The sequence below is a fragment of the Peromyscus californicus genome, unplaced genomic scaffold, assembly GCF_007827085.1.
Source record: "Peromyscus californicus insignis strain IS unplaced genomic scaffold, ASM782708v3 Scaffold_7__1_contigs__length_154581171, whole genome shotgun sequence".
Lineage (NCBI taxonomy): Eukaryota > Metazoa > Chordata > Mammalia > Rodentia > Cricetidae > Peromyscus > Peromyscus californicus.
The window spans coordinates 918,958-1,746,992 of NW_026294595.1; the positions used below are offsets into that span (position 1 = coordinate 918,958).

The 828,035-nt window shown below is 44.3% G+C and overlaps 3 protein-coding genes and 1 pseudogene across 17 annotated transcripts; 1 reads left to right on the forward strand and 3 right to left on the reverse strand.

Annotated features, from left to right (window-relative positions):
* Window positions 1-1,083: 1,083 nt before the first annotated feature.
* LOC128102541 (60S acidic ribosomal protein P1-like) lies at window positions 1,084-106,393 on the reverse strand (annotated as a pseudogene).
* A 30,355-nt stretch (window positions 106,394-136,748) lies between these two features.
* On the reverse strand, window positions 136,749-165,350 carry Lhx2 (LIM homeobox 2). Of its 2 annotated transcripts, none has more exons than XM_052724499.1 (5): window positions 165,242-165,350; window positions 151,588-151,790; window positions 150,257-150,660; window positions 144,927-145,132; window positions 136,749-137,648 (listed from the first exon to the last, which is right to left on the reverse strand). In XM_052724499.1, exons 2-5 carry the CDS (start codon window positions 151,785-151,787, stop codon window positions 137,361-137,363), a joined length of 1,098 nt encoding a protein of 365 aa, XP_052580459.1. In that variant the 5' UTR covers window positions 151,788-151,790; window positions 165,242-165,350; the 3' UTR covers window positions 136,749-137,360. The 2 variants fall into 2 exon arrangements, with proteins under 2 accessions (XP_052580459.1, XP_052580458.1); XM_052724498.1 differs by lacking the exon at window positions 165,242-165,350 and adding an exon at window positions 153,185-153,317.
* Window positions 165,351-232,436: 67,086 nt separating this feature from the next.
* On the forward strand, window positions 232,437-735,619 carry Dennd1a (DENN domain containing 1A). Of its 11 annotated transcripts, XM_052724301.1 has the most exons (24): window positions 232,678-232,815; window positions 283,832-283,902; window positions 372,966-373,009; window positions 397,234-397,283; window positions 407,356-407,475; window positions 485,956-486,025; window positions 491,317-491,397; window positions 494,760-494,813; window positions 508,030-508,140; window positions 524,074-524,174; window positions 543,983-544,028; window positions 564,798-564,899; window positions 588,804-588,929; window positions 673,097-673,201; window positions 673,523-673,610; window positions 676,121-676,161; window positions 678,139-678,210; window positions 679,505-679,561; window positions 687,350-687,481; window positions 710,574-710,630; window positions 716,155-716,243; window positions 729,370-729,498; window positions 732,309-732,567; window positions 733,395-735,619. In XM_052724301.1, the coding sequence occupies exons 1-24, from the start codon at window positions 232,799-232,801 to the stop codon at window positions 734,595-734,597; spliced, it is 3,225 nt and encodes a 1,074-aa protein (XP_052580261.1). In that variant the 5' UTR covers window positions 232,678-232,798; the 3' UTR covers window positions 734,598-735,619. The 11 variants fall into 11 exon arrangements, with proteins under 11 accessions (XP_052580254.1, XP_052580255.1, XP_052580258.1 ...); XM_052724294.1 differs by lacking the exon at window positions 372,966-373,009 and having other exon boundaries at window positions 232,437-232,815; XM_052724295.1 differs by lacking the exon at window positions 283,832-283,902 and having other exon boundaries at window positions 232,437-232,815.
* A 2,032-nt stretch (window positions 735,620-737,651) lies between these two features.
* Crb2 (crumbs cell polarity complex component 2) lies at window positions 737,652-784,097 on the reverse strand. Of its 4 annotated transcripts, none has more exons than XM_052725250.1 (13): window positions 783,587-784,097; window positions 751,219-751,542; window positions 748,407-748,602; window positions 748,182-748,321; window positions 747,490-747,675; window positions 747,160-747,273; window positions 743,894-744,766; window positions 743,303-743,811; window positions 742,546-742,711; window positions 740,757-741,525; window positions 740,199-740,315; window positions 739,383-739,509; window positions 737,652-738,197 (listed from the first exon to the last, which is right to left on the reverse strand). In XM_052725250.1, exons 1-13 carry the CDS (start codon window positions 783,669-783,671, stop codon window positions 737,973-737,975), a joined length of 3,831 nt encoding a protein of 1,276 aa, XP_052581210.1. In that variant the 5' UTR covers window positions 783,672-784,097; the 3' UTR covers window positions 737,652-737,972. The 4 variants fall into 4 exon arrangements, with proteins under 4 accessions (XP_052581210.1, XP_052581209.1, XP_052581211.1 ...); XM_052725249.1 differs by lacking the exon at window positions 783,587-784,097 and adding an exon at window positions 758,001-758,194; XM_052725251.1 differs by lacking the exon at window positions 783,587-784,097 and adding an exon at window positions 758,001-758,194 and having other exon boundaries at window positions 739,379-739,509.
* Window positions 784,098-828,035: the final 43,938 nt, after the last annotated feature.

Here is an 828,035-nt window from a genome sequence, read left to right on the forward strand (position 1 = left end):
ATGTCACCATATGTGTGAGATCGTGTATAGGATTTTGACTGTGAGATAGAAGCATGTCACCATATGTGTGAGATCGTGTATAGGATTTTGACTGTGAGACAGAAACATGTCACCATATGTGTGAGTACTGATGAAAGTACAGAGGGGTATGATCCAAGTGAGCACGCGGGCCACTGGGACACACTTACATGTGGATGTTTACATATGTGTAAGCTCCAGTGCTGAGCCTATAGTCTCTGTGATGGCTGGAAAATACACATGACCTGGTACATGTGAGCACATACAACACATACATTTTCCCACAGCTGCCTGTGCAGGTCACATGTTCTTAGGATCTGTCTCAGTTCATCCTGCATCATCTCCTCCAATCCCCACAACTTAGTAGCACCTCTTTTCTGAGCCTCAATCTGCTGCCATGCTACATAGAGGACCAAGTTAGGCTGGATGAGTTTCCAGACTTCTCCTGACTTCAAGACTAAAATGACCTCTGCCTGGGCTCTGGACAGACAGAGAGGAGGGGAAGAGACTTCTTCCAGGTTGTCTGTAAACACGGCCCGTGGAGACAGCGCTGCAAGGCAAGACAGCCACTCTCGCTCTGAAAGGCGTTGTCCCCGCAGCTACTCCTTTGGGAGCAGGGCTCTGGGGCCACTGCTGAGCACAGAATCCACCTGCATTCCATCCAGGGCTTCTTAAACCTTCATCTGAATCCCAGGAACATGTGGGAAGGGAAGAAGAGGCAACAGGCTGAGTAATTCTGCTCCCTCCAATGCTGTCCTCTCTCCACACTGGCTTTGAAGTGTGTGGTCCTCTCCCTTCCTGTCCCAGGATGAGCCAGCGTGGCAGGACTGCCTGGGAGCAGGCTTGCAAAAAAAAAATTAATTAATTAATTTAAAAAAAAAGCTTCAAGGAGCTAGAGCCTCCTCCACTCTAAAGATGACAGAACCTCAGAGTCCAGGACTGTGGGGATGGAGAAGAGAGAGCACATTTTCAGGCAGAAAGAAAACACCTGACGTCTGCTGCAAAACTCAGGGCCAATAAGAAAAACAGAAGCCACTCTGAGTAATTCGAAAAGAGGGATTGAGTTCAGGGAACTGGTTCCACGGAGGACTGAGAGGCCAGCAGCTCATGGTGGGGCAGTTTGGTGTCCAGCAACTGAAGGAACTGCTTCCACACCAAAGCTGGGTGTGAAAGGAGATGGCGACTGCTTGGCGGCAGTCTGAAATAACGTTGCAGGCAGGGGCCACAAGTGAAGCTGGAACTGCAGGTGGATGGGGGGTTCTGTAGGGGCTGAAGGTACAGAAGAGGGCAGCCAGTGCCGGGAAACTATCTTCAAAACACCTGTCCCTTCAGTAAAGAGCGTAGGCAGTAGACAGAGAGAGATATCCCAACTTCTGCCCTCCTCTTGCCCACTCCGCTAATCTCCTTCCCATTGGCCCAACACCGCAAGACACCAGCTGGTGAAGGAGCCTGGGAAAATCAATTTGGAGGAAATGAGCAGACCTGCAGGCCAGCAAACAGGCAGTACCCTTCTCACTTGCTCATGATGTACTTCACAGAGCCAAGGAACTTTCTGGAAAAGCAAAAAACTGCTTGGCAGTACCCCAGGACTCTGAATATGGTTGACTTCGATAAGAGCTCAATGGGCAGAATAGCCTCCTCTCCAGTACCACATACCCCCTGAGTGGTGCTTCACAGCATCACCACCATAGTACAACAGACTGAGGCCAGGCTCCCACCTTCCTCCTGCAGCTGAAGGTTCTGGGGCAATAGGAAACCAAATGACTCTCCACAGCCACAGCTGGAAGACAGCAGGGGAGGCTCAGACAGGTAGGAGTGACTCCTAAGCCCCAAGCCTGTGGTCAGGAGGTGTGTGTGGGGGTGATACGCTGGGTAAAATTCTGAGAAGAAGAGGGTTCTGAATTGTGTCACAACAAAGTGAATGACAGCACGTGGAGAATACGTAAAGAGGAAGCCAGGGCTGGAGCAGAGGAAGCTAAATTTGCTATGTAATAGGCAGTCGAGAGGAAAACATTAATCTCTTATGACTCCCAATGACTGAATACTGGGGCTAAAACTTGAATACAAGCTTTGGTGGGGACAGCCACATTGAAGCTGCAGATGTTCTGCATTAAGTAGTGGGCTTCCAGTTCTCAGAAGAGGAAGAGGAGAGCATGGGGCTAGGAAGTGGAGTGTAGATCTGACGTACTGCAGCTAGTGAGAGGCAGAGCTGCCCTGCAAAATGGAGACTTCTCTGCAGCACACGCCCTGACCACACCGGGGACGGCCTCGCCTGCATGGGCTATCATTGCTCAGGTGGCCACATGCATCAGACCCTGTACCCTCTGAGACCTGCCCGTTAGGCTCTGTCTGTCCGTTCCGCAGACCTCGTCTAGTTTCTGTCTTCTCAATGCCGCTTCTGATAGACAGGACAGAGAAGGTAGCACAGTCACTTCTAGTTGAAGACCCCAGGGTCTAGGGAGGCCTGGGAGGTGACTTCAGGTCTTCCTGTCACTCTGCTGCTGCTTTCTACCTAGCCACTCCTGCCACCAAACCCTCCAGGCCTCATGACTCACCCAGCAGCACTTTCACTTCCTGCTCTAGAGAAGGCCTTTGACCTGCTGTCACTGCAGAGTTCTCAGGTGCTTCATGGGCCCCAAGGAGCAGCTCAGGTCCTGCTGAGAGCAGGAAGCCCAGACCTAAGGGTCCAGGCACTCACTTCTAGTGTAAGGCATGGCAGTAGGGCTCTGGGGTTCCTGGGAGACACTGACCTATGCCAAGCCCTGCCCATACCATAAGTGGCCCTCAGCAGCTTGGCAGCCTTGGCACACAGGAAGCTGGAGCTGGAGTGTGAAGCTGGAATTGAATCTCTTACACTCCCTGATGGTCATTAAAGAGGCCCACCTGCATTCCTTCATTTCCTCACTAACCAATCTGTCCTAGTTCTTATGTTTACAAAGAGCTCATAGTGCACGTGGGGCAAGTGGGGCTAGGGAACAGAACCATCAGCAGGAAACCCCAACATCATGAGAACGTGAGAAAGAGAAAGGGCTTTGGAGAGAATGGAGCAGCAGCAGGCAGTGGGGCGGATCGTCACAGTGTACCACCAGGTCAGACATCGAGTTTGGGAAGCTTGAAGCTCTTTAATTTTGAAAGGCTCTCCTGACACACACCCCAGGATCTTACTCTGTAATTCAAGCTGACTTCAAACTCATCCTCTCTGCCTTCAAAGTACTGGGATTATAAGAATGCATTAACATGGCTGGCTCAAAAGGAATTCTCTTTCTGAAATTGAATATAAAACTGTATTTAAGTATGAGTATTGGGGAGATGGCTCAGCAGTTAAGAGGATTTGCTGCTCTTGCAGAAGACCTGAGTTCAGTTCCTAGTACTGATGTAAGGCAGTTCACAACCTCCTGTAACTCTAACTCCAGCGGGACTGATGCCCTCTTCTGGCCGTCATGGGCAACTGTATTACATGGACACACTCCTAAAAAGACACACCCACATATACATCATCAAAAATAAAAATGAATCTTAAAAAAAGAGTGAGTATTGGGGCTGGGGATACTCATTGTTAGCATACACAAGGCCCTGAGTTCAGTCCACAACACTGCAAAAAATTATTTAGAGGAAAAAGAGAAAATCCAGAACAGTACAGAAGCCTAGTACATACTTTGGTGATATCTTCACACATTTACCAGAAATATTTACAAAGAAATGCTTCCTCATTTCAACTGGGTTTCTTGTATTTAAAAATGGCTGGAGGAGGCCTTGGGGGTGGGAGCCAAGGGGTACCGCGGCAGAAAGTCACCCACACCATGCAGACAGCACTCACGGAGAGGATTTTATTAAGGGAAGGGAAGAACAGAAGCAGAGCGCTTATCTGGAGATAAAAGAAGAGAAGAGACAGGAAAAGGTAAGAGAGGAGGCCTCATGAGAAAAGAGAGGGAGAGGAAGAGGAAGAGGGTAGAGGGGAAGGGGGAGAGGGAGAGGGGGGAGAGAGGGGGGAGAGGGAGGGGAGAGGGGGGGGGAGGGGAAGAGGGAGGGGGAGGGGGAGGAGAGGGAGGGGGAGAAGGAGGGGGAGAGGGAGAGGGGGGAGAGGGAGAAGGAGGGGGAGAGGGAGAGGGGGGAGAGGGAGGGGAGAGGGAGGGGGAGGGGGAGAGGGACAAGGGGGAGAGAGGGGGGAGAGGGGAAGGGGGAGAGGGAGAGAGGGAGAGGGAGAGGGAGAAGGGGAGGGAGAGGAAGAGGGAGAGGGAGAGGGAGGGGGAGAGATGAAGGGGTTTTGGGGGTGGGCGGGGCACCGGGACACCCGGCAGGGCCCACCTCTTAAAGGGGACTTGGCGCATGCACAAACGAGCTATGCAAATGAGGCTACATAGGATGATGTGGTCAGGACCCTGAGGGGGCCAAGGTTCTGCCTGTTTACTGGCAAGCTTCCCAAAGGCCGGCCATGCTAACACTTCTCTTCCTTAGAACATTCTGTAGCTCCCAGCTACCCCAGGGGTGCCTCATGAATAACAGCAATATAGCCCTCTTGCTACAGGTATGTGGCCCAATTCTGAGGGAACCTTCCATGCTCTAGTTGAAGAGAACCGATCCTGGCTAGCTCACCTAGCTATGCAGCGTGATGTGGGCTACACTCTCTTTGGCCACTGACTGACTGACTGTGGAACCGCGAGGAGATGTTAGTTATTGTCTCTGAGCCTTGGCTTGCTCACCTGTAAAATAAATCAATGGATTGAGTGCCAGTATTGTGTTTCTGTAATAATTCGATGACATCATCCATGAAGAGCATCTCTGGCTCACTGTAAACATGAGGCAGGCAAGATTCACCAACTGCTACAGTGAGCACTACCAGCTATGATGAGGGTCTGTGGCTGCCTAATCCTGCCTTTTCGTGTGTGTGTGTGTGTGTGTGTGTGTGTGTGTGTGTGTGTGTGTGTGTGCTTTGAGGATGGAAAGAAACAGGGCAAAGAGCCCTGAACCCAAGCTCTCAGGTCCCCTGGCTCCAGGACCCGGAGCTGCAGCCCTGCAGGACCTGCTGTGTCCCAGCTTGGTTTCTGAGATGCAGGCTAGTTTCCGCCTCTCACTGCTCTGCCCACTCCTGTTTCCGGCCTCCAGTTCCTTCCCCTTTACAGACCACAGAGCGCTTTCAGAGGAAGCCACTTCTTATTTTAGCTGCATCCCTGGATAACCCCACCCACAGGTGCCCTTGCCCCCTGGGGTCCTTAAGAGGCCTGAGTCATTCTTCTGGCTGCAGCCCAAAGCCTTAGGCTGAGCAGCTGCCTCTATCCCCAGGTCAGCCATGGGACCCAGTTCTTGGCACAATCAGGAGGTCTGGCCTTGCAGCTAGGAGACCTGGGGTTAAGGCCAGCCCTGACATCCACTGTGTGATCTGTCATACGTTTCTCTACCCTTTCAGGCCCTGTCCCCCTATCCATGCTGGGGGACCTGACACTAGCAGAGCCTGAGTTGGGGGAGGTGTCTGTCACTGCTCTAGTTTCCATGGTGTCCCAGCTGTAGTGTGCTGAACAAGAGTCTCCAATCTTTTAAAGACATTATTTATTTATTTATTTTTGGGTTTTCAAGACAGGGTTTCTCTGTATAACCCTGGCTGTCCTGGAACTCTCCCTCTCTGTGTAGATCAGGCTGGCCTTGAACTCAGAGAGAGAGAGAGAGAGAGAGAGAGAGAGAGAGAGAGAGAGAGAGAGAGAGAGAGAAGAAGAAGAAGAAGAAGAAGAAGAAGAAGAAGAAGAAGAAGAAGAAGAAGAAGAAGAAGAAGAGAGGAGAGAGGTATGTACTACTTCTGGAGAGAGGGAGAGAGAGCTGGGAGCAGATAGAGCCTGCTTTGATAGGTCAGAGATCCACCTGCCTCTGCCTCATGAGTGCAGACATAGAGAGGAGAGATGAAAGATGGAGAGAAGACTGGGGCCTGGGGCACAAACACTGGAGAACAGACCTGAGTGAAGGCTTGACTGCCTTCTCAGCAAACTGTCACTTAGAGCTGGCTCTTGTTCCAGGACAGCCATGTAGACACACTAATCCATCAATCCCTCCCAGCAACATGGAGTAGTAGGCACTGTCATCAGCCCATATTCCAGATGGAACAACTGAGGCACTGCCTCCATGCTGAGCAGCTGTAAGGAGCCCAGAGCTGGTGGGGATAGAGGTATCCACACCTACAGTTACTGTAACACCAGCTGACTGCCAGTAAGCATACACTTGGGGCCCACAGGAAGTCTCTAAGAAGGGAGGAAGGAGTTCAAAAGGGTAGTTGTACCAGGTTGGTTGAGCTGAGCCCTGATGGGTTTATGAGGGGATTTTTCAAATTGACTGGAATTCAAGGCAGCATATGGAAACTGGAGACAGAGAGGTGGTGGGATAGGGAGAGAAGCAGGACTCTGAAGATATGGGTTGTGTCTGAAAGAATCACATATTTCCATGTGTCTGTCTATTCTATCCCACTTTTATCCATGAGTCCTGTGGTAGCTTGAATGCAATTGGTCCCCATAACCTCATAGGGAGTGGTACTTTAAAAGGTGTGGCTTCATTGGAGTAGGTGTGACCTTGTTGGAAGAAAGTGTGTCAGTGTGGAGGTGGGCTTTGAGGTCTCATATATGCTCAAGCCATGCCCAGTGTGGCAGATCACTTCCTGTTGCTTGCAAGATGTAGGACTCTCAGCTCCTTCTCTAGCACCATGTCTGTCTGCACACCACCGTGTCACACCTGATGATAATGGACTAAACTTCTGAAAATGTAAGCCACTCCAATTAAATGTTTTTCCTTTATAAGAGTTGCTGTGGTCATGGTGTCTCTTCACAGCAATAGAACCCCTAGCTAAGACAAGTCCATACACTCAACAAGGACAGGGAACCATGGCTGTTTATGTGTGGCCCATGGCCCTCGATCCATCCCTGGGTCCCCAGCCCTCCAATGGGCTATGACCTCTTTAAAGGAAATCTTCCTAACTTGGGCCTCACTCTTCTGTTTGCTTGCTTGGCTTTCCTTATCACCAGGGAGCATGCTCAGATTTGTGCAGTGCCCACCTAGAAAAGAAAGGGCTGGGAGGGAGGGAGGAGGGGAAGATAGGGCAAAGGGAAGGGAAGAGAGGAAGAAAAATGGTCCATACTTGGTCCCCACTGCCTGTGAGCTGCTTCTCATGTGCCAAACCCGTTAATCTTCCCAAGAGCCTTGTGAGATAAATGTTCTTAATATGAACTCACTTTACAGATGGGGAAACTGAGGCACCAATGTGTCTATCCAAGGCAGACTCTGGGCTTCATTGTGCAAGGGAGAGAGTAGCTTGATACAGAAGGAGCTCAGGACATGCAGGTGGGGCTGCAAGAAGGCGAGTGAGTTCAGGCAGATGTGCTGGAACACACTGCCACACCAGCATACTGTCCACACACCTGCACACATACTGTGGACAATGTACACAGGTTTGCATGTATGTGCATGCTTAGCTAATGTGCACATGTGTTCATGCCTGTAACACTCATGGATGTGCTCACACGTGCATGTATATCTGGGAATCTACCAGCTTACACACACACACACACACACACACACACACACACACACACACACACACACTTGCTCATGTGAACAGTTATTAACTTGTGTGTTTATTCCCAGAAACACACACACACACACACACACACACACACACACACACACACACACACACACACACAGGGTAGGTGCATTTTCAGTCATATAGTCCTCTCTACCCAAGGGCACATACTCAGGCACTCACATTCATAAGGCCTCATATGCACATTGCCACTACAATTACAAATTGGTGGCCTGTTTGAATTCTTTGCTTAAAGAAAACTTGTGACTGCATTAAAAATGTAGGGCACATTGGCCAAATAATTAAAGCGCGGAGTGCGGCCATGGGACTTCCCACCATTCTCTCGGGGCCGCCTGAGCTGGGCTGTGAACAGCAAGGCTTTGTCCTATATATCTGAGGAAGAGGCATTTTATTACAGTAATTTATCACCCCCATAAATGTGGCTCCTCGGAAATGCAGAATAATTTGGGAAGAAATATGTTTTAAAAATTAAAAATGCAGTCAGTGTGCCCCTGTCAGGTCTGCAGGGAGGCATCTCTGCGGCTCCGGTAACTGCCCGCGTAGCTCTAATACCTACAACTTCCATTATTTAAAGTGTGATTATATTTTTCCTGCTTGGAGCTTTGTCAGCTATAAATAAAAGATAAGGGTGAATTGTTGCGGGGCCTAGTAAGCACTTCCATTATTGGTACTTAAGGGGGCTTGGGGACGGAGGGGCCTGGCCGGGTGAGAGCACAGGGAGCCGGTGACTGGGCCTGAGAGCTGAGCTGATGGGGATGGGCTTCTGCTCTGGTTGTATTTTCTCATGATCCCAGGGTGGCACAACTCCCATGAGCTTCAGCTCCGTTGCCTTCATCTGCCTAGACCATCATGGGAAGTACCACAGAGGTTGCTGTCTTCGGGCAGTGGCTCCCACCACGATCCTCTCCTTAGGGACTCCACAGTCATGGGGCCACCAGGAGAGGAGGGTCCTCCTAGAAGAGGCCTTTGCTTTTCCACAATCAGCTGTTTCCAAGGGAGTCCCAGGCATGTGCCAGGTGAAGAAGGATTCAGGACACACAGTGGCTGCAACAGCTCTGGTACTACAAAAAAATGTGGGCTGTGACTTCAGAGCTGGAGAGCTACTCCAATGACAGAGTGTGACCGGGAGGGAAAGGAGGTCCCTTCCGAAACCAGACTGTGTTTTGGCAATTTTGATCACATTGTGACACTCCGAGACTGTTAAATAAAGTTTACCTTGAATCAGGGGATAGAACTACAACTAGCTGACCGGAACTGGCCATACAGAAGCCAGCAATTTAGATAGAGCAGACACACAGGTAGGAAAGGGCAGGGACTTGAGTTTGGTGATTCCTTTTGGTTTGGGGACAAGTGAAGAGACATGTCTCTTGCTGGATCTCTGACCGAAAGGTAAGATCAGCTGGTTGCTTCTCAGCTTCTCTGATCTAGCAGGTTTTTACCCCCCACATCTGACTTCTGAGTCTTTGTTGGTGAATAGAATGACAGAGACTTAGTGTAAATCTACAGATCACGGCAGCGGCAAGTCTGGGGCTCAAACTGGAAGGCCCTCCAGGCTGCGACTTGAGGAGTCAGCAGGACTTTGACTGCTGGCCATGGGGCTGCAGATGATAATTAGAACATCAGTAGATTTATGTGCAGCTGCTAAGTCAACAAAAAAAACCCATCAAGACTGGAAAACAGATCTGCTCATTTTTCAAGGGAGCAAATAATCAAAATGAAGCAGAATGTGCAAAATCTGGAGATAGTGTTTGTCCCTAATTCACATCTCCAAATCGGAAGGCCCCATGAGTTCACAGATGGGTGACCGTGGCCACACAGCTATGTGTTTCCACTTCCTCAAGCTTCAGTTTGCTCATCTGTAATTGGGGATAGCAGCACTGGGTCTCAGGGCAGTTAAGTACAAACAACCTCCATGGTGTGTTGGGCCTGGCTGTGGCCATTCTCTACTCAGTAATGTTGGTGAAATCAAGTCAGACAGAGGTCTAACATTGCACATTTTCCAGTGACTTAAAAATCCATGTCCATGTAAAAGCCTGCATAGGTGTTTGAAGTGGCTTTCTTCAGAACTGGCAAAATTTGAAAGTAGCCAAAATAGTCCTCAATAGAGGACTGGGTAAACACACTGTTGCTCAACCAGACAGTGGAATGCTACTCATTGATAGAAAACAAATGAGCCATAGGAATGGTGAGTTAATGTTTACCATGCATGCAATTCCAGCTTGAGCCTCAGATGATGGTGATGGCTGCACACATGAAGATGGAGTTAATATTGCTGAGCTGCACACTTAAATTTGCTGTAATAGGGTGAGAGGGAGAGGGTGTAGTGTCTGTAAAGTGCTTGCTATGCAGGTATGAGGACCTGATTTGGGATCCACAGCACTCATGTAACAGCATGGAGGCATGAGCTTGTAATCCCAGTGCTGGGGAAGCAGAGCCAGAAGGATCTCAGAGACCTGCTGGCTGCCCGGTTCAACTGAATTGGTGAACTCCCAGCCCAGTGGTTATGAGAACGAGTTTTTAATTATCAACTTGCTCAATCTAGAATCATCTGAGAAGAGAACTCAGTTGAGGAATTATCTATATCAGGTTTAACTATGGGCATGTCTGTGAGGGGTTATCTTGACCAACAATTAATGTAGAAGGACCCAGTCCACTGTGGGTAACACCATTCCATAGGTTAAGAGCCCTGGACTATGTAAGAGTAAATAAGCATAGAACAAGCAGACAACATGGATGTATTTATTTATCTCTGTTCTTGATTGTGGATGTGACATGATTAGCTCTTGGAGTTCCTGCCTTAACTTTCCCTCAGTGACAGACATAAGTCTGGAACTGCAAGCCAAATAAACCTTTTCCTCCTCTAAGCTGCTTATTGTTGTGAGAGACCCAGTCTCAGAAGACATACACCAACCTCAACACATGTACACACACACATGTAATACATATACACAAAAAATGATTACAGCAGAAAATTTACTAATGCATATTATAATGATGATGACATTATTACAGTAATAGAAATTAAGCAATGAAAAGACATGGAGAAAGCACAAATGTAAATTACTGATTGAAATAGGCAGGTCTGAAAAGGCTCTAATTCTATAATTCCAATTCCATGAAATCCTGGAAGAGACAAAACTGTAGTGACAGTAAAACGGTCCATGTCTGTCAGAGGCAGGGCCCAGGGGTGCGGGACAGTGGATCTCTTTTGCATGATTCTGCAATGACTGCTCCATACCTCCAGGGGTTACTCATAATGAATAAATTAAATTTGTATCCATTAGTCATTATACATCTTCGTTACATATAGAACATGCAGTCTGGTGGGTGGATCCCATGTAAATGGTGGGCTTTAGTTAATGAGAGTGTATCCATATCACCTATCAGCTGAGGCAAATGTAACATAGTCACACATTAGTCAGTATGGGAAGTAGTGGGGTGGTGGCTGGGGCAGTGCATAGGCATTCTGTGTACTTCCTGGTTCTTTTCCTGTAAACCTAAAGCTGTTCTAAAAATCATCTCTTAGAACTTGAGATTAACATGCTTTCAGGCCAATGAGGCAGCTTACAGGAAAGGTGCTTGTCATGCAAGCCTAGTGGCTTGAGTTTGATCCCTGATCACACAGAGGTAGGAGAGAACTGTCTTCATAAAGTTGTCCTCCGACCTCCCCATGTGCACCATGACACCCTCTCCATTATGCACACTCACAATGGTGAAAAGAAAACTTTCCTTCTTTAAAACAAACGGACAAAAACCCAATAAACAAAACCTATTGTCTGTATAGTGTATATGTGTGTAAACATTCCTCTGTCTGTGTCTGTGTCTGTATAGTGTATATACATTCCTGTGTGTGTGTGTCTGTGTAGTGTATGGGTGTGTACACATTTCTGTGTGTATGTCTGTATAGTGTATGGGTGTGTGCACATTCTTCTGTGTGTGTCTGTATAGTGTATATATATTCCTGTGTGTGTGTGTGTATAGTGTACAGGTGTGTACACATTCCTCTGTGTGTATGTTTGTGTCTGTATAGTGTATACATTCCTGTGTGTGTCTGTGTTTGTATAGTGTATGTATTCCTGTTGTAGAATATTATTTTAAGGTGTGTTACCTTTTGTTTATGTTGCATTTGTTTAACTCTGTGAAGCTGTGTTACTATGCCTGTCTAAAACACCTGATGGTCTAATAAAGAACTGAACGGTCAATAGCAAGGCAGGAGAAAGGATAGGCAGGGCTGGCAGGCAGAGAGAATATATAGAAGGAGAAATCTGGGAGGGAAAAAAGAAGGAGCCAGAGAAGGAGGAGGACTCCAGGGGCCAGCCACCCAGGTATACAGCAAGTCACGGAGTAAGAAACAAAGAAAAGTATACAGGAATAGAAAAGAAAAAGCCCAGAGGCAAAAGATAGATGGGATAATTTAAGTTAAGAAAAGCCGGCTAGAAACAAGCCAAGGTAAGGCCAGGCATTTATAATTAAGAATAAGCCTCCGTGTGTGATTTATTTGGGAGCTGGGTGGTGGGCCTCCAAAAGAGCAAAAGAGTAAAAAAAAAAAAAAAAACAAAAAAAACAATGAACAACATATTCCTGTGTGTGTTTGTGTCTGTAGAGTGTATGTACAGGTATATGTATAAGCATATACACATTCCTGAGTGTGTTGGCGGGCATGCATGTTTGTGCATCTGGAGGTCAGAGGCTGATCGTGAGTGTCTTAGGCACTTTCCATCTTATTTTTGAGGTAAGGTCTCTCACTGAACCTGGATCTCATCAACTTGACAAGGCTGGCTGGTGGTGAGATCCAAGAATCCTTCCTCTCTCTGCCTTCCCAAATGTGGGATTCCAGACACACACTGCTTCACTGTGCACGTCTTTATTTCACATGGCTGCTGGGAATCCCAAATCTCATCCCCATGCTCAAGTCACAAGAGCTTTACCAACGGAGCCATCTCCCTAGTCCTGAAATTAAAACTACAAAATAGCAATAATTAGAAAGGCTAGCTGGAGGTCATGGCGGACTTTCCTTCAGTCTTTAATACCATGGAGTGCAGGGTTGGAAGATACCTCAGCCATCATTCTGCTCAGGGTTTTGGTTTTGTTTGTTCTGTTTTTTTAAACCTTTGGGGAAAACTATGGCCTTCCCAAGACACTTAAAAAATTCATCATTCTTAAATTATACTTTAAGAGACCAGAGCAAGTGGGATGGGAATTTGCTGGTGTGTGGGTGAGGGTGGGTCCCTGCCTTTGCCTGTTCCCACTCCCCAGCTGTCCTGCTTTTAGAATTTCGTAGTATAAAACAATGTTGCTGATTTAGCCCACATGGAGCTGGGACTGGTTGGCTCTGCTTGTCATCTAGCCTTGCCCTGTATTGGCCAACAGAGTAATCTACCTGTAAAATACAATAAAGTGAGAGCTGAGCCACCACAGAGAGGAAGAAAGTAAAGGACAGTGGGAAGAGCATAGGCAGATGGCTGGAAGTCTCCTAAGAACAGAGGGTTCTAACAGTAAAGGCATTTGCTAGGGGATCGTGGTAATGGCATCACTTAAGCGGAGGGCAAGAACTAAAGGGGACAGATGTTCGTGTGAGGGGATCTCACAGAGAGGTTAACTGTGGCCAGGCTAGGTTACTTGTGGTGGCAGAGAAAGGCTTCCTATTCTTGGCTCCTTCCTGTCACTTGCTCATGAATGAATCCATTTCCATTGAGTGCCAGGTGTTCTGAACACCAGGACCAAAAGTTCCCCTTCCTGTGGATACGTGTGAGGCATGCTGAATACAAGCCTAAACCTTGATGAATGAAACCAGGCACCATCAACAGCATCATCTTTACTACCGCTGGGATATTGGGGGTAGTGACTCAGCATGTTCATATTTTTGTTTTCTTCTCTGTGAAATGGAGGAATAGAACAGCAGTTGCCTAACATGTTGTCAAGATGAAATGATGCAGTACTGTGTCAAGTGCATAGGCATTGTAGGATCACAAAACATTAGCCCCACTTCACTCCCATAGAGATTAAGATTAAACCCAAGGACTTGCACATGTCAGGCAGTCACTCCAGCTTCTGGGCCTTTAGCAGGGCAGTTTGGAGGCGTGCGTGCGTGCGTGTGTGTGTGTGTGTATGCATGTTGGACCTTGGTTGCACAGTTCTTTAGTGTGAACTTTGTAGATGAAGACATCAAGTCACAATGTCAAAAGATTAGTCAAGCCTGGAAGTGCAATGGCTCCGCTCTCCAGCTTGATTCCCTCCTGCGTCTGTTTCTCTTCTGGGCTGTGTACAGACTCTACAAGGACACTGAGCCACCGCAGTGGTTTCTTGTAGAAAGTGGAATAGGGAGGAAGGCTCCTGACTATTTTGTACCCAACTGAGGCCAGGATGCCTACTGTAGGAGCCCCAGGTCCCAATCAGGCAGAAGGCAGAGCTTGTTTCCAATGCACATTTCACAGATCTGTTCTCTCTCCATGACTTGGCTAGTCCTCAGCCTCACGCTTTGGGGACTTGCCTGGCCCCCCAGGCTTCCAGCCCAGACTTTTCCTGGAACAACACCTTGTGTTGTCACCTTCTTCCTCCTGATTCTGTGGTCAAGGGGAAGAATTAAAACTTGCCTCGTGGTGTGAGGTTGTGGTGATGGCTGCAGAAGAGCGACTTTCAACTTCTAGGAATCAACCCTGACAATCAGATAGGGCTGAGTCATTGACAGGGCCCCGTCTGTGGAGATTTCAGTCAGGTCAGATGGTAGGAGTGCATGTGTGCCTGTGTGTGTGTGAGCGTGTGGGAGGGGGCATGCAGAGGTCTCTGGTTCTGCTTCCTCCCTGGGAGGCCCAGACCCTTCAATACTGTTTCTGTCCTGAGATGGGAAGGAAGGACTCATCTAGCAGGTGCCAATCCAGGCCAGCTGAGGTGTGCTAAATTAGGTCCTAGAATGTCACAGCTGTGGAAACCCAGAATTTTGTTTTGCAGATGAGGAAACTAGACTCAGAGAAATCAAGAGAGTTGTCTAACTCCTGGACAAGCCCCACAAGTATCTGGGCCCTAAACTCAGGGCTCCCCAAAGATTGCCACACAGCTCCCAGTAAGTGCTCTTTCCCAAATCCCAGCCTCAGACACTGTCCTGAGGGTCAGATAACCACAGAAAAAAGAGCAGGGGGACCACAGTTGGTCAAAGCCCACCTCTGAGTGGGTCCTGCTGGATGGCGCTCAATATCTCTTTTCTGAGACCTGACTCCTCATGTGGGGCTGTGTTTGTCTCCTCCCTCTCTGTTCTCCTGATAATGGCTAGGCAAACTTTAAATGGACCCAGAATCAATCTGGACCAGAAGGCTTCTGTCTCCTGTGCCCTGGGCATTGGTGTGCAAAGATGCTGGGCCACCTTCCTGACTGTGCATTTGAAGTGAGACGTGGGGCTTGGACTGAGATGGCTGTATTTGGCCAGATGCAAACAGAACAGTGGAGAAGCCCGGGTCACTGAGAGGCTAAAGCAGGTTTATGAGGGGGCAGGGACAGGGTGAGAAACCATGGGACAGACAACCATGGAGGAGAGAAAGAGAAAAACAGAAAGATAGTATTGGTGAAATTATTAAGGCCACTCCACGTAGTTAAAAGGAAGATTTATTTAGTGGCATAACTTACAAATGAAGGGATAGGTAACAGGGTCTGGGAAAGACGCAGCACAGTCCGGCGGTGTTCTCTGGAGAACTCTGCTCGGTCTACCTCCAGTGTCCAGGGTCCAGGAAACAAGAGAGGGTGGTGCATCCGGATCTCGGGTCTTCAGGGCCCTCTCTTGGCCCCGCCTTGTAGGCGTGATAGTTACCGAATCCTCATTGAGGATTGGAACTTCCAGATCAAAGCTGGAATGGCTACCCACTACATCTCCCCCTTTTGTCTAAATAAGAAGGTTCTAACTTAATACAAGACTATATACAAAGGAATGGTTATCAAATATTGTCCAGGAGTAATGAGGGATAATGACCTAGATAAGATGGAACTACAATCAATGCAAACAATATCAAGTAAGAAACACATACTAAAATCCAGAGAAGTCTAGAGTGTAGGTAAATGGTATGTTACAAAGATCATTCCAAAAGGTGTCCTATCCTAAAGAACCTGAATCTAATACTTAATATGTTCTATCTAAGATTATATATATACTAAGTTGTAACTATAACTGCTAATCTTCAGTCTCATCAAAGACCTGAGAAGAAATATAATGGTACCTGAGAAATGGTAGATGGATGCAAGCAACTTTCAGGAATCTTGCAAGAGTAGACCAAGATAGCTGGAAGCCTGGACAGTCACCTAATGTTTCTCAGCATTGTTGGTGCATTCAAATTGGCTACAGGTTTAGAGTATCTGACAGACCATTTTCAGAAGCAGGAATTCTGAAAGACCATCTTACCCTGTCTTGGCAGAGTACAGTGGTCGCTTTCCTTGTGTCCCGCTTGTCCAGAAAGGACAGCATTCGTACTGTCAACAGTCGAGGCAAGGGCAGTTCTTTGCCCAGTAGGCAATTTTGTGCCAAGAAGACAAACTTCCAAATGGAAATGTCTTAGAAGCCCAACATTCTGTTGGGATCAAATTGGTGCTGCCAGGAGCAATTGTGTCTCACGTCAACAGAATTCTAAGTTATTTAAATGCCATATTCTCTAGGTCTATGAAGTGTTTGAAGATTACCTGTCCATCTGACCTATGTATCTGTAAATCTGGATAACCTAACTAACGTAACTATAGAGATGACAAGCACAGGTGACTATAAATCTATAAGTCTTATCTACCGAAATAACCTAAGGACTAAGGCTTCATGTAAACAAGGTAAACAGTCTATAAGCAAATGTATGGTAAAGAATGATGACTTCAAAATTGTGACAATACACAAGATATTTATAACAGAGGTAGGAATATATAGTGCAATATGACAATAATCTTAAAATATATATCAATATACAGAATATCCTAAACAGAAGTAGAACATACATAAAGTATGACAGATATAAATTTACATTTGCATCAATATACAAATATTTTAAATAAGAGTAGAAATATATGTACATTATAACAAATATAGTTCTGTATTTGTATCAATATACAAATTATCTTAAACAGAAATATAAAAATAGTTTACATTTGTATCAACAAGACAGGATAAAGCACAGGCAAACAGGCAGGCAGGTGTGTGTTCCTGAACTGGAGAGAGGTGGACAAGAGACCAAGGGATGGAGGTAGAGAAGAAATAAAATAAGCAGAGAGAGAGAGAGAAGAAGAGAGACAAGCACCATTGGTCTTCTCTAGCCAACGACCCTGAATCGTCAAGTTCAACAGACTTGACTGAATATTTGAAAGAAGAAAACCCCACATTTGTAGTTTCTTTGGTTTTGTTTGTTTTTCAAGATGGGGTTTCTCTGTGTAGCCTTGGCTGTCCTGGAACTGGCTCTGTAGACCAGGCTGGCCTGGAACTCACAAAGATCCCCCTGCCTCTATCTCCTGAGTGCTGGGATTAAAGGCATGCGCCATTATGCCTGGCCATTGTTTTCTAAACCACACAGCTTAACTGTGCTGTTCATGGCACCCATATTGCATTAGGTGTGATCAGTCATCTCAAGGTGATTTACTGCATTCAGGAGGCTGGATGTTGTGGTGTGTGCCTGTAATCCCGGCACTCTGGAGACACAGCAGGAAGGAAAAGTTTGGAATAGCCAAACTACATCTCAAGGTGGCGGTAGGGCTTGGCATCATTCACATGGTCCTGGTTTTGTAAACACATATAATGCAAGAGTAAGGTAGCTACAGAGGCTTGCACTAAGGTTCCAGAAAACCCCAGAGGCCAAGCCATGTGCAGGAGGATGAGCGTCTGCCTCATGGTACTCATGAGCAGATGGTGCAGGTGTAACCTATGTTTGCCAAGGAAAGTTGCCTTTTCTGCATGATGGATTTTATCCCTCAAACCTTGAGCCAAAATAAGTCCTTTCCTCCTTAAGTTATGTCTTGTTGGTGAGGTTATAGGATGTGTCCACCGAACACCTCAGGCCTTGCCTCTCTCTGCCTAAAGCTATCATTGCCCACTAGGCTGTGCTTAGCTCTGGCTGGGGCAGGCTGACAGTGTTGGGGAGTCAGTGCCCCAGAAGTATCTCAGCCACTCGGCCTACAGTTGGTGCAGTTCCTCCTGGCCTCCCCACTTACCGGAGCTCTCTGGAGGGCTCCAACCCAAGTTGCTCCTTGGCTGCTCAGCACATTAGGGTTGCCCCAACCCCTCCCTTGTCTCTACCACCTGCCACTTCCTGCTAACACCTCTTGTGATCAACTCATCACACAAGCTACACTCAAAGCCTAACTTTAAGATGTCTTTCTAGAGCCGGGCATGGTGGCGCACGCCTTTAATCCCAGCACTCGGGAGGCAGAGCCAGGCGGATCTCTGTGAGTTCGAGGCCAGCCTGGTCTACAGAGTGAGTTCCAGGAAAGGCGCAAAGCTTCACAGAGAAACCCTGTCTTGAAAAACCAAAAACAAAACAAAAAAAAAGTCTTTCTAGAACAACTTCATCAATGACAGGAATTCGCCTGAGAGAGACTGTCAGAGGCTCCATACAGATGAGATGTCAGGGTTCAGGGTGAGTTTCAAAGAGGCATGTCAGGGGATGTGCATTTCCAGAACATGGAACTGGGTCAGACTGTGCCATTGAGTGACAACTCTGCCCTTACTAGGAACGAGGCAGTGACCTCTGCCTATCTCAGCGTTTGTTGTTTTTAAAGACAAGTTCTCGCCATGCAGCCCTTGCTACCTGGAACTTGCTCTGTAGACCAGAGTCAGCTGCCTGCCATGTACGCTGTCCTGAAGATGGAGGGGACGATTTATGTAAAAATGCTTAATTCGCAAGTGCTAAAGTATCATTGTCTTGAGTGACTCAGATTCATAAAGGCCTTCTCCTAAATTCCTTGCTCAGGAGCTTGAGGTTTGCCAGAGCACCCCTACCAGAGACCTGAGAACCATCTTGGATCCCACCCTGGACCCACTACTTCCCCACATCCCATGATGCCTCTGTTAAATAGTGCTACTGGTTCTGTCCTGCCCATTGTTCCTCTCTTCCCCATTTGTGGTCCTACCTCACTCTTTCCTGGTCCCAGCTACAGAGCCCTCTCTACACTCCCCACTCAGCCTCTGCTCCTCCAGGGGGCTCTCCCTTACCCACCCCTTCAGGACATGTTTGAATGTCCCCTATCCTAGGTCAGGCCATTCCTCACTGTCACAGCACAGAGGGTTGGAGCCAGGGATGACTGAGCCATTAGGAACCAAATCCCCATCCTCACCATGGCTCACAAGGGCTTTTCCAATCTGACCCAGGCCTTTCAGATTCACCTCACCTCTGATGACCACTCTCCAGACCCATTGGCTGTCTTCTGCTGCCTCAAGCCCTTTACACACACTGTACCATCTGCTTGCATGGCTCATCTGCCTTCACTGAAATGACTCCCTTTCATCGTCCAGGTCCAACTCCTAGAGACATCTTTGACCCTCCTACAGTCTAACATCGGTCTCCTTTGTTCTTCGTCCACATCCTGTTTCTCCTTTTGAGACTTAATAAGGTTTGTAATTACCTGTGTTTGTTGGCTTGATTTTTATCTGTCTTTACTCTTAAACATAATTCCATGAGGACAAGGCTTTGACTGTCCTGCCTGCCACTTAACCTCCCTGTAGCCAGCACAGGGTCCCCAGCATGAATGAGTCAATGGATGATAAATGACCAAATGCCTGAAACTTGGCAAGTGGTAGAGCATGGTCCAAAGGCTGATTTTGTCTGCTCCTGAGGACCACGCAAACCTCTGTGGTGACACTGTCACCAGGGTGTCAGGCTTGTGAAAATCTTGCAAGTTCCTGTCTCTTTAGGAGCTCTGTATGAGCAAAAGGCCAGCAATGTACACCAGCCACCAGTGTACAGCAATGTACAAAAGGTCATCAAAGCCAGAGGGCAACCGCCTTCTTCCCCAGAATGGGTCCAGGGCCCCTGTTTGGCTTCATGAGGACAGTCGAATTCTAATATAATGATGGTCTGGTTTTAGAACACCTACTCCCTCACCTACACATGTGTGATACTGTGCTTTTGTGAATGGACTGAAATGACAATAAAAACATCCAATAAGTAGCAATTATTTATTAAGTATTGATTTAATTAAGTAGTATTACCATAGTAACTATTAAAATGTTGGATAAACAACCACTAAGCCAATATTCAGAGTTTAATCAGAAAACTTGAGCTCTCTAGGTCACATAAGAGCCTAACTGGGGACCCACAAGAACAGAGAACACGGTGGGAACAAGTGGTCTGAGACAGGAAAGCCAACCAAGTCTGCCCTTTCAGCATCTTTGAGGAACAAGAAAAGCTGTTCTGGAAGTTTAGCCTGAGTCAGAGGACTGCAAGTGTCCCATGTGGTAGACAGAGCCTGAAACACACTTCTCAAGAGCTGCCCCGGACTAGGTGGGCACAGGGGCTCGTGGCTATGCCTTCTGCCAGTAAATCAGGCCCTAGCCAGGGCCAGAGCCTTGCCCCTTATCTGTTTTCTGCCACTATAACTTAATACTCAGGACCGGATAAACTTATAAAGAACATGGGTTTATCTAGTCCATGGTTGTGGGGTCTGGGAATCCCAAAAGCATGGCACTGGCATCTGCTGAGCTCTTATTTTTTTTTTTTTTTTTTTTTTGCCACATGATAACATGTCCCATGATGAGACAAGGCAAGTATGTCACACCTTTCTTCCTCTTGTTACAAGACCATCCTAGGTGACCCACCCTGTGACCTCATTTAATCCCAATGAACTCTTGAAGTCCCCACCTCCAGATACCATCTGAGCACGGGTTCCAATGTGTGAAGTGTGGGGGATGTGTACCCTGGGTGCCTGGACCCGGGGACCACATAGGCAGATTCGTCCTGAAGAAGAGCTGACTCAGCTGTGTCCAGGGTGTGGCTGTTAAGGTCTGAGGAGTTTAAGCAAGCCCTTAAAGTGCAGACAGAGTGTGTGCTGCTACACCAGCTCCCTCAGCACACCCCAGAGCCCTCACTTTCAGCTTCCACCAATTTCCATGATATAAATATTCTCACTGTGACTCCTGTGTTCATTTCAGAGGGGCAGACGTCACTGGATGCAAACTCAGAAGAGAGTCAACTCCAGCATGGCCCTCTGGGAAGCAAGGCTCAGAGGAGCTGGTCAAAAGGATTCATTGGCTGGGGGTGGCCTGGGGCAGCAATCCTGATCCATTGCAGAAGGACAAGGCACAGCCAGGCAGCTCCTTCCAAAGGGGTCACAAGACATAGTAAGTTTCTCTGTCACTTGTGGGGCTAAGAGCTGCAGGGAGTTGGGAAGTCAGCCTTGTGGAAGAAGAACTATATAGATGAGGCAGGGGGGAGTGGCCCGAGAGGGAGGGGGAGTAGCTGTACAAAGGTCAAAGAGGTGAAAGGTCTGTAGGACATTCAGTCTGGGGGAAGGAGGAAACAAGAGAGGCCCCTGAAATGATGAGGAGCCATCTAAGACTCTGGTGCTAAGGGACACTGAATCTGATTCCTCCATAGATGCTTGGGAGTTGAGAGCGGGAGGGACCAGTTAAAAGCATCTAAGCAGGTGGACTAAGGAGATGGCTTTTGGGTAAAGTGCACAAGCATGAGGTCCTGAGTTCTGATCCCACGTGATCCCAAGAACAGAGGCCGAGAGAGGTGGATGCTAGGAAACCACTGGCTAGTCAGTCTAGTTAAAGTAGCAAACTCCAGATTCAGTGAGACTATGACTCAAAAAATAGGGTGAGGTGATTTGGGAGCGACATTCTGGCATTGACCTCTGTCGTCCACAATCCCGTGCACAGGTGAGCACACCTGCACACACAGAACACCCAAACAGCTGCAAATATTTCAGCAGGAGACAAGACAAGGGATGCTTGAGTCAGAAAGAAAAGGGGATGATTTCAAAACATATTTCAGAGAAGAGATGTGGAGGGAGCAAACAGTGACCAAGGTGCTGGCGAGAGGTTGCTTGGAAATCAGGCTGGTGATGGTGCAGTTTGCCAAAAGGAGGAAGCTAGAGAAACATTAGTTGGGCATGGGGAAAGCATTATGGGGGATGCTTTGCCACCTATGGACTCCAAGTTTCCTCACTAGGGGCCTCCCCATCTCAGGCATCCCAGTGGGAGAAAAGGTCAGGACTAGACACCACTTGCAGAGCAAATTAATGCAGATTATTGCAAGTGTAAACCCAGTGCCAGCTGAGGATGCAGAGACCCTTGTTCAAGCTTCATGGTCAGTGAGATGGTCAGCAGGAGAAGAAGCTTGCTGCCAGGCCTGGCAACGTGAGTTCAATCCCGGAACTGACGTAATGGAAGGGGAGAACTGACTCCTGAAAGTTGTCCTCTGACTTCCACACATTTGCTATGGTACACACACATTCACCATCACCCTACACACACACACACACACACACACACACACACACACACACACACACACATACACACACACATTCACCATCACCCTACACACACACACACACACACACACACACACACACACACACACACACACAGACACACACACACACACACATACACACACACACACACACATACACACACACACACACACACATTCACCATCACCCTACACACACACACACACACACACACACACACACACACATTCACCATCACCCTACACACACACACACACACACACACACACACATACACACACATTCACCATCACCCTACACACACACACACACACACACACACACACACACACACACACACAAATAAGTAACTGTAATAAACTTGAAAAATGCCAGTTTCAAGACAGTGACATCAAGGCATTAAAACCAAACCTGGAGCTGCACAGGGCACATGTCCCTGAAGTTACTTCTGACAAAGGGCAATTATTTTCCCAGCACTTCTTGCACTCAGCAGTCATGTGGATGCTATTTAGTAGATGGCATCTACTAGCGTGGAATCAGGTGACAATGACTAAAGATGGAGGGCGACAGAGAGAGGGAAGCCAGTGCTGTGCTGTCTCCACAGTGATGTTAGAGGTTAGACAGAAGACTCAGAGGGTAACAAAAGTAGACAGAGTGCAGGAATTCATAGTGGACACTAAGAGAGGCAAAACTGTCCAAGATTGAAGATGTGCTCAACCACGTTGAGCTCTGTGCTGAGAGGTCGGGGGACACACTGCTGTGTGGCAGAGAGGGGCAGCCCCTTGAGGATGGCCTTCTCAGGCTTACCGTGCACAGAGTGAGATGGCAAATTCTGATTGCTCTGATCCAAGGTGGAGCCTGAGATGACACATTTCTGACAAGCTCTTCAGCAAGGCTGAGCCTCTGTTCCAAGGACAGTGCATGGACAAGTAGGTTCCAGGACAGTGGCTTTTCAAATCAGGTTTCCCAGTGGAAAGGTCTGGAAAGCCTAACCAACATCCTCCGCCCCTCTATCTGACCCAACAAATGAAATCAAAGTCTCCTAGAGGTGAGCCAAGACCCTGAAAAATTTTAAATTCTACGGGTGAGTCTAACACATGACCAAAGCCAAGGATTATTCCTAAGGAGTCTGGTTCGTCATCAACCACTTCATTTGTTACATAGATATGTCTTCCCTTACAATCGTTACACATGGACTGTTAAGTTTTTTTAACTTTATTTTACATGCATTGGTGTGAAGGTATCAGATCCCTTGAAACTAGAGTTGCAGACAGTGTGAGCTGCCACATGGGAATTGAACCTAGGTCCTCTGGAAGAGCAGCCAGTGCTCCTAACTCCTGAGCCATCTCACCAGTCCCAACTGGGTTTATCTTGTATATTGTTATCAGAATTTCATACCATTTTGTCTTTTCTTTAGTTATTGTTATTGCATGTGTGTATGAATGCAAGCACACACATCCCACAGTGTGAGTGTGAAAGACAGAGGAGAACTTTGGGGGGTCAAGTCTTTCTTTCCATGATGGGTCTGGGGGATCAAACTCAGGTGGTCAGGCATTCATGGCAAGACATTTCACCCACTCAGCCAACATCTTGCTTGCCCTAAAACTGCTTTTCTTAGAGTTTAGCGTTTATTGCAATGCACAGGTCTGGACATTTTCATTATAATTGTTACTGTTATTATTGGTATTTTTAAAATAAGAAGAGCCACATGGGGATGAGTGGGCAAAGCACAGAAAGTCTTCAGAGCTGTGGAGCCATTGATTATGACAACATAGTGGTGAACGAGTGCCATTTTACATTTGTCTAGACCCATAAAACCACCAAGAGCAGACTCTAAGATAAACTGTGGACTTTGGGTAATAAAGATATGTTGATGTAGGCTCACTACAGCACGGTGATAGGATGCTGATGATGGAGGAGATGGGGGAGGTCAGGAAATGACGGGGAAACCTTCCTTTCTCATCAGGTTTGACTGAACCCAAAACACTGACATATAAAATCCTTTCTAAAAGTCAACAAAGAAATAAGGAGGTGTTTAGTGAGGTTTGCTGGCCTTGCCTGGCTCATGCTCTCATTTTACAAACAAGGGCCTGGATTCCAATTCAGAAACTGTCCTGTGATGACACTTGGTGGAAATAGTTTGAAATATCAGTTGTTTAAAAGCCCTGTTTTTAGCTAGTAGTGTATGCCTTTAACCCCAACACTTGGGAGGCAGAGGCAAGTGGATCTCTGTGAGTTTGAGAGAGTTCTAGGATAACCAGGGCAACACAGAGAAACCCTGTCTCAAAAAAAAAAAAAAAAAAAAGAGGAAGAAGAACCAGGCATTATGTGGAATTTCCAAATAATCAATAAAAATACTACTATTTTTTAAAAAGCCCTGTTCTTATCTGTTTTATAGCATGATGCTTCTTTATAATGGTGTGTGTGTGGTGTAATGGATGTATGTGGATGTATGTACCCAGAGGTCAGAGGAAGATGTCGGGTTCCCAGTCTATCACTCATTGCCTTATTCCCTTGATCCTGGGTCTCTCACTGAACCTGGAGCTCAGCTGGTGACCAGCCAACTCCTGTCCTGTCCCCACAGCACTAGGGTTACAGGTACTTGCAGCCATGCCTGGTCTTTTTTTGCATAGGTTTGAGGGATTTGAACTCAGGTCCTCAGGTTTTTGATGTTGTCTCTCAAGCCCCTATGATCTGATAACATTAAAAAACAAAAACAGGTTACAAGGCCCTCCGTAGAGACCCTGATTTAGGAGCTCTGCAGTAGAATATTGTCTGTATTTTCATCCTCCATCCCTGGTTCTAGTCATCAGGCGGCTTGGCAGACACTGTTATCATGCCCAGTGATAAGGTTGAGGAGTATGGTTTTATTACTGACAGTTCTTTCCTTTCCCTGTAAGAGAACTATCCAGCCACACCCCTGCCCTGCTCATGGAGGCAAGAATATAGTTTTCTGCACTTTGGCAGAGCGTAACTGTGGGTTGGAAAGTGAGCGACATGGCCTCTGAGTGTCTAACACAAGCTTTGAATACAGTCGCATGGTTCACCCTCTCGCGCTTCTGCTCTGTCTTCAGAGGGACACGCCCCAGAGAAGGGCTGTGACTTCAGCCGCTGAAGTGCCAAGTCCTTGAGAGAAATAAGGGCTTGTTATTGCAAACCCTTGAGGAGGGTGTGGATTGTTCCCAGTCAGGCTGGCTGAGAGAAGACTTACAAATACGACCTAGCAATGGCGGTGTCTTTGTATGTGTGAGCCATCTTACTGCTGTCATCGGCTCCCCTTACTAAAAGTAACTTTAAATTAGAGGTTATAATCAGCATTTGGGAGATGGGTAAACTGAAGATCAAACTGATAAGGAGACTTGCCTCAAGTCCAGGAATGGCCAAGCCAATGTTGTCCCTGATTCCTAACCCCTTCACCCCACTTGTGAGCCTTTTGCCATCTCCCTTCCTCTGTTCTTCTGGGATCAGCCCTAAGTACAACCTGTTGGCTGACATAGACATATGCAATATTTAATTAATTCACTTCAATTAAAATATATTTTAGTGGATTTTTTTCAAGGACATAACTCATTTTGATGGGAACCCATTGGATTTTAATGGGAACCCTATTAGGGAACATATTGTGATCTTTAATGAAGCCAGGCTACAAGGAGAAGCACCGACAGGTAATTAGAAGTCTTCGGGCCATGGGGAGTAAGGTGCAATGAACTTGGGTTTGTTTAAGACGATTAGTGCAGACAATGATCTGGGAACGAATTAATGGCCCTTGATTAGGAGCAGCTGTGCAGGTGGTGTCCTCAGGAAAATGGGACAGGCAAGCCGGCTTCTGAGAGTGTGAGTATTAGTGCTTATCTGTTTGTACTGGCAGCTGGTACTCACCCTGGCCTGGCAGTTTGATCAGGTGGCTCCTTCTGGCCCCACCTCTGTGCCACCCATGTGTCCTCAGTGATACCTGCTCCTTCCGTGTCTTCCAGGTGTCCCGAGGGACCTCCTGGGCTCTGGTAACAGATGGGCACATTGGTATTGGCAGAGCTGGGAACGTTGTGATGTTCCCACCAGCAGATGTTTCCACACTGGTGGCTGCTACTCTACTAGGTAGACTGTGCGTGCGTGCGTGTGTGCGTGCGTGCGTGCGTGCGTGTGTGTGTGTGTGTGTGTGTGTGTGTGTGTGTGTTAGCTAGATTAGAATCATCCATCCTTGAGTACTGAGGCTACCTGGGAGTCATGAGCTGTGCCTGCTCCTCCACAGTGCTGGCTGTTTTATGACGGACGGATGAAAAGACTGCTCAGAAGAAGGGGCACTCAGACTGGGCAAGGAGAGGAGTTGACAAGAAGGTTCCTCTATGAAGATAGGAATTGAGCTGAGAAAGAATGCACAGAGATAGAAGTGAGAATATCCCTAGGACATGATGATGTGCCCACCATGGAAGAACCTATGACCTGTGCTTCTAGAAAGGGTACTCTGCACAGGTAGCCATGAGCTTCCATCATTACATACAAAAGGGACCACCTCCACTGTTAGAATGCGTGCTTTGAAGAGTGGATGTGTCTGTGATGGCAAGGATGACTCCGCTCGAAGGAAGGGATGTGTCCTGGGCAAGCCTGGAGCTTGTGCCAGGTGTGCTGGTGCACACCCGTCGTCGTCGTAGCACTGCAGAGGTGGAGGCAGGAGGATCAAGAGTTCAGGACCATCTGTGGCTACACAGCAAGTTCTTCAATGGCAAGGATGAGGGCTTCCACTCAGGCTTCTGACATTTCTATCTTCCAACCAAGAAAACCTGTTACTGCACTGGATTCTAGAGCCTTCCTGTGACTAATCTCTCAGCTCACAGCACAAGGCTACCTGCGGAGGAAGAAGACACACTATGGGTGACACAGGACACAGGGAAACAAAGAGGACAGGAAGCAGGGCCTGGTAAACTGCCTGCAGGCTGGGAAGGGAATGACCTTCATCCCAGAGAGGCCTTGGACTCAGCTTAGGCTAGAACCCAGAGAAGATTTGCAGTAGATATTCTGGTGCCCAAAAGCAGAGAAGCCAGGGAAGGTGGTAGCTTCATCCCCAGCACCATCCAGCAGCCCAAGCGCCTTCTCCAGTCCTCCTCACAGCTCTAGCTCCTGGCAGGGGCTGCTGCGAGATTCCCATGCAGCCGTGACACAGGGCTGTAGCTAAAACATTGGTCTGGCAGTTTTCCCTCTTTAAGTTGAAGTGTGATGTTGGCAGGCAGTGGGCTGTGGTGGCAAGCTGCCAGCAGGAGCATGTGTTGGAAATGCTTGTTCCACGTTGCAGCAATCTGGGGCTCCCCTACCCACAAACTACTCCAGAGCCAGCCAGCCACGGGGGCCAGAGCCTGGCACTGATGGGGAACAGCCACTAAGATCAGGGGGTTTAGGGGACACAGAGACTTCAAGAACCAGGACAGACAGACATGAATAAACATAACAAGCCCTGAGATGGAGTCACAGAGAAAGAGATGGGGGCCACACTCAGGGAGACACATGTAGCTAAAGAGAAAGCTAGGAACGTGGAGAACCGAGGTCAGAGATCAAAGCAAGACCCAGTAAGGACAGAATCTCAAGAGGATAAGCACAGCTGGGTGTGGCAGAAGATTCCTGTAGCCCAGCTACTTTGGAGGCTGGAGCAGGAGGAGGGCTTCAGATCGGGAATTCAAAGCCAACCTGGGCAACACAATGAGACTCCATGAGGGGAGGCAGCTGGAAAACTGGATGAAAGACTGGGTACACAGTCTGTCTGAATCTACAGTTATCTCTGATTACTGTAGAAAAAGAAACATGTGGCACCCACGATGACTTGAGTTCTGTCCCTAGGACTCACATGGTGGAAAGAGAGAACCAACTCACATAAGTTGTCATATGATTTGAGCACCAAACATTCGTCATAGCACACACAGCCCCCTCCAATACACACAAGTAAATACACAAATGCACATTTTTTAAGTTTTTTTTAAAAAAAATACATGCACTCATGTATTCACAGTTGTAAAACAAAAACCTAGAAACAAGAGAGTTCACAATTAGTTGGAGATGGAAAGATGGAAGCAGATAACCCTGACAGAGGCATCTACAGCTCGAAATACAGGAAGAGAGAGGCCTGGTGTTTGGTAAGGCTGATTCTGGGAGTTCCCAGAGTGGACAGGACCAAGGGCCATTCAGCCCAGCAGAGGAACCTGGAGCCATCATGAATGTGAACAGGTAGAAGCTGCCCTTGCTCGTCATTGGATCTGTGAGAGGGAACACTAGATCTGAATGGCAGGGGCTGGGCACTGGGGCAGCCAATAGCCCACTCGGAAACAGAATGAAGACCTCATCTGCACACAGCACCAGTGACACTCCTTCACTGTGATTGCCAGAGACAAGCCTCATGTTCAAAAGCATCCTTTAGAGACAGACAGACAGACAGGGATTCTCAAAGCAAAGGGGAAGAAAACCAAAAAATGCCCAACCACTTCAAAGGGAGGCATCAGATTAAGCAAACAGAAGGCCCAGACTCACTGTGGTAGTCTGAGTAAGAATGGCCCTATAGACTCATCTATTTGGTTCCTAGTTGGTGTTTAGGACGGTGTCTCTTCACAGCAATAGCACAGTAACACTCATTGAGAGGCCAAATAGAAGTAGAGTGCTCAGCTGGGGAAGCCTTGGGTTCCATACCTTGTGCTGGGAGAGCAGCCACTGCACTCCTGGGTAGAGCAAGGAGGATCAAGGTCATCCTCGGCTTCCAAGTGAGTCTAACACCAGCCTGGACCTTGTCTTCAGAATAAAAAAGAGAAAGCAACATAAGCTGAGGACTTTAAAGGAGTGTAATTATTAACCTGGGAGACTGGAGAAGAAAGTGCACCAGTAATCTGAGAACAGGTTGTGATGAAATAAATCCTAAGTGATCTTGGATTTTTATTTTATTTTATTTTTGAGACAGGGTTTTTCTGTGTAGCCCTGACTGTCCTGGAACTAGCTCTGTAGACCAGGCTGGCCTTGAACTCAGAGATCCACCTGTCTCTGCCTCCCAAGTCATGCGCTACCACCACATGGCGTGATCTTGGAAATTTAAAGAAGGGTTCAAATGTGGAACTCAGTACATTAGCTAAATAGTGAGATAAATATAGCTAAAGAGAAAGTTGGAAGAAATACCAAGGTGTACAGCCCCTGTGCCTCTGTTCGGTGCAGTTTAGAGAACATGTGTATGTGTAAGGCAGGAAGGAAGAGGGTTCACTGCAGACTGACTGAGCAGAACACAGGGAATACCTATTGTCAATAATCTAACAGAGGGTGGATAAAGCATACTTTGATCCCGTCATAGAGTCCCATGGAACAGATAATACCAATGACCTAGAACTAATGTGCACTCAGGGATGACCTAACAAGGTAGAAAGTGTCCTCTGACCTCCACACTACACCATGGTGTTGTGTCCATGATATAGTAAAGATATTTACAATATGATAACAAGACAAGTAACTCAACAAAAATAAGCAGGAAATTTGAAGAGAAATTTCACAGAAGACCTATAAATGGTAGCAGTCATATGAAAAGATGGTTAGCTTTAGTGTCATCTCATAAATACAATTAAAATTATAATGAGAAGCCATGACACAGTAAAGATAAAAGGACTGATAACACCAAGTGTTGTCGAGGATGTGGAGTGACCGGATCTCTCCTAGGTTGCTGGTGGGAAGGCAAGACTGTCCAGATGCCGGTAAAGTCATCTTACTGGGCTAAACTACATGTATCCTATAATACAGCAGTTCTATTCCAGGTACTTACCCAATAAAGCATCTGTCCATACAGGGGTTGGTACACAAATGTTCATTGTTGTTCTATTCAGAATAGCCCCCAAAAGAAAGCAACCCAGATGTCCATCCTCTTATGTATGGAAAAATGAATTACTATATGGTCACAACTGAGATTACTACTCTCCAAAAAAAGTAATAAAATAATACACATAAAAACATGTCTGAATCTCAAAACTATGCTGAATGAAATGAATCAAACATAAAAGACAATGTATTTATATGGTTTTGTTTATAGAAAATTCTAGAAAAGACAGAACTATCATGACAGAAAACGATGTTTATCCAGGGCCAGAGAAGGAGCGGGGATTGACTACAAAGGCACAGAAAGAATCTGCTTGTAGTTATGGAATGGCTTTATGTTTTGATTCTGATGGTGGTTTCACAATTTTATACAAGCATCAGATTTTTCCAATATCATTCTTAAAGGAATTCCATTGTAGTCAAACTGCATCCTAGTAAAAAGGGTCCAGGGGTGAGGGGAAGTGTTTGTTTTCTCAGACAAGCTCTTGTTATGTAGCTGGGGCCTCAGCCTCCCAAGTGCCAGGATTATAGATGTGCATTATATCTTGCTGAAGAGGTACTTTTAAAACACAAATTATGCCAGGCAGGTGGTGGCACACATCTTTAATCCCTGAGTTCGAGACCAGCTTGGTCTACAAAGTGAGTTCTAGGATAGCCAGAGCTACATAGAGAAACCTTATCTCGAAAAAACAAACAAACAAAAACCCAAAACCAAAACCAGAAACACAACAACAACAACAACCACCCATGAATCACAAATGCAATACAGATGTTTTCCAGGGAGGGGGTGAAGTCCATGAATGGAGAGAAGAGATTATGGAACAGGGAGATGGGGGGCACAGAGCTTCCATTTTATTGAAAACACATGAACTCTTGAAAAGAAAGAGAGGAGGAGCTGGAGAGATGGTTCAGCAGTAAAGAACATTTGTTTCTCTTGTAGAGAACCTTGGTGCAGGCTGGTGTTTCCCATTAAGACTTTAAAAAGCAAAAATTCTGGAGTTATATAGGAAGCTGAGTGGTTGTTCTAGAAGAGAGGAGGTAAAATCCATGATTTCCTTGTGCCTAGTTCTAGAAGAGGGAGGGGACTGTTACAAATACTGATGCTCGCCGGGCGGTGGTGGCGCACGCCTTTAATCCCAGCACTCGGGAGGCAGAGCCAGGCGGATCTCTGTGAGTTCGAGGCCAGCCTGGTCTCCAAAGCGAGTTCCAGGAAAGGCGCAAAGCTACACAGAGAAACCCTGTCTCGAAAAACCAAAAAAAAAAAAAAAAAAAAAAAAAAAAATACTGATGCTTGTCACATCAAGGTTAAAGATCTATGCTCAAATTCCAGAGAGAATCAGATCTGTCAGTCATTTAGCTGAGGAGATAGAGGTTTTCCACTCTCTCCATCAGAAGCCCATGAGGGCCACACCCAGAGGACAGGCACGAAGCAGGGACAAGCTGCCATTCATTACAGGGACTCAGTAACTGGCTCTAACCCAGTTCCACCCCTGGACCTACTGCGGCCATCAGCTCCTCACCCTATCTGCATAGGCATGGGCAAATCTCTGTCTATAGCCTCTATGGTTTTTTTTACATACAATGTGTGACATCGTATCTTAAATTGGATTAATAATCAATAAAAAAAGCATTGAAAGCCGGGCGGTGGTGGCGCACGCCTTTAATCCCAGCACTCGGGAGGCAGAGCCAGGCGGATCTCTGTGAGTTCGAGGCCAGCCTGGGCTACCAAGTGAGTTCCAGGAAAAAGGCGCAAAGCTACACAGAGAAACCCTGTCTCGAAAAAAACCAAAAAAAAAAAAAAAAAAAAAAGCATTGAAACAGCCCACAGATGAAATCTCACTATTTAGCTAATGTACTGAGTTCCACATTTGAACCCTTCTTTAAATTTCCAAGATCATGCCATGTGGTGGTAGCGCATGACTTGGGAGGCAGAGACAGGTGGATCTCTGAGTTCAAGGCCAGCCTGGTCTACAGAGCTAGTTCCAGGACAGTCAGGGCTACACAGAAAAACCCTGTCTCAAAAATAAAAATTTTTTATTTTTGAAACACTAGAATGACAAGGTGATAATTTCAAAATAATGAATATTATTAAATAAAATCACAGAAAAGGTGGACAAAATGAATGAAAGTTTTCAACTAATATTTGAAATTTCTAAGTATAATTACATAAAAATTAGAACATGTACAAAATATTGCAAAGAAAAGATAAAAAGAGCCAGGCAGTGGCGGCACATGCCTTTAGTCCCAGCACTCAGGAGGCAAAGGCAGGCAGATCTCTTGAGTTTGAGGCCAGCCTGGTCTACAGAGAGAGTTCCAGGACAGTCAGAGCTACACAGAGAAACCTTGTCTCCGAAAAAAACCAAACCAAACCAAAACCCAAAAACAAACAAACAAGCAAAAAGATAAAAAGAAGAAGACAGAAAACTTAAAACATTTTAGGGGCTAAGGGTGTGGCTCATGCAGTCCCTGGGTTCAGTGCCCAGTGCTGTACAAACAAAAGCAGCCCTCCCTCAGTCAGGGGGCTTCGCAACAGTCTACGTGCAGCTAAGACTATGAAATGGAAAAGGTCAGAAGAAATATTCAGATAGGTGCAACTGTGTAATCATAGTTGTAGAGAGAGGAGAGAGAAAATAGTGTAGACAAAAAGGAGAGCTATCTAAAGAGATAACAGGGGACAGGGGACAGCTCTGTCAGTATGGTGCTTACCCAGCCGGTACAAGGCTCTGTGTCTGGACTCTCAGCACCCACATAAGCCAGGCACGGGAATAGACCGATAATTGGTGATCACAAAAATAAGGTGGGCGATAACCAAGAGAGGCATCTGTCAGCACTCTGGCCCCCACACGCAAACACATACACATGAACGTGCAAAGATAATGGCTGAGGCTTTGTTTTTTGTTTTTTCAAAACTATTGGAAAAAGTAACTCGAGACATAGGAACTCCATCAAACCACAGGATGAAACATGTCCTCAGAACATTAAGATGTCTTTTCAGTGAAACCACCGAGGCCAGAGGCCAGTGGAATGAAATTTTTAACTAATAACAACAGCCTGACAAGCTAGTGTGCCACACACAACAAAAATAGCCTTCAAATCTATTTGAAGTGACAGCATTTCAGGGGCCAGGCGTGATGCTGCAAGCCTTTATCCCAGCACTGGGGAGGCAGAGGCAGAGGGGTTTCTGTGAGTTTGGTCTACAGACCAGCCAGGGCAGCCTAGTGAGACTCAGAAAACAAAAAAGGAAATAGATAAAAGTTGAAGTCTTTCATTGTCAGCAGCCTTTCCAGTTAAAGAATAGTTCCTTGCCAGGCGTGGTAGTACATGCCATTAATCCCAGCTCTCAGGAGGGAGGTGGATCTCTGTGAGTTTGAGGCCAGCTTGACCTGACTAGTGAGTTCCAGGACAGCCAGGGCTGCACAGACAGACCCTGCCTTAAACAAAACAGAACAACAGTTCCCCAGTCTGGAAATGGTCCCAGATGGATGTATGGGACCACAGGATGGAATGAAGAAACTGGTCAATATTTGTAGTTTGTTGGGAACGACAATGGCACACGTGGTGTGGGGCTTGGAACATCTGTAAAAAGGAAGATCCATGACCACACACACCATCACCAAGTTCAGATGTGGAAGCAGAGTTAAAGCACTGTAGTTTTACTGAGTGCTCCTGGGAAAGGATGAAAGGACTGAAACCTACAGTTGTGGGACAGCACCACATGGCCTAAGCCATGAGTTAGATTCCCAAAATATGAGAGTAAGAAGAAATGGATCATAAGAGATACTTGAAGAGATAATGGCTGGGAACTGCCTCCAAATTAACAAAAGACAAGAAAGAAAGAAAGAAAGAAAGAAAGAAAGAAAGAAAGAAAGAAAGAAAGAAAGGAGGGAGGGAGGGAGGGGGAGGGAGGGAGGGAGGGAGGGAGGGAAGGGAGGGAGGGAGGGAGGGAAGGAAGGAAGGAAGGAAGGAAGGAAGAAGAAAGAGAGAAAGTTGGCTGGGGAGATGGCTCACCAGGTAAGAGTGCTTGCTGTGTGTGAGGATCTGAGTTTGAAACTCCAGTTCTCACATGCCTGGCATGACCACACACACCTGTAAAGCCAGCATTATGTGAGGGCTGAGACAGGGGGACCAGCAGGCCTTGCTGGCTGCCAGCGTAGCTCTAGTTTCAGTGAAAGGCCCCATCTCAGAAGAGTCAGATGGACAGAGCAGGACACCTGACCTCCTCCTCTGGCCTCCTCAGGTGTGCAATGGCACACACATGTACACACAATAAATAAATTAAAGGAAAAGGAAAAGCAATGTCATATTCAAACTGCTTACAATTAAAGATGAAAAGAAAAACTTGAATCATAGAGGCAACCAGAGATAAAAGCCATGTTACCTACAGAGGTACAAAGATGAGAAGTGAAGGAGATTTCTCAGCAGAAATGACACAAGCCAGAGCCTGAGTGCCATCGCTTTCAAAGTATTAGGGGAAATGCCTGTCAACACAGAATGATCTGTCTAGTAAGATTATCTTTCAAGCATTCAGGAAACATAATGATGGTTTTAGGCAGGAAACACAGAAAATATATTACCACCATATTTCACACTAAAGACACAATAGAAGTTTTTAGGTACAAGAAATTACAGACAACCTAGATCTACAGTGAGAAATAAGAATGGGAATAGCGTCAATTAAAGTAAAAATAAAATGCAATGTATTGTGGGTTTGCAACATACGTGAAAGCTAAGTATTTGACAAAGTAATACAGAGAATGGGAGACACGAATGAGAAGTATGCTGCTACGTGAACTTTGCACTATTTATGAAGCAATATGACTCTGTGGTCACTGATTCACTGGTCCCATTAGCTTGGACAGAACATCGAAGAGGCAGAAGTGCATGGTCGATGACAGGTTCTGCTTACCTCACGGCAGCAAGAAGTGAGCCAGGGACAAGGTGCTCCCTCAGGACCCATTATCTCTAGTCATCTAACTAGTTCCTCCAGTGATGTCCCACCTCCTAAAGTTTCTAGAACCTCCCCAAATATCTCCACCTCATGGACACCAAGCCCCTAACACATGAGCATTTTGGAGAAGACACCAGTTTAGACTAAAACGTGGTGATATATTGTGTACCCCAATAAAGCCTCCCTGGGGATCGATCAGTGGACAGAGCCAGCCACTAAATTAGACATAGAGGTCAGGCAGTGGTGGCACACACCTTTAATCCTGTCACTCGGGAGGCAGAGATCTGTCTGGATCTCTGTGAGTTCAAGGTCACACTGGGCTACATGAGAAAAACAGAACTAGGCAGTGGTGACACATGCCTTTAATCCCAGGAAGTAATATGACAGGACACAGAAAGGTATATAAGGTGTGAGGAAACAGAAACTCGCTCTCTTGAGGCTGAGGATTTTGTAGAAGTAAGCTAGTGACAGGCTGTTATGCTTCTCTGGTCTTTCAGCTTTCACCCCAATATCTGACTCTGGGCTTTTATTATAAGACCTTTTAAGATTTGTGTTACAAAAACAAAAATACTCTTTGAAAATAGATCGATACTAACCAAATATATGCAATATAAGATAGGGAAAACATCAAAAAATTTTTCTAAAGGATCTTAAGGAAGTCGGGAGGTGCTTCAGTGGGTAACAGTACTTGCCTCACAAATGTGAGGACCTGAGATCAAATTCCCAGAACTTACGTAAAAGCTGACTGTGTAGTGTGGGTACCTGTAATTCAGTATCCAAGGTGAGATGTAAAGTGGGGGAGACTCCCCAGAAGCTCACAGGCCAGTTAGCCTGGCCTATGCAGTAGAAAAGACAAAGAGAACCTTTCTCAAACAAGGTGGAGGGCAAGGACCAATATCCAAGGTTGTGCTCCACATGTGTGCTGTAGCTAGCTAGTATGCATGCACCTGCATTCATACATACAAAAGCATGCACACACATACATCCAGAGAATTTAAAAAACATGCTAATCCAGACACAGAGGCAGAGGCAGGGAGATCTCTGTGAGTTTGAGGCCAGCCTGATCTGCATAGAGGGTTCCAGGCTAGTCAGAGCTACACAGTAAGACCCTGTCTTGAACAAAAAGTGTATGAGGGCCGGTGAGATGGTCCCATATGTAAAGGCTCTGCTGCCAAGCCTGAAGCCTCTCAGGATGGAAGAAAAGAACCCATCTCTGTAAGCTGCCCTCTGGCCTCTACACATGCACCGTCACATGTGCTCACATATATACATATACACTCATGCTGTGTTGGCGACTCTTGGTTGTCAACTTGACTATATATTTGGAATTAACTAAATCTAAGTAGCTGGGTACACCTGTGGGGGACTTGTCTTGCTGGAAGCCTATATAAGTACATGGAAGGAGGAGGCTTTCACTTTGCCTGCTTGCCCTCTCTTGCTAGCACTTCTATTCCTTCACTGGCATTAAAGCCTACTTCTTTGGATTCTGGTGTATACTGAAGACCAGCTGAGACATCCAGTCTTGTGGACTGAACAACTACTGGGTTCTTGGTAGACAGTCATTGTCATGTGAGAGCTCAGATAAACTTAATAGACAATGGTCCTCAAGCTTGTGAGAGATCTGATGAAAATGACATTTAAAATGTTTAATGAGAAAAGATTACTATGACAGACAGAGACCCCAAGCTCTTAGCAGTGACACTAAGGTCTCCAAAGAAGATGACAGGGCGCCACAACTACTCCACCTGAATTGTGATAATGCTAACCACTGGGCAAGACTTCCCCAACGCCATATTGGCTGCCAGGACCCTGCCCAAACTATGGACAAGCAGGACACTGAAGAGTTGATTGTTCCACTTTACATAGACAAAGTAAGGCCAGTTTCCCCCATGTTCTTCCTCCACAGGAAAACCTCTCAGCTTCTGGACTTGGAGGCCAAAAATTGATGCTGTCCTGGTACCTCTGCCCCCAACGCCATGGAGACCACAGGAGCCTGGGATGACTGTCTAGATAATGAACTAGTCTCTGCCATTTTAATTGATACACAGACTATTTGCTATATTTTCTGTTATAATTTATCTTTCTCAGATCTCTGATGGTATTGACAGCTAGGCTAACTATAGCTTGGTCAGCTTAGCAGAAGCAGGCAACCAGGTTTTTCCGCAAGGCTGCAGCCACTTTGTTAGCTCATTTCATATGTAAAAATCAAGAATTGCTTTTTCTAGAGTTACTAGTTATTCTGTTGAGAAAAGGCAGACAGGTTTGTCTTTGTAACAGGCTTCATATTAAAAGATAAACAGGTTTCAGTTATAACTTTCCACTAATGGAACATTATTTGAGATGATTGTTCTAGGTAATAACAACTTGTGTCTCTGGTAAATGATTAGATGGAAAGAATGAGTGTTAAATTCTATGCAAGTTTTGAGGGTCTAAGAAAATGTTCTAAGGCAATAAAGATCTGAGGATATGAGAGTCTATGTAAGTTCTGAGAGTCTAAGACACATGAAGGTCTGAGGATGTGAAAACTTAAGTAAGATTTGAGAGTCTCAGAAAGTGGTTTAAGATATAAATACAAGTTATAAAGATATAAATAAGTGATTTAAGGTATGTGAAAATTGGGAGTGTTTTAGATTTCCTTCTCCTTTCTAGGCTATTGTTACACTAAGATTTCAAGAGATCAGAGTTTTAACATTGATCAATGAGTTATGATAAGCTGGTAGAACACTAAATATTTAATATTTAGTCACAAGCTCAAGATTTAAATTTCTTTTGGTTGTCTTCTAAATATAGACTTAAGGTGCTTCTCATCAGTCCAAAGACATCTCTGTCCAACCTATATCTGGCTCTCTCAACAGAGGAAAAAAATGTCCATACTTTTTAACCCAAATCTATAGCCTTTGCTAGGACTCAAAGGTGTGAGTCTCCTCCTGCTGTTCTACAAACACCTGTTACCTGCTTTCTCTGCAATGTGGATTTCAGTACAGATTGGTAATGCTAATATATCTGAAACTTTTATGTCTTTTTGTAGACTGAAAAAAATCATGTAAACTTCAGAGAATTGAAGGAGTCATAAGACTTGGATCTATTTCTCACAGGTTAAAAGGACTCCAGATAAGTACAGCCTGAGTTTCCCTACCTGTCTATCCCTGAGGATGGGATCTCTCTCTCTCTCTCTCTCTCTCTCTCTCTCTCTCTCTCTCTCTCTCTCTCTCCTGGTCTTGGGACTCCTCCCCTCCCCAGTTACTAGAAAGTTCCAAATGTAAGATTTTACTTTAAGTTCCTAAATTTTAACTTTTGTCCCTAGTCTATATCTGTCTCAGCAGATTTCCCCTTGGCTGACAGACACATCCAAGCATCAGCTGCTGAGTACAATATCCTCCAAACAACTGAGAGCCCCAGACTTCCTGAGAGCTGATGTGGACCAATCCAGCCAATGTGACTGCTCCCTGTCTCTACAGCTTGGTCAGATAACTACATGCTTCTTTTCCTCCTTGCCTTTGACTAGCCTTCCAGCCTCTCTGGGCTCTGACAACAATGTCCTGGTTTCAGTAGGAAGTAGTTACAGAAGAGAGTACATCACCCCTTGTCCCCCAACAGGCTAGAATGTTAGATCAAAAGGAAACTCCCTAGCATAGGGGACAAAATAACTACCTATAGTGGCCTACCAGAAAAGGTACCCGTTAAAACCAAGTAGACCTAGATCTATCAACAGGAAGACTCATTAGCTGAAATAGTTCTATAGTATGATAGGGCACTCAACCTTCTCTATGTAAAACAGAGAGGTTATTACATAGCTTTACAAGAAAATTGTTGTTTCTATATAAATCACTCAGGAAACATTAGAAATAATCTGGCTGTACTTGAAAAAAAATATTGCAAAAAAGGGACCTGAGATGAAGTAAATAACTGGTCCCCATTCTCATTCCAGGTTCCTTCTAGATAGTAGCTCTGTCAGTCATCACAGGGTCTTTGGCCCTTCTGCTTCCACTAACTGCTGTTGGCTCTTGCATCATTAATGCCTTAACTAAGTGTTAATTCCTGTCTGGGTGTCATTAAGCTGATGGTTATTAGATCCCAATATAATCAGGCATCCATCACAGAGTTAAGATTTGACTCAGGATACAACTCAAGGGGGAAATGTGAGAGCCAAAGTTACATTTTAAGTTTTAATTACTATGCCTTAGAGATCCATGAAACAAAAATGCCTCTGATCTGCAAGCCCCTTGCCCTAGGATAGATAATTCTTGAAATGTTGGAGGCTATTGTTTATGGGAGACAACAAGCCACATGTTTTCACTCCCCAGAACAAGTTTATTTGACCCATCTGCACTGGATGTTCTTGATCACATGTGGGCAGGAGGTTCATAGGCAGGAAATAGGTCAGGATGTATGCTTGCCCCTGACTGGACCTGATGGAAAATGCAATGAATTATGGGTTTTCCTTCTTAGGTCCTTGCAAATATTGATTCAGGGCCAATTTCCCAGAACCTGGGTATGGGACCTGGCTAGAGTCCATCCACCTGGCCAGTATTTAATTAAAGCTTGCTTCAAATTTGGCTTTAAACTGTGGTAGTATTCTCAATTGGTGGGATTAACAGTTGGACTAGCTGGACCATAGCCTGTAAGCCATTCTAATAACACAATTCACCAAGAAGACATAAGGCATACTGAAGGATTAAAAAATACACAAGGCAAGTTTTGGTAAAGAATCAAGTAACAAGTCCACAATTATACTTGGAGATTTCAACATTTTCTCTTGGTACAAAAATAGGTAGACGAGAGAGGGAGGCAAGCTGAGCCAGGCACAGAACTGTCTATAATCTCAGTAACTAAGAGGTAGAGGCAGAAGAATCACAGGTTCAAGGTCAGCTTAGGCTACATAGCAAGTTTGAGGTCAGCCTGAGCTAATAATGAGACTTTGTCTCAAAAAATAAATCAAAAAGATTATAGACAACACTATAAACAAATTCATCCTAACCCTAATTGAAATGTAAACCTTTTTTTTTTTAAGACAGAGTCTCACTGTGCAGCCCCGGGTGGCTTGGAACTTGCTATGTAGACTAGGCTGGCATCAAACTTCACACTGCTTCTGCCCCCAGAGTTTTGGGATTAAAGGTCTCTGCTACCACACCCAGCTCTAATTGTTTTTATTTTTTTTTAAAGGATATTCCTCTTAACACCAAACCAATCTTTTCAAGGTCACTTGAAACTTTCACCAAGATAGGAAATATTCTAAGGGGTGGGGGAGGGAACCTTACTAATTTTAAAATAATTAAATTTATATAAAGTGTCTTATTAGATTACAATAGAATCAAAGGAAAGATCATTAACAAACTGAGGGGAAATACAAAAACTTAAACAAAAGTTGACTATCAGGAAGATAATTGAAAATTCTCCCTAATAGTTGGGAAGGGAGCCATGCACTTATAAGAGACATGTTAACCACCCTGGAAGTCATAGGGGACATTTTTAGGTCTTTTAAATTGAGGAGCTAGTGATAAGTAGTTCAGTTGGCAGAGTGAGTACATCCCTGGACTTGGTTCTTAGAATCCCTGAGGAACTGAATTTTATACAAATTAAAATATGCTAGGTGTGGTGGCACATATCTTTAATTGCAGCACTAGGGAGGCAGAGGCAGGTGGATCTCTGTGAGTTCAAGGCCAGCCTGGTCTCCACAGTGAATTCCAAGATAGCCATAGTTACATAGTGAGACACTGTCTCAATCCACGCCCCCCCTAAATTAAAATACAAGTTCAAAGCTAGCTTTGTGTACATAGTGAGTTCCAGGTCATCCAGAGATACATAGTGAGAACCTATCTCAAAAAACACCAAATAAAATAAAATACAACTAAAATGAAATAAAGTACGGTTGTGCAATATTAATTTAAGATGTGTTACATTCATTTATGCTGTGGAACATTTGTTTAATGATGCAAAGACATGTTACATTTGTTTGATTAAATAAAACTAACCTGGGGTCAAGAGGCTGAGTCAGCAGCTTGCTGACAGGAAGTGATAGGGAGGAACCATGTGTAGCTAGGGCTCTTAAATGGGGACTGAGCAGAAGGACGCTGTTTGGGGGAGACATGAACTAGGAGAGGAGCTTAGCTACTTGCTATTCAGCCTCTCTCTGAGCAAGCAGAATTTCACCTCAACCTTTGAATCCTGAGTTCTATAGAGGGATAGAGATCTAGGTAAAGTTCCCTTTAGTGCCTTGTTAGAGCCTACGCGTGAGGGAACAGCATTCCTGCCTGGCTATGGCCAGTGCAGCTGAACCACTACTGGTAGCTGTGGAGTTGCAATTGCTGATTAGGACAGGAGTTGCTTAAGGGGCAGCTACTCAATTTAACAAAAACAACAAAGTAAATCAACATTTATTGAACGTAGCTTGTGATGATTGATACTGAGTGTCAATTTGACAGAACATAGAGTCACCCAGGAGACGAGCCCCCAGGAACACAGGTGAGGGATTATTTAGGTTAAATGACCTCTGAACAAATGGAAAGGGTTATCTGGGTTCAGTTACTTGAGATGGGACAATTCATTTTGGCTGTGGGTGGCTATGGTGATATTTTATTTGTACTGAAATGTGATTTTATTTGTATGTTAATAAATAAAGTTGCCTGGGGGTCAGAGCTAATAGCAAGCCATAGCAGAAGCTGGGCGGTGGTGCCACACGCCTTTAATCTCAGCACTTGGGAGGCACAGCTAGGCGGATCTCTGTGTGTTCAAGGATACAGCCAGCATGGAGATACACGCCTTTAATCTCAATACTAACCATAGAAGACCTGGAGGTCTGTACAGACAGACAGTGACGAGGAGGTCATGTGGTTGGGTTTACAACAGGCAGAACAGAAAGTCAATAAAAGGACAGACACAGGAAGTAGGTCTCTTTCTGAGGGGAAGGACAACAGCGGCAGCTAAGGGTAAGAAAGGCAGTTTTAAGTCTCAGCTCTCAGCTACTGCTCTGACCTCTTGGGCTTTTAACTCTGCAATTGGCTCTGTGTTTCTTATTTAATAAGGCTGTTCATCTACAGGTGGCACCACTCCAAGGGCTGGGGTCCTAGAATGAAGAACGTGGAGAAAAAAACTGAACACTGGCACTGTTTCCTGACTGCACATGCAGTATGACCAGATACCTCAAGTTCCTGCAGCCAAGACCTTCCTTGTTATGATGGAACTGTATCTCCTGAAATAAACACTTCCTGGCTTATGTTGATTTTTTTTTTAACATTTGTTTGTTTGTTGAGAGGACGAGGAGACCTCTGAGGACAGCCTGCAGGTGTCTGTCTTCTCCTGTCACTATGTGGATCTTGGGGATCAAACAGGTCATCAGACTTTACCCACTGAGCCATCTCACCAACAACAAGATGCTTCATGTCAGGGAAAGACAATGCGCTAACTAGACATCTTTCATCATCAAACAAAACTTCCGGTGCCAGAAATGTATTACATCTAGTTGAGTCACTGGCCAAAAATTTCCCATGGAAACATCTAAACATCTCGGGTATTGACAAAACTATCAATTGCTCTCTATAAACTGATGGTAACACCCTGTTACTGAAGACAGCACTGAACACAGAGAAGTTGAGCTAGTGCCTAGAACCTCTACCTGCTGTTAATGTTCATGGTGCTAGAAGGTACTCTGCATGCCACCAGAGGAAAAAGGTAATCACCAACCCAGCTGCAAACCCTGCCATTTACAAAGTGACCTGCCTGCAAGATATGCTAGTACAAATAGTGGCACAAATATTATGAGAGTAACTAATCAGTCTCTGATTGGATATAAAGCCTACTTTACAAGGTGGAACCCTGGATAGGCCATGGGTCTAGGGAAAAATTAAATACTATTGTTCTGTTAAAGAAACATTGTAATAAAATGACTCCTAATGACCTTCTGATATACTCATAGGGCAGTGCTCAACCTTCATCAAAGAAGCTTCCTCTTGCAATATACAGGAACCAGCATAGGCCCCATAACTGAACAATGTGTGGAGAGTAAGAGATTTTGGAACACTGTCTCAAATACAGCCCTCCCCTCAGGGCTCAGGGAGTTATGTGAAGAAGAGGTGGTGACTGTAAGCACCAGAGGGGATTGATGACTCCAAGGAAATGATCTTCCAGACACAACGGACTGACACACATAGGAAATCACAGAGACTGTGGTAGCATGCACAGGGCCTGCACAGGTTCAAGTCAGACAGGGTTCCAGTGTTGAGAGGGTGACGTGGACGGGGGCTCCCATTCCTAACCAAGAAGCTATCTGTAATTGATACCCTCTTACAAAGGAAAAAAATTGGTTTTCTTGATTAGAGTCTCACTGAGTATACTAACCACACTTCAGCGTGGTCCACACGCCCAGCAGCAGATGGCTAACACAAAATGGACTTCATGGTGTTTTTGTGGACTTTTTGTCTCATATTGCTTTGGGCTTTTTGTGTGTTTGTTTGTTTGTTTTATCTTATTGGTCTTTTGCTTGTATATTATGATTTCTGATTTTGTGTTTTTGAGGGTTTTGGGTTTGTTTTATGTGTGTATTTCTTTTTTGAGGGGCACTATTTGTTTTTTTAGAATTTGTTTGCCTGTTTGTATTCTAAAGAGAGAGAAGGAAAGGGCATGGAGTTAGGTGAGTGGGGAGGTGGGAAGGATCTGGGAAGAGGAGGAGGAAAAAAGCATGATCAGGATACATTGTATGATAAAGATGGTTTTTCAATTAAAAAATGTTGCTTCTTGTCACGTGTTTTTCCCTAGCAACAAGAAATATAAGTAACATACAGCCTATGAGGTTAGAGGGGATCATGGTATCAAATACTTACAGCCTATGAGGCAGTTAGATCAAGCTCATGGCATCAAATATTGACATCAAAACAGACAAACATATTAATTATCTAAGCTCCCAACTTAACAAAGAGAAAAAGAGGATCAAGGTAAATAAATGCAAATCAAGTAGATGGGAAGAAAAAATATGAATGGAAGTCAATAAAGCTGAGGACAGAAATTGATCAGATCTACGTACAAGCAGATCTTCCTCATTAGCATTCATCAATTTCTAGCCAAACCGGCCCAGAAAAAAAGGAGAGAAGACGTATCTTTCAGAAATGAAAGATATGCTGAGTTCAGGTAAGGACATTTGACAAGTCTGAGACTATAGTTTCAACCCCTTAGCTGAAATGAAGTTCTTTGAAAGACACCAACCATCAAGACTCTCTTAAGAGATGGAAGGCATGATGAGTCCTATGTTTGTTGAGGAAATTGAATTCGTAGTTAAAACTCATAGTGAAATTGTACAGATGAAGCCTTTCGTTCGTCATCTTGATGCTCCCGGACTAGGACTAGGTGACTGCCTCTCCATGTCTGCTGCTAGAAGCGAGAGCCTCCTCCTAGAAAAGGAGATGACAGAACCCAGAGTCTCATGGCTATATGAGTGCTTCATTGGAAGTGCTCAACTCTCACTAATAATCAGGCATACCAAGACAGCCTGGGTTTGTAACCCGAGGGACAAACAAGCGGGCAGAATAGGTTACATTTCCACCGATGGCTGGGTGGTTGGAGTTCCAATCAAGATACAGTGAATACTCTGGAGGCCCTGGGAAATAGCCAGAGGGAGGCAGAGACTGGAAAGGAATTGAAGCTGGAGAGGGAGGGGAGAGGGGGCGGGGAACTGAGTTTGGTTTTGGTTTTGTTTTTTCACTTCAACAGCTTTGCTTTAAAGCAGAACCTAGTCAGCACTTTGTGGAGTTACTGAATTTTAGACAGAAAATTCAGTCTCAGAGCTGGGGAAATGGTGCTGTTAGTAAAGTATCAGCTGTGTACGCCTGAGGACCTAAGTCTGGATTCCTGGCATCCATGTAAAAAGCCAAGCGTGGTGGCTGGAGAGATGGTTCAAATCCTAGCACCCACATAGCAGCTCACAACTGTCTGTAACTCCAGTACTGACAACTTTAATCCCAGCAGAGGTAGAGGCGGGTGATCTCTGAGTTCAATGCCAGCCTAGTGTACAGAGTGAGTTCCAGGCTAGCTACACAGAGAAACCTTGTCTCAAAAAACAAAAACAAAAACAAAAAAACAAATAACCAATGAACAAAAACACCTCAAAACCTAACAAATGGGGCTAAACAGCACTTGCTGCTGTGGCAGAGGACCTGGGTTTGATTCCCAGCATGCACATGGCAGCTCACAACCACCTGTAACTCTAGTCCCAGGGTCTGATGCCTTCTGGAAGGCACCAGGCATATATGTAATACACATACATACATGTGATGCACATACATACATGCAGGCAGGCAAAGTATCATACACACAAAATAAAAGTAATAAATCTGATGGGCAGTGGTAGCACATGCCTTTAATCCCAGTACTTGGGAGGCAGAACCAGGCAGATCTCTGTGAGTTCGAAGCCAGCCTGGTCTACAGAGCGAGATCCAGGACAGGCACCAAAACTACTCAGAGAAACCCTGTCTCGAAAAAAAAAAGAAAAGAAAAGAAAAGAAAAAAAAACTAATAAATCTAAAAAATAAAAACAATGACGACAACAACAACTAATAGGGTATGGAGGGGCATGCCTTCAATATCAGCATTCAGGAGGCAGAGGCTGCAGATCTCTGTGAGTTCCAGGCCAGTCAGAGTCTCATAATCAGACTTTGTCTCAAAACAACAAGAAAATCAAGCTGTAAGATTAAGACTCTCGATACCACACCTGATGACCCGAGTTTGTTCCCCAGGCTCACATGGTGGAAGGAGAGGACAGACTCCACACAAGCACCTGGGCATGTGTCCCCCACTCCCCAACACAAATAAATAAATGTAATTCAAAAATGTTAAAAATAAAAGGAAATGACAGATTGATAAGGAGAAATCCATAGAAGTTTTATATTATAAAACGAAAACTAACAGAATGGGAAAACACTCATAGCATACAGAACAGGATATTAATATCAACACATACAAGGACATTGTAAACAACCCAACAAGCCAGGTAGTGGTGGTGCACGCCTTTAATCCCAGCACTTGTGAGGCGGAGGCAGGCAGATCTCTGGGAGTTCTAGGACAGCCTGGTCTACAGAGCGAGTTCCAGGACAGTCAGGGCTATGCAGAGAAACCCTGTCTTGGAAAAACCAGAAAAGAAAAGAAAAAAATTGTCAGTAAATATAGTTCCTAGAATTAAAATAATACTCAATGTGAGTTCCAGGACAGCCAGAGCTATATAATGAGATCCTGTCTTGAAAACAAAATAAAATATAAATATTCTCAATGTTATTTTGTCCTCATATTGAAGAAAATATAAAATGTGATATCTATTGGTGGTTAGACTACAAAGAGAACAGTTTCATATATGATTGGCAAGTTTGTTAAGTTTAGAAAGTATATTTGCATGGCATGCAGACATTGTATACTTAAATATTTTTATTCTTCAAGCAATCTCTCTTCCAGTGATATGTCCTGCAGAATCATACAGTGACTGCTCATCAGTGAAGAAACAGCTAAATTAATCATAGCATGGGGCTAGAAAGATGGCTTGGAAGTTAAGAGCACTTGCTGCTCTTGTAGAGGACTGGGTTTCAGTTCCTAGCACCATAAGGTGGCACACAACCAGTAAGCAGTAACTCTGGTTCCAGGGGATCTGATGTCCTCTTCTGACCTCTGCAGGCACCAGGCATGCACCTGGTACATAGACATGCACATAAAGCAAAAATAAAGAAATCTGTAATGGCAGAAAGAACAGTAAGAGAAACAGAAAGGAGGGATAAGAAGAGAAGAGAAAAATATGTGAAGCCCAAAATTCTGGGAGGGAAAAAGGGCCAGGGGAAGGATGGAGGAAGGGAGGGAGATAGCGAAGGTGTAGGAGGAAGGAGATGGAAGGGAGGAGGAGGAGGAGGAGGAGGAGGAGGAGGAGGGAGCCAGCAGTGGTAGGAGTTGACTCAAGGATAACATCAAAGGCCTGGGCTCAAACGCTGCTGATTAAACATCACACCCGCTTCCCACTCTGAGCTCAGCTCATCCTGTCTGTTACAAGTGGTGAAGGAGGGAACTGAGCTCAGGGCTAGAGATTCAGAGACCCACTCAGTCTGCTCCACATCCTCCTTCCCTGCTCTTGATCCTCACACTCATCAGGCTCTCAGTGCATGGGACTGTGGGGGATTCTTATGGCCATGGGGAGAGTCTCATGTTTAGGTGTTCAGTGAGAAGCAGAAATTAAGCTGAGATCCATGAGGTCATCCATCGTCTCATAGCACCAGACAGTCCAGGAAGGAGGCAGATAAGGTGGTGCTTGAAGAATGCTGTCAATGTAACTGTAGGCAGTTTGACCCTATCCTCTGAGTGTGCCCTGGCCATTGCCACCTTGAAATCAGAAAAAACTGTGACCCTCACAAATAGGGCCTATTAGTGTTGCCCCACCTGAGATCCCAGCCACTCACTCCTTGCCCCACCCCACAACTGCATGTAATTCTACCCCAGCTGCAGTGGTCTTGGAGATTTAGATGGGAGGAAGAAGGTTGATTGAAGTTGCATCTCCAGAGATGCAGCTTTTGTGAATCATCTGTGCTGGGGCAGGTGTTATTTATTTGTCAGCGTTATTTACTGGGTGCGAGAAAACACAAAGTACAACAGAACCCACTGTAAGAGTTTTTATTAGGGAAGAGAAAGGGTGGAGGTGGGTAGGCCTACCAAAAAGAAAGATGTGTGTGTGCGCGTGTGTGTGTGTGTGTGTGTGTGTGTGTGTGTGTGTGTGTGAGAGAGAGAGAGAGAGAGAGAGAGAGAGAGAGAGAGAGAGAGAGAGAGAGAGAGAGAGCTGCATACTACCTCTGGCGAGAGGGAGAGAGCTGGGAGCAGATAGAACCTGCTTTGATAGGTCCCCTCACACATGCATAGATGGGCTTACATAGCTATGCCATGCATGTGCATAGATTACGTGATCACACTGTGTGCAGATTATGTGACCATGCTGCACATGGATTACATAGGACATAAGGCCCTGGAGTGACTAAGCATTTTGCCTGACTGCTGACATCACATTCACTGACATGTGACTCCAGAAGTGACTAAGAATAACATTCCACCCTTTTTGTTATTATAAAAAGTAAGGGGTTGGGGTGGCAGGTGAACGGAATGGGGTACTGTGTCTCTCAGAACTGCTTCCAACTAACTTGTGGGTGTTGGTTAATTTTTTGGGGGGGAAGGACTTTTCCTGATGTAGCCAGACATTCTGAGGTAGCTGATTGTCTTTGCTGCTGTTTTGAGCCCTGTGGAATCGTTCAGCACTGCTTGGACCTGACAACTTGGACCTGATGTGGATCTGACCTGTCTGGGTAGGTTCAAGCTGACTCCCTGGAGCTCAGAAGAATTTTTAAGTTTACAAAGGAGAAAATTTTCAGACATATTAAGAAGCAACAGAAGGGAATTTAAAATCCTGAGCTGGTAGCTATGATATTATAGTGTTTAGTACTCAGCTATCAGAATTTTATTGGTTAGGGTTAAAGTTACGGAATCATATAGCGAGAGAGAGAGAGAAAGAAAGAGAGAGAGAGAGAGAGAGAGAGAGAGAGAGAGAGAGAGAGAGAGAGAGAAAGAAAGAAAGAGAGAAATCTGGAACCTGCTTTCTTTTTCTATTATTATCAATTAGTCTTCCTGTCTTTACCTGAGACAAACCTTAAGGCACCTGTTTCTTTTCATTTTCACGGTATCAATTCAGCATCCAAGAGACACAGGTGATTGATTGCTGAGGGCATTTAACAGTAATAAACTGTTATATTAAAGTCTGTTTTTGCAGAGTCCAGACTCTTTTGAATCTGGGGGCATGAATACCTCTGGAGTGTTACTGTTTCTTACAACCTGGGTGTATTTGATGGTCCTTGCACCTCCAGCTCTATGGCTGATGGTGGTCCTGTAACAGAGCTGAGTAGTTAATTAGAAATTTGAATATGTTAGTAGAGACACAGAGGGAAACTGATGAAGCAGAATGTAGTCAGTAGAGACAGGAGAACTCGGAGGGAGAATCAGGAAGAAAAACATATGGGGTTCCCAATCCAGTGGGGTTGAGTATGGTTGTGGGATGAAACCTCATTCTTCTGGAATTGGAGACAAGGCAGTTGATCTCGGTGTCCTCTGAAACTTAAGAGAGCAGGGCCCTGTTTGTGTCACTGTGTATGAGGAGGAATTCCCCTGGGTTAGGGGTGGGGTAAAGGCTAGGAAGAATAGGAGAGGAGCTGCTGGCAAGTCTGGGGTCAGGGGAATCAGGGGAGCAAATGAAATGGAAGCTCCTATCTCGGCTAAAAATTCTCTTCCCATTAGGGGCCCAGGGCAAGTTGGCATGACCAAAAATGTGTGGGTAAGAAGGATACTCCTGAAAATACAATTAAGTGGTGGGGTCTGATGAGGCAGGTAAGGCTGTCCCTCTACCCTGACAATAGGGAGATGAGGAGAAGTGAGTCCCCAAAACCCCCTCAGGACCAAGTAAGTGGCCCCAGTGTCCACGAGGAAGGAAATGGATCACCCTAATACTGTAACAGCTACCCAAGGCTCCCTGTGGGAGATGACAGTTGTTGGGCTGGAGCCTGGGCACCTTCAATCGTCCATGGCCAAGTCCAGAAGGTTGATTGGAGGGTGGTCTGTGTTTGACATCCCCATGCCACCAGGTGCATGGGGGCAGTCAGCTGACCAGTGTCCCTCTTGGTGGCACTTTGGACATGGCCCCAGTAGCCTGCATGGGGCAGGGCAAGTACAAGCCCAATGGCCTTCTCAACCACATTAAAACAAGGACCTGGGGCTGGAGAGATGGCTCAGAGGTTAAGAGCACTGGCTCTTCTTCCAGAGGTCCTGAGTTCAATTCCCAGCAACCACATGGTGGCTCACAACCATCTGTAATGAGATCTGGTGCCCTCTTCTGGCCTGCAGGCATACATGCAGACAGAACACTGTAAATAAATAAATAAATGAATGAATAATAAATAAATAATAAATAAAAAGTTCCCATTCTTAAAAAAAAGAAGAAGTCAAGGCCTGCTTCATCTTAGCCGGGCGGTGGTGGCACACGCCTTTAATCAAAGCACTTGGGAGGCAGAGGCAGGTGGATCTCTGTGAGTTCGAGGCCAGTCTGGTCTCCAAAGTTCTAGGAAAGTTCCAGGAGTTCCAGGAAAGGCGCAAAGCTACACAGAGAAAACCAAAAAAAAAAAAAAAAAAAAACAAAACAAAAAACAAAAAAAAAAAACAAGGACCTGGGGGCCTCAGGCAGCTGGTGCAATGGCTGTGGCCAGCATTAGCATTTGGTATTCCTGTTTATGGGCTTTCTCATCTCTCCCATGGCACACCTTATAAGCCAGTACTAAGACTTCTGTCTGGGGCGTCAGGGGCCCTCTCTCCAGATGCTTAAGTTTGGCCTTAATGTTGGGGAATCTCTGCAAAAAGAAATGAGTCATAAGGAGCTGTCTGCCCTCTGGGCTCTCAGATCTAGATTAGTAAGAGGGCCTTTGTCTTGAAGCTTTTCATAGTTTACTGGTTTGACAGCAGCCTTACAAAGACCTGTTAGGAGGCAGGTTGTAAACTGATCCCAAGCTGGGGAGCCACCTGGGGTGTTGTAACCCTACTACGGATCCTGATCAGGGACTGCCTCAGCTCTGGGAGGATGTGTTGTGTTAGTCTGGTGGACCTCATCTGCATGTATCCTAGCCTGTTCCCAGACTCGTCCATGCTCCTCAGGAAGGAGGTTGTTAGTTAGGATCATGAAAGGTCAGACTATAGGACTGGGTGATATATTGGAATTATTTCTATCTGAGAGAGTTCTGCCAGTGAGAAAGGAACGTGTACCTTAATCAGTCCATCCATTCCGGCTACCTCTCACAAAGGGAGGGTAGCTGCCATGTTGGTTTGACTGGGGTGGGGTTCCTTAGCAGCTCGAGAACACACGGCAGGAGGAGTAGAGGTGGGAGCCAGAGTGGGGCAGTTGGAGCGGCCCAGGACCAGAGGGGAGGAAGGGCTGGAGGAGCCGAAGGAACAGTCACTGGAGGAGAGGAAGGAGCGGGAGGTCGGAAAGGCGGGGGTTCGTTAGCAGGGTCCAGAGTAGTAGTGAGAGGGTCCTCTGGTTCGGGTTGCACAGCTAGGAGCATGTGGGCAGGTGAATAGGAATCAAGGAGAGAGGGTTTGGGGCTGAGATAGAAAAAAGCTTGGCTATAAGGTAACTTTCCATCTGCCTGTTTGCTGACAGAAGTTAGATAACTCCCATAAAATATAGGGATCAAATAAGCCATTAGGTGGCCATTTTTATTGTTATCTAAGGGATATTTAGGTTATTTTTTAGTGAAGATGGATAAGCTTAGAAGTCTATAAGTAGAGCATTAAGCTGAGAGGTTTGAGGGTTTCTAAAAGGCATCCCAGAGGGCATGTGGGGCTTATGGGGTTGGAGGCCTTATTTCCCATGGCTGCGACAGAGAGAAAAAAGAAAAATAAAAAGATAAACGAGATCCAATGGCTATGATATCTCAGGTATCCCAGAGATTAAGCGAGGATTGATAATTGCACAAGCCACTCAGTGTTCCATTGAGGAAAGAGTGAGGGCCAGTATGGTAGCCCAAGGAAGAGGGTCCACAAGAAACGAGTGAAAACATGGCCCCAGACCGCAGTTATGGGGAATGGCCAGGTGATAGTCACTGATGGGGGCTAACTGTAGCCGCTAAATACCGTGGATGGGGGTACCCCAATTTCAAGGACATCAGAGGGATGTTGGATAATTGACAGTCATTCTCATGGGTCCAGGGAACTGCTTATGCTGACTGGTTAAGGGAAAACTCACCAATTAAAGTAGCCAGTGTTGTGCAAAGTGATCCGGCGGCCAGGCAGATAAAAAGTGGGCAGTTGCAAATGAACCAACCTGGGTTCAGGATCCCAGCGCAGGGCACCGGGAGGGCCTGTTTGGTTATGGCACCAATGTTATTTATTTGTTGGCATTATTTACCAGGCATGAGAAAACATGAGGTACAATGGAGGCCACTATAAGAGTTTTTATTAGGGAAGGGAAAAGGTACTGAAAAAAAAAAAAGGTGGGGGGTGGGGGGAGAAATTCGTGCCACCTCTGGCAAGAGGGAGAGAGAGAGTGGGGAGTGGTAGCCTGCTTTTATAGGTCATTTCAAGCATGCATAGATGGGCTTACAGAGCTATGCCACACATGCACCTAGATTATGTGATCACACTGAGTGCAGATTATGTGACCATGCTGCACATGGATTACATAGGACATAAGGCCCTGGAACTAAGCATTTTGCCTGACTGCTGACAGCACATGTTGTCTGCCTGAAAGTAACCAGACCCCCTGTAAGTAACCCCTACCCATGCCCCTGGAAGTAACCCCCACCAGTGCCCCTGTAAATAACCCCCTGTAAGTAAACCCCACAGGTGCCTCTGTAAGTAACCCTGACCAGTACCCCTGGAAGTAACCCCCACCTGTGCCCCTGTAAGCAATCCCAAGAAACTCAATGGCTCCTCAAGCTGGACTTTAATGAAACTGTTTCTTTGGTCTGTTGGTGCCTTATTTAGGGTGAATAGATATTTCTTTATGTTTCCCAAAGAAAAGTCATGCAACACCTTCCTCAATTAGAAGTTGTCAGTATTGAGGGATGGTGGAAAAAGAGGAGGCAGGGGAACATTAGGTAGGACTCAGTATATGACTGAGAAGACAAATGGAAACATTACTCAGGGAGAGGGGAGAAGGTCAATCTGAGTCCCTAAGTACTTCAGCATTTAGCCTTGGGCTGGGTGGAGTCAGCATCCCTAGGGTCTGATCCCTTGATCCACATAAACAAAGACGTGGAGATTCAAACTTCTGGTATTAGGGGTGGGGAACTAGTTTAAAGCAAGACTATTCCTTACAAAGTGAGACCCTCAGAAAGGAGAAAATCAAACATGATAGAAGTTCAAGGTCTTGGCTTGGTGGATTATGACCCAGGAAGCCAGAGAACTGAACAGAAGTGAGGCCAACATTCATGCAATAGAAGATAACGAAGACTATCAACAGACAAGGCACAGTTCCTCCATGTCCCCAAAATATACGTCTCAGATGACACCTGAAATATAAATAATTTGAATGCCAAAAGGAATGGGCTGCTTATCTAGTAACAAATTCAGGTACCCTGGGGTCTATACAAGAATTGGTAAATATACAGCAAACATCTGACAGCTTACTCATTTTCCAACCATGGCAGACAATATTACTCAATCTTGGACTCTCAGAGAAACATTCCTCATAGCTTCCACAAAAACAACTTTGCTGTAGGATGTTGTTCTGTATGCTGTGAATATGTGTTGCTCTGATTTGGTTGATAAATAAAATGCTGATTGGCCAGTAGCCAGGCAGGAAGTATAGGCGGGGCAGGCAGATGAGGAGAATTCTGGGAAGAAGAAGGTTGAGTCAGGAGGCCCAGGCCAGACACAGAGGAAGCAAGATGACAAGGCAGAACTGAAAAAAGGTACCAAGTCACGTGGCTAAACATAGATAAGAATTATGGGTTAATTTAAGTGTAAGAGCTAGTCAGTAATAAGCCTGAGCTAATGGCCATACAGTTTGTAAATAACATAAGCCTCTGTGTGCTTACTTGGGGGATGCAAGTGGGAGAGATTTGTCCCAACCACAGGAAAAGGACACAGGAAAACTTTCAGCTACACAACTTAAAGAAGGAAGGGTCACCAGGGTGATAGCACATACCTTTAGTCCCAGAATTTAGGAGGCAGAGGCAAGAGAATCTCTGTGAGTTCAAGGCCAGGCTGGTCTGCATATCAAGTTCCAAGCGAGCCAAGGCTACATAGAGACCCTGTCCAAAAACTAAAACAAAAGGCAAAGAAGTTTAGTTTGGCTTAAGTTTGGCTTAAGTTTGGCTTACCATCCGTCCTAGTGGGGATGCTGTGAAGGCAGGAGCTTGAGGGAGCTGATCACAACAAGTCTGCAATGACATCAGAGAGAGATGAGTGTCGGTGCTCAGCTGGGACACCCACATGCCATGGAATGAACATGGTCAGAGAACAATTTGCAGGAGTTTGCTCTGGCTTTCCACTATGTGGTTTCTGGAGATCAATCTCAGATCTTCAAGCTTGTTGAGCCATCTTTCCAGGTCCAGGACCCCAGATCATAGAATGGTACTGCATTTTCAGGGGAGATGATTTAGAAACTGCCTCATAAAAGTCCTCCTTGAATGTCTCCTTGAGGTTCCTAAATCTCCATGAAGTTAAAAATCAAGGTTAATCAGCACATTGAATACATCATGAAGGTGTTCTCGTGCATGAGTATGTAGGCATGCATGTTCCCAGGTGTGTGTGTGTGTGTGTATGTGTAGGCTGGGATCGATCTCAGGTGTTGCTTATGGGGTGCCAACCCCCTTGTGCTTGTTTGGTTGGTTGTGGGTGGGTTTTTTAAATTTTGTTTTATTTTTTGTTTGTTTTGTTTTGTCTTGTTATGATGGTTTTCTCACTTTTGTTTTTGTTTGTTTGTTTTTTGAGACAGCGATTTCTCTGTGTACCCCTGGCTGTCCTAGAACTCACTCTGTAGTCCAGGCTGGCCATGAACTCAGAGATCTGCCTGCCTCTGCCTCCTGAGTGCTGGGATTAAAGATGTGCTCCACCACTGCCTGGCTTTGTTTCTTTTCTCTTTTGAGACAGGGTCTCTCAGTTGTCAAGCGGGGCAGGCTGGCTTGCCGGCCATCCTTGGGGACCTCCTGTCTCTATTCGCCCAGCACTGGAACTACAAGCACCCCACAAACGCAGAGCTTTTCTGTCATCTGAGGCAGGCTCTCACTATGTAACTTGGGCTGATGTTAATCCCTAAGACCACCACCACAATTTAAAGCCAAATTTGAAGCAAGCTTTAATTAAATACTGGCCAGGTGGATGGGCTCTGGCAAGGTCTATATCCAGGTTCCCAGGAAATGGCCCCAAGTCAAGTATGGTAAGGGCTGAAGAAGGAAAACCCATAATTCACCGCATTTCCCATCGGGGCAAGCGTACATCCTAACTTATTTCTTGCCTACGTACCTCCTGTGATCAAGCACATTCAGTGCAGATGAGTCAAACAAACTTGTTTAAGGGAGTGAAAGAAAACATGTGGCTTGTTATCTCCCATAAACAGTAGCCTCCAGCATTTCAGGAACTATCTGTCCTTGGGCAAGGGGCTTGCAGATCAGAGGCATTTTTGTTTCACAGATCTCTCAGGCATAGTAATTAAAACTTAAATGTAACTACACTTGGTCAAGAAAGCAGTTTTCTGAAGGCTCTCATGTCACAGGAAACAGATTTTTTTTAAAGTGTTCTTTCCTTTTGCTAATTTACTTCATATTCCAGGGCTGCCGGTATGTGAAGAAATAGATCAGCGCTCCTCTCCCTGCAGCGCTTTCACATCTCAAGCTGTCACTTAACCTTGTATCATTAGCTTCTTATTGTGTTAGGAATTATACATAAAAATCAAGCCAGGCACCATGGTACATCCCTGTAATCCCAGAATTTGAGGGGCAGAGGCAGAAGGATCTCTGTGAGTTCAAGGCCAGCCTGGTCTATGCAATGAGTTCCAGGCCAGTCAGGGCTACAATTGAGACCATCTCTCAAAACACAAACAACAAATCATTGTCACTGGTTCATGGCACAGCTCAGGGATGGTTGTAATACTATCTTTTGATTGTTCTCATTTTTATTTATGTTGCTTCAATTCTTTATCTTTATGAAATCAGAGCAAGGGAATATATTTGAAAATATTCATGTCAATATTTCTGCCAGTTTCCTTAAACTGTAAGAAACAGAGTCTCGGTCAGATGGTGGTGGCACACGCCTTTAATCCCAGCACTCCGGGAAGGCAGAGGCAGGTGGATCTCTGAGTTCGAGGTCAGCCTGCCAACCTGGTATAGAGTGAATTCCAGGACAGCCAGGGCTACACAGAGAAACCCTGCCTTGAAAAAACAAACAAAAAATAAGAAAGAGAGAAAGAAAGAAAGGAAGGAAGGAAGGAAGGAAGGAAGGAAGGAAGGAAGGAAGGAAGGAAGGAAGGAAGGAAGGTTGGGAGAGTTATGGCGTTAAGGGACCTGACCTCATCCAGTCTCCCTTGAGGACTATACCCTTTCCCCCTCTCTTCCACTGGAAGGCAGAGAGCTCCAGGCTAAGATGTGACAGCAGAGTCTAGACAATGTCTACTGATGGCTGATAGAGAGAGGCAAAGGCCTTTCCTGAAGACAGCTCAGCACTGTGCCTCCTCTCTCTTCTCTCTCTCCTGGGAGTGGTCTCCAAACTGTGACCAAAGGACTTCCAGACCCTCATTTGATTACATTCTGCAAGAAAGGGAAGGGAAAGGAGAGTGGGCAGACAATTTTGCCTAGGGCAAATGAGCTGAGTGTTAGCCCCTCTGGATACATGCTGCTCTTGGCTCATGGGGAGCTGACCTGGATGGATTTGCTTGCTTTCCATTCAGCTCAGCCCATCGATAAGAGACCAGAGAACAGAGGAAAGAATTCCAGTGCCCCATTTTCTGACTGGCCTTGCTTGAATGGTCTGGTTAATCCCACGGGGTGAGAATAAGACCACTACAATTTTTGAGCCAAATTTGAGGCAAGCTTTATTAAATACTGGCCAGGATGATAAACACTGGCCAGGTCAATACCCAGGATTCCCAGAACATGGCATCAAATTACATTAGCTAGAGGCTTATAAGGGCAAAACCCACAAGGATGGTCTTCCCACCTTCGCCCAATCAGGGGCAAGCATACATCCTGCCTTACTTCCTGCCTACGTGTGATCAAGCACATCCTGTGCAGTTGGGGCAGCAACCTTGTTTACAGAAGTGAATACACATGACTTGTTATCTCACATGAGCAACAGCCCTAGCATTCCAGAAAGTTATCTGTCCCTGGGCAAGTGGGGCTTACAGGCTAGAAGCATTTTTGTTTTCTAGATCTCTTAAGCACAGTGATTTAAACTTGAACATAACATCAGCCCCCACAGCCTATGTCCCCCTTTTGAAGGCTCCTTCTCTGTTCTAATGACTCACTCTGCATTTTCTGCATTCATACAGGTTTCTTTCTCCGGCCCAGAAGGAGAAGGAAGGACAGTGGCTGCCAGCAGGGGATTATGTAAAAACATTTTTATTACATTTATTTATTTTTTTTTGGTAGGGGGTGATACAGTGTGTATGTGGAGGTCAAAGGACAAATTTGGGGAGTTAGATCTCTCCTACCACTCTGTGGGTCCCAGGAATCACACTTAGGACATCAAGTGTGGCAGCAGGTGTCCTCTAAGCTGTCTGGCCAAGCCAGCCCAGGCCCTGCACCTTCCTTTATCCCTCTCCCCAGTCCCTGCTTGCGAGGATTTCCGGCTCCCAACTACCCAGTGTCTGACAGATTACAGGTTTAAGAACACAGCCACCACCCCCACCCCCACCCACATATAAGATTGCTCACTCTTCAGACACAACTGCAACTTTGGGGTTCCCTGGGCTGTCCTCACTTTTGACCAGCTGGTAACAAATCTGGGGATTTCCTCTTCTTCCTCACAGAGAACTCAATGTAGCCTTGGATGTATGACCAGCAAGAAGATGCAAAACAGGACTGTCTGAAGAAGAGGCCAGGAGGACCCCAGACACAATGCTTCCTTTTACTGAAGGGACCTGTGGTTCCCCTACCACATGAGCCTGTGACAATAAGTGTGGTCCTGCCAACCGGGAAAGCTCATCTGAGCCACAGTGTCCTATGGTGATATATTATGTACCCTAATACAATTTGTCTGAAGATCAGAGGACAGAACAAACCTAGATGCCAGGCAGTGGTGGCACACACCTTTAATCCTAGCACTTGGGAGGCAGAGATCTGTCTGGATCTCTGTGAATTCAGACCCACTTAACAGGAGGGAAGCCATACTGAGTACCGGAAACTTAGCCAACTGCCCAGGGCTAGTGAAGTCATGGATCTTTGAGAACCTACAACCAACACTTTACTAAACCAGCGTAACTCTTAACTACACTCTAAATATTTGTCCTTGTGCCCACAGAGAAGTGTGGTCCTCATCGAAGAATCTTCTCTTCACAACAGACTGAGACCACTACAGAAAACCACAACCAATTCAAATTCAGAGTTGTGGAGCCCAGTCTCAACTAGTACATCTACTTCTTAATTCATCACAGCTCAAGGTCTCAGAACTAGGCTGGGAATGATGGACAGAGAGTGGGTGGAGTAAGAAACATAGGCAACATTGAGTGACTGAATAAATACAGGCTGTGTGTATAGTAGGGACCTGGTATATCAGCACCAGACCTTCCTTTTTCTATCTCTGTAGTATTATGTCACTCATGGTTTGCATATCATTACCATATTCATGCTTGGCTCTTGCAGAAATCCTGGAGACATGTGTGAAGTAGCACATATACCAAATAATATACCAGAGTAGACGATCACATTCAGACATGGCATTCCCAGCAGCACATGCCATGTGCCCTGCTTGAAGAGCTTCATTAAGGCAGACAGGAGCAGAGAGCAGCCCAGTGCCCTGCCCCTTCCGCCGGGTGGCCCTCCACAATCACTGACCAGACTCTAGGTCTCCCAGTGGATTGTCCTTGCCTGAGCCCCTTACCTCATCCTGAATGGTTTTTCTGGGTCCTTCCTGAACTCAGCTATGCCACCAAGCTCTGCCGAGACCTTGTTATTTTCACAGCTGTAAGGGCAAACTCCCAGAGCAAAGGGAAGATTTGGTGAAGAGGTTATGTGCCTAATGCCCTTAGCTGCTGCGAGTCTGGCTCCCTAGAGGCAAAATCCCAGCCTCCACTGAGATGGCAACATTGGTCAGACGTGGCCAATCCTGGCTCCTACCAGAGGGACCTTCCTTGGCAAGTGGCTCCATGCCACTGCCAACTCTCTGTCCCCTTAGGTTAGGGAGCACCTTGGGCTGGCTTTGGGCTCTGTGCCAGGAAAGGTTCCTAAACCATCAGCTCCAGAAAGGGGATTCAGCCCCAGCAGCACTGTGGACAGATCTCTGAAATGCTCTTTATAACACTCCCCCTCCCCACCCTCAGGGCAGGGTTCTACCATCTGTGCTAATCACAAGGCACCGGATTTGTGAAAGGACCCAGGGGGCAGGGCTAGTCTTGGGAGTGTGCTGGAGGGGAGGGGAGAGAGACAGAGAAGGATGTAGGGATCTGAGACAAAGGGGAGAAGCAGTGAGTGAGTGTTTCTTGTGTCCTAGACGCCTCATGACACCCTCTCCAAACCTCCCAAGAAAGCTGAGGGTGTCTCCGGTTCACACTACAAGCTCACTTCCACTCTTACAACCATCTCTGCCCACCTGACCTCTGACCTCAGTGTGACATCAGAGGTTCCCCTTCCAGGTCCCTCTTCAGCTTTCCCACCCTTCATACCTGACCGCAGTCTCCTAAGCCTCTGGGTCTCTACCAAAAGCTCTAGCCCAAACCCGCACTTCTAAGTCCTTGGCTGTGCAAGGAGTATCCCCCAGAAGGCTAGAGGCACCTTCTGTGGCCCAGGGCTTAGAGAGCACCCTCAAGGACTTCCCCAACACACCCACCCTCTCCGGGCCAAAGAGCTGGTATGCTGTTGATTTCCACATAAATAACTCATTATTTTATGCTCCAGACCAGAAGGCCCCACACGTGGAGTTAATTTCCATCCTGACAGAGGGCCAGTACCAGCCAGAATTGGGAGGCTTGCTCAATACCCCCCGGGCACTGCTGTTTCCATCACAGGGTTAATTAGTCCCCAAGAGCCCCTGGCCCAGGGAGGCTGCTCAGCCCGGGAGGCCGGAGACTCAGATGACAAATCTGTTTCTGTCTATGATTGTATGTCCACCAGACGAGGACTGTGCCCCCCCCCCCCCAGTTTCCCCATCTGCAAAATGTGCAAGTGAACCCCTGTGATCTCCAAAGTATTTCCCAGGCTTGAGGTTCCCATGACATCCTGTGACTTTCCAGCAAGCAGCCTACTACAGACCAGGAGGACCTTCCAAGTCAGTTGTGACATTTATAGTCATCTGATCTGCAGCATTGCTTAGTAGCACTGGAAGGTAGTCCTTGACACCCGGTGATTCTGATGACCAACTGCTGTGGGATGGTCTGTATGTCAAATGTGTTACTGATTGGTCAATGAATAAATCACTGATTGGCAGTGGCCAGGCAGGAAGTATAGGTGGGACTAACAGAGAGAAAAATGGAGAGAACAGGAAGCTGAGAGGGGAGACACTGCGAGCCGCCATCAGGACAAGGAAGATGTAAAGTACCGGTAAGCCACAAGCCACGTGGCAAGGTATAGATTAATAGAAATGGATTAATTTAAGCTGTAAGAACAGTTAGCAAGAAGCCTGCCACGGCCATACAGTTTGTAACCAATATAAGTCTCTGCGTTTACTTGGTCAGGTTTGAGCGGCTTGGGACTGGCGGGTGAGAGAGATTTGTCCTGACTGTGGGCCAGGCAGGAAAACTCTAGCAACACCAACTATACATTCAAAGGCATCTTTTGGCATTTACAAGAACTCATGACACCTTGTGACATTCTTTGACATTCCTCCACATTCAGCTTCCCTTTGCGCCATTCTAGCCATGGTATCCCGTGGCATTCTGTGACATTCTACATTCCTACCAGGTAGATTTGTTCTGCTTCCGAGGGGCCTCCATGATGTAACTGAAACGACTGTCTCTCCACCCGATGCACCCTGCACCTCCCCCGTCCAAGGCCCATGACTTCTGTGGGTAGACGGCCTTGAGCTTGGTTATGCAGGTTCTTGGGAGCGCTTTGGCGGCCAGTCTCTCCAGCGATAGTAATCTTCTGTTTTGCACCTGAAGAAACCCACCCTTTGCCCCTCATTGCCTCTAAAACAATTCAATGAATGGTTCCTTCCTTTAGGATAAATGGGGAGGGGGTGTCCTCCAGAGCAATAGTTTAAGCATACCAGATATTTTAAATTCTTTGGTCTAAGGGAATGGCAATCTTATGTGGTTTGACCAAGTATAAGACAAAGGAGCTGGGTCCGAAAGTGGACAGCCCCAGGGACAAACAGATTGTGATCTGTGAGTTGTAAACCTGATACCTCCCTGGCTGCAGCCACAAACGCAGAAGGACTAAGATAAGGTTGGCAGAGGGTGCAGTGAGGCAGGGCACGAAGTTTCTCCAAGGCAGCGACTAGAACACCAGGAAGACTTCCAGGTTTTCCTCCCCTAGGGGAGCAGTGCAAAAGGGCTCTGTGAAAAAGAGGACCTGGGTTTGGGGCTCAGGCCCACTCCCTCCTCCCTGTGGCTTCTTGAGAACAGGATTCTCTTCTGTGGGCCTCAGCTCTTCCATCTATCAAATGGGTAGCAGATGGGTCACCTAGCTTTGCTATCCTGGGCTTCTCAGCTGAGGGCAGCAGGTAATCTTGAAGTTTGAGTGTGCCATCATAATGGGTAGAGCCCACTGGTGAATAGGTTAGAACTTCAGGGGCTGGGGACCTAGTCAAACCTGACTAAATGCTGTGTTCTGAGTAGCTGAGTAAAACAGTGTAAGGATATCTTCCATTGCGTTTCAGGAGAGCAGTACCAAGGTTCTCTACCCAGAGGTACAGATAGACAGGACCTACCTGTCTGCACCGTCTCTACTCCTCCCAACACCTACCCACCCCCACCCCCGTGGCCCTTGAATAGCAAAAAGGACCTGAGTCCTTGCAGAAACGTTAAGAGACTTCGCCCCCTAGTGACCAAGATCTGTCATTGCCGCTCAGGGCTCCCAGCCCTGGAAGGTGGCCAACTCTTCCTTGTTGACTTGCTGGTTGGCCTCTGCAGGGAAAACCCTAGAGACCAGAGTTTGGGAAGAAGGTGACTAATGATGAGGCAAGGTTTGAGGGCAGGAGGCTGTTGAGGATGCTTCATTAATCGCACATGGACAAATATTAAGCACCTACTGTGTGCCAGTGGGCTAGGCTTTGGGATCCAGTGTTAAACAAGACAGAGTCTTTTCTTACAAAGGAGGTCAAACAGTCCAAGGCTTGTTGGCTGACTGAGGCCCTACTGTGTGCCATGGTTTTAACTCCTGATACTCTTCACAACAACCATGAGAAGTGAAAATTATTTGCATTTTACAGGGAAGGAAACTGAGGCTCATGGTGGTTAAAAAGTGGGGCTTCAATTCTGACTTAGATCTAGATGATTTCAGAGTTGTGCATCTCATAAGCCTGTGGTAGTCACCTCCTTTGGAAAGGGGCAGTGAGGTACCTGGTGTGTTAATAGGTCAAGGTGCTGAGTCCCTGCCCTTCTCACAGCAGAGGGCCAGACGCTGTCTAGGGACAGGAGCTGAGATCCAGGATCACGGCATTGCTCTCATTGTCGTGACCTTCCCTGGTCTAACGCTCCTACGCCGGGTTGTTCCAGGCTTGTCCTCCCCTAGCACGGCAGGGCCAGTTGCCGGGAGAGCCAGCCTTCCCTGGAGACTGCTGGGACCATTCCTGTGGGACCCCACCATCACTCCAGGTCTGGAAAGAGTTGGACACAACTCTAAGCACAGCTGCTGCTTGGTTGCTGCTGCTTGGCTGCTGCTGCTTGGTTGCTGCTGCTTGGTTGCTCTCATCCTCTGTTACCTGCACAGCAGGAGCCTTTTCTTCTCATTTGCTCTGCTTCCAGGCAAGGCCACACCATGGCTGGTGCCAGCTCTTAAATAGTGGCAGTGGCAGGCCATGTCCTGGAGGGACAGCAGGCCCATGCTGGGCTGTGGGGACACAGTGGCAGTGAGCCTGAAGTCGGGACTCTGTGGGGAAGCGCCATGTCACCTGGAAGGGCTGATGGGACATAGATGACTGCTAGTGACCCTGGAGGTGGGTGTTCATGACTGAGCTGAGGACACTGTATACAGTGCTTCTGAGTGGCCGTGTGTGTGTGAGTGTGTGTGTGAACAGGTGAGGTTGTGGGTGATTGACACGGAGTGCTACTTGGTGATTTGGAAGCTCACTGTGGGCATGTGACTTTGTATATGCTGGGCTGACACAGGACAACAGGGCTGGCTGTGCAGGGTGACATTCTCTATAACTTTGGCTATGCTGATAAGCTGGGAGAGGGGCTAATTGCACAAGTGGTCTTGGAAAATAAGAGGTCAGAAAACTTCACAACTCCCAGAGCCCACCAGGAGTACCCCTCCTTCCCCAGGTAGCTTGGGTCCCTCTCTCCTGATCTCCCTACCATACCTTCTAGTACTGTGTGTGTGTGTGTGTGTGTGTGTGTGTGTGTGTGTGTGTGTGTGTGTGTGTTACTAGGGATGGACCCAGGGTTTTGCACATACTGCACTGGAGCTCTTCCCCCTGGGCACCATTTCAACTCTCCAGTTTTAAAAGGGAGAACAAGTGGCTAGGGATGCAGCTCAGGCGGGGCCTTACCTAGCATGCATGAAGCCCTGGTCGGATCCCCAGCACCACATGGCATAGCGGCTCATGGCTGTAATCCCATCACTCTGGAGGGGGGAAGCAGGAGGATCAGAAGTTCAGTGTCAACGGGAGGCAGAAAGATTGTGAGAGCTGGAGGATAGAGACAAGTCCTGTGAAATGCTGTCTTCCAGACACGATGTGCCTGAAATAGTCACACAGCAGCTGTGGCTACTACACACACACAGAACAAAACAAAAAACCCAGCCTGCAGGTAGGTTGGGGACTGGTTGGATTGAATATGTTCACAATACAATGTATAGATGTATGAGATTGCCAAAAATGGAAGAAAAATGAAGTTCAAGGTCATCCTTGGCTACAGATGAGTTCAAGGCCAAGTCCAGGATACATCTCAAAACATATAATATAAAGTAACAATAATAAATAAGAGAACATGCACATATTATTTGTATCCTTTAGGAAAGAATTGAAGCAGTGCTGAAGCGACGCTCAGTGGTTAAAGTTGGCTGCTCTTGCAGAGGACCTGAGTTCAGTTCCCAGTGCACACATGGCAGCTCACAACCATCTAACTCCAGTTCCAGGGGAATTGACGCCCTCTTCTGGCTCCACAGGCACCAGGCAGGCAAGTGTACACGTGCGCACATTCAGGCAAACACTTACACATACAAATGAGTAAATCTAAATCAAGTTTTTAAAGAACTGAAACAAATGTGAGCAGTTATTTGTCCCAGTCTGAATGGTCCAACCATGTGTGACTCTTACACTCTTCCTTTGATAATCCTGACTTTTTTTTTTTCTTTGCATTGCTGGGGATAAAAACCATAGCCATCAATCACATGCTGGACAGGCACTCTACCACTGAGTTCCATATCCAGCTGCCTTTCAAACTCTCAAAATTATTTCAGAAAGTAATATATGGCAGAATGTATTATCTACCAAGCTAATGTTGTCTTGTCAGGTGCTGGGCTGGGGGCTTCCCACAGGTTGGGCATTGGGTGTTCACTACCAGATGAGACACTTTAGCCTCTTGCATTTTATAACTAGGACAACTCAGGTTCAGAATACTTTATTAACCTGTCTTCCAGTACCAGTTAGTGAGTGGTAGAACCAGGATTCGAACCCAGCTCTACCTACCTAAGGGATATTCTCAGAGATGTGCATAATCCATGTCTTCTGTCTCTTCCACTTCTCCTAAACATTTCTACTTTTTAAAAAAGACTGGTCAATAAAAATAATAGAGTAGACGGGCAGTGGTGGTGCACCTCTTTAGTCTCAGCACTCAGGAGACAGAGGCAGGAGGATCTGTGAGTTCAAGGCCAGCTTGGTCTACACAGTGAGTTCCAGGACAGCCAGGGACTACACAGAGAAATCCTGTCTCAAAAAACAATAAATAAAATAATAGAGTATAAAAACCTCCCTAGGAGTAACTAGCATTTTTGGTTGATCCTGGACACTTCCAGACATTAAAAATAACTTAAATTATATTTGTGTGTTCATGCATATATGTGTGCATGCACACGTGTGTAATTATGTGTGCAAATGTGTGTGTGTGTGTGTGTGTGTATGTGCTCTCAGAGGTCAGAGAAGAGTTTGTAGGAGTTGGTTCTCTTTGTCTACTCAGGCTTGGTGGCAAGCATCTTTACCCAATGAGCCATCTCAGTACCTGTGTACATAAGTGTGTGTTTTACAGTGTCACAGATGTTAACATATATCATGACCTAGAAATGGGGATAGAGGTTGCTTGCTCATTCTGTCTTCCAGAGCCCACAGCCTCCAAGAAAACCACACAGACAGAAGCTAGACTACACCAAGACCTAGTCCTGGAATCACATGCTATCATTGCACCATATTCTACTGGCCATGGAGTCAGCTCTGACTCAATGTAGGAGTTATCTGTAGAGCAGAGTTTGAGGTTTTGGCTTACCAGAAGCTGACTAGTCAGCCGGCCACAGTGGCTTCCCACATGTGGGAACATACAGTGCCTATATCAGTCAATGGCAGCTCAGCAGTACCTGCATTTTTCACTGGTTGGGGCCTGTTCCCACAAGCACAGCTTCAGGGACGCCTACACTGGCCATGTTACCGCACAGGCACCCAGGCTTCAGGGAAGCAGGTGAGGGTGCCATGTGTGGAGGTCAGAGGACAACTTTCGGGAGTTGGTTCCCTCCTTCCACGGAGTGGGTCCCCGGGCTGGCGCTCAGTCATCAGGCTTGGTGGCAAGTGCAACTTGACCCATCTCACATCTCTTTCTGTGTCTATTTTGCTCACAATTGTGTCCCACTAGGAGATGACATTCCCTAGCCCACTATTTCAGAAATCATATTCAAAATTAAGAAAAAACCCACATTAGTAATTTTCAAAATGCTAAGCCCATTTACACACAGAACTTTGCCGGCTGGCAGCACAGGTGGGAATATCCGGTACATAGTTTTCATTGCATTTATTTCTCAGTGCTCTGGAAGCACACCCAGATCTACTACTGACAGTGTGGTGCAGCGCCCCCCTTTTAACTTTTTTTTAATTGAATTTTTTCTATATATTTTGATTCTTCCCACCTCCCTTCCCAACCCTACTTTATTTTCATTTTTTCTTCTCTCTTAAACACACACACACACACACACACACACACACACACACACACACGCACACGCACACACACACACAAACTCCACAAACACACAAAAATAGAAATAAAAATAAACAAACAAAAGACTAATAAGACAAAAAAAAAAGCCCAAGTAAAGCAAAATGGGACAAGAAGTCTACAAAATGCCAGTGAGTTCACTTTGTGTTGATCAACTACTCATGTGGGGTGTTTCCTTGTTTAAGGGTGCTGCCGAACCCCACAGTCCAGATCTGCCACATGCCGCCAATCGTCTCCTCTAAATGACATTCAACCTGCTTCTGAGTACTTTTGTGCTGTCTCCAGTGCTAGTAATCTTATGAAACAGATTTTAGAAGTCAGGTTGCTGGAGTGTAGAATATAATTTACATCTTGACAGCAACTGTTAAAGCATGCTCTCTGCATGATACGATTCACATTCCAACCAACAATTGCATGTGGACGGGCTCATACCCCACCTCCTCCCCATTGCTGAAGAGCATGTGTTTTGCTTGTAAGAAATTTGTTCAACAAGTTATAGTTTTTCATATCTTTATTGTTACTAAGGGATTAAGCTTTATTCATTTATTCTATTTGTAACATCCTTTTGAAATAGCTGTGTTGCACAAATCCTAATTGGTCTTAATAAAAACCTGGAGCCAGATATCAGGGTGAAAGCTGAAAGACCAGAGAATCAGAGCAGCAGCCACTAGAAAGACTTCTTCCCTCCAGGACTCCTCAGACTGAAAGGGCCGAGCTCCCGTCTCCTCCCACCTTATATGCCTTTCTCCACTCAGCCTTATCACTTCCTGTCTCAGCCTCCCAAGTACTGGGAGCAAAGGCACGAGATCCCAACTGCTGGGATTAAAGGTGTGTGCCACCACTGCCGGCCTCTATGGCTAACTAGAGGCTGGCTTTGCCCTCTGATCTTCAGGCAAGCTTTATTTGTTAGAGCATACACAAAATATCACCACACAGCCTACCATATTTTCTAGCTCATATCACTATTGAGTGGCTGTTTGACACCCCCCATGGGTGCTGTTATTTTTTGTTTTTTATTTGTGGGAACTTTTTATATGTTACAGATATTAATTTCAATCTATAGCATAATACATAGATAAGTATTTCTAATGAGTTTGTTTGCCTTTTAGGTTTGACTCCTTTCACTTCATGGAGTCTAATTATTTTTATATAGTTTGATTGTTCATCATTTCCTTGATATCTTCTGGGCTAGGTGTCTTTCTTATGTCTTTTGTCCTTCATGGAACAAAATCTCTTTCAGCAACACCAAGTCTCGCTTTTTGAATATTGCCTGATACTGCAAGTACCTTAAGGTCTATAGTCTTCATTGAACCCAGTCCCCCCCTTCCTGGCATAGGGGAAGTGCACCCTCCCAGAAGGTAAAGACAGGCTGGAGCCTCCCCTCACTTCTCACAGCACACACTGGTGTGTTTGGAACAAAACAAGCTGAACTCGTAGGGGCATTTCCCCTTGGAGAGGGAATAGATTCTTCATAAGCCCAGGGGAACCTAGGAGGAGCAACTTGCTGACCAGGTCTACCTCAAACTGCAGGCGTGAATCACCCCACTGAAAATTCCTGCAAATGCACCAAAAAGTGCACAGATCCACACACCCGAATGGACACACGCCCAGGTGCCCATTTTCACAAGTGTTCCCATGTGCGCATGTAAAGATGCTCACACTAGGCATATGCACACATATTTGGGCACAAATACGTGCATGTGTATATACAAAGGATGCATTCAGGTCCAGCAAATAACTGCAGCGTTCCCTGTGCACAGACACTCCCCAACACGCGCATATGCACTGGCTCAGTCAGGCCCAGCAGGAAATGGGGCCACACTCAAGCAAAGGCCAAGTGACCAAGGAGAGAGCAGGCTAAGGAAACCAGACGTCCTTGATGAAGCTGGGACTAGCAGTGGTTCAAGGCAGCCCTTTCGCAAACGACTAGGAGGCTGACAGATGTGCTCCTCCCGGTGGGCCCGGGGAACCACAGAGAGGCGTGCAGGAGTGCAGAATCAGGCTGGTGTGGCCTGTCAAGTGTCCAGTGAGCTCCTACCCACATACACACACATGAGCACATAGCACTGAGCTGCGTGCACACAGCCCCACAGTGCCAGCACCATACATACACCAAGCAGGGCCTGAAGCCCTGTGCAGGGCAGCCTAGCCAAGCTCCTTCCTTTCCCTTCCCCTCTCTGTCCCCTCCCCCACAACCAGCCCAGAGCCTGCTCCTGAGCTGAGCTCTTTGTTACACTTGCCAAAGACCAAATCACAGCAGGACAATGGGGTTGCAGGGCCAGCACAAATCACCATCACCAGCTCTTCAGGGGCCCCAACTGCTTGAGTGACAGCTGAATCAGATCCGGATGGGGCGGGGCGCGGGGAGGGTGGGGGAGGCTCTCCTTCAGGCAAGCCCCCAGCTGCAGAGCTGGGAGGTCTCCTTTTGGCCTCCACTTCTACAGACCCCTCCCCCCACTTCCCACCCACTTTCCTAAGGGGCACCGGGCCTTCAGGGCCTGGCAGCTGGGTCTCCCTCTCTCCAATTGCAGTCTAACTGCCTACCCACTGGTACAACCCAGCTTCTTTGCATTTTACCTTCCTAAGGCATCACTGTCAAGGTCCTGGCCTGGCCTCCTCTTTTCTGGTCTGCTCTCTCCCAGAGGCCAGCTCCTCCTACCTTGGAGGAGTCTTTCTACAACGTGAATAAAATCAGTTTTTCTCCTGCTTAGGAACCTTCAGCGGCTCCCCACATCCCCTTCAGACAGTCTGAGCTCTGCCTCTAGCACGAGGCACCATCTGACCACAGGCCCCATTCCCAGCCTCCCCAGGCTCAACCAGAACACCATTCTAACTCAGAGGCTCCCAGGTTCCTGTGGGCCTTTGAAATGCAGCTCTCTGCTGGGAACCTTTCCCCACTGCTTCTCTGGGACTCTGGAGACAGTGAGGCAAGTATGGGAGCCCAGCTGGGAGCCCAGCTCCCACATTTTATGACAGGGTACTCTCTTGAGAAGAGAGGGATAAGAGATACTACATAGAAGGATACAGGGGAGAGAAACAGAAACACAGGATAGCCTCAGGAGGGCCTGGATCATAATCCACTGGCCCCTTCTGTCTGAGGCTATTTAAAGAAATGCCAAGGCGTGGAGCAAAGACCTCCCCCTAGCACAGCCACGTGCAGACCCTTTCCAATCACCTGGTAACCACACATGTGGTGAAGCAATCCTCTAATCAAGCTCAGATCTCACTAGGAAACCTTCATGGGCCTCCATAACTCCCCCTTCTTGATATAATAAAGCCACCCCCCACCCCCACCCCCCACCCCGGGCCCTTCAGAACTGTCTTAGGTCATTCTTGATTAATTTTACATACTTACTTACATTCAGGTATCAAGTTGAAAGTTGCTGGTCTTTGGCTACCAGCCTCTGGCAAGAGCAGGTACAGAGCCTAACTCAGTTCTGGCTCAGGTCCCTACTAAGAGCTTGCAAACATCCACAGCAATCTCCATAGGTGCCACACCTCCCAGTAAAGGAGTAGAGGATGATAAAGATGGAGTATTCTTTTTGGAATGGGTCTAAGGTGGCTACAGCAGTCTTAGCTACACTAAGCCCTTTTCCTTGATCAAAAACTCTCTCCTGCCGGGCGGTGGTGGCGCACGCCTTTAATCCCAGCACTTGGGAGGCAGAGCCAGGCAGATCTCTGTGAGTTCGAGGCCAGCCTGGGCTACCAAGTGAGTTCCAGGAGAGGCGCAAAGCTACACAGAGAAACCCTGTCTCAAAAAAACCAAAAACAAAAAAACAAAAAAAAAAAAAAAACAAAAAAAAACTCTCTCCTAACAGATGTTCAATAAATTTTCAAGAGACTATTTTGATTCCCAGGAGAAAACAGTCATTTCAAATCACTTCAAAGTATCCACTCAAGTAAACAAAAACCCATACTAATTATAAAGAGACATTTACAAACTGACTCACTTGTGGGAGGCTTATCCCTTTGTGGGAGGCCTACCTGTTTTTCTAAACAAAAACAGGAGTGGGAACTTCTAGGAAGAAGACAGAAAAACTCCCCTATTTATGACATCTTCACTTAAGTTTTCCAGGGGCTACTGAGACCATAAAAATTATATTTTAATCTATCATAAAAATATTCAAATATATCTGAAGGTAAAAGAGTAATAGAAACTTCAAGATGCCTCTAATTTGATTGATTTGGTTTATTCTTTAAAAATTAATGTTACCTAATTTGTCCAGACTAGACAGATATTAATGGAGTAATAAAAACAATTCTAATATGAAATCACTATATACTTTTTACAAACTTACATTCAACATTTACACTTTTTACATTCAGTATTTATACTTCTTGCATTCAATATTTATACTTCTTGCATTCAATATTTATACATTTTACATGTTTAATTCAAAAGGAAACTCTATAGAACTATTTCACAAACTTTAGCACATATCTAGAAGAGATTTCGTAACATCACTATACATATTTACAACTAACATGAATATCATTACACTTATTTATACTTCTTACAAACTTACATTGACTACTTTATAAACCTTAGCAAACATCTAGAAGAGATCTCTTAACAGAACTAACTTACATTCAAAAGCAAACTCTATAGAAAACATCTAAAAAAGATTTCTTAACAGAACTATTATATTTTCTTTTGAGACAGAAAGTATGCAAATCATTTCAAAAGCTTGGAGTTTATAGTCAGCTTTGATATCATTCTGAAAGTTTTGTTGAGAGTTTGAAGTCAGAGCCTAATTCATCAGCTGACTGAGGGTAAAATTCCCTCTTCTTAATTTTTTAAAGCTGCTTTTTAAGATTACCATGAGCATTTTTAATGATGCCAATGTTTCTCTCTTGCATTTCAAGCACAACCCAAGTTTCTTATTTTTTTATTTGCCCATAAGTTTTTTTCTTTTTTCACACCCAAAGCAATTTCCCAGTGTGTGGTCCTCTTTCCCTAGTTTTCTAGAGGGTTTCAAAGTGACTTGTTGACAAACAGTATTAGCATTTTAATTGCTTCCTGACAGGCAAACTGTTCACCTGTTCCTAGTTCTCAAGAGGCAGCCTAACAAAGCTTGTGGAAAAAAATAGCATTTTGAGCTGAAAAAGCAGAGTTTGGGGGCAGTGTAGAACTGGCGTCTCTGTTACAGACTTCATTTCCCAAACTGCCTTTCTCTATATCATCACACTGTTATAAACTACATTACAGACTACCTTTCCCGAGCTGCCTTTCTCTATATTGTCATGCTGTTACAAACAAACTACATTTCCCATGCTGCCTTTCTGGGTCCTGGAGAAAACGTCCATTCACATGGTCTGTATTCAAGCTTTTGCTTTTACCACAGGAGGTTTTTGAGTCAAGATTTTGCTCTTTTACCATGGGAAATTTTTCTCCCTGAGCTGGCATTGATAGGTGTATTTCCTTCACCTGACACTTTTCCCAGAGCGCATGCCCTCCTGTGTGTGCTTACAGATTGGCACTTGTTTCCCGAGTTATCAGGTCAGTAAAAGAAAATGAAAGTACTTGAAATAAAAGCCTTTTCAGCCTTTTCAGAGAGATTTCTTCAACCCTGATAGATCTCCTGCTTGGCCCTGCTTGGCCCTTCTCCAAGATGCAGAGTCCCTGATGCCTTAGCTCAGGTTCTCTGCTAACTATTTTCTCTTCTGGGGGTAGGAGCTTGAGTCCCCTATCTAGGAACTTAGACCCTGCTTCCCTCATTGCAGAGAGGATTTCAAAGCCTCCATTGCTGCCTTCACATCTGCAGCCCCTCTCCGGGTCCCACACTGCCTCTGCTGCAGTTCCATCCTGGGGGAAGCTATCCCTGCTTGGCTTTCTGCCTGCCCTTTCTTGGGCATAGGCTCTGACCACAGGGGATTCAGGCTGCCATTTTTCTAATACTGGCTTGAAGGAGAGATAAGACTAGCAGAGAGAATTTGTCCTGTTCCAAGAGGTTGTTTGTTTTCTAGAGCAATTACAGGTGATTTTCCCATACTGGTAGATGTTATTTCCAAGTGAATCTAATTTTTGCCCTTACAGAAAGAGAAAAAAAAAATCTGAGAAGGAAAGACTTGAAAAGCTTTCAATTTTTTAGAGAAAGATTACTAAGTTTTTCCCAAAATAGCTTTCAGGTTTCTTGTTTTTTGTTTTTGTTTTTGGTTTTGTTTTTTTTTTTTTTTTGGTTTTTCGAGACAGGGTTTCTCTGTGTAGCTTTGTGCCTTTCCTGGAACTCACTTTGTAGACTAGGCTGGCCTCAAACTCACAGAGATCCACCTGCCTCTGCCTCCCCAGTGCTGGGATTAAAGGCGTGCATCACCACTGCCCAGCAGCTTTCAGTTTTTAAGAGAAAGATTACTAAGCTTTTCCCAAGAAAGCTTTCAGTTTTTGAGAAAAAAATTATTAAGTTTTCCCCAAGATTTCTACTTGACTTTATGGCCAAGGAAACGAATTCTGATGGTACGATGTTATCATACAGTAACAATGTCAGCAGAGTGAAGAGTTTTATTTCATTTACATCCACCTCAGGGAAAATTCTTTCCTCTGCCACTAAAGACTTAAATCTAAGATGTTCACAGACCAAAAGCTTCCACAGGAATCTTTTTCTGCCCATTTTTCTCATCTTTGATAGATTTTTCTCTGATTCTTCCCCAGGAGTTTGTGTTGATGGTCCCATAGTTGGAAATCAAGGACATAGTTCCTCTGTTTTGTTGCTTTTCTTACCCTAAGTTTTTTCTTACACTATATTCCTATATTCTACCTTATATTTTTAGCTTTTTACCCTAAGTTTTTCTACACTATATTCCTACATTCTACCTTATATTTTCCTTAATTTTTATAGATAGAAATTAAGAGAGAGAAAAAAGAAAGAAACCTAGATAGAGAGAAATATTCACTGTAGCCTCACTCACTTTTAACTTCAGCATTCAGCTGCTTAACTTTCATTCTCGAGAATAAAATATCATTGCCCTTATTTTTAATTCCTAATCAGGCATGCCCCCTTATACCCACAATGCCTCCTCCCTCTTTTTGCCAAGTCCCCTGTCCCTGTTCCTGGAGCCATTTGTGAAGCCCATCTGGAAGACCAGCTCCCACATTTTACAACAGGGTACTCTTTAGGAGAGTGAGATAAGAGATATTACATAGAAGGATAGAGTGGAGAGAAACAGAGACACAGGATAGCCTTGAGAGGACCTGGATCATAATCCATTGGCCCCTTCTGTCTCTTCTAGAGGGCTATTTATAGGAATGCCAAGGGGTGGAGCAAAAGACTTCTCCCTAGCACAGCCAAGTACAGACCCTTTCCAATCACCTGATAACCACACAAGTGGTGAAACAATCCTCCAATGCAGCCCTGCTGAGTAAAGCAAGCTCAGATCTCAATAGAAAACCTTTGTGGGCCTCCACAGGCAAGATTGGGTGTTTTCCTATCTTCCAACCATTGTGGGTCATGTTCATGTAAAATACAATAAGATGAGCTGCTAGAGAATAAAAAGTGAAGTTAATACAGTAAGCCTCACCCACCTGAGACCAGTATAGCCATTTTCTGTGGCATCAACCTCTCCCTCTCCACAGGAACCAGTCATCACACTCCTAGATGTTTAACCAGAAGAGATGGAAGCAGGGCTGATGAAACATCTGTGTGTACATTTGGTGTCTTCATAACTGTCCAAACTGTAAAGGACTTACATAGCCATTATGATGGGCAGGTACATGGTACTTTCTCCACACACACTGTCTTAATATGCCATGGCAGCAACTACAGACTTGCACAATGTGGACAGGTCTCCAGTGCATTGTACCAAGTGAAACACAGCCAGGCAGAACCCCAGTTCCACCTCTGAAGACCCCTCCCTCTCCTTCCCACACACTTCCCCTTAGGGCAATGGGCCCTTAGGACTTGGGGCCTTTCACTTAAGCCCCAAAACCCAAAAATCTAAAGTTTAAGTGCTCCCAAGTCAGGGGAAATTTTAAGACCTGACTTCATGTGATGGGTCATAGACAAAAGACAGGCATGCCAAAAACATCCTGTAAAATTGATCCCATCCCCAAGGTTTCTCATCATATAAGTGCAAAATATTCCCACTCTGAAAAATTCCAAAATACCTTTGGTCCTAAGTACTTCAGGTAAGAGGTACTCAGCTTGTATTGACATCAGGGGTGGGGGTGGGATATAAACAGGTTGATGCAGGCAAGAAGTTAGGGTGATGAGTACCTGTCCCTCGACTTGCTGGGGGTTGCATGACACTCCATCATCAAACACTAGCTCTCCGCTCTCTTCCCCTGGGTTACTTCCATTCTACATTTCCTGTCTATGATGTGACCATTCTCGGTCTCTTACCTGAATGAAACCATATGATGTGACCCTTTCACGGGCGACTTCTTTCATTTAACACGTTTTCAAGGGTCATATGTAAGACTAACATGACTTCTCTCTTTTTTAAGGCTAATTATTATTCTACAATGTGTATAGACCACACTGTGTGTATCCATTTTCCTGTCCAGGGTCATCTGGATGGTTTCTACATCGTGGATACTGTGAATAATGCTGCTGTGAACACTGGTGACAAATACAGTCCCAATTCTTCAAAATTCAGTGAACAACAACAACAAAATGACACCTGTCAATTTGCTAAGTAATTACTCTCAAGTTCATTGTCCATCTACCTAGAACAACACAGTAGATCCTGGTTCCGCCTTCCCTTAACCTACAGAGTGGATCTCCTCTCCTTTCTGGGCACCCTTTGCAAGCCTTGGGCAGTGTTACATCTGCTGGTGTGGCCTGTTCACTCCCAAGCAGGAAGAGTTCTGGGTGAGGCCAGAGAGGAGGGCAGCTCAGGGCAAACCTCTCATGTCTGATGAACCAGACAGGATGGGGGCCTCTACCAACTGCCCTCGGTGCTGTACTCTGCTGTAAGGTACCTGTGAAAACCATAGCTGTGTCCTCTGGAGTCTGGGCAGGAGCAGGACTTGCCCCCTCTGCTGTCTTAGGCTCCTAAGAGCTCTGGCTCACACAGATTTCTATCCTTTTCCAAGGCAAAGTCACTCAGTCTAGAAAAAACAATTTCTGTCTGCATGTGCCAGCTGCTGAGCTGGATACACAGATGAGCCATGATGATCAAGCACAGTAATTTATGTTCACATGTTCGCATGTGTGTGCTACATGAAAGGCTCACTGTGTGTGTTTCAGATTAATAAATAAGCAAATAAATAAATAAATAAATAAATAAATAAATAAATAAAAGCAAAGTTTTGAGTTAATTCTCATTTCAAACACCAGGAGTTTTAAGATGTCAGGAACTAAAGCCTCATTAACACTGACTTTCAAGGTATCACAGAAGTTTAAAAAGGTTTAAAAATACTAATACAGCCAGGAGGAGCACACACCTCTAATCCCAGCACTCAGGAAGCAGAGGCAGGTGGATCTCTGAGTTTGAGGCCAGCTTGATCTACAGAGTGAGTTCCAGGACAGCCAGGGCTACACAGAGAAACCGTCTTGAAAAAATAAAACAAAACCTAAAACGATTAGAAGCTGACCATTTGGCTCAGCAGGCACAGGAGCTTGCTGCTGAAACCTGGTGACATGAGTTCAGTTCCTAGAACTCATCAAAGTAGAAGGAGAGAACTGACTCCACAAAGTTGTCCTCTGATCTCTGCATACACAAGAGGCACATGTACACACACACACACACACACACACACACACACACACACACACACACACACACACACAGGATTAATTAAATGCTGAGTTAAAGTCAAGGATGCACTATGTTCATACTTAAGCACACTCTGCCCCATCAACAGGTGCTTAGATATACACACAGACAGGTGCAACAACAGTCAGTGCCAACATCTGTGAAATATTTCCCATGACTCCAGCCCCGTGATAAGCACTTACCCATACTGCTTTGGTCTTTACATAAGCCACACAAGATGGGCTTTTCAATTCCCAGCCTTACCTTACAGACAAGGAAATCAAGGCTCACAGAGTGAACTGACCTGCCGCAGGTCTCAGCTGGGCAGTGGCTGCACTGGGACTTAGACTTCCATAGGTGCAGTAAGCGTTAGACTCCAGTAATGCGCATGAATCCATCATGTGCTTACCAGTTAACACACACCTCACATGTACCGACACACAAAGGCACATGTCTGCAGGCACATGCATATTCATATAGAAGCTTACACATGGAGACACAGACATAGGACACCTAAACACCAAGGCAGGTAACAGCAGGCTCACAGTGTCAGCTGGGTGCAGCTGGGCACACTGGACTTACCGACATGAATGTAGATGGAGTTAAATTCTATTCCCATTGGGTCTTGACACAAACTAGCTCAGTTGGCAGATAAGAGCTTGGGGGTTGAACAGTACCGTGCTAAGCCCTGCCAGCTGGTGGCTCAGCTTCTCCAGGGACAGGCTGGTGCCTCCTACTCCCACCCACCAAGTAAGCAGAGCCACCCTTGGGGCCAGCATCACAAAGGCCCACACCTGGGCCCCTCCCAGGAGAGGTTGCACTCAGGAAACCTCCAGGTGGCTGCCACTGTGGCGCTCCCCAGCCTTCAAGTACCTCCTTAACCACAGGTGTGGGTAAGGGAGATGAATCACACCCCACTTCAGTTTCTATCTACCCCCTAGACACCTGTCCCTTGGCACACGTGGGGTACTGTCACCTACATGAGTTTATAGTGCCTTGGCTAGGCTTCTTGGTGGAAGGCTGAGTGGCCTGAACCAGGCAGTTCAGGTGGCAGAGGGCAGCAGTGCAGAGCCCCAGGAGTGAAGAAAATACCATCTTTGATACTTTCAATTGATCACAGAAGACTGCAGAATGACCAAAGTCCATGTTGAGAGGTGTTTTGTGCTATCCAAGATTAGGGTGATAACCCTGAGAATCCAGAGATCCTGAACTCACGTGGACAGATACATTCACCTAAGCATCCAGAAAGTGCCATTCATTTGAACCTACCCTGTGCTTCATGACTGCAACTGGAGTGCCCTCTGCCCACAAGGGCACAAAGAGGATGCCTCACAGGCCCTCTGCTGAGCTCCCAGCTCAGGCCTTTGACTTCTTGGTCCTTTGCAAAGGCTTGAGCATAAGGCAGATTTCGACCTAATTTGCTTTCTATTGCTGTGATAAAACACAACAGCGAAAGTAACTCCAGAGTGGGGGTCGGGAAAGTGCCACCGGCTTTCGAAGGATCATGGTCCATGATGAAGGGAAATCAGGGAAAGAGTTCAAGGCAGAACCGGAAAGAAGCAGCTAAAGCGGAGGCTGTGGGGAAATGCTGCTTACTGGTTTGCTCCTCATGGCTTGCTCAGCCTGCTTTCTTTTTCTCTTTTTCTTTTTTCAGGGGAGCAGGAATTTAATCAAACAAGCCAAATCCCATGTCATCACCTGACTCCAGACTGCTTTCTTATACCCCACACAGGGCTGGACCCTCCCACATCAATCACCAACCAAGAAAACAGCCTTGCCCACAGGCCAATCTAATGGAGGCATTTGCTCAATTCAGGTTCCCTCTTCCCAGATGACCCAAACTTGGGTCAGGTTGACAAAAAATGAGCCATTGCAGTTAGGAATGACACTGAGGGTTTCTGCTGCCCTCAGCAGCTCAGCCTGGGATAAGTCCCCTGCCCAGAGCATTAACTAGGAAAGGGAAGGTAGAACTGCCTTAGAGGAGTTCCTGACGAAGATGTGATGAAGACAGAGTGACAAAGTGTCTGGAAATGGTTGAGTGTCTGGATCTGAGTAAAGGCTTTAAAAATGGGTGAGTATGGCTGGATTGAACTTAGTTAGTGGAGGGCTTGTCTAGCTTGCGCTAAGCCCGGGGTTCCACCCCCAGTACTGCATAAACCAGGTGGGGGGTGAACATCTTTAATCCCAGCACTTGGGAGATGGAGGCAGGACGGTAAGGAGTTCAAGGTTATCCTTGGGTACATAGTGAGCTCATGGCCAGCCTTTGCTACATGAGATCCTGTCTCAAAAAAATAAAGTGTTTTTTAGGAGTCTCCATATTTCCTGTGGGAATGAGTCTAGACTTCAAGGATTTTCTAAGACAGGCCTGAGATTAACTCTTCAGACTCATCTTGCTTGCTGTAGGTGGTGCCCTTGGCTGTGGATCTCAGGGAGCAGATGGTATGAGACATCCTATGGGAAGCCCACTGGGGAGGAGCTGAGCCCATGGAAGCCCCTGGGGTAGTTCTGGATGGGGCCAGAGCCACTAGATGAACTCTTTCTATCCATCACAAGCAGCCTGAAGATTGTGCTTCCTGAATCACAGTGCTGCTCGAGGCTGGAAGTATAATTCGGGGTGGACACTGCTCACAACACTAACAACTCTTGAACCAGTTCTCACTAGATGTGGCCGGTGCTTGTGACAGTCTTGTAGAGGTTCAGCATGGTTTTCACACCTGCTGAGAGAGGAGGGTGGGAGAAGGGCTAAATCACTACCCAGATTATTGTGGATTCACATTCCATCTCAATCTGAGGGGACTCTAGACAAGATTGTCTCTGCCACCTGTCTTTGAATCTGTAAAATGGAAAGAATGATGCATATAGCACTGGCCTGTTGGGTGTATTAGTGAGATGATACATTTGCAACACGGGACTGGTGCCAACATGCAGCAGACACATTTGATCTGAGCAGGAGTATGCCAGCTCTTAGTCCTAGTACTCGGGACAGCTCCCCAAACATGGCTGTTTGGCTGCTGTCCGTGGTGCTAATAAAGATTCCACTCATTTCAGTTAGGAGAGTGCTTGCCTAGGATGCATGAAATCTTGGATTCAATGAGTAGCACCATATAAACCAGATGCAGTGGTACATTCTTGTAACACAAGAGCTTTACATGAGACAGGAGAATCAAAAGGTCAAAGCCATCCTCGGCTACATAACAAATTGGAGGCCACCCAGACATGAAAGCTTGTCTTTAAAAAAATCCAATCACACCAGGCAGTGGTGGTGCACGCCTTTAATCCCAGCACTCGGGAGGCAGAGGCAAGCAGATCTCTGTGAGCTTGAAGCCAGCCTGGTCTATAGAGTGAGTTCCAGGACAGCCAGGGTTACACAGAGAAACTCTGTCTCAAGAAACAACAAACAAACAAAAACGAAAACAAAACAAACAAATTTTAAAAAGTCTACTCTCTCATCCTCTAAGTTCAGAATCTAGGTGACTTGGTGGTATTCTCAGATTGATGCAGGTGAGCTCACAGCATTTAAAACATTTTCCCCTAAACATTTATCATCAGGCCTAAGGTATGTTTGAAGGATAAAGGTTCTGGTCCCCATGGTAGGTTGACATGCTGCTCTTTTTCTGCACCACCCACTTCCATCAAGGGCCATTTGTGTTGGTCCATGAGCTTCAACACGGCACATAGACTTACAATTAAGGAAAGAAAAGGACAAATCACAGTGGCATTTATTAACCACCAATCCATAAACCATGCTCTCCCATCCCTTCAGTCTCAAGCCCAGAAACCCAAGTATTTTCAACAGCACCTCAAAAACTATTGTCTCCCACTTTTCCATTCTTCCATTCTTTCCCATTTCTGAGTATGTGTAAGAAGAATGACCAGGGTACCAAACCCTCAGTTCCTGCTCACACAGCTGGGCAGGGATGAAGTTAAAGCCAAGGTGAGGCTCAGCATGGCTTCTAGCTCTGAGGGTTAGCAGCTTCTTTGAGCCTGATTTTTCTTTTTTCATTTCCTTTCTTCCTTCCTCCCTCCCTCCCTCCCTTCATTCCTTCTTTCTTTCTTTTTCCTTTCTTTGGTTTTGGTTTTTTGAGACAAGGTTTCTCTGTGTAGCCCTGGCTGTCCTGGAACTCACTCTGTAGACCAGGCTGGCCTCAAACTCAGAAATCCACTTGCCTCTGCCTCCTGAGTGCCAGGATTAAAGGTGTGAGCCACCCACCACACCTGGCATGAGCCTGAGTTTTCTTACCTAGGGCTGGAGCAAAGGTTCAGTGTCCAAGTTTGGTTTTCAGCACCCATGACAGGTCACTCATAAACACCTGTAACTCTAGCTTCATGGGATCTGATGCTCTCTTCTGGCCTTCAGGGCACCTGCACTCACATAGCAAATGAGAGTGTGCACATGTGTGCATGGGTACACACACAGATATACACATAAATAAACAATTTTAAATCTGAGTTTTTTTTCCCATAAAGGTTAACAATTTCCCCCCTATACAGGATTATTGGGAGGACCCAAAGTGAAGTTGCTCCTGATATGTGTGGCAACATCTCAAAAATGCTCCATAAAGTGGCAACATTGTCATCATCATAATCATCATCATCATCATCATCATCGTCATCACTGTTTTGGACATTAATTCCTGTTAAATCAGCTCCATCTTCCTCAGTATTGGGGTTCTCCTGGAAGCCTGCCTTCCGTCCCATTCCTGCGGGCTGTTGTACCGTCCAAACCACCAGTCTCTTCCCCATTCTTTCTCTGTTCAGTGTAACACTCATTGCGAACCCCATCCTTGTCAGTTCCTGTTTGGTTCAATCCCACCTCTTCTGAATATTCAGTGAAGAAGGCAGTTAATCGAGATGCAGGCAGATCTCATTGGAATCCCGTTGGTCCTCACTAGTCATGGCCCTTTCTCCCAACTCTCTAACCTCATTTCTTCATCTATAAAATGGTGCCAATAAATCACCTTTGCTGAGAGCAAAAGAGATGGCTCAGAGATCCTGGATGCACATGCTCAGCACCCATCATGTGCCAGTCAGAGTTCCTGTGGAATAATGCTCTTGTACACTGTAAAGATTTGTTACTTGAATTGGTTTAATGTTACTTGAATTGGCCGGTAGCCAGGCAGGAAGTGTAGGTGGGGTGACAAAACTAAGGATGACAGGAAGAAGAAGGACAGAGTCTGGAGTCGCCAGCCAGACACAGAGGGAGATGAATGTGCCAGGCTAATAAAGGTACTGCCACATGGCAGAGTGTAAACAAGGAATAAGGTTTCACTTAAAGTGTAAGAGCTAGTTAGTAATAAGCCAGAGCTATTGGCTGAGCATATGTAATTAACATAAGCCTCAGTGTGGTAATTTGGAAAGTGGCTGCTGGGTGTTTGGGAGCTACTGGTGGGTCAGAAACATCCATTTACATATGGCATTCCAACATGTGGTCGAAATTTTCACATAAAACATGACAAAGATTAAAAAAGGATTCTAGACACACAAGAACAAAGTCAAGTGCAGCTCCTTGGTAACCATCTTTTCTCCAGTGGGCTGTGTTTGGTGGCGGCAAGCAGAGACATGGCTCCTTTAAGAGATGGTTTCCGGACTCAGCATTATCGGGAAAAACCAAGTGGCTCTTTTAAGAGGCCCTGCTGCCAAGCACTTAAATGGAGTTTATGAGCCGTGGGTGGCATACTACTTGGTGGCAGTGTGGATCCAAAAACTTCTCAGAGCGAGGGTGGTAAACATGGTTCCCAGAGCTGGTGATCAATGTACCTCCACCACAAGACTAGCCTCTCAAGGAACCAAGGAATGGGGCAGAGCCAGCTGCCAAACCCATCACTTTGGTCCTAGCCACACTTGCTTAGCAGTTCAAAGGCTCATGTGGTCAGAAAAAGACAGAGATATGCAGTAAAGACAGATTCAGACAAAAACAAACAAACAAACTTCTAAATGGTTTAGAGTGTGTTTAAAAATATGTGTAAGCATGGGAGAGAAGAGAAATAGGGTAGGAAAAGTCCTTAAATGGCTGGGTGTGGTGACGCACACCTTTGATCCCAGCACTTTGGAGGCAGAGGTAGGTGGATCTCTGTTCTGAGTTCAAGGCCAGCCTGCTCTACAAAGTGAGTTCCAGGACAACCAGGGCTGTTACACAGAGAAACCCTGTCCTGAAAAACCAAAAAGAAAAAAAAAGTCCTTAAAAAAGGAATAATTTAAAAAATTATAATAAGCCACGTAAAGATGGAAAATATAAAGAGAGTCTGGATTCTATATTTTATTGTGCTGTCTTTGGATTCTTTTGACTGCTAATGAGTGAATGATAACTGCTGAGAGAAATTTGATTGTAAAAGTTACTAAATTAAACTATATATTTTAAAAATATCTTGACTCCAAAGTTAAAGTCAAAAGATATGCCACTTTTGGGGAGAGATTTTGCTTTTATTTCCACAGGAAATGAGAGGCTCTGGATTCATTCTGGGTTAAGAAAAATCAAGCTTGATCGAGGAAGACCCCCTGAAAAATCTCCAAGGGGAACAAATGGCCTAGATGATACAACATATCAGAGTGCCTCTGTTGCAGTTTCCTCTGAGTTATGCATCCAGAACTGCTTCAAGGCTCATGGCTGAGATGATCCAGCCTAGCAGACTCCAGTCAGGACTTGACCATAATCCTAAATTTTCTCAGGGTTCCCCCAAAGATTACCAGCACCCCCAATCAACAGGAGGTAGTCTAGAGAACTGTAGAAGTAACTGTCTTATTAAATAAGAAACAGAGAGCCAATGCAAAGATGAAAGCCCAAGAGGTCAGAGCTAAGAGCCTTACCCTTCACTGCTGCAGCTATCCTCTTCAGCCAAGAGACCTACTTCCTGTGCGTTTATCTTTACATGGACTTTCTGTTCTGCCTTCTCATCGGTTGTAAACCCAACCACATGGCCTCCTCGTCACTGCCCGTCTGTACAGACCTCTAGGTCTTCTATGGTTGGTATTGAGATTAAAGGCATGTGTCTCCATGCTGGCTGTATCCTTGAACACACAGAGATCCACCTAGCTCTACCTCCCAAGAGCTGGGATTAAAGGCGTGCGCCACCAACACCCAGCTCTGCTATGGCTTGCTATTAGCTCTGACCCCCAGGCAACTTTATTTATTAACATACAAATAAAATCACATTTCAGTACAAATAAAATATCACCATAGAGAACTATACCCATATTTCCAAAAATAAATTAGGAATGTTTGTCATCGATTAGGGGGGTGGGTTACAAGTTGTTATGGATAATGGTCAGGAAAAAAAGCTAAACAAAGGAGATTAGATTCAGGGCTCTTGTTCTGAAAAGAAAAAGGGGGTATACAGAAATGGTAGGATAAAAGGATAGATTATTGAATCTACTTTAATCCAAAAACAACTTTTAATCTTACATATTTTACATTGATATGGATATTAGTTTATTGATACAAATTTAAAGTTAATTTTGTTATACTGCATGTATATTTCTACTGTTGTTTATACAGCTCAACTAAAAATGTAATATATAATTAAAAAATAGAGGTTATAGTCATCTATAATAGTTAAACTTATATTCATGTTAGTTAGGTTTTCTAGGTATACAAAGATATATTTCAGATAGATAGATAATCTTCAAACATTTCAAAGACCTACAGAATATTTCATTTAATATGTTTAATAACCTAAGGCTTTTCATGACAATGAGACACGTCTGCTCCTGGCAGCACCAATATAGTCCAGAAAAGATGATGGGCATGAAAGAAACTCCACATGAAGTTTGTTTTCTTTATGGCAAAAGCTAGCCATGTGGGCAAGGAACCTGCCCTTGCCTCAATGCTGACAGTTACTGTCCAAACTGGATCAGCAGGATGCAAGAAAGTGACTGCTGAACTTTGCCAAGACAAGGTTCTTCAAAATTCCCTGCTTCACAGGAAAATCTGTCAGATATGCTAGGCCTGTAGGACAAAGATGGGTGCCCCAACATTGCAGAGAAACTTTGAGTGACTGTCCAGGCAGCCTGATGTCCCTGTCATTAGGTAACATTTCATCCTTCTGGAGTCTTTGATGGAGTTGAAGACTAAATAGTCATAGTTATAATTTTTCTTAGTTTTTATAAAAGGGTAAATTAAATATAAAACTTTGGACTCACCAAGATAGGATAGATAATTAAATGTTTTCTCTGATTTTGTCAAATACAAATAGACTGGGTATTGTAACTGTAATTCTTACTTGATAACTGTTTTGTTGTATATAATCTTACTATGTTAAAGTTAAAACCTTCCTTTTTAACGAGACAAAAAGGGGGAAATTCTGTGGAATAATCCTCTTATACACTGTAAAGATTTGTCACTCGAATTGGTTTAATGAAATGCTGATTGGCCGGTAGCCAGGCAGGAAGTGTAGGCGGGGTGACAAAACTAAGGATGACAGGAAGAAGAAGGACAGAGTCTGGAGTCGCCAGCCAGACACAGAGGGAGATGAATGTGCCAGGCTAATAAAGGTACTGCCACATGGCAGAGTGTAAACAAGGAATAAGGTTTCACTTAAAGTGTAAGAGCTAGTTAGTAATAAGCCAGAGCTATTGGCTGAGCATATGTAATTAACATAAGCCTCAGTGTGGTAATTTGAGAAGGGACTGTCAGGTATTTGGGGACTTGTAGGACAGAAACATTTGTTTACACAGAGTGTCCTGTTTCTTCAGTTGCACTGATTCCTCTTTCTGAGTAGTGGGAGCATACAGCGTTATATGCAGACCTACTGTCTCCTCTCTGAAAGTAGACTGCACTGGTGTGTGGGGAATCTGTCTGATGCACTCACATCTGTAGGGAAAACATCTATGCAATGTGTCCTGCAGAACCCAAGGCCTACTGTCTAGGACACACTTTTATCTCTTGAGTTGAGATCCTTGGTGGAATATTCAGATGCCGTTACTGTGGTGTGTGTGTGTGTGTGTGTGTGTGTGTGTGTGTGTGTGTGTGTGTGTGTAAGATTATGTGTATGCACAAGGTGGGACAAAGTGAGTCACATGATTATGGTTTTGTGAAAGTATATATATGCAATAGTGTGATTAAGGACATATATGAATGTGTGTGCAGGGTGGTCATGTATCTGTGTGTAGTTGCTGGACATGGTGGCAGCTCAGCAGCTAACAGCAGGCTTGGAGGGTCTCCAGCAGCTCACAAAGTTGCTGGTTGCTGACTCCTGCCACTCTGTGCAATGTCTCCCACCATGCTTTAGTGAGTCACAATCCTGCTTGTCCAGGGTTTCTCATCTGAATTAGGCAGAGTGTTATGAGCAGGCAGCTTAGACATACCAATCGAACTGGGTGATGAACTCTTTAAGCAAAAGTTTCCCAATACATTTTTTTTTTTTTTTTTGGTTTTTCGAGACAGGGTTTCTCTGTGTAGCTTTGCGCCTTTCCTGGAACTCACTTGGTAGCCCAGGCTGGCCTTGAACTCACAGAGATCTGCCTGGCTCTGCCTCCCAAGTGCTGGGATTAAAGGCGTGCGCCACCACTGCCCGGCTCCCAATACATTTTATAAGTACTAAGCTGAGCCCACTTGCTCACAGTGAGTACTTAATTACCAATGGTTTGTGTCTTTTCATTGATGCTGCCTCTTGAGGAATCACATTTTCACAATACAGGGTTAGTCATTAATTCCCATTAATTTGAAAGCAATAATACTTTTTTTTGCAATGTCCCATAATTCAGAATTATCACTAATTCTCAAACACACTCCCATTAATCCAAACCAGGAAAGTTCCATTATTTAACAGTAATATATACTGTGCTCAGGGGAAATAATTGCAAAGTCGCTATTTACAATTCAATAATAATAACATGACATCATAAAAATTCCTTTCTTGGAATAGAGTGGGATGGAACCTAGGACCCCCTGTATGCTATGCAAGTACTCTGCCACTTAGCCACACCCCCAAACTAAAGTGGTTTTTTTCCCAAAGCCCTATTGTCTCATATGATTTCAGTAACAGGACAGGGATTCTGATTCCCATTGTTCAAAGGAATGGTCACAGAGGTAAAATGGCTACAGCAAAGCTCAGAGTAAGCTAGAAAAAGCAGACAGAATTAAATCCAAAGGACATAGTTGAGATTTGGCTCTATGTTAGAGACTTATCTTAATACAATACTTACATAACATGCTGGGGTTGATCCCCAGTACAACTAATAAATCAAAGAAATGAACCTGTGCTGGAGAGATGGCTCAGCAGTTAAGAACACTGGCTGCTCTTCTGGAGGACCTGGATTCAAATCCCAGCACCCACATGGCAGCTCACAACTGTCTATAACTCCAGTTTCAAGGGATCTGACACTTTCACACAGACATACATGCAGGCAAAACACATGAAATAAAAAATAAATAAATTGCCGGGCGGTGGTGGCGCACGCCTTTAATCCCAGCACTCGGGAGGCAGAGGCAGGCGGATCTCTGTGAGTTCAAGGCCAGCCTGGTCTCCAAAGCGAGTTCCAGGAAAAAGCGCAAAGCTACACAGAGAAACCCTGTCTCGAAAAAACCAAAAAAAAAAAATTAAAAAAAAAGAAAGAAATGAACCAAGGGGATGTCTATAGCCTTGGTTTCTCAAAAGCTAGAGGCAAGTGTCATCCTTGGCTGTGGCAGCAGGAAAGCTGTCTTGGTTTGTCATTTTACCATAGGATATTGTTTTAGAGACAGCAGGGGCCAGGCCAGGAGGAAGCCACTAGACAACCTATTTCTTTCCTGCTCCTCAGACACACCTGCCAGGCTTGGTGCTGGTCATATGGAGACTTCAGGCTTTGTCTGCGTTTAATGACCTCGTAGTCTAAGGAAGGGAAGTGAAATCATAACACGCTTGTCTTGATCAGCTTTATCTTGGGATAGGAGGCAGTGCAAGGGTTTATAGGAGCCATGGAAATGGTGGTTGATGTAGTACTTGGGGTAGGTGTCAGTGAAAGGAGTGTTCGTTGGAGTAGAGCCAGTTAGGCCATGTGTTATGGACTGGTGTGTCCTCCTTAGCTTCTTATGTCAGAGCTCTACCTGTCAGCATTTAGGCCTCTGTACTGGCCTGCCCTTAGGGTCCTAACAGGATGCATTCTCAGCTGCAGCCACTAAGAGCACCCCTGTGCACATTCACTGTGTTTCCTTATAAAAGACGGGCCTTGCCCACCTCCCCTCTCTTCTCTTCCTTTGCTGTTGTCCCCAGGGACCGGTCTCTGCCCCCTTCTCTGCCTCTTCACTTCCCTCCACTAAATAAACCTCCCACATGGGCCCTATTGTGTGGTGTGACTCTTTCCCGCCATTTTTAAATCACAACACTACCCTCCTTACACTAGAATGTGACTGTATGGACATAGCACCTCTAAAAGGTAATTAGTTGAAATGAGATCATTTTTGGTAATGCCAATCACACCGATGTCCTTATAAGAAAGATTTGAATATAAGCATACACAGAGGGAAAATTGTGGGAAAACAAAGGGAGCAATGGCTGCCTGTGAGCCAAAGAAGAGACCCAGGACAAGGGAACTGTCCTGCTGACAGCTTGATCTTGGAGGTTCACTTTTCAGGAGGACATATCTGTTGCTTAACCCATCTTTGTCATGGTGGTGGTGCTGATCAATTTACATCAACTTGACACAAGCTAGAGTCACCAGAGTAGAGGGAACCTCAATTAAGAAGATGTCTCTATAAGATCAGGCTGCAGGCATCCTATAGAGCATTTTCTTAATTAGTGATTGATGGGGGAGGGCCCAGCCCATGGTGGGTGGTGCCATCTCTGGGCTAGTGGTCCTGGGTGCTATAAGAAAGCAGGCTAAGCAAGCTATGAAGAGCAAGTCAGTGAGGAGCATCCTTCCATGGTCTCTGCATCAGCTCCTGCCTCCAGCTTCCTGCCCTGTCTGAGTTCCTGTCCTGACTTCCTTTGATGATGAGCTGTGATGTGGATGAGTAAGCTGAATAAACCCTTCCCTTTACAGGTGTCATCACAGCAATAGTAACCCCGACTAAGACAGTGGTCCTGGCAGACTGAGACAGACACAGGATAGAGCTTGACCTGCTGGGAGTTGCAAGTCCCCAGCTGTCTTCGTGGGTACCCTTGGTCAGGGCAGAGTGGCAAGACCATGGCATTCAGTGTTGGAAGACGAGAACTGGACCTACCATGCTGAAGATTATATATTTTCTTCATATTTTATCATGAAAAAAAATAAGCAAGAAAGAAACAGATTTCTGATTTGCAGGTAAGTCCTTTCAGCAAAATGTTATTGTAATAAGACCACAGCTGAATTTTAGGAGTGGCTTCCTGTGGCCTCTGGTACAGAGCAGCAGATAAACACAAGCAAGCTAACAGATCTAGATTTGAGCTCTAGCACTTGGTCCGTTTATTCCCTCAGCTGACAAACACTCACGCTGCATCTACTGTGTGCTGCACACTGCCGGGCACTGGGGATGTGTCAGCGCCCCAAACAAGAAACTCAGCTTTCTGGAGCTGTTCATGTTGGAGGAACTGGGGGAGACCAGCCAGTCAGTCAGGAGAATAAAGACAGCGTCAGCAGAAGAGGCAGGCAGGGACCATGACCGTGGTGGCTAAACAGGCTCTTCACAGCTTTCCAACTCCTTCCAGAGGGCAGAGGCCAAGCATCCAGAAGCCATGGTTCCCAGACAACCTTGATGAATTTGGCCAGGCTGTTCCTCAGAGTGGTAGGACAAAGGTCCGAATGGGGTAAGCTGGAGGGTAAGCAGGAGAGAGGGGACCACTACCACCCAGCCCTCCTGAGAATGAGATGTATAGCAGAGGGGTAATGGGAAGGTGTTTTACCTGAGCTCGGGACAGCATGTCTGAATGCTGACAGATGAAATGGAGGGGAAAAGGGTAGCTGAGGAAGGATTCATGATAACCATGAGGAGGGAGATTCTGGGGTCTTTCCAGGCTGACACCAGCCGGTGGAGGAACCAGACAAGTGCTCTGGGCAGGACAACAGGAAGCAGCTCATGCAGGCAGGTTTCAGTTGGGGGAAAGGAGCTGACTGGAAACAGGGTGAACTTTCTGGACTAGTGTGAGCTCGTTAGCAAACCATTACCAGCTTAAAGCCCATTGCCATGGGGCATTTACACCCAGAGTGCTACAGATGCTATGGTGCACAAGGGCTGTCCTGAGAGCTGATTGTTGACAGCTATGCTTAGTGGACAAGATGGGGAGGTCGTCAGCTGAGCACAAGGAGGAAAGAGTGAATGGGGAAGACAGGTGTGCCTGAGTCATCTTGGGGTCAGGATGCTGTCCTCTTGCCCTGGGAACATCCCAAGTTGTCTGGCAGTCGAGAGCCCACATCCTAGAGAAGTTACAAGTCCTGGACCACTTTGTTGTACATTTGGGTCTGACTTTGGGAGGTTAAAGGGAGAGTGAAATATGCCACAGCATTTCCCAGAGGTGAGGACAGTAGCCTAGTGGAAGGAACTGTGTTCTGGGTCTTGGGTTGGCAGAAGGGAGAGCCTAGACCACTTATTGCTTTTAACATTTTGGGGAACTTGACTAAGCCTGTCCTGCCCCCAGCATGGTGCAGCCATACTCCTCTGAACTAGGGTAAGTGCCTCCAGGGACCCATTACCCCAACTTGGCTCATCTACTTATTTATCACAGTACAGCAACTGCATAATTTGAGAAGACTGTTAAGAAACAGTCCAATGTGTTGTGTGATTTTTGCATTCCCAGGTAAAGAAAAGTTACTGTAAGAAGGTGGTTAATTATTTCAAAAGACAAATTCCATGAAACAAACAAAAAATAGACTCGTTGTCCAGAGAGAATGTGAGAAAATAGGGAGAACCATGCAGAGAACTCCCTCCTAAACAGAATGAAGCTGTATTTTCAAGTAGTGGGGGGTATGAGGAGGGATTGGGTTCTATTTGAGCCCCTATCACCTGAGCAGAGACAAGGGACAGAGAAAGCTAGAGCAGGGAGGCCAGGGCACCTGTAGTTCAGGAAGTGACTCCCATCTGAGTCCTGACTGACTTGGAAAGTAAGAGAGACTGAGCTCTGTATGGTGATTCAGACCTGCAATTCCAGTACTTGGAGGCTGAGGCAGGAGAATCATCCCTGGGTTTGTTGGAAAGAAGAAGGAAGAAGAGGAAGAGGGGGAGAAGAGGGAGGAGGAAAAGGCTATGGAAGACTAGCTATCGCCTTGGCCCTCCAAATTCAGGCTGGGGTACAGCTTTGTGTAAGGGCAAATGGGCCTGTGGGATGAGCCCTGGGGTAACACACACACACCCTGACAAGTGCCTGGGAACCTCCACAGGCACAAAGGAGGGGGCAATTCCTGTTGCCTGTGGCTGTGGGCTGCTTGCTCAGGGGCTACCGGAAGCACAGAGCCCAGGCCATCGTTCTTCCTAAATTTGTCAACCAGAGATGTCACTGGAAAAGGACTGTGAGTGAAGGAGGGGAAGGTGGCAGGAGTCACTCCTTAGAGGGAAGCCAGGTTTCCAGAGATGGAGAGTTCAGAGCAGTGGGGACATCTGTGGTGTGGATTGTGTTTCTCTGGTCCATGCTCTGTGGTATGACTTGAGTCCTTGCTGTCTGAACTCCTCCTCCAGGAAGCCCCCCTGGCTTATTCCTCTACTCTGTTATCTCCTTGCAGTTGGCTGCCCCACACTGTTCTACTAGCCCTCTGTGTCTATGCCCCTTCTCCAGCAGTGTCTCTGGGTATCTGCTAACTGAATCAATTGGATGGATCATCAGTAGAGAAGCCCTGATTATCAGCATGTATTTTCTTTGCGGAGTGGATGTGTTCTTCACTGAACAGACTTGTTTGGCCCTCAAACAGGGATGAAATGACACCCCAGCTTCTCTTGTAATTTATGGGGTGGCCTCCAGTCTGTATTAACTACATTGTGATTGTGCCTATAGTAAGTGGCCTGTGCCGATGCACTGAGACAGGAGTCACTGCTCAGGTGAAGGGTGACAGGAGCCAGGAACCAATATTGGTTTTTCTGTGTCCCACACCAGAGGGGTCCGTGGGGCTGGGCAGGACTGGAGAAACTCCAGCTACATACAATTAGCCTATGATTGGGCCACACAGTTCTCCTTCCATGGGATTTGTTGAACGAGGGTAAAAGGGTAGCCATGTCAGGGCATGCATGATGCCCTGCGGCTTACATGTCTCCTGATGTGGACACAGCAAATTGGATTGGCAAGGACAGAGGACAGGAGTCAGTCATTTCCTTGCGGCTCCTGAGGACCAGCAGGTGTGAGGATGACCAAATCCTATCCAACCTGCCAGGTACCCGTGCACGTAGACCACTGTGGGGCTGCAAAAAACACACAGAGCCCTGCCACACGGGGACAGGATGGGGGAGCTGCTCTTAGGAGTTCTGCCTAGTGAGGCAGATCTGCAAGGGGGATGTCTCCTGTCTGAGGAAAGGAAAGCTGGTGTGTCCTGGAGGTGCCTGAGACAGCTTGTAGGCAGGCGCACATCACCACACTTGTGATTAGTGAGTGCCAAGCACGTATCATAAAGGTGTTCAAGGAAGTTTGTGGGGTGAATGTCTGAGACGGAATGGGTCCAGTTGTGTGCTTGTGTGTGGGTGGAGGAAGTACATTGGCAAGTGTTGTGTGAGTGTGTATGTCTGTGTGTGCACACGCATGCCTGTGAGTATGGACAAACTTTGTGAGTGTCTAATAGTGGCTGTGAGCAGGATGGTGAGCTGCTGAGAATTTTTTTTTCCAAATCTGTGGGAATCTCTCCAAGGGTGAGTATGTGTAGAGGGGACATAACTGAGTGTGAGGATTGAAATAACTGTGACTGTTCAGTGCTGTGAGGCTTTGGAAAGTCTTTAGCCCTCCTGTGCTTTAGTGCGGAGTTAATCTCTGCCACTTGGGTAGGCTGCCCTGAGGAATGAGGTTGTGCATATCCAGTGCTTAGGAGAGGATACCTCCCGTGCTAGGGCTCATTGTCTTCTGCTGGTTTTCCTACTCAGGTGAGTTTGCAGCTAGGAGCAGTCATGGTTCTATGCTTCTGCGTAAGTGGATGGTCACAGGTCTCAGGGGGTGATCCTTGGCTACCCTAAGCAGGGAAGGAGAAAAACTGCCACCCAAGGCTGGGCCCAAGCCAGCTCCCCTGCCAAGGGCGCATAGCCTCTTCCTGCTGCCCATTAGGAGGCTGAGGGCCAGGGTTCCAGGAACCACACTGCCCTTCTGCTCCTGTCTCCTACCTACACAAAGGACTGACAGGAGAAGAGGGTGCTGAAGTCAGACCAGCCAAGAGACCAATCCCTCCCACTCCACAACCTGACAGCTGTGGCCCAATTAAAATCAACGGTTCACAGGTGTTCAAGTAATGACTCACGCACTGGCGCTCCACTCCCTTTAGGGCTCTTTTTAAAAAATTTAGAGCTCTTTAAATTTTATTCACCCACAACATCAAACCCAAGGAGGAAGTAATAAAAGAGGAGGGGGCAGCACAGCGCACGCATGTGTGGTACATGCTTGCTCACTCACAGGCACACATGAAACAACCTTGGCCACATCAACACATGCTCTTGTGGGTATCTACAAACACAAACACGTACCCCAGACACATATGTGAAGACCAAACATTCAAACACGCATCTCTAGACACTGCTCACACAGCCTGGCTGACACACACCTTGCTCACACAGGCCCTGACCCCAGTGGTTAACAACTGACCATAAGCTCAGTGTCCTAAAACAATCCCACAGCTTTCATGGGTCCCAAGCCCCCGTGGGAGAACTTGGGAAGCTGAGTAAGGGTGCCCATGAGGCTTCATTTCCATCCAGAGGCTCTACTTGGGAAAATCCACACCAAGCTCCCTCTGGTCCTTGGCAAAATGCAGGGATTTGAAGTTATGGGGACTGGTGACCCCGACACTGTAGGCTGGCGGCTGAGGACCACCATAACCTCTTGCCCAGCAGGCCTCCTCAGCCGGGCCACTTCTTGGAGCCAGCAGGGGAAATTTCCTTAGGTTTCGCTAGCAAGATAGGGCTGTTCATATGTGCCTACCTGTATCTCCATGCATGGATGTATACTTGTGCCTATGTGTGTATATGTGTACACATGTGTACCTCTGTGTGAGCCTATGTATTTGTGTATTCACTCACATATCTATGCAGTAGACGTATGTGTTGTGTGTATGTATGCAAATAGATGTATAGTATATTCATATATGTCATCTTTATACACAGATGTGTATGAATATGTGCTCCTGTGTTAATGTGTGCAGATATGTGTGTCTACTTGTGCATATGTATATAAATATGTATTACATGTGTGTCTACACATGCATGTGTATATATTTTATATATCCATGGATATATGCATGTGGATATTAAGTGTGTATGCCTATGTGTACCTTATGTATGTGCATGTGCATATGCATGTGCATGTGCACACATGTGTGCCTGTTTAATTTGTACAAAGCTATTGAACTGTCCACTTCAAATTTGTGCATGTTGCCATGTGTTCGCCCTACTCTAGTAACGAGCTTTGAGATACAAAGAGAATGCCTAATGCCTGGCTTGCTGCAGACACACAGCAGCCATGCTGTAAAACTGCCCATGAACTCACAGGACGAGCGCAGAATGATCTGTCCTCTGGTAGCCTCATCCTGTCACTAAGCAGTGGGGATCTGGATTGTGTCTCTTTCTCAGACACATCCAAAGCCTCTTTCGTTCATTCTAAACATCTTTCACCAGTTTGGCTTCACCCCAGCCTTTGAGTCTCCAAAGCCATACTCCCACCTTCTCCTGCTCTCCATAGTCCTTCTTAATGATGCTACTCCTTCCACTGTGGCTGAACTTGGCAGTAGCCTGGGTGTGTGTACTGATGTCCCCCTGCTCTCCCCTTCGCCCTTGGCCCCTCACACCTGTACTGTCAGGATCTTCTTACAGAGAGCCTGCTAGCCCTTCCATGCTGCAGCTTAATAACAAGCCTCAGCTTTCTGCAGATTCTTTGACATCCACTCTCCACGGGTCCAGGTGCTGTGGGGTGGTGGGGACCGTGGTGTAGATGTGCAGGAAACTATCCGCACTGGGCCCCCTGGGATACAACCTGGTAATGATGCTGAAACTGCCTGCTGAGTCCTGGCCAATCAGGCAGGACTCACTTTTAGATTAAAAATACAAAGGCTGCCTGTGTCCTACCCTGTGGAAGAAGCGATGCCTGGTCCCTGGCTCTGGGGCTGGGGACAATGGCAATGAGAGGAAAGGGAGATCTGTGGTTGTGGAAGGACAACACAGTAGACATTTTAGGCTTCACAGGCAAAATGATCCACCAAAGAATAGGTCTTGTGTTCAAACAAAACCATATGCCCAAGACAGGTGCAGCTCAGCAAACCCTGATAAGGAAGGTGGCTCAGCTCACCAGATCTTGATGTGACAACAGGGCAACACTTGGTCAGATCACACAGTCAGATCTCCTCCCCTCTTCAGCCACCTGGGGAAGGGAGACAGTGGACACATGTGGGCCTTCTGTAGGGTCCCTGCTCATCTGCTCACAATAACTCCCAGGTAATGAACAGGACTTGTCTAGACTGTCCCAGTCCTGTCATCTCTGCTGCCTGCCTCCTCCTTCCTGTCTGACACTGCAGTGGCTTCTCCTGTCCTCCTCCATTCTCTGCATCACCATGAGAACCACCTTTCCTAAATCCCACCACATACCACATTATGCTTCCAGAACCTTCAATGACTCTGCGGGGCCTGGATATGAAGCACACACTCCTTGACACTTACTATTTGTTACCTACATCTCTAATGTCTAGGGCTTGTGTTCTCCTTCTGGAAAATGTTTCCAGCTTCCAGCACACAGACAACATGATGTGCACACACTCAAGCATTCCATTCACAGGATTACATCATAAACATCAGTCAACACGGCCCCACCAATGAACCACTGTTGATCAGTCATGAGATGATTAGGTACCAAAGCTGGGCCAGTTAGAGGCTGTGCTGTTTAACTTTTGCTAACTTGACACAAATTAAAGTCATCTGGGAAGAGGAAACCTTACTTGAGGAATTGCATCCATCAGAAGGACTGTGGGCATGTCTGTGGGGCATTTTATTGATTAATGATTGATAGAGGAGGGCCCAGCCCACTGTGGGCAGTGCCAAAGTTGGCCAGTGGTCCTGAGTTGGATAAGTAAGCAAGCTGAGCAAGCCACAGAGAGCAAGCCAGTCCTAGTCATGCTAAACACATGACCAAAAGCAGGTTGGAAAGAGTTTATTTCATCTTATAGGTTACAACCCATCATGAAGGGAAGCCAGGGCAGGAGGTCAGCAGGAACCTGAAGGCAGGAACTAGAGCAGAGACCTTGGAGGGGTACTGCTTACTGGCTTGCTGTGTGAGAGGCCTTGTGAGTCAGGCTGATCATGCTGACCCAGGAGAAGGAAAGGCCAGGTGACAGACTGGTGCAGCAGACCAGAAGCCCAGAGGCAAGTGTAGGGCATGAGACACAGAACATCCACTGGGCTAGTTTGGGAGGTGTGGATCATTTTCCAGGGGGCTCACGTTAGTAGCAGCCAGGGGTGAAGTTCTTAGTATCTAACGTTGGATCATGGGAGAATGACAGTCTGTGGCTTTGCCCTTAGTATATAGAACATTAACCCTTTAATAACTGGAGGGTAGAGAGGCATAGATATCCCAGATATCCCAAGCTGGTCTGGCATTAGAGGTAGTAGTGGGTGAGGTAAGCTACTATTTGCCAACTTAACAGAAATGTCTTAATAGTTCATGATGTAGCCGGGCGGTGGTGGCGCACGCCTTTAATCCCAGCACTTGGGAGGCAGAGGCAGTTCGAGGCCAGCCTGGGCTACCAAGCGAGTTCCAGGAAAGGCGCAAAGCTACACAGAGAAACCCTGTCTCGAAAAACCAAAAAAAAAAAAAAAAAAAAAAAAAAAAAATAGTTCATGATGTCACCTGAACTAAGCCCTGGTGGCCTGCAGGACCTATGTGGCCAGAACCTGCCTGTACTAGTCTCCTTGGGCTGCCATAACAAAATGCCATAGGCTGGGGGGTTCAGCCTTTGGAACTTTATATCCTTGGTTCTGGAGGCTGGGATATCCCTAGTCAAGTATGAGTCACTGAGTTTCTGGGGAGGGCTCTCTTCCTGGAATGTAGACAAACACCTTCTGGCTATTGTTATATGCTCACATCATGATCGACAGGGAAGGAGAGGATGTGAGTCCTCCTTCTTTTTACCCCCATGATTTATTTTTTCCCAAAGGCCCATTCTCCATATAGGGTCAAACAGGGCATAAGGGCTTCAATGCATGGACTGGGGACGCCATAAACTCAGCCTACCTCCAGCAGTCACTCAACAAACACTTTAGTGCCAGCTTTGTGCCAGGCACTGGGGCATCAGTGATGTCGAGGGCAAAACCAGTTTCTGACTCCTTCATGCAGCCTTTATGGCTTGACCACCATTCTCCTGGCATGTCACTACCTCTAGGTTGTCCTTTTTTGTCTTCTCTGACAAGTTGAAGCCATGTCACCCCTTAAACTCCCCCTGGCAAAAACACTCCTAGACCTCCATCTGTGGGCACCCCTTCCTGTGCCCCAGTTGTTTTATTCTGCTCTATCAGAACCTCCCCAGACCCACTGATCTGAGTGTCTTTCCCCCTTCTCCCTAACCACACACAGGTTGAGAGCTTGTGAAGGCCTGGGATGGGTGCAGGGTTACCCAGGCAGCAGCTGGCCAGAGTGCCACACACAGCAGGGATCGTCTGGTCTTACAGTGCAGTTTGCTGACAGTGGGTTGGAGAGTAGAGGGGTGAGTAAAATGAGTGACAGTCCCACAGGGCAAGTCAGCTTTGTCTCCCGCCCCTGAATGCTTCCCTACCTCCCCATTCACTTCCGGACTCAGCGCTCCTCATGCTCTGTCTTCACCTGGAGTCTCCAGTCTCCCTGATGTCTGCTCTGCTCTCCAGCCTTTACACTTGCTGTTCCCTCTGCCTGCAGCACCCTCTCCAGCACCCCTCCCCTTTCCTTTGGCTAAACCTTAGCCTGTTCCAGGAAGGCTGTCCCAAATCCCCAAAGCCTGGTCATTGGCCACCCTCTCCCCTTCTGTGAGCTTCCATAGGTCCCTGTACTTCTTGCATAGTGTGTATCACTGTCACCATCTGTTTAATTGTCTGTGCCTCTCATAGGAGCCACATTGGCAGCAGCTGCCGCCAACTGGTGTGACATGGTGCCCCCAGGAACTCTCCCAGTGCCCAGATGCTGGACTCCAGTGTGGTCCACACACCAGCAACAGCATCACCCAAGGGCTTGTTAGACATGCGGTGCTTAGCAACGCTGCTCTCCCACCTACTCTGTGTGATATTCTTTAACAAACCCTGGGGAATGCTCTGCACATAAAAGAGAGCCACTTATCTAGGTCAGTGGTTCTCAGACTCGATTTCACATTGAAGTCACCTGGGAGATTTCAAAATCTCCCAATGCTGGGGTCCTCAAATCTCCCAACGCCTGGAGTGCTTGATCTGATTGCCTGTCTTGTTGAAAGCACTCCATCCCCAAACTAACATGCAGCAGGCATTTAAAACAAAGCAAAAACCATCTAACGTTAGTAAATGTCCTTTGAATGAGTGAGGCAGCCTTGTTGAGTATTTTGCATAATCCCCGATGTGAATGAGGACTGTCCCGGTTGCTCGGATGGGGCAGCATGAGGCTTGAGATTGTGAACCACCTTCCTGGACGCCTGCACAGTCCTCAGGCATCAAGTTGGGCTCTACCCTGCCCCCCTCCTTCAACAGAGAGAAGCCCTTGCAGACACAAGGGAAAACAAGTCCCTTGGGGCCCTAGGAGGCAAAAACACACATAAATAAAACTTGAACCTCAGTGCCCGCTGCGAAGATTAGGCATATATTTATAAAAATCCTCTGAGCCGCGGTTCCTCGGTTTCACGTTTCATTTACGGCGAACGCAAATAGCTTGGGCAGGAGTCTCTGGAATGCAAACAGCTTCAGGTTCCGGAGCATCTGTGCCACAGGCAGCGCAGGAGGCACCGGGATAATTTTAGCAGAATGTGTTATAAACAAGATCTGCAGAACGGCGCGGCGCGCTGAGTTTTGAAAACTTAGGATTCTAAATGTATAAATTGTTTGGAACATTTAACATCTAGTCATTAAGCAGTCACCCTTTTGCCCTCCACTTTCAGTGAGACGCTTGCAGCACGACAGACTCCAGCTGACACTCCCTCCCCAAGTATGAAAGAGGCGGTGATATACACATACACATACACACACTCACCTCACATGCTCACAGGCATCCACGTGCATGCACACACACACACACACACACACACACACACACACACGCACACCAGAACACACCGTGCTCACAGGCACTCTTGCACACACACACATACACACATACACACATATGCTCACAGGTATCTATGAGCATACATACATATTCTCACACATTTGAAGAAGCCCATGTGCATACACGCCATGCTCATAGGCACCCCCACATGCACTCACACACTCATACTGATACACACACACACACACACACACACACACACACACACACACATTAACACACACTGAGGCAAACACCCCCTCACTGCTGTGCTGTAAAGTATATTTCTCAGGAACTGAGTTTTTTTTTTCTTTTTCGATTGGATTTTTTAAACCAGTCTTATACCTCAGATTCCACATACCTGCCTAGGATGGAGGAAAAGAAGTCGGGTGGAATTGTGGGCAAGCCTGGAGACACTCCACAAGCTAGCCGTGTAAAAACACTGTCCCCTTTTACAGGAGAGAAAACTGAGGCTGAGAGAAGGAACCTGCCCCAATCAGAGGGCTCTCAGAGCAGAGGGAAGATTTCCAAAGACGGGGATTAGTTACGCGGTAGCACCTGGCAGCCCGGGGATCATGATGTCCTCATACAGCTCCCATTGTGAAACTGGTGTCCCTCTTCCTGTCAAATACCCTCTTTGCTTCTTTTTCCTTAAGACAGAGTCTGAATCTGCAGCCTAGTTTTCCTGAAACTCACCAAGTAACTCAGACTGAATTTGAACTCATAACAATTCTCTTGCCTCAGCATCCTGAGTCTTGGATCACAAACTCCAGCCATCACCCCAGCTAAATAATCCCTTTTGAAAGGGGTGTGTGCGTGTGCATGTGTTTGTGTGTGTTTAAAGCTTAATCATTACTTTTTAATCCTCCATGGGAGCTGGTAGCATGGCTCAGCAGGTAAGGTGCTTGCTGAGGATCTGAGTTCAGATCTCTAGGGGTCCACTGACCCCTAGACCTTCACATGCTTGCTTTGACCTCACAGGCTTGTTCATTAGTATAGTTGCTCTGAACTGTGATTTTGAACCATGATTTTCTTACATATTTTTGCTTTCCTAAACTTTTAAATTGCCTTTGTTTTTTATCTTTCACACTTTATTTCCTTCTTCTCTTTTAATTTTTATTTATTTATCTGTGTGTGTGTGTGTGTGTGTGTGTGTGTGTGTGTGTGTGTGTGTGTGTGCATCCATGCATGTTGCAGTACAGGCATGAAGGCCAGAGGACAACTTGCAGGAGTCTGTTCTTTCCTTGCACCATGTGGGTCCTGGAGATCAGGCTCGGTCATCACTTGAGCCATCTTGACTGCACACTTTATTATATTTTCAAACTTTTTAAATGTCTTGTTCCTGTCATAATCAGTCAAACCACCAGCTCCTCCGGACCCCCAACCCCTTCTCTCTGGAATAGACTGTTCACTAACCTGGGTTCTCACTGTCATCCTAGGACTTCTGGTCACTAGTCTTGGGTTGGATCTGGCATTCCAGTGTCCCAATTTTACTCTTTCTTTGTTGACTTATTTTGCTGGCATAAATCTTAATATACCATCCTAAGGGGGAGGGCAGGGAACATGTGTTAACTAGCCCTATATCATTGTGAGCAAAATACCTGGCAGATAGACCTGGGGCTTGTAATTTCAGAGTGTTGGTTCATCTCGGTGGGGCAGGCATGGCAAAGCCATACCAATCATGGTGCTGGAACATCAGAACAGCAGAGGCTCTTTATAATAGGAGAGAGAAGACAGAGAGGAGGCTGGGTATAAGCTTCAAGAAGTAGGGCCCACCCCTAATTACCTACTTCAGCTGAGTAGACCCTACCTGCTAAAGGCTCCACAGCCTCCCCAAACAGCATTACCATTGGAACCAAGCTTATGAGGGACATTGCAGAATCCAACCATCACAGGACACATGGAAAGTGAGGTCTGTGAACTGTTGAATCTTTAATATTCTCAGCCAGGTGTGGTGACACACGCCTTTAATCCCAGCACTCGGGAGGCAGAGGCAAGTGAGTTTGAGGCCAGCCTGGTCTACAAAGTCAGCTGCAGGACAGCCAGGGCTACACAGAGAAACCCTGTCTGGAAACAAAACAAAAACAAAATACTCTTTTCTTTGCATCTGAATGGTGGCGAAGGCAAGAGAATCCAAACTGAGAATCACTTTCCTTCTGGATGTTAATTTTCTTTTGGAAGCTGGTGTTCCTGGTGGTAAGGCTGGTGCTACCCTGATGTCGCTTCTGCCTTGGCCTACTGAACTTTCTCTCTGGAAGGATCTGCTCTCTACCTGGGTATTTCATGCCGTGTCTAAGTGTGTGTGTGCTGGGTACTTGGTGGTTCCTCTTGGTGTAAGCACCCTGTGAGACTTCTCTGCTGCTATTTTTGCTAGTTTATTTCTGGCTGCCCCTCCCCAAACACACACACAGTTCTCAATCATCAGTAACATTTCTAGTTCATTTTCATCTAGCTCTGAGTTCTAGAAGGTATGTTCCAGGCTTTGTGGCAAATATTTTTTACAATGCTAGGTTTTTTCCTCCTCTGTGTGTGTGTGTGTGTGTGTGTGTGTGTGTGTGTGTGTGTGTGTGTGTTACAACATGAATATGTGTTGGGCACACAAGTGTGTGCATGTGGAGGGCTGAGGTTAATGTTGGGACTCTTCCTTGATCTCTCCTCCACTTTATTTTATTTTATTTTTTGGTTTTTTTGAGACAGGATTTCTCTGTGCAGTTTTGGTGCCTGTCCTAGATCTCACTCTGTAGACCAGGCTGGCCTCAAACTCACAGAGATCCGCCTGCCTCTGCCTCCCGAGTGCTGAGATTAAAGGTGTGCACCACCACAGCCTGGCTCCACTTTATTTCTGGAGTTGGGGGTCTTTCATTCAAACACAGATCTTGCCAATATAGCTAGTTACACAATCAGCTTACGGGGGTGGGGGGGTGGGGTGGGGGGGTGGGCGGGGCTTGTCTCCACCTTTCAAGGTTGGAATTACAGGCAGGCCACCACACCTATCCAGCATTCATGTAGATACTGGAGATCCGAATTCTGGTCTTCTTGCTTGGACAGTAAGTACTTAGCCACCAAGCCGTCTCTGCAGCCTCCCACGCTGATTTTAATCTTTCAGTCTTACCTCTGCTCTTCTAATTACTGATTTCTGGTGGAAAGCTGTCTTTAGTCTTTGCTGCCCCTGCATTGGCTTCGCTTCCTCCAGGTCGGATTTTCCCCTTAGCTTCATCTTTATTTCTTGTCTCCAATCCTTGTCAGATGCTGCTGCTCTAGAAACATCTTCTAGTGTTAATGAAGATGCTTGGCCTGGTGTTGGAAGTGGCCACGTGACTTGGAAGTCTGTTTTCACAGCTGTGTTGAAGATCTTCCAAATGCCAGGAGGAGGAGACCTTCAGTACAGTTTACCACAAGGCCTGGCAGGAGCCTCAGCTTCCCCTGATGACTCTTTTGCTCTGTTAAGAGACAGGTGTTTTTCTGTGGCCTGGGGACAGTGCCACAGCCTGTTTTCTGCATTAGATAAGGGACAGGGCTGGAGGGACGAGTGGCCGTGATCACATACAGGCCTACAGGTGACACTCTGCCTTCAACCTCTCCAGCCCTTCATCCCAGCGGCTGTTCCAGGGCAGAATCCCTCAGGGGCCTACACGCCACCTTCCCCGCCACTCTGCAGGAGTGTGCTCCACACTGGGCCTGCTCTGCCTGCTAGCCCACCCAGCCCACTCTCACCCATTTAGCACTTTCTGAAGTCATCATGACAAGAGAAAGATAAATCTCCATTTCCCACATTTACTGTTGTCGCTGTGGATTCATTCCTTTTTCTTTTTTTAATTAACATCTTTGCTTTAATTTTGGTAATGTGTTGAGATCCATAGGGACAAGAGTTGAGCCTATGTGTTCATCTAAACTGGGAGTACTGAATGCCTGGGTTCTAACAGGAGTGATTGATGGGGGCTATATTCTGTAGATTCTAAATGACAATAACTTTACGTGATTAGTCATTTTGCATAAGGTAATTTAATGTCATATAGTTTGCATTAAACAACTTTACACTAAATAGTGAAACCTTAGCAACTTGTGTGCGTGTATGTGTATATGTTCATGCTGTGTGCGTGCATTTGCATGCAGGTATGCATGAACACATGTGCACATAGAGGCTGGAAATGGGCAGCAATTGCTCTCCAGATTATTTTTTGAGTTAGGCTCTTTCACTGAACCTCTGAAGCTCTCTGATTTGGCTAAGTGTCTTAGTTAGGGTTTCTATTGCTGTGAAGAGACACCATGACCACACATCTCTTACAAAGGAAAACGTTTAATTTTGGTGGCAAATTTCATAATCTTCTGTTTTTTACTTTAAAGACAGAACCAAGTGGCTGAAGCATCCAAGTTCTGCTGTTTGCTGGGACTGAAATATGGCCTCCTTGTTCAATTACATCTTCACCAGCTTGTTTTTGATGGTTTCTTTCACTGCCTAAGCTTGGCTGTCTTGGAACTTGCTCTGTAGACCAGGCTGGCCTCAAACTCAGAGATCTGCCTACCTCTGCCTTCCAAGTTCTGGGATTAAAGGCATATACCACCACACCCAGCTCTAAGCTTTTCTTTAATTTCTTTTCACAAGTTGGAAATTTAGCTGCGTGGGATCTTGCCCTGAGATCACCACTCCCTTTGTTCCATTTCTTAATCTGTTTATCTCCTAGAACACAGAATTTAGCTCTATTCCACTTCCTGGTGCTCCTCTTCTCCTCAAATTGTGCATTTTGTATTTTCATTTGCTTAGTTTGCTCCTTTTCATTATAATTCTGTATAAGAGTGACCAGTAATAACCACATAACAGAGTCAATACTAGGCTGTTTTGAGATTTCCACAACCAGCAAAATTAATCCAAATCTCTTCACTTTAGCCTCAGGCAGACTTTTTCAACAAGGACAAAAAGCAGTCACATTCTTCATCAAAATATCACAAGAGTTATCTCTAGGCAACATACTAACATTCTTCTCCTCTGAAACCTCTTGACCCAGCCCCACAGTTCAAATCATTCTCAGCACCATTATCTTGTATGTTCCTAGAATGGCCTATTGAACTCCGCTTAAAGCATTCCACTGCTTTCCTAACCCAAAGTATCAAAGTCCAAATTCCTCCAAACAAAAAGATGGTTAGGCCTATTACAATACCCCAGCCCCGGTACCAACTTCTGTCTTAGTTAGTGTTTCTATTTCTGTGAAGAGACACCATGACCACAACAACTTTTACAAAGGAAAAACATTTAATTGGGGGTGGCTTACATTTTCAGAGGTTTAGTTCACTTTCATCATTGTGGGACGTGGCAACATGCAGGCAGACATGGTGCTGGAGAAGGAGCTGAGAGTCCTACATCTTGATCCTCAGGCAACAGGAAGTAAACTGGGACACTGGGCATGGCTTGAGCATGTATGAGACCTCAAAGCCTGCTTCCACAGTGACACACTTCCTCCACCAAGGTCATACCTACTTCAACAAGGCCACACCTCCTTATGAAATTATGGGGGCCGCTTACATTTGAAATACTACACTGAGTAAGCTAGCTGGCCAGTGAGTCCATGGGATCCTCCTTTCCCCACATCCTCAGGACTGGGATTACAGATGTGCACATGCAAACCTGGCTCTCTTACGTGGGTGCTGGGATTCAAACTCAGGTCCTGTTGTTTGCATGGCAAGTACTTTATCAAGGAAACTATTTCCAAGCTCCAATAGTTTTTAAGTAGATTTAAGGAAAGTCCTGATTGCAACATTTATTCGAAAGTATGTTTCAAAAGTTTTATTTGCTTACTGTAGCCATTTCTCCTGTGAGGCAGTGAGGTGGGCACCATAGCCCCTTCTTTGCAGAAGAAGGACCTGAATGAAGCTCAGGGAGGTTGCATTTCTTGCTCAAGGTCACATAGTCAGGACATGGTATCTCCCAAGGAGATTTCAAGCACTGAGTAGGGCTGAGGTCATGGTGAAATCCAGCTCCAGCCTCAGGAGATACAGTGCTACTTCTCAGAAGATGAAATACCAATGGGTTTACAAGGACCTCTTTGCCATCACAGAAATGCAAGTCCAAATGACAGTGAGATAGTGTCCCAGTTAGAACCTCATTATTAAAAAATGCTGCCTGGGTGTGATGGTGCATGCCTTTAATATCAACACTCAGGAGGCATGGAGGAGTAGATCTCTATGAGTTTGAGGCCAGCCTGGTCTACATAGCAAGTTCCAAACTAGCCAGCACTAGCCAGAGCAACATAATGGGACCCTGTCTCAAAAGAAAAAAATAATTCTGGTAGGGGTGTAAGGGGAGGGGAGGGTGCACACTGATGAGGGTGGACATTAGTACAGACCCTGAAGGGACTCTAGCCAGCTTGAGTATGGCAAACATGGCTCTGGCAGGCCTTTCCCTTCTCCCCAGTTCCCTCTGCCTTGCTAAAAACCTTTAGGTTACATTCCTAAAGCTAGCCACCAAGGTCTATTCCCTTATTTGGCCACTTCCTCCTCCTGAGACTGACTAACAAGGTCCAGCTATCAAAGTATTTTAGTCCAGCAATCAGAAGCCCCCCCCCCTCCCGTGGCTCACCTAATTAACATGCCCAATGAAAACTGAACACCTCATCCTAAAACGGGGTTTCCCCTTTACCTTTATAAACTGCCATTTTCCTAAGGACCACACCTGTCTCCTCTCTATCCAGAGGCTGTCCTCTGTCCCGACGGGACAGATACCTCTTCCCCCTCTCCCCTGTTCCCGTCCCCTTCCCCCTCATCCTCCGTCTCCTGTCTTTGTCTCTTCTTCCCTGCCCTCAGTCCCTCTGGGGCAAATCTCCTTTATGCTGAGAACTTGGTCTTGGGGTGTCTTGAGCCGACTTCCAAGGTTCCCTACAGACACTATGGACAATACTACAGAAGTGTCTCGAAACCTAAAATAGAACACCCATGGTCCAGCCATCCAGCTTCTAATTATTGGTGCCAGCAGATCGAAGAGACGCTGGCACACTTGTGTTCACTCTTGCTTTGTTCACAATGGCCAAGATCTAGAGTCAGTCTGGATACCATCAATGGATGGATAAATAAAGAAAATGTGTATGTACAGTGAAATATCATTAGCTACAATAAAAACAATATCATTCTGCCATTTGTAGCAAATGTGTAGAACTGGAGGATGCTATGTCATATTAAATAAGACAAATGCAGCATGTTCTCTCTCATATGTGAAAGCAGAAAACAGTCTGACTGTGAAGTGGTGAGTACTGGTGCTGGCAAGGTGGAGAGAGGTAGAGAGAGGTTAGATAATAGATCATCAAGTTCCAGTACCTATAGCACAGTGGGGCAATTAAAGTTCATGGTGACCTGTCATCTGTTTTATACAGAAGTAGGAGCGAGGAATTCTGAGGCTTCACACACGAAGTCATGCTGGAGACAGACTGGAGACCCTGATTTGATGGTGATGAGCCTATGTTGAATTATCACACCTTTCCTTGTAACATGAATATTTAAAATAGTAATTACTAATAGTAATTAAAATATAAACTTTAAGGAAATGAAATGGAAAAAAAGTATTTGTAAGTCATATATCTGATAAAGGGTATGTTTCCAAAATGTATTTTTAAAAATGCTTCACTCAAAAATAGGAAGCCAGCCTGGGCTACCAAGCGAGTTCCAGGAAAGGCGCAAAGCTACACAGGGAAACCCTGTCTCGAAAAAAACAAAAAAACAAAAACAAAAAAAAAAAATAGGAAGCCAAATATTCAATTAAAGATTGAGTAAACAATTTGAATAGACATATTTTCATGGAAGTCTTACAAGCTGCGTGTGGTAGAACACACCTGTCATCCCAACACTGGAGATACTGAAGCCTGAGGACCAAGAATTTGAGACCAGACTAAGCTACATAGCAAGTTTCAGGCCATCCAGAGTGATGTAGCAAGTCCTTTTTTTTTTTTTTACAGGTTCACCTTTTGTTCAGTTTTTTAAAATATTTTTTAAGATTTATTTATTTATTATATATACAGAAGAGGGTGCCAGATCTCATTACAGATGGTTGTGAGCCACCATGTGGGTGCTGGGAATTGAACTCAGGACCTCTGGAAGAGCAGTCGGTGCTCTTAACCTCTGAGCCATCTCTCCAGCCCTCAGGTTCACCTTTTTTAATTGGACATGTTAACAAAAGAGGTTTGTCAAAAAGCCCAAAGCCCATGTCGTCATCAGACTCCTCAGACTCTTCCTTCTTTGCTTCCACTTTCTTCTCCTCAGCTGGGGCAGCAGCAGTGGAGGGGGCAGGACCGCCCGCTGGTGCGGCTCCAGCTGCTGGAGCAGGCCCACCAGCCCCGACGTTGCAGATGAGGCTCCCAATGTTGACATTGGCCAGGGCCTTTGCAAACAAGCCAGGCCAGGCCAGAAAGGTTCAACACTGACACCAGCTGCTTTAATGAGGGCATTGATCTTATCCTCCGTGACAGTCCCCTCGTCCTCATGCAGGATGAGGGCGAAGTAGATGCAGTGGAGCTCGGAGATGGAGGCCATGTTGCGGACTGCCGGCACCGTGGCTAGTCGCCGGATGAAGTGAGGGCCTCACCCCAACGCGGCCTTAGCTTCCTCGGAAGAACAGAGCACCTTCGCGGCAGCTGAGGAAAGGCGGGATTTTTGTTTTTCTTTAAAAAAAAAAAAAAGGCCAGGCGGTAGTAGCACAGGCTTTTTGTTTTTGTTTTTTGTTTTTCGAGACAGGGTTTCTCTGTGTAGCTCTGCGCCTTTCCTGGAACTCACTCTGTAGCCCAGGCTGGCCTCGAACTCACAGAGATCTGCCTCCCGAGTGCTGGGATTAAAGGCGTGCGCCACCACCGCCTCACACTCAGGAGGCAAAAGCAGGCAGATCTCTATGAGTTTGGGGCCAGCCTGGTCTACAGAGCTAGGTCCAGGACAGCCAGGGATACACAGAGAAACCCTGTCTCAAAAAACCAAAACCAAAAAAATCAAACAAACAATGACAAAACAAAACAATGCAACAATGAGGCTTGGACATGCAAACCTGTAATGCTACTTCTTAGAAGGTGGAGGCCGGAGGATCAGGAGTTCAAGGTCATCCTCATCCACACAGTCAGTTTTAGGTTAGCCTGGGAAATGTGGAGCCTTTGTCAAACAAAATGAAAAAATAAATTACAATAACAACAAAAAACCCACAAGGGCCAACATGTGGATAATACTTCAATAAGTTTTTTTTTTTCAAAAGAAACAGGAAAATTGGACAGAAATAAAAACAAAGAAATGTAACTAAATGTCATACCTTCACTGTGGTGCAATGTGATGGAAGGACCCAGCCTGGTCACAAGAGTGATATCACCAAAGAGGACAATGCCCTAAGGAAGAGAGCAGACCTAAGGACAAATTGTGAGTTCTTACATCTGCTCTTCCATTAGGGGCTACATATATCTTAAGGGAAAACATGGGACTTCTCCAGGATGGGAAGGACACAATCTACTTCTGGAGAAGTCCACACACCTTGCCCACCCACACCTGGCCCACCTCCACACCTGGTCCAACCCCACACCTGGTCCATCCCACACCTGGTCCATCCCACACCTGGCCCACCCCGACACCTGGTCCATCCCACACCTGGCCCACCCCCACACCTGGCCCCACCCCCACACCTGGCCCACCCCCACACCTGGCCCAACCCCACACCTGGTCCAACCCCACACCTGGTCCATCCCACACCTGGCCCAACCCCACACCTGGTCCATCCCACACCTGGTCCATCCCACACCTGGTCCAACCCCACACCTGATCCACCCCCACACCTGATCCAACCCCACACCTGGTCCATCCCACACCTGGCCCAACCCCACACCTGGCCCACCCCCACACCTGATCCACCCCCACACCTGGTCCATCCCACACCTGGCCCACCCTGACACCTGGCCCACCCCCACACCTGGCCCACCCCCACACCTGGCCCACCCCCACACCTGGCCCAACCCCACACCTGGTCCAATCCCACACCTGGTCCATCCCACACCTGGCCCACCCCACACCTGGCCCACCCCCACACCTGGTCCATCCCACACCTGGCCCACCCCCATACCTGGCCCACTCCAACCACACCAACCTCCCAAGAGCAGGTTCCACTTACACTCATAGCTAACTTTTGTGAAAGGCAGCAGGAAAACAACAAGAAAAACCATTATTTTAGAAACTCTTAAACATACACAAAGATAGTATAGCACAGTGAACCCCTCTCCCTAGTTTTAGCCGCTGTAATTGCTTTGCCAATCTTGCTTCCTTTGTGCACCCCACGTCATCATGTGTTTACAATCTATCATTGAACCCTCACAATAAGCCTGTGCAGTATACTGATCTTCCGTCTAGCTCTAGTTTTTAGATGCCCAAGGACGTCCAGCGTTGCTGGAACTCAAACACAGCTCTGCCTGACTCTAAGCCCTGTGCTTCTGTGTTATTCTCAGCTGCTGGCAAAAGAAGATTGGGCAAGGATGACCAGTGATTGCTGCTTTTGACAAAGTATCAATGGTTTGATTTTACCAATAAAGACTCAGAGCCAGATGCTGGCGTGAAAATCTGCTAGCTCAGAGAGGCAGAGAAAGCACCCAGCTGACCTTCCTCCTCTGCCCACATCCCGGAAGCCTCCTTCTCCTCTGCAACCTCAAACAAGACTCCTCAGACTGGATATTCCTCGCATTGGCTCCTATGCGTCTCTCTAGCCATCCTCCTTACTCTATAATTTTTTAAAATAATCCTATGTTCACTTCCTGTCAACAGGTTGCTTGCTCTGCCTCTTGACCTGTGGTTGACTTTTGCTGTGGGATGTCTTGTGTGCTGTGAACATATGTTGCTGTGATTGACTGATAAATAAAATGCTTGATTGTCCAGTAGTCAGGCAAGAAGGATAGTGGAGGCGGGACAAGGAAGAGGAGAATGCTGGAAGAAGGCTGAGGGAGAGAGATGTTGCCAGCTGCCGCCATGGGGAGCAGGATGTAAAGTACCGGTAAGCCACGAGCCACATGGCAAGGTATAGATTTATAGAAATGGGTTAATTTAAGATATAAGAACAGCTAGCAAGAAGCCTGAGCCATTAGGCCAAACAATTTAAATAATATAAGCGTCTGAGTCTGAATGACTGCCGGATGGGACTGGAGATAACTCCAGCTACAGACTTTATTTAATTCTGTTTACAATATTCAAACAGAAAGCTCTTGGATTAAAGGTGTGTGCTAGGGCTGGGCCACACAACAACTAAAACAGGTTTTTCCAGTAAATAACACAATCTCTGGGTTCACAGTGAGATCAAATATCTGGCAGCAGGTGCCCACACCAAGAAACCCCATGTAGCTGAAGAATTTTTCTCCAGCTCCCACCGCCAAGTCCCGCCAGTCCCGGAGCCCACTTATAAAATAAACACACAGACTCTTACATTATTTAAACTGCTTGGCCATAGCTCAGGCCTATCATTGTCTAGCTCTCACTCTTATATTCAGCCCATTTCTATTAATCTATACTTTGCCACGTGGCTCATGGCTTACCGGTACTTTACATCTTCCTTGTCTTGGCAGTGGCTCCAGCCGGTCTCTCCTTCCTTCCTCCTTTCTCAATTCTCCTCTCTGTTAGTTCCGCCTATACTTCCTGCCTGGTCACTGGCCAATCAGTGCTTTATTTATATAGAGCGATATCCACAGCAACCCCAGGCCCAGCCTGGATCTCTGATCATCTCCCATGGCCAGATGTGGGACCAGAAAGCCCATCTTGGAATATATTTGGTCCAGGGAGACGGAGATGCTCTGGCCAGGATGAATACAATGGAGCTTCAAGTGCTACCGCCTCACATGGAAATGAGACTGTGCCTGGGAGTCACTGGGGAGTCTCAATGACCCAAGTAAGGAAGCGCCTGGCACGCAGGGGCACTCCACAAATAACAGCCACCAGTTCTTTGTCTAAGCTCAGGAGTGGCATGCTGACTTTTGGGGTGCATTGGGGAATCTGGGGACAAATCCAAGCTGAGGTGGGGGCAGGCAGGGGAGGGACAGCAAGACCCCATGGTTTGGTTATAGTGTAGCCTCCTAGAAGCTTCAGACTCTGCTCACTGCAGAGTCCACACCTGGCCAGCCCACAGGAGTTACTGCCTACCTAAAGCTTCTCATTTGAGTGATGTGTGAGCTGTGGCCTGTGGTGATCTACGTTTGTGGCATGGTGTCTGTGTGTGTGTGTGTGTGTGTGTGTGTGTGTGTGTGTGTGTGTGTCTCGTGATGCTATGTGAAGTATGTGGCTCATGTTGGCATGTGTGAAGTATGTGAACTGTGTGTCAGGGGTACGTGTGTGAGGTGTGGAGCCTGTGCTGGTGTGGATATTGAGTATAGAGGGTGTGGTATGTGTTTTTCAGATGTATGAGGTGTGAAGTGTGTGGTTTACATTGTGTGTTTGGGTGGGGTATACTGTGTGAGAAATGTGGCTCAGGCTGTGTGCATTTGTGAGGGAATGTATACATGAGGTGGGAGGCACGCAGTATGTGTGGAGGTCTGATGGTGTTGAGTGTGGGAAAGTGTATGCTGTGTTGCTATGTATGCATGAGATACGGGGCTTGTGTTGATGTGTTCATGTGTGAGGGGTGTAGTGTATATGGCGGTCCTTGAGTCTTGAGTATGGGAGGGTGTGGTATGTACTGTGTGTATTTATGTGTGATGTGTATGTGTGAGGCATGTGACTCATGTTAGTGTGTGTGTGAGGGGTTTGGTATATGTGGAACTCTTCAAGTACTGAATGTAGGAGGGTGGAGTGTGCATGCCTCATGTTGGTATGTGAGGTATGTGGCATGAGGCACGTGTGCAACAGGGGAGGAACCCCACTGACTGATGGTCTCGGGCGAGTGTTCACTCCTTGCATCCCAGCATCTTGCTGACACTGATCTGGGTCTGGGAATGTCTTTCCTGAATAAACATGATGTCATTTCCATTCCATTCAGCCTGTGCCGGGACAGCTGCTGTCAGCATCACTGAGGGAAATGCCACCTCGGCCCTGACAGCTGCCACTTGGCACACTTTGTAGAAAGCTTCTCCGAGAAGAAAAAAAAAAAAAAAACAGCCAGTCATGCAGATGCTATTTAAAGTATGTTGCATCCTGATGAGCCGGTGAAGGAAGCTAAGTGAGCTGGGGACCTGGAGCCTGGGCTGGGCAAAAAGGCTGGGGAACAACGCACATGCTCGGTGGGTCCGGGAAAGCCATCCCTACCTCCCGTTTTACAGGTGAGCAAACTGGAGTCTAGAGAGGGCAGGGGCTGGCCCAGGACCAGAGTTGGTAGTTGTCAGAACACATGGGCAGGGTGTGATGACCACCAACACCTTCAAGTCTAACAGAACTTGTTACCGATGGAGAAACTCAGACCCATGAAAGGAGGAAAGACTGGCCAAAGCCGTACAGAAGATCCACCACGAAGCTGGAAGGGGAGCTGGTCCATCATCTTAAACACAGACATTCCCTGTCTTGCATACAATAGGCGCTAAGCAAATGCAGATGATGTGATGTTCCTCTTCATGGACTGAATTTGAAATCATCTAGGAGACACACTTCTGGGTATGTCTGTGAGGGAGCTTTCAGGGGGGTTGACTGAGAAAGGAAGACCCACGTGATGGCACCATTCTTTGGACCAGAGTCCTGGGCGAATAAAAGGGAAGCAAAGGAGGAAGGCAGTTGAGCATCTGCATTCAGCTCTCCCTCTTTCTTTATTGGAGTCACAGTGTGACCTGCTACCCCATGCCTTCCCCACCATGATGGACTGTACCCTCAAACTGTGAACCAAATTAAACCCTTCTTTTGTGAAGTTGCTTTTGTCCAGTGTTTTTTCTCAGCAGTGAGAATGTAACTGACGCAGATAGATCTTTATGATGGCTGACCCCATAACAGCACCATAGTACACCCATGCTATGGTGCTGCTGTCGGATTCAGTGCAGTAGTTAGTAAAGTTGATGAGGCAGACAGCACCTCCGAAAACGTGCTGTGTGTGAGATGACTTTGCCCACTGTGTGGTTCAGGTAAGCCATCTCACACTTGCCATGTCTCTGTGACAAAATACTCAGGAAATGACTTGAGAAGGGGGGATTTATCTTGGCTCCATTGTTTGGTAAGGACAGCGCATCCTGTGACAGCACTTGCTCCCTCCCCACAGGGCACCGACCACAGATTCAAAGGGAGTGTGTCTACAACCTCAGGGAGGGGCCTTGTGCCTCTTATAAATTTCAGCTTATTTACAGCTTCTTGAATCTGATTAACCTCCCTCCTCCCTCAGGGTGAGTGATGGGTGGGGGAACATTTCAGTTCAGAGGGAGTTGCTACCAGACAAACATCATGCCAAAAGGGTGGAATGGAGGGAGGCTGCTTGACACCAGGAATAGAGACACAGAAGAGAAGGGCCAGGAACAAAGTTCATCCTTCAAAGGCAAGGGACCACCAGTGGCCCTCGCTCCCTAGTAGTCTGTTCAATGTGGATCAGTCCATCCATGGAATTAAATGATCCAGTCATCTCATGATAAAGCTGTGTTTTCACCTCACAGCGTTAGCCACATTCCTTCCTTACATGTACTTTTCTTAGAAAGTCCATTCTCTGCTGGTCAAACTCCTATTCATCCTTCAAGACCCCACTTCAATATCAGCTGTTTGGTGGGACAGAGCAGATAAAAGGGCTCTGGCTATTCCTTGGTCACGCACTTCACCACGGGAAGTTAAAGTGGATGGTCTCATTCTCCTGCAAACTCAGAAAGGACCAGAACCCAACACCAGTTCCAAGGCTGAAGGAAAAACAGTTTTGAAATGCTTATTGAACACAGGCCCTGAATGTTGACTCACTGGTGGGTGCTGGCTCCAGGGAAGCCAAACAGAGGAGCATCCCTGATGTGGCTCTGGGTTTTGGGCCTGATGAAGAAGGCAGCATCTTTGGGTTCACACAACCTGGTTATCCTTGTTGAGCTTCCCTTGATCTGGGACCAACTTTGCTCCCAGCCCCTGGCCTGCTTGCTGTCAGATGCCAAAAGCACACACCTATGGCTCTTGGGACCGACTCAGGTCATGAGGTTTGGCTGCAGCACCTTTACCTGCTGAGAATTTTCCAGCCCATTGTGCACTTTTCCTAATGTGCTGAGTAACACACGGGGTATGTACATGGAGTCATTCTGCTACAGGAGCCAACACAAAGGCAATCTTCAACACATATGCACATACGTGTATACACACATACACAAGCAAGCTGGGGCTGGTGTGTTGCTCAACAATATAGGGCTCATCTAGCATGTTTGAGGCCCTGGGTTTAATTTCCAGCACCAAAAACTTTTGGTTGGTATGGTCTGAAGCCTCCATTTAACCAGCCTCTTTAAGAGTCTCCTACTTGTTGGGCATGGTGGCACATGCCTTTAGTCCCAGCACTCGGGGGAGGCAGAGGCAGGTGGATCTCTGTGAGTTCGAGGCCAGCCTGGTCTACAGAGCTAGTTCCAAGACAGCCAGGGCTACATAGTGAGACCCTGTCTTAACCACTACCTCTGGGGTGGGGGGGAGAAAGGGATCCAAAGACCAAATATGTGAGATCTCCCCAGTGGAGGTTATTATCTATACTTTCCAGGCAGAAAAACCAAGGCTCAGGGAGGCAAAGCGATTCCATCAGTCACCCATATCTGAGCTCAGCTGCAGATCCCACAGCCCCCTCTGTCATTCCATCAGGGTTGGGATCTGCCTTAGCAGCTTTCTGAGAGTTTTCCCTTCATCTCTGCCCTGTCCTCCCCATAGCTGGGTGAGGCTGCCATACACCTGTCTGACCACACAGGGATGCCGAGGCTCCTGAAGAAGGCAGCATCTTTCCCCAAGGTCTGGTTGGTACAAGCAAAGCTGGGATCCCAGGTAGGCTGATCCCAGTGTGGAATTTGCCTTCTTCCCAGAATTTCTTGGGGCACCTGTGTGTGTGTGTGTGTGTGTGTGTGTGTGTCTGTGACACTAGTTCCCAGTCAGGCTCTTGAGAAGATGACAGCTGCAGGTGGTCCTGTAATAACTACTTTACTCCATCTGTACTTTGTCATCTGAAGACAGGCTAGCTTCCATATCTTACATGGAGGTGGGAGCACGTTCTGTATCCATGGAGAAAACACTGTATCTCTGTTAGAACAACAGGTTGCTACATTACTATTCAAACAAAATAATTTGGTTACAATGAGTGATTGGTTCATTTGGGAGATGATCAAAACAGAAACAGAGTAGACAGGTGGGGGGGGGGGAGAGGAAGGCAGCTGATGAGGGCACCATTCAGGGAGGAACCTGCATGCAACTGAGGCTTGACTTCGCTTGTAGTCTATGATGGGGCTGCTTCAGAGAAGCCGGGCTGAGGACCAAGGAGGCTGGCATGTTTATCCACTCACTCCTTCCCTTTAAGGATGGTCTAAGGGACTGTGACTCTCCAAGGCTTGAGGCTTCTAGCCATCCATAGTGTCTGACCCTCCACTCAAAGCTGAGCTTTCTTTGAGATCCTTCCATGAATCCCAACATAGGTGGAGAGACACAGGAAGCCCCTACCTGGGAGGAACCTTTCTGCAGGTGACCTTGAGAGAGGAGATAAGGAGCTCAGCACACCCAGCAGCCCACAGCTACACTTTGCATAGTCAACAAATCCTTGATGGCACCCCCTCAGAGCCAAGACCCCATCCTGGGCACTGGAGCCAAAGAGGCAAGAGAAAGCAGTGGTGTAAGACCATGTAACAAGAGGGGTGTTTGGGGCTCTTTATTGGCTGTTGCCTCAGTAAGTCACATAACAAACAGCCCACAAGTCTGATGACACTGCCTTTGTGCTCAGCAGACTGCGGCTGGGCTCTTCTAGGCTTCTCTGGGACTGCTTGGATTTGGCTCAGGTTTTAGGTCAAGTCCAGGTCTGATCCACATGACTCTCATTTTAAGAGCAGTGGGTACCTCGGGTGTTATAATGGTGATGGCAGATGCTCAGGAGACCAGATAAAACACACAAATGCCCTTGCAACTCTGCTTTCTTCCTGGAGAAGTTATCATTGGCTAGAATGAGCCCAATTGGGTAGGAATAGAAGCTCTATGACTCCCCTGAGAGGCACTGACCAATCAGGAGCAGAGGATGTGGCCCTATTATGGAGAAAATGAAGGGTCAGAGGAGCCAACAATCCAACTTCCTAGAGACTAGGAGCAAGGTCAGCTTTGGGCCCAGGCAGTGTGAGGGTTCTCAAAAATAGAGGGGGAGCAACTGGGTGGTAGTGGCGGCGGTGCACGCCTTTAACCCAGCACTCAGGAGGCAGAGGCAGGTGGATCTCTGTGAGTTTGAGGCCAGCCTTGTATACACACCAAGTCCCACACCAGCCAGAGCTACATAGTAAGAACCTATCTCAACAAAACGTGGGGAGTGGGAAATCCTGCCTTCTGCCTGCTGCCACCATTATAGAGATTTGAAAACACTTGTGACACCTTGAGGGCAGAGGACCAGAGTATTGACATACTGGGCCTCACAGCTGAGAGTATGACTCCTGATGGCTGCTCCCACTGGACAGGGGCAGAAGTGGAAGCTAATCCATCAATGTCACTCTGCCAGTGGGTGGCACTACCAAGGCAGCAGGTAGACCTCCTCCTTGGTAGTGCCAAGTCTCCTGCCTACCCTCTGCAGCCTTGGGTCAGTCCCTTAACATCTCTATGTGTCTCTCCCATAAAATGGGATCTAACTTAACTGACTCGACATGGCTGTCTGTTAATCCAACTGCCTTGTGGTGCCTGGCATGCGGTAAGCACTCAATGTACGGTGATGTATGCAGCTGGCATGCACAGCTGTGTGAGGCTGGCACTTTTTATTATCTGTGTACATTTTATCTTTCTAAAAAGCCTCACTGAGGTATGTTTTGCACATTGTAAAATTCACACATTTTTAATGAATTTTAGTAATTGTTCTGAGTAGTACCATCATCACCAACCCTCAGTTTTAGAAGACTTCAACATCATTAAGATTTCTCAGACCTTTTCCCACCTTCTTCAGCTCCAGGTGACCACTAATACACTTTCTGTCTCAATATCTGTCTTTTCTGGAAACTTCTTACAAACACCATAACATATTAACCAGCACCCTTTACTTAGCATAATACTGTTAAGACTCATCCATCAAGCAGTGGTAATCTTGGGTCCTCTTCAAGGCTAAGTAATATTCTGTTATGTGGATATACCATCCTATTTTGCTTCTCTATCCACAGAGATGGGCCCTTCCAGGTCTAGGCATTATAAGCCATGTAGTTCCTACCACCATCATAGGAATCTTTGTGTGAAAAATGCTTTCCTTCCTCCTAGGTGAAAATGCCAAGGAGTGGCTGGGTCCTATGGTAGTTTTTTTGTTAAACTTCCCTAAAAAATCATTCTATCTATCAGAATTATTATTGTCATTGCTAGGAGTAGTAGTAATAGTAGTGTGTGTGTGTGTGTGTGTGTGTGTGTGTGTGTGTGAGAGAGAGAGAGAGAGAGAGAGAGAGAGAGAGAGAGAGAGAGAGAGAGAGAATAATGTAATGATTTGTGTCTGACAGCATGGGTGAGCACGTGCCACATACTTGTGGAGGTCAAAGGACAACTTTCGGGAGTTGCTTCTCTCCTTCTATCTCAGGTTCCAGGTTTTGAACTCAGGTTATCAGGCTGGTGGGGGGAGGACATTTCCTTGTTGAACTGTCCTCCCAACCCTGTGCTGAACTTTTGGAGAAACTGCTTTCCAAAGTGATTTGCACCAGTTTGCAAAGTCTTTGGCATCACCTGAGGTTCCTTCTCCCAACACCTGCTCTGGTCTGAAGTGGTTGCTCATTGCAGTTTTGTTTGTATTAATGATGATGAGTCTATCAAGAGCACCTTACTTTAATGATGAGAAGAGTCAAGTGCATGGATCATGAGGTCACAGGAAGGGGAGCCTAGATGGAGGGCTGGACATTCTTGCCTCCAATTAGAGCAATTGCATAGCCATGGATGTGAGGCTGGCTTAACCCACCCCTGCCAGAGCCCAATCTAGGCTGTGAGATCCTCCTACCTCTGCAGGAGCCAGGGCAGATTATCATAGCAGGTTGCTTCCATGGTCTCCAGAAGGCCACCTGACCATTCCTGCACATGTGTGCCACATGCTACATAGTGATCAAAAGTCCCGGCTTAGGCACCACACCAATCAGGAACTGGGGCTCAAGGACACAGAGGAGGGAAGGGAGATCTGACCCCTATAACATAGGGAATCACCCCTTGGAGGCCAGAGTTACGACAGTTTATAGAGGATCTGGGTGGAGTTTCATCGTAGAGCTCTTACTTGGCATGGGAAAAGTTTTAAGTTCAGTCCTCAACACTGCAAAAGCAACCGACTAAACCACAGGCAGACAGTGTTGCCAAGGGCTTGGGTGCCAGGCAGCAGCCAGGAGCCCCATCATTGAGGACCCTCATGTGTTGGGCAGAGACCTACTTGGTTTCTTGTGGTCTCAGCAGCCTTGTGACCCAGGTCCAGCAGAAGATACCACCATTGGCCTGCAGAACTCATGGCTATTCTCCAGTCTCAGGCCCAAATACACTGACTGCCTAGAACTGCCTATGGTTTGAGCTTCTAGAGCCCTTCCCCACTCTGCCCAGCCTTTCCTCTCACAGACTGAGCTGTGCTACCAGTCAGGGATGTCTGTACCCAACAGCACTGCCTGTGTTGTGTGTATTGTTGTAATTACATCACCTAGCTAGAGAAAACACAAAGAAATGAACTCTGTATAACAAAAGGAATGTGTTGAGAAAAACTAAACCGAGTGCTTTGGAAAATATGCAATAAGGATGGATTGCTAAAAATAAATCTGTTCGCTTCGGTTCGGGAGAGATTTGGGGTGGGAGAGAAGTATAAATTTGCAGGATTCCAAATTCCAATTGTTGCAACACATCCTTGCATGCAGCTCCCGTGAGGAAGGAATGCCACACTGTGTGGTTCAGTCCATACAGGCAGAGCCAGACCCCAAATCCCTGTATCCCCCAGTGCTGGCTGTGGCTGACACACTGCCTGAACATTAGAATAAGCATTATGGGCTCCTGTGAGGCTGGTTTTGTTGTTATTTGCTTATGTTTAAAGACTAGGTTGGCTCCGAATTCATAGAGATCTGCCTGCCTCTGCTAGTGCTAGGATTAAAGATGTGAAATGCCCATGCCTGGCTCCTTTCCCTGTTCCCTTTCTTATCACTCTTGATTCCCTACGCAGTTCCTAGAATCTGTCAGGCAGTTGATGGCCTCTGTTGGGCTACAATGGCCGATGTTGATGGTGGGCTATGTGAAGAGTGTGTGATAGTGAGTCTGGGTGAGTGAATGTGTGTGAGGTGGTGTTCAGAAGCCTCCCTGATTTCTCTGGCAGGGCTCCATCGCCACAGCTCTTTGCAGATAAATCTAAACAATCCCTGGGTATAGACACAGAGATCTGTACTCTGAGGAAGAGGCCAAACATGGCCACAGGGACCCAGCTCAGCACAGACTTCGCTCACCTGTCCACCTGGCTTGAAAGGGCAGGGGTCAGCCCTGTGATCTCTAAACCCACTGGAGATCTCAGGCCCCACTTCTCAGCGCCTGGAGGCTGCTCATGCAGGCCCTGCCCACCTCTCCACCCTTTCCTTGGGGGTACTGTTGCACGGAGATCCTGCTCTGCAGCTGTCCCTTAAGCCAGGAAGGACCTAGGGCTGATTGAAGTGGGGGTAAGGTCCAGGCAGAAATCACTGGGGTTTATGCTGTGGCCTGGAAGCTGGAGACCTTGTCTGCTATAAGGCTCTGTCTACTCATCTGGGAGGTGGGGATGGTAGCATCCACCTTGAGAAAGGCTTACCTGGGGCCATAATGCTTGTTCTGACATTTAGCTCTGTGTGTGTTGGGGGTATGTGACACAACTATTCTGTAGGTCACATACACCTCCCCCACTAAGAAAGTAATGGTACCCATTTCATAGGAGCACTGGATGAATTAAGTATGTAAAGTAGTTAGAACACATCCTACAAGAGGTGTCAGTACTGTGTGGATTTGCTATTACCATTATTGTCATTTTTTTATTTAAAATTTCAAGGTTTGCATCAAGCACAGTACCCACTGGATCCCAGGGATTCTTGGATGCCGCTCCTGGGGAGAAGGTGGCTGAAGTATAATGTACTAGCGGACAGGTTAGAGGGTCCTCACCCCCACTTTCCAGAATGAGAGCTCCCAGGGGTCACTCCGACCCAGAGGCTAAGGTCCCAGGACATCTAACCCAGACAGACCCTGAGGACTGGCCGCTCCAGGGATGGGTCCATCTCTCTGAGGCCAGCTAGTCTCAGACCTACTTGAGGCCACTGTCCTCTGGGAATGCAGAGCTTGAGTTGCTCAAAAAAAGAAAGATGGGCAGTACCTGAGGAACAACACCTGAGGCTGGCTCAAGCCTCTGCAGGCGTGTACACACACACCTGCACACACAAGTACATCACACATACATAAATGTTAGCACCTTCTGATAAGTGTTGCGTATTTGTTATTTTTGCTTAGACACATTTTTTCAGAGGGCAAAGATTCCATAGTGATGTCTCTTTATACCCTTCCCCAGATTCAGCTCCCTTTCCTGCACAGAGGCAGCTGTGACCAGGCGGAGGGTCCTCCTGGTCTACTTTTTCTTTGTTTTTGTTGTTTGTTTTGGAGACAGGTTCTCACTATGAAGCCCTGGTTGACCTAGAATTCTCTATGGAAACCAGGCTGGTCTTGAACTTACAGAGATCCACCTGCCTCTGACTCTTGAGTGCTGGGATTAAAGGTGTGTGCTCCACCATGCCTAGCTAGTCTACTTTTTCAAATCTAGAAACAATGTATGTATTTTTTATGTGTATTTTTAATTTTTAGATAAATAATGTGATTTTATACTTAGCATCTTTCAACTGGTATTTCTTTCCTAAGGTGTCATTAACAAAGTATTCCAAACTGAATGGCTTCAAATTACAGCAGTGAGTTCTCTCACAGTTTGGGAGGCTGAAGGTCAGTTGCCAAGGTCAATGGTGAGCAGGATCAGGCTCCCTCTGAGATTCAAGGCAGGATCCTCCCAGCCTCTTCTACCATCCAGTGGCCATTAGTTCCATGTTCCTTGACCATCTCTGCCTTTGGTGCTATGTGGCCATCTCCTCTGTTGGTGTCTGTGTCCAGATAGCCCTCTTCTTATAAGGACAGTCATAATGACTAGTCCCTCCCCTAATGGCCTCTCACCTGAAAGGACATTATTTCCAAATATAGCCACATCTGCAGATTCTTATGGTTAGAACTTCAACATATGGAGTAGGGCATGGGGGGGGGTGCAATCAATGCACAATGTGTGTGTGTGTGTGTTGCGTGTACAAGGATGAGTGGGTGTGTATTCCCATGTGCACCCTGTCAGAAGCCAGAGTATATTGTCTTCCTCTATCACTCTTACTGCCTTGAGACAGGTCTCTCACTAACCGGAAGCTTGCCATTTCAGCTAGGCTGACAGCCTCCACCCTCTGGTGCTGGGCTTGCAGACTTCTGTAGCCATGCTTGGCTTTTCTGCAGGTGCTGAGAATTGAAATCAGATCCTCAAGCTTTCAGAGCAAGCACTCTTACCCCCTGAACCGTCTCCCCGCCCCAGCATATAACATTTTTAAAATTAGGAGCCAGGTGGAGCCAGTGAGGTGGTTCAGTGAGTAAAAGTGCTCACTGTGCAAGCCTGACGACCTGAGTTCAAGTCCCAGAACCTGCCTGAAGGTGGACGAAGAGAAGCAACTTCACAAACTGTCCTCTGAGTTCCACACATGTCATAACACACATGTACCCCATCTCTCTGTCTCTCTCTCTCTCTGTCTCTCTCTCTCTCTTTCTCTCTCTCTCTCTCTCTCTCTCTCTCTCTCTCTCTCTCTCTCTCACACACACACACTGAATTTTATTTTATTATTTATTTATTTATTTTTGGGTTTTTTTTCGAGACAGGGTTTCTCCGTGTAGTTTTGGTGCCTGTCCTGGATCTCTCTCTCTCTGTAGATCAGGCTGGCCTCGAACTCACAGAGATGTGCCTGCCTCCGCCTCCCGAGTGCTGGGATTAATGGTGTATGCCGCTGCTACCGCCCGGTACACACTGAATTTTAAAAGAAAATAAAAGAATTTGTTTTGGTGGCACACACCTGTAACCTAAATACTGGAGAGGTAGAGGCAGGAGGACTCTACAAGTTCAAGGCCAGCCTCAGCTGCTTAGTGAGTCAGAGGCCAACTGGGCTACGTAAGACCCTGTCTCAACAAAACTAAAAACGAAACACAAAAAAGCTAAGTGTGGTGGTGTATGCCTATGATTCCAGCACTCAGAGGGTAGAAGCAGCTGGGTCTGTGATCTCCAGGCCACCCTAGACAAATGTGTGGAGGTCAGAGGATGCCTGTGGGGTTGGTTTTGTCACCCTTCACATAGTGTATGGTGTAAGACGGGCTGATTTCAGTTCCTGAAGGGAAAGTTACTGATCCAAACTTCATTTTACTTGTCCACCTCCCACCAAAAAGATTTTTTTTTTTATTTTGAGGAAAAAAATGATTATGTTTTCCAGGTTACTCTCAAACTCCTGGACTCAGGTGATCCTTTTGCCTCAGTTTTCCAAGCACTGGGACGTCAGTGCACCTAGTTCCCTGGAGGAGCCCTGATGCAGTATCATCTCACGGCATCCTGTGTAACCTGCTCTACCCATGGGCTCTCCACTCCTTCTGGTGGTTCATTTGTCCATACGCACACTAACCACCAGGCCAGGGTCATTAACCAGGCTCTACTAACAAGGCAGGCTGTTTGCCAGGTTGCCCCATCCCAGTCCACTCTTAGATCGCTCCTAGCCTTCTCATGTTGACCTTTTTAGAATTTTAGAATCAGGCTGGCAGATTTCATGAGCAACCTCATTGGAACTGATATGGTACTGATGATGTGGAAAATGAAGGACATTGAATTTCGTTTTCGATGAACATGATCTATATCCTCACTTGCTCTGTTATTTTCCTTCTTTTTCCTTTTTATCAGGGTTTTATGTAGCCCAAGGCTGGTCTCAGATTGACTATATGGCTGAGAATGGCCTTGAACTTGTGATCTTCCTGCCTCATCTCCCAAGCTCTGTGATATCAGGTGTGCCACCATGCCTGGTTTTATTCAGGGCTAAGGATTGAACCCAGGGCCTTATGCATGGAGCTACCAACTAAGCTGCATCCCCAGTCCTATACTCTTATTGATTCTTGAGTGTGTGTGTGTATGTGTGTGTGTGTGTATGTGTGTGTATGTGTATGTGATGTTTATGTGTATATCTGTGATTATATGTGCTGGTGTGCCTATGTGTGTGTGAGTGTATATCTATGTGGTGTGTATGTGTGTATATATACTTGTGTGTCTATGCATGTGTATGTATATGTTTATGTGTGTGTATGTAGGTGTGTCTTTATTCTATGTATGTATATGTGTATAAGTGTGTGTTCTCCATTCATATTTACACATTCTCCATAGCATGATTACACATCTTTGGTCAATAGATTACTAAGTTCTTACAGTTTTCACATCCCATCTTATTTTAGTAGGGTGACATTTTCTAATCAGTCATTGCTAGTAAACAAGCATGCTGTGGGTTTTCTATGTTGATCTCATAGCCCCGCTTCCAGAGGATTTCCTCACTCCCTAGTCCCAGTCACCATAAGGAGCTTTGAACATGATGATTTGCGGGGTCTCAGAGAAAGATGCAATGGAGACTAGACAGGTAGAACACGGGCTAGGCATCTCACAGATCAGTTTGGGTTCGAATTCCACATCTGCCATGTGCTAGCTGGGGAAGCTACTTAACCTCCCTACATTAATGCTTAAGCCCACTCTACCCTGCAGCACTGCAAGAGTCTGGGAGGAGACTGACCAAGTGCCCTGTGTAGTGCCCAGTGCCATGAGAGTGCTTCCCTGATGCTGCCTCTTGCATTAAAACTGGGTATGGTGTAATTTCAAGGTAGAGGCAGGAGGTTCAGTCATTCAAGGTCATCCTGGGCTTTATAGTAAGTTCAAAGCCATCTAGGGATTTTACCTCAATGCAGAATAAAACACATCCACACCAACAAGCCCAGATCATCATTTCTCTGTTGTCACTGTAAGACATATGGCTCCCAGCCAGCAAGTGTGATTGTTGACTGTGCATTTGAACACACCAAGGGGCATCTGCCTATATCTATGACACTGCCCGCTGTTCCCATGTCCTAAACATTCTGAGGATTTCATGGTCCCTAAGATAGACCACACCAAACATACTTTCCAAACTGCTCATGGTGGGGAAACAGTCAAATGGGCAGATGGAAACCTAATCATGTTTACATGATGAGTCATTCCCTTACGCTCAAGTCACCTGTGTTCACAGGGCCCAGTTCAGTGCCCAGAGTCCACAGTGGGTGGTTGATTGAAGAGAGGAAGGGAGGGAGGGAGGCAGGAGATGGAGTCAGGGCTTCTGACCTACAGGGAAAGGGGACCAGAAGTGTCCTTGAGAAGGCCTTCAGGGCTCATGTGCTATTATACGCATATTTAGTCACTTGTTGATTTTTGCAAATGTATAACAAAAGTAGTAAGTAGCTGCTCTCCTAAACATACACGCAACCTATGACCCAACCAACTCAGCTGAATATAGGCCTGAGTCATGAGTGCATGTAATCGCCATTAAAATCTGCTGCACATGCTCACCAAAGCCTTGTTCAAAGTTGTCCTGTGGTGGTTTGAATGACAATGGCCCCCATAGATTCATATGTTTGAATTTTGTTTCCCTATTGAGGGAACTGTTTAGGAAGGATTCGGAGGTGTGTTGGAGGAGGTGTGTCACTGGGGGTGGGCTTTGAGGTCTCCCTCTCTGTTCCTGCTGCCTGTTTGTCCGGATTATAAGTTCTTAGCTAAGCACCATGTCTGCCAGCCTGCCATCATGCTCCCCGCCATGATGGTCATGAATTAACCTTCTAAAACTGTAAGCAAACTGCCATCTAAATGCTTTCTTTTATAAGTTCCTTGGTCATGGTGTCTCTTCACAACAATATAAAAGTAAATAAGATAGGTCTCAAGCTGGAAGCAACTTACACACCCAGTGGAAAAAGACTAGATAAATGAATTGTAGTAGACTTCTACACTAAGGTACTATACAGGGGCAAAAGGGAAATGACATACCACCAAGAGCAGCCATGTATGAAATCACATCATGACTGTGTTGAGCAAGAAGCCATTCACTTAGGGTACTCACTGTATAATTCCATAAACACGAAGTTCAAGGACAGATGTGGTGGGACCACTTGCAGTCTCAGCTTGGGAAGTGTAGAAGAAGAAGGATTCTGAACCTGAGGTCTCTGGCTTGCATGTGTTTATGCATGCACACACACAGCATTAAAAAGAAAAAAAAGATAAGTATGGTGGGGGAACAACCAGATAGCCACCCACAAAAATAGCTAAATCTTATCTTCACACTTTACACCAAAACAAATTCTGGAAAAAAGACAATGAGAACGCACTTTCAAAGCCATTCCTACACCAAAGTCCTATCAAGAATGAATTCCAAACAAAACTGAATCCAAAAATGGAAGGATGGATACATTTAGCCACGTAAAATTATTTTATTTCCACAAGAGAAAATGACATAAACAAAGTCAAAAGGCACATACATTGCAGACATATCATATGTTATTGACAAAGGGCTGCTATCTCTGTTATTTTAAGAGCTCCTACGTATTAGGAAGGGGGTGGACAACCTAATTAAAAAGATAGGCAGAGGAGATAAACAAATAGTTCCCAGGAAAGGAAACGTAAATGATTCTTAGTCAGATGAAAACACGGTCAACCTCCCTTGTAGCGGGAGAAATGAGATTACAGCTCTAAGATACCATTTTCTATCTAACAGATTGACAAAGATCAGAAAGTTTGATAGCATGCTGTGTTGGCACGGGTGTGGGAAACAGGCATTTCCACTCATTGTAAGTGGGAGGGAACACTGGGGCAACCTCCCTGAGGAGTGATTTGGCAATATCTGAGTAAATTAAAAATCTGCATACCCTTTAACCCACAATTTTCATCTCTAGGAATCCACCATGCAAATATCCTCACACACGTGTAGTTCTAATGCACACATTGGCCAGCTCCGCTTACGCTAATGATAGGTTGGAAGCTGCCTGCGTCCTCGGCCCCGGGGAGCTGGTGGAGGGACAGTCCAAGTGTCAGCTCAGTGGAATAATACACACTGGTTTAAAAGAGTGGAGTTGTTTTCAATTTCTGATATGGAAAAATCTCTATGGCAACGTGCAGAGTCCTGCACACTCAACAACAACAACAAAGACCTTTTGTGAAATGTCTTTGGGATGCACTTTCACTCGCAGAGGATGTCTGTGGAAAGATGCACAAGAATGTTCTTGGTAAGAAATGGTTAGGGTATTTGCATGAACTATGTGTGTAGGGTAGCCATGAGGGAAGTGGGGGAATGTAACTTTAAAAAATAAATTACAAAGAAAGCAAAAGGTGGAGGGGGGGAGGGTTGAGATATCTCAGTTGATAAAGGTGCTTGCCACCAAGCCCTGTGAACCTGGGGGTTTGATCCCTGAGCCCACGAGGTGGGAGGTGAGAACAGACTTCTGACCTCCAAATGTCTCTCACACGCAAAATAAATAAATGTAATTCCAAAAATTAAGAAAACACAGAATCAATTGTTTTCAGCTGAGGTATGAATCTAAATTCCAGTTCCCCTCGGTCTCGTGGAGAAGCTACTTCAGGGCTCTCGACATCAGTGTTGCCATCTGTAAAATGCAAAGAGTAATATGCCGTCGCCTCGAAGGTACCTTGGAGAAGGTTGCAAAGGGGCCAAAACTTCACAACTGGGGACTCCAGGAAGGGCTTGTGAAGGTTCACGGGTCTCTAGTAACTTTTCTATAATTTTGGAAAGCTTTCTCAATAAAAAGTGGTTTTGTTTTTGCTTTGTGGATTTCTTGTTTATTGTTGCTCTAGTCTTCACCCTCAGATGCCAATCTGCCTCCTCTACCCCCACCCCCACCCCTCCGCTGACACACTGTTCTCTTAGCACACTGGAGGAGCGCAGGGCAGGTGAGCTGGTGGCTGGCCATCCCACATCTCTCTAGGGATCCTGTCCTCCCTTGGGGCAGGGGAAAGAGTCTTCCCTGTAGGACAGGGCACTGGAATCACAGGGTGAAGGTGGGGTCCCCTGGGTGGATGTAGGGGAGGGGACCTCACTCTCCCGCCTGAGCGCTGGTGGCCTATGCCTGGGCAGGCAGGGTACCCCAGCACTGGCTGCTGCCCGATCAGATAGGGCGCCTCCCCCGCGCTGGCATAACTGAGAGGCGGCGGCGGGGAGTTTACGTAAGCCGCTTGTTGATGGAAAAACAACGCACTGGCCCAGTGGAGGGGCGGTTCCTGGCTTGCTCTGAGGGAGCCCCGGGGATCCAGCAGGCCACAGCATCCCCTGGTTTCGGCCCCCCAGGAGTGGGGGCTGTGTCCAGACTGCAAGAGTGGCTCTCAGTGTTGATCTGAATCCAGGCCACCCTGCCTGTGTCACCCATTGCCTCACCCTGGATGCAGTGCCCGACTCAGTTATCCCGCTGCATGCCCTGCCCTGCTTGGAGCATCCCGGGTGTGAGCTGTGGGAACCCGGGGTGAGCCAAGAAGAAAGTGAGGGGCCATCACAGCTACACCTAAAGCCTCCTTTCCTGGTTCTAGAAGCCAAGGAGAGCCGGACCAGGCCTGCAGTTTCTGCACGCGCACCTCCTCAGTTCCCTCCTGGCAAGAGGCATGTGGATGATCATGGTTCCCAGCCAGCTAAACAAGCTGCATAACCTCGTGGGCTCCGTGGGCTCCGGCCCGAAGCTCTTTATCTGGAAAACCAGGCTGACTGTTAACTTGTACTAAACAAGTTTTGAGAATTACACGAGACATTCTGAGGATTAAAAGAGATGACTACAAAGCTCCTAAATTACACCCAGCATGTGTCTCTAGATCTAGATTGTGAGTGGCTGTGTGGGTGTGTATGTGTATGTGTGTGTGTGGGGGGGGGGTGTTACACCTGCCCCTTCCATTCCAACACAGACATTTGCTTTTCAGGGTGGCTCCTCCTAATTCCTCTGCCCTGACTCAGGTGTCCAGTGTCATTCACTCATTAGTTCACTCTGGCTTGTAGTGCCAGAAGGAAATCATTTTCTGATATTGTCCTCTAGGGGGCGCAAGCCAGGACGGGAGGGAAAGCGAGTGGGTGACTTTAAACACCTTTCTTAAGGATCAGGACCGAGTCAAATGATTCATGGGAAAGTCCTTTCTGGGCTCAGAGGGTTGTTCCTACCAGTTAGGAACTGCCCCATCAATACTAAAGACAGGAGCCATTGCGAGCGAAGAAGGTTCAGGCTAGGGTCAACACTCAACTTGGACAGTCCCTTGTTTTAGACCGGCTCAAACCGGTCAGTCTCGGTTTCCTCTTCATCAAGTGACAATAACAAAACCTACCATCCTGGCTGCCACGAGCCAGCAAGGAGATCCCAAAACAGGAGTTGGTGTTATTCAATGTCAAGGAAGGGTTTTTAATGTTTTTTATTTCATTTTTTATATTTAAATTTTTTTATTTGATGTGCAAGGGTGTTTTCGCCTGCTTGTGTGCCCAGTAGGCCAGGAGAGGGCCTTGGACTCTCTGGACCTGGAGTTACAGTTGTCAGCGCCCATGTGGGCACTGGGAACTGAACCTTCTCTGGACGAGTATCCTGTGCTTTTAACTCTCTAGCCCCTCTACCCTTTTTTTTTTTTTTTTTTTTTGGTTTTTCGAGACAGGGTTTCTCTGAGTAGCTTTGCGCCTTTCCTGGAACTCACTTGGTAGCCCAGGCTGGCCTCGAACTCACAGAGATCCGCCTGCCTCTGCCTCCCGAGTGCTGGGATTAAAGGCGTGCGCCACCACCGCCCGGCCCCCTCTACCCTTTTTTGAGACAGGGTCTTACAGATGCGTAATTCACTACATAGACCAAGCTGGCCTCAAACAGAGAACTGCCTGCCTCTGCCTCCTGAGTGCTAGGATTAGTCATGCACCACTACACTTGGTTTGAATATTTTTTAGATAATAAATTGTCATTTTAGAGTGCAGGAAAGGAGGCAAAGCAATGTTAAGCAACTTGCCCAAAGTTGCACAGCTGGGAAACTGGCCATCTCAGACCCTAACATTGGGTTTCCTAGCCTCCCAGACCTTGTATAAAGAGCCTAGCAAAGGCTCACAGTCAGGCCTCAGCAAACAGTAGCCATGAACATGCTCCTATTAGTACATGCTGTTGGTATCACCGTGATCTCAATTACTCATCCATCCCTCCTCAGAGCAGGACAAGCTGAAGCACGTTGGGTCCGGGTGAGTGCCAGCTAAGAGCTGGCACCAGAGCCCCAGGCCCGGGCAGAGATTTGCTTCCTCATCCCACCCAGTAAGAGTCATCTGAGGGCTGGTATGGGCAAGTGGGTCCAATACCCAGGCTGGTCCCTTGGTGAGCAGGAATGTCACATGCCTCTCTGCCCAGTCTGACGCTGGACACTCCCTCACCCACCTGAGAGGAGCTGGGCCAGGAGGGGGAGGCAGGGCAGACACTGGGTCTTTTGTGTACTGCTTTCCACAGAGCCCAGCCCTGAAACCTGTCCCCACCCCTTCTCTAGGCTGGGCAGAGGGTGTCCAGGGTCCTCCTGGGAGAGGAAAGAATTCAGGAGGCCAGGAGGCTGAACAGAGCTGTGCTCCATGATTTTTGCCCAAGAGTCCTTAAACCAGACCCTTTAAATTTTGATTTCTCATCTCTCAAAGGAAACCTAGAGTGCTGGACATGGAGGGCGTAGGGGGATGAAAGAGTTGATCCTGGGTGCTAGAGTAAGAGGTAAGATGGGGATAAGCCAGCCCTCTGCTGGATGGAAGGTGATAAGGGTGGCCTCCCCCTCCATGGCCTCGATACACCCACTCCCAACCTGTGTACCATGAACAGGCCCATCCATACCTGAGCACCCGACCTGGATCGACGCAGACTCTACAGATGACAAGCACAGACATTAGGGAACACACTGCCCCCATACACACGCAAATACTCTCACACATTCAGGTCCTTTATCACACACACACACACACACACACACACACCCCACTCAGAAGGGAGGCCACTAATAGCAGAGTGAGTCCCACAGGCCAAGGATGATAGCTTGCAGCTCTTCACTCCTTCCATTCTTAGGGTGCCTCTCACACTGGGGCACAGAGGTTTGATTGATGAAGGGGTCTAAAAGGAAGGCAGGCATGCTGGAATCTGTGTGCCAGTCCAGAGTCCCTGGGCTTCGGTCCTGTCCCAGCTTTCCACTTCGCCTATTGCAGGACTTGGTACACCCAGACACTTAACAATGATCACCCTAGCTTTGATGACGACAGTACCCCCAGCCTGCAAAGGATCTCCTGTCTCTGTGATGTCTCTGGAGAATTTCACCCTGAGGACCTTAGGCTACCGAGGAGACGCGAGATTCGGGGCAATGCCGATGTGCACCGCGCGGGGGCGCCCTCCGCCCGACTGCGACGCTCCCGGGCGGGACCCCAGGTCCCACCTCCGACGCCCGCGGCGCTTCTCTAGCTCTCTCTGGAGCGGGCCAGTCCGAAGGTGGGCGCCCCCCCCCCCCCAACAGGATGTCAGCACTCCTCACTCCGCCGGATCCCACCTCGGCTCCGGCTTCCGCCCCCTCCCCAGTCCCCAGGGCCTTGCCTCCTGGGACAGCTCCAGGACTGCAGCCACCCCCTCTGCCCGGAACCGCCCCAAAGCCCACCCCCACCGGGCTCTGTCTGAGAACCACCAAGGCCATCCTCCTGTGGGGCTGCCTCCCACGCCTCTCTCCGTGGAGCAAAGACACATAAAGGCGTATTAGCTGACAGATGGCAAACAAAACAGCCTCTGCTCCAAGGCAAGAACCTGCCCAGACTCTCCGCGAAATGCTGTGGCTACAGAAGTTAGACTCTTCAGGGGCCACAAACTACGAAGCGAGTGTTCTTACCTGGGTTTCGCACAAACCCATTACAGATTCTCGAAGCTCAGAGAGGTGGGTGCTTTGCCCAGAATCTGCTGTAGAGTCTGCCTCCGAAGCTGGTCTCCAACATTGAATACTTCAGCTCTTTAGGACATATTTATTAAGGACCTGCCATGCGCCAGGCATTGTGCTGGGTGCGAAGATGAAGAGGGGCGTGGAGTTTTGAACTTTTCAGCAGCTGAAGGAGGAGAGTTGAATTGTGTCTGCAGCCTTGTCCTCACCTTGTCACCTTTCTCAATTAGATGGTGCTGGCTGCACTGTGCTGGCCACACAAGGCTGGGGGACACTGGCTGGTCCGAAGCGGGGATGACAGTAAAGTAGACGCTGTATTTTGAGGTAGACAGGTGTGCTAAACAGGGAAGATCCGCCGGTGAGGGAGTGGTATTTGGGCTGGAGTTTGGAAAGGGAGATGAGGAGGAAGACCCCAGGGCAGAGCCCACCCAGTGTGCTGTCTGGCGCACCTGGCTGGCTTCCAGCCCAGAAACTGGTGCGGGTCCCTAGTCCTGCAACAGAAATGTGGGCAAGACTGACTGTCATGGAGCCACATGCCAGCCTGTGATCAACTTGCTCAGGAGGGCTAGGAGACTCAGAGGAGATAGTGTCCCAGGTGCCTTTCATGCCTCCCACACCTGCCTGGGAGCCTCTTGGGAGAGAGGTAGGACTCAAGGATTAGGATGGAATGGACCTGTACTTTATGTCTTTAAAAAAAAAAAAAGATTTATTCATTTATGTATATGAGCACTCTATTTGCATGTATGCTGTAGAACAGAAGAGGGCATCAGATCCCATCATGAGTGATTGTGAGCCACCATGTGGATGCTGGGAATTGAACTAAGGACCTCTGGAAGAGCAGTCAGTTCTCCTAACCACTGAGCCATCTCTCCAGCCCATACTTGATGTCTTAAAGGCATTGAAACCTCAAGTACCAAGCCTGGGGACCCTTGTCCCCTTCTTCCTGCCCTTCCCAATGTCTTCTCTCACTTGATGGAGGGTCCTATGACCCCATCTGCCCAGGCATGATCCTACTCCGTTTGTCCTCTACCTCCTCTCACAGCTAGATAACTCCCTCTGACCTCTTCTGTGCTGGTAGTTTTGTGTCAGTTTGACACAAAATGAGGAAGGAGCCTCATTTGAGAAAATGCCTCCATAAGATCAGGCTCTAGGCAAGTCTGTAGGGCATTTTCTTAATTAGTCATTGATGAGGGAGGGCCCAGCCCATTGTGGGTGGTACCATCCCTGGCTGGTGGTCCAGGGTTCTTTCTACAAAGCAGACTGAGCAAGCCATGGGGAGCAAGCTAGTAAGCAGCACCCCTCCATGGTCTCTGCATCTGTTCCTGTCTCCAGGTTCCTGCCCTGCTTGAGTTCCTGTTCTGACTTCCTTCAGTGATGGACTATGATGTGGAAGTGTAAGCTAAATAGACCCTTCCCTCTCCAAGTTGCTTTGGTCATGGTGTTCATCATAGCAATAGGAACCCTAACTAGGACATCTACCAGGACTTAGCTGACTGAAAGCTCCCTTCAGCTCACCCCTCTGGCCCTGACTCAGGCTCACACCTTCTTGGTGCTCTTGGAATAATGACCCAAGCATGCTGCCATGTTTCCTGCCTCAGCTCCCACCATCCTGGACCTTGATCTGAAAGCTCCAGTCACACAGTGCCTTGAGCTCTCTGGATCTTGGGGCCTTTGCACACACAGTTGCTCCCTCCTCTCACGTGCAGAGTCAGTTCCCACTCTTTTATCCAATTTGTCAGTGAACCTTTCTCCTAGGATGCTCTCCTTTCTCTGGCCTGTGTCTGTGCTCTCATGGTTACACATGGCACCAGCATAGATATTGTTCAATGAATGCTTAGGTGCTGTTTGATCTCAGGTTAACTTTGTAGACGCTGAGAATTCTCCCTCCTCGGGGTCTGAGAGATACCCCTAGCTGGAGAATATATCCACAAGAGGTGGTGGAGAGCCAGGTAGACCATTTACTTCTTGGTTTTTTGGTTTTTTGGGGTTTGTTTTTTTTTGTTGTTGTTGTTGTTGTTTTGTTTTGTTTTTGCTGGTTTCTTTTGAGAAAGTGTCTCAGGTCAGGCCTGGATTTGAAATCACTGGAGGATGACCTTTAGCTCCAGATCCTATTGGCTCTTCCTCTTCAATGCTATGCTTATAGGCATGCACCACCACATCTAGGGATTGAATCCAGGGCTTGGTACATGTTATGCCAGCACTCTGCCAATTGAGCTGCATTTCTACTCTGGCTATTTGGGAAAGCTTCAAGAGCAGTTGTTAGGAGCAATATAGCAGGAACTCTCCTGTGCAGCTACGTCCATGCGATGTTTCTGCACCCTCCTCCAGCCTCCAGCCACCTTAAGCACTTAAAGTCTATTGCCTGATCCTGAAACTCAATAAGTCCCCCGTGTATCCTGAGAAAACAGCCTCTTACAGCTCTCCACCTTGAAAACCCATCCCCTGCTCCCCTGGCACCTCCTCTGCTTCTGCCAAGATGCCAGAAGGAGTTTGAACTGCCCACATGCTCCAGCCATGGTACCTGGTATGGTAGGGGATGGATTCATCTAAGCTGTGAATATCCAACAGACCCCAAGTTGTATGTTGCTGCTCAACTTTCTGGTCTGTGAAAGGGAATGGCAGCGTCTCTCAAGCTGGTCAGCACCTGGCTGTTGCTTCATTTGTCTTCCAGAGAGCCCAGGAGCCCAAAGGAGACACTGTGAGTCAAATCATCTCCATGTCTGGGTCCCTAGGCACTGTGCCAAAGAGAGAATGAAGGTATATAGGGAGATGGAAGAGACAGTTTGAAATCCTGCTTGCTCCTGGAGTCCTGGTGTTCTGGTAGCATAGGGTGGCCCTCGGTGGGCCCTCGACTGATGAGGGAGCCCGGAGATGCCCAGTTATACCTACAGGCCATATCAGAAACTTCAGCATGAAATTGGAAGGGGCAGGGCCTGTTGACAGAACCCAGCATTTTAGCCCAGAAGCGGGTAGGTTGTGAAGCTACTCCAGTCTCCCCCAGGGTACTGCCCCGGCTTCCAGGGTTCTCCGTGTCTCACTCTCTCCCGACCCTAGCAGGCAGAGAAGCTTCCCCACAGGCCTCAGGGTAGTTCTGTCCATGAATGAACAACCCACTGCCCAGGGCCTTCCCAATCATCCATCTACTGTCTACTCTGAGCCTTCATCTGCTAGACTCCCATCTCCACTTTGGCCTCCCTAGGATTTAGCCAACCACTGACAGAGAGGGTGCATGTTCTGTCACAGAGAGCTCTATAAATATCCTAACCACAGACGAAGGTAGGAAGGACCAAAGTAGTGAAGTGCCTTACTCATGGTCCTCAGGGCTAAGAAGATTGCTTTTCCATCTACCCCGGACCTCCCTACTCTGTGGACAGGGACTGATAGAGTAGGATAGGTCCTTGATGGAGACTTTGGCCCCTGCAGACTGCCTGTGATAAACCTGTATGTGGATGTCAGGACAATCACGTATTCACAAAATGTATGGTCCGCAGACAGGCTGCCACATGGGCCATGGTGTTAGCCCACCTGCTTTTCCTGGCTTTTCTTGCTCTGACCTAGGTTCCACTTTCTCATTCTCTGAGTATCTCTTCAACAGCCCTAGGGACTCATGTCTTCTGTTCTATCCCTTGGAATGGCCTCATTCAGCCTCTGAGCCTGCGCTGGGATCTCCCTCCATTTCTGAGTCTGCCCTTCTCTGTCTCAATCTTTTTGTCTCCCTGTCTTTCCCTTGGTCTCTCTCCATCACTTTGACTCCATCTCTTCATGGTGCTGTCCTTTCTATGCCTGCCGCCCATGTGTGTGTCTCTTTCCCTCTTGCCCTGCATCTCTGTCTCCACCCTGTGTATCTCTCATTGTCTTTCTATTCCAGTATCCTTGCTGGTTACCCCCTCTCTCTCTTTGATTCTGGATCTTTAGAGGAACTCCTCCCACACCTGATTCCAGGGTCCCCAATAGCAGGCCTGTCTTCTAAACCTGCTCCTGGAGCAGGGCGGGAGACCCCGGGGCACTGTTCCCAGGCCCTCTCCATCTGGGTGGCAGTGCTGAAAGACGAGATAGTAATCAGGCTCGGCTCTGCCCGGGCCTGAGCAAGGGGCACAGCAGGGCTATGCGGAGGTGTATGAGTACTGCTTGCATTCACGTGCATGCACGTCTGGGGTTGGGTGCAGGTCCCCCTGTGTGGGGTGGTCTGGTGTCTGGCTGAGTCTACATGGGAGCGTCTGGGCCTGTTTATGTCTGTCTGCAAGCATCTGTCTGAGTCTTCATGAGGTGCTGTCTGGGTAGAAACACCTTAGCTGGTGGGTTGTCTCTCTAGGGTCCTCTGAGAATGTATCTGGGTATGTATCCCTGGGGGTCCATTGGCCAGGCCCTCTGCTGGCATCCTCGTGCAGTCCTGGTAGAGAATGCACAAGTAGAAAAGGTAATGCCCCTTGCCACTCCTTGCTCTTGCCTGCATGTGTGACCATGAATGTGTGTATACTGAAGTCTGAAGCTTGGAGGATCTGGGACTGGCTGTGGGACCACAAGCAAATGAAAGAATCTTGCTGAGTCTCCTTTGTTGATCAAAACCAAATAAAACTAATTAAAGGGCTGGAGAGATGGCTCAGTGGTTAAGAGCATTGGCTGGACCTGAGTTCAATTCCCAGCACCCACAGGGCATCTTACAACTATCTATAACTCCAGTCCCAAGGGATCCAACACCCTCTTTTGACCTCTCTGGGCATCAGGCATGCACATGTTGCACAGACATACATGCAGGCAAAATACCCATAGGAGTACTATCAACAAATACATACATATTTTAATAATAAAAAAGTAATCTCAAGTCTGAGAAGTGGGAATGGGTGCTATGAGGAAGAGGTGGTCAGGGAAGGGACCAACAGAGACTCAGGGTGTAATAATGTTCCATGTTTTGGCTGGAGTAGCAGCAACATGGGTGTGTTCACATGGAAAACATTAATCAACCTGTTTTGTTCAGGTGTGTGCATGCTCTTTTTCTAGAAGCTTTCATAAACGTCACCAGATTCCTATTTACTGGATATTAAATAATGGTAATAGTGATGTATGTGCCTTTGTTTTTGTTTTTGTTTGTTTGGTTGGCTTTTGGCTTTTTGAGGCAGGGTTTCATGCCTTTGGTTTTTAAAACATGTATCCAAATAGCTCAGCCCAGGCTTCTAGCACTTGGCCATCGCTGCCTCCTCCCTCTGCTCTTTCCACCATGACGACAGAAGGAGGAAAGAGAAAGCCCCCAGACTTGCTCAGTCTTTCCCTGCTACAATGTCCCTCTGAGTTTTCCAACTAGTGGGCTATTGAGGCAATGAGGTGACTGCTGACATCCAGAGAGTCAGAAAGAGGAATGAGCCTTGGAAATGCTCATCTGCTCCACCACACACACGTGTTCTGCAGTCACAGGCAGCACCTGGATGCACACATTCATCCCCGCTGCCCACCTCCTCTCCTGCCACCTGGCATTCAATAAAAGGTACTAAACTCAGAATTCACCACAGCCACACCCCCTGCTGGGCCGTGAACACACCTTACTCCGCTCTTCCTCAACCACCATCCAAGAGCCATACTTTGTATTTTACAGCAGAAGAAACTGAGACCCAAAGAGGTGGAGAAGCTTCCCTCAGTTCACATGGCTCAGTGGTCCAGATCCTAGGCTTGTTTGATCTGGCTCCAAACCTTGGTCCTTTTGGGTTTCTCTTCTCTGGGTTTTTTAAGTTCCCTAAAGCTACTGTCTGCTTTTGTAAAGATGTTATTTTTTTGTTTTTGTTTTTGTGAGTTTTTTGTTTTGTTTTGTTTTTTGAGACAGGGTTTCTCTGTGTAACAGCCCTGGCTGTCCTGGTACTCACTCTGTAGACCAGGCTGGCCTCGAACTCAGAGATCTACCTGCTTCTGCTTCCTGAGTGAAGATGTTATTTTTTTTTATTTTTATTAGATTTAATCATTTTATTTTTTGTTTTGCATGCATCTATGTCTGAACCACATACGTGCCTGGTGCTGACTGGGGTTAGAAGAGGACATCAGATCCATGAGAACTGGAGTTACAGATGGTTGTGAGCCACCATGTGGTGCGGGAACCAAATCCAGGTTCTCTGCAAGAGCAGCAAGTACTCCAAACCACTGAGCCATCTTTCCGGCCCCTTTACTATTTTTAAATTACATGGATGTGTGTGTGAGTGTAAATATGTTCATAGGAGAGCAGGTTCCCAGGGAGGCCAGAAGCATTGGATTCCCTGGAGCTGGAGTCACAGGAGGTTGTTAACTGTCTGATGTGGGTGCTGGGAAGCAAATGCTGGCCGTCTATGAAAGCAGTCAGTGCTCTTAACCACTGGGACATCTCTCCAGTCCCAGCTCTTGGGGAAATTTAAAAAAAAATCTGTGTAAGAAGAGGGAGGAGAGAGACAGAGACAGAGAGATCGAGAGAGATAGAGACAGACAGAGATTAGGATTACTGGGACTTAGGTTGCCTTTGAATGATGGCATAGACTTCTCCCAGGGGAAAGCTTCACATTTTCAAGAGGTCTCCCACAGCACTGAGTACATTCTCATCCCTGCCAGAGGCAGAAGAGTGCAAGGGCCTCTGACTTCTAGTGCCTACAGATAGAATGACTGATTGAATGAATGAATGAATGAATGAATGAATGAATATGTGGATGTTAACTCTCTCTCTCTCTCTCTCTCTCTCTCTCTCTCTCTCTCTCTCTCTCTACCCCCTCTGTCAGATCACAGCATTAGCATGATGGCTTATCTCTCTCTGATGTTGTTTTTAAGTATAAGACCAGAATGTCTTTGCAGTGCCATCAACCAGTTCAAACCTTGACACAGAGAAAGGATGCCAAGACCATTAGGGAGATGGAGACCCTGGAATTGGTCTAGACTTCAGAAAAGCTCTGCATCCTCATTCACAAAACAGTACCAGCACCAAGTCTTTTCCATAAGTGATTTTATTACTGGTTAGATTTTACAAATTCTGATATCCGAACAGACTTCCACCTTAAAATTCTAAAACAAGAAGCGACTGTTGAAGGGGGCTTGATTTTTTTCCTTATTTTTTTTCTTTTTCTTTTTAGGGCTATTCAAAGTAACAAACTTTTTTTGTTGTTTTTTTTTCCTTTTTTACATTTTGCTCTGGTCATAAATATACAGAGAGAAAAAGAGGGAGAGAAAAAAACCCGAACAATTCATCCAAAGTATGAAGATAAAACAGTATTCCTAAGGCACGTGGCAGTCTTTGAAAATACGGAAGCTCTCAGCCAACTTAAATTATTTGTTGTTTTCCTCGCTCAGTCCACAAAACTGTACAGGGACACAAATGTTGTGTTGCACATATATCTCCCAAGTAATTCCTCAGCACACACCGATGTGTTAGCCCGACGCACAATTCTTTTTTTTTTCCCTCTGTTTCCAGGCGAGATCCTAAAACGTGGTTAGTTAGTTGCTCAAAGCCTCTATTTTTAAAATACACTTGGAATTCAACTAGAGATAATTTCTTTTTTAAAGAAATCGTGGGGCCTTGGGGAGAAGGGGGTGGCGAGTCATTAGAAAAGGTTGGTAAGAGTCGTTTGTGAAGGGCTGTGGGGCTCGTGGCCCTCCAGGTTGCCAGGCACAGAAGTTAAGACTGACGTCACAGTCGGCAGGGTGGGGCTAGTCAAGTCTGTCAGGGTGGTGGGGGTGCTGGAGGGGCTGAGCGAGGCGTTGGACAGCTCCGAGGCGGGCCCCGATGGCGTCCCTGTCTGCAGCGTGGCATCCGAAGTCTTGTCCACGCCCGTGTTTTCCTGCCGTAAAAGGTTGCGTCTGAACTTGGCCCGGGCATTCTGAAACCAGACCTGTGTGGGCCCACAGAGCAGGACTGGTTAGGGGAAGGCGGGAGGGACTGGGAAAGCAGCTCTGGGCTGCTCAACTCTACTGCCCCCCCCCCCACCGCCCCCGACCCCCCACCCCCGAGGTCTAGAATGTCCCGGCCACATTTTCTGCTTGCAAAATAAAATTAAATTTTATTTTCCCTGGTGGCTATGATTGGGTCGCTCTTCCTGCCAGGGCATTTCTGAGCTGAGCCCCTTGTCATGGTACTGAGACTGAAACCTTAAAATGCCACCAGGCAAATGTGGCCAGTGCAGAAAGGATAGCATGCAAGAGACTTGAAGACTTAGCAAGCAAGCAAGAAACAAAGAAAAAAGGGGAAAGAATATTGATTTCATATTGAGATAAACTATTTTGGACATATTGGATTAAGCAATAAATACTAAAATTCATTTTATCAGTTTCCTTGTACTTTTCAATGTAACCACGAAAACTCTTTAAATACGTGGTTCTTGTCCCATCTGTCATTGAAAACACAAACCAGACTGAGCCATATAAAATTGAAAGACTGGGGGTGGACAGTATACCCCACAGGTTCATATGAGTACATTGTTTTTTAAGTGTTTCACAGTCAGTCTTCATAAATACTAGAATGGCATGAAGAACATGGAAATGAAACAACAGTGAATAACTAGGAAAAAGAGGCCAGAACCCCACTTGCTCTCAGCAGGAGAAGCCCTGGAGTGCAGAGAACACCAGGAAGACTGACTGAAGGTTTACTTTCACTTTTTCTAGAGTACATCACACACACACACACACACACACACACACACACACACACACACACACACCTGTACATGTAAAGATGCCCACAAAACTCACCTACATTCTCACCAACCCTCTGACCACAGCAATGCAGAGACCCTGAGGTACCCAGGGGCCCATGCCGTGCTAAGGAGGAGTTGCAGGAAATCCAGGCCACTATTGGGGATTAGGGTAGTTATTCCTCCCAAAGGAAAAAAGTCCAAAAGGCAGGGCCCCTTCACTTCCTTCTGCATAAGAGAACCCCTGGCCAGATGCTTCCCCATAAAACAAAGGGCCTTGGGGGTTCTGAAGGCTCCAGGCTGTCCAGTTGCGTGTTTCCAGATGTGTCTGCTCTGCCTGTCTTCCCAGTGTCTCTGGCAGGGAAGACAGCTCCTGGGATGAGCCAGCTCCTGACTTCACCCTCAGGACCACCCCAGCAGCAAGAAGCCTGTGGCCTCAAGCCCCCCTCAGACATCCTGACACAATTCAGGCTCAATTAGCAGCTCAGTCTGGCAGGAAGGAGAGATATGTTCCCCATGAAGTGGGGAACAAAGCTGGCTCCCTAGAATGGAGTCCCCTCAAGGAGAAAGCACATTTCTCAGCTGTCTGCCTAAAGGAATCCTTTTGGGGGGGGGCTAGCAGATCAGTGCGAGGCTTCAAAGACCACCCTCAGCATTGCCCATCTAGTCAGGTCCTGCCCTGCTGGCTCTCGAGAGTCTTCAGTAGGAGACTGTTCATGTGGTCTAGGGGGAAGCTGGGGAATGGATGGAAACAGGCCTAAGAGAGACTTCCTCACAGTCACATGAAGGTCAAGCAATGAGAAAGGCCAGCCACTGTCCTGGCCTGCACATGTGGGCGGGAGCTGGAGTGGAGCCCTTTGGGTCCTGGGAGTGGGTTCACTGTTCATCCTCAGGGGTTCCAGGACCTTGGGAAGGCTGGAAGCCCTCAGCTGCTGCCTGCTCCCTATTTCCCAGGCGTTGCCCCAACAGCTCATGTGTAAACAATGACACCATCTTCACAGCTGCCTTCTCGGCTTTACAGGATCCCAGGCACTAGGAATCTGCTCAATGGAAATCTAAAGTCAACTCTAAACCTGGCTACTCAGGGTGAGGCTTCACCAAAATCCAACTGTAGGCATTTCAAAAAGTCCCCTCCCCAAAGAATGTTGAGGACAGGGACCCTGTCCAACCCTAAGTCTATGACAGAGAAAATGAAGATTAAATGCTGCTGCTGGGGCTCACATGAGAAATGATGATGCTAACATGACTTGTGTTAGCACCTTGCCATCCTGTACCCTCCCTGGTTAAAGCCTGAGACAAGCCAGGCATGTGGTTTCTATTACTAGTCCCATTTTATAGATTTAAAAGTTACTTACCTATGATCATACAGTGGCTAAGTTGATTGAAAGCAGGACTATTTGCCCTAAAAAAGTCCATGCTTTCCCTACCATGTGACCCAGAGTAGGACAGCAAGTGAATGGATGGATGGATGGATGGATGGATGGATGGACGGACGGACGGACGGACGGACGGATGGATGAATGAAGCAACTTGGGCAGTAGAAAGAGCATTCCAGGCCTGGCTCTGTCATTGACCACCCAAGTGAACTTCAACTAGTCCCTTTCCTCTGGGCCTGCCTCAGTTTCCTTCTTGTACAGAAAGAGGGTTGGAACAGGCCACATCTCTGTGACTTCTTATGGTTTGGATGGGCTGGGATCTCAAGGCAGCTGTGAGTAGGACATAAATGATCTGCTCCACCTACCCATCTTCCTAAAGCCAGAGTCCTAGCTGGTCAGCTGCCTCAAGCTCTACTCTACACACAGTAGCTCTGGGGTTACACTCTGGAGACAGTAAGGCCAAGTTCAGGACACAACTAATACCACCGAGAATGAGTGCCTCAGCGTGGCACAGAATGGATCCTGAGAAGTCCGAGGAGAGTGATGACACACCATTGTGGTGTGTGCCCCTTATCCAGGCTCCAACTGTAGGAGGAGCTGTTTTCTGCTCGTTAGCCTCCTTCCCTGGATTGCTTTTATCACAAAGGCTAGGAGAGACAGGCGTGATGACATCTGCCTGCAATCCCAGTGCTTGGGAGGCAAAAGCAAGAGGACTTCAAGATCATGAGTTCCAGGACAGCCTGGATGACAAAAAGAGACCCACTGGACACCCCTAGCAAATATCCTGGAACACTAAGGAATTCATCCAAAAGGTAAAGCCTCATACCCAAAGATACCATGACATTTCTTAGCACATCAATGGTTGCATCCAGTGTCAACCAGGTAGGCTGGGGGAGCATGACACAGCCACTCCAACAAGCTCTGAAGAAAATGTCTTAAAACAAAAGAGAAGGGATGAAGAATTACAGCCTCTTAGCACGCAGGAAGCTGAGTAAAGAGGATTGCCATGAGTTTGAGGCCAGTCTGGGGGCTATAGAGTGAGTGCCAAGCCAGTCTGAGCTACAAAATAAGAAAGGACACCCCCAAAATCTGGGGACCTAGCTCACTCTACAGAGTACTTGCCTAGCATGCATTAAACCTGAGCTTGATCCCCAGCACAGCATAAACAAGATGAGGTATCACATGCCTACAGTTAAGAGGAAGGAGGGACCAGGAGTTCAAGGTCATTCTAGCTATATATCATGTTCAAGGCCAATCTGAACTAGATCATGTCTCATTTAAAAAAGAAAACATGCTTTGGAAACAAATAGCAACCCGATTATAGCCTCTGGTGCTACAGTTCATGAAGATGATAATGGTGGGCATTCTTACTCTGTAATAAAGCCAGACATTGTCTGAGCAGAGTTCTCTAAGTGCTCCGTCTTCACTCATGGTCCTTGTAATAATCCTGTGAGGTAGGCTTGAACTATTAGTGCCAGTTTACAGGTGAGGGGACTAAGGCACAGCCAGGAAGAGGCAGAACTAAGGTGTGGATCCCTTTAAGCTCCATCCTGAGCCCTGACCACATAGCCTCAGAATGATGAATCACTGGCCTGTGTTTTCACAGCGGCACTGATCCCATATTTGTCATATGGATTTGAATGGTAGTTCTATTATTTTGTAAACTTTAAAAAAAAAAAGGTTTCTTCAAGGAACTAAAACCAATGAGCATTGGATAGAACTCAAGAGCTCTTAGCTGTAGCCTCAGTCTGTCACTGAATTGCTGTGAGGCTTTGGGGAATTTCTCCACCTTTCTGGGCTGAGGTGGCCTCTCCTTCATAGCTCGGTGGTAGAGTACTTGCCTAGCATGTACAAGATCCTGATGTGGATCCCTGCGACTGTAAGAAATGAAACAAAAGATTCAAGACAAGTCACCTGTGAAACTCCCTCCCAGTGTGTCTGCATCTATCCTGAAGTTGTCCAATGCCAGACAGGACGATGACCATTTTGTAAATGGGAACCAGAGGCTCAAAGAGACAAAGCACCATCTCTTCAGGGGAGCCTTCACCACTTCCTGAACCAGCTCAGACCCCCCCATACATGTTCTTACTGCACCCCTCAGAATTCTCTCCTGCACTAATGACAACTAACCAGTGATTGGAAAAATGGTTTTGAGCCATTGGCACATAAAATGTTCTTTTAAAGTTGGATTCTCCCATGTGTAAGCTATTTTTCAGATTACAGATTCACAGGTTAGAGTCAGTGAGGAAGAAATAAAGTACTAAACCCCACAGCAGGTAACCCTGGGGGTGGGGAGAGAGCTGAACCAGCCCAACACCTCCCAGAGCTAGTCACCAGTTGTCTCATCTCAAATCACTCTCAGCCCAGATCCCATTGACAGTCAGGATGACAGGGAGCAAGTTCTGCCCTGCCAGTACTTAGGTTCTGTATTCCACAGCAAGTCACTTCATCTTGCTAAGTCTTAAAATCTCAACTGTAAACAGACAAGAAAAGATGAAGGAGACATAGATGCACAGCCAGAAAGGTGCTTTGCAGTCATGACCAGTTAGGCTCTTAGGGAACAGAAAGGATGCAGAAGATGGAGAGAGGCCTAGAAGGAAGAGAGACCTTCCCCCAACCTGCAGGCCCTGAGTGAGCCTGGGTAGCTCAGAGGAGAGGATAGTCTGTGGTTGGCTGGACAGTCACCAGTAAAGTGTGGCTTTGGGGACCATCATGTGCTCATCTGCACTGTGTGGAGGGGGAGTCCTAATGCTTGACATGGAGTGCCTGGTGTCCTTCCCCACATACACACACTATTACACTCAGGGGAAACTGACTGTGTCCTTGTCCTTCTGTATCCAACAGGTGAATTGCTTCATGGCCAGTTCATTCAATTGCCCTAGCACCTAATGCCAGGAGATAGAGAGTAAGAGACAGCCAAGCTGTAAATTTCAAAGCCAGGGAACCCCGCCTCCTGCCTCCCAAGGCCAGCATGATCAGACTCCTCTGTATTAAAACTGAACTGTCGGCTGGGCGGTGGTGGCGCACGCCTTTAATCCCAGCACTCGGGAGGCAGAGCCAGGCGGATCTCTGTGAGTTCGAGGCCAGCCTGGACTACCAAGTGAGTTCCAGGAAAGGCGCAAAGCTACACAGAGAAACCCTGTCTCGAAAAACCAAAAAAAAAAAACAAAAACAAAAAAAAAAAAAAAACAAAAAAAACCCTGAACTGTCATTTAGTCTAGACAGCTGGAAGAGAGATGTTCCCTACTTGGTGACCTTTTTACAGATGAAAAAGCTATGGCTCAGAGAAGGTAACTGATTTGTTCAAGATACACAGCAGGTGAAATAAACCAGGGGGTCTTTCTGAGTCCATGTTTTTCTGAACTCCAGATCTTCCCTATTTCCCACTACCCCAGAAAGAATCTGGAAAGAGAGTGAAGTTACTAACCAGAGAAAAGTCTTGGGTCCTCAGTTCAGGCTGACACTGAACTAAAGGAGAGAGGACATGCGGAGGAGAGCAGCAAGAGGTGTCCAAGGAGAGTCCCTGTCCTAGCCCCAAGACCAAAAAGTCTGAAGGAAATGATCAAAGGAACTTGAACCGTGACTGCTGTGAGCAACAGGGGTCCCCAGAGTCCAGGCCTGGGGAACAAAAGGCCCAAACACAGCCCAAACAGTGAGGGGACTTGGAGAGCAGCAGTATGCCTTTGAAATTTCTGCAGCTCCCTTGCTACACCACCTAGTCCTGGAGCCCAAAGCTGAAGGTGTGCTGAGCTCTAGGCTCTATCATGAGCCGCAGATCACTGAGATCTGTGCTCCTACAGCATAGATCACAATCACAGCCCACTACTACCACCACCACCTCACAAGTTTTGTTTCATTTTGTTTTCCTTTCTGCCAGATTCACTGAAACTTTTTCTTAAGCTATGCAGCCCTTCTGACTTGTCAGCCTCTCAGCTTTCAATCCCAGGACCTGAGGCTAAAGGGTGGATCACCCCATGGCCTGGACTTCAATCCCAGGACCTGTCCTCACTCTGACACCACATTCAGGTTACATAGTCTCTCAGATTTTTGTTTGTTTGGGGTTTTGGTTGAATTCTCTTGGGGGTGGGGTGGGTTCTGCCTTGTATCATGGGGAAACAGATCTAACAACCAGAACTGTTTACAGAGTTGACCACATAAGGAACTTAATGTTATTTTTAGCTAGCATCCATTGAGCATAGAGCATGTTAATTCAGTTGTCACCCACAACACCTCAGCAGCACCTCCCACCTGTGGCATGGGTGGGTGACTTCTTGTGTGCATTTTACATAGAATAAACTGAGGTTCAGGAGACTTAAGAGGTTTGGCTAGCTCTGGGATGAGTTTCAGAAGAGTAGAAAATTTGAAATTTGTTGTTCCAACATGGCACCACAAGTTTGGGCCCCAGGCTAGAGTTCTCAACATCTTTAGGGGTGTGGAAATCCCATGAAGTTCCAGATCCTGTCTATCAAAAAAGTGCCCTTATGTAAGTCCAATTCCATTGGACCCACAAGCACTAAGTCACTTCTCCCCATCCTCAAAGGCCATTGACAAGCCACTCCACCCAGCAGGTCTACAGGCACACCACACCACCACCAAATCTTGCTTCCTGGAAAGTCTGAGAGACAGACAACATAAAACAAACAGATAAACAACAACAACCCAAAAGACAAATTAGAGCTGCCAGAAGAAAACCCAATAAAGAATGAACCGAGGCAAAAGGAAAGAGAGGAGCGACTTGAGGTGCTAACCGTCTCTTGGGTGGGGACAAAGGAGGGCTCTGGATTCATCGGAAATACCTGAAACTCTTAAAACATGAGCAAGTTGGAGAACTTTGAGTAATAGATGGTAACTAAGAATGGTTTACAATCATAAATAAACAAATAAATCAAGTATGGAGACAGAGGGCCACACAGAGAAAAAAAGAGGATGAAAATAGGGAATATGTGACGGCAAGCAAAAAGGTTGATATTCTAAGACAGACTGCCAAGGTAGAAAAAGAAGGCTGAAGGCAAACAGAAAGAAGGTTCTTCTAAAGTCCTGCTGGGTGTGAGACTCTGCCTCAGGCTCTGGCATCTGCAGATGCCCCCAACCCAGCCCAGCTGACCTGGAGAACTCTCTTGGTGAGACCGGTCTTTTGCGCGAGCTGCTTCAAGTCCTTGGCATCGGGATTGTGGTTAATTGCAAAGTAAGACTTCATTGTCCGAAGCTGGTGGTGCTTGAAAGAGGTGCGCATGCGCTTTGTCTTTTGGCTGCTGGGGTAGGGCTGGTCACGATCCAGGTGTTCCGCATCGTTCTCGTTACAGCTCAACGCTGAGAAAGGGACGCAGAAGCGGCAGGTGAATTTCCTGACTCTGCCTGATCCACCAGTTCTGAGTCCACACCCTCACCTACCACTGACAAACACATCTAGTCTGGGAACCCAGTTGTGTGCACACACAACGTTAAATGGGGATAATGTCCCCATTTTCGATATGGAGAAAATGAAGCTCTCTGAAAATATGACCTGCCTGGGAAACAGTGGACTCAAACACCTTTCTTGGAAAACAAAACAAAACACCCAGAAACCATCCTGTTGCAAGAGTAATGGGAAGGGCATCAGCGGAGACTCGTTGATAGCTTTTGGGATTTCATATGCTGCACTAAAAGGCTTTCTCTTTCTCTTATATGTGTATTTATTGTGTGTGGGGGGGGGGGGGTTCTGGGGCTTGAACTCAGGTTCTACAGAATTGGCAGCAAGCCCCTTGACCCACTGAGCTGGCTTGCTGGCCCCTAAAAGGCTTTCTTTGCAAGGCCACAGCTGCTGGACACAAAGCAACTCTTTCACAGATGTTGAGACTGTGGCTCACAAAGGGAAGCCCACAAGTTCGGAGCCTCTGATAGGTTTGTTGCAGACCTGCACTCTTGTTTCCTGCACTAGCACCCGGCAGTTGCTGACTGACAGCTTCCGTCAACTCCCCCTCCCCAAAGGACTGTGTGGGCTCAGGGCCTCCAGCACTGCTACTGTTGGGAACTGCATCTTCTGGTTTAATCTCCAGCGCTGTCCTGCAAGCTGTTCCCAGTTTTGTAGAAGCAAATGGGGTTCAGGGGAGTTAGGAGAAGTTTGGCCACCTCAGGGAGAGCACAGGAGGCAGACTCTTACTGGAAGGGGAAGGAGCTGAAGAAGGATAGCAACATACATTAGATGCACACCTTACACTCTGGCTTTCTATATGTCACTGTCCCCATTTTAGAAGTGAGAAAACTAAAGCCAAGGAAAGGAAGTCACTCTCACACACTGGTAAAGGCTGAGCCCAGAGTCAACACTGGAGTCTCGCCCTGCTTCCTGCTTGAACACTTCCAGGGGAGGAGAGATAAAGGCTGACTCTTCAGGGAGCCTGCCCCACCCCTAGGGGTTTTACTGGGGCCTGGGGAGGGCTCTTGGTTGGGAAGGGGTTAGAAACTTTGGGCGTCAGTAACTGCTCAGCTGATGCGGACACACCGGATCCCTCAGTAACTCCTATTTCATCCCAAGTCACCCTCTCTTCAAGAAACCGGGAAAGTATCTTTCACCATAGTGCACGCCTGGAATAGAGGTGTCAAAATTAGCAAATGAATGCAAATAGTGCCCAGTTAGATTTGAATTTCTGATAAACAACAGACAGTTTTTGATTATCCTATGTCCCAAAGATTGCATGGGCCCAAAATATCATAAAACTTTATCTAAGGTTTATATGCTGCTCGGAACATTTCTAATATTTTGCCCAAAATTCAGAATTAAGTAGCTATCCTGACAACACTACCTGAGACGCACTCTCTGGGGACCTCCCTCTCCCCTTGCCCCAAATTCCACTGCCTCTGAAAAACTCGACGATTTGGGTCTAACTTCTAAGTTTCAAGCTGCAAGCCAGGGACGACGCTATATATCAGGGTTTGTACCCACGTGTACCAAAGCGTCCGATGCCCCTTCCTCCTCCAACCAGTGTCCCCACCCAGAACAACAAGAGTGCAGAATTTAAAGGGGATCAGACCATGACTCCCGCTAGCTAGCAGCACTAAACCCGCTCAGGGAATGGAACCTCTTCTTTCTCCCAGTCCTCAGTTCTGCCGGGGTGGGGCAGACCTCCCCCATGGGGAATCTCTGGGCTCATCCCTCTACCCAGCCCCCACCTGGGCCTCACTGCTGTTAATGAGCTCCATGGGGACCCTGGCGCCCTGTAGGCCCAAGGGAGGTGCCCTGAGCATGGCCTACTGTGGGGGAAGGTGGTATCGAGAGGAGGGAGAGCAGGAGGGGGGGGGGGGCAGAGATGACAGAGGTAGAAAGCTAGAGAATGGAAGGGGGAGGGGGCGGGAAGATGGACAGAGCCAAGGAAAAGGAGTAGGGAAATAGAGGAAGAAAGCAGTGGCGACGTGAGGGCGGGGAGGACAGGCGGTGAATGGGGAGTCCCGGAAATAAGGGGGATACGTGGTGGGGAATCATTGTGACAGAACTAATCCTGGGCTCAAGAAGACAAGGACCCTAAGGAGAAGACTTTTCCAAGCGGCCATTGGCTAGGAAGTCGCGCCTGCTAGGAAGAGCTGAGGAGCGGACCAAGGTGGCCAGGCCAAGGCCCTGCGGGCGGTGAAGGCTGGAGTTGGAGCTGTAAGAGCCAAGACCGCAGAGGAGGCGCCGGTGCTCAGACCCCCCTCACTCGCACCCCTAAAGCCCGGGGCCGTGTGGGGATTCCCCAAGATCGGGTCTGGGGAGGAGCGAGGGACTGAGAGGAGGGGGAGAACCAGGGCTTTCTCCCCCCCCCCTTTTTTCCTCTCAATTAGGCCGATTCAATGGAGCTAAAGAGCTCGTAAAATCATGAATAATTTACTCGTGATCTGTTATTAACCCATCGGGTTTCGAGCTCTTGTCGCTGGGACTGAACCTGTAATCAAATCTGACTTCGCCTCATTTTACTAAAGACGAGACTGTAGGTTCAATTGTCTAAATAATGGATTGGAATCAAATCAGTAATTATGCCGCCAGGCACACACACACACACACACACACACACACACACACACACACACACACACACACACACACACACACACACAAAGCTGGGGCTTGGGGAGCCCGGGCCGGCCAACGGATATGCTTGCGACTCCCGCGGCCGCAGCGTGCAAACTGCGCCGCAAAGTGCACGTCCGGGGCCCCTCGCGGGCTCCGGTTACCGATCGCGCACCCCGGCCGACCTGCAGCCCGGCTCCGGGTTCGGGGAGATTTGTGTCCCGCCTCTGAGACAGGAGCAGCACGCCAGGACTAGAGGGGCCGCGGGAGGAGGGCGGCCGCGGCTCCCGCCCCGGAAGGACTTTCCGATCCGGCTAACCAAAGCCTAGGTCGCCCTACCAGGGCCTCGGGGCCCCGGGACCCCCGCTGTGCCCCTTCCCACAAAACGCCCAGCTCCGCCTCCCTCGGCAAGACAGTCTCCCCCAGCGCGGGTTTGTAAAGTGTCCGCGTGTCTGGCCCCTGCGTGCGGGGTGCTTACACAAGCAAACTGGTGTCCTCGCAATCAGAAGCATGCGTTCCCCTTCCACACGCACTTGCCCACACACACAGCCCACAGCCTCATCCACCGAGTCCCGCGTTCCAGCCCCAGTTGCCCCACGGCGCACGCTGCAGCCATTTCTCTCCTATCATCGCAGGGAGAAGAGGAAGGAGGCAAAAGACAGATTTGGGGAAGCCTGGCTGGACCCGGCAGGCAAAGAGAGTCACCCTCTCTTTCCAACTTAGTCCCGGGAGCCCCGAATAAGTGAGCCGCACAGCCACCGCCTATGGACCGAGCGCGGCTCCTCCCAGGACTGAGAGTCCAGGCGGGCCAAGGCCCGAGACCCACGCAGACAAGAGGAACAGACAAACTGAGAAACACAGAGGCAGAAAGAAAAGTACAGAAAGGAAGGACAGGAAAGTGTGTGGGGGCCAAAGAGAAAAATTAAGTAGCAGAGGGGCCTCACCGGAGCCCAGCTACCAGCCACGTCTTCCCGCTGCCTCCTGGGAAGGATAAGGCTGAGCAACAAAAAGTAAAATTAAATCTCTAAACCTCTCACTCTTTTTGCACAATCACAACCGGGTGCTAACCTTGTGTGTCCAAAAAAAAAAAAAAAAAATCAGACTACTCCCCACACATCAGGTACCCTGGAGCAGAACCACACGCTTTCTTAGGGGAGCTGACGCGTCTGATAGAGGCCGCTGGGTTTGGGTAGAAACCGGCCTGAGCCGGATCTACTCTTTTAGGGCTTGAGTGATGAGGATGTAAGCTCTAAAGAAACGGCATCTATAGCAGTACTTTCGACAAATTTTACATCGTTGAACCAGCCACACTTCACCACTTTCCCGACCGGGAGTTGCATTCCCCTCCCCAGTCGGTCCCAGGACCCTCTAACCAGCAAGTTCGTTGGAACGGAAAAAGGACCTATTCCACTTGTCCCCCATTTTCCCCTCCCTAAGCAGTTCAGACTATTTAAAATCCTATGGGCCCCGACTTCTTCCTTCCCCACCGCAAGCACCCTACAGCCTTGGGTTTGTTTTGGTTTTGCACTCTTCCCCATCTTGTGATTCAGACTAGAGGGGAAAGTAGGAAGAAAAAAGATCTCAGCATCAGCTTTGTTGTTACAAACTTAAGAGGGGAAATAACTGCAAATAAAGTAGTTCAGAAGTCAGGCGAGTTCTAAACCTTCCCGGGCCCTGAGGACTTTCGGGCAGATGTTGTGGGGCCTTAGAACCTCCACCACTGTCCAGAGCCGGGATGGTGAGCGAGCACGATTGAGCCTCTCTGGAAAGGCCTGCACTTCAAAGAAATGCGAATTGAGACCCCTGCAGCCCACTGTGAGGACTCGCTTACTCCTGCTTCTTAGGCGGCGTGAGCTGCTTGCTACGAGGGGCAGGGAAATCTCCGAGACCTGCCGGTGCCCCAGGATCCGGCTGGACAGAAGGACCCATAGCCTTTGCTAGTAACAGCTCTAAGCCTGCCGCCCGGGGGACATTCCATATGACCGGGCTGCAAGCCAAACCCAGCGGTGCCCTTGGCCACAGCCAGCCTTTTCTCTTGGGACCCTCGCAGCCTAGCTCTGATAGTCTCCCTACCTCAGCCGCGCCGCCACTCTGAGACTGTTTGGTGTCGGCGCCGCTTCGCTTTCTTTCCGCGCACTTTCTGCACAGCAAAGCGCGTTAGGCAAACCAAAGGCGTTTCCAAAATACAATTTCTCAGCGACAAGGTCCTGCACCTGGATCACCAGTGAACTACTGCATTCTCACCTAGCGCTTCAGTCGAAGGAGAACCGACCAGAAACCAGAGGGCTAAAGTTCCTTCTACCAGGCATCCTGGTGCATAAGGCCTGCAAAGCCGGGGCCACAGTACCCGCTGTAAGCCAACGTACTGAAATCTTTCCCACGACGCGGCCACGGCTTTCAGACAGTCTTGCACTCACCGGCATTGTAGGCTGCCAGATCCGCCCCGGGGCCCGGACTCTTGCGCTTTCTCGGCCTCCCTTTCTGCACAGTGCCCACGCCGTTGTAGTAGGGAAGACCCAGCGGGTTAGCCCCGGCTGCGCCCAATCCTGCACTCTTAGCCGCTGCGGCTGCCGCTGCTGCCGCCGCCACGTCGGCATGGTTGAAGTGTGCCGGGTATTCGCCCTGCAGCAGCGCCTCGAAGTGCAAGCGGCAATAGACCAGGCTGTCCTTCATGCCGAAGTGGTCGCCGGTGGTCAGCATCTTGTTACACGTAGTGCATGTGAAGCAATTAAGGTGATAAACCAAGTCCCGAGCACGCATCACCATCTCCGAGGCCGAGATGCCCAAGTGGCAGCGGGCGCAGCGCTGCACAGAGAACCGCCTGTGGGGACCATGGAGGGAGGGGCTGTGGGGACAAATGGTTGGGTATCTCCCCCCATATCCCTGTTCTCCGGGTGCTGCTGCCCTTGGGGAGGGGGATCCCCTCCTCAAGATGGACAGCCTGGACTTGACTGAGGATTAGTAGAGAAGGAAATAGATTTTAACCCAGGACTGGCCCTATCTGAAATAGTTTCTCTTGACTATTTTCACACCCACAAGAAATTTCACTTTATTCAGAATCTGAGCAAGTCTTAGGAAAGACTTTACTTAGAATGGGGAGAAACTCCCTCACTTACCCCTTCCTCAACCTTTGCCCCTGCCCTCCAGACCAGCACCTGGGAATCCTACACACCGCTGTAATTTGGAAGAAACAGAGATGGGGAAAGAGAGAAATAGAGACAGAGACATACAGAGAGAATACATAAATAGACCCTAACTCTAAAGCTGGGGAGGAGAAAATCGGACCTCGGTTCTTACTCTTTAGCCCTGGGCCAACTTTTCTCACCACCCCCACCCCTAAAGACGCAGAACTGCTGCACTACCCTGGTTCTCCCTCCAACTTGGCTTCACATCAGCCAGGCTGCCAGAGTTGTTGGGTGTTTCCTTCTATCCCTTCTGGTTGAGTCAAGAAACTTCAAAAGGAAAAGGAGGTGAAGACCTTCCCCCCACCAACCCCAACACACACCCAAGCTGAGTTTTTACATGCCCTAAACTCAGAGAGGAGGGTCATTTCAGCTTTTCTGTTCCTATACTTCATGATTCCTTCCAAGAGTGTCCCAAACTGCTAATGTAGGAAGCTGTTACCAAATTTGGTGGGTGCTGGCTTGGAGAATGAGGGTCTTGGGTAGGGCAACCTCTCCTGGGAGCGAAAGAAGGGGAAATGGAAGGTCCAGGTCCCTGAGGGCAGCGGGGTCTGGGAAGGATCTACCTGTAGTAGTCTTCTTTGCAGTAGATGCTGCCGTCCTTGCTGAAGCAGGTGAGTTCTGACTCCAGGTTGAGCTTGCATTCACAGCACTTGAGGCAGCGCATGTGCCACTGCTTGTCCACTGCCAGCAGGTAGTATCTGTCAGAGATCTTGCCCCCACAGCCAGCACACAACGCGGCTCGGTCACTGCTGATGGATGGCATGGTCTACCAAAGGAGAAGGTAGAACACTGTAAGCGGCAGCCTACAGCTGTGCTCCCACCGAGAAAATCGCCCTGATTCTCCATCTAACAGGCCGGATCAGAGCAGCTAAAGGTCCAAGCTACAGAGCTCAGCTCCAGGCAACCACCGACCCAAGCCGCAGCTCCAGTTTCCAGTTCTAAGTTGTTCTTAGGCCTTAGGTCTCCCTATTCGTACCCTCCTGCCCTTGCCCCTGCAATGTCCCGGCAGCTTTTAAGTATTGGGCTTAGAGGGGCCTCTTTCCCCCAAGCTCTCCAAGGGAACTCCTCAAACTGTTTATTAAAAGCGCTGGGCCCCAGTAAAGAGCTAAGGGGTAAAGTAAGGTGAGTATTAAAAGTCTTGCTGCACACACACTCCTCTTCAGAAAGGCAGCAGGGTTCCTGGCCCCAAGCCTCAGTAGTCCCTGGATCCTTAAACCAAAGGTTCAGTCAGGGCAGGTCCAGCAACTTCTGGCTCTTCTACTACACCACCAGCTGGGTCCCGCTTGGGTCTTGGGAGAAGGTTAAGTGGGATATAAGGCTACCTTCCAAGAGGGTGCAAGGCAGGCCCAATCCGAATCTTTTCCTGGCCAAACTGAAGAGCGGGGGGGTTTATCCAGAAAGAAGGGCTGCTCAGGGGAAATCGGGAGGTCACTGAGCTGTGGCTCTAGCTCTAGAAGGGAAGCTTGGGCCAGGCTTCCCACCTCCTCGGTCTCTAAAGGTCACTCTGCAGCCGCTGCCTAGGCAGCGTCTACTAGTCTGGCCCCGGGGGAGGCTATTTGGGGCCGGGACGGCGGAGCCAGGTACAGAGAACCTAATGGAGTCTCCTTTCGCAGAAGCCAGGCCGGAGCCTGAACTCGGAACCATTGCCTGGCCAAATTTGGCCAGCTAGGAGCACCGGGACGCGATCAACGAAAATTGCTAGTCTAGAAATCCCAGGGCCCTGAAACTGAGCTAGGGAGAGAGCCCGACTGCCAGGACACTGAAAGCGACGCAAACCAGCTAGAGCCACAGGCTCCCACCAGTCCTCCCTTTTCCTGAGGCGCCAGCGGCAGCCGCACCAGCCAAGTGGTGAAGAATCAGGACTGAGGACCCAAGCGCCCGGCGAGGGGAGAAGAGAGTGGCCTTGGGCTTCCACTTCTAGAGCAACGTTCTCCTCCACCCTCGGGGTCCAGATCTGGGTTTCAACCTTGACGCCCTCCTTCGCCCCAGCAGCTAGTTTTCCGCTCAGCCTGGCGCCCGGGGCCTCGCACCCTATTCGAGGATCCCCAGCCTCGGTCCCGTGCGTCTCGAAGGACTCTCCCTAAAGTTCGGGGAGCAGAGGCGCTGGCCGGCCCCGCCAGCTCCCAGCTCCCAGTCCCAACTCCACAGCCGCACGCCTACCGTCTCCGTGTCGCCGCGGTCGATGGCGGAGCTGATGGCAGGAGCCTCGCTCTTGGCCCTGCGGTCCATCTCGTCGATGACCCCGTGCACCTCGGGGCCCGACAGACTGTGGAACAGCATCGCGGCGGGACCGGGGACGCGGCTGCCCCGAGGAAGGGCTTGCCCCTCGCCTCAGCTGCCTGGCGCTCCCGGCGTTAACCGACCCGGTGCATCGCCACCGCGGCCCCGGCCCCGCCCGAGCTCGGCTGCGCCCCCAGGCCAGGCTCCGGGCCCCGGGCCCCCGCGGGCCAGGACGCCTCCCGCCGAGGCGTGGGGGCAGCTACATCGTGGGGCGCCTGGGCGGCGGCGCCGAAGCCAGGGTCACAAGGGCAGAGGGTGAGGTGGGGGCGGGAGACCAGGGCAGAGGTCGGCGCCCGCTGCGGGCGCTTTTACGCTGCGGGCATCGCTCGCTAGGCTCCGGCGCTGAGGGCGCAAATCAGGGGCGCAAACTCTGCCTGGGGAGGCGGCGGCTGCAGTCGGGGTTCACCCTAGAACAGCCAGGTGCCTGGGGTGGCCCAGATGCCTGGATGTCTCTTTCCCCTCGGGGTGTGTTCCCAGCCAAAGGCGAACTGGAGTGGGGGTCTCTGCGAAGCCTGCGAGCTGAGCCGAGCCACCCGGAGAATTGAAGAGGAGGAGGAGGAGGAAGAGGAGGAGGCGGCGGAGGAGGAGGTGGAGGAGGAGAAAAAGGAGGAGGAGCAGAGTGGGAGGAGGAGCCGTCGGCCGCCGGCCCAGCCGCGCGCTACGCTCTCCCAGCGCGCGCCGGGCTCAGCCTCGGTTCTGCAGTCCGCGCCAGCGCAAGCCTCCGCGCCTTTTCTACAGCCGCGCCTGACATCACGTCCTGCCGCCGTGCCATTGGCCGCCCGGCGCCCCAGGCCTTGGCAGCGCGTGCTCCGGGAAGGCGGGAGACCCAGAGGGAGGGGAGAGGCTAGAAGAGGAAAGGAACGGAGAGAGGAGGTGGTGGGAGCTGGTGGGCGAGGCTGGAGGAGGGGGCAGGAGGGAGAGCGCGGGGTTTGGAGTTTCTAAGCTACGAACAGTTTCCTGTGTTTCATCTGGAAGGAAAATTAAACCTTTCCTGCCGTCTCTATCCTAAGAAAACACAGCCAACGGATGCGTGAGGAGGTCTCCATTCTCCCCTTTTGCCTTTGGAAACGAGGGTGGAGAGGCAGAGAAGACAGGCCCAGAATACAGTTTCAAGAGCCTTAGGCTGCTTCCCGCGCGTCTCCGCTTTGGTCTGGGGCACTGCTCTCCCGACTACGTGGGCCGCGGCGCAGGCCTCTTGGGGGCCAGGCGCAAGAAACGCGGGATCAATGACTCCCATGGGTAGAGGGCCAGCAGCAAATCCTCTCTCCAAGCGAGCTAGGGACTGTACCGTCAGGCGTGTTGCTCCTGGATTTCCCCCTAGCCTCTCCAGTCTGGAAGAGTGGAAGTCTTTAGGAAATCAAAAAAAGAAGCAAGGAGTCCATAGCTCTCCCTTGTATGTGAAGTGTGACCCCAAGAAAGTGACTCAACCTCCTTTAACACTGTTCGACTTTCTCAATGGGAAACAAGAAGGTCCCCTCCTTTTGGGTGTTTGGGTCTGATGAAAGAAAGAAATGAACGGAAAATGCCTGGAACATAGTAGGCACTCAGAAAATTCCTTAATTGCTCCCTCTTTTTCCTTTCCTATTCAAAACCTTCTCACTCTGGGATACACTTGGCAGTTCTTAAAGACCACAGAACCATTCTCTTCCTATGGGGCACTCCATTCCACTAGCACAGCCCACCCCCCAGCACACATCCCCTATGGTATCTGGGTCCACCCAGCCACCGGGTTGCACAAGGACCGACAACATGGCCTTCCCAGCAAATCCCAACTGCCAGCCTGGACTGAGTGTCTTGGCTGAACCCAGGGCAATGGCCAGGTGTCTGGTGAACAGGGGTTCGGGAAGTTAAAAAGTGATTCTGAGTGAAAAAAAAGAAAAAAGAAAAAGGGCAAGTCAGCTACAGAAACTCTTCTTCAGGGTTCATTTTGCAAGTTACTTTCATTCCCTGTAAAGGGGGGGGGGGTGTGGTCTGAAACGTCAGTCTGCCTACCTGGCACAACCAAAGGGAAGCCAGGACCTCTGCAGTTTATCTTACAGGGCACACAGTTGGGGCAGTATGAAGCCACACTTTCCACATACTGTTCAAAACTTTTGCACATGAATAAGTGTTACACTTGTGGTGCTCAAGTTTGTACCGTGTTCATCTCTTTTGGCAAAAATACAGCTAGCACGAATTTCATCGTTGTTGGCAAAACCATAGCCAGCACTAATGTACACAGGGTGTCTACAGGTGCACATCATATCCAAGGAGACATCTGAACATGCACTAACACTTGTGTACTCAGGCAAGCCTACTTAATCTCAACGAGCTCCTATCAGGCATATTTGCAAAAACTCTTCAAGTTATACATTTGCAAGTACACACTGTACATATAAAGATGTCCTAACTTGAGGGAAAGACTATCAGTCTAAAGACGGGAATGCACATGTTCAGACAGTCAAATTCAATGACTGCATAGACCCTGGCCCACCTCTAGGAATATACAGGGACGTTATACTGGGGCATCTGGAACACTTTTTTCAAAGAAAAGTAGGAAATGAAAATTGGATCTGGGAATCACCAGGGAATCATCAGGACGTTGCTCAAAGGGTAGGAAACTTTTATAACAAGCTTGGAATGTGTGTCCTTGGTGCTGGCTGGGCTCAAAGGGCTGCTTCGTAGCTTGGGAGGGGGTCCTTGGTGACCCTTGTTAAGAACTACCCAGGGGACAAGGAACTATACCCACAAAGAGATGTACACCATTCGGTACCTATCTCTCTGACCAGCAGTCCCCATCAGTCCTTGGCCTGAACTTTCCGGCCGTTGGGACCGCCACCCAGGGCGCTTCTCTATTTATCCCTCTGCATCCGGCTGGGACGCGAAAACGTCAGTTTATTGAGGCTCAAGCGCATCTCCCGCAGCGGGGTGGCATCTGGGCACCCCGGCCCTGAGTTCAGAGGCCGCTAACTTTGCTAATCACTGGGGGACGTCATGCAACTGCTTTACCCTGTCCTCGGAGACTAAGCAAGGCAAGGAACAGGCTGTAAACACAGATCCTGACACGTGAGTGACATTTACACAGTGCGAGGAGCCAGCAGCCAAGGGAGAGGCAGGGGGGGTGGGGTGGGGGTAATCAGGCAAACACAGGTAACTGGAACATTCACAGATGCATGGAAGGGCGGCCTCTTGACCCCCTCCCCCGGTCAAGGGTAAAGCATTCTCAGGTCCCGGTACCCTGAGTTTTGTGGAAGCTGACAGGTGAACGGGATTCAGGTCTGGCCACTGTCGCCGCTGCTTACCTCCCTACCATCTGCTTCCCCGCAGACTAGCAGACCCAGCGCATAATGAGGTAGCAGCCTCCAGCCGGCCACCGTGACTAACTCAGAACAAAAGCTCTCCTTCTACGCCTTTTCCAACAAAAGGGCCACCAGCCCCGGCGCTCCCCAAAGGCTGCGGGGCTACCGGCTGCTGGCTGCGGAGATGTGGCGCGCAAACTTCCCGGGGCTCCCGGGGTTGGCGGCGCCACAGAGCCGGGACCGCGGAGGGAGGAAGTGCCCTGCTCAGGGAGAAAGTGAAGCCAGGCCCGAAAAGGGGTGGAAGGGAGGAGGGTGCGGGCCGCAGCGGAACCAGGGTGATTGATCTGCTAGCTGTTCCCGGCGCTTCGTCCCGTTATTAGAGACGGCCAAACCAGAGCCACGCAAATACCCTCGGAATCGCCAACTAATTGACGCTGCAGGCAACTATTTCATTGTGCGCACTGGTTTTATGTCTTCATAGTCGGTGATTGACAAGGTGTAATTAGTCATCTCACTCGGTGATAAACATGGGCACCCTCCTCCCGCGGCATCAGGCCGAGTGTACCAGCAGAGGAAGCGATAGTTGACGCTGATATACCATTAAATCAAAATGAAGACGTTCAGAAGTGTGTGTTTGCTGTGACGCTCTCGTGGTTTATTTCTCAAATACGGCACCAACAGATTTACTTGATTTGCAAGTTAACTACAACATTAACTGGTTTTATTTATTTTGCCTCTTCCTTTCCTCTTCCTAGGCAGAGATGTTACTCTTGGAGTATGTGAAGACAGTTTGCTTTTTGACAAGCGAGCGAGCGGGCGCCCAGATTTCTGCAGCCTTTGGAGTCTCCCGGGAGGGAAAGGGAGATAGAGCAAACCTCGGACTGGGGCGCCATCCGGGAAAGGCTTGAAGCAGGGGAACCGCCCCCTTGGCCCCAGACTCTCCTGCCTAGGGTTCCGGGCTAGGGTTCTACTAAAAGATTGCCTCAAACTCTGAGGATGGAGCTGGGGTTTAGGGTTCCGGAAACCTCTCGAATAACAACTGTGGGGAAGAAAGAGGCTATGCCAACATTTCTTCCCAACCTCACAGCCGAAAGAACTGTTTTCTTAAATCTGTTGGCCGCAGTCACAGGGCCAGTAGCCCGCCACTGTTGACCCTGTCCCCAGTGTAAAACATAACTATTCTATGTACCGTTCAGCAAATTACACTCCTTGCTAACTAAAATGGGTCTTGCTCAGGAAAATATCTCTCTCTCTCTCTCTCTCTCTCTCTCTCTCTCTCTCTCTCTCTCTCTCTCTCTCTCTCTCTCTCTCTCTCCTCTCTCCTCTCTTCTCTCTCTCTCCTCTCTCCGCGGTTACTGTTACTGAGGCTGGTTATTCATTTCAGAAACCTGGATGCTTACATTTTAACAAGGAGGAGGCCTGGTCTGTTTTGAGAGCATCAACTGAACAAATCCACCAGCATCTGAAAATCAGTCTCCAGGTTACCCCCACGTTCCCCCAGGAGACCCCATTTGGGAACACTTCCGAGCTTTTGCCTTCTTTCTAACCTCTGCTTCTTGCTTATGGAGCAGAGAAGTGAAATGATGATTTTCCCCGCCAGGCAAAGGAATGTGGAGAGGAGGCAGCACCAGGAAAAGGCGGAGTTAGGGTCACGGGTGGTAGGAAAGCCCTGCACCTTCGATGATGTCCTCCATCCCCAAGCTTGCAGGCCTTGTTCTGGGAAGCGGGAGACTGCTTTATATTGATGGGCAAGGTTGTCTGCAGCCGCTAATCTGCTCAGGGATGGCTCTTTATAAAACAGGCTCACTGCTTTGGTCAACTAGGAGCCCAATTCCTTCTCTTCTCCCTGAAACGATCTGAACAAACTGCCTCCCTGGGCACCAGCTAAGAAGGTTGGGGAACTAGCCAGGGCGCTCTCTCTCTCTCTCTCTCTCTCTCCTCTCTCTCTCTCTCTCTCTCTCTCTCTCTCTCTCTCTCTCTGTTAAATGCACTGAACTTAAAATGAAACACGAAGTGTGAATTTCAGATTTGGACATAATGCATCAGGAATCCGAAGGTTGGCAGCCCTTTCCTCCCCTCTGTCTTTTGGTAGCAGGTATTATTATTGTATTAAACGTTATGGGAAAGTAAGAGCTGTGGAGAGGAATGTGCTCAGATGCAGTTTTGTTAAGGTTTTTATCTGTGATTATGGTTCCAGATGTAGAAACTCCCGGAGGAGGGAAATGAGGGGCTGCTGGCATGTGACATGTGTTTTAAGGTGTTTGGCAGTGTTTCTCAAAGTGGTGACAAAATGTTCAATTTTATTACGGGGAATTGGTAAGAGAAATAGGAATTCTAGGCCAGAAATTGCTCACCTTCAGCAAAAACAATTTACCATCATGATTAAGGTGTAGAAAGTTTGTATCTGAGCCTTCCTCAAATCACATTGCCAACAATATAAATCTGTCAGATCAAATTATTCTTAAAGAATAATTGCAAGAAAATATACAATAGCTAATTGCACCCCCCCAGCTAATTTCCACAAAAAGGTATACACTGCCCTGGAATAAAAAGAAAGTGAATACTGCAACAAGAGGCCTTGTATTTCATGTGCTACAACTATATCTTTTATCTAGAGGGTCAGTTCTTTTTAATCTAGTCCAGAATAACAACCAGTCCTAGGATATTTTGCTAACCCCTGCTCTGCAAGTCTTTCAGATTGAAGTGTGTATGCACTTGTGAACATGTGTGAATGTGTGTGTGTGTGTGTGTGTGTGTGTGTGTGTGCACACGGGGTGGAGAGAGAGAGAGAGAGAGAGAGAGAGAGAGAGAGAGAGAGAGAGAGAGAGAGAGTTTCTCACACAGGGAACTAAAGTTGCTTAAATAGGAATCAGGGGAACTCTGTTGGAGAAGGTAGGGATGTGTCAAGGGGGGGGAGGATGTAGATGAAGCACCAGGGGGCTGGCATCTCTTCTACTTTCACACACTTAATACTGGAAATATTTCCCACCAGCATTTCTTTATTCAAAGGCATCTCTTCCTCCCTCTCAGAATGCAAGACACCCTAAACTCCATTTTAAACACAAGTTTCTCTATAAATCTTTTATGAGCTTCACATACACCAGCATTAATAGATTTGGGTGCCCAACCATGGCTCACTAGCCTGAAGGTGGGTTTGGTAAATATTTCCACAGAACAGAAAGAGGTTTTGCCTTAAGATTCTGGGACCTGGTTTCTCCCTGGATCCCCCCATCAAAGTCCAAGAGACTGTACCCACTTCCTGACACTTCTGCTGCTGTGCAAGTCACCCCACACCTAGTACACCAATTCAACCCCATCCTTTCTGTCACCCTTGCTGAGGGACACTGCTTTGGACTCTCTAGCTCTGACATGGTTTTACCATCACAGATCATACTAGGCTTTAACCCAAATTGCACTTTCCTTGGGAGTCCAGACACTTTCTCTCTTTAGTGTGGGCCCAGGCATTTTTCCAGCTGGAATAATGAGTTTGGGAGAGAAAATGGCTAACATGACTACCATCTTATCCAGAGCTCTTAGCAAGACCCTTCCCCATCTCCAACCCAACTTTCCCCAGGTCTGATTAGCTGTCCAGAGAAGTTGCCATTGTCTCTTTAAGTGAGGAATGAGTCATTTCCCACAGATGCCTCTGCTGAAGCCCAGCCACTAGGCACCCCCCCCCAGCATTTTTTTTTATTCTTCCATTAATTAAAACAACTAATGTCCCATTTTTTATCTTTGCATGAATGGAAATCATTAGAGCCCTTGCAGGTATATGGGAAATTCTGTTTACTTAAGTATTTACACTTTGATTTCCTATAGACTCATTTTTTCAAGCATAAAGACATTCAAACAAAACAAACAACAACAACAACAAAAAACAAAATCTATGACACTTTGCAATGAAATATGAAAACTAGTTTGCAATGAACTTATGAGGATCTCTGGTAGGAAGAAATGCTCAGAGGGTCCTCTACTAGCACCAAAGCTGACCCTCTGATAAAGGGGTCCTACACACTTAAGGCAGACGTTGATAGGTCAGCAGACTCAGGTTTTAATTTGTGCTTGTTTGGAGTCAGATGAGCTCATCCAAATTGACTTTCAAACCACTGTGTCACCCTCAAAAGTAAATAAGAAAAAAAAAAGTCAGTGCACAATTGGGTCTGTTTGAAACGTCCCCATCAGTTGACCGGTTCAGCTTACATCTCCATTTCTGGGGGCAGCCATAATTAGAGCGATCTATTTTGCATTTACTTCTCTTTGCAAGCAGTACATTATCCACTCTTCCCATGCTTATTAAACAGTGCCACCTGCACCAGATCCAACAAAGCTCTCCCATCAGTCAGGCCCCGCTAAGGGTCCCAGACCATATATTACCATTAACTGAAGCTCAATTGAATAGTTAAAGATGAGTAAAACAAGCAGTTTCCAGGATCTGTTTATGAAAATCTTTTCAGCAAATAAAAATATGAATTCCTCAAATTATCTTTTATAAACCTGTTTCATTTTGTCTATATAGTAATTCAAGCAGCATTTATCAAGTTGTTGAATTAATGAACTGTCCTCTGTATGTCACCAAGGTGCCTCCAGCACAAATGTTCGTAGGTACTAGCCAATGAAGTCAATATTTTGTCACTCAAAGCCTCTGACGCTGACCACCTTGATAGCCCTAATGGTGTGAAAAGGATCTGAAGAGCCCAAGACAAGGCTAAGAAGCAAAGGACAATTCTCAGGAAACCAGCCATGGATCCAGAGAAAGGGAGAGTCAGAAGAAAGCAAGGCAGAAACAGAAGAGACAGGCACAGAATGAATCTGCATAGACATCAGTGGCTACAGAGAGACACAGGAAGTTTCCAGCAAACATAGGACATTTCTGACATTCAGATCCAAAGCTGATGATTTACACATATTTAAGAGCCTCAAACCTCAACGTGGCTTGTTCTTTTAAAAGCTTCCTGCTTTGTTCCAAATACTGCTTATCGTTGGTATTGTCAACAGCTCTGCATCTGGGAAAGATTAATTAAGTGATAGGTCAGACACAATGAGGTGAAAGGGCATGTCCACCCAATCAGGGCTGATTCATCCATTTCAGGGTGGATCAACTTTTTTTTTTTTTTTTTTTTTTTTTTTGAGAGAGAGAGAGAGAGAGAGAGAGAGAGAGAGAGAGAGAGAGAGAGCGCGCGCGAGCGCGTGAGGCCAATTTTGGTCCCATCTCAAGGGGGGATTTGTCAATAGGGATGTCTGAGCTCCTCTGGTGAGGGTTCATAGCTGGAAAAGAATGTTTTGCAGACGGACCAAAAAAAATCTGAAAATCTGTCTTTTTAAGTTATGAAAACAAGTCCCAACTATCAATCCTGTCTGTATGCTTAGGTTTTCCAGTCTGGGAGAGAGCTCATTTTCCTAAATATAATTATTTTATAAAATAAATAATTGGATGGTTATAAATAAGATTGCTATATAACAATAAAAATTTGAAAGTTCATTTTCACTCCCTTCTCCTCTCCCTAAGTGTTTGATGCAAGGCAACTCCTTCCTCTCAAGTCCACTTTTAATTTCTAGAAAGTGAAATGTGAGAAAGACATAGGAAAGAAAGGGAGTAGGAGAGGAAGAGAGAGGAAATGAAAGAGGAAAAGGGGAGGGGGTTCTAGGTGTCATGGGCTAAATTTTTCCAAACCAATTAGAGATTATCTTTAAATCTCCATCCTCCAGCCCTCCACACCTTTTAAAATAAATCTTTAGATTAATGAGAAATTAGTTAATTGGGGAAATCTATGTGGCCAGTTAGTGTGGTTCCTAAGCAGAAGGGGTGGGGGACTTTAGATCCTACCCCAGAAATGGTCCCTCCCCATTTCTTCGTTGGTGCATCAATGTGGGTCAAAACTGGTCACAAAATTGTGTGTGTGTGTGTGTGTGTGTGTGTGTGTGTGTGTGTGTGTGTGTGTAACAGACAGATGGACGGACAGACAGACAGATGTAAATTCTGAGCCTGTGAACAAGGCTGGGTCAGGTTAAAGTGATTTCTCTGGGCAGACTCCAAGTAAGATATTTGGAATATTTTTATTTCATTCTTGAGCATGTCTGCTAATGTGATTTCCATTTTCTAAGGTTTTTTTTTTTCCTTTTCTTTTCTTTTTTCAGATGGGCGTTAAGCAATGGTAGGGATGTTATTCAATTGACTAGCCATTTCCCTTTGCCCGAGAAACCAAATGCTAGTTTCTTAGTTATCCAATTCTTTAAATCATCTGGGATCTATCTATATTTCTAAAACTGAGCAGAAATACTTAACAGCCTGATCAATATCCATTGACCATCAGCACACCTCACACCCTAACATGCACAGCTTGATCATGTATATTTGATCATTGAAAAATTCAGAGCATCTTTGACAGTATATCAAGCTTCCCATAAATAGTCTGTCTCTTTCTGTGGTCTTAAAAAAGAGCGTGAGTTGTTCTCTCTCCTGCATTCATCTATCCATCCATTTACACACACACACACACACACACACACACACACACACACACACACACACACAGAGAGAGAGAGAGAGAGAGAGAGAGAGAGAGAGACAGAGACAGAGAGACAGAGAGACAGAGAGACAGAGAGACAGAAAAAGACCTCCTTCCTGGAGAATTTATTGCTCATATATTTGATGAAGAACAAGGTAATTAACTGCAAGGCTGTACATCTGGGCAGCACTTCATATCCATTGCAATAATAAAACACTTTTTTCACATTTTAGCTGAAGAAAGGCTTAGTCCTGCCCACAGATTCAGAGGACCCCAGAGTCTCTGTGTGCAAAGCCTCCTTGTTATAAATCTTGCCTTCCTCTTAAGTGATGGCACACACAATTGCACCAAGGGACACTAAGTTTACTGTGCAAAAGCACTGCACGAAAAGCTGGTCCCTTCTCAAAGCTTTAGCATCAGCATGCGGTGATTTGAAATATATACAGCTGATTCTTGCACCCCCAATCTGCTAGGCAGCAAACTGGGGCAAGAGTCCAAGGACTTGTCCTGTAAAGGGCCACAGGATCCTAAGGGCTGATTTCCTGAGAATGTGCCACTATGATCTAGTTACCCCAAAAGGAACCATTTATGTCGAATTTTCTCATATTCAGGGCCCAGAAAACTGTTTCCAAGTTTCTCCATAAGGGAATCCACAGATACATTCAAATCACTCTAGGGATATGACCCAAAGAATACATCTGGCAGACCTGCCCCAAGTTCCCAGCTCAAATCCTTAGAACCTCAACCCCAGAGACCACCCCTATCCCCAGTCTGGAAAAAGAAATTACCTGCAGAACCTCCCATCTCCGGAGTCCCCTGCTCTGTATTGCAAACTGTGCCCAGCACAAATTATTGGGGGGGGGGGGCGGCTTCCTTCTAAAAGCAGCAGCATCTGGGCCGAGGCTCCCTTCTTTAAAGGAGGGAGGACTTCATATGATAATACGTGTAATATGATATGGAATGACAGAATGCATGACAGTTGCCCATAATACAGAGAAGTCAGTCAAAGGACAGAGGGGACATTTGGATAATTACCATCCATTGGCTAGTCAATCACTCGAACAGAGAGAAACTGCACAAAACCCACAATGGAGTTGGGAAACAAAAGAGACCCGAGCCAGACTCAGGATTAACCGGTCTAAAGCGATCTAAATGCTTTTGTGTCTGAAGAACTGAGGCTCCCGGATTGCCCCCCCCCCCCTCGTCCCAGGGAACTAATTGCGGGGATCAGAGATAAGGCTCTCTCCTTCCTTTCCTATTTCTTTGTAGACTGCTCACCACACAGTGAAAAACAAATGATTTCTCTCTGTGTGTCCATGAAACTACTTTAAAGTTAAGGGTGCAGGAGGGAAGCTAGGTGTAGCCCCCTGTCCAGAGGTTGAGAGGATCCCCCTTGGAAGGTGCTAGAACAGGCTCCCTTGGCCTTAATTCTTTGTTTGAGGGTGAAGTCTTTCCCTCTTGGCCCCTGGATGCAAATGCTCGCGCACCTGACTGAGGCTGGGCAGCTGCCTCTGTTCTGGCAGAGATGGACGACTGGTACCCGGCTTTGAGTGAAAAGTCTCTCTGCATTGCCCCCACAATAGAAAAACACCAGGCCCCTGCCCCGAGTTAAATACTCCAACTGCACATCTAATTAAGTGGGGTAAAGGGGTAACAGAGAAGAGCGCCTAGCCTTCAGCATGGGAGGGTGCCGCCAACAGAGACGGTTGTAAATAGTGGGCAGAGAGAAATTCTTTCTAAACTGAAGAGTGAGAAAAAGGGAACAAACCTTCTAAACTGGGAGGGAGAGAAAATATGCTTGTTGGGAAAAGGAATAGAGAGACCCACTTCTTGCTTAGGGGAAGGAGAAGAAACATGTCTCCAAAGAGACTTCAGAAATGGTGACTTCAGAAATCGAGAGATGATGGTGAGAGAGGAAGAGAATTCCTTAAAAGAGGTGGACGCTAGAGCTCCATACCCGAAAGCCAGACCCTCCGCTCCCAGGACTGGAAGACTGCTAACTATCACCCAGTTCTTTCCAGGGTCTCAATCCACAATTCATCTGGTGTCCCTGGCGGTCCCTCGCAGGTTCCAGGCTGGGTGGCAGCCGAAGCTCCTATGCCGACCCACGGGTGCCCGCGGTGGCTCAGCCCTCCCGGCCCGGCTCCTCTTACCTTGGCGAGCACTCGGCAGCGGGTGTGGCCGGCTCTGCGGGCAGCCCCGGGCCAGGGCCGGGGCGCGGGGGGCGGCGGTGCAGGACTGGGGGGCAGCAGCAGGGTGAGCACTGGAAGGGCTGGCACGGTGCCCAGAGGGGGGGACCGGGCGGAGGGCAGCCCCGGGGCCTGGTGATGCCCGCAGGGGGCCGGGGAGGGGGGTCGGGGAGCGGGCCGAGGGACCAGGGGCTCCCTCCTGGGGCCGGCGGGGCGCTCCAGCCTGAGGGGCCGGCCGGGGAGCCCGGGCGGCGCAGCGGTCGGAGTGGCGGCTGGCTCGCCTGGGCTGACAAATCAATCAGGGCCCGCAGAGCCCCGGGAGCTGCCACCTTGGCTGCGGCGCGCGATCCCCGCGAGCCCCGCGCTGCCAGCTGACGGCTGCCTCGAGTGTGCTCGGACTGGCCGCGGTCATTAGGCTGCGGGTGCGGGCGGGGGCGGCCGGGCCGGCGGGAGCGCTGGGAGGAGGCGACCGCGCCGCAGCGTCCTGGCCTGGGCGCCCCGCCCGCTGCCGTCCCGCGCCCGCTGGGCTCCTCGCCCCCACCCCACCCCCCCGCCCCGTCACCGGCTTCGCTGTCCCCGCTTCCCGTTTGGCTCGGCCCACCTCCCTCTGTCTCCATCCATCCCCGGTGTCTGTCGATTTCTTCGTCTCCTGTCCTCCCTGGAACCCTCCCTGTGTCCCCAGATCTTTCTCACTGCGCCTCTCTTTCCCAAGGTGGGGCTGCCTCTCTTACCCCTCGCTCCTCGCTCATTCTCACCGTTTTCTCCCTCCCTCTCATTTCTACGCCCCCCTTCCCCGTTACCCCTTTCTCCCTCAGCTCGGAAAGATTGGCTGTTCTTTCCTGTCCCTGTTTGGAACAGAGGTCCCCCAAATCCAACTCAAGTCATTTCCCTGCCCTGGGACCTCAAACAAGTCACCCGACCCCTCAGTTGCAGTTTCATTTATCTTTAACACAAGCTAATAAACAAGGAGGGAGACTTGTGAAGCAGGGTATGGAAGCAGGATGTGCCAGTGGCTCTGGATCCCCTCCTGAATCTCACATATTAGTAAACGCAGCAGCCACCGTGGCAGCCGCTTGGCGACCAGGGCACCCTGAGACCAATTTAGCAGGGAGCATCAAGGGTTTCTTCTGGGCTCTCCAAAGCCCCTCCTGAATCCTAACTGTGGTTTCTTAATCCCTGCTCCAGATTTTGGTCGGCACGCCCCAGAGCTGGGTCTGATATCCTAGGCTGTGTCATCTGCTGGTTCCTTCTTACCAGGCCCTCTGATTGACCTTTAGGCACCAAGAGGTACTTCCTAGATGGAGTGCGTCTTCAGAGTCAAACGGATGTGAGTTCGAGCAAGTCACACCATCTCAAGCTTGTTTCCTCATTAGGAAACAGAAACAGTTGCCACTTTTCTTTTTGGTGTTAGGAGTTAGATTATTAGTAATTTGTCTAATGTGCCAGTTTATGGAAGGTTTCCGGTCTGTCCTAGCTTTTATTCAGGTTCTGTGGAAGGGATGGCGACTCACAAGGCAGGTGTGGTTTCCACCTATCTACACTGGCTCCTCGCTGCGGAGGCAGACTAGAGTGCAGGGATACATATGGCAACAGCAGAGTGAGTGTGATGGAAACAAGTACCCTGGGGAACTGATCTGGAAGGAGGTGTGGTCATCAAAGCTGAGATCTGAGGGAGAGAACAGGGGTGCTAAAGGAATGGGTGAAAGCTGTGTTCTAGGCAGAGGCAGAAATGCCGTGGCCAGAAACCCACGTGTGGGAGGAGAGTGAGGCTGGAGAAGTGGTCCAGGCTGAGGGAGCGGTCCTATGGATCTTATGTAGGAATCTGAACCTCAGTGATGGGAACTGGCTATGTTAATATTAATATTAATCTCCAACTACTTCAGTCCTAGTTTCCTGTTTCTGAACTGGAAGAAGCCAGGTCCAGCAAGACATGCCATTTGCTTTTCATCTTTCTTGAAGGTTACCATCTCTTGTCTTCCACCACCCTATCTCAAGCACTGTCCACCTTAAAGTGTCATCTCTTTCTTTACCTAAGTGATCCTCCCAAGAGCACATAGCCAGGGTTAGTTCCCTTTGTCATCCAATCAGGTACACAGGAGCTGTCCTCAAAAGCTCTGTTGAACAACGAGTGGCCGAGAATCATCTGCTGTGTGACAGGCTATTTGTTGGGCATTGTTCCTGTCCTCACAAAACAATCATAGACACTTTGGAATACAGGACATCGATGACCAGTATGAGGAAGTCTCACGGAATGCTTGAGACTGGAAGTTCTCTGAGGGTAGGCCTGCCTTGAATTGATTTACATACTAGACCCCCAGGGTGTGGTACAATGCCTGGTACAAGGCAAACACTCAGTAACACATACTAAGAGGGTGGGAACAAAATAAAGCTTCCGTGCAGAGCGTTGAGAAGGAAGCAGGACTCAAATGAGCTACAGGAGGAGACTTGCCTATGAAGAGGTAGCCAGCAGCAGGCAGAAAGGTCTTTAGAGAGCATGGGAGCTCTTCCTCAAGTGCCAGGTAAGTAGGTGTCAGGCACTTCGCGCAGTAACCTCTGCCAGCCTTCAGGGCACCCCTGCCTTTTGGGCACAGTTATCTTCCCTTTTCTGATAAACTGCTAGGGTCCAGAAAGGCGAGCTTCCCTGACCCCGAGTCCCGCATGGTCTGTATTAGGGTTTGAACCCAGACCTGCTGGTTCCTTTTCGCTAAAAGGAAGAAGCAAAAGAAAAAGAAGGCAGAGTGAAGAAGGAGACAGCTGAGAACAAAAGAAAGGCGGTGGTAAAGGAGTTAGCTCCGCGAGTAATTTTTCAACTTAAAAACAATTCCCATTTCCCAGCCCTGCGGAGGCAGGCACGGCGGATCTGAGGCGAGGCCGGCCCTCTGACTCGCAGGAGCCTGCCGAGGGGCCCGTGAGCTGCTTCAAAGCCGGCCTCTTCGGCACAAGCGCTTTTAAACTTCACACGGGGAAACTTTCCAGCGCTGACTTTCTGCACTTTGTTTCCAAATCAAGAGATGGGGAAGTCCCTCTCAGCCCAGCGGGGAGGAGAGCTAACTTGCCCTGGGGTCTGGGCTAGGCCAGGGACTCCCCAGGCTGGGCGACCTGGCCCTCCCCATACTCATAGATGGGGGGCGGGGATCTGTCCCCTGCTTGTAGTAGTCTCCGGAAGAGAATCAGGATGTGGGCTACCCCGGGTCTCTTAGGGGGTGATGAGGCCTCTCGTCCACAGCCCACACCTGCTTTTCCCCAGGTTCCCCTGGTGACAAAGTGGGACCTTCTCAGGAGGACCGTCATATTCTGCCTGCTTTACACTCAGCAGCAGCTTCAAAACCGGATCAGCCCGTCTGTCATCCTCTAATCGCCATATCCAGAGGCAGCAAGGGTCTTTCTAACCCTTGGCTCCTTCTGATTTTTGGAATCCAGATTTGGTTTTTGGATGTACATCAAGAGGCTGGCTCCGTGCATTTTAATTAAGCTGTCTTTTTTTCATTTATTACTAATACACTCCTCTTAACTATGATTTATTTGTTAAACAAAGCACCATAAGCCGTCACTTATTCATCTTAATTTCAACAAAATTAAAGTAGTCGCTGTTAGATTGCACCTAATTGCACTTGCAATGAAAAGAACGGAGATGTTAATCAAAATAAATTGAAGATAAACAATAAAATCATTACATCTTTGCGACGGTAAGTGTAACTAATCAGTTTTGACTCGGAGAGACTGAACAGGAATAATGAATGTGTCACTAAAGGTTGGCTCATTAAGAGAAGCCACAGAGACCTGGTCTTTGGGGCAGCAGACAGATAACCCTGTCCATGTGGCCCTGAGGGTTCTTACACCTTGAGTTGGGCGAAGGGGCCCCAGGGAGCAATGGGAGCCAGTGGGTAACTCTTAGGATGGATATAATGGGTGGAGGGGCTCTGAAGCTGCCCTGCCACAGAAGGGTTATCTCACTTTGTCAAGGTAACAAGAGATCCTAGGCCCACTCCTGGACATACCAGTTAGCATACCATATATAACATTCCATTCCTGGACATACCAGGTGCCAAGAATGGAGCAAATTGAGGTGAAAGATGGATAGACAACAGCTATGCCAAGGACACAAACAGGGAGACACACCTCAGGCGATGCAGTCGAGAAGGGCACGTAGAAAAAGCCTAGGAGAGAGAAATGAAGATAGTAAGGACCATGAAGAAGGAAGGGACATTGAGGCAGCCCCTCCTCCCAGGGGTGAGGAGGAGAGAGGCAGGTGCCTCCGCACAGACAGAGGCAAATGGAGGTAGTGTTTAGGAAGTCTCAGAATCCCAGAGTCCTCAGGAGTCCAGGAAGGCACATGACTGTAGGGATGGGGCCCATAGGCTGGGCTTTGGAAACCTAGGGGAATGATTAGGAGCCCTGAGTGAAAGAGGCAGGTGGCCACCTGGTGTCACTCAGGCTCATACATCTCACAGACCAACGGGGGCATATTGCGGCTCCTTCCTCGGGACGTGTGGATCTAGCAACAGAGCCAGAGAGATGCTAGCTTGTATTGTACCCTCTAATGTTCCTTGGCTACACCCTGTCTTCAGTCTCGGAAGCCCCAGAAGATGAGTTATTGTGGGAAGTGGGAGACTCTGAAGATTTGGACACCTCCATGGGATTGGAAATGACTAGGAGAGGCAACCTGAAAAATACTAAAATTTTTGGTTTTGTGTAGTGCTGGGATCAAACCTCGGGTCTTGTACATGCTAGGCAGCATTCTACCATTGAGCCACATCCCAAGCCCTAAGATATGTATTTAAAAAAAAAATCTACCTTATGCTTAGCCCTGAACTTTCCATGGGCAATGCACTGGTGAATTACCTATAATATCTCTGTGCCCCACTTTCTCATCTTTATGTCACATTTAATAACAGAACTGACTGCATATGTTTACCATAAGGATTTATTTATTTTATAGGGCCTTGCTATGTAGCTCAATCTGGCCTCATACTCACAATCCTTCCTCATCCTCTTGAATATAGGGTTATAGGCACATGTCACCATGCCCAGCTTAAAACAGTTCACATTTGTAAAGGCCAAGAATGGTGTTCAGCTCTTGGAATAGGACTTATATGTTTGTTAAGTGAATTCATGCTCTGATGGGGTGTATGCCCCAGCAGAGGAGATTGAGTGATTAGCAGTCAGTTCAGTCCAACAAGTTAAGGATCATAATAAATGTGTTGAGGCCCAAAGTGGAGATGAATACTCCTGTTGAGTAAATTCTCAAGGAAGTCGGAACTAATCAGATAAGGGTGAAGGGAAGGAGGGAAAAAAAATGTAGGCAGAAGTACCCATGTGGGGCAAAGGCAGATGGCCAAACATAGCAATATGCTTAGCAAATCAGAGTGGCTGAGTAGAGACCAAAGACTTGTGTCTCCATCCTGTTGGCTGGGGCCACCAATAAATGTCAGAGAACATCTGGAGAGACATTGTTGATTATTTTTCAACTTGGTTGTTACTGTTTTTAGCATTGCTTCCAATGCATTTGCTATGCTTAAAAGTGAAAGGTGAGGCTTTTTGTGTCAAGTCTTACTCCTTCCTCACTTCTTCCCTCAGTCCACACACTTTGGGTAGAGGTAAGACCTCCATAATACAGGAGGGAACACATCACCCACACCTAAGCCAATCAGTGCATCCTACTCTAGTGGCTAAAGTGATTGGAGGAGGGATGGTGAGTCCACCCAATGGGAGCTGATCCAGAGCTTTGGCTTGAGGACCTGGGAGAGGTCATTAATCCTTTCTGCAGGTCTCTAATCTGACAGGATTTAGGCTTTGGGGCTGCTGTCACCATTTCAGGACCATGGAGATTCTGAGACCAAAGCCAGCACCACAGAAGGCAGCACAATGAATCAAAAGGAGCCCCAGTGACATCGTTTGAGCCCTAGATCCAGCCAAGATGAAGGCAGTCCTAGCTCCTGGCCCTGTTGGCTTCACAAGCCAATAAATTCCTTTTTGTTCAAGCCAGTTTGGGTTAGGTTTTCTGTCACTTGGAACAGAGTACAGGCTTCAGACAAGAACGTGACACAATCGTGTGTTTTAGTAAGATGGCTCTGGCAGCCACCGTTAGGCACAGGGGCCTAAGGGAGCAAGCTTTGAGGTAGTGAGGCCACTCCAAAGAGCTGGGGAGTAGCAGAGCTGGGGACTGTCATAGCTTATCACCGCAATGTGGGCCTCAAAACATGGGAATGAATTTTCCTGTTTGGGGTATGTCCAAATGCCCCCCCCATTCCCAACATACACAACTAGGGCTCCAGTCCAGGGTTTTGCTACAGCTCCACTTCCCGAAGGAGAGTTATTTCCTCCCATCCTCCCTTCCTTTTTCGGTGTGTGTGTGTGTGTGTGTGTGTGTGTGTGTGTGTGTGTGTGTATGGAGGGGGGTGGAGCTTAAAGATCTACCACTGAGTTGCACCCCCAGCTCTTGGTTTTATTTAGCTCAAGATGGTCTCAAACTTGAGATCCTCCTGTCTCACCCCCCTGAGTGTTTAGGGAAAGGTTTATCTATTTAATTTTGACAGCCTGGCCTCTGACTTGCAATGCTTCAGGAAATCCTTGAACTTTTTTTTTTTTTTTTTTTGGTTTTTTGAGACAGGGTTTCTCTGTGTAGCTTTGCGCCTTTTCCTGGATCTCGCTCTGTAGACCAGGCTGGCCTCGAACTCACAAAGATCCACCTGCCTCTGCCTTCCGAGTGCTGGGATTAAAGGCGTGTGCCACCACCGCCCAGCGAACTTTTGATCCCTCCTGCCTCTATTTCCTGAGCTCTGATATTACAGGCACATGTTACCATGCCCAGTATATGGGATGCTGGGAATTGAACACAGGGCTTTGTGCATGCTAGGCAAGCACTCTACCAATTGAGCTATGTCCCTAGCCCCAAGAGAGGATTCCTTTTGTTTTTCGAGATAGGGTTTCTCTGTGTAGCCCCAGCTATCCTGGAACTCACTCTGTAGACTAGGCTGGCCTTGAACTCATGGAGATCCACCTGGAGAGGGTTCTTTAAAAAGAATTCCTCCTTCAGCTTCTGGAGGTCTTAGGTGTAGCTTGTACCTGGATAGTTTCTATTTCTGTTTCCATCCTCACTTGACACTCACATCCTACATCTGTGTCTATCCCTGATAAGGATGCTTGTTATCATATTTATGACTTGCTTGGTAATCCAGGATGATCTCATCTCAAGGTCTTAATTTAATTATATGTGCAATGACTTTTTCCAAAGATTTCTTATTCATAGATTCCACTTTCCTTGTCGGGGCAGGGGTATCATAGTTGATCAACCACTAGCATGGGCAATGGCCACTAGTTCTCAAAGACTGGTGCAGTGATGTCTCATAGATATTTACCTCCTGGGGTTTGCTAGCTTCCAGCCTTACCCCCTGACCCATCTTGACAGCCCACAAAGAATAGAGAATTTAAGTGAAGATAGATTTTAGGGGAAGGGAAATGTTTGGCTTGGCCAATCTAGACTCTTCAGTGTTCTCAGCCAGGCCTCTGAAAGAAACCCTGTTCACAAGTGCCCTGCGTGTTCTCCACTGGTGGGTGTGGAGTCTTCACTTCCTTCAGTCTTTGTCTGCATGGCCAGCTTTTGACCATGGGCATGGCAGGTGAACTTGCTAATGTTTGCTCTGGGCTAGGCAAAGAGCTCAGGGATTTCATGGCTCAGCTTAGTTTTTCTAATTTTTTTTTTTGGGGGGGGTTATTGTTGGTTTGTTTCCTGAGACAGGGAGTCTCTCTGTAACATCCCTGGCTGTCCTGGAACTCCCTCTGTAGACCAGCCTGGCCTTGAACTCACAGAGATCCACTGCCTCTGCCTCCCGAGTGCAACACCACTGCCTGGCCAGCTCAGCTTTTCTACTCAGAGTTGGCGACTATTCCCTTTCATAGGTAAGGAAGCTGAGGCTCTGGGGAAGCAGTGGTTTTCTTAAATGTGTAAACTGGCTGCTGTCAAAGCCAGGCTTCAGGACCAGATTGTCTGATCTCAAAGCTTGTGCTTATATACAAACTATATCTATACCTAGGACACCTCCCTGCGTGGGAGCATTCTCTGTGGGTTGGGCAATGGAAAGAGGTCCTCGGCTGGACCCCAAGGGTTAGTGGTAGTCAGAGGTGATCATTTTTTTTTTTTGTTTTTGTTTTTCGAGACAGGGTTTCTCTGTGTAGCTTTGCGCCTTTCCTGGAACTCACTTGGCAGTCCAGGCTGGCCTCGAACTCACAGAGATCCGCCTGGCTCTGCCTCCCGAGTGCTGGGATTAAAGGCGTGCGCCACCACCGCCCGGCCAGAGGTGATCATTTTAAGTGGCATACTCTAAGGAAGAGTTTCTGAGACATTTTCTGCTCCCCTTACACTTGAGAAAAATTTAATTAAAAAATTTCACATTTACTTATTTACTTTATTTATTATTTTTGTGTGTATGTGCATGCAAGTACATGAAGGTCAGAGTCAGTTCCTTCCTTCCATTATGTGGGTCCTGGGGATCAAACTCAGGTTGTTAGGCTTGGCAGCAACACCTTTATCCACTGAACTAACTCTCTGACCCTCACCCGAGAAATTTTTATGGGATCCCAGGTATATAGGTGTATACATAGATGTATAAGTCAAACATCAACTGATAATAAACCATAAGACAATTTTTTTTTGGTTTTTCGAGATAGGGTTTCTCTGTGTAGCATTGGAGTCTTTCCTGGAACTCACTCTGTAGCCCAGGCTGGTCTCAAACTCACAGAGATCCGCCTGGCTCTGCCTCCTGAGTGCTGGGATTAAAGGCATAAGCCACCACCGCCCAGCAAGACATTTATTTTAAAGCAGTTCTTTAATATATATGTAATTTTATCATTTATTAAAGAAGAAAGCAAAATTGCACCTGTGAATATGCTTGTTTATTTTTAGTTAAAGAATCAGTTCTTAGTTGAATATTTGATACTGCAGGATGTGAAACATTTTGAACATTTTTCAGAGTCGATTGAGATTTTGATTTTATAATTGTTGGTGCTGAAAACACTGCTTCACATAGCACATAGCACATAGCACAAAATGACAGACGTGTCTTTAAGGTCACTTGAGAAATAATTGGAAATTCTGTCCTAAATCCAAGCTAAATTTCATTAAATGATTGTGCGTGCGTGCGCGTGTGTGTGCGTGTGTGCGTGTGTGTGTGTGTGTGTGTGTGTGTGTGTGTGTGTGTGTGTGTGTGTGTGTGATGCACAAAGAGGTCAGAGGCTGATGCTGGTGTCTTCCTCAACCACTCTCCACCTTACTATTTTTGATTAATTTTATGTGCATGGGTGTTGTGCTTACATAAATGCTTGTGTACCACTCCTGTGCATGGTGCCCACAAAGGCCAGAAGAGGGTGTCAGGATCATCTGGAACTGTGAGCTGCCATATGGGTGCTGGGAACCAAACCTGGGTCTTCAGGAAGAACAGCCAATGCTCTTAACCACTGAGTCACTTCTTCAGTTTTATTTTTTGAGACAAGATCCCCCACTTGAATCAGCAGCTCACAAACTGGCTAGGCAGCCTGGCCAGTGAGCTCTTGGGGTCTGCCTATCTCCATTCTCCAACTCTGAGGTTATAGGTACACATGACAAGGCCTGGCTTTTTATATGTGTGATGGGGATTTGAACCCGGGTCCTTATGCTTGCAGAGCAAGTGCTCTGACCCACTCAGCAATCTCCCCTTCCCTGAAATAGCAACCTTTTATAAAACCATAGCTTAATTTTTTTTTTTTTTTAGGTTTTTCGAGACAGGGTTTCTCTGTATAGCTTTGCGTCTTTCCTGGAACTCACTTGGTAGCCCAGGCTGGCCTCGAACTCACAGAGATCCGCCTGGCTCTGCCTCCCGAGTGCTGGGATTAAAGGCGTGCGCCACCACCGCCCGGCAAATTTTTGTTGTTGCTGTTGTGTACGAGTGTTTTGCCTGCATGTGTGTCTGTGCACCACAATTATGCCTGGCACTTTTGGAGGTCAGAAGAGGGTTTGGATCCTAAGGAACTGGAGTTACAAATTATTGTGAACCAACATGTTGCATTCTAGGAACTAAACTCAGGTCATCCGCACAAGCAACAGTGTTCTTAATGGTTGAGACATCATCTTACTAGCCCTCAAACAGCAGTTCATTCATTTGTTTGTTTTGAGACAGGGTCTCACTCTGTAGTCCTGGCCAATCTGGGACCCACTCTGCAGACCAAACAACACTGAACTCTGTCTTTGCCTCCTCAGTATTGGGATAAAAGGCATGTGCCTTTTCTGACATTCTAATGCAAAACAAACCAAAGATATACTAAATTGATATTTTCATGCTGCAGAATGACAGTAGGAAATTATCAGAAGACTTTGTTTCTATAATTAATCATTTTGTTTCTGATCATGCACATAATAGTAATAACACTGCAATTCATAACATACACTGTTCTCAGATCTGAGCTCTTGTATGATGTGACGATATGCACAATGTATAAGCTATAGAAATTCACTTTCTAGTCCTGAGGGACTCTGACCACTGAATTATTACAGATCTTTGTGGTAACTCTGTCTGGGAAAGTGCATCCTGAAGTTACCTCTGCCTTCCCTCCAGGATCATCTCCTCCATCTTCTGCACTTCTGCCTTCAGCTCTGCCAGTCACATGCTTTTCCTTACCCAGCCTCCATCTTGGTTGCCTGTTCACTCTTCAGGCCTCGGGCCCCAGCTTAACATCATTCCTTAGGAGAAATCCTTCCCGACTCAGGTGTGGCTGCTTTAAGTCCTAAGTCTTTTCTGTGGCCACATTAACCAGACTCACCCAAAACTGGCCTTTGAGATCTTGCAGACACAGCTGGGCATTCCATGATCCTTTTATTAAAGGCATCCTTGGGAAGGGCTTGGGGTGTCATCACCTGTGCAGAAGTGGCTATCCCAGGCAGGCACAGCCAGGCCTTTGTAGCTGCACATCAAAGATGCCCATCCCTGGTCCAAGGTTTATGGCTGAGATGCTTAGGGAGCCATCCTTCCCGTCACCTGGGTTGTCTGTTCTCCAGCTCACAGGGAGGTGAGGGCTTCTGAGCAAGGACAAGACACACTCAGCCCAGTTTTGAGGGACAATGTGACAGTTCCTCCCAGCACTGTACATACACTTAACATCACTCTTGTCCTCTGTGATGTCACACTTAATTTGTAATAATCACATCTGTTACCCCAAGCTTTACCTTCTGTGAAGTTTCCTTATAAGGGGCTTTCCTTAGACCTCAAGGCTTAGAGTATCTGCCTTTGCCACACTATGAGGTGCCCACCATTGTCAGCCCCATGCCATAGGTGAAGACACTGAGGCACAGGTCACATTATTTGTCAAAGTCATCTGGCTGGAACTGGTGGCCTGGCACTTCCTACAACCAAAGTCCCTCCCCTCTACCCATAGACCTCTGCTAAGCAACTGCCTATTGACATTGGAACAAAGTCCAGATCCCTTAAGGTGGTCCTGAAGACCCTTTATAGTTGTGAGTGTCTCACCTGACCCCTGCTACTCAGCTCTCCGAGAGCTTTGCATTTTAGGGAGCCATGGGCCACTGTCCCCATTCATCTTGCCCATATAATACTCTTTCTGCTTTATACAATTGATGAACTCTGATGCAGTCTTTTCCCACTCTCTTTGGATGGTGCTAGGGACCAAACTCAGGGTTTCACACATGCTAGGAAAGTACTCTACCATTGCCTGTACCCTCAGTTCTCTTTCAAAAAATCTTCTAAAATTATGTGTATATTTGTGTATACCTGTGTGTAGGTTTGTGTATGTATGCAGCTGCCTGTATAGACCAGATGCATTAGAACCCCAGAACTGGAGTTATGGGAGGTTATGAGCCACCTGACATGGGGCACTGGGAACTGAACACGGGTCCTCTGGAAGAGCAAACTGTGCTCCTAACCACTAAGCTATCTCTCCAACCCTCTCAACCCCCATTTTTAAACTTTCTGAAACAGTGTTTCACTATGTTGTCCAGACTAGCATTGAACTTTTTATTCCAGACTGGCCTTGAACTTTTGATTTTCCTGCCTCAGCTTCCCAAGTAGCTGGGATCACAGCCCTGTGCCCAAGGGCCTCTGACTCTAGTCCATTCTTCAGTATCTGCAGAGACTGGTTAAATCACTTTCAATCAGAAGACCCCAGTGCATAGGTAGGTATGTGCACACGTGCCCTTTCATGATGCACTGTGTTATATGTCTACATTTTTCTTTAGACGCTTAACTTCCTAAGACCAGGTGCCAAGTCTCATCTACCTTGGTGCATCCATCCCTGAGTACAACATCCAGCACAGAGAAGTCTCAAGAAATGTTTGCTAATGAATGAATGATCTGGTAGAAAGAACAAAGACTGAAGGTGTGACAACAGGAAATTCAAATGCTCCCCTGGGGAAAGAAAGAGAGAGACGATCCAGGAGAGAGGTCAGTATGTTGGAAAGACATAACACCTCCCTTTGCCTGGTTGAATGAAGAGTGTGCCCTAACATGTAGCTCAGTCTGGCCTCAAACTTTCTAAGTATTCCAGATTGGCCTTGCGCTTGGATTTTTATATATGTGTGTGTGTATATAAGTAAAATATCTTTTTTTGAGACAGGGTCTCACTGTGTATCTCTGGCTGGCTTGGACTTAATATGTAGCTCAGGCTGGCCTGGAACTCAGACTATCTCTGCCTCTCAAGTACTGGGATAAGCATGTGCCACCGTACCTGGTTTCCTCCCTCCCTCCCTCCTTCCTTCCCTCCCTCCCTCCCTCCCTCCCTCTCTTCTCTCTCTCTCTCTCTCTCTCTCTCTCTCTCTCTCTCTCTCTTTCTTTTGTGTTACAGGGCATGTGTGGAGTCACACACAGGCCAACTGCACATGTAGAAGTCAGGGGATAAATTGAGGAATTGGTTCTTTCCTTCTATCACATGGGTCCCAAGGATTGAATTTAGGTCACCACCATGTTTGGAGGTAGGCGCTTTTACTCAATAAGCCATCTTCCTGGTGCCTGGCCTTGAACTTTAGAGTCTCTGGCCTCATCCTCCAAAGTGTTAGGATAAAGACTTACTTTTTTTCTCTTTTCACAGGTCTTATGTAGCCGTTGTTTGGCTGGAACTCTTTGGGTAGCTAAGGCTGACATTGAACTTCTGTCTATTCGCTTGCCTCCGTGTTCCTAGTGCTGGGATTATAGGTGTGTGTAATCATCCATGGCTGGTTTATGTGGTACTGGTGAATGAACCCAGGGCTTCATGTAACACTGACTAAAAAGCATCTCCAGGTCCTTCTTGCTTTAACAAATTCATAGTAAGCACCTCAGTGTGCCTGTGCTATGCTCAGGGCTTCAAGGCACAGCCCACACATCCTGTGTGGAAATCTTCCCCGTCCTTCCTCTTAGAATCAAATGCTCCCTGCTTCGAGTTCCCAGTGTCCTTAATATCCCTCTGCTTGTAACTTTGTACCTATTTAAATGTGTACACCTACTGCATGTCCAATCACTAGGCTATGGACCTTGTGAGTGTGGGAATTGTGTCTTACTCATCTTTGTCCCCAGGCCTTGTACTCAGAAGAGGATTGGTAACTGACTGGCCAAATGGGCGTGTTAGTGAGCAGTGGATGGATAGTTGACAGTCTACAGAGCCCTGAGTGAGTGGGTACTTGTCCACTCTCTCTGAGTCTGGCTGTAGCATGAATCTTAAAAGTTCTTATTAATAAAATCAAACCTGAAGCCAGTTATTGGGGTAAACACTGGATGATCAGAGAGACAGAACAAGCCACAGCTATCTCACCTTGCCAATTCCTCAGTTGGTTCTGTTTCCTCAGACTGGAAGCTTCTGTGTCCTCATCCCAATGGCTCTCAGCTGAACTGCTGCTAGAAGCTTGAATGCTTAACCAGCCAAATGCTTAACCAGCCAAATGCTTCTAGTTTCTGGTCCTCATGCCTCATATATCTTTCTGCTTTCTACCACCACTCCCTGGGATTAAAGGCTGGCTTTCTGGGATTAAAGGCGTGTGTCACCATGCTTGGCTGTTTCCAATGTGACCTTGAACTCACAGAGATCCAGAGGGATTTCTATCTCTGGAATGCTAGGATTAAAGGCATGAGTGCCACCATTTTCTAGCCTCTGTATCTAGTGGCTGTCTGTTCTCTGACCCCAGATAAATTTATTAGGATACACAATATTTTGGGGAACACAATACCACCACATCCCTTCTTTATCCTATTCCCTATGTTATTCAGTTCTGTGGTGGTATTTTACTTGTACTGAAATGTGATTTTAATTGTATGTTAATAAATAAAGTTGTCTGGGGGTCAGAGCTATTAGAGCCATAGCAAGTGCATGGCGGTGGTGGCGGCGCACGCCTTTAAGGACCTGGAGGGCGGTACATTCAGGCAGTGACGAGGCAGTCACATGTTTGGGTTTACAACCAATGAGAAGGCAGAACAGCTAGACTATATAAAGACACACACAGGAAGTAGGGCTCTCTTGGCTGAAGAGGATCCCTGAATCAGGAAGGGTGAGGCTCTTAGCTCTGACCTCTTGACTTTCTTCTCTGAATCGGCTCTGTGTTTCTTATTTAATAAGACCGTTGGTTACAGCTACATTTGGCGCCCAACGTGACAAGAATCCATTAAAAACCACTTAACTTGGCTTGGCGGCAGGTCCGGTTTCCCGCCAGGGCGGCCGGCAGGTCCGGATGTTCTGTATGTCAAATGTGTTGCTGATTGGTCAATAAATAAATCACTGATTGGCCCGTGGTCAGGCAGGAAGTATAGGCGGGACAAGGAGGAGAATAGAGCTGGGAAGTGGAAGGCTGAGTCAGAGGACACTGCCAGCCGCCATGATAAGAAACAGCATGTGAAGATGCCGGTAAGCCATGAGCCATGTGGCAAGGTATAGATTAATGGAAATGGATTAATTTAAGCTGTAAGAACAGTTAGCAAGAAGCCTGCCACGGCCATACAGTTTGTAACCAATATAAGTCTCTGTGTTTACTTGGTCGGGTCTGAGTGGCTGTGGGACTGGCGGGTGAGAGAGATTTGTCCTGACTGTGGGTCAGGCAGGAAAACTCTAGCTACACAGTTCAAAATATTTCTCATGGATGCCATTTGGTACATTTATTTGTTTATGCACTGATGGTTTGCTTCTTTCATTTTTTTTAAATTAAAACATGTTTGGAGAGGGTAATGTCATGATGCACATGTGGGAGTCAGAGGATAATTTTGTGGAATTGGTTCTCTCCTACCTTTACATGGTGTGGTGGTTTGAAAGAAAATGGCTTCCAAAGGGAGTGGCACTATTAGGAGGTGTGGCCTTGTTGGACTAGATGTGGTCTTGTTGAAGGAAGTGTGTCACTGTGGGGGTGGGCTTTGAGTTCTACTGTGCTCAAGCTGTGCCCAGTGTCACAGCTCACTTCCTATTTCCCAAGGATTAAGATGTAGAACTCTCAGCTCCTTCTCCAGCACCTTGCCTGTCTACATACCACGTTTCCTGCCATGATGATAATGGACTAAACCTGTAAAACTATAAGCCACCCAAATTAAATATTTTCCTTTATAAAAGTTGCCATGGTCTCTTCATAGCAATTGAAACCTTAACTAAGACACATGGATTCTGGGAATCGGACTATCAGCAAGCACCTTTACCCACTCACGGAGCCATCTTTCTAACTCCCTGCCTCTTCTTCCTAAAATATAAAGTTCAGGAGAGTGTCAGATATAAAGAAACTTTAGCTGCTAGAGTCCCAAGGAGGGTCTAGCATGTGATAATCTTCCAGCTCAAAGTTATGAACGAGTGAAGGGGTACAGCTTAAATGTACCCCAGCTGCCTGCCACTAAAACAAAGACTCATTTTCCCATTGCATTCAACCACTAGGGGTAGATGCATGTAGATAGGACATGAGGTGCTTACACATCTAGAACTTCCATTGGTACACGTACATATGAAACTGCATGAATCAATCCTTCAGGTGACCAGACTGCACTCAGTATGGGAGCAAAGAGAACCTCTGGGTCAAACTCCAAGCTCCTCCAGCTCCTGCTCACACCAAACCTGGTTCAGGGCCAGAGCGTCCAACCCTGTGCAGCTAAGGCTTTCCTTTGAGTATTTAGTCAGGATGGGTGTTGCCACTGCTTTGCCTTTGAGGAGAGGGCAGGGGTGTCCACATTGAGGCTGTTTAACTGCTATCTGACAGACAGCTAGGAGGCCAAGGAGCCAGAGACAAGGTGGGATACAGCAGAGTGGGCAGCCATGCCTGGGCTGGGGAGGGGCTGTCTTCCCCAGCTGGAGCAGGGCATGTGTGCTCTTCTTTTTCTCTGGGGAGCAGGTGAGAACTCTCCAAGGGCAAGGTGCAGAAGAGTCATGCCTGGTTTCTCAGCACCCAGTATGGGACTAGATGGACTAGGTCTCTACATCCTCCTGTTCCCCAAATTGTCTTTCTTGAGGAGTGTGATTGGTTCCTCCCCCCTCATGCTGGCTCACTGTTTTCAAAAGACAAGTTGAGAGCTAAAGAACAAGACAAGGGCCAGGCGGTGGTGGCACACGCCTCTAATTCCAGCACTGGGAGGCAGCCTGGTCTACAGAGCGAGATTCAGGACAACCTGGACTACAGAGCGAGATCCAGGACAACCTGGACTACACAGTGAAAATATCTCTTGAAAAACAAAAAAACAAACAACAACAAAACCCAACCACCTCCAACACACATATCCTTTGATGTAACATTTTTCCTTTTAGGAATGTGCCCTACAGTCAGGAACATAAGAGTGCATAGATCCACCCAGCAGTTGGTTCCTGTAGTTTTTTATGAAAAATGATCTATTGGAATCTAGTGAGTTCTAGGCAGTGAATGAGGCTCTGAGATAGTCTCCTGAACACACAGATGTGACCCCTTGCATCCCCCAGAAACTGAAGATTCAGCAGGGGATCATCTTGAATAGCCATTTATGGAGCTCCTTGGTAGAAATTACATTAAGCTCTTTAAGTGAAGAACATTTGGGGTGAAGAGACAAGAGTCAAATCTTTCCAGTTGGGGGCTGGAGAGATGGCTCAGTGATTAAGAGCACTTATTGTTCTTGTGGAGGACTCTGGCTTGTTCCCAGCATCCACGTGTCAGCTAACTCCTGTTCCAGAGGATCAGACCTGTTTTCTGGCCTCCACAGGCACTGTAGTCATGTGGTGCACAAACACACATGTATGAAAAACACTCATAAACGCAAAATAAAAAGAAATAAATCTTAAGGAAAAAATCCTTCTAATGGTATTTGTTGACAAGGAAAATTAGTCAGTGTCCCAAATATTCACCCAAAGAGGAATGGTGAGAACTGTTTCTATCCATGCAATGGGCTAGTGTGTACCTATCGAAAACAATGAAGCAAGGCTGAGGACATAGCTCAGGAGTAGAGGGTTTGCCTAGCACGTGTGAAGCCCTGTATCCCCAGTACTTCAAAAAGCAAAAGCCAAACAACCAAAGGCTGGGGGCTTGTGGAGATGGTAAAGCACAGGTTTCACAATCATGAGGCCCTGAGTTTGGATCCTCAGCACCAGGACTGCGAAGGCAGAGAGAGGAGGACCCCTGGGGCTCGCTGGCCAGCCAGTCTAGTCAAATTGGTGAGTTCTGGGTTCAGTGAGAAACCATGTCTTAAAAAATTAGGTAGAGAGTGATTGAGAACACCCCAAGTCAACCTCTGACCTTTACATGCACCTGTACACACATGCGTGCACACCCATCCCAACACACACACACACACACACAAACAAACAAGTAAATAATAAATAAATTCCCTTAAAATAAAGAAGGTGGGTTATGTATGTATGCTGTGAAAGACATCCTCAATATAGTATTAAATTTTTAAAAAGTGTGTTGTGTGTTTGAATACTAACAAGCATTATGATTTTTCTGTGCATTATTAATATTTTCATAGCAAAAGACTGGGAGAATATGTCCCATATTGTTAGCAGCTGTTATTTTTGGGGAGGGCAATACCTGTGACTTTTATTTTTTAAACATTCCAGTAACATTAGGATGGTTAAAAATAGACATGTATTACCTTGGTAGAGAGAAAAAACAAAGGTATTGGGGAAAATATGCTGATTTATTTCTTCTGGTGCTAGGTAGAGATGGAATTGAACAAGGTCTCCACCACTGAGTTAAGTCTTCAGCCCCAGGAGATTATTTAAAGCTGTTATTGTTCTCACTGTATGTGTGTGTACCTAATGTGCATTCAGGGAGTGCACAGCATGGTGTGCATGCAGAGGTCAGTGGATAACCTTGTGGAGTCGGTGCTCTCATCCACCTTTACTTGGGTTCTGAGGATCAAACTCAGCCTGGCAGGAGCTTTTACCTGTTGAGCAGTCTGGCTGGGACCATAAGATCCTATTCTGAAATGCTGTCACCAGTCAAGACTGTTTTAGAGTGGGGCCTGTCTTCCTCCCTCTCTCATTCTCCCCTCTCGCACCTTCCCTTTCCCATAGCTCAGGATAGCTCTGAACTTAATATGTAGCCAAGGATGGTCTTGTCTGCCTCCTTGTCCTCGTCCTCCTTGTCCTCGTCCTCCTTGTCCTCGTCCTCCTTGTCCTCGTCCTCCTTGTCCTCCTCCTCCTTGTCCTCCTCCTCCTTGTCCTCCTCCTCCCTGTCCTCCTCCTCTTCCTTGTCCTCCTCCTCCCTGTCCTCCTCCTCTTCCTTGTCCTCCTCCTCCTTGTCCTCCTCCTTCTTGTCTTCCTCCTCCTCCTTGTCCTCCTCTTCCTTGTCCTCCTCCTCCTTGTCCTCCTCCTCCTCCTTGTCCTCCTCCTCCCTGTCCTCCTCCTCTTCCTTGTCCTCCTCCTCCTTGTCCTCCTTCTTGTCCTCCTCCTCCTTGTCTTCCTCCTCCTCCTTGTCCTCCTCCTCCTTGTCCTCCTCTTCCTTGTCCTCCTCCTCCTTGTCCTCCTCCTCCTCCTCCTTGTCCTCCTCCTCCTTTTCCTCTCCTCCTCTTTCTTTTTCTCTTTCTTTCTTTCTTTTTTTTTTTTTTTTGAGTCAGGGTTTCTCAGTGTAGCTCTGGCTGTCCTGGAACTCACTCTGTAGAACAGGTTAGCCTCGAACTCAGAGATCCACCTACCTCTACCTCCAGAGTGCTGAGACTGAAGGTGTGCACACCACTGCCCGACTAGGTCTTCCTTCTTAAAGACAATCTCCACCAGTGCTAGAATTTCACAAGAGAAAAATCATGGTAAGCAGAGGATAGAGAGCCTTGCAAATGTCAGCATGGTATACTGTGACAGTCATGTCCTGCCCTTCCCTTGAGCTGGTGAGTTGGTCTCTGCCTTCAGGAAGGACATTGTACTTTTTCCCCACAGGGCTGTTTGCTACTTTAGAATTCTTTTGGAAAGCAACTACTTGGTGGTTCTAAACAGAGGGAATGCTTTTGCCAGACCTGGAAGCATCATATGGAATTGTTGGAAGAGGAGAAATAATTTTTCTCTTGGCTCTTCTCTCAGAGACATGAAGTTTGCTTACATCATCTACCTAGAAAATCCAGTAACTCGTCTGCTTGCCGATAAGCAGCAGTGATTTCGGCGTGCTTCCCTCGGCAGCCCTCTCTGGCACAGAGACAGGATCGGGGGTTGTTGACTGAGTCAATGAACGGCCCACTCCCACACAGTTACTTTCAGCATCTTCAGGTGTGAAGCTTAGCTGAATAATTCACTGAACACAATGCACATCTCACTCCTCAAATAGACTTGGTAGGATAGACTGTGAAGTGCTAGCAGTCACGCTTTGCAACTAATGCCTGTGCTAAGGGAAAAGTCAATGAGATTGGCTCAGGCTACACAGCAGTTTACAGTACTTGAGATGCTGTTCACAGCTGTGTTTGAAGGACAGGGCAGAAAGTGAAAGCTGGAACAGGTCCTGCTCTTAAGGTGCAGAGCACTAAGAGGGCACAGCTGGCCTTGACCCTCAGAATCTTTCCAAGACATACTGAATCTTGACTCAAGGCATGCCAGATTCTCAGAACAAGGGTAGTGGAAAAGTCAGAGACTGGGACATCCAAGGGAGGGATCTGAGGCCCAAAACAGTGTGATAAACCTCAGCTTGAGTCCAGCATGGATGGGGAGGTGGGGTGTGGTGGTTGGTATTGGGGGTGGAGTGAGTAGGACTGTGGCATGAACTGAAGTCTGGCCAGCCATGAAGGCAGGAAGTAAAGTAGTCAGTTTATCCATGGCAGGAGTCTAGCCAGCCTCTACAGCTCAAGATCTGGGCTATCACAAATGGGCTAACAATAGTTGGTAGTAGTATAATTTAAATTGTGTTCTGTCAAAGCTGGGGGCAGCTTGTACCTATACTGGTTCTCAGGCTTCAGTGGTGAGTTCCAAAACTGAAGTTCTTGAGAGAAACTCAAATAACAAGGTGCTGTAGCAGGCTTGCTATATACATACACAGTGCTACTGTGAGCTTGTGTGCCTACAAGACACTGGGAAGTCCTTTACTCGTAGTGGCTTCCCCACAGCACAGTGCGGAGACTCAGTCCACTGTGGGTAATTTGCCCACTATCATAAGGAGGGAGGATGCCTACCCAGGGCCACTAGAGAATACAAGGGTGATGGTGCCCATAAATGTCTGACTTTAAGCCAAACCCTTACATTATCTCTGGGGAAGCGTCCCAGGTCCCCAGGGTCAATAGCAGAACTTTGTGTTATGTGAGGAAAGCAACCAAGAGATGTCGTGACATGCCACATTCACACAGCCAGAAGGCAGTGGTGCAGGACAGGAGCCTGGAACCCGCTGTGAGTCGGAAGCAGATGTGGAGGCCTATCCAACAGGACAACACTCAGGCAGCATCCCAAAAACTGAGTAGAAGGGCCACTGGGGGTTGCCACACTCCTCTAGACACATGGTTACCAGATGGGTGATAGGGCTCTACTTCTGGACCCTTCCTGCCAGAGGGGTGGTTTATGTCCCTTCTTCACACCCTCACTATGACCAAGTCAGATACCTGAAAGGTAAGACTACATTCAGGGGCCAGAACGGCCAGCTTGGGGCTGCCTCTCCTCTAGCCCTGAAGGTCTACATGGAGAAAGGATTGTATGTCTCAGGTGATTGGCTGGCTCTCGTGGTCCTCGGAGAGAGGCAAGTACCCCTATGGCCTTCTGCTACACCTCCTGCTCCTATTTTTGCTTAAAGCTATAGGGGTCACTTGAGAACACAACTAAACACTCAAACACTGTGATGAGGGTCCTTAGTAACCCCTCATCCCTGTAGACCAAGGCCTTGGTGTTTAGCTTCATTTTGACTTTCTGATGTGACCTGGCTCTTGCCTTTCTCTCTAGCCTCACTTCCTATCCCTACTCCAAACACACACACACACACACACACACACACACACACACACACACACACACACACACACACACACACACACGCTGCCATAGCCATATTGAACACAGCTTTCTGGATCTGATAGGCTCTTGTAAGCTTCTAGGTCTTTCCACCTGTTGTATCTTTTTGTATATAGTGTTTTCTCTTCATTCTTGCTTAGCTAGACTCTATTGACCTTTATGCTGACCCTCACAACTCAGTTCTGGAAATACCTCTTGGTCCAGGCTTTCCTGAGCCAAACAGGAATTAACATGCCCACACGGTGCCATACCACACTCCCATCACTGCACGTGTGAGACTGGATTGGAGGTACCTTGTTGTGTGTCTCCCTTAGTAGACTAGGAGCCTCCTGTCTCAGACTGGACCTTGCCTGCCTCACCTCTGCCTCTCTGAACACAGGCAGGTCTTACACAGGGCAAGTCAGGGCTGGCCAGTGATGGCTGAGTGACTGGGCAAAAGATTAGAGGGAATCACAAATGTTCTTCACGATCTCCCCTGCCTCTCTTTTCCAGACTGCACAGCTGGCAGCAGGGGGCTAAGCATGGAGATGCTCTAATGTCTCAGCGGCATGAGGACCAGGTGAAAATGAACAGTTACCAGCCTGCCTCACCATATCCGCCAGGTTCCATGCCTGTTTTTGGCACCACAGATGGTCTCTATACCCATCTGGAAGAAAGGCTCAGCTGAGGAGGACTCTTAGGGCTGAGGACTCAGAGGGTGTACATGATTGAGCTCTCTCTCTTTGTGTGTGTGTGTGTGTGTGTGTGTGTGTGTGTGTGTGTGTGTGTGTGTGTGAGAGAGAGAGAGAGAGAGAGAGAGAGAGAGAGAGAGAGAGAGAGAGAGAAGAATTACATGCCCACATGGTGCTCTTCCCCACATCCATCACTGCACGTTAGGCTGGATTGGATGTGTTTTGCCCTGTGTCTCTGTTATTAGACTAGGAGCCTTCTGTCTCAGGCTGGACTTTCTCTGTCTCACCTCTGCTTCCCTGAGCTCAGCCAGTGCATGAGGAAAAGGGAAGCAAGGCAGGAAAGGGAATGTGTTCACTATAGACTCACTGTTCTTACTCTCCGTGATCTGTACATTTTGCTGTCTGCATGTTAAACTGCAATGAAAACTTTAAGTCAGACCTCGTGATACAAGCCTCACTGAGAAGCAAAGGCAGGAGAATGAAAAGGTCCAGGCCTGCCTCCAGCAGTAGAGTGAGTTCGAGGCCAACTTGGTCAACTTAGGAGCACACTATATCAAAGTAAGTGCTGGGGAGATGGCCAGGGAGTGAAGTGTTTGATCTGCTAGCACGAGGGTCTGAATTTGAATGCCCAGCACCCATGTAATGTTGGGCCTCGTAGTATGTGCTTGTAACCCCAGTGCTGGGGAGCTCATTTTGATAACCGGCCAGTTCAGCTGCTTTTCAAGTTTCAGGTTCAATGAGGGACCTTGTCTCAAAAAGCAAGGTGGGGAGCAAAAGAGAAAGACTCTGACACTGATCCTCTGGATTCTGCACATGCACACACAAGGGTGTGCCCCTGCCACATTCACACACTCATGTGCACATAAAATAGTAGTAGTAATAATTAATAATAATAATAATAGACTAGAAAATGTGGCTCAGCAATAGAACAATTGCCTGGTGTGCGTGAGGCCCCAGGTTCAACCTCTAGTATTTGCAACCAGAAGTTTAGTTTAAAATGAAAGAAAAGACTAATTAAAAAGTGAGGATTTGAATAAACATTTCTCCCCAAAAGACACACAAAACACGGAAAATAACATTTTTCTGGTGAGACTGTGGAGAAATTAGTGGGGTGGTGGTATATTTTCAGTTTGGTGCCCACCTGGGCTACATAGTGAGACCTTATTTCAAAAAATAAACTAAAATATGGCATTTGGTCTTTTCTATCTTTTATAAACTGAACATTTTGAATTTTAAGAAACATCCTGTCCCAAGTTCCTGTCATAAGCACGGAGCACATAAGAACTCATGGGGTGTTGGGGTTGGGGGTGTTGATTCTTTCCAGTTGGGTGGAGCAGAGAAAGGGAAGGTGGGGATGTTCAGTTCAGTTGGACTCTCTAGCTGAGTGTGGATTAGCTGTGGGGACAAGGCAGGGCAGAGCATTCCGGTTGGCTCAAGCAGTACTGAAAGGAGAGTTGCATTATGGAGATGCAAGTGCTCAGGAGAGCAGCGGGAAGGGACCATAGCACCCAAGACAGAGATCCCTGGTGGCCCTGCACATGGCTGAGTTCCCAGTCTGTCTTGCAGGTAATGTGGCACCCTGGGTTCCAGCAGGGGAAGGACTAGGTCAGATGACCACTCTAGGGAGGCTCAGGTGGGTGAGACACTCTTCCAAGCAGGCTGCTGAAATCGGAGCGGTTCTGCCTGTAGCCTCCCCCAATCCACCCAGACCACACATGGAAATGAGACTGCTTTGGCACGGGTTGCCTGGCACCACTCGACTTCTAGAGAAATGTATCTGTAAGAATCGATCTTGCCGTGGCAGGAAACCAACGAGGAAGCAGGCAAGCGTGGCTCTGAGGAGTCGGTAAACAAGCTTCTGTGGGGAACCTCCAAACATGACTTCCGTTGCTGCCCCACGGCTTCTGGGACATGGTGGCGGAGCTGGCCCAGCAACCAGGCCTGGCCGAGGAAGGGCCTGCTCCATGAAGGCTGTCACACGCTCTCGGCAACCATGTGCAGCCCAAACACACTGTTCACTTCTCAAGTTGGTTTCAGACTTTGCTCTTTTTATTCTTGTTTTTCATTTAGAATTTTTTTTTTTTTGGCTGGTTCAAGTTCGAAAGGCAATTTCAACACTGAGATTGAAGGCAGAAAACATAGCCTGCAAAAGAGCAGAGAGTGTGTGCTTTACTGGCATTGATTTTGGGAAGGCGAATCCATGCATTAAGTCTATCAGCCAAGCCCTTGGTTTATGGCACCTGGTGTGCCCACCTGGCCCCCAAAGTTTTGGTCTGGCTTTAATTCATAACCCTGACCTTACTTCTAAAGTATTGGTTCTGTGTACCCAATGTGTGGTCTTTCAATCATTCTTCTGTGCCTTTATTCACATATATGTAAATACAGCACGTAGCATTGCTTTCAATAATTTGCAAAATTTGTGGACACAACCTCATGTTCTTAATTTTTTTTTCTTACATAGGTAAAAACAAGCCAGTCCATTTGACTGGTGTGATATTTTTCCTGTACTTCCCATATTGTCTGTTGCTTTCCCTGTGGGACCCTGGTTTTCTCCCAGGTCTTTGTCATTGTAACAGGGAGGCAATGAGCATCTTTGTACTTGGCTGAACACAAGCTGCTGCACAAAGGAATCTGGGATGGAAACTCCTCTGTGGGCTCACTGTATGGCCTTAAGCCTCTGATCCAATATCCATTAGAGGGGAGGAGGAGGAGGAGTGGAGGAGGAGGACAGGAAGAAGTGGTGCTGGTGGCATAGGCCTGTAATGTCAGCTCTCAGGAGGGGGCAGCAGGAAGATGAAGTTGAGGTCATTTCTGGCTACATGGTAAGTTTGAGGCTAGCCCAGGCTTCTTGAGACCCTGTCTCAAAAAAGGGGTATGTCAGAGAAAATGGCATTTCTCTCACCACTACTAAGCACCATGCCTTGAAAGCAGGCTCCCATCTGCCTTCATCTCTGCTATATCTTCAACCTGGTACAGAATAGGTGTCCAATAAGTACACCTGGACCAAAATGGCTGTCATAAAAATCACCTGAGATGTTGTGTGGGAAAGAGCCTTGGAAATGCTCAGTGTGCATACAGAAATATAGTGTTCTTATTTATTGTTATTTAAATCAGGCTAACAATGTATAATAGCAATAAAGTCGACCATATGTAAATGGTGATAACACCAGGGCTTGCATTTTTGTCTGTACCTGTCTCCAGGTCTTCTCCTCCATCCAGGGCCTGCTTTGGCATCAGGAAACACTTTCCAAAGATTAATAGAGAAGGTCTGGTTTGGGGTTGGGAAATACAGGATCTGCCTGCCGGGCTGAGGTGGGGCAGCTTAATCTCTCCTTCTGAGTCAAGTGTCCAGGGGTCATTCACCATCCCAAAACCTCCTCTGGGCTACACTGGTCTATAAAACCTAGGTAATGCTGTGCACCCAGCTCACCTAGGTGTTGTGAAGATTAATTATGGCTTGTAAAGGGCTTTGAAGATGAAAAGTCCTTGTTATGAAAATAAATGGCTTCAGACACAAGGTTTCTTCAAGTCTTCAGTGCCTTGGTGTCTTCTATCTGCTGTTCTGGACTTCCAAGGACGCTGGGTGAGTTCAGAGGTGAGGGTGGCTTCACCCTCATGAGAAGCGTGACGCAGGCCCCTGTGACTCTTTGCTGCCAGTTTTAAGTTTTAAACTCCTGATGGATTTCCTAACTAGATGACCTAAGTTGGTTCAAAATGTATTAAACAGATTCAGCAATGGCATGGTGAGATGTATCTCCAGTATTGAACCTTTTGCTGTCAAATTTAATTATCCAAATTGGTTTTTAAAATTAGGCTAGTCCCTTCCCTGTGTCTTCCCAAATATAGAGGCATTTAAAGTGGAGGGCTATGAACCAAACGGGCATTGGTGGAGACTGTGCTAGCTCAGCCCTTCACCAGCTTTGGGCCTCGATCTCCCAATCTGTCAACTGAGGATAATGATAACTCACCAGGGTATCATCTCTGCTTGGTAGCTAAGGAATCTAAGCCGAGAGGGTTGACATGGTCATACTTAACCAGAGGGAAGGTGTTGTGCCAGGATACAAGCCTGAGTCTGGGGCTGGTGAGATGGTGATGTGCCGGGATGTAAGCCTGGAGCTGGGGCTGGTGAGATGGTGATGTGCCGGGATGTAAGCCTGGAGCTGGGGCTGGTGAGATGGTGATGTGCGGGATGTAAGCCTGGGTCTGGGACTGGTGAGATGGTGATGTGCGGGATGTAAGCCTGGAGCTGGGGCTGGTGAGATGGTGATGTGCCGGGATGTAAGCCTGGGTCTGGGGCTGGTGAGATGGTGATGTGCCGGGATGTAAGCCTGGGTCTGGGTCTGGTGAGATGGTGATGTGCCGGGATGTAAGCCTGGGTCTGGGGCTGGTGAGATGGTGATGTGCCGGGATGTAAGCCTGGAGCTGGGGCTGGTGAGATGGATCAGTGTATAAATTCACTTGTAGAACAAATCTGATGACTTGAGTTCAATCTCCAGACCCATGTAAGGATGGAGGAGAGAATCAATACTACAGAATTGTCCTCTGACCTCTACATGCATGCTGTGGCAAGAGTGCCCCCTCCCAATAAAACAAAACAAAACAAAAAAATCTTAAAACCTGGATCTGCCTGACTATCACAGCTACCCACATATGACCTCACTGCTGAATAGAAGCTAGGTTTTGAGCATTATTTATTTATTTATTTATTTATTTATTTATTTATTTATTTATTTTCTTCTTTTTAAGCATGTGCATGTGTATGAGCACATATGTGTGAGCAAGCACATGGAGGCCTGAAATTGACGTTTGGTTGTCTTCCTTAATCACTCTCCACTGTATGTACTGAGGCGGTCTCTCAATTGAACCCAGAGTTTACCAATTCTGCTAGGTTAAGCTAGCCACCTTGTCCCAAGGGACCCCCTATCTCTTCCAAGTGTTGAGATCACAGGCAACTGCTACAACTGCTTGGCTTTTACATGGATGATAGACTTCATGCTTGTGTGACAAGTACTTTACCCACTGAGCCATCCCCAGACTGAAGATTATTTTAGGTTTTTTTTTGAGACAGGATCTGCTTTCACTTAGACTTGGCCTCAAACTTGTTATCGAGCCAAAGATGACCATGGACTCTCATTTCCACATCATAGTGCTGGTATTACAGGTGAGTGCTGCTGCACCATCTATGGATTACTGGGATAGAACCCTGTATGTGTGAGACAGGTACTTTACCAACTGAGCTACAGCTCCAACCCCTGTTTTTATCTTACTTTATTTATTTTTTTGAGATAGGGTCTCTCTGTGTAGCCCTGGCTGTCCTGGAACTCACCATGTGGATAAGACTGGCCTTGAATTTACAGAGATCTGCCTGCCTCTGCCTCCCAAGTACTGGGATTAAAGGTGTGGGCTATTGAATCTGGCCCCCATTTTAATTTTTATATTTTGGTGCTGGGACTCAAGGACTTGCACGTAATAGTCACATGGTATAACACTGAGCTATCACCCCAGTCTAGGAACTTGTTTTCTAGAATTAGAGCCTAGAGCAAATTCCAATTTGAGCATACAGAGGAAGTCAGTGCCCTGCAGGGTCGCCTGTCCCTATGTTCTGCATTAGCCATTGCACATGCTGGCTTCTCACTATTGTGCTGATGTTAATGCTTGCTTGTCCATGTGAGGACTGCTAGGTAGAAGCATGCCTCCTAATACTATGTGATGGGACCAAAACACCTTGGTGGCTTCAAGATCTCCAGACTCTTGGGGACTTTCTAGGAGATTGAGGCTAAGCTCAGCAGCCTCACCTTCACTCTTATCAAAGTCAGTCTGGCTAGATCCTTCCTTTTTCCATACATCTTTCTATCCTTTCAGCAAAGCATTTCTTGAGCTCCTACTATACTTGGAATGCAGGTTAATCACAATGGCCCTGTTCGACATCTACCATCCACCAGGAACTGCACTTTCCAGGCATCACCTCATTTAAACCTCAGTGATACTTTGAGGTAAACATTGATACCATCACCATGGATCTTCAGGGTGAAAACAAATGCCAAAACACAGAGTGGAACCCAGGTTCTTCGAATGTTATCACATGTTCTTCTGTATGATAGCATACTACTTTCTTGACAGCATATACAACAGTATATTCACTCCTATTATCTCCAGTCCCCAAGCCAGTATACAGCACATGCTCAATAAATGTCTGCAGTTGAATACATAATTAAAATACTAGAAACTTGATAATCTGGGTCCACACTACAGTGTTGACAAAAGGCTTTTAACTTATTTCTGTCTTTTGGGTTAGACAGAGGAGGTTGGTTTTACTATCCCACTTCAAATAAAATTTGTAACAATAAATAGCATTATTTGGGGCTACAGAAAGAATAAGATGTAGAAATCAGATAAGACTCTAAAGTAAACTCACAGAGAAGACACAACACTCAACAGAGCTGCAGGGCAGAGAAGTGTCTGTCTGGTTGGGAAAAAAAAAATCAGATCTTACAAAGCGCTAGAGCTTAAGCCAAGATCATATGCCCAGCACATGTTTCCTGAAAACATCCACATCACTTACACGGTTGGTGTGAGGTTTCAGACATTAAGATTATGAAAAAGCAAAGCAAGATGTGAGAGGCAGAGGTGGAAAGAGAACAAGGAAAGCTGGCCTTGTCACCACTTCCCTTGAGCAAGCTCCCTTCCCAGAAATCTCTCAAAGGTCCAACTTGCCAACCTGACTCTATCTCCAATGGTGCAGCTTGTGGCTGGGAGCCATGCTGTAAATAAGCAGGCTGGGCTCAAGTTCGGACTCAGTTGCTTCCAGTGTGTGACTTTAGGTAAATGTATTTGATCTCATGAAATGGATATAAGCCACAGTCTTGTTAGGATGACAGATCTATTACTTTTTAAGCTTCCTTTCGGAATTACAGGAGGTAAAAAAAAATTTTAATTGTTATTAAGTTCAACTACTGTACAGGTCAGAGCAAGCAAGGTTTTGCTACAATACAAGCAACCTATAACTTCAGCTGTTAACACAAGAGTTTACTTCACTCCTATGTTGTGCTCATGTGGTCACAAAGGGATTCTGACTGAGGGAGCAGAGCCATCTTGTTTGTGGTCATTGTGTCCAATGGGCAAGAGGAGTCAGCATGTCCTCCAGTGACAGCAAGGACTGTTGCCTGGACATGACCCATGCCACTTTATCGTTTTTATTTATCTATTCTTTGATAATTTTATAAGTGTATACAACGTACTTTGATCATACCCACCCACACTCCCATCCTCCGCCAATTTCTTCCAGAACTGCCCCCCCAAAACCCCTTACAACCTCATATTCTTTTTTCTCTTTATAACCCACTGAGACTGGTTAGTGGTGTTCTTATCTGTTGTATATCTATAACAAAGACATGACACACACCTCTAAGAGGCCAAGAGGTGCAGCCTGACTATGTTCCTAGAAAAATATTCTGAAATATTTGTTAAATGGTATCTGTCATTCATTGAGAACTTAGCACATGCCAGGCCATCAGACTGAGCTGGCCTCCCCAGCACTGAGATTACAAATGTACACTGCCTAGATCAGCTTTTTAACGTGGGTTCTGAAGATCAAACATCGCTCTTCATGTTTGCATAGCAAGAACTTTCCCCACCCAGCCCATGAAGCAGGGACTTGCTTACGCTCAAACAACTGATACTGAGAGATGTAATGAGACTAGTCTGGGGGATGAGAAAATAAATTGTGGGGTCAGAGTTAGCTCTGAGCTGTGTTCCTGCAGCTCGGCAGTTGCTGAATGCAGTGGCGACGTTGCTGGAAGGACTAGAAATGACTGAGGCTCTCTTAGGTGTTATCCCCTTACCAGCTCAGTCATGCATGAGCATTTCCTTCCAAATAAGTAATTAAAGACAGAGGCTTCTCGGGGTTCAGTAACTTCCCAGGGTCTGCAGCAGCAGTAGCACTTGAGCTCAAGAATTCCCGGGTCTAAATTCTCTATGTAGTACCCTTTTTTCCCTTCTTCCTTATTATTTAGCATCCCTCGTTATAGTCCTAATGATGGCCCTGAGTGGTGGGAAGCAGAGAGTGTGTGAGTATGGGTGTCAGAGTTAAATTGCAGCGGGGTTTGAACTTGGACCCTGCTATTTGTTGCGTCTTATCTTCTAAGCTTGCCACCTGAGGCTGACAACTGAGCTGTCTCTCAAGGGTTATTGTATGGAATAAATAAGGTCATCATTGTGACAAAAGTAATCACTTATATTTAAAAGAAATTAACTAGGTCTGGATACTGAGCTCAGAGCTTTATATGCATAATTGCCCCTGCCCATTTAGTTTGGATATTTATGTTGCAGGTAACACAAAGAGAACCCATCTAGACTCCACCCAGCTTCCCCTAAGATTAGCACCTGACATCGTAACCAAAGTACATTTACCGAAAGAAATTAATATTGATATTATACTATATCTAAATTACACTTTTTTTGTATTTCATCTGTTTTCCTATTAACATCCTCTTGTTTTGTCCCATGGCTCAATCTGGGTTGCAGCCCTACATCTGGTTATCACACCTCCCTGGTCTCTTCTCATTTTCTTGTTTTGTAGTGGTGATATACCCAGGGCCATCTCCCCCCTGAGCATGCCAGGCAAACCCTGAGCCACACACACATACCCCTGCTGATCTTCATATGCATTCTTTTATTTCCATTTACTGTTGAGGAAACTTAGACTCAAGTGATTAAGTCACACAGAGTTAGAATTCAACCCCAGATCTGTTGGGCTCAAAGCTCAAGACTTTATCATTTGTAAGGAAATGATCAGCAAGAAATCCAATGTTTGAAGAAAAAGACGCACACAGAGAGTAAGAGGCTCATGGGGGAGACACTGACATACAGAGAACTGGCTTTGCTGCTTTAGAATACTAACTCAGCATGATCTGCTCCCTCCTCAGCCAAGCCCAGGTAATCTGTTCTGAGAGGAGAGTGCACCTGGGGAAGCAAGCTAAGCTTGGGCTTAGACATTGGCAGAAAGGCTTCTCAGAGAGTTAGGCCACAGCAGCGCTCCTTGGTAGCAAAGCCAGATACAGCATCCTGAGCCAGGTTGGGGGTCAGCTGCACTGGGCATCAAGACAGGACCAGAATCCACTTAACAGGGGCTTCTGGCAGCTCCCTCTGCCCTGAGCACACAGCAGAGCCATTGCAACCAAACCAGCCAGCCATTGAAGTGTTGACCCTATTAATACTCAGCATGACTTATTCAGTGTGCCTGTCATGTTACTGATCAAGCTTCAGAGAGAGAGAAACAAGAACCATAAGGGGATCAGGCAGGGTGGTACACTTCTGTAGTCATAGTACTTGAGAGGCTGAGGCTGGAGGATTGTCTCAAATCAAGGCCAGCTGGGGCTACATAGCAAGACCTTAACAACAAAAACAAACAGGTTCTTTAGCCACATTTCCTGGAGAAGTGTAGCTACCACTCCTTATCAAAGAAACCCCTCTTTACAGCAAATGGAGATGATCACAGAAAACCACAACTGGACACAATGGACCAGGGGGAGCCCAGCTACAACGGACATACCTACATCACAGCTTCTGCATCTATGACTCAGGAAATATTGAGGAAGAGCGGGGCAGAAAGATTGTAAGAGCCAGAACACCAGGAAGTCAGGTGTGTAGCAGTGTTTACTAGGGATGGCTTCACAAAGGAGACTGAACAGTGGCAGCATCAATGGACATGCTAATGTAGAAGGGGAAATTTGTGGAGTCCACCCCAAAGAACTGCATGCAACTAATGACTGCTGGGAAAGGGAGAAGTAGACTCTTCCAGGGATGAGCCAGCTTGTTATTTGTCTAATGAAGAGTGGCTAGCCCCAAAACCATATACATACAATTGATAAAAGTGTATTCAGTAGGTTGTATTTATATATTTGTGCACACATACACATGTGTGTGCATGCAACAATAATAATCAAGGAAAAAGAGGCTACCAACTTGAGAGTGGAGGAAGGAAACATGGAAAGAATGTATGTGGGAGAGCTAGAGAGAGGAAAAGGAGAGGGAAGTGATGCAATTTTATTTCAATTAAAATACAATTAAATTTTAAATTAATTAAAAGCAAAACAAAACAAAAACAACAAGCAGGGCTAGAAGAATAGCCCCACTGGCAAAACACTTGCCTTGCAAGACTAAAGGTCTGAGTTGCATGCCCAGAATCCATGCTTTAAGAAAACAAAACAACAAAACAAAAGCAGTGGTTATGGAGCCCAGTGAGACGGTTTTGTGGATAGGGCACTAGCTATCAAACCTGACGACCTGGGAATTTACCCCAGGGACTACGTAGGGTGGAACAAGAGAACTGTCTCCCACAGTTGTCCTCTGCCATGGCCCGAATATACTCCATCCCCAATAAATAAAATTAAAAACATAAGAAACAAATTGTGAGTATGGTGGCATGTGTTGGTAATCCCAGCACTAGGGAGGCAGAGACAGATGGATCCCAGGGTTAACTGGTCAGCCAGCCTAGCCTGCTTGACAAAGTCTAGCCTGAGAAACAAGGTGGGGCTCACAGGTTAAAAAACAAAAGGAAAAAAGCACCTGCTTCAAAGCCCAATGAACTAAGTTCAATGCCCAGGCAAAAAGGAAAGAATGAATTCCACAAGTTGTCCTCTGACCTTAACACACATATACACACACACTTTGGCATATGTGTGTATGACACACATGCACGAACACAAACTAAGTAAAAATGTAAAATAAACAAAGTGGATGGTTCCTGAGGAATGACATTGGAGATTTTCAGTCATACCCCCAAAGTGCACTCCCTGAAACCACACCCGAAGAAAAACTAGAGGTGGTTGTAACACAAATTACTAAATGGTCTTATTAATAAAAAAAAAAAAAAACCCAGAGCCAGATATTGGGTTAAAAACCTGAGAGATCAGAGGAATAGGAAAAGCCACAGCCAACCTCAGCTTACAGACACCAGTCTCCAAAGATAACTACTTCCTGGATATCTATGTCTATATGCCTTTCTGTTTTGCAATCTCACTTCTTCTCTCCATCCAGCTATATCACTTTCTGCTTTATGGTTAGTGCTGGGATTAATAATAATTAATTAGGTGTGTGTCACCATGCCTGTCTCTGTTCCCCAGTGTGGCCTTGAACTCACAGAGATCCAGATGGATCTCTGCCTCCTGAATGCTAGGATTCAAGGTGTATGCTACCATTGCCTGACTTCTATATTTAATATAGTGGCTGGCTTTTTCCTCTGATCCTCAGATAAGCTTTATTGGAGTGCACAGAGAAAATATCACCACATTTCCCCCTCTTTTTAAATCTAAAATAAAAAAATTATAACTAATATAAGAAAAACTATATACAATAAGTACAACTATATACAATATACACAAGCAATAAATACATCAACAATGTCTAGTACATTTGCATTTGACAAATTCAGAGAAAATATTCCATTATCTATCCTATTTTTGTGAATCCAAAGGATTGAATCTAATTTACCTTCTATCCTAATTTGTATAACCCAAACTATCTTTTGATGTCTTTCAAACTTATACACTTTACACCTCTTTAGTGAGTTTCTTTTCTGAATTTCGTAACAAGGAAAACTATAACTATCTAATCTTCAACTCCCTCAGAGACCCAAGAAGGAAATAATATTACCTAATAAGACAGGAAGTGCAAACAAGTGACTTCCAAAAAATGTGAGTTATGACAGAAACAGCCAGCTGCCTGGACAGTCACCTGAGGTGTCTCTGCAACATTGGGGCATCATCTTTGGCCTACAGGCTTGTCATATCTGATAGACTCTTTTGTGAAGCAGGATTTTTTAAAGAGCCTTCCTACCTTGTCTTGGCAAGGATCAGCAGTTCTTTGTTTTGTGTCCTGCTTGTCCATTTTGGACAGCATACTGTCAGTAGTCAAGGCAAGGGCACTTTCTTGCCCAGTGGCTAACCTTTGTCATAATGAAAGTAAACTCCAAGTGGAGTTTCTTCAATGCCCATCATCTTCTCTGAAGTAGATTGGTGCTGCCAGGAGCAGACATGTCTCATTGTCATAAAAAAAGAAAAAAATCTATGTTATTAAGATATCTTAAATGCCATATTCTGTAAATCTCTGAAGTGTTTGAAGATGACCTGTCTATCGAAAATATATCTGTTTGACCTTGAAAACATACCTAATTTGACTACAAGTTTAATTGTAATGACTAACTATTAACTTTAATTTCTTTATATACTAAATAGTTGGCAATAGTAACTTTCAAGGATTAGCAAATTGCATTACATTGTTAAATGAACTGTATAGGTACAATACTTGAACATCATTAGAAATATATGTACAATATATTCTAACAAAATTAATCTCAAATTTATATCAATATACATAATTTGTATACAATATACAAAAATCCAATCCAGTTGCCTTCTAAAAGTAGATTCAATAATTTACCTTTTTATCTTATCATATCTATATAAATCAATCTCAAATTTGTAGCAATATACAAATTTGTATACAATATATAAAAATCCAATCCAATGTAAAATATTTAAAACTAATAGTGCCTTTTAAAAGTAGATTCAATAATCTACCTTTTTATCTTATCATATCTATATTCTCTCTTTTTTTATTCTTGGAGTAGATTCAACAATCTACCTCTTATCTATATTCTCTTTTTTTTAAACAAGAATCCTGAATTTAATTTCATTGGTTTAGCCTTTTTCCTGACCATTAACAATAACAACTTGTAACCAACCATCCTAAACAATGACAATTATCCAAAACCCTTAGAGTGACCAAAAACCACCCACCCCACCTCTTGGGAATATGTGTTTTATGGTCTTAAAATTACTTCCTGCTGTCTGGGGGCAAAGGCATCTTTAAGGGATCCTGAAAAGAAAAATTATGGGTTAACTGTAATGTAAAGTTCTGGGAGAGGTAGCTGTATCATTTGTTGTCCAGTCTCTGCATAATGCAAAAGTGCAAGGCTTATCTCAAATCCTTGCTCTAGTAGTCTGTGAGGCTGGATCATCTCATCTAGCGATCTTGAAATTGTCCTGAGCAGTGTGTAGTCCAAAGTCGATCTTTGGGTGGTGTTTGTCAGCTTAGTGGTATTATTATTGTCCATGTGGAATCATCATTGTGGGTCCCATCATCTTTTTTGGAGACTTGAAAGTCACTGTTAGGCTTGGTCATGATTCCCTGCAGAAAACTGACAAAGACTCAAACATGAAAACAGGTACAGGCAACTAGATGAAGCCTTTTTTTCTAGAATTAGTTAGTACCCTATATGACCATTAATATCATAACAAAAAATTAAATATATATATATTAACCTTATAAATTTTGATATAAAATTTATACCTTAAGAAAAGTTTTAAAGAATCAAAAGAGAACTAAAGAATTATGAGATTAGTGACAATAGAATAGTCTCTTAATTTTGATTTCCTTCTGTCCCATATCAGATGGCTCTTCTGACATGATACAGAGATTTTGCATTTTCTTTTTTTTTTCTTTTTTTTGTTTTTTGTTTTTCAAGACAGGGTTTCTCTGTGTGCCTGTGGTGCCTGTCCTGGATTGCACTTTGTAGACCAGGCTGGCTTCAAACTCACAGAGATTCACCTGGCTCTGCCTCCTGAGTGCTGGGATTAAAGGCGTGCGCCACCACTGCCTGGCTGCATTTTGTTTAGAGAAGGAGAGAGCCATTCTCCAACTCCAAAGCCAGCTTTAATTTTTTTTTTAAATTTATTTATTTATTATATATACAGTGTCCTGCCTGCATGTATGCCTGCAGGCCAGAAGAGGGCACCAGATCTCATTACAGATAGTTGTGAGCCACCATATGGTTGCTGGGAATTGAACTCAGGACCTCTGGAAGAGCAGCCAGTGCTCTTAACCTCTGAGCCATCTCTCCAGCCCCACAGCTTTAATTTTTAATTGAACTGGGACTACATAAAGACCATTTGTGTTGGCCGGGCGGTGGTGGCGCACGTCTTTAATCCCAGCACTCGGGAGGCAGAGGCAGGTGGATCTCTGTGAGTTCGAGGCCAGCCTGGTCTACAAAGTGAGTTCCAGGAAAGGCGCAAAACTACAGAGAAACCCTGTCTCAAAAAAACCAAAAAAAAAAAAAAAAAAAGACCATTTGTGTTAAGTGTCTTTAAAGAAGAGCAGAAACAAATATTTAGGAAGACTTATGAGATTTTATATGTGATATACCAATAGGCCAATTTATTCTTTTTCTTGGGACATTTTTTTCTGGATGATTTGTCCTTTTTCTTCAGATGTCTCATTTGTCCAGTATTGTTCAGATTCCTTAGCCTTCATTCTCCTGAAAGACAAAAACAAAAACCCTCCCCCAACCCTAACTTTGGTGAGGCTCCCTTTTTGCAAGTTATATCTGACCAAGTGAAAAGAATTTGTTAGTGGTATGAGTTAATTTAAGTTGGATGGTCATGTTGGTTGATGAATGATCACCTCATCTAATCAAGAGGTCCCTCTAGCTCAAATCGAACATTTATTAATTTTGATGGTATCCATAGCTTTTCTTCTCCTGTAGAAACAAATGCAAAACCTCGTCACCAACGTAACACATACCCTGGTTTCCATTTTAAGGTCAGCGCACCTTTAAAGTATATAGGCTGATTTAATTCTGTAGTTTTTCCTATTATCCAATGTCTCTCCACAGTTTTTGTTCCTTTCTCATTAGTATTGAGAAAATTCAAAGTTAATAGAGCATTATGTAATCTATTTCTGAGGGGTTTTGTTACCCTTTACTGTGTATCCTAAATACACAGTATTTGATCTTTCTGTGACTGCTTGGCCTGAAGGATTGTGTGGTATACCTGTAATATGCTTTATATTGTAATAAGCAAAAAACTGTTTCATTTTACCAGGGACATATGCTGGAGCACTGTTAGTTTTAATTTGGACAGGTATACCCATGATGGCCATAACTTCTAGCAAATGTGTGATTATAGAATCAGCCTTTTCAGAACTCAGAGCAGTTGCCCACTGAAATCCTGAATAGGTATCAATGGTGTGGTGTGCATATTTCAGTTTTCCAATTTCTGCAAAAATTAAACATATCCATCTGTCAGATTTCACTCCTCTGAGTACTCTTTGGGTTACATCCTGCTGGTAGTAGAGTCTGATTGCAAAAAGAACAAGTAGGACATTTCCTTATAATTTCCTTGGCTTGTTGCCAGGTTATGGAAAAATCTTGTTTGTTCGTTTGTTTGTTTTTGAGACAGGGTTTCTCTGTGTAGCTTTGTGCCTTTCCTGGATCTCACTCTGTAGACCAGGCTGGCCTCGAACACACAAAGATCCGCCTGCCTCTGCCTCCAGAATGCTGGGATTAAAGGCATGCGCCACCACCACCCGGCACGGAAAAAATCTTTTTTTAAACCCTTACTATTGACATGATGTTTTTATGAAATTCTGAGGCCTCCAACACATTTCCTATCAATAGTTTATTGGTCTCAACATTACCTTGTGATAGAGGGCCTGGCAGACTCGTATAGGATCAGATTGGAGTTATATATAAGGGATGATTCCTATTCCTGGTTATTTCTTGTAACTGAATAAATAACAAAGTTAATTCTGACTCATCAGGGATAAATTCTGCAGTCTTAATATGTAAGAACACTCTTTCAGCATACTCAGAGTCAGTAACTATGTCAAGAGGTTCTGAAATATCCATTATTATCAAAATAGCATACAATTCTGATTTTTGAACCAAATTATAAGGACTTTGAACCACTTTACTTAAATTTTCTGATTTGTAACCTGCCTTTCCTTGTTTGTTTGCATCTGTATAAAATGTTGGGGCTCCAGATATGGGTGATTCCCATACAATGTGAGGCAGGATCCAATCAGTTCTCTTTATAAGTTGAATTCTATCGCTTTTGGGATATTAGATGTTAATCTCTCCCCCAAAATTACTGAAAGCTCTTTGCCAAGGTTCACTTTCTGCCCACAATTTGTCAATGTCATTCTTAGTTAAAGGTACTACAATTTCTGCTGGGTCTGTTTCTGGCAATTGACAAAGTCTCAATTTTCCTTTTAAAATCAACCTAGAGATATTTTCTATGTTAGTTTTTAATTTTTTACTCTGTTTATTTAGTAGAAACATCCATTCCAATATAATATCTTTCCTCTGCATTAAAATTCCTGTAGGAGAATGCTTACAGGGTAAAATAATCAAAATGCAATCAAGCTTTGGATCCACATGATCCACATGTGCATCCTGTATTTTCTTTTCCACCAAGGCCAATTCTCTCTCAGCTTCAGTTGATAATTCTCTTGGAACTATTTAAGTTCTTGTCACCCTCTAATGTTTTGAACAAATTACTCAGTTCATCATTTTTTACCCCAATTTTTTTACCCCATTTTTTTCCAGAGATGGGAAACGTCTCCAAAAAAATCTTTGAAAGTCATTAAGAGTCCGTAACTGATCTCTCCTAATTTGCACCTTTTGGGGTCTAATTTTTTGTAGACCTATTTTATATCCTAAATAATTAATAGAATCTCCTCTTTGTATCTTTTAAGGAGCAATTTGAAATCCCCAACAAGGCAAAATTTTCTTTACTTCTTCAAAATTCTTTCTAAGGTATCTGCATTTGAATCAGTGAGTAAAATTATTGTCCATGTAATGACAAATTATAAATTTAGGAACTGTTTATGCACAACAGCTGTTGTACAAAATATTGGCATAGGGTTGGGCTATTTAACATTCCCTGTGGGAGAACCTTCCATTAATATCTCTTAACTGGCTGAGAATTATTATAAGTAGGAACTGTGAAGGCAAATCTTTGTCTTTTTCTTGTAAGGGTATTGAGAAGAAACAGTCTTTTAAATTGATAAGTATAAGAGGCCATCCTTTAGGTAACAGAGTAGGCAAAGGAATTCCAGATTGTAGAGAGCCCATTGGCTGAATTACCTTGTTAATTGTTCTTAGGTCTGTTACTATTCTCCACTTACCAGATTTCTTTTTAATAACAAACACAGGAGAATTCCAAGAGCTGGTTGATTCTTCAATATTCTGAGCATTTAACTGCCCTTGTACCAGTTCTTCCAAGGCCTGCAGTTTCTCTGTTGTTAAGGTCATTGCTGAACCCATACAGGCTTGTCTGTTAACCATTTTAAAGATAGAGCTCTTGGTGTCTTTGAAAGATTAGCAGCTGTTGTGCCCTGTTCTTGTACAATCTGGATGGCTGCTGACTGTTCTTTATAATAGCTCCTAATATTTCTCTTGGAAATGTGTTAATTTATATGGTTTGTCTCTGAGGTTGGAGGAATGTTAATCTGGGTATTTCATTGTAATAGATTATGGTCCCATAAATTCATAGCTATATTAGCCACATATGGCTTTAATTTTCCTCTCTGTCCTTCTGGCTCTATACATTCGACCCATCTTGAGCTCTGTTTCACTTGAGATAATGTTCCAATCCCTAACACCTGAACATTTACCTCCTGAAGAGGCCAATTTGAATGCCAAGATTCTGGTGCAATTATTGTGACATCCGCATCTGTATCTACAAGACCCTCCATGAGAATGTCATTTATTTGTATTTTTAATTTTGGTCTTTGTTCATTTATAGAAGTTTGCCAAAAATTTGCTTTATGGTTTCTCCTGAATTTTCTGTTCTCTCTGTTATAGCTGTTCTATCACCCCCAGCTGCATGGTTTTTTACAATAGCCATTTGGTTATTTAATTGCTCTGGGAAGGGGTTTCTTCTATGATGACAGAAAAGGACTGAATTGAATTTGCCATGGGGGCCTGCAAGAGGCCCCTCAGGGAGTTTCCTGATGGCAGAGGCAAAGGTTTACCTTGTCTGTCCCTTGTTGATCTACATTCATTAGTCAAATGTTTACCTTTACCACACCTTCTGCATAATCCACAAGGGAAGGGAGTTCTGTTGCTATTGTTCCTTGAATAAACATTGTTTCTAGGAACACCCTGTTTACATTCCATTTTCAAATGACTTTGTTTACTGAAATTAAAACATCTAACATTATAATTTTTCCTCAAACCTCTTGAAATCACCTCTCCTATCCATGTATCATCATGGTCATGAGATTCAATATTAATTGTATCCTGTATCCATTCCTCCAAGGGTGCTGATTGTGCCTTTAACAGCCTAATTACCCTTTTGCATGCTGCATTAGCATTCTCAAAAGCCAGGGATTCAATTATTATCTGTCTAGCTTTTGAATTTGGTATTATTCTATTTACTGCTGAAGACAACCTTTGTAAGAAATCCATGAAGGTTTCTTTTGGGCCCTGTATACCTTTTATAAATGACTCAATTTTCTTTCCTGCTTCTTCAATTCTGTCCCACACATTCATGGCTGCCATGTGGCATAGAATTTGGGTGTGGTCATCATATAAAGATTGTCTTTGTATATCAGTGTAATAACCTTCTCCAAGAAGTTGATCCTGGGAAATTTCTACACCTCTAGCCTACATCATTGTTCTATAGTTTTAGCCTCCTTTTCCATCAAGTTCTCCACTGTAACTGTGGTTCAGCCTCTAGGACTGCTGTAACCAAATCTTTCCAGTCCTGAGGGATAATTCTATTACAAGTTTAACATCTGCTTTGCAAATGGAGAATGCATACCATATGATACTATAGCTTCTTTAAATCTCCCCAAATCTAACATTTCTACTGGAGTCCAGTTAGCTTGTACACAACCTTGAGCATTTGGCTGTTCCTATAAGGTTACCAGGTAGATTAATGTTTGCTGTCTGGAAACTTTAGGCTGTTTCTCTGAAATTGTATAATTCAATGCTGAGGTAGGTTCACTTTTAAATTCTTCTGTCTGGGTCTGAATTTCTCTATAAATCACTTTAACAGGTTTTTCTAAAACTTTTATCTTGGCCCTCAAGTTGACCAACCTTTTTAAATGCTAAAGTAAGAATGATCAAACAAAATAATATTCATAATTGATGTTATGTAAATCCCAACATTAATTATCCTCTCATTTAATTGTTCTATTTTCAGACCACCTAATGTGTTATCAGAGACCAATTTCCTTCCATTGTAAAAATGTTTCCCATTTTTCAGTGTGGGAAAAAAATTCTCTTTTGACTAATTTCTCCCTTTAAGATACATTAATCAACTTACCAAGTCTGTTCACTACATAGAACAGTAGAAGTCTGAGGGAGTTTTAAAGCAGCTACCTAGTGTGGTAGCAATCCAAGATGGGAATCCAGAGAGAGCCCACCATCCACCAGGAGAGAAAAAGCCAAAGAGACTCCAGCCCACGTGAGGTGGAGATCTGGCTTCCTGTAGCTCCAGCCTGAGCTGGGAGCCTGCAAGGCCACAAGAGGCTTTTTAGTGAATTCTTGCCATAAATGTTGGGCCCCCAAATGTAATGTGAATTGCTAAATGGTCTTATTAATAAAAAAAACCCCAGAGCCAGATATTGGGTTAAAAACCTGAGAGATCAGAGGAATAGGAAAAGCCACAGTCAACCTCACCTTACAGACACTTCAGTCTCCAAAGATAACTACTTCCTGTATACCCACATCTATATGCCTTTCTGTTCTGCAATCTCACTTCTTCTGTCCATCCAGCTATATCACTTTCTGCTTGTCTGTACAGACCTCCAGTCCTTTATGGTTAGTGCTGGGATTAAAGGTGTGTGTCACCATGCCTGTCTCTGTTACCCAGTGTGGCCTTGAACTAACAGAGATCCAGATGGCTCTCTGCCTCCTAAATGCTAGGATTCAAGGTGTGTGCTACCATTGCCTGACTTCTATATTTAATATAGTGGCTGGCTTTTTCCTCTGATCCTCATTGGGGTACACAGAGAAAATATCACCATAGGTGGTACTGATGTTATTCAGGGTAATTCAGGTAATCTGGATGAATCAGCCAACCAGGTACATATACAATTGAAAGTCCCTGATGCCGCCTGGCTCCCCAGACCTTAGGTTTCACATCCAGATGGGGCTGCATACAGAGCAGGAGCCTAGTGACCATCTATCAAGCATATGAACAAGAGAAGTCACTCACTTGAAGAAATTGCTTGTATTCCACTGAGAATCATCCCATTTAAATCTGCCGAACATGCAGCACTCTTCAAGAGATGAGCCACCACACTATTCTCCATAGAGAGGTTGCTGGTGTGCAAGTTGCAACCCAGCAGCACAGAAGCCATCTTGGCACAGTGGCTGGTGGCCCAGAACCTGGGGTAGGGGCTTAGGTTTGAGTGGCAACCCTATGACCTGTCAATCATCTGGCCCTGCATAACTCACTACGCTCATCCATAACATGGGAATGAAGAGGATGGATGGTGACATAATTTGTTTTGGAGAATTAGATGAAGATGAAAGAAGTCAAGTGTCAGGGAGTTCGAATAAGAATCAAGTGAGTAAGCTGGGTGTGGTGGCCCATTCCTTTAATCCCAGCACTTGGGAGGGAGAGGTAAGCAGAGCTCTGTGAGTTTCTGGCCAGCTTGGTCTACAAAGTGAGTTCCAGGATAGCCAGGGCTACACAGAGAAACCCTGTCTCAAAAAGAATAAAACAAAAACCAAAACAATTAAGTGAGTCAAATATATAAATGAAGCTGGGCAGTGGTGGCGCACGCCTTTAATCCCAGCACTTGGGAGGCAGAGCCAGGTGGATCTCTGTGAGTTTGAGGCCAGCCTGGTCTACAGTGTGAGATCCAGGACAGGCACCAAAACTACACAGAGAAATCCTGTCTCAAAACAAAACAAAAAACAAACAAACAAAAAACAAAAACAAATATATAAATGAGAGAGAGAGAGAGAGAGAGAGAGAGAGAGAGACAGACAGACAGACAGACAGAGACAGAGAGAGACAGAGAGGGAGATAGAGAGACAGAGACAGAGGGGGAGAGAGAAAGAGAGAGAGAGAGAGAGAGAGAGAGAGAGAGAGAGAGAGAGAGAGAGAGAGAGAGAGAACACAGACAATTGCTTCAAGAGGGGAAAGCTGAAGAGACTTACTTCCTCAGCAGAGTGGAGGTCATCTAACTCCAGAACAGCCACAGCATCTTCTGTCTTCAGACCTCTGCTGTTGAGCTGTCTCTTGCAGGAAGGCTTTTCTTCCCGTGCACAGTGCCTTCCAGGTCTATGGTTTATATAGATAGACTGCTTACTGAGCAAAACCTAGCCTGGTGCTGCCCTGGGCTTTCTACACACCTTGCCTCAAATCACCCTTCCTATCAGTATATGAGCTTAGTTCTCAAACAGGGACCATCTGCAGCATCAGCATCCACTGGAACCTTCCTAGAGATGTGTGTCCACATCTTAGACCTGCAGAAACAAGTTGTGTGGCCCAGCAGCCTGAATTTCACCAAGACCTCCAAGTCATTCTGATGGCACCTCTAGTTTGCCAGCCACTGCCCTGTGTGGAAACTGCTTTTCTTTGGAGAAACTGAGGCTCAAAGCAAGGAAGTGACTTCTCCAAGATGCTAAGATTCTGTGCCATCAGAATATTGCAACCGGTTAAGTATTCATTCTTCTTATTAGACAATGAGTCCTCAGCAGGGTCCAAGACTGATTCATTTTTATTTTACTTTCTACTTTTTAAGTTAATTATTTTAAAAAATTTTGTGTATGTGTAGGTCTTCATGTAGGGTTTAAGTGTGTATGTGCTTACACATATATGCATACCTATGGAAGTCAGCTTCAGGCATCATTCCTCAGGAGGCATCCACCTTTTTTTTTTTATCACATTTATGTATTTATGTATTTATTTATTTATTTATTTATTTGTGTGTGTGTGTGTGTGTGTGTGTGTGTGTGTGTGTGTGTGTGTGTGTGTATTGGGCAGGGCATGTGTGTCACAGCACACCTGTGAAGGCCAGAGGACAGCTTTCAGGAGCTAGCTCTCACCTTCTACCCTGAGTCCTGTGGATTGAACTCAGGTCATCAGACTTGGCAGCAAGAACCTTGCCCCGCTGAGCCCTCTTGCTGGCTGCCATCTACCTTATCTTTTGAGACAGGGACTCTCACTGGCCTGGAGTACACTAAGTAGGTCAGATTGGCTGGCCAGTGATCTCTGCCACTCCAGCTTTAGAATTATAAGTGTGTGTCACCATGCCTGGCTTTTAAATGTGGCTTCTGAGGTCTAAACTCAGGGCCTTGTTTGAGCCACCTCCCCAGCCCTCTTTTCTATCTTTTAAGTCAAGCCTCATGTACAGAGCTCTGTGACCTCTGCTGAATGGGTGAAAAAAAATCACAAACATTAATTAAGGTTTGGCCTAAGTGATTTATTGGTTCAGATGAGAAAAAAGCCCCAAGTGGGTATTGGGGCTGGGAGCCAGGAAATGGTTAACAATTTGAAAAATTAAAAGAAAATATCATCTACTGGTTGTGAGACTTTCCAATAATGAGAAGTCAACACAATTAGACAAGGCACTAAATTTTTGTGCCGACTGCCAGCTGTCATTCTTCCTGACTAGCTCAGATCAAAGGAATGTATTTTATCTCCTAAGTTATTAGACATGACGGGGCCATTAAGTAGAGACATTGTCATAAGAAATATGTTGCTTGCTTTGAAAATAAACATCTCACCTTTGCCTCTTTTTCTCTGAGAAAAACTGAAAGAAATCAAACTATTTAACTTGGACTTTTCAGTGTGCTGATGCCCTAACAGCTTTTCCACTCCCTTTCTTCCAGTCCCAAGATAACTATGTAAATTGGAACTCTGGGACCAGGGCTGTGAGAGCTGTAAGCTATGGTCCAGCCTTGCCTTCCCCAGTCATACCAAATGTGATGCTGTTCCCAAGCTTGTTTTGTAGGGAAACAGATGTGTCTCTGTTGTGGAACACTGTCAACTAGGTATAGCATGGCTGTACCCCCCCCCCCCCCCCACACACACACACATACAGACCTTCATGGAAGTCGGAGAACAACGTGTGGCAGTCAGTTCTCTCCTTCTGCTGTAGTGGGTTCTAGGGACTGAACTCAGCCTCAGGCCTGCACACAGGCACTTTCCCTGAGTCACCTGGCCCCACAAGGTGGGCATTTGGTCCCAGTTTTACAAAAGGTGGACTGTTCAGAGAAAGCATCCAAGGCAGCCTTGGAACTCTTCCTCCTCTAGTCCCTTCTTCGTCCCATCTGCTTCAATCACAGTCACGGTAGCTAGGGCACTTCAAGCTCATGCTTACTCCTGAAACTTCATGCTTTTTCTTGCTGCCTGGAGTGTTCTCCCCCTCAGGTACCTCATCATTTCTTCCTTAAACTTGTTAAATGCAACCTCCTCAGAAAGCCCTCCCCTGAACATGTGAGCTGAGGTACTCCTTCCCTGCCTATCTTGTCTAGGTCTTTACTCTGAGTTATCTGTATCATGGGCTGAAATGACTGCCTTATTTTGACTGATGCTTATTTACTTACCAATTGCATGCCCAATTCTGAAGAGGCAGAGATTTTATCTCATTCTTAGGATTGGTACTAACTCATGGGAAATTAAGATTTACAATTAAAATGAAATTTGCCTAACCCAAGATAAACCATTTTAAAGTACACCATTTAGTGAATTTTACCACACTGGCCCTATTGTATAACCATGATTTCTTAGGTCCAAAGCATTTCTGCCTCCCCAAGTAAGACCGTACCCATGAAGGAGTTGTCTGCCCTATTCTTGCCCCCCCTCGCCATTTTCATCTGCCCTAACCCCTGGTAAGCACTATGCACTAATATTCTTTCTCTCTCTCTGGATTTCCCCATTCTGGATATTTTATGGAAATGGTATCATATAACCAATACATGACCATTTGTGTCTGGCTTATTTCACTAAGCGTAATATATTTGAGGTTCTTCTACAATATAGCACATATCTGTACTTAATATTTTTATAGCAGGTTAATGTTTCATATATATGTCCATCAGCTGATGGTCATGTTTCCAATTTTGGATACTATGGACAATGCTGATAAGAACATTTGTGTATGAGTGATTGTTCAAATTCCTGTTTTTAATTATTTGAAAATTACTAGATCATATAGTAATTCTATGCTTACACACAGAAGCTTTTAAATAAATATCTACATATCAAATGAGCAAATGAACAAGAGAAAACAGGAATAACATATGCAGGTAGAGGCTGGGAATGTAGCTCAGTGGCAGAGCACGTGCTTAGCATGAACAAAGCCCTGGGTGTGACCCCAGTACTAAACAGAGAAATGCAAATGTTAAAATGTAGTTCTTTATAATTCCCAGGCCCTGCTATCTTGTCATATCAACTTCCAGAAAAAGGACACAGTTTGGTTATCTTTTGATATCTTGAGGTCTCATTTATTTCAGGACAATGCCATAGGTGTTCAATGAAATCGAGACATACACTAAGCTACAATCACTATCTTTCTGCATTTATCTATATTTTGAGACAGGGTCTATGTATCCCAGGCTGGCTTTGAATTCTTTGTATAGCCAAGGATGACCTGAACTTCTGATTCTCCTTTGTTGACCTCATGAGTGCTAGGATTACAGGTCTATGTCCACTGCCCCTGGTTGATACAGTGATGGAGATTGAACCTAGGTCTTTGTGAATGCTAGGCAATGACTCTATCAACCGAGCCATATCCTCAGTACTCCTTTGTGCATTTATATTGTCCCCATCATAAATTGTTAATATCAGGCAGATTCTCTGAGAGGAAATGATTGCACCAAAGATCATGAACTTGTGAAAGGCAGTCCAACATCCACACCACATTGTTATCTGAAAAGACTACAGAAGGCTCAGCAGCAGTCTTAAAAATGTTTGGGCTTGGTTTATCCTGTTCTAAGTCATAGCCATTGCCTCCTGTTTGTGGAGTGTTTCTTGCATTGTCTCAAGCTAGGTAGTTAGGTGTATTTTGGTTATGGTTTTGTTTTGTTTTTTTTCTTCAGTGTTAGGTATTGTTCTAGTTAGCTTTAACTTGACACAACCTAGAGTCACCTGAGAGAGAAACTATGACCCAGAACTATCTAAATCAAATTGGCCCGTGGGTATGTCTGTTGGGGGTTGTAGTGATTATTAATTGATGGGCAGGACCAAAGATGGTCCTGTGCTGAACGAAAAGGGAAACAAATTACAAGCCCGCTAGTGATCCAGGAAGCGCTTTTCCTCTATTATTTTGTTCCTGCATACTTTTTCCTTCAAGTTCCTGCTCCAACTTTCTTCAGTGATGAACTATGACCTGAAAGTGTAAGCCAATTAAGTCATTTCCTCCCCTGAGTTGCTTTTGCCCAGAGTGTTATGATGACAATGCAAAGGAATAAAATAGGCTTCAAACCCAAGGCCTTGAACACATTGAACATACACTCTGGCTACAGCCACGGCTGTAGGACTATCTTTCCTGCTTTATTTTCGATATCTGTGGACCTATTCCCACTTGCAGGTTTCAGTCCAGCATTCTTGGGGGTGAGGGTCTTCCTTTTGAACACTGGGTCCTATTTAAGCCTAGAATATACCCCAGCCAACCTGTACCCCTGCACTTACAGGCAATGTAGCCCTTGGAAATGAGGCTAAATTAGTTCTTCTGAAGTAAATGCCTAATGGGAAAATGAGTTCCTATGTCTGTGTGGCCTGAGGCCTGCCTTCCTAAGGAGACATGTCAGAATGTGTCATACTTGCAGTAAATGAAGGCTGGGTGATTTATTACTGCCATTAGTGATCATTTGTATGGGACTGGAGGTATGTACAGCACTCCACATGCCTAGAGGAATCTGGAGCAATGGCAATGAGTCAGCCCCAAAGGGTCATTTTACCTTGACTGGTGGATGGAAATGGGTGCCCATGGGAAGCAGATGGATTCTTACAAGCTGATGTGGTCTCACTGGCTAGAGAATGATTTGTGGGAAGGAAGAAAAAATTAGTTTCTAAGTGCCTCTATGTGTCTACCATTACCCAGATTGACTCTCATTCAATCTGCAAAGTAATCCTGGCACTGAGGGACTTCAATCTTCACCTCCAACTGTAGGGACCACAGTCTACCCTGGTTTTATTCTCCCACATGCCCTGAGTTTCCCAAGCTGTGTGTGGAAGAGATCAGCCAGCTGTGAGCACAGTATAGGGGACACATGAACAGTGGGGGTTAGGAAGAAGGAGCTAGTGGGCTGTTCCTCATGCTCTGGACTCTTGTCTGATTTGGGAGTAGGGACTGAGTATATGGAGAGAAGTAGGTTTGGGTTCAACATCTCTGACCCACAAGGTTGGATGAGTCTCTCTTCTCTTTCTGAGTCCCAGTTTCCTTCTATAAATTGGGATTAAAACTACTCACTCCCAGTGGTCCATGGGAAGATTAAATAAAATCATGTTTGCATCATGCCCTGTGCATTAAGGTGTTGACAGTCACTGAGTCAGGACTGTCAACTCTTCACCAGGAGAGGTGAGGAGTGAAAAGGGACGGGGTGGTGTCTTGGGTGCTGTTATCCATAGTCACTCAAAATTTTAGTGCCTCGGGATTGGGGAGATGACTCAGTGTTAAGATGCTTGCACAAGTGTGAGGACAGGAGTGCAGCTCTCCAGAACCCATGTAAGTGTCAGATGAGTGTGCTGGACCACCTATGATTTCAGTACTCTGAAGGTGGAGGCCAGGGATCCCCTGAGCAAGTTGGCTAGCCAGAAAAGCTGTATTGAAGAGCTATGGATTCAACCCAGCTAAGGAACCCTACCTCAACAAAAAAGATGGCGAGAAATTGAGGAAGCCTCCCAATATTAGACTTAGGTCTCCACATACAAGCATACACATGTAGTACATGCACACCTGCACACACATGGGAGGACACATACCACACACACATACACACGAGAAAAAGTCTTGGTACCTCAGTTTCTGTCTGTAAAGGGAGATGATGGAGTGCTTTCCTCGTGAGGTGAGAGGACTGAATGAGGTAGTACAAGAACAGGTTTGGGTCATATCTCAGAATAGTGACCTAGCTCCTGGCACATCTCTGTTAGTCAGTGCCTCATCCCTTTGCCTTTGGGCTGGATCTGGAAGTCCCAGAGAGTGTGTATCCCTTGTTAGGGGAGTAGAGAAAGTGAATTTGATTGCCCAGTAAGAAGGGGAAGGCTACTTTGGTCCTTGGACACCCCCCTCCCCCCCGCACTTTCTGTCCTGCCTGAGCACAGGGGCTTTGGACCGATGACCAGTGTCATTCACTGTGAAGAGAAAAGCTGTGAGGGTGGGGGCTAGGGCTTCAGTAGATGGAGAGAGCTAGTATCATTTTAGAGAATCCTGGATTCTGTTCTCCTTGTAGGTAGGATGCTGTGTGGTACTCTTTGTGGGGTTTATTGTTAAACTGAGCATGAACCTTCACTAAGCCTGGATAAGATCTCTATCCTCATTTCTGCTGTTTCTTTTTAAATATATATACATGATGTGTGTGTGTGTGTGTGTGTGTGTGTGTGTGTGTGTGTGTGAGAGAGAGAGAGAGAGAGAGAGAGAGAGAGAGAGAGAGAGAGAGAGAGAGAGAGAGAGAGAGAATATGAATATCTATCCACCAGCAACTATAGTTGGACTTCTTCAAAAAACAGAGCAAATTCTAGGTACTATGCTTCTATGAAAACAAACACAGTGACTTGCTCTGGTATCTGAAACCCTAAACCAGCACATACTCCATGGTGTCCTGCCACTCTTTAGCTACACGACTTTATCACCTTAAACCTTACTAAGATGTAAATACCCAAACCCAGAATAACCCACCAACATGTCCCTGGTTTTTTGTTTGTTTTTAAACTCTGTGTTTGTCTGTGTGTATGTGAATGCAGACATGCACAACATGCCTTGGCATGCATATGGAGATAGGGCAGAAGGAGTGTTGGTCCTCACCTTCTACCATTAGAGACTGGAGCGTCTCCTGTTTGCCACTGCATATACCAGGCAAACTGACTGAAAGCTTGGGGAGATTCTCCTGTTTCTGCTTCCCATTCTACTGTAGGAGCACCAGGTTACAGACTAGCACTACTGGCTCTGTGTGGGTTCTGGGAATCTGAACTCAAGTCCTTATACTTGCACAGCAAACACTTTTACCTGCTACCTAACCCCTTTCCTATTTCTTTGGGTCTCTATTTCTAAAGGCAGTTAAAGGGTCCCATGTCATGTAATATATATATATATATATATATATATATATATATATATATATATATATATATATATATATATATATATATATATATATATATTTGAGACAGGGCTTCTCTATTCTGTAGCTCTGGCTGTCCTGGAACTTGTTATGTAGACAAGGTTGAACTTGAACACACAGAGATCCACCTGTCTCTGCTGGGTGTCTTCCTTTATTGCTCTCTACTTTATTCATTTAAGACAGGGTCTTTCACTGAACCTGAGCTATTCATTGCATCCAGGCTGGCCAGCATGTAAGCTCTCAGGACCTGTCAGTCTCTGCCTTCTAACACTGTGGTAACAAGCACATGCCTAGATTTTTACACCAGTATTAAGTATTTGGACTGGGATCCTCAGGTCCTCGTGCTAGCATAGCAAGTGTTTACTCACTGAGCAACCTCCTCAGTCCCTGTCCTATTCATTAATAGTACCTTCCCCTGGACTGTAAATTGCACGAGAGGAGGCTGTGTCTTTTTCATTCCCAGATCCCCCAGCTCCAATTGTTATGCCATCACAAAACCCTCAGGAGAAATGGGTCTGAGGACAATAGGGGAAATAAATTCAATTTAACTTAGAAATTTAAAAACCTTGCCTTTCTTCCTGAACAGCTGAGATAAGCAGCAGAGGTTTGCTTTCAGGGCCAACTTAAGAAGAAAGACATAGGGCTGGAGAGATGACTTGGTAGTTAAGAACACTTGCTATTCTTCCAGAGGACCTGGGTTGCCAGCACCCATGCTCACAACTGCCTGTAACTTCAGCTCTAGGGAATCTGACACCTTCTTTTAGATTCTATGGGCACCCACCTACACATGAACATACCCCTACAGGGGCACATATAAATACACATAACTAAAAAAAAAATAAATCTTTTAAAAAGGGCAATTATTTTTCTCACCTATTTCTTATTGTGGGGGTGCTGAATTCCTGAGGCCAGGAAAGAGGTCCTCAGGGACTGTCAATTGGGCCCTGGCCATGCCTATCCTGTACCTTCTGTTTGGAGTTTTATCCTGTCTGCTATGTCTGGTCCTAATTTTTCGCCTCCACATATCTTTCTGTGTCCAACCTTTCTCTATGTGTATATGTTTCTGTGTGTGAGAGTGAGCATGTTTATAGAGTCTAAGGAGAACCTTGAGTGTCTGTCCTTACCTTCTACCTTGTTTGAGACAAGGCCAGCTGACTTGAGAGCTTATAGGGATTCTTCTGTCTCAACTTTCCATCTTGCTGTAAGAGCCTTGGGATTATAACTGAGTGCTACCATACCTGTCTTTAGGTGGATTCTGGGGATTGAACCCAGGCTCTCATGCTTACATGGCAAGCACTTTACACTGAGCCCTCTCCTTAGCTCATGAGTACCTTTGTTTTCTAGAGAGCAAAGCTTCTCAGGAGAAAGGGCCCTGTCTCCACCCAGGCTAGAGCCTCTGACTTGTACTTGCCAGCCAGCTGTCTTGTGTTGGGCTGCCCTCCTCCCTGAGATCCCAGGAGGGCTTGACTTTCTTCCTGAGAGGCTCTGCTAGCTAGGCCGGGTGGGATCCTGTAGCAGTTCCCACCAAACTCCCAAGCTGACTGCAGACATTTGTGCTGTCAACAGAATTGCAGAAAATGCAGTTCGTGTTGTTAATGAGCAGCTTGTTTGGGTAAACAAACCAGGTGAGGTGAAAAAAGTGATGCTCTCCAGCAGGAAATGCAGGCGAACATTAGCCAGATGGAGAGCCACACGTTTCTGCACGTTTCCTATTCTACAGGCTTCAGGTGACTGGAAGGGACATTCCTGCAGTGTATGAGCTGGGACACCTCCTGTCTGACCCTGCACTTCTTTTCTCAGAATAAGAGCCACCTTGTACCCAGGATCACCCTGATTCTGGCTCTGTGATTCATTCCCTGCTCAGCCTTCACTTCATTTATCATCACAGCACTGTGCAAAGTGTGTGTAACAGCTGGAGAAACTGAGGCTTTAAGATGAGGAAGAGGCTTGCTAAATCAGCATGGTGGATTTAAATTCACATCAGCCTAATTCTTTAAGACCAGGTTGCATTGATATTTTACAATCTTTGGCTCTTATATCTGCCTTCAAGCCCCTTTCCATGTAATCAGTGTGCCAGTGGCTGCTGCTCACGACCTCCTCTTTCAGAGTATGATGTTGAAGAATGTTTGGACTTCCCCTACAGAAGGATTCCTTGCCTAATTGGTCAGGATGATGTAGCTTTCTAGAAATATGCATGATAACTCTATGTCATACACTCGTGTGTATGTGTGTGTGTGTGTGTGTCCATGTATGCAAATGTACACATGTGCACTAACACATGCTTGTCCTTGGAAAACCAGTAACGTAGAGGTATTCATAGTCATCTCATAATAAGCTGACTATACAATATACACAGCTAACTGCTATCATCCAGGATAATAACACACATATACATACAAACAGAGCTGAGGTGACATTGTAGAAACATGACTGACTTGGGTAACTGCAATGGCTAAGTTTGTTATCTGCAGACAGAGCCAGGAAAAGGGAGGAGGCACCAGCTGTAAGCTTAAGTCAACACGTGTTTCTGGCTCTCTGTCCACATTGTTCAAGGAAAAAAGGAAAAATACATCATATTCATATGTTATAATGCATGAGTTACTTCCTCCTTAGCACTCAAGGGTGAAGAGGCCATTACATTGTCATCAGTCACATGACCAGAAGTTGGGTTTGAGCTACCCAGAGCACTCGTGCTTGCCCAATCTAGTGTCTGTGTGCATTTTTTGCCCTAGAAGCAGAATTCAGTTACTCTGACTGCTATTAGAGCAGCACTGGGTAGAGAGGCTTGCTGGGAATGAAACCACCATTTGTTATTAAGCCTTTTGCAGGGATTCTGTCTTCTTTACTGTAAGAAAACTCAGGCTTGATACATGCCATGTTCTGGTCCTGAGCTCTAGGTATTCAATCACTAGACTATCCTACCTTTCCTGCTTCTGAGCAATATCACTTGTTTTTTTTTCCAGATGGAGTTTTGATAGGTAGCTTGGGATGACCTTGAGCTCTGTTATCCTCCTGCCTCAGCCTCCCAAGTGCTGGGATTACAGGTGTGCACTGCCTTGCCCTGGCTATCTCCCAGCTTTCTAGGGGCCACATCTGCCCTGTGAGGACTCAGGAATGATCTCATTCCTTAGAGAAACCCTACAGGAGAAATACTTCTTGTTAACAGCTGAGAAGATTGATGCTTGGGATACAGGAAGAGACTTGCCCCAATCCCCCAGCTCCAGTGGCAGGTGTGGGTGAAGGAAGGGAGGCTTGTTTTCCACTCCACTACAGTGCCACCCGGCTAGTGACACAAGGCCAATGGCAGAGAGGAATCCACAGGCAGTGCCTTTGCTGATTTCAGATCTTTACTGAGCAACTTGGCTTTTTCAAGTAAGTGGAAACCTTTTCTTTGAATGAACCAATTATGTTCAAAAAGCAAAAAATAATTTATGCATATTAGCTAATGAGGATGTTGTTCAGGATATTTTTAGCTGAAGAGGGAGTGAGGGAAGAGGGGGAGAAAGAGAGTGAGGGGAGAGAGGGAGAGAGAATGTGGAGAGTTTGAATTTGAAAGCTGGGTATAAATTACTTCAGAAGAGGCAGCTTGGAAATCAGCCAATCCTAAGCACAGGCCTTAGCACTTTTGCTGCATGTGAGAGGTAGGGGGCAAATTACATCCCTCCCTGAAAGTGTGTGCCAATGTGTATATGGTACCAACCTCTCCAGGGTATTGTAAAAACTGAAACTAGCTCTTTTGTAGGCATCCACAGGTGATTTGTAAAAACAGGTTATTATTCAGTAGAGCTAGAAACTCTGAAAAATCATGCAAATCAACAGGTCCAAATCTTTACAACTTTTTTTTTTTTGGTTTTTTGAGACAGGGTTTCACTGTGTAGTTTTGGTACCAGTCCTGGATCTTGCTCTGTAGACAAGGCTGGCCTTGAACTCACAGAGATCCACCTGGCTCTGCCTCTGAGTGCTGGGATTAAAGGTGTGAGCCACCACCACTGCCCGGCCTTTACTACCACTTTAAGGGTACTGAGAAACAGCCTGGAATATGCATATCTAAAAATGATGTCACTTTTAAGAAGCAACTTGTAGGGAGGTGGAGACTGGCAGATCTCTGTGAGTTCGATGCCAACCTGGTCTACAGATCTAGTTCCAGGACAGCCAGGGCTACACAGAGAAACCCTGTCTCAAAAAGAAAAGAAAAGAAAAGCAGCAACTTGTAGGTGCTAACAAGATGGTTCTGTCAGTAAAATGCTTGCTGTATAAGCCTGAAGACCTGAGTTTGATTCACGGCACTTGTGTAAAAAGTTGGGTATGGCAGTGTGTTGTAGAATATTAGTTTAAGATGTGGAATATTTGTTTAATGATACAAAGATGTGTTGCATTCTTTTATGTTGCATTTGTTTAACTCTGTAAAGCAGTGTTACTTTGCCTGCCTAAAACACCTGATTGGTCTAATAAAGAGTTGAACGTCCAATAGCTAGGCAGGAGAGAGAAGTAGGTGGGGCTGGTAGGCAAAGAGAAGAAATAGGAGAAATCTAGGCTCAAGAGGAAAGGGGAGGATAGAGAAAAGGAGAAGAGGATGCCAGGGACCAGTCACCCAGTCACACAGCCAGGCATGGAGTAAGGAAAGAAAGATATATAGAATAAAGAAAGGTAAGAAGTCCAGAGGCAAAATGTAAAGAGAAACAGGATAATCTAAGTTAGAAAATTTGGCTAGAAACAAGCCAAGCTAAGGCCGGGCGGGCATTCATAAGTAAGACTAAATCTCCACGTATTTATTTGGGAGCTGGGTGGTAGTCCCTCAAAGAGTTAAAAAACAAAACAACCCCCCCCCCCACAAAAAAACTAAAAAAACCCAACTACCGCAGTGAATACCTATAATCCCAGCATTGGGAAAGTGGAGACAGGAGGATCCCTCGGGCTTGCTGGCCACTAAGTCTAGCTGAGTTGGTGAGCTCCATGTCAAGAGAAACTCTGTCTCAAAACGTTAGGTGGAGACAATTGAGGGAGACACCTGCCATCCATTTCTGTCCTCCACATGCACACATAAGAACACATGCATACACACACAAGCACATACACACATACCACAGAAGCAATGTGTGTCAATTTGGTGTTGTAATGGTAGAGACAGTAGGAATATCTGGGCCTTTTAGTGTGCTGATGACTCAAAAAGACCATTGAATTTTTGCTGCATATGCAAGCAGAGTGGTTTTGACTTTAAAAGTTTAAATGTAGATCCTCTGGTCATTGAACTATCCAGGTGAACACAAAACCTAGGATGGACCATTTACAAAATGGAAGATGACCAGTTACAAGATGGAAAAGTCTTGCCTAAATCATTGGGTTACTGGATAGAAACGGAAACAGCCTTAAGTCAGGGGATTCTAGAACACCTGGCAAGTGTATCAATCACCAAAGTAAGTTGAGGAGTGTCAAGTCTGGCTGGGAAAGCTACATATATCCAACCCTAGGGCTGCAGGAACACAATGTGGAAGAAAGAATGGCAGATTAGGAAACAGCAGAGCCCAGAGATCTAAGGCCAGGGTCAAGGCAGGGAGCAAGCTCAAGAACTCAGGGGCCCTCTTACAAGATGTTCAATGTGAGTCATTGGGGATAGGTAAGGTAACTAAAGGGGCCACACCAGGCCAGATCCTGTGCTGTGTGTCTAATCCATAAAACTTATAATATCCATTCCCCAGCACCAAGTATAAGGTGTCATACACACAGTAAGCCATGGGTAATTTCCTGACTGACTAGGCTGGGAGAAGAATAGGCCTCTTCAGGGAACAAAGTTTCTCAGCATAGGGCCTGGTACATAGGGAATTGGTAAGTAAGTGAATGGTTTTTGTCAGTTGACCAGCTCTCTCTGGCTTTTTTCAGATTTGATTTTTACCCATTAATTGGTTGTTAAAAAGAGAATATATAGCTACTATATATGCTTAAGTTAATGCAAGGCTAATCTATATACTTCACATGTAGTAATATATTTAATTTTCATAGTGACCCACTGAGGAAGGTACTGTTGTCCTCACTTTACAAATGAGAGAGCTGAGTTAGAGAATGCTTAACAGTTTTTCCAAGATTCTACACAGAGCTAGGAAGTCTGGCTCCAAAACCCAACCTCTTAGCTTCTCTAATAGCACTCAGTTTAAATCCATGGATAGGCAGTTGAAAACACTGCCAGGAAATAATATGTGCTATTTATTCTCTCTATATGTATATCTATATATACATACATATGTCAATATATATATATATATACTTATCACACACACACACACACACACACACACACACACACACACACACACACACACACCCCGAGACTGAATGCAGAACTTCACATATGCAAAGCATAGACTCTACCAATGATCCTACCACTAGGCCAAGGATTTTTCTTTTTTTCTTTTTCTTTCTTTCTTTCTTTTGTCTCAGTGTGTGGATCAGGCTGGCCTTCAACTGAGATCTGCCTGCCTGTCTCTAGTGTGCTGAGATTAAAAGCACGAGCCATCACTAGATTTGCCTTCTTTTAAATGCCAAGTGGAGGTTGTTTGAGTCCCCCCCTCCTCTTTTTTTTTTTTTTTAATGTGGCCAGAAGTCCTGACCAGGATGCCATCTGCTCTCTAGTCCTATCATTGTTGATGTATTATGGTCAACTATACTACCTTGCAAAGATGGATTGTCTCTTTCCAACTGCTCAATAATAAAGGAGAGAATAATGTGAACATTCTGCTACACTGTGCTTGACTGATTTACCTGAGATCCAAAAACCAGCTAGGTGTAATGGCACCTTTAATCCCTGCACTGAAAGGCAGAGGCAGGCAGATCTATTGTGAGTTCGAGGCCAGCTTGATTGATATCATGAGTTCTAGGATAGTCAGAGCTAGATAGAGTGACCTTGTCTAAATATAAATAGGTAAATAAATAAGTAAATAAATGACCAAGTTCCCCACCCCAGGCTGGTAATGACTCAGCAGATGAAGGTGCTTAATCCAAGCCTGATGACCTGAGCTGAATTCCTGGGACCCACATGGTAGAAGGAGAGAACTGACTTCCACAAGTGTTCTCTGACCTCTACAAATGTGCTATGACATTCATACCTCCCCCTCCCACTTCCTTCTCACCCAACAAATAAATGCAAAAAAGAAAAGAGAGAAAGAGTTACCACCTTACACTTGATACAAAACATTTATTCATGATGACAAAAGACCTAAACGTAACATCTAAAACAAGACAATTCTCAGAAGAAAACAGAGGAGAAACTCCATGACACTAAATTTGGCAATGATTTATTGTACATGATTACAAAGGCACAGACAAAAAAAGAAAAAATAAATTGGACTACATCAAATTTTTAAAAATAAAGTTTTTTTTTTTCAATAAAGGATCCTGTTAAAAAGTCAACATAGAATGAGAGAAAATACCTACAAGCCATATATCTCATAAGAGGCTCATATTCATAATATAGAAAAATCACTTATAGCTCAAACACAAAAGAAAAGATTGGAGATGTAGTGCAGTTGGTAGAGTGCTTGCCATTATATGAATGGTAGCATGCTTGAGCCTTGGGTTTGACCCTCGTACCACATGGTTGCACTAGGGAGGTGGAAGGTGGTAATCATAAGGCAGGCAGAGTTTGAGGTCAGCCTGGGTGACATGAGACTCTGTCTCAGAAAAAGAAAAGGACAAAAACAACCCAGAACAACCTTATTTACAAATGAGCAAAGGATTTGAATCATTTATTTCTCCAAAGAAAATATATATACAAATGGCCAATAAATACATAAAAGATACTCAATGTTACTAGTAGTTAGAGAAGTGTAAATTGAGCCTACAATGAGGTATCCAATTCACTCCCTCTAGAAAACTCACACATGCAACATAGAAATGACAAGGACTAGAGAGGATGTGAAGGCGTTCAAACTTTGGTGCACTGAGGGTTGAGTCAGCTATTATGGGAAACAGTATGGTACTTCCTCAAAAAGTTAAAAATAGAATTATCATATGATCCAGACATTTCACTTCTGGGTATATAACCAAAACAACTGAAAGCAGAGTCCATGGATTGATTCTTGAATAAATACAATGTGATACATGCACACAATGAAATTTTATTGAGCTTTAAGAAAGAACATGCTGACATGTGCTTCAAGATAAATGAACCTTGAAGACACTGTGTTAAGAGAAACACATCAGTCACTTACTTGAACTTACAGAAGAAAAGACTAGTTCATAAAGGGACAGAATAGAAAAATGTCACCTGGGGCTTCAGGAAGGAAAGCAAGTAAGTGGAGGTGGAATTATTTTGTTTAGTGGGTAGAGTTTCAGTTTGAAGAGGTGACACATTTCTGGAGATGGGGGTAGTGATGTTTGCATCAGTGCAAAAGCACCAAATTCTACTGAATGGCACATTAAAAATGATTAAGTCAGTCAATTTTATGGTATCTATATTTTACCACAATTACAAAAGTATAAAAGGAATAAACAAATTAATTCCTGTGTGTGTGTGTGTGTGTGTGTGTGTGTGTGTGTGTGTGTGTGTGTGATAGGCATGTGTAGATTTCAGCAGACAACTTGCAGGAGTCAGTTCTCTCCTTCAGCTATGCTTCTACCATGTGGGGGGTTGGTGGATTCAACTCAGTTGTCAGGTTTGGCTGTAGGTATTTTGAAACAGGGTCTCATGTGTTATAGTAGAACAGGTGTGTGCTACCACACTCAATTTTATTAGAGATCAAATCTAGGCAAGCACTCTATCTATTGAACTATATCCCATGCCCTTGATTATTTTGATTTTGTGTGTGTGTGTGTGTGTGTGTGTGTGTGTGTGTGTGTGCATGTATGTGTGTGCATGTGTACATATGTGTGCTACAGTGTGTATGTAAAAGTCAGAGGACTACTTTTGGGAATCGATTTTCTTTAAAAAAAAGATTTATTTATTTTTATGTGCATTGTTGTTTTGCATGAATGTCTGTGTGAAGGTGCCAGATCCTCTAGAACTGGAGTTACAAACAGCTGCGAGTTACCATGTGGGTGCAGGGAATTGAACCTGGGTCCTCTGGAAGAGCAGCCAGTGCTACTAATTTCTGAGCCATCTCCCCAGCCCTCAGGAATCAGTTTTCATTACACCAGGAATTCTGGGGATCAAACTTAGGTTAGGCTTTTGGGGTAAGCACTAAGCTCAAACTTAAGGAAAAGAAATTCTAAATCTTGTTCTATGACTTGATGTTATTAGGAGAAGTGCCTCAAATAAGGGTTTTGAAACCATTTATTTACACATTCAATAAATATTTATTGGACACTGCATGCATGCTGAGATTGGTACTCAATGTTGAGATTCATATATCTATAAACCTGATGTGGTTCTTATCTTTATCAATTGGAAAATTTAGTAGAATAACATTCCTCTTGACTGAATAGCAAATACACAGCAAGAAGTTCATATCTTCCACTATTTCATCTTTACAAGATGGGCATTACACCCCCTTGTTAAAGAAGAAATCAAGGTTCAGAGAATTTAAGCAACTTTTTTCAAGTTCAACCAACTAACAGCCTGTGACTGCTTGATTCCTGAGCCTGTTCCCTGAGTTATTGGTATACCCTGTCTGCATTCCCTTTTTTTTTTTTGGGGGGGGGGGGGTTTTCGAGACAGGGTTTCTCTGTGTAGCTTTGCGCCTTTCCTGGAACTCACTTGGTAGCCCAGGCTGGCCTCGAACTCACAGAGATCCGCCTGGCTCTGCCTCCCGAGTGCTGGGATTAAAGGCGTGCGCCACCACCGCCCGGATGCATTCCCTTTTTAGGAGAGTCACAGTGTATTTTGCTAAACATGAAAGGCAAAGAAATTCTAAATTTAAGAAACCTATTTAAGGGGCTGGAGAGATGGCTCAGCAGTTAAGAGCACTGATTGCTCTTCTAGAGGACACAGGTTCAATTCCCAAAACCTATATGGCAGCTCATACCTATCTGTAACTCTAAGATCTGACACCTTCACACAAACATACACACAAGCAAAACAGCAATGCATATAAAATAAAAATAAATAAATTAAAAAAAAAGAAACCTATTTAACTTTATGATTCTGCATATCACAAGCTCCTTTTGTGGGAAGGGGAGCAGCACCCCTATTAATGAGCTGTGGATTCTTTCTACAGAATATAACCACAACACCCAGGAGAGTTGAAAACATATGTCCACACAAAACTGTGTACACAAATGTTCACAGTAGCATTAATTACCCATAATACCCAAAAAAGAGAAAACAACCCAAATGTCCAGCAACAATATGTGGATCAACAAAATGTGGCACAGCCAGCCAGAAGACATTATTTGGCAACAAAGAATGACTCATCCATGCAGTGACACAGATTTGAAAACCTTACATGAAGTCAAGAGGCAAGGCATAAAGGACGAACATCATATGATTCTACCTCTACAATATATCTGGAATAGACCAGTCTATAGAGGCAGGATGTAAACTCTTGGTTGCAAGATTGGGAGGGGAGTGACTGCTAGTGGGGGTGGGGTTTCTTTGGGTGGATGGGGAAAAAAGAGTTCCAGAATTAGGTAGTAGTGATGAGACTAACCTAAAAACTACTGATGTGCACATTTTCTTTTTTCTTTTTTTCCCCCCCGAGAATGGGTTTCTCTGTGTAACTTTGGAGCCTGCTCTGGAACTTACTTTCTAGACTAGGCTGGCCTCGAACTCACAGAGATCTGCCTGCCTCTGCCTCCTCAGTGCTGGGATTAAAGGTGTGCACCACCACCACCCGGCCGATGTGCACATTTTCAAGTGATGCTGTAACACAAATTGCTAAAGAGTCTTATTGATAAAGAACCCAGAGCCAGATACTGGTGAAAGCTGAAAGATCAGAGGGATAGAATAAGCCAGCCACAAGTTCTTATTGCCAGGAAATCCTCAGCCCAAGAGAGAGCTACTTCCTGTATAGTCATGCCTGTATACCTTTCTGTGCCCTTCCATCTTACTTCCTTTCTCTGCTCAGCTACAATACTTCCTATTTCTGCCCAGCTCAATCACTTCCTGTCTGTCTGTACAGACCTCCAGCCCTCTATGGTTAACTACTGCTGGGATTAAAGGTGTGTGGCTCTGTTCCCAGCATAGCCTTGAACTCACAGAGATCCAAATGGATCTCTGCTTCCCGAATGCTAGGATTAAAGGTGTGTGCTACCTGACCTCTATGCTTAATATAGAGGCTGGCTTTTTCCTCTGATCCCCAGACAAGCTTTATTTGTTAGAGCACAAATAAAATATCACCACATGATGGTTTTGTGTTTCAAGACGAAGTCTCAGTCTGTAGTCCCGGCTGGCCTCAGACTTGCAGTAATTCTCTGGCTTCAGCTTAAGTACTGGAATTACAGGTGTCAGCCATGCCCAGCTTAAAGTCAGATATATTATGATGCATTAACTACGTCAGATTTCAGAAAAAAATAACCTATTAGAAACAACACACCACAGAGCCCTGACTCACAGAACATTTATTCTGCCATTTAATACTGTATAATTAGGATGCATGGTAGCTGCTTGGAGGCCCTCTACTAACACAGATACATAAGTCCTAAGCAGAAAAACCAACAGGCAACGGTGCTTTGAGGCAAGTTTAGAAACTTTGGTGTATCAGAACATCAGTGCAGGAGGAATCACACAGTGCTGTGACTTCTTATCTGTTCCATTCACTTAGCCTATTTTAACAACAGTCTGGGTGGCAACGTTTCCAATCCTCTTCTCACTGGAGGATTTTAATTCTAACCATCGATTATGCCATGTACTTGGCAGGGAGATCTCATTTTATTTGAATGACATTAGATAAAAGAATTATAGAAAATAATGAGACACTGAATTATAGAATTTCAGAAATGGAATTACTTTGGGAAGAGATCCTGGCCTGATTCTTTTGCTTTGAGTGTAAGGATATAGACTGGAGAAGGTCAAGTCTTGTCCAAGGTCACAAAATCACACATGGCTAACACTGGTTGTCTTGCAATATTTGCCTCTCCTTGTTTGGAAATGTTATTCCTGCCTTCAGCTGTGCACATGACTACCTGGAATAAAGACCATATTTCCCAGTAAGATGAGGTTTCATGATTAAGATCTGGGCTGAGGAACAAACATGGAAGTGCTGTGAGCAACTTCTGGGAAGTTGTTTGTAGGTCAGAGTTTGGGGTGTATAGGTTCTCCCTTCTGGGTTGCAGGTTGATAGCTCAAGTTCAAGTAGCCAGCCTGGATGATGAAGTGGAAGATGTGTTTGTAGAATAAGAAAGAGAGGGGCTGGAGAGATGGCTTAGTAGTTAAGAGCACTGACTGCTCTTCCAGAGGACCCGGGTTCAATTCCCAGCACCCACATGGCAGCTTACAACTGTCTGTAACTCCAGTTCCAGGGAACCCTCACACAGACATACACACAGGCAAAACACCAATGCACATAAAATAAGAATACATCTATTACTTAAAAAAAAAGAATAAGAAAGAGAGCAGCAAGATGGAATCCTAGAGCTCTGATGATTTGGAATTGTCATCTTATCTCTATAATATTCATCTTTAGTCCTTACATGAAAGAGAAATAAGTTTCTATTTTTGTTTCAGTTACTGTTATTTCTGATTTCTATCCTTTACAGTTGAATTGAGTTGAAACTAACAGAATATAAACAGTAAAGGAGGGTTAGGAATTCTGGGCTCCTGAACCCAAGTACAGAACTATTATGTTTCTGTGTGTGTGAGCATGTGTACATATTTGTGTGTATGCAGGGGTGTGTGTGTGTGTGTGTGTGTGTGTGTGTGTATGTATGTGTGTGTGTGTGTAGGTAGGTAGGTAGGTAGAGGGCAACCTCAGGTGTGATTTGTTGAGGAATAGTATTTTAAGGTGTATTACTTTTGTTCATGTTGCATTTGTTTAACTCTGTGAAGCTGTGTACTGTGCCTGTCTAAAATACCTGATGGTCTTATAAAGAGCTGAACAGCCAATAGCAAGGCAGGACAAAGGATAGGAGGGGCTGGCAGGCAAAGAAAATATATAGAAGACGAAATCTGGGAGGAGAGATCTAGGAGCCAGAGAAAGAGGAGGACATCAGGGGCCAGGCACCCAGCCACACAGCCAGACATGGAGTAAGAGTGAAAGTAAGATTACAGAAATAAGAAAAGGAAAAAGCCCAGAGGCAAACGGTAGATGGGATAAGTTAAGAAAAGCTCGCCAGAAACAAGCCAAGCTAAAGATCAGGAATTTATAATTAATGTGTGATTTATCTGGGAGCTGGGTGGCAGGCCCCCCGAAAGAGTAAGAAACAACCAACAACAGTCATTCCTTAGGCATCATCCACCTTTTCCTTGAGACATGGTCTCCAATGGCCTAGAACGTATCTAGCTCAAGGGAATGGACAAGTGTTTCTCCCCAGCACTGGGATTACAGGCACATTACTATGCCTGACATTTAGTTTGTTTGTTTTTGTTTTTTTTTTAAAAAAACATGGATTCTGCAAATCACACTTAGGTCTTCATGCTTACAAAGTAAGCAGTTTATTCACTGAACTATCCTCCCAATCCTTATTATGCTTATTATTATTAATAATGAATGTCAGGGCTAGGGGTATAACATGGGAACAGAGTGCTTACAAGCACAAGGCCCTGAGTTTATTTCCCAGCAATGCAAATAATCAAACTAACAAGTGAAATAAACATTAAACTGTGCTTAGAGTTTTGTACATACTAGTTGCCAATACTTTTTGAGTGCTTATTACATGCTAGTCACTTTATACTTCATTGTCACTAATTTAATTCTCATCTTCACTTACTATAGGATATTATCACCCTCATTTTACAAAGAACTAAGATATTGAGAGATTAGATAAAACTAGTCCAAGTTCACATATGTTGTAAGAGGCAGAAGTGAGATTGGAATCCAGGTAGCCTGGTTCAGGTTCCTGCACTGTCGGCTCCTACATCACATCCTGTCTTATGATTTGAGCACCTCTTCATCCTCTCTACCCATTTTACAGAGGAGGAAGTGGAAACAGACAATTGCCCAATTATTTGCTTAAATTTACAGTGTGCAAACAGTACTATAGGCCAGACTCCCAACTCTGTGTTCTTTCCCTAGACCACCCTGCTGTCTAGAGGCCACCTGGGCAGATACATAAGCCCTACCTTTTGCCTCCCCTTCCAACACACAACACACACATATACACACACAACCACCCAGTAGGCACTCAGACATTTTTGTGGCCAGGATGGCTACAACCTTCTTTGAAAAGCAGCCAACTTTTGCCCTCCACCAGATAACTTTGTTTTATTTATAGTCCCCTGCACAGAGCTTTTGAACTGACTGCTCATTCCAGAGAAGATCTTGATAACAACTGCTCCTTGGAGAGGTTTCATAGAAAACAAGGTGAATAAACACGGGGAGCCGCTGCCTGTCTAGCAGAACACTGCTCCTGGGGGTGTTTAGTTGGTGTTGGTGTCTGGGTGCAGACTTTGATTTCAAAACAGCAGTTTGGATATTTCATTTTTTTTTTTAATTCAAAAAAGTTCACCCTTTGCCTTTCAACAACCTCAAGGCACAGACAAAAGGGAGATCTTATTTTTAACTGGAGGTACTCCCAAAGAAGGAGTTTTTCTACATTGTGTTTTCTTTACTTTCTGCCTGGCTGGGAGCCTAGGATGTTACTAGTAACTATGAGATGAGTGGAGAGTAGGGAGACATTTTTATGGATTTATAAAGGTTAAAATGGTAGAAGGCATTTCAGAAGAGAAAACTGAAGGAGGCAAGGAAGAGAAAGAAAAAGCCCAGTACTAAAAGGGACTCTGTGAGCTTATGGCATCTTCGGCCTTGTGTCTGAAAGTGCCACCCTCAAGAATGACTAGATCTGACATGTGTCTGGAATCACTCAGCACTGATGTTGATCTTGGCTTCACTAGTTGTTAGTGTCTCACCTGGTGAATATGCCTCAGTTTCCTCTTTGCAAATGGGGAGGGCAAATTCCCAGGAGCATCATGAGGATTGGCATGAACCCGTCCTGGGGAATATTGTGCCTAATTCATAAAGGGCATGCACTCATGCCCTCGCTAAACGGATCTGTCATTATTGCTTCCTTTGTGGGCCCTCCAGGCCTAGAGGCCATGAAACTGGGGTTCATGAAAGTGAGTCTCTCAGGGGGAGGGGGTATGGCAGGGACAGATAGTAGGTTAATGATCTTGGCTTTCAAATAGTTTCCCTTTTGTTAATTGCTGACAGAGACAGTTGTGATCAGAGGAAGTTTCAGTACTGGAGCCCTCATAATGACCAATAAAGGAAGCAGGGGCCCTTGCGGAGCCACCCCACAGGTCCTGTATTAGTTGCTTTTCTTCTGATGAAGCACCTGACAAAAGCAATTTAAAAGCCCAGCACTCAGGAAACAGAGGCAGGCATATCACTGCGTTCCTGGCCAACAGGGCTGGATCGTGAGACCCTGTCTCAAAACAAAACAAACAAAACCCCCAAACTGCCAACAACTTAGGAAAGGCTTAATTTGGCTCACAGACTGAGGGTACAGTATGACATGTGGGGAGGGCACGGCAGCAGGAGAGGGAGGCAGCTGGTCACAAAGAATCCAGTCAGGAAGCAGAGCCAGGAATGCTGCCTGAAAGCTCCCTCTTCTCTTTTAATCCAGCCCATGGAATAGGACCACCCTCCTGAATTAAACTGATCGAGAAACTCCCTCATAGACAGTCCCAGAACTTTTTTACTTAGCAGATTGGTTGTAGAACCTGATTCTCCCAGCACAATAGCCTCATTTTCATATCAGCTATGCCTGCTTGCAGAAAGTTGTCAAGAGTAAGTCTGCTGACAGTTAACAGCTCCTCAGAGACGGAGGGCTGGGGAGGGCCATTGACCCCACACCAGAGAATCCGCCTGCCCTCCCAGCCATTTGTGTGCAGTCTACTCTGACTGCACACTCCGCTGCACCTGGGGTGGGGCTGGCATTAGAGAACACAGATTGTAGTAGATTATAGGAGGTCATCTAAAGAAAATTATATATGTCTATGAGAAAGCTACCATTCATGCTAGGGTGGACACTTTCTAGTGCAGCTTACTCCTGTTAGAAACCCTCACTCATGCTTTGTAAGTCCAATAAACTCATTGGTTCCTCAGGTTGAACTTTGGTGGACTTACATTCTGGTTTGTTACTGGGGCCTTATAAGGAGAGGGTACACATTGTTTTCATATTCCCAGAGAAGGAATTCTCAAAATATGCTTCTAGATTCTGTCAAGTTGAAAATATTAATCACCACAGGTCCTATATTTCTAGGTAACTTTCCTGTGGGTATGAGTTACCAATCTTAACAGGAAAGGATAAGAGGAAACCAGGGCATGAAGTAAATGGTGTGACAGGATCTGTCTGGAATTCACAGGAAGGTATTGGTCTGAGGAGGCAACACTGCGTCTACGCCAAAGTTGCTAGGTGGGAATGAAGAGAACAGAAGATAGAAACAGGCCAGGTAAAGGAAGGACTTCAAAGCAGCAGTTCTTAGAATGTCCTTGCTGGAGGCCAGGAATACCAGAAGAGTTCTGGCTGCTTGCTATCTCTTACCTTTGTGCGGAAGTTACAGGTGAGGACAAGGCTTGGGAACTGAGTGGAGACACCTCTAACTCATCCCCTGCCCCTGGCATGAGGTTAGTTGGTACCTCATTTCCTGGGATGGGCAGGCTCTGTTTTCTTTCAAGCTCCTACCTATGGATGTTTTAAAAACTCTTTTAAGCTAAACTTTACTCTATGGTCCATGAACTTCATTCTTCAAATTCAGGAGCCAAGAACCCGAAGCCTGACTCAGTGAAAGCGGAGTCACTGTGGGTTACTGAGTTAAAGCATATACGAGGGGAGGACAAATGCTTCCTTCAAATTGAGACACCCCAAGTTTTGGCGTGTCAAGAGGATTCCACAGGGGCGTGAACGAAGGTTGCGTCAGTGGCCTCAGGGGTCACGATGGAAGTTTCTTCAGGGCGTTTTGGGTGGATTCTGACGGAGAGCAGTGGGACAGAAGTCTCTAGTTTTCTTCTCAGCGAAGCCCCAGGCCTCTCTCAGGTAGATGAGTGTCTGGCTGTGCGCTTCTAGCCCCGGAGGCCCGCCTCACGGAACGGACTACACTTCCCAGCAGACCCCGCGGTCGGCTGCGCGGGTGGGAGGGGGCGGCGGTGTGAGAGACGGAGGGGGCGGCGCGCGCCGGGTACGCGACCATGGCGTTCGCCAGGCAGGAGCGACTACTTTAACCCCGGGAGGCGGCGGCGAGGGAGCTATCCTCGAGCGGGCGGGCCCCAGCCTGAGGGAAAGGAGGAAAGGGCGGGGAGAGCGCCGGAGGGAGGCCGGTCGGCCGCGGGCGGGCGGGCAGCGCAGCGCCGAGCGGGGCCCGCGGGTCCATGAGGAGGCCCCGGGACCATGGGCTCCAGGATCAAGTGAGTGCGGCCGGGCGGAGCCGGGCCGGGCTGGGCGCAGGGGAGGCGAGGCCGGGCTGGAGCTGCAGGCCGCGGGCCGCGCTGGGGGACTTGTTGCCCTGACCGAAGGGGCGCCCCGCGTGGAGGCGTCAAGCGGGGAGGGGGACGGTTACCATGGCGATGCGGGAGGCTCGGGAACGGGGTGCGTGCGCGGTGGAGGAGCGCGGGTGATCAGATGTCCTCTCCTCACCTGAGAGCGGGAACCGCTGACGTGACGAGGTAGCTCCCTCCGCGGGACGTACCGAGCCTCAGAAAATGGTCATACAGCTGCTGAGAGTGGGGAGGTCTCCGGAAGCAAGTCCCCACACGTGTGTGTTTGTGGCGACCCCGAGAGTTGGCAGGTCCTGAGAGGTTGAAGTCTGACTGCTTGAGGCCTGTGGCCATTACAGAAGTGGTGTGAGGTTCTTTGGGGGGGGGGGGGGCGCTCTGGTGGATTTAAGGGCTTGATGGCCTGCAGAGGAAGGCCCTTTGCCTTTGCTTTTTCTCTCCTCTCAGTCTCCACACAAGCAAGGGCCAAAGGCTGTGAAGGAAGATACCTTTGGGTTGTAACTGAGCACCTGATTTTGAAAAGGTTTTGTAATCCAATCTGGCACATTCCTTCACTCCTTCATTCACTTGGAGTCCCTGGTTGAGGCTTCCTTTTCTGGTGAAATTGTTAATACTTGTTAACTTCAGAACCCACTGAAACATTGTTGTCCTCCTACTAGACTTACAAGTTGACTTTGGAAAGTGCAACTTTTATGTGGTCCAATTTGGGTGTGTTGCTTTGGACTATCTCTCCTCACAGCCAAGACCTCTTCTGGCCACTCCCTCCCCCAGCCCCAGATGCTTTATCTCTCTAATCATTAGCAAATGTTCACTTTTTCTCTATGACTAATAGAGTTGCTTAGGGACAGTTTCAAAGAAAGTTTACAGCATAGGCTTTTCGGGAAAACAGCATTCACAAGACACCATAAACCTCTTGTAGGAAAGTCGGTTGAATGTGTTTATTTCAGCATTTTGAGAATTGTACAGGGAAGTTTGAAAGAGGAAGGGCCTCAAGGGCAAAAATCTAATAATTATTCAGACATTGCTTCTCATGTCCAGGTGATGCACATGCAAGTGTGACCCTTGCCCAGCAGTTCATTCTCTAGCAGTTAGGTTTCTCATTTACAAAAGATGTCTAGTATGTGTTAAAGAAGCTCTGTGATACCTGCTGAATGAAATTAGAAAAGTTTGCTTAGAAAGTGAATGTGGAGGTATAAGGTGACTTTTATTTTTATAGAAAAGGGAGGAGGGGGTTAGAACATAACCCAAGCAGGAGTCTGAGAATCTGGGGAGGGAAAATGATGTAGTCTGTGAACTGTTGGCATTAAAAGGCACTCCAAGCTAAGTTCAGCTGTAAGAGCTATAAACTTGGATGTCAATAGCTCGCAGAAACACTTTCTTAAAGTCACCTCAGAGCTGCAGAGAAAGTGCGAGGATGCTTACTTTCTTGTTCTATAGAGTTCAGAGACTTGCCCAACTGGAGACATCAAGTGTTTGAGTGAACATTCAAAAAGATCAAGCAGAAGTTCAGTTGAGTAGCTGTGTCTGCTCATACTCTTGACAGTAGCAGGTTGACAAAGATGTTTCTTCAGTATGTTTTGTGGGACACATCACTCTAATATCTGAGCACTTGAGCAAGGGAATTTACCAAGGCGCGTGAAACTGTATTAAGTGTGAAGTTAATATGAAGAATGGCCTTATTGATCTTCAAACTTGACTGCTGAGTGGTTAAAAGAAAAAAAAAAAGGGGCCTGGGAAATATGTTAACCCGTGGTGAGTTTGAAAGAATATGAAAAGAGAAGTTATGAAAAGTCGTTATGATTTATAGTGAGTGTTGATTGTGTGATTTCTGTCCATAGTTAGGAGTATGGATGGACAAGTGGTGGGAGAACAATCAATTTGGGTACCACCGTTGTCATTGGAGAAGATGGCTTTGGTTGCTATTGGCTGTTCTGTCAGGCAGAACAAGGTGTTCACCTGGTTGAGGTGGAAGCTAAGTGTTCAGGCCCCATTGAATAAGTATATGGGTAGGTGAGTGGGGGCAGACTGAGCAATCTCTAGACTTACCCAAGAAATCTGTATTTTCTTTAGTTTATCTCTAATGCCTTGTGCCATTACAAGGACAGTTAACATCAGATCGGGGTTCAAATTCCAGCTCTTTTTTATGCTGACTATGAAACAGTGTATCGGTAAATCTGGATTTTCCTAGGGTAGAAGGGACCTGCAGGATCATTATGAACAGTAAACACAAGGTATTTTTTTTTTTTAACCAGGCCCATATTAAGATTAGTGGTTGTTTTACATCTTGCCAAATGGTTAAGAATGTCAGAGATGTATTTTATGCCAGAAATGTCAAAGAAATGTATGTTTCAGGTAATAGAAAACACAGTTTTGATGTTCATGTGGAGAGCAAGACTTAATAATGTTACAATATTAAAAAATAAAAGATTAAAAAAAGATACTGTCTGTAATTGTGAAGCTGGTGTCTGTATGATGAGTGATAAAGCAGGTGTGTTACTGGGTCCAGGAGGTGATTTACTGCTTGTTGAGACTTGGCAACCTGAGGCTCCTGGAGCAGTCTGTGTCGGGCACCATGGTAATGTTTAATGTGAATCATTTCATAAAACCCTTACAACTCTCCACTGTTGCTATTTATTAACTATTGTTTTCACATGAGAGAGTGGGAGTCCATAGGCTTAAGATCAGATGCTAGTTCCTTCAGATTGTCTGCACCCCCATCCTAGGTCAGGTCAGGTGCCTCTCTGTGTTTCTGTAACACTTGTTCATTAGGATGGCAGTGCCAGGTCTTGTTCCTCAATTGGCTTATATTAAGTGGGGCACAAACTTCTTGAGAGCAAGGACTATCAGATTTGTTTTTCAGTTCCTTGTATCAAACATGATTGTTTAGGAAGAATTTATCATAAATAGGGTCTGAATTAAGATTCTAAATTAAGACATTAGGTTCTCAGATTGAAATGTACATAGAATTCAGAAGAGCAGTTTGCTATTTTAACTCCCAAAACTTTTTGTATTCAGTAAGTCTAAGCCAAATTGTCCTGGTCTGGGGAGAATGTTACCTTTACTAATGAGTTTGTTTAGTCTGTGTTTTAATAATGGCACATTGTCTTGCATAAAACCAAACATCTAAGTGACAAAAGAAAGAGGTCACCACTATTCAGGTAGTTCACTTGAGACCTAAACTTTCAGCCCAAGCAGGTATTTCCTAAAGGCATAAAAGGAACAGGGTAAGTGACATTCTTGGACAGGTATGTTTAAATCTTATTTAGTGTTTGAGTGATCCCAGTGGACTGGAATATGGTTAATATGGGGCAGTTTAACTGATAATGCAGATGCACAGCAGGAAACCATGAGGCAGTTTAATATTGCTTGTGGTGACATCCTAGAAATTGCTTCCAGGCACCAAGTCCAGAAAGTGGGTTGTAAGAAATGGAAGGAAGTATTTTAAGTGAGTTCGAAGAGACCTGACATTAATGGACTCTGAGAAAAGCATACTTTAAGATTTGAAGGCATAGGAATGGGATAGGCCAACAACTTTGGCCCTGTGGTGGTGTCTGCATTAGCCCATATGCTCTTCTGCTGTCCCCATTGGACTGACCTCCTTGAGGTTGGTATTGGAGGAATTCATTAATTCAGTTACCCTCCTACTACAGAAACAAGAAGTGTCAAGCACACATTAAGCATTTAATAAATGTTAGCTGCTATCAATTATAGTAGCACTGTGCCTGATAGTATGCAAAGTACTAGGGGTACAAAAATGAAGGTTTTTTTTTTTTTGTGCTGAAGTTTTCTAAAGTAGTAGACACAACTACAAAATAATAGCACCGCCCCTCCCCCCAAACCTAGGCACAATCCAATATAATTGCTGTGGTGGCAGGGCTGCCAGTAATGACTAGGTGATGGAGTGAAGGTGAGACTGGCTACCCTGGGACTGGGAGGGAGTGTCAAGAGAAGGCTTTAGGGAGAGAATGTTTTAGTTGCAAGATGAATAAGAGCCCTAAAGGGGTAAGGGTGGTGATTGATGGTGGTATTGCTAGTGGTGATATTAACCAAGGGAGTAATATGTATGAAGACAGGCCTGTTAGGGAAATAAAAAAATACTTAGTGTGAGGAACTGTGTTAGACATCAGGGATTATAGTGGGGATAATAGATGGTTCTTATTTTTGTGGTACTAACAGTTTGGTGGGCCTGATAGATAAATTGTGTAAATTCACATAAAGTAATGTGGATGTGTTATAAAGCAATTGAGATGCTGAAGAGGGGATGATATCAAGTGGCTATCGTGTTTTGGATAGAGTGGTGGGGGGGGGGCTGGCTTCATTGTAGAGATGTTTGAACTCAGAATTGAAGGATAAAGAGGTATTAGTCCTGTCAAGTTTGGGCAAGACTATTTCAAGCAGAGGGCAAAGCAAGAGAACCCTGGGGAAGATTTTAGGAACTGATGATGTGAAAAAGGATTCAGGTGAGGTTAGTTAGTGCTAGAGTATGCTTAAACTAGGACTTATAGGTCTTGGGAATCTCAAAAATGCTTTCTTAAAGTGGAATTCATATACTATAACACTTATTTATTTTTGAGACAGGGTCTGTCTATGTACTCTTGGCTGGTGTGCATCTCTGTTTATCAGGCTGGCCTTGAACTCACAGAGGTCCATGTGCATCTGCATCCTGAGTGCTGGAATTAAAAGTGTGCAGCACAACCCCGGTCTTATAAAATCTTTTAAAGTAAATGACATGTCTACAGAGTCATGAGTGACCACCATGGTCTATTTCTGGAGCATTTTATTACCCTAGAAAGAAACCGTTAGCAATCACTCCCTATTCTCCCAAACTTTTCCGACTGTAGGCAGTCGTCAATCTAATTTCAGTTACTATAGATTTACCTATTCTGGGCATTTCATATATATGAAATAATATATAACCCTTTGTGTGTCTAGCTACTGTTCCTTTGCATAATGATTTCAAGGATTATGTTATAGTATTTGTGAGTCATGCATTTTCATGTGGGTAATATTTGTGTACATATACCACATTTTACTCCTTCGCTCATCAGTTGTTAGATATTTGGGTTGTTTCTACTTTTTCACTGTTAAAATGTTATTATGAACATTTAGTGTAGAGGAGAGAGATGGCTCAGTGGTTAAGAGCACTGACTGATAATTCCAGAGGAACCAAGTTCAATTCCCAGACTGTCCAGTGTCTGATCACGCCAGGATTAAAAAAAAAAAAAAAAAAAAAAAAGAAGGAACATTTAGTGTGAGCATGTGCTTTATCTCTGTTGAGTATATATACCTGAGTAGAATTGCTAGATCTTATTTGATGACTCTTAAAATAATTTTCCAAAGCAATTGTGCCACTTGATGTAAATTGGTATCTCCATGTGACTCTGATTTAGTACAAATGAAGTTGGTAGGAAACTTAGAATCAAAGTAGAAGGATAGGCTTCTCAGAAGAGGTTGAGGCTTGAACTGAAAGAAAGGGGAGACTTAGAAAAAGGAGATTCTCAAAGGAAGAATAATGGAAGCCTGTAGCTTGCAAGTGGACATAGCTTATCTCATTGTTGTCAAGTACAGAGAAGCAGCCTTGCTTTTTAAAAATTACATTTTGGAAAGATTTCATACATGTACATGATGTATTTTGATCATATTTCTCACCACTGCTTTTTCTTCTCCCACTGAACCTCTTCTTCCTACCTAGGCCATGCCTACTTTCATGTTTCTTTGTGTATGTGTGTCCCGCTGAGTGGAGTGAGGCTGCTTGAATGAGCATGGGTGGGCAGTTTTGCTTCATATAGCTCTGCTCTGGTCTGTTTTTGGACTGCTCTATAAGGGATCCCATTACCAAGTGCAAGGCAGACTTGCTGCTTCTTGTGACTTACAGCCGAACAGCCTGGACCCTGCTTTGTGATGGCATTGGGGTTGAGATGTGACTTTTCTTTGTATGTCTTCCCTTTCCAGCATAGTGCTTCCATCCCAGCCCCAGTAGACTGTAGAAGGACCTAGAATGGTGGGAGAAAGCCTTCTTAGAGATTGGGCTTTCTGTTACAGGAGCCCTGGGCCAGCCTGTTGAATTTTCATGAATTTTCTGAACAATGTGCTTGTGCTACTCTATGCTTCTAGTCATAGATTTGCAGTCAACTTTGGAGAGTGTGGTATGACAGATAGAAAGGTTGAAAAAGGGAAGGTAAATAAATGTTTTTATTCAGGCTGGAATGCTGGTTGCAGTTTCAAAGGTTAACCTTTTTTTCATGGCCCACTGAGAACTAATCCCTGGATTTGCAATACCTTTTTTGCTTAGGAGAACTTTGTTGGGACATGGAAAGATAAATAAGGACGAAACAAACAAAACAAAGTTGATCTCCTTTATTCTTACTGAATTCATACCTATTCATTCCAAGTACAGTCATGTGCCATATAAGGACGTGATGGATACACAATTGATAGTCCCATAGAAGTCTATAATATGTGATGCTCAAATAACAAAATTGCCCAACAACACATTTCTCAGAATATATTTTTATTAGTGCATTTAAGATTTTAGAAGAAACCAGATTTTTGTTGTTTTTGTTTTTTTGAGACAGGGTTTCTCTATAAACATGGCTGTCCTGGAACTCATTTTGTAGACCAGGCCAGCCTCCAACTCAGAGATCCACCTGCTTCTGCCTCCTGAGTGCTGCACTGCCACACTCAGCTGAAAACAGATTTTTTTTTTTTTTTTTGGTTTTTCTAGACAGGGTTTCTCTGTGTATCTTTGTGCCTTTCCTGGAACTCACTTGGTAGCCCAGGCTGGCCTCGAACTCACAGAGATCCGCCTGGCTCTGCCTCCCGAGTGCTGGGATTAAAGGCGTGCGCCACCACCGCCCGGCTAGATTTTTTTTTTAAAAGAATGTTCCAAATAAAAGCAAGAAAAAATTGTCTTCAAAATGTATTTGTTCCTGTTGAAAAGACAGGTGACATTCCAAGAATTTGTATGTTGGTTCTATTAAATACAGATCAGCAGCTGTCATGAGCAAGGGCATTCCAGACAGGGTAGCTGAAATACAGGAAGTCACACACACACATGGACATGGACGTGGACACAGATTACAGAATGTGGACTTGAAAAAAGAATAGGCTTGTGCCATTGAAGAGTTGAGTGAGGGTTATAATGGGGTCTCACTGGGGCTTTTAGGTAGACTACCAGCAGCAGAGCATCAGGTTAGAGAGCAGTGGCCAAGCAGTAGCATTTCTGGGTTGTGCAAGGTGATACACGAGGAAAATGTATTAGACCTTAAGATTATTTTAATGACAGCTTTCAGAACTTCTATATTTTTCTAATTTACTAGTATAGCAATGAACCATTAGAGTTTATAGGTAGATACATGTCAGGTGTGTTGCTTAGTTTTTACTAATAAGAATGTATGGGGAAAAGGAAGGCTGATGGATTGTGGAACTGCATAGTAGTTTGTGCTGCAGGAGGTGAAGGCCTGATCTGAGGTTTTGGCAGTGGAAAGAAAAGGGGTGAATTTCGGAGAGATTTTAGGTAGATGTGACAGGAGGTTGTGGACGCCAGAGAGGGTGAAGATGATCCAGCAAACTTACTTAGCCAAGTTGTATTTTAAATGGGCTGCATGATGTGTTTGCATTTCTGAAGACAAGTGAAAAGTTACAATTGGGAGAAGGTATTTTGGTCTACAGTGAGAAAGGCTTTTTTTTTTTTTTTTTTTTTTTTGGTTTGGTTTTTTGAGACAGGGTTTCTCTGTGTAGCCCTGGCTGTCCTGGAACTCTGTAGTCCAGGCTGGCCTTGAATTTGGAGATCTACCTACCTCTGCCTCCCAGGTGCTGGGATTAAAGGTGTGCACCACCAATCAGAGAAAGGAAGGAGTCTTTAAGAGCCCCACAGTGAAGGTATGAGCTCTGGTAGATAAGTAAGACTTAAAGTGAGCTGGTTCCAGCTTCAAGAAGGAAATATATCCATGGCAGATTTAGAAAGAGCGAGCAACAGAAAGAAACATCTTTTGATCTGTCAGCCACAGGAAAAGTTTCAGGGATGTTGCATTGATCTTACTCATTAGGCCTCATGAAGAAATGGAAGGAAGGAAACCGGTGGTCTAGAGAAGCAGCTCTGCCTGGACTCCAGGGTGTGAGGGAAGCTGGGATGGGGAATATGGTGCTGAAGCATCAATCTGCCCCCGTCCCCACACCCCAAAAGATCTATGTGACAAAACCAGCTTAAAACTTGTTTACAGTATTCTCAGTGCTAAATTGAGTCTTTTTCCCCAGCCCGAGGACATTCGTATGTCCACTCAAGTTGTTTGATTGTTGAGTAAATGACAGCTATCAGGAGTCTTGCTTGTCGAGATTAAAACATGCTGTCATCTGAAAACCTGAAGTTTAAAAAAAGTCAAAAGAAAGCAAGCAAATATGTTTCTTTTTACAGCAGTTTTTTAAAAGCATATTTGCTTCCTTTAGTGAGCCAGTTAAGTTGTATGGTATGTTTTACTGGATTTATTTGAAGGCTGGAGATTCTGATGTCTGAAAATCATTTCTCTTGCTGACTGGGGAGAAAGGAAAGTCTATAGTCTACTAAGAGATCAGATGAGCATGTAAATAATCAGAATTGCAGTACTTAAAACATTTTATGTTTTCATAAATACTGGACATTTTTATTCCATTTTCTAAAAGACATGGATAATTTATACTTTGTTTTAGCTTGTATCACTGTTCAGTCATTTTCCATGGTGCTTAGACTTTTAAAGTGATTTTATATTGGAAAATAAACATCTGTAAAAATAGAGCAGCTTAGTAAGCTCCCAAATCACTCTCATCACTCACTTTCAACCTATTAAGTTATGTCTTTAGTTTCATTTGTGGGTAATGGTTTGTAATTCCCTCTTCCACCTAGATTATTCTGAATCAAATTCCAAATGACATATTTCATTTGTAAATTTCCCTGTCACTGAAAGAGCTGAAAGATCTTTTAAAGCAATAATGCCACACCTAAAAAATTTACAAGACTTTTTTAGTATTATTACATATCTATCCATAATTTCATAGAGTTTTTTTTGCTTATAAAAATGTTTAAGTTTTATTTATTATTAGTGTATGATGTGTGGGTTCACCATGGTTTATATGGTGTATGTGTGGAGGTCAGAGGACACTTTTGTGGAGTTGGTTCTCTCCTTGCTTATGTGGGTTCTAGAGATGGAACTCAGTGCTCAAGCTTGTTCAAGTGGCAAGCATCTTTATTTACTGTGCCATATTGCCCCTCCCCCATCTTAAAAACAGATTTGTTTGAATACACTGTTATACACTGTATCTGGTTGTGTATCTCATAAATCTCTTTTTTACTTTTTGTAAATTTTTTTTTTTTTTTGAGACAGGGTCTCTCTATATAGCCCTGGCTGTTCTGGAACTCACTGTGTAGACAAGGCTGGACTCAAGCTCACAGAGATCTGCCTGCCTCTGCCTCCCAAGTGCTGGGATTAAAGGCGTGCGCCACCATGCGTGGCTCTGCAATTTCTTTCTTTTTTTTTTTTTTTTTTTTTGGTTTTTCGAGACAGGGTTTCTCTGTGTAGCTTTGCGCCTTTCCTGGAACTCGCTTTGGAGACCAGGCTGGCCTTGAACTCACAGAGATCCGCCTGGCTCTGCCTCCCGAGTGCTGGGATTAAAGGCGTGCGCCACCACTGCCCGGCTTTTTTTTTTTTTTTTTTTTTTTTTTTAAAGATTCATTTATTTATTATGTATACAGCATGTATCCCTGCAGGCCAGAAGAGGGAGCCAGATCTCATTACAGATGGTTGTGAGGCACCATGTGGGTGATGGGAATTGAACTCAGGACCTCTGGAAGAACAGTCAGTGTTCTTAACCTCTGAGCCATCTCTCCAGCGCAATTTATTTCTTAAAGAAATTGACTGTTGGTTCTATGTAATTTCCATTGCATCCTCATGATTTATTTAATATGTTCCCCTATCTTTTATATTTCCTCTAACTTGTTAATTAGAATGAGTGACTTGGTGAGATTCAAGTTCATTTTCTTGGCAAGAATACTTAGTGGTAAGAGCTGCTTCTACCAGGCAGCACATGGTAGATACCTGGTTCTCTGTCCTGGTTTCACTGGCTAAGGTGGTCAAATGCCATATTCTGTTTCTGTCATGTCTTCTTCTGTTAGTTGGAATGCTTCTATAAAGAAAACCTTTCCCATCTCAACCTTTGAATGACTCCAGATACAGTTCACACCAGAAAGACAGGATGAATGCTTGTTTGCCTTTATGAGTTTTCATACAGCTTCCTTTAATTTTCTGAAGGCAATTAATTTTTTTTTATTGAGGGAGTGTCACTTTAAATGCATTTATGTAATCTTATTTGCTGCCCCCTAAGCTATTATATACTTATTATACTCATTGATGTTAAACTTGTCTCCCCCCGCCCCTCCCGCCACCCCTTATTTGTTGTTGTTCTTTGGGAGTCTTGAAGTCCTTTTGCCAGGTCCTATGAGTTTCTAAGAGTTTGAGTCATTTTAAGTGTTTCTTGCTCCAGACCTATATTCTACCATTTTTTCTTGGGAGTCTTGCCTACTTATGGTGGGAAATGGCCTTAGTAATCTTGGTCTGGACTTTAGTTTTGTTTTTCAGTGTGGGAAGGTTTACTATTGTGTCAGTCATTTCTAGGCTTTTCCAGAGGTCAAAACTGGACAGGGGTCAGGAGGTGTGTGTGTGTGTGTGTGTGTGTGTGTGTGTGTACACTAAAGTATTTCTGGGCATGGTGCTGTACACCTTTTAGCCCAGCTCTTGAGAGGCTGAGGCAGAGGATTATGAATTCCTGGCTAGTCTGAGCTACATACTGAGACCTGCTTTAACATAATAGAAATGTGAAATTGTTTGCTATGTTCATACCAGTCTTTCCCAATTCCAGATACAACAGTTTCTATTTACCTTCCTCACCTTTTCATCTCAGTCTCGAACATTGTACTCGAATACTAAATTTCTAACAACTCTTTAGCTTTTTCTGTAATGCCCAGGCTACTCAGTAGCAGTCCTAGCATTGCCTCTAGCAGTAGAACTGCTGAAAATATTTATTATTATTTTAATACTATTTATTATTGTTGTGCATATGTTGTGTGCCACAGTGTGCATGTGGAGGTCAGAGGACAACTTTGCGGAGTCAAGTGTCTTCTACATTTATATAGGTTCCAGGGATTGAACTCAGGTCACCAGGCTTACAAAATGTATATATTTACCTGCTGAGCCATCTCTCTTGGAACTGGCATTACAGGTGATTGTAAGCTGCCTAGTATGGGTGTTGGGAACTGAATTTGGATCCTGTAAGGCCTGTAAGTGCTCTTAATCACTGAGTTGTCTCTCAAGACGATTATTATAGATTTATTCTTATTCCCTCTGCATCCCCACAAATGGGTAGCAGGAGGGAGAGAGAAAGTAAAAGAAACCGAGGGCACTCATGTACCGTGGTGCACAGAGAAAACCTTTGGGAATTGGTTCTCTCCTTCTGCCTTGATTTTGAGCAGGGTCTCTCTAGTTCTTTCTGCCAGCACTGCATAGGTGAGCTTCAGCCAATTCTGTTGCTGCCCCCTGTTTGACTCTGAATATTGTGGCTTGGATTACAGATGCAGTCACTGTGTTCAGTTTTTTACATAGATTTCTCAGAAAGTGCTTTTACCCAATGAGCTATCTTGTAGGCCCATTATTATTATTTAATTTGGTAGGGTTTTTTGTTTGTTTTGGTCCATGGGGCATACCTCATAAAGAATGTATAGTCAAATTACTGTTTTAAACAAGTAGAAATAATTTCTTTGTGGTTGTGTCATCAACTTGAAACAGAAACATAGTTGACTTAAAACAGTTTAAATTTTTGGGGGAGTTGCTTATTTAATTTTTTAAGCTCAAGGATAATTTTATTAGAGTTTAAAAGAACAACCCTAGGGCAGGTAAGCTGTAAATCTCAGAACCTGCCCAATGAGGAAGATGGAGAAAAGGAAGAGAGAAAACCATGCTATTTGTGAGCAACCACATGGTGGAAGTGAGAATAAATAAGTACCTTCAGAGAAAAAGAGTAAGAGGCTGTGGCCAGTATTAGAAAAAGGGAGAAAGAAGAAAAAGGCAAAGTTGAGTTTATCTGGGTTAGAAAGGCAGACCTAACAGAGCCACGTGCTGCAGCTCTGTAAGGAACTGCTGGAATTGCTTTTATAGGCAATTTAATTTGTTTTGTCATTGCATGTAATATAGCTTCAAAGATAAAGCTACAGAACAGGTATATTCATAAAAGTCCCATATCCCTTCTTTGTTTCCCTTGCTTCTTTTCTCTGTAGGTAACCAGTTTGATTTTATACTTTTATTTGTCATCCCACTAAAAGTGATCAAGAAAGGCAAATAGGTAGTATATTCATGCATCTTTATGCCAGGCCTTCAAATGAGTAGTAGCATTCTCAGCCCACTTCCCCCTTTGACTTTTTCAAAGAGATGAAAGAGATGACTCTTAGCAGTGTGTAGAAACCACCCTTCTCTATAGACAGCATAGTATTCTATTTAGTAGACCATGATTTATTCAACCTGTCTCATACAGATGGATATTTAAGTTACAAATCTTGCAAAAATAAATACATATATATGTATTTTATTATATTAATATTATTATATTAATATTATATTAATATTATATATATATATATATATATATATATAGAGAGAGAGAGAGAGAGAGAGAGAGAGAGAGTACTTTTTAGGATGGAATAGTGGGTCAGATGGTAAATTTGGGGCTGGGAGTATTGTAGCTCATTGGTGAAACTTAGCTAGCATGCCCAAAACTTTTGGTTTGATCCCCAGTGCTGAAGGACAGAAAGCAAATCTGTAATTTTGCTAGATAATCTTTTTCCACATGATTTGTGTCCAGTCTCACTGTCACCGGAGGGTGCTGTTAACTTTATAGCTTTGTCAACAGGATGTGTTTGTCAGACCTTAAAAAGTATTTTGATTGGGCTGGGGATATAACTCAGTAGAGTGCTTGCCTCGCATGCAGGAAGCCCTGGGTTTGATCCGCATCATGGCATAAACCAGGTGCTGTGACGCATATCTGTAATCCCAGTACACAGATTAAGGCAGGAAGACCAGAAGTTCAAGGTTATCCTCTGCTACATAGTTGGAGGCTGGTTGGGACAGCATAAGACTCTGTCTCAAAATTTTTTAAATCAAAGTTTTAAGTACACGATAACAAATCAAATCTTTTATAATCCCATGAAGAACAACAAGCCCTCTACCCTGCTCTTTTCCAGTCTTATTTGGATCAAACACTGTTTACTGGTCCTATTTTTAGTTCTGTCGATTCACCCATAACCCTAGATAAAGCTTTCTGTTAATTAATCTTAGACAGTAACTACTGATTCCCTGAAATGAAAATAGAGTGCCTTTATAGTACTTTTCTCTTTGTATTTTCTTTCTTTCTTCTTTGGTCCTAGGGATTGAACTCAGAGCCTTCAAGAACCATATCATCTCCAGCCTTTGTCCATTGTTTTCTATATTTATATTATGTTAATTATGATATTGGTTAATTATACTTAGGATGTCTTTATTGTTTCACTAACTTTTAGCAGTGTCTCTTGACTCAGTACTTTGAAAGGCAAGGAGAAGAATTTACCCTGGCTTGCTGGTCTACCTTCTCTAAGCTAGACTTTTACTTTATGTGACATTTATTTATCTTGGTGTTTTGAGACAGGGTTTCACTTATGTAGCACAGGCTGGCCTTGCATTTATGATCTTCCTGCCTCTGCCTCGTGAATGCTGAAATTATAGGCATGTGCCATGATCCTTTAAATTTTGATGTATGACTAGAGCCACAGTTTCAATGCTTCTTCTTGTGTTAACTCTAGAAATAAAATATTTGTTGTGAATATTTAAATATAAGAACTTATGTTGGCATAAGTTTTCCTGTGTCCCGCCTGGCCCACAGCAGCTTATAAAATAATCACTCAGAGACTTAATATTAATTATAAAACTGTTTGGTCTATGGCTCCGGCTCCTTGCTAGCTAATTTTTACAACTTAATTCAACCTATTTCTATTAATCTGTGTTTTGCCATGTGACTTTGTGGCATTACCTGTGTTCCATTACATCTTGCTCCCCAGTAGCACTCAGCATCTCTTCTGACCCAGGCTTTCTCCTTCCTGTATCTCTGCTTGGATTTCCCGCTTGCCTCTAAGCTGCTTTGCCATAGGCAAAAGCAATTTATTTATTAACCAATGGTAGTAACACATATTCACAGCATACTGAAAGAACATCCCACAGAAACTTAATTCTACTAGGGCATATAGGGCTTTAGAATAACATTTTCTTCCTGTTTGGAGAAGAATGTTAACATTAGTGCCTGGTGAACTTCGTTACAGTTCATCTAGAATTTAACATTATGCTCATCCTACTTTTTTTTTTTTTTTTTTTTTTTTTTGGTTTTTCTAGACAGGGTTTCTCTGTGTAGCTTTGCGTCTTTCCTGGAACTCACTTGGTAGCCCAGGCTGGCCTCGAACTCACAGAGATCCGCCTGGCTCTGCCTCCCGAGTGCTGGGATTAAAGGCGTGCGCCACCACCGCCCGGCTGCTCATCCTACTGTTATTATTAGCTTCAGCTCTATATTTAAAAAGGTTTGCATTTATTTGTGCAAAACAGTGAAGTCTGACATCAACTTGGGGGATCTTATTTCTTAGCATAGTATGCTTACCTTCGTTTCCCTCTTCCTGAAGTCCTTAGTCATCATCATTTTCTTCTGACATTATTTGCTTTTATCATATTGTTCCCCCACCCAAACTTGAAATGGTGCTTGTGTGAGGCTGGACATAGTGGCACACTCCTTTAATCCCAGCACTCAGGAGGCAGAGGCAGGTGGATCTCTGAGTTTGAGGCCAGCCTGGTCTACATGGTGAGTTCCAGGACAGCCAGAGCTACATAATAGAAAGACCCTGTCTTAAAGAGAAACAGAGAGACGGGTGCTTGTGATTTTTATGGAGGATCTCCCCTTGCCTTCCAGGGTGCCCTCCCTTGCCCTGCTTTCCTATTTCAGTCTGTGTAGTCAGCTGTCTTTTAACCTTGGCAGACCATTGTCATTTACTGAGTTGATTCCATTGTCTCCTGGTCCCTGAGCTTTTGATTTGCTTTGTTTGCTGGAACACAAGTTCTAGTTGTTGTACAGGAGACACCGAAACATCAGACTTGTAGGAGTGCTTAAAAAGTAAACCGAGTTCCTGAGAACAGGTAACAATGCCTTCTTTCTCAACATTGATTAATAATTTATATGGACATCAATATTTAAGGTGACAGAATTTCCCCGCTACTTTACCTTTGGGGGATGGCACCCCCCACCCCCCCCCACCCCCCCCACGAATGCCAGGAGATGTGGGCCATTGGGGAGAAAATTTCCTGGAGTAAATGGCTAGGTTACGTTAAATGTCATGTTACTATACATGGAGAACTTTTAGAGTTAGAACTTGGACCTAAAGCTCATGTGCAGGATGGAAACTGTGCTGGTTAGTTTTATATGAACTTGACACAAGCTAGAATCATCTGAGAGGAGGGATCCCAATTGAGAAATGTCTCTGTAAGATCAAACTGTAGGCAAGCATGTAGGGCATTTTTTTAATAAGCGATTATGGGGGAGGGCCCAGCCTATTGTGGGTGGGATCATCCCTGGGCTGGTGGTTCTGGATTCTGTAAGCAAGCAGGCTGAACAAGCTGTAAGCCTTGATCCATGACCTCTGCATCAGCTCCTGCCTCTGAGTTCCTGCCCTGCTTGAGTTCCTGCCTTGGATGATGAACTGTAGTACAGAAGTGTAAGCCAAATAAACCCTTTCCTCTGCAAATTGCTTTTGGTCATGGTGTTTGATCACAGCAATAGAAACTCAAACTAAGACAGGAACTGAAGAAAACAGTTTGGGAATTAGTTTTCAGGTGGTGGGTAGGGAACCAAAGGGACTTTCAGACTCTGGTTGGCAGATAGAGGGTGGGAGGAAGGGCAGACTTTATTGGTCTGTAGGGAACAGTGCACATCCTAATAGACATCATGTTTTTGTTTTTGTTTTTTTCCTTCAGTTTTTTGAGACAGGGTTTCTCTGTATAACTGCCATCACTGTCCTGGAACTAGCTCTGTAGATCAGGCTGGCCTCAAACTCACAGAGATCTGACTGCCTCTTGAGTACTGGGATTAAAGTGTGCCACCACACCCAGTTGATGTTGATTTTTAAAAACATTACGTGTGTTTTGTGTGTGTGTATGTGTGCACACTTGTGATGGTACATGTGTAGTGATCAGAGAACTATTTTCTGGAATCAGTTTTCTTGTCCCACCCTGTGGGTTCTGGAGATCAAACTCAAATCATCAGGTTTGGCCATGGAATGCTTTTACCTTCTGAGTCATCTCACTCATTTGTTTGTTTGAGACAGGGTCTCACTATATTGCTGAGGTTGGCCTGGAACTTGCTTTGTAGTCTAGGCTGCCCTCAGACTCACAGAGATCCACCTGCCTCTGCTTTCTAAGTGCTGGGATTAAAGGTGTACACCTTCATATCCAACTCTGAGTTTTGTTTTTAAGAACATTAAATCAGGAATCTGTACATAAGTTTAACTCCCTCTGTTTGTGTTTGTGATAGTTCCATATGACTGATAGTCTGCAAGTCATTTGGCTTTAGCAATTCTCTGTGGGATTATAAATATTTATGTTCCTACATTTTTTTGTTTTATAAGGCTTGTGTTGTTAGGCTGTATCTCTGCAGTAAATACTGGGGATCAGCAGAGAATGGTGATCTAGAACGTGCTGGTCTAACTGGGAAGAGCAGTCCAGGTTATCTTGATTGCTGTGACCCGAATATAAAACCAGCCACTCTTCCCTCATCACTGAAAGTTGCTTCTGTCTACCTGTCTGCTGGTTGGCACCACCTGGAATTAAGGAGGAAGAAATTTATGGTGTCCTGATGGCTCATTTCTTAATATTTTCTCAGGCAAATTGGTCTGACCTTTCCACCTTGGTCTGACTTCTTCTTAGGAAAAGTTTCACATTGCACAGGAAAGAACACTTTAGCAAGAATATAAGTTGCAAATTATTAGTTCAGTGGTGCTTAAGCATGCTCAGGTGGTAGAATACTATGAAATATTTATATTTTAAACTTCAAACAACATTTTCTCTAAATCAGATGCTATTTTATATTGTATTGCAGAATAGAAACTAACAGGTGAGGGTGGGTTAAGAACAACTTACAGTAAGAAAATTTAAAATTATATTACCTTATTTTTAAAATGCAAATTGAGAAAAGGCCATTTTGGACCTAATCTACTAATAAAACTTTCAGCATTTCTGGAAAGTACACTGGAGAATCATTAAATTAATTGACTGTGGGAGAGAGATGAGAAGCTAGAGTGAATGAAGACAGAGTGAATGAAGACACTTTCCCATTGGGGAGTTGTAGAATGCTCTTCTCTGAGCATAACTACCATTATTACCATCTTCATCAGAAGCAGCTGTGACTACTCAAGAGTGCCTCTTGAGCTTGGGGCAATTGACCTTGTCTCATATAGGAGAGAGGTAGTGAAGATCATCAGACCCTCACCTGAGATGTCTCTGCCAGCTTTATACAGTCCTACCCCAGCTGCACGTCATCTTGGCAGCATATGCAGAGGGTGGGAGGTTAACAGAAGGGAAGACTCCATGCAGCTATGGAGAAGTCATTATTTATGCTGGGCTGAGACTCTTATTGGTACAGATGTTTTTTAGTTACCTATGCTTTGTAAGAAATTCCAGTAAATTCATTGGTTCCTCAAGTTGGACTTTGGTGGACGTGTACATGATCTGTCATAGGTGCCCTATCTTGGGGCGGGGGTGGGGGTGGGGTGGGGTGGGGTGGGGACCAGCATTTGTTTATCTTGCGCCAGGAAAAGTTCAATAAAAGTGTTAAAGAACCATTCATAGAAACTGATAAATGAGAAGGAAGAACTGGCCATGAGATCCAGAGGGATGGATTTGGTTGAGTGTAAACTAATGACATTCTAGGGAAAGATATACAGTGCACAGTTAGAACATAGCTTAGGGCCTCCCACATATTGAGGCCGTTAATAAATGTTGACTGCCACCATTCCCAGGAAGAGAAGGTTGATATTTGGACATGATTGGCTTGGGTGAAAAAGGTGAAGCTGTGAAAATTATTTCAAGATTGAGTAGAGCAAAGTGAGATTAAAGGTTTAAATCCAGGGGAAAGGACAGAATTAAGTAGTGTTGTGCTTGTTCAATGGAAATGGGAATCTAGGAAGGGTAACTTGGTTTCATGGTGGGTTGTTGATGTCCTTTGAAGAGATAGGATTTTTGTTTGTTTAGTTGGTTTCCTTTTCTTTTCTCTTCTCGTTCTTTCTTTCTTCCTTCCTTCCTTTCTTTCTTTCTTTTTTTTTTTCAAGACAAGGTTTCTCTGTGTAGCTTTGCGCCTGTCCTTGGATCTTGCTCTGTAGACCAGGCTGGCCTCGAACTCACAGAGATCCGCCTGGCTCTGCCTCCCGAGTGCTGGGATTAAAGGCGTGCGCCACCACCGCCAGCCTTTCTTTCTTTTTTTGAGACAGGGTTTCTTGGTGTAGCCTTGATTGTCCTGGAACTCGCTTTGCAAACCATGCTGGCCTTGAACTCATAGAGCTCCGCCTGTCTCTGCCTCCCAAGTGCTGGGATTAAAGGCGTTCACTACCACTGCCCAGTAAAGAGTTAGTTTTGATAATAGGTGCTCGTTTATCTACTAAGTCAATGCAGAAAGCATTATTTTTGATACCCCATCCCTGTAATATTTTTATCCCTCTATCCTGTTCTAACGTACTGCTAACTTTATATTTTTTTAAAATATTTATTTTCATTTTTATTTATTTCTTTGTTTGTGTTTGTTCACTGAGGCCAGAAGAGGGCATTGAATCTCCTGGAGCTAGAGGTGGTTCTGAGCTGCCCAATGTGAGTGCTGGGAACTGAACTTGTCTTTCTTGCAAAGTCAGCAAGTGTTCTTAACCACTGGGCCGTCTCTTCAGCCTCAAATTTACTTTAAGTAGACACAAAAAGTAAACTATGAAAGAATAATTTGGGCCTTAACAAAATTAAAATATTTTGCTTTTCAAAATATGCCATTAAGAAAATGAAAAGAAAGCTTACAAATTTCTAAAAATCTTACATATTTTATTAGCTCTTCAAATTTCTACTTCTGCCTTCATGTAAAACATATATTGTATATTTTATGACTTACTAAGACAAACAAACAAAGATCAGAATAGACATGTAATAAAGGAAGATAAGCACATTATGTCAAGTAAGCACATGAAAAACTGTTCAGTATCATTATTCACTAGGAAAATATCAATGGCTATATACTCCTGACACGATGACTAAAATGAAGGCTGGCAGTCTCCTTAGTGACGATGTAGAGGACACTGGACTCTCATATACTGTCAGTAGGTTCAGAGGTGAATCCTGGAGTTAAACTCTCATATGTACTATTTCCCTAGCTCCCAGTTTTGGTCATGGCAGACAGTGTTAGGGCTTTAATTAGCTCTGTTCTGCTGTACCCTCATGCATCCTCATGTATGCATCTGTGAGTCTAGCACGAGAGGAGAAGATAAGATATATTTCTTCTGGTTGGAAAGAAGGGTGTTGTTTGAATCTTAGACAGTCTTTTAATAAAAAACCCAGAGCCAGATATCAGGATGAAAACTGAAAGATCAGAGGAGAGCAACCAGCCACTAGTTCTTACCTCTATGAAATCCTCAGCCTAAAGAGAGTGAGTTCGTGTTTCCTCATGTCTTATATACCTCTCTCTGCCCTGCCATATTACTTGCTGGGATTAAAGGCATGTGTGCTTCCCAAGCAAAGGCATGAGATCTCAAGTGCTGGGATTAAAGGTGTGTGCCACCACTGCCTGACCTCTATGTCTAATCTAGTGGCTGGCTCTGTCCTCTAATCCTCAGACAAGTTTATTAGGGTACCCAATATATCATCACATTTTCTTTTTTTTTTTTTGTCTAAAATAATAAAAGAAGGTTATAACTAATATAAGAAAAACTATATACAATAAGTACAATAAGTATATACAATATATAGTCAAGAATTACATTAAAATGTCCAGTCCATTAATATTTGACAGATTCAGAGAAAATACTCCATTATCTATCCTATTTTTGTGAGTCCAAAGTGTACCTAATTCACGTTCTATCCTAACTTGTTATTACCAACCAAAAATATCTTTTGATGTCTTTCAATCTTATACACTATACATCTCTTCAGTGAATAACAAGGAAAACTATAACTATAACTATCTAATCTTCAACTCCTTCAAAGACCCAAGCAGGAAATAATATTAACTGGGTAAGGAAGAAGTGCAAAGAAGTGACTTCCAAAAAGTGTGTTATATGACAGAAATAGCTGACTGCCTGGACCCAAGATTTCTATGCATCGTTAGGGCATCCATCTTCTACCTACATGCCTAGCATATCTGACAGACTCATCTGTAAAGCAGGATTTTCTAAAGGGCCTTCTTACATTGTCTTGGCAAGGTTTGGCATCCTTTCTTTTGTGTCCTGCTTGTCCATTTTGGACAGCATACTGTTAGCAGTTGAGGCAAGGGCATTTTCTTACCCAGGGGCTAACTTGCCACAAAGAAAGTAAACTCCATGTGGAGTTTCTTCAATGCCCATAATCTTCTTTGAAGTATATTGGTGCTGCCAGGAGCAGACATGTCTCATGGTCATAAAAAAAAAAAAAAGAAAAAAAATCTATTTTTTAAAATCTATTATTAAAACATCTTAAATGCCATATTCTGTAGATCTCTGAAGTGTTTGAAGATGACCTGTCTATCTAAAATATATCTGTTTGACCTTGAAAACACCTAATATGACTACGAGTTTGATTGTAATGACTAAATACTAACTTGCATTTCTTTATATTCTAATTAGTTGGTAATAATAGCTTTCAAGGACTAGCAATTTTCATTAGATTGTTAAATGAACTATATAGGTACAAGACCTTGAACAAGATTAGAAATATATGTATAGTATTTTCTAACAAAATCAATCTCAAATTTGTATCAATATACATACTTTGTATACAATATACAAAGATCCAATCCAGGGTAAAATATTTAAAACTAGTAGTTGCTTTCTAAAAGTAGATTCAATAATCTACTTTTTTAATCTTATCCAAATTCTCCTTTTTCTTTTTAGAGTAGATTCAATAATCTACCCTTTATCCATCATTTCTATATCTTTTTTTTCAGAGTAGTTTCAGTAATCTACCTTTCATCATATCTATATCCTCTTTTTTTCTCTTCAGAGTAGATTCAATAATCTACCCTTTATCTTATATTTGTGTTCTCTTTTTTCTTTTTCTTTTTTTTCAAATAAGAATTCTAAATCTAATCTCCTTTGTTTAGATTGTAACCAACCATCCTAAAAAATGACAGTTATGCATAACCCATTGAATGACCAAAAACCACACACCCCACCTCTTGGGAATGTGGGCGTCCTGTTCTTAAAATTACTTCCTGCTATCTGGGGGCAAAGGCATCTTTAGGGGATCCTGCATGGCATTAGTAAATGACTCAGTTTTCTTTCCTATTTCTTCAATTCTGTTCCAAGTATTTAAGGCTGCCACAGGCAGCATAAAGCCAGGGTATGGTCATTATATAGAGATTGCCTTTCTACATTAGCATAATCTCTCTCTCCAAGAAGTTGGTCTTGGGAGATTTCAAGACCTCTAGCCTTACTTTGTTGTTCAGTGGTCTTAGCCTCATCTTGCCACCAGCTCCTCCACTGTAACTGAGGACCAGCCTCCAAAACTGCTGTAACCAAATCTCTCCAGTCTTGAGGGATAATTCTATTACAAGTTGACCAAGAGTTTAACATCTGTTTCACACTATCGCTCCCTTGAATCTCCTCAAATCTAACATTTGCATTGGAGTCCATTCAGCTCTTACACAATCTGGGGGATATGTATCATTTGGCAGTTCCTGTACGGTTACTGGATAAATTAAGGTTGACTGTTGGAAAGCCTTAGGCTTTCTCTGTAACCTTATAATGGAATGCTGAGATTGGTTCACCATTAAATTTCTCTGTCTGGGTCTGAATATCTCTATGATCTGTTTTAACAAGTTTTTTTTTTTTTTTTTTTAGCTTATCTTGGCACTCATATTAACCAACTTTTTAAATGATAAAACAAATAATATTTATAATTGACTTTACATCTGTCCCATCAACATTAATTATCCTCTCATTTAATTGTTCCATTTTCAGAACATCACTTGTATTATCAAACAGAGACCAAACACTCTTTAATTGTAAAAATGTTTCCCATTTTTTAATGTGGGAAAAAACTTTCTTTCAACTAATTCCTCCCTTTAAGAAATCTCAATTGACTCACCAAATCTGCTGATAATGACCATTCAGAAGATGGTGTGGCAGCAGCCTGAGGAGGGGGCCCAAGGAAAGCCAGAACCCACCAGGAGAGGAAAGAAGCCAAAAAGCCAGCTTTCTGCACTAGGGAATGTGTGAAAGCAGCTAATTCTGGGGTATTTGGGCTTGAGCCTGGGGAGTTTGCTGCAGAGAGGCTGCAACAGAAACTTACCCAGCAGGGTAGTGACTGCAGCCCAGGTGGGGTGGAGATTCTGGCTGTGTGTAGCTCTGGCCTGAGCCACAGGCAAGTGGCTTTTTCGTGAATTTGTGCCCCACAAGTTGGATGCCAGATGTTGTTCGAATCTTAGATGGTCTTTTAATAAAAAATCCAGAGCCAGATATTGGGGTAAAAGCTGAAAGATCGGAGAAGCAGAGCAAGCCATAGCCACTATCTGTTACCTCACCAACTCCACAAATCCTCTGACTGAAATCTTCCGAGTCTTCACCCAAAAGGGTCTCAGCTGAACTGCTTTAGTTCCTGTTTCCTCATACCTTACATATCTTTCTCTGCCTTGCTATCACTTCCTGGGATTAAAGGCACGTGTGCTTCCCAGTACTGGGATTAAAGGTGTGTGCCAGCACTGCCTGGCTCTGTTTCCAGTGTGGCCTTGAACTCACAGAGATCAAGACGGAGCCCTGCCTCCTGAGTGATAGGAGTAAGGGTGTGTGCCACCACTGTCTGGCCTCTATGTCTAATCTAGTGGCTGGCTTTGCCCTCTGATCTTCATGCAAGCTTTATTAGGGTACACAATATGTCACTGGCTACCTAGACAGCTACCTCAGGTTCCTCTGTGGTCATCGGGGACAGAGGTCCCAGGGCAGCATCAATCTTAAGCTGCCAGGCCCAGAACATCTGACAGACTTTCCTGTGGAGTAGGAACTTGGGCGGACTGTCCTATCTTGTCTAGACAAAGCAGGGCAATCAACTCCCCAGTGTCTTGCTTGTCCACAGTCTGGTCAGTGTCCTGGCAACAGTTGAGATGAAGAGTTGTTTTTTACCCAGTGGCCAGTTTTGTCACATTTAAAGCAAGCTCCAGGTAGAAGTTCTTCTGTGCCCATCAACTTCTTTGGAGGAGATAGGAATGCCTCTGGGAGCTAGCATGTCTCTTTATCACGAAAAGCTTTTTATTAAACATTTTAAATACCATATTCTCAGATCTCTGAAGTGTTTGAGAACCATTATCTGTTAAGTATATTTAAAGTAGACCAATGTTGCTTGTTTGTAGTTATTTAACTTTGAAAGCATATATAAGAAGCTAAATCTGAACATCAGAGAATTTGACTATTAACTTGTATGTCTTAATTATCTTTAATTGTTTATAAGATTAGGATTTTATGACTTTATCCCTGTTAAGTTTAGCCTTAAAAAATAACAATTTCCAATTTGAGGTTCTTTTAATATCAAGATAAGACTTTTGTTTTGTTTTGTTTTTTTGAGACAGGGTTTCTCTGTGTAGCTTTGCACCTTTCCTGGAACTCACTCTGTAGCCCAGGCTGGCCTTGAACTCACAGAGATCCACCTGGCTCTGCCTCCCGAGTGCTGGGATTAAAGGTGTGCGCCACCACTGCCTCGCTTCAAGATAAGACTTTTTTTTTTTTTTTTTTTTTTGGTTTTTCGAGACAGGGTTTCTCTGTGTAGCTTTGCGCCTTTCCTGGAACTCACTTGGTAGTCCAGGCTGGCCTTGAACTCACAGAGATCCGCCTGGCTCTGCCTCCCGAGTGCTGGGATTAAAGGCGTGCGCCACCACCGCCCGGCCTAAGATAAGACTTTTAACTCATATAGTCCACAAAGAGACTGGGAACTTTCCTGACTCTTTTATACTACATCATTATAGAACAGTTCTTTGTATGACTTAGTTTACCAAACTAGCTACAGCTTGACAATGTTAGTAAAAGCAAGGAGGTTAGGTGTACATTCCGAAATTGGTCTCTGTTAGGTTGAATAGAACTTAGGTAACAAGAGACCCTTTGCCAGACTACTTAGGTCACTGTCTTGCTGCATCACAAGATAGGGATACCTCCCTCTCTGGTGTTTAGCTGTGGTCCTAAGTTTTACTTGTTATTTACCTATTTATCAAGATCATATATTAACAAAGGCATTATAATAAAATATCATACATTTTAAAATGTCCTGTAACCTTATAAATTTAAGTATTTAAAAAACTTTTTCTTAAAAATATCCAGTTTATTTAAACTTTCTATAAAACTCTAAAAATTATTTTAAAGAAGTTTAAGATCTGTGTGTTCTGGTAATATCCAACTAAAGTATCTTTTTTTTTTGGTTTTTTTGAGACAGGGTTTCTCTGTGCAGCTTTGCGCCTTTCCTGGAACTCGCTTTGGAGACCAGGCTGGCCTCGAACTCACAGAGATCCGCCTGGCTCTGCCTCCCGAGTGCTGGGATTAAAGGCATGCGCCACCACCACCCGACCCTAAAATATCTTTTTTATTTCAAGAATGAAGACATAGAGAGTACAACCATAATTTGTAGAAGGGGAAACCAAGTTCCATCAGTGTAAACAATTCAGTGTCTCTAATATCAATACCAAGTAGATTACTCTTATGTTACAAAGTCTGGCTGCCAGCAAGATATGTCCCTGTACGTGAACACATGGAGATGCAGCTACATCATTAAACCAGCATTGTTTTAAATCTGGTCTTTCATAAACCTTGTTCTTAGGACAATTCTTATTTTGAGAAACATTTTATTTTGTTTTTTTTTTTTAGTTTTCTTTGGTTATGTCATAGTTTATTACTCTTTGTTCATTTCAGTCTTTTATTTATTTATTTATTTTGGTTTTTTGAGACAGGGTTTCTCTGTGTAGCTTTGCGCCTTTCATGGAACTCATTCTGTAGCCCGGGCTGGCCATGAACTCACAGAGATCCACCTGCTTCTGCCTCCCAAGTGCTGGGATTAAAGGCATGCACCACCACCACCAGGCATAGTCTTTCATTTCTTTAAGCTAATTAAACATCTCATTTTTCACATCTAATAATTTCAGTACCTGAAGTCTTAGAAGGTTTGATTCTCTCATCTTTTATTTTTGAGCCTCTTATTAATGGTATTGTTTCTTTATAATTATTACATTTATATATATGTATATATATATATACACAGATATAGTGCATATATATCTCTACAGATATATGTATGTGTGTATATTAAATATGTATTTTGCATGTGTATATTTGTGTGTGCTGTGGCATGTGTTTGGAGGTCAGAGAACAACCTGCAGGAATTGGTTCTCTCCTACCATGTGGGGCTCAGGGATCAAACTCAGGTTGTGAGGCTTGGTGGCAAGCACCCTTCCCTGCTGAGCCATCTTGCAACCTCCTGTGGTCTTGTTACTTGAAAGATTTTCTGATTTTGCCCATAATGTGTAGATGTAACCAACCGTCTTATTAAATAAGAAACACAGAGCCAATGCAAAGATGAAAGCCAAGAGATCAGAGCTAAGAGCCTTACCCGCCTGCTGCAGCTAGCCTCTTCAGCCAAGAGACCTCTCCGAAAGAGACCTACTTCCTGTCTGTTTGTCTTTATATAGACTTTCTGTTCTGCCTTCTCATTGGTTGTAAAACTAACCACATGACTGCCTCGTCACTGCCTGTCTGTATAGACCTCCAGGTCTTCTATGGTTGGTATTGAGATTAAAGGTGTGTGTCTCCAATGCTGGCTGTATCCTTGAACACACAGAGATCTACCTAGCTCTGCCTACCAAGTGTTGGGATTAAAGGCATGCACCACCAACGCCCAGCTTTTGCTATGGCTCTAATAGCTCTGATCCTCGGGCAACTTTATTTATTAACATACAGTTAAAATCACATTTCAGTACAAATAAAATACCACCATATTAATGCTTTTATTTGTTTGTTTGGTTTTGGTTTTTTGAGACAGGGCTTCTTTGTGTAGTCCTGGATGTACTGGAACTTGCTCTGTAGACCAGGCTGGCCTTGAACTCACAGAAATCCAACTGCCTCTGCCTCCAGAGTGCTGGGATTAAAGGGGTGCACCAGCACTGCCCTGCTGAGAGACTAGTGGTTTTTATTTTGGTTAAGATAATACACATGGATTTCTTTCTTGATCACTTTTATAGTCCTTGTTTAAATGGTATGAGAGAATTTGTAGTTATGCTTTCCACTAGAATTGGTTACTTTTGCATTGCTATGACCATAGTACCTGACAGAAATGATGTAAGGAGGTAGGATTGGTTTTGGCTTGTCATTTCAGAGGGCCTCAGTCCAACATGGTGAGAAATGCATAATAGAGCAGCCCAGGTCTGTAGCAAGCTTTCTGTTGGATTATCTTTGGACTGCCAGTCCACAAATAGTGACCTAGAGATTTATTATTAATTATGAAAGCTTGGCCTTAGCTTATACTTGTCCCACTAGCTCTTAAAACTTAAATTAACCTGCTTTTATTAATCTGTGTTTTACCATGTGGCTCTTTACCTTTCTTTCTGTATGTCCAACTCCCTCCATGTTTTGTTGGCATCTCCCCTGCACCTCAATTATCTTCTTCTACTTCCTCTCTCTGCCTGGAAGTCCCACCTATACCTCCTGCCTAGCTATTGGCCATTCAGTTCTTTATCAAACCAATCACAGCAGTATATCTTCATAGAGTGTACAAATATCCCACAACACAGGTCATGGCAGCTGAGCTTATGTAAGAGGCTTTTCATGGAGGATCAAGAAACAGGGAGAAGAAGGGGAAGCCAGTGCTTAGCTTTTTCCTTTTCACCTCATCTGTGTCCTTAGCACAATAGGTAGTGCTGCCCACATGCAGGGTAGATCTTTTTCCTCAGTTAATCCTTTCATTTCTTAGGTCAGTGATCCTCAACCTGTGGGTTGTGACCCCTTTGGGGTCGAATGATCCTTTTCACAGGGGCCGCCTAAGACCAATGGGAAAACACAGATATTTACATTATGATTCATTACAGTAGCAAAATTATGGTTATGAAGTAGCAGTGAAAATCATTTTATGGTTGGGGGTCACCACAACATGAGGAACTGTATTAAATCTGCATTAGGAAGCTTTAGAACCACTGTGATTCTAAATCCAGTCAAACTGACAGTGAAAAAATTAGCCATTACCACCTTAGGCTGAACCTTAATTTTGCTGGTATTCCTGGAGCCTTATCAGAGCCGGAGAATGATGCTTGCATTTGATTGTACAATAACCTCTGCCAGTTAGTTTTTGTTGTCAACTTGACACAAGCAAAATCTTCTGGGAAGAGGAAACTCCAACTGAGAAGAAAATGCCGTGATCAGATTGGCCTGTAGGCAAGTCTGTGGGCCATTTTTTTGAGTAGTGATTAATGTTGGTTGGCCCAGCCTACTGTGGGTACTGCCAACCCCTGGGCAGGTGGTTCTGGTTTGTATAAAAAAGCAAATTGAATGAATCATGGAGAGCAAGCCAGCAAGTAGTATTCCTCCATGGTCTCTGCTTCAGCTTCTGCCTCCAGATTCCTGTCTTGAGTTCTTGCCTTGACTTGCCTTCAAGCTGTAAGATAAAATAAACCGTTTTCTCCCCAAGTTGATTTTGGTCTTGGTGTTTGTCACAGCAATAGAAACCTAGTTCTTATGCTTTAGGTATCCTACTAGCTTCATTCTTCTCTTTGTTCTTCTGAATTTTCCTCATTTTCTTGCAAGCTCCTCAATAGACTCGAGGAGATGGGGAAAATCCATTGTTTATGGTTGTTTCCTATGGGGTCAGAGGGTATTTAATTCTGGCTGATTGCCACAGTAGAATTTTCAGCTGTAGATTTTCCAACTTGCAGCCAGGTTGATTTAGGTTCTGCTCATCAGCTTCTTTATGGGCATCCACATCTCTGGGTATCCACAGCTGTGAGTATCCATATCTTCATGGGTATCCACATCTTCATGGGTATCTTCAGCTCTGGGTATCTACAGCTCTGGGAGTCCACAGGTCTGTTCAAGCTCTTTCCCAAATTGTCTACTCTACCTAGCCAAATCTTGAAATGTTTATTTCATGTCCCACCTTTTAAAAACTCTTTTGTGAAGTGTTTTGAAAGTTTGTATCAGTAAAAACTTGAAAATAAGAACCAAGTGAAAACAGTTATCACCAAAAATTTTGAAAAGAAATTGCACTTTTTTTCAATGCTGCAAGGACAGGAGGAGGATGTCAGATTGAGCAGGGGTTTTATAATTGAGTTAAAATATCTTCATGTAGAAAACACTGTGTACTGTTCACTTTACTTATTTTGTTGCAGATCAGAAAGGACCTTGTTCTTTCTGTGTGGACTATTCATAGATACCCTGGGCCATGGGCTTTGCTTGGAATGGTAGCTACAGTTTGCAAACCCACAGCATTTGGCTTTACCAATAACTTGGCAGTTAGTTGTGTATTTCCTTATGGCAGCTTATAGTTGCCTGTTTACCTTCATATTTTATTATGTTTTGTCTCCTTGACTGGGCTGTAAGCTCCTTAAGAGCCATTATCAGTATGTATTTAGATTACTCATAAGTATGTGTTGAATGAGTTAAATTTAGATGCCTCAGATGATAGTTGAAACCTAGAAATATTTATAGAGTGCACGGTTGAGTGTATCACAGCTCTGAATATTGTTTATTTCTCCAGGAAAAAGAAGTTTTAATATGAATCATAGGTTGCTTATTCATTGCTCTCCTCAGGGACTTTCATTCAGTTAACAAACTTAACTGAGTGCTTGTTAAAAGCCATTACCTTTGTTAGGGAATACAGGGATAAAGCAAATCAAGGTTGCCAGACTAGTGGGTAATATCACATGTGTATGTATAAGTAGGTAGCGTAGCATACCCACCTGGAAAGCCATATCAGAAAGCTTTGAAGTGAGCCTTGTGAGGATGTGGAAAGAGCAACTGGGTTTTGTGAGGGTGTCAGAGAAGCCTTCAGAGAGGAGGAGGCATTTGTTATTCGCTTACCCACTCATTCAGTAAATCTCTTAAGTGTCTCCAATTTATCAAACAATGAATGGTCTTGATGCATCCTGAAAAAGATACTGTTAAGAGATAGAAGATATTTATGGCAGGAAATTTGTCAAGAACATGCACTCTGAAGGAAGTATTTGAGTTTGTACTATCTTTCCACAGGCAAGCTACTTTTGACCTTTTTTTCCTTTTGGTTTTTTGAGACAGGGGCTCTCTGCAGTTCTGGCTGTCCTGAAACTTGCTGGCCTCGAACTCATAGAGATCTGCCTGCCTCTGCCTCCCGAATGCTGGGATTAAAGGAATTCACCATCACTGCCTGGATACTTTTGACTTGTAATTTCTATAGGACAGTGTAAATGTGAGTACATGTGCCTGCAAGTATGCATGTGTATGTACACAAGTACATGCACTTGTGCTTGCAATGTATGTACATGTGAAGGTCAGAGGTTGATGCTGCTACTTTTGTAATTAATTTTTTTAATTGCTCTTTGTCTTATTTTTTCAGATAGCGTTTCTTATAGAATCTGGAGTATAGTTTTAGCTAGGCTGACTGCCCAGCAATCCCCCAGGACACATCTGTCTGCCCACCCACCCCCAGTACTGGGGAGGGGTTACAAATGTATGCCACTCTGCCTCGCTTTTAGGTGACTGCTGGGGAACTGAACACAGGTCCTTAGACTTGCCCAGCAAGCACTTTATCCATTAGGACAAATCCCCATCCCCACTGACAAATCCCTAATGACTGTTATGAAATCCTACAGATACTCGTAGTATTGTCATGTAGGCAAATTGAGGGTGAATATATAAACTTAAGTGTGATACATTTGGGTTGGAGAGATGGCTCAGTAGTTAAGATCATTTGCTGCTCTTGCAGGGGGACCTGGATTTGGTTCCCAGAACCAACATGATGGTTCACAACCATCTGAAACTCCAGTTCTGAGGGATCTGATGCTCTCATCTGGCCTCTGTGGCACCAGGCAATGCACTCATATTCCATATCCATACAGACAGGCAAATACTCATACACATAAAATAAAAACATCTTCAAAATACAGAGACACCTTCAAGTGAAATAGCACAGTAGATAGTAATATTGATCTAGCCCTTCTCAAATGGTTTGATAGATGGTAATGCAGGTATAAGGCATGTGAGTAGATTAGGTCTGATGGGAAGCTCAAAATGACTATGGTAGAGTTGGTGGGCAGATGAGCTTGAAGGATCTCTCTGAGGATGAACTACAAATAGTCCTGCATGCCATGCTTTGGTTATTATCTTGTTTTTTAAACTTCTGAATACATTGGGGATTTATGCTTTTGCTTTGATTTTAAACTGTGCAGTAACATCCTAGACTGTAGCACGTCAGCTAGGAGCCTGGACTTTGGAGTTCAGTGGCCTGGATTCTAGTTGCAGTGGCCTCACTCCTAAGAGCCTGACTTCAGGCAGTTACTCTAATTGACCCATACCTTAGTTTTTCACCAGTATAATTGACAATAAACACACCTGTCTTGTATGTTTGCTTTGTTATCTGTTCATTATGTTCTTTGAACCTTTTGGATTTGAAGCTATGAAATATTTAGTCTGAGGAAATCATAGTTGGTAGTGTGCTTGCCTAGCATATGTATCTTAGTCACTGTTCTGTTGCTGTGAAGCAACACTATGACCAAGGCAATTCTTATAAAAGAAAGCATTTAACTGGGGGCTTGCTTATAGTTTCAGAGGCATAGTTCATTATGGCAGGGAGCATAGGGGAAGGCAGGCATGGTGCTGGAGAAGTAGCTGAGAGCTACATCCTGATATGCAAACAGAGAGAGAAAAGTGGGCCTGGCATGGGCTCTGTCCCCTTTTTATTTAAAATAGATTTTTTTCTTATATAATATGTCCTGATTATGGCTTCCCCACCCTCTACTCCTCCCAGTTCCTCCTACCTCTCCTCCCATCTGCATCCCTTTCTCTTTTTTATTAGACAAGAACAGGCTTCTAAGAGAAAATAATAAAATATAGCAAGATAAAATAATATAAAAACCATCACACTGAAGTTGGACAAGACAAGCCAACAGAAAGAAAAGAGACCAAGAGAAGGCACAAGAATCAGAGACTCACTTCTTTTCACACACTTAGGAATCTCATAAAAGCACTAAACTAGAAGCCATAACATATGCAGAGGACCTGGTGCAGACTTTGCAGGCCTGTGCATGCTGCTTCAGTTTCTGTGAGTTCATGTGAACTTTGCTCATGTTGATGTCCTGGCAAGGGCTTTTGAAACCTTAAAGCCCACCCCCCGTGACACACTCCTTCCAGCAAGGCCACACCTACTCCAACAAGGCCACATCTCCTAGTCCTTCGAATCCTATCAAAGAGTTCTGTCCACTCCTTGTGACTAAGCATTTAAATATATGAACCTGTGGGGGCCATTCTTATTTAGACCATCCCAATGTGAAGCTTTGGGTTCAATCAGCATCAAATAAGCTGGGCATGATGGTGCATGCCTATAATTCTAGCACTTGGGAGGTAGAGGAAGAAAGATCTGAAGTTCAAGGTCTTTGTTGGCTATATAATGAGTTTGAGGTGATCCTGGGCTACATGAAAACCTGTCTCAAAACAGACAAAAAACAACCAATGAAAAACCCCACACCACCACCACCACCACCACCACCACCACCACCACCACCACCACCACCACCCACCATGAAAAAACCCATTTAGACATGGAAAATAATAAAAGTAGTTATGTTGGGTGGGACTTTTACCCATTAGGAACTTGGGGAGTTAAGTTGACATAAATCATAAATCTTCATATTAATGCCTCAAATGTTACTTAATACTTTATAAGTAGGAAAAAAAGACTGAGAATGATAGAATGCTATTTAGAATTGAGGGCATTGGCTCCTATAGAGGGAAGTCCTTAAGCTCATGTTCTAGACAGCACCTGTTCACATTTAGACTTGTCAGCCAGCCCAGAGCCAAGGCAAGCATTTTCCATCATCCAAGCCTGCACCCTTCAGCTGTGCCTCTTGCTGCTTTATAGTGCAAACTCTTAGCTTTTACTGCAACTCTGCTCTGAAGGGTTTCTTGGCAAGTTTATCTTTTGTTTTCTAGTTAAGCTTGAAGGTCTCTGGACTTGGGCTAAGATTGCTTTTCTTGTACCGATAGGTTTGAATAGCTGTGACTTTACTAAGACCTGCCATAGCTGAAGATTTTATTGAAAATTAAGACTCTCTCTCCCCTTTTGTTAGTATTCTTTGGAGGCTGCAGAACCTGGAGTAGGTATCTAGAATGGGTCATGGAGCATTGATGCTGCAACACTCAGGAGTTAAGGTTGTACAGTCACTTGACATCCATCCCCATAGCTTGTAGGCTTTTTGGATCTCTCAGGATTTGGCTTTCTTATCTCCCTCCCTTTTCATGGGCTCTCTCTACTTGGTCCCCTGTTAGTTTTAAGCACTGTTATTTAACTAAATGGGTATCAAACTTGGCTGGTTATACACAAGAATCACTTGAGGGGCTTTAGCAGTTTTTCTAGGCCCCACTTCAGACAATGACTCTGTATCAGAGTCATTGGAACCCAGGAATCTTCAGTCTCAAAGTGTCTTAGATGATCCCATGAAAGCAGCTCACAGATCTGAGCTTTAAAATCAGGCCTGGGGACACCCCATCTCGGAGACTCAGGTGGACTCTGGGGGAGAGAAGAATGACTTGTTTGTCAGATGTCCAGTGCCTTTTATTTATTTATTTTTTTAAAAAGATTTATTTATTTGCATTTTATGTGCATTGGTATTTTGCCTGCATATGTCTGTGTGAGGGTGCCAGATTCTCTGGAACTGGAGCTACACACAGCTGGGAGCCGCCATGTGGGTGCTGGGAATTGAACTCAGGTCCTCTGGAAGCATAGCCAGTGCTCTTAATCACTGAGCCATCTCTCCAGCCCCCAGTGCCTTTTATTTTTAAACAGGGAAAGGGGTTCCTGCATTTTTTTTTATTAAGAGATAGATGCACTTATAGCCATTCTCAAACTGTTCACACAGAATATTGACGTTCCATGAGCTAATGTTAAAATCAAATATTGCTGGAGTTTGCCCCAAGTTCTAGGGAAAAAAGTAAGCAGATAGACAAAATGTCCCAATTTTAAGTCAGTTTTCTCTCCGGTTGAGCGGATTCTTGATTTGATGGAATCAAATCCACTAGTGTGCTCCCCTCCCCACACTGTGGCTTGTTATTTTGGAGTCCTTTAACAACTCAATTTGATGATGTAGGCTTTTGGATACCTTTGGGGAAGGAGTGCTAGAAGGAACTCTCAAAAGATTAGACAGAAATGAAAGAACTGTAGGCAGGCAAAAGGGAATGAAATAATCTCAACTTTAATGTCAAAGTTTCTTCTACATGCACTGTGTTGTCTACAGAGATAGTCTTGTCTCCCTCCTTTTACCGCTTCCCTCCTCTCTCTCCATTCTTCCTTTTCCTTTCCTTCTGCCTTATTATCTTGAGCAAGTTCTCCAATATATTGAAAGAGCTATTTCCCTTGTACTGTTCCCAATTGTGGAACAGATTCAGTCTTTTACCTTTAAATATAATGTTAACTGAAGTAGGTTTTTTTTTTAAATTTCAATTTTATTTTATGTATATGAATGTTTTGCTTGCATGTATGACTGTGTACCATGTGCATGCCTAGTGCCCACAAAAGCCCGAAGAGAATGTTGGATCCCTTGGAACTGTAGTTACAAATGGTTGTGAATTGCCATGTGGTTGCTAGAAACTGAACCCAGGATCTCTGAAAGAGCAGCTAGTGTGCTCTTTACCTGCTGAACTGTCTATCTCTCCAGCTCCAAATGTAGGTTTTTGATAGGTGTCCTTTATCAAGATGAGGAATATTCCTTTCAGGTTTTTGAAGTTTTAAAAATTATAGTGTTGAATTTTGTCAAATGCTTTTTCCTGCATAAATTGATAATTTTTTTGTTCTAATTTAGCCTATCAGTATTGGATTGGACTAATCAATATTAGGTGGTATTGATTTTCAAATACTGAGCTGGCCTTACATTCCTGGAATAAACTACACTTGATCAGGATGAATATTGTGGAATTTCATTTGATAATGTAATTTTTTTAAGACTTATTTATTATATATACAGTATTCTGCCTGCATGTTTGCCTGCAGGCCAGAAGAGGGCAACAGATCTCATTACAGATGATTGGGAGCCACCATGTGGGTGCTGGGAATTGAACTCAGGACCTCTGGAAGAGCAGTCAGTGCTCTTAACCTCTGAGCCATCTCTCCAGCCTGCAAATGTAATTTTTATTAAAATATTTTGTTACATATTTTGTGTGTGTGTGTGTGTGTGTGTGTGTGTGTGTGTGTGTGTGTGTGTGTATGAGATGCAGATTTGGTAGCAAGTGCTTTTACCTGCTGAGCCATCTCACTCATTGGCTATTATTTTTATTTATTAATATTTTGTTAAGGTTTTTGTGTTACTCTATAAGAGGGATGCTAGTCTGTATAGTGCACATCTGTATTTTTTTTTATAACATGATTATTGATTTTTTGGAAATTTCACATCATGCGTTTTGATCTCACTCACCTTCTAGTCCCTCCATATCATTCTATATCTGCTTTTTGGATGAGGGTAAAACAGGTCTTGTAAATATATTGAGACTTGTTCCTTCTTTCTGTTTTCAGAAAGATCTCATACTGTGTTGACATTAGGTCTTCCCTTGTTTAGTAGAATTCTTTGGTGAGCCTGTCTGCATCTACTGAGGGCTTTATGGGTCTTCTTTGTTTGATCTGTGTAATTATCATTTCTCATGTTTATTCCTTGGTATTAGTTGCTGTGTTTACATCTAACATTATTTATTATTATATATTTTTAGATGTTCTCACATCTAAACCCAAACTGGTTTCAAATTCATAATGATCCTCCTGCTTCAGTATCCCTAGTGCTGGGATTACAGTCATATGTCACTTATACATGATGCCTGGTGTCTTTTTATACATTAATGTGTTACCTCTATCTCTAGTGTTGAATAATTTGTGTCTGATATGTTTTGTTTTCTTCAGGGTTTTCATGCTCAAGGTTGAGCTTTCGGAATGTGCAGTTACAGTTTTTATCAAATTTAGAATGTTTTTTGTCATTATTTCCTTCAGATACTTTTTTTTTTCACTTTACCTTTCTTGTTTGGAAAATCCAGCATATTAGGTGGTATGCAGTTGGCTCAGGGTCAATGAAACTGTTTTAGTTACCTTTAAGTCTCCTCCCTCCATTCCCATTTCAGTTTAGGTAGGTTCTGTTATTACATCTTTTGCTTTGCCGAGACAGTCTTCCTTTGGTGGCCTAAGCCAGGCTCAACTCACTGTATAGTCCAGCCTCAAACACCTGGTCATCTCCTCCCTCAGCCTCTTAAGTTCTGGGATTGCAAGCATGTACTTCCATGTCCAGCTACTTGTTGTATTTTTAAGTCCACCAGTCTTTTCTTCTGTAGAGTTTAATCTGTTGTTTGTTCTATTTAGTATATTTTTCATCTCATTTAGTCCCCTCACCCTTTTTTTTTTTGGACACTGGAGATTGAATGTTAGACTTTAATTGTGTAAATCAAGTGCTCTACCACTGAGCTGATTCTCCAGCCCGTCTTTTTACTTTTCATTTTATTTTGAGACAGAGTCTCACCAAATTGCTCAGAGTAGTCTTGGATTCTTACCCAGGTAGGCCTTGAATGGGCAATGTCTCATCTTCTTAGTTGCTAGAATTACAGGCTGGAACCATTAGCCCTGGTTTAATGTTTTGTTTTTGTTTTTTATCTCTAGAAATGTAGTTTAGACTGTTTTTGAGTCTTGTATATTTTAAGGTTTTGAATAGGTAGAATGCAGTTATCAACTATTTGAAAGTTATTTTTGCTAATTCTAATTGCTATCTTCATTATGGGTTGTATTTTGCTAATTTTTTGTATGCTCTAAAAGTTTTGATTGAATATCAGATACTGTATATTTTATCTTTTTGGGTATTGGGTCTTTTTATATTCTTTTAAAAATATTTATTTTAATTATTGTTAAGTATTTATGTGCATTTGGATATGTACACATGAGCGTAGTTACCTAAGGAGGACATATGTATCAGATCCCCCTGGAGCTGGAGTTAAAGTTGATTGTGAGTTGCCTGTTGAGGGTGCTAGGAAATGAACTCAGGTTCTCTCCAAGAGCAGCAACATCTTTAACATCTGAACCATCTCTCTAGCTCCGGAGTCTTCCTGACCTGGGTCCTCAGTTCTGTGGGAGGTCTGACTGCTCAGGACTTTGAGCAGTTCTGAAGGCCCTTACAGTTGCCTTCAGGTAATGACATTATCATTTTTGGAGGTAATATATGTGGTGATATTGTGTCCCCCAATATATTGTGCACACTAATAAACTTATCTGGGGTCAGAGAACAGAACAGCCACTAGATAGACATAGAGGCCAGAAAATGGTGGCACATAAACCTTTAATCCTAGCATTCAGGAGGCAGAGATCCATCTGGATCTCTGTGAGTTCAAGGCCACACTAGGAATAGAGCCAGATGTGATGACACATGCCTTTAACCCCAGGAAGTGATGGCAGGAAGCAGAAAGGTATATAAGGCCAGGAACTAGAGGCTTTTAGCAGCAATTCATCTGAGATCCATTTGGATAAGGACTCTGAGGCTTCCAGTTTGAGGAAACAGGATCGGCTGAGAAGTTGGCAAGGTGAGATTAGCTGTGGCTTGTTCTGTTTCCTTCATCTTTCAGAATTTACCCTAATATCTGGCACTGAGTTTTTTATTTCATAAGACCTTTTAATATTTGTGTTACAAATATATATATTTCTTGGAAATAAAAATCAATGAAAGTAGGGATTGCATTAGGTATATGCAGCTGCCCAAACTCAGAACTACACATTTGTAGTGTGTGCATTCTGGTATATGCATAGTAGAATAAGTATAATTGTGTAGGTACAATTGTATATTATAGGCATCTAGTTAATTTAAAAAATAAAAGAGGATGGAGTCTGGAAATCACACTGCTTGGGCTCTAATATGTCTTTTAAAAAATTACTTTTATTTATGTGCATTGGTATTTTGCCTGCATGTATGCCTGTGTGAGGGTGTCAAGTCACCTAGAACTGAAGTTACAGACAGTTGTGAGTCACCATGTGGGTTCTGGGAATGGAACTCAGATCCTCTGGAAGAGCAGTAAGTTCTTTTAACCACTAAGCCATCTCTTTAGCTCCCTAATGTCTGTCTTTTACAAGGGGACAGCTTTTTAAACTTTCTTTTATTTCAGTGGCCTCATCTATAAAGTGAGAAAGATTATGATGGGCTCTTTAAGGAAGAATAAGTAAGATGATATAGAAGTACTTACAACAGTCCCTGATATATAGTTGTGTTTAATCCTTAGCATGATTTAGAAACTTTCTGCTCTTGTGTAGTGTTCATCATTATTTATGGAAGTTAGGGTGATAACTCTCACAGGCTTGACTTGAGGCTTAAGCAAGACAGACTGGAAGCCATCAGTGAAACAAGTAGTTCTTGTTGCACATTTCTGTAAATAGTTTGTGAACTCTGAAAATAGTATGTCGAATATTTTACTTTAAGAGCACTTTTCTGGGGAGACAGTGAAGCTTTTGGTGAGGTTCTCAGAGGCATCTGCCTCTCCCTGCTGCCCATCTAAGGTCCCTCCAGTATCCCTGGTCTCAACAACCCCAAGCAGCTTAGGGATAGGTAGCATGGTAGCATGGTATGGCAGAAAGGCATAGGTATAGTCTGAAAATCAACCTTTAGTTGGAGTTCTGTTTACTCTTTTTTTAAAAATAGTTTATTTTTTAATTTTCTGTTCATTGGTGTTTTGCCTGCATGTATATCTGTGTGAAGGTGTCAGAACTGGAGTTACAGACAGGTGTGAACTGCCATGTGGGTGCTGGGAATTGGACCCATGTCCTCTGGAAGAGCAGCTCTTAACCACTGAGCCATGTCTCCAGCCCCCTCTGCTTACTCTTTAGCCTCAGTTTCCCTTACTGTACAACTGAGAAAATGATAGGTCCCAGTACCTGACAGGCTTTGACAGTCAGCCTCAAAATCCTGTGACTCCCAAGTTAAACGTGACTTGGGGCTGGAGGCTGAGTATCCAGAGACCATTGATTTTCTTACATTGCCTTTGCTTGGTATTTTTTCATTTGTAATTGAGTGACTTTCTTTTAGTTTTGGTAAAATGTGAAGTGTTGCTCTAGTGCCACAGTCTGTCCCTTATTCTTTTTCTTTTTTTCCCTATTTTTTTTTTTTTTACAACTTTTTTTTTTTGTTTTTCGAGACAGGGTTTTTCCATGTAGTTTTGGTGCCTGTCCTGGATCTTGCTCTATAGACCAGGCTGGCCTTGAATTCACAGAGATCCACCTGGCTCTGCCTCCGGAGTGCTGGGATTAAAGGCGTATGCCACTGCCACCTGGCTCTTTTTTTTTTTTTTTAAATGATTTTTATTTTTATGTGTGTTGGTGTTTTGGCTGCATATGTGTCTATGTGAAGGTGTCGGATGCCTTGGAACTGGAGTAATAGACAGTTGTGAGCCTCCATGTGGCTTCTAGGAATTGAACCCGAGTCCTCAGGAAGATCAGCCAGTGCTCTTAACTAATGAGCCATCTCTCCAGCCCCTATCCCTTGTTCGTAAAAGTCAGTTTGCTCATTCCCCACACTAATGTTTCTGTTTGGATTATTTTTCATTTTCTGGATTGCATTTAGTAGTAGTATTTGAAAGCATAAGTTTGAGTCTTTGAAATATACAATAATATGTAGATTTACTTACAAGACCTGTCATTGGTAGGGTGAAGAGATACTTTTATTTTTTTATTAGAGAGGTTGAGGAGGGAAGGGAAAAGAACACTTGTTGAAGTCAGAGGACAACTTTTCTGACATTTTGTTTCGAGGCAGGTTTCTCTTGTTTGTGTATACTGTAGGTTAGCTGGCACATGAGCTTCTGTATTTGCCGCCCATGTCAAAATGGGAATTGGGATTACAGATGCACACCAACTGCATTTGGCTTTTTAAAATGTAGGTTCTGGGGAACTGAACTTTCTTTTTTTTTTTTTTTTTTTTTTAGGACTTGCTAGTTTTATTTTTATTTTTTTCCACTTTTTTTAAAATTTATTTTTCTATTATCAGTTTGATACAGTATAAATTCTTATCCTAATTGTGAAATGTTTCATTGAGGCTTGCCCAATAATTGAGTAAAACCAAAACTTATTATAAGCCACAGTCATCTTAGGGTCCCCCCTGCTATATAGCCTCCCTGGTTCTGTGGATTGCAGTTTGATTGTTCTTTGCTTTATATCTAGAATCCACTTATGAGTGAGTATATATCATGTTTGTCCTTCTGGGTTTGGGTTACCTCACTCAGGATGATATTTTCTAGTTCCATCCATTTGCCTGTAAATTTCATGCTGTCATTGTTTTTCTCTGCTGAGTAGTACTCCATTGTGTAGATGTACCACATTTTCTTAATCCATTCTTCAGTTGACGGGCATCTAGGTTGTTTCCAGGTTCTGGCTATTACAAATAGTGCTGCTGTGAACATAGTTGAGCATGTATCTTTGTGGTATGATTGAGCATTCCTTGGGTATATGCCCAAGAGTGGTATGGCTGGGTCTTGAGGTAGTTCAATTTCCAATTTTCTGAGAAACCGCCAAACTGATTTCCACAGTGGTTATGCAGGTTTGCATTCCCACCAACAGTGGAGGAGTGGAACTGAACTTTTTAATGTAGGTTCAGGTTGTTAGGCCTCCACTTAAATGCCTCTACTCACTGAGCCACCTTGTTGACCCAAGAGAATTATTTTTTATAAGTAAGTAATAGCTTTTATGCCAATTTAGTGTACAAAGCACTTAATTTTTCTTCCTTTTCTTCTTTTTTCTTTTTTTGAGAAAGGGTCTCTACATAACTTTGACTGTCTTGGAACTCACTGTATAGACTAGGCTGCCCTTGAACTCACAGGGAGCCACCTGCCTCCCAAGTGCTGAGATTAAAAGCGTGCACCACTATACCCAGCTACTTTCTCATTTTTCTTGGTTGTTATTCTTAAAAGAATTTTTCTGATGAGCAGGACCAGTGTTACCTCTGGACAGAGAAGAAACTGAATGGTAAAATGGTTTGTTCTAATTGCATTGAAAGGGAGGAATCTACCTGGAATTTTGAATCCAAGTTTTGTGATGTTTAGTAATCAAACCACACATTAGTACCCTGAGAAAGTTCTTTAAGCACAGCAGGGAAATTATTATTATTATTATTATTATTTATTTATTTATTTATTTATTTATTTATTTATTTTTGGGTTTTTCGAGACAGGGTTTCTCTGTGTAGCTTTGCGCCTTTCCTGGAACTCGCTTTGGAGACCAGGCTGGCCTCGACTCACAGAGATCCGCCTGGCTCTGCCTCCCGAGTGCTGGGATTAAAGGCGTGCGCCACCACCGCCCGGCGGAAATTATTATTAATGAAGGTTTCTGTTAATTTTTTTTAAAAACAACTAGTTGTCATAATATATAGAAGTTTTTAACAGAGAAAAGCACCAGTTTATAGTGAGGTGCAAAAGTGATGCCCCACCAGCTCTGAACACTTCAGGGTGCTTGTCCTTTAAGTAAGGTCATTGTCCTGTGTAACACCAATTCAACTCAAAATCATTACTACACCTTATCCTTAGACCCTACTCAAGTTTCAGTAGTTGTCCCAATAGCACCCTTTCCAGCTCAGAATCACATGTTGCCTTTAGCTATCAGGTCTCCTTTTCCTTCATCTGGCAAGAGACCTTCATTCTTTCCTTGTTTTCAGGACACTTTGCAGATTGCAGGCCTGATAGTTCTCTGCTTGAACCCTTGTTTTATCAGGCTGCCTCTGCCTCTGCCCCTTTCATTGCATCCTAGCCCTTTGTCCTGTCCCTAGAATTGGCTAGTCCTGTCCCTTTGATGACTTCATTCAAGTTATTTTGGACCAATTTTACCCTGAAAAGTTACTCTTTTCTTTGTATTTGCTGTTTTGTGATGTGGTCCTTTGAAGCAGTGTCAATACCTGATTTTTCATTAAACTTTCATTCACTTATATCAGTATGGTTTTCTGTTGTATTTAGTAGGTTGGACTCTGTTATTAATGATATTGTTGATTCTGATACCCAAAGTTTGACCAACTGAAGCCCTTTCAGGGCATCTTCTGTCCTTTTTGATATATCCTTTCCATTTGAACACTACTTTCTGGTACAATAAGATATTCTAAGCTCATCTTGTTGTCTCCTTAGTCCTGCAGTCAGCTGTTTTCTTGAAGAGCCCCGGTTCTTTTTAGGTTGTATTTAGAAGCCAGTGTTTTGGTACACAGTGTGCTCATTCTATTGGGGTATTGATCCTTCCAGGCTGTCTCAGTAGGAAGAACCAAGAAATACATGTGTGTTAAAAGTCATTTACAGTTTATTTTTCTAACAGTCTATATATATATTGAAAACCTTGAGCTCACATTGATATTTCTAAATGCACGCCATGTTGTTTGCTGTTAATTTCAGCAATGAGAAGCAAGGTATCCACATGCCATCATTCTTGTCACAGACACAGGACAGACCTCTTCTTGTGCAATCTATATGGATGCTCTCCTATTCTTGGGATCTCAGCCTTCCTTTTTGGTGTTTTTCTATTTTCCTTTCCTTCCACTGGCCTAGTTTGACCCTGACTGCCAGGTATGATGGGCAAGCCCTCAAGCTCATACCTGGTGAGCTCATGCCTGTTTGAGCTTTCATATCCAATCAGGGGTGCCTTTATGCTTGGAATGCTCCCCAGTGTCTTTGTCTCTGACACCATAGGTTGGGCTGCCCTTATTTGGTGACTCCTCATTCTGTCCCTCCTTTAACTCTCCGGGTCAAGCTGTTCCTCAGTAGATACCTTCCTTATCCACTTAGATTACCTGCCATACCAAGCTACCCCTCGGCATGGCTGTGCTGCCTGGTCATGTGCTGACATCCCTTGTGCAGTCACCCTTTGCTCACTTCCTCAGGTACTCTCCACACTGGGTCACCAGCATGGGTGTCCATTTTGTTTTGCCTACCTTATAGCTTTAGTATTAAATGGTTAAAAAGAGGACAAGTTAGCCGGGTGGTGGTGGCGCATACCTTTAATCCCAGCACTTGGGAGTTAGATCTCTGTGAGTTCGAGGCCAGTCTGGTCTACAGAGCAATATCCAGGACAAGCACCAAAACTACACGGAGAAACTCTGTCTTGAAAAAACCAAAAAAAAAGAAGACAAGTTAGGGAAGGGGAAATTTTAAAAATTATTAGTTTGTGCGTGTATGCATGTGTACGTGTGTGTACGTGTGTGTGTGTGTGTGTGTGTGTGTGTGTGTGTGTGTGTGTGTGTGTATGTGTATACACGTGTACACATGCCATGACACAAATATGGCCAGAGGACAACTTTATGGAATCTTTCTCTCCTTCTGCCTTTACCTGTGTTCTGTGGATTAAATTCATGCCACCAGACTTGTGCAGAAAGTGCTTTTATCTGCTGAGCCATCTCACTGGCCCTGATTTTTGTATTATTAAAGGGAAAATGTATTTATTGGTAATGAAATACTGTCTTTGCATATGCTGTTACCACTGTTGACATACATAGATTTTTCCATGGAAGCTTGGCCTGTGAGAGAACTTGTGAATACAGTGGAGCTCTGCATTTTGCTGAGGGATGCCTATTCCCTGTTTCTGTTTGGAATGCAGCTGAATCTCTAGTCACCCTGGTAGCACAGAGTGGTGTAAGACTCTTTCCCTAGTGACATATGGAAGGCAAAGCTTTGTAACTTCTTTCATGGCAGTGTCTGCGTATCTTTACTAATGTGACCCTGAGAATATTATTAGAAATGAAAAGTGAAGTGTAAAGTCTTGAAACGGCTTGTTTGTATAATTGCACAACTAAGTTAATCACTCTTAACAAGTCTCAACAATGACTACATTCTCCTAGGAAGGTGTTAACTTGTTATGGGGTAGAAAGCACCCTTTGATACAGCATTTTCAGCCTGGAAAAACGGCTTTAATTTCAGAGTTCACTGAAACAAATGGAGACTTGTTGGGAATATTAACACTACCTTTTGCTTGTTTGTTTAGCTTAACAGGATCTATGTTTATTAGGTGATGTTTGCTAGGAAGTTCTGAGGTGTATACCATTTCTGTTGACCATGTTATCCAGGTTCAGACAGTGCCAGTTGTGTGAGTTTCATACCTTAGCCCTTCACATCTCCATTTGTAGGAAGCACTCTGTCAAAGCTGGCTTGGAGTTGTGAAGGCAGTGACATGAGAGGTCTGAACACTGTTTCAGGGTTGTACTCTTAAAGGACAAAAGCTCAGCACTGTGGCCTCGTTACCCTATGCAGCCAAGACTCATTTTGTTAGGAGTTAGTGTCACATTTTTCTCTTAATCTCCTAATATGTTCTAATTGAAGAAAAGCAGATCTTAATTGGAAGCTGATGATCCAGCAGAATGATCAATAGCATGATGCTTTGGGTGGGGTGGGGAGGGCAAACAACCAGTAAGCCATCCTGCAGCCTGAATATTGTCAAAGCTTTTGTCTGTCTTGTGACTTCAAGCTGAGTGTACTTAATCATTCTGAGAATATGGCCCTGAGCACTGAGCGAGGCTCTTCCTTGTGAATCACTGAGAATTGCGTTCACTGGAGAGGTAGTGAATAGAAATGTTCTCTTGGCTTTTTCTCAGCCCTCATTCTCCCAGAAGCAAGAACTGGGAAGGCTTCCTTTCTTTCAAACACATTTTAGCTGTTTGTGTCTGTCACTTTCCTTTGTATAAGAGCTGTGGCTGTTGTCAGCATGTGTGACTTATTGATACCTTTGACTCCAAAGGAAAACATCTGTAAAGAGTAATCGGTGAAAGTAGTGAGTTTTCTGTAAAATCACCTCCTGCCAGAGAAAGAGAGGCTGGAAACTGCTTGTCAGGTTGGAAGAAAACTCATTCAGGAGATATTTATTGTGCCAGGTGTCAGAAAAGGGTTATGGGAAAACACAGTTGGTGCCCTCACGGAGCTGCCAGTCTGTTGGGAAGACAGATGCTTAATTGAAACACAGCAGTGGTTATGAGCCTTGGATGCACTTTGGAATAAACTGAATAGTTAAAAAGAATTCAGCTGCTTGGGGATTTTATTTGGTCTAAGGCAGGGTTCTGAACTTGTGGGTTGCAATCCCTTTGTGGGTGACTGACCCTTTCACAGGAGTCTCAGATCTCCTACATATCAGATATTTACATTATGTTTCATAACAGTAACAAAATTATAGTTATGAAGTAGCAATGAAAATAATTTCATGGTTGTGGGGTCACCACAACATGAGGAAATGTAGGAAGGTTGAGAACCATGGGTCTAAGGTATATGGCATGGGCATCAGGATTCTTAAAAGGTAACCATAATTGTACCCAGGTTGAATTCAAATAGCCTGAAACACAGCACAGAGGAGGAACATTTCAACCTGGCAGTAAACTTCAAGGTATAAAGAGTGTCCTAGTTAGGGCGTCTGTTGCCGTGTTGAAACACCATGACCAAATCAACTTGGAGATGAAAGATTTTATTTGGCTTATGTTTCTACATCACTGTTCATCACTGAAGAAAGTCAGGAGAGGAACTCAAATAGGGCAGGTACTTGAAGGCAGGAGCCAATGCAGAGGCCATGGAGGGCAGCTGCTTACTGGCTTGCTCTCTAAGACTTGCTAAGACTGCTTTCTTATAGAACCCAGGACCACATGTCCAGAGGTGTCTCCACCCACAATGGGTGCATCCAACACCCCCCCCCCCCCATTACCAATTAAGAAAATGCCCTACAGGCTTGCCTACAGCCTGATCTTATGAAGACATCATCTCAGTTGAGGTTCTCTCCACTCTAGTGATTCTAGCTGTGCCAAGTTGACATAAAACTAGCCAGCATAGGGAGATGTGAGCTGAGTCTTGGTATATGAAACTTATTAAAAGGCTGAGAAGATAAGTCCTTGCAAAAGGGAAGAGTAGCTGAGTAACCTAGAACAGGAAAGTGCCTGGTGGTAGTTCCTCCTTCTTCTTCTGCTTCCTTGCCTTGTCTTTAGCCTGTGTCATTTGTGGGCCCCATTGGTCCTCATCTCCAACCCAGGGCTAATATTACCTACAGGGGTTAGGTTGAAAATTACATGAGGTCCTGCAAAAACACTGTTGAGGATCACAAAGTCCAAGAAATAATTAGTAAATGATGGTGGTTGTATAGTAATGATACTGTTACTAGAATTGGAACATGGTTTGATTAGAGACAGGGTTCTTTATGGCTGAATCTTATGGTACAAGACCATGGGAGATTCTAGTGAGTGGCAAAGAATATGCTTGGCATGTATGCAGAGTTCCAGATGAGGGCATGTATATGAGTAAAAGGCAATTAGTAATGGGGCATCATGGCAGAACCAGGGCATTTCCATGGTAATATGCTAAGATGTATCACAAAGGGCTCTGGGAAAACTTGGGTCCATATTGGAAAATTGGCTCTGAACATGGTATTCTCAGCATCATTACGTGTTCTAAATTAGCAGTGAGTGTTAATAGGACAGAAATAGGATTTTCAGCTTCTTTAGCCAAGTAGTTAAAAATACTGAGTGTCTTGAAGAGTGTTGGAGGAATAAGTGGTCTCAAGGTGCTCTCAGAGATCCTGTGTAAGTTGCTACCGCCTTTATTGTTTACAGGCTTAATGAGAATATTAAGAAAAGAATGCTTGGCAATTTGCATTTAGAGGAGGCACTTTCTAATTTATTTTTTGATTTGCAGAGAAATAAAAAAAAATGCCTCCATCTGCATTGGCTTCACTGGCCCTTAAAATAACTTATGTATATTTGTTATGTTATATAACTTGTCACAACATTAGTCACCATTTCTTCCATAAGGCAACATGTAAACCATCATGGATAAGCATGACTAGAGCTTATAATTATAGACCAGTTTGTTCTTAGCATTTTAGTCAGCTTCTGCTTTTCTTCTTTCTCCTTTTCTTTCTTTTTTTTTTTTTTTTTTTGAGAGACAGACAGACAGACACACACACGGGGAGAGAGAGAGAGAGAGAGAGAGAGAGAGAGAGAGAGAGAGAGAGAGAGAGAGGCAGGCAGACAATTAGGCAGGCAGATAGACAGTTATAATCTTCAGCTCCATGCAATAGAACTCTGCCTACTGTCTGAACTGAGTGAGAATCTTCGGGGCTTATTACTCATTAGAGTGATGCAGATAGTGAGAGTAGAGAGGTAGGAATACTTGTTTCTACAAATGGCCTTTTTCTTTGAAACATGTCTTTCATTACAGGAATACCATTGAAAGATACTGAGATGTATACTGTTCACTTTATGTACATTTTAGTGTATACACTAAATTATTGGGAGAATTTCATTTAACTAGATAAGTGGTTCCAAAATGTGGTCACAAGTCGAGTAGAACCACTGTGAGCTGGTTATTTGTTAGGAAGAGAAATCTGGAATTCTACCTCAGAGACTCTGGGGGGGACAGAAATCTGACTTTTAATTAGTCCTCAATTAATTGTAATCCGTACTAAAGGTTGAAACATGTGAAACTGGATTATCATACCTGTCATTTATTGTACTCTTTTAGACTCCTGGAAAACTAGTCTCCACTTCCTTTGTCCCTTACTAATATTTACTTGGTTATGTATATGAGAAACGCTACCTGACATGAGAGACAAAAATCCCTATTCTTCAACAGCTTATGTATGGAAGAGAAAAGATAACCATAACTAGTATTGGGACTGGTATAATGTGGAGAAATAAATTAGGTGCTGGAAAGTGTTATGGAGTTGATCTTTCTGAGGCCAAGTATAATCAGAGTTTTGGGTGACAGGAAAAAACACTATGTGAAATTCTGTGTGAAGAGTCCTAACATAGGGGTGAGCTCATGTGTCTGAGCGGCAGAAAGAAGGTCAGTGTACCTGGGTCTAGTGAGCCAGGAGAGAGATCTGAAGTGAAATTGGACAGGTAGGTAGAGGCCAGGTCATGTAGGCTTTTGCGCAACCCCCCCCCCCCTTCTTTTTAACTCCATTAAAAAAATTATGGCATGATACATATAACAAAGCTTCCATTTTAACCATTTTAAAGTGCTCAGATTAATGGCATTAGATACATCTGTATTGTTCTGCACCCATCTAGCACTAGAACTTGAAGTTGGACTTTGAATTTGTGGGATGTTTTGGAGAAGTTTTGCATGGAGGGCTGACACAGCTGAATTTTACAATAAATGGACTCTTGCATGCAAAATTGAGGTATAAGCACACGGAGGAAAGAGTGGAGCAGGGAGACATCAGGAGAGTAATGCATTAACTGAGGGTACCAAGAAGTACACAACTCTGGATTTTTATTTAATTTTATTTAATTTTGTGTGTGCTGGGAGCAAAACACTTGGGCATGGTACCTCTGAGTTAAATGTTAAATTCCCATCTCCTCTTTGCTTTGGATACATTCTGATAGTGGAATCAACAGAGCTTGCTGACTGGTTGGTAGTGACAAATAAAGAGGTCAGAAACAGTAAGTTTTGTTGGTTTGAGTAACTGTTAGCATTCAGGAGGTACAAGTTTGGGAAATAAAAACATATGTTAAATTAAAATGTGTTTGAGATGCCTAAGCATAAGTGTTGAGTAGGCTTAAAAATCTGGAATCAGGGAAGAAGTCAGGTTGAAGATAGACTGTAGGGGCTTGCCAGCATTTACTCAGTAATTAAAACCACGAGACTGAATGAGATCATCTAGGTAAAGAGTGTAGACAGCAGAGTCTTGACCAGTTCAGGAGCAGGAGCTCTTCCGTGAGGGTTTAGCAAAGAAGCACCAGTAAGGAAAGCAGAGAGCCAGAAGAGTGAGCTCCTGGGAGGGAAAGGAAGAATGCGTTTGAAGGGGCAGGGCAAACTGATCAGCGCTTCCAAAAGCTGCTATGAGGATAAAATAAAGCAGTCACTGAGAACTGTGTACTTGGAGGTCATTGGTGACAATGGCAAGTTGTTCAGGATGCCTGCTTGAAGTAGGCTGCAGGAAGAAAGAAGGACCAGAAGCAACAAGAATAGCCAGTTGGGTCATTCTTTTCCTTAGATGGGCCTTTACAAATGCTCTGTGACACAGATTACAGCATGGGTGTATAATTGTTTTAGAATTTGAATGTAGTACTTTGACATGCTCATGTTCATCATTTCAGTTTTAAGAACATGTAAAAAAAAAGTGGAAGAAGTGGAAATTGAGTAAAATAATGTGTGGGAGCTCTGATGAAGAGCCTCCACAGGGGTCCAGGGTTGTGTAGAACACATTTTACTTTCTTTTTTTGAGTCAGATTCTCTGTGTAGCCCTGGAACTGTAACTCTCCATGTAGGCTGCCCTAGAACTCATTTTGTAGACCAAGCTGGAGTGAACTCACAGATATCCGCCTGATTAAAGAGGTGTGCTACTGCTCCCAGTTATGTGTCGAACACATTTTGAAATCTGTTTTAATCCATAGAAATAACATTCTGAGATGAAATCTAGACATTTGCAAAAGAAAGGTGTTTTTGGATTTTTGGAGGAAATCTTCCTAATGCTTTTTACACTATACCATCTATTATTTGTGAAATAGAAGTTCTCTTTTTGTCAGATGATCTACCTCTAGGTCTCTGACTGGAAGGGATATTTCCACGTGGTATTTCCCACACATTTGGTGTCAACTTTGAAGGTCATGTTCTACCCTCTTGGTGGGAAAAAGAATGCAAGCTTTTTAAATTTTTTTTTTTATTTTAAGCCCTTAAAACTTAAGTTTGCTTTTTTTTTTTAAAAAAAAGTAAGATGCTCTGATTTAGTGTCTTCTTTTTCAGTAACTATATTTAACTAAGTACATTTAAATACCTTGAATTTTAGAATAGTCAGCTCTCTACTTAAGGCACTTATTTAAAGCTAAAGCCTATGTTTCTCTACAGCAAAAAAACTGATCTTTTACAAATCAGAAATATAACATTTTCTTTCTACTGCTAAGGAATTAGAGCAAGCATTACCTTATTTTCCCAACTCTTAAGATGCTTGTATTTATAGGATGAATGTTATTTTATGTGTTACTAAGAAAAAAGTTGCTGCCATTTACAATCTCAGAATGCAGTGAGCTGAAGATGTGTTAAGTATGGAGATCAAAGGTCATCATCTAGTTAGTGAAATGTGGAATTAGAGAAAGGATGACATGAATTCTGGGGTTGCCTGTGTTTCCTATCAGCTAAGGGAAACAGTCAAGTTCTTCAGACTGTCTTTCCTCAGGTCCCTCACTTGCTCAGTTAGAGTAACACTCCCATACCTTACAGTGCCGCAGTAAGGATCACAAGATATAAATGACATTTGAAGATATAGATTTTCCTGGAAACATTCGAAGTATTTTTTTGATTTAAATTTAGACCCTTAGATATTATTTAACAGCCCAGTTGTCAGGTTTAAAATATAACTTAGTTAGATATTTGAAAGTATAATATTATTTGCTAAATAATTTTTTTTTAATTCTTTTTGGATGCAGGGTCTCTGTAGCCCTGGCTGGCCTAGAACTTGGTATGTAGATCAGGTTGGCCTCAAACTCACAGAGCTCCACCTGCCTCTGCCTTCCAAATACTGGATTAAAGGCGTGCACCACTGTGTCTGGCTTGCTAAATGATTTTTATCCAGTCTTAAAGTAGTTACCTTTTCATTATAGCAGGAAGAGATAATATAATCACATGTTTTTTTTTTTTTTTTTTTTTTTTTTTTTTTTTTTTTTTTTTTTTTTTGGTTTTTCGAGACAGGGTTTCTCTGTGTAGCTTTGCGCCTTTCCTGGGACTCACTTGGTAGCCCAGGCTGGCCTCGAAATCACAGAGATCCGCCTGGCTCTGCCTCCCGAGTGCTGGGATTAAAGGCGTGCGCCACCACCGCCCGGCCAATCACATGTTTTTATAACTCAGAAGTAACAACTATAAACATTCTGTTAGTACTGTGATCTTTCATGAATTTATTATGAATGCTCATGACATTAAAAAGGTAAAGGAATATAATAGTGAACATTCATACATATGGTATTGCCAGTGTAGGCACACTGTCTTAAATTTAGATTACCTTCCCATGTTCACAGTATTCTAGTGAGGTGATTGTTTCTCTTGTCTGCTATTCAAAAGCTGTAAGGAGTCATTTTTGTCATATGTGTGTTTTATCTAACAATGGAGCAGAGTGTGCTACTTTATGCTGTTGGTGCTTTGAGCTGAAATTCCCTCAAAAATATGCAGCTTTGGAGATGCAGCTGTGGAAGTCAGAAACATGATACATGACAGTTCATAGTCGTGGTTAACTTACTATATCTAGACATTGTGTCCAGATCACTTTTGTGTATTTTTTTTTAAGTTGCACATCTTGGGGATTGCTGTTTTTATCTTGTATGCTTTGAAGGTTATGGCTCAGGATTTAAATAGCCTGCCCAAACTTTCACAGCTAGTTAGTTGTGGAGCTACTGACTTTAAATGAGATCTACTATACACTGCATCCCATGCTTTTGCATAATGTTGCCTCAATCCTCATCAGTAATTATGTTTTTTTTTTTTTTTTTTTTTTTTTTGTAGGCAGAACCCAGAGACTACATTTGAAGTGTATGTGGAAGTGGCCTATCCTAGGACAGGTGGCACTCTTTCAGGTACCCACTTATCTATCTTAGATAATGATGTTTCTTTATTGTATGGAATATCTGTACACAGAAGAAAATAGATAAATAATGTGATGTCTTCAAGTTCTTTTAAGTGCCTTTCCTCATTTTTTTTTTATGCCCAAATCATCCTAGAAAGATTGGAGAATAAAAATATAGTGAATACTTTGATTGGAATCCACTGCCTTAGCAGGCTTGAAATAGGGCTTTATTTATTTTTATCATTGGGTGTTGGTCTGTATATCATAGATTCCTGGAAGTCAACTATTTAGGCCTTGCTAACAGGCAAGGCTTGGAAATAGACTCTAGGACTCAAATTAATAGAAAGAGAATTCTTTGCCACTAAACTGCTTGAAATAGACTGAATTTTTAGCAAAACTATTGCTAAAAGAAGGTTGGAGACTAATTAAAGGAAACTCCTCCTTTTTCCTTATCTTTTAGTTTGATTTCATAAATATCCTGAACAGTGAGATCTTAGATGAGGTTAGGACGTCTTGTACAAGCTGTGTATATCTCTTCTTCTAATTTTTTTTTTTTTTGGAGACAGGGTTTCTTTGTGTAGTTCTGGAATTTGCTCTGTAGACCAGGCTGGCCTCGAACTCACAGAGATCCGCCTGCCTCTGCCTCCCGAGTGCTGGGATTAAAGTCCTGTGCCACCGACTGGCTTATGTAGAACACTTCTTGACCTAAAATCCTTTTTGCTTAATGAGAAAATAACCTTGTACCCTTTTTCTTGGTGCCTTTTGCCAAATGTTAGCTCTTGGTCCTCACACCTAAACATTTGCATATATTATTTGGTGTTTAGAGGGAATGAATTTACTTGAATTAGAAACTTGAAGTAGTAAGTTATGCCCTTAACTGGCTTTATGCCTTTGGTACTGGGTTTTTTTTTTTGTTTGTTTTTTTTGAGACAGGGTTTCTCTGTGTAGTTTTGGTGCCTGTCCTGGATCTCACTCTGTAGACCAGGCTGGCCTCGAACTCACAGAGATCCTCCTGGCTCTGCCTCCTGAGTGCTGGGGTACTGTTTTCTATTGCTTTATTTTTATTCTAATATTATAATTATATGCAGGGTGACTTTTGATCAAATGTCCTTTATTCTGTTATGCATATGATATCAGCTGAGCATCTATATTGTCAACATTTACTATGAAATCTTTAAAGACAGTTGAATGGCATCCCTATAATACCAATGAGAAACTAGGATCTTAGCTGTAAAGTAGCTCACCAAGGCCATGTAGCTACTGTGTGTGATAGCTGGGATTCTTGTTTCAATTCTACTTTATACTGCTAAGTTGCCTTCTTAAGGGCAGTACTTGTGTTGCATGCATCTCTCCATGTTGCCTTCAGGGCTTTGCACAACATCACTAGTATTTGTTAAAATAAGATTCCCCCCATGTGAAGTATATTTTAAATTTATAGTTGTTCTGGAAGTAGAAAGTTAAGGTCCATGTTAAGCCATGTCTTATTGTGCAGGGAGAGTACTGGACTTCGGAGCAAGTAATCAGATGTGCATGCAGCCACTTCTCCATGGGTGGACCTCATTCCATACCTATTTGATGACAGCTGTGATCTGATAGATACATTCAAGGATGAACATTTTATTATTTCTGTAGTTACCTAATTTCCCCTCTGTACTGTTCTGGGATTTTCCCCAAAGTTAAAATTTATTTTTTGAAAGATGAACAAAAAAATGAAAGCTATAAAGTGAGATGGCAGAATAAGCAGTGGAGCCTTTATCCTGCTTGCTATTCTAGCTGTCTGGGGTACAGAGCCTCTCAGGGTTACAAAAGAGACCTGTAGACCACATATCAAAATATTCCAGCATTTAAAGGTTATATAGCTGGGCATGGTGGGGTGTGTGCTTGTAATCTCAGCACATGGAAGGTGAACCCATTATTTGAAACTATTTTGAAGTTACAAGAGCAGTTTGCTGCATGTGCCCTTTTTTTTTAGAGCCCATTAATTACCATCATGTTACATTTACTTTGTCACTACATATGCAATCTTTTTTTCAGATGTGGCCCTTTACTCCTAAATATTTCAAGGGTAGAAATTATAAGAATAAGGACATTTTCTTTTATAATCCTAGTCCAGTTGTTGAAATAACACTGATGCAATGTCAGTTGTCATATTTAAATTGAATTAATTTTCTCAAGAATGTTTTGGTCCACAATCTAATACAGGGTCATAGAACTCAACAGTTTTTATGTCTGTTTAGTTTCTTTAATTCTAGAATAGTGTCATAGTTACATTCTTTCCTTCTAATGACATATGTTAAAAAATGTAGATATTTTCTTTCATCTCTGGATTTGTATCTGTTTGACTGTGTCTTCAAGGTTATATCCAGGATGTGTGTATGTGATTTGTGCCCTTAGTGTATCTTATCAGCAAGCATATGATAGCTACCCCATTATTTATATAAAAATGCATAAAACTTACAAGTGTGGGTTAACAAATAATATAACACAAATGACTACATGACTGTTATTCAGATTAAGAATGTTGTGTGGTTTTATGCCAATTCTAGTCCAGGCAACAGAGATCTCTGGCCTCGTCCTAAGCTATGTCTTAGGAGTTCCACATTGGCCCTCCTTTCACAATGCCTCTTTTCATAGGGCACAAAGTTGGCTGGGCCTATAAAGCATGATACTTGATGCTTGAACCCTTTCACCTTAGAATGTTTTGTGAGAACCCAAGATCTTAGAATTGCTTACCCAAATGGCCCAGGGTAATGGCTTACCAAATGGAGCTTGTTTCCAGGGCCTGTTTTGTAGGTTTTGTCTTCCTGAGGGTGGACTATGCTGCTAGTGTGTTCACCCCAAGGCCTTAGGGTGAGGGTGCTCCTACATGGGGAGTGGGGTATGGGACAGTTAACAGGTACAGCTGGACTTGGGGTGAGGTAACGTCATGTTTATAGGAAAGGGCTCTTGCCTTGTGGGATGTGGAAGGAGCAGTTGGCAGTCAGTGTTTCCTCTCCCACTACTTTTCTGCATCAAGCTCTAAGCAGTCCAAAAATGCACACTGTGAGTCTGCTTTTCCAGTTAGTTTTAAAGGTGTATTTATCATGGTAGACAGTAAAGGGTATCTAATAGTTATAAGCTTGATTTAGAACTTTTTGCTTTGTTTTAAAATGGGTTTTTTGTATCCTAGGCTGGCCTCAAATTCACTGTGTAGCTGAAGATGACTTTGAATTCATGATTGTCCTGCACCTACCTCCCAAGTGCTAGGATTACTGACATGCACTAGCACACCCAGCTATCTGACTTTAAGACCTAAATTTTTAGATATATGGTCTGTAGATCTCCTTTGTACCTTTGCTTTGCTAGGCTTGTAAATGTTAGAGATGGCCTTGTTCATGCCCCAGAACCCCCTCCCTCCCTTTGTTTAGAGGTGACTACTATCCTTTTATGATAGTCATTCCTTTGTGTTCATTGCTTTATTACATGTGTATGACTCCCTGAAAAAATAATTTAATTGTACCCATTTCTCAATTTTATAGAAGGAGAATTATTCTTTGTGTAGTTTTGGTATGTTTTGGCTCAGTTATGTTTATAAGGACCCTTCTTGTTGTATGTCACTGAAGTCACTTGTTTTCATCACTGTTGTATTCATAGAATTGTACCACAGCTTTGTTGTTGTGGTTGTTATTACTGGTGCTGGGGATCAAATCTAGGGCACAACAAGCATTCCACTACTGAGCTCTTACACCCAGCCTTGTCCATTCTGTTACTCACAGTAAAGGTGCAGTGTTGAAGTCACATGCCAATTGTAGCTATTGCAAGTGCTGCTGTGATTTTTCTTAGACATGCATTCTGGTGGGTGTAGAAGTATGTTGCCATTGATTGTATTATGTATCTGATTCCTTTGTCATACCAAACTTTGTGAAAACAAGTCATGTTGTTCTGTATTCTCACCTGCAGTATTTGGTGATCCCACTGCTGTACAATTTTATCAGTACTTGGCATAGTTAGATTTCATTTTCATCAACTCAACAGTTGTTTTTATTTGCATTTTTTTCTGGTGACCAGTTAGATTGACACCTTACTGATGTGGTGTCTTGAATACTTTCTCTCTCTCATATATGTATATACACACACACACACACATATATGTGTCTATATATATATATATATATAGACACACACACACAAATATATATATATATATATATATATATATATATATATATATATATATATATATATATAATGTGTGGTACCTATTCATTTCCTTTGCTCATTTAAAAATATTTTTATTTTTGTGTGTGTGTACATGTGAATTCGTGGATGTGTGGACTCATATACTCACCTGTGTGAGGAAGCCACAGGAGGACATTGGATGTCCTGCTGGGTCTTTCACTGACCCTGGAATATGCCATTTTGGCTAGGCTGGCTGACTAGCATCTTGCTCATTTTTAAGTAACCATTCATTGTTGGCTCATGAAGTATGCATTATGGATACTATCTGGTTGTATGTGTTGCATATATCTTCTATTTTATGATTTGTCTTTTCACTCTGTGGAATCTTTGATCCGAACTTCTTGGTCTAAATATAGTATAAAATCAACATTTTTCCAATCTTACCCATACAGTTATTTCTTTTAATAGATTTTGATTTTGACTTTTATATTTAAGTATTTACCAAAGACAAGATTTTTTTTTAAACTAGTTAATATCTGGAAAAGTTAAATTCTAAATTGATTTCTCATCCATGGTTTGTACAAATTGGGAAGACAAAGAAAGCTAAATTGCTAAGCTACACTTTACCTCTACTTAAAACAGTTTATAAAGTAATGAGGGCTTTCAAATCCTCATTTAAAATCAGCTAATAACAGGAAAATGAGAATGTCTTCAGAGAAATATCCTCATCTTTAAAGACAGGTCTTTTTCCCATTGACTTATCTTATGTGTGTGCACATCAGTGAAAACCTTTAATTGTCTCTTAGATGTGCTGTGCTCTGAGAATGGAAAGAGCTTGTAGTTTGTCAGTATAGAAACTATGTATAAACTTGATGTATAGAAACTACATCAAGAATCTTAACACTGCAGGGATACTGAGCTTGAGCTGGAAAAGGACACGTGCTCTTTGGTAATTTGTCAGATTTCCTTTTGCTATTCCTAGTGAGTGAACTGTAGCTGAATATTTGGCTTCAGGCACCTTTTTCTTCTACAACCTTCTTGTTGAGTAGTACTTGGTGTATTTTCCTTTTTTTCTGTTACTATTTTAGGCATTAATTTGGCTGTTTTAGATTGTAAAGAATCTACCTTTGTTCCTCAGATCTGCATCCCTGTGTTTCCGGGCAAACTTAGATATAAACCTTACATTGCACAGTGCTAGTGTCTGGGCCTAATCTTCTCTTTGAAGTTTGTTTGCACCCCTCTGGAGGGATTAAATCCCTGCTGTGAGAAGGTGGGCTAAAAAGCACTGAGACTACTTTATGGTTCTTTAATTGAAGGGTTTAATGTACATTTTGTTTTATAAATGTCTGTGAGAATTCCATTCTTAAAATTTTTGCTTCCATCCTGATAGATTCTTGTAAGTTAAAAATGTATATAGTAAAATTTTTCTCAAGGCATTTAATATTTATTGGCAGATTATTCTGGTATGTGTGTTTTGGCTATTCTTTAAAATTTTAGCAACCTTGTTTAGAGGATTAGCTCTTGAGCATGTATAAAAGTTTTTAAATTTTGAGGTTAGAAAGAAATGACCATTTAATAACTGTCATTAATATTTTGATTTACTTATTTTCTTGTAATCTTTGTGTGTGTGTGTAGATAAACTTCTATATATGTATTTTCCTTGCTCCCTCAATTAAGGCTTTCTTTTTTGTTCTTTGTTTTTGTTTTTTGTTTTTTGAGACAGGATTTTTCTGTGTAGCTTTGGAGCCTTTCTTGGAACTTGCTCTGTAGACCAGGCTGGCCTCCAGAGATTTACCTGCCTCTGCCTCCCAAGTTCTGGGATTAAAGGTGTGCACCCCCACCACCCAGCAATTAAGGCTTTCTTAAAAAATATGAACATAGTTTTATGAAAGCACTTTGTTATAAACTATTGTACCAAATGTTATGTTTGTTTACTTACATTGACTCTTTTGATGCTTGTCATTTAGGGATCAGATTTTGACCTTCTAAGACAGAAACTGAAATCCAGTCATGATAATCCATGCTGATAATTACAAGAGCTGGAATTATTGGCATGTATTATGCAGGAAGATGAGGAGTTCAAGGTCATTCCTTGGCTATATAGTGACACCAGTCTGGGTTTCCTTAGATCCTGCCTCAAAAACAAAACTAAAACCTCTAAACAAATAAATAAAATACAGAAAATTGGCTGGTTTTCAGTAGATTTTTGGTATATATTTTGTTTTGTTATTATATATGTGTGTGTATATGTGTATATATATTTTTTTTTTGTTTGGTTGTTTGGTTTTTTTGTTTTGTTTTTTTTGAGACAGGATTTCTCTGTGTAGTTTTGGTTCCTGTCCTGGATCTCGATCTGTAGACCAGTCTGCCCTCGAACTCACAGAGATCCTCCCGCCTCTGCCTCCTGAGTGCTGGGATTAAAGGCGTGAGCCACCACCGCCCAGCCTTGTTATTATATTTTTAATACTTTCTAATTGGCCTTCCATAAGGCTCCCAAGATAGGCATCCCACACAGCAGAAGCACCTAACAGTGAAGTCAGCCTGTGTGACCAATGATCTCAGAAGAAGGTTCTCTTGCAAGAAGTGATCAGCCTATGAGGTCTCATGATCAGATGGCACTGGGTATGCAGAAACTGTGGAATACATTTCCAACATAAGTATCTCTTTACAGCTGGCCTTTCTGAGCCTGCTGTAGGCACTCTGCCTGGGCAGATGCTTAGTGTTGTGAGAGTGGCAGCATCAGGTTTTTCAGGGCTGCCCAGCAGATCAACTTCCTTCTGTGTGCACTTCCCCCTGCAGCATTTGTAATGCATTAGCTCAATGGCCAGTTTTTAAAGATAAGGGTGTCAAAGTTGAGAAGCTGTTGGGATTTTGTGAAAGCAGTGTTAGTCACAATGCTTTGGAAGCTGACTTGTTCAGTTACCCAAGTGTTAGGCAGCAATCCTAAGAAAAAACTCTTTGCTAAAAGTTGTTCTTAAATAAACGTCCACACTTTTGTCTGAGCAACATTGTGAAGAACACTGAGACTTTGCCAACTTAATATTTTGAGAGCCAGGTCTGTGATTTGGAACTTAGGGTTTCATTGCACTATGATTATGGTCTAGGAGCTTCCTCTGAATCTGTTTTAGTAATAGATGCTCCATTTTATTAGAGATTAAAAAAGAAGGTTGGGAGGCTAGAGTGATGGCTCTTTTGCTGTGATAAAACACCATGACAAAAGCAACTTGGGTAAGAAAGGGTTTATTTCAGTTTTCAGTTCCCTATCATAGTCCATCACTGAGGAAAGTCAGGGCAGGAGCTCGAAATAGGGTAGGAACCTGGAGGCAAGAGCTGATTTAGAGTCCATGGAGAGTGCTGCTTACTTACTGGTTTGCTTAGCCTGCTTCCTTATAGAACCCAGGATAGCCTGCCCAGGGGTGACACCACCCACAATGGGCTGGACCTTTCCATATCAGTCACTAATTAAGAAAATGCACTATTGACTTGCCTACAAACCAGTCTTATGGAGGCATTTTTCCATTTGAGGTTTCCTCTTCCCAAATGACTCTAGCTTGTGTCAAGTTGACATAAAAATAGCCAGCACACGTGTTTAAGATCATTTACTGCTCTTCAAAGGACTCAAGTTTGGTTCCTAGCACCCATATCAGGTAGCTCACAACTATCTATAGTTCCACCTTCAGGGGGTCTGACTCACATACCCTGGTGTACATACATACACTGCTACATAAGTAAAATGAATAAAGATTTAAACAAAACAAAACAAAACCCCACAAGGGCCGGGTGGTGGTGCACACCTTTAATCCCAGCATTCTGGAGGCAGAGGCAGGCAGATCTCTGAGTTTAGGGCCAGCCTGGTCTACAGAGTGAGTTCCAGGACAGCCAGGGCTACACAGAATAACCCTGTCTCGAAAAACAAACAAGCAACAGACAAACAAAACTACCATCAACAAACACAAGGAAGGAAAGTTGACTTAAACGGTGCTTTTGAGTGTATGTGGGCTCCCGTGAGTGCATGGAAACTTTTTTTTTTTCCTTTCTTCTAAAACAGGGTTTCTTTGTAGCCTTGGCTGTCCTGGAACTCAAACTCACAGAGATTCATCTCCCTTTTCCTCCGGAGTGCTGGGTTTAAAGGTGTGTGCTACCACCACCACCACCACCACCACCACCACCACCACCACCACCGAACACCTGGCTTTTTTTTCTTTTTCACCTAAGAAAGGGTTTTGCTGTGTAGTTTACCCTGGAACTCACTATGAGGATTAGGCTGGATTTGAACTTGTGTCAATCTTGGAGTGCTGGGATTATAAGCACACACCCATAATACCTAGCATGTGGGAGCTCTTTTCAGAATCAAGTTTTAGATTAAAATATTCTTGAGGGAAATCATAAAATTACCATCATATTCTTACATTAATAATAAAGTTAGTGAATACAGAAAACTTAAAGAAAGGTAATAAAGATAGCTGTCTTTTAGTCCTTATTATGCCCCAGTTATTCTCCCCCCTCTCTGTATGTGTGTGTGGAGGCCAGAGGTCAGGTCATTGTTGTTTATTCTAATTTATTTTTTAAGACAAGGTCTCCCACTGAACCTGGAGCTTATCAGTTTGACTAGACTGGTGGGCCAGAGGGCTCCAGGGAGTGTCCTTTCTCTGTCTCCCCAGTGCTGGGATTATAGACACATACTTCCATCCTCAGCTTTTCTGTTGTTGTGGGAGATCCAAACTCGGTTCTGTATGCTTATGTGGTGGGCACTTTACCAACTGAGCTATAGCCATAGCCACTGACTTTTTAAATTTTTAATCTTAAGAAATTCTTTAAACTGGTCTTTAGGTTTAAAGAAATTGAGATGAATTTGCACAATCTGGGCCACTTCCCAGGTATAGATTATGCATTTAACTTCATTATAGATTATGCATTTAACTTCATTTGTGTGGTAGCTTCCATACAGTTACTGCCTAATAAGCACGTGTACATGCAGTGGTTACAGGTGATGTTAATGTTGGGGAAGAGAAAAATCAGCATAGAGATAGCTTTATTCATAATGTACAGAGAAGCCTTACTATTTCTGAGAAGTTGGCACCAAACAGTTAACTCTTTCCCACTTTTCTTTCTTTCTTTCTTTCTTTCTTTCTTTCTTTCTTTCTTTCTTTCTTTCTTTCTTTCTTTCTTTCTTTCTTTCTTTCTTTCTCTCTCTCTCTCTCTCTCTCTCTCTCTCTCTCTATCTATCTCTATCTCCCTCCCTCCCTCCCTCCCTCCCTCCCTTCCTTCCTTCCTTCCTTCCTTCCTTCCTTCCTTCCTTCTTTTCTTTCTTTCCTTTGTTTTTGTTTTTGTTTTCCAGTGAAAATTAATCTACTCTATGGAATATTATGCTATGGACTTTGATTCTTAGTCACATAGGAACAAATTATCATTCACTCATTTATTCTATCTTTTTTCCAATTAAGTACTCGACATGGCAGTTAGAAAGTTTTGTTTGGAGCTGGGGAGATGGCTCAGCTGGTAAAGTGCTTGCTGCTCAGCATGGTGATATGAGTTCCATCTTTAGCACTCATGTGAAAAAAAACCTGAGTGTGGTAGTGTTCTTTTGTAGTCCCAGTGCTATGGAGGTGGAGGCCTGCTTTCCAGCCAGCCTAGTCTATAATCCATCCTAGTGAGAGACCCTGTCTCCAAAACAAAACAAAGCAAAAAGGTGGACAGTTTAGGAGGAATGACATCCAGGGTCAACTTCTGGGCCAAGGGCCCTTGCACACACCTCAGCAACAAACAAAGCACAAAACAAACACAAAGTCTTGTTTGAGATATAGGCCTAGAGTGTCTCTAATTGGGCTGGTTTGTCGCTGTTTATTTGTTTCTATTTTGAGATAGGATTTCTCCTCCAAAATGCTGAGATTACAGGTGTTCATGTGTCACCACAGCTACTTGTCATTGTAGTTTTTAAACTGGTTTTATAAAGTCAGGCAGAGAGCTTTGAGCATTTCAATGTGCCTTGTCCCATTTTTGTTTTAAGATGGTCATAGTAATGATTATTACTTTAAAGTTGAACTCAGTAGTTTATAATAACAAAAAAAACGGTTGCCCACCATGCAATGAAATAAACATTATCTCAATTATATAGGTCCAAATTAGGGCTTCACAAGGGCAAAGTTACATTTTGCTTGATCCATGTATTTTAGTCCTTAGAAGAGTGTCTGGCAGATTGTTGGTCCTCAAGTATTGAATGAGAGAACTCAATGCTAGGAAGTGACCTGTCCAAATGATGGAGCTGGAGCTTGAATTCTAGTTTGAATATAGTCTTTAAGAAATTTTTTAAAGCTGTAATAGAAATTATATATATATATATATATATATATATATATATATATATGCATATATATGCTCTGCAGAGAATAAATAAAAACACATATGTCTGCCACTCAGCTTAAATAGAACATTTTGTGTCTCGCTCAATTTACTTTTTTCTACCAACATCACATTTTGAATTTTACACTAATTGTATCTATGTGCTTGGAACTGGTGCTTTTTATTGTATTGCTGCTACTTCAAATTGGTCATATTGAGGGAATTTGAATTGCTGTTCTTAGGAAGAAACAGAAAATGAGCCATATATTTTCTTTTCTTAATTAATGCTTACTTTTTGGGAAGCAGATTCTAGACTTTTTTCTTGTTCCTAAAGTACGCACTTTAGGGGCCATCTAGGTATAAATTATGACCAATAGCGTCTCACAATATTTGCTTTATTCTCAGAAGTGGTCTTTCTTGCTGTGTTTGTGATTAACAGTATTAGGTCTTTGGACTTTTAGGTGGACCAGGAGTTCATTGATCTGTTAAATGTTAAAATCCATGCAGGCAGGGAAGTTATTGAAATTTTTTTTTTTAAATAGATTGCTATGAGTGTGCTTTTGAAGTGTTCTTTGTTGTTGTTTTTGTTTGTTTTAAGAGCAAATTTCCTGGGGGCTGGAGCGATGGCTCAGAGGTTAAGAGCACCGACTGCTCTTCCAGAGGTCCAGAGGTCCTGAGTTCAATTCCCAGCACCCACATGGTGGCTCACAACCATCTGTAATGAGATCTGGTGCCCTCTTCTGTATACATAATAAATAAATAAATCTAAAAAAAAAAAAGAGCAAATTTCCTATAATTTCAGAGCTCATGTTCTCTCAACTATAAAAAGGAGGTACAAATAGTACCTGCTGAGGGTTTTTGTTTTTGTTTTTTTTTTTTTTTGGTTTTTTTTTTTTTTTTTTTTTTTTTTTTGGTTTTTTGAGACAGGGTTTCTCGCTCTGTAGACCAGGCTGGCCTCGAACTCACAAAGATCCACCTGCCTCTGCCTCCCGAGTGCTGGGATTAAAGGCGTGCGCCACCACCGCCTGGCCCTGCTGAGGGGTTTTAATGGGAACGCACATTGCATGGGACATGGGGAGTTCTTTATAAATGTGAACTGTTATTTTAACAGTTATTGTAAATTGCTTGTGTTAGGCAAGAGTTCCTATCTAAGTAGAAAACTCTGCTATTCAGCAACTGTTATCAGTAAGACCTAGAGAACAGCAAGTAAGTAAAAATAGCTTAAGTGGATTTCTGAATCCTTGCATTTAAACTCAAATCTTTTATTCATAGAAGTGCCCTTAGCTTATACCCTAAGTGCTCTGGCATGGCCTAAGGATTTGTTTGTATTAGGTTTCTCACCACAGTTATTGATCACGCTGATGACTTAAAATCATTGTTTTGTTCAGGATTCTTCTCATTTAAGTGGCAGAACTCAGATTAAATCTGTTTTGACTCTAAAAGGGAGTTTATTAGTGCTCCACACTGACAAAAATGGCTTCAGATTTCCCCAGATCTAGGCTTTCAACTTGTGTTTTCAGAGATTTGCCTCCCTCTTTCCGTCATTTTTATTGAGTCCCTATGCAACAATAAAGTTAACTATGAAGAAATCCCAGCTTACTTCCTACTACTTTTACCACCCACATGGTAAAAGAGTGTCTTATGGTGTTTTGAGCCATCATCTCAGGGCTGATTGTAACAGGTATCTGAGTTGTTCAGCTACCAGTTGTTAGGCAGCAACCTTAAGAAAAAAAAAATCTTTGCTTAAATTTGCTTTTTAAAAAGTACCTATGTTTCTCTATAGACAACATCTTGAAGAAAACTAAGACTTTGCCTGCTTAATATCTTGAGAACCAGGTCTGTGATTTGTCACAGGTCCTGTCTGGGTCATGTTCTTACCTATGATCTACATTTGGAAATTTTTTTTTTCTTTTGACAGGATCTCACTATATAGCCTTGGCTGTCTTGGAACTTGCTATGTAGACCATGTTGGCCTTGAAATCATAGAGATCCACCTGCCTCTTCCACTTAAATATATGTGCCACCACACCTGGCTAAAGGGATGTTAATCTAGTGATTAGTGTGAATGTGTGCATACACATGCCCATATATACACATGGGCATGGTAGCCATTCAGTGCCATTTGGATCCTATGGATCCTTAGAAGCAAGTCTGGTGAAGGGAGGAATGGATGTTAGGCAGACAAAAGCGATAACTTGCAGCGGGCATCAAGCAAATGTGCATCCAAAATACTCTTTTCAAAAAGCAGCAAGGTGTTTAGTTTAGTTTGGAAAGATTTTAAACTCAAACAATTCAGGCAAGGTTTCAGGGTTTAGAAATGTGACTCTTGAACGGAGTGTCCCCTGATTCTACCATGTCAGAGGCTGCAGCAGGTGGAGTGACACTAGTTTGAGGGCTGCATAATGAGATCCTGTCTAAAAAGAAACAAGGTTGCTCTTCAACTTCATTGGTTTCCTAGGAGCCCCACATGACTCAAATCTACTGTCATTGAACTCTTCATCACCTTCCTGTACAGATTTCCTTTAGACCGATTCCTGTGCTACTGTAGAGTAGCAACTATGCTAGTTTTGTAGAGCAGACCTAGACCTCATGTTTTAGATGCTTAGAAGGCTTTGAAAGAACAGAAACCTTTAGGAAGTAATATTCTTGTCTTTGAACTTGTATTACTATTTCACAGTGTATTTTGCATTTCTTCTTTATGTTGGAGACAGTCTGCTCAGGCTTTGATTAGAAGCAAGCTTTACTGAAGAGACCACCATGAGCCTCCTTTGCCCAGCAGGAGGCTTTAATAAGCTGCTCCCCAGATCTAGGTTTTTTTTCCTTTAGTATGTTCTTAATTAGTAGAAAATTTTGCTATCATGAACCTCATTTGAAGAGAGCATAGATGCAAATTAATTACTGTCTTTATTATAACAATGGCATTAAAAACTTTGGGGATAATTTGTACTAAAAAATGTAATGGCAACTCTGTAGGTTTTGAAATCATGAGATTTGAGTTCAGATTTCTTCTGCTGTTCACCAATTGTTTGACATTGAGAAAGTTATTTAAACTGAATACTAAGTTGTCATTGCTTAAACAAAACTTATATCTCTCTACTTGACATGTTTGGTTTTTTTTTTTAAATTAGAGATAATATGTACTAAAGTGGCTAACATGTAAACTGGTATAAACTATACATTCTTGTAGTGACTTAAGTTGCAATATCATCCTCAAGTTAAAACAGAAAACAAAAAATCCTTCACACTTCTAAAATAACCAATCAAACTTTGGCAGTTGTGATAAAGAAATTAAATCTTCCTTTTGATAAATTCCTTTTTGAAAGAATTCAAATATTAGAATAGTAATTGTTGAGGGAAAAGGTATGATGGAGAGAGAAAGCTGCCTGGGTTGACAAATTTTCTTTTCCAGAAAAACAGAAGACTAATTCTGAGTTCAGTGCATAATAATTTTATAATGGTCAACCTGTGTGTTTTTCCTTCCATTTGTGCGTCATGTTTAAACTTTTAACAAGTACTGTGTGATCCAGCCATCATCACCAGTGTTCTTATTCACACTGTCTATCTACCTGTGAAAAGACCAAGATGCCAAGAAAATAAACTGGTATCAGAGACTTATTACAATAGCCCATTTCTGGAACATGGGTCCTAGTTGGCGTATGTTTAGCCCAGTTATATGCTAGGAAATAATGATCACTGATACTCAGAATGATGGAATTGGCTTTTTGAACATTAAAGGAAATTTCCATTTGTTTGTTAGAGTGTACTTATGAAAGAAAACATGAATATTTGGAAAGATTTTCTACACAGGCCAAAATGAAGAAATACTGTCTTTCTCATAGTCTGCAGTGAAGTTGAAAATCAGCTAAGTAGGTCATTTAGTTTATCTTCTCTTCCTACTTAAATATTTTGGTTGATAGACCCACCCCCTACCCCACAAAAAAACCCCCACAAGAGTATTGTTGGTGAAATCTGATTGAGAAAGGTTTCTAGAGATTGGGTTCAGTGTGGTACTTGTTTTAGAGTATGTTCTACTTGATTTTGAGCAAATGATGTAAGTGTGCTCCAGTTCAGCAGTTCTCAACCTGTAGGTCATGACCCCTTGGAATGTTAAATGACAGGGGTCACATATCAGATACTCTGCATATCAGATATTTACGTTTCATAATAAAAGCAAAATTATGGTTATGAAATAGCAATGAAAATAATTTTATGGTTGGAGACACCACAACATGAGGAACTGTATAAAAGGAAGCATTAGGAAGGTTGAGACGCACTGTTCTAGTTCCCTAGACTGTAAAATGGATATGATGACAGCATTTCATAGTGTTTGTTCTGAGGCTCAAATATGAGAAAACCCCTACAGAACATGGCAGAACACCTCTCATTATGGCAAAGCGTGTTGGATTTGGCTTGATCCTTCAAACTAGACAAGGCGTGGTCACTGGGGTTTTGAACTAAGAAAGCATCACCTGGTCCTGTGGTGGCCTCTGCTTCCATACTCTTGAAGGTTGAGCTTTGGGATTCCTGAGCTAAGGAATTCCAAGGCTAGAGCTTTGGGGAGTCTTCACTAGGCATCTTTCTTGCTTCTAACAGTCTCAACAAGACCATTTTAGGCTTGTAAAAGGATCCTTATTCTTGGGGTAGACTCTGGAACAAGCTGTCCCAGTTTTTCACTGTTGAATGGAGCTTTGGGTGACTGGGGTTTATTTGGACTTCTGAATCCTCTTCAGGATCAGTGCTCAGCTAAATGATGCCATCTAGGGATCTTGATTGGGTTAATTTTCTCTGCCAGTTAAAGAATTAAAAGGCAGGAAAAATCTCTAGTGCCACAGGTATCAGCAGAGTAAATCTCAAACACCAGCAGACAGAATCAGCAGTTGAAGGAAGGCATTTATTGAGGGTAAGAAAACAAACACATGCAGCAGACACAGAGAAAAAAACTCTGCAAAGCTGAGTGGAAACTCTGGAAAGGCAAAAATTCCAATCTCTTCTCAAGGGGTTTTAAAGCCCCTAATTTAGGGTTAGTCAGTCTGAAGAAAGATAGGATGGCTGATTGGCTAGCAGCTGTTGTGTAATATGTCCTGGTCCAACCTTGAACTTGTCCATCAGCAGGGGGCCTGCTGGTTGGAGTTAAAAGCCACCAAGGCCTTTGTTTTAAGCTGTCAGGCTTTTGTCTTAAGTCAGGAGAGTGAGGAAGAAGCTGGCCCTTTTGGAAATTTTCCACTTTTATTACCTAGTCATGGCCCCTCTTCCCATCTCTCTTCCTAACAGGTAGTCTGTCTAACTCCTAGTCTCTCTTATAGATCCAATATAAACCATATAAAATTGACCTCTGCCACATGTTCCCTTGTTTTGGAAGACTTTTAAAAATCAATCGCAGTTTGGATCAGGGGAGATATCTCTGTCAGTAAAGTGCTTGCTGCATGAGGACCTGAGTTTAATCCCTAGAACTCACATAAGAGAGGCTGGCGATGGTGGTAAATATTTATAATCCCAGTGCTGGGGAAGGTGGAGACAAGTGGATCCCTGGTACTCCCTGGCCAGCCAGCGTGGCCAAATCAGTGAGTTCTAGCCCAATGAGAGATCCTGTTTCAAGCACAAGATGAATGGTGCCTGAGAAAGAATATCTGCAGTTGCATGAAAGTGCATGTCCACACTTAGGCACTCATGTGAACATGTATCCATACACAAAAAGCATCACAGTTTATCCATTTGACAATATTTATTGTAAGGTACTGTGTTGGTACTGTTCTAGATGGGCCCTGGCAGGATGTGCTGGCATGCTTTTATGCCATCATGACACTGGTAGGGTCTGCTGTGAAGAGGGAATTCTAATTGAGAAAATGTCTCTATAGGTTTGGCCTGTAAGCAAGTCTGTAGGGCATCTTCTTGATTGATGTTTGATGTAGGAGGACCCAGCTCACTATGGGCAGTTTCACCCTTGGGCAGGTGATCCTGGATTCTATAAGAAATTAGGGAGCCCTGAAGAGCAAGTTAGTAAGCAACAATTCTCCATGGCCTCTGCTTCAGTTCCTGCCTCTCGGTTCCTACTTTAGTTTTTGTCCTGACTTTCTTCAGCGACAGACTGTCATGTGAAATTGCAAGTGAAATAAACCCCTTTCTTCCCAAGTTGCTTATGGTCATAGTATTTTATCACAGGAGTAGAGACCTGAACTAAGACACAAGGGAAAGATTTGCAGAGCTGTGGTGCAATATGTATTTGTTTTTATTAATCAGATGGCTTTCAGTCAGGTTTTGATTGGCGTGAAGGAGTGACCCTGTGTATTCAGGCACAGTCTGAGAATGTAAGCTCCTTAGGGTAGGTTTGCTTCCAATATATCCCCACCATCTAGAGCAGTGATTGGTACATAGTAGGTACTAGGACACATTTCTTGGTTCAATGAGTAAATTGATAACATTCTAGCTGAACTTGGAGAGCTTGGATAGCTAAGTGAGCCTTGGCAGTTTTATTGTTGATAAATATTTCACTTCTAGTGGGCTGAATGGCTGCTTAATTTATTGTATTCTCTTTTTTTATGGGATAGATCTAGGGAGGGAAAGTATGTGTGTGAGCCAGGAGTTCTGCAGTGACATCATTCTGCCTTTTCTATAAGCAGATATGCTCAGGATGAAAAGTTTAAAGGCAGACGTGCTTACATTTGTCCTTCCCAGAGAGGAGTACCTTTTCCTTCCATTTAATACGTATCCCTCAGACTTTCCTGCTGTGGGATGGTCTGTATGTGCTCTGATTGGTCAATAAATAAAACACTGATTGGCCAGTGTCCAGGCAGGAAGTATAGGTGGGACTAACAGAGAGGAGAATTGAGAGAACAGGAAGGAGGAGGGAGACACTGCCAGCCGCCGCCATGACAAGCAGCATGTGAAGATGCTGGTGAGCCACGAGCCACGTGGCAAGGTATAGATTTATATAAATGGATTAATTTAAGATATAAGAACAGTTAGCAAGAAGCCTGAGCCATTAGGCCAAACAGTTTAAATAATATAAGTGTCTGTGTGTTTATTATAAGTGGGCTGTTGGACTGCCGGGGCTTGGTGGGACCCGGAGAGAAAACTCTAGCTACACTTTACAGAGGACAATGAGGCATTTACCCAGGCCTCTGCAGCAGCTTGTGTTTCTTACATTATAGACTGTTTCTGCCACCTCTGGGAAACAGCCTGGTGGTCTGACATCATGGGAATTTGTGTCACTAAAAGCTGTTTCCCTATCCTATCCTGTAGCAAAGCAGTGGTTGCAGTGACTTGTATCTGAATTAAAGCTCTACAGCTGGTGGGAGTCCTACTCTTGGGAAGATAGGCTTTCTCCCTTTCTGTTTTTTGAGTTTTCTCTTTGCAAAGGTAAGTTTGATAATGTTATCTTGTAGGGCTGCCTGAAGATTCAGTAGCAGGCTAACTCTGAGTAATTAACAGTGCCTAGTTAATTTTCTTTCCTCCATGTCAGAGCAAATCATTGTTCTTCAGTCTTCAGCCTCTTGACACAAAAATACAGCTATATTATTTTTCATAGCTTGGAGGATTATAGAGGTTTGAAACTCTTTGTTTCAAGGCTTTTTTGTTCATATATTTCCAACGTCATGAAAAAACTATTTTAAAAAATATCCTCTATAGGTTGGGCAGTGGTGGCGCACGCCTTTAATCCCAGAACTCAGGAGGCAAAGCCAGGCGGATCTCTGTGAGTTTGAGGCCAGCCTGGTCTACACAGCGAGATCTAGGACAGGCACCAAAACTCCACAGAGAAACCCTGTCTCGAAAAACACAACAACAACAACAACAACTTTGTGTGTGTGTGTGTGTGTGTGTGTGTGTGTGTGTGTGTGTGTGTGTGTATATATATATACATATATATATATATGTATATATATCATGATGAATGACGACCCCAGGGGAATAGGAAGAAGCAGAGTGCTAGAGAGGTCCCCAGAAATCCATAAAGATACCTCCATTGTAGACTACTGGCAATGGTCGAGAGAGTACCTGAGCTGACCTGCTCTGGTGATTGGATGGCTGAACACCCTGGCTGTCATGATAGAACTCTCATCCAGTGTCTGATGGAAGTGGATGCAGATATCCAAGGCCGAGCCAGGAGTCCAATCGGCGAGAGAGAGGAGGGACTGTATGAGCGAGAGATATTGAGACCAGGGACAAATAGCCAAACTAGTGGAAACGTATGAACTGTGAACCAATGGCTGAGGAGCCCCCATGGAACTGGAGCAGGCCCTCTGGATAAGTGAGACAGTTGATTAGCTTGAACTGTTTGGGAGGCCCCCAGGCAGTGGAGCCAGGACCTGTCCTTCTTGCATGAGCTGGCTTTTTTGAGCCTGGGGCCTATGCTGGGACACTTTGCTCAGCCTTGGTGTAGGGAGGAGGGGACTGGACCTGCTTTGGCTGAGTCTACCAGGCTAGGCTGACTCCCCAGGGGAGACCTTGCCTTGGAGGAGGTGGGAATGGGGGGTGGATTTGGGGGGAGGGTAGGGGGGTGGGAGGAGGGAAGATGGGTGAATCCGTGGCTGATATGTGAAATTAAGTTAATTATAAAATAAAAATATTAAATAAAAATATATATCCTCTATATACTTAATTAAAAATTTTCCAGAGTTTGAACTTAAAGTTAGTGTCTTTAGATAGATAGATAGATAGATAGATAGATAGATAGATAGATAGATAGATAGGAGATAGAGGAATAGAGACAGAGAGAGAGAATGAGAGAGTGAGTGGCGGGGGGGGGGGGACTTCTGACAGTGTGGTGAAGAGCTATTTTAGCCTGGGTTTTTAACTTTAGTTTGCTATGCAAAGTGCCACAAGTTATTTCTCCCTAGGGAGTGCCTCTTTCAACAGTTTGTGAAGGCAGTGTAAATTCTTACTATATTCAAGGAAGATGGTAATACAATTTAGTACAATCAATATTTTTTTTTTCTTTTAACTTGTTAGAAACCAAAATGTGATTGCAGTGGCAAAGTTGTCAGCACACTGGAGTTTAACAAGTGTCTGAAGGATTAGTAAAGGAAATGTAGTTTACTCTGCAGCTTTTATGACAAAGAATTTAAAAGGTTTTGCTCTAGGCCCCACCATGTGTTTCTTCCTTTTCTCTAAAATATACCTCTGGATTGAAAAGCAAGATGAATCTCTCAGGGAAAAGCCATTAACTCTGAGGGAGTTTATCATTGTTAGACCGGCAGCCAAGCATTTCCATTTGAATCACCTCTCAGTGTAGTTTGTACCCTAATCTTGTCCTAGAAGTTGGTAAGGAGTTTAAGTACTTCCTACTTTGTGTTTGTGTCCTTGTAACGCCACCTTAATTTTCTTGGGACCATAAATTTTCTAATTTGGAAATAAGTAAACTTCTGGGACCCTGCACCTTGGCCCTGTGTGGAAATACTTAATTGCTGGCTGTCTTCTAAGCAGGGGCCATTGGCCAGAGTTGTCTGTTTTCCACAGTACTTGCTACTCCATTAAAAATGCTACAAAAAGACAAAATATTGCAGAAACTTTGAAAGGAGGTAGAGTACAGTCCACCTATATCAAGTCCCATTTCTAAGCTTTGAGTATTCCGGTGTTAAGTAGCTGTTATTGGTGTACAGTTCAAATGAGGAAAAGTTAGATCTTAATGTTTAGCATGAAACCTTAGTATTTGATGGCTGCAGAGGAGATTTAGTCTTAGCAAATGGTTCTCTATTATTATTTATCAAGTTCTGTGCCCTTTGACATGAGACAGATTAATAATTGTTAAGTTTGACTTTTTTGGTCAAATTTTTATTGTTGCCTTTGCGGGAAGGAAGTGGGCAAGTGGAGAGGCCATGCAAAGGTAAGCCATATTACACATTACAGTGTTTACTCCAGTCCAAATCTATAGAAACCTAGTGTGAACTCTTAAAAAAAAACATTTATTTATTTTCACATACATGTGTGTGTTTGCCTGCATGGCTGATGTAAGTTTGGAGGTTAGAGGACATCTTGTAAGAGTCAGTTCTGTCCATCTACCATGTGGGTTTAGGGACCAGGTAGGTGGTAGAACTCTGATTGTCAGGTTTGGTGACAAGTGCCTTTACCTACTGAGCCATTTTGTCTGCCCAAATGAGCTAAAGCAAAGCAAAAAAGTATTAACTTTTTAAAAGTAGATTAAAGTAGCAATATTTGGGGGTTAGAGAGTTGAATCAGTGTTGGCTGTTCATGCAGAGGACGTGGGTTCAATTCCCAGCACCAACATGGCAGCTCATAACTGTTTGTAATTCCAGTCCTGGGGGATCTGACACATTCTTCTGGTCTTGTCAGGCACCAGACATACAAGTAACATGCAAGCAGGCAAAACAGCCATGTACACAAAATAAAATAAAAGTAAATTAAAAAATAACAAAGTAGTAATACTTTAAAAACAGTTATATCATGACAATTATTAGTCTTCATTTAATGCTTGCTTCTAATTTCACTGTTTCATGTGAGGAACATTCCTGCTGATGGAGGATTTGGGTCGCGTTAGTCTAATGAGAATAGAAGGCACTTACCTAACGACTTGTTGATGGAAGAAAAAGCTTTTTACTTGCTGCGTGTTTTGCTGGACAGCTATGGCCCAGGGCTGGATTTGGGCAGCAGCTGTGAGATATATACCTTTCAGATATAAAGTGTTCCTGGTGAAGGTTTGTTTTATGTCGAGGGACTACCATTCAAACCCATCTGAGGAGACAGGGTGCGAATGACACTTAACATCACACTTGGTGGAGCTGTGGTTTTATTAAACCCAATATTTCTATGAATGTATGTACTTTTAAAACAGGTGCCTCAGCTTCCCTCTGGTTAGAACTATAGCCCTATATCACTGTGTCCAGCATCCCAAAATTCGTTTAAATTATTATTTTTTAATTAAGTATTTGTAAATTAGGGCTGGGGGAGTAGTAGTCTGTGTTTGTTGGAGGTTGAGACAAAAATTTTGCTTTGCTGAAAGTGCTTGTGTAGCTCAGTACTTGGTTGAAAAATGCTTTTCCTGGAATTTGCACTGGACATATTTGGAGAAGAAAGCCTCCCTGCATTGTGCATTTTAAAAAGTGTTTGTAAGTGTACTTAGAAAATGGCAGCATTTATTGGTCTTGGCTGTCAATGTCTGCTGCTCCTGACTGTGTTTAACCAGAAAGGGAAACTCAGAGTAGAAAAAGTCTCACTCCCAAGATTTTACAAGAAAACCCCTCTTTGTTGAGTTATATATATATATTTTAAAGGAGCTTGACATCTTCATCAAGTTCACAGTGGGCTTGCTTTGTTTGCTTTCTCTTGAATGCTTGATAAGATTTTTCTTCTATTGTTTTGTGCAGTAAGAACAGATCTTTCCCTGGCTGGGGTGGGTTTTTTGTAAATCCACAATATGGTCATTGTCTGGTGGTGAATAATTGTGGCTGCTTTTTGTACAACCAGAACTAAGGCTTTGGCTGTGAACAGATTCCTTCTTAGCGTGAAAGGGGACTAATCCATGTAAATACAGCCCCCAAATAAAGCTTTACAGAAAAAGGGGAAGGCCGCTAAGCAGGAGGGCACAGGTCAGCAATTTAACCTTTAACCTAACAAATAAGAAGCATGAAAGTTCCAGAATTGGTTTACAAAAGAAAGCTCCTGTGATCTGTCAGTTTTTCTTTTCAGGAGGGGGCTGGGGGAGAGGTCTGACTGACAGCTAGTGCCTTTTAACTGCAGCCTGAAATTAACTGCCAAATTGAAACTTGAATATTTGAGGGTGAAGTTTTCTTAAAGAAATGAAGTTGGCAGAATAGACTATATGGGCTTCAGCCAGGGACTTGCGTGGGATTTTAGCCTGGAAGTGGGGTGAAAAGCTTAGAACTGGACTGCCGTCAGGATCCTTCCCAAGATTATCAGTCTGTGGTCTGACTCTTATGTCAAATTAGACATGAACTTTGCAGTTTTAGGCCAGAAGAAACTTTCCCCTTTTCTTGTAGTATCACTGATATCCTTTGTAAATGCTTCCGTAAATTAATTGCAGCTTTAACCAAAGATGTAAGAGCTTCTTGTAAATGTAATGAGTATGTTTTCCACAGAAGGGCCATCTTGAGATTTCACTGCTTACAGCTGTCATAGCCAAGTGTATTTTGAGACTCAGTGTAGTGTGGAGCTGTGAGGCAGAGGATGCAGGCATGTGCTCACACACCGCTCTTTAACTCTATGGGCAGACATAGTTGAGTCTGAACAGCAGAAAGTGCAGTGTAAATGTTTATCAGGCAATGCATTGGGGAGACCAGAAGCTGTGGCAAAGGAGGGATTGATTGCTCCATCTCCTATACAGGCTAGGAAATAAGGTGTGTGCTAAGTGGTAAGTTTTACTTTTCTGTTGTTTTACCCATTTACAAACTTTGCAAATAGTTTGTATTTATTTAATCACAACAGGTAATCTTGTTAATGAGTGTTAGTTTTTGCTTAAAGCATAAAGCATCTGAAGTTGGAGGTTCCATCTCACTGTGGAGAATTTTGTAACCGGTAAAAGCTTTAATTATTTAGAATTATTCTGATTAAGAGAAACAATGATCTAATGACTTTAAAGTAGGCTCCCCATAGATGAATAAGAATAGTAATTACACTGAGTTATTCCCTTGTAGAATCAAAGGCCCAGGGATAAAACTGAGTTCTTCAGTTGTTCTTAGTGCAGTGGTTCTCAACCTTTCTAATGCTGTGTCCCTTTAATACAGTTCCTCATGTTGTGGTGACCCCCAACCATAAACTTATTTTCTTTGCTATTCATAACTGTAGTTTTGCTACTGTTATGACTTGTAATGTAAATACCTGATATGCAGGATATCTAGTATACAACCCCTGTGAAAGAGTCATTTGATCCCCAAAGGGGTCTCAACCTGTAGGTTGAAAAACCTCACTTTAGGGCATTGGTATAGGTTAACACTTGTTTCTTCTGAGGTGCTGAGAAGATTGCCTCAGTTTCCATAGATATCGGAGAGAGACTACATAAAGCTGCCCGGTAGAATGAGTATGAGTGAAGTGGCTTCTCTCACTCTGCTCCAGTGTACGTCCTCTTTCCTTGCTGGGTCCTATAGCCTCCAATTTGGCTTTTCTCCATCTTCTGATCTATGCTTAATGCTGTTGTGTGTTCAGTCTTTAAAACTCACAGCTGAAACACAAGTTTCCCTTCCTTTTACCGTTCTGTGTTCCTCTGTCATTCAGGCTAATGTCTAGCTTGCCATAAAGTCTTCCACAACCCATTCCCTAATGTGTCTGACTTTATCTCAGCCATCTCTGCTTCACCAAAAAAATGCATTTCCAACATATTCCAACCAAATTCTGTGCATGTTTTCTACTTACGTACTGCATTTGGAAGATGTAAGAGAGGCTAATATCTTTAACGTGGGGAATGTAGTGTTGATGCTTTTAAAATTGTTAATGTTCATATGGGTTTCATACTGTGTTCTCTTATTTAATCTTCACAGCAACATTGCAAAATGTTGGGTAGTGTTTTCTGAGAAGTACTCAATAAATATTTGAGTGAGTGGATGAGTAAGTACGTGGACTGTGGAATCAGAAAACTGGAATTCCACTCAATTCTTGTACTTATTAGGTGTGAAATTTTTGGTTAGTATCTATCTTCTCTGAACCTATTTGCTAACCTGTGAATTTAGGCCTGTTCTGTAGTTGGACTCTTTTTTTTTTTAAGATTTATTTATTTATTTATTTAGTATACAGTGTTCTGCCTGCATGTGTCCCTTCAGGCCAGAAGAGGGCACCAGATCTCATTACAGATGGTTGTGAGCCACCATGTGGTTGCTGGGAATTGAACTCAGGACCTCTGGAAGAGCAGGCAGTGCCCTTAACTGCTGAGCCATCTCTCCAGCCCCGTAGTTGGACTCTTTTGTTGGGACCGTCAACTCAACAGTAATGACACAGAGACTTATTATTAATTATGAAAGCTTGGTTGATAGCTTAGACTTGTTTCTAACTAGCTTTTATAACTTAACCCATTTCTATTAATTTACTTTCTGCCTCAGGGTGTTATTACCTCATCTCTGTAGTACCCATCCTGCTTGCTCTGTGTCTCCTGGAGTCTCCGCCTTTTTCTTCCCAGTGTCCTCTCTGCCCAGAAATCCTGCCTAGGTATTGACTGTTCAGCTTTTTATTAAACTAATCAGAGTGACAAATCTTTACATAGTGTAATCAAATATCGCGAAGTACTCTTTCTTGCTTATCTCACTAGATGTTATGAGGACTGAGTGAAATAATACATATTGGATAAAACTGTTTTCAAATGACTCCATGCAAATACTGTTAAATTGTTTAGATTCTTCATCCTGAGTGAGGTAACCCAGACTCAGAAAGACAAACATGGTATGTACTCACTCATAGGAGGATACTAGATGTTGAACAAGGATGACTGGACTGCTACTCACATCACCAGGGAGGCTACCTGGAAAACAGGACCCCAAGAAAGACACGGGGATCACCCAATGACAAAGAAATGGAAGAGATCTACATGAACAGCCTAGACATGAGTGGGGGCAGTGAAGGGCGAGGGCCGAGGGAAAGAGACCTTGGGGGAGCAGGAGATCCCAGCTGTATCAACAACAGAGAGGGAGAACAAGGAATAGGAGACCATGGTAAATGAAGACCACATGAGAACAGGAAGAAGCAAAGTGCTAGAGAGGCCCACAGAAATCCACAAAGATACCTCCACAACAGACAATGGTCGAGATACAGCCCGAACTACTCTGGTGATGGGATGGCCAAACACCCTAATTGTCGTGCTAGAAACCCCATCGAACTACTGAGGGATCTGAATGCAGAGATCCATGGCTAGGCCCCGGGTGGATCTCTGGGAGTCCAATTAGTGAGAATGAGGAGGGTCTATATGAGTGAGAATTGATGAGACCAAGGTTGGATAAAGCACAGGGACAAATAGCCAAATGAATGGAAACACATGAACTATGAACCAATGGCTGAGGGGTCACCAACTGGATCAGGCCCTCTGAATGGGTGAGACAGTTGATTGGCTTGATCTGTTTGGGAGGCATCCAGGCAGTGGGACCGGGTCCTGTGCTCATTGCATGAGTTGGCTGTTTGAAACCTGGGGCCTATGCAGGATCGCTTGGCTCGGCCTGGGAGGAGGGGACTGGACCTACCTGGACTGAGTCTACCAGGTTGATCTCAGTCCGTGGGGGAGGCTTTGCCCTGGAGGAGGTGGGAATGGGGGGTGGGCTGGGGGGAAGGTGAGTGGGGCGGGAGGGGAGAGAACAAGGGAATCCGTGGCTGATATGTAGAACTGAATTGTATTGCAAAATAAAAAAAAATTGTTTAGATTCTTAATTATTCTAGATCCTACAAGTGAAGAAAACACACTTGTAGATACCAATATGTGATTTTATAACTGGGAGAACACTGGAACTGTTTCATTTATGTCATGTTGATGTATACCCTTACTATGATAGACAACAGAAAATGCCATGCCCTTGTTTTAGTTCATAAAGAAAATGTCAGGTTTGTACTGTTAGTCATTGGTAGCAAAGGAAAATACCATGGATGGACAAATGTTCAGATGTAATTTCTAGTCTTCCCTTGATGCACATTGTCCTTTCTGGTCACTTGCCCTATGGACTTTCAAGTTGCAGAAGGCTGCTTGGTATGCTGTTGTTGCTGTACCCTGTTGTGTGTGTTTACTGCCTGTTAGCTGCTCCTCCTCCCCCCCTCTCTTTGTCCCCACTCCTCTGTTTTACTTTTGGGTCCTTTTCTGTTATCTTTTTACATAGACATGCTTTTGTAAGCCATCAGATTGTTTATGGGATGTGGTGAGAGCATGGTTAACCTGTGGGTTTCTGTCACCTCCAGGCTAACAATTGCTCAATCTGTGTCTTTTCACCCAGACTCCCAAGTGTTAGAGTTGGTTCTTTGGTTTTATCAGCAGCTGTTTTTGCATTCCCCACTAGTACCTCAAATAGAGTCTCTCTCTCTCTCTCTCTCTCTCTCACTCTCTCTCTCTCACACACACACACACACACACACACACACACACACACACACACACACACAGTGTTTCTCATTAAATTTTATTTATCTAATATTTAATAACCATAAAATTATTTTTGTTGATACTTTATAACTGTAATTTTAATACTTTATGAATTGTAATGTAAATATCTGATATGTTAGACCCTTGTGAAAGGGTTGTTCGACCCCAAAAATGGGTTGCAACGAACAGGTTGAGAACCACTGGCTTAAGAAGTTGTGCTGATTTTATCTGTCCTTTTCATTCCTTGAGTGTACATCTTTGCTTTCTGGCACAATTGCTATTAGCTCATCTTTTCCTTAGCTCTGAAACCTGTCATTTCTTCAGGAAGCTCTAATTCCTTTTAGTGGAGAATGCAACTTAAGACCCCAAATCTGGATACAAGGGGTGCTGTTTTTGCTTTTGGGATGTGGCTCTTCCTAGGCCATCTTGGCGGACAGAGTGGTAGGGAACAGATGATGTCCATTTAAACATCTGCCTTTTCCAAGTTGATCCCTGCCTCTCTTGCTTGGGATCAGACATTCAGGTGTTCCCTGTATGAAAAGTCTCCCTACACAGTTCAGGGGCTGTGATACCTTACACTGGGTTAACTTATGTGCATACTTCACTTTCAAAACCTTGTGTCTGGTAGCTGTTCCTTTTAGATGTCTGCTTCTCCTTGGTTGGGCTTTGATTCTCCACACTGGATCACTCTTGAGTAGACAGTTTTGTCATTCTCATGTTCTGGAACATCCTATATTAGATTGCTGCTTGAGCATAGGAACCCTCTTCATACCACTTGGATTCTTCTTCATGTTGGCACCTCTTATGGGAACACTGTCTGTACTTCACTTTGAACCACTATGGCTATATCTTGCCATCTGTGCACATGTACCTTGACTTTAGGATTGTCTGGTAGGAAGAGGAGGAGAAATTTAATTTTCCTGGATTTTTTTTTCTTCTAATACACAACTTTATTGCTTTTACTTTAGTTCTGGCCTTTCTTATTCTTCCTTTAACAACTGTCATTTAATTAGCTTCCTTTGGCCACATCTGTCTTCTACCATGCTTTCAGAATGTGTTTGAAACAGATGCAATTGTGCCATCCTTCTGCTTAACCCCAATAATATGGCATAATACTTGTTAGCGTGGAGCTCAGGACTTTGTGACCTACCTGACCTCTCTTCTCTCCCATCCTGTTGTTGGCCTTGTGCTCTGTTTACTTGAGTCACTCCAGGCTCTTTGTCTTCCTGTCTTAGCACCTGATTTTTTTTCTCTTTCCTGTTATCCTCCTGCTTCACTTCATTATCCACTGAAACTCAGGTCAGATGCCACCTCTTCTAGACTTGTCATCTTTTTCTGTCTAACCTTGTCTTCCATACCTGCTATTTTGAAACACTTTATTAGATGTCCTTTGTCTTGGAATCTTGCTGTTTGAATTCTTCCAGATGGGCTAACTGATCAAATAGGTAGCTAACTAAATAAGGAGACATTTTGGCTGACAAGATGGTTCAGTGGGTAAAGGCACTGGTGACCTGAGTTTGATCTCTTGGGACACATATGGTGGAAGGAGAAGAGAAGAGAAGTAACTCCTGAGCATTGTCCTTTGACCTTTATACCTGTGCCATAGCATGTCCCCCATCCTGAGTTAATAAATCTAATTAAGGAAGAGACATTTAAAAATATTTCTATTTTAGAGAATTTATCATTCAGGGGAGTTTGTTGTATCTTAATGAGTAATGTGATGTTACTGTCATTTGTTTGTGAGACCTTTGAAAGTCCCATTTACAGAGAACTTCAGGTTATAACTACACATTTTAAAGATAATTTTACCTGTCACTCTGTGGTTCAAGTGCTTTTTGAGTGTCTCCGGGTATTTATCCTTGTTTTTCTAGCAAGGTAGAAAAGAGATTTAGATTATATTAAGTATTCGTTCATGTATTACCCAGGGTTCTCTAGAGGAACAGGAATGATACAATGAATATCTTTTAAAGGGGGATTTATTAGATTGTCTTACATGGTCTGGTTTGAGTAGTCCAGTAATGGTTGCTTTCAGGCTAGAGAGGCTGAGAACCCAGCAGCTGTTCAGTTTGATGCTTAATGCTATTGGTGACAGAAGAAGCTGGGTTCTTAATGTCAGTGGAAGCTGTCAGCAGAAGTCACAGAGGCAGCAGTAGAGTAGGTGAACTCACAAACAAGATGTGAAGGCAAGTAGGCAAAAAGCAAAAGCTTTTCCCTCAGACCTTCTATCTGGGCTGATGCTGGATGATAACACCCACATTTAAGATGCATCTTCTCACTTCAATTAACCTAATTAAGAAACTGTCTCACAGATGTGCCCAGAGACTTGTCTCTTATTTGATTCCAGATCTAGTCAAGTTGACAACCAAGATTAACCATGACAGTTTATTACCTTCTATTTCCCATCTGCTATGTTTATTACTACTGGGTGGTGGCAATTCCCAGGACCATCCATCTACCTATGTTAAAGACAGTCTTAACCAAGAGACCAAAGAGGAGAGACAAAGTGGTTGGGCAATTAACCAATTGCTTCCATTGATTAAATCTGCGACTTGCTTGTTTGTTGTTTGAGTCCTGAGCATTTTGAATTTTACATTTTAAGATCTCAGGTAAAATATTAAGCCTCTGATGTAATCATGTGCGGTAGCTCTCTGCAAGGGTTGTAATCATTAGTTAAGGGTGGAAGGGTTGACTGAGAGCTGGAGTGAAGGTTCACTACTTGTCACCTGTTAAGAGCAACAGGAAATGTTGATTCCTCAGCTGAGAACAATCAGGCTCAAGTTTAGACAGCATAACAACTCAAAAATTGATTTGTAAGCTGTTTTGCTGCATTAGTTATTGCTGCAGAGTGTTTGTTTCTTCTAGGGTTTCCCTTCCTAGACATCATTAGCTACTTCCTAAAGGTGAGCATGTATACTTAATGTGTTTTCCATGAACACATCTAGAAAGCAGCTCATTTAGGTACATTGTAATAATTATTGAAAGGTATGCATTTAATCTGAGAAATGTTTTAGTTCAGTGAAAGCATTTTTTTGAGAAGCTGACATCTTATAGAGGTGTGCATGATCTGAAATGGCCATGGTTTGGATATGAAGTGTCACCCCAAAGACTCATGTATTGAATGAAACCTTGGTGCCCATCTGGGAGATCCAGTCATTGAGTAGTGATTGGATCATGAAGACTCTGAAAACATCAATGGAATGATCCATTTGATGTTTTAGTACTTGGATGGCATTATTGGGAAGTAGTAGAAACTTGAGAGTAGGCTAACTTGGAGGTCACTGGGGCATTTCCTTAAAAGGCATACCTTGTTTCCAGCTTCCTCTTGTCTTCCTGTGGCTGTTGAGAGGAAGAATCCACACTGCCATGATGATCTCCTCACCACAGGCTCATGGCCAAGGAGCCACCCACCAAACCATGAGCTAGAACCTTTGAAATGAAACATGAGAAAATGAAAAATGGAAAAGAAGCACATTTAAAGTTGTAGACAAGAAGGGTGTGGCTGTTAGAGGGATTAAAGCCATTTAAGAAGACATTTGCAGTGCCCTGGGATAGGAGCAAAGATGCCTTGAGGCAATTTCAGGAGTGAGGAAGGGTCTTCCTATCTGGTCCTTAAGAATGTACAGCTGTAAAATGCCTTTGAAAGACTTTCCCTAAAAGAGAGAACACTGCTTGAGATAGGGGTGGGAAGATCCTGCCTTTTCTGAGCTGCTTAGGAAGTTGTTTTCCAAGGATTCATTTAACTGTGCTTAGCCATTGAGGCACTCAGAGGCTGCTGCAGCAGCCATAGACCAAGGACCAAGGGTGGCCACTGTACCAGCTGATGACAGACTAACCTGCGTGATACTAGGTTTGCGGCCATGTATGATGCAAGAGATCGAGGTTGTAGAAATTCTATGTAGATTAAAAAAAAAAAAAAAAGCCTAGGAGGCCAAGCAGTGGATAGTCAGAATTCCCTGTGGGCTGTCCCTGAGACAGCAAGTGTGAAGTCAAAGATTTGGTGAAGTCTACAAGACATCAAAGATGGCTGGGGGTAATTTTAAGATATAAGCCACTTGTATCTCACAGTCTACCACTGAGTGCGCCAAATGGCACCCACTGTGGAGCATAGGATTTAATGTTTGTCCTACTTTTCATATTCTTGCATTGGTCTTGTTCCTCTTTCTATGACTCCTTTCTTCCCTTTTTAGAATGGGATTTACTCTTCTTTCTGAAGCATTGTATTTGTATATAATTGTTGATTTTTTTAGTGGTTCATAGCTAAGAATTTACATTGATCCTCACAAAAGATTTTGGCCTTGAACTGTTAAACAGTAGTTAACTAAAAAATTGGGGAAACTTGGAAACAAACTAAAGGCAATTTGTATTATGAATTGACTATGACCTTTGGGGGCAAGGGAAGATTGTTATAGCTTAGATGTGGAGTCCCCTCCCCAAAGTTCATGTGTTGAAGGTATGCTTCTCAGATGGTGGATTCAATCATGAAGACTCTGGTATAATCCATTGATGGATTATTCATTTGATTTTATTTTTGACAAGTGTTGGAAGAGGATAGGAGGTGGTGTAGGATTACTTTGTGTGTGTGTGTGTGTGTGTGTGTGTGTGTGTGTGTGTGTGTGATTTTTTTTGAGACAATGTTTCACTGTGTAGTGCTGACTTTCCTGGAACTCACTATATAGACCAGGCTAGCCTCCAACTCACAGAGATCTGTCTGCTTCTGCCTCCTGAGTACTGGGATCAAAGGTGTTCACCACCACCCAGCTGGGGTGGGATTACTTAGAGGAAGTAGATTACTGAGGATGTGTCCTGGAAAGATTTGTGCTGTTTGCCTCTTTCCTAACCCATCCTCTCTGCTTCCTGGCTACCGCAAAGTTGAGCAGCTCCTCTTCCACAGAGCTCCTGACACCATGATGTTCTGCTGTGTTCTGACACATAGCAACAAAACAAGTCAGTGCTGAAGTTAACACAAAATCATCCAAGTAAACCTTCCAAGCTTTTATACTGTAAGCTTGTCACAGCAATGAAAGACTGATTAGCCCAAGCACTAAACATTTATACTGTCAAAATGAAATCTCTTAAGACTTCACAGAGAGATTTGACTCTCTGGGTAGAATGAGTTAAATAAAGTTCATAATTTGTATGTTTTCTTTTTAAGGTTGTTTGGCTTTGTTTTGTTTTATTTCTGTTTTTCCTACAAAAGTATTGTTTAAAATGAAAGATTTTCTCCTTCTTTATTGCTCTTTTGCACAACAGTCATGGAATCAAATCTATTATGTGGTGGTTACTGGTTATTTTCAATAAATTTTTGTTGATTATTTTCAATGAAACTAAATAATTCTCTTTGGGATTTTTTTTAAAAGCCAGTATAACTGCTCAGTGAATGCTTTTAGGTTGTGTCGTAGTTACTGTTCTATCTGGTAGACGCCAAAATCTAGGGTCTCAAGTGGGCGCCCCAAGAACCCATACTCCGGTCCAGTTGATGCAACAGCACGAGGTTTATTGAAGCGACTGTACAGACAGGCTAACTCAGCTCCAAAGAGCAAGAGTCACGCCTATTGCAATCACATGGGTACTTTTAAAGGAAAAACCCACAAAAGCCATAAGATTACAATTCCCATACAATTTCGTTTTGATTGATTTATGTCTAGAGGCTAATTTCACAAGATCATGGTCTGATCACAGAGTGGGTACAGTCACATCGGCATGTACATTCTTCCTGAAACCTCAAGGGGGGTATCAGGGCGGGAGTGGAGTTTACACAAAGGTCACAGTGGTCCTTCCTGGAACACTTGTAACTATCCCAGTCACAGTTGAGCGCATCTCTTAACAGAGACCTCTTTACACTGTTACATTGTAGCAGGGGTGATTGAATGATGGCTGAGTCAGGTTGCCCTTGGAACTAGTTTTCTTTTTAGTTCCTTATTCTCCTGGGGCTTGGGGGGGTGTAAGCCTGAAGGGTTAGGGTCTTTCACTATCGCTGTGAAGAGACACCATGACAAAAGCAACTCTTATCAAAGAAAGCATTTAAATGGGGACTTAGTCCATTATCATGGAGGGAATCATGGCATTGTGCAGGCAGACAAGTCTTGAAGAAGTAGCTAAGAGTTCTACATCCAGATCTGCAGGCAACAGGAAGAGACAGTCTGTATCTGGTATGGAATTTTGACGCCTCAGAGCCTACCCCCAGTGACAAACTTCCTTCAACAAGGCCACACCTCATAATCCTTCTCCAAGAATGTCCTCCCTGATGATTAAGCCTTCAAATATATGAGCCAGTGGGGGCCATTCTTATTCAAAACACCACAGGTTGTATTATGTTTTTGATTTATTAAAGATAGATTTGTGCTGGGCGGTGGTGGCGCACGCCTTTAATCCCAGCACTCGGGAGGCAGAGCCAGGCGGATCTCTGTGAGTTCAAGGCCAGCCTGGGCTACCAAGTGAGTCCCAGGAAAGGCGCAAAGCTACACAGAGAAACCCTGTCTCGAAAAACCAAAAAAAAAAAAAAAAAAAAAAAGAAAGGATAGATTTGTTCATTTTTCAAGACAGGGTTTCTCTGGGTAACAGCCCTGGCTGCCCTGAAACTCACTTTGTAGGCCAAATTGGCCTCCAACTCACAGAGATCCACCTGCTTCTGCCTCCTGAGAGCTGGGTTCAAAAGTGTGCACTGCCAGCTACATTATGCCATTCAAATGCAGGTTTATAGGAAGACACTGATAGTATGTAACAAAGGATTTGTTCTGAGTGTCATTCCATACACTGCTGTGGTCTTTTAGATGACATGATTGTGTAGGGTTTGTAAGTATTTGCTTGAGAGTTATTCCATAAAGTTACTGAGAATATGGTGTCCTCTGTGTGGGTTGGATGGTCCATGGCAGCCTCTTCTTCTTCCATACACCTCTTCATGAAGTCAGGCAAAAATCTGAAGGACCAGATCGATTGGCTTGATCTTGTTGTCCTAGGATATCTGACAGACTTTTCTGGGAAGCAGAAGTTTTGAAGGACTGCCCTGCTTTATGTTGGCAAAGTTCAGCAGTCTTTTTCCTTTGTGTCCTATTTCTCCAGTTTGTACAGCATAATGTCAGCAATCAAGACAAGCAGTTTCTTGCCCAAATGGCTAGTTTTGCCACATTGAAAGCAAACTCCATATGGAGTTTCTTCAATGAAATAAATTGGTGCTGCCAGGAGGAAACATGTCTCATTGTCATGAAAAGCCCTATGTTAACAAAACGTTTTAAGTGCAATGTTCTGTAGGTCTTTGTAGTGTTTGAAGATCACCTATCTATCTAAAATATATCTTTGTGTGACCTTGAAAATATACCTAACATTACTGTAAGTTTGATTGTTATAGATGACTATTAACCTGTATTTTCTTTGTTATCCTAAATATCTTTCAAGGAATAAAACTTTACATATTTAAATGAGTTGCATAGGTACAATATCTTAAACAAGAATAGAACCATATATACAATATAACAAAATAACCCTAAATTTGTATCAATATACAAAAATCTGTACTAATATAAAATATTTGAGACTAATGGTTATTTAAAAGTAGACTCAACAATCCACCCTTTTATCTCATCATTTTTATATGTAATCCCCTCTTTTTTCCTTCAGAAAGAGATCCTTGAATCTAACTCTTTTATTTAGCTTCTTTTCCTATGACCAAACTTGTAACCAATCCCCCTAAACAATGACAAACATCCATAACCCACCAATGACCAAAACCCATCCACTCCACATTTTGAGAATGTGGGCATCTTGTTCTCTAAACTACTTCCTCTTGTCTGGGGTCACTGGCATCTTTAGGAGACCCTGAGAAAATTGGGATAATGGTCAAGTCCTGGGAGAAGTAGCTGTATTATTTGTTGTCCAGTCTCTGTGCAATGGGAAAGTGTAAGGCTTATCGGAAGTCCTGGCTGGAGTGGTCTGTGAGGCTGGACCATCTCAGCCAGCAGCCTTGAAGTTGTTCTGAATGTGGAACTAATTCTGAGGAAACTGCAACAGAGGCACTCTGAGATATTGAATCACCTGGGCTACCTATTTTCATTGCTGTCTGGTCTCCTTGCTCTGAAAACACAAACTTTTAAAGGTAACATACATACCTACATTAACACAAGTATGGAATGTGTGGTATGCACAAGTCAGTTAAAGTTGATTTTTTGTTTTATGTTTGAGCAGATAAAAGGCATCTGCCAACATTATAAGTTTGGACTCTATAATCAAACTGTAATTTAAATCTCTATTCATGCCATATGAAAGGATGGCATGTAATAATAAGTCACTCGGACTCTGTAGCCATTAAGATTTGTCATGTCTAATCTCATCTCAGAGCTGTTCTCATGTCAAGGGATCAGTTTACACATCACCTGTCCTGTAGTCTTTTTTGGTTTCCTCACCCATGTCTGTAGCCAAGATACTCAGGAGGTCTCCTCTGGTCAACAATCTGATCTCTATTAATCTAGAAGGAATCCATAGCCTTTCATTTCCTGTGAAAACAAAAGCATAACATCTCCCCCAATGCAACACATTGTCTGACTTCCATTTTGAAGCTAAGACATTTTTTAAAATATATAGGTTGTTTTAATTTAGCAGTTTCCATAATCCAATGTCTCTCAGCTGCTATTGCTTTTTTGTACATTAGCATTTAAAAAATTCAGAGTCAACAAGATACCATACAGGATCCAGACTTCCTGTGTATTTTCCACCTTTATGTGGCTTTTTAAAAATTTTACTCTTTCTTTAAAGACTTAATTATTTTTAAACTATTTTTTTCCTATGACTGTCTCTACCCATTTTTTTTTTCTTAAGCCTACACACGTTGTTAAATGTCTTGTAACCTATTTAGAGGATTTTTTTCCATCCGAACCTGCTTTACTGGGTATCTGTAAACTTTTCTGTCTGCATGAGCAAAACCTTAAACCCACATTCTTCACAGTGTACAGAAAGATTATTCTACAATACGAGTGTATGCTGTCATGCCTGGTTTGAGGTTTGTTTTGTGTATGTGTGTGGATGAGTGTGACCATGCGTGTGTGTGTGTGTGTGTGTGTGTGTGTGTGTGTGTGTGTGTGTGTGTGTGTGTGCGCGCGTGCGCGTGCGCGCCCCTGCATGTGTGAGAGCATGCATGTGGTGGTCAGAGATTGTTTCCAAACTCTTTTCAACTTAACTTTTTTTTAGATAAGGTCTCTCACGAACATGGAGCAAGTCCCAGATATGATCCTCCTGTTGCCTCTACAGCACTGAGATTACAAGAGTGCATCATTGTGGTGATATTTTATTTGTATGTTAATAAATAAAGTTTGCTTGGAGAGCAAAGGAAATAGCAAGCCATTTTAGGTAAACACAAAAGTCAGGCAGTGGTAGCACATGCCCTTAATCCTATCACTTAGCAGGCAGGGTCTCTGTGTGTTCAAGGCCACACTAGGGAACAGAGCCAAGCGTGGTGACACATGCCTTTAATCCTAGCACCAACCATAGAGACCTGGAGGTCTGTACAGACAGGCAGTGACAAGGAAGTGTGGTAGCTGGGCTAAGAGCCAGTGAGAGGGCAGAGCAGCAAGGCAATAAAGGCACAGGTAGACAGGAAGTAGCTCTTTTTGAAGCTGTGGTGTGGTGAGGTAAGGTTGACTGGTGGATATTTCCTATTGCCTGGCGGCTCTGTGTTTTTTATTTAATAAGACTACTTAGAAATTCGTCTACACACCACTATACCTGACTTTGATGTGAGTGGTTGCCTGGGATTTAATTTGAGTCCTCATGTAGCATGAATCTTAACAGTTCTTATTAATAAAATCAAACCCGGGGCCAATTATTGGGGTCAATGCTGGTAGATCAGAGAGACAGAACAAGCCACAGCTAACCTCACCTGGCCAACTTCTCGGCTGGTCTTGTTTCCTCAGACTGGAAGCCTCTGTCCTCATATCCAAATGGCTCTCAGCTGAACTGCTGCTCGAAATCCTGAACGCTTAACCAGCCAAATGCTTAACCAGGCCAACTGCTTAACCAGGCAAATGCTTCTAGTTTCTGGTCCTCACACCTTATAAACCTTTCTGCTTTCTACCACCACTCCCTGGGATTAAAGGCTGCTTTCTGGGATTAAAGGTATGAGTCACCATGCCTAATTGTTTCCAATGCGGCCTTGAACTCACAGAGATCCAGAGGGATTTCTGTCTCTGGAATGCTAGGATTCAAGGCGTGTACTAACATTTTCTAGCCTAAGTATCTTGTGGCTTTTCTGTTCTCTGACCCCAGATAAGTTTATTAAGGTACACAGTATTTTGGGGAACACAATACCACCACATCCTCATGTTTACATGGTAACATGGTAACATGTCTGAGCAGTCATCTCTCCAGTCTTCTGGCTTGAGTTTTGAAAGATATATTCTGGATACAAGTCTTTTATTAGGTAAATGGTTTGCAAGTACTTTTTCCCATTTTGTAGGTTGACTTTTTTTTTTTTTGGTTTTGTTTTTTGAGATAGGGTTTCTCTGTGTAGCCTGGCTGTCCTGAAAATTACTCTGTAGACCAGGCTGGCCTCGAACTCAGATATCTGCCTATCTCTGTCTCCTGAGTGCTGGGATTAAAGGCATGTGCCACCACCACCTGGCATTAACATTTTCCTAATAGTGTCATCTGAGACACAAACTTTTTAATTCCAGTGAACTGTATTTTATTTAAGATTTCTTTTGCTATTTGTGTGTTGTTTCTGATAAACCAATATCCTAAAGTTTAGAAGACTTGTGTTTTTTTCCAAAGACTCTTGAAGTTGTGGTGCTTGTATTTGGGTTGTGATTCATTTTGAGTTGATTTTCATGTATACTGTGAAGGAAGCTAATCTGCTTGGTTTGTTGTCATGTGCTGTACTCCTAGGACTGGAAGGCTGAGGAGGGAGAGTCTCTGCAAGTTGAAGACAGCCTGGGCTACATAATGAGTTCCATGCCAGCCTAGGCTACAGTGTGAGGTTTCTGCCTCCTATTCCTTCCCCTCTACCCTTAGAAGTCTAACACTATTCTTTTGCATGTTGATATACAGTTGTCATAGTACCATCTGTTGTAAGGACTGTTCTTTCTCCATTGAATTATTTTGGCTCTTTTGTTAAAAAAAAAACAAAAACAAAAAACAACTAATTGACAATTATAATGAGCAATCATCAATTTTTCTGGACTCAATCCTGTTCATGTCTTTTTACTGGTGCTACATTGTCTTGATTACTATCTCTGTAGTAAATTAGGAAATTGATTTGTGTGAATTCTTATTATGTTCTTTTCAAGATTGTTGGGCTATTTTCCATATAAGTTTTCCTATCAGTTAGTTGTCAGTTTCTACAAAAGGTCAGCTGGAACTCAGTGGAGATAAGAGAATATTTCTAGAAAGAAGTATTGCATTTTAGCCAGGTTTACTCTTTGAGGATGTCTTACAGTTGGCTTAGGTAACCTTTATTTTTTTCCTATTGTGTTTTGTTCTTAGAATAGAAGCTTTACAAGGGTATTTATTAAATTCACGTATTATGAGAAATGCATGGGGTCTGCTTAAATGGTAAAGGAATTTATTAGGAAGGAAGACTCACTGCAGAATATGAGATTTATGTAGGGTTCTGGAAGGCACAGGTACAGACAGTCCCACACTGTTCATCTGCCTGAGTCCGTCCCAACATCCAAGCCCACAAGTGAGAGAGCGTATATGTGTCTCAGGTCTTAAGGGTAGCCCCGAGGCCATGCCCCAGGGGCAGGTACTTCAAGGTTATAGGTAGGCAGGACAGTTAACTGCTACATCACTAGGGGCGGTGCTTCAAGGCCATAGAACAGATATACACTGCATCTCCTCCTTTTGTCTAAATAAGAAAGTTCTAACCTAATATAAAACTGTATACAATAGGAACAATTATCAAGTATTGTCCAGGAGAGGGGAAAGGTAATAACATAAACAAAAATAGAAATACAACCAGCAAAAACAATCAAATAAGAGATACATACTAAAAATCTAGAAATGTTCAGATTGTAGGTAAATGGCATGTGACAGAGATTACTCTAATAACTGTCCTGTCCTAAAGAATCTAACTTTATTATCTGAAATGTTCTTAGCTCTGTAACTATCTGGTCTTCAACCTCATGAAAGACCTGAGAAGGCAAATAATATTACCTGAGAAAACAAGAAGTACAAGCAAGCAATTTCCAAAAAATTGTGAGAATAGACAGAGACAGATGGCAGCCTGGACAGTCACCTAATGATTCTCAGCACCATTGGGTCATCCATTTTGGCTACAGGCCTAGAATATCAGACCATTTTCAGAAGCAGGAATTTTGAAAGACCATTTTACCCTGTCTTGGCAAGGTTCAGTAATCACTTTTCCTTGTGTCCTGTGTGGTGGTATTGTGTTCCCCAAAATATTGTGCACCCTAATAAATTTATCTGGGGTCAGAGAACAGACAGCCACTAGATACAGAGGCTAGAAAATGGTGTCATTCACGCCTTTAATCCTAGCATTCCAGAGGCAGATATCCATCTGGATCTCTGTTCCAGGATACAGCCAAGCCAAGGTGACACATGCCTTTAATCCCAGAAAGCAAGCCTTTAATCCCAGGGAGTGATGGTAGAAAGCAGAAAGGTATATAAGGCGTGAGAACCAGAAACTAGAAGCATTTGACTGGTTAAGCATTTGGCTGGTTAACCGTTTAGGCTTTGGAGCAGCACAGTTCAGCTGAGATTCATTCTGGATGAGGACTCAGAGGCTTCCAGTCAGGAAACAGGACCAGCTGAGGAATTGGCAAGGTGAGGTAGCTGTGGCTTGTTCTGCATCTGATCTACTACCAGCATTCACTCCAATAGCTGGCCTCAGGTTTGATTTTATTAATAAGACCTTTTAAGATTCCTGCTACAGTCCTGTTCATGAGGAAAGGACAGTGTCATACTGTCAGCAGTCAAGACAAGGGCAGTTCTTTGCCCAGAAGGCCATTTTGTGCCAAGAAGAAGACAAAGTTCCAAACAGAGTGTCTTAGAAGCCCAACATTCTCTTGGGAGTAGATCAGTGCTGCCAGGAGCAATTGTGTCTCATGTCAAAATTCTAAGTTATCAAAACATTTAAATGCCATATTCTCTAGAGAAGGCAATTTTTTCTCTATCCTTTTCTTGTAGAGGAGTGGTTAAAAAAACAGTCTTTAAAGTCAATAACTATGATAGAATAACTATAATAGGCCATTCTTTGGGTAACAGAGAGGGCAAGGGCATCCCATTCTGTAAGGAGCCCATAGGCTCTATTACTTTATTAATGGCTCTGATCTGTCAGCATTCTCCATTTACCAGATTTCTTTTTAATAACAAATACAGGAGAATTCCAAGGACTGATAGATTCTTCAATATGTTAAGCATTTAACTGCTCCTGAATAGCTGTTCTAAGGCTTGTAGTTTCTCTTGTGTCATTGGCCATTGTTCAACCCAGACAGATTTATCAGCCATTTTAAAGGTAGGGCCGTTGGTACCTCTGATAGTTCAACGGCAGTTGTGCTCTGTTTTTTATAGTGTCCTATAATATTATTCCCAGAGACATGTATTGGTCTATGTTCTCCTTCTGAGATTAATCTGGGTATTCCATTGCTGTAATGATCTCGGCCCCCAAAGATTCACTGCTACATTAGCCACATATGGCTTCAGCCTTCCTCTCTGTCCTTTTGTCCCTATGCATTCAACTCATCTTGTACTTTGTTTTACTTGAGATAGGATTCCAATTCCTAGAAATTCAACATCTACTTCTTGTAGAGGCAAATTTGGATGCCAGATTTTGACACAATTATTGTCATATTCGCATCTGTGTCCACTAAGCCTTCTAGAATGATGTTATTCATACTCTAAGCTTTGGTCTTTGTTCATTTATGGAAGTCTGCCAAAATATTCATTTTATGGTGTTTTTTGGAATTTTTGATCCATCTATCAAAGCTGTTCTATCATCCAGTGCAGTATTGTTTTTTACAATTAGCACTGGATTATTTAATTGTCCTGGGGAGGAGTGTCCTCCACAGTGACTGGAAATGACTGGACCACATTCGATTTGGGGGCATGTGAGAGAGGCCCCCTGAGACGTTTCCCACTGGCAATGGGTTGCCTTGTATGTCTCTTTTTGATATGCATTCATTGGTCCAGTGTTGGCTTTTGCCACATCTTCTCCTTAATCCAGAAGGTTGGGGTCTCTTGCTTGGGTTATTTCTAGAAGCATTGCTTCTAGGGCACCCTGTGTACAATTTCTTCTTATACAGCCTGGTGTACCACAGTTAAAACATTTGGTACTTTGAGGCCTCCTTCCACCTTTGGAAATCATCTCTCCTATCCAAACCTCATCACAATAGTTAAGATACTCAATATTATTTGTGTGTTGGATCTATTCTTCTATGTGTGCTGATCTGATCTTTAAAGGTACCAGTATCCTTTTTAATTCTATATTAACATTTTCAAAAGCCAAAGATTAAATTAATACTTGTAATTCTTAGTCTGATATTGTATTGTTTATAGTCTTGGTCAGTCTTTGTAAAAAAATCAGTTAACAGTTCGTTTGAACCCTCAGTTGGCTTCCCTGATTCTGGAATCTTTCCCCAAGCTTTTAAGGCTATTGTATGGCATATGGATAATGTATGCTCATCATAGGTAGATTGTGCATCTATATCAGCAAAAACAGTCCTCACCAAGAATTTGATGTTGGGAGATATCAAAACCTCTAATCTTACCTTGCTGCTCAAGGGCCTTAAGCTTCTTCTCTCAATCAGCTTTTCCATTGTAATTGCTGGCTATATTCTAACACTGCTGATATTAACTGATTCCAATTATTTGACGTGATCCTTTTTCTAGAAGACCATGTGTTTAACATCTATTTTACATATTTTGAATGTATACCATAGGTAACTACAGCTTCCTTGATGTTCTTTATATCTCTCATAGTATAGGCTACCATATATATTTTATATATCTTTCAGAATGTTTATCATTTGCTGGCTTTTCACAAATGTTGATAGGGCATACTATAGTATGAGAACCACCTGTTACCTTTGTTAAGTCATCTCTAACTCTGTAAGGCACTGGCAATGTTATGACCTCTTTAGTCTTGATCTTCTGCTTGTTAGCACCCTTATTATCAGTTCTAACAGACTCCTCCAAAGCTTGAAATCCATTAACCACAGCTTTTTCTAAAGTCTGTACCTCCTATACTGTAAATGATTCTCGTGACTTCATGGAATCAAGCAATTTTTTTATGTTCATCAGAAACATATGATCCCAAAGACTTCATTCTATCAATTAATGATGATTATTCCACCTTAGAAATTATCTGTATGGCATTAAGATTGCTCTGAAGATTTACTGTTTTGTTTTGTTTTTGTTTTTTGGTTTTTTTTTTTTTTGTATTTTCGAGACAGAGTTTCTCTGTGTAACAGACCTGGCTGTCCTGGAACTTGCTTTGTAGACCATACTGGCCTCAAACTCACAAAGATCCTCCTGCCTCTGCCTCCTGAGTGCTGGGATTAAAGGCATGTATCACCACTGCCCGGCTAAGATTTACTGTTTCATCCATTAGATATTCACATTTATTATCAATAGAATTAAATCTGGTTGTCCAGTTATTATTAGTGGACTGAAGTTCTTGTGGTAAATTAGCAGATTCCAAAGAAAGAATCCTTTTGTTGTAAGTTCCTCATTACCACTTTGCAAAGTCTGTATCAGTCCCATTAATGTCTCATTTTTGGTGTTATTATTAAACCAGTTTTTCAGTGACATGAATTACTATGCTAATCACCATTATGGAGAAAATTTTTTACATACCAGGATGGTCATGTATGTCTTGTAAAATTTCATCCATAGTATAAGCAAAGAAGTTTTTAAATTCCTGAGTGGTTATATTATCTGCCATGGTGTAAGAAATACTTAAAATTTGTAAAAGAATTTTTTTATTAATCAGTTTAAGGTGTGAAATTATCAAGTAATTTACCTCAGATTAGATCCTCGAGAGATGGTTCTAAGTGTCCTGGGTGTTTCAGATGTCCCAGGCTCTTAATTAACCAGGTAGAGCAAATGGCTGTTTCCTGTGATGGTTTTTGGGTGTAGTAGTGATAGTTGGCCAGCAAGTGTTCCAGGTGTAGCTCTAAAGCAGGTCTGGTGCGAGCTGACTTAGCTCCTGAGTGAGCTCCTGTGAATCAAACACTTATTCCAGCTGCCAGGATCACAACAAATGAGGAACAATGGCAGCAGCTGCGCTTGGAATGGTGTTGGTGGTAGTGGCGGGAGTTTCAAAAGATGGAGTTGGCAGCAGCTACACCAAACAGTTGTAAAAGTAAAGGAACAGCCCCCTGCAACCCCACCTGGCTTACATGCTACACACCCGCAGGCTCTCTTGGCTTGGGTGAGTGGGTGGACAATGTGTCTGGCGCTCGGCCTCAATCCCTGCCCTGGACGCAGCAGTGCGAGCTGTCGTGCATGACGCTGGGTGCTGACTGGTACCTCTATGCAAGCCTGTGGAGGCTGGTTGCTGGAGTGGGAAAGCAAGTGTGTGCCCAGATGGCGACCCCCAGAGAGACCACCAAAGACGAGCATGCCAGAATGCAAAAGCAAGGTTTAATTCTGGATATACAGTACAAGCCTAGGCAGGGACTTTGTCCAATACATCCAATGCAGTGGAGGCTGGAGGAAGTGCCCACCTATCTGCAAGCTCAGCTTTTAAAGGGAAAAATCACAAGGTTACATCATTTAGGGATGCTAGTACGGGTACAATTCTGATTGGCTCACTTCTAGGGGCTTTCTAAAAATCATGGCTTAATCTTACTTCTAAGGGAGTGGTTGCCCGCCACCATTTCTCATTGGCTGCCCTCAGGTGGGGGCATTTTTATGGTCAGTTATCCTGGAAACCAGGGAGAGGACATTCCATACTCCAGCAGGCATTACCTTGTGACTATCTTATGACTCTGTACTTTTACATTTCCTGGTTTCTGGAATCTGAACTGACTGGTTTTAGTAACTCATGGCCTGTACCTAAAAGGAGATATCTCAGGCCTTAGTTTTAGGGTGAAAGCATTTTGGTATTATTTCTAAGATGGCTCATTTTGGTCTCACACAAGTAGCCCCAGTAGGGGTCTCGTGTGAGTGGTTGGTACCAGCCATGTGTTGCTAGCTCCAGGCCTTGGAACACAGGCACGGTTTGGGAGGGACTGTGGCATGTGTCTGACAGAGTAGGGAATTTTGGTCTCCGTGGATGGGATCTAAGCTGCTGCTAGCAGGCGGGGTTATTAAGTTAGCCTGAGTAGACAAGGGTCATGGGGTGGCCCACCCACATGTGGGAGCCATGTATTACGAGAAATCCATGGAGTCTGCTTAAAGAGTAAAATAATTTATTAGGAAGGAAGACTCACTGCAGAACAGGGGATTTATCATAGGGTCCTGAAAGGCTGAGGTACAGTCCCATGCTGTTTTTCTGCCAGAGTCCATCCCAGCATCCAAGCCAGTGATGGAGAGAAGAGGCGTGTATGTATGTTTCAGGTCTTAAGGGTAGCCCTGAGGCCACGCCCAGGGGCAGGTACTTCAAGGTCATAGATAGAGCAGATATCCACTACATTCATGCTATTTTGGTTGACATTTAAATTTAAATTAAATTTAAATATTTCCTTTTCGCCTTATCTGCTGCTGTATAGAAATGTGCTTGATTCTTGCTGGTTCAAATTGGCCTTTGTTTATGGGGAAAAGCTTTTGGTAGATACTGCCCATCAGTTTGTTGAGGTTTCTTTCTCTTCCTAGCTTACTCATTGGTTTTTGGCATGAAGCAATGTGGACTTTGTGAAATGCCTCTTCTGTGTTTACTGAGAGAGCCCTGTGATTTTGTTCATCCTCTTCATGTGGTTTATTAATCTACTTCTGAATTCTAACCCAACCTTGAATTCTTAGGATGAAGGTGACTTGTCATAGTATGTTATCCTTCTTATGAATTGCTAGATTTTGTTTGCTAGTATATTGTTGAGGGTTAATTGCGGTTCTATAGCTGGCTGTTAGTGTCAGTGTAATACTGGCTTCACTGATGAGAGGAGAAGTTGTTCTTTTGTATTCTGAGTTTTGAAAGAGTTTATGATGACTTTTTCAAATGTGTGAAGTTCTTAGTGACCTGCTGTGCACTGTGGGTAGTTTTCAAGTTAGTAATTCAATTTCTTTGTTCTACATCAGTTCAGATTTCTATTTCTTCTTGAGTCAATTTTCGTAGTTTGTCCATTTCATTTAACTAATTTGTTGGAATAATTTATCAATTTATAATCTTTAATTATATAAATTTGGTTTTCATCGTTTCTTTGACATTTCTGTCACTATTTACATTCACAGCCACTGTGAACTAACTGCCATTTCTAGACGATCTTGATGTATTTAAATTGCCTTTTCTCTTATTCTATTTCAGGAATTGCTGTTTGTTGTCAAGATAATTTTGACAAATTTTGATAAATTTTCCTTTTATATCCTTACCTGATTGTCCAAGAAGACTAAGTCTGTCTTTCCTTTGATTGCCAACGAACTACTACATCCCTGCCATTTGACTTGTTTTTTTAAAAGGGGTTGCTCAGGATTTTGTTCATTTCTTTGTCCCTAATGAGGGGCATGGGACACAATTCAAATTGTTTCTTAGGAATTGCTTGCTGAATAAATGGGGTAGACACCTTTCCTCTGAGCTTTGTAGCCACTTTGGATGCCTCAGAGGCATCTGAAATGTCTGTGCCCATTAATAATCCCAGATCTGGCCCCCTTCCAGTATGCATCACATTAAAAAACAACCCTCCACCATTCTGAAATCTACTGCCTTTATGCTGGTGACCCCCTTCCTGTTCTCCCTTCACATTCAGCATTACAGAAAATTTTGACTGATGTATCCTAATGTCTTTCAAATTAGGCATTCCTTCCCACATCAACTATCATTGTACTGACACTCTTGCTACTTTTTTTTTTATATATCAGTTTCCCATTCTCTTTGATCTCATCTTGGATATCATATCCTCAAGGAAACCTTTTGAGCTTCCTAAAATAAACTTGTTCTCTTAACTGTTTGCTCTTACAGAACTGACTGTGGCTTGTAATGAAGTGATTACATTGTGTGGTCATCACTTAGCCTGAGCTTTTCTACCTGATTGTTAGCCCCATGAAGATAGGGACCTCTCACTCTGTTCTTAACTGTGCTGTGAGTAGTGCTGGGTAGTAGGAAGACTTAATGCATATTTATGGAATAACTGAACCAGGGAAAATGAGATAATTTATGTGGAAATGCCTTTAAAATGAAAATTACCAGAGAAACGTTTGTTATTCCTATCTCTTAACATTTAAACTAGTTAGTTTATTGAATTGACAGGTTTGTTGCTTTGTTTGGGTGAAAAGAAATGTCAAATATTTGTGTTATTTAAGGACTGGTCTCTTTGTCCTGGACTAGACATTGTTACTAGGATTGTAGAGCTGGTGTAACAGTAACTCCTGCAGGGCAAGCTCTTTCTGGAAAGTACCAGAATACCTTCTTGGTAATTACCACGTTTGGGTTAAGATTTTACTTAGCACAAAATAAGTTGCAAAAATCCTTGTGTGTTTTCAAGTAAAGGTGATGACTTTCTTCAAGATAGAGCAGAGATGAAATAGCGTCTACATTTGTTATTCTGAATGGAGCCTTGGGAAGAAATTCCAAGCAGCAGAATGCCACTTAACATTCTGCATGGTATTTTGCTCTTTAGTAGTATAATTGTAAAATGAGGCAATAAAACTGGAGAGGATATAATATTTATACCTGTGCAGGCAGTTCACATGATAAAATGTCACTTGGGACTGTTTACTCCATACTGGTTATTTGGATAAGCCCCACCTGCCTAGTGACAGGAGGTGCTGAATGTTGCATAAATCTTGGAAGGAGGGTTAGGGTTAATATAGTAAATTTTGCAGCAAGAAAGAGAATGCATCATATGTGGTAATAATAATGGCTACTCTCTAAGTATAGCTTTTGCATCAGCACTTTGCTAGGCCTCTGGGGACTAGAGGGACAGAAAAGGACCTTCTATGCATCAGTGATCCTGCTGAGCACTTCAATCACAGCAGCTCTACCAGGTAGGTATTATCTCCACATATATATGTGTAACTGCTTCGTGTTTGTCCTATAAAAAAATATTCTAAGGACCTCATTGGAGTTCTGTTATAATTATCATGTTTAAACTTTGGTGCTTTTTTTTTTTTTTTCCTTAAGCTTGGTTGTTTTTTTTTTTTTTTTACACACACACACACACACACACACACACACACACACACACACACACAAAATTAATGAGAAGAGACAAAGAGACATCAAAGAGCTTCTCCCTCTGATTGCTGTGTTAGAACTTTTGCCTGAAAATAGGTTACATTCCTTCTGTTTTTCAGCTGAATCCTCATTAACTTTACATTTTAATGATGTCCAGGGCAAATTACACCATTTATGGTCAGCACCTTAAAGGGATGCTTAAAGGAGATTTTATTTTATTTTTTTAAAAGAATGATGGATGTATTTATTCCAGGAATATGAATTGATTCTTGGTTCTTAAAATTAAAAATAGGATGACAAGATGGATTTATTTTCCATTTCCATTTATTAAAACAACATAATTCTGAAGAAATTATTTTAATCTTTAAGTAGATTAACAATTGAAAAACTTATAATATTTGGGAAAATGTAGCTAGAACCATAGTCCTACATTTATTTTTGAAAATAGTCTGGTTTCTCATTTACTTAGATTTAAATTGAATTTTACTGCTTAGCTTCAGAAATAATTTATAGATGGTAGGTGCTCAATAGGAATAAATGAAGACACCTTCTTCCAGTTATGGAAAAAGCAAGAGTTATTGAAATGCTAATATGTTGATAGACAGCTTGTATTTGCACAAGAACGAGGAAATATGCTATAAGGTGGAACTCTTCACAGGCATCTACATTATTTGATTTAGAAGAGCAATATGAACCATAGAGCTGCCCTTTCATGAATGCTTTGAATGCCCAATTACTAGATGATGAATGAGAATAAAATGTCACATTATATCAAATACTTTTTATTTCCTTAGCAATTAGTTGACAAACAGAGATAGGGAAATTAGACCTCTTGAGTGAGGAAACTATAATTATGGGACTGTCCATCTAGCACGAGATGCTTTATAATGTGTGCTGTATTCTACTTTTTCTTTGGCTTTTAATGTGCCAAGTTGATTCCCTTCTGTCTGCTGGAGAATGGTCTGATATTCTGGTTAAGCTGCCTTGAATTCAAGGATTGCAGTTTCAATAAAACTGGCTTAAGAAGGGCAGAGTTGGAGGTAGAGGGGTCTATTTTTTAGTGGAGGACAGGGATCAGAATGTAGTGGGCTTCATGAGGATAGCCTGCACCTGCATTACCAGCCAGGAAGATCCTTTGATTTATTTTTTTCTTCACTGGCTTTCTTTGCTGATGATTTACCTTGGTATTAGTTCAAAGCAGTGTTTATGTGATCTTTCAAACTTGACTTCCTACTACTAGCAGATACTTTCTGTGTCTATTTCCACTGGTCTTTCTGGTCACTCAGGTGCTGTGGGTATAAGAATAAACACGAAGAAGGCAGTTTCTACCTAATGTGGTAAGGACTGCCCATATGAAAAATCTCTTTTTTTTTTTTTTTTTTTTACTAGAGCAGAGGACTGAACCCAGGGCCTTGCTCTTGCTAGACAAGCACTCTACCGATGAGATAAATCCCCAACCCCCCATTTGAAAATCTCTATCAATAGCCTTTAATATTTGCAAACTGAGGAACCAGTAGGATGGTTTGGGTGATAACATTAAAGGCAGTTGGCATGATTTTATTTTGGAATGAGATTTCCAAGGAGGGCTCTGAGCAGGGGTTCTACTTGAAACTATGGTAGGAAACTGATTTTAGAAAGAAAAAAAAATGTTAGATTTTCTTTTTAGGTAGGTACTTGGAAGTAATATTTTATGTGGCTTTAGGACCTGTAATGTTTGGGTTTGATCCATTATGCCTAGTGACTCTTGATATGGCTGTTGTCAACAACTCTTTCTTTAGTGACCTGTAGAATACTGGTAGAGTGTAGCTGCTCCTCAAGTTCGTGTGTTATATCATTGCTTTTCTTGTGTCTGTGGTTTTATTTTCTGTGGTTTCTGTTATCTACAGTTACTTGCAGTCTCAAATACTAGTGTTTGTCACTTTCAAGAGAAAGAGACCACGGTTGTATGACTTTGTATATAGTATGTGGATATAGCTGTTCTACTGATCTATTCATCTCTTAGTGTGCCTAATTTTTAAGTTAAACTTAAAAAATGTATTTATTCATGTGTTCATTTATTTATTCATTTATCTATCTTTGTTTGTCTGTGTGTGTGTGTGTGTGTGTGTGTGTGTGTGTGTGTGTGTGTGTGTGTACTGTATGTGCAGGTGCCTGTGGAAGCCAGAAGAGAGCATTGGATCTCCTGGAGCCAGAGTTACAGGAGGTTGTGAGTGCTGGGAACCAAGCTTAGGTCCTCTACATGAGCAGCAAGTGTTCTTAATTACTGAACCATCACTCTAGTCCCTAGTTAAGTTTTTTCATAAATAATTGTACACATGGTCAGGGCATACATTTATAAAGTTCAGTACTCTGCAGTTTTAGGCAGATCTTCCCACCTCATTGGTGGTCTTAGACCATTTCTTTTATGAATAAAAAATGAATACTGTATTGAAAATGGAACTGAGTTCCAGGAGTAGATGAGAGCATGGGTAGGTCTAAGTTAACATTTGTTGACCTGTGTACACATAGAGAGCATGTTTATATACACATAGATATACATGAGTTCATGTGCTTGGTTGTAGATTTTTTTCTTTTTTCTAGGCCCATTAGAGATGATGTAGATAGTACAAAATGAGGCAATGATACTAAGTTGCCCCAAGGTAATACAGGTAGTAAGTAATGGATGGGTAATTGGATTCTAGGTTTATTTCATGTCTTCCAAGAGGAAATGCCCTATATCTCCAAAGATAATGGCTCAATATTATTTCTAGAATGTTCGGCTCTTGGTTGGAACAAGATTTTTGTCTCAGTTGCTTTGGTGGAAAGTGCATGTTGTCTTTCAGGTGCCAGTGTTAGTGATGTGAGAGACCATGTGAGTTAGCTTTAGCTTACTTATTGTTATTATCATTCTTATTTTAAAATGGGATTAATGGGACCCACTCTAGAGGCTTAAAGAAGGAAATAGAGTGTAGTCTTTTACCACATCTTCGGTTTTTGTAGTGTAAATTAGCTCAGGTAATTGCAAAGAGGAGACTTATCAGAAGAATTCAGTTGAATTGGCTTGTGAGTTTTGCTTGCCTGAAATCATGCTCCCTGAAGTCAAAGCAGACCAACAGTGTTCTTCCTGGCCATGTGTTTAAGCAGGTTTTCAGTTTTCATAAGTTTTGCCTTCTCTTAAATGGTCTTTACTAAAAGGTTCTGACTATGAGGATTGGAATAGAAGAGGCATCAGTAGAGTCAGGGCTCCGAAACTGTTGGCAGCTTTTTTTATGAATAATTTTAAAGTAGTGTGGATTTTTTTTTCAATTTTCAGAAAAACTAATATATAATTTTTTTTTTTTTTTTGAGCTAAGGATCAAACCCAGGGCCTTGCGCTTGCTAGGCAAGCGCTCTACCACTGAGCTAAATCCCCAACCCCATAATATTTTTATTTACATAGTTTGAAAAAATTTTATTTGTTTTTCTTTTACGAGTATTTGGTTGCATGTATATGAGCTATGTGTGTGCCTGGTGCCAGAAGAGGTTGTTGAGCTCCCTGGAACTGGAGTTAAGGATGATTGTGAGCTGCCAGTGGGTGCTGGGTGCTCTGCAAGAGCAGTCAGTACTCTTATGCTGAGCCAGTTCTCCAGCCCCATAATAAGACTATTTTGAAGTCACCTTTAACTTCTTGACCTTTTTTGTTTTTCTGGAAAGTTGCTTAGTCTTTTGGGGAAACAGGCAAAGAGGATGTTAATTGGAGTGTGCTTTTGTTGAACAATGAAATCCTGTGGTCTGTGAAATGTAGATGACTGTTACATCCCTTCTGTTAATTTCATAGAATATGGTAACTGGCCCAAGCCAGTTTACATTCCATCTTAAGACCAAGACTTCAACTCCAAACCCACAACATATGCCTTTCTTACGTTCAGTTTTCTTATTAATTATATGGAGTTACTTTTACTTGCCTATTTTATTATTTTTGAGAATTTAATTGTATAAGAAATTTAATAGCATGAAGTGTTCAGAGTGCTTTAAGAAATATGTAGTAAAGGAACTGTAGGACATTACAGAAATATTGTAGTCTGCTTTATGTAGTAAATATTCTGGAACATCAATATTGCAAGTTAGCCACTGTAGTGAAATGACAGAAAACTTCTTTTGGAGAAATGTTGTCAACTTTGTAACATGAGTTAACAACTCCTACTTTATTTGTAAGATAGTATTAAAAATTACTTTAAAAGTCTATATCTGCTTAAAAACTTTGTTACCTGTAATAGTATTTTATTGTTTCCTCAAACTTGAATGGTATATGATATTAAGCCATTTTAAAAATCCTGTAATATAAAATATTAAAAACTTAGACTGAAATTATTATGTATTTTACTTCACCAACTTGGCTATTTTTCGTGTGGTATTTTAATATTATGTCTTCTTTCTCCTCTTCCTCCTTTTTCAGAAGCTACTAGGCCTTTTATTTTTAACCATATTTTTTCCTTTTCATAATTTTATTTGAAAACAAACTTACATGATTTTTTTTCTTTATAGGCTGCCAAATCCAGTAAATGGAACACCCATACTTAGGAATTTTATATGAACCTCACTCTACTGTTAACCTGCTTATATGTTAGACTTGTTAATTGTCTTAGGTGTTTTGTGGAGTTGCACAATTGAGGCATGAGTACCGTGAGCATAGGGCCTTGAAAAAAGATGAACATATAGTACCCTGTACTCTTATGTAATTGTCATTAAATTTCTGGTTCAGAAAAAATAGTGTTGTCCTTGAAACTTAACATACTTGTGTCCAAATCTAGTGAGAAATAATAGTAACTACTGAACAGCTACTGTGTATCATGCAGCCTGCTGGCCGCTCCACACAGCACTTTTAACCCTCAATTCTGTGAAGTACATTCTGTTTAACTGCTAGAGGTTCAGCAAACTGCTCTTTACTACACTGTCTTTGCTAGACTTGGAAGCATGTCCCACTTTGTTTTGCGAGAGGAGTATCTCATTTGTGACACAGGCTAGTCTAGAACTCTAGCCCATTGGTTCTCAACCTTCCTAATGCTGTGACCTTTTAATACAGTTCCTCATGTTGAGGTGACCCCCAACCATAAAATTGTTTTGTTACTACTACATAACTGTAATTTTGCTACTGTTATGAATTGTAATGTAAATATCTGATATGCAGTTGTTTGACTCCCCCAAAGGGGTTGTGACCCACAGGTTGAGAATCACTGCTCTAGCCCAAGTGTCTTCAAATTTGTAATGATACCCCTGCGGCTGTCTCTTGAGTGCTGAGATTACATGCATGTGCCAAAACTCCTGATGTGTTTCCATGTTAATACTCTACATTCATAGAAGCCCAAAGATCTAAAGACAAGCAGATTCTTTTTCTACCCTGCCCTACCTATTGCCCACCCCTTGCCACTGGAATGAGTGAAGTGTCATGGAGGGTCATTTTGAGATTCGTTTTTTCTGTAGAAAGATTATTTGACCCTCCCCCACCTTTTGTTTAAATTAAGATGAAAACTCAAATATACCCAAGAAAAAGAATGAGAGAACAATGAGTAGTTTGTGGGCAGGGTCAAGATTAATTTGACTTTTGGAAGGATTCTTTAGTTTTCTTTTAAAATTTAGTTTTTAATTGACAGTAGGTAGGTAGGTGGACAGACTGATGCCATGTGATATTTCAGTAAGTGTGTGCATTGTAGAATGATTGGATCAGGGAGATTGACATTAATCACCTCAGATCATTTTGTTCTTGGCCAGAGCTTGTGTAGTCTTGTCTTAGGTGTTTTGAACTATGTTGTTACTGTCTGTAGCCATCTGTCAGTAGGTCCTTCTTGCTTATTTCTTCCATCCCACTGAAACTTCGTTCTTTTTCTTAGTCATTCCCTCCCCAGTTTCTGGGAACTCTCATCCTACTCTCTAATAATGGGATTTTTAACTTTATTTTAGATGCCATGAAAGTGAAATTGTATTTGTCCCACAATGCCTGGCATATGTCACATGATATAGTGACCTCAAGTTTCACCCATGTTATGTGTCAGAATCCCTCCACCATTTTAAACAAAGACTTAATAGTATTTCATTGTATGTGTGATACCAGGGAAATTGGGGTACCTTCTTGAGGTTCTTAGTCTCATTATTAAAAGAATTTAAGACTGGATGCAAACAGAAGCTCAAGGAAAAATTTATTAAGAGTTTAAAAGGAAAACACTCAGGGCAGGGCAGCTGTGAATCTCTGCAGTTACCTGGAGGAGGAGAATAAAGGAGAGATGGGAAAAAAATTCTGTGTCATTTAAGCCAGAATGGAGGTCAGATACATGAACAGAAGGAGCTACAGGGCGTTAGAGTGTATTTAGGTTTTGGTCAGCATCCAAAAGAAAGAGACAGAAAAAAAGGAAAAGTGATGCCTTTCTGACTCAGGGTTAAAAAGGTGGGCAGACCCTCATAGTGACTCCTAAGGACTGTACTGGTGGGGTGGGGATTTTGGGAAGGAAAAGTACAGTGTCTCATTAAATAATTATTCTCTTGATCTAACATGGCTTAAGGTGAGCTTACCTTCCTGGGGTGATATCTTGCCCAGGTGATTTGATTGGCTGGGTCCAACTGGAATGTTAGATCTCTGCCCAGGGCAGAGATTCTATTCTCTTGAGCAGTTTTCCCTAAATTTCTAGCATAAAAAGGCCGTGTTTTAAGATCCATTTATCCCTCAGTGGGCACTTCAGTTGTTTCAGCACCTTGACTATTGTGAATAATGCTGCAGTGAATATGGGAGTGCAGGCAATGTGATTTCACTTTCGTGGCCTCTCTTCGATGTGCTAGTCTCACACTTGTGAAGACCTTCTTGCCTCAGCCTCCCAAATACTGGGATTGCAAGTATGCACTACCTACCATGCCTGGCTGCAGACATCTTTTGAATATTCCTTTGACTATATACCCCAAAGTGGGATTACTAGATCATATGGTAGCTCCTTTATTTTTCTGAGGAACGTTTATGTTGTTTTCTAAATGGCTGCCCTAATTTGTAGTTCATCAACAGCTTGCCAGGGTTCTCCCCTTTTATCTTTGAGTTTGTGCTTGAATTTGTGTGCACTGGGGAATGGTGAGGGTGCTTAGCCATATAAAGTACTTTCAAGGTAGAGCAGACCCCCTTCTCCCACCACCGTGCTTGTGGAATCAGAGCTTTCTTTTATCATTTTGTTGCCACATGTGTGTATGGAAAATCAGTTGCATTGTAAAAATTCTTACTTCCTGGAAACCAGAAATCCATTCAAGTGTCCGTATCCTGACACTTCCTTTTTGTTGTTTCTAAATGTAGAGCTGTCCCTGGAGCATTCCAGGCATTCGTCTAGCTAGGATTCCTTTTCCACATTTCTGTTTGCTGCATTTCCTCCTGTCTTATTTTATTTCTTTGTCCTGATTAGTTCACGGAGTATAATAGCAGGGACATTTGCGCTTTTTTCTCCTGTAAAGCAGTTATTCTAGAGGGAGAGTGAGCCAGTGATAGGAGCTGTTTATATCCTAAGCAGTTGATTTGTAATTAATGTTGCCTGGGCTCTTGAATGTTGGCAGAATTGGTAACAGCTTGCAGTATTTTTATTTTTTTAAATTCTCTTTTCTTTTTGGTATTTTGACAATGTCATTCATATATCGTGAAAAACTACCTCAGACTTAAAGGTTAAGTGTGCTAAAACACGAATGGACAAGGAAGGAAGGAGACCTGGTGCTGCCTAGAAACCTTGATCTTTTGCCAAAATATTTAAACAATTTAGTGTTTTCGTTTCCTAGCTCCAAGCTGCTTCTCAAATCCCTGGCTAATTAATCCAGTTACTGCTTTGTAGACTTACTATATGCAGCGCTTTGGATTGCTGCTCTGTCACTGAGGAGTCCGTTTTGTTTTACCAAGTAAACCCAAGCAAGCAAACCTAAGCTCCTTTGGGTGCAGTGCTGCCCAGAGAGCTTGTGGATGCATGCAACTTGGGGTCTTTAAAAGCCTTCATATATGTGACTGTATGTACACGTGTGCATATTCTTTGCAATTTATAGTCTTTAGGTTCAGAATTTAGAGGTTAAAGAAATGATGAGAAATGAAAAATACAAAGAGCAAAATATTTTGCATGGAACCAAAAGATCCAATCCACAGACTAGAATGGCCCATCTCCTACGTAATGTATGAACTGTGCAAATTCCTTTAAGCCTTGCCATCTCCATGCCTTGATTTCCATATCTGTGAAATGGAGAAAGTAGTCCTATCATATTGTTTGTGTGGATGAAGAGAAAATTTAAACACATACGTGCTCAGTGCAGGCTGAAACTTAGCAATGCCTTGTGATTCTGTGGAGATGCGCATGTGTTAAATACACTGGTTTCTTTTGGTACTTGCTAAATTTTGGAGTAGATAATGCCTTTATTCTATTTTTTTCTTGGCAAAGGAACTTTAAATATCTCAGTTTGTATAAACGGTATAAAAATCAAGTGCTGATTCTTTAACAGTATTGATAAAACACAAATAGGGGCCGGACAGTGGTGGTGCACGCCTTTAATCCCAGCCAGCACTCGGGAGGCAGAGGCAGGTGGAGCTCTATGTAGCACGAATCTTAAAAGGTCTTATTAATAAAAACAAACCTGGGCCCAGGTATTGGGGTGAATGCTGGAAGATCAGAGAGACAGAACAAGCCACAGCCACCTCACCTTGCCAATTCCTGAGCTGATCCTGTTTCCTCAGACTAGAAGCCTCTGAGTCCTCATCCAGAATGAATCTCACCTGAACTGCTGCTAGAAGCCTAAAAGCTTAACTAGACTCTAGTTCCTGGTTTTCACATCTTATATACCTTACTGCTTTCTGCCATCACTTCCTGGGATTAAAGGCTCTTGTTACCACGCCTGGCTGTTTCCAGTGTGGCTTTGAACTCACAGAGATCCAGACGGATCTCTGCCTCTGGAATGCTAGGATTAAAGGTGTGTATGCCACCATTTTCTAGCCTCTGTATCTAGTGGCTGTTCTGTTCTCTGACCCCAGATAGGTTTATTGGGGTGCACAATATATCAACCACATCTCTGTGAGTTCGAGGCCAACCTGGGCTACAGAGTGAGTTCCAGGAAAGGCACAAAGCTACACAGAGAAACCTTGTCTTGAAAAAAAAAAAAAACAAAAAAACAAAACAAAAAAAACCCCACAAATAGGTATATATGGCTTGAGTATTGGTTTTAGAACCATGGATAGGAGTTATTAATACAAATTATCTTTTTTAAAACTGAAGGGTAAATTTCTTATTACATTTATTTATAATTCTGTGTGTATGTGTGTGAGCATGTGTGTGTCATTGACATGTGGAGGTCAGGGGACAAGTTGTGAGTCGGTTCTCTATACCATGTAAGTCTAATTGAAGCTCCCAGCCTTGGTGTTAGGTGCTTTTTATCCTTTGAGCCAACTCATGGACACTAATTCTCTTAAATTTGTTTTTTTTTCCCCCTTTAGTTAAAATAGTTAAATTACAGGGAGGCAATCTCAGAATATTCACTGCTAGTGAAACTGATGATACTTCTGCTAACTCTTTTCTGAAAACCATCTATTATTGTCATACGTAGTGGGGCATGAGCTGGAGAGTACTGAAGCAGCCTGAAGATTCTTTTTAGAGACTTCTACTCCGGTGAAGCCAGGATTCTTGACTTTGCCACAGAAAGGAATTGCAGGAGGAGTCAGTATGAAGCAGAGTTGTAGTTTATTAAGATGAGGTTATAGGGACTGTTGAGATAACTCAGCCAATAAAATTCTTGCTATGAAAGCCGAATGACCTGAGTTCTGTTCTCAGTACCCACAGTGGAAGGAGATAACTGACTCCTGAAGTATGTGTCTGACCACCACATGTGTGCTGTGGCACACATATCATACATATCAGACACACACATATATGTAATAATAAATACATTTTAACAAAAACAGAAAGAAATTTGTAATGTGTAGTTAAGCACAGAGGTTAATAGAAAGAGAGGTTTTCAGAGAAGGCAAGTGTGGGCTTCCCAAGGGCAAATCATCTTGTCTTAGCTGTAGCCATATGAAGTTACACCTCAGAAGTTTACTGAGGAATCTCCTCACCCTGTTTTCTCCTTCTTTCTCTCTAAATGAGGCTATAGAATGGTTCTAGAGGTGCTTTGCATAGGATTTTAATTTGATAAAACAAGGGTCACAAAGGCTGCACAAGGGGTTTAAGACATGTCTTGATTTAAATGGTGTTTCTTGTGAGAGGTCTAGAAAATTGCAGGTATGCAGCTGGGAAGGGAGAAGAGGCAAGTATGCTTAGGCCTACAGGCAAGGTTCATTGCTATCTTAACGTTTCTTACTTGAAACAGCCCCCCATAAAAGGATTATTATCTCTATGGGCAGTCATCAAGCAAATGGTGTTAATTATGCTTGAATTCTTGATTCAGCTGGTGAGAGGCTTCAACCAGACTTGGGATGAGGGGTTTCTTTCCCTCCCCCAGAATTTTCCCTGGCTTTCTGTCTTGCTTCATTATGAGTTTGTTTACTTATTTTAAGATAGGTCTCATTGTATAGCCCTAGCTGGCCTCAAACTCATAGAGATACACCTGCCTCTGACTCCTGAGTGCTGAATCATTAAAGATGTATGCCACCATGCTTGGCTTATGTCATTATGATTTTTAAACACAGAATGTGTCTTGCTGATTAGGAATTACCAGGTTCATTGTTTGTTAAAGGGAATTTTACCACCAGCCCTATTCCAAAGGAATTGGTGTAGAAGAAAATTGGCTACTAAACCATGTAACATTCTTCTTTAAAAAAAAAAAAATTATTTTTTTGGAGTCAGGTTCCTGGCTATCCCAGACCTCGATTTGTAGACCTCGGTGCCTTGAACTGACAGAAGCCTGCCTCTGCCTCCCATTTGCTGAGATTAAAGTTGTATGCCACCATGTCCAACCTTTTTAAAAAAAATTTTAAGTACACTAATCACTTTTTGTTTATTAAATACATATAACTGTTTCTATAAAATAAAGCACAGGAACAAGCAGACAGGCAAATAAAGATATCACTTAACCTAATGATATCATAAACTTATAATATTAGTGGATTCCCATCCAGGCCAAGAAACAGAATACTACTAAGCACCTTACACACCTTCTTTTGTGTCTTCCTTTTCAGTAGCTCCTAAATCCTCCCTAAAAACAACTGGTCTTTTGTTTTCAGAGTCCAGCTTACTGAGCATGTTACCAAAAAGGCTTCTATGGTCAGAAGAACCAACACCCACATTCTTATCAGACTCCTCAGGTTCTTTTTTTGCTTTCACTTTCTTTCCCTCAGCTGCTGCAGCATCATGGAGCAGGCAGGATATTTTCTAGGGCAGATCCACTAGTTCCTACATTGCAGATGAGGCTCCCTCCCAGTCTTGACTTTGCAAACAAACCAGGCTTAAAATGTTCAGCATTGACACCAGCTGATTTTTATCCTCTGTGATGGTCATCACATCATCATACAAGATGAGGGGTGGGATAGATGACAGGGGAGCCATGCTGTGGACTGTATTGGCACTGTGCTAGAAAAGGTGAGAGCCTCACTCCAACATGGGTCTTGGCTTTACCAGAAAGAGAATGCACCTTGGAGAGAGCTGAGTAAAGGGTGTGTTATCTTGGCTTCAGTGACATCTATTATTCTTGCCTGTTTCTGAACATACATAAATGAAATTATATAGTTTGGTAAATTAAGTCACGAGTATCTTTTTTTTAGTTTCTGTTGTTCAACATATTTTATGAGATCATCTGTATGTGTACCTGTGGCTTATTCATCTTCAGTGTATGCAATTATGTGACTGTACCACAGTTGATCTAAAGAGAGCTTTTTATGAATATTTCTGGGGAATGTGTGTGTCTTTGAGCTACGTATGTTCATATGAGTGAAATTACTGAGTCCTAGCATACATGTATATTTAACTTAAGCATAGATTGCCAAGCTGTTTTCCAGTGTGGTTGGACCAGTTTGCATTCCCATCTGCTGTGTGTGTGTGTGTGTGAATGCCTCTTGTTCCATGTCCTCACTAGTACTCTATTAAAAGTCTTCTCAGGCCTGGGTGTATCCACCTCAGTGGTAGAGGCATGAGGCCTTAGGTTTGATTCCCAGCACTCTAAAACAAAGTCCTTTCATTTTTTTTCTGTCTTTTTGGTGATTATGCATAGTTTTCATTTTTTTTATTGCATTTTGTGGTCATTAATGAAGTCGACATCTTTTTTTATGTTTTTTGTTTTTTTTTTTTGAGACAGGGTATGTAGTTTTGGTGCCTGTCCTGGATCTCGCTCTGTAGACCAGGCTGGCCTCAGACTCAGAGATCTGCCTGGCTCTGCCTCCCGAGAGTGTGCGCCACCACCGCCCGGCTGAAGTTGTTATCTTTAAATGTACTTATTGATTATATATGCCACACATATAATGCCAAATGTCTCAAAACCTTTATGTCTCTGAAATTTTGTATCCTTTGACCAACAATAATGTCTTTCCCCTCTGGTAACTGCCATTCTACTCTATATGCAAGTTCAAGTTCAACTTTTTTTTTTTTTTTTTTTGACCAGAAGTTGAACTCAGGGCCTTACACACTGAAAGCAAGTGCTCTACTCCAGCTTAAGTTCAACTTTAAAAATATCCATAAATGAGTCCATGTGGTTCCAGTTTCTGTGCCTGGCTTATCTCCTCTGTCATAGTGTGCTTTAGGTTCATCCATATTGAGTCAGATGTCAGAATTTTCTCCTCCTCCTCCATTTTTAAACCTAGAAACTTTTATTTCTTTCCCTCCCTTCCTCTCTTCTGGGTGTATGCATGTTCATGATGAGACTGAAGGTCAACCTTGAGTGGCATTTCTTAGGATCTGCCTACTTGTGTGTTTTGTTATTGTTTCTTCTTTTTGAGACAGGTTCTCTCACTGGGACCTTGGGACTCACTGTAGAGCCATTGCATTTCTTTCTGTTGCATATTATTCTATATGGTTCATCTCAGTCTCAACTCGCACCTTTAAATATAACTACTGTCTTAGTTAAATAGTAGTCACTTTCTTGTGTTTATCATCTTCCCATTTAAATGCCTCCCTAGACAGTATAGTGTAGTTTTTCTTATTTAAATGTTAAGTATCTTTAAAATTTTCTTTTGATTTGGAAGCTTACCTATCTCCTTTTTCATGTTAAAATTGAGTCAAATGAGGGTCTCTTTAGTGAGGTAAATACAGAAGAAGGTGGGAGGAGGTGAAGGGGGATAGCAGTATACAAGAGATCTGATGGGGAAATGGGAAATCTGGGGCTCCCTAGGGATGGGGATGAGGTAAATACAAAAGAAGGAAGGAAAAGGGCAAAATAACCCTAAGTTTATTTGAAAAAGCCATAAAGAATCATACTATTGACTATTTGCTTTAAAAACCCTATAATACATAAAAACTATATGTATGTATATAGTTTGTATCTGTATATATCTATATAGCTATATAGTTTGTATATCTATCTATCTACCTACGTACCTACCTACCTACCTACTTACCTACCTACCTATCTATGTGTCTGTCTGTCTGTCTATTATCTAGTTTTAATGAACTTTTCTCATCTGGTGCTGTCTGTCTATTATCTAGTTTTAATGAACTTTTCTCATCTGGTGCTCTCTCCTAGAGCCAAGGACCACCTAATAACAACTGTAATACCCAATTTGAGAAATCCTCTTTTGAATTGTTTGCCGAATTGTCAAAAAGACTCCCAAAATATATAGCGTATTGCTGTTGCCTTTGGTTGACCCTCAGAGGGGGACTGACAGTCCCCATATCTGAAGACACCATGTACTTCAGAAATAGGGCCTAGAGACCCTTGAGCTACAGCTGGCCTGAATGCCCTCTCCCTGAGGACTAGCTTTCATGATACCAGAAGGCATGATGCAGGCTTCCTAAGGAGGGAAACAACCAACAGTCCCACCTAGCTATAATGCTATTAACTACATCAACAAACAGCAGGTCATGATAACCCTAAGATTGCAGTAGTAGTGTGTATACTTGGTATACCAACAGCTCTCTAATTGAACTTAAAACACCTTAAACAAGATGGAGAGTATGCCTGGTACTGGAAACCTAGCTAGCTACTCAGTGTTAGTAAAGCCATGGTTGTTGGAGGAGAATCTACAACCACTAATTAACTAACCCTGCATAATCTCTTAACAATAATCTGTAAACATTTGTCCTTATACCTATAGATAAATGTAACCTTTACCCCTCATCAAGGGAACTTCTCTTTGCAACAGATGGAGACCACTACAGAAAACCACAACCAATCAAAATATGGAGTTGTGGAGCCCAGTCCCAATCTGCACATCTATATAACACTTTCACACCTAAGTCTCAGAGAACATTATGGAAGAGGGAGCAGAAAGATGAACAGGGATGACATCAATAGACATGACAAAGTGGACAGGGTAAAAAAAACCATAAGGCCTCAACCTACACAAGGAATTATAGACAACTGAGGAAAGCTGGGAGCAGGAGAGGTGGTCTCCCCCAGGGAAGTCATGCATTTTTGTTATGATGGACTGTACTTCCAGAAACCATGAGCCAAAATAAACCCTTCCTCCCTGAAGCTGCTGTTTTCTTTCTGTCCCATGAATGAGAAAAGTGACACCAACACACACAGCAAGGATCATCTCTTCAGATTCTTGACGTCTCATGGTTGCCCTTTTTGCTCCCAGGTGTATACAGGGTCCATTTTGAAGTTTGTCTGGTGTCAAAACACTTTATTAAGAGTCTTGGGGAAAGGTTGAAGAGATCCACACTGTCTGCTGTCCTTCAAAGAGCAGATCTGAGAGGTCTACCAGTTGCTAAGTAGAACTAATTCCTTTAAGGAAGAGAAATTTAGTTTTTGTGGCTTGTCCTAGAAGGAAGAAAGGAGAGTGGAAGAGAAAGGAAGATGGGTGCAGGTCAAAGAAGAACTTGTTTTTTTTTTTTTTTTTCCTAAGCCCAAATTTACCCCCAACCCCTCCCCCTCCTCTTGTATTAAGGAAAGCTATTTTAGGTTTGTATCTGATGCCACTAAATTGAACTCCTTTGGGGTGTTTTTAGCATCTGTGAGACCCTTTAGTTTTTAGTCACCTTGTTTTGTTCTTGTTTGCTAGGTTATCTTTTATTTCATGCCAATTTATTATATATTCAAAAGTTTAAATATATTTTAAGGCATAAGGTGGTAATATCCCTCTCTAGGGAGGATTTGCTTTTGACTTTCAGGCTGTTATACTAATAATCTCCCTCTCCATCTCCTCCCTCCCCACCCATCTCCCTCCCATCCCCCATCTTCCCTCTACCTCCCCCTTCCATTCTCTCTTCCTCTCTCCCTCCCTCCTCCTCCCTTCCTCTGCCCCTCTCTTTTCCTCCTCTCCTCCCTCCCTGCCTTCCTTCTCATGATTTATAAATAGGTTGTCTCTGAGGTTTGTGTGTTTCCATTTCACCTCTCTCATGGAGTGTTATAACTTGGGGTCCCAGTCTGCAACTTGGAGTAATCTCTGGGACCTCCTCTATTTTGGTCCTACAAAATATTATAGTTTTGTCCTTTTCACCTTGTGATTTGAAACCTGATCATCATTTGGCCTGTTGGTTGCCCTTCTGTATCACCTCAGATCCTTGGGAAAAAACATGACATCAAATGCCAGGATCAAAATTCCTCTTTGGAAGATTCTTTTCTGGCTTTATAGAATTCCATACTTGAATTCTTTGTTATTCTTGAATATTTTTTTTCTTTATTCATCTGTTCTATTTTTAGAAATGTAAATACCAATATAAATCCTGGTCTTCTTCACTGGGAATAGAAATCTAGCTAGACTTAACACTCATTCTGTGAGAAAGATAATATTATCCCAACCCCTTGGGAGGAAACTAATGTCTAATAGGTTAATCAGATTGCCCAAAGGTCACAAGAAAATCTATTTTCTTAGGCACCAACTGACCCTGTTCTGAGCCTTCTCTTTCAGAGTTTGGGCTTGGAGATAACAGGTATCCTTTCGTTATATGGCAGGTACACAGTGAATATAAGCATAATAGAGTCCAAAGAAGGTATCATGTGAGTGTATCTGTGTAAGGCTTTTGAAAACCCGTACACACACACACACACACACACACACACACTCACTCACTCACTCACTCACACACACACATACAAACATAAAATTGTGTGTGAATTCTTTTATAATAATTTGTTGAGTCATGTTGAGCTCTTTTTTTTTCTTTTTTCTTTTTTTTTTTGAATTTCAAGACAGGGTTTCTCTGTGTAACTACCCTGGCTGTCCTAGAACTCTGTCTGTAGACCAGGTTGGCCTCGAACTCACAGAAATACCCCTGCCTCTGCCTCCTGAGTGCTGAGGTTAAAGTCACACTCAGTTTGAGCTCTTTTTTTTTTTTTTTTTTTTTTTTTTTTTTTTTTTTTTTTTTTTTTTTTTTTTTTTTTTTTTTTTTTTTTTTTGTTTTTCGAGACAGGGTTTCTCTGTGTAGCTTTGCGCCTTTTCCTGGAACTCACTCTGTAGACCAGGCTGGCCTCGAACTCAGAGATCTGTCTGGCTTTGCCTCCCAAGTGCTGGGATTAAAGGCGTGTGCCACCACCGCCTGGTGTGAGCTCTTTTTTTAAAGTGGAAAATATTTTCCTTTCAACGTTTTCTTTTGAGATAGTGTCTCTGTATACCTACCTGTGTTGTTACTCATTGTGTAGCTCAGATGGCTTTGAACTCATGGCAGTTCTCCTGCCTCAGTTTCCTGTGTGCTGTGTCCAAGCCTTTCCCCTAGTATTTGCCATGCATTATAAGAGTTTAGATTTCTTTTTACAATGTCCGAAAACATTTTCCATTACATTAGAAGATTATTTATTTACTTTGTGTGTGTGTGTGTGTGTGTGTGTGTGTGTGTGTGTGTGTGTGTGTGAGAGAGAGAGAGAGAGAGAGAGAGAGAGAGAGAGAGAGAGAGAGAGAGAGAGAGAGAGAGGAAATTGTATGTGAATAGGCATGTGTGTAGAAATGGGGCTAGGTTTCTTTCCTTTTATCATGTGGATACGTGGATCCTGGAGATCAAATTCAGGTTGTCAGGCTTGGTAGCAAGCACCTGTGTCTGCTGAGCCATCTTAGCAGACCAAGAGTTGGACATCTTTATGCACCTATATATTTATGTATAATTTTTAATCCATGCTATATGATTGATTGATCATTGTTGCTAGATTTTAAAATTGTCTCCCAGCTTTTAGTCATGAAATCATTTCTATAGTTACACTTTTCTACTGTGCAGCCTGTTTGTGCACTGCTTTTGGAACAGCATCAATTTGAGAGAAGAGTTTTTAAATTTTAATTTTTATGATGCTAAGGACCAAACTCAAGGCCCTGTACATGCCAGGCAAACTCCGTCCTACTGCGCTATAGCCCCAATGTTTGACTGAGCTGGTTGAGTCAGTCAGTCAAATTGATCTCTCCCCACTTTTTTCCTTCCTTCCTTCCTTCCTTCCTTCCTTCCTTCCTTCCTTCCTTCCTTCCTTCCTTCCTCCCTCCCTCCCTCCCTTCCTTCTTCTTTATTGGTGATAGTGCTGGGATTTGAATATCCCAGGGACTTCTGGGTGGTAAGCAAGCACTCTGTCACTATACTACCTTCTAGCCTAAGCCCTTGAATTCTCAAATATCTTTTGATATGTTTCCAGCAGACAGTGTAGTTGAGCCTCATAGCTGATAGTAGTGAAATGCTTGTGTTAAAGTTGTAGGATTCTGGGGATGTGGCAGATGGGGCTGAGTGGAGAAGAGGAATGACTAGGTGGGAGCCTAGAGAAGATGGTACTTTTAACCCTATCTGTTAGGCAAAAGGTAAAATGTGCAGGAGAGCTAGTGTTGAGAAGCTTTATGTAGCATAGGCTGTGGGTAGTAGTTTGATAGTGTAGCTGTGCAGGAAGCTAACAGGAAGGAGGGAGTGCCATACAGTAGCCAAGAATCAGGGAGGAAAACATGCAGAGAGGTTTACAAGAACCTTTCTGAGCCAGACACGTGGGAATATGTTTTTTAGAATCTATAGATTATCCTTGAATCTTCAGTGTTAGGTAACTTTCTCTTTTATGCTGCCTTATAAACTAAAGGGGATAAAGAGCTAATCCAGGGGTCTACTCAGGAAATCTCAGTAGTCAATGAAAAACAAGTTTGTTACTTCCTCCTAGTATATTTTGGTTTTATCTGTGCTTAGGGTCGGCCTTGGCCCTCATTCAGGACCTAGGCTAAAGCAGTTCTCATTATGGGAATTGTCTTTCTCATTGCAGGAGAAAGAGACCTGGTATGTTTGTTTGGTTTGTAAAGCTTTGGCTGAGAGTTGGCATGGGCCATTTACAGTCACATTTCTTTAGCCACTGTCCTCCTAGAGGACACTGAAAGCTCACGCCAGCAGACCTCATGTTAATTTGCTGCAGAATTGAGAGAAAAGTTGAGACAGAAAGTTTTTATCACCCACATTTTCCTTTCTAGTCAAGACACAGTATTAGATAAAATTAATCATGTTTCTCCTATAGGTAGTTAGAAACTGGGAAGCATCTTACAATAGATAAGTTTTTTTTTTGGAGGGGGGGTGTTTGCTTGTTTGTTTGTTTTTTTGAGACAGGGTTTCTCTGTGTAGTTTTCTTGCCTGTCCTGGATCTCGATCTATAGACCAGGTTGGCCTTGAACTCCCAGAGATCTGCTTGGCTCTGATAGGATTAAAGGCGCGTGCCACCGCCACCCAGCAGGGGCTTTGTTTTTTTGAGACAGGATTTCTCTGTTTTATGTAACACTGGCTATCCTGGAACTAGCACTATAGACCAGGCTGGCCTTGAACTCACAGAGATCTGACTGCCTCTGCCTCCTAAATGCTGGGATTAAAGGCGTGCGCCACCACTGCCGGGCTAGATAAGTCTTAAGATTGCTGCAATCCAGGCAGCTATTGCTGTCATTGCTCAGTGAGGGCAAGTCTGTCCTGGTGGTATGATTAGACAGCTTCAGCCACTGATATTTTATGATCATTGATAAGTGACTCTGTCTGGCACATCAACTGAAGACTTCTGTTGACAATCTCTAGGAGGCTTAGCCTTTGTCACAGAAAGGCATCTGTAGCTTGGGACAATCTTGAAGGCAATATCGGAGCTTCTTGATCCTTTCTGTTGTTGTTTTTAAAACTTAAAAAAAAAAAATGTATCACTAGTGCCATCAGTGGCAGATTATGGAACTGTGTGGAAAATCTGGACATTTGGAACGTGAAGAAATTTTAGGAATGCCTTTATTTTTAATGTTTCTATTAGAGTGTATATAAAACCTTTTCTAAATTTTATCAATAAATATTTGTTAAGTTTACACAGCAAGAATTCATTTTGCCTAAATTTAATGACTCATTTGTTGTTGTTTTAACCTTTTTTGGGGGGTACTATATAAACTAAGCAAACATCTTATCCTCCCCTGCCCCGTGTGTGTGTATGTGTGTGTGTGTGTGTGTGTGTGTGTGTGTGTGTGTGTGTGTGTGTGTGTGTGTTTGTCTCCAACAGTCTACTGTCACTGGCATCTTAGATTCTATTAACTATGGTCACTTGCTTCTTGTACACTTAAAAATGTGTGAGTGTGGTGGTGTAAACCGGATGCAGAGATAGGCAGATCTCTGAGTTGGAGGCCAGCCTGGTCTATATAGAGAGTTCCAGGGCAGCCAGGGCTAGCTACATAGTGAGACCCTGTCTCAAAACAAACAAATGCAAATTTTTAAAAAGTTGAAGTATTTATTTGGCAAATAGAGCCCAGGTTTCTTTGTTATACCTTCTTATAATACATACCTGGGATTGCCTTACTAATGTGTTTATTCTTTCTGGTTAGTAATGCTTCTGCTCTTGACTGAAATTTGATTCCAAACAGTAAACTTTTGGATCTTTGTGTGCTGATGTCTGCTTGTATTTATTTATTTGGTGTATGTATGTGCCTGGGTCATGGTATGCATGTGGAGGTCAGTGGACAACTCTTCACTAGTTGGAGCTCTTCTGCCACCTGGTGGGATCCAGGGATTGAGCTCAATTGGTCAGGCCCATGGGCAAGGTCCTCTACCCACTGGACTATCTTGCTTGCCCCTTTGTGTTCTTTCTAATTGTTAGCCACATGGAGAAAACCCCTTCTTGAGATGTACTGGTGCCTGAAAATATCAGCTGAGACAGAAACTCATGGAAGAACATTTTGACATTTCCTCCTTGCTTTCGATCTTGTCAGCTCTTAAGCTACCAGTGTATTTCTTAAAACTTTAAATACATTGTAAAAGAAATATTATATATCTCATTGGTAATTTTCAAATCTGAAGACTGATTTGACAGTAATGAAGTACACTATTTCTTCACAGTGTGTTCACTAACAACTCTTGAGGCTTTGTGCTAGGGCCTTCAAAGGTATGTGGAACACTTTTCAGTCTGCTGGTGGCCAGCACCTGAGTGTTCAGATGCGATGGATGGTTTCAAGGTGGAGGGCATAAGTTCTGAACTTGAGAAAACATGAGTTTAAATTCTGGCACTTCTTCCATTTAATGTCTTTCTTCTGTGGACTTTTTTTTTTTTTAACTGCTGAGCTGTTCTGAGTGCTTAGCACAGTACTTGACACATAGTAAGTAACTTGTCAACCTCTGTAAGTCATCTCACCCCTCCAGGCCTCAGTTTCTTCAGTAGAGTTATTGTAAGAACCCAGCACATGTAGGTATTCAGTAAATGTGACCCTTTGCTGTATAGGCTTCCCTTTTACCATCATAGCAATCCCTGTGCTGATCTCAGTGTTGTGAAAGAGTTTTCATTTTGGTGTCACATAAGTGTGGCCAGATTGCAGTTCTATCTCTGCCATTTATTAGATGTGTGGCATCAGGAACTTCTTGATCCCCTTGCTGAATCCCCCCATAAATACCTGAAACTCAACTAAATTTCACTCCTTCCATAGTCTGTTTGTGTTAATTAACATAACCAGATATCTGACCTTTTGCTCACAGTTTTGGGTATAATTGGGTAGCTTGTGGCAAGGTAACATATGGTGGGAGTGCATGGTAAGAGAGAAACAGAAAGGGTCCAGGCCCTTAGGAAGAATGCCCTCTGGGACCTGTGTATTTCACCAAGTTCCTCATCGTAAAGTTCTACCACCTGCCAGTAGTGCCAGCCTGGGGACCAAGACTTACATCATGGGCTCTTGGGGACATTTAAGATCCCAACTATAGCCCAGTCTTGTTTCTTGTACCAAACCCTGGTAGCTCCCTCCCCCTGGAACTCATCTTCACATCTGACTCTGCTGTCCTTTTTCAGGTTTGTACTTTCCAGCTCTGTTGCCATTAGTTGTAATGTTTCTCAGTCACACTGCTGTGGGCATCTTACTTGCCTTAGGTTCCTGCTCACTCAATTTGAGTCCGTTTTCTACAGATCCTCTACTCTGCCTTCCACTCCTGTGGAAAACATCTCTGTGGCTTCCATTTACAATTGAATGAAGGCCAGAGTCTTTATTGTGACCACAAAAAAACATGACTTGGTACTAGCAGCTTCCTTCTTCAGCCTTATTTAATTACTACTGTGTGTAGTAGGACACATATTGATCTTTAAAAAAATTAATCTGTCAAAAATTTCCTGCTAGGAGGCTGCAACTTTCTTAGTCTTTGCTGGTCCCTCTGCACAGATCACTCCTGCCTGCTTTTGCTTATTCTATTTCTTTGTCTCCTTGAGGTCTGTGACCCTGTGATAGCTTCTTCAGGAAGCCTCCAGCCCTCACCACAGCCTTTCCTTAGGCATGCCATGCTCCCTCTTTTTTTTTTTTTTTTTTTTTTTTTTTTGCACTTACTGCCCAGTTAATGTCTTCATTCTGTGGACTCTGTTTATGACTGAGTTGTTCTGAGTGCTTAGCACAGTACTTGACACTCAGTAAGTACTTGGTAAATATTTGTTAAAAGGATGAATAGATGAATGAATATTACTTGGTGAGGTTGGTGTGAGACTGACTCTGGAGCATAGGTGGAATCTTACAGTGGGTTTATGGCATGAGCTTACTGTTTGTCCCCCCCACCCCCCAACTATATGTATGAAACTGTTGATTGTGGCCCACTAGTGGGCAATTTACTATATCTGACTGAATTTTAACTTATTTCTTAATGTAGGGTAATAGCTTAAAAATCAACTTGGAAACCACTCATATATGTATAGCATGAGATAGTGCTACTTCTGGGCAACACTGTTGGATTTAGGGCAATGAAGTGGGCTTGCTTCTAAAAAAACATGATTTTGCTTTAGTGTCCTCCTTAGTCATAAATGCCATGCATAAAAAATCTTTTGAGATAACTACTTCACCCTGTTACACAGTCTGTTTCTAATCCAAAGTAATTTTCACTTTTGTGTGTTGTGTGCCACAGCACTTTCCTTTCTACTACCTTGAAAACATAGCTGCAATATTGTTGAATTTCGTGTGGGGACATCTGTCTTATATAAAGTATATGATGATGGTGATGATGATGGTGATGATAATGTTAACTTTATATTGTGTCTGTCATAATGAAACCCTCTAATACCTTAAATTACTGCTCTTAACTAAATTTTATCGCGTTTCATAGGTTTTATGGTCTTTAATATTACTAGATAAAATCAGATGCTGTACAGATACACAAATACCCAGATTATACATTAAGTCCTCAAAAGCCAGACCCAGACAAAAGGAGCCAAAGCATTTAAGGATTAAGACAATAATAGTTTACCCTTGTGTTAGCCTGATAGCTAATTCCATTTTTTAGTGAACATTTTTATTTCAATTTGATAAACATTTTCATAACTAAATAAGACTTACTTCTTTAAAGCCACTGGTCAGTTCAAAACCTTTGATGTTGTTGACTTTCTCAGTATTAATTATTGTTTTATAAGATAGTCTCCAAGGATGCATAAATTATGATAATGGAGGCAAGGAAGGGCTGGAGCTGGTGGTTGCTGCTCTGTTATTGTGTCTACTGGGATGGCACTCTGTGTGCCTGTGCTCTGTATATTGTTAGGTAAGGAGCTGAGTTCTGTCCCTCACAAAGCTAGAGACAGCAGTGAATTATAAACGGCACCAAAGAGCCTCCTAAGTAGTTTATTTGGAACTCTTAGACTTGATGAGGGTCTCATGAAATCTCATGCAAGCTTAAGTAGTCCTTTCCGTACAGATACTCAGTTCTGTAGGCATTAGTGGCAAATGCTCAAATAATACAATTCTTCTCTGTATTCCACCATAAAGAAATTTATGGTCAAGTCACAGAGTCTAGTTTTCATGTCTTATTACTGAGTTCTGTCAGACATTGCTAACTGATCAATAATAGATGCTATGTTCTTAGAATAGGAGCCAAATGATGATTTATTGTTATTTGTTACATATTTTTTTTCATTTTATAAGTATGGTATTTGTATTGGAAAAATTAGAATGAAATTTAGTTTGAAAATACGAAAATTTCTCAACATGGAGATACTTCCACTAATCTTTCTTTATCTATATTTCAGTCTGTTTGTATGTAAGATAATACTTTTCCTGAAGAATTTTAATTAAACAAATATTTTTAAGTAAGCTACACATTACCAAGGTTAATTGAAAAACAAGTCTGGAAAATCACCTGGAATAATATTCATAGAAGAATTTAGTAAGTTGTCAGAATATCATTCCTGAAGAGTTGCCTGCTCTGATGGCTTTGCTTGCTATTGTGCACATCTTTGCAGACAATGCCTGTGCTATCTATCCTTTGCTTGTTGTGCTTCTTCATTTTCCCAGGCTGGTGTAACTAATATGAAAACGGTAGGACAAAGTTTAAAACAAAAAGACTAATCTTATATATAATTCTAGAACTGACATAGGGAAACAATGAAGACACTATTGTTGCCCTATTTTAATTTCACAAGAGAAGATATATATGTTTTGAGTATAAAATACCATTGCACTACTTGATTTATAAATGAAAAACTTCAGTCCTACAGAAGATGATCACTGTAAAGTATGGGAAACAACAAAAAATCTTTGACTTCACATAATTGTTTACTATTTTTATGTTTTTTGTTTTTGTTTTTTTTTTCCTTTTTTTGGGCTTCCCTTGAAAGTTCTGTTCCATGCTATGTTTGGTGGGGTCAGTTATTCATCAAAAACTGGCATGTCCAAGATGGTTTCACTTGGTTGTCTCTTAACTTCATCTAGGTGACTATAACAGTAGCATCTTTCTGGGTCTCTCAGGGACCACACGGCCTCTTTCTTCATTCAGAAGTCCATGGCAGCAAGGTTCTAAAAGGACAGAAGCAGAAACTGTCAGTTACTAATGGCTTAGGCTCAGAAGGGATCCGGTATGATTTCTGCTCCATCCTATTGTTCAGAGCCAATCAAGAGGCCAACCCTATTGAAGAAGTGGCGTAAACTCAGTCTGATGATATTAGCTGGTGATCTTTGAAGATACTCTACTGTAGTAGCTAACATAGAGTAGTACTGATGTCCTGAGCCCATGTGCTATTGTCCTTCTTGTTTTACACTTTTACACTCAATTGTTTTAAAAATTTTAATTGTTTTATTATTGATGGGGAAAGGACGTATGCCATGGTGCATGTGTAGAGAACAGAGGACAATTTCCATATTCTCCCTAAGGTGAGTTCTGGAGGCCAAACTCAGATTGTCAGGTTTGCATTGGAAGCATGACAAACGCTTTGACTCACTGAGCCATTGTTATGCCCAGACCTTGGGGACCCCCAAAAGACCACCACGGAGACCAAATCCCATATGTAAAAGCAAAGAGCCTTTATTTTCAAGCTCTGAGCTTGGTCTCTTTGTGTGTCCAATGCAGTGGTGAGAGCAGAGAGCCTAGAGTCCAGGCAGGGTGGGGTTTTTATCATAGCAGAGGTTGGCATGAGGGGATTTCCAGGGTTCAGGACCCTGATTGGATGACATTTGTCTGGGTTTTAGGGAATGTTTGGAATGTCTGGTGTTTCATTTTAAATGCAGGCCCACTGGGTGGGGTCAGCTTATGGCTTTTCCTGGGTCCAGGTGTTGCCTGCTAGAAGCTGTGTCTGGGCCTGTAAGTCTGTCTTGGCAACTGTGTGGTCAAGCTGTTTTGGGGCCCCCTACACCATCTTGCTGGCCCACCTACCCGATTAGAAAAATCACTTTCTTGCTTTTCATGGTATTTTAATTCCACATGCTTGGCAGGAATTTATTTCCATAAATCTTTTAAGTTTCAGTATAAAATACGCATGTATTAGATAGTTACTTGTCAAACTTACACAAAAGATGAGAATAGTTTCTAATGATAGCCCTACATTTTGATGAGAATGAATATGTTATCACAAATGTATTATTAGTCTAATGTATATCAAGCACTTCTTGTTGTCTCAATTTCATTGTCTTTTGAGTTTAAGGATCCAGGCCACTGTGTCATCTGAATCCACAGTATTCAGTTTCTGAACTTTGAATTATAACTAGCAAAAAATTGAGTTTGTGAGAGATTCATCCAAACATTTGTTTGTGCTCTGTTGTGATGGTAAGAATTAAGATAGTGAAGGTGCCTGTATGTGTTAGTGTGAATGCATGTGTTTCTATAGTAAGTAAGTTTTTTAAAAGGAGATGGAGAATTATACAATAATAGCTTTAAAAAATTTTAGACTGGAGAAATAGTTTCAGTAGGTGGCTGTTAAATATCATTTGGCAACATCCTAAAACATTAATGTGCATGAGAATTACTTGGTGAACTTGTTAAAGTATAGCCTGCTGGACCCCAGGCCCAGAGTTTAGGTAGCTCTGCTGTGAGACTAAGAATTTATATTTTTTTATAGACATTTTTGGGTAATGTTCTGCTGGCTTAGGGACCATAATTTGGGAACATCTGTTCTGCAATATGATTTTTAATGGCTATATTATAGTTTCTTATGTAGATGTACCATTATTTAGTCAATTTATTCTAAGACAGATAGGTTGTATAAATTTTTTTGCTATTATAAACAGCATTATAATGGCCATCATTATACACATTTATTAGCATTTCTTTATAGCATATTTCTAGAAATTGAATTACCTGGTCAAAGGGTTGGCACATTCTTAGGACCTTTAGTGTGCAATGCAGAATCACATACTAGAAGGCTGTACTCATTACATTTCTCTGAAAAAGAGAAGGAAAAACTTAAGTCAACATTCTAAAGTTTTTTCAAGGAAATTTCCAAAGGGGACTCTGAAAATAGTTTAACATTAAAGTAAGTACATTGACTCGTTAAAGTTATTAGATTCCAAAGGCAGTAGTCATTTGGATATAAAATTATAATATATTAAAAATCTGGGGTTAGTGAGATGGCTTAGCTGATAAAAGGTGCCTGATGACATGAGTTTGATTCCCAGGTCCTACATGGTTGAAGGAGAGAACCAGCTCATTCAAATTGTCCTTTGATGTCCACACTTAAGCTGTGGCATGTTTGTGCGCACATACACTTGCATGTGCACACACACATACACAAAATGTAAACATCTGGCCAGCTTATATTTCAGTTCGACTGTGGTTGTGGATAATTAGCACTGAGTTATAGAGCTCTTCAGATAAGAGGATCTTCTTCCTCAAGCCTTCCAGTGTGTGCATAGTATTTGTATGAACAGTATTTGTAATCTTGGTGCTGAAATCCCACCGCAATCTTAGGTTTCCTGTTGTTTTTTGGTATAGAGGTTAATAATTTTTCATAGAGAAGCTATTCTAGGGAAGTTGATAGCAACTCCTAATCACAGGGGACAAAGACTGGGCATAAATCTTGTTCCTGAAACTTGGTTTGTGACGTTGGAGAGCATCTCATCTTTAAGATGTCAGTGCTGTTATCTCTGGGATGATGATAGTAAATTGGAGTATAAAGTGAGGTTGGATAATCCTGGGTACAGCACTTTCTCTTGCTGGAGTTCATGAAATTCTGCTAAGAGTGCCCTGCTCCTTTCGGCTTTGAGGTTAGCTATGATGCTGAGGACCAGGACTGAGGTATAGCTTAGTGGTAGAGTGCTTGCCGCGCCTGTATTAGGCCCTGAGTTTGACCCCCTAGTAACTCAAAAAAACCCCAAGGGCTATCTATGATTTTGCCCCTGAAAAGGTGAATCAGTGGGACTGGTGGTGCTATGACGTGAATTTAGAATGCTTCTTGTTCTGTCCTGATTGTGTCCACTCTGTTCCCTTTATCTTTCTACTGGGTTTTGTGACAGTTTCATGAATTCTAAAGCACCCTTTCGAAACTACTAAAGTGCTTTTTTTTTTTTTTTCAGAGCTGAGGACCGAACCCAGGGCCTTGCGCTTGCTAGGCAAGCGTGCTACCACTGAGCTAAACCCCCAACCCCTAAAGTGCTTTTGTAAACTCAAAATTATATGATATTTGGCTGCACCTAAGAGTCTGTTGAGCCAGGTATGGTGGGCACACACCTTTATTCCCAGCACACAGAGGCAGTGACAGGCAGATTTCTGTGAGTTTGAGGACAGCCTGGGCTACATAGTGAGTTCCAGAACTGCCAGAGCTATGTAGAGAAACCCTGTCGAGAGAAAGAGAGAGAGAGAGAGAGACAGAGAGACAGAGAGAGAGAAGAGACAGACAGAGACAGAGACAGAGAGAGACACACATAGAGAGATAATGAGAATCTAAGCAGCCTCAAGGGTAGTGTTGGAGGCCAATTTTTTCTGCCCCAAATATTTTCAATGTTTGGACTCAAATATTTTCAAATGTTCTTAGGTTTTAGAAGGATATCATATACAAATTTGTAAAACAATATTTCCATGGCATTTAACTTCATTGGCTAGTCCTTAAAGCCTATTTTGGGTGGGGTGGGGAGAGCTTGGTGCAGATGAAGTTTGGACTTTGGAGTTTTACGAACATGGAATTCAGTCTTAGTTCTGTCCCTTAAAAGCTAAGTAACTATGGAGATAACAAATATCCTTTAAGCTGGGTCTCTGCAGCTCTAAGTTAAGGATGATGGTTGCCAGTGTAAGGGGAGTCTATGAAGATGGAAAAGGAATGTTACCATCCCTTGGGGGCTTAGTGCCACAGAGATCTTTGGTAACCTGCTTTTTCCTGTATTCTTTTTGAACAAATGGTCCTAACATTCCTCTTCTTGAGGTGTAGCAGTTTTGGTTTTAGTGTATGTACAGATTGCTACATTGCTTTGAAAGGCTAAATTACATTTATATTTTAGTCTCCTCCCAGTTTAAGGTCTCTTAGTGAGTGTGATTTCTTAAGTTAAAACTACCCCCATCCCTCCTTTTTTTGGAGGTAGGGGAGAGGGTGGTATAATAAAAGTCATTCCTGATCTGCAGAATAAAGACTGTTTGCCATGACTGACTTTTTGATTATTTTCAAAGTGGGTCTGTGCAGTGTGCTGCAGTTATTTATAGTCATGTTGTTTATTGAGAGATCTGTGTGGTTAAATGTGCTTGGAGTGTCCGACTTTACACATTTACTGATTATCTAGTTAGGAATCCTGCTTCTGCTGGTCAGTGGTGCCTGCTGATTTAAAGACAGAAGGTTCATCTGTAGTTAGTGCTTAGCTTGTATAAAATCAGTTGCTTTGACACTACAGGGGAGCAAATTATATCTTGAAGGAATAATTTTAAACAATATAGCTGCTTGTATTTTTGTTATTAAGGTATTGTTTTATTTCTACCCTCACTCAGATTATGATTTAATTTCCTGCCTAGCCATACCCCCTCTCCCTTTTTTGTAGTAGGAGTTGGTTTTTATAGGTTAAATTGTTTTTAGTTTTAATTTTAAATGAAGACTTAGCATTAGAAATTCCTTTAGGGAGCTTTAATGTGTTTGCTTTCAGTAAAGTTGCATCATTGTTAGATTCACAAAACAATTATCCTGTGAATAATATGTAATTGGTCGGTTTTTAAGGTATGTTATTGGTATTGATGTTATGCCAGGTATTGAATCTTTAGCTTTCCTTTATTTAGGTTTTTTTTTTTTTCTTTTTAAGGTAGCATCACTTGTTTACAGAAAAGTAGTACACGTTATTCTGATGATAAAGAAGCGATTGTCTGAGATTTGATTGTTTGAATTGTGTGAATTGGGGAGTGGTGTTTTTTTAGCATGACACTTTGGGAACTGCTGCTTTCTTAGGATACTTTTGTTCCAAGATCTCTTTGAGTCAGTTCCTATTAAGAATGAAATGTGACAACCTGTATAACAATGAAAATATTTGAACAGTACATTACTGTGTTATTGTATGGCTTTGAGGAAAATCTCATACTGTGTCTAATTGAATTTATTATGCTTAATGAAGTTTTGAAACCAAAGAATACCTTTTTTGTTTACTTGACCATTGAGTTTACATTCTTTAGTGTATGTAAAATACACTATAAAGTATGCAAAATGCTGAAAATTTACTGCCTGGGAGATAATTACACAGTATTTGCCCTATACCATTTTCAGAGAATACTGTTAAAAATGATACTCTCTATGAGTTAGGTTCCAATAAATGGCTGGAAAAGGAAGGGGTAAAAAATAGTAAATTAACACTTGCTTTCATTAATAATCCCTGTGAATTTTTATAATAGAACTGATCACAGTAAATTTATTTGGTAAATTACCAATGTCCGTGTTACGCACCTCCTTAAGAATGCCTGATAGGGTTGTATTCAGAAGCGTATCATTAATTTAAAATGCTGTGCTGTTTCTATTTTTTAAGAGAACAAAGAATTGAAATTTAGCTGCTTGATACTAGTTATGTTATGTAAATTATCATGGTAAATGTAACACTATGTAAAAAAGATCTGTGAAGTAGTTATATGGGATTTCTATGATGAATCATGAAGTGATTTCTGTTGGCTTGTCCAGGTGTACCTCTCTGAGTCCAGTTCAGTAGTGACTTCAACTTTCCCTACCAACTGTGGCTGTTAGGAGAAGCATGCACCAGGTGGTCCTTTCTAACCTAAGCTTTGGGAAGACTAGGAAGCTGCTGTGTGAGGTGGTAAATTTTGAGGGCTAGGTGAAAGTTTTGATTTGTGTCCCTGTGAAACCTGGTATTTGATAGATGCAAAGAAAGCTGGCTGCCTGGCTTCTTGGATTTTGTCTTGCTTCTTTTACTCGCCAGATGATCTGATATCTATTTGGATCCACAGTACTTTTTTGTTGAATAAAGGTGAATCATCTCTTTTCATTCCTCCTGCTCCCCACATGTGATAAAAATCAACCCAGCATATTCATTTCTATCACTAGCTTTACTTGTCATATTTAAGTGAGATTAAGAAATATAAAACTCGCCGGGCGGTGGTGGCGCACGCCTTTAATCCCAGCACTCGGGAGGCAGAGCCAGGCGGATCTCTGTGAGTTCGAGGCCAGCCTGGGCTACCACGTGAGTCCCACCCAGGAAAGGCGCAAAGCTACACAGAGAAACCCTGTCTCGAAAAACCAAAAAAAAAAAAAAAAAAAAAAAAAAAAAGAAAAGAAAAAAAGAAAAAAAGAAATATAAAACTCCCTTTTTGAATTTACGTAGTTAACCAAGTTGTAGTGAAGCTCACAGTTGCTCATAAATGTAAAGTGAGATTGTCATTGGCGTTGTAAGTTTACCCCAGCCACAGTCAGCCACAAAGGTGCAGGTGACAAGCTGCATTTAACAAAGCTTAGGGTTTGGCCAAGTAAGGAAAACAAAGTGAGAGGCACAGAGAGTAAGAGGATGTGTGTTAAGGGATGTGTCTTGTGACAGTGGAATGGAAGGAGGACAGCATGGATCTGAGGAGATGAAGAAGGCAGTGAAAGATTGCGAGTGTACACTCATGTGGGATTGAGGGATGCTGAACCAGAAAGAGAAGATGGTAGGGCATACTTGGAGACAGATGTTTGCAACAGGCTGTTTGGGAGTTTGAGTACAGCAACGATAAAGTTTGAAGTATGAATGTGGGCATGTCTACTATTCCTTTCTAGTCGCTGTGACAAAGCACGAGAAAACAAAAGGACAAAGGGTTTCTTTTGACTCATGGGTTCAGAAAATTTAGTCCATAGTTAGTTGACTCCATGTTTTTTGTAGGGTGGTAGTACATTATGGAGGTGAGAACATAGAGTAGAGACTGTTCACTTCATGAGAGACAGGAAGTCCTGAGAAAAGAGAGGTAGGAACCAGGGAACAATTGTAAGCTTCAAAGGCACACCTCCATTAGCCTAGTTCCCATAAATAGGCCCACCTTGTGAATTTTCCAGAACTTCCTCACAAAAGCATCAGTAACCATGAACCAAACGAAGCATTTAACACATAAGCCTATGTGGAATATTTCATGTTCAGCATACCAGATTGGGTAGATGAGGTTGGATAGAGGCAAGATTGTGAGGAGAGGAAGCCAAGGAATGAAAAGTCCTGGGATTTGGATGGACAGTTATAAACAGTAAACCAATGGCTGTGGTGGAAATAGTGTCAGAGTGTGTATCCACAGGTTCTGGGAAATAGGAATGATTTGGGGATTAGTATATGAGAACAAAATAGTAGTGCAGGGGTATAGCCTGGTGAGCTGAGGGCAAAGGCTTGAGTTTTGGCGAGTAAGAAAGAATAGCTGGAAGTGGCAATAAGAAATAGAGGACATATACTTTACTGCCAGGCCAGTGGGGGGAGGGGTAGAGAGAAGAAATTTTCGTAGAAGTTTCTCCCAAAATAGCCAGAATTAGATCGCAGTAAGAACGTGAAGGGCATCTTTGGAGAGGAGGCTAGGGAGTTGAGGGTTGGGAACAATGTATGTGAGCATGTTACATGCTTGCATATACTTAAATGCATGTGAACATCTTTCTTACTCACATAAACTTATATGCATGTTTGTCCCTTGACATCATTATTTAAAGTCTGTTGTACTTTTTTTTTTTTTTTTTTTTTTTTTTTTTTTTTTTTTTTTTTGGTTTTTCAAGGGTTTCTCTGTGTAACTCTGCACCTTTCCTGGAACTCACTCTGTAGCCCAGGTTGGCCTCGAACTCACAGAGATCTGCCTGCCTCTGCCTCCCGAGTGCTGGGATTAAAGGCACTGGTGCGCCACCACTGCCCGGCCCTGTTGTACTTTGATGGTAAACATAGTTGTGTTTAAATTTTTAAGAAGGTGCCAGTGTGGTTAAACAGTGATTCGTATAAGCACACATGTATACTTTGTGATACTAAGCACATAGTTAGTATCACAAAGGCTCTGGTTTGGAAGGTGAGGAAGAGAAGAAAGATAACAGTGTTTTCTAGAAAAGGAAATTGATTCAGTTGTTTAGATTTAGGGATTGATAGTTAAGAAACAGAAGTTGATGGTTGCTCATTAATGGCTTGGCTTAAGATTCTAGACTGATGACAATTTAAAAAAGTTATTCGTGTATTTATGTGTATTGTTTTTTTTTTCTGTATGTACGTCTGTGCATCACATGCATGCCTGGTGCATAGAGGCCAGAAGAGTGTCAGATTCCCTGGGACTGGTGTTGCAGATGGTTGTGAGTTGCCATGTGGGTGCTGAGAATCAAATCCTGGTCCTCTCGAAGAGTAGCCAGTGCTTGTAACTGCTGAGCCATCTCTTAGCTCATGGTTGTAAGTTTTACATGAGACAGATCAAGATCTTTCTATGATGTGAAAACATGTGAAAAGGGGTAGAGGTCCTCAAAATTTTGTTGTTTTGTTTGTTTTGAGACAGGGCCTCACTGTATAGCCCTAGCTGGCCTGGAACTTGCTATATAGACCAGGCTGGCCTCAAACTTAGAGATCTACTACTTGCCTCTGTCTACTGAGTGCTGGGATTAGAGGCATGGGCCACCATGGCTGGTTAAAATTTTTAATGTAGAATTCTGTTTTTCATACCCAACAGCAGAGAAAGAAGGCAGGCACTAGAAAGATATTTGTACATCCATATCTATAGCTGTGTTATATAGAATAGGCAAAAGGAAATTAACCCAAGGGTCCATTGATGGGATAGGAGACAGACAATGTGCTGATAGATGCACAGTGGTGTCCATTTTTAAAAGGAAGGAAATCATTACCTATGCTATAACACAGACCTTGAAGTCATTAGGCCACATTAAACAAAACAGTTACAAAAAGACAAATACTGTATGATTTCACTTACATGGGCTCCCTAGAATAGTCACATTAATTAATAGAGGCACAAAATCAAATGGGAAGAATGAATAAAGAAGTGGTGGTAGTTAATGTGTTCAGAGCTTCAGCTGGAAAAGGTAAAACTTTCTGGAATAAATGAAAACTGTTACATATATTTTAGCTTAAAAACCTATGGTGTGGATATAGACATAAATATCACTTTCTCTTATGATATAGCTAAGGACACCCATCAGTTTTCCCAGGGAAACTGTCAATAAGAAATTTGTTCCACTTTGGTTTTTTGAGATGATCTCACTAGCTGGCTTGGCTGGCCTGGAGCTCTTTGTGTAGCTAAGCTGACCTTAAATTCTCGACCCTTCTTCCCTAGCCTCCTGAGTGCTTGGATTGCAGGTAATTTACTGTGTCCAAGAAAATCTTGGTTACAGCTCTGCTAGCAGGGGATAACTTACCTTTTATTTACCTTGTGTGCATTAGTTTGGTCCAGTCTCTTGGGTTCTCGGTGTTATTTAGAGGTCCTTAGAAATATTTTTTTTTTTTTGAGCAGGAAACCATCCCCCCTCCATGGTCTTATTTATCCTTTTTAGTAAAAAGTTTTCTCATTGATGATACAAGGATAACCTCTAACTTTAAAAATTCTTGTAAGTTTTGCACATGAGTTCATCTCTTAAATATTGTATTTGTTAGAACAGAATGCTAATTATTTTGGAATCATTTTCTTTATATCCTGAACTTGGCAAAGGAGTCTAAGTAGAGGGATTGGAAAGCTCTCATTCATAATCTGCTAAGGCCTGTTTTGTGACAGCATGTTGCAGTTATTTGTCCCGATGTATTCTTATTGTTGACTCATAATAATGATGAGAAGACAGATCAACAGGGGGATGTAAATAAATAAAGCCAAAGAAGAAAGCCAGTGCTCGATTCTTTGGTGTCTGATTGTCCAGGCCGAATCCTGCCTCTGTTACTTAACTGTGGGTTTGCTCCCAGTGAGCCTCATAATTTGTATTTATAAAACATACATATATATATTTTAACCGGGTAGGGTTGTTTTGATTAAACAAGGTAGGTTAAACTGCCTGTGGTGATGGTTGGTGTACCTGGGCACCCAGTAAGTGGTAGCTAGTGGTCTTATAATTGTTCTGCAAATGTTTTGAGTGGGATTCTGTTTCTGAAATTGAGTTTGCAAACTTAGAAAGCAAAGAAATGAACAGAAAGGGCCTTCAGTTTACACAGATTCACCTCAGGGGTTCGGAAAATCAGGAGAGTCATTAGCATGCCAGGAGGCAAAGAAATGGTAGCTTGAGGATCTGCAAATATGGACATTAGAACAACCAGTTTCTAATAGAGTTATAACATTCTAGGTAAGTAATAGATGGTAATGGGAACACTTTAATTGGGTTTATAAAAGTTTACTTCAGGAACACCCGTATTTCCAATTTGAGGTTCACCTATACATCTATAGTCATCTCATTAATAATGCTTGCTTATTTCTCCTTTGGGGTTAACAATATCCCAGCAATTAACATTTATTGTGTTCTTAGCACATGCCAACATGAACTTAGGAAGCCCATGGCAGCCAAAGGCTTTTGGATGTTTTGAAATAGGCCTTTTTTATCCACTTGAAGAGACAGAGTATTAAATTAGTTTTTGTTTTTTGGTTTTTTGTTTGTTTGTTTTTCCCTATTCCGTTTGTTGGTTATTTGTAACAGGAAAGTTTTTTGTGGGAAACACGCTAAGTAAAGCATGGGACCTGACGCCATCAAATATTTTGACTCTGTTCTGTGCTGTGTTCAGGATGTAGGCATGGCATCATGGGCTTGACTGTTAGTCTAGACCTGCACTCCCCCACTTTCCTGCTTCTCCTGCAGGAAGGCTTTGCTCTTCTGTTTTGGACAAGGCTCCATGCCCCTAGGCTAATCCTTGTTTTAGTACTTAGTGGGCTCCAAGGTAGCTGCTTTTTAAGTACCGTGTTCTCCAGTTATGCTCTGTTAAACTTGAACTCCTGAGGGACTTGTTCATCACCTGGGCTGGACATGGAGTATTTGTATCACAAATGCATATTGGCTTTCAAATAAATGTTGGACAAGTTAGTAAAACCCTAGGCAAACCTATTGCTTTCTTTATAATAAAACTGACATGACAGTCCCTGAGGATAACTTTATTATAAAAGTGAAAAACAGAAATTTTGTGTAACATGTCTGTCACAGTGCTGCTGACACATAGCGGGTATTCTATCAGTAGTTTTGAGTAAATAATTACATTTTCTCTTTTCCCCCACATAATCACGGATGTTATATAGCTATAAAGACCATATGCAGTAATACCACCTTTGGAATATAAAAGGCACAAAGGTAATTTAAGTCTAAAGTAGTTACTCACATAGACATAAAAATGTGACATTTCCGTTACTTGTTCAAAAAAACAGGATAAGGCTGAGGCTGTAGCTCAATGGTAGAGCACTTGCTTTGCATATGTGAGGCCCCAGGTTCTATTCCCAATACTGCAGAAAACAACATCTAATTTTAAGATAAAATAAATTGTAACTCACAGAAAACTTTCTTGAAACTGAAATTATAGCTATTTAAAAGGTGATATTTGTCTTTATGCATTATTGATCAGTTTGATCTTAGTTCGGGGGTTTGAACCTAGTTTCTAAGTAAAAACAAACCATAACATTTTAATTTAAATGCCTAGGTTGAAAACTGGGGTATAGTAGGGGAAATGGTAATTTTAAATGAGAACATCCCTTTGGATGTATGTGGTATAAATTTGGTTAAGGATCAGACTTATATTCCCTTTGTAAGTGAAGTTAGTTATGAGACATATTTTAATTTATCAGTAAGTGGTGGCATTTTCTGGTTAAAATATTCTATCATTTTCCATAAGGCAAGATGAAAATTCTCTGGATTTTGCTCTGTGATGTCAAAGGACTCATTATTTGCAGAACAGCTGATGCATTTAGGACTTGTTGATTCACTTAATTGGTAACTGTACTACATTCATAATTCCAACAGCTGAAAACAATAGGTCAGTGTCTGCTGTTTATGCATTAATAGCTACGTCAGACCAGGGTATGTTGGAAGAGCAGAGTATGTTAGTCAGAGGAGGAATCCAGCCGGCACGTGAATGCTCTGTTACGTACCACACTGAGGTGGGTTTTTTGCCCTTTATTGAGAAACATTATTTGTGTTTTTATTATAGATGTCTGTGGCCAACTGTGTTGTGTCTGTGTTATCAGTCTGACTGCTATGAAATAGTATGTAATTGTTTTGAAATTCCAGTGTTGGGAGGAAATGCTAGAACTGAGTCGTGATTTAAAGTCCACTCAATGTTTTTCTGTGTTCAGTTTTCATGTTTCAGGGCAAAATGTGAATACATGGAGTAGATTTTTTTTTTTTTGTGATAAATTCCATTTGGTACATAGAAACCAAATAAAGGTTCATTTGAAGAAATTAGAAATGTTGTTTTTCTAATTAGTGGGCTTATTTATACTCTTCTGAGATTTTAGTACCAAATTTCCATTTTAGGATTAGTAATTTTTAACTTAAAACATAAAAATAAGACAAACTCTTGTTTTATTGTCAAGAAAAGGAAAACTGAATTTAAAACTATGTAAAATATTTGAAGCATTCCTTTTAAAAATGTGACTTTTTTAATAGATAAGATTTAACTGTGATAGAAACGAGTGCCTTGCTAGAATGATTATGTTCACTTAAAATGCTAAACCAACAGTTTGAGTATTTTGTGGTTATAAAGTAAGCACAGCTGAATTTTTATAGCTTTCATACGTTTAATGAGAATATCCATCCTTGAAGCTTTTTACTTGGCTCAGTCTAGTTTGTAATCATATTCTCAGGGAACTTTAGCTTCATATTATACAAAGAATTAATGTCTTGAAAGTAAAGTTTACTTCTAAACATCTTTAGAGAAAGACTGAGGTAACCCTCAAAAGGCTGTTTTCTCAGCCTACAGTTCTGGTGTATAAATTGCAAAATGCCATTGGGGAAGAACAGTCGAGTGTATGATTATCCTATTTGCAGCATATTCCCATCTTCTCATCTGGAAAATTAAATCTGATTATAGCTTGGATTAACATTTATGGTTGTAGGAGAGGGAGATAATACGTAAACTCCATGAAATCAAGCAATGAGATTATATAGCTGATAGTTGATGTTTAAAGGGTAAGCCTTTAAAATTGTAAGATTCCAAAGGTATTCAGTATTTTGTCCTTTATTGCCGGAAACATCCTAGAGACAAAGATTGGATAAGTTTGGCAGGCATTAAATCTAACCTGTTCTGCTTTGATCTCTAGTATGTTCAAAGTAAAAGCAGTGTAGGCTCTTAAGTGAACTGCCATGTGGGCAGCTTCTTTTAAGAGTCCCCCAGGGAGCCCCAGTTATGGAAGTTGGTGACATTTTAGTTAGTATACAGTTATAACACATTTCATACCAAATAAAGCCAGCATGTTTTTCAATAATCGATTAGATAATATGCTATGACTTCCTCTTCAAATGTAGTCAATCATGGGTAAGGGAGAGAGAACCAGAAATCATTTGGAATGATCTGTGTGTGAGGGTGTATGTTTACATACTAGTTACCAATGTGCAAACGAGACCTCATACATAACTACAGCACTTTTATGATTTATTTTGTATTTCAGTTGTAAAAACTCTGTCTACCAGGTTTTCTAGGAACTTAAAGCCTAAGGCAAATGCAAGGATTTTGGAGCTGTATAAAATAATTGATAGCACCTTTCCAGTGAGTCTTACCCAAACTCTTATTCTATTAATTAAACATCCTGTGGTGATCTGGTATATCTTATTAAATATTTAAAAGTATGTATAGTTGGAGACTAGGAAACATGGTTTGTTGAGACTGAAGAAAGCCAGCCTTTCTTTCTGCAGGTCTCTGTTCTCAGGACAGCCATGTTCTCTGCTGGAATGAGATTGTACTGCTGAGAATCCTACACTGTGACAGTTTTGTCTTGTGGCCATTAGGAGAATTGGTGTTGTGAGGACAGACTTAGAGATGGTCATGCTGCTAGAAGGCAGTGTCCTTTACAATGATATGACGTAGAATCTTGTCAAGAACCTCTTTTAGGACTTTTTGCCTAAAAAATGTGTGGGCTCTTAATCAGATGATCTATATTGTCGACAAAGTATTTTAAATACAGATTTTTTTTTTTTAAAATTGAGAAGTGTTTTCCTGTTGGTTGTGGTGATGAATGTCTTTGAGCCCAGCACTCAGGAGGCAGAGGCAGAAGGATCTCTATGATTTTGAGGCCAGCCTGGTCTACATTGTGAGTTTCAGAATGGCCAGGAACCTTGTCTAAAAACAACAACAAAAGAAAAGTATTTACCTGGGAGATGAGATAATTGATTTTTAAGATTGAATCAGAAGAAAATTGCTAAGACAAGAGGTTAAAGAAAAGAGTATGCTGTTATGTTCTTAATTATCTGTCTGAGAGACAGTTCTCAGGGAAAAAGCCTGACATGTACTTACTACTATTCTTAACGGCCACCTACCTCAGCACATTGCTAGCTAGTGCTCTTCTTCTGTGGCGCTCTGATCTGCAGCTTTGATTTTCACCTTAAAGGTTAGCTGGCTGGTGACACTGCATTTGAGCTTCTGAATGAGAAGGTGTTTTGGGACATTAGGAGTTATAGCACTGGAGGGTGGATAAAACATGGATATGTAAATATAAGACTAATGCTGTTTTCCAGTGTACATTATTTTCCATATAAATATATAGAACATTTCATAAAATTCTCCCAGACCATTTAAAACTCAAAGAAATGCAGCTGACGCAATGAAATACATAGAGTACTTGTAAAAACATACAGACATGCAAGTGGATTGCTGCCAGACAGAAATTTAAAGGCGGTTTGCTTAACTGCAGGGTGCTATGTTTTGTATGTGCCATGCTGAAGCTGTTAGTAAGGAGGGTGCTGTGTTGCTTGAGAAAAGCTGATTGTCTTTGGACCTTTTTAACTCACATGTTTCCAATGTCGGTACTTTGGCGACATGGCATCCTGATCAACTCAATGTGAAAAAAGATTGCAACCTTTTGTGCAAAATGGATGTTTTAAGACAATTCAAATAAATTGTTTGCAGTCTCTGTCTTAAATTTTACAAAATGGCTTTCATAGTTTTATTAACTATCACACTGGATCTTTGAACTAATTGAATTTTGTATATTGGACTTTGGTCTTAAAAAGCATTGGCTTAAAAAAAAGTATTGTTTTAGAGAATGTTAAGGACTTATAAAGTTTGGTTTTTGTAAACCTCTCGGGCCATAAAGAACACCAAATAAAAGTCTCATGCTTGAATTGTAGTAAACAATAGTGAGTGTATTGTCCTGGAACATTGTTCTGTTAAAATCTGGGACTCTCACTTTAGGGATGCCCTTGGGCATTTATGTTGCCAACGATTGAAACAGTGTTTACTATAATGTGGTTGGGATGGCCACCTTACTGGCTGCCATAGTCATCTTTACTTTCAGTGTTTCAAACTGAATTCATCTTTTCCATCTATTTTCCTTTCTTAATTCTGTTATATTGTATGTATGAAAAAATCATTTAAAATACCGTTTTAAAGCAATGGGTTTCTTATTCATATGGTTTCTTATTAATAGAAGTTTTAAAAAGAGATTTAAAACTTCGTCTCACATATAAACAAGGAAGTTTGAGGAATATATGACAAATGTTGATTCCTAGTGTTTTTTCCCTCACAAGACGGTGGTAGAAAAATAGGGCCTGTAGCTTTTATTTCTGCTGGTATTTTGTGATTCCCACGAAGCAAAAACTATTGCAAGATAGAAGGCATGCTCTTAAGGATCTAATATGAGGTCATGTGTATGATTTTTTTCTGGTTGAAGAGTTATGTTAACCACATGTAATTTGGGAGAAAAGGTGCAAGTTGTGAGTGACTCTTTCCCACCCTCTGGTTCATTGTGCGTCTCAGTGACTTACAGCTGCTGCTTTTGGGTTTGTTTCTAGACTAAAATGTCAGGTAGTTTTATATGTTTCAGGAATGATGGTCACTGCTTTTTTAGCTTTGCCACCCACCAGGTTTGTTGGGCTGTCTGTCACACCTTGCTACTAACTTTTCTGTTTTTGGCCCCACACAGTTTGAACATGTATGAATCTGAAATGCTCCAGCATCAGATGTTGGCATTTTGGCTTAAGAATGTTCAGCTCATGAAGTCTATGCAAATATTCCAAAAATATGAAAACCTCACGAATCTTTAACACTCTGGTCCCAAGCATTTCGAGTAAGAGATACTATCCTTATCTTGCCTGCCAGCATAGCTATTGCCTTCTGGCCACCTGTTTCAGGAGAGCAGAATCCTTGTGTAGTTCAAGCCGGCAGACCAAAGACAGGCAACACCTTTTCTATCTGGCTCAGGAGGGCAGTCCTCAATGGTGCTGCAGAGGGAGCATTACTCTAGAACTCCCCAGGTCTCAATCTAGACACATCATTAGTCACTTCTTAGTAGTTGAAGGTGAAGGTAAAGAGAGAAGGTGATTTCCACTTGTCTTTTTTTTTTTAAATTTCATTTTTTATTATTTCTTTTATTTTTGAGATTATATTTATTACATCATTTCCTCATTCCCTTTCCTTCCTCCAAATCCTACCCTTCCTTGTTCTCTTTCAAATGTTGTTATATGCATATGTGGCCATGCACGTATATTGCTGAATATGCCTGCTCGGTCTGTACAGTGTTGCCTGTTTGAGTGTTTTCAGGCTCACCATTTAGTACTGGACAACCAATTGCTGTGTTCTTCCCTGGGGAAGGCACTATTCCTCCCACTCCCAGTATTCCTTAGTTGTGTGTCATTTTTTTTGTATGGAGTTGGAGCCTTGTGGTCTTTCCCCCATTCACTTCGTCATGTCTTGTTGTTGTCCATGTTCAGTTCATGTTGAGGCAGTCATGTTGGTGAGACTGTATGGATATAGCTTCTGAGGTTACTAGGAGACAGTCTCACAGCAAACTCCTGCTTCTCTGGATCTTACAACCTTTTCCACAGTGTTCCTTTAGTCTTAGGTGTGGGAGTTCTCTCTATAGGGACTGGGACCCACAACTCTGGTTTTTGATTGGTTGTGGTTTTTTGTGTAATAGTAGCCATCTGTTGCAAAGCTAAGCAGAGAACACACCAAAGAGCCAAAAATGATCTGCATTATGTACCACCTGTATGGGGAACAATATTTTTGGTATTTGTGAGTATTTCTGTTCTTTGGGATAATCTTAGATTTTTAAAAAGTGTCTAATAGCTTTCATGATTTTTAAACAGATATTTCAAAAATTTAAAAGTAGTAAGTAGCTCAATCACTTAGTTGGAGTGCTAATAGTTTTTTACTTAGTACATGTCTATATTAGCTTACAGACATAGTATTATCTTGCAATTATGACTTAAGAATGAAGTGACCCCCTTTAGTAACTCCATATTATAGAGGTGGTCAGAAGAGGTATTTCCACTTTTTTTTGTTTGTTTGTTTTTTCAAGACAGGGTTTCTCTTGTGTACCTTTGGAGCCTGACCTGGAACTTGATCTGCTTGATCTGTAGACCAGGCTGGCCTCTAACTCACAGAGATCCACATCTGCCTTGGCTTCCTGAGTGCTGGGATTAAAAGCGTGCACACCACCACCCCACTCACCTTTGTATTTTTATAGTTTCTACACAAGTCAATTATGTCACGGTAAAAGTCATTTCTTATAATACTTGATTTTGTACTTACAGACCAAAAGTACTGATTTTGTTTTGAAGAAAACTTTCTCTAGTTGTAGCTTTGTTTTCATAAGCACTTGGGGAACGCTATGTTTTATTTTTCCAAAGTGCTGACTTTTACATTTGTTCCTTGAAAGAATTCTTCCCTTGCTGTCCCTTTCTCCCTGGTCTATGTCTGGTACTCAAGGCCAGGCCAGCATCTGTAATGATGAAAAGAAGGCTTGCTGATTAGAGAAGAAAAGTCAAGCAGGTTTAAGACTCATTTTCTTTGGAAAAGTATATTGAGGGTAGTTTGCAGCTGGCAAGATTTTTGCATTAGGTAATAGTCTAAAGTTAACAGTAGCATCAGGCCTTTAAAATTTTTCTTTTTTGTATTTCTGGAGGAGGGCAGTAGGAGTGCCTTACTGAGGCCTTCCTTGCTCATCAACATAGCAGCCTCAGCTGCCCCCTTGGATCCCCTGCCAGGGCTGCTATCATCTTCTGATCAAATATTAATGTGTGATCCTCTGCTTGCTCACTAATCCAAAGCCAATTAATATTATCTGTCAATTATTTACAGATCCTGAGGTGCAGAGGCAATTCCCGGAGGACTACAGTGACCAGGTTTGGAATGCGTAATTAATTTTTTACATGACAAAATTTATTTCAGAGTTGTTCAACATATTATTACTGTTCTCTTTACTGAAAGAGATAAATGAAATTTAGAAAGGAATAGAAGTGGTAATTAGGAACCAAAGACAAAAAGGAAAGCACAGTGAAGTAGGATTGAAAATATTATTGCTAGATTTGGGGTGTTTCCTTCAGAGGGCTATGCACAGCAAGTAAGCAAGAGATTCCACATTAGGAGCATCACTGCCTGTGGGTCAGTAGGAAATTCTTTCTGAGCTGCCTGTGAACTGAAGTTTTTTGTTTTTTTAAAATATACTATTTAAGTAGTCAGGCAGTCTGACCAAAAAGGGAAGGAGCTTTATAACATTTCATGGAATTTTCAGTGGAGACACTGCTTGTTGTCATCTTGGAATAAGAAGGTACCTACAGGGAGAAAGTGGCTTTGACTGTGGGAGGGAGTGCTAAGGCTGCTTGGGGGATCCCAGCACTCTGGAACAATGGCACAAGTGTTGAAGTTCTAATGTTACTCTCCACTATAGTTGGTTCCAGGTTATATATTAAGGCTCCATTTTCTACCCCAAGGAATACTGAAGGCACTTTGTAGCTTTATTTGGCTCATTGCATTTTTAGTTTAAATTTGTAATTTGACATACTTTTTAAATATTAAAAAAAGCATCCTTTACAACAGTGCCAACACACTTTATCCTTGACAACTTTATCAAAAGTTTCACACATGGAATATTGTATACAAAACATGTTCCTAATCCAGTCATTCAAGGTTTTCTGTTACAAGTCCTTGAGTGAGGGTAAGTGTAATGGAAAAGAAACATGCAGGGCAGTGGCAGCATCTTTATGTTGTGCCTGTCCTAGAGAGAGCAAGAGGTCTAATATGCCTTTTTGAAATAGGGGTGACAGTGTGATTAGGAATATGAGCTAACCAGTGCAGTGACATGCTTTGTAACAAGGTGTTAGGATAGAAGAGTCTGGGAGAGTTGGACTGGTTTGCTTTGTGCTGACCTCAAGATTAAAATAAGATTTAAAAATAAATTAAAATCTCACCTCACCTCTCCTTCATCTTCTACTAGTAGAGTTAAAATTTTAATCATGTTTTAAGTTGCTATGAGATTAAATCCTTTCAATTAAACAATATAATCCAAAGACTATATGATTTCAAGAAAATTACCAATCATCTTTCTTTAAGTAATATCTATAGGATAAAAAAACTGTTGCTCGTAATTTACTGATGGTTATAGCTCTTAAGGGAATGAGTGTTCTTTAAGTCTTTTAAGTAGGTAAATAACCTTTGTAATTCTGACTGGAATGATCCAGGGAGGGACCATTCTGTAGGAAAAAACTTAGAATAGCAAGGTTACCATCTGGGTCTAGTCCTTCAAACTGAGTTCTTTACAATTTTCAAAAGAAAAATATGAGTTTCAAAGTACATAACTTTAGAAACTGCATAAGTAATAAGTTTGTAACAAAACTCTAGAAAGTAGAGGTAAAGCAAAAATAAAAGTAAAATTTAAGAAGCATAAAGAAAATATAAACTGTTCTAGTCTTTTACTACTAAGAAGAAACTACTGGAACAATCTGGAGTTTTAGCATCTGTGTTCATTTCTCCTGAGTACATGTGTGTATTCATGTGTTTGAGGAGGGTGTATGTGCATGTACTATACATGTATAGATGTATCCATAGAGAAATCTAGACTGTTTTCTGCACTCTCATTGCAGGTCGAGTCCATTTGACTAATGTGATGTTAACTGCGTAGTGAATTTAGTCCTTTACCTTTGTCAATAGATGGCCTTGCACACATTTCCTCTGTCAAAGTTGGAATGATTGAAATTATAGTGGGCATTTATGAAGTAGGAGCTGTAGTTATTGTAAAGGTGCTCACAGGATAGAGGCATTAGGCTTCTTCATTTTGGAGGAGTGACACAGAACCAGACTTACGGACTCAAGGCAAACCTGCAAGAATATGCACAACACAGTCTTATTTAGCATCTCCTCAAACTTAAGGTATATAATTTCTCTTCTTGACCCCAAACAACTCAGAAAATGAAACATAAAGGCCCTACTTGATTTTTGAAGATATTATTTCCAACTTCCCCAAAATGTACTTGAGAATCAGAATGCTTATTTCTTATTTGCCTTTTAAAATCATTTATATTCTAATAGGCTTTTTTTCACATTATCCTTTGTTTGAATAAACCAAATTATCTGTCTCTTCCATTTTATATATATATATATTATATTATATATATTATATATTATAAAAGATTTTTAGAAATATTTTGTGTAAACTTTAAGTACAGCATTTCAAATATTAAAACATTTATGATGTGGTCCTTAAGGAATTTTTAAGATAATTTACCATCCAGATAGCACTTATTACTGTGCGGGTGTGAACACCCCTGTTCTCTCCTCCCATACCCGCTCCCTTCAGTTTTCACTCCTTATTCGCCTAAACTACCAGAGCTTGTTTTTACATACAGTGTATTTCCCATGTACCCGCACACTTGATCAGAGACGCTGGCTGATGCTAGATGTTTTATTCTGTGTGTTCTTTGTACCTTACAGTAAAAGAATCTGTCACAAATTATTGTGCCTCACTGCTTTAGAAACTGAGAAAAAAGGGAGGTTAGATTGACATCTGTGACTGAATAATGATGACCAGCCTTTTGGCTCTCCTTGAGCCACAAAGCTAGCACTGCCTTTAGAGTGGAAAAAGAAGTAAGAAGAAAGGGGAGGGATAAAAGGGAGTTACAAATCTGTGCTCTCGGAGATGTATTACTGTTGGGCCAGTTGTCTGCATGGTATGATAATCCATTTTGATCTTCTCTGTCTTAATTGTCTGCTAAAGACAAATGGGCAGTAAAAGTTCATCAGTTTCATCTTTTTGCTTCTCGTTTAGAAGAAGAATAAATGATCCATCACTACAGAGGAAGCCTTTCTTTCTGTCACGGAAGTAATGCAGACCCAACACATTTTATTAAAATGTTTTTCCCTCATTATTTCAGTCCTCTCAGCTCTGATAGATCTTACTGTTTCATAAAAAATGTAATCTGAAATGTAAATAAGGGTCTTGATACAGAAAGAAGAAGTAATGAGCAGCCTGAGCCACATTTTAGAGCTCTTGATTGTAATTACTGACAAAGTGATTTCTCTGTGCCCCATTTTTTTTCCTTCCTTAAGTTGTCTATAACACAGTCAGACCACAATGACATCTATGGTTTAAAACCATTAAATCACTGTAGCATTCAATATTTCACTAAAATCTAGTGATTCTGCTATCTGTAAGCCTGAAAATACAGGCTTTGTTAATTCCTGGAAGAAGTACAGTGCTTTTTAAAACAGCAAAAACAAACAACAAAAAATGGGAAAAGCAAGGGCTTTTCAGAGTTCACATTACTTATATGCTTTTGTTCAAAGCTTAACTAGTTTAAATACTAAAAACATCAACATTGGTAGGGTTCTGACATGAAAAGGGTCTTGTACTTCTGGAAAAAAAAATCTTCCAACAGATTATGTATGAGATGAAAAAAAATTCTCTGTCTCATAAGTATATAATAAAATAGGCAGTTTTTTTATAGTTAAGATTATGAAATTGTTGGATTTTGAATTACTTTGGGTTATGGGAAAAGTCTATTCTTTTCAGTCTCCAACAATAAGCAGTAGAACATTCCTGTTCTAGGACAGAAGCATGATAGTAGTGCACTTCTCTCATTCTCAAAGTTAGCATGTTAGTCTGACACTGGAAATAAGAAAAACCATGACTGTCTTTGAATCACAATTTAAACCATTGTTTTGTAGTCAACTAAGTGGATTTGTACTTACGTCATTTTGTTTACTCTGTTCATTGATAATTTTGGGAATAATTGGTAAACTTTATTGTGTTAGTACTATTTTAATAAATACCAATTGAAATAAGATGGAAAATGATAGTTAAATTTGTATGTTTGCAAATGATAATACTTTCATCAAAAGCCCATTATTGGTTTTAAAACAATATGTATTTTTCAGATTAATAATTGGTACTAAGTATGATGTATGGTATAGAATAGTATGAAGTAAAGGTATAGTAACCTATCAGATATTTTCATAAATAGCATTGTGCTATATCAAGTGAAACTGGTATTATACATGATTTTAAAGTGCACTGGTCATAATGTGATTATTTCTTATCATAAAACATGTAGAATTATTAATTTGTTCTCACAGTTGAACTTTTTTTTTTTTTTTTTTTTTGGTTTTTCGAGACAGGGTTTCTCTGTGTAGCTTTGCGCCTTTCCTGGATCTCGCGCTGTAGACCAGGCTGGCCTCGAACTCACAGAGATCCGCCTGCCTCTGCCTCCCGAGTGCTGGGATTAAAGGCGTGCGCCACCACCGCCCGGCACAGTTGAACTTTTTATAGCCCATTTGTTCTAAGAATGGCTGTTAGAGTTGAGGATACTAGAAGTTACTTCATCAAGCTCATGTATATTATGATAAAATAGTGTCTTAGTGGCCCGGAAAGAGAGGTCTGTGTACACCTACCCACCCCTTTATATGAAGATTGCTATTAGATCACAGGTAATTTTTCTTTCCACTGGCCCTGAAATACAGGTTATAATGAAGCCAACAATTTTTATGCATTTATAGAAACTATAAAAATTTTATGGAAATCCTTATATAGAAACTAACAGTGTTTCTTGTACAACTGTATATAAGCCATGTAGAAACATGGTGTATTGGGAAAAATAAAAAAGTGCTCTTTTGTGGTTTCAGATGGCCTATGTGATTTCAAAATTTCACTAAAATCAACTAAGCAAATTTAAAAAATAGTCATCAACTTGATACTAAAAACGAATGCAAATATGTTACATAATTTGGGCTAATTGTGATGGAAATCGTCATATTTAAGTAGTATGTAATTGTTTGAATATGAGTTTTCATGCTTGTGTTGCAGAAATGCTCTGAAGAAAACACTTCCTAAGTTTCTTGTTATCCACAGATAACCTTGGTAAATTGATTTAAAGATTCTGATTAGAGAAACAGTAGAGATAGTTTATAAATGAGTATTATTGTGTTGGTTGGTGGTGGTGCACACCTTTAATCCCAGCACTCAGGAGGCAGAGGCAGGTGGATCTCTTGAGTTCAAGGCCTCTACAGAGCGAGTTTTAGGACAGCCAGGACTACACAAAGAAACCCTGTCTCAAAACAAAAACAAAAACAAATAAATAAACAAATAACAAACGAATGAATGAATAAATAAATGAGCATTGCTACTACCTACTGGTAATTGCTTCATTTTTTAAAATTATAGATTTGTGTTGATTATTTGGGAATCTCACATCATGTGCTCCATTTGAGCTCATCTCACAGTCCTCCCATGTCTGCCCCTTGCCTTTGACTCCTCCTTCAAAAACAAAAAGAAAAAAGTCCATTTTGTGTTGTCTATATGTTCATTGGAGCATGGTCAAAATTGCTAGTGGCCAGAACCCCAAAGAAGGATGAGTCTTTTCTCTGCCTGCAGCAGCGCCAGAAAAGCCATCAGCTGAGGAGAGCCCTGTGGCGGTTGGAATGGGGCGGGAGTAGATCTTCTGCACTCATGCCACTTCCTGCACAGAGTGCCGTGTGCCAGTGAGGGCCAGGAACTAGCTCCCTTGCCCACGGACATTAACACGCTTCAGGCCTCAGTCCGGACATCAAACAAGGCCCTTGGTCATATCTCAACCACTGATCCACTCATGAATCTCAGCAGCTGCATGGATCATGAGCCTCAACATGGTCTCAGGTGGCTCCACAGGCCACTCACATCAGCATGGCTCTCTGAGGCAGCAAAGCCTGAGGAGGTCACCAAGGCATCAGCAGAGGCACAGACTGTATACGTCCACATAGATTGCAGGCTTCATTGTGGCCATGGGCAGTAGCGTTGACCACCATGGGCAGTAGCATTGACCACCGACACCAACTTGGTCTCTGGTGTTATTGCCAGCTGTGGAGGTCCTTGAGGTTCAATCCAGAAAGTGAGCCTTTCCTCATCTCTGACCTCTGTTGTTACCCAGAGCCAGGGGATTCCTAAGGGCGAGCTGCAGGTTAGGGGGCTAAGTCTGAGTCTGCAGAAGCTCCAGGCGGTTGTACATTATCTCGCCAACCCTACTGGCCAATGACAGCTTGTAGACCTATGTTCACTCTCTCACCTGTCACCACTATCACATCTTCAGTTCTGATTCTCTCCCTAGGCCACACACCGCTCCATTTTTCTATCTTTACTACCTCCATCACATATTTGTTCCTTGTAATGTCTCTGGCTGGCCTGGGCTGCTTTGCTTTATTCTTTTGATGTAGACCAACATATGAAAAGTTTCATGTTACTTTGATAAACTAGAGACTAAATATTCTGTTGCAGAATTTCTTAATGTATTGATTGAAAAAATGTTTAATAATATAATTGTATATGTAATTCAGACTAAACTAAAATTTTTACTAAAAAAGGTAGCCCTATTGTTTTTCTTTATATAACACAATGTATAATTTTTACACAAAATACAAAACAAGTGACACTCTGATTTCTTCCTGTTACCAGACAGGAAGCATAAAAGAGGGCTCATCTATTTTAGTCATAATCAGAGGTTCATATTGGAACTGAGACTTGGGGTTTGTGACTCACACAGAGAAAAAGGAATTGTACTTGGGCATACCCCATTTTTCTTGAAACTTTGGAGCTTTCTTGCTTTTGAAGTTCTTCTCCAGACTGGGTTATACTGTTGCCCACTGATGCAGTGGATTCAGATTTGGTTCATTTTGAATTATGAGTTACATGTGATTTTGAAAACTTTTTTTTAAATCAGCATACACAGTATTACTTTTAATTATGACATTTTAAAACAAAATTAATTCTTGTTGATCCTCCCTCCTGACCTACCTCGTTCTCCTTTTGCCTTCCCCGCTTCCCTCCATGGTCTCCTTTTTACATTTGAAACCTTTCTGTCTGTCTTTGCAGCGGGATCTCACTGGTTGATTTTATACTTAGGGACTCCAGTAATCTACCCATCTGCCTGCCTTGTAGCTAGGAATGGCAAGCTCTTTATGGCATTAGATATCATTTGTCTGTGGGTTCATTTGCATTTCATCCAAAGGATTTGCTGAATCACGATGGCGAGCGAAGTAGATTACACTTTAAAACAATTGAACAGCCCAGTCTTAACACTAACATTACTAATAAGGAATTATACTTTCTGCCTTTTCCTCTTCATCACTATTTTTGATGGTAAAACCAGTCTAGGAGACTAGGTTTTAATTGTGCAGATAGAGATTGGTAAGTTGGCACACCATGGGCCAGACACCATGCCAAGAAGGTAGGAAGAAAAGAGCAATAAACTACAGCTGTGGTCAGTAGTAGGCTGTAGAAGTAACTGATGTCCAAAGGTTATTGATACTCATTGAGGTGGCCTGGCCAGAAAACCTGATGGTGGGAATGATGAGTGATGATACCACCATGTATTTACATCCCTGCCCTAGATGATAGCAGTCATCAAGAACAGTACAGAGAAGCGCAAGTAGAAAATATTAGAGAGCTGCCCTAAAGAAATACTTTCTTTTAGATCCCTGTTACATTTGTGCTTTCTAAGATTGGCTGTTGATTTATGGGGTTTTTCACTAACTGCTCCAGTCACTTTTCATATATATATATATATTTGGTTTTCTGGAAGTGTGGGTGGAATTGTAATTTTTGTATACACAGATAAAAAATTCTCAATCCCTTCAGCCTGGTCCCAGACTGAAGGGGACTGTAAGCCCAATAGCTCCAATAGTGCCTTGCTGCAGATTTTTCTTGGAGCAGGGTATTAGTTCCCATGTTTGCACTGTGACTGTTTTAGTGTATTGTATTACAACAGCTCTCTAAATGATTCATTCAATTGAAGATGGATGAATGAACTGAGATCAAGCATCTGCTGCTTTATATATGATTTATTCATTTATTTTTATTTACTAAGAGTTTTGCCAGGTTCTCTTGGGAGTTGTGGTCTCCTACCTCATGCTGGGTTTATAGCCATTCCACCATGTAATCTTTTCTTTTCTTTTTTTTTTTTTTTTGTTTTTTTGAGACAGGGTTTCTCTGTGTAGCTTTGCGCCTTTCCTGGGACTCACTTGGTAGCCCAGGCTGGCCTTGAACTCACAGAGATCCGCCTGCCTCTGCCTCTGCCTCCCGAGTACTGGGATTAAAGGTGTGCGCCACCACTGCCCGGCGTAATCTTTTCTTATATATTGTTATTAGAAGTATTTTTTTGGTTTTATTCTTGCCCCCCCCCAAAAAAAAAAGCCCATTAAAATGAAAATGATGGGGTTGGATAGATGGCTTGATGATTAAAAACACTGGCTGTTCTTCCAGAGGACTCAGGTTCAATTCCCAGCACACATATAGCAGCTCACAGCCATCTGTAACTCTAGTCCTAGGGGAGCCAATGTCCTCTTTTGGCCTCTGTGGGTACCAGGCACCCACATGGTGTACAGGGATATATACAGGCAAAACACCCATACACATACAATAATAACAACAATAAAATAAAATAAACCTTTAAAAATTTAAGTGTCTGAGGGTACTAATAGTCAGTTGGTCTATTTTTAGCAAATTACCCAATAAGATTATCAGTGAACTAGGTCTATTTTTTGATGAATTTTAAATAAAAAAATTTAATTACATATATTTGTTCTGTATATATGTGCCTGTGTGGGAAGGCTAGAAGACAACTCGTGGGAGTCAAGGTTATCCTTCTACCATGTGGGTTCTCTAGATGGAACACAGGCTGGCAAGCTTGACAACCTGTACCTTTACTGGCTGCAACAATTCACTGACTCTGCTTTTGAGAGTTGTAGTCTATCTTGCTTTTAGTTGCATGTGATTGGTTTCCTGTTGCTCTTTGTATAGGCACCTGTAAGTCTGCATTAAGCTTTGTTTGTTTTCATCCCTAAACTGCTCTCTAGTTTGTCCAAGTTTTCTATTTCCTTTAGCATTTATTCGCTCAGCTTTTCTCATGTGTATTCTTTCTAATATCTAGCAACCCAGTGACCCCAAAGTCTATCTTATACAACAGTGGTTCTCAACCTGTAGGTCGTAACGCCTTTCACAGGGGTCGCCTACAGCCATCAGAAAACACAGATACTTACATTATGATTCATAACACTAGTAAATAGTTATGAAGTAGCAACAAAAATAATTTTATGGTGGGGGGGTCACTAAAATATGAGAAAGTGTATTAAAGGGACACAACATCAGAAAGGTTGAGAACTCCTGCATCCACACTGCACACTCTTAATCATCACTGTCATGCTTTAGATAGTGTTCTAAAGCCTAAGTCAGATCACATCACTCCTCTGTGGGTAAAATTCTCTATTATCGTGCTCTCCCTAGTATTTGTTTGTTTTGAGTCACCAGCTCACTGTGTAGTCCAGGCTGGCCTTGAACTTGTAATCCTCCACCTCTGAGCTCTGGGATTACAAGCAGGTGTTTCAATGCTCAAATTCTGTAGTTGGACCTCTTTTTGGTTGCTGATAACTTCAGGAGGTATTTCAAAGCTTGAAGATCGGTCACCAAACATTTGACCTTGATTCAACTTCAGTGCTTGTCTCCTATTATTATCTCTAATACTATAGATGTATACTTCCACCATTTCCAGCATGCTTTGGTCTTTTCCTAGCATTTCTATGCAAATTGTTTTTATGGTTGGGAACACTTCTGCTCAGTTTATGTTACATTGCCTGAGAAACTTGCCCTGACTGAATTATTACTAAGGCAGCCCTCAGCTTAGAGAACACTTGAAACATTTACTCCTCACATTCTGTTGTCTATGTGTCTGTCTCTTTTGTCAGTCTAAATTTCTTGGCATAGAAATGGCTATGGCCAGTGTTAGACAAATGAGGGGCTTGGTGAATAATGCGATCTATGTGAGTGCAGAAGCATGACAGTGATGATTAAGAGCGTGCAGTGTGGATGCAGCTCTGCCATTTACACTTTTGAGATTTCACTTCCTTACTTGTAAACTAGAGATGGTCACAGTAAAGACCTTAGAGGATGTGGGTCAGGATTAATGAATCAAAGTTCATGAAGTGGAAACAAAACCAGAAAACAGCCTAGCATCTAATTGTAACCAGTAACTGCAGATTCTCTATTGTTATTAGATGTAGATTTAAGGTTGGCAAGCTAATGTTGTTTAGTGCCTTTATCAGTTGTTCAGGCTGAGTTTAGTAGACGACCTTTGCCTCTAAATTTCCAGATCTCTAGAAGAATCTGGAAAATTCCTTCTTGATAAACCTATACTGTTGAGAATGAACTTTGAAGTCATAAAGGTGATCACAAGTGATTTGCCAAGGAAAGAAGAAGCGATCAATGGAAAACCATTCTTGGATATTTGTGTTCTGAGATGTACTAAAAATGTAAAAGGTTTTAAAACGGTGACGAAAGGGTTTCAAGTGGTTTAACATTTTCATTACAGTTATAAAATCTCCATGTCAAGACTCTGGTGTTGAAAACCTCAGAAATTTATTCATAGGTCCCACCGTCCTTGTAAATGAGCCTTTTTTGGTTGTGCATGGGCTTTGAATTACTACGTTACCTTTCATTTTGAAATGCTTATATATAGTATGGTAAAGATTCCTCTGGCTGTTCTAATGTCTAACTAACTTCAGTTAGTTTCAGATTTTAAATGTGACATAATAGGAAGGTCCAGACTGTGGGCATGGGGCAGGGGTTGGTGAATGGAAATGAAAGGAATTTATAAAATGGTTGAGATTTTGTGTGTGTGTGTGTGTGTGTGTGTGTGTGTGTGTGTGTTATTGACTTTGAAGAAAATTATATTTATTAAGGATTATTTATTAACCTCTCAACCTTGAAAAACATGAGCTGTAATATTTCACATTGCTTTTATCCATAAAATCTTCTTACACAGCCTGCTTGCCTGGTAAATACTGACTCATTTTAAAAAGTTGTGGTTTACAAGTCACCTCTTTTGTATATCCAGTTACACTTGAGAGTACTTTCCTTTTACTGTGACCCTATTTATTTTATTTTAAAAAATTTGAAAATCATTTTATGTGCATATATATTTTGCCCACATGTATATCCATGTATCATGTTCCTGGTTCATATAGAGGCCATAACAAAGTGTTAGACTTTCTGAAACTTGAGTTACAGAAGATTTCGAGCCTCCATGTGGGTACTGGGAAGTAGATGTGGCTCCTCTAGAAGAGTAGCCAATGCTCTTAACTGCTGAGCCATATCTCTACTAGCCCCTACCTTGGCCATATTTCTGTCAGAAAACCCAAGACACTTAACACTTACTGGGGTATCTTCCTCCTCCAGGCAGGAAGCTGGGATGCTTGCTTGCTTTATGTCCCAGGCTCTCGGACTTGGTCTTGGACCTGGTACTGTGCATGGTAGTTTTAAGATTCTCGCCCCCCACCCCCCAGACAGAGTTTCTCTGTGTTGGTGCCTGTCTTGGATCTTGCTCTGTAGACTAGGCTGTCCTCGAACTCACAGAGATCCACCTGGCTCTGCCTCCTGAGTGTTGTGATTAAAGGCGTGTGCCACCACCACCCGGCTCAAACATAACAACTAAACAGTGTTCATGCTGTGATCATCTGTAAGCCCAGAATTTGAACAAGGTAGGACAAATAAATAACATGTTTATGAAATCCCCATTTGTTACACAGGGAAATAAAGCATAGAGAAGGTTTTGATGCTCCCTATGGAGTTGATGATACCTGAAATTGTATGAAGTCCTAAAACACAAATAAATGTTTAGATGAGGAGCCTGGAGTCATGTGATTGAAAACTAAGTCTTCTAACTTTCCCAGTTTCTCCTCCAGTCAGCTAGGTGAAATAGGCACTCTTTCTTTGTCCTCCAGACAACTGTAGTCTCAGTCTCTCTCTCTCTCTCTCTCTCTCTCTCTCTCTCTCTCTCTCTCTCTCTCTCTCTCTCTGGCTCTAATACACCACAGTATTAACCTAGGACTCATAAACATGAAAGAGAACACACTGTACATAGAAACATAGTATGAAAGGAGAGCAGGTTGCTCCTCCCTAAGACTCTTCAGCACAAATCTTTGATTCCACAATGGCAACTGGGAAGTAAGGTAGGTGACCTGGTGTAGAGGGCTGCTCCTGCATGCTATAGCATTGTGTTTGAAACTGTGGAGACAGAATGCTAATCAAATAAGGTGATTATGAAGCTAATTTTATTCACGTCCAAGGTCAAATTCATCCATAACATATGCACGAGATTAGTAATTGGCTCACTGAACATAGTAGAACTTTTAGTATAAGACTCCACTCTTAGTTTCTTTTTAATTGCCACTTCAACCCTCTCAAGAAAACAGATGACCACTGGCATATGAGAAACGAAATTTGGGTAGGCTGGTTTCATAGTTAGAAGAAATTTACGTGAATCTAATTTTTGAAATTATCTATATAATCCATATTCTTAGACATAAATGATAAGCAATAGAAATTACTAATACATTTATACTGGCTTGAATGATCTCCATTTCCTTCATTTTTCTATGCCATGAATAAATCTTAGCTTTTAAAGCTTGAATTTCCTATAAATTCAAGTCTCTGGTTTGCCAGCTATTTTCACTGGTTCTTGTAGGAACTCAGGAATAGGAAGAACCCATGGAGAGTAGTCTGAGTGCCTAGAGCTTGGATGGGCTGAGAGTGAACTTGAGTTGGAAAGTCATGTGTCGGTGGGATGCTAAAGGTCTCACCCCCTCCAGTGAGTTGTAGTGCATGATCATGAGATCCACACTCCTCTCTAGGATGTAGGATCCCTCATGCTGTGTCCTCTGCCAACCCACTCATTTTTACCTGCCGTCCCCTCCCTTGGTATTGGGTTTCATTTAAGTTCCTGTGCTGAGGTCTCTTGCTCCTGCTGCTGCTTTTCCCTCCCCTTTTCTGTCCCTTTCCCATTCTTGTCTGGTGAATTCCTGCTCACTCCTTAAATCTCCCTCACTCATTCACTCTCTGAGAAGTCCTTCTTGATCCTTACATCTAAATTCAGGTCTCTGCTATTTTGTCTAGAGCTTTCTGTTGTTTTCTCTTATAGCTCCTGTTTGAGTGTGTTTGAGTGAGCATTCATTTTATTAGCTTCTGTCTCTCCAGCTAGATTTTCCACTCCATGTGGACAAGGGCCATATCATACCTAGTCTGACATCCCTGGCTTCTAGCAGTACATTGTTTGCTACTAAATAGCCTGTTCAGTAGCATGTTGAAATGACATTCTTTGGGAAACATTGCTGTTTACTTCTAAGATAGTCTTAAAGCATACTTGATTTAAGAGGTTGCTTCACCCTCTGTCATGTTTACAAACACTTGGAAAGGTTTCAGGGACCCAAAGGTTTTTCTTCACAAGTTATCTTGAAATCCAATAACCATGGTGAATGCTTGAGTCTTAGTCACATAAATGGACCATCTGCCCCCAGCAAGAATTAGTGGTATTCTGAAAGCTTTTCTTACTCTAATTGAGTGAAAGGCAGAGCTGTATAGGAGTATAGATTGTGAGCCTGGATCTTTGACATGCTGAACTTGGAGTACCTGTAGAACACAAGACAGAATGGTGAACAGGCATTTTAATAGGGGCCTAGAGCTGGGGAGGTTGTCCATCTCGAAGAGAGGGTTCAACTGATGCATTTACCTGGTGAGTATAATGGAAACTAAAGTGTAGGTGGAGGAGGCTGCAGAGAGAGAACGAAGGGGAAGTCCTGGGAAACAGATTTCACAGAAAGGGGTTGGAAAGGGGGCCAGAAGACAAATAGGGTCAGGAAGAAGGCCACCCTCTTTCTTAATCTAACAGACTGTTGGACAAGTAACATTGTGGGAGTGAGTGGTGAGTGGAGCACCAGGAAAACCTTCCCCTCCTCTAATGCTGCTTTCAGAAATATTACAAACAAAATGAATCTCAAGTGGAAAGATGCTGACAAATTCAGAGACCATGGCATTGTTTGTTTGCTTAGAAATGTCATGGGCCTCACCTAGAGATTGTGAACTAAAGGAAAGGAGTAAATGCTTCTGTGCTGAATTCAGGTCACAAAACAGTTGTGAATGCTGGGTATTGGAAAAGGATCTTACATTTTTTGTTGTTTATTTTAAAAAATTTTCTGTAAAAAAGGCATGTGGTTGACAGTTGGCCATTTAGCAACATTCACATGTGATTGCTGGTTTGCCACAGAACCAGTATGGTTAGCAATGCCCTTTTATCTCCTAGGGCAGTGGTCTTCAATCTTCCCAATGCTTTGACCCTTTAACACACACCTCATATTGTGGTGACTCCCCCATCATCAAATTATTTTGTTTATACTTTGTAACTGTAATTTTGCTACTGTTATGAATTGTAATGTAAATATCTGATATGCTAGATATCTGATGTGTGACTCCTGTGAAAGGATCATTCAACCCCCAAAGGAGTCATGTCCCACAGGTTGAGAACCAATGTCCTAGGGATTCCTAGAGTTTGGGATACTGCTGAGTCTGTATAATATTAGTGATTTATTTCCTCCTCGTCTTCTCCCTCCTCCTCCTCCTCCTCTTTGATGTTGTATGGCAGGCATCTTGCTCAGGTTTGCACATTACAATCAGCTGATAGGATTCTGACTAGAAAACTGGGACTAGTGTTTCTGGTAGGTGTGTGTGTGTGTGTGTGTGTGTGTGTGTGTGTGTGTGTGTGTGTGTGTTTTGTTTTGAGACAGTGTCTTACTGTGTAGCTCCGGTTTTTCTCAAGTTGATGATCCTTCTGCCTCAGCTTCCTGAGTGCTAGGATTACAAGTATGTGTGCTACCCTGCCTGGCTGTGGGGCTATATTGTTGTTGTTGCTTTGTGTGTGTGTATGTGTGAGGGGTTCAATTTATTATTATTTCCTTTTGACCTTTTTAGGGATTATAAAAGTAGACTGTGTGATAGAAAACGTAACTGACTCCCAAGGCCTGAAATTTACTGTAGGCCCTTTAGAGAAAAAAGTAGTATGTTCCTAAACAGCTCTTTGGGTTCTAAGTTCTCCAAGAAATTAAGCTCCTGACAGTGTAGTTTCAGAATAGCTTCAATACTTGAGGGCTTTTCTTTGAAATAGAAACGTAACCTGGTGACTGGTGAGAACGTATGGTGATCAGTGAACCATTTGATCGGAAGCTGCCTTGTGTGACTTGACAGTACGGAAGAGGGAGGGGGAAAGGACTTACAAACTGTGTGGTATCACAGAAGAGTTGTAGAAAATGTTCAAGCCTGTGGTTTATCTCAGGATGCCACAGGTGAATGCTCGTTTCTATGTGTTGGAACTGAATAAATAAAACATACGTGAGGTTGAATTATTTTCTTTTCTTATATTTTGCTAGCCTTCTGAAGAATTTTCTTTTAAGATTAAAATGTTGAATGTTAGCTTTTAGGAAACCTCTTACATAATTCCTTATTTTGTAGTGTTTCATATCACTTGCCTTCTGTAGCGGGAAGCTATCAGTCTGCTCTGATTGTAAGTTTCCTCAGTCCTGACTCTTCCTTTCACAACTTGTAAGTTGTGGGAAATATTAGTTATGAAATAGAGATGAATGTGCCTTGGAACCTTGTCTAATCAGTTGCTAAATAATACTCTGTCCAAAGCAGGTCTGATATTTACACTTTGATTCCCATTTTTTGCTTGCAGTGTTTGTTGATGGTGTCTACCATTCCCTGGCACTAGATAAATAAAGGCTGCTATTTCCTTTCAACATTTTCAGCTATTATCCTCATGCAAGAGCTAATAAGTGGAGGTTAGGTGAATTACCAAACCATGATTCTGTCCATCAGAAGAAGCCTTGATTAACATACCTTGTTAACTGATGGGTTCAGTTCCATACTGGCAGTGCTAGAATAATTTGTATAAAGCAAGCAGTACAGATTCCTTATTTTAGCACTAAGACTTACAAAGGCTTCTTTTAGCAGCCTTTAATTTTGTACTTATGTATGTGACATAGCCTGTGGCTGTGATAGCTACTGTGAATCTGCAGTTGTTTGGGGATGAAAGGAGGAGGCAGCTGGAAACTCAGTAGCTACATCTAGCTGTCTACCTAGAGAAGGCCTTGATTTCAAGTTTATCTAAACAAGCTCGACTAATCCCAACTATCTAGGGGGATCCACTGTCAAAACAAGCAGCGTGGCCCTGAGGCAAACACAGCCATACAGAAATGAAGGCTGGGGCTTCCAATACTCTGATGACTGCATACTGGAGGCTTTTTTCCCCCCTGAAAGAGGGTAAGAGAGGTAGAATTTGCATAATGCCTTTTCATTGGAAACTTTTGGAAAGCTGACAGACCCCCAGCTTATAGATCTCTAGCCACAATACAGAGTCTATAGGAGAATCCTTGAATGACCTAACCATATTGAAAGGAAATATAAAAGCGTCCAAGTATAGCCAAGTGAGAGAGGAAAAGAGGCCGATGCATTGTCTAACATCTGCTGCACTTCTCGTTAGTTTTGTTCTTTGCTATTCTATGTGGACTTTGGAGAAGCCTAAGACAGCCTAACATGAATCCTATAATCTTCCTTCTGAATATTTATGTAGTGTGCCAGCTTCTAAGCTGTCCTTTGCGTTTTCCTACTTCCCCCTCATTTTCATGCTCTCAAATGAGGCCAACATTTCAAAAGCTAAATAAATGTTTGTGAATGTTTATAAAAGATTTGCATAAATTTGTCCTTGTCTGACAAAGATCACTTTTTTCTTATGCCAGTTCTGGAAAAAAAAATTTTTTTTTAAAGGTTTTGGTGCTTGTCTTGACAACAAAGTCCCACATCCCAGAACAATGATTGCTGATTAAGTGGGTATGCAATTGTGGCTGAATGGGCTTTCAAGAGACTGGGTAAAAAGACCCATCATCTGAAGGCTGAATTATAGAATTTAGAAAATGGTATCAGAGGTACACATTTAAATTGATTTTTATGGTACCATATCATTAGATAAGACAAAAGAGTTCTTACAAGTTAAAAGTAAACCCCCATGGTTTAAGAAATTGTCCTATGTAAATTTTGATAATTAGAATGTTTCATTAACTCAGAATATCACCTCCTATGTTTGAACATATTTAAAAATAATCTTTAGACCTTTAGGGTTTTTTTTTTAATTTTTATTTTTTGAGCCTGTAAGTCTCCCAGCAATATATGTGAATATGGTTACTGGGGCGCTGATCAGAGGAGTTTATTAGGCAGTCTTTTATGACATGTGAATGCTCAATCATACCTTGAGAAAATACAAACTCTATGAAATATGTGTCAGGGCTTAATTATAGGACATACACACACACAGCACCAGACACCTGTGCCACCAATGTGTTTCCTGAACTCATAGAATGGATTTTGAGGGGTGCAGGGGAAGTTGTGGGGAGAGGCGCTAATTTAGTTCCAAGATATTGGAAGATTGGCAGCAGAGAGAGGTAACAGCCAGCTCTGTTCATCTTTTGGTTGTATTGGTTTAGAGGTTTAAGTTGTCATTAAGGCACAAACTAGAGCCACTTCTCTGACACAGTTTTTATCACATCTGCTAGGCTTGTGTCCCAAGAGGAGACGTGGGGAGCAGTGAATTCAGCATGGGCCCATTATCGACTGCTTTTTCGTGTGTTGTAAAAGGAGTGAGACCTCAGGGAGGCTTGGAGCCTCCTCCCGTGTAATGTCCAAGTCAGATTTGAAGGACTGGTGGCAGGAAAGCTTTGGCCTTGGGGTGTGAATTCTAAGAAATAGAGGCACAATTAAGTTTAAAAAATTCAAGGACTTGGAGCTTATAATGAAAGATATTTTTTTTTCCTAGACTAATGTGAGCAGAAAAGATGCCCATCTGTGCACATTTTTGTGTGCATTTAAAATATTTAAAAGCTGACAGCTTTTAATATGCTTACAAAATAGTATTTTTATCAGTGCTCTTTTTTCCTTGTCTTCTTTGTCATAGTCATCATCTCCCCTCCCCTCCCCCCGAAATTGTCTGCAGTTTTGCTGCAGGAACCCTGTTCCTTTGGTATGGGCTGACTTGAGGCCCCTTCCCTTTCCTTTTAGAAATGCTGGTAACACACATGCTCAGATAACAAGAATATAAAACCATCTAAAATTGTAAAAACAATTTAGAGGAGTAATATGAAGTCTAAGGAACTGCTCTACTGATGTCACCAAATGTTAATTGTATAAAATGGTAGCCAAATTGTTCGTTCACTTTGGAACTATTTGAAACCAACCTTAAGAATTGTATTGGTATTTAACACTGGCTTTATAGTTCTCTGGTTTTCAACTTTGCTGTGAGGTTTAAAGTTCATCAGATGAAGTTTTGGGATAAAGGACCCTTTATACTTTTGTGACCATGGAACAACTTGTCTGTAGGGAATTATTTTGAAGAAAGGAAAGATCATAAAAATGATAAACTAAATTTGTTAAAAAGTTAAAGAACACAAGATTCTGTATTTTTATTTTGGACTTGAGAGAGCATAGAGATTAATGTGTAAAAGTGATTCTTGAAGTGGGTCTTTGCCTGATGGAACTTTCCTTTGTAGTACATTAAAGTCCTTGATTTAACAGAAAGTCATTCTGTGGTAGAGTGCTTACCTGGCATGCCCCAAGCCCTGGGTTTGGTCCCAGCATGACTTTAAAAAAAAAAAAAGATTCTATGAAAAAAATTGATATGATATACTATGATTAATTTACTTGATTGTAATGTTATCTTTGAAGTACCACATTGATTCTAAATATTAAGTTTAATTAAAATTATTATAATTATGTGCACAACTAAAAATTAAAATTTATAGAAAGTAAGCTGGGAGTAAATATTGAATATTCCTAAAAGAAAATTAGCAGAAAGTATGTTTGAGCAGTATTGTTCAAAAATTGACCTGTCTTTTATGTTCAGCGTTGAAAGGCCATTCCGAAAAAACCCTTTATTCAAAGCTTCTTTTTCTCACTGGGAGAGGAAAAACAGAGATTTAACCATGATATGGATCTTGAATTTAATTTGATGCTTATATTGAAAGAATAAATTTTATTTACTGATTTCACATTTAGGAAACTTCTGATTAACATCCTTGAACTTGATGCTAATTAAGCTTCCAGGAATTTCTGCTTTACCCTTCTTAATCGTAAACATTAGAAGCCTTTGTTAGCTCCCCTTGGAGCCCCCTGGATTTAACTTGAAATGGCTTAAAGTACAAATTTTGTTAGCTTTTTGTATGTTTTGATTGTCTGTGTTCTGTAGCTTTCAACTTGAGTTTTGAGATCACCAGCCAAAGGCTTTTTTTTTCATATCAGTGGCACTGCTCACACTCACAGAAGTTGGGGTCAGCTTTTCCTCCTGCCACTAAACAAACAAACAAAAAAAATTAAAAATAAATAAACAAAAACAGTATGTTAGGAATTTGAGCTTCTTTTCCTTACATACCTGCAATTTTGAAATCAACAAATAAATTAGATATAAAAAGCCCAGGGAATGCTTTTCCACTGGCCGCCCTCCTCCCTTTCATCCACCCCCATCCACTGGCTGCTCTCCTCTCCTTCACCCCCCCCCCCCCACTGCACTGGCTGCCCTCTCCCCTTCACCCCCCCCCCCCACTGCACTGGCTGCCCTCTCCCCTTCATCCCCCCCCACTGCACTGGCTGCCCTCTCCCCTTCATCCCCCCCCACTGCACTGGCTGCCCTCCTCTCCTTCATCCCCCCCCCCCCCCCACTGCACTGGCTGCCCTCTTCTCCTTCACCCCCCCTTTCACTGGCTGCCCTCCTCTTCTTCACTCCTACCCACCTCTGTCTCTCTGTCTTCCCACTGGCTGTTTTCCTCTCCATCCCCCTGCCCCCAAAGGAAAATTATTAACTACTCTGTCAGCTTTTAGGATGCACTAAAAGGCTAATTGTAGTTTTACACATTTTAAAATACATTCATTTATTCACAGTATTTCTTAGATGTTTTCTTGCACATCTTCCCCCCTCCCCCAACTTTTGAATTATGGAGGATATGCCTCATCTCTCAGTATTCTGTACTTCCAGGAGACACCATAAAATCAGCCTGTACTTTTATCTTTCATATGGCACTTATTTGTGGAGTATGTATGTCTATGTCTGACTGCTGTTTTCATCTGCCAAATAAAAGTTATTTTTGTTTATAGGTTTCATTGAAGCAATGAAAACAAAGTATTTGACTTAGGAAAGGATGTTTGTTACAGGATTGCCTACACCCCTTCTTCACGACACAGATTTAGAATGACACAGTCAGACCTTCTGTGTGATTAACAGTTCCAGATAAAGTCATTGAATTTAGTCTTTAAAGCTTTACTCCCAGCTAGTATTCTGTAATTGGTATTATAAATATAAAACTTGATTAAGTTTTAAAGAGAATGTCTCAGTGCTGGAATATACCCCTCTTTCTCCACAGTGGAGAAAATTTCCTTACTGGGCTTTCTAAGCAGAGGTGAGACTTTCCATTAAGTAAGATGAACCCAGAGTGGACCAAGATGAGTCCTGAGTTCATTTCTGACTTGTGTTGTTTCATCTTGCTTGGCTGTTCACTCAGTCTCCTGATGGACAGAGCTTTGTGGATATTGCTTTCCTGTTCCCATACAGCTGGCTGGTTAATGTGTGCAAAACTGAAAGGGTTGTGTGACTGTTCCCCCTTGTTTTCCCCGCCTCAGTTTCTATTTCTTCCCACATGAAATAGAATATATTTTGTTAGAGAGAAAAGCATTTCGGAAATTGCCTGTTTCATAAACTGTCTGCTGACACAAAGGGGTTGAATGCTGTATTCTTGTCTCATTTATTTTGAAAACTTTGCTACTGAACTCACCTTAATCAATGAGCTCAGTGTTGTCTCCAATAAGTTACGTGTTGGATATATTGATTGGGAGGGATTTTAGAAAACCCATCTGGGGTTTATAATGTCAGCAGTGTTTTGATTATGAAAAGAGTTGGAACCTGGGGACATGGAACCAGGTGGCGAATGTCCTAAAGCCAGTGGTGACATGGTGGACTGGTTCCCTCCTGGGATCTAGTTCATGCCCTGCACTTTAACTGCAGTGACTGGCTACTATAGATTCACTTTTTTTTTTGCTCATTAAAAATATAAAAAATCAGACTGTCCATAAAAAGATTTGTGAAAATATAAACTTGTGAGTTGATCTGGAGAACTGGCACACAGCCCTCCAACCCCCACTCCCTTTGCAGTGAGGCCTTTACATTTCCTCAGCTGCCCTGCCTTTCCAAGATCCCCTTTATGTGCAGGAGTGGAGGCTGAGCCGAGGTTGGCTGGCTGAATGAGCTTGTGTGGGGGATAAAACAGTGAAATTGACATCTACAAACCAAGTTCCCCAGCTAGACATGGTTATTGAGAGAAAAGGGGGTTGGTAACTGGGCAGTGATTGTTTCCCCCATTAAAATTAGTGTTGAAAGATTCTGGAATACTCTACAATAACTAGAAGGCTCAAAAAATATTCAAATCAGGTTTTACTCCCGCTCCCTTGGAGAGTGGTCTTTCCATATTTGAATAATTGTGTTTTTCTTTGGACAAAGAGGATAAGGTAGCTGAATATTTATATATGATGAAAGCATCATTATGAGAACATTGGTTTATTTTGGCAGCTTTTATTTACAAAGAATATTGCTTGTTTCCCCTCTCTCTTGTTGTCCCCTCCCCAAACTCAGAAGTAGATCTTTTAGTTCTGATTGAAATCATGTGATTATGCCTTTTACCAGATAGATGCTCATTTTCCCCCTCTGACAGCACACCACCATCTTGTTTGACTTAAATTGAAATATCAAGCTCTTGTGGCATCACAAACACCAAGAAACATACGGTAATATGCAAACACGTGCCTGCCATTTTCCTACATCTCCTCTTCCCCCATCTCCCCTGCCCTACTATTTTGTGGGGTGAAAAGGAAAGCCTATATTGGTCATTTCCATATTTGTTCTAATATTATTTGACAAATTCATGGTTGGTCATTACTCTTGACATAAGAAAGCGGTAAGTGGTTTCTATATTGTAGTTAGTAATAAGTTGGGCATATTCGATTCCTTTGACTCTGCTGTAGAGCACAATGCTTTCTAGTAGCCATGGGGGTCCTTTCTTTCAAAAATCTTTGAGGCCTTTTGCCAGCGCAGCTCCAGCATAGAGCAGAGAAGTGCTTTCTGCATCGGAAACTTTGGGCAGTAAAACATGACTGTCTTTGTAGCTGCTGATGTTGGCAATGAGTGAGCACATGGTACTGACTTTTAAAGAATGTGTATTTTAAATTGAGATATGCTTTCTGGTATTATTTGTAGTAGAAGGAATTGTTTACCACATGGTGTCATGGGAGTTTTGTATGTGGATAATGTATTTTATAATTACACTAAAATAAATGTTTTATACAGTCTCTTTTCCAGCATTTGTGTGATAATAAGATGTACCAAGAAACTGATTCTTTTTTTTTTTTTTTTTTTTTTTTTTTTTTTTTTTTTGGTTTTTCGAGACAGGGTTTCTCTGTGTAGCTTTGCGCCTTTCCTGGAACTCGCTTTGGAGACCAGGCTGGCCTCGAACTCACAGAGATCCGCCTGGCTCTGCCTCCCGAGTGCTGGGATTAAAGGCGTGCGCCACTACCGCCCGGCTGAAACTGATTCTTATATGGTGCTTTATTTTAGCTATATACTACTAGTTTAAAACCACAAAAGGTAGACTTCTGAATGCCACATAGAACGTCCAATTGATAGGTAATGCTTCTCAGAACATGCTGATGCTCTTAGCCACTTTTTCAGTCATCACTCTTTTATGACATGCCTTAACAGTATTGTGATATATGTAGACCCAATCCAAGGTGATATTAAAGCTAGGATATATGCTCAATTAAATTGTGTTGGCAGAACACACTCTGGCAGAGCAATTCCATGTGCTTTCTGCTTCACTGACCGGGTTATTAGATTGATGTGGTTTATTTCTTGAATGATAGAACTGGTTTTAAAAATAAATGAAGCGAGAAGCATCAATTCAGTTAGCATTGATAATTCATTATTATTGGTTAAAAAAGCGCTACATTTGTAAACTGATCTTTAATTTATCACTTGGATTAGTATTTGCAACAGGCAGGTTTGTTTTAATTTGAACCAGCTTCCCAATGACCAAAAAAATGTGTTCTTCATTTTGTCTTGAGGTTGGGATTTTAGATAGTTAAAAAGGAAATCAAATTCATGAAAGGAGTACTTTTTAAAAATTTATAACACTGGTCAGTGACCTTATGATGAGCACCAACTGTGGGCTGTCCAAGCCTGTGGTCAGATTAAGTCAAGACGTAGAAAATTCTATGAAGAAGTAGTAGTTAATTACTCATATATATGGTTAGCTGTATGCATGTATGTATATGTAAATTGTGTCTATTAGGAAAAGTTCCTCACCCCATATTGTGCTTCATGTTCCAATGTTCTTGTCTTACTGTAAGGACATTGTCTTTTATAAATAAATTTTTGAGATGTCACTCCTTCCTGTGCCTTTCTTCTGAATAAGTGCTTGCCATGATGTGCCTCAGCATTTGTAAAAACATTTATTCACACTAATAGTTTGCTTTGGAATTTCATAAGTTATAAGCAGGTAAGTGTGTCTAATTATGGTAATGATGTTTAACTAAAAACAATGGTCACAGTTTGATTTCTAAAATTACTTTATGCCACTAATGGTAACTTCTTGAAAAAGCAACTAAATGAAGTTTTAAACTCTAAAAATGGAGTTAAGAATGTTTATAAACAATTATTTTCAAGTTGGCTTTCTGTTCTGCTGTAATTTGCCCTATTGATGCGGGGAAGCGTTGTCTAATTCCAGCCCCCTCTGTTCCTAGGTAACAGTCAAAAACAGTGCCAGCAACAGCGGCCCTGCCAGGCCAAACCCATGTGGCTCAGTGTTATTCACTCTGATCCATATGGTCAGGCTGGAGATGGTCCCTGGAGGGGTGTTAACACTCGACAACCCAAGCACCTCCCTCCCATCGGAGCTTTCCTATGTGGCTCCTGCTGCCTGCCCATGTGTGATTCTTGATTAATTTTTCATTTTTAATGAAGTTTGATCATGTTTATTATTTCTCATGATTGACTGCCTGGTCCTCCTCCTGTGTAATTGATAAAGCACATATTTCTTCATCTGTCTCCTCTTTCTTTAGGGTAAAGTTGCTAGATGGTGTTCTGTGATTAATGTTAGATTTATTGGTCCCATTAGATGTATAAATTATCTCTCTTTCTCTCCACAGGAAGTTCTACAGACTTTGACCAAGTTTTGTTTCCCCTTCTATGTGGACAGGTAGTGTCAGATTTTCAAACTTTATTAGTTAAAAAAAAAAAGTATCAATAAACCTGCTATAGAAAATAAAAGCCATGCCATTCTTAACATTCTGTCTGTTAAACCGTGATTTAAAGCACCTCTATGGCAAGGAGAGTTGCAGTGTTCTTCTTTCTTGGGAACTTTATTGACACCATCAAAAAGTTTAAATCTTAGAGCTATGTGTTGCATAGTTTTTGAGATGTATTTTGTATGGTATTAAATTTTTGATTTTGGTTATTAGATTTAAACCATGATTAAGAATGGTTGGTATTTAATTCAGTACTGTTGAATTTGTATTTAAGTATTAATATGTTTGGCTTAGACAAATAATGAACACCTGGCCTTATAGTTTGTTTTCCCTTGGTTTCAACTCCAAATTTAAATAGATATGGACCTATCTTGTTTAGAAGCATTTTACTGCTTAAAAGATATGTTACTAAATAATGTTTTTCATTTGGTTTAGGTGACGAAAGGTAGTGTTTCTAGGGAATCAACATTTTCTATAGGCATGAATACTAAAACATACACAAGCTTCTGAACAGTCCTTAGTATTCATATCATGAGAAGTGACTTATGGGAAGGGTACAACTATAAGAACTCCAGGTTAACCGAAGTGCTGTGAGGCTCTTTTTGTTTGATAAATAATCTACTGCATGATAGCAGCAATTTTTCAAAAACTTAATTTAACTTTCTTTAGTTGTAACTTATTAATGTTAGTAAAATGGCAAGGTGGTGAGCGTTATCTTATTTTCAAGAACTGTTTGCTGTGGCCTCCATTCCAATGAGGCATTATTTTTATGATCATTTGTCCACTCGCTTGTTGTCTCTTTTCGGTTTTCTTGGGAAATTGAACTGGAACTGTAAAAATCATTTTTTTTTTAATTCCACTTTTAGTGTTAGAGATCTTGTGGAAAGTGAATGAAGCATGACTAATGAATTTCATAAAACATTCCAAGAAAGCTGTGTAAAATGTCCATGTTTAGGAAGGTTCTATCATGTATTCTTAACATCCACAAATAAGGCATGAGTTAAAGGATTTGGGTGGTTTAGAGTACATATGAGTAGTGTGCTACTGAGTTCTTTTCTATACATTGTAATACCAGTATCCTGGTTTATTGGCATAAGCCTAAGAATGGTGTGGGATGAGATGGTAGCTGAAGGAGTCTTGAGTCCTAAGAGCAACTCTGGAATGCTGCCAGCCCCTTAGCATCAGTGCTCTCCCTTGTTCTCACGTGTTGTTTTTAAGCCAATCAGCCATTGTCATGCTTTCAGACTCAGAGCTTTTAAAACCTGGTACCAGGATATTTTAGTAGCAGTGGGTGCTCAGAACAGAATAGCTTTGATTTTTAAGAGGGTCTGTCTTTGTAATGAGAGTCCTTTCTTTCCTTCTTATCCTATTGCTTCTAAAAAATAGCAAGAGGTGTAGGGTATCACCGAGAGATTTTATATGTATGAATCAGCAATGTATTAAATTCCCAGCCATTTAGGAACTGTATTACAAATTATAAAAAGACATATTTATACAAATTAATAAAGCTGAATGTAGCTAAATGTTTAACAAAATATATAAGAAGACATTTTGACAGGATTGCTTGTTAGAGTGGTGATCTGTTTGGATAAATGTTCTTTAATTGGCTTTGTACATGAATATTAGAGACAAGCCCCACCCTAATGCAGTCTGCATGCACATGTATACACTCAAACACACATCTCTCATTTTCACTGTACACACCACCCTGCTTGCCTGCCAATCTAGATGATTATGTTCTTAATTAAAAGAAAAGTAGAACTCCTTCAGGGATAATTCTGAAGCACCCGCTCCTTTTGTTAACTGTAACACTGGATGCTTCTTTACTGTTATTGGAAAAACATTTTTCTTGTAAAACACATTTCTGCAAATCACTCATACCAGTGGTATTCCTTATTTTTTCTTTTGCAACATTATGTAGGTTATTCAGTGTGTAATAGTTTGTCTTCACATTGTATTATATTTCTTAAGGTAACTTCAACTCATGCCCCAAACACATAAAACAAGGAAGATCCAACTTTATTTGGGAAATGGCATTTCCTTTGTTTTGTACCTTTTAGGCAGCCATACTTCAATATAGAAGAGATCATCACAATCAGACTCCTTTATGAGAAATTCAGAGGTTTTAATGTCAGGATTTTTTTTTTGCATTTTTTTATTTTATAATTTAATTTAATTTTACATATCAGCCACGGATTCCCTTGTCCTCCCCCCTCCCTCCCCCCCTTTCCCCCAGCCTACCCCCCATTCCCATTCCCATCTCCTCCAGGAGACGATTTTTTTTTTTTAAATTAGTTGTTAGCACTGTCAAGTAGATGAGCCCAGATTCTGAGGCCCACAAGTTTGCCCAGGTGGGTCTGTGGAACTGTTTGAATAGACAGCCATGGGAGATGAGCAGTGCCCCAGGTGGATGCACTCAAAACAAAAGGCTTCCTGATATGTGCTTTTCCACCCTAAGGAATAGTCACAGGACTTTTCTGACATTCTAGTCTGTTAACAGGAGTGGGACTTTCACAGTCATCATCAAATCACCTGTCAGCACTGACGTCTTGCCATCTCTTGTGCTGTTTTAAGATTGTTCTTTCTGAAACTAAGACTTATCAAAAATAATAATGCTAGTAGCTCTGCAGAAGAGAGGCTTTCTCCCATATTATCTCATTTTATCATCTGATGTAAGAGATAAGAGCAAGTACATGTTCTTCATTTGAAACTGTCTAAGTATGGAGGAATTATGACTTGCCCAAGGTCCTGCTAGGCTTATAGTCTGTCCTAGGTTTCATCTCCCAGTAGATCACCTTGTGGAGAAAGACTAGTCACCAAAAATAGAGAAATCAAGGGATAAGGGTAAGAAAGAAAATTAGCCTGGGTATCTAATTGATTCTAGTCAATGTGCTACTCTGGCTGGTTATGTCCTCCCCTACTCTTTCCACAGTGGCCAAGTGATAGATATGAAAGCAAAGGCTTATCCAGGATAGGTCTCATTATGTTGGGTTATATGCACAATATAGAAATGGTCTTGGGTTTAGTTCAAGACGTTCTATAAAGGCATTTTAAACACTGTTTGAAAGGATGGGGAGGTAACAGAAGACTAACATGCTCAGAGAGAATTTGTTATGGTGAGTGAGACTTGTGTTGAGTCTGCCAGGCCAGCAAGAAGTAGGTAAGTGGAAAAGTGAGCCTAACACCCCGTATGCACACAGAACAAAGCAGAGGAGAAAACCCTGAGTGAGCTTGGAGATGTTCAGCCAGAGCAGATGGAGTCTGCTGGGGAGGCTGCCCTGTACTGTGAGAGATTGGGCTCTGGCCACAGGAGGCTCTGAAAATGTGTGGGAGAGGCCTACATGGTCTTGAGAGTGCAGCATCTGCCTCATCATCCCATTTTACAGAAAAAAAGTCAAGATCCACAGAAGAAAAGGTCCTGCCTATCATCATAACCACAGTCACAATGCTGGGAAGGAACTCAGTTCCAGTCTAGAGTTCTTGCTACCCATTCCTGTTCTGAAGCTTTTGGGGGTAGAAGTAGTAAAGTAAGCACTGAGTTCCTGTATTGTCTCAAAAAAGGTTCCCTGTTATTGATGAAATCACTTCTCAGAGTAAATGAGAGACACGCCCCATTCTATACTGTGGTTGCCTCTTGTTGCACATGATGCTGACAGTAGCTTTAGTGAGTCAGAATGCCTGTGATGCATTGGGTGCCAGGAAGCTCTTCCTTTGCTTAGCCTTATTCAGAATTCAAGTCAGCTTCACTCAGTTCCTGTGAATACACCTGTACTCACCAATGATAGGTGTACAAAGTGAAATGACACTGTTTCATGGTTTTAGATGCAGCCACAGATGCAAAGGGGGCTCAGATGTTACTTGACACTTTAGCTTGTATCTGGTATCTGCTGGGCACTGTGCAGTGTTCTGTTCTTATGTGGAAACATAGAGATTTGTAGTGTTATGCTCACTATTCTGCAGGCGGGCAGCAGAGGCCCAGGTAGGTTCAGTAATGTGCTCAAGATTCTGCCTCTAGTGTGTGGAGGGAACTGCTTTTCAAGCCCTTCATTTTTTACTGCAACCTTTTTTTTTTTTTTTTGCTTTATCATACTGCTGCCATTAAGGTAACACAGCATAAAGTAATTTATGTTGAAAATAATATATAGTTATTGTAGAAAATTAGGTAACTGAAGAAAATGGTTCCCATACAGATAGAGCGTTGTCCTGGTTAGTGCATCAGTGTAGATCTTCCAATACTTCTGTTTCTGCTCCATATATTCATTATGCTAGACTTTAGTCCTTTTAGTTCAATGTAAATGATGGGTTCAGCTGTGGCTCATGGTCATTTCCACAGCATCAGGGCATGGGGAGGCCTGTTGAGGTGTAGGTTTCCTTTGGGTGCTCCCCTTGACTTGCTGTGTCCCTCCGGTGAACTGGGAAGTTCTCTACTATTCCTCCAGTTTTGATAAGTTTAAATTCTGTGGTTATTGATAATTTACTTCATCAATGCTTATGTAGACAAAGTCAGGGCAGATCTCTGTTCTTTCTTAGAAATGTTTGGTGGTTTTCTTGAGTAGATAAGGACTACACTGTTTCTAACAGTCTGCAACTTACTGCCCAGAACTCTTGGGAGAGTGTTGTTCTCAATGCTTGCTGTCTGAGCAGGGATGGTAAAAAAAGCTTGAGGCCCAGGCAAATGCAAAGTGTACGTATGGAGGGAAGCTTGTGGTTCACGGAACATCAGGATGGGAGATACAGTTTGATAAAAGCTTGGCTCCTGCCCAGCAGGCCACAAACTCTCAAGGACAGGATAATTTGGCAATAGACAGTTCTTCAGGTGATTGTTAGTAAGCTGTAGTAAGCAGGGGTGACAGTGTTTTAGTTCCAGACATGTACTTTATAATTGTGTAACAGTCATGGTCATTTTTGTTGTGTACCTTCTATGTGCTAGTTGCCTTATATTCTTGATTTATAATCCACTTTGTAGTGTGATGATTGATTTTTACCTCACACAGCTTGTGAGTAGAAGATCTAGGATTCTTATACAAAGCACAGCTCTGACTGTTTTGTCTTCTTTTTCTAGTGTCGTTCTCAGTGGCTTAAAAACAACTTTTTGTGTTTCTCCCACCCCAAAGCAGCACCTGACACTTACTCTTCCCACCTAACTACTGTTGGGTTCTTTAGTTCTTGAAAGAGATGTCTATACCCATCAACTCATTGCTCAGCTCGTTCCAGCCTCTCTTGTTTTTGTCTTTCAGCTACAACTGTTCTTGTCAAGGCTACAGAAGGCCTTCCTGTCATTAACAGTGATAGACATTTTCCCTTCTCATCTTGATGCATCAGGACAGGTGACCTTCCCTCCTCTTTGTTCTGCCTGTTGGGTCTCTCTTTCTTTGATGGTCCCTTTCCCATCTGCTGTCTCCACTAGTATTTCTGTGATTGAGTCCAAGATGCTCTTCTGCCTCTCTGGGCTCTTTTCCTAGGGTGACCTCATCATTTCTGTAGTATTTAGCACTACACATATTCAGATGACTTTTGAATGTATGCCTCCAATTCAAACATTCCCATGGCTTTCTAAATAGTACATTCAACCCTGTACTTGACATTCTTTTAGATGTTTGAAATGAATGTTTTTCTTTTGATTAGAACTATTCAGTGGCCTTTCATTACTCCATATACCCCATACCCACCTAAAAGAGTAAATACCTTTTTCCCCCCATAAATTTAATTCTTTTTCCACAGATCTCTTCTCATCCCTCCTCCTGCTCCCCCTTAACCTCCCCCTCCATCCGTCTCCCATCCCCTCCTCCAAAAGGATAAGGCCTCCCATGGGGAGTTAGCAAAGCCTGGTACATTCAGTTGAGGCAGGGCCAAGCCCTTCCTCCCTGCATCAAGGATGAGCAAGTCATCCGACCATAGATGATGGGATCCAGAAAGCCAGCTCATGCACCAGGAATAGATCCTGATCCCACTGTCAGGGGCCCCTTAGACAGACCAACCTACACAACTGTATCCCATATGCAGAGGGCCTAGTTCGATCCCATGCGGGTTCCACAGTCGTTGGTCTAAAGTTTGTGAGTTCCTATGTGCTTGGTTCAGTTGCCTCTGAAGATTTCTCCATCATGATCTTGATACCCCTTGAAGAGCAAATATCTTATCGTGACTTGTGTATGAGGTATTCTGTATGGCCTGGTGCTTGCTTTATGAAGCAACTCATGTGATGGCTGCTGTTTGTTTCTTGTGCTTTAGGGTGCTCCTGGTTTCCTTTTCATTCCTGCATGTGCCCAGCTTTTTTCAACCCCCAGGATCTTTGCGCAACTTTTTCCTTTGCTAGAAATACCCAGTTTCTTGTGCCTGGTGTGGCCATTCCATCTTATCCTTTGGATCAATGTTGTCATCCCTGAGAAGCTGTTGTCCAATTAGGTAGTCAGCTGTGTGAGTTGCAAGATCTCTGTTTTTGTTGTTCAGCATGTGTTTCCAGCACATACTATATCACTTTGTGTAGTTGGATTTCCGTGTGCAAAATGAGTAAGCTTACTGACATGTAAAAACCTCATTTCTTACTGAAAGACTAGACTCAAACTGTGTATCCATGTATTTTGTACTGTTCTTGCACCGAACCTGTAAGCAACTTCAATGTTAAACAAAATAGGGTGAGAAGGACCTTGAACAGCTGACGAGCATTTAGAGCATAGCATGAAGGTTACAGTCTGGGCTTAGTTCTTCTTTTTTGTACGTTCATCTAAGTGTACCTAAGTAAGTGCAATCAGTATCCTGGTTCTGGTCAGCTGGGCTTATTTCTGTAGGTGCTGAGATGCCCTTTCTGGAGCTTAATAAGAAGCACAGTCCATTTGCCAAGACAACTCTTCATTCTTGTCATAGTTTAGTTCCTTAACCTGAGGTGAGATTTCTAGGGGAAGGCTGGCCTTGTGTTTAGAGCAGCATGGCAGGATGGAAAGGACATTGAACCACAAGTTGGCTTGGATTTTTGCCCTAGTCCTAATTACTTTGAAAACCAAAACAAAACCCTAAGCCTCAGTTTTCCCACCCATAAAACAAGAAAATTGGATCACATGGTTCCTATGGTTTCTTTGGCTTTAATCATTATGAAAAAGCTGATTCTTATAGAAATAATGGATGCTGATATTAAAAGGAAACAAACTATAGCTTTTGAGGAAAAAGACCCCAAGCCATTTTTTTTTTAATGAAAAAAATAGTGAATACTCCCATAGACTACCTCAGCTAGTGAAGTGAGTGATACATTCCTTGGAGATTCAGAATCCTTCAAGTTAACCTCTGTTTGACTGCCCCTGACAGACTTAGTTTATTGGACGTTGTCCAAGGGGAGAAAAAAATTGAGTTGACTGCTTTTGTGTTTTTGATGACCTGTACTTCAACCCTTCTAGGAATTAAAAAGGTGACTCAATTGAGAATAATAAGTGTCTCCTTCTAAACTGCAACATCCCAAAAAGAATCATTCATTTTAATGCAAACTTGAATCACTTGATCCCTTAGAGGACTACTCTTATAGAAAGAAAGAAATGAGGCAAAAGAACTACTTGTGCTCAGGGTTAGAAAGCTGCGTTGGTCAGAGAGACTCTAAATCATGACCTTCCTGTGAATTTTATCTTCAGTCAGTTGGGAGCAGCTTGCTTCTTACCTTTTATTAATTATTCCTACTAAGGACTGTCCTTTTAAAAATAAACATTTATCCCACTGATTCCCAAAGTATACTTAGGGTTGAGTGATAGCTTCTCATAATTATTCCATGTGAAGAAATCGAGGCCCTGAAGGCTGGTTTTAAGAAACTTGGCTAAGTTAAAGCCCAGGTAATAGTGACTGAGCTGGGTTTTGCAGCAAGCCAGTGAGCAATGAATCTTTCTTTGAGCTTAAAATGTAGTTATGCATACTTTTTAAAAAATCATTTTTAATGGCAATGTGAGGGATAGAAAATTAATGGCAGCCCACTTGCAGGTGAAGTGATTTGCATACATGACCCTTCCCTAGGGATCTGTTTTGTTTTGATTTTTATCCAGCCCTATCGACAGCCTTCTTTTCTAGTTTCCATTTTGCACATTTGAGGACTAAAGTCAAACCCAAAGCAAAATAATGAATCACATTTGGTAGGATCACATAGTAACATCTCCCAGAAACATGACCTTATTTGTGTCTTGGACTTACAAAACCTGTTGCTTTAAGTATTTTAATAAAAACAGGCTTTTCCCTCCCCCACTGAGGCATACTTTCCTCCCGGATCACTTTAATTATGTGAGCTAGAATCCTGTTTCTCACACATCTTCAGTTTTCAACCTTGTTAAAATTAATCATATAATCCCCCTTTAAAACATAGTATTAAAATCACCATAGTAACACAGTATCCAAGCTTTATAGATAAAACATAACAGCCATAAGAAGGTAGCATTTGGTGTCCCCTTGACAGCTCTATAACTTTTATGGAAATGTGTTCCTTCCCCTGTATAAGGTGGGGATAGCATTACTTACACCTGCTTTATTACCACATGGCTTTGAAATTGCCACCTTGTTTTTGTTCACCTTCCTAGTTAAATAAGGAGAGTGGAACACTTCCTTGTCTTTTGGAGCCGTTTTCCTGTGCTTGAAGCACTCTCTAAGGGATAGAATTATGTCCTTAAATATAACTAGGCAAGGCCCTTGACCTTTGTGCTGGGATACCCTGAAAATCTCTTTAATTTTACTTTTCTTTTGTGACTTGTATAAGGAAGCTTTAGAAAGAAAGTCTATTCTAAATTTGAAATTTTAATTCATAGCTTACCCAATACAGTCCTGCCTTTTTCAAAGGCCTATTAAGAATGATTTTTCATTTCTACTGACAATTGGTACCTTAGCATCAGTTTGAATATTTTAACAAAGTCAATGTTTTATCAACTCAAGTATACTTTGTGAAATATAGTATAAGATACATACAAGTCACTGAATTCCTTGGATTAATTTACTATCAAATTCTAAATATTATGTTAGTGTAAACTTACATATTAGAATTTGAAATGTTTACATTTTTTAAAAGCGTGAGATATAGGAGAACTGGTAAACTAATAAAAATTGTGCATTTTGAAGCATTTTGTAACTTAAAATAGTTTTAGATTAATCTGGTTGTTAACATGCTTTTAAATTATTTATTAGACATTTCCTACTCTATATTGCTTTTATGTGTAGTTAGCTTATTTTGTACTGACACAAGAATTTTTAGCTTTTTAATGTCTTGAAACATTGCTTTAATTTTTAGTCCCTTGAACAAGCTTAACGTTTTGGTACTCGTGCCCTCTAAGCTAATAAATATGTTCCTCAAAGTTCAGAAAGTATCAAAGGTTCAGGAATTCCAGAGAACAACACATAACTCTGCCCCTTTTTCTTTCCAGTGTTCATGATGGCTCCTTCTGGCACTCACTGAACCTGAATGAGTTCCCTAGCTACTCTTGACTGTCCTTTTCTGTAAAATGAGAACATTACTGAAATTCCACATTATCATGAGAATAACTAAGTGGTGCATTAGATATGTAAATAACCGTAGCGGTGACAGTGAGCTGGTGCTGTGGCCATTGGAGTCACAGCAAGGCTTAAACAACAGCCTTTTGCCACCCACCTCATGGTACCTTAGGCAGTGCTTGTCTCAGTTTTCTTCCTCTCTACATGAGGATGCTAGAGTGCTTCTTTCAGCACTGATGGCCGATTGACACAGCTACCTGGGGCTGGACCTCAGTTAGGGACATTGGAAAGTGTTGTTGATTTTGATTTCTAGTGGTCATTAGAATAGGCTCCTTTCTCTCCTTTTCTTCCCACTCCTTCCTCTTTCCTCATTCCACTTCCTCCTTCCCTGCTCTGTCCTTGCCTCCTCCCTTTCATTTCCCTCTCCTTTCTTGTCTGCTCCCTTGAAGTGTGTAAATTTTAAGCTCATTTGTAAAGGTCTACAAAGGAAATGTAACAGGTTCAATGACTTGTGACGATTAGATACTTTATCTGGAAATTTAGCACACATTCATTTCTCCCTTTGTTCTGTCTTCACTGCAGCCTCACAGTTAGCCAAGTTGGCCAGCACTTCACGTTCGTGCTCACTGACATTGACAGCAAACAGAGATTTGGGTTCTGCCGCTTATCTTCAGGGGCCAAGAGCTGCTTCTGTATCTTAAGGTAAGGGAGAAGGGCTTCAGCCATTGGCTGGTTCTGTGAAACAGTTGTCAGCTTTTGCATAGTCCTTCTGTAATTAAGTTTTCCAGCTGTTGTTTTGGTGTCCTATCTGTTCCCCACAAGTCAGTGATCTTGGGGAGAAGGACTTTGTGATGTTGCTCTTGCACTTGAAGTCCTGCAGATAATTGTATTTATTTATTTGCATCACATCCCTTGGGTGGGAAGGGCCTCAGTGCTCCTGAGTGGTATGTGGAAACTGGAGAGTCAGCAGGGCTTCAGTCCCTCCTGCTGTTATCTGGAGCTGTCAGAAATTAGTCTGTTAGGCTTCCCTGTGGACATTTTGTGTATGTAAGATTATTAATAAAATATGTGTCTAGCTCAGGACAGCCTACAGACACTGATTGTGTGCTCCTTAGAGTAGAACCCTTGCCCTCTTTGAGTCAGTGTCTGAATAACTTCCCAACCTGGCTGCCTCTGTAGAAGTTCCAGAAAAGTGCAGAAGTGTGAGAAGATGACTTCAGGCCTTCTGAAATCCCTTTGCAAACCAGAGCCACACTTGCTTAATGCTCTGTTTCCTCCTGCCAGGGGGGTAAGGCATTCTGGGGTGGGAGGATGTGTGGAAATCCGATTTTGGAGCTGCTGGCTCTGTGGGCTCCTGCTGGGCGCCTCCTGAGGGGGAGGTAAAGGCATCCCACACATTCTCCTCTCCATCTGCCTCTCTTAAGTAGGTGTTGGGGGGCCTGCCTCCTCCTTCTATCTGCTGTGGAGCAGCCAGTGTGAGCAGCAGGGAGGTGTCCATGACAAAACCTGGGCCCCATGCTTGGGCCCAGCCAGGGTTAAAAGGCCAAGCCCTCTGTGGTGTTCAGAAGGGGTGGTTCTCTGCTGTAACAGTCTCTGCACTTTGTTCACTTCTCACCAAGTAAAGGACCCTCCCAACATAACTCACTCCCCAAAGCCATACCAGGAGAAAAGGGCCCAACTGATGAAGTTCCTTTGCTCTTGTCAGCCTGAACCACAACTCTGCATTTTTCTAACAGATCTCATCATTTTCGTTCCTAGCTAGTGAGGTCAACTCCCCTCATCACCAAGTTTAGCATTTCTGGTTTGGGCACCAGAGGCCTGCTGCACAGAGCCCGGAGGAGGGATGGGGCTGGCTGCTATGGAGCAGTGACTGTGTTGTTCTTGAATAGCCAGTGCTATGCACTGCCTGCCCAGGAGCTAGACTTGGATAGTAATAGTTGTTTACTTATGACTAGGTATAACTCTTTTTATTTATTTATTTATTTATATTTTTTAATTTTATTTTAGTTATTATTTAGTGGGCATATTTTCTCTTCCATTCCTGGCTGTTGTATTTCAGCCTTGGCCAAGATACTGCATATTTACATTGTGAATTTGAAGGAGTGAATGCTTAGTCCTGGTTCTTGAGTTTGGTAGAAAGGATTGTCCTGGGTGGTTGTAGTGGCGTGTACCTTGATCCCAGCAGAAGCAGGTGGATCTCTGAGTTTGAGGCCAACCTGGTATACATAGTGAGCTCTAGGCCAGCCAAGGCTACATAGTGAGACAATGACAAAAACAAAAACAAAGAGAGGGTTTATTCCTCATATTTTGGGGAGTTACATTTTTTCTTTTCAAATTGGAATCTGTGTGTGTGCACACACATATGCTCTTGTGTGCACACCCAAACACTCTGGCACTATCATATTCGTCAGCAAATGTCTGGGCGTGGGGAACCACTTCTTTAAAACTGTGAATTGAACAGCTGAGTGCAGCTTAGGGTGCAAGGCTTGCCTGGATGCACAGACCCTATGCTTGATCCCCAGCACCACCATCAAAAATGAACAAATAAGTATATAAATAAACTCACACTCCTTTGTTTCTAGTGTTCAATTTTATATGTCTACCAGGGTTTTTGTGAAGCCAGGTATGATGGCTATTCTTGGTTGTCAACTTAACTACATCTGGAATTAACTAAAACCCAAGTGGCCGGACACACCTGTGAGGGATTCTTAATTAAGTCATTTGGAGTAGGAGGAGCCACTTCCACTCTGGATCTTTGAAGTGAGAAGACACACCTTTAATCTGGCCACACCTTCTACTGGAAACCTATATAGACCCATGGAAGAAGGAAACTCTCTCTTTGCCTGCTTGCCCTCACTCTCACTGTTAGGCCCATTCCTTCACTGGCCTTAGAGCCTACTTCTACTGGATTCTGGTGTATACTGAAGACCAGCTGAGAAACCTGGCCTTGTGGACTGAACAACTACTGGATTCTTGGATCTGCTGTTGGTAGACAGCCATTGTTGGACTAGCTGGGCCACAGCTTATAAGCCATTCTAATAAATCCCCTTTCTATTATATATAGATTCATTCCATAAGTTCTGTTTTTCCAGAGAACCCTGACTAATACAGATACCAGGTACCAGGAATAGTTCTAGAGCAACAGAAGTATAAGGATGAATTTTTGTAAGTATCTGGAATAGACTTTCCAATTTGCCAACATCGACAGTTCGTGAAGCCTTTCCAGTTGAAGCCTTTCCTGGGAGCTTGGAGAGTACTGAAAGCCCATGATGTGAACTCTTTTACAAACTTGAGGAGATGAATGCATTTGATTATCCAGATTTACCAATTATGAGAGGCGATGGATTTGGTGACTCTGTAAATAAAACTTTAGATAATTTGTAGAAGAATAAGGTAAATGATGCTGCTGGTTGGTTGCTCTTAGCATCTCTAGATAAATTGACAAAGGAAAAGAATTAGCTCCATGATAAAAATAATTAACTTCTAGCATCTCAGAATATGTTGAAAGATAACAACCAACTTGGTGATAAAATTGACTGGCTCCAAATTCACATAAACATTCTAAAGTTTTCTGTGTGTGCCCTAGAAGAGAATCTTCTCTCCAGCAGAAAATCAAACCGAAGCCCTCATTATAAGGTTGGCTGAATTACAGTGAAAATTTCAAGTCGAAGCCTGGAGGGTGTGGTGCTTAAAGTAAGGGTATTAATTGGTAAAGAATGGGATCCTGTAACTTGGGCTGAGGATGCATAGGAGGACCTTATTGAGGCTGAGATTTATCTCATCTGAGGAAGTAGTCTCTCCACCGTCAACAAAAGATGTCCTGCCACCCCCACCCTCTGAAATACTGCCTTTTCCACCCTTGACTGAGGAAATTAATCCTTCATTCTCTACTAAACCAGCAGTGACTTTCTCTGAAGAAGATGCCAGGCAAGACAAGACTGATGTCCCTCAGGGCCCACCAATAGTTACTCTAGACCCACAGCTCTCAACCTGTGTGTTGCTACCCCTTTGACAAACATCAGTCTCCAAAAATATCTACATTCTATTTCATAACAGTAGCAAAACTACAGTTTATAAAGTAGCAACAAAAATAACTTTATGGTTGAGGGTCACCACAACATGAGGAACTATATTAAAGGGTCAAAACATTGGGAAGATTGAGAACCACTGCTCTAGACCTATAACTGGACTTGAGGCTAAGCAGGCCCTTAAGAGGGTAGGTAGAAAGTGTAGTCCATGAGGAAGGAGGTGTGCTACACTACTAAAGAGCTTAGTGAGTTTGTGAATTCATTCAAACAGAAGCCTGGAAAATATATGTGGGAATGGATTTTAAGGGTATGGAATAGTGGTGAAAGGAATATAAAACTGGATCAGGCTGAGTAGAACGTTTAGGTTTGATATGAAAGCTTGCATAGTTAAAAAAAGTAGGATGTCAAAAGTCTGTTTGAATGGTTGACTGAAGCGTTTGTCCAAAGATGGTCTACTGAAAAGGAGTTGGAGATGCCTGATGTCCCTGGACTTAGTGTTGATGAGGGGATTTTAAGGCTCAGGGAAATCGCAAAGCTTGAGTGGGTACACTGTGTAAAGGAAAGGCATAGAAGACATGCCCTTTACTAATCCTCTAAGATGTAAAATGGTGAGAGGGCACCAGCACATTTGAAGAGCTTGTGCCAGACCTTAGGGTTGGAGATGCTGCTGCTCAGTTGGATGAATTAAATGTAATGGATTTAATTGGGCCCCAAAGTAGCAGGGGCCAAGAGGCAGTACTGAATTACCAAAGGCAAGGTGATCGTAGTTATTGCAATGGGCAGCATAGACAAAGCAATGTTCATAATGGCCTGACCCGTAATTGTCAGCAGAGACACAATGAATTTTTTAGTGCCACCATCAAAGACTTGAAAGATACAGGGGTGGTGGTTCTTACCACATCTCCCATTAACTCTTCTATCTGGCCAGTGCAGAAGACAGATGGATCATGGAGAATGGCAGTTGACTATCAAAAACTCAATCAAGTAGTGACTCCAGTTGCAGCTGCTGTACCAAACATCGTGTTTCTACTTCAGCAGATTAACACATCTCCCGGTGCATGGTATGCAGCTATTGATCTAGCAAATGCCTTTTCTCAGTACCTGGCCATAAGGACCACCAGAAGCAATTTGCTTTCAGTTGGCAAGGCCAGCAGTAAACCTTTACAGTTTTACATCTAGGATATATTAACTCTCCAGCTCTGTGTCAGAAAGGATCTCGATCATCTCTCTTCCACAAAATATCACATTGTTGTACTGTATTTGACAACATTATGCTGATTGGACCAAGTGAGGAGGAGATAGCAACCACTTTGGGTTCACAAGCACTTAAAACTCTAGCTTCAGGGAGAATTAATGTCTATGATCTCTTAGGGCACCTGTATTCATGTGCATATATCTGTAAGAGGTACATACATATAATTCAAAACAAATTTTAAAAAGTGAATCACTGAAAATGTGTGTGTGTTTATATAGTGTATGTACGTGTTTGTATGTGTATATGCAGATGGTTTGGACATGTGTGTACACATACATGTGGAAACCGGAGGTCAACTGGAGTCTCTTCCTGGATCCCTTTTCTGTTTTTTTTTTTTTTTTTTTTTTTTATAATTTTTGTCTGTTTTAAAGATTGGGCCTCTCATTGAACCTGGAGCTTATTGATTTGCTAGGCATGCTGGACAAAGATCCACCTGTTTCTGCCCCCAAGTGCTGAGATTACAGAAAGTTTCTGCCATGCTGGAGTTCTCTGTGAATGCTGGGGATCCAAACTCAGATCCTCCTATCTATGCCGCTGACACTTTGTCAACTTTGCCATCTTCTCAGATCCTAAAAAATAAGGGGTCTTATATGAATTTTGGGACGTGTTTTGTAGATGATTAATGAGAATGGAAATATGACCATGTGCATTATAGGACACACATGTGGCACTTCCTCTGTGTTTGTTTTGAGAACACTGCTAAATTAGGGGTAGTAGATGACAGAGGTTCTAATGTTAGTGCCATGTCCAGTGGGGACTGGAGAAGTTTGCCTAGAGACGGGGCCTGCAGTGTGGGTCTAGTTCAGATACTAACCTTATTCTTGTTACTGCTTTCTTCAGGTAAGCCTGATGTCCAGCCACTGGTTGCAGTGTGCCCATTGCTGTGACTTAAATGTGTGCATAAGCCATCTTTACTTTTAACTCCCATTCCTCTCCTGAGGGATGGCATTCCCTGTGATGGTGGCTGTGTGGGCACAGCCTCTGCTGTTCGTAAATTTCACTTCTTAGGGTCACTTCCTCTCTGGCTACTCTCCCAATGTTACATATTATACTTATGATGTCTATGAGCCAGCCATTGTACGTCTTTGCCTTCACACATCGCCCCATCCTCTCAGAGTGCTTTTCCCTAGGCAATGTCATTGTTCCTTCCTCTGAACACAACTTTCATGCTTTACACACTTCAGGTGTCTAGTTATAATCCTTGATCTCCCTTTTTCTTTTCCCAGTTGTACAGTCATCTCTTCATAGGTGAGGACTGTGTCTTAATCTCCAACCTGTAAAGTAGTGCTTGACTGAGGTACTGTGTGTCTGCCACTAAGAAAAAGGCTGTGCCTCTGGAAAGAACGGAGAGGGTACTCAAGACTTGAAATGAAAGGATGACTCTAATTATTTAAAAGAACAAAAGTGAAATCCTTACTGGCAAAAGCACGGTTCCTATTACGGAAGTCATTTCATACTAATTACAACTGTAAAGTGGTAAGTGCTCCTTGGAGTCTGCCAGAAATTCAGTTTTGAGTGAGGGGCATTGTGTCTACAAAGAACTAGTTTATCTATATCACCAAATTTTAACTTCACAGTCAAAGCCTCTTAGATATTCTTTAGAAAATATACTTTACTGGATTTAGTTTTAGTTTTTGTCCCTCTTGCTAGAATGTCATCTCCATGAAGGCTGAGGATTTTTGTTGTTGTTTGATTTTGTTTTTGAGCCCGAGTTTCTCTGTGTAGCCCTGGCTGTCCCAGAACTTGCTCTGTAGACCAGGCTGCCTTGAACTCACAGAGATCCTCCTGTGTCTGCCTCTTAAGTGCTGGGATTAAAGTCATGAGCTCCCACTGTCTGTGTTGTTTGATTGAGATAGAACTTTGTTATATAGCCTGTGCTTATTAAAAAACAAAACAAACAAAAAAAACTTTAAGAAGTTCAGTTGGCCTTGAAAGAAGTGTGATTGTACTGGAGTATGAACAAATCTCATTAATATCCATGTCACAGTAGCATCAAATGCATGATATCCTGCCATGATTGACTAGTTCTTGCCACAAAGGATTTTTCTTCTCAAGATAATTATTTAGCAAGTTGCTTGGTGATAGTTAATATTATTATTATTATTATTACTATTTTTGAGACAGGATTTCTCTGTGTAACCCTGGAACTCACTTTGTAGACCAGGCTGGCCTCAAACTTAGAGATTCGTCTGTCTCTGCCTCCTAGTGCTGGGATTAAAGGTATGCACTACCACCGCACAACTGTTAATACTAAATTTCAAGCAGCAACTTGGAGAACAGTTATGAGTAAGTCTGTTGTTCTTCTTTGTGAAAGTCATTGTAACATTTTTAGGTTGTGCCATTTGGGTATGCTACATTACACATATTGATCTCAGAAATCTTTTGAAGTTATTAAACAGAGTGACCTGGAACTGCAATTAGTCATGGCCCCCAATTTCCCAAATGCCACATCCCTCATCAAGGCTAGAAATGTAATGAAATGTGCTATTTCTAACCAAATTCTGCTTTGGTGTCTACAGAAAGAATACAAGAGTTCTGAGTCATGAAGTTGTTTTAGGGCTGAGGAGAGAGTATAATCATTACATTTCTTTAGCCTTCATAAAAGGACCTTACAGACAGTAGTTTTCTGGTTTTCTTGACTATATTTATAGATCTTATTTAAGCTTTTTGAGAAAACTCAACTAATTGTCCTTATACCTGGACTAGGCCCTCTGCATAGAAACACAGTTGTGTAGCTTGATCTGCTTGGGGGCCCCTGGCAGTAGGATCAGAATTCATCCCTAGTGCAAGAGCAGGCTTTTTGGAGCAGCTACCTATGATGGGACACCTTGCACAGCCTTGAGGCAGGGGGAGGGGCTTGGACCTGCCTCTACTAAATGTACCTCCCCATGGTAAGCCTTACCTTCTTGTAGAAGGGAATGGGAGGTGGGTTGGGAGAGGGAGGCTGGAGGGGTGAGAGGAAGAAAGAGGGGAATCTTTGATTGGTATGTAAAATGAATAAAAAAATTTCTTAATTTAAAAAAATGCTTGGAACTTAGTATATGTTTTGGAAAGTAATAACCTTTTTTTTTTTTTAAAGATTGTGTGTGTGTGTGTGTGTGTGTGTGTGTGTGTGTGTGTGTGTGTGTGTGTGTCTTGAATGCACACATATTCAGATGCTTACAGAGGCCAGAGTTGGATGTCAGATCTACTGGAGTTGGAGTTGCAAGTGGTTTTGAGCCAGCCAGTTGTATGCTGGGAACTGAACTCGTATTCCTCTGCAAGAGCAGCAAGTGCTGTTAATTAGAGCCACATCTTCAGCCCCAAGAGATAACCTTTTTAGCAAGGTATCATCTAAAATAGTTTTGGTTTAACTCTTCAGATCTTTATTCAGTGAAGTTTCTGAGAATGTACTCTTATCTGGAAGGAGCCTTCCATAGCACTTGGTCTTTGCTCTTTATTTATGTCAGATTCCTCTAGTAGATATTGAGGTCTATGTGTGCAAGTTCCTATTTGAAAATCTCACATTCATCCAGTATTGTGTTAAGCTGAGCTTCTTGTCATTTACCAAATCCAAAAGTGAGCATGCCTCTAATATACTGTACTGGCTGAGATTTGTCTCCCATTTCACTTCTGCTGTTCTTCTACCTAAGGAAGGCATTATGCATAAAATGTGGTGTGTGTGTGTGTGTGTGTGTGTGTGTGTGTGTGTGTGTGTGTGTGTGTAGTGCTTTAGGATCACAAATTAGACAGTGCTTCTTTCTAAGTTTTGCTGATGGGCTTTGGTTAAACACAGTGAATGGACACTTGCCTGGTGGTAACTGAGAGAAAAGCTCCTCACTCAGTGAGAAGTGATGTGCCAGGCTCTGAAATATGAGTATATCAAATAAAAGAACAAAGCTCATCTGTTCATAATCAAAATGTCTGACTAAGGAAATGCTGGTGGGACATGATTCAGATTTGAGGCCTATACCACAGCCCAGAGTTTAGACATAGCCCTCTGAAGTAGATCAGATTGAGGACTGAAGTGGGTATTACAGCTGTTGATATTGGTAGTCCAAGGTAAAAGTGCCTGCCATTCTGGGAATAACACCTTGATTTCCACTGGCCTTCTCACTACTGCTCCCAAGTCCTGATTGTCCTTTCTGTGCATGTTGGCATGTGGACATATGAACCTGAATAGTGCTTGGCTGAATCTTCTTCCTTCAACAGCCTTTTCTAACTGAATGGCAGAACAGCCATGGTGTCCATTCTCATTGGTATTGGCCTTTTTTTTTTTTTTAACCATAAACCCAGGAAAGCTCAGTTTTCACAGAGAAAAACTCTAGAAAACAACAAGGAGTCTGGCTTTGAGCTTTGGCTTCCATCTTCTAGCTGTTTCAGGGTTCTTTAAACAACAGGTACAGTTGAAAAGAAAGGTGAAGGGAGACCATTTCCTCAGGCAGGTGCCTCCTACAGTGGCAGATATCCTTTTGGGTTGTGTAAGAGATGCTTTAATTTAAAATAAGTGTTTGGGACTGGGAAAGGGAGTTGTGGAGGAAGGCTGTAAGGACAACACCCAGATTTTTACCTTGAAAGCAGGTGCTGCTGAAATATCCACAAGCAGATGGAATCTCCTGTTTTAAGTTATTTATGGTTGTGTGGCCTGAGGGTACTCTGCTGTACAAAAATTCATAGCCTGGCATTTTAGGGCAGTCAGGCATCAAAGCCGGGGGAGCCTCAGCTTCTCTTCCCCAGTGTTGTAAAAGGTATCTTGGAAACCTGAATGTTGCCGTGTTTTCAACAGAGGACTATTCTTCTGTCTTTCAGTGTTTCTGTTCTCTTTCCAGCTGTATGATTTCTTTTGACATTCTTTCCTATGAAAGTAAGATGCATGACATGCTGTTGTCTTTTCTGGGTGATCATTTAGGAGAAAGGAGGCCCTGTTGACATGGCAAGTTTATTACTTCACTGGTGTGCAGTCCCTGGGATTGTCTGCAGTTGTTCTAGTTTCTAGGCCAGGGCCCTCCCTCAGCCCTCAGGATTTTGAAGTAATGAGTGGTGGTGGGTTCTCATCAGATCATCATTTTGTTGGACATTATAACTTCCTTATTTTAATTAATAAAGCAATGAAGTGGTTAAGAATGATATACAGTTCTTTTCCCATATAGATGCCGTCTCACTTAGAACATAGTCCTCTAGTGAGTCACAACTCACTGGCAGTGACAAGCTGTACAGCTTAAAGAAAATCACATTTGCAGAGAAGAAAGGAAAGTAAACAAAAGCAGCCTCCTCTCCCAGTGGCCTGCTGTTGAAGTAGGAGTCAACTGCAGGCCACGGGGAAAGATGGGTGTGTCTTCTGCTGTAGCAGCTGCAGTAGCTGGCACTGGCAGCCAGCCTCAGGCCATCTCCTCCTCCTAGCCCAGCCTTCCCTTAGGTGACCAGAGGCCAGAGTGTTGCAGGAGTTGGCACTCCATTCTTTTGCTAGCAAAAGTGTTCCTTTCTGAGATGGAACAAGCTACAGAGAAATGAGGAACTGTTACTTCCTTGTTCTCTTTGTGCTTCCTTGGTGCTGCTGAAGCCTACAGGGCAGTGAGGGGCCACTGAACTCAGGAAGGCAGCTTTATTTTCTCTGGGCCTTATCTTTGCTTTTTGTTCTACAGAAGATAGAAGTAGCTTAACCTATGCTGTCCACCTAAAAGCACACTTTGCATCTAAGCTGTACTCTTAAGGGCAGACAGATTTACAAACGCAGAGCAGGTCTGGATTTAGATCCTCTGATCCTGTCAGTGATTGGTTTGTGAAGCAATAGGAAGGCTGACTTCTCTCCTAGAGGATGGAAGGGCAGACTTCTCTTTAGGTGTACAAGATCCTATAGTTCTAACCTTCTACTATGAACCACTTAATTTTTAAGATGTTGGTTTTTAAAATTAATTATTACATTTATTTATTGTGTGTGTGTGTATGCATGAGATATGCATGTGTCACAGCACAACTTTATGGAGTCACTTTTCTCCTTCCACCGTGTTGGTTCCAGGGATGGAACTCCAGTATCAATTGGCAGCAGGTGTCTTTATCCAGTGAGCCATCACAGTGACCCTAAGATGTTACTTTTGAAAGTATGAAGGTTATACTTGTTCACTCAAGGAATTTAGAACCCCTCAGAAAAGTAAGTCCTCCCACCACTCAGATAGTGACTGAGGTGTTTAATTCTTTGAATGGTGTGTATGCAATAAGTATAGTTGTGTATTGAGCTCCTTCAGTTACTAAAGGATATGCATCATTACATCTCATTAAATATCTTTCTTGGGACTGTTTTAGACTACATAATTTATTTTTGTGCTGCTGTTTTATAAGGGAAGAAGTTCCTAGTGATCTGAAAATACATTTCTTGCTGAGATGTATATTCTTTTTGAAAGCACAGTCGTAGTGTTATTTGTCATTTGGATGAATAATTTGGTATTTATGTTTATAGGGAAAAAACCTACTCAACTATTTTTTTAATTTAACATGTGAGCCATTAGCGATCTCTTATCTCTTGACAATGAGAAATAATTTGTAGCTTTTGAAAACAGTAAATGTAAAACTACAGAAAGCTCTAGATGAATCAAGTGGGAAATAACCAGCTTAGTTTACTTTCCTGGATTTTACTTTCTATGCTTGTGTCATCAAAGGACTCTATTAGAGTGAATAGTGCTGCATAGTGCAGAGTAATGTAGCATATAACCATTGTAATTATACTCTGGTACATATTACATTATAAAATACAGCATTATATGTATCTTAAGACATTATGTCAGCCGGACGGTGGTGGCGCACGCCTTTAATCCCAGCACTCGGGAGGCAGAGGCCGGCAGATCTCTGTGAGTTCGAGGCCAGCCTGGGCTACCAAGTGAGTCCCAGGAAAGGCGCAAAGCTACACAGAGAAACCCTGTCTCGAAAAACCAAAAAAAAAAAAAAAAAAAAAAAAGACATTATGTCAAAACAAGGAACTTTAAAATATTTCAAAGAAAATGAAATCTTGTATTATGGTCCACAATGGAAATCAAATAGGTTTTTATTTCTTTGCATAGGACTTGAAACAATCAACAATCTCAGGCAAAATGAAGGGTGTTGTCCTTGAACTCAGTTCCTGAGTGTTGGAATACCACATAGTGATGTCTAATTCCTTATCTAGAATACCAAGCAATATATATTACAAAATTAATCCAGGGAGGCATCATTTGTGGTTTCTGATCATTCTGTTTCATATGCCTTTGAAGTAAAATGGGCAGAGCCTTTTATGTGGGGTTAATTGTCTTTTTGTTCATTTATTCAGCCTGATATTTCAATTAGTTCTTTGTGTGTATTAATGAGCCCAAAATGCACCAAAAATGGTTGACTCTAAATACTTGATTTTTTTTTTTTTAAAGCAAAAACATTTTAAAGTGTGGTAGAAAAAGAAGTTGGGAGAAACTCAGCATCCTCTAGTTTGTTGGCTGAGGCATGCGGTGCCTGGTTTCCTTCTATTGCTATTAGTTTTAAATTCTTATTCTTCCAGAAAGGCTAGAGATCTTTAGATGTCTAAAAACAAAGAAGTAAACACTAGACCACTCCTGCCAGTGAAAACAAGTCCAGCATGAAAACTAGAGAATGTGTTTGCTCTCCTGTACTGCACTGGGATTGTCTACTGTGACTTTTGTGAAGTTGGCCATCTTGAACACTAGTGTTGAAAGGGAGATTTCAGTTTGTACTTTGCTTTTTTGTAACTATGTGAAAATATTCAAAAAGCTGATCATTGTTTTTGAATGAAGGTGCCCACTGTGTCCTGACCACAGATACAATACTTGCTTTATTATTTTTTTCTTTTTTTGTATTCTTTAATATTCCAAAAGATTATATATTCTAAGTCTTTTTATTTGAAGAGAGTTTAACTCTGAGTGATTCACCTGAACTTACCCTTTCCTCAGATTCAGTACTTTGTATTTTGATGTAAAGAACATCAGCACTACTAAAACATCTTCCAATAGGATTTCTGTATAGAGATGGAGCTTCCTGGTAAAGTGCTTGCTTAGCATGTACAAGATGCTGAGATTGGTTCACAGTGGTAAAGGAGAAAGGGAAACTTATGTTTATCTATCATTTATTCTTTATTTCTGTTCCTTCAATGACAAATTGAGGAAAATACCAATTGATAATTATGAAATATAACCTGTAGATTTCATTGAGTACAAATTTACTCAATGAAATTTGCGCACACACACACACACACACACACACACACAGAGACAAATGGCTGGGCATGGTGGCACATATGCTCAGGAGCAGAGGCAGGAAGGTCTCTGAGTTTGAGGCCAGCATGGTCTACATAGTGAGTTCTAGGCCAGCCCAGGCTACCAATGATAACCTGCCTCAGAAATCCACTCCTCAAAAAATCCCAACCAACACCCCCCCCAAATAACTAAAGACTGCAAATGCCTATATAATCACCATTTAAGTAATTGCTAACACCTCAAAATTAAAATTTTACTTTGGTATAAATTGCTAAATGTAGTATAGCTTTGGTTTTAACTCTGAATGAGTTCCATTACATTATTTAGAATTATTTTAAAAATTATATTATTGTGTGGGGGGGGGGGTTGTGCATGCATGCCAATGTATGTGCGGATCAGAGGACAACTTTGTGGAATTGATTCTTGTCTCTCCCTTGTTGAGGCAGGGTTTTCTTGTTTCTGTATTTATGAATTTCAGGCTAGTTGGCACATGAGCTTCTGGCAGATTCTCTGGTCTCTGATTCTGATCTTGATATTGGAGTCCTAGGATTACAGATGTGTACCACTGTCATTCTGGTTATTATGTGAATTCTGAGGTTTGAACTCAGGTCATCAGGCTTGCACAGAAAGTGCTTTTACCTCCTGAACTATCTTCCTCACACACACACCCCGCCTTAACTATTGAGATTTGTCAATGTTGTGGTAGTTTGTTTTCTTTTATATAATGTTCTATCTTATATGTCATGTCATTTATTGTTTGTGCATTTAGTTATAAAAGGCCATTTGGACTGTTTACAATTCTTAGCTTCCATGAACATTATTGAATGGATGTCCTGGTTAAATTATCATCACATGAAATTTTGTATATATCTTGATCTTCATTGGAATGATGTCAAACTGTTCTTTATAAAGGTCTTATGCCTTGTTGAGGGTGTGTGAGCATGCCTTGCTACTACACTGCCAGTATTTGCTCCTTGCTTTTTAAAGATGAGATGCCATCATGCAGTTCATTCTTAACTTTTGCTTTTCTTTACTTCCCTAAAGATTAATCTGTATTTGTTGTTTGCAGACAATGCTAGACGAACAGGTGATCATACTGAAAGACCAAATGAGTTGCCAGATGGCCTGACATTAAAAAGTATGGCCCACTGTCAGAGCCAGGCATCTAAGGCTTTCTAACCCAGAAGTGTGCTTTGAGTTCTCTGCTAACTCTTCCAGAGCCTCCATTTCCTCATATTTGTGTGCTCTAGAATTAGAGATCCTAATATATATATATATATATATATATATATATATATATATATATATATATATATATATATATATATATATATATATGTCAAGGGCCTTGGCTCCTCATGACACTACTTATTGCAATAGTGACTAACAGGATAGAACAGTTGTATTCTTGTCACATCATAGATGAGATGTGTATGGGCATGTATGCTACCAAGTGCATATGAGCCTGGTCACAGCAGCCTGAAGAGGATACTTGATAGCACCTAAGTTTTTGGTCAGTATATAAAATGGTACAATGTTCTTGTATAAGCAGAAATATATAGTTAAAGCCTTTTAAAGATCTTCCTACCTTTGGGAATATGTTCTAGGAAAACTCAAAATATATTTACAAGAAAGGCTTGGGTAGTGCTCTGACTGTATGTCATAGTTTTTATGTCATTTATATTATACATAACTTATCAACATATTTGTGAGAGTACTTAGCTTAGTGTACAGAATGAAAATTATAATTTAAAAGCTTAGCACTATAGAATTAGAAAGATAGTTAAATTATATACCAATAACCATTACAATTGTTGTAGATGATTTTTTGATGACATGGGAAACATCTAGGACATATTGCTATACAAAAATAGGAGGCAAGAGACAGATTTTTACGTGTGATCTGATCTCTATTTTATAAAGCAATATATAAGAAAATTGACTTGGATCATTGAACATTAAAGCATTAGCCATGAGCGGGCTGGAGAGATGGCTCAGTATTTATGAGCATTTGCTGCCCTTGCAGAGAACCTGAATTCTCAATGTAAACATGGAAGCTCACAACCATCTGTAACTCTAATTCCAGGGGATCCCATACCCTCTTCTTGCCTCTGCAGCTAGAACACACACACACATAAAATAAAAATAAAGATTTAAAATATTAACAGTGGGCATAGTTAGGTAATTTCTTGAGCATTCAAAAATCTTTTTGAAATTTTGTATCTTTAAGGAAGTCGCTCTTCTGGAAGTTTTCATCTGTCCATTTCAATCTAAACACTCATTTTACTATAATTTATAAATATTTTAATTCAGAAAATTTTTATTTTCAAATATCACCATCCTAAGTACAGAATGCCAGGGGAGGGAAGTGGCGTAGTTGTAGGTGATGCTATTTCCCCTTAAGTCTATAGAAGAGAGTTGAGTTTGGGGATAGAGTTGGCTTTACATTATCCAACTTGCCAGCTCTAAGACTATGAGCAAGTCACATCACTTCCTGAGCCTTACTTTTGTATTTCCCACGATGGTATGGAGGATTGTAATTTTTATTTATCAACACATGTCATACACAGTACATGGTACTTCTTTGGTGCTCAATGCCCTGATCTCGAAAGATTTAAAGCTATCATTATAAAATGTGCTGTTGATAAAAAGCACCTTTTTGCCAGGGGTGGGAATGGGGGGTTGCCCACAAATTGCAGTAAAGTCTCACATTGATCTTAAGAAGCATTTGATTTCAGAAATGTTCAAAGTTCATCTGAATTGTGAAATCATTGCACTATTCACAGTGGGGGTGTTCAGCATCTGCCCTATACATCATCACCATTCTCTACCCACCTAACTGACCTTTTAATTTTCTTAGAAGTTTGTGTCTTGTTTGTGTAAAATGACGAGGAGCCTGTTCCCAATGTGTGCCTCAAACCTGCTTTTTTATGGCTGCAGGATCTCTGTCAATAACCCGCTTTATGTTTTCACAAACCGAGCCCCTGGGGAGCTGTCTGCACTGTTCAGTGTGATCCAGCTGAATTCCTTCCCTTCCCCACTCAAGCCCTTTGATTTGCCAGTGTTTTGTTCATCTACCCTAAGGATGGTCTGAGATTGCAAGTATGGCCTCTCTTGTACTGAGAAGTGAGAATTGTTTTTAATTGAGCAGAAACATGTGGAAGGCTCAGGAATATCTCAAGGGATTACAGAAAAATTCCAAATTTGTACTACTTACAGCTTGTGTTTAGAACAGGGTCTGCTGGGAATAAATGCTAGTTAATGTGGCCTGTGACCTTAAAAACTGTTGACATGGACTTCAGCCAGAAACTAGCCACAGACCTCCTTTGTTAAACTCATTCACAGCCCCTTGAAAACTCTAGTCAATGTAAGTTGCCAGCTCCAATCTAAGCACAACCTTTTTTTTTTTTTCCCATGCTTTGGAAACAGAGGATGCCCCTTTACCAGCAAGCCTTCTTTAATAGGGCTACATGGCCTAAACGCAATTGGAATTGACAACTTCCTGGCTTGGCTTTTCCAACTGGCAGTGCTGGAAGGCTGAGGGGACAACAGCATTGGGGCGCTATGCACTTGTGTTTATGTGTATGGAGAGGAGACTGAACTCCAGGGCAGGGTGATCCCCCTTCACTGGAGAAGCAATGCACTGGCCCTAATTGAATGTTGAACGTGTCTTCCAAGTGTTCTGGCTGGGACAGACTCATCACAATTATCTTGAGATAGTTTCTTGTTGAAGACAAGAAAAAAGGGGCAGGGGGAGGAGGGTTTTTCTTTTCTTGTGGGGGTGATCTCATCTTGTCCTTCTCCCTCAGAAATGCTTGAGCAAATCCTTCAGTGTTGGATTGCTCCAGTAAAAGTGAGAACTTGAAAGGATCATTTGGGGGTTGATCTCACTCAGTGTGCAGCTCTGTGACAAAGTAGAGCTTTCATCAAGGGCAGCTAGATATCTCTCCATTTTCTCCCCTTACTGAGGAAACTGGGGAGCTCAGTAGGTTAAGCAGTTTCTCCTGCTCCCATCAAAGGAACAAGAATAAGCCTTACATACATATGAGACAAGAAACAAATACCACCTCTGGTTCTTCTCTGGGATTCAGAAAACTGTATTGTCTGAAATCCATTCCATGAAATTTTGAGATGGGCAAACTGGGCTGAAAGAGGGAGCATGTCTTCAGCTGGCCATTGATTTTAATACTGTTGAGATGCTGATGGTGGGCCAGGAGGCTGTCTTGGCTATCTGCTGTCATCTTGAGATATCTGTATGGAATGGTTGGTTGATCTCTCTTCTCCTTATCAGTGTATAAAATTTTGGTTGTTGAAGTAGAATATTTATTTACAGTTATGTTGCTGAAATTGTTATTATTTTTTTAAACAAATTCTCCAACAGACTTATCACTTCAAAAAGTTGCTGAGATTTTGGCATGATTTCAGCCAGGCATGTGTGATGAGAAAACAGGAATGTCACCTTGGCCTAGGAATATGGAAACTTTGTAGGAAAAAAGATGATAGGATTTTCTAGGAGGGCACAAGAATTTACTTGTAAGAGAAAGATCCTGGAGAAGTACATGTCCCAAAGTCGCAAAGTTAGGTACTTTGTAAGTGCCTCATGAAGAAAAGTTGCTGAGATAACTTATTTTCAGTTACAGTATTTACCTGCCCATATACCCATGCACAGATAGATGATGTACACATGCAGGTGTATGTGCAGTTTCCCTTCTCCTGTAACTTAGAGCACTTATTTTTCTCATAGAAGGTTTAATTATCCAACATTCTAAAGAGAGTGCTTTTAGTTTTAGCCAAAACTAGATTCATATTCTGACTTATGTATTAAATTATCATACTGTAACTCATAAATATGTACAAATATTATGCATCAGTTAAAACTAAGTTCTGATTTATTAGCCATGTAGCATATCATACCACTTGACTTGTCTGATCTTCATTTCCCACATCTGTAAAATAAAGATAATGAGACCTACTTTGTAAGCCATTCACATATATGTAATCATTTTATATAAAAACGTAATTTAGGGGTTAGCAATATTTTTTTTTTTCTAGGAAAGAATTTAGTATTTTCCTCATGTGCTTTTCTGCAGTTCTTCCTTCTTTCAAAATCCTAAGAAAAGGTCTGAGGTAATTGGCTTCCTATATGGTCTTCTTGATCATTGCGGGAAATCAGTTAAGCAGTTATTTTGTAGGCTGGTTGAGAGGGAAGGGAAGCAGCCTGATGAGTAAATAGAGTGTCAGTAAAAAACATTCAATGGGTAGGTGGTTAAGAAAGGTAGTTTTCGCCGGGCGGTGGTGGCGCACGCCTTTAATCCCAGCACTCGGGAGGCAGAGCCAGGCGGATCTCTGTGAGTTCGAGGCCAGCCTGGTCTACAAAGCGAGTTCCAGGAAAGGCGCAAAGCTACACAGAGAAACCCTGTCTCAAAAAACCAAAAAAAAAAAAAAGAAAGGTAGTTTTCTATTTTCCGTTCTCTTCTGACACGGAGAGGAGGCCGGAGGTTATTGCAGACGTCTTGGAACTCTGTTGAGGTCCCCTTCTGACCAGATTTCACCAAAAGTGCTCCTGTTCTTACACACATAGTTCATGCTTTCCTAAGAATTTATTGTAAAATTCTCACCTGTGGGAGCTGCTGATTGATGCTGTTGGGTTTTGTGGCCTCTGAATTTGGTATGTGAGTTCCACCCTTGGTGTTTTGTGTGAATAGCAAATTCTCTGAAGCCCCTTTTCTGTCTCTGACATAATAGAGGATTAAGAATGTGTTCTGGATTAGATGGAGGAGGGTGGAGAACTCTGGTGTGTACAAGAGAGAAGATTACTTGTCAGATTTTATTTTATTGAAACATTTTCCATTAAGATTTCTCAAGGTGAGGATAGGCCATCTATTTCTAAAGATTTCCTCCTAATGCTACTTCATTTTCTAAACTTTCATTAATAGCTTTTTGCAGCTGAAGCAAATATTTGAGATCTTTCCTGTGCTCTCCTCTAGCTGGGAGTGTCTTTCATACATCAAAGGCAGATACAAGCCTTTCATTAAAAAAAGGTAGTGTAAGTTCATCATCTCAGAAGAGTAGAACCCGAAAACCTGGAAGAACTTTCAGCTACAGATGCTATCAAAGCTGGCCTGAGGTTTTTTTCATGGGTGACCACATTTCTTTCTCAGTTCGTTACTTCCAGTTGCTTTCAAATCTGCTTTCTCCCTTAGTTTTATTTGTATCTAGAAATTTTCTTTATTTAGAAGTTAATTGTAGAAGTTAGGAAAGATAAATGCTTTAACATTTATTTTTAATAAGAAAATCCAGAATCCTGACAGTTGGAACGAACATCAGGGCCTTATTTGTTACTTGCTTCTCTTACCCTCCCCCATATTGCTTGCTTAGTATTGACAAGGTAATTATTTGAAACTGAGATTAGCTCCGAAAATGCCGTAGAGCTCTTTTCCTAACTGCTGAGGAAAAGTAGTGCCAGCATCAGAGGCAGTTGGATTATGTCTTTCATACTTTGTTTTTAAAACACTTCTGGATCCTGGTGAAGGCTGCATATTATGTTCTAGCTAAAATCTCAACTGGCTGTTAGAACATGCATGAATACCAAGGCACACATGAACATCCAATAGAAGAAAAGCATTGTAGGCACTATCGTTTCACTAAAGGCCTCAGAGTCCAGAATAAGTCTTGCAGTATTTACTTTTCTTACTTTGGTCAATTTCAAGCTCTGTTAGTATTTTCTAGCCAAAGGTGAAAGTTGTACCCAGATAAATATTGGGATGGTCTGCCAGCCAAATCCCAGGCAATCCAGTGAATTACTCTCTTTGATAGTAAAAAGGTTCAGTTCAACTTGCTCTGAATGGCATTTGACTATAAAACAACAGCCTTAACAAAAGTTGCTGGTGTTCTTCAAATGGTTTCTTACCAGTGGCCAGTTCTTTTGGCACTTAAAGATATGAGGCTTGTTCCATTAATACACTGAAAGCTTTTGGAGCATTTCACAGCCAGCCACTGAATGGTGAAAGGGGGAGAGAAAAGCACTTAGATGTATTGAAAATGCTTGAAATCAAAAATGAAAAACAACAAAACAAAAACATTACAATATGTGTGTGCATGCACCCACACATACCCAGAAGCTGTTGATTCGGCAGTTTTTCATTCTTTATGGCTCTAAATTAAGGATTTTTTTTTTTTTTAATTCTCTTGTGCTATGTTGAACAGGAAGGCGGTGTTTGATGTAATCTGACCCAGATGTCAGCAATGTGCCAACTTGTGATGATTATTTGTCTTCAGGTTTTTACTTTGGAAAAGGAGAATCAGAAAACAGTTGTTTAGGGTTTTAAGTTATATTTAGCAATTCATTTTGCTATATTGAATCTGCACTAGGCAAATGGACAGTAATTTAAATATGTCTTAAATTTAATGTCATTTTGGCTATTAATCTTAAAATCCTCTTACCAAATGCTGGTTATGAGTCCCCTGATAGCTGTTAATATGCTCAGGGTTTTACATTTTGGGTATTGTTCCTCTTGTTTCAATTTCTAATTTTTTCTGTAAAGTTTCCTCAACTAAGAGTGTTGCACTAGTAGGCTCTTTTAAATGGTCTTTGACAGAATTTTCCCATATAAATTTCTCAGAAGAATATTTTCGTTTGTTGGTACCAACAGTTCAGAATGCAAGTGACTAAACCTGAACAGCATTTCCTACATGATGATCTCTTCACTCAGTTCTGAGATGTGGGAATTGATGCTATGAGTCAGGTACATTATATTCAAGAGTATTGTTTTCAAAATGTTTCATAAAATCAGAGTTGCTTGTGATTTGTGCATATCCACTGCCTGCCTCCTTTGAAGTGCTGCTGATGGCTGCAAAATCCTCTGGGAAGAATGGATTTTGAAAAATTCTTCTGTGGGTCGAGCAGGCAAGCGAGGCCTTCTGTTGTTATATAATACTATTTTAGAGATCAAGGGATGCACATGAAAATCTTTGATTCCGTTATGCCCTCCCCTCCAAACTCAACTGGGATTTTTTTTTTTAGTAAAAATAATTTGAACTACTCAGTTACATAGTTAGTTACCCAGTAAGGACCAAGTTCAACTCAAGGTCAAATGAAAAAAAATCTAAAAATATTTTTCATATTAGATGTCAAAAGTAATTCTAACCTAGCATAAAAACTGATTGTAACTCAGACAGGATTAATTACTATGCTCCACTAGCTAACCAGATGAGACTTAATAAAATTTTTGTCTAAAAGTACTGAATAAATTGCGCTGATATCTTGTAACTGACTTTAAGGTTGCTGATTTCATGGTATCCATGATCAGTTAAGGCAGGAACATTGCCATCAGAGTATTATACAGAAAAGATTAGGAGTTTGATGACCTGATCTAAGTCTTATGTGCTCTGCTAATAAGCCACATGACACTAAGCATGGTGCCTGACTTGGTCAACCACAGTGTACATGTGAAGGAATTGGACCAACTGGTTACCCATGATGCTAAGACTCTGATCTTCTGTAACTTTAAAAAAATTCAAGTCAAAGCCATCTTATGAAGGTCCAGTGAATTTATTAGCCATTTATTGTTGTGATTCATGTTTCTTGAGTGTTTTTTTCCATATTCTCCATATTAGTGATCAGGGGGTTAGAGCAGGTTTTATGCTGTCTTCCTAACACACAACCATAGCATCAATTTAAATTGCATTTGATTATTGGCATTTTTGTGACTTTTAGGTGGGATATTAAACACACATCCCCATTTATTTTTCAATGTAGTTAAGGGTACTGGCTCAGTCCTGTTATCTTCTCCTTTGTAATGGCTGTCCCTTGGGTTTTCAGGGGGCTCAGGATTGTTCCTTGCAACATAGAATATTCCTGCCTGGACTTCTGAGGTAGCAGCACCACTAGGTTAGCAGAGGAAAGACTATCATTGTCACCTCGTTCAGAGCCTGGTGAGCTGTATGATTTCAGGTGTACACTGAGTTTCCCTCCCTCTGCAAATACTGACTCTTCGACACTCATGACTCAGTTCTAGAATACTCCACAAAGGCCTTTTTAATTATCGGGGCCTTTTACATCATTAAATAGACTGCTGTGTGGAGAAGGTCTAATCTAAGTAGCTAGCCTCCATGACTTTGGTTTGTTTTTTTTGTTTGTTTGTTTGTTTTTTTTAAGGTATGGCTCTTCTGGTGATTTGGAATACTTGGTTGATAATAAAAGCTTTGAAAATGAAATGTGGTCCCTGGAAGAATTGTTTAACATATATATTATAAAATAGTTGCAATAGAAAAGGGATTATTTTAATTTTTACCAGTCACCAAGCCTTTAAATGAGTGACATTTGTTGGTTGAGGGGTGAAGTCCAACCTCCTCTTTTCCTACCACCTCATGAGCACATCCTCATTTTCTTGGAGTACTGTTTCCAATCTGTGAAAATAAGGACAGTAATGTATCCTGCAAAGAATTGTTCTAAGGAACAAATAATAACATGATGTTGCCTTGTAGTCGTCCATCCCAATACAGATTTTGAAATCTAGCAAGACTAATGAAATAAAAGTAATACTTTTTCCAAGCTCTATTTCCAAGACTCTTCTGGAGTGTGTTAGTATCAGGCACTGAGGCAGAACTTTGCATGAAGGAAGCCAGTGGTGTTTAGAGGAGTGCTCTGTGCATTTGTGCACTCTGTCTCATCCCTCTCTTGCAGCAGCACTTCCAGGGACACATAGCTTCATTTTATAGGAAGGAAAGGAAGGATGGGCATGGAGCAAACACCTGCAATTCTAGTACTTAGGAACAGGATGCAGAAAAGTCACAACTTCTGGACCACTGTTAGCTACATAGGGAGACCCTGTGTCTTATAATCAAGCAAAACAATTGAGCAGAAGGACGTATCACAGAATAGGCACTGACTATTTGTCAGTACTTGAAACTAGTTCTGACTCTAGAATCTGTATTTTTTTTTCTCTTGTATGTGCTTCTCCATCTGGGTGTTGGCAGGTGGTGAGTATGAAACTCTAGACTCCAACAGGACAGTGACATGTGGAACATCTACTTTTTCCACCTTTACTTGGCATGGGATCTGAAGACCAGGCACAGAGATTTCAATCAGCTGTAATAATGTTGACCCTCAATAAGGAAATCTAAATGATTATATACATGATCAGTGTTTGTGGATTGACTGATGGATTGATTTAATGAGGCAAGGTCTTGTCATATAGCCTAGGTTGGCCTCAAACTTGCAGTCTTTCTGCCTCAGCCTTCTAACAGGTCTGCATTGCCATGCCTGTTTTTCTCCTTCCTTCCATATTTATATTCATTATTTTTACAGTGCTGGCGACTGAGTCCAGGTCCTCATGGGTAATAGGCTAGTGTTTGACTACTGAGTCATGACTCTGTTCCCACTTTATTTTACATAGGGGACTTCCCTCTGATTAGGTGCCTTCTATTGATTTCATAATATTAGATTATAATTTTTTAAATGGTTCTGCATTTTGATTGAATGCAACATCCTGTATTTCTGTAGCTTAAAATCTTGCTAAAATAAGCATAAAAATTAATGACAGCTCATATTTATTGAAAGCTTAGTATTTGTCCAGGGCTTCCCATGCATTCTGTAGTTGAATCTGCATTCTAACTATATGTGGGGCTCTGCTGTGCCCATTATACAGATGAAGAAACCAAGGTTCAGAGAGTTAAGGGACTAACCCACAGTGAAACTTGCCTACAGTGAGGGTTCTTTTCCTCTCAGAGTCTAGTTTCTAATTACACACAGTAAAATTTATTCTTTCTAATGTCCACTTACAGTTTTGACAAATCCATAGAGCCTGGTAAATATTATCAAAATAATAACACCTCCCCTGTACCCATATGCTGCTCTTTGTAATCAGACCCTTCTTCCCTGAACTCTTGATGACAACAGATTACCATTCTGATAGTTTTGCCTTTTCTGAAATGTCATTACAATGAATCAGATATCCTTACTTTGTGGCATCATCTTGTTGCACATAGCAAAGTACATGTGAGGCTTGTCCATGTTGCTGTATGTGCAAGTAGTTGACTTTTGTGCTAACTGGATATTTGGTATCCACAATGTACCCATTGACCACAGAAGGATACCTGAGGTGCTTGTGGTTTCTGTGATTATGAATAAAGCCATTTTAAGCTTTTGGAAACAGATTTTCATGTTAATCTCCCCTCCCCTTTTTTGTTTCTCATGAGTAAATGCCTAGGAGTGTGATGTGAGGCTATGGCTAAGGGTGTATTCAGCTGTGTGGGAGGCTGCCTGTTGTTTTCCAGTGGCTGTGTTCTTTTGGACTTAGATTTGCACCAGCAATGCAAGAATCTCAGCTGTTTCGAATCCTCATGAGAATTTGATATCACCCCTGTTTGATTGTGTCACCTATTCTCCACGTGCAGCAGCATTGGCTGAGATATGACGCTTTGTACTTCTGATGCCTTGTTATTTGGGACTTAGTTACCTGTGCATATTTTCCCTTTGTATTGGCAGAGTGCCTAGTCAGAAGTTTGTTTTTTTGTTTTTTGTTTCTTCTGGTTTTTTTTGTTTGTTTTTCTGTCATTTAAAAGCTTGCTTTGTTTCCTTATTGTTAAATTTTAAGAGTTCTTTATTTATGATAGAAGTATTTTGTCAGAGGTATGATTTAAAAATTGTTTCTTCTGGACTTTGTATTTATCTTCATTCATTGAAAGCAGTAGATTTTTACAGAGCAAAAGGTCTTATTTTTGATGGACTCAACATATCAATCTTTAAAAAAAAAAACTTATTTTGTGATTTTGTGTGTATGTTTGTATGTGGGAGAAATTGTGCCAGAAAGTGGGCTGTTGCTGTAAGACCCTGACTATGTTGTTTTTTGGAGGGGTGTGGAACTCTTTGGAACTTTAGGACTTGAAAAGCAATTGAGTGATGAGCAGCAGAACTTAAAGAGTCTTACTAACAGGAGCCTGAAAGACAGTAGTGCTGAGAGCAATGCACACAGAGACAAAACTCAAGAGGTCACAGAGGAAACAGTATCGGGAACTGGGCTAGAGGCCATTCCTGTGATACTTTGGAAAAAGAACCTGTCTGCCTTTTGCCCTTGTCCTAAGAACTTGCTTGGGGCTAAATTAAAAATAGGCTAATTTTTCTGGTAGAGAAGATCTCAAAACAGAATGTTGACTCTGTAGCATTATTGTTACTGATACATAACACTTATGCAGGTCTACAATATAAAAGAACAAATGGGACAGAAAGAAATAAGAAAAGTACAGTTTGAAGAAAAAAAAGATCTCTAGGAAGCTTTAATGTTATAGCCAAGACATGTGCTGGAAGAGAAGTTATAGTTGTTGAGATTAGTGCCATTAAGGAGTTGCCTGCTCTGTGTTAGAACAATAAAAAGGGTGCCGAGAGGCCAGACCCCATCCCGCTAAGCTTCTGACTTATAAAAGAACCTAAGGAGTTTTCTGCTCCTAGAAATCAACTGAATTAAAAAGTAAAAATGCTGGTAATGTCAAAAGGAGCCAGGGTTCATCCCAAGTGGAAGCCGAACTTGGCAGTATCTTCCCTCCACATGGTGCCAGCTTTAGATGCAAGAAGGGGTCATGGATTCTTCCTTCATAGTTTAGGAAAGTCAGTGAAGCCAGGTAGAGTGTGACAGGGGAGTTCATGCATGAAGACTCCGAGAGTGTAACAGGCTTTGAGAGGCCATTGTGTAAAGCTGTGAAAGGAAAGCCTGGGTTGCAGTGGAGACCCAAGATATTGGAAATGCCAGAGATGTGTGATATTTGCTGTGGAGAGAGCTGCACACAGGGGAGTGGAACCAACCCAAAGAAAGATGTATATTGTAAGTAGCAAAGGTACTTTGACATCTAAACCCTTTGACACTGGACATGGACTTCTAGGATTTGGAGATTGTCCTACTGGGCTTTGGTTTTGGTTTAGTTCAGTATTTCCTTACTATAACCAAATCTTCTCTTTTGGAATGGTAATGTATATCCTGTGCCCTTATATGTTGAAAGCATATAATTTGCCTTTTGACTTCATGGTGTCTACAATTAAGAAATTGCCTTGAGGCTCAGAAGAGACTTTGGACTTTTAAACTTTTGAGAGTGTTGAAGATTATGATTTAGCAACGAACACATAATTGTTTGGAATGTGATGATTTAAATGAGAAATGTCCTCCTTAGTCTCTGGCATTTAAACACTTGGTGCTCATTCAGTAGCACTGTTTGGAGAAGTTATGGGGAGGTTCAGCCTTGCTAGAAGAAGTAAGTTACTAGGAGGTGTTTTGGGAGTTGAGAAGCCTCACACCATTTCCATTTTGCTATCTCTGCTTTATGCTTGCTATAGAAGATCTCAGCTCTCAGATTCTTACTTGTGCACCATACCTGCCACTTGCTGTCATGCTTCTCTCCACCATGATGGATTCTTAACACTCTGGAACCATAAGCCGAAATAAACTCATTGAAAGCTCTGGTTGTGGTATTTTATCGCAGCAACAGAAAAGTAGCAAAAATGGAAAATGGTGGATATGCTCGTGCTAGGGTATGTGTATGGAGGTCACAGAATCACTTTCAAGGGTTTGTTCTCTCCTTCCTCAGTGTTTTCCAGAAATCAAACTCAGGTCATCAAACTTGGTGGCAAGTACCATTACTGGCCGAGCCAGATCAGTGACTCTCAATCTTAATTTTTTTAATGCATTGTTTTTAATATCATATCTAGAATCTCTTTGCCTAACCGTAGACCACAAAGATCTCTCCCTTGCATTTTCTAAAGGTTTTGTCATTTTATGCGTTATCTGCAGACCTTAGCTCTATTCTAATGCATTTTGTTCTGTTTCGAGACAGGGTCTCTCTGTTATGTAGTCCTGGCTGTCCTGGAGCTCACTATGTAGACCAGGCTGGCCTCAGACTAACAGAGATCCACCTGCCCTCTGAGCTAAGATTAAAGTTGTGCACCAACATGTACACCACCATGCCTGGTTCTGTGTGGGTGTGGGTGTGGGTGTGTGCGCACACACGGGTTTTTGGTTTTTTTTTTTTTTTTTGCAGGGAGATGGGGTGTAAAGTATAAGCTGAACTATTCACTGTTCATCACACACACACACACACACACACACACACACACACACACACACACACACATACACACACACACAAGCAAGCCTCGGAACATTTCTTGGAAAGATTCCTCTCTGTCAAATAACCTTTGCACTTTTGGAGAAATTTTTGACTCCGTGGAAGTCTGATTCAGGACCTTCATGTTCCATGGCCCTCTGTCTATCACTACCAGACTGATTACCATGGCTTTAACAAGTCTTGTAATCAGATAGCATGCGTTTTCCAGCAGTCAACTACTTTAGTTCTTTTGCTTTTATAAATAATTTTTTTCTCTTCTAACCCTTGATTTTTAAAATCTATCCTGGTGGTATTTAGTTGATACTGGGATGAATGTATAAATCAACTTGAGAAAATTGAAGTTTTACAAGGTTTTTTTTTTTTTCCTTCAATTTTTCCCATCTACAAACACAGTACATCTATCTATGTATTCTTTGATTTCTTTCTTTGGTGTTTTGTGGGTTGTGATTTTCACCTGTTTTATTAGATTGACAGAAAGGTTTCTTTCCTAGTTATTTGCATTTTCTTTGGGTTGCCAATTTAAATCGTATAATTGAAAACCTAAATGCTGAGTTTTCGGGTTTTTTTCTCCCCCCTATTGGTGTTTTCCTCATATCATTTAGAAGGTCTTTGGCAAGAAAAAGATTGTTTCTTGATGTTTATTCTTCTTTGAGTCATCATCTGTTTGTGATCTCACAGCCCTTGCATCATTTTGTAATTATGATGTCAAAAGCTAATAGCTTCAAAGGATAAAGCTGGGCAGATTTGAAGTGTTCTTCTCTGGGCAGAAGATCTGAGTGCCCATGCTTCCCCCTTTTCACCGGTGTCGGGGCCATCAGAACTGCTTTTGTTTTCCTTTGCATTTGGGAATGTCATTCAATTTCTGTGACGTCTAAAAATTCAGCTTGAACTATGAATTGAAATTAGCTTTAATTTGATAGAAATGAACTTACATTGTAAATATGCAGAGAAAGTCACTATTTTCTGTTTTTACCCTTAGACAATCAAATAACCAAAAAGTTTTAGGAAAAATAAGAGCAGCTGTTACCCTCATTAGATTCCCTCCAGTGGTTTTGTACGGCCCATCTGTATTTTATTGCTGTGTACCTCACTCACTTGGAGCATAGCATGCCTAATACTTTTAGCATTCACCATCCTACTCAGTTCTTGTGACAAATGACAGATGACAATGCAGAGTTCAGTGATCTGATGAGGGTCTGTGATTGCTCTGTTGGCGGGACTTGAACACAGATCCTCTGTGCTGATCCCTGGACCTTGGTTCTCTTAAGATTCCTTCCTGAATTTATTAGTTCATGGGACTTTTTTTGGGTGATAAGATACATTTTCAGATCTGTGAAAATTTCTTAGAACTTTCTCCCTCCAAATTATTCTGAGTATCCTTATAAAGTTTTATAGACACTAAGCATTTTCAAAGGACTCTTTCTATGGACTCTGGATAATCTATATTGAGGAGCCTAGAGAGATGGCTCATTGGTTAAGAGCATTTGTTTCTCTTGCAGGGGACCTTGGTTCAATTCTTCTACATAGTGACTCACAATCACCAGTAGCTCCAGTTCCAGGGGATCTGACAGTTTCTTCTGGCTTCTACAGGCACTGCATGCACAGAGTGCGGAGACACACACACACACACACACACACACACACACACACACACACACACACACACTTAAAATGCTAATATAAAAATAAGTAAATCTTAGAAATTTCTTCACTTGCTATATTTGTCTTCTTTTATCGAGTTACCTAAGCATGCTATTCCTTTTCTGTGGCAGTTGGGCACAAATTTGCTACTGTCTAGCCTGAGTCCTTGTACCTGGGCAACTGCCAAAGCCAGAGGCTCTGCCTTCTGCTGCCTTCACTCTTTCGTGTTTTGTGCTGGCTGCTTGAGGGTTAGGCTGTGAATAAAGCATCATCCCTATCCCAAAGGATTTCATGGTCTAGTGCATTTTGGAAATGGCCATGACCAAAATGGATAAAGTATATTCACATGATAGAGATGGGCAACATAGAATCTGGATGCTTCTTCATATTTAAATTTAATTTTAGGTAAGTTATTACTGATCTGTCCTGACTTTGTGTAAAGTGATTCTTGATGATAGTAGCTACCCTACTATCATTTCAACATGAGAGCTTTTCTTAGTAGAAATGGCTTTTCTTGCAAATTAGAATTACACATAAAGTCCTGAGAAGAATTTCTGTTGTAGACTGACTGGTAAAGTCTAGTCATTAGTAGCAACTTGAACTTTTTATTGCACAAATATGTGTGGATAGGTCCCACACTTGATCAAGGCCTCATTCATATAAAGAGATGGACCGATGAAGGAACATCATAACACAGCACAAACTTTGATGTTGAAGTCTACATTCACTCATAAGAAATCAAATTTTGGCCGGGCGGTGGTGGCGCACGCCTTTAATCCCAGCACTCGGGAGGCAGAGCCAGGCGGATCTCTGTGAGTTCGAGGCCAGCCTGGACTACCAAGTGAGTTCCAGGAAAGGCGCAAAGCTACACAGAGAAACCCTGTCTCGAAAAACCAAAAAAAAAAAAAAAAAAAAAAAAAGAAATCAAATTTTGTTCTAGAGAGATGACTCAGCCATTAAAGGCTAGGCTTACAACCAAAAATATAAGAAATCAAATTTTGCTGAAAACTAGTTTAAGCAGGGAATAGTAGCTACATTTCGTTGTGCAGTATTTCCTACTTGCTAAATGCCATGCTTAACTTTCCTTTGCCATTTGGCATTTACCTGCAAAAATCCAGATTTTAGGTGACCACATCATTTCTCAAAAAGAAATCAGCCTGAAGATGTATGTGGTATACTTTGTGACTGGATTAAGTAATACCCCCTTTGAAGTTGGTCACAGCCTAAAAGCACAAGTTGTTTACAAAGGAACCCATCGATTCTTCCTCTTTCTCTGGAAGCATCTGAGCAGTGAGGCCCGCACAGTCTGTTTGGCACAGTGGTGGCTCTCAGCTGGCCAGGGCCCTCCTGCTGCTGAGCAGAGGATGCACCAGAGCTGGTTTGTAGCATGGTACAGCCCACCTGCAGATCTGCTTGTGCTTAACTGGGGCCTTGCGACTGTGCACTACTACAGCCTGCTGTTTCAGTTGCAATATCTTTCCCTTAATATTTTCCATCTGGCCAACAATGACCTATAAAGACAGACACAAACCAGGGTTTGAGTTATGAGGAGGGCGATACTGAACCACTTCCAAAGCACACTGTAGAGCCTGTGGTCCCGGCAGCTGCCTTTGCATGCTGGAGAGAAGCGGACTTTTTTTTCCCAGGTCGGTTTGCAAAGCATTGTCACATCAGAGACCTGGGCTTTTCTGCTTTCAAGCATTTTAAAAGGCTTTGTAAATTCTGTCTCTGAATATCACTGGATGTTAGCATTTAACTCACAATTACACTACTGATAGTGAAGTTTTTGAGCAAAAATATAATAAGGGTCACAAGAGTTTTATATTCAACTTCTAAATTTTCAGTTCTAGCTAAAGCTTTGACAATTAGGCTTGTGGCATAATTGGTGTCTTGTGCTGAGTTGCGCAGCAATGGCAGGGATGTTTGACTGTAAAGTTAGAGTGGGTTGAAATAGTGACTTCAGAAATGAGAAAGAGTTGCTTTTGATTTTCTCTTTGCTAAGAATTCTCGAAAGATGCATTTATTCCTGGCTTTTTTCAGCCATCTTAAAATGGTGGTGTATAAAGCTAATTTTATACTTGTGAGTCATTAAAAGCCCATTGAAAATACTAGTCAAAAATCTGAATTTTAAATTTGGGTTTTGGCAGTTTTGTATGTGCTGTCAAACCCCTTGGGGATAATTTGTGTTTATCTGCTGCTTGGTAGTTTGGGGGAATTGTTGCTCTCCTTCAGCTTTTTGTTATTAGACTGTCCTTTAGGGTAAGGCGTGAGTTGCTCCTCTTTGTATCTGAGAGGACAGGATCCAGATTCTGCAGCACAGTACTGAGATGAGGCACTCTGATGCTTACACCTCAAGTCCATGCTGCCACCTCCTGTCTGCAGCCTAGCTTTTGTTTTGAATAAACACATCCTGTCTTCTGAAGGAAGCTCAGTAGATGTTTTTGGTTCTGCTTTTTTCCGTTTCACAGTGCCCTGTCTGTCCACTTCCCTTTCCTCCCTACTCCTCTTCCCTCATCATGCCTAGTGATTGACTCTTTGTACCAGAATTGAAGTCAGATTTGGCCTGGAGCCAGTAGTATTGAGTACACACTGTTTGCTTTTCAGTGCCATTGAAGAGTGACATTCCTACTGCAGGCTCACTAGGAAATGTAGATGTGCTGGGTTAGCGGCTGATTAGATATTCCACAGGTGTGTGCTCATGGGTCCTCCTCTTTTGGTGTTTCTTGATGGATGGCACTTGTTTTATAGTATGGCTGACTGTCTGAGGGTTAGGATGAGAAATTCAGGTTAATTAGAAGAACCTAGTTGACTCTAAAGAATGAGAGGGGGCACCAAGTGCTAAGAATACAGAGACGAGGCTAGTCTAATGGCTTCAAGAGTAGTGAACTGAGGAAAACTTTGAATTTTCTTAAGACACTAACCAGAAGCAAAGATCATACAAGAGCAGGTTTGATGGTAGATATAGTCTGTTTACCAGGAATGGCAAATCATCAGCTCCAAAAATGTTGCCTGCATCCTACCTTGAGCCTGGCTATGCAGTTAACAGTGGAGATACAGAGATTAGATGTAGTTATGGGAGCTTTGGTGAAATCAGTGATCTTAACATGCTAAAACTTGAAGGCCTGTAAAAGCTCCAAGCCCTGCAGGCAGCAGTGTGCCTCACTTTGTAACAGTGGGAAGTGAGACCTCAAGGGCTACTAAGAGGATTCCCCAACATGGCTGGCAAATTGGAACTGGAGTAATAATAAGGAAAATCACTCTAGGTGGGTTAGATAACACAGGCAAGAGGCCTATAACCAGGGGAGCCCAGGGCTTTTGCAGAGTGTCAAGCCATTCAGTGTACCTGAACCCACTTCAACTCTGAGGAATGACAGGAAGTGAGGTTGAGAGCCCCAGGGATCAAGAGTCTCACATGCTATCGGGATAAACTTGCATCTTGATCCAAAAGTCAGTGAAGAGCAGTCTGGAAAATCTTCAGTCAGAGAGTGTCATGGTCGGATTTATGTGTGAGAAGACCACTCTGGTGACATTATTGAAGACCCAGTTATAGATGAGATAAGAAACTTATATGGTCAAGGTGGAGAGGAGGGGACATGGTGTAGAAAGGATGCCATTTGAAGTGGAATCCGTACATTTGGAAGGAGTATCACTGCCTGGAGGTCTAATTTTTGTACTTAAATCTCTAACACTTTGCCTTTTAAATGCTCATGGAGTCTTTGTTGGGGGAATGAGTGCTGTTTCTTTTAGGCAAAAGTAACTGCTGCTTCATGTAATTGCATTTTGCCTAAAGTAGCACTGGGTTTTTGTTGTTCCTCATGTATGAATCTTCAAACAGCAAACTCAGGCAGCCTACCCAAATCCTGGGTGGCAACAGGAGGCTGATCCTGGATTTCAAACATCTCCATAGATAAACGAGAGTCATCTGTAAATAATCATGGCTCAACATAGGAGAAAACGTTGACAGTGATGAAGTTGACTTCCCAAGGTCCTTCTGAAAAGCATTGGAATGTATTATAAATAGCCTGGTAGTTAAAAAAAAAAAAAAGTGAGTGTTTGTACGAGTTGCTGAGCCTTGTGAAAAGAATGGGTTTCCGTTAATGAAAGGATCAGAGAGCGATTCTTCTGATCCTTTGCTAGACAGAGCCGAGGCCTCTACTTTGATTATATTTGAAGTTGCAGGCCATTAATGAGAACACTTTAGCTGGTCTCAGACCAATCTCTCTTACTCTTCTCTTTACCTTTGTTCATTTGGGGCTCCCCTTTGCCCCCTCAGCAGGCACAGCCCCTCCTCCATTGAAGAGTGAGCCTTTCCCTTAGATTTCAGGCTGAGACAGCTGCCTCTTCTGTCCCTTTGCCCCTGTGTCCCTCTTGTTTTTTTCCAAACTTAGCTGGTGATTATGGTGAAGAAAACTATTTTTCCTCTCTTGCCAGTCTATTACACCTTCTTGTTGGAATACATGATGATACTAAGCTATGTTTGAATGTAATAGGTGTGCTCTTTAAAGAAACTGTGGTTTTAATTGATGGTCATGGCGATGTACAAACAGTAATTGTCCATTTTCAGCATGGAAATTAAAGTAGGACAAGCCTTTATTTATGAGCCGCAGCTGTTCCTGAAGGCGTGTGGTGGAGTGAGTGAGGAAGAAGCACAGACAGGAGTTCAAGGGCTGGCTCCCTCACTTAATTTTTGAACCGAGTCTCATTTCCTTTTTTTTTTTTTAAGAATTTATTTATTTTTATTTTATGTGCATTAGTGTATGTATGTCTGTGTGAGGGTGTCGAGTCCCCTGGAACTGGAGTTACAGACAGTTGTGAGCTGCCATGTGGGTGCTGGGAATTGAACCCGGGTCCTCTGGAAGAGCAATCAGTGCTCTTAACCACTGAGCCATCTCTTCAGCCCCCCTTTTTTTAAAAAGTAAATTTAAGGTAATAGTTATTTAACGAAGCACTCTGGGTTTTGATACCTGCATATACCCTGGCAGCAGGTATCTTCCTGATCAGCATCCACCAGTGACATTATAGTCATGACAGGAGTGAGGAGAAGGCTTAGAATCCAGAACAGACTTTGAACCCTGAGCTAGGAAAGCTCAAGGTGATGTGGAACACTAGTGCAGGGCTCAGTGGAGTGCATAGCTTAGCTCTTGGTCTCTGAGTCCTTGTCACTGTCACCTGGACTTGCCTTTGAAAAGGAACTTTCCTTCCTTCCTCCCCTCACCCCCCAGTGGAGCTTCTAGTTCCATGGGCAACCTGGTTTGGTCCCAAATTTTGACTATTTTCAATGTTACTGCAGCAGAGAGGTACACAGAAAGGAGCCATTGTCACGGTCTGGTGGGTCTGACTCATCAGAGGAACAAAATGCAAGCATACCTTCTTCTGTGTGAATCTGCAGGAATCTGTAGTTTCTGCCTTGAGAAACTGCCATGAGTATGGAAAGGATGTCAGGACTTCAGCCAGTACTGTGACTATCATCACATTATTTTGTTGCTGCTCAGTGGAGCTAAGAAAGCTTAAGAACATTACCATCTGGGCAGAGCCAACCAATGGTGAACTGTGAACTGCTTACCAACTTAACAGAAACTCTTGCTACCTCATTCATTAATTAGGCCTTTATGGCACACCTTCTCTGTGTTGCTTGGCAACCATAATAGCAGTCATTAAATTCTGTCATTTTATATTAACCCTTTGGCCCTGGGTGGATTGGGAGCCCCCACCTTAACACTAATGCATTTTACATTAGTACATCTACCTGGGAAATCTCATTCCCTTGACACCTCGGCTGCAAAGAGCAAATAGCCAGAGCCCAAAACCAGAAGAATTTCCGTTTTCCCTTCACATTAGTGTGTGTGCTTTTAAGGCATTTATGAAATGTATCTGTCAGAATGTCGACCATTCCCTGCTGACAGACAGATATAATGTACACCCAGCAAGATGAAAAGACAGCTAGCATCCCAGAGAAACAGGAGCTGACTGTGACTCCTGTGGGTTCTGGAGGAAGGTACTGCTGAGAAATCCAGATGGGAGAGTTGTTAAGACTTGTTTCCAAAGCTGCCTCTGTAGCTGCTCTGCAAAAAATTTGAACCATACATGCTGGAGGGACAGGAACCACTCTAGCAACACACTCCAGCAGCGTGGAGTAAGGTAGTAGGGAGTGAACCATGTATTCTGGCAAAAGCTGGGGGGAACTAGAGTTCCCCTCAGGCAGTCTCTGAGAAGGTATAAAGGGCTCCTGCAGTGGTCCCTTCACCTATCAGGCTATTCACGGTTACATAAGTATAAACAATATAAAAATCCCAAGTTAAAATAGGGCCTAGTCATGTAATGGTGCCATGTCCTCTTTATGGGATGGACTAAGATTTTGAATGCATGTAGAAATACGTATATTTTTCTTAGTGGAGGAAAATAGGAACTTAGATTTTTGCCAGACAAATGTAGGATTGAATCCCCATCCGACTCAGAAGCTGTGATTTTGGACAGTAGCTTTCTTTTTGAAGACTTAGGTTTATTATTTTCTTTCACAGCAGTTTTACAGATGAAATGAATTCCTGTTTAATGTATGCATCCCCTAGTCATCACGTGGCCCAAGTCCCAGGTCTGCTACAGAGGCCATCAGGAAGCCCTCTACTCTCATAATTTTACAGTCAGGGTTAATATTTAATTCCTCTTTGTCCTTCAGTTTTCTAGGAAGGCCCAGAGAGTCTTCTTACCTGAATATGCTTATACCATACTCCCAGTACAGGAGGCTGAGGCAGGAGAACTGCAGGTGTAAGTCTGCCTGTGCTTCATGTTGAGATCCTGCTCAAAACAAAACAGACAAGAGAGGTATCACTTTCCCAAAGTATCTGTCAAGATTTGAGAGCACACAGTCACCCATCTACAGGGCTGGTGTCCCTCCATTAAACTTTATATATGGTATTGTGCAGCACTGCTGAGTTTTCCTGGTTGATACTGTGACCAGTACTTAATCTTAGAATAATTTGGAAAGTAATTGCACCTGGCTAAGTAAAACATAGTCATGCTCACTAACTAAGGCAAAGTTATTTGCATCAGACTTGCAAACCAGATTATACCCTTAATACTGACAGCTTGTGTAAGTATTGTAAGGTAGCTGGCCTTGTGGTTTATTGAGCTTAAATAAACATTTATTTCTCACTCCCTGTCCCATCAAGAATGTATGCATCTAGAGATCTTAAGTGGCTTCTGTTTGTTAACAAAACTTCCCTGGGAGAACTCAAAAAGGCAATTAGTCTTGCTCTTTGGAGCAATGCCTCCACTGTATTAGGTTTCACTGTACGAAAGCTTAAATGATAACCCAGGAGCAAGCTAAAGCGTGATCCGATTTGATATTTAGTTTTGATTTTATTAGTAGTTGTCTTTAATGGATGTCTTGTCATGTAGGATTCCTGATTATTAGTAATTTAAATTGACTGAGAATGAAAGGAAACCACAGGCATGAAACTGATGGACTGTGGCTGCGGTGGGCTCCAGCTTTCAAGGCAGCCTTGATGCCTCGGCAGGCTCCCTCACTCCCCCTCCTTTTCAAGGCTTTGAACACTCTTTCTGCTAATGCTGAAAATGAGAGCTTAATACTGTTGCTTTCTGGGAACCTTTAAAAGCAAATAGGCATTGTGAGTGTTCCTTCCTCTTTGAAGGTAAGTGTTGTCCATGTGTCCACTCTCTACTTGATCAGCTCTAATTTGACCCAGGAGTAGAGATCTGTGAGGATGCTAACTGAAAAACAATGATTACAGAAGTCATTTTCCTTGCCCTTATGTTGTACTTTCCTACTACTCTCCAGGATTGCTTATCTTGTCTTGAGGAAGGGGACAGCTGAAAATGTGCTTCCCCACACCACCCACCCACCCACCCACCGTGGGTTCTGGGAAGTAGCCAGGATCACATACCAAACTTGTATCCGGCATGGTTCCGAACAGCCTGAGTCCCAGCTTTCAGATCTAGATAGTGTTCTCATCCTCTGGGCACCTGGTCTCAGCATTGTTGGTGTCTGTAAGTGTCGGGATACTGGACATCTTCAGTTAAGTTTAATTCAAACAAACAAACTTAAAAACAGTTTTAGGTAGTTTACTAAATGTTTACTAATAAATAATCATGTGCTTATTACCTGCTTTGTTCAGGCATTGGTGTGGGTAAATGATTGAAGGAGTGAATGAATGAATAAATGAATGGAGGAGGAATAAATAATTGAAAGAGCTGTGTGCGTTCTGTCTTTCTGACCAAGGTAGTGTTTTATGTGTAAGATTTAGACTTCCAGCCAGTGTGACACACTGCTGCTCAGGGTGCTGAAGCCGCAGAGCCACTTCCTTTGTGTTTTTACTTTTCTTACTAATCCAGAAAATGTAAGTTTTGAGCAAAACTTATTTTTTAATTTAATGAAAAAATAATTTGAAAAAGTGAAATCTTTAATGAAGAAATATTTGCTTCTGGTGACCAACCTGTGGGCTATGTGTCATGTCCTGTCCTCTTACCACCCCCTCTTGGATAGCTATAGTCACCGCCCCCCCCCCCCAGGGTGGGACAGTGTGTGAAACTGTCACTGTTCTCCTGCCAGAGCACCTCATTTCTCTCGTAGTAGGGCCACCTCTGATGTTAGTCTCCCACCCCATAGGCTAGTGGTGGACAAAGTGGCCTGGAGGGAGCCATGTGCACCTTCTCAGCCTCTCGCTGCTTGAGCTGGTGTCTGTGATCAAGGGCAGCTGCAGTGTAGGAGGATGCCTGCCCCAGCCTACCAGAATGACTTGGAGTGTCCTGCAGAATGTTGAGGTACTGCTTGCCACCAGCTGGCTAAATGTCCTCCACTCTAAAGTGCCCCTGTGTTGTGCAGCTCTCCTTAAATTGATCACTTTCAGGACACCTGCCAGGCAAGGTGCGTTAATTTTTGATTTCTGCATGGCTGTGTTTTGATGATGGATGGTGTGGGTTCTCGTACCTCCTGTACACAATGAAAAGGTATAGTGGCAAAGGCTCACAGGTTTTTAGAGCCACAGCTGCTCAGCTCTGCCTGTGTGACTGTGACTCTGCACGGGCTCTTCACCTGTCTCAATACATTATCCACAATCACTCTCTCCAATGTTAGAATTAAATTAACATGTAATGACTAGTGGGTAATGTATTTGTGTAGTCTGGTTTAAAAAATATTCTTACTTTCCCTCTTATCCCAACTTATTTTTCTTTAAATGCAATTTTAAATGCCCTACTGAGGAGTTTATGTTAGGGACTGACGAAAAGCCTGTAGTCTGCACTCTCTGTGTGCTCTCCTCTCAGTCTCTATAGAGAAATGGAAATGCTTTTCTGAGCTGACCTGAGCCAGTGGTCCTGGGCTCTAATCGCTGATTCCCAGATGATAGCAGATGTCTCTTAAGTGACTCCAGGTGTTGTGAACAGAGTGCAATCTCTTATCTGACACAGACACGACGACTCCTTAGACTTCTTTCATATCACTTCTTTATAACATTTGAAGGATTGGGATTCCTTGACAGCTGCTGGAATGCTAACTCCCCACTTAAAGGGACTCTGCTTTGAGTCCTCAGGTGATCTGTGCACTTTCATGCTGTACTGTTTGATTCAGACCCACATGCCAAATAGTTTTAATATGTTCTCTTTTTTCATTAAACAGATTTTGTCATGTCCAAGAGACTTCCTGCCAGTAGCAGCTCTAACTTTTTCTTACCATCAAGGCATTGCCTGTCCCTTGTTAACTCTCTGCATATGTCCCTTCAGAATGTCCCCATTGGCATCTTCTTGGCAGTGACACTTTCCCTGCCACCTTCAGAAAGCAGTACTTCTTCCTTAGTTTCCAGGATGTTATGCATACTTGTAGTTTTGAGGCCTTTAAAGACCCATTTTTGCTTTGCAGGGATTTCTCATTGATCAGATATGAGCTTCACTGTTGTAACAGGAGCTGAGTTATTAAGCTAGAACTTTCTGCCAAATTAAAATATTAGAAATTTTGAGGGCAGAGTGGTATAGTTACAAAGTAGAATTGATGAATAATCTCAACTCTGCATTTCAATATCCTTTGGACTTTGATCTGATAAGTTAGTCATATGACTTTTCTTATAGCAGGCTGCATTTAATTTTGTTTTGTTAAATCCTTTTCTAAGCCCAGTTTTAAAACTACAACATTTCCTCTGTTATACAGAAGCCAAGGGAGGTACAGATCTGTGTACATACATCTCTTGTATCTGGTGCTTGTAGGTGTCACCATGGTAGCAGTACTGGTTAGCATTTATGATTTTCTTACCTTGTGTCAGCCTCCATTCTTCATTTAAAAACTTTAAAAATATTTGTTTAGTGTGTGTGTACATGGGGGAGGGGCATGGATGTGGGATACTGCGTATGTGGAAGCTAGAGGAGAACTTGAAGGAGTTGGTTCTCACCTTCCATCATGTAGAATGCAAGGATGGAACTCAGACCAGTGTCTTAGCAATAAGCTCCTTTATCTGCTGATCCATCTTGCCAACCTTCAGGAACCACTCAAAATGCTCCAGATACACTTGGCTTTTCCAAGTTCCCTACCAGTCTACCAAGTTTGAACAATTATCTAACTTACAAATGAATGAACAAAAGCACAGAAGAATTAATTTACAAAGGAATGGAGCTAGAATAAGGACATTGATGTTCAGGCCCAGTGCTCAGGTTTCTGATAGTATTTACCACTTAATGAATATCCTGTTGGAAAGTTGAGGCCATTTCTGTCTGATGGTTTCCTTTTTGTGATGAGTAAGTATTGAGATACTGAGTCAGGAAGAAACTGTATGGGAATCAGAAGTTTAAAATAGTATTTTCCTAGTAGTGATGGAGTTAGAAGGCATTGCTGAATTCATACGTAAAAAAATTATGTGTGTGTGTGTGTGTGTGTGTGTGTATATATATATATATATATATTTAATTTTAATTGGCAAAATTATATGTATTTGTGATGTAATATTTTGATAGGTCTACATGTTATAAAATTGGCAAATCAAGTAATTTGACCTATGAATATTAATGCATATTTGTTGATCCTTTTTGTGTAAACATTCTTAAATTCTTACTTACTTAGAGGGAGAGATGGTTGCTTCTAAGATATTTTAGTTTGATTTTTATGTGGTACAAGTTGGCCCCCACCATTACATACAAATGACTAGAACTTGTTGAAAACTCAAATCAAGTTAGTATGATGCTAAAGGTTTTTCAGTGAGACTTCATTAGCTGACTCAACAGTGCAGCTGCGCTTGGGTTATCTTTTCTTGGCTGGAAAGTGACCAGAAAGGATTCTCTAGAGAGATAGTTTTGTTGAACTCAGCCTTCAGAATTTGGCATTCAGACTCTGATAATGATTTCCCAATTGATTGTTTCCTAAAACTGAACAAAAGACCCTCAAAATTCTTATTATGTAGTACCTTGTTAGAAATTTGGTTGATGGTATAAAAGGACAGAATGAGGCAAAAAATTCTTATATCATAATACTAGTTACTATCTTTTCTTACTTTTATATATTGAGATATGTGCTTTTTAAATTCAGTGCTGGAGAGATGGCTCAGTGGTTAAGAGTACTTGCTGCTCCTGCTGGGAACCTGGGTTTGGTTCTCAGCACCCACATGGTGGCTCACAATTGTTAATAACTCCAGTTCTGGGGGATCTTCTGGCCTCTCTGAGTACCAGGTATACATGTGGTATGTAGACATACATTTGGGCAAAATGTTCATACACATGAAATAAAAATAAGAGAAAACAACATGTAATGGAGCAATATTGACATGGTTGAGTGAAGATAGCTTTGGCAGCCCTTCAGTATACTGGAGATTTGACATTGGTGTGGTGGTATGAAAAGGGAATTAGCTTAGAAATCAGAAAGATTCTAATTTGAGTCCCACCAAACAATTGCTGAACGCTGAAATTTACTAGACCTTGCTAAATATCAGATTCTTTACCAATAATGGCAGTTTTTAATTTTTTGAATTGCAACTAGTGTAGGCAAATGTCTGGCACATAGTTATTGATGAAAAAAAAAGTAAACCCACACCCATTATTCTAGCACAGTTTGGGATCATTTTCTCTAGGGGAAGTCTTGGTTTTCCACATTTCTTAGAAATTGTGTCAGTTTGCCATACATTTCCCAGTTTTCATGAGTGTGCTCAGCTTTTAGGAGACAGAAATCTGGATCACAGTGTTATGCTTGCCAGAATTGACCTTGCAGGGGTTGAGGTTTATGACTAGGCTGTTGTTGAAGAGTGGGCCATACCTAAGATATAGAACATTGTGATTCTAAACAAAGGTGGCTATTTGCAAAAACCTAACAGGGACATGGGGAAGTGAACATGGGAATGTGTGAAAAATAAAAACCCCTGCCTTTGGCTCTCTGGGGTCAAGTTCAGAATGTAGCAAAGCAGAATCAATGCCAGCCATGCACAGAAAATTGAGGCAGGGAGTTTGTGGAGAAGACTGGATCCCAGGTGAGAGTTAATCCTTGGTCATTATGAGAATTACACCCAAAAGGCATGAGAATGAAGCACATACCTTCTTGCTGTGGAGACTGGGACACTGGTGCTGAGAGATGGGGCAGAATGAAAGTTGGAAAGAGAAGTCCTTCCTGCAAGCTGAAGCAGTTTCATGAAGAGCCACTGAGCTGGCAGGAGACCTGTGTGCTCAGTTAAGCTTTCTCCCTGGAAGGGTTGCAGAAAAGCTGGCATTGACAGCTTCAGTCCTGCTGTGCTGTGGAGTGGCAGCTCTTTCTATATTGACCAGCTGGCTCAAGGTCAATTCCAGGGGAACAGTAGGCAACCTACCAACTGACAGCCAACAGGGCCTGAGCCTAGGCTAGTTATCCTGGCATTATAAGTTAATTTCAAGTTATGTATTTATTCCAGGGTCATTTATTTTCTGTGAAATACCTGAAAGTAAACTGTTCAAGCCAGTGGCATCATGAAAAAAAAAAATCAGATGGTCACTTAATTAAGAATCCATTTATCCAGTTAAAATCCAAGCCTTGGGCACTGTGAGATCTAAAAGAGAAGACAATTGGAGGCTTCAGGAAATTTTACTTTCCTTTGGCTTCAATTTCTTGTTGTCAATTATGTAATCAGTATGTGCTCATTACTCTCCCAGTTCCTCTTGCCCAATTGAAAAGGTGCTGTAAAGAAATAGAAGAAGAGAGTCCCATATAAGCCTACCATCTGTATGCAACTATAGGGATAGATTCTTTGTGTTTTCTTCATATGCTCACATTTTGCACATGGTTGTTTAAAATTTATTTTCCAAGTCATGAATATGTTTAGGTTCTGAAATAAGTACACAGCATACCAAAAATGTAAGGAAAATTACCCATAATTTTTTCTGCCCCAGAATTTAGGTTTCAAAAATACTATGTGTCTTAGTTAGGGTTTTCTTGCTGTGAAAAGACACCATGACCACAGCAGCTCTTTTAAAGGAAAACATTTAATGGGGTGGCTTACAGTTCAGAGGTTTAGCCCATTATTGTCATGGTGGCAGGCAGAGAGCTGAAAGTGCTGGAGCTCAGAGTCCTACATCTTGATCGACAGGCAACAAGAACTGAACTGTCTCACTGTGTATAGCTTGAGCATAGGAGACTTCAAAGCCCACCCCCACAGTGACACACTTCCTCCAACAAGGCCACACCTCCCGTTAGTTTCACTCCCTTTGGGAGCCATTTTCTTTCAAACCACTACTCTGTGTAAGCATATCAACAGTTTATTTGTACATAACTAAAATAGAACACATTTAATTAAATAAATAGTGGGGCAATGCAAGTCTCCTTTGATAACTCCTCATCTCTAGTCTTCCATCTATAAGAGAACTACATGATTTGAGTGTGGGACATGTGGGTGGGTTGGGGGGGTGTATGTTCATATGTTTGCACATGTGTGCATTGTCTGTGTGGAGCCAAAGGTTTGACATCGTGTGTTTTCCTTGGTTGGTCTGTCCCTTGGTTTTGAGACAGGGTCTTTCACTGGACCCATAGCCCATTAGTTCAGCTAGGTTGCTTAGGACAGCAAGTTCTGGGGATCCCCTTGTGCTGTGGATATCGCTCTGTATAAATAAAATGCTGATTGGCCAGTAGCCAGGCAGGAAGTATAGGAGGAACAAGCAGAGAAGAGAATTCTGGGAACAGGAAGGCTGAGTAAGGAGACGTTGCCAGCCGCCACCATGAGTACCAACATTTTAAGATACTGGTAAGCCATGAGCCAGGTGGCAAGGTATAGATTTATAGAAATGGGTTAATTTAAGATATAAGAACTAGATAGCAAGAAACCTGAGCCATTAGGCCAAACAGTTTAAATAATATAAGAGTCTGTGTGTTTATTTTATATGTGGGCTCCGGGACTGGCGGAGAACTCTCCAGCTACCCACTTGTCTCCATGTGCTCAACTCCCCCAGTGCTAGGGGTTACAGATTCATGTTGTAGCTGCTCTTTATAGAGGCCCTAGGCATCTAAACTTGGGTCCTCTTGCTTATGAGGCAGACACTCACCTACTGAGCCATCTCTCTAGCCCCAGAAAAGAACTTTCATATGTAAATAATTATTACATGTATTGTTTGCGTATGATAGAGTCTAACTTATTTGTAAAGTAGTTATAAAATTAATACCCAAAAGCTATTTCTGTCTCAGCCTTTCCCACTCATTAACAGTAACATCATCTCTTCTTTTAATCATTACAAAAGCCTTGAAGCTACCCCTGACTTCTGTCTTCTGCTCACACACTTGTTTCCAACCCATCAGCAAATTCAGCTTCACTGTATATTCAAATTTATCTAGCTAGGATTTGATGACTTCTTTCTACCTCAACATTACCCTCCTGATCCAAAACAACACCTTTTCCTAATGTTTAGTTAGTGCTACTAGTCTTCCTATTGTATAGTCTTAACCTCTGTCCTGGTTGGCTTTTACTGTCGACTTGACGTATTATGCAGGGAGAGAATCTCAATTGGAGAGTTCCCTAGATCAGAATGGCCTGTGGGAATTTTCTTGATTATTAATTGATATTTGAGGGCCCAGACCACTGTGGGTGGCAACATTCCCTTGGCAAGTGGTCCCAAACTGTATAAGAAACCTAGCAGAGCATAAGCCTGCTAACCATCAAGCAGCATCTTTCATGATTCCTACCCATGCTTATTTGGCTATGAAGTAAGTTACTTGGTCAGATATATGCTTTGTGGAATAGCAAGCAGGCCTGACTTCGAGTTCCTGTCTTGGCTTCCCTCAGTGATGGACTGTGACCTAGAATTATAGGCCACATAAACCCTTGACTCTTCTAAATTGCTTTTGGTCAAGTATTTTATCACAGCAACAGAGAAGAAATGAGAACAGCCTCCTAGATTTTTTTTTTATGTTGTTTTTCATCTGTAGCACAGAAAAGAATTTCAATGACCTTTCTCCATTCTCTTAAGTGGGTTATATAAGCCAGCATCACTCTAGCTCTATAGGAGAGTAGTTAACGCATTACATATGAGGGAATTCTTAAAAGACATCGAGGCTTAGTTCTTCCCTGTTCTTATTGTCTGTATTCTTAAAAATTGTTCATTACTTTTAATCTGTTCTTTGAAATTTTCATACATGTATTCAGTGCATTTTCATTACTTACTTCCTACCTTCTATTATCTCCTTCCCACCTTTGTCAATCCCCCTTCTCCCTACAAGTCTCTTTCCTGTGTTCACATCTTTCTGTTTTGTTTTGTGATGGTCTGAGTTTAACTAGGGCTGTTTGTATGACCCTGTTTTTAACTATACGTTGGAGCCTGGTTGAGTCACTAGTCAGTACACAACTGAAGATAACAACTCCCTCTTCCACTGAATACATCAGTAGCCAATCATTCAGCAAGGTGGGATAAGGTCCCACTAGACCCTCCTCTGTCTGTTCAAGCCCAGTCTTACGCAGGTCTAGTGCAACTACAGCTGCTGTGAGTTAATGACTATAGTGGCTGTGTTGTACCTCGAAGACAGCATGTAGCAGTCTTTCTCCCTATCTTCAGACACTCACATTCTCGCTGTCCCTCTACTGCAGTCCTCCCAGAGTAGAGAAACTCTCACCTATCTCATGTTGCAAACTACTGTGTAGTTCAGTTAAGGATGACCTTTAACTTTTTTTGACATAATTTTTATTGATTCTTTGGGAATTTCATATCATACACCCAAATCCCATTTTTTCCCCAGTCCCTCCATATCTGCTCTTTACCCTTGCAGCATCCCTCCCCCCAAATAAAAAAAAATTTAAATATAAAAAAACAAAAAAAAAACCCACTCTGCTTCTCCATCTTTCCCGCCTCTCCATCACCTCTTCATTTGTCCAAACAGCTTTCCTTGCAAATGTTCATTGTAATGAGTTGTTCTGGTTCAAGACCTCTGGTTTCTGGTACACCATCAATATTGGACCCTCACCAAAATTCCTCTTGGATATCCTGCTGTTGCCCCAAGTCATGGAGATCCTGCAGCTACAGTTCCATAGGACTAGACCCTTCATGTACTCCAACAGGTCATAGATGTGATAGATGTTGAGGTGGGCCTGGGTGATAGCTGAGTTGGTCAGTCTGGGCCTCCACCAGGACCACACCCTACTGCGAGGGGCAGAGCCAGCTGTATTATGCCCACACCGATTGAAGTCAACTCTCTCATGCCTGTGATGAGGGTCAGGGCCAGCTCTCCCAGGGTCAGCAAAGGGTAGGGTAGCTCAGCACAGCCCTCAGATTTCAACGTGCATGCTTTATTTACATGGCCCTAGTGGTAGCATAGGACACAGACATCAGCAAAGACCTCAGCTGCAGCTAAACCACAGACCCAGACATGGCTCTTAAAACCACAGACCCAGACATGGCCCTTAGCGCCAGCTCGGCCATACATCACTGTGGCCCAGGGTGCCAGTATAGGCCACCCACACCAGCCTTTTCCTCACTACCTTCACTTCTATAGTTCCACCAATCTCTGCTCTGTTTCTCTTTCTTTCCCATTTCTCTACCATATGTTTGCTCATTGTAATGGTTCCTGCCCACATGGTACTTTGAAGTGCCATGTGGGCCTGTGGGTGTCTTCCACCTGTTCCTGCCGAATGTCCGAGTGGGCCTTGGGGGACCTTTAACTTTTGATCCTCTTGCCTTTACCTTCCAAGTGCTGGAATCAACAGGCATGTGTGCTGGGCGTTGAACCCAGGGCTTTGTGCATGCTAGGTAAGTACACAACTTATGGAACTACAGCCCAGCCTCATCACTACCTGTGTTTAACATAGCATCTAGTTTTTTTAAAGCATCAACTCCTTGATCTCAAATCCTTTCTTAACTTCACTTAAGAGAAATCTCTGCAGTACAAGGACCTTTGTGATCTGACCCCTATTATTTCACGTCTGTGTCTTCATTTTACTCACTGTCAACTGGGCAATCTGGTCTCTGTGTTCCATCTGCCTGGTTCTATCTAGTCTACCCTCGCTGTGCTCAAATGTCACCTGCTTAGGAAAATCTTCCAGACCCTTCTACGTAGAATCAGCCCTGATCTCCCTGTGCCATTTTCCCTGTGTTGTTACTACACTTCCTGTCATCGTTTCATTTGCTCCCGTTTATCTAGGAAATTTGATGTCTGTATTACCATTTTCCACTTTGTGATTTTTTTCCCCTTCCTACCACTTGGGCTTTACAACCAGGATTTTATTGCACTTGCTCTACTGTATGCCTGTCTATCCATCAATGCACCTTTTTTTATGCATTTCAAAACATGTTGCAGACATCAACGTTGTGATTTAAATGATAATTATCCCCTAAAAGCTCAGGTATTTGTACACTTAGTCCATGGTTGGTAGCACTGTTTGAAAATATTATAAAACCCGTAGGGTGTAGCCTTGTTGAAGGAACACATCATTAATGTCAGAGTTTAAAGGTTTATAGCCTAGTCTGCTTCCTGTGTGTGATTGAGATGTGACCTCTCAGTTTCCTGCTCTTGCTGCACTCCTTCCATGCCATTATGGATGTATAGTCCTGGAATCCTAAGACAGAATAGACTCTTCAAGTTGTTTTTGGTCATGGATTTTATAGCAATAACAGAAAAGTAACTAATACAAGCAGTATATTTCTTTTTAACTGTCATTTATATATTAACTAGAATTTGATATTTTTATTAACCCCACCCTAAGAAATGAAAGAATTAAACTTTGGACTTCATGCATGTGGGTAAGCACTTCATTGATTGCTGAGCTACTCATAACCTAACAACTGAGTATTTTCTGAACAAGTCTTTCCCCTACTTCTTAGAGAAAAGTTATATACAATGAAATACAGTCTTGATTCTGTGTTTTCTGTGTCTTGCCAAACATGGATGCCTTTGTGATCCAAATCATTATCTGGACATGAAGTGTTACTATCCTCTAGGGTGTTCCCTCAGTCTTCACAGTTCCTCTTGCATCTCTCCCTCTTATAAATGAAAACCTATGTATTCTTACACAAGGCTGTTTTTAGCCAGGATTTGTTTTGAGATGTACACATGCTGTTGGGTTAACAGTTCATTTTTTATTGCTGAATGTTAGTCCATTGCATGGTTACATCACTGTTTATTGTTCTTGTAGACCATCAGCTGGGCTATTCCAGTTATTGACTGTTAAGGAGAACTTTCTGATGAACTTTCTGATGCAAGGCTGTCTGTAGCTATGCTTTTTTACTCTTCTTGGGTAAACCAAAATGTGGTGGTATTGTGTTCCCCGAAATATTGTGCACCCTAATAAAGTTATCTGGGGTCAGAGACAGAACAGCCACAATATTAAACATAGAGGATAGGCAGTGGTAGCACACACCTTTAATCCTAGCATTCCAGAGGCAGAAATCCATGTGTTCAAGGATACAGCCAAGCATGGTGACTCACACCTTTAATCCCAGAAAGCGAGCCTTTAATCCCAGGGAGTGATGGCAGAAAGCAGAAAGGTATATAAGGCGTGAAGTCCAGGAACTAGAAGCATTTGGCTGGTTAAGCTTTCAGGCTTTCGAGCAGCACAGTTCAGCTGAGTTTCATTCTGGATGAGGACTCAGAAGCTTCCAGTCTGAGGAAACGGGATCAGCTGAGGTGAGGTAGCTGTGGCTTGTTCTGCTTCTCTGATCTTCCAGCATTCACCCCAATACCTGGCTCCAGTTTTGATTTTATTAATAAGACCTTCTAAGATTCATGCAACACCAAAATAAATTGCTAAATCAAAGGATGAGGGTTTTTTTTTTGTCATTTTAAAATTAGTATATATTGTACAAAATGTTGAGTTTACTCTGGTATTTCCATGCCATGTACTTTGATTGTATATTTAGTTTTATAAGAAGTTTCCAGGCGTTTTTATGGAAGAGTACTATTTACTTTCCCATTAGCAGTGTTCAAGAGTTCTGGTTGCTCCATATACCTGCCTTTTGTGTTGTCAGCTTTTTATCTTATCCATTCATTGTGCCTCATTGTGGTTTTAATTTACATTTCTCTGGTGACTAATGAGCATTTTAAAAGTGTGTTTATTGGCACACGAAGGATCTGGTCCAATCTTTGATTATTTTTAGTGTTTGAGTTCTAGGTCCTTACAGTTGGGAAATACTTTCTCCCAGAATAGAAATTTCTTATTCATTTTCTTTTTCCTTTTTGTTTTTTAAGGTTTATTTTTATTTTATACTGGCTAGTGTTTTGCCTGTGTATATGTTTGTTCAGCATGTGCATGTCTGAAGACTGGCAGCCAGAAGAGAACATTGGTTCCCCTGGAACTGGAGTTATAGGCAGTTGTAAGCTGCCATGTAGGTGCTAGGTACTAAACCTAGATCCTCTGAACAGCAGCAAATATCCGTAACCACTCTACAGCCCTATTAATTTTCTTAAGTGTCTTTTGATAAGCAGAACTTTTCAGGTTGATGAAGTTTGTCAGTATTATCTTGTTATTCTTTTTTTGTTGTAAGAAAACTTTGTGTCTTGAAATATTTTCTTTTTCTTGATTTTACAAACTTTAGAATTTTGAATTTACATATCGTTCAACAAACTATCTAAAACTAACATTTTTATGTGATATGGGGTAATGGTACATGTTCACTGTTTTCTGTGTAATTACCCAGACATTTTAATACTCTTGTAAGCACTTTTCCTCATTGGATTGCTTTGCTCCATGGTAGTGAATGTGTACTATGGGTTTATCCTGTGCTACACATGTATTTGTTAGTCCTTATACCTTGGTGTCTTAGTTATTGTGGCTTTCGAATGAAAAGTGAATATTGGTCACATATATTCTCCAACTATGGTTGTTTTTCAATATAGTGTTTGTGTGTGTGTGTGTGTGTGTGTGTGTGTGTGTGTGTGTGTGTGTGTGTGTGTGTATTTATGGTTTTTCTTGCTTAGGGAGCAGGTATTTTACAGTCATTTTAATCAGTTTCTGTAAAAATATCTGGAAAATTTTTGATTGGAATTGTGTTGATCCCACACCTAAATTTATAGAGAATATCATAACAACACTGGACCTTTTAACCCACAAACATGGTGTATCTCCTCATTTATGGTCCCTTTCATCTCTCCTGTCAGCTTTTATTCATCAGCTGGTTGCATGTCTTCTGTCACACTTACTTGTAGGTATTTTATTTTATTTTTTAACTATATAAATAGAACCTTTCCTTTATTGCTTTTGCCAATTACTTGCTATGGTATGTACAGTTAATGTATGGGTGTCAACCCTGTATCCTGTGACCTTGCTAATGTCAGTTATGAGTTCTATTTCCTAGATTCTCTTGCAAGTGTAAACAGTCATGCCTCCTGTGTGTGGTGATTTTTCCTTTTGTATTTTTATGCCTTTCATTTTTATTTCTTTCCTGTTGCTCTGGCCCTCAAGTGCTATGCTGAATGCTGAACAGAAGTATTGAGAGTCAATATCCTTTTCTTGTTCCCACTTGTAGAGAGAACAGCATAATATAAGTGTAATAATATAAACTACAGATTGTTTTCCAGAGATGCCCTATAGATTGAAGTAGTTCCCTTCTATCCTAGTTCACTGAGAATGTTTTAAAATTCTAAAGTTGTTCTGGATGTTGGTCCATCTGTTGATGTGAACATGACTTTCTCCTTTATTCTGGAGTCTTTTTTTCAAGACAGGGTTTCTCTGTGTAGCTTTGGAGCCTGTCCTGGAACTCACTCTGTACCCCAGGCAGGCCTCGAACTCACAGAGATCTGCCTGTCTCTGCCTCCCGAGTGCTGGGATTAAAGGCGTGTGCCATCACCACCCGGCTATTCTGGAGTTTTAATGTTCACAGTCCACTTAATAATGCCTTTTCATGTTTTACATATTATTGGACTTGGTGTATTTTAGAATTTTGTCTCTATTCATGAGAGAGATGAGGTTATATATCTTTTGTAATATCTTTGTCCACTATTGTGACAAAGGTTTTAAGTTTCTGTCTTTCATATTTAAAATTTTAATCCACCTGGAGTTGTTTGTTATGGAGAGTACACGGATGGGATCCAGTTTTATATATTTTGTTCCCATTTAGGTATCAAGTTCAGCTGTAATACGTCTCCAGTGTCCCCCCACTTTGTGTGTGTGTGTGTGTGTGTGTGTGTGTGTGTGTGTGTGTGTGTGTGTGTGTGTGTGTGCCAACTCTGTGATACATCAAGATTTCCTCCAAGCCTGGGTCTTATATTCTGCATTAGTTAATGTGTTTATCCCTGTGTCAATATCTTGTTATATTAACTAACTACAGTCCATGTAGCTTTCTAGAAAGTTTCTTCACCTTGTTTTTTTCAGATAATAGTTTGATTTTCTTGGTTTTCTGCCTTCCTATGCAAATTGAGCTCCTGTTGACTTCCATAAAATTCCAGGGACATTTTGATTGGTCTTCTCTGAGGTGAATCAACAGCTCTAAGTTGAACGTGGTGTCAATTTTTTTAGGTTTTATTTTGATGACATTTAAAATACTCTCCATGATGACCCACATCTTTGGCTTATTTTTCCTCTGTTAACCATTTTTTTTATAGATTCTATAAATGTATTTTAGTTACATGTTCTATTCTTCCTTTGTATAAAAATGCAGTTGATTCTTTTTTTAAAAAGATTTATTTATTATACATACAGTGTTCTTTCTGCATATATGCCTGCTTACCAGAAGAGGGCACCAGATCTCATTATAGATGGTTGTGAGCCACCATGTGGTTGCTGGGAATTGAACTCAGGATCTCTGGAAGAAACAGCCAGTGTTCTTAACCTCTGAGCCATCTCTCTCCAGCCCTTTTAATAATGATTTATTTTTATTTTATGTGCATTGGTGTTTTGCTTGCACGTGTGACTGTGTGAGGGTGTCGGGTCACCTGGAAGTGGAGTTACAGACAGATGTGAGCTGCCATGTGGATGATGGGAATTGAACTCGGGTCCTCTGGAAGAAGCAGCTCTTAACTGCTGAGCCATCTCTCCAGCCCCATGCAATTGATTCTTAAAATATCAATCTTTGCAGAGGTACCTAATAAATTTTAGTAGTTTTTACACTTTCTGGATTTTATAGAGAAAACTTTATAATTTGTAGCTGGCATTTACTTCTTGTCTCTTTCTTCTTTATACTTTTACTTTTTTGTCTGGACTGTTTGTGCTTTGGTGTAACTAACTACTGTGATGTTGAATAGAGCTAAAGGTAGTGAATTTTCTTGAGATCTGAGAGATAGTTCCAGGAAGGCTATTGCCCTGAAGCCTGCCAACCTGAGCTCCATTTCCAGGACCACATGGTGGAAGGAGACAACCAACTACTGCCGGTTGTCCTCTGACCCTGCAGGAGCCTGCACATGAACACACTCTGACCCTGCAGGAGCCTGCACATGAACACACTCTGACCCTACAGGAGCCTGCACATGAACACACTCTGACCCTACAGGAGCCTGCACATGAACACACTCTGACCCTACAGGAGCCTGCACATGAACACACTCTGACCCTACAGGAGCCTGCACATGAACACACTCTGACCCTGCAGGAGCCTGCACATGAACACACTCTGACCCTACAGGAGCCTGCACATGAACACACTCTGACCCTACAGGAGCCTGCACATGAACACACTCTGACCCTACAGGAGCCTGCACATGAACACACTCTGACCCTGCAGGAGCCTGCACATGAACACACTCTGACCCTACAGGAGCCTGCACATGAACACACTCTGACCCTACAGGAGCCTGCACATGAACACACTCTGACCCTGCAGGAGCCTGCACATGAACACACTCTGACCCTACAGGAGCCTGCACATGAACACACTCTGACCCTGCAGGAGCCTGCACATGAACACACTCTGACCCTGCAGGAGCCTGCACATGAACACACTCTGACCCTGCAGGAGCCTGCACATGAACACACTCTGACCCTACAGGAGCCTGCACATGAACACACTCTGACCCTGCAGGAGCCTGCCTGCACATGAACACACTCTGACCCTACAGGAGCCTGCACATGAACACACTCTGACCCTGCAGGAGCCTGCACATGAACACACTCTGACCCTGCAGGAGCCTGCACATGAACACACTCTGACCCTGCAGGAGCCTGCACATGAACACACTCTGACCCTACAGGAGCCTGCACATGAACACACTCTGACCCTACAGGAGCCTGCACATGAACACACTCTGACCCTACAGGAGCCTGCACATGAACACACTCTGACCCTACAGGAGCCTGCACATGAACACACTCTGACCCTGCAGGAGCCTGCACATGAACACACTCTGACCCTGCAGGAGCCTGCACATGAACACACTCTGACCCTACAGGAGCCTGCACATGAACACACTCTGACCCTGCAGGAGCCTGCACATGAACACACTTTCATACATGAACAGACTTTCTCACACACATAAAGAAATATTTTATATATATAAGGAATGAAGAAAATAAAATGAAATAAATGAAGATAATACAATTTTTAAATAAAGAAGAAATGATAGATGTTTGAGAATGTGGGAATTTATATGTATGTTATTTTATATATATATATATATATATATATATATATATATATATATATATATATATATTTGGTTTTTTCGAGACAGGGTCTCTCTATGTAGCTTTGCGCCTTTCCTGGAGCTCACTCGGTAGCCCAGGCTGGCCTCACAAAGATCCACCTGGCTCTGCCTCCGGAGTGCTGGGATTAAAGGCGTGTGCCACCACCGCCCGGCCTATATATATTTTTAAAACAGGGTTTTTGTGTAGTCCTGTAGATCAGACTGATCTGAAACTCACAGATATCCACCTGTCTCTGCCTCCTAGGTGCTGAGATTAAAGGGCTGTGCCACCATGCCTGGCTAAATAAATGTAATTTTTAAATGTTTTAAAAGAAGATGTTGAACTTCCTTTTGTTGCTCCTAATTTTAAAGCAAGTACTTTAACATATCTCTGCTAAGACAGGCCAGAGGTGTTCTTTAGTCAAGGGAGCTCCTTCCTGTGTTTGATTTGCTTGTTTACTTGCCATATTCTAATTGCAGCCCTTAAACTGCTTCATGTATTCTCTTTTGCTGTTTTTAATTTGGGTTTTTGTCCTTCCCTCAATGTTTTGTATCTGATGTGGGTTTTGTTTTGTTTTATTTTTTTAAATCTTGCTAGAGATTTCTGGTCCAGCAATTCTAGAATCTCCTGAGCTATTACTTCTTCCTAGTCTGATTTGTTTCCCTTCTGTTCTTTATGTCCATCTGGAAATTTGACTAGGATACGTTAGGCTTTTCTGCTCTTTTTCATGTTTCTTGTTGTTTTGAGGAGTGCAGGGATTGGGGAGAGTCCCTTTTTCCTATTTTATTTTATTTTATTTTTGCCTCTGGAGTATTTAATTTTCACCTGACTAGCAAGTATTTTAAGCTTATGGTACTGGAGAGATGGCTCAGCAGTTAAGAGTGCTTGCTGCTGTCATGAGAATCAGAATGTAGATCCAAGCCAGCAGCTTGTCTGCAGGCTCACAAGCACCTGTAACTCTAGCTCCAAGCAATCTGATGCTTTCTCTGGGCCTTAGAGGACACCCATGTGCACATGCTCGTGGGCCATACACATGCAAATAATTGTATATGAACATAAAGAGTCTAGAATTTAACTATAGCAATTGGGAGAGTTTTCAGAAGTATCTCATCTTTGAATATATAAAATTATTGAACTGAGAAAGAATGAAATCTTGTCTTGTAACATAGAAGGCACAGTGAGATAATCAGGTTAAGTGAGATAAGTCAGGCACAATCAGACAGATACCACTGTCACTGACTCATGGGAGAAAAAAAAAAGATGTCCTACAAGAAACATATGATATAGTGGTCACTAGTGCCTGGAAGGGGAGGCTAGAGAGGGCTGAGAAAGGCTATATAAAAGATGCCAAAACACAGTCAGATGGGGAGGGGGTTTGTTCTGGTGTTCTGTAGCACAGCTGGGTAATTCAACCTATAACAATTGATGATATATTTCAAAATAACTGGAAAGAGTGGGAAGGATTTTAACACATAAAATGACAAATAATTGGGCTGGCAAGATGGCTCAGTGGGTAAAAGTACTTGCCCCCAAACTTGACAACTTGAATTCAGTCCTCAGGACCCACATGGTAGAAGGAGAGAACTGACTTCCACAAGTTGTCCCTAGACCCTCCACAAGTTATTGTGGTACACATATGTGTGCAAGCTCACGCCCACACAGAGAGAAATAAATGATAATAAAAATTTTAAATAAAGAAATGATAGATATTTGAGAAGGTGGGAATGCTAATTACCAATTTGATCATTTTGTGTTACATATACATTGAGTTGTCAACAATATTCCACAAGTCAAGCATTGATAAGTTATGTTCAAAGAAGAGCTCAATAAATGAATGAGATACAGCGTACCTTTGGAACCAAAGACTCACTGTTGTAAGATGTGCAGTGATCAGTTTCACATGTCAACATGGTAAAATAATTTGTAAAAGGAGTAAACCAAACACTCAGGAGGTTAAGGCAAGAGAGTTGCAGTGAGTTGAAGGCCAATCTGAGCTATGATATAAACAATCTATAGAGCATACATTACCTTATTTAAAGTCTTACTATAAAGCCATAAACAAAATATTGTGGTATCAACATGAAGATGAATTTATCCAGCAGTGGAACAGAAGAGAGAAGAAATGACCACAAAAATTTATTTTAAATAAGGATGCCTGAGATAAGAAGGCTCAGTGGTAAAGGTACTTGCCTCACAAGCCTGGTGACCTGAGTTCACTCCCTTGGGTCCACATGAAATAGACAGAGGACTAGCTCCACCAGGTTGACCTCTCCTTGCTCTCTTTCAATTCATGGACTCTTTTCATTAATTGTTGTTACATGCATCTATGCATGTATATGTATATACATACATATTCTTGAATATAACCTGCTGAGTCTATATAATGTTACTTGTGTTATGTTTTCAGGACCAACCTCTTAGCATTGGATAACCAATTGGTTCCCTCTTTCCTGGGGAAAACTTTCTCCCACTTTCAGCATTCCTTAGTTGCCTATAGTTCTTTGTGTATGTTTGAGACCTTGTGGTCTAGTACCCATTCACTTGAGTATGTCTATTGTTGTCCATGTTCATCTCATGTTTAGGCAGTCATGTTGGTGACACCATATGGGTATAGCTTCTGAGTTTACTAGGAGGCAGTCTCAGCAAACTCTGTGATTCTCTGGATCTTACAATCTTTCTACCCACTCCTCTACAATGTTTCCTGAACCTTAGGTGTGGAAGTTATTTTGTAGATGTATATGCATTGGGACTGGGATCCCCAACTCTGCATTTTGATTAGTAAGCATAGATATTAATCCAGCAGTTGACATAATGAAACTTACTTGAATAAATGTAACTTTTGATACTATAAAAAGAAAATCATTAGCTTTGTTTTTCTGTTTTTGTTTTGTTTTGTTTTTTGAGAAGTTCAGGCTGCCTTTGAACCCAGTATCTCCCTGTCTCACCTTCCTGAGTGCTAGAATTACAGGCACACACATACTCAGTAAAACTAATAACCTTGAATTCCCCTTCCAAAGGTAGAAATCCTTGTGTGTTTCCTTTTACTCATTTGGTAGTAATATATAATATACATATGTATGTATCTTAAAGTCACATTTGTGATCATATACCCTTAATTTGCTAACTTCCCTGTATATCCTGATTTTCTCCCTCAGAACAGTCCCTTGTTTTACCTAGGGACTGTCTGCTGTTAGATTCACTAGTAAGGGTGACTACAGCTGCTGTATATTGATTACTTCCAGCCTGGAAACTGTGTTGAGCTCATGACATGCACTGTGCTATTAGAACACTGCTTGAATAAATAACCCCATCTTGTAGAAAAGAAAAAAAAAGTGGGGGGGTGTTAAGTAACTTGCCAGGTTTTAATCTGTAGAGCTTGGTTTTATAATTATCGTTCATTCAAGTCTTTGTGAAATACATACTGTCATTAAAAAAAAAAACTTCTAATAAGTTTTGCTATCAGAAGCGTCTCTGAAGAGGATATCTTGGTGCAGAAGTCATTTCTGCATTTTAGGTGTCTAAATGTCCCTCCCTCTGCCTGTTCTTTATGCATTTAATTCTTCCTCATCAAATGAATGTTTCAAAGTGAGTGTGGTTGTCCAGCAAACACACAGCAAAACTATGCACAGAAAGCCAGGCTGACCATAGGTTACATGAAGGTCTGAGCCAGATCAGCAGGAGTGTGGATGTCTTTCTGCAGGAATGCAGACCTGCAGTCGAGCCAGCAAGATGGTCTCTACTCAGTTAGTCATGATTTTAAGATTGCATTAGGTAACTTTCCTGCCTTCTTCATGAAAGGATACCTGGTGAGGGCTTCATTGCCAAGGGAAAGGTCCTGGCAAGGTCATATGGCCAAGGAGCATATTCGCACCTGAGATTTGTAAAGCACATGGGAGGAAGTACTGTGAGAGTGTGTCAGACTTAGGTTCACATATATCTCTAACATTTCACCTCATTTAAGAAGAACTTCCTGTGGCTTGTAATTGATGAGAATTTGAAACAACACTGTTTGTAGAGGGTCTCTTTGTGACTCCTTGGCTTGTTCTTTGTACCTCTCCTCCCCATGAGGTCTCTGGTTCTGTATGGGAAGGGCAACTGACTCCACAAATGGCCCAAGATTTCAGATGCTGCTCATTTCTGCCTTTGCTGTCTGGCATGGTAATGACAGAGTGCATTTGTCTTGGTCTTCAGCTTCTATTATTTGTAGTTCTGTTCCTCCTCTGCATTCTCTCACTCTGGTTAGGAGTAGAGTATCTAAGAAGTCCTCAGAGTTTGTGAAAAGCAGTGTTTCTGTGGATCATGTTCTTTCCTTTTCCTTTTCAAGTTTAATGGTTAGGTACTGTTGATGTTTGCTGTATCTCTCAGCAACAAGCCAACAAGTCTCTCCCTGGCTTCTTGGGTTTTGTACTGAGGCTCCAGGAATCCTGGAAAGCTATAACAGAAGGGGAGGGTGGAAGGAGAGAAGGGGGAGGCTAACTGATAAAAATTGAAGAGAGCCTGGTAGGCTAGATAATATCAGAACACGTAGCTTAAATGAACTTTCCATCTGACTCTTTGTCAGGTGCACCAATTTTTGCAGAGAGCCTCTTTTAGGCATGGTGCAAGGAAAAAGGAATATGGAACTTGGGGGTGTGAAATAACTGCATGTATGCATGATTTCTAATGAAAAACTGGAAATCTGGGGAACAGCATGCACTCTGCAAGCAGATCTACATTGGGTTAGAATTTAGAGGTCCCTCTTAATGTAAAAGGAAGGACCATTTTCTTGTTTGTATAGCTCTAATTTCCATTCAGACAGAACAGGCCTAGCTGACATAATGTGGTGGTGGTAAGGAAGAGGTGGCCTTTACACAGCACTTGATGATGTCTCCTTGGGGTGACTCACCGAGGGTGTGGCCGACAGAAGCTTCTCTTCCTCTGTTTTTGCTTCTTTGTTTTCCAGTGCCCAGCCTATCTAACCTTGACGACTGACAGAGAAGATTGACACGGAGAAGATAGCCTTCGTAATTTAGAGAGGAGTGTGCTTAGTCTTTGCCTCTTCTCTGTCTAATGAGTCTCTGTAAAAAATATATCAAAAAGAAATTCTCATCTCAGAGTCCTCACATTTCAAAGTGGGATGTATGTATTACAAGAACTGCTGATTCATTAGGAATGCTTCCTAATTCCAGTGCAACAGCTGCTTCTGGTTAGAATAAACTCCCGCTCTTTTGTGCCCTGTTCCTCTGAGGAGACCTTAAATTTTGGCTTAAAACTTCCTCTTGCTTCACTTTTCTCTCTTGTCCTGTTTTTGTGCCTTGATTATGGTGCTTTATCCTTCTCAGCATTCATGCAGTCTGAACAGCCTACTGTACCCATGCCTCACCTTTAAAAAATGGCTCTTTTTTAAAAGATCACAAACACTAACAAAACTCTTGTGATAATGCTTTTTGTTTGCATTTATAGTGGCAGTGGAATATATTGTACAGCAGTAAAGAAAAAAGTTGAGACATGTTGTAGTCATGAATTCTAAGTGCAGTAATTTAAAGTACAGGGAGCATTTCAGAAACCGCCATTGTCCGTTAAATGAAACCACTGTATTAGTGTATCATAGCATGCTGTTCTAATCACTTTCCTCCAAATACCAGCTTTTGAAAGAAACATACTGTATTTTTTATACAAAATCTGCAATCGTATAATTGAACGGCTCGGCAGAATAGGTAAATGAATGTAGCAGTGTGCATTCAAATATGTCTCTTTGGTCTGTAATGAGCTGATTGAAGTTCACAGTTGTAAGACTTGCCATTTTATTTCCTGATTTTATATTCTGGACCCAGACAAAAGTGCCTTTAAAAAAAAAACTAACAGGAAAAAGTAGAAGAAAATTGTTCATAAAAGTCAGATAGCCTTTTGTGGAGACCACTATTGGATTCAGGGTTCTGGTGGTCTTTATTTAGCTGTCCATGTATAAAGTAGATGATCTTCTGCTGTCTTCCTGTATATACATGGACTGGAAATGTAGCTGAATGGTAGAGTGCCTAGCATTTGCAAAGTCCAGGTTTCAGTCCCCAGTACTGCCCCGCCCACATACACCCCCAGTAAAAGATGAATAAAAAGCAAAGTTTTCTTATGTGACCATTTCAAATTTCAGGATTTTTATATTTATTTATTTTTATTTAATATGTATAGAGTTTTTCTGTCTGCATTCATATTTGTGTACCACGTGTTTGCAGTGTCCCCAGAGGCCAGAAAAAGAAGGCCTCAGATCAGGAGTTAGAGATGTTTGTGAGCCACCATGTGGGTGCTGAGAACTGAACCTGGGTCTCTGGAAGAGTAGCCAGTGCTCTTAAATGCTGAGCCATCTGTCCAGCACATTAATTTTACAATTACAACTTCTGTTGGTGGGGTTGATAGCCTCCCATGCACATGGAATCACACTGGTGAATGAGATCTTGGGGGCCTGTGTTGCTTTCTTCATAGCATTTATCTCAGGTGTGCCACTTGCTGACTTGCAGGTCTGATTCCCCACTAGACACTGAAATCCTTGAGCCTGGAGATTGTGTCTGATTCACCCATTTTCTTCAATACCCTCCCTCCCAAGGGCCCCACCATCAATGCATGCGTGATGACCAAATGAGCCATTGACGTGTAAAACCGTCTATCAGAGACGTTATCTCACTGTGCAGAAGACAGAGATGAACAGGCATCATTTTAAATCCTGGTTAGTATGAGACTCTGCAGATTCAATACAGATGTAACCTTGAGCTTTAGGACAGTTCTAGTCATTGAACACCCTCCAGTTCTTTCTCCCAGGCAAGAGAACCTTCCTCCTTTTTTTGCACCTTGCTTGGTGGCAGACAGAGTGGGAAAAGGACAGAGAGAGTAGTGTCAGCGAGCTTCCACTCACTTGGGACAGCTAACTATTTGTAGGCTTGTTTGAATGTCCCTTGGATTCTGTGGATGTGTCCAGGGGAATTCCTTATATTCGCTGTGCTCACATTCTTCCTAAGAATGAGAGTCTAACAGTTTAGAGCAACTGACTGTTCTCATCCTTTTTGTCCCCTGACTGAATCAGGTCATTAAAAACTTGGGTTCTTACTTTTCTGATCGAGAAGCAAAACCTGGACAGACCACCCATACTGTGGCCAGGCCTCTGGGCTAAGAAAAAGCATGATACAGAGTTCTTATGTGCAGTGAAGACCGAGAAGACTTATTTCACACATGTGTTAATTTTTTTTTTTTTTTAATTTATTTTAATTTATTTTGCAATACAATTCAGTTCTACATATCGGTCACGGATTCCCTTGTTCTCCCCCCTCCCGTCCCCCTCACCTTCCCCCCAACGCCCCCCCCCCCCCCATTCCCATCTCCTCCAGGGCAAAGCCTTCCCCACAGACTGAGGTCAACCTGGTAGACTCAGTCCAGGTAGGTCTAGTCCCCTCCTCCCAGGCCGAGCCAAACAATCCTGCATAGGCCCCAGGTTTCAAACAGCCAACTCATGCAATGAGCACAAGATCTGGTCCCACTGCCTGGATGCCTCCCAAACAGATCAAGCCAATCAACTGTCTCACCCATTCGGGGGGCCTGATCCAGTGTGGACCCCTCAGCCATTGGTTCATAGTTCATGTGTTTCCATTCATTTGGCTATTTGTCCCTGTGCTTTATCCAACCTTGGTCTCAACAATTCTCGCTCATATAAACCCTCCTCATTCTCGTTAATTGGACTCCCAGAGATCCACCCAGGGCCTAGTCATGGATCTCTGCATCCAGATCCCTCAGTAGTTGGATGAGGTTTCTAGCACAACAATTAGGGTGTTTGGCCATCCCATCACCAGAGTAGGTCAGTTCGGGCTGTCTCTCGACCATTGCCGGCAGTCTGTTGTGTGGGTATCTTTGTGGATTTCTGTGGGCCTCTCTAGCACTTTGCTTCTTCCTGTTCTCATGTGGTCTTCATTTACCATGGTCTCCTATTCCTTGTTCTCCCTCTCTGTTGTTGATCCAGCTGGGATCTCCCGCTCCCCCAAGCTCTCTTTCCCTCGAATGCTCAACCACACCATAAGAGCACTTGTTCAGCTATGTTCATATCAGCATTGTTTGTAATAGCCAGAACATGGAAACAACCCAGATGCCCTTCAACTGAAGAATGGATAAACAAAATGTGGTACATATACACAATGGAATACTACTCAGCAGAAAAAAACAATGGCATCATGAGGTTTGCAGACAAATGGATGGATCTAGAAAAAATCATCCTGAGTGAGGTAACCCAGACTCAGAAAGACAAACATGGTATGTACTCACTCATAGCAGGATACTAGACATGAAACAAGGATGAATTGTCTGCTACTCACATCACCAGGGAGGCTACCCGGAAAACAGGACCCCAAGAAAGACACAGGGATCGCCCAATGACAGAGAAATGGAATGAGATCTACATGAACAGCCTGGACATGAGTGGGGGTATTGAAACACATGTGTTAATTTTAACATAGATGGTGAGGTTGTGGATAACCTACTATTCTAATGCATCAGTGGATTGAAAACATTCGTATAATATCCTCTCATGTGGAGTGAATGACTACCTGCACCATGAATGTGAGAAATGATGTGCCCACGGGACTATGCTACCTTTAAAACTTGTCCTTCTTTGGTAACAATAAATAGCAAAATATAAACAAAGCAAAAAAAACAAAAAAGTAAAATGAAAACTATGGTTTAAAATACCACATTAGAAGCCAGAGTAAAGGTATGTATTACATTTCCCCACTTTGCTGGCATTCTGAAAAAGGTAAAATTAAAGGATCAGGCAACAGATAAGAGGGTGTAGGAACCAAGAGTAGGGTGAGGTTGACTACCATGGCACAGTCAAGCCTGCTGGGAGTGGCTGTCTTCTCTGTCCTAGTTGTCTTGTGACAGCTACACCCATGAGTGCTTTTGTCAGATGACTGAATTTTCCTTTATGTTAAAACGAAGTGGTTTTTTTTAAGGTAGCAATGGTGGGAAAGACAGGTGGAAAACAGATGATCTGACTATAGTGTGGGTAGGGCACAAGAGAACATTCTGGGGTCCTGGAAGTATATATTTTGATTGAGGGTGGTTCTTATGCAGCCATATGCAGCTAACTCATTTAAGGATGCGTAGAGACACAGAGTGAATGTGCTGTCAAAGATGGATTTTAAACAAGAAGAATGATAACCTTTAGAACTTAAGCCTTTGCTTTGATCCCTCACTGTCCGTTATTAGTGTGATGATGACCTTGAGCAAGTCATTCCTAACCTGGAGCCTTGGACTCTTTATCAGCCAACTACAGCTGAGAACAGCCATCTCTCACACACAAGTTAGGGAGAGTCATGCCTGATGGGGCTGAGATAGCCAGGCACCCTTCCTCCCTTCTCTTGAATGGCCCCTCCTGTAAAGCTGGTCTTTCAGTTATCTGGAGCTATTCTACTTGAGAGCCATAAAAGTTAAGCTGTAACATGTGAAAGGTAAAAGTGCCAACATCCATATGATCTTTAAAGCTCTTAGGGTCTTGTCTTTCATATCACCATAGCATACTAAATCCTCTAGGGTTGGGTCTCAGCTAATTAGTTAACTAAGTACTATCTATGGTATTTCTTCAGTTAGGAAGTATTTGTAACATTAACTTATAGAGAGTCAGTCATTCCTTAATTATGGTAATGTATGTGTGCTCCCATCCTAAATTTTTTTTTCCTTTGCGTTCATTCTGTCTTTGAAATAAAATCTTTATCTTGGGTTAAGTGAATAAATATTAATTTAGAAATCCCCATTGGCTCAGCCCACTGGTCTGTTAAATCATAAAGAATATCTATATACTTGCAGCACTGAGCATTTTATAGGCATTTAAAAGCTGTTGCAAATATGGCTGGGCACCATTCTCTCTCCTGAGAGAACAGGTAGGCATCCCTGACCTAATAATAAAAGCAGAAGCTACCTATTTTCAATGCTTGATACATTCCTTGAATTCTGACAGCACTTTTGTGATACTTTGCTTAACTTATTCTAAACTTCCACCTTTTTATGTAAACAAGAAGTGTTGTCCTTTTGCAAAGGGAGGCAGCCTGGGAGAGAGGAGGTGACAGCTCTGGGGAAACCATACCTGTTGTTCTAGGCTGTGTGACTCCACACCCCCAGTCTCTGCATGAGCCATATAGCATCTGCTGCTTTTGAGGGAGGCGGGCAGCCTTCTGACTAGCAGGTTCCAGCTAACCGCTTGGCTGATGGTACTCAGTTTCAGGTCTGGTCTCCTAGAGTCAAATCCTTTTAAAACTATACTCAGTGATGAAAGAAACCAGAGCCCCTCCTGTGCCACCCCCGCCCCCCAGGACTTCCACTGCTGTGCCCTAAGCCTTTCAGTCTCTCTGATTCTAGACGTCTACATCTTCTGCTCTCAGGAAAAGAGCCGAACTTAGTTTAGAGTTCAGTCTGGAAGGCTCCTTAGAAGTTGATTGCCCTAATACTTATACCAAGATTCCTCCCTTCACTCCTGTCCTTATTCTCTGAAACATCACACAAAGCACCATCCTACCCCCACCCACCGAAAGTGAGACATTTGTAGCTTTTTGAGTCTTTGTCATACTTTGATCCCTCTAGGTGGAAGTATCTTCTAACTTATCCAGCTTTTCTTACTGATGTGGCTACCCCTCCCCCCCAATCTAGTTGAAATGCCCTTCCTTGGTATCCACACAGCTCCTGGTGGCAGCTGGGTCACAGTATATATTACATTGCTGTTAACAATTCCCATGTCTGTCTCCCAGGAGACTCAAAGTTCCTGGGAGAAAGGCAGCTCTGTATTGCTTTCCCCCACCCCCCCAAGCTGTCCAGCTCTGAACTGACATCCATAGGTGCTTCTTAAACACTGGTACAAATGGTCCAGCCTTGCAGATTTGGCCTCCAAATATGACAGGGAAAAGTAGATTCTCACCCTGTTTATTGTTTACTTTCTTTTTCCTCCTCTTCCTCTTCCTCCTCCTCCTCCTCCTCCTCCTCCTCCTCCTCCTCCTCCTCTTCTTCTTTTCCCTCAAGAAGAGTGTTGAGGGGGCGGGGGTTACTGCAGACAGCTTTACCAACCCTAAGGAAAGTCAATGAGACACTTAGTTAACTACTTCTGCCCTAGAGCCACACTGGTAGAAGTTGTATAGAGAAAGAGCAGTAGGCTTGGGTATGAGCAATTATTAGAGCATCAGTTACCATTCATATGGGGGCTTGTCTGGGAACTGGGTCATCATAGAAGTGAAGATATGGAATGGAGCAAGAAAACTGGCTGCCATTCTGCTCCCTTATGGACTGCCTCCCCAACTCCAACAAGAACACCGGAAGTTGGAAGCTTGGAAGAGTTTGTTTCAAAGAGGCTTTTTAAAATTAATATAGTAATTAATAAAAAATATTTGTTTATTGGTATTAGATATTGAACCCAAGGCCTTTACCACTGAGTTTCACTACCAGCCAAAAAGTGATACATATTTGTTGTGGGACACTGGGAGAATATGAAAAAACATTTGTACATAATATAGAGCCTGCTTTTATATCTAAATATGTTGTAAGTATTTTGTATGCTGTATACTTTGCTAGGCCTAGAAATCTCATAGCTCATTGCAATCATTCTTATTGTATACTTGGGATGCTTCCAATTATGATTAACATGGTATCAAAAAGACTTTCCTTTTTACCTTTTTAAAATACCACGTGCTCAATACAAAACCATAGGAGATTTAGAAAAAAATATGAAAGAAAGAACAGGTTTTCTATAGTTCATCACCTTGAAATAAATACTAGTAATGTTTTATTTCATCTCTGTGAGAGTGTACATGGCTGTGCATAGTAAAGTGGGTGTGCCCTACCTTTTTTCTTCTGTCTTATTTCATGAGAATTTTCTCATATGACTAAAATCAAGCCAAAATTTTCTGTTGCCTGGATTAAATACAATTATTTAAATTTTCTCTTAGCACATGTTTAAGTGTGTGTTTGTTTTGCAATTAGAAGAAATAACTACTATTTATATAATATGCTACTGAAAATTAAGTCACAAGATTTAATATAGATAAAAATAAGGTTAAAACATATTGATTTTCTGATGTTCCTGTAAATTTTAGTAATTACTCATTAAAAGGCAGCTTTCTTCCTCATTCATACTGTAGAACTTCAAGAAATTATATTAGATGAACTGGTTTCTGCCAAGGATTTTGCTGACTGAGTAACCTTTTCCAAAAGTTAGGTTTTTAGTGTTTCTTCTTTAAATTTTGTAAATTGCAGTCATGTTTTGAGGTAGGTTATAATGCCAATTTTAGGCTTTTGTAATATTGCCAATGTCTTTTCCTGGCTTCTAATAGCAACAATTCCTGAGCACAAAGATCATTTGAAAACTGAGGACTGGCTGCATGGTAGGGGTTCTGTCATGGTCACAGCAGAGACTTCTGCTCACCATGTCCTGGATTCCTAGTTCCTCGGCTTGTTCAGGTCTAGGTTCATCTTTTCTGCTGAGGGGTGCAATAGAGGAAAGCTCAGCTTCACCAAGTGGCTGTCGTTGGTTATGGTACAGAATGTACCAACCATTGGGTTGGTCCAGCCATTGCTGCTCACATTTCCCCAAGTATTGTACCTTATACCTCTCTCGGGACATTGCTAACTTTACACCATATTTCACATGCAGAAATTTAGCATTAGTGCTCATTCAACTCTCTGTTCAGGAACCTGGATTATGTTAGGAAATGAATGAAAGATTGCTGCTGGACAATGATTGTTCCATTTTAACAACAGTTTAGAAACACTAATGAAGTAAGTGTACCATGTATGAGCTGTCCAGGGGACACTCAACTATACTGTTCTGGAGAATGAGTACCTGCTGAAAGAGCAACTCATGCTGACTTGGGGTTTACCCTGAACTTTGAGCTCATATGATTTCAGCAAGTTACCTAGTACCTAGCCTTTCTGTTCTCAACTTTCCTAAACCATTTTCTGGCATCTACTTGAAATAAGTCAATAAGCAAATTCTTGGTGAGCTCCTGGCATGTAATAAATTCCTAAATAAATAGAAGTCCTTCCAGATATTTTGACCTCTTTGGTGTATCACGAGCAACACAGCAGCAAAGGTGCTTGAAGCTAGGTAGATCTTGCAGTTGTAGTTGAACAGATTATGCTCTCTTCTTGAGGGTTACTGAGCTTTCATGGAGAATTCTGCTTCTGCCTGCCCAGTGCAGGACTGCTGCTAGGTAGAGGTGGAGGTTTTCTCCAGAGTAGCATAGTCTAGTAGGTGAGACAGATTGCTGTGGCCGAGGGAAGCAAGAGAGGGAGGGTTTACTTGGCTTACATAACTCTTCCTTTACCTTTCCTCAAAACTTTGAGTGTTATTTGCAAAAACATTTAGAAGAACTGTCTTAGTGAGAAAGTCAAGGAGTCACTAGAAGTAACTTAAGGGCAGACAGCTTCCTGTCTGTTTTTGTTGCCGACTCTCTTTGCATGGGTCCACCAGGAGGCTTTGAACATCAGTGGTCTGTACCAATCTCTGGTCTTATCATTTATTTTAATGGTCCTTGCACAGGGTCACTCTTGGATGTGGTGCTCTGGGCAGTCTCACCCCAGAGTGCTTCCCTTCCTTTATTTAACCTCTGACCTGTGAAAACAAGAGTTAATCAAGAGTTCTAAGGTAGCTAAGAGGAAGGGGAAGTGTTTGGTTACAAATTAAATATGAACAAGTCATAAGTCATAAATCCCCAGTAGTGCTACCAGTTGTGTGTCTCAAGTTGCATGTGGCCCAGAGTGTTTGAGTTATAAATTCAAGTTCAGAGCCTTCTGATTGCTTGGGGCTAGGTGCTAGGTTCATTTTCTTTTGGCCTTAAACTCTCTGCCTTCTAAAACATTAGTTTTATTGGACCAGCTACCTTTATACCTCATGTTTTTGCCTCGTGCCTGCCTCTCCTTCCTCTCTTTACCTGCCTGCTGATGTTGATTGGTGTGCTGTTCTGTGAATTGAGACAGAACCATTTCCCTGAAAGAAGTTGAGCATATGGAAAAAGTCACCAAGGAAAGGCACTGAAGCATTGAGCATAAATACCTTTAAGAGACAGCCAGACACTTTTATAGGGAGATTTGCGATGGAATGAGAGAGCGTTCAAGCAGAGATGAGGGTGCTGATGAACTAAATGAGTGCTGTTCATGGAAACCGGATGCCTTGTTTAATCTAGCACTTCATGAATGGTCACCACAAGCATGCACATAGAGCTTCAGACTTTAAATTTAAAAAGACTACACAGCCAAGAACCTGTGATGTAACCTATGGCTTTTCTAGTAAGTTCTTTAAAGTGTACATTTAGGTCCCAACATGAGGCACTGGAAACTTGAAATACAGTCCACCATCATCCCCATTTGGTTGAAGCATCTTAAATTGAGCTGTTTATATTTGTATTTCCAATGTAACATGGACTCTAATTCCTAAAGCAAGGAAGAGAGGACACATGACTGGTGTCCCTGGAGCTAGCAGAGTAAGAAAACATACTGGATTGCTGAGAGGCAGCCAAAGTTGGATGCTCAGGGTACTTTATAGCTGAGGGGTTTGGGAGGCAAGCTTTGATTGTATCAGGGTGTTACAATGAGAACCGCAAGGCAAGAATTCTATGTCTCACCTCAGGTTCAGTCATTTTTGTACAGCTATTACATGTATGGAACAAATAGAACTGAAAACTCAGACTAGACAAGTTTTGTGCTTTAGTAGCCATGCCATCATAGGGAGGTTGTTCCACTTCTGAGACTCAGTTTTATCACCTGTAAAATGGGACAAACCTCATACATCAGCTGCAACAAGTACTATATCAAGGCACCTAGCACTTGGTAAGTGCTCACTCCCTTTACCCACTAGCTTTCACTTCATGTAAAATGATGTCAAGTAGCATTTCCATGGGATAATTAGTTTGGTTGTTTACTACTGAAAGTAGGACAGGACTTCTTTTTTTTTTTTTTTTTTTTTTTTTAAGATTTATTTATTTATTATGTATACAGTGTTCTGTCTGCATGTATGATCTTATGCCAGAAGAGGGCGCCAGATCCCATTATAGATGGTTGTGAGCCACCATGTAGTTGCTGGGAATTGAACTGAGGACCTCTGGAAGAGCAGTCGGTGCTCTTAACCTCTGAGCCATCTCTCCAGCCCCAGGACAGGACTTCTTATGGAACTGTTTCTTGCCTTTGCTTTTTTTTTTCTGTTTTTTGTTGTTGGTTGTTTTGGTTTAGTTTGGTTTGCTTTGCTTTGCTTTGCTTTAATAGTAGAGACAGCATATGTCTCTCTAAGGCTGTGAAAGCTTTGGCGAGGTGGGCCTGGCTTAGGACCTCGCTGGACCATTATATTATATTATAGTTGTAATTCCAGCCATAAAGTCAGATGATCTGAATGGGAAAACTTGCAGGTGTGTGAGTACAGGAGTGGGCCACCCCATAAACTCCTGGGAGGATGATGAAAGGCCTGTATGCTCACCTTCTCAGGACTCAGTGGAAAATACCGAGAATTACAGCTCACTGTCAGCACAGGTGATATTATCCCAAAGGTCTCTCAATAGCAGCATTTCACCAGTGATAACAGCATAGTGCCCCATGCTTTCCTTCAGAGCAATCTCCCTCAATCACAGTCATGCTACCACAGAAAGGAAGACAGCAAACACTCCCTCTAAAAGCAGCAATTATTGAGCAACCATCAAGAGAAAAAGGAGCCTTGTTTTCAAAATCAAATCCAAGTGTATGTTCCACTGAGTCTATATAAGCACGAGTGTTTCATAGAAGGGGTGTGTGTGCTCACTTCATAATACAAATTAATATTTGCACTCATTCAGCAATACAATATATTTTCCTGCATGCATATAATAGCTATCACAATGGGGATGTTAATTATGGGCATAAATCAGAGATTCTTGAGCTTAACTGGATACTATAATAAATTTACAATTCAGGATTAGCAGCTGTGAGCAAAGCAGAAGGATCAGGTTGGGCAGGACTGGCTTTGATCTCCCAAAGGGGGTGAATTTTTCTCTTACTTTGACTTTTGGTCTCATTAGCAGTAAGAGTGCAACAATAGGAGGGTGAAGGAAGTTAATGCTGCTCCAGGCATGGCTGGAAGTGTATTTCCACACTGTGCTTAGCTGTGTAGTAGCTTCCAAACAGCCATTGGAGGGTAGGCATCACATCCCCATTTCCCAGATGGGGAAGGAGAAGCAAGCGTGGGCCACAGCTGGTGAGTTTTTTGCTGTGCAGTTGGTGGTGTCACTTCTCTGAGAAGCCTTCTGAGACCTGTGTTCTGCCCCTCGTGACCCTCTATCACAGTACTGACGCAGTGCTGCTGCATCCTCTGCTGGTGTGAGTTGTTCCCTTTGTGAGCTCTTGAGATGCAAGACCACAGGCACATACTGCAAAGCATGTCCGGTAACATGTGATGCTGGTCTGGGAGCTTCACTGCCATTTCCAACTCCACAGAGATCTTCCCTGAAGCTAAAGCGTTTAGCTCAGGAAGGAGCTGTGTGCTTCTCTCCTAGAGAGGAGTGTGCACAGCTCAGCACTAAAGCTGTTAGAGAACTTGGGCCAGCACCCATGGCTGGTTTTTGTTGTGCCTAAAGGTGAGAGTACTTTAGCTCTGGGTATAATGGGGAAGGAGGTGTGTCTTATGGAAGGCTGTCCACCTAGAGCCTAGGTATTTTCCTTCCCCATCCACCGTCAGGGAGAAAGGGAAAGGATGAGAGGTGTAGAAGTGGATGAGAACACTCATATCAGAGCTTTTCTCTTTAGTACATTTGGAGAAAAAAGCAGGAGAAATATGGGTTAATGAAGGAGCAGGCCTGAGGCAGAAACATTGCCTGCTGCATGATTCTTTTAAGGGCTCATCTGCACTTGAAAAATTAGGTTTCCCAGGAAGACAATGAGGAATAACTGATGGGACTGACTTGTGTTGGAAGCTGGGGAAGGTGCATTTTCGCCAATGTTCTAATTGTTTGTCAGAATTCCAACAGGATGTTGGCATGTCTGGTTTTTAATCCTGGGTTATTTTCCTAACCAAAATGTTGCCTGCTGAGTTGGGGTCTCCAGCTCCTAACAAGAGCAGACTAGCTGTTATCCTATGGTGCCAGTGGTCCTGGCCTTTGTAGTGACTATAGCAATGATTGCTCTCTGTCTCAGGAAACTGTGACTTATAGAATAGCTGGCATGGCCAAGCACACACAAAGAGTTAAACAATCACCATTCAGCAAGTTGACATTAATAGAGAAGTGAGAAAGACAAGCATGTAGAGTCAACTCTGGGTAGTCTTCATGGAGGGGAAGCCCAAGACATCTTCATGTTTTTGGATTAAAATGTGCTTATTTAGCCGGGCAGTGGTGGCGCACGCCTTTAATCCCAGCACTCGGGAGGCAGAGGCAGGTGGATTTTGGTGAATTCGAGGCCAGCCTGGTTTACAGAGCGAGATCCAGGAAAAGGCGCAAAGCTACACAGAGAAACCCTGTCTCAAAAAAAAAAAAAAAAAAAAAAACCAAGAAAAAACAAAAAACAAAAATGTGCTTATTTTAACAGATGCCATAAATGCACAGTAAAAGTGGGGGAAAGTTTAGAATTTTATCTAGGAAGGGTGAATCTAAGAGTTTAAAATAAATTTACTTCAACAAAATCTAGTTTTTAATTTTAACAATGAATTAATTCTTAGACAGAATAATTCATGAGTCAGCTGGGTTTCTGAGGGAAGGGATTGTGGTTTCTCTGCCTTGATAACGCTTCATGTTTGACTTGCACAGCATAACCAGAAAAGAAGCCCTTTTTTTTCCCTTAAAGTATTTGAGAACTTTAGTTTCCCAAAGGCTTCTCTTGTCCTTTGATATTGAAATCATTTCTTTTTGATGTAGCTGTTGTGTCACTATGCTTGTTTTTTATCATGTTTCTCTAGGTTGTTTGCTGCCTGGGCATTTGTCTGCGCTGAGCAGGTGTCCAGTGTCTCTAAAATGGCTCTTGAGATCCCGCATCCTGAGTGCAGGTTATGACTTACTCCATGGACAGCTGATGTTATCCACTGTCAGTTACACTGACAGACATGAGCAGAGGATCAGGAGTAGCTGCTAGGTCCCACAAGAAGGACAGAGTGGGAACTTCCATTGAGGCAACCACATCTTGGTGACTATTTTCCTCTTGCTATGGTTCTGCTTTCTGACTCACTCTGCTTGACATAGAATGTGAGGTCTCTTATAATATGCTTGAGGAACCCCTAACTAGAATACCAGCGTTCAAAAGAAAACTCTCCACGTTCAAGATCAGCAAGAGCAATAAGTAGAGAGGCCCAGGAGTGGGGTTTAAACTCTGGACTGGGAACCTCCCGTTGTATGTCAGGTGTGTAAGTTAGTTACTGGTTCTTACACTATAACCGAATGTCGCCGTCACATATACAGGCTCACCTGTATCGCACTGCACATGTGTCATACCACCCAGCAATAGTGTAAGAACACCTCACCTCAGATTCAGAACTATCATGTTGTAAACTGCAGAGTTTTCACTGTCTACACAAGCATTTCTGCTCTTATAGAAAGATATTGGCTTAGTTATGGAAAGCAAATACTTTTAATATTTTCCTACCATCAATAAGTATCAGACTAGCATATCATCAGATTATATAGTGTTAGAATATTTTATTTTAAAAATTGTTTAAGCAGCTGCCATTTTGTACTGAATATTTGTGTGAAGCAGCATTCTCCACACTCATGATCATAACGTAAAAATATTGATCACTGCATAGCAAGACTCTGTCTCAAACAAATAAAAAAAAAAGATAAACTCTGAAAAACATTAATGATGCTCTATCCATAGTATCAAATATTTAGTCAGGATTTAATTTTTCATGTGAAAATAGGCAAGCACAGCCATCTGATTAGTATGCAAATTTGCTTTTTATATTTAGTAAATGGTAAAAGTACTTGTTTGTTAAAGATGAATTAATGATTTATTCTTGCTAAATGTTTGGTTTGTATACCTGTTTTACACACCGTTATGCCTGAGCCATGTAAAAATTTCTCAGGCAAAATTAGCTATCAGTGCAAACACTTAAGAAATGTTGAGCAATGTAGTTGGTTACTCCTTTTAAAAACATTTATTTTTATTATTTTAAAATTATGTGTACGTATATGTCTGCGAATGCAGATACCCACAGAGTCCAGGAGTGGGGGTCAGATCCTTTGGAGCTAGAGTTACAGGTGGTTGTGAACCACCCAACCTGGCTGCTGAGAACTGAACTCAGGTTCTCTGGGAGAGCAGCCAGTGTTCCTAGCCAGTTGGCTGTCTCTCTAGCCCTGGTTGCTTCTTTTATCAATGAAGTCCCCAAGTCTTTGAGAGACTGTTCTCAAATTGCAGGAAGTATTAAAACTGAACTCACGTGAGGATGTTGGACTCCTCTGTCTTCTTGGCATGAGCGACACTATCCTGTTATTTTGGAATTTGAGAGTTTGGGATTGCTTATTTATTAAGCATTTCATTTTATCATATTAATTTTGAAATAGGATCTCATAAATGAGACTGGTCTTGAACTTGCTGTGTAGCTGAGGCTGGCCTTGAACTCTTGATCCTTCTGCCTCCACTGGGATTATAGCTATGTACCACCTTAGCTATAATGTGAGGTTTTGTTTTGTTTTTTTAAATATGAGAACTTTAAATACAAATTCCATATCACCTTAATTAGAACATACTTTGCCATTGATGAATCCCTGCAAAATCCATGGATAGGAAGCAGGAAGAGAAGTCCTCTCCCTGCTACTGCAGTCAAGAGCACCTCAGAAACTCACCAGGGACAGTGGGGAGCCTCTGCTCCATCTCGCTGTCCTCAGTCTTGACTCACCTCTCCAGATGTCCGGTATCTTGCCAGGCAGTTGTTACTTCATTTTATCTTCCTATATAATATGCCCCGAGTATTTACTTGATAAAATTTTACAATAAATTCCTTTTATTATTTTCTTCTAAACTAGAGCCAGGGTATTTTATTGATCTTTTTCAAGTTTTAAGGATGACTGGATTACATTAGCTAAGATTTCCCTCTCAGGAAAGCAAGTAAGGCACTGGTTCTGATAGAGCTGAGTTTACTAAGAGAGAAGTAGCCACTTTCTGCTCATTTTAAATACTCATCACCAGGATGTTACTTCTCTTTCCTTGTCTCTTTGGTTCCTCCCCATCTCAGGTGCTCAGCAACCATGAAGCCTATTAGTTCAGTCCTTTCAGAGTCCAGCCCTGCCTGCCCACTGCCCTTCACCATTGTCCTTGCTCCAGCCCTTGTCTGTGAGAGGTATTCTTCTGTTTGTACTGATTGTTGTGCCCACTGCTTCCCACTTTCCCAGCTCACTTGGTCACAGCTCATTCAGAACCCACCCTCTGAGAAACAGAGCAGCTTGTACAGCTGCCAGCACTGTTCTCTCAGAGCTGTGTGCCCGTTCTCTGCCATGCTCCTTACAGTGTACACTCTAGTTGGTGTGCTTATACTGGTTTTGATGGAGGAAGATACTGTTCTGTGTGTATTGTTTAAATACTAACAAACTTATAGAAAAAATTGGAAGCTCAACGCAAAGAGATGCTTTTTTTCCACCTGTTTGAGATATATTGCTAAAATGATAACTAATAAAGGTAAACACTTTATTATGCATTAAAAACATTGTTTTCTTCTATATAACTACATGCTAGTCATAAAAATGAAAAAGTTAATGAAATTTTTGAACAGTTCCTGTTCATGTTTTTAAGAAATCAGGTTCAGAATTAACATTGCATCTATTAGTAGTGTCTGTGCTTCAGTCTGGCCCAGTTCTTCAGTGTTTCCTCCTTTATAAACAGGACAGCCAGGCTCTAGTATTGGAGAATAGTCCTCTGTGCTGTTTATCTGATGCTTTCTTGAGATGAGGCTCCGCTTCCACATCAAGGGTGTGATAAAGTTGTGCTGTTTTCTGTGGCATCTGTCTGGTGACACACTATTTTGTTCTGTTCTGTTATTTGATGAAGGTTGTAACCTTAGGGTTTTCCTGTCTGTTTCCTTGTGATGGATAATTTGATTGTGAAGACTTACTCTCAGACTGTGCAAATAGCCCCATCACTCAGCAGATATTCTACTTGTCATTTTTATCTGCCTGGACTCCATATAATCCCTTCGTTATTATGTGCTTTGATGTTCAGATTGTCACAGATTCTGTCAGTAAAGAGGAGCTCCCTCTCACCAACTTTTGTGTCCTGTTGATATGTTCTGACTATGTGTTGAACACTGCCTTGCTTCTTACAGCACGAAGTATTTCTTAGCTCTGGCCGTGGAAGCAGACGTTTCTTCAGAGAACCCTCATTCTTAGTAGAGAATGCTATTTGGAAGTTCACATCTAGGCACTGAAGGTGCCCATTATAATTGAAGCATCTCTTGTCACAGGCCTTTTCTGTCACTCAATCTAGAAACTGTGTGTGTGTGTGTGTGTGTGTGTGTGTGTGTGTGTGTGTGTGTGTGTGTGGTGTGATCTGAATGTGCACATTTGTATTTTTATTTGTATCTCTGTATGCCATTATTTCACAATCATATCTAACCAGGATTCATTCTTCTTTCTTCTCTAACCATATTTCTAATTCACATGTCTGATATCAAGATCCTTGGTTTCTATTGTACGCTTAGTTATTTGATCACTTCCCTTGTATGTCACCAGGCTTCTGCTACACCTTCCTTCCTACATGGCTGCATTCCCTCACTCTATTTGGACTGACACTTTAGATGGAACTGTCACCTCCTCCTACCATAGACACCCTTCTCATATCATCTGCTTGCATAGTTCCTGGCTGCCCTGCATTGGTACCCTCCTCTCATGATTCCTGCACTGGGCTGCCCTGTACTGATGCCCTCCTCTCCTCTCTCCCGCACCGGGCTGCCTCCAGATGCTCTCTTTGCTCTGCGTAGCTTTCTGCACTGTTGTCACCTTCTCTCCCTCGTGAGCTCCTGCTGCAGCTTCCATTCATGCATTCATTTTCTCTCTCTCTCTCTCTCTCTCTCTCTCTCTCTCTCTCTCTCTCTCTCTCTCTCAAGTGGTTAGCTGGATGCAGACGTATAATCCTATCTCACACACATCCCTCAGCAAGATGGCTATCCTAACCATCCATTTAGTGAAGGGAGATCAGAAGACCGAGAGTCTGACTTCATTTAGACTCAGTTCCTAAGATCAGTTCTGGAGGGAGCAGCTCATCCAGCTGACATGTTGCAAAGTGGAAGGTTTTCATCCAGCCTGTGCTGACACTCAGGCTAGCTGGTTTATATCCATACAGGCCATGACTGCTGCACCATAGGGCCATTTAAGGATCATTGTGAAGTGGGCTATTGTTAAAATGATGTCTGGAACCCAGGCTGCACTGCCTCCATGCCCACAATACTCATCAGGCCATGTGGAGAGGTTTCTGTGGCACTACAACTCTTTTAACTTTAAGATTTTCTGTGGATTCCCACAAAACAGAGCTTCCCTATTGACGTGAGGACCAAGCTACCTGAACTGTGAGAGGTGTGTGGATCCAGGCTGGTAGCTGTGGGGCAGGTCTCCTCTGTTCTTTCCCTCTCTGCTGATGGGATCGTGATAATGATCCATTAGGATTCTGTGTCACTCCAAAAGTCTGAAGTAACAGTGCTTGGGAAGGATAGCTGGCTTCTCCCACCTAGACACCCTCTCCTGTGTTCATTTCTTTTCTGGACCAGAACTTCCTAGTCATTTGTCATCTTAGTCCTAGTGCTTAGACTGAGTCCACCACATAGTGTTCTCCTGCAGGGAGATGCAAGTATACCCGACCTAACAGTTTGAGACCCTGACGGTGGCCAGGGAGGAGCTATCTGATAGGGTACTTGTCAGCTGGGAAGCATTGTTTTCTCACTGCTGACAGACATGCACAGGATGGAGTGAGGGCTACATGTCTTCACCTGCAGCCTCCTGGTAGTGTGGCTGGGTGCAAGCACTAATGAAGCAGGATAGGAAGTGCCAACGGACAGAGCTCAGCTGTGAACCATGGCCCTTCTAGCTGGGGAAGCTGGACACTTTAAAGGAGAAGACAGCTGCAGCTTGGTTTCAGAACCCTAGCACTGCCATCACTAGGCACTCATCTGTCAGCACACAGGGGACAACGTGTGGGGAACAGTTGTATCTGGTCAGGCCAGAAGGAGAGAGAAATGCCCGGCTTCCGGATAACTAACTACCAAGCAGTCCATGGCCGATGGTTCTGCCCACCATAACCACAGGAATTGGTTTGATGAGGCAGAAGCTGGTAGAGTGAAGTGGGCTGGCTCTGTGGGCCAGACAGTCCTCACCAAATGAGGCTACTGAGGCTGCAGTATGTTTGCCAGGCTCTGTGAGTTGACTGGTTGTCCTAAACTACTTTAGTATGCACTCTAGTTCAAAGCCCGAGAGAAGCAGGCAGCCCTACTGTACTGCTTCCTGTATTCTTCATAAAAGGAGCTGGGCTTTGCTTTCCTCTGCATCTTCCCTGCTTGTCCCTTCCCTCTTTTCTGACTCCCAGTTGTTGGTTTTACCTAGTGGTATTTTCTTCCAGGCTGGGTTTGTTTACTGAGAGTCCTCTAATCTGTATGGTTTGCTTGGGGGCGGGGAGCGCGTTTCTTCTGCTCTAATGGCTTTTAGCTCATGAAGGTTTATTTAACAGAAGAGGAAGGGAGCATGTTATCTCGTGCCTAATCCCTCTTGAATGTTTACATTGCTCTGCCAGGGCTAGTGCTGTGGAGAGTGGCAGCAGCCATTTGCTCTGGAAGAGTCCATATGTGGCTGCCAGAGCTGATGGAAACATATTAACATAAGTGATAATACTGTCATAGAAGTGAAAAGTTAAGTTGCTTATCAGTATATTTTGATAAGCTACTTAAATTTTACAGTAGCATGTTCTGGCTTCAGACAGACGTCACAGATAGGAGCTTATGCACTTTATCTGTCCTCTCTATTACCTCTCACTTCATTTATTACTCTCAGTGGTCCAGCAGTAATCTGTACAGGGTTCTGATCCCTTCTCCCGGGCAGGATGTCACATCTGGGCCCTGCCTTGGGTCCAGGCCTATCAGTAACAAACGCCATTTGCGTAGCAGAATAAATGTGAGCAGACCCGAGCAGCAAGCTTCTCACATGCCTGTTCTCAGTAGTTTTGGGAATTTTCCTAAGACAGAACAAAGCATTTAAAGTGGGGGCTGGGTATACTTCTTGGAGTAGGGATAATTCTCACTAACTTTTCCATGACTCTAAGGGCCCTTGCTATCTGCTAGTCTTCATCTAGGTGTGTGTATGCAGGTGTGTGTGCATGTGCATGTATGTGCTTGTGTTTCCCAATAAACTCTGAACTCAGAATGTAGGGCCAAGCTCCATTTTTGGTCTTGATGCTGAATACAGCAAAGGAAGGTGTGCTCCCTTCTCTGTTTGTGTAGTCTGTTGAAAAAAAAAAAAAACCATGCTGTTGAGTGCTATGCTGTAGGAGGGGACATTGTAACAGTCATGTATTCATGAGCACAATGGAAAAGAAAGAATTGGGTCACAAAAGTAGGGGCAAGAGGAGTCAGGCAAGATCCTGAGAAGAGAGAGCCACAAAAGCCCTCCTGAGGAGCATGAACTGCTGGTTCCCGTAGGAATGGGATGCCACTACAGTAACTGAATGTGCTATGTAGATTTGTATTTGGGGGGGGGGGGGGGCGGGGGGAAGTCAGTTCCTTTTATTCACTCATAATAATGAATATTATTTATTCATTAGTAACAGATATCAGAATGGGGAAAAAACAAAAAGAGGGTGCTGGGAATCATAGCCCTCCGTTGGAGAGGCTCAAGCTTCCCAGAATCCCTTGTCCCTCCCCACTTTGGGCACTTGGTGTGGAGAGTGAGAGAACAGAGACTGGGCATGATTGACAAGACTACAGAAGGCACTAGTGGGTTATCTCTTTGACCTGTGGGAGGGCGGGGGGCTCCCAGGGAGGACGAGAGGCTCTGACATCCTGGCCTGGCCTAAATCTCTTCCTTTCCCTTTCTTGGCTTTGTTCTTCACTTGGTTACCAAGTGGCCTCCTGGCACTGGGTGTTACACCAAGCCTCCTTGGACTTTGGTGCCTGTGTCGGATTGTACTGGATCTGGGCCCACAGGTGCCCTCTCAGAGAAATGTCTATGTCCTTGCTGCTGGGGGTGCAGGGTCCCCAGGTCTACTACCTACGCTTGCCACCCCTAACCCCCAGACCAACCTGTTCACTTTGTCTTTTTGGTCATCAGAGGAGTTGAGTGCCAGGAAGTCAAGAAGGGCTAGGGGGAAGAAACCTCAGGCTGCACATCACTGGCTGCCTGTGCAGCTTCACCCTCTCTGGCAAGGTCCATCCAGACTTCCATTTTTGATAGGCCATTCTGACAGCCACACAGGAGGTCAATTTCACGAGTAAGCTCTGCTGGCACACCATCCTGTGAATTAAGAGGAGTAATGGTCAGGACCTGCTAGATGGCAGAGGGGACAGAGTTATCTATTCATGCTACAGCCCGTATACCACAGATGCAGTAGAGGTGGGAGATCTGATGGACTAACGTGATTGGTTTTTGTTGTACAGGCCATGTGGGACACAGAGGCCAACAATGGACATGCTGTGCATTGCTGTGTGTCCAGTCATGAGAAATAGAATAGATGCTTTCCTAGAGAGTATAGGAATGGTGGGAGAAGCCTCGCTAATCAAACATGGTGCCTGATTGCAGACTCTAGTTTGAATTTCCTCTCTATGAACCTAGTTTTGAGGCACAGGAATAATTCATAATGGACATTTAGTGTTCTGCCTCACACAGGCATGTTTTTATAACCCAGAAATAATTAACATTTAAGTAGTTTGGGTTTATATCAGTCATGGCTAGAATCTTGAGGATGTAGAGAAAATCTGAAATGTTTTTGTTTGAGTTAAGCTCTCATTCAGGCTTTTGACTTGCATGCTAACATTTCTTGTGTTTCTTTGTCTTCCTCAGCTACCTCCCCTGGTTCGAGGTGTTTTATAAGCTTCTTAACATCTTGGCAGATTACACGACAAAACAACAGGTATTTGCCTTTTTAAAAAATAATTGTTTTTAACGAGCAAACTTTTTATGATTATGAAAGTAATATGTATCTTATATTCCACTAAAACATTTATGAAAAAAGTAATGCATGCCCATCCTCGAAAGGTTGGGAAATTAAGAAAATAGTGGAAGGGAAAAGAAAATCACTTCTCACTTAGTATGCCTTACCTCATCCCCAAAATAAATATTGCTAAAATTTTTAGTTGTTTCTTCATTTTTTTTTTTCTTTTGAGGTAAGGAAATAATAACTAGACTGCTCATGTTCCCAGCGTTAATGTCAGATTTTCCCAACAACCCTGAAAGTTCACAAAGTATGCCATGTTACAGATCACTTAACTGACAGGTGACTTAACAGCTGCTACACTCCCCATTTTGATAAAATTTTGTGGTATTTTTATAGTAATTCTTGTAAGGGTCTGAAAATTCCTTTAACAGTTCTGCTGTACCTTAATTACCTTTGGGAACTCTGCAAATGAGGATTCTGTTTGTCATGGATTAAAAAAGATTTGGGTTAAAATGAGAAAGAATGCACCGAGTAACCAAGCTAAAGTGATATATAGAATAATTGTTAAATGCCATCAGTATTTTTCCTTTTGATTTATCTATAGTATCCTGGTTCTGAAAATGTTCTATTAAAAAATTACAGTTCTACATTATTTGGCTTAAAGGGCCTCAAATCTGTGTATGTTTGTTTTAGTTTTTCTCCCTGTGACTTACATAATGTAGGCTCTCAGAAAGCCTGCCGTGGGGCACCTTGGTTACTCGGTGCTTTCTTTCTCATTTTAACCCAAATCTTTTTTAATCCATGACAAACAGAATCCTCATTTGCAGAGTTCCCTGAAACATGTTTCGGGAAATTTGCTGTTTAGGGGGTGGGGAATGGAAATTGAGTATGCAATGGATAACTCTTTTCTTTGAGTGAGTTGTACTCAGTGGCAAATGTATTCCAGAGGTCACAACAGATGGCAGGAATGGTTCATAGAAATGGCTTCTCACTCATCACACTCAGTGTGAAAGGAAGCATCAGGTCAGGAATTCTATCATAGAAGAACTTTGATGAATGAGGTAGCAGGCTGCCATGGGATCTGTTCATCGATTTCTGTTGCACATTTAGCTTTGGTCAGACATTCAGGTTTCCACTCAATTTGAAAGGTATCTTTAATAAATAAAAGTATGTAACACGTTGTCTCTGAACTGGAGACTTGACTCATGTTTTTGTAACCCACCTTTATACTCCATTTAGTTTTGAAAACAACAGTGCAACCTAGTACTCTTTTTAAAATGTATCTAAAAATGCTCATACCCATAGTCCTAGCATTCGAGAGGCAGCTAGGAGATCAGGAATTCAAAACCATCCTTAACTACAAATAGAGATTTAGGCAGCTTGAGGCTCACTTGCTGGTTAAGTGAGTTTGAAGCCAGTGTGGGCTACATGAGACCTTATCTCAAAGAAGTTAAAAAGGAGGGAAGAAAGAACAAAAGAAAAAAAAATCCTGCATTGTTACAGGGTTCTACACAATGTTGAATGCTTTCTATATTCTTGGATGAGGTCTGGCTGGCTGGTATGGATTCTCCCATGAAGTCTGGTTACTGCAATGTAACTTGGCTTTTTTTTTTTTTTTTTTTTTTGAGATTGAAATGTGACCATTATTGATTACAAGGGGCAGGCTAAAGATCAGGAGTTCTTTCTCTCTGTGGGCAAGTGACTCCCTAATATTTCTTTCTTTTTCTTTTTATTTTTTTAATGCCGAATGCTTTTTTGCACCGTTCTCTCTGTCATACCTGTCTTCTGTGTGGGGAGTGGAGAAAGCTCTGGGTGTGCGAAAGCCTGAGTGAATTGTGTGTTGTTGACACAGGCATGGCCATATCAAGGACCCAATGCCTTGGGCCCATGGTAAATGGCAAAGCCTTCCGTCCTGGTCCTAGTGCAAATGTTGACAGTGCGTGTAGAAAACGCCCAGCATAGCTTTATCCTCCCAGATAATTTTGGCCTGAAGACTGCTATTGTACAGAAATGCTAAACTTACCTCCTTGACTGGGCTGTACACCAATACGCCGTCCCCTTGGTTCAGCTGTGTGCAATAACCTCCCCTCCCTGTTCAACTGTGTAAAATAAACACACTGAGCTTCCCTGATGGTGGGACTTCTCCATCAGAGAGCCCAGTTTTCCAAAAAAAAAAAAAAAAAAAAGAAGGGAAGAAGAAGGGAAGGAAGGAAGGGAGGGAAGGAAGGAGAACTTGGGAAAGGAGGGTGCTATAAACTGAGCATGACCCTGTGGGACCAGTGCTTTTGTCCTCTGAGCTTATTGAGGCCCCTGCCTTATGCTGTATGGGAAGCTGAGATCATTCATATGGCTTAGTTGGCTGGAGTCTATTTTTCCTGACTCAACATACCTACAGAGTTTGTTCTGACCAAAGGAATTATGATAAAACAGAGTAAGGACTCTTATCTATGATGGCTTGATGAATAGATGTTGACCACTCAGTCAGAACAGGATGAACGGAAGGGAGATTTCAGTATCCCTGGTCAGCAAGCATGAAGACATTAACTTGGATCTCCAGCACCCACATAGAAGACAGGCATAGCAGCTGTTGCATCTAATCCAAGCACTCAGGAGGAGGGGCAGGCAGATCCCTGGAACCCATTAGACAAAAATCCTAGCTGAATAAATGAGCTCTGGGTTTACTGAGAGCCCTTGTCTTAAAAAATAAAGTGTAGACCAATCTAGGAAGACGCCTGACATTGGCCAGAGGTGTCACATGCAAACACAAGAACACTTATATACATCATAAACACATGGAAACCAAGATCCAAACAAAACCCCAGTATGTTTGTTCCCTAAAAACAGCCGTCTCCCATCCTGAAGTTATGGGATTGTCAGATGAGGCAAGCTTCTATTTGGGAAGGTATGTGTGTAACCAGTGAGAGTCACCAAATGTTGTAGTCTAAGATGGGGTGTAGGGATTTCTGTGTGGGTTCTGGCCCCAGTGTTGTCAGATCCAGGATAGGACAGAAAGGGGATCTGCATGAAAGGAATGACAGGAAACCTGAGCTGGGTGACAGCCTGCTTGGGTGTTGGAGCCAAAGGAGATGAAGTGTGTATGTGGGAAAGTGGGAGTAGACGTGATGTGAGATGTGGGAATTCAGTGGGGATCTGCAGAGATCCAAACAGGAAGGGAACCAGCAGTGGTGGCTCAGTGCTTGGTGCCAGAGCATGAGATAGGAAGACCTAGCCCCAAGATAGGGCGAGACTTTTTTACCTTTGTGCAGTGCAGTCATGGTATGCAAAGAGAAGGAACAGGAGTAACTCCTGTGTTGGCCTGGAATTGGAGACATCCTTGTGAATCTAAGGCTTTAAGTATGCGAAGAGAAAAGTGAGTTGAGATGTGAAGTGCATGTGGTGGCCTGTCTATGTGGTACTTGGTGGCTCTGACCACTGAAGGCCTGGTGTCAGCATTCCCAAAAGACAACAAGCATAAGCACACATGCTCTCAGACCTGACTGCAGATACTCCCCAAGGAAAGGAGCCCACACTTTCTAAAGAATGGACCACTTCCAGGACTCATGTAGGAAAACTGTAAGATGATGCAAAAATGTCTTTTGTGCCCCAATTTAAAGTATTCAAAATATGATGGGGACATGTGCTTAAGACACAAAATTAAGGATAAGGGCCAATAGGTTCCTAGTTACCTTAGTCTGGAGCATCAAGACAAATACTGACAGCAAATGAAAGCTATACACTTGTAGTAAGATAAATAATAAACAGCTAGATTCAAAGCTTGAGGAATGAAATACTTACATAAAATGTCATGCTACAAAATGCTTTTTTAATGTTGGGGGAGGGGTTGCCCAATAGAGATCTGAGATGAAATAGTCAAGAGGCAAGAAAACTTCCTCAATAAAGGGCAAGCTGAGATTCACAAGGAAGCATCTGACAGTTGAGACTCATTCTGCAAAATGGGCGATCAAGGTCCTACAAATCTGGGAAAAACAAGAATTTTTCCAACAAAAGGAGTCACAAGAGTCAGCTCTACTGAAGGCCACTCAACTGACTTTATTGCCATGAGGATATGTGCAGCACAGCAGGCACAGGATTAGGTGTGCTGTGCTGAGGCATATTTCCTGGTTGTGATGATTAAACGAGGTTGTTTGGAAGAAGCGCGCGCGCGCATGTGTGTGTGTGTGTGTGTGTGTGTGTGTGTGTGTGTGTGTGTGTGTGTGTGTGTGCAGATGATGAGGTATAATGCCAACAATTCATTCTCAAACAGTCAAGGAAGTGAAGGGGCCTTTGACTGTTTCTAAAATTGTTCTGTAGGTGTGAGACTGCTTCAAAGCAAAACTAACCCTGTGCACACACATTCAAGCTTGAATGTCCTCTAAGAAACTTGATTGTCAGAGTACATACTGAATCAAGCTTGTAAACTAAGTTCATCCCTTTCATCTCAGGCTCCCTGCCAGAGGCAGAAAGGGCTGCAGACTTGGACACAACAATCCTGCCTTCCTCCTGGGTTGTGCAGCCTATTGTCCAATATGAGACTAGTGCTTCCCTCTTCAGACCTTCACATTTCCCAAGTGGTTGGGCTAGAAGATCCAGTAGTTAGGACATGGCTGCCCATGTAAACTTAACTTTCTTTTATTAACACACAGAATTCCATGGGAAAGAAGTGGCGTTTGAATCGTTTTGTGAGTGCTGTTGTTTTGAGCATCTTAAAGGCGAATCTGTTTTGAGTCGAATAATTTGTGTTGCTTTGTTTGTTATTCAGCTGCTCAGTTTCCCTAATTAACATGCAGGACTGCTGTCCTGTATCACATGCTGGTGAACTTGCTTTATTTCTAACTTTCCATAATTGGAGGCTGCTACATGTACCCACTGAACACTCAATAAAATTAATTGAGGGTAATGATGATGAAGACAAGATCCACAGTGTCATTGTTATTTCTCCCAACCACCCCCGCCCTGGAAGCTCAGATTGTTTGCTTTTAGAAGTTGTTGCTATGGAGTTGAAGGGATAGATGTGCTGAGAGCTTATGGTATATGATCCATAAAAGGTGGTCATGGTAGGTGTCTGACTGAAAAGAAAATGTCAAACTTGATGTGGGAGGATCAGTTTAGCTCTTGTGTTTGAGCCATAAGCAATGTCCTTTATCCAGCCCTACTTGAATATGAAACATATTTCTGTCTTGGGACCAGTGTCTCATATCTGTCTCTCTCTGCACCTAGACCTTACTGCAGGTCCAGCTTTTGTTACTTGGGCCTTTTCTTTTTTTCAGGAAAGTCAGTGGAATGAACTTCTTGAAACACTGCACCGACTTCCCATCCCTGACCCCGGAGTGTCTGTTCATCTCAGCGTGGTAAGTGGGGCAGAATGGTGGCCACCCTAAGCAAGAATGTCTGTATGGACCTTCAGAAGAGGCCAGAGCCACACTCTTACTTAGCGTGAGCCATGGATTCAAGGCAGGCTGGGGTGTGGGATTATCCCTCTCTCTGAGATTCACTGAAGAATAGATGCTTCCCAAATGACCACTCATATTCTTAGTCACAGATGCACGGAATAGAATGGCTGGAGCTGTTAGCCTCATCATCCCATCTTTGGCCACCTATATTACTCTGTATCACAGTCAAAGCCCATTCTGGACCCTTAGTGTTCAACATTACCTCTCTCCTATTTGCCTGTTAACTCGTGCATCCTTCAAAACCAATTCTGATTCTGCTTCCTGAGAAATCCTCCCCTGACCTCACAGGCTGAATTAGACCTTCTCTTTGGCCCTAATTTCCTTGCATGCTCTTGGAGACTTAGTTCCATCCTGTGGGAGTAAGCTGGTTTCCAGTCTCCATCCGTTGAAGACAGAGCGAGAGTCCTCAGTATAATTCCTGGCCTACAGCAGTCATGGTTTCTTTGTGTGCTTTGAGATACATCCTGCACATTGTGCAGTGTGCCAAGGTAAACTCTGAGCCAACTGATGGGAAATTTCTGTTCCAGTTGTCTCTTTTACTAGTGCTTGAAGTGACTTAAATCATGACTTCTAACTATACATAAGGCTCAGCTTCCTTGTTTGTCAGATAGTGCATAGAATCTTTTCTATGATTCAGTTACTAAATTATTTGATCTTTTAGATGGAAGCTGTCATTTTCTTTATCAGAATTCTGTAGTGGACATCCTCTGGCCAGGCACCCACTGTCATGCAGACCTGTCTCTACCCCACAGCCCTGGTAGGTTAGAGAGTCTTCTCTTCCAGATTCTCAAGAAACAGATACAATGCTGGTTTCAGGGATCAGGAAGGTGTCTGGTTCTATAGGCAAACTAATGGGTTATACCAGAACGCTATCAAAAGCCACAGTATTGTCAATAATGATAACAATAACAAATCTATTTATGTTCCTAATTTATACTAAATATACACCTGGTGCTCAAAATTGTTCACAATGTAGGTGTTAACATTCCCATGCCATAGAAGAAAGATTTAGAGGGGGAAAGGTATGCATGCAAAATCATGTGGTTTAGAAATGATGGCCCAGCTTTTGCAATGCTGAGCTAAAAGGAGGAAGGGACAGAGACAGGGAGGGAGGTGGGAAGCAGGAAAGAGGGAAGGAATTTACTTATGGAGGATTTGCTTGTGGGGAGTAGGGACTGCCAGAAAAGCAAGTGCGCTTTAGACACAGTCATCACTGAAGCAGAGCAGCCCTGCCTTTGTCTCAGTCTTTTTTCCTAAACAGCTTGACCTCACTGCTTCAGTCTGTAATGACATCCGACAGGTAGTTGTGGAGCAGCCTGGCCAGGTCACCAGCTGCCACTCCTTACCCAAATGTCTGCACAGGCAGCATGCTGTCATGCCTCAAGGATAAGCCAGCTCGGAGACAGGAGGAACTTTTGGGTGTGCAGCTGTTTCATTCCAGTGGATTCTAGGAATGTTTCTGACCTCCCCTGGTCCCCAGCATTTCATGGGCGATGGAGCAAGACAGAATCTCCAAGGACAGCCTGGGGACTAGCTGGTTTAGAGTTCTGCCGGCTCACTCTTCACAACCCATTGCATCTGTAAAGGCCGATTCCCCTCTTCACTAGATAGTCTTCTTCCCAAAATGCATTTCTATTTGAAGGGCTAGCATCTCATTTGTAATAGAAATCCTAAAATATTGGTGAGATGCCAAGCCTGGCCTTTGTTTGTTTAACTACTTTTTACAAGAGAATGTTCCTGTGTAGCTAATATAGGTGATTGAGAAAAATAGAAATGCAAACTAGCAGTTTGAACAGTAATACTTGCGTATTAAAATCCATTTATTGAGCTGGGTGTGGTAGTGCATGCCTGTAATCCCAACATTCTGGAAGCAGAGGCAGGAGAATCGGTGCAAGGCCAAAACCAGTCTAGTCTGTATCGCAAGTTTCAGACCAGCTGGAGCTACATAGTAAAACCCTATGTCCAAATAAATAAAATAATAAGTAAATAAAGTACCATTTGTTGTGTGCTAAATGCCTCATCTATGGAGTGCTTACTCAAGCTCCTTTATGTTTGTGAATGAAAGCACAGACATACGAGTGATGTGGCAGAAAGGGCCAGGGTGTGGTTAGTTACCCCACTCTGGGTCCAACCTAGTTCCTCTATATAGTCATCTTAGACTGTTTGCCTCTCTGAACATTAGTTGGTCTGTTTTTAATAAGGAGATAATATCTATCTTCAAATTTTACTGTGGAAATTAGAAGTGATATTTATAAAGTATTTAATGTCAAGTTTTCCATAAGCAGATATTCAGTAAATTTCTTTTGAGTGTCAGACAAGCAGCTTATTGTTGCCATCATTCATAACAGCTTGTCTCCAGGACCCTTTATTCTAGAAAGACTATACAATTCATTTTTCTAGAAACCTACTTACTCTCCCATTACCTAGGAGCTAAGGGTTAGGGGAGAGGTGAAGATCTGAGCTCAGGCCATGGCTGAGCTGAACCTTGCTTTCCTGGCCTTTCACAATCCATCTTTAATTGTCTAGCATGAGGCTCCTTCCCGTACCACTTACCATTATCTTCTGAGCCTTTAAAATCAACAGCAGAAGTGGCATTAGACCAGCCAGTTTTCATTTAACTTAGAAATAGATACAGGCTTATTACAAACATGGAGATGCTTCATTACATATCTTTGAAGTCTTCGTCACCCACTCCAGCTCTCTTCCATGACAATCACACTGTAAGTGAAGAGCTCATCCTCCGTTGGCAGCCATCTGTATCCATCTCAGATGGAGTGGCCTTTGGCTGGGACTGTCCTGAGCATCATATGAGCAGATTTTGACTACAGTATTGATTGATATGACCTCAGATGCTGAAATAGAATTACAGGATTGGTGGGGACATCCTGTTACTTAGTGAGTGAATCTAATGTCATTTGGTTTCTAAGAGTCCATTGCCCTATTGACCAATAAATTACAAAACTGTCCACTTCTTTGTGTTCAGAAATCTACAAATATCACATGGGAATTTAGACTTCAGCTTCTTTGAGTTTTTCATTCATGTCCACCAAAGACATTCATCTCTTGTGCTGATGAGTTAATGCTCCTAGTGTGGTACAACATTAGCTTAAGCAGCTATAATGTGGATATTTACTACAAGAAAACACAGCTTCCTCATCTGAGTAAGGAAGATGCTTCACAACATTTACCTAAATTTGAAATCAAATGCTAGTTAGCTCATCTTGAAAGAATATGCAGCTTGTGTTTTTTTTCTTTTCCAGCATTCTTACTTCACTGTGCCTGATACCAGAGAGCTTCCCAGCATCCCTGAGAATGTGAGTACTTGGAAAGGGAGCATTACATTTATTTGTTTACTGCTTATGTTTTAAAACAAAAGAAGATGTTTTCAAATATGATTATAGTACATCACTAAAAGAAATATAAAAAGAACAATGGATTATAAATAGCAAAAGCAAATTGAAAATATCTACAGAGTACAGACACAAGAAGAGATGTTCTTCATATTTCTCAAGAGTAATCACTTATTAATGGTTGATTCCAATCTTTCCAGTCTTTTTAGGGCATTTTTATATTTTTATACAGCTAAAAATCACCTATTAGAAGAGCGTCTTAGCGTTTTCATTGTTAAGAATCATTGCATAATACTCCTTTTGAGGAAACTCAGGTGTTCTTTCACAATGGAGACTCAGATTCTCCTTTCTCTTACAAGATGAGATGTTCTCAGCAAAGAAATTCCCATGTAAATGTTTATTAGGGCAGGTGTATGTAAGTACACATACTTATGTGTTCACTTCTCAGAAAGCACTTCACTTTATAGTAAGTGAAGTAGGAGGACACCCAACCTCATCTTCTAAGGGCCGAGAGGCAGTGAGCTAAAGTGACAGATCTGTAGGTTCATCTTTGCCCCCAAACAAGCTGAGTGACCTCTCTACCTTGGGGCACATCTGCAAAATATTTTACTGTGATTATAAATCGTACAATGTAGAATAAAGCCTAAAGTAGCCACCAGCAAGGTACTGGGTAAAATATAAGTAGCATGAAATTGACTCTTTTATCCACTTCAGAGGATACAGTTCATTAGTTCACATTCTGTTGGTCTCCAGAATTTTTCATCTTGTAAAATTGTAGCTGTGGACCCAGCAACCAATAACCATTAGTGCATGTAAACCATTATTCTAACTGTGATTTCTGCCTACTTGCAAGCACCACATATCAGTAGAATGATATACTGTTGGTTTTGTTTGTTTGTTTGTTGGTTGGTTGGTTTTTGAGACAGGGTTTCTCTGTGTAACTCTGGCTGTCCTAGAACTCTCTCTGCAGCCCATGCTGGCCTCTAATTCAGAGATGCACCTGCCTGTGCCTCCTGAGTGCTGGGATTAAAGGCCACTACCTCTACACGCCACTACCTCTGTATACTTTTTGTCCTTTTGTGTCTGGCTTATTCCACTTAACATAACACCTTTAAAGTTTATCTGTATTGTAGCAGGTGCCAAAATTCCTTTCCGTTTAAAATGATATGGCCAAACACACTCCAAAGAGGAAAATTCCTAGCCTTGAATGCTTTTGTAAGAACAATGAAGTTGAGTTTGAATTCAAGAAATTAAAGTACTGGGCATATAGTTCAGTGCACAGCACTTACTCAATATGTGCAAGGACCTAGGCTTTCTCTAAAGCCCCATAAAACGTCAGTTCAAGCGATTAGAAAAAGAGTAACAACAAATAAACCAAAACTAGAAAAAATAATTTAATTTATTAAAATAATATTGCAAATTAAGACTTCTTAAGAACTTGAAAAGATAAATTGGAGGGAGGGGAATTGGGAGAGACTGGAGGGAGGAAAATCATGGAATTATATTTTAATCAAAATGTATATTAAAAACTTAAAAAGATACATAAACATCTCTAATAAATTTGGAAACTGAATTTTTTTTTTCTTTTAGCAAAATGTGGCTGGTTAAGATAAACATAATGTGGATGGAGAATAACTTGGGAAGATAAATACGTTGCTGTCTCCACTCTCACCTCTGTCCACACATCAGTTTTCCATTTGTTCTATTGGCATGTTCAAGGTTCTTGTTTATAGAAAAGGTTTAAGCCAGGAGGTGGTGGCGCACGCCTTTCATCCCAGCACTCGGGAGGCAGAGCCAGATGGATCTCTGTGAGTTCGAAGCCAGCCTGGGCTATAGAGTGAGTTCCAGGAAAGGCACAAACCTACACAGAGAAACCCTGTCTCATAAAACCAAATAAATAAATAAATAAGTGTGTGTGTGTGTGTGTGTGTATATATATGTATATATATATACATATATACGTATATATGTATATATATATATATATATATATATATATAGAGAGAGAGAGAGAGAGAGAGAGAGAGAAGGTTTATGTCTGTGTCTGTGCATGAGTGTTTATGTGTGTGATTGTGTGTGCTTGTGATATAAAAGAAGAGTGCTCAGTCTGGCTCTTTTCCAGGATGTGGTTCTCAAGCAAACTTCCTTTCTTTGTAGCCTTCAGACAATGCTGTCCAGAGCTCTGAGGATGCTCGTGGAGCCCTAGGGCTATATATGGCTGGCTGACCAGAGTGCTGGGTACCTGCCTCTCTATTATTTAGATCTGGTTAATTTATCACTGCTTAAATTGGGAGTTGAGTAATACTTGAGACAAAAAAATATTCCTTTGATTTATTTTTTTTACACCTAACATTAGAAGGTACAATTTAATAACATACAATGGGGGACCATACTAAATGCATACTTCCATAACTGCTTCTTCATTTATTCAAAATCTATCACAAAAAATCAACACAGAGGTACATATTAAAAATGAATATGATTATCACCATCCCTTCCCCAACCTTAATGCTGTGCTCCCTCCAGTGTTTGATGACTCTTTCCCCAGAACTTTTTCTGTAACTTTACAGGATGACTATGACTGACAATCTGTGAGTGCAGGAGATTTTTGTTGTTGTTGTTGTTGTTTGATACAGTGTTTCTCTGTGTAACAGCTCTGACTGTCCTGGAACTCACTTTGTAGACCAGGCTGGCATTGAACTCACAGAGATCCACCTGTCTCTGCCTCCCGAGTACTGAGATTAAAGATGTATACCACCACCACCTGGCTAGACTCCTTTTGTTTTTAAATATAAAGTGATGCTGGTTTGAATTATCCTAAAAGTTGTTCACATCTATCTATTTTGTCCTGTTTGATGTGTGTGTGTGTATGTCTGTGGTCCCATCACTTAAAGACCTTTACAGCTGCTAGGCAAACACTGTACCACAGAGCCACACTACCAACCTTAATATTTTTGTTTAATAGTACAAATATTTTAGAAATCATATGGTACCACATAGTAGTTGATAAAGGCTTGTAATCTCAAGTATTCCATATTTACTCCACAGAAGTAGCTACTTCCAAGTTTTTAACAGTTGTATTTTCCATCATTTTAAAGATTTGATTTTATTTATGTGTACATTTGTGTTACTGTATGAGTATATCCCACATCACTAAGGGTGCCAAAGGAGGCCATAAGAGGGCATCAGATGTCTTGCAAGTGAAATCACAGGCAGTTGTGAGCCACCATATGGATGCTGGGAACCAAATCTTCCGCCCTTTGGAATAGCAGCCAGTGTTCTTAACCACTGAACCATCTCTCCAGCTCCCATTATATTTTTAACATGTCTCTGTTGCTACATCTCAAGATGCTTTTGTTTCATGTATCACCTGTTTGTTGATTTTCTTATGTGAGATAAGAATTTGATACCCCTTCCCAGAAACCCCGATACATACAAAATACTGTCTCTCATTTATCTATTTCTCTTCTCCTGTTCTTCCTCTATCTTTAGCTGTTAAATTGTGGTTCCTTTCTTCTCTTGTACAACTTGTCTTATATGAGATCTTAGGTTTAGCATCTTCCTCTTTCTTGGTTATATTCCCTCATTCTGTGAGTGCATTCTCCAGCAGTGTCCTGAGAGAGTGTGTTTGTTGCTGGAGGCAATAGTTTTGAACTTGCGTGATTGGATAGCACGAATGGGGAATTCTAGTTTTCAAATCACTCTCCTTTCAAAAATGTGAAGGCATGTTCACTGGCTTCTTTTTACTCTTGTAGATTAGGAGGTTTGGCCAATTTGATCCCTATTATTATTATTTTTTTTTTATTTTCCGGAGCTGAGGACCGAACCCAGGGCCTTGTGCTTGCTAGGCAAGTGCTCTACCACTGAGCTAAATCCCCAACCCCTATTATTATTTTTTATGACCTATTAGCTTCTGATATTCTGAAATTGAACAATGGGTCTGTTTCCAACTGTTGTCCTGGTCACTGATCATCCATCTTATCTGCTATGGAAATGCACATTCTTACAGCTTGCAAGTGTTCTCACATCATTTTTTTTTTTAATATTCAATTCTCTTTTCTGTGGCAGGTAGGATTTAAACCTCCTGTATTGATCCTCTAATGCTCATTTTCTCTCCTGTTTTCCACATTTCTCTTTTAGACTGTTCTCTACTTTCTTCAACAATTTTTCTTTCAAATTTCCTACTTTGGCCATCTCTTACTGTTCTTCTTCTTTTTTTTTAAACCTCATCTGTGAGACTTTTATTTCCAGATTTAAAAATTAATTCCAATTCTTTTTCCTCCTCTTCGTGCTCTCCTTTCAGTGTCCAGGCTTGTCAGTGGATACCAGCAACCCTCCCAGGTCAGCCTCCAGAGCAGCTGGTGCCTTTTAAACAATCCTCAGCTGTACCTGGTTTCCCCAGGCCCTGCTGGTTCAGATGGACAGGTGCAGGAAGGCAGCTGAGGAGCTGGGGGCTTGAGAGAAGAATCTTGGGAATGGATCACTTCCTTTTCACTTGTGCCCTCCCCTAACCTTTGGAGGTTGATCAGCTCCACTTGCTGATCTTTCCAGAGGCTCTGTGTGTAAGCTGGGCTTGGTGCTTTTTGCCATGTCCACTCACCCACCTCAACCTTAGTTTCCAGCTTATCCTTTCATCCTCCATCAACTCTCATGTCTTCTTGGACCAGGTAATCTTTTGTTACCTGTGTCTGTCTTATACATTGTTGGATTTTTTTTAAAAGCATTCTTGGGCAGTACTTACTATATAATTGTTATCAATCTGCTCCTCACTCCACCTCCCCTCCAAGCTATGATAGCCAGAAATGTCTCTAGGAATTACCCAATATGCCCTCAGTGATAAAATGGTCCCAGGTTGAAAACCAGTTCATTAGTAACATCATTTTAGAGTTCAGAAGAGTGACAGCTCTCTTCTATTCTTCAGGATTCATAACTTTGAAAATGCTTTTACTTGACTTTCCTTGGTGGTATTGAAAAGAGAAACTTAGAGGGTTTCTCTCTGAGGTAATAGCTAGGTGCACTGTCCTGTTCTTCTATGCTAAATAACGTGATAAAAATGGCTACTTAGGTCTGACTCATCTATTTATTTAAAGGGCCAAGAATTCCTTAAGAGCTTGGCTTTAAAGTCGCTGAATATTTTTATAATTCCCTAATTTTCAGCACCATAACTGCTGGGGTTAGAAACATTTAAACTGTCTTCTCCATGACACGGGCTTGAGTTCCTGGCTGCACTGTATGTTATCTCCCCTGCCCCCACCAGTTTTGAAATTTAGATTTTTCTCTGCTGGTTTTTGCCACTAATGAACCAATTCCCTGTGTATGACCCATTGTCCCCTAAATCCTCCTTTGCAAACCAATAGAGGGCAGGTCTTGTTTGTTTCTAAGCAGAATAGTAGTACCAATCTGCCAGTCTCCTAACACACACCATTCTATTTTAATCCCTGCAGCTACTCTGTGAGAGCCCCATTTCACATGCACAGAGCCCAGAGCTCATAGGGTCTGGTTGCTAGCCTTAGTCTGCAGGTCAGTGGGGTGTAGCGACCCAGGTTCCAAGGTTTGACCCCCTGGGGTTGACTTGTGATATTCATGAGAAAAAAAATGATATTTTATATCTGAAATACACAACAAAGCAAGGAAGCTTTTCCTCTCAGGAGACACTGAACTTTTGTGAGACCAATTTGTGTAGGTTTGACACAGAATCACTATAAAGCTCTAGCCATGTTGAAATTTGCATTTTAATCTCTTGGTGATTTTTCAAGGATTAATTTAAAATGACTAAATTGCTGCATTGCAAATTGAAACAAGCAATAACCACGGGGTTGTTAATGTGATACAGTCTGCTGTCCTGGAAAGAACATGAGTTTCAGAGATAGCCAGACACAGGGCCCCACGAGCCTGGGCCCTTGGGTTCTTGTTTTCTTGGAACCTCAGCATTCCTATCTAATAATAAACAGAAACATGAAGAGCAAAAGAAGTCTTTAAATGTTCAGTTCCAAGGACAGTGCTGAGTGCCACCAGAGCTTTTTCACCTTGTTCTGGTTTCCTGGGTGTTCTAATTCTGACCTCCTTGAGCTCTCAGTGTGACTATGAGCTGAGGAACATGATTCCTTGTGGCTTGTCTTTTCTGAATGTTAGCTGACTTTCTTAGTTGTACAAATTAATGCCCATCCTTTTCATGGGATATGTTTCTCATGGAGCCACAAAAGGCGCTTGGTGGTCTCTGTCTTCACTGGTGTGGTGAGTGGCGTGCTTGTCATGGAAGGGTCAATCTAAATTTAAGAAAGTAAGCCACTGAAGGCCGTATGGCCTTTGGGACATGGAACCTAGCAGCATTCTGTTTTTCTGACATCAGAGAAGGGTTAATATAAAGAAGAGCTAGTACTTGTTTATTGCCTACTATGGCTCAGACCAGGGACCATTTGCTACATCCTAAGCTCTTACACTAGCCAGTGATATGGTTATTAGCCCCTCTGAAAAAGAAAGGAGACCCAGAGTTGTAAATTCACTTATCCAGCTAAAACTAGAATTTACACATGGGTGAGTCTAACTCCAGTGTGGAGATGCTTCTGGGTCCCGCCTCCAGTGCCACCTGTACTCCCCTATGAGACCATTAGTATAAGCAGTATGATTAATTGCATGGATAGCTGGTTAATGCCACCTCTCCTTTAAGGATGGAGGATTAGTACCTGGAGCTTATAGTTGCTTGGCATAAAACTATATGCTATTAATGACTGACTAGATGGATGGATGAATGAATGAACTAACAAAGCGCCGGCCCTGGGAGAGGGAAAAGAACGGCGTCCTTACAACTGGCTTTTGCACCAATTTGTCTACAAGTCGTTAAGGAAAAGCAAACGTGGAAAATTAATTCTTTCCACTTTCAGCTCCTTGTTGAAGTTAATTCTCATTATTTCTCCAATTTCTTTGTAAAAATATTTTCTTGCTTTTCACACAAAAATGGTTACTATATGGTTACTATAAAATTTCTCATCAGAGTTTTTTGTGTCTATCTTGATAACACATGTAGGAGTAAATTTTATGCAGTCAGTAATTAAATGAGTATAAATCTTTATAAATTTTAAACAGGTGACCTGCATTTAAGAAAAAGTCACAGATCATGAGCAGATGTATAGTAATAATTATGTTGTAAGCTGGCTGCATAAGAGATATTTTTGTTTTACACCCAAGTTTTGAAGTTTACTTTTGATTAATGGATAATCATATAGGCCTTAATTTGAAATATTAAACAAACTTGTCTTAATTATCTGGTCAGTGTCATACCAAGTGGTTAATGATGCAAAAAAAGTGTTTAGCTGGGTGGTTAAATCCGACATTGCCCAGACTCTACTTTGTCAAAAGATGCTCCATGGTATAGAAAAGATTTATGAAGTAAGTCATCATGACTTTCAAAAACAAAGTTGAGATGGTACAAGAGGGCCTATTGTCAAGTACTAAGATTGTTCCTGTGAGTTGTCAGATAATTGTTTATTCTAATGGTCTTTTCCTTCGTACAGAGGGATAAAGCTGACCTCAGGGACTCTGCTTTCTTTCCTGTAATATGCTGCTTTCATTTGACTGCTCAAATGAGTTTGTGGATTTTTTTTTCTTGGGCAGATTATTTTAGAACCCAAAATCTGTAATTCCCTTTTAAGAATCTGGTTCCACTGAGGTAACTTAAATCCTTTTTTTTAAAAAAAAAAATGACTTAAGGATTTAAAGTTTTCTTTCTATTAAAAAGTTAGGCATGGTGGTGCCACAGCACACCTGGACACTTAGCTACTCAGAGCTCTCAGTCAAGAGAGTGCCTGAAGCTCAAGATCTGGGACCAGTTTGGGCAATGTAGCAAGACCCTGTCTCTCTTTAAAGAAAAAAATCATATTGTAAAACATTTGAGTAAGAGTTATTTTAGGACCCGAGACCCGTTGACAGAACCAAACCTCTGGCCTGAGAAGCTGCCTCTAGAACGGGTGCAGTGAGTCTTTATTCTTGTACCCTGCTGGAGAGTCTCAAAGACTAATCAAATGACAGACTGGCGCAGAATAGCCTTTGCTTTGAAGGCTCCAAGGAGTACTCAGCTTAGAGGCAGTTCTTTGGTTTGAGGATTATCTTATTTCCCTATGGTATTGAACCTAAGACGCTTTCTCTCTAAGCCACATGATATCCCCTCCTGGGCCTACCCCATTCCAGCCCCACCCCTGACTTCCACCTGCTTCATAACCTCAGGCATGGATCACAGTGAGTGGGAAGTCCCCAGCCACTTAGGCCGGTGCTGGAGCCAACAGGGAGCAAGGGAGGAATAGCTGTTAGGAGGTGCTCTGCAGGAGCATGGGCTTTGCCAGGTACTGCTCCCCTCTTTGTCCGGACTGAGACTTTCACCAGCATTTTTTTGTACAGATGACAAATGGAAGCTAACTTCAAGAACTTGCTGCAGCACATACCTCCTCTGAAATTCACCTTCCATGCTGTGCTGTCTGGAGTCCTCCTTAGATTTGATTTCTGGCCAGACTGGAAAATGGGCACCTTCATATCCCTGCTGTCCAGCCCTACAAGCGATGGGTGAGGTGGAGGGTGTGTAATAAAGTCCAAGCAAGGAAAGGAGTGTCCTTAAGCTTAGAATCACACTGGCACTACATATACTAAGACCAGAGCCCAGAAACAGTCCTCTAAGCAAGGTTCTCCTTTCCTGGCATGTGAATTACCTAGCAGTAACTGGCAGAGGATGAAGGGGTGGGTACTCAGGCTTAGCTGTGATGGGGTTGCAATGGTCCAAGATCCAAAGCTGAGGAACAGGCAGCAGAAATGCCGTGTTCAACAGGAATGGTGGTTGTTTAGGAGGACTGACACTCTTAAACAAACAGACACTATGTCGGGACAAACAGAAGATGTGATGCACAGAACCTTGCAGTGGCTATAGACCCAGAGAGCCTTTCTTCTCCCTTGTCCAAGTCTAATTCTTTGCCAAGTCCTGTGGTTAAGAGTGTTTTTCACATGTATCCCTAAAGCTTTCTTCTGAATTATTTACATGTTTGGATCCTCCCCTCTGCCCCCAGAATGTGGCAGTAACCAGTTAAGTGGTTAATAGGGTCTCCCATCTTCCATGGGTTTGGGGAGATCTTTTTAAAATTTTTGTATTACATGTATAGCTGTTTTGTCTGTATGTACGTCTGTGTAGTGTGTGTGTGTGTGTGTGTGTGTGTGTGTGTGTGTGTGTGTGTGTGTGTGTGTTGTCCACAGAAGCCAGAAAAGGCTGTCAGATCCTCTGAAACTGGAGTTACAGACAGTTGTGAGCTGTCATGTGGATGCTGGGAATTGAACCTGGATCCTCTGGAAGAGTATCCAGACCTCTTAACTGCTGAGCCATCTCTCCAGTCTCAAGGAGATCTTTATGAAACACAAATGTGATCCTGTCTTCTTTTCTGTGGGCCCTTCACCAGCACTAAGTCACTGGTCACCTCATCTGACTCATACCCTGATATTCTATCAGGTGCTGTTTTGCTTCCTGATATGCCACACTGTCTGTTGGACCATTCTCCTGTGCTTGGCTCACACCAGAGCCAAGGGACAGGTAGTCTTCAGCCACTTGTTTCCTCCACACATCGTAGATTTATTCTTTCAACAAACTGCTAGGTGTTGGGATTTGTAATTTACTCAAAGGTACTCAGCCTAGTAGAAAAACAAACTTAAATCTGAGTCGCTATTAGATAGGGACAAATTGCCATGGAAACACAAATGAATGTTTGGCAGTGGAGTCCAAGAGCCCTTCCAGGAGGAGGTGACACTGGGCTGGGTCTTGTCAAATAAATGAACATGTTTAGAGCAGAGAAGAATATTCTGGGAGGAAGTAAAGGCCTGGGGGTGGAAAATGGCAGGGCAAGTCTGTGAAGTTAAAGTTTACCATGGAGCTCAAGCTATTGGACACTTAACAGCAAGAGGGAGCTCCCTGTCTCCAGGGAGCTTTCTCTGAGCCCAAGCTTGGCAGGAACTAAGAGTGAACCAGGGCCCCTCTGCCCTGCAGGTGCTCCCCATCCAAGAAGTTTCTGGGTTGGGGCAGTTGGCACTCCCTCCCACTCTGGCGGGTGGCATCCCAGAAGGAAAGAGGCAGGGAGGAAGCAGATAAGAAAGACAGCTTCTGTTTAGACACAAATATCTTGGTGATCAGCACAGATGGGATGAGAAATACCAAAAAAAGTACATGACAGTTTAGAAAGAATTTGGCTAAATGTTACATATTTTTAACATACCTGTGTAGAGTTTTTGGATGAAGCACCTGAGTCACTCTGATCTTGACTGGGAATGGGGTCTGCCTCAGTCAAATGGTGTCTTATTTCAGAAACACACCCTTCCCCCTCCACAAAAGTATCCTTGTGGGTTTTTTTCTCCCACCAAAATAAGGCACAGGATTTGTCTCTGACGCTGTGTCTCCCTATTTGGACGGCAAGCTGTGTAACATATTTCTCCTCAGCGTGAAGCTTCTTGGCAGACTCTTGAGGCCACGTTTTGGTGGCTTCAGAGTTATCTTTGGATCTGTCAAAAGTGCTAATGGGCTTTCTGGCCTTCTTTAAGCTCCTCATTTCTATTTTCTTGTTACTTCCATCCTCTTCTAAAAGAAAAATTGGTATAATTCATCAGCAGTTAAGCTCTTTCTGAAACGCTCAGCTGAGGGCCTCCTGTTGATTTGTGAGAGCAGCTCTGCCATGTCACTGTCTCCAGCACAAGCCCCACCCTGACATCATTAGCTCAGCGCTCCTCAGTCCACTGGGCAGGGAAGTGCTTCTTCCCCACTTCCATCCACCCTTAGTGCTCCTTTTTATTTTTCCGTGGAGTCTGTTAGGAGGCAGGCTGGTTTGGCAGTTAACAGATAAGCTTCAGATTCGAGAGACCTGCTCTTGGCTCTGCCCTTTCTAACTGGGTGATCTTTAGAAGCAGCTGGTGCTTTCTAAGCTGTAGTTTCTCCATGTAGACATGGCAGTATCTACCTAAAGGTTATTAGGAGGAATACAAAGAACACAGATAAAGCACACTTGGCCTAGCATATAAGGATTCCTCTATAAATAGGGCAACAATTTCCTCTTGTTTCCCCTACACTCAATATTTTGTTGAATATGATATTTTAACTTATACTTTAAAGTGTTATATTTTTAAACCCTAGACTGAATAGTCTGTTGTCCACTTAGCATGTGACCTTTGTCACATTATATCACTTTTCTGTGCCTCTGTTTTACATCTTTAAATAGAGAAAATGACATCTAGTTCAAGGAATGGATTTAAGGTTAAGCAAGGTGACCTGTGTAAAGCCTTATCATGGTAGAAAGTGAGTGAACGCCGGGCGGTGGTGGCACATGCCTTTAATCCCAGCACTCAGGAGGTAGAGGCAGGCGGATCTTTGTGAGTTCGAGGCCAGCCTGGTGTACAGAGCGAGATCCAGGAAAGGCGCAAAAGCTACACAAAGAAACCCTGTCTCGAGAAAAAAAAAAAGAAAGAAAGAAAAAGGAAAGGGAGTGAACAATATCTAGGAGGCACAATGTAGGGGAGTAGTCAGTGTATAGAACTATCATTCCACTTGCCCTTTATTTGTGAATTTTGATGGTTAGCCTAATACTCTGGTCAAACAGTAATAAATCATGAGATAAATGCCCGTTCTTGTTTATCTTCAACCATAATATTGTTGAAAAGCACTTTATGCCATTTTCCATATAAAATCTACTAGTTTACTTAAATTATGTGTTGTAGATCTTTAATTATGATAAACTGCTACTCATGGCAACAGCATTCCTTACCTCCTTTCATTTCCTGAGAATTATATTGAACAGCATTGAAAACCTGTAACATTGAAGAAATTAGCATACGTGTATATTATTAATGTCAGGTGGACGTAGAAAGAGTTGTAGAAATGAAATGCTCTCCATTTCCCTGCTGAAATTTGAAGAGTCCTAATCTATAATGCTAATTAAAAGAATGAAACCCTGTAGCACGAATCTTAAAAGGTCTTATTAATAAAATCAAACCTTGAGCTAGGTATTGGGATGAATGCTGGAAGATCAGAGAAGCAGAACAAGCCACAGCCACCTTGCCTTGCCAATTCCTCAGCTGATCCTGTTTCCTCAGACTGGAAGCCTCTGAGTCCTCATCCAGAATGAATCTCAGCTGAACTGCTGCTCAAAAACCTAAAAGCTTAACCAGGCTATAGTTCCTCATCCTCACACCTTAAATACCTTTTGGCCTCCTGCCATTACTTCCTGGGATTAAAGGCGTGAGTCACCATGCTTGGCTGTTTCCAGTGTGGCCTTGAACTCACAGAGATCCAGGCGGATCTCTGCCTCTGGAATGCTAGGATTAAAGGCATGTGCTACTACTGCCTAACCTCTATGTTTAATATTGTGGCTGTTCTGTTCTCTGACCCCAGATAAGTTTATTAGAGTGTACAATATTTTGGGGAACACAATACCACCACAAAACCCAGGTTACAGGGGAGAAACAAAAACTGGTTAAAACACCGCACTTGTCACAACTTGCTGCTATTTATCTACATTTCCTCTCCCCCCCCCCCCCCTTTTGTGTCAAATGCTTGGGAGTTGTAAGTCTTTGAAATTGTTTTAATTCTAGCAGAGTCGTTTTGGGGAGTGTATGCTATGGATACTGGCAGAAAGGTTGAGGCCCTGCTTTTGTGCTAGGATCTACTGGGTAGAAGCAGGCCTTGTGTCAGAAGCTTGGGCACTTTGTTTTGCCAGGATGTATGGCACAGTATCTCAGAAAAGTTCTCGGGCCTTGGATCGGAAGATCAGAGGAGAGTCCTGTCTTCGTTGCTTATTAGGCCATTTGATCTTGGAGAATCTCCTTCAAACTGAGTCTCCTGGTTTTTGAGATAGCAGAGTTCCTGTGCTTCTCATCCTTTGGAGCAACATGAAAAGCAAACACGGTGCTATATATGACCTCAAGTTGTAACCCATAATCACTACACAAGGGTGCAGTTGCTCGGGGTGCTCATCTCCAAGGCCTCTTTGAACTTTGCATTTCATGATTTCATACGTGAGTGGAGCTTGGGCTCCCAGGTAGAAAGAGTGGGACAAAGGAAGAAGAGCTTATGCCTTCTGATTATTTGCCCTTTCTCCTGCTTTTATGAGATACTATTCGTAATAAGAACAAATAAAATAAGCCACAAGCCTTGCTTTCTTCTTTCTCCTAGAGAAATCTGACAGAATATTTTGTGGCTGTGGATGTGAACAACATGTTGCATCTGTACGCCAGCATGCTGTATGAACGCCGGATCCTCCTCATCTGCAGCAAGCTCAGCACTGTGAGTAGACCGTCCCGAGACGGCTTTGCAGTCATCTAATTTTAATTGAGAGATGTATCGGCAAGATTAAAGAAAATTTTAGGAAAACGAATCAGCCACATTCCCCTCATATGGTAATACATCACCATCATTAATTATTCATGTGCCTTTACAGTGTCAAAGCCCATTTCATTTATTCTTGCAGTCTCATGATCAATTATAAATAGTTTTCCTCTTGATTGTGCATTATGAACATTGTGCCTATCTCCACCTAAGTTTATTTTTGTGATTTCTTTAAAATGTTGGCGCCATATTCCATTTTAGTGATGTAGTCATGGTTTACTGAAGTTTTCTTCTCTTGATGGTCATTTAGGTTGTTCATAAATAAATCCTCTAGTAGTTGAAACTGCAGCAAACATCTTTGAGCTCCTTTTGATTGAACAGCCCAAATGTATAGGGGGGCTTTGTAAATAATAAATATGATAAGCAGTGGGACCTCTGGTCAAAGGCTTTGATAATCATCAGTAATTGGCAGCTGCCAGATTGTTTCCCCAGAAGGCTGGGCCTCTGTACAGGGAATGTTGTCATCTGTATACAAGTGAACCACTTTCCCTACAGCCTTTGCTAGAATTGTCTGTGTCTTTTTATGTATTGTCAATGTGCTTGTGGTACATTTTAATCTTACAATAAAAATAGTTATGAAATGATATGATAAGTTTTAATTTTGATATCTTTGGTTAGAGGCAACTATTTTCCATGAGTTTATTTCCTGTGTATATTTTGTTAATATCTTTTCCCACTTAACTTGAAGAGTTTTTGATGATTTGTTCTATTTTCTGGGATTTTTAAAACGTGTGATCTGTGTGTTTGCATGTTTTGAAGTGAATATGTATGTGCGGGTGCCCATGCATGTGTGTTCACATGCATGTAGAGGCCCAAGGTGGTTGCTAGGTGGTGTCCTCTACCTCATATGTTGAGGCGATGTCTCTTATTGAACCTGGCACTTGATGTTTCAGCCATCTTGTTTAGCCAGGGACTCCCTGTCTTATCTTGCTCCCTACTGAGATGACTGGAGAGCTACTACCCCACCCAGCTTTTCTGTGTGGGATTAGGAGATCTGAACTCCAATCCTCACACTAATATGGCAGGTACTTTACCCACCAACTCATCTCTCAAACACTGTTTTTGTCTGTTTGAGATAGGGTTGTTGCTTTATAATACAAACTGGCCTTGAACTCATTATGTAGCCCAGACTGGCCTCAAATTCATTGGCTGGCAATCCTCCTACTTCAGCCTGAGAGTCAAGTGTGGGCCACTATGCCTAACCTGAGTTTTTTCTCATAAGTTAGAGTGAGTCCTTTGTGTATTAATATTAACTTTTATTGTGTGTTTAACATAATTTTTTCTTATTTACATTTTATTTTTTTCATCTGATAAGTATGGTTAATTAATCTTATTATGAAAGTTCTCAAGTAAGCATTCCAGAAAATTGAAATCACTTCATAGTAAATACTGATATGATTTCATCTAGTCACTGGTGTAAGTTCGTATTTTTGTGTGTGTTCACATACACCTGTGTCTATAGTCCAGAGAGTATCCTTGGGTCTCTATTTCAAGCTCTGTCAACTTTTTTTTTTTGAGACAGAATCTTTTCAGAATCACAGGCTGATTCTAAAATGAATATGGAAAAGCCAAAAGAAAGAACCAAAAACATACTTGAAGAAAATGAATGGATTGTGATAGCTTGCTTTAGTAAAACTTTCTGTAACGCTGTATCCACTGATCTGCTGTGGTAGTGGTTGCATTGTGAGAATATAGGCATGGTAATGGCACAGAATAGAGGCCCAGAAACAGCCCGCGTGTATACAAAGACTATAAGTAACAAAAGGAGGCTGTCTGTCAAAATTAAGCAGACATTTTAGTATTAGCTGTCTACCTGGGGAAGGAAAAGAAGACAGTGTCTGTTTCATTTGTGCAAGAATAAATTCCAAATGAATTAATGTTTAAATGTGAACGAACCCAGCATGCCGAGGAAGCCCTCCATTGATGAGATGTACCCTAACCCCTCTTTAGTCCTCAACTGGATTAGGGTCCAGCTGTCTCTTCTGTAGAGTATCAAGTACTGGATACCATGTTGGAGGCCATGTGGCCATCATTGCAGCTGGACTCTAACTTTCTCATTACTGTAGATAAGCTAATGCTGAGATTGACTTCCAACAGCAGGCCATACTGGGTCTTATCACTGTAGGTTACTGATCCCTGGGTTAGGTGGCAGATTTTGGTGTCAAGTTGTTTTCTTTAAAATTTGATGTGCTGTGTCCTTATTTTTATATGTGGATCTATTTCAAAAAGTGTTTATTTAAAAAAAAAAAAAAGAAAGAAAGAAAGAAAATGCCAAGCCCAAGAGATAGAATTAAAGTAGTTCCTGTGCAAAGGTTAAGAATCAGTGGTGCCTAAGATTTTACAACTTTGGAAATGAGAAGGTAGTGAAGCAGTGTCTCAAACTCCTAACTCAGAGTTTTATACCCATCTAATGGAAGCCAGAAGAGAGTCCAGGTGCCTCTCCATACCTGTCAACAACGGAGGTCTGCAGTCTACTGTGCCCTCCCTTGTGGACAAACTGTTTGTTGCTTTGCATGTCCAGATGACTTTGTCCCACAAAGTATTTTAATAGTCAACATCAAACAACAATCCTGATTTCCTGAAAAAAAGAGCAGAAGAGAGAGTAGAGAGGAGTGGGGAAGGGATTATGATTTTATTTTAATTTGAGAAACACCTTGTTGAGAAGGTACTTCTTAGTGCCATGTTATGCTGTCCTCAAGGAAGTGCTCCACAGAGATGCGAAAGCATAAGCCTCACCCAGTCTTTGTTTCTCCTCCTCTGCTGGCACTTTCTAAATTGCATACCAACATGATATAGTTGACTCCCAAACAGTAAGGACAAAGCATGGGCTAGGGAGAGGGCTCAGCGGGTAAAGGCACTTGCTGCCAAGTCTGATGACCTGAGTTCAATCTCTTGAGACCCACATGGTGGTGGTGGAAGGAAAGACCCTACTACTGCAAGTTGTCCTCTTCTCCACGTGTACATATGCATGCACACCCACATAAATAAATGCCACCTTTTAAAAAGACACATCCACTTCATCCCATTTATATTCTCTCCTTTAGAACAAAATTCCTCAAGTCATCTATTTCCCTAGTCCCTCTGCTCTCATTCTCTCCTAGCCATTTTACTGAAACAGCTTTTGTTTGAGCCACCAGTGACCTCATGTTAGTAAAATTAAAATGAGCTAATACTTGCAAAACTCTTAGAACGTGGTCTGGCATGTAGTATGTGTACATGTTCATGATAAATCACTAAATGCTTTAATGAGAGGTCAAAACCAAGAAGTGATAATTTAGAAACAGGAAGATTAATTCTGTGTTGTATGATTAAGGGTAAGGACAAACATTGAAGCTAAGGTTCCTGACGTGTATTATTTTGACTTTTAGGGGCAGCAATTGTGGGGTTTTTGTTGTTGTTGTTATTTACAGATAGTTGATTGTAGCTGAGGTCTAAGCTCTGTGACTGATGATGAGACTCCCCTCTTTCTAGGAGATGGGTTTCTGCTCCCAGCCAGAAGTCACTCAGTAGCATCCAGCATCCTCATCTGTTATATGGAATGTCTCTTGGGTCGAAGGAGCTGAGCAGACAGGAGTTGGGTTCAAGCCTTTGTCTCTCCAGATTCAGGATTTGAAGGTCTTCCCATTGTTGCTTCTGACTTCCTTCAGCATAGCTTTTACTTAACTCAAAGATCAGACAGATGTGAAGGCTGTTTCAGCCTGAGGTGTTCTAAGGACCCCCTTGTCTAACCTGATGTGTCTGTAATACCCTAACAAACCACATGTTCTCCATTTGCCTGGTAAGATATAGCTTGATGCTCCTCAGAGGTATTGAGGATCTGAAAGATAAAGGCTACCACGCATTCCAGAGTACATCTGTAAAACAGACTGTGTGTTGGAGACAAACCTAACACTACTTAGTTCAGATAATAGGTATCCCCGGGTGTCCCAGTCAATAACGTTATGATATTCTGTATAAGATAAATGTAAGTTTTTGTTCTCTTTTCTCAGTTAATGTTTATTGATTGTTTCCCTTTATAAATGATAAATAGGGAAGTCTTAGCTAAATCTTGTTCTCTGATTTCTTAGAACACAAAGATCCCAGTTTTCTTCCATATTTTCACATCCAAGTTTAACTCATTGCTTTTTGGAAATACTTGCAGATAGCAAGCCTATCAAAGATAGGAACTTTCTAGAAATGAGACCTTATAATACCATCATCACTCCAAGTATTTAGAATTATTCCCATTTTACAGAACAGCCAGTTCATCTGGGAAGGTTAAAAAAAAAACTTGCCTGAAGTTAGCACACTAGAGAGAGCCATAAAATAGACCATGATGCTGTATGTAGAGGGAATCTTTTAGAAAGGAAGAAACAGCCTGAGACTATATAGATGCACAAGGGAATCTCAGCCCCTTCAAAATTCTTTGCCACCAGGTTATATTGATTAGGACTCTTTCACATTATAACCTGTGTAGAAGCTACCACTAGAACCGGAGAAAAGTTGTTAAGAGTATCCACCTCACTAAGAAAATTAGAAAACTCTGTTTATAAAAAGCCAAAATGATAAGAGCTGGTGGATAAAGTGACTGGTTGAGTTGGTGATGCTGATTTGGATGAAGAACAAGGCCAGACTACATACTAATCAGTTTCTTGTATAGCTCCAGGGCTACCAGAGAAGCACACAGATGGCATCTGCAGAATAAATGTCTAGAACACCTTCATGTTCAGTACTTCATAAGGCAGACCCTTGGTTTTCTAGCACTTCTTTAAGATTCTTTTAAGTTCATCTTTCTGAGTTATATACTCTGTGAAGTGCTGTGTAAACAGACAGTCTTGTGCATGCTCACAAATCTACAGGCATATTTGCGTGTATATATGCCTATGGTATCTATGTTTATCACATTCTCGTTAGTTTTTGTAACAACCCCAGAAACTACTTGGTTTTATTCTCCTTTTGCAGACAAAAGTATTGGCAACCAAATAGTTGAAATGCCCTGTCTAAGATGAGCTAAAGAGATGGTATTAAAGCCCACTTCTTCTGGTTCCAAGCCCTTCTGGCTACCTCATACTGCCTCCTTGGTAACTTTCCATTTGTTCCTCATGACACCTGTACACCCAGAAACATTCTTGGCATGATTCCACTCACCATGGATCTGAGTACCTGGTGTTGCCTCCACATGCACACAGCTAAGCTCTTCACTTCAAATTTCATGGCACCACTCTGGGCACCGGGGGTGTACACCTCATTCTCTCAGCCACTGCCCCTACCTCTTCCACTGTCAGTGCATTGTTAGACTCCGTGTCTGCCCAGTCTCCCCAGCTGCCTTGAGGTCCCTATAGGACCCTGAGCCAACACAGTGGCTTCAGGGGTCATGGATTGCACTTCCTTCCACCATTCTAAATTTCATCCCTGCCTGTCCCCTTTCTAAATTAGGCATGCTGAAGAAGTTTCAAAACCCCAGACTCTCCAGTTAACTGATGACAAGGCATGTTTACTTTACTAAGGAATTTATTTAACCTGTCTAGATGATGGGTTAAACAAATGCTTAAGAAGGAAACCCTATTGGGAACAAAGCCATATGTAATTGAGTTTCCACATGTAATTATTTATATTGCTCCCAGAACTATGAGAACAATTAATACTTTTCTGATTGTACCTCATTTAGAAAAAGAAAAAAAAACTAACAAAAAATCATTTCTTAGTTTCTTCCCAGCTAGTTAAGCACACATTTTTTTCCAGAGAATGTAGGACTTAAGTAGAGCCTGTGTACTAGTGCCCTGGACAAGTGGTAGGTGATAATTATGTCTACTTGCCAGCACCCCTAGCTTGGCCTTTGTAGATGTTTCAGTGTTCAGGAGAAGTCCTGGATCCTTTCCCAACCTTGCCTGTCCCATCACACTCTTTCATGCAGACAGCAGGCCATTGTCTGAGCACACCATCTGCTCTGGTGACCTGAGAAGGGACAGTTTGTAGCTAAGGCAGATTTTCAGATTACGTTAATTTCACTTCTTTTTGGAGGAATTCCACCTTGCCATGGCCATGTCAGCCCAGGCAGTGACTGGATGACTTACCAGCATATACAGAACTTTCCTGGTTCTTCTGCACTAGAACAAACTAATCCTGTTTGCTTATCTGTAGCCCTTGAAGCAAAGAAGTGGCAGTTTAAGGAGGTTTGAAACCCTGGACTGGAGCCAGGGCCTCTTTGCCTGCACACTCCACTCTGCATGTTCCAGCCCTAGGAACAAACAGCATTATTTTGTTTCAAACTGTGCTCAAGGGAAGCCAAGACCTTGTAACTGGAAACTTCCCAAATAGTGAAGTCTAAGACTAAATTTAGTGTTCTATTTAAAAAATAAAATAAATTGAACATTTTGTCTGTTCATCTTTTATATGTTGTGAGAGAAGGGGTGGGGTTGAGATTAACCTAGTCACACTGACAACCTAAGAAGAGTATTCAAAGAGTGAGAAGCAAGCTAATCCTTTTGGTAGAGAGGGAAATCCTTAACAAAATGTAATGAAGTGGCATGAAATACAGACTTGGCAGCCAAGTGGCATAGCCTCTCTAATCTCCATTACATAAAATTTTATTGTGGCTCAGAGAATATGAAAAACTGTTAAATGAAAGAAACCTCCACTGATAGGAGATAGGAGAAAAGATTGCTATGTTTTATTTATGTTGGTTTTCAACATAAATATAATTAACTGCTTTTTGAACTGTTCTTATTTAATTATGTGTAAGTTGATTTTCTCCTGTTCATGTTGAACTGTAACTGGAGCAAAAAGAACCTTTCGATGCTGAGGAGACTGTAATACTATACAGTGTATTAGCAGTAGAATCTGTGGTCCTTTGATACAACTTCAGCCAGCCCGTCTCCACACTGATTTTCGTCCTCCTCTACTGCTTCCTCTGTAGTTTGAACAAACACTGAACACCTGCTTTGGACCAGAGAGAGGATTCAGACTGTTAGCAATTCCCAAATGCTGTTAGAAACACCCAGAAAACATGCTAAAAATGCGGCTCACAGATAGCATCTCCAAACACTTTGGTTCAAAAAATCTAATACAGAGCCCAGAATTTTTCTTTCTTTCTTTTTTTTTTTTTTTTTTTTCAGATTTCCCCATTTATTGATATACAGCCCCATTTGGGATCATGGAACATACTGTTCCTCTCCGGCAGAAACAATAGTAATTTGTTGGTGGTGGTTATGCATCACGGGCTCATCTCCACTTAAAACTACTTACCAGAGACTGTATGTGTGTCTAGAAGACAGTCGTGAGTACAGACTAGCACTTAGAAGTTCTTAGAAAGATCTTCTCTTTGAAAGAGCTTTGGTTATGACCTTAGCTGAGCTAGAGAAGGGCATCACTCAGTATGATCCAGCATCTCATAACATTGTGGGGGCCAGGGCAGTCCTACCTAAAACTGGTTGTTTGTACGAGGTTGGCTGGCCAGTGAGCCCCCAGCTCTGGGGTCACACATGTGCACTGCCACACTATACCAGCTTGTTCTAGGGGTCCAAATTCAAATACTCAAGCTTATGTGGTGAGTAGTTTACTCACTGAGCCATCTCTCAGCCCTGGATATTCTTTAGGTTTTAGCAGTAAGAGATCGTTTCTTATGACTCCTACACCATACCACCACCCAAGAAACACAAATGGTCAATATTAAAATCACTTTCCTCTCAATATGTTTGAAAATGTCTAAATGGGGCCCACTTTGGCAGACATCTCAAAGGCATTCGTTAGGGAAGCAACAATAAAGCACTATACTATGTTAGTGGGACAAGGATTTATAATTCCCCTTTGATGGTTTTGAAGGTGGCAAGTATGGTCACTTTGGTGTGCTGTGAGATTAGGCCATGCATTCATGGATTTCTCCAAACATAAGAGAAAGTCACAGGTTTGCTTTTTTGCTAGCTTGATGACTATATTGAATCTCCTAGCTAGATGCCTCAGACAATCCTGTTGGTAGACTATTCCTCAGAAAAAGGACAGCAAGGTTGGAAGAGAGAGAATCAGACTTCAAGTGAGGGTAGTTTTGTTCTGATTCTGCCTCTTCCTCTGCCGTGCACTTAATCCCTGTGAGCCATTTTCAGGACACATGGCCGTGGACAAATTGATCTCCTACACCTCTAAAAGTGGGACTGGTAAAACCATAACCTAGCACTGGCTGTGTATCACTCATTCCATGAATACCACTGGACACTGAATCTCATCTTTGTAAAAAGTGACCCCCAATCTGACTTTCAGAAGCAAGGAAGGTAGTAGAGATCCTGGAGAGTTTTGCAGACTGTGTGTATGACTGATGTTGGTGATGGTGAATTTCTCAAGCCACAAAGAATAATCATAGCAACATGTAGGTTTTGCATCTCCACTCACTTCTCACTAGTCACTTAGTCACTGTCTGAAGGGTCATTCAACAGAGCTTGAGTGGCCCAAGGAGTTGCTGTATTCATATGGCTCAGTGTTTCACCTGGCCTCCCACAGGAAGGAACATAAGCAGCCTCTCAGAGCTCTGATGTGCCAGTCTCCGCTGCCCAATGCTCGCCCCAGGCAGAATCAGGGATTCCTTCTGTATATGCTGACATACTTGAACCTCTATTATAGCACCTCTTTCATAATGCTTTTGAGTTGAAGTTGATTGTTTGCATTTTGATCTTTCTCTGTCTATTTAACTTGCTCGAGGGCATGGCGTGTACACATAGTGGATGCTCAGTAATTGTCCGATTAATACAGATCGAGGACAGAAGCAAATTCATGAGAGCTTGGAGCACAGACTTGGGAGCCTGGCTTCCCAGGGTTCATATCCTAACTCAGTCCTCAGCTCTGTGACCATAGGCAAGTTTCCTTATCTGCAAAATGGAGACCTTAATACAACTACCTTATAGGGCTCTTGTGGGAGGTAAATGAGCAAAACATAATCCTGTGTGAAGATGGTTGTGACAGTGTTTTTGGCTTTGTCTTTCTGAGTTTGCTCTCACTTCCTAAGGTTGAATTTGGGATTTGTGCCATAAGGGGGTCTTTTCATCTATCCATGCAAGGTCAGGAATTCACACACACACACACACACACACACACACACACACACACGCACACGCACACGCACACGCACACGCACACGCACACGCACACACATGCACAGTTCTTCCTTCTTTTCCCATTGATGATAGTACTCATGACTCCCAATTTAGTTATGTTAGTTTTCTTTTGTTTTGTTTTTTAAGACAGGGTTTCTCTGTGTAGCCCTGGCTGTCCTGTAATTCACTCTGTAGATCAGGCTGGCCTTGAACTCAGAGCTCTGCCTGCCTCTGCCTCCCAAGTGCTGGGGTTAAAGGCATGTGCCATCACGCCTGGCTTACTAGGTTTCTTTGAAAAAAAATTATTAAAACAATGGTATAAATCCATTAATTAAACATAAACTATAATCTTAGGAGATTTAAAAGTGAATATAAATCCACTTACACTCAATGAGATGGCCAACTGATTTTTTTTTTTCCTGAGTACCAGCTTTGATCCACTGGTGACAGATGCACATCAGGAGGGATCCTGAAGCCATCTCCTTGTTCAGCAGTGGCTGTCACAGGCACAGAATAGAGGCACAGCCACACACTTGCTGACCATCTTTACATGGTTTGTTATTAATCATGCAACCTTCCCTTTTTCTTTTTCACCTTAAAGATGAAAAGAAGTGCTTTCCTCTCTTGTGGTGGCTTCTTCCCGACGTAGCTTACCTTGCTGTAGTTTCTGCCTCAGCTTAGGTAGCTAACACTTCTCTCTGGCAGTTGTATTTGCTTTGATGTTTTGAAGTGTCAAATCTTGGCAGGAAAGCTTTTTACTCTGATTAATAACTTGCTCTAATTACTCTAGCTAGGAGGTAGCTTTAAAAAGAAAATGGAAAGAGAAGGGATTAAGTGAGATGCCTGAGAAAGCTGCTTCTCAAATCTTGGAGTTCTTAGAGGCCTGACTCTACTTGACCACATTGGAATTTGTTTGTTTTTGGTTTTCCTCCCCTAAAGATAATGGAGGAGGAGAGCTAAGTTGAGTTCCACTGACTACAAGAGAAATACTTGAAGAAAGATTCCTCTCCTTGCTCCTCTACAGAGGAGCACGGCATCTCCTCTTCTAAGCGGGAATTCTTTGCTGTTCTCTTCACACATTCAGCATCTGTCTGAACTCTCAGAATGCTGCTTGACTTGAAAAGCCCACTCTTCCTCTTGCATATAGTCAATGCAATTGGAACTTAGTTAAACCATTTATAATTTAAGGGTTTTTCTTTACATGACAAGGTTCACTCACAGAGTACCTGAAAACTTTTTACTGATTCTACAGTTGATTTCCCACTTGAAAACAATTTATAATTAAAAGCAAAAATCACAGCAGCACTTACTTCTGACAACCACAAAGATTGTAAGTAAAGAACTTGGTTCTCAAGCTGAGAACCCTAATAAGTTCCCCAAGACACAGCATTTTCTAAACCACTGTGCATAAGATGAATCTTGTTGAAATGCATGGACTTTAAAGTTACAAATCTGCAGTTCTTTCTCTACTCTATTTCATCAGTTTGTTTTTGTTTAAGCACAGAGGGGAAATCCAGATGCCTGTAACCCTGTGAAGCAGGTGTCAGTCTGATTGTTTAACATTCTCAGTTCAAGGATGTGAAGAATGACTGCAAGCATCCGATCCCCCTATGCCAGCCTTTAGATCCTGGAGTCTCAGTATTTTCTCTAACATGTGCAGTTTCCTGTGGTGATCTATTGAGTGACTGCAGTTTGCCGGAATGTCGAGTGACCTTGCCTACCATTCTTTTTGACGTTAAGCCAGGGCATTCTCATGTTCCCCCAAACACTTTTCCCAGCACCTGGCCAGTGTCAGGCAATGTGGAAATAAGGAAACAGTTTGGATGTGGTCCCTGTCCTTGTGGAGCTACAGCTGGAGCCGTGCTCCAGGTTTCCTCCCAGTATCATCCTCGGGGCACCTCCACATGTTGAGGGGAGATGGGGTCTGAAGGATGGCTGTGCTCTCCACCGCAGGGAAAGGTGGCACTTCTTAGTTCAAGAGTTTGGGGGAAGGCATCCTTGTGGCAGCAAAGGTGAGAAGTAGACTTTGAAAATGGACCCTGGCTGACTTCTGCTTAGCCAGTACAGCTGTAGAAGGTCAAGAGGGACAGACGAGGGGCATCCTTCATGTCAAAGGGTGAAAGTTCCTCTAGAGTCAAAGCTGCAAGGGGCACAGGAATCTTGCAGCCAGCCTCTAACTTTTCACATAGGGGAAATTAAGACCCAGAAGAGGTAGTAGTTTGCTCAAATCAACAAGACAGTTAGTGGAAGACTTCCTTGTAAGTGTGTGAGAAGGAACATGACAGAAAGCAAGTCTGATCCATGTGTCCAGGCCAACATGTAAACTTTTCTTTGACTAGCAGTTATTACTTCCTTGTCTAGAATTCCCTGAGGATTAAAGTCACCATGACATCTTAGTTAATTGACTAATCCCCAGGAAGTGATCAAATGTGTGGTTTTTCAACTGATTATTTTTCTAGTTCAGTACTCCCATGCCTCAGGCATGTAATAAAGTTTGTCTGTTCTTTTACCCATTTAAAAAAAGAAAAGAAAGAATGATTACTTCCAGTTACTGGTACTCTGCCCTAGGTATTTGGTCACTTAGCAGTAAGGTAAATGAGGATTTACGTAATTGGGCAGTGCTGACAGGGAATCCTCTTGGACAGCAATGCACCAGGTAGACACAAAAATGCTTTTTAATTTACATGATGTGGAAATAGGAGACTTTATCATCTGACAGGACCTCTGTGAGAGTCCCAGTTCTGTCACTTTGTCACCTTGTGGCCTTGGGCGAGTTATTTTGCCTCTAAGACTGTTTCCCTGTCTGTAAAGTGTGGTAGTGTGTGCCTGGGTAAACACATGAGTATACCTCTAAAACAAGGATTCCCATGGGCTTCTACCCTAGTACAATGTCTGCTGCATATATTACAGGGATTTTTGCTTTAGAATGGGGTCTTCTTTTTAATCCTACATTACAGGCTACCATAGGAACCAGTGAAAGGCTGAAATCTTATGATTTAACTATCAGTCTGTCTACTGTCTCTGAGAAATACCTTAAACTGGAAACAAAAAAGATACAGCTGGTATCTTATGATTTCCTTCACCTGTATCATTGATCATTCCCCATTCATGTCCTCCCCACATCATTGTTTCTCCTTTTCCCAGCCTCACAGGAAACTAATGGAGCCATATATAAAGCTATAAGATGTAACAGACCTTGTGCACCTTTAATTGAGGACAAAATTTGCTAAAGTGCCGCCATTATCCACCAGTAGTTTACTTTACAGCTCGTATCCTGGCTAGACTGGCTGTTGCTGTATAATTTGTCTAGTTTTGTCTGGAGCCTTAGACTATTCTGCTGCTTCAGGGCAAAATCTTTTGGGGTATCATTAAATGGGATTGATAATTGGCTTCTGATGAATATTCATTGTGACTAATGACTTTGGGCAAATTTTACACACACTATCTCTCTATTCTCCCACCAAGTAAGATATTTGATAGAATCATTTTCTTTAGCTTGCACTTTAATTAAATATTCACAATACCCCTTTTTTGACTATATTCCTTATTGTATACTTTCATTACATAAGATTTTGTCCTCTATAGGGAATGAGTGTAGTCCTTCAGACTGCTACATGTGTCTGGTGATACTATTTAGGGCTCTATATATCATTTCTGCATCAGTGTAGATATGCAGAGACCCCCCATTGCAGTCAGCTTAGACACTGTTCTTAACGGTACACAGAATGGGTGTCACTTTGTATTTTGGAAAAGAGCCAAATAATCACCTGCTTACTTTGTTTGTTTTCTTAATCAAATGGGTGAATGTATCTTACCCAAACTGTAGAGACTTGGCCTTAGAAAAACCTCTAATGATATGATGGAGCACCTTAAAAGCTTCTGGATTTGTTTGTTTGTTTGTTTGTTTTTAATGAAGGATAACTAGTTTTAAAATCTTATCATTTAATCTGGTAGATTTTTTTGAGATTAAGGAGTAATGGTAAAATGATGCCTGGAGATAAGATTTGGCCCAAAATAGTTTAAGCAAACAAGAAACAGGTAATAAAGTCCCACCTCACACAAAACCATCCTAGTGAATAACATGATAATTACAAACAAATTCATGTGATGGTGTTACCTTAGTACCAAAGAGATTTTGCAGCACTTATATGTTTATAAATATATTTATAAAATTAATTTTAGCTATTAAATTTATCTTTAATTTTTATCTATTTAATAGAGCTATAGTTTAGACATAGGATTGGATGGATGGATGGATGGATGGATGGATGGATGGATGGATGGATGACTCAGTTTTTCCAAAAGTGGTAAATTTGTATGTCTAAGCTTGTCCTTGTTTTGGAGTGTGAGTTTGTGGAACTAATGAAATTCTGGATGTGCTCATAATGTAAGCCAAGCTCCTAGCTATCTGTATGTTGTAAATATAGTCTAAATAGGAATCGGGTCATTAGTTTTTAGTTTATTCAGGGTGCACACTGCATTGACAAGCACTTAGATGCATACAGTTGAGAAGTGTGAAGATGAAAAAAGAGGGCCTTTGTGTACTTCACAGCCAGGGGACAAACTTCAGTCTGTTCCAGTTCATTTAGTAACAGAGAGTCAAGGTACGGCTTGAGAGAGGAGAGCTTGTTCAGAGGCCTGAGGGAACAAACCCCAGCAGGTTTGAGAGATGAGTCAAATGGCGGAAGGGATGGAAAAAGGTCCATAACTCCTTTTACTTCTGCAAATGGTATGTCCCAAGGGCAAGCTGGGGAGGCAGTTGAAGTTGGCTGGAGATGCTGCTTCTCAGATAGACCAGGACTGGCACAGGCATTCTATTCCAGCTGTGCCCTAAAGGCTTGCAAGCAAGAAGTGATGTGCACATCAGTAAGAATGCTCTAGCAGCTGGTTAAAGATGAGCAAAAGCGCTGGTGCTCAGGCTGTTGTAACCCTCCAGCCAGACATGCCAGTACCATCAGAGTAAAGGTAGTTTGCACTCCACTCCATGCCTCCAACTACATTCGTCCTTCCAAAACCCTAGAAAGACTAATCATGGCAGCTGCCTCTATCAGAACCTACAGAATAAACTAGGACAGGTGATTGGGGACCTAGGTGCCTGGATCTACTCCTCACATGCACCTGATTTAAAGGACGACATCTGGAAAAGAGTAGGTGAGGAGCATAGCACCCTAGCTTTAGTACACAGCTTTCACAACTGTGAAGCATCAGCAGCATATCCAGTTTAAAGCTGGTCATGTTATACTAACCTCTGGGATTCTTTTAACTGGGTATTGGCACATCATCTTTCACCACATAAATGTCCTTCTGTCAGCAAAGGCCAGTTACCAGCTTCCAAAAAAAGCAAAGGCCTCATAGTGACAGGCTTCCTAGAAACCAAAGAAACGTAAGGGGAAAATGACAGAAATACATGTTGTTGGCTGTTGTCACTTAGTAGCTGGGTCTGCAGGGTTGCATCCTGTCCCTTTTGCCATATTGAATTTTATAGAGGTTGTATTGCTTTTCATTACCTTTACCTATCCATTTTTAATTGTATCAGTTACCTTGTATGCCATCTCCAGCTCTTAAGAATAAAGAGAGGGAATACAAAATAAGAGCTTGTTGAAAGAAATGGGGAAGGGGAAGGCCACAAAGGATGCTGGAGCAATGGATCAACTATGTGGGAGAAGTAGATGCTCACCTCAGGTATAAAGCCCAGATTAATTGCAGGTGGATTCAGGAGTTAAATGCTTGCAGAAATTTTAGAGGTCTTTCCTTGGACAAGGAGTGGGGCTCATCACTAAGGAAAAGGCTTGTCCACACGGTCATGCAAACCTCTTCTCTCAGAGACTTAAGGAAAGTGAAGGCTAACTTGTCAAAAATATCACATCAGATGACACTCTGTTTACAAGTCCTCAGTGCTTGCTTATAAATCAATTTAAAAGATACTAGCACTCCTTTTAAAAGTCAGGAAAGGAAGGAACAGACCTAAGAAATAGAGTCAGGAAACATGACAAAAAATATTCACCCTCCATGCTAATCCTGGGAGTGAAAATAAAAGTGAGATGGAAGTAAGTTTCAACTTGATTACCATGCTTAGTCCTGGTGAGACTATGCGAGCCTCTGCCCTGTCAGTTACACTCACACACATCCTTATACATTCCTCTGCCTACTGAGTACTGTGACATATCTGTAAGCCATAGTTAGCTCTGGAGTCTACACCCAGAAATCATATATCCAAATATAAGTGTGTAACTCCATGATAGAGAGCGGCAGAATGGGTTTGAGGAGTACACCGAAGATGGTGAGGGGGTGCTTCCTAAAACTATTTAAGGATGTGGGAAAACGCTATCAGATAATGCCAGTATAAAAAGAGAAAAAGCATTATATTTACAGTCATTTTAGTTTCTATAGTGCTTAAATGTACAATACCCTAAAATGTTAAATAATCTTAAGAAAGTGCTGGTTCTTTTATCACATTCATTTTCTCAAATTTCTACTCTAAATGTGCATGTGCTTTGAAGTCTTTTATTCACTCATTCATTTGTGTGTGTGTGTGTGTGTAGTCCTGGGGATTGGACCTGGATCTCAGATGTACTAGCAAGCACTACCATTGAGCTCCACCCTCAGCCTTATGTTAGCTTTATAATCAGGGAACAGGGCACAAAATGCGTATTTTGAAGAGGAAGTCCACTGCATTGCACTGGGGTGGGCACATCTGACTTGGAGTCCTTAACTTTGGCAGTGCCTCCCTCAGCTTTGCCTTGAGACCTGACTTTCTACTCCTCTTTTGCAGTTGACTGCCTGCATCCACGGCTCGGCTGCCATGCTCTACCCCATGTACTGGCAGCATGTGTACATTCCTGTGCTGCCCCCACACTTGCTGGACTACTGCTGGTAAGGCTGCCCAGGACCCTGTCCTCTGCTTCCTCTTCCAGGAAAGACCTAAGACTGTAAAGGCTTAATGGGTAACACTAAAATGAAAGTAGTTTAAATGGTACTGGGTTTGGAGCACTTGAGAGCAAGGTACTTTATGTCATGACTTTCTGAAGGGATCAAGAGAGTAGCTAATACTTTTAGCACTTCTCACTTTAGAGAAGCCAAGCACCAAGAAATTGTTTGCTTTTTCCCACTAAGACACATTGGAAACTGGTGACAGGAACCATTGGGATCTACAAGATCCCTTGGGTTTCAGCCATGTGCTGGCATGTCCCACCAGACTTGCCCTTAGCTGTGGTTTGAGCCTTCTGATTTTGTTTTCTCTCTGTTTCCTTCTTGCAGACCTCCTCCTCCCTCCCTCTTTTTGATCATTTCTTTGTTTTAGGTTTGTTTTTTTTTTTTGTTTTTTTTTTTTGTTTTTTTTTTTGTTTTTTTTTTTTTGAGAGAGGATTTTACTGTCTATCCTAAACCAGCCTCAAGCTCACAGCAGTCTTCCTGCCTCAGCTTCCTAAGTGCTGGGATTATCAGTGTGTCACAGCACCACACAATCCTCTGAAGCTTTTTGAGGATTCACTGTTGGACATATATTAGTGGAGGAAAGGAGAGAAGCATGGTGTCTACACATCATTGGCTGGAGACTCTCCTTTGTCTGCAACATGAAGTTATTTACTCAAAATTATATTTTTGAGATGAAACATACCATACAAGGATGGATGGCTCATGGGAGATGTACCTGCTGAAGCCCCCTCACTGCCTTCAGGAGTGTGCTGGAGAGGATAGTTTATTTGATGACTTGGATCTGTTTTCCTTATGAATGATTTTTCTCTGGTGTAATGTATTAAGAGGCATTGACTTAGAACAGCTGGTGCCAGTAGATGTTGATAAGGGGCCATGCGCATATATCTAAAGGCCCTTGGTATCTGCCAGAAATTGGAGCTTCAGGAGAAAGCCTCCATTGGAGACCACAGCCCTTATTACTAATGATCAGATACTTCATGAGATAGGCCATTGATTCAGAATGATAGAGGCCAGTCAACCACAATGTTTGCTATTTTCAATCTTCTCTCTGAAAAGGCTTTTCTAGGTAGCCATTGTGTCCTAGAAGCCTAGAGGTATTTGTGGTCACCTTGTTTTGGATGTTTTAAGTTCAGCCTCCTCCCAAGAAGCCACATGTACAGCAAAGACATAGCTCAGGCACAGCAGAGACATGCTCATGAGTACAGTGCTGAGAGAGCGAGCCCATTTCTTCATATGGTGATCTTTTTGATCCTGGTGGGTTTTCTCAGTCATGCTCTCTCCCAGTTCTGTGCTGATGTTGCACAGAATTCTAAGACTGTAGGTTGTTTCCTTTTTTGGTGGGGGTGGGGGGTCAGTTCGAGACAGGGTTTCTCTGTGTAGCCCTGGCTGTCCTAGAACTCACTCTATAGACCAGCTGGCCTCGAAGTAAAATTCAAGATGTGTGCCACCACCATCACCCTGGCATTTCTTTTTTTTAATTTTTATTTATTTGTTTATTTTATGTGTATGAGTGTTTGGCTGAATGCATGTTAGTGCCCAGGCCAGAAAAAGAGGGTGTTGGATCCCCTGAAACTGGAGTTACAGATGGTTGTGAACCACCATGTGGGTGCTGAGGAATTGAGCCTAGGTCCTTTGCAAGAGCAGCCAGTGCTCTTAATTGCTGAGCCATCTCTCCAGCCCCTTGTAGAGTGTTTCTTGATTGATCAGGAATTGTGCCCACATTGTATTTGCCATGTCTTTTTACACTTTGCTGTATTTTGGAAGTTGTTCTTTATTAAAAATGCCTTCCAGATACCCCTGGTTAGATTCCATTTTGATACCTTACAGAGTACGTAGGAGGGGTTGTATGTTTTTAAACAGAAGGATCAAGGTATGATGCCCTTGTAATAGAGTTACCTTATTTGGGGTCCCTGCTTTCCTCAGGAGTGTTTTCAGACCCCAGGGCTCCCTCAACACCCTACTTCTATGCAAGTTCTGTGTGTCTCCTGTCCACTAGGAGACCATGAGTGCTGTGCTCTTTCCATCATCCACTACTCCTGTTCCTGGTCAAGGTAAAGGTCATAGGCTTGTGTCCCTACAGCCATGTCATGGTGCCAGATCCTCCATGTCCTTTGGTTTCTAACACAGCATCTAGGAACCTGCCTCACTGCCCTGTCACTGCTGTCTCCTTATTGCAGTCTGTGTCCCATCTGTTTAGACATCCTCAGCTCTTTTCCATCCCTGTCCCTGCCATTTTCTGTGTCTTTGGAAGCCACACTGTAGCCCCTCCCACTCACACTGTTGGTGTTTGTCATCTGTACAGAGGTGACCTCTCTTCCTCAAAAAACCCATGAAACACCACAGAGAGGGCTAAGCTAAGAGGACAACACCAAGTCCTTGTCTCAAGTCCATCATTGCCTGGCTGCACAGCATAGAGAATGTGGATTTGCCTCTAGGAATCTGTGCCCTTACCTGAAGAGGGCCTCCTCCAATTATTCCCAAATACTTGCTTGTATTGAAGTACGTTTTAACCTGAAACACCCTGTCAGCCACACAACAGAGTGACTCTTGACACCATGCAACCATTTGAAAGTCCCTCCATTGCCCCTTTCTCCTTCCTGTTTTTTTATACCCTCTGTCTTGACCACAGCTTCCTCCTAACCTCCTTGTAGCCTCTCTGTCCTTCCTGTTCACTGACCCTACTGGATTTGCTTGCCTTCCTGTTTGCACTGGACCTTCATGGAGTTCTCAATGTGATGAATATTTGTACTGTATTGCAGACACTGCAGCATCTAGTCAAGGCCAAGATGTCAGTCAGTCTCCATCAAGAGGCACTTAGATGATGAGGTGTTGAAGATAGGCATGAGAAGGGAGTGGCCCAGCATCTTCCAATCTGCTCCTTTGACAGATACTGCAGGGGAATTTTTTTTTTTTTGTAATTAAGGAATTTTTTTATTTATTACAAATACCAATCACAGATTCCCCCCCTCCTTCCACCCGCTCCCCCCACCGCAGCTTCCCCCCCTAGCCTACTCCCCATCCCCTCCTCCGAAAAGATATGGCTTCCCATGGGGTCAACAAAGCTGAGGCAGGTCCAAGCCCCTCCCTCACTGCAAGGGAATTGTAAGGGCCACTGCAGGCAGGCCTGCTAGAAAATGGTGCTGCTGCCTTCTCAGCTTTCCCTACTCCTCTACTCTCAGCCCTGACCCTCTCTACACCCATCATGGTCAGGCCAAAGGCGAGGCTTCTTGCTCAGGTGAGGCCTGGGGGGCCAGGTGGCCTGACTAAATCTCAAGGCCTGTTACTCTTGAGCAACCCTCTGTCTTTTCCTTTCCTGTTCCTAGAGGAGGGAGGAACAGTCTATCCAAAGCTGGCATCTGCACCTGGGCGGGGGCTTGTCTGGGGTACATTGGGCATTTCTTCTCCCTTTCCTGCTCTTTCTCCTCTCCCTATGAAGATGTGCAGGCCCTGGCTCCTCAGGCAGACCTTTGCCTATTTGTCATTCTTTTTTGAGATTCTAAATGAATCAGTTCTTAGTTTTTCCAATGACAACTCCATCAGTGGAAAGAACATGTTTGTCATTTGGTAGTGTTTGTTGTCACTGTTTAGACGAAAGATTGTAGGACTGAAGAGACTATCAAAGAGAAGAGGACACAGGAGCTAGAAGGAAAGCAAAGGCGTGAGACACACCCGAGAAAGGGAAAGGGAAGGTTGGGGAAGATAGAGACAGCCTCCCAGAGTGACCCAGCAGGGTGAACATGGAGAACCCACCCCCATGTATAACAGCCTCACAGGCGCAAGCCTCTTCCAGACACATGGCCTTTCCCTAGCCTTTCACATGGAGAGACACCTTTCCCACCGTGCATGCGCGCGCGCGCGCGCGCGCGCACACACACACACACACACACACACACACACACACACACACACTTCAGTGAAGCCCAGAGTGCTTTAAAGGCAGCATGGAGTCCCACAAGGAGCTGCTTGCAGTGCTTAATACTGTGTTTGGACAGGAGTGCATGGGCTTTGGGGTTCAGAGATGGCAGCACTCAAAGAATTGACAGAGCCTCTTTGCCAAAAAGTTCAACTTCAGCATTTCATTATTTGGAAAGTTTCATTGCTAAATTATTAGCTATTTTAAAACTGTAAGCTTAAGTTGTGTGTGATAGTGTTCACCTATGTATTCCTAGTCCTCAGAAGTCTGAGACAAAGGGTTTGCTTCAAATCCAAAGGTTGCTAGCCTGGGCTACATATCAAGTACCAAGTCCCCCAAGGGTTGTATAGCAAGACCTTCAAACACACACACACACACACACACACACACACACACACAAACCACCCAAGAGTAAAAGGTAAAATGTCCTCTGTGATACCAATGGTAAGCCTGCTAGGCCCCAGTCACTGGACTGTCTCTTTTACCTTTGTGACCTCATTCTATCCTCCTAACAGTCCTGCAAAGCAGGTATTATCAGCTCCATTTCACAGGTCAGTAAACCAAGGCCTCAAAGGGTTTAGTAACTTGTCCCAGCATTTACACTGTGTCCTGTGTTATTCCGGTCTCACAGTCATAAAGCAAGAACTATATATACATACACATGTCCTAAAGTTCAGATCTGGAAACATCAAAATATTTAACAATGACTTGTGATGGAGAAGAGACGATTTCAGCATGCTTTTTATTATATTTTCTATTATTTCTATAATGAAATAGATTTTTTATAATTGAATGCTTTCTTTTGAAAAAAACAGCAACAAAAAACCCCAGTTATTTACCATAGCCAGTTGTTTGTTCTAGCCACTGCCTTTCCTGTATTTGCACAGAGGGCTTGCTCTGCCTTAGATTTTCAGTGAAGACTATCCCAGACCCTCTTTCCAGTGTCATCTCTCACTCCAGCACTCGAAAACTGTGTCTTAGTCTGCTGAGCCACAGGCATGTTAGCATAGGAATTGAAGACTTACTGAGGAAGGGTTCAAATCTGCCATCCCAAACCCACCCTTGAGCTCTGCATTTTGTGGTGCCTAAATAGCTTTGTGATGAGTCCTCCTCATGTTTGTACAATGTGTCTTCCTTCTAGTCTTTTGTTTTCACAAAGAACTCGGTGACATCTGACCAAAGATAATTTCAGGCCAATGGAGGTTGGCATCTGCTTGTAATCGTAAGATAAACGTGTGATAAAAGGAAAGACCACAGAAGAAGAAGGCAGGCCCTCCAGTCAAGGCTTAGCTTGATCATGTTAGTGTGATGTAACTGCTCTGGGCAGAAAGTAAAAATGTCATGAAAATTGAGTCAATGTTAATTACTTTAGTCTATTGAGATCCTTGACTTGAAAGTCACCAGGTTGAGCTGAATCCTTGGTGGCTGGAGCCAACAAGGATAACTAGCATTTTAAGCAAAGGGCTGGGAGCACACAACATGTAAATCTGAGGGAAGGTTGTTCTTCTGCAGATGATCTAAATGTCAAGTACATCCCCTTGCAGGGGATACACAAGTGGAATCTGAAAACTATTATCTCCTGTAGAAATGAACTCTCAATTTGCTTACCACACAGGAAGGGCAGACTCTAGTCATTTTCACTGCCAGCAGGTGCCCTTTCTATGCATAATAGACTTCACAAGTGTAATTAACACATGAGGACCACTGCTGCCAGTTTTTCTTCAGGTACATGCTGCTAGGAGTTTTCAGGACAACAGTGCTGGCCATACAAGCCTGTCACGTGGCACTTGAAGATGAGATATTCATTGACCTCTGGACAAAGACATGTTAAATGGGGTGAACCTATCCCCTGCTGTGAGCATCACAGGTCATGCTCCTTGGGCTCCTGGGACCCCAGAAGCTGTATACAGACTTTGGTAGAACAGAAGCTAGAAGAGCAAAGCTGTAGTTTGCATGCAGTTAATAAATGAAAGGATGATGCTGAGCACCCTGCAATTATGTGGAAGACTCTAATTGCACATTCACAAATACAGCAACCAATTATCTGAGTTAACTTTAATTAGAGCTATAATCACAAATTTTAATTATCTGAATAAATCAGTTTAGTACAAATGGCTTTCCCTAAATATTTCCCAAATTAATTTTTTTTCTGTCCCTTCCCCATTTTGACAGAGGGCAATGGAGTAGAGAGCGCTTAGGGCTTGAGCTCACACAGATCTGGATTCAAAATCTCAGTCTCCTCTTATTTAACCTCTCGTGTACACTGTTTTTATGGAAAATGGGTACAATTTACCTATTCTGAGTAGTGTCTATATAAATCCCAGGTATGATCATCAGGTATTATAGAGCATCTGTAGTTGGAAGATTTCCTGTGTTCTGCCTGGTCCCGTGGCCACTCAGACCCAAATAAACACACAGAGGCTTATATTATTTTTAAACTATGGCCATGGAAGACTTCTTGCTCTTATATCTTAAACTAACCCATTTCTATAAATCTATGCCTCACCACGTGGCTTGTGGCTTACCGGTACTTTACATCTTGTTTCTCCTAGAGGCGTCTGCAGCGTCTGCCCCACTCTCCTTTCTCCTCCCACTGTCTCTCTTGGATTTTCAGGACAACAGTGAGTTGTCCTGGCTCCATCCTGCCCTGCCATAGGCCAATGCAGCTTTACTTATCAACCAATCAGAGCAACACATATTCACAGCCTACAGAAAGACGTCCTACAACCAGCATCCACTTAGGGTGATTGCTCTTGTCACCATCACCACAAACACAGGACATAAGTTTTAGTTTCCAGAGGGTCTAGTTGATATCAAATGTGTCTCTTGCTTCTGCTGCCTTAAGAGACAAACTTTACAACTCATTTTCTCTTTTACTCATGAGATTGTTTTTATTTTGACTTTTGTATTTAACTTGAGTTATTGTATGGTTGTTTTCATTTGCAGCTGTGGCATAAGAATGAAAAGAAAAGAAACAAAAGCAGATGGCAGAGAAAACGGAAGGAGTAAGACATTTCCAGCCCTTATGAATATTTAAAAACATGTGCTGCTGGTTCCTTTAGATCTGTATCATTCCTTTGATTTTGAAAGTGAGAATGAGAATGTTGCCTACCTTAGCTGATGGCATCTCTTGAGTTTAGCCCATCCTAGAAAGCCTTCCATTTGGGGACAGAAGTATTAACTTGTTGATGAGGGTCAGTACTGTCTTTCATATAGCACTCAACATCCAAGGAGAATGTGTGTGTGGTGAGCCCTTTCTAAACACCATTATAGGATTTCAAAATTGAGCTGTAAGGTATATATGACCCTCTTATATATGGGAGAAAATTGAAGCTCAGAGAAGTTAAGATTGTCACTCATGTATGAAATAATGGAGACTTCACTTGAAAGCCAACGCCTTCTGATGCCAAAGCTTTGCTTACTAGTGTCTTCAAATGTCTGAGAATGAGCCATAGCTATCACCAAGATTTGTGAAAAACTTCATCTAGTCTTGTTGACATCTTACTTACTATAGGTATTGTGTTGCTGTTATTTAACTATATGTTTGCTCAACAATGTTTGTAGAGTATTTAACAAGTAGCAAGCACCATGCTGATTGGGTCCCAGTAAAAGCCATATGGGATTGCCCATAGGCTTAACTTTTCCTCCCTTCCTCCTTCTGAAATAAGTGCCACAAACCAGTTCTAAGCTGAATTTGTGTATTTGGCATATTCTAGGCACTTGTTTACATACTTTGGTGATAAAATATTTTCAAGGCAAATGAAAACAAGTTCATCTTCCCCACCCCAAAGGACAGCCAGGTCAAGTGCCAAGTTGCTATGATTGAACTGAAAAGTCAAATGGAGTCTGTGTGGGTCAGACAATTTTCATCTGAGTTTGTGAAATACATCATATTTCCTGGTGTTCTAGAATCCATTCTTTGACCCAGAGCGGTGGTGCACAGATTCTCTGTGAAATATACTGACTAGACTAGGCTACCTAGATAAGAACTCACAGACAGTTTTGGATCTGAGAAAACACTACTTCACAAAAGAAATTGAGCATCCCAGCAAGACATGGGGAATGGAGCTTAGTGGTTTGTTTGTTTGCTTGTTTTAAGGTAAGAAGTGGCAAAGGACTTAGAGGAGAGTTCTAGTCCTCAGAAAAGGCGTCACCTGTGAAGAGTCCACAAAGAAAGGATGATGGGTGAGGAAAAAGACCAGAATTTCAGAATCGGGCAGACGAGAGAAGTTGGGTCTGTATTGGGCCTGATGGTCAGGTTATGTGTGCACACACACACACACACACACACACACACAAAAGTGTGTTAGTTGAACAAAGGGAAACTATAGATTTCTAAGTAAATTCTCAATAAAAATTTAACTGAACTTATTCCTGAGATTTTAATAGAGAAGAAATCAAGGTTGTAATTAAAGTCCTGAGTCTAAACTATGGTAATAACTGAGTGTGCCCCATTTCCTTCACCTCAAAATCATTGCCTGCAATATAGGTAAATATATCTTCCTATTCTGCATGAAGAATCTGGTGCCAAGTGGGCAAAGACATTTAGGTGCTGACGGTCACTGAGCCCTCCACTAGGATAAATGACCACTTCCTTCATTGGCACCAAAACACAAAGTGCCAGTGGCCTTCAGAGGACACTTTGCATGACTGAGTAAACCATCCTCTAGGCCAAAAGGGAAGAGACCGGAGCCGTTTGTCTTTGCTACAGATTCTATGGGTCTTAGTACCTAGTGTTCTGTGGACTGTATAAGAAAACTGACTTTTCTATAATCTATTCAGGTTTGGTGTTTTTTTTGTTTTTTTTGTTTGTTTGTTTTGTTTGTTTGTTGTTGGTTTGTTTTTTTTTTTTTTTTTTTTTGGTTTTTCGAGACAGGGTTTCTCTGTGTAGCTTTGCGCCTTTCCTGGAACTCACTTCGTAGCCCAGGCTGGCCTCGAACTCACAGAGATCCACCTGCCTCTGCCTCCCAAGTGCTGGGATTTAAAGTGTGCGCCACCACCGCCCGGCGGTTTGTTTTTTGTTTTTTTTTTTTTTTTCTGTCTAAAGAGAACTTGTGTGTTACAAAATTTACCCTTTTAAAAATATGCAATTGGTGCTAAAGAGCTGCCTCAGCAATTGAGAGCATTTGCTTTTCTTTCTGAGGACCCAGGTTTGGTTCCCAGCATCCACATTTTGCTCACAGCCAAATGTAGATCCATTTCAAGGGGAATCTGACTCCCTCTTCTGGCCCCCACAGGCTCCTGTATATACAGGTACACACAAATATACATACATAAAAGTAAAGGAAGAAACTTTACTATGGTAATAAATTATAGAAAGAAGAAAGTATATAATTGAGTGACTTACAGTATGTTTCAACTATCTTACTAGACTGTGTATATATTCAATTGCTATGTAGTTCCAAGGTATGCAACATAACTAATTTCATTTGGAATGAAACCACTAATTCCAAATGCAGTTGATATTAATACATTCTTATTGCTCTTAGTAGGGTAGTATATTTTTGTCATAATCTTTTAAGCTTTGGAAAGGAAATACAGCAAAGAGCCATGCTGTACAGAGATGACAGTCTGCGTGGTTGCTGCAGCACTTCCTGCGGGCACAGGTGCCTGGGTGCAGCAAGTTTGCTGTCACCAGCCTCGGCAGCATTATTTCCTGATGTTGCTAAGATTCTTGGCCTTTTCCTCTTAACAGCCAACACTGGGTAATTTATAAAGAAAAGAGAGGTTTCTTTTGATTTATTTGTTTTGTTTTGTCTTGCAGTTCTGGAAGTCTGACTTCTATTGCACTAGCATCCATTTGTGGAAATGCAGAGGGACAAGGGCAAGACTAGCAAAGTGGTCACAGTTAAAGTAGCAGGGACCCTTACCTTCTAACAGCCTGCTCTAAAGGTCACCAAGCCGGTTCCCTGAGACCCGGCATTAATTTATTCATGATAGCTCTTCCATCACCAGTAGGCCCCACTGCCAAACACTGCCACATTGAGGATTTAAGCTTCAGCATGAGCTTGGTCTGGAAACTCCTCCTCAAGCCCTAGCAGAGTTAGAGAACAAAGGAATGTGCCTGCCAGGGCTGGATGGTAGAGCTTGTTGGCTCACCCACCTTGCTTTGAGGTGTCCTCCTAATCACCCCAGTGGTCTTCTGCTTCCTTACTGAACCTCTGAATACAGCCTGCCAGTCCCATTTTTCCAGAGACAGAACCTTCCTCCCTGGCCCCAGTGTCCTGAAACAGCTAACTCTGACTTCTGCTTACCTTCCTGTTCTGGTGTGATTGATTGTCCCTGGAACTGATGAGGCACAATGTTGCAGCCTCTACAGCAAGGACATTCGGCCTGTTACTGGGAACAAGGGGAGGGCTGGAATCACTGGCCACAGAACAAGGGAACGAGGGATGCTTCTGCAGTGCATCAGTGCACTTTGTGACAGAGCTTTAGGGATACATATAGCTCTGTCCCCACAATGATTAGCACCAGGGACAATGGAAGAAGCACTAGAATGGCTCTAGATTCTGAGTGATCTCAGTGATTATGAGTGTCTCCCATAAACATTGGATCTGAGAAGCTAGGCTAAATAGGTCTTTGGCTGCTAAGCATCCTGGCATGTGGGATGTCTTAGAGCTACAAAAACACACAGGAAATCTGATGTTTACCAGTTGCATTTATATTTTTTAGTGTGCATATATTTCTTTATAAACCCCTTTTTCTTATTTAATTTGTACCTTGTTCATTCCTGCATTTCTATCAGGGTTTCATGGGCTGCTGGTAGCTACCCTACCATCTGAGACTTCCTTTAGCAGCCAACTCTGGCTGCCTGCTTTTTATTGGATTCTCTGTGACTGCAGATAGCCCCATCTTCTGACCCTTCCCTCTATGATTAACTTCTCCTGCTACTGTTTCTTAGTCATGGGGCCTTCCTGATGCTTTCTGAGTCTATCTGCTTCCAGTAGTCTGAGAGGACACAAAAGAGCAGAGTTCTTCAGGCTTTGATGTTGACCTGTCAGGTTTTCATCTGGGACTTATCTTTGTAAGGAACATTCATTCAGTTGTGACCACTGGCGTGGTACTCTGAAAAAGCATCTCCACACGTACACCCCATGGACCACCCTAGGGAGCTGAAGAGGGACATTGCACTCCCTCTCTCCATTTTCACTGATCTGCTAGTGAAATATATATGTCTTGCGTTAGCCACCAATCACTGAGCTTGGCTCATACTGAGCCTGCCTCCACTGTCAAGTATCAGAGGCCATTTACCTCCTCCTGCTCATGGGAAATAGGCCCCCTTCTGCCTCCTTTTCCAATCTGAAATTGTTAATGATCTTCTCTTGGGGCCCCCTCCTCTTCTGCTGATCACAAATCAGGAAGGACCAGATTGGGAACCAGGAAGGAAGATTAATACCTTTACCCTTAGAAATCTTTCTTAACCCATGGCCATTTGCACCAGTTCTACATTTCAGGCTGTATTCTGTGCCTCTCTCCAGCTGTGACTTTTGCCAAACTACTTAACCTCTCTGTTGCACAGCGTCTTCTGTAATTTATAAAGACCAGCCTTTTGCAATCACTGCAAAGATGAAGTGAGGTCTTCTTTGGTGCTCTTGGCAGATTCCTCACTGTACCTCAAGTCTCCTTGCCGAGGTATGTCTGCAGACAGTAATGTGCTTATCTAATGTGCTGCTGGCTCTGGGATACTGATAGACTGGACCAGGTGGGTCTCTTTTCCTGCCCTTTTCCTAGCCCAGTGTTATGTCTGACACATGCTAATGTTATGTTCACTTAGTGAGACTGATAGATGTTTGAAAAACACCACACAGTCGAGTTACAAAAGAGAGTGGTTTTCCTTTTCCTGAAAACTCAATGCTCAAATCTCCCTATACTGTGGTGCTTATGTGTATGTAGCTCTACACATACTTTAAGCCATCTCTAGATTATTTATGATACCTAATGTAATGCCATGTAAATAGTTGTTATTTTGTATTGTTGAGGGATGGTAACAAGAAAAAAATACGTGGTATAGAGCCAGACCTAACTGCACAGCACAGGAATGATTACAAGCCAAACAATGCCAAAACCCTGAGAGCCAGAGAGAGACCAGGGTCTGTGCTGAGGAGGCCACAGCAGACTGTGCTGCACACCACACTTTATATACCTGGGCTCAGCAGCGCTCAATTTACAGCAAATCCAAGTTTTCCATTTAGAACTTTCTAGAATTTTAGTTTTGTAACATTTTTGACCCACAGTTGGTTAAATCTTTGAATGTAGGACCTGTTGATATGAGGGCTGACTGTAGTTTATTTCTCTCTGTAAATTCTACACATTGCCTTCTGATCCTGTTTTTCTCTTTGGGTTGGCAGCCAAAGGGCTCAGAACTCAATGTGTGGCGATCAGCAAGTGTGTGTCATAGCATGAAACCCAGGTACTAACATCACTATGGCATCTGCTGTTCCCTTGGCAGCCATTTCTTTCTTTTCTTTTCTTTTTTTCCTGAGATGGGTTCTCTCTTTGTAGCCTCAGCTCTTCTGGAACTCGCTCTGTAAACCAGGCTGGCCTTGAACTCACAGAGACCTGCCTACCTCTGCCTCCTGAGTGCTGGGATTAAGCTATTTCTTTTCTTACTTTGGAGACTATTGGACATATTTTGTATAAATTGCTTTAGATAACTGTTCAGAAGAATATCAGGGATCAGGAGATTATTTACCAGATTATTTGCCATGCAAGCATGAAGACTGGAGTCCAGATCCCCAGAGCCCGTATAAATACCCAACAAGCATGGAGGACCACCTGTAACTCCAGCCCCAAGAGGACAAAAACTGGGGAATCCTGGTTCAGGCTGATTGGTCAAATTAGCAAAGTCTGGAATTCATTGAGAGATCCTGCCTAGGCCTCTGCTGACTCCCCATGGGAGACCTTGATTTGGGGGTTGTGGGGATGTGGGGTGGCTTGGGAGGGAGGGCTGGGAGGTAGAAGGAGGGAGAAGATGGGGTCTGTGGGTGGCATGTAGAGTGAGTAGAAATTTTATTAATAAAGAAAAAAAGGAGAGAGATCCTGCCTAAATGAATAAGGTAGAAAGCATTGAGGAAGACACTCAACAATTTCAGGCATACACATATACGTATGTGCACATACAGTGTATATACACACAGTTACACATGTAAAGGTGAAAGTAACAGTCAATTCTAGTTGTTGCTAAATGTAGCATAAGGGTTAAGGCTTTTTTTTTTTTTTTTTTTTTTTTATGTGCATTGGTGTTTTGTCTGCCTGTATGTCTGTGTGAGGGTGTCAGATTCCCTGGAACTGGAATTGCAGACAGTTGTGAGCTGCCATGTGGGTCCTGGGAATTAAACCCAGGTCCTCTGGAGGAGCAGCCAGTTCTTTTAACCTCTGAGCCATCTCTCCAGCCCTGGGTTAAGTCATTCCTAAGCAGTGTAAGAGACCATGGAAAATAAGGGTTAGGATAGTATCACTGTTCATAAAGTGACTGTGGTTGAATTTTCTGAGAATGCCTGTTAAATCTATAAAAACAATAGTATCAGTTAGATGATTTGAGGATTCCCACACAGCCTTTGGTGTCTGGTATGAGCTCGGTGCAGGACTTTGCAGCTGTCTCTGTTCTCTCTACTCTCCACACGACACCACTGTACACTCGAAAAAACAGAGTCCTGTTTTCTTGTTGCTGACATCAAGAGAAACATACAGATTTGTATGAGATCTGTCCCCAGTGGGGAGCCAGGCTCAAGCTTGTCACAGGAAAGGTGTGAGAGCACTAGGGTGACCTCAGAAGTAGCAGCAGAGGGACAGCATGTGCTTGAGAGCTTGGAGGCCATTGGGTTCCTGTGATGGAAGAGCGTTGGAGAAAGTTATGTAGAGACATGGAGATGGGGGGCATGACACTACCTCAGGCTAGAGGAGGCCGTCCTCCCTCTGCCTCTTTCTCTCCGTTAGTAATGCCAATATTTGTGTCCTGGGACAGGGACCTGTGCCGCCTCAATCTAGGTCATGTGGTTTCCAATCTCAGTTCTGCTACTGTCGGCTCTGCATGACCTCAGCTTCCTAAGATGAGCCTGCTTTCTGAGCCCTGGCTTTCATGATCCCTCATTGTCATGAGGGCTGTAGGAGATAACTGCCAGGCCTCAGCCTCACACTGACTCGTGGCACACAGTCAGCTGATGGTGGCTGCCCTTGTGGGTTCCCTGTGCTATCCTGGCCACCATGGTAGGTGAAAAGCCATCACCCTACTACTTCCAGAAGACCAGAGCTGTAGTGATTAATGTTCTTCAACAAGATGAGCTGTGGTCTCTGTTCCGATCCATTCTCCATTCATTTGTTCTTTAACCTCTCTAATAAAGCTAGGCCTCTTTATTTAGAGCAGAATTTAAAACTATAAGCCAAGTTGTAGTTCTACTTTTGTTTCTTTGAAAACAGCAAAGGGAAAGCTTGAGTGAGTGAGGCCTCTTTCAGGTATTTTCTTGCCTTTTAAAAATAGCAAACTGACCGGGCGGTGGTGGCACACGCCTTTAATCCCAGCTCTCAGGAGGCAGAGGCAGGTGGATCTCTGTGAGTTCAAGGCCAGCCTGGTCTACAAAGCGAGTTCCAGGAAAAGCGCAAAGCTACACAGAGAAAAACCCTGCCTTTAAAAAAAAAAAAAAAAAAAGCACACTAAGAGCAGCCTCTCTTTGTCAGAGAAGAGCATTCGGTAGGAAGGTGGCATGCTTGTGAGAGCAAAGGTGGGTGTGTCACATGAAAAAGATGAGGCCTACTGAGTGGGTCATGGGGATTGCAGGGGAATAGTGTGGGCTTCCCAAATCCCTGCGTTGTCCCAGGCTGTATTCCTTCCTGATGTCTAGGCAGACATGCTCACCTGGGGTGGGCTTTCCTCCCCAGCCACCCCTCTCCCATTGTCTGGGGAGCTGTGTGTTATGTGTTTGAGCAGCCAGTGTTCCTTTATTTCACCTGCCTCATTTCCAATTAGTAGCAGCTCACCTCAGGGGAACATAATTAAAAGGGCTCTGGTTATCTGGGGGAAAGGAATTAAACAAATTGTGAAAGTACAGTAATAATGAATGGGATAGCAGGACGATTAATAAGTCTACAGTCTGTGTGCATGCCTGTTCTGGGATATAGGATGTGCCTAGATGAACTATGCTGTCTGTCCCAGGCCCAAGTCCATACCAGGGCAGTTGGAGAGCCTCTTGGGTACTCATGCCTTGAAGGCCTCAGTATGGAGAAGGCCCCAGCATGACACCATGAGCACATCCTGGTTTGGGCTTCCCAGCTGTGTGACCTTGGCAAGTTGTTCCACCTTTCAGAGTGTTTCCTTACCAAGAATGAGGATAATAGCACTGTTTTGCAGAGTTGCCTTGAGAATTGTGTATGCAATGCATGAAAGTGGCTGGCTTATAGTCACTCAATAATATCAGTTCCTTTCCCCCTTAGGATTCAAAATAAAGATACCTGTCAGGTCATTGCCTTAGCACCAGAAACGAAGGAAAGAAAGAAGAAAGAGTAGAGTAGACTGCACTCCCCCAGAATATAACTGAGAAAGTCAGGTAGTGCAGTAATTCCCAGAGAACAAAGGGCCAGTGTAGATGTACCTTGTTCTGCTATTCAGAGATGAACAATGGCATTCCACAGTCGTCTGTCAGCCACACAGCAGTTGTGACACAGTTGTCATGCCCACCTATGCACGAACTTGGTCATAACTGCTAATATTACAATTGCTTTAATTTAATTATGGATGTTGTTGGTTTTAAGTGTGTTGTATTAATTGCCATTTAAACAATCTTCAAAATGGCACTGAGATCTGCCTTAGAATCTGAAGACCTGTGAATGTTGCATAGAAGCTAGGTACAGTTGCCATTAGTGAGGCAAGAACATTTGTATCCATGTGTTCTAAAATGGCAGCAAACAAGCCAGGAGGATGCCCCTCGTGGTGGACTCATGGGCACTGGTGACCTGGATAAAGAAAATAACTCAGATAAGTAGGCCTCCCAGTGTGACATTTCTAGGAATAGGTCACCAAGTTTATTTTGCCATATTTTTCCTTTTAATGTATGCCTAGGAGTGAGAAAGTAGCATTTAAATGTGCCATTCTAAGTGGTTAGAAAGCAACAAATCACCAATTCCTCCTTTATATTGGGGTGGGGAAGGGCCTCTACGAGAAAGTGACTTGAAATTCTGTGGACCAGTAGAGTGCACAGGTGCCAAGAATGCGTGCCCACAGAGGAGACAGGAATATCCACTCACTGGTGGCCTCCCAGCTGTCCATCAGGACCTAGGATGAACAGGAAAACATTGTCTGAGCTGGGCATAATGGCCTACATACAGCTGTGATCCCAGTACTCAGGTGTCTGAGACAGAAGGATTCCCATGAGTTTGTGGCCAGCCTGAGCTATACAGTGAGACTATCACAAACAACGGGGGTCAGGTGGAGGGAGGGAAGGAAGGAGAGAAACCATTGTCTGAGAGAGAGGAAAGGCAATACAGGAGTGCCGGCCACCATGGGTCTGGAGAGAACCCCTTTGGACTTCACAGTCACTGAGTGTCCACCAGTGCTGCTCCATGCTGGACACCTTATGAAATGTCTCCAGTGCTTGCATTAATCCTGAAAGAGCTCCATGATATAGGGTCTACCTTTTTGGAAACACCTGGCTAGGATATAGCAAAAGGTAAATGAAAATCAGTCCAGCCCTTTGATTAGTAATCTCTGTCTGGGAATTCAAGTTAGTTGTTTGTTTTCATTACAGTGTTTCTAATAATAATGATGAAAAATTTGAAACAACTTATTGTCTAATTCCAGGAATTAGATTCCATAAATTATGGTCCACCCCGCTAAGTAGAATATTATGCAGCCTTTAAAATAATATCATAACAGTTATAGAGCGATACAGAAAATGTTAGTGTAAAAAATGAGAAAACAATAAAATTAATTTCAAAGATATGAAGCCTTTAGTTTAGGTTAATATTAGAAAGGATGAGCCAAAAATAAGAGTAGTTGTGTTAGATGGTCTAACCATGGATAGATGGTTCCCTCCTAAAGTTACCTCTTATAGTAAAAAGGCAAAGAAAAAGGTCTCCAAGAAAATGTATAAGTAGCTGCAATAATTGAGTTACATAGAGAATAGAAATTACATTCAGAACATACCTAGAATTACCCACTTATGTACTTGCCACGTTGAGATGTTAAGGAGGCGGCTTCCTTTTTCTTTCTTCCCCTGCCCCCACTTAGAATTTGTAATTACATATTTGCAGAGCCAAAAAAAAAATGTAGATTCTGGGAAGCATTTGAGGTGTTGGAAGCAAATGATAACAATAGACAAAAAATAGATGAAGCTATTTGTCCAGATTCGCTTTCCCGCAAAGCACAGGGCTGCGCAGATTCAGAATGCGTGTGCTTTAAATGTTGTCTAAATACAGACTGTGCAGGCCTAACAGTACTTGGCTACGAAGCTGCTTTTCTAGAATACGCTGTAATTACTCAAAGCCTATCTAGCAGTGTCAGAGAGTGAGACCTACTCTGTCCCTTCTAGTATCTCTAAGTCACCTTCATAAGGCTTCCCCCATCTCTGTCAGGCTGTCATGTACACTAAAGTAGCATGGCATTAAAACCTACACATTTCAATTTCTAGAGAATATTTCCTCTTTAGAGAACAGTCTGTGGTTAAGTTACACCAAGGGCTTTGGCTGTTGGGATTATTTTCACCCTTTTCTCACAGTTGTTTGACCCTCTTTCTGTTTGCTAATTCACTCGTTGGGATTTGGGTTCTGAAATTCTATTTGAAACGCGTAGTCACTGGTCAGTTATGTGCTTAAATGTAAGACCTGGGAAGTCAGTAAGATGTAGTTCAATATTGTAGGCTTGTGCTTCTCTCCCTGTGTCAGGCTGTGCTCTGGACACATTAATGAGTGGCCCCTTCTTTTTTCTTTCTGGAATTTTGCACTCTTCCTGCTTCCTTTCATTACATTAGGCAAGGCTCCACTAGATGAGACATTTGCAGTCTTAAGACTTCCTGCCGAGGTTCAGACTTTGTATTTTTGACATTGAAGCTGTCGTGTTTCTGAAGCTACTTAATTAGAAACACATTCATTTTGGTGTACACTGGAGAAAGCTCAGGCAGCAAAACCAGGCACACTGGGAAGCTGGAGCATCTGTGGGGCTGGCAGCTAATGGCTTACAGTTTCGGGGCAAAAATATCACAGGGCATTTCTTTGCCTCTGGAAGCAAAGAGAAGCTGCATGTGCCCCGCAGGTACCTTGGAGGGGGAAAAATAGACAGAAGAAGATGCTAGAAGAAAAGACAACTCTGTTTCTCTCCACTGTAGTTTGTTTATACAGTTCTTCTTTGGCTATTATCAAAGACAAAGTCTTCTAGAAGAAGTTCTCAGACTGTGCAGCTAATATTTGAGTCTGTCTTCCAGGTTCCTGAGATATATGACTGCTGAGATCTGTAGTAAGGACGTTTTGCATTCCAAAGGATGGTTTTTGCTTGAAGAGTTTTATTTGTTGAATTGTAATGAGGGAATTGAAACCTTTCTTCTTTTTTGAATGTTTGAATGGTGTTTAAGCTTGCATCTAATATCTAAGGCCTTAGTTGCCTCCCCTCCTATTTCCAGCTGTAGTATGAGCTCCTGGTTTGTAGTCACCCTGACTCATTGTTTCCCCAGGTCTACACCCACTGTGTAAATCCTTGTCCCTCCACTGTGACTCCCACAGCGGTCCCTGAGGAAAGTACCTGGACAGCCTAGTCCAAGCCAAGTGTTTTTCCTCTAATTTCATTGAAAACTAGCCCCTAATGTGTTGTGGGATGTATGACATACATGGAAAGACAGCCAAGAAAGTTGCCAACCATTTCTGTTCTCCCTGCTTCCTGCCCTCCCTCTTCCCAAGGAAGACGAGGTGTGTTCAGCAACCTGGGACCAAGTCACAGTCAGCCCAGGCTTATTGCTTGCTTGGCTGTGTGGCATTAGATAAGTGGTTTCACCTCTTTTGGTCAATTTACTCCTTTGTAGAATGGGGGTTATTTTGTGAGCTAGAAAGGTGACTTCATATAACCACTATCATCACCAGAGGGAAATATAAATGAGTATATGTACACACACACTTTCTCTCTCCCTCTCTCTCTCTCTCTCTCTCTCTCTCTCTCTCTCTCTCTCTCTCTCTCTCTCTCCCTCCCTCCCTCCCTCCCTCCCTCCCTCCTGAAAATGAAGGAAAGGCCAGCTACTACAAAATGCCCAGATTTTTAGAACCTCTGGACTTGTTTCTGCTCTGCAAAGGAAGCAGATAGTGGTGGCCTCTGTTGTGCAGTAGCCCAGCTGTGTGTGTGGTGTGGCATGCAGAAGCTTGCTGAACATCCCCAAACATCAGGCCATATGTCTTCATTGTGGAACATAGCCGTAGGGTGATGCTTTGAAAGCTATTGTGCTCTCTATGCAACTTTCACTTTTTTTCCATTATGATCGTTGAGTTCCATTAGTATCAGGACCTCTGTACTATGTGTGTTTATCTCTGTCTAGTAGCAGTAGTTAGGGTTGAGCCAAGAATCCCATTATAAAGATAAGGTGACTGAGGCCAGGAAGCTGCCTAACTACTGTTTAGGGTGGTAGCTGACACCAAGGTTGATGCTCTTCCTGCTAGCCGTGCCGTTCCCAGTGCTGCCTGCATTTTTAAATTCTTTGACGTTTCTAGGCTTGGAAACAAAATGTCACATTAAGATTTTTGTTGTGAAAGGAAATGTAACTGTGCATACGTTTATTAAAACAGCTTTTCTCTAAATAGTGAGCCATCTGTAATTTTCTGTCGGAAGCAACAGACATTAAAGCAGCTGTGTGTCTGTTTCTCTTTGCAGTGCTCCAATGCCCTACCTCATAGGAGTCCATTTCAGTCTAATGGAGGTAAGTGGGCTCTGTCCTCCCCAGTCCTTGATGTGGGCTTCGGTTTCACTTTCTGTAGCAGAAAAATGGGATCTCAGTATGTGCAGCTCTGCACACAGGAGCAACTGATACAACTGCTCACGCGCATCCCCCTGTCCTTCCCGATGCACAGACTCCATCCATCAACCTAGACCCTTCCAACGGACTCCTGAATTCTGGGCTTTTCTGCTGTGATTGGAAATGGTGGGTTTTTCCTGGGTGAATGAGAGGGAGGGTAGGAAGGTAGGAGGAAAGGTTCCATTTGTGTTTGGATAAGGGAAGGGAAAGGCTTTGTTTTTCATAATGACATTCATTCTGAATCACTGTAACAGTGTTACATTTTCATGGTAGGAAATGTGATACAAATGGTCTCTAGAAGTTACAAAGAAAAAAATTAAAATTACCCGCTTTGCCATTATTCCAGAATGGACTGCTGATAACATTTTATTATTCTTCCATTTAGTCTTTATCCTGTAGATATGTATTTCATATAATGTTATTTCTTTACCTGTCAGAGTTGTGGTGTGAGAATTCCTGCCTTTTTGTCTACCCTCAGTAACAGCAGTTTTCCATTTGTTCCCTGTCATTCCTATAACTTAACCACTTTCCTGCTGTTGAGCACTTAGGTTGCTAGATGATTTTTATTTCACTGTTATAAATAGCACTTCAGCAAACATCTTTATGCATAAAGGCTTTATCTGCATTTTTTAATCTGTATTATTTCCTTAGTTCAGAATCCCTAAAGCAGAAATGATTGGTCAAAGCTATGAGTCTGCTGCCAGATTGCTCTCAGTGTGCCTGTACCAGTCAGACAGCAGTGCTTTCAATGAACTTCCTATGCTTTTGTGCATGCCCTCCAGGCTTTCCTTCCTTTGGAAAGGACAGACACTTGCACTGCCCAGAGCAGGGTGGGGCTGGTCAGCTTGCCCGTGTGGCACAGTATGGGCTCTGAGGGGAAATCTCCAGCCACGCCTGCCATGGTGCTTAGTATGTCTTAAAGGAAGTGCTACTTTTCTTCTGCTCCTTTCATTTCACATCAGTGAGGACCACCTGCTTCGCCACTAACTGTTGCACGCTCTGCTATTGTGCTTACGAAAATGAAATGAGTTGGTTATCGAAAAACCTGTTTGTTTGACATTGAGAATCTTGATCAAAATAGACCACAGAAATCTGCTCAAATTTCTAATTTGACAGGACGGCCATGTGGCTCCTACATTCTGTTAACAGTCCCTCCCTGTCATCACCCAGCCCTAAGCACATACAGTACACAGTTTATGGACTATCTTGGATGATGTATTTAGATCAGACTGAAGAAATTGCTTGTGTGTTTTACCTTTGTTAAGTATGGGGATCTATTCAAAGCTCCCATACAAAAAAAAAATTAAAAGTAAATCCTTTCTAATGGACCTTGCATACCAACTGCTTTATAGTTTAAAGCACTAAAGACTTTTGGGTCTCTTGGTGTCCTTGGTTCCCTCCTGCCTTCCGGTCTGCTCCATCCCAGGCTTTCCCAGACTTCCTTGTGTCCTGGTACCTTCAGCACCCTCCACAGTGTCTGGCCTTGGCTCCTTTTCTTTCTTCACGTGCTCGCCAGCCATCTTGCTTTAGGCTTTCTTTTCAGTGCTGAGTCAAAGTCAGCGAAGCTGCTCTGTGGTTATGACCGCTGCTCTGCTCTGCCTCTCTCTCTCTCCCTCTCTCTGGATTTCAGGTCCAAATTCAAATACCCATTGAATTTCTTTCCCCAACAGTTTATTATTTACATGCCAGTGTGGGCATGAACATGCAGATAAACATTCTGAGCACCCAATTCCTTTCTGATGTTCCCGGACCCTTGAAAGGTACTGCCTGCAGATGCCCCAGAGTTGGAGCACACCAAGCATTCTCAATAATTACTCACAAGTCTCTATATAAAGTGTCTCTAATCTCGTTCCCTTCCCACTGCCTTCCTTGGCTCTTTTTCTAGGCTTTCTTGGATTCTTACAAAGCCCAATTCACTGATTTGATAGCAAAATGAGGGCCTTGTGTGTTCCAAGCATTGTGCTCAGTCTTGGAGGTATGAGAATAGGGGCCAGTCCTTAGTCCCCTCATGGTATGGGTTGCCAGGTGTGGCCACTACAGAACACCTTCCATTCTCATTCTGCATTGCCCCCAGGCTCCCCATGGCTTCTCCACACTGCCATGCCTTCTGCCCCATCACTGTAAGAACACATATGAGCCAGTGCTTGGACTAAATAGATCCTATACGTCCCATAGGTAGCCCTGCCCTTCTCTGACTCTTCCAGGAAGCGTTCTATCTTGTTCATCTTTCATTTGTGGAATCTCTCACTCTACACAATAGCTGTTTGTTTGCATGTCCCAGTGTGTCCTCTGAGCATGAATCTCATGGAAGCAAAGACAGCATCATCTTCTTTGGTGTCCATAGCTTCTTTAGTAGGGTGCCAGGTGGATGACTGTCTGAGCCACAGCTTTCAGAGAAGGGCAAAGTCAGTGCTTGGGGAGCCGTAACGGGGCATATTTTAAAGCCCTCCAGCAGGCATCACTGTTTGCAAGTCACTCAGTGCCATCATGGTTCATAAATGGCTGTCTGCCCAGCCTTTCAAGGGTTTTGGGTGAGAAGGTTCAGAAGCAGTGACAGGCCACTGTCACCTATATATAACCCCAGCTCTATTGGATGCAGAGACCTGAAGGTCATGGGGGCTTGCTGGTCTGCAGCCTATCTTTTTGTTATAGAGACGCTATCTCAGAAGAATAAGGTGGCAAATGATTGAGCACATGCATGCGTACACTCAAAAGGGAGGTTTAAAATTTTTTTTTACCTTATTTGACTTTAAGTAATACAGAACAAGCCCTTTTCTCTAGTAAAGCATGCAGTGCAGCATATGCTGAAATTTGAAGCGCTTCGGTGAACAGGTGCAAATCTTGTCTGTCCAGCCTTTCAAGGGTTTTGGGTGAGAAGGTTCAGAAGCAGTGGCCCTGCTGTGCTGAACTCTTGGTGTGGTCAGTACTAAAAGAAAAACAAAAATGCAAGTTGTTCCAGCCTCGGGGTAGTTTTCTGAACAATAACAACAAAAATGTTTCCTGTGGGTGTTGCCCCCTACCCCCACCACCACCACCACCAAATGTTGAAATTCTTTTTCTGCATCTCCTGAACTTCAGTTCAGGCTCAGGGCCCTCCTGTGCTTGCTTGCTGGGCCTCATGTGCCTCTGATATGGCCTTCAATGTTGCAGCCCTGTTCCGAGATTTTCCTGTAGGTCTCCAATGCCTAGTGAGTGTGAACCGGTGGCCGAGAAGCTCTGTAAGGAAGGGGCTGGGGAGGCCCAGCTCCTCACTACACTAGTTTTCTTACTGGCAATTCAGCAAAAGGCTTATTTTTGACTGGCTTGTTATTTTTTTTCTTGAAAGCTATAGGCACCTTATTATGCCTTTGCATATGTGCCAGGATTTTTTAAACTTCAAATGAATGTGGCAGATGTTCATAAAAGTTTAGAAAAAGCTACCATAGGAAGACTTTTTAACCATTTTTATGACACTCAAATTTGTGCACAAAAAGAAACATAAATTATAACCTAGTATTCTCATGGGAAAGAAGGTTATTTTGAGGAAAGACCTACTTCTAGTCTTCAAGTTCGAGCAAGATGCCATTGCTGTTTGCTAAATGGTAACCTTGTCACTGTAGAGAGTCCACTTTTCTTCCAAAGTGACAAGTTTGTAGCCGTTCTTCTTTCCTCTCCTTCCTTCTGCCTCTTGATATTCTTTCTCTCATTTAAGCAATTGGAGACTAGTGGCAAATGAGCAGAATAGCCGAGGGTATTGGCATAGGCCTAACTGCTTCTTGGAGAGAATGATCATGTTAGTTGGCAGCTAGGAAATCCCAAAACATGGCCAGATTACTCACTGACTATTTCCTTTCATTCAACTGATCTCAATTTAGTTCAAGACACATTTATTCAGTCCCTTTTCTGTGCCATATCTGGTAGCAGGTGCCAGGTCATCTCTTGTAGATGGTGCTTCTCCTATTTGTAAATGAAGAGTTTCCTCACATGCTTCAAAACAGTGCTCTGTGCACACCTTAGAGCGACATGGGGAGGAGGCACATCTAGAAGGTGTTTATGTCACACTCTTGTTGGTAGGATGGTCAGGAAGGTGGAAGGAATGTTATAACAATGCCATGTTTCTGAAGAGAGGCTCAGACTATTCTATAATTGGGACCCTGTTGTCTGTATGCAGAGGCAGGATGTTTCGAATGTGGGTCCTGGAGTCTGGCTTTCCTACTTCCTGCTCAGGTGACCTTCGGAGAGGATATCAGCTGATGAGCCTCTTGTTTTCTCACTTGCAAAATGAGGAGGCGGGTTGAGTCCCCTGGATGGAATCATTTGAAAGATATGGTGAGACAGTGTAGTGCCCAGCACATAAAGCGCTCCATAGAGTCAGTAGCCATGGCTGCTTCTCTTTGTTCAGTGCCCTTAAAGTCATTTATATTGCTAAGCTGGTGGCTTTGAAATAATGATATGGGAACTCTTAGGTTCCCCAGAGAAACAGTCTTAGCAAAATTGGCTTGCACCTGCCCGATGTCCCCTGGTTTGCACTGTCTCAGGATTGGGAATAACACTTTGTAAGATTCAGTCAGTATCCTTCCAGACCCCTGCCTGGCCACATCCTTGCATTTAACTGTTAATGTTTGTTTTTGTTTTTTCCTCAAAAAGTTCTGGCAGGGTATTATGGTTCTGTGTAAGTGCTGGATTTCTTGAGCTCCCAGTGAATGTGGCATTTGTGATGCTTCACCTCTCTGGATCTTACTGTCTTCATCTAGGAGAAAGCTCTGAGTCCTGTAGGTGTCCAGCATGTCCCATTGTCTGGCCTGTAGCAGTGACACAGTGCATGGCCCTTTCCACAGTAAGGTGTTGAGAGGCTCTATGCTCCAGGTTCCGTATCTCATAGTAGCCATGCCTAGTCTCTACCTTCTTGGAGGTTTTCCTGAAACAGATGCAGACAGGTAGAAATTAATGGATGAATTTAGGTTGACATCGGCTGTGGTAAGAGGCACAACCCTAGCCTGGAGGGCTGAAGGCCACACTTCTCAGATAAAGAGATGCATTGACTGAAGCCCAACCAGTAGATCAGGAAAGCCAGGAACACAGGGCACAACATATGCAGTGCCTAGAAATGGAGAACAGGACTTCCCAGGCCCCATGAGGAGTTCCATGCCAGGAGCCTAAAGGGGGAGGCCATTCATCCAGGGCCTTGTAAGCTGCATTAAAGAGTCTGAACTTTATAGGGCAATGGAGAGTCATTGAAGAGTGTAAATAGGGAAGGGACATGGTCAGGCCTTCTCCTTGTAGGCCATTAGAAACAATCCTTCCATATAAAATGCTTGGAAACTGCTTCACACTGTTAATAAATTGATTTTTGTAAAGATCAAGGTAATTCTTAAGGAAATTACACACCAAAACCCTGTGTATAAAATTCAGATGTGTTAGCGTCCCCAACCCATGCTTCTGAATGGTTTCCTTTGCTCCTGGGCTACAGTTGAGGCTTTTGCAGTGATGCCTTGCTTGGAGGATTGGACACCACTGTTACTCAGTGTCGTCCTCTCCTCTCTGGCTGCTATTGTTGGTGTTTTACTTTTTACTTTATTTTGCTATTTTGAAGCAGTCCTCCTGCCACAGCCTCTCAACTGCTGGAATCATAGTCATGAGCCACCATACCTCAGTTCCTCTCTATCTTCAAGTGCTTTTATGCATCAGATATCCATTCTTCACCTGGTTTGAAGTTATAAATGTAGATGATGTCCTCAGTGATAGTTCCAGGCAATGGGACTGGGGAACATGAGATCCAGGACCAAGCTGCATCTACCTGGCCAGCTTTCCTTACTAACTACCACTAGAGGCATATGATGGGTACTCAGGACAAACAGCCAGGCTTCCAGGAATCTTTTCTCTGTCCATTGTTGTTTCTCTAGGAAGGCTTGGCCATGGGGCCCTAGGAGCCTAGTTCTTCCTGCAAATGCACCAAGGTAATATTCTGAGGACAGAATCAAACTGTCAGCTCTAAACTCATCTTAGTGTCTGGAATGGGGAGGCCACATAGTCTGTGTCTGTAGTGGAGGTCTTGGTTGGGCTTTGACACAAAATCATAAGATTCTCTTATAGACTGGGGAAATAATAGATATTTTGGGTTATTTCACATTACAAAAAGCCTGAATGTCTGCTGTTTAAGTTGGCAGTATTTTACCTAGTTTTCTGTGTTTCTCCTGGGATAGCAAGTCTTTAATCTTTTGTTTGTATATATTTATTTATTTATTTTACTTATTTTTAAACCATTCAGTACTGAGTAAAGGTGGGTGTTTATTAACCATTGAAGCATTCTGCTGCTTCACAAAATTCTGCATGTAGACAGAGGCACATTATAGTTTATAAAACTATGAGCCATAAATCTCATTTGGTAAATACAGTTGCAGGTTCATAGGGAGAACTTGAGCAGGAGAGGAAGAGGGTTAGGCAAAGGCTAGAACTTTCCAAGTCTTTGGGTTATCACACACTGAGGACTGTATCTCCTTTCCCTTGGGCACATGGCTCAGCCTTTCTGCAAAGTACAAATAGCCACTTTGCAGAGGGAAGAGCCAGGCTGTGGGTAAAATGATTCTCTGCAAAAATGGGTCTGCCCACCTACAGCGGCTCCCCTGGGCCATGTCCCACAAGGCTGTGTGTGCTAGGCCTGGCCCTGCCCCACACTTAGGCCGACCTTTTCCATCTCAGAGTTTCACTCTGGGTGTCCTGGGAAAGGAAATCACAGGACTCACTGAGACAGTCTAGCAACCTCCTTAGACAAGCTCTATTTCCAGAGTAATGGGACCCACTTCCTTGTCTCTCCAAAGCTCCTTGTCTCATCTGTAGAAATGCAGTGGCATTTCTTGTCACATGAAGAGCTTGTTGTAAGCATTGGATCAGGTGATCATAGTTGGACTGTATAAATGTAAGAGGCAAAGCTTAGATGATTGAAATCCTAGAGATTGGTTTATTTGTAAAGAAAGAAGTAATTACACAGTGGTTTGGCATTGACCAACTTTCCTTAACATACCGTCAACAACATCATCAAATAAGAAATTCAGAACACAAGCATGCAAATTGTGTTTACCCAGGGCCTCAAAGGAGGTCTGGTTCTGTAGGTGGGATTCCCCTGGAAGCTCTCTCTTCCTCATAGTGGCATTCTGCCTTTACTATATCACTTGGCCTATGTTGAGATCAGTTCATAGAAAACAATTTAAAGCCTTAGTGGTATTTTATGTAATCAAATGCTTCTGGCAGAGGTGAACATCTCCTGCCATCCAGCCATTCTCAGTCTAATTTGTGTGGTTGACCATCAGTCCTACTAGAGAAACTGAGCAGTTGTTGGGCACTGGTGATAATGCTTTTGTTTTCCAGTTTTCTTTTCATCTCTTAGGCTGCCATTATAGATAAGGCGTATTCAGCAACATTAAAACTGACTTCAGAGGAAACTCTGTGAGTTAATAAACCCTTACCAAGAGATGCTTAAATGAGTCAAATTCTTGGCAGATGAAGATAAGAAGTATGCTGCAGGAGCCCTGTAACAGAGTGGAAAGAGCCCTGCAGGCCCTGAGTTCAACTTTCTTTTCCCCTAGGACAAGATTCCTTTTAACCAGGTTCTTGTTTAAAATAGGAATCAGGTTAACAGAGGAAAGGTATGAGTCATTTCACAGTCCATCCCCTGTGTGCAAAATGCTCTTAATCCTGGCCTCCTTGGAGATGCCTCTTGAAAACAAATAATAGGTGAAGTTTGGATCTACTAATGTGCACGTAGTTTAGCCTCCTGATCACCACTTTAAAAGAGCTTCTGGCTGTGTTAAGGTGACTCTTTAAGACTCACATTCATCCCTTGTATGAGTAGGTTCCTCACTTCACAGACATTTTTAATGAGGAACAAGTGAGGAAATGTGTACACAGTCACAGCCACATTGATTCCTGTGTCCATCACAGGATAGGTGCAAATCAGATGGAAGTAACTACCTGTATTTCATGACTGAAATAGAAATTCTTTAAAGAATTAAGGAACTCATCTACACAAGGCAATCTTTGCCTCACTTTTCATCCTCTTTGTTTTACAGTGATTAACTTTCCTAAATTGTCATTCACTTAGAGTCACTTTTAACTGAGGTCAGCCCCATGGGCCTGGGGACTTCTTTTCATAAACTCCTTGGGAGTGACTGGGGTGTAGCCTGATGGGAATGTTTCGATGGCAGTGATGATTGAAGAAAGGTTCCCTTGGCCTAGGCAAATCCCAATTGGGATCTGGGCACATGTGGTTCTGTTTAACACCATGCTCAACAGCTCATGGTACGAATTTGTGACCATCAGGCATTTACTGGTGATATGTGAGGTCACCACAGTAGGGGTATTTGTCAGCCAAATTAAACTTCCTCTTAATGACCTAAAATAATTGATTCGGAAGGCATTTAAATGGGCCAGGGCATTGTGTAAGCAAGCTGAAATCTGGCATTTTCTACACAAATTACTGTGTGTTGTTTGGTTTGTGTTTTGCTTTTGTTGAGAATAACATGATGGACTATGGATTTTGGAGCAGTAGTTGAGCCATATTTGAATCCCAGCTCAAACATTTGTCTCTGTAACTGGGTCAAGTCACTGTAGTGGCATTGTGTACCTTCAGATCCCCATCAGCTAAATGCAGGCACCTACCCAAAGGATGACCATTAAGTGTCATGCACATGAGCAAGCTCTCACTCAGTAGCAAATATTATTATCAAGTATTTTTAATAGTTTGTACAAAGTGCCCCAGCTGTGATGAATAACTACATCTCACCTACCTTGCTGACCACTTTCTCCATAAACTGTCTGCACTAAATAAATAAATAAATAGATAGATAGATAGATAGATAGATAGATAAATAGATAGATAAATACAAGTAAATAAAACTGGAGTCAGTAAACCTCTTTTTCCCTATTGTTTGATTCTCAGTTGAACTCAAGATTAAAGTTTAACAGAAAGATTTAGGCTATGGAAGGATACTCCCTTTGGTTATATGATAACTAACCATACACCTTGGCAATAAAAGCTTGGGAGCATCATTTTGTGTTTGTGTAGAAACTGGGCATTAGCTTAAGGCCTTAAATGTGGCCAGTGGTATCATTAAGTCTTGTTGGAAACCACCAACACCCCACAGAGTATGTCCTGCTAAAATGCTTTGCTCCATAAACCAGCACCTAAAAGAAGCTAAGAGGTCTAGGCAGGGGCTCCTGAATACTTCTCCAGCCATGCCAAACCCCAGTATCTAGTGGCCAGTGCTGGGAAGGTTCCTCTTCAGTGTGTGCTGATGATTTGTGTTAAATTATGAAGCATGATAAGTATATATTTGCACTACCCATCTCTAGCTTTAGAAGACGAGGAGAAGAAGGAGAGAGAGAGAGAGAGAGAGAGAGAGAGAGAGAGAGAGAGAGAGAGAGAAATGCTGTGATTTTTGGAAGTCATCCCAATTTTTTAAAAATAAGAGAATTTGGACATTTTGGCATATGGGGTTTTTTAAATGAAATTTCATGGAACTGAAAACAGTCAATTTTAGGTTTCCAAAAATTGTTTTGATTTTCGTTGGTATAAATTTACTGCACATGGTCTTGGGGGAAGTTCTAAGAGATACATTTAGGACTTAAGGGGTTGTGTTTTTTATCCTTCCTTCCTTCCTTCCTTTCTTTCTTTCTTTTGATTTATTGTTGAGTTTAAAAAGGTGGGTTGTTGTGGGTTTTGTTTTGATTTTTGGTTTTTTGCCCCCCTCCTCCCCAACTCAAAAATATAAACTGGAGGAAGACAGAATTCCACTTTTAAGGACGGTTTCTGGAAATGACAATCATTACCCATTGCTGAGCAGTGACCATGGGATATCTTTCAGCACAACTGGACCCTGCCTACCCACTCCTCTTCCCCCACCTCCATTCCAAGGTCTGGACTGTTCCATTAGCAGCAACTGCTTGCGATCAGCATGTGAGTCACCTGTGTAGGGTCAGGCTTATTGTACATCAAGGACCAACAGTGTCGGAAGAGAGGGAAGATGCCCAGGAGGGGGCTTCAGGCCACCTGCTGTGAGAGGATCAAAGGGTTGAAAGGTCAGAGGGCACAACTCCGTTAACCATATCTGTCTGTGCAATAGCTGTTTCAGATTGTAAATCTTGGCAATTTCATTAAGTCCTCCTGGCTGCTACTGGGGCATTGAAATAATAAAATTTTATATCTGCTGCCTTTCCTGCCTCTGGCAGCCAGGCTGATAGGTTCTGTACAAGGTAGATGTCTTATGAAAACCTTCACTGGAATGATCAGAGCAGCACTAATGGATCCTCATGTTGGGAAGTTAGGTTCCCACAATCTCATCCTTTGGAAGTGGTTGTTTTAAAGGGAATACAGTCCCCACAAAAGCTATGCAGCATCCTTTTGGGTGTACAGAGCACCTCTTCTCTAGAAAGCAGATCCCCAGTCCTCTCTTGCCGCATGCTTCCTCAAGCACACAGGAGGTGAAGTGGGCTCAGTTGGCCCAGCTACTTACTACTCAGCCTTGTCATGGTGCTAGATCCTCTCTGGGCAGCCCTTGACATCTAGCAAGGTCCTTTTTCCACCCAGCAGAGCCTTGTTGTATTTTTTGAGTCATGTCTCCTAAATATGATTTCCAGCTATTTTTCCTACATCTTCAAAGTGCTGTGGACCTTTAGGACTCAGAGGCTCCTTCACAAGACAAGTTGCAGCACTGGCCATCCCTTACCTGCCCATATATTTAAGACCACCTATAGTCTGTTTGCAAAGTTAAGAGATTTTCGAGATGAAGGTGCCGTTTCTGAAATTTCAAGTGCTCCTTTTCATGGGAGATCAGTTCCCTCTGATTAAGTCCGTAATTCTCACTAAGCCATGTTTATGGAGGCAATAAACAATGTTTCAGCGTGCTTGTTAAATTGGGTCTCCAACCTCTCCACTCTTTAAAAATTGACATTTCAAATAAAAGGCAGGTGGAGATGGGAGTTGGGGTTTGCTGTACTTAGTGATGAATGAATGATGGCCAGTGGCAGTTGTATAGGAGGAATAAGGTCTTGTTTTATGGTAGGGAGGCCCTGAACCATTTTGGGATTAGGGAGTCCATATCTTCTTACACTCTGGATGAAGCTTCTGAATTCAAGCCTCATTGTTTCAAATTGATGGGTACTGTTTTGAAGCAACACATACATTACAAACTCACTGTTTAACTTTCCTAACAAATCTGTGTACTGGTATTGATAACCCTATTTTCCAAGTGACTAAGTTTAGGCACAGAGAAGTTATGTAGCTTGTCCAAAGTCACACAGTGAAAGACAAGGATTTGAGCCAGGTTACTGCGCTGCATGAAATGTTTTAACATGCAAAAGCAAAAATGTTATACTGGTCTTACTTTAACTATGTAGCAACCTGTCTGTGGTAGCCACAGAGAAATGTGTGACCTAGTAGGTGCTCAGCACCAGCTGTGTCGTTTAATAATAAAGAGCCCCAGGCTCTGTGTGGTACAGTCCCAAGCTGTCACTCTTAAAAGTGAGACCCGGATGTCTATTCCACAAGGGTGCTGGGAGATTTTAAATTAGAGCACATTATAAATCTCTAAGGCAATTTGTAGGTGACAGGGCTGTGTGGAAAAGGTGAATTAATACCATGATTTTAAGGAGCTAGTAATTGAACATATGACATAGCCATGGAAAGCATCCCTGAGCCTATTGTTCCTTGTACTTATCTCTGGATTTGGAGACTACTCCTTGTCATGGGAGCTGGAGTCAGGAAGAGTTCCTAGAAAAGAAGGAGGTATGGAAGCCGCAAGGAGCCAGGCTGTCTCATCAAGTACTCTCTTCTGCCAACCCCAGCAACAGAAAAAGAGAGTAAAGAATGTCAATTCCTTGATTCTTTTACACATGGAAACACCAAGTCTCCAGCAGTGGTGGAATCAGAGGTGTGAAGGACTCACTCTCCACTCCAGCTGGATAGAGGTTGTATTGGGATGGAGTTGTAGATTGTGGCTTCAGAAGAAAAGGCAGCTTAGAGAGGAAGGCCTACCAACATTGAGCTGGTTCTGCCTGCTGGCTGACTCTAAAGGAAACCTGCACTTGGCAGTGACACCCCCTCCCACCATCTTACCCACACTCCTGGAGTTAAGGACTATGATTCCCAGCCCACAGAAGGGAACCAGTGCTGTGTGCCTTGCCTAGAGCTACCTGGCTAGCATATGAAAAGCCAGGACACCAACCTTGGGACTTTCTGACCACCCAGGCAGACAGGCTTCAGGTACATGTGGATGTTCCACTGAGGCAATACCTCTTCCATGTCAGGGTTTCCCTAGGACCCATCACAAGGAGGCCAGAGTTCAGAGATCATGGTCTAATTGCCCTTGTGTCCTTATAGCCGAAAGGCTCTTGTGAATGGCTAACCAGTGTGAAGAAGAGGCACCACTGGAGATGAGACCCTGCACTGGCCTGGATCTCTAGCCGTGTTAATGAGCATCAGTGCTTACTACCTTATGGGGTGGATTTGGCTTGACCTGGGAGTTTTTGCCCCACTTCTTTCCCCTGCCAAGCTTCTGTTTCTATTTAAAGCATGCTGGGAAATTCCAATGGGCTCTTAAGTCTCTCTGAGCAGCGGGCTTAGATTTTAATTTCGTGGGGCAGGAAGGAGCCCATCAGTGACTCCTGACTCCCAAGCAAAGCCACCACGTTCATCAACTACTTGGCAGCTTAGTGACCTCTGGGGCAGAGGAAGGGAAGGAAAGTGTCACTTTTCCTCTGTTTATACCCAAGATTGCAGGAAGAATAAAGAGCTTAGGATCCCATTTGCCTCTCCTCTTCCCATCCATACTTGCCTCTTTCATTTCTTTGCTTTCCTGTTAGGAGGCCACCGGCTCTCCAAGCTGTTCTTTGTTATGTGCTCATATGTATGCGCATGCATTTGGCTACATTTTATATGTGCTGGGTCGTACAAAGAATACTACAACCCACGTGCATGTTCTTTCTCTGACACACACCAGTTCTAACAACACAGGCACACTACTTCATCTTTTTAACCTTGGTTTCCTCATCCATCAAATGGGTATAATATTCCAGAGAAAACTGTCTTGAGGTTTATTATATTTGTCAGAAGAAACTTTGTGTCAAAGTAAGTAGTGGGGATTGCAAGGGAATTGCAGTTCAACTGGGTTCAAAGCTGACCCCATGCTTCTGAGCCATGTATCTTCACTCTGTGACCCTCAATGTCCCTCTTTGTCTTATAAGAGGCGTCTGAGATTAAGCTGATATACACAAAGGGGCCACACAAGGACACAACTAGTGACTGTCATTGTGCTGCTGTGAGCTTCAGGCAGAGGTGATGGATGCAGAGTGCATAACAGCTTCTGGCACTGGCCAGCCCCTGCACATTTAACCCTAGGCACACAGCAGGAAGTCCAGAAGTAGTCACTTAGTGTAAAATTTGGATAGCAAACTTTGTTTTGTTATCAAATATTGATGTCACTTGATTTAATTTTAACTATATCCTCTACCATCAAAATTTTTAAAAAGAAAGAAATGCTACCTACTATTGAGAAATCTTACTTGACAGGACATCTTAGCTGAGTCCCAGGAGCCTGGTCAGTTACTCCTTTCCCAGATAGGTGAACTGAATGTGCCTAGGCTTTATTTAAACCAAAGCATAGTGCCCATGGTTATGAGGATAGTGCACACCTCACCACAGCCTGTTATCATTTCCGTGTTTGGTGCTAGCACAGAGGGCCTGTGCAGAGTAGATGGTGAAAAATGGCTTTTGCTCATGACTGACTACACAGGCACAAAATACATATTGGTTTGTTCTTTTTTTAAATGCTCTTACTGGGCGGTTGGTGGTGCACGCCTTTAATACCAGCAGCCAGGCGAAAATCTGAGTTCAAGTCCAGCCTGGTCTACAAAGTGAGTTCCAGGACAGGCTCCAAAGCTACACAGAGAAACCCTGTCTCGAAAAAACAAACAAACAAACAAAACCTAAATGCTCTTACAGTCACATGTAGCAAGTGGCTATGGACCTATATTAGATGAAAAACATGGAATTCGACTAGTTTTAAAAAGCCTGTCTTGGGCCCTTAAGATTCAGATCAGCCTCTCTTATTCCTGCTGCTCCTCTTCCATCCTGCTGTTTTGTCATGCCAGGCTATCTTGAGAACATGAAAGTGTCTCAGTGGGACCCCAGTCAACTTCTGCTTTACACCTCTCTAAAGGGAGGCAGGACAGCCTAAAGAAGCAGTTGTATTTTATAGGTATCTGTTTTTGCCTACATGTTTTCTGATGGTAATGTGTACAATCTATGAAATCTTTATTAATAAAATTGTTTCATTTTATAGCAAGAACAGTTTAATACCTAGTGCTAATTATATGCCAGGAACTATCCTACATATCATAATACATATTTACTTATTTGATTCCCAGAGCAAGCTGATAGGACCATGTCACCACTTTTTGCTAATGTATAAGATTTTAAGGGGAAAGTATACCTATCCTAAGTACACAGTGAGCTGAGTTCTGTGATGGGGATACACTGTGTTCCTACCACCCAGACGGAGGGATAGCATTACAACCCCAGAAGACCTTTCTATGCTAGCTCTACCCAGTCTCCTCTCGCCTGCTGGTAACCACTGTCCTGAATGGGGTTATCACTTCGTCATTGAGCAGCTAGTTCCACAGATATAGGGCTAAATGACTTGCCCACAGCATGGAGCCTGAGTTGGAGCTCAGATTCATGCAGTGTGGCCTCAGAGCATGAGCTAGCATCAAGAAAACAAGGGGCTGATGGGAGTCTTGGTTTTAATAGCACAAAATCATGACAGTAGAGACTTACTAGTCTCTCAGTTCCTTAGAAAAATAAGTTTAACTGTGTCTCCTCAGAACTCTCACCCTTTATTGGCATACCTGTCAAATCACAAGGAGAGAAACTATCTAAAGTAGCTCCTGTGCCAGCCCTTAGTACAGTCAGACCCTGTGCTGAACTCCTGACAAACATGCTGCATTAGCTGCACAACACAGACACTCAGCTCCACCCCCACTCTATAGATGAGAAAACTGCAGCTCAGGAGAACTTGCTGGAAGCCACAGTCCCAAGGCAAAGCTTGGATGAAGTGGACTGATTCTAGGGCCTGCCATCTTCATTCCTGAGTTAATGCCTGCTGTCCCTGTCCACTCTGAATTCATCCTGTGCTAATTAAATCATTGCAGTTTTACATGATTGTTATCACAGCCATCATCGTTGTTATTCCCACCGCACTTCCTGGAGCAGATTCCAGTTTTCTTAATGGGCTTGCATGGTCCACGTAGGTTAGCACTGACATCGGCTGCAAGACTGGACTCCTGGTAGAATGGAGCCAATTGTAGCTGGTCTGCTCTTTCCCCAGCTAAGGAATATGTGCCTGTGTCGAACTCTGAACTGGACATGCAGACCATTGAGGTATGGCTCTGCCCCAGAGGTGGTCCTGGTACAAGGATAACAGAAAAGATTCACCACAGTGACCCGCTTCCCCCCCCCCCCCCCCCCCGCCCCGAACACCTCCATCCTGGTGTAGGAATACTGTTCTCCATTGCAGTCTGTCGGAGACTGAGGTGAATGGAGCTGGGCCCTGCTCATCAACTTGAAATCAGTTGCCTCCCCAGTTGGCCAGCACTGTCTGTTCCTGGCATTTACATCCCTCCATTCTGTGTGGAGCCATCATTTCCTCTTCATTTTATGGCCTTGCTGTGAGTCCTGCCCTTTCAATAACTGCCCAGTTCCCTTCCAGGTCATTAGGTATTTAGGCATACCCTAAGATGGTACAAGATGCAAACATTTTTAAAAGCTCTCATGTTGACATGAAGGGCATGGGGACCCAAAAGTCTTCAGGGTGGCCCTGGGAAGAGCCCCCTTGTCCTTAACACTCATTCACAGTCATGCACCCACCCCTGCCTTTCCAGGTCTACTTTGAGTTTATTCTGTGTTCCGAATATCATTCTGATGGGCTTATCAACTACACTGAGGTATAGTTCATGCACAACAAACCATCCATTTAAAGTGTATGGTTCAATAAATTTTGAGTTTTGAAGCCACTACCATAATGGTTTGGCACATTCCTATCACCCCTAAAAGAGCAGTAGTTTTTACTTAACACTTACCTTGCATTTCCTGTGAGCCAGGCTCTACTTAAATACTTTTAAAATGTTAGCCCATCTAATACTCATAGCAACCTTAGTATAGTGTCTGTTGTCTGAACCCAGAAGAATGGAAACAGGCACAGGAAGATTGACTTACCCAGATTGGTGTAGCTGGTGTGGTTAGGTAGAATTCAGACTAGATGTAGGATCTGTGCTGCTCACCTCGAGTTCTGTTCATTCTCTCTCCCCACCCCACATCTTCTTTCATTTATTCATTCACTCATTTAAGAATCGTCAGCTGTGGGCCAAGTGTTGGGGTGGGAACTAAAGTAGGAAAGCCAGAGACAGGGCAAAGGATCGATAAGTAAGCTAGTACTGCATAAGTAGACCTAGATCAATGTGTTGTTCTGACTGTGGGAAGCCCAGGTCCTAGAAACCACACTATGTAACAGGCTCTCAGAGTGCCTGAGCAAAGAGTCCACCAAGTTCTGTAAATCATGCAGAAACTCTTTACCACACATTAGCATCTCTAAATACTACAGTGGGTGTCTTAGGGTTTCTATTACTGCAACTAAATACCATGACCAAAATGCAAGTTGAGGAGGGAAGGGTTTATTTGGCTTATACTTACAGTTCACCATCAAAGAAATTCAGGACAGGAACACAAACTGGGGAGGAACCTGGAGGTAGCAGCTGATGGAGAGACCATGGAGGGGTACTGCTTACTAGCCTGTTCCCCAAGACTGCTCAGTCTGCTTTCTTACAGAACCCAGGACTACCTGTCCAGAGGTGTACCCACCCACAATGGGCTGGGCTGGGCCCTCCCCCATCAATCACTAAATAAGAATATACAGGCTTGCGTGCAGCCTGATTGTATGGAGACATTTTCTTAATTGAAAGTCACTCATTCTTCTTCAGTGGCTCTAGCTTGTATCTAGTTGACTTAAAAATAGCCAGCACAGTGAGGATAGGGCTGGTATTTTCCCCTTCTTTTTTCTCACCTGGGAACCTGGAGGGTTTGTGATGCCCAATACAGTGCTTAAGGCTATCCACATGGTATGGATGAGCTAGAGGTGACTCTTAGGAAAGTAATGTCCTCTCAGTTGCTTCTGAGCATCTTATGTGCTTTAAGTTGTCCCTTTCCTGACCCAAAGACAGGTCAAACCAAGACTGACAAAGCACGCAGGAAAAACGTTTTAATATTTTAATGAGCACTATAGATGGGGTGCTGCCGTTTTTTGTGTTTCTGTGTAAGAAATGCCATTTGGAAAGCTGGTGTATATGTCAGTGTTGTTTGGTGCTTTTTTCCCCCCTTCTTCCCATTCTGAGGAGAAGCCTATGGAGTCTGGTGGGGGAGGGGTTTGCAGCTGGCAGGAGCCTTGGCATATGCTGTAACTAAAAAGAGAGGGAATGTGTTGGTGGGACAAGCTACCGGAGAGCTGTCTCGGTGTGCTGCAGTACTCGTAAGTGTTCTAATTGGGTAGGATTTTTGGAGGACTATTTTGACATCTGCTCGTGTCTTTGCTGATTTTTCTTCACTTAGAGTAGGAAACACAAGCTGTGGATAAAATGGCTTTAAAATAATTGGAAGAAAAGATATCTCTCCAAGATGAATTCACCAGGGACACTTCTTAAGGAGTAGAAACTAAAACCACTTCTAGGAATCTGTCCTGAAGCACAGAGCTTCCAGCCTTCAGACTTCATGACCATGTCATATATATTAATGTCGTAAATGCTTGAAGTAACGTTCAGCCAACTGGCCTTGGTTGAGTTTGCCTCCATGTAGCAGAACACTCTGGAACAATTAGTAACTGTCACTTAGCTTTTAATGAAGTGGAGCATTGCTTATGCTGTAATCAGTGAAAAAAATCAAGGGAGGCAGGGGCACTGTGGAGGATTTAGAATGGTGCTAGGGAGGAGAGAACACAAAAGGAAATAATTTAGAATGATGGCCCCCCAAAATAAGCTTCTTCTCTGAGCTTTGAGTCTTTCTGTTTCTGCATAGATAATGTTTATGTTACAAAAGGCAAGTGTGGTTTTGCATAAGAGGAAGCGGGGCCCTGAGAGAGTCAGCTGTGACTGCCTGCCTGCATGTGTGCTCAGTGTGAATCCTGAGCACATGGGTCTGGGAGTCTCTTCAGATAGGTGTTGGGGTCAGACTCTCCCACAGCCAGGTTTGCTGCCCTCCCTAGCAGTATGGCACTGGGAAATTTGCTTAGTCTCTGAGCCTCCATCCTTGCCTTGAAGATACTAGGCTCTCCTCAATATGATACTGAAGAGAAATGAATTAGTACTCAGGAGCTGTTCTTCTCCACCAGCACTCCCACCCCATAGCCCTGAGCCTTTGGGCAGAGAGCACCCTCCAGCCAAGCTGCCTGTGATTCTTTCCTTGGGAACTCTGAGCTTCAGGAAGCCCCTTGAGCCCACGCCAGCCCCTTTAGAAGAGGCCTTGCCGCCAGCAGGGCAGCATTGTCCCATGAGAGGAAACTGCCGAACCAGCTCCTGCCTGGAGCCCAGTGATGGGGACAATTTGGTTACTAAGGGGACCCTGGCCCGCTAAGTCAGGAAAGGAGGCCAGGGTTTTTCCTCTTCTTCAGTCTGCTGCCATTGTTGAAAAAGTAAACACTCCACACAGCTTAACCGGCAAGTCCTCCAGCCAGGAATGGAAGGAAATCACAGGCCTGCTCCACCCAGCCTCCGAGAGCCCACAAGGGCTAGTCTGTGCTGCTGGGGCAACTCTGGGAACACAGAAACAAGGCCCAATTCTGATCTACACTCAACACCCGCTCAAAGGACCTTTCAGCCCCAGGACTGCTCTCCAGTGGCCATTGCCTCCTGCCCCTTCTGTTTGGAGCTATTGGGAGGGTTGGATGAGGCAAGGCAAGAAATGCTGGGCTGCAGTGGTCCTCAGCTGAATACCCGCAGCCTGGCATCCCTCATCACCACTCTAATTCTGCCTCTGATGACAATCGTCAGACTTTGAAGTGAGAGCCAAGCTGTTACCACCAAGAGGCCATTGCCACTGCAGCTTTCCTGACAGCACATATTAAAAAGTAATGATTTGAGGGCAGCCTGGTCTACAGAGTCAGTTCTAGGACAACCAGGACTACACAGAGAAACCCTGCCTCAAAAAACCAGAAGATTAAAAAATTTAAAAAGTAATAGTAATAACCACCATGTATTAAGAACTACTGAGTGCCTAGCCCTGGTCACATATGACCTCTGATCTTCATAACATCCTAGAGCACTGATTCTCAACCTGTGGACCATAACTCCTTTGACAAACTTCAATCTCTAACAGTATTTACATTATGCTTCATAAGAGTAACAAAATTACAGTTTTGAAGTAGCAATGAAAATAATTTTATGGTTGGGGGGTCACCACAACATGAGGAACAGTATTAAAGGGTCACAATGTTGGGAAGATTGAGAACCACTGGACTAGAGGAACTGATAGGAAGTGAGAGGTACATCTATTCCAGTTTCACAGATGAAGCCATACAGTTAAATGTGCCACCTTGAGCAACTCCATCGCTTCATGGAGGCTTTATTTCTTGTCTCTGAAATGGGTGGTAACATCACACATTCTAGCTCCTGGTGGAAAAGAAAATACCAGTGGGGCAGACTATTGTGAGCTCTGAAATGTATGTGGCCTTAGTGGAGAAATGATTGTGGTTGACCTTCGTGTAACCTTGTTGTGGTACACCCAAGGATTTAGCCTGTGGGGTGCAGCAAGGCTGCTAAGTCCTGAAGTCCACTCTGAGTCTCAGTGTGCTCCTCTGCAAATAGGGCTTGTGCTTGTTAAGATGCAGTTCTACACAGTGCTCAGCAGCTGTGTTATTAGCAGCACCTTCTCAGTTGCACCCAGCCTGCAAATAAAGCTGTAGTTAATGGGATGGTGGGTTTCAGTAGAGAGGAAATGCATTAGTCAGGAGTCTTGTTGGACCTCCTTGGTACTCCACCAATGGAAAGTACTTAGTAGATGCTTATAAAATGAGACATAGGTTTAGGGACTGTCCCCTACCCCTCGAAAAGTCAGTAGCAGAAGTTAGAGACTCTGACCATTACATGGAAAGATTCTAGGAATCTGTTTCCTGGCATGTTTTTATTAACTGTGAGAGACTCTGACCAACAGATTATCCTCCTGCTAGAAAGATCCTTGAAATGTTTATTTAGGCACCATGATCTGTCCTAGAAGCTAGAGTCAGAGTGTCAGGCAATATCTTCGATATCAGATAGATAGATAGATAGATAGATAGATAGATAGATATGGTTGGATGGATGGATGGATGGATGTAGATATATAGATACAGATAAAGGAAAATGACAGCAGATTTCTTAGCTATTTGACCCAGGACATGTTACCTAGCCTCTGTGAATGGCTTTCACTCTTGAGATTTGGAGGGTGATCATGCAAGTTGGAGAATTTTTGCAGTTAAATGAGCAACAGAAGTGAGCCATGTATTTCTGGGGCTGTAGAGTAAGCCTTTATCCAGGGGTACTGTTCTTCTTTCTAAAGAACGCCGAGGGGAAGTAACCTGTGTCCTGGTGACAGTTCCAGTGACTCTGTATTTTCTTTACTTGCAGAAGGTCAGAAACATGGCCCTAGATGATGTTGTGATCTTGAACGTGGACACCAACACCCTGGAAACCCCTTTTGATGACCTCCAGAGCCTCCCAAATGATGTGGTGGGTAATGTGTGTGATTTCTGGCTCCTGAGTGCTTGTGCTGTGAGGTGGGGAGACAGTATGGTACAGGGCCTAATATGTCACAGGGTAACAGGTTCAATGTTGTCACAGGTAACTGTTCAATGATGTTATCAAAAAAATGTCCTCACGCCGGGTGGTGGTGGCGCACGCCTTTAATCCCAGCACTCGGGAGGCAGAGCCAGGCGGATCTCTGTGAGTTCGAGGCCAGCCTGGACTACCAAGTGAGTTCCAGGAAAGGCACAAAGCTACACAGAGAAACCCTGTCTCGAAAAACCAAAAAAAAAAAAAAAAAAAAAAAAAAAAAATGTCCTCACTACGTAGGTTTCCTGAAGATGGCAAATTGCAAAGTGCCTTTTTATGAAGTGGCTATTAAGGAAGGAAAGTAACTTGAGTAAATTATTTTCTCTCTCTGGCCTCAGTTTCCTACCTTGAAAAAGAATTGCCAGGAAGGTGCTTAGGATTATTATGGCAGATGTGAAAACAGTCATCTGATACCTGACAACATGCTTACATGTTGCCAATGTTCCACAAATGATACACACATTAAAATAATGAGTTGTAGGTCCTTAGGGGGACCACTCATATCCTCCAGGTCCTGATGTGCTCAGCACAGGCAAGTGGGGCATTCCTCTGTATGCTGGCCACATGGCAGTTTCCAGCTTTGGACCCTCATCTCATTCAGGATTGCAGAGTTGGGGAGGGAGGGCCACAAAGGTACTTGTGCATACAAAGGAAATCAGAGATTGGATTCTATAATGTTACCTGAGCTTCAGAGTCTCACAAGTGGAAAATCCTGTCCTGTTCAACATTCCTGCATTTGGCACAGGCTATTCTCAGTGTATCAACGTGTCCACAGTTGACCTGACAATATTTTTTGCCAAAGCTCCTAATAGAGCTCTTAAGCATTTTCCCAGTCCACATCTTCTTTGACATAACCTACTCCAGGCTCTTAATCCCAGTCCTGAGGATAGGGGCTGAGGATGTAACTCGGTTGGTAGAGTTTTTGCCGACTATGATCAGAGCCCTGTGTTCAATCCCCAGCACCATATAAACTAGAAGTGGTGAAATATGTCTCTAGTCCCAGGAGGGCCAGAAGTTCAAGATATCTTCAACTACATAGCAAGTTTGAAGCTAGCCTGAACTGCATAAGACCATACGGTTAAAGGTGGGGGTGCAGGGGAGACTAATGATTTTTTTTAAAGATTTTTTTAATAAAAGGAAAATCTGATAAGCACCGTTTAAGGGGAAAATAATTGAAAGTTTTGGGTGAGACTGTCATGCAGGGGGCACTTTCTGAGCAAGAGTTGCAGAATATGTAACAGACCTGTTACACACCAATCTGCCCTTGTGAATGGTACGATGCCCAGTGAGCTCTGCAAGATGAGAGCTTGAGTAGACCTGGCAGTCTCAGGCTCTGAGCAGCAAGCGCAGGTCATTGTGACTCTCTGGGGATGATCATTTGTGCCCTTGAGAGGCCAAGACTTAGTCCGATCTAATTCAGCTCTTCAAAATATGTTTTTTTCTCTTCCCAACAAAGTGAGAAGGGCAAGCTTCAGAGGAGCAGGCAGCAGGTGACAGTCACAGGGGAAGTAGAGGAGCGGGTGACAGTCACAGGGGAAGTAGAGGAGCGGGTGACAGTCACAGAGGAAGTAGAGGAGCGGGTGACAGTCACAGAGGAAGTAGAGGAGCGGGTGACAGTCACAGGGGAAGTAGAGGAGCGGGTGACAGTCACAGAGGAAGTAGAGGAGCGGGTGACAGTCACAGGGGAAGTAGAGGAGCGGGTGACAGTCACAGAGGAAGTAGAGGAGCGGGTGACAGTCACAGAGGAAGTAGAGCGGGTGACAGTCACAGAGGAAGTGGAGGAGCGGGTGACAGTCACAGGGGAAGTAGAGGAGCGGGTGACAGTCACAGAGGAAGTGGAGGAGCGGGTGACAGTCACAGGGGAAGTAGAGGAGCGGGTGACAGTCACAGGGGAAGTAGAGGAGCGGGTGACAGTCACAGGGGAAGTAGAGGAGCGGGTGACAGTCACAGGGGAAGTAGAGGAGCGGGTGACAGTCACAGGGGAAGGATTCATCACACTGAACACAGTTTTAAAAATAATGTGAGTCCTTGCTTAACGTGTGTGTATAAACTTCACTTAAAAGTCTTAAACAAACCTGTTTATAAAGCCTTCAAAGGTTCGACCTGATTTCCCAGAAATTTAGCTTCCTGGAAAAAGGGGAAAATTTAATCTCCTGTCAAAATAACATTTAACCCTACTTAAGAAAGAAGGACAAAATCCAGCCCTAAACAACACAGCATCAATGTCAGCATGCTTTGTCTATTTAGTCATTCATATACTTGTAGTTTGTTATAGACTTTTTAAAATTATAATTACATCATTCCTCCCTCCCCTTTCTTCCCTCTAACCCCTTTTATATATCTCCCCTGCTTTCTTTCAAATTTTCTTTTGCTTTCATTTGTGTGTGTGTGTGTGTGTGTGTGTGTGTGTGTGTGTGTGTGTGTGTGTTTTGTGTACAGTAAATTTATAATACATCGTGCTTGGTCCGTATGCTGTTACATGTATGGATGTTTTCAGGGCTGGCCATTTGGTATTACTGAATTAACCACTGAGTCAGTGTCCTCTCCCCAGAGGACAACTGTTTCTCCTCTCTCAGCATTCCTCAGTTGCCTGGAGTGCTTTGTCTAGGTTTAAGGCCTCATAAGGTTTCCTCCTCTCACTTTAGCATATCTGTTGGTGTCATTTTTGTCCAGATCATGTTTAGGCAGCCATATTGGTGAGACTTCACAGGTATAGCTTCTCTGATATTTCTAGGAGACACACTCTCACAGCAAACTCTCTGACTCTTTGGCTCTTACAGTCTTCACACTCTGTCTTCTGTGATGATCCCTGAGTCTTAGGTGCAGGAGTTGTATTATAGATTTATCAGTTGGGACTGTGTTCCATAACTCTGCATTTGGATTGGTTGTAGTTTTCTATAATGGTCTCTGTGTGTTGCAAAGAAAAGACTCTTTGATGAGAGGTGAGAACTTCACTTCTCTGTGGGATAAGTATAACTATTTAGAGTGAGGTTAGAGATTGTGCTGGTTTAGTACAGTGGCAGTTGTAGGTTCTCCAAGATTTCATTAGCCACAGGCAGTTGACAGGTTATTTATATTTTCTCATACAGTATCTTGCTACATAGCCAGGCAGATCTTGAATTTGGGATTCTCCTGCTTCAGCCTCCTGAGTGCTGGCAGTGCAAGCATGCACTAGCAAGCAAGCTGCTTTAAAAGTACAAAATACATTGAGAATCAGGCATGTCTCCTGTAACAAGAGGAAAATCAGTATAAACATAAATAAGGTAAATAAACTTGGTCCCTGGAGTTGGGTGTGTGTGCAAGTCCTCTAAACATGAGTGTATGAATGACACTCCAGATTAGAACCACATCACACATCTAAATATTCCATTTAAATAGTTAATTACTTCTGGTTGTACACTACCTATATAAGTTCCACTGTGTGTATGTGGTGTGTATATTTGTTTGTATATGTGCTAGTTATATGTGCATGCACATGGAGGCTGGTGGATTATCTTTCCTCAGTGACTTTCCACCTTTTTTTTAAAGGTTTTTTTTTTAAATGTGTGTGGGTGTTTTACCTGCATGTATGTCTATATAACATGTGCTGCAGTTCCCAAAGAGGCCAGAAGAGGTGTTGGGTCCCCTGGAACTAGAGTTGTGGACAGTTGTTAAGTCACCATATGGGTGCTAGGAATCAAATCCAGGTCCTCTGGGAGAGCAGCCAGCAGCAGCTTTTAACTGCTGAACTCTTTCTCTAGCCCTTTCTCTTTCTCTCATTTTTTTGAGACAGGGCTGTCACTGAACCTTAAGCTCACTGATTCAGCTAGACTGGCTGGCCAATGAACTCTAGAGAATCACTATTCTCTGCTTCAGTCCCAGGACTGCGGTTACAGATGTCTGTTGCCACACCTGACTTTTAGGTAGGTGCTGGGTATCCAAACTTACGTCATCGTGCTTGCTTATTGAGCCATTTCCCCATCCCCATGAATTTCTCTTTAGACATTAAGATTAAAAATAGAAAGAATGGTGCTGGGAGAGATGGTTTAGCAGTTAAGAGAGCTTGCAACTCAATCATGAAAACCAGAGTTTGGATCACAGCACCATCACCCATATCAGGTGGCTCACAAACATCTGTAACTCCAGCACCAAGGGATCCAGTGCCCTCTTCTGGCCTGTATGAGTACCCATACACACAAGTGTGTACATACACTCACACAGACAGACATGCCACATAAATAAAATTTTAAAAAAATGTTTAAGCAAAAGAATGAAAAATATATACCATGTAGTCACTAATCAAAAGAGAGTTGGTGAGAAGAGACCAGTCTTCCATACAGAGGAAAGTAAAAGACTATCTGACGATGCTCTTCTTTCCAGGAGGGTATTCTTGAGTGATTTGCTTCTAAAAAATAGTTTGCCCAGAAGATAATAAGAGAAATATGACATGAAAACAAAGGGAGGGCTATTGAGGGGAGGAAGGGACCCAGCAAGAGGGGTCATGTGGATGGGAAGGGCCATGGGCAGGAAGGATAAAAACAGCATGTAAAAATGTCATAGTGAAGCCCATGTACTATATGCAAACCTAAAAATTAATTAAAAATAGGATTGTAAAGAAAACCATACTAAGCTTCATGAAGAAACACCCAGGCTTCAGGTTTAACATCACAGTGGTGTTGTGTGGTTGTCATGTGACCTGATGTAATGTGATGGAAAAGATTCTTGCTCTTTCCAAAGTGTATTCTAATTATGAAAAAAAATATGTACATACTTAAATTTTGGAACATTCTACAAAATACCTGATCAGTGTGTATCAGTGCCATAAAAGACAAAGACTGAGAAACAGTTAATTCAGCAGAGGAGATGGAAGCATGACAGTGGAGTGTAGGATGGAATCCTGAGAGAGAAAGGAACAGTAGTGGGAGAAACACAGGAATCACAGTGGCTGAGAGCTTAGCTTGGAGCAGTGTACCAGCACTGGACTCCTGTTGGGATGAACTTTCAGTGACAATATAAGAAACATCAAGGGGAAAGCTGATGAAACAGATAATGGGTATTTGTACTATTTCACAACTTTGTGTAATCTGCAAAATTCCAAAATAAATGCTTATTTTTAAAAAGAAAACAATAAAGTTATTAGGACTATATTTATGCTTATAATTTTGGCAATTTAGATAAAATGCACAAATTCCTTCAAATATATAAATCCAGAAAGTGACTTGAGAATAAAAGATGTAAATGTTATTATTCTGTTTAAAAACAAGTGCATGTGTGATCAAAACTTTTGAAGACAAATATAATTATATATAAAGTTTTTCAGAACATTGAGGTAAAAAGGACAACCTTCAATTTTATTTCATGAAGTCAGCATTACCCTGAGATCAAAATAAAACAAACAAAAAAATTTATAAAATGAAACTATAGTCTGACATGCCTTATAAATAAAGATATGAAATTTTAAACAAACTATTAATAAATTGAATCTAGTAAATAAAAAAATAAAACACAGTGATCAATTTAATACAGTTTGAAAATCAATTTGAGTATCTACCCAGTCAAAAAGCTAGAAGAGAAAACTAGATCAAGAGAGTTGCAAAAAGCACATGTATTTAGGAAAAATTCAAGACCCATTCATAAGGAAGCTCTTAGCAACTGGGAATCCTCACGGCAAGAGGACCATGTAGGAAGGACTATTCACATGATGCCTCATGGGAAAACTGAAGGTTCAAGCTAGCTAACTAAGACAAGAAATGAAGGAAGGAAATCTCTGAAGATTAGAAAAGTAAGTAGGGGCTGGAGGGATGACTCATTTGGCACAGTACCCATTGCACAAGCATGAGAACCTGAGTTTGATCCCCAGCACCCATGTTAAAAGCCCAGATGCCAATGAGTATATCTCTAACCCCAGGGCTGAGGGAAGGCTAGGGCCAGGCAGATCCCTAGAGCACGTTGGCTGGCCTGCCTTATTGAATGAGCCTCAGGTTCAGTGAGAAACTCTGGCTTAAAAGAAATAACGTCCAGAGTAATTGAGGAAGATACTGGATATCAACCCTCGGCCTATACATACGCACAATGAAGTAAGTAAATGTTGTTACTCAGACAACATGATCTTGTATATGGAAAATCTTAAGGAGTCTCAAAAATGGATTTAGGAGGGACACAGGAAAATGTCACTACACAAAATTCAAATATTTTCCTATATACTTGAAATGAGCAATTGAAAATGAGATTTTTAGAGTGCCATTTAAAATAGCATGCAAAATACAAAATACATTTAACAACAACAAAAAAATGTATGCTGCAAGCTATAAAACATTTGAGAAAAAATTTTTTGAAAGACCTAAATAAATGGAGAGCTATTCCATGTTTTGGATTGGAAGACTCAATATTTTTTACTCAATATTTTTAAGATGTTAATTTGCCTAAATTGATCTATAGATTCAATATAATCCCAACCCAAATTCCAGATGGCTTTTTTTTTTTTTTTTGGAAAACTTGACAAGCTAATTCTAAAATGTATATATGTGAATATGCTAAAGAACTAGAGTAGCCAAGACAGTTTTGAAAAGAAAGCTAAAGCTGTAAGACTTTCATTACCTGCCTGTGAGACTTAGAACAAAGTGACATACCAAGACAGCTCATAAACTCAGGAAGAATTCAGAAGGAGACCTTCCCATGAGCAGGAGCTTGGTCTTGACTGGGTTCTCTTTCCCCCAAATAAATGTGCTGAAACAGCTGGTGTCTTTATGGAAAAAAGGACCTTGACTTTCACCTCATGCAGATACTAGCTCACAGTGGATGAAGCTAGAGTGGCAAAGCAAGCAGAAGAAGGCATGAAAGTCTAAATGAATGTGAGGTGGGCAAAGATTTCTTAGCTAGCTCACAAAAGGCAAGCATCATAAAAGAGAAAATCATGAGGTCGACCTCAAGATGATAAATGCTTACCTCCAACAAATACTGGCATTTAATCAAGAGACAAACTATAGGCATAGAAAATATTCTCAGTTTTGTCTTTAAAGAAAAAAGCTTTGGGGCAGGCGAGTTTGCTCAATAGATAAAAGCGATTGCTGCCAAACCTACCAACCTAAGCCTGTCCAGAGACCCACATGGTGGAAGGAGAAAACTGGTTCCTGCAAGTTGTCCTCTGACCTCACACATACATTGTGACATGTGTGACCACTCTGCCCCAACACACACACAAAATAAACAAATGTAATTTAAAATTTTAAAGAAAGAGTCCTGTCCAAAATATGTGAAGAAACACTAAGACTCAGTAATATGAGAGCCCAATAATTCAAGTGTACAAAAGATGCAAGAAGAACATCACAAAAATGTTCACTTAGCCAACAAGTACATGAAAAGATATGTAGCATCATTAGGTGGAGGGTACAAATTAATACCACAGTGATGGATGACTATGTACCCATTGGTATGCTAAACTAAAAGCTTGTAACTCTACATCTTGTACACATGTTTACTCTGTGACCACACACTACTAGGTATCTGTTGAAGAAAATGAAAACTTGTATACACACAGATGAGTGAATACTTTAAGCAGCTTTGTTCATAATTACCCCAATTAAAAAAAAAAGATCCCTATGTCCATCATCATACAAACATATAACCAAGTAATGTATGCTCATAAAATGGAATCCTACTCAGCAATCAAAAGAAACTACTGATTTACCCAACAAAATAGATATCACCACTATTTTATGGTTAGTGAAAGGATCTACTAGTAATACATTCTGATATAGACCCAGTTAGAGGTAGTTAGAGGTAGACATCAGATGAGGAGATTTCCAGGACTTTATTGCCAAAAGGAAATATGAAAGGGATGTAGTTGTTCTGTATCTTGATTGTCATGGTAGACTTGTGAGTATTTGTTTCTTTAAAAGCTGTATAGATCTAGGAGCTAGGGAGCTAGCTCAGTTGGTAAAGTCCTTGTCACTCGAGCATGAGTTCCTGAGTGCAGCCCCTTGAACCCAATTTAAAACCCAGGTGTAGCAGCTCACACTTGGAATCCCAACAGTGAAGAGGTAGGGTCTCTGGGGCTTACTGCCCAGCCAGCATAGCCTAATCAGCAAGCCCCAGGTCCCAGAGAGACCCTATTAGAGAACAAGGTAGGCCAGGCGTGGTGGTGGAGGCGGATATCTGTGAAATCCAGGCCAGCCAGAGCTACTCAGTGAGACTGTCTCATGAAGCACACATACACAAAAAAGGTAGACTTCTGAGGAACAGCACTCTAGGTTGACCACTGTCTTGTGCTCAAAGTTTGTGCACACCCACTCACAAGTACACATACACACAAATTGTAGAACTATTTACTAAAAGTGATAAGTTGTAACATGTATGTCACACCCCAGTAAGGCTGACTTTAAGGACTGACACCACAAGTATTTTTTAAATTAGTTTTTAGGTTCATTTTTATTTTATTTGTATGGGTATTTTACCTGCATGTATGTCTTCAAAGACCAGAAGAGGGCATTGAATACCCTAGAACTGGAGTTACACACAGGTATGAGCTGCCATGTGGATGCCAGGAACCAAACACAGGTCCTCTCCAAGAGCACCCAGTGCTCTTGAGTAGCCAGTGCTACTGAGCCATCTCTCCAGGCCTGGCACCAGAAGTATTATCTGCGATGTGGAGCAGCTTGCCTAGAACTGTTATCACAGCTCATGAGCATAGGAAAACAGTTAATGGTTTTCTAGGAAGTTAACACAGACCTACCACAAGATACCAGGCAGCTTCACTCCTAGTTGCTCATCTAAGAGAAGGAAAAGCAAGCATCCAGCAGGCTTTTTCATGAGTGTAATTACAGCCTGAATGTGGGATTTACATAGATAAAGTGTTGTAGCCTTTATTTCTTTATAACAAACTCAGTATTCACAAAACATGTGAATGCCTCTTAAATGTCGTATACTGAGTGAAAAGAAACCAGAGTCAAGAAGATAGACATTGTTTTATTCATGAACATTGTAGAGGAGAGAGAGAGATGGCCTAGACAAGGTAGCCTGGGTAGAAACACCTCAGGGGCAGCTAGTGGGGTGAGGAAGTGGCCTGTCCCTGATCTTGGTGAGGTGCATAAACTGTCAAAACTCATCAGACTACCCTTACAAAATGCACACATTCTCTTACCATAAGTTTTGACTTCATAAAGTTAAAGAGAAGAGACCTTAGAAATTAATTTAGAAAGGGTTCCAGTATTGAGTTTTTGGGCCAGCTGAGTCCTTATGTTTTATGAAATTGAGCAAAGGGTAACTTTGGAGCAGGGTGGCTCTTGATTTTCTGTAGCTGCTGACCATTTATTTGTGAGTTGATAATTGTGGCTCTGTTAGTTTCTCTACCCTTATGTGAAAAGGGACAGGGAGGCTGACACGGTTAATGCCTCCTACTTTGCTAGTTTCAATGAAACTTTCAATATATACTGTTTGACTGACAGTATTGCATTGTTCCCTGGCTATGAACTTGGGAGGAGAAATATAGCAAGAATATTTCATCCTTATTGATCTAAAGCCAGCTTACAGATTTCATGTTTATCTCAAGTCTTCCTGGAGTCACTTAATGCCATGTCCCTCTAGAAACTGAGATCCCTCCAGCCCTTGGAGATGTGCTAAGAGCTCCATTCTGTGGATGATCCCAGCCATGCACATGCAAAACATGTGTTACAGGGTCCTCCTTCAGATCTGATCTCTTAGCTATGTTTGCATATATTTGTGGACATTTACTGATTTAGCAGCAGGCATTTAATGGGCACCAACTGTGGTCCAGGTTTTACAATTAAGATGCCACTCTTTTCCATGAGGTCACAAGTTGGTTGGTGTAAGCTAGCGGATAGCTGGGTAGCTTGTTTTATCCCTACTTCTCCAGTTGCATCCCACTCTCCATGTTGTCAAACATGGCATACTCCAGCACACAAGTACCACTCCCTGATTCACAGTCCTATGATGGTGTCTCATTTTTCTGTGTGTGAAATTAAAGGGCTACATATAGCTCTTTCGAGTCTAATCTGCTGACCTCTCCTGCCTCATCTCTTGTCAGCATCCTGCCCACTTTCATTTTATACCAGCAGCTTTGCCTCTGTCCACAGGAGCCCCAGGCATGTCTAGTCAAAGCATCACCAGTGGGTAGATCTGTGGCCAGTTTAGGAATGGACATTTTCATCCTTTATTTGTTCAGCCAAAGGTTTTTGGGTGTGTGATCAGTGTACTGGACACACACACAGGTACCTAAAAACAAGTAAGAAGCAGTCACCATCCTGCCAGCAGAAGGCGAGGTTAACTGGAAGATGGGGCTGAGTGCTGGAGCTATCCATGAGCAAGATGAGCGAGGGAAGAGCATCACAGTCTGCTGTGGATGGGCTTTCTGTACGCTGTGAATATGTGTTGCTACCATTGGTTAATAAATAAGCTTAGAGGCAGGCAGGATTCTTTTAGCTATCCTGGGTTTTTTGTTTTTCCATATGAAGTTGAGTATTGTTCCTTCCAAGTCTGTGAAGAATTGTGTTGAGATTTTGATGGGGATTGCATTGAATCTGTAGGTTGCTTTTGGTAAGATTGCCATTTTTACTATGTTAATCCTGCCTATCCATGAGCATGGGAGATCTTTCCATTTTCTAATATCTTCTTCAACTTCTTTCTTTAGAGACTTAAAGTTCTTATCATACAGGTCCTTCACTTGTTTAGTAAGGATGACTGTGGCTTATAATAAGTTTTGATTTTGCCCAATCACCGGGCAAGCTTTAGTGAAACATTTCACTATTAGGATAAGAATTTGTACTGTATCAAGCTAATGAAAGAAAATGCTGGCTGTACTTTCAGGAGGGGAGACTAAAATCTTTTTAGATTATGAATTAGTCTATAGAAAAATGTCTGTCGTAAATCAAACAGAGAAGGGGAAGATGAATAGGAATCCCACTTACACAACTTAAGTAAAATATAGTTCTCTGAACAAATGAAGATAGGTTTCTTCTGTATCCCAGAATCTAATCAATATTTATATGTATAATTCAGCTATCATTTGGCTTAAAAGGGCTTATTAGGAAATGTTACCATTTTTACTATTTTCTACAGAGAAAATATTTTACTGTTTAAAATAACTCTGGACTTTTGAATTATAACCTGTTTTTATGTTAAAAATAAAATAAAATAGAAAAAAAAAAGCTAGCTATTAAGAAACCTGAGCCATAGACCAAACAGCTTGTAATTAATATATAAGCCTCTGAGTAATTATTTTATTAGCAGCTGTGGGACTGTGGGTGGGAGAGATTTGTCCAGACCATGGGCCTGGGCAGGACCGAGAAACTTCCTCCTGCAACAGTCCAACACAGTCAGAAGAGACATGTAGGAAGGACAAAAGGTGAACCCCAGAAGCAGAGGAAGGACCAACAGTAGGTTTGGTCAAAAGCACAAGTTTGGACTTGAAATGGGGTCAGTGGGAAATGAACTAAAAAGCCAGTGGTATGCCAAGTTCCACGCTATGATGTGTCCCAGTCCTAAGGGGATCCTGCTTTTTACTGTTTCTCAGCTTCCCAAAATCTGACCAAAGCTTCCCTCTGTCCTACATCAACAAATACATAACTTGAGTGTGGGAGACAGTTGCATGCATGGTGTAACCTCTGTCCAGCATGTAGTCCTTCATCCTTTCAGATTTTAAGGAATTGTCTTTGTTCTGCACTGGGCTGCCCACCACCAGTGTCCACTCCATTTATGCATTCCAAGCAGGAAGCAAAGGAGCATCATGACCCAGCACACCTTGGCCAGGGTGTGTGTATATGATTTGTCAACAATCGAAGGCTTTATGGGGCTTCATTAAAGACGCCGGGGCAGGAGCACTGTAGGACATCAGAAGAGCCCTTAGCAGTAAACCACAACTCTGAGCTTTGGAATGCAGTAAATGTTTAAGAGACTTCCTTCCTTTCATTACTGAATTTTACTTCACTTTTATACTAGTAAAGAGTTGTGTTTTATTGGTTGAAATTTCTTGATTCCGTTTTCCCCAGGTCTGTTTAAAGCTACATTTTATCTTTGAGGATGTTTGGCTCACCATGGAGGAAGTGCTGCCAGCGAATTCAATTAACTGGCAGAGCTCACAGATATTGTACATGGATTTCTTTCTTTTTTTTTTCCTCCTTCTTCACAACTGCTACATAAACACAGCTGGGTTTAATATTTGTTGAAACAAAGATTTAACTTGAATCATTTTACCCCGGGTAATTAATGCTTGGAATGCTGGTTCCTCTGCTTGCTTTGTAATCCTCTGCGTTCCTTACTTGTGCTATGTAGATAATGAAGTGTGCTCCTCCAGGTCTTCGCCCTGCCTTAAAACTGCTTAATATTTGGCTGTTCCCACTAGAGAGCAGATGCTTTTCTTTGCAAGAATTGAATTTCTGTCAGCTCTTTTATGCATCATGTGTTTGGAACTGTAAGTGGATCAAGTTGTTCATCACAGCAGGGACACTGTGAAACACATCTATTACACACACTTCCCACCCCCACCCCACTTCCTGTTTTCTTCCTTCCTCTGAGGAGGTAGAGATGCCCAGATCCCCTTGGGAGATATCTCACTCTGTGGATATACCCATGTGAACCACCATGGATCTGGCCTGACTGCCTTCCTAAGCATGGAAATCTATATCCCTTCAGCCCTGTCTTATTGATGAGACAAACTCTGCTTTTATCTTGGTAAACACCAAGCACTTCATTAAATCCCAAATACACACTGAGTTTGGGTCACTAAATAAATCCACTAAGCCCAGCATAATGAGTGACATTCCAGTAATTGATGCCCTAGAAAATGTTCATTGTGAACCTATTATTCTTTTTTGATGCTAAAATTGGGGCTTGGGTAATTTTGACTTTGGAGTTGGGCTAATGTAGAATAAAACCACTATCTATTAGGCACCTACTATATGCCAGGCACCACTCTAGGGGCTTTGAAAGTCTTGATGTTTGATCCGTGTAACAATTCTTTAAAAAAAAAAAAAAAAAAAGTGAAAATCACGTTTTAGGGATGCTCCTGTAGTGATAGCTCATCTTTGGGCCTTACAACACAAGGGTGGGAATGAACTAAGGCATGGTCTTAGTGGGTCACTTAGTTTGCAGGTACTGTTGTGGCACATTCACTGGTCTCCAGAGATAGGCTTATGTATTACAGTCATTAAAGTGAACTGGTAAGGCAGATTTTGCTTTTGAAGAAAGTCATCAGTCTTTTGACAAACATTTGTAGTCAACTGGGTCTTCTTCTAAGTACTTTTCATTAGGGCTGAGCAGTAGTGCCCTGGATCATGAGAAATCTGAGTCCCCCTTTGCTTTTGTTTCCTAGTCTGTTTGTTGTTAATGTTGGTCGTTTTAAAAAGTGGTAGAGATTATGTTGTTTAAAAAAAACAAGTGTCTAACTTTCCCTTTGAAAGCACCTCTGCTTTTTCAAAGGTAACTTACATTTTATTTTGTGTGTTCTGTTTGCAAGAGAATGCTTCTTGGTTTATTCACGTTGACAACTGAAAAGTCTTAGACCTAATTAAAAGAATTTTCACAAGCACCTTTACTGAACCATTTCATTACGCAGCACTGCACAGATTGCATTGTGAAGCATGGTGATGGTTTAAATCTGACCTTTAATCCTGAACTGCCAGGAGTTTGGAGGGGGGGCTGCTTTAAAAATACTCCCCCAAAGCATACATATATTGCATATATTTGGTTAGAATTAATCTTCTTATTGAATGGCTACCTACTAATATGTCACTTTGAGCTCAGATCCAGTTTGAGTTTGGATAAGATTTTTCTAGCTTGTGTGTGTGTGTGTGTGTGTGTGTGTGTGTGTGTGTGTGTGTGTGTGTGTGTGTGTGTTTTGTAGTGTTAAAGCTGAATTGTTTTATAGAAAAAACAAAGACAATTTTACTTATTCTGGACCAAAAAAAGGGGAGGGAGAGGGATTGGAGCAAGTGGATTTTGCAAATGAGTAGAAGGGTAGGAAAGTGCAAGCATCTTGGCTACTGTGTGTTTCTGTCTTGGAAAAAGGCTGACGTACATGTGGACATACTGAACCCTTCCTGGACATTCTTTAGTAGCTAGTGAAAGTAGGAATCTTTTGGTTTTGGTTTTTTAGTTATATTTTTCATTCCAAGAATAGCATTCTAAGAATTTGAGACTTTTTCATAGGATACTCACTAGAATCATTATGGCATAGTGAAATAAGCATTCACATAATGAAAACTGATCCTTTTGTCTGACAAAAAGCTGGCTAGAATTAGGACACTTGCGTCTAACATTCTGACTTACATGTAGCCCGTGAGTTGTCAGGAGAGATGGAGGAAACAGAGATCAGGATCTCCAGGGTCATCACCTGTACCACCATAGAGCTCCGAATAACTAGTATAGCCCTACACTCCCCCACAGAGAACCAAGAGCTTTGTGGGGAAAATGGGATGCAGAAGACGCAATTAAACCCAACTGAGGTCAAGGTCCAACCATATTCTCAAGAAAGAAATAGAAAAGCAGGGAATGAGAGGAAGCAGTAATGGAGATGTATTAGGTTGGGAGACAGTAAGCCAGTGTCACAGACAAGTGCAATTTGCTGCCCTAAGAGATCCTGGCAGCAGTGAAAATTAACAGGCTAACACAGTCTGTGGGTAGAACAGACCCAGGCTTGACTCTGGCTTCTGCCCACCACTGGATTGTCTATAAGATGGAGGCCTAAGTCTCAGTTTTCTCATCTGTGTAGTGGGGATAACAGCGTCTACCTCACTCAGTTTTTCTGGTCTTCATCTGAGGCTGAGCATGGAAACACTTGCTGTGTCATTTACTAAATAGCAGGGAGTTCCTGTTTCTCTCTCTTGATAGGTCCATAGTTCTTTCAGAAGTTATCACTGGAAAGAGAGTGCTGTGAGATTACCTTCACATGCTAACACTTTCTGCTTCAGATTTGAGACAAGAACTAACAAAGGAATAAAGAGATTAACCAGGGGCTGAGGAAATAGCTCAATGGATAAAGTGTTTGCCTGCAAATGTGAGGACCTGAGTTAGGATCCACATCAACCACTTAAAAGAAGCCAAAAACTACAGCATGCCAGTAATCTGAGAGCTGGAGAAGGAGAGCTAGGAGGGTCCCTGAGGCTTAGAGGCCATTCAGTGTAGCCAAACAGGTTCAGTGTAAGACTGTCTCAAAATAAGGTGGATGGATTGATATAAACAGAGGCTTTTTTCTGTCCCACCTGGTCCCATAGCTGTTTCCAAATTATCATCAGAAGCTTAGTATTAATTATAAATGTTTGACCAATGGCTCAAACTTATTACTAGCTAACTCTTACATTTAAATTAACCCATTTCTATTAATCTATGTATTGCCATGTGGCCGTGGTGTTACAGGTCTGCTCCTTGGGCAGCCAGCTGGCTGGCGTCTACCCCTGGCTCTGCCCTTCTTTTCCCTGTATCTCTGCCTGGATTTCCTGCATGGCTCTATCCTGCCTTGCTGTAGGCCAAAGCAGTGGTAATAAAACCAATGGTAATAAAACATATTCACAGTGTACAGAAAGACCATCCCACAGATTTTCCCCCTTTCTGTCTAATTAAAAGGAAGGTTTTAACCTTAACATAGTAAAATTATATACAACAAAAAGAGTTATCAAGTAAGAATCAGTTATAATATCTAGTCTATTTTTATTTGACAAAATTCAGGAAAATACTCTATCATCTATCCTATCTTTGTGAGTATAAAGTTTCATATCTAATTTACCTTTTATCATAATGAAGGAAAATGGTAATTGTAACTATCTAGTCTTCAGCTCCATCAAACACCCCAGAAGGATATAATATTACCTCAGTAAACAGGAAGTGCATTGCAGGCAGCTTCCAAAACTCTAGAAATGACAGAGACATCTGGCTGCCTGGACGGTCACCCAAAGTTCTTCTGTAACATTGGAGCATCTATCTTCAGCCTATAGGCCTAAGAGTATCTGGCAGACTTTTCAGTGAAGCAGGAAATTTGAAGGACTGTCCCACCTATTTTGGCAAAAGTTCATCAGTCACTTCTCTGTATCCTATAGAGTGTCTAGTAATTTCTTCTGTGAAGCAGGAACCTGAAGGACCATCCCACCTTGTTTTGGCAAAGTTTAGTGGTCACTTTCCTGTGGGTCCTGCATGTCCAGTTTATATAGCATACTGTCAAGCAGTCCAGGCAAGAGCAATTTCTTGCCCAAGTGGCTAGCCTTGCCACATTGAAAGTAAACTCCACAAGGGTTTTCTTCGATGTCCATCATCCTCTTTGAAGTAACGTGTCTCGCTGTTGAGAAAAGTGTAAGTTCTTAAAACATCTTAAATGCCATATTATGTAGGTCTTTGAAGTGTTTGAAGATTACCTATCTAATTGAAATATATCTTTGTATACCTAGAAAATCTAACTATTATGGCTATAAGTTTGACTATGACTAACTATTAATCTGTATTTTTTAGTTATACATTACATTTTTAAATGAGCTGTATAAACATAATACCTTAAATAAGACTAGAAATATACAGTATAACAAAATTGATATTAAATTTGTATCAGTAAACTAAAATCCATACCAATGTAAAATATTTTAAGATTAACAGTTGTTTTTTGGATTTAAGTAGATTCAATAATCTACCCTTCTTTTCATAATAATCTACCCTTTTCCCCATCATTTCTATATCATATGCCCCTTTCTTCTTTACAAAGGGATTGACTATGACCATTAACTATTTATAACCAACTTCACCCCCATTAAATGAAAACAAACATTCATAAACAATATTTTGGGAATTTGGGCATAATTCTCTAGACTACTTCCTGCTGATTGGGGGTACTGGTAATCTTATGGGGACCCTAAGAAAATTCAGAAATATGATCAAATCCTGACTGGGGTATTTTGTGATCTGGTCCATCTCGGCCAGCATCTTTAAAGCTGTTTTGGATGCAGAACTCAGAGGAAACTGTAACAGAGGTGTATTTAAACATTAAATCATCTGGGCCATCCATTTTTATTGGTGTCTGGTCCCCTTGTTCTGAAAATATATAAACTTTTAAAGGTAACATACATATCTGCATCAATGCAAATATAAACTCTGCATTGTACAAAGATAATTTTTTGTTTTATGTTTGGGTAGGTAAAATATATGTTATGTGTCTTATAGTTACTTTAGGTTTATTTTCTCCTGTCTGTAGTTAGGATTTCAGGGGGTCTTCCTTGATCAAATATGATCTTTCTTTCTTTCTTTTTTTTGGTTTTTCCGAGGCAGGGTTTCTCTGTGTAGTTTTGGTGCCTGTCCTGGACTGTCTGTAGACCAGTCTGGCCTCGAACTCACAGAGATCCACCTGACTCTGCCTCCCAAGTGCTGGGATTAAAGGTGTGCACCACCATTGCCCGGCCCCAATCTGATTTTTCTTAATCCATAGTCTCTTATTTCCTTTTGTTTAAAAAGCAGAACATCTTTTCCAAAGTAACATATCTTCTAACTACAACCTTGGAATCAAGATATTTCCAAAATATACAAATTGGTTTAGTCTAGCAGCCTCTACAATCAAATGTCTCATAGCAGCTAAAAAAAAAAAAACCCAAAGACAACACAAGAATATATAGACTCTCTGTGTATTCTCCATCTTTGTGTGGCTTTTTAAAATATTACTTTACTCCTTTTCTAAGGACTTTATTATTTCTTGGGCACTATGGCTGGCATGAGAGACTAGGAAGCCCAGTGTGGCTCCCTTTCTATGCATTAGAACCTTTTTAAAGCTTTCTTAGGTTTTATGTGTCTGTATGGGCCCCACATTGGGCACCAATTGTAAATGGAGGCTTTTTTCTGTCCTGCCCAGTCCCATAGCTGTTTCCAAATAATCACTCAGAGACTTAATATTAATTATAAATGTTTGGCCGATGGCTCAGGCTTATTACTGGCTAGCTCTTAGATTTAAATTAACTAATTTCTATTAATCTGTGTATTACCACATGGCCATGATTTTACTGGTCTGCTGGCATGTTGCTCCTTGGACAGCTAGCTGGCATCTGCCCCTGGCTCCATGCTTCTTTGTCCTGTTGGATTGGATTTCCTGCTTGGATTCCTGCTTGGCTTTATTCTGTCTTGCTATAGGCCAAAGCAGCTTCTTTATTAACCAGTGGTAATAAAACATATTCACAGTGTACAGAAAGACCATCCCACAGCAGGTTGGAGAGGTGGTTCAACTGATTAAAGTGCTTGTTCACAAATGTAAGGGCCAGAGTTTCTATCCCCAGCACCCACATAAAATCCAGGAGGTCTTAGTGAACCACTTTTAAACTCAGGGTGCAGATAGTGGAGATGGGCTCCTTGAAGCAAGCTTGCTAGCTAAACTAACCAAATCCATGAGTTGTAGATTCAGCAAGAGACCTTGCTTTGAAAAATAAGGTGGAAAGTAATCAATAAAGACACCCTCCCATATATACACCAATAAAAGGGTTCAGGACAATAAAGAAAGACACTCAGCATTGATCTCTGACCTCAACCAGTACACTCACCAATAAATAAATAGACTAGGCCAATTTTTACAGCTAGTGGGAAGAGGACAAAGTGAGCCCCCCAGCTCTGCAGAGGAGAAAGCAAGTCACTCCGCCCTCTGGACCCAGCCACGCACCAGGGATTTAGGAACAAAGTCTTAATGTATAGTTTATTCAAGAAAGGAGGACAGTCAGTTTGTTTGGGGGGAAATGTGACTCTCTGTCCCTTCTGGTGTCTAATTTGTCAAACGCGCAAACACTGGACTCCAATTCATATATACCCAGCAGTTAGTACAGCTCCTGTGTGAGGTTCCTGCACAGGCTGGCTTCAGCCATACTTGAAAAGAACTGTATCTCTAGTCAAGTGTTGTGCCTACACTGTAGAGGGCCTTGGTCAGTCTGTTCGAAAAGACAGGCCTGAATTGGCTGTTGTCAAATTCATCATTACTCATTGTTGTGTGGTGGTAGAGAGAAGGAACAGTGGAGTACATAGCAGGAGAACCTTGGTCTAGTCTGTGGTATCAGACTGGGGATGTAGCATTTCAACAGGGCCCTATGCCATCCAGTATGGTATCTGGTACTCATATGTGACCATTTAAATTCAAATTGAATAAAGTGAAATACAACCTTTTTCAGTTGTACTAGACACATTTCAAGTACTCTGAGCAATCTACTTTTGAACAGCATTGAGCAGGAAATAGATCATTCCCATCATTGTATAAAATTCAGTTGGAAATTTCCAAATTGTAAGTTAAGAGGGTAATGGTAAGTGTGAACACTCCAAATAGGAAGTAGTCTATGCAAAAGTCCTGGGGTGGAAGAAAAGACAGTGGAACTAGAGCTCAAGAGTAACCAAGGAGGTGGGGGGAACCTCATCTGAGTGACACAGCCCCAGGCCTTGCTAGGACTTGCTAGCAAAAAGTGGCTAAGAATATCTTGGATATGACATTTTGTAGTATGCCCTCACCCCTAGGCCACAAGTTACAACCAAGTGAAGAGATAGATGTACCTGTTGTTGAGTGCTGCGAGGTGTCGCAAGGGTATCCTCCCCCTTCAGCGGACAAAGACCTGCAATCTGCTGTTACATACAGAGCTAAAGAAAGTTAGATGTGGTATCACATGCCTTTAATTCCAGAATTAAAGGGGTGGGGGTGGGGCAGAGGCAGCTCTCTGTAAGTTCCAGGGCTACATAGACATGTTTAAAAAAAAAAAAAGCTTAAAAATGAGATAATAGATGGTTATATATAGGATGTGGAACCCCTTTTTTAACCAGGAGTGAGCTCATTCGTACTGAATGCTGGGAGCTGGATTAGAAGGAGCTCGTCTCATCCATTGTCTGCAGCTCCATCCCAGCACATCTTGAGCATTGGGTACCAACATTAATTTGTGAGCCCTGAGAATGATCTACAGGATTTGATAAGGGGCATCACGGAAGTTTGATAGCTTTTTAAAAAATTATTATTGGGGATTTTGTTATAGGTTTCAGTAAAGAATATTAGTAGTAGGATTTGAGGCCTTACAAGTCAAGTAGAAGGCAAAGCTGAAAGTATGGCTTGTTAAAAAGCTGTGGAAGGCTTTGGAAGTTGGACCTTATAGTATTAGCATCAGGGAGCCTCTGAAGATTTCAGGGGAAGCGTGATTCACTCTTTTCTTTTCTGAAGATTATGCAGTTCAAAGATGGCTTAGACCTGGGAGAAAATGGAGAAGGAAACACCAGCTTAAAGACAGTTCCAGTAGTCCTGGTGGAAGATAACATTTGGACGATGACAAAACAAAATACCGGGTAGCCTACTAACATCCCTTCATAGCCATTATACCCAAATTCCTACAATGTCCGTGAATGGCCAATATAAGGGAACTGAAGCTCAACAGGTAGAAAAAGGAGGAAGGCAAATCACCAGTCCCAGGTCTTAGCTAAGCAGACTGCACCCCTGTGCTGCAGCCTGAAGAGTCAATGGGGAGCTGATGATGCCAAGAGACCTGACAGAGACTAGGGACCCAGCACAAAGACAAAATGTAGGGGTAGGCTGAGGGAGGGCAATGCCGCCTGTCATTCTCCTTACTCCCTGTGTATTCCCTCCCACTCATTTCATATGCAGATGCTTGTTTGCCTTGCCATTGAGCTAAATCTCATGCAATGGATGGTATCAGTCTGTCCCCTCCTCCCCAACCTGGGTCCTTTCCAGCTGAGATCAGCTCCTAGCCATGAAGAATGTGGTCCTAGCTCAACATTCTTCCAAGCAAAGCTGCTGCTGTAATGCCCTTCCCAAGCTCATTCACTTGTTCTTTTATTCTTCAGGGAGTGCTGCACTGAGGGATCTGGGCTAGCAAGAGATTTTTTTTTTTAAAGATTTATTTATTTATTATGTATACAGTATGTATGACTACAGGCCAGAAGAGGGCACCAGATTCCATTACAGATGGTTGTGAGCCACCATGTGGTTGCTGGGAATTGAATTCAGGACCTCTGGAAGAACAGTCAGTGCTCTTAACCTCTGAGCCATCTCTCCAGCCCCCTAGCAAGAGATTTTGTAGACAGCAGTCCATGGCAGAACCACGTACATGGTCCACAGGCCTAGCTTAGTGGTCAAAAGAGACTTCACAGATGGGGGGACATCTGGATCCCCTTTCCTTTACCCCAAGGCAGTGGCTAATTTGACTATTAAAGAAAAATACCTCACTCTACTTCTTTATTATGAAAATAACATGCTTTTTTATAAAGGATAATCAAAACAATCAATTTTATAAAACAAAGTTTACATAGTTAACGGTTGGTACATGACATTTCTGGTTTTTACTGCACATGTATATATTTACATGAGTTAGTAAATGATTCATGCTATAAATGCTGCTCTGCAACTTGAGTCCCCCATTCCATCTATCCCCATCCCCATCCTACCCACCCCCACTCCCTGTGCCACCACTGCTATTTGAAAGTATTTGAGGAATATCTTTTCATGTTGGTTTGGAATTCTGCCATTCCCAACATACAGCACTTTATCTTAAAACTGTGATCATTTCATAAACCCTGGTCATATAGATGTGGACAGTCTTTCAAAGAGTAAGCAGATGTCTACAACAGGACAGGTAGGGACAAGAGACAACAGCTGTATGCATGGGCTGGACTGAAGAGTGATTTCGTATCAGTGGGTCCAGTATAAGATCAAGCAGGACAGGTGAGAATGAGCCAGTAGGACAGCCTGCTCAGCCTGGTCTAAGCAGCCCAGCTCTTCCAAAGGTGGTGATGGAGAGGGCCCAGATGCCAGAGATTTGGCCAGGATTAAAATGGTTGTATTTGGTTATTCACAAGATTACTAGGACAGCTGTGAGTAGATGGCATTAAAAAGAAAGTAAAAGCAGACAGTTTACCCAGAGAATGAATTGAGTTGTACCTCACAGGGCCAAGGTCATGTACACTGAATGGTGAGGGCAGGTTCGGGGTGGTGTTGATGAGATGTGTATAGCTATGAGCAGGGATGAAGAGGTACCGAGTCTGGCCTGTGGTTCAGGAGCCGGCTGGATGGTACTGCATTGCCCAAGATGGATTGCAGAGGAAGAGGGCTGCTGTAGAGAGGAACTGTTGAGCAGTCTTATACCCTCTTCCCTTTTTTTTCTGTCTTCCTCCTGTGACAGGTGATTAAAGGAGGAAGCCATCCTCATTGACACTTCTTTCACCCCAAATTACCCCTGACAAGCCCCTGTGTAGTGATTTCACCAGCACCCCAGGAACACCCAGGGCTAGTTCAGCTTTAGATGTATGATGGCGGGTTATTTAAGCCTTCCATTTTCTTCCCTTGCTTTTATTTAAGAGACAGAATGCAATTCTGAGCTATTAGATACACATAGAATTGCAGTTTCAAAGTTTGAAGTACTGTCAGGTCAAGACAAAAGCTTCTCCATGGCTCGGGATGAACAAGGTCTTCAGAAGTCTTGGCCTAGGTGCTCACAGCGTGTCAGGAGCCTGGGACCACTTGGCTAGCTTCAGACCAGCGGGGACAGACAGGAAGGAGCTCTTTTCTGTTTGCTCAGTTATCATCACCGACTCCTTCTTTGTGTAAGATGGTAATGAGGCCATTAGGGGAGGCTCACCTGAAGTGCAGCTTGTGAATCCAAGGTAATTAAACACCTCCTGAATGAAAGGGAAAGGCCAGGGAAGGTTAAGTGAGGAATAATCCGCAGCACAGGTGGCCCAAGGTCTTTGAGGAACCAAAAGAAGAGCGACAGTGTAGGTACTGTTTCAAAGGATGGAAATGTCACCCAGGTCCTCAAGAGGGACAGGGTTTTTATTATTTGGGGGATGGGGAGTAGGTAATATTTTTTTTAACATTTTAGTAAAGCATGTTTTTTTTTCATACTTCTGTCTCAAGTTGAAAATCCATGGCAGAACTTATCTGGGGCCAAGGGACATGCATCACTCCTCAGGGGCTCTCAGTCCTGCAGCCTTTGAGTCTGTGGTCCCAGACAAGGAAGCACAGCAGAGCAGTGTGTGTGCACTCACGTATGCACACACATATATATGCACACACACATGTTATGACAGATGCCTAACTACTTTCAGATAAAAACTGTTCTATTGTCTCTCGCTTTATAGCAGCTGGCCCCCAGGCACTTGTTCCTGTCCCTTCTGACCTTGATATGGTCCAAGCAAATAACCTACCCTTCTAGTAACCTCACAGGAGTGTTCCCTTTACTCAGTTAACCATATTTTAATGGTTGACTGTGTGTTGGCATTGTGCTCTATGACTTCACAGGTCCTTTCAACTGATCTTCACTGCACAAGGTCCAGCAACAGAAGGCTTTTGCTATTCAGGTTCTTGCCTCCAAACCTCTGCTGTCTCCATACCATGAATCCTTATAATAGCCCCAGTATTCATCACCCCAAAGCAGAGACTGACAAATAAAATGTGGTATACAGTAGAATATTATTCAACCACAGGAATGAAGACCTCATATATTATATTATAGAAAACAGTGATACATGGGAAGAATCTGGTCCTGTGGTCCTGTGATTCTAGGTACATGACTTACGCAGCATGGGCAGAGCAAGTAGATGGTCAAGACAAGGGTGGGAGATGAGGGTTCTTCTGAAGGTAGTAAAAATGTTCTAGAATTAGATGGTTGTGATTGTTGTACACTCTTACACTTAGACACCAAACTGTACTCTCTAAATTAGAGATGTGTGAAATATACCACAGCAAGCCCTAATGCTGAGGACACTTTTTTTCCCCACCAAATTGACTCCTCCTGGAATTATGTAAGGCTTTCTGGGTGCCAGGCTTAGCTATCTGTCCCTCTGTGACCTGCTCTCACACCGTCTTCCTTCTCCTGTCCCCAGATCTCCTCCCTGAAGAACAGGCTGAAGAAGGTCTCTACAACCACAGGCGATGGCGTGGCCAGAGCCTTTCTCAAGGCCCAGGCCGCCTTCTTCGGCAGCTATCGGAATGCACTGAAAATTGAGCCGGTGAGCAGCCTCTTAGCGTGTGACAGTGTCCAAGATTGTGTGTGTGTGCGTGTGTGTGTGTGTGTGTGTGTGTGTCTCGCAGGGTCTCGGATGAACTAGTCTTACGAGGCCCTCATTGTTTCTATGAAGGGAAGACCTTAAAGCACCCCACTACCTGTGTTAAATCCCAAGCCAGGCCCTTCGTGGTTGTCCAGCTCTCAGTGAAGGCCCAAAAGTCAACTGTGAGATAGTGATGATCACTTCCACTTTCCAAATGAGGACACCAAGGCTTCAGGGAAGAGAAATGATTTACCAACAGTCCCAAAGCTCATGATTTTGTCCTATGCCTCACTGCCCCTTGTCTTTCAAAGGGTTCCCTCATCCTAGAGATTGACTTTTTGGTGGCTCCTATATATATATATAGTCATGATTTAAATGACAGCAACACACAGATGGGACTGAGCTGTAGCATTACCTGCCTGCCTAGCCCTTCCATCTCCCTGAGCCTGGTTGGCCATTCATTTTACCTGCCTGCCCTGTGAGGTGATGCTGTCATGTGAGTACAAAGAGGTCAGGTTCTTCCTGAAACCAAAGGCAGTTCCACCACTTCTTCCTACTTCCCCTGGAAGCTTCCCACTGATGTCCCTCCTGATATCCCTCAACCCTGGCCACCTCTGTGTCTTGGCTGAGCAGACTGCATATTTAGCCCAGGCAGACGGTGTGAGGGATCAACTGTAGTCATACTGATCTAGGTCAACACAGTCCATTTCTAGTTTCCCCCTTCCAGGTCCACTAATGCCTATCAGCTTAAAGCAAGTTCCTGTGTCCTGCTTGTCTAGAGGAGAGCTGGCTCCGACTCTGACATGATCTTGGGCCCAGACAAACCAAACAGTTTTAAGAGTTAGTGTAATTAGGGAAAACATTGTCCTCACCTCTGTCTAAAAGGAGAGTTCCCAGGGTTGGTGGGACCCAGCAAGCTGGACACATTTTCACCCTGGTACTCACCTCACAGTTGTCACATGCATTTCTAGAATCCAGGTACATATTGCTAGATATGAGCTGGGCACATGAGCCCCCAGAAGAGGTGGTTTTGGTTGGATTAAAAAGCAGAAACCCAGGAGTTTAAAGCCTGGCTCTATACTTCTTAGCTGTATAAAACTTGAACAAGTCACTCCATGAGGTTAAATTTTACTTTCTTCACCTTCAAAATGTGAATAAGCCTTCTTGTCTGTTACTTCTTGTTGCTGTCAGCATCACACAAGCCCTAAAATGTGTCATAAGAAAGGTGAGACCTGCATGGGGTCTGCTGAGCGAGGCTTGAAAGAACAGAACAGAAGCACCCCACCCTGCTGCAAGTGTGGGCTGTTGAGCATGCCATGGCTTGGCGGCAATACTCCTGTGTCTGGAGGAGGAGGATGGACTGAGCCAGATGTGGCAGAGGCTTGGATGCTGGTCTGGGAGTGTGCACTTTACTCTGTAGGAGCACAAGGTTCCAAGTGGAGATATGATACATCTGATTGCAGATTTGAGCAGGAGAAGGTTCCATGGTAGAAGAAAGGACTTGACCTAGTAATAGATGAACTACGGTAGACAAATGGCATATAATGTCAAGTGGCTCCTGAGATTGAGAAGCTGAGAGAGGATGGTGGTGCCTCTGGTAAGAAAGGGGAAAGCCTGATGCCATGGTATTCATAACCAGTGGGATTTGTAATGGAGATGAATTGGCACAGTTCACAGTAGGCATTGGGGAGATGCCTTATGTATCTGTGCAACTCCACATGATACATACTGTATAGCCATTAAAGCATTATCTGAAACTAATGACAGGTTTGGCTGTAGGTGTGGCATATTTCCTTGAATCTAATTGTCATTTGGTCACAAGATACACTTTGTTGTAAATGCACCTTTGCTGTGGTGTTAAAGAAGAGAGAGCACGACATCAATTATCAGATACATCCACGTTTCAGTGGGAAGTTCTCATCTTAGAATCAATGAGATAGGCAGAACTGTCATGCTTTCAATCTCATTCATCTGTGCAAGGGTGGCTTTTGTCTGTAAAGCAAGGATGGAAACCAGAAGGTCTGAGGTTCCCCAATTAAGTGTTGTGCCCATAGTGGTCACCTTGTTACCTAAAGGGGTTTTAAGCTGTAAATTTAATTCTAGCGGTTTCTCCTTATCTGAAAAATGGAGTAGCACAATTCCTCATGCAAAATTGTTTAAAATGAGGCCAGGTGGTGGTGGCGCACGCCTTTAATCCCAGCACTTGGGAGTCAGAGCCAGGTGGATCTCTGTGAGTTCAAGGCCAGCCTGGTCTACAGAGCGAGATCCAAGACAAGCACCAAAACTACACAGAGAAACCCTGTCTCAAAAAACAAACAAGCCGGGCGGTGGTGGTGCACGCCTTTAATCCCAGCACTCGGGAGGCAGAGCCAGGCGGATCTCTGTGAGTTCGAGGCCAGCCTGGTCTCCAAAGCGAGTTCCAGGAAAGGCGCAAAGCTACACAGAGAAACCCTGTCTCGAAAAAAAAAAAAAACAAAGAAACAGAAAAAAGAAAAAAATTGTTTAAAATGACTACAGAGCACATGTGAGCATGAAAAGTTGCTGCAAGGCTGGAAGAATGGCATGTTAGGTAATGATCTGAGGTATGGGGCACACAGTGCTACAGGACAGGAATGCTTCCCCACGATCATACCTCTTTTAGTCATTTGTATGCTTATCAAATTGTACCAATTAGGGCTGAAAAGATGGCTCAGCAGTTAAAAATATAAACTGTTCTTGTAGAAGACCTGAGTTCAGGTCCCAGTACCCATTAGGTGACTCACAACCACCTGTATGTAATTTGAGTACCAGAAGATCTGGTACCTTCTTCTAGCCTCATGAGCAACACTATCAGTGTGACTTAAAATTGGGGAATGTGAACAACATTCAAGCACACAGGCACACCTACACATACTCATGATGGATGGATGGATAGATAGATAGATAGATAGATAGATAGATAGATAGATAGATAGATAGATAGATAGATAGATAGATAATTGTACCGTATCTATCTAGTTAGGTCTAGATAGTTAGGTTGGAGATATAGCTCAATGGTAGAGAGCCTGCATAGTATACACAAGGCCCTGAGTTCTAGCCATTGCACTGACAGAATAAAATAAAATATAAATAGCACCTGCTCTTGGTGAAAATGTTTAAAGAAACAAAACTAGAAGGAAGCAGCACCCTGGTCCCATCATCTAGAGTTGAAGTGGTATGTCAGCAGGTTTCCACCCTGTCTCCTGTCTTCTATTTTGTTTGGGGTCTTGAGTTTTATTTTTGCTATGTTTTCTTTACTTCTTTTAAGCAGTTGAGCTATCCTTGACAAATCCAGTATCTCACTTACTAGTCTGTTTTTGCCTTTTAGTGTGAGTAAGCACTTTTCACATCATATAAAATATCTCTTATCAAATATCATTTGATGAAAGCCTGTGGACCACAGTTACCTAGGAGGCTTCAAAAAAGGTAAATACGTAAACACACTGACAGATTTTTACCTAGTTCCTGATATCTGAAATCAGGGCCAAGGCCCACTCATTATCCTGTTGCTGGCTTTTATTGGCTGTTGTTCACATTCCCCAATTTTAAGTCACACTGATGAGAGCATCTTTTTCTAACTCTTCATGTGTAGTTTGAATGATTTTTCTTAAGCATTTTCCCTGGAGTGGATTTACTGGGTCAAAGGATCCGAGAGTATTTAAGGCTTTGGTGCTGAGGGGGTAAGAAATGGGTGGCTGGGTACAGAACAGAACCCAAGAGATAGAGGGGAGGAGCAAGAGACTGAGAGCAGAGAGAACCTGCATGGAGGAGGGCCCTGAAAAGCTTGGGAGTCACTGCCCGCCCCTCTGCCACACCTGCCCTTGCTACTTGTGGCTGTTGCTGTCCAAACAGGTTTAGTGGCCTCCCACCCAGAACAACTGCTGTGTGGTGGTTGGAAACTGGTGGCCTCAGAGTAACTGTTTACATTGCTCTGAAAACATGAGCTGCTACTTTCTACTCCGCTCCTAAGCAGCTCTGACTTAGGGCTCTTTCACACCTCTGAGCCTCAGCTTCTTTCCATGTGGAGCCTGCTCCTTGCAGGATTGTAGTGAAGCTTGAATAAGCCCAGCCCAGGGCCTGCCTGTCACTCCTGGAACAGCTAGCCTGTTTCCTGTTCCTCACTAGGATTCCTCTCTAGGCAGAAGTATTTGGGATGCAGCTCCTGCAGGGCCAGTTGATCCCTGCCTGCCTGTGTAGAGGGACCAGTCCTGGCCTGAAAGGCTCCTGCCAGTGGCTTAGAGCTCACTTGAGAACCTTTGTGGTTTTTTTCCCTACTAGAAACATTCAGCGTGCCTTTGAGCTTTGTTTTATCTACATCAGAAGGAAAAAGGAAAGGCCCTCTTGCTGAGGCTGCTTCATATTGGGTCTAGCTTGGGCTAGGTGGGTCTTTTCAGGGCCAGGTGAGTTGTTTCAAAGGGACTTCCCCTAGTTGAAAAGGGAGAAGATGAGAGAACAGCTCTGTCTGTCCCTCCTCAGTGGCTTCCCACAAACTAGGGCGTGGTTCCCAGCCATGATCTTCCCAATTTGCCTGACCTTTGCCTTGTCCATCTTACAGATGGGGCAAAGGCTGTCCTTGGCAATGACTTCCCAAAATGTAGGAGATCCAGGAGGAGACTCCAAGACAAAGTTCCTCCTACTGTGCTCCCCTGCCTATTTTTGTTCTAGTTCTCATGTGTTCCATCCTAATAATTCTTTTTGTTTCCTGTGCCAAGTACAGGCCATGGCACAGAATGTAGGTGTTAGCCAGTGTATTTTGGACCATTGGACAGAAGAATGGGTATGAGAAATGAATGGATAGAGCAGTGTTGGAGACAGGGGTTGTCCCTGGGCCTGTGTTCCATGTGCATGCATTGCTCCCTGTCCTGTTGGGAGGCTCTGGAGGTAGCTTCTCCCTGGAAGAGGAGAGGTGTCTGCAAATCACAGGGGCATGTGACCCACTTTTCAGTTACCTGGAAAACATCAGTGGCAAAGCCCAGGATATTTAACAGTGTTGGCCAAGCCAACTTGTTCTTCCCACTCAAATGATAGAACTACAAGCAGCCAGGAAGCCCTGTTCAGAGAACCTCTTTATCCATGTCAAGCACAGCACAGACTCCAGCTCATTTATTTAGGCCTTTCTTGCTCTCTGACACGCCTCCTGGTAGTTGCCAGGCAACTCTGAGAGCAGCAGTGTGTATTGGGGATTAACTAGTTAGGGCTGGGGTCCTTTTGGGCAAGAAGGGGATAAAAGACAAATGATTTTAATTGCTAGGCCAAGGGTCCATTATCTGCTTGGTAGAAGAATGCAACTTTCACAGGGTGGGACAGTAGTGTGATTCTTGAGTTTGCCTTGAATGGCTCCCTTCTACCTCCTAGGGAGAAGCATGCTTTTTAAAAAGATTATTCTACCTTGCTTCTTTGTTTAAAATGATATCAGGAAATCTGAGCAAAACTGATCCGCCCCTTTTGAAACTCACTGGCCTCAGTTTTAAAGATTTGTTCCTTCTGTGCACTCTCTTAACTTCTCTACATGGAGTCACCTCGAGGCAGTGTATGTGAGGGTACATCTCTTGTATTTGGCCACTATGGGTCTTGGAAATATCTGCTCAAAGAGTAGAACCTGGGTACATTGGCACCTGGAGAGGTAGCCTGTTCTGTTTGTGGAACGTTACAGGTGCTCTTTATTCAGTTAGCTAGTATGGCCCTCTTAGGGCCAACCCGCTGGCCTGCCTTCCCTGAGATGACAGAAGCCCAGATCCTGCCCATAGTCTGGGGTGAACACTATAAACACACTGTGTGAACATGCAGCCGCTCAGTTCCATCCTACTTTCCTAATCCATTCTAGGTTCCAAAGAGTGACACTTGTATCATCCACCTTACAGCCCTTGTTTTTGCACATGATTCTGCTGAGTCGTTTTTATCCATCTAAAAACCCTCGAAGGCACAGAAGTTAAAATAAAGGCAGTTTGATAGCTTGGCTTTCAAGCATGAATGCACCAGGCTGTGTTGCAGCAGGTTGGAACTGCACCACACGCATCAGAATCCTGCTTAAGTAACATTGTTGATCTCCTGGGTTTGCAGAAAGAAACCTGTATTTTATGTTTACTTTTAGAGTGAAGGAAAATAGAAAATTATTCTTAAATAGAAAAACTAAAACATCACCACAACCCCACCAAACATATATTTGTGTGTATTACATTTACTTGTTTCCCATGATGCAAAGGGTGTCCAGAGCTCAACAGATTAAAAGTTAAAGTCTATTTCTCCCACATTGGTGGCATCATATACATTTTACACAGCATGTCACTGAGTGTGCCACAGGCATTATTGCCCTGGTCACACTCCCCCGCTGGGCTGTTAGGTTGTTCCCACCTTCTAGTGCTTTACTTAACACTCCACCAAACATCTCTGTGAATAAAGCTTTGGGTTGCTCTTATTCCTAAGCCTTCTGGGTAGAAAAATTCAAGTGTGTGCAGGAGCCTGACTATGGGGCCAACTTGTCACAGTGTAGGGAAAAGGCCAGTTTCAGCTGACTCATATGAGAGGTACTCATGAGTGGGACATACCCAGGATCCTTGATGGGCTGTGGTATACAGAGGACTCCTAGAGCACTCACAGGCCAGTGACTAATTTCCCATGTTTCCATCTTGAGCCAAAAAGGACTTGAGCAGCCTTAAGACACTATGCTCAGCACACATGAGAAAGGAGGAAACCAAGAGACTGGAATGTGACCATGCACAGACCCTGTTACTATCCATACATCTTATGAATGAGGAATCCTGAAATGGACCCTAAATCTGTCTTCAAACTTTTTTTTTTCAGTTGTAGAAAATGTAAGCTTTGCTATTCGGACCATTGCCAATTGCACATCTCAGGTGTTGCTGTATTCACAGGGCTTCACGGCCATCACCACTGTATGTTTTTTCTGTCTCTTATCACTCTCAACTGATCCTGAATGTTCATTACCCAGTAACTTCCCATTTCTATCCCCTGCAGCCCTTTGTAACCTCTAATCTACCATCTGTGAATTACTCATTGTTGTTTTCTAGAAGTAGAATGGCACCATGTTTGTCCCTGTGTCTGGCTTATTTCATATGACATCAATTCAAAGTTCATCCAAGTTGCAATAGATATCAAAATGTTGTCCCTTTTCAAGACTGAGTAATAGTCCATGCACGGGCAAACCACATTGTGTTTTTCCCTTCATCTATTGACCTTTCACAAATTCTTCCAACAAATCTGGGCTTCAAAAAGGTGAATTGTCTCACCTCTTGGCCATTGTGAATAACTCTATGGCATGTGTACAAGAGCTATACCTCGTGGTAGACTTGCTACATTCTGTGGTAATTCAGAGTTTAACATTTTGTTTGATTTGTAGAGCTAAGATGGAATCCAGAACTTTATACATACTGGCAGTGCTCCTCCACTGAGCCACACCTCAACCCCTGTGGAACCACCAAATTGTTTTCATCACAGAACCCATGCTTTTATTGCATGCAGAGTGGTACCTTTATGTAGCCCAGATTTGTAGGGAAAGTTTGTGGAAGATTATCTTGTTTTCCCTTTTGTGTGGACAAGTAGTCTGAGAGTTACAGCCAGAGCCTCCAGCCTGAGCTGCGCAGGTTCACTGAAAATAGGAGTCCAAGGTGGACTGCAGAGATGTTCCTGCTCTCAAAAGCTAGAGCTCCCACTCTCTCCCTCCCACTCCTCCTCCCCTCCCTCTTCCTCTGAACTACTTAATGGTCCTGGGAATGGAGCAGGGAGTGATGCTCCCAACACTGGGCTTTCGGGGTCACTACAGCAGCTCTATGGCTCTAGGGAGCTAAGGAGGTCACATGAGGGGAAGCATGGCTTTGACTGTGTCATCTACTAGTGGATGTATTTGAAAACCCTTCCACCTCTTGATTCTCACAGTTCTCATCTGTAAATGGAAATAGCACCTACTTGTATGATTATTGAGAAAAAATAATGCTGATAAAGATATTGGCTAAAAGTTGGCCTTTCCTGGGTGACAGGAAGGTAAAGTGGGAAGAGGAAAGAATGGGGCTGCTGCATTCTAGAACAGTGGTGTCCATGTGTGCACAGCAGGGCCCCTGCAGCCATGCAGCGCACAGAGCTTATGGCTGTTCCAGTCCTCACTTTTGAGCTAGCAGGGGAAATACAACTTTTATCTCAAATGCTACAGAGTAGGATTGAATGAAATCCCACATTTAATGATTTTCTTTAATAAGTGTTTGCTATTTGTTCATCTGTGTGGTTGCTCCCAACATTTACAGGCAGGTTCGAGATGAAGGCATTCATTAGAGTCAGTTTTTAAAATGTATTAGAGAAAATATGATTTAAACATTTTTCCTACTTTATAAGAGAGAAAGAGAGAGATTTTGCCATTGAGAAAGTGACTGTGGTTCAGCGCTGGCTCCAAATCAGCCACAGCACAGATACTAGCACAGCTCAGGAGGCTGGTACCTCAGAGTCACATAACAAGTACCAGATGAACTGAGAGCCATTGTTCTAGAAGTAGACCACTGCCCAATTGAAAAGATTAAGCCCTAAGTGTGAGAAGATGCAGCCTGACAGGAAATAGGCTTAAGTGCTGTGATCAAGCCTAACTGAGCATCAAAGTGCACCCATCAGTGGATCCAAGGACAGGGAGTCCCCATACCGCAAGAACACTTGAAAAAGTGCACTACAGCCGGCACGTTACAGGTGATCTCAGCCGGCCTTGACTTGGTCTCATTTGATGGTCCTAGCTCCTCTCTTGTGTTGCTCCTTTCAGTGGGTTCAACAGACCTAGTGTCCCTCACATAGTATCAGTGCATGTTCAGCCAGTGATTGTTAGTGAGCAGATGAATGGCTGGTGCCTGCTTTCTATGTTTGGAGTGGTGGTCATATTTTAGTGTAGCCATTTAGTTAATATATGTAATAGCCAGGCAGTGATGGCACACACCTTTAATCCCAGCATTCAAGAGGCAGAAGCAGGTGGATCTCTGAGTTTGAGGCCAGCCTGGTCTATAGAGCCAGGGCTACACAGAGAAACCCAGTCTTGGTGGGGTGAGGGGAGAAAATGTGTCACCTACAGCATCATCGAGGATATATACATAAGCTGACATACACACACAAGCAAGTCAACATAAAACAAAGGCCTGGCCCAGCAACTTTATGGTAGCTGACTAGAGCCATTTATGGTCTGGAAAGGATCATGTATGATGTCATCATGCGCAGTCCATATTCTTTCTCTTCTAGGTTATGTATGCAGGAAGAGCTTGGCCCCAGGATTGGCTGTGACAACAATAGTGTTCTGTCTTTATTGGAAGCAGAGACAAGCAGAAGTGGTTACAGTTTGCCATATTTAAATCAAACAGTTTCATTATATGACCTTTGCCCTTTCAATGAAACCCTGAAAAGGAAATCTTTCCAATTCATTTTCAGTGATAACACTTGACAGTATGGAACCACCTGTGACGTTGCATGTTTAGCCAGGCTGTGAGCTTCTGGGGTGCAGGGCACTCTATTCTTTCCAAACCTGGCTTATAGTGTCCATGGGACCACGATGTTTGTGGTACTTGGGATGAGCAGAGGATAAAATGAGATAGCCCCATTTTACTGACACGAAACCGAGACTGGGAAATGTCATTTTTTCAGAATGGCAGAACCAGGATCCAACCCCTCCATCTGCCTGAGTCTGGGGGCCACGCTCTTCACCCTACATGTGCTCCACAGTGGGGATGACCATATGGTCTGTGTTACATACAATTTGGGGGCCTTTCAGAGAAAACTGAGCTGGTTTTCCTCAGGAGTCAGTTCCTCTAATCTGTGTAAATGTTTCTTGACAAATACAGGTTAAAATAACACCATTTATAAACTATTCTGCAAAGGGGAAAAGTCAAACTTTTATGTCTTTTTTAAAACATTCCCTTAATAATAATTTTAATTGCCTAATATTTTGTTGTTTAAATATTTGATATTTATAGTGATAATTGGATGAATAGGTAAAACATGAGTTTGAATACAGCCTTCCCTCCTGTCCTGTGCTGACACCTAGTGGTGAGCTTCCTCACAACAGCATCAGCCCATGGCTCTTGATGGTTCAGCTAATTTTAGGATTTTTTTTTTTAAATCAGTTATTTTCACCGTAATAAAAGTAACTGCATTCATAAAACTCTGATTTGTTAAAGATCCCTGTAACAATAGTTTTTATTTTAATTTGTGAATTTTAAGTCAATTAGCATCAAACTTGATAGTCGAAAATGCTACAAGCATTTGAAAATCTGGAAATGTGTGATCCTCCCTCCAGTGGCCCAGACTAGCTACCAAACCTGTCCTTAGATACTAGCTGGCATTCTCTAACAAATCAGACATGGTCACTATTTTTTAAGGACACCGTGGGGGGGACAAAAATGAGCAGAGAGCTGCAGTCTAGAGGTAACTTCAGGAATGGAGTACTGTGGGAGATGGCAAGGAAGGGTAGCTTCCCAGGGAAGCCAGTGCCTGGATGAAATCCCTGGGAGCAAGAGGGAAGCAGCACATGCAGAGGCGAGGAGCCTCGGAGGAACGTGGCATAGACAGAAAAGGGTTTAATCCCAGTGCCATGATCTAGTACCTCCAGAACAGCGTTCCTTGAAGAATTGTAGGTTAATGGACTTTTAACCCCACAGACTTCAGAATGAAATGTCCCCATCACCTACTATGACTGTTTTATACATTTAAAGTGCATTTTACTGAAGCCCTGCTATTTAGAAAAGAACAATAAGAGGTTAATTTTGTTTAACCCAGTGCTTTCCCAAAGCCTTTCCCTTGCCGCACCTCTATATTCCACCTGGCTCTTACTCCTACCAGTGGTTTGGGGAACACCACTGTGGCTGATGTGGACAGTGGAATGAGGACACCACATTTGTGGTTCTTACCTCATTCCTGACTGTGAACCTTAGAAAAAGGCAAGCTCATTCTTTTTCCAAAGAATTTCTTGTCTGATCAAAAGGAGAATTTTGGCCAGCAGGTGACATTGAGACCCAGGTCCCAGCCATCACTGGGCTTTTGTAGCATAGGGCCATTGGCTGCCATTTGTTCCCTAGGTCCAGCAACTTGGTCAGCTTGTCAGATTCTATCTAGGACAACAGAAAGGGGTAATAATACAAGGAAATGACTGGATATATTACAGAAGACCTGAGACTCAAAGCGCAGAAGGGACTAGAAATCATCAGTGGCTATGGTGGTGTTCCCAAGGCTGAGGACCAGTTGACTGGGTTGAAGCATGCAGTTGGGATGGAGACCCCAGGAAGTAGCACCTGCAGAGGCAAGGAAAGACCTAGCATAGTGGTAAAGGTGCCATGAGGACTGCACCATAGGTGCTTGAATGATAAGGACAAGCCATTGCTGGGCAGCCTGCCCATACAGGCGGTGAGAGTGGGGAGACAGCATGCCAGCTTCCCCTTCCTGCACTTCCTCCTCCATGCCTCATCGATGTTTCACCTGGGCCAAACCAGGTGAGCAGCCAGCTTGTCTAGAGACAAGGAGCTCCATGTGCAGGGGTTGGCCCCGTCTGTACAGTGCAGAGCAGGAACATAGGGACAAGTCTCAACCAGATAGTTAGCTATTTATGAACCCCTCCTCCTTAGCAATTAGTACACAGTGAATAACATAATGAAGCCCCTTGGGTTTACAGCAGATTTGATGCAAACCCAGACTCATCTCCTCTTCTAGCTGTGTGGCTCCAGACAAGTTACCATACCTTCCTGAACCCCATTTCCTCAATTATCAATAAGGAAGAAAAAGATATCTTCATGGGACCTCAATGATCTGTGTCTGGCTTGTTCATACCTCATTATGAAACAAGAGGAAGGCTTACCCAGCAGTAAACAGTAATGTCAGAAATTTGCACGTGAATTTTGACTACTCACAGAAATTTGACTACTCCCAAACTTTAGTGAATCTGCTCATGTCTATTGCCTAGGGGTGATCAGCAAGTGGATGTTCAATTTGCTGTTGTACTGTGGTCATCTCCTCAAGGCAGGCAGGTGGGGAAAGCTTGTAAAACATACTCTGGGTAACCCCATTGTTGGAGAAGTACTCGGTATGTGTTGTGGAATCCATTTGGAACCAGTTAAAAACAAATTGACATTCTGGGAGAGCTAGCATTAAAAAGCTGTGAAGCCTTGAGCACCCTCCTCCCTGAACCACAGGATTTTCATTTGCTAAGTGGGGCTAAAAATGCCACCCTCATGAAATTGCTTTGAGAATCAAATGCAATGGCAGATGTAAAGTTCTTGTCCATGTTCTTCCCTGCCCTCCACAAGAAGCCTTTTATTCAGCAATGCCCAATTCACCAGCAGTCACATTCCATGGAGGCGTGGCGGGAGTTTGGAAAGTCTTTAGCTGGAGATTATTTTATGTTTGGTTTGCTGGTCCCTGCTAGTAATGTGACCTGGCAGGTCTCCACTCAGCCCTGTTCCTATCAGTCACAGCTCACTGATATTAATTCATACACCACTTGCCTTAGACTTTCCACGCCCATTTTTCCTACTGCGCTGCATTTCACTCTCATCTTTACAGCATTAACAATGGCCTATAGGGCTTGAGGTTGTCCCGAACAAGTCAGCTGCCAGCTTAAAAGGTCATCATCATCTAGTTTCTGAAGGGAGCTTTTATCCTGAAGTGATTGGTGTTTCCCTTCATGGACAATGTCAAACAACAGTGGCATGAGAGAGAAAGGCACCTGGTGTTTATGGGTTTCTACTGTTTTTCCTTTGTTTGTATTTTCTTGGGTAAATGTGCACAGTGTTATTCCTGATGTGCTAGACACAAAACTTGAAGCAGGGAGAGTTGAAATCACTTAGGTTAACAACTGGGAGCAAGTGTTTTCCACCTTCCTCTACACACCCTCTTCTTGGTGCTTAGATATACAATAGTGAGCAAAATAAAGTTCCTGAGCTGGGTATGTGCATCTGCAGTTGAACCTACTCCAGAAGCTGAGATGGGCAGTTCCCTTGAGCCTGGGAATTCAAGGCCAGCCTGGACAATATAACAAAGCCCCACACATACACCCCTAAAGTAAACTAAATTATATCCAGCCCTTGAAACATCTATTCTAGAAAGACATGGGTAGGAGAGATGATGGTGAGCATGGTGTGTGTCAAATGGCAAGATGTGCAAAAAGGCATATGGAGAAAGGATCTAGCCAAAATGTCCAGGAGAGGTAGATGCTGGGAGAGAGACTGAAGCTAGTCTGCCTAGTCTGCACTGTCCTGGCTGCTTCTCATCGTCTTGGTGATGGTTTCCAGAGCCTGGCATATGTATGCTTTCCTCCTGTGAAGCGGGCCTTCAGTCACTCAGAAAGTGATGGGTTGTGTCACTATTGCACCCATGGGCACAGCTTGCCATGCCAGACATTACCCAGAGTTCACAGCTGAGTAAGATGTTGATGGCTCCCCTCTTCCAACATCCTACATAAGCTCCCTTCTGGTGTTATGAAAGCCAGCAGGGGGGAAGTTTCCTGTTGAGTATCAACTTGATTAAGTTGTCCTAGTTTGCTTTCTGTTGCTGTGCTAAATGACATGACCAAAAGTACCTTAGGAGGAAAGGCTTTGTCTGTCCCAATCACAGTTGATTAGTGAGGGAAGTCAAGGCAGGGGCCATGGAGGAAAGCTGCTTACTGGCTTTCTCACCATGCCTTGCCCAGCCTACTTCCTTAAATACCCAGGATGACCTGCCCAGTTGGTGGCCCCACACACAATGTACTGAGCCCTCCCACATCAATCATTATTCAAAAAAAGTCTGATAGGGGCAGTTTCTCAGTTGGGATTCCCTCTTCCAAGATATGTCTAGGATTGTGTCAAGTTGACAAAAGTCAACCAGCATAGAAGTTAAATGTGGATGAGAACTTTTCTGTGCCATTTATGCATAGAAGTCATTTTTTCTGGCTAGAAACTCCATGGCTTATATTTCCTTGAGTATTATCTAAGTGTGTCTGAGACTGGCAATTGTGTTAAAGTCTAGTGGTAATCTTAATTTTCTTTCTTTAGTCAGTGTTCTTTCTTACTAGATGCCCATGGGTTGGTTGGTTGTTCTCGTTCTCTCTCTCTCTCTCTCTCTCTCTCTCTCTCTCTCTCTCTCTCTCTCTCTCTCTCTCTCTCTCACACACACACACACACACACACACACACACACACACACACACACACACACAGATACACAGACACACAGAGCAGATTGACTAGACTGTCTGGAGTGGCCTTTCTGTTTCTGTAGCCTCATGTATGCTATATTAGCCCCTCAGAATATTTGAAATAAGTTTTAATTATGTGGAAAACATACAATATTTTACATCTTTTCCTTTCTTCAAGATTTTTTTTAAATCATAGGTTTTTAACATTGCTTTATTTTCTTTTACTTCACAGAGTCTTAACTAGCCATATTTTTAGTCTTCTTTGCCTGTCTTCAATATTTCTTACTTTCTTTAAAATTCTAATTTTTCCTTGGTAGCATTTCATATTATTATTTAAATTAATAATGATTTTCTTAAGGCATTCCTTGATGAGTGCATATTTCTCTAATTTTAATCCTTCAGTTTTTTTCTTCTTAGAATTCTAAATTTTTATGATTAAGATATATGTAGTTCTTTCATACCTTATATCTTTAGCTAGTTTTAATATGATACATACTTTTAAAATTATTTTTGTTTTTATTATGTGTGTATGGATGTTTTGCCTGCATGTATGTCTATGTATCATGTGCATGCAGTGCCCATGGGGGCCAGAAGAAGGCGTTGGATCTATAGGAACTAAAGTTGCTGACAGTTGTGAGCTGCCATATGGGTGCTGGGAAATGAACCCAGATCATGTGAAAGAGCAGCCAGTCCTCTTAACCACTGAGACAGCTCTCCAGCCCCCTATTTTTATTATTTTAAAATTATGTGTCTATGTGTGTTGGTAAGAGGCTTTGTGCACGTGAGCTTAGAGAGCGGAGGTGTCAGACCCCAGAGCTGGAATTGCAGGTGGTCATGAGCCTGCTGACATGCTAGGAATAGAACCCAGGTCTCATGAAAAAGCAGTGTATGCTTTAAATCCCTGAACTGTCTTTCCAGCCCCAGGATATAGTTTTAATCCATTTTGTGGCTGTATCTTTCAGGAAAGCTGTTGTGGTCCATAGGGATATTATTCTGGCCTCTTTCTTTTTTTCTCATAATTATTTTGTATAGGGTTTGACCTTGATGCTTTCTCATTGTTTGTCTTATTGTCTTATGTAAAATTGAGTTTCCTGATTTTAGAATGAACTGGAGCTCAAGAAAGCCTTTCTGAATCTCAGAGCTGGCAACCCTGACAGCACTTTAAAACTCAGCAGCCGCCCTCTGCTTTTTCCAGCTTGTCTCCCTGTTTGGGTCTCCGACTGCTTCTCCCTTCTCTCTGGCCTGTTTGCTGCTCAATAGGTCCTTCCCCCACCCTGCACCAGGGCTTTCACTCCTGGAAGGAAGCCCTGGTGCTTTCCCCTGGGAAGCCAGAGGTCTCCTGGGGCTACTAGAACAAGACCACACCAACCTCTTAATCTTGTTGCCACTGTAGAGGCTGACGTCCTTGCACTTCTGGGAGCTGCTCTCAGGTTTGTTGACATGCATGCCAACACTGAGCGGGTCGGTCAGTGGTTCAGTATAAAGTGCTCACCCACTTGAAGTTTGGAGTCCTTGTTGATAGAGTTTTGTTGTGTGTGCAGCATTTAGTCTCAGGACTTGCTGTCTAGTCTTCCTTTTCTACGTGGAGCTTTAAAGAGGTTGGACCACAACGCTACTACTGTGCTGCCTCCACCCAAATCCCAGAATGCAATGGCCCTGTCTATTTTTACTATTTCTCCTTGAGAAATCCAGCAAAAGGTAAAGTGTCTTTCTTGATGGTATTAAGTGCCCTCATGGAACAAACATGTAGTGGAGGAAGCCATAGCAGAAAACTTCAGATTATTTCAAGCCCTGCTGAGTGCTGTGGAGAACAGAACATCTGAGGAAGGTACAGTTAAGAGGGAGCTGGGGGGAATGGGCAGTGCTTCCTGGTTCTCTTCACAGAGGTGGGGCTTCCGAGCCTTAACCTGAATGTTAAGAAGAAATACACAGGAAGATATCCAGGCAGACCTTGGAGCAAGCACAGAAACCCAAGGCAGAAGTGTGTTGGTGTGACTGAGGGACAGAATGTAAGACAGAACTACTGGAGGCACAGGAAGCTGAGGAGCAGGCAGGTGAGCCATCATGAAGGACCTTGTATGCCTGGGGAAAATACACGGATTTTAATCTAAACACAGAAGAAACCAGTGGAGGGACTTTAGACATGGCAGTAGCATGATCCAGTTTAAGTCTTGAGACATTTATTGGCTTCTCTGTGTGGGTGGGGCCATGGGGGCGTAGCATCAAAGTCAGAGAGCTGACTTGCTGCCCACAGTGTGAGGAGAGACATTATGGCCAATGGACGTGATGAGAAGGGGTCAGCTTTAAGGTCAAGGCAGCAGCACTTGTCTTTGTGGTAACCGAGGGAAAGAGGAACATGAGGGACATCTGCCAGGCTCTCCGTCTGACTTTCCTGAGAGACAGTTACAAACCATTTTGATCCATAAAGCCAGAGAAAACCTATGTCATATACTAAAAGACCATAGGTGCAGTGGGGTCAGGAGGAGGAAGGGAGGGAGAGAGAGAGAGAGAACCAGGGAGCTCTTTTCAGATTGCATAAAGATTTGTATGAATAAACAAAAGCTAAAATAGAGATTTGAGCTACAGAGATGGCTCAGCAGTTAAGAGCACTGGCTGCTTTCTCCAGTGAACAGGAGTTCAGTTCCTAGGACCCACATGGCTACTCATCACCATCTGTAACTCCAGTTCCAGGGGTTCCGACACCCTCTTCTGGCCTACAAGAGCACCAGGCACACACATGATGCATAGACACCCATGCAGGACAAACACCCAGACACATTAAAAAAATAATTTTTTAATTAAGAGATTTGAATAGACATTTCACAGGAGAGGCAGCATGGGTGATTCATAAACTGAGGAAGATGTGCTAGACTAAGGCAATGCTACATTAGATCAGCAAAGGTCAGGGAGTTAGTGCTTGATAAATATGGAGCAATGAAAGCTCTTGCTAGTAGAAAAGTAAATTAAACCATGATTTTGGAAAATGTAGATGTAACCAACCTTCTTATTAAATAAGAAACACAGAACCAATGCAAAGAAGAAAGCCAAGAGGTCAGAGCTAAGAGCTAAAACCTTACCCTTCCTCCTGCGGTGGTCCTACCTCTCCGAACCAGAGCTACCCCTGTGTTACAGTCTTTATATAGAGTTCCTGTTCTGCCTTCTCATTGGTTGTAAACCCAACCACATGACCGCCTCGTCACGGCCTGTCTGTATAGGCCTCCAGGTTTTCTATGATTGGTATTGAGATTAAAGGTATGTGTATCCAATACTGGCTGTATCCCTGAACACACAGAGACTTACCTAGCTCTGCCTACCAAGTGCTGGGATTACAAGCGTATGCCACCACTGCCCTGCTTTCCTATGGCTTGCTAATACCTCTGACCCCCGGGCAACTTTATTTATTAACATACAAATAACATTTTAATACAAATAAAATATTACCATAGGAAAATAGTTTGACATTATCTTATAAAGTTGAAATTCTTGCTCATTTTGGCTAGGAGACATGAAAATGTTCATATTCTCCAAACATTGAGAATAATTCAAATATATGTTATATGGCAGTGTGTTGTGGTAGATGGCCAGGATAATTAGTGCGTTCCAGCTCTAATGTGCATGGCTACTAGGCATGCACTATGATGGTAACTTTAAGGCTTAGTAGTAAGCAGAATGAGTGATCTGAGGCTGCATACACATGTGAATGAACCTTAGGGAGTGAGGAACCAAACTGTTAAAGAGTTGGTAGGGTGGGTCTAGGGCGATAGCTCAACAGCTAAGAGCACTTGATGCTCTTGTGGAGAAGCTGAGTTTGGCTCCCAGCACCCGTGTCAGGCAGCTCATAACCACCTGGAACTTGAACTAGGAGAGCTGATGCCTTCTTCTGGCCTTCACAGGCATACACGCTCACACAGTATACACATACAAAAAGTGTGTGCAGACACATGAATAAAACAATATTAAAAACAGTGAGTTGGTGGGGTGTGGGAAGAGTGGCAGGAGGAGGAGGATCATGAAGACACTGTAAAGAGATGGGAATATCTGTTTCTTTAGCTAAGTATGAAGCTCACAGGTATCCAGCTTGTTATGCTACATCACTTAAGTTGCATAGTCTCATTGATAAATATAAATTGCATTACAAATTAAGACAAACTGAATGACACTACAAAATAGATTAGACATTCATTTCCGTATTGCATCTTTTATAATATTGTGCTTAAAACCTAGATCCTCTCCCACTACTCTCCAATTTCAGCTACTTCAGACAGACTTCACAAGGATCCCAAAATGTTGACCTTAATATGTTGAGTTTTAGGATTCCCCAGGTGGCTGTGGACATGGTAGGGTGACTCAACTTGATTGTGTTAACATTCTTTACTGTTTTGAGTCTTTACTCTCAGCCCTTGCCCCTTACTTAATGGATCTTTCAAAGAACAAAGAATTACAAACCTCTCTAGGACCAGCACATTGCCCCCTGCAGCTTTGAACAGTTGTAGGGTATTGTACTGGTCCCTCTGTAATGCAGTATCAAGTGCTCTATTCCATTACCTCCATAATTGGCTGGAGTCCTCCTCACTCGTTGAGACACCCCACAAAACACATACACAAGATACCATAGTGAGCACCACCCCCTCTCTAGGAGGTTCATCTTGCTGAACTCATAGACAGCACAGCTGATGGCAGGTCATCTCTGCAGGCTGCGCAAGCCAGGCCCAGGGCCATTCCACCTCTTCCCACTGTGTTCTAAACCTCGGAATACCAGCAGGTCCTGGAACATTCCTGTAAGCTCCACAGCCCTGGTGTGGTGTGTATTATCTTTCCCTCATTTGGGGGGAGGGGGAGTGGTAATTGTTTATGCTTGTTTTATGAAACAGTATCTTTGAACTGTATGTAGCTCAGTCTAGCCTGTAGTAGCCCAAACTGGCCTTGAACTCCTAGCAATTCCCCTGCTTCAGCTTCTTGAGTACTAGAATTGCAGTGTGAGCTGCCATGCCCATTTCACCATTTCCTTTTTAATCAGAGTAAAGTTAGGAAAAAAAAATCCTACTACTATAATGAATGAAAGCATTTTTCAAATGTTTTCTGAAACTTATCTTGTACCCCTGCCATATATTGCACACAAAGCTAGGCTCTTGACAGCCAAAAGCAGCATGTGGAAGAATTGCAATTCAGATGTGGGACTTGGCTCCATAGAAAATGCTTTCCAGGCCAGGGTGCATCCCACCCTAGGGAGGGCTTCTTGCTTTTCCTCTTTGCAGAAGAAACAGTCCCACATTGCCATAGAGACTAAGGAAGCCAAAATGAGATGGTTCATTCACATATTAGTGTGTAACTCTGAGTTTCCACCATGAGATGTCCTGCATGCACTTGTGCACATGATCACTCTTTCTGAATGTGGGAAGCTGACACACTGTATTATTTATCCACGTCTAAGATGCAGCATCTTTGATTCATGCTGTGCCCTCGGCTGCAGTCTTCCTAGCTCCTTTTTTGTTGATTAATATACATTTAAGTTCTTAGAACTTATGGCAAGACCTCTAAAGATGACTGGTGAATAAGTCGGTCCTATGATATGGAACAATATGTTAGGTCGATTTCTTTCTGTGGAGGCTGAGTTTTCTGATACCTTGTAGTTTCTGTTTCCCATGAAAGTAGGGACTTTCTCAGGGCAGTTAGGTAGCTTCCATTTTCTAGATCTCCCAATGTAGATTTTACTTGATTTTTCAAAGGGTACAATGATAAAAGACAGGACCTACCTCCACCCTTGAATCACGTTCAGAAGGGTTTCAGTCATTAATGGTGCCTTAGCAACAGTGACAGATTGAGAATGAGCAGGTTTGACCTGAAGTGAGGGACATTCTACCAGATAGCTGGCCTGCACTCTTCAAAAGGTTAATGCCACTCAACAAAGGGAGGCTCGGGGTCTATTCCAGATTAAAGCACACGGGAGGCAGGATGACTGAAAGGAATCTGGGAGCCAAGATTTTCTTTGGTATAAAAAGACATTTGGGGACAATTGGTGAATTCTGAATCAAATCAGATCTGAAGATGAGATTTTCATCTTACTGATGATTTCCTGATTTTCATCTTTGCACTCCAGTTATGTAAGAACATTCTTGACTTTAGGAAATGTGTCAACTTACTGTAACAATTGTCTTGATGACATGAAATTGTTCCAGCAGAATCAGTGTCAGAATAATTTGGGCATAACATGAACTTTATTTGACTTAGTTTACTAAAATTTCATTCATAAAAACACGTGTATGCCCTGAAGTATCTGTCAGTTAACTCTATTCTCTATGCATTAGGAGATACACCCATCCTGCCCACCACCTGTGCTTCGGGGTTGTTTGTTTACATTTGTTTATTTGAGGAGTGTGTCACAGCATGTTTGTAGAGGACTGAGGACAACTTGTTCTTCTACCATGTGGGCCCTGGGATTGAACTTTGGTTGCCAAGCTTGATGGCAAGCACCTTTACTCATAGAGTCCTCTTACCAGCCCAGTGTTCATTCCATGACAAACTCAGAAGCGATACATCTTCTGCCACCCAGTCCCATGGGTAAACCAGACCTTCAGGGTGAAGTGGCGTATTCGTGTAGTGCTTATATTTCTTACCCACTTAAGTGACAAATGGGCTGCTGTTTTTATAGTGTTCTCTCATATTTCTGCCAGGGCAGTGATGAAGTTTTGTGTTGTGTCAGAGCATGGCAATCTGGGTGAAAGGTGAATGCTAATTTTTCCTTTTGTTCTTGCAACTTTTCTGTAAATATGCAATTATGTCAGAGAAGATTTCTTAAAAATCAAAATTCAAGTGGGGAAGGAAAAACAAAGGAAGAGAAACAATTCAGATGAGAAAATGACCAAAGCAGAACACAAGACATGATCTTGAACATAACTTCTATAGAACAGATAAGAAAATGTGTTTAGCTTAGTGCAAGCTATTTATAAATGTTATAGTACACTGCATCTATAAAATGGGGGAAAGACACATTTTAGCCCCATTCAAAAACTTTTTAGGATACTGTATTTTGTTTTGTTTTGTTTTCGAGACAGGGTTTCTCTGTGTAGTTTTGGTGCCTGTCCTGGATCTCGCTGTAGACCAGGCTGGCCTCAAACTCACAGAGATCCTCCAGGCTCTGCCTCCCAAGAGGCAGGATAGTATATTTTTTAAGAGGGGAATATCACAGAATACTAAAAAAATACATGTATGAAAATTATATAAATTAACCATTTTAAAATTTAGTGTCTTGTTGAATAATGCAAAGACTTTAACATATTATACTCATTTATGTACTGATCTTACTGTTACTGTACCTTTAATTTTACTTGAAGAAAGCCAACAAAATACTGATGTAGTTGATCAGTTAGTTATTCCATGATTTATCAACCTCTGTACTCACTACTACTTCCCTGTGGGCTTTTTTTCTTTCCTTGTTAAATTACTTCTTACTATTTCTTTCTGGAAGAACTACAAACCCTTTTGTTCTTCCTGTGTCTGAAACTCTTATGCCTATAGGATAGTTTATCTGGGTATGAAATTATACATTACTAGTTGTTTTTCTTTTATATTTTGAAGGCTTATTATTGATGAGCAGTCTGTTTCCAGTCCATTTGTCATTTTATAAAAACTTACCTTTTCTCTAAGATTTTCTTTCTCACTTGATTTTTACAGTTTTACTATAATATATAAAAGCTCTTTTTTTAATGGCTTTTCAAGACAGGGTTTCTTTTTGTAGCTCTGGCTGTTCTGGAACTCACTATATAGCCCAGGCTGGCCTTGAACTCAAGAGATCCACCTGCCTCTACCTTCTGAGTGTTGGATTAAAAGTGTGCGCCACCACCTGTTGCTGGGTAGTATAAAAGCATTTTTATCTTGCTTGGTATTTAATGCCTTTTCAGTTCTGGTGCTTGTGTCTTCTTTAAATTCTGGAATAAGCTCGGTCATTTTTTTCCCCTCAAATACTAACTATACCTCTACCCCTACTATGCTTTGTTGTGTGACAGGGACGGTGGTAGTGGTGGTGGTTGTGTCTTCTGAGCCTAGAAACTCCTACATAGACATGTGGGCATTTTCTAATTTGTCATTCATGTTCCAAACTGCTATCTTTAAAAAATGTTTACATGTAGGGGTACAAGTACATATGTGTATCCTGTAGCTGTATGGCAGCCCTAGTTAGAACAATCTGAAACTGAATCCATGCCTGCTTCTCATGACTTGGGTTCTGTCTTTTGTGAATATATGAGTCTCCCAAAAACTAAACCCTGGAATGATGAAGTGGCTTCAGATTACCATGTTCTCCTGTCACATGGGTGGATGCGTGTGCTGGGAGACCTGAGAAGTATCAGGAGCTACATTTGACCATTTTCATTCTGTTCTTTCTAAGAAAAATGACTTCAGTTTCTTTTTTTTTTTTAATCATGGTATACAAAATTTTTATCTTGCCCATTCTTTTGGCTAAGTCTACTGTTTACCAAAATCTGCTGTATGTTACTTGTCTCTTTCCAGTAGCGGAATTTTGGCTTAGTTTTATTGGGCAGATGTTGTTAAACTTAGAATTTTTCAGCAATAGGGAAGTGATGAAATGTTTACAATGGTATTCTATAAATTGAAAAAGTCCATTGTTATTATTCAGCATTTGTTAAGCACCCACAAAGGAACACAGTGTGGAATAGGAGAGTCTGCACTGGATGTGCTGGCTAAGAAGAGGCTGGAGCAGAAGAGATCGGTTTTGTTTTGTGTGGCTCGATCAAGAGCAGCTTCCCAGAAGAGGAACTGGCCACTTGAAATGGGTCTTGAAAAAGGATTCTTCTGAGAGAGAACAGTGTGTGTAAACCTTTTTTAAGCCTAAGGTATTGTACTAGGCTGTGAGTACCATGTGTTTCTGAAAGGTAACAGCAAGAATCCCTCCCAGAGAGCTTGCCATGTCCATCAGCCATTATTGGAGTGACTTTAGGAGTTAAATCACAGAACATTCCCATCTCAAAAGCTGTCTGAGGGCTGGAGAGATGGCTCAGAGGTTAAGAGCACCAACTGCTCTTCCAGAGGTCCTGAGTTCAATTCCCAGCACCCACATGGTGGCTCACAACCATCTGTAATGAGACCTGACACCCTCTTCTGTATATGTAATAAATAAATAAATAAATCTTTAAAAAAAAAAAAGCTGTCTGAAATGAGATGAGTCCAAGACAGAGACCAGCAAAAAAAGAAGAAGAAGAAGAAGAAGAAGAAGAAGAAGAAGAAGAAGAAGAAGAAGAAGAAGAAAGAAAAACACACAACAACAACAAAAAACCTGTTCACCAGCCCTGGGAAGAATCAGTGACATGATGGAAATAAAGCAAAGAGCCAAACTGAAAAGGTTGAAAGGCCAGGTTGAACAGATAGAGGGGCCTTGTCCATATGGTAGTGCATGCCTCTAACCCCACAAACACTGGGAAAGCCTGGAACGTATAGCAAGACTGTCTTAATAGTAACCAAGAGGGAGACTCCATCAAGGAAGAAAATTGGGGAGTAGACTGACAGGGACAGTCAGGGGGTCATTGAGGATGACTTTTAAGTTCTAGGAGCTCTGGTTGCTTGGGAGCATGTAGGAAGATTCGGCTGTTGTTCCAGCCACAAATGTGTGGTAGCTGTTTCTTTTTCATCTATTTCTGTCAAGCAGGCAGAGGAAAATAAACAATACTGGTTTTCCCAAAGAACAGTGAACTAGAGAGGCTGCCCAAGAAAAGAATGGTCCCATCATCTTGGCGGCTTGTTAGGAACGTAATGAGAATAACACGAGAAACTTAGTCCCCTAATTTAATATCTTTGGCAGAATCCTCTCCTTTGCAGGGAATGGCTTTGATACTAAGATCATGACTCCCGCCTTTCACTCCCTTTCATCATGGTAGGTGGAGTGCAGTCGTGTGTCTCGTCAGCCAACACTGTGCTCATGCTCCTTACAATGTTCTTTCTGAATAGTTAGATATTTTCACTTAATTTTGAAGCACTTTCCATACCTATTATGCACTAGGCATGGTGGCAGGTACTTTCCCAGGTCTTCTCTTTCAATACCCATGGCAACCTGAAAGATGGTGATCACCTTGGAATTAGGGAAGAGGACCTGAGATCCCCAGACATAGAGTGGCTCTCCAGCCCCAGTCAGAGCATGCCAGCTACAGTCAAGGGTGGGAAATAGTGAAGCCAGTGAGGAAAGCAAAGCAGGACCAACCCAAATGACTGAGTAAGGCGTTTCTGTCCTCATGGTGAGGAGAAGGAGCCACCGTGAAGGGCAGGACATCAACTTTATTCATGTTTAGTGTAACCAAGAGCTGTCACTTTGACAACTTTGAGTATGGAGCAGGGTAGGTTTAAGAGGTGTCTAACATCTGAATGCTAATCAACCAGAGTGCATAAAGCAAGAAAGAAGTGCACACCGATACCTAGCAAAGAGGAATTGCCAAGAAACCCAGCAAGGTACATCCAGAGAAGTGAGAGAAAGCCAGGAGAATGCCTCAGCCCATGTGTGAGGGTATTAACAACAACTGTGGCTGGGAAGATGGTTTAGTTGGTAAATCACTGCCTTATGCTGTGAGGACTGGAGTTCAGATCCCCAGAACACACATAAAAAGCTGGGCGTGGTGGCACACAAAAAATCCCAGCAGTCGTGAGGCAGGAGGCAGAGATAAAGATAGGTGGATGCCTGGGAGCTCATGGGCCAGCTAACCTGGCCTGCGTGGTAAGGCCAAGCCAATGAGAGACCCTGTCTCAAGCAAAAAAAAAGGTATCTGAGGACCAACACCCAAGGTTGTCCTCTGACCTCTACATGAGTACCCTACAGATGTGCACATGTGTGCATGTATTCAGACCAACACACACATGCACACACACACACAAATATGAAAAAAAATTAAAGATTAAAAAGGTGTCAGTGGCAAAGGAGACCAACAGGGATGGCCAACTAGGTAAAGACAGGCACAGGAGGGAATTCCAATCTGATGGCTTCAGTTTTCTCTGTGATATCCAAGGAGGGAGGGGTGTACACGCATGTGTTGAGTAATGGTTGGGGGCAGAGAGAGACAAGGGTCAAACAAAGAATGGTAGTGACCCTAGCAGGGTGAGCCTGGAAGACTTCCAATCTTCACTGGCCTAATGCTGAGATTTCCCCTGTTGAGGGGAAGGGTGTGCTGTCCAGCCTTCCTTGTTTTGGCCTGTGTTTGACACATGTTCTTAAATCTTTTTGCCCTGTGGCTCTTGTGGCTATTGTTCAGTGAACTGGTGAGAATTGGTGATCAGCTAGAAAGGGGTCCTGCTGAAATGCTTTGGCTGGTGGTATTTATGTGCCACCTATTTACATAAATTGGTGACTGCAGCTCTGATGGTGTCTTCTCTTACAGTCTTTCTATAGTGGCATGGCTCCCACAGATGCCCTCCAAGGTCAGTGGAACTTCTGCCATGCTACAGGTGAATTCTCTCTAACAGACCAAGTTTCTCCTATGGTGAGCACTACACACTGACACAGAGCTCTTTCTGAAGGTTGCCCACCACCTAATTACCCTTGCCACCAGCCTGAGAGATACACATGGGTAGGTGGAAAACTGGCCTGGCTTTAGATCCTGGCTCTGCTGGTCAGGAAAGTGTGACCTAGACATGTCCCCTCTTCTGAGCATCAGATTTATTATCTTTGAGACCAAAAACTAATATTTCCTCTCTGTAAACCAATGTCTAGGAGAGGCCAAGCATTACGAGCTGTATGGTACTGTTGGTTGTCTGTCCTTTTCCCAGTTCCAGTTACAGGATAATTCCCTGTGGGAAACTTTAGGCTGAAATCACCAACCTTCTCTTCCAAGGTAGCTAAATTGGAGGCATACATTTGGTTGTGTTCCTCGGTTTCCACGGCAGGTGCCAACCACCATCACAGCCACGCCTGCCTCCTGTCCTTCAATCTGAGATGTTTCTTGTGGAAGTGGGACAGAGTCTACCCATTGCTTTATCAGAAGGCTGACTGTTTGCCCATGGATGAGGCATTGAAAACTCAGCACTTAATGTGTTTGGTCTCTCAGGTGTGTTGTTAACATGTGATTGGTGGCCTCCAAACATTTGAAGACAGGGCGCATCTAGCCTGTATTTTCCGCTACTTATTGCCTTACACCTCAGTCCCTTTGATTATTTATATTTGTTGTGGACCCACAATGGGATCTGCGCCTTCATCCTTTAGCTCTAGATGCATACCCGGCTTTATCCCTGAAGCAAGCCCACAGGAAAACTGAAAGAGAACTTGGGTTCCTTTCCCTGGGTTTCAAGCATATTTTTGAGGGGTTTATCCATTTATCTAAATACTATTTGTTGAATACCTACTATGTACAGCTATCTCAGAGGCTGCATGGCAAGGCTGAAACAAGTGACCTTCTCCAGACAGATGTCGAGAAGGAGCAGTGTGTCTGAGGTAATCATTAAGAGACCATGCCAAGGCAGCACCTGATGGCTGCGTGGTTTCCATCCTCATGATGCCACCTGTTCCTTCACTTTTTTTTTCTCACTGTATCTTCTTGTCACCACTTTTTATCTTGCTGCTTCCTCGGGCACAAAGAGCTGGCTGCTAGAGTTCCTTTTTTGAGGGAGTCTCATAACCCAACTGTGGTGACCTCAGAAGAACTCAGACTTCTAATCTGAGAGATCAGTGACTAGCCACTATGATGTCAATTCTATGGAGTACACCTGAGTGGCCCCTGCAGGTATCTCACACATTGAATTGCTTCCAGGTTAATACATTCCAGCCCTTCCTTGGGGATCAAGTTTTTTGGGCAAGAGAAAGAGGGGAGCAGAGCCCTTTGCTCAAAACTCTTCAGCAACAGCCGCTCAAATTTCCACTGGTCCTTTTCCATGGTTTATTTTATGATTACAACGGGGCCCTCAGCTTCAATTCTGCCGTCCCACCTTAAAATGCACCTGAAACACCTTCTGTCAGAAGGTACAGCATAGTAAACACTACAGGAGTTTGAGCCAGGGTGACTTGGGTTCAGGTCTCTATATCTGTCAAATCACAGTTATCTGAGTTTTGATTCCACATCTTAGTCAACCCATGAATAAGTACCACCTTTGTGGTCTTGAGGGGTGTCCTTACAAGAGAAGTGTAAAGTGTTCCTCCATACGTCACAGGGCATGCTGCTGGGGCTTAGTCTAAGCATTCCCTTCCTTGTGCTGTCACCTGCATGGCTACAGAAATAACAGACTCACCATCAGCTGCTGGGAGACAGTCCTCTCTAAATGGTGAGCCCTTCCTCCTCATCCTTCCAAAGCCCAGAGTAGTCTCATGTGTGGCCAATGCCTTGAGTGAATGCCCTACCTCTGCATTCTTCTCCTCCACTAGATGATGAACTTTCTGAGGGAAACTTCCTAGTCATCTGTGTCCCTAGCACATAGCTGTCCTCATGGGATGCTGGTTTAAGGCTGGGCTCCAAAGCTGCCCCTCTCAAGCAGCTTTACCATGGCTCTATCTCTCTTGCCTTCAGGGATGGTGTCCAAGATTTTGAGTGTCCCCAGTGCAGATACAGTGTACACTTAGTAAATGCCAGCTGATGGAATCATTAAGTGATATTTTCACCAGCCCAGGGCCTGGGACATAGTAGGAGCTCATTAAAAGGTAGCCGGGCTTCTGTTATTATCATTAATACCAAAAAAAAAAAAAAAAAAAAGGCAAGAAGACAAAAATGAAGATGGGCATTGGTCACCCACTCTGGTGTGAAGTATGGACATTGATTGGAAGGCCATTTCAGAGAAGCAAGATGGCCCTTTATTCATTTTGGGGAAGGGAGGAGGATTAACGAGAGAGGCTTTTTCAAGTGTTTGCTCCATCTTGCTGCCACTTTACTATGTGTGGCTGCTGTTGCCATGGCAATTCTTTAAGCAATTGAATAGAGCAGCACTGAGTTGTTGCAAACTGGCTCTAATTGCTCCCATGCACCAGGCCTGCCCACATGACACTCTCCACACAGCGCTCCCTCTTTCTCATGTGTATTTTCATAAATATCTGGGCATTGTGCAGCTCCCTTGCCCTTGTGACATTGCCATCCTTGGGCAGAGGGTATAAGAAGCAAGTCTTGGTAGGAGAGAGGGCACCACCAATTTTCCCTGTGTGAGCAAGCCATGCAAACCAGGCTTAAGGGGGTAGCAGGATGTGGGCTCAGCAGGACCTTGAAACCAAATAAAACACTCATGGGATAGGTTTATTATATGTATTTGCCATTGTTGGATAATTTAGCTATCTTTTTTAAGCCAGCTGTACCATTGCTGTGGCCTCCTGCCATGAGGACCCTATGCATTGTGCAGTAAGAACTTCTGGCTTTAACCTTAGCAGGACTGGGAAGAACTGGCATGGGGAGGGTACTGGTGGATTTGGTGCCTTCCTGCATGTCAGGAACTGGTCTGGGTGCTTCCCATGTGCTCATTTAGTCCACCAATAAACTGGTCCTGGGGTGAAGATGAGGGAGCCAGTAGTTAAGAGCCATTACCAGTGAGGAAACTGAAATGCAGATATTTAGTGTGAGCCTTTGTAACCTGTAGCTGAGCTGAGCCACTAGCCTGACTGATCCTAAGCCTGTGCCCTTTCTACTGATGCATTGTCTCCTAGGGAAGAGGTCAGGTTGGGTGGTGTAGAGGAAGAGTTCTTGTTTCTTTATATTTCTTTTGTTTTTGTTTGAGATAAGATCTCAATATTATAGTCCAGGCTGACCTCAAATTTGTGATTCCCCTGCTTCAGTCCCCTAAGTACTCAGATGACAGGAAGGTACCACCACACCCAGCCAAGGAGCCTCTTGGAGGAAAATTTAAGCACCTAAGTGCTACGTGGCCCTCTCTTGATCTTTTTTTGAAATAAATTTTTATTCCAGCCTGCAATGATTAGAGTATGAATGTCAATACCAGAGTTGAGAGCCGAGTTAGACTCTAAAGTCCTTTTACCATGAGGCTGTCTTCCATGGGTTTATTGGAAAATGAGGATTCCATATGCATTTGAAAACTTGCCTGTCAATATTCCAGGAAACCTAGTAGCCAAAATAGGAAACATTTTCTTCCTATTCTTGGGATTTTTTTAAAATTAATTTGAACCTACAGTGCACTTTCTCCAAAGCCCAGAGTGGAATGTAGGCAGCAGGGCCTGTATCTCCGTTGACCAGTGGGAAGATGAGGCTGGACCTGTGCTAGGGTGAGAGAATCACCTTTGAATGTTCTTTCTCTTATTTTCTGCTTTTTATTTTAATGTAGTTTATATAGTAAAGGATGGAAGGGGGACAAAATGTAGGCTGTTCTCATAGAAATGAGAACACTAGCAGCAAGGTCATTATTTTAATTCTTAATAGTCTACATTAACCACTCTGAGCCATTGATTCAGACAAATTTCATCAAATGGTGGCGAAACAGAGGAATGTATGGAGATTTGGCTGCAATGCTGCAGGCTCTATTCTGTCTTGACACAGCCAGTGGAGGTTATCAGATCAGTTTCGTGACTAATCAAACACCTGGCTGGTAACATCAGGATCCCTATTCTGTCCTTTGGTCTTCCAACCCAGCCTGTCAGCCATGCTACCAGGACTCAAGGAGGCTGTGTCATTTACAGGCTTCACACTCTCATCATTTCCAGTGGCAACATGACTATCTTCCTAGCAGCTCTTCCTGGTGGTTTCTCCTGTGTCACTGACTACTTTTGAGTCACATGACCATGCCCTAGGCAGTCACTGGCAGTGGTCTCAGCAGAGATGAGACCACTGGAGATGAGACCACTGGAGCTGGCCTGGGAAATGAGACTGGAACATTTGTCCTTGAAGGGGATCCTGGGATATATGAGCAAAACGATGATCCTGATAGAGACAGGCTAGAGTGTTGGGTAAAGTGCTCCCAGGTCCCCCCAGGAGAGAAACTTTCACTCCAGGGAAACAAACCAGAGGTGACAGACAGGGATGTCTGTTGAAAGCAAGTCCCAGGTTTCTTTGGAAGATCCACAGGGCATGGCCATGGCCACTCCTCTGGGTTCGCTAGAGCTTCCAGGCAGTCATTGTTTCTGTGAATCAGTGGACACTTTACAGGATGAAATTTCTCAGAAGGGGCCTGCAGTGAGTGTAAAGAGCCAGATCCAGAGAAGAGCTGGATTCTGGATGTGGGATGAGTAGGCAGGATCAATTTGATTAGCATTGTGCCAGGGTTATTTTCCTAGCTGAAGCTTTTGTTTTTGAGGGTGATATTTTGAGAACTGCAATCTCTGTGGGAATATCTTGGTTATATACAGCAGAGCCATCTCTGTATCTACATTTTCTTGTTTAACACATGGCTGTCTTTATAATGAGTGCCTCCTTTATGTGGGGTTATCAGAGTAACTCTGAATCTATTTTACAACTAAATTAATGATATCCAGGAAACATTTATTTGGCTCCTTTTCTATTTATAATATTGTTACCAACTAATTGCCTTTGAGTGTTCCTACTTAGAGCGTCCTTTATGCTAGTTAAAACCCATCCCACGTAGGTGAATCCCTAATGCCACTCAGGACTACCCAGTTACTTGTGAAGTTTCTCTTCTTGTCGTGATGACAGGAGCAATCATAAGAATGTATACCAGGGCAAAAGGCCAGGTTATGATAGCATCTAAAAATAACAATATGTATTGTTGCTTTTATTCTGATGATAAAAGTAATACATTTTCATTGTATAACATTTGTGAAAGACAGAAAAGTGTAAGGAGGGGAAGAGATCACTCAATACCCAACCCCATCCCCAGGCAACCTGTATTAGGTTTAGCACATTTCTTTCCAAATCACCTTATGCCTTTTTACATGATTAAACTTAGGTGATCGATACAATATTTTCATTCTTTCATATAATCTTTATCATGATTTTGTGGGGTTTTTTGGGTTTTGTTGTTGTCGTTTTGTCTGTTTGGTTTTGGGTTTTGGTTTTTCTAGATAGTGTTTCTCTGTGTAGCCCTGGCTGTCCTGGGGCATATTTTTCTTATACCACATTATCCATAATCAGTCTCCAGTGGTTGTATGATTCCTTTGTTGAATTTGGTTGTCTGTTCCCCTCTTGATATAAACTTAAAATTTCCTTGTTGCTGTTTCTACACTCACATGTACACATGCAAAACAAAAGAATTTTGTTTTAACTCTCCTTTTTAAATTTAATTTTATTCAACTTTTTTCATACTGTTAGGCAAGTATCTGTTTTTCTGCTATTAACACTGCCTATGTCCACTGATCTACTGTTCTTTTGGGGTTTTTTGTTTGTTTGTTGTTTGTTTGTTACTGTTTTAAATTCTTATTTGCCTAAGTTTTTCATATAATTCCCACATTAACTGTTTTCTTACAAGTGTTTATAACAAATACATCTTTTCTAGACTCAGACATTTTTCCCACAAATACAAAAGCCCGCACACCCTGTGTGCAGGCACATGGCATCATGCCAGCATGTTTTGTCATGTCTTACCATTCTCCCACGTCTTTTCTAGAATATTTAAGACAGTTCCACATATTTAATTTTATTCGTAAATTATAGTAAGTACGCGTCTCTTAAAAGTAAAATGTTAACATTTTCCTTTTCCTTTATTTATTTAAAAATTCAAAGCTACGGGAGAGTTGAAAACAATACACATTGAACACCTATTTATTCTTCATTTGCAATCCTTGGTAATTAGTGTCTTACATTGTCTTCCTAAATATGTTAATGCAGTACTTTTTGTTTTGTTTTTGAACCAGTTGACTATACTTTGCAACAATCATGACACTTCACTCCTGGACATTCCAGTCTTAGACTCTAAGAATCAAGGCACTCTTTCTCTCTGATGCAATCATAATCCCATTTTTACTCTCAGAAAATATTTTGTTGATAGAATAATGTTGTCCAATGTAAGTAAATAATGCACAATCTACATTCAGTCTCCAGGTGGGCTCCAAAATATCTTTCATAACAAACTTCTTAATTTAAAAATTATACCTGGGCTCAAGATGGGTATGGTAGTTAAGTACACACCTTTAATCCCAGCATTTGAAAGGCAGAGGCAGGTGGATTTCTGTGAGTTTGAGACCATCCTGGTCCACATATAGTGAGTTCCAGGACAGCCAGACATACTTAGTAGTAAGACCCTGTCTCAAAACAATGATTGATAGAGGATGGATGGGTGGGTGGGTGGGTGGATGGATGGATGGATGATAGATAGATAGATAGATAGATAGATAGATAGATAGATAGATAGATAGATAGATAGGATAGGTAGATAGTAAATAAATCTGAAAAGGATCATTACATTTGCTTATAGTATTCCCTTAGCTTCCTTTAGCCTGGAGCCAGCCCTTTTCCCTTCTGTTTTATTATCTTGATCTTTCTTGACATTGGCATTTTTGAAGAGTCCAAGCCACCTGTCTTCCCTGGTGTCCTACAGTGTAGATGTTCTAACTATTGACTCGTGAGTGTTCCAGCAGCCCAGATGCCTAAGGTCTGTCTGTGTACTTCCTGCCTAAGTCCTTGAGGCAGCTCTTCCTTCAAGGAGCCAGGGTTCCTTTTCCAGAAGAGAGCTATTCAACAGCCAAGTCTGGGGCCACTTGTGCTGTGCTCTTTGACATTGCTGATGCCAGCCTTCAGTGGTCAGAGCCCCCACACACAGCCCACCATAGGAACTTCACAGCTCAACGACGTACTTTTGTCTTCACATACTGAAAGTTTGGCTTCCCATCAGTGCCTCCAATTCTAGGCCAACCAGGAGTCACTCCTGTTTCTTCTTATTGTAAAGTGACTACGTTGCACAAAGGTAAAAACATCCTGCCTTCTTTTCTTCATGGACTTATTTATATGGAGCCACTTTTCTCTACTGCCTTGTCACCATCCCGGCCCAGATGCCTACCTTGACCTCCTTGAACACTGATGTGCAGAGCTAGGCCTCCTCCACTGTCCATCCCTCATGCCAGCCCCTCCCATCCCAGGCTGATTCCTTTCCTACCTGGATTCCTACAGATTCCACCTGAGTCGCTACATCCTGGATTGTCACTGTCCTCATTCTGCTGTGCACACATGCATCTCATCAGGCTCCAATACCTCGAGCAGGCTCTCCTGTCCCTTCCACACAGATGCCCCACATACACACACACACCCTCGTGCCCTATTTAAGGCCTGACAACAATACCAGAGCCAGGACTCAAATGAAACCCTTGTCCCCAAACATAATAAGTCACAATCTCCCACACATGCACACATGTGCACACACACACACACACACACACACACACACACACACACACACACTCGCGCGCACACACAGAGGGAGGGGGAAGCCAAGCCCACAGCTTACAAAGCCTAACTTTCCCAATAATTATAGGGCTAGAGACAGGAATTCTGTTTTTAAGTTTCTTCTGGAACTAATCTGGTAACCAACACCTCTGAAAGCAGATGTTAGGCAAGTCTGCCTTGAAGATGGAAGGTTTCACATTCTTACCTGAGATGTATGTCAAAGTAGGCATCACAGTAAGCAGTACAAATAAGGCTCTGTCAACGTGGTCTGTGAATCCAGCCTCACTGACCCAGGCATCCTGTCTGTGAGGCAGCCAGCTAGCTCCTACCTAGGTCCAGGGCAGGGCTCATTATTTTGACTTTGTCACCAGCTAGGAGCAGCACCAACCCAAAGCACTGCTTCCATTCTCTGTGTGACCTGGAAACAAGTTGCCTCACCCTTTAGGGTTCTGTTTCTCTGACAGTAAAAGAGATGAGATGGATCAAATCCAGAGATTCTCCACCTCTGTTACCCTCTGCCCATGAGCCCCCATTGGCTTCCTAGGCAAATAAGGAAAATGACAGCCTAGCAGCAGTCTGTTGAAAGTCCTCTAGTTGCTTTCACTCTCTCTGGTCTCATGTGCCCATTGGCAGCCACCTTTAACAATGTGCTTCCTACCTGAATTTCCTAGTAACACACAGTATGTCCAGGGAACATAGAAATGGACTTTGACCACAGTGAGGTGGTGGTGGGTTTGAACTTCCAAGTTGAATCCTTTACTCCACAGCCCAAGCCCTTCTCCCTGTGGAGAGGGAAGGAGGGCTGCACTGGGAGTGAAGTCAACAAAAGAGCCCACCTTGCCACCCAGATGCCAAGACAAGTGGGTCTCAGGTGGCATTTCAGTCCTGATGACTTAGGATGGTCCATATTCCTGCAGCTCACTGTAATGCAAAGAAATTAGTTAGGAAACTCATGTCTCATGTCCAGGAGACCAGGTGTGTTTCAAAATACAGTAACATGCCTTCTCTGCTATTCCAGAAAACCTAGTTCTGACCCTTGCCAGCAAGCCTGTGCCCAGCTTTCAGGCCCACCCCACACTGTTAGGCATTTGTACTAGGCATAGGGTTCCAGCTCAATTGAGGGAGGTCTGTGATGCTCCCACGCTGCTGGCTGCCAGACTAGCCAGCAGCCATGCAGCAAGGAAGGAGCATTGAAAAGAGACACGAAGGAACCCGAGTCCCCACGGTGCCGAGAAGGACACTCACCTTTCCTCATCTGAGTCCTAGTCCCAGGATGCTGTTCTTGCCTAAGATCGGCGTCTGCAGCAGCCTCTGAGCTTTCAAGTGAAGTGAGCCAAGTGCCAGCCCATTCACTCGCACCCCACCCCCGTGGCTAGGGGCCATGCTTCCCCTCGAAGCCAGCACAAGGCGAGGTCCTCATGGGGCCTGGCCCTCTGCGTTCATGGAGGAAAAATGAAAGTTGCTTTATTCCTCGGCCTCTTCATGTCTCCCATTATGAGGAGAGGGCTCCACAGTGAGGCATCGGGCTGTGATATTTCTGCTTCAGCGTGAGAGATTCATATGTTTGACTAATCAATTCTCTGGCACTGACTTCCTGGCCTGCATTTTGTTCTCTTGCTTTTGATCGTCTGTTTGCCTTTTTGCTGTTCCGCTGCTCCTTGTTTGGGGCTTTTATTTTCCAGGAACACTTTGACCCACTGGATCCGCTATATTCTTCTCCCTCTCCTTTTGTCGCTTTTCTCTCTGATTCTGGTTTCCTGCATGATTGACCGACCGCACACTGCTTCCACGTACAAGCAAAGTAGAAACCTCAAGTCACCAGGCCTTGATAACTCCTGGGTTTTGTTTGAGGGGCCAGGAGATAGTGGACCCTGGCCCTCAGCCCCCACCCCCTACCAGGCTAGGTTGTAGTCCTCCACTCTGCCATCCCCATTCCAGCTTCACTCTACTACAAGCTGATGTGGGGTTGGTGCCCCAGGGGTCACAAAGCCGGATATAGCGCTCACAGCAAACTATAAGTGGGTGTACACAAATATTAACATTAGCCATGTTTCTCAATAGAAGAAACCAAGGATGTTCAGAGCTCATGAGTGATCAGGCCAGGACTAAAACCAGTCGTGCCCTGAAAGACAGTTGTTCTGCTATGAGAGTTGTCCACTGACTGCTGGCTTCATCCCTCTCCAGCCAGCAATGCAGAGCACTTCACCCTCTTTAGCCTGGGATGGAGGTCATTCAGCCCTGGCATAGTGAGGTAGTCTTCCAAGGCCCCTTCCAAACCTCTTCCAAGGTCCGAGGAGGATGAACCCCGGTGTCACTGCCTTAGCTACATGGGCACTTAACTAGAGAGCCCGCTACACATGGTGATTGGGTCATAGTGGAGGGATCATGTTGAGAAGGCATCTGAGAAGGCTTTGTGGTGGAATGGAAGAGGTAGGGGTTGAGTGGAGCCTGGCATAATGTGTAGGGCTTCCACAGTCAACAGAGGGAGGGCAGTGGATCTTTGCACAGCCTGCTTTCTAGCCTATCCTGAGATGACTGTGTCCTAGACAGCATTTCCATGTGATGTTCTCAAGCCCACAAGGACGCTCTTGAGTCTCTCTTGTGGAACCTCCCTGAAGCTCTCCAGCCTCTTTATAAGACCCTAGTGTCAGAGAGTTTACTCCTAAAGCAACATGTCCCACCTCTAAAAATTCATACTGTGAGGGATCTCATCTTAGTGGAAAGTATCTCCATCTGCTCCCTGTCCTCTCACCCAGACCTTGGCAGCAGTTGGCATAGTTGGCTGGACCATGAACAGAAATGAAGCTGTGCTGTTTCTCTTTGCCTAGTAGCATCATTGGTGGGAAGGCTCTGGATATGGAGTTCAGAAGGCTAGAGTTGCCTCTCCCTGGCCCACTTTTGCTGTGTGCTATCACAGAGTTGGCTTCCCTTCTCTGAACCATCGTTGTCTCACCTTTGAAACAGGATGGCAGTCCTTCCAGTACCCATCCTGTGTAGCTCCTGTTCACAAAAATGGCATTCTTCCAATTACAGGGACAGTGCTGCACAGCAGCCTTCTTCCCCTCTATTCTCAGTCCTAGGTCCACTTGACTTCACACTCTCACTGTCCCATGAGTCCTTCTGTTGGTTTAGTTTCTGTCTGTACATGATGTGTACACAGTTGTGATCAGCACGATCTGCCCTGCTGGCCTGGGCACCAGTCAGGACTAATGCTGGGAGCACAGAATTGATAGTCTGTCACCTCTTGACTCTGAGGGGTGTCTTCCAGAACCAGGGCACTATGGCAGGGAGGTGATGTGCCTGGGCCAGTGCAGGCCTCTAGGGCTGTCAGAGAAGTATGATAATAAGGCCAGTTGGACTCCAAAGCTGAGTCTTTGAAGGAGAAACTGCTGGCCCAGGAGAAGAGTGGAATGTGAGAGATGCTGGAGGCACAGGAGTCATCCAGGGGAGGCTGCAGTCTGCAGCTGGGGTAGCCCCAACTGCATTTGCAAGGCTGAAGGCCTCTTGTAGCTTGAAGAGAACCTTTGCAGATGTTTGTAGCTGTCACCCAAGAGCAATCCCTTGTGTGCCACCAGAGAGGGCTAGGAAATTGGGTCGTGAGCACAGGAGTGGACGTGGCAGAAGACACTGCTTCATGACCAAGCCTTCCTCCCAGCTGCCCTTTCCAGGATTCCTGGCCCCACTTTACATGTGAGGAATCTAGTGGCAGTTTAGAAGATAAGACCTGAGTGACCCTACAGCTCATGTGCTACCTAGAAAGATGAGTCATCTATCCCGTGTATACACACACACACACACACACACACACACACACACACACACACACACACACCACACACACACACACACACACACCCTCTGCCTGGATGTTTCTGGTTTGTCTTTCTACTTGGCAATAGGAGCCAGAGCCCATTCATATATGTTCAGGCATGGTTGGACATCCTGAATTTTCAGATCTCCCATGTGTGCTACGTGTCTCAGCAGGGATCCTCCAGGGAGCAACCTCTGCTCAGAACCCATGTCCCTGCCAAACAAGTGCAAACAATCTTATTCTCCAGTTCTTCACTGTCCTTTGAGGACAGTGATGGTATGCTATGACATCATTGTGCATTTTATGTTTTAATTTTATTTTGTGTTTGAATAAACAGTGTGCATACATGTGAGCTATTTGAAAGATATAGCTGGTGGTGCTCTACTCTGAATTCCTTTGGCTTCTATGTGATTTTTTCCAAGTTCGAAAAATGTGTTAGAAATAACATGGTGATAATTGGAAGCTCAGTGTATCAATCTTTTTCTTCTGTTCTTTTCTACTTTTTTATATGCAATTAACCCTTCACATTTTACCTAGTCCCTTCTTGGTTACCTTTGTTGCTTCTTTGATATTCAGATATTCATGCTTTCTTTCTTCACTTTAAGAATAGATAACTTGTAAAACAAGAGTTTTGGTTTTTTTTTTTTTTCCTCAATGGAGATGCTCAATTCACAAATTACATGCATGTATATGCCTACTTTTCTTTTTTTTTTTTTTCAATTTGTCAAAAGATCATGGCACAATTACATGCAAACTGTAAAGATAAGAGATTGGCATCCAATCAGAGTACCTGCTGCGTTTCCAGAGCAGAGCATTCCACAAGAGATGGGGAAAGGAGAGAAAGAACTTCGAGGATGTTGACTTGGAATTACAAGCCATAAATAATGCATTTCATTTATAACAGTCTTATTTTCTGTAAGTGTGAGTGGACACTGATTTCAAAGACATGCTGGCATTTGAGTCTTTCCAGACAGGTGTAGAAAGTGCAATTGCACTGTCACTGAAAATGAAAGTTAAAAAAAAAAAAAAAAAAGTGCTTCTTTCCACAACTACTGCTACTTTCCCAGTTTCCCTTTTGGAGTCTTGCCATGTACAGCCCTGGCTCTGTCCTTGCCTAGTGTAGCCGTGGTGGTGTTATCTTGATTAGTCTCATCTCCATTTGCCTGTGGTATTCTGGAGCTGTCACATAATGTCATCCCTAACCCATTGCCAGTGTGCTTGAAAAGAATCCTGAGACTCTAGATGGATTTTGATGCTAGAACTTGAAAGATAAAAAGATGTTTTCAGAGTGAATATATTTTAGGGGGAACTGGATAAATGAAGTTTGAGGATGGAGATGAAAGCTCTTTCTCTCTCTTTCTCTTTCTCAACACTAGTTACTTTAAAACAAAATTAACTTTTCTATATTAATATTTTCGGATTGAATTCACTTGGGAGGAAGAAGTAAAAATCACACATAATCAAGTCAAATGGCTCCCAGCCTAGAACTTTGCATATAAACACACAGTGAGCCAGTTAATATATTGGTTGTGGTTGTTATCTGTGGTGGTAGTAAAGATGCAGCCTTTTGCATCAGTCCCTTGCTGCACAGATCATGGGTCATCTTTCCCTAGGCTATAAGGGCTATTTGGAATTTCCTCTTGGAAAAAAGCTCTAGGCCTCAGGACTAAAAGCACTATTCATTCGTTCCCCTAAGACTGGTTACCATATGCAAACACTCTTTGTGATTCCTACTGGAGATGGGTTCTAGGATAGAGTACTATCCTAGCATGGTGTGTGTGTGTGTGTGTGTGTGTGTGTGTGTGTGTGTGTGTGTGTGTGTGTGTGTTATGTTTCCTTTTTAAAAAGCACACAGAAGCAAACGTTTTGGACTGTCTCCAGGTTCTTAAATTTGAGTATATATTTATTCTGCTTTCCCCAAAAGTACATCTTTTAGTGGAAAGACTTAGAATAAGCCTGGGTTCAGCTCCCACCCATGTGAGCTTCTGGCTGTGTGACTCAGAATCAGTAGCTTACCCTCCTGAGACAATCTTCTCATTTGCCAAAGGAACTTAACTACCCTGATTTCGGTAAATTATTGTGATCATAAATGAGGGAATATGAGTGAATAATCATACCAACAACAGCTCAAAAATTGTGCTCACTCTGTGCCAGGCTCAGCTCAAAGCACCTTACATCATGTCATGCTTGCAGCAGCCCGTCAGGTGTAGACTATATTTTTCTCTTGTGTGGATGAAGTTTGCAAAGCAGGGAAGGGCTCAGAAACTTGCCTAGCCTCACACAACTTACAAGTGATAGGGTCAGAATTCTCACACAGGACGTTCTTTGCTTCTCACAGAGGCTTGAGTAGTACTTATTCCTGGAACTTTTCAGCTCAGATGCATGGGGAGGGGGGGCACCCTCTCTCACTCTGAGCATCAGCCTATGGACAGCATTCCCACCTGCTCTCCCGGATGGATCGTGAGGCCTTTGTCCATGGAGGTCTCCCTGCCGGATAGAATGAACAGCATCTGTGACCCAAAGCTACCCAGGAGCATCATGTCACTAGAGGATCTTTAAATATTCCATTTCTAAATTCAAAGCTAGTTTGGGCTATATTTACAGCATTTAACATGTGAGAAAGTAGGCTTTTAAGTGGAATGGTTGTGTAATGGAATATTTCACGTTCCGGTTCAGCCATAAAGCTCAGGGCTGATAAACAAAGCATCTGAAGCCAAATGGCTCCTCATCTGACCCCAATTAAAATAAAGATTTCATTCCATTCTGTCCTGACAGGGAGGAACATATTGTTGCCTTTAAGGGAGTTTGGTTTAGTTAATGAAAGAATTTTGTTTTATTCCCCCACCCCCACCCCCACCCCCCTGCCACACACCCAAATACAATATCTAATTAAATAAGATTCAATTTGTGAGGACTTCTGGTAGGAATGTGTTAACTGTTTTTAAGCTGTGTTGCCTCCATGTCTCAAGATGTCCAGGATGCTTGTGACTCCCCCCTCAACATCCATTGTTTGAAGACAAAGTCAGCCCCTGTCACTGTAAGGGGAGCATTATCTCTTCCAAGGTAGATCTGTGTACAATCCCAACAACCTGTATAACTCATGTGGGTTCTGTGTAAAATACCACGTATTTTCATAAAGGCCGTTTCCTAGAAGCATTTGTTCTCATCCATATTGTAATTTACCAATCACTATAGAGCTGTCCATTTAGAATGTATCATGCAGAGAGTTGTAGCTGCTAAAATATGTTAGGTAACATAAGTTGGATATTGATGCCAATTATCACGAAGTTCTTTCAGTTATCTTGAAGAAATATGTAGCTGTCTCAAGACTTCATCTTTTCATGTGAAGAGTAAACTGTGTTGGCCAGGCAGGTTTTGAAAGGCAGGCTGGGGGTGGAGATCTTGTGTTACATTGTTGCTGTTTTCTTGAACACTTTTCAATAGGCGTTCCGTGGCCAGTGGGACCACAGATATCAGTCAGAACCTTTGGGAGCATGGTGGAGAAGTTTCCTCTAGCTCAGCAATGGAAAAGAGACATTTGGATTGTGGCAGGTCACCTGCAAGCCCCTGAGGAATTGCCTGGGTGATCGACCGGGTTGGAGGGACAAAGGCTGTTCTGAACACAGACGGACTGGCCCTAGGTGGGCCCCTCCTCTCATCATCTCAGATATGCCAGAGAAGGGTCAGCAGGCCTCTCAGGGCCCACTGGCTCTGCCTTTCTCAGATTCTGTATTCAGTAGAGCAGAAAGTACATGATGTTCTTAAATCCACAAAGAATTTATGGTCAGCTGCTTAGGATTTATGTCCTGAGAAACCAAACGTCTTTAAGTCTGTAAGCCTGGGATGTTTTAAATGTATGTTTTTAAAAATGTCTTCTATTCCTTTCTAGTGGCTCCTCCTGAGCATTTATTTTGCATCCTTGAGTGCCCATTCTCTGCAGGCTTTGCAGGAGGTGAAGAGAGACAAGTTATTCATAGTCTGCCTTCCAGAACTTCCTCTCAGTGGGTTTGAAAAGCAAGTAAAGATGCCATTCTAAAAGGGATCTGTCCATTGCTCTGGGGAGGAGGGATAGGCAGTGCAAGGAGCACAGGGAGGATGTTTTGTTGGGCCTTGAAGTGTGAGTACAGTCTTACCAGGTGGTGAGAGGGAGCTTAGGGCTAGTCAGAGACAGGCAAGAATTAAGACTGCAGCAGAGGAGGTCAAAACAGTGAGTCAGAAGTGGCTGCAAAAGATATGAGAGATACAGATGGGAGGATGAGCCTGGAAAGGAAAGTGCAGCAACTACAGTGTTTCAATCACAGACTGCATACATGCTGATGGCCTCTGAAGAGTCTAATAGCCTTGAAAAAACCCTGCCCTCATGCTGTTGTGGTCATTGTGATGTCATGGTGTGGTGCTGGTGTGAACAAACCTCCACTGCCAGTCATACAGAATTACACCAGCTCCAGTCAAATGCCTCCTACAATACTCAGTAACAAGCAACTGCTACTGGCCAACTGCTACTGGCCAGCATTTGCTTCCTATACTTTTCATTGTTCTTTTAGAATGAGCTCCTTTTACTATTGAAAAGTTCACTATAAAACATTTTTTTTACCTCATTCCCTTAAATAATAGTATTAGTGTGTGTGTGTGTGTGTGTGTGTGTGTGTGTGTGTGTGTGTGTGTGTGTACATGTGCATGATGGGAGGGATACGCAGCACAATATGTGTGTCAGCGAACAACTTTGCAGAGAGAGAACCCAGGTCACCAGGCTTCAGCAACAAGTGCCTTTACCCACTGAGCCATCTCACTATCTCCTACCCCTCTTTATCATCATTTTTGCTTGTGTTTTATTTAGTTAGTGCTGTTCTATACCATGGCATGCGCGCACGTGCATACACACACACACACACACACACACACACACACACACACACACACACACATCATGTAGTGTAAGTGTGTATGTTATGGCCTCTGTACTAGTTATTTTGTTGCTGTGATTAAAGCACCACAAACAAAAGCAAGTTATGGAAGAAAGTTCATTTTGACTTATGTTTCCAGAGGTAGAGCCCATAATGGGCAAGGCATGGGAGTAGGTGGCTGTAGTAGGAAGCTGAGAGATCATGTCTTCCATCCTAAACACAAATCAGAAAGAGCAAACTGGAAGTAGGATAAGGATGTGAACCATCAAAGCCCACCCCAGTGATGTACCTGCTTCATTAAGGCTCTCCTCTTAAGGGTCCCACAGCATCCCCAAACAGCACACTAACCAGGGTCAAGTTCAGCCTATGAAAGGTTGTTTTTTTGTTTTTCTTTTTTTTTTTTCTTTCTTAAACCACCACAGTATGTATAGATTGGGATGTGCGTTGTTCACACAACAGAATCACATACAATGTGTTTCTCAGCACATACCCCATCGGTATGTGAAGTGTGACCATATTGAACTTGAACCCATGTGTCTCAAACTTACTGACCATGAACCTCTTCTGAAGCAGAAGACCTGTTAGAGATGGAGAGAATCCTATAAGCATTTTAGAATGATCTTGGCCTATGGAAGCATTGGATGGAAGTAGCAGGAGAGGTGTGACCAGTATTAGAAAGGCACACGTCTAAAATCACACTTGGAGTTATCCCAGATCTATCCCATGGGAGCCTGTGCTGTTAAGGGAGCTTTCCACGGGTCCCACAAGATCAAGATAGGCCAGGTGTTAGTAGTGAAAGTCATCTGCCTTTGCAAAATTCAGATTCATCAGTGGCATCTTACCACTGTGACAGAACACCCAGCAGAAGCATCAGAAGGGAGGAGGAGTTTGTTTTGGCTTATGATTTGAAGGGATACAGTCCAACATGACAAGGAAGGTGTGGTACTGGTAAGAGCAGCTCATGTCTATGGCAGCAGGAACATCACATCAACAGAGAATGAAAACTGAGTTCAAGGCCAGCGTGGTCTAGAGAATGAGTTCTGGGACAGCAAGGGCGAGACACCCCATCTCAAAAAAAAAAAAAAAAAAAAAAAAAAAAAGCCAGGCAGCGGTGGCGCACACCTTTAATCTTAGCTTTAGGGAGGCAGAGGCAGGCAGATCTCATGAGTTCGAGGCCAGCCTGGTCTACAGAGCTAGTTCCAGGACAGGCACCAAAACTACACAGAGAAACCCTGTCTAAAAAAAAAAAACAAGGAAACAAATAAAGAGTCCCATAAGCACTCTAGGAGATGGTCATGGGTTTCATGGCCGTTTGAAGCCGTTTGTTAAATGTCTCCTGTAGGGTAAAGACTCTACTAGGTTCTACAATATATATTCCTGACTATTCCTTGAAGCCATCTAAAGAGGTATTGCTGTTGTCCTACTTGGATGAGTAATAAAATAGAGCCAAAGAGAGGGTGGTTGACTATCCCAGTGTTTTCATGTAGAATATTAGGAGTTCAAAATGGACCAAAGAACCTAATTGTAAGACCTAAAATTATAAAACATTTAGAAGAAAGCACAGGGCAAGAGCTTCATGGCATTGGACTTGTCAAGGACTTCTTGAATATGATACCACATGTCCAGACAACCAAGGAAAAACATACAAATTTGACTTCATATCATATATGCATTAAAAGACATCATCAACAGTATAAAAAGGAAGCCCAGATGACAGAGGAAAATATTTATAAATCATAAATCTAATAAGGAGTTAATATCTAGAATACATAAAGAATTACTAAAAGTCAATAACAAAAACCCTCCAGATTCCACAGTGGAAAAAGGATTTGAATCTCTCCCAAGAAAATAAATACATGAAAAGCAGGCCAGCCTCAGTGATCACTGGGAAATACAAAACACAGCTTTCATCACAATACTCATTCAGATGGTTACACTCAAAACTCAGAAAAGTGTTGAGGATATAGAGGAGTTGGGTTTAATGTGTGTGTGTGTGTGTGTGTGTGTGTGTGTGTGTGTGTGTGTGTGTGTGTGTGTGTGTAGTTGTTTGGGAATTGTGGCCAGTATGGCTAGGACTTAAATCCAAACCCCTTCGAACTACTAATCCAATATTCAATTTGTGTGTGTGTGTGTGTGTGTGTGTGTGTGTGTGTGTGTGTTCAAGAGCATATGGTACAGTTGTTCATGGAGGCCTGAAGCATCTAGAGTCACAGGCAGTGACACTGGGGACTGAGCTCAGGTCCTCCTCTGCAAGAGCAGTATGCACTCTTAACAACTGAGTCACCTCTCCAGCCCCCAGAATTGGAATTTTTGTTTACTGTTGTTAGGAATGGTTTTTTTTGTTTGTTTGGTTTTGGTTTTTTTGAGACAGGGTATCTCTGTGTAGCTTTGCCCCTTTCCTGGATCTGGCTCTGTAGACCAGGCTGGCCTCGAACTCACAAAGATCCGCCTGCCTCTGCCTCCCGAGTGCTGGGATTAAAGGCGTGCACCACCACCGCCCGGCTGTTGTTAGGAATGTAAGATGGTACAGTTGCTATAAAAAAAAAGTTTGAGGCAGATCTCTGTGAGTTCGAGGCCAGCCTGGTCTCCAAAGCGAGTTCCAGGAAAGGCGCAAAGCTACACAGAGAAACCCTGTCTTGAAAAACAAAAAACAAAAAAAAAAAAAAAGAAAAGTTTGATAGTTCCTCAAAAACATGTATTGTCCAGAAATTCTGCTTCTGGGTGCATGCCCAGGAGAACTAAAAGTAAGGTCTTGAAGATATATTTGTACACTTGCTTTCATAGCAACATCACTCATATGATGAAATTTGAATGTAATGGACACCCAGGTGTCCCAGAGCTATGAGTGATAAGCAAAAAATGTAGTACATGCACATAGTGCAACATTATACAGCTTGAGAAAGGAACTTATGACAGTGTGGGTGAACTTGGGGACATTCTACCATATGAAATTAGCAGTCACAAAAAGACAAGTCAAGATTACAAACGTAGACAGAAGACTAGGGGTTAGCAGTGGCTGTGGGAGACACGCGGTGAGTCATAAGCCTCTGGAGCTGGTTTGTGGTGGGAATGTTTCATTGCTTAACCAGAAAAGCATTTCAGTTTTAAAGGAGGGAAAGGGACTGATGGGGATAGATGGCAGTAATGGTTGTGCAACACCATGTTCTTATTTAACACCTTGAATTGCACTTTTGAAAATGTTTACAGGGGTCTGAAAAGATGGCTTGGTGGTTAAGGGCACTTGATGCTCCTCCAGAGGACCTTAGTTCAATTCCTAGCACCCACATGGTAGCTTAAATCTGTCTGTAACTCCAGCCCCAGGGTTCCAACAACCTCTTCTGGCCTCCATGCACATAGTACACACACATGCATGCATGCAGGCAAAACATCCAAACATGAAAAACAAAAATAAAGGGCAAAACATAAGGGAAAAAAATTGCAAGCCAGCAGCATGGTCCAGCAGGTAAAGGTGCTTTACTTCAAAAGTTGTCCTCTGACCTACACACACATGATATGGCCTGCACACACACACATACACACACACACACACACACACACACACACACACACACACGGGGGGGGGGGGGGGGCGGGGGTAAATTTAAATTTGTTTCAATAAAAGACTAAGGATATAGTTCAGTTGTTAAAAGTACTTGCTGCACATACATGAAGACTTGAGTTTACAGAATTCTTGTAAAAATCTGGACACAATGGTGAGTGGCTATACTCTCAGTGCTGGGGCAGCAGAGCTTGCTGGCCAGGAAACCTAGCCAAATTCATGAGCTCTAGGTTCAAAGAAAGTCCCTGTCTAAAAATAAGGTAAGCAGTTAAGGAAGAGACTCCTAGTGGACCTCTTGACCTATACAGTAGCCAGGTATGGTAGTGTATACCTGTACTCCCAACATTGGGGAAGCTGGGGAAGAAGGGTCCCGAGTTCAAGGATAGCTTGAGCTATGGAATGAGACCCTGTCTGAAAACAAAATAAGCCAGGTGGTGGTAGTGCACAACTTTAGGCAGGCAGATCTCTGTGAGTTCAAGGCCAGCCTGGCCTACAGAGCGAGTTCCAGGACTACACAGAGAAATCCCCCCCCCCCAAAAAAAAAAAAAAAAAAACAAAAGAAAGAAAAGAAAAATAAAACAAGATAATTCGAATGATGAAACCTGTGAAAAAATGAGTAACTTTTGGATGGCACTCCCTTCATATGGCAGAGTGGCTGGAGTGAGCATGAACTTCCCTGCCATCAGTCTGCTGTGTAGTTTCAGGATGCTTGCTGTGTGCCAAGCACTGACAGTATAAAGAAGGAAAACTAGTCTAGAACATAGGAGACAAGGTAATTAACAGGAACTGGGTATCATAGTGTTGAACTATAGTCCCAATACTCAAGAGACTGAGGCAGAAGACCAGCCTGGGCAGCACAATGAGACCCTTTCTCAAGAAAGAAAAACAAAGGTATTTAAATTCTGCTTAGCAGTACTTCCCAGAAGAGTGACTGTGAGTCCTAAAGGAGGAATTAGCCACATCCCTATCAGTGACCACCGCTGTTACCAGCCCTGAGGAGAAAATGGTAGTTAAGCACATGGGCTTTGGATGCAGACAGTAAACAGCAGGGTCTTTTCAGCAGCCCTGAGTGACTGTGGTAAGTCTTCCATTTCATTGTGCTATGTCTTCTCAACTATAAAGTGAGAATAATAATATGTCTGTTGGGGTTGCTGTGAATGTTACTTGAGTTAATATCTAGAAAGTGATGAACATACTGCCTGGTGCTCAGAAAGAGCTGGGAAGAAGGGAGCAGTCACAGCTCCAGAGCAGACACCAGGTTTAAGCATCTGAGCTGTTCCCCTTCATAGAATGTGGTTTTGCCCAATGATTCGGGTGAGCAGGCAAGGGTGAGAATGGTTAAGTAATTTGCCAAAATCTATGCATCTATCAAGTGCTCAAACCAGGAAATGAACCCTGACCTGGTAGTCCCTGAGCCCTGGCCCCTCCTATGACACCATCCTGCTCACAACACTCTGCTTCCTGGTCCCTTCTGCTCCCCAGACTCTCAGATATTATGAATCATGCCTTGCTTTGGTAGGAGTTAAAATTCTCTCCAAAGAGAAAAATGCTTACCCTGTAGTAGGAACATACCCTATGGACAAACAAGATGAGCTTCAGGACCCAGGAGATCTGGTTCCAAATCCCAGCTCTATTCTTAAACAGTTGGTAACATAAGACAAACTCTGCTCATGATCAATACACAATTACTTTACCTCTTCAAGCTCCTCAATAAAGCAAAGATCAAAATTGCTACCTTATAAGGATGGTCACAAGGACTAAAGAAGAGGATGTACGTGAAGCTAGCATATTTCAAGGGTACATGGTAGGGGTTCAAGTTTCCCTTCATCCTTCCCCACCAGCTCTTCTTTGTAGCCAGAATTGCCCAGTGGTTATCCACACAAGGCTGTATGTAATTATGCCATCTCTTGGTTCCCAACATGGAACTTCTAACTGGAGCCCTACACCTGCACACCTTCCCCAGTGTCCTCTTCAGGCTCCTTGTGCAGTAATCATACCCTTTCTCTCTACTGGCATGGGGTCTAAGTGACAACTGCAATTTCTTTCATTTACTTATTGTGTGTATGATGTGAGTGCAGGGGTCAGGGGACAACTTTTGGAAGTCAGTTCTTCTACCATGGCTTCAAGGGACTGAACTCAGACCAACAGGCTTTCTCGGCAAGCAGACAACTGCAGCAGTGTCTGTGCTGTGTATACAAAGTCCAGGTCTGGAACATCTTTGGATGAGGCTTTGTTGTACTGAGGTGAAAGGGAAATGAGACTGTGGAAATAAAACTAAAAATAGGCAGTTTCTTTAGCTAACCATAGAAGATAGACTCCACACACTCACTTTCCACAACTTAAATAATGATCCCACAACACTCTCGGGTACTGCTCATGGGAATAGAGATGCTACTTGGCAGTTCACAGCAAAGGACTTAAGGATCCACCTTGTTGGATTCAGGAAGCCTTCCAAGTGCCAGGTACTGTGGTAGGTGGTAAGCCTACCACACATCAGTATAGAAAGACACCTCACACACTGCAAGGTAAAAGCTGTCACAAAGGAAGGTGGGGAGCCTGCAGAAGACATGACAAACCCAGTTCTCTAGGAGGGCACCATACCTCATGATGAATGTTGTCACTCAACTAGATGGAGAGTCCCATTCACAAAGGTGAACAGAAGTGCTGGCTAGGTGGCACCTAAGTGGTCAGGAGGTAGCAGAGACACCCAGGCCCTGGCTAGGTGGCACCTAAGTGGTCAGGAGGTAGCAGAGACACCCTGGGTCCCATTCATGGGAAACCCAGACAACCAAGGCAGTGTGATCTCAGCAAGCATGAGCTGCAGGTAGACACTGCGTCTGCCCAGGGCTCTGGGCAAGGAGTGGGCTGTGGCAGCTTTCTCTCTCTGTGCTCCAGCACATAGATGATAGCATCCTCATAGCAGTGTCTAATTAAACTGGATTTCCATCCAGAATGCACCACTAGCCTGAGAGTTCTTACAAACGGGTCTGATTCGTAGGACATTTGTGCAGGTCTGCAGATCTGAAGGGGTATTCATTCTCATCTTTGCTTTCCCATTCAGTCCTGCAGAAGCTCTCATTTGCAGAAGGCAGCTTTGGTAATTAACAAAGAATGTTCTGTGAGGTTAGGCAAGAACTCAGGATGGGACTTTTGCTCAGGATATTTTTAAGCTTCATTGTAAATACCACTGAGAGTCTTAAAATCAAGGCCTGTTTGTGTTAAGAGAAAAAAGAAAAAGACTCCACACCAGGTATGTCCTGCTCAGAAATCGCTTGATATAGCTGTTATTTGAATGCTGACTGTTTTAGTATTTTGTTGTTAAAATACCAGGAAAAGCAGTGTGGCTTTTCAGACATTAAATCTCCTTTTTTGGAAGTGATGACAATGCTCCCTGAAGTTTTCTTCCTACCTTTCCACCTTTGAACAATTGATTTTGATTAGAAACATTACACCCAGCATTTACTTTGACATCCCTGAGTACAAACAGTCATTTTAATGTTTTTTTTTCCCTTAAAAAAAAAACAAAACCAAAATCATGACAGGGACATCAATCCTTTGCCTGGTGTATGAAGGCCTGGTATATTAATTGGCTGTCAGATTCTGAAGAAGTAATGGATTAATGTGCTTGATCGTAACGCTCTGCTCAGAGACTGAAGTTTGATCCTGATGTCCCCAGTCTCTCTGCTTAATGCAATTACAGATATGCATTCAGGACATCTGAGTGGATTGCATTTCATTAATATGATTGGAGCGGACAACATTAGCCTGCTGTCGGGTCCTCTCTGACAGCTAATTACTAGAATGAAGCGTGTGTACCACTAAGGAACAATGGTGCCCTTATTGGGGCCATTAAAACAATAGAAAAATAGCGCTTTAAGAACCTCAGAGAGTTACTTTCTATACATGTCACAGGTCATGAAGATAGTTCAGTATGAGAAGTCAGAAAAATGAGATGGGCAAGACCTACCAGAGTCTCTAATGACAGAGCTCCTGACCATCTTTAAAGATACCAGAGTCCTCCTGTTGTCCAGCTATTCATCTGTGGGCTTTTGTGGTCTCAAACCATATAGACCTGGTAATTTTCCCACTCCCCTTTTCTTCGGCTTCCTCCCGTGACAGAAGAGAGTGGTGACTTTGAGCATCCATGGATTATTCTTTCCTTTTAGTTTTTTGGACAGGATCTCATATATCCAATCTGATTTAAACTCCTATGTAATGGAGTGTGGCCTTGAACTTTTGATCTTCCTGACTTCACACACTGGGATTATAGGTATGCATCACCATACCTGGTTTATGTGATGCTGGAGATGGAACCCAGGGCCTCAGGCATGCTAGGCAAGCACTCTGCTTACTGAGCTACATCCCCAGCCCATATCATTACATTTGAGAAGGAAAGGGAGCCTTTGTCTGTGCTGTTGAGACAGCCATGTGGACTATATGAATGTCTGAGCTTGGAGGGAAGAGATACCTTAAGGAAGTTAACTTTCCTGGGACTATTTCTTGCTCTCCCAACCCCTTACTAAGACCAGGTATTCCTTTGGTGCCCAATGTATGGTCAGTGCTGTTCATTGCTGAAGACTTAAAAAGAGAGAGAGAGAGAGAGTAAGACACAGCCCTTTGTCCCCAAGATCCTCAAACCCTGTTAGAGAAACAGACATTTTAAAAAAGAAGAAGAATGAGACAATAATGGAATTAATAGATGGGCAAGAGAATACAAAGCAACAAAAGCTGAAAGCTTGTCTGAGGTGCTGTGGGATGAGTAGGAGTTCCCTGAATAGCTACAGGATCGAGCAGGGCTCCTGGCAGAAGGCAGTGGTGCAGAGGCTGGAAACGGCCTGCCAGGCTGTTCCCTCAGCTGGGTGGCTGTAGCTTACTGATCCAGCTGAGGCCATTCTTAGCTGTACCCTGAGGACATACTACTCTGTTACTTTGAGCCAGCGCCCCAGAGGCTTTAGGATTCCCTATCAGGAGTCCTAGATTCCAGCCTTAGGCCTGATTTCTTGGAAACTGTCAAACCCCCCCCCCCCCCCCCCCGCCCCCGGGGCATGTGACCTCAATTTTCTTAACTGTGCAACCCCCCACACCCTGACAACTTGATAGATTCAGTTTTATCTAAGGCATCAGTTCTCAACCTATGGGCCACATCCCCTTTGGGGTCACATACCAGATATCCTGCATATCAGATATTTACATTATGATTCATAACAGAAAAATTACAGTTATGAAATAGCAACAAAATAACTTTATGGTTGAGGATCACCACAACATGAGGAACTGTATTAAAGGGTTGCAGCGTTAGGAAGGTTGAGAACCACTGATAAGGGGTTCTATGCACAGGACCCTAAGCTGCCGTGAGGGGCTAAACCAATAGTTAGTTAGATCTACTCCAGGGCCCACTCTTTCTCACTGTTCCAATTCCTTTGGATAACTGATGTAAAGTTATGCCTTAAGAAAGCAGAAATCAAAACAAAAAACAAAACAAACAAACAAAAAAACACATAGCCAGGCAGTGGTGGTGCGCACCTTTAATCCCAGCACTTGGAAGGCAGAGCCAGGAGGATTTCTGTGAGTTCTAGGCCAGCCTGGTCTACAGAGCAAGATCTAGGACAGGCACCAAAGCTACACAGAGAAACCTTGTCTCAAAAAAACAACAAAAACAAGAAAGCAGAAAGCTTGGGGTGACAGGGGACAGTTCCAGACTCTTGTTTGCAACCTCTTCTAAATATCCAAGATCATGTAGAGCCCCTCAGCATCCCTGGCCCATGCAGAGCAGTGTACCCTGCCATATTCTAGGGAACACCAAGCTTCTTCGGGCTACTTGCCCACATCCCTGTTTTCCAGGTCTGAATGCCTGGGAAGACCCGCAGCCCCCCCCCCCAAACCCCAGCAGTATGTTATAGAGTTCCAGAGACAGATCATCTACCTTACCCCTAAGAAGTCTGCTGCTCTCCCACACTGCTGTCGGGGAGAGCGGGAAACCACTAAGAAAGTGATAGTGGGCATTCAGGCCCACAGGTCCCCTGCCTTACTTTCTCAACTTCTGTGGCTTCTCAAGCCCTTTTAGGGTACTACTGGCCAAAGTGTCCAACTCTTGGTTCCCAAATCAGATCCATGGCCCAGACTAAATTTCTTCAAGATGTACAAATACTTGAGAAGTGCCAGACTTGAATCAAGCAGTTTAAGGCCTCAGCTGCCTGGAATAGCCTTTTTATGAACATTTTTAGGACAAAGGAGTCAGACACCTATGAAAGTTAACAAAGTGAGGAATGCGTGCATTGATGCCACACTCTGGGTAACCCATGTTGGTATTTTGATAGGTCATCTCACTGACACTACCCCCTCAGAATTTTGGATGTTACTGGGAGGAGAGACTAAGCAAAATAATGGGGGTGGACGCCAAGGAAATGGAGTTCCTACCCTCTCTCTCCCATTGCCCACAGTTGGGACATGGGGGTGATGAGAACTGTTCTGCCTTCCTCCAGACTCTCTGCCAGACAACGTGGGCTCCCTCCCCTGCAACCCCCACCCACGCAGGCCTGTGCTTACCTGCAGCCTTCAACTGAATTTGGCAAGTCTATGGCTGCCACCGCCATTGCTGAAGCAGTAGCCACAGGTGTCACCATTATTCCCCAGGAGTCTCATGGTGTAAGCACAGAGTCCTGCTTTCTTGTCTGAATCCCATTCACTAATCTCTCCATGGGTACCACAGCTCTCCCCGACCTGTTCCCTCCCACCACCCGGCTAGCACAGTTCTAATGGTTTCTCTCTTAATGATCCGCAGGGAAAGAGCCCATGGTGGAGGGGAATGCATCAGTCCTGCTCTTGCTCCCTGGTCATCCTTGCTAACAGGCTTAGCTGTGCTTCACAGTCATTATCACATGTCGGCACAGTCTTTGGGATGCAGAGATGATTTGCCAGCTCCACAATGCTTCGTTTTACTAAATGAAGGCAGAACAAAAAAAAAAATTACACATTTAAAAATGTACAATTACTCCTGACAGGTCTTATACTAAAAGTCACCTTTGTCTCCAGTGCCTATGGGACAGTGTCTCAGTTCTCCACTTGGTATCCAAGAGCCAGATCCCCTTCTCTTCATTTTCTTCACATTCTCCTCCCAGTACAATTACTGGCACAGGAACACCATGAACATGGTCAACATGTTCTCTTTTTGTCTAGAATACCCGTTTTAATTATCTCAGCAGACTGCCAAAAATCATCCCTCCCTATTCTCTGTTCTAAGTAGCCCAGGTGAAATTGTCCCCTCTTTTGTGAATCTTTCTACCCAGTGAGCCCCATACTCACACCTAAATCCTCTTTTGCCCTTACTGTGTGCCAGGCTCTCGCATGAAGCCTATAGCCCCACCATGATAAGCATGACCAAGTTTTAGGTGTACCCTCCAAACATGGATACTATGGAGTTAAAAAGAAAGCTGTCTGAAGGGCCTGCCCAGGTGAGTGTACCACCATCTCTTGCTTCAAAGCAGTCCCTTGAACATATCCTGTTTTATGTGCCCTTCTCCTACATGTAGCAAAAGCCAGCCCATGGGGTCAGTAGCCCAGCCAACCAGCTCAGTGGTGACCTCACCCAAATCTGGAGTTATATGGGAACAGGTTGGGGTGAGGGTAGGAGGCCTGTTGATACTGAGCCAACTGGCACACATTCAGGGGAAGAGGAGACAATCTCAGAGAGTGTTGGAGAGGTCTGGGCTTCCCTAGAGGTTTGTGGGACCAAGCCCTCTGGCTGCTGTATTCACATGGCAGTATTGAGCATCCTTTCTGCATGAGACACAAGAGGAGCCCACACACAGGGCTTCAAATGGACAGGGGCCAGAGGACCTTTCTGCTCAGGACTGAGGCAGCAAGTTAACACCATTTATTCAGTACATTCACTTGCAAGCTCCTCAAAGGCATGAGATAGTGGGAATCCACAGATGTCCAGTCCTAGAATGCTGGGAGGTGTTTTCAGAGGGGTATTCTCTGGTTTCCTGGCTAGACTCAATGTTTTGACTTTATGGTTACACTTAGTATCTGAAAGCCTTTTAATAGGGATTTCAGAGGACATCCTGTTTCCTGTCAGCATATTTATCCTCTGGCTCCTGGTTATCCACTATCTCTGGTATCAGGAAGACTCTAAAATAGCACAGCTTTTGTCCTGTAGTCCTTGTGTGATGCTCCACAGCCCCACAGCACCAGTGTCATCGGTTTGACTGTCCCAGTCTTAACCATCAGTACTTGGTGTCTCTAGTTGATCCCTGTCCCTCCTTCAGATACCACATGTTCCAGAAGTGGTCTCCAGAGCAAGCTTGCCAGATTGAGTTCAGTTTCAGCTCTAGGCCCCATACAGTAGCTCTGTTTGTGTGTGATTACAGAGCTATTAAAATGTGGCTAGTCTAGGTGAGGATGGCCTCTAAGGTGAAATGCACACCAGTTTCTAAGGTTTGATATGGGGGAAATGGACATAAAACTCAGTTTCCTGTGTCAGTTGCCTGTTGAGTTGTTAGTATGTAATAGGTAATGTAATTTTCCTTCTTTTGTTGTTGTTTGTTGGAGATAAGGTCTCATGTTGTCTTCAAACTCACATTAATTGGTCTTTCTGCCTCAGCCTCCTCATTGCTAGGATCACAGGCATATACCACCTTCTTACATATATTTACATATTTTAAATTTTATTTATGTGTCTACCTGCTTGTCTATGTGTACATTCTGTGAGTACAGGTTCATGAGGAGCCAGAAAAGGGTGTTAGATCCTTTGGAACTGGCATTATAGACAGTTGTGAATTACCACGTGGGTGCTGGGAACCAAACCCAGGTCCTTTGCAAGAGCAGCAGATGCACTTAACCCCTGAGCCATGTGTTCAGCCCTTTACTTACATATTTCTGTTGGACTTGACTGTACATGAACATTGCCCAAGGTTTTCTGTCCCCCTTAATACAGTGTTGCCCCGCACTACTCGTCTTGACAAATATTGCACATTGGCCATTGTTGAGTGTGCTTTGAACATGAAATTCTGCCTCTTAACACCTAGCAGATAAAATGCTTTCACACAGGTTGGCCTTCACTAGGAACTTCTGAAGTTGACTTTTTTTTTTTTAATCCAAGTATAAGAATTTACATTTGTCCCAAATATATCTCAGCTTGTTAGTTTCAGCCAATTGTTCCAGTCTCCTGAGAATTTTTAACCTTCCTGCTACTGAACTCCATTACAAATTTGACCAGCATTTTTCTCTGTTTTTTATTTAAGTCACTGTTCAAGATGTTGGCGGGATAGGAACAGATAGAGTTCTACTGCATTCAAAGCCCCTCACCCACCATGTTTACCTCAGCTTTCCACCCACCCGTCAGCCATGGTTGTTCAACCCATAAGGAGACTGTTTTCAGGTATCTTACTGACACTGCTATATTTGAGGTAGACCCTTCTCAGTCTGAGCTCCACCCCCAAGCCACCTGACCATTTAACTAGAAAAAGGAAAACAAGAACTGAATGTCTGCAGCATAGTGGTGGAGTGTTTAGGATATAATCATGAGGTTCTGGCTAAATCCCCAGCACCACCAAAAAGAGAAAGAAGCAAAGCTACGTGTGGTGGCATAGATCTGTAATCCTAGAACTCAGAAAGTTGAGGCAAGAGGACCAAGGGTTCAAATTCAGGGCTGGGGAGATGGCTCAGTGGTTAAGAATACTACTAGTGGCTCTTCCAGAGTACCTGGGTTCAATTCTCAGCACCTACATGACATCTTACAACTGTCTGTGATTCCAGTCCCAGGGGATCTGATGCCCACTTCTGGCTTAAAGGCATTGCATGTACATGGTGCACAGATATATATGCAGGTAATACACACAGATGCATAATAAATATCAAAAAATAAGAGTTCAAGTCCTTTGAAGACAAACTGCAGTGTGTCATAAGGAATGTATCTACCTCGAAAAGGAAAAAGGGGTTGGGGGAATAGAAAAAGAAACACACTGGGCGGTGGTGGTGCACTCCTTTAATCCCAGCTCTCGGGAGGCAGAGCCAGGTGGATCTCTGTGAGTTCAAGGCCAGCCAGGTCTACAGAGTGAGATCCAGAAGAGGCACCAAAACTACACGGAAAAACCCTGTCTCGAAAAACCAAAAAAAGAAAAAGAAAAAGAAACACAAAATTTGGTGGGACTGCTGTTCTTCGCTGCTCTTAGACACAAATGAACTAATTTTTATTAAAGTATTAGTGACTAATAACAATCAGTCTTCCCCTTTGTACTAACAAGAACAAGACTTAGCTGGACCCTTCAGTACCATATGGAAAAGAACTGTTTGGAGCTCATACACTAGGGGTAGAGTCAATAGGGGAGAAATTGGGGGGGGGGGCTCAGGAAAAGAAGGTTGGGAGCCTTGTCCAGTGCCTTTGGAGTCATTTCTCTGGCTGTTTCTGAAGTTGGTGGAGAACCTACCCATATCGTGTGGTGATGGCTAGCATTCGCAGCAGGGCTTGTGTCCTGTATGTGCCCCTGCTATGCTAAGGGTCTCACACTGTACTGCTTTCTGCCTTATATCTCCTTTAATCCTAGGAAGTTTGAGCAGCAGATCCAGACTTCTAACATCAGATCGAGTGTGTGACCTTCATCTTTGGTCTCAAACACAGTCCCTTCTTTCCAGCCCTTGGGTCTCTCCTGCAGGGGGCTGTGTGGGTGCACACCTGTGAGCACGGGTGAGACAGGGAACAGAAAGACATTCTCTCACAGGCACAGGGCAGAGGGGAAATCTCTTTTCACTTGTCTACCTTTGAAGCCTTCACCATAGGAGCTGTTTTGAGCACAAGGGTTAGAGGGAGCCTCTGCAGACCTCCTGCCTGGCCGAATTGTAAGCATTAGCCAGTTCTCCCCGGTGGCTCTGCAGGTTCTCGCTCTCTTTCTTTGGGGATGATAAGATGAAGGCAGGTGCCACATGAAGGGGTCTGTTTTCAAGTGTGAAGGATGCTCACTTCAGCTCTGGCTCATGGAATGCCTCCCCCATCCCCCAAGGACGTTTTACTATATAGTAATAGGTCCTGCTAACTTAAAGAGAACCATAGCCTCTTCTCTCAGGTTTCAGATTTGTGTCCAGAGGATCCCATCCAGTGCCATTTGGGGACCTCTCATGGACCTTAGGAATGGTCCTTGTGGATTTACCACAGAGGCAGGCTAGGGGTGGCCCCTTGGTCACAGAATGGATAGAGAGCAGTGAGCTTTGTGGGTATCTTGTCACCAAGAGGAGGATAATTTTGTGAGTTAGACTGAACAGTTTGGGCCCACTTCCTAAATTGTCTGCTACAAACCAGACTCCACTGGACTCTGTCTCAGAGGACATGGTGTCTGTTGCATTTAGAATTAGCTAGAGATAATGAATTCTGGATTTTACATATTTATTACCATTGTCCATGCTCCCTCTGGTCTTGTAACCAGTGCTGCTACCCAACCTGGCCCCCTCTGGGAAAGCAAGAGGCTCAGAGATGTCAGCAGTCACGGAGGCAGTGGGAGGGGAAGCACAGTCAGGCTCGCTGGAGAAGCAGTTTGAGTCACGAGTGTGCATCCACTGTTCTTCCCTGAGCCAGTCGCTCTGCCAGCAGGTGGGGTCTGGAGTGAAGGAGAAATTCAGTATTCTCCCTCTAGTCTAGCACCCTTAGTTCATACAAGGTAGTGTGAACTTCGTGTGTAGACTGTTTTCTTCCTATTCATATATACCTGTGACAATGCTTAATCTGTAAATTAGACACAGAAGAAATGAACAAAAACTAGTAATAATGTAGAATATAACTAAGACTATACTAAAGGCTGTGTGATGATCATGCTTCTCCAAAAACAACTGGCTGTAGTCCCCTCATCCTTGTGATGTGGGGTGACATACCTGCACAGTAAGATGAAGTGACGTATGTTAGGTATCTGAACACAAGCTCTGTAACACCATGACAGAAGTTCAAGAACAGCTAAGTGATTAATGGGCAGGTAGCCTATATGGTATGGATACGTTGGACAGAGGTGATTCACACGTGGCTAAGATAGAATGGAATGAGCATATGATTTCCTCATGCAACTCAGAACAACACGCAATCTAAAACATATGGATTATTTGTTCCTGTTTTTCGACCATGGTTTTCCACAGAAAACTGAAGCTGTGGAACATGAAACCATGAAGTATTTGCATTAGCACCTGACTTGGGAGTGGTAGCATTTCACCCTCTAGCCGGCAGTATTACTTGTGGAAACATTGACTCTTTGTGGGTTGGGGATTCTGGGAAGGCAAGCATGGACACTTGAGCTAAGTCTTGGAGGATAGAGAGGCATTTGTCAAACTATATGGTTGAAAGCAGCTTCTTTGATCCTCTCTGAGCCTCAGGGTTTTTTTTCATACTACAATGTGGGGTGGTAATGTATGTGTAAAACATAAGGCCAGGGGTATCAGTAATCAAGCTCTCTTTGGGAGTCTTGGTGCTTACATAACCTTAAGAAGCAGCTCTTTTGATCCTATACCCCTTTTCTTGAATTGTTTTAAGTTGAAACAATTTTGAAAACTCCTGATTTTGCAAGATGTATGTGTGTTTATATTTTGATGGTCCTGTTCAGACACAGGAAAACATTAGGAATACCCCAAGGAATCTTTGAAAACAGGCTACAAAGTGGCCCAAGGTCATTTCCACCCAAGAAAGCCACCTGTGTTCATTTAGAGGTCAGAGAGCAGCCTTGTGTCCTGCCCTCTGGATGCCTGTGGTTCAGTAAGGAGATAGCCAAGAACTGTGTGTGGCCTTGGCCCCTAACTGAAAAGCACAAGGGAGAGAAATGCTTCAAGTTAGGGTAGTAGCGGCCATAATACTGGGTATATATAAATAGACAAGCTACAGGTTGGCTGGACAGGCCTCAGGCTTAATTGAACCCTGAAACCCCTGCTGCCTTTCTTGGTTATAGATGGCAGAAGCCCCACAGAAACTGACAAAAAAAGAGTTGGGAGAGGTCGTCTGTCTCTTCCTGAGAAGTCCAAGCTATCTCTTTCTCCCAACATGGCTAGATCTGAGAGCTCAAATGGTACTGTCTAGCCTCTCATTGGTTGGCCGTTGGTTGGCTTTGCTTTTCTTTACTCATTTGTTTTGTTTTTAAACATCATCTTGCTCGGCAATCAAGGGAGAAGGGTCTTTGTGGTCCTTGAGCTTGAAGTGAATCTCTGGCCTCTGTGTCATGCATCAGTTTGTTGTAAGAGATGCTGGCCCTGCGTAATCAAACGTGAGTAACCCTGGGCCAGCCACTGTGACCAGAAGATGGAGTCTCCTGGTTGGCCCCAATGGGAAAGTGAGCTTCATTGCTGTATTAGTTACCTTCCTCTTTTCTGTGCCTGATTACTTGAAGCATCTGACAAGAGGACTTACTTGGGCTGCAGTGGGAGGGTGCCTTCCATCTTGCTAGAGAAGTGACAGCTGCAAGAGTGTGGAGGAAGCTGATCACATTGCATCCGTAGTCAGAAAGCAGAGAGTAGCTAGGAACTGCAACCAAGCTATCAACCTCAGGGAACTGCCCTGCCCCAACCCACTTCCTCCATCAAGGCTCCACCTCTACAGGTTCATATCCTTCTAAAGTAGCCACACCAGCTAGAGACCAAGTGTTCAGATACATGAGCCAAAGGGGACATTTCACACTGAAACCACAGTTAGAATCCACAGTGGAGTGAAATGGACACAAGATGTGAATAGTGGCAGTCAGTAGTACCCAGAGGGTTGAGGGGCCAGAGAGGATAGGTACTAATGTGTACTAGGGCTGGCTAGTTGTACACGTGGAGGTTCATTGGCATTGACTTGCTGAGGTTCCTATGGGGCTGTGGCTGCAGGTAATCTCCAGGGCAGGGCACTGGCCAGCTGCTTCCTTCCTTGCCTCTCAGGCAGGGGAATGGCAGAACCCAAAGCAGATGCCCCCTGGTGCCAGCCCTTGGAGAGCTCCGTGTCTCAAGCCTTACTCAAAGACACATCACCCTTTGGGTCCCTCAGGCCCCATGTGGGAGACTTCTTTGGAATTATTTGCCCACTTCCCTGATGCTCAGCATCTACACAATTTGAACTCACAGTAACAGACAGCAAGCCCCTCCTTTAAATGGTTCTCTCTTTCTTGCACACTTGATCACCTTCTATTCCTCTTACCAGTGAGGACCTTAGAGCATCAAGGGTGACTTGGATGAAGCCAAAAAGGAAAAAGTGGTAGCTCCCAAATCTGCCCATTCCAACTACTCTCACCCGCCCATTAGTAGTTCCCCATGCATCCAGCACAGCCTGAGAACTAGTGATACCTGGTTGTGCTGACCACTGACATGGTGGTAGAAGAGTCAGCATCTTATCCCCAGACCAAGGAGGAGAGTCATAAAGAAACTCAGCCCCTGGACTGACTTAACAGGGTGGTGGCTAGAAAAAAATTGGAAGCCTAGACATTAGAGCTTATCTGTGGAAGCTAAGAAGATTCTTTGATCAGTTCCTAATGTTCATGGAGCCTTGCTGTAAACCAGCACATGCTCCTCAGAGGTAGGAGCACTCAGAAGAGAGTCTTCTCGGGTCCCATGTTTTTTTTTCCTCTCTCTCTCTCTTCCCCCCTCCTTCCCTCCCTCTCTCCCTTTCTGTCTGGTGTGTTGGGGGGGGTGGAGGAGCCAGGGTTTCCCAGTGGAATATGGCAGGGGCTGGGCGAGGCCCTTCAGCCGTCCAAAGCATGTGCTTGAGTTCTCAGGTGCGGGAGCCCTACACATCCTGAGCCTGGTCTGCCTCTGCTCCACAGAGGAGATTACAGAGCTTAATGATTCGCTCCTCCGAGCTGCAGCTGATGCCAGCCTCTACCCCCTTTCCACCTAATTAGTCTCATTAATGAGCTCCTCTGCTCTCCATAGAGAGAGTTTCCTCTTTGGAATAAGAGGCAAAAATACCTTGCCCAGGTAGATTGCTGAAGCCTTTAATTATTGCCCACACCTGCTAAGCCTTGTGACTCACACCTAGTGATAGTGCTGAGCAGAAATGGAGCTTGCTTACAATCTCAAGCACAGCTTAACTCTTTCAGCACCAGAAGAGCTTGATTCTGAGAGGCAGTTTCCCCAATAGTTGACACTTGCTCATCTCAAGGCTGAAGAGCCCTGCACTCACACTGGGAAGCCTGAGAAGCAAGGGAACAGTTCCTGCTCAAGGGAGTTCCCAGTCACAGGCAAGAAACTATGGATCGTTATAGCAGCCACCATTTACCTTACACTGACTTGTGTCTTATGTAGGCTTCAAAATGCAACTTTTCTGTGGGCATGACCAGCTCTGAGTTTCAAAAGGAGTGGAAGAGCATGAGCTAGGGAACATCACCTATCCAGGTGCTAGGCTGAGGTGGAAGTAGAGAAAGTGAGGCAGGTCTGTGGCCTCTACCTCTCTTGCACTGGGCTCCTGTCATCCTGTCACACCATGACATTCACTAATAACCTATAGTGAGGCTAGTACAAGGCACTGTGCCACAGGGAGGGGGCAGGATTCACAGTCAGGCAAATGAACCATGATAAGCTAGAGCCTGCCCTGCCACCCACTCACCACAAATGCTAGTCCAGCTGGAGTGTGCACCATAAGGAGAGAGGTAGAAAGCCAGGCCAGGTGGTCAGGGCTCAAACAGGGAGACCCTCACGTGAAGAGTCAAAACTTTGTGCTTCTGCCCATCACACCTTTCTAGTACATAATACAGCACCCAGAGAAGGTGCTCATTAAATGTTGGTGGCTAGAAGGCAGCCACAGTGAAGGCAGGGAGAATATCAGACAACTTCCTGGAAGAATCCTGCATGATGTCCATGCATATGTCCTGAGCATGGACTCATGCAAGGGCAGAGTCTGTCATCCATCCCACAGAGAGGTTTGTGGGTTCTCCCTAGGCAGTCCATGCCGGGGGGTGGGGTTTACAGTCCAGACTCTCATCTCTCTGTCTCTCTCTGTCTCTCTGTCTCTCTCTGTGTGTCTCTCTCTGTGTCTCTCTCTCTCTGTCTCTCTCTCTGTCTCTCTGTCTCTCTCTCTGTCTCTCTCTCTGTCTCTCTCTGTCTCTCTGTCTCTCTCTCTCTCTCTCTCTCTCTCTCTGTCTCTGTCTCTCTCTCTCTCTCCCTTGTGACCTGCTAGATAGCTGCTCACTAAAGGGCTTGGAACACAAAGACTAGAGTTTCCTGGCATGGGCTCCTTGGATTCTGGATGTGAAACTTTTAAGATAGGAACGCAGGCTTCCAAGAGATCAGAGATGCCAACTCAGACAGAACCAAGTCACTATGACCAGATTTAGTCACATTGTAAAGTGTATAAATATAATATTTACTAGCACTTATTGGATGTGGCAACCATTGATAGAAGACACTAGCCAGTTTGGTACTTAGTCCTAAGAGACAAGCATGATTTTTTTTTTTTTTTTTTTTTTTTTTAATTCAGAAGACCTGCCATCCCCCAGGTCTCTGTGGTATGTCTGGTCCTGAGTCAGGCACTTCATATACCCACCTGGTCTTCCCAACAGCCATGTGTGGCGGGCTTATAACAGCCTGTTTTACACAAGGCAAACTCCTGACTCTCCTGCATTACATGGATAGTAAGTAACAGAGCCAGGAGCCTCGGGCCGACCCATACCAGAACCTGCAGTGCCGCGTAGCACACCTCGTGGGAACATCAGTCCCAATAGATGGGTCATAGGGCAAGCTCTGGCAGAGCTGCTTGTGTCAGCATTAAGCTACCCAGGATCTGAGTCCCCAGGTCCATCTGGGACCCTATGCTTTTCAGACAGACAGTCTGTGAGGTCCAGGATGTTCTGGATGAGCATTTGTTCACTGTTCTTGTGGGGCAACCTGGGGGTCTCCAGGCAGTGGACAAGGGAGCTCAGAGGACAGCTTGCACCTATGGAGCCCCTGTGAGTGCCAGCCCTACTCTTGGGGATTCCTCTGTGCTTCAAAAGTAATCCCTGCCCAGACCTCTGCTGGTCTTGGGAAGGAGGCAGCACCACTGAATCCTACGCTCCTACTCACATCTCCAGGGCTCTTGTCTAGCAAGTGAGATGGTCAGTCTGCTGGATCCAGGCTGTAGTGACCTGTCAACTCCCACCTCCTAAAATCACTCTTGATCCCATTGCTTTTCCACCCAATTACCAAGTTCCCCAGGCAGCCTGCTGAACAGGAACTCTGCTTCAACCCTGTCTTCCTAGCAGAGCAGAGGCCAAAGGATATCCTTCCGAACTGTGGCCATCTACACCCCTACCTCCTCCCTGGCCACCCAAGTTTTAGAGTCCCTGGTGCCTTAGAAGAATGGCAGCTTCATGTTCCTTTGTGACCTATGTCCATACTCTGCTCTTTGTGTCCTGGCCACTCTGGCCATCCATTCAGCTTACTCTCCACTTTTGGACATGTCATTTTCCCGAGGAGGTTTTTGCAGCCCCCAGACTTGCCCTTGGCAAGCTGCTATATGCAAGCTCTCCCAGCAGATCACAGGCATTAACTCTGTATCTGAGTGTAAGATAGATTGGCCTCCTCTGGACCCATGCTGGTCCAGATAGGTTCTGTGCATCTACCTACTAAAGCAGTGAAAGGAAGATTATGAAATCTCCCCTGCCTTGCAGATGTTCAGTAAGTTTCGCAAAGTCTGGGCCATGGAGCATGAGTACATGCTTGCCAGGCCAGGGGGGTAAGAAATGAGGAGTCCAGACTGGACACTGTCTAGAATGTTGTGCTTAAAAAATAATAATAAAGATAATGAACCAGGCATTGTGGCTCACACCCATAATCCTAGCACTAGGAAGAATTGCAGGAGTTCAAGGCCAGACTGGAGCTACATATGAGTTACAGGCCAGCCTCAGCTACAAGTAAGATCCTGTCTCCAAAAACAAAACAAAACCGATGTTGATCTAAGTTCCATGTGTCCTAAAAGCTGATGATCCATTCCTAAGCCACCACAAAAAAGCAGAGTCCCAGAAAGACAAACATAGTATGTACTCACTCATAGGAGGATACTAGATATGAAACAAGGATGACTGGACTGCTACTCACATCACCAGGGAGGCTACCTGGAAAACAGGACCCCAAGAAAGACATGGGGATCGCCCAATGACAGAGAAATGGATGAGATCTTCATGAACAGCCTGGACATGAGTCGGGGAGATGAAGGGCGAGGGTCGAGGGAAAGAGAGCTTGGGGGAGCAGGAGATCCCAGCTGGATCAAGAACAGAGAGGGAGAACAAGGAATAGGAGACCATGGTAAATGAAGACCACATGAGAATAGGAAGAAGCAAAGTGCTAGAGAGGCCCACAGAAATCCACAAAGATACCCCCACAATAGACTGCTGGCAATGGTCGAGAGACAGCCCGAACTGACCTACTCTGGTGATGGGATGGCCAAACACCCTAATTGTCGTGCTAGAAACCCCATCCAATGACTGAGGGATCTGGATGCAGAGATCCACGGCTAGGCCCTGGGTGGAGCTCTGGGAGTCCACTTATCGAGAAAGAGGAGGGTTTATATGAGAGAGAATTGTTGAGACCAAGGTTGGATAAAGCACAGGGACAAATAGCCAAACAAATGGAAACACATGAACTATGAACCAATGGCTGAGGGGCCCCCAACTGGATCAGGCCCTCTGAATGGGTGAGACAGTTGATTGGCTTGATCTGTTTGGGAGGCATCCAGGCAGTGGGACCGGGTCCTGTGCTCATTGCATGAGTTGGCTGTTTGAAACCTGGGGCTTATGCAGGGTCGCTTGGCTCGGCCTGGGAGGAGGGGACTGGACCTGCCTGGACTGAATCTACCAGGTTGATCTCAGTCCATGGGGGAGGCTTTGCCCTGGAGGAGGTGGGAATGGGTAGTGGGTTGGGAGGAAGGTGAGGAGGGCGGGATGGGGGAGAACAAGGGAATCCGTGGCTGATATGTAGAACTGAATTGTATTGTAAAATAAAATAAAAAAAAATATCAGAAAAAAAAAAAAAAGCAGAGTCCACTCAGCCTAAGTGATCCACCTGCACAGAGCCTTCTTAGATCATTTCACCTCTAAATAGTAGAGCCAAGAATGCCTATGGTAAACCTTCACAAACCTGTACTAGTGGTGGAGTGGCTGGCAGAACCTGACCCACTGTTCCTGTATCACAGAACTGCAGTTTAGTCCCGTTAGAGCAGAAATAGTGATGGCTGCCGGGCAGAGGTTGGAGGGGCCATTGTCCACAGCACCCAGCTGCCCTGCCCAGGGGGGACAGAGAAAAAAGCGTCCCTGTGCCTTGTGTGGTGTCAGCTGTTCCCCACCACTTTGCTCTCTTGGTCCTTGCTGTGCCTGCTCATCACTCTGGTAGGATTCTAGGTGGTGGTTTCCACCCCACCCCCTCCATCTCCACCACTAATAGCTGCTGTTTAGCTCACCCGCGCATAGTTTAGCCTCGTAATTTTTCCTCTTGAATCAGCCTCTGCAGATTCTAATCACCTTACTTTTCCTTCTTCCCTGAATTCCCTCCAATTTGGAGATTCAAAAGAGGCGCTTCCCTGCATGAACATGCTGTGATTCAATTTGAAAATAAATTCCTCCTGGCAGCAGCCATCTTTCTGGAGAGTGACATTTAAGACTGACAGTGGACAAGATTGTAAACAGGTTTCCAATAAGGAAAAAAATCCGCGATAAGTGCATTCTGTGAAATTTTTTAAAATGATGTGTGCATGTGTGTGTGCTCATGTCTTTAATTGCAGCCTGGCTGGGGCACCGTCTGCTCTAAGAAGAATTCAGGGACCAACTAAACTCTGTTGGTGTTCTTTCACTTTACCGAAAGCCACTTCATTTCATGAGACTGACTTCCATAAAAAAAAAAAAAATGGGCAGTTCATTCAGCACACCCTATGTTCACTCCTACTTTGTACACCAAGGTGTGTGCTGAGCAAGGGAGCACTGGACCCAGTAAGATAGTTCACCCCTGTAACTGAAGTGCTCATGTCCATGAGTGAAAACAGGAGTAGACAGGTACCTGATGTGATACAGGTGAGCTTGGGGCTCATGAGAGCTCAGTGGAAGACCCAGAAGTGTGCAGCTGTGGGGGAAAGGACATGTGGAGGCCATGATGCTAAACTTCACTTGTAAGATGAGGGGTGGTTAACCTGATAAAGAAAACTGGAAGGGCATTCCGGACAAAGGGAATGATGTGAGCTGAAGCAAGGGACTCTAGCACAGTATGGGGTACAGCTTACAGGAAGCTTGGGGAGCTGGCAGAAATGGAGACTTGCGGTTTGCAGGAGTTGTGGTTGGAAGGACGTTAAGGGCTGGCATGCTCTAAAAACAGCCTTAGAGCTTGTCACAAAGGCAGGGTAGGACTTAAGCTGAAGTGATTTCAGTCTCAGGTGAGGAGACAACAGGAGCAGGAGAAGCGAGCCTGGAAGAGGAAGCACTTGTGGTTATTGGGCCAGCCTAGGACAGTGGGGGCAGGGACAGGAGGGCCTCAGGGTAAGAGCCTTGGTGAACAAGATAGCCCATCTGCAGGTGTTGTTACTTTGTATCTCTTTTAAAGCAAGAGTGTTCAGTGTTCTTAAGCCCCAAATAACATCTCTTACTTGGAGGCTAGGGAGCTTCTATCCTGAAACCAGGCAATATATCACCAGTAAAATTAATATAGCTGATCTCTGCCTTCTCCAGTCATCATTTCTAAATAAAACTCTTTCCAGGCTTTCTTGGGATCGTCTTTTGACAGTTTCCTGCCAACCTACCAGTTACCATGTGGCAGGTTCTAAAGGGAGGTCATGGAACCATCCAGACCAAGCACTGACATCCACACACTTCTTTTGGGTACCTTCTCTTCTCTTCCTTCTAAACTAACCAAGGCCAGAGGGAGGGAAGATAAGGAACTCAGCCTTAACTCCCACCTCTGAGCTTCCAGTGTCCTCTTCCAGAGCTGTATTCAGTCAATAAAGCAACCCCTTAAAAGGTGAAGGTGTCATCAACAGAACTGACATCACAGCCATTGCTTTCCAAAGTCTTCTGAGCTTCAGCTGACAATGGGCAGGATTGGAAGGATGACAAGGATGTGATTGGAAAGTGATCTTCAGGTGTCAGTTTTCCTAACTGCTCCTCATCAAGAACAAATGAGGCTGATGATGTTGGTGACCTTTTGAAGGGTGGCAGGTGACAGGGAAGATTAGACTTGCCTGATTGGGAACCCACCCCCACCTGCTCATTCCAGGGACTTGGGCAAAGTCACCAGACCTTTCAGAGCTTTATTTCCAGATCTCCAGGCACCCTCTCATGCCTGTCACAAATACTTTGTTTACTTATGTGGTTGCCCACATTCTAGAAAGGGACCTAGACTGGCTTTGTCATGATCATTGCAGTTCTTACACAAGGCCTGGCTCATAGTAGATATATAATAAATAGTTTGTAACTCATTTTTTAAAAAATTGCATTTGTTTATGGGGGGACACACCTCTCACACAGGTGGAGGTCAGAAGACAGCTTCCAAGAGTCAATTTTTTCTTTCCACCATGCAGGTCCCAGGGATCAAATTCAGATCATCAAGAGTTGACAGCAAGTGCCTCAGCTGCTGAGCTTCTTAATGACCCTGTAACTAACACTTTTAATGCTGCCCCCATCACTGCGTTAGCAATAAGTAAATTAGATTAGCAGAATGCCATGTGTGGCCTCCCCTCCACTTGTGGAATACCCATCCTACTACCATGCTTCCCCTGCTGAAGTTTTGGCCCTTACTGTCACCCTATGGGGTTTTCCCCTAAAAAATTTATAATGAAAATTAGAAGACACAACACACAAAAGTAAGTCTTTTCTGTAACATACAGGGAAGAATATTACAATGAAAACCTGCATAGCTGCCATGTAGATTACCCATTCAACATTTCCATACACGTGCTTTGTCACATGCTCTGTTGGAAATATGGGTTGGTGGTAGATCCTTCACCTGGTATATAAGGAGCCCTGAGTTTAACTCTCAGCACTAAAGAAAAGAAAACTTACATTATGCATGTATGAACGCACTGTATCTTTCTACATTTCAGAATAAGAAGACATTGGGATCTTTCCCCAAAAGCATTCAGCATATCTACTGGTAACTAGAGTAAATACTGTTGGAATATGACTAGCAGGCTCTCAGTAAATCTATCATCATTATCGTTATCATCATTATTATTAAGAATAAAGTGTAGCTAGAGTTTTCCTGCCTGGCCCACAGTCAGGACAAATCTCTCTCACCTGCCAGTCCCACAGCCGCTCAGACCCAACCAAGGAAACACAGAGACTTATATTGCTTACAAACTGTATGGCCATAGCAGGCTCCTTGCTAACTGTTCTTACAGCTTAAATTAATCCATTTCCATTAATCTATACCTTGCCACATTGCTCGTGGCTTACTGGCATCTTCACATGCTGTTTGTCATCGTGGCGGCTGGCAGTGTCTCTGACTCAGCCGTCCCTTCCCAGCTTTATTCTCCTCCTTGTCCCGCCTACACTTCCTCCTGCTTGACTACTGGCCAATCAGTGTTTTATTTACCAACCAATCAGAGCAATACATTTGCCATGCAGAACATCCCACAGCAATAAAGGATGGTTGTAGTGATTCAATATGGTCCAAAGCATCCAAGCTGGTCTTTATTCCATGGGCTAGCCTTGGCAGAGAGATAGCCAGAAATCCAAACACCACATATCCCCAGGCACAGAGTTTCACCCCGTTCCCTGAATACTTATGCCCCTGATCATCCCTAAAGGCCTTTTAAAAGCTCAGTAACGTGACCATAACAGTTTCTGCAGCATGAAGTCCAGTTTGGTTCTCTGGGTTTGAGCCATACCAGGTTTCAAAGGGTCAAATGCAGTGTTCCCTCCTCTCAGAACCATCTCTGAAGGGACTTGGTACATGGTGACAAGAGCTAGGAGTTCAAAGGCTAGTTCTAGGAAGTCAGAACCTGGGGCTTCCCAACGGGCCTTGGCCTTGTGTAGGACTGATTCTTTCTATATCTCCCTGGCCTAGAGCCCAGGCTTTAAAAGACCCTGTGAGAACCTGCTCTTTTGCAGCATCCTGTGGAACAGGAATCAACAAATATGCCTGTATGCCTCATATTTCTGTGGCTCAGTTTCTCAGCTGTCAAATGAGCAAAGCAATGGTATCTACCTATCTCATGGGGTTGTTTTGAAGATTAAATAATTGAGTACATACAAAAGAAATGCCTGAGCCGGGCAATGGTGGCACATACCTTTAATACCAGCACTCAGGAGGCCGAGGCAGGTGATCTCTATGAGTTCAAGGCCAGCCTGGTTTACAGAGTGAGTTCCAGGCAGCCAGGGCTACACAGAGAAACCCTGTCTTGAAAGAAAAGAGGAGGAGGGGGGGAGGAGAATAAATGGAGGGGAGGTCTGGGAAGGCATTAGCACACAAGAAACACACACAATACCATTTCCCTTGTCAACATGTGCCACCACTGCCATCGCCCCTACTTCCTACCCAGGATTGCAGTACCTCAAAATCATGTGAGCAGCTCTGTGGAGGCCAAGCCATGACTCAAGCGTGAGTAAACAAAACGTCCTGGGGTGAATGTCCATGGGCTACCAGATGCAAAATCTTCAAAGTGATCAACAAGTGTTGGCTTCCCACCCAAGTGAGAAAACAGAAGGGTGGGGGCTGGCAACATGGCCAAGTGGATATGGGATCCTTAGAGCATCATTGCAGATCAGTAGCCCCTACAAGTGGGCTCTTTTTTTTTGTTTTTTGAGACAGGGTTTTTCTGTGTAGTTTTGTTGCCTGTCCTGGATCTCGCTCTGTAGACCAGGCTGACCTCAAACTCACAGAGATCCACCCAGCCACAAGTGGGCTCTTGGGGCCACATTTGTCCAAGATCTGCCTACCAGCATTCTGGGCCTTAAAGCAAATCTGGGTTCTCTATAGCACTGTGACAGTGTTTATGGGAAATTTGCTTCAGTAGAATGGTCCAGGGGAGATCATCTGTCACAATAGGAAATTCCTGCTCACTGCTTATCAAGACACCACCAATTATTTTAAACAGGACTCCACACGTAGTCATAGCCTACAAGCCCTTCAACTTCCCAGTAGAGTGGTATCAGAAGCCATTTCCCTAAACGATTGCTTTACTACATTTGTAGACACAGAAGTGTGCATGCCACTCTGGCACTGTCTGGGTAAGTCATAATTAGTATTTACTTCAAACAATCATTAGTCTCTGCTGGGTGACATTAAACCCATGTTGGCAGTATTTTTAGCCAGGCCTTCCCCACACCTGCGATTGGCAGGCGAGTGTGTGGCAGCAGGAACCCCACAATGCTTCATCAACAAGCCTGGACACCTGTACGGGCCATGCTGCACACTGCTCAGGCAGCCGGCTGGGACCTCCAACAGCCCACCCCCACCTCACCAGCGGCATCCTTCCTTCCTTTACTTCCTGGAATCAAAAACCAAACACATTTCCCTTTAGTTGATGTGGCACCAGTGCCCAGACCACACCCACAGAGAAGCTGTGGCTTTTCCTGGACCATGTAGGATATCTCTAGTAAGGAAAAGGAGGATTGTAAGGACAACTGTGATGCTCAACCTCCCATGTATGTTGTTGTTTCCTTGAAACTATATAACAACAACATGACAAGGCAGCTCCTCTCACTGCCTGACTTTTTCAGAAGAGAAAACTGAGCCCCATCTAGCTGAACCTGTGCTTCCCACTGTCCTACCCAGCCTCAGTTGCATTTGACCCCATCCAATCAACAGGAAAACTAATGTGTACTGAATGCCTCCCAGGTGCTGGGCAGTTTACAACAGGAATATGCTCACAGGAGGTAGGAGTGAATACTTTTCTTATACAGATGGGCAAACTGAGGGTCTAGGGTTTTTAATTCCCTGGCTCATAAGCACTATAAACAAAATTTAATCCCCAGCCTGATTCCCAACTTACCAAAGACCTTAAGAGACGTTCGGCACGCACACAGCCAATAGTGTCTACTCTTCAGACCTTGTTATTTCCCTTCTTCTCAGCTGAAATAAGTATCTGCCTAAATTTTTTTTTAGGTTTGAACTGTTGAGATGGCTCAGCAAGTAAAGGCACTTGCTAACAAGCCTGATGACCTGAGTGCAATGCTCAGGAGTGAGTAATAAGAAGGAGAGAACCAACTCCCATAAGTTTTCTTCTGACCTTCACATGTACACAAGCACACCATACATACAATCAATATTTAAAAAAATAATACTAAGTCAGGTATGGTGGCATACACCTTTAATCCTAGCACTAAAGAGGCAGAGGCAGGTAGATCTCTGAGTTCTAGGACAGCCAGGGCTATACAGAGAAACCTTGTCTGGGGGGTGGGGGGAGAGAAGACAAGCAGAGCTCTGTGAGTTCATGACCAGCCTGATCTACATAGGTCAGCCAGGGATATGTAGTGAGACTCTTTCTCAAATATATATACATGGAAAGCTTGAGATTTTATTCAAAAAACAATTATTTTTTTAAGTTTTAAAATTTTTTATTCAACTCAAAAATTACCATTATAGAAATAGCTTACATTTATTCAGGAATTTATAATTTTCAGGGTTCTTCCATTGTTATTGCACTGTTCCTTTAAAATAGATCTGTGAAGGTGGATATTACAAACTCCACAGAGCATTAAACTGTAACCGGTAACATGCCCAAGAGCAGTGCAGGCAGAATAGGAGCTCAGGTCCCCACACACTGCAAAGGATTGCTATGCTGTTGGGTAAGACCACAGAGCGGGGAGCTTATATTGGGAGGTTGGGGCAGTCTTGAAACAGGAGCCTGACTTCAAGGGCCCCTTTGTTAAAGATGGTGACGGCTCCTCACCTGTGCCACAGAACCAGGCTGGAAGTTGGGGTGGGAGATGGGTGTCAAGTGTGGTGCCCACACTGATCTGTGAGAGAACTGGTGGATAGGAGCAGCTAAGAGTAGTTTTACCCTGGGGCTAGAGATGGCTCTCTCAGAAGCACTGGCTGTTCTTCCAGAGGACCCTGGTTCAATTTCCAGCACCCACATGGTGGCTCTATATTGTCTATAACTCTAGTTCCAGAGGATTCAACATCCTCTTCTGACATCCATGCAGGAAAAACACCCATACACATATACACATGCATACATACATACATACATGCACATAAAATAGAAAAAAATTAAATTTTTTAAAAAGTGACTTTACACAATGAAAATTATCAGTGAGGGCATGTAGGGTCTGGAGGGGAGTGGAGCTGGCATTTTTTGGCCCAGCAAATAGCTGCCCATCTGCTCTCTGTCAGAATATGTTAGGAGTGCATCTGGATTGCTGCCCCAGAGCCTCAGCTCCGGGCAGGTCATGTGGTCGTCTCCACGACAACTCCAGGAATGCTGAAAACTGCTGCACTTGGAGCCAGATGCTGCTCTGCACATGTGGTCTAATTAGCCGGGGTTCCCTGCCTCCGCCGCCGCCCACCCCTCCCAGCATACACCACCTCCTCTTTTTCCCTGCCTTCCTCCTTCCCTAGCCTTCCTCACAGCCTCTGGCTGGCTGTGCACTCTCTTGGCCTCTTCTTCAAGCATCCCTCTTATCCTGGTACTGTGCGGGGAGCTAGAGATTTTCAGGGGAATCAGACGCCTAGGGGCTAGGGGGACTGACAGGCAGGTAGGCAAGGCCATGACTAGCCACAAATGCTCTTGCAGTGAAGAGCTTGGGTGCTCAGGACCCACAAGAGGTCCAGCAAAGGCCATGGCAAATGTCCCCAGTCAGCTAGATCTTTGAGTTAGGCCTTGAATGGCATAAAGAACTCCCCAACAGACGTAGCACATGAAAGAGCAGAAGTCAATGGAACCGTCTGGAGAACTGTAGTTTGCTCTGGTTACTGGAGCACAGGGTACTTAGGGAATGAGGAGCTATGGTTGGCAATCAGGCTTCTCTCCACGTCTGAACGTTCTGCAGGCACTGGTTGTTGGCTGTTGGCTCTGAGTAAACAAAGGTTTACTCAGGAAGTTCCTGCAAATTCTACCTAGGACTCTTTCCCAAGCTGGTGGGAAATGCTTGGGAAAAAGTAGTCAGAACATGCTGAGAAGTGACCTTTTTGTGTCCACCATCGTGACTCACCAGCTCTCAAGAAAGTGTACCCAGTGAGGGAGGGGCCAAGTAGCATCTCCCTCACCTATGCATGATGTGCTTGCACAGCCCAGACCCCAGCTCCTGCTCTTCCTGCCCTACCCACTCTCTGTTCACACCCTTTCATCCTACTCCACTTAGCCCATCCCTGCCCCTCCCTCTGTGGTGCTTTGCTTTCATACTACCTCCTACCCGTATGGCCCCTCCCCATGCTTTCCAGGAGGATCATCTTGATCACGGGTATTTGTTGAAGGGAGAGCGCTGGAGTTCCTACTTCTGATGTGATTCCCAACCTCAAAAGAGAGTCATGAAGGACATTACTGGCCCCTTGCATATGCTTGTAGGGAATAGCACTTTGACAAACATGTCATTTAAGACCTTGGATATGAAGTAAAGAATCTCTTCCTTGTACACCTGAGGAAACAGGCTTAGAGAGGCTCTCTTGCTTCTCTCCTGGAGTTCTGGGCTGCACTGAGCCCTTCTGAGGTTGAGACCCCAGGTCATCCAAACCCAGCACCCAGAAACACTGGACTCATTGAACTAGGTAGTAACTGTAGTACACAGAGAAGGGCAGCTTCATTTGGAGGATTGTTGGCAGTCACTTGGAGTCCCCAGAAACCCAGAAGAAAGCCCTGTCTGGGCAAATGAGCCTGTTCTGAGAGTTCTGCAGTGCCATGGGAGAAATCTGGGCCTGTAGCTCCTCCTATTCTGTAGCCCTATACCAGGCACACCTTCTTTCTATGAAGGATGGGGATGAAGAGCCTGTCTCCATAGGCTGTCACAAGAAGCCAGTCTTCAGCCAAGGCTCATCATGGGGCCCAAAGCAGGCTTACACTCCAAGCAGCTTTTGTGATAGTCCCTTTTTCCTGGCTCTTGTTTAGTCTTGCTTCCAGAACCTGTCATATGCTGGGTATAGATTATACATATCACATGCATGGAGTCAGCTCCCTGCAGTAGAATCAATGTGTGCAACAGGCAGAGAATGCCAGAACTTAGGATTTGTGCCCTCAGCTAAGCACTCGCATGAATCACTTATAATCCTCACAAAGCTGGGAAGCAGGGTCTCCCATTTCAGAGGATTTAGGAGCCCACCCTGAGTTCCAGACCCCATGGGTGGTGGGATCCTGCACTTTGTCTCTAATTTCTTCCATTCCTGCATCTGCACGGAGTGCTGATGTGTTCTATTTCTCTGTGGAGCCAGGAAAGACTTCACAGAGAGCTACCCCCTCAATGTGTAGAAACAACACGTGTCAGTGTTAGAAACTTCCTTGAAGAGTTTCCAGCCACCCAACTTTACAGAGAAAGAAACTGAGGCCTAGGCAAGGAAAGGAAGTGAGGCCAGCTCAGGTGTGGCTCTCATGCTCTTTACACTTTACAGCGCTGCTGTTTGTTCACAGTCAGACGCTTCCTGATTCCTAGGCACCAGGCAACACTAGACAGAACATCCAAGAGAGGGTGACAATGAATGAAGGAGCTGGGGATAACAGGCAAGCCCTGTAATTCAGACTGTGGACACTGTTGTAACAGCCCCTCCAAGGCCTGTGTCACCAAGGGACAAGTGCTGCTCCTTGCACAACTTGGGATGGCGTCTTTTGTTTATTTGCCATGTCCCTTTGCCTTTTCATATGTGAGCTGCTGCAGATTTGCATGACTACAGCCAGCACTGGCTGCTCTACTGATCTTCTCTCCCAGAGACCCCTGAGGCCCTCAAACCTATCATTTCTTTAGTAGGCTTTCTCAAACTATGCTTTTCCCACCCTGCCAGGACAGACCTTCATCTCTCCCCTGTATAAGAAAGCATTAAAATGAAATGGTCACTGTGTTATCCCAGATCTGGCTCCCAGTGACCCTGAGTTGACTCTGTCTCTGCCTGGGAGTTCCAGCCACTAAGTACTTGATCCTGAGATCCCTGTGTGTCCCATTTGGTTCTTACCCTGGGAGAGAGCTATTACTGTGCTGCAGCAATGAGCCACCTTAATCCACATAATGACTCTGCCACTCAGAGCACCAGATAGAAACTGCTGTTTGCACTGTATCAGTGAGAAGTTAGAGGCTCCAGGAGGTGAACAGCTACATCAGGCATAGTGGAGCCATAGCCTATTTAGCATTGCTCCCTATAATCTACCTCTTTGGATTGCCTCTAGAGCAGCTCCAACTGGCAGCTAGGTGACAAATATAGTCCTATGATTATGTCTCTTAATGCAAGAGAAATAATGTTACATGAGCCTAGATCAAGGTAGATTTTTGACTCTAAACACTGGCCATGCCACTGCCCAACTCAGTGACTTCAGACAGGTAACCTCACCTAAGGGAGCCTTAATTTCCTTAACTGTGAAGTGGAGGTGATCATAAAACTTACCTCACAGGTTACCACAGAAAATAAGCAGGATAATGCATGTAAAACCAGCCAACACTGGTGGAGTGCTCAGCAAGCGGTAGTTGGTTTTAATCACTGCACCTGCTTTCCTCCAAGAGCCGCGATTCCCATCTGCATGTCTTAGGGGAGGAAAATCTTGAGCTAGTATGCACGAAGAACAACTTCATTGTGTCTCCTCGGCTTCCACAGGCCTCCCTGCTCATCTGCCTTCCTGTGCTAATCAGAATTTCCTGACTTCTCCCTGTTTGTCTCCGTTAAGGAAGGGGCTCCTGGCACAGATGAGCTGAGGCGTGGGCTGACGCTCCTGTGATTTGAATGTCTTTACTATAATCTAGTGAGTGTGTGCAGGGGGCCTCTGTCAATACTGGAGCTGTGGCCAGAATGGGCAAATACCAGCAGCCCAGCCATCTCTGGCCCACAAATCATCTGAGGAGCTCTGGTTGAGCGCTCACATTTGCCCTAACTTAAAATCATCCGAATAGCAAGGCAGCTTCACAAGGAGACATTGATTCTTTGTTTAAGGCTTATTTACAGGAATGAGAGTCAGCCCCCTACATACCTCAGCTACTCCACATTTGCTGCAGAAAGCTGTCTTGGTTCTGTTATTCCAAGGATGGCTTGGTCCAGCCCTGTCGGGGTCATCTGATTGCCTGTGCAGTGATCCTCCTTCCTACGTCCACCTCATGATCCCATTGTGTGCAGTGCTTGGACTTGGGCCTGAGAGTCATTAGACTGGAGATCCCTGAGACTTTGGGCTAATGGCTTCTCCATGTGGGTGTCCCTTCTTCATGAGATGGGAATGATAAGTGAAGGCCTTGGCGAGGGTGGGACATGCTGGCTGGCAAAGATGAGACCTCAACATAGGTCCCTTCTCTCTATGCTCACACTGCCAGTGTTATGGCAAGGGGACCCACTGCCTCTCCCACCTTTCTTTTGTCCCTGTGTCCCAGTAAATGAGGAATTTGGGAGCTATGCTACACACGATGGGGAAGTCACATTGGTCCCTTGGCAGTTGCCCAGCTGACCTGTGAGGAGTGGCCTTCAGACAAGCACAGCCTGTCTTTCTAGCCTTAGGAGGGCTGTTGAAGCCCCAGCAGGGAATTTGGAAGTATTTCAATGAAGTGCAACCAGGATGGGGACTGCTAGTGATGACTAGAGCCAGATTCTCCAGCTTTCTTAGGTTTCAGACAATGACTGTTGATTGGTCTAGGCTGGTTGCTCTCACCTCTTCCAGTAGTTCTCAGCCTCTACACTGGAGGTAGTTTGTAAAGTTGTGGGATTGGGAAGTTATAAGCACCCCAGGTGATTATTAAGGTTGCGACTGATTGACCTGCAGGATTCCACCTATCCCTGCCTGGTCCCCAGCAATCCCATGAAGCAGGTAATTATGCCTGATTAAAGATGATGGCTAGTTGTAATACATGGGGGCAGCAAGGACACAGCTGGGCCAGGAACCAACTGTGTGTCACACTCTCCCATCCGCCTCTCTGGCAGCTGGTTATCTAGGAGCTTGCAGTGGGCTGGGAAAGCATGCCTGCCCATGGAGAGTGTTTGTGGAGACACTGGGAAGGAACTGGAGCCGCTTCACCTGAGCACCTAGCAAGGTTTTCTGAGGAAAGTGACAAAATTGAAGCCCAGAGGCTATGGAAGAGGATATATGACTGTGGAAGAGGGAAATTAGGTGTCACTAACCAGGGAAAGGCAGCTGCAGAAGGCACAAGAATCTTGAGTGTGTGCTCGGCAGTTCAGAAACCCAAAAACCTAGCTAAGATCCTTCAGCTAAGGTCCTAAGTCAGGGAGGCAGAGCCACCTACCAAGGGCTTAACCTAGAAGAGATGGGGCAGGTGAGGGCAGGAATGATCTCAATAGCCTGTACTTTATGCAGTCACACAAGGCTTGTGCTCACTTTGATAATCCGCCATCATATTATAATTCTTAAGACTTTCCCTGTGAATGTGTGCTTTGTGTGAAGTCCCATGGGACAGTGGGGACAGCAAAGGAGCTAAGCATAGCCATCACAGTCCTGTAACATCACCATGCCACATAGCACACATGATATGTGAGATCAGCAAGACTCAAAGCATGTACTAAGTAAATATAGAAAGGTCTCCAGTGGAGTAAGTGGCACCATCAGCGATGGCCACACTCTGGTTAGAACCAGAACTTGCTCCAAGCACAGCAAGAGGACTGATTTCTCAGTGCCATGAGTGACTCAGGAGCTGTCAAAAATGATAGGAAAGAAAGAGACAGAGCAATCATGGCCTCTCTTCCTTTCTGATCAGTAAGGCAGAAAATATGTGGACTGTACCTATATCAAGAAATAAAATTAAAACAGTTGAGTTAATCTAGTACAACATTTCCATTGACTGATGAGAACATGGGAGCTGGAGAGATTGCCTGGTGATTAAGTGTGTAATGCTCTTCCAAAGGACCCGAGTTCAGTTCCCAACACCCACAGTCATGTGCACATACACATAATTAAAAATAAAATCTTTAAAAGAAAGAAACACAGGTGCATGTACCAGCTATGAACTATGATGCGCATCCAAGTTAGTATTTTTAAAACCAATATTACATGATGTAAAATTGAACAACAAAAATCATGCTAATAACTAAACATTGATTTCCTTCTTTACTTGGAATGTCAGTGTACTATTGTATACAAACAAACACCCTGACAGATCTGGAAAGAAAGAGAAGGGGAAGTGGGAAGGGCAGGGAGGAAGGAATAGATTTTAACAGCATTTTTGTTTTCAAGAATGTTCATTTTACACTGGGTCCTGTTTGTCACAGGCAAGACCAATCTGCTCTTAAGAAGGACCATTATCTGTGGGAAACCCACTGTGGAAGCATCCGTCTGTGCTCATCTGTTTTAACCTTCACAATGACACTGTGAAGCACCAGTGAGGGAAGGCAGATTGAGTTGCCAGAGATTAACATGGCTGCCAGTCAGGTCAGGGTTCAAGGACAGGCCTTTTAACTCCAGGACATGTTCACTCTTAACCAGGTTGAGTTGCCTTACAGAGACTAAAGTTCTAAGTTTTTGTGAAGGTTTCTTTAGCAAAAGCAACCCCAGTCCTCCTGTGTGCCAGGTGCCACTCCACACTGCAGTTGTCTGTTCCCTGAACTTGGCAGGATTCCTCTGAAATAGCTGGCTTTCTATTAGGGAAATTTTCAAGCCAATACCAAATAAGCAAATGTTTGTACCCTGACATGCTCTGTTGATTTTTTTTAAATTGAAATTAAGAAGTTTTTCATAAAATTTCCCATCTTAACCATTTCATACATGCAGTCCCATGCCCTTCAATACATTTACAAGAGTATGCAACCATATCCATCTCCCAAACTTGGTCATCTTGTAAATCTGAAACACTGTACCCATTGAACAGCTCTTCAGCTGCCCCTGTACCCATTGAACAGCTCCTCGGCTGCCCCTGGCCCCAGAAGCTGTCATTCTACTCTTCTCTCTATGAATTTGATCACTCATAGTTACCAGTCTTCTTGATTGCCTTGTTTCATTTAACATAGTGTCATCTAGGGGCATCCATGCTGTATCATATCTCCGATTCCTTTGTAGGGCATGTGTAACATATGTAAATACCGAATGTTGGCTCAACAGGTGAAGTACTGCTGCACAAGCATGAGGACCTGAGTTCTGGTTCCCAGCACCTACATAAAAATGGGGCCTGACTACATCCCTGTCATCCCAGGGCTGAGAGGAGATACAGCAGGACCTCAGAACTTGCTGGCCAGCCAGTGTAGTTGAAAGAGCAAGCTATAGGTTTGATGAGAGACAGTATCTCAGAAAGTAAGGTGGAGAGGGGCCAGCAAGATGGCTAAGCAGGTAAAGGCATTTGCCACCAAGGCTGATTATCTGGTTTCAGTCCCCAGGACCCACATAGTAGGAGAGAAACAACTCCCACAGGTTGTCTACTGACCTACACACACTTTTGCACATACTCACTTCTCCTGCACACATTCACAAATACAATTTTTTTTTTTTATTTTAAAGCTACTTTAAAAATAAAGCAAGGGTCGGGTGGTGGTGGCGCACGCCTTTAATCCCAGCACTCAGGAGGCAGAGCCAGGCGGATCTCTGTGAGTTCGAGGCCAGCCTGGGCTACCAAGTGAGTTCCAGGAAAGGCACAAAGCTACACAGAGAAACCCTGTCTCGAAAAACCAAAATAAATAAATAAATAAATAAATAAATAAAAATAAAGCGAGGAGCCAGACAGTGGTGACACAAACCTTTAATCACAGCACTCGGGAGGCAGAGCCAGGCGAATCTCTGTGAGTTCAAGGCCAGCCTAGTCTACAGAGAGAGATCCAGAACAGGCACCAAAGCTACACAGAGAAACCCTGTCTCGAAAAACCAAAATGAATGAATGAATGAATAAATAAATAAATAAATAAATGAAGAGTCATTGAGGGAGATGTCTGATGTCAACCTTCTAAGCCTTCACACACACAGAAGCACTGCCCCCTCCCCCTACAACCCACACAAATAGCGTTGCCACGGACAGAATATTCTCCCATTCTTATATGGTCTATACCTTCATCTACTTCCCACCCTGTACCTGATATTTTTGTTTTATTTTGTTTTGATTTGGTTTTGTTTTTTCGAGACGGGTTTCTCTGTGTAGCTTTGGAGCCTGTCCTGGAACTTGCTCTGTAGCCCAGGCTGGCCTTGAACTCACAGAGATCCTCCTGGCTCTGCCTCCCAAGTGCTGGGATTAAAGGCATGAGCCACCACCACCCAGCTTGTACCTGGTATTTTTATGATCTGTATTTTATATTTTTATTCTTATTACACAGAACCCAGCTTATGAGAGCTATTTTTTAAATGTTTGAATATCTAGATGAATCTTCCAAAAAATAATGGGTTTTTTATTTTAAAAGATTTTTTTTAATTTATTTATTTATTGTGTGCCAGATCTCATTACAGATGGTTGTGAGCCACCATGTGGTTGCTGGGAATTGAACACAGGACCTCTGGAAGAGCAGCCAGTGCTCTTAACCGCTGAGCCATCTCTCCAGCCCTATTTTAAAAGATTTTAATTTTAAAAGTCTATAAAGAGGAAACTGCTCCTCTTGTCTTATAATCATATAGTAAAACTAGGATTTGATAACAATTAAATTTGTTAAGGAACAGAGGCATTAGAGTTAGCAGGACAAAGAAAGTTGTTTGAAGAACCTGGTGGGGGTCGTGTTTTTACACCAGTACTGAAGATGCTATGTGGATGAAGCCATTATTTCTGAAAGACTCAAACCTTTGGAGTCACAGGCTTCACCGGCTAACAAAGATTCAACTCATTAGTGATGGAGTTTTCGATTGATTCCATATGTCGAGAAGACAATCCAAGAGGGAAAACTTGTCTTTTTGTAACAGAGTCCTTGATGGGGTTGAGCAGCTGTATTTTACTGTCCTTGGGGTCAGAGATGGAAAACTCTCTACTAATGTCATCCAAGTACAAATGCTCATGGCCTGACTACCCAAAGTTAACATTGCCATCAGCAGGTTGCCCCAGCACCTCGAATGTCACCTAAGAAGACAAAAGGTTTAATCAGTCAAAGAAGAGAACTAAACCAGAAGTGCTTGTAATTTTTGTAGAAGAGGGAATTAACAAGAGACTGCTCTATAATTTATTGAAGAGTAGAGCAGTGGTAGCCACGACAGCTGTAGGACACAGTATGCAAAGCGAAGGGGAAGAACCCCGTGTGTTTACCCTTGTCCTGTGGAAGGAGCCTTCACTGAGTCCTGCTTATCTCCCAGAGGGGCTTGTGGTCTGAAGGGCTGGTGTTCTGCATCCTGAAGGTTTGATAAAGAGACCCTCCTTGCTGTCCATCTGAGACACGTCTGTGGCACATCTACAGGAGCCCACTTGTGAAGTGTGACCATTGTTGGTATCTTGGAAGGAGAGTCACTCCAGGGAATGAGCCCTCCTTGGTTGGCTCTGGGTGACTGTGCCATTACCTTTTAGCAGTATTTGCTTCCATTCCTGACACCACTGATGTTTTTTAAGATCTTTTCAGGAAAAAAAAAAAGCCCTCATTGCCACATTTCCCTGTGGGTTTCCCATCCATGCCTGTGGCCTTTTGTCAGTTTTTATGGCCTCTGATCCTGGGGGATATCACTACCAGTGAGTGGACAAGAAACCCAAAATATTCCTGTCTCCTGGAAGATGAGACTCTCCCTGCTCTCCTGTAGCTAAACTCTGCTGTGGGCTAGCCTCACATATAAATTCAATTGCAACCTTTCTTGAATTTATCACTCTAATCAGGCATCCTCCTGGTGATGCTGGGCCAAGGCTCCAGGTACAAGTGGACAGCTCATCTGAGCAACTCTTTTAACACCCTCCACTCTGATCATAAGAATCACCCACCCCGAATGGTATCCTAGACTTCTTTACCAAGGCACAACAGGGTCTGTGCCACACCAAGGCCTCAGGTCCTGCGGCAGGAACCAAGGTTGAGCTCATTTTGTGATTGTGTAACTCACATCCCTGCACTTGTAACTAGGGCCCAGGCTCTACACTGTCCCCAGGGAATGTGGAAATATGTTCAGCAGAGACTTGCCTTCACAGGCTCCTTGTCAAAGACGACTCTGGGAAAGACTATTCTAACGCCCAGGGTAATGGTATCTGGTAGCACCAAGCAAGGGTGAATGGTTGCCACACCCAGGCCTGAGTCAGAGAGAAAGAAAAGAAAGCAAGGACAGCTATGGACAACACAGCATGTGACCAGAAGGTGTGGAGGAGCAGACACAAAGGGACACAGAAGAACTGTCCAAAAGGGCTACTCACCTAGCCAAGGAGTTTCCTTCATCTCCCAGGAGACCCTGGTATGTGTCACACATATGTGGTGTGCAAAGTTATGCAAATAAGTGTATCTGCTCATAGGAAACACAGTAGAAAGGACACAAATCCAGTCATCACATAAAGGCAGCACCTGGGCAGCTGGACTCCTGAGTAGGATGCTGATGTGATTGAACTTTGGGCAGAATTGATAGGAACCAGAATGAATGAGATGGGACAGAGCTTGGAGGCAAACCCCCACCACAGCAGTCTGGGCCTATGCCAAGGTCATGGGTGGTAAGCAGTGACTGAATGTGTACAATTCCTCCCAGGCTGGACAGGAAGGACATTGGAAGTCTGGCAGGTCAGCTGTGGATCAGTGAGGCTCTGACAACCAAAAAAGGGAGACACTGATTTGAATGGAGATGTGGGTCCATAACTGAGAGCAGGTAGTGAGAATGAGTGCGTGATGTGGATCGACAGGCGTTAGAGGGCTAGTGAGGTTCTGGGCTGGTGGTATGTGTCAGAAGTTGTTAGTGTGTGTAAAATCCTAGAGCACATGTGGCCCCAACAGCAAGGAGAAAGACTTGCAGAGGATGGAGTTCTACCTGAACTTGGTTTGATAGAGGAAAGGAGCAATCCATGCCAAAGTGACATGAGCAGCTACAGCTCCTTCCCCAGGGACTAGTGGCTTATTCCTCTAGTGTGCCACACAGTTTGCAGTTCGTGCCCTGCCTCAGCCACCAGGAAGCTCCTTAATAATTCTGTGACTTAAGTTCAGAAACTGAGAAGCAGCACGTCCAGAACTGTTTCTTAATCATTTCACTATGTGTGCCTCTCAGCAATCATTTTTCTTATTTGTTGTCTTGGGTGCTCGCACAGAGTGCCTCAAATCCTTTGTGAAATAAGGGAGGGTTTAACTATAGAAAAATGCATTTTCCCATTCTCACATTTCCGGGCCATCCTTGCAGCCTGAGCAGTGAGGCTGCCCAGTATCTGAGTTAATATTGGCTAGATTGAAGCAAAAGGAATTCTTGGAACTTACAGGAGCCAGACAGTAAATTTAACACGTAACTCATTAAAACAGGATAAAAGCAGAGCTTCAAACATCTTTGTGGTTGCCACCAAGTCCGTGAAAGGAGGGAGTGCCCTATCACAGCTTGAGATGTAAAAGTGCGATCTTTCAGAACCAGAAATGCAAACCAAAATTAAAGACATGTCTGCACAGACAAGTGCTGAAAAGGAGTTCAAAGAGAGTGAGGTGTTGACTATACAAGGCTGGGTGGTTTGTTTGTTTGTTTGTTTTAAAACTTAGGGCATCATTTTCTTGACTCAAAATGTAGTTTGTAGACAAAAACTTACTCATCAAATAGCTTAAACACAAACTTTTGCAGGTGGCAGTTTTATTTTTGATCAGCCAGTATTATGTAAATCATAACTTGCTATAGGTCAAGTTAGTGTGGGCTAGGCATGGCGGTACACACCTGAAATCCCAACATTTAGAAAGTTGAGGGAGGAGGCTCACAAGTTGAAGACCAGCCTGAACTGCATAGCAAGACCCTGTCTGGGAAAAAAAGACAACAACAAAAACCAGCCTGGCAGCAGTGGCGCACACCTTTAGTCCCAGCACTAGGAGGCAGAGGCAGGTGGGTCTCAAGAGTTCAAGGCCAGCCTGGTCTACAGAGTGAGTTCCCATACAACCAGGGCTACACAGAGAAACTATCTCAAAAAACAAAAAACAAGAACAACAAAAATAATAATCATTTGTAAATGAGTTTAAAACTATTTTCTGTAGTTGGTACCTGAGAAAAGGCCACCAAGCACCTCCATGCCCAGTGCCACCCTTACCCAGCTCTGAAAGGTTCAGCTCTGCCTTTTCAGGACCCCTTCAACACAAGGTGCTGACTGAGGTTCCACCCTAAACATTGAAGGAAAAGTTTGGAAATTATCACACTGACAGGCACAGTACTAGCTTGGTACAGGTTGTGATCATCAGTAATAGGGAAGGGGGTGGTGAGTAGAGCTGCACAGCTGATCTTGGCTGTCAGCCCTGCCTCCTATCCTCTCTGACTTGGGGTATGATTCTTCCTCCCTGAAACAGCGTCCTCAGCCATCATCTAGAATGACTGGTGATAATCATGGCTTCTTTAGTACAGTGTAAAGGCATAGGCAGTGGAAACCTGCAGAAGGGAGGGGCCTGTCTCTTACCATCATGTTCCTTCTCCATTTCCCAGGAAGAACCCATCACCTTCAGTGAGGAAGCCTTCGTGTCCCACTACCGCTCTGGAGCCATGAGGCAGTTCCTTCAGAATGCCACACAGTTGCAGCTCTTCAAACAGGTGCCCAGCCTCTCTCAGAGCCTGTGCCAGGCCTCTAGTAGGCATTTCTGCATCTGTCTCCACCTTAGGCACTAAGAATGAGAGAAGGGAGGAGATGGGCCTGGAAAGGACTCGGCGTGGGGTTGGGGTGGGGGGCAGTAAAAGAGGCATCAGGTGACAGACAGGTTGGCTTGCAGTTTTCTGAGTTAGAAACACACAATCAGCATGTTTAAGAGACTTGTGGTTTTCAAAGGGTCTTTCCCATCTTGAACAGCTTTGCCCAATTGGATGGCTCCCTTGTTTACAGACAAGCTATGGTATGCTTGCTTTTTTTCTTTCCAGTTTATTGATGGCCGACTAGACCTTCTCAATTCCGGCGAAGGTTTCAGTGATGTCTTTGAGGAGGAGATCAACATGGGCGAGTATGCCGGTAAAATGCTGCCCATGGCATTCCTGACACAGATGGGCTTTTTTTCTTTTTGTGAGAGGGAAGGGGGAAACTGCCTTCAACCTTGTAGAAGAGGAAGTTGGGAAATTCCTCATTGTTTTGTGACAGGATGCATGTAGTTTGGCCCATGTGAAGCCTCTGACCCCAGAGTACTTACTTCCCCTGGGTAGAAAAGTCTGGCAGAGTGTCATGGCCAGCATGATACAAGGGACACTTACCAGGTTCTGAAGTAGGGAGCTGAACTCAAATGGGGCCCCTGCCTCATTGCTAGCTGTGGCGCCTGGGCCAACTCATGTCCCTTTTCCAGCCAATGTTCTACCACTTGTGCACTGGCAGTGCCACAGACTACCTCACAGAAGGAAGCGAGTCATTCAGAATGTTGCATAGTACCCCAAAACAGTCCTTACTATAGGGTCAGTGCTCAACACGTTTCTGTGTAATGTGAGCACCATCAAGCCATGCACAATGATATGTAGTCCCAGCCACTGGGAGGCTGAGAAGGGATCACTTGAGCCCAGGAGTAGTTGGGACCAGCCTGGGCAATACAGTGAGATCCTTTCTCAGACAAATGAATAAAATGTGAGCATTGTTGCTTGGTGGCCGGTCTCAGAGGGATCATCCTCTCTCTCTCTCTCTCTCTCTCTCTCTCTCTCTCTCTCTCTCTCTCTCTCTCTCTCTCTCTCTCTCTCTCTCCTCTCTCTCCTCTCTCTCCTCTCTCTCCTCTCTCTCTCTCAGCATCTGGGGTGCAGAGAGGTGTCAGTAATGAGCACTTCCTGAGTTCCAGTCTGGCTTCCTCCCATATACCACTGACTGGTTCAGTCTTTGATGGCAGAGATGATAGTACATGTAGTTTCTGTCTTTGGAATCAAAATAATGATACCATGTTACTCCTGAGCCTGTCCAGTCTGGGTTGTGCTGATGACCTGGACAGCAGGCACAAGCTCACAGAGGCAACTTCATATCTACTTGCTGATACTACAGACCCACCCAGCCTACACCACAATTGTTAAAGCAAGTCTCTCTACCAAGTCTCTGGACAGTCATGGCAGACTGTTGACAAGCAGTCCCTGAATACCATACCTGTAGCAGGAATCTTAGAGAGTCTTATTAATAAAATCAAACCCGAGGCAGGTATTGGGGTGAATGCTGGTAGATCAGAGAGACAGAACAAGCCACAGCTATCTCACCTTGCCAGTTCCTCAGTTGGTCTTGTTTCCTCAGACTGGAAGCTTCTGTGTCCTCATCCCAATGGCTCTCAGCTGAACTGCTGCTCAAAAGCCTGAACGCTTAACCAGCCAAATGCTTCCAGTTTCTGGTCCTCACGCCTTATAAACCTTTCTGCTTTCTACCACCACTCCCTGGGATTAAAGGCTGCTTTCTGGGATTAAAGGCGTGAGTCACCATGCCTGGCTGTTTCCAATGCGGCCTTGAACTCACAGAGATCCAGAGGGATTTCTGTCTCTGGAATGCTAGGATTAAAGGCGTGTGCTAACATTTTCTAGCCTAAGTATCTTGTGGCTTTTCTGTTCTCTGACCCCAGATAAGTTTATTAAGGTACACAATATTTTGGGGAAAACAATACCACCACACATGCCCCAAGCTGGGTAAACAATGTGAGCACTAGCTTTGTTCCTCAGGGAAAGAGACGCACAAATTAAGCCAGTGCAGGAAGGAGAGACTGAGTTATGTGTGGTTGGAATAGCACTCTGTTGACTCTCACTGCACCATTCACGAGCTTACAGAAGGAGCACTGTGGGAAAGGGGTTCTGGGAGAAGATGGACTCTGTATATTGCTGAAAAGTCTCCTGCTGAGACCTCCTTGGCCCTCAAGATGCACTGAACAGGACTCACCCACAAAACATGTCACCAGGCAAATGTCCAGCAGGGTTCCTACACTGTGATACTCAGCTCTGGAGACTCATGGTGCATCAAAGAATATGGATGTGACCTGAGCTAGAGGGCTGTTCAAAGGGAGGAAGAAGGCTAAGTAAGACAGAGTGCTTACCTAGCATGCATAGTGTCCTGGATTCAAGCCTCAATGCCACACAACCTTGCATTATGCCAGGAGGATCAGAAGTTCAAGGTCATCTCAGGTGACATAGAAAGCTGGAGGCCAACATGAACTACATGACACTCTTTCTCAAAATAGATAGATGGATAGATTGAGGAAAGAAGAGAAAGGAGCTCCAGAGGATGTGACCCTTTAGCTGCCTTTCAGTTCACTCTGGCACAGATGGCAGGGGATGGTAGTTCCTCTCGGTCAGAGTGCAAGGCTGTGACAATGGAAGCATGGGATGGAGAGGCAGGAGCTTTGCTCTGTGGACACCGGTACAAAGAACTCCCTGAGAATGAAAACCTGTGGTCTGACTCACTGCCACATGCTGCAGAGTGGGACGCAGAGGCCTCCTTGCCTTTCCTAGATTGTGAGATTTCAGTCTGTACAATGTGAAGATGTCTGTAAACGATGGCCTCTCTCACTCCTCTTCCTCTAGGCAGTGATAAGCTGTATCATCAGTGGCTGTCCACAGTCCGGGTAAGTATGTCCCATTCAGAGCCACCTGCTGTCCTCTGTGGCCTCCTGGTAGCCCTCTGCTCCTTGGCCGCCTTCAAAGCTGCCTCAGGATGCAGGGTATGCCATTCTCTCAACTGAAGATACTGTTGTCTTAATGCCAGACCACCATCCTATGGAAGAGACTGGAAGGAGACATTCTCCCTTAATGGGAGAAAAGGAGGCAGGACAGGTTGCCCTCCTCTTCAGGCCAGCCAAGGCCCACGGAGTGAAGTATTGTTCTAGAACATTTCTTTCCATGGCCAGGCAGTTGTCATGACCACAGGGAAGCCAAAGATGTGCCCTCCCTGCAGTGTCTTCCACAGCAAGGGCTCCTGGGAAAATAGAAAAGCATCCCTGGGAGACTTTTCTTCACCCCCTTACTGCTATTGTGAACAATGTCTTGCTGAATTGGGAACCAGGTGCTTGGAGCTCCTATGGCCTCTAAAGAAGTCAAATTTTACCTGACTTTTCCATGACTTTCTAATTGAGTATGTACTCAAGGCCTACTGTGTGCCGGGCACAGCTAGCCTCTGGGAATCCAAAGCGGGGCAGGTACTGCCCTGGGGGAGCTCCCTACCTTGTTAGGGAGGCAGGCACGTAAACAGGCAACTCCAGCATAATGTGATAAGTGTTCTCTCCTGCTCCAGGGCCAACCGCAGCTGCTGCCAAGGCAGGGCCTGTGGAAGTGGCTGCAGTTGGCCAGAGTAAGCAGCTCCCCCATGAAAGACAGCCTTTGTTCCTGGATGGCCAAACACAGCACTTGGCACATCAGAGGCAAGCAATAAGGACCTGTTGATTGATTGATAAAGGGAGTTTCAGTACTCCAAAGGACCCTTTAAACAAAGTTCTGAGTAATTTTGGAAGGCAGCATGGAATAGATGAGTGGGTGAAAATTTTCTATTGTCCTACAACACAGAATGATTTATAGGTCAAACTGTAATGTTTTTCACTAAAACTCAAAATCTTTAAGGCAAGCAGTTACCAAAAGTTGTGCTAAAAGTTAAAGTCAATAATTAGTATCATCTACTATGTGACACATTTGATTAAAAGTCCTCCAGAGCATAAACACTGTGCTCGGCATTCCAGGCTCTGTGCAAGCCACCCCATCTGGCCCCCCAGCCCCATTTCCACCACAAGTCAAGAACCCCTTGCCCTCCCAGAGTACACCCATAGCTCCCAGCTCTGTACTCCTTTTGCTACCCCCACGCATATTCATTTCGACTATGTTCCACATCAACCTCCACTCATCCTCCATGGCCCAGGTCAAATGTTTTCTGCTCTGAAGACCTCCCCAGTCTTCTGGTCTCCAAACTTCCAGTGCAGCTGCCACCATCCAGATGTCATTTGAACCCTGGTATGTCTCTCACCCACACACAGAGCCTGGTGGTCTTCAAATAGACCTCCCTGGGCTCAGGGCCCTTACAGCCTTAGAACATGCTGCCCAGGGCGCAGTTAGAAACGGACTGTGCACTTGAGTTCACTTAGCTGCCTCCTAAGCAGTAGAAAACCTTCCTCCATAGAGTCCTCCCATACTCCCCAAGGAAAGGGATGAATCATATTGCCAGGGGGTCCTGGTTGATCAGAACCCTGTTTTCTTCCCTAGCTTGAAGTTAGCTACATAATTCAGTTATGATATATGACTGAACACTATCTATGGTAACTAGAAATTCTTTAAAGAGCTACTGGCAACCATAAGGAGACCCTTGCCTGAAATAGCCTGGACAGGGGCAGAACATATAACCTACTGTCTCCCCTTGACTGGTTATCACATGCTTCTCCAGTTCCCATACATGCACACACACACGTCTGCCATAGCCCTAACCCCAACCAGTGACCACCTGGGCCTACTTCTCACACACTCTGGAAATGTTGCCTGGCTCAATTAAAGAGAAACACTCTTTGTTGGTGCTGGCCCACTCTCCTTCCAGCCCACATCACTGATTGACATTTTTATTACAGAAAGGAAGTGGAGCAATTCTGAATACTGTAAAAACAAAAGCTAACCCAGCCATGAAGACTGTCTACAAGTTTGTAAGTACTGGTGGCAGTCTGGAAGCCATGGATAGGTTCTTTCATTCAGTCTGACTCTTTTTTGTTTGGTTGGTTTTGGTTTGTTTGTGTTTTTCAAGACAGGGTTTTTCTATATAGCTCTGACTGTCCTAGAACTCACTCTGTAGACCAGACTGGCCTCAGACTCAGAGATCTTCCTGTCTCTGCCTCCCAAGTGCTGGGATTAGAGACATGTGCCACTACGCCCAACACAACCTGGCTCTTAAGTGTATCAATGCCTAGATTGCAGAAGTGACCAAAGGGTGGCCATGCCATTTCTTAGCAGTCTCAATGTTCTGAGAATTGCTTGGCTTTTTGCTGTTTTATGATCATGACTATGTGCATGGTGGGAAGACCACCCCCTCATTTCTAACCTCCCCATGTCGGGTTACAAGTATAGTTATATACAGGGAGTGTGGAGGCCAGAGGGTTGGGGAGGACCTCTGTTTATAACCACGACTGTGTGCATGGTGGGAAGACCACCCTCAGTTCTGTCCTGAATTCGTCATGCTCTCTCTTGACTCTGCCCTATAGGAAGTGCATGTGAGACTCAGATCCACACAGAGTGAGAGCAGACCCGTCAGCCCTGGCACTCCATCCCTCACAAGCCTCGAGTGCTTGTTCTTGTGCTTTTTCCTCCTTGATCATTTGACCCTGAGCCACAAGCAGGGGGGGGGGGCTTTGTTTTATTGTCATTTTGAATTGTGTTAGTGTTTCCTCTGCTTAGAGTGGCTACTATAATGGACAGGTAGCTACCAGCAAAGACACACAGGTCAGAACTGGCAGAAAGTAGAAGCCAGAGTGTCCACCAAAATGAAATTTAGGAACTGACACTATAAAAACCTGGCAGTTGTGTCGAGTTTCAACCCTTCAACCTGGAGAGGAGATTGATCCTGAGGCCCTGCCCTGGTGAGGTATCGTGGGTGCTCTGAGTCCTGTGGCTGGTAGAGCTGCTGTTCTTTTAGTGGTAGCTGTCACCATGCTGCCAAGGTAAATAATTATAAAGAGCAGAAGAAAGGCCTGGGAAGGAAAAGAAGAAAAAAGTCTCTGCCATCAAAATGCAAAAATGGAATCTCTGCAGCCCCTTTAAGGGATTTTTTTTTAACCTTTTACCTTTGTATTTGTTTTCACAGCCATTGTATTTTCAACTTGATGATCCCATTTTTCCTTCCTTTTTCTAGTAATCAGAGAAGGTGATTCATGGTGGACTGAAATCAAGCATAGACCCTGCTGGAAACAGAAAGGGAATCTTAACTTAAATTAATTTTTCATGCAGGCAAAAGATCATGCAAAAATGGGAATAAAAGAGGTGAAAAACCGCTTGAAGCAAAAGGTACTTGAAGTTCTTATTCAAAATGTATAAGCACCATGTATGAAATGCGTGGCCACAAAAAAGTAGGATGTGATCAATAGAGGGCTGTTTGATACAGTGTTGTTAGCACACTTCAAAATGCATTACCAGCTGTCCGGGAGTTTCACACCATTATAAATATTCACAGACAAAAAACTGTCTTTAAATAACATTAAAATTCTTTGTGGGCTTAAACCCACAAAGGCAGTTGAGTTCAGAGTTACCACTGTCCTCTGCCCTGCCCTACCAGGCCTGGGGCTTGCAGGTGTCCTCCCCACCACCCCCTTCTGCCCTAGGACTGGTCATAACTTAAAGCAAAATGCATGTCCAGAGAAAGGACCCCTCTGGTTCTGGCACACACGTGGTTCCTACGCAAACACAAAGAGTGAATAGGAAGAGAATGCCGTGGGTCTCCCACCACATAGCACTGAGTGAAAGCAGCCTAGCCTATGTTTAAGGCATATGCAAGCAAACAGAGGCTCTGTGGTTCATCAGAAAAATTATATGAAGTCACTGTGGCTAAGATTTCCCCAACCTGAGTCCATGGGGAGTACAGCAAGGTGACCAGAGCAGGGGGCGTTTTTTTACACAATCACAACATGGCCTCCAATACTGTGATTGCCACTCTTTGTTAAAGGTGGGCCAGACTAGGAGCTGTCACCCCAAATCCATAGAACAAAGCTGTGAGTGAAATAATTGCCAAGGCCACAGTGTGTGAGCCTAGCAGAAACAGGATTAGATTTCAGATCTGTTGACCTCCACTGTCAGAACACTTCCATTCTCTGATGCTCACTGCTTTCCCAAACAAGTGTTTTCTTTTACAAAAGATGTCTGGGATCATTTTCCCCACACCCCTAAATGTGCCACTGTCTTGGCAATTTGTTGTTTTTTTTAATTGAAAGTGGTTTCAACTTTATGAAGTCAGAAAAATCCTCATTAATTTGAAATGGGTCGAAAGAATTGATTCTTTTCTTTTAATTGGAAAATAATTTGCTCTGACTAAGCATTTAAAATTCCTAGCTTCAGCTGACAGTGAATTCTTAACATCCTGTGACACAAACCCTATGACACAAATCCACGCAGCCCCCATGCCAGTCTGTTCACCCTGGCAGACACTGGCAAGTGGGATTCTTTAGCTAGATGTTATTTGAGTCACTAATCATACCTTTTCATCTCCTGTCCCAGTCTTGTGGGCCTGCATTGGATGTGTCCAGGAGGGAGCTTTTCCCTCCCCAGTGTCTAGATTGTAGGCTGTGGTTGGTTAGTATACTGCCTGAAATAAGCAAAGACGGATCCCTCCTCAGGCGCCAGACAAATGGCTTCATGGGTCTCATTGCTTCTGCTGACCACGGAGCCAGGGACTGCCCTTCGAGCCTTTTCCCACTACTCACGTCTTTCTGCAGCAGCCAGCAAAGCCCAGCTTTTTTCATGTGTTTGCCCAAAGGTTCATTTACACAATCTAGATCGTGTTCCTTCCACACACTCCACCTTTCCCTTCCTTCGTAGAATCTAAAACCGATTTTTTCCCTGTCCACTCTCCCCAGCCCACACCAGTCTTTTCAAGAATAGCTTCAGGAGATAATGTTCTATAGACAGTGTCAGTGCATCTCAGGTGACACAAATGGTAAAGGCATTTAATAGAAATGTGGCTTGTCACCATTGGGCTGTTGACAGATCTATTAGTGCACCCTTTTCAATTTTCACTTTTCCCCCTTCGCTCTTACAGGTTTCCACAGACTTGATATTTTGCAGTTGTTCTTGGAAGAGCTGGTTTGTAATTGAAACCCCAGCATTGTTCAGTATATATAGGCCCTTGGTCTCTGGTGATCTCTAGCTCTTTTTCTTGAGCTAATTTAGGATCTGGCTTCCCCTGACCTATCTCACTGTAGTGGAAAGTATTTCCTTGGCTTTTTTCTCCCCCTTCCACCCACCCCTCCATGCTACATGGAACCTGTCTCTATGACTCCCTTGATGCACTTGACACAGATATCACAAGTTTGGTTTCTGCTATGAAATTGAGGCAGTTGCCAGCAAAGACCCAATTTTCCAATGTACTGGGTTGCCACCTGGCCCTCTAACTCTGCATAGCAATGGTGACCTCACACATATAATCAAGAACCCAGGCTTGCCCTCTTTGCTCTTGCCTTGGGTTTGAATTGCAAATAGAGAATGTGAGGCCGACCTGAGGAGAGGTCACCACGGTGTGTGGAGGGTCCATCTCTAATGCAGCTGAGCAGGGCCCTTTCCCATCCCTTGTTCATTTGTGCTATAGATTTTTCAAAGCCTCTGAAATAGCTTTCAGGATATCTGTGACCACTGGCAAGTGATTGTTCATAGATCCTATAGTGTTGCTTTATTCCACATCTGCTCTGCTTCAGCTCAGGGACAAAAAAGAAAGATGGAGAACATATTTCTCTGGATAAATGGAACAAAGTGGCCAAGTTCTGCTGTAGCCTGGCCTCCTTTGAAGTCCAGCCTGCTCAGAGATAGGAAGAAGAAATAGCATGGCTTCCTAAGGGGACAGTGGCACTTCCCTGGGCGTATGTCCTCACCAGGCCTGACTGTGGAAGGACATCAACAAGTTGCATTCTGCTTCCCTGGTCCAGGCTGTCCAGAGAGTGCCACCTTAAATCCAGTGGCTGCACACGCTCCCTCTTCACCTGTAGGGAGCGCTAAGACACACACAGAAGGATGTCATTGTGTGCCCTTAAGGAATTCCTGAATTTTTTTTTCTTTAGTATCAGAATACTTTAGCCAAATGGGCCCATTTCATAGCCATTTGGAAAGTTTCTCTGTTCTTTAAGTGACAAATTGAGCGTGCTTAGTATCTCTGTGACTTAAAAGAGCACACCCACAGTTGGCTTGAGTTTCTAGCCAAACACTTGCAAGTGCAGTGAAGGGCATGAGCAAGCCTGTGGGGGTGGGGAGAACAGGTAGACTCTTACAGAACAGACATTTTCACACCTTATCACACAACTGTCAGCTCCCTGTCTTTAGACACTTTAAAATATGCTGCAACCTCAATCACTGCAACTCCAATTTTGGCTACTAGTTTGATATCAATATTCATATTTTAATTTACATTTGCTGTTGTGGGAAGTAGACTGGAAAAGACAAGTACAACACAAATCTCAAAAAGGAAAGGAGAAGGCTCTGGCCTTGGCCATACACACCCCACCCCATGGGGATATGGCATTTGGGCTTCTGAGGCCAACCAGAAGATTCAGTATGGTTGTGTAGGGTGGGAGTTACCAGCCCTCTCTGTTTTCCTCACCCATTAACTGTCTTAGAAGAGGTGATGTGTTAACAGGAGAACTTAGTAACAGCTCCATAAATGAGAATGTGTCCTCTCCATTTCTTTGTTCATTCCTAGAACAGATAGTCTGCCCAAACAGAGATGTGTACACACACTGAGAAATGGCTGCCATGGGACCACCTCCCTTTAAATTGCTCACACAGCCACAAGAGGAATCTTTCCAGAACATGACTCTGACACAGCTATATTCCCTTGGTTGAGGCCACCCTGTCCTTGCCAGCCTCAGCCTGCCCAGCAAAGAGAGGGGTGCTCTAGCCGTTCTGCGAGTGCTGGGCCCTACTTCCAACTCCAGGTGTGAATGCCTGGCCTGGCCTTGCTCCTCTGCCTCAGGAAGCCTGTCCCAGCTCCTCCGAAGGCCTTAATAGCACTTTGTTCCCCCTGCTCACCAGACCCTGGCTTCATGCCGCTGCCTATTCACTGATGCTCATCCACAGAGGAGCATCATGTGCTATTCCTGTCTTCTCCACAGAGAGGTAGAGGGAAGCTGTCAGGATTCTTTTTTTCCTAGGAGCTCTGGGAAGGAGACAGAAATAGAATTTTGCTCTGCCTAGCGATGGGGCTTGGTGGAGCACTCCCTGCTCTTAGCCTTGAGGCTCCTGGACAGAATTTGCTTCCCTGTGGCAGCCCCTTGAGTTGTAGCTCTCTCTTCCTCCTGTGGGACCCTGCAGGAAGGAGTTGGCCCACCCCTCTTATATCCCCTTGTTCCCCTTTTTAAAAATGACATTTAGAAGGTCAAGTTTTTTTGTTTGTTTGTTTGTTTTGTTTTGTTTTGTTTTCCAGAGCTGAGGACCGAACCCAGGGCCTTGCGCTTGCTAGGCAAGCGCTCTACCACTAAGCTAAATCCCCAACCCCAAAAGTCAACTTTTTGTTTTCCATTTGCCAACCAACAAAATGCGTAGTTTTTGGGAATTCAGCAGGTCAGGAGAGAAATAACGTCCCTTCCAACTGCATTTTCTTGTGATGTGCACTGAACATGTCCCCGCCTTCTAAAAATGACTCCTCCATGTGTCCTTGTTTTAAGTAGCTCATACATTTTATTGGGTGGGCATATATACACACGTACTACACATACACACGCATACACACATATACATGCACACATGTATACACACATACTACACACATGCATACACATTGTATACACACACACACACACACACACACACACACACACACACACACTTAATCAATGCTGTTATTGGATACCTGAGTTACTTCTAGGTTTCTTCATTTGAAAACACTTCTACAAATGGAATTAGTGGTCCACAGGGCACTCACATCTCAAAGTATTTTTTTGTAAACTTCCAATTAGTGTTCCTCTCAGGAAGGTATCAGGGTACCCATATCCCAGTCCCTTAGCTGATGTCAGTTAGTTCTTGGGCCACAGTTTCTTTAATCAAGCAGTTCAGAGTTGCTCTGTTGGCTACTACTCATACAGTATGTCCGCTGTTAGATGGAAAAGAGGATGTGCACTGTTCTCATTGCTCTCTTGACCCCTGCTCCTCCCTCCCTCTGCTCCCTGTCCTTCCCCACAGGGAAGAAATAGTGAAGAAGCTAAAAGCTCAATGGGGAGCCATGAGAAAGTACAGGAACTCGGGCATCTCTGGATGTTCTAACTAAACAAAATGTGACTTTCAGACATGAAGGCACATTTACCTTCCAAATGCTAGCTCAACTTAACAGAGACTTATGGGAGAGCTGTGCTAGACTCAAGAAAACTCAGATCCCAAGGAACTCACAGTCTGGAGAGCAGCACAGTGGATGGCATAGGACATGGCAGCCTGTGACCAGTTTAGCCAGAAGGACTGCCAAGGAGCAAGAGGAAGTCATTTTTGATGGCCCAGCATCACATATGCCTCCTCAGGTCCAAGATACTTGAGCTGTTGTTATAAATAGATAGGATTTAAATGTCAGAAGTCTGTATTTTAGGTTCCTCCTCTTTGTAGCTCTGTGATCTTGAATAGGTTCCCCTGTCTGAATCCTATTGCTTCATCATAAAGAAAAGATAATCCTGTTTACTTCATAATCATCGTGAGAATGAAGTGTGAGAATGGAAGCCAATAGTCTGGAAAGGTAGCTACCAGCGTTAGGTGCCCCACACAGGGAAGCATTGTGTCCTTTGCATTGTGGTCTCTCAAAGGCTCCTCATAGCTCATCTCATTTAAACCATTCTCCGGAGCCCTCTGCCGAACAACTGGGAATCTCCCTGTTGTCAAAGCAGAAACCATTGCAGAGGTTGAATCTGAGAGATTGGGGAAGCTGGTTGATGGAGCAGATACAGCTAGAAGACAGCAGTCTTTACTTAAAGCTTCAACTAAGACACTTTCCCCAAAACTGTCATGTTTTCTTTTAAATAAGTATTTTATAGTTTCCTAGTTAATATATTTTCCTACCGTGTTACCTTGTAGCTCCATTTTTTTCAGCCAAGTGTGTGCACGCGACACACACACACACACACACACACACACACACACACACACACACACACACACAGAGGCACACATGGTATAGGAGTATTTTCCTGGACCAAAAAGGTATTTTCCTGTTACAGCTTGGCCTCATTCGCCCTGTGTTAATCCTCTAGATGCACCCACACATAACTGAAATGCCCCTTTTGCCCTTTTGTTGCTCTCTGACATGGAAAGACACCCCCACCCCCTCCTTACTTTGTTCCATTTGACCCAGGCACCTTAGGGCAGCCCCTTTCCAAACAACCCATTTCTAATTGGCTGTCGGTAGTCCCTTTCATCACTGAGCCTTAGCTTAGCTGAGACTGGCCAATCCAGTGCGGGCCACATAACGCAAGCCCTGTTTGAAAGGCCAAAAGGTCATCACCTTCCTGTATTTCTGGCCAAGCAGAGACTCTTCTGGACTGACTGAATAGCAGCTAATTTCTTAGGAAAGGAAGCCAGGAGGTTGGTAGTTGATGTATAACACTATACATGCACACACACACCTGTATACACACGTGTATAGAAGCTATCTGTTTCCTTCCAATAAATAGTTTATTGGGTAGCTAATAAAGTTCTAGGCATTTACGTTATATTACCTATCTCCTTTCATCCCTGGCTCCCATATACCCATTTACAGATAGAGAAACTGAGGTTCAGAGGTTTACCTTTGTTTCCTCCTTAAAACATAATTATCCTAAGTAACCACTTTCCCTCTGTTTCACAATTCTCTCGATTCAGTTGAGAAAGTGGCCAATGATCTCTTACATGCAGAATTTGAGGAATAATCTGCTGACCAAAGTGTACAATTTTTTCTACAATTGAAAGAATTGGATGTTGTTTATTGTTATTTTTATATGGTGAAAAAATGATTATTTAAATTATTTATTTGTACCTTTATTCTCTGACTTGTCCTAACTAACTTTCTTGTCCTCAATAAAACACATAATGCTTATAGCAGAAAGAGACACATCCATGTTTTGACTAGCTCACACCAGTGCTCCCTGACTGCCACAGCCAAAGAAGTCATGGCTGACCCTTTGCACATGGGGAGTTTTCTTACCTGACCATTTGACTTCATTTCCCAGATACACAAATAAAATGTAAATGTTTAGGTTTTTAAAGCTTTCCTTCATCCTGTAGCAACTCTGCAGGTCAGAGAGACCCATAGGTCCTTCCAGAAACACGAGGAGAAGGGAGAAGTCATGAATGTGATTGGTAGCACCATCAGTAAGCAGACAGTCGCAAATAATCAAAGTAATGCAAATTGAAACAACAATGAGGTCTAAATTTTTCACCTATTAAATTAGCAGTACATTTTTAAATGATAAGGCTAACAAGTACTGTGAAACCGATAGCGCCCCATTACGGGGAGTTGGTGTCAATTGGAAAGCAATTTGGTAGAATGAATAAAAAGCCTTAAAAAGTGTTTATATGTTTGACCTCATGCCTTCATTCCTGGGGATTTCCACAGAAGCAATAATACAAAAGGAAAGAAAAATTTTTTGCTAGCATTTAGAAAGGAGAAATAAAAAACAAACACCCAATAGTTATGGGATGAGTTATTAGATTTGCTCAATGAAAATATTATGTATCCATTGAAATTATTATAATGACTATGTAGCACCATGGTGATACTTATATTGGAGAAAAAAACTAGATATAAAATTATGCATGAGCTGTGATTACAAGTAATTTTAAATGTCTACATATAGACAAAGTGAACATGTGAAAATGAAAATAGTCATAGAAGAATGTAGAATGAAATAGGCTTTTTTCACCACTGTGAATTATTATGTTTAGTTTTGTGTAAATGGTTTTGGCTTTTTTGGTGCATCAATGTCAGAAGGCCAAGTTAGCTTCTATTTCCTCCACCTCTCCCTGAAATCAGCCTTAGAAAGCCTGGAGAGAGTTCTTAGCAAGCCTCCTGGCTTGTGGGGATGAGGTGACAGGACAAAGAGCTGGGACCACAGTGCCAACCCCAGACCTTCCTTCTCCCTGCAGGACATCGCTGAGAATGGCTGTGCCTCCTCTGCAGAAGAGCCACTGCCAAAGACCGTGCCATCCCCACTGGCAGAGGCCAAGGACCCCAGACTTCGAGAAGACCGGAGACCAATCACAGTCCACTTTGGGCAGGTATGTGCTGTGCACTTACGCAGGGCTGTTTTGAGGTTTTGGTTTGGGTTTATCAGAAGCTGAAGTATGAGCAGCCATGGGTTTGCACCCCAGCTCTCCTTCAGCAAAGCAACTCCATGCTCTTCACATCACCAAGTGTTTGACACAAACATGTTTTGAAGGTGAATTTTCAAAACTCTACGTAGGGGCAGCATGGCATTGATCATCACTAGCTTCACTGTTAAATGAAGTCATTAACTGTGCCTGCTGCCTCCCCCACTCCAAGACACTGCATTTAAGGTGCCTGTTAGCTAAGCATCTCATTAGAACACTTTGGCATCCCAGGCCCTTCTTTGCACCTTCAAATAAAAGGCAACAAGCAAAGGCTTAAAAAAATCAATTAGGGGTTCTTTATTAATGTACTTCCTAAAAATCAATATTGGGAGTTGAGCTTCCCAGAGTAAACACCCTTGCTATGGGTCTAGAGATCCAACTCTGTACCCAACAGCTTGCAAGGATCCGAGCGCTTAAAAAATTGTCTATTCATTTGATTTTATTTCTTTCCTTTTAAGTGATACACTCTTTACAGAAATTGAAATTTTCATCCATTTCCTACCTGTGGTTGTATTTTCAACTAAAAAGATAATGTACCCTTCCCTACCTCTCTTCAAACAACCACTCTAATGATCAAATTTAAGCATGTTATGTGTGCTGTGTGTGGTTTAGTTTGGTGCTTTTGGTTTGATTTGGTATCTGGAACGTGGCTCAGTTAGCAAGATATGGTTGTAACAAGAGTTCGCAAGATTTATTATTGTTGTTGTTTGGTCGGTTGGTTGATTTTCTGGTGCCGGGGCTCTAACCAAGGACTGAGTACTTGCTCAGACAGTGCTTTTGTACTACTGAGCTTAAATCACCTGATCCTTTAGCCTAGATGAGGTATGATAAAGCTAATCTGTGTGAGTTTTATTTACTGGAAGTAGGATTGCTATTCCACCTCAGAAAGAGCCTAGAGTCTGACGTTTAAAACTTTTCTTGTTTTGAGGGACATTTATCAAGTGCTTAGTATGTATCAGGCATTGAGCTATGTAAAAATAAAGAGAACCAGACCCTCAAGATGGCTCAGCAGGTAAAGACACCTGCAGCCAAACCTGACAGTTTGAGTTCAGTCCCCAGCCACTGCATGGTAGGAGAAAACCAACTCTCTCTCCCAATTTGTCATCTGACCTCCACATGTGGGCCATTGCATGCACATACCCCACATGTGTAAGCAAACACACATACAAAAAGTAAACAAATAAAAGTGTAAAAGGAAAAAGAGAAGTAGCAAGACTGTTGCTGTGGGTCATTATAAAGCACTGGCTGGCTGAAGCATGAAAATCATTCTATTCTAATCGTCTTTTCGGGTAATATGTCCATACCTCATTAATTGGGGAAATCTGCCGTTTTTCTAATTTTACACTTAGAAGGGCTATTCTGGAAACTGACATGTACTGTAAAGCAGAAGCACTAACTCCTTGTATTCTCTGCTGTCTGTACCCTGAAGACCTGCCTCCTCTGGGGCTCAGGCCCTGTTGGAGCAATCCTCACAGCAGTTCCTAGCCATGTTTGCTGAAAGCACAGCCCTGGTTGTCACCAGCCTGGCATTCCAGAGTCAGCTTCCTGCTTTCCTTTGTCCTCATTCCTGCACATGTGAACCTGCCCATGAAAGGAGCCCTGGCTGGAGTTGGAAGCCCATTACAGAGAAAGAGGGGGCGGGGAGAGGGATTTCATGGTGTTAAACATTCCATTTTCAAAACACACAAAAAAAGAGGCCCTATTTGAAATAGAGAGACCTTCTTCCCATTTCGCCAAGAAATAGAGAGAGGCTTTAATGTCATTCTCAGCTAAATGCAGAATAAGAGTGTGTGTGCTCACACGGGAGGGGGATAAACAATTAAAAAAGCCACCCCAAACTGTTGAAATAAGAGCTGTCTGTTCCCTCACAGGTCTGCAAACTGGAGAGGATGAAAGTGGCTTTCCCCGTTTGTCACTTCCCTCACGTGGCTGCCAGCATTATGCAAGTATACAGGAAGGCAGGATTTTTTTTTTTTTTAATGCATGCATGCGGATTAAGGTCAAGCCCCTAGTATCAGCCATGCAGCAGGCTCTCCCTTCCAGCTGCAGCCACAGAGCCTACCCACAGCCGCGAGATGCCTTAATTGAGACGTGCTGTCAAAGTGACAAACACATTTGCATACAGTCTACACTCTATTTATTTTCTCTGGAAAGGTCTACAGTCTGCTGTTGGTTGAACATTCTTAATCAGTTTGCTGTAAGTGAACTGCCAGCTAGCTCACTTGTGCCGGCCCCTTCTTCATTAGGTGACAGATTAGCTGGGGTGGGGGTGGGAGGCAGAGAAACCACAGACCTGCCCCGTTTTTAACTCTTTCCAGCTTTGGCCCTTGGTGGGTTGTCCTTCAGACCTTCCTTAGGGCCTTCTTTGATGGACCATTGGTCACAGGAGCACAGTTCCTTCCAGCCAGCCTGAGTTTAAGGTTGCTTTCTTCAGTTTTCAAATGTTTGTTATGTTCTTTTGTATTTTCTTTACTTGGTGTCTAAACAGTTTGAACCTGGTGTGCATCCAGACTGTAGCCTCATTCATGGTATCTGTAAAATCACAGATTGAACATCCTAGACCAGCTTGTGTTTCTAAATGTCTGTAATGTTAGAGAATGTCAATGCACTTCTTAGGGGCAGAGGAACAGACCTCACAATATCTTACATGAAGGAAGGGACCATTGGCCTTGTTTTGTGGATCAAGAGCTGAAATATCTGATCAAATACCTGAAAGAACCTGCCCAGGCCACATCCCCAGTGTGGGCACTCCAGACAGTCAGACTCAAACCCAGCCAGATAGTACCTGCTAACCTCCTAAATATCCTCACCCTAGGCTCACAGTCCTGTGGATTTTTTTCAAGTCCTCTTAGCTGAGCTAGGCTTGATAATACATGTCTATAATCTTGGGTCTTGGGAAGCTGAGGCGGGAACAGCACAAGTTTGAAGCCAGTCTGGGATATATATGACACTATCTCAAAAATAAATAAGGTGAAACAAAATAGAACAGCAAAAAGTTCACTTAGCTGGCCTGTGAAAACCAGAACTGTTAAAATGGTCTTACAACACCAGCACTAGTGCCTGGGCAGGACAGCCCCGTGGACACATCCTGCAGGGTGACAGCAGGATGCCCTGTGCAAACCCTCAGCAGTGGTGCAGCAGCTGGCAAGAGAGGAACTCAGTGGCAAGAATGGCTACTGTCAGGGAGAAAAGATAGTTTCTTATCCACTGTCCTCTTCAAGGCTGGGACTATGTCTCTATTTACATAAAAGCAACCAGCCTCCACCCTTATAGGACATAATGATAGAGATGGGCCTATAATGAATAGAAAAAGAGAGAACGTGTGTGAGGTGGGTAGGTCAGCAGACCACTTGCAGAAATCAGTTCTCTCCTCCACCATGTGAGTCCCAGAGATCAAACAAGTCATCAGGCTAGGCAGCAACACATTTATACACTGAACCATCTTGCCAGCCCCTAAAATGCAAACCTTTTAAATATAGACTAAAGCTAGGCAAGATGTTGCACCCCTGTAATCCCAGCACTTGAGAGGGGATAGAGGTGAGAAGAACAGGAGTTCAAGTCCAGCCTGAGCTACATGGGATGCTGACTCAAAAGAAATAAAGAGCTGGGTGGTGGTGGTGGCACACCTTTAATCCCAGCACTTGGGAAGCAGGTGGATCTCTGTGAGTTTGAGGCCAGCCTGGCCTACAGAGCGAGTTCCAGGACAGCCAGAGCTACATGGAGAAACCCTGTCTTGAAAACAAAGATAAAAAATAAAAAGAGAGTAAAAGGAGAATGATATGTAAGTCCTGAGGCTAAATGGTTACTAAAACATTGCTTCAGAGTTTAAAGAACTAAGTTACTCCTCAAAGGATAAGTAGACAGTGGCAGAGCTGTCCAAAAGCACTAGCAAGAAGGAGCTAACGGCCAGGGAGGGAGGGTGAGGCATGTCCATTCCTTTCCCAGACCCCCAGAGAAGTTCTTCTCCCAAGGCAGGGGTGAGAAGACAGAGAAGACAGGCTTTCTGGGATGGGGAATGGGAATCCTTCCTGTCCCTGGCTTTAGAAGGGGAGAGGAGCCGGGCGGTGGTGGTGCACGCCTTTAATCCCAGCACTCGGGAGGCAGAGGCCGGCGGATCTCTGTGAGTTCAAGACCAGCCTGGTCTACAAAGTGAGTTCCAGGAAAGGCACAAAGCTACACAGAGAAACCCTGTCTCGAAAAACAAAAAAACAAAACAAAACAAAAAAAAAGAAGGGGAGAGGAAGCAGGGTCCTCCCCAGCAGAGTGGGAACACCCACAGGGACACCACCATGCTATGACAGGAGTCAGCAGAGGTGGCACCCCACTCACACACCTCCTATAGAAACTTGCATGCATCTAGTCAAAAGGCCCAGCCACTGGGTACTTTGGAGATCTGTGCTGAGTCGTGACCATCAGCTGGCAAGGAAGCCAGTCTGGCTGTGCTCATATCTGCTCTTGAACCAACAGCACCTCTGCTCTTAGCTATGTGCAGCCCTCCCTCCCTCCCTGCTAGAGAACTAGACAGATGCTAGAGCCCAGGGATGCTTGCTGCTAGCCCTGAGTGCAGGCTGCCAAGGATCATTGAGAAAGAAGTGGGAGGACCAGTTCTCAGATCTTCCAGACTTGCTTCATGTTTCCACAATTCATTGATCTGTGAACTGAGTAATTGCTTGTTTTCCAATATACAGATTCCAAAAACTACATCTTGAAATGTACCTCTCTTCCCCTTCCATTTGAACAAAGGATTCTGAGCTGTTGCAGTGTAAAGTTTAAAAAGCTATTTAGGAGCTAGAGTGATGGCTCAATGATTAAAAGCACTGGCTGCTTTTCTAAAGGACCTGAGTTTAATTCCCAGCACCCACATGGAGGCTCACAACAGTCTGTACCTCCAGTTCCAGAGGATCCAACTCCCATTTCTGGCCTCCATGGGCATATACATGGTACGTAGACATACATGCAAGCCAAATACCCATACATATAAAATAATTTAAATTTTGTTTTGTTTTGTTTTGTTTTTTGAGACAAGGTCTCTCTATGTAGCCCTGGCTGTCCTGGAGCTTGCTTGCTAGATAGACCAGGCTGGCCTTGAACTCACTGAGATCCTTCTGCCTCTGCCTGGAATCAAAATCATGGACCACTATGCCCAGCCCTTAATAACCATTTTTTAAAAACTGTTTAAACCAGAATTCCATCAAGCACCATGGTAGCTATCTCGTGAACTGTGACAGAGATTTGGACTCCCAAGACCAGCTCTAGGAATATGGCCAGAAGCATGAGCCTGTCCTTTAGTGCCGGGCTCACGCTGAGCTGAAAACACTACCCAGCCAGCAAATGCCCCCAACACCCTTGGCTCCGAATGTCCTGAGAAGTTCCTTCTGCCCATTAGAAGTCACACATCATTCCCTGCAGTTGAGCCATTCCTCACACATACCTCCAGAGGTGTCCCATGTTCTCCTGATACCTCAAACACAGACACCCAATTCGAACATAGACTCCCTGCCAGACTCCTTCCGAATCCTCATCTCCCACCTCAGAACCTGATTGACACACCAGCCCTGAACATTGCTCAGTCCCCTCCTCTCCATCACCTCTCTCACAGCCTTGATAACAGGCCAAATGATCAAGTACACTGTGTCTCCTGATGGACACTCCTGTTGCAATATCCACATGGCTTTGCAGACAGCCATTTCACTACCCTGCTCCTAGTCTCCCTTAACGATTCCATCTTCCCCCTTGACCTGACCCAGGAGGTCCTTCACCTCTGTGTGTTCAAACCTGGAGCAGGTCCCTTTGTAAGCCTCCTGGCTCCTGTGGAAGAGGTGGTTATTTCTGTACTCTACCCCAGGACTCTGCACACATCATTCTCTCACATAGCCTTGTGATCATTCCCCATGAGAACATGAGCCTCTCAAAAGTCCACAGTCTTCAGTAGGGCCTGGCATGGAGCTAGCAGTCTGTAAACATGCAAAGCTTTTATTATTGCTGTAGATATTTAAATTGGATTGTAATTAATTGACTATTATTGTTTGGCTTCTCCCTATGTGTACAGCAAGTTATTTGGTTTCATTTTAAGTTGCTATACTTATAATTCTGTTCATTTGAAGAAACAATGAATATTCCAATAGTGCTCAAAAAGTATTTGCAAATTCTCTTTCCATAAACAGAGATTTGTTTCCAAGTTGAGGCAGCTTTGAATGGTAAGAACTTGGATCCTGTTGCATTGTACTGTTTGTGTCTTTATGAGGCCTAAGGTCAATTGTAAATGCCCTGTGGAGGATGTAGGGGACAAGTCAGAGAACTGAGACACCCTTCCTCTGCACCCCAAGGCCACATGGACCTATATGAGAGGGGAAGGGGAGAGCTGTCAGAGGGAGAGGCCCTCATCTCTGAGTTACGTGGAATACAAACTGCAGATACCAGGCCTGCAGTCCCAGCACTTGGGACACCGGGGTAGAAAGGTTGCCACACATTGGAAGCCAGTCTAGGCCGCATAGGAAGACTGTCTCAAAAACTACATATTTGGAGGTTGGGAGGTAGCTCAGTCACTTAAGTGCTGGCCATGCAAATGCAACGACCCAAATTTGATCACCAATACCCTTGTAAAAAAGCTAGTGAGGCATGTGTGTGTCTGTAAGCCCAAGGCTGGGTGGGGCCCATTCATGTGGACCCTATGGACTTCCTGGCCAGCCAGTCTAGCCAAAACTCCCAATTCCACATTCCCTGAGAGACCTTGTCTCAAAAAAACAAGGTGGACAGTAATTGAGGAAGATGCCAGAAACATCTGGCCTCCACACATGCATGTACATGCACTACACATACATGCTCTAATGAGTCAGTCAATCAATCATAATAATAAAGAGATTTCAGATTCTGGAAACTGGGAGGCTGGGGTGGAAAGTCAGTAGATTTCTGTTGCAGCATGCAGTGTTGCCTCCTTGAGAAGAAGCACTCCTCTCATTTCCGGAGCTAGAGGTAGTAGAGCACTCAGCAGTGTGGGCAGAGCTCCTAGTGTACTCTGGAATGTGTACAGGTGAAGGATGGATACAGAAGGTCAAGGTGACAGTCCATCTCCCCCAACACCACCCTCCTCCTGGGACCTGTGTGCTAGGGCATCAGGTTGCACCTGTCTTACACACTGGGCACCTGGCTGGTCCAAGAGCAGCTGAGGGAGAACAGTAGCACTGAGTTTCTCACTACCTCCCAGGTGCCATGCTGAGCTGAGGCCTCTGTTCCAGCTTCAGCTGCCATGTGATCCACCAGGCCATGTTGTTGGGGAGAGGGTCTCAGGGTTTATCTCTCTTACTGAGAACAGGACAGGCATGGAGATAATGAGGGCTTGTCCAACTCTGTGCATCTCAGAGGAGAAGTCAGAGTTCATTTCAGGCCATATGATGGCCTGAAGCTTGGATCTTCCCCAGCTTTGCTGAGAATGTGTCTTCCTGGGTACATACTGTTAATCCGGTGTAGAAGCTGGGCCAGTGGCCCAGGATCTCAGGATGTTGGACCACAATAAAGTTTTGTTTCTGGTTACCTTCCAGACCTCAGACCCTCCTTAACATTTCTGTGCTTCAATTGGTGCCAAGACAAGTGTACTGGTATCCTGTACCTGGTAGAGACACCATAAGCCAAATCCACCATTAATCACAAAAGCATGCTGGGTACTTTCCTGGTGTGTGAGAGGGAGAACTGTCTGGATATATGTACAAGTTGGTTGGTATTGGCCAGGTCAGGTGCCAGTCCAGCTCTGAAGACCAAGGAAGGACATATATTAGGAATTTATATTAATTGGGATATATGGACTCAGAAGAGATATAAAATCCAAAAAGAAATTGTTTACCCATATCTGCTGTGATTATGGTCCAATTCTGGTATCAGATCAAGTTAGCCAGGCCTTTCCCCACTTTTTCAAGTACCATTCTCAACAGGCTCTCCCTATGCAGTGGCAAGCTGACTTACCACTGCTGACCACACCCTTCTAGGTATAAGATCAGCATGAAAAGAAGTAACTTTCATACAAGGTATGACCTTGACTGACTGAACCAGCTTGGATTCTGTGCCCATCTCCTAGGCAGTTATCATGGCGGAGGGTCCCCTGCATGCTGAGGATAAATCCCATGGATGCACACACCTAAGAGATTAATTCGGGCTAGCTCCTGTCAGGGAGCTCGGAGGCTGAGAGGAGGACCAGATCACACTCATAGTGTGCAGGACGCCCAGTCGGAAATCGTCCTTGCCTCTTGTTCTGTTCCAGAGAAGAGTTCATAGCCAGAGCTGAGGGAGCCTATGATGCAGAGAGTCAAAGGTAGACATCAAGTAGAATGTAAAAGGGGGGGGCTGATGACGCACGGCTTTAAACCCAGCACTCGGGAGGCAGAGGCAGGTGGATCCCTGAATTTGAGGCCAGCCTGGTCTACAGAGAGAGTTCCAGGACAGCCAGGACTGTACAGAAAAACTCTTATCTCAAAAAAGAAGCATAGTGTGTGCCAGGGAGGTTAGGACTGGGTGTCCCAGGTGAAAGGAGTGGGCATGCTTCTTGGGATGGACAGTGGCAGGGTCAGCAGCAGTCCACAGCCAGGAGTGAGGGAAAAAGCCAAGAATCTAGGCCGTGGATCAGAAAGTACCATTGATGGCTTCTCTGTGCCACATCTGTGAAAGCAGGCACGGCAGTAAATTCGGTCCCTTACTTCACAGAGCTCCCAGTCCTGTTGCTACTTTAACTGCAACGGGTTTGGTCTCAGCCTTGTCTCCCTACCTAATCCATGGGGGACCCATCACTTCCTCAGAGTCAACTTGAGCATGTCACTACAACCTGAGTGCAGTGTTCAATAACCCTCTCACTCTAGACAAGATTCTTTAACCTAAGACCAGTGGGGCAGCTTCTTCCAGCAGTGTCTTAGATACATGGGGAAGCCTCCAAGCTGGGGAAACTATATTTAGCTGCTGTTTAGGCCATTCTAGGATGGGCAGTAACTTCATGTGAAGTCCTAAACTCCCCGCCCCTGTCCTAAGTGCTCACCACTTGTTCTCTCCAATGCTTACAATGGAGAACTCTTGCCTTTTAAACTGTTGTATTAGCCTCCAGAAAAACCCAACTAAAACTACGAAGGAATAAAATTTGAACAGTCTGACTGATTGAAACTCTGAGTGGGCTTTGTGCCTGGGAACTGTTTTTGGTCCTCCCTTCCCATAGATGGTGCCCTTCCAAGGTGCTGACCTTCTGATATCCCCTGATGGAGAGCCCTGGGGCTGATATACATGCCACTTCCAGCACTCTGTTTGCTCCAACATCTCCTAATATCACTTTCTTTTAGGGGTGTGTGTGTGTGTGTGTACCATGTACATATAGGAGCCCGCAGAGGTCAGAGAAGGGTGTTGAATCCTCTGAAACTTGAGTTGTAGGCAGTTGTGAGCTGCCTTGTGGGTGCTAGGAACCAAACCTAGTTCCTCAGCAAGAGCAGTAAGCACCCTTAGCCACTAACTCTCTCCAGTCTTCCTGATGTCTATGTCTAACTTGTTTCTTTTTAGAGTGGCTTACTCTGCCCTTGGACTTCTAAAACCTGCCCCTCCCTAGTTCAACCAAGGTGTCAACCCACGGCCCTCTACATCCCAGGGAACATTACAAAACATCCAAGTACTAACATAAGCCCTCGAGCTTGTGCTCCCCTACCCCACCCTGGATTCCCTGTATAATCAGAATAGCATACCAGACTTCAAGGCCCAGCCACACTCCACTTCTGGCCAGTCCCTGCCTGCCCTGTAAGACTCTGTCAACCTCACCCTACACTGGGCTGAATCCTTCCTTCTCTCTAGCCCTGGAGACCTTGTATTCATTATTCAGCTCTTTATGAACATCGGCTCCAGGTCAGAACCCCAATATGAATCAGCTCCTGCCATCTCTGCCACCAGGAACGCCTTTCCTCTGCTATACCCGACAGCGCCCCACAGCCCTTGCCAGCAGCCTCCTGGTGGTAACTCAGTGAGGGGTGGCGTTGGTTTCATGGCTATCCCTGGCACCTCAAAGGGTCTGGCACAGACAAGCTCCCTGTGGAAATTTGGGGGGTGACCTGGAAGTGAGTGAAAAAAAGGAGCTGCAGGCCTACCTACCTTGTGTCCTGAGCGAGTCCTATCTGTTCAGTAGAGCAGGAGCCAAGACCAGGAGCAGTTTTCCTTTGGTGCCCAGTTCCCATGTCCTCAAGCCTGTCCCCACTCAGCAGGGTGACAATAAGAGTGCCTTTGCCAAGACACTGACCAGGACCTTAAAACATCATTCTTAAAGAGTCTATGTCGGAGCTGCTCCAAGTCCAGCTCCCTGCCAGAGAGGTATTAAAACCAGGACAGGAGTGGGAAGTCTAATTCAGTGAGATCAAAGGAGGCATTTTCTCAGATTAGAATCCTCAGGGCCAGAGGTGGGAAGTTTGTACCAGTAGGGAAAAGGAAATAAAACATAAACTATGAGAGAGTCAGTTCAGTATCCTTGGTTAGACAGGAAGTTCAGCCCAGTGGCCACAGTGTGTGCCTATCACATATCCTCCATTCATCCCTGATCTGGGCACTGCCTCCAGACCAGGGAAATTATTAACCTGCCCATGGCCTTGAGAATGGAGTCACAGAACCAACCAAGAGATGTAGGTGAGAAGGGGTGAAATGCACTGAAGAAGTTCTCTTGATAGTGTGGCTCTGCTGAGCTGGAGCACGCCTCTCCAAGCCTGATGGCACATAACCTTTTCAACAGCCCTGCACAGTGGATGCAAGTGTTTTTCCTAGCGAGGTCAAGCAACCTGATCAAGGTTATACAGTAAATGGCAAGGCAAGGGTACAAAATTAGGCCTACCCATCCAGTGCCAGAGTCTGGGCTCTCCTCACCTCTCCCCACGCCCCCTTCAGCTCCACCTGCTTCCCCAGGCGTGGTTGACCCTCTAGGTCAAGGTCACTTTGCTGCATCTCTCCCTCTCCTGCCTCAGACTCGCACCTGCTGCCTTGACTTGGGACATTACTTTGTCTCAGCACCAGTTGCTATGATGCAGAGGATTTCTGAATGCCCACCAGGTGCCTGGCAATGTGCTCAGCAGAGACTCTGGTGTTCTCATGTCCTCTCCCCCACCTGGCAGAGATGGGGGTGCCAGCAGTTTCCTATATCCAAGACTGCATGCCAGTCTCCTGCACACATCACTCCTGTCATATGAGCAGACAGTCTGAGGCCTTAGTCTTCCTGCCAACACAACACTGACTCTTTCCGGACCTCACGAACTCACTCCTTCACTCATCTGATGCATTTGAGGCATGGCAGGGTCAAGGCCTCAGGGTCACAGAGAATGAGGTGTTTCCTGCCTCCCTAACACTCAGTGGCTGAGAGAGGCAGTCCACAAACACTACAGAGAGGAAATACTGATGAGCACAAGTGCAGGGCATGGAGAACAGAGTAGGCATCTTAGAGGAGGGAACGTTCCCACTGGATCTGGAAAGACTCCCCATGATACTCACCATGGACTGAGCAGAGCCAGAGTGGGGGTGAGCAATCCAGACAGGAGAATGAGACTTCAGGGAAATAGGGGCCAACATGGGCACCAGAGACCAGCAGGTAAGAGCTGGGCAGTGCCCAAACCTTGGGGGAGCTTAAATTGCACCCTCTTGAGTGGCTTGGAGCCAGGAACAGGTTGTATTCAGAGGATTGGCTACTGGGACCTGGACAGCAGGGGCAGACGTAAGTTACAAAGACTGCTAACAATATCACTTGTATTTGAGGTGAGAGCTTGGGGAGCTCACGCAAGGATGCTGATTATATGAGTGAAGATGAGGAGACTCACAGGCCAGAGTACAGCAGGCAGCTAAGTGCCTTCCATGGGAGCTATTGGAGTTTGAGGTAGAGTGACACAAATCTAGACACTGGCTGCATTTCTCCTCAACACCCTTGGCTGAGGCTTGCAGCACAGCCTGTGATGAGGAGTATCCACTAGGCTGTGCAGTTACTGAGTACCTCCTCTGCAGCTCAGGGCAGAGGCCCAACTGAAAGCTACAAGGCCTCCTTCAATGAAATGGGTATAGCTTTCCTGTTCTTAAAGCCCTGTTTGTTCTCCCAGTCATGTCCCTTTGCGTCCAACTCCCCATGGCTTCCTCCTGCCATCCTAGGCTATGGACTGTTATAGTCCCTCCTTGGATGGCCAGCTCTTCACCATCTGCTAAACTAGCTTTATAGGCATGCCTTTAAAAATGTAAGCCTGTGCTGCTGGATCAAGAACATGGGTTGTTTCAAGCCAACCACTGGCCATTTTTGCAAACCCGTAGGAACTGCACAGGGTAGCTTGTTGGGTCTTTAACGCCAAGGATCCCATAAATAAGTAGCATCAGGTGCTGGAGTCTGGAAATAGAGATACTGTATAAATAATGCATATTTACAAAATAAATGTACCAGTACATTAGTGTACAGCCATAACCAAATCACCTAGTTTAACAGTTGCAGGAGCTGCAAGGAGTTGCCAGGTGACTGGCTTCCATCCATCAGCATGCATCAGCATTAGAAATGACCACTTCAGGGAAGGAGGGTCCTCCTGCCTGGTGACCTTGAGGCCTTTGGTTTGAGGCAACTGGTGAGATTGCAGGTGGGTACCCTGACACACAGCCTCTCTGCCAAGGTATGACACCTACTGTGGCCGTGTGTTCCTGCAGATGTCTTGAGGTCTGCCGCCAAGCAGAAGGCTGATTAGCACCAAGTTGCAGGATGTAATGGGTTGCACCTCCAGGAAGATGGCTGACTGGGCCAAGGATTTTCTAATTATGCAGATTCGCTTTGGCTTGCAAAGGGAGCCAGTGAGTTGACGTTCTGAGTGACTCTTCCCAGAACCCTATAACTGTGAGTCCCCACCGTGAAGATAGGGCTGGGTTTTCACAGAATCTGTGTCCATCTCTGCCACCCCACTCTGAGCTGTGAACCCCACTGGGCATCTGGCTCCAACATCTGGAGCTCAGAAGAAGTAGCTAACAGAATGGCCACTGGAGTGGGCACCCCTCCCCTTGGTTGTAATGGCACAATGCTGGATTTCAGTATTTTAAATGAAAAATATATGCAGTTAGCTGTGCGCTGACAGTGTCCTTGAGGATTTGACAGTGAGATTTTCCAGCAGTTGGTCTTCGTTAGGATCCTGGCGGTGTTTAATAAGGCAGTCGAACTGCTGGCACCTCGGGTTCCTGTTTGTTCTCCAAGGGCTCAGGGGCTGCTGCGGTAAGCACATCGACCAGAGCTGATCATTACAAGGGCGTACGCCACCATGAATAAAAATGTCACACGTTTTCCAATCTCACAGCGGTACAAAATGTCAGTCCTGTCAAACACACATTGCAGGGAGCTGTGTGCAGTCCGTACAAATTGGAAAGCTGCATATTCCCCCAGCCTTCTGATATTCTTCATTTGAAGCTGAAGAAAAACAGTTGTTAACCTATTAGCTAGGATTTTAAACTCTGCCGAGGCGCTGGATAGTAGACTTTGACACAGATAGGAATGTATTCTAGGGTCCAGGAATTTTAAACCAAGTTTCTCCATCCATTTGTTCCTGGAGAAGGGAAAAGAAAAAAAAAAAAAATACTTCTCTGTCTAGCAACCCAACTATCTTTCTTTAACAGACACAGTGGAGAAATTTGGGATATTTCACATCTAAGCTTCCTAATGCTTCAATATCTGCATTCCACAAAAGGGGAGGGGGGCTCTTGCTTTGGGGACTAGTCCTGGGCTCTCAGCCTGGCAGATTAGGGTACCTGATCAGAAGCAAGCCAGGAATGTTACTACTAGTGTTGAGGACAAAGTAACCTGAGTGATGGGGATAACAACCAGTTGGTGCAGGTACCTGAAAGAGTCTGATGCTAACTAGCGACTCACTTATAGGTGGACATTCATTCTGCGCTTACCATACGCCAGGCCTGTACCAGGAATCAAAAGTATCGATGTGAAAGAGCACACACACACACACACACACAAGACTTCCCTCTTAGGGAAGAAAGGAGATAAGACACCCCACTCTTTGGAGTGGGGAGAGTGGAGAGCACTCAGGAAAGGTAAAACAGCCTTGAAGGGTAGCAAGACTCCATCAGGTAGGTGAGAGTGAGGGCTGGTATAGGACCAGTGTGTGTTGGGAGGACAGAGGCACATGAAAGATGGAGCGGGTGCTTTGAGGGATAGCAAAAGAAGGCTACTTGTGATGGGCTAAGAGGTGAGGCCGTGGGGGCAAGGCTTGGGCCTTGACAGCTTGCTAAGCACAGGGATGTTCTCTTGGACTGGGAAGTGAGAGGTTATGGAGTATTCCTGTCTTTACCACTGCAAAATCAGGAGGAAGCTTTTATTTTCATTTCCTACTGCTGTACTGTTTGGAGTGGACACCATTCCAGAGATAATAAATGAGTCTTACTTTTGCTGAGCTGGCCCTGGCCCTTAATGTACTGTGCAAACTCTCACCAAGCAGGGCTCAGGCCTAGAGGAATGCAGGCAGCTTCTCAGCAGACCTTCCCATGGGGTCAGAGCAGACTTCACGGTACAGAGAGCTCCAGAGTATCAGGGAACAGCATCATGGAGGGGGAGCAGTGCCCTGGGCTCCAGCAGCATATGTCACCATCTGCTTTCTACTGCTCTGTGTGTGTTGGGTGTCATGGAAAGTGTGTGCACTCAGGGCCACACCTGGGCTTCATTGTGTCTGTGCTACCTGTTAGCTGTGAGGAGTCACTGAGCCACACTGCCTCACTGTTTCTCCCTTTTAAGGCAGTATCACCTTCTCTGTAGCAATATTGAGACCAGTTGTCTGCCAAGCTCCTAGCACAGGCTGGTGCACAGCGTGTACTAAGAGCCCGCAGCCCCTGTTGGTATCAGAGAACATCTGGAAGTCTTTCTTCTCACCTCACCACCAGTGAGACCCCTGGACAATGTCGCCCAGGCACCCTTGATGGGATCCCAGATGGCCATCAAGTGGAGGGAGCAGCAGGGCACCTGCCTCCTGCTTCTGTTTAGGCAAAGAATGGTACAGTCAGCAGAGCCCCCTGCCCCTGCCCAGCCACCAGCCGCATCTGGTACCCGACCTCCAACAGCGAATGGGATGCCACCTATTCAGGCCCTGCACCTGCACCAACTGAAAACAAAGGGCTCCCCTCCCCCGACCCATGTTTGGTCCTCCTCCCTCCCCTGCTGCTGTCCCCCAAGCTGGCTGGGTCACCCAGCCACAGAGCAGCCTTCCCTCCCAGCTGCCTGGCTGCTTTTGTTCAGCATGTGAACTTCCCCGTCAGCCGAGCTCCTTGCACGGGAAGTAATCAGGAATCTTGACAAGGCTTCAAACCACAAATGCCACTACAAATTAACCAGCACCACTACAAAATACTACTCCTGTCAACATTGGAAAGAGTGTGCGGCTATTCAGGGCGGCCTGAGAAGGCTTTCAGCGCAGCATGAAGGTGTGGAAGGCAGGGTATGGCAGCAAGCCCTGGGTCCTCTCTGGAGACCACTTGCCCTGCACAGGTGCTGCACTTTTCCTTCAGAACTGCCTTCTGTCCCGGGACACCCTCTCAGCCCCCACACAGGTGACACCTCAGGACAGCAAGCTTTGGGGCATATGAAAACCACCCTCTAGGCAACAGACAGCCAGAGGCTTTAGCACGTCCCAAGTGTGTTCCTGTATGCTGGGATGGAAGGTAAGAGACTTCTGTTTCCCTACCTGTAAAGTAGGACCCTGGCAGAGCCTTCATCTCAGGCTCATCAGCACCACTGGCATGTTCTGGGTACCTCTAACCCTCAAAGGGGCTCTGGAGTACAGTGCTCCACACCCCCTACCTCCCTTCTCCAGGGTGAATCCCTTCCTATCATATTGTGTGAGTGGACTCTGAACAAGCAGATGGCCGCTCCATCCTTAGCCATGAGGTCAGGGTCCCTCCTGTTCAGCATTTTTGCAAGAATATCCACCAGACAAGAGCTTGTTACCTCTGCAAATGCTTTGGGACCAAGGATCTCCGGCTTCATTCTCCTGCCCTGCTGAGCCACTCAGACCTAGAACACATCACCAGGGCCTGGTATGCTCCAGCTGGCCTGGCTGAAACTATGAAGCAGAGACATGCATTTGATCCTCCCCAGCAAGCAGGATTAGCTCAGTTGTGGCTGGGCAAAGAGAACTGGAAATAATGACAGGAGTCGGGGGACAGAAGAGAACCATGCCTCAGAGAAGCTGGTTGGGCATTTCAAAGGAAACACTCCATAAAAATATCACTTCAATACACTCCCTTTTGGAGGCATATCAAAAGAAGCCCTCTTTTATTTCCATACCTTGCATAATAGCACATTTCCAGTCCCAAAGAGTAGCAGAGCCTTGCTCCTGGCCCAGAGGCCCTTTGTAAAGCCATAGAAAGCTTTGTCTTCCCCTCCCAACAGGGTCCACTTCACACACAGGTCAGTGTATTGATGTGAATACTAGCCAGGAAAATTAACCAGGTGAACTCTTCCCTCGTTAAACAGCAACAGAGTGTAATTGTGAATTCTTTCACACCCACTCTGTTCCCAGCACATTCCCAGGACAAACTGAGAAACCCAGGTACCATCTAGCTTCCCCTCAGCCCCTTCTTTGGAGCCAGATGAGGTCTGGTGGGGAAGGAACGATGCAGATCACAAATCGCACTGAAATGGTTGAGGTCCCTTTGGACCAGCCTAGGAGACCAGTTCTCTCAGGCAACTTCCCCACTGGTCATGCCCACCTTTTCTGGGTCCAGAGCTCAGAGCTTCCTCCCAGCTGTCCTTCCTGGAATGTTGCTTCTCCCCCTTGCTTGCTGGCACACCCAGGCTTGGCATGCACCACCCTTGAGTTCATCAAGCATTTATCCTCTTGGACCTCAGGGACTACCCCACCTCCTAACATTTCATCTCCTTTTGTGGCACTGTTTTCTCCACAGTGAAATGTGACTTTTACCTCATGAGGACCTTGAAGGGTTAGTCTTAGGATGATCATACATTAAGGATGGGGGGGGGGGTTTCATATTCATTCCTAAATAGACCCCTATCCCAATGTAGACACCATAGAACCACCACCACCATCCCCAGCAGCTAGTAATTATCTTGAGATGGTGACCCTTTTCTGCAGGCCTGTCTTCTTCTGTTCTGTGTGTCTTTGGGCAAGGCCTCCACTCCCCTCACCTGTGTGACCCAAGGCAGGAGCCCTCACTCCTTGTAGAGGGCTCTCTGAGATAGCAAATGTGCCAGGTGGACAGGCAATGCCCGCAACACATACAGACTGCTCCCCGGGCATCCAGGATGCACCTAACATGCTCCCCAGACATGTCGGGATGTACACTAAGCTATCTGCCCCCCCCCCAAGTCAGTGCCAGCAGATGAACATTTTCCACACCACAGCCATATGCAGGATGCCCGCTCATCCGTGCTGCCCAGGTAATTAAGTTGATATTCCAATGCCACTTCCCCTGTGACCTTTTAGAAACAATGTGTTTTGCTGCATCAACAAATTAACTGCAAATCAGATACTGTCCTTGTAAATGTGGGTTTCACAAACAGTGAATACTTATCTGGCCCCACACAGCTGGCAGAGAAATACCCAGGGCCAGGCCAAGGCTGACAAAGGCCATGGAGTCCTGCTGTACTCTGGGACCTCTGTGCCAATCACACTCTCAGGCCTTCCTCTTCTTGTGTTCACTTCTTCCAGTGGTCCCAAGGCTGGAAGTTGGGCAGACCTTCATGCCTAAAGAGGAGCATCTTATCATCTTCCTGGCTTCCTGTCCATTTTAAGCTCCAAGAATACTATGGTTTCTTGTGTTCCTGACTGCATCCCTCCTGTTAGATTAGAAGAAAAACCACCCTTCTTAGTCCAGCTTTCAAGGCCCCTTGTCTCTGACTCCACCAGCACCTCCAAGTCAAAGCTGCCCATCTATATATTCAACCTCACTCTACTGCTCCTGGAGCACTGTGGCTCCCTGTACCATGCACCCAAACTCTCTACCACCCACATCTGGTAGAAGAATGCCCCCTCTGCCCTTACACTGACTGTGGCACCCCTGCCTTGTGACTGACTGCTCTACTCTAGTCCTGTTCACCCATGGATCCCTGCATCTGGTACAGTGTAGACTCCACTCTCTGATGAATCACCTGCCTTTCTTGGAAACAAAGGAAAAGATATTGGTCACCTTCTTGTCCGTGTTTTCTCTTAAGGCACACATCCCTAACACAGATGGGACAAGGGGGTTCCGGATGACCTGGGAAACTCAGTTGGACAAGAATCAATCAGTGGACTGAGAGTGCCTGCCTTAGTTGTTGTGCTGTGTGGCCTCATATCAGTAATGTAACCTCTCTGGACTTCTGTTTCCTCTCTCCACACTGGAACTAAACCTGTAACTTGCTTTACTAAGAACCAGGGGGCTCAAAAGGTAGAAACAAGGTAGAAATTCTTTGAAGGAAAACATACAAATAAAAGAGATGTCTGAAGTACAATGTCCTTCAGCAAAACCTGATTGAAGCACACATCTTGGAAAGCCAAGGTCCTTGTGTCCCCAGGATTTTTTCTGAAAGACCTGAGATTATGACACGAATATGCAATTGAGTGGCCTTGTCTCATCCTCAGGACCCCATCCTGAGTCCTCCTGGTTCTAACTGTGCTCTAGGAGTGTCCACAACTGTGTTCTGACAAAGGAGTTGTTCGCAGCTCCAGGGGGGTTAGCTGAGACCTAACACACACCTATGCACAGAGCTAGTTCTGAACTTGCCCAGAAGCAGAAGAGCTGTGAGGTGAGAGTCCTCCCCTCCCAACCCAAAGGCTTAGCCCACAAAGACATTCCCCCCATACACCTGATGGAACTCAGACCTCACTAGAGTATACACTGCTGAAGAGAACGTACTGTCTTGTTGTTCCATGAGGCCCCAGGCCTTAGCCCCGCATAGCTGTCCCATCAGTATCCAGGAGAAGAGCCCTTCCCTATGTGGCCTTCAGCAAGGCAGGTGTGCTGCACTGACCTTCAGGACCTTCAGCCCCCACCCTTCCTGCCACTCAGGAAGTGCCAAGTTCACCATTAATAGAACTCTTAGCCAATGACCCCCAAAGGCTGTGTAACTGCATGTCCATCACTGGGGTCCTAAGGTGCACATATGATGTGATTGCTCTGCCCTGCCTAGCCCTGCTCTGCTCCGTGGTACAATCTTTCTCACCTGCAATTGTGGACCATGAGAATGTGAACTTGAAATTCAGAGGCCTGAGTCCATTGTGCCTCAGCACCATGTTCCATACCAGTGGGGGCACTTAGTGGGTCTCTGCTTCTCACTTCTGTTCCTTGTAAGCAGACCCTGTTGTGGCTCTGTACCCTAAGCTGACAGGGGGCCACAGTCAGTGGAGCAGGAGGTTCAGGGAGCCCCCAGTTCACGGTGATGACTGTCACTAATCCTGCCCAGCTCTCTAGGCTCTTTGAGCCACAGCTCTTCTAACCTCAATCCAAGGGTTCTATTCCCACTGAGGCTTTCCTCTGGAAAACAGTGTGTTTTCCTGCATTTGTCTTTTCCTGGTTTACTTCATCCCCTCTTTCCACCTGAACTGCAGGCTATTCTCACCCCCCTCCCACATGCCCATCTCTGTCCCCAGGGCATCTGTCCTGGTTTATTTGGGCAACTACAGCCACCATAGCCCAGCATCCCTGCCACTTTGTCCCCCAGGAGTAGAAGCTTCCTCCTGCCCTATCTTGACGGTGCTCATAGATGAGGGCACTGAAGCCCAAGGTTCACCAAAGTCACCAAGCTAACCTGGGTGGAGTCTGACCTCTGTGGGAGGTCAGGAGGCACCCACAAATCAAACATTCTAGTATTCAAAACCAAAGGAAGACTGCTCAGCACTGTGATCAGTCCTGTCACTCTTCCAGGTGCCTGTCTGCTTCTGCACAGGTCCCCAGGGCCTCACACACTTCTGACAGAGTGCCCTGATAATTGGTGCTGCCACCCTCTTCCTTCTCCCTCTCCCAGGGGACTTAAATGCACACCTCTGAGAGCGTTCTGTTCTCCTCCTAGCAGCCACCCTGGAAAGGTGGCCCTGGCCCGTGTTCCCACAGCTATGTGCTTTAGATTAGTGTGTACAACTGCCTCTCATGTGCAAACTCACCTGGATCTCTGTTCTCAACGATGGTTGCCTGCAGGGAGAACTTCTGATGTCAGAGAGGCAGTAGGGATCCTATTCTTGGTTGTTTATGTTGGGCTTTGTTTTTACCTATCTGGTCATGTCAGGACATCTGTACTCACATGATCCCTTCTTGGCTTTAGTCCTGCCAGCTTCTGGGCTAAGTGTGGCCACCAAGCTGCTGCCTTGCTCCTTTATAAGTTCAGTTGTAAAAGAACCAACACAGGTTCATGACAGTCACAGCAAAATAAGGTATTTACAGGAACCTGCAGAACTAATACCCTTGTCACTGGATGGGGAGCCCAGTCCTCGGCACTGCACAAAACCAGGTGTAGAGGCTCTAGAGACAGGAGGAGGACCAGACAAGTACATGTTCATCCTCAACTATAGAGCAAATTTAAGGTCAACCTGGGCTACATGTGGTAGGAACCTTAAGCCAATATCACTCACTGAGCACCCATGAAGTGCCCAGTCTTATGACAGTGAGGAATACGCTGGTGGTAAAGGCTTGTGTGTTGGATGTAGGGGCAAATGAAACACTACAGCCTGACACTTCCCAGGATATCTGAGAGTGTTGCAAGGAAGGAAAGTCTGTTCTAAAGAATTTAGGATACAATTTTGTTAAAGACACTCATAGTTTGAGTTTGTTTGGTGGTGTTGAGTGTGCTGACAAAGATGGCGAGTCTCTGGAAGGACCCGGACAGTCCACAGCATCCCCAGACTCACAGCTGGAGCACCCAGCTCCGCTTTAGGCAGCACATCTCCCGGGGCCAGTTTGAGAGATCCCTTCCACTGAGATGATGTAAGCTGCAAGTGGCACGATTGGGTGTGCTTTTTACTTTTTATTTCTTTAGGTGCAGAAGATGGGTTGGGAGACAGAGAGACTGAAAGTGAGGAAACCTGCTGCTGGTGGCAGCTGCTGGTACCCACAGGCAGGGATACAATTTCTCACTAAACCCTGTAGGGAGATGCTGTTGCCCATGGTGCTTATATGGGAACAGGGAAATTTGGACTGGTTATGTCATAGCATGGAGTAACCTGTAGAAAAGTGGGCAGCTGGGGTTTATCCCAGAGGCCACCTGACGAGCACTCTGCTACCAACAAGGATGGAAATAATGTAGGCCAAAGATGACATGCAGTGAGGACAGTGGGACAAGACAAGATGGTTATGCAGCAGTAGAACTCCAAGCATGAAAGAAGCAGGGGATGTGGCCTGAGGGGGGCGTGCACCCTCCCCATCCTCTTCTTCCTCAGGGGTGACTTAGGCACTCTGTCCCATTCTACCCTACATCCTCCCTGTAGGCATGAAGAGGAAGAAGCATAGTAGCCTTGTCCATCTCTCTAGGCAACATCCCCAACTTCCAATGAGCAGCCAACTACCCAACTACCAGGCAGCTTAGCCTTCGTGCCCCGCTAATGATAGAGGATCTGGGAAGCCACAGTTCATTTCCACTCATACCTGCTCTCTTGAGTGCTGCCTCCACCAAGACCCTCAGGCCCTTAGGCTCCAGGGATGCCTGTGACATAGGCTCTGCCTTCTAGGGGTCCTGTTCAGAGACCACGCCAAGTGAGGCCCAAGTCAGCACTTGCTGAGGAAAAAATGTAATGTGAGCCACACATTTGAATCACATGGGGAATTCTGAGTAAAGCATGTAAAAAGTAAAAGGAACAAGTGGGGTTGATTTTAATAACATATTGTACCCAACGTTCTAAAAATATTACCATTTTAACATGAAATCAGTATAAAGATTAGTAATGAGATGTTTTACATTCTTTCCTAAGTCACTGAAATCTAGTGTGTATTCACACTTGGAGCACATCTTAATTTGGACCCAACACATATGGACATTGGCTTCTGTGCTGGCCATTGCTGGCATAGCCATTATCAAATGTTGGTGTATCTTTGTGAACTAAGTGACTGAATGGGTGAGAGCCAACTAGAAGCCTGCACGGCTTCCTGGGAGTCTGCAGTCTTGAACTTGTACAGATCTTTTCTGGCCCTTGCTCTGCCCGCCCCTCTTCCTACTCGTGTTCAAGATATGTCGTCGGGCTGTTGAGAGGACAAAGTCTGGCTTTAGAGATAAAGTTTCATGAGGAAAGCTGAAAAGTTGGCCCTCTATTGATCCACATCATAACTGCAAAAGCCAAGCATGTTCTTCAGAGTGTATTTGTTCACCAGACATTTAGTAAGCAGGTTCCTCCCTCCCCAAGTCCCATTCAACCTACTGCAGGCACAGCAAAGGAATAGACTGTTTCAAATGAGAGCATGAGGGTAATGGGACAGATACTCCACCATAAGCCAATCACATGTCAGCAGAGGCCCTGAGCACGAACAGCCCTGGAGACAGCATTTGACCTGCTCAGGACCTTGAAGGACAAGACCACATTTGCCAGGATGATCAGAATTGGGGCAGTCACTGTTCTTTGAGAGGCAGATAGGAAGTGAATAAGAGTTCAGTGCCACTTGGGAGTTTTCCCAGATTGGGCATGAGTAAACTTTGGGAAAGATCTACATGGTGCTACTAGCAAAATGTAGACATGCCAGCTTAGGACAGGAGCAGCCACTGACGATTTTTAAAGTGTGTGTGGTGTGGTGTGTGATGCCATACTGCAGTTTATAAAGTCCCCCTTGACCTGAGTAGAAAACGAAGAGCAGAGCAGGGATTCTACTGAGAGACAATTGTGACGATCCAGGCCAGAGAGGAGGCCAGAACTAAAAGGTCTGCAGAGGGAAGCCTGAGACAGTGTGGGTCAGGAGCAGAAGAGTACCCGGTTGGCTTCAGGCTCTAACATGGGTACCTTGAGGCTTTTTCCCAGGCCATGTGTAGAGCTGCATGGAGCTATCTCAATGTGAACTGATGTTTTAAGTTTCCACTTTAATGCAGCTACAAAGACTCCATCCCACTCGGCTGCCGCCTTCCAAGATCCAACGTTCAAGGCCCGTGAGTAGCCGGTGGTGTGCCCTCCCCATCTAACACTGCCTGTCCCTCTCCCCTGGCCTCACTAAACCTAGAGTGTGGACTCTCCTGCCTGGCACAAGGAAACTGGGAAATGGGTTTTCAGCTTCCCTCGCTGCGTGGCGTGAGCCAGAACTTGCATTTTTCTGGGCTTCTCTCTCCTTTTTCTGAATCAGTTCCGTGACTTGCAGGCCGTAGCCATGGGTAGCCAGGCTGCTGTGTGCAGCTTCACATCATTTAAGTGAATCTCCCAGAGAGAGCCGTATTTCTAGCCACTGAGCTCTAATGGCTCACTGCAAATGCCTCTTCCTCACAGAGGAAGCCACAGTCTGACGGCAGGGGTCTTATTCCCCCCAGGTCTTGGTTGGGAAACATTTGCTGTACCTTCCCAAGGGCTGAAAACATAGTGCCCAGATAGATAGAGACAGGTGCTGTCCCCTGCTAGGCTTCACAAAAAGAGATACCTGCCCACAAAGAGTATTAAGGAAGGGTTTGTAGAACAGCAATGTACAGTCCTAACCAGTCAACCACTGTGAACAGAGTAGGACATGGAGAAAGGCCCACATTTTAAAGAGAAATGCCAAGGGCTGGAGATGTGCCAGGGACAGAGTGCTTGACTGACAGGACAGAGCCTTAGTTTGACTTGCAGCATCAGTGCTGAGCATCCTCGTGCTGCTTTTCCCGTGTACACAGACCTTCCCCTCCTGGGATGTAACTTTCTCAGTGTGAGAAACCTGCTAGGATGGTTTGATGGGGCCACTTCCCAAGGGAAAGGTCTCCAGTCTATTGTCCAAGGTCACCATGCCCAAGCATAGGGTCAGCTATAGTCAGAGCTCCTGAAAAACTAGTGTACCAGCCTTTCCTGGTACATCCCTCCAGATCCATCTGATGAAGGCACAAAGACCATCCTTTGCAGGGACAAGGCTAAACCAGGTGTCTGTTGGAATCCATGGTGTACTCACCCAGCATCCACTGGGTAGCTACTGCCTAGGTGGATGTCAACATCCTGTGCTTCTGTTTCTTTCTTCCCCACTGAGTGCAGAAGTTAGAGGTTTGAGGTAGAGAAGAGAGATGTAAGTTGGGAATCTACCATTCCGGCCATGTGAGGTGATGGACCCATTCTGTGACCCTATGAAAATGTGATTCGCCCACATCCCAGTCGGCACAGCTGCCAAGGCCTGGAATTTTCTACCCCCATCATCAGAAGGAAGGGAAAAACATCAAAATGGCATGCTCTGGGGGACCCAGATTTGACCCAGAAGTATACCCGGGTCAAATCATGTATAGTACAGAAAATGTTTCAGTACAAACCTTAGCAATATGGATTTGGGATTATCAGAACTGGGCCCAAATGCTGAGGATGTATATTTGGGCAAGGACCAAAGCTCTCCAGCCTGCCCTCCTCTTTTATACCAGGCCCTCATTCATAGTGGTCTTCTGTAGAAATGAACACAGAGGATTTTTGGAGGGCATCCAGAACAGAACCGGGCACACAGTAGCTGCTTTTGCTCTTCCTAACATTTTATTAAAAGCCATTGTTTGCTTAGGATTTTAAAGCCACCAAACCATTTTGGGGACCTCATCCCGGCTGAGCATCACAATACTCTGTATGCTAAGCATTGTGGTCACCCATTTTAGAGAAGATGTTTAGTAGCTTAACCCTTACCAAGGATTACCAGATTGTAGAACTCAACAGTCCTGGTGTCCCCGGTTCCCTGGGCCTCTGTCTCTGTGGAAATGAGATGAGCTCAGCAGTCCTGGGGCAGAGACTTCAGCTGGGAAAAAAACAAAACTGAGCGCTGGCCAGATGGGTTTCCTGTGAGGTCTCTAGGGCAAAGTTCTGTCATGGCAGGGATAAGAGGCAGGAACTGTAAATACCTTTGATAGTGCATAGGACTGAGCTGGGTGCTCCATATTGTCTCATCTGCCCTTGCTCCAGCCCACAGAAGGCAGATGTCATTTCCCTAGTTTGTAGCCAAGACCACAGAGATAGTAAGAGACTGTGCTGGCCTTTGAGACCAGACCTCCTTCTCTAGTTCTCAACAGACAGCTTTTAGCAGCCACAGATGGAGAGTTCGGGGCGGGGGGTGGGGGCAGCCTTAGAGGCCTGGGCTCCGGACAGCCAACGGGTCAAAGAGGGTCAAGGCATGGTAGCTCTCTGAGAAAAACTCAAGTATTAGAGACAGCTCTAGTGGACCCTGGTCCTACCAGTGTGGGGACTTGGGTAGATTGTGGGGTGTCCAGGCATCTGAGAACTTGAGCAAGCAAATGTTACCCCAAAAGAAGACTGGGTAGCAGCTGCCTCTGCCCCTAGGCAGGGCAAGAGGTGATTGACTGGTCATGTTCTTATGGTTCCCACTCCTCTGCAAACAGAGCCACTGAGAGACGGTTTAGGAGGCTAGAAGATGTTGCCTGGGGCCCAGCATCCCCAGGCCACAAAGACTGTTGTTCATTCATGTCAGCCTGTCCAGTGGACACCAGTCCACACTTGGTGGGAAGGAACTAGAAAGACCTGGGGCATAGAACTCCTAAGGGCCACAAAAATGACAGCCTGACATGATTCCATGTCAGGATTTGCTAGGTTACCTGGCTGTAGACATCTGGCTAAGCTGCTGGCCAGTGTGGCGAGGCCATGCAGTGGTAGGCGCTCAGCCTTAACAACAGGGATCCTGGAACTCGGCGGCTGTGGCTGGAGCTCAGCTGTGACCAGAGGATCTGAGGTGTCTTCTTAATAAGGGGAAGGAAAGAGCAAAAGAAAATCATGCTAGTGTTTCCTAGATGAAGGACAGTGGCTGAAGCCACCAGGGAGAGGCAGGCTGCTGTGGACCCACATGTGAAGCACTTTATAAGCTCTTTATTTATTATTTCTTGCTCACCATTAAAATCAAATGTACTTGGTGCTTTTGTATTCAATACACACTTAACCCTGCCGACTTAGATTTCTCAGGTTTTGAATCCGGTGGGGAATTGGCTGGCTTCCCAACTTTCCCCTCCAGTCCCCTGAACAGAGCTGGAAAGCCCTGTTTAGCATTCTCTCCCCTGGCACTGTTGAGATCCTAGCAATGGTGAGCCAGCCCCTGTTGTGTATGAGAGCGCTTTTTCCCTCCACCCAGCCATCACCCTTCCTAAGTACCCCCAAAAGAGGGATGGTACTGTTAAAACACATTGGGGTTATCTGCATTGTCTTTTGATTCAGCCTTGATTAAACCATTACCTGTGTGTATCTAGGCCTGGTCGTGGCCTGCCACTGCATGGTGTGGTGTGGTATGGTGTGTGTGTGTGTGTGTGTGTGTGTGTGTGTGTGTGTGTGTGTGTGTGTGTGTGTGTGTTCACCTCTTGTGCATGCCTTTGTGGATATCTGTTTGTGAGACTATACACACTATAGTCTCCTGGCCCTGGTGCATTTGAGTGTTTGTCTGTAATGATAATCCTACACCAGTGAGGTTTGTGTGACTCTGGGTGGGTCTGTAACCATGGGGGTGACTGTCTCTGGTCTGTTGTGTCTTTCCCACCCTCTCTCACCCACCCCCACACCACCCCCCACCCCCCCGCTCCTCTCCCTCCTCTGTCTGTTTTATCATCCCTAATGAAGCAGTCTCCTCCATCGATCCTGCTGATTGCCAACCCATTCCTTTTGTTTGTTGGCGCTGAGCCATTCAGCAGCACTCTGACAGCTCAGCTCGTCTAATTAGCTCTGTTGTTCTTTTTCCCCATGTTTCACCACGTTGCAAGTTCAGTTGAAGTTGCCACAAACTTAATCCCTCCATTTCAGTAGCAAGTTCACATTCTTAACCTGTCTTCATTGTAGCAAGGAGCAGCCCTGTGCAGGACAAGCCCACAGGCCATAATGTCTGACCTTTCTGAGTGCAATCCCCAGGTCCCTGGCAAAGGCAAAAGACCTCTTCCACCCAGCTGCACTCTCCTCCTTTGCAGGCATAGTCTCAGGGATCCAAGGGGCCTTGCTGGGAAAACCAGCTCCATGTGAGAATAGAGGCAGATATAGCCATCCATTTATTCAGCAAATGTTGACCAAATGTCTGTTGGGTAGCAGGCACCATTCTAATAGCAATGACAACCACAATAGTATTTACCACTGTTAGATTCCAGACAGTAATGTTGGCCTGTCTACAAATCTTTCTGAGGCTCCACTATGTACCAGGCACCTCACAGGATGCCTGAAAGGATTAAGACAATCTGCAGTCTATCTTCGTACCTGCACCTCCCTCCCTTCTTCCTTTTGCTATTGATAATAGGGGGCATTTAGATCACAAAGAAGCAGACAAGCATTTCTGGAGCCCCCTGCTCTTTACCATGTCCACACCAGCTGTTCCCCACACCCTGTGGTTGAGTCTTAACAATAGCCCTATGGAAGAAGACGGCATGTTTTGTGGAATGTTCTTGGCCTTTACCACATCTCTGATTTGCCAAATGAGGCTGAGCTCAGACTGGCCGCTCCACAGGAAAATCTTTGGTTTGGTCAGACATGTGCAGACCTGAGGGCTCCTTGAAACTCTGTCAAGACTGGTCTTGTATGCAGCCACCTTCTGTAATCTTGTTCCTCACCATTGTGCTGTTACCCACCAGTTGCGGAGGGTGGGGAAAGGGCAGTAGGTAATGGAGTGTGTGCACTCTCCTTCCCATCTGTCAGCAGAGCTCAGCTGCTGTATCATTGCAGTTGCAGGGAATGCAAACCCCCTGTGCCTGCTGCAATGTTGGCTTGTCTTCATGAGCAATAAGAGCCACAGAGGGGCATTCTCACCGCTCTTCCCAAACCTTTTGACATTAGAGGAAGTGGTCAGAGTACCACACATAAAGCTACATAATGATGATTGGACCAAATGAGAAGCATCCTAAGAGTACCTAGAAATTCATGGCCTAACACCCATCACAGGCTCTAATGGGTCATAGAAGGAGGCATGTCCCTTCTGAGGCTTCATCTTGGTTTTCAGAGGTGGCAGCTCAGAATAACCCATCTACAGTATCTGCTGCCCTCCTGCACCACTGACACCCTAAGCTGTGCTTTGTAAAGCATCCAGTTGAGCCCTGCTGGAAGACAGACATGGGGTGCCCTGGGAAGCAGGTTGGTTTAGCTGGGCACTCTCTGGAGCTGTCACTTGCTTCCCCTTCTCTTTAGAGAAGAAAATAAGTATCCTATAATTTGGCTGCAAAATTATATTGAATATGTTCACCCCCAAACAGGCCTGGGTGGGACCTCTTTGTTCCACACACTTATAAGGGCTTTGTGGGGTCCACCTCCCATGTAGTTCAGCCCTCTGAGAAGCCAGTGGGTCTGTGGGTGAGGAAAGCCTTTCACGTTAAATTCCAGGTAACAGATCCATATGCTGTCTGTTAAATGGTGGTGTTTCAGTGATAAGCAGGACTCTGAAAGCCCAGACCGGTAGAACCTCTAACCAAGCCTTCTGGGGCTGTCTACCCAGATGTTCACAATGGACTTGTGGAGCCTTTCCAAATCACTCCTTCTTGGGGATTTCCCCACGCTCATCCTTAGGTACGACCGCCTCGTCCGCATGTTGTCAAGAGACCGAAGAGCAACATCACTGTGGAAGGCCGGAGGACATCTGTCTCAAGCCCTGAGCAGTGAGTACTGTTGCCACCTCCTTTCTGTCCCCAAGAAACCAGTGGTGACCAGGCATGCAGTCCCAGCCTCCTCTTAGAGGCTCCTTGAAACCCTGAGCAGGTGTTTCACAAGGAGACCAAACAAGGGACAGGGCTTGGTCCTTGGTGTCAGAGTCTGAGCCTCTGTTGTCACATTATCAAGAGGCCCCCACAACAGAGAGCCTGGACTGTGTTTGATTGGTGAGGCCCAAAGGGCACTCAGTCACACTCCAAAGGTCCAGGCCTCTCATACTGAAGATGTAGAGTCCACAGGTTAGAATAAGCTACCTTGCCAAAGAAGTTGCCTGCTTAGCAAGGCCACCGTCATTTTAGTGGGGTTCGAAGTCTCCATCGTTTGAGTTTGTTATACACAAGACATCCTTACCCTTGGTCTCTCCTGGGCTATAGCACCTGTGCTACCAGGACTTGGCTTCAATGTCCCCTCTGACCTGCAGCTCCCCACGGCACCCCAGGACCCAGCCTAGTACCAGCTTTGGTCACATCCTGCGGCTGTTGGGTCGATGGGGTGACTGAACCTGCAGGGTCAAAAGCTGGAGAAGGCAATGCTGTTTCTCCTGTCCCAGTGTACATAGTCCTTGGGCTCTGTCCAGACACCTGGGCAACTATTCAACAGCTTCCTGGGGTATCTTTAGAATGTTCAGGAATCCATCTTGGCCTAGGGTTGTTTGAGGGCTGAGGAAAAAAAAAAAAACAAAACACTGTCCTTTGTGTGCCCCACTTTACAAAGAACTGGTGCCAAAATAGAGAAAAGATTCCAAAATGTCAGGCTGTGGTCTAGCCTAGGTGCACTTCAGTTCTCCCATGATCCTCTGCTTTATTATAGAACCAGCTTGAATGGTCTTTACCCAGAGAACACAAGAGTGGGAAAGAGCGGGGGGGGATAGAGAGAGAGGAGTATGCATATATGTGTTTCTGGAGATGCTTGAATATGTGAGATTTTGAAGAGGGGACACCTGAAGTTGGGGCAGGTTTAACTTGGGTTCTGCACATTGGCATGGTCGGAATACTGAGGGACATCTCCCTTGCCATGGATTATGACTGCCCCCTTGTGGTGAGAATGCTGCGTGGCTCTGGTTTTCCCCTTGCCCTAAAGATTTCTCTTGAGGAGGATGGAATTAGCCACCTCTTGTAGCTGATCAGCCTTTTACACAGTGTCTTGGGATAGAGGCCATGGACCTGTAGATATTGAGTTATAAACTCAGGATGTCCTTGCACCGCACACACACATTCATTCAGTCATATTCTCCCTCTCTCTCTCTCTCTCTCTCTCTCTCTCTCTCTCTCTCTCTCTCTCTCTCATCAGACCAGCAGCAGTCCATATCCTACAGAAACACATTCCCCACTTTGTGTCCTGATTAGAGATTGGACTTGCCAAGCACATTTATTTATGCTGTTCCTGTTTTAGTGTGTGCAGAGAGCCGATTGTGTTGAGAAGGTGGTTCTTCTGGTAATTGCCTTAGCCTTGTTGGTATCACCCAGTATTTTCATGTAATGTGCCTGCCTTAGATTTCTTTCCAGAAAGCATCAGGTTGAGATGAACTGGACAAGAGTGTGGGGACTGGTTCAGGGGCTGGCAAACAACAGTGACAGGAATTAAAAGACTGATCCATGAGCAGCCCTCAGCACAGCTCAAGCTGGCCAGGAGGTAGCAGGGAGAGCCTAAGACGTCATTCCTAGGGTTTCTTTTCACATTGTCTTAATGAGGAAGAGGGGAGGCTGGGCTCCCATCATGCCAGTGACATTTCTGGTGCCACCCGGGTATTTTCCTGCATCTCTTCCATGCTGCCATCCCCCTACCCCTGCCATGCTCCTCCACTTCCAAATGCCATGTCACAACAGCACTTGGATGTGTTTCTCTCAACTATCACCAGCTCCAGCTGGCAAGACCAACTTCTTGAAACACAGGAAGCATCCAGCGGAAAATATTTTAATAAAACAGATTCCTCATAAAATATTGTTCTCGAAGGGAAGGAAAACAGCGCCACCAGTCTGTCGGCTTTGTATTGGGAGAGTTGGGAAGAGGAGCCAGCAGGCAGGAGCCAGCGTCCAGTGGGTCTTTGTTGAGGGTGGTCCCAGTGGCACACGTGGACTCAGGACCTGTCGTCCATTCTGACTTTTTTTGAATCCTGGTTCTTGGTCTCTGCTGGGATGTAAGTGCACTGGGATCCTGGAGACCTTCGGTTGTGGGGAAAGGGTGACTCCTTCTTCCTGCCTGCCTGGCCCTCACTGCAGGATGACCCCTCTTCCTGCCTGCCTAGCCCTTACTGCAGGGTGACCCCTCTTCCTGCCTGCCTGGCCCTTACTGCAGGGTGACCCCTCTTCCTGCCTGCCTGGCCCTCAGTTCAGGGGTGACTCCTCTTCCTGTCTGCTCGGCCCTCACTAGAGGGTGACCCCTCTTCCTGCCTGCCTGGCCCTCACTGCAGAGTGACCCCTCTTCCTGCCTGCCTGGCCCTCACTGCAGAGTGACCCCTCTTCCTGCCTGCCTGGCCCTCAGATCAGCAGCACATTCAGTAGTTACCTCTGTTTAGCATGATGGAGCCGCTTAAGAACTGAGCACTCTGAGATCCAAGATCCAGCAGCAGCAGCCGGCAGCTCTCGGCTGAAGTCCATTTCTTCCTTTCCTGCTGACATGTCTCTGTCCATTGCTCCATCTGTTCATTCATGTCCGTTCTTTCATCAGACATCTTTGAAAACCTACTAGGCACATGCTAAGCGGCCTTCAGAGGGAGTTCCCATGGTGACTCATCTATTGACTTACATTTACCCAAAATGAAATTTCCTTCGTGAATTAAGGTTTCCTAGCCCCTTAAGGCCATTTCTTGGCATTTGGATAAGCACTTCAGGAGATGTTAAGGCAAACAGTCTATGTTTCCCAGTCACCAGTCACTGATTAGCATGAGGTTAAGGGCTGGGGAGATAGATGACTCAGTCACTATTAGGACTGAGTTTGGATCCCCAGCACCCATGTAAAAGCTGGATGTGGTAGAGCACGTCTGTAACTGTAGCACTATGAGGACAGCACACTGGTCAACCAGTCTAGCCAACAGTGAGCTGTGGGTTCAGTGAGAGACCATCTCAAGACAATAAGGTAGAGAGCAATAGGGGAAGACGTCCAATGCAGCTTCTGGCTTCCACACATGTGTGCACACCTACACATATACATGCACACAGACTCTACACAGACACACTCAAAAAATGAAAAACAATGTAATTAGCTGCTCTTTCTCTCTAAGAAGCATTAGCTCCTCCTCCATTGTTTTTTCTAAGAAGCATTAGCTCCTCCTATTATTCAAAGCAGGAGAGGCCTCCTTTAGATGCTAGTCAGCAAGACATTCACCTGGGGCCCCAGATCTATCCTGTGTGCTAGCACTTTCCCCTTGGGCAGGAGCCCACAGTTGGAAGGTAGCAGGGCCAGTTAAGTTCTGCCTCCTTATCCTCACCATTGCACACTGCTGCCCTCCTTAGCATAGGACCTATGTGGGCCCTTTGTAATCTGGCTTTGCCCAAAGACACAGTTTTGTGTCCCAAAACAACTTGCCCAGCTTGCCAGCCCTCTTCCCAGGTTCCTTAGAACCTGGAGTTGGGAAATGGGTCTCCTCAGATCTGCTGTCACAGAACCATCCTCACAGGAGTCTGAGCATTTCCACTTGGGGAAGGAGAAAGAAGCACCATTAACTGAATACCACACCCTTTAGGACCATAGTGGGTAGGTAGTGCTGTTCCAGGTTCTTAATGGAGAAGTGAGGCTCAGGCTGCAGCTTTATAGTGAAGCCCAAGTCCGAGGGCCATGACTGGTAGGACCTCCAGGCTCATGACAGAAGCTTCCCCACTATCCAGCCTTGTTATTCAAAACCTGATTGTGCCTCAGCAGCTCCTCAATCTCTGTAGTGAGTGCAAAAGGGGTCACACCTCCCCTTGTTAGAGGTGGCCTCAGTTTCCAGCCAGAGCATGCCTGATTGTCAAGCCCCAAGGTATTCCCACCCAGCTTGCCAGGTGTTGGGGAATTCCCCATCCAACTTGCTTCTCAGCCAAAGTCCATGGACAGCTCTGGGAGTATTGTGATCAGCATCACACACCCCCACAGGACCCCACCCTGAGACTGAGCCAAGAGCCCAGTGGGCACAGTGACCTCCAGGTGCCCCTCAGGTTCCCCATGAGGAGGCTGCAGTGGGACCAGGGCAGCAGCCCTCACTGAGTGGCTGAGTATAGAGGGATGTCACCTGTGTATGCCCCTGGTTCCTCTTCATGGTACAGCAGTAGGGCCACCTTCTGGGTCCTAAGGATAGGAACTTGCAGATGGTGGTAGACATGAGGGGCTCTGTCCTGGTCACCTGCCCTCCGAGCTCTCTGGACTGTCTAGCTTGTCTCTACATACAGATTCTGCTGGCAGTAACCTATCATTTAAGTTCCCTTGTGCTAAATAAGAGCCCAGATTTAGCCACCACTCCCACCAGATACATGAAATCTGTCTTTGTAAGAAATTTTGTCAGAATAATGCAATAGCCTTAGAGACAGCTTAGAGACCAAGTTCACTATGACTCACACTACTTTGATTCAACTACACATAAGTATTTGTGGTAGTTGGGTATTGGTGGCACAGACCTTTAATCTTAGCACTTAGGAGGCAGAGGCAGGTATATCTCCAAGTTCCAGGCCAGCCTGGTCTACAGAGCAAGTTCCAGGGCACCCAGGGCTACACAGAGAAACCCTGTCTCAAAAAACCAAATATATTTGTGTAGAGTCCCCTCCAGGCTTTGCCTAGTTATATTTTTGGAATTTCTCGGTCTGTGATATCCAACTGTATGGACTTGTCACTTATGTCTTGATAACTTCTATCATTTGTGACTACAGTGTGTGTGTGTGGGGGGGGGGCTTCTTAAATCTGTCCCAATATACCTTTAGAGTGTGTTCCCAAGGTTTCATTCATATGAAAAATGCCAGGGTAATACCCCTGCTCACTGAGCTTTCTCTCATTCTGGTTCACTGTAAGAAATGAATCCAACACTACAATTCACTGAGAATCGTGTGCAAGGCACTTTACGTGTGACATTTCATTGCACCCTCATGAGAAGTTGGGAGATGGGGGACATGAGCTTTGTCCTACAGAAATAGCTCAAAGTTGAAGGATCTGGCCCTGCCCTTGGTGACGCAGCTAGTTAGTGGCAGAGATGGGCTTCAGCTCTACCTCCTGATGTCCAAGCCAGTGCACCTGTCAGTGCTGTAGGAAGATGTCTGTCCTGCATGACTCAACACACAGAAGCCACACTGCCTTTCCTCCTGCCAGAGCTGCACCCCCAGCCCCTGGGCAGCCAGCAGCACTGGGAATTCTCCAAATGGGGCAAGCTGCAGGTGCACTGGCTGGATCGACAGTCTGCACTAAGTGGAGCCCACACTGCCGAGGGCAGCCATGTGTGACTGCATTTGTCTCAAGTGTACTCCGTGGCCCCTGCACCAAGGCCCCAGAAGACGAAAAGAGATCAAAAGCCATTGCCAGAAGCATTTGCTGAGGACCGTGCCCAAAGTCCACATCTCAGAACACTCAGCACTTCCTCTTGTCTGGTTCCTCCCCTTCACTGGCAGAAGACAAGCTGCTGTAGCACTATCAACATGCCTCACATTCTTGGTGCTGGATCACAACAGCCAAGCCTTTTCCCTCTTACACAGCCCAGAGCTACCCCAAGGATGGAGTCACTCATTTGGACAGACGCCTGGTGTACAAGTGGACTTCCCCAAGGTGGCATCCCAGCCCACCACCTCTGAGGCTCCAAGGCTTCTCTACCACCTCCTTGTAACACCATATCTAAAAGTATCCAGGAGAGCCACAGTTGCATCCTAAATTAGGGGACATGTGGCTTTCTGTCACCCCTCACCTCTTGAGCAACTGCCAGTCTCAATCCTCCGACACCCTGATGTTCTCCCAGGACCACACACTTTCCCTCCCATGCCCCAGGCCCCTGTGTGAACCTGCACTGTTAAAATTCTTCTGGATATCCCATTCTCACTCACAGGCACATGTTTATGGAAGTGTGCATGTGGACATGGACACACACACACACACACACACACACACACACACACACACACACGCATACACACACACATACACACACACACTCTGAGCTTCTCCAGGGCAAGAGTTGCATATTCTTCAGCTCTGACTTTGACTCCCAAACCAGTGCTTATCCAATCTTCTGCTCAAAGGTGTTTCCTAAATGGAGGACCACTGGAATCAGTAAAGGCAGATACTGTTGTTCATAGTCTACTAGCCCTGGAGATCAAGCAGGTATCAACAAACAACCAAAAACCCCTCCCAGGCACCTACTGTACACCAGCTGTGTGTGGAATGTGACTGTGAAGCTGTCTACCTCACATGGAGTATGACTGCTTACACCTTGTCTTCTCTGACCCTGGAAGAGCTATGAGCTACTGCCAGCCCAGGAGCAAGTCTCCAGGATGCCAGCTGGGCCTGGGCCTCAGGGGGCAGGGGCAGCTGTCTTGGTGCTACCCCCTGGAAGGCTGCCAATACCCACTGCCTGAGCAACCAGAAGTCCAAACACCTTCACAGAAGGTCACAGACCCAATTAGCAGAGCAAGAGAGGCCCCTGGCCTGACTCCCCATCCTCCCCAGTGGATTCTGGGTGGTAGAGACAAAGAGAAGCTGGAAGCCAGATAAGGATCGGGAGCCAGGACTGGAAAAGCAGGAACCAACAGGAGCCCTCATCCAAGACTGTCCAAACTGGGGGTGTCTCTACCCCCACTGACAACAGAACACCCTCTCGGGCTGATGGTGACTGGTGACAGCAATGGCCCTTGTTTGCTTCAGTGTCTCTTCACATGACTGAGTGCAAAGGTCCCACAACAGTCAAGGAAAGCTGCACTTACCCATCCATACCCTCTCCCCACACACAGGGAGGACAGTTCTCATGCGCTGTCACCACAGGGAGTTTATTCCCTCTGGAAAGCCCTAGGAGTTACCCTTTCAGTCACCTCTAAAGACATTACGAGCTTACCTGAAACCCCGGCCTCTTACACATTCCATGTTGTCCCGACTTAGTAGCTTGTACTCCCAGGCCCTCACGAGTCTTGGCTCACCTCCCTGAGCCCAGCCAGGACAGTGGGAGCCCCTCTCACACACAAAGGACCAGGCCTCTAGCAAATGGAACAACTTGCCCTGAGTCTAGTCCCATACCTAGAACTGCCGTGAGCACTGCTCCTTCTGCCACTGCCGCTGTGGCCTTCAGGCAGGCAGCAGCTGTCCTGAGGGTGAAGGACCGAGTCCACACAATGTCTTCCAGATTCTGCCCATCTCCACCTTCCCTTCAGCACAGAGCCCAGAGAGTGACAATGTCTTCTTGTGTGTGTCTACCTGGTAACTTGGCAAGGATTTCTCAGGTCATGCTTGGACCACAAGTCTGGGCCTACAATATGGGCATTAGAGAATTCTGCTGAAAGAAGGGAGAGCTACACAGGTTGAAGAAGAACTATGTGGGTGCAGTAGTGGAGACTGGAAAGAAACAGCCCAGCAAGCCCAAGAGAGAGACTGGCCACCTTCTTGCTCCTGATGGTGGCCCAACAGCAGCTCAGCCTTCCCAAGCCATCAGTCCTTATGCTATTCTGAGGCCCTCACTCCCAGGTCCACCCTTTCTGAACACCCCATCCTTGCTGCTTTTCAGAGGTACCTCTGGCCATCAAGCCACACTTGCTCTGCTCGGGATGATAGTATGGAGTCCAGGGAGCCTCAGCCAAGATCTATGAACCAAGGGTATCCCTGACCCCCACTGACTCCTGGGAGAGCCAGTCTCCAAGGGAGGAGACAGCAGAATACCTCTTGTTCTGATGGTGGCTGCAGATGGCAATGACCCTCATTCCTCAGCAGATATTCATGTAACTGTACAAAGGCCCCTCCCTGTGCAGCTAGTTTCTATGTCAGCCTTCAGTTGCCCCTCAGCACAACAGCCCTTCCTTTGGCTCTTTGGGAACAGCTCCAGGCCAACTCCCAGAGGTACCCCACCTTACTTTCAGAGCCCCTTCTGCTTTTTTATCCACTGTCAAGACCGTGGTCGGGGACTGGCCCTTTTTCTTGGGCTTGGAAAGATGTGGAAACTCTAAGGCTGGCTGGATGACACCCAAGTGCTGAGATAGAGCCAACAGAGAATCACTCACTTGGAAGGTGGCAACCACCTCTTCATCCCTGACCAGGATACAGGTGCCTGGCATCACCCTGTGAAGGGGCATTGGACAGCAGCTGAGGATTTGAGGAGTCAGTACTTGCTAGGCACCATGCAAAGCCCTTGGTGAATATTTTACTTCTCTGCTCAGACCTTCGGGAAGGCAGCAGCATCTCCATTTGCAGAGAACTCAAGGTCCAAGAAGGTAAAGTGACTTTGCCAAGGTGTCCAGAAAGAAAGGGAAAGGAGATAGAAAGTGCACAAGCTGGCCTTCTCTGGTGCCTACACACGTTACCCCACCAGGGCTGTGTCAGCAAGGGACAAAAGTAGCCAGGCCATTTACAAAGTGAAGACCCTTTGTGCTGGAGTGAAATGATTCTTCTAAAATGATCACGGTGTCCCTTCATTACCTCGGGAGACCAAGGCCTGGCTGATTTCCTCCCATCTTTATCTCAAGTGCATTTAAATGTCAATTAAATTTGAAACATCTACATTTGTCAGCACTTCATTTCGGGCCAGCGTGACGTGCGGCTGATTTGTCCATGCAATGTGACACATAAAAAAACTCGAGATGTAGATCTTCCTCATTAAAAAATAAGCCAGCGCGATCCTGGAGCAGCAGAGAGCACGGAGCACATCCCGGCTTCCTGACGCCGTGTCTCTGACATGGTATTTAAAAAGGAACAGCCTCGCCTGTCACCACTGTCACACACACGCTCTAACCAGCGACACGTTAAACCAAACATTAGAAAGGGCTCAGGAGTCATCCACATGGGAGCTGCACTGCAGGGTGGTGGACGGGGCAGGGGCAGCAGGGGATGATAGGTCCAAGCCATGATGGACAGAGCCTTTCTCTTGTGCCATGACATCACAGTCTTTGCTGGATAGCCAAGTTCAGCCAGGCCTGCCTTTTCCCAGACAGCCCCTTTGTGTGTAATAAAATCCAGGCAAATGGTGGGGGGCAGACTGCAGGGTAGTAGCTGAATTGGGTTAATGAGGGAAGAGGTACATTTTTTTATATTCTGCCTTAAGCTAATAAAAAATTTAAGCCTGGACGTTTTCGATGGTTCATCCTTTATCCCTGACAAATATCTGACTGTATCTTTCATGGGAGAGCATGAGCCCTGAATTTAAATAAGTTTATTTTGAAACCTCACCTTTCATTAAAAGTGGAAGGGGAAACCCCCTACCTCTCAGTTCATTGTTTCAGGAAACAGGTGGCAGGACCCTGTGGTGTTTAGAGACAGGCAAATCCAGATGCCATTCCAGCCCCACCTTTAACTGCTGTGTGACCCCAGGCAAGAGACTCGCCCTCTCTGAGCTTTGGCCTCTTTGTCATGAAGAATTAGTAAGAAACTACGGACAGCATGTGAGTTCTTTGATGAGTTATCACCATCCATGTGGCCTGGACATGACAAAGCTCTGATTGACCAAATCACTTGGCACATTTCACCCCAGTGCCCTGTCACTCAAGAAGCAATGGTGTGCTCTGAGCACCCAAGCCGGCCTGGCATACAGAGCCAGCTGGTCGAAGTAGGGCTCCCTCTCCTGCATTTGTAGTTTGTGGGAGGCCCTGGGTGTCAGAGCCCTGCACTGCAGGACTTTAATGGCACCACAGTCCTGCCCAGGACAAAGGCTCTCGGCTCTCTTTGGATGTGACAGACTTAGTGGCGGTCAGCCACCATGTGATCTGTGCCAGGGAAGAGGCCCACGCTTTACATGATTGTCAGACATTCACAGTGCATCTGAGGGTCACCAAGCACTTAGTTCTATGTGACCCAGGTAGGGGTTTATGTTGTCTTGTGTCTGTCCACAGTCTCAGGGCAGCCTGAGCTCAGACCCCCGAGTTGCTTCCTGGAGTGGTTATTTGCTCACTTCTCTGTCCTTCCTCAGTAATCCCCAGTGCCTGGCCAGCACTAGATCTGCTTATGCACAGGCAGGAAGTGGCCCTTGGGTAGACAGGTGCTCAGACAAATCGGGAGATGGCTAGACGGATGGACTCCATAAAGCTTGTGTTCTGGTTCTGCATGCTAGGTTGCTGTGCTCAGAGCCACTTCAGGTAACAGGTTACCTCCAGCATGGACATCACAGCACACCAGGGCTCTCCCAGTGCTGTGGCATTAATCTGAACCCTATCTTGAGGTTTCTGCCCTGGGTCCTGTAGACTCCATGTGTAAGCATCTCAGAGGGCAGGGAGGGATCCAAAGAAGGGCACATCTGTCAGAGCTCTAAAGTAATGGAAAGGTCTGTGTGAAGGATTAGGTGTTCCAGAAGGAGGAGGAGGAGGGGATCCCAAGCATGCCAGCTCTCATCCTTTCAACCACTAATGGGGGCCAGAACCCTGACCTCGAGCTCAGTCAGGAACAGAACTGCAGAATAGCTGGGAACTATGATGCACCAAGACCCACCCACAGCCAGGGAGAGTTGGAAACATTTGGGATGACATTTAGGGACATCCTAGGGATGACATTTGGGTCAGGTCTTCAAGATGAAAGAACAGTCTGTGTGCTGGGGATAGACAGGCACAAAAGCTGAGTGGCAAAGGATGTCAGCTTGAGATAGTTCTCTGCAGCTGAAGTGGGGCAGTGGTGGGAAGGGACCTCAGGGCTTGATCCTGCAACCCACCAATACCCAGCATTCACCTCAAGCTGCCCAGAGTGGAGTAAAAATGCTGGGCTTGCTGCCTTGCACCAGCTGGAAGCCACCCCATGCTAGAGAGCAGGGGCAGTAGAGAGAGAGGGGGGCAATAGAGAGTGTGGGGGCAATAGAGAGATCAGGATAATAGAGCAAGCAGGTTACCCCAGCATCTGAGTGTTTCTCCTCCCCCATCTACTCGGCCTCGCTGACTGGGAAAGCAACAGGGACCTGGTCTTACGCCAGGTCAGCGACTTCTGCCCCCAGTCCTTCTCCAGCTGTCGAAGAGCGAAGAGCAGAGGTGTCTCCTCCTAGGTATCCGGCCACCTGGAGTGGAGGCCAGCAGAGCCTGTAGCCCCGCCACCTCCTAGTGCATGACCCAGGAAGCCACAACCTCCACTGAAGTCTGAGGACAAAACTAATGGCCAGCCTGTAGGGACAAGGGGGAAGCGAGGATGCACAGCTGAAGTGCTGAGCTTGTGGGTGGCTCTGGAGGTTATCTCTAGCAATGGGGACCACAGCACTGGCCACCCCAGGGCCCTCCCCTAAATAAAACCTGAAAGGAATTCCAGCCTAGAAAGTGCAGAAAGGCTGCTGTGAGAGCAGAGCCCTCCTCATAGCCTGTGTCTCCTCCCTGTCTCCCCAAACCTTCACTGTTGCCTCTTGGGGATCTTCACAGTAAGCCCAGCTGCTGATAGGGCAGAGTTAGCTGCAACAGCATCCGTGGTGGGCCAGGATTTGAACCTGCCATAGTTTGGGCTCTCTTCTCCTGAGCCTGTGGCCTCTCATGGGCACTGCTGGTCTGTACATAATTGCTAGGGGCCAGGTGTGGACTCTCTGGGCTGTGTGTATTTGTTTATAGAGCTAGAGTGCAGGTGGCTGACAAGGGAGATACATTTTTTATAACAATGAATATTTAATTTCCATATCACAGATGAAAAAGACTCTCTGAAGAAGCATGTGAGACAGACTCCAGAGAGGGCAGCTCATCAGAAACGTGTCTTCTCAGGGCTTGCTTCCATGTAACTCACTGGTTCCTTAACTTTTCCCCTATTATTGAAGTAGAGATATGCATGCTACAGAGAAAGAAAAGGAAGCAGGAAGTGGAGTCACCCACAATCCCATAATCCTGCCGTTACTGGAATCTAAGCACTTCTCCAGTCTTGCTCTCGTGCAGTTGTCCACAAGCAGCTGAGGGGCTACAGTATCCTCAGGGGACCAGTCTCAGATGCTGAAATCCAGGGTGTTCATGCCTGTTCTGTGAAATGGAATGGTGTTTGCAGAGAACCCCACATACTCTCCTATATAATTTAGATTACCTCTAGGTTACTTTTTATAGCTAATCTAGTGTACATGCTATATAGATAGCTGTTGAGCTGAATTGGGGGAATAACATAATGATGGGAATGGACTGCACATGCTCAGTACAGATGCAAGTTTTCCCAAACATATTCTTCATTTGGTTGGTTGGTTGGTTGTTTTGTTTTGCAAGACAAGGTTTCTCTGTGTTGCCTTGGCTGTCCTGGGACTCACTCTGTAGACCAGACTGGCCTAAAACTCACAGAGATCCACCTGCCTCTGCCTCCTGAGTGCTGGGGTTAAACGTGTGTGCCACCACCGCCTAAACTTTTCTTTTCCTTTCTTTCTTTCTTTCTTTCTTTCTTTCTTTCTTTTTTTTTGTTGTTGTTGTTGTGGTTTGGTTTGGTTTTGGTTTTGTTTGGTCTGATTTGGTTTGGTTTGGTTTTTCAAGACAGGGTTTCTCCATGTAGTTTTGGGGCCTGTCCTAGATCTTGCTCTGTAGACCAGGCTGGCCTAAAACTCACAGAGATCCACCTGGCTCTGCTTCCCGAGTGCTGGGATTAAAGGCATGCGCTACCACCGCCCGGCAGCCACCTAAACATTTTCAGCTCATAGCTGATTGACTCTGTAGAGATGGAGTCTCCAGATTTGGGGAGGCCAATCATAAAAATAGCAACTGTGTCATGGTTTAAAATTTTCTTCTTTGGCATTACATGTGATGGGAAGGGAGTGTTCAGCCAGCAACACCCTGAGAGCAGTAGGTGTCTCTGGGCCTGAGTCATGGTTCATTTAGGGTTAACTTACTGGAAGTGGGTAATCAGGTCAGACAAGCCTGGATGAGAGTTCCAGGCTCTTGAAGCACATGGCATACGCAGCCTCCTCTCTGCTTGGAGCCAGCCTCCATACCCCAGTGGGTGCTCTGGGGCTTCTTTCCATCCTGTGCCCTCGTGGTGCCCTGACTGCCTCTTCTCTTCTCTCTTGTCCAGCCTGGTAAAGCCCTTCCGACACTATGCTGTCTTTCTCTCTGAAGACTCCTCTGATGAGGAATGCCGACGGGAAGAGGCCCCGAGCACCGGCTTCACTGAAAGCTTTTTCTTCTCTGCTCCCTTTGAATGGTCTCTCTTCCTCCTTCCAGTTCCTTGGGCTCAGCCTGGTGACTCTTTGGGTGCAGGGGGGGGGAGTATGGGGCGGGGGGGGGGGGGGGAGCTGGAGCTGCTTGCTGCCATGGGGAGAAAAGTTCCTGGGTGCCAATTTGCAGGGTGTGTGCCTGTCTACAGGCCTTGTCTCAGGCTCCTGTTGTGCCAGCCCCACAAGGCTGTGACAACAAAGGTGACAGGTGAGATGGAAGCACCAGCCCCTTTTCTTACAAGGGGAAACCATGTGTTTAATGGAACTGGCAGCCACAGTAAGCCTGACTGTGGTCATCCATTTCTCAGTGCACCGTAGAAAGCTGTGGAGACAGGAAGGCAGATGTCAGGTAAAAGCCAACTTGAGTTACATGAAACGCATGTTAATGCCAGCATGCCAGCCACGCGTGATGATGCACACCTGCAACTAAGGTAGAAGGACCATGAGTTTGAGGCTAGCCTGAGCTGCATAGCAAGTTCCAGGCCAGTCTGAGCTCTATACAAGACCCTGTCTCAGAAAAAAATGTGTGTGTGGTATGTGTGTTTATATGTTATGGTCTACCTGGGTTTCTTAAGATTAATATCTTAATTATGTTATAACCTAAGCCGCATACAAATTACAAACAACAATTTTTTAAAAGGAAAAGAAAGCTCACCTTAAAAATGTTCTTCCTAGGAGCCTCAGGATGTGCCTACAACCCACCACAGTGCTAGCTGCTGGCCCTTCACATCCAGGGTCTTGTCTCCCTCCACCTCCACCCCTAGACCTTCCCACCCCTCTGTTCTCTAACCTCAAGTGCCCAACATCAGGTCTTCTCCCTGTGGCTTCAACCCGGACTTCTGAGTCCAAGGTTGCACGCGCGCGCACGCGCGCACGCACACACACACACACACACACACACACACACACACACACACACACACACACACACACACACACGTTCCTTCCGTGCTGCCAGATCACTGGGATGATGGCAGTACCCCCACCCCTTAGTCCAAGATACCTGAGCTGCACACACACCTCTGCAGTATATTCATTCTTTCTCTTTGGTCCTTTTCTTTTCTTTTCTTTTCTTTTTTTAATGTGTAGCCCAGGCTGGCCTCGAATTCATGATCCTCCTGCCTCTGCCTCCTTCAGCAAATCCTACCAGCATGTGCCACCACAACTGGCAAATAGATTACTGTCTTTCATCTTTTTTGTTTTGTTTTGTTTTTTTGAGACAGGGTTTCTCTGTGTAGCCTTGGCTGTCCTAGAACTCACTTGGTAGCCCAGGCTGGCCTCAAACTCACAGAGATCCGCCTGGCTCTGCCTCCCGAGTGCTGGGATTAAAGGCGTGTGCCACCACCGCCTCTTTGGTCCTTTTCAATATTTGAAGAATCAGCTTTTCCACAGCAGTAATGTCTGTGCGATCACAGATCTAATGTATCCGCTGATGTAACTATTACTAGTTAGAACAGAGAAAGCTATTGAAAGAATACATGCTCATCTGAGTCGGCCTCAAGTCAGGAAAAGCCGTCTGCTTGGGTCCCTCTCCCTCCCTTGTGACTGTCTAGAGCCTCCGAATTAAATGATTGACTGATGCTTTTACTCCCTTTCATGGTTCTGGAATGGAACCCAGGTCCTTACATGTTGGACAAGCGCAGGCACTGAGACATAGGCAGCCCAGTGTTTCCTTATTTAAGCAGTGGTTAAAATTCCCTTTTTTATCCTGGGCCTAGAGCCAGTTCAGGGCCTCCTGTGTGTTTACAGGGGAGCTGTTCCATTCTAATTCACAACACAAAGGGTTAAAACAGCTATTCCCTCGTGTTTGGGAAGTAGGACTCCTCCTCCTCCCTTGCACTGTGCTCACATTAGATGAAAGGTTCTTGAGTTCCTTGGTCAGACTTTGGAAGGACTGTGGAGACTTTTGAACTTGGCTCCCATTCTACCCCTTACTAGGTGCTGTGAAGCACAGAGTGAGTTACTAAACTTCTCTGAGCTTCAGTTTCCTCAACTATAAAGTAGGGTTTAAGTCCCAGACAGCTGGGACTGTCTCCCTTTAATCTTTCAGTGGGCCTTAGGTGTCAGCCTGCATGTACCCAGCAGATGGAGCCCTCCACCGCTTCACCAGCACCATGTGCATAGCCAGCCTGACCCTAGGGGGGGAGGCACTGCGCCAGCTAACCTCACTGAGGGCAGGGCAGGCACTGCCTCCCAACAGATCCGTGGTGCCCGGAGGCTCAGGGGAGAGCAAAAGGAACCAGCTGTTACACCCCGCTCACCCACAAGGTCATGGTCTGCGGATACACAGAACGCATAGAGCGCAGGTGGCAGCCATGGGTGGTTGTCACCAGCCTCTGCATACCCTCTGTACTTGTTCATGGAACCACACCAACACTCAGCTGAGGTCCACAAGGTCAAGTGACTTGCCCAGGTTCCCATGGCAAGAGATGGAACCAGGGCTTCTGGCTAGCCATGCTCTGGACCTGACTCTCAGGAAGACTGGTCACTATATATACAGGAAGCAGATGGGACAAAGGAATACATGTGCCCACCTGCAAATGCCCCTCCAGTCCTACCTGGTTTGTATGTGTTACATACAAAGACCCTGGGCCCTGGGGCACTTCAGGATCTCCCCAGAGCAAGTGAGAGCCACAGCATCCTGCCCAGGGCACCAAGCATGCACCAAGACCCAATCCAGCCCCCAAAGAATGGCAAAACATTGGTCCTTGGACCTGGGCGTGGTCAGGGGCTAGGGCCATTTGCTCCTCTCATAGATTGCTTGGAGGAAAATCCAGCTGGCTCTGTCTCCTCCCAGGCCACAGCCATACCGGACGTTGAGAGAGTCAGACAGCGCAGACGGCGACGAGAAGGAGAGTCCAGAGCAGTTAGTGCGGGGGCCCCGGGGACCTAGCCCTGCCCCACCTGACCGAGCTGCCAGCAGTGACCTTCTAGAAGATGTCTTCAGCAGCCTAGACATGGAGGCACCACTGCAGCCACTGGGCCAAGCCAAGAGCTTGGAGGACCTCCGGGCCCCCAAAGACTTTCGGGAACAGCCAGGGAGCTTCGACTACCAGGTATGGTGGGGGTAGAGCGCAGTAGCTGGTGGGGTACCTCCTGCTCCTAAGGTAGGTCCTTTGAGTCACAGTGGAAGGGGTCAGGGGAACACCACTCCACCACCCCTACTCCTTACCCTGTCTTAAGTCAATACTCCAACCCCACCCCATCGCAAGAAGCTCATTATGCCACCAGCGATCAAGGGGGGTGATGCTAGCAGAGCAGGGGTGTCTGCCTGCCTCTGTTCTTATCTCAGAGGTCGGGCTGCTGCTACAGGGCTCCTTGGATCAAACTGGGCTCTAGATTGGTTCTCTCAGTGTGACCATCAGTCACCTCCCCTCTCTGGGGTCCACAGATTTTCCCACCTGCTGGGAATGAAGCCGCATAAGTCGAGAGAAGTGACTTGCCCAGGTCAAATGGCCCACAAGTGGCAGGCAGAGTCAGGACTCAAACCCAGTCTCCTTTCTTCTGGTCCGTGTGCCTTCAGCCGGGCCTGGAGCCACACTAGCCATTTTGAGGGTGATGAAAGATACCACAATCTCTAAACAGCAAAAATGCCCAAGCCATTGTTAGGTGTCCCATAGATGGAGACATTTTCCTGAAACTATTTGTCAAGCAGAGGCTTTTGTAAAAAGACAAGAGATTCCTCTGGATTCCCTTTGTGGGACAGGTCTGAACTTGGAGTCCAGATAGGCCTGGGTCTCTGCAGGTGTCCTGGGTACCTGCAACTCCTCCTGGTCCCAGGAGCCATGTGCCTGGCATGCAGGAAGGGTTGGGAATGGGCATGTACTTTCTGCTGTTGCCTGGGCCAGCCTGTGGTCATCACTCCCTCCCTCCTTCCCCACAGAGGCTGGACCTGTGCAGAAGCGAGAGGGGCCTTAGCATGGCTGCAGCTTTGAAGCTTGCTCATCCATATACTAAGCTCTGGAGTCTGGGTCAGGACGACATGGCCATCCCCAGCAAGCCTTCCACCACCTCCCCTGAGAAGCCCTCAGCTCTGTTTGGTACTTCCCCAGCCCTGCCTCACAAACCGCAGAACCAGGATGGCATCCTGAGCCCCAGCATCAAGGAGGAAGCTCCCACCCAAACTCCAGGCAGCATCACCATTCCCCGGCCGCAAGGCAGGAAGACCCCTGAGCTGGGCATCGTACCTCCACCACCCACTGCCCGCACAGCCAAGCTGCAGGCTGCTGGTGGCCCACTTGGTGACTTCTCTTCCGAGCGGCTTCAGATGGACCGGCAAAGACAAGCTGCCCTGAGCCCAGCCCTACTGCCAGGGCTGCTCCCCAGTGCTGTCCCTCAAGGCCCCACAGAACTTCTGCAGCCACTCAGCCCAGCCCCGGGAGCTGCAAGCACAGGCAGTGATGCCCTGCTTGCCCTCCTGGACCCACTTAACACAGCCTGGTCAGGTAGCACCATCCCACCACATCCTGCCACTCCCAGTGTGGCTGCCCCATTCACCGCCCAGCTCAGCCTCCCCCACACAGTGACACCCACCCCTTTTGCACAACCGCCACTCAATCCCTTTGTCCCATCTGTGCCAGTAGCACTGCCTACCACGCCCCTGGGCTCCACACCAGCCAGGCCTTTTGGGACTCCTCCAGCATCCCTGAGGCCGGCATATGCACCTAGCATCCTATTGTCTGGTTCTGGCTTCTATGCCCCTCACAGGTCTCAGCCCAACCTGTCTGCCCTCTCCATGCCCAACCTCTTTGGCCAGATCCCCATGGGTGCCCACACTAGTCCCCTGCAGCCACTTGGCCCCCCAGCTGTTGCCCCCTCCAGGATCCGAACATTGCCTCTGGCCCGCTCAAGTGCTAGGGCTGCTGAGGCCAAGCAGGGGCCGGCCCTGAGGCCTGGTGAACCCCCACTGCTGCCTCCTAGAGCTCCCCAGGGTCTAGAGCCAGCCCTGCAGCCCTCTGCTCCTGCACAGGCCAGAGACCCCTTTGAGGATTTGCTACGAAAAACCAAGCAAGATGTGAGCCCGAGCTCAGCCCCAGCCCCCACCTCTGTGGAGCAGCTCCGCAGGCAGTGGGAGACCTTCGAGTGAGCAGGCCTGTGCCACCATCCAGTACTGTGCCTCCCTATGTCCCATTTCTGACCAGGTTCCACTGGGGCAAAGGGACTCTCTGCCCCCTCTCCTCCACAGCCCATCTCTGAGGTCTGGTCCTGGGAATGGTACCATCCCAAGAGAGCCGCCTGTCACTCTCCTTGGCACCCTGTATCAAGTTTGCACTAGAGGTCAACTGGGCCACCCGTGTCCTACCGCGTCCCTCCAGTAGCCCAAGAGGAGCCAGGAAGCTCAAGGCCTCTCTCAAGCCCAGCTCTCCTCCTCCGCCAGGCCGTGCCCCACAGGGCCCATGTTAGTAACACCCATGTGAGCACAGCATTGGGGAACACAGGTATTTGGGGGGCTGAAGTGACCACTCCTGGGCTGGCATTTCTCCTTGATGGGTGTCTCCAAACTTCTCTAGCAATATACTCTTTCCTAACCACCAAACCAGAGTTGTTCCTGGGGGTGAGGGGTCTGGGGACCCAAGCTCCAAACCCAGCTCCAGCCAGCCCTTACAGGGCTTGGGAACACCAGCAACTCCGATTTATAGGAGAAACCCACAAATCTGAGTGTTGGCCTTCAGCTCACTGCCACCCCCATCCTCTGGGCTCTCAAGCCAGTCAAAGCTCAGGCTCAGCCTCCTGCCACTTGGAGCTTTATGGGCAGAGCTGGGCACCAGTGACCCAGATTCCAACTCAAAGGACAAGCTTCCTGCCACAAAGGGGGAGGCACAGCTGTTTGGGCTCCTAGGTCAGGATGAGGTGGGGCCTTAGGGCCCCCCAGATTCCCCATGGAGTGAATAAATATGGCCTCTAATCCTGGGGAAAGTGGGGGCCTGGAAGCCAGCCTTCCCTGCCATCTCCAGCTTCTCGTTAGTGCAGAAATTCCTGAGGCCAAGTCACCAAAGTTATAATGAAATGTTTTGTTATTGTTTCTTTGATCTTGCTTTTCCTTCTTACCTTATTGATTTGATGAATCTTAAAAATTGATTCCTTTCAATAAACCTTTAAGAAAACATCCATCAGAGACATGCAGGAAATTGTGCACATTTGACCTGATGTCTCATTTCCTATGTGTGAATGCTCAGACAGCCTACCCCAGGGGTTCTGACAGGAACCCTGTCATTCTAGGGAACCCTCTCTGTCTAAGAGGTTGCTCATGGGTCCCTGAGGCCTAGGCCTGAAATGCACCCCTCCTTAGGGCTCTGTCTTGGGGGGGGCGCTCAACTGCTGGGGAGCTGAGTCATGGGGACCCTCCTGGCATTTGTGTTCCTGGACAGGTCTCAGTTCCACTTCTTCCATCCCAGAAAATTCCAAATCCCACCCCAGTGGGCCAGCCCAGTAACAAGGTGTCAAGCAGCATGGGAAGCCACACACACCTACGGTCGGTCCACTAGGGGCTGGTGCACACATTCACTTAATCTGTCCATTCACTGGGTAGAATTTGAGAACCCAGTGATAAACTGTGTATTCAGTTGGGGAGAAGGCTGTGGTCCTGAGTCCTTCGAGTGAGAGGAAGCCTGAGCAGGCACTTGGCCATCTTCACCAGCGGCTTGCCCCTTCCCTGCCAGGGAGGGAACTGGGGATGGGCAGGTGGGCAGGACTACAGGAAGGAGCAAGTTCCACCCTCCCCAGACTGCCCCAAGACCGCCTCTACCCGCAAGTGGACACTGTGCAGTCCACACTGGTGATACTGGAATGTCTCGTTGTTGGCGTCCTGCAGGAAACATCTTAGGATCTGGCAACTGGAACAGTTCACCCATTTCCCCTCCCCTCTTCCAAGGGACACCAAGACAGCTAGGGGCAAGTTGGTCCCACCGCTACAGGGTAAGGACCAAGCAGGCCTCTCAACATCCAGGGTCTCATCAAAGCTTCTACTGAACCCCAGTGCCCCCGAGTCTGTGCCTTCTGGAGGTGACTGAAACCTGAGACATCCAGCTTCCTGTGTAAAAGTCCCCTGGCATTTGCACATGGAGCCCCCAGTTAGGAGGCACTGGCCTGGTCAGCAGGGAGGACAGAGGGCTCTGGGAAGTCCAAAGGAGGCTGGATCTGCAGGCCAGCACCCTCTAGGGGTGGGGTCAGAAGTCAAGTGCACTTGAGTGTGTAGCCACAGGATGTAATCCTGCAGCCTGAGCACCAGTGCAGTAGCTGCTGATGTGCATCTGCCAAGCACTAGTGGGCACACAATTGAGGCCTTCCTTGGCATGCTTTCCCTCAGTTAACAGCCATACACAGACAATGGAACTGCAGGCAATAGGTCAGCCTGTGCTGCAGAACCACAGAGCTGCAGGGACAGAAGAGCATCTCCACTCTGCCCTCTGGCCTTGCGAGGGTTCCAGGAAGCCCCTTCGGCTGTAGGCAGGTGAGGCACTTTCCAGTACTCAAAAGGGCAGCTAGTCTTTTCCATCAGATGGAGTTTAAACAGCTTCTGGAGTTTCTGCCTGTTTGTGTCTCGGATCCTCAGAATAGCCCTGTGAGGTGGGCAGAAAGGTTGCTCCATGCCCTGCAGATGCCCACAGCAGGCAGGACAGCCAAGAGCAGCTGTTCCTTGATTCCCGCAGGCCTGCCCTACAGACACGGTGGTATTAGCCATGGCACTGTCCATCAGATCTGCCCAAAAGGGCTTTTGTTCTGGAAGCCAAGAAGCCCCCCTATTCCCCAGCTTCTCTGGGACAAAGGCTGTCCTTGGAGGTTGGACAAGATGTCAAGACCAAAGTCTAGGAGTTTGGGCAAGCTCTGGCCTGTCCAGTGCTAGAGAGCGTGCAGCCTTGGGCTTCCCCTGTCTCAGAGGCATCCTGGTTGTCCCCAGCCATGAAGCAGCCACTTCCCCTGTGAAATCACTTGCCACACTACAGTCATGTAGACACTCTCAGGGCATGCCCACACACCCTGTCACAACACAGTACAATGTGCAACACATCCCACATTCATTCTCTCTCTCTCTCTCTCTCTCTCTCTCTCTCTCTCTCTCTCTCTCTCTCTCCCTCCCTCCCTCCCTCCCTCCCTCCCTCCCTCCCTCCCTCCCTCCCTCCCTCCCTCCCTCCCTCCCTCCACTCTCTTCTCATGTCTTCTCTCTCCTCCAAACAGAATGATATACACACATGCACCTGTCAGTCATACCAGGGGTACCCACACGTACCCTCCTATACACAGCCCAGCAGGTCAGAGACATTCGTACCCCACAGCCTCCTCCGCTTCCCTGAGTTGTTCCCCGTTTTCTGACTCCATGATGGACAGGGGCAAGGGTTGCCAACCATGGTGGCACATCCTGTGGGTGTCCTAGCTCTGGAAATAGTCTCATCCAGCCTCCAGGTAGAGGTTCTGCAGTGATCCTGTAGGACCTTTAGGGCATGGCACCAGCAGCCAGACCAGCCTAGATAAGTCTTTCCTCTGGTGGCACCTTGAGGACACTGTCCATCTCCAGACGAGCCCCTGCCACCTCCTGCTGACTTGGGCTGTAGGTGCCCTCAGACTGGCGGCGCTTTCTCGCAGCCAGGATCCCTGAGAGGAGGCCCAGGAGGAGGAGGAGGAGGCAGGCACAGGCTGCAGGCACTGCTACCTCCAGCAGCGGGAATGGCAGGGGCAGAGGCAGGCTTTTCTGCAAGAGATGAGAGACAAAAAGATTCAGACAAGTAGGCTTCCCAGAGTCGGTGAGAGAGGCAGCCCCTGGGTGTGCAGGCAGGAGCCAGGAAGCCACCTGTCCAGGCCAACCTAGGGGTGCTGCCTAGCCCTGGCTAGGAGGGTAGACAGGAGACATTCCAGGAGTGCTTGTGGGAGTTAGGGGGTGTCACAAAATTCAACAACAGTCAGCTGAAGTAAAGCAGGAGCAGAAAGCAGAGCCCACTGATGAGAGACTTCACGATTGCTGCTGCCGGCTTGCAAGGGGTTGCTCTGGCAGCCTGTCCCTGGCAGACTTGAGCCTGGTTTGGGGGTGAGGGCAGCGTTCCCCATCTCCAGTCCTGCAGTGACCCATCAAAGATTCCTCATACTTAGAACTCTTAAGTCCTGGAATCAGAATCCCCGCAATCCAGACTCACCGTCTCCCCTGAGGTTTGTTTCTCAGCCTCCGGTCACCTGCATCCCCACCCCCACCCAGCATTCACACCTGGAGAAGGGAGCCCCAAAACTATAAAGTTCACACCTTCCCCCTCTCTATCACTTCAGCAGGAGCTGTAAAGCCATTTCCTTTCCCTGGGCGGGTGGGGGATGGTATATAGTGTGTAGGTGGGGAAGCAAAGCCTGTAAAAGTTCAACTTGAAAGGAACACTTCCCAGAAGCAAAAGGGACTCCTGGCTTACAACCAGCCTTCTGGGAGCCTCCTTGAATCAAGGCACTCCCCGGACTGCCCTTCCAGAAAACCGTTTATCGGCACCCACTGTGGCCTCAGAGCCTCTCCAAGGCTTGGTGCTGCTCCCCACAGGTCCAGTGCTCTGTCAGCTGAGACTTCTTGGGGCAGGGATACCTGCAGTGCTGGATCTGCTTCAGAAACTGCTTGGAACTCAAGGAGACTATAAGCCCCATGGTCCTGTGGGCTCAGAAGCCAGTCCCAACCTACCCCACTGCCACTACCCTAGATACCACCTGGAAGCCCCAGACTGTGCCTAATGGCTGGTGGGCTCCCCAAGCTCTCCCTGAAGTGAAAATACATCCTTCATGGGGCCGTCCCCCCCACCCTCAGCAAAGCTCGTCCAGTGCCAAGTCCACAAAGACCATACCCTCCCTGTCCACTGACTCTTGCTAAGGTCCAAATAGGCTTGGCAGCCCACCCCTAGGTACCACTCACCACCACTTCACAGAACTGGCCAGAGAATCCTGCATTGCAAGTACATTCAGATATGCCACTGACTGCCCGGCAGGTGCCTCCATTCAAGCAAGGGTTGGCTTCACAGGGTAGGTCAGGACTCTGACACCTGGAAGAGACAGAGGCTGAGGAAGCCACCTCCACCCAAGCATCAAAGCCTATCCAGCCACTGTTCCAGCATGGCTGAGTTCTGCCAAGTGACCAGAGCTGAAGATGATTTCTGTCACCTATCCACTCCCCTGGGGCCCAATGTTCATGACTGAGAAGGGCTCCTACTCCATGAACGTGAGGAAGAGCACATGGCAGGGAGGGATGCCAGCTGCACCTCTTGGAGGCCCAGAAGTTAAATTTGGGCCATGTCCACTGAGGACCAAAGGGCTTTAAGAAACTAGGAGGGCTGGGTGGCGGCGGCGGCGGCGGCGGCGGCGGCGGCGGCGGCGGCGGCGGTGGCGGCGGCGGCGCACGCCTTTAATCCCAGCACTTGGGAGGCAGAGACAGGTGAATCTCTGAGTTCAAAACCAGCCTGGTCTAAAGAGTGAGTTCCAGGATAGTCAGGACTACACAGAGAATCCCTGTCCAAAAAAAGAAAAAAAGAAAGAAGGAAGGAAGGAAAAATAGAAGGAAGGAAGGAAGGAAGAATTGGCTAGACAACCACTGTCCTGCTGACATCTAAGAGACAGTGGTCTTGGAAGTCCCAGAAGAACCAAGACAAGAAAGACTCCATTTCCCTTGCCCAGGCTGGGAAATCCAGGGGCAACCTCCCAGTCAACCTTCCAGGACCCTGGTCCCCAGACCCACCTCAGGCCAACAAAGCCTTCCCGGCAGCTGCAGTTGGTGCCTAGAGGTCCACCCTCACAAGGGGTGCCATCCTTGCAGGTGGCATTGAGGCTACAGCCCTGAGGCAGAACAGGCACCCTGCAGAGAAAGCACAAGGCTGGGTGGAGGTAGGGTGCTGGAAGCTGGCCACAGTGCTCTCATCTGCGGAATGCAGGCCCACCCTCTACAGCCCTCCCCCTGAAGGAAGCAGAGGAACACTGGGCTGTGGTTCTGCTCCTTTCCCATGCCACAAGAGCTGAGGCCCTTGATACGTGCTGAAATTAAAGGGCAGGGCAGGACAAAACAGTTCCTAAACTTCTTGAGAGGGTTAGGCAGCTCTAGACCCAGGAGGAAATGGGGAGAGTTGCAAACTTGCTTCAAAGCCCCCAAATCATGCCCCTAACTCTCCTCAAACCACAATGTTTTTTTCTGAATTCAAATTTAGCCTGTATTTTAACCTGTGTGTCATCTTTTTGAGCATCAAACAGAGGCTAAGGAGAACTCATCCCTCCTAATCCCTCTGTCCCCTGCCACCCGCACCTGCAGCGCGGACCCGCGAAGCCTGGAGGGCAGCGGCACTCGAAGCGTCCTTCGGGGCGCGCGTGACATTGGCCCCGGACACAGGGCGACGAGCGACAAGGGTCAGCGCGGGCCTCGCAGCGGGGTCCCTCCCAGGCCGGGCCGCAGGCACAGGCGAAGACATCAAAGAGGTCGCGGCAGGCGCCGCCGTGCAGGCAAGGAGAGGACGCGCACACGGGCGCACCACGGCATCCGAGGCGCATGGCTGGTGACCCAGGCCAGGCCACGAAGTGCTCGCGGGCTCCGGGGATCGCACCCGGTCGCGGAGGCGCAGAGGGTAACGGGAGGCCACCGAGAGCCACGCGGCCCAGGCAGCCTGTGAAGTTCTCAGCCAGCAGCACGCGCACAGCGTCTGGGCCCTGCAGGAAGCCCAGGTCGCCGCCCAGGCCCTGCAAAGCCAGGGGCGTCGCCGCGCCGTCCAGCCACAGCAACCAGCGTGAGGCGGTGGCTTGTGGGAGCTCCCGGGCCAGACGCACGTGGTGCCAGGCTCCGTCAGCCACGAGCGGCCCGGGCGCGGGCAGCACCGAGCCCGCCACATCCGCTGCCAGCGAACCGTTGTGCAGCGCCAGCCAGATACCCGAGTGGGCGCCCTGCGCGGCGCGCAGCAGCCCAGCCTCGGGGTCGCGAGTGCGGAAGGCCAGGGTGAGCACGCTCAGCGCCCGTGCCCAGGACACGTTGTGGCCGCTGAACACAGCAGGAGGACCCTCTCGGAACGTAGTCTCGGTCACACCTACAGAAGTTAGAGCCACTGGGAAATGACCTGCCACCTTGTCCACACACCACCCGGCCCCCAGGCGTGCAGGTGGTAGGGTCCACTGTCCATAACTACTGACCAGGGCAGGCACCTGTCACCTGCAGCCTCCATTTTCTACCCCTTACACATTCTCCATCTGGAGGGAATCAGTTCCAGGGCAATCCTAAGGGGACCCACAACACCTGCTACCCTGAAAGCCTGGGACACAGCAACAATATTAACTCCTCCAAAGTCCAGCCTGCTCCCCTCCTCCTTGAAGGAGGCGCACTCTTCACTGCATTCAGGTGCATGTCTAGTCACATCTCTCTCCCCTTTACAACCTTCTGTAAGTCTGGCATGTAGCTCAGTTGGTACATGCCTAGCATGTAGGAGGCCCTGGGTTCCATCCCTGGCACCCCACAAATTGGGTGTGGGGACCCACATCTGATGTCCCTAAACTAGGGAAGTTGAGGCACTACAATCACAAGTTCAAGATCACTCTTTGCTATATAGTGATTTCAAGGCTAGCCCGAGCAATGTGGGATCCTTTAGTCTCTGAGCTAGGCTTCAAATCCCTACCAACTTCTCAATCCATCTTCTACAGCATCTTCCTAATCTTGTGTTTCTGCTATCCTTAAGAACCTCAAAACCTCATACATGCCACCCCACTTTCTTTTTTTTTTTTTTGGTTTTTCGAGACAGGGTCTCTCTGTGTAGCTTTGCGCCTCTCCTGGAACTCACTTGGTAGCCCAGGCTGGCCTCGAACTCACAGAGATCCGCCTGGCTCTGCCTCCCGAGTGCTGGGATTAAAGGCGTGCGCCACCACCGCCCGGCGCCACCCCACTTTCTAATGTTCCTCTCCTCTGGCTTCCTTGAAGTTGCTTTGGAAACCCTTCTCTGTCCCTCAGAATGCAGTGGCCCACCACACTGGGGTTGTTGGCACTCCTGGTCCACAGCCCAACGTCCCATAAACCCTAAGGAATCTAACCAACTTCAGTGTCCTGCACCCAAACTCACATACAAAGCCGTCGGGAACCTCCTCACAGGTGGCAGGTGGGAGGCAAGGCCGGCTAGGGCACCACAGCTGCTGGGCACAGGTGGGCCCTGTGAAGTTGTCCGAGCAGGTGCAGTAGAAGTCATTCCAGGTGACGTGGCAAGTTCCACCATTGGAACAGGGATGGGGCTATGGAAGAGTCAGGATACCCATGAGCAATCAGGAAAGCAGCATCTCACCCCCCTGACCACCTCACCACAAAGTTGAGGGGAACTTGTCATCACTACAGATTTTGGGCCTTACCCTGCCAGACCTGGCCTTAAATGACGGCCACTGGCACCAGGTGGAGGTGGCACTCCGCCTTGGAGCCCTGCAGCTTCGGCTCTGGCATGTAAGGCCCATTTCCTACATTACAGATGGGAAACTAGACCCAGAGAGGTGAAGCCACTTGGTCTGAGGGCCCAGGCAGGAAAGAGGCTAGCCTAGCTCACACTGGGTTATTCAGCTGATGCTCTCTCTGCTCACAACCCTCGCTGCCTTTTCCCACAAGCACCAACTACAGAAAGGCTGAGGCCCTCCTCTGTCACGGTCAGGCTGTCTTCTCAGACTGGCACAAATGGGATCACGGGACCACTGGAAAGAACAACTGGACAAGGAGGAAGTGGGTATACTCTACCACTCTTATGACAGGACTGTGAGAGGTCACATGACTGTCTGAGCCTCAGTTTGTCCTATGTCATAGCACTGATTCTAGCTAAGGACCTTCTCCCAAGCACTCACATTGCACATGTCCTCAGAGACACAGCCCTGGGTGAGGTTAGAGGACTGACCAACATCCAGTTCGCTGGGCCAACTTAAGTTCTCCGTTGGTGAAGAGAAGAAGGGGAGGTGGAGGCCATTGAGTCGCAGGTCCTGGAGACAGCCCCGGAAGGGCCCACCCCAGGGCTGGGTGTCCTCGAGGTAGAGCTTCCCACCCACATACAGCTGCTGGCCCAGGTCCTGCAGCTGGTCAGGACCAAAACGGAGCATCACCAAGTGGCGGAGCCCATCATCCCAGTGCCCAGGGAGGATCGCAGCAGGATGTCCCGGCACCTCAGTCCGGATCTGGCCCTCACTCAGGGACACAGTTAGGCTAGCCACTGAATCATTGACAAACTGGAGTAGCAGACCAGCAGGCTCCCGAGTGCGGAGAAAAAAGGACACAGTGAGGTTTGGGCCTAGCAGCTGATGGAGCAGGAAGGAGACTGAGCTCATGGTGCCGCCCAGGCCAAAGGTGGCAGCAGGAATCTCTGCAGGGAGAGACAGTACTGGGGTGAGGCCAGCAGGTCAAGGGCCCAGCACTCATGCTACCTCCCACCTGCTGACCCTCACCGTCAGTGCATGTGGGCCCATGGTAAGGCCTGGGGCAGTCGCAGCGGAAGTGAGTCCACAGGTCCACGCAGGCCCCTCCATGGGCACAGGGCAGAGGTTGGCATGGTTCCCTGCGCTTGCAACCCAGCAGCACATTTCCATTGAGTTCCTCAGGCAGCAGAAGGTGCCCTTCCACATGCACATCCTGGAAGCAGCCTGCAAAGGCCCAGCCACCCAGATGGATAGAGTAGGGCCCAGGAGGCCCAGAGGCCACTGAGGCTGTGGGACTTGTAGCCACAGGACCAGAGACCACACAGAGCTGGCCAGGGCAGCCCTCATGCCAGAGTCGAAGCTGCAGGGCCCCAAGGCGGAGTGCCACCTCCACCTGGTGCCAGTGGCCGTCATTTAAGGCTAGGTCTGGCAGGGTAAGGACAAGCACAGCGGTACCTTGTCTCCAGAGTGTGGCTTTGAGTGTGGCCCTCATCAGTACCAGCTCCAAGCTGACCTGAGTGTCCTTGAGAGTGGCCAGGGCCCCAGCAAACAGTGTGGTACGAAACGTCAGTAACAGACCCAGAGAGTCACCAGCTGGCACCAATCCCCACACAGAACTTCCGGATATGACCGAGAAGGTGGTGTTCTGGCCACAGAAAGGCCCATAGGTCCCAGGTGGGCAGCGGCAGGCATAACCGTGGAGCCCAGACTTGAAGGTGGGGATGCAGGTGGCAGCCAGTGGGCAGGTGTGGTCCTGGCAGCCTGTGAGCTGGACAGAACAGTCCTGCCCACCCCAGGCCTCAGGGCACTGGCAGATATAGCCTGCTACAATGTCACTACAGGTCCCACCATGCAGGCATGGTTCTGACTGGCACTCATCCACATCTTCCTGACATGTCAGGCCTAAAGGGGAGAGATCAACCAAGAGTCAGTATACCAGGCCAGAGCCAGAGCCTCCGACCAGAACTCACATGCCTCTTGGTGATGCTGACCCTTGGCCCCTATAAACCACATTCCCCAGGGTCCCCTTCCCTGGCTACGCCTGTTAAGTCTCCATGCCCTGTGGGTTTGACCCCCTGACTCCACCTTCCACCCTGTGCCTCTTCCCTTGCCAGCTTTTTGAGCTGATCTGGCAGCCTCCAGGTCAGCTGCCTTCAGAAGTTCCTCCCTACCCATCTCCAAAGTAACCAGAGGTCTCTTTCCAAGGTATCATCTGGTCATACTCCTTTGAGGCATATGGCCCAGCCACTCACCTTGATATTCAAGACTGTCATAGGTTAGGCCCTACCAGGCTCTCACGCCTCAACCTTGCCCCCTGAAATCCTTAAACTTGCTATTACTCTTAAGTATTTTCTAAAAAGTCCTGCCTCAACTTCCCTTACTATTTTCAAACTCCTCCTCATCCTACAAAGCCCTCAGAGGGCCCAGAGCTTTCCTTCACACCTGACCCAAACTGATCCACCACTCCATCACTCAGACACAACTCCCTAGAGCCCTGCGTTGAGAATATCTGTTTACTTAGCTATTCCCCTCTGAAGCCTGAATCTGTCCTTGGTACCCAGTGAAAGGACTTGGTATAGCCTTTATAGACATGGACCAGCCACAGTGAATGATACAGCTGGAGCACACTGAGCACTCCCCAGGGCCCACTCCTCAGTCCCTCTGCCCAAGGGTCCTTATGTTACCTGAGAAGGTGACACCCCCTCTTCTCCTTCAAGATCAAAAGGCCTACGTGCAACCCCAGTCAGCCAGAGCCTCCACAGCACAAGCCAAGGCCATCTTCACCCCCCACACCTCAGCTGGAGAGACCCAGGCCCAGAGGACTCAGCCAGGATCAGTCAGCCCACACAGCTACAGCTTCTTCTCCCTCACAATCACCAGGCACAGCACAGGCTCCCCAGAAAGGGGCCCAGGACCCACAGTCACCTACAGATGCACCAAGGCTTAAGAAGGGAGCTCCCAGGGCCCACCTTCCTCCTTCCAGACAACTCAGGAATGCAGATGGACCTCCCCCACCAGAGCTAGGGTCTGAATTCAGAGATCTCCTCTCTGCTACCTACTGCCTGTCTCACTGTAAGGAGCTGGGTTCCCACAGACACTGTGACACCCCTCCAGGCTTCATTGCTCTATCTGTGAGATGGGGATGGTAAACCCTACCTTGTGAGACTATGGAGGAGTGGGCCACTGGGGGAGGATGTGGGTGGGAGAGAGGGACTCAGGCAATGGGAACAGTGGACAGGGCATGGGCCACCCAATGTGGGGCATTGAGCTCTAATATCTTTTTTGTTTGTTTGTTTGTTTTTGGGTTTTGGAGAGAGGGTTTCTCTCTGTAGCTCTGGCTGTCCTGAAACTCACTTTGTAGACTAGGCTGGCCTTGAACTCACAGAGATCTGCCTGCCTCTGCCTCCTGAGTGCTGGAGTTAAAAGCGTGCACCACCACGCCTAGCAAGCTCTAATATCTTTTGAGTGGTCAAGATAGAAGGGAGGGAATGTATCTCCAGCCCCTTCCCCAAGCAAAGAAATCTGCCTCCAGGGACCGGCAGGGAAAGGAGCTCGTGTTGGGTGCTAGGCAGGAATGCTGGCCTGTGGGGGAGTACTGCCGGCATTCCAGTGGGGGCAGGGACACGAGAGAGGGGAAGTCTGTGTGCAGTTCCTGGGTCCATGGGTAGCCCTGTGTTTGCAATGAGAGCTTTCACACCCAGCCACTGACGGCAGGCACAGATCCCAAGAGACAAAGCGTGTCCTTCAGAAGGCATGCACCTGTGCACAGTTCCGCCTCTCTTCTGGTTTGGCTGAGGCTCTGCCCGCTTTGATTTGATAGCAGGGTTCGGGGGCCATCTTCCTGGTCATCACTCTGCTGTTCCTCCCAAAAGCCTGCAGCCTCAGCCACCAGACAGCTGTATATGAACCCCCAAAATGACTCCAGTCCAGGCCCCTCTCTTGGGTTAGTCCCTGGTCTCCCAGGCTGGCCCTGGCTCCACAGACATTCAGTATCTACAGGGCTGAAGTCACCAACCAGCCAATCAACCATCAGCCAACATTCCCCAGAGCAAGAGATCATCTTGCAACCTTGATACCACCTACTCCATGCTTCCCTCCTGACTATATTCAAACTGACCGGTCCCTCCCCTTCCACTTACAAAGCTGGAGTTCCAGGTCAGCACACACACCCCAGCTGTCACCTGTGCCACCACACCCACCTCCAGCCTCATTTCTTGTATGTATCAATTCATTCAGCCAGAAGGGATCATATCACCCAGCCTCACCTCCACGCCAGGCCCGCCCCACCTGTGCACCTGTGTATCCATCCTGGCAGTAGCACTGGAAACCATTGGGCAGATCCTGGCAGCTGCCACCATTGAGGCATGGTCCTGAGGCACACTCGTCCATATCCACACTGCAGTCATCCCCTATAAAAGAATCAGGTGTGGCTGCTGCCTGCACCCCCAGAGGCAGACAAAAACCAAGAGTCCATTTTAAAACTGGGGAGACTGAGACCCAGAGAGAAAGAGAGGAGTATGGACTCAGGCAAGGTGGCACCTGGCAGGACCAGGCCATGGGCAAGGCTGGATACATCCTTGGGGATCTGGACCCTGGCTGAGTGCTTCTCCAAGAGGTTAACTCACCAGCAAAGCCCAGAGGACAGGTGCAAAGGAAGCCAGCAGCGTGACTGAAGCTGAAGGCTCCTGGGAAAGTGGCCTGGACACCCCCATACAAGGCTGGGTCGGAGCGCTGCAAACACAGGCCGCCATTATGACAGGGGTCCGATGCACACTCATCCTCATCCACTTCGCACCGCTCTCCGCTGAAGCCTGAGGCATATATGAAGACATCAGGAATCGCAAAGTGCCCAGGCACCTCCCTTCGATGACCCAAGCCAACCCAGGGCGGGACAGGGACACAAGCTCAGGATGCGGATGCTGACAGAGGACCAGCAGGGGCAGTGATGGCCGGCTACCAATTGCTGCGAATACTATGTACTATCACTCAGACACCCTTCTTGTGTACCAGGCATGCTGTCACTGCTCTCTACTATCCAAAGGGCAGGTGCTGTTAGCAGCCCTGTTTGCAGATCAGGGAACTGAGATTCATGCATGTAGGTTACACGTGCAGGGCCCAAACTGTACTCACGCGTGCACACGGCTTCATACCTGCCCCACCGCATTGGCCAACACACACACACACACACACACACACACACACACACACACACACACACACACGAGAGAGAGAGAGAGAGAGAGAGAGAGAGAGAGAGAGAGAGAGAGAGATCGGGGGGGGGGGGGGGGGGGGGGGGGAAGCGCAGGCGCGCACACACCTGGCCAGCAGAGACAGCGGAAGCTCCGGAGGCCGTCGAGGCAGGACGCGTTGTGCGCACAGGGCGCTGAAGAGCACTCCAGCACCTCCTGCTCACAGTGCGCACCTTCGTAGCCAGTGTCCACGCAGTCGCACCGGAAACTGGCGTGGGTGGGGCAGGAGCTGAGCGCGTGTCCATCTCGCAACCCACCCTCCCTGCAGCCAGGTCACCCCGCCGAGGGCTCACCCGTTGACCAGGTCGTGGCACACGCCCCCATGCGCGCACGGCTGGCTCTGGCACTCGTCCACGTCCAGCTGGCAGCTAGCGCCTGCATAACCCGGCGCACACACGCAGCGGTAGGAGCCCACGCCATCCAGGCACGAGCCTCCATGCAGGCAGGGCGCTGACGAGCACTCATCTACCTCGGCCTCGCAGGTCACGCCTGGACAGGGGCGGGAGACACGGGAACCACATCTAGAGGGGCGAATAGGGGCCCAGCCAGCAGTCCCAATCTGCTCCAGTTACCCGGACGCCGGTGGCTCGCTCATTCAGAGGAGGTGCTGCTGGGTAGACACAAGAGGACCCTTCTTGCCCTGGCGGCCTCACAGCAGGGTAGGCCCAGAAATGGCTGGTGTTTAAATAATGGTGACCTCAAGAAGAGAGAGAATTGGATCCTTTGGGTACAGGAGCCAGAGTCTGTTCTGGGGTGCTGGGAGCGAGGGTGGGGAGGGAGACTTCTTCAGAAACAGCTTTTGAAGACTGAGATAGGGCAGGTGGATGACAGGTGGTGGCACCTCTCTTGAGGTAGAGGCACAATGCCCTGCGGGAAGGATGGAAAAGAGACAGGACCTGGGGAGAGGGGAGAAGTGGGCGGCATGAGAGCATCCAGTACTTATCAGACCTCCTGCTCCTCCAGACTGGTCAGGCTTTGGGCTCAGTCGTAAAGAGCACTCCCTGCCCTTCCAGAGGTCCAGAGTTCCGTTCCCAGCACCCACACTTGACCTAAAAGAGCAGGCCTGCCTGGTCGGGCTTTCATGAGGATGCTCAGGTAGTATTCGTAGCATTCCCTCACTCCAATCCCTCTTCTAGCATCCCATACACATGACATATACATAGATAAAAATTAAATCTTAAAAAATGTAAGTTGTTGGTAGTGGTAATAACAGTCAATCTTTGTGGTCACCTTGACCAGACTTGGAATCACCTGGGAGACACACCTCTGGCTGTATCTGTAAGGAGTTTACAGGAGAGTTCAACTGAGGAAGAAAGGCTGGGATCCTGGTTTGAATAAAAACAGAAAAATCAAAGAAAGCAAGCTAAGCGCCAGCATCCCTTGATACGGTACGACCAGATGGCTCATGCTGCTTCTGCCATGCCTTCCACATCATGATGGACACATCCCCACAAGAGCCAGAGTGTACCCTTCCTTCCTGTAGTTGCTTCTTGTCAAGTATTTAACCACAGCAATGAGAAGGATAACCAACACAGCAGCTCAGCAGTGTGTTCAGAAGACTCACTGGTGGCTTTCAGAAGGGTGTAAGGAAGGGACACCCCGGACAGGACACCCTGGAGTAGGGTCAGTAACTCCTATCCTGCTTTGGCTTTAAAACTGGAAGTCCCTGGTTCCACCCAGGAATTCCCATGCCTCTGGGGAACCCTAAGTACAAACTGGCCCTCCCAGATAGGAGTGGAGATGGAGGAAGATGGAGAATCTCCAGGTGTGGGGTTTACGAGACATACCCTATCAGTGTAGATTTCCATGGCCTTTTTTTTCTCCAGCCACCTAAGTAGGTTTTGTCATGGAGGCTAAGGAGCCAGCTGCCTCCAGCTGGAGCCCTCCTACTCCCCAGCCAGCAAGTCTCAGGACTCCTCCTTCCCATGACCCTCAAGCCCCACTCCCAGCCTCTGTGCCAGGGAGAGCCAGGCCCAGGCTGCCTGGAATCCCAACTCCCCCATCCTGCTCTGTGCAGGAGGAGGAGAGAAATGAGTCACACAAAGCTCCCTGCTCACATCATCTTCGCTGGCATCCTGCACATGCAGTGCTCACATACCTGCTGACACCCGTACATGATTCCCAAAGAAGCATGCCCAGACATGACACCAGCAGGTGCCCACAGGGCCCTTAGAGCTACTGTACACATGCAGACAGCTGGGACCCACAGTCTCACTTGCACAAATTTACAGACACTGAGAGGGAAAGAGACAGGGACCCAGTGTACCATCTCATCCCTCTATGTCCTTCCTGGAACTTGGTTCCCAGTCTATACCATTTGCCCACAGTTTGAGCACAGTGTCTAAATTCAGGGCTGATGGAAACCCCAGTGTCTACACTGCAGACTCCAGACTGCACTAAATTAAATATCCTTTGAGGACCTGTTCCCAGTCGTACCCTCCCTCCTGAGGTCAGGCAGCTCCAGAAAGCATCAGTGGGGGGAGGAAAGGACCAGGGAGGTGTTCCCTCATCCATGCCAGCCATGTTTCTGGGCACCTGTGTCTACATTAATCTACTCTCGGCAACAAGGATGGCTAGGGACACATCCTTATCACAGACAAAAAGTATCCCGATTCAGGATGCCTAGAGCCACACATCCTGAGCCATACCAGGGTCCATCAGGTGAGTCCCACAGGGTCTACACGACAGCTTGACACAGGTTTAGACTGAGGAAATGCTAGAGATACCATCTGGGCATCGCCATGAAAGCCAAACCAGGCAGGGTTACCTGCCAGGGTTACCTGAGGGTCATTCCCAACCTCCAACTGGGACCAAACTCAGTTCTGTGGCAGGGACAAAAGCGATATTTGTCAGTTACCTTATATGTGCCAGGCTCCATACCAACAACCAAACATACACACACAGATCCCACCTGCCAGGTTAGCCCAACCAATCCTACCTGCTAGGTTAGCCCAAGAAACATCAGTTTAGCAGTCAGCCCACGAGTGGGTACCAAAGCTGCCTGAGGCATCTCTAGACTTGAGCCAAAGCCAAATAGAGATGCTCACACTGTGAGTAGCTGATGGACTCCACGGTCCAGCCCTCCAAGGCGACTTGTCCCATTACCTGCATAGCCCAGGGGGCAGTGGCACTCGTAGTGATCTGCCAGGTTGCGGCAGGTGGCCCCATGGTGGCAGGGCCGGGACGCACACTCATCGATGTCCAGCTCACAATAGGGACCTTGGAAGCCAGGCACACAGTAGCAGCGGAAGCTGTTAGGGTCTGGGCCCTGGGGCACACACAGGGCACCATGGTGGCATGGCTGAGAAGCACAGCCCCCAAGCTCTACAGGCTCACAGGTATAGCTACCACTTTCTGTAGCCTGGCACTCGGTTCCAGCACCACACGGGTCTGAGGCACAGGCACTTGGAGTCTCTGAAGGAGCCAACCCTGTAGAAAAAGAAAATAATTTGGCAATGTGGGCACGTTCTGCATAATGCACACTTCCCCCAGTGTTAGCAGCAAACCTAAAGGTAACACAATTCTGTTCACGTTTAAGAGCCTGTGTGCACATCTACAAGCTGATCATGAATGCAGATACCTACACCTGCGACTGAGGTTTTATTTACTTATTTTGTGTTTGTTTTTAGAAGCACTCTTCTGGAGTCCAATCCAGCCTGGAACTTGCTATGTCTCCAAGGATGACCTTAAACTCCAGATCCTCCCTCCCACCTCCCAAATGCTGGGATTATAGGCATACATTACCACTCCAGGTTGATGGAGTGCTGGGGAGTCAAACCCAGGGCTTCCTTGGTGAAAGACAACCACTCTTCAGACTGAGCTACACCCCCAGGCCCAGGCAGGTTTTAGTTGTAGAGAGCAGAGACAGGATAGAATGAGCAGCTCCCATGTGATAGCATCACATAACAGATAGTACCCAAGCTGCTTTCTGGTCACTCCTGCAGTGCCCCGAGGAAGCTCGGACTGTCCTTTGTTCACTTTACAGACATGTAGTAGAGCTCAAGGAAGTAAAGACTTGCTGACATCACACAGTAAGTTCACAATGCCAGGTTGGTCCCACTGCACCAGGGAGTAGCTCGCCAGGCCTTTCCATTCTGCAGGCCTGTGTCCTCTCAGCAGCCTGAAGTGGGATGGAGGAGACAAAGGAGGGGGCAGCTTCTATCCCCCCCAAACCCCGGCTGGGGGTCTGGTAACTCCATTCCTGACTGAAACCTGAGATGTCCGACCTCAGTCTCAGAGAAGGAATGGACTTCAAAGGCAGGGCCTGCCTCTGCCTCTCTCACCCCTACCCACCCTTGGTCCCGCCTTCCTGCCTCCTGGCCTGGGACTTCTAGAGGATCCCTAGCACTCACTTCATCCCCCATAAGCAAATACCTGGCGAAAGTACCCAAAACAGAGCAGGTATAATGACCTTGACCTACTCACTGGATACCTGACCAGGGTCTATACCTTGGAGCATCCTGTGTTGATTTAGAAGCCAAGTTCAGAGAGCCTTGTTCCTTCACTTCATCCCGGCCCAAAAGCCTTGTCACTAACAGGTCCAAACCCCAGCTCAGAACCATGAGCTATGAGAACTTGGGTAAATGCCCTCCTCCTTTTGGGTGGCAGAAGGATTCAAAGCCTCAGGTGCCAGATACAAATGTGAGGGACAAGAGCCCTTCTACCCCCACCTGGAGTTCCAGGACCTACCCTCCCCCCAGGTTGTCATGCAGACACTAACCAGACCTGAGCAGTGAGCAGCATCCGCCCCGCGCGCCGCCCCCCCCCCCCCCCCGTGCCTTCCCCTCCCCCACTCCAAGAAGACTCCCCCTCCCTCAGATAAGGTTGGCAGCCTGTCAGGCGTCATCCACATTCCATGGGGCAGGGCGGCTGCTGGCCAGATCCCCAAGCTCCTCAGCCCAAGATGGAGGACAGCAAGCCATGGGGACAGTGGACCCAGGGAGACACGGCTGGGCAGTGCCTCCTCACGTGCCCAGCGTTCTTCCTTGCACACTGGGGCCTAGAATCCACCAGAGCCAGGCAAGGGTCAGGTTCTGAAGTCTGAGATACTTTCTGGCTAAGGGGCCCCTCTGCTCACAGCTGTCCCAGCCCAGGCATCCATTCCCAGGCCTCTGCCAAGCCTGAACATTTGGGCTGGGCAAAGGGGGAGCCTGGGCTACTCTGAGGGCTTACAGGCAGTGGGTGGCCTTCTGCTTCTGCTCCTGTGACTGGGCAGACTGGGAAAGTCAGTGGGGTGCCCCAGCACAGATACCCTATGAGGGAAAGAAGCTGATTGGATGGGTGATGGGAAGATGGTCAGGTGGGAAGTGGATGGAACACCTTTAGGAAAAAGCATGTTTTGGAGCAGCAGACAGATTCAGTGTTGTGGAGCCTTGACACCCAGTGAGCTCCCTTGAGAGGCAGTGGCCATGATGGCCAGGGACCATTGGCCCAAAAGGTCCCAGAGGAGAGTGGTTGTAACGCCTCTTATGAAGCGCCTGCCACTGGGCCCTTGCCAATAGCTCCCACTGTAATCCCATGGGGCATAGGTCCTCACCCCCTCACCCCAAGCCGGAGCTTAGTCCCTAGCTCGGAGCCCTCTGTTAGTGGCCACAGGATCAGGGGAAGGAGCTTTGCTCCTCTATGGGTCCTCCGAGAGCCCAGCAGCAGACTGCTACTCTGAGAACTCCCTGAAAGGCAGAGCCCAGCCCCACAGTTAAAAAACTAGGAACGAAGCAGAGGGGTGCAAGAGGCCCAGAGACCGAGCAGCAGGCGGGACCTTCATTCACTGCCTAGATACCTGTGGTGTCAACAGTTTTATCTGCCTTTTTTATAACCCAGAGACTCATCACTTACAGTCCTACCGCACTCCAGGGTGGCCCCAATCGGCCCACAGTAAGCCCAGAGGGTCGATTGAGCAAGGGAGGGGAAGGGCTCTCCCTAAGGCCTAGCTAGAGGGGCGGAGTCTGTCGCCAGGGCAACAAGGGGCCAGTGCTTATCTTTACAAATCCCTCCTGACCTCTCAGACTGCCTGGGCTGACCTGGCAGAGGAGAGATTAACAGACACAGACACGGGATGCTGGCCCTTTCCTCGGACCTGCGCCCTGCCCTACCCTGAGGAGAGCATGAGGGAAACGTATGCAATCATTGTTGGCAGCCACCAGTGTGAGCGCTGAGTTCTAGGGCCAGGCATCTTTTGCCATCTTAGTATATTTGGTTCTAGGCAGAAAAAAGGGACTGTTAAGAAAACTAACTGCTTCCCATCATCAAGAGCCTGGAAACCTGCAGATGCAGAAGCTTGTGAAATTGCAGGCCCAAGTACTGTGAACCTAACTAACATGGCCCCAGCCCCTCCTCCCCTCACCAGAGGAGTCTCTAGAGGTCTGGGGAACGGTGTGTGGCTCCGTGGTACAGCACTTGGCTAGCATATGCAAAAGCCCTGGGTTGCAGCCCCCACAGCAGCATCCTGCCCACCCTGAGCCGAGCAGTTGGCATGCCACTGTGCCAGTCCTCAGCCGGCCTTAGGAACTCCTACTCTACCTGAGTTCACTTACTTTTTCTGGGCCTGTCCTAGTCAGGGTTGCTATCACTGCCATGAAACACCATGACCAAAGCAAACTGAGAAGGAAAGGACTCACACATCCATATCATCACTGAAGGAAGTCAGGACAGCAACTCAAATAAGGCAGGAACCTGGAGTCAGGAGCTGATGTGGAGGCCATGAAGGGGTTCTGCTTACCAGCCTGTTCTTCATGGAGGGGTTCTGCTTACCGACCTGTTCTTCATGGCTTGCTCAGACTGCTTTCTTGTAGACCCTGGGACCACCAGCCCAGGGGTGACCACACCCACAATGAGCTGGGCTCATTAACCATTTGACCATTATTAACTAAGAAAATGCCCTACAGGCTCGCCTACGGCCCAATCTCATGGAGGCATCTTCTCAATTGAGGTTCCCTCCTCTGATGACTCCAGCTTGTGTCAAGTTCACATAAAACTGCCACCTCAGGGGGTACAGTGCAGTAAGGGGTCACTGACACTAAACACCCACTCATCAGGAAAAGGCAAAGACACCCCAGGAGACAGGGAAACTTGGATACATTTTTTCAGAGATGTTCACCCCGAAGCCAAAAGGCATAATTTAGTAACAGTTGTGGTGAGCATAGGTATTTGGATGCAGTGCCCAGCACCGGCGCCTCCTGGAGTTGCTAGTCCCTGGTCTCAGGCTCTGAGTGAGAACTCAAGCTGGGATGGTTCAGACTTGCCACTTGTACTGGCTGCTGTGGACAGTTTCTCTGGTAACTATTAATATTCTTCCATCTGAAATCCCCTTGAGGGCTAGTGAGATGTCTGTTCAGGTAAAGGCACTTGCTGTGGAGGACTGATGACCTGAGTTTGATCCTCAGAAACCATATAAAGATGAAGGGAGAAAACCAACTCCACAGTTGTCCTCTGACCTCCAAACTTGGGTTTGCACACACGCAGGCATGCACTCATAAACATGCACACACACACACACACACACACACACACACACACACACACACTAATAATAATAATTATAAAATATATTTTAAAGTAATAATACAATTTCCTTGATGTTTGGGGGTCCTTTTTCATCCCCTGTATTTCAGACAGGCAGCATTAGTGCATCCAATCTGGAAACGACCCTTGGAAGGAACTATGGGCCCCATCTAACAGAGGTACAAAGAGCTGTAACCAACCAGCTAAAGAACCACCTCCTCGTGACCGGGCCCAACCACACACTGCTCTTGGGACCCTAGACATGTTGCTGACCTTCTCTGAGCTTCATTTACCTGTTCTGAAAACAGAGGGTAGAGAACGAGGTTCACTGGCTGCTGGGAGGATTAAATGATTTCCACATAATGGGTGGTGTGACCCACCAGCAAACCTTTGCTGGAGGCCAGCACCCAGAAGCCAGCAGACCCCTCATTGGTTGGAAGTGTGTGGCACCCCTGCTTCTCTCCTATATGCCCCACCCCTCAAGTTGAAGGAGGGGCCAGGTTTGGGGAGGACTGGCTTCCCCTTTGTGAACTGTGCTCCCTGGGTGTTCAGGGAAGGGGTGGGGGTGGGAACAACCCAACGTGTCCCTTTGTACTCCAAGATGCCTCATCCTCTCCATAGCAACCAGCAGTCCTCTGCTGCAGAGTGGCTGAGATGGAGGGGCCCGGCTCAGGGCTGGCAGTAGTGGGCATCAGGTCTGGTCCTGGGCCTCCAGAACTTTCATCTTCTCTGGGATGGAAATTAGCTTTCAAGTCACAAAGTCCCTGGCATCTCCACTCCCTCAGTCGACCCTGGGTACTGGTGTTTGTAAGTACCCCCGCTCCAGCTTCAGGGATCCCTGGAGAAGGACTCTGCACACAGAAGTCATGGGAAAATGGTGGCCCCTGAGAGGCCATTGGGGTGCAGGGGGGATACACAGGACATCCCTTTTGCACCTCTGATACGCTGTTTGCCCACCTTATAAGTCCACATGCATGAACACTCCTGTGTGAACACATGGATGTCAGTGCAGTCTGCTGGTGTATGCAGGCATGTGCTGTGCACATGGCAATACATGCAAGGTTGATCAGCAAGTTTACCAGTGAGTTCACAGGGAGACCTGGCATGTGCCTGTGGACACCTGTCCTGTTGTGGTGTGCATCCTAGTCTATGCCAAACATCTCTGCAGCTGTCATGAGCATCTGTGTAGTACAGGTGGGGCAAACCCAAAGTGCACAACCCAGAACCTCCTGCTGTTAATGTGCAGACAGCCTGGAGTTGCCTGGTTTCTCCATCCTCATTTGCTCCAGTTACCCAGCTTCTAGGTCCCTTGCTTCTCTGACCTTCATTTGGTTTCCTCCCTACAAAATGAGGCCCTCACTATACCCATTCTCCTTCCTGCCCCAGAGGAAGAAGCAGTAAAGGCTTAGTGGGCAGGCAGAGGGAATGCCACAGGTGGGGTTCACCAGCTGCAGGGGAACCCAGGCCCTCCTTGCTGCTCTCGTAGTTACTGTAGTGACCAAACCAAAGCGTCCTCCAGACCCCCCAGTAGGAATTCCAGGCTCAATGCCGAATGCACTCGGACAAAGGCGAAAGCGCGTCGGCTGCCTGGGCTGGCTTCAGGAAGCCTTTCCAGCCTAGCTGAGGAAGGAATGCCAGAGTAGGCTGCAGGGGACACACACATGATCCCAAATCCCTAGCCACCCCAAAGACCCAGAACAGCTCTAAGGATTGCCCCTCAAGTGCAGACAGAGGACGCATAGAAGGGAGGGATGGGAGCAAGCACCCCCACCATGCTTCTCTTCCCCTCCTCTATTTTAATCCATCCCCCTTCCCCCACCCACACCTCCAGTTGCCAGGAAAAGCCAGTTGAATGTGTGAGACAACTTACAGCCAGTTGGGCTAGGACACAACTCTCTACACTCAGTCCCCTCACAGAACTTCCATAGGTCGGCTAACTCCGAAAGTCACCACCTGGCAACTTTACATGCCACCTGCACCCTAGCTCCACGCATGACTCCTGCAGACTCTATGGTGATTGCTTGGGTTCTCTGAAACTTCTCCAAAACTCACTCGCTTCCACCTAACCCGGCATGCTTTTCCTAAGGAACACCTTACACCAAGATCCTCAGCTTTCCCCAACTATACCACACCAAACACACCAGGTCTCCCAGACGGGCTTCAGCAGATCACATCAGCCCTGATCCTCCTGGCCCCGCTTGCATAGGCTCCTCAGTATGAAGTTGCCAGGACACTCCAAATGCTCCAAGTGAGTCCCAGAACACCCCAACCTCAGGATCCACACGTTCTGGGGCCCGGGACACGGTTCCTTCTAGCTTGGCTACCAGTCTTTCAGGTCAGGCCTTCAGTGTTTGCCTGGGGTAAAGCCCCCAGGCCCAGCCACTCACCAGCCGGGACCCAGGGCGGCAACAGCAGCAGCAGCAGCAGCAACAGGAGGTGGACATCTCGTCTGGAGCTCCAGATCACAGGCCCCACCAGCGCCATGGCAGCGGGCTCTGCTCGCCTGTGGGAACCCTCTGCTCGGCGGGCTCCGCGCCCCTTCACTTCGTCCCTCCAACCAGCACTGACGCGGTGGACAGAGGCCCGGCCCCTCCTCCTGCCGTCCCCCTCCGCCCCGCCTCCCACTGCTCCTCCCCGTAGGATCCTCGCGGAGGGTCTGACCCCCCACCCCCTTACAGACACCACCAGCCCCTTTGGAGGCCTCAGCTCCAGACAAGGCCCTGGGCCTGACCCTGGGTCTCAGTGCACAAGCCTCTTCCCGGGCAGTCCAATGCCTAGAAGGGCCGGTCAGGATTCCCGGGGCATCTCCCACTTCTCCCAAGTGCTCAGCTACCCCTTCAGGCCTTGGTTCTCCTGCCCCGCCTCTGCTCAGCAGTGCCCCCACCCGCCCTTTCCTAACCTGCTCCTTCCACACCTGAGCTAGCAGGCCCCTCCCCCTCCTCTCACCGGGGCTCCTGTCCTTGTGGCTCTCAGGAAAAAAATGTAAGTAGGCATTGAGCCCCGGACCATGCGCTTCCCTGACTCTCTGCTACCTTTCCCACACCCTCACCAGCCAAACGGAGCCTCTTCTGACTCCCTATTTGCCCTTGATCTTTGTCTCGGATGTTTGCAACTTTAAAAATGTCCCTGCAGTCCAAGATGGACCTTTCCGCTGAGTGGCAGCTCTGAAGAAAATAGTGCTCCGCTGCTGCCCCCCCCCCCCTCCCTGGAAAGTCCTTGTCTTTGTCTAACCTGACAGTCACATAGTGCACTGGGTGAAGCCAGGAGTTCCCAAATTCTTAAAAAAAAAAAAAAAAAAAAAACCTCCAGATAACACAGCAACCCTTCTTCCATGGCCTGCTACCCCGGTGGGGCAGTCTCCTTTTTTTTTTTTTTGGTTTTTCGAGACAGGGTTTCTCTGTGTAGCTTTGCGCCTTTCCTGGAACTCACTTGGTAGCCCAGGCTGGCCTCGAACTCACAGAGATCCGCCTGGCTCTGCCTCCCGAGTGCTGGGATTAAAGGCGTGCGCCACCACCGCCCCGGCGGGGCAGTCTCCTTTTAAAGGGTGTTCTTGAGCCGGGCGGTGGTGGTGCACACCTTTAATCCCAGCAGAGCCAGGAGGATCTCTGTGAGTTCGAGGCCAGCCTGGTCTACAGAGCCAGAACCAGGACAGGCACCAAAAACTACACAGAGAAACCCTGTCTCAAAAAAACAGAAAGAAAGAAAGAAAGAAAGAAAGAAAGAAAGAAAAGAAAGAAAGAAAGAAAGAAAGAAAGAAAGAAAGAAAGAAAGAAAGAAAGAAAGGAAGGAAGGAAGGAAGGAAGGAAGGAAGGAAGGAAGGAAGGAAGGAAGGAAGAAAGAAAGAAAGAAAGAAAGAAAGAAAGAAAGAAAGTCTTCTTGAAATGAGCCTCTGGCAGAGGGTGAATTCTGCCCTGAAGGCCCTGGACTCTACTGTGTCTGACAAAGCAGTGACTGGGTCTCTGGGATGTCCTTGGGGAAGCAGCAGATGGGGCAATGAACATCACAGGGTATCAGGACCCAGCAGTCACCATGCATCACCACCCCAAAGTGCCCCTGAGTCCCCAGAGCTCAGAAAAGGACTGAAGCCCTGAGTGAGCCCAGGTGGGCAGTCCCCCCACCCTTGCCCTGCATCCTTCTCTCCAAGGTTGGAGGCACGCCTCATTTTCTGGGACATCCACCCCATCCATCCCAGTTCTCACTTGACCTGGGACTCCTCCCACCAGCCCCTGGGGAAGTCATGTTCCACTCTTGTGGGGGACGGGGGGGGGGGGGGGGGGGAACACAGCTAAACAGATCTGCACCTGAACCCCCAAATGACCAGGAGTTATTTCCTCTGACCTTACAGGGCACTTGTGCTGCTCTCCAGGGATCTGGACAGCACCTGGAATGTCAAATAGCAGGTCCCCGGGGTGGGGTGGGGTGGGGAGTGGGTGGGCTGTGAAGGGAAGCTAGGCCGTGAGACAGGCCTCACCCAGCCCCAGCCCACCCCACCTCTCATCCCGCAGCCACCGCGACACCTAGTGGTCCTGTGAGGTCTGCAGTGGACAAAGCCAGCTACAGGATTGGCTGCCATAGGAGACCAAGGAGCTTGGGAACACAGCGAAGAGCAAGAGCTGGATACCAGTGGTTAACTCAGTAACTGACACTTCAGAGGGAAATAAGGTCGGCCAAAGGACTAATTCCAACCCCCAGTTACCCACTTTTCAGATCTGTGACCTTGGCTGAGTCACTTGGCGTCTCTGAACCTCCATTAACTTCCTTCCAAGTAAAAAGATAAATAACCCGTCACTAGGGAACTGTCTTCCAAGTTAGCTGTGTTTAAAGACTACGGTGTTTAAAACTGCTAAACAAGTGCTGGTTAAATTAAAAATGAAGAAAGTAACTTTAAGCCACATGTATTTCAAACTGGAAATACATATTTATTGGTTACACTGGGAACATATGAAGCAAGAATAAGTTTGCTCCTCTCCATAGAATCCTGGAGTGTGACAGCAGCTTCTGATGCCAAGAGACAATTCAATTCAAATCCCTAAGTGTTTCTGTGGTAGGTATATAATTTCCCCAAATAACAACAATTCAGTATGCTCCCAAAGGGACAGGAGCCATCTTCCTTCACTTTGTGTGGTTGTATTTCTAGCACACTCTATGTGTAGTAATAACTATGGAAAATACTCTGTATTCTTGTGCAAGCCACTTGGGGCTCTGAACACTGTCCATCAAAAATAGCACTCCAGGGGCTGGAGAGATGGCTCAGCAGTTACGAGCACTAGTTGCTCTTCTAGAGGACCTGGGTTCAATTCCCAGCACTCACATGGCAGCCCACAATAAAAGATTTAGAAATCCAGTTCTAGAGGATCCAACGACCTCCTCGGTCCCCACAGACACCAAGCACACACATGGTGCACAGACGTGGATGCAGGCAAAACACCCATAAACATGATAATTTTTTAAATTGTTATTTTAAATAGTACTCCACAGGAAAGGCACTTGGGAAATTCTCAAGTTAGGTGGTCTGTGGACCAGCTCTTGAGCTGTTTACTGTCCTACAAACACATCACCCTGAATCCAAGACCCACTAACTGCCAGAGGTACCTCTGGTCTCACGATCATCAAAGAGACACAGTTGAGGGCCATGTTGGCAGTTTGGTTGGAAGAATGTTTACTCAGCAGGCTTGAAGCCCTGGCTTCCACTCCCAGTGTATAAATGGTGTGGTGGTACACACCTGTGATCCCAGCACTTCTGAAGTGGAGGCAGGAGGATTAGAAATTCAAGGTCATCCTCAACTGAAAAACAAACCAAAACAAAAAGACTCCAAAAATTCCCAAATAGCACAAGCTGAGGGAATGGGTTCTATGCCAACTGTCAGCGAGATTTACCCAACTGGAAACTGTGTCTGTTGCCTCTTAGCTCATAGTTACTCTCCGGCCAAAGCCAAGTTCCTCAGCCCATGGTACTAAAGCCAAGCTGCCCTGTGCCTGCAGTCCCCTGCCCCACCTCACACCCCTCACCTCTCCTCCTTCCCCACCAGTGAATGTGACAAAGCCAGGGTTGCTCCCAGGAGTGCCCACCCCAGCTCACACGACTGACTATTGACATCTGCTGATGTTTTACGATTGGGTTCTGGAGTCACCACCCCAAAGAAGAGTTCAGATCCCCATCGCAGACTTGGCCAGAGCCTCTGCTGGCCTTGCATGGTTCCAGTGATCATTCTGTCCTCACTTCTGCAGAGCACTTTCTTATCTGGTGAACAGGACAGACATACTGACAGAGCAGGAAGGCACTGACTCAGAGTCCATGGAGCCCCAAAAACAGAGACTAACTCTAGGGGGCAATTTCCCAGAGTGGACTGGAACCGTGGAGTATGAATAGGAGTTTTCCAGGTGAAGAAGTAGACTGCAGCAGGCTAAAATCCCAGTTGGACAAATGTCAGTGGTGGAAGACTGAGACCACCAGCATTGCCAGAGAGCAGAGTGAGATAATGGGGGTCCAAGAGCCGGGCGGTGGTGGCGCACGCCTTTAATCCCAGCACTTGGAAGGCAGAGGCAGGTGGATCTCTGTGAGTTCAAGCCCAGCCTGGTCTACAAAGTGAATTCCAGGGCAACCAGGGACGCATACAGAAACTCTGTCTCGAAAAAACAAACAAACAACAAAAAGAATGGGGTCAAGAGAGAGGTTGTTGGTGCAGAGTTTGAAGGTGCCAAAGAAGTTAAATTTGGTCCTGGGGGGTTTGGGGGAGCCAGGGTAGAGGATAAAGCTGGAAATGACGTGGTCAATTCCTTGAGGAATGATTGTGGAAGGTTCATTGCAGGGTAGGACAAAGCAACTGGAAGACGTCTGAGTTAAGACAGGGCTGGACACCTAACAGTTGGATGCCTGCGGGGTCTGGGAAGATGGAGAAGGCAGGAGCAGAACCAAGACCTCAGGTAGGTAAATCATGATGGTGGGGGTGGGGGCGGGAGGGGCGAGGGCTGGCGCCTTGACTTTGAGGGACATGATCAACATAAAGGACAAACTGCAGGTCCCCGATCAGCCACCAGAGGGCGCTCCAAGACAGGCCCAGGCTACACTCCTCCCCAAGGTGCCTTCTAGCTCTCCTGCAGGCGGATTTGCCCATGGTGTCTGACCTTCCTGAAGTGGGGACAGAGAAAGGCAGAGGTCGAGGGCTGCAGGCTAGTTTACTGCTTGTCCTTTCTACCCTGCTCGCCGCGGGGTAACTCACCAAAGTCGCCTCAGGGTCAGATCCAAGCAGCCTCGCTGCTCCTGTTGGGGGAGAAAGGGACTGCAGTGTTTCCCAAGAGCCCCTCTATATCCTGCCCCACCCTCTCAGTGTTCTCAGTCTGGGAGTGGGGATCGTTGGGTGCTGGACAGAGCACTTGGAAAAGTGAAGATACTGACTCTCCTAGCTCAGCCTGGTGGAAAGACCTCAGGTTGGTGATCTCAGACTCCGTCTGGAGTCACGGCTAAATGTCTCAGGTCCGGGTTCAGTACAGGATTCGGGCTCAGCTGGATCCAGGAACCCAGCTTCTAGCTGCAGTCTAAGCTGGCTTCTCCGGCTAAACTCTTAGGAGGTGATTCTGAACCCTGTACCTGCGGCGCTTGATGTCCACCCCCACTCCCTGTGTGAAATGTCCCTGTGTGCGGGCCACCGCCAAACCATCTTTTCCTCCTCCCCCCACAACCCCGACCCCCAGGCCTGCAGGGACAATCGATGGACAGAGAATTGCTAGAATGCAATGCGTCCTGTCCGACAGGTGGATGGGAAACAGTTAAAGCAGTTTGCCTGAGGGACAGACATGAGGACAGAGAACCCAGGCTGAGGTGACCTCAAGCAAAGGAGGCATCTGAAAAAGGAGGTTCAGAAAGCCTCTGTGAGATGGTGTGGAGGTCAAGGATGGGCCAGCTGAGGAGAGGGAGTGAGTGCAGGGAATCTTTGGGGAAAGTGATACATCTATGCTTGCATCTAAACGGAACAATCTTTTCAATTTTTTATGAAAACAAAAAACAAGTAACAAATGGAGACACTGAAATAGGAAACCCGTTCCTGTTCAGTCTGACTGAAAGCCCAAATGCCAGGCGAAAATAATTCCAGCCAGATTTCACTAACCTGGAAAGAGGTGCTGGCGGGCCTGCAGGCAGGTCTCCTGAGCTGAACTGAGCACACAGCACCAGGTCCACCTAAGCACACTGCTCCTGAGGCCTGCGGGGGCTGGGACCACATGCCATCATGTAGCGATCTGAACTGGAAGACTGGACTGTCAAATTTGCTAGGACCCTTTTTTACACAATTCATGGCTTCCTACATGCCTTCACATGCACACCACACACATCTACACACACACACACACCTCCTATATCGCACCACACTCATCTTGCACACACCACACATACACACACAGAGAAAATACTCTCCAAACTCAGGCACACCAACTCCTGTACACATGTAATTCAAGATCACACAAACCACATACACTCACTACACAGACAGGCTGACCTGGCCAGCTGTTCTAGTCATCCACACACTGAACCCAGAGTGCCCAAATACATACAAACCTAATCACATTCACACACATGTGTGTCAAAACATGCACATAATCACCCCACACCTAAATGCTCACATGCATGTAGTTACCCTCTCATAGTATGCCCTGCCCCTCATGGAGACTGAGTCAGAATACAGGTGTGTCACCTGATGCCACCCAAGCCCCTCCTGGCTGAGTCAGGGTCACATGCCTGGTGTCTGAGCCCCTGCCTCCCCTCTCCGGCAGGGAGTTCCCAACAGTGAACAGTGGCCTCCTCCTGTACAAAGGCCAAGGACACAAGCCCCATGGAAAGCCCCAGGGCTACTTCTTAGCAAGTGCCTGGCAGCTCAGAAAGGCAGGAGGTGCCATCTCTCCCAGCTCATGCCAGGCTATCCTGGCCCCATCAGAGCTTGAGTGTGGAGCCCACAGTGTGGTTTTTTGGAGAGTGGGGAGTTGGATGAAGAAGACAGCTGTGGAGTTTGGTGCCTGTCCACTAGGCTTTACCTGCCTCAGATGGTCCTAGCTTCCATCAGGGCCATTAGGCATGGAGCCCTGGCTCCTTCCTGAGTCTCTTTCCTAATTTGGGATAGTGTTTGTAATCTCTTGGCATGGGGCAGGCCACAACATACATGCTGAGTTAAGTCGAGTGCCATCGTTATATCTAAGTGTTCCTTTATTCACTCGACAAACATGACCCAGCCATAATTGCAGGTGCTCTCTGTCTTTCCAATAACTCGGTTGTGATATCCATTTTACAGCCACTGAAACCGAGGCACAGAGTCCAGTCACATATTCACGATCACACAGCTGGTAGGAGGCAGAGCTGGGGTTGGAAGGCAGGCCTGTCTGCCTCTTTAAATCCTTAAATTAAAAAGGAGACTTGTGCTTCCTTTTGTAGTTCAAAGCCCTCCTCCCCTCTCCCTAGCAGCGGCCCCCTGTTAAATAAATCATTCAGGATGGGTTTCTAATTCCCAGACTTGGTTGCAAATGAATTATTCACATTGTAAGGCCTGCAAACCACAGGCTGAGCCTCATTACCCAAGAAGGGTTTTCCGCCAGCAACATGCCTCTCCCTCTCCTGGGCACCATGCCTGGTGGGCTGGCCGGGGAGGCTAAAGTTGGTGGGTGCCAGGGCCCTGTGCCTGTACCCAGCTCCTGCTCTGGGAACTGGGAGGAGGGAGGGGCTTTCCTTCCCTCAGGCCTTTGCTTTCTAATAAGCTCATTGCCTGCTGTTAAGAATGTGCAGGACCCAGCCAGTTAGGGTTTCCATCTGCAGCTGTGTGAACACAGACAGGTGGCTTGCCCTCTCTGGGCTTCTGAGGGAAGCTGAGTGGCCAGCCTACTCCATGTTCTTCTATTCTCTTCTCTGTCTGGACAGGCCCCATGTTGGATATCGGGGACTGGGGTTCTATCCTATCAGAGTGCCCAGTGTCCCTGAAACCCAGATGTGAGACAGAGCCCCGGGAGGGATGGTGGGAACACAGTGAAATAGAGCCTGTCTTTAGGGAGAAGCTGCTGGGAATGTTGGCCGACACTGCCTCATGGGGTTGGGCTTCTGCTGGGGACAGCTGGTGCCCAGTGCCTGATCAATATGGAACAACAACAAGGACCCCTGTAGTGTGTGCCTATGTCACCCCTTCCTTTCAGGCCCTCTCTGAGGGCATAGGCCACAGAATCTACACTCTATAACCAGTGCCTACTCCTGACCCAAACTAAACCCTAATCCTGATCCCAGATTGATCCCTAATCCTGGTTCAAAGTGGAACCTGATTCTCCACCCAGGTAGACTGAGCCATGATCTACATCCCCAACCCTCGTTCAAAGTAGAGCCTGATCCCTGATCCTCTCTTAGTCCAAGCCAGAGTCTGATTCTCATCCCTGTCAGACTGAGCCCTGTTCCTGTTCAGATAGAGCCCAGGCCTCCTGTGGGAAACTGAGGCCACTGGAGCCAGAGCAGGGCTGGTTAGTGGAGGGAGAGAAGGTGGGGCCTGGCTGAGTCAGAACAGGAGGAGACAAACCCACAGACAGCCAGGAAGCCCATCTCAGAACCTCGGGGCACTCAGATGACTTTTCCAGAAATACCTTAGTGAGCTCCTTAGCTGGAGAACCACCCAATGGGAGCCAAGGTTAGGAGAATCGGGACAGCTGCTTCTCTCTGTCTTAGGCACTGGTGTGGGACCCTGCTGTCCCTCAAGAGAGCATCTGGGGTTCTTTATGGACATCTTCAAGTGAGGAGGTGGTCAGAGGCAGCAATTCACCTTTTACCTCAGTACTAGCCAATCAGCTGTCATCCTGGGCTCTTCTCCACAGCATCCAAGCCCAGGCCTGGGGGGGGGGCAGGTCTGTGTTGTCCAGCCTGTGGTGGGTCTCTACTGGCAGTCTCCTGAGCAGGACCTGGGCACCAGTGGAGTCTAAAAAGAGTGGCAGGTGATCCCTGAGTCTAGAGAAGTGGCCAACTTCACCTCAGGCAAGTCACCACTATTCCCAGGGCTGCTCAGGCAAGAGCTAGCATCCACCAAGCATGGTCACTGTAAGCACCACACTACTGTGGAAACTGAGGCCTAGGAAGAGGCTCCTACTTGTTTCCAGAACTCCTGCTACTCTTTCTTCCAACTTCTGTCCATATCTGAAGAAGAACAAAGACCACCTCTCCCAGATGCTCCATCCATCCACATCCACGTATCCACCCATCTACCTGCCCACCCATGGCTTGGGATTGTGGAGGCAGAGTCTACTGGGGCAACCAAGGAAGCCAATCATTAAACAAACATGCCCACATGAGTGCAGTGCATGCTAAGTGCTGGGAGATGCGGCCGGATGTCTTCAGTATAACAAAGCCTGTCTCTCCTGGGGGTGCTCTCTGGGCCCCAAGGCACTGTAGGCAAAAACAGTGCAGAGAGAGCCCACGGTCTTGGCCTCTAGGGATGGAGGCTTTGAGGAAGACGGGAATAGTACTCAAGGGAGCCAGCTGGCTCGCTGGAGCTGCAAGCAGCTCATGTGACCTTTGTAAGTAGTTGGGGGTCCAGGGGTGTGTGGCTGGAGCAGGGGAAAGTGGGGAGGTCTTTGAAAGTGTGCCCCTGGAGAGTCTTCCTTGGGAGCCAGCCAGCTGGTGCCTGAAGCCTCCTGGAGAAATAAGGAATGCAGTTATTTCCGGAGGAGCGACAGCAGGAGCAGACAGCGGAGGAGGGAACAGCAGGCAGACGAGGAAGCAGAGCAGAAGAGAAAAATGGGAGAGGCTGGATGGGTGCATGGGATTTCATGGCCCTGAGAAGACTCAGTTCCCACTCTACACTGGTCACAACAATGGTTCCTGTGTCTCTAGCCAACCATGTGCTTAGAAGGAGCCACATCCATGGAAATCATTGCTGCTCAACCCCATTATACAGACTGTAAAAGCAAGGCTAGGCATTAGTTCCATTGCCTGGGAAGGCAGCATTAAGAGGAAAATGAGAACATGAACTCATGGTGCCAGGTTCCTCAGCCCACCCGTGGTTACTCCCTTGTCAGGCCTGTAAAGTGATCAGAAATGGATGGGGACAGGATCCTCAGATTGAGGATCATTGAGATTTTGCTTGGCCCTCATGACAGCCCAAGAGCTCATGGGCTCTGTCCCCACAGAACAAATACCATGGAAGCACTGTAAACAAGTCAGCACCATGAAAGCAAGGCCAGGCTCTGAGCACACATGCCACGGATGGAGCACACATGCCACAGACGGGAGTACATATGCCACGGATGGAACACACATGCCACGGACAGGAGTACATATGCCACAGATGGGAGTACATTTGCCATGGATGGGAACACACATGCCATGGATGGGAGTACATATGCCACAAACAGGGAACCTGAGATGTAGTGGTGAGAAGACACATGTCACAGACAGGAGCACACATGCCACGGACGGGAGTACATATGCCACGGATGGAACATACATGCCACGGACAGGAGTACATATGCCACGGATGGAACACACATGCCATGGATGGGAACACACATGCCATGGACGGAAGCACACATGCCATGGACGGGAGTACATATGCCACGGATGGAACACACATGCCACGGATAGGAGTACGCATGCCACAGACAAGGAACATGAGATGTAGCGGTGAGAAGACACATGCCACAGACAGGAGCACACATGCCACAGACGGGAGAACACATGCCACGGACGGGAGCACACATGCCATGCACGGGAGCACACATGCCACGGACGGGAGCACACATGCCACGGACGGGAGTACATATGCCACAGATGGAACACACATGCCACGGACGGGAGTACATATGCCACAGATGGAACACACATGCCACGGACGGGAGTACATATGCCACAGATGGAACACACATGCCACAGACAGGAGCACACATGCCACGGATGGAGCACACATGCCATGGACGGAAGCACACATGCCATAGACGGGAGTACATATGCCACAGATGGAACACACATGCCACGGACGGGAGTACATATGCCACAGACAGGGAACCTGAGATGTAGCAGTGAGAAGACACATGCCACAGACAGGAGCACACATGCCACGGACAGGAGCACACATGCCACAGACAGGAGCACACATGCCACGGATGGGAGCACACATGTCACGGACGGGAGCACTCATGCCACAGATAGGAGCACACATGCCACGGATGGGAGCACACATGTCACGGACGGGAGCACACATGCCATGGACAGGAGCACACATGTCACGGACGGGAGCACACATGTCATGGACGGGAGCACACATGCCACGGACGGGAGCACACATGTCACGGACGGGAGCACACATGCCATGGACGGGAGCACACATGTCACGGACGGGAGCACACATGCCATGGACGGGAGCACACATGCCACGGACGGGAACACACATGCCACGGACGGGAGCACACATGCCATGGATGGAACACACATGCCATGGATGGAACACACATGCGGTGGACAGGAACACACATGCCACAGACAGGGAACCTGAGATGTAGCGGTGAGAGGGGCATCTGTACCTCATCAGGCAGAGGACAAATGTGGAGGCAAGTGAGTGAGGGGATGGGGGAGGAAACTGAGAAGAGATGAGACTGCCCTTCCCACCCACCTCCCTCCACCTCTAGCTCCCAGGCAAAAGCCCCTTTGTCTCTCCTCTCAAGGAGTCTTCCAGATTTCTTTGCCAGGCTGTTGCCTAGTAACAGTGCCCTGGCTGGCCAGCCCCACCCACTGCATTCAGTCAGGACCAGGGTAGTACAGCTTTGAGGACCTGACTTCAGGCAGGAAGGAGAGCAGGACCCTGGAGCTCAGATACTGGGGGCTGGCCCAGATGAAGCTGGAGTCTGGGAGCTCAGAGTTTCAGGACCAGGACCGAGCAGGGTGGAGCATTGCTCAGAAGTGACGAGCCTGAAACTGGGGAGGGATGGCATGAACAGGTAAGACCAAAGGCCTCACCCTGAAGTCATGGCTCTGAGTATATCTGAGAGAAGCCGAGTCCCCTCCTGGACCAGTTTCACTGCTGGAGACCTGGGGGACAATGCCCATGTCCCTGAGGCTTGGTATTGAGGGAGCAGCTGTCCTCAGACAGGCCAAAAGCTCTCCCAGTGCTCTCCAGGACAGGGATGGTGACTTGCCTGCAGAACTGAGCCTGGAGGCTCCCTGGAGAGGTGGTCCCCTGACTGACTTCCTCCGCAAGGAGGTAGAGTGGGAACTGGGATCCAGGCAGAGGGAACAACCTGTTGCAGAGGCCTGGCTTTGTTGGCAGCTGAGTGAATTTACATATAATCTCCACCATAATTACAGGGCTGGAATTAGGGGTCTTGTGGTTCAGAAAGGACAAGGGACATGCCCAGGGTCACTCAGCAGTGACTTGTAGAGCTAAATCCACCTGGCTTTCTCCAAATGCTCAGAAAAGAAAATGACTTCCATCAAGGGAGCAAAGAGAATGCAGCCATGGTGGTGGTGAGGAGGCTGGTGTGAGCCTGGAACCACAGAGGAGTCTGAACTCTAGGGAGGGCACTGGGGAGCCATTGATGGTTTCTGAGCTGGGAGAGAAGTAACCCAGGCTGAGTTCTCAGGTCCCTGGGCACTGTCCTGGGCCATCTGTCCCCGCCTCCTACACTTGCTGCTCTGTGCATCCATCCGCCGCCCCACCCTCCACCCCCGCTGCTTCTCAACCACGTGTGACGGTGGGGAATGTAAAAATATATATGCAACCGAAAAACAACAGCGGCTGACAGCACACGGCTATAAATACCCCGCAGTGCGGAAGCGCGCTCCTCGAGCGGGCTGCCTGCTGCCTGGCGTGAAGGGGCTCTCAGGAAGGAGCAGCAACGGAACGACCACTGGCAGACCTACTATGTGTGGAGTGTTTGAAAGTGTGACATCACCATGTTCCCCCACACTCCCAATCAATCACTCCTGTCGTGCCAATTTTACAGACAAGGAAACAGAACTAGGCCATCTGGTCTTGGTCACACAGCCAGGGAACAGAGGAGCTGGAGAGGCCAAGGGCCTCCACGGGCCAACTGTAGGAGGAAAGAGAGCCAACTTCAGGTCCTGACTCTCAATCCTTGTCCAACACCAGAGAGAGCTTGAGACTAAGCATTCTTCAACCCACACACCTATGGCTCCCTAACGCCTTCCATGTGAAGAACATATTTCTTCTCACGGCCTTCAAGCTCCTGGCTTCTGGCTTCTGCTCACCACCAGAGGCCACCTCTCGCTGTAGACCCAGATATCTGAGCTATGCCCTTGCTGATCATCTCATGGGACCTCTACAGGGCTGAGTGCTCTTTGCCTCTGCACTCACCATTCCTTTGTGGGTATGCTATTCCCCGCGGTTTCTGAGCTGGGAGAGAAGTAACCCAGGAGGAATTCTCAGGTCCCTGGGTACTGTCCTGAGCCATCTGTCTCCACCTCCTACACTTGCTGCCTCAAGGGCCTCAAGTGTAGGAGGTAGGGCCTCAGCTCAAGTCCCATCTCCTCAGAGAAGACTGTCTAGGATCATTCATTGGCCAGATCCTCCCATTAACCTACTTCCATGTACTTTCCTGGCAGGATCTGGGGTGCAGGTGTACTTGTCTGGGCCATATTGTAGGTGGTGGGTTAAAGCTGGGAACAGGGCCGGGTGGTGGTGGCACACGCCTTTAATTCCAGCACTCGGGAGGCAGAGGCAGGCCGATCTTTGTGAGTTCAAGACCAGCCTAGTCTACAGAGCGAGATCCAGGAAAGGCATAAAACTACACAGAGAAACCCTGTCTCAAAAACAAACAAACAAACAAAAAGCTAGGAACAGGACCAGGACCATGGTGGTCTGCTTGACTGGCAAGTGCTTGGATGCTTAGCGGTGGCCAGTTGGCACCTCCCCTCATGAATGGACAGGGTTTGGGGATGAGCTCAGGTGAGTGACCTTGGGGACAATTCTGGAGGGGATGGGATAGATCTGGCCTTAGGGCTCTGTGTTGCACAAATCCTAAATGGTCTTATAATAAAAACCTGGAGCCAGATATTTGGGTAAATGCTGAAAGATCAAAGAGACAAAGGAACAAGCCACAGTCACTTCTCACCTCGCCAACTCCTCAGCCAATCCTATCTCCAGGAATCCTCAGACTGAATGCTTCTGAGTCCTCACGCCTTACAAGCCTTTCTCCGCCCAACCACTTCACTTCCTATCTCAACCTTCCTAGTGCTGCGGTTAACGGTGTATGTGCTTCCCAAGAACTGGGATTAAAGGCGTGTGCCACCACTGCCTGACCTCTGTGTTTAACTCTGTGGCTGACTCTGTCCTCTGATCTTCGGGCAAGCTTTATTAGAGTACAACAGAATATCACCTGAGCTCTGGAAATAGAAGGAAAGAAAATGGAGAAGGAAGAGCGAGGGAAGGGCCTCTGGGGCCACGCAAGGCAGCAGGTGGGGGTTTGTCTACTTTCAGGCTTTCTCTGGGCTCCAGTACTGCCGTGGGTAACTGTGTGAGCCCAGTCCACAACTGTCAGTCTAACTTTGTGTGTGTGAGCACATGTACACAAGAACACGTGTGTTTGTGGAGGGAACGTGGGTGAACATATGTGTGCACACAGGAGATACGGGGACAGCTTTAGATACTGTGCTTCAGACACAGTTCACCTTTTAAATTTTACCATCATCATTATCACATCATCATCACCATCATCATCATCATCATCATCATTATTGGGGTTTTTTGAGACGGGATTTCTCTGTGTAACAGCCCTGGCTATCCTGGAACTCACTCTGTAGATCAGACTGGCATTGAACTCACAGATTCACCTGCCTCTACCGTCCCAGTGCTGGGATTAAAGGCATCCACTACCATGCCCAGCTTTTATTTTTGTTATTCATATGTATGGGGGTTTTGCCTACATGTATATGGACACCACATGTGTGTGCCTAGTGCCTGTGGAGGTCAGAAGAGGATACTGGATCCCTTAGAACTGGAGTTACAGATGGTTGTGAGCTGCCATTTGGGTGCTGGGAACTCAATCAGGTCCTCTGAAAGAGCAGCAAGTGCTCTTAACCATTGAGTTCTCCAGCTCCTCACCTTGTTTTTATTTACTTTTGGAGACAGGGTCTTTCATTGGCTTAGAACTCTCAGCATAAGCTGGGCTGGCTGATCAGTGAACCTCAGGAATTCACCTCTCACCTTCCACCCTGGAATCACAAGGGCCTCCACCACCCCCAGCTTTGTTTTCATGGGAGTTCTGAACTCAAGTTCACTCTGACTGATTGAGCCAAGCCTTGTAATTCTGACTTTGTATAACCACTTACTGGAAGAGAAAACAAGCAGCTGAAGTTCATCTTGATATTTTTATTTAACCCAATATCCAAATGCATTTCTTTTTTCTTTCTTCCTTTTTTTCTTTCTTTTTTTTTTTTTTTGGTGTGTTTCAAGACAGGGTTTCTCTGTATAGCCCTGGCTGTCCTGGCGATCACTCTGTAGACCAGTCTGGCCTCGAACTCACAGAGATCCACCTGCCTCTGCCTCCCCAGTGCTGGGGTTAAAGGCATGTGCCGCCACCACCCAGCTACATTTCTTTCTTTCTTTCTTTCTCTCTCTCTCTCTCTCTCTCTCTTTCTTTCTTTCTTTTTTTTTAAGTCTTTTAAATTGTGTGTGTGCGTGTATTTGTGTATGGATGTGTATGTATTTATGTATGTGTGTAACACGAATTGCTATACGATCTTATTAATAAAAAACCCGGAGCCAGATATTGGGGTAAAAACTGAAAGATCAGAGAAGCAGAGCAGCCACAGCCAACCTCACCTCGCCATCTCCTCAGCTGATCCTGTTTCCACAAATCTGAGTCCTCACCCCTGAGAGTCTCTTTGAACTGCTTAAAAGCATCTAGTTCCTGCTCCTTACATACCTTTCTGCTTCCTGCCATCACTTCCTGGGATTACAGGTGTGTGTCCTTCCCAAGCAAAGACATGAGATCTCAAGTACTGGGATTAAAGGTGTGTGCCACCATTGCCTGGTTCTGTTCCCAGTGTGGCCTTGAACTCACAGAGATCCAGATGGATCTCTGCCTCCTGAGTGATAGGAATAAGGGTGTGTTCTACCACTGCCTGGCCTCTATGTCTAATCTAGTGGCTGACTCTGTCCTCTGATCCCCAGATAAGTTTTATTTGTTACATCACAAATAAAATATTACCACATATGTGTGTATATTTATATGTATGTGCATGTATTTATATATGTGTGTATATTTGTATATGGATATTTATGTATATGTGTGTATTTGTATGTATGTGAACGTATTTGTATATATGTATATGTCTGTGTGTACATGTGTGCATGTGAGTGCAGGAGCCTGTGGAGGCCAGAAGAGGGCATCAGACCCCCCCAGAGCTAGAGTTCCAGGTGTTTGTGAGCAGCTCTACATGGGTGCTAGGAAGCAAACTTGGGTCCTCATTAAGAGCAGTGTGCACTCTGAACTGCTGAGCCATCTCTTCTGCCCGTCTCCAATGTCATAATGTAATAACAACACCATATGTACACAGTCTATGTTATCAAGAAAAAAGAAAACTTATCATAGCTTACTTTCTTTTTTATACAGAGTCTTCAAAAGCTAGTCACCTGTCAAGTGTTCAATGGCTACATGTGACCATTGACTACCATACTGAACAGCACAGGTCTAAACTGTAAAGTCCCTGAGAGGCAGGACAAGGGTCTAGTGGTAATGGACACTCAGGCAATGTTTGTTGACCGACTAATTCACTCACTCACCCAGTTACTGATTGGCAGATTGATAAAATGAATGAGTAGGATCAGTAGCCAGACCCCAGGTCTGGAGCATGGGAAGAGCATGGAGAGAAATTCTAGTCCCTGTCTATCCAAGTCCCTGCCCCTCACCTTCCTAAGCCTCAGTTTCCCCATCTGTATAGCACCCCAAGGGATGGACTTGGTGACTTCTCTGTGCTCTTTCTAGAGGGCTCTCCTCAGAAGACAGAGTTCAGTCATCAGAAAGACCCCCACACCCTGCTCTGCTGTGCCCCCACTGAGTACAGTGACATGGGAGGGCTCTGTGTACTTGGCAGGTGGCCTTCTGTGCAGAGTGGAGGAGGGAAAGCTTACAAGGGAAGGCGAAGTACAGTGGCTGCCATGTATGGTCTTGGCAGAGGCAGCAGGGCCAAGGTGTGTGCCCAAGTCAGCTCTTCTTGTTACCCAGCTCCCAATCTCAGCTCAGAGTTAGAGGGAGCAGGGACATGTCATTCCTGTCCCCATGACTCAGCAGAGACCGTAAAGGAAGACCAGGGTGTAGTCTCACAGAGAGCAGGGCAGAAGGGGCCATTGTCCTGACCATTTCCTTAACTGGAAATGGGTACAGAGCTTACCAAAAGTTGGTGCCTCAAACCCAAGCTCCTCCACTGACCAGCTCTGCAATACTTCACTCAACTGTGACTTAATGTCCTTGTCCATAAATAAGACTCAGAACAACTCACAGGGTTGTGGAGCCACTGTGAAGAGTCAGCATGCCCACGGAAGCAGGGCTTGAGGCCTTGGAAGACCTCTCTTGAGAGGGAATCTCGTTAGGCTGCACAGGACTTGCTAAAGTACCAACTGTGTTATTCTTACAGAGGCTTTTGTCAATGTCTGCAGTGGGGAGGCTTGTGGGTTAGCTTTTTATAATCCCCAAAGCACTTCAGAATCATAAATCACTTTGGGACCACAGAGTTCCTTTCTAAAGTGCTTTCTAAACTGTTGAGCGCTGTACAAGTCAGACAAGTGGCCTTTCAAGCATGGGCAGGGGACTTAGGATATAGCGTGGTAGAGTGCTTGCATAGTGTACACAAAGCCCTGGGCTCTGTACCCAGCACTGCGTAACTAGGCATTGTGGTGCACATCTGTAATCCCAACACTTAGAAGGCAAAGGCAGGAAGTTCAGAAATCCAAGGTCATCCTGGGCTACACAATGAGTTGGAAGCCAGCCTGGGATATATGAGAATATATATATTATTTTATTTTATTTTTTTAATGGGGAAGGAGAGAAGACTGCAGCATGGCTCAGGAGGTAAAGGTGCTTGCTGCCAGGCCTGATGATCTGAGTTCAATGTCTGGAACCCAAATGGTGGAAGGAAAAAAACTGACTTCTGCAAGTTGTCCTCTGACCTCCACATGTATGCCCCTGTACACAAGTACACATGTGCACACGACACAGGCAAATGTAATATTCTCAAAAAGTGAACATGGGCAATAAGCAAGATGGGGTGGGAAGAGAGGCTGACCCCAGAGCATAAAGCCAGGCACATTCCCTCCACCACTGCTGTTACCTCCAGCTCACCTGCAGATGCTTGCTGATCCTGTTCCGAAGCCGGGAGGTCTGCATTTGACTCAGGCAAACTTGTGTGAGGCCAACAGGAAACAACCATTTCCTTCTCCCTACGGTTTTTGCCCTCTGCTGTCTAAATGAAGACAAAGACGTTGACACCATTTAAAGACTTCCTTCTTGGGCTGAGGAAGTAGTGTCTGGACTGTAGGATGGGGCTGCCCTGGAGACCCCCAAGCACAAATGCCAAGGGCAGTTGAAGGTCATGCTTGGGCACCATCCTCTGAAGCACTGTGAGGGCAAAAGAATGCGGGGGGGGGGCAGGGGGGACGACTCCTGGGTCTAACCTCAGCTCTGCCACCTTCGCATCCATGACCCTGGCCAAGAGTCTGGCCTTCTCTGAGTCCTTCAATGGTAATAAGGGGTGATAACACTCACCTCATGCCTGTGTGACTGGATAGCATGGTACACAATCAAGTTCCGTCCCTTTCTCTAACCCCAGGCCTGACATCTTCTGACAAGGGATAAACAGACTCTGCAGTGTCCTAAATAAGAGTGCCTGCCGGGCAGTGGGGGCACACACCTTTAATCCCAGCACCAGGGAGGCAGAGCCAGATGGATCTCTGTGAGGTTCGAGGCCAGCCTGGGCTACAGAGCAAGATCCAGGACAGGCACCAAAACTACACAGAGAAACCCTGTCTCAAAAAAAAAAAAAATGCCTCTTCAGGGGCTGGAGAGATGGCTCAGCAGTTAGGAGCACTGGCTGTTCTTCCAGAGGACCTGGGTTCAATTATTAGCACCCACAGAGGAGCTCACAACTGTCTGTAACTCCAGTCCAGGAAGCTGACACCCTCACACAGACATACATGCAGGCAAAACACTGATGCACACAAAATAAAAATAAATCATTAAAAAAAGAAAGAAAGAAAAGAAAGGCTTTTCCAATCAAGAAGACCCAGTTTCCAATCCTGCCTTTGTGACATAGTGTTTCTTCAGGCAAGTTGCATGACCTCTCTGAGCATCTATTTTCCCTGTCGTAAATGGGCATAATAATGGCCTCTACCTCAAAAACGCTTGCAAGAGCACTCGGAGTAGAGTCCAGTGGTAGAGCATTTGTCTGGCATGTGCAAAGCCATGGGTTAAATTGCCAGCATCCCAAAAAAAACGGCGAGAAGAAGGAGGAAGTCCCCAGCTCTGCAAGCATGCAAATGCATGATCCTAGGAGTCAGGAGGGTCATCTAAAATGTGCTGCTGTCAAGCCCGATGTCCTCAGTTCAACCCCAAGTTCCCACATGGTGCAAGGAGAAAGCCGGCTCTGAACAGTTGTCCTCTGACTTCTACTTGTACTGCTCACACCCACGATAAACAAGTAAATGTAACAAAGACTGGATCCTTACAGTATGTGGACACAAAACATAGCACAGGAGAATCCTTGATAAGCCGTCATTCAGATCCCCAAGCTGAACTTTCCCAATGTGCTGCCCCAGTATGTAAGAACTAGATAGAAATGCTGTGGACCCCCCAGAAGCCCGCATCCATAGAGCTTCTGTATCCCTACCCAGTCTTGTCCACAGCCCCTCCTAATCCCTGAATCCCATGTCTTCTGGTTCCTCTCTGCAACCCCCCACAGCCACTGAGCATCCTGGTGGCTGTGTATCTGCCCGTCCTCTGAACCATCTGCCTGTTCCACCATCAAAACCACTAATCTATACGCTGGGGTGGGCTGTAATTTTGCTGGTGGTTGCATCCACAGCATCCAGCACCACAGCTACCTTCAATTGTAGCTCTCAGACACATGGTGTTAGTCACTGTTCTACTGCTGTGAAGAGACACTACAATTGAGGCAACTCTTAGAGAAGAAAGCATTTAACTGGGGGCTGGCTTACAGTTTCAGAGGCAGACACTGGAGCAGTAACTGGGGGAGTTCTATATCCTGACCCATAGGCAGAGAGAGAGAGAGAGAGAGAGAGAGAGAGAGAGAGAGAGAGAGAGTCTAGGCCTGGCATGGGCCTTTTAAACCTCTAAGCCCACCCCTAGTGACACATTTCCTTCAACAAGGCCACACCTCCTCCAAGTCCATGCCTCCTAATCCTTCTAACCTTTTCAAAGAGTTCCACTTCCTGGTGACTAAGTATTCAAATATATGAGCCTATGGGGGCCGTTCTTGTTCAAACCAGCACAGGTAGTAAAGGAACAAATGAATGAGGGAGTGAGGTAGTGATGGCTTCATCATGTGGCTGGCCAGTGTCCTCTGATGTCTGTGGCCTTAGTTCTGGGACATGGAGGTATCTAAGAGGAGCCTGACTTTATAAAGAAAACAGGCATACTTGGCGGGCAGCCTTGGAGGATTTGGCATTGGCATGGCTCAGCTCTGGTGAGGGCCCTCTTGGCTCCATCAGTCAGACAGCGGGAGTTGGGAAATCATACCTCAACCGGGAAGGGCCTCGAGAGCAGGGAAAGGTTGACTTGGGCTTCTGTAAAGACTTTGTGTTCTGTTTTCTGGTTTTTGGCTTTTTAATTTAATTTTATTTTTTTAATGTGTATGAGTGTTTTGTCTACATATGTGTCCTAGTGCCCACAGAGGCCAGAAGAGGTCAGATGCCCTGGGGTTGTAAGCTACCATATGCAGTATGGGAATGGAATAGGGTCCTTGTAAGAGCATCCAGTGCTGCTGATCTCTTTAGAGCCTTCCACAACCACCTTAATGTCTTCTGAGGGTGGGCTTCCAGTGATGAGGATCTACCTCATAAATCCCCAACCTCCTCACTTTTGCCTCCATTTCCAACAGCAGGGCCCTTTGGGGACACAGCAACTGATTTGCACTGATTTCAGCCAGTGTATAACCTTTCCAGGTCCTGGAAACAACACCCTGCGGTGCGCATCCTCAGCTTCACAAGGGTCACGTGGAGGTTATTACTTCAGGATCCACTCTTTGCCCTTGGTCTGACACCTTGCAGCTGGTAAATTCCACCAAGAGTTATTAGAGCACAGAAGGAGTCTCTAGAGTCAGGTGCACATCAGAGCCCTGTGGAAAGCTGTGAACACCATTCACTAAGACATCGCCTCTGTCCAGAGATTCTGATCAAAGTGGTCTGGTGTGGGAGCTGTAGATTTTGTGAGGTATCCTAGGTGGTTGGATGTCCACCAGTGAAGCAGAGAAAGGTCCGGGTTTTAAGTGGATATGTCTGAATGTTGGTGGGTGGCCACACAAAGCCCTACATGGGTTGAGCTATCTATCTATGGGCAGGTGAAGGCCATTTGGTGGAGAGGTACTTGCGTGGAGTGGACTCTAGACAGACACATAGATCTGGGTTTAATCCCAACTCTAGAAGCACTGGAATTCCCCAGCTGAGCTGCCTACTCAAATTGGCAGTTTAAGTCCTCACTTGCCAGGGAGGCTGGGAGAAATCAGTAAGATAATGTGGATCTGCCCAGCACAGGTCCCAGCCTTAGGGTGGCGTTCTGGTGACCTTCTGGAACAAGTTTGGGGCTAGGGTAGAGGACACCCGTGACCCAACACTGGCTTATACAAAGTACCATTCCCTGGGGAAAAGGAGGTAATTTAGAAGGAAGCTTCGGGGGTTCCTTAAACATCCTGTTCATTCAGTTATCGGCAGATAATCTCCATGCCTGTTTCCACATGTGTAAGGTCCACTGGTGTGCACATCTCTTCTCAGCTCCGCATCGCTGATGCCATACTGGTGGCTTGAATTCAGCCACAGCAGGAGTTTATTCCAAGGTCATCAACAAATTTGAGAAAGGATAAGGCCCCACACCCAACGTCAGTTTCCAGCACATCTCTACCCTCAGGTAACGACACCTTTCACCATGGGCGTTTTGCCTGTTTAAGCTGTTTTCACTGAGCAGAGGTTAGCACATGCTGGTCGGCTGCGAGTGCAGTTCAGCTGGTGCTTGGGTAGCGTGCATGAAGTCCTGGGTTTGACTCCCCGAACTGCACAACTGACCATAGAGCACGGTGGCATAGGTTTGTAATTCCAGCCCTTGGGAGGTGGAGGCAGGAAGATCAAAAAAGGTTCAAGGTCATCTTTGACTGCTTAGTGAGCTTGGGCTACAAGAGACCATGCTCAAAACAAAACAAACAAAAATCCCACACGTTAGTGGAACACACTTACCATTGTCAGCCATCGCTTGGCTCACCTGTCACCTCACATAACTTTACAGGCCTAGGAAATGTTTAAAGGGTGAAGCTCAGGATGAGACAGACAGACATGCTGACTCTCAGGCAGTTCAGTTTTGTAGGCCTATTGTGTGCTATGTGATTGATGCCCACCTCACTTAAGCCTCCTAGTTCCTGTCTGTTCTTTCAGGGCCCAGAAAAATCCCTTAGGGATCCTCTCTAGGTTACACAGCTCTGTCTGAGTCTGTCATCTTGAGCCTACACCTACCCCATCTGGGCACTCTTCCCTCCCCCACGGTCTCAGCTGCACCTCATGGACAAGGGCAGGCTCTGCTGATGTGATTCACTGGCCCTTTCCGGCTCTGACATCGTCGGTATTTAAATTGGCGCATGAATATTTCACAAGCATCCCGGGCGAAAATAACCCCCTGCCTGGTTATGTCAGCTGCAGCTCCAGTCGCTAGGCCACGGCTCTCTTGCTATTTACGAGACATGCGATTCCGCCAGGCCTCCCAGCAGCAGCCCAAGAATCGATAGTCTTTCAATAAGTAATTAGAGGAGCTGAAGACCTGGGCAAGGCCTGGACGAAGCTGAGAAGGCTTGGTGAAGGACTCTCCCAAGTTTCCTGCAGGGGCCTCTCTGTCAAGCACTGTAACAGGGCCTGGGGGTGGACGAAGACAAGACCAAGTCAAATAGTTGCTGGCTCTTCCTTTGTGCCAGGCTTTGTCTCCTTATTACTATCCCAAACTGTTCTCCTGAAGTCATGGAGCTCAGAGAGGGGAGATGACCTACCTAGCGAGGAAGCAGTGGTCACGCGTCTGTCCTGATTAAGTAGGGTGTTTTTCAGCCATTTGGGGCTGGGCAGTGGTCTGTGGTGGGAGACCAGCCAGTGTGTTGTGTGGCAATTACAGCAGTGAATATGAGCAAAATACACCCCAGCCTGTCCCTGTAGCTTCCCCGATATCAATTCTGTCTCTAGAATGAGAAGAGAAACTGTCCTGGGAGTCTGGGAAGCAACATCTCCCATGGTTTCCCGGCTTTCCCCTCCCCCACGGCTCTCCCTGTACCAGCCCCAACTGAGCTGGAAGCTATCAGCAGGACTGCCTTTGGTTCCAAAGGACCAAATGCCAAATCCTCCACCCTGCTGTGCCTATAGGGTAGGAGAAGCATTGCATAGCGACTTCCCAGAGCATGGGCTCAGAAGGCCATACTTTTGGTTATCCAGGAAGCTATAAAACACACAGAAGCAAGCATATTTTTCAGTGGACTTGGCCAGCGCATTTTATTGGTCTGTAGCATATATGTTTGTCCCACTGATGACCATCAAAAACAAGGATCTGGCCACCTTCCTTGTTTGGGTGTTTGTGCAAAATGGTATCTAGAAAGACCTGTCCCTGTAGACACAACCTCCAGAGTACAGCTCATGTGTGTTTGTACATAGCCCCAGGTATAGGACTCTCTGGACATCTCCTTGCCTAGCTTCTTCATGCAGCTAAAAAAAAAAAAAACCAAAAAACTGAGACTGACTAGGTTGGGTGGTGGTTTGTCCAGAATGCACTGTTGAGCAGCTGTTTTCTAAGGGGCTACTGTCACCCCAGCGGCTAGGAGAGAGTTCTATCTCAGTGGCACCAGGAATGAATCATGAGCAGGTGATCGGTGGCTGTCCCCTCCAAAGAGTGACCCAACACATTTCTTGGATGCAGACTTTCTTTCTGTGGTCATACCTCCCTAGAGCCACAGAACTGTCCAGGTCATAGGAGGATCTGGAGGACTGCATGGTGGTAGCAGGTGGTAGGGGCTATGAGCCTAGCATGACCCAGGTCACCTTTGTCCATGTTCTATCTGCCAGCCATACTCAAAGTGATCCCAGGAGGAGAACACAGATGGGTGAGCCACCAGCCAGGTCTTTGTGCTTGATCTCAAGGGGGCAGAGTTGACACAAGTAGGGTGGGGACCCACACTCTGGCAGGAGATGAGGTTGCATGGCTGTGGCAAACCCAGGGAACCAATGTCCCTAGCTGAAGGTTAGAACAACCTCTCATCGCATTCTTCACCAGAAGTCCATGTCAGTAAATGCAGCTGCAGGCTTTTGGTCCCACCAGAATGACATAGAAGAGATAAATGGCTGAGCTCAGTTCTGAACATGTACACGCACACACACGCACACACATGTGCATACACACAGAGGTCCATTGTGTACACACACAGATCAGCTATTGAAAAATTACCACCCCAGTTGACTAGCATCTGATTAAGGGACTAAGACGTCGGGACTGGGTGGCCAAGTGTACACACCCTCCAGGGCTTGAATCTTTAGTGACACCAGGGCCCATCAGACATTCAAAGTCTGTTACAATGGTGGACTGTGTGTCCTCTTTGAGGCTGTCGTGACAGCAGGGGCCTCAGGGACCAGCTGGCAGGCACTGGCCTCCCACAGGCTCCTTGGCAGGCTTAGCACTTTGGGTCCCCGTCAAGCCTGTTTCTCCAGTTTCCCTGTCAGGTGCCACCTGACTCCCTTCCAAAGGGCTCCCTCGGGGACCCTGGAGCCAGCCCTCCCAGGCAGCAGGCCCTGCACAAGCTGGCTTTGCTGCCCCGTGGGTCTCAAGTGGGGCTCACCAGGAACCCCTTTTCTACCAGCTTGAACCCCACATGGGTCTTATGCCTTTTGTTCTATCTAATTATAAGGTCCCCATTGCTTTCCTATGGGAGATTCTGAGTAAATATCCTTCCTATCTTTTTACATTCTTCCAACATTCAAAGTCAAGGGGACATGGACAGAATCAATGTAACTGCTGTTCTCTGCCATCCCATGCATTTGATTTTATGCAGTTAAGAGGCATGATTCTGAGAAAGGATCTGTAGGCTTCACTTGATGGCAAAGGTTGGGTTGCCCAAAAGGAAAGCATCACCTTGGCCTCCAGACTGTGGACCAGGACTGCTTCCCTGACAATGTTCCTGCCTTGCTTCCTGAGGCCCTTGTTGGTGTGAGAATAAACCCGTCCTCTCTCTCCCTTCCTCTAGACACCAACTCCTCTCAGCTCCTTTCAAGTGGGGGAACCCACTGGAGTAGCCCTGCTATTCCAGGCCCTCTTCCTCCAACTAATTAAGGGGACCTCTCCCTAAGCCACATGGAGCAGGTGTTATCTCCGGTGAACACTCTGGACTGAGGCAGGCTTGTCTTCCATAAGGCAGAAGAAGCTAATGTAAGTGAGGGGGCTGGCTGCACGGTCCAGCCGTGGCCCTGTCCTCAGGCATCAATGTTCCTCATGGCTCCTCTGTCTGTCTAGCTCCTAGCCCAAATCCCCCAGAGATGGGTGCAAGGTGGGTGTAGCTGGCATCTGGGAAGAGGTGACTGTACAGACATGGGCAAACCACAAGAGACCACGCAGGCACAGAGGAGAGTGACTGACTCTGTGGAGTGTCAGCCACTGGCTCGGGTGGGAAGTGGCATCCAAAGTGGGTGTTTCTGTACCCCAGCAGTGGGAAGCCAGAGGCAGGTGGTGGCTGAGACTGGACAAGTCAGGAGGAACTAGGCTAAAAGAGGCTTACCTGTCACAGTGGTACCAGCAGTCAAAGCCAGGGTCCTCCTGATCACAGCCAGAGCCTCATGCAGGATGTCATTGTGGAAGTCCATATGTGGGAGCCCGTTATCCACGCCATCACATCCCTGTCTCAAGAGGCCTCTCAGGAGGACAATCAGCTTCTCCCACCACACTCAGCAGCCACCCTTGAACTGCCCTCCTAGGGCCGCCCATCGACTCTCGTTAGCTCTGACTCCCCTTCCCGTTCTGTCTTGACCAGCTTTGTTCCTCAGGCAGCTCCTTCTTTGTCCTTGGGGTCTTGTGTCCTCCTTGTGTCCATCCCTGAGAAGCTGGTGGCCTCCTATTGCCTGTTTCTGTTCCTTAATCATTGTCCACCCTAGACAACACTAATCCTTTCCCATGCCTTCAGGGAATGGCAGGGGTCCCCCAATTTCTACTTTCTATCATTCCTGACTCAATTGTTCAACTGCTGGACTTTCTCAGAGCTCCCATGGACACCTCAGTCCCAGAGACACCCTTAAGTCAGACTCTTCGTCCCACAGCCCACTGTGGACACACTTAAAATGTTGACATAGTGCAGTCCCCCATGAGGAACCAAGTCCAGCTTCCTCATAGGCACAGGAAGGGGCTGGGAATGTACCTCATTTGATAAAGTGCTTGTCTAGCATAAGAGAAGCCCGATGTTTGATCCCCAGCACTGCATAAACCTTGTCACACTTGCCTGCAATCCCATCACTTGGTAGGTGGAGGCAGGAGGATCAAAAGTTCAAAGTCATTTATTGGCTGCATAGTGAATCAGAAGCCAGCTTAGGCTACATGAGATCCTATTTAAAAAATTGCAGCTATTCCTGAGTATGGCAGGAATGAGCCATTCCACTGATTCTCAGGTGTCACTGTGTGATTGGAGCACTGCTCCTCACCCCTGACCTCTGGGCCTCCTGGGACTGGGCAGTAAATGTGGACCAGATTGATTCACACCACCCTTGAAAGTCAGCGGTCAGCTGCTGACCACACCGTCAATTATTCAGGCTCCCAGGGCTTGCATGGGGAGCACAGATGGTTTAACTAAAATGTGGCTCCCTTGTCCTGCCCTCAGAGGCATGGGCAGGATGGACAGCCAGCACCCAGAGCACCTCTGAATAGCCATGAGCACACATCCCTGGGGTCCCAATCCACAACCAGAATTCAGTTCATATATGGTTCTCGAATCCCTCCAGGCCTTCCCAAGCCAGGGAACCTAATCCCAAGGGCAGGACTGGCCACTGGAGTCACCTGAAGGGAGTTTCAGTTCCATTCCAATGGATGCAGGCTTTTCTTGTCACTAGAGACAGACACTGTGGGAGGCTGGGAGCCATGAGGCCACATGGGCAGGAGATTCACTCCACAGAGAGACCAGTCCCTTGGGAACAAAGCTTTGATGGTGTAGACCATCTCCTTGCCTCAGGTCTTGTTTGGAACAAGATGATTGAGAATGAAGATATGTTCATGCAGTAACTGTTCACTGTGTGCCCTGCCCTTTGCGTGGTTCCTCATGGTGTGATGAGAAGACTGATTTCTGCTCTTGAGGAAATCCTAACCGAGCACTAATAATAGACATGATGGTGAGTTGGGGGCAATTCTAGCCTCCACATGCCTCCTCATACATTACTCCCCTAACACACAGCAAGGTGGCTGCTGGTGGCGTCTCAGTCATTCAGTCAAGGGCAGTTTTTACAGATGAGGCACCGAGAGGCATGAACATGTGGCCGAGGTCGCACATCCTGTGTAAACAGCGGGACTTCAAGTCCCTACTGTCAGGGTTAGGGTTAGAGTCAGAGGATGGAGGTGGGTGGACATGAGGTGGACGGTCATCTGAGAGCAGGGCTATGAGGAGAGACTAGAGGCAATATAACAGGAGCGGCCAGTCTGTCCAGGGTGAATGATACGGAGGGGGACAGAGAAGACCTTCTAGAAGGGTTATACTTTTTGGAAAAGGAGGTCCTGAGGAAGACCTCTTCTGAGACTGGAAGGAGATTGGGTAGGGGTGGGGACAGCTGAGCCTGGGCCTCCCTTAGCCCCTCAATGCCCGTTTCCTCTGTGTTGCTCTAAGTTTAGTTTCCAGAGCCCATGATGGGCAGGCAGGGTCTGGGCCTTCTTGCTGAAGTTGTCTCCCCTGTGGTTGTCTCTGTCATGGTCCCTCCCCTGCAGACCTGAACTGCAGCACTGGAAAGCTGAGTCCCTTCTCTGCTCTGGTTATCCTTCCTCTGAACACACAGAGACCCGCATTCCACCCTACCTCACCCTTCTGTCTGCTCTCTTTCCTCCCAACGGCTTGAATCATTCCACTCCAGCAATCCCTGTGGGTCCAGATACAGGAAGGGCACTGGGGAGATCTCTAAGCACGACACAAGGGCTCTCAGTGTCGTCCATGCTGAGTTTACAGGTGAAGTGTATACAGTGCAAACCAGGACACGTCTGAATGTGAAAGGGTGCTACTGCTAATTATGAATGGTTGATTCTGTCAGCAGCACAGTGGAGGCCAGGCAAACATAGTCATGGTCATTCAATCTCAGCAGAAGGGTGGGAAAATGTGCAGTCTTGACAGCTTGATGGCTGTCAACTGGGGCCAATCTGACAGCAAGTTTAGGGAAGACTGTAGAGCTTGTGATGATAACAGGCTAGATCATGGATTTCAATGTCCCAGTTCTGAGCGATGAGGAGGAGAGTCCTGGCAGGAACATGGATGTTTTGAAATGTTCCCTCCATGAGAGCAGGGAAGCAAAGGCCTTGCAGCTCTGCCACTCCTGTGTGCATGACAGGCATTACTAATTACCACAGCACCCTCGTTCCCCCTTAGCCCCGATTCAGGCTCACAGCCCTCAGGATAGTGCTCTGGGGTCCAAGACTGGCATGTAATTGTCAACTGAGGCCTAGGGTACAGGCTCGGGGGAGACTGAGTCTGAGGCCACGTCTCCCAATGTGCTTAGAAGCCTAGAGTTTTTCAAAAAGATGTGTTTGGTGTGGGTGGTTAGACTAGGTGGGCTGTCAAGCAAGCCCCGGGGACCCTCCTGCCTCTGCCTCCCTGGTGCTGGGATTACAAACACTTCACCATTCTCAGCTTCTTACATGGACTCAGGGATCAAATTTAGGTTCTCAAGCCTGTGTGGCACAGTTTATCAACTGAGCAATTTGGTTTTCTCAGCCTCAGGAGCCTGGAATTTGAGCGGAGTGATCTGTATGCCTTTCTCTCAGTAATAGGGAGCCATTGGAGAATGTGAAGGGTACTGAACCCATTGCTATGAAAGTGCAGAGAAGGAACTGGGGCAGAGAAATCAGCAAGGAGCATTCTTGTGTCTCGGTACTAAGGGATCAGGTGACCAAGAAGATGTGGCAAAGAGTGGCAAGGGTGACTCCCACTTTCTGGTTTTTGTTTGTCTATTTTTTTTATTTGTTTTGTTTTTGAGACAGACTGACTTTGACTCCTGTCTCCACCTCCCAAGTGCTGATGTTACAGATGTGCACTACCACACCCAATTGATAAGTTGCTGGGGATCAAACGCGTATCTTGTAAATGCTAGAAAGGCACCTTACCAATTGGGCTACAAACCCAGCCCAGTTTCTGGGTTTCTTACCTGGGTTTGGGAAGATGCCTTGGGCTAGGCAGACATCATACATTGGATATACTGATAGGAGGCTTCAGCCTGGGGGCCCATCACACAGAGACTCTGCCCACAGGGAAAGACAGGTCAAACTAGTTTAGTGGGATTGACCAGCAAGGCTGAGAAACTTGGAAAGTTCCTTAGAGGAAATTAACTCTCTGAGCTGGGCGGTGGTGGTGCACACCTTTAACCCCAGTACTCAGGAGGCAGAGGCAGGTGAATCTCTGTAAGTTCGAGGCCAGCCTGGGCTACAGAGTGAGCTCCAGGAAAGGCGCAAAGCTACACAGAGAAACCCTGTCTGGGGGGGAAAAAAAGAAAGAAAGAAAGGAAGGAAGGAAGGAAGGAAGGAAGGAAGGAAGGAAGGAAGGAAGGAAGGAAGAAAGAAAGAAAGAAAGAAAGAAAGAAAGAAAGAAAGAAAGAAAGAAAGAAAGAAAGAAAGAAATTCTCTGAAATACTCTCAGACCTCTGCAGACAGCGGCAGTGTGAGCCTCTTCCCCCAGCTGAGAAATAGAGGAAAGGGCCCAGGGTGCTGCTGAGCTCTTGGTGGTGTGTGAGGTGACCTCAAGAGGGGCTAATTTGTCATTCTTTCCCTGATAAGACGTCTATTCAGCTGTGAGCAGCCATCTGCCCCAGAGCCAACAGATGGGGGTGAAGCAGTGCTGGTGATGATTCCTTGGGTCCTGGCTCCTAGGAGGCACGGAGCTTGAGAGCAGCAGCTTTGGAGGGCAGAAGGGCTTGACATCTTCAGGCTTGCAGGGTCCCTCTCTTGAAGGGAGTAGCTGAGGGGCCAGCTGAGGGTTAACTGGAAGGAAGGTATTGCTGGCCTAGAAAGGAAACCCAGTGACCTAAGGAGGGCTGAGAATCCAATCCTTGGTCAGGCCCTGTGGAAACTTCCACCTACTTCCTTCATCGGTCCACCAGGACTTTAGCTGAACCTATCATAGCCCAACTTAAGGCCTGGAAGGCAGAGCAGGTGCCCAAAGGGAAAGAGGTTTCCATCTGATCCAAGAGGACTGGTATGTGTGCATGTGCATGTACGTGTGGATGTGTGGGTGGTATTACACACAAAGCTTAAAACAACCAAACCTTAAGCAAAACAATGTGGCTGTAAAGGAAGCAGAGCCTCAGAGTGGCAGCAGTTCATGGTCATGTGCCTGAGAATTCTGGGGAACGTGTCTGTAAGCTGTGAGCCCAGAGGACCACCCTCTCCTGGAGGGTGAGTGGAGGAGCAGGGCACAAGTCTTAAACTGCTCTACATACACACCACATCAGGGGCTGCAGAAAGGAGTTCAGTGCGGAGTCCTCTGAATATGAGAGATACACTAGAGGCAAAGGATTCCAGGTCTGGGATTCTGCAGAGAAAAATAGGGAAGTAATCTGGGGACTGGAGTACAGAGAAGCGAGGCCTCGGGGACTCCCAGCCTTGGAGAGGCTGACCTGAGGAAAGGGGTGAGAGTGGGAACTGGCTGAGGAGCCCCACGGCCCTCAGATCCAGGCCTGCTCCAGACCAGGCCCTCCTCTGGCAACTGACTGCTGCTGTGGGGAACTTAAGTGCCTCTGAGACTGCCCAAGTGGGCAGCGGACCAAGTTAACCTCCTCTCTGTTTCCTTTATCCCCTCCTCCTGGCCTTGGCTGCTGCTCAGCACAGCCTGAGCCATTCTGCAGGCTCTGAGGCCTGGGCTGCTCTCCCGCTCCAGCCCTTTCCTCATCAGTTTACCAGGCTGCTCGCCTCCCTTCCTCCTAGTCTTCTGCCAAGCCTTTCCTGGCTCCCTGGCCCCTACTCTTAGAGGTGGAGGCCTTTCTGCAGACAGAGCCAGGCAAGCCCTGGGACCCTTCCCACCTATGACAGCAAAGAGCTGGTGATCAGAGTCACATCCAGACCCCAGAATTCATCTGACTATCCTCACACCCAGTTCTGACAGGAGGCTTTATGTTCTGGTCCCAAAGATTCCAAGACCCTCCTCCCTTACCTCTTTCTTACAAATGTCATTAACCCACCCCCCTGTAATCCTCAAATTCCAGGCCCAGGTAGAGTTACTCTCAGAGAGGTAAGGTTGGGGCGGGGGGAGTCCCTAAGCCAAAATTTACCCTCCCTATATTTATCAGCTGGACCTTCCTCCCCAACCAGTTCAAATGTGTCTGCTCAAATCTACATTTCATCCGCTGTAGAAAGACGAGACTCTCCTCAGTATTTTGGAGATTCTGGGGTGGCTTGTGTTCTTACACCCCTCCTCCCCTTTGCATGGGAGCTGTTAAATTCATTTAGTGTCTGGGTTGGCTGCTGACCTGGGCCTGATATTTCCTTCTTCCCCAGCTCTGACTGAGACCTGGGACTCAGCCAGCACCTCTCCTGCCTGCCCCCAAATCCACAGTGAAAGGTATTTGTGCATGAGGCAGCAGAGGGAGACTTAGACAAGCCATAGGGACGCTTTTAAGAGATAAATTCACACAACTTCAAAGGAGCCTTGGGCTATCCTGTTTGGAAAGGCTCCTTTGACAACCCAGCCCTGGGAAGTTTTCACAGGTCCCTTTATTTCACAGGCACCATGGGTCTCCAGCCTTCATCCGTTTCTTTCCTTCATCTTCCTTTTTGCACCTCTCTGTCTTGAGAAGCAAATTCTCCAGGGTTTTGCCCAGATGTACTGGTTCTGTGAGCTTGACCCTGCGTCTTATCAGCTGTGTGATCAGGGGAGAGTTATCTAACTTCTCTGAACCTCAACTTTATCTGCAAGCTGGGATGATAGAAATAAAAATAGTGAGGCTAGAGGGCGGCTTAGAGGATAAAGTGATTCCCAAAGAAGCATGAGCACCTCAGTTTGGATACCCAGAAGCTTTGTGAAATGCAACATAGTGGAACATGTCTGTAAGTAATCCTGGTGCTCCTCTGGTGAGATGGGAAACAGAGACGGGAGGTCATGGGCCAGATAGCCTGGCATACACAGTGGCAAGCAACAAAGGACAGTGTCTTAGTCACTGTTCTATTGAAGAGACACTACGACCAAGGCAACTCTTACAAAAGAAAGCATTTAACTGGGGGCTGGCTTACAGTTTCAGAGGTTTATTCCATTATCATCACAGCAGGGAGCATGGCAGCATGCAGGTAGACACGGTGCTGGAGAAGTAGCTGAGAGCTACATTCCTATCTGCAAGCAGAGAGAGAGAGAGCGAGAGAGCGAGAGAGCGAGAGAGCGAGAGAGCGAGAGAGCGAGAGAGCGAGAGAGCGAGAGAGAGAGAGAGAGAGAGAGAGAGAGAGAGAGAGAGAGAGAGAGAGCACCTGGGTGTGGTTTGGGCTTTTGAAACCTCAAAGCCCACCCCAGTGACATGCTTCCTCCACCAAGGCCACACCTGCTAACCCTTCTAATCCTTTCAAACAGTTCCACTCCTTGGTGACAAAGCATTCAAATATATGAACCAATGGCCCATCCTTATTCAAACCACCACAGATGGCATCTCAAATAAGGTGGAATGTAAAGACTAACACCCAAGGCTGTCCTCAGACCCCACACATTATACAACTTTTTTAAAAGATGAAGACAATGGACTTAGTGGTAAGGATTTTATCATCATCAACAGAAACCCAGATCAAGAGCTGGGAGCATGGCTCCATTGGTAGAGTGCCCCACTTGAAAGCAAGAGGCCCTGGGTTCTATCCCTAGGACCCACACTTTAACCCACATGAACACCAAGCATGGGCTAGAAATATTGCTCACTGGATAAAGTGCTTGCCGATGGCACAAGGATTGGAGTTCTGATCTTTGTTACTCACAGACAAGCTGTCTGGGGCTTTGTGGGGCTCTTTCCTCTGTTCACTGGCCCACTCCTACTCTTTGGGGTGCTTTGATCAATAAGCTGTCTCAATGTCTGTTCCTGACCACAGCCCCTGATACAGTCACTTACACTGGGACACAGGAGCCTGGGCTTAGGTGCCATCTGAACTCAGAACTATGACTTGACACTGCTACCCATGCTTTCCACTGCTCTCTGAAGCGTCCTCATTCTGCCATGGCCTCTTGTCAATCTCCACTACAAAAGGCATGGCTTGCTTTCTTTCTCTTCTCCATCTCCCTCCTCCAGGCAGCTGCCAGGATTTATAGCTTGCTTGCCCTCAAAACCCCTCAAAATAAAATTGCCCTTGAACTGAAGAGCAAAAGCTGGGGAGGCATGGCAGCTCACTGTAACCACGTCACTCAGAAATGGGGTCACAAGGACAAGCTGACTAACTAGTCTAGCCAAAGTAGCAAGTTCAGTTCAGAGAGAGATTTTGCCTCAGTAAATTAAGTGCAGAGTGATAGAAGACAGAACATGAGCCTCTGTAAGCACACACACACACACACACACACACACACACACACACACACACACACACACACATTCAGACCCACATGTACTCACACACATAAGAACACACAGTGCCAAATGGAGAGGTACAAATTTGTAATCCAAATGCTAGGGAAGTGGAGGCAGAAGGGTCCCTGGAGTTTGCTGGTCAGCCAATGAACTCCAGGCCAATGAGAGGCATTCCTGAAGATGACACCCAAGTTCACCTCTGGTCTCCACAAGTGCACACACACAATCAGGCACACATGCATAAAAAATCAAATCAAAAACAAAAACCCAGGCTCAATTCGGTTTGCTGCTGCTGTTATTGCTGAATACGTATCCCTGGCTCCAGGGACTGGACTCAGGCACTAACCCACTGAGACTAAGAGGTAAAGAATGCCTCTAAAAGCAGTGGATACTGCCTCTAGAACAATGGAGAGTGAGTATCAAAGAAGGAAAATGTGCATGGTGACCCATGCCACTCCATGAATTTCTGTTTTACAACCAAACCAACCCTGATGAAACTCAGACTCTCATTGAGAGTAGCACCCCTAAAGGCACTGTCTCCTGTGCCAGAGCTCTGAGGGATGGTTGTGTGTGTGTGTGTGTGTGTGTGTGTGTGTGTGTGTGTGTTGTGTATGTACATGTGTATGTGAGAGCACTTACCAGTGCTTGCATCTGTGGAGGCCAGAAGTGGACTCTGGATATCTTCCACTACTGTGCCGGGCTTTTATGTGGGCTCTGGGCATCCAGACTCAGGTGTGATGCTTGCATGGCATGGACTTTGCCATTGAGCCATCTCCCCGGACCTTTTTTAACACCTTCTGAATCAGACATATCAGAAGGGCCTGATTCTGATTAAGCCCAGTACATAACCCTTCATAGTATCATTTGAGTTTTCCATGTTCCAATCCATGGAATTACTGTGGGAAAGGCCATCCTGGGGTCCCACAAGAAGTAGCAGGGAAAAGGAAAGCTGGTCACACAGGTCCCTACTCTCCCCATCAAGGACATCACTGGAGGTATCTGTGAGGCTCCCAGTGACTCCTCTCAACCACTACCCATTCAGAGGTGGGCTCCTGGTGACCATGCTGGTGCAGTGTGGCCTTGGGATCATTGTTCTGGTATGGCTTGTGGCCTGTGCCTTCACAGTTGATTTGAACAGGGACAGAGGAAGAGTCTTCTCTGTGGGCCTGGAATGTGTGAACTGGGGTTTGTGGGCAGCACTGAGAAAAGTAGCAAGCTGCTTCCCCATCCTTTGGCACACTGTGTCCCCAGAGAGAGTAACCCTAAGGTGAAAGTGCCATGGAAACCTAAAGGCAATCTGGTCTGAGCTTTGCGTGTGTGGGTAGGGACCCTGAGTGCCCAAAGCAGCTCTGGTGAGAGCAAGGAAGAGGTTCAGAGAGATCCAGAAGAAGCAAGGCCCACCCCTGGGAGAAAGCAAAGGAAGGCTGAGTGTCCTAACAACCACTCTGATGTAGACTTGGGGATCTAATACTCAGTGACCATTGCCTTTGGCCCTTGTGTTCCAGAAGAGCAGAACTCCCACTAGTTGACCCAATAATGGTCTTGTTAATGCCATCAACAATTAACAATTTTCTGTGCCATGGCAGCCACTGTGCTTTTCAAGGCAAATCCGCCTCCACAGCCTCATTTGGTTCTTCTCCATCTATGTTGGAAGGTGATGGATTATTATAAGAGCTGCCACACTCACAGCTCCTACTAGACAGAAACTGCCTGTCTGGCCCTTCTGACCCACTTCTTGAACAGTGACTCAAGGTATGCTGTGATGTAAAGAGAGCCACCACAAGAGCAGCATCTCTTGAGAGCCGGGTCCCACAGGGGTAATGGCAACCAACTGGGCAGACACATCTTCTTTCAGGGTTTGAGAATGAACCTCAGAGAGAACAGAGGCTCTGTTTCTGCAAGGGCAGAAGCCAAGAGACATGAAGAGAAGCCAGTACAAGGAAGTCAAGAGTAAGGGAAATGGGTCTGGGGGTGTAGATCAGTGGGTAGAGTGCTGCTTAGCAAGAAGAAAACGTTGGGACCCTGGACTTTATAAAGATGTGAAAGTGAGCTGAGCACAAGCATTCATCAGTCTTGACTGACTGTGGGTGTGATGTGAGCAGCTGCTTCGAGCTCCTGCCGCTGTGGCCCCCACCGTGAGGACTGCACCTTGAACCGTGAGCTAAAATAAACCCACTCTTCCTTAAGTTGTTCTTATCACAGCAACAAGAAAGATAAGGCCGGTCAACTAAAACAAGGCATGGAGAAGGAGCCCCTTACCATCCTTGCTCCCTCCATTCTTCCCATGCTCCCATGTTTCCTTTCTTCCTTCATCCTCTCTCCTTTTCTTCCTCCCTTCCTCTGTTTCCTCAAGCAAACTTGACTCTAAGTCATCACTTGGTGAAGAACCAGACTGATGTCTCTGTCACCTTTCTGAATTCCTGAGGGATCCAATCTGACAGACTCCGTTTGAGTCCCTTAATTACCTTTGGTCCAATCAGCTATCACCAAGGGACCAGAACTATCTATACACTATTAATATGACCACTGGATTAGGTCTGATTCTGGGCTCCATAAAGGCCGAGACAAATGTCAGTTGGATTAATTGTACCTACTGCCATACTATATCCATCATCTACCATCAGTCCATCACTCATCCGGTGACCATCTAGTCATCCACCATCTCTGTATCTACCATCTGTCCATCCATCATCTATTCATTCACCCATCCATCATCCACTATCTTCCATTTACTCCATTTACTCTCTCTCTCTCTCTCTCTCTCTCTCTCTTGGTTTTTTGAGACAGGGTTTCTCTGTGTAGCTTTGGTGCCTACCCTGGATCTCACTCTGTAGACCAGGCTGGCCTCGAACTCACATAGATCCACCTGGCTTTGCCTCCCGAGTGCTGGGATTAAAGGCATGTGCCACCACCACCTGGCTTACCATCTCATATATATATATATATCCATTACATATATATATATATATATCCCATACTTGGATGGCTGAACTAAGATAGACAATATCAAATTTTGACAAGGTGTGGAGGAATTGAGACCTTCCTACATGGCTGGTGAGATGTAGGATGAAACAATTACTTTTGAAAACTGGCAATTCCTCAAAAGTTAGACATATTTTCCCTATGATCCAGCAATTCTACTCATGAAGTGTAGAAATGTGTTCACACAAAAACTTGTACATGTATGTTCATAGAAGCATTTTTTGTAATAATCAAAAGTAGAAAGAACTTAATTGTTGGTCACTGATATACAAAATGTGGTATGTCTATACAAAGGAATATTATTTGACTGAAAAACAGAGCAAAGTGCTGGTGTATACTACAGTATAGACAAACCTTAAAAACATTATACTCACCAAGTGGTGGTGGGATACAGCTTTTTGTTTGTTTGTTTGTTTGTTTGTTTTTTCAAGACAGAGTTTCTCTGTGTGGCTTTGGAGCCTGTCCTAGAACTCACTCTGTAGACTAGGCTGGCCTCGAACTCACAGAGATCTGCCTGCCTCTGCCTCCTGAGTGCTGGGATTAAAGGCATGCACCACTACCACCTGCCTGGTGAATATGATTAAACCAGACATGTAGGTGCACACCTGTAATCCAGAGTACCTAATCCCAGAAACTGTGTTTAGGAGTTGGGAGCAGGAAGATCAAAAGTTCACGGTCATCTTCAGCTACATAGTGTATTTAAGGCCATCCCAGCCTACAAAAGATACTGCTCGTGTTTGACTCCTTCCTCACAATGTGCCAGCAGGTAGACTGAGCACTGTCCACACTTCACATTGGCCATTTTGCGGGGCAGACCTGACTTACTGGGGACCTAAGATTGAATCCTCTCATTGCAGAGGCAGGATGGGTGGGGAGAGCCAGCCACCTTGATGGTAGGAGCATGGGGACCGAACATGCTTCTGTTTGTTAATGGAGTGAGCTCTGCTGAATTTCGGGGCAAGCCACTCCAGGAGGGGAGTCCCCTGGAGCAGAGTGAAGTGTCCTGAAGGAGAGGACATTGGAAGTGCCTCTCTCTGTGTTGTTCAAGAGCCTGGGCACCTCTGTACATGGAATCTTCTAGGCCCCCTGGGCAAAAACTTTTAAGTAGTTTCTGGACAATGGAATGGAAAGAGTTTGAAGGAGAAGCAAGGAAGTGACCAGGTGATGGGGTGCTGTCCTGTGAAAGTGAGGTGAATGAGCTAGAGCAGACTTCTGCCCTCTGGAAGTTGGCACCACAGCCGGGAGTGAGCAGTGAGCACGGCCCACACAGGGAGCAGTAAGAACGGAAGGAACAGGAGGATGAACAAAATGAAGGGCGAGGGGCCAAAGAACAGTGAGTACCAATGGTAGGCACGGTGTCCAGAATCAATATTTGTTCAACGGACGGCTGAGAACCACGTCTTTCCAATTGGCATTCTTCTCGCCTCATCCTAAACGCATCGTCTGGGGTCAACCCTACAGTTCCCACAGTTGCCTGCCACTAAGGTGTTTTCTGCTCCCCACCCTTTTTTTTTTGAAAAATCAGTGGCTTCAAAGATGCCCTGTTCACACATTCTTTGGGAATGTCACATTTGATCCGGTCACTGGACGGGTTTGACTGCTTTATTTATGATTTCTGGCACTTTTCCTCTGTGGCTGCTCAGAATAGCTTCTGATCCTGCTCGCTCACAGACACAGTGAAATCGAATCTTCCTGTGCTCGCCCTGATCTAAGCAGTTTTGCTTATGTAAGCTTCCAGGCCCTCCAGAGGAACTAGGCGGTGAGTCTTGCACCAGCAGAGCCCTGCAGAGATGTCAAATGTGCTTTCCTCGTGTGTACATCTTTAACTTGTGTGCTATCCTTCTGGTAAAGGCCATTTCTTTCCAGAAATTGTGTGGCAGTCGATAGAAGCTGTGTGCACACTCAGAAGGCAAGACTGGGTCATTTTCTCTTCGCTAACCTCTTTGGACCCCTTTAAATGTTTTATTCCTCAATACTCAAATCAAGGTCTTGACTTACTCTATTCTTTGGAAATTTCATCTCTATCCCTCATTGTCATAGGACTTCTGTTTGACTCTCTGTTGAACTGCCACATTTTGAGATGGCAATGGGCTCAAAGAAGTATTTGTTATGGTGATATGACATGTGCGTGTTAATCACTTTTCTTATTACTCTGACAAAATGCCTAATAAAACCAACTTAATGAGGGAAGGGAGTTGTTGAATGCATAGTCCACCATGACAGAAAGGGCATGGTGGCAAGAACATGAGGCAGTTATTGGGTCATATGGTGACTTCAGCATCCAGGAGAGAGATGAACAGTGGTGTTCAGCTTGCTTTCTCCTTTTCATTCAGAGCAGGACCCCAGCCCAAGGGGTGGTGTCACTGGGACCTCAACTAACCTAATCTAGGATCTCCCTCACAGAAAGGCCCAGAGGTCTGTTTCCATTGTGATTCTAAATCAATAATTTGACAATATATGAATGGATGTACATGAGCCTGTGTGTGTGTGTGTGTGTGTGTGTGTGTGTGTGTGTGTGTGTGTGTGTGTGTGTTTTACTTGAATGGCCTCTGAATTTAAAATCAAATGTCTAAGTGAAAGGGTCAGTTCTTTTAAGTTCTAGCTGGCAATTTTAGTCAAGTCTTGGAGCTCAGTAAACATGTCCATATAAAAACTTTTACATGGATGTGCATGGCAGCAATTATCTCATAAGAGCCCCCCAAACTGTAAACTGCTCAAAAGTTGGTTAACTGTTATGTGGCTAAATGAACGCAATATATCCACATAGTGTAATATTACTCAGCCACAAAAAGGGCAGTGCTGATTCGTGCTCCAATATGGATAAACTCTGAAAACATGCTCAGTGAAAGAAGACAGACAGAAGAACATGTCCATTAGTGTCTCAGGCTGCCACAGGGCAGCACCACAAACTGGGTGGTTTAAACTACCAAAGTATACTGTCCCATAGTTTGAGAAGCTATGAACTCAAGATGAAGGTGTTGGCCAGATTGCTTCCTTCTGAGGCTGAGACTTCTTACGTAGCTTCTCTCAGTTGCTGTCAGTCTCTGGTGCTCCTTGCTTCGTCTTTACACACCGTTCCTTTCTGTCTCTGTATCTAGTTTTCCTCTTTGAGTACAAATATCAGTCATATGGACTATGGCTCAGCCTAGAGACCTCATCTTAAACTATCATTTCGTCTAGGACCTTATTTTCAAAGAAGGTCGTGTTCTGATGTTCTGGGTTGGGACTTCAGAGCATGAAGTTCTATAAATCACACATTATATGATTCTCTTTGTATAAAGTGTCCTAAATAGGTAAATCCAGGAAGACAGAAAATAGATCCGTGGTTGCCAGAGGCTGGGAGAAAGAAGGAATTGAGAGCAACTGTTCGTGGATACAGAGTTTATTTTTGAAAATGTTCTGAATCACAACAACTCTGAGAATACACTAAAATCCACCAAGCCATGCCCTTTGGATGGGTGAACTGCATGGTCTGTGCATTACACCTCCTTCAAACTGTTATTTTAGGCACAGCACTCATCACACTTTTACCACAGCAGGACCAGGACCAGCAGTGATGCCATAGGAGCAAGAATGTTTGAAAAACAGTGGCAAAGGCAAACGCATTGTAGCCTCAGGTCTTTACTTTCTCAAAAACCTTTTGCATTTGCTGTGTGCATCCCACCCAGCTACGTGGTGGAGTATCTGTTCAGTCCAAACTTCCTCATGGAATAAAGAGGCTCCAGCTCTCCTTGGGAGCCAACTCCAACATCCGCAGTCTGATCACTCATGAGCTTCCCTGAGCTTCTGGCAAAATGTTTGTCTATACTGAGGGGTAGGTTAGGGTAGACATGTATCTTTCCTCACAGGCCAAATACAATTTTACGGCTCTGTCAGGACTCCAGAGGATGACAAAATCCTTGCCTGTCCCCTGAGCTGCCACCCTGCATCTTTGCTGGTGCCTAAACTGCAGGGAGTAGTTGACAGAGTCCAATGTGTGGCTCTGGAAGGCACAATGGCTTACCTGCTCCGCTGCTAATAGCCATAGGAAGCCAAGGGTGTCCTCTCTTGACTGTGGCTTTGCCTGGCTGTCTGGGGTGAGCTGTCTGGGGTTCCCTCAGCCTGTACCTGGGTGAGGTGTGAGGTGCATCCAGATGAGCAGGCTGCAGGTGACTAGCAGAGCAGGTGACTCCAACCTGGTAAGTCCTGTGCTTTACTCCATTGCGCTCTCTTGTTTGCCTGCTGCACCCTAACACTTGAGACCTGAGAAGCCAAACCTAAACCCTCCATCCCGCCTCACCAATGACTTGCTGTGTTTTTGGTTGAGTTTCTTAACCCATCTGGGCCTCAGTTTCTCCATTTCCACAAGTGTATAACGTTCCTTTTCACATAAGCTGTGACAAGAACGAAATGAGACTTGTCTGATGTGTGGTCACTCTTGGTTGTCCCTTCCCAGGAGGACAGTGAGGTCTGATTGGTGAGGTCCATCCTGTTTAGACTGGGAATGAAGAAAGCATAGACCATCTGAACCCCGAATTTGGCTCTGTAATCGGCTTTGTAGACTGTCCACCCAAATCATCCTGCGCCACTGGGCTCAGGATAAGGTGAAGAACAGTGGGATTGTGGGAAAGAAACAGCTTAGAAGCTGGATGGGGTTGGAGGCAAGGGTGGCAGATGCCTCAGTCAGTCAAATGCTTGTAACTCAAGCATAGACCTGAGTTCCTTCCCTAAAACGCACAAAAAAAGCTAGGAACGGGCTGGTGAGGTTGCTCAGCAGATAAAGGCACTTGCTGGACCCCACATACAGGTGGAAGGAGAGAACCAACTCCTCCAAGTTGTCCTCTAGCCTCCACATGCAACCACATGGCATACAGGTGCCACGTGCACTTCTTAAAAAAAAAAAAAAAGCTAGGCATATTAGCATGCACTTGTAATCCTGGTGTTGGGGAGGCAGAGACAGAAGGATCCCTGGAGCTCACTGGCCAGCCCAGCATAGTTGATGAGCTCCAGGCAAATGAGAAGCAAACAAACAAGAGGCTGGAGAGACGCTCAGCACTTACTTAAAAGCCTTGCTGATCTTGCAGATGACCCAAGTTTGCAGCTGCTGCATTCCAGCCACAGGGGATTTGACATCTTCTTCTGGCCTCCAAAGGCACATATATACACACAGACACAGACACAGAAATAAAAACAGAAGGTAGCTTTTTCAAAAAGTACTTTGTTGCTGCTCTTTTGAGACAGGGTATCTTGTAGCACAGGCTGGCTTCCAACTCACCGTGTAACCAAACACGACCTTGAACCAATCCTGATGCCTCTGCCTCTCAGACATCAGAATGCGTCACATGTCTAGCTTCATCTTTCATATCTTGGCAATGCTCAAAGCACTTGCCTTGCCATACAGATTAAAGAAGCCATCCCTCAGGGCATTGTGTCACACACCTGTAATTCCAACACTCAAGAGGCAGAGGCAGCAAAAGTAGTTTGAGGCTAGCCTGGGACACAGAGCAGTTTGGGGCCAGCCTGGGCTACAGAGCAAGACCTTGTCTAAAAAAACAAAGCAAACCAACCAACAAACAACAGCAACAAAATGAAAAACAGGGACAGGGAGAGCTGTCATGTGTAAAGAGGTTGGAGCTGAGTCTGGCACACAGTAAGCACTCAATAAATATTTGATTTTATCTTTGCTTATTCATTCAGTGGTTCACTGGGCAGTCACTCCTGGTGCATATATTTGCTGGTGCTAGAGACACAGTGAGCCAGACAGAGACCCTGAAGGTCATGGAACAGACAGACAAGAGCATAGTCCATCACCCTTCAAGAGGACAGCAGACCAGAGAGCTGGGCGCTCTTGTGCAAAATTAAGGGAGGTGGATGCTGTGGAAGCTGGAGGGGACAGCTCCCGTCTGAAGAAGCCTAGCAGAGGAGAATCTTCCCTGGGCCACACAGGACGTGTAGGAGTTTACTGCCAGTGGAGAAACCTGAGGAAAAGAGAGGCTGGGAGAGGAGAGAGCACATTCAGATAAACCTGGAGCCACTGCTGCTGCCTTGCTGGCCCCGCTCTGCCTATTCTAAAGCTGCAGTGAGCGTCTGTGGCTCACGCCACAGTCTGACAGGCTGATCTGGGACCAGGACAAAGTCCCCCAAGAATTTCTTTCAGCCAAAGATGGGGAGCTGGAGACAAATACCAAACAGTACTGTTCCCTCAGTGGAATGGAACCCCAAAGAGTGATAGCCACTCCTGAATGCACCCTGGTGTGTACTCACTTCTGACTACTTGATTGGAATTTCTGGCAATTATGGGTGTCCAGTCCATGGCCAGTATCAGGTTCCTTGTTCAGGGTTCCACAGTTCCGGAGATGGCAAGGTCTCACACATGCTAGGTCTGTGCTCTACCAGACAATCTACACCCCAGTCTCTGGGCTTCACATTTGTGGAAAACAGTCCCAAGCAAGGGGTGATGATGGCTGACAGAGAGAGCACAGTGGGCCATTTCAATGTCACTGTAAGTAGCAGGGATTTCAAAGGTCCCCAACACAAAGAAATGATAAAATGTCTGAGGTGGCTAGGTGTGGTGGCAATTGGATCTCTCAGGCCTGCGTAGTCTACAGAATGAGTTCCAGAACAGCTAGAACTACACAGAGAAACCCTCTCTCAAAAAAAGAAAAAAAATTGTGTTGATTAAAAATAGATACAATTTTAAAAAAAGAATGTGCTATCTGAGGAAGTGTCAACACATATCTGTGAAAAGGAGAACATTTAAAATAGGGGAAGGCAGAGTTCATTTAGGGAAGGTTGGTTTCTGGTCCTGAGAATGTAGCTCAGTGGTAAAGAGCTTGCCTAACATGTGCAAGGTCCTAGGTTCAATACTCCTGCTTGACAGAAAAAAAGGTTCAGCCTAGCATCCAGCATCTTGACCTTCCGAAGCCTGGAATGCCTCTACTGGATGCCTGTCTCTTCTCTAGTCACTGGGAGCTGTGGAAGTGTTTTCAGGAACTGGAGGAGTAGAAACTGGGTTCAAGTGAAGGGAAATGAGGAGGGGTGAGGCTGGAGTCAGGGCCCTGGAAGAGGCTATTGGAGGAGTCTTGACCTAGCCTTACTCTGTTTGTTGTGAGCTCACTAAGTCCCGTCTGGATGCTGGGCTCCTCCTAGACTACCCCTAGTCTCTGGAGGGCCCTTTCTCACAAGCCCCTCCTGCCTTCCCATCCTTCCTTTTGGCCCTGCACCCAGTTTGGCCTCCAAACCTTTTCTCACTCCTCCTATCTCCTCCCATTATGTCTGCCTTCAAGATGCTCGCTGTACCTCCCTCTGTCTCTCGCCTGCTCTCTCCTGTGGTTAGCAGTGGGTACTCAGTGGAAAAAAAACAAAACAGAACAACAAAACCCCTCTCCTTCCTGCAGGCTGGCTCCGAACCGCCCATTGTCTTCTTTCTACTTTAAGTAAACAAAATTGAAGCAACCTTGGCCTTGGACATCAGTGTTGTCTCTAACGACTTTCCTTCAAAACCACAAATGCATTTTGTCTCGATTTGAGGTGGTTCTTGCCTCGTCTGGTCTGGGCAACCTCAGGGAGGGCGTGAAGCAGCATCTGGCAGCCCGAAGATTTCACCGCAGATGCTGTGCTTTTGTGAAAAGCCAATGTCTCTGCAAGCCAGACAAGAGGGCGAAGACAGCACAGGGCTGCAACCCATCAGCCAAAGCTGAGTCCGGAGACGGAAGAAGACCACTGCTCTCAGGAAGACCCCGGGTCTGATGGGGAGGAGCAGGAGGCTTGCCTCATGCCAAGGTTGTTCCAAATACCACCTGAGCTGTGCAACTCTGGGCAAGTGATTAACCCTCCTTGTTGCTTGAGTTTTCCTGCCTGGTCCACAGTCAGGACCAATCTCTCTCACCTGCCAGTCCCACAGCCACTCAGACCCGACCAAGTAAACACAGAGACTTATATTGGTTACAAACTGTATGGCCATGGCAGGCTTCTTGCTAACTGTTCTTATAGCTTAAATTAATCCATTTCTATTAATCTATACCTTGCCACATGACTCGTGGCTTACCGGCATCTTCACATGCTGTTTCTCATCATGGCGGCTGGCAATGTCTCTCTGACTCAGCCTTCCACTTCCCAGCTTTATTCTCCTCCTTGTCCCGCCTATACTTCCTGCCTAGCCAATGGCCAATCAGTGTTTTATTTATTGACCAATCAGCAACACATTTGCCATACAAAACATCCCACAGCACCTCCTGCCTCAGTTTCCTCGTCTACAAAGCCCAGGCTGTTGTGGGGAGTCAATAAAATGGCACCCAAGAAGAGACAAAACATTGAACCCCGAGGAGTGAGCAGCAAGTGTACACTGGCTTTGTCTCTTTAAAAACATCCCAGGCTGGGTTGGTTGGTAGGTGGCTTGCCTAGATTGCCTGGGGCCCTGAGTCAATCTTCAGCAGCAAATGAAAAGTGGTGGTGCATGCCTCAAATCTCAGCGCTCCAGAGCTAGAAGAAAGAAGATCAGGAGTTCAAGGACAGTCTCAGTTACGGACTTAGTTTGGGGCCAGGGTGTAGCTCAGAGGGAGAACACTTGGCTTGTATTTGTGAGGCCCTGGGGGTTCGGCCCCAGCATGGAAACAGCAAAGCACAATTTAATGTCATCCAATTCTTCCTTAAACAACTCAGTGTTTAGCACATTGAAAGGTTGTAAAGTCATCAATACCATTTGCAAATCTCCGTGTGTGCACGAAAGTATGCACCTCATGTACGCGTGTTTGTACGTACAAGTACAGGACACAGTGTACCTGTGAGAGTAGGAGGGCCTCTTCTGATAACCAATTCTTTTTTTCTACTATGTGGGTTCTAGAGATCCCACTTTGGCCTCGGGCTTGTCAGCACATGCCTTTACCTGCTGAGCCGTCTCACCGGCCCCCTAGAATAAAGACACCTTATACCTACCAGCACTCACTGCTCCAACTTCCTGCTCAAAAAACCACGGCTCTGCTTTCTAGAAGTCTCTATGGTTTGCCTGCATGTTTCATATCATAAAATGTGACTGTGACCTTTTTGTGTCTGGTTTTCTCAGAGTAGCATGTTCAAGGTTCATCCTTTTGTAGCACAGGTCAGTCCTTCCTCTTTATGGCTGAGTAATATTTTATTGTGTGGATATACCACATTTCGTCTCTTTGACAGTTGATGGGCATTGGGTTATTTCCACTTTTTGACTGTTGTGAGCAGTGCCATTAGGAACATTCAGGTGAGCAGATGCTTTTGCTCCTCTTGGATGTCTGCCTAGAAGTGCAGTTGCTGGTTTATATGGGGCTGCTATTTTAACTTCTGGAGGAACCGCTAGACTGTTTTCTAAAACCACCACACCAGCTTTTCTTGACTCTAGTTCTCCAAACCATTTCCCTTGCCATGTATTCCACAGCCCCCAGAGGAGTCATGACAGCATCAGGAAGGCAGATTTGCACCCAAAATTCCAAGGTGGGTTAGAGACAGTTCCCGGACCTGGCTAAGAACTCCCAGCCTAGGTCCACCTTGCTGCCTCAGGCAGGTGGAGTTTTTGTTGTATCTCTGGAGAGGAGAGGTACCATTCCCTCTGCCCGGGGCAGCCCAGGACAAGACAGTGAACAGTGACAGCTCTGCCCCTACCTACCTCAGCAGATGCAGGCTGGCATGGTCTTTGAGTCTTAGGCCACAGGAACAGGGACAATTATGATCTAGACATGGCTGTGCTGACCCAGGTGGGTAGCTAGAATTTCTAGCACAGAGGGGACCCTGGAAAGATCCTTCAAAGTCTGTACTTCTCCTACAGACCTGGAGGTCTGCCTTCATAGAGGGATTCATTCCTTGCTCACCCAGATTTTTCCCTTATGACATTCCTACTCATCTCTTTTCCTGCCTGGACCACATGAGTCCATGGCCAAGATTCTAGACACCTCTGCATTGAGGTGAAATGACCTTAAACCATGTAATCTTGATGGTGCTCACTCTTCTTATCTCTCATACTGTATATGGCTGTGAGAGAAGCAGGGGGTAGTGGTTGAGCCATGAAGTCGGCAGTCACAGGAGAGCTGGTGTGAAATGAGACTCCTGCTTCTTCATTAGCTCTGCAATCTTGGACAGCTTACCTTACCTCTCTGAACCTTTTTGATCCTCTGGGGAATGAAGGTGCAGAGTGGAGTGCGATCGGGGCTGGCACAAAAGGATGCAGTAAAAGATAGCTGTGGTCATGACTGCTTTTACAGACTAAGGATTGCATGTTGATGCTATGGGTCTGGCATACAGCTGGTGTGTAGTACACAAGAGCCCTGGGTTTCATTGGCCTTGACCTTTACATGACTGATTAACACAAGGTTGAAGGCTTGAAAGAAACCTTGGCTGTGACCCAGAGCATCGATATGACCAAAAGATAAACTCAAAGTGGTTGGGGTATGACAAGCCACAGGGTGGTAGAAATCTTGGGACAGAGCCAAGGGAATAGCCAGCCAAGTATGAACTGAGATCATGAAGCAGGAGAGCTTTGCATGAAGGCCACTGGGAGGGGCTCCAAGAGCTGCTGCGGTTTCATGAACCCAAATACCTGCTGTGGAAGCAGCCAGATCTATTTAAAGGTCCAGAGACCAAGCAGCCACTTTGGAGATGCCATAAGCTTTCCTGGGAGAGGAACAGACTTTGGAAGCAAGAGTCTCATGACCACCGTCAGCAAGCTTACTGTGGGCTATAAGTCAGGGAGCCTAAAGCCAATGCAGATCGTGGCAGGCTTCTGGGAGGGGCTGGCTTCTCAGAATGGACAGAGTACATTGTAGAGGGGCCTCAGTCTGGGAGAGAGAGGGAAGCATATAGGTTGGACCTCAAAAGTTGCTTTAGGGGAAAGAGATGAATCTTGCTTTAAAAATTAATATGGGATGAGGGGAGGGTTGGCAAGATGGTTCACTGCATAGGCCTGGAGACTGAAACTAAATGTGAGCCTCAGAACCCAAGTAGAAAGAGAGAGCTGACTCTAAAAATTTGTTCTCTCTCTCTCTCTCTCTCTCTCTCTCTCTCTCTCTCTCTCTCTCTCTTTCTCTCTCTCTCTCATACATTTAGAAGGAGTTACTGGGAAACAAACCCAGGGCATGCTAAATATATTGATACACATTTTTTTTTTATTCCAACAGATGTACTTTTATTGCAAGAATTTAGTGTGGAGGGGGAGATACTGAAACACAAGTAAGAAAAAGAGGAAGAGTAAGAACTTCTGTCAGCCCCACTCCCAGGAATAAACAGCACTCACATCCTGAGTGCTCACTTCACCTGTTTTCTATGATGCTGCTACTGACACTTGCATTTTTTAAGCAAAAATGGACTCCTGTAATACAAACTGAAGGTGACCTACTTTTTAGAATGTATCATGAACTGTGCTTCTCATCACTAAATGAGCTTCTTTGCCACCATTTAATGACTTTATAGTAACTCTCATATGAATGGAACATAATTTATTTAAGTAATTTTCTATTCTTGGATATTTAAGTGGTTTCTAATTTTTCGCTATCATGAGCATCTTCCAAATGATTATCCTTGCGGCTGAAACTCTGTGCACATCCTAATTATGTCCTTGGGATACATTTCTAGCAAAAGAGTCACTAGAATAAAGGGTATGCAGAGTCTAAAGGATGTTGATACATATTGTCAAATTGCTCCCCAGAAGGCTTGTACAGATTTATGCTGTTAGTGGCAAAATATGAGTTGCCTATTTTTTTAGTATTTTTGTAATCATTGGTTGTGTTTTGTTTTCCTTTATGAATTTAACAAAGACGAGAATTCAGGAACCTGAGTAATCAGACACATGAGATGGGAGTGAGAATAAGGGGCTCTTTTACAGGTCTATTGTGGCAATCAAGCCACATAATGGATGTGATGTGTTTGGAAAGAAAACACGGTTTGCAGAAAGGAAGCTTTGTGAAGGAAAGGTAGTTGGGGACCCAGTTAAACAAAGGGCTTTATTTTCCCCGTAAGTACAAAATAGTATATATTTACAAAAATTGAGATAACCTGCAGGTCTGATGGCAGGAGGTGAAATCACTTCTTCACCTCCCCAACAGTTCTCTACCCAGAGGTCAAATGTATCTGCAGCTGATCTTCCCTTGTGCATATAAACTCTGTGTGCAACCGTGTGCATGTGTATGCATACAAATGTGTGCATACACTCATCCATATCAGTTTTTGGTTTTGGGGGTTTATTTTTTGGTTTTTTGAGACAGGGTTTCTCTGTGTAGCTTTGGAGCCTGTCCTGAACTTGCTCTGTAGACCAGGCTGGCCACGAACTCACAGAGATCCTCCTGGCTCTGCCTCCCGAGTGCTGGGATTAAAGGCATACACCACCACCGCCCGGCCAGTCATATAATTTTTAAAGATTTACTTATTTGTGTGAATGTGCATATGCATGCAAAGGCTAGAAGAGAGTGTCAGATGTCCTCCTATCACTCTCCACTATTTCTTCGAGACAGGATCTCTTCCTGATCCTGAGGCTCTTGTTTTCTCAGCTAGGCTTCAGCCTGTCTTAACCTTCCTGAGCACAGGAGTTACAGGTGTGTGCAAGTTACTAAGTTTATTAAATGGATGCTGGTATCCAAACTTTAGTCCTCATGATTACACAATAAGCACCCTTAACCACAGAATGGTCTCTTCAGTTCCAACCTGTAGTATTTTGTTGCTGATGTGCATGTGTGTTCATGTGTGAGAATATGAGCACATGGGTCCACAGTTTATATGTGGAAGTCAGAGAACAGCTTTGGGTGTTGGTCCTGGAGTTCCACCTAACTCAGATCCTCACACTTGTGCAGCAAATGCTTTACCCACGGAGCCATCTTCACATCCTGTGTTGTTTTAAAAAAATGGAAATTCATGTAGGATTTTATTTTCATCTCAGAACAAACAGCCACCTTATTCTTTGTAAGGTTGGCTTGGATTCTTTTGCTGGCTAAAGCATCATCCACTTATTCTTTTTCCTGAACAGTGTGGTGACAACTCCCTCTCACACCCTTTTTCTTGCACGCTTGAACTGGTGTCTGTTGGCTCTCGAGTGGTGGAATGCTAGCTGGAAGTAGACAGTTACTCACCAAAGAGAAAACGTCTGTGTGTCCCCAGCTCTGCAGTGTGTGGAGCGCTGGGGCTCGCACACCTGGGATTTCTGGCTGTCCTTCAGCAGCCTAGCCAGGGTCGCCCCCTGACTCTTAACTACCAAGTTCTGAAAAGTCTGCAGTGAAGTATGGCTCTCTCTCCAGCACACTTCTTGCTGTCCTCTACTGTGAAGCAAACCACTGAGGAATCTTTCTCTTGTTAATTAACTGGGGCTTTATTAAACACCTTAGCAGCTAGCCAACTGCTCTGACCCAGCCATTCCTAGGAGACATTCTGATGAGGAATTTTGTGTTCTCATTTGTACTTCTTTAGTGACGGCTTTTGTGTCAGTGTGTGCATGTGTCGGTTCAACCTGGATCTGCAACCTCAAATGTTTATCAGGTTCTTACTCTCTGCTAGGTACCAGTCTAGGAATTTATGTCGAGGGTAATAATAAAAAGTGATGATAAAGATGCTTATTACTCTGTTACTAATGAGAGCAAAAATTAGAAGGGAACTAAATGTCCGAATTTGGGCAATTATTAAATATATTCTTATGGGGGCCGGAGAGATGACTCAGAATTTAAGAGCACTTACTGCTTTAGCAGAGGACCCAGGTTCGGTTCCCAGCATCCACATGGTGGCTCACAACCATCTGGAACTCCAGTTCCAGGGGATCTGACACCCACTTCTGAACTTCATTTGCACCAAATGTGTTGGTGGTTCACATACATACATACAGGCAAAACACTCACATAAAATTTTTATTTTTAAAAAATTAAGGTATGTTAAAATCATGTTTATAGTCAGGCAATGGTGAGAGGTGGTGTACACCTTCATTCCCAGCACTCAAGAGGCAGAGGCAGGAGGATCTCTGAGTTCAAGGCCAGCCTGGTCTATACAGTGAGTTCAAGGACAGCCAGGACAACACAGAGAAACCTTGTCTTGATAAACCAAAACCAACAACAAAAATCATGTTTATAAAAGAATATTTAATAACAGGGAGATTACTGCTATCCGTTTATTTATTTTTGCTTATGGGTTTTGAGAATCCAAAGAGCACTGGGGAAGTTCTCTATCCTGAGGCTACACTGGGTGTGGTCCACGTGCCCGAAACCCCAGCACTGGCAGGGAGAGGGGGAGGAATTAAAGGTCATCTTTGGCTATATATTGAGTTCAAGGCCAGCCTGGGCTACATGCAATAAGAAAATAAAGAAAACAAATGAACAAATAAACAGGCACATCTCTAGTCTGCTGTTTCATAAATAAAGGCAGTCTGTGAGGTACACCGAGCATGGTCTTAGTTTGGTTTCCTATACTTGCAATCTCTGTTTCCAGTTTGCCCTGTAATCTCTGTTTCTAATCTCCACTAGCTAAAACGAAATCTACCAAGATCCAGTGTGGCTGGATTCTTCTTCATAGTGTAATCTAAACGTTCCGCAGAAAGAGCATAGCAATAGACTAAAAGAAAGTCTTCCTCCTCCTCCTCCTCCTCCTCCTCCTCCTCCTCCTCCTCCTCCTCCTCCTTCTTCTTTTTAAAGTTTTGTTGAAAGGGCAAAGAAATCCATGAAGGTAGAAATTATCCAAATGACTAATAAACATGCGAAGTGCAAACTCGTTAATTATTAAAAGGTAAATTAAAGCTGCACTGTGATGCTCTGTTTTAGCCTATCAACTTTAGAAGAGATCTGCTAGTGAACAGTATGTCCTGGCAGCAGTGTGGCGGGAGAGACACTGTGGCCTGCACATCTGAGGCTGACTGTGTCTGGTCTTTCTGAAGAGCTCTTTGGCTAGATGTCAAAACCCTTTAAACTATGCAATTTATCAATAAAGTTGATTTAAAGATCTGTTTCTATTCTTCAGCTATCTTAAGGAAATTAAGGAATTGTATACAGGTGTATGATTGAGAAAAGCCTGTCACAGCACCTTTTTTTCCCTTAAATACCGAAGTAAAAAATTGCTTAAGGCGGGCATGATGGCCGATGCCTGTAGGAGCAGCACTAGTGAGGCAGAGACAGGATGATCCAGTGCAAACTTGAGGCCAGCCTGGTCTACATGGTGAGTTACCCAGTCAGGGCTACACAGAGAGACCCTGCCTTGAAAGAAAATAACAACAGGGAGCTAGAGATGGCTCTGCAGCTAAGAGCACTTGCTGCTCCTGCAGAGGGCCCAGGTTCACTTTTTAGCACCCACATGGTGGTTCACAAGAGTCTGTGACTCCAGTTTCAAGGATCTGGAGACCTCTTCCAGCCTACGTGGGCGCTAGACACCCAAGTGGTGCATAGACAGACATGCAGGCAGAACACCCAAGCATATAAAATAAACTAAAAACATTTGTTTTAAAGGGTAAGGATGTTATGAATTATTGCACACAGGAGGGGGAGGGGGAGAGGAAGGGGGACCCGAGGGTATCCCGTGCATGCAGGGAAACATGCTGGACAGATGCAGCGGCAGGCTGGGCAGATGCACGACACATGGGCATGGTGGCAGCGGCCAGTAATTCACAACCCAGATGCTGCATCCATGTGGAGAGTTTGTTATAATAGAGAGATGAAGAGAAAGACAGGAAAGAGAGAGTGGGGGTGGGGGAGGTCCAGGGTGCACCTTATGGGAAGAAAAACAGAAGAGAGAGGAAGGGGAGGGGTTTTTCCTTAGAATGAGGCTTTCGTGTCAGCCAGGGTGGGATTTCAAGGGGTGGATCAGAATACTAACAAAGGAAAAAACAGCAAAGAATTGTTTAAAAGAATACTGTAAAACTTTACTTATGAATGTGGAAATGTGAGTAATATCTTGCTAAATTTTAAAATATGCATAGATACTTACATTTGGTCTGGTTCCTTTAAAAAGTTTTAAGTCAAACTGGCCTAGAAATTATAATTAAAAATTTGAAGAGCCAGGCAGATCTCTGTGAGTTCAAGGCCAACCTGGTCTACAAAGCGAGTTCCAGGAGAGGCACCAAAGCTACACAGAGAAACCCTGTCTCGAAAAACCAAAAAAAAAAAAAATTGAGAAGAAAAACTTCAGTCAACTGGCTAGCCAGAGGCTCTGAGTGAGAGCAGGCTAGCCAGAGGCTCTGAGTGAGAGCAGGCTAGCCAGAGGCTCTGAGTGAGAGCAGGCTAGCCAGAGGTTCTGAGTGAGAGCAGGCTAGCTAGAGATTCTGAGCATGGAGAAAGTGTCTGGAGCAGAACTGGGCTGTAGAAAGCTTCGGGACCACAGAGTCCTGCTCTCTTGGTCGATTGGGAATGGCTCCCTATCCTGCATCCCAGGGACCAGCAGGAGAGGAGGCTGGGAGGGGCCCAGATTTTGAGGACTGCATTGAGTCCAGAGGCTGGGCACAGGGCAGACTGACCTTAAGCTTATTCCTGGGAATGGCCTGTTCTCTCTTTCTAACTCTCCCCACTCCCTAACTTTGCACTTTTGCCATTAGAACCTCCTCGTTTGTAGGGCTGGAGAGATAGTCTAGCGGTTAAGAGCACTTGTTCTTGCAGATAACCTGGGTTCGAATCTCAGCACCCATGTGGTGGCTCAGAACATCAACCGTCCCAGTCCTGGGGGATTCACCATGCATAGGCTTGGCGCACATACACGCATGTAAGCAGAACATTCACACACATGAAGTAAACTAAGTAAATCTAAAAATTAAAACAAAAGAGCTTCTCATTTGAAAGCTGCTTTTTCTTATGCCAGAGCCTGAGCTGGAGGGTATCCTCTCCCTAAAATAGCCTCCTCTTTCTTGCCCCTTCCCCAGTGGGACCCACTTTTGCTCCGTGCTATACATGTACAGTTTGTCAGCCATTAATTATACTTCAACAGAGCCAAAGGACAAAGTACTTTCCCAGTGAGGCAGGTCTTGAACTTGACCCCTGTCCATCTGTACCCCTCAGCCTCTCACCACTTTTTAACTTTCTCTAGTGTAAACCATGAGTATGAGTGAATAAGTGAGTGCAGAGGGGTGCAGCCTGTGATTGGAGGTCAAGGACCCCTAAGTCACAGACAGGCAAAGAGCAGCAGTCTGTCAAAGAGAAGGGAGGCAGTCAGCAGGGAATCTGGGGTGGCACCTATGAAGTCCAGGGATTGACTCAGAGGTTGAAGGTCAAGTCAAATTCTGAGTGTCCCATCATTTTGAAGAGGGTAGGCACTTTGGCTTTTACCAGACTAAAGATTAATCATAAAATACTGTCTATCTGTTTAACTGGTGGAGGTTAAACTAGTTAGTTTATATAGCAGGTTTAGAATGAGGCCTGACCTGTTAGAGGTGTTCACTGTTTCACATGAAGCTTATTTGGTGCTGACTAGTCATAGTGGCAAGGGGCTGGTATAATCCTCTGGTGAATGTGGATTTGGGTGGGTGATTGATGGCTTCAGGGTTGTATTCTCTCCCTAAAACAGCATCATACTTCCTGCCCCCCCCCCCCCATGCCATCTATCCCTTAATCTTCCCTGCAGTGCCTGGAACCCCTGCCAATTTCTCTGCATTCTTTTGTAAGACTGTCTTCCTGAAACCTCCTGTCGCCTAACGACAGAGAGGCACATATGCTGCGGCTTATGCTTCTATTTAGAGCTGAGGATTGAAAAGGGTGTGCTTGCACATGTGGACAAGCATTTGTGTACGCATTCGTGTGGGTTTGTGGTTGTGAACGCACACGTGCATGCATATGTGCTTGCAAAACCTGTATTGTTGTATGCTTACATTTGTATGTGTGCATATGATCTTCTGAATGATTGCCTGTGCATGAAGATGAGTTTGTGTTTAAAGTGTACATGCACATGTGTTAACAAGCATATATGCCCATGGTGGTGTGTATTTGTGCTTGTGGTGTAGCAGGGTACATTCATGTTCATCTAGAGTGGTGCCCAAATGCATTTGTATGTGTTTGTGCATTAGAGTGCTTACGGTGTGAGTTTGCCTCCCTTCCTGCCCCAGGAGGCACCAAGGCAAGTGCAAACTGCAAGGAACAAAGGAATAATCTACATAATTTAGCCTTTGATCTCTGCCACCCCGAGTCCTCTTTGCTCTGACTCCAGCTGTCAAGCTGCTTTTCAGCCCACTGGACGCCACCTTTGAGCTTTGCCCTGTGGAAGCCTTGGCCTTTCCTTGCCAGCTTCTACGGCTAACAGGACCAAGGAAGGATGAGCATCCACTCAGCATGTATGGTAGATGAGGTGTCCATAGCAGGTTTCTTTTTCTTTTTTTTTTGGTTTTTCGAGACAGGGTTTCTCTGTGTAGCTTTGGAGCCTGTCCTGGAACTCACTCTGTAGCCCAGGCTGGCCTTGAACTCACAGAGATCCGCCTGGCTCTGCCTCCCGAGTGCTGGGATTAAAGGCATGCGCCACCACCGCCCGGCAGCAGGTTTCTTACATGCAAACCTTCAGTAAACCTGCAGAGTTGCTCTTGGTTGAGGTTTGAAGAAATTAATGAAGGAATAAAGCCATTTACCTCAGTGATGCATCAAGATTGAACTGTGAATGCTAAACCCATTTTCTTTTTTTAATTAATTTTTTAAAATTATTATTAAGAAATTTTCTATTCATTTTACATACCAACCACAGATTCCCCTGTCCTCCCTCTTCCCACCCCCCAGCCTTCCCCCTCCCCAACTCACCCTCCATTCCCACCTCCTCCAAGTCAAGGTCTCCCATGGGGAGTCAGCAGAGCCTGGTACATTCAGTTGAGGCAGGTCCTAGCCCCTCCTCCCTGCACCAAGGCTGCACAAAGTGTCACCATAGGCACTAGGCTCCAAAAAGTCGGCTCACGCGCTAGGGACGGGTCCCAATCCCACTGCCTGGGGACACCCTAAACAGTTCAAGCTAAACAGCTGTCTCGTCTATGCAGAGGGCCTAGTCCAGTACCATGGGGGCTCCTCAGCTATTGGTTCACAGTTCATGTGTTTCCACTAGTTTGGCTAGTTGTCTTTTTCCCATCATGGTCTCAATGTCCATTGCTTATACAATCCCTCCTTTCTCTCAGCGACTGGACTCCTGGAGCTCGTCCTGGCACCTGGCCGTGGATCTCTGTATCTGCTTCCATCAGTCACTGGATGAGGGCTCTATGATGGTAGTTAGGTGCTGCAGGCCGCAGGAATATATCATAAGAACTCAGCTGGTTATGGCAAATTCACTACCTGGAGGGATCAGGGAATTCCTCCAGACCAAGGAGTTTTTAGTGTTATTTGGCTTGTTATATACCAGCTAGCTGTCTTCAGTTATGAAAATCATGTGTGCCTTCATAGTTTTCCCAATTGACTTTTCCCTGAGAAGGGCTAACAGTGTGGACTGATCACTCTCTAGACATATACATTCCAGGTGTTTGGAGAACAGCCTCAGGAAAGGCTTTCTCTGGAATCAGATATCTTCCTTAGCCATTTTCAAGGACTAACAGTATTAACAGTCCACATGCAAGTCTCCTGATTTAAGATAAATTCCACCAGGAGACACCGCCTAGGTCATGTGGACATTAAGTAATAGCTTTACACAGTTTAGCTTGGACCCTCCTTTCTTACAGCCTTACTAACTTTATACACCTCTAACTCCTTACCTAACCACTTCTAGAAATATTTAGATAACCTTCTGCACTGACAGCTATGCTCAGCCAGAACCCCAGTTCAAGCCTCCCTGTAATTATCATCATTGGCAGCATCCGCTCAGGTCCATCCCCAGACGGAGGAAAGTACCTTATCAGAGATACCTCTGTACTCTCTAAGAACAGACTTAAGCATCCAGGCTACCTGTTTGAGAAGTCCTGGCGGATGTGCCAATTAAGCTTTACTTCCTCCTTTCCCAAACCTTACCTCTGGTTCCAGATCTCTCTTTAACTATCACCAGAGGCATCTAGCTGTACACAGGTTGCCTAGCAATTGAGAACACTTTCCCCCACCCTGCAGAAAAACGGCAGATAGCTTGGACAGATATGAGTCACAGGAAAAAAGAAGACAGTTTTATTTTCTCCCATTGACCTAGCAACTTATAGATTCTTAATATTTTCTACTAATCACGTTTAAGACTATATAGTTGAGCACATAAGAGCCCTCTTCTTAGATATTACCTGAATTTAACCTTTAGTTAATTCATTTCCCCATTGGTCACTTTCCTTTGGGGTTGCAAATGATAATTAACAGTTCCTGCCTCCCTTTGTGATTCTTATCACCCCTCCATTTGACCCTGGAAGCCTGGCTTTGCACTGCCAAGGGATTACTGCTTGTAAGTGTGTATATACTGGAACTCCCAGGGCATGGGAGGACGGAGAAGAGAAAAGAGTATGGAAGAACTAGACGGGTAAGAACTTGAGAGGAACAAACTGAGATGGGGAAGAACTAGATTGAAGGGCTAGAAGAGAGTACTGAGGAATGAGATGGAAGATGAGGAAGAGCCAGATGGGAAAGTACGAGCTGGGTAAGAACAAGCTGAAAAGGACTTAGATGAGGCAGAATTAAGACGAGAGTATTAAGATAGAACTTAGATACGTGTAGAGAGAAATCAGGCAAGAAAGGAGCTAGGCACGAGAACAGAACTGAAGCTGTGTATAAAGGATGTTATGCCAGAGGAATTAAAGCAAGTGGACTATAGAGCTCGGTGTGCTGAGATTCTATTTCTTGAAACTAGTCCTTGCCATTAGTAGTTCTCTCTCCTGAGCCCCTGGGATGTGTAATATTAAGGCTGGCCCCTCTAATATTATACAAGAATTAGGGTATTCAGCCATCTGATCACCAGAGTAGGCCAGTTTAGGCACCCTCTCCACTATTGCCAGTAGTCTATGGTGGGGTCATCCTTGTGGATCCCTGGGAACCTCCCTAGCACTCTGTTTCTCCCTATTCCCATAATGTCTTCATTTATCATAGTATCTCTTTCCTTGCTCTCCCACTCTGTCCCTGTTTTAGTTCAAACCTCCAGTTCCCCTGTGTTCTCATCCCCCATCCCTTGCACTCCATTAACCCCCTCACCCCCAGTTTGCTCATATAGATCTTTTCTATTTCTCCTTCACTGGGCCATCCATATGTCCTTCCTAGGGTCCTCCCTGCTAGCTAGTCTCCCTGGAGCTGTGGGTTGCAGTCTGTAAACCCATGCTTTTACACTGCAGCCAAATGCAGTGACCAAGGGAAGAGATATCCCCCGTTTGATGTGGGAGAAAAGAGGGTGTAAGTTGGGAATCAGTGGGGTCTCCAGAGGAGCACACTCAGGGTTCACAGGACTGAAAAGTTTCAGGTGTCTAAGTGGTCCACAGGTGCAATGAACAGAGCAGAGAAGAAAAAGCCTTACCTGTGATAACTCTGCAGAACCATGACTAAATCACATCAACACTAAGCCTCCGTTTCCTAATCTGTAAAGTGTGTGTCACAATGTTTTCACAAGTTCATTTATACTGATGTTTGCTGATCTCTTACACACCTGATCAGTGCTATCTTGTGATAATTCTGTCAGATGTTTCCCAATATTGTCTCTATTTCACACACAAGCTGAGGCTTGGAGAGGTTGCATTGGTCAACTTAGAAATAAAACAAAACACAAACCTGGACACTAACTCCGAAGCCTTCACTGGACCTTCTAGGGTTTTTTGTTTTGTTTTTTTTGAGACAGGGTTTCCTCTATGTAACAGCTCCGGGTATCCTGGAACCAGCTTTGTAGAACAGGCTGGCCTTGAACTCACAGAGATCTGCCTGCCTGTGCCTCTTGAGTGCTGGAATTAAAGGTGTGTGCCACCACCACCCGGCATGTATGCCTCTTAAGTGTTTAAAAACTTTTAAATTATGTGTATGTGTTGTGATGTGTGGGTGGGTGGGGGTATGTTCAGGCAAGTGCAGGTGCCCACAGAGGCATCAGATCCTCTGTAACTGGAGTTACCGGTGTTTGTGATGGTGTCTGATGTGGGTACTGCAAATCAAACTTGGGTCTTCTGGAAGATCAGAGAGGTCTCTTAACTGCTGAACAATCTCTCCAGCCTAGCCTTCCAGTTTTAAAATTTAGAGGCTGTAAAATATCAGAAAAAAATGGTAGATTTTTGTCTCCATTTGGGTTTTATTTCTGTGAAAAGACACCACAACCATGGCAACTCTTATAAAGGAAAATGTTTAGGGATGGCTTACAGTTCAGAGGTTTAGTCCATGTGGTAGTTTGAATTAGCCCCCATAACCTCATAGGGAGTTGCACTATTAGGAGGTACTGCCTTGTTGAAGTATGTATGTCCTTGTTGGAGGAAGTATGTCACCGTATGGGTGGGCTTTGAGGTCTCCTATGCTCAAACTACACTCAGTGTAGTAAATAGTTCACTCCCTATTGCCTGCAGACCAAGATGTAGGACTCTCAGCTCCTTTTCCAGCATAATGTCTACCTGCACACTGCCATGTCCTGCCATGATGATAATAGACTAAACCTCTGAAACTGTAAACTACTCCAATTAAATGTTTTCCTTTCTAAGAGTGGTCATGGTCGTGGTGTCTATTCACAGCAATTGAAGCCCTAAGACAGTCTATTATCATGGCGGGAAGCATGGCAGCATGCAGACATGGTGCTGGAGAGGTAATTGAGAGTTTTACATCTGGATCCATAGGGAGCAATGTTGTTGAAAGTTTCTCAGTCCCAGCTGCCCCCGAGGTCCAGACAAATCTCTCTCACCTGGGTCCTGCAGCTGCTGATAAAATAATTACACAGAGGCTTATATTAATTACAAGCTGTATGGTCTATGACTCCAGCTTATATTAGCTAGCTCTTTCAACTTAATTCAACCCATTCCTATTCATCTATGTCTTGCCACGTGGCTTCATGGCTTACTGGTACTTTCACATCTTCCTTCTTAGGTGACTGGATCACTCACGTCTCCCTCTCACTCGGCCTTTCTTCTCTCTTGGATTTCCTACCTGGCTGTAATCTTTCTTGCCATAGGCCAAAACAGCTTTATTTATTAGCCAATGGGAATAATACATATTCACAGTGTACAGAAAAACATCCCACAGCACAGCAGGAACAGACAGTGAGCCACTAGGCCTGGCTTGAACTTTTGAAACCTCAAAGCCCACCCCTAGTGACACATCCACTCCAACAGGGCCATACCCCTAATAGTGACACCTGCTATGAGTCTATGGGGGCCATTTTCATTCAGACCACCACAGTATTAATAATAGCAGGTGGATCATGGTGAAAGTGTTGTATTGATGATTGATATTAATTCATCAGGTGCCAAAATTTAGTAATTATTTATATGTTTGTTTATTTTTATTTATTTATTTATTTTTGAGACAGGGTCTAATGTAGCCTAGGTTGGCCTCAAACTCACTATGTAGCTGAGGACAATCTTGAACTTCTGATCCTTCTCTTTCTATTTCTCAAGTGTGGGGATCAGATGTGTACTACCATGCTTGATTGGTGTGATACTAGAGGTCAAATCCAGGACTTTATGAATGCTAGACAAGTACTCTACCAACTGGGCTACATTCCCAGGCATAGTGCTTGTTTTAGAACAAGAAATGCTATCCCCAGAGAGGATAGTGGCATATGCTATTGGTTCCCTAAGAGAGTCAGAGCAGTCTCAAAACCCAGCCACACTTCTCAGCTGTGTGGCTTTGAGAGACCTACTTCACAGGGCCTCATTTCCTTATTTATTTTATTTTATTTTTTTTTATTATTATTATTATTTTTTTGGTTTTTTGAGACAGGGTTTCTCTGTGTAGCTTTGCGCCTTTTCCTGGGATTAAAGGCGTGCGCCACCACCGCCCGGCTCATTTCCTTATTTATAATACCAGGGTAAGAATAGCCTCCCTTGCAGGGTGGTGGTGGTGGTGCAGGCCTTTTATCCCAGCAGGACGCAGAGGCAGGCGGATCTCTGTGAGTTCAAGGGCATCCTGGTCTACAGAGCGAGTTCCAGGACAGACAAGACTACAAAGAGAAACCCTGTCTCAACCCCCACACACGTCAAAAAAAAAAAAAAGCCTTACTTAGTTCCTCAAAAGACAGTCACACAGTTACTATATGACCTAGCAATGCCACTTATAGGTGTTCACCCAGGGGAACTGAAAACACATAACCAGTGCTGGCCACATGAGAACGTGAGCTGAAATCTCTCTGTAGTATTTATTATTCACAACAGCCCCACAGCAAGAGCAGTCCAAGCCTCTCCCAATCGATAAATGGATGAACAAAATGTAGACTGTTCATAAAATAGAATATTATCCCATCATAAAACGAATGAAGTATTGTGGAAACCACAGTGAGACACTGCTGTGTATGTCCTGGGGTGGAGAACAGGCACTGGAGAGATGGCTCAGGGGTTAAGGGCATTTATTGCATTTGCAGTGGACCCAGTTTGGTTCCCAGAACCCATTTGGTGTCCCACAACCATCCATGACTCAAGTTATAGAGGATCTAATGCTTTCTTCTGACCTCCATGGGCATCAGGCATACATGTGGTACATACATACACATACAGGCAAATATATACATATACACAAATATATATATATACATACATACACATATATACATATTCACTCATACACATGTAAAATGAAATAAATTTTTAAAAATTTAACAAATGGAAAATAGGGCTGGTGAGATGGCTCAGTGTGTAAAGTTGCTCCATGTGAAGACTGATGACTTGAATTCAATACTTCTGTCTTAGTTAGGGTTTTTATTGCTGTGAAGAGACACCATGACTATGGCAACTCTTAGAAAGGAAAACATTTAATTGGGGTGAATTACATTTTCAGAGGTTTAGTCCATTATCATCATGGTGGGACATGATGGCATGCAGGCAGACATGGTGCTGGAGAAGGAGCTGAGAATCCTACAACTTGATCCTCAGGCAACAGGAAATAAACGGGGATGCTGGGCGTAGCTTGAGCATGTATGAGACCTCAAAGCCTGCTTCCACAGTGACACGCTTCCTCCGCCAAGGCCATATCTACTTCAACAAGGCCACACCTCCTCCTAATAATGCCACTTCCTGTGAGATTGTGGGGGCCAATTACAACCAAAGTACCACAATCTGGGACCTACGTGGTGGAAGAAAAGAACTGACTCCTGAAAGTTTTCTTCTGACTTCCATATGTGTGCTGTGACATGTCCCCCTAACACATACACATAAAATAAATAAAAGTGCAGCTTAAATTTTTTAAATAGAAAATAGCAGTGATGATGTGGGGACTACTGAGCCCTTACTTGATGCTGGCAACATGGTAAGGCCACTGAGAACAACTGTGGCAACACATTCAAGAAGTTACATGGAGCTACCACATGACCCAGGGACTCCAGAAGAATTAGAGCCGGATATAAACCATTATTCACAGCAGTATTATTTATAAGAGCTGAAAGGTAGAAAAGTCCCAAATATCTGTCAACAGATTAATGTAGATGCAAAATGTGGTCTATGCATGCCATGGAATATGGAATGTGAGTTTGACACATGCCTCAACACAAATGAGCTCAGAGAACATTATGTTAAGGGAAAATAAGCCAGTGTAAATGAAATATATGACTCCACTTGATGAAGAGACAAAAAATATGATAGAAGTTTCCAAGAGCAGAGGAGAGAGAAGAAGAGGGAGTCTCTGTTTAATTGGCACAGAATTAATATTGGAGACTTTTTAAAAAAAGTTTTAGGTATTGCTGTGGTTTGGGTAACTGTCCCTCACATGCCCACAGATTAAAAGCATAGTATAGGGATGTGGGGTTGCTACTGGAAGATGCTGGGAGAAGCCTTGTGGGAGGTCCTTAGGTCACTGAGAACATGCCTGTGAATGAGGATTGTGGGACTGACCACTATTCCTTTCTCTTTGTTCCTGGCTCATGATGTAAGTAGTCAAATACTCTACCATGATGCATATGGCCTTACTACCATTTCAGAACAGCGGGGCTGCTAGATTCTGAGCCAGGACCTCCAAAACTGAGACAATAAACCTTTCCTCTCGATGCCATTGAATAATATGTTTATAAATAATTAAAATGATAATTACTTTACATAGTTTACTACAATAAAGAAAAGAAGGGGCTGGGAGATTGTTCAGTCCATAAAGTGCTTGTTCTGCAGGCGCAAAGACCTGAGCTTACCATCACTCAGGTAAAAAACTGGGCATGGAGACACACTTGTCATTCCAGTGTTGGGGAAGCAGAGCTAGAAGGGTCCCTGGGGCTCACCAGTCAGCCAAAGCTAGCTGAATCAGTCAGCTTCAGGTTAATTGAGAGACCTGTATCAAAAACTGAAGTGGAGCTGGGTGTGGTGGCACATGCCTTTGATCCCAGCACTTGGGAGGCAGAGGCAGGCAGATTTCTCTGAGTTCAAGGCAAGCCTGATCTACAGAGCGAGTTCTGGGACAGCCAGGGCTACACAGAGAAACCCTGTCTCGAAACCTACCCCCCAAAAGAAATTGAAATGGAGAAGGTGATGGAGAAAGATACCTAACATACATGCACATACATGTACTCATACCCAGAGAAATATGCACATGAACATGTACCCACACAAACACATCTACCCAAAGGCAAATTAATTAATTAATTAATTAATTAATTAAAAAACAAAGAATGTAAGCTAGGCATGGTGACTCATGTCTGCAAATCCAGCATCTGGGAGACTGAGGCCGGAGGATCACCAATAGTTTCAAAACAGCTTGAGTTACATAGTGAGTTTCATATTAGCCTGTGATAGCTGTGAGTGAGATCTTTTCCCAAAAGACCCCAACCAGACAAAAAAAAAACCCCAAAAAACAAACAAACAAACAGGACCTGATGGATGGGGTGTAGCTTCGTTGGTAGATGCTTGCCTAGCATGCTCCCAGCCTTGGATTAGATTCCTAACACCGCATAAATCTAGGCATGATGGCACACGCCTGCAATCCCAGTACATGAATGACGAGGCAGAAGGACCAGAAGTTAAGGTCATCCTTGCTTATTGAGTTTGAGGTCAGCCTTGGCTGCATGAGATCCTGTCTCAAAAAACAAACAAACAAACAAACAAACAAACAAACCAAAGCCAAGTTTCAAATATTTATGGAGTGTGAAGGGCCTGGTTAGTGTCTCTGGACCACTCCTTCACAAGGGAGGACGGGGGGATCTTGATTGACAATCTTTCTAAGACTATAAATGTAGAGGAATGAGAGATGATACCCAAGGAAAATCCCGAAGCAAGATGAGGAGTGCTTAGCAGCAAAATCCATCCATGTTGCTGCCAATGCCCTCACAGAGGTTCCTGGGAGCATCAGAGATGCTGTGCTCCCAGTGAGTGCGCAGAGACTGAGGTCCCAGTTTCCAGCTTTCTCTGCCAGAAGCTTTAGATTTATATGGTCTTTGCCTTACGGGTTTGGAAAGTTTGAAAAAGGCAGCTGATGCCACATTAAGGGATCTGCACTTTGTTTGGAGAAGCAAGCATGGCACCCTCCTCCCAAGCTGCCTAGCTGTGTGGACATGGGCCACTTACCCAACATCTCCAGGCTTCAGCTTCTGTATATAAAACATGGAGCACATTTTGGGTTGTCCTGGGATTTAAATGAGATATTTTCTTTCTTTCTTTTTTTTTTTTTCTAGTTTTTCCGAGAAAGGGTTTCTCTGTGTATCTTTGCGCCTTTCCTGGATCTCGCTCAGTAGACCAGGCTGGCCTTGAACTCACAGAGATCCACCTGGCTCTGCCTCCTGAGTGCTGGGATTAAAGGCGTGCGCCACCACCGCCCGGCTAAATGAGATATTTTCAAAGTTCCTAGAATGTTGATAAATGCTCAGTAAGTCATAGCAGTTATTATATATATGATGAGGTTTAAAAGCTCAACCTTGCCGACTGAGGGAAGATCGATAGGGATCACAAAGGCCATAGCACTTTGCACACAGGAAGAAAAAAAACTGTGTCTCATAGATGCTTTCCTGGTTGCGATCACTGCTGGTGATAAGGCTTGTCTACACTAGCACTACCATTTTTTATGGAAGTAAGAGATGTTAGATGTGCACATTTGTGATAAGATAAAGCCTGCTACAGAAACATCAAGGAAATGAGGATGAGTCTTAAAACTGAGGATATGAAATATTGATAATTTACCGTTTCAAATAATTAAGAAACATTCTCCTACAGTCTATTACCAATTTCCCAAAACTTAGAACACGATATTGCTTACTTAATGCTAAAAAGGCACAGAGGATAATTTGATACTTCCTTGAAGCCTTAGAATTTCCTTGACGGCAAGGTCAGAAGTTTTGAAATACACTTTTGGATCTCTAGCTGAATGGTTCCCAACCCTGGCTACACATTAGCATCCACTTGGGAGCTTTTTAAAAATGCTGCTGCCTGGGTCCCATTTCAGGCCAATTAAATCTGAGTCTCCGGGGGAGGAGCCTGAGTGCTGGAATTTTTGAAGCTCCCCTGGGTAATTCGGATACAGAGTGTTTGAGAACCGTGTCTCTTAGCATGGGGCCTAATTTTCAGAGGGTGCCAAATGAGCGCAGAGGTGAGGCCAAGGATGTCCGCAGAGATTATTGGGCCACGGAGGGCATGGTAAGCCACAGAATGGAAGCATGACATCATCTTTTCTAAAGCTCTGAATGAAGGGCTTACTCCAGTGGGAGTTCACATTTGAATGACTGTTCTGGTATTCTTCAGAGTTGAACTGAAGCTGGTAAAATTGGAGAAGCAGAACTTAGGGTGGAGGCCAAGTTGTATCAGTTGTCTCTGCCATGTAACAAAACAGCCCTCAAACCTAGGTGCTTACGCAATGCTTTATTGTGCCTGGGGATTTTGTGTGTTGGCTGGGCAGTTCTTTGTGAGGCTTTCCTATGCTCCTTCAACCAGCTCTGGCAGGTTGGCTGGGATCTGGAATAGTGTGTTCTCTGTTTCTCTCTGAATGGTCTATCACTTTTCAGGCTCATCTTGGGGCAGTGTTCCATGAAGGTAGGTAACAATCTGCAAGGTCTCCTCAGGCCCACACGTAGCAGGCATAAAACAGCCACTTGTATCTCCTTCTGTCGTCTTCACTCAGCCAGTCAGTGAGGTCATGCATTCAACAGGTGGCTATTACATAGTCCTGCCTAGCAGACACGCCTCTAGGCACTGGGGAGAAAGCTGTGATGGACATCGATAGAGCAAGACTTTGGTAGGGCTAAAAGATCTAGAGGTTTGTGGAAGCACGCAATAAAAAGCAAATAAATGCATCACATAAAGTACAATTCATAAGTGCTTATGAAGGAACAGGAAGCACATAAGGAAGGGACCAGAGAGGTTTGTTTCAGGTGTGGCATTTATATTCAAAGGAGGGCTCTGAATAAATAAAAGCAGAGCAGAAGTCTGAATGGAGTGAGGGAGGGAGTGAGTCAAGTATGTTTGGAAGGCAGAAGTATGAGTCATCTTCTGTTTGAGAAATAGCAAGGAGTCATGTGTGGTCAGGGTACAGGGGAGAGAGAAAGTGAAAGATGATGAGGTGGGAGGGCAGGAGTCAGAGTGTGTGGACTTTGCAAACCATAATAATGAGTCTGAATTTTATTTCAAGTGTACAGAGAGCTACTGGCAGGTGTGTGCAAGTCTGACTTTGATCTTGTGTTTCTAGGGTTCATTCTAGATGCTGGGATGATACAGATTGAAAGCAGGGGACCAATTACGAGGTTGTTGCTTGGATAACATTTGTAGTAGGGGAAGTGGTGAACAAAGGTCAGGTTCTGGGTGTACTCTGAGGGCAGAGGGAACAAAACTTCCTGAATTGCTGTGTGTGGTATGGAGAGGTGAGACTAGGCAAGATGAAGGCGTAGCACCTGGATGAAATGTGGAGCTCTTTACTGAGGTTCAGGTGGTGGCAGAGAGGGTAGGTAAGTAAGGGGTTTGGCTTTGGACATAGTAAATGTGAGATACCTGTTAGTGCTCCAAAGCAGGAAGCAGCAGGTCATGGAGCAGAAGCTATGTTGGGTGTGTGGACGGAAATTTGAGTGTTGGGGGAGAGAGCTGACTTAGCAGTAAAGAGACAATACTGCTATAGTAGAGGACGGGAATTTGATTCCCAGCATCCACACTGGGCAGTTCACAGTCACTTTTAATTCCAGCTCCAGGATGATTAGATGATCTTGGCCTCTTTGGGCACTGCGCTCACATTTACACACACACACACACACACACACACACACACACACACACACACACACACACACAATTTAAAATAATAAAATAAAATTTAAAAAAGAAAGCTGAGTGGCTTAGTGGTTAAAAGCACTTGTTACTCTAGCAGAAGGCTGGGGTTCTGTTCCTAGCACCCACATGGCAGTTCACAGTCATCTCTTAACTCCAGTTTCAAAGGCTCTAACGTCCTCTACTGGCCTCTGCAGGCATTGCATGCATAGGGTGTACAGACATACTTGGAGGCAAAGTGCCCATACATATAAAATAATTTGTTTTTTTAAGACAGGTTTTTTTGTATAGCCCTGCCTGTCCTGGAACTCATTTTGTAGACTAGGCTGGCCTCGAACTCAGAGATCTATTGGTCTCTGCCTCCCAAGTGCTGAGATTAAAGTGTGGGCCACCACTGCCCGGCCAAAACAAACTTTTTAATAAAAAGGAAATTTAAGTGTAATCAACAATTATATCAAGTCATAGACAAAATAGATGACTCAGAAAGAACTTCGATAGTGGGGGGAAAATCCCCTAAGCCTGCTCTTGGGTTATTTCAATATACAGAGGTGGGGATGGGAGATCTGGCCCAGGCTAAGGAGTGGCCTGCAAGGTGGAAAGTTTGAGGGGGCAGGGGTTGCATTGAGTCCTGGAAGTAAGAGTTTCCAAAAGAGAGCAGGTGAGACTGATGGCATTGAATACTGCTGAGGAGCCAGGTAAACTGAGGCAGAGACAGAACTGGCCATTTCAAAATGGCAATGTGGATGGAATTCATATGATTAAATGGAGCAAAATAGATTGAGAGAATAAGTAAGTGCAGAGAAATGAGTCTGTGTAAGTATTTGTGCTTAGAAAGCTTAGAATGGCCGGGCGGTGGTGGCGCACGCCTTTAATCCCAGCACTTGCGAGGCAGAGCCAGGCGGATCTCTGTGAGTTCGAGGCCAGCCTGCGCTACAGAGTGAGTTCCAGGAAAGGCACAAAGCTACACAGAGAAACCTTGTCTCAACAAACAAACAAACAAACAAACAAACAAAAAAGAAAGAAAGAAAGAAAGAAAGCACAGAACGATTTGGGTTGGGGATGTAGCTCAGTTAGTTGGTTGGGTACTTGCCTAGCATGAGTGATAAACCTTGGGTTTAATCCAATATTACATAAACTGGGCATGGCAGCATACTCCTGTAATCCCAGCACTCAGGAGATAGGGAGGCCAGTTTGGGATACATGAGACCCTGTCTCAAAAAATAAAAGGAAGGAAGGAGAAGAGAGTATTTGTACATTGGCAGAAATAATTTACTAGAAAGAGAAAATTATGGATTACAGATATAGCTTAGTGGTAGAGTACTTGCCTAGGTTTAATCTTCTTAATTAATAAATAAATACTAAAAGAAAAAAGGATAGATAAAATTACCTATGATACAGGATGAGGATGGATAACTGCAGGAATTATGGGCCTGGACTCAGGGGACAGGGTAGCAGCCCGCCGTAGGTAGCAGTGGGAACAGGGCTCCCATTGTCTGTAAATGGAGGCCAAGCTCAGGTGAATGCAGTCACTTCTGGGCTTAAAGCATGGAGAGCCAGCTCTTATCAGCATGCTCCCCTAGCACCTGCTCTGTGCCAGGCAGAAGGGTTCGTAGACGACTCACCTAGTGTCCCTGACTGTTTGGGAGGCAGACCTGTAAACTGACAATTTTAGTACAATTGTGTGGCATACAGAGTGTTTTGAGGAGAGAGAACATGAGTAAGAGCCTGAAGTCAGAGAAGGCTGCACAGAAGTGACATTGGAGCCAGGCTCCAGGCAGGATCAGTTCACACCCTGCTTTCTGGAGGACAAGGTTATCCGAGGTGGAAGGAGAGTATGCGAACACCTCAGAGACGAGAAGATTTGCTGGACCTGTGTCTTTTCTTCTTGGTCCCTTCTTCCCGTTTCCCAAGCTGTCATCTCTCAGGCTTCCTTAGTTCAAGAGGATTTTTTTTTTTCCTTTTGGAAGGTTTAATAAACTTACGTTCAGCATGTACTGAGTCATGACAAAGGTGTGTTTCACACTTAAACAAATGTCTCAGATGTTATTTTTTGCACTTGAAGAACGAGCTATTTTTAAAGAAACTCAAACTCGTTGGAACTCAGCAAGGGCAATTTCTGTGACCTGTTTTGAAGAAGTGAGCTTTGCAAAGGAGCATAGTGTCCAGGAGTTGGCAGGACCAGAGGCCCTGGCAGTGTTTTCCCTTAAATGTTGCAGAGAGTCATTGAGCGGCTTCACCTTTCTGAGTCGCTCGTTTGATCTCGCCTATCTGGTCTTCTGGAAAATTCCCAGGGAGTGCACAACAATTAGCCAATATCAGAATGAGGGGAGCTGAGGGCATGCTTTCTCAGGGGTAGACCAAGACAATGCCAGAGGAGAAGGAGAGAAAGGGAGGGGCTTGAGAGATGTACATAGTGCTCAGTGGTTCAGCACTTGTCTAGCATACCCTGTTCTGGAGAAAAAACGTATTAAGTCATGGAGAAAAAGCATGTCTCTAGCTCTCTGAACAGATGAAGATAGGTTTCTTCTGTATCCCAGAATTTGATAAATATTTATATGTATAATTTAGCTATTATTTGGCTTAAAAGGGCTTATTGGGAAATGTTATCATTTTTACTATTTTTTTTTCTTTTTTCGGGTTTTTCAAGATAGGGCTTCCCTGTGTTGTTTTGGTGCCTGTTCTGGATCTCGCTCTATAGGTCAGACTGACCTCGAACTCACAGAGATCCACCTGGCTCTGCCTCTCGAGTGCTGGGATTAAAGCTGTATGTCACCACTGCCCAACCATTTTTACTATTTTCTACAGAGAAAATATTTTCCAGTTTCAAATAACCCTGGACTTTTGAATTATAACCTGTTTTTATGTTAAAAAAGTCTGTTATATATATGTGTGTGTGTGTGTGTGTGTGTGTGTGTGTGTGTGTGTGTGTGTGTGTGTGAGAGAGAGAGAGAGAGAGAGAGAGAGAGAGAGAGAGAGAGAGAGAGCATATCTCAATTGTTATGCCTGTCTGTGGGGTTTGTCTCCTTCCTGCCTGGGTATCATTACAGTCCCCCTTTTGAGTTTTTGAATCTAGGCCAGCTGGTGACTGCTTAGACCACCTGAGCATAAAAGAGATGCTGGGTCAGTCCTAGGTTCGTTTTTTTTATGACTTTCCATATTTATTGCTTTGAGAAGCCCCAGATATCAGGAAGGGTCAGGCAAAAGTCATGCAATTTCAGCTGTATTCACTGAAAACATAGCACATTCTCTCTCTCTCTCTCAATCTCTCTCTCTCTCTCTCTCTCTCTCTCTCTCTCTCTCTCTCTCTCTCTCACACACACACACACACACACACATTTATTTTGTTTTTATTTCTA

What these genes read in the sequence shown, in the direction of transcription:
- Lhx2 (XM_052724498.1), bottom strand. Translation starts at nt 153,304, where the DNA reads ATGCTGTTCCACAGTCTGTCGGGCCCCGAGGTGCACGGGGTCATCGAC. An exon ending in ACCGCGGCGACACGGAGACG is followed by an intron (nt 151,791 to 153,184) that starts GTAGGCGTGCGG and finishes CTCCTTTGGTAG; the next exon opens with ACCATGCCATCCATCAGCAG. An exon ending in TGCAAAGAAGACTACTACAG is followed by an intron (nt 150,661 to 151,587) that starts GTAGATCCTTCC and finishes TGGTCCCCACAG; the next exon opens with GCGGTTCTCTGTGCAGCGCT.
- Dennd1a (XM_052724294.1), top strand. Translation starts at nt 232,452, where the DNA reads ATGAGTGTCTGGCTGTGCGCTTCTAGCCCCGGAGGCCCGCCTCACGGA. An exon ending in GACAGGTGGCACTCTTTCAG is followed by an intron (nt 283,903 to 397,233) that starts GTACCCACTTAT and finishes TTCTCTCCACAG; the next exon opens with GAAGTTCTACAGACTTTGAC. An exon ending in TTCCCAGCATCCCTGAGAAT is followed by an intron (nt 494,814 to 508,029) that starts GTGAGTACTTGG and finishes TCTTTCTCCTAG; the next exon opens with AGAAATCTGACAGAATATTT.
- Crb2 (XM_052725249.1), bottom strand. Translation starts at nt 758,097, where the DNA reads ATGGCGCTGGTGGGGCCTGTGATCTGGAGCTCCAGACGAGATGTCCAC. An exon ending in GGTTCCCGACGGCTTTGTAT is followed by an intron (nt 741,526 to 742,545) that starts GTGAGTTTGGGT and finishes TAACTTCTGTAG; the next exon opens with GTGTGACCGAGACTACGTTC. An exon ending in TTCGCGGGTCCGCGCTGCAG is followed by an intron (nt 740,316 to 740,756) that starts GTGCGGGTGGCA and finishes CTTTCTCTGCAG; the next exon opens with GGTGCCTGTTCTGCCTCAGG.